We start from the raw sequence: 1,059,828 nt of genomic DNA, 5'->3' as shown, positions 1-1,059,828 counted from the left end.
GGGCACATTTCTTGTGGTTACATATTTACAGTTACATAGACATTATTTGTACATCTGGCCACATTTCTTGTGGTTACATATTTACAGTTACATAGACACTATTTGTACATCTGGGCACATTTCTTGTGGTTACATATTTCCAAAGTTACATAGATAATATTTGTACATAATTTGACATTTGCATGATAAAAACTTACATTTGCAAGAGTATGTATATGCAGGATAAAACATAGTGAAGATAAAAGCATATAAACAAAGGGAGAAGCTGAGATAATAGGAGGTTAGTATTCGTTCATGATGAACCAGGATTTGACGGAGTTTCAGAATTTATGGTTCCAGTCTGCTATTAGAGGGTAAGGCATTCCAGGTTTTGGCTGCTGGCACCGGGAAGCTTCTACCCCCTGCCTTTTGGAGATTGAACCTAGGTAAGATAAGGCATTTAGAGTGAGATGATATGGTCAGACGGTCTGTTGTTTAATGTTTGAATTTGTCGCATGGGTGCTAGATTATGCAAGCATTTGTATGTGAGTGAAAGAGTCTTAAATGTGATTCTTTGGTTAATTGAAACCCATCGAACACTATGTCTCAGCTCTGAGATGTGGAGTTTTCTAAGGAAGTTGGTTGCTGCTCCGAGTGCATTATTTTGATATGTTTGCAGTCTTCCTAGGTTGTGTTGGTTAGTGCGTAAATATAAGGCATTGCAGTAGTCTAGTTTGGTTAGTACACGGACTCTGGCTAAGGTAATACATGTCACGATCCATGCCCCTGACCCCCTCAGGTATAACAGCCCCCTGGCAGCAGTGGGGCTAAAGCCCTTCACACTGGCCCCAAGGGCCTTAAAACTCCATCAGAAACATACATGGAGTCAGTCCTGGCGCCTTTGGCGCCAGGCTCATTAACAGGAATAAAGCAATACCAGGTTTGGACCATAATCCAACATAGATGCCCATTACACAGCTCAGTTTATTAGAACCAAGCCATGCTGTCTAGTGTGTTGGGTGTGGCTGGGCCTGGAACTACTTTACCTGGGCTATTTAAACCACACCCAAACAGCAGAACACGCTTCGCGTTATTCTGCACTCCTGCAGCATAACGCTCACCATGTCCAACTCCTGCCAATCTATGTCTCCGGCAGCCCGATCCTGAAGCCCTAGATCTGGATTCCATTAATAACCTGGAAGAACAAGAACAGCATTAGTGAGCAAGAACACTTACCTGTGAAGTAACCGGTCTTGAATCCATACTGCGCTTCGCTTACCTCACCCATCTCCGGAGTTCGCTGCAACCTGCAAAGGTAAAGAAACAAGGACAGCATTAATAAAAATTCTTACCTGGGCAAGCAGCGCGTCCTGGCAGCACCCTGCGCTTCTCTTACCTCGCCCATCGCCGGGTTTCACCGCAACCTGCTAGGGAGAAGGAACAAGCACAGCATTAACAAAGCACTTATACCTGGGCAAGCAGCGCTTCGATCGCTCATCACTCCGGAACATCACTGGAACCTGCACAAAGAAGGGAAGAGAACACATGTTAGCAAATTAACACCAATAAACAGTGCAGCGCTCCACGCATCAGTAACTCACTGTGGTCTTCATCATCAGCACGGCAACTCTGAGATCACAACCAGCCCTTTGAAAACAAAAAGAGACATTGTTAGGGAACAGTGTAGTGGAGCAAGACACTGAGCAGACAGAGAAAACTGAGGGAAAGAAGGAGACAAATAAAGATGGAAAAGACATTATAGCTCACCTGGAAGACAGCAAGCAGAGACGGAGTCATAGCCGGTCTGGACCCGACATAAGGGCACACGGACCAGTGAAGCAAGTAGGTCCACGGAACGCCCGCACCAACCACGCGCCCCTGCACAGAGACGCAGGATGGAGAGTTCAGCATACAAAATCCTAAGGTGAGCAATAACCCCAAGGGAGGGGATTTGGACCAGAGGGAGGTGGGAGTCCACCCATCACAGAACCAGTATCTTAACCCTCCATTCTCCTGTTATAGGTGCTACCCAATGTCTGGCATATAACCAAGCAGAGAGGGGTCCGGGATAGCACTTAGACCTCCATCCAGTATCGTGTGACGCCCCCGTGGATACCAGGTGAGCGTAACAATACATCTGTCAGTAGTCAGAAATGGTCTGCAGGTGTTTGAGCTTGCAGGTGTTTGCAGTGGTGGACGCATAGCGTTGATTTGACTTTCTAAGGAGAGGGTCGAGTCGATGTACATGCCTAAAGTTTTGGCATCCTTCGAGACCTTAATGTTGTTCCCATCAATGTTGAAAGTGTTAAACTGATTGTCAAGTTTAAGTCTGGCTTGAGTTCCTACAAGGAGTAACTCAGTCTTGTCATTTAGGCAGAGTCTGTGTTGTGCCATCCAAGCTTGGATAATGAGGTATATGTCAATAAGTCGTTTGGAGTCTGTTATGTAATTGCCTGTAATGGGGATAAGAATGTGGGTGTCCATGTAGTTCGTATAAGAGATACCAATATGGTCTAAGTCGTCAAATGGAGGCTTTGAAAATATATCATAAAGCGTAGGGGAGTTACAAGGGCCTTGTGGGACCCCACAGGTGACTGCGGCAGGTAAGGTGGAAGCTGTTGGGGCAAACACTCTGGTAGTTCTGTTATTGAGGAATGACTGGATCCTGGTGGTAGCATCATTGGAAAAGTGGGCTGCCGCGGAGAGATGGCTACATAGAGTTTTGTGGTCCACAAGGTCAAAGGCAGCTGATAGATCTAGTAAAAGGAGGGCAAGGTTGCCTTCTTCTTTTATGGTTTCAATTTGGGTTACTAGATCTATCAGAGCTGTTTCAGTGCCATGCCTAGGAAGGAAACCAGATTGACATAACCTAGTACGTTTTTGCTTTCCCGGTGATTTCCAGGTGATGCTGAATCTGTAGGTAAGCTGCTCTGTCAATAATCTTAAGAACGAAAGGCACTGTGGTGATCGGTCTGTAGTTGACCGGGGTATTTGGGTCGAGGGATGGTTTCTTAAGGAGGGGCATGACCCAAGCGTCCTTAAGGATAGTCGGTACTGTGTTTGTTGTGAATGAGGCATTTATTAATGAGGTAATGAGGGTGCAAGCTCCTTTGCTGTTTCTTTTATGATAGATGCTGGGCAGGTGTCGCCCATGCATCTGGAGGGTTTTAGGCTTAATATTATCTCCTCGACTTTCTTAATGCTAAGGGAGGAGAATTTGAAGAAGTCAGTTTGATCTGGTAGAGTAGTTTGGGTTGTCATTTGGGGAAGGCTGTTGACTAGGCGAGTTTCTTTAGTCTCAATTTTCTTTTATAGGAGCTCAATCTTATCAGAGCGCTTTTTGAATTTTATGGCAACAAGTGGTATCCTTGGAGCATGAGGTAGGTGGAGCCGTAGGTGATTCTAGCTCTCCAAGTATGTTTAATAATTCCTTAGTGTTGGATTTAGCCTTTTGGATCTGGTCATTATAAGAGTCACATTTTGCAAGGAAGATTGCAGGCTTGTAGGTGGCAGAGGCTGTTGTGAGGTTTTCCTTGTTGGAGATTGAGGGGACGTTTCTCCATGTAGTTTTAGTGGTTCTTTTGTTTTTTCGCAGGGTTCTTAAGTGAGAGGTAAACCATGTGTTTAAGTGGGCTCAGGGTTTAGCTTTGCACAAGTTATGTGGCGCTATCTTATTGATAGCGTCCAGTATAGTTGCATTATAGAGGTCAACAAGATGAGTAGGGTCATCTTTGTACTCATTGGCAGTGGCAGAGTTCATGAGGGGTTGGAGAAGTGGGAGTAATTTATGGACTGTTATATTCCTCATATTTCTGGCTAATCTGGCAGGAGCCAGTAGTTTGTCAGGCATGATGATGTGTCCAAGCGCAGGGCTGGTTAGAGAGGATGTTAATATTGCAATTTGAATCTGCGGTCCAGTCTGTCTGCCTTTGTTATGAGCAGTTTGTGAGACCCGTTGAGTGAAGCCTAATTTGGTGATACTATTGCTTATAGCTAGTGCATTGACATCTTTAGTGTTATATAGTTCTAAGTAAGTCTCCTAGGAGCAGGATTTGTGATCCTGGTTTGCAGTTGTTTGTGAGGAGTAACAATATGTCTTCCTCAAAGGAGGACAGATGGCCAGGAGGTCTGGAAATCAGGTGAGCAGTCATAGTGTGTGTTGGCGATTAGGGTAATTTGATTCAGAGGAGTTCTGTGGAAGGGTACATTTGGATGGGGACCTGTCTGAGGCCTAAGGAAGTGTTTACGATGAAGGCAACGCCACCGCCTTTAGCTGAAGTTCTATCTTGCCTGATAATCGGATATTGGTCTGGGAAAGCTAGTGAGAGCAGTGGGCCGGATGTGGGTTGGAGCCATGTCTCTGTGATGGCCAGGAAGTCGAGGTTGTTGGTCAGTATGAGGTCATTAATATCAAGCGCATGGGCTGTTAATGACCTAGCATTGATGAGACCTCCTTTGATGGTAGTGGTGTTGTTCTCTGAAAGCAGTTTAAAGACTTTGCTAATTTTGGCAGGAGAGCTCATTTTAAGATGTGACTTGTAGGTGGTGCTAACCCTTTTCTTGACAGTTTCTGGATTAGGCGTAGTTTGGAGAGGGCTGAAGGTCGCTTGGTGACATCCTTTAGGGTGTCTGTGACCAAGTCTCAGATTTCTAATTGCAGTAGGGCAAGGTACGTTCTTTGTAGGTTTGAGGGCATATAGATTTATCCATTGGTCGGGCGTTGGGGCTTGATCATCGATTGGTCTATGTGCAATCAATGTCATGGGTTTAGTAACGCATTGATCAAAGTTATGTAGGAAGGGTTGATGCTGTCAGAGCATGGCAGTGATCTGGCCATAGACGGGGAGTGGCTCTGTTTTGTTTCTGGGGGATGGGTGTACCATTGCGGATAGTTGTATGGTCTTGGTGCACTACTGCTATATGCAAGGTCTACCATAGTCTTTGAAATATGCATAACCAGGTTAGTTAGTAGACTAATAGTGGTTAACCAAGGTTGGATCATGTCTAAGTTGGTTGGCAGGTGGGCTAGAGGTCTAAACAATTGGGCTGTTAGGTGGCTAGAAGTCTGTACAGTCAGGCGTCTCAACGGGTATAGTGCAAATTATACAGGAAGGTTCCGTTAAAACATTTCCAGCAATACTAGAATTAACAGTAACCACATTACAATGTAGGTATGATTACATTCAGCCTTGCGATATTGGTAGGTCTCACGGTATCAGGCTGGTAGACTGATAGAGAGCAGTTGTACTGGCCAGACTACAACAGATTGGGACTACGGCGTGCAGGTTAAGCAACATACAATTTCTGCATTACTAGCGGGCATAGAAAGGGAGCTCAGGAACACTAGTTGTGTGTGGCTTAGACGTCAGGTGCAGTAAGAGGAGCTGCTGAGGGCAATAGTACTAGGTGACCAACATACGTACGAAGCAGATGTTCCTAAGGGTAAACGGGCGTAGAGGAAGGCAATAATCTACAGTTAGGGCGTTGAGAGGCTAATAAACAGTGAGGAGTTAATCTGCATCAATGTGTGTATGGACAGCCATTCAACGCTTACACATTGGCGATAAGCAGCATGAAGAGCAATAAACAGGAGTGCAGCATCACTGTGGTCGGGGCATAGTAGACAATGTGGGGCAGGGACAAGCAGTATATTACACCACACCAGTGGGTTGTGTAAAGGATAAGATTGTACCGTGAGCGTTCCATGACTGTCAAAGGTGCTCACCATACAGTTGGCGATGAAGTAGCGTTCCGGGGAATGGATAGAGGGAGTTCATAGGCGTTCGTTGATAGGAGTGGGAGAGGCAGGGGTCCTGGCAGACGCATGGCTTTGCCTGCCGGTGCACTCTGATACGGCACAAGAACAGAATATTAGCCAGTGCGCTACTTAGGCAGCGTCCGAGGGCCAGGGAAATTCAAAATGCAGCAGCGGCCATCTTCTAGTGTATAATTCCTTGTGGTGGAGCCTTTGAAGTGGCGGACATCATTCAAAGCACATATTAATGTGCAATGAAGCACGTGGCGAAACAAACAATGCAAATAATGAATCGGAGCTCGGGCTGTACGATAAAGCTAGCCTGAAGATGTTGGCGTGCCGGAGGTGGATGGTAATAGCCCTCTGGCTTACCTTGTGTACCTGGGTTGGACCAGATATGCTGAGGGGACGCTGCTTCTCTGCATGCTGCTGCATGCTCCTAGAAGGCATTGGACTCAACTAGAATGTGTTCATTTGTTTACAAGTTGTTGTAGTAACCAGTAGAGGTAGGTGGGTTGTTGGACCATGATGGAGTGCCTGCTTTGGAGTCAGGGTCTCAACAGTAATGGCTTGAGTAGTGAAACTTGCAGATCTCTGCAATAGTGCAATTACTCAAAGAAGCACCATTTCTATAGTGAAATTAGACCTGGGTCTCCCTGAAAGAGTCTTGCTTTTTGACAACAAAGAATTCACAACGCTTTCTATTTAACAGTTGTGGCGTGCCGGAAGAAGGAGTCCGACACTTGAAGGAGATTTTAGTGTTTTTAATGAAATTATATTGATGAGGCCTAACTTTCCCTGTCGCTAAATGAGTCACCTTACCTATCTAAAAGAACCGAGGGTACATGTGAGGAAGCCCCAAAGTTAAAATATCCTCGGTACAAACCGAACTCTACCTGGCCCTACCACTAAGATAAACAACTTAGTAATCTGAGAGAAGATCCTCATACTGTTGAGTTGTTTTATTCAATAGTCTCTGATCAAATGTCTGTTTCACCTGTTCATTCTCTTTAGAATGTTCTACAATAAAACCTGGAAATCTCCTCCTTTAGCTCTTTTAATCTTGAACAACCCTCTTTAAAGATATGCTGTAGACGGAGTCTTTGCATACTTTCTCACACTCTTGTCTCTTGTTTTATAGTCTCTCAATTCACCCTTGGTTATGTTATGTCCAACTTGATTCTCTGGTATAATGTTTCTCTCCTGGGATCTTTCTTTAGTGCTTTCTCTTCTCAGAAACTTTTGGCTTTTGAGACTGTGTCCTTTCCTCCCAGGGTAGCTGTCTTCAGTCTCTCTCCATTTCCCTTTTGGGGTTGTTTGATATTTGCTATACTAGCTCTTCACATTTCCAGTTTAGCGTTAGTCCTTGTGTCTCCTCTTTGGGACTAGGATGAGTTACTCTTCATGCACGTTATTCCCCTCACAGGGTTGTTGGTTATCAGACGTAAACCCTTTTGCATTGAGAATTCAACAGCTCATGGGAATTCTATGCTCAGGTGGCAGCAGCACTCGGAAGCGGCATGTCCTGGGTGCGGCTTCACTGCTCCCCCACGCTCCTAGGTTCTCTCTTCTAATCCTCTTTCGACTCGCTGTGCACCCACTGGCGTTTTGTCTCTCTTAGCGACTTTGTTGCCGTTGCCATGCTATCTGAAGTCGGCTTTAAGTTCTGCCTGAAGTCTTGCGGCTGGTGCCAGCCTTCTAACAGGCGGGAACGCTGCAGATGTATGGAAGAATCGCTGCTTCTGGTATTTGCTGAATTTCTGCAGTCTGAGTATCTTTTGATAGTGCAGCTCAGTAACTGAGATAGGGCAACGCATTAACTGAGATCCTCTCTTGAGTGGGCAGATGTCTCTTATTCTTCATCCTGTGCCAATCTAGACCCCTTGGGTATATGAGAGCTTATAGTGGGCTGCTGCTACTATATTATGTGACTATATTCTGCCAACTTTCTTTCTACAAAATGGTGATAACCAGACAGGGCAGTTCTTTCACGCTCTATAAGAATCAAATAACAGAAGTGGAGGCTGCTAGTGCTCGTAGGAAAAGGCGCCTCCAGGAAATGAAAATAAATACATTTAAGGATGAAAATGGAGACATTGGTACTGAAGACCTTGTTAAAAATTGAAACTTTGAACATTCATAAAAAAGCTCCTAGAGGTCTAGTACATGAGACCGAATCTGCAGCGCCTTCGGTGCCTTTGGTGCCATTGCCCCTACAACCCGGCATTGCCAAAGGGGAGACCGCTGCTATTGTGCCAGTAGATGTCCAGGGGTTAGATAGCGAGCAATCCTTAGTGATGGAACAGTATAGTTCTAACCAATGGCAGCAAGTAAGGGATGCTATTAGTGCTGATCTTGTTTATGATTTCGATTTATGGCTAGACTTGGCTAACAACGTTTTGACAATGGTACGTCCTGTTATAGTGGAAATTCTGTCAGACAGACTCAATCCTGGATACAGAGGGTGCAAATAAGAGCCGTCCTAGTTCTCAACAGGTTCTGGACATCCCAGCCTTCAATAAACCTCAAGTGGCCGATTTGCCAGATCACAGTTCAGGGTCAGTTGAGAAAGCTGGTCAGACTGAGCTGAATCCTGCTAATATGTGGGAGCTGTTGAAAGCTGATAGCCCTACTCCAGATGACTTTAACATTATGAACTTGTCTGCTTTTGCAGTTGCCGCAAGGCAACTTCCTACAAGGTTATTGATATCTGATGCCAAAGTAGGACCAAGTACTCCCAAGTGACGAATCATGCAATTCTGCAAAAACTAAATCCACCTTGTTTGTAGCCTCATATATTAACAAATCACAGCTGCCATATATTGCGGAAAAGACTTTGAGAGATTTGGTCTTTGATAAGAGAAACCTTATTACCAATGTTTTGTCACCATCAGGACCTGAACCTAGGGGGGGCTCTTAGAAACAAGGTACTGGCCTGACTGCGACAAAGAACTGGATTTGGGATTGTCAAACTCTGATTTAAAGGTTCTGTGGCGGAAGAAGATTGAGGGATTATATACCCAAGCTAATAGGGACTACATAATTGTCGGTTGGGGCTGCACCAACCTTATCAGCTTTTTGGTTAGGTGCAACCTTTTTATAAATACGTCCTCTGAACTGAATTTGATCACAGATCAGGGGTAGTGCCTTTCCCTGTTTTTTCCTTTTTTACATTAATGGGTTTGTCTTTTGTCTATGCTGTGTTTATGATGATGTTTTATTTGTGCTAGTTTTTGTTTTTGTGTGTGCACTGAGGCATTTGGGTGTGTTTGCACTATATTAGAAAGATTAATTGCGTTCCTCTTGACCCATCTTTATGACTGGGACGAGTTGTACTCTTCATATGCTCTATCTCTGGCTGGCACGTGTGTGTTCCACGGTACATTCAGGTGAGTATGTGGCCCTTGCAGATGTCAACACTTGCCCAGATATTCTTCAGTAAATGGGTTGTCCTCTCAGATTTTATCGGGGGCCAGTTCTCCACTTCCCTTTGGGCTGCTGCAGACGCAGAGCTCCACTCGCTCCCAGCCGTGATGGTCTCAGCGTGGTTGCATGGGTGCTCTGCCCACCACGATTCACTTATGGTCACTCCACCACCTTGTCGTGGACACCCCTTCTTTGCAATTCTACAGCACACTTACTCTAGTAGGAAGAGCACCGTATGGCAGAGGGATGATGTTTTTTCAAGCACTCTAAAAATCTTAAATCAGCAGGATTGTGGAAAATTATTTCTGCATGGGATTACTCTTGTATGATTTTCAGGTTCCGTCAGCCAACTCTTCGCCTTCTCTCATCTCCGACTGTCTGTCTGCTCTCCAGGAGTGGTGTGCCGACAATGATCTCTGCCTTAATGCCAGTAAGACTGAGATTCTCCTCATCGGCACACCTCATCCCTCCTTTCCTGTCACTCTTTGGCCAGCCTCTCTTGGCTCTCTTCCTGCTCCAACCTGTGAGGCTAAAAACCTTTGGATCATCTTCGACCCCACACTCTCCTCTCCTCACATCTCTGACGTCTCAAAGAAGTCACACTACCAGCTGCACCTCCTCAGAGGTATTCTTCTTTTCCTCTCCTTCCCCCAAAAGCTCACTGACTCCAGAGCTCTGGTTCTCTCCAGGCTGGACTACTGCAACAGCCTCTTTCTAAATCTGCCTGCTTCTACTCTCCGCCATCTGCAACTCATCCAGAACAGGCCTGCAAGACTTGTCCTTGGCCTCAAGCCCAGGGATCGTATCTCCCCAGGACTGAAATCTCTGCACTGGCTCACAGTGGCTGCGAGGATTAAGTTCAAATCCCTCTGCATTGTCCACAAGGCTTTCTGGGGCATCTGGCCTCAATACTTCCTAATTATCTTACTTCTCGTGCCCTTCGCTCATCCGCCTCCAACTGCCTCAGGGTCAGTCGCTTCTCCAAGCAACAGGTTGGTGGTAGATCTTTCTTCGGCTGGGGCCTCCCTTTAGAACAGTCTCCCCGCCTCACAAACTTGAGGAGAACCATCTCCGGTTCCGGAAGCACCTCAAGACCTTCCTCTTTGCCACTGCTTTCTCTCTTCCTCTTCCCCTGCTGAACTCTTGGCTGAACTGAATTTGCACTGGTCACCTGGCTACCCTCTGTTCTCAGGCCCAGGTCTCCTCCCTGCCAGTTGCACACCTGCACTGCCCTCCTGGCAACCCCCTGCACTCGGGCTGTTCTCTGTATCCCAACAGCCCCCTGCCAGCAGCTGACACTTGATGTCTACACTTACCCCGGCACTTGCCACCACTTGGCTGCACTTCTTATTTATTGTATTTATTGTTTTTTATTTAATTTTTGGTTATCCTTTGTACCACACTCCCCCTCCCCCCAACCCCGTCCCCTTGCGCAATCTCAATGTCACCTGGCCTAGTAGGATTTTTGTCTCGGTCTTCCCTTTGTTCCCCCTCCCTTGCCTCATTGCGCCTTGAAACACTTGTGGATAGGCGCGTTATAAATGCCATATCATGATGTGCTAGCAGATGGGTGAACCTTGCTGGGAGAACAAAGTTCTCCTCGTCAAGAGTCTGCACCTTTCGCCAGTCAAAGGTAGAACCGAACTACCTAAGCACACAAGAAAAGCTGGTGAATGTCCCCCTTACTTCCCTCGAGGCTCTCGTGCACTATTTTTGAAAATCTTTGTCCATACTAGAATCTTCAGGAGACATGGATCCACATTCAGTGATGGAAGGCTGTGACGGTGCTTGCGCTTCAATTTGGATAGATCTGGTTAGCATGGCAGGGTCCAGTACAGTTTAAGGACAGATGGGTCAGGTCACAGTTTTATCTATTTAATTATAGCGTGCTTAAGCACAAAGGTGCCAACACATATTACATTACTAACAGAACACAAAAACACAAAATAGTAATCCAATAACCAGGAAATCAGACCCAAAGAGTGACAAAAAAAATTAAGTTAAAAATTCTCTGAAGGGAAATGTTTCCAGATTTTCCTAAAAGACACCAATTGGGTCAAGCCACAAACACAGTGGTAACTTGTTCCACAAAACTGAGGCGCAGATCTGAAGGAATCTGCCACCGGTCAGTGTTTGTTGGTTAGAAATTGCTGTGAACTGGAGCAAAAAGAGAACGAGATGGTTTATACTACTCCAGTCGAGACTTAAGGAATGCAGGAGCTTCACCATGCACACATTTTTGTAGATCAAGGCTTTAAACTAGATCCTCTGAGCAACTAGAAATCAATCAAGACGTTTCAACGTTGGAGAGATGAGATAGCCTGGCAACATTAGCCACAATCCGAGCAGCCGTGTTTAGCATCACCTGGAGCCTAGCAAACTCACACGCCGGTGCCGCCACAAGCAATGCATTACCATAATACAGATTGCTACCAATGATGGCCCTAGCTACAGCAGCAACGTTGGTCAGATAAGAATGGTTTTATCTGACTAAGCAGACTGAGATACTAATGAAAGGAACTAACAGTGACTGAGACCTGAGCATTCATGTTCATCTCATCATGTATATGCCAAGGGATTTGGCATTCCTCAGTATCTGGATTGTGTAGGTGTTAGCATCATAAGAATGTCCACGTTTCTTGATGTTATTCTAGATCTGCCAGTAGTAATAGTTACATCTTTTGCTTGTTCAAGCATAACCAGTTGTCTCTCATCCATATGCTGTTAATAGGTTGGTATCTTTGGCTAGATCACCAGACAGCGTCAACAGCAGTCTTGTATCATCAGCATAGTTTTGAAATTGGGCCTCATTGTTACACAGAAGATCATTGAGGGGTTTTATATATAGATTGAAAAGAAGGGGAGACATGCATGATCACGTGAATATTAGATGAATATTTTCCCAACACCACAGAAGCGGACCTACCCCCACAAGAGTTGATCCAGCTAAAAGCTGGGTGATCAGGATTAAGGTCTTGTGCATGTCTCGACAATACGATGTTGTGATCAAGCACATCAAATGCTGCTGAAAGGTCCAGGAACATCAACAGCCAAGCCTTGCCCTCATCAGAACGTCAAATATGCTAGACTGAATATCTAGCATGGAAGTATCTGTGCTACGCACTGGACGGTGCCCAGTAGATTGTGATTGACAAAATGCTGCAGCCAGGGTCAGAATGATCCAGGGGGACCTTTTTGTTATTATGGGAGCAATACAGGTCTATTTCGGTGAATCAGTACAGTGCACCACTGGAATGGCCAAGCATTGCGGTTCAGAATAATTTGCACCTTCGATTTTACCAATAACTTTGTCTGAAGTGTAAACCCAAATCCTGCCTGCCAAAACGTATCAAAAGTGGGGAAAAATATACACCCTTCCTATTTTGAGTTGTCTAAAGAGAAATGTACCTTAAGTAGCACAACAAATGGGTTCCAGAACCTAAAAGGAAGGCAGTCCAACTATGAAATGTTGCCTTCCCAACATGGCTCGAGTGACATACTGGGGTACGTTTGGTGAGTTGTGAGCAGCTCTTTACTGAGATAGTTGGCTCGGGTAGCACTGGTACAGCACCAAGAGGCGCTCACTAATACGTGCTTGTTCAGTACCCTACTCACGAACAGCCATGGTGGGTCCTGGAACGCAGGAGACAACATTCTCACTGGTACATCTAGGTTTTGCTATCTTTGTAGCCACGCTTGATCCTGAAGCACCACTACTTTAAAGGTGTGATGATAGATTCTTCTCCACAAAATCCAGATCCGGATGCCTTACTGATGCTTTTTTTAAGCAGGGGGATAAGTTCTCAGGGATCTCGTGGAGTTGCAACACAAAATGGACAGGAGCTCACTAGATGGAAGTTTCCAAGACAGGACATGCATACTGTGTGAAGGACTGGTGCTGACCACTGCTTGCTACATCCAATGCATTGCTTTAATCTGTGATCAGCGGTGTGCATATGGGGATTGGCGATGACATTTTAGGAAAAATAGCTATATGGGATTAGAAAACTCACCCCTTCTCCAGAAGGGCACCACCCAGGAAATGGTGGGATGCAAAGCAAACTTTCCTGTGTCCCTACTCTAGATGGGGGAAGGGGCAGTAAGGAATTGGGAGGTGATGGTTGGTGGAATTCTGGCAGAGGCTGTGCTTGTGAGGGAATACCCAACCTCACAGTAGCCCCAACATTATGGCAAAACGTTATGGTCTTGCCTACGGTGCAGCCCAAAAAGTGATGTGTGGGAGGTTTTGAATGAATCTGAACCACTGGCAATGCTCTGGGTAACCTTCCACATTACCGTTATTTTGCCCATCTGCACCATTGCAAAAGGGGTCCAGCCATATGCAATTCAGTCAGGTACTGCCACCAATGGTACCAGCCCAGCCCAAACTGATAGGCCAGGCCCCTTCTGCATGGAAATACAAGCAACCCCAGATATGCATTGGCCTTGCTGGGCCGCCTCAGTGAGGTACAGCTTGGTTCCCTATGGCGCAACGAGCAAGGGACCCACGTCTGGGCATACCCTCTCTCACATAGATTCAAACTACAACCAGAAAAGTGATGGGTGGAAGATCTTGAATACATCTGAACCACTGGCATTGCTCTGGGCAACCTTCCACACCAGTGTTTTTTTTTTTTTGTGCCTACAGTGCAGGCATACCCCATCTGTTGGAAAGGAGGGAGATCAGGACTAGAGTCAGAAGTAATTCTCTCCAGACAATTAGTTCTGGCCCCACCCTTGTCTCTTAAAGTAACAGTGTTACATATGTACACTGTTGCTGATCTGTTTCTTTGTTTTAAAAGTCATGAATATGCTGAATATGCCTTTGAAAGCAGAATTGCCAAAACCTAAAGAGTAAACGATGTTAGTAGGAGTGTTCATAGTCCCCAGCATTTCATCAATTGCAAACGTGTCGGGTGCATACGCATACCCATGTAAGATTTTGCTTGCACAGGAGACTTGCCCTAAAAGACAGTTCCTTTAAGAGCACAAGACTGCAGACTCATTAGAGAGGATAGAGAAAAGAAGACTTGGAACTAGGAGTACAGCAGTCTCTGTAGCGACTAACTTTAACTTGCTCTTAGATTTTAGCCCCTTTCCTCCGTGCTTGTAGGGAATTGAAAAGCACCCTAAACTCATAGGGCAGGTGGAACAGAACACAGCATCAACTAACCAAACAAATTCCCATAGACAGCATGACTGAAAACAGCATCTGTTCTGGAAATGATATCCAGAGAACAGTGCTTATTGCAGGCCCAGTCTTCCACTTTATAAATCTCTTTCACAGTAATGTTTATGCAATGCCATAAAGTAACCTTAGTCCTATCCATTTAAGAACTTGTGCCTTTAGGAGGTAGCTCCTCAAACTTCAGCAATCTAGAATGCACATCACAATCCAGCGACATATGGTAGCTCTGGTGAGAACCTGCCGCTGGTGACAAAAAAAGTGTACAGAGCACAATGTTCTTCTTTAGTTTGCTGCAAGTAAATAAGTAAATGTTAAGAACCCTCGAAACATCCACATTATGTTGATTATGGATCTCTAAGCCAAGCCAGCACTAAATCTCCCAATTGATGTGGCACTCAGTGACCACATTGTGCACATCACCAAGACATTTTTCCAAGAAAAGGCCACAGAAATGTCCTGTGCACAGGGTTAGACAGAAAAATGCCATCCAAGCCCTGTTTGGTAAGGCGAAATAGATGGTATGTCCTACACTAATCTAGCTTGATGCCAAATCAGCCACAGGTGCCCTTCGGGAATGGAGCTCATCCAAAGAAGCCCTTAGATGGTGGACATTCTGGTCAGCAAAGCAATAGCCCCATCTATTCCATTTGGTAGTTTACTGGGATCTAGTCAAAGGTTTTCACCCAAAAGAAATAAGGAGTTAAAGATCACATCCTCGGGGTCCAAGCGGCCAAGGAAAGGGGCTGAGGAGATAGGTGACAAATGAGCCAATACCTTTCCCTTCAGCTAACTGGTCTAACATCCGCAGGAACACTTGAGGAGATGCATCTCTAATTCCATAAGATCTCAGAACCACTCTCTGTTGGGACACTGTGGCATACACAAGATTAGGTGACATCTGGAGCCTATACAACTCTTTGGACAACAGCGGGAGACAAGGGAATGGCTACAGAAATTGGGCATCCCCTAGAGAACCAGATCCAGTCCCCCCCATGATGCATACAGGGGAATCTCTGTGGGTGGCGAAAGGATCAATTAAGATAGAGCCCAACATCCAGGATATCACTTCTAGCACCAGGGGATAACCATTCGCAAATTGTGGGTTGCATGGACCCACCTGCTGGGCTCATCTGCTTGCACACAGAGCTATCCTGCCATTTGAGTGACACGGGAGAAAATGCTGTGCAGCTTGTGCCAATGCCAGATGTTGATGTCCAGACCATAATCTTGGTACATTTTTACCACCCTGCTTGTGCAATTAAACTATTGCCATCATAGTGTAAATATACAAGTGCAACGTCCTAAAGGTGCGCGCAGGTACAAGCTCAGAAAGCTCTTTTAGCAAGGCATCAGATCCCCGGTAGTGACGTAGGTGTCACGTACTTTCCGTGGAGTGACTTATTTAGAGTAGATGTGGCTTTGCCACACTTCAGGGAGCTCTCAGGTTGTGTGCTGCATATAAAAACACGTGCCACAAAGTATTTCTTTACATTCTTTTTACCACACTTATATTACTAGATAGGGTTATGTAGTTTGGATTTATTTGGATTGTGTAGAGTGAGTCTCAGAAAGTGTAATTGTTGTTTGATGCATTGAGCAAGAGGCCTGCCATGTTAGAATACTTCATTGTTGAAGGCTGTAGATTGTCATTCTAGTGTGCTAGGCCGGATTTCAAAGCTATGATCATTTAATTGAAGGTTTATTAGCACAAGCCTTAGATAATCATTTCTCTAATCTTTATTGTAATCCTGTGGGTGATTATACCAATAGAAGTGTCTTGACCACTATCATTCCTGCAGGGCTTTCATGGAAGAATGTATTCATCTTCGTCTTGAAGACGTCTCAACAGCTATATCCTCCTGATAGAGTGGCAAGCTCTCAGGCCCAGACAGTGTCCCATCAGATTTGTTTGAAGATGAGGTTATCTGGGACCCTGTGCTGTGTAAACATTTTAATGCAGCTATTAAATTGAACTTGGTACCTTCCACCTGGCAACAAGCAGTCATAGTACCAATTTATAAGACAGGGGGTAGGGACTCGCCAGAAAACTTTCGACCTATTAAGCTCCTGGACTCAGCTGGGAAGATTTTTTGCAAAGGTCATTTTGTCCCATCTTCAATCATGGGCTGATGAGAATAACATAACTAGTGTGTTTCAGGCTGGCTTTCGGAAGCATAAAAGCACAGTTGACCAAAGTTTAATTTTATTTTTATTGATCGAGAAGTACACTGTGCTTAAACGCATCAATTTATATGAAAATGTGGCAGGTCCTTCAAAAATGAAAAGCCCCTCCGAATCGGATCGCTGTGATCCAGAAGTTGTGAAGCAATAATTGGGCTGTAGTAAGATATGGTTTAGCTGGCAAGATCACTGCCACCTTTGCGATCGACAAGGGTGTGAGACAGGGCAGCACCTCTACTTTTTTGCATATTCATGGAAGAAATTATAGCAGCACTGCTGGAGGACAGCATGGACTTCACAAAGATGGGACAGGATAGATATCCCGCTCTCCACCATACAGACGGCACAGTCCTGTTATACAGCTCACCACGTGGGCTGAAAATCTGTTTGCCAACTTTTCTGAAAAAATGTGGTGACCTTGACCTAAGTTAAAATGTTGGTAAAATGCAAGCCATGGTGGTTAAGCCAAAATTCAGCCAGCAATGTAGTTTGAATATTCAAGTGGAAGACCATTTCCTAGGACAAGTCAAATTGAATGATTATTTGGGTATCCACTTTAATGAAAGTGGGCATTGAGCTCCCAGCTAGAGAAGGCACAAACTATGCTGGGAAAATATGGTGGAGCAACACTATCCTTTTTTCACAGACATGAGAGAGAGGCAGTTCACAAACAGGCTATCCCTGCCCCTCTTTATGGCTCACAGTTATGGGGTAATACAAACATACTCAGCCTCACTAGGGAAGAAGATAAATGTATGAAACAACTGTTATACCTCCCTATTTCTACCCTGAATGCTCTTATACATTTGGAACGCAATGTATGTCCAATTGGTGACCTGGCTTCTCTCTCTCCAACATTGTATTAGTTAAGGCTTTGGAACTCTAAAGACATGAGGAAGTATTTAGATGCTTTGAAACCCCTCTCCTGGGCCTTGAGGGTTGGCAAACTCATTCCTTGGGTGGCCTGTGTGGGGAAAAAAGCTTGTTTGAACTTAATGAGGCCAGACTTTGGTTGGAGCCTCATAATATAGACAAGGTGGCCTATAGAGGAATTAGGGGAAATAGCCATTGTCACCTCAATGAATAAGATGAACGGATATGCAGGCAGACTTTATTGTGCTTCAGTGTATCTTTGTTTTAAATTATTTGAATTTGGTCTCTTAATTATTTGTCACCACCCCCCCATATGCAAGATCGCTCTTTGTAAGACTGTGCTTTGAGACTTTGCTGATTGCCACTTTAACCAACCACTGGGCTGGGGGTGGTTCCCTGCATGTGGTTTAGGAGATGAGTGACCCACTTTCTGTTTTTGTGTGTGGTCACAAAACTGCTTAGAGTGAGATATCTATGCCTTGTGCTCAGGGAAGCTAGTGCAGGGAGCATTGAGGGTAGACATAGGGAGCTGTGCCAGTTCTTTCCTACATGTATCTTCTTCCCTAGTGAGGCTGAGAATGTTTGTATTACCCCATAACACTGGGAAGCTGGTGTTTGTTTCACCATTGAGGCATTCGAGTTATGCAAAGGAACCACAAACCCATACATTGCTAGCTGTGTTGCCCAATATGTCCATAGAGCCTGGCTCCTAATAATGGCTCCTGGCTTTACCGATGGAGGAAACGTGACAGTGAAATCATCGGACTATGAAATACAGTCATTATCTAAAAGAGACTTGATTTACATTCTTCATACTCTTTAGCGGGCACTTTGCACTTTCACTATATGTATTCTTTATTTTTTTAAATTTTAAGTATTTGTGTTTTAACTTTTTATCTATGTATGTTTTTACCTTTGACTTTTATGGCATTTTTGCTGAATAACGTTTGAAGTTGAAGGTTTATTTTTGCTGTTGGACTGAACGTTCCAGGCAGCCAATGTCTGGATGCCAAGAGATGCAGAACAGTGTTCAGCTAATTGTTGCCAGGGAGAGAGTTCTCAGGAGCCTGAAATGAGACTTGAGGCAGCAGGTTCCTTCCCAGATGATAGTGGAATGAATACACCATGGTTGTGAAGGACACAGTGAGACACAAAAGAAAGGGAGGGGTGAAATCGGACATCCCTGGCGGGTCCCCCTGGAAAGAAAGAATGTGGTTGAAACTGTCTCATTAACTGCCACTTTGGCCGTTGGACCATTATAAAGCGCTGATATCCAACCACAAAACTTAACCCCCAACCCCATCTTCTGCAGGACCTTACCCATGTAAGCCCACTCGACCCGGTCGAAGGCCTTCTCCGAGTCCAAAGACAGCAGATGTGCCTCCTCACCTGTAGCCGCCACTTCGTGCATTAAGTCCAGAGATTTCCTAATATTGTCCCCCTCCCTGCCTCCTGGGAATGAAGCCCACCTTATCCCCGTGCACCAGCTATGGGAGGAGCGGGGCCAACCTATTAGCCAGGAGCTTAGCTAATACTTTCACATCTGTGTTAAGCAATGAGATGGGCAAGTAGGATTGACACTATCTTGGGTTCTTCCCTTCATTTGGAATGACAACAATACGGGCTGAGAACATTGCTTGCAGGAGACTGCCTGAATCCAAGACTACATTGAAGAGCTTAGCCAGGAAGGGAGAATCGAAAGGATTTATAGAAGACCGTAAACCCATCATCTCCTGGAGTCGTCCCCGACCTCATGGGGTTGATCGTATCGATTACTTCTTGAGGAGTAACGGGCCTCTCTAGAGGATCCAACTTCTCGGGGGAGAGGCAGGGAATCCAGAAACCTATCTATATCCGCCCCGTCCTCACCATATTCTGAGAAATAGAGGCGTTCGTAATATAGGCGGAACTGTTCCGCGATCCCTGGGTCATCCCTACAAGTCTCCCCACCCGGAAGGGTCAGCGAATCCACCCTCTTCCTCTTTCTAAACTCCCAAAGCCTCCAGGCCAGGATTTTATCGGCCTTTTCCCCCTTCTCCATATATCTTTGCTTACGGAAAGAGAGCTTCCTCTCCGTTTGCCCCACTAATAGAGAGGCGAGTTTTGCCTTTAATTGCTGCAGCTCAGCCCACTTGCCTGGGAACATCTGAGATCTAACCTTACCGCCCAATCGCAAGTCTTCAATTTTATCCCTTAGAAGTCTCCTCCATGCACCTCTCCCGCTTCCTTGCCGCCCCCAGCCCTATAAGAACACCCCTAATTCTGGCCTTGAAGGCCCCCCAAACTCCCTCTGTCCTCACCTGCCCATTATCATTGATTTCAAATAATGCCTTAATTGAAGCAAGGATTGACTGATATAACTCCTTATCCTTCAACAGGAGATCGTTACAGGTCCATCTCCCTGGGCCAGGGACTTTCTTCGGCATCCCCAATTGGACCTTAACCAAGTCGTGATCTGACCACGGCGTCACTTCCACCTCTGCTTTCGTGATCCTCTCACAGAGCACTTTGACTAGAATGTAGTCAATTCTAGAGTATGACAAATGAGTTTTAGAAAAATATGTAAATAAAGGGAGGGACTAGGCTCTCCCGCACCGAATGAGAATCTCGAAGCCCCAGCTCGACTTTGGTGCTTTGAAACGAGGCGGCTAGACGTTTCTGCATCGGAGAGTCCGTATAAGGACGTTCAGACCTCCTATCTCGATCTGGATCTAATACCATATTAAAATCCCCTCCCACCACGAGGGCACCCTCAGTAAAAGACACAATGTTGGACTTCATCTCCAACCAAAAGCAATCTTGGGCTTCATTAGGGGCATATATAAAGACTAGTGTCACCTTGGAACCCCTCACTTCCCCCTTAATCATAATGAACCGAGCCTCGGGGTCCCTGCATTGGGCTTTCAGGGTAAACTGGGCCTTAGACGCAGCCACTATTGCTACCCCCCTCTTCTTGGCCTAGCATGACGCAGGGAAGACTATTTGTATCAACCTAGCCTTCAGAGATGGTTCCCCGCCCCTCACCCAGTGGGTTTCCTGAAGAAAGAGAAAATCCAGGTTCAATCTATAGAATTCTTTCACTACCAGGGATCTCTTCTGGGGCGAGTTGAGACCACATGTATTCAATGAGCCAAGAGTCAGTAAGAAATCTGGATCAGCCATCAGGGGAGTCAGATCGTAGCTCTACTTCACTCAGAGTACAAAATCCCCCAAAACTACTCCCATAACTAATATGTCCTTGCTTCCCCCTAGACATTTCCCCCTCCAGAGGATCGAGACTCCAAACATTTGATAAGTTATATTCCCCTCTCCCCCCTCTTTCCCGAGCACCTGGATTACCTGCGACATTGAACCTGACGCACGACCAGACCACCAGGAGTCACCTTCACCAGGGTGGCATACAACAATAAAAGCCCACAACATTCTGAGCCCCCCTACACAACCAACCAATCCATTTGCAACTTCATCTTCCTATCCCATCCCCTCACCCCTAGAAAGCTACAAGAAAGAGAAAAACAACATCCCCTTACTAGGGACCAAAAGATAGGGTTATCTCTCCCACAACCTGGGGAAAGAGAATCCCCTACACCAAACCTCACTCCCCTTTAAACATATTTAAAGCAAAGTGAACACAGGGCCAGGTCAGATAGCCGGCTGCCCGGGGAAGGGCGGCGCCATCCTTCTGAATTTTCTATGACCCCCGAATCCAGTGCCTTTCCACGAATGTATTGGTTTTAGGAGGCTCCGACAAGGCCTTCCCTTCATTTGGCTCTCCATTTCTCGCTGCATGGCCACCCAGGAGCTCCTGAGACACTTTGTATGTCAACTTCAGTAACCAGAGAGTACTTGTACCCTTCCACTTCGAACGAGTGAGAAAAAGGATGGCCCCATCTGTATCTCACACCCCTGGACTGGAGCCACTTCATTATAGGGCTGCATAATCGCATGCGGAAGGGCTGACAGATCCTGGTAAATTGAGATTTTGGATCCCTTCCACTCAATGGGCCCCTTCTTCCGTGCTAGCTCCAAAATCTTGGCCTTCTCAGAGTAATAGTGTTAGGCAGAAACCTGTGCAGTTCCCTTAGGGACCACTGCAAAAGGCTTAAGGCTACAGGTGCTGGCAGTAAACCCAATTGGTAGCAGTCTGTACCACCCAGATTTACCCGGTAGCTGTGGCTGAGCAGCCAGACTTCTCTCAAGAAGAGTTAGACAGTATATAGAGTATACAAGATAGGTACCAAAATACAGTAGCACAAGCAATCATTGACCAGAGCTTTGGTATCAAGTATATAATTATTTATTTAAAGACACGCTTGGAGACACTCTAGCACTATTATTGTAAGCAAGTTTAAAAACAGTCACTATTAATATATATACACCTCTTATTCCTTATTAGACAAGTCTTAGTTAACACCACTTATTTCCAGACCGAGGTGAGCGCTTAACTAGAGATGGCACTCTAATAAGTTTAAGAAAAAGGGAGGGAAAAGGCAGAAATTAGGAACAACACACAACACAATACTTTAGAAGCACTCGGCAAGGCAGGAAAGTCAAAGTCTACCTGTGAGCAAAAAGTTCAGAGGCCAGGCTCCCTCTTGAAGAGAGTAGAACACCAATGCGCCCAAGATCACACAGATAAAAGGCTTGGAGAGTCTTCCAGAGAGTTTAAAAAGGAATCAGTTCAGCTCAGAAAAGTTCAGTTAGCCAGCCTAGGGCCAACCCAAGTGCTAAATTGAGGATTTAAGAGACACCCCACACAGACCATTGCGAGGGAGGCCAGGCGGACACAGTACCTTGAAAGTGGAGAGAATCCTCCAGCGGGGGCAGTTGTGCCTGGCAGCGGGTGCAAGTCACGGCATCGTCCAGAGGAAGAGATGGTCTTGACGTGGAGGAAAGCTGAAGGTCGTTGCACTGCCAGAGAAGAAACCAGCCGCAGAGTTCTCCGGTTAAAAGGTAATAGCCTTTTATTCGCGGTAGTGGAAAAACGTGGTATCCTGGTTGCCGGGGTGCTTGGCACAGGCAAGGCGGCCATGAGATGATCCGGGAAGGCGAAAAGGCGGGCAAACTGGTTATCCCCACCAGTCAAAGGAAGAAGACTCTTCGGGATGAAGATCTCCTCTGTCGTTGGAAGAAGTGGTGAGTCAGTTCAGCAGGGCTCCACCGGTGGTGTCGTCGGTGCAGGTCGGCTCAGCTTCTCCCTCTTTGGATTCTTTGGTCCTGTGGCGACTTCTGAAGTCCCAGTCCCCAAGGCCCTGCTTTTATGCAGAAAACCCCATTCATCAGTCCTAGCTGTCACTCAAACATGCTAAGTGGTGAGCCGGGCGGCTCACCACTGGCCAATCACACAAGAGTGCGACTTGAGTTGCTGAGGCAACTCAGTCCAGGGTGCCTAAACACCCTCCCACACCCCCTGTGGTACCCAGACAGTGGCACCACTTTTCGAGGCTTCTGTGGAGAAGCCCGCCAAAAAGTGGAACAAAGGGCTCGACTTGGGTTGGAGTCACAGAAGCGAACACAAACGCCATTTTGGAACCGAGTTCTGGCAAAAAAATACCAACCGGTGAATTAATATTAAATAAATAAACCGGCGGTATGTTTGAGGCTATGTTAAAAAGTATTAGCCTCAAACAATGGGAAAATCCCATAGGAATATATTTGCGGTTGAATATAAAAAGTAATATCCACTGCCACCAGCCAAAACTCGCTCAGGGGGGACTGGACAGTGCCCCCTCGAACAACAGACCCAGGTGCAATCGACTTGCCCCTACCCGTACGCCCACAATATGATGGTTTGTACTGGTTCTGTTCACAATTTAGGACTAGTAAAGCCAATGGTGACTTTACATGCCCTGGGAGACAGTAGTCAGTCCCAGGGTATGGAGTCTATACTGGGGGGTCACTATGACACCCCTGTGTTACGGCACGGAGGGGTCTGTGTAACACACATACCAAAAACACATGAAGTCTTATGGAGTGAAAGATCCCATAGCCACTAAAACACATTACAAAGTCAAAAGATATCTCAAATCATGTCTAAGAGTGGGAGAAAAAGAGTCTCACTCTTAGCAGGAGAAAAAAATAAACCCCAAAAATCCAGCAAAGCTGCTGGGGGACTCATTAGGTTTGGGAAATTAGCCTTAACAGAGAATTCTCCCTAACAAATAGTGAAGCTTCACTAGAATCGATCGGGGCCCTCTCGCAGGAGCATCTGCTTTGTGGGCTCTGTCAATTGTTAGCTCACTAGTATTCCCCTCATCAAAAAGCTTGTTCACAACCGCATTCACTATTTTAACAATGTCTGCCGGCGTCTCCGCATAGCGATCAGGGATGCCCAAAAATCTTAGATTACAGCGGCGTTCTCTGTTCTCTAAGTCATCCAGCTTAAGGGCGATCTTCTCCTCTCTCCTCTCCAGCTCCGACGATCGTACATCAATTTAAGATTCAAGAATGTCAACCGAGGATTGATTGCTTCCAGAGCTTGGACTCAATCATCCACCGAGTCTACCTTCTTGTCTAACGTGTCTAGTCTCTTACTGATGTCAGCCCTGAACCCTCGGATCAGCCATCGTTCCACCCATTGTTTGGGATTCCATATCTTCTGTATGACCAATGTCAGATGTGGTACAGTTGTCCTGTGTCATCACTGGGGAGTGGCAGAACTTCTGCAAAGCTTTCGCCCAGTCCATTGGAGGCAGGGGAAAGAGTGCTGCCCAGGACACCCCTTAGGCCCTCAGGGGGGCTCCAGAGAAGATTACAGCAGGGATCCGGAGGAAAGAAACCGGCAACCACCATACACTCAGGTCAGCGCCTGTATCGAGGGATGGGACGCAATACTTCCCCCACGCCTCAAGGTCCAGTATAGAGTCGATGGGTTTGCTGTTGTGGGTACACGGAGAGGCGGCCACGTCGGTAGGGGTGGGCCTGGGCCCGGGCCCAACTGGGGGGTCAGTGAACGGTAAGCTCAGAGGGTGGGCATGGAAGTGGGCCACCCCAAAGGTTATCCGGGATAGATATAGAAAGGGGGGGCCCCTCTGTCGTCTGCAGGGAAAGCGGATCCCACTTTGGTTAGGCTCTCAACCACTTCTGGACTATGCCAAGACCAGATGGGGCAGCGTTCTCCTCAAAGCCCTGGGTTCTGGGGTGACTGCCGCCCATTGCTAGGAAGGTCCCAATCTACCCTCATTCAGGGCAATTGTATGGAGCACTCACGTTGGCGGATAGGGCCTCAGGAGGTTCAGCCCCGTGGTGGGGGGGGCCCCATCAATCCCTCTGGAAGCAACCCCCTGAGCTAGCTTAACACCAGATCTGAAGGGCTGCGTCACAGGTTAGTACACTAGCTCAGTAGCGGCCCCATATTGGGGGTTCAGCGCGGCTCGTCGGTAGGGCTAGGAGCAGTGGCTTCCACAAGCTGCGTGGTCTGCACTAGGCCGTGCTGAGCGGCAAGATCAAAGTGGGGAGCTGGGGACCGCCCGATGGGACACAGACACAGTACCTCATAGAATTTAATATCCACCTGGGAGAAGGCGCAGCCTCAACCTGATGCGGTTTTCGGTGGTGGTATGTAATGTTGAGTGATGATTCCACTTGGAATTTCGGACCACCAGGTGCGGGTGCCTTAATCCGCCAAACATTTAGTCTATAACGTCTTACATAGGCAGTGCGTGACAGACTCTCACCTCGGTAATTGTGGGCATGGAGCTCTCACTTACACCCCCTCTATTGTTGTTGGGCCGGCCATGTGAGGAGGGCTTTCAACGTAGCTCTCGGCTGACGGGGTGGGGTTCACCATAGGCCCGATTCTCTCTGGGAGCCGAGTGCCACAGGACTCAACACTCCGATGGCTACCGAGACGGGGGGGCAATTGCTCCTCCCGCTGCATGGGCCCCCACTCACACCAGGGCCTGTCACCACTGCCTGCGCTGCGGGGTGCACAGGGAGAACAGGGTGGAGGCAACAGCGTCCGAGGCGCCCTGCATCCCCGAGTGCTCGGGGTGTGCTGTAACAACAAACCGTCCTTGCCTCACATCCAGGGCAGGAGGCTGCAGTACTCTCTAGGCAACCCCCGTCCACCCCACGCTTTGCCTCCTTCTGGCACATCGGCTGGTCTCCTTTCAGAACACAGGTCACTTCTTGCTATGGGGCCGCAGCTTCAGGGATCCTGGTGGCCAGTCGGGTAACCCTGGGCGGCGGGATCCCGCTCACGAGGCCGTCCCTCTGTTTCCACCCAAAGCCTCAACGGCGAAGTCGGGGGCGAGGAGGCTTCAACGGTGCTCCGTGGACACAGGCTCCCACTCCAACGGATAGTCCTGCTGCGCGCCTTCCTGACAGCGCAGCTACCTGTCGGGTGATGAGCCTGAGGGGGGTGCCTTCCCCCGTCCCAGTTGCAGCTCACCAGCCGGCATCGTATTGGAGGGACCCCCACAGTCTGGACCTCCCGCCGTCCAACTCAATCGGCTGGGTCTTCTCGATGGCAACGGACCTTAGGGTAGCGGGCCCGGGGCCGCAAACACCGGCCTCTCGCGCTTGGTCCGAGGGTTCCAAACTGAGCATAGCAAGCACCCCGAAAGATCGGGTTTTCTCCCCACTGGCTCTCTGCTGCTTCAGGTTGCTCCAAGAGGGGTAGAATCTCGTTCCAGGGGTTATTTGGGGGGGGGGGACTAAGACCCTTAAATTAGCCCTCGTGGAGGAGATCGACTTAGAGACGTCTGTATATCTCAGCGCCCCGTGGTGGCTCTAAATGTTTTTGTTTTTCGCTGACAGCTGTGTATATAGCAATGCTTGGTGTGGGGCATTAGCAGCCCATTGGGTGGACAATTTATTTGTGGGGGGTGTAGTAATTGAAGTGTGTGTGAGGGGGTTGGGAGTGTGATGGGTGATGGGTGAACTTGCTCCGTTAGGGTTTTTGAGGTAAGATGCTGCAGAACCAGTGTTTGAGATTTTTTTTTTTTTTTAAAAGGTGTAATTCAAGAAGGGAGTATGGGTACTGTGGTGACATAGAATGAGACTGACCTTTCTAACCCTAATTCTAGAGGTGGTTTGCCTACCTTAACATAACTAAAACTCTGGCCTGTCAGGAAGTCTGTAATTTCAGAAGATAAACATACTGTCCTGGTTAAACTCCTATTCTACCCCTACCACCAAAACACTAAGCTAACAAACTAGGTCTATCTTAACCTTCAGGAGAATGGCTCCCTTCTCCTAGGGGAGGGCTCCTTAAAGTTCAGTTTTCAAAGAAATGCTCCATAAGTCATAAAAGGTTCTGAGCTGTCCCACAAGGGTAGGAGAATGACTCTCTTCTCCTAGCTTCCACCAAATTTCCAAGATGTCTTCCTTGCATTATCCTACTGTCATACTCTTATCACTTCCAGTAGTTCCCTCCACTACTTTTTCACAAGTCCTACTGTTTCTACCTTCGTTATCTTGCTCACACTGGGATGAAGAAGATGCTCCACGAGTCCTTCTCCTTCCTTTCAAACTGCTTCATGGTAGATTCACACTGTTTTTCTTGCACAGTAGCTTCACGTTGCCCTTCTTGAACTCCTCAGGTGAGTTTACTGTCCGACTGACGGCCTTCTCTCTGCCTCTCCACTGCCATTTGTTCTCTGCTCACAAGAACGTTTTCACCTCTCATGCATTCTCCACAGCCTCTCCACCTCGCTGTGTTGACATCTTGTCGACTGACATGACTTTCTCTTCTAGTCTTGTGTTCGCCAGCTCTTCCTAATTCTTTTGATACCAAGCTCAAGGTCCTTCTTTTTTCTCCGGATATCGTTCACCTTGTCCTTGCTAGCTGATATAAATAGAGGGGGCTGCCACACGGTATTGGTAGTCCAGTTGACCACAGCTGGTCGAGCACTCTTCATGCTTGACTGTAGCATTCTTAAGTTCTTATTCGTCCCTTGGAAATACTATCTGACACTTTACATTACCCTCTGGGGTTAGGATTTAAAGGGGTCATTTCCCAAACCTATGTCCTTATCCACAGGAGGGGAGTTCCTGAGGTCCTCCAGCATGTTACCTCCCCCAGGGGGACTATCCGTTAGTGGCCTCAACTTCCTAGCCTCATGAAAGGTAGCTCCTCAGCAGGGAGGATTGGCGCCATCTGAAGAATCGTCTGTTAAAATGTATGTTCAAGGTGCTTCCACAGTATCAGGAGAAAATCCTGAAGTACCACTGTAAGCGGGCTCAGACGACTGAAGGCAGATTGTTTACATATTGGCCAGAGGAAACCACAAATTATAAGGCTATATTGGAACATGTGTATACATATTTGACATCAACTTATAAAGGGGAAAAAGTTAAAGACTGGGCAGAATATTCCTGAATTGCGAAAACAAATTGAGGATGTAGAGAACACCCTTGATGACAGCACAAAGGAACCAATCGGACACACATGCTGCCACCCCAACTACCCCACCTCCTTATGGGTGCTTTGCTTTATAGTCTGCCGAGGGGTATACCAACACCCGGTATGTCCCCCCCCCCCCAACCGAACCAAAGATTGGAGCCTCAAAACAACCTAAAGATAAAACACGAGATCAATTGGTTATGCAAGAAGGCACATGGGGAACTTGAAGCAGTGTTAAAGAAAGCAGAGGAGGAGCTACCAAGTGAGGCAGGGATAAGGAGGGGCAGAGCGCAGTGATCGGCACAGACAAGTGGAGGGCAGGGGGAGACAAAAAGATTTTATATCAAATGGACAATCGCCGTCATAGTATGGACTATGTCTTGGTATGCACTGAAAAGAGGATTGGGAAATGGAAATGGAACAGAGGGAAATAATGCCATGGGGTGTGAGGCTTTTGGTCAGATAGCATTGCCAAAAAATAGGAAAGATGGGTGGACACCCAAGGTTGGGAAGAAGGGGATGCAGTTGCCCTTGTTGTAGAAGGGAGGGAAGACTGTGCCCTGGCCCCATATGGATAGGACCAACCTAATGAAGATGCTTCCCTCCCTTACTGCGGGAGCAGGTAAATGGATATACGCCCTAGAAAAACAGATAGCAGGGATCTCGTTAACTGTAGGAGACATGAAGAGTTTGTTCGCTGCCCCGCTAGGCCACCAGACAAATTAAATATGAAAAAAGGCAGGGTATCCAGGGGGTGCAGCTGACCAGTGACTCACAATGGTGCATCATTTAACAATTGTCGAGCACACATATTGAAAGCTTTGAGGGACACATACCCAGACACACCTGACATACATTCCATCATGGCCTGTGCAATGAAGGCAGATGACTGTGCACTCTATATCCATCAAATGGAGATGGTGCTAGCGGAGATAGGGGAAGCGTGGGACAAGAATCTAGCTATATTTTATCACATGTTATGCAAGGGTCTTCCCCAGGAAGTATAAAAAGATTTTGATAAAGTGGTTGGTATTGAGGCAAAGGGATGGGCCAGAATACAGGTGCATATAGTGCATTGTTGTAAAAAGAGACAAGAGAAGGAGTAGGAGACAGCGAACCAGACAAAGTGGGTAGAAGCAAAACTGGCAAACAAAAAGCTAGCTAAATTGAGCATGGAAGGAGCAATGGGTCATCGGCAACACAGAAGGGCTGCCTGACCACAGACAGACACATGGATGGGTCGAGGGGTACACAGAGGACAGACTAGAGGTGGGAAGTTATTAAAGGGGATGAGGCTTTCAGAGAGGAAGAGAGGGTGGATTTGGAGAGAAGAGGCCTAGATTTAAAGGACAGTGTTGGTGTTGTGGGAATATGGGGCATTTTGTTTGAGAATGTAGAAGCAGGCCACCTTTTTCGTATAACAACCCCATCAGTCCAGCACTTCCACCCACCTATCATCCACTGTCTCAACTGCAGCCCCCAGTTATCCCATATACACCAAACCCCATGTATGTCCAGGTCCGTTGCACACCCACTGGCAAGTCCACTTGCCAGGTGGGATCAGGGCTCGGGGCTCCATTAAGGCCTCTCTTGGAGCTAGTCCTGGCACCTCTAGCGCCAGGCTCATACACTTTGAATGACATGGGTAAAAGGGGACTACTTTTTTTCATTTGTGCCTGCAGCTAACAAGGTGGCACCCAAATAGCTTGGCTCCTAGGAACTAAGCTATGCGTTATAATGTTTTGGGTGTGGTGGCCTGGGGACTACTTTACCTGGACTACTTTGTTGAGGCTATTTAAACCACACCCAAGCAGCAAAGCATGCTTTGCGTTACTTTGCAGACTGCAACTTGACGCTCGCTGTGTCCTGTGATACCCACAAGCCTCGGAGAAGCGAACCTGCAGAGGAGACAAAAGGGACATTGTTAGCATTAGCTTACCTGCAATCTCCATCCTATTATCCGCTCTCAGCTCCAGTGAACAGCTTCTTCTGGACACTGCATACCTTCCGGATCGAAAAACCTGAAAGAGGAAAGGAGAGGACAATATTAGAGAAGGCCTACTCTGACATTGCTAAACTACACACCGCACAAGAAGCTTACCTGGCTGGTTGCCTCCCGGCCGGCACGGCTCCAGAGTTACACACACGCTGGAGAAGCACTGCGACCTGTAAGGAAGGAAGAAAACAGGTTAGCAAAGACAAGGCAGCGCTGCGCATTGCGCTTACTTACCTCATTATAGCGCACATCACGCGCCATCATTTACCGGCGAGGCCCAACTCAACCAGTTTGCAACGCTGAAGCTCCGCACACCTAGGGGGAAAAAGACATGATTAGACAAAGAAAGGCTTGCAAGAATAACAACGCTACAGAGATGCTGCAATAAGACCTACTAGAGAGACACTTAAACGGGCACGCACCAGTGAAGTAACTTGGTCATACACGCCCACAGAAGACAACGCCACCCTGCCAAGAAGGCAGGACAGAGAGCACGCCTAATTCCACAACAAGGTGAGGAGAGGGCTGAAGTCACACGGGGTGGTTGGAGGATACTTACCTCAGTTGGCCAGTCTTGAACCCAGCCTTCCTGTATTTTCAGGCTGAACATCCTCCGTAGACAACATCCAGGGAAACTGGGGAGAAGATACCAGCAACCAACCCGGGCTGAGTGGCGTCCCCATGGATACCAGGTGAGGGTAACACCAACCCAGTATGCAGCACCAGGTAAAAGACTCAAATGCAGCAACCATCAACTCTAGCCCCAGCACATCCATTGGAGAAAAATCCCCTGCCACATGGCATAGTGACGCATTATACAGGAGCGAGCGTTTAAGGGGGCAATCCCTTCCCACTTCCAGGTAGGAATGATTATCCCCAATAGGACAGCCCACAGAGAGCTCTGATGTGCCCAGTTCTATCAAGGTAGAGACGGGTAGGAGTGAAGATAAGAGATGGAACATTTGCGTTTATTGTTGACACAGGAGCTACCAAGTCCTGTATTAGGGAAGGAAGGTTTCCCTCATCAGATAAAATAATGTAACGCTCACCTGATTCCCGTAGAGGCGCCGGTCTTGACTGGGCGTATACCGTATCTTCAAAGGTGATGTGTAACACACGGCTGGCTCTTTGGGCTGGACCTCTGGGCACTGTATGTCTGACACGATGGGTAAGATGTCTGCAGATAGAAAATATGGGATTAATGAACTGGGTTATTGAATGTCTCTCTCTTCTTCCCTTTCTCTTCTCCTGTAGAACCCCGAAGGTTAACGCTCTCACCTTAGGTAAGTGAACGCCGTGCTCTCCATCTGCCTCGGGGCAGGGTGCTGTAACCAGTTTCTTCACTGGATAAGGGGAGCAGGCCTCTTGACTTCAGAGGACTGCTGTCCGTCGTTTACTGCACGAACGGTAAGTTTCGAGTAATTCTAATGTCTTTAAAGTCTTTAGTAATGATGTCTCTTGTTTTGCAGGGTTCCGGCGATGGTGGATGACGGGCTGAAGTGAGTTGAAGATGGAGCCCGTGTGATGAATAGAAGCGCCTGGAAGCACGTAAGTAAGCTTGTTGCCTGCTTCACGATGCGCTCTAACTGTCTTTTTATTTTGCAGGTACAAGTTCGGAGCGGCTGCAGGGTGCCGGAATACCCACTGGGTTAGATGTGGAAAGGAGTAATGGCACGTGAGTATTAAAGTTCCCCAATATCTTTAAACGCACCTTGTTTTATCTTTCAGATGCGGGATGCAGCGCCGAAGGCCTCTGGAGCGTGCGAAGAGTTGGTAAGCTTTTGTCTTTCAGATGCCGGAATGCAGTGTGAAGACCTCCGGAGCGCACGAAGAGTAGGTAAGCCTTTGTCTTTCAGATGTCGGAATGCAGCGCGAGGCGTTGGTGACAGCCGATGGACCAGGTAAGTGAAGAGCTGTCACTGAAGACCGTAATGCTAACCTGTTCTTTCTTGTCTTTATAGGTGTTGCTGAAGACTGGATTCAGGATGGTAAGCCTTTTTCCTTAGGCCCAGGATCAGATGCAGAAGACACGATGAGCGTTCTGCTGCAGAGGATGCAGAATAACACAAAGCAAGATTCATCCATCGGGTGTGGTTTAAATAGCCTCCTGTAGTGCTTAGGTGTCTCCTTCCACAGCCACGCCTAGGTAAGAAAAGAGTTCCTGCTTTCCAGAAGAGTTCCAGTGTTCTGAACCTAGGGAGTGGCTCCTGCCCCACCCAACAGGAAAAGTAGTTCCAAACAGAAGAGGATCAGAGGCTCAACTGGCAGGCAAGTAAGCAGCATGGTCTGCTGCAGGTAAGTCCACCCAAGCATTATGAGCCCGGCGCTTCCAGCGCTGGGACTGGGCATATTTATGAGCCTGGTGCCACTGGCGCCAGGACTGGGTCCAAAAGGTCCCAATTGGGACTGGTTGGCACTCGGAACCTGGGTTATGGATCTGCTTCCAAGGGAGTTGGGAAAACCCTGACCTTTTGGAAGCAGAGATCATGACAAATAATGGACACACAGGGATTCTCTGGTGTAATTGTATCTGCTCCTTGCACTGAAGATGTACCCATTACTGTAGGTACTGTAAGGAAGGCATAGTATCAAACAGTGAAGCAAGACACAAGTGATCACAGTTCAAGGGTGTTTATTTAACTTCAATGGGTTGGTAGAATGCCTATATGAACTTAAATCTAAAGATGGGAGCAAGCTACGACCATCAAATAATAATAACACAGTCCTAGTGCAGTCTGTCAAAATGAAAGGGCCTATACTAATAAACCTATTGCCAATCCTTACTTCTAAATGCAAAATGGTGTGGGATAACAATGTATGCAAAAGAAAAGTGTTCAAGAAATTATATGTCGGGATAGTTGAGCAGTTGGCTTCCCTTCCCCACGTTTTTCAGCGCGGGGCAAGGCCGCACGTGCGGGCTTCGCACACACTCTGGCTTCTTAGCCACAAGGTAATAGCTCAACACGTAGGCATCAGGGCCTTCAGGTAAGCTTGTCGGTACCAATGTTTCCGGACCGGCATACTCCGAGTTCTGCGGGCGGGTGCCCTCCCATCCGCCAGGTCTACCTTGGCGGGTGGAACGGCACCGCCCGCAGACAGATTTGTAAACACTGGTACCATTATGACATGGTGCTGGTGTTTCCATGGTCCCCATTCCCGCTGAGTCCTATAGCACTCCGCAGGAATGGGGAGTAACGGAATGCCAGCTCCGGAATTACCGGACTGCCAGGTCTGTAATGCCCCAGTAAATCCGGCAAGTCCGAAGCAGGTAAATCCCCACGGGTCCGGCGGCTACCAGCACGCTACCGCCAGACTCATAATGAGGCCCATTATCTTATTGCAGAGGGCCTGATGTAACAAACAGAAGTTCCTTTCCTTTGTCAGGGTTTTCACTTTCACAAGTTCAAGACTGGTGTCCCTCATTCAGGCTCAGACCAGGGATCCCCCTCGTCTGGGGTCACATCCCTTTTCCACAATGTTCACAACTCGGTCTCCCTCATTTGGGCTCAGGCCATGGATCCCAGCTCGTATGGGCTCAGATCCCTTTTGTTACCAGAATCGAAGACTTTCGAATGTACGATGGGTTTTGCTTAAACCATCGCAGGGCCACTTTGATTCACTTCACGCAATTTACACTTGACATCAATCTTCAACTTTTGTCCTTTTGTCAGGATACCATACATAAACCTTCTACTGAGCACAATCACAGTGCCGGACCACTCCATCAACCATATCGTATCTTTCCTTCTAATGTTCAAATATTCACCAGCAATTTAGCTTCACTCACGTCTTTCATCACACGCATATACCATTGTTCGTCTAGAGCTAGTTTTACAGTGTTGCTGCTTGCAACCTTGACTTCAACAGAGACCCTTCTGGCATCTGTCTCCCCAACTCACCGGCTGTGGTGTTCTGTTGCTGCTTTGTTCTTGGAGCCAGGACAATACCACGGCATCTGCTGCTCCTCCCCGCCTTGGCCAGTTACTCTGGGTGTCTCCAACGCACTATGCTGTATTCTTCAGCCTGGTTTCTTGAAAGTAACTTCTTCCTGACAAAAAGGTCAAGGGTGTTGGCCCTGTCAAAAACCTCTCGTGCCTGGCCATCTTTCTCCCCTCGTTCAGCTGCCGACTTGAAACTGTTGTACCTTTGTGTGTTTTGCCTCACTCCGTGTGCGCGCCCGTGCTCCACCTTTTATCCGTGTGGAGAAGTGTAATGGAAGTCAGGTCTGAGTGTCGATAATTGCCTGACCTTACCCAATAATAGAATTGGGACATGTCAGGTACACGGCTCGGGTGAAAGTCTATTTTCTCTCAGAGTGTGCTGTCCGTGTAAAAGTGTTAGTGCAGGAAAAGGGGCGGGGAGGGGGTTGAGTTTCTAAATATCCCATCGGGTGGGATGGGATAAAGGTGTTACAGGGAAGAGAGGGATACCGCGTCTCACTATCCGCTGTCCCACTCCCTGAGGACCACTCACCCAGGTGATCCTCCCGCACTGGTCCACCCACAGTGTCTGGATCCAAAGGCGATGGCTGTGCCCTGGCCACCTAAGAGAGAGATCCGTGGGGACTAGCGGGTGAGACACCTTCTGGCTTCTCACAGTACACATGAGTTGTCTGCACCTTAATGTATTCTAAAGCTACCCCAGCTAAGCTTCTGGGCAGGGATCTTATAGGTAGACTGAACATGGCCATTTCATTCACTGATTAAAATATAGTGTGTTCAACATCAAACATATACCATGCTAGAGCTGCAGCAATAACATGAACACTGTGTAGTGACAGTGCCACATGAAGAGTGCCCCTACATCCAGAATTGTTTCTTTATGGGGGCAACAGTTTTGCTAGGATGGGTGCCCGGGATTAAGGATAAGTAGGGTTTACTGATTTCAGTGTTTCTTTTTGTTACTTCTAGTGGTGTTTTTCCAGTGTTTTCAAACATTTTCAGAATCTGTGTTTATCAGTGTTTTCCTGTTTGCCACCGTCACAAAATTGCAGATAGCTTTTTTCCAGTGTAAACGCACAATATTAATTTATTGTTTAATTGTGTGCATAAGTAGGGTAATATCTCTCAGAGCAAGATGTTATGAACACTTACTGGAGCATAAAGATGAAGGTGTTAATACAGCAATAGCTAACATTTCTACAAGTCAGAATTATTGAAGTAAATCGGGCAATACTTTTTCAGGGACTCTGACCATCCTTGCCCTTTCTTTTCCTCCCATGATGACTGATTTGTGACAACGACCTTTCCACATTGTAGAGACTTCCAATTTTGGCAGGCAAGGCATAGTGTGATCAAAGTATTTGCCCTGGAGCTCTCACCTTGGTGAATATTATGATTATTTTGACTGTCAAATGAAATAAACTCCAAGCATAAAATAACTATGCTTATCAAGTGCTACTCACTACAAAATGAGCCAAATAGTTGAGCAAGCTTTCCAACTTCAAACAAACTGAAGGGGTTGCATCCGCCCTGCCGAAAAACGTTAAGCTGTCCACCCACATGTATCCTTTAGTTGTGCCCTGAAAAGCAGCCACAATCAGCAAAATAACAACCAGTCTCCAGGATTGCAATCTCTTGCCAAATCCTGAGCAAATATACATGAGTCACTTGGCCTCTCATTTCCCCTCCAGGTCTGGCTTTCAACAATACTCTTTATAAAGATGACTTGAAAAGTTCCCCCACCATAGTAAGGAACTCACTCAAATATCTAAAACCATTTTCTGTAAATACAAATATTTGTCTGTGGTCAAGGGCTATTTTGAGGAATTTTAGCCAATTTTATGATGTGAATTGGAACCACAAAAATGGCTCAAATTTGTCTACAATTCCTCAAAATAGCTCTGACCGCTCATTAATACAAATATTTGTTTTGTTTTTTTTTTTTACAAAGAAAACGATGTAACATTGAATGTACAGTGTTTTTAATAAGTTCTGGTGGAAGCAGTGGGAGAAAGCAAACGGGCATACAGACGGGAGGACGAGTCAGGGCTCTTTTCCTATTGTCTGCCAAGCCCCCTCTCTAGTCACCCCTTCACCCCTCCAAACCTTCTCCCATCCCTGCTCACACTAAGGTACCACTGGGATAGGTTGAAGTGTTTTTCAGTTTAACCCTACGGGCACTTTTTCTTCTGGAGTGTTTTTCTGATGTGTATCAGATTTCACTGAAAACAGGAAAGCCTAAGGATATGACACAGCGCGTACTCACTTAGTTTCTGTTTAGGCCAGTGGTCCCTCAGGAAAAGGCACCATGCATCACTATTACATTAGATCTGGAAGCAGTGATACAAAAAAGGACACGGTCATTCTGCCAATCACAGATGAGGAAGGTGAGAAGTGGGGCACATTTTTGTGCATGGATCCATCAGACACTGAGGGGGGGTGTCCGGCAAACAGCTGTTCCTAGATACTGCAGACATATGAGAAATAGTGTTTGAAAAGTGCATGCCCTGCCAAGTAATGATGCAACATAGAGAAGTACTTCACACTATGCTCATTGCCAAGGCATTACCATCACACTGGCAGGAGTCGTCTATTGACTAGCAACCCCTATGATGTTGAATTTTTGAAGCGCATAGGAGCAGGTCAGATAAAACTTAAACCAAGGGTGATACCCCGAGTGAAACAGCAGCCCATGTCAAGGGAAGCAGTTGAAAGGATCTTTGACACTATTATAGCAACAAGGTGTAATACAGCCATCAGAATCCCCATGTAACACAGCCATATACCCTGTGAAAAAAGCAAAAGGTTCAGGTTGGAGAATGGTTCAGGACTTACGTCTTATTTACAGTCTTGGGCCGATGAAAATATTAATGATCTCCAGGAAGGGTTTCAGAAACACAAGAGTACAGATTATCAGAATTTTTTTTGCCTGTTCCTGTTGATACAGAAGTACAATGTGCTGTTGAAGATGAAACTGTACGCTGTATTTGTGGACCTCGAGTCAGCATTCGTCAGTATCTCAAGGCAAACCCTCTGGCACATCATGAGGGAAAGGGGTGCCCCACCAAAACTAATCACTGCAATCCAGACGCTGTCCACCGACAGTAAGGCAGCTGTCTGCTTCTGTTTAGCCAGACAACTAACTGCACCATTCAATGTGGTGAAAGGGGTAAGATAAAGATGTGTCCTTGTGCCATTACTCTTTAGCATATACATTGAGGAAATAATGACGGCAATAGTCTAGTTGTGTATGGATTGTCCTAAAATCGGTGAGAATATATATACAGCTCAATTTTATGGGGATGACGCAGTGATCTTGTATTGCTCCTCTTAAGGCAACATTGAATGTGTTCCTTGATAAATGCAAGAACCTCAGTCTGCATTTAAATACTGACATAACAAAGACCATGGTCTTTAAACCATAGTTCTTCAAAGCGCAGGGTACTGAATATTCATGTGAACTAATGTAAATTAGAACATCCATCTTTGGCACAGAAATTTGGGGGTACAGAACCTCAAGAGCCCTTGATACTATTGAACATATGTTTTTATAAAATGTACCTTTTTTGCCACATAATTCCCCCCGACAGCTTTACTACATTTTGGAGCTTGACATTATCCCAGTAGGAGACTTTCTTGCTACAAAGCCTGTTTATTACTGGCTTGGATTGTGGCGCACGGAGGGCTTAGGAAAGTATCGAGATGCCCCCTAAATCATCTGAGCCTGGAAGGGGGGAAATGTATTCCATGGGTAGCACAATTTAGGAAGCAGCTAATAGGGCTAAACTAAGTGGCACTGTGGAGAAACTCCCAACAAAATAGATATATGTGCTGCATTTCGGATTAAGAAAACCGTGTTTGCGAGAGGAAAACATTCTTTTTATTTTTATTAGTGCATATAAATTGTACAACTTTTTACACACAAAGAATACAATACAAAATCTTTAGGAACAATTACAAAAATGACTATTTCATCAATACTCAAAACATATTAAAACAATAACACTAAAACCTTATTTAAAAATGTCAATATTACAATATCTAAAATTGATTCTTGGCTATTTAATATTCGAATCCAAAACTACTCCGAATTTAGAAAAAATGCATACAAAACAAATCTAGCAAGCATATCAATTTGTAGATCTTCTAGCCTGTTACAATCAATTAATAAATAAATGGTGGAGTGTTTCTACGGCTTTGGCACAATATCTACAAACTCTAAATAAAAAAATGAAAACAATTTTTTCTCCAAGAATAATGTGTTATACAGTGGTATAAACAGCTTTTTAAGACAATAAAACCTCAAGTCCCGCCCACCACCTCGAATCCAACCCTCGATAAAATCCTCCAAAATGCTCACAACCTTTCTCCAAAAAATAGTTAAAAATAATACAGGGCTCATAGTTCCCTCCCATAATCAAAGCCCATACAGCCTCCTCATGATTGGCAAAAGTCAAACCAGCTGCAGTAACAGCGCTTGACCTCAAGGATTCACAACTGATTAACAAGTGTTTGGCTTTCTCCAGTTGATTATTGCTGCACAGCTGGCAAAATCGTAGTGACCGAGGGATGTCCTAGGGATGTTAGTCCAGGCGCTCGTAATTTCTAGTGTCTTTACTGAGTTAGTTTTAAATTTGAGGTAATCCCAAACCACGCGATTACCCACAAACTGAACGATGTAATTTGGGATGTGCTCCAGAGTGAGAATATACTCAATTCAATAAACAGACCACTGTTGGATTTAGTGGCAAAATCCACCATAGCCTGCCCACGATAGTCTGTAAGGACAATTCCTTTCAATGCACCTTCAAAACAAACATGGGATGGACTAACTCAGTCGAACAGCTGGGGCCAGAGGCAATCATCTAGCAGCAACAGTATCAATGTAAAATAGAACACTATCCTGCATAAACGCTGCCTTAACCCATGCGCCATCACAGAGAAGAAAATGCAAAGTGCCAGTCTGAGTATTGGCAGTTTTCCAGTAAGTATTCAAACAAATCACCTGGAACTTCACCCAACAGTCGATACCTTATTCGAGTAAAACTGCCTCAACCGACAAGACCATATGGTCAGGGAGGACTGGCTGCCCCTAACTTTGAGGTGTATTGGCTGGTGACCCAAGCACAGAATGCAGCTTACTGGTTTACTGATGACCCACCTCTTCCGCGCGTAAAGTTAGAGTGCAGTGCTACCAGACCCCAAGACGTCTGGTCCCTGGTCTTGCCCCCACTCTGAAAGGAGCCTGGAGCAGCATGTCTGGCGGCTACCACAGCATTGGCTTGGGGTAAGATATGGTGGTTGGTGGGCAACCCTAATCCATTCCACAGGGACTTACTGTTGTGGAACTTTTGCCCTTAGTTCCCCAGGATAAGCTGAGCTGCTGCGAGTATGTGGGCGGCTGATGGCTTCTTCAGTCACTGATTTCTCTGTAATGAACTCCTTTGTGGAATGGCGCGACCTGCCTAGACATCCTGATAGTCTTCCCGCTGGCTGCAAACAAAATGCAGGACTACGCCGTGCCGCCAAGGCAGCGCGGAACAAGTTCCCCGCGCTCCCCCTCCTGATGAACCACTCCTTGCCCTGGTAATGGGAGGCACGACTAGTTCTGGGCGGTATTCCAGCCTGTACGACCAGCTGCAGGACTGGGCAAACAAACCATTGGTCAAGCTGAGGAGGACATGGGGAGAGGACTTAGCAACTGAAATAACTGATGAGGGTTGGGAAAACATGTATGCAAACTAGGGCTGTTTCCCTCCATTCCAGGTTCCGTTTAATTCAGTTCAAGGTATTTCACAGATTCCACTACACGCCGACCAGACTGTACTGTATGTCTCGCGATCACTCCCCCCTATGCCACTAAGATGCTGTAGGATACTTGCACGTGGTCTGGGCTTGTCCCCGAATCAAGAGTTCTGGCCTGGGGTTTGTTCTTCTGTGTCTCAAATGCTGGACAGTACTATCAAGCTTTGCCCAATGAACTGTCTCTTCCATCACTTCATCATGCTCATCGTAAACTTGCTTGTCTCTGCATGATGCTTGTTGTGCACTGCATATTACTGTTGTGGTTGAGACCACCTACCCCCACTGTGAAACAATGGCTGCGGGACGTTGCTTGGGCATCAAATCTTGAGGAACGTTAGTGTGCCCTTCAACCAGTCAGATGGACCTGCTCACCTTCACACCTTTTAGATCTCCGGAGACTATGCCACTGGCCCCCACCCCTGATCATACTTCTAGCTCATGCAGAGTAATGTCTTATCATGTTTCATTATACTTAATGCTATAGGTGTAGCACCTTGTTATTAATGGTGGCGTTTGCCCTGGTCACAATGTCAAACATTTAATAAATAAAGTTTAAGAAATCTCTTAAGCAATAAGGACTCAAATTTGGCCATCCCCGGGACGTTACCAAGGAACCACATTTGGCCCCATATATAACTGGCAGGATCTTGGCCAGATATAATTGAGCCAAAATTCCTACAGAATATCCCCCTCCAGTGGAGGCAAATTTCCCAAAGCTCCCAATTACCTGTGAGTACATTAATTTAACATAGTCCAAGTGGCCAGTGCCCCTTCATCAATGTTTAAAATATATTCCCAGATATGTATATTAATTGGCTAACTTAAGGTGATTTCTATCGACGTGCCATGGCACAATAATCTTTTTCCGGCCTGGAGGATGGAATACCATTACCTTAGTTTTATTGATGTTAATAACAAGGTGATGGATATCCAAGAACTTTTTTAACAGGTCAAGAGAGGCCTGCAAGCCAGACACAGTGAGGTCCAGTAGAACGATGTTGTCTGCATAGCCCATCCACTGTAGGTGAAAATTCCCCAATTTCGGGGGAATCTATGTTGGATTATCCAATGCCTCTCCCATGTCCGCAAGATATAAATTGAACAGGAGAGGTTCCAGGGTACAACCCTGCTTCAAACCACGATCCGTAGAAATCCAGGAGGATGTCCTGCACAATTCGTCAAACTTAACTTTCACCCTTGTGTTTGTATGTAGGGAAATAATCATAGAGTAATCCTGTCGGGATGTTCCAATCAGACAGCTTCCGCCAGAGCTTGTTCCTATTGACCGAATGAAAAGCAGCACTGTACTTGATAAATGGTGCATAAACAGGGCGTTGTCTAATAAGCCATGACTGTTGAATAACAGTCAGCAAGGCAGTTAGTCGTGGTACTCGGTCCCCTCCGGAAGCCAGTCTGGTTTAGCAGAATAAGCTTGGAAGCTTCTGCGCATGTCCGTAGTTCACTCAACCGAAGACGAGCAAAGATTTTTGATGAAGCATCCAGCATGGCTAAAAGACGATAATTGCCAGAATTGAGGCGATTGCCCCCCTTCCAGATGGGGATGAGAATACTGTCTCTCCAGGAACAAGGAATACATTGGAATTCTCCAATCCAACGGAAGAGCCAGTCCAACGTAGTAGCCCAGCATTCAGCGTCAATCTTAATCACAGTGCTGCAAATGCCATCAGGACCGGGTACCCTCGAAGATTTACTGTCAGCGATTAATCTCAAGATATCATTAGGATTATTTAAGTAATTCCCTTTTACTGTTTGTGGAACCAATTCGGCAGGTGTGAGTTCACCACCTACTAGAGTGTTGGAGACAAACTCAACCCATTCGGCCTCCGATACTCCCAGAACATCAAGGGTTACGAGAGTAGCCATCTAATACCCTCCAGAATTCTCGTGCATCATTAGCAGAAGCCAACTCAACTAAACTCCACCAACAAGAGCACTCAAAGATATACTGATGTTGATTCAACCATTTACGGTATAGATATTTTACTTTGTTTAATCGTGGACTGCGTTCGGCAGGGCGCAAGTCCATTCCCACCAAGGCATGCATTTCCCTACACATGTAATTTTGTTTTGTGCTCCTGAAATTTCTCTAGTAGGCATACAATTTAATTAAAACCACAACATATCACCTCTGTTCAACCTAGAAGGGTGTTTTTTTAAATAACAAGGTAAGACATTAAAAGCTTTCCCCTCCTATCTAAAACGGTAGAACAAATGATAATTCATGGCAATTGCTAAATTTCCATCCAATCCTGTTGGAAAAGATTTTTAACCTGTTGAGGATTGGCCAACATCCCCTCTACCAAAATTTCATGAGAGCTCAAAATACGGATAGCCTGCTTTGTACAACAGCTTAGTACTTTACACCGATCGTTGTTTATTTCAGCACTAAGATCAACACATAGGGTATTTTCTGGGGCAACAAAAGGTTTCCTAAGCAACTGCAATAATTTCCAGTTAGCGTGAACCCGCAGGGGTATGTGAGGGGTCAGTAATACAAGGCGGACAACTGCTTTTGGTTTTCTCAGTGTTACACATTTTATGAATAACAAAGTGCAAAGAAAAACTAAACCAACTCTACCAGGGAGTTCCCTACCTAGTCTATGTTCTAAGGGAAATTCTCCTAGCATACACAAAACATTAAAAGTGAATCATAAACAACATAAAGTGATTACCAAACAATCAGTGACTTGGATGAGCTTCACCTATCCTGGGTAGATCCCTTTCCCAGGATTGTCCAAATTCTATCTCCAAGTGTTCATAAAGGAAAGGAAAGTCTTGAAGCAGTTCTTGAGGGTTGCAAAAGAAACCAGTTCACCCAAACAGAAATCCACTGGTAACAGTTCTTTATTCGTCTGTCGAAAGGTTCCCCTTCCAATTCCAGAAAAGGAAACGGCACCAATGGTAATCCTGGATATCCTCCTTTCAGGATGGACTTGACACAGTTCAAATACAAAAGGACCACTTCTACTTCAACAACTGTCCTTATATTTGTTGTAACCTCTGCAGCGTCATTTAGTATGATTTGTTAGGATGCTTCTTAGGGTGTTGCTTTCTTCTTGACAACTGCCTTATACTCCTGTTACTGTGGAGGCAGGCTCCTTTGCTTCACAGTATGCCACTGCTTCAACCACTTTTAATATAACATTCACTGACAGTATTATAGATAACCACAGTTCAGTTAGTTCTGCTTCAGCTTGATACTTTGATTGTTCGGCAACTTAAAGACAAGACTCTTCGACCACCAGAGGTAGGCATGGCACTCTTCTTTCCTATGTTATGAGAAAAGGGCAGCCTCTTGGATTCTACTGTCTGTCGTATGCCCACCTTCATAATCTACCTTTGCTTCTAGACTGCTTCTTTCTCAGCTTCAGCAGTCTCAGCATTGACGTAATCTGCTTACAAACTCCCTGCTCCCTTGCCCAGCTTTATTTGCACCTTCTTGGTTCTAGTAGCTATCCGGAAGCTATATTGCCACTCTTCCAGCTTTGGATAACCTTGTCACAATTATATCAGAAGACACTGGGCCACTAACAACCATAAAAACTTAAAAATACAGCTGGTTAGATTTCAATAGGGCTGGTTTAACTATAGAAAGGATTTGCGTACTGGCTTGGGTAATACTTGTTCTCTTTAATTCAGAAACTTCTACCTTGATAGAATACTTGTTCTGGATGTTACAAGGTTCGAGCTTCAGAATAAAAAACGATTTAGTTAAACCCAACCACTCTTTGGAGTTTTTTTACTTCAAAAAACTGTAAGGACTTGCATTCCCTTTCATTCATATGGAGTGATACTTTGACTCTGGTCGGGAATCACATGATGTTGTATCCTTGTAACAATTTGTGAAAATCAACTTTTTACTTTCCAAGTGATTTAGAACAGCGTTCCCCTTAATTGGAGATACGTGACCACTCTGGTCAAACACTGTATACAGTTATACAGTTCAACAATGGGAAACTGAAAGCTTTTCGTTTACGTGAGCACTGTGACTTGCATTAGATGTGCGTGTGATACATTTCCTTCATTATTTGGACTTTTAAACAAGTTAAACTTGAGCTGGTTACAGTTACCAGCAAGGGTTTTTCAGTGAATCTGAATATGGAGCTTCACTCACTGGATCCAGAAACAGTGGTTGCGGGCTGTTTGCACTTCTCAACTTTTGTTCCTGCTACTACTACTTCAGGCATTCTTGGGACCCACACCCCTCTGCAGAATGGGTGTCTCCGGTCTGGCCTCGACCACGGGGAGTCTCCTTCACTCCTCTGACCTATGGCTTGCTTCTGCACACAGGCCTCGGGTTGCAGCACGATCTTGGCTCTGAATTTACAGCCACTAGGCACACAAGAACTTCAATCTCGACAAGTCTCTCTCAGTGCAGCCACGGCAAGGCAGGGTTTGTGAACACAGGAACAATTCAGAACCAGCAGGTGAAATGTGTTCTCTCCTCGTGTCGCGGCATCTCTTAAGTGATCAAACTTCCTCATTAACCGCCAGCCTCGTGCTCTTCTCCTTCTGCTACTACTGCCAGCCTTTCAGCTCCTTCTCCCAGCTGCAGCCTTTTATGCCTCCCAGGTGGGGCAACAGACTTCAGGTGCAGGTCCTTAATATTAATTGCCTGACCCTGACAAAGGCCGTTATGCCTACTCGCCTGTCCTTTACTTCTACGTGCCTCTGCAGCCCTCTTCATCTCAGTCCCTGTGGGATTCTGCGACATGTAGTTCACTTTAGTGAAATTAGATTTTTCCACTTCTTTTGTACCTTTTAAGGGTAGTTTTAATTTCCTTAGTTTTTTAGAAGAGTGATTGTTTATTTTTAGGGATACAAAACACCTGTTCTTTTGAAATAATATATTGTGGGGTTACAGCCTGGCATTTACCATTACAGTCTTAGGAGGATGAGATATATTGACTGCCAAATTGCTGGCTCCTGCTGAAACGTGAGGCTGGATCCCACTATCACAACTGGGGTCCTCCAAGGCCTTTAGGATGACAACCTCCACATAGGCAGACCCTAAAATGAACACTTATATATTTTGTCCAAAAGAGCGATTAGTTCTCTCACAAAACCTAGGCAGAACGAACTTCATAACAATTCTCTCCTACCACCCACATTTTTTTTTTATGGATTATGAAACTTTGAATAGGAAATTTGGAACAAATTAATGCTAGAAAAATTGGATTTAGCTCATTGGTGGAAGCTCATGTTGAATGATTGATGAACTTTAAGAAAATAACTCTGCATTCATTTCTTCATGTATCCACAAGACATCTATGTCACAAGGCCAAGATGTATTGAATATTAATTCTTCTCGTTTGTTTGCAATTAATTGGTTTTCACTATCTATTTCCTTGTGATACTTCTCTTTGATGCTATATGTATCGTTTTATTTTTTTATGCATAACCCAAATTGATTTTTCTGTCCCTGTTCTCTTTTCTTCTTTTTTCTTATCCTGAGCTTATTTAATACTGGTTTGTCAATAAATCAAAAAATGTTATATGAACACAGGCTTTTTGCATTTCTATTTTTCTTGGTAGTACCAAGCGTGATATCTTCATAGATGCACGCAATTAGTATAGCATTAGATGCAGCGAGGAATATACATTTTGTTTGACGATTACATGACCCCTATCACCGCTGCAAACAGGGGTGGCCCTTCTTTGTTTTTGCAGCAACCAAGGTTGCTTAGGGAAAGCACTCCGAACTGATTAAAGAGAGTTATGGAGCATGTACCTACCTTTTCATTTAACTACTATTACATCTGGTGGATGCAAGTAGCCTACAACTGCCTTGACCAGTTTTTCGTTAAAACCTCAAAATACTGGTATGGCTGAAAACCAACCTTTCAGCTACACGCTTGCAGACCTCTGAGGTATTCAGGGGGGGGCCATACATATTTGACCCTACAGGAACAAACCAAACAGTGACGCACTCTGGCTTCAGTGAAGATTTACTCAAGTTGAATAAGAAACATTTTAGTACTGACTTACATGGACACTTTCTCAGTGAATACCTGAAGGCTAATACAAATTCCGGCAGGACCCATTGTACGGAATGAACCGTGTCTGTTCTTAACAGTTAAAGAATATACTACGCTCTAAGTAGCGCTGTTTGCTGGCCAGGAATGCTGCCCCTGCTGAGGACTTCGTGGGACAGCTGCGCCTCTAATTAATTGTGGAATTGTTTTTCTGGGAACTACAACGGTATTTACCTACTGCACCCCAATGGAATATCCCTTTCCATATATACTCTAATATATATCATATATACGCTGTATACTTATCTATCTTTACCTTTGTTGTAGGTGACTCCGCCCCTTTTACCCAGAAGCCCTTATTTACTGACGCCTGCGCGCATCTGCGCATGCGCATCAAGTACGCGCTCTAAGTAGCGCTGTTTGCTGTTCGCTAGTCGCTACCAACTTCCTAAAAATCGTGCATTATGATGGGAACTCGGTAAGGGAGCGTCTAACCGTTGTTCATTGCCTGCTTGCCTGGTCTCATATACATGCAGCCACTTATATATGTGTCGTGGAACTGATTAGTATGTACATCGCTTCCACCTAATTACTGTTAACACGTGCATAACCTAATCTCAAACGCCACCAAGCATTACTATCACCTCCCTAGATCCATTACTTTGATCTGCTGTTGATATAACTATGGCAAGCGGATTGAGAAGTGTTGAGGGCAAACTACTCACCTCTCTTCCGCTTTCAGCCAGTAATATAGACTCGCTTGTATGTATTGGCAAAACCACATACACCGAACCAGTGGCCTAAGAAGCTCACGGGGTGACACCCCTTAAAGAAGAGCCATTCAAACCTTGTCCTGCTGCACATGTTGCTCAAATACATGTGCACGAAAACTTACCGATCTCCACACAACCTTTGTCTCACGTCTCAGTTGAACCTCCTATTTCTCCTCCTTCCATTAGCCCCGAAGTACGCAAAGCCATTGATGATTTCAGAAGTTGTTCTGAATCGCCCCTGGCTCTCGAGACTGACAAAAGGCAATTTGACCTAACAATGGAGAAAATGGAGGCGTTAGACAAAGCTGTTTGTCGTTCTATCAGCACTTTGACACCAATAGTATTCAACTCAGTAAAAAAACGCATGGCTTTTCAATCGCTTTCACCTCAGCGCTCTAAACGTCTCCTGGACATGAGATCTGAACTTGCTGATAACATAAACAAAGAGGAAATTCCACCGCCAATTACCTTTTCTCCTTAATCAGTGTTAACACTTGAGAAAACCGCTCATCCACCACCATCTCTCGATGAGAGTCAAACTCAACATTCCCCTGGTTCCTTTCCCGTGATTATTTGAATCTTAGACCTACTCGATAAAGGTCACGACCTGACTCATCTTGAATTAAAAGGACATTAAATCAATGCTCTTACTTATGTCCTCAAAGATGGATCGTATTGAAGGATTCATCATGGCTGTGAAACATTAAAAAATCTCAACTTAGAATCCACCTCCAATCATTCATCCGTTACTAACATGATCATGAAAAACAAAAACATCCAGTGCTGTCTTGAACAAACTTCTATATCTTCCTCATCACCTATAGAAGCATCGTCAAATCATGTCACATGTAAATGTCCAAATCTTCAAAGAGAGCTAACAGCCATAGAAAAAATGAATTCTATCATAGCACTATGCATTCCAACAGCTACCTGTTCCAAAGATGGCCCTGATAGTCCAACTTCTCTGCTTAAAGTACTTGACCAAATGCAGTCAGATCCACAGGAACCCCCTCCCACCGAGAAGACCTCCGGTTTCATGTTTAGAAGAGCAAAAAAACTCCACCAGAGGGCCATCAAAAGGAATGCGAAAAGAAGAAATGTTGCACAAACGAAAAGCTCTGAACTACAAATTGATCCAAGTAAATAGCTTCCGTCTATTGCTGCTGAAACAGCAACAGACGAGGACCACATAGATCTTCAACAACTCTCAAAAGAAAGCCAAGAAGCCTTGATCCCTTCCACAACATCCGGACTGAAATCGACTGACGAACCAATAAATACATGGAAGATGCCTGTGCTATCGGCTAAATCAAACGCTATTAAAGAAAACAAGACGGTTGATTCCGACAACAAAGAAATGGAAATAAATCCTAATGATTCCAACGACGTACCAATATCAACCAAACGAAGAACTAACAAAAAAAATAATGCGGTAATAAAAAACCTACCTGCATGCTTGGATTCCACCAACGAGCAGAGCTCGGCCCATCTGATGGGAGTCAAACCAACTCTGGTTAATTATTTTCCAATATGTGGGAGAACTCGTACCACCCGCTATGATGATCCTCCGCCTTTAGATTCTTCAATTACTACAAAGACAAAAAGTTACAGCGAAGTCTGCTCAAATAACTCTAACTTCGCACCATTTTCCACAGGAAATATCGACCTTCCTAACATAATTCCCCTCATGACTGGAACAAACGGGAGAGATAATGAGATATATATACCAACACTGTTACCAGTACAAATACCATCCTTATATCTGAGCAATGCAAATCCGATTGGTAATAAATTACCACCACCTGCTCCTCCTGTGCCCACTATTGAATCCAACTGCTCTACTATTGGGCCTGCTAAAACAGACCCCTCCAGTATAGCCCGACCTTAGATAGTAGTCAATAGCTTTGGAAAGGTAACATCACTTACATCATTACCTACTATTAACTTATCGCCTAAGAGTACAAATAAACCAGACCCACACATTGCACTCCTATCCTCTGCTCAGAACTGCACATTGGTGCACGGCCCCCCAGCACATAAATATATCTCAGAACCTCAAACTGCTACAACGCTGACTCATCACGATATCCTTGATATTCTGAGGAAAGAACTATTTGAGAGATCTAAGACAGTCAACTCTGATAATGACTCACCAAATATAAATGTGATCAGTGCGACCAACTACGTCCCTTCTTCTGACAACGCCTCCGACCCTCACATAAAATCATTCGATCGCCTACCTGAGAAGACAGAAGGCGCTATTACATAAAAACACCATCTTATAGGATTTGAAGGTAAGCGTGATTTACTTGGTACAAATCGTATCAAGCGAGCCTTCCTTTTGACACTCTTCAGTCGAATCCCCCAACTACGGATGTTTCAATCAGAGGATATTCTGAGAGTATCACTATTCACGGAAAACAACTACCGTGCCGTGTGCTACTTGTCGTCTGAGGCTGCCAAGAAATATCTATGGTTTAACAGGGAAGGCATCAAGGATGAAGGCCTTGCCTTAAACTCAATAGAAAATGAACAGGAAACAACGAAATTCATTCAATATAAATCTCCACAGGCCATTACTCTCGACTCACAACCTATCCTGCGATCCAAAATTAATGAGACTGGAAATGAAGCTATTAACGAACTACTACTTAAAGCAGGCATCTCACATGACCTTCCATGGCTCGCTCCAATGCTTAATTCCCTTTTCAAATCTAAGGATCTATCTTCCACATCGTAGCTCCCCTTAAAAACATCCCTATCTTTTCAATCGTGGAACTCGTGTGGATATCTCAACCTTATGAAATGGCATTCAATGCTGGACTACCTTAATCGTCCATCAGTAATAATGATTAAAGAAACTATGAAAACCACAGCCTTTTCTTTACCTGACTACACAACGCATTGCATCCCTGCCACACGCACCTCCGCTGGTCGCCCCTCCGGGGGTATTTTGATAGCAGTAGACAATTCCTTAATGTTCAACTCGAAAATTGTTTGGGAAGCTAACAATCTGCTTGCTGCTAGAGACAAACATCCGAGAGTATCCCCACTTAATTATCACAATTTACTGGAATCCAGTGCATACTTCTATTGAAGAGATGATTGAAATAGTGGAGAACTGCTTAGAATGTGTAACTCATGAATATCAACATAATGAAATAATACTAGGCGGGGAAACTTTAATTGCGACTGTAGGAATAATGATGAGCTTAATAGCCCTACAACTAACACATTATCGAAACGTAGAGGCTCAATATGGAGGACCTTTTTAAAAGATATTATCCCTCCCGACCAAAAATTAAACTGGACCACATGGTCAAGAGATGCCAAATCTTCAACGATTGACTTTATATTTATCAGTCACAACCTACTCATAATATTACTACCTCTAAAAATCATTAAGATGCCATTTGGAGATCACGCACAGCTATTAGGTAATCTAAAATCCAACTTTTCCATCACAGCTATCGATTCTTCTACTACGCTGTGCGAAATAGATCGCCCACAAACTTCTCTTAGATGGACTCAAGCCTTATGCAAACAATTCATACAATATTTAAAGTCGGCTATTGCCAACCGCCATACCATCGAAGGAACCTCTGTGAGCGCCATCGAGCAACATTATGCTGAAATAATTCATGCGGCCTTACTATACTTTAACAAAAAAAAAGTGCTGCCACCAAAAATCGGCATCTATTTGACCCTCTCTGCAAGACACAGAAGCGAGAAAAAAACAAGGCCCTAAGAGCTTTGAAGAAAAATGTACTTTCCCGTGAAATGTATTTAACACAGCGAAATCGGATTGTGGCCTCTTATAAACAAAATCTAAAACATATAAGGATTCTAAGAAACAATGAACTCGACTGTAATCTGATTAGAGCTTTAACAGCTCATGATACGCGAACAATTTGGAGAACAATCAAAAATAATAACGATCAAGTGTTGCTGTCAACACCCAATGCCATATCAGAATCCACTTGGCATTCCTATATCACAAATAAATTTCGGCTGCCGGATCAATTTGTGAATACTTCCGCCACTCTGCTAATATATAAAGATCTTCCACGCTTAGACTGGACCATCGCCGATATCAAGTGGGCTATATCCAAACTTAACTACTCTCGATCGGCTGGCCCTGATGGCTTTCCTCCATGCCTGTACAAAGCAGATCCGGATCTCTGGGCAACGATTATATATACACCAAACTCCAGGCCATTCTCAACTCAGGAACCATTCCCACTTCATGGCTATCGGCTAACATTATACCAATATTCAAAAAGGGAGATGCTGCTTTGCCACAGAATTACCGGCCCATTGCCCTAATTGACACTGTAGCGAAACTATTTGCAATTCTTTTACTTTACGATCTCGAAAAACTTATCGAAAAGCACAAACTCTACTCCAAATACCAAACTGGGTTCAGGAAAGGCATTAGCACGTCTCTCAATGCCATGATAATGGCTTTTACCATCGCAGAAGCAAAAAAAACATTATCAAATCCTGTCTACATTGCGCTCATCGATATGTCTTCAGCCTTTGACACTGTGATACGCAACCTACTGTGGGCAAAACTAACTGAAATGGGAATCCCTCCAGTGCTAATTTATGGTTTACAGCCCTCCACACCAATACGTCTTATAAAATCAAACTTACCTCGGAAGGGCGCACCACCAAACCTATCACCACAGAAATAGGCCTAAAGCAAGGTTGAAATTTAGCTGCTACTTTTTTCAACTTATACCTTGCAGATCTCGACAAAGAATGGGATGTAAAAAACATATTTTCTGTAAAAGTTGGCCTTATTCATTTAAAATGGCTCGCCTTTGCTGATGATATCATTGTATTCGATCCGACTCCGGCGGGCCTTCAATTCAAACTACAGTTATTCGAAGAATTCGCAATAGCACACAACTTAACGCCTAATCCTGCTAAAATAGCAGTAATGAAATTTGGTGTTCAGAAGCGAACTGGAAAATTCCAATGGCATATGATGCAAACTACCATTCCCTCTATTGTACAAACGATCTATCTAGGGTATTATCTATCAGAGAAGAGTTCCATCAAACTGTGGACTGACCTTCTTAACAATAAAATCAGACCACTTCTATCACAGTTAAAAATTATATATGCGAAATATTGCAAGTTCTCGCTAACTCCTCTCATTGAGTTCTTCACGTTGAAAGTTGAAAGCGTTATTCTTTACTCGCTTGATATAGGTCTGGGTGAAATGGGAATGATACTGGACCAATTGCAAGGAACATCTCTGAAACGAGCTTCCATTGTCACTACCCAATGCAGTTCTAAGGCATGAGCTGGGCCTAGTGGCGCTATCCACTCGTTGGAAATGGCGACTCTTAAACTTTGCCAAAATAAGCTATCCTACGACGAATTCTCTATATGTGGATATGAAGCAAACAATTGAGCTAATGCCAACGACCTTGATGGTCCAATACTTGAAAAGAGTACATGTCATCCTCAATGAAATCAATATCAGTCGATGACTTTTACACTAGACCTGCATATGCTAAGAAAAAGTTGTTCGAATTTGATTGGTGCATAACCATCAATCAAATAGGAACATACAAACTTTATAAAGAATATCACCTATTCACACGAAACGTATACCAAGATATGATCATATTGTGTTATTTCCTTGTTACTACACTCGCAAGACTTATCTATGGTTTAAATTCAATCTGTTACATACCAAGGAAAGGATCTCAAACTGGGCTGGTTACAAGATGAATGTTGCAAATAAGCATTGCAGATTTCCCATGTGTACTGAAACTAATGAAACACTAAAGCATTTGATTTTATAATGTCCTCATTTTAAATGTCAGAGAACTGTTTTACTAATGAAATTTGTAAACATTAATTACACTGATTGTCTAGTATTCCTCTGGGCCAGAATGATGAAGGGCAATTATAAATCTCTCATATACGCCCTAACAAGTCTATGTAAATCGATAGAAAAAGAATTAGACAAGTATGCTAACATCATTGATTGAGAAGTCAAATAGGCTAATTCATCAAATTCAGGCGAAGTGATATACCATCGATATTACATCTTAAATCTGTTTGTGTCGATATTCCTTTTTTTCCTTTTTTTATTGTATGAAGATTTTATATTTTAAACTTAGGAGTAAATGAATTTGCAATGTCCGTTTTATATTCAGATTTTTACTTAAACATTTCTATTTTGTAAAGATTGTGTTACTTTGGAATAGAATCATACACAAAAAAAAAATTTAAAAAAAAAATTAAAAGAAAAATATATACTACCAATTTCAGTCAAATTGCCATGGAATGCAGTAGGGACCTCATGGACAAGGAGGAGGAGAACTTTCTCTCAAATACAGCCCTCATGAATGCCTGTTAACTAAAAAGTTAACATGCTCTTTGATGAATTCAAAGCAGCCACCATCACCAAAAAGACTAAGACATTAGGTAAAGATATTTGAGAATTCAAAGTAGAACACATTTACCCATACACGTCGGATCAATACATAGAGGCGGCCAAGAAACAATCATTGGCTCAGCAACAAGGTCAAGAAAAAGGAGAAGGGTAACTTTCTCAGATTTAAGTAGCGACTCAGATGACACATCCAGATACAATCAACAAGCATTTTTTGGAAATTTTCCACCCCCTTTTTTTAGGCAGAGGAGGTTACAGAAGGACCACCTGGGGCCCACCATGGCTTCAACCCTACAGCCTGATGAGACGACAAACGCAGGGCCGCAGATGCCCAAACAGATCAGACAAGATCTTTCAACAATGCCTATTTTTTATTTGGCCAACATGGAGCTCTCTAAAGCCCAGATCTCAATTTTATCTAAAGGTCTTTCATTCGTACCGTCACAACAGATAGACAAGTTTGAATTGAAATTGCAAATCCACAGATTCCTAAAAACAGTCAAACTTAAGGTCTTTTTCAAAGACTTTCCTAACATCAACAAAGTATTAGACTCCGCTCTACCTTTTCCCCACAGGACAACCAAATTCCCCAGGACATAATCACATTTGAAAAATACATTTTGAAAGATCTTAATGCCTTAAAAACGAATAGAACGTTCCCCAAGCACAGCATTTCCAAAGAGGAAAGTGCAGCTCTCAAAAGCCTATAAAAAAATTCAGATATCATGAAACCAGCAGACAAAGGCGGGGAATTGTCATTATGTGAACTGTTCAGTACCAACAGATGGTGAACAACTTGTTATTAGACACTGACAGCTTTAAAATATTGAATAAAAGATCCCACTAACGATTGAGTAGACAGTCAAATTGGGTATGATCGTGGATGGATCACTGACAAAGAATCCAAATTCCTCACAACACACCGGGCTGTATCCCCACTCTTTATGCCCTACCAAAAATTAATAAAGACCCTGTTGCGCCACCAGGTAGACTGATAGTCTCCGGTTGTGGCTCAAACCTCGAAGAATTATGCAAGTTTGATGACCGTTTCCTGAAACCCATGAGCATATTGACATCCACTTATTTGTGTGGTACCACCCACACCATTCAAACTTTGGAGAACCATGAATTTCAACAAGCAAGACAATGGATGGTGACTATGGATATTAAGTCACCGTATACCAACATACCCCAAGAGTTAGCTATAGAATGTATAAGGGAACAACTGATGCATTACAATTTACATAATCGGGTCCCGGATGACTTCATTATCGAGTTAATGACCCTGATGCTGTGTAAAAACTACTTTGAATTCAACAATCAATTCTATCTACAAACCAAAGTGACTGCAATGGAAGCAGACTTCGCGCCTAGTCTAGCAATCTTACTTATGGTAAACTTTGAATTTGTCAACATCATTGCAGACAAGAATCCATTACGTAATAACATCATATGTTGATGATATTGTCTTCATCTGGGAGGACCTGAAGATGGTCTCAAATCCTTTTTAACATGGCTTAACATTGTGGACAGCAATATCCAATTCACTATGGACAGCAATATCCAATTCACTATGGATTACAGCAATAGGGAGGTTAATTTTCTTGACCTTAAAATTCAACATGATTCAGGAAAATTGAAATGCAGCCTTTTTCGCAAGCCAAGTGATAGGAACACATTATTACATTTTTCTAGCGACCACCCACGACAATTCATGGAGAACCTACAATATGGGCAATATCTTGCATCTGGAGGAACTGTACAGAATTGGAGGGCGTCTATAGCTATGCCAACGATTTGCATATAAGATTGAAATAAAGGGACTATCCACAAAAACTTCTTAGCCTATCCAAAAAACGAGCAAGGTTCACTGACAGACACCCTACTTACCCCAATGTATCTCTCAATATCGAGCAAGAAGAGAATAAGATGGCGTGCATGATCACAAGTGGCCTTCACACATTTCAAGTGAAAAAACAGATCAGTAAATACTGGCCTTTAGTGAAACTTTGTCTACCAAATGAACCCATTCCCAGATTTGCATTTAAACATGCACAAAATCTGAAAGACAAACTAGTACATTAAAGAATGTCCAAACCGATATCAGGAGAGGTCGCTGGAATTTACGGAGAGCTACTGGACATTTCCCATGTGGGAATTGCATAGCTTGCCAATTCACAAAAAAGATTAAATCTTTCACCATTGGAGATCGGATTTGGACTCTGTTTAACCTGACCAATTCTAAAACCAAGCAAGTGGTCTATTGCATTGAGTGCTCCTGTAGACTCGGGTACGTAGGCCAAAACCTGAGACTGATTCATATCCAAATTTCCAAACGCAGGTCAAAAATCTGTTGCAAAAACTCTTCGGCGCCTTTAATCAATCATTAAATCGAACATCAACACTCGCCAAATGATATTTTATGGTGGGTGTTGGACATAGTAAAAGAATCATCCACCACAATGAGGAGTCTTTTAATAAAAGAAGCCAGCTGGATCCATAGAATGGACACACTTCAACGAGGTCTGAATGAAGAATTCCATCCCTTACCATGAATCCTGTGACCTGGGCACCCTTAATGGCAACCCTCACACTCCCCACACCCCTCACTGAAGCATAACTTCACACATCAATACCACATGCAGTTAACTAATAGCGTGGCTAGGAAACCACAAGCCATATGAACTAGTGGGATGAGTAAGTTTTAAACTGCACAAAGGTGTATTATTATTTTATCTACACCACGTGGAAAGATCTCTTCTCACACACTCAGTTTGTGCACCAGCTAATCACAACCTAACCACTGAATACAAGCACTATGGAGGGTGGCACGACATACTGCCTCACTCCACTCTTCCTCGATTAATATATTATTTTGCTTGTTCATGAACTAGTGTGACAAGCAAGTCTGAAACCACACAAAGATGCACCATTCTATCTACACCAAGTGCAGAGTCCTCATCTCACGCACCCCTTCTGCGCATTAGCCAACTACAACCCCACAACTGTATATAACACCTATTTAGGATTAGAGAGCGGCATGTCACCCTGCCTCTTTTTTGCTTTGCCTCGAATAATTTATTTCGCTCACTCATTCATGAGCCCTGCACCGCATTAGTGCATCGAACAATGCTCATCTGCACAATAACCTGCTTTTTACACTCAATCACAGGTTATAAGCATAAACTGGACCCTCGTACGGGAGACACACAGGAGTTACCATGTTGACACATATAAAATACGGCTACACGTCACATGCACGCCGCTGGTACGTGTCCACTGAAAAGTGTCATCTGGGTTGCCTTAATGACGGCCACTACAACAACTGTGCTGACTAGGTGCTGGAACACATAGACACGGAATCCTCGACGCAAAGCTCTGGTTTTGGATCTTAGGTATTTGAACAAACTGCTTTATGAACCTACTGACCTCTTATCAACGTTTATCAAGGCCGCTTTGCCTTTTCCATCCCTTTCATCGTGACTGCATTTTCAGAAACCTTAGGATTCCCGATCCATATGCAGAGCCGCAATCAAGCCCGACTACACCGAGCTGCAGCCACCACAAACAGAAACAGACTACACGATTCTCAACACAAGGTATGTGTATTATTTTATTCCTTTCTAAATTAATAACAAATGGTGTATTCATATATCTTGATTCTTAAAGAATCGCTAATCTTAAAAAGATTGCTTGATCCACGGCATTTGTTGTTATTTACGGATTTTTTTAAATTAACCTCACAATGGAAAGCTTTACGTGGACTACGACGCAGCCACTCATTGGAGATGTAACTCCTGGAACTCCCCCATTTACCCATCAGAGGGTAAGTTTTACCAGGGGAGAGGTCAAACTATAGGCAGATGTAATTCCACGGGGTACACCATGTAGGTAATGGTCCCATTAATGGTATTGCCCTTCTTTGTTTGCTTCCCCCTAGGGTGCTCCCACCTGCCCTGAGAAAGGCACTATCGACTGTCAACTTGCTGGCTCCCGCCAAAACACGAGGCTGGATCCCACTATCACAATTGGGGTCCCCCAAGCCATTTACGATGACAACCACCACGTAGGCAGAACCTAAAATTAACACTTAGATATTTTGTCCAAAAGAGTGATTAGTTCTCTCACAAAATCTAGGCAGAACAAACTTAATAATAGTTCTCTCGGTTCTACCACCCATAAGAATTGTTTATGGATTGTGAAACTTTGAATAGGACATTTTGAACTAATTAATGCCAGAAAAATTGGATTTAGCTCATTGATTGAAGCTCATGTTGAATGGTTGATGTACTCTGCTTTAGTTTCTTCATTGTGAATTTATCCACAAGACATGTATGTCACAAGGCCAAAATTAATTGAAAATTAATTCTTCTCGTTCGTTTGAAATTAATTGGTTTTCACTATATATTTCCTTGTGATACTTCTCTTTGATGTTGTATGTATCGTATTATTTTTCATACATAACCTAAATAGATTTTTCTGTTCCCCTTTTCTCTTATCTTCTTTTTTCTTATCCTGAGCTTATTTAGCACTGGTTTGTGAATGAATCACACAATTATATGTGAACACAGGTTTTTTGCTTTTCTTTTTTCTTGCTAGTATCAAGCACGATATCTTCATAGATACATGCAATTAGTATTTAGTATACTAAATTTAGAAGCATTAGATGCAGCAGGACTATATATTTTATTTGAAGATTACATGACCCCTACCACTGCTGCAAACAGCGGCAGCCCTTCTTTGTTTTTGAGATTTGTTAAAGTGACAATGAGCCAGGGCCTCCTCTGACATGGTGGTAAGAGTATACCTCTCAGAAGAAAAATACTGGCTCATCCCACGGAATCTCCTTCCTACCCTGAGCCCTGTCTCCACCCAGGGGATCCTCCCGCAGTACACCATCCCCAGGATTGGGATCAAGAAGCATCAGCCCTCTCCTGGCCATATGGGAGGAGACCTTAGGCAGGGTTTTGGTGAGGGATCTGCAGCATTCCCCATGGAAATAAGTACCAACTTGGGTCTTATAATCGGGACAGGCGTTCCCTGCAGCAGGAATACAACACTTCTCCACAGGAAACTCTCAACCCTATCCCAATTAGAGGGCAACAAGCCTATTTCAACACCATAAAGCAAAGGAGGGATGACTTTCTAAGGGTAATCATTTAAAACTGGTATAACAGAGAACTGGACAAATTATCTATCAATTAGACATAATTTGGAGGCACTCACAGAAGCCTTGTTCCTCGTATCATTCTCTACCAGTGATCTGTTCTGCTTGGTGTATATTGTTAGAGAGGCACAGTTCCTCCCTACTGATGAGGTTCAACCAGACCGAAACACGTGTCTGGGGTTGCTGTTGGTACTCTTGTTCAGTGGAGAATTGCCTAGCATTTTGTTGCTGGACTGCCCCAAGGCAGGACAAAGACTGATATGTTTCAGATATTTCTTCTCTGTGAAAGATAGTGAGCTAAAGACTCTGGGTAAGTCCCTCGTAACCAGGACTAATGTCTGGCAGAGGGACTCCCAGGACCCCATGTGTCAATTTGCTGCTTGGTGTGTATACATACCCCAAGATATTTAAAGCTGGATACAAACTCCAACAGTATCTGATTCAAAACCCAAACACATTTTTGTTCTGCACGCTTGGTGTATTAAGTGTCAATATTTTACTATTTTTTAAATTTTAATTTCAAATCCAATTTCAAAAAGTGTACATTAATTGCCTAAAGGTCATGTTGTAGTCCAATCGCTATCAATTTAAAAAGGATGATATCGTCCACGTAAGCTAAATAGTTTATACCCAAGTTACCCAGTTTCGGGGGGTTACAGGGTTTACGTTTCAGGGCTTCACAGAGGTCTCTAATGTACACATTAAACAGAAATGGAGCAAGCACACAACCATGGCGAAGCCCACGATGAGTCCATGCAGTAGTATTACCTGACAGATACAGGCATATTAATATCTTAGTTTTTGAGTGCAAGGCTATCAAAATGCTAGAAGGGCAACCTAATGGTTCCAATTTATGGCAAAGGAACGCTCTATTCACGCAGTCAATAGCCTGACTGGTGTCTAAAAATGTGCAGTAAATAAGCTGCTTTTGGCACGAAGTCTGGGTCTGTAAGAGGTGAATTAAGAAACAATTTGAAACGGTGCCGTTCTCCCCCTCCCCCTTGAAACCTGATTAATTTACGTCCAAATCGCCCTTTCCTGCAGCCCAGCTCTGAAGTTCCTGCAAAACTAAGCTTCCAAAACTTTACTGGCCAAATCCAAAAGAGAATCAGCTGGTAGTTTTTAGGTAGCATTCTGTTGCCATTCTTATACATTAAAATAATCAAGACTGTGGTAAAGAATTTAGGGAAAGAATATATATATATGTACAAGTGTGTTTCTATGTCTGGGGTTGGCACCAGCATCATAACAGTTGGTGGTCTGAAATTATGGCCCATGTTCAGCATACCAGTATGGGTTGTACTGGCGATAGTGAAATTTGACCAACCACACCCATTTGCCCTGCACAGGGTGCGGTCTGGCCCTGTGCTATCGGTGTAGGCGATTTTGGGAGATTTCTGATTTTGCGATTGTTGGCTTCAACCCGACAACAGTTGGTGGGCTGAAATATTGGCCCGATGTCAGCATACCAGTCTGGGGTGTACTGGTGATACTGAAATATGACCAACACCACACTATTCGCCCTGCACAGAGGAGGGGTGGGGTCCAGCTCTGTGCTATCAGTATAGGCAATTCTGGAAGATTGCAGATTTTTGCGATTTTTCAAAAATAGGAAGTTAGGACACAATATGAAATAGACAAGGCTATAGCCGAACCCCACGTGCATGCCAGCTACAGACTGGAACAACACTGGGGGTATGCCTAGTTATTAAATAATCCCCATAGGACAGCCGACCAGAGAGGTACGTTAGATTTGAAGGTTGCATTAGCTAAGCCATCCAGACCAGTGGTCCTGGACGGTTTACTTTTCATAATAGAAGCCTGCACCGATGGAAAGTCCACCCTCATATGGTCTTTCCAATTTACCTCATAATGGGGAAGCCTTGTGTTGGTACCAACCATCGAATATAATTTGGAAAAATTCTGTTCCCAAATTGAGGGCGCAATGGGCTGAATCTCAAGTTTGCTTTGGGGTTCTGACACCTATATAAGTTTCCAGAACGAGAAAGAACCTTGTTTACTAACTGCATGTAACATGGCTTCGGCATCAGCCGTATACAATTTGGCCCGATAACCTTTGAGCCAATTTGTATAAGCCTGCTTCAGAACATTTACTGATTGCAATGCCATGTTTCTATACCAATCCATGATTTCTTGGATTAACTTCCTAACATAAATTAATCAGCTTTTCAAAGTTTTTCAAAGGATCAATTCCTAAAGTTAAACAATCAAAATAATTCATACATAAAAATATAAATCATTGGACAAGAATATATAATCAAGAGTGGATTGAGTAAAACTATTACACCAAGTGTAATGTGGCGGAATACTGTCAGCAAAGCTTCCTTTTACCACTACAAGACCCCAAGTCCATTCAAGGAATAATAGGCCCCTCTCTTTAGCTAACACAGAAATTCCAACTTGTGCGTTTAACCAATAGTGCTGCGGATCCAAACACTCTGAATCGATGTCTCCAAGAATAACATTCGACGGGTCTTCACCCCTAACCTCCAGAAGCAGATTAGATATGCACTCCAGAAAACCAGATAATTTAACCATCTTGGGGTTGAAATACACATTAAAACGTATGCAATGTTAATAACGAAAAAGAAATGAGACATTTTTTCAGTGACACCTGAATAACGATAGTAAAAGTATATATGCGGCGGTGGGGTAAGGGACTAAAAGGGGTGGTGGTATTTGGGAGGAGGGTAAATAAAAAGCTGTAGAGATAGGGGGCTTGGGAAGGGTTACCCCCACAAAAAAAAAATTAAAAAAGCTGTTGTTATTTTGGTTATTGTTATAAACACATGGAACCACATTAAAAACATAGAATGAGCAATTTAGACCTGATAGGCTATATATCCATGTCAATTCTATCAACGGAATGTCATCCCTTTTAGTGTGTAACTGCAGTATATTGATTCCCACATCATTTTTAAGAGCACACAGCAAACCTCCATAGGGTCGTCCCTGCACACCCTTTGTATTCACGCAACAAGTTGAGAAACCATCCATTATAGGAGTATGAACTGTCCATGTTTCCTGGAAACAAATTAAAGTATACTCATTCAATCTGTCTAAAGAGACTAGGTGTGTGAAACCCCTACAGTTCCAACTAGTCGTCAAGTTTACATAAGGATCTCGTGTGTATGTACCTTTTGAGGTACATCCATGAAGTCCATTTAAAATAGAGAACCAATCGTACTCTGAACATGATTTTGCAGAGCTTGAATCCAGTACCCTCTGTTCTTCTCCAAGAGAAGGAATGATACTTATTTTTCAATTAACTCTGCACCAACTCATTTTGTTTTTAGACCCTTAAGCGACATCTGCTCCAATGGAATATTACCCTGTTTAAGGTTAAAGGACCGCTGCACATGAAAGTCCAACAGTAGTAGTGTCTCCGCTTCCGCTAGCACCACATTTCTCACCATATGGGAGTAAAAATACTGTTTAACTAAACTTAATTTGTCTTCTGCGAGAAATTCCACCTGGGCTATATCTTTAGATGTAATCAAACGTAGGTTTGGAACAGCAGAAACTAACTCCAGAACATGATGGTGGTTAAGAGGAAAAGCAGCGCCCTCATCAAGAATATAATCCATACACAGCACATGAGCTTCTGAAAATGTTTTGCCCTCTTCATTTGGGACCATTTACCTCTTTTTCTTTTTTAAATGAACATTTTTTGAAAAGATATTCAAACTACCACCCCAGTAAACTGCACAGTGGGGCCTCAAAACTTCACTTGGGAATCGGATGAGAATAGCAAAGGCTGGGAGCTAATTTGTTTAAAAAGGGACACTTTCTCTCTTCTTTTCTCCAAAGTTAGAAAAGGGGAAAGAGCTCCACCAGCCCCCGTTAAGGGGCCCACCTTCAAAAGCACAGTAGGAGCCTCATGATCCACCATGCCACCTCTTCCCTGCAAATTCTGTGACCGCGGCGTCCCCACAGCACCATCCACTGCAATTGTCATACCTCCCAGGGAAACCTGAGAAGTTTTTTGAAGCTTTACATGTGGGAGGAAGATCGTAGCCAAAGGTTTCAGAGCATGTGGCTTCAAAGCTACAGAACATTTTGGCAAAACCTGAGGAGGCTGGCTTAATGTCAAATGTGGGGATGTAGACCCATTGGCTATATGCACAACAGGAAATTCAGTAACATCAATGAAGTAATGTCAATAACTTCTGAAGACTCTTGGAGTGAAAGACTTGCAATGTTTCCTGAAGACAGATCTACAACTTCAGTATCTGAATACGTTGTAAGATCAATTATATTTAGATCTTTTGGAACTTCAAAAATAGGTTTCAGAAACTCTTTGATGGAGCACCTTTTTGTGGGAGAGGGGAACTTCAGAAGATGTTTCGATTTGCATTTAGCCTTTCTTGAGGGTACAGGAGATGTCTGGCCCGTGGTTTCTTTACCCATATCTACAGCTGCAGGTGAAGATAAAGGCAATTCACCATCTGTTTCTGAAAAGCACAGCTTCAGGAGAAAGCTGCAAAAGGCTCAGATTTTATATTCCTTAAGAATTTACATGAACCTTTTCCTCTCTGGTTTTTGATATTCTTAGCTTTCTTGTTTGTTAAATAAGATATAGCCATTTTGTTAGTGATTTTATCATTTACAGGATTTAAAGCGACAGGTACACCAAGAGACCAGGGTTGTGCTGCAATAGTCAAAAGCATAGAAGTAGTTGGAACGGAGCGCAACATGTCAACCCCATTTCTACTACACTTTCTTCAGCAACTTCTGCAGTACGAACGTGATCATCATCTTGCACATCAGTACACTTACCCTGTATAATGCCAAACGGCTTCTGCACTTAACCGTGAATAAAACCATCCAAAAACGCCAATTTTGCAGCCACACAATTGTGTAGAGCGCTGCTCATGAAGCGCATCCAAAATATTTTCTTAAGAATTAGCCAATTGAGAGAGGGTTAAGTTTAAAGCATGCAATGCAGACCCTCGAGTAGGTAGTGGTACTTTAGTCAAGGATCCCAAAAAAGATGAATCTCCCGGACTAACGGGGGTGGGATCAAAGACCATGCTCCATCTGAAAGATCCTATTTTGGATGTATCGCAGGCGAACAGAGGATGAGCGAGACAAACTTGTATCCGGTGTAATGTATGCTTCTGAAGAGAGAGATATTCTACGGTCAACAGGATGCAAATTGTCAAATGCCCCTCTGAGACCAAAAACAGGAGATATGGGCCCTCATAAGTCTGCTGGTAACAAATGGTAATGTATCAGTGCCCAGAAGCTAAAGCAACACCATAGATAAGTTTCTTTTAGAAAGCAAAAGGGACACTGGAAAAGACAGATCTTTTGTGGTATTACCACATGAGGGAGGTGGGAAGAGAGAGGTCAAAGGATTCCCGTTACATTTGTTCTTTCACCCCCATGCAACTGGCACATAAAGATTGTTAATTCCCCCAAAAATGCCACCTCTAATAGCACAATGTATAGTGCACCTTGCACTGTGTAGGGTGCATGGGTTGTTTCAGGGCTACAGGGTTCAAGCAACCGTAGCAGAAGCAGACAACAGTGAATGTTCTGAGAATGAAGGGCAGGAGGGGTTGCAGGGCAGAATAAGACCTCAATAACAGTTGGAAGGTGCCATTTTTCACCACAATAAATGGGACACAGGATTGATGCGCTGCAAAGCATGTGGACTGGTTGGGTATTCAGAGGAAGTTGTGGCAAATATCAATGAGATATGTTAGGATGTGTGAGGAAGATATGTCTGACAGCTGACCTGAATAAAGCAACGTGAACAGCCCAATAAAGTACAGATACTTTCACAATTCTCTTTGCATTTCAGTGGCAATGGCACTGTTCCTGTTGGCAATGCTTGAAGGTTGTAACAGGACATTCGAGATTACAGACCTCTTTGGAGGAACTACAGCAATTGATTGTTTTCTGGACTTGTGGGAGCTTTGCATACCTCCAGTTCCCACCGTTCTGGAAAGGGTTTTTGCCCTAACAACTTTACTTTCCCCTGTTCTACTTGTGCCAGATGCCCATCTCATCATAGTCAATGTGGCCCCCTGTCACACTTGTGCCCCTTACCCACCAGTGGGCTGCCGATCAATGGACCTCTGTCACCGTAAAATTTCAAACCATTTGTCTGAGTTTTCTACTCAAAAGTGTAAAGCTATTCCAAACAGTATCGGTTGTTTAGCAAGATGAACTGTTTCCACTTCCCTGCTCATTCCAGGAATATAGACAGCTGCCAATTCCTAATGGTTGCAGAACACCCAGTAGGAGTTCATATAGATTGCAAATGACAAATGACAATGGGCACAATGGGCACAGCCTTGATGCTATCAGAGAGGAGTTGAGGGCATAAGACTAATGATCCTGCAGAACTGCTACATATTGGATCTCCTCACTGCCATGGAGGACATCGTCTGTGCCAAGATCGTCAGTTCTTGTTGCACCTACATCCCACCCCATGATTCGGACAATGGGTCCCTGACACACCATTGGGGCCCTGCACAATTTACATACGGCAATGGAGAAAGAAGGTGGGTTGGTGGAGGGCATTTGGCTAACTGTCAGCTGGTCCTAAGATGCTGCTTGAAGACGCTGCCCAGAGGAATGACTGATGTCCTTAACCCTTAAAACAGATGAGGCCACTCCCTTCTTGAAACAAATGCACACACAGAGAGATAAATGTAATGGAGAAATGTGAGCATTGAATCATCAGGATATCGAACCCAACTGGTCTCCCAGGTACACTTTCAAACCCTCACCCGATCCAGAAACTTATACTGAGCATTGAGTTGATGGCGCAGGAGATGGGGGGGTGGGGAGGATTGTTGTTTTTAACGTGCACCCCAGAGGAATATGCTCAGACAGGAGAAAGCCTCAATTATGTTTGTAAAGAATGGGAGCCCAAGGACAATTTTGGCAGGGAGAGAAGCTAGATTAGTTGAGGAACTAATTAAAGGGGGGGATGTAGGATGCAATTGCAATGTCCCAAATGTGGAAGGCAGTTCAGACTGTGTACATTTTATTAGTAAGGAGAGCCAGTCATTTAGTGTCAGCATTGTTGCAATTTACTTTAGCATTTCTGCACAAGTACTAGTCCGAGCATGCTTTAACACACTTTAGAGAGCATTACACGATGAAAGAAAAGAGCAGCAACAATATTGCTAATTGCATTGAGAGTTTAGAGCCAGGATATTTTAAGGTCTTTGTAGCCACCAATTAGGTAATAAAGTTGTGTTTTAGTTGTATTTAGGAGAACGTAGAAACTGTTGCTTTTGTATTAGGCAAAGCTTTTTCTGGTTGGTGAAATGGTGGCTGGAGTGCCATATAGTGCAACCATGAAGTAGGGTAAATGTTGATTTGTAGGAGCATATGGGCTACCTGGCAAGAGTTCTGCCATTTTGAATTGGGCCCTTTTAGCGGTTGTAGTTTCTGCTAGTTGAAATATCAGGCCGTATTTTTGTAGCTTCTGTTCATTCAATCAGATTTTATTCCTGCTTTCCCCAAGCAAGCGTTCACAATGCCAAGGTCTCTGGTGACCGGGTGAAGAGATTGGTTATCGCTGTGGGCCTAGCAGCTCAGAGGGGCTCATACTGAAACTCATTATTACATTCTTCTTCCATACGATAGGTTAGTGTTGCAGCTGTGAAGGCCAAATCTTACTGAGAACAAGATCCTGGCATTGCCAAGGAATGGAAATAGGTTGGGGTTATACTGCCTCCATTGCGAAGAGGCAACACCATTGGAACTACAGCAGACACACCGAATAGAGGAAATGGAGAAATGAATACCCAAGAGCAGTGTCTCTACAGTGTTTTTTTTAATAACACTGCCTGGTTCCAGTGAAGGATGCGTGCTAGGAAAACATGTTTCAAGACGGCAGTCGCAATAGGTGTTGCCAAAAGGTCCGGCTGCAAGGTCGAAAGAGCCATTTGGGGGTGTCCAAGTTGACTGGTGGTATGAGAACGAAGTATTGTGCCCATTGTAATGCCACAAGGTGTTGACTTCACTGTACACATTCGCTCCATGATTGAGTCCTGTCGGGGGTATGCATATCATGAGTTCGCCGAAGTTGTGTTGACGAATAAGCACATTCCATTGTTGCAAAAAGTTACCCAAGTTTAAATTGGCCAATTAGAACAACTATTTTCTGCTGACTACGCAATTAGGTAATTCCCAGGGAGTTGTATTTATGTCGTCACAGATAGGTTATTGACCAGTTGGGTAGTAAAATATAGGTGATGTTTAGATTTCTGTATAGGGGATAGTCAGTAGGAAATGGGGGTTTGACTTGTATTTGATAAATGTTACATATGTAGATTCTGTGGTTTTCTGCTATAAAACTTGTAACTGAAATGTTTGTGTCGAGAGGGTTTTCAGTTACGCAGTTCTACGGAGCTGGCTGACCCTCCCTGTCATATATGCGTGTAACAAAACCGTTCTTTCTTGTAAAACAGGCACTCATTGACCCAGTGGATTGACTTTTATGGATCGTTTTTTGGTCCTACATTTCAGTCACTACAGTGAGTAACCTTTACATACTCTGGTGTCCGTCCCGTTTCTTATGGGAGATTTATACATCCATTACATAAACGTGTTGGTTCTACATGGATTCATCAAAATAAATGTGGTAATTTACTTTGGGTTTTTTCTTTTAATGTGGGGGTCCCTCCTTCTCATATCCTCCACCACTCCCCTAGCCTCTCTATACCCCTCTAAATTACCAAATGCTAGTTGATTTCAATGAAACCACAGTACACAAAATAGAGGATTGCTTTTATCTGAATAGATTTTAAAACACTATCCAAACCTTGCATCTGTTCTGGGGCTAATGTGTGTGGAGCAATGTCCACAAAAAGAGGATATGAAGGCCATGTGCAGATCATGTTAATGGGAACATGCCTTTGAAAAGTGAACGGATGTGCAGACCTATACAGGGATTCTTGCCCTGAAACTTGTAAAACAAGACGATAGAAGACCTGATCCATCTTGCAACAGTGGCTATGGATGCATGACCTTCCGGGAAACACCAGAAGTGATATTCTATATGAACTGTAATGTACTACTATTTTTTTTTTAACCATTTTTTTATTTGTCTTGACAACTCACGGAAAAACACAGGGAGCCACATGACTCCAGCAGCGATAACAATACATATACATCATTACCAGTGTACCTTGAACATCTTATGGACGAAAGCAGGAGATTCAGACAGCACATACAGCATTGGCACTCGGGATAAGGAGAACAAAATCACAGAGTGGGCACATTATGGGGAACAACCTGGAGAGGAGTGAGCAGAGTTTGAAGGAGAAGCCATGGCAGACATGTATTCCCGAAACCTTCATCAGGTGTCTCTTGGCCTTGTGTGTGGGTGCTGCATTGCACACCAGGCTTCTTCCATGTCGTGTGCCCATGTAATTGTTCTAAGCCACTGTGAGTATGTGGGTGCCTTAGGTCGGAGCCAGCATAACAATATACATCGGACCGCCAACAACATACAGAGCCCCACCAGTTTCTTCGAGTCCCGTCCCAACTGGGGGAAGTCATGGAAGAGACAATGCAGTGGGGTGGGGGTAATGGTGTGCTCTAATACATCCGATAACGTGGAACATATGTCGGACCAGAATTGGGTCAGGTTCGGGCAGTGCCAGAGCATATGAATGTAGGTCGCATGATCTGAGCCACACCTGGGGCAGCCCGGAGGGGATTCGCTGAACATACAATGAAGTCTCTTAGGTGTATGATGATATCTCTGCAGTACCTTGAATTGTATTAGCTTAAATTTTGAGTTGTAAGACACATCATGGGTGCAAGCGCACATTCGAGACCATCTCTCGTCCGTGATCTCGACCTCCAGATCCTCCTCCCAGCTGCGCCTCAATCTAGTAAAGGGTGGGGCCGCCCTAACCTGCAATTGGGAATAAAGCCTCGATACCTTTCCCCTGAAGGAGGAGTAGGAGCAGAGTTCCGCAACTATGGGTTCATCAGGGGGTAGTGTGGGGAAGTCTGGGTATCTCGATTTGAGGTTCCTACGGAGGGAGGAGTATTGTAACCACGCTGTGGGCCTACGCCTGAGGGAAGGGGGGGAGTTCAGACCACTTAATAAAGTTGTCCTGTGTGTATATATCGTGGAGCGACAGGAAGCCAGCATCTGACTAGTGGGTAACGATGGATTGTGGAACGAATGGGACATCAGGGAGGAAATTCCATAACGGCAGGTCCCCATGAAATGGGTGACTTGCATCAACCAACGTCCACAACTTGGCCAACGCTAAGGATGTACTAGCTACGGGGTCTGCAGAGTCGAGGTCGGGATGTAAGGGTTTAAGGATAAGGGAGCCAATCACCCAGTCAGAGACTGTCAGTTTCTCCAATCGAACATGCGGGGGGGGGGAATCAGTGGTATTGAACCAATGAGATGCAAATTGGGATTGAGCTACCACCCAGTATCTAGTGAAATCTGGGGCGTTAAATGCACCTAATTCCTTAGGAGCGGTCAGCGTAGAGAGTTTGAGGTGGACTGCGCCCGAGTGCCAGAGGAAGGTATTACAGATTTGACGTAGTGATTTGAAGAATGCGTCCCCTGGCCATATGTGCAGATTGGTAAAACGATAAAGAAGCTGAGGTAATACTACCATTTTGATTATTCCAATCCTGCCTGCAAGCGATATGGGGAGCCTAGCCCAGTGTCGGGAGACCACCACCCCCAGGTAGGTGATGCTAGACTGAGACCAGGTGAATCCTCCCAAGTCCAGTGGGGGATGTGTGGAGTTCGTAAGTGTGAATAACACGAATTTGGAGCAGTTAACCTTCAACCCAGAGATGTCCCCAAATCGGACGACATCTTCAAGGATAGGGGCGAGGTTGGTATCCGGAGAACGGATGTACAGAAGAGCGTCATCTGCGTAGAGGGAAATTATATCGGATTGGCCCGCTGTGCGTAATCCCCTGTGAGAGTGTGATTGGCGAATCATGTCACCGAAGGGCTCAATGGTGATGGCGAAGATTAGCGGGGAGAAAGGGTATCCCTGTCGCGTCCCTCTGGATATCTGGAAGGGAGTGGAGCACCTATCCTCTGTGCAAACTCTAGCTTAGGGGGCCGTGTAGAGTAACTTAATCCAGGCGCGGAAGTTGGGGCCGAATCCGCATTTCTCGAGAACCCGCCAGAGGTATTTCCAGGACACTGAGTCAAATGCCTTCTGCATGTCCAGGGTGGCTGCTACCGCCTGTGTGTTGGGGTTGACCCTGCTAATCACGTTAAAGAGCATTCTTAAATTTAGGGATGTGGATCTACCCGGTACAAATCCTGCCTGGTCAGGGTGGATAATGTGGGGCATGATCGGGGCTAAGCAGTTGGCTAGAAGTTTAGCATATATTTTAATATCACTGTTAATGAGAGGGGACAGTATGAGCCGCACTGGGTAGGGGGCTTGCCGGGTTTGAGGAGGACTGTTATTAGTGCCTCATGAAGGAAGGGAGGAAGGATACCCCTTTCACAAGACTCCTCCCATAGGGCCAGGAGATGCGGGACCAGGAGTGACTTGTATTGCTTATAAATCTCCATGGGGAGCCCGTCCGGGGCGGGGGCTTTACCCGATGCCAACGACTCAATGGCCTCAGTGAGCTCATCAGTGGTAATGGGGCGTTCCAGAGAGATGCCCGCCTCCTCGGAGAGGACTGAGAGGGGGAGATTATCTAAGTAGGAGTCCATTTCTGGTATAGAGAAGCCATCGACCTCCGAGTACAGGGTGGTGTAGAACGATAGAAACTGAGAATTGATGTCCTGAGGGGAAGTAGCCAATGAGCCGTCAGACCTTGATATAGCTGGGATGTTGGGGGCTCCGAGCTCAGGCCGACCCAGTCTTGACAGCAAACGGCCAGGGCGCTCTCCCTCGCCATATCTCCTCACCGACTGGGGAGAATCTAGGAATTTGACCTCTCGTTCCGCCAGACAACAGAACCTGTCCAGTTCCGAGCCTAGTGCTGAGAGAGTGGTTGGGGAGTGGTCTTGAGCATATTGGGTCTCGAGATTAGCTAGGGTTGATTCACTATTGGAGATGTCTGCCCGGATTCCCTTTAGGATGCCACATCCCTTAGACATGGCGATACCTCTTGTGTATGCTTTAAAGGATTCCCAGAGTATGGCCTGTGTTGTCACAGAGTCCACGTTAACCTCGAAGAACTCCTCAATGGAGGATTCAAGTTCGGTAGCGAAGACCTGATCTAGAAGAGCATGGGGACCCCAACCTCCACTGTCTCGTCCTCTCGGCGTCCGGGCCCCAGTTCAGTGAAATAAGTACTGGTGAGTGGTCTGATAACTTTCTGGGAAGGATAGCCTGATTGGAAATGGACCTAACTAGCATGTCAGTTATGAGTCACCAGTCTATTCTGGAATAGGAATCGTGAACTGAGGAATAAAATGAGTATGTGCGGGAGTCGGGATGCATTAATCGCCAGGCGTCTACTAATGCCAAACGAGGGAGCGCTGTGAGTATGGTGTAGGCTGCTTTGGAGAGCTGGCGAGGTCGAGAGCCCGACCTGTCCAGGGTGACATCTAATATTGTATTAAAATCGCTGCCCTATCTAATCGGGATTAAGGGGTAACTTTCCAGGACCGAGGCTAGGTGTAGATAGAAATCAGGATTGTCAACAATCGGGCCATAGATGTTTAGGATGGCTACCTCCTGGTGTTGCAGTCTGCCGAGAGTCAATACATATCTACCCAGGGGATCAACACTAGAATGGTTACACACAAATTTCAGGCTTCTGTGAATTAAAGAGAGCGTGCCGCGGCTCTGCGTGGAGTAGTTAGTGCAATACCTTTGGGGACCCCATTGTTTAGCAAATCGTTCACATTGTTCAGAACGAGCATGGGTTTCTTGTAGGCATAACATTTTTACTCCATGGCGTTCAGCATGCAGTTGTATCTGGCGCATCTTTTTGTAGTTGCCTAGGCCGCGGACATTCCAGCTCATGAACGTCAGGTCGTTATTTGCCATTTGTGTGGTGGTGTTATTCGAAATTCTGGACAGAGACTACCATGCAAAAGGGAGACGGTCATTCTAGGTGCAAGTGGATCCCTGCAAATGTGTTCATGATGTGCTACTGTAGTGCATGTGGCGTCACCGGTGGTTGTCAAGAGTTTTTTAAACACAACATTCCCCCTTACGCCCCCCGCCCACATCCCTCCCCCAATTAGAGAGACGAAAACCCAACAAACCCATAACAACAATTTACTTGGCATCTGCGCCTGGGGGGCTGTTAGTTAGCCTGGCGATGGCACGACGGACTGGGGAGAGTCTAAAGAGGTTGTAGAATACAGCAACATTAACCAAAATGTTCAGCGCAGCAGGAGGGCACATAGAGCACTGGTCTAGGAGAAGGAGGGCAGTTGGACCCTGGATCTTTAAGCGTACACCCCAGAGCACAAATGCAAGAGCATAATGTCGGTCCGGGGTGGCTCAGGGCCATCCGGGATCACAGTAACCAATAACCGGAGTGGTCTGGGGGCGGCTATAGGACAGCCTCCAACTGGGACTGCAGTTGGGTGCCAAACCGGTCCAAGCGCCAAGAGACTGCGCAACATATAAGGCCACATTGCTGAGGATCAATGGAGCGACAAAACAAAACCAACACATTTCCATTGAATTAACAAGTGTGTTCAGTTTAGGTTACATGAATGGAGGATTAATGGTAAAGGCGGGAGGGCCGCCACAACATGTCTTATGCGTTTCCATAGATCCCAGCCATGACACATAATTGTAAGCATTTCAGTAACCCCGGCTTCCCCGCAGGGGGATCAGCCCGCAACAAGAGTTGGAGCAGCAGTAGGGTATTAATATTCGTCAAACCCAGCATGATCGCTTCCCTGCAGAGGACCGGAGTGCAGATGATCACCCCAACAGGGCTAACCAGAAGAACAACCAGAGACGATGTGTATGGTCCAGAACACTTATGAGTAAGGCTAAGTGCGGCCCATCCCTGACCTAGACCAGTATAGTGGTAACATAACAAATTGGGCTTGTGGCATCAGTGGATCAGCCAGGGAAGTGCTTGTCTAGGAACTTAGAGGCCTCCTCCGGGATCGTGAAGAAAAAGGTTTTGTTAGACTGTTCAATACGTAATTTTGCGGGAAACAGCATGGAGTATTTGACTCCCAAGTCTCGAAGTCTCTCTTTCACAGCCGAGAATGATTGGCGTTCCTGTTGCACCGCTATAGAGTAGTCCAGGTAGAGGTGAATCCTGCTTGCGCCAAGGAGAAGCTCGCCCTTGACCCAGGCCGCTCGTAAGAGGGCATTGCGGTCCCGGAAGTTTAGGATCCTGGCTATAATGGGCTGCGGCAGTGCGCCCGGCCTGGGCTTGGCGGTCAGGGCGCGGTGTGCTCTCAATGGCGAACTGCGAGGAGAGTCTAGGGGCATTAAGGAATGTCATGAGGATGCGTTCCACATAGTCTTCCATAGGCTCAGTGATATTGTCTTCGGGTATTCCAATAATGCGCAAATTGTTCCGTCTCGAGCGGAATTCGAGAAAATCATTTTTCTTCTCCACCACCGTCACCCGGTTGGTGAGTGTGGGTACCGCCGTGCGCAAAGAGCCCAGGTCATCTTCAGCAGCTCCGAATCTGGTTTCAACCTCAGCGACTCTTCCATCCGTCTTTTCAATGTGGGCTTTTATGGAGGAGATGGTCCCATTCATATCGTCCAGTTTTGTATGGATTGTGGTAAAGCCATCACAAATATATTCCAGCATCTTCTGTGAGTTATCTGAGGCCGATGGTGCAGAGGTAGTGGGTTGCCCCTCGGGGTCATCTGGGACCGTTTTAGACGGGGTTTTAGTAAACATGTTTAATGAACTCTGCTTTTTCCCAGCGCCAGCTCCCTTGGTCATGTTGAAGGTCGGGCTCAGGCTCCGGGATCCCGGACGACAGTAGGCACTTAGAGGTAGTGAAGCTCCTACAGTAATAGTTGCCGATTAGGGATAGCTTGGCCTATAGTTGTGTGGCCCCACAGGCCTGTGAGCCAGTGTCCAACCTACAGCGCGGTTATGCTCCCAGCTTCTTTTAAGTGATTTAAGCGTGTCCTGATGGACAGGACCCGTCCCCGTGGAGGTAGCGGGGGGAGGACCCCTAGGGCAGGGTCGGCAGAAATGAAGGCACTGGTGGTCCAACACCGCATGGCCGATCCACTCTGAGAAGGGCGCTGGGGACCAAGGTGGCACCTCCACCCACCAGATAAGCGTGTGGCACGTATCGGGTTCAAACTGTATAAGATTCACAGGATTGGACTAGCCGGCCCGGTGGACATGCCCCAAATCCGAGCTCGCATCAGAGTGTCTCCAGTGATCACAGGTCCCCCGGCGGAACAAGAAGCGCAAGGCCAGTGGTTCGGGTTCGGGGACCGGGTCCCGGGTGTGAGCAGGGCCCTCAGACGTGGTGTAGCTCCCTCGGTGACAGCTGTAGATTAGAGATGACTGGGTCCATTGCATGTAGTCTCTCGGGCCTGTTGGCCAGTGTCCAGCTAGTAGCAAGGGTGTGCTCCAAGACCCACAGCTGATCCCTCTGTGGGTCCCAAGATGTGCAGGGCCCGCACACGATGCGGTAACCGTGGGGGTGACCCCTAGTTCAAAGTCGGTGGGGGGTGAAGGCACTGGTGGTCAAGTGCAGCAGGGCTGGATCAGTATATGGTGGGCGGTGGTCCCCAGAGGCGGCACTCCCTCACTCCAAGCACGCATGCAGTGAGTATCCAAATCGGTGCTACATAGGTACATCGGATGGACTAGACGGCCCGGCGGCTATGGACCACCATGGGGACGTCTCCAGGACTGTTCAGGCGTCAGGGCGTCTTCGCCCAGTCCAGGCCCCTAAGGCTAGTAGAGGGCGCGCTGCAGGGGATTCTCTCGTTGGCACCCCAGCAGGGCGTCTGGATGCTGGGTATGATGAGGTGGGGGGGGGAAGAGGAGGCCCTCCCAGGATCAGGGGTAATGAGAAGCCAGGGCCCCGAGACGCCCCCCCTGGAAGCTCAGGCAGCGTGTTGTCTCAGATAGCCACGGGCAGCCGAGCCCACCCCCACCACCAAATCCGCACACCAGCGGGGATGATGGAGGGCCCAGGCCAGCCCACAGCCGCAGGAGCCGGAATCCAGCCGCGGAGGATGGCAGTCCGCTCCCCCACCACCCTGCCTCCTTACCTTGGTGTTGGAGCATGGCGGAGCTCCACAGGAGGGGGGAGCGAGGGAGAAGGGCAGACAAGCGGCTCTGCAGCGTCAGGCCCGCCGCAGCGGCTCCAGCCGCCCGCGGCTCCAGTCCTGATCAGGAGGGGGAACAGGTCACGGGCCCCAGGCACCAGTCAACAGAATACAGTATATTCGTAGGTCCGCCAGGGGAAAGGGCGGGTTGTGCGGCTGCTCGGCGCGGGACACGGGTCTCAGTGCCCCTCCCCCACGTAGGCCGCCGAGCCAGGGTGTTGGGTGGCCTCACTGGTCCGAGCCCAACGGAGCTCTGTCCCGGGGTGAGTCAGGCGTCTACAGCGCCGCGGCACCAATGGTGATAATGGGACTCACAGGGGGTCTCCGGATCCCAAAGTTGGCTCGAGTGTGGGGTGCAACCTGATAATGCTGCCACAGCAATGATGGACGTTCAGCTGTATCCAGCAAGGTAATAATTGAGGATATATGCCTCCACAGTCCGGAGCTACACTCTCAGGCGGCCATCTTGCTTCGGCGCAACAGCGCCCCCTGGCATGTACTACTTAAGTAAAGCTTTAAAGCTCACTTCACATCCTAGCAAAGAATAATTACCCTTTCTGCATGCATAGAAGGATTTGGATAAAAGGTAGGCAAACAAATGTATTGGTTGATATCGAATACAGAAACCACTTGAATCAGGAACGCAGGATGAGTTCTAAGGACTTTGACCTCTTAGAAAATAGTGAAAGGCTCCTTGGCCACTTGGAACTGCAACTTATGATCCTTCTAGCCTAAGTGACTGCACTAAAAAAGTATTTTACCAAGACAATACATAAATGCTCACCGTTTGCATGAGTTCAAAAGGTTTGTGTACTGAAGTTCAATTCAAGCCTTTCAGCCATCACTCCTTTGGTTTTACTTTAGTAACTGTTACGCTCGCCTGATATCCCTAGGGGCGTCTGGAAGGCTCAGAGATCTGGAACCCTGGATGCGTAGTTGCTCAGTGCGGAATAATGAATCTTAGTTATTTGTAGGGTGAGCTAGCCGTCCTGTGTTTCTTGTGCAGGGACGCTTGACGTTTGTTGGTGAGCTGCCCGAGTTGCTTCACTGGTGCAGTACGCCTTCCTTGGGCCCAGGCCTGCTGTGACCCCGAGTCTGCTGGTAGGCAGGTAGGTTTGTTAATTGCAAGTCTTCGTTCTGTTTATGGTGGGAATTTGTTAATGTCTTTATCTCCTTCTTTTCAGGTGCGAAGGTCTTGATGCTGGCGTGCCGGATGGAGAGGCACATTTCTAGGTAAGAGAAAGTGCGAAGCGCAGCGACTTTGTCTTTTAAAGCTAACCTGTGTTTTCTTCTTCTTCTTCTTCTCCTCACAGGCCACTGTGGTGCTGCGAGTGGATGAGAGCGAGATGAAAAACAGGCCCCGGAATCCGTTAATGTAAGTACAGCGCTGTGCGGTTGTTTAATATTAAAAGCGAACCTGAATGTGTCTTTTCCTTTGCAGATGTTGCTGTGGTGCTCTGGATGGAAGCGTGACGTAGCGCCATGGAATTCAGGTAAGACTCATGGAATTCCATGTTTTGGAAGTGCGCGTTCTAATATTGTTTTTCCCTTTCTCGTTATTGCAGGTCGCATTGTTCGAACGGCAGCTGTGGTAGCGCTTCGACGGAAGTCCTTAAGCTAGTACTCACAGGTGAGTGATGTTTCTCCTCTCGGTTTCCACAGATTGCAGCCCAGTTGAGATGCTGAGTGCTGGATGGTGTTATCTCAGGTAACACAGAATAATCTTGTTCTTGTTCTTGCAGGATTACAGGAAGATGCTGAAGACCAGGAGCTGGACACGGTGAGCGTCACGCTGCTGGTTGCAGAATAACGTGAAGCGTGTTACTGAAGTCAGGGTGTGGTTTATATAGCCCAGGTAAAGTAGTACCAGGCCTGCCACACCCAAAGCACTACACCGCGTGGCTTGGTTCTTAAAACTAGACTGTGTGGGTGCTTCCATGTTGGATTTAAAGGCCCATGTACATAAATGGGACCTAGTTCGAACAGCCCTTCTGTAACGCTCACCTGATTCCCGTAGAGGCGCCGGTCTTGACTGGGCGTATACCGTATCTTCAAAGGTGATGTGTAACACACGGCTGGCTCTTTGGGCTGGACCTCTGTGCACTGTATGTCTGACTCGAAGGGTAAGATGTCTGCAGATAGAAAATATGGGATTAAGGAACTGGGTTATTGAATGTCTCTCTTTTCTTCCCTTTCTCTTCTCCTGTAGAACCCCAAAGGTTAACGCTCTCACCTTAGGTAAGTGAACGCCGTGCTCTCCATCTGCCTCGGGGCAGGGTGCTGTAACCAGTTTCTTCACTGGATAAGGGGAGCAGGCCTCTTGACTTCAGAGGACTGCTGTCCGTCGTTTACTGCACGAACGGTAAGTTTCGAGTAATTCTAATGTCTTTAAAGTCTTTAGTAAGGATGTTTCTTGTTTTGCAGGGTTCCGGCGATGGCAGATGACGGGCTGAAGTGAGTTGAAGATGGAGCCCGTGTGATGAATAGAAGCGCCTGGAAGCACGTAAGTAAGCGCTTGTTGCCTGCTTCACGATGCGCTCTAACTGTCTTTTTATTTTGCAGGTACAAGTTCGGAGCGGCTGCAGGGTGCCGGAATACCCACTGGGTTAGATGTGGAAAGGAGTAATGGCACGTGAGTATTAAAGTTCCCCAATGTCTTTAAACGCACCTTGTTTTGTCTTTCAGATGCGGGATGCAGCGCCGAAGGCCTCCGGAGTGTGCGAAGAGTTGGTAAGCTTTTGTCTTTCAGATGCCGGAATGCAGTGTGAAGACCTCCGGAGCGCACAAAGAGTAGGTAAGTGTAGAGATATCGCGAGAGTCTCCTACTCTCGCGAGATCTCGCGTAGGTGGCTAGGACCGCCCCCGCGCGCTTCGCGCGCATTACGGGAGCACCAGAGGACGCGGCAAGGCGCGTCCTGCCGGCTCCTCCGAGACTAGGGCCTGGGGCAATTACTAATGTTGTCTCTTAGCCCTGGAACTGTTATTAGGCAACCCTGCCTAGCCCTCAGGCCTTGCACTACTTATATGTTGATGGCAGTTTGTTAATTGTTGAATAAAAGCCATCCAGCCTGTCACCAAGATTATACAACATAATTTGGCGACGAGGATCACCACTACAACCCACGTGGGAACATGCAAGGAGCGACGCCGCCACCCCCCTTCCTGCAAACGCCAGGTAAACCGGCAATTCCGTGGCAGCAATGGCAACCCCTGTTCACGACGTATGTAGAGGCACTAGGAGGGGCAGGATTTTCAGCGGCACGGCGTAGGGCTATGTTACTTAATGCCCTGGGAGTGGAAGGACAGCGGGTGTTTGAGAGTCTTACCCCGATCCCGGTGGCTGGCGACAACGATGACGTCTTTAAGGAGGCGGTTAGGAGAATAGTGAAGAGATTTGCCAGTAAAGAGAACACGGTGTTGCATAGAATACGCTTTTACACTCGCAGACAAGAAATATCCGAACCGGTCGACGATTACGTCACCAAGCTGCGAGAACTGGCAGCGCTATGCAGTTTCGGCAACAATGCTGAGAGCCTCATCTGCGACATGTTGACAGTCCACACCAACAGCAGAAAAGTTCAAGATAAATTCATCATGGAGAAAGAATTACAACTGGAGAAGGCGATCGAAATTGCCAGGGCGGTTGAAGAAACCGCGGGAAGACGAAAAGAACTCACGGGAACCCAGGGTTCTGTTGAAATCCAGGCTGTCACATTTCACTCAAAGAAAGAAAGACATACACCGGACACAAGAGAGGGGAGAGGAGGTAAGAAAGAACCTCTGAAATGCCACAGGTGCACCAGCACGAAACACCTGGCATTCGATAGGGAGTGCCCAGCTAGAGATAAGGAGCGCTCAATCTGCAAACGCATTGGCCATTTTTCGTTGGTGTGTCGGTGGAGAAACAAGAAGGTCACCGCTGTAAACACCGATCACACCAGGGAGCAAGAATCGTCCTCAGAAGATGAGGGGAGACCCACAGTCGTCATGGTAAACAGCACAAGGGCAAGAAGAGAAAAGCCCCATTGCACAATCAAAATTGACGGTTGCGAAACAAGAGTTATGGCGGACTCTGGATCGGATCTCACCATAATACCTCTACGAACATACAAGGAAATGGTCGGGAAAGAAAAGGTCCAAGTTCTCACCACACGCCACAAACCCACAGTATTTGGAGGGGCGTCAGTTGAACTGCTGGGATATATCAAAGGGAAGGTGGAGTTTAAAGGAAGAGAAACCACCACCAGAGTTTATTTCAGCCACGAAGGCCCAGCAGTACTGGGATGGGACGACCAAGACAAGCTTAAAATCAAATTGGACCCCAGCACAGAAGACCAGGTACTGTCTGTCTGCGCGAGGGATGGGCCCATAGTCAAGAGTGACTACCCAAAACTTTTCTCGGAGGAGCCGGGTCACATAAAGGGCTTTGTCCATAGAATAATGCTAAAAAAAAATGCCGTCCCGGTCAAACATCGTGTGCGGCCAGTGCCAGCAACCGCAAGAGACACTCTCAGGGATCAGTTGGACAAAATGAGAGCGGAGGGGGTCATTGAAGAAGTGGAAGCGTCAGAATGGCTGAGCCCAGTAGTGCTGATAAAGAAACCGAACTCGCAAGAGTTAAGGGTGTGTATAGACCTTCGCAGCTTAAACTTAGAAGTAATCACCGACAACTACCCGCTACCGAGCATAAATGAACTCATTTTGTTGATGAAGGAAGCCAAGATTTTCTCAAAACTGGATATGAGAAACGCATACCACCAAATACAATTGCATGAAGAGTCAAAACCCCTCACAGCGTTCATCACACCATTTGGCACCTATCAGTTCACCAAGATGCCTTTCGGGTTATCGTCGGCAGCATCAGCATTTCAACGCATGATGGATGTGTTGTTGCGAAAGGTCAAAAATGTCGCATATTTCCAGGACGATATCCTTGTGTATGCAGGGGATGAACAAATGCATGACGCCACATTGAAAACGGTCCTGACCAAGTTGCAGGATGCAGGGGTGAGACTACGCCATGAAAAATGTGCATTTAAAGTGAAAGAGGTCGAATACTTGGGGTACAAAATCTCTGAAAAAGGGATAAGTCTGAAACAAAATCTGATGCATGCAATCATAGAAGCACCAGAACCGACCAGCAAAGATGAAGTAAGATCATTTTTGGGACTGGCAGAGTATTACGCTAAATTCATTCCCTTGTTCTCTGAAACCTCTGCACCACTCCGTGACATACTCAAAAAGGGTTCGGTATTCTCGTGGCAAGAACCCCAGAGGAAGGCGGTTGAAAGTATAAAACGGCACATCATGGAAGCGCCGTGTTTACAGCCATTTAACCCGGAGTGGGATACAGTCATCACCACGGATGCCAGTGCATACGGACTAGGAGCAGTTCTTACGCAGAGGAAGGGGGACACGGAGCATGTGGTAGCCTTTGCCTCGAAGGCCTTGTCCTCGGCTGAACAAAATTACTCCACCATAGAAAAGGAAATGTTGGCGTGCGCATGGGCAGTAGAACATTTTAGAACATATGTGTGGGGCACGAAATTCAAGTTGGTGACGGACCACAAACCCCTCATCCACATGCTCAGCCCAGGAGGTACCAAAGTGTCCACACCCAGATTGGCACGCATTGCAGAAAAACTGCAGGAGTACACGTTTGAAGTGCAGCACATATCGGGGTGGAAGAATTCGCAGGCTGACTGCATGTCTAGATTGCCCGAAGGTAAAGACAAGGCCACTACGTTTCTAAGAGGAGAATGCATAGTAGCATCGATCACTGACATAAAAGCACCTGAGTATATGGAACTCAGCGAGAAACATTGGCTGGAAGAGGACAAGAAAGACCCGGCCATGGCGAAAATCCGTCAGTGGATCAAGGAAGGGTGGCCAGGGGAAAAAATGGTGCCGGAAGGTATGAGACCTATAATGAAGACGGACCAGATAATCCCACCTATAGGCATGAGGAGCACCATCCTATGCAGAGCCCACGCTGGTCACCTGGGAAACACGATGACCCGGCGCAGAGTCCGGGAGGCATACTGGTGGCCGTCCATGGACCAAGAGATTCGCACCATGATAGAGCGTTGTCATGAGTGCCTCAATAGTGACAAAAGACTGAAACTCAGACAGGCACCCCTAATTCCCACAGAAATACCAGAAGCGGTGTGGTCAAAAGTGGGCATAGACTTTATAGGACCTCTGGAAGCGATGGCACCAGAACATCGGTACGGCATAGTGCTGGTTGATTACCTATCCAAGTGGGTCGAGGCAGAGTTCGTCCCGAACATTACCACAGCGACGGTAATTGAAGTCCTCACAGAAATTTTTCAAAGAGAAGGCCTCCCCAAGGAAGTGGTAACAGACAATGGGGTGCAACTGATCTCACGGGACATGGAACAATTCCTAAGAAAGAACAATATAGGCCAAAGGAAGGCGGCCTTGTACCACCCCCAAGCAAATGGGCTTGTTGAAAGGGCCAACAGGTTCATTAAGGGAGCCATACAACTAGCCACGGCTTCGGGGATGGATCCCCTAAAAACTACCAAGGAGGCCATAGCGGCCCACAGACTCACCCCTAACGGAATAACGCAAATATCTCCGTTTTGGATGTTGAGAGGGAGGAGTGCAGCCTCCACGCTCATACCACCATGGTTATCCAAAGTGAGAGAAGATGAAGCCGTGGACATGTCAGAAGTGGTGTGGAGAATTGAAAACAGCAAGGCACGCATGAAAACATGGAGTGACCAAAGAAGAAGAACCCGGCAAGCGTCAGACATTGGAGGGGGAGATTGGGTTAAAATAAGACTACCAAAAAAGGACCAAATCACGGGCTCTCGGTTCAGCAGACCCACCAAAGTGGTCCACAGGGGAACCAATCATGTCCGCACAGAGGACGGGCGCACATGGAATCTGGAAAGAGTAGCCCTATATCAGAAGAGACAAGAAAGAGCAAGAACCCCGGAGAGAACACCTGCCGAAGAAGGAATAGACAACGAGCGAAGGGAACCATGGGAGCCCGAGAGAGATGACAAAGAAAGGGAAGAAACAGAGATGGAACCGGGATCACCCTTGCCAGAACCCGAACAGGAGCAGCAGGAAGATCGCACCGGGAAGGGCCACCGGCCGAGAAGAGAGCACAGAAGACCGGTGAGATACACTGACTATGTTATGCAATGAACCTCTTCTTTCGTTATCAAAGGGAGGTGTGTAGAGATATCGCGAGAGTCTCCTACTCTCGCGAGATCTCGCGTAGGTGGCTAGGACCGCCCCCGCGCGCTTCGCGCGCATTACGGGAGCACCAGAGGACGCGGCAAGGCGCGTCCTGCCGGCTCCTCCGAGACTAGGGCCTGGGGCAATTACTAATGTTGGACATTCCTGTCTCTTAGTCCTGGAACTGTTATTAGGCAACCCTGCCTAGCCCTCAGGCCTTGCACTTCTTATATGTTGATGGCAGTTTGTTAATTGTTGAATAAAAGCCATCCAGCCTGTCACCACGCCTCCTGTCATCTGTGCAAGATTATACAACAGTAAGCCTTTGTCTTTCAGATGCCGGAATGCAGCGCGAGGCGTTGGTGACAGCCGATGGACCAGGTAAGTGAAGAGCTGTCACTGAAGACCGTAATGCTAACCTGTTCTTTCTTGTCTTTATAGGTGTTGCTGAATCATTTGTCAAATTCTATGCATTTCCACTTGCGACTTCCCTTTGCATATTATCCATGAGTGCCAAATAATTGTCTCCACACTTAATTGTTCTTTCAAAAATCCTTTATACTTTGCTTCTTTTTTACATTTTTTTCCTTTTTTTCTTCAAATATAATTTTGCCTCTCGGCGCCCAACATGCTAACCTGTTCTTTCTTGTCTTTATAGGTGTTACTGAAGACTGGATTCAGGATGGTAAGCCTTTTTCCTTAGGCCCAGGATCAGATGCAGAAGACACGATGAGCGTTCTGCTGCAGAGGATGCAGAATAACGCAAAGCAAGATTCATCCATCGGGTGTGGTTTAAATAGCCTCCTGTAGTGCTTAGGTGTCTCCTTCCACAGCCACGCCTAGGTAAGAAAAGAGTTCCTGCTTTCCAGAAGAGTTCCAGTGTTCTGAATCCAGGGAGTGGCTCCTGCCCCACCCAACAGGAAAAGTAGTTCCAAACAGAAGAGGATCAGAGGCTCAACTGGCAGGCAAGTAAGCAGCATGGTCTGCTGCAGGTAAGTCCACCCAAGCATTATGAGCCCGGCGCTTCCAGCGCTGGGACTGGGCATATTTATGAGCCTGGTGCCACTGGCGCCAGGACTGGGTACAAAAGGTCCCAATTGGGACTGGTTGGCACTCGGAACCTGGGTTATGGATCTGCTTCCCAGGGAGTTGGGAAAACCCTGACCTTTTGGAAGCAGAGATCATGACACCTTCCTTCCTTCATATATATGAGCCTGGTGCCAAAGGCGCCAGGACTGGCTCCAGGAGCCCTTTTGCAGTGGTTTTAAGGCCCTCAGGGTTCTGGTGGGAGCCTGCTTGTGGCACATCTTGTGTGTCATAAAGCACCAAAGTATTGACTGAAAAGGATACTGTACTCAAAAGGATATAGGTGGTAGGGTCTTCCGGATCCCTGTTCACACGATTTGATAGTTGTGAAGTCAAGTTTAGACCTTCCAAATGATACAACTCTCTGACTGATGAAACTGGCAGAGAGATGGATCACTGGAAAGGGCGTGGGTAAAGTATAGGAAGTCAGCCTAGAACAAAATAAAGTATCATAAGAAACTGCCCCAAATCGACTCTCTATGATAGAACAGTATTTGGCATTAATTCACACACTGACCTTATGACTAGGGTAGAAGAATCCAGCAGAAGTCTCTTGAGGAAAATCCAGAAATAGAACAAACGACAAGGAAGGGAAGATTAGTAAGGGAGACTTATCCCGAACGGCACGAGGCTAACGCTAGATACCGGGTTGGTGCACCACAGGATAGCGTCCAACTTACTGTTCATTATCACCTTCCAACAGTCCTTGAAAAGCTTCCTTCCCACATAGAGAAAAGTATAGAAATGAATAAATCCACCTGTTAATATCACAGGTGCCAGGAGTTGGAAATAGCGCCCTTTTGTGGAATAAACAAAGTACACGCGGTTCTGAACAGCCACGAAGAAAATAGTGCGCGCGTGCGGAATTACACGCGAACAGGATTCACGCAGTCCGGGCCAGCTGCGCTTGAAGACAGCGTGCGCATGTGGAATTACACGCGAACAGGATTCACGCAGCCCAGGCCAGCCGCACTTGAAGACAACGTGCGCTTGTGGATTTGCACGCTAACAGGATACACGCAGCCCAGAACAGCAGCGTTTGAAGACAACGTGCGCGTGTGGAATTGCACGCGAACAGGATTCACGCAGCCCAGGCCAGCAGCGCTTGAAGACAACGTGTGCGTGTGGAATTACACGCGAACAGGATTCACGCAGTCCGGGCCAGCCGCGCTTGAAGACAGCGTGCGCGTGTGGAATTACACGCGAACAGGATTCAGGCAGCCCAGGCCAGCCGTGCTTGAAGACAGCGTGCGCGTGTGGAATTACACACGAACAGGATTCACGCAGCCCAGGCCAGCCGCGCTTGAAGACAACGTGCGCGTGTGGAATTACACGCGAACAGGATTCAGGCAGCCCAGGCCAGCCGTGCTTGAAGACAGCGTGCGCGTGTGGAATTACACACGAACAGGATTCACGCAGCCCAGGCCAGCCGCGCTTGAAGACAACGTGCGCGTGTGGAATTAAACAAACAGCTCCAGGAATCAGCGTGTGGCGGAAAACACGCTATAGAAGGCCCAAGAAGCAGCTGAGGAACTGCAAGGACGCAGATCGGAGGTTCAGCTACACAATGCCAAATGATTCGATCAGAAGCAGCGAGTGAAGTTTCCACGCTACTTATATACGTAATGCCGTAGTTCACGTGACGAAGCAGAATTCACGTGAATTTAGCGACGTGAAAAGTGCAGTCGTCGTTTTCCCGGCAATGCATCGAACAACCGCCATTTGGAATAGAACGGTCTAGCTGTTCTATGAGCGTAAGAGGTAGAACCACGTCCAGCATGCATGACATTGTGCCCCCTCACAGTGGTCATGGCAGTAACTACAAGTGAGATGGGTGTGCCCAGAATTGGGTTCTGATCGTGCTGGACCCAAGCTGCATGTCACCGATGATACCCAATGAGGCTGCAACATGTCTGGGGTTGCTTACGTGCTAGTGTAGTAGGGATGTAGTAGGGATCCTGATTTTCATATGGTCTTTCCCCTTACTATATTGTCTTCTCAAGCTGAAGAACAATGATCTGGAGGTTTGCCCAGAGCATTGCCAGAGGTTACAATGCATTCCAAACCTTCCAGCTATCACTCCTTTTGTTTTGACAGGCCAATGGTCATCATGATAAGATGTCACAGTATTAGCCCCTTCATAAGCCTTACAGCGTCAAATTGCTACCTTGGACTGAAGGCATGCATTAGCCCTACAAGGGAGAACCTTTAAGCCGCTGGAACTGTGGCTAGCCCCTGCCCACTAATGATAATAGGTCACTGGGCCAAGTTGCTGAGGAGAAAAGGGATTTACTCACCTTGAGTGATTGCCTCGACTTGTTCTTGATGAACTACTTCAATGTCTTAACTGAAAAATCTGTGGCAGGTCGGAAGGATGAGACAGACACGTGTTTGGCACTCTTACAGATGTTTTATTCAAATGATAAAAGCCTGCACTGTCGATAATCTGTGAATTTCCCTGCCTAATAATACTAACTAGGGTGCTCTTCGTCTGTTGTGAAGTCCAAAGCAAAAAGTCTGTCCTCCATCCAAAACTAAGCTGCACTGACCCTACCACTAAGCCAACACAACTAAATCCCAGAAGAATTAATCCCTTCTGCTGGAAAGGCTTTCCCAGACTTACTATATCATTCTTACATCGCTTTTGGCTATCTGCTGTATGAACTCATTCAGTTTCTTTAGGGGACTTTTCCAACTCCCTAGTTCCCCATTCTAAAGTCCTCCTATTCAGCGTTCTTGGTCTTCGAGTTTCTTTTCTCAAGTGTCTCTGAAAATCTTTCCTTGTCTAGTATCACCTGGGAAATAGAACCTGTCTTTATGTTGTCCAGCTCTGTCTTATTTCTGGTATTACTGTGACGAGTGGGATGAGTCCGGTAATGCTTCTCACTCATATCACTAGGACAAGTAGGGCAAGTCCTGTGATGATTCTCACTCTCTCAGTGCTCTCTTGTATCACTGGGACGAGTAAGATGAGTCATGAGATGATTCTCACTCTCTCGCTTCTTTCTTGCATCACTAGGATGAGTAGGATGTGTCCCGTGATGATTGTGCCGATAGTATTCTGTGCTTCACTTTCTTACATAAAGGCTATTGTGACTAAACTGATTCTGGTACTTGTTATACTCGTGTTTCCTCCTGGGTCTCCCGCTGTCCCAATTACTTTCTATTCCATGGTTTGACGTCACCGGGCCTGCTTGCAGGTTAGGGACTTCTTTGTTCACTCAGGACGACGACTTCTTTCTCTCTGACTCTCTCTGCTTCTTGTTCATGGCTCTGCAGTGTCAGCATTGCAGTGGTCTCGGCATAGTTACAGACTGCACAGTCCACATTTCTTGGGTCATGCCACCACTCACTACTGGCTTTCTTCTTTGGGGTTTCCTTCTCCTGCTCTCCTTTGCCATCCGCTCTCCTGGTGCTTCCCTTACATGCCAGCTGTTGTTTCCTCAATACAGAGGATCTCCCAGTTTCGATCAGTTCCCACAACACTGGTTTGAAACTGTTTCACTTCTCTTGATAATGGTCCTCCTTCCCTTTTTATAATACATTGCTGGGACCTCCCCAGCGCAGGATTATAGTCCCTTTTCTTTTCCAGTTGAGTGCTCTCCATCACTCACTCATTCCTCCTTGTCACAGCATTGCTGGTTTCTACCCACTTAGCAATTCGTATTACTCTCTCTTCTTCAAGGTAGTCGTACAAAGTATTTCTTCAGGTTGACTCTTGGATCCTATGGCACAATAACAGATAGTGATCCTCATTATAGGTCTCGCGGTAACCCTGCCGGTGGGATGCAGCCGGACCATAAAGATTTACTGGCGCCTGACTTCCCGGTGCCACCAGTTTATTACGAGTCTGGCGTCTGGGAAGTCAGGCGCTGGTATATTTGTTAATGCCCATTCCCGTAGAGTCCAAGAGGACTCTATGGTAGTGGGATACAGAAGCACCGGCATGGTCAGACCTGTCTGGCACATCGGCTCTGGCAGACAAACACGTAGTTTGCTGGTCTGGAAACAAGGGTGCTGGTGAGCTTACTGGTACCGGCAACAATGTAATGAGGCCAGTGGCTTGGTCTGCTGGGCCTTTCTGAAGTTGTGATGTTACTGTTCGTCTACGAGGGTGGGAGTTTGGGAGATCCTTTGCGTAACAGAGTCTTTGCCCCATGGGGGCAGTCTCTCCCAGTGGGATCCTTTTTTCTGCAGCACCTAGTGAGGGTATCGCATAGTGGGCTCACCTCCCTAGCCTCACAAGGAAAGGGTCCCCCTTTGGGAGAAGTGACTGAATACCACGATTCGTCACATACCCTTTCCCTTAGGAGTTTGGCTTCCCCTTGTTCCTTGTTTCGGGTCTTAGCTCCAGGCATAGGAAGACCTTTCTCTTGGTTTATAATATTTCTACCAATGTTCCAATTCCGTAAAGGTTGTTCAAAATTATCAACACCTACCTCCCAAGTATCCAATGGTGAAAAGTTACAGCTGGAATTGTTCGGGTACTTGGAATGCTCTTGTTGGGCTACCCGTTTGCAAGAAGTTGGAAAATTGGTGTTTACCCTAGCTTCTTCAAGTAACGTTGGCATTACTATACATTCTTGGGCTATCTTAGCTAACCACTGGTGTACTTGTGGAAGATTGTTACCCAGAACTACATCTTTTGGTAGGTTTGGGATAACCGCTGCCTCTATATCTAGGGTTTCCGCAAAAATGGTTACAGATATTTGTCAAGCACAGACTCAGGGAACCCTAAAGCCTGAGAAGTAGTGAGAGGCTGGACCACTCTGGTGCAAAAAGGCATTCACACTTATCCTTTTCCAACAAGTAACACCCTGTGAAGATGGCCACCGTTGTGAAGCCACTCAAGATGGCCACCGCCTAGGACATTCTTTAGCAGCTTCATGCACTATTGTATGCTATAGCATGGTCCCAGGGCTATAAGAACCACACCCTGATCCCACACCCATGCTTCGCATTAGAGGCGGTCATGAGAAAGACGCTAGCCTGATCATTGCCTGCATCCGGACTGCCTATCCGAACTGATCTCCGAAACCAACATTTGTGTGCTGCATTGAGAGCTCCCGCGTTCCACAAAGGCTGATGTGCTTGCGCGCTCCAATCCACAAGTTCATGCTCCCGCGTCACTCCCTGTCACCCCATGTGGCATTGAGCTGCAGTCCTCCATCTGTGCCTGAACACCATTGAAGGAACCTGAACAACAATGAGAAAAACAAAACACAGTGAGCACTGCGCATAGTAGCACTGCAGTCTACATTCAAAATATCCAATTCTTGACTGCTGCTGGCACTCCTTACCATTTACATTGGCAAAAATATTACTCCGCATTCCGATCCATAAGCGAGGTGATTCTCACACCTGTAAAGGAAAAACCAGATATTAACAAATGTATTCCAAGGAAGCAATACACAAGACAAATACCTCTGCAAACCGCAGAGGTCCTCATAAGAGAGGATGCACATCAGACAGCCACAGATCCACTACACAGCAATAAAGCAAGGAGAAAAGCATGCGAGAGACTGAAAGCAGCAATCTCTTACATAGAGACTCTAAGCAAAAGTGGAAATCCTTATAAGGCATCAAGCCAAACTGAATATAACACTGAAAGCCGCAGCAAGTGTGGATAAACCACTGAAGTAACTGGTTACGGAGGTGCACATCTCTACAACTACTTACTGCACCCAAAGGTGAGCCCAGCACCACTGGGTAGTGTCGGGGAATACCAGCGAAGGGGGTATGATAGAAAGTTAATTGCAGCAGTCACCTCCCACACATTCTTATTTCAGGGGGTGACTTCAAGCAGCCACAAACAGCATACCATCCTGGTGCAGCACCCTCACCTCCACAATCAAGCCCAACCCCTTCTACTCGTTTACACAGCAGTATGTCTTTAAGTGCGCCTCATGTGATTTTGGTGTAAGAGGACAGGGGCATTACACAAGTCTGCCAGACGTCCCTGCAAGACATCAGTTAAGTGTTACAATATGGAGTAAGGGGAAGATTTTCAATGTCACCCTGAATGCAATGTACCGTTCCCTTAAAGGATTCTTTCCACCTAAATCACAGAAGTCGTGGGTGGATACGCCCAGTATCGAGCTTAGCCCAGGCCCTTGTATGTTGTATGATGTGGCATGTAAAACTGTAATGCAATCGTGCAACCCGAATGATATGAATAGTATGTTGGCCAGAAGCAAATTGCATCATGTGACAAACATTGCAAACCATGAAAACCTGAATGTGACCATTGGGAGTCCATTTTGTAATTGTTCGCCATTTTTCTTTTCTGAACGCTTTTGCAAATCTATTCTGTGCTTCAGGTCTACACACTGTGCAAGGCCATAGCTTGAACTTTGAATGCTAACGTAGGCAGAAATGTGAAACACTGCAGAAATACATTGTTTTTCTTAGTCTAAAAAGCCTTGAAACTGTACATAAGCAGCGACTAATCAGCAACCCAGGTGCCAGTCTGTCTTGCAAACGCTGTTGTAGAGAGCAGTTAAATAAGAATGATATGCTACTAAAAGTGCTCCTCCATGAAAGATGGTATTTTCTCTGCTTCAGAACTGTCTGACCCTTAGCCCATGAACACCAACGAATAGATAACATTAGTTGGAATGTCTCCCTGTTAGAACACGATATCCTTCCGCGTGCCAGTTCCCCGTGTTCTCCAAAACAGTAAGCTGTCTCTGCAGCCTCGGCTAGAAATACCAAATGTTTAGACTGAATGAAGTTACATGCATAACTGTCAATTACTGAACCCTAGCTTGTATGTCATGAATATGGGCGGACCGAATAATGCTGTACAATAATGATGTGTTATGTATATACATTACTGCTTTACCGAATGCTCGCTCTCTCTCCTCTCGCGTATCTGTGAACACACGTTGTGAGGTGTTTAGACCCGATCGGCCAACTGAGATACTTTGAAAATAAACCAGACTTGTTTGGGGAAACGAACCTCACGACTGGCGTGTCATTAGTATTTGGTTATTGTGCCTTTAGTCCTTATATGGTCTTACAAAAATGGCACCTGAATAGGGACCCTCCATGTGATGCTCCATTGCGTATGTTGAAGGCAAGGACGAGTCGAGGACAAAGCTGTCGGACCAGGATGAGAAGGTGTTCGGATCGCCCCTGCAGAAGTGATTAGAGACTCCTCTGCAGATCTGTACAAGGCTGATTCCTAATCGACCAGCATCGCCCAGAGAGCATCAAGGCTAGGGTCCTGGAAGCGAGGCAAATTGTGCCAGACACGTTGGTCGTGACGATTTCTTGGTTGCGCCTGTATACGGGCAAATTGCGTCCTGAGTGACGAATTGATTGATCAGGTGAGTCGTGCCCCGATTCTTAAACATCCTGATATTGGTTGAGTGTTACACTTGCAAATACAAACGCCCCGGTAAGAAAGGTAAGAGTTAACCATGCCTGGGAAATTGTTTTCCTGTCTAGTGAAATTTTTTCACTGCGGTAGACAGTCTTTGGAAACTGGTCAGGCCGCACCACCCGAGGGGTTGCTGGCACATGAAATGTACCTTAAGTATGGTATTGGGGCAATTGTGTTTAATGCGATTTGGCATCAGCAGACCAGACTTGTATCAGACCTTCAGTGGCCGAATAATGGGAGCTTTGAGCTAGCGCGCATATAACATTTGGAATCAGTACTATGGAAAAAGGCCGGGCCCGCAGCTTTGACGCTGTTAGGGACTGGAGGAAGGAAGCAAATCAATGCTTGAAAAGTAGAGAGAAACACGCACGTAAACACACGTCAAATTCAGAGAAAGCGTTAGTGCATGATCAACAGAAGCCATTAGGAACATGGATAGGGCCTTCCAATTAGATATACAGAAAATATACCCTTCACAGGATTTGCATACATCAGACAAATTGATAAATAAGATACTGAATGAGCGAAGAAATGATCATGCAAGTACTGACCCAGTTGCACCGCCTCCCTATGTATCTCCTCCTGCCGCTATTCCCACGCTTACATCTGCACCTGCAGTAACCGTCCCATCTACGCCAATGACATAATTTCCTCTGCCTCCTACAGAGCATAAATTATACGCTTTAGCTGGCAGTTCTGCATCAGTGGGGTCTGAAAGAGGAAGTATTAGACAGACTCATAGTACGATAAGTAAGGAACGGAAAGACAAACTGAAACAGTGGGCTGAGACATACATTGATGATGGCAATGAAGTGGCTGTGCAAAGTTCTATATCTGATCATAGAGGCTTTGGCGAACAACAGGTATTGTTAGAATATATGGGAAATTATCTGTTAATTTATGGAGGGACGTAACTGATATTGGGATACCGCAAGAGCTGCGCGATTTGATTGTCCTTTCCTCTTCATGAGATACGAGAACATGTAGAGTGAATATTTGTGTTTAAGCGAGAACTTGACCAATTGCATAAAGATATGAGCACGTGTGAACTGCATATGCCATATGTTCAGAAACAATTTTTTCCGCCGTTGAAACCTGTTAGTGAAGAGATGCGTATTTGTATGCGAGATGCGCTCCGATTGATTACGGATGTTGCCATTTCCCCAATTGAAGTGCATGATACATTTAGTCAATATATACCAGAAATGCAGTGAAAAGTGTTGCAGGTTATGGTGGAATATTTACAGGATAAATGTATGAAAAAGGTTTGTTGTCCTGCTGATTTGATGATGATTTATAAAAGCATTTTCGTCTGACACCGGAACTGCTGCATTTTCCCTTGATTTGGCTTTGTTGCTTAATAGACGCTAAAATCTACAATCCCCTACTTTGCAATTACCCATGAGGGAGGTGCCTCCCACATTCGTCCCGAAAGTAGAAATTCCTGCCGTAGGACAAACTCCAGCACGTACGATAGAAGCCCATTATATCGCACAGTTTGTACATGTTCCCTTTTCTAGGCAACAAGTGAAAACTATAAAACAGTCGGTCCCTGATATGAGGAAAAATCCTGCTGGGTTTTATAAAGAAATTGAATCTGTTTTGAATTCATCTGTTTTTACACTAAGTGACATTGATCTATTGTTCCCTGTGATTCTTCCTGCTGACATATGGAAACAAATTAGAAGTATAAATGATGCACTGATGCTAGTAACACATGGGAAAATTTTATTTGAATTGGTAGTGAAAGGCTGGAGAGAAACCTCCGCAAGTGATTTTAACTTTGCTCTCACGGATAGTATCGAAATTGAAAACGTTAGTGTGTGAAAAGAGAATAGTTTGGGATAAATTGACTGCTTGTTTACAAGGTAAATTGGAATTTTTTAACCGATTTGAAGAAGTATTTGCAGATTTTAGTGGTCAAGATCTAAGTACAGCACCTGGAAAGAGATTATTTGTTGATAAATTTGTGTAAGGATTATTACCAGAAATTCAGACATTGATAATGACATCTAAAAGTCCATGGCAAGCAAAGTCACAAAGTGAGGTATTACACATGGCCCAATATTATGAAAACCGAGTACATTCAGAAAAGGATATGATAGAAAGGAATAAAGGAGATCTGAAAACAAGAGAGTTACTGCAGCAGGTAGCCAAAGGTAATAGAGGTGGCGGAAACGCACCATCTAGAGTCCAATTTGCATTATCGTCCAACATACATGGAGGTCCAATAGGTATAAATCAGTGTGCCTGTTGTAGATCAGAAGCCCATTTGCGAGCACAGTGCCCGCAATTACAGAGTTTACATGGGACTATTTCAAGAAGACCATTTAGAGGTCATCCAGGTATAGGGGGCCAGAACAGAAGTCAGTTCCAGTCACAATTTCAGGATAATCAGAACCAGCAACAGAACACCATGAATGGTGCAACTGTCTTTGATAATCCCTCCAATGCATACTACTTCGGAGACTTTACATCTGATGATGTACTGTTCCCCTAGGACAGCCCGAAGCAGGGGTTGGAACCAGTGCCTATTCCCGTTAATCAGAAAGGCCCCTAAGTAGAAGTGCAGGTTGGGAATAGGGAGCATATTTTTCTAGTGGACACAGGTGCACAGAAATGTTCAATGGATCACCAGCAGGCTCCAAATATACCACTGTCAGGGCATAGCAATGTTTTAGTAGGGTTCTCCGGTAGGTACACCAGTAATTAGTCCAGTTTCACAGCCAGTGCCAATCACATTAGGTCCATTCACTGAACCATGTCTATTTCTTTTGACGACAAATTGTGGCAAGAATTTGTTGGGGTTGAACCTATTGAAGAAACTGAATGCAGTAATTTATTGTTCTCCTGATGGAGTGTACTTGACGATTTTGCCACAACAAACTCCCGTACCGACTGAATTAAGTAAAGTACCAACTAGTATATGGGCAGTAAATGATAAAGATGTAGGTATTTTAAAGGTGGAACCAGTAAAAATTGTTCTGAAAGAAGGAACTACACCACCACGCATTCCGCAATACAAAATTTCGATTGAAGGTGAACAAGTTCTGAAAAGCATTGTATCAGATTTAATTTCCAGAAATGTTATTGAAGAAATTTTTGGAAGTATACGTAATAGTCCGATTCTTCCAGTTTCCAAGAAGGGAGGTAATGAAATCCCTTACCGTTTTATAGTTGACTTACGCGCAGTAAACAAAATTGTTGCTCCACAATTCCCGCTAGTCCCCGATGTCACCACAATTTTGACTATGATTCCAGCCTCTGCATCACATTTTAGCTTAATTGACTTGAAAAATTGATTCTTTGGTATTCCCGTTCATTCAGACATTAGATACTTATTTGCGTTCATGTTAGGAGGACGCTCATTCACACATATTCCACAGGGTTACACTGAAAGTCCAAGTATTTACAGTAGAGCATTGAAAGAACAACTTGACATGCTTGAATTACCAACAGGCTGTATTTTATTGAAATACATTGATGATCTGCTTATAGCGGCGGATTCAGAGGAAATTTGCAAGGAAGATACTATCTTATTATTGAAACATTTGGCGGAACATGGACACAAAGCTTCATTGAAGAAATTCCAGCATTGTCGACAGGACGTGGCCTATTTGGACTACCTCCTATCGAAGGAGGGAAGGAGATTGACACTAGAACGCATAAAAAGCATCTCTGATATGCCTATTCCAAATATGCAGAAGGAAGCCAGGGCTTTAATTGGCATGGCTTCATATTGTAGACAGTGGATTCTTAATTTTTCCATGATTGTGAAACCTATAGTAGCACTGACAAAGAAGGATGTTACCATGCCTTTGCCATGGAACATGGAATGTCAAACTGCTTTCGACCTGCTCAGAGCTGCGCTATGTTCAGCTCTGGTTTTGGGCACGCCAAATTATGAGGAGTGTTTTATGTTGTTTGTATATGAAAGCAATGGATGTGCTTTGGCTGTTTTGACTCAGGAACACTCTTTAACCGTGATGGTACCCCATTCTGTAGATGTTCTTTTAAATAAAACATAGACGCAACATTTCACATCCGCCCGACTAACAAGCTATGAATTGATCCTATTTGCACCGCATATCAAAATTAAGAGATGTTGCTCTTTGAATCCGGCTGAGTTGTTGCCTCCTCCTAGTGAAGGAGGGAGTGAGGAGAAATTATCACTTGATTGCTTAATTATAACTGAGCAAGAGACAAAAGAGCCAGGTGGAGAACTGTTTTGTGATGGCTCTTGTTTTAAATTACCAAATGGCATAGCAACTGCTGCTTATGCCATTACCACACTGAAAACTATTGTAGAGAGTAAACAAATCCCACATAACTCAGCACAAGCTGCGGAAATAATAGCTTTGACCAGAGCATGTGAAAGTTCTGAAAACCTTAGTGTAAACCTATACACTGACAATCAATACGCCTTCGGGGTGGTCCACAACTTTGGCCGATTATGGGCTGAAAGGGGGTTTCTGACATCCCATGGAACCAAGATCCAACATGGCACTTTAATAGTGAGACTGTTGTCAGCACTTGCGCTTCCTAAGCAATTAGCAATAGTGAAATGTAACTCCCATAAAAAGGTAACATGTAATGTAGGAAAAGGAAACGCATTTGCGGAATCGCAAAACAAACTGCCATTGATTCACACACCAAAATGTATGTCGAAACGACAGAGAGGGTGTCCTACATGCTAGAGGATGGAATTGGAAAGAGATACAAACAGAGGCTACTCATGAGGAAATAAAATAATGGTGAGATAGTCCAGCAGAATTAGATGCAGAGGGTTGTTGGGTAGACAAAGAGAACCGTAGATGGATGCTGCCGAATGCGTATGTTATGCCAATGGTTACTATGGCCCATGGTTCCACACACATTTGTGCGAAAAAGATTTGCCAGCACCTTGATTTTGTATGGTTACAATGACAATATTACACAAACTGCCAAGAGGTTGGTTCAAAATTGCATGACTTGTTTACAGCACAAAGTTGGAAAGGGAACAGTGACACCAGTAGGAAGTTTTGGTCCTCCCTCAAAGCCTTTTGCAGTAATTCACTTCGACTTTATAGAAATGGAAAGATGCCACAACTTCAAGTATGTCCTTGTAGTGGTCTGTGCATTTGGTAAATGGGTAGAGGCCTATCCCCTGAAAGACTGTTCAGCCATGTCAACAGCGAAATCCATGTTAAAGGAATACTTTCCGAGGTTTGGGCTACCACGTGTCATATAGTCAGATAACGGCCCGCATTTTAAAGCTGCCGTGATATTGGAGATCTGTGCAGGCCTCCAAATTGATAAACGATTCCATTCAGCCAGACATCCGATGAGTGCCGGTCTTGTGGAACAGCAAAAGGGTATTTGGAAAAATAAACTGGCGAAAATATGCACCGAAAGCAATTTGAAATGGCCCGATGCTTTATCGCCTTGTTATTAATGCGCAAGTGTGTAAAATCAAAGACTGGTCTCTCCCCATATGAAATCGTGATGGGGAGACCAGCTGACGTATGGAATGTGCCACATCCGAGAAAGTTAAGGGACATAGAATATCCATTGCTTACTGAATATTGTAAACAGTTGACTCAAAACTTGCGTTTGATTCATCAGCAGGTGTAGGAGGCTCTTCCTGTCAGTTACATGGGCACAGGCCATCGTCTGCAACCGGGGGGGTGGGTCCTGATCAAGAACTTTGAGAAAAAGTCTTTGCTTGCAGCGCGGTGGAAGGGACCATGCCAGGTACTTCTGGTCACACAAACTGCGGTTCGGTTAAACAATCAGAAGCATTAGATATATGCAACACACATGAAAAGAATTCTGTTTCCCTTGCAACATGAGAAAGAAACCAATGATTCTGATTTCCAGAGTGAACCAGCTTTGATTGATCACAAAAACATCACAGAAATTCAGCCAAAACCACTTCCTGAGCCCAAGAAGGGGACTGGGGAGATTGCAACGAAATCTGAAACCTCAGTGTTACCTCCTCCTTATTTGCCTGCTGCCCCATCATCACCAATTGCATCACCAATTGGCACTGTTTCTACATTGCTGCAAACAACAATAGTGCATTGTTCATCAACCACACTGTACCTGGAGCCTTGAGGTACAATCTGCATCCACGAATTCGGAAGTAATTACAACAGCCTTTGTTTCTGGCCCACGGATGAGGCTGGAAATGGAGGCCTAGGGAAAGGGAGCGTATGAGCTGTATCAGATGAAAGCTCCGACATGTGATTTCCCGGTGCGATCTTTGAAAAATGAAGGGCTTTGCAACCTAGCATGAACAAGCGGGGGCAAAGGTACTGACACTATGGAAACCTGATGTTGATACTTGCTCATATATTTTGGACCCTCTAAGGTAAACACCAGCTTGCTGCCATCTTTAGCAAGCCAAATTGAAATTGCTTACATTCTACTGACTAAACGTGTGTTGCTGTGTTAGACTACGGACGCTGAGAAACTTTTGAAAAAATCCTTTATAGACTATGCCTGTATTCGCTCCTGCTGCCTCTTGCGCTGATGAAGACATTGATGGAACTATAGACATTGACATTAAACCTGCTCTGAGAAAGACTTGGTCTAATAAGACTAAACTGCTCCTGGCCATTATACTTATCTGCATCGTATTTACACTAATTCCAATGTCCTGGTATTTAGAAGATATACGTCCAATGAATACCCTATTGCCCACTGTCGATGCTCCCACCATGACCCCGGCTCATGTGCTTTCTTACACTCTTCCTCCAAGAGATGTTAAACACAGAAAAGGTTATGATAACAATACTCTGTTATTGATCATGAATATGACGGATGCGATCTTGAATAGATCCAATTGCTAGGTGTGCTCGCATTTAGCCCTGCATGGTGAAAGCTGAATGGGTTGCCATATACATCCTCTGCCCCTGAGTACTGCCTGTTATGCATCACTAAGAGCTCTATTTTTTGGGAGATGGAATGATAGTGTCACTGGGTACTTTAATGGAACTAACATAAATCAATTTGAAAGATTGGTATTGACACCCTTGGGTTGTTCCATGTTTTCAAATAGAAGCAAAATGAACACTGCATCGAGCAGCCCCATTGATAGACTCTCTAGAACTTATCAGTCGCTGATTACTTTTAAAATGGCTCCTGTAGGTAACAAAGATGCCATGCCTCCTCCTTACACTATCAACCATAGTCCACATTCTGTTCCATTCTGTTTGCGGAAAAAAGGTTCTCACCCAATGGGTACATTTACCAGATGTATGAATACTGCTGTACTTGAGCATGAAGAGAAACCTCTATATATAGGAGGTCCTGTCTATTTTTTATGTGGGGATCAAACCTATCCATGTTTACCTAGAAACTGGGAAGGTACCGGTTATTTAGGGATACTTTTACCTGGTGTATTTCTCGCAACGACCTCAGAAATAGCAAAAATATCCAGCTCTCGCCCTCAGCGAGATGGCGCTGCTTGGCAAATTTTTGGTGACAAAGCTAAATCCTTCGTACCTTTTTGGGGACAAGCAATAAATTCATGGAATATTAGAAGACTGTCCAGGGTGTTGGAGAAAACAATTAATGAAACCACTGACATACTGTATAACATGACACTAGAACAGAAAGCAATCAGACTAGTTGTACTTCCGAATAGAATGGTTCTTGATATCATATTGGCTGACCGTGGAGGTGTATGCAAATTAGTGAGATCAGCGTGCTGTGTTTTCGTAAGTGACTCCTCCCCTACAATATTTGAAGCAATTAAAAAAGTACATGTTCTGAGTTCTGCAATCCACCTCCCCACAGGTGGCTGGAATCTAAATTTGAGTACATGGTTCTGGGAACTGTTACGATCCTGGGGATGGAAATTGATCGCAATTTTGGTCATGATATTCGGTATCCTCATTCTTAGCTGTTGTTACATATGTTTGCCAGCCATTTTCTCCATAATTACAAATGAATAAGTACAGATAATTAGTACAAGGTTCCTGAAGCCCAAACCCAACATGATAAATGGTGGTCTCAAACATCAGAAGGAAATAATAAAGGAGTTTATGGCAATCAATATTTCTGATAATCATTATGATAGTGACTTGGGTAGTTCGCAAAGTGATACTTTGATGATGATGCAATGTTTGGATGATGCTATTAGCTTAGGGCCAAAAGGAGGGTTTGTAAAACTGTAATGCAATCATGCAACCCGAATGATATGAATAGTATGTTGGCCAGAAGCAAATCGCATCATGTGACAAACATTGCAAACCATGAAAACCTGAATGTGACCATTGGGAGTCCATTTTGTAATTGTCCGCCATTTTTCTTTTCTGGGTGCTTTTGCAAATATATTCTGTGCTTCAGTTCTACATACGGTGCAAGGCCACAGCTTTAACTTTGAATGCTAACGTAGGCAGGAATGTGAAACCCTGCAGAAATACATTGTTTTTCTTGGTCTACGAAGCCTTGAAGCTGTACATAAGCAGCAACTAATCAGTAACCCATGTACCAGCCTGTCTTGCAAACGCTGTTGTAGATCGCAGTTAAATGAGAATTATATGCGACTAACGGTGCTCCTCCATGAAAGATGGTATTTTCTCTGCTTCAGGACTGTCTGACCCTTAGCCCATGAGCGCAACAAATAGATAACATTAGTTGGAATGTCTCCCTGTTAGAACATGATAAACATGATATCCTTCCCCGTGCTCCTCAAAACAGTAAACTGTCTCTGCAGCCTTGGCTAGAAATATCGAATGTTTAGACTGAATGAAGTTACGTGCATAACTGTCAATTACTGAACCCTAGCTTGTATGTCATGAATATGGGCGGACCGAATAATGCTGTACAATGATGGTGTTATGTATATATATTACTGCTTTACCGAATGCTTGCGCTCTCTCCTCTCACGGTGTCTGTGAACACACGTCGTGAGGTGTTGAGGACCTGGTCGGCTGACTGAGATACTCTGAAAATAAACCAGACTTGTTTGGGAAATGAACCTTGCAACTGGTGTGTCATTAGTATATGATTATTGTGCCTTTATTCCATATATGGCCTTACAGGCGAACCTTATAAATAGTTTGATTTCCCTGCATACAAATATAGATTTTTTTATTGTGGATTTGTTACTTCCCTGTCTTTGGGAGGAATGGGTATAGACTTACTTTCTTTAAAAATGGGGATGTATATTGTGCATATAAAATACAGGCGAGCAGCCCCTCAGCTTTCTCCATCCCTGTCGATTGCTTTATCCCTGGGGGGTTTCTCCGCAGTGAATTGGGAGGGGATAAGAAATTCAAAAGACAGTATTGGGTTGGATGTCCCATTTCTCCGCCGGAATAACATTTGTTTTCTCTGGAGAATAGACAAGAAATACACAAAGACCGGTTGCTATGGTTCGTCCAAACTGCAGAGAGACACGTGTACAGGACAAAACTAGAGGGGTAAATAAGGATTCAATATGAAAATGACAAAATGTCATACATTTTATTCAAAAACATTTCTTCTTGATTAAAAACCATATCAAATATTAAGAAACCACATTACAAGTGTAGGTCAAACTTAAAAAAAAAAAATCCTTAAACTCGTGGAGATTAGAGACACTCCAGCTAACAAAGAACATACAGTCAAAACATTCATCATGCTCAAAATAAATCAAGAGGGCACGAAACACAAGACATTACAATTACATAACATATATTCAACAACACTTCTAAAAAAGTATAGTACAAATTCATTGCGCATTGTCATTATAGCTCAAAGTAACCCAAAATGTTTCTTTCCTGGGTAAACCTAGTCATATATCGTTGGATGGAAATTCTTCAGGGGTTTGATTCTTAGGTAGTTAAATCTCTACTGATCATTCTGAGCGGAATACTGTTCTGACTTGATGCTCTGCAATAAGGATAACAGCAACTTATTATTGGTTACTCATGAGCAAAAGGTTAATCATTACCAATAGAGACAATCGATATAAAGCGTATTAATTGCTCACATCGACTCTTGACCAACTTACCAATAGTTATAATTATCACTGGTAGTGTAAAAATTGAGGTATCAGTCCGTCAAACCAGCTTCAACCCTAAACTGGTATAAAGAGAAGGACCAGCAGTTAGTGACAAAAGGTCACTTGTATTCACGGTTTATGGTGGCACTGCTCCAACAGAGCAAATTAGACCCTAGAGGGCAATGGTTGTCAACCACCTGGCAATAACTGTAAAACAGTCATTATTGTACACTTTCAACTTACATGAGACTTAAAATTTGTCTGTATGGAGAAGGAACAGCCAGCCAGGTAGTCGAGCATTGGTAAAATATCTTTGGGAAGTTTATAGGGTCCCAAGTATGAACCCTAGTATCTGTCATACTCACGTGGGTCTCTGCGGGTGCAATGAAGCCTTCCGGACCCTTTCCCAGGAGTAGTGGAGTGGTACTACAGGTATCTGTTGAGAGAGATGTGAGCTGCTTAGTTTGCCTAAATATGGGCCCCAATGCCCCTTTCTCCCTCCTCCCCGTGTGTGTACTGTGATGGAAGTGTAGGAGTATGGCTCACCTTTAAGATAGATTGGGCAAGCTCCCCATCCTGAACTAGGCAGGGGCGCTGTATCTCTGAGACCCTTGGAACTTCCTTAGGTCCTGCTTAAGTCTCTGTTCTGCCACTCACTGTGTTTCTTCACCCAGTGATGAGTTCTAGTTCCAGTTGCTTCACTGGTTCGAATTAACTCGCAGGTATGTTCAAGTTCCAGATTGCAGGTACGTTCTATTTCCAGTTGCTTCACTGGTTTGGATTACTTTCAAGTGAATTCTAGCTCCAGTTTGCAGGTAGGTTCTAGTTCCAGTTACTTCACCGGATCGGATATGTTGCAGGTAAGTTTCTAGTTCCCATTTGCAGGGTGGTTCTGGATGTTCTGTGCATCACTAAGGGACCTTGCTATGCGGCAAGATCTGTGTGTGGTAGACAACAGTGATTACCAGTTCTAATCCTGTTCTTCCTTTCTTCACAGGTGATTCTCGAGGGGATTCGCCAAAGAAGACGTGCACAAGAACTCTGAACGCTACTTTAAGAACTCCAAGAAGATTTGGGTAAGAAATGTTGCTAATAGCACGCGCGCGCTTGCTGAAGAAGTTGGATTGCAGCATAGGCGCTTACAGGTACTGCTTTTCCTATGCCTTCTTTCTCTTCCAGATGCTGAGATCCAGGACGTGCGCGCGGATGAAGCCGAGGAAGAAACAAGTCAAGGATCGCGGTAAGCGTGTTGCTCGGAGCCACAGTTGCAACACGAAGCACGGGTCTGCCTTTGGGCGTGGCTTATAGCCAACCACGCCCAAAGGCTAGAACGTGCCCTGCATTCACAGGATTCACAGGAAGTCTGTCAGGGGCCATCTTGAGTATACAGGAAGTGTACCTGAGCCAATCGGATTCCCCAAAGGGGGCCGGGGCTTACTGTAAAATGCACCTGATTGCAAGAGTGTGGTAAATGGATGTTGGATGTCTGCAAGGCGTGTTTAGTCTGCCAGGCTTTAACTCATTTTGCCCCTGCCTGTTCTCCATCATATATGACAGTATCCTTCAAAATCAATTAAACAATGAGGTACTATCAATTTAAGATGTTGTACTGCGTGTTTATAGGGGAACACAGTCCTCAACATTGCCATAGATCTGTGAAATCAAATTAATTATATCCCCTATGTCCCATCCTGTCGTCAAAACATCCATCTCTAACTAATCCCAATTGAAGGGAAAAGGATTAGGTATACTCACTGAGAACGTTTATCATTCATAGGGATGACAACACATCTGTTGAGTCCGGATAGTGTCCTGGCTCAACAGTATCGAACGATAGGCTTATGTTAGCCCTAGCGGTAGTCTATGTACAATCGTAATCCCGTGGTAGTAGAATAGCTGAAAGGAAAGCTGGGAAATGCCAAAATAAATGTTCATCGGCGCTAAGGCGACAACCTTTCTACAAGAAGTATTTCGTCATGGCTATGGAGTTGGCAACTCTGCGATGCAGAGACTCGCATATCAGGGGTACTTACTTGGTTTAATGAGTATCTCTCTTGTCTGGGATCCTTTGCGCAAACGTTCTGTTGGTACCGCCCTGATTTGCATCGTCCACAGTGTTCAGGTTAGTAATGTTGACTAACGTCTTAATAGGTTACATGACTGTGTATTTGAATGCCATGTGTGGCGGCCATCTTGCATAGGGATCAAAAAACATGATGTATGCCCGTCTTACCGGTATGTGTTAAAGGGAACCGCTAGAAATGCAAGCATTCACATAGGAACCATTATTGAAACCTGCATCTGATACAAGATGTCCTGTACCAAGAAAGGTCCAAGTTAGATGTATAAAAATCAAGGCGATGACTTAGTGTAGAAGTATTCACGGGTGGCTTGCATGGATAATATCTATTGATAATATCCACTCTATTGTGAGGAAAATTAAGAAAGGTCAAAAAAGGTCTTGTCTTTAACCTACTGAATGCCAATCTATCATGTGATTGATCCATACCACGTGGCTGTTTGTCAAAAAAATAATTTGTGTTTCTTCTCCAGTCAGTCTTTGTTTGTCTCTTTGTGTATTCTCACTCTGGTGAACTTTGATTAATATTGACCACCTCACATCATCGCATGAATGACCTGCCATCAGAAAATGCCCCACCATCGGAGCTGTTAATACTTTATTTCTTTTGCAGCTTTTATGCTCACCAATGCAAACTTTAATCAGTCTTTCCATTTTGCCAATGTAGATTTTGTTACATGGTCACCAGATCGCGTAAATCACCCATGAGGTATTGCAATTTGTAAACTGTGTTTGTTGCCATGGGTATTTAAACCAATATCTACCATAGTTGTTCTACTAGTTGAGCTGCAACATCTGCAATTCCTGCAGGCACTGTGGCCTGTCAATTTGGTTAAACCCCAAGTCTACGTCAAGGTAATCTGTCTTGCAGTAGGTTCATATGTCATTCTTTGTAATGAGTTCTTTCAAGTTCCTACTTCTTTTAAACATGCATCTTGGAGGCACAACAGGCTTAGTTCCTTTTGCCAAAAAATGCAATTTTTATATACTATTCGTTTGATTTGGTTAGACAACAAATTAAATGTGCTTACAAATACAATCCGGTCACTTTCAGCATTTCTCGGTCGGTATTCCAGCAATCTTTCCCTGTTGTTATTGAATGCTCTTTTAAAGGCTTTTTTGTCAATTTTGTTGGGTAACCTCTTTTTTGTAGATTGGCACTCAATACCTTCCCATCATTGACAAACGCTTCTGTGTTGGTACTATTCTGTTTTTTTTGGAAGATTATCACGGACATGTCTCGGGTGAAAACTATCTTAAGTTAAAAGAGAATTTTTGTCCGTAGGTTTATGGAACGGTTTAACCTTTAGTACTCCTTTGATATTATCAGCATAGATTGAATTTTCAGACAAGAAGTGTGTGGATAGTGTTTATCTTCACATACAATTGCCTGCCACAAAGACTTTACTAACTGAGGCAAAAAACAAACTAAGATCTTTGGGATACGACCTAAAAGAATGAGTCAAGCGACTTGAGGACATTTTCGTCTCATGGCAACCAAGGTAATCTAAAAGTGAAATTACAAGGTTGCAGATCTGTAACTCCCAGACATACCTCTAATTATCGAAGCAGAACCCACAATAAGAAAAATCCTCAAACTAAGGAACAAACAAATAAAAGACATTTTTCGTGGAACAAGTACAATGATCGCGCTCCCCACTCTACTGAAAGAAGAATTTCTGGCAGCAGAACGAGAGATAAAGACATGAGAAAGAGCCGAACTTCGGTCCACAGATCTCCATCAAGTCCAACTAGGAACGACTGAATTTCTTCAACAAGGGCTCGAATTAAAGATCATCACTCAAGTTCATTGGAAGCCGAACGAGTGTCACCCGGCCCGCAAAAGAATTGGAACATTACAGTCGACCAGGTCATCTCCAAGCAGAGACACATGGACCCAGTAAACGATCAGAAACTGTGCCGCATAAAAGCAGAACTAAACCAATGGGCCTGGCTCCCAGGAGCCCTAACAGCTAAACCACGATTCTAGCAACCAGCAGTTAGACAGAGAAGCATAGACAACTCCATCACGCCATCAAAAACGGAGGATGCTCCCTGTCTGACCCTGGGCTCATGGAACACTCAAGGTTTTTCTCACCTGACATACACCTCTGACATCAATTTAGGAACATTCAACATATTTTGTCTTCAAGAAGTATGGATGCTAAAGAAACCCACGATCGACGGCTTCGAGATCGCCTTTTCCTCAGCCCTCAGAGGACCTGCGGGCAGACCTAGGGCGGGACTAATAACAGCAATCCGTATCGGGTCCAATCTCCAACTAATCAAAGTTGTAAAAGAAGACCCCCATATTTTGGCCACTGTGATTCGACAATGTCCATCCCAATCTGTTACAAATCAACAGAAAGGCACAACGTACTTACTGATAAACGTCTATTGGAACCGAATCCAAAATCGAAGAAATCCTGGATGAGGCAAGATCTTACAAAACAATTGACAGCATAATTATCTGCGTGGATTTGAACTCCAAAATAGCGTTCAAAAGAACTGAAAACTCTCTGGAAAAACCTTCTTCCAGGTCAAAGGTAAACATCAAATCAACGCTAGAAGATGCGTCGTTTAGAGGAAAGAAATGGGCCAACTTGATGGAGTCTCATGACCTGCACAACATACATTCCTTAAAATAATTCACAGACCCGGTCATTCCGACCTGGGAACTAGCCGGACGGCAAGCAACCCTAGATCATGTATATCTCTCTAGAGAACTTTTGACAAATGTTATTGGGATTATTCGTACCCTCCACTGACCACAATCTCCTGAAACCAACCTGGGCTATCTCCTCACATACCACCAATCTCTCACGTCCAGCCATGCTCACCAACATCGAGACTAATGCCAATGGCACACGTCTGCAACTGAAGGACACAGCGGTCAACGACATAACAAACAGCTATTGCCAAGCCAAGAAGCTGAACAAGCAAAGCGATGCTACAACCCTCATGTACTATTGCCCATTAATGCTACCGTACCAAGTGCAAAAAAAACGGAGGCAAAATACCGCCTAAGGCTCATCACAACAACAAATCTGATCCTCAGAGAAAGGAGACTCATCATGAGACGAGCGAAAAGAAAGGCCTTTCGATTCCCTTCTACTACGAATTGTGCAGAAGCCCGGACGGCCATTAACCGATACAAAAACTGGCTAAAAGACTATAAAATCCAACTCTACCAAGAAGACTCAGAATCAATGCTGAGAACACTCAGTGGCAAGCAAACAAAGGCATTTTGGTCAATTATTTCAACCAAAGGCTTTACAACACAAAATAACCTAACAACCAGTGTCCCAGAAGCGTCCTGGATTACTCACTTTTCAGCCCTCTTTGATTTCCAACACCTTGTGGAGTTGCTAATAAATGGGACATCGAACTCAATACAACCAACATCGAAAGTAAAATCAGAAAGCTTAAACCATCTCATGCCCCCGGCCCAGATGGACTCTCAAACATGGGCCTAAAGTCTAACCCTGGTCCTTGGTCCATCCTGGTAACAGAAATCTTTGAATCCTGTTCATCAACAAAATCAATTCACTCGTCTTGGAAGACAGCCAATGTGGTGCCGATATATAAATCAGGTGAAAGAGGCGACCATAACAACTATCACCCCATCGCACTGCTCGATAGCATCAGGAAGCTCTTTGGATAGTTTCTTCTGGACAGCTTCAAGGCCCGGGTTTCTTCATCCGAAGGCTGGGACCCATTCCAGACAGGCTTCACAAAAAACCTAGGCACAACGGCCAACATATTCACGCTTACCATCTTCAAGGCCAGAGTATTGGAAGGTGCCCCTCCTCTGTTCCTGGCCTTTATTGACCTATCTAAAGCTTTTGATAAAGTCAACAGAGACAAACTGTGGAAAAAACTTTTTAACTGGAACTGTCCTCACTCTCTGTTGGAACCAATAAAAGAACTGTATTCGCAGACATCTATGAGAGTTCGACTCAATGGCACAGGTCTACTTTCCACAATCATTCCAACGAGCCGCGGAGTGAAGCAAGGATGCCCATTGGCTCTGGCACTGTATAATGCTTACACAGGAGACTATCAACACTCTGAAAAAGATGTAAAGGCCTTTCCACCAACTCTGGGAACCGAAAAGGTCAGCAGGCTGCTTTACGCGGATGACATTATTTTAATCGATCAAACTAAGATCGGGCTACAGAGAAAACTGGACAACCTGCACGAATACCTCAAAACCAACAACCCAGAAAGCAACACGGTGAAGACCAAAGTGATGTGATTGGATAAATTATCTAAACGGAAAGTCCATAGTGCATGGTTTCTTGCTGGAGAACGGGTAGAAGAGGTTGAAACCTTCAGATATATGGGAATCAACTTCAGCAACAAAAACAGAGAACTACTGATGCAAGAAACCCTGGTCCTTCAAAACAAAACCTTGACCAATCAAATTATTCTGATGGACAAAAAATGTGGGCGTTTCTCACTTAAAGCGGCAATCACCTTCTATAAGACGAAGGTGGTTCCAGCCCTCACCTATGGAGCGGAAGCCATGCCAATGATCCCTGAAACCATCTGGCTAAAACTTGAAGGTTTTCTCTGGAGGAAAAGGCTCCACTCCGATGGCTTTGATAAGAAGAGAGCTCAGTCTCATCTCGCTCAAAGGAATAGTGTCTCAACAGTCTGATGCTTTACAGGAAAACAAGATCATCCAAAGAAAAAATGTACACACTGATTCATGTGGAAATGAAGAAAGGCACAAACAAAATGCTTCAAGCGTGGATCAGTAAAAATCAGACGATCTTAGAAGAGATGGGAAGTACCGAAATGAACTTTTGACGAATCCAACCAAAACCGCAAAACAATTTAAAGAAACAGACTGGTGTGATACGCAGACAAAAGCGCTTTGCTCTAAGTCCACAGCTCACCTGCCTCCTTTTGTGCAAAAAATAAACGAGCCTATCAACTATCTACTGAAATTTCCAAACAAGAAAATCCGCTCAACTTTCTTCAGAGCAAGACTAAACATCTTGAAAACAAATGAAATACTGGGAATTCGAAGGAAAACAGTTGTAAATTCGTGTCGCTTTTGCTCAAAGTCTAATACAATTGAAAGCCTGAAGCACCTTACCCTCAATTGCCAAGCACTAGTCTCAAACAGAGAAATCCATCTCAGCCACCTATACTCACAATTTTCCAGGTTGGATGAAGATTATTGGTGAGCGTTTCTGATGAATGGATTAAATCAAAAACAGGTAATTGCAATGGGAAACTTTTTGCAAAGCCTCGACTTGGACTCTCTCCCCTAGAAAGGCCAACACCAAAGGATTTAACCCTCGCAAGCCAACTTAAAAGTATCAAAAGAAAGCTCACAAGGAAAGGTCTCCTTTTGTAAAAACTGTTAAATACAGTTATACAAAATAAAAAAAAAAAGATTGTAATGTCAAGAAAATTAAGCTGGATATTGCTACTGGTCATGGTGAATTTTAAGTACAGATTCTGTATGTTCAACCAGTCGAAAAAACTGGTCATTCATGTATGAACAACATACCAGATCACAAACACATCGTCTGTCAAGTCTAAGAAGGGATGAAAGGGTTTGAACCCCCTCTCCCGAACCACAGAAGCAAATAGATCGACCCTCCCACCGTGGTTGGCACGGGCGTCTGAATGTAAAAACACAGATAACCACGTGGCCGTCTATGGGGGGAAGACGGAGTTAGGGAAAGGGTGTGGAATGACAAAGGGAAGGTAGGGAATAGAGAACATGCATGCATATATATATATATATATATATAACACAGAATAATAAATACTGAAACCCCTGTATACCTGTCTACTGCCTGAATGTACTGAAGTAGGAACTTGGGTTCTTAATTACCCTGCACCATACCCATGACTCTGACCATGGAGATATCACATATAGCAGACATAAAGCAACACCAACTGTATGGTACACACCAGGGAATACTCCCTACATGAATTCAACATAACGCATGGCCCCGTGGGCTGACATTTAACATAAGCAAACAGAAGCAAAGCACATAAATCGTGACATTCCTGTCATAATAGGACTGGACCACCTTGCCCCTTCCCATTGATAGAGAATCTTCTCTGCACTGAGAGTATTGCCTCATACTCCCAGTGTAACCCATGTAACTTGCACTGGTTTACATTAACCCATAAGTCTCTCAAACGTAGCACACCATATAGTGTTCTCAAGAGTAACATGAATACTGAGAGGTACTTATCTTAGCGTCCGGGTGCCTCGCAAGAACACCCGGACATCATGAACTGTCGCCGTGAAGCGCCGTAGCCTCAGCGTGCTACTGCCGCGCATAGTTTGCAGGCAGCGATAGGAATGAAGTCACCGCCGCGGCCCGCGTAGAAAACAACTCGCAGGAGGCTGCTGCGGGACTCACGTGAACACTAGATTCAGACCGCAAGGGCCGCGAGTGCGAACCGGCAACGCTCGCTCTCCCTGTCGTGTTGCCTTTCGTTCCATTCGCCTACGTGAACGCTTCTTCTCAGCTCGACATCAGCTTGTCCGATGCTCCTCAAAGGCCGTCATGACCGCCCGTGCTGCATAACCTTAATTATCGGCACCTGTGGCCGGGCGGTCAACGGCTAAATACTCTTAATGGCTCAGCTGTTCAAAGGCGCAAAGTGCATAGACTACAACTCGCCCCTTAAACATGCTGGGAATCGTAGTTTCTTTCTCATTTTCTCGTATACTGTCTCCTGGGCTTGCCCCAGACCTTACTCCTGACATCGTCGATGTTTCTTTTCCACTCGACCATGTGGGTTCTCGTCACTCAGAATTTTACTACTTTCCAAAGATTCAACATAGAGATTAGCCAAAGTGGGCGCAACAGCCGACACCATGGCAGTGCCATGTATTTGCTTATAGAATCTATTGTTGGAATGGAAGTAGGTTTCAGTCAGAGCCATCTCAGTGCACCAGAGAATGAACGAGTTAGGGATGATTCCGCCTTGTCTTTTGAAGAGCAAAAGTTCTTCAATCATGCCGAGTAAGTCTCTTGTGGAATTTTGGTGTATAAGGAGACTATGTTCAGAGTCAACAAAATGTCAGAATGGCTGTTAAATGGATGACCCTCAATGAGGTTAATGATGCTAGTAGTGTCTTGCAAATACGACGGCATCTCTGTGACATAGCCCTTCAGGAAAAAATCAGCAAACTTAGCCAATTGTTCCAATAACAAGTCTGTACCTGACACTATCAGGGTAATTCATGGAATAAGTGTGCGCCGAAATTTGTGGTGCAAGCGTGAAAAAGCTAGTGCATGCGTGTGATTCATGGAAGGCCCTGTGCGTGTTTTTCCCGGGATGTGCACCAAATCCGCGCTTACCTTACACATCACTGCGACTTTCCAAACGCGTGCGCGACAGGAACAGGGAAAGCGCACAACTGCTCGCGCACACACCTAAAAAGGGGGAACACTGGGAATGGGGAACAATGCGTGAAATTGTAGGCTTAACATGGGAAGTACAGCTGGGAAACACACGCACCGCCCACATACTAGTGAACAACAAGTATTCATGGAATCGAATAGGGAAAACCAGCGCACGTCAAAATACATGCACAAATTTGTCCGCCACACGAAAGCAGGCAGAAGTGCCCCTGCACACCATAAAAGTGCGCACAAACAACAAACAAGCATAGACAGCTACGATGAATGTCCCGTTCCTCACAGCAGTGATCGTGGGACACTGCAGGAGGAGGAGAATAGCCAGGCCCCGCATTTTTTTTGCCCAGGACCAGCCTTTTTGGGATGCCTGATGACCAGGTCTATGGCAGGTATAGGTTTCCACCTCATATCATCCTAGACCTGGTACCTGAGTGGGAGGATGAACTCACATCACCCGCCCTGCGCTCCCAAGCATTGAGCCCCTTGGAGAAGGTGCTCAATGTACTGCATTTTTTGGCCACTGGGTCATTTCAGCGGACAACTGCCATAGTGGGGGCTATCTCACAGCCCACGCAGTCACGTTGCCTACGCTAGGTGTTGGCAATCATCACTGCGTGCCCCTCAGTCCACAGGCACATATACATTCCCAGAACACCCGCAGAAAGCCAGGCCATGGTCCGGGACGTCTACAGGGTGGCACACTTCCCCAAAGTGCTCGGTGCCATAGATTGCACCCATGTGGCCCTACATCCAGATAGGGCCACTGAAAACATCTACCGCAACCGCAAGCACTGGCATTCCATCAACATGCAAGTTGTATGCGATGCCAAGGGAATCATCACCTCTGTCTATGCAAATTATCCAGGGTCCACCCATGACAGTTTCATATACAGAATGTCCACCCTGAGCGGGCCCTGGAAGCTGGGAAGCATGGCAACACATGGCTCATAGGTGAGTACAAATGTCTGTGCACATGCATGCATGTCACACACAGACAAATACACAAGCCCAACTAATGACAACCATTATCACCTTACTAGGGGACAGTGCCTACCCTCTGAGCACCTACATGATGACGCCAATACGTAGTAGTGCGCAGGATCATTGTGAAACCTGAAAACTGTGGCACAAATGCATGCCGCCAGTGGTACAAGCAACAAAAGTCAGAATACCTGTTGCCATGCACATTGGACAATAGCAAATTGGCATTACAAACACTGTGGGCTGGGTGTGTTTCCCCTGCAACACACCGCTCACCGGACAGCACAGTGAGTGTGCATTGCGTTGGGGAAACCCCTTGAGCCTCATGAAAAATAAGTACAATCAACCAAAAGTACCCTGTGATGCATGTACACGATCAATGAATTGGAAGTGAACATGGATTGTAGGGACACAGCATGCATGAGAAGGCAATCTGGGTGCACGTGTGTGCATGGTGTCGTAGTTGGTGTAGGGGTGCGTTGGCTAAGTGTGTTACGCTCACCTGGTATCCAAAGGGACGCCACCCAGCCGGGTTACACGCTGGTATGCTTCTCAGCTTTGCCCTGATGTGGTCTGCGGGGAAGGTTCTGCCTGAAAATACAGGAGGACTGTGTTCAAGACTGACCGACTGGGATAAGTATCCTTCCTACACCCCCGTATGATTTCAGTCCCTCTGGTGCCCGCTCCTCACCTTGTGGTAGAATTAGGCGTGATCTCCGTCCTGCCTTCTTTGCAGGGGCGCGTTGTCTTTCATGGGCGAGTGCGGTCCAGTTGCTTCACTGACGCCAGCCCGTTTGATATTGTTCAGGTAGGTCTTATTGCTGTTCTTTAGTTTTGTTGCTATCCTGCATGCCTTTCTTTGTTTAAAATGTCTCTTTTTTTCTCCCTTAGGTATGCGGAGCTTCAGCGCGGCGAACTGGCTTGGTTGAGCCCCGCTGGTAAATGATGGCGCATTAAGAGCGCTATGATGCGGTAAGTAAGCGCTATGCACAGCGCTGCGAAGTCTTGCCTTTGCTAACCTGTGTTTTCCTTCCTTGAAGGTTGCAGTTTTCTTCAGGGCGAGTGGAATGTCCGGAGTGGTGCCAGCCGAGTGGCGCCCAGCCAGGTAGGCCTTTTGAGCAGTTTGTAATTTGTAAATGTCTCTACTGCTTTCTTTAATGTTGCCTCCATCTTCCTCTTTCAGGTCGTTCCGTCCGGGAGGCGTGCAAATTCGAGGAAGCTGTTCTCAGTAGCTGCGAGTGTTTAAAGATGAAGACTTCAGGTAAAATGATGCTGCTAATGATGTTCCTTTTGTTTCCTTGCAAGTTCTGCTTCGCCGAGGCTCGAGGGAATAGCTGGACACAGTGAGCGTCACGTTGCAAGCTGCAAAGTAACGCGAAGCATGTTGTCTTGCTCGGGTGTGGTTTAAATAGCCCCAACAAAATAGTCCAGGCAAAGTAGTCCCAGGCTACCACACCCAAAACAATAGACCGCATAGCTTGGTTCTTAGGAACCAAGCTACGTGGATGCCTCCATGTTGGCTGACAATACAATAAACTAGTTCCCAAGCACATTGTTTTTCATGGTGTATGAGCCTGGCGCCATAGGCGCCAGGACTGGCCCCATGAGGGCTTTTGAAGAGGATGTCAGGCTCTAGAGGCCTGAGTCCTGACGCCACCTGGCCAATGGGTTTGCCAGAGGGGGTTTTGGGCGAGGGTCGTGACAAAGTGTTTGTGACAGTAGGGACATGCATTGAATACATGCATGTGAAATGAAGTGAGCCTCAGTGTCATGTACACAGCACATGTGAACATTGCCCTCAAGGACCCCCCTGTGTGTTAAACCACACCAATCCCCCCCGATACGTCAAAATCAAACCCAACATAGGATCAGCCATTGACCATCAGAACATATCATGTACAGAGTACCCCACATTGACAATGGCAGACAGTGAGCAATCACTGATTGATTGTAAATCCGTATGAGGCCTACACACAAAGTGCATCAAAGCACCTCAATGAGGGAGGGAACAAGGGAGAATAACAGTACATTCCTACAAGTCCTTCAAACAGTCCAGAATGTGAAAAATAACAATCAAATCAAAGTAGATAGTACAAGTACTTGTAACAATAAGGGAGAGTCTAGGGAGGGAATGTGGGAAAACAAAACTAGCATAAACATTGCTACGCCTGAGGGCAATAGTTGCAGTGCAAGAGTCACATAAAGAGGGGAGGTGAGGGAGAGTAACAAAACAAGTTACAAACAATGGAAGGTTGACGAATAATCAAGATAGTGCAGGGGAGGAGGAGGTGGAGGGGGAGAAGAAACACAGAAGGGAAAGGGTGAACAGACAAGCTGTAATCAGTGGTGGAGGGACTGATGATAAACGTAAGTGCCAAAATAAAACTCAAAAAGGGGAAGGTGGGGGGTGGATGGACAGAGGCAGAGGGGGGGGGTGTCTGCAAAGACCAAGCACCATGACCGACGGCAATTGGCATAATGCCGGAAAAAGACAGACAGAGGACAAGTAGGAGGGGAAAGGGTGGTGGAGAGGGAGGACAGAAGGGAGGCGGGGGGGCAAGGTGTAAAGGCAGGAAGGGGAGAGGGGGAATGAAAGCACACACAGGGGGCAGAGGGAAAGAAGAGGGTTCAGAAGGGATGGGGATGTGCCAGTGAAGGGGGGAGACAGAGGGAGACTGGCGGGGGCAAGTGGAGACTGGTGGGGCAAGGGAGACAGGGGGAGACTAATGGGGGCAGGGGGGAGGGAGACAGGAAGAGACAGGGGGGGGCAGGGGAACAATTAAGGGACCCAGAAGGGTGGGGTACGGGGGTGGACTGGGGTAGACGGAGCCTCCATTGTGGGCCTTTAGTAGTGGTGGCTGGCTCCAGACTCCTGGTGGCCCAGATTGTCTCAAGGGCCAAGTGCAACCAATGGGAGGGGGAGCAGGGCCAGGCCAAAAACAGGACAGTCAAGTCAAAAGCAATGCGGCCATATTTCAAATGGCACAACAAAACACCAGGCAGGGCTGCAAGATGGCCAAAGCAGGGGAAGCAAGGAATTGGGGGTTGATGAAACACGTGGTCACAAGGATAACTCAGCGTGCAGCATTGATGTGGCATATCAAAATCACTGTAGGCCAAGTGTCCCAATGCAACATTGTCCGCACACGGACCCCTCCCACCATCAGTGTGTGTTACACAGCTAAAGGGTGTATGGGACAGCATACAGCAGGAAGTGCATGAACATAGACAGTCAAGTCATAGAAAAATCACAAGCAACATGATGAAATGCACAGTCAACAGAATACTCACCAAAATGAAGTGCAGACATGCATTGGAGAAGCCATCTGAAATACCCACTAGGGGTGTACACACAAGTAGGACTGCAGGCTGGCCACAGATATGACGGAAGCCCAATGCCCCTCTGTAAGATGCTATCACACCAAGCCATCCTTGCGAGACCATGGAAAGGGGAAGCAGGAGTAGCATATGTGTCAGGACCCCAAGCAAAACACATACACAAGACAAGCCTGAATGGGCCCTGCTGGAACACACAGTGGATGCCTTCAAATGCTACAAAGCACCACACTGTCACATGAATGCACAATAGACCAAAAAATGTTTTTAAAAAGATATTTGCAGGAAAACAAAAAATCAAAATAAAAAATGGCCACATACGACCCATGGGGGGGTCTGCACCCAAGAGGGGGGAGGTACAGGGTGCACCTCAACACCCACATGTGTAGATGTTGAGATAAAAAAAAAACCCTCACTGGGCTCAGGGCCTGCACGGCCCGACCTGTGTGGTAGATAGGTTGTCGTCGTCACCCTCTGGATGGAAATCAGAAGGTGGATGCGGCACAGTTGCCTGACCATGCCTATCTGCGGCTTGCCCCTCAGCGGCAGCAAGCATGCAGGTCTGGTAAGCCAGGTCCTGCATGGCAATGACACGTAGGTCTGCATGCATTAGCTCACGTGTCACACGTGCTTCCTCCTGCAAGGACTCACATGTAAGACAGATTTCTTCCTGCATGGCCTCACATGACAAACGGAGCACCTCCTGGCTTGCATGGAGTTCAGCTGAGATGGTTCTTTCAAGCCGCTCCATCCTGTCTTCTGCCTGCCTACTCTCGCCCATCATGAGCACACCCGGAGTAGATCGGAGGTATCAGTGTTCGTCCCTCAGGGCCTCACGGTTTGCCTCTGCCTGAGCAGCAAGTGCTTGACACAGAGCCACCATTTCAGTCCGGCGTGCCCTGTAAGAGGCCCCCATGCCGAGCCTGAGTGAGCAGCATGTGGACCGCGTAGCTGTCACAACCGCGGGCTCCTGGCGTTTGTGGAAGAGGTGGAAACATGGCGGCCGTCAGACTGGGCCGCCACGTTATGCTCCCAAACGTCACTAGCGGTCTAGTCATTTCCATCATGGCCGCCGCCGAGTGTATTTACCAGCTTACGCTTGGCGGCTCTGCGCGTTGCAACTTTCGGATTTTCTCCTTTGTTGCTTGCGCTCCTGTTCAGCTCACTTGGCGGTGATCCGCCCCTGTCCTCTTGTCCTCCCGCTTGCCTCTCTCTCTCCTAGTCTCTCCTCCCCTTGGCCACCGTTTCTCAATAGTGGCTCCGTTCCCTTCTCTCCTCTTCCTCTTGTTCTCGTACAACCATTTGTTTCCCTCTCAGGTTCTTTCTCTCCTTGCCCGCTCCGGTTCCCGTATTTCCCTGCTTCTAGTTTTGGCTCTGTTTTGCTTACCTGTCTGAGTTCTAGTCAGTCTTCTACCTACTCGGTTTGGATTGCCTCCGCATTTGTTCCTACACATCGGATTCCTGCACTCTGAAGGGGTTTTTGTGCCGCAAGGCTTTTCCCCTTGTCTCGCTTGTCTGTCGCGGGGGAAGGTCACCGTTGATTCTTTCACAGAGTCACGGTGGCTTCCTTCCGAGGCCGGCCCTATCTACACAAGAAAAAGGGAACTTCTACATGTCGATCCCGCGGAAGAAAGTTGGATTTCTCATCATCATCAGGTGAGGAGGAAGGGGAGCTCGAAGACTCTCAGGGCTTGAGTGGGGTGGAAGATATAACAGATATCCCTGTTGGTACGTCCTCACAGTCAGACATCCCTGATAGTAGCTTGCTGCTGGAGCTCCACAGGCCTTTCAGGGTGGAGGTTGGAATGGGCCACACTTTCCATACCTTGAGCCATCATCTCAACTGCTCCCCCCTGTTGCTGTGCTGTGGCATACATGGGATGCTCCCACTCAGTTAACCCCGGTCACTCAGTTGACCCCAGTGGCGCACAGCCACCGTGTTGCCAGACACTACACCTGCCTGGCCCAAGGAGCCGTGGTCCTTGCTGGGTTGGTGCCACCCGCAGCTGCAGGACTGCATCCATCCGTCGACCTGATTTCCCAGGAACATGGCCAACTGGTGTGGAGTGTGACCCTGTAACTGTCCCCACCACAGGTAGACATTCCAACCCCGCCTGGTCCCCTACTGCAGGCGGACAGAAGATCATCCAACGCAGGATCACTTACCGGCGACGACACGTCATGATGCAGCCCCGGCTCAACATAGTGGTCAGAGGATACATCAGAGCCTGACTGAGTCAGCTCTGCACACGATGGCCTGGACCACCAGTGGGTTCTCTTGGGCTGCCACCCCACGATCACCACTGGTGCCTGGTTGGTGATGTGAGCTGACCACCGTGTCTGGGATGACAGCTTCATCCTCTCCTGCAACATAAAAAACATGAACACGCATGTCAGTAGCACATACCAACTGAACTGAAACTCCCAACCGCCCACCCACCATCCTCAAATCCCCCACCCCAAACCCGATCATCCTATTACACACAGCCACCCAACCCCGTCCGAAACCTGCAAAACTTTCGGCTCGCCCACTTTTCCCTAACATCACCAACCTTACCCCTCCCCCTCCAACCTCTCCCCCTCCACCCAATCCCGCTCCAGCACCGATACCAACCTTCCCTGCCAATTTGAACTGTATCCTATTTAACGCCCGTTCTGTAGCAAAAAACAGACATTGCATCTTTGCCCTCCTCGCCTCTGTCAAACCAGACCTAGTTTTCATCACTGAAACCTGGTTCTCTGATGACTTCAGCCCAATTGCAAGTGAAGTCTTTCCGCCCGACTACTTCCCCATCCCACTGAACCGTCCGTCTAGAGGAGGGGGGGTAGCATTCGTCTTCAAATCTCTTCCACGCCTCAATCATGGACAACCAACCCTCCATTCCATCCTACGAATCCCTCCTCGTTAAACTATCCCTCTCCCCGTCGCTCTCACACACTTTCCTAATAATCTACAGGCCCCCTGGCCACGATAGACATTTCGCAAACAAACTTTGCGACTCTATTGCCACCCTCCAAATAAACCATCCCAACCTCACCCTTCTCGGAGACTTCAACATATGGCTCGACATCCCCACCAACCCTATGACACTTGCCCTGGTGGACGGTCTAGATGCAATTAATCTCCAACCCCACATAAACGGCACAACGCATTTTAAAGGACACACTCTCACTGCCATCTTTAGCTCCAACACCCTGATTCAGTTAAAGCCCCCCACCCCTATCATCTGGTCCGATCACTTAATTCTCTCGTTCACCATCCCCTCACCTGGCCCCCTTCCCGTACTCGCATCCGAACCTCCGCAAATGCTGGAAAAAATGAATAATCACCCTGGACCTAGCCGAGGCACTCCTCCAGTCCCCACCACCTACCTGCCGGCCCAACAACCAACTAACACCTGAGGCCTTTGACACATGGCTCAACGCATCTTTGGTGTGACTCACCCCCCGTGCAAACCATCAACCCGCCGTGGCCCTTTCCCCAGATGGTTCACTCCTGAGCTGAAGACCACTAAACGACACTACAAATACCAGAACGCAATTGGCAGAAAGAGAGAACCCATGAGAGCAGGACCACCTTGGCCTGACACTTGTACCTGTACAAGGCCGAAATCCGGAAAGCCAAAAAAGCCCACTACAACACCCGAATCCTAAACTGCAAAAACCCAAGCAAAGAACTCCACAAAATCATTGCCGAAATCACCAATCCAGCTTGTAATACAACCGTCCCGACCCCGTCACAATCACTGTGTGACTCACTCTCCCTCCACTTTTACACCACAGCTATTGAAAGAACAAAATCTCTAAACACCAAACTGACTCTCTTACAGCCAACCGACAATCCTCCACCCGTACCGGCCAGCCCGTCCGCTGCAACCTCTACCCGACCAACGTTCGAATCCTTTAGTCCATTATCGCCAGAACAATTTCTCAAACTTCTATCTGCCCGCAAACCATCTGGATCCCCCCTGGACCACTGCCCAGCCACAACCCTTAAAGACATTTTTGCTTCCACCTGTGCTGGAGAACACGCAAGATCTATCATAAATGCCTCCCTTTCCTCCGGTATTTTTCCCGAAGCATTCAAAATGGTACATGTCAAACCTCTAATTAAAAAACCTTCGCTCGACCCTCTCGAGCCCAAAAACTACCGACCAATCTCAAACACCAGATTCCTTGCCAAACTCATTGACCGAACCGCCTACTCTCAACTAAATGCCTTTGTCGAAGCCAACAATCTCCTTGACCCCACCCAATCAGGTTTCAGAACACGTCACAGAACTGAAACCACCCTAACCTCGATCTGGGATGACGTTAAAATGACAGCTGACTCCGCGGATGTGCCGCTCTAATCCTTCTTGACCTATCCGCTGCCTTCGACACGATCAATCACTCAATCCTCCTAGACCGCCTCCACTCCCAAGGAATTTGTGGAACCGCTCTTAAATGGATAGCTTCATTCCTCAAAAACAGGCACCAAATAACGACACTCTCCAGCTTTACCTCCCAAGCTCGACCAGTCGACACGGGAGTCCCTCAAGGAGCGTGTCTATCCGCCCTCCTGTTCAATCTCTACCTGATCACCCTCCCACCAATAATTCGTTCTCACAACATCCTTTGTTACAACTACGCCGATGACACTCAACTAATTATAAAATTCCTGAACTCGAAACCCAACTCCCGACCCGACCTGGCTTCCTGCCTCCTTAACATCGAACGCTGGATGACGCAAAACCACCTCTTGTTAAACCCCTCCAAAACTGAAATCATGGTTTGTGGCAACACCGATCTTCTTCCTCATCCACTACCCTGGCCACCCGCCATGGGCAACTCACCTACACCCTCCAACACAGTGAAAAATGTTGGGTGCACCCTGGACTCCGACCTAACACTCTCGCGCCAAGTCAACAATGTCTCAAAGTCCTGCCACTACCACCTTAAAACCCTTAGACGCATCTTTCCATACCTCTCATTTCCCAACAGAGTCTCCGCTGTCCAATCAATCGTTATTTCCAGACTGGACTACGGGAACCCCCTTTACCTCGGAATCCACGCCTACCAACTGAATAAACTCCAAAGAGCACAAAATGGGGCGGCCAAAATGCTACTTGCGCTCGGTTCAAGAGACCACGTATCGCCAGCTCTTAAAACACTGCACTGGCTTCCAGTAGCCCGTAGGGTGGCTTTCAAAACCTTATGCCTCTCCCATCGAGCACTGCATAAAACTGGACCTCAATATCTTCAAGACAAACTAATACCTTATCATCCCACTCGCACCCTAAGATCAAGCTCAGCCGGCCTCCTGGTAATTCCCAAGACAAACTCAGTCAGGCTAGGCGGATCATCATTCTCAGCCCTGGCTCCAACCCTGTGGAACTCACTCCCACCCCACATCCGCCTAACTGAGGACTTAACGTCCTTCCACAAACTACTGAAAACATGGCTCTTCCCCGAAAACCAAACTAGCATCATCACAATAATACCTACCCAACAAACTACCTGAAGCGAGAAAGGACCGCCAAATAAACTCGAATGTAAACTAGAAAGACAAACAGACCTAAACGAGTAACACAGATCAAAACAGTGAAACGGATAATAGGAATGAATCATTGAGAAGTGAACCGATGAAAGGGACATAATGAATGAGGAGGGAACAAAGTGAATGACATAAATGAAATAGAATGGATGAAACGTACAGAACAGACAAATACACTAAGTGGAAGCGTGCATGAGTGGAAGAACAGATGACTAGAAAGATCAAATGAGTATGGTGACCGAATGAAGTAGTTGAACATAATAATGCCAATGAGTATGAAAAATGGTTCGATGTGTAGAGCGGCTGAGCGAATTGAGTGGACGAGTACGTATAGAATCACAGAGAAGCGAACAAAACGGAAGAGTGCATAGAACTCAGCTGGATAGTGCAAGAGGGCCTAGAACTATATTGAACGTACAAACGTTTAGACATGAAAAAAATGAATAAATAAAAAATAAATAAAATAATTAAAAAAAATAAAAATAAAAAAAAGGATTGTGTGCTGAAGATCGGATGAGCACAGAGAGCGAATATGCATGGAGAGCGGATGAGAGTGGAGAGCGGATGAGAGTGGAGAGCGGATGAGAGTGGAGAGCGGGCGAGTGTGGCGAGCAGGCGAGTGTGGCGAGCGAGCGAGTGTGGAGAGAGGTAAGAGTGAACAACGTCTGATTGTGGAAAGCACAGAAGCAAGTGTGGAGAGCGACCGAATATTAACACTGCAGAAACGTATGAAGTAGTTGAGCAGTGGAGAGCGACTGAGTGTATAAAGCGACTGAGTGTGTAAAGCGACGGTGTGTGTAGAGCGGAGGAGTGTGTAGAGAGGAGGAGTGTGTAGAACGGAGGAGTGTGGAGAGCGGATGAGTGTCGAGAGCGGATGAGTGTGGAGAGCGAAAAAGTGAATGTGTAGTGTAGACGAGTGTAAGGAGTGGATGTGTATGTGAAGCGAATGAGTGCTTGGTGCGAATGAATATGTGGAGCAGACAAGTGTGTGAAGCGGGTAAATGTGTGGTGCGGATGAATGTGCGTAACAGATGATTGCATAGAGCGGACAAATACATAGAGTAGATAAGTGTGTGGAATGGATGGACATATGGAGCAGACGAGTACTATTGTCAAGCCGACTAGTAGTATGTTGTGCCGATGAGTGGGTGGACCGGATGAGCGTTGTCGACTGAACGAGTGTCTAATCTGGATGAGTGTGTAGACTGGATGAGTGTCTGGAGCGCACGAGTGTCTGGAGCCGACGAAGGTCTCGAGCGGACGAGGGTCTAGAGCAGAGGAGTATTTGGAGCGGACGAGTGTATGAGGAGCTGACGTGTGTGTGGAACGAACGAGTGTGTGTAACGAACGAGTGGACTGGATGAGTGTACAGAACTGATGAGTATGTAGAGCCGATGAACGCATGGAGCAGATGGGTTTGTAGGGCGAACAAAATGCATAGAACGAACCTACCCGCACGGAACTGTGTGACATACATATTATGCCTTGGAATGAAGGGAACATTTGAAAAACATACATCATACCACACCCCACGCTTACTCTCTCCCTTACACCACCACTCAACTAGAACACAGAGATACTATGACACCATTCGGTATAACTGTTCTCATATCTACATTCTCCCGCTCACTCCACATCACTCTATGTAAACATTGCTGGTTTTACACCCCCCAGCCAGGCGTCCTCCTCAGGCCTAACGCAGCCACACTCATTCTGGATAAAGCGTGCCAGAGCGAACACATACTCCTGATCTCTCAACCCCCACACCTACCGCTAAGAAGCAGCTACCACTTGAATTCCGCACCAGATGCACACATACCTGGTGCACACACGCACCTTTTAGACTCTCTCTACTGACCTGAACTTCGGTTCCCAAGGGCGTTCAACCTACCAGCGCCTTCAGACCATACCAATGGTATATAAGGTGCTATATAAATGCAAAATAACATAACATAACATACCACACACATACAGATCACAACATTGACAGCCAACACATGAAGCAGACATGTCACACGCAACTCAGACCCCAACTTGCATCCAGTGGCATTGCAATGCAAGGGTATCCCAAAAGCAGAAAAGGATGTGTGCAAAATGTGAAGCCAACACATGTATTGCATGTTGCACATCACCTGCATCACACACAACCTCTAGCAGGCACATATCCAAGGCAGAAATGAGAGATGGCACGTAGCATAAGCATGGGGGAACGCACAAATAGCCACAGCTGGCAATCAAACCAAACACACCATGACACATGTAACATGGATGTTCACGTGCAGCACTCAACAACCATCGACTAAGCAGAGTACATGTGCCACAGGAGGCACCTACGCTAGTGCATTACTATACAGTGAAAGGAGGGACATGGGTACATACATGGTAGGTCACTATCACAGAGCAGCATTGTGTTGGCATGTTGAAGGGCTGAATTTGGCACAGAAGTGGGTGTGTACGGTGCAGTGAATGTGTACCCCCTCAACTTCCAACATCAACACGTACATAGTGATGTCAATATCCAAACACGATGGCAGTGTAAGGGCAATTGCAGCCATCATGTGCAAATGGCATGCACTATTTAGCATGGATACAATGCAATGAAAGGTTCACCACAGAACTGTGCATTGGCAGACAGTGTTGGCATGTGTCTATTGCATCTCGTCAGTCAAATGTCACTACTGCCGATGAGAAGTGGACATGATGCAGGACAGATGAGGAACCATCATTAGTGCACCGATGCATGCAGAAGACACAACACCAGTTGAACAGAAGCAGGGGGTCTGTAACAGGGGGAGCCATGTGCATGACAGATGTGGACACCCTAAAGTGAGCATGAAATGACTGTCCAAATAACATGACACTTGGATCATCCTGGAGACGTACTACAATGAGCAGGCGGTCAAGGACACCTTGGGGCATGCATGGAATACACATGGAGCATGATTGTGCACACATGTGCACGGGGAGCCACTACCATCAGCACAGTCAGAGTGACAGACTGCACCAAGGACAAAGGGTGTATATGACATGATATAACATCTCATCAAGATTGCCCTCGTACACAAGTGGCTCAGAGAGCAAACCAAGCAAAGGGAGGGGAACAAGGGAGAAAAGAAAATGAAAACAACGATCTTATTGGGCACAGTGACATTGAGAACATGCAAGTGCATGGAGAAGGGAAAAAGGGGGAAAGTCCCTGGAAGGGGGAGAAGTGGAAAGTGCCGAACAGAGGAGAGTAAAGAATGAAAATGAAGTCTTATGATAGAATTGACATTCAAAAGGTGTTAGTGAAGCCAGCAAGTGGCAAGTGCAAGATCATTTGGATAGGGCAAATCTGATAAGTGCAGAAGAAGGGTGGGGGACTGTATGGGTACACGTACAGGACCCATTGCAATGGGAGGCCTGGAGGCAGTGCAGCAGGGAGGCAGGGTGAGCAGGTACCTGGGCCTAAAGGACAGAGGGTGTCCAAGTGCACAGTGCCAAGAGAGAAAACAGTTCAGCTGGGGAGAAGAGGGGCTAATGCAGGAGCAAATAGGAAGGTCTTGAGGTGCTTCCGGAAGCAGAGATGTTTCTCCTCAGGTTTCAACATGGCAGGTAGGCTGTTCCAAAGGGAGGTCCCAGCCATAGACACAGGCCTGCCCCCAGCTTGTTTCTTCGATAAACGACTGACCCAGAGGGAGTGTGAGGTAGAGGAGCAAAGGACTCGAGAGGGGAGGTATTTTGGACACAGGCCTCAGAAATCCTTGTGCACAATGCAGAGGGTCTAAAATGTAATCCTTAGTCTCGCAGCCCTGTACTGGATTAGTGGTAGAGGGCGGAGAGTGGAAGCAGGTAGAATTTTGAAAGAGGCTGTCACAGTAGTCCAACCTTGAGACAACCAGAGTTTGAGAGATTGTAGGTGAACGAGAGAAAAGGCAGAGTACCCCTGAGGAGGTGAAGCAAGAAGTTAAAATCTCAAGAGACGTCAGAAATGTGTGCGGAGAAGGAATGTGTGGAGTCAAAGGTGACCCCGAGGTTGTTGGCCTTGCAGGTGGGGGTAGGAGAAAGGCTAAGGGAAGCCGGCCAGAGAGTGAGGGGAAAGGATGGTGAAGGTGTATCAATGAGAAGGATGTCAGTCTTGCTGGCATTTAGACAGAGATTTTTCGCAGTACACCAATTTCAAATGGCAATTAGGTAATCAGAAAAGAGGGAGGGAGAGGAGGTGGCCAAGGGCAGCCTGAAAATGAGTTGAGTGTCATCAGCATAGCACTGGAAGTTGTAGCAGAAAATGGAAATGCAGTAGGCGAGAGCTGCCAGGTAATGTTTGAAAAGCCAGGCCGAGAGGTCAGACCCCTGATGAACACCACAGGTAGAGAGGGAGATTGATGAAAGGAAGGACCCAAGTTGTAGCTGAGAGGGTCACACACGTCAAACACACATGTCATTGAGTAACACGCATCAATACTCATCGGACGATACATCATAATCCATCCTCTCTCCCACGCCACGGATTAGTCCTGCCGGGATGAACTCTGCAGCGATCTCCTCGTGCTAAGTGTGTTCATCCTCCTCTGGTGCTGGCCCACCACCAGTCACCTGAGACATGGCATAATTGAAGGCACGCTTTTGTTTTGCACAGCGCCGGAGGTCATTCCAACGCTTGTAGCAGTCCTGAGCTGTGCGCACCTGGTATCCCATGGCTGTCACACCATCTGCAATATGCTGCCAGTGGACCCAACGCTGGGCAGGTGTTGTATGGCACTGTGGGCCCACAAGCATATCGCGTTCGTGTGCCGACACATAGTCCACAAGGAAGTCCAGTTCCTGCTTGCCGAAAGGCTTCTTCCTCGATGTGCCGGAGGCCGGAGCCGTGTCTGGGGTCCCAGCCTCTTGCGCAGGAGCACGCTTCCTCCTTTTGGGCGTTGGTACTGACCCTGAGTGGCCAATGTGGCCCTGATCACTGGGGACAGTGGCACTGGTGGACTGGACCAAGGGAGTGGGTGTTGTAATGAGGAAGGAAGGTCTGACTTGGGTCTGACTCACTGCTGGCGTGGTGTTGGCTGCATCTGACCATGCAGTTACCACCAACCGGCTGCTTGGGGCAACAGATGTCATAACTGCCCCATATACGCGTGCCCCGGTCACAGCTACACTGGACACACGTGACCCGCACCTCCGGACAAGATGGAAATCGTCCTGGTAGTCCTCATCACGCAACGCAACATGTGCTGCCCGACCCCGAGCCTGGGTGGTGGTCCCCACAGCTGCACCTGCAGCTACCACCACCGGTGGGCCCGTGACAGCAGATGAAAGTTGCTGTTGGGTCATATTGAAAGGGGCCCCTAGGGGTCCCTCGTGCTATGGAAACAAGGCAATGACCATACACAAAAAGATGCGCCAGACACGAGGTTTCAAATTCCCAATGCTAGGGTTTATTGCAAGCAAAAGATAGTATCAATTGGCCAATTCTGATCTCACGCCCCGCGACGTAGGTTTCCTAGACCTCGAGGGACGCAAGAGAGCGAATTACGTACATCAGTTACATATATACAAAATGCATATCATACAATCAGCGAAGTCATGTTCAACACCCCTCTGTATTAAGTTCCTTTGAACTCGGGATTACGATGGACATATCCGACGAGCATGACGATTATAATGCTTTCGATGTCTATTCTAGTAACAATGTGCAATTTAGAAAGTGCGGAGGCATCTTTTAGAACACAGTGATTCTGTTCTTGGAAGCAATCTGTACACGGGGGAAGAGCCACATTCCAAGCTTTGCTATCTATGAGGTACTATTCGTGTCCTGGGAGCCGACACGTTCTAAAGGGTTTTGCGAGGGGGGCCATAAGAGAAGCATAATTCAAGCCTTTAACTGTATTATTCTAACATATTCTACCATTGTACGAGACTGGCTGGCAACTGTGAAGTGATTAAATGCCCTGCAGCTTCCTCCCAAGGCTACAGAGAGGGAGCGTGGGCATTCCTCTCTGGGCTACTCATGAGGAGTTTCAGCAAACTCTTCAGTCCCGCGACCTTGTCCTTTCATATTCAGACAACAATGTTAACAGTTGAGCAGAGTAAGCAGAATCCGCAAGAATTGCAAGCTGCAAAGCAGTTTTTAGACAGAAAGCAATGAGCAATGGTTAACAAGCAAAATGGCGATTCTTACTACATTTAAAATGGCCGCTCGTCGGTCAAGCATAGCAGTTCATATTTCTCCAATTCGGTGCATAAGACGGTTGGCCCACGGCCATCAAGTTACGTCTATCATTCAAATGAAGGGTATTCATTTTTCGAGATTGACAATATGGTTATGAGGTTGTGATGCAACAGCTGCATCTCCAGGAGCCACAGGGGGTGGCGGCATGGCTGCACCAGCATGTGGCTGGGCATCCTACTCCAGTGGGGTACCCCTGCCTCTTCCCCCTCTGTAGCTACCCTGGACACCCTGTCCCCCCTGGTCTCTGCGCCCACGTGCCCAGCCACGCACACGCCTGGGAGGACGCCCAACTTTGCCGCCATTACCCTTTGGTGGCCTCCCAACCATGGCACAGATGATAAATAGCCGATGGTAGGTGCACTCAACAATTGTCCTGGGCAATTGGGCTGAAGTGGGCAAGGTACTGGATGGAATAGGTACCCCTGTGCTCTTGCAAGGCTGTCTGTGACCCCTGGGGAAAAATGACGGGTCACGCAATGCTCAGGCACCCCTAAAAATATTTTTTGCCCTGCGTGGAAAAGAAAAGGAAGAACACATACACTTGTGCGTGTAGTCAACATCCTGCCAAATGAAGAGGTACGAACTTCAAACGGTGTGAAGTAATCGCGCGTGAATCCAGAAGAGTAAACAGACGCATCGGTCTCCACGAAAAGCACGTATGGTGAACTACTTCCCCGCTGGACCTTTAACCCGTGCTGAAGGCAACGCCTGTGCGTGTAACGTCACTGGCGTGCTTACGCGCTAAGGGCCTTTCCTCGAATTTCACGCTCACGTGCTGTTTTTTCATGTGCGGACTCACTCTGCATCAAGCTGGCCACGCGACAGCACACAGAAGACCACGCTCCTGCCCAGAAGGCCATTTTCCTGCCCCCCTTAGCCCTGGGGATCCTCCTATGAGCCATCTGCTGCTGCCTGCCTGCCTGCCTGCTGCCAACAGTGCCCTGCCATTTGGTGCCTGCACATCAGCCATCATTGGGGGTCCAGTTGCTGTGACCACCCCTGCTGGAACAGAAGACTCCCGACTGGTGTTCCATCGTTCCACAGCCCAGCCCCAGGACCCAGTTGCCTACCCACACCTGCCTCAGGGGTTGCCATGTCCGACGCAACACCATCTGGCACCAGTGGCAACTCCCCAGCAGAGAGGCTGAGGGCTGCCAGCTTCACTGCCAACGAAGTTGGCATCCTGGTGGAGCAAGTCCTGACGCATTATGATGCCCTCTTCTCACCATCGCGCGCCGACAAGGAACGACGGAGGAAGATCTGGACGGACATAGTGGGTGCCATCAATGTCGAGGGGGTGGCACCCCGCGACATCAAACATGTCTATAAGCGCTGTGAGGACTACAAGTCCAGGACCCTCAAGAAGGCCCGGCGCCTCTTGGACGCAGTGGATACAGTGGGGCGCCAGGGCCAGCTTACCATCCAGCAGATGAGGGTCCTGGAACGCATTCGCCCAGTGCTTCACCACCAGATCCTCAGGATGCAGTCCCGTCTGGAGTCGAGCGGTAAGTGCCCATGCATTCCCATTAAAAAAAAGTGCATGTTGCAGTGTGGGGGTAGTTTGCAAGTTGGCTGTATGTGACATGGGTCATGTATGGATGTGTTTGTGTAGGGACATGATGGTGCTGCATGCGAGTTCAGTCAGGCTTGTCCCACATGGATGGTGTATGTGTTGCAATGCATCATGCGCAGCAGCATGCGGAATCCACACATGTATACATGCCTGTGTCTGTACTTGGACATGTTTGGAGTGTGAGACATGGGTGCTGCTGTCATGGACATGCATGGTGCACATGTGCCTGTGTCTGAGTAGTGTGACTGGGAAACGCCATGGATGCATGACACATGTCCGTGACAATGTGTTGATTCACTGATACAGCCTAGTCCTCCTTGAATCCACTGTATCTGAGGGTATACGGGGCCAGATGCATGACCCTCCGGTGATGTTTGTGCATGTGATCAGCATGTCCCATGATGCATGTGAGTTTGAGCCCCCCATTTGATTTTTCTACAGTGCCTTGGACATGGATGCAAATGTCTGTTGCATGTGCCATGCCTGGTCCTGGATGTGTGTTGCCTGCACTGACCCATGTGTTGTGGAGGGACATGATGGAAGTGACGTTTGACAGTGCCACTTATGTGCTATTGCTTTGTGTCTAGGGGACTATTGTACAGTACCCTGATGCTTGTGTTCAATGTCTCCCTTTACACAGCAGTGAGTGAAGAAGAGGGCGGAGACGGCGCTGTGGAGGAAAGCACCGGGGATGCCTCCACCAGCCGGCGACGCAAGGCCCAGTCACCCTCCCAGGTAATTCTATCCTCCGGGAGAAAGGGGACTGGTGCCGCGTACGCTGCATGGGAAGGGTCAGGTGAGCCCCCACAGGGGCTGGCGATGGCAAAAGATGGTGCAGAGCCATCCAGGTCAGTGGTGTGTACGGAGGAGGACGCCGCTTCAGAGTCACACATGGGGCCTGGTGGGGGTGGTTCCACTGGTGCAAGTCGTGCAGTCCAGGGGCAGGTGGCAGCACAGGTCGCCGCGGAGGGGCCTATGCATGTCACTGTCCATGACACTGTGACTGCATCACCATGCACCAGCAGGGATCACCGTCCCAGGCATGTCCGCAGGTAGGGGGGGGAGTCCCACGTCATCTGGTACTCCTCTACCTGCGGACGTGGCGTCTGTGACAGGGTTGAGCCTGTCCTGATTGGTGTCGTGTTGCATACACGTGACATTCATGATGACGTGCGTGCTTCCTGGGGGGACCATGCATGTCATCACAAACAGATGTGTGCCAACGTGACCCAGCTGGGAGGGCTCATGGTCAGGGGTTTCCTCCATGTATCGCACTCTCTTGCACTCTCTTGCGGCCCTCTCCTCCTCTGTGCACGCTATAAGCCAGTCGTTCTCTGTGCCGTCTTCTGGCCCAGATGCCACCAGGGCCCCCTGTGGACTTGCCCCAACCAATGCGGCTAGGCTGGTGGAGATCGCATCCCTGCCACAGTCGGGAGTCGGAGCTCCAGCACAGGTGGTCACCCCAGCAAATGGACCCCTGGCAATGGACGATGTGCAGTCACATACAAGCAGGGCACCTGCACGACGGCCCCGGGTGTTGCCACCTACCCGGAGGCAGTCGTGGTGGCAGCGGCAGGCAGCAGAAGGGCGGCGGCAGGCTCGGTGTAGGAGGCATGAGACCTCGGGCCCTCTACATCATCGGGGCAGGCATCGGTTGATGGGTAGGAGGACCCAGGTGTCCGTGTGTCTTCCATGTGGCAGCGGTTGGGCCAGCAAATAGATGCAGAACGGCGGCGGGCAGAGAGGGCACGGCTCACGATGGTCAGGGCTGAGAACACCATGCACTGGGCATTGAGGTGGGCTGCCTTCCTTGAGGTGACTCGCAGGGATTTGGGAAGACCATGGCAGCGACCCTGCAAGCCCTCGAGGACAGTGCCCAGGCCCGCCTCCGGGACATCAACGTGGAGTTCGATGATGCCCTGGCCAGGGACATTAACAACAGAAGTGAGCTGTAGGACTAGCCCGCCACCATTGTACATAGTTTCTTAGTGTTAGGTTTCCTTTGTTTCATTTTTTTTTTGAGTCAACGAACAATGCTCATCTTTTTGTACATAGTTCTTGTTTTTTAGGTTTTTGGATAAGTTTACATTTTTTGTGATCATGGATCCTAGACAATTCCTTGTAAATAGTTCTGAACATTGGAGTTTGCATTTCTTTTTTTTTCTTTTTTTACCCATGCTGCAATGTTTTTTTTTTCTTTACCCTTTGGATTTTAATTTATGCACTTTGGAGATGGACCACTTTTTGGATTTTTTCTTTCCGGATCTTCATTTCTCTCTTTGGATTTGGCTTTTCAATTCACCTCGTTTAATTTATTGATCTCATGTTTGATTTTCCTTTGTTCATTTTGTTATTTAATAACACCTTTTCATTGTGTAATTAATTTGTGTTGTGTGCTCTCATTGGTTGGTTCATGTGTCAGTCGTCATTGCCTCAGTCATGTGTCACTGCTATGTGGCGATGTTGCGCATGTGTTTGGGAGCATGCATGTGCGCTTCTGTGATTGACATGCCATGGGGCCTGTACTGGGATGTGGGGGAAATGGATGAGTGTGATCTTGCGCTATGGGGGGCAGCTTGGGGTGGCATTTGGGTGGACCTTTGGTACATGTTTACATGTTGTGATGATGTGTTGGTTGTGTGCACCTGAGTTGGGGCCTGCTGGCAGGTTGCCGTCACTGGTGCGGGAGGGGGGACCTGAGTCGGGGCCTGCTGGCAGGTTGCCATCACTGGTGCGGGTGGGGGACAGGAGTCGGGACATGATGGCTGGTTGCTGTCATTGAGGGTCTCCTTGGTGGTGAGGGCTGCCTGCTGGCATGCTCACGGGTGCTGAGGGGGCTCCCTGGTGGTGTGGGCTGAGTGATGGGGGGGAGCTCCCTAATGGTGAGGGCTGCCTGCTGGCATGCTCATGGGTGATGGGGGGCTCCCTGGTGGTGTGGGCTGCCTGTTGGCATGCTCCCTGGTGATGGGGGGGCTCCCTGGTGGTGAGGGCTGCTTGCGAGGTGCGTGTGCAGGTGTTCAAAGGGGTGCGCAAGAAGTTTGACACGCATTTTCGCTGCCGCGTGCTGGATGCGTGTATTCAGAGGGGTGCATGAGCTGGTCCACTGGCCTTTGTGCCATGTTGGGGATTTGTGCGCTGTTTTTGGCACAAGGGGAGGGTTTGGGGCGTAACTGGCGGTGCTGGATGGTCGCTGCGCCACCTCTCGATATGGAAGTTGTAATCCATGAATACACAGTGCGTGGAAATGGGAGTTTGCGCATGCGGCTGGCCCACGCTGGCACTCGCTCCCTCTCTGCCCCAGCCGCGTGCGCTACTTTTGCGCAGAAATCTATGAATTACCCTGTATTGGTCTACCTGGAGGATAAATCAGTGTCTTATGAATTCTAGGTTGAGTGTAAAACCTTGGTACACTGTTTTTGTTTTTTGCCACCGTGTAATCTGCTTCTTTTTTAGTTGTCCAGTCTCGTTCCCCAGTTTTTTCCACCTTTGTAGGGATCAGGGAAAGTAAATGGGTAGTTGGATCTGTCATATTTTCTTTGTAAAAAGAAGAATCACTCAGCTGTCTATCACATTCCTTGATGTAATCGGTTCTATTCTGGAGTACTACTGCTCCACCTTTTTCTGCTTTTCTAATTGCAGACCCCAAATTTCATAAGCAGTTTGCTCACATTATGCACCAATCATGAGAATTCCCACCACCAACACAATGTGTCCATGCCCAAACACGGTGGTGAGACCAGGTAGTCCACCAAGAAAGGTGCACAATCACTGTATGGATTAACTCTAACAGCACAGTGACACCACGTAGCTTATAAAGTGCCCCCATAGTCAAAAGCCCAACACTAGGATTGTGAAACATTCTATTTAAAAAATGTAAGAGGTCACATACAACGTTGCTGACCAACTTCTCCAACCAAATGTCTACAGTAAGCTTGTAGCACCACAGCACAGAAAAAATACATGTGTCCCAAGTGAAATTAAACCACATGCCTCAGATCCCACATAGAGCCCCTGTGCTACCGCGATGAAAACATTCACCTAAAAATCTTTAACACGGGTCACGGAGTACATCTGGGGGATGTAAGGAAGACATGGTATTGACAGTATGACACTGACACAAGAGATACAATTTCAAAACCTTTATTAGATTTGTGGGATTTGGTAAAACTCCTACTTTGCCCTATAGCTATGGTGGGAGTAGTCACTACCATCAAATAAAGAAAACACAGTCCTAGTCAGTCTTTGTCAAAACAAAATTGCCTATACTAACAACACCTAATGCCTGCCCTATCTCTATACAAAAAGTGTGTAAAGGAGAATATGTATTTAAAGGAAAGTCGGTGTTAAAACCTAAAGAATCAAGATGACTGAGTCAGTTGTCCTTCCCACATTGGACAGCACAAAGTAAGGGGGCCCCCGTAAACAGGATGTGACACTCTGGCTCAGGTTTATAAACAAAAAGGCAGTGAAAAATGTGAGTTGAGGCCGCTTGGCATTCCACGTTAAAGTTACTTAAGTTCACCAAAAGTTCCTTCCGAGTTCAACCAAAAAGTTCACATAGGTCTCCCTCTGTCGGGCTCGGGCCTCTGAAAGCAAAAAGTACCCAATTCAACATAGATCTTCCTCAGCTGGGCTCGGACCCTACAATTACAGCACTTGCAGGTGTTCCCTTCCCCAAGCTTTATTCACACTCGTTAGGGGTTCCCTTCCCCTAACTTATTTCACATTCCAGTTCTCCCTCAGTCATACTCGGACCTTTCCCCGATGTCGAAGACTTTCGAATGTGCAAGGCTTTTACTATGGACCTCCGCAGGACCACTTTGACTTTCACTTCCACTCTCCTTTAGTGTTATTTGCCCCATTGTCTCACAGTCTCCAAGGGTCCCCTTCCCAGGTGATCCTCCCTCAATTATCCGCCCCCACGGTTAGGATCCAAGATCAATGGTCCTCCCCTAGCCACCTGAGTCCGGGATCCCTGATAATAAGTCTACAAATGTAGTCTCACCATGAGGTTAAAAACTACTATCAACGTCCTCTCTTGTGAATTACTCTGTTAAAGTCCCCCTCACTAATGCCCAAACTCTCAACATCCATGTGATCTATTGCCCTCCAGGCCCAATAGGCACATTTGATGAGGATATTAATACCATCCTATCCAGCAACCTCAAAAGTTCCACTCAAGTACTTACCCTTGGGGACTTTAATATGGGTTTCAATGACCCGGAAGACCAATTTGCCAGTACCACCCTTAATATTCTTTCTGAACTAGGATTTACCCAAAGAAGTATGGAACCTACACATGCCAAAGGCAGAATACTCGATTGGGTGGCTGACTACAACTGCCTAGCCAATATTACTGACATTTCACCTCTAGCCTGGACTGACCACCACCTGGTTTCGTTCACGTTTTCTACCACCCAACCCCCACCCCTGCCGGCCAGTAGGGCTCCACCCACACTTACGAGAAATAAGAAGAGTATAACTGCGGAGAGACTTATCCCGAACTTACTCCCCACACTTAACACACTCCCTGACAACCTGGATCCTGAGATTCTAGTTGAAGAATACAATAAAATTATATCAACTTCGCTGGACCTAATCGCCCCTCTCAAACTCCGTCCAAGTAAGCCTAAACTGCACCTGAACAAATGGACCTTTCCTCAAAAAACCTAAGGCAGCAAAAGAGAAACTGTGAAGCCATCTGGTAAAAAGTCCAGTCAGTAGCCAATAAACTCAAATTTACCAAACTAGCAGCCCTTTACAAAAAAGAAATCTACTTAGCAAAACAAACCTCCTTCGACTCCCGTATATCACAAGCCAAATCAAATACGAAAGAATTATTCTCCATCCAAGAAGTAGAAACCCCTATAGCACCACCAGATACTTGTATTAAAGATAAAAACTGGTGCTCAGCAATTCAGAATGCTTTAGCCAACAAGATCGCTACCCTGCAAAACAAAACCTCCTGTGAAAAAGCCTCCTTGAATGACCCCCACCTGTCCAAACCTCCCGAGAAGCCGACCCCAAGGGAAATAACACGCTTCAATTTCTCTAAAGTCACCACATTGGAAGTAGAAAACATCATCCTGTCACTTAAACCCTCCAACTGTCAGGGAGACCTGTGCCCTGCACAGCTCATTAAAGGCGCTACCCGTGACCCCTCTCCTTTCATCATAAAGCTAATTAATGCATCCTTCTCCACTGGTTCTATCCCCAATAATTTAAAACCATCTTGGGTATTACCACTATTAAAAAAAACACACTTGACCCGGCCACGCCCACAAACTATAGACCTATAACGACCGTACCATTCCTTCTAAGAATCCTGGATAAGGTCGCCTACGTACAAATTCAGAAGTACTTGGAAGAACATCATCTACTAGGAGCTAGACAGTAAGGCTTCCGTCCTCAACATGGGACTGAGACGGCCCTTATCGACCTTAAAACACAGATCGATATGCTCAGACAATGGCCAAGCTGCCTTACTCGTCCTCCTTGACCTCTCTGCAGCATTCGACCTGGTCGACCACTCTGTCCTATGCACACACCTCCATACATCAGCTCCCTTCTGTGGTGGGGCCATTACATGGATTAGATCATTCCTCAACAACAGAACCATGAGGGTTTTTTCACCTACAGCCGCAGCAGACCCTATACCTATCACTTGCGGTGTGCCACAGGTTTCTTGTGTCTCCCCTACACTGTACAATATATTTACCAAGCCCCTTTTTGATGATCTGGATCATCTCGGTATAACCTACACTAATTATGCAGATGATACCCAGATCCTCCTTCCGCTTTCTGGAGATTATGGGAAGGATTTGGCCTTGGTGACTAGAGTGTACATCATCCAGGCATGGATGGCCATCCATGGACTATGCCTGAATGATGATAAAACTGAACTCATCATCCTGGGTACTACCACCAGCTTAAAGAAACTAGACCCTGCCTATTCACCTTTTACGATTGATGGCAATAGTATCAAGGTAGGACTAGAGGTAAAAATGCTAGGCTTCTACTTAGACTCTAATTTCTCCTTCAACAGACAGGTGAACTCCCTAGCCTCTTCCACGGCCTACATGTGCAAATTGATCCCGGCAGCTAAACCCTTTCTGTCCGACACTAGCTGTTTGACCCTTGCCAGAGCCCTCATATTGTCCCGCCTGGACTACTGCAACGCGCTCTATCTTGGGTCTTCCAAAGCCACCACTAGCAAAATACAAACTCTTCAGAATAACGCTCTCAGAGCGGCTCTGGGCATTTCTAGGAGAGTTCATATCACAGTCCACAGCCAACAGAACAATTGGCTCTCTATTAACGACACAATTCTCTTAAAAACTGCGTCACTTACTCACAAGGCCCTCAATAACACTGCTCCCATTTACTTGATCGACAGATTTCATAGGCAGATCTCCCTGAGACCCACAAGAACAGCCTACAAAGATTGCCTCTCTGTCCCTAACTTTAAACGTGCCACTATAGGGGGTAATAATTTCCCAGTGAAAGCGGCTAAACTGTGGAACTCCCTACCACCTATTCTCAGAATGGACTCACATTACCAAAACTTTCTATCTAAGATTGTTTCATGGTTGAAGACGTAAGCCTCAAACATATTTAGCCTTTAGTTTTTCATTTTCCTGCCAACTGTACACACTGTACTCTCATGTGTTCTTTGTAAATATGTATATAATCCTGCCATCATTATTACTGTGTGTATATACTTGTATATTTCATTGTTGTTGTAACTAAGCTTAGCAAATTCGTGTAACTGCTGCGCCCTGTTACCCCAGGGTATTCTGGCGAATTACAAATAAAACAAACAAACAAACAATAGCATGGGAGAAACACCTCTGGTTTCTCACAGGTGCCTGCCGGTGTCTATACATCCACATGCGCCGCGATCAAAACGATCATACATGAGCTAAAAGTTCAGTTAAAAGGAAAAAGCGACTACTGAATGCACTGGAGCCCAAACCACAACAAGGGCACCATCTTGGAACAAAGTAATTTGCTGCAAAACTGTAATTAAATGCCCAGAAGCAAGTTTATAACAACGCCATGGAGCTCAACAACCAAATACCTTACAAAAAATGCAATCGGCACATAGCCCCAGACAAAAGAGAGAGTCTCTAATTTATACAAACAACGTTTTGAAAGAACTGGTACTTGTTTCATGGCCAGCTCCCCAGTGGAAAAAAAATTACATTTTAGGTTCTTTTTACATACTAGAGCCTGGGAGACACAAGTCTCAAACCATGATTACAAGCATGATATAAGTATCAAGGTAATAAGACATTTCAGAAACATGAGGAGGGGAGTGCGAAAGAGGAAAACAAAAAAATCACTATGCCCTCTTTTCAAAAAATGCTAACTCCCTCATATTAAGTTCCCATGGAAACATTGAGATACCATGAATCTCATGGGTACGATGAGGCAATATATCAATACAACTGTGCACATGAAAGTAAACTAGTGTCTATCTCATTGACATTCTTTGTGTGTACCATCTAGCCAAGAGTGTTTCAAAGCAACACCCATACACCAACCACACCAGTATATTATCATCTACGTGATCTGGACATTAGACCATTCGAGCCCCTCATTAAGGCCAAATATATGGCTATTGGTTTTAAAGATAATTTTTTGTTCAAAGGTTAGCAATCTTTGATTAGTGGTTTCTCTAGTCAGAACCTTGATGTTCTTATGTATGACACATGTTATGTTGTCGTCAGTGTGTCCTTTTTCAATAAAATGTTTCACCAATTGGGCTTGGATGATGTTATTGTTAATACAGCTGCTGTGCTCTGAGTCTTGTTTAGCATTTCCCATTTGTTTTTCCTATCTATCGAAGCCCACATGCGCATGTAATAATATATGCAACATTTTCACTTTTGCAATTTGTTTGGACTTTAATAAGCCATCTGTTTTGCAGACCAATATCCACTTTGTTTGTTTTCAAAGTGTACTTGCACATCGCGCAGTGACCACAGGGAAAATGACCCACGACTGGGGCCATACCCCACAAAGTAGATTGTTTGACTATACCTGGAGACTTGTCTGTTATGTCATTCCTTATAATATTTCTTATGTTCTGGCTTCTCTTGTAGGCCACTAAGGCATTAACTGTTTTCTTTGTGAACACCACTTTCTTTCGAATTCCTCATGATCACAGATTTTATTTCATAAGAAAGATCAGAAAAGATGTTGACAAAAACTGGTCCTGTTGCTTTTTTCACTTTATTAGGTGCTTCTTTCTAAGAGCACCTCCTGATTGTTATTATACGCTCTTTTGGCAGAGTCTTTAATTTGCAAGGGTAACCTCAAGCAACTAGTTTATTGTAGAGCAAATTGGCACTGTCCTCATAGTGTTCCTTCATGCTGCCATTTTGTTTCAATCTTAAAAATTTAGTTTGTTCTTATGTGTTTAGCATGATGGCTCGAGAAATGTAGAAGCACATTTCTGTCTGTGGCTTTACTGTATGGTTTGATAGATTAGTTCCTCTTCTCATGAAAAATGGTGATGTCCAAAAAATGTATCTCACCACTGCTGTTCTCTTTAGTGAACTTTAAGAACCTATTCTATGTATTAAGCCAAGTCACACAAGCTACATCCTCAACATGGGAACCCACCCACACTATCGAGATATCATCTGTATATCTAAGCCACTGCTTAACATGAATCAGAGTTATTCTCTATGGTAATTGTGCACCTTTCTGGTTGGACTACCTGGTCTCACCACCATGTTTGGACATGGACACATTGTGTCAGTGATGGTGATGGGAATTCTTCTGATTGGTGCATAATGTGAACTGTTTATGACATTTGGGGTCTGTGATTCATTGTTTGCCTCTGCAGTGGTTGTTTGGACTTTTAACCTGTTAAGACTAAAGTTTGAGGCTCCTTTTAACCGTGTTGTTGGTGGAGTTTAGATACAGATGCCAGGTATGATGCTCTTGTAAGCTTTTAGAGAGTACAAATGCCATATGTCTATTGGGTCAGGTCATTGTACGATTGTCAGTTATAGTCTTGGCATTGTTTGTTTTTTTCTGTTGCAGTTTGGGCATGGGCTGGTTGAGGCCATTAAGTATAATCAGAAGTTCGACTAAAGCGGACTGAAAATTGAATGTCTGCTTATTGAGCTATACCATGCACAGTGAGCAGGTACCCTTTAATAAAGTGTGTGTGTGTGTGTGTGTGTCAGTCAAACAAGCACTGAACAGATCTCAGTCCATGATTGGTGATACCTGGGTCTGTTTATGTCAATCAACGTGGTGTTTTATTTTTTTTAAATTGGTGACTTTTCTTTCTTTTGATTTTTATTATTAGAATCCTGTGACTTGGTGTTTATGCTGTGGAGATCAACATACCCACCTTTCAAAAGTGTGCAAGTGTGCGGTGGATAGCCCCTGATGAATGTTCCACTAATTGTCCATTAGGGACAGAAACATGTTGGGCTGATTTTATTTGTACACTAATTGTGCCATTGTAGATTTGGTCATTTTGTCCTATCGTGGGCGAATACACCAATTGTAATGTTTTGTATTTGTGTTAGGTATAATGCATTTTATGGGTTTTATTGAGGTTCATACTTTGTGTAAAACATGTTATATCAATATTTTTGTAATAAAAGTCAAATGTTAATTTTAAGAGTATGCCATTAGATACACTTTTTCAGGATTTACCATTCTAGAAGAACTGGTCAACAGCAATTGTTGATTGTTTTCTTTTCTCTTCATATATGTACGTCTTTGTGGGTGACACCACTGATAATCCCCACAATGGTACCTGCTTATTTTAGGGAGCTGAGATGCCCAGCCTGGTATTAAGCCTCTGCCAGGCCTTCCATGTGGCCCCCACTGGATCTAAAGGATGGAAGGGCTGATACAGAATGCCAGCAAGCTGTGTCACCAAGGGTGCAGTGCCCATCTGCAGCCTCTCCAATTGACCATGTGGGGATTCTGATCATACACCTACCCAAAGGATCGCAAAATGCACCTCTGCCATCAAGTAGTACAGTTCCCAATCTGGCACCACCAAACACCCCCACATCATACGGCCTGGCAAAATTAGTCTATTTCATACAAACCTGACCATTGGCCCACAAAAACGCTGAGTACGCCCAGGCTAAATCCATGAAAAATGCACACCAAGGTCACAGCAGAATATTCCAGAATATTCTGGAATAGGTACAACAGCAGAATTATCATCTTGATCATGGATAGTCTCCCAGGTAACAACATAGGGATATGACCACATCTTTGAAAATTGGATGTCATGGCAGTTAGGCATGATGCGTAATTGAGGTCCAATGACAGCTCCACGGATCTAGCTCTCAATATCCCCAAATAGTGAAAACTCTGCTCAGACCATCCAAGACCGCAGGTGTCCGATACTACCAGCGTTGTAGTAGTTAGATGAAATCTCAGACTTGTCAGCATTTAGCTGCAGTCCAGTCAGAGTGCCTGCCAAAGTACTTTGTCGCATCCAGGCCGCTCACTTTTAACCAGTTAGCATGGACTTCCTAAATCTAGTGAAACAAACTATTGCTGCCAACCGTAGGATAGCTAAGCTACCCTGCCTCATCACCTCCTCCATCATATTAGGAGCATTATCACTTAGCTTAGCTACTAAAGTTAGCATACTGTCCCACAGCACCAGGCCACTCCCTACCCACCACCCATACCACACCATGCCGATATCACAACAAATCATAGGACCTATAATGAACCAATATCAGGAAGATACTATCTTACAAATGCCTTGTAGTACCACAGACAGAAACCTTAAACTTCGCGCACGCCTACCTAAATTGCACGAATTACCAGCCAAGAAAATTGAACAACTCAATCTCCACAAAAAAAACCACCTACTGTCGAAGCCAATTATAGAATATACTAATAAATATAGCAATCTCAAAAAACTCACACAAAACTGCTCCAAATCTATCACCACTGCGAGTTTCAGTACCACGAACCCCATACCTGAAAGTCACAAACATCAGCTCAAAGGTGCGCTCATTAACGCTAGGTCACTAGTAGCACATGCAACAGAGATTTCAGACATAATTCTCGCAGACAACCTCGATTTCCTGGCTATCTCAGAATCGTGGCTTCATGATGCAGCAGGCCCTGCCCTATCATTAGCAGTTCCAGACAATTATACCATCTTACGAGCAGACAGACACACCTCTCGAGGTGGGGGCCATGCTTTCATAGCCAAGCTTAGTCTGGACATGAGAATTACCACAACCCCTATTTCGGAATCTTGCGAATGCCTTGCGGTCAGAATTGCCACCGCTAACTCCCAAACACTGAACCTCATCCTTATCTATAGACCTCCAGGTCCTACTGGAACCTTCGCTGAGGATCTATCTACAACCATATCCAACAACCTAAAAAGCACCTCCCAAACAATAGTGCTAGGCGACTTCAACCTAGGCTATAATGATGCTAAGGATATCCAGTCCACAGCTACAGCTTTGATCCTTGAAGAACTGGGTTTCTCCCAGAAAGTCTACCTTCCCACTCATGACAAAGGCCGCATCCTAGACTGGATAGCGGAACATAACTGTGGAGTAACCATCACAGAGACTGTACCCCAGATCTGGACTGACCACCATCTATTAATATTCACAGTAGCTACGAACTCGGCCACGACTCAGTCCCCACTTGCCCCTCCCATGCCCACGAGGAACAAAAAACTTATGACGGCGGAAAAATTGCTGCCCATCATACTACCACATATGAACTCGCTCCCAGCGGACACGGATCCAAATGTGCTAGTCAAACAATTTAATGAAACTATCAACACAGCCCTTGACCACATAGCTCCGCTCAAGCTACGTAATAGTAAACCGATGAAACATCTCAACTAATGGTTCACTCCTCACCTAAAAAAGCTCAGGCTAAACAAAAGAAATCGTGAAACCACCTGGAGACTTTCTCCCTCAGCCGAAAACAAACTCAACCTAGCTAAGGCATCTTCCCAATATAAGAAAGACATCTTACTAGCCAAACAGGAAACGTACAACACCAGAATATCACAATCTAAATCTAGTGTCAGAGAATTGTTCAGCATCCTTAAAGAACTGGAAACTCCTATTGCCCCCCAAGAATACTGCACCAAGGATAAAAATTGGTGCTCCAGCATACAGTCGGCCCTCACCAACAAAGTAGCCAATCTACAAACTAAAATTGCCCTCAAAAAAGCTTCTCTTACACCTCACATCCCACAGACTATAGTTCCACCGTTAAAACCTAAACAAGAATTACGTTTCTGCTCCGCTAAGGTATCGACCATTGAGGTAGAAAAAGTTATCTTGGGACTTAAACCATCCAACTGTAAAGGTGATCAATGCCCTGCCCAACTAATCAAGGATGCTGCGAGAGAATTATCGCCATTTATAACCAAACTCATCAACTCATCCTTTACCACAGGCACTGTACCGAATAACCTAAAGGAGTCCTGGGTACTGCCACTCCTAAAGAAGCAAACCCTTGACCCGGCCATTCCTACCAACTTCAGGCCTATCACGACCGTGCCCTTTCTTCTAAAAATCTTAGACAAAGTGGCATACATGCAAATACAAAACTTCCTTGAATCTAACCTTTTACTTGGAACACGACAATCCGGATTCCGCCCACAGCATGGGACTGAGACAGCCCTAATCGATCTCAAGGCCCAAATAGATCAATGCAGAGACAACGGCCAAGCAGCCCTTCTCCTACTGCTAGACCTCTCAGCGGCCTTTGATTTAGTCGACCATACAGTATTATGTAGCCACCTAGACTCCGCAGCCCACTTCTCCAAAGAGGCCATAATATGGATCAAGTCTTTCCTGAGAAACAGAACTATGAGAGTCTTTTCTCCCTCAGCCTCAGCAGACCCGATCCCCATAACATGTGGGGTACCTTAGGGATCCTGTGTGTCACCCACCCTCTACAATGTATTCACAAAGCCACTCTTTGACGAAATGGATCATCTGGGTATTGCCTACACTAATGACGCAGACGATACCCAGATCCTCCTCCCGCTTTCAGGTGACTACGTCAGGGATCTGGCCTTAGTGAATAAAGTCTACAGCATCGTTCAGGCATGGATGGCCACACACGGCCTATGCCTGAACGATGACAAAACTGAACTCATTATCCTAGGCACCCCGACATACATAACCAAACTCAGCCCGGATTAGGCCAATTTCATCATCGATGGGAACATCATAAAAGTAGCTAAGGAAGTGAAGACCTTAGGCTTTTACCTAGATGCCACCTTGAACTTTGCTAAACAAGTTAATTCCCTAGCCTAAGCTACCGCATACACATGCAAACTCATCAGAGCGAGCAAACAATTCCTTTCTACAGACAGCTGCATCACGCTCGCCAGAGCCCTCATACTTTCCAAATTGGATTATTGCAATGGACTATACATTGGGGCAAATAAACAGACTATTCATAAAATCCAGGTCCTCCAGAATAATGCCCTGAGAGCAGCTCTCAAGATTAGCAGAAAGGAGCATATATCCTCGGTAAGAAGACAACATAAATGGCTATCCACACAGGATAAAATTCAACTCAAAATTGCCTCCCTCACCCACAAGTGCCTTTACAACAAAGCACCACCATACCTTAAGGATAGGCTACACCCTAGAACCTCGACCAGACCCACAAGAACAGCAAATGCTAACTGCCTACAAGTCCCGCGATTTAAACTCGCGACTATAGGAGGACAGAGCTTCCCAGTCAAGGCAGCACAACTGTGGAACTCACTACCCCTTGGCATCAGAGAACCCCAGCCCTTTGCGAAATTCAGGCAGAACTTGATCAATTGGCTGAGAGTAAATGACGCCTAACTAACTTCCCTGCCTGACTGTTTCCACTGGTAAACTAACTGAAGCTCCACTGGCACCCCTATTCCAGACTATCTAATTCAACTTCCTTCTGCACTGGAATGTCACTGGAATGATACCTGCATATTACTGCTGTATATATTATTGTATACTCTATATTGTATGTATACTACTAATGTATATACTATTGTATACTCCCGATAGTATATCCACACCTGTAAAACTGTGTTGGCTCTGGACCTAGTTCCGGCCGTGTATATATATGCCTACTATATAATGTACATTGTATGATACCCTTGCACTGTTATTACTTATTATGTACTTGTAACTAAGCTGAGCATATTCTTGTCCTGTGCGCCCTGATGCCCCAGGGTATGGCGCGCCCTATAAATAATAAACTAAACTAAACTAAACTAAACTTCTCTACTTCAATCAATGTAGATAAATTGACTTCCTGTCCTTGAATATATAATAGTATATTGTCAGCATAGAGTGATATCATTTCTGATCTCCTTCCTAGCCATACGCCCACTCTAGCATGCTTATCTCTTATCTTGTCAGCCAAGGGTTCAACAATCAAGGCAAAGAGCAAAGGCGAAAGGGGACAGCCCTGCCTGGTGCCACCCTCTAATTTCACTACTGGCAATAACATCCCATTAATTTGTACCCTAACATATGGTGAAGTGTACAGGAGCCTGACCCATGATATAAACTGGGGTCCAAACCCATAGTTGGATAACACCGGGTAAAGAAGTGGCTGGGACACCATGTCAAAAGCTTTTCTCACATCTAACTATACTGCTACTGCACGTACTTCAAGGGGGTGGGGTCAGTGTCATCACACCATAAAGTCTCCTCAGATTCAGGGCCATTGAGAGACCTGGAATGAAGCACAAATAGTTGGGATGGACCATATGGTGCATCAGCGGAGATAGCCTGGTTGCAAGGACCTTCGTATATACCTTCGCATCAGTATTTATAAAGGACAGTGGCCTATATGACCCGCAGTCCTCAGCCGCTTTGTCAGGTTTCAGCAATAGACTGATGGTTGCTTCGCAGATAGTGTCAGGCAGGGCACTCCACTCAGCAATGCCTCCTCCCACCGCAGTAATAAATATGGGGAACAAGTATCTTTAAATTCTTTATAGAATTCTGCACAGAATCCATAGGACCCCGGAGCCTTACCATTCGCCAGATCGGCTATGGGAGCCTTATTCTCCTTGACCGTCATTGGCAATTCAAGAGTCTTTCTGCCTCGGAAGATATTACAGTGGTCGGTAGCTCATTCAAAAAACACTGGTTCACAAGGGGTAGCACTGGCCTTAGGCTGATAGATGGGGGGATAGATGGGGGGAGTAAAACTGGAAAACGAAATGTCATTGATCTCATCAGTACGTGCCATTGTGCCATCCCGACATTTAATGAACGGTATGTGCCCATTGCCAGCTTTTATTTCTTTTTATTTCTTATATAGCGCCCAAACCCTGAGGTACCAAGGCGCTTTACTTGAAAGGCTACAGTGATAGAAAACAAAAAGTGCTTACAGTTACAAAATTAATACACTCACACTGGTGACCGGGGGGGGGGCATTCACTCACACTGGCGATCAAGGGGGTTGATGGGGGTGGGAGGCATTCACTCACACTAGCGACCAAGAGGGGGGGGGGAGGCTAATCAGCCATACGGGTATGTGGCATACCGTGGTGGACAGGGGTAGACAGTGCCTTAGGAGTGGGCCTTGTGAGGGTGGCCGGCCAAGCTTGCCAGCATCCTCATTGGCCCAGATGAACAGTGTAAGAGCTAATCCAAAACCCCTAAGAGCACCATGCCCAGCACTCAAGTGCAGACAGAGAGCACGGCCATCTTGGAATGGCGGATGTTAATCCAAACGAATATGGCATCGGTAAAAAATTGCATAAAATCTGAGCTTCCACTTTCGCTAGTTGTGCAAGGACCCTGCCTGTCTATCAGCCTCGCTATACCTCCTTGCAAGCCTTGTTATATCAAAATACTTCACCTCACTATGTGTAGCCTCACAAAAAGCAAACTGCACAGTTTTAATTGCGCATCTAAACGCAGATGAGAGGCTAAGCGCAAACTACTGCTGCAGCATCGCAAGTTTGGCCTCCCTGGAGTCCAGCTTGCCCCATATGCTCTTAAAGACCCCTAATTCGGTTGATATGGCCACCATACAAATAGCTTCCTTAAATGTTTGCCAAAGAGTTGCTACTGAGTCTATTGTCCCCACATTATTATCGAAATACGAGGAGACCTAATTACGCAGGTTCTGCAAGAAGTCCGTGTCCAGCAACACTGCTGGTTTAAATCGCCATGTCGGTGGAGCTCCACAACCAGTTGTATGGTAGCGTGATCCGAAAAAGTGCGTGGCAGGATCTTACAACATAACACCTTATTCATAAGGGAGTTAGATACTAGGCAATAATCTATATGAGAGTGCATATCGTGCACAGACTAATAAAATGAATACTCCCTACTGGTACTATGCAGGGTGCACCAGGCATTGAACATTTTAATGGCATTCATATGTGAGCAGAGACGCAAGGCAGCCTTAGTGGGCGCTCTCGCAACAGACCCCGAGCGATCAGGTGAGGGATCAAGGATCGTGTTGAGAACACCCCCACACAGTATTTCAGCCATGGGATACGGAGCGCAAAACAAACACCCCATCATAAAAATCAGGATCGACATTAGGGCCATATATTTTTTATTTATTTTATTTATTGAACATTTATATGGTGCATATGTAGCAGAAATTGTTTCCAGGCGCCACAAGACAAAGAGTGGGTGTGGGAGGGGGCAGAGGATAAAACAACAATAACGGTCCTACAAGGCATTGTGAAATTAGGATCATGCAAGTGCAATATAAGAAGTGCAGGGAAGGGGAACAGATCAGGGCAAAGGGATGGGTTAGGGTGAAGAGACAGAAGTGGGGAGGGAGCCCAAGGGGCTGGACAAGTGCTAAAGGGTGCCCAGGAGGGCAAGTGCCAAGGGGAAACAGGGGTTGGGGTCGATAGTGCAAGGACAGGAGTGGACCAGTCTCAGAAGGCTGATCAGGGAAAGGGTACCTGAGGGCAAGTGCTGGTAGGAAGGGGTGCAGGGTAAGACTGGTCGAAGGTGGGCCAGACCCCAGTAAGACTCATAAAGGATACAGGAAACCAGTCACAGTGGCAGGAGGAGACTAGCAGAGCAGGGAGAGAGGGAAGGAGGAGGAGAAAAGGAAGGTCTTGAGAAGCTTCTGCAATTTAAGGACATCCGGCTCAAGTCACAGAAGGGCAGTTAGGCCATTTCAGTGGGAGGCGCCTGCCGAAGAGAGTGTTATATCCGCCCTCTGCCCCACGGTGACGTAGGGCATCTTAATAAAAGCCCCTCCCCGCGCGAGGGAGGCAGTTCCGGGCACAGTCTACAGCAGCGTATGTCGTGTCTTTCTTTCGCTCCGGCTGGAGCTGCATCACTGAGGCCTACCTCCGAGGCCTGCCACGTTCTGCCTCCGTGCGGGGCTGGAACATAACACTGGCGACGAGGGAAACGGGACCCAGCACGAGCGCTCGGCGCCCGACCATCTCATTTCTTCTGCATCGCAGGACCGACAACTTTTCCAGCGGGCCGATGGGACCGCTCTTCGACACGTGGGCCTACCGTACACGCAAAGCGCACGTGCGTTCATGGCTGTAGACAGTGGAGGAGAGGCAGCGGCCCTATCCCCCAACGGGTTCATAGGTTGGCCTCAACAGGAACTGTCAAGGGACGACGTCACACTATGCAAACGTGTGCCGTTCCTCAGGCGCTCCATTACCGCCTCCGCCGAACCCTCAGGAGAGGAGTGGTACAAAGAAGAAGAAACAGGGAGTCACGAGGCGCGTCGAAGCGAACAACTCATCGACTGAGGAAGAAGGAGATGACATCACAGGAACTCCACTAGACCCTGGCAGAGAGCAGCGGACCAAAGGAAGAAAAGTCTACCTAGTGTCAGCCCTGGATCGAGGACGCGGCACGCAGAAGAAAGGGCTCCGGAGGCGAAAATGTCAGGTCACCCTCCAAAACCAGCAGATATGGATGACCATTGACAAGGGAGCCTCGGTGAATGTCATGCCCACGTCCACGTTCAAGACATTGCAGCCGCAACCATCCCTCAGGAACACTGACACTCTCCTGTTCGCATAAGGCCACAAGAAGCCGCTACCAGTAGTTGGCAGATTCCGCACGACCCTCAGCCACGGTGAGAACAAGCTACCATCAAAAGTCTACATAGTGAACGCCGGGATCAAATGCCTTCTGAGCGGTGATGCGGCGGAGGACTTAGGGCTCGTACAGTTTGTTAATTAGATCGGGGAAGCCCAAGAGGTCGAGAAACTCCTGGCGCGACATCCGAACCTGCTGAACAGGATTGGGTGCCTGAAGGGAAAGGCAATTAAACTCCACATTGATAAGTCTGTCCAGCGAAGGGCCGTCATACATCAGAAGACCCCATTCCACATGCGCGAGCAGGTGGAGATTGAACTAAAAGCGCTGGAACAAGCGGGTATCATCGATGAGGTGACGGGGCCGACACCTCATCGATGATACCCGCTTGTCCCAATGGTGGTCACCCGAAAACCCAAACAACCGGGTAAGGTCCGCATTTGCATAGACATGCGCCTCCCGAACACTGCCATCAAGAGGGAGCGCCATATCACACCAACCCTCGACGAGATTGTGGCTGATCTCGCGGGATCCAGAGTCTTCTCAAAAGTTGATCTGAAAGCAGGGTACCATCAGCTGAAGCTACACAAGGACTCTTGGTACTTAACGACTTTCTCTACACACTTGGGTCTGCGAAGATACAAGCGGCTAAGCTTCGGCATATCTTCGGCAGCTGAAGTCTTCCAATAGACCACAAGCCCCTCTTACCCATCTTCATGGGCACTTCCTCGCACCCACCGGCCAGAATAGCCAAATGGCTGCTACACCTTCAGCAGTACAACTTTGAGCTCCTTTATCAACCGGGATGTGGCAACCCGGCAGACTTCCTCTCCAGGCACCCGAGAGCGGCAATGCCACAGGAAGTCCAGGTGGCCGAAGAGACCGAAGAACACATCTGCCAGGTGGTGCGGGCAATGAGGCCGAAGGCGGTCAGCATTGAGGACATCGCGGAGGAAACATGCAGTGACCCCTGCTGCGATTTGGTGAAAGATGCCATCATTTCGGGCGACTGGAGGTAATTTATGAAACACACACATAACAGGACGGAAGAGGCAAAGGCGTTCCTCACAGGAACATTCACCGTCCGCCAAGACTTGTCGATAACAGACCAGGGGCTGCTGCTCCGCGGAAATCGCATCGTCATTCCGCCAGGCCTGCACGACCGGATAGTGGCACTCGCCCATGAGGGCCACCAAGGGATGGCTCGAACGAAGGCTCGCATTCGACACCGAGTGTGGTTCCCTCGTGTTGACAAAAAAGTGGAAAAACTTGTCAACACCTGCCTGCTGTGCCTCATAACCGGAGCCCCACCAGATCCGGAACCCATCTTATCGACGGAAAGAGGCTCTGGCAAGTGGGATGCAATAAGCATTGACTTCTGCAAACTACAAGAGGGCCTGTACCTCCTAGTGGCAATCGATGACCACTCCCGATACCCCGAAGTCGAGGTGGTCGAGTCCACGGCAGCAGAAGTGGTCATCCCGGCCATTGAGAAGATGTTCGCGACACATGGACTCCCAACCACGATCAAAAGTGACAATGGAGCACCCTTCCAAGGGGCAGAGTTCAAACAGTACTTGCAAGATCTGAACATCCGGTATCACCACATCATGCCCAGGTGGCCCCAGGCTAACGGCGATGTAGAACGATTCATGAGAACAATTAACAAAGTGTTGAGGCTGTCGAAGACAAATTCCAGCCCGTGGAAGGTCGACCTCTATCGTTTCCTGAGGAACTACAGGGTCACCCCGCACTGCACAACAGGCGTTCCCCCAGCGGATCTCATGTTTGGCACCGTCATCAGGTCGTCCATCCCACATCACCCCAGCAGAGGACCGGACGAGCTGGATGAGAGGCGCACTGACAGAAGACGCAGGGACACCAATGCCAACATGAGTGCCAAGAGGAGGTCGCGACCATCCGACCACCAGGTGGGCGACCAGGTGGTCATGTTACGGAACCCGACGAAGTCCAAAATGGATTCCGGCTACGAGACTCTCCCATGGACTGTCCGTGAGACACGAGGGACCATGATAACTGCACAAAGGGGGCATCGTCAGGTGACGCGCAACGCGTCATGGTTGAAGGCGGTGCCGCGCAACCTCTGGACTGATGGGGACTGTCCCCAAGAAGAGGAGTCACCGCCGCGGATCGAGGACGGACCCGAGGATCACCAAGGCGAAGAAAATGCAGGTGATAGAACGTGGGAGCAGGGGAGCGAACAGGACCTGGGTGAGCCGGAGGCGGAAGGTGAGAGATCTGATGAGACTGTAGAAACCACCTCACGGGGTGGAAGATATGGCCTGAGGGCTGCCACTCAGCCGCCATCTCGGCTCAAGGACTATGTGTGGTAGTGTGGACTTTGAAATTTGTAAATGGGAGTTTGCGTTTGTATTTTGTTATACTCATGAGTAGAAGCCTACACGTGTGGGTGTGTTCCATTGTTGTGTTTTGTTTATAATAAAGGAGCAATGTTATATCCGCACTCCGCCCCGCTACACGTTGACGTAGGGCGTTTTAATAAATGCCCCGCCGCCGCGCGAGTGAGGCAGTTCCGGGGCACAGACTCCAGCAGCGTGTGTCGTGTCTTTCTTTCGCTCCGGCCTGAGCTACGTCACTGAGGCCTACCTCCGAGGCCTACCACGTTCTGCCTCCGTGCGGGGACGGAACATAACAGAGAGATTTCTACCCCCCCATTCTCTGCTTGGAAAAACGTCTGATCTGCAGAGATTTGGAACTAGAGGACCGAAGGACTCTAGGAGGGACGAATTGAGGAAGAGAGATTTGGATGTAGTGAGTTCCCAGGCCCCAGAAGGCCTTGTGGATGATGCAGAGGGTTGTGAATTTGATCCTTATAACCACCTGGAGCCAGTGGAGAGATGTTAGGGTTGGAGAGATTCGGTCCCTGGGCTTGAGGCCAAGGATAAATCTCGCAATCCTATTCTGGATTAGTTGAAGAGGGTAGGAGGGAGGAAAGAGACGGATTAAACAAGAGGCTGTTGCAGTAATCAAGCCGTGAGAGAACCAGAGCTCTGGAGACATTGAATTTCTGGGGGAAGGCGAGGAAAGGGAGAATGCCTCGGAGGAGGTGAAGCTGATAGTGGGCCTTCTTGGCAAGGTCAGCGATATGAGGTGAGAATGGGAGAGAGGAGTCAAAGGTGACACCCCCGTTTTTTGCCTCACACAAGGGTGGGGGAGGAGGCCGAAGGAGGGCAGTCAGAGTGTGGGAGGGAAGGAGGGGGTAGGAGTCCCAATGAGGAGGATCTCAGTCTTACTGGCGTTAAGGCAGAGATTGTTAGTAGCACACCATGCCTGAATAGTCAGGAATGAGAAGGAAGGGAGTGAAGGAAGAGGAGGGAAGTTTAGAGGAGAGCTGTGTGTCGTCAGCATAAGACAGGAAATGAGGAGAGAAGGTGGATATGAAGTGGGCAAGAGAGTCAACATAAATGTTGAAGAGCCATGGCGAGTGGATAGAGACCTGAGGGACGTCGCAAGTCGAGAGTGAAGTAGAGGAAAGAAAAGGGCCCAGTTGGACTTGGGAGGGCCGATTTGAGAGGAAAGAGGTCAGTACAACCAGTCCAATGCCCAGTCAATAATGCCCAGGGTGTTGGAGCCAATTTATGAGGATGGAATGATTGACCGTGTCAAAGGCAGATGACAGATCAAGGACGATAAGGGTGGAAGGAGAGATGGAGTCGAGGTTTGAGTGCAGATCATCACAGGTGTTCAGGAGAGCAGTACCCATGCCTCTGGCAGGTCTGAAGCTAGACTGGTGGTCATGGAGACAGCCAACAGATTCAGTGTGGTGGATTAGTTGGGAAATGACCATCTTCTCCAGGAGTTTGCCCAGGAAGGGCGTAGTGGAGATAGGGCAGTAGTTGGCCGGGCAGAGAGGATTCGTAGGCGACTTTTAGGGGATGCACAAGGAAGTGCTTGAGGGGTGAAGGGAAGGAGCCAGTAACAAAAGTGGTTACCAAACTCAGCCAATGAGAGAGCAAGAGAGGCAATATTGTCCTTGATAGTTCTAGAGTATCTAGGTAGCACCGGTTTGGAGGAGACTTTCATAGTGAAGACTGTCTTGGTAACCTCATCAGGTGCTATGGGTGAGACAGAGGAGAGAAGAGGGTATAGGGGAGGTCAGCAGAGGCCTGCATGTAGGCGGCGGAGAATAAAGGAGAGAGAGGACAGGGTGTCCTGAGTTTTGGTTGTGAAATGGGAGGCCAATGCCGTGCAGGGGGCCTGTAAAGGAAGAGGAGAAGTCGAGACCGCAGTAGGATTGGCAAGTTCCTTAAAGATTTAGAAAAGTACCACTGTGTTGTTTGTGGCCCCAGAGATGCAGGATTGGATAAGGCTTCATTTCTTGGAGTAGATAGAGAGCCTGCATTGCCTTTGGAGTAGGCGACAGGCCAGTTTGTCAGAGGATGTGCTAGAAGCCATCCACTTCCGTTTCACAGCTTTGCACTTACATTTCTGCGAGGCTAGGTCGGAATCATACCAACTATTACACTTGGAAGCAGGCTACATGCAGATCCTCATGGTAGGGGCAAGGATGTCAAGGATGTTGGAGATGGAGAGGTGAAGCATAGTAAGAGCTGTGTCAGTGTCAGAGTGAATAGTAGGAGTGGAGGGGAGTGAAGGAGGCGGAAAAAGCAGCTACTGACACACGCTTCATCGGTCAAATGACGAAGGAGAAGACTGTCAGTGCAGGGGCTTAGCAGGGGAGCCCAGGAGCTCCAGATGGCAGAAGAGGAGATTGTGGTGAGACCAGGAGAGCGGAGTAGTGAGAGGGTTAGAGAAGGAGATATCAGTTGAGATGAGCGCATCCAAGGTGTAACCGGCTGAGTGGGTTGGGCCAGAAGGAAGAACGGTGAGGGAGAGAGAGTGGCAGATCTAACGCAAAAGTAGATTGCCCGCATCCGGAGAATCCAAATGAATATTGAAGTCTCCAAGGAGGAGAAGCTTAGAGGTAGAAGTCAGAGGAGAGGAGGTGAGGTGGGCCCCCTCCGAATAAAAAGAAGGGGGAGATTGGCCCAGGAGTCCGGTAGATGGAAGCGCGAGCAAGTGGGTAGGAGAGACGCCAAGCTTGCAGACAAGACTTTCAAAGGAGGAGTAGGATTGAGTGGGTATAATGGAAGCAGGGACCCATTCAGGGAAGACAAGGGCCACTATGCCTCCAGACCGCTGGACCCGGGCTTGGAGAGAGGATCTTGTAGCCCTCAGGAAGGAGTGTGTCAAAAGCAGTGAGAGCTGGTATTGAACTAAGTCTCATTGAGAGCAAGGACATAAAGGTCAAAATCTTCAAGGAGGTGATGGATATCAGAGGAGTGTTTGACAGCAGAGAGAGAATTGAGGGTAGCTAGGTGATACTGGTCGCTATTGTTAAAGGTCTTACGAGGCGAGATGCAGGGATGAGGTACATCTCTCTGTGGGGGCGAAAAGGCCAGAGGGGTGGAAGCCAGAGAGTTGATGAGAGATGGAAGACGCCTGTAAAGAAGAAGGCGGTTGGGCTGAGAGCCCTGGGCCATGATGGTGCCATTCTGGTAGACATTAATGATGCACCTAGAAGATAGGAAGCGGGACAAGAGAATTTCCCATCTGGTTCCACCATTAATCGGTGAAGAAGAAAAGGCGGAAAGGATAGAGACCAAATGGGGAGTCCATAGGTCAGGTGAGGGGACAGTAAAGAGGATGTCAGTAATAGTCTGCATGGACTAAGCATTGACACATGTGTCAGCAATGGGCAATCCTGTGTTGGAGACCAGGAGTGCTTTCTTAATTTTCTTCCTTCCAGACTTTGAGGGGGGTAGAAAAGGTGATAGAATAGCAATTAGAGTAGATAGGAGAGATAGGGAGCACCATAGCTTCAGGGGTGGTAGGGGGAGAGCAGATGAAGGGACTGCACAAGGAACTCACCAGGCGGCCTAGCAGCGAGTCATGTGAATAAGAGTCACAGGCAAAAAGTAAAACACCAAATCAAGGGTAATGAGGAATAGGGACTAGGTTACAGCAGGAACGGGGAGCAAAAATAATTTATAGTTTGGAGGTGCAGCCAATAAAGTGAGCATTTAAAATGTAAAGTCAAGGTAAGGTTAAAAAGGTCTAGCAATTTACACAGCAGAATTTCAGAAATAGAAATCTGATTGTTTTTCACAACTGGGTAGAAAAGCCTAGCATTTTAGCATAGCCCGAGGAGTTAGAGCAAAGGGATTAATCATCAAAATGCTACATTTAAATAGAGCCAACAGATTTTTAAACACATCCAAATTAGAAATACAGTTAAAATGAAGCAGTTAGGTATAGCCAGCAGTTTCATAAAATCATCCCCCAGATCAGAAGATACAGGACACCTTAAATTGGCATTCAAAAAAGGTGAAAAAAGTCCTCAAAGTTAAACAAGTAGGAAATAGTCAGGAAGCGACACACAGGTGCAAATTGCATCAGAGCAGGCCAGCATGCAAACGAGTGAAGGCAGACCCAGAGAGGAACCCTTGGGTAAGAAAAATATAAAGTCAGGTAGCAGCTAGTGTTGTTTAGAGCAAAAGTTATAGGTGCAGTGCAGGTCGAAAACAGTGTGATCGCCTCAAGTATTGTGGTAGGTTAAGATGGAGGAGACTGCTGACATGCTGTTACTCAGTTGGCGTGGTTGTAGACTGACGAACGAGGCACCGTGAGCGATGCAGCATCAGTGAGGAAGGGGGAATGAAGTGGTTCACAGGATGCCGAGGATGAAGGGTGAGATGGAATGCTTTGCCGATTATAGACCACAAGGACACCCTTCTGCGAACAGGGGGCACACAGAGGGAGGGATGCACACAGACGAACAGCCTCAGTTGGTATAAGGGTGTGCAAGCAAGGAAGTGGAAGAGAATAAAGTGGCAGGCATCAGTGCTCACCTCCCAGCCAGCAGGGGTGGCAAGCAGGCAGGCACCAGTAGCTGATAAGAATTTGGATGGACGGGGGAAGAGACTCCTCAGCCGCAGCCACAGCCAGACAGGCCAGACAGGGGTCTTAGTCGGGGGGCCTTGTGCAGGGGGCTGGCTTTGCCTGCCGGCTCCCCGATTTTCCTTAAGGGTAAAACAGCAGCCAATCCCACATGCACAGGGCGGGCTCCGGCAGGGCTTCCAATGCACTCCAGTGCTGGAAAATGTCAGCGGCCATTTGTAAACAGAATGAGGCCCATGTTAGATATAAACAGATCGGCTGGGCTCACCTAATGCCGTTGGGAACAGAGCATCAGTCCACCATCTTCACGGCCACACTGATGAAAATTAAATAAAAAGAATTTTTAAAATACCTTAACCAGCAACAACTCTCAACGTTGTAATATATCATGCACCACTAAGTATCGCCCCGGCATCATCAATTTGGACAAAAGATTTTATAATAGTTCCCCTGTATTCTCTTCCTTTTTGGCAGTATGGTTTCAGGACTCAAGATCAGAAATCTCTGGCCTAAAATAACTCTATTGGCCCCTGGTTCTGAGCGGATTTTGTCATGGGCCAACTTGATATCAAGTTGTTGTAATCCCACACCTTATGTGGCAGGTCAGAAGGAGGAGACAGACCCGTCTTTGGCACTTTCAGATGTTTTATTGAAATGATAAGTAAAAGGCCTCACTATCCCTAATCTGTGGATTTCACGGCCTAACAAAATAAACAACGGTGCTCGTCGTCTGTTGTGAAGTCCAAAGCAAACAGTCTGTCCTCTATCCAAAACGAAGATGCACTGACCCTACCACTAAGACAAAACAACTAATGCCAAGGAGAATGAATCCAGTCTCCTGGTAAGACTTCCTAGCCTTAGTATATGATTCTTACATCGTTTTTGGCTATCTGCCATATTAACTTATTCAGTTCCTTTAGGGGACTTTTTCAACTCCTTGGTTCCCCTTTCTCTTGACTTTGTAAAGTACTCTTCTTTGGCGTTCTTGGCCTTTGAGTTTATTTTATTGTGCTTTTCTCAAGTATCTCTGAAAGACTTTTTCTCTAATATCACTGGGGAAATAGAACCTGTCTTATATGTTGTTCCAACTCTCCGTCTTATTTCTGGTATTACCGGGACAGGCAGGAGGAGTCCTGCAATGATTCTCGCTCTCCCGGTTCTCTCTCATATAACTGGAACGAGTAGGATGAGTTCTGTCCTGTGATGAGTCTTACTCTCTCGATTTTCTCTCGTATCGCTGGGACGAGTAGGATGAGTCCCGCAATGATTGTGCCAATAATATTCTGCACTTAACTTTCATACACCAAGGACACTGTGACAAGTATGATTCTGGTACTCAATATACTTGTGTTCGCTCCCGGGTCTCCCACCATCCCAGTTACCTTCTATTCCATGGGTTCGCAACATCAGGCCTGCTTGCAGGATAGGGACTTCTTTGTTCACTCAGGACACCTTCTGCTTTCTCTCGGACTCTCTCTGCTTCTTCTCCATGGCTTTGCGGTGTCAGCATTGCAGTCGTCTTGGCGTAGTCTCTCCCGGTGAGGTCCCTTTTTCCGCAAACCCCAGGGAGCGTATCATGTAGCGACTTCACCTCACAGGGAGAGGCTCCCGCTTGGGAGAAGTAACTGAATCCTGTGATTCGTCACAAATCCCAGATTTTATGATACAATTATTGACGTTTGCATTGACATGACATTTTTCAAAAGCACAAAATGTGTGCCAATAAGGGAAATGTTTTTATGCAGTGGTTTGAAACATTTGTATTGTTGTATATTCACTTGCATATCAATCTGGTCACACCCACAAGGGCAGTCCAGCACTGAAATGCTAGGCAGTTACCCTCTGAACAAGAGTACCAGCCGCAACCCCGGGCTCTTATTTCGGCCTTGTTGAGTCTCATTAGTGCGTGAAAGCTGAGCGTATCAAAGGCAAAATCATCAATGGGCCCACGTTTGGTGTCATTGGCAGCAACTGAGACCCCAATACTAACTCATGGACATTATTTTTCTCTCTTTTTATTCTAATTACGTGTGGATGCGAACTCGTTATCTGTAATCAATGAATTACTTCCTTCATAAATAGGGCGACTTTTTGGACACGCTGCAGTTCATTCAAATATTGTGCAATTATAAATCCAGCATCTAAGGTAATTCCTTGAATCCTGAGTGAATAATTTTTAACAGTTCTTTTTCTCTTTGCCGAATTATTAGTCACATTTGAATCAATCCTTGCAACCCTCTTTTTTCCTTTCTCAAACGTTACAGAAATAAGTTTCAAGTTTATAATATTGTTGAAGCAACCTAAATTGGTAAGTGGATATCTTACTAGATATATAGTCACTCTTGCTATGCAGCAACATCTTTAACCAATTTGGAATGGTGCAATAATTAATTCCAATCACAATTGTTTACTCTTTAGTGCCCGTAACAGTACAGACAAGATTATTTTGGTAAATATACGATATATCTTCCTTTATTTTTAGTGTAAATGTGGTCGCGCCGTAGATTATGACCGTGGTGATCTGTGTGCCTCCAATTGCTAATAGATGACTATTTTCATTTTTGCTTTTCCGATTTTGGACTTTCCTCATGCTACAACTCCAATGGGTAACACGCATGGTTCATTTCGTTTATTTTTTATGACTTAATGCATGATGTGGCCATAACTGTTTATAATTTATGATCAGTTGACATGAATGTATGGTATTGGAACATGTTTTGCTACCCCCATTGCTACCTTAGTTCGGTCTATCCCAAAATCTAATGGGAATGTATATAACTGCCTTAATTATATTTTCTTGATTAACTGTATAACTAAATGGTTTTAAATGTATTGGCCTCAGAGGAAGAGCCAAGCTCGAAACACGTGTCAGGCTGATGAAGAGCATAATTAAATATTGTACAACTGTACATTTTGAACTAATTGTTGTGGCGAAGTGAAATTGTTTACAATCTTCTCAGCCACGTCTGGATTGCCCTTGGTAAATTAGGATAAAACCTCCAACTTTTGCAAAATGTACAGAAGTGTGGCAGCCCCTCTATCGAGAATGAACATGGTTCAAATAATGTTTTTTATGAGAGGATCAGAGAAATGTCTCCCATGTTGGTGTTAGTCTGCCCTTATGGGTGAGACCAGACTCGTACGGAAACAGATCTATTTCTCCTCTGTGAAGGGCGTAGTGAGCTAAAACGTGGTTGCCGACCCTCCTGAGTGGGAAAGATCCCATAGAACAGGTTATCCGGACCAAGTTCATCCTCAGTAGAGGGGCCCGCAGCCCTGTACACTTTTTCAAAACCTTTGATTGTCCTTAGCGACTATGGGTAAAACCCTGACGTGGACCCTTGCTTGATCTCACTCATGAGGATCAACAAGACACATGTCTGGGGTTGCTGATGGGACTCTTGTTCAGAGGAGAATTGACTAGCACTTTGTTGTTGGACTGCCCTTGTGGTTGGGAACCCACTAATATGCAGATAGACATTTCTTCTCTGTGAAAGATACTGTGAACTAAAATGTGGTTGTAGACCTCCTGAGTGATTAACATCCCATAGAACATATTATTTGGACCGGGTTTGTCCTCAGTAGAGGGGTTCTCACACTTCTGTACACTTCATAAACTGCTAGACTCCCTTACGCCTGACCCTAGTTTTTCCCTAATGGTCTGCAGCTTTGTCAAGGCCACTCAACAGGTTGGCAAATCAAGTATGCCCATTCTGGTTTGCCTGGACAGCGGACTTATTTGCAATTAAAATTACATTCCCATAGAGTTACACTCTTAGCTGGCAATCCTGAAATGATCTTATTGCAGGCTATTTTATTGTATTTCTGCATCCCTAATGAAAACCTATCACATGAGCCTGATGCCCAAAAATATAGGTGTCACGCCGGCTTTAGCATTAATTGGACTAAATATGAGTTATTTCCTCTTAAAAAATCTACTAAACCCAAACAACCCATGGAGAATTCCACTGGGCGCTAGGTGATATCATTCACCAAGGTGTCAGGTGGCATATATGCAAATGGAGTTATGCAATGGATACCTAGGCTGGCAACTTTCCGTACTGATGGCTAAACTGAAATCATGGTCTGGTCCACAATCTCTGATTGTGTACTTATGTTGAAAACAATTGAGCTGAGAAAGTGGTTGTATCACTTTGTAAATGCCCCCATTTGGACAGGCAGGGCGTTCGATGCTTAAAGTACAATTGTTGACTAGTTTTGGGGTTTGGGACGTACCAGAATGATCAAGCTCCAGGTTTTGGAGGGCATTAATGCTCCAGCCTCTGAATTACATGCATTTGTGTGGAAAAGGCTCAGATTGCTTTTTATTGGTACATACCCAACACAGATATGCCTCACACAAACACTGAGAAGTAGGGGTCACAGGGCCAGTTCTACATTCCATCATTTTCAATGTGGATGACTCAAGTACTTTCGATCACTTCTGGCAGTTGGCCTGGCAGTCCCAGATTGTATCCATCGGATTTGCAGGGGTGCCTAAAAAAACGCGGGGTGCCTAAAAAACGCAGTCGATTCTTGCCTCCACACTCCAAGGGCTTCCCGAGCCCATCTCGCGGACACCTGAGAAGCGCTCTTTCACTAATCCTAGTACTTCCTTTCAAGGCAATATGAACATCCATCACTGGAAAATTCACATTGCTAGATCCCTCATATTCGATGTTCCGTTTGATCCATTGTCGACCATTAAACACACAACCCATTTTATAAAACCCCGTCCCCTTTACCTCACCCCCATTGCATCTCCCCATTCTGTTGGTTATATGCTCCACTTGCGTATTCCCGCTTTTCCATACTTCTTCCTTTTCCTTCTTCCTCTATAGGCTACTATATGGTTACCCTGGATGGGGGTGCAATACACCCCTCTCTCGAGCCTGGTTGGACCACATTAAACAATGTACTTTGGTATCACCGTAGAGTGGCGATTGCGGCACCACCAGACACAGCTGTTTGGTTAGGGGACTTCCCTGATCTTTATCCTACACAAGACACAAACATGTGCTGAGGAGGGGACACATGATCCTAAAAAGGAAGTTCTTTTTTTCGCTCAGAGCAAACCTGGGCGCGACCCGACCTTACAATACTTCTTGATACATGAAGCATTCAGACACAAGTGGCCCACTTATTCCCTTGGGCTGGAGTCATACCTATGTTGCACATTCCGGAGGCAATACATAATTATTATGGTCTCTTTACAGTTTTGCCCAGAACACAGAAATACAACTTCCTCTGAAAGCTTGGCTTAAATGGGATCGCGACATGGACTATGCTCTGATGAGCAATGGCCCAAAGTTGTATGCTCACCAAGGAGGTAGAGCTCGATTTCTGCTTCCATCGCCTCCAATTATAAGCCTGAGTAGACTGTACTAAACTGCAGCTGCACTTGCAAAATTTGAAAGACGGCTGCAGAAGTGAGTGCCTGAAAGCTTCACTCCTGTAGCGGACTCCTTACAAAGATGTAGCGCCGGCCCCCAATAACTCAACATTTTGTGATGAAGTGGCCAATACTATAGCAGAGTTCACTGATATTTCTCTTCCAATGGAACCAACAAAATGCCTTCTTTAATTTAGGGTGTTTGATTGCTCTCCTAAATATATTTAATCATTGGCTGTCTAACGATGCAACCACACACTGTGGAAGACTTTGGCAGCGTGCTTGATCGAATGACTGAAGGAACGTATGCATTCAAGATCCGAAGAAGTGTTGTTTGGGAATGTTGTTTTTTGCTATTTGTCCTGTTCACCTGTCACTTCATCTCCGACTTCTCTATATGTCAAAACGTCGAATATAAATTTGTATGCCCTGTCAAACACAAATGCGTTATTATTCCTGTGCTCTTGACCGATTAAAGTATTTTTAAAAAGCAACCGGGAATGCATTGTTTTTCCCCTCTCCCCCCCCTTGTTTAGTTTTCTATTGCCCGCTTTCAGAACGAGCACCTTTCTCTCCTGAACCAGCCCGTCGCAGACGGTTTTGTACGATCGGACCGAAAAAAAAGGTCCAACCGTACAATACGACCGAAAACATTCGAACCTTTGGTGGTAGCATTGCAGGTAAGTTTAAAAAAAAAAAAAAAGACTCTGGGGGTGTCCCCCGCAACACCCCGCTCACTATACTGTGTGGTGAAAAAAAAAGAGGCTGCAGGGGTGTCCTCCGCAACACCCTGCTCACGATACTTTACAGTATAGTGAGCGGGGGAAGCCCCTGCAGCCCCCGTAGTATGTAAGTGCGTTCTCATGAGAAAGGTGCTAACTTTTGGTAGTTCACACCTTTCTCATGCAAACTTTCTGGCCGCAGCAAAATCAGCCGCGGTCGGATCACTTAGAACCGTCCGGACTGTGGATTTGGAAGGATTTTGGTGGGATAACCCTACTCTCTTGTCTTTTTCATGCTCAGAATTATTTCTCGTACCTGGGCTCTCATTAGTAAGACAAGTCCTAAGGCTTGACTGCTCTTGTGGAGTGGGAGGTTTATTTGGCAGCACATATGGCTGTTGTTCTCCCCTTTTCATTTAAAAATCTGATGGTACTCAGATTTATGCTGCTTTGAAAAGGTTACTATTTCTTTTTTATTTTTATTTATATTTATTGTATTTTGCCCGTTTTTACAACAACCCTGGCCTTATCCCACCCCCATTCCCCAATGGAATTCCCCCAAAAGAAACCCTTTACGTGGATCATTGTACATAATTCACAAAGTAATTATAATCACGAAATGTCAAGAACACCCAAGTGTTGAGGACAGTATTGAAGATTAAAGTCAGATTGCACCTCCGACCATTCACTTGAAAATTTAAATTGTTCACCTTGAATCCTATAGGTAGTCCATTCCAATGCTACACAATTCCAAGGTCTAGCAAACCACTCTGTAATCGACGGCAGATCTTTTTACTTCCATTTTTGAATGACCCCCAATAAAGAGGCCAATTGGAGGATTGCATACATTATACATTTTTGCTTAGATTTACGATGCATACCGGGCTCAAGAATTAATTTCAACTTCAAGGAGCCAGAGTACAGTGATCAAATATCTGTTGCATTGACACATTCCACCAGACATGCCCCCAATCTCCAGTCGCCCCACATTGTCTCCAGCATTGGTCCGACAAAGTAGATTTTAATTTGTGGAGATGAGCTGGGGTATGGTGCCATTGAGTTAATAATTTGTACCAAAACTCTCGTATTTGTAAAAAGCAGGTGAATCTAGAAATATCCCTCCACAATCCCTCCCATTCCTTCTCCGTAATTTGTTCTCCAATGTGATTTGCCATCTTGTGTTATACCGTGGGGGAAGACTGAGGGACAACGCGTTCATCATTTTGTATGAATTCAATATTAGCTCTTTATTACCAGAGTTCGTAGACACACATTTTTCAAAAGGAGTGAACTCCTTAATTGCCGCCTGCAATAATGGTGGGGCCAGGATCCAATGTCTGACCTGAAAATATCTAAAATGTTCTGAGTCTGCAAGACCAAAGTCAGTTTTACACTGAGAACATGGAAGTACCCTGCCAATAAACATATCGCGTATTTTCCGACAGCCTGCATACTTCCATTTCGAAAAGGCCCAAGAATCGGAGCCTGGACTAAAAGTAGGGTTAAAGAATATGGGAGTAAATGGGGAGGAAAATGTCGTAAGACTATATTTTTTGGCTCCAGTATCCCATACCTCTTCTGCCAAATCTGTAATTTTGAAACTATGGAGGTTAGGTGGGCAATCTTTCTTAGCAAGCCACAGTGTCTCTCCTATTTGTGGGGCCCCACAAGTGCCCGTTCCTTTTGCATCCAGCATTTCTCTCCATCCCCATCCCACCAATCCATAATAACACAAAGATGTGCAGCCTGGTAACGTTTTGCATATCTGGTAGGCCCAGCCCCCCTCCATCGGTGGGAGTAGTCAATACTTCATATGCTGCTCTTGGAGGGTTATTATTCCAAATGTAAACAGATTTTTTTACACAGAGATTTAAACCTGGTGGGAGGAATTCTAAGTGGGAGCGCTTGAAAAAACCCCACAATCCTAGGAAGGATAGTCATCTTTACGACATTCTTCCAACCAAGCGAGGAAATCGATAAGGAGCCCCATTGTCCGAGCTTTGCGCAATCAATCTCAGTAGTGAGGGAAAATTAGCTTAATACAAGCCTGCAAGATCCGGGGTTATAACCACCCCCAATAGATTCATCTGCCCATGCGCCCAGCCAAACTGAGTTTGAGTGCAAAGAGAAGAGACGGCGGCCTGGGTTAAGGATAAGTTCAACATTTCTCATTCTGCTAAGTTAATTTGCAAACCTGCAACATTACCATACATCCCCAGTTCACGTTCTATTACTTGTAGTAATTTGGCCTGTTCCAAGACAGCCAACAGCATATTATCGGCGTAGGCCATGATTTTATGGTCGAGCCCACAACAGTCTATCCCTTGTATGTCTGGCTGTTGTCGAACCCTTGCTAAAAACGGTTCAAGGCCGATTGCATACAGCAGAGGTGACATGGGGCAGCCTGGTTTCGTCCCCCTCTGAAGGGAGATCGAGGGGGATAGTTGTCCTTTAATAAGTATTAGCGCTACCAGGGATTTATAATTTACTTTAAGTCTTGCCATAAACCGTGGGCCAAAGCCCATCTTTGCCAATGTCTGGAAAAGAAACGACCACTCGACCTGGTCAAAAGCCTTTCGGCATCTTATGATAGTAATATCGCAGGGATCCGTTTCTTCTCCACTATTTCTGGAACATGGCAAGTATGCCACATATTATCATGGGTTTGGCATTTTTTATGCAGCCGGTTTGATCAGAGTGTATTATAGATGGAAGTATCTTCTAACCTATTTGCAAGTATTTTAGAATAAATCTTTGCATCAATGTTAATAAGAGCAATGGGACGATAAAATTCACATATGCCTGGGTCCTTACCAATAATCTTTGCTTCCTCCATTGAGGATGATACACTTGCGGAGGTCATAAAGGAGTTGTATAATACTGTTAGTTTCGGAACCAGGAGTTGCCTAAAAGCTTTATAAAAGGGGGCAGAGAATCCATCCGAACCTACGGATTGATTAAGGGGAAGTGAATTTATAACTTTCATAACTTCCTCAGAAGTGACATCCTGTTCAAGAGTTTCCCGTTATTTTGCAAAAATCTGGGGGAGATTAACTGCTTGTAAATGGCGGGCCTGAGCTTGTTCCTCTGGATTTTCATGGCTATAAAGGTTTGAATAGAAAGTTTGAAAAAGCAATATTACTTGCGGAGTTCTGGTAGCATTGTCCTCATCAAGTGTTTTTAAGGAATTAATTGTTTGCAATGCTATTTTTTGGCGAAGTTGTCTTGCCAGTAGGTTATCGGCCCTGGTTGCCTTAACATAATATATCTGGCGCAGCTACACCAAAGATTTCTCTACCTTTTTTGTTTGGAATGAATTCAATTTTCCTTTTGCTGGTCTATACGCTTTCAGTATTGCAGGGTCTGATTGCATTTCCATCTTCTGCATGAGTTGTTGTAGTTCCGCTTCCAAAATGGACTCCAAAGCTCATCTTTGTTGCCGTTTATATGCTACTTCTGCAATAGGAACCCACGAATTGAGGCTTTAGATGCATCCCACAACGTGCTCAGAGATATCTGGTGTCGTATTAAGATCAAAGAATTCCTTTATTTTCCTCTCAATTTCCCCCACTACAACTACATCCATACTTGCCAACCCTCCTGATTTAGCCAGTAGGCTACTGCTTTTTAAGCAGTCCTGCCACCTACAGATTTGGGTGACGGATCCTACTGATTTTTACAGGGGCAGGTAATTCATGTGACTCTAAGGCAGGGCATTTGCGACCGGCCCAGGACAAAGCATGGACAAATCATGCAACACATAAGTATATCTGTGCGGTGGGCGGGTAAGTGATTCCTTTGGGCTTAGACCAATCCAGTGACCTGACAGCTTTGTGACTCTGCCCTGAACTCTGGCCTGGACACCAGTGAAGGCAAGTGGCAGAGCGTACCACCATCACACAGCATCTGCATATCAGACTGGTGAGGGTATCAGTCTCCATGTTGTTCAGTTATTCATCTTGCACTGAAGGAATGCATGTGTACTGCCCATGCTGCTGCTACAGAGCAGTGGCAAACGTTGCCTACCAGCTCTGTGCGATTTCCTTCTGTGAAGATAGGTAAATGAGTTCTGTGTTAATTTACCACTCAGATTTATACGTTTTAAACATTTGAACATCTTTCCATGTTGTGCTGTTTGATTGGGTTGTGTATTTTAGAATGCTCCAGTGGTGCCAACAATGTATGGTTTGTATTTACCTGTGATGTAATTGTTATGCAAAGTATTATTTTTGAAACTTGAAAAATCCTACATCTTTTTGGTCACAGAATGCTGGCAAGTATGCTACATCCTGTAATAATTGGGACGAGAACCGCCAGGTCCACAATCTTTGAACCATTCCGGCAACGTCCAACTGAACAGTCATGGGTGCATGATCCGACAGGGCAATCGGGTGACAAACCACTGAGGTGATCCTGCCTAATAATGCCTTAGACACCCAAACATAATCAATGCAGGGAAAAGGAACAATGTACATAAGAATAAAATGGAAACCCCATTTGTCTCCCCCATTAAAGCCGGCCAGACATCTACCAGTGTTAGAGTAGAACATTTTCGTTGTAACAGTCTAGAGAGTACTGAATGCATCGAGGTGATAGTAACGCTGCAATCTTGAAGGGGATCCTAAGCTATGTTTAGGTCACGAGGAGGATGATTTCCCCTTCACTGAACAATTCTAACTAAGTAATGACCAATTTCAGAAAGACGTCTTGGCCAAGTTGGAAGTGTAAACAGAAGTCGTCATTAGCCTTGTAGGGCCCATTCCTAGCTAATCATTCTTGATCGTGCTGCCTACCTGCAGTTTCAAGATAATTTGGAGACCAGCAATCTCCTGGGACTGAGGCAATCCGGATTCCGCACTCGCCATGGTACGGAAATCGTCATTATAGATCTTAAAACACAGATTGAAGACCTCAAAGACAAGGGTAAACAGGCCCTTCTACTCCTCTTAGATCTATCTGCGGCTTTCGACCTAGTAAATCATCAAATCCTCTGCCACCACCTTAAAACAGCCGCCCAGATAAAGCAACAACCTGGATCCATGAGGGTTTTTTTCTCCGGCTGCCACCACTGAACCTTCGCCAGTCACCTGCGGGGAACCACAAGGATCATGTGTCTCTCCGACACTCTACAATTTGTTTACGAAGCCACTCTTCGATATCTTGGACTATCTGGGTGTCACCTACACCAATTAGGCAGATGACACCCAGATACTCATCCCCATTACAGGCGCCCACCAAACCGATACTATAGCCATCAACTCTATCTATCAAGTCATTCAAGCCTGGATGGCGCAACATGAACTCTGTTTGAATGACGAAAAGACTGAGCTCCTCCTCCTAGGCTCACACCAAAGACTTAACAAACTAAACCAGGCATTTAAATCTTTAGTCATTGATGGTAATACTATCAAGGTCGCTAAGGATACTAAAACACTTGGCATTTATATTGATTCCACCCTCTCCTTGACCAGACAAACTAACGCAGTATCATCTGCTGCAGCATATACCTGCAAGCTCATTACAGCTTGTCGACCATTCCTATCACCAGCCAACTGCACCACCCTAGCCAGGACACTTATGTCCAAAATTGACTACTGTAACGCCCTCTATCTTGGCACCAACCAATGCAACACCCAATGCAACATCAATAAGTTACAAGTCATCCAAAATAACGCTATCAGAGTGGCACTCAACATCCCCAGGAACCTTCACATCACTGACACCAGACGAAGTATCCGTTGGCTCTCAGTATCCCAAAGAGTATCACTTAAAGCGCTAGCGCTAACACATAAAAGTCTTACCAACCAAACACCTAGCTATTTGGCCAGCATATTCACTATACATACTACCAAAAGACCACTCAGAAGTGCCCAAACCAACTGCATTTCCATACCACGCTTTAATCTCCAGTCCTGGCAGCGAAACTGTGGAACTTCTTACCGAATCCTCTCCGAGCAGAACCCTCCTTCCTGGACTTCAAGCGCAAAGCCAAAGCCTGGCTATCTGCCCAAGACCGGCCTTGACTCTGACCAACACTGACGCTAACTTGTAAATAATTATCACCTGATTGCTAATATGTATATAACTTGTATAACCTGTATATTTTCCCAAGTGTCCTTGTCGATTGTACTGTAACCTGATTTTGCTTTGTATTATTTACCATGTCTGTAATCTAAGAGATGCGCCCGGATGCCCCTGGGCCTGGTGCGCTATACAAATAAATGAAATACAAATACAAAAACAAATCTCCCCTCTTTGTGTATATGCGTGCATTCCACCTTACATGGAAGACCAGATTTCAAAGCAATTGGAACCCCTGTCACTTTCGCCCCAGAATTGGCTTGCAGTACCACCGGAAAATTGACGAGAACACAGTTTATGCCTGTCAGCAAAACATATATGCGTCTCTTGTAACACCACCAAATGTGGTTGGCCACACCCCAAAAGAGCATCCAGCTTCCTGCGCTTCGCCGGTATGTTCATACCTTGTATATTTAGAGTCAAACATTTAAACTGTCCGGTTCTACCACACAAATCATGATCACCTTATGTTCGATGTGTTCTGGCACTTTTACTGAGCTTATCCCAAGATAACATGCACACCCTCCCCACCCAGCCCTCCCATCCAGCAGGGCCACCCCCCCCAACCACTCCCTGAACAAAACCCTCACAGAGTCCTCGAGTGAGAGCGACTATATCTAGCCTAATCCGCGGCAACCGGCCCCAGTCGTACACCCACAGTTTCCCCAGGACAACGCGCAGGGTATCCTAGTACCGCTATCTGTTACTAGAACAGATGGATACCAAAATGTTATGCAACATCTCCTCCGTGATGGTTAAGAAGTTAAAAAAACCTGCATTCATCCCTGCCTTCTCTGCTGGTATTGCTTCATTCCGAGGGTTCCGGCGTTGGGCCTCTGAGACGGGTCTTCCATTCCTCCATCCGCTGTGTATTCTGTTTTCGCCCCCAGCGTGAGGCTGTTGACCACTCCCATGATTTATGTTGTTGGGACAAATGTCTAGAATCAGCTGGAGTTGCGCCCTCCCCTGCATCCTCCCCAATTTTCAATATGCTTCTGGCGAGGTGACTCTGCACTGTGCCTTCAAATAGAAAAAGAATGCCAAAGAGAGAGGTCCATTTATAGCTGATCCCACTTTCCTTTTGTGCCCTGACCACCGGCTACATTTCTCACCTTTTCTGTAATGTGATCTGAGAGAGGTCCTGGAAAAGTTGGATTTCTGTCCCGTTGTATGTAATCACGCTTTGATCCCGGGCCGTTGGCAATATTTGTTCTTTTTGTTGGTATGATGAACGCGCTGCCAGGACTTCCCGTGGGCAAGCTCTTGGGTCACTCCTTTTTCGGGCCAGTGCTGTGTAGGCGGTCAAAGGATATTACAGAAGTCTCTTCCCCGGATATAAATCTGCAAATATATGGGGCACCGCTTCTTTCAACTGAGAGACCGGCACTGATTCAGGTAGGATGTTTCACCTCTGGGACCGATTTTCTAAATCTTCACATTGTAATTCTAGAGTTCATGTCACCCTATTGAGTTCTTCCAACGCTATGTTTGTTTGCTTGCTTCCCTGTGATAGTTCTGTAATGGCAGTTTCATTTACAGCCACTCTCTCCCCTAGAGTTGCGATATCCTTGTGGAAATCTGCTAGGGACTGCTTTATTTCCACAGTGAATGAGGTAAACTGCTGTTGGAAAGAAGCAGAGAATTTGTCCTGAAATTGTTGAAAGCAAGCCTCAAAATCTTCCTTTGCGGCCACCATTTCTGTTTCCTGAGCGTTAAGGTCTCCAACCCCAGAAGGGAATACCGCTGCTGGTGAGGAAGCTGTCTCCGGGGAGGCTGTCCCCCAGAGTTTTTGGAGCAGGTTACTCCTTGGAAGAATTTGCTTAGCAGGCTGCTGCTGAGTTCCTTTCCGCTTGCCCCTCAGCATATGCCCAAGTGTCTACCCACTCTCTGAGCCTAAGAACAAGTAAGTATGTATCTGCAGTTACTGAAGGCTGAATATGTCAGTCCGAGGAGTATTGCAAGACAACACTGTCTCTCCCACCCCGCCAGAGCTGTTGTCCTCCGAGAGGTGTAACTATATCAACAGTCTAGGTAAAACCCTCCATGCTAGTACACCAATCCCGACCCCAAATGTCTCACTTTGATGTCTCATCAGGGGTAGGTTGATTATGGTTAACACAGACTCACTGACCCCAAGTACCGAGCTGTTGATTATCAGATTAGAAGGATTCAGCCAAGGTCTACCCCTCCTACCAAGTACTTTCTGCATGCAGGTATATTGAAGTGTCCAGATCTGTCTATTCTGTATGCAGTCCTAATTGCAGGCACTTATTAATGAGCTCCAACAATATTTATAATGGAACAAAGAACACAAGGCGCTCACCAGCAGCTGATGTAATGTGAAATACAACTGGTGAATGAGCTCTGACATGCCCATAGATGCTGAAATTCATTGCCACGCCCTCTTCCCAGCCGTGTGCACTTACTTGCATTATCATAAATGCTCTCTGCACGCAACTCGCGTGCCGCACCTCGCCTGTGGCTTAGTTGCAGCCTGTTGTGCCCCCTCCTGTGTGGAAGCTGCGCTGCATGTCTAAGCCTGCTCTGGAGACTCCCGTTGCCAGGTCCCCTAGAATTCTATGGCAAGACAGGAGGCTCCTATTTTGCATTACAATCTTTACTCTGACATCACAGCAGCAAAGAAGAAACAACTTTTGTAATGTAATAAAAAACTTTTTGAAATATGAACTCATAACAGTTCCAGCAGTGCAATGGAAAACATCCCAACCCAAAATGGAGGACAGGTCATGCGCTGAGTGTAACCAATGGGCTAAGAGCCAATCCCATAAAGGTCCATTCCTCTAACACCAACTCCTCTTTCTTTGCTGCTGATGCCACAGCTAAGTCACACCTCCTAGTTGTTAGCCTTAGTGAATGTTATATGGTGTTACTTTGTTTCATATTTATATAGTATTTGCATTGTAACAGCTGTAATTGTCTATTCTGACGTTCGCTTCATTTGAAATTTATTTCCTTAAGCGTTCGCTTTGTCAGCGTTCGCTTCAGAACGCGGTGCTTCCTGAGACCCGGTGACATTGTGGCGATGTTCCTTTTGGAACGTGTTGGTCTCTGTGTTTCTTTGTAGTTAAGCGGCGTGACCGCCATTTTCTTTTCTCTTTTCCCCTCAGGGGCTGCTGCTAACACGGGTCACCTGCCTCACATTGCAGCAGGTGGCGACGAGCTTAATTGTTTTTTCTCCTTCAGGAGAGGTTTGTTGATAGTTTGTGGCATGCGACCCTGTGAGGGCCTGCGTACCGTTCCTTTCCCTGCATTCATTAGTGACGTGCGTAGCCATTAAGGAAGCTAGGCTTCTTGCCGACGCGCGTCACTTCTGTTGATTTATTGTATTACTTTAGTTTATTAGTTTGCACACGCTTAGTGTGTTTTTCTTTCACAATATGCTGCTCGCTTACAGTGCCATACGTTATGCAGGTAAAGCCTGTTTCCTTCAGTGAAGTTGCCATCAGTTAGTGTCACCCTGCTAGGTTGTGCATGTTTTATAGCCTGCTTGGCTGCTTGTATTAAGTTTACATATTGAGAGTCTGCTCGGCTGCATTTTGTTTAAGTGGGTGAGTTGAAGGCTCTCTTTGTGACAAGTTAATTTCATTTTCTGCTTTTATTAATATATATATATATATATATATATATATATAGTACTGTCATGGATAAGAATATGGTCCCAACTTCTGTAGATGCCAGCACTCAGGTGCGTCCTTCCAAGAAAATGGATAGGTTGGGGGAAGGTGTAGGTGACAAGTCTTTTCAGCTCCCATCAGTGGCACCGGCCATCCAGTCCTCATTGGACTCTACCTTATCTGGACTTAATAATATCCTAGCTTCAGCTTTTGATAGGCTGATTAATCGCATGGCGAATTTTCACCCTTCCCAGGAAGCAGGTTCCTCTGTCGAAGCCCAGTCCCCTAGAAAATGTACGAGGAAAACTAAACATGTTCAAGGACAACTCAGTCCTTCCCCTGTCCTGTCCCCTGATTCTTCCCCTAGGAGAGGTCAGAAGCGCAGGTGGGATGAGTCCCAGCAACCCCTCTCCTCGACCCCTTGGCCAGCCCCCTCACAACTTCCTGCTGCTGCACCCCCTATTCCTATTTCGACCTCTGATAGTTCGGAGGATTCAGATTTGCCTCCTAAAAGGCGTAAGCGGAAGGTGGCCCCTGCTCCACCACAAAAAGGGCCGGTTCTGGATATCAATGGTGTACCATTTTTTGACCCTGCCCTCATCCTACACCCTAGGTCGGCCGAGTGGCATCCTTCAGAGGAAGTTTCTTCATTTTTAGAATTTTGGGTCAGGCATCCCCTACCAAAGGGAGACAGGAATAAGTTCCGGTCTGAGTGCCCTAGGTCTGTCCTTCCCGACAAAGTGGCTTTTACACCTGAGATAGATCAGTCTATGGCTGTTTTTCTTGCTCAAAAAGGGAAAGACCCCAAGAAAGGGGTGGACAAGGCTTGGCGTAGCTGCCAAGATAAGCTGTTGGATGTCTTGGGTCCAGTGACACAATTTTTTGAACTGGCTGAGGAGGTGGCGTCCTATAATACCCCGGTGGACGTGGATGTCTTGAGGGGGTGGATCCAAAGGATGATTTTCCTGCTCGGCAATGCGAATGCATCTATTTCCAAGGAGAGGCGCAAGTTCTTACTTATGAGGCTAGACCCTAAGTTGCCGGAGATGTCTGAAAGAGAAGGGCATCCTTCGGTCCAGGGAAATTTGTTTGGAGATCGATTTTTGAAAGATCTTTCCGCTTACGTTCATACATTCTCAGCTCTGGATAAGGCTCAGACAAACATTAAGAAAGTGTTTGCGCCTAAGGTTTTCCCCAAGGCCGGGCGAGGTAGAGCCCGCTCTTCCGGCCGTTTATCCCGGGGCCCCTCCAGTCCCTGTCAGTACGCGTCCAGAGGCGCACATAATTCCTCCTCTGCTCAGGGAGCAAATACCCAATTTTTCCCTCAGCAAAATGCGAGTTGGAGAGGTCGTGGAGGAAGAGGTGCCAGGAGGTCAAGAGGAACATCAGGTACTTTCTCATATGTTAAAAGTTTTTTCCCACAAAGATCTAAGGGGCAGACTGGCCAGGTTCCTCCCACAGTGGGAAACCCTCACCTCGGATCCTTGGGTATTGCAGACAGTTCAGGGGTATCGCATAGTTTTATTCCCTTCCTTGCCAGTTCTCCTATCCTCACCCAGTGGTGTTCGACGATGTCAAACAGTCTCTAATAGATGTGGAGGTCAAGGACCTCATTTCCAAGGGAGCGGTGGTCCCGGCCTCTTACACAGCCTCTCAGTTTCTGAGTACCATTTTCCTAGTTCCAAAACCAGATCAAGGGTTTCGCCCAGTCATAAACCTGAAGGCCCTCAATTCTTTTGTAGTACACCATCACTTCAAGATGGAGGGAATCCATCTTCTCAGGGACACCCTTCTTCCATTAGACTGGATGGTCAAGTTGGATCTCAAGGATGCATACCTAGTAGTTCCTGTGTTCCCTCCTCACCAAGAGTTTCTTCAGTTTCAGTGGAGGAGTCAGGTTTGGCAGTTTGCCTCCCTCCCGTTTGGCCTGTCGTCAGCCCCATGATGCTTCACCAAATTAATGAAGCCTGTGATGGCTCTCCTCAGGTCCAAGGTGATTCGGATCATCATATATCTCGACGACATGCTCCTGTTAGCCCAGAGTCCTCAGACTCTGTGCTCTCATCTGGAGTTTATGGTAACCCTTCTTCAGAGCTTAGGTTTTGTGTTAAATGTCAAGAAGTCCATATTAAAGCCTACGCAATGTATCCAGTTTCTGGGCTTCAAAATAGATTCAAAGCTTTGCATCCTTCTCCCAGACAGCAGGCTGTCCAAGGTAAGGAAGGAGATTCGCCATATCCTCAGGAAGGACAGGATCTCTCTCAGGCAGTTGGCCAGGGTGGTGGGGATGTTGGCAGCATCCATTCAAGCTATCTTTCTGCCCCCCCTACACTACAGAGCATTACAGCGTCTGAAGGCAAAACATCTGCGCAGATGTCTGTCTTACTCTCAGGTAGTGGTGTTGTCCCCAGAAGCCAGGTTGGAGCTCCTTTGGTGGCTCAGGCACATGCATGCCTGGAATGGAAGAGCAATTTTAGGTCCCTCACCGGATGTTGTTCTAGAGTCCGATAGGCTGGGGTGCCAGGCTGGGTCAGGTTTCCACAGGTGGGAAATGGTCCGAATTGGAGAGAGAGCTCCACATCAACTGTCTGGAGTTGTTGGCGGGGTCCTTGGCAGTCCGAAGCATTCTCAAGGATCAGGGGAATTGTTGTCCTTCTCCACATGGACAATGTCTCGGCGGTGAGATATGTCAATCATTTGGGAGCTACCCGGTCCAAGGTCCTAGCGGATCTGGCAAGGGATTTTTGGCGGGACCAGAATATTGTGTTAAAGACGGAATACCTTCCGGGGATCAGTAACGAGATTGCGGATTGGAACTCCAGGCCAGAAGTGACTGGATGTTAGACCGGGGTCTCTTTGCGAAGATATAATCTCTATGGGGTCCGTTTGCAGTGGATCTGTTTGCCTCAAGGCTAAACTGTCAGGTTCCCAGGTTCTACAGTTGGAGACCGGATCCTGCCACTCTAGCTACCGATGCGTTCCTCCAAGATTGGTCGGGTCAGAGGGTGTATGCCTTCCCTTCTTTTGCAATGATAGCCAGGGTATTGGTTCAGTTTCGCAGGCAGGAGGCCACATTGGTGATATTAACGCCCTTTTGGCCTTCTCAAATTTGGTTCCCAGCTCTCTGGAGCTGGCGGTGGACGTTCCTCGTCTTTTTCTCCTTTATCCCCAGTTACTAATAGATCCGGGGGGGCTCCCTCACGAGCTGGTCCTTCAGGGGCACCTCTCCCTTATGACTTGGAAGATTTCAGCTCTTCCTGGTGCTTCCAAGGACTTTCGCAGGACTCTGTGTCATTCATCAGGGACTCCTGGGCCCCCTCTACTAAGCTGGGATACTCTTCAGCATGGAACCGCTGCGTTAGCTGGTGTGTGGTTAGGCACCTCGATCCCGTTTCTGCTCCTCCTGTAGAGGTGGTTATTTTTCTGGTGGATTTGTTTAAGGAAGGTAAAGCATATAGAACTATTAATGGTTTCCGGTCTGCTATTTCAACGGGGCACCTTTTGGTTAAAGGGGAACCTGTAGGTAGGCATTTTTTGGTGCGTAGAGCCCTTAAATCTATTCATATTAAGGTTCCTCCGAAACCGAAGTATTCGGTTCTTTGGAATGTTAATATGGTTCTAGATATCTTCCGATCCTGGCCGCCTAATGAAGGTCTGTCGTTACAACAGTTATTTTCCAAACTGGCGATGTTGGTGTGTCTGGTGTCTATTAAGAGAGTATCTGATATCAGAGCATTAGATGTGGACAATAGGATGTTTACCCCTCAAGGGGTTACCTTCTTTATTTCACGAAGAACTAAATGTATGACTTCCTCAATATCCTATCCAGCCTTTCCAGAAGACAGTAAATTGTGTGTTATCGCATGTTTGAAATGTTTTGAGTTGAAAACTGAAAGTCTGAGGCCTCCGAATACCTCGCAGCTGCTGATTATTCTACAGGAAGCCCCATAAACCAGTATCCCCTTCCACTTTAGCCAGGTGGATTAGGTGGGTTATGCGGGAGGCGGGGTTGACGCGTCCTCCTTTGGTCCCCATTCGGTTAGGGGGCGCTATGGCCTCAAGCCGCTTTCCTGGGCCACAGTCTGGAGCAGATTCTTAAAGCAGCTGATTGGTCAAGGGAGTCCATTTTCTGAACGTTTTTTCATAAACGCATTGCTCATGTTGCTGTTGATGTGCTGCAAGGGCTTTGAACTTGCATAATAGGAGCTTCCTGTCTTGCCATAGAATACCTAATCCCCCCCACACTAGCGTGAGAAGGGGGTATAGATTCTATTAAAGACAAGGAGGTGAATACTATCCCTCCCGCTCACCCTTACTGGTTTTTTGATTATCTTTCGGGTGAGAGGTCCTGGTTGAAAGGAGATCTGTTCCAGTTCAGTTTGGGGGAGAATTCAAGTTCCGCCCGTTTTTCAGTTGGATCATCACTCCTCGTGCTACGCGGATGGTTTCTGCAGTGGACGTCTGAGGAAGAACAGTGACAGAAAGAGGAGTTGGTGTTAGAGGAATGGACCTTTATGGGATTGGCTCTTAGCCCATTGGTTACACTCAGGGTATGACTTGTCCTCCATTTTGGTTTGGGATGTTTTCCATTGCACTGTTGGAACTGTTATGAGTTCATATTTCAAAAAGTTTTTTATTACAAAAGTTGTTTCTTCTTTGCTGCTGTGATGTCAGAGTAAAGATTATAATGCATAATATTCGCCACCTTGTCTTTAATAGAATCTAAACCCCCTTCTCACGCTAGTGTGGGGGATTAGGTATTATGCCTGCAAATGAGCACAGATCCTCCCGCGGTCTCCTGGAGGCCCAGACTTCTGCCAATGCCACAGTGTTCGGGAGGAAGGATGATGCTATAGCGGGAGCCCGCGACCACGGGCAGTCTGCATCGCGGGTCTGCCAATGACTGTAGATGGAACCTGCATATTCCAAAGTGTGATCCGCTGCCAAAATGATCCACTGCCTTAACAACAATGAAGCTCAGATCCTGTAAGTTGCATCCCAGAGTCGACTTAAGCAGGTGAATGCAGGTTATGCCGTTAGCTGTTGAGGAGAGTCACCGACATATCCTCATACTGCGGTAGCCATTTTGGAATCAAGGTTACTATTTCTGATTAGAAAAAGTAGGGCCTGCCTTGTGGGAAATACTTGTAGATATGTGGGAGGACAGACAGACTCTTTTTCTTTTGAATTACTTTTTCATTTGCATCAGCTCCAAAGAGCAATGCACCCGAAAAGGCTAAGCCAATCATTTTTGTTGTTGTTACAAATCAACCTTTAATTTGTTCATCTTTCCACATACTGAACATCCCATGGACAAGACAGTAGTTATTGTAGAATAGGCTGACTACTTTGGATGCGCTAATGATTTGGTTTACAAAGTCTTCTTTGCATTTTGGGGGCATTCTACCATCCTTTCTATACAATCTCAAAGGAATTTATCATACCACACCAAGAGGGCCTTAGAGCATTCAACCAGGATAGTAGTTGTTGTAGCGGAACACAATCTTTTGCGGCAGACCTTCCTCCTACTCCGATTTTCAGAAGGTGCTGATGAGTAGGATGAAAAAAAGGTCTTTTTGGTGAGTTCCTGTATACGACAAAGCAATCAGAATATTTCATATGTATGTAATTTGTTCGTATCAATTTGCCCGTGGCCGATTTGGGAGGGTTTTTTTGTGACCATTTTGAACGCAAATATATGTGGGGGAAACCGCCTGCATGCTCCTCAAACCCCCCCATATTATTTACTACCCCAAACCCACATATATTTGCGGTCAAAACGGCTGCAAACGATTCGGGCAAATCTGCCCCAGACAACTTAGGTAATACCATATTTTCTACCTCTTAGTGAAGCACCAAAGGCTGCCGGTCCCTGGCCTATGTGGAGTAGACTTCAAAGTGGCAGTCCTTAAGTGTTGTCAGACCTTGGAATTGGCTACTTGAGTTCAGATGGTCTTGACCACATATTTTCTTGAAAAGGTGCACTTTTATTTATTATTTTCATAAAACCTTGCACAATGTTAAAAGAGAAAGATAATATAAAATACATTACAAATCAACTATCAATAGATGAATTATCAATAAAGAGAAAAGTAATACAAAATATACAAAATGTATTATGTTGAGTAATTAAAATCATGTCCTATGATCACATTATAAAATGAATTTCAGATCAAGTTGTGCAAACTATATAACATTCTATGTAGTCGATTGAGGTTCCAGCATCTAATATAACATATTTAAACATTTTGATAATACTAAAATTAAAAAGATGTTTTCACCCAACATTAGTCCAGCCCAAAAGCTCTTGTTGGGATGGTCAGGAAGGATTCCCATCATTATGAGCGGTTCATGTTGCACGTGCCATATGGATAACTTGGTAACTGTGGGTGCGGCGAACTAAGCACGATGTTGCAATTTCGAATGTATTGAGTGTATTTAATTGTGGATGGGATGTTACTTTTAGTGTTACTTTTTGTTCAGAACTGATACATATTAGCTTGCATGCGCGCAGAAAGATAAAGTATTCCACCAAATGTAAAAACATATATGCACATTAATATAAATACATGGGGAATTAATGAATCTCAATATAAGTGGCCTTTTCACAATGAATCAGACCTCTGTGATTAGGGCTCGTTTGCAAAATGCACTTTGACTTCTAAACAGGTTTTCAGATGGCAGAAAGCAGGTGAATGAGTAACTTCGATCTTTGCGGTCAGCAGCTGCAGAAATAGCCTTGAGTTTTTATGGTCTCATAAATCTCGTAGATAGTAGATATAATCTCCTGCTGTTTGAGAGCAGGACCAAGGGAGTTTTGTTATTTATTAAGGTCAGTGGTAAAACATGGGGTAAGTTGGTGCCTAAAGCTATTTAGGAGTTTCAATTGTGCAATAAAGTGGGAGTTTGTTTTTTAGATTGGAAAGTTTCAATGGAACAGTGCCCTGGGAAATCATTCACTGATGCTCTTCATGTTGCGGGAAATGTCCATGTGAGCCATGTGCAAATCAAGAGTTCGGGTTTAAATGGCTTAGGCCAGTTATTACTAGTAATTAATTATGTTTTCAATACAAATGTTTAACCATGTGTTGTCGTCCTGACCTACTACAGACGAATCATAAGAAGAGGTGTGTTATGAATATAATCTTAATATAAATGAGATAAACCTGGCCAATGAAAATGTAAGAATTGGGAAAAGATGGGATTTCTTTGAAGAGGGTTGTGTTCAATCATGTTTGGGGGGTGGATTGCAATAAAGTATTTTGGGAGTGTTTTAACTGTTGCAAAACTGTATAAAAGATGTGAACTGATGTGGTTTGTTGAGACTTGGGTTATCTTGGTCCTACAACACCATCTTGCTGCTCCCCGGAACATTGCATAATAAACTTGTGTAGAGAGGCAGATGTCTGTCATTTATAGGGAGAAAAAAGGAAGAGTCATAGGCTTCCCCTAATCTAACCATATAAAAAGGTAGGCTGTGAGGGAGCAGGTAGCCAGTGTATAAATGCTGGCGGAAGAGGAGAGAGGCTGAAGAGATTACAGCAAAAACAACAATTTATTTACACATTTTTAAACAATGGGTCTAAACACAAAATCTATTTAAGGGTTTTCTTGAGCCAAACCTCAACACAACATTGGAATTGTTTTTAAACATCACAGTTTGGAATAGGTGGAGGTTAGTAACATATTAAGTGGAAAAAAGGTTTGCATTACTACTTTGAACATATAGTAGTATTGGTTGCCGACACATGAATATGTTTCCAGTCCGGGATGGAAATACGACTTCACTTGAGCGTGGTGGTGTAGTTTAGTGAAGGGTCCGGACTTTCATCAGGACGTGGTTCAAGGGGTTGGGTTTCTACAAAAGGATAGGAAAGGTTAGAATAGTGTTTAGAAAAAAGCGGGGGAGGGAACCTTAAAACCTGCGGGGTCGGAGCCTACCTTATGCTACATGAACGGTCAGAATGGATAATCTTTTGAAGAAGGCCTGCGTAACGAGCTAGGCGGAACGCTGTAGCCGGAGTCTACAGGGAAAATGGATAACAGCAAGTTATCTAAATGCAGAGAATTCTACAGGATGGCGACCATATAATATAATTTAAAGGGTTACCTTAGTCAAAAAAGGAAATACAGGTATGAGGCTGTAAAGCGGAGGCAGTTGAATGCCGTGTCCAACCGTTGATGGCACTGAAAAAATATAATGGTGACAAAATAACTTAAGGTAAGAGCGTCCTAAAGTGCTCAACCGAAAACAAATTAGTCAAACAAATAGTGCGCGGTTAAGTTCTTGCAGTGAGATGTTGTAGAGACTAGCGCATAGGAGGACGGTGTATTAAGGCCGTCCGTGGGGGATGAATAAATAAAAGATGGCTCTTGTTGATGGAAAACTAGGGGGAAACTATGTCCTAGTAACAAGGCAGAACGTAAGTGGGTCAAGAAGGTAAAGCCTAGGGCTGTAAAAACTTACCAACTAAGGCTGAGTTACAGATGAAGGTAGCGCTTCTGTTCGTGAGCCGAAAGCGGTGCACGAAAAATGAGCTGTCTCCGACTGGTGTAGCTAGAAAATGCTGTTGGGTACGCATGCGCGTAATAGGGCCGCAGGGAAGCTGATCGCGCGCATGTGCGGTGGATGATACTAGTCAGCGGAGCATGCGCGATGGAAAGAATCGCAAAAGAGGAGTAAGTGTTATTAAGCTAAAGGTATACCAGGTAATGTGGTTGATTCTCACACATGGATGTTAATAAAATGGTGAGATGAGCAGCTACAGCATTGAATCGTGTCGGTGCAGTGCGAAACGTTATAAAGGAAACAAATTTAAATTTTGTCCTTGGCTGTCAATAAAAAGGTGAGATGGGCAGCTACAGCGTTGAATCGTGTAGGTGCGAATTAATTAAATTTATAGACAACAATGGGGGACTCTTAATGTTTTGGCAAGGAATATGTTGCATAAGGGCATAAGTCATGTCATTGCACAAAGGGGCAAGTGCAAGGTCAAAAAGCTATTGTAGAGAAAAGCTGTTATTGAGAAAAACTACAGCAATCAATCATGTAGGTACAATTCGAAGCATTTACAAATTAATTAAATTGATAGACAACAGTGAAGAGACATTATAAGAGAAACTCTTAATGTGTTGGCAAAAAATATGTTGCATAAAGGCACAAGTCATGTCGTTGTACAAAAGAACAAGTGCAGGGTCTAGAGGTTATTGATGAGAACAAAGACAGCAGAAGCATTGTTTGCAATTATAGTACTGACTTGTTTATAGTAACACATGATAGGATAATCTGACCTTAGGAACAATAGGGCAGGGGACAGGGAGAAATGGTAGGTTATTTGAAAAATAGGTTCCATTCAATGGCCACGTTTAGGCCTTGCTTAACTGAATTCAGACGATATATCCATTGTTGCTCCAATTTGCGTAGGGCCAAATCTCTGTCTCCTCCTCTGAAAGGGTTCTTGGCTGTTTGTAAAATGAACCAGAAAATATCATTGTGTGTGTTTCTTTTCTTGGAAATGTGATACCATTGGTTTATCTTGAATGCCATTCCTGATACATGAGCGATGCTCACAGATACGTTGTCGTATCTCTCGTTTACTTTTGCCAATATAGAAAAGTTTACATGGGCACTGTATGGCGTACACGGTCCATTTACTTTTGCAATTTGTGAAAGTGTTGAACAGCCAGGGTTTGCCGTTCAGTTCAATGGATTTCATGTCTTTTGTTACGCAACATATGGAGCAAGATCCGCATCTGAAGTGACCTTTTACCGGTGGTAGGTTCCATAGGGATGTTTGTCTTTCAACAGTTGTTTCAGTATATGTGTGGACCAGTCTGTCTTTTAAATTCTTGCTTCTCTTGAAAGCAAAGCGAGGTTTGAGAGGTTTAAAGGTCTCAGTGTGCAAGATGTTCCAATGACGTAAGATGCTTTTCTTGATTTGGTTGCTTAGTGTGGAGTGAAGGTTGTGACACAGGTTATTTTTTCCGTATTGGTTTCACGGGGAGTCGGTGTGAGACAGGATTCTCTACTCCTATTTTTCGCTTTTTTCTTTGCCTGGCGAATAATATGGCTTGGGTATCCTCTTTCTTTTAAACGCAGTGAGAGATCTTTGCTTGTTGTGTCGTAGTCTTCTCTGGTTCTGCAGTTGCGCCTTAGGCATAAGAATTGGCCTAAGGGTAGATTGTCTTTGAGTGCTGCTGGGTGAAAGCTTTGGAATTCCAAAAGTGTATTTTTTGCCGAAGGTTTGCGATAGAGAGTGGTAGCTAGGGTATTGGTAGATGTTTTATACACTCTCAGATCTAGAAAGGGAATTGAGGTTGTATCTGACTGTATCGTGAATTGGATACATGAGTCTTTTCCATTCAGCCAGATGAAGAATTCTTGCAGATCTGTTTCGCTACCTTTCCACGTCATAAATACGTCGTCAATATAGCGAACCTAAAAGCCTATTTGGTCTTTGAAAGGGTTGTTGATGTTGTATATTGATTTATCTTCAAAAAAATCCATGAAAAGGTTCGCTACATCAGGTGCAAAGGTTGCTCCCATGGATGTGCCATGACATTGTTGGTAGAAAGTTTTCTCCTAGATAAAGTAGTTTTCCATGAGAGCAAGGCGAATGCATTCGAGTAGGAAAGCGGTTGGAGGCTCCATATTGGTTCTGCGATTAAGGTAAGTCGCTAGGACATCTATACATTCGCGCTGGGGAATACTGGTGTATAAAGATTCGACATCCAAAGTGACCAAGAGGTCATTGTGTCCTACGTACAGGGTATCTAGTTTCTTTATGGTTGACGTTGTATCTTGTACATAGGAGTGCATTTGTCCGATAAAAGGTCTTAAGAAGTGATCAATGTAGATGGAAAGTGGTTCTAGGATAGATCCTATTCCGGCTACTATCGGTCGGCCTGGTGGGTTGGTGGCGTCCTTATGGATTTTTGGTAACAGGTAGAAAGCTGGTAAGATTGGGTTTCGGTTTATCAAAAAAAGTTTTTTGTCATCGTCGATCCAGCCTTCTTGCCAGGCATGGCACATCAGGCTCTCTATTTCGGAGAGCAGTCTAGTAGTGGGGTCGGTGGCAATCTGTCTGTAAAATTTAGTATTTCTCAGGTGTTTCTGAACTTCTGTATCATACAGTGTTTTGGCCCAGAGGACTATGCCTCCACCTTTGTCGGCGGGTTTGATAAGGAATTCCAGATTGTTCTCGAGGTCGTTGAGTGCCAGACGTTCTTTTTTATCTAGATTATCTGGGTATCTGATTTTTTTGTCAAAAAGTTGGTTTACTTCCAGAAGGATACGATTTTCATAGGCCAAGATTTCAGGGCACACCATGTGGGATAGTGGCGTAAAGGTGGAGGGTGGTCTTAGACCTGTGGAGTTGGAAGGGATTTGCTCGGGTTTATTCATGAAGAAGTATTTAAGCCTGATTGTTCGGAAAAATTTTCGTAATTCGACTTCGGTTTGAAATCTGTTTGCTGGTGTTGTAGGAATGAAGCTGAGGCCTTTGCTAAGGACGCTGATTTCTTTATGGGAGAGTGTATATTGGCTTAGGTTGAAGATGGGTATTGCCAAGTGTGATTCCCTGGTGGCATCCATTGGCGTGTTCTCATTGGGTGTTGGGGGTACTGTCGCGGTCGTCCTCTTTGACCACGTCCTTAAAAACCCTGTTGTTGGTTGGGGATCATTTATAGGGCCCACCTCCTAACCGTAGTCATACTGGAAGAATAGCAAGAAGACGCTGTGCTTGATACCTGGTATCATCCCAATACCACATCGAAGATATGAAAGACGTTATGCGCTCAGACAACCATACTGAATGTATCCCCAAACTGATGCAGTAGACATGCAGTAGACATGAGCCTGCAGACACCACTGGGACACCACTGGGCATAGAAGAACTATAAGTAAAGTCGGACAGGTGTGAAGTGACATTGTGAAGAAGAGACGAGGACACACTCAAACTAATATATGAATATCTAAAGAATGAAGATGTGACTGAAGTGACGAAGTAATATGCGAATATAAAGAAAAGCATATACACTAAAAATGTATATACGCACAAATGAAAGGCAGATAAGACAACATAAAAGCTTGCTAAAGTAGGAAATAGAATGGGAGCAAAGCAGCCATGTTGATAAATGGATGTCGGCATCATATAATAGTAAGCAAGAAGCCTTGAGAGGAGAAAGACCAATGCTGCAGGGCTGACAGGCACTGGAATACAGATTCGTGCAAGAACAAAGGGTATTTGCTTGGCTCAAGATCGCCACAGCAAAAAGCAACTGCAAGGTTTGGAAGGAATCGAAGAGGATATGCTACATGCACAGATTTATTTCTCTTAGATTAAGTAAAGGGGTGAACAGTCTTGAATGCCAAATACTGTTCAATTAAAAATGCAGAAAGCGCATGCAGAATGGAGCAAACAAATCTCCAGAGGCCAAGAAGAGTAATAGCACCCAATATAATTGATTCAAATAGCACTAAATAGAAGGGCAGAATGGACAAAATAATGGTCTCATCACACATGGTCCAGGACTGGAAGACCAGGCCTATTCATTAAGTTTCAGATGAAGATAGCAGTGTACCTTCACTGCCTTTAAAGTCCTGAGGAAGAACTGTCAGCAAGGTCAACTATAAAGAAGAAGCTTTGGCTTAGGGCCTAACTGAGAGATGGTAGTATAATTAGCTAAGAAAGGCAGTTGTCTGACGTTCTCTCGCACATGGTTTTGTTGCTTACGTGCTGCTAACCAGCCGAATTTTCAGGGTTGGAAGAGAGTGCCAACCAATCATGAGGGCCCATGTAATGGTGGACCATACATTGTTGCAGAAGCCTATCCCCTGCTGCTGTTACGCTATTATCAATATTTTACGAAGTTTGAGGTAGTTCAAGGCGTGCCTACCAGATAAGGGGCATCCAATGATGTTACTAACAGACATGCAAATTATAGGTATATATGTTTCCCTTAACCCAACCCTCCACCCAGTAGGTTTTTACTGTTAGCCAGGTAGAATTACATCATAGCTGATGTATGTCAATGTATAAAATCCTTTGGGTAACCGAAAAAACAGTGTGTGAGCTTCAATCTGTTTGTTCACCAGGTTTCCCTACATTATTGAACTCATAATAAACTAGTATTTTGCCATATTCCTCGAGTCTGTCCGGTTTTTGGGCCTGATATCATCTACTGTGGTAATCCCATTCGGCACTTGGAACACTCCAGGTGCTATTGCACACTTGCTTTATGCACAGCCATGTACTCCCTTCTTAAGATGTGGGCCTGTTTGGGTCAAGGTGATTGAAGGCCCATCCACACATTTGGCAAGCCAGGTAGGAGCTCAGGCATTCTGAGACGTTGGAGGTCTTCTGTCCACACCTCTCCGCTGCAGCACCTCTCGACATGGACCATTCTTCCATGCATGGTGAAAGTGCTCTGCGGACGCCATATTGGTTAAAGGTCTGTCTGCTCCCCAGAGACATGGTGCCGTGGCCTAGCTGAAGAACCACATCAGAGCAACATGGGTTCATGTGAGTACACATTTGAGAGTGTAAAGCAGGGGTGAAATGGGGGTAAAAAAGGGGTTGTTCGAACGTTTATTTTTTTTTGTAAGGGTTGACTTGGAGTGTGGCTGTGAAATTAGTTGAGGATGCTGGAATTGGAAAAGTGGATGTTTTGATAGAGGGGTTGAACTGTTCTGTGTTGCGAGTTCCCGGTTTACATTTTTTTACCTATTTTGTTATGTTAGAGGTGTGAGGAGTATGGGTGCTACCTTACCACACACATCCAGTGAGGCTTGTCTGGTTGGCTGGAACCCTCACCTGAAGGTGGAGTGCTATCTTGGGGCAAGTCTAACCGTAGATACCATTCTGAAATGGGCCTTGACATTCTTTATTTGCCGTGTGGGGGGAGCCCCTCACCTTGATTTTCTTGGTTAGTCAAAGTGGTGAAGGGAAACTTCCTGTAGTCCGGGAAAGACGGTTTTCTAGTAGAGAAGGCCGTACCAGTGATGAAGAGAACGAGAGCAGAGGTGCTGTAGTGGAAAGCATTGCGCCCCTCCTATGCTCGAGTGATGGGGATATCTCAGAGACCTTGGCTTGCGGAGTGTTTTCTTTTATTTATAAGATGCTGTCTTCTGTGTATGAGTGATTGGAGTAAATAGTGAAGTGAGGTAATTGCGGTATAGACGAGTACTGTGAATGAGTGTGAAAGGCAACTAAGGAATTTGGTAAGGGTAAAAAGAAAGCTCTTGGATGAACATTTTTTGTGCTGCAGGTTCGGCTCGGTAGCAGATTTTTGTGAAACTATTTTTTGATAACTTGGGTTGCAGTATGGAGACTCTGTTGAATCATTTGTGCTGCGTGTTGCTCAGCTATAAAGCGTACATTTTTAAATATCAGAGAATGGTTACAGAAGAGTAAGGAGAACATGATAAATTCGTGGCCTATTGAGGGATTCTGTGATATGGGGGTATTGGAGAATCTGCACACTTTACTTTTTGTTAAAATAAGTTTTTATTGCCATTTTCCAAACAACACAACATTGTTAACTCTATTTTCTCCAAGCCCTCAATCCTGTTCCCTCTACCCCCTTCCCCTGTCCCAACCGCAACCCGTTCCGTTCCCCCTTGATCCTCTTCGATCCCATCCCTCCTTCCCCACCCATTTCTGCATACTTTTTTAACTACCAAGTATAAGGGCTCAAAGTTAAGAGAAGCCGTCAAACATCCTGGAATTATGGAGGATGTATGAAAAAAGCGAAAAGGGCCATATTGTTGAAATTGTAGGGGAAGGGCTGAAAAGGAAGGGTGCAGTCATTTCTTCTGCACTGTCCCCATATGGATGCTATTCATATTTATTTATTTACATTTTTATAACGCACTACCTGCCTGCAGGCTTCAGGGTGCACAGAGGGGTACAGATACCTGGGGTTTGTACCACCATTTTCCCCAGTGGTTGCAGGATGGACACAGGTAACGCCTCGTTCAGTTACAATTTCTAAGAACTGGGATTTTGAGGAAAGTTGAAGGATAACTCGTCCAATGGTTGGGGCTAGAGAGAGGATGAAAACTGAGAGCAAGAAGGGGATAACACCCCCTACTGCTAGGTTAGCAGATACTCAAGGGTAGAGGAGCGAGAAAGAGTGAGGCCGGTAGTCAGAAGAGTGGAGCAAGGATTGAAAATGAGAGCGAAAGCCGAGGGTAGGCCTCTTCTTGCTAGGATAGAGCATGGCTGGGAAGAGTGGTAGATGCACAAGAATGGGAATAAATGAAGGAAGCACTAAGGCTAGCGGAGGAAGAGGTAGTGCTGCTACAGCAGCAAAGAGATGAAGAGTGGGAGAAAGTGAGACGACAGGTAAGGGATGTAGAAGAAGGAAGGTGGAGAGATGGGCAGGTTCTTGTTAGATTGGACAACTCAGTTATCAGAACGGCTGGGGTGGATATGGAGAACAGGGATGCTGCCACGTGTACAGGGGCTGAGCAAGGAGGATGGGAGACAGCACCCTATGGTAGTGCTGATTATGCTTCCGTGCCTGTGGAAGGGTCGGGGGATGTAGTAGCTGGAGTAGACGATGAAGAGGAATGGGATGTCGAGCAAGGAGAGCAGGGTGTAGTCACTGTAGCTCCTGCTCCAGTAGCAGCGATAGAAAGCACACCATGGAGCCATAGGACGACCAGGGTACTCGCATGGCTGTAGTAAGTGGTAGGGGAGGGATGGGGGAAGCCCCAGGAAAAATCGGGGAAACTCAGTTTTCTTTTCTCCAGAAGGGTCTGGGAAGGGCGTATTATATCCCAGGGTCACACATGGACTGGTATAACTTGATGAAGACTCTCCCTTCGCTCACTGCAGGGAAGTGGATTTATGCTTTGGAGAAGCACGCTGCTGCTATCATGTTGGCCATACGGGACAAGAGTTTCTTCAAGGCCCTAATGGGGGAGTGGTCAGATGAACTTTGGAAGATATCGGGGTATGCAGTTCAGTTGGATACAAATATCTATGATGAAGCAACTTTTAATAATCTTAGGGCACATGTATGGGGGTCCTTGAGGATTATGTCTCCCAATACACCTGATATCAATTAAATTTTAACTAAGACAATGAAATTGAATGATGATCCTGCTGCACACATCCAGTTAATTCAGGAGCTGTGAAGGGCAGAAACGGGAGAAGCATGGCACAAGAATGTAGCGATGTGGCTTCCTAAAGAAGTCCAGCACGATTTAGATAAAGTGGTAGGGATGGAGGCAAAGAGTTGGCCGGAAATTCAGGCACACTTTGTGCATTTTTACAAGAGAAGACGGGAGAAAGAGAGAATGTAAAGCAGGCACAAAAAGCAGAGGCTAAGCTTATGCAAAAGAAATTGGTGAAGATTCACCTAGGTGGGGCAGTAATCATGAATCGTATGGAGGGACTGCAGTGGAAATCGGGACAACAGGGAGACAGTCAACTGGGTATGACACAGGGGTGGATGGATGGATATATTCCCGGTCCAAGGACGATGAGCGGGTTTCCGAGGGGCAGAGGAGGATTTACACAGGGAAGCGTGTCATTTGGTGGGTTTGGAGGAACGGATCCCCGGTTTAATGGGCCAATAGGAAATAATCATGGATGATTTTTTGGGATTCAGTGTTGGTCATGTGGAAGGTTGGGACACGTGTCACAGGATTGTCACGAACAGCCATAGTAATTTAACATGGGAGCTCAACAGATGCAGGCCCCAACCCAGCCATATGTCCTGGGCTCTGTGCAATCGCAGCAGGCATGGGTTGCGTTGAACCCAACGATTGGGACTGCACAGATCTCAGGGATCCCACCACCCACACCAGCATAACCATTGGTGTAGACGTGGGTTAAGAATCCTTTACCCCAAGGAATAGTTGCGCACTATACTGGAGAAAGTAATTTTGTGGGAAATCCTTTTTCGCTCCCAGACGACAAGATCTACCAGGAGTAGGACAACCCACAGGGGTCTCTGATGTGTCCAGTCCTGTCCGTTACCACCGATCTGGAAGAGGAACCCCTGGATAGGTGCACAGGTAGGTGACCAAACGTTTTCATTCATGGTGGACACAGGAGCTACCAATTCTTGCAGCAAGGAAGGCGAGTTCCCTTTGTCAGGCAAAACAATGGACACACAGGGATTCTCTGGGGCTATTTCTTACACTGAAGAGCTTCTTATCAAGGTGGGTAATCAAAATGTATCAGCCCATTTGTTGTATTGTACGGACACCCCAGCAAATCTTTTGGGAAGGGACATCCTGAGCAAGTTGGGAATGTCTTACCTTCATGGAGGAAGGTATTGCATGCTCAGCCCCAGGGTTGTATCCAGTGGGGGAAGCCGCGTGTTTTCAGACCTATCTTAGTGGCAGCGCGATTAGGGGGTTCCCGTGCATGCAGCATTGTTTCTTTATGGGGCGATGGTTTTGTTGAATTGGGTCTCGGGGATCAGAAATCAAGCCTGGCTAGTACCATTTGAGTTTTTATTTCAGCCTGATGTGCAGCAGGAAGTAACGTCGGGTACTATTGTTTTGATTCTCTTAGAGGCTGTAGTGATCAAGAACAGGGTGGTTCTCTCAGGCACATATCAGGAAGGCAGCAAGTGGTGCACAGTTTTGTGCATCGATCCAACTTTATCGCTAAGGGATGTATCCGATGAGCGATTGTTCAAAGACACAGGAGAGATGGTTTTTGAAATTGGGGTGCCTTGCCAGATAGCAATAGAGCAAAGGGAAGCATTACAGACCATGCTCATTTTAAAAATACATCGCCATTTTGGAAGGAGGATTTGGGAAAAGTGCAGGACCATTTGTGGGCCAGCAATCCTTATGATGTGGGTATGCTAAAGAGTGTTGGAGCAGTGAGGATAAAATTGAAACACGATGCAATATTTTTTTTACATTTTTTTATTTTATTGTAAAACTTCAACTTGATATTTCATATCATGTTTTTGTTACATTTTCAAAAGAAAGAAAAATTAGATACATTTTCTTGCCTTAGTCAAATTTAACAATAGATGTTATACTATAAGGTAACACAGTTACCGGAAGGGGCAACCACCATGAAGGCAGATCTTTCAGATACTCGTGGCCTTCAGTTGGGTACTGACTTTAGGGCTTCATCAAAGAAGTTGATGAGGTTGCAGGAAAGCTTGATGTTCTGACCTGCTGTGGCGTAGTCCCACCAATCGTCAGGCTCCTGGGATTGTGTTTTGAATTCGTTTAGGTGCACCTCACGGAGATCTGTCAGCATTGGGCACAATATAGCTAGGTGCTTTAGGGACTCGACTTCTGTAGTTTTGCAAAAGCGGCAGTAATTATTTGCTGTTTCTTTATTCTTTTGCCTCCAGGGCATTTCATTAGTATTTAAAGCGTTCAGTCGCAGCCTTAGAAATTGTGCCCTATGATGGCGAGACGGAGAGTTTGTGAGATATTTTGGTTGACAGTGTAATTTGACCTGACTTCTGGAAGTGGGCAGGGTAGATTTGAGGGCTAGGTGGGTGTTGTAGGTTGTGATCCAATCCCATTTTGCTAGCTTCTTCTTAGCATGTTGTGGACGCTTGACTAGCTCTTCTTCCGATATGCCTGCATCAGCCATAATAGAATTTAGTTTGAGCTTCCATGCATGAATAAGGACATTGTCAATGGATTCTTGCCCTGGCTTAAAGATGCTGTATGCCGGGATGGTAGAGCCGAGTAGTATTTTACGCAAGGTAGATAGAGATTTCCAGACAATTGTCATATACATAGAGTTCAAAGCTAGCTCGTATCTCAAGGCTGACATAGAGATATAATTTGGAAGGCTCAGAACACGTCTCCAAAACTTTCCCTCCAATTGGCACCATAGGTTGTGATTGATATTCAAGGCTGCTTCGCCGCCAAAAGTGATAGTTGGAATTACTTTTTGAAGATAAAACATTACTACGGGAATGACAAAAAATTTCCCGTAGTCAATGTTTATTTTGGCAGCTTGGAGACTCAGGATCTTTATTTTGTCCATCAGATCACTGGTCCATGCAGCTTCGCAGACCGAGTCATTGACCATTACACCAAGGTAGCGGATAGACTTGACAACATTTAGCACTTTTTTTTCTATGTGCCATTGGAAAGACCTGTCTTTCTTTGACCTACCTTGACCGATGCACATGATTTTTGTTTTCTCTGCATTTAAATAGAGCTCGTTAAAGGTTAGAAACTCATGCAGGCGAAAAAGAAGATGTTGAAGGCCAATTTGAGTTTGGTCAACCAACACTGTCGTCAGCATAAACCAGGTGATTAATGAAGGATCCATTAAGCTGGGGGGGGGAAACAATGGACAGACTTTAGCCACTTCGGTAAATCAGCTATGAAGAGTTTAAAAAGATCTGCTGCGAGGGGACAACCTTGTTTGACGCCTTTAAATGTTCTTATTGGATCTGTGAGGTTGCCTTGTCAGTTGACTCTGATTTGAATGGACGTGTTGGAGTGCAGGGCGATGATGGGCTCTAGCAGATGATCTGGACAATGCCACAAGCGTAATTTTGCCCATAGTTTGGTCCTATTAATGGCGTCAAAGGCTTGTCGAAGATCGACAAACGCCAGGAAGATTCTTTTTTTCGCCTCCATCACTGACAACTTTAAGAATGACAAGATTGTCAGATTCACGTCAGTCCCCACGTTTTTCGTGAACCCTGTTTGGCGACAGTCAAGTTTTCCTGCTGAAATTGCCCAATTCACCAGCTGTTGGCGCAAAAAAGAGCCGAAAATTTTCCCAATTGTATCTAGGAGGGCGATCGGGCGATAGTTAGCAGGATCGGCTCGACATCCCTTCTTGTATATCGGAACTACAATTGCCCTGCACCAGGAGGAGGGCAGCTTCCTACTATTTGTAATCTGAGAGAACAACTCGTGGATGAATTTCACCCAATGTACACTATGTTTTTTGAGCATGAGGTTTGATATTTGGTCCGGGCCGGCAGCTCTTGAATTTTTCAGCTTAGAGATTGCAGATTCAATCTCTTTGCAGGAAGGTGAAATGTCCCAAATAGAAAGTGTCGCGTCAGGCTGCGAGGGATCTTCAGACACAGGTTTTTCGTACATTAAGATGAAGTATTCGCGCCATTTGTCGCTTGTGATTTCATTAGATATTGCTGGGGATGATTTGGAGCGGCCCTTATTCAGGATGGCCCAGATTTCACGGGTATTTTTCTGTACGAGAAGTTTTAGCATCGTTTCCGCTCGACCTCGATGATGGTTGAGTGTGATCTTAGCCAATTTCGATGATCTTGCCGTCGGTTCTTGATCTTCATTGCCTTACAATGTGGGTCGCTCGGCTCTCTTTTGATTTGCCTGAGATCTTTCCTTAATAGTTTTTTTGCCAATGCAATTTCAGAACTATATAGATGTTTCGCAATGACCCAAACGTTCTTGAGTTGGAAATTATTTGAGTGTGGTCCATCAGCAGATGTGTATATTCTACTATCTCAAATGCGTTTACGCTGTGGCTTAGATTGGCAATAGCAGATCCATTGATTACTAATCGATTGCCTGCTGCATTTGTTTGTAATTGAAAGGAGTATTTTTCTGGCGTATTGCAATGCAGTTCACGCCAAACAAGCCGCAGCAGGTTATGATCGCTAGATGACATCGGCCGCACTTTAAGGGAAGAGACTTTGTGGAAGAGATCCGCTGAGGCCCAAATGTAGTCAAGAGTATTTGTTTGAGCCATGCAATGCCACGTCGGATTTGCGGGAGAATCGCCCTTTATTGTTCCATTTAGCATCTGGCCGTTGCGTACTAAAATATCCTTTGCCCAAGTTTGGCCTCGCTGAGCTACTTCAAGATCAGGAAGCCGAACATTTAACTTAGTAAGTGGGTCATATTTAAACCAACTGCAGTTGAGGTCGCCGCAGATGAGTACAGAAACATTGTCGTATTCTAAAAAGGTGTGATCTATTTCGTTCAATACTGACTGGATGAAAGATGTTGATGAAATCATGGCAGGATTCCAGTATCCATTTATTATTAGAAGATTGGAAACGGTGGCTCTTAGCGAAAGTTTGATCAGAGTGCTTTGCACAAATGGATTAGGATTCATGGTGACAATAAGCGACCACCAGTTCTGGATTTTCAAGAGTGTTAGCAAGCCCGCAAAAGGTCGACCTTTTGGGTTCTTGCCAGCTGGATTTATCAGCGTAATGAATCCATCGCGAGTGGGGGGATCCCGTGGCCACGTTTCCTGTAAGCATATCGCAAACACATTCACCAAAGATTCTTGAAATGTGTTAAACAAGTGCGTGAATCCTCTCGTGTTCCATGACAGTAGAATTAGTTCTTGTTGTTTGACGTTGGCTCATTGTTATTTGCGTGGTCCATTTGGGAATCTTTTCGCATTGTTGGCTCTTCTTTCAAATGACTGATGCGTGGCAGCATCTAAAATGTCGGGCGATGAGACTAGAGACTGGCGCAAGGCCAATCGCCTGGCGGTGCCGTGACTTACTTCATGGTCACGATTTACCTTGGAAGATGAAACGGCTCTCGTAGCAAGAGGCTCGAGGGTGAGATCGAAGCCGTAAAGCAGGAGATCTTCGTTTGCTTGAAGTAGCATGTTTTTTTACCGCCGTCGATGAAATATGGAGAAACACTTGGTCGGAAGACGTTTCCGTTATATATTCCACAATTTTGATGTCATCTGATGAAATGGCTCGCAGTGCTGGTATGCATGCGAGCAGTTTTAGAATGTTTCCTCTATTTAGATTAACTTCGCTGCTGTCTGAATGGATGTTTTGGAGACAGAGTTTCCACTTGCTAGTTTGAGACTCAAGATTGGCAGGACCAGAAGCGCGGTGAACTGGAGGCAAGCGCGATTTTAGCTGATTCGACGTGTGTTTAGGATTTAGTCTAGAACTTAGTGGTTGGTGAGCTGTCCTCTTTAAGGGTGAAATTTGTCGAACATTGGGCCTTGATTGTGCGATCTTCGAAGTTTTATTTGCCTCTAGCTTCTCCCTCATTGATGGCCCAGTTGATATTACAGCTGGGGCTACAATAGAAGCATTGGTGGAATTCTCAAGATCAGCTGAATAAGTCGATAGATCACATAGGTCAACAGAAGAGTCATGAGAGCCATTTCCAATGGAAGCATCATTGGATGCTATGCGCCGGCGTTTTGCTGAGGTCCTTAAGGGACTCGGTCTGGCACCTATTGATCTTGATGGTGCATTGTTTGTAGGTTTTGTTAGTCGTTGTATGAACATGTCGAGTGAACAGACTTTTCTTCGGGTTTGTTAGGTTCCTTATAAAAAAAAAATTGATTTGCTGTTGTTTTTGTTTAGGTTGTATACATTTTTTGTTTGGATGCTCTGCTTGTTGTCCGGCAGACTTTTTCAGATTAGTTTCAGCGCTTGTAGTGATTGTTTTTGCTGGCCCTTTGAATATGTTGAATGAATTCACTGACGTGGAGGTTTGCGCCGGTACATGTCCTTGTGACGAAATTGCTTTTGTTGCGAGACTGCTTGACTGAGGGACTGATCCCTGCATTTTCAAGTTTGGAACCGAAGTGTCATGGGAGGGAGCCAGAAGGCTCATTGTTGGATCAGACTGCGAGGGTTCGTTATCAATTGTCACAGGTGCGGTCGAGACTTGAGGATGAGGGGATCCTGATGAATTTTCTTGTGTCTTGCAAGCGCCTCGGGAGGCGAAGATTGTGTTTTTTCGCATCCATTTCACAGAGTCCAACAAACCTTCCATTAGGGAGTCATTTTGACAATGATGACGAGCAGCTAGATCGCTCAACCTGTCTTGCCATCTCGCCGCATTTTCAGCATTTTATGTCATTTCAGCTTGAAGGAAGCACGAAAAGTGTTCAAGTTTATCGATTTTTGTCGTTAGATTAGAGATGGCAGCACCTTGATCACTTATAGATCCTATCAATGATTCAAAAATTTTGGTGAATGGAGCTAAGGCAACAGCAGAGGCAGCTAAGACATTGTTGTGTATCTGAGAGAGCGCTTCGGGTGAAATGCCAAGCGGTTGAGGTACAGAATCATGAAGGGACAAGGAGCCAACTGAATTATCCAAGTTGTAATGCGGGTTAAAGGTGGAGAATATTTTTGCAGAAATCGTCGGATGAACTTCTTTGCCAAACTGAGATGGCCTTGGGTGTGGAGTACTTGCATTCAACGTTGAGTTTTCACATACAGGAGGTATGATGGAAGTACGTTTTGCCTTAAACTAGGCAACTCTTTGCAGGCGACTAGCGCGAGCAATCGCACTCCGATCGCGTTGAATAGGGGAGTGGATTGAATTCTAGTGCCGGTGGCTGAGGAGTGCTGAATGGCTGAACATCGCTGAGCTGATCATTTGCACTCGAGATGGAAGAGCGACCAACGTCTGGAGCTTGACATGCCAAAGCGCTATCGTTGTCAGGTTCGGTGCATTCAAAGGCTGCCCCTAGAGCAGCTCGACCTGCTGTTTTTAGTATGGGAAGATCAATTAGGGAACAAATTGGATTGATTGTGGGCAAAGAGCGTGGAATATTAGCAGGGGCCTTCAATGTATTTTCGGTGCTGACCAAGGAAATCTTGGGGCCACGCGACTGAACCGGAAAATGACAAGAGCTTTCCTCCTGTAACAGAATATCATTGACAGTGGGGAGACAAGTCAACCCCACAGTAGGCGTAGATAGTCGTTTATTGTTCAGAGCTTGTTTAGGAATTAAATTGTTCATCGCAAGGTTTCCCGTCTCAACAATTGATATTTTTAACAGTTCTTCGTCTGTCACTAAATGTGACAAGAGACCTTTGTCTGTAGAAAGGCCAGCAGCGTTCATGAAGTTGTTGTTGTGAGAGGGCGTAGGTGCCATGATAGCCGGTTGCGTCGTTCGTAATGTATCAGATGTTTTAACGTCGGACCGAGGCACCGGAATATTGCCTGGAGCGCTAGATGAGTTCAGTGAATCCACCTTACCCGCTCTGTTTACTGATATGTCTCTTTCACCGACAAATGGGATTTCATCATTAGAAGCTGGATTACATTCCAAATTGGTAGTGGGGAATCTCGATGAGTCAGGATTGTCTGACTGTACTGCTAAGGCGTTAGATGGAACTGTGAGCAGTACAGATGGAATTAAGGCATCAGTTTGCGCGCATTGCTCTTCAAGAGACAACAAAGCTAGGGGCTTTGGAGAGCTGATAGCTTCTGTTGGTAATAACCCATTTGTAGCCATAAGCGCACGCCCAGTTGCTTTGCTTACCTTAAGGCCGACTGCAGCTTTCATCATGGACCAAGGATTTGTTGAGCGCCGTTGCTGTAAGGATTTTTTTTGGGTCTGTGGGCCGTCTGCCGATAGTCATTATTTGCGGCGGCTCGGCAAGCGTACGTAGGATGAAGCCACCAGTGCCTAACAGTCGCTTAACAGTCACAGGGCTTTACTCCTGACGGGTTTAACGCCGCAAGGGTGGTAGCCTCTGTCCTTTCAAGGCCGGCCCTAATCACGTGATGAGATCACGTGCCGATGTTGCCACGCCTCCTCCAGGAAGCGCGTTGGAACGGCTTTCGCGGCAGGAGCAGGGGGCAGCTCGCAATGCCGGATCAGGTGAAAGGTGGAAGCAGCTTCTGTGGGCAGCTTCTGTGGGCTTCAAAGTGCTTTCAGTAGTAAGTTGTACACACTGGGCGGGCGGCAGCCTCTGTCCTTTCAAGGCCGGCCCTAATCACGTGATGAGATCACATGCCGATGTTGCCACGCCTCCTCCAGGAAGCGCATTGGAACGGCGTTCGCGGCAGGAGCAGGGGGCAGCTTGCAATGCCGGATCAGGTGAAAGGTGGAAGCAGCTTCTGTGGGCAGCTTCTGTGGGCTTCAAAGTGCTTTCAGTAGTAAGTTGTACTTAATATCAATTAATCAGGTTAATCAGTATCCCATGTCTAAGGAAGTGGAGGAAGGGATTTATGAGACCATCATGGCATTGTTAAAGCAAGGCATAAGGCAACCTTCTGTGTCCCCATGCAATACAGATATTTATCCTGTGAAGAAGCGGAAGGGGTCCAGTTGGAGTATGGTCCAGCATTTATGCCCCCTCAATAATATTGTTGAGGTGGAAATTCCAGTGACACTGAATCCTGCCACCATTCTCTGTAACATTCCTACTGGGTTGACCCACTTCGCTTTGATTCATAAAAAAAATTAAAACATGTTTCTCTGTTCCCTTACAGCCCGATTCTCAGTACCTAATGGAGTTTAAGTATCGTGGTCAGAGATTGGAGCACACAAGGTTGCTCCATGGGTACTATGAATCTCTGAGTGTTTTTAACACAGTGGTTCAGATGGATATGGGAATTTACATGTGTCCAGTACCGTAATTCAGTACGTGGACGATCCATTAGTTTGGAGCACTTCAGAGGAGCAGTGTCAAGGAGACTCAATAACACTCTTCACCATGCTCACAGAGAAGGGGTACAAGTGGACAAAGAAAAATTGCAGTACTGTCAGACAGAGGTAGTATATTGGGGACAAGTGATATCGCCCGCTGGAAGGAAGGTAATGCCATATAGAGCCCCTTCAGTAAAATACGCCTCAGTCAGTCACAGTGAAACAAATGCAGCAGTTTTTATGGATTTGTAACTATTGTAGATCATGGATCTTTGATTACTCATGTGATACCCTTACTGGCTGGGACTAAAGGAAGCACAGAAGGTGAACAGTACAATAGAGCGGTCTGACAAAATGGGGACTTGCTTTCAGGAACTCAATGTTGCGATCAGCAATGCTCTGGTCCTGGCAACCCCCAAATTACAAGAAGCCATTCTTTCTGTTTTCCCATTCAAGTGGGCAGGTGATGATAGCGGTCTTGATCCAGCAAACATCACTAGGCCACAAACCTTTAGCATATTACAGCCAACTCCTAGACCCAGTGATGCAGGGGCAGCAGCTTTTGCAATTCAAAAGTCTTCGACCATTACTATTGGTTGCCCAGTGACATTGTACATGGAGAATGTGGTCTTTGCGATTATAGAAAACTCTAAATCCACGTTGACAAGTCAGGGTAGGAGGTCATTTTATCAAATGCATCAATTCATCCTGTGCGATGTCACCTAGTAAATCTCACAACATTTGTAGAGGAGCTGGTGCAGCCTAAGTATATTGTTTGCGATTGTGCCATGAATGAGGGAGAAGAGAGGGTGAATGTGAAAGAAGATGCCCTGGAAGGGGGTGAGGTGAGTTTTGTAGATGGGTCTTCGACCATCAACCAGTAGATCAGTGAGAGACATACGGGTGCAGTCGTCGTGGGTCTTGTGGATGGGGAGAACCGGTTCAGACTGAAGAGACCCGCGTCAGACTGAAGAGACGGTTGCCTTTTCATTACTCGGCACAAGCAGCGGAACTGGTGGCACTTGGAGGTGCTAGAAATGTGTCGGGGGAAGGCAGTCACTTTTTATTCTGACTCCATGTACGTCAACCCCACTGTCCATTCTGGGTTATCAAGATGGCAGAGAAGAGGGTTTAGGAGGTATGGCGGGTCCCCTGTTCAGCATGCTGCACTGCTATCCTGGCTAATTCAAGTGTTAATCTTGCCAGCAGAGAGAGGTCTAGTAAAGTGCCCATTCTAACTGCACTCATTCAATAGCTCTCAAAAATGATGCTGCGGACAAGGCAGCAAAGGACGCTGTATATTTTCTGTTCACAAATTCCCAGAAAATGGAAACTGTGTCCCAACAGGTACAGTTACCAGCCCCATATACTGCAGTCCCGGTGCTCCAGATGATAGAATTGCAAGGGAAAGCCCCTGGAGAAGAGCTGGAGCTCTGGAAGAATAGAGGATGTGTTCTCTACCCCCACAGATTTCCTTTGGAGACAGGAAGTGACAGAGAAGGTGGTAATGCCATTACAGCTTCTTTTTTGGCTCTAGAGCAACTACATTACCCATCACATAATGCAATGTCAAATCGCAGCAGAGCTCCAGGAGGACTGGTTTATCCCCAATTTACAGAAACAGGTAAGTAGATTCGTAGGGAATTATAGTATAGCCATATGAGGAGGCTGGGGAGAGCGATCCATAGGATATTGCTACATCTGCCCTCTCATCCCCCATGCTTCTGGCGTTCCTAGGGTATTTTTCTCGAGTGAGATAGAGGTAGCAGATGTGCTAGGCCTAGTGCACCTTGCCTTGTACATGGTCCAAGGCCAGTCAATCACAGCATCAACCATACCAAGTGATGGCAATGTTCAAATGCCAATTGTACAGAATACAAAAATATTAGGTGTGTTCAAAGAGTTCAATTGACCTTGGAAGGAGCTATTTTTTCTAACAAAATCAATGGGACCAAGTGGTGAAGAGTTTCAGCACTGAAGGAATGAGGGGAATTCTCAGAAGGGGTGGCACAATTACGGGACCATTTGGAGAAATCATGTGCACTATCTGACGTGGCTCAAGGAGCCAGAAAAACCTCTTAAGATGCAGACACTTACCCATTTCTTTTGTGTTTTAAGGGCAATTGCACAGTGCCCACTGGCACAAATGGGAACTGCAGTTGCACGCTTCGTATCACAGATCTGGCTGGCGGTATGGCTGCTCTTTTGGATAATTTCTGGACCTATGGATCATAGGCATACAGGCAGTTGCCTCCAGCCTGACAAGGTGTATGCAGTCTCTACTCATCGTGTGCCCGTCCTCATAATCCCCGAAGAACATTTCATTTTGGCCCGTCCAATGCCCAAAATTACTGCTCTGCCCCCTCCTTGTTCCCTATGCCCCTTGCAACCTTTTCATCACCCTATATGTTATGTTAAAGGTACTTATATAGCACACCATCACCAAAGGAATTGGTCCCCAGGCACTCTGGCGGATCTGTAAACAGGAAGCAGGGTAGTGGTAGTCGGGGAGGAGGGGATTAGGGGAGGTGGTGTGCTGTTGCCAGCTTCAGCTCAGTATACACCGAGTGCTGGGCTTTGGTGCAAGTATCTGATCAGGCGAGACCTCGTGTGCTGTAGGTGCTGTTTGTGTTGTTGATGCAGTGTGGTAAAGTGCGTGCAGATTGCTGGGGGAGAAATGGTTGTGTGGTTTGAGTGTGCAAAAAATTGAGGGTTGAGTTAGTGGGGTCTGTATCCTGATTCTGGTACTTCTGGTTCTGTTTGAGCTGTATCCCCGTGGGTGCGGATGTTGCTGGTTCCTTGTGGGCCGTCTCGCTGTGGTGGTTCTGTGCGGATCCAGCTCTATCATAGTGAGTATTGTATGGAACCTTTTCTTCAGTCGTGGAATTCGGTTGGTGCTATCTGTTCTCTTGTTATCTAATGTGACACTGGTCAGTTGAAGCTTTGAATGGTTCGGGGTCAGAGTGCATCTGTCTTGGTCAGCCTGTGTATTCAGTTGTTAGTTTCCTCCTATCATGACTGTCATCCAGTTCTTTGTTTTCGGTGTGGTGACTTCCTTAGGGCTACTGTTTGGTTGTAGTTTGTGTGTGATGGCTCATTGCACTTCCTGCTGCATCTTGATGAGCATTGTGTAATGTGGTTGCTTTCTCAGCCTCTGGATTGGAGCCAATGGTACGGGGTTTCCTATTCCCTTGCTATCTGTCGTGATTAGGTCTATTGGGAATGGCTATAGTTTAGGGTCAGGGTCCTATTGATGAGTCGTCCTGGTGTTTCTGTCTTCATCTTGCTATGTATTCGGTCTTTGGTCCTATTACTGCTGTGTCTTGGTTAGTTGTTTGGTATGTCATGGGGTATTTTCCTTAGGATTCTTCTGTCGATGGCTTGGTGCGGCTCAGGGTCTGTCACTTCGTAAATCGATGTTTTAGTTGTGTGTGTGCCCCTGTGGCCGGTCTTTCTAGTTGTGACGTGAAGAGCCAAGTTTTGAGTAGTTTTGTGAATAGTAGGTGGTTTCCTGTCTGTACTTTGGAAGGTCATTCCAGGTTTTCGGTGCTTGGTGAGAGAAGGAAGATCCGCCGGGTTTTCTTTTGTTGTAGGGTTTCGGTTCCAGACGGATGTCAATGCTTGATCTGAGCATTCCAGTTGGTTGGTGTAGACACAGTTTGTCTCTCAGGAACTCAGCGCCTTGGTTGTGTACTACTCTGTGTTATGCACATTGTTTTGCATTTTATTCGTTGTTTTAGTGGTAGCCAGTGTAGTGTTCTCAGCGCTGGTGTGGTGTGTTCTCTTCGGGGTAGTTTCAGAAGAAGTCTGGCTGCCGGATTTTGTATGCGTTGTAGTTTTTGTAAAAGTCGTTCAGGCATACCCAAGTATAGGCTGTTGGCGTAGTCTACTCTGGACATGACGAGGGCAATATGGTGGTTGTTTTGTGGGCGAATGATAGGAACGGTAGGATCATCTTTGCCGCTCCCAGGAGGAAGAAGCATTTCTTGAGAAGAGCGTTTACTTGTGGCTCTAGCGTGAGGTTATTGTCCATCAGGATCCCCAGGGTTTTTTTGCAATCGGCGAGGTTGCTGGGGTTGTCCCAAGTTCCTTTGGCCAAGGGATAAAGTGGTTTTCTCCTCCATTTTTTGTGACCAACATTATTTCTGTTTTGCCTGGGTTGATTTTGAGGCAGTTGGAGTTCATCCTGATGAATACATCGCAGAGGCAGTTTTCTAGCGTTGAGTTTATTTCCAGGTTGTCTTGTATTTTGAAGATTATTTGTGTATCGTCAGTGTAGTTGTAGCAGGTGAGGCCGTGACTTTTGATGATTCTGATAAGTAGATATAGGTAGATGTTGAATAGTAGAAGGGAAAAGGATGATCCTTGTGGTACTCCACAGGTGGAATCTCACGGGCTGAATTTGAAGGGTTTCATCCATAAGATTTCCGTTCTGTTTGTTAAGAAAGATTTGATCCATAGTAGGGCGGTGTCTGTTATTCCAAGTCCTTCTAATCTCGGTATGAGGGTGTCGTAATTAACTGTGTCGAATGCTGCTGATAGGTCTAGGAGTATCAAGGCAGTGCTGTTGTCCGAGTCTGCATTCATTTTTAGGTCGTCCCAGAGCTGATTCCGTTCCTCTCATTGGTCTGAAGCCAACTTGTGCCTGGTCTAGTAGGCCGTGCTCTTCTATGAATTCTTGGGTCGTTTTGTGTATGTACGTTCCGAGCAGTTTGGCTGCGTATGGGATGTTGGAGATGAGCCTGTAGTTGGAAAGGTCCTCTACGGTTCCCGCTGTATCTTTTAGTAGTAGCCTTATGTATGCAGATTTGAAGGCTTGTGGCACTTTCCCAGTTGTGATTGAAAGGTTGAGGACGTTCCTGTGATATTCCATGGGCGCTCCTTGTTTAAGAATCTATTTGTATATGTCTGGCGAGCAGGGGTCTTCGGGAGACCCTGAGTTATTGCTTTAATTCACCAGTTTGATGAATGTCTGCACTGATATTTCTGGAACACTTCGAAGTTTGTTCGGGTGTTCCTCCTGAGTGTAGGTGGGGATTGTAGTCAGATCGGGTGGTCTGCTTTGTATGGTTTGTTGGATGCTGGAGATTTTGTTTTTGAAGTGATCTGCAATGTCATTCCATAGTTTTGTAAACGGAGTTGGTGTGTTATTGCATCCCAGGTGATTTTTAATTTTATTTATGATTTTGAAGAGTTCTTTTTGGGTGTTTAGTGCATCAAAGATTCGGTTGTCGTAGTGTTTCCTCTTCGCTTTTTGTATTTCCTTTATGTATGCGTGGTTGTGTTGTAGGAATTTCAGCTTATTCGCAGCGTCTTTTTGTTTTCTCCAATCAAGTTCTAGTCTTCGGTTTTTCCTTTCCTTTTCATGATGCTGAGTGGTGCCATTTTATGAGAAGGAATGAAAGGTTTTTCTTTGGCGATGTTGTCTATAGTTGTTATAATCCGGGCATGCAGCAGGGCTACTTTTTTGTCCAGGTCATCTTCTTCCATAAATGTAGGGTGTGGTTTGCTGAGCTCCATGAGTTCAATTAGGTTGGCATTTATGATGGTTCTCCAGTTTCTTTTCATGGTGTTCGGTGTTTTGTCTGGTTGACTGTTTACTGGAGTGGTCATTTTGATTACGAAGGGGATGATGAGGTAGTCGCTTCAGAGTATTTGAATTGGTGGTGCCGTGGTAAGGAGGAGTTTGTTCGCGAAGATTGCGTCAAGTGTATGCCCTGCCGAGTGGGTTGCTCCTTTGACAAGTTGTTGTAGATTCATTGCTGCTAATTAGCTGGTTAGAGATTTTTGTATGGTCGTGGTTTCTTCTTCGAACCAGATGTTGAAATCTCAGAGGAAGATCAGGTAATTGTGTTTGATGGCTAGTATGGTGATTGCTTCTGTGAAGGCATCTACAAAGGTTGCATAGTAGGTTGGTGGTCTGTATATCAGTATGAATTTCAGGTTTGTTTTGGGGCTTACTGACAGACGTATGATTAAGGATTTGCATTTATCAATGTTTAGTGGGTCTTCCAATTTGATATCCAGGTGTTCCTTGTGGATGATTTCCAGATCCCCCACCCCCTTTTGGTTTTTCTGTTTGCTTGGACGCATTTGAAATATTCAGGCAGGCAGTTGTTGAGGGTGATCTTGTAGTTGACGTCTACCATGTTTCTGTTACAAACAGGATGTCGATACCCTCCATCGCAGAGCAGATCGTATATTTTGGTGGCATGTTTGGACATTGACCTTGCATTGATTAGGTTGCAGTGGATCTTTTTGGTGTGGTTTTGCTTGTTAGTAGTTCCTTGTTTTGCAGTTTAGTTGCAGTGCTTCTTTATTGGCATTGATTGGGGGAGGAGGAGGATCCGCGAAGGCTGCATCTTCATTGAAGCGGTCTGCTAGATTGAAAGCCTGGCTGTTCAATAGCGTCGCTTGTCTATTCATGCCAGTTCGATGAAGATCAGCGAAGGCTTAGTCATTGAATTGGTCAGTTAGGTTGATGTTTGGGTTGTTTGTTATTAGAGCTTCATCGTTTTGTCCGGTGTGCCATGGGTGTTGATGGTGTCCTTCTGTTCTTGTGATTTATGGGGTGATGGGGTCGGAGTCTACACACACTCTTCTTGGGTGCTCCCATTGTTTTCCTGGTTTTCTCAGGTTGTTCTTTGTGTGTCTTGATGTCTGTCTCGTTGGGGTATCTAGGTTCAGCTGTTGTTGCAAGGTAAGGTGTGAGATAAGGATTTTTCCCTTTGGAAGTTCGTTCTGGTCGTTTTGGTTTTTGGCGATGTGTTTCCTTCATTTGTTTGTTGCTTTAGGGGTAAGTTGGATTTTTGCGTCTATGTCCAGTGTGGCCTTGTCTTGTTCTCTTTCTCGGTGGCCCTTCCTAGTCCGGGGCATTTTGGTGCTCGGTGCGTAGATGCCGGTTAAGTGGTTGACTGTGGTGTCTTGTGATGGCAGTACTGGTGTTTCTTTTTGTGTTAGTAAGCTTGGGTGCTTTTTGTGCTGTCTATTCTTCAGGTGGGTTGGCTATGTGTCCTCGGAGTGCTGTCCAGTTGGGTTGGGTTGGGGTGCTGGACGTACAGTTGTCGGGAGGTGTAGGACTAAGTTTGGTAACTCCGTGCAAGTCTCTGAGGTAATAATAGGGGTTGATACTATACTATCACAGACTAGTCCTCCCTAGGAGTGTGTTAAGTTGGTTTAGACTAAGTTTGGGCTTGCGACTAAGCCTAGCTATGCTCGAGAATCCTGTATAGTAGGAGGGGGTACCACCCCCGATAGTACAAATGAGCACAAGACCAACGCAGCTAGACCCGAGAGTCCTATATAGAGGGAGAGAGGCCTGCACCGAACAATGCAATTCTAGCATCAGCCTAAACACAGCTAGTCTTCAGAGTCCTGTATAGTGGGAGAGAGGCCTACACCCAACAATGCAATTTGAGTACCAACTTAGACACAGTTGGGGCCTAACAATGCAATTTGAGTGTCAGCCTAAACACAGCTAGATTTGAGAGTCCTGCACAGTGGGAGAGAGACCCACACCCAACCATGCTTTTAGCATCAGCCTAAACACAGCTAGTCTTCAGAGTCCTGTATAGTGGGAGAGATGCCTACACCCAACAATGCAATTTGAGTACCAACCTAGACACAGTTAGGGCCTAACAATGCAGTTTCTGTGTTAACCTAAACACAGCTAGATTTGAGAGTCCTGTATAGTGGGAGAGAGGCCTACACCTAGCAATGCAATTCTAGTATCATGTGTGTAGTAGATGAGGCAGTCTTAAGAGGCAGAGTACAGCACAGTAAACTTCAGCACACCGTTTTAGTAGTGACACAGTTTTAAGAAGCAGATTACAGCATAATAATCTTTCAGTGTACTTTCTAGATGTGATAGTTTTAAGAGGAGGAGTACAACACAGTAAAACTTCTTTGTACTATGTAGATCTGACGGTTACCAGACATTTGGTTGAAAAAAAATTGGTCGACTGGACAAATGGTCGAACCAATTTGGTGGAAAACCAAATGGTCGAATTTTTTTTTATTTTTATTTTCATCCCTTTTTTTTTTGGGGGGGTCCCCCGAACCCCCTTTTTTTTCTAAAAAACCCTTTTTTTAAAAACGAAAACCCGAAAAATATATATATAAATAAATAAAAAATTCGACCATTTGGTTTTCGACCAAATTGCGTCGACCAAATGTCTTTCGACCAGTTTTCAGTCGACCAAATGTCTGGACACCGATCTGACTATATCTGGGTGCGGTGCATGCCATCAATGATGGGTATGTCTAATTCTGGCACATGCTTGGAATCACAGAACAAAGGTAGGTTAATGTAGAGTGGCTGGGATTTCTGGAGTGAGGTAATTGCTCCACTCCCCACCCATGCCACACTTACTTTAGAGGTTGGTGTTGGTTGACGGCTGGCCACTGGCTTCCCTGGCATCTCCTGCTGACACTTCCTGGAGCCGCCTTCATTGGAGCAGTCCTTTGCCTCAGGCCCTTAGCTGCTGAGGCTGCCCTGGAGAGGTGGGTTATGACTACAGGGTGGCCCAATCAGCTGACGAGGGCGGGAGGAGAAGGGAACTAGGAAGTGGAAGTTGGAGGTAGGGAGGGAGAAGGAGAGACTTTGCAATGGGCCTCGGGCAGCCAAAAGGCTGAATTAAGGGAGGAAGGCACTGGGGGGTTGAAATGTACACAGCACTCACCTGCTTCTGCCCCCGGAGAAACAGGAAGCAGTGGCTGAGGTAAGTGAAGGCACACAGGCCTGGAAAAACATTTAAATACTCGAATTGTGGCAAAATGGGGTCACGCAGCCTAAAGCACCCACCTGCTAGCTCTGATGGTAAAAGGAGGCAGGTGGCTGCGAGGGCTCACTAGACCCAAGGAGAATGCAAGGACAACCAATCACCGGGGGGAGGGAGTGCCGGGAGGTGGGATGAGGTACGGGGAACAGGAAGAGGTGGCGGAGGTGAGCGAAGGCACACAAGCCTGGAAAAAAATTTAAATACTCGAATTTGGTCAAAATGGGGTCACGCAGCCTAAAGCACCCACCTGCTAGCTCCGATGGTAAAGAAATTTTGACAAAAAGACTGTTTGACAGCGTGAATCAAGAACAATTGCAACGTAGGAGAAGATCAAACTACCTCTCAGCAGCATCATCAAAAGCTTTAGCGGGCATTCCTGATCGATAGACTGTTCAGCCACACTGAGACCTTCTTTGCCTCCCTCCTGACACATGGCGCCCAAGCAACGGCAAATACCAAATGGCTCAAGGTGACCAAGTATGAGCGGTTACTCTTCATGAACACTTCAGTGTCAGCATTTAGTGCCATTAAGGAAAAGTTGCAGTCACTAAGGCTCATAGCTTTCCAGAAACAGTATATACTCAACCTCCTGACAGCAACGGAGGGTGGAGCATTCTGGAAAATCTGGTGTTCCTGATGCACATTTCTGCCTCCCAATGATACAGAAAATGGTACTCTCAGCAGAATGATTGCTACCTTGCATAAACTCAAAGTGATCATGGAGACGGAGGCTGGGATCACCAACAAGTCATGGATCAACTACTTGTTCTCTTGGGTACCTTCTTGGTTGAGTTTCGCTGTGAGGTTTGTTTTGGCCTATTTATTATGCATTCTTTTCTGTTCTTGCCAAATACTTTTACAATACTGCTGCCGGGTAGCGACAGTTGCTGCTATGATGACTGGAACCTTGGCCAAGGCTAGGGTCACCACCACTTCATCCCACATGGGTACTCAAACTAAAGGTGTCTTGTGTCCTCCATCAAATTAGCATGCTTGTGTGGAGCAGCAGGAATGGTGGGGGACGAGTTGGGTTTGTTCAGCAGAGAATGCCCATATTGAGAATGGTGTGAGAGGGGGAAATTACTTAATGTAATGTTCTTTCTATGGATTCTTCCCCCGCAGATTCCTCATCAGAGATATCCCATCTACCTTTGCTGCTCTGGACATTTTTCAATATGGGGGATAGTGGACCCAGACGTGACATCAAGCGTCGTATATAAACTGCGTCACTACGCCCCATACCTCAGTTTCCCTCTTTTTTCCTGAGCTGATCAGGCTTCATAGGAAAACAAAAAGATAACAATGGACTAATAAGTCCACAAAAAGTTAAATGACAGCAAATTTCCTAAGGCAGGAAGAACTTTGTGCAAGACACCACAATCCGTAGTGTCAGAAAATATATACCATCGCCCAAAGACACAAACATGCGGCAACAAAGACAGAAAACGGTCACCAAAGACCATCACCAAGTCATCATAAAAAGAGAAGATGCGCACCAACCATCGACTTCGAGCGGGGATGGACAGGAGATGTGGAATCTGCAGGCGAAGAATCCATTGAAAGAACATTACAGTAAGTAATTTCTCCTTCAATGGATTGCTTTTCTCCTGCAAATGCCCACTCCCAAAGCAGCAGGTGAAGGAGGCAGGCAGAAAGTTAGACTAACAGATTTTGTAGAACCACCCTGCCAAAATGTGCCTCAGCTATGCAAGCAAGATATAAACTATAGTGTTTAGCAAAAGTATAAAGAGAGCACCATGTTGCCGCACGACAAATATCCCTAACAGGGATTGCCCTTTGTAATGCATTAGACACAGAGACCCTCCTAGTCAAATGCACCCCAATGCCTGACAGTAATTCCCTGTCTGTGGACTGGTAACACTCCGCAATGGAGAAGCTGATCCAGCGGGACAAGGTTTGTTTTATCGGTAGGCCTTTACGAGCTAAGGAGAAGGTCAGGAAGAGTTGGTCAGTTCTTCTGAACTCTGATGTCCTTAGAATATAGAGGTTTAGAGCCCATTAAGGATCCAGTTGATGGAAACGTTCCTCTTCCTTAGAAGGGTGCAGTGGTGGGTAGAAGACCGAGAGGTCTATGGATTGTGATAGGTGCAATTCAGAGACAACTTTTGGGAGAAATCCAGCTCTCACCCTGAGCGGATGTAGTTGCCACTAGAAAGGCTGTCTTTAAAGAGAGGAGCCGCAAAGAGCAAGTGTGCATTGGCTCAAAGGGAGCTGCCACGAGATAGGTCAACACCAGATTAAGAGCCCAATCTGGGAAAACAAAGGGAGTTGCCAGAAACTTATTTACAAGGGCCTTCATGAATTGTGCTATCACCGGGATCGTAAAATATGAACCTTGATCCAGGGATCTCTTAAACATGGACTAAGCCACCAAATATCCTTTGACTGTGGTGACCTGAAAGCCTGCTGAGGCCAATGACATAAGGAACTCCATCACTGTAGTGGTGGGGCAAGAGATAGGGTCAATCTTGCGTTCCCTTCACCACACCACCTCAAATCTTCTCCATCTCCACGCATACGATCCTGTAGATGGTCTGCGTGCAGCCAGCAACACCTCAAGAACCTCCTCTGAGAGTTCCCAGTCATCATACCTCATCCTCTCAAGAGCCATGCATGTAGGTTGAGGGACCATGGGTTCAGGTGACGCACCCAACCTAACTGGGTTAGGAGATCCGGCCACCGAGGCAACTGGAGAGGTGGGCAAATGGCCAGATCCAGAAGGTCTGAGTACCAAGTCCTCCTTGCCAAGTCTGGTGCGATCAAGATCATGGATGCTCGGAACCTCTTGAGCGTCCTGAGAACCCACAAATTTACGGGACTCTGAGTGAAGGCGTAGTGGAGAGGGAAGGTCCAGTCCACCAGAAACATGTCCACTAGCTCACCATTTGTTAGGAATTCCCTCGAGCAAAACTTCAGAGACACATCAGTGACCACTAGGGCCTGAGGCCATGGGGGACAGAAGGGTTTCCCCGCCATGAGACTGCTGAGGTCTGTCCACCAGATGAGGTGAACCACATGTCTGGATACCTTGAGGGGATCCGAGAGAGCTCTGACATGCTGTGACCATTTATCCCTTAAAGAGCCACTGTAGGGATCTCATGTGCAGCCGGGCCTCTGGCACTAGTAAAATACAGGAGGCCATGAGACCTAAGAGGCGGAGGAAGGAAGTCGCTGATCGTGTCGTAGTTCCGGAACAAGTTAACCATCTGTTCCATGCTTTTGACAATATCCTTGTGATGGAAGGCCTCTCCAAGCCGGGTGTTTTGGACTGCTCCGATGAACTGGAGCCTTTGGACTGGTGTCACACATGGACTACAAGTTCAGGGAGAAGCCCAGCCTGTGCTGTAGCAGACATGTGTCCTCTAGGCGGGACAAAACCTGCCGCGCTGACTTTCCTCGGATCAGCCAGGTGTCCAGGTACGGAAATACATGGACGGTGGATCACCTGGGTGAGCCACGACTACCACCATGAGCTTGAACTCCTGGAGCGGTGGTCAGACCAAAAGGGAGCACCTTGATCTGATAGTGCTGGTCCCTTATGATAAACCACAGGAACGTCCTGTGCTTTTGATGTATCGGCACATGGAAATAATTGTCCTGCAGATCTATTGACACCAGCCAGTCCTATAGCTCGAGAGCGTGGAGAATTTCCCCCAGCATCACCATCCTGAATTTGTCTTTCCTCCAGGTACTTGTTCAAGGCCCTGAGGTCCAGAATGGGACAGAGACCTTCTCCCTTCTTCGGTACCAGGAAATAACAGAAATGACAACCCGATCCTCTCTATTCGGGAGGTACCTCTTCCACAGCACTCTTCAACAGAGCTCGCAGTTCTTCCTGGAGCTCCCGTCCCAGTGCGATCGGAGGTGGTGGAGTTCTGTCCGTTGGTTTTCTTAAGAAGAGCAGGCAATTATTACCACCGAACGAGCTGCAGAGCCCAGGCCTCCCTGCGACTGGAGCCAGTGCTCAGTCAACCACCCGCCAACTGGTAAGTCATGGGAGGGGAAATCTAAGCGGCTTAGGAGGCTGGGTCACCCCCGCTGCTGTCGCTGCGTGCTGGCACTTAGAAGCCCTCCTGCCCCTTCCAGAGTGCAAGAAACGCTTTTGCCCTTACCTGGCCAGTGGGAGCTGCGCTTTTCTGCTGTAAGGTGTAGATCACCGGCAGCCCCTGCCCCCAGAAGTGAAGCTGAGGGCAGGCTTGGCCGGTGGACAGACAGGACCAGCGATCTAGCAGCGATTTGATTCCTTAAATTCCTCTATGGATTAGTCAGCCTTTTGACCAAACAGGAACTCGCCCTCGAAGGACTTGTCCATTAATTTGCCCTGGACATTCAGCAAACAGCCCAAAGATTTTAAGTGCACCTGCCTCCTTGGCGTTTAAGCCAACGCCATAGATTGGCCCAGGCAGTCGGCGATGTCCAGACTCATTTGCAGCGATTGCCTGGCCAGCTCCTTCCCATCCTCCACCAGCTGTAGGAAGCCCTCAGGCATTTCCCCCTCAGGGAAGTACTGCGCAGCATTCTCCGCTGCCGTCTAAAGACCTAATGAATTTTTTGCAGAAACTCTAGCCACATTTGTAGCTTTATGGGCCATACTGCCCGATGTTGAAGCCTTTTTGACCAAGGCATCAACCTTCTTTGCTTCCCTGTCAGGTGGTAGAGTAGAAATTGAAGAAGCTGGTCTGGAGGAGACTGTAGCAGCTTGCATAACAAGCCCTTCCGGAGAAGGGTGAGATGAGAGGAATGAAGGGTTCCCTCAGTCCGGCATATACTTTCCAGATATGATGAAACTGACTGGGGGAATAGAACAAGGGTGCTGCCACAGAGGTCAGAGGGTCGCCAGGGTGTAGGGGCATGTTGCGCTGTGTAACCGGACCTTCTTCTAGAATAAGAGCCAGGTTGTACCCCGGTACCCCCACTGCTGAGGACTGCAAACCTAAAGTGCCAATGACCTTTTTTTTTTTTTTTTACTAAAGCCCTGAACTTGGCATAGTTATGGGTACAGGGCTGGCTTTGCTGGAAATACACGTCTGGCAAGATATCCAAACCACTGGCCTCATGGAGACCCTGAGCTAGCTCTAGCAGCTGGTCATGGTCTTTAAAATACTCAACAGCACCTGTGCCCATGAAAATAGGGTTCACGTCGCCTTCATCTCCCATGTCATCAGTGCCTGAAATGCTCGCCAGAGTGCCTAAGAAAAAAAAAAGAAATCAGATGGGGAGATGGTGAAGGATTTATCAACAAGTGTCGGTGTTGAAGACTTGTCCTTCGGTGCCAACAGTGTGGCCCGTAGTTGTTGACTGAGGTTGTGACGTCAAAACACTGGCACCTTGAAGAGCGTGGCACAGACCCGGCATCAAGGGCTTGACACATCCTTCAATGTCAAAGGATTCATTAACGCTGATGCCATCGACACAGGGGCATGTGAAGGGTTGGAAACGGAACGCACCGTTCTTGGCTCCGAGGCCTGGTGCATGGGGGGAGTTACCTGCGCCTACAGCGGTATGCTTCTTGAACATTTTGCGCATGGGTGTTTTTAAGTCTTCCCACTCCTGGCGAGTGGTAAGCCACGCCAACAGCTTACCACTTTCTGTCAACTAATCAGAGTCCCGACAATGGCGATGACGCCTCTTCTTACGGGATGAGGATGAATGGCTCCTCGAGTGGGGCCGCTTCTTTCACTGATGTTCTTTCGTGGGTTATGTCCCTCGGTTTCAGCCTCGGAGGACTGAACTGTCGACCGCACCAGAGATTTTGATGACAGTGGACCCAGCACGAGCTTAGCAGCCCGTTCGCACACGGATTTTGGCTGCATTTAGAGACACAATGCATACCCTTCCGTCCTGTGACCCGTGCCGAGGCACAAGAGGCATAACTCATGTGGGTCAGTGATGGACATCTTGCTGTGACAATCGGTATACAGCTTGAAACCTGAAACCCAGGCAAAAGACATCTTGCGTCGAGGAATTAGAAAGAAAGAAAGAAAAAAAAAATCAAAGGATTTTGATGAAAACATTGAATGAGTCGAAGACTCAAACGTGTTCCCAAGCAGCGCAACAAGCGCATGCAAAATAGGAAGTGAGGTATGGGGCGTAGTGACAGTTTATATGCAATGCATGATGTCACATCCGGAGCCGATGATAGACTGCTGGGCAAGACAGTTCCACGACCGAGTCGAGATCCACTACGCTCTCTGTCAAATGTTTCCGCAGCAGCAAAGCTGGATGGGATATCTATCGGACAAGAAATCTGCAGGAGAAAAGCAATCCATTGAAATGGTTGTAGGGATGTTCCCCAAGAAAAGGACTAGGATTTGTTAAATTATTAACTAAAAGGGGGAAGGTTGGGTGATAGGAAGGGTCCCCATCATTACGAGGGGTTCATGCTGCATGCACCATATTGATGACTGGGGGGTGCAGTGAACTAAGCCCGATGTTGCTATTTAATTTGTATTGAGTGTAGTTAATGGTGGATGGGATGTTACTTTTTGTTCATAACTGATACGTATTATATATAAGTGCCTTTTCACAATGAATCATAATTCAGTGTTTAGGGATCTCTTGCGAAATGCACTTTAACTTATAAACATGTTTTTAGATGGCAGAAAGCATGTGAATGAGTAACTTCGACCTTCGTGGTTAGCAGCTGCCGAAATAGCTTTGAGTTTTTATAGTGTTAGAAGTCTCATGGATGCTAGATATAACCTCCTGCTATTTGAGAGCATGACCAAGGGAGTTTCGTTATTTATTTTGGTCAGTAGTAAAACACAGGGTTAGTTAGTGCCTAAAGCTATTCATGAGTTTCAATTGTGCGATAAGTAGTCTTTTTAGATTGGAAAGTTTCAATGGAACAGTGACCTGGGAAATGAGATTACCGAATCACGAATGAAGAGAAATCATTCAGCTATCCTCCTCACGTTGCAGGAAATGTCCATGTGAGCCATGTGCAAATCAAAAAGGGTTTAAACGGCTTAGGCCAGTTATTACTAGTAAGGAATTATGTTTTTCAAAACCAATGTTTAACCATGTGTTGTCATCATGACTGACTACAGACGAATCATAAGAGGAGGAGGTGTGTTATGAATATAATCTGAAGATAATTATTGAGATAAACTTGGCCAATGCAAATGTAGGAATTGGGAAAAGATGGATTTCTTTGAAGAGGGCTGTGTCCAATCATCTTTGGGGCAGACGGGGGGGGGTTAGATTTCAATTAAGTATTTTGGCAGTGTTTAACTTTTGCAAAACTGTATAAAAGAAGTATGTGAACTGATGTGATTTGTTGAGACTTGGGTTAGTTTGGTTCTGCAACACCAACTAACTGCTCCCCGGAACATTGTACAACAAATTTGCTATATGTGCAACCGTTTTCTCGCTTCTTAAGTGGTGGGCCTGTTTGGGTTAAGGTGATTGAAGGCTCATCAGCATACTCATCTCCATGCACGAAATAGAAATCAATGAACTTTTGAAAACATTGAATTCTATTACGCACTGCAGAACAATAATTGAGAAGATGTTTCAATGTTTCGTGGATTTCATCTTGTCTGCATAAACTAGAGGTGCTCTCCTTTTTTTATTCCCCTTCTGGAGTCCATACATTCCAACATGGCTGCCTGATTAAATTTAATGTAGGCGCTTGTAAGCCAATTACAAGGGAAGAGCCTAACGTACAGAAGAAAGTGGCATATTCTGAATACAAAGAATGTGTGTGTAATCGTTCTGTTGTGGCTCTCTCCAGTCATGTTGGTATAATTTATTCCATTTGGGCTGGGTTGTGGGTTAATTACCAGGAATATGACCCTATATCCAGTAGGAGGCATTCTTGGATGTTTTCCAAATTCAGTTATAGAGGGGACCTTTCTATCAAGTAATACTTTATTTAGGTCACAGGAGACTGCAGTTGGGGCGTTATATTTTGCATACAAGGACAGTTTCTTCCATTCGACCAAGGCCTTTAAAGAAACTAATCCCAGTTTGTGCCCAGTTAGTGCATTCAGAATATATAATACTAAACCTAAGGCCCTTTTCCATAGAGTACCATCTAGGGCATTAAGAAACAAGCCCAATTGACGAGCATGAGGTGGAGTCCATAGGTTAGTACCGGGACAATTTTAGTAGAGTAAAACGTAATCCGTGGTAGTAGTGCAAATGAACAGAGTTTTTACGTAAATACGCTTCACTTGGGAAGATAGAGGTTTGAGCTTGGTTTTTAGTTCCTCTTGAATCATTTTACGACCAAACCGCTTTGAAATGGTGAAGCCCAAGTAAGTTAGAATATTAACCCTCTCCAATCTAGGATCTCCTGCTGACCATTGGATAGTTTTCGGCAGTCGTTTCTTCGAGAAGGGGATTTTAGATTTTACCCCATTCCCTCAAAGACCGAGTTCTGTGTAATCATAAAAAGCATTACATTTTATTTGGAGTCCCAGGGAAGTAAGCTGAAATAAAAGCAAATCTCTAAACGCAAGCCATTTCAGAGAGAGCCAGGCCTTACATGAAAACGGCTTAACCCTGACCACAGATGGTCTAGGTCTGGCATATAAAGATTTAAAAGTTTAGGTGCCAAGATGCTGCCCTGCCAGAGTCCAGTGTAAGTTTTAATTGGGCAGGATAGTGAGGCCTCTCGAAGGAGTCTGATTTGAAAAGATGTATTTTCATAGAGGAGCATAATTAACCTCAGGAAGCCATCAGGAAGGCTTCAATTATTGCGCTTAAACTAAAGATATTCTCCATTGACTGTTAAATGGACTCGACAAGTCCTTACTGGCGATATATATGTTTTTGTAGTATTTGCCTGGGACTAAGCATCGAGATGCATTACAAGTGTCCTATTTAAGGATGTTCCCAATCTCTTTTGGAACCCAATTTGATGCAGAATCAAATTGGAACATCTGGGCCCAAAAGTCAAGCTCTTTCAATAAAAGGGATGCAAATACCTTACTAGAGGCATCTAAAATGGCTATGGCTACAGATGCATAAGGGAGCACCTTTCAGAGGTTACACCAGAACAGATACACAGCAAGGGTAGGAAAAAGAGGGGCACAGCTGTACAGGGTGGAAGAGAGTGGGGACGGCATCTAGATAGTCAAGTTGTGCCGGTGTGGGGGCGAGACGTGATGGCCTACGTGTTTAAGGAGTACACTTTGAAGAGGTGGGTCTTGAGTTATTTTCTGAATTGTACGAACATGGGGGTGAGTCTGATGCTGACGGGGAGGAGGCAGAGAAAGCTTGTTTAATGGTCCTTTCCTTTTTGAAGCAGTGGATTTCAAGTCTGCACGTGTCCTGGCTTGTGGTGGTGTGCTGTCCGCTGGAGATGCAGAGTTTCTCTGTGAGGTAGCCGAGTGACTGCCTTATATATGATGCAGCAAGACTTGAATGTGATTTGTGCATGCATTGGGAGCCAGTGAATGTCAATGAGGGTCGGGGTGATGTGGTTGCATCTACATAGACATTTGATTGGGCAGGACGTCGAATGTAGAACACTTCTCAGGGGCACAAGGGAGGATGACGGGAGGCCTTTGAGGAGGGCATTGCCTGATTTAGGTGGGATAGGAGACCAGTACTTAAACGGTGGATCTAAAACAGTCGGGAGGGAAGAAGGGCTTGACTTTCCGCAGGAGGGAGAGCTGATACCAAGAGTTTTCTTAGCTAGGTGTGTCTTGAAGGAGAGGTGTTTGTTGATGTGGAACCCAAGGAGGTGAGCTCCGGTGTTAAGCCCTCAGGGTTCATGGTTGATAGCCCGGTTTGTATGTGGGGGGTGTTTGGTGGTGAAAAGAGAGAATTCAGTCGTGAAGCTCAACCACCTCCAAGTTTGTGCTGGACATCTAAGACTGGATCAGCTAGAGGCAGGTTTTGAGCCTGTGGATGTCCTTGATGGAGTTGATCTTGAGGTATAGCCATTGGTTGTCGGCGTGTTGGTGGATGTGGATGTTGTGTGTGGCTAGAAGGGCTCCCAGCAGCTCCATGTTTGTATCACTCCTGAGAGGATGAAACCCTGCGGGACTCCAAAGGTGACTGTATCATTGGCAATCTGGAGGAGTCCATCTGACGAAACTGTTGGCGGTTGGTGAAGTAGGACTTGAACTAGCATAGGAGAAGGTCGCTGATCCCCATGCACCGATGTAGGGTGCCTGTGTGCATGGTGGAATACTGTGTCAAAAACAATTGAGAGGTTGTGCAGAGGCAGGGGCGGCCATCGTCATGGATATTGAGGACATCATTGATACCTGTATGTTTGCTCTGTCCGTGTTGTATCTGGGTTTGAACCTGGATTGGTAGGTTTGAAGGGGATTGTTGGTGGTGATATATTCCTGCAGTTGCGTGGTTACTGCTTTCTCAATTTTACCTAAGAAGGGAAGATGGGTGATAGGGCGATAGTTACCTAGGTTTTCAGATTCCAGAGTGGGTTTCTTTAATAGAGGGAGGATTTGTCCTGCCTTTAGGGTGGATGGGAAGGTGCCTTGAGTTAGGGAGCTGCTGATGAATTCCAGGTAAGGCAGGAGAGCTTCTGTGGGAGGGTCTGGAGGATGGCTGCTGGGAGGATGTCGTCTGTATACGATGTGGCTTTGAGGGCAGTTAGGGTTTCTACCAGGTCCTCTGTCGAGAGTGTCTTGAATGTTGTCCAGGGTTTGGAGATTTCACGAGGAGGGACGTGAGGTGGGTCTGTGGATGCAGAGCGGGTGTCTATGTGCTGGCGAATGAAGAAGGTGTTGATGGCAGGGGATTTTTTGATGGAGTGTCGTATGGCAGGGTTGGGTAGTGGTTTGACAGTGTTAGAATGCTTTGAAGAGGGCTCTGCTTTTGTTGTCGGCTTCTGCTACGGTGTTCTGATAGTAGGAGGCCTTGGTTTTGTTGATTAGTTGTCGATGTGGGGCTTGGAGTTCCTTGAGGAGTGTCAAGTCGGATGTGGTCCTGCAGCAGCGCCAGGTTTTCTCTCGTTTCCTGATGACTCTTCTTTTGCTGTGGTTGAGTTCCGGCATGTACAAGGTTGTTGATGGTTGCAGTTTGCAGGTCTGTTTCAGAGGCGCATGTCGGTCGATGGAGGCTGAGAGGGTGGTGTTGAGCACTTCCAGTAGTCGCAGTTCGGTTGGGGGTGTTCGGTCCATGTGAGGTGGAGTTTGGTGAGGTCTTCCGCGAGGGCCTCCACAGGGAAGGTCTTTAACGATCTGAAGGTTTGTCTGATGGGTTTCTGCTGGGAGTGCTCAAGTGGGGTGGTGTGCAGGAGGCTGAAAGGCAGAGCCAGGCGGTCAGACCAGTCGAGCAGGAAAGGAGAGCTGTAGTGGGGGGAAGGCAGTGCAGTGATGATTAGGTTGAGATTTTACCTTTTTCATGCATTGGGTCTTTTGTGTAATATCTGAGGGTGGCAAGAAAGCCAAGGAGAGCTTCCTTCATCGGTTTGGTGGCCTTGTTGCCTGGGAGTTTGAAGTCACCTAGGAAGATGGCGGGGCGCGTGATGGACATGGTGGAGACCAGGTTGGTGAAGTGTCTGATGAAGGTGGTGTTGGGTGGTCTGTAGATGAGATGGAAGGTGACCGTCTATCAGGGAGAGCGGAAAGTAGCAGTAGAGGACTTCTACGAAGCCAATGTTGCCAACGCCAAGTCTGGTGCACGGCCACAAGGTCTTGTGGATGACTGAGGCCTGTGCCTGTTTAGTTTGGCCGGTCTCTGTTTTGGATGATGTAGCGGGACAAGGACGTCTAGGAAATGGGGGTCAGCCAGGGCTCAGTGATGAAGATGATGTAATGAGGAGGTTGTGATGTCTGCTGTATGGGTGATAGCTGAGCGGATGTTGGTGAGCATCAACGTCTGTGTTGTGGACAGTGGGTGCTGATGGGCTTGAGGCCGATGTGGGTGAGGTTGCTGCATTGCAGAGTCCATGCCTTAGAGGATGGGCGATGTTGTTGCTTGGTGATAATGGGGATTGCCTCTGGGGATGAAGAGAGAAAACACATGTTGGCATGTGCTTACCTGTTGTGAGGTTTGGGCCCTGGGACCTCCCGGTCTGAACAGGTCCTAACAGGAATGCCATTTTCTTCGTCTGCCCTTCACTTCGGACACCTGGCAATAGATACTCTTGATCTAAGAGCAGAAAGAAAGAGGCAGGGCTAAGAAGGTGGGTGGGGCTTAGGCCGCGTGAACTAGAACCACTTGCACCTGCTCACCAACTTCAAAGGAAAAGAGGCTGGAGCGCTGCTTAAACAGGGAAAAAGGACAGCAAAACAGGAAGGTACCAACAGTTTAGCAGTGATTGACAGGTGGGCAGAGCTTAGGCCACGTGACCTAGATCCACTTGTACCTGCTCACCAACTGGTGATAATTCCCTGGACAGCTTATGTCCCCTTAATTGAAGATCGGAACAAATGTAGGAAAGGTGCCGGGAAGGGGTCATCGTATTGATAGTAATACAGTCCCTAAATAGATTGAAGAGGATATCTGCCCACAATTCTGTATTGGATTGCATGGTAATAGGTGCTAAGTGATCAGGGCCAAGGGCTTCAATGGCTTCACACTAGTTATTTTTTTCTTTATATATTGTATTTGGTTTATTGAAGTAAAAACCTTTACAAATAGATTTGACATTAAAATAAAAAATACTAAGCACCAATAATTTAAGACATAACATTACACCTTGACAATTAAAAAGAAGAGAAGGCTTTCCCTAACAAAGAAACTTTGACATCATTTTAAATAAACAAAAAATGATAGTACCGAATTTCCATTTGATTAGTAAAACTAAGAAAATTAAAAAATACAATTGAAAGAAAATAGAGACATAAACACAATCGAAAAATTTCTGAGAACAACATCCAAATAACATTAAAAAAATAAGGTTACAATTCGGTACTTAATGTGATTACCTAGGAGTCATAATAATGCCGTTTGATATTATATTAAGTGTTCATTCTCACCCATCTGCATGATCTAATAGTAGGATTTACTCGTTTTTGTTTGGCCTACAGGTCTTCTACCAACTTCGATTCTATAAATGCCAGCAAGTTAGTTAGACGGAGAGTAAGATTCTGACTAAAGCCTTCCATACAGCGTTTCCATAAGGGTTCCTTTGCGGTTACACAATTTGAGTAGAAGTGCTCAAGAAATTGAATGCGATGACCTTCAAAGAATGGACAGCTAATCACTAAGTGTTTAAGGGTTTCTAGTACTGTGCAGTTTTTACAGAAACGGCAACTAGTATCAGTGTTGCTATTTAGATAACCAGTCCAATGTTTGAATCGTTCGCGGGTGTGAAATTTGAGTCGAAAGCGTATATAAATGTTCCTTGAGCGAGCTGAAGGGAACTGTAAGAGATATTTTATTCGGATTCCCCATCTGCCGCGGACTTCATTGTATTCTTTGAAGGAAGTATATTTACCCATTTCATCCAGCATTATACACCAAAAAAATCTTTGAAATTTAAGTTTTTGGCTTGGTAACCCCATACTCCTGGATAACGGAGTTTCATTGATAAGAAGTAATATTTTAGTAAGTTTAAGCGAGTAGGTGTTGAGTGATTTAATATGTGATTCACTCAATAATTGATTCAATTTAACAGTGTTTTTCGGTGGATTATAGATCTTGGTTAGATTGATAATTTTACGCCATGTGTGTTTTACTGACAATTGTAGTAAGTTTAATTCGTGGCAAATCATAACGTTAGGGATCGACAGTGATAGTCCCAGAACTGTTTTCCATAATTTCCCCTGTAAGATATTTAAGTAGGCATCTAAATCATATGTACAAATGTCCAGGGAGTATAGAATAACAGGTTCAACCTTCTGCAGATAAAATTGAATTAAAGGTATTAAGGAGAACATACAATATTTCTGATGAATAATTTTCATCTGAGATGTCAGCCCTCTAACTTTTTGGTTAAGATAGTTTTTCCACATTGTAATTGAATATTGATCAGCTAAAGGATATCCCAAATAGCGAAGCATCGGAGAGTATTCAATTTTGACATTGTTCATATGCCAAGAATATCGATGACATCCTATTTTTTTTTTGGAGAAAATCAATATAAAAGTTTTCGTTGGATTAGGCGTGAGATTATGATTGGAAGCGAATTCCAAGAATAAGTCCAGCTTTCGTTGGAGACCAAAGGGCGTTCGATCAAAAAATAGCAAGTCATCAGCAAAGCCTAACCAATCTAAGTTCAGAGAACCAAACTTCACAGAATAGCATTCCCCAGCAATCCATTTGTCGTCCAATCCTAACAAATACAAATTGAACAATATCGCTGCCATGTTACAGCCTTGTTTCACCCCGATCTCAGTAGGAATGGGGTCAGTCAGGGCTCCTTCCTTGGTAAGTCGCATGCGATAATTTGTGTTTTTGTGGAGTATTGCAATCAAGGCAACTAATTTAGTCGGAATGCCAAGATGGATAATATTTTTCCACAAGATTTCACGAATAACGCAATCAAATGCTGCAGTCAAATCCAAACTAGCCATATAAATTGGCCCTGAGTGACTAGCCAAGGAATGTGCCTGGAGATGAGAGAGAATTGTAGCGTTTAACTGACAACCAATGAGTTTTCTGAATCCTCCCTGATAAATAGACAACATATTTTTATCGTTCATATAAGTTTGTAATTGTTGAATAAGTAAAATAGAAAATATTTTGGAAGAGGAGTCAGTTAAGGCAATAGGGCGATAATTAGAGGGACAATCCGGAGAGCCCTTTTTATAAATTGGAATAACTAACGCAGAAGACCATGTTATGGGGATATGTCCTGTTTGTAAAATCAGATCAAATTTGATTTTAAGGATGTGGGCCCAGAATACTGGGTTCGATTTATACACACAAGATGGAATACCATCGGGACCAGGCGCTTTAGAAGGCTTCAATCTACCGATGGCATCTATGATGTCTTCTATGGACCATAATGAAGGAGAATCAAATTCCAAGCGTGGTTCACTACCCTTTAGGAAGTGAAAGCGCTCGGGCATGGTATATTTGAGTTTTACATATGATACACAATTTTCGGCAGAGATTACAGAATCAAAATTAGTTGTGGTTTCCGAGGTGATAGAACGAAGAATATTCCAGGTTTTCCTTGAGTCGTGCTTTAGTAGATGGTAGAATAATTTTTGATTATCTGCATAGAGAAGATGTCTTTTTAACCATTTTAGTTTATTACGGAATCTTTGTCGTACTGCTTTGATCAATTTATCACAAGTGAAGTCAGAGAGAAAGGTTCTATTAATCTGACGAATTTCGTGATTTTTTTGCGATTTTAAGTGAGCGACTTGATTGTTAAATTTGTGCGCATGAACCTGGATAGCTTTTTCGTGCTTATCCCTTGAATGAAGCATAGCATCTAGATGGATTTGAATTCTAGTATAATTTAGACGATCTAAATGAATAAGTGAAAAGCTGGACGGTGATAAATGTGAGAAGATACTAGGATCACATTCTAGATTCCGAATAAAGATTGCACACACTTTAGGATTCCATCTCAGTGTATAGTGAGGCCGGTCAGTTTCTACCAGAGATAGAAAAGAATTGTCTTTGAAACGAGCCAAAGGAATATTCATCTGCATGGAAATAATCATATGGTCTCTTAAAAATGGATCAATAATTTTAAGGGCATCTATATTCGAATATAAACTCGAAGAGATGAAAAAATAATCAATAAGAGAATTGAGGTTTGCTCTAGTCCATGTATAGGCATAATCGTCTAGAGCAGGGGTCTCCAACCTTTACGTTAGCTAGAGCTACTTGTAGTGGAGGCCAACAGTGGAGAGCTACTAGCGGGTGACATCGGGGTGGGGATATTTATAAGCCTCGGAATTTTTGCCAATATTTTTTTGGCTCAATTGCTTCTCCTCTATAAACAGATGGAATAACATATGTCTTCGCTAATATATTAAGAACTTCAAAAACCTCTTTGTTGCATTATTATTTATTAGTAGCTGTCTCAAAAAGACAGATATTTGCTGGACTACCACACAAATATCCTGTAATTTTTGTGCCCCTTCCTTTGCGTTTTATGCAGGCTTTCTACATGCTAGGCACACTATTATTTTCCAAATAAAAAAAAGTAATTTCCACATTGAAAAATGTTGCTTGCGTTCACAAGTTTTCTTTGAAATGTTTTTTTTTGTCAGACACCACACATACTCTGTTATTTGCCAGTAAGATAGCTCAGCGGGTTGAGCGCTCGCTGCTGCGATCTGAGCGTGATTGGCAGTCGCAGGTTAAAATCCCGGCAAGGCCAACTCAGCCTTTCATCCTTCTGAGGTCGATACATGACTACCAATTTCAGTTGGGTGATATTGCATGTAAATATGTGCTCTGTAAAGCGCATTGGATTAAGGCGCTATATAAATAACACATCATTATCATTATTTGTGTGCCCCTCTGTGTTTTAGCACAAGGTATATTTATAGAGATGTTATATGCTTGTCAAACAGGTTAATCACAAATGCTTCTCTTATGCTGACAGCAGTTTTTAGGAAATTAAACTGTGGGTTCATGGGTGCCAACTTTTGATTTTCACGGGCAGGAATATCCCCACCTCAGCCCTGAATATAAGCAAGCAACCAGCCCAACCCATACCCTGGCCAAACACATTGTATAGCACCTTTTTTATAATGCATTGCAAAAAATCATACGATTAACAACCTGTAGTTTTGAATATATAACATCTCAGCATCGGTCTGTCAACCTGCTGAACTACCCTGGTAGGCTTCTACTGTACAGCGTGTCTATGGATTGCTTAATGTACTAAAAGTGGGTGTACTTGTGTCATGGAAGTGATTTAAAGTGGAAATGTATGGTGTGGAATTTGGAAAGAAATTGCACCATTTTTTAAATATTATTTTGAACATTTCCAGGCAAGCAGCAGTGCTACTGTGATATTTTCAGTGCGTGGTCACAATGATCCTGATCCTGCCCCAGCCCCTCCAACATCTCTGGCAAACAAGAGCAGCTTGCTTAAGAAAGACTGTCGTGGGGGCGCACAAGGCCAACTGTGGTACTACAGGCGGCCTGCAGAAGTATAACGTGATACTGACATTTGTCAGTGGATTTACAAGCAGTTCCAAGTGGCACAGTAGCCAAGCTCTCTGCCTGCAATTGGGCCGACGAGGGTTCGGATCCTAAACACTGAACATGGCTGCAAAAATTACCATTAAATAAAATAACTTAGGATAAATGTTTATTTTTCGGTATCTTCAGCGCGGGCGACTGAAAAGGCTCAGGCGAGCTACTAGTCGCCCGCGATCGACTGTTTGGCGACCTCTGGTCTAGAGCGAAATAAGGAGTTTGAATATCCCATTCAAGGAAAAACGAATTCCATATAGTTCCGAGCTTTTGGGAAGTAATTGAGTGCTTTTCCCTAATTGCATTTTTATGAACACCTATTTCATAGCAGTAGCAGTTGAAGTCACCACCTACGATAATTCTCGCCGTGGGGTATAAAATCAGTCCCTTTTCTAATACATCGTGCATTTCCTCAATAATGATCTCAATAGGTGTAGACAATTTATTCCAATAAATACAGACCAATAAAAGAATAATAGAGGGATCCAAATCATCTTTCATGATGATTGCTAAGATGGAATCTGAACTACTAATCTTCTCCAAAGAGCATTGAAGGGCAGAATTAACCAATATAGCCAGGCCGCCAGAAGGACGACCTTCGCTGCCTCGCCTTGCAATCTGAATATATGCTGAGTATCCGTCTATAAAGAAGGAGGATTGATTCATGGTCTCTTGAATGAAAATGAGATCAGGTCGATTGAGCTGATTTAGGTGATACCATTTTTTGAAGTTATTTATACCACAAGAATTCCACGAAATAATGTGGAGTCGGAGTGGGCTACGAATGTTTCATTGCCTTTTGTTGGTTTGATTGCGTGATGTTAATTGGGTCCCTCCAAGACATCTCCTTTAAAGCAGACATGAATGACATGAACTGTTTCATAGTATTAGCATCAATATTTGCAGAGGTACCCTGGGTTACATTATCAGTGACACTTTCGACGCTTAGAGGAGTAGTTTCTAGGTAACTTTGTGCGTCATCAAAAGATGAAAGAAATGATGCAGTTAAACCAATAAATGCCAAGTCATCAGAGTGATCCCATAACATCTTCATAATAAAAGGAGACAAATTTACAAATCATTCGATTGTTGTTAATATCAGCCAATTTCACCCAATCTATGTCATCAGATCTAATAATTCGTAGGGCAGGGATATCCTGAAAAACAGTCATCATAAAGGTGCGGTTCAAGCGAGCCTTACCATAGCGAGCTTCATCGCTTTCCCAGCCCATAATTATAGCAGATTTTGGGTCGCCATAATTATGGTTAGTCAGGGATTCCTGATTATCCGTAGTGGATTTCAGATTGGTCAATTTAGAGCACTCATTGACTTGTGGACGTTGCAAACTCAAGATTGGTAACTTTGGGCTAGTACTTTGATGAACTAAGTTCTCAGTTTCGTGAGTAATTAATTGATTACTAGGGTCAACATTATTATCTGAGGTTAGTTCTTCCGGCTCGCTTGAACTTACACCCTCCAAATTTTTATTTTGGGATTCAGTTGGATTATTAGGACAAGTGAGTATTTTATTTTCTCTTTGTCCATTAACTTTACCCAAAATCACTTTCGCAGTTTTTTTAATTTTCAACATTGGATAATATTTGGAGAGGTCAGTTTGAACGCAGTGTGGGGGCCCTGCAGTTGAGTTAGCCACCACCCTGAGGTCAATATTTCCCCTCTCCTCTTTATCCTTTCCCTTGTTTGCCTTAGATCGTGATTTGTTAGATTCTTGCCAAGCTGGTTCATTAAACAAGTCCTCATTTTCATTAATTTTTTTGTTTTTTAGTAAAGATTTGCAGGGGGCTTTGATAGTTGCAGTATTCAAATCTGGCTCTGAAAGATTCAGCAGGGCCTTAGATTCCTCGCTCAACTGATTTAAGTCAATGATATTATCTCCCTCTGAAAGATTGCAAATATCTTTAATATGTGTGTTATGAGTATCATTTTTGTCACGTGATTGGTTCTTTGTTTTTTTTTTCCTGTTTTCCCTTTTGTAGTTTGGTTAGAAGATTTCTCTTTTGAGCCCGAGCCAAAGCCCTTCTTTGTTTTCTAGTAAGGGCAATGGGAGGAGTTTGATAATGCACCTCTTCAATATCATGTGTTTCTATTGTTTCTTGAGGGATAAGATCTATTCCAGTTAGATCAATAGGATCAGTTAAAGCTGAAGGACTGTCTGGAGGAACACTTTCTTCTACACACGGGGTCGTCAGCGGTTCCTTGATGATTGACTTGGAAAGTGTGGCAAGATTAGTTGCCATTTCCTTTACAAGGGTAGTCAAGACAGCAAGGTTAGATTCATTGGTGTTTTCCAAGTTCACTACCTTTGGGTTCACATCCTTACTGTTTTCTAATTTAATAGATGGTTCTTCTGTCACTACCTCTGAGAACAATTTAGTTTGAGTGCCTATAGTTTGAACATGGGCCATCGAATCTTTTTTGTTTAAGATGGAAGAAAACATTTGGCAGGCAAATAACATGCCCTCCATTTTACCAAGAGAACTCGTGAGGTCAGACATTTGAATCTGTAGGAATTTTATTGCCTCGTGAGTCTGCTCATGGCCTTTATCAAGTAAATTAAGAATTCTGGTCATGACCGGAAAAGATTCGAAAGAGTGCTGCAGTTCGGCATTCCATTTTTCTTGTTCAGCGGTAGGACAGTTAGGCTGTGGACGAATCTTACAGTGAGTAGACTCGTTGGAATCGAGACTAGGTACTCTATTTCCTTCATGACTAGAAGGATATTGGCAAGTCGGGATCATTGGTTGTTCCAGTATCGGGGAGCTATTTACCATCAAGGAGGGCCCTCCTATGTTGTTATTACTCGGAGTGTTAATTCCCCCAAGAGTACGTGCTTCCTTCTGTACACTAAAGTGTGAAGGTACAGAATAGGTGTATGCTTGGGGATTATTAAATAGGAACACATTCTCAATCCCATACTTACTTCTATTCACTGGAGTTGAGGGTTCGTTGGATAGACGAATCCGTTTGCCTAATTCTATTTCAATTGCCGGGGCTAATATGGAGACATCTGCAGTACGCAGATCAAATTGCTCAATTCCCATTATTTTTTTTATTTCATCTCTGTCAAGACTCTGATCAGAGTTACAATCAACAATTTCCCAATCCTTTGAGGAGCTTTCATTCACTTCTTTGACCGACATGTATACTGGTTTAATTTTGGAATCCATGTTTTTTCCGGCCAAAGTAGTTTTAGGAGTCTCACAGTCAATATACACCGACCGTTTTTTCAGGAGAATTTGTTCCTCAAGGTCTTCAGGGGTTATATCAACAGGGGCATCCTTATTAGATTTCTGTAAATCATCACAGTGAAAATTCTCTGTCGTATATTTCGTTGACAAAGAAGCAGGTTTCTTAGAATCCAATCTATTTTTCCATTCCTGATTTTTGTTATACTCAAAAGAGGCAGGTGTGACAATAACTTTATTCTCAACATTGCTTTCTGATTTTAAGGCCATTGTAAGATTTTCAGGCAACAATGTACTGCTATGATTGGAGTCAAGCAGAGGTTTAAATTCTTTGTTCATCTCTTTTTCAGGCCGATTTAAGGGCATTGCAGCGGACGATTTTACTACATTAGAGTCCGCCTCTGTTTTTTTAGGATTAGTTTGGGACTCTTTTTTTTTTTATGCTGCGAAGCCCCTCTGCCATGACCAAAACAGTTCTGATTGCAATTATAGACTGGGAAATAAAGGGCAATGCAATCACACCACTTTAGCTCGCTATATCCCCCTCCAAGCAATATTTGACAATCTATATTAAGGGCACAAAAGGTAACCCTACCACCAAGCCACCTTACCGCCTAACAGCCCAACAGCCACACTTTGCAGGCACTTCCGGATGCGCGCGCCGGATGCACGAGTCCGAGTGCAATTAAGGAAGTGGTCAGTGAGTTTGTGGGCGGGCAAACGGGCGGGTTCAGGGGGGCGTGGCCAGTGTGAAGGTCCACATTAGTCCAGTAAGGTGCGCGTTACGCGCAAAATTCAAATCGAGTCCTTCTTCTTGCCGACGGCACTGCGGGAAAAAAGATCCAAAGAGGCAGCGAACACAGCCCAACAGCCACACTTCGCAGGCACTTCCGGATGCGCGCACACTAGTTATTACTGTGCAGATGTCATGTGGAAAATTCACCCTCTCGCCTTCCCAAATGAAGTTGGCATATAGGACTCCCTAAGAAAGAGTTCCTTATGGGGGTTGTATATGTCGTTGAAATACAAAGTTCATACATCTTCATCAATGATGTTAAGTTGGCGGTATACGTGTGGATAGATAGTATCATTCAAGATTTCTTCGAAAGAAGCTATGCTCTGCCCATTTAAATTGTGTAGTATTCGTTGGGTATCTTTAATGTTAAGAGATGTTTTCAGTCGTTTGCCTCTTTTCTATATACCTGGTACATTATTTTCTTTTCCCGATTGTAGATTGCCCTGTCCTTGATACCTTCCATTAAGAGATTTCTCAAGCTGGCTCTTTTTATTATTTTGGCTTCAACAACTTCTGTGCTAAGAGTGTGCTTTAATAGGATGTTAGTTGAGCGTGTCCCCTTATCAAGACTATTAGATAAACACAAACATGGTGGTATTGTAGTTTACTATATTGAGTGCCTTATTGCACTCGTCCTCAGATAATGAGGAAACAATTTATAAAAATAAGACACAAAATTCCACTGCACACTCACTGTGCCAACAAGGCGCAAGGGCAGCCAAGTTAGAGTCCCAATGGAGCCCTGAGATTTTGAACTCACAAACGTAAGGGTGGCATGATCACTAAGATTGTTAAAACACACGTTAACTGGGGAACTTTTAATGTGAATGGGAGAAGAGGCAAACACGTAGTCTATCCAGTTTCACCAGGGAGTGGAGAAGCTCAATACCCCAAGATGACATAAATTCTATCCAGATCTCTCCTGCTGGTCAGGAAACTGAGTTTTCGACTCCACTAGTTTACCATTCAAGGTATAATCCAAAACACAGTACGAGCTACAATTACACTGTTCTGATGGCCATTGCCAATCCATTCCTCAAATATCGCACTTAATTCACTTAGAATAGTATCAATGTTAGTTCTGATATGATTAAAGTAAACATTAGCAATAAATAGCTCAAGTAATAATCCTGGGATTACCTTGTTCCAGATTTCTAAGCAACAAATCAGCACATGCGGCATTGATCAGTGAGGTAGCCCTGATCTGAGGTCAAAAACGATTGTAAGGCCACCACTAGGGTGGCCACTGTGGCCCTTAGTTGCCAGTTTCGAAATCACTTTGAAACGATTGATATGCAGGGGAGTCAACAACATGGTCTCTTGAAGAAGGCTGATGCACTAAGGAGAAGGAATGAACAATATTCAGTATTTTTGCTTCCACAGCAATTCCAAGATACCACCTTCAGGTGGTCCAGGCTAGAGTGAGGACAAGAGAATGCTCTTTCAGCTGTCTCGGTAAAGCGTTGGAGCAAGCCAAGACTAATCCTCCCATATTCCGTCACGGCAAGGTCTGGCCTCATTGCCACCGAATACCCTTCTCTGACCATTTGAGTGGAAGTCCTGTTTGATCTTTAGTAATAGAAAGGATACTTTAAAATCCCTAGTTTCGGGATTCAGAGAACGATTCATACTGTGAATAAGTAGAGAGGTTGTACAGATCGACCCCCACTGATCTAAATAGGTTCAGATTATCCCAGATGAGGCTTGCCACAATAGAAAATGAAAAGTGGACAGCAACTCATCACCTTCTTCAAGGATCTCAACCCAGTCAACATCACTAGATTGGATCCACCTGAAAGGAGAAATCCGGGAGAGAATTTGCAAAATACAAGACCGATTTAGTAAGGTACATTTGTTAATCTGTCTGATATTTTCAAAACCAGTAGCTGTGCCGGTTAAGTTACCATCCGAATTAGATTGATGGCCTTTCTTTAGGTTGGGTCAGGGAATGCACTTGAGAATGCCAACTAAGTAGTGTTAGCTCTGAGTAATTCACCTACAACGGAGGTCAATATATCATCGAGGATGAGGCTCCTACAGTACAAAATCCAGCATACGATGTAATATCCCAGGGACAGACTATTCAAAATGGGTAGAATGGATGACCTTTGTCTCAAATGTGGAAGGGAAGTGGGAACTTTCTTTCACCTCTTATGGGAAATCCTGTAGTTCAGGGAATTCTGGGAAAGGATTATGACCAAGCTCTCAAGGATGATGGGTTATACAATTTTGAGGGATCCCAAGATGCTTCTTTTTTTCATGTCAAATGGGAGTTTGAAGGAAAAAGGGGTAAGGAAGAATTGCACCACATAGGTGCGATTGTAGCGAAAAGGGACATTGCCACAAAATGGGGAAGAAAAGAAGTGCTGCACTGACAATATGGGAGATGGGAATGGATAACTGCAGTAGACAGGAAGCAATTAAACATAGAAAGGAGGAGAATACTGTGTATCAAAGCAAGATGGATTTGAACATGTATATGTTGTAATGGAAAATTCAATGACATTGGTTATTTTGGGATATTAAAAAATAAAAAGAATGGATATCTGCATGTGGTGGTTGTAGGGAATTGGCTAGCAGTATATAGCTACAAGTTGATGTGGGTCTTGACATACCATGCTGCATCAACACCATGTGAAAGAAATGGGCGGGCGTTTTGAAAGAGTGGTTGCTGAGTGGGCTGTCTTGCTGTCTCCCACGCTGTTCCAGTGTCATGTGGATCTACTTTGGGTTGGACTTTGCTGAACTTTGTTACTTGTGTAACCAGCCCCAATCATTGATGACTTTTGGGCCATTTGTCAGCTTCCTGCCGGCCCCTTTTCCCAGCAACCTCTTCATAACCACCATTTCCGCGCGCGGATTTTGCAAGAATGGTTGCTAAGTGGGCTGTCTTGCGGTCTCCCACACTGTTCCAGTGTCAAGTGGATCTACTTTGGATTGGACTTTGCTGAACTTTGGTACAGACCATATTTAAAAGTCCACTAAGGAAATGTTTGCCTTTATCCCAGTGAATAGTGGCTTACTTTTTTTATTTTCTTATAGTTACTTGTGTAACCAGCCCGCATCATTGACGACTTTTGGGCCATTTGTCAGCTTCCTGCCGGCCCCTTTTCCCAGCAACCTCTTCATAACCACCATTTCCGCGTGCACGTTTTGCAAGAGTGGTTGCCGAGTGGGCTACCTTGTTGTCTCGCGTGTGAGCGTACTGCGACGGCCCATTAGAATTGCCAAATCTGTTACCTTTTGACCGAAAATGACAACAACGGATAGTAAAATATTTAAACTGACTTCAGGAAGGCCTGCAATTAATCCCGGCCAACTATTTAATGTTGAGATGGCGGCGATTAAACTTGGCAGCAGACCTAGCCGAAAGAAACAAAATCCCCAGCGTTCAATGTCTCTCTCGTCTGACATTCGCTTGTACTATACCCAAGATATGTTGGCAAGTAAAGAGAGTGGTTCTCACTGTGGTATGTGTATGCTAACTGAGCTTCCGACACTAACTTCCCCCAACCAGCTACTTTGCTCTGAGGTTGGGCCGGAGCTGGTAAATAATGTGGTGACAGAGGTGATTGTGAGTGGTAGTGTTGACCTTTTGCCTGCGTCTGGCGCGCTTGCGGAACCGACCTTGTCAGTTGAAGTGAACAACATGAGAGAGAGTGGTAGTGGTGATACTATGACTGTCGTTGATGTGCATGTGATCAAAATCTTCAGATGAAGTCACGGACATGACTCTGGTGACAGCATGTACTCTCGACGGTCTTCAGCCTGGTGGAGAGTTCATTGCCCAGGCTGATATGGGCTTGCAGCCCATGTTGGAGTCTATCTGCTGTTCAGTGGCTGCGCAACATCGATTGCGTGCTGCACATGAGGCGCTTACCATGGTAGGGGAGATTGATGAGGAGGCCATGGATTTTATGAATGCTTCAGAGGGGTCCATCTCCCCCTCTGCCAATGTTATGTACATATGTTCAAACACTGGGGATCTGATTCAGCTACAGCGAGATAATCTTTCAGGGACTGATAATCAGATAGCCGGAAGGGGGGGGACTGCTATTAAAATTTGTCACCAAACCCCTCCAGACACTGATCAAATGCGTAATTCTAATTGTATTGAGGAATCACCATCATTTATTGCTCCGACCCCCAGACGGACAAGGTTTGAGGAACCCAATCGAGTGTGTGATTTTTTCATTAATAAAAACTGCTCCAAGCGATTTTCTTTTCCGGAAGCCCCTGCGCTCAACAATACTCTGGGCGCCATGAACACTGCACTGTTAGCATTAGCAAAACTTTATGAAGTTCTTGACAGTAAAGTTAACCATCAAACCTCCTTATTAGAACAATGCTGCAGTGGCCTGGCAGCTTTAACACATTCTCCGTTCATTGGGCAGGCGAGCACTCAGCCCAATGTAGAGGCTGTTCAAGCTGTTGTATCGTCATCCCCTGATTTACATGATCCGAGAGTAATGGGTCTGATCATTGAACAAGGCCCTCATCGACCTGTTTCTCAAAATTTTAAGGATGATGAATGTATACAAGTGTGTGCTGTGACTGCTACAGGATGTAAGGAAAGAATGTGTGTGGTAGATCACAATGGCTGTAATCAACAACCATTGTTGACGACTAATGATTCTGCATCATCTGAACTTAATGTCAAAGGTACTGAACAACATAATATCTTTAAAAGTACCAATGAGAAACCTAACCCTAATACTGATGTTCAGGCTCAGGAGAGGGTTGCAGTATCTACCGCAGCACCGTCCAGCTACACACTTTTTTCCTCTAATCCTGTCAAGACAAATGCTGCAAAAATCATGGTGGTAGTTACTGACCCTGAGCCACCCATACCTAGGAAATTATTTACAAAGGGGCGGGGTACCAGACAACAGGCCTCTGGGCGCAAGTTTATAAAAGCTCTATCCAGACATGAACAAATTGCTAATGCTGCAAAAGTTGAGTTGGTGAAATCATGCCCCAAGCCGGTCATTCAAACCTTTATGCCGTACGGGCCTCTGGATGAACTGGTCACTCTTTCAGGTGGTGTGGGTATTCCAGAACTGGTACGGAGTCATAATCTCCAAAAGACATCAAATAGTCTTGATATTGTGAATAATGGCACAAGACCCTGCAATGACGGTCATGAAGTCATACAGACCGTGTTGTCCACTGTGGTGAGTGATGGGTGTTTGAACCAAATGGCTATAGCAGAACTTAGAGCGGAAATTAGAACCTCCATTAAATCATGCATGTCTCATTCCTGGGGTACAACCTGGTCCAATGAGTGGTGAAGGTTCCACGATGATACAGGGTGCGGGAACAGAGACCAATGTATGAGGAAATGTAAAAACAGTAATTTCTGGTGAAACCCATATACAAGTTGATCCAAATTCCAAACCATGCACTGTGCCTATATTGCAAGCCGAGTCCTCTGACCTATTTCTGCCCCCAGCCATGCCTCTACAACCAGTAAATACCTCGGGTGTCCCTTTGTCTCAACAAAATTGCACCACACAAGTACATGATCAGTTGCTCCAGCCTGAAGACTCAAGATCTCCAAGATATAATAGAATCTTCGATTGCTGCATACGATGACGAGACCAGCCAGTGTCCTCAAGGTACTGGTAGCAGTCAAATGCATCCTGATGTGAGCCAGTTACTGAAGGGGCTGACACAGTTGGCTAATCGAGTAGTACTAGAAAACGTTGTTCCATCAAGACCGAAATTCTCGACTACTGCCCAAGGGCACAATTTGAATTTTATGGATGGCAACAAACAGCAAACTAAGTTCAGGTCTCACTGTCTAGTGATCCGATGTCGAGAAGATCCCTACCCTAAATATGTACTAAATCAGGCTAGCATTCTGAACATATGCTGCGAAATCCCGTCCTTGTCAGCCTTATCCCTCAACAGATGTCACTTTGGTCGAATTTACTAATATAAATGATCCATCTGAGGCCAGAATTCATCTCCAATCTGCAATTGTGATGAACATCTTGTGGCAATCTAAAGCAGCCCTATATGAACTGGGCTTATATCTATTTCAAGACCCACTCATCACAAGTAATGTGATGGGAAAAAAAACACAAATCGGGACATATCAACCTATCAAGAATAGAGAATCAAATCAGTTTGTAAACTTTGCTCCAAAAATGATGACATCACATGAATTCAATCCAAGATCGTAACATAATGCTACTGATAGTATGGGCAACTTACTCTCGTGGAACACTAGAGGACATAAGCACTTATTCGACCTTGCAAGCAAATATCTGGCACCATATGAACTTATTGCCCTCCAGGAAACCTGGCTTACTGAGTGCCCATCTGGGCATCCCACAACATTATAATAACACTGGCTATTCAAAATAGTAGGGGCCGACCCAGTGGTGGTCTTTTATTAGCAATCAGTAAAGCTTCAGGATTTGTAAGTGAAAAATTACTCTCCCCCTCTATGTATTTCCAGATCGTCAGATTGCACAGAAATAACGAGATCCTAGTGATTGTCAACATTTATTGGAGTTAAGGCAACGTTACCTCAGAATCCTTTTTTAGTCACTGAATTCGATTCTCGATTGCTTGACACTTGAAAGAAATATTTGCCAGACCATTATAGTGGGGGATTTAAACCTCCATCAACAATCTGTTCTTGTGCCCTCTGTGATATCAGGTGAACTAAATTGGTTCCATATCATGGAAGAGAGAGGGTTTGTAATGTTGAATGGTGCAATTGTGGGGGATGTTCCTGCTCAGTATACATGGAGTAGGGGGTCACAGCAAGCAATCCTTGATTATGTTTTTGTCCATAAGAATTTTCTAAACTATGTACAATCCATGCAAGTGGTTTCAACTAATCGTAGTGATCATAAAAAGCTCGCTATGTGCTATCTGAGACCCCCAGATGTAATGTCATCCATGGTTGAGACTTATGTATATCCAAATCTCGTAAACAACAGTGGCACACGTGTGAGATGGAACGTGAACAAATTAGACCAGTTTCATCAGGCGCTCCTTGAGTCATCAGGGTTAACCAACTGCTATGTTACGGTGATGCAATTGTTCAAGCAGCTAAAAATGCCGGACTTGAGCGTTCGACACAAACCTGGTCATCCCTTTGATCCTACAGTGCAGTGTAGGAAAGCCGAATTACATAGAGACTTACGCAACCTAAGATTTTTGCCAATTGCCAAACGTGCCTTAGCCAAAAGACAACTCAAGGCCTCTTACAGAACATGGCTAAAGGGTCAGCGAGCTTTGCGTTATCAACGCAATGGGGAGACTATGTTGTGTCATATCCTTAAGAAGCCCACTAGTGGCATATGGGCTTGCCCGAATGAGGCCACACACAAAACTCAGGATGCTGTTCAGATAAATGTCATTCAGAATGCAATCTGGAAGGCCTATTGTGGCAAGCTCTATTTGTCGCCTTTTTCCAAACCTGATTCCAAATACATGTTCTTCAGGCCCGTCCCATTACTTTAACATCTCTATTGATGATATTCAGTTATGTATCAAAAACCTGAGCCGCTCTAGGGCGGTAGGCCCGGATGGTCTTCATAATGGTACGCTCAAAGATCATCCAAAGGAATAGGCAAGGATCCTCCATCAGATATTCAATCAAATACTCATGACAGGTGTTATTCCTGATTCGTGGAGGAAGTCTATCATCCTACCCATATTTTAAAAAGGAAATCGCGATGATCCAGCCGCCTACCGCCCCATAGAGCTCTTGGACTGCCCGGGAAACATTTTTGCACGATTGGTTTTGAATAGATTTAACACTTGGCTGGATTTAAACATGTTTCGAGACTTGTTTTAGACTGGGTTTTTGCCAGGTAATGGGACTGTAAATACTCTTACTCTCACGAGTATTATCAGAAGGCTTGTCAACAACAGCAGCCACTCTATACAGCCTTTATAGATTTTAAAATGGCGTTTGACGCTGTACCTTGTGAACTCTTTTTTAAAAAAAGTGATGGACAAAAAATGCCCATGGTCAATTGTTATGTGGCTTATCGATTTACACACAAACACCTCTATTCAGATTAAATTATCCAGCGATGGTCTTCTGTCCGATTCTATTACGACCGCGTGTGGTCTGAAACAAGGTTGTCTGCTAGCCTCAGCTTTATTCACCTTTTTCATTTCAGATATTGGTATAGATTTCAAGAAAATTGTGGCAGATTCACCGAAAATTAATGGGGTCAATGTAAAATACCTTCTCTATGCTGACAATATGGTGCTGTTCTCAAAGACTATCAAGGGGTTACGTGCACTTTTGTGTGCGTTGGACAGATATACCAGGAGGAACTGTATTACCTTTAATCTAAGCAAAACAAAGGTAATGTAATTTGGAAAAAGTAAGCAACGGAATGCTATATGTATATGGCCGTTACAAAATGTTAACCTTACTTCAGCTTCCTCCTATATGTACTTGGGAGTCTATATAAGCAATTCACCAGATAAGCACGCTAATCATCAGCACTTAAGGCAGCGATTAACGACCGCCATCTCGCAAAGTAGACTCATTAGGAGCAAATATTGTAAATTTTCAATAACACCATTATTGGTCTATTATAGACAGAAATTTATTCCAGTAATTCTGTATGGCTCGGAGGCCGTCTTGGGTAAATCATACCAATATTGGGCAATATTAGAAGGTTGTTAATGGAAGCGTGCTTTAAACCTCCCATTGTCAGAACCCCATTTGCATCTTGAGACATGAGCTAGGACTTCTATCTCTGTATTCCATCTATAAATGGAAGCTATGCTCGTTGTATCGTAAGTGTATACTGAGTGTCAATCAACCTGGGTGTTAGGACTGATAGCAGTTTACCTTTTAAGATCTGATGATGCTTTTGCGGTATCCTGGAGAAGTAAAGCCGAAAGAATTATCACCAACATCGGTTTTTCTTTGGCATTATTGCTAAGAAATCCTGATAAGGCAAAAAAACGGATATGGGAGGACTGGATAAAAACAAGGTCTGCATGTCTCCTATATCAAAAATTTAAGAATAACCCGTTTAAAACGCTATGGGGAAACAGAAAGTTATTTAATCATGTTCCCACATTCCCAACAACGGGATGATTACCAAAGGTTCCGGCTCAATATCTGGCCCACAAAGGAAATTCTGTGTGCCCGCAGAATTATATCAAAAAATGATGTACGGTGTCGGTTTTGTCAACTTGCCACGGAACCAATGCAGCATTTAATCGCTGAATGCCCTAAATTGCGAGGGAAAAGAATAGTGTATTTTGAACATCTGTTTTCTGGGTATATGACTGTGTCTCAAACACGTTGTTGGAATTTGCTATTTCATGGTCATCTAAAAATTGTCAGATATGCCATACTGAGTTTTCTGTATAGCTTGGGGTTTAAAGGCAAAGTGAGTACATTAAGTTGCATCTAAGGAGCTCACTAGATTAGTTTTAGGTTATATATTTGTAACTTGTATTTTTTATATAGAATTGTTTTGTGTTTTCTTAACTCATAGCTGATAATGTAATATTTTGTATATGTTTATGAATTGTGTTCTTATTTTCTTATCCTTAAATATGATATGTAAATATGTTATGTAGATTTTATGTTGAAAAATCAAGTTTTACTTGATTAAATCAACATTCAATTAAAAAAAAAAAAAGAAATTGAGCATCGGCCGTGAGCAAGATGGGTCTAGTCCGGTAGGGCCTGTGGGATGTTTTAACCCACTAGTCCAGGCCCTGCAACATTACTGTGCGCTGTGTGCATCAGGAACATCAGAATGACCGCCGGAAAGCATTATGTGCGCTAAAAACCATCCAGAAGTGCGCAGGAAAACCTGAACAATCAGCCGCCAATCCACTTTTGCCTATGTCAGTGGTAACACAGGAGACCACTGCCAAAACCAATCATTTGGCTACCCACATGGGAAAATGAAACTATTTGAGAAAAAGCAGTCCTGCATGGCAAGAGAAACACAGAGCTACTTGAAAATCTGTTTTTCTTGGCTGTTAAATTTGCAAAAATCATGGTTCCCAAACCTCACAAAAGATCCAACCTCCTTGTTGGGTGTTAATCAGTTTACCTCAAGAATCCACCTAAGTACAATGTCATCAGAAGTACATTTATCAGAAGAAAATCCACATTGAAGGATGCTTGCTTGGAAAAATATGTTTAAAAATGGGCGCAATACCGCTGCTCGCCTGTGTCAGAAGCTGGCGATTTACTTATACTGTCATGTAAACTTCTACATTAAGATCGAAGTATGAAAAAGAACTATCAAAAGCAATAGAGGAGGATACAATTCAAAACTATTTTAAAAAGGCTGGAATTAAGAGATTTGTGGATATATTTGTATAAATGTCATTTGTATTTTAGGACAAGACTGTTTAAACACTGTTTTAAAAGTGAGTAAAGTTAGCCACACTGAGCTTCAAAGACATTCCACGACTGTCTACCCAACAAAGGAATCTTTCCCCCTGCTCTGCAGAGAAACTGGCAGGGGTGTGTGAAAGGAACTGGGAGGGGGACTTTGGCCTGTAGCTCTGGTAAGAGACAATGGGATTCTTGAACTGAAAGGCAATGCTAATTTGGGGCGTCAACAGAAACCAGCCCTGGCAGGAACAAGCTCAGGTTGCATCTCTGGCTCAGCCAAGCCTTGGAGGCAGGGCTAGACTGAAAATGTGGATTGGGAACTGAAGAAACTATATGTTTGAGAAAAAGACTTATAGAAAATTATGCCGAACTGGTAAAAATATGGAATTTAGAGGTTATTAAAATGAAAATGTCGCTCAGTTTAAAACTACTCTGGATTCTGTGCGATATTCAGAGACAGAATTATCAAAATGTGGCCTTTGTAGCAGTTGTGATAATGTTAAAAATATGAAACTTTACAGGAATATGCCCAGATGGTATGTGCATGTATGTGGAAAAATTGGTACAGAACTGACTGAGTAACTGACCAAAAGCACGAAAAACTGTCATTTGTGAACCAAAGCTCTCCAGAAGATGGGATTTTGACGGATGCGTGTCTTAATTAATTTGGGATGCAAATATGTAATATTAGCAAGTTGGTGTTATTGTGAATATGTTTTTGGTGAAAAATAAGATATACTGTACAGAAACAAAGGGGAGGGTTTTCCCCCTGGACCATAAACATGACACATCATGACACACTGTTTCCTTCTCAAATCAGGAGAGAGGGAATACTGGGACCAAACAGTTTCCTAGAGGGTGGGCTTAGTATAATCAGCCTCCCCACCCCTTTGGGAAATACATAAATAGGGACTGTTGAGGGCACAGAAGAGACACACATTCACCCATCACTGATCTATTGGCAAAACACTCTGAAGGAGAATTCAGATTCCAGAACTATCCAGACTCCAGAACCCTGAAGCAGAAGGTCCAACCCAAAAAGCTGAACCCTTCTCAGCTGGCCTTTAGAATCGTGCAACCTGGTTTTAACCCCAAACTTCCACGGGGCCCAACCAATTCAACATCCTGGCTGTGCTGTTTTGGCTTCTCTTGCCAAGAACCCTTGCTAGAACCCAGAGATCCTAACCAGCAGAGCAGAAACCCAGAACCAACCCGTCAGATCCAGAACCAGAGGCCGCGCAGAGACCAGAGTGACTTGCTGAGAGCAGAACCAAGTGCCTGAGACCTGTCCGGTGGCGAGCGAATTCCAGTCCAAAACCCTCGACCAGATTCTGACAGGCCTACTCCATTCCAAAGCCATAGCTGTATTTAGCATAGAACTGGCCATAGGCATCTTAGTTTTAAGTAATCCTATCCAACCCATTCCAACATATCCAGAACTGCATTATAGAATCTCTTTTGTCTATCCTGAATCCTTCTCTAATCCATATAATCCTGTGATAATTGTAGTGATAATCATCTTTGTGCTAATATAGATTTGCTGGAGAAAGGCAAGCGTCTCAGGCCGATAGAAACCATCCGGGGGCGCCTCTGGATCGGTGGCTATGCTGTCGTGTAGTTTACGGCTCCATAGACTCCCTAGTGTTAAGAAATCTTTATTCCTAATCTTCCAAAGCACATCTTTCCTTTTGAAATCTTGACTCTCTTGAGAAAAATCGACCTTTACTAAAACCTCTAACTTTTGAACCGTACATGCTAGGAACGAAATTGGAGCCAACATCCTCAGCTTTCAAACGAACTAAGAACCACATTCCAACTCCTTATAGTATTTCTGTAATCGCATTTCACGCGCGGTGAAAAGTTTGCCGCGATTCTACCTTTGGCACAATATCATTCCATATAAAATTGCTATTTCTTGCATCGAATCTCTGAATTTAGTTTCCTATCTGCCAGTCATCCAAACATCATTGCTAGTGTCTACCTGAACCTATCCAAAGCAGCTCCCACTAGTGTTAAATCCCATTTAGCGAATTAAAATCCATTTTAGCATTTTTCCCATTCATTTCAAATCACATTCAAAAGCATTTGACCTGTTTTAAAATCATTCCTGTTCTCTCTAAACTTGCTGGGCAATTGGGATTGAACTGCATTGTTGATTGTATATTCCTGAAACCTGTGTGCCCTCATTCCATCTCTTCATATTGCATATTAGGGGGGGGGGGGGTTGAGTAGTAACAGGGGGAAAGAGCGATTACATTGTCTTTGATTGAATTCATATCACATTTTATTTCTGTGCTGCATTAATTTCATATCATTGCATTTCATTGAACCCACACAAAGTTATTCTCTGCTACATTATTCTTCTCACCCATACTCCTATTGATTAAAGAGATTGTTGATTGCTGTGATATCACCCATTGCTGATCAGTGTATAAATATTAATAAGTATATCTAGATATTGTTCATATTCATAAAAGTGTGATATATATATTGTTTAATTCATCAAATAAATCTTTGAACCAAGAAGTAGGTTGTTTTGCAAAGTTAAGTGAGACCGGGGGGGATTCAAAGAGAGGGGCGTTATATAGGGGTACATCGTCCAGAAATAAAAGAACTTTTGAGATAAAAATATATAAATTAAGGGTTCCAGCTGGGCATCTCACACTAGGCTTTGACTTAGTTTGAGTGCTGGGTTGAAACCACTTACAGGCACAGCAAAGAATTATTGTGGCAACGGAGGGGGCAGAGTTATGGACCTGGGATGCAAATGTTAGGAGCTGCCTGGGTTAAGGTTGGATAAGGGAAAGGGTTGAAACAGTTTGCGTTCTCGGGCTGTGTCCGGTTGGAGCAGCCTGCACGCAGGGGCGATCCTGCATTGAGAGGGAACACCATGGTGAGAGCCCTGCCGGCAGCGGAGGCCAGAGGTGTGATGCACATTTCCTAGGCTATACAAGATTTCCACACTATACCAGCTCATATAGTACACAAATTCACTAATGGGGGTTTCCACATCACTGTCCGACCATATGTGCCTTTCTGAAAAAAGTTTGTTTTTATTAAGACATTTAATGTTATGCCGATTAGCGTTCCAAGCTAACGCACATGGAGGGAGGGAAGTCGGTGTCAATGAAGATCCAATGAGGGGTAAGGCTTTTCCATTGGCTTATATTTGGAACGCAGGGTGAGGCATGCAACAGGATGAATGCTTGGCAGGATAGCAGACCTGCTGCTGTAAATCGCCTCAGGAAAATACTTTGAATTGTACACAATAAGCATAGCTAGTTAGAACCTTATCCCAACAGAAACAAAAGCATTTACTGTGAGGCAAAAACAATTAGTGATGAGTCCCATGGTGAAAGTGCACCTCAGGGGGAAAGAAAATCGTCAAAACTGTCAAGCTCTGGGGATCCCTCCCGTACCACCGAAAAAGAACCAGGATCCTCATTGGAGTCTATATGAGTGACAGAATCCTTCTTTCGTCATGAACTCTTCTGTGTTTTTTGGCTTCTTAGCCTTTTTATGATGCAGATCAGGGCGAGCTCCCTCGGAGGCCACCTTGACCTGATAAGGTAACCAAGACCTGGGGACCTCCAAGGAGAAAGCTCCCAAAGTCAGGTAAATAGACTCTTGGGTGTAAAAAACCCTGTGCAAGATTTACACTGGAAGCAGTCCGTCTTCCTTGATTGCAAGTATGGTCCTTGTTTAGCAAGAGAGGTCCAAATGGTGAAAACAGTTCAACACAAAGGTCCAAATATTAAAAGTCTAGCACACACAAGAAATGTTTAGAGTCACTGTGAAATTACAGGGGGCTGTAGAAAGAGAATGCGTCCTCCAATCCAGCTACAGTTCTCCTCCAAGCAACGTGCAATCCACCACAAAGATAGGCTTCCCAGATAGGTGGGTGGATTTGGCTGAACAGGAACTGGAATATATCTACCTAAGACAGGGTAAAGGAAACTCCAGTACTGCAAGAAAAGCTCAGAGAAGGGAAAATGGGAAGTACGCAAGACGGCGTACAGGTTAGAGTAATGCTAGATAGGAAGGTAAAACATGCACCTGCTACCGAACAAAAGACGTGACAAAATAAGAAACAAGGAAGCACGGAATACCCGTGGAATACAAAAGAAAGAAACTACCAAGTGCGCTAAGGTAAATACATGGAAACAATGCTACGTCCTCTCCGATCAAACGAAAGGGAAATATGAAACCGCAAGTGGCGGAAAGACAAAAAAACAGGAGTGAACAAAGAATAGTAAAAGGAAAAAGAAAGGCAGACAGAGGCTGGCGGGGAGAACCGCAACTCGAGAAAGAGTAAAGATGTGCCGATAGGAAACAATAAACCACGAAAGGTTACAGGAAGCGAAGAACTACGGAAGGTTAGGGTGAGCTGGAAAACTGAAAACAGGAGCCGGCAGCATCAACCATAGAGATGGATACAACGCAAGGAGGAAAGGCAATCCTAGTGTTATAGTGCCAGCGGCCATGTTGAAAATAAACTAGAACGTTACAATGGATTTACAGAGAACCATCTTAAGTGTACTTCCATCTCTGCTAGCACTTCCAAGGGTGATGCATGACAAAAACTCACTGCTGCTTAAAGTAATTTATATTTCTATATTCTGAAATTTCCACCTATAAAAACAGTAGTATTATTCTATCGCAAAATTATTTTGTACAATTCTGGCCACTTCTTTGGTGGAACTGATAATAGAGCTTATTCCACCACTGTGCCTGAAATACTGAACATCAAGTGGGAAAAGTCTATAAAGGGTTAACAAATTAAGAAAGAAACCACCCTTACAAAGAAACATGATGCATGGGTGAAGAGGAGAGGCAGCCAGTGCAACTCCTTAAGAATGGAGGGGGGCAGGGGCGTGGCTAACTGCCGAACGATGGAGACATAAACCTCCATTGCTCCTGTGCTGCCAGCCGAATCCTGCATCCATCCTGCGCATCTATCCACCCCAGATGGCTTAAAATTCCTCCTACAGCTGTGTGACTATATGCTGCATCGACCTCCAACGAAGAATGGAACAGAGGTGCTGTAAGATCCTGTAGAATTGTAGTTTTGTGGCCGCGGTCCCCGCGCCAGGCAGCGCTCCCAAGATGGCCGCCATGAGACCGATGTAAGCAGTGGAAGGAGGGATTGAGACGCGGCAGCGGAGGGCAAGCTACAGTGAGGTGTGAACAAGCCTGCCCAGGTGTCTGGGGACCGCCTGAAGCAGCGAGACACTGATCCTCCTGGTGCCTGTGAACACGAGGGACGGGCCCCCTGTGCGAACCGGCGCACGGGTTGTGGTACCAGCGCTCCCGCCCCGGAGGCGACACTGCACGACCAACTGTGCCCTGGCTGCTCTGCGAGGGGTGATACAGTGCTGATCCGACTTCTGCGACAGAGGGGACAAGTTTGTGCGCCGCCTACCCACCCCCGGTGGCATCCTTCACACACTGGGACGCGTCGAGGCCTGCTCATTGGGTTGCTGTGGCGGCGCGGGAGTGGCCACTACCCGATACATCGCCTGCAGCGGCGCGGGCGCTCCGCATCACGTAGAGCACCTGCAGAGTCATCTACGCCCTGCAGTCACTGACACCTGCTGCTCCGTTCCGGAGAACAACTGTGCGGTAAGGAGAGGGGGGCGGCAACGGGTGGGGGCCTGAGTTTCAAGACACTGTACATCCCCGACCCCCCCTTTGCTCATTGGAGCAGCCATGCTGAAGCCCTGGTGTTCCCCCTGGATCTACGAAGCGAGCAGGGGCTCGGGACTGGAAGAACCCACGGGCACTGATCACGAAGTGTCCTTGGGCCAACAACATCACAACTGGCGCAGTTCCCTGGGTGTTCCGCCCACGCGACGCCTGGACTCGGCGACAACACACCTGGCCCAGCAGCACTACCAGCCTCTTGCCCCGCCGCTGTCCCCTCTTGCCCCGCCCGGGACGAACCCCGGCCGGTGCCGGACCAGATACCCGGCAATGGGGAAAGATAAACCCAGGAAGACCTCTACGCAGAGCAGAATTGAACAATACGCTACCACGCCAGTGACTTGCTCCCCGGAAAGGTCGCAAATATCTGAGTCAGACTGCATGGAAGAGGATATCTCCCTCAGAGATATAATGAGTGCCATTGCCAGCTCCAGAACTTCAATGGAAAGAAAGATGGACAGTATTGGTGCGGACGTGTCCCTACTAAGACATGACCTGCAAAAACTGACCTCACGCACTAGGGAGGCGGAGGCACGAATTTCGGAAACCGAAGACAGCCTACGAGGGATAAACCGCAACGTGTCCGGCTTGATGGCACGCATCAAGCTCCTGGAGGCTAGAGTGGACGATAGGGAAGGCAGATCCAGGCGAAACAATGTTCGCATACTTAGCCTTCCCGAGAAGGCGGAAGGGGATTGTATGGAACTATTCCTCGAGGAATGGCTTGTGGACACATATGACGCACAATCCTTCTCGAAATTTTTCTCCATCGAATGGGCCCATCGCATTCCAACTGGCAGGGTCACCCCGGGAGCACCGCTGCGCACAGTTATCGCAAGATTTCTAAACTAGAGATAGGAATACGGTGCTGCAGCTGGCGAGATCGAAAGGGACAATCGCGTATAATGGGTCAAAAATCGCCTTCTTCCCTGACTTTACCAAGGAGGCGCAAAAGGCACGCCAGTCATTCGATCTGCTCAAGAGGCGACTCCACTCACTGGGTGTCAAATACGGACTAATCTTTCCGGCCCAGCTCAAGATTTACCATAAGGGGACATCGGTGCATTTTACAGATCCCAAGGAAGCGTGGAGCTGGGCCGAGATGCACATAGATGGAGACTGGGGCCCTGGAGAGGGGGGGGGGGGAGAAGAGAATGCAATAGACCACATCTTGAGCACCCACCCGACATGGATTTGCAACAGCAACAACAAATTGAGAATCAGCACCAAGAAAACGAATAAGGAGCTACAACAGCCAGTGAAGATGCCTGAAACATCGCCCAAGTAACGCAACGGAGCTCACGCTCCATAATGGAAACCGAAACATAAGGCATATTTAGGCTGGCGGCCGACCAAACAGCCACACCCCGATCAAGGCAACGAATCAAAAGTTAAAGATTTAATTGGTTGAATGTTTATATTGGGTCGACAGATGCTTCAGTTGGGGTTGGAGTATGGGGTGGGGGGAGTTGAGGATGATGTTTTTTTCTGTTTTCAATGTTTAGCATGCAAGGGCACGACGAGTACGCTGTACAGATCAAACGTGGTACAACTGCCGCGTATACAATCGAGGAAACACATGCGCAAATCTACACCCCAAACAGCCAATGGCACCTGAGACTAATTCAACCCAGTGAAGGCTCAAACTCCTGTCATGGAACGTGAATGGGCTGGGATCCAGCATCAAAAGAAGACTGGTACTGCAGCACCTAAATAGACACTCCCCGGATATAGTCCTTCTGTCCGAAACATACCTTGCAGGAAATGTGTGCAAATTCTTCCAAAGATCAAACTACCGCACAGCAGTGCACGCTATTTTCTCCATGGGTGCAAGAGGGGTGCTCATATTGATCCTTAAAAGACTTCCGCTCGTGATCACGCACATGCTACAAGATAGAGGAGGCCGCTATGTACACATCCAAGCAACGCTATGGAGCCAAACCCTGGCACTCATGGCAGTATACTCCCCGCCACTTCTCCTTAATGACCTGCTAACCGAAGTTACCCCCATCCTGGCAGCAAACCCCGCAGACACATGGGTGTTAGGAGGGGACTTCAATGAAGTCATGAACAATATCCTCGATCGCACGCACTTGAGAGCCAGGAATCCCGCCACCACCACCAAATTGGCTTCCTTCGCGTCAGCATTGGGCCTGTGTGACGCGTGGAGAGACCTGCACGCTGAGGTTCGACAGTACTCTTTTCATTCTGGAGCCCACACCTCTATGTCCAGAATAGACTATTTCTTCTTACCATGTCAAAATATTCATAAAGTATCCAGCACATTCTTCCTCCCGCGAGGGATCTACGACCACTCCCCACTGGTACTCGAACTGGAAACGGCAAGACCATGACCGCCCCCCTTGTGGAGGCTGAAGACCTACTACTTGGGGTTCCCGGACCTTCAGGAAAAGATGGAGGCAGCTACTTCCAACTATTTTGAGTTGAATGCAGGCTTGGTTGACGATCCCAATACATTATGGGAAGCGTACAAAACAGTCCTACGCGGTGAAATCATCTCATGGACCTCGGCAAAAAAGAAGATACAACGCAAGAGAATCACCAAAGCCGAAAGCGAAGTCACGTCCAAGGAATTAGATCACATTGCCAGAGACACCCCGGAGACGAACAGAGCCCTTATAATGGCACAGCAGAAGCTCCACAATTAAGCCTTAGACTGTGCCAAAAAGGCACACATTGCTCTGAAAGCACGGCTGTACGAAATGGGAGAAAAAGCAGGCAAAATGTTTGCGTGGCTAGAAAAGCGCGACGAAGGACAACAGAAGGTGAAGTGCATCAGAACCTCGAATGCAGATCTTGTCTACTCCGATGCGGAGATTGCAGAGCGTTTTGCAGAATTCTACGAGGACCTTTACAAACCCCCCCCCCCCCCATCAACGCTGCAGTCAGCACCATACTGAATGACATTGACCTCCCAACACTTACCACAGAACAAGCTACCACTCTAGACAACAAAATTACGGCTGACGAAATATCAACAGCCATTGCCCAACTCCAAACAGGCAAGACCCCAGGTCCCAATGGGTTCCCACTTGACATCTGGAAAAAGCTGAACCATCTAGATATACCCACGCACTTGCTCAACATGTTCGAACACTCCCTAGCCAAGGGCGAACTCCCACCAGACCTCTGTAAAGCCACCATCGTAGTGATCCCCAAAAAGGGCAAACCCCCGGAGGAATGCACCTCCTACCGACCCATATCCCTAATCAACAGTGAAGCCAAAATACTAGCCAACAGGCTACAATTGGTCATTACGTCACTGATCCACCCTGACCAATGCGGCTTCATGCCTCAAAGGTCCCCGAGAATGAACATTCGCAGGCTGCACCTGGCGCTGGAGCGAGCACCTGCTTTGCAACAATCACTCGCATTGTTGGCCATCGATTTCGAAAAAGCATTCGATTCAGTTTACTGGGAGGCCTTATGGGCAATAATGCGCAAGATGCAATTTGGGGAGCCGTTCATAAAATGGGTACAACTCCTCTACAACAATCCAACGGCGGAGGTCAAAGTAAATGGGTGGCCCTCACGTAATATCCGATTAGGGAAAGAAACCAGACAAGGTTGCCCGCTCTCGGCAATGGTGTTTGCACTGATAATTGAACCACTGGCAGTCCTTCAGCGGGACACCACCACATGGATTGGCTTCAGATGGGGGCCGAACTAGGAAGATAGGATGTCCCTCTATGCAGATAACCTCTTAGTATATCTGGGCGACCCAGCGACCTCCTGCCCCGTGGTCACGCAACTACTGACTAACTATGGAATCTTCAGTGGACTCAGAGTAAACTGGTCCAAATCTGTGCTGTTTCCGGTAAATGGGATAGACTGCATACCAGCATCGGGCTTCCCATATCAAGTAGAAACCACTCAATTCCGCTACCTGGGCATTCTAATCACCAATGGGCTGGATAGCTATGTAAAACAAAACTTGCATCCACTAGTTAAGAGATACGAGCAAGATGCAGCCCACAAGCAAGCACTGCCACTGACATTGCTAGGCAGGGCGGCGCTATTTAAGATGCTGGCCCTACCCCGGTTCTTATACATCCTTCAAAACGCCCCTCTCCATGTCCCCACCAAAGAGTTCCGTAGAATAGATGGAACAACATGTAAACTCCTTTGGGGTGGGAAACACCCGAGAATTGCCCTCAAAACTCTCCAACGCTCAGTCTGGGAGGGGGGAATAGGACTTCCAAACATCCAGATCTACTACTGGGCGACACAGATGGCGACAGTCAATGATATATTGCACGGAGACCCGTCCATTCCCCATATAAAAGCTGAATTAGCTGCACGACACGACATGTCCCCGATTGAAAGCCTCTACTGTAAACAGACTCGCCCTCCTGAACGCACGATAGTGGCACATACAGCCCTGGTGTGGAAGGAAGTACACAAACACTTAGGATGGGACAACAAAATTACCCCAGTCCAACCCATCTGGAACAATGCTCACCTCTCGAGCCTCAGCAATCTCCCAAAATGGCCAAACTGGGTAACAGCCGGCATACTGACCATTCAGGTATTCGTGAACGATCAGTTGATACAGTTCCCCGAGCTCGTGGCATTATATGGTCTCCCGGACACTGAATACTTCCACTATGGACAATTTAAACATGCCCTCACCGTACATAGGGCCCAGATGGCGGACATGCCGGAATGTACACCTATGGAAAGGAATATAGTCAGACAGTGTGAATAACAAGGTCACGTCTACTATGTACAACGCTATCTCCTCATTTGCCACAAAAGGGCTGCTGAACCTGAAGATGAAATGGGAATGCGATGTGGGCCCAATATTACCTGAAGACTGGATCTCGACTCTGATGTATCCTAGAGACTCTGCCATCTCCACAAGAATCAGACTCGTTCAATTGAAGATTCTTCATAGGATATATTATCCCCGAGTGGCTTTGTATAATTGGGGCAAACCGACCGACCCCAAATGCCTACGCTGCAAACAGGAAGAAGGGACCTTCTATCATATCCTCTGGCAATGTACACGTATACAACACTTCTGGCGTAAGTGTAGCGAAAGACTCACCAAAGTAATGTGCCGTCCGCTCCCAACAGACCCTAAACTCCTCCTTTTGGGTATTGAAGATGCAGTAGACATGTCTCGCTTTGAAAAGCTTCTTCTCTCGTCAGCAACAGGAATTGCCAAAAGGAACATTGCGCAATTGTGTGGCTCAGAAGTTACCCCGAAATATGACCAATGGATGTCAGATGTGGACGCCATCATCCTAATGGAACGCAGAGTCTACCAAGCTAGAGGCTGCCCGGGCAAAGCAGATAGAATCTGGGGTAAATGGGAACAGACATAACTCAGATCCAGAATGGACAACAAGCTTTGTTGCGCAATTCTGCCAAGGCCACGAACGATAACGTCACCTTATGAGGCTGCTTGAGAAAGACTAATACGTAAACGGCCATTTGCTGACTTGTTTGCATCTATTTTTCACAACTGTATATCCACGTCTGCTTATAACCAGATCATATCAGATTGTACTACTCTGCCTTTTGTATGGAAAGTTATATGGTTACGTTTTATATGTTTTTGTATTATCGCACAAAATGCAATAAAATGTGTTATAAAAAAAAAGAATGGAGGGGGGATGTGGTTGAATTAGCTCATTCCTGTGATGAGGCATGGTGCAGCCTGCTGGATTGATTTGAGAGGATCTGAGGTGGCATCAGACTATGGTGTAACCACCATTCAGTTTGGGGATGGCATGGGCTTGGACAACTGTTCCCAAACTCAGGGCAGGGATGTAAGGCTCGACTTTGTCGAGGAGTGCAAACTGGTATCATGCTGCTTGGGTCTTCTTGGTGATGTGCGTTTTGAATGAAAGGTCACAGTCTATAATAAAGCTTGAGAGATTTAGCACTGGGTGAGTGTTGAAGTACGAATCCGTCTGGCTTAATGTCATCCCATTTCTGAACTTGGGTATTCTTGGTGGAGTTTCCTAGGATAATCAATTCAATCTTTGAAGGGTTGAGTTTCAGGTAGGTGCTTGACATCAAAGATGACTGGGGATAGGATGGAGCCTTGTGCAACTCTGCAGGGTACTGTGATCTGTTGGGACCCATCTGGAGAAGTTAGTCACTGTTGGAGAGGTATGTGGTGAGCCACCTCAGGACTGTTGGAGCCCATACGTGTGGCAAAGATTTTGAGTACTTCATGCAGCAGGGAAGTAGAGGACTAGTAAGAAGGGATCCCCATTTTCCAAGATGTGTAAAGCGTCATCAATAACTTGGATGGTGGTAGTCTCTGTGCTGCTTTTGTTGTAAGAAACTGGATTGCCAATCCTGTAGGCGATTATGTATGGGTTTCTTAAGAAGGGGAGGATCTGTTCACTTTTCAGTGCTGTGCTTCTGGGGAGGTCCCTAGTGTGAAGGATGCATTGAGGACGTTGAGAAGTCTAGTGCTTCACTTTTGATGCCCTGGACAAAGGAGGAGAGATTGTCTTTGCGACCCAATAGTAACAGCAGAAACAACCAACACTCTAGCAGCTCTAAAATCTGCCACTCCAAAGTTAATTTAGACATCCTACCAAGACTATTGAAGAAGCAGTAATCACAGACTCCTTCATTCCCTGATCTGTGTCCACATATTTAAACTAGTACACTGGCTGGCCTGCCACAGCTCCCATGTTCATAAACATCTACCTCTGCCTTGTTAAAGTTAATAGGTATCCTCAACACCTCCACCGTTCGTACGTGGATTACACCCCTCCATACATTTGCATCTCCAACAAACCAATACCAGAATTAGAAACAGGACTGCCCACCAAGGACAACCTTCCCAAACTCAAATGATACAAAACAGAGGTGCTGTTCCACAGTGCTAACCATACAACTGACCAAATGTCTTCATGTATCCAAGGTCAATCATCCCCCAGTACCAAGATCATGAGCCTAGTTGTCACCATCCACCCAAATCACCCCAAACTTTGTTTGTGGCAGCTTAACCCACTACTGTCGCTGCACATTCAACATAACTCCATCTTCAGACCCCCATAGTACCAATCAGTAGTAGTGGGAAATTTCATTACCTTTTATCTCACACACATATTCTAGTTGTTTCTTGAAATGTATCCAATTAATCCAGACCACCATAGCAAAACAACCCATTGGAATTCCCTATTCCATCCATGAATTGGATGATGCCATATTCTGCACCTAAGAATTCATCCATGATTTGGACCCATGGGACAATGTGGCCCACAAGAACCTACCTCCGAGGCCTCCTGAGGTTCAGGATACAACTGAATGCTCTGTAGTGTGGCACTCAGAATTCTTCCTTACCTCAATGCATCCCCTAGGCTCTCGCTCAAATGCTTCAGATGGTACTTCAGGGGGATCTCTGTCGCCTGCTATGTCACCCAACACCTCCCTCCCACAAGACCCTCAGAATTCCCCGGAGGGCTTTCCTTCATGGGGATCCCAGACTGTGCGCTCAAATTCCTTACAGTGACCCCATTTGATTTTAGCTCTTGCCCAATGCTGGATACTTTAGTCAGGACTGTACTGCAACATGTCCCTTGAGCTCTAGCATGATTGTGCCTTACCTACAGTGAAAAGCTTTCTGTGGGTCCCTGATCACTGGAAACAGCGCTCTCTCAAACACAGTTGGTATTTTTATACTCCATATTCAGTCTCTAATGATCAAGGACACCGTTGTGTGCTTGAGATTGGTCGAATTCAATATTCCGTAGATTCAGTTACAAATTGTTTACAAATTTTGCCATTTCTTTGACGGACATCTCTGCGTGCAGTTGGATATATGCTACAAGCTGTTTGCATTTGCTAGAGTGCCAACCTGTGGTAGGGGCTATATGGATAACTGGCTGGTGTGAAGCCTGGCATGCATTGGATATGGTGTACGTCTAGGTTGTCACAGCTGGTCGCAGGAGAGGGTAGGCAGAGGGCTGGGTACAGTCAAGCGCGTTTGGACCCGATGTTGTTCCGTAGATCCGGGTCAGGGCTGAGTTCTGAGTAGGTGGTGACCGTTGGAGAGGGTAGGAGGGAGGTGGTTTAGCCAGATGGAATGTGTTCAAAGAAAGACATTCAGTTCATGGTCTGAGTTTGAGCCTATGCTGACATTCCTATATTTGCAAATGAGTTTTGCCTTATGTTGTCTTAATCGTAGCTCTCCATCTCCTCCTCTTGCTTCACCCTTTACAATTTTGGGTCCCACAAATCTGATGTCTTTTCTTTCCAATTGATGTTTTTCCTGCCATAGCTGTGCCAGAGGGTATTTGGAGTCCTTTGATTTCAATGATCCGAGATGCTCTTGAATCCTGGTACGTAGCTCCCTGATAGTACTGCCGATATGTAGCAGTTTTCATGAACAGAATTACTTATGACATATTTGGATTTGCAATTTATGAAGTCAGTGATGTTGTGGTTTTCCCTGAACTTGCCTTTGTGTTTAAAGGCATGCATGCAAAAGGAACAGTTTCCACATTTGTAAAAGCCTGATGGTTTGGTACAGGTTAACCGGTTGTCTTGATTGCATGTCTCTGCTGTCATGTAGCATGAGCTAAGCAAAGTCCGTAGTGTGGGTGCCTTACTATAGGACATCTGCGGTCTTGCTGAAATCCAAGGTATAATGTCTTCATCAATATTGAGAAAGTGGCAAGGTTTTGCCAGGATTTTTTGGTTTTGGTGACGGTCTCAATGGTATCTGGTGACATATCTGATTGTGTCCACTGTTGGACCCAGTTTGGTCTGGGGGGGTGGGTGTGGGGTGGGGTTTAGTTGTTGCAGTTTCTTCGAGCCTTGATGAATTCCCTTTAAGGATGTTTATAACAGATTTCTGGTGACAACTCTGGGCGTGGAGTACTGAGTTGAACTCCGTGGGTTTCCTGTAGGTGCTGGTTTTCAGAGTTACGCCGTTAATTCTGATCGTAATGTCTAAAAAAAATAAAATAAAAAAAAACAATGTTTAGGTTGCTGTGTGCCCCAGTTAGCTATATGCCAAACTGGTTGGAGTTGAAGTATTCCTTGTAATCTGAGTTGTTGTTCAGTTACTGTCCAGATCATCAGCACATCAATATATCTGCACCATTTGTGTACCAATGAGGTAACTTCTTGGTTTGCAAATGCATGAACCTGTTCATAATGATTCATGGAAGAGGTTGGCTAGGGACGGAGCATAGGTTGCCCTCACTGCAATCCCTTTAGTTTGCTGGTAGTATGTCTAGTTGAATAAGAAGAACATGCTGGTCAGCGAAAATTCCAAAAATTCCTTGGTCAGTTCTACAAGAGAAAAGAAAGATGCCGAGGTCTTGGCAAAGGTGTAGTCCACTGCCTTGAGTGCCAGTACATGATAAATTGATGTGTAGAGTGCTTTGACATCAAGTGTCACAAGTAAGTAGGTAATTCGGCTCCCAAATTACCTCCTGTAGTATGAGTAGCGTTTGCATGCTATCAAAGAGGAATGTTGGTATTTTGATGACTTCTGGTCCCAGCACATTGTTTATATACTTGGAGAAAGTTTCAGTGACCCACCCAATAGCACTGAGTATGGGTCTCCCTTCCGGGATTTTGTCATCGTTTTTGTGCACTTTGGGCAAAAAATAGATAGTTGATAGTTTTGAGCGTTTGGGTTGCAAGTACTCTCGTTCGTCATCCGTGATTAGGCCTCGTCTATGCCATTTGTTGACCAGTTCCCTTGCTTGGTTGACGATAGATGTCGGGTTGGTGGCTAATGTTGCGTAGCATCACGGTGTCGTGAGGAGATTCATTGCAATTTGGATGTAATCAGTTCTGTTCAAGATGATAATATTGCCACCCTTATCTGCTTCTTTGATAAGGATAGCCTTGTTCTACTGCAAAGTTTTGAGAGCCTTTCTTTCTTCTGGATTAAGGTTTCTCCTCCGATGGTAAGTGTGGTGAGGCATTCCGTCCTCCAGTGTATGCAGGTCTCTTGTTACCGCCTGATGAAAGATGTCAATGGCATTAACTCCAGAGAGCGTGGGTGTGAATTTTGATTTCCTGCGCAGTTCTGGTATGTCCATGTTCTGTTCCTCGATGTTAAGGTCCTGAATAACATCTGTCTTGGTCCGACTAGTGTCTGTCATCAGTTTCTAGATTCACCAATAGATGGTTGAGGTCGAGGTTTTGCATGCAATTGTGCTGATGACCGGGTTCTCAGTGCTAGATGAGTGCCAATTGACTTTCTTGGGAAATTATTTTTTCAATTTAAGTTTTCTGGTAAATTTAAAGAGCTCATTGTGCGATTCTAGGTGGTCCGCTTTGGCAGTGGGCGCAAAATAAAGCCCTTTGTTCAGTACATTTATTACCGTTGTGTTGAGTGGGTAGTTGGAAAGATTGAGAACCAGGTTTAATGTCATGGGTCCATTTGTTGTGATTGCGTCTGTGATCTTGTAAGCCTTATGGCGCTTTCGTATTCCGAGCTCATGTTTCATGGACCCTCCGCGAGTTTCTCTCTTATTGGCTCTCTTTATGACCAGGTCTCCTCGAGAGGTTCCTGGAAACGTACCCTCTTGTTGTTTGATGGGGCCTTCGCCCCCCCCCCCCCTCCCCTTTTTAACGTTTGATTTTGTCTAAAAAGAATTGTACCCTTTTTTCCAGCTCGTGTTGTTGCTGGTTGATGCTTCACTGGTAGTCTCCTTAGTCTGAGTTGTGCTCTTTGGCGTAGTTTTGTTGTCACCATCAATTGCTGTGCTTGCTGGCGAGCTGTTTGGTGGGCTTTCACGCAAATTCGTTGTTATTGTCGAATTTCGGCTGGAAAGTGTACACACGGTTGTCTCTATCGTCCCTCTCGTCTCGTGCAAACTTGTGGCATTTTCTGAGTTTGAATTCATCCTGGTGATTTTTTAGAATATCATACATGATTTTGTAGTTACACTCTTTGGTGCTGGTTAGTGCATTGCTGGCTTCTTTTTTTGTTTTAAGGTTGTCGATTTCTGATTTCTATTGTAAGCCTCTGGTGTTCTCTTTTTGCATGTTCGATTAGAAGTTTCAACCACAAATCCGTTATAAACATCATCCTTAAAGGGGAACTCATTAGGGCTTGAAGAAACTGCAATAACGACACAGCTTTTGAATCAGAATGTGATCTACTTTACGAGCGCTTTACCCAAAGAGGCTACAAGGTAACAGTAATTGAAACAGCAGTCAAATCCAGGCACATATCCAGAGAAACGCTGCTGATCCTCCTCCCCCACCCCAGACCAAACTGGGTCCAACGGAGGACACAATCATATATGTCACCAGATACCATCGAGCCAGTCAACGAAACCAAAAAATCCTGGCAAAACATTGGCACTTGCTCAATATTGATGAAGACATTATACCTTGGATTTCAGCAAGACCCCAGATGTCCTATAGTAAGGTACCTACACTACAGACTTTGCTTAGCCCGTCCTACATGACAGCAGATGCATGCAAGCAAGACAACTGGTTAATCTCTACCAAACCATCAGGCTTTTACAAATGTGGAAACTGTTCCGTGTGCATGCATGCCTTAAACAGAAAAATTGTCATGTTCAGGGAAAACCACAAAATCACTGACTTCATAAATTGCAAATCCAAATATGTCATATGTAATTATCTGTATATGCAAACTGCTATATATCGGCAGTACTACAGGGAGCTACGTACCAGGATTCGAGAGCATCTCAGATCACTGACATCACAGGACTCCAAATACCTTCTGGCACAGCATTGACAGGAAAAACATCAATTGGAAAGAAAAGACATCAGATTCGTGGGACTCAAAATCGTAAAAGGGTGAAGCAAGAGGAGGAGACAGAGCTACGATTAAGACAATGCGAGGCAAAACTAATGTACAAACATAGGAATGTCAGCCTAGGCTTAAACTCAGACCTTGAACGGAATGTCTTTGTGTGAACACATTCCATCTGGCTAAAACTCCCCCACCCTTAACCCCCCCCACCACCACCTACTCTGAACTCAGCCCTGACCTGGATCTACGGAACATCAGGTCCAACCACGCGCGACTGTGCCGTGCCTAACCCTCTCCTGCGACCAGCTCTGACATACACCATATCCAATACATACCAGGCTGCACACCAGCCAGTTATCCATATAGCCCCTACCACAGGTTGGCTCTCTAGAAAATACAAACAGCTTATTGGATATATCCAACTGCATAAAATGGCAACATTTGTAAAATAATTGTAACTGAATCTACGGAATATTAAATTTGACCAATCTCAAGCAGACAACGGTGTCCTTTATCATTAGAGACTGAATATGGAGTATAAAAATACCAACTGGTAAATGCCACATCCAGCGCCACGGTAAAACAGGGTTTCTACCCCAACTTTGTACATTCATAAACCCTTGGACTGCAGGAGCTCTGTCCCACTGGAACCCCAATAACAGACAGCAGGAAATATAACCTAACCTCATGCGGAGAAACCTAAACTTTTCAGCGTGGAGATCCACAGTTCCTTCAAGCTCCAACCCTCGAGTTTACCTCTCTCTAACACAACCATAACCTTAGTAAAGCAGCATGCCTTAGGTAACCAGCTGCTTCAAGACAAGATTGTTCTCTGAACCCTGTCCAGAGCAAAGAAAGCTATTCCCAAAACATATCAGGGTCAAGTACAGAGAAATAATCAGAAGACATGGGGTTCCTCTGGCCGCAGAGATTAAAAATCCAAGCTGGTCACTAGAGCGTTTGCTACCAAACCAGATTTCCAAAATAAGGGATTACACCTTTTTGTGGCAAGAAGTTGCCAAGTTCGATGATTTCTGTAATTCTTTGTAGAGCTTCAAGGCTTGTCTAATAAAAGACTGGATGGGAGTAGCAGGGTGGGTCTAATTCACATTCAACTGGAAGAATCTCAAACAGAAACGTGATCATCACTGTGTGGCACAACACAAAGAATAAAGAAAGAACAGGCTTTCAAAGTAAACCACACAATTATTTAAACATGCTTTCCATTATGTTTAAGTTATTTGTTAACATGCGCGTTCACAATTTCTTTAGTTTGGGATAAAACAAAAAGTATGGTGGATAAAATATTTTAAATGTCACAACCTTGAAGCGAGTTGCGAGTAAGCCCCTCTAACCCCAAAACTATGCAAGTAAACACAGAACTTGCAAGTGTTTTAAGATATAAGGTCAAAACAGTTCTGTATCAAGACTTGCTTTATTCACATCCTCCAAAACATGTTCAGGCAGCCAAAACAAAATAGGTTTTTCCTAGCTCACAACATCGGCTTTGGCAGCCTGTCCTTAACGCAGAGCTCATATCTTTGGTAGGATGACTGCTTACAAGCAAATTACATTTTTATATAAAATACATTTAGACGAGGGACACACACAAGGACAACCATTTGGAAACTGATGATTTAGCGAAGCCTCTCCCAACAAATTTCACAACATGGGGAAATCTGAAAGTATACTTTGGCGTTTTATTATGAAGGGGTGCAATTCCTTTCACCCTTCTATCACCGCAATTTGTTAGGGGCAGCACAGTCAAACAGGCCACTCATAGCAAATGGTGTGCACTGATTGGCTAAAGGCACTTTCACAGCACACTGCTATTTAACAAAAATGAGTGATACCTCAAAATACTGAATAGCTGTCAAACAGCTCATGATATTAACTTACAATTGCCCCACTGACAAAGAGCTTTTAGGTGGATACTGGCAACAATTTACTTTCTGGGTTTCAGAGGGTACTAGCAACGGTTATGGAAGAATGTCCTGAGCTTTGTGCCGAATACCGGCAACACAATAAAGAACAGGCAACTTTGACAGGCCAATGGTCTGTCATAATTTATAAGTTCACTTTATAAGGTCTGTAGATACACTTTAAAAATAGAGATCTAATGGCAGCAGCTGAAATCACAAGAAACAAGTTCAAGCTTAGGAAAGTTGCAAGTTTACATATCCACACAGTGGATCACCCTGCGTAACTTTAATGTCAAAATAAATAAAAATTCTGTTCATTTTTCATCCTTCTATTCTGTCCTGCTCTGGGAAAACGATGCTGTTCTAGAGAAGCCTTTAACTTGTAGCATTTGGTGTGATAATTGTGCTCAGGCCTTCATTAGAGCAGCTACCACAGCCCTGGCATTGAGACTCCTCAGATCGCAGTAAGTCTGTCCTGTGCCAACGAAGACAATGGGCTGGCCGGTGATGTAGGTCATTGAGATTGCAGCGCCAACCTGTGGGAGAGAGAAAATAAAGTGTAAATGCCAGTATAATAAGCATTTAAAATTGACAATTCTGGCAGATGGCCATTTACATTGCATTAGAAGGGCCATTTAGAAAATGCTGACAATGTGCTGGTTTGGAAGATGAAGTGGGAATGGGCAGACTAAATTGGTGGACTCATTTTATTCATCAGGAGCGTAAACCACCAGTAACCGACGTTTTGAAGCCGAAGGGCTCTAAAGTACATTAATCACTGTTTTGTAGGACTGCCCCAAACGACAATCCATTTTCTTTCCAGAAGATTTGAACGCATAGGATAGGGAGATTATGCCCTAAATTGGTGCCCATGAAATTAGCTGCACAATAAATGCAGGCAGAGTCCTGAAGACTGCGTAAATGTTGCAAAGAGTATTTGGGGTGTGGAAGCTGGGCCTTTAATTTTTTCTGCTTGTTGTTGGAGATCGTGGGTGTGTGGAAGAACCCCCTTGAACTGCTTCAGCTTTTTCCTGGATGGAGGCCTTGTTCGGCATCTACTGAAACCTTGATTCAATCTACATCTAACTTTTTTGTGAAAAGGTACAGGTTGGAAAGCTGGTTAATGGCAGACAAAGGCTTTAGCGTAAATCATATTAATAGTTCCAGGGCGAATGCAGCTGAAACCAATATGGAGTGCGGGAGAGGATTAGATGCCAAACATTTTTCTCACGGGACTAGATGACATTTAGAATCCACCCTTTTGTTGGTAGATGGGACCCTCTGTGGTGCCTCCCACATTTTTCTTGCTTCTATAAGGAAATTTGGTTGAAGCAGAAGCCCCCAACATCAGCCAGCAACCCTGCCTCTTCCAGCGGTGTGTTACCAAAATCTCCAAATCTACAAACTCCATCAATGACCATATTCGCTTCTGTAAATACCTAATGTACGATGGGATAGTCACTTTACCATCATCCTGTTAGCCTCCCTCTAAGCTTGATCCCTTGACTTCTACGACAAAGTGTTGACATGGCATCCAAAACGCCCAACGTGTGTTGGGAGCTAACCCCAGTTGGTGGTGGTGTAGGCATTCTATGCAGGCAGCGGGGGATGGAGATGGTGGTGAGGGGTATACAGGGCCACTGGTGCGAATGGTATCCTCTACTTTACAATATCCTTAAAATTGTTCCTCACCTGGGGGATGTTATGAATGCGTGTAATCTCGCCAGGGGAGAGGATTTGTCCTGTGGTGCCTGTGCAGGCCTAGACCTCGTTGCAGGGATATGGCCTTGCAGCAAGCTTTATGTACATGAGGCCAAGAAAGGCATTCAGTCTGGGGGCTGTGACGAATCGTCAGATGTTGTCTCTTCTTCCCTAGGGGGGGCCCCCTTCCCATGTGGCCAGGGAGGTGAGGTCACTACTCGATAGTCCCCCTGGGGATGGCACTCAACGGGAGGGTCACATGGGTGAGAAGCCCCCTGTGGGATCAGGGACAACCATCAGGAGAGAACACCGTACCCCTTTGGCCATCCCACCTTGCTTCAAAAGCCCCGTTTCACACTACCTAATGCACCCATGTATTTTTGCAGTATATCCCAAGTAAGAACTATTGGGACGAGGAAGAGGCCAGGAGTAATTAAGATCACTGACAAGAATTAATGCACACGCCCTAGTCTTTTGAAAAATCCTATTGGTCAGCTGTCATTCAAAAGCAGACAGGGAAGAGAACGTCTTCATTTTTGGCTTAGTATGGGCTGAGAGCTTGGCAAGCTACGTGCAGAGAAGCAGACTATGTCCAGGAGAGAAGCGCAATAATCGCTTCAATGGTAGGGAGTGCGAGATGAGATTAGTTCAGTAAAGTAGCTGGACCTGGCACTGTTCCAAGGCATGAGTGAGGAAAGGAGTGTTCGCCTGTAAAACCATATCACACCCATCCCACAACAGGTAGGGGTACAAACTTTCGCAATCCCTTCTTAATGTTACTACCACCCCTTAAATATCTTTTGTAAAAACAAATTACCTTGTCATCAATGGTGTCAAATTTGGTAAGCACAATGCCATCAATGAGACGTGGTTTCTCTGACATGGAGTGATCAGCCAAAGCTTTATTAAACTTTACCTGAAAAGAAACAAAATATACAATCACCTTCTTGTTCAGGAAATGGCTACTCCCATACACCTAGGTCCACACACCCTCGACGCCCCACACTACCTGATACTGGGTGAGCAGCTCACCATTGTTTCTACACAGGGTTGCTTGAAGATCGATCCCTTGCTGCCAATTTGACCACCCCCTCTAATTGTTAGCTCCCTGCTACCTTGTACCGCTGCTTCCTGTACTGTGCCCTCCCCCCCATGATTTGTAAAGCGCTTTGTTGCTTCCCGAAGCTTGGTGTTCTGTGCTCAATAAATACCCCAATACAAATAATAAAGCTTTGTCTTCAAAAATGACATCTGTGATTACATTTGATCAAATTATCAGTAACGACTCATACATGGAAAAAACCAAAATAAATATATTACAGTCCTTTAATAAATCCCACCAGTAGGAATCTAGTGAATTCCTTAAGAGTGTAATTTAAGATGTAGTTAGTTACCTGTAAACTCTAGTTCTCCAGTGCTGAATGTTTAAAAGAATCACATCTTTTGAATATCCCGAGTCGTCAGTCAGGGCCCCCCAGTCATTAAATAGCAGTTGAACATTTAAAAATAGGCTGCAAAACATTGCTTTCACCTCTTTTTTGGCTATTTGCCCCAAGCCAAATAGTTGAGCAGGCACTAAAGCCCCCAAGAGCAAGAGGCCATTTCCAGGACAGTCAATGGCAACATGCCGGAATTTATTAGTGAGCCACAAAAGAGGAGGCTGATGGGCCGCATGTTTAGCAACTACTTCTGGAGAACTACCAGGTGGTAAGGGCCTGGCTATCAGTGGTAATGTTCCACCATCGCAAACCTTTGTAGGCTCAATCGGAGCAAGGGAAAGGTGAAGATGAGGCAAGTGGGAAAGGGTGTCCATGCACCAACAGAAGAAAACATGGCAGCTTTAGGGAAGTGGCACCAAACTCAGGAATTAAATGCCAGTTTATACTTGCATTTCAGGTCCACATGCCTAGCCTCCTGAATGGCTGGCACTCCTTCCCCAGTGCCAATGCCTGGTGAAGGTATGCCGTAGTACCCATGTAGCCGGCCAGAAATGTCTTGGAACAGGATTCCCATGATTACTGCAGCAGCAAAAGCCATTACTTTATGAAATTGGCAACAATGGTGCCATCTGTCTCAGGGGCCGATTGGCTTTTTTTTTTTTTAAACTTCTTTTTATTATTTTCATCATAATACACAAAGAAGAAAACCCTGATCAAAACAGGAACAAACTAAACCCCCCTGCCCACAACCCTTTCCACAGCTCCAATGATCCTTCCCTCCCGGTCGTTCCCCTTCCCACCTTTTAACCGTAGATGTCCAACAGCTTGAGTCTTTGAGGGTACCATTGTTCCCTGAATTCCCCTTTCAGATAAGCCAGTGTCTCTCCCCAATCCGCAGAGAATTTCCCCAACTTGTTATTGGCGGCATAAGTTGCCCATTCCATCGAGACTATATCCCACATTTTCCTTAACGAGTCTTGCTCTGTCCGAATTGTAGGGGTCTTCCACCTCTGTGCAATTAGGGCTATCGCAGCCAAAGTGAAGATCACTTTCGCCTTAGTACATCCTTGCCTCACCTCATCGCCCCCCTGCCCCCTCTTTCCCAATAGTATCTCCCGGGGATCCTGGTTGGCACCCTCCCCCAGTGCCTGAGTAAGGGCCCGTGCGAGATCACCCCAAAAAGGCAGATAATGGGGCAGTCCCACCATATATGTGTCGCTGTACCCTCTTCCCAACAGCCCCTCCAGCACTTCCCCGAGGTTGCCGGATACATTGCGTGTAGACGGGCCGGCGTATAATGCCAGCCGTACATATACTTATACCAAGCCTCCTTCAACTGGATCGCTTTTGCCACCTTTGGGATCTGTTTCCATAACCTCTCCCAGTCTTCCTGTCCCATTCTGACTTCCGGTTGCTGTTCCCAATCCCTCATGTACGCCCAGGTGGTTTTCGGGCCGGCGAAATCTAGTTGCCTGTATAGGTCCGAGATGAACCCTCTGGACCCCTCGTGCCTCATTAGAAATTGTTCAAATTGCGTTAGGTCTCGGGTTGCGGCCTTTGCGGGAGTCACAGTACTTCTCCCCAAATGGCGCCGAGCTACAGCTCTATCCATTTTTACCCAATGCTTAAGATAGTCCACCGAAAACCATTCCCCGATTACCCTTAACTGTGCTGCTTCATGATAGCAGCGAAAATCGGGGAAAGCCAGGCCCCTATATGCCATTAGTAGTCGCTTTGACAAGCGCGACCTCTTACCCTCCCAGACAAATTCCTTGACCGCCTAATCTAATTTCTTTAAAAAACTTTCCGGGACCGGCAGGGGAATGTCCTGAAATAAATAGAGTACACGGGGGAGAACCACCATTTTGAGAACAGCCCCCCTTCCCAGCCAGGATATCCTCAGGGCGCCCCATTTTCTTAGGTCTTTTTTGATTGGCAATAGCATGGGCTCATAGTTTGCCCCGAACCAGCCCGCCAGCGAGGGGGTTATCCTGAACTCCCTCCCACCCCCCACCCCCCAGGTATCGCATCCGAGTCGGACTCCATTTAAACGGGGAGATTGCCTTCGTCTACCTCGCTTCATGCTCCCCTAAGGACGGATTTATTAGCTCCGACTTCTGGAAGTTAACTCGCAAACCTGAGAACTCCCCAAATTTGGTTAGCAGTTCTATGCTGGCCTTGATGGACTCCTTTGGGTTCGTTAGCGTGAGCAACATGTCATCGGCAAAAGCCGCTACCTTATGCTGCCCCCCCCCCCGAATGGTATACCCTGAATGTCTTCCGCCTCCCATATTGCCTGGAGAAGTGGTTCCAAGTATATTGCATAGAGCAACGGGGAGAGGAGACACCCCTGCTTTGTCCCTCGCTTCAGTTTGAAAGGCTGAGAGATTTCCCCATTAACCAGAATACGCGACACAGGATTCTTATAATTAGCAGTGACCATGTTTATAAACCCCGTTCCCAGGCCCATTCTTTCCATCACCTGGAATAAGAATGACCACTCCACCCAATCAAACGCTTTTTTAGCATCAAGCGCCAAGAGGATCGCCTGAGTGGTCGTCTTACGGGACTTCTCCACCAAGTAGGCCACCCTCCTGATATTATCAGCGGTTTACCTTCCCAGCACAAAACCCGCCTGGTCTTGGTGGATCAGTGAGGGTAGGTGCTTTTCCTGGCTCTTCGCCAATATTTTGGTAAAAATGTTTGCCTCTGTGTTTATAAGGGCAGTAGGAAGTACAATCTTCCGGGTCCTTCCCCGCTTTATGGATAAGGGTAATTTTGGCTTCCTCCATCGTAGGGGTAATTCCGCCCCCAGCGCCGAACGTGTTGAATAATTGTGTTAAATACAGGACCAAAAGGTGTGAGTAGGTTTTATAAAAGGAGGCTGGGTAGCCATTGGGACCAAGAGCCTTGTTATGGGGGAGTGACGCAATGGTGGCCCTCACCTCACCCTCCGTGATAGTGCGGCCCAGCTCTTTGCCTTCCTCCCTAGATAGTCGCGGAAGAGGCAAGTTCCCCAAGAACTCTTTCTGCGGCTGCGGTTGTGGGCACTGTGAAGAGTGCAGGGCCTCATAAAACTCAACTAGTCTCCCCATTATCTCTTCGGCCCGGGCGAGTCTCTTACCCCCATCATCCTTGATGGCCGTTATAACCTTCTGCTCCCTTTGTACCCTCAGGAGGCGAGCCAGGAATGAGTCTGCCTTATTGGCCGTTGCATAGAATTTTTGCCTCACCCTGAGCATAGCCTCTTTTGCCTTTTTGGTCCTCAGGATCCCTAGCTGTCCTTCCACCAGCCTATACTCCCTGCATGCCTTCCTTGTAGGGGTCTCCCGTACCCGCGCCCTGGCAGCCTCGACCTCCTTTTCCAGACCTCTCAGCAGCCTATTTCTCTCTGCCTTTATAGCGATGAGTTCCCCCCTCAAATTTGCCTTGAAGGCGTCCCATCTTGTGCTCGGACTTGTGTCTGAGCCATTGTTCCTCTCAAAGAAGTCCTGGATCTTGCCTCCGATCTCCTCCCGCAACACTTGATCCCTCAGGAGTTCCCCCCGGGAACTTTCAGCTCCACACCCCCGGCCTTCGCCTCCCAAGCTGCATTTTCATATGTACTACCTTATGGTCGGCTATCCCCAGAGTACCCACCTCGACCGCCTCCACCCCCCCACACCCTCCCATCAGGCTGGCGGATACCCAGATGTAATCAATTCAGGACTGGGTTCTGTGGACATCAGAGAGAAAGGTGAACCCCTCCTCTTCTCCCCTTAGTGCACGCCATACAGCTCGTAGCCCGGCCTCCTCTCATCTCTCCCTTAACCGGGGAGAGGCCCCCACGCCACCCCCTCCACTCTCATGCCGAGACCAGTCCCGCCTCCTATTCCAAGCAAGGTTGAAATCCCCCATCAGTATCATTTGTCCCCTCGCGAAGTTTTCTAAGGTGCCCAGGGTTTCATGCAGGAACTGGTCTTGACCCACATTAGGGCCATACACTGAAGCAATGGTATAGCACAAGCCCATTATCTCCCCCCTCACCATAATGTATCTCCCGTTACTATCCCTGAGGATATCATGGGGTCTAAAGTTAATTCACCTCCCGAAGGCCAGGGCTAGCCCCCCTTTCTTCGTTGGGCCCGATGCGAACAGTATCTGTGGGAAGCCCTTCAAGCGCAAGCGGCCCTGGTCCTGCCGTAGTAAATGAGTCTCTTGCAGCGCCAACACATCCGGCTTATGAGTCCTGGTAAATTGCTCCAGTTTTGTTCGTTTGAGGGGGGGAGTTTAGCCCCCTCACATTATGTGTTAACCACCTAAAGGCTGCGTTAAAGCACAGAGCACCTTCCTCAACCAACTCGCCCGGCCCACCCCGGGTTCACTCTTAAGAAAGCCCCCTCCTCTCCTGGGGGGGCGCAGATATCCTCCCCCTCATTCTGTCCCTCTCATCTCCGTCCTACCATCTCCCCGAGTCCGACCTACTCCATTGACAGCTGTGGCTCCCCCGAATCCCCCTCCTCTTCGCCACCCTGCAACCCCAACTTAGGATGAGTCCACTCCCTCCCCCCACCCCCTTGCTCAATGGACACTCCTGTCCTTACTCGTCCCAGGATTACCTGATCCCAGATAGTTGCTCCTCTCTCTACCCCTTCCTATTCCATGGATTCCCTTTAGAGGCCCACCACCCCTGTCACGCCTGATACTTAAGGCTCACCCTGTGCCCCAGTTTCCATATCCCCATTCTTCCCTGTGGGACGTGGCTTGCTCCCCTTCTTGGTCCTCCTTTTTTCCCCCCACCGTTGACCATTCTCATGGCCTCAATCTAGGTCTGTAATCGCTTGTTTGAGGGGTGCTCCGTTCTGGGTTTCCCGCCAGATCAATTTGCAGCAGATCAACTCCTTCCTGTACCGTTGTAATGCGTTTTGGAGTTCCCTCCCATTCAAACACCAGGCCGAATGGAAAGGTCCAATTGTATTTGATGACTTTTCCGTTGAGAACCTTCAGCAATTTCCTCTTTACTAATGTACTGCTTGCCAAATCCTGATAGAGAGCTATTTGTTGGCCCTTGTATGATATCGGTTCCCTCTGCCATGCCATCCGAAGGACAGCGCTTCTGAGCATACCTAGAGAAGGCGGCCAACACATCCCTTGGTCTTGGTGCTACTCCCCTAGGTGCTCGTCCTACCCTGTGGACACAGTCCAGCTCAATCTTATCCGGGGAGTCTACTCACAAGATTTCCGCAAAAATGGCCTGTATCACCTCTTACAGATCCTTGTTCTTTACTGATTCCGGCAGTAGTTTCACCCTAATATTGACCCTGCAGGATCTGTTTTCCAAGTCTTCCACTTGTGCTTCAAGGTTCCGGGTGGCCACATCCAATCTTTTGATAGCTTCACTGTTGGCGGTTGTGTCCTTATCCACATCCTGCAGGCCCTTCTCCAAGAGATCAGTTATTTCCCCCAGTTGTCGCATCTCCTGCCGGATCTCCCCTAAGGCCTCGTTCAGATCTGCCCGCATGAGCTGAAATTGGTCCTGAAATGTTTTGGCGAGGTTGGTCTGCAAGTTATGCACCTCACCCAAGAAGTCTTGTTTTGATATCAAAGCTGCCCCCTTTGCGGTTTCCGGCGAGGTGTGGTCCATCGCCCTTTCTTGGTCATTCTTATCCCCTTCTCTGGTGCCTTGCGAGGAACACAGGGAGTGAAGGGTGCCAGACATGCTGCCCGAGTTGTGGGGCGCTCTTCCTCCTTTTCCCTTTGTTTTCGTAGTCATGGCTCCCTCCTGCCCCCGATGGTACTCTTTCCCGGCCTCACAAGCTTCACGTTGTGAATGCCCCACTCCTTTCCGTTAGGATCACAGGCTCCACCGCACTCCTCCTACTTACCGGTGGGCTTTCCTCCGGGGCCCACCTTTATCTGACACCTGCCGCCCAGGGCTCCCCGCTCCTCGCTCAGGCGGAGTCCCCTTTGCCGACCCTCCAAACCCCCACGAATGCCTGGGCCGTTTCCGCTTCTTGCTCTCACCCGATGGTGGCCGTCAGCCCAGTTGGCTCCACAGGCCGGGGGATTCGGGGGTTGTCGGAAGCCAAGTCTCTGCTATTTCTGCCACCGTTACGCTCCGCTGCACCTCCCAGAGAAGTCTCCACCTTTCCCACTTCAATCCTGGGGCCTTCCCACTTGATGTGCCAGACTTGGAACTGGGCCCACAGGCCCCCCCCAGGGCCTTTCCTTCCCGTTCTTGACTTTGTCTGCGGGGGGGCATCCCACCCCCAAGGGAGCTCTAGACCACCCGCACTCACCGTCCTCTTCTGGGTCCTCTGCTCAGTTCCTGTTGAGGTACCGCAGGCTCCCCCCCGCAGTCCTCAGCCTTCCTCCTGTGCCTGGTTGACAAGTAGCCCCCCGGCAGGCAGGAGCCTCCGGTGCAATCCTCCTCTCTGTGCAGGCTGCGTAAGTGTTCCTGCTGGTCCTTCCCGGCAGTCGTCTGCAGTCGCTAGACCCCTTCAAACCGCCACAGGAAACGGCCCGCGCTGGCCTATAGACAGCCTCTGGGCAGACAGCCACCTGTCTATGTCACGGGCTCAGGGCACTCGCTCTGCGGCCCTCCGGCGCACCCGCTAACGATTCAGAGGGGCCGCTGCCACCAGAGGGCCCAGCACTGCCCCAGCTCTGATGGTGCCTTCCCGCTTGCCCGGATCTCCTCACTCCTCAGCCGGGGACAACCGCCGCAAGTCCCCCACCTCACAAGAGGCGGTTCTAATAGAAGCCCCCCGTCGGCCAGGGGCCCGCTGCCACTGTTCCACGCCTCCTGTGGGGCCCGGGGGTCCTGTTTGCTGCGGCTCGCAGCTTCCCTCAGTCCGCTCAGGGTCGGTCCGGGGCCGCTCCGGATCCTCCTCCTCTACCCCGCGCTCTGTGTTAGCGCGGCCCGCTGGTGCACTCTGCCTCAAAATCCACCAGAGCAGCGCAGATCTCCCCTGCTTCAAGTCCCTGCAACGGCGTATGCGCTTTCCGACACGTTTTTGCCTACTGGCGGGGTGGTGGGCACCTCCTTGCCTTCAGGGTATGGGGAGCTCCGTCGGTGCGGCTACACCATGCCGTCCGGCATCTTGGGATCCAGATTGGCTTTTTAATAAGATTTGTTAAGATGGACTTACAAAATAAACCCTGGGGTGGAGTTCAGGAAGCCAACCTATTATGATGAGCAGGAAGACACTGAAGTCTAGCCAAAACCAATAACGATAGGCAGCAGATTGGAAAGGCTCAATCTCAGGAGGGGTATAAGTGGTCTAGAGCTATGAGTCCACACAGAAAACTACCAACAATTTCAGTTAAGACAGGTAAGTCAAAATATACAATGAGTTACTATGCCTTTAAAATACACACCAAGCAAATGAAAACTGCAGATAAATATGGACACACAATATTATAACAGTAGGAGAAAATAGAAAGCATTTGATTCAATAATCAGTCTAAAACAGTTAAGAAGTCTCATGCATAAAGTTTAGTAGATACACTTTAGAGTAACCATAAAGCAGTTCCCCAACACTTAGTAAGTCCAGCCCTAAAATAGTTTGGGACCTTATGCTCCAACAGCAGTTCCAAAGTTACACATTACAGGAAGGTTTATTATGTGATTTGAATATGCCACAAGTTATGACTTGAAATCCCAATACATTTGGACAGGCCTTGGAAGGGATCCTTGACCAAGTCACCATCAAACAAAGTCTCGAAAGTGAGAGACGAGGCTTTACAGACATGTAAACCTATTGAAAATGGGTGGTGAAGGGGATGGGAACAGCTATGTTAACGTACCCTCCCACCCCCGACTCAGATTTTAAGAGACCACTGCTGAGGTTCTGGCTTCTATTGGGGACACAATCTTCTGTGCTTAATCCGGTCGACAGGGGCCAGGTTAGCTGGTGCAGAGGTCACCTTCTGGGTTGGGATTTAGTTTCCTTCGGTTGCAGCACTTAAATCTCAGTTCCAGACACCTTTCAGTTCAATACCCAGAGACATCTGCACAGCAGGCGACCCCAGAGCAGCTCCAGGGAGTGTAGAAATCGAATTACAATGGGAGTCACAACTGTCGGACTGCGAAAGGTGATCTTCAATGGACAAACAAAGGAGTAGGTTCTGAAAGGCTTACACAGATTCAAGAAGGCTGAGACTGCAAGAGCAGGAGTCCTGTAGTACAACCTACAGATCCTCCAAGTTCCAAGGAGGAACTCGACATGGCAGCAGCTTACGCGTGGCAGCCTAGCAGGGAGCTGGTCAATACACCATTTGGTCCGGGGACACTTCCGAAAGCTCAGAATTCACTGATCCTCGAGCAGTGGTTGAGAGTGGTTGTTCCCACCAGTCCATTGGTTGAAACACAGATGGAAGGTCTTATTGAGATCAGGCAGAGGAATAGGGCTTCACTGGAGTTGGTGCTGGTCGTCAGCGGCTGCACTTCTGCGTAGGGATCTTGGCTCCAATGATGATCTGTGGAATGGCTACAGGAGTAATTCTTTTATACAAGATCTGGACTGGAAGCTCGCCAAGGACTACCAATGATAAGGAGCTCCACCATTGAATCTGGTAGTGGCTATTCAATCATGGATGCCACAGACCACATCTGCCCAGCAGCAGACATTCAGGCCCCAGGATGTGTACTGGGACAGACAGTCCCAGCACCCACATCCAGCAACTTTGCCTGGGAAAGTAGCAGCTTTTCCCAGGAAAGGATTCCCATATGTGGCAATTCCGGACCTGAGAGGGCAGGAAGAAGACATTATAAGTTATTCACTGTAGTGATTTTAGTCCCCCTTCCTCCATACTGCATGGGTGTCCCTCACGAGGGACGGGAGACGGAACCTTTTTCACCAGAAAAAACCTTGTTCCCCTTTAAATGGGGTGCAGCCCTGGAAGCATGCGCTGCCCTGACTCCGCCCTCCGGCGCCACACCTCAGTCCCCATAGACACGCCGACAATAGATTTAACATTGCCTAATGACACCAGTTTTACCAGGGGGGAGGTTAGTGGGACGTATGGAGGTAAGAGGACTAGGAGTACGTTAGTCACTACAGTGAATAACTTATAATTACTCTTACGTCCGGTTCCCTTTCCTCCATACTGCATGGGCGATTACAACTGAATGTAGCCCCAGGGTGGAGAGGAGAGCCTCCTTAAGCAAACAGGTTCCCAAGAACTGTCTGTCCGAAAGCCGAATATGATCTAGAGCCAGCATCCAAACAATAGTGCTGGCAGAAAGCTGCAGGGGTGGCTCATGTGGCCGGCCTGCTTATGACTTGCCAGGGTACATGCCGCTGGAAGGCTATGGCAGTTGTCTTGGCTCTGACCGCATGGGCATGCATATGCTGTCCCTCGTGGGCTTCTGTGATGGCCGAGACCATCCACTGGGCAATGGAGGCCTTAAATGCCTGATACCCCGATCTTGAGCCTCCAAAAAGCTGATGAATAGAGCGTCCAACTTGCGGAAGCTATTCGTCCTGTCCAGGTAGAATTTCAGTGCATGCCCGACGTCAAGGCAGTGCAGAACTCTCTGCGCCTCGTCTTTGGGCTCAGCAAAAAACATGGGCAGCACAATTTCCTCGTTCAGATGGAATGCGGAAGGCACCTTAGGAAGAAACGTAGGGTGCGTCTGCAGGACTACCTTGTCCTTGTGAAACGTAGTATATGGCTCTGAGGCGACCAGCGCCTGAATTTTGCCGATTCTGCAAGCCGAGATGAGGTGAGGCCGACTAACAAGGTCGTCTTAATGGTGACTAGCCTGATGTCTGAGGAATCCATTGGTTCGAATGGTTTGTGCACCTGAGGTCCCGGGTGGGTAGAACCTGGCGAGACACGTCAGATGTTTCCTGACAAGCGGGTTGGAGGAGGAAAAACTCTCCTCCAAGTTTCTGTAAGCTCCAATGGCTGCCAGGTAAGTGTGGCAAGTGTCCACCTGCATTCCTGAATGGGCGAGAGGAGCCAAAAAGGTAAGCACGTCGTCCAGGGAACATGCCAGAGGGTTAATGTCCTTAGAGTCTGCCCAGTGGCAGAACCTGGTACACTTGCTCTTATACTGAGCCCTGGTGGATTTGCTCCTGGCACCCTGTACGATCTCTAGATTAGCCTTAGGGAGGCTGAGATGTCCTAGTGTGACCCGTTCAGGAACCATGCTGTGATGGCTAATTTCTCTGGTGCGGGGTGGATGACCCTGCCCCCTGCTGTGGCAGAAGATGTGCAGGGCCGGTCGGCAGGTGCATGGGAGGCCTCTCCGAGAGGCTGAGCAGCTCCGAAAACCATGGCCTGGCTGGCCACCATGGAGCCATCAGAATGATGCCGAGGTGGTGAGATGTCTTGATCTTGCATATCACCCTGTGAATCAGCGGTGTGGGCAGAAAGGCGTATGCTGTCATTCTGTCCCACCTGATCTGAAAGGCATTGCCCAGGGAGCCAGGGCCCGGACCCTGCCAGGAGGCAAACAGTTTGCACTTCCTATTGCCCCAGGAGGCAAAGAGGTCCATCTGAGGGTGACCCCATTTGCAAAAGGTCTCCTGCAGCACTAGGTCGTTCAATTGCCACTCGTAGTTGTTGGCTCCCAGTCTGCTGAGCCTGTCTGCTTCCAGGTTTGATTCCCCCGGCAGGTGGACCGCCGTGAGGTAGATGATGTTCTCCAGGGCCCACTCCCACATACTGACTGCAGCCTGCACAGTGGAGGGGATCTGGTACCTCCCTGCTTGTTGACATTTTGGTCGAGTTGTCCGTCTGAATGAGGACGACCTTGCCCTCGATAACCGGAAGAAAGGCCCCGAGTGCCAGCCAGATGGCCTTCAGTTCCAGCCAATTGATGTGGTACTCCTGCCGGGTCCAAGTGTCATGGACGCAGTGGTTGTCCAGGGTGGCCCCCCAACCCTCGAGAGAGGAGTCCCTTGTGATGGTGACATGTGGTGTAGGTTGCCGGAAAGGCTTGCCCATCAGCAGATTGCAGTCCTGTACCACCATGTGAGGTCTGCGTGCAGCGACGGAGGAATGTTGGTCATCTCTGATGGCCCCGTTCCTGGTTCCAAGATGCTGCAAAGTGCAGCTGTATCCTCCTCATCCAGAGTCTCGTGTGGGGGAGGGCCAAGAGGACTGCTGCCGTGAGACCCAGTAGGTGTTGGTACTACCAGGCCGAGGTCACTTCTCAGCTGAGGAAGTGCGCCGTGGCTCTCTTGAGTGCTGTGATCTTGTCCTCCGAGAGAAAAACCTTTCTCGGAGCACGTGTCCCAAATGAGGACCAAGAAGGTCAGTGTCTGCGTGGGCTGCAGGTGTGACTTTTTGAGGTTGAGCAAAAAACCCAGCTCGTGCAGTGTGTTAATAAGAGCGTGGGAGGTATGGTGCACCGCTTCCGGAGATGTAGCCCTGACGAGCCAGTCGTCCAGGTACGGGTATATGTGGCCTCGCGACTTGAGGAGGGCCGTCACCGTGTTCATCAGCCTAGTAAAGACCCTGGGGGCCCAAGTTGAAGCTGAAAGCAAGCACCTTGTATTGGAAATGGTAGCCCATAATCCTAAATCGTAGAAAGGAACAATGAGGCTGCCATATCGGGACGTCTAGGTACGCTTCCTTCAGATCCAGGGAGCACATCCAGTTTCCCTTGCACAATGTCTCTGCTATCAAAGCTGGCATAACCATCTTGAATTTCTGTAGAGGAAGGGAGAGGTTGAGGGTGGAAAGGTTCAGCACAACTCTGGTCCTTTTTCTGAATTGTGAAAATCCTGGAGTAAAAGCCCAAGCCTCTTTGGGAGGCTGGGACTTCCTCCACTGCCTGGCTCTCGACGAGCGACCTGATCTCCGCAAAAAGAGTTGCTGTCCCAACCTGTGGGAGTGGAGTGGAGTGGAGGGGAGGAGAGAGGGAGGCGGTACACCGTGGAGACTACAGAGGATCCAGGGGTCCGCGAAATTCTGGCGCCAAAAATGTGCTAGGAGAGCAAGCCTGTCCCCCACTGGAGACACGTGCACCCGGAAGGGCGTGTCATGTCTTCTTTCCCTCTGAGGCTGCTGCAGAGGAGGGGGACTGGAAAAAGCCCTTACTCCCTCCCCCTTTTTGTTGTTTGCACCGATGCTGGGACGGCGAATGGTCAGGCTGCCTGCACCTCCGCTCTTGGAAGCCAAGGAAGCCTCTGTATGTACGCCCCATCTCAGAGCGTTGCTGTGGCTGGTGTATGGTTTGGGCACGGTCTTTGTAAGAACGGAAGATCCAGTAGGTGTTCCTGGACATCTGGGTTGAATTTCGTAGCCCAGAGCCAGGCCGTTCTTCTCATGATGTCCTGCGCCACTATTTTGGCATCTGCCAATCCTGCCTTGAATCGCGATTGGCTCTGCGCCAGAAGCTCTATGAGGAAATTTGCAATTTCCCGCCAGAGCTTCTGGTTAACGGCTGCCAGCATGGGATCTGGGTTGGCTTGACGCAGGTGCAAGGACGGGTTGGAACACAACTTCTTCCCGTACGCCGCCAAGATCTTCTCCTCCTTGCTTAGCTGCGCCGCAGGAGGAAGAGGCTGAGGATAACTGAGGCTTGGAGTACAGTGATGCCGCAGCGATCACCGAGGAGTGTGGCTGAGGATGGGCCGATAGCAAGAGTGTATCCCCCTCCATCTGCCTGTACTTGGCATCCAGGTGTTTATTCACCAGCTGGGCTGAGTGGGGCTTGAGCCCACCCTTCTTGGCCAAGGCAACTATGTCCTTCTGCAACGGGATCCCTGTTCTGGCAACGGGACATAGTGTGAGGACTTCTGCGAGGAACCCCCTCTGCTGGCTGCTCAGGCTGAGTAAGGCCCAAGTACTCTGCCAGCACTGCCAGTCGTTCGTGGAAGGCCTTGGCGGAAGACAGCGTGTCGGGAACCTCCTCCTCGTCTTTGTCCACCTGTGGACCCCGAGGGTCCCCGTACTGCAGCCCCCATGCTAGGAGCCGGGGGCTGCAGTACGGGGACCAGAGCCGGAGGCTGGTGCGGAACCGCCTGTGCGATCGGCTGGGGGGTCGGAGCGGGCTGCTGAAGCTGAACAGGGACCGGAGGAGCCTGTGCTGGGGCCTGAGGTGCCAGCGGGACAGTTGGAGGGAGCAAGTCCCTGATGGCGTCCCTGAGGATGACCCCCAATCTATGGAGATTTCATGAGCCTGAGGAACTTTTCAAAGAACCTGTCCTCACAGGCTGGATTGGTGGTAGGCAATATTGACGGGGTAGTGGGCGGCTGCTGGAGCGGTTGTGTGCCCTACCCGTATGGACGCAGCAGGTACTGGCCTTGCGCAAAGGAAGGATAAGCTGTAGGCCACATACCTGGTTGACACCAGTCCCACCTCGACACACTGTCCTCAGACTGCCTTCCCTGGAGGGGCGTCGGCCAGATGTCTGGATTTTCTGGTGCGGCGGCCATCTTGTCGAGCTGCCTTCCACGTGCCTGCGTCGTGTAGCTCGGCTCACTGGGCCCTGCCCAGGACTCTTGAGTGTGGATCATGGGGCCTACCCTGTTCCTCAGGCCTAGGCCTGGTAGGCGTTACGCCCTCGGCGGATCTGCCAGTAGAACTGCGTAAAGGCACCCCCTCGGACATGCTGCCTGTACTAGGGCATAGCCCTTTGGGTGAAGACCCGGTAAAAGAACCTTCCGGTCCCTCAACACCCACACAGGGAGGATCTGCAGATCCCTCGGCCGGTAACTGATACAGCCTGAGGACCTGTGCTGGTACGAGGACCTGTGCTGGTACGAGGACCTGTGCTGGTACGAGTACCTGTGCTGGTACGAGGACCTGTGCTGGTACGAGGACCTGTGCGGTCCCTCCCGCGCGGGCGACTCCTTGGGAAGGAGTCTCCCTTGCAGGGTGCACTGGAAAAGAGCGGCCCCACCTTGGGTTTAGATCGATGATAGACAAAGTCCTTTAGGTCCTCTGGAGGCGATCTGTGGAAGAGTTCCCTACACCTGGCCAGTGTGTTCTTCAAGGACCTCAAGGACGGCACGTTGCACGCGGTACATGCTTGCCAGCCGTGGTCACGGCCAAGGCACCGTTGGCAGAGGGTGTGGGGGCCTTTCGTCGGGAAGAGCCAGTCGAAGGCTGGACACCTGCGGAGCCCTGTAGAAGTCGACATGCACCAGGGAGGAGCGTGACGCCTGAGGACCGAGTACCTGAATGATAAAAAGACAAAAAAAGAAAGAGAAGAAGTATCCGCACGTGGAATTACATGGCCGAAGCCAAACCCAGGAGCGCTGGTGAATTCGGCCCGTTCCCGTCGACGTGGATAAGGGGACTGAGGTGTGGCGCCGGAGGGGGAGTCAGGGCACACGGTAGAAATATATCCACTCCCATCAACCCATCCTTGACACATTGTAAATGGAACCAAAAAGCCAATACAGAAAAGTTATAAGGATACAAAGTATCCTAACCACACTTTACTTTAGGATGTTGCATTCAGTTGTAAAAATACAAGAAATCCATAAAAAGAGAGCGTCTCTCAAGTACAGATAGTCCAATAGACTGATCAGTTTCCCGATATGAATGAGCAAAAAGAATGTAATTAAAGCAGAAGGCTTAACATACCTCCAAAAAGTCATATCAGGAGTCAAAAAGTTAAATGGTGTCCCATAGAAGTATATGGGAGGAAAGCAGCAACATATTTCCCAACAATATAAGGCAATGGTTGCAGTGACCAAGTTAGACAATCCTTGCTTCCAAATGGGCATACCATTGTCTGCTCCTCCAAAAGCTTCAAACAGTCTTAAGAACTTGCTTAAGGCTTTGGTTTGGCCGTGGTAATATTTACAGGCAAACTTGAGATCTACCTTATGAAGAGACCTGTCAGTTAATGATGGCTCTTCAAAAAGGCATACAGCACCACTGCCCCATTCAGATGGAAACCCAAAGGCATAGTCTGTACAAAACAAGAGAAAAGAGGAATAGAAAAAAAAAAGAAAACCCCAAAGAACCAGGCTTTAGTCCGCTTTCCAGCATTCTTATTGGTGCATTCTATCCTATGGTGAGAGAACAGGAGCATGACTGCACTTCTGTTTATTTGAAAGCAGCGTGCTGGTGGTGTGCATGCACAAAGGCACTCCACTCATGATTCTCTTTTACATATTTTCCAGATCTGAACGACAGTCCTTTATATTAGAGTGCATTTTTTGGTTCTTATTACAGAGTGGCTAGTAGAAGTAAAAGGGATTTTAGAATAGGATCACAGTAGTCACTATGCAGAGTACATTGGGTCATTGCGTTTCCTCCTATGCGGATTACCCTTTTCTCAATACTTGTGGGACATTAAAAAAGCACCCTTCATGCCTCTGCCCCCTTAAAAAAGAACCATAATGGGACCAGCTAACAACCAAAGCCGGTAGGTGTTCACTTGCCAAACAGTGAATCTGCTAAAGTCATTTTACATGACTAATGCACAGGGAGGTCAACTGGGGATCACTAGGAGTAGCAGCAGGTAATCTCCTTGGCACCCCTGACTCAGAATCTGCAACCTCTTGTCACAGAGGCAGACCTGGTGCAGATTTAGGATCAGAGAAGCACAGCAAGTCATAGTTCACATGCAATCATTTTGTTTGATGCGTTTGCATTCAGTTCCGACCGCTGCAGTCAACGCACAGCAGTTTTGTTACAGGAGTTGATTTATTATGTATGTTGTTTATATAGCGCCTACTGCCATTGGTATGGCCTTGAGGCGTTGTGAGGTTGAACGCCCCTTGGAAAACCGCAGTCTGAGTTCAGAAGTAGTGAGAGGAGTGATAGCCTGATCAAATGTAGGTAGGGGATGGCTAGGTCCCTAACAGCAGCCCATATTATCAGGTGTCGAAGGGTGCTGTGTCAAATTGTCCGGAGAGTCAAGTTATGTGAACAACTGGACCAAATTCTGCGTGGGACTCAGCTGTATTCTATGGGTGGTGGACCTCTGGGCAAGGGTGATGTATGCTTAGGGTAGAGGGTCGGCAAAAAGCGTGCATCTCATATGTGTGTGGCCATGTGTAATAGAATCAACATTAGGAGCCCTAGTCAGGCAGAATTATAGTGTGGCAAAATACAAGCAGTGGCAAGATTTAAACACCACTCTAAAAAGCCAAACCTGGTCTTGCAAAGTGCAAGAGTGGCAAAATACAAAGAGTGATCAGATTGAAACAGCAATCTAGAATGGAAAAGCCTGGTCCCAACAGCAAACCCACTCCTGGAAAAAACTGTGGGAAGAGAAATGAGTGGCAAACCACCGAAGCGGTGAGATCAAGCTAGCCGGCCTACATTTGGAGTGTTCCCTGTGAGATAAATGTGTGGCTGTATATCAACAATGGCTAGGTTGAGAGTAAACAACCGAATCTTGGAACACTCCAGGAAGCAATATACCAGAGTCGTAAATATGGGAGGGATGAGAATGAATGACAACTTCTCTTACCTGGTATTTCGCTCAATCAGTGCATAACAATTTATGAAAACAAACTTCCAGACATTTACAGTATACTTCGAGAGATGTTTGGGTGCAGGGGAGGAATACCGACCCTGGCACGGAGCCATACACACAATGAGAAAAAATAGTGTCATTTGCACACCATAAATGCTGAATAACAGCCAAATAAATGTGTCTATCTATACAAAATGTAATGCAAATAAAATTCAGATTAACAATCTATTCGGATATTCCAAAAATCTTGCAATCTTCTTCCAATGAAGTTCTATTCTTTCACACACAGCCCTTTCGTGCTCTACACGTTTCGGGGTGGTAGGCCCCTTCTTCAGGAGTGGAGCTCTTTAGGTATAAAACAAAACGAGGACCATTTTCCACATTATTTAACTCCCTACTTGAACCTCACTGCATTCAACAGAGCAACACTAGTTGTACCCACTTGGTTTACCCCCATGTCAAATTAATGATTAAATGCATACATTTTATTCCAAAACCTTGTCAACCTTGCTTTGAGTTCACCAGTTGAAGGTCCATTCACAACATATAATAACAAGATTGGCAGTGACACTTCTAACTATGCCCTTCTACTGCTAAATTCAACTCCTCCAAGCATATCATATTGTATACATGCAAAGTGTGTTTATTCAAGGACTCCCTGGATATATTGGCCACCCGTGACATTTCATTTGATTATTTAACAGCAATATCCACACCCAATCAGTGGTCTGATAAAGGGGTGTTCCTACCTTGTTTTCAAATACCCATTGGTACACTGTATTCCTAAAGGAGTGAATCAGATCATACAAATGATCACAGAATTACATTAAAATGTCTATGTGCACAACGCTCCCGAATCCCTGATCTAAAAATGAATGGTACCTGTGTATGAGGAATGTAGTTCCTACTTGAGTGCAACTGGTGAATGCACCTCTAACTTGTGTGGCTGAATGTACGCTTCAATATTAGATCTAAGCCCGCTGTGCAGTGCTGTGAAGGGGAGAGATGTATGTTACATCCCCCACAATTTCCTCGTAAAGAATCTTGTATAGTGTTTAAATAAAATAGGGCACAGATGTGCTTGAACAGCTTTTCTGTGGAACTCGCTAGTCTTACCTAGGTAATTGTGTACTTCATCACTTGAAAAAACTCCCCAGGTCTCCTGTAGCTTGCTCCCATGGAGGAACGTTTCCGGCTTACTCTGCATCTAACCATATGACATGCCGAGTGTAGTCACCTGATAAGACACGTGATGCTATTGGTCTGCCTCACGTAACGATAGCGTTACGCTCACCATCATAATTGTGATCTGGTTAAATAGTGACCTATCCCCCTTAGCGCCATGTTTGTGCAGGGCACGCGGGTCCCTGTGGTGTGCAGGTTTATTAAATGGAGTGAAAAGCACTTTGTGTCAGGAGTGGCTCTAAATGGCAGGAAGGGCTTGTTGATCCATCACAGAAAGGTGAAAAGAAAAAAAAAAAACTTGATTTTATCTAAATCCTCAACGTTACACTCGCCATCGTTCGCAATTGTGATACGGTTAAACAGTAAATGTAACATACATCTCTTCCCTTCACAGCACTGCGGGCTTAGATCTCATATTGAAGTGTACATTCAGCCGCACAAGTTACAGAGGCGCAGTCACCAATTGCAGTCGAGCAGGAACATTTTTAGATCAGGGATTCGGGAGTGTTGAGTACATAGACATTTAATGTACTTCTGTGATCATATGCATGATCTGATCACCCCTTTAGGAATACAGTGTACCAATGGGTATTTGAAAACAAGATAGGAACACCCCTTTATCACGCCACTGATTGGGTGTGCATATTGCTGTTAAATAATCAAATGAAATGTCACAGGTGGCCAATATATCCAGGGAGTGAGTTTGTTTATTGAATTTATAAAGCGCACCAGACCCAGGAGTAGCAGGGCGCAGCAAGGTTATGCAAGGTTTACAAGGTTACCTAATGTACAAGCAATATACAAGTAGTCACATTACACAAAAGATAGTACAATATACAGTATATAAATAGTCAAGTTTCGCAGAAGGACAGAGTTATTTACATCGTAGTGTACAGGCGTGTGCACATATTTACAATCTAGGAAGCAGGCAGTACTGGAGTACAATAGTTTCAGTGGAGGCTAGTTCTCAGTCAGATTGAGGCAGGTAATGAGGTTCTTTCTGAAGAGAGAGTAGGGTAGGTCAGCTCTCAGCTCATGTGGCAGGGAGTTCCAGAGTTTAGCGGCCTTCACAGGGAAACTATTGCCGCCGATCTTGGAGGATTTGAATCTGGGTACTAGTAGGCAGTTGGTATTGACAGTTCTGGTAGGTCTACTGGAAGTTCTTCTAGATATTCTGTCAATTAGGTAGCTAGATGCAGCATTGTGCAGTGCTTTATGTGTGAGGGAGGCAATTGTTAGTTGTATTTTGTTGTGGGGAGATAACCATTTGTAGTGGCGTCTGATTGCGGTAATGTGCACTCTTTTGTTGATGCCTAGTGCAGCTCTGATGGCATTGTTTTGTAGTATTTGGAGTTTTTGGATAATATTTTTATTAGCACTACTGTAGAGGGCATTACAGTAGTCTAATCTTGAGAGAATTAATGCTCTGGACAGTATGATGCAGCTGTCGCTGGAGAGGAAGGGCCTACCTGCTCTAATAAGTTTGCACGTCTAGGCTGTGGTGGATGCCAGAGAATTCAGTTGTTTATTGAAGGACATTGTGGCGTCCAGATAAAAACCAAGTGTTTTTACCTCCTTAGAGACTGTGGGGTTATTAATATCAATGATGAAGGAAGCGTATTCATGACCTAGTTTGGAAATATTGGAGGGGGAACCGAGGATTAGTAACTCTGTCTTGTCATCATTCAGGGAGAGACCGTGAGTGGCCATCCATGCCTGAATGATGAGGTAGATTCTATTCCCCAACGCCAAGTCCCTGCCATGATCCCCAGAAAGTGGAGGAGAATCTGAGTGTCATCTGCGTAGTTAGTGTAGGTAACACCCAGAAGGTCCAGATCATCGAACAATGGCTTGGTGAATATGTTATACAGAGTGGGAGACACACAGGAGCCCTGAGGGACCCCGCACATGATTGGGGTAGGATCAGCAGCTGCTGAAGGTGAGAATACTCTGATGGTTCTGTCGCTCAGGAATTATTCTATCCACTTAACAGCACCTATAGAGAAATGGGCTGCTGTATCAAGATGCCTACAGAGGACCTTATGGTCCACCAAATCGAATGCAGCTGAGAGATCAAGTAACAGCAGTAATGCTGTCTTCCCTTTATCTCTCAGCTGATCAATCTGAGTCTTCAGATCTATCAGTGCAGTTTCCGTCCCATGTGATGGTCGGAATCCTGATTGTCTGACCCCTAGGAGTTTGTATTGTTCGAGGTATTTTTGGATCTGCAGGTATGCAACTTTATCCAGAATTTTGAGTAAAAATGGTACCGTTGTAATGGGGCGGCAGTTGGTGGTGATAAGTGGGTCTAAGGTTTGCTTCTTCAGAAGAGGGAGAACCCAAGATTGTTTAAGATTGACTGGGACGGTGCAAGAGGCAAAAGAGGCGTTAATCAGTTTGGAAATGAAGGGGGGAGAGGTCTCCCGCGGCCTCTTTTATGATGTGTGCTGGGCAGACATCTCCTTTACAATTAGATGGTTTGAGAGAGAGGATAGTTTTTTCCACTTCAAGGATCGTTGTTTTAGTGAAGCAGAATGTATTATTTGGATCAGAGATATTTGTATTCGGTGGGGGATAGTGAGTTGGTTGAGGTAAGTTCAGGGAATCTTTCCTATATTTTATTTTGGTTTGAAGAGTATTTATTTTATTAGTTAGCGCTTGTTGTATCTCTGAACACCAGTTCTTTTTTTTGATGCAGATATCAGGTGTGGAGATGGGGGACTCTAGTTCTCTTAGGATTGTGACTAATTCTTTCATTCTAGAGTTTGAGTGGGCTATGCGTTCATTATAGGAATTTCTTTTTACCTGGCAGATTTCTTTTTTATAGTGTGATGCAGTGGACGTTAGCTTCTTTTTGTTCTCATTGGAAGGGCAGAGCCACCAGTCAGTTTCACATTTTCTTTTTAAAAGTTGCAGGTCCTTTAATTGTGGAGTGAACCACTTATTAAGGTGTGATTTGGCTTTACTAGCTCTCAGTTTGAGAGGGGCAACTTTGTCCAGAGTAGAGAGCATGATCTTATTATATTTTTGCACCAAGGTACTTGGGTCAAGGTGGTCTGGCAGAGAGTTGAGGGTGGGTAGAATATTAGGGATCACACTGTCCACTGTTATATTCTTTTTCAATCTGGTTAGACAGGCTGGCGCTGCTCGAGGAGCTATGATTATCGGTCTGGTAGTGGAAAGCGTCAAGGACACGAGGGAGTAGTCAGTCCAGGATAGGGGGTAATAGTAGCTATACAATTGTGGTTGGCTACCCAGTCCAAGGTTCTGCCTTTGATATGGGTGGGAGCGTTCACCTTTTGTGTTAATCCTAATGCATTGCGGGAGTTAACTATTTGTAGGGCCTGTTTATCCAAGGGATCATTCAGGCCTAAGTTAAAGTCGCCAAGCAACAGTACTTGGGAGGTGGGTTTGAGATTACTAGCAATTATGTTATGCAGGTTCTCCTCAAATGTGTCAATGGGCCCAGGGGGGTCTGTAAATTACATGCATAGTGAGTGATTGGGAGTTCTTTAGTGGTAGCTTGATAGAGAGGGATTTGCATGATTGCAGGTCTTGGGGGGGGAACTATTCTCATAGATAAACTCTCTCTGGATATGATAGCGATTCCACCGCCTCGGGATCCATCTCTGTCTTGTCTAGAAATGGTATATCCTTCTGGGACAGCTAGCATGAGTGCAGGTCCTGCGGCATTGTGTAACCACGATTCGGTTATGGCTAGGAAGTCTAGGCTGTCTTCTGTGATTAGGCCGGCTATGTCGGTAGCATGAGCCACCAGAGACCTTGCATTAGGGAGAGCTCCTTTAAAGGATTGTCTACTTTGATTGCGGTTAGGCAAGAGGTAAGGCTGTTGGGAACCGATGCCTTGGAGATGTGTGTGGTTGTCTGAGTATCGGATACACAGCAAGTGGTTGGGGTGGTGGACCATTTGACAATGGTGGGTGGTTGGAATGTGGTAACAATTAGTTTTCTTATTGGAAGGTGGTAGAGATCTGTTAAGAGGCTCGTAAATTTTGGGAAGTCTGGTGCGTAATTTTAGATTTCTATTGGACGTGCTACAAGGGACCATAGTGTAGTCTCCCGACGACTGGTGGTTGGAGAGGGCAAGGCTGCTAGGCTTGGGTGCCATGCTAGGGGAGTTGAGTAGGAGGGATCCATTTTCAACTAGGAGGGTACCGTTAGGGTGGACTGCTAAGCTGATGATCAGTTGAAGGGTGATTAGTAACATAGGGATATATAGGATACAGTGGCCTGGCATATTTAGTAGTGAGACGTAGGTCACAATAGGCAAATTCAACGTATAGCTAAATTGGCCTAAAACACAGTGTGCAGTGTGAGCAGAATACTCTAGAACATAGGCAATCACCATAGGCAAAGACAATTGAACTTAGTGTGCCTAGAGCGCAGTAGATCTGAGTTCGCGAAGTCCCATAGGGCATCACAGATCACACTGTGTGGAGACGAATTTTGCTATGTGGTATATCACATATCACTTAGACTCGGGCGTTTGTGGCAATGAGTATTTGTAACTGATTACTGTGGCGACAGTGCAGAAGAAGGTATAGCTATCAAACATTCAGACAATAGTAGGGACAACCTTTACAGACCCTTATACGACTATGCAGAGTGGACTGTGCCGCCATAGTGGGCCAGTATATGTGTGACAGTACTTCTGGTAATAGCTTGCATCTTGAATTAGAACAATAGGAATACAGATGCAGTGGTAGAGCGTAACTATTCAGTGTGCAGGAGCAGGAATCATAAGGAGTCCCTGTATAAACACACTTTGCATGTATAAGATATGATATGCTTGGAGGAGTTGAATTTTGCAGTAGAAGGGGCATAGTTGGAAGTGTCACTGCCAATCTTGTTATATGTTGCAAATTGACCTTCAACTGGTGAACTCAAAGCAAGGTTGACAAGGTTTTGGAATAAAATGTATGCATTTAATCAAGAATTGGACATGGGGGTAAACAGAGCGGGTACAACTAGTGTTGCTCTGTTGAATGCAGTCAGGTTCAAGTAGAGAGTTACATAATGTGGAAAATGGTCCTCGTTTTGTTCTGTACCTTCAGAAGTCTGCTCATGAAGAAGGGGCCTACCACCCCAAAACGCGTAGAGCATGAAGGGCTGTGTGTGAAAGAATAGATCTTCATTGGAAGAAGATTGCAAGATTTTTGGAATATCCGAATAGATTATGTTAATCTGAATTTTATTTGCATAAAATTTTGTATAGATACACAAATGTATTTGGCTGTTATTCAGCATTTATGATGTACAGGGGACAGGAGTGTCTAAAGCTTGGACTCAACTTCTCTTACCTGGAAGTAGCTGCAGAGGAGTAGTAGTGTGGGGCTGTGGCACCAGGGCCAACAGGCAAACTGGGATGGTGTGCGCCCAAAGGAAGGTACCCTTTGACTGTTCTCTTCAGCCTATTGTGCTGTAAGTGACTCTAAAGAAGCAGCGTTCGTGGGTCACCGGACCCAATTTGAACACCATCGCAGTGTCAGGAGGCGGACAGAAGGTGGGTCTAGGGCAGGCTGGAGGGCAAGGGAGGCAAGTCTGAGCACATGAAACTTATGGCAGAGTGTGACCGAGTGTTTTGTGCTGAGCTGAAAGCAGAGCTGCAAACTGCATAGTTGGTTGGAGGGTCTCCTATTTCCTTTGCCAGGAGGAGGAGCTGAACACTTAAACAATCCGACCCCAGCAGAGCATGGCGGAGTATGACTGAGTGTTTTGTTTTTCGTGCAGCGCAAGAGTAGGATTCTTCCCTGATGAAGCCTGTGTCAGCGCCTTGGGAGTGGTTTGTGCAATGTGCCACTGGAATACAAGTGATCAGCTCGCCGTTCGCCGGAATCCCAAGACACTGGCTGTAAACTCTGACCTGTATTTGAGCCTGCAACACCGAGCCTCTGCCTCTCAATCTGTTCAGCTGTGCCGCGTCTGCAGGGGAGGTTCCCCTTTGAGCCTGCAGTGTAGATCAAATTCTCTGGTATCCTGAAGTGTGACTGGTTACTTGTGACAGTAAAATTGAACCCCAGCTGCTCAAGCTAGTTAACCATGTGGTGACTGCGGGCGAGGTCCCCTTTGAGCCCGCAGGCAGAATTGTGTACCATCAGCAGAGACCTTAACAGCGGTAACGGCTGGTACATATTTGTTAAATTCACTTGATCACATGTATCCCTCCGAAATTCCAGACAGTGCTGCACTCTGGACAGTCGCCTGTCAAATTGTACTAGCATTATTATGCCGGGCAAAGCAGCACCTAAACCTAGGAATTACAACCTCAGGAAATAAAAGCCTTACAGCAAAAGCAAAGGCTACTGAAGTGCTCCAGCAGTGGGTATCACAGATGGGACAACTGGGGAACCCACTTTAGAGGTAAACACATCAGCAACAGCGGGCCAATCAAAAAGGGACCTATGTAAAACCAAAGAAATTACCTCCTTTTTTGCTAAAAAACAGCAGGTTATGAAGCCGATGTCGCCTGCTGGGCAAAATGAGTAATGCTTTACGAAGAACCAGCGCCAAATAAAACCCTTGCATTCTACCTTCGATGGAATTGACAACAACTCCTTGCTGGATTTGCGATACCTAGTGAGCAATTCTATGAGACCCACCAAGGTGGCAGCACCAGAAACTAATGCTAATGGATCCATTGGGTCCCAGATAACAGGGTTGCCTCTGTATACAGAACAGGCTGGGTTCACTGGTGCTTTAGTGACAATGCCTATCGGCATCACCTAACATGGTAATGGACTATACACCTCCATCAGTGGACTCGATGCTGTTAGGCGTAAACAGACATTCCAAAAGCCCGTAATGGGACTAGTTTAAGTCAAACGGCTGAGAACAACGTGGTCAATTTTGCAGTGAAGTACCCATTGAAACTCTGTGGCCGCATTCACGAAGAGGTGGAAAAACACGGTATTATGCCAAGTGTGTTATTAGAAAAATGTAATCTTCCTACCTCCATCGACGAGATCGAAGCGGTGCCCACTAGAAACTTGCCTCCACCCTCGATCAATATTGAATCTCAGGAGGAAGGGATTGTCAAATGCCCCCAAGAAGAGCTATTGGTATCCCACCTCAACTATTCTACTCACTGGGATAGACGTAGAAGGAATCGTTTACAAAAACGACTAACGGGGCTGAACAAATCCCACAAATTGCTGCCTAGTGAGACTGATCAACCCTTGAACTCTACCACTGACACTGCATCTGCACTGTCCCAAAGGTCCAAAAAACAAAAAAGAAAGAAATGAGATGGAAGAAACGCAGGCAGAAAAAACAAGGGTACACTAACTAGCTGGCTATTAAAAGAAAACGCCTCTACACAAGAATCGGAGGAAATTGTGGTAGTAGCAGAACAATCCAAAGAGCTCTAATGAAACCAGACTTCCTAAAGCCACCTCAGCAGGCTGGCGTGATTTGGCAGCGAAAAGCCCTAAAACTACTATTGATAACTGTACCTCAAACCCAGTCTCAACTGAAAGTGGAGCTTGATAAACGTATTGTGGCCATCTGCCAGAACACTTCTACTACAAAAGAACAGTGATCAATCGCCCAGCACTTCTTAAATTATTTACCCAGGTCCCCTCGTAACGCATCCTGAACTCTAGTGACCTTGACTTCGTGCAACCTTTGGGCGCACAGTATGACGATATGTCAAAGATTCATTGTGCGCTTCCAGTCACAGCATCCCTAATTAGAGCACAATATGAATCTTTGGAATTCTTGGGATATAATCCCCGATAGTTGAAACCCGGTGACAGTGTATGCAATAAATGTAAAAAGTATATCAAAAACGAAAAACATGCCCCGTCTGTACTCCCCAGAAAAGCCAATATCCAAGGTTTTGATAGCACACAAGGGGTAGAAGTGGCTACAGAGCATTATCCCCGGCATGGTGGGCTCACATGATTGAATTAACATCTTGCCATGGAATACCAGGGGTCACTCCCATTTTACCTCTGAGTGGGCCTTGCTTCCAACAATAGTTAGCTCGAATATATCCATGCTACAAGAAACCTGGATGTAGAAGGCTTTTTCTTTGGATGGGTAAGCGATCTATCAGCCAATGTCCACGAAGGGCTTAATGGGAAGACCTTCGAGGGTGGGAACGGGGGGCATGGCCAGCACGCATGCTGTTAGGAGGTGAATCCGCTGGGCTCCAGTCCAAGATCCTGAATTGATCCGGGTGCATGCAGGCATAACCTTGCTCAACCGAGCATATCCCTGGGTGGATGAACCCCTTCCCCGCCTCCCGGAGTGCCTCCAGACGACAATCTGACGATAAAAGCCGCTGCGATGGCTGTCCCGGGAGGTCTCCTTGCGCCCAGCAAAATGGCACCTTCCGTCATCTCAAACGCCTGAGAGGAGGAGATCCCAACTACAGCCCCTGAGAGGCGGTCTCTGAGCTTGCGCTGTTCTGCGTGACTGTCTTGGGGCACGCCAACACCAACAAACCCCGAGTATCGCGGGCCTGCGTCGCACGAAGCACGGCTTCCGATGGCGCTCACCCCATCCTTCCCAAGCCGCAGAACCACCCAGAGGCGCGCCCGCACCAACCCGTTGGAGGGGATACCATTGTGTCGCGTGAAGTGACCCAAGCAAGGCGGATCCCTGAGGGGCTGAAGAGGAGACTGGAGGCCCGCAAGGCCCTGCACAGAGGACCCTCCAGCCGCGGATGAGAACCGCAGCGCTGAAACGCAACCCAGAGACAGAGATGGGTTGCAGACGCGGGAGCCCGCACAGAGTCCTGCTGGAAGAGGACGCACCGGGCTGCAGGTACGGGGATCCTTGACTTGCAGCCACGGGTGGGTGCAGGACGGCAAGACCAACAGCCAGTAACTGCAGCAATTAGATTCTTGCTGGGGCCCCACCCCCATCCCGCGGTCCGGCTCTTTATTCACGTTTGCTGGCAACAAGGGTGAATACAGATCATAAATCATAGCAGTGTGGGGCTCCTTGCCGTGACACTACACGGCACTGCATCCGCGGGAGTGGGCCACCACCCTCTCACCTTCTGTCACACCACCAGAACTCTCAGCAAATCCAGGTGGTCACCCCGGAGCGGAATAAGCGCGATTAGGCCCACATCCACAGGAGCACCGCTTAGCTGAAGCAAAGCCACCCAGGAGCGCGCCAGGCACAACAACAACACACCCTGTGAAGATGAGCAAAGACCCTACGTGCCACTGAAACCGTGCGGGTAGGCCAAAAACAACATTACCAGAGTCCGCAACCATCGGAAGCCCTCCCGTAAATGCCTGGACAACCGGCACAGGCAGTTTGGAGGACAGCAGGAACAGCTCTATCAACTGACCACAACAACTGTCACCCTCGCCGGGCCACCACAAATCATTGCATCACCGGAATAGCCCAGAGAGGGCAACCCACTCTTGCTACCACAGCCACACTGGAAAAAAACAGTCAGACGGAGGACATGAACGGGGACCCCCCACTTGCCTGATCAGCACCCACTCCACTCGGAAAACAGGCGCGAGCGGACCTCTCGGTCTAACATAGGCGGCCCAACAGCAACCCATCACGAGACCAACAGAAGTGCAGTTAACTGGACGCAAGCTCCTACGCCATCACTTGTGAGGAGCTGACCTGCACACACCCCACAACCGGGGGACTCACCACCTGTCACACACCACGGCAACAGCCCTGCAAACTCGAGTGGGCATGTCCCCTTCCAAAAACAAAGCCAAACCATCAATAATGGAGTCCTTCTCTGCAGTTAAACCTAAGCAGCAGCAACAACCAGAAACCCCAACACAAGAAGATCCGCCCCCAACACAGACAACACTAAAGACGCCCAGGTACTGCAAGCCATCGCAGCACTTCGATCGTTCAATGACACCAAAATAGATGAGGTCAAGTCCAACATGCAGCTGATGCGACAGGACGCTCGCAATTTAGCGGAGAGGGTGTCCACCACAGAGGAGGGTCTGCAAGAAACCACTGAGACCACATCAGATTTGAAAACCAGAGTCCAGGAACTAGAAAAAAGAGTGGCGTACCTTGAGGCACGGTCGGAGGATCCGGAGGGGCAAGCTCGCCGAAACAATGTTAGTATTTTAGGAATTCCAGAGGATATGGAGGGCCTGAATCCAACCGACTTCGTAGAAACTATGCTGTTGCAAGAGATCGGAGCCGGCAACCTATCCTAGGGCTTCTCAGTGGAGCGGGCTCACAGGTCTCTGCAAAAACGACCCCCACCTGGATCACACCCATGCCCGATGATCGCAAAAATTCAGAACTATCGAGACAGGGAAATTATACTCCGGTACTCCAGAGAAGGAAGGGAGATCAAGCGTGGTGACTCCAAAATTGCCATTTACCCTGATTACACGCCAGTGGTTTAACGAGCCAGGAACTCTGTGTCAATAAAAGCAAGGCTCCGAAAAGTTAACCTTAAATACATGTTCCTCTACCCATCTCACCTTAAGGTGCTCTACAAAGGGAAGGCGAGTTTTCTAGAAACACCCGAAGCAGCCAATATGTGGCTGGAACATAACCTAGCGAGAGACGATGAACCCATCACTTGAACGAGAAGGGACCGGGAGGCGGGGAAACGGGGGCATATTAAAATGCAAATTACCTAAGAAGCTGAAATAGCACCCCACCGCAATCCACCACCACAGCACTGTTAACTTAACCTTGGTTTGGACAGCAAGCCCACTGAACCACAAGCGGACTGCACCCACCCCACCGGTTCAGTGTAGGCCTGTTGCCAGCACTTTCCTCGTGCCAAATGGCCTGGACATGATCAGATGACCGGGGAGTGGGGGGGGGGCACCTGAGCGCCTCCTTTCCATGGTGGCTGCTGGGAGAAGTTGTTTAATGTCATTGTTTGTTTTTCTGCCCATAATGGCGGGGGTTAGGATAGTTGTGGGATCTCCAGAAGAAATTGACTGTGGTACGGGAAGGTGGATGTCGGCAGTTCCGTCAGGAATGAATCCCACTAACCAGGTTACCAAGGGGTATCGTAAAGCAGTCTCTCAGAGACACGATGAGGGCGGTTGCCCTTGATATGGGTTTCAACATCAACATGGCAATGCAAGTCACAGTGTTGACCTGGAACGTCCTGGGTTTGGGCACCTACCTCCGTAGGAACAGAATAAAATCATACCTAAACAGAAAGTGGCTAGGGATAGCCCTACTACAAGGAGACCCATCTGACGGGCGAGGCCACGATCAACCTAAAGGAGCACTGGGGAGGCCATGGGTACGGTGCGGGCTATTCCAAATTTGCTCGGGGGTGTTCACGTGGACCAGCCCCAGATTCACTTCAAACTGCTCAAAGAAGAATCAGACCCAGAGGTAGAGGTGTGCCTAGTGAACTCCTAGTTTCCCAACTGCAACATCCCAGCCCATTTGGAACTACTGTACACCAAGGTAACACCACAGGAACAGCTTTTTCATCGGGGGGCAAGGGGGGCGACTTTAACTGTGTCCATGACCTTGACCTGGACAGATCTGCTCCTCCTATAAAACGTGCTGCGGCAGCCTCCACTGCGCTGAACTCAGCCCTGGATAGGTTAGACCTGGCAGATGTCTGGTGAGAATTACATCCGGGGAGGTGGGGCTACTCCTATTACTCATCCCCACACAATCTCTACACCAGGATAGGCCACATACTCATGGGCAGGGAATGTCTTGTTCATATAGACTCAGCACAATATCTGGGGCGATCCATATCTCATCACTCGCCATTACAGGTACAATGGAGTGTAACGGACCCCAGGCCCCACCCCCATCCCACTGTGGAGAATGCTGACTGAGGACCCGACAGATCTGGCATTCAAAAGTGACCTCCAAGACTCGCTAGAGAAGTACGTTGAGGAAAACGAGGGCAGCATGGAGAGGGTGGGTACAGTGTGGCAGGTCCTTAAAGTAGTAATTCGGGGGGAGGTTATTGCAAAAGCCGGCGGTATCAGGAAACTACTGCGTAATGAACTAGAACGGTGCGAAGATGAAATCAAAAAGGTGGAGTCCACCCTCCCTAGTACACACCAGGACGAGGAGGCATTACGCCAGCTACAAGGTAAATGTAGCGAGACATGGAGCAGACTGGCTAAGTTTGATTACACGACCAGAACTGCCAGGGCATACACGGAGGCCGACAGACCAGGCCGCCTCTTAGTCTGGCTCTGCAAAAAAGAACACCGCAAACACCTCACAACCTCATTAAGGGGGGGGGGGGGCAGATGGCACCCTGCTCCAGACACAGCAGGACATCAATGACGAGTTAAAATCTTTTTACACCCAACTTTATTCACACGACACCCCCATTACGCAGGAGAAAATCCCAGACACACTAGAGGAAATTGGTCTGCCCAAATTGACACCCATACAAAGACATGCCTTAGACGCAGAAATCACGGATGAAGATATCACAGAGGCCATAAAATCCTTAACCACTGCCAAAACCCCAGGCACAGACGGGTTGCCCCCAGAGTTTTACAAAACCTACGAATCATCACTCACACCCTTACTACTCAAGGTATTTCAGGAAGCAAACTAGCTAGGGTCCTTGCCCGAGAGCATGAGGGAACCACTCATTATCCCGATACTTAAACCCAGAAAACCAGCTGATGAGTGTGACTTATCGCCCACTTGCAATGCTTAATTACGATGTTAAGATATGGACCACGCTTCTGGCCTGCAGGCTCTCCAGACAGATCGGAGGGTTAGTAGATAATGACCAAAATGGCTTCATACCCGGCCGCAACACCACGGCAAATCTTTGCAAGCTCCAGAACATCATAGCCCAGATCGACCATCATGGGGACCCCTATGTGTTACTGTCGCTATAAGCCATAAAGGCGTTCAACTTCATCTATTGGGAATGGTTACTAGCCACGCTCAAGGAATTTGGGTTTGGGGCCGGCTTTATCAGGTGGGTGAAAATCCTAGACACTAATCCCAAAGCAAGAGTGAAGTCTTGCAGACTAGTGTCATCAATATGGGACAATCGCAGGGGTACTAGACAGGGCTGCCCACTGTCCCCTAAGCTGTATATATTGGGTCTGGAACCAATTGCAATCTATTTTAGAAAACAATTCTTTGACGCTGGCATTCGGCTGGGAGTATCACATAATATCACTCTATGCGGATGACGTACTCCTCTACGCCAGAGACCCCCATTTGAATGTGCCCTGCATACTGGAGGTCCTAGACAACTTTGCAGCTGTCTCAGGAATACAGCTTAGTAGACAAAAATCAAGCCTTTTCCCATGTGTGGGAGCGAGGGGCCAGCAGGCCCGTCGTGTCCTTTACTTCTCAGTACAAAACTCGGACCAAGTGCCTCCAGTGATGGGTTCGCCCCTCGCCCTTATGCAATGTCAACTTCGGTTGACATTCGCGTAGATCGGACCACTGCGCAGGACACAGGGCATCCATTTTTGTACCCCCTTTCGACTCCATCTTGGTGACTAGGCCTCACTGCGATAGTACAAAAACGCTTCTCTCCCCTTTCTCGCAACGGCGAGGCACACAGGGCACATGGCCCCCACCATCGTTCCCACTCTGACTGGAAAACTCTGCGGTACCATTCTCACACTGAAGCCGGAGGTGCTTGCAACAAATAATACATGTAACACATCACTCTTCCTCTGAGATCACTGTCCTGCATGTGAACCAGCATGAGCTAAGCACATGGCTCGTCCATCTCCACAAACGTGTCCTTGCCCCCGCACCCTCGCCAGTGGAAACGTACTGCTATTGTGACCCTCCGCCCCTGCAAGGTATTCCTTTCATGTGCCAGATCACTGACCAAGCCATGATGCCCACCCAACAGATCCCCAACTAACATTAGACCCCTACTGCAGTATATCGTTGTCTACTCCTAACAAATGTCACATACCAGAGATTCTTATGAATGCAGACCTTAACTTCAATCAGTGTTATTATGGTAGTCACGACCCTTAACCTAAAGCCTTTATAATCCAATGTAATTGATAGTATAGATATACGTGTGACTTTTATAGAGACATGATGAACTATTCAAACACTACAAACGATTGTTATTTAGTGCATGTATTTTGAGAATATATTATGTTAGCTTAGATAGTGATCACCCTGCTTCACAGCGACCTGACCTTCACCCATTCGGAGCACAGATGCCTGACGTCCACCCTTCTGCCAACCAAGCAGCCAACCAGGAGGAAGAGATGCCACCCACACCTAAGGCACCATATGGACTGTCCAATCCGGGACCAACGTAGTATCTTATGTTAGTTGCGTCATTCGCCCTATAAAATGTATTGTAACATTAATTTTGGTCAGAGCTCTCTCAGAGGCAACAGAGATCTTTGAATGCCATTTATTTACATAAACCTTGCCTTGAACTTTCACAGCCTGCTCTCTTTGCCTCATTCCCCGTCCAGGGTGTGTCCGTTTTATTCCTTTTCATGAGAAAGACGGGGAGGACACAAACACCCGTTAGCAGGCCTTATGGGTGTAGATGCAGAGGTTCTTCCTGAGGTTGGAGATCAGTGGCAGCTGACCTCATTCAGGTACCTGCGCGTCACCGTGATGCATTCCCCAGAATTGATGCAAAAAACAACACCGGAGCCGCACTGAAGGCCTTGCGCAAGTCAACTGACTTTTGGTCCAAGCTTCCCTTGTCAGTCATGGGCAGGGCGTCAATCATCAAAATGATAATCCTCCCCAGATTTCTCTACCACTTTCATAATGTCTACTATTACATTGAATCCTCATTCTTTCGCTTCCTCTAAACTATTTTCAAGGGCTTTCTGTGGGGGTCCAGCAGGCACAGGTTAGCGTTGTCCACACTTACATTACCCTACAGCGCAGGCGGCATACAACTCCCAGATTTGGAACGATATTACCTGGCCGCACAACTAAGCTTTGTGGCCCGATGGTTGTCAGACGACTTCACAGCAGAAACCAGATTACTTCAACATATAATTAGTCCCCTGCGCTTGAAAAAACTTATCTGGGCTCCACAAATATGCTTACGTAATGCACCCATGTTAGTGGTCGTAGGTCGGCAAATATGGCTTAGAACCAGGGTACTACTACGCTTAAAACACTCATACTCCCCTGAGGTTCCAATGATTTCAGACTTAAGCAAGTCCAACAGTTACCTGGCACAGATCAGACCCTGGGAAAGGAATGGGGTCTACAAATGAGGTGACTTGTAAGATGAAGGCCACTTCAGGGACTTCACATCGCTCCAGGTGACAGACTATGCCATGTGGGCAATTTTTATGGTACCAGCGAGCCAAGTGGACCTCACGTGAGAAGTGGGGCGAATGGCCTGAAGAGCCTGAGGCACATCCTCTTCTGACACTATTGTACAACCTGGGGTACAACCGGAGACTGATATCCCAGATGTACGGCCAACTCATGGACAGACCTAACCCCCGCAGCACTGACCTGAAAGCCAGGTGGGAACGAAATATAGGGCAAGAGATCACATATACAGAATGGGAGTATCCAGAAATGCCAGGTTTAAGCTGATACAGCTTAACGTGCTATATCGCACATATATGACTCTACACAGAATAGCGCAGTTCAGCAAGCAGGCCCCCCACAGATGCACGTGGTGTAAGGTGGATAATGCAGACCTGTGGCACATGCTCTGGAGATGCCCCAGTCTACGCCACCTCTGGGCTGAAGTGGAGCAGACATGCAGATCAGCCGGCATGGTCAGATATGACTGATCTTCCAAAGAGTGCCTGCTGGGCACTTACCCTCGGCTGGCCAAGATAAAACATGTAACAAAACTCATGGACATGGCCTGCGTGCTAAGAAAAAGGACTGTCGCGATGGCCTGGAAGCGGGCGAACGGCCCACAATACTCAACATGGCACCCGAAAATGAAACGATGGGTGGAAGCAGAAACCCGGGCCTGGGAGGAGCGAGTCCTCAGATCCCCAGACGATGCAAGCATGACCCTGGAAGCATGGAAAACTAACACACGACTTGTTCCACCCATCGGATGATAAACCACCTTGAGCGAACAATCCTGCGGACCACCAATGCCCCGTCCCCAGGACTGTCCACCTGGATGGGGCAGCACAAAAATCACTCACGCTTTTCTGCCTGCCTTCTCTCACCCCTTCCCCCATTCCCAGGCACCCTACCTGGGTCCTCCAGATGCCCACCGCACCTACCCAGATAGACCAAGAACTACACACCAGAGAACACCGCTGTTTAATAGTATTGTTTGGTTATATGTTGTGTTTAAATGTTTCATTGGTATGCAATTCAGTCACGTTGATAGGATTGTAACAATAAGAAATGCCAATAAATAAATTTAAAGATAAATAAAATTAGAAGAGGGTGGGAACATTATTGCAGTGGAAACAATCTCATGAGGGTGAAAGCCAACTATTATTACTGGTATGCATATATGATCACCTAGGTAATGATAAAATCAAAAGTATTTTAGGTTGTTTATGACTTGGGTGGAAGATCCTGACCGAGCTATGATCCTCCTGTGTGGGGACATGAATGCAAAGAGTTCACAACGAAAGTGCTTGCTAGCCACATACCTAAACGAAATATGATACTGAAAGTTAGGAACACCAAAGTTGGGGCATGGGTAAAGTTCTAGGCTGGGTGGGAGCTGACACCTTTAAATGGCCGGCTCCCAAGTGACATCCCAGGGCAACCAACTTGGACAATGGATAATAAGAACAGTACTATTGATAACATATGCGCGAACTGACCTTTGCTTGAATACGCAGAATCATTCTGTACAATAGCCACAGTATATAGTGATCACCATAGACGAATTGTGTATGCGAGTAACAGGTAGGAAGCATATTGTACTTGGCCCTGGGGATCTTGAGCTCAATCAAGGAGGGAATAGAATCCGGTGGTCCGAAGGTAACATTAGAAGGGCAGGTAAACTATTGGCTAACACTATGGTTGATGGGGATGATTTCCTGGGTGATCTGGACGCTGATGGCATTGAAGAACAAGTTACTTTCTTACCTATTAACGTTCTTTCGATGGGATGGTCAGGCGACGTATTCCATATCTATGACAGGTAATGTCCACAGCTGTGCTGCTTCAGAAAATCTTCGGGGTCTGCGTCTTGCGTCGATGAGCCGTCCCCGAGGACCTCCTCCGACGGCCGACATCACGCGATGTGATAAGGAGGACGCACGACGCCCATAGCCTCAGTTATAGTTTTTTCCCCCAGAACGTGTGCCACCAGTTTTCTGCCAGTCAGACACACAAGGCCTTACGGAACGCAAGCTGCAATCGCAAAAGAAATTCTGCAGCGGGGAAGGTAGGGAGGGAGCGATATGGAATACGTCGTCGGACCATCCCATCGAAAGAACGTCACCAGGTAATAAAGTAACTTGTTCTTCGAGGGGATTGGGTCCTCTGACGTATTCCATATCTATGACAGACTCCCAAAGCAGTACCAAGCAAGGAGGTGGGAAAAGAATTTAGAACACAAATTTAGCATGCCCAATCAAATTGCGGAATATAGGACTGCCTTGCCAAAGGCCAGATCCTGCCCTCTGACGGAATCGAGGGAGTAGTGACGTACAAAAGTATGTACTGAAGCCCAGGTGGCTGCATCACAGCTGTGACGAATAGGAACACCCCTCTGCAGGGCAGTAGACGCAGCCACTCCCCTGGTAGAATGGGCCCGCAAGCCAGCCGGAGGGTCCTTACCCGCCAAACGGTAACACTCGGAGATAGCTAAAATAATCCAACGAGACAAAGTCTGTTTCGTCACAGCCTGTCCCAAACGCTTTCCAGCGTAACCAATGAAAAGTTGATCGTCCACTCTGACCCGGGACATGCGCGAAATATAAAAGCTCAACGCTCTCCTAGGATCAAGCCTATGGAGCCTCTCCTCTTCCTTACCAGGATGTGGAGGAGGATAGAACGCCGGAAGAACAACCTTCTGGCTCAAATGAAATTCCGAAACCACCTTCGGAAGAAAAGAAGGACGAACTCTAAGGACAACCCTGTCCTTATGAAACACAGTGAAGGGTGGCTTAACTGAAAGTGCCTGTAACTCACTCACACTGCGAGCGTAAGTAGCCGCAACCAAAAACACAGTTTTAAGAGTTAGCAGTCTCAAAGGGCAAGAATATAAAGGCTCAAACGGAGCACCCATAAGAAACTTAAGAACAAGGTTCAAATCCCAACCGCCAGGTAACCTTTAATGGTCCCTACTTGCAAGCCCCTGTGGGCCAAGGAAAGCAAAAAAGACAGAACCATGGGAATGTCACATTCAAAAGGATCCACATTCTTAACTCTGCACCAGTCGCAGAACTTTCTCCAACGGCACAGAGACTTTGTTGCCGGCCGCCTGGCCGAGAGCAACACCTACATCACGTCTTCAGGGAGGTCCCAATCCTTATACCTCAACCTTTCAGAAGCCAAGCGTGAAGGTTGAGGTATCTGACCTCTGGATGGAGAACCTGACCTACCTCCCGTGAGAGCAGATCGTCTCGGTAGGGAAGACGACGTGGAGGGCAGATGGACAAGTCGAGAAGGTCCGGGTACCACGTCCTCCGGGCCCACGCCGGAGCAATGAGGATAATCCGGGAACCGAACCTCAGTAACCTCCGCAGTACTTGCGGGATGACGGGGACTGGAGGCAACGCGTACAGCAGTGGGAATTGCCACTCCCCCACGAACGCGTCTCCTAAGGCTCCTTTTGGAGGAAATTCCCGCGAGCAAAACCTTTCGCACTTCCGGTTGAAAATGGAGGTGAAGAGATCTACTTGAGGGGTCCCCCAAAGGGCGAAGATCTCCAGGAAAATCTCCTGAGTCAGCTCCCACTCGTGAGAGATCGTGCTATGCCTGCTCAGAGCGTCCGCCGTCTCGTCTCCGGCCAGATGAACAGCCGAGATCGAAACTTCCTGCTGGATGGCCCAGAACTCGAGCTGCATTGCCTCCCGGCACAAAGGAAGTGCCCCTGGCCCCCCCCCTTTTTGTTGAGGTAGTGCATGGCCACTGTGTTGTCTGTTAGAATCAGGACACTCTTTCCTCGCACAGTCGGCAGAAAAGCCTTCAGGGCTAGCCTGACGACCCTCAGCTCCAACAGATTGATATGAAGTCTGAACTCCGACGTAGACCAACGACCGCTGACTGTCAACTCGTTGGCATGAGCTCACCATCCCGTGAGGGATGCATCCGTCACGATCGTCACCTCCGGCCAGGGCAGCCAAAATGGGGCCCCCCTTCATCAGATTGCCTTCGACGGCCCACCACAGAAGGTCCTGGGCGACCGAGGGTGGCATCTGAACAGGGTCCGACAGCCTGCAGGAGGACTGAGACCACTGGAGCTTGAGTGCCCACTGCAAAGATCTCATCTGCAGACAAGCCTCTGGCACGAGAAGAATGCAGGATGCCATGAGGCCGAGCAGTCTCAAGAACTCGGACGCTGGGAGATTCTGGGCAAGTTGAAACTTGTGCACCATCTGCTGAATGTGAAGAGCCCTCACCTGGGGAGGAAAACACTGCCCCAGGGATGTGTCGAGCACTGCTCCGATGTACTGGAGCAGCTGCGTTGGTGTCAAATGGGACTTCTTTAAATTGAGGGAGAAGCCCAGCTTGTGAAGGGAGTGGATGGTGACGGACAGATGATCCAGGACTTGCTCGGGAGAGCTCCCCCTGATCAACCAATCGTCCAGGTAGGGGTAGACGTGAATCCCCCCTTTCCTGAGATGCGCTGCCACCACCACCACCATGAGCTTGGTGAAAACCCTCGGGGAGGAGGTCAATCCGAACGGCAGGACCCGAAACTGAAAGTACGAGTCGCCAACCGCAAACCTCAGGTACTTCTTGTGCTTGGGGTGGATCGGCACATGGAAGTAAGCATCCTTGAGGTCGAGAGACACCAACCAGTCCTGAAGTTGAAAGGGCCTGGAGGACTTGAGAGAGTAACCATCTTGAACTTGTCCTTCCTGAGGAGTTTGTTCAAACCGCGCAAGTCCATGATGGGTCTCAATCCCCAGTCTTTCTTCGAAATCAAAAAATAAGGGGAATACCATCCCTTGTTCCTCTCCGCTACAGGCACCAGTTCTATGGCGCCTTTCTCCAGCAGGGCTTGAATTTCCTGCGCAAGGAGCGGATCCGGACTCTTCAAAGAGATGTTCCCAGGTGGATTGTCGTGAGGCCTCTGCCGAAAAGGAAGACAGTAGCCGTGGGTTATGATCTCCAGAACCCACACATCTGAAGTAATGGCTCGCCACTCTACAAGATGCTGCGCCAGCCTTACCCCAACCGGCGAACCATGGGACCTGACCTCATGACTGCGTGGTAGCGGCTGCGGCGTTGCCTGAGGGCAAAGAGGCAACTGCCCGAGCAGCCTTGGCACCTCGAGTACCCTTGTTTCCACCTATGGCACTCTTACGGTGACCTCTTGACTGCTAGCTCCTCTCGCTTTACTGAAGGAAGAGTAATAGCGAAAGGAACCTCCCCTCCATTGCTGTCCCCTAGGACGAAAAGGCGGAGGTTGGCGAACTGCAGCGCCCAACGACTTTGCTGCAGCTTTGGAGGTCTGCAACCTCTCAAGGCTCTCGTCAGCCTTGCTGCCAAAAAGATGTTCACTGTCAAAGGGCATGTTGAGGAGCCGGGACTGCACATCAGGAGCGAACCCAGACTTCCGCAACCACGCAAACCTGCGTATTACGGTGCTCGCCGTCATGGACCGGCTGACACAATCTGCCATGTCCAAACCCGACTGAACGGCCACACACATGGCATCCTTGCCATCCTGAACCATAGCAAAGAAACCATCCCGTTCGGCCCCTTCAGGAATACTTTCAGCCGCTAATGGAACACTTCCACAGAGTGTGTGTGAAACGAGACAAGGCACATATGGAGTTGGCCGCCTGAAGCGCCATACCCCCTGAAGAAAACACTTTCTTCGCCCAGCCGTCAAAACGTTTGTCGTCCCTATCCGGAGGGATGGTAGGATACGACGCCTGCTTTGTCGGGGCCGTAGCCGCCTGCACCACCAAACTCTCCGGAGTGGGGTGCCTGGACAAGTAGCAGGGGTCGCTACTGGCTGGATGGCATTTTCACGACAAAGACTTGCCCACTGCCAGGAGACTCTCCGGAGCAGTCCAAGCCGCCGCCACCCTTCTCTGCAGAGCCATATGAAACAGCAAAACCGGGTCAGTGGGGGGACCAAGATCAAGGATGTCCGTGAGATCATCCTGAACGAACTCCCCTGGGGGAGCTGACCAACCCAAGTACTCGGTGACCCGAGACATAAGGCGCCGATATGAAGAATCGGCATGAGTGCCAGGCTCCGGCCTACAAAGCTCCACCTACGGAGAGGTGTCCAGTCCACCGGCATCATGCAGTGACTGCCTCAGGTCATCAAACTGGCTATGGCCCGAGATAAGCTCATCTGGTACCGGAACCAAGCCGTCATCAGAGCCTTCATCACCCTCTGAAATGTACTCCAGGCGGGGAGAGGAAGACATCTGGGGACCAAAGCAGTGCCTGACCTTAGCCAGAGCCTTTCTAGGGGCTAACCCCGTGCCACGGGGCCCCTCCGACACCACCGCCTCAAAAGGCGGCGAAGGCGCCGAACGAGTCAGCGCCGGAGTCGACAAACTGCGTCGAGCGAATCGGCGTCGACGTCAGCTGCAGCACCGCCAGCATCAACGGCGTCGACACAGGCCTCGAAGCCGGAGCTCCGAGCGCGTCTCTCGACGACCTAGGCGCCGATAGCGTCGACGACCCCCTCGGAGGCGGAGCCTCGAGAGAAATAGTCGACTACCTCTGCGCCACAGGCGTCGACGTCTTCTTCGAAGACGGCACAGGATCACGCGGTCTCGAGCGCGTCGAGTACCGTGACCTGGAACGGGCATGGCGAGAACGGCTACCCTTGTCCGAGCAGGACCTCTTCCAGTGCCGACTGACGCCACTCGGCGGCGCGGACAGACCAGTGCCCTGCGATTCAAGAATCGCTAGCATCTGCTTCCCGAAGGAAGCCCATTCCTCCGGTGTCGCTTGCATGGAGGGATAAGCGAACCGCCGACGGGCGGAATCCTCGGAAGAGGACGGGGAAGGCGACCGATGCTGGCGCTTCCGGGAGTGCCTCGAAGAGGCGGAGGAGTGGCGAGACCGACTCCTGGAAGGTGACTCACTGGACTTTCGACGATGATGCGGTGAGTTGCCCCTCGAGTCATCCGTCGAAAGCCCTGCAGACCTCAACTTCTGGGGCTTAGACACCCGACCTACCGACAGCTTCTTCTTGCGTTCCCGCAAGACCTTTGCCGTGAGCGACTAGCAGTCGACACAGTCGTCTGTATCGTGGGCCTCCCTGAGGCACCAGAGGCAGGCGTTGTGCAAGTCCGAGACCGACATCTTGGACCCACAGTCCCCGCATTTCTTGAAGCCCGGACGCGGGGTTGAAGACGAAGTAGACATCGCCACGAACAGGTCTTCACAAAAAACCGAACAGGTTCAACGAACCGAGAAGAAAACAGCAAACTCTAAAGTGTCTAGGCGTACCAAGATTCACGAAGCGAACACGTTCACAGAAAAAACGGAACTCAGGCTATGGGCGTCGTGCGTCCTACTTATCACATCGGGTGACGTCGGCCGTCGGACGAGGTCCTCGGGGACGGCGCATCGACGTCATCGATGCAGACGGCGAAGATTTTCTGAAGCAGCACAGCTGTGGACATTACCTGTCAGATATGGAATACGTCGGAGGACCCAATCCCCTCGAATCATGGATTAAGGAAATAACCAACAAAGTTGGAGCAGTCAGGGGAAAACCGAAGGTCTCGCTTGCGAGGCAAAAACTTAACAGTTTGATATGGAGGTGCAATTGGCTAAACGCAAATTGCGTAGGCAAGTGCGGACCTTAAAAAGATTGTCACTCCCTATACCGGATATTATGAGACGTATCTGTACAATTAAAAACTTGTATCGTAATTGGCAAAAGGTACGCAAGGTCCAGGGCTTGAAACAGTAACAGCTGTTAAAGGTTATGCTGACCCTTAACCCCAAAACTATTTGGCGGACCCTGACACTAGCGAAAGATTCAAAAGATGGAAGGCGAATGATAAACCTCATCCCGAGGCCATTTGGCGAGCGTTCATTGAATCTAAAATGCTGATGAGCCAAAAAGAGAATACAAGTTAGATGGGAGAAGATAGCCCCTGGCCTCTGCACTTTAACAGGGATTGCCTTGTGGACATAATCAAAAAGGCAAAGAACTCGAAGGCCCCTGACCCTAATGGCCTGGCGATAGTAGTGTTGAAGGCTGACTCATTAAAGTAAGCCACACTGCTCTGCAATTTGTTTGTTAAAGAATGCCACCAGAAAAAGATTCCCCAGTCGTGGACCTGTTCTATACTGATACCAGTCCATAAAGCTGGAGACCCGTTGATCCCGGGAAATTACCGCTTATTATCGTTACTGGATACTACTGGCAAGGTGTTTGCAACTTGTGTGCTAAAGCACTTACAAGCATGGGTCGATGAAAACAAGCTCTTCATCCAGTGCAAACTGTTTTTTTGCGCAGGGGGCAGTACTAACCTAAATTTGGAAGTGGTTGACCATTTAATTAACCTTGCTAGGGAAAAAGCCAATCCGCACCTGGACTTCACGTACGTGTATTTTAAATCTGCATTTGACTTTAGTTAACATGGAACGACTTTGGGTAAAAATGCAAAAGTGGGGGTGCCCGGGCTGGTTACTTGAAACTGTCAAAGCTTTACATGATAAAACCACTGCTAGGATTAGACTGGGCAATGGAAATCATCTCTCAGATGAGATAGGTATAAATAAAGGTGTAAAACAGGTATGCATGTTGGCCCCCCTCCTTTTTAATGAATCCCTCGCCGATTTCATCCGTCACTGAGAAGCAATGGGTATTTGGTCCCCTAAGATCGGCCATGATCATATTACAGCATATTAACTAAGATACAGCGACCCAGACAACTCGAACACCAGTCATAAATGCAGCGGCTACGGACTCCTCCCCACTTTATGTTCACAAGGACCAGCAGAGCCGACACCAATTTTGACTTAGTTTCCACTTTGGCAACCATACTTGCCCCTTTCAAGAAGCTTCACAAGCAAATGGCTGACCAAATGACGGACCAAACCACCATGTTGGCTATGCTCCATTCGAAAATTATCTATGTGGAAGGATTTGTTACAAGTGTGCAAGTCAACTTGGACAATAGCACAGCAAAAGGTGCAAACCTTTTACACAACATACTGGATACCATAATTAGGGAAAAACAGCACAGGAGATTGTCAAGAAATTTGGAATCCTCATTGACACAACCGCTTAGTATGTGCAACACACAAACCGATTACGTGAACAGTTCGCCCGACTGGCTGGGAAACTGGAAACAACAAGCAAATTCAATCATTGAGGTCCCAAGCACAATAGAAACGCAGTTGCAGGACGGACCATCAACAGCAAATGTAGCTGGGACCGTATCTGCAAGGCCTAAAGACAAGGAAACCCTGCAAACAGAAAAGGATACAGCTATAGACACATCTACATTGGTCGTTGAACCAACCAGAAGACGCCTAATAACAACTCTCGCCTGACAATCTCGCAAAATTGCGGGACAACAGGCGAAGGACCAGAGGACCAGCAAGACCAGCGGACACCTGCTAGCCTACCTAAACTGTGCGAGATCTTCACAAAAACGGCCTCTATCCATATAAAAGCCCATTCAAACACAAAGCAAGCAATCTCAAACTCAGCAAATTTAATGGTAAAAGGCGGTCATAAAAACAACAAAATAAGAGAAAAGAAAACAAAAAACCAACCACCTAAACTCAACACTAAATCCAATAGAAGTAGAGCATACATAAAAAACATCTCCCTACCGGTGATCGATGGACAAGTGGCAAAAAAGGACATCATAAAGAAGCTTACACCATCTGCCCTTGGTTCCAAACAAAGGCAGATTCCCCAAGTCATGGGGGCGCCATCTAAAACAACCCTGGTAGAAGACGAGGAAGGGTCAATTGATCTGTTGGACCCGTCGACCTACACCATCTCGGAAAATGACAGGGAAGACAGAGCATCATCAGAAACTAATGATCCAATCCAACAATCTGCTTAATCTGACTCGGAGGAATCAAGTGAGGACAACGAAGACTCGAGATGGTCCTTGAACAAATTAGAAGGAAATGTGCAAATTCCAACAATCAACAGTTGAACAGTAACTTATCCTTGGAGGAAAGATTTAAGCTACTGAGAAAAACGGAACAGGCTACTGCAGCTTCTATAACAGCTATCCCTTCTCATGTATGCTCTTGTCTGACTAAGTGTGGTTCGTTGGACACAAGACATCATGATAGCAATCATCCCCCAACGAGGGGAGTTACGTTCACTGCTACACAAGTGACTGAGAACCACAAACCAGCAGCTGTAGCAATAAAATTACACGAAACACATCCTAACATCCGACAGCGAAGCCGATCACAAGAACTGAAGAGCCAATATTGCTCAGCTGCTGAGGAGACAAATGAGCTGAAAAAGCACTACAGAATTTCGCCCTTGAAAATCGAAAAACCCAGGAAGACCCAGGTACCACTAATTAAGGATCAAAAGTTGCAGGAAAAAAACATGACAATGAAGCCATCTCCTTTTGAGGAGAACAGGTCAAAGAAGACTACCACATCATGGTTACTAGAAAGGATGTCATCAGGCTTCTTCACCATATTGCTTATTGGAGACCTTTTACTACAAAAGGATCCATTAATGCTTGAATTTCCAGTAGAGGAAAGGATGGAAAGGGTAATTTTACATCTGGCCACTCCCTGGATAACCAAATTGTTGTTGGACGAGGTGGCCCAACTAAGACCAATGGGATTTGATCTTATTGAGTAGACGGAGGACCGACCGCAATTACAGTTAACCTCTCGTCTAAATCAAAACCAACTAAGGGATTTCTTGCCAACAGCCAGTGACCTAAGAAGGTCAACTGAACAAGAACTTGATAAGCAAATTACTGTACTGAAATACCCTCAGCTATCCCTCCACAAATACCTCCCCTCTTGAGCTCTTTGCTCCTCTAACTCCCTCAGGATCAGTTGTTTTTCAAAGAAACAAGCTGGAGGGAGATCCGTCTTCGGCTGGGGCCTCCCTCTGGAACAGCCTCCCTGCCACTCTAAAACTTGAGGAGAACCATCTCCAGATCCGGAAGCACCTCAAGACCTTCCTCTTTGATTCTGCCTTAGCTCCCCCTCTCCCCTGCTGATCTGCTCTCTTGGCACTGTGCACCTGGCCAACCTCTGTCCCCTGGGCCCAGGTACCTGCTCACCCTGCCACCCTCCTGTACTGCCAGCTGGCCACCCCTTGCACTGGGGACTGTATCTGTACCCATATAGTCCCCCCCACACTCTTTTCCTTCTTTTTCCGCACTTATCAGATTTAGTTCTACTGCCGTAAACGCAGCACGTGCCACTTGCTGGCTGCACTACCACAGTTTATTGCCTCCATTATCTATTTATTTGTATTTATTATTTGTTCTCCTCTGCTCCGCACTTTCCACTCTTGCCCTTTCATGCACATTCCCCCTTTCTATTCCCATGCACTTGCGCGTTGTCAATGTCACTGGGCCTAGTAAGATCGGTGTTGTGTTCTCCCCTGTTCCCCTTGCCTTATTGCGCTCTGAATCAGCTGTGTATGAGCTCGATACAAATAAACTATATCAGCCACAGCAGGAGGCACACAAGAAAAGGCCAAATTAGTATAAGGGAAAGACTGAGATGAACAGAATTGGAGATGGCTGGCAAACCTTTTGGCTGAGAAAACAATAGTGCCAAACTGACACAGACATTGGGGTAAGGAAGGTCTCAAGTTGTTGCGGTAAGGAAGGTAGCAAGTTGGACTACACAGGGCTTTGCCCACTTGTTCTCAAATGAAGATCTTTTCATAAGAACATATGACCTAATTTGCCTTCAAGAAACTAGGTTAAGGGAACCCCCCACTGTTAGATGGCTATAGGATCTACCTGAACCCAGACCTTAAAGTTATAAAGGGGAGACCTATGTCTGGATTAATGAATGCAATCAACAACCATCTCCAATTAACAATAATTGAAGAGCAAATCCTCAGCGCCTTCATCCAAGTCTTGGTGGGAAGAATGCCAGTTACGTCTGATGGGCGGAACACTTGTACTGGAATCCCAAAAGACACAATGTTAACAACTTTCCTGATCAAATAACAAAGCTGATTGACGATCTTGGAGGAAAGGGGACCAACGTACAAGTGTTAATCTGTGGAGACTTGAACTCCCAATGTCTGACCAAGACCGGGAATGAAAACGTGGGGGACTTGACCCACTCAACAGATTCAGAAACAAGAGGACAGCGCTGGGTAACGGCAATTAACTTGAGAGACATTGTAATCTTAAATGGAATTACGGAAGGGGACATTTCTGCAAAAGCAATCTAGTCAGGAAGGGCGGGTTCCCTTATTATAGATTACATTTGTCTCTTGTATAATCTGTTTCCACATTACGAAACAAAACAAAGCAAAATAGTGATCATAAACTGCTGATTATGACCTGGGAAACGGTGAGACTAGCCGAAGTCCAGATTTATTCAACCAGCCTGGATCCAACACTGGGAAGAAATTGAGTAAAGATCAATGGGAAACAAGTGGCCCGCCTTACCGAATCACTCAAGCATGAAATCCATTTTATCTCGGGAGAAGCCGCAATGAACAAACAACGCAAGACTTCTTGGGGCTCATCAAATTAAAAAAAACATCAAATTAACAAAACCATTATTCATCATCGCCATGTATTCGATCAAACAGTTAGGGAAAGAAAAAGGATCTTGAATAAGGAACAAGTTACTTACCTGTAACTGTTGTTCTCCAGCATGGGTCTGGCATGGATTCACATGCTCATGAATATTCCCCGTCGTCAGGCTGGGAATCCTCGGTAAAGAAAAAACCAGTATCAGTTTCGTTTCTGATCTGTCTTTCGTAGTAATAACCAATCACTGGTCTCTGCGTCATACTGACCACAGCCAATGACTGCCCTCTACCTAAGCACCGCCTCTGGCAGCCATCTTCAGATTTGGAAGCACGTGAAGTGGCAGTATGACCAAGTGAAGAGCCGCAGAGGGGTAGGCGGGAGGGTTCGCATGTGAATCCATGCCAGACCCATGCTGGAGAACAACAGTTACAGGTAAGTAACTTGTTCCTTCTCCAGCATGGGGTCTGGCATGGATTCACATGCTCATGAATAAAGAATACATAGCAGTACACACATGCACAACCACGGGAGGTGGCAAAGGCTCAACATTAAGCATCACATCAACTCAACATTAAGCATCTTACCTCCTCACCAGGCTCACCTCAGGCGAACAGGTTGCGCAGCACTGCTTGGCCGACCCTGGACTCCTCCCTGGAATCTCGGTCGACGCAGTAGAATTTCGTGAAGGTGTGCGTCGACCTCCACGTAGCAGCCCTGCATATGTCCAGCAGGGGCACACCAGATAGGAACGCCGTGGTAGCTGCGATCGCTCTGGTGGAATGGGCTCTCGGACGGCCAGGCAGCGGTCGGTTTGCCAACCGGTGACAGTACATGATACAGCCGGAGAGCCATCTGGAGATGGAAGCCTTCGAGAGAGCCTTCCCCTGATTGACAGGTCCAAAGTTCACAAAGAGTTGTGACGTCTTCCGAAAACCCTTCGTGCGGTCCACGTAGAACTTCAGCGCTCTAGCTACATCCAGCGAGTGCAAAGTCCTCTCAGCCGGCGACGAAGGCGACGGGAAGAACACAGGTAACACCAAGGGTTCGTTGAGATGGAAGTCCGACGGTACCTTGGGCATGAAGGAGGGGTGCGTCCTGAGCACTACCCTCGTGTCGTGGAAAGTCAAGTACGGGGCCTTGCAGGAAAGGGCCTGGATCTCTCCCACTCGTCGTGCGGAGGTGATGGCCACAAGAAAAGCTGTTTTCCACGATAGAAACTTCAACGGGGCCGAGTGCAGAGGCTCGAACGGAGGTCCCATGAGCTTGGTCAGCACCACGTTGAGCTCCCACGCCGGGGCCTTCACCGGCGGGAACGATCTGAACAGTCCCTTCATGAACTCTTTCACCAGACGATGAGACCACAAGGACGTCCGCCCCGTGGTTCTGGTGTATCGGGAGATCGCAGCAAGATGAATCTTGATGGACGCGTGTGCCAAACCAGCTTTGGCCAGCGTCAGCAGGTACGGCAGTACTTGGGGAGCCGTAATCCGTAGAGGGTTAATCTTCTGTGCGTGGCACCAGACAGAGAACCTCTTCCATTTGTGTCCGTAGCATTTAAGAGTCGAGGACGCCCTGGCCTTTGCAAGAACCTCTCTGCAATCGGCCGGTATGTCGTATCCTCCAAACTCTAGCGCTGCAGGAGCCAGGCCTGCAAGTTCAGCGACTTCGGGTCGTGGTGGAGGATGGCGCCTCCTTCCCTGGAGAGTAGATCCGCGTCCGCCGGCAGCTTGATCGGCGGGGACGCTGACAAGTCCAGAAGGTCCGGGAACCATATCTGCCTCGGCCACGCAGGTGCGACGAGGATCATCCTGCACCGTGACCTCTTGAGCTGGTTGACGAGCCGGATTAGCAGAGGCAAGGGAGGGAACGCGTAGAGGAACAGGCCCTCCCAGGGGAACGAGAAAGCATCGCCCATGCTCCTCGTCTGGGGAAACCTGCTGGCGAACCTCCGGCACTTGGTGTTCGTCGCCGTCGCGAACAGGTCGATCTGGGGTGTGCCCCACCGTCGGAAGAGGCGATCCACCAGATCCTGCCGTAGTTCCCACTCGTGGCACGAGCGCAGCTCCCTGCTGAGTGAGTCGGCGATGGTGTTTTTTATCCCTGCCAGATGAAACGGCACCAGAAAAATCCCTTGGGCGACGGCCCAATGCCACAGGTCCTGCGCCTCCTTGGACAGCGCTGGGGACCTGGTTCCGCCCTGTTTCCTGATGTAAAACATGGTGGTGGTGTTGTCGGTGAAGATCCTCACCACCTTGCCCTTGAGGGACGGAAGGAAGGACCTGAGGGCCCAAAACACTGCACGGAGCTCCAGGACGTTGATATGCAGGGACTTCTCCGTCGGGAGCCAGAGTCCCCTCGCGTGCAGATTTTCGGTGTGCGCTCCCCACCCTTCCAGGGAGGCATCCGTGGTCACAGTCTCCTGGTGGGCTGGGGTCTGGAAGTCCATGCCCGCCGTCAGATGCGCGCGGGTGCCCCACCACCGTATCGCTCGTCGGAAACTCTCGTCGAGCTTGATCCTTTCCTCGAAGCTGCCCGTCGTCTGGATCCAGCGCGCATCCAGGAATTCTTGCAACGGGCGCATCCGGAGCCTGCACATGGGAATGAGGTAGATGCAGGAAGACATCATCCCGAGGAGGGACTTGATGGATCTCACTTTGGCCGCGTCGGCCACCAACATCCGTTGCACCTTGCCCAAGATGGTCCTGGTCCTCTCCTCCGACGGGGAGGCCAGAAGGGACACTGTCGAGCCTCGCTCCCAGAAACAGTGCGACTTGCGCGGGCACCAGGTGGGATTTGGCGTAGTTCACGGAGAATCCCAGGTCCGTGAGGAGTTGGACGGTCCTTGCCGTGTGGACCACGGCGAGCTCCTTCGTCTTGGCGCGGATGAGCCAGTCGTCCAGGTAGGGGTAGACGTGAATCCCCTCGCGGCGCAGCTGCGCCGCCACCGGTGCGAGGCACTTGGTGAATACCCTGGGTGCCGACCGTAGTCCGAAGGGAAGGGCTTTGAACTGGTAATGACGCCCTTGGACCACGAACCTGAGGAATTTTCGGTGCCCCTTTAGGATGGGAATGTGGAAGTAGGCATCCTCCAAATCCAACGACGAAAGGAAGTCTCCTTCCTCCAGTTGACCCAGGACGTGCTGGAGGGTGACCATCCGGAACTTCTGCGCCTTGATGAACTTGTTCAGCCGTCGCAGGTCCAGGATGGGGCGCCATCCTCCCGTCTTCTTCTTCACGAGGAAGTATCGCGAGTAGACTCCGGAGCCCTGAAGCCTCTTTGGGACGAGTTCGATGGCGCCCTTTCTGAGCATCGCCTTTACCTCCAGGAGAAGTTGAGGGACGTGAAGTTCTTTCCTGGCCACGGGGGGGGACGCGCGGGCACCTTCTTTGAAACTCGAGCGCGTGGCCCCGGGCCAGGGCGTCCAGCACCCAACGGTCGGTGGAGATGGACTCCCACACGCTGACGAAGCCCGCCAGCCGGCCTCCCACCGGGGTGCTTCGGTGGGGGCCCGACCCCACGGCCGGTTCAATCCTGCTTGGACGCGGCCTTGCCGCCTTGACCTCCTTGGCGACGACGGCGGGGTCCGCTAGACTTGCCTCGTCCTCTGTAGGCCTCTTGCGACGACGAGCGGGCCGCTTGACGGTAGGAAGCGAAACCGCCGCCGGAACCTTTGGAGGCGCCCTTGCCTCCGCCGCTCCGAAAGGGCGTCCGTCGTTGCTGCAGGACTCCAAGGGCCCGGGCCGTCTCAGTATCCGCCTTGATGGCCTGAAGGGAATCGTCCACTGTCTTCCCAAACAGGTTGTTCCCGTCGAAGGGCATGTCCAGGACTCTGGTCTGGACGTCCTGCCGAAAGTCCGTAGCTTTGAGCCATCCACGACGTCGAAGGCAAACGCCGTTGCCCAGCTGGCGGAACCCAGTGTCGGCGATGTCCGTCGCCACGGTGATGGCGTGGTCCGAAGCCACTTCACCTTCCTGGAGGATCTCAAGGGCCTCCGCCCTCTTGTCGTCCGGCAGAAAATCCAGCAGGGGAGCTATCTTGTACCAGAGCTCCCTGTCGTAGCGGGCCACGATAGCCAAGGCGTTGGCCGCTTTAATCGTCGTCGCTGCCGACGAGATGACTCTACGTCCCATAGCATCCAATTTCTTTCCCTCGCCGTCCGGCGGGGAAGTCGATGTGGAGGCCGCACCCCCCCCCCCGCTTTCTTCCTGGCTGCCGCGGAGACGACGGAGTCCGGGGTAGGCTGCGCCCGGAGGCATAGGGGGGCCGTGTCCGGGACCCGGTACTTTTTCTCGTACCGGTCTCTTCTAGCTGGCGTAGTGGAAGGGTTCTTGAGGAGGGAAAGGCCCTCATCCCAAATGTCGTCCAACAGAGGCACTGCGAGGACCGTCTTCCTCTTGGCCTCGCGCCGCTGATAAAGGAAGCCTTCCTTTTTCTTCTCCTCAGGGCAGAGTTGGAAAAGCTCGGAAGCCCTGGAGATCATGGAGTGGAAAGATCCGATCTCGTCGGGCGGAGAAGCCCTGGTGGGAGGCGACGACGGAAAATCCTCGTCGTATGCCTCGACGTCCGTACCCGTCGCTGCCGTGTCAGTCCCCGTATCATCCCCTCGGGTGGACGGGGAGGAGGGCTGGACGGGGCGCGACGGTTGAAAAGGAGGTGGAGGATGGATCCTTCTTTTCTTGGTAGGGGGAACACCAGAAGGTCCCGGTTCTGGATCCCCCGACGGGAGAGGTTCCTCCGTCGGTAACGGTAGCCTCGTCCTTATCTCGGTGCATAAGGACTGTATGGCCAACAAAATGGCCGCCGAGTTGTCTCGCGGCGCTGGCAGAGGGGAATCCGACGGGCGAGCAGGGGCCCCGTCGGTATCCTCGACGATGTCGTCGTCACCCGCGTCGGGGTCCATTCCGACGGGCTGGCCTTGTTCCACGCCTAGGCCGTGGCTTAAGACCTCGATCAGCTCCTCTTCTGAGGTTGAGGCCGAATCTACGACGACGCCCTGCCCCCCCTTCTTCTTCCCCACGGAGGGTTTCACGGGGGTCCTATCGATGGGCACAAAAGAAGACTCCCTCCGAGGAGGCAGGGAGATTCTGGGCCCTGAGGTCGCCACCACTGGCGCAGCCTCCACAGGCTGAGCCAGGGCCGCCGCGACCGTTTCGATAGAGGGCTTGGTCGGATGGATCAAGGCCTTCACCACCTTAGGTGCGCTCACCGCCTTATCCTTGAGGGAGGGGGCACTGCCACGCTCCTCCTCTGCCTTAGAGCTCGACCGGGGCCTCTCCAGGAGCTTCGCCGGGTGCTCGGCCTTCCTCTTACCCGACCCAGAGCGTTGGCTCGTGGTTGATGGTGCCGGGGAGGGTGCGCCCTGCCTGGCGCCCGTAGAGCCCGACCGTTCGGCGCTCCCGGTGCCAGCGGACTCGCGGTGCTTGGCCTTATGTTGGGCCCCCGTCGCCGGGGCGCCCTCAAAGGTCTTAGAAGACCGCTCGGATTTCTTCTTCTTCTCGCCAGACGGGCTCTTACCCTCCAGCCAGTTGGCGAGACGTTGATGACGGTCCTTCATGGTCCGTTCCGACATGTTGCCGCAAAACGCACAGTCCTTCTCCACGTGCGTTTTGTCCTCATGAAGGCAGTAAAGGCAGAAAGAGTGTTCGTCTTCCTTAAAGACGTTCTGCAGCTGGCATCCAGGGCAGACCCTGAACAGCTTTCCGGGCGTCGAGCTTCCCTTCTCCTGGGCCATCTCCGAGACCGGGCCTGAGAAGCTTCTGGAGTCCTCCGAAGTGTAGCTCGACGAAATCTTCACCCTTGAGGGGCACAGACGAATCCGACACGGGTCCCCGTTGATCGGATGTAGGATCGGTGGAGCTTGAGGCTCTTTTGACCGAAAGAATTGAAGTTTTTTGTGAAAAAGCGCGAAAAAAAGCACTAACGCTCGAGAGCAATAGGACGAGGATCCCAACACATGAACGTGCGGTAAAAATCTGAAGATGGCTGCCAGAGGCGGTGCTTAGGTAGAGGGCAGTCATTGGCTGTGGTCAGTATGACGCAGAGACCAGTGATTGGTTATTACTACGAAAGACAGATCAGAAACGAAACTGATACTGGTTTTTTCTTTACCGAGGATTCCCAGCCTGACGACGGGGAATATTCATGAGCATGTGAATCCATGCCAGACCCCATGCTGGAGAACTGGATTCAAAAGTTTTAAAAAACAACCCACAGAGGCGGCGACACAAAAGATTCAAAAATTGAAACATTACAAAAATTGGTGCAAGCTGCACAAGAAAAATCTAATTCGAAAAGATGCATAGAATATGCTGCAAAAAATCAGCCAAAAAAACATGGCTGAGGTGAGGACCATGATCAACTGACTGGACTCACCTAGAGAAGCCCTGATGACCAACCCAATTTTGGCTTCGAGCTGGGTACTACACTTCTCAGAATGTTTTGAAAGAACCAACATGGAACAATCGACAAAAAAAGAGTGGTCAACTAACTGCAAATAAATCAGGAACTGGTAAAAGACATCACATTGAAACTAAAGATCTCAAGAGCGCTAGGTCCTCATGAGATGTCAAATGCCCTACTCAAGGAGAACCCGGACCAGTGGTCCAAATTTCTCATGTGCTTTTTTGAACATACTGAAATTTAAAGCAGTACCATGCTCATGGAAAAAGACTGCAATAGTTCCCATACACAAGAAAGGCCTGCGTTCAGATCCTGCCAACTATCGCCCAATAGCCTTATTGAATGTCAGAGGGAAGGTATTTGCTTCAATTATACTTAAGGCCTTGGCAAATTGGAGCTTGAGGACTAATCGTGAAGACATCTGGCAAGCAGGTTTTGTGAAGGGTGTGGGGACCACGCTGAACATTTTTCTCAAACATTCTAAAGGCACAGGCAGAAAGGACTGTTGATAGATAAGTCTACCTGTCCTTTATAGACCTTTCACAGGCATTTGACACCATCAGCTGTCCTAACCTCTGGGGCAAACTGAAAGGATGGGGGTGTCCAGGTTACATCTTGGAGCCAATTATAGACTTACATGTGGAAACATCTCTACAAGTTCGGCTTGATAGAATGGGCTAACTTACAAAAGAAATGTGTACCAACAAGGGCCTCAAGCAGGGGTGTCCCTTGGCGCCTCAACTGTTTAAGTTGTTTATCTCAGACTTAAAACTTGACTTTCACAACTTGAGATGCCCCCCCCTCCGAAGATCGGCTCAGCAAAAATCCTGCATATTCTTTACGCAGACGTGGTCCTGTTGGACCAGACTCCAGTGGGTCTTCAAAGACAACTGAACGCACTGCAGAATTACATTGTCCTGAACGATATCAAAATCTGACAAAATCCAGAATCTTGATATTTGGACCAGGCAATAAAAGGCAGCCTCAGAAATCGGCCATTTGGTCCTTCCAGAAGTAAAATCTTTAATATACTTGGGGGGTATGCCTGAATACTAATAGAAGAGACTTGCCAAGGGTCGAGGCACTCAGAGCTAAAGCCTTTAACCTGGCTAGTCAGGGATGTATTCTAGCGAAGAGGTTTTGTGGATTTTCCATACTTCCATTAATTACTTACTACCGCATGAAGGCCCTACCCATACTAACATACGGGACAGAAACTTCCTTTACATTTGGCGGTGAAAACCTGGCCAAAATCGAAGGTCTTTTCTGGAAAAGGGTGCTTCGTCTGCCTAAAAGTACTCTGGTGCAATCTATTTAAATGGAGCTGGGATTGACATCAATGGGCACAATAGTGCAATGTAAATCTCAGTCTGTTTAGGAAGTGCATAGACGACGCGCAAAGGGGAGGTTTCGCAGTCCTTGGAAATGTGCTGAGGGCCAAGACGACAAAACGTTGTTGGAATGGCAAAAATCGGTCAAGGAACCCTTGAACAGTTGGACGAATCTGAACAAAGCTTAAGGGAGAATCCCGATAAGGTCAAACTAAAACTGTACAAAATGACTGGATCAGCACTCAAAGACTGTATGAAATTCAAACTGTATGGGAAATCAATTCAAGAACCAAGGAAGCTGAACATCCAGCCGAAATATGTAGTAAAATTCCCAAATGGTACTTTAGGGATCAGTTCCTTAGATTCGGGCTAAACTTATTTTCGACGAGAGAGATTCTAAGCAGGGGTAAACATAACACGGAATCAACTACCTGCAGGCTATGTTAAGGAGAAAATACATATGAGACATTGAAGCATTTGGTACTGTATTGTCCAGCCATGAAGGATGCAAGAATTATGTTTTTGACTGAATTCACAACATAATATGTATCATGCTCAATGAAAGAATGGTGGGTCGAGTTAATCAGGGCGTCCCACACACCATTGACATTAGCTTTGATAAAGCTCCTGATAAAGATATTTAGAGACATTAGAAAAACTAAGTTCTGTCATGTAATCTATAGGCAAAAAGGAAGAAAGTGCTAAGAACTATGCGGCACAAAGTGGTTGGAACACAAAAAATAAGTGCTTCATGTTCATTTGTAATGTGTATTCATTTATTAACTTGTAAATTTTGTTTAAGTTGTCACATCGTAAAGTGGTATTCATGTATGTATTCTGTTAAAGCTAAAAGGTTATCAATGTGTGTAACCATAAAGCTAAATAAATACAAATAAAAAATAGCACCACCACGGTTCTTGGATACCTTATGGGCTTTCCTCACATCTGGGGTCCAGCACTCTGTTAAGGTGGCTCAGGCTCGATCACTCCTGCTTCATGGGAGTCCGGAGGATCTTCCTGGAGCTAGGGTCCGCCTTAAAAACGATGCACTCGATCTTGGTGTTCCTCTTCCTGGCAATCAGTTCTTGCAGCAGCAATGGAAGTACAGCCAGCTCCGAGAGGATGTCCAGGCGAGTTCGCTTTGGTGTTGAGGCGAGACGTCATCCTTTGCAGGGCTTCTCTAGTCAAGGCAAATTCAAAACTTCAGCACTGCAGCAGGACTTCACCAGGCAAACCAACGGTCCAGGAGTTGCAACAGGTGTCTCTTCCAAGTTCTTCTTCGGATTCATTCGTCCAGTGGTTGACTGCCTTCCAAGCAAAAGACCTTGCCTTTTATGCAGGTTTCTGCCATTCATTTGCAACCTAGCTGTCACTCACACAGAAAGGTGGCGGTCCTCCAAGGACAGCCAGCCAGCCAATCACTGTTGGGTGCATTCCTGTAACCAAGGGGATTAAGCACAGGGAGTTTCGGGCACCTCCCTCACTTCCTCTTCAGCCAGACACGCTGAGCCAGAGGCCGGCTTCAGCAGTGAAACCCGCCAAAGACAAAAACGAACGAAAGGACCAAACCTGGTTTGGCGCGCAGAGTAAATCTCAAGAAGGAACTTTCCAACAAGAAATGGTGAAAAAAGAAGACCGGGACCATTTGACAAAATGGACACCCATGGGTGTTTTACTGCAGCTGCAATTGCAGCGTGCAGTAGAAACACACAATGGCAGGAAAAAGTAAACCACTGCCACCAGCCATTAATTGTAGAAAAGGTAACATAAAAATGTTACATGAGAAACTAGACAAAGGGGATAGATACTAAGTAACCCCTCCAGCACCCTATTGTAAGACAGTGTGTGCTGGGTCTAGAAAATTGCAACAGTAAGTAAAGTCAATTTCACTTCACTGCTCTTGGAAACAGTAGTTTATCCAAGAGAAGGTATTTAAACCTTGGGGAAATCTGAGACACTTCCCTGTGCCACTGCACTGAAGGTGCTGTGTGACACCATATAAAAAGAGGATGCCAATGGAGTTTGTCATACTCCAAAACCAAAAGAAACAGTGTTCAGATTAAAGAAAAATACGAGAGTGGGAAAAAGGTCTCACTCTCTCCAGGTTAGAAATGAAAAGTCCTTAAGTCCAGCAAAAAGAGCTGGGGGTCTCCAAGGTAGAAGGGAATTGGCACATTTCTGAGAATTCTCCCCAACAGTGTTCAATGTAATTATATCTTCTAGCGTGTGGATAGATATAGAAAGTGGAATACAGCCACAGCTAAAGCAACATAATTTCTATGCAGCGCGAAAGTTGAAATTGCAGAATTTGGAGCAAAATGGTGTGGATTGCAGTTTAGCGACTAGACCTCAAATCTTCTCTCATAGATCAGTTTAAAAGGTGCTTTCCCTTTGTGTTGGTTTTATTTTGCACTGGCCGCCTCACTATCTGGCAGATTTTTAAATTGAAGCACAGGGAAATAAACCGACTTGCCCAAGATCATACTAGATGGGTTAGAAGCCAGATCCTGTTCCACAGTTAGCAGCATATCCACAAGATGTTTCTTTTTATCCCCCAATTCTATGTCCTTCTTTTGACTAATTCCTCATGGCCTATGTTCCTGTGGTCGGTTTGGTAGCACTGAGTGAAAGTGGACATGTGTAAAGGCATTATTTACAAGGACATTAAAAATGTGCAACAAAAACAGACAGTGTGCAAAAATACATTGAAGGTACGGATAGAAGCTGGTGCTGTTTCTGTGCAGATGTAAAGAATGGATGAAGGGTAGGGATGTGGTTTTAAGAAGCAGGTGTGGTACTGAATGCGTGATATTATGGGGAATATGCTGGAGGGTGTTACTAGACCTTATGGGGTGGATGGCGATTGGTAACTTGCCTGGAGTGAGTGGAGTGTGGGGCAGTTGGCTGTAGTGTGCAGAGATGTGGGGGTGTAAATGGAGGGTGGGGAAGTGCCTATTGAGGTCCGGCAAGGCAGGATAGCGAAGAAATAGAATACCTAAATTGTCTGATTTGGACTTCCTGCTAATCCCGAATTTGTTCATTAAGGATAATCCAGATTGATTGTCTTCATTAATTACAAAAACATACAGCCCCAAACGCCACCTAACACAAAACCCGCTTTCTTCCCCAAAGGCAACATTGAACAAATGTTTCTGGAGGCTACCTTGGTAAAGTCAGAGGCTTGGGTGGAATTTTAAGGCAAGAGCTTTCCTTGCGATCTTCAGTACCCAGGGGTCTTTTGTGATGTGAAGCCAGGTTTTGTAAAAAGGTGGAAAGCTTATAGGGGATAAATGCTGCCAGGACTTTGTGCTTTCCCCCCCGAGAGATACTCCCTGTTGCAGGTGCACAAAGTGCACTACTGAAAGGTAGTGGTAGGTCCTTGGATTCAGAGGGAGAACCTTTGACAGATAATGATATGGGTTCAGCTTCAGACCGTGCTTGACTTGAATACCTCTTACACTGTGAGGAGTAGCCTTCTGTCCTCTGGCAACAAGGAATGACGAGAGACTGACCAAGTGGTGAAATGGTGATTGTTATAGACTGATGACTCATGTTTTGGGAATAAAAATCCCTAGTCTAAGAGGCATTTCCCACAATTTAGACACTTGAGGACATTATAGCTCACTGCGCTTGTCCCTTTGTTTATAGTTCCCTTTATGGATAATCACAACTTTAGGACTGTCGCTTGACGAAATGGCTAAGCATATTTTCAAAACCCTAGTTCAAAATAGCATGCATGTCAGTCACCCCTTTGTCATGCGCCTGTCCTTGAATGAATGTAAAGACCACGGATCATTTCTTGTCAGGTGTTTTATTAACTAATTACCCATATGTCGACAGGTGTTTCGACCTCTTATGGGTCTTCATCAAGACAGGGCTAATAATTCAACATTATATTAGTTCACTTAAATATTATAAACATTACATTTGGTTAATTCCATATCACCCATGCTTCATTTAGATGCTGCTATAGCCGAGGGACACACCCTTGTCACTGTGTGACCCTACATGCATACCAATGGACACTCTCTATGTGTTTGAATTTTTAAATTATTCACGCATTGGACCATTTTATATATGTGCATAGTCCATGCTCCCTATTTTTTAATGTTAATAAATCCTCCTAAAGTGCATACAAAGTAAACTACAAATGTAGCTCACCTCAATATTCACAACATCAAATAGAGTTGCACATTGTTCACCTATAAGGTATATAAAGGGTATGTTCCTTGCCAGACCTTTATATTTCATTTTTGCCCATTTCAACTATTGTCATGTTGACCATCAAAGCACTGCATGGTCAAACAGTCTGTTTTCCCCCCCAAGTACTGCCCAAGCCTATGGACGCTTATAGATGAAATTGGTTGAAAACCTACAAAATTTTAGTTATTCAAATTGTATATATATTCATAATTCACAACAAAGTATGCTGGCAATACAGTATTAGTGTCCTGCAGTCTTACCCAAGTCTTCCTAGCTTCCTCCTTAGTAATCGCAGCATTCCACATGCATTTCTTGCCACGGCTGCCATTTTTATTGTTGAGCTATTTCCCTACTTCAACCTAAACTAATGGGTATGTCCTCTTTCAAGATGTCCAAAATGATATGTCCTGTGTCCGTAATCTTATTCTGCCCCTCACACTCTAAAACAATCTAAGTGCAACGGGTATAGTCTCTGGATCTTGAAGATGCACAAATGTTCAAATACAATACAAAAATGTACGTTCAACCAAAGAGTTCCAAAATGAAAAATGTTTCAAAGTTCCAGGGGATGACTCCCTTCCCCAGGTTCAACTTCACCAATATGAAAGTTCACAAACAAAAGAATGACCAAGTTCCTGGTAAGCCAAGAGTGTAGTTATTTCCCCTTGGAGGGTCCACAATTCTCAGGCAAACGATTCCCTTCCCCAAGCTCCTCTTCACACACAAGAAAGTTCAGAATCCTAAGAGTATGGGTCTTCCTTGGAGCTCTCTTTCAAGTTACAACTTGGGTGCGAGATTCAGACTCGTAGGTCACCTGGTATACTCCTCTGCCAAGTTCTTTTTCACTTTTTCCAACAGCTCAACCTCCAGGGCATGGGTATTCCTTGAGGTCATCTTTTAATGATTTATGGTTCACACTTGACACTGCCTTGTGTACTCCCTTGCCAGGTCTTTTTATACAGACTCTTGTGTTTAACTTGCAGTCCTTCTCAAATACTTGGCTCCGCCTGGTATATTATCCTTCCAGGACTTACACTTGATTTTTTTCCCTTGTGTCTATGAAACAATGTTTTCCCAAAATTGGCTTGTTAGATTTTGTTTCAAGAGAATTCTCTTTGATATTTACTGTTGCCTTCACTTTGCTTTCCTCCTGTAAATAGGGTTTCAGCAACCCGTTTGTAGTACAGTTGAAAAGTACTTCAGTTTCTTAATACACTCCATTCTGTGACTCTCGTGTCCCTTGCTCGATGCAGCATTCACTTTTAAGCACCCTAGTAACTTGTTAGACTTCCCTGGGCTTATCAGGTGCTGGAGATGCTCTTTGCGCGGCTTCGTTCCAGTTTCCTTCACTCTGCTGCCTTGGCGTGCGTCCCGTTAGCCGATGTGCTTTCTCTGTGCCTCTTCCACCTGTCCGTGGCTCTAGCCGCTTTGCGCTCAGTGGTGGCTGCTTCTCTGCACTCCAGCTTCCTCCGACGGTCTTTGTTCTCGCCTGTCTGCAGCTTCTGTGGCATCCTCCGGCTTGGCATTCTAACTGGCGACGTGAGTTGCGGTCAGCATGCGCTCCTGCAGCTCGCACCCCTCAATCAGGCATGTTGAATTTAAAGTTAACTGTCTGTCGGAGCAATCTCCATAGACTAGACTGCAGTGTTGGTTTGCTGGCCCTAGTCATCTTTATTGCTCCGGCCCTCTTCCTTGTCTCGGTTGTCGTCAGATTGGTTTTAGCACAATACTGAGGAAAAGGATGTTGGGACTCCATATTGGGAGTAATCATCGCTGCTCCCCGCCTCTTTATCATCCCAGTTGTGGATATATTGTTTCCTATGTCATGTGGGGGAATATTGGAAGTGGAGTTGGCAGGGTGTTGAGGGAGAATATTACAATAGGCCATCTGGGCCTGGAGAAGGAACATCCCTGGAGGGAAGTGGGGGTATGTGATTTTCCCCAACAAAGCCATATTGTTCCCCTGGGAATTAACTTCCCGCATGTGATCCTCCCACATATAGCTGCCCTCACGGTCAGGATAAGGTAGTGAATGCTGTCCCCTGGCCAAATCGGAAGAGGTTATCCCAGGGAAAGTAGTGGTGACATTGTCGGATTCATCACAGTACCTAAACTAAAGAAACGCGGTTGCTCGTTAGGAAGTCTGTAAAAGTCCAAATCAAAAGGCACTGCCCCAGTCAAAAAGCTCCTATTCTATCCAGGTCACTAGAATAAACAATTAAGTGTGGGTTCTGATCATGACCCAGTAGAATGACTCCCTTCTCCTGAATGCAAAGTATCTCAAAGACGCCAAGACTTTTCAAAGCAAAAGTTCCATTAAGGTTCCAAGCTTTTCGTAACAAACAGTTCCACAGGATCCTCATGGGGCAGGAGAATGACTCCCTTCTCCTAGCTGGTTCCTGAACGTTCATTATAATGTTGAACAAAACGTGTTCCTTCAAGGAAGTCTCAACACAGTTTGCTTTCTTTATACTCTTTATCCTGCCCCTGACTGGGATGACAAAGATGCTCCCCAAGTCCTGCTCGACTCTCCAGAACCACACTTGTGCAACTGCCCAGGGAATTGTGCTACAAAGTGATTCACTACTACACGATTTACAGTCTTGAGTCTTCCCAACCCCCTCCTGGACTTGTACTTGTTCCCTTCTCCCATGGAACTCTTCACCTGCTTCGCCAGGGGTCGCAGGTCCACTCTCTGCTTCAAATTTTGCTTTTACGCTACTTCTGCGGCCTGCTTCTCTCTACGCCCAATTACTGCTGGCGGACTCTGGGCTGTTGTTGGACCACTCAGTCAACCCACGATAGGTCGCACTACAATAACAGTCTTTTGTACTCGAAGCACACTCGCCTATGCAGCATTGTAGGCTACGGTAGGCAGTCTCTGCACGGTTGTTGGACCGGATGGTCTACCCACTACAGGTCACCCCCACCACATTTCCGTCTCTCCAGATCTACTGCAAGACGCTTCCCGGGTGCCCCGCTGTGTCTCTTTATAATTTTGGAGACGTGCCTCGCTGCAGTCTTTCGAAGCCAAATTTTGACCCTACAGCTCCAATGCGGCCACCTCGCTCAATGGTTTCTCCTTCTGGACGTACATCAGCTCTCAACTACACGGGCCATTGCCAGACAGGTCAGAAGAAGTCTAAGAACCACAGCAGCTGGTCAAGCATTCCTCCCACTCGATTGTAGTGTTCTCAAGCTCTTCATTGTCCCTGTAGCTATTACATCAGGGTGGTTTGATATTTTACAATAATACAGTTTCGGACGTGGTCTTATGTGAAGAAGATTTGGGCATTAACGTAAGCATGCAGCGTTGGGGTTTAAAGGGGCCGTGTCTCCCACTGGCGTCCTTATCCCCAGGAGGGGAGTTCCTTTCCATGAGGTCCTCCCGCATGTTAGCACCGGATGGGGACTATTGTTTAGCGGTCTGACCTGCCTAGCCTCATGGAAAGGGGCTTTCCTCCAGGGGGGTGGGGGGAGTGGGAGGGGAGGGAGGGGGAAGTGACACCATCTGAAAGATCGTCACAGTCCATACGAGAAAGTGGCCACTGGAACCAGAGCCTTCGTAAGCACGAGTGTAAGCATGTTTTCAATGTGTTAGCCTTAACTGCCACAAAGAACTGACAGGATCGTACTGGATAGACGTTCCAGAGGCAGTTGACACAGGCCTTGTGAGGGTTGGCTGCTGTAAACTGTACTGCATCTTATGCAAAGCTTGAACCCTCTGGTCAATGGCATGCACGATAAGGGAGGCCTTGATCTGCCAATAAGAATACAAAAATGCCCCTCCAATAGAGAAAGCAAAAAACGGAAGGAAAAAACAAAAAGGCTGCGACTCTTGGATAACTCTTTCCCACGTCCATCCAACAGGGCACTCAAAAATGGAACAAGGAGGTGACTTTTGGTGGTGCAAACAAATTTGACGGGGTCAGCAGAGAGGGTTGCTTGCATGCACTGACCCCATTCCAAATGTGTTAAAATGGCTTTGTTCTTTTGGTTAGGTTTCTCCCCGTCCAGCTTGTGCATTAGGATTAACCAAGCAAGGTATTGGTAAGTTGGGGTGCAGAAAACCAGGGTAGCACTGTGTTGGTGCCGATTTTTCCTTTCAGGGTTCAGACTACATGGAAAAGGAATGCTTGCAGTTTCAAAGAGGAGCAAACCACATAAAAAGTTAAGATTGGTAGTTTTCACCTTGACTAATTTACAGGTCTTTATTGGCTTGCATTTGCAGCATTTGTTCTGGAATTAAAAAAGTGTCTGTGGATACTAACCAATTGATCTACAGCTTCGTTTCCAACCAGCGCTTCTCCGACGAACAGAACCAAATCAGGCATGTTTACAGCAATAAGTTTGGCCAGAGCAGTCATCAATGGTGTGTTGTCCTGCATTCGCCCAGCAGTATCCACCAAGACAACATCGAAGCTCTGGTTACGAGCTGCAAAAAAGAAATCACATCTTCAGCTATGCAGTGTACATGGAAATCAAACATCCATCATGGTTTACATACACCTTGCTCAGTTTTGGGTTTGCAGGTGTGTATGTACCCAACCAGCTAAAATGTACAATTTATTTGGTGCAACGACTCACCACACTGGTTGCTGATGCTGCAATGCCCATCAATTGGTATAGCACTGGGCCATCTCTGTGAATTTACATGTCTAGTGTGTTAAGGCCTAATGTAGTATTTTTGTACGTCTGCCTAATTTCTTTTTTTTGTGGAACTTTTATTTTCAGTTAAAAATATATATACAGTAGACAGTATCACACAAACCATTAAGCATATTAATGAAAAAGCAACAATTATGAAACTATGTACACAACCCACCACCCCCACACATAAATAAATGGCATCAACTAAAATAGCGAAAGGAACTTTCCCCAGATTTAGTCAAACAAACCAATCTTCCACTCTCTCCTGTACAGCACCCTTTCCATTTCTGCCAAGTCATGCATTTCACTTAACCACGACTCAATGTTCAAGGTCAAAGTAGTTTTCAAGTTATGCAAAATTATCTTCTTACCCATCATGGTCCCCCTGACAACCATTTCTTCTGAGATTGTGTAAAATCGTCCAAAATTTCATCACTTCCCAAGATCACCATACTGAAATCCAAGGTTGGCAACCCCTCAATCACCCTGTCGCACACTTGACCAACCTCATTCCAAAACAGCCTCACCAACCTACAATCCCACAGCACATGTTCCAACGTACCCATTTCATGAATACATCTCCAACAATCTGAACTTCCCAACATCCCTCTTCTCCACATTTTTTCAGGTGACCAATAAATGCGGTTAAGGATTTTAATTTGTCTGGACCTCTCCGCAAGACTCAAAGTGCATAGCTTCACATTCATACACATTCGGTGCCACAAGTCCACTGAGATATCCAAACCGATCCTTTCACTCCAGTCTGCCCTCAGTACTTCATTACCTCTGTAATGTGACACAATCGCCACATACACTTTGCTGGCCAATCCACCTACCCCTCCGATTATTTTGCTCGTGAACAGATCCTGATCAACCAGTCAACATGTCCAATTGCCTTTGCACTTCACTCGCTGTCATCCAGACATCACTCTTAAACAGATCTGATATAAAATGAACTCCACCTAGAAACCAATCCGCCCAGAAAACATTACCATTTATTTTTATTGACAGACTCATCCATATCGAAGCTCCAGGTTCCTTAAGAGCATTAACTCCTAATAGTTCACACAAGCTCTTCCACGACTTCCTTAAGCAATCAATCAAAAGATCCTTCCCACAGTGTTAGGCAGAAACCTGTGCAGTTCCCTTGGGGACCACTGCAAAAGATTTAGGACTACAGGCGTTGGCAGTAAACCCACTTGGTAGCAGTCTGTACCACCCAGGTTTACCTGGTAGCTGTGGCTGGGCAGTCAGACTTCCCTCAAGAAGAGTTAGGCAGTATGCAAAGTATACACAATAGGCACTCAGATACAATAGCACAAGCAAACACTGACCAGAGCTTTGGTATCAAGGTATATAATTATTTATTTAAAAACACACTTATTGAAACACTCCAGCACTATTATTGTAATTCACTCTAAACACAGTTACTATTATTGTATATACACTCCTTATTCCTTATCTCTTGGAGAGAGCAGGGCACAAATGCACCCAAGATCACACAATGACAACAGGCTTAAAAAGTCTTGCATGGAGTTCAGAAAGGTTTTAGTTAGGCTCAGAAAAGTTTAGCCAGGGTGTCCCAGGCTAACCCAGGGTCGAAAGCCGGGGGCTAAATATACCCCGTACAGTCGGTTGCAAGGGAAGCCAGGCGGAACACGGTACCTTATGTGGAAAGGATGCTCCAGCGGGGGCAGTGGTTCCTGGCAGCGGGTGCAAGTCGCGGCGTCGTCCAGAGGAAGAGAAGATCTCGACGTGGAGGAAAGATGAAGGTCGTTGCACTGCCAGGGAAGAAACCAGCCGCGGAGTTTTCCGGTTAAAGGTACTACCCTTTGATTCGCGGTAGTGGTAAAACGTGGTATCCCGGTTGCCGGGGTGCTTGGCACAGGCAAGGCAGCCACGAGATGCTCCAGGAAGCGAAAAAGGAAGCAGACTGGTTATCCCCACCAGTCGAAGGAAGAAGACTCTCCGGGCTGGAGATCTCCTCTGTCGTTGGGAAAAGTGGTGAGATGGTTCAGCAGGGCTCCACCGGTGGTGTCGTCGTAGCAGGTCGGCTCAGCTTCTCCCTCGTCGGATTCTTAGGTCCTGTGGCGACTTCTGAAGTTCCAGTCCCCAAAGCCCTGCTTTTATGCAGAAAACCCCCATTCACTCAGCCTAGCTGTCACTCAAACATGCTAAGTGGTGAGCCGGCCGGCTCACCACTTGGGCCAATCAGGACGGAGTGCGACTTGAGTTGCCTAGGCAACTCAGTCCAGGGTGCCTAAATCCCCCTCCACCCCTCCTAAGTACCCCAGACAGAGTGGCACCACTCTGGAGGGCTTCTGTGGAGAAGCCCGCCAAAATAGTGGAACAAAGGGCTCAACTTGGGTTGGAGTCACAGAAGCGAACACAAACGCCATTTTAGAACCGAGTTCTGGCAAAAAATACCAACCGGAGAATTAATATTAAATAAATAAACCAGCGGTATGTTCGAGGCTATAGGAATTAAATAATTAAAGTTGGTAGCCTCGAACAATGGGAAATCCCATAGGGATATATTCGCAGTCGAATATAAAAAGTAGTATCCACTGCCACCAGCCAAAACTCGATCAGGGGGAACGGAGACGTGCCCCCTCGACTAACAGACCCCGGGGCAATCGAAATTGCCCCGGCCAGTACGTCCACAATATGATGGTTTGTACTGGTTCTGTTCAGAATTTGAGACTAGTAAAGTCAATGGTGACTTTACATGCCCTGGGGGACAGTAGTCAGTCCCAGGGTATGGAGTCTATACTGGGGGGGTCACTATGACACCCCTGTGTTACTGCACTGAGGGTGCTGTGTAACATATCACAAAAACACATGAAGCCCTATGGAGTAAAAGACCCCATAGCCCATTAAACACATCTAGAATCAAAGAGACACACTCAAATCATGTCCAAGAGTGAGGGTAAAAGAGTCTCACTCTTGGCAAGAGAAAAAAAAAAAATCCAGCAAAGCTGCTGGGGGACTCACTGGGTTAGGAAATTCAGCCTAAACAGAGAATTCTCCCTAACACACAGCACCTTCTTGACGTAGAAGTCAATACAGCCCTCGGTGTAAATGGGCCATGAAAACTAGTCTCGGCCACTACCCACTCATCCCGAGTGAAGGGAACCAAAAAATTAGACAAAAACGCCAAATGGTAGGCTCTAAAGTTAGGAACCCCTAAACCTCCTTCGGTCAGTGGTAATTGTAACTTCCACAACTTAAATTTTGGAGGTTTTTTGTCCCACAAAAACTCTTGAATTAGTCGGTCCATAGACTTCCATACCGACGATGACACAGTTAAAGGAAGCATACTTAGAACATAATTAACCTTTGGGGCAGCTACCATCTTCAAGGCATTCACCTTGCCCCAAAGAGATAGTTTCAACAAGCTCCATCTCTCCAAATCTTCTCTGAATGTGTTACAATTTTCATATTCTCCGACACCAAATCTTTAATCTCTAGCACTAGCCAAATTCCCAAATATAGCAATCTGTCACTACACCATCTAAATCCCAAATCAGTAATGGACCGTCTCTTACAAATGTGTGATAAAGGCATGATCTCCGCAGCAGAGTGTGATTCGAAATTACTACAGGAAAACATTACAGTAGAGATTAAGAGGGCAATAGGTGTACTGAATACGGGGAAAGCCCCTGGGCCGGACGGATTGCCAGTTGAATTCTATAGGGTGTTACCGGATTCTGCGTTGTCTCTGTTGAAAGATATGTATACAGATTTGTTGATGAGATTCATTGCCAACGTCTACTAGACATGCTATGATCTCGGTCTTCCTGAAAAAGGGGAAAGATGACACCTTGCCTGCGAGCTACAGACCTATAAATCTAATAAATACCAATAAAAAAATTCTGGCTAAGATTTTGGCGCTGAGGTTGGAGAATCTGCTTCCCTTGTTAATTCATAGGGATCAGTTGGGTTTTGTGAAGGGAAGGAAGACATCGAGCAATATCAGGAGATTAACACAATTTCCAAAGCAAGGGAACAGCCTGATTAATGTGCTGTTCTGTCGCTTGATGCAGAGAAAGCCTTCAACAGGGTCAACAGGAATTTCCTCTACTCAGTGCTGGTTAAAATGGGTTTTGGGGAAAATTGTGTGTCGTGGATAAGATTACTTTATACCAATCCTACAGCAGAAGTGAACACTAATGGTATAAGATCGGCAAAATTCAGTTTAGAGAGAGGAACTAGGCAGTATGCTGGCCGGAAGAAGGCAGGGATGCATGCATAGTGGACACTAAAGGACATATGACCTAGGCAACACAAACTGAATTGAAGAAAACTTGGTCACTTAATCTAATCAAGCAAGCTTATATACAACATCAGAATCAGATACTGTGCCTTGAAAAAGACCAATTCGGTCAAACCACGTGTCAGCAACCACAGTATTGTCCTTGAAATAAATACTGATCATAGAGCTTTATTTCGCCTTGTTATAATGTGTTTATAACAGCGCTTGTACATGGAACATATCCAATATATAACTTGTTAGATTCCTGTGCGAAAAAGATCTGCTTCAGAACTATTGCTTTGCTTTTGACTTTGGCATTGCTAGTTCCTTACAGTAAATCTTCCAACCCTCTTGGCTTTGGCACTGCTGTTTCCCTCCAAACCCTGAAATGTAGAACTCCTTTCTTGTTAGGGAAAAGAGTGCCTAAATCGTATAAGAGTTGCTACAGTATTGCTTACCAGTGATTGTTGCTCTTTACATGCTTGAACTTAACTATGCCTGAATAATGCAAAGTTACTTTAAAATAAGAGCTTTTACTGACCTGAACTGAAGTCACTCTGTGTGTGGTTAAGAACGGCTTAAGTTGCTTACCTGTAACTATTATTCTCCAGCATAGGTCTGGCATGGATTCACATGCTCATGAATATTCCCCGTCAGGCCGGGAATCCTCGGTAAAAGAAAGTTTCACTTTAAAACTGTATTTCTCCTCTAAACCAAACACTGTCCTCTGGGTCATACTGCCCCCATCCAATGACAGTCCTCTCCCTAAGCCCCGCCCCTGGCAGCCATCTTCAGATCTGGTAAGCACGTAAGTGGCAGTATGACCAAGAAGAGCCGCATAGGGGACGGAGGGAGAGTTTGGATGTAAATCCACGCCAGACCCATGCTGGAGAACAACAGTTACAAGTAAGTAACTTAAACCTTCTCAGGCATGGGGTCTGGCATAGATTCACAAGTTCATGAATAACCAATACACAGCAGTACAAAATTACACAACCAAGGGAGGTAGCAAGGCTCAACAGAAGCAATACTCTTACCTCTGGAACAGCGAACAGGTTGCATAGCACTGCTTGTCCGACTCTGGACTACTCTCTGGAATCCCTGTTGACGCAGTAGAATTCGTGAAGGTGTGCATGGACGTCCACGTAGCAGCCCTGCAGATGTCTAGCAGGGGCACAACAGACCGGGTCATCGCAGCGATCGCTCGGGGGAAGTGGGCTCTCGGACGGCCAAGCAGCAGTCGCTTCGCCAACCGATGGCAGTGCATGATGCAGCCGGACAACCATCCTGAAATGGAAGCCTTGGACTAGGCCTTCCCATGGTTCGCAGAACCAGAGTTCACAAACAATTGAGAAGTCTTCCGAAAGCTCTTCGTGCACGTCACGTAGAACTTCAAGGCACAAGCAACGTCCAGCAAACGTAAGGCCCTCTTCGCCGGCGAAAAAGCTTTTGGGAACAAAACAGGCAACACCAAAGGTTTGTTGAGGTGGAATTCCGAATGCACTTTTAGCATGAAGGCGGGGTGTGTCCACAGCACCACCCTCGATTTGTGGAAAGTCAGATATAGCTGTTTGTAGGATAGGGCCTGGATCTCACTCACCCTCCTGGCAGAGGTGATGGCCACAAGGAATGCAGTTTTCCACGAGAGGAACGAGAGGGGCCTGATGCAAAGGCTCAAAGGGGGCTGACATGAGCCTCGTCAGCACCACGTTGAGTTTCCACGCCAAGGCAGGAGCCCTCACCGGCGGGAAAGATCGAAACAGTCCTTTGATTAACTACTTGAGACGGTGGGACCAAAGAGACTATCTTCTGGGAGGCCTGGTGTCGCGGGAGATAGCCGCCAGATGCCCCTTGATAGAGGCATGGGCAGTCCGGACTTGGCCAAGGACAACAAGTATGGAAGAATATGCGGGGCTGTGACCCTCAGAGGGGTGATCTACTGCAACCGGCACCATGTAGCGAAACGCTTCCACTTGTGACCGTCTAAGAGGTTTTTTTTTAAACCTTTATTTTTCATCCTATCGAGCATAACAGTACATGAAAACATTCCACAAATATTCCAGCGAGACTTAACGAGTACAATCATACATCATGAACAATATATAGTATGTTCACCCATAACTGGTGATCATTCAGCATTGTATATATCACTGCTCTCTTCTTCAGCATATTCGATTTCAGTGGGCTGTAAGTAACACCTTAAGTGGCTCCACACATCTTTCGGCCTGCAGGGGGCCACAATTCCTCTTATGTAGTTCTCCTCACAGTCTTGTACAAATGTCAGTTCTTTGAGCCATTCCCTGGTAGTGGGGGCTATCTTGGCTTTCCATGCCTTGAGGAGGTTTCTCTGCATTGGCTACTGCAAAGAACCTGCGGGATCTGATATTTATTTTGTCTATATCTCCTGGCAAATATTTCAGTGGGGTTGCAGGTATATACGTATTTAGTATATCGCTCAGGATCTCAGCAACCTGCATCCAAAATCGACGGATCAGTGAGCACTCCCAGTACATATGAATGGAATTCGCGGAGGGGGCGTTCCATTTTGTGGTATCGAATTTTGCAACTTTATTGGGTGTGATATGTAGGTGCTTCAAGATTTTAAATTGGACCAGCCTGAAATTGGAGTTCATGGAGATCAATTTAGTGTATTCACAGTATCTAGCCCATTGTGCGTCTTCAATGTTAATCCCCAGGTCTTGCTACCATTTTCCCTTCATTTCATTTTTGGGTGGAGTGTAGTTCTGTACTGCTTTACATATCATGGCTATTCCCCCGCTAGTGACCGTATAAGAGTTGATGACGCTCTGTCCATGGCAACGACTTCCCTGCAGTCTGCCGGCAACTCGTATTCCCAATCTCTAGGGCTGCAGGAGCGAATCACACAGGTTCAGCGATCCTGGGTCGTGATGCAGGATTGCGCCTCCTTCTCTGGTGAGCAGATCCGCTATCACTGGCCGCTTAACTGGAGGCGATGCCGACAGGCTGAAGATCCGGGTACCAAATCTGCCTCGGCCAGGCCAAGGCGACTAGTATCATCCTGCATTGGTACTGTTTGAGATGACTGATGGCTCGCAGCAGGAGGCAACGGAGGGAACGCGTAAAGAATCAGGCCTTCCCACGGAAAAGCAGAAAGCGTTCCCCATGCTCCTCAGCCGATTAAACCTGCTGGCACACCTTGTGCATTTGGGGTTCGCCTCCGTGGCAAACAGATCCATCTATGGCCATACCCACTCGAAGATGCAGTCCACCTAATCCTGCCGAAGTTCCCACTTTTGGCAGGAGCATAATTCCCTGCAGAGGGAGTCTGCAATGTGTTCTTGACCCTGGCCAGGTGAAAGGGGATGAGGAACATCTTTTGTCTGACAGCCCAGTTCCACAAGCTCTGCGCCTCTTTGGGGAGCGCCAGGGTTCGAGTGCCCCCTGCTTTCAGATGTAGAACATTGCAGTGGTGTTGTCTGTGAAAATCCTCACCACCTTGGCCTTCAGGGACGGAAGGAATAACTTGAGGGCCCAGAACACTACCCGCTGCTCCAGGATATTGATGTGGAGATCTTCCTTCTCCGGCAGCCACAGGCCTCTGGTGTGCAGACCTCCAGTGTGGGCTCCCCAGCCCTCCAGGGAAGCGTCCGTGGTGACAGTCTCCTGGTATGGGGGGGTTTTGGAACCCTGTGCCTCTGGCGCTGCTGGAGTGAACGTCCCACCACATTATCGGACTGAACTGCTCGTCGAGAGGGATCCTGTCCATGAAGCTTCCAGACACTTGTATCCAGTAACTCTTACAGAGGACACATCCGCAGTCTGCAGAGCCGGATAAGGTAGATGCAAAACAACATCATACCGAGCAGCCAGTTGATGGTTAGCACTGTAGCAGTCTTCAGTGACAACAACCTTTGCACTTTCCCCAATGGTGTCAAGCAGGAATTTAGATAATTGGAGAACCCCAGATCCGCCAGCAGCTGGACAGTCCTCTCTGTGTGTTTGACGGCCACCTCGCTCAACCCAGCCCGTATGACTCGTCCAGGTATGGTTACACGTATATCCCTTGTAGACGGGCCACCACAGGTGCCAGGCACTTCGTGAACACCATGGTCGTCGACTTTAGGCCAAAAGGGAGGGCCTTAAATTGGTAGTGTCTATCCTGCACTACGAAGCGCAGGAAGGAACAAGTTACTTACCTGTAACTGTTGTTCTCCAGCATGGGTCTGGCATGGATTCACATGCTCATGAATATTCCCCGTCGTCAGGCTGGGAATCCTCGGTAAAGAAAAAACCAGTATCAGTTTTGTTTCTGATCTGTCTTTCGTAGTAGTAACCAATCACTGATCTCTGCGTCATACTGACCACAGCCAATGACTGCCCTCTACCTAAGCCCCGCCTCCGGCAGACATCTTCAGATTTGGTAGCACGTGAAGTGGCAGTATGACCAAGTGAAGAGCCGCAGAGGGGTAGGCGGGAGGGTTTGCATGTGAATCCATGCCAGACCCATGCTGGAGAACAACAGTTACAGTTAAGTCACTTGTTCCTTCTCCAGCATGGGGTCTGGCATGGATTCACATGCTCATGAATAAAGAATACATAGCAGTACACACATGCACAACCACGGGAGGTGGCAAAGGCTCAACATTAAGCATTACATCAAACTCAACATTAAGCAAATCCTCCTCACCAGGCTCACCTTAGGCGAACAGGTTGCGCAGCACTGCTTGGCCGACCCTGGACTCCTCCCTGGAATCCCGATCGACGCAGTAGAATTTCGTGAAGGTGTGCGTCGACCTCCACGTAGCAGCCCTGCAGATGTCCAGCAAGGGCACACCAGATAGGAACGCCGTGGTAGCTGCGATCGCTCTGGTGGAATGGGCTCTCGGACGGCCAGGCAGCGGTCGGTTTGCCAACCGATGACAGTACATGATACAGCCGGAGAGCCATCTGGAAATGGAAGCCTTCAAGAGAGCTTTCCCCTGATTGACAGGTCCAAAGTTCACAAAGAGTTGTGATGTCTTCCAAAAACACTTCGTGCGGTCCACATAGAACTTCAGCGCTCTAGCCACATTCAGCGAGTGCAAAGTCCTTTCAGCCGGCGACGAAGGCGACGGGAAGAAAACAGGCAACACCAAGGGTTCGTTGAGGTGGAAGTGCGACGGCACCTTGTGCATGAAGGAGGGGTGCGTCCTGAGCACTACCCTTGTGTCGTGAAAAGTCAAGTACGGGGCCTTGCAGGAAAGGGCCTGGATCTCTCCCACCCGTCGTGCGGAGGTGACGGCCACAAGAAACGCTGTTTTCCACGACAAGAACTTCAACGGAGCCGAGTGCAGAGGCTCGAACGGAGGTCCCATGAGCTTGGTCAGCACCACGTTGAGCTCCCACGCCGGGGCCGGAGCCTTCACCGGCGGGAACGATCTGAACAGTCCCTTCATGAACTCTTTCACCAGACGATGAGACCACAAAGACGTCCACCGCGTGGTTCTGGTGTATCGGGAGATCGCAGCAAGATGAATCTTGATGGACGCGTGCGCCAGTCCAGCCTTGGCCAGCGTCAGTAGGTACGGCAGTACTTGGGGAGCCGTAATCCGTAGAGGGTTAATCTTCTGTGTGTGGCACCAGACAGAGAACCTCTTCCATTTGTGTCCGTAGCATTTAAGAGTTGAGGACGCCCTGGCCTTTGCAAGAACCTCTCTGCAGTCGGCCGGTATGTCGTAGCCTCCAAACTCTAACGCTGCAGGAGCCAGGCCTGCAAGTTCAGCGACTTCGGGTCGTGATGGCGCCTCCTTCCCTGGAGAGAAGATCCGCGTCCACTGGCAGCTTGATTGACGGGGACGCTGACAAGTCCAGAAGGTCTGGGAACCATATCTGCCTCGGCCACGCAGGTGCGACGAGGATCATCCTGCACCGTGACCTCAAGCTGGTTGATGAGCCGGATCAGCAATGGCAATGGAGGGAACGCATATAGAAACAGGCCCTCCCAGGGGAACGAGAAAGCATCGCCCATGCTCCTCGGCTGGGGAAACCTGCTGGCGAACCTCCGGCACTTGGAGTTCGTCGCCGTCGCGAACAGATCGATCTGGGGTGTGCCCCACCTTCGGAAGAGGCGATCCACTAGATCCTGTCGTAGTTCCCACTCGTGGCACGAGCGCAGCTCCCTGCTGAGTGAGTCGGCGATGGTGTTTTTTATCCCCGCCAGATGAAACGGCACCAGAAACATCCCTTGGGCGACGGCCGAATGCCACAGATCCTGCGCCTCCCTGGACAGGGATGGGGACCTGGTTCCGCCCTGTTTCCTGATGTAGAACATGGTGGTGGTGTTGTCGGTGAAGATCCTCACCACCTTGCCCTTGAGGGACGGAAGGAAGGACCTGAGGGCCCAAAACACTGCACTGAGCTCCAGGACGTTGATATGGAGGGACTTCTCCGTCGGGAGCCAAAGGCCTCTCGCGTGCAGATTTTCGGTGTGCGCTCCCCACCCTTCCAGGGAGGCATCCGTGGTCACTGTCTCCTAGTGGCCGGGGGTCTGGAAGTCCATGCCCGCCGTCAGATGCGCGCGGGTGCCCCACCACCGGATCGCTCGTCGGAAACTCTCGTCGAGTGTGATCCTCTCCTCGAAGCTGCCCGTCGTCTGCATCCAGCGCGCGTCCAGGAACTCTTGCAACGGGTGCATTCGGAGCCTGCACAGGGGGATGAGGTAAATGCAAGAAGACATCATTCCGAGGAGGGACTTGATGGACCTCACTCTGTCCGCAACCAACATCCGCTGCACCTTGCCCAAAATGGCCCTCGTCCTTTCCTCCGACGGATAGGCCAGAAGCGACACTGTGTCGAGCTTCGCTCCCAGAAACAGTGCGTCTTGCGCGGGCACCAGGTGGGACTTGGCGTAGTTTATGGAGAATCCCAGGTCCGTGAGAAGTTGGACGGTCCTTGCCGTGTGCTCCACGGCGAGCTCCTTCGTCTTCGCTCGGATGAGCCAGTCGTCCAGGTAGGGGTAGACGTGGATCCCCTCTCGGCGCAGCTGCGCCGCCACCGGTGCGAGGCACTTGGTGAACACCCTGGGTGCCGCCTCAGTCCGAAGGGAAGGGCTCTGAACTGATAGTGACGCCCTTAGACCACGAACCTGAGAAACTTTCGGTGTCCCTTTAGGATGGGAATATGGAAGTAGGCATCCTCCAAATCCAACGACGACAGGAAATCGCCCTCCTCCAGCTGACCCAGGACGTGTTGGAGGGTGACCATCCGGAACTTCTGTGCCTTGATGAATTTGTTCAGTCGTCGTAGGTCCAGGATGGGACGACATCCTCCCGTCTTCTTCTTCACGAGGAAGTATCTTGAGTAAACTCCGGAGCCCCTAAGCCTCTTTGGGACGAGCTCGATGGCGCCCTTCCTGAGCATCGCCTTTACCTCCAAGAGAAGTTGAGGAACGTGATGTTCTTTCCTGGCAACAGGGGGGACGCGCGGGCACCTCTTTAGAAACTCGAGCGCGTGACCCTGGGCTAGGGCGTCCAGCACCCAACGGTCGGTGGAGATGGACTCCCACACGCTGACGAAGCTCGCCAGCCGGCCTCCCACCGGGGTGCTTCGGTGGGGGCCCGACCCCACGGCCGGTTTAGTCCTGCTTCGACGAGGCTTTGCCGCCTTGGCCTCCTTGGCGACGACGGCGGGGTCCGCCTGACTTGCCTCGTCCCCTGTACGCTTCCTGCGACGACGAACGGGCCGTTTGACGGTAGGTGGAAAATCCGCCGCCGGAACCTTTGGAGGCACCCTGTTTGCCTCCGCCGCTCCGAAAGGGCGGCCGCCGTTGCTGGAGAACCCCAAGAGCCCGGGCCGTCTCCGTGTCTGCCTTGATGGCTTGAAGGGAATCGTCCACTGTTTTCCCAAACAGGTTGCTCCCGTCGAACGGCATGTCCAAGACTCTGGTCTGCACGTCCTGACGGAAGTCAGTAGCCTTGAGCCATCCACGCCGCCTAAGGCACACGCCGTTGCCCAACTGGCGAAATCCAGTGTCAGCGATGTCCGTCGCAATTGTAATGGCGTGGTCCGACGCCACCTCTCCTTCCTGCAAGATCTCTAGGGCATCCGCCCTCTTGTCGTCCGGTAGGAAGTCCAGCAGGGGGGCCAGTTTGTACCACAACTCCCTGTCGTAGCGGGCTACGATAGCCACGGCGTTGGCCGCCTTAATCGTCGTCGCTGCAGACGAGATGACCCTGCGTCCCATCGTATCCAATTTCTTTCCCTCGCCGTCCGGCGGGGAGGTCGACGTAGAGGCCGCGCCCCCCCGCTTTCTTCCTGGCCGCCGCGGAGACGACCGAGTCCGGGGTCGGCTCTACCCGAAGGCACAAGGGGGCCGCGTCCGGGACCCGGTACTTCTTCTCGTACCGATCCCTTCTAGCCGGCGTCGTGGATGGGTTCTTGAGGAGGGCGAGGCCCTCATCCCAAATATCATCCAGTAGAGGTACGGAGAGGACTGCCTTCCTCTTGGCCTCGCGCCGTTGATAAAGGAAACCTTCCTTCGTCTTCTCTTCCGGGCAGAGCTGTAAAAGCTCTGATGCCCTGGTGATCATGGAGTGAAACGATCCAATCTCGTCGGGCGGGGAAGCCCGGGCGGGAGGTGACGACGGCAGATCCTTGTCGTAAACCTCGTCGTCCGTACCCGTCGCGGCCGTGTCAGTCCCCGTATCATCCCCACGAGTCGTGGACGGGGAGGAGGGCTGAACAGGGCGCGATGGCTGAAAAGGAGGTGGAGGATGAATCCTTCTTCTCTTAGGGGGAGGGCTCCCAGAAGGGCCTGGCTCCGGGTCCCCCGTCGGGAGCGGTTCCTCCGCTGGTGGTAACGGCAGTCTCGTCCTTATCTCCGAGCATAAGGACTGTATAGCCAACAAAATGGCCGCCGAGTTGTCTTGCGGCACTGGTTGAGGGGATTCCGACGGGCGGTCAGGGGCCCCGTCGGCACCCTCGACGTTATCGTCGTCTCCCACGTCGGGGTCCCTCCCGACGGGCTGGTCTTCTCCCACGCCAATGCTGTGGCTTAAGACTTCGATCAGCTCTTCCTCAGAGGTTGAGGCCGAATCCACGACGACCTCCTGCCCCCCCTTTTTCTTCTCCGTCGGAGGTTTCACAGGGGTCCTGTCGATGGGCATAAAAGAGGACTCCCTCCGCGGTGGCAGGGAGACTCTGAGCCCCGAGGTCGCCACCACTGGTGTAGCCTCCACAGGCTGAGCCAGGGCCGCCGCGACTGTCTCGATAGAGGCCTTGGCCGGATGGATTAAGGCTTTCACCACCTTAGGTGCGCTCACCGCCTTCTCCTTGGGGGGGAGGGTCACTGCCTCGCTCTCCCTCCGATGGGGCCTTCGACCTCGACCGGGGCCTCTCCAGGAGCTTCGCCGGGTGCTCGGCCTTCCTCTTACCCGAACCAGAGCGTTGGCTTGTGGTTGATGGTGCCGGGGAGGATGCGCCCTGCCTGGCGCCCGTAGAGCCCGACCATTCGGCGCTCCCGGTGCCAGCGGACTCGCGGTGCTTGGCCTTGTGTTGGACCCCCGTCGCCGGGGCGTCCTCAAAGGTCTTAGAAGACCGCTCGGATTTCTTCTTCTTCTCGCCTGACGGGCTCTTCCCTTCCAGCCAGTTGGCGAGACGTTGATGGCGTTCCTTCATGGTCCGCTCTGACATATTGCCGCAAAACGCACAGTCCTTCTCCACGTGCGTCTTGTCCTCATGTAGGCAGTACAGACAAAAGGAGTGTTCGTCCTCCTTAAAGACATTCTGAAGCTGGCATCCAGGGCAGACCCTGAACAGCTTTCAGGGCGTCGAGCTTCCCTTCTCCTGGGCCATGTCCGAGATGGGCCTGAGAAACTTCTGGAGTCCTCCAAAAGCGTGGCTCGACGAAATCTTCACCCTTGAGGGGCGTAGACGAATCCGACACGGGTCCCCGTTGATCGGATGAAGAAACGGTGGAGCTTGAGGCTCTTTGGACCGAAAAATTGAAGTTTTTTGAGAAAAAAAAAACGTGAAAAAATAGCACTAACGCTCGAGAGCAATAGCACGAGGATCCCAACACTTGAACGTGCGGTAAAAATCTGAAGATAGCTGTCAGAGGCAGGGCTTAGGTAGAGGGCAGTCATTGGCTGTGGTCAGTATAACGCAGAGATCAGTGATTGGTTACTACTACGAAAGACAGATCAGAAACGAAACTGATACTGGTTTTTTCTTTACCGAGGATTCCCAGCCTGACGACGGGGAATATTCATGAGCATGTGAATCCATGCCAGACCCCATGCTGGAGAACTTCCGATGTTTCCTATGAATGGGGAAGTGGAAATAGCTGTCCTCCAGATCCAGCAACGATAAGAAGTCTCCTTCCTCCAGTTAGGCGAGCACATTCTGCAATATGACCATACTACATTTTTGGGACTGAGGTACTTTTTTTTTTTTTAATAACACATTTTATTTGTTTTACTGGTGTTTGGTGCAACTTACATCTTGAACATCACATGGCAAACCATCCATGAGTAAACAAGCAAGACAAAAACAATAACAAACATAGATCCACTAAATTCAGCAGACTTCATAGCATGGGTTACAGTTCCAGCATGCGACCGGTCACATATCATATCTTTACAGAAGTTACACCAATTTATTGTGCATCTTCTCACTTTTACCAAATTTTCTGTGCTTTCCCAGGACATCCTCTGGCTCTATAGATGCGCTGTTCTATTAATCTGTAGATGTGTACATCAGTTACCCATTGTGCGTAAATTGGGGTTATGTTACATCCCCACAGTTTTGCTATGTTGTGTTTGATCAGTGCCATGGTTGTGGAAAGAAACAATTTCTCAAAGCGTGTCATGTCCCCTTCTTCCTCACCACCCAAGACGTGCAATGCTTCTTTTTGTAGCATATCTTGTTCTGCGTTTGGTAATGCCGTTGTCAGCTTTTCTTGTGAGCCGACGTCCAGGAGATAATCTCACCCCGGAGGACCGGTTTATATGCCTTACATAGTGTTGTGGGGTTTTCCACTGAGCCTGTGTTTATCTCAAAATATGTGCTTGTAGCTTTTTGAATGTGTTCAATGAGGTCTGGGGAGCCGAGGTAGTAACTGTTTAGATGCCACGAGGGGAGTTGAGGGGGGGGGGGGGGGAGTCTATTTGTGGTAATCACCATCAGGAGGGGAGAGTGATCTGAGATGCCACGCAGGAGTAGAGACGCTCTAATTTCCCTATGTGCATCCGTTGCCGGGAGAAAGAAATAATCCAGAGAACGAGGCGTGGATTCCCGAGTGGTACGAGTACCCGCATTCCCCCGGATGCAACTCACGCCAGACAGCCCTTAGCCCAAACGCAGAGGTGAAGGTGGCGAGTTTGGTGTTGGCTCTTGGATTTCTTCCCCGCAGATGTGTACAATCAATCCCCCACGTCCATGACTTCATTCAAGTCGCCTCCCATCACCAAAATGTCTGCTGTGTTATCTACGATTATAGGTGTGATGTCTCAGATCATGTCAGCCATGAGTGAAGGTGGGGAGTAGACTGCTAGGATGGCAGGGGTTTCATTCTATAGTTTACCCTCTAGGAGGTCAAATCTACCTCCCGTGTCCTGTGTGACCGTGGATAGTTCGAAGGGGAGTCTTTTGTGCATTAGTATAAGGACCCCTCTCGATCCCATGGAGAACCCGGTGTGCAGTGCCATGTGATAATTGGTGCGACGGAACAGGTTACAGGTCGTACCAGCCAAATGTGTTTCCGTGAGGAGTATGATATCATGTGTGTGTGTCGGTTTAAAAATTGCGTGACTAGACATTGTTTGATCCCGCTGCCCAAGACATTAACGTTCCAAGTTAGGAACTTCAGGGTTTTATCGTTGTTCCTAGCCATTGACATAGCAGGTGTATGTATGGTAGTGTCTGTAGCATGGTCTGTGTATTAGTTGAGAGCTGGTGGGTTGCATGCGGAGGATGCATACGTGTTTTAACTGGTGGATCTGCGGACAAAGACATATTACATAACTTCCCTTACCCCCCCCCCTGTACTCTAACCCAACATGAAGCATCTGTCGCCCAAACTTCAAAATAGATGGATTGTCATCTTATTCAATGATCAAACAAAAACATACAAACTGGTCGTATACAGAAGAGAGAAAAGGGGTTAACCTGGATACCTCGCATTTGTTTTGGAAGAAGAAATATATTTTCTGTTAAGTATGAACATCCGGACAACCGCAAGTTAAAGGAACTGTTTATTTTTAGTTATATTTATAATGAAAGGACCTCCAGCTGCATAACACTACAACCAGGCACGTAAGAAAGCAGCAACAGATTCACTTGGAATGCCAACAAAAGTAAACAGCAGCATCATAGCAAAATGGAATGTTCTCTTACAGTATGACATACCTCCATTCCCGGCTACATTGACTAGACAGGGCGGTATTCTTTCCATGGCAATACTTGCTTTCCATTGTTATTGAACACAACATTTAACTTGCTTATATTTCTATATCTTGAACCTACATCTTAATTGACATATATATATATATGTCTCATAAAAGCTACACCATAACATTTTCCACATCATTTTCTGGCGTTTTTGTGCTTGGTGAAAAAAGTTTGTTTTATTTTGTCTTATTGTTTTGACTTTTTCAGAAAAACTTCTTATTATTATTATGTACAGTGTGGGCTCTTATGTCCCAATCTTCCTCAACACCCAAGAGCATCAATTTAGGGTCTCTAGGAATGATGCTGCCCAGGACTGTTGACAATTTATCGGAGCAGCGCTGCCAGAATTCCTGGATCCAGGGGCATTCCCACAGTATATGGAAGAAGGTACCTTCCTCCTGTAGACAGCGTACGCAGTTAGGGTCAGTGGCTCGATTCCAGCAATGGAGAGCTGCTCTGGGGTAGTACACTTTTAGCTGCATCAATCGGAGCCTAGCCGAGATTGCGATTTCTCGTGGATACATCAAGACCGCAACATAGTCTTCAGGGATTATCGGACCAATATCTCTCTCAGTTCTGAATTTCAGATTGCAGAGTTCAGATGATGCAAAGGAGGATATTTCATTATAAATAACAGTAGTCAATAAATAACAGTAGTAATTTTGTTAGCGATTTGTTCTAGTACTATATTTCTTTCTATCGGCATGCATTCTGGCATGTTAGATAGTAAGGGGAGTTATGCTTGTAGAGCGTGTTTTAGTTGGACGTAGCGGTATTACTCGGTATTGGGGAGACCAAATCGAGCGGTAAAGTTCTCAAAGGGTGCTATTTTACCGTTCACAATTACATCCCCTACTTTTGTTATTTCTAGCGCTATCCACCTCTGCCATATCGAGAGTTTGCTCAGTTTGGGTAAATTACCATTGCCCCATAGTGCCTGTACTGGGGTGATTCTGTAGTTCCAACCTATATGTGTGACAATCTGTCCATATCAGCGCGATGTGTATTGCCATCATACAAGGGGGTGAGGGCTTCAGTTTCTGGTAGAGGCATCCCAGTAGGGACATCTCGTGCATCGCAGTGATTTCTGCGCAGATATTGGGTAGATCATTGTTTCCATGTAGCGCATCATTGATCACCGGCATTTGGCTTACCCAATAGTAGGTTTGCAGGTGTGGTAGCCCAATTCCACCCTCCCAGACAGAGCGTTGAAGGGTTTGTAATGAGATCCGCGAGTGCCCCCCACCCCATAGTAGTGTTCTAAGGGTGCTATCGATTTTGTGAGCATTCTGCAATATGTAGAGAAAACGAGGCAGGGCCAGCATTTTAAAAAGTGCTGCTCTCCCTAATAGTGTCGGCGGGGGCAGTACCCAGTGCCGTACATCTCACAAATCTCTCCGTAAATCGGGTGTACGTTTTTGGCCACATATTCTGAGAGATTAGCCGTGATCTGAATGCCTAGATAGCGGAATTGTTCCAATTCAATGCGATATGGGCAATTCATTGGTATGACATGTTTCGCGTCACTGTCTGGAAACAGGATGGTTTTAGACAAGTTCACCCTCAAACCGCTGAAGGACCCATATTGTTCCAATAACTTTGTAACCGTTGGGCAAGAGTGAACCGGGTCCCCCAAGTATACCAGGAGATCATCGGCATACAGGGAGACTCAATGCCTTCCCGCCAACGTAAACCGTTCCATGTCGATGTGTCTCAGTAGTATAGCCAGGGGTTCAATATGTAATGCAAAGAGCAGCGCCGACAGGGGGCATCCCTGTCTTGTTCCTTTGCCCAGCTTGGACACTCTCGATGGCCATCCGTTCACCCTGACCTCTGCCTCGAGGGAGCTATACAGTAGTTGGACCCATCCCATGAAGTAGTCCTGAAATCCCATCCGGAGCATAATTTCCCAGAGGGCCCTGCAGAAGATGGAATCAAAGGCTTTTTTCTTTTCCAGAGTAGACATTTTATTCATTATTAATCAATAACAGAAGAAAACAAACAACACGAGAACAAACAGACATCAGAAATGACAGGCATATATGGCGCAGTTCATTGTAGTGGAAATATGAGTAAGGGAAAATAATGCAAGAAAAAACAGAAGGAACAAGTGTTGTTCTCCAGCATGGGTCTGGCATGGATTTACATGCTCATGAATATTCCCCGTCATCAGGCTGGGAATCCTCGGTAAAGAAAAAATCAGTATCAGTTTCGTTTCCGATCCATCTTTCTTAGTAGCAATCACTGATCTATGGGTCATACTGCCCCTAGCCAATGACTGCCCTCTCCCTACGCCCCGCCTCCGGCAGCCATCCTCAGATTTGGTAGCACGCCAAGTGGCAGTATGACCAAGCGAAGAGCCGCAGAGGGGTAGGTGGGAGGGTTCGCATGTGAATCCATGCCAGACCCATGCTGGAGAACAACAGTTACAGGTAAGTAACTAGTTCCTTCTCCAGCATGGGGTCTGGCATGGATTCAGATGCTCATGAATAAAAGAATACATAGCAGTATACACATGCACAACCACGGGAGGTGGCAACAGGCTCAACATTAAGCAATACAACAACTCAACATTAAGCATCTCTTACCTCCTCACCAGGCTCACCTTAAGCCAACAGGTTGCGCAGCACTGCTTGGCCGACCCTGGACTCCTCCCTGGAGTCCCGATCGACGCAGTAGAATCTTGTGAAGGTGTGCGTCGACCTCCACATAGCAGCCCTGCAGATGTCCAGCGGGGGCACACCAGACAGGAACGCCGTGGTAGCAGCGATCGCTCTGGTCGAATGGGCTCTCGGACGGCCGTGCAGCGGTCGGTTTGCCAACCGGTGACAATGCATGATGCAGCCGGAGAGCCATCTGGAAATGGAAGTCTTCGAGAGAGCCTTCCCTTGATTCACAGACCCAAAGTTCACGAATAGCTGTGATGTCTTCCGAAAACTCTTCGTGCGGTCCACATAGAAATTCAGCGCTCTAGCTACATCCAGCGAGTGCAAAGTCCTCTCGGCCGGCGTCGAAGGCGACGGGAAGAAAACTGGTAATACCAAGGGCTCGTTGAGGTCGAAGTCTGACGGCACCTTGGGCATGAAGGAGGGGTGCGTCCTAAGCACTACCCCTGTGTCATGAAAAGTCAAGTATGGAGGCTTGCAAGATAGGGCCTGAATCTCTCCCACTCGTCGTGCAGAGATGATGGCCACGAGGAACGCTGTCTTCCATGACAGGAACTTCAAGGGCGCCAAATGCATAGGCTCGAATGGGGCTCCCATGAGCCTGGTCAGCACCACATTAAGTTCCCACGCCGGGGCAGGAGCCTTCACCGGCGGGAATGAACGGAATAGTCCCTTCATAAATTCCTTTACCAGGCGATGAGACCACAAGGACGCCCGTCCCGTAGTCCTGGTATATCGGGAGATGGCAGCCAGATGTATTTTTATGGAGGCGTGAGCCAGTCCAGCCTTGGCCAGCGACAGTAAGTACGGCAGCATATGGGGGGCCGTAATCCGCAGAGGGTTAATCTTCTGTGCACGGTACCAGACAGAGAACCTCTTCCATTTATGACCGTAACACTTGAGAGTTGAGGACGCCCGAACCTCTCTGCAATCAGCCGGGATATCTCTAGCGCTGCAGGAGCCAGGCCTGCAAGTTCAGCGACTGTGGGTCGTGGTGTAGAATGGCGCCTCCTTCTCTGGAGAGAAGATCCGCGTCCGCCGGCAGCCTGACTGGCGGGGACGTTGACAAGTCCAGAAGGTCCGGGAACCAGATCTGCCTCGGCCACACCGGTGCGACGAGGATCATCCTGCACCTGGACATCTTGAGCTGGCTGATGAGGCGGAGCAGCAAAGGCAACGCGTATAGAAACAGGCCGTCCCAAGGGAACGAGAAAGCATCGCCCATGCTCCTCGGCTATGGGGCCTGCTGACGAACCTCTGGCACTTGGAGTTTGCCGCCGTCGCGAACAGGTCGATCTGGGGTTTGCCCCATCGTTGGAAGAGTCGATCCACTTGATCCTGTCACAGTTCCCACTCGTGGCACGAGCGCAGCTCCCTGCTGAGTGAGTCGGCGATGGTGTTTTTTTATTCCTGCCAGGTGGAAGGGAACCAGAAACATCCCCTGGGCGACGGCCCAGTGCCACAGATCCTGGGCCTCCTTGGATAGGGCCGGGGATCTGGTGCCTCCCTGTTTGCGTATGTAGAACATCGTGGTGGTGTTGTCGGTGAAGATCCTCACCACCTTGTCCTTGAGGGACGGGAGGAACGACTTGAGCGCCCAGAACACTGCACGGAGCTCCAAGATGTTGATGTGAAGAGACCTCTCCTCCGGGAGCCAAAGGCCTCTTGCGTGGAGATCTCCAGTGTGGGCCCCCCAAACCCCCAGAGAGGCATCCGTAGTCACCGTCTCCTGAAACGCCAGGGTTTGAAAGTCCGTGCCCGTCGTGAGGTGAGCCCGGGTGCCCCACCATAGGATCGCCCGACGGAACTCCTCGTCGAGGGGGATCCTGTCCTCGAAGCAGCCCCCCGCCTGAACCCAGCAGGCATCGAGGAACTCCCGTAGAGGACGCATCCGAAGTCTGCAAAGGGGTACAAGGTAGATGCATGAGGACATCATCCCGAGAAGGGACTTGATGGACCTCACCCTGGCCACGTCCGTGACCAACAATCGCCCTACCTTGCCCAGGATGGTTCTGGTTCTCTCCTCTGAAGGGGAGGCCAATTACTCCACTGTATCGAGCTTCGCCCCCAAAAACAGTGCTACTTGTGACGGAACCAGGTGGGATTTGGGGTAGTTGATGGAGAACCGCAGCTCCGTGAGCAACCGGACGATCCTCGCCATATGATAGACTGCGAGTTCCCTTGACCTTGCCCGGATTAGCCAGTTGTCCAGGTAGGGGTAGACGTGGATCCCCTGCAGGCGCAGCCGCGCCGCCACTGGTGCCAGGCACTTGGTAAAAACCCTGGGTGCCGACTTTAATCCGGTAGGGCTCTGAATTGGTAGTGGCGTCCTTGAACCATGAACCTGAGGAACTTCCTGTGCCTTTTTAGAATGGGGATGTGGAAGTAGGCATCCTCCAGGTCCAGCGACGATAGGAAGTCGCCTTCCTCCAGCTTTCCCAGTACGTGCTGGAGGGTGACCATCCTGAATTTCTGCGCCTTGATGTATTTATTTAACCGACGCAGGTCTAGGATGGGGCGCCAACCGCCTGTCTTCTTCCTGACGAGGAAGTACCTTGAGTACACTCCGGAGCCCCGGAGCCTCCTGGGGACGGGTTCGATGGCACCTTTCTTGAGCATCGCCTTTACCTCCAACAGCAGTTGAGGGACGTGCTTCTCCTTCCTGGCCACGGGAGGAATGCGAGGGCACTTCTTTAGGAATTCTAGTGAGCGCCCGTCGGCCAGGGTGTCCAACACCCAACGATCGGTGGAGATGGACTCCCACACCCTGACGAACTTCATCAGTCGGCCTCCCACTGGGGTGCTTCGGTGGGGGCCCGGACCACCCGGCCAGTCTTGCTTGGACGCGGCCTTGCCGCTTTGGCCTCCTTGGCGACGACGGTGGGCACCCCCTTGCTTGCCGCGACCTCTGTAGGACTCCTGGGAAGAGGAGCGGGCCGCCTGGCGGTAGGAGGAGGAGCCACCGCTGGATCCTTTGGAGGCACCCTGTCTGCCTCCAGCGCTCCGAAAGGGCCGTCGCTGCTGAAGCACTCCAAGGGCCCGGGCCGTCTCCGAGTCGGTCTTGATGGCCTGTAGAGACTCATCCACCGCCTTACCAAAGAGGTTGTTGCCGTCGAACGGCATGTCAACACTCTGGTCTGGCGAAAGTCTGTTGCCTTGAGCCATCCTCGTCGGAGGCAAACTCCGTTGCCCAGTTGGCGAAATCCGGTAACGGCAATGTCCGTTGCCACCGTAATGGCGTGATCCGACACCACCTCGCCCTCCTGCAGAATTTCTAGGGCCTCTGCCCTTTTTTCATCAGGCAGGAAATCTAGCAGGGGAGCTATTTTGAACCAGAGCTCCCTGTCGTAGCGGGCCACGATCGCTAAGGCATTGGCCGCCTTAATCGTCGTCGCCGCCGACGAGATGACCCGTCGTCCCATGGAGTCCAACTTCTTGCCCTCGCTGTCCGGCGGTGAAGTGGAAGTTGAAGACGCCGCGCCCGCTGCCTTCTTAGCCGCTGCCGAGACGACCGAGTCCGGTGTGGGCTGGGCCCTGAGGCACAGGGGGGCGGCATCGGGGACTCGGTACTTCTTCTCTTACCTGTCCCTCTTGGCGGGTGTCGTGGCAGGGTTCTTGAGGACGGCAAGCCCCTCGTCCCAGATGTCGAGTAAAGGCACCGCGAGGACCGTCTTCCTCTCCGCCTCTCGTCGTTGGTACAGAAACCCCTCCTTTTTCTGTTCTTCAGGGCAGAGCTGGAAGAGCTCGGATGCCCTAGTTATCATGGCGTGAAAAGAGCCAACCTCGTCAGCTGGGGACGCTCGCGGGGGTGGAGACGGGATGTCTGCTGTGTCACCGCCGCCGTCGTCGTCGTCCGACCCCTTCGCCGTATCCGTCGCCGTATCCTCTCCCGGCGAGGGGGATGAAGGGTCCACCGGCCTCGCGGGCACGAAGGGCGGAGAGGGGTGGACTCTTCTCCGCTTGTTCGGAGGGTTTCCTGACGGGCCTGGTTCTGTATCCTCTGTCGGGGTCCGTGGTAATCTCGTCCTTATCTCGGTACATAAGGATTGGATTGCCAACAAAATGCCCGCCGAGCTATCCTGGGGCTCGGGCAATGGCTGCGACGGACAGGAAGGCCGCTCCACTGGGCCCTGTTCGTCGTCCACGTCGCCATCTTCGATCACGTCAGCAGGGACCGCCCCCCTGGGATCAAACCTTCTCGAACCTCTCGTTGAGGTTTATGAACCTCTCGTTGAGGCCTATGGACCTTTCGTTGAGGCCCCTCCTCTCGGTCTCCACCAGTTCCTCCTCAGAGGCTGATTCCGAGTCTGTAGCGCCCACCGCGCCCCCCCTCTTTTCAGCCGGGGGCTTCACGGGGGTCTTAGTGGTGGGCTGGAAAGAGGATTCCCTCCGCGGCGGCAGGGATACTCTGGGCCCCAAGGCCGTTTCCATTGGCGTAGTCTCAGCCAGCTCCGCCCGGGTCGCAGAGACCACTCCGGTAGAGGCCTTAGCCAGGTGGATCAAGGCCCTCACCACCTTAGGTGCGTCCTGGGCCTTCGACTGGGTCCGCCCTGGCTCGTGGTCGAACGTGCCGGGGAAGTAGCGCCCTGCTTGGCAACCGAAGAGCCCGACCTATCGGCGCTCCGGGAGCCCGCTGACTCGCGGTGCTTGGCACCCTCAAAGGACTTAGAAGCCCGCTCAACCTTCTTCTTCGCCTTCTCACTTGCTGCGCCCTTCTCCAGCCAGGAGGCGAGGCGGGAACGACGATCTTGTTTGGTCCGTTCCGAAAGGTTCTTGCAGAACGCACAGTCCTTCTCCACGTGCGTCTTGTCCCCATGGAGGCAGTAGAGACATTGCAAATGCTCGTCCTCCTTGAAAACGTTATATACTCCACATCCAGGACAGTTCCTGAACAGCTTGGATCCGGGCGTTGAGCTTCCTTTGTCCTGGGCCATGTCTGAGGTAGGCCGCAGATCTTCCGGAATCCTCCAAGAAGTGTAAACTCGACGAAAACTTCCCTCTTGAGGGGCGTAGAAGAATTCCGAAACGGGTCCCCGTTATCGGAAGTAGAAGCGGTGGAGCTTGATGCTCGATTAAACCTAAAAAGAGAAAATCTCCTGAAAAAGCGTGAAAACGCAGTAAAAAACTTGAGAGCTAAACACGAGGACTCCCAACACTTGAGCGTGTGGTAAAAATCTGAGGATGGCTGCTGGAGGCGGGGTTTAGGGAGAGGGCAGTCATTGGCTGGGGGCAGTATGACCCAGAGATCAGTGATTGGTTACTACTAAGAAAGACAGATCAGAAACGAAACTGATACTGATTTTTTCTTTACCGAGGATTCCCAGCCTGACGGGGAATATTCATGAGCATGTGAATCCATGCCAGACCCCATGCTGGAGAAGGAATCAACCCAAAAATCCATCACAGGGGTACTCAGCAGGAAAAGATCGCTGTCCTTGGGGATTGTCTCTTAGCTAAAGCGGAGCGCTACCATGTGCAAATCAGCTCAGCCAACGGACACTAGGCGGCTTTAGGGTGAGGGCCGGGTAGCGGTCCGCATAGAACATGAATGGGGCCCAGGTGTTTTTGAACGGGGCAAGGTTGCCCAGGCGAAGACCCGCGACTCTTTCCGCAGTGACAATGTCCCAACACTTGGCCCACCAAAGCGGAATGGAAGGGCCCTCGGGATGCTTCCAGAGGCGGGCAAGGGCTATCTTGGCCGCCAAGAGCAGGTGTGTGCACAGGTGGGCAGCACTCCCCGACAGTGGCAAGTCCCCTCCCCCGGGTCTCCCAACAGAATGATACCGGGATCCCACGGGATATTGAGGCCTGTGATTGCTCTAACATGAGTCAGGACCCCCTTCCAACAGTGGGCTGCTTTAGGGCAGTCCCACAGGAGGTGGAAGAGCGAGCCCTCTCGCGGACAGCCCCTCCAACAGTTCTGCGAGGGCCTCACGCCTGCTTTATACAGCTGTGCTGGGGTGATGTAGTACCTGAAGCAAACTTTATACCCCCCTCTCTATTAGTGACACACAGAGTACTCCTGTGGAGTCTTGTCCAAATTTTGGCCCAAACCTCTGGCTCCAGGGAGCGCCCAGGTCCTTCTCCCAACTCAGCATGTCATTTTCTTTCACATCCGGACTGGATTTCTCCAAAAGTTTGTAGAGTGGAGATCTTACCCCTCGGAGGGGGAGCAGTTAGAGTTCGAGGGGTGTAAGGTCCCTGGAGCCGCGCTCCCTAACGATACGCTGCAAAATCCAGTGACGGATCTGTGTATAGCGGAACCGCTCCTCTTGGTGACGTTGAACTTCGCATTGCAGTCCTCGAAGGAGAGCGGCCGGCCCTCTATTAGAAAGTCTGAGATTCTATGAAGGCCGCCCTCCGGCCATTTGGCAAAGCTGCGGACACAAGAGTCCGGGGGAGAAACCCGGGTTGCCACAGATTGGGGTTAATGGGCCCAACGAGCTCTTGATCCCCCACTTCCTATTCGCAACTCTCCAATTGTCCACCGTGTTGCGAGTGGCTGAAAGCGGGCCCAGAGCAGGGGGGGCCTTTTGGGGCTGAATGTGGGGCAGATCCAACAGGGGAGACCCACACCACGCTTCTTCCAGTTGCAGCCAGGGTGGGCGGTCCACGGTGCGCGTCCATGCGAAGGCATGTGCGAATTGAGCTGCACGTCTATATCTGGAGATGTCCAGGACCCCCAGTCCACCCAGCTGGCGACTGCGGGTCATAACTTGACTGGCGATACGGGGTCTTCCCCCCCACCCAGATGAATTTCATAATGTCCCGCTGCAAGGAGGCGACGTCTGCTTCCGGTATATGAGTTGGGAGCGCATGACACTGATCGAGCACCCTAGGAAGTAAGTTCATTTTCACCGCTGCTACCCGGCCCAGCCATGAGACCTCCTGCTTACTCCACCGTTTCAGGTCTGCGCGTAGTGTTTTGAATAGCCGGGGGAAGTTGTGTTTATAGATTAATGAATTGGATTTAGGAATCTGGACCCCTAGATATTCCAGCGTGGCGCTAGCCCATGGGATCGGTAGATCGGGGCATAAGGTGCTTCCCTAACGCTTTGAAAGGTTGATCGAGAGAACTGAGGACTTATCATAATTCACCTTGAACCCAGAACACGCCCCAAATGCTTCCAATTCTTCCAAAATGGGTTGCAGCGAGCTGTCCGGATCAGTGATAAAGGCTTTTTTTGAAGTCGATCGCCAGGAGTGCTAAGGGTTCTTCGATGGTGGGGGCTCTTTCCAGTGCTAGGTGAAGTCAGCAGCAGTTCATGCGTGTGGATATCTGCGGCATGAACCCACACTGGTCCGGGTGGATCAGTGTGGTTATTACTTTCTGTAATATATTTGCTAGTACCTTTGCCAGGACTTTGGTTTCACCATTGATTAGAAGATCGGTCTATATGAGCTACATTTCTCAGGGGGTTTGCCGGGTTCTGGAATGATTATACTTGATTTTCCCAGATCAGGGGACAGAGTTCGTTGTTCTTTGGAATGCAGGAACATTTCGAGTAGATGTGGGGCCATCTCATTCCCTCCCAGCCTTTTCCATATATCAATTGGGAAGCAGTTAGGTCCTGGTGTCTTCCCAGATTATAGCTGTAATATCTCCAACAAAATCTCTTCCTCCGTGATATCTTTTTCAAGGAAGGCTATTTGCGTAGCATCTAGACGGGAGAGTGATCCCATCACTGCAGTGTCTATTGGTCCCTCTGGTGGTTTATACAGTTCGGCATAATAGGTCGCAAAACCTTCCACAATATCGCGGTCAGTTTGTAATGCCTCTGCATCATCTGTTTTAATCTCCCTGACTTGCCCGTGTCCTTCATCTCTCCGTTCCAGCCAGGCAATGATTTTACCTGCTTTGTCTCCTGTTTCGTACGCATTACCGTATGTGCCCGTTTGGCATTGTCTAAGGCTATATTATGGAGGCATTCTTTGGCTAGAAGGAGGGATCGGTGAGTGTAAGGCGAACCAGTAACATGTGACTGTTCTTTTTGTAGTACATCTTGTTCTGCGTTTAGTAATGCCTGTTGTCGGCTTTTCTTGTGAGCCGACGTCCAGGAGAGAATCTCACCGGAAGGACCGGTTTATATGCCTCCCATAGTGTTTTGGGGTTTTCCACTGACAAAATATGTGCTTGTAGCGTTTTGAATGTGTTCAATGAGGTCTGGGGAGCCGAGGTAGTAACTGTTTAGGTGCCAAGAGGGAGGGGGGGGAGTGGTCCATTTGTGGTAATCCCCATCAGGAGGGGAGAGTGATCGGAGATGCCACGCGAGTAGAGACGCTCTAATTGCCCTATATGCGTCCGTTGCCGGGAGAAAAAAATAATCAATTCTAGAGGCCGAGGCGTGGACTCCCGAGTGGTATGACTACCCGCGTTCCCCAGGATGCAACTCTCGCCACACATCCCTTAGCCCAAAGTCAGAGGTGAAGGTGGCGAGTTTCGTGTTGGCTCTTGGATTACTTCCCCGCAGATGTATATGATCAATCCCCCACGTCCATGACTTCATTAAAGTCCCCTCCCATCACCAAAATGTCTGTGTTATCTACGATTATAGGTATGATGTCTCAGATCAAGACAGCCATGAGTGAAGGTGGGAGTAGACTGCTAGGATGGCAAGCGTTTCAGTCCATAGTTTACCCTGTATGAGAACAAATCTACCTCCCGTGTCCTGTGTGACCTTGGATAGTTTGAAGGGGAGTCTTTTGTGTATTAGTATCAGGACCCCTCTCGATCCCAATGAGAACCCGGTGCGCAGTGCCATGCGATCATTCGTGCAACGGAACAGGTTACAGGTCGTACCAGCCAAATGTGTTTCCGTGAGGAGTACAATATCAGGTGTGTTTGTCTGTTTAAAAATTGCATGACTAGGCGTCGTTTGATCCGGCTCCCCAAGTCAAAACAATAAGACAAAATAAAACAAAAACTTTTTCACCAAGCACAAAAATGGGAGAAAAACTATGCGGAAAATCTATTTCTTCTTCCAAAACAAAATGCGAGGTATCCAGGTTAACCCCTTTTCTCTCAACTGAACAAATGAGGTGTGGGCTTCACCTCAAACACTAACCTGTGACCTTGCCTCCCCCACCCCCCATTCCCCAGAAACAAGCATACTAAAATAGAGCTCAGTAAGGTGGGTTCCATCGCTAGGGCCCCTGTACTGTCTGGTCATATATAGATCCTGGAAGCATGCCCCAGTATAAAAGCACCCGAGTGACATTTCCAGGGATGTAAGGTGGTTTCTGCTAGGCCGCACATCATGAAGTCTATGCGTGGCTAGTGCAGGCATTCACTGCTTGCCCTGTCCGGGCATCTCGTCTGTACTGAGGCGTGGGATTTTAGTATATCTTCAGTGTTCCAGATGTTATTCTCTCTCCATTCCCAGCGGTGGTCTATGTTCCTGTGCCAATGGTTGTGGCTGTGGGGGGGGGGGATATGCCTGCGTATGAGGGAACTTGTGGGGTGGGAGGGGGGTGGGGAGAGGGGTTCCTGTTGTTGTGCGCCGATCTCCAGTCCCCTTCAATGTTTTGTTCAGCCCATTTCCATGCATCTTTGGGGTCTGTGAAGTGTACCGTCGTACCCTTATGATACATTTTGATAGGCCATATTTCACATTCAGTGTTTGCAACTGTGTGAGTTGGTCAAAGGATTGCCTGGCTCTCTGAACTTCCTTGGTGTAGTCTGGGAAAAAAGCAATTCTCGACCCCTTGGCGCGGGCCATCTGGAGCAGTGCATCAGCATCACGGTCCCTGTAGTTAAGCATTTTTGCTATCAATGTGCGTGCAAGTGCCCCGGGCACCCGTTGTCCAGTTAGCAAACGGTGGGCTCTTTCGATGGAAAAAGAATTTTGGAGAATGTCTTTGGCTGAAACATGTCTGCCAGCCATTGCTCAAGAAAAAAAATCTAGGTTTGGCCCTTCTGCTTTCTCTGGTAGGCCCAGGATCCTGACATTTTTACGTCGCAATCATCCTTGACCTTTTTTCACCCTCTCCTCCATCGTTTTTTAGGCACGCCATGACTCTGGACAGTTGTTCCACATTTCGCAATCCGTTCTCTGCCCCAGATATACACTGTTCAGCCTCTCCAGTTCTGGATGTTAGTTTCTGTAGGTTCTGTCGGAGTGAGACATCTATGCTAATGCCGTCCATCTTTTGTTCCATGGTGGCGCGTGATTTAGCAATCGCTGCCATAACGTCCTTCAGAGATATTGTGCATTCTGCGTCCGCCATGGTGTCCGGTTGTCCCAGTTCTGCAGTGGTATTCGTTGTAGGAGTGGTATATTGGTCAATTCTGCATTGGGTGGCCGTCTTTTTTTGTTTCATCTTTGCCCATGTTGGGGCACAGTCGGTGAGGTGCCGCGGCTGTCTATCTCGTGTCTCAGTGACAAGTGGATGGCTGTTGTATTTGTATTTCATATTTATTAAATTTTATATAGCGCTTTACGCCAAAGCGCTTTACATACAACAACAAGAATACATTAGAAGCATAAGTGCCAAACAGACAAATAATCGAGAACAGTATGTAAAACAATTTGTCAAGGACAATAGAATGAAACAGAACAGAGAAAGAGTATGAGGGAATTAATGAGGGCTATCAGGAGGGGGGATGAAGAAGGTGAGATTTTAAGGAGGAACGGAAGAAGGAGTAAGAGGAGATGAAGAGGATAGGGAAAGGTAGAGAGTTCCAATGTAGGGGGGCAAGGAGCTGAAAAGATCGGAAGCGGGAAGCACATGGAGATGGAGGAATAGTGAGTAGGAAGAGGTCAGCAGAGCGGAGGGGGCGTAGAACGAGAGGAGAGAGGAAAGGCGGGGGGGCGATGTCATGAAGCGATTTAAAAACGAGACAGAGGAAGTTAAATTTAAGTTAAGAATGAAAGGGAAGCTAGCCAAGGGAAGAAAGCGAAGAGGAAATGGAATCATGAGGAGAGAGAAAGCAGAGTATGGATAGCAGAGTGATAGAGGGATTTGAGGGGGGCAAGATGAGAGGCAGGGAGGCCAAAGAGGAGGGCAGAGAGTAGAATAGACTAGAGAAGATAAGGGAAGTGATTAAGAATTTAATGGCATGGAAGGTGAGGGAGGAACGGATTTTGCTAACATTAAAGAGGTGGTAGGGACGGGCTCGGGAGGTAAGAGAAATGTGGAGGGTGAAAGAGAGGTTAGAGTTGAAGTGGAGGCCTAGATTGCGGGCAGAGAGAAATGGGAAGATCAGTAGGGGGAAAGAGTATAAAAGGAGGGGGAAGTGTGTTGGAGGGAAAGAATAAGACTTCAGTCTTGTCAGTGTTGAGGCAGAGAAAGTAGGAAGACATCCAGTTTTTGATAGCAGTGAGACAGGAAGAAAGTTTGAGGTGGCTGTCAGGAGTGAAAGAAGAGAAAGAGAGGAAATGCTGGGTGTCATCAGCACAGAAATGGTGAGCGATACCGAAGGAAGAGATGATGGGGGCAAGAAGGGAAGTGTAGAGTGAGAAAAGGAAAGGGCCAAGCACCGAGCCTTGGGGGAACACCGAAGTCCAAGGGGAGAGTAGGGGAGGTACGACCGCCCCAAGAGACAGCAAAAGAACGGTTGGAGAGGTAGGAGGAGAACCAGTTGAGAACAGTGCCTTTGAGACCAAAGGAAGAAAGTGTTGAGGACTAAGGGGGTGATCAACGGTGTCAAAGGCAGCAGAGAGGTCGAGGAGAATGAGGACAGAGGCTTGCTTAGAGTAGCGAGCAGTAAAGAGGGACTTAAGAACAGAGGTGAGAGCAGTTTCAGTGGAGTGTTTAAAGTGGAATCCAGATTGAGAAGGGAGGGAGAAGAGAGGTTGGATACAAAAGCTGAGAGTTTGGATTAGACTAAGCGTTTTAGGAGCCAAGAGAGGAACGGTAGAAGAGAACTAGGACCTAAGTTGGAAGCAAGGAGGGGGTTAGCAAAGGGGTTTTTCAGTATAGGGATGATAGTGTGCTTGAAGGCCGAAGGAAAGGTGGCTGAGGAGGGAGATGTTGAAGAAGGAGGCGAGGTAAGGAATGAGAAGAGGGTAGATTTTAGGAATCAGTGGGGTTGGGGAGGGGATAAGAGGGGGCAGCAGTAGGGTGAGTTTTGGACAGGAGAGAAACATCGGAAGGAGTAACGGGTGAAGTTGGACATGTAGGAGGAAGGGGTGGTGTGAGAGGGGAAAGGAGGAGAGTAACAAGAGGAGCGTATAATGTTTTGGCATAGAGTGAGTATCTTGGAGGAAAAAAAGTCAGCAAAGTCGGAAGGGGAGAGGGAAGAAGTAGTTGAGTGGTCAGGAGTGGGCGGGGAGAGAAGAAGAGTTAGAGTCTGAAAGATACGACGAGGATGGGAAGATTGGGAGTGGAGAAGGTTAGAGAAGTAGGAACTCTTGGCTAAGCTAAAGCAGGAGTCATAAAGAGAGGAGTAAGAGAAATAGGAGGCTTGGTTAGCAGGCGAGCGGTGCTTAAGCCAACATCGCTCAAGGCGACAGAGAAAGCGGCGCATAGACAGAAAGTGAGGGGAAAGCCAGGGTTGAGCGGGTTTGCGGGTACGGCAGAAAGAGGAGAGGGTGAAGTTGATAGAGAATGGAGGAGATAGAGGGGGGCAGAGTGGATAAAGCTTCATTAGCCGAGAGAGAGGAGAATTCGGGAAGGGGGGAGGGAGGAAGAGCAGGTATCGAAGAAGAGAGAAGGGCTAAAGTTATGGAGTTCCCGTCGAGAGAAGGAAATGGGGAAGAGGGGAGAGTGGGCGGAGGGAGAATGAGAGTAAAGCATGGTCAGAAAGATAGCTGGGAAGGATGGGGTTGGGGAGGAGGAGAAGGTAGAGACAAACATAAGATCAAGAGTGGAGCCAGAAGAGTGAGTGGGAGAAGTAGGGAGGGGAGTGAGAAGGTAGGAGTCGAGAATGGAAAGAAGAGGGGATGGTTGGTGGGAAGAGGGGAGGTGAAGGTTGTAGTCTCCGGGTACAGTAAGGGGTAAAGGGTAGGTTAGATGAGGGAAAGGATGTGGTCAAGGTCATCATAGAAGGAGGTGAGAGGACCAGGTGGTCTGTAGATAATTAGAAAGGAAATCGCGTGAGGGGAACTTTTTTTTAACCTTTTTTTAACATGCGGAACCCGAAAAAAATATAAATAAAATAAAGAATTTGATTTTTTTTCGACATTAAGTTTTCGAATTTATCGTAATTCGATTTTTTTTTCTTGATATTATGACTGACCACCCTCAACGATGGGGGGAATAAATGAGGTTAGGACGATGAGAAAGGTTAGAAGGGGGATGGAAAGAACGGGGGTAGGCGGGGGAGGTTGAGCGCGGAGATGGTCATGAGGATCAGGCAGAGAGATTGGAGAAAGGGCCAGAAGGAGGGGAGGGGCAGGAGGGCGAAGGATAAGGAGGTAGGGGAAAGTGGAATAAGGGGACACGCATGCATGGGGGGCGGGAGAAAGGGATGGACCGAGGAGAAAGATGGGAGTCACTAGCCAAAGGAAGCTGATGAGAGAAAAGGGGAAAGTTGAGAGATGGAGCACTGGGGGTGTGTGGGGAGAGAGGGAGGGTGAGAGAAAGGGAACTAGTAGGTCACAGGAGGAGATTCCACAGAGGTGCTGCTGGGTATGGATAAAGGAAGTGAGGTAGAAGGAAGGTGCAAGTCACAGGGGAAAGATACGGAATCAGCCTGTAGTTGCTTGATATGATCACAGGGGTAACCAATGCAGACAATCCGTTAAGGACTCAGGAAGGGGCATGAAGTATTGAGGTACAGCGAGTCAGGTGTGACAGTCACAACGTAGGAGGCTGTGAGACGATGCAGGGCAAGTGCAGGGAGGATAGACTGAGGAGCAGCAGGAGGGAGAGGCAGCTGGAAATGTGCAGGCGAAGTCGTCAGGCGTCAAGTTCAGCGTAGAGAAGAAAACACTCCTGTACTGGGGAGGTGCAGATGTCAAGGTGGAGCAGGGAGCTGGTACAGATAGGGGGGCTGACGGGCAGCAAGCCGCAGCAGTACTGGTGCCGGCACCATAAGGTAGGAAGAATGCAGCAGGTGGAGTGGGTCGCTGGGCGCTTCACAGGTAGAGATGGTCAGAGTAGATGGTGACAGTGCCCGTAGCAACCTGCTGCCGGACAAGAGTAAGGTGTTGACCAGGGTGGAGGGGGCCCAACAGGGATACAGATGACACGGGGAGCGCTGATGAGTCACATAGGTAGATGCAGGGGGGGGGGAGAAGGGGATCCGGCTGCCAGGTGAGATCTCTGCGGTGGCCTAGACCAGTGTTCACTGAAGGATCCAGAACAGGGTGCAGGCTCCGGGGAGCAGACAGCGCCGACTGGTCCAAGGCGCAAAGCAGCCACCGGGTTGAGATGGACTGCAGGGGTCCAATCAACGCGGAACACAAGGGCATGCCCAGCAGCAGCGGATGCCAGCAGTCCAGGATAGCACAGATGGCAGGCCGACAGGATCCGAGCAGGTGGAGAGGCAGGAGGTGAGCAGACCCAGGGTGGAAAGGTCCTGCAGAGATCCAGGCACTGCAGGGTACGCGTATGTGCCAGCAGCAGAGGATGTCAAGGGCCAGAGCCAAGGCCCAGGCGGGCACAAGCACCAAGGTGAGTCCCACGACGGCAAAGAGGCAAGCCGCAGGAGGCGGGGAGACACAGGGTGGAGAGGGTCCGCAGAGATCCAGTCGCAGCGGGATACGATGACATGCCAGCAGCAGTGATTTTCAGGAGCGGGAGGGTCAGTGCCGTGGCCCGGGCAGGCGCAAACGCCACGCCGACAAGTCCCAAGCAGGCGACGAGGCAAGCTGCGGGAGGTGGGCAAACCAAGGGTGGCGAGGGCCTGCAGAATCCCAGTTACCGCGGGGCATGAGGGCGCGCCAGCAGCGGAGGAAGCCAGGAGCCAGAGGGTCAGTGCCGCGGCCCGGGTGAGAACCACGCCACGTTGACCGGTCCGCAAGAGGCAAGCCCCAGGAGATGAGGGGGCAGGATCACCCTGCTGGCAAAGACCACAGGATCAGGAAGGGCCAGGTGGCACAGGACAGTGCCCGCAGCAACTCACCGACAGGTCCGGAGCAAGGTGCAGATTCCAGGGGGAGTACGGGGGGGAGCCACTTCGCAACCACAAAGGCCAAATTGAAAAGTCTGGTGCAGGCCAGGGGAGAGCCCTGGTAGTAGCAGGCGACCTGCAGTCGGGACAGAGCAGGCAGGAGGAATAGTCCCAGGAACAGCAAGAGGATAACCAGTGCGTCCGCTCTAGGGCTTGAGCCGGTAAGAGGCCTAAATGGAGCAGACGCTGCTAAGATCTGCAGGCTGGAATCAGGCAGAGAGAGGATGCGGTTCTCAGAGAAACTTAAACCGGAGGTACCCTGGGGGTAAAGAAGCAGGAACGTAGAGTGGGGCTCAGGAAATTGTAATTTATACTGATTTCGATGGGTTTGAATCGGCCTGATAGAGTCAGGATCAGGCATCCAAGCTTCTGCGCCCCCTGGTGGTTGTTGTGATGGTTATTCCAAGTCTGGGCATGTGTCAACACATGGGGGAAGTTTGCAACGGTTTCTGCAGCAGGTTGCGATCCCGTGATACACAGTAGCAGTGTCAGTGTCAGGCGGTGTCGATGTCAGTCGGAGCCAGGGACCCCATACACCATCTATTTGTATGACTTTGGGCGGGTCTCGTTAACAAAGGTACATTTTCTCCGTTGCCAGCAGTAATATTGATTTGGCCAGTTTTATTTACGTGAACCCAAAATGCGATGTATGCTGGGGATGCGATCTGCCGTTTGCGAGTTTCCCTGTGTCCAGCTTGGAGTATTTCCATTCAACTAATATCTGCCGAATTTCAGGCCTTCAATTCGGCTTCAGTACGTGAGGGGGTGCTTGTCGTAGTATTCGGTGTGCCGGAACAACTCCTTTAGACATTGGTTATTGCAGTGATGATTCCACGCTGTCCAGTTGTAGGGAAGCAGGGCCCAGCTTTGTGTTTCCGGTCCACCACTAGGGCACCAGTAGGTCAGATTGTCGCCATTTCGCTGGCTTGTGTGGCAAATTCAATCCAACTATCGGTGGCCAATCGAGGGCGTGCCCCCTGTTTCAAGTTAGGAGTTCCAGTGAGATCTTCACAAGGAACTGGGTTATCGCTGTACATCCTGCACAGCCCCTCTTGTGCAGACTTTATTTGCCATTCCGATTACACTGCACGCAGGCTCGTCCTCGCTCCAATATGGTCAGCAGTTGTGTCCTTACCAGTGAGCAGGTCCCCTTGTCTATGGGGTTGAGGCCACAGGCCCTGCGATTCTTAATGGGAGTGTGTTAGGGCCCCAGTCTCTTATCTTATGTTGCAGTGCTGGGGTAATCAGAGTCATTCAACTGGTAACGTGGAGCCTCTGTCATGGATTTAGTGCTGGCCTCGCCCTTGGGGATACGCCAGGTATCTCTGTTATATGTGCAATTATATACAACACCAGTTTATGGTATGTGTTACTGTCCCAGCTTCCATTAAGCATGGGGGCCAACCTCCCATTGAGAGTTTCGAATGATGGTGATAATGTGTTCTGAATACTCGGTCCGCGTGGAGCGGAGGACCAGGAGGTTCCAGCTGTTGCCACTGTCCCAGCAACGATCCCTCACAGGATACTATTGTTTAGATCATTCGGGCCTTGGTGTCAGGGGTCCTTGTGCAAACTGCAAGAGACCCACCAGTTCCGCTTCTTTCCGTGCAGTGTGTAGCCGCCGCACCAAGGGCTGCTCTGATGCACCGCCTCCAGGTTCAGCACGGCTCAGGCACAGGATTGTCTGGGTGTGCGGGTTTCAATGTGTTGAGGGCGGAGCAGGTAGACGGGCACAGACTGAGGTCTGCTCTTCAGGATCATTTCGTGGGGTGATTAGTTGGATATGACCCTGGGTATCAGAGCCCAGCAATCTCCGGTGCAAGGTGATGCGGTAAGCACATCAAGTCCGTGCTCCGCCAGGGCATCCCCGTAATATTGTAAATCTCCTTGATGTGGGGTAACGCTGGTCTCCTTGCCACGCCCACCAGCCAAGCAGAGCACCCGGATCAGGTTACTGTCCATCTGGGGAGGACCCTTCAGTGTGCAACTGCTCCTCGTTATGTCGGGCCCGGCTCGGGCGTCCCCCGAGGCCTGCAGTCATCCTCAAGGCGGGAGGGTTCGGGGCGGGATTGGCACCTCCAGGGCTTTCGCCGACCTCTGGTGATGATCCGTGGAATAGGGCAAGAGGCACCTCGGTATTGGTGCACCCTCTGAGCAGGATCTGGAGGTTGGGCTGGATATGCGCCCTCGTCTGCTTTTATCAGGCAGGCAGCGCTCCGCCTAAGAGTCGCCTCCTTGTTGTGCAGTGCAGCTCACCGGTTAACCGCTGTTTCAGCGTGCGGTCCTCGTTCTTCCCTCGGAACCGCACTGTGTCGCAGGGCAGCACTGTCCTGCCGCAAGTACCAGGCAGTCTGTGCATTCTCTGGTGCCAGTGTGCTGGTCAGCTGCTCACCCTTCGCATGTGATCGCAAGACGAATCTCAAATTCACGTCTGGTACAGTGCCTCAGTTTCCTTCTCCTCGAGTCCGCTGATTAGCTTGCGGCCATCTTGAGTATCTTCTCCCTCACTCACACGGATTATGTTGTTGCTCACCGCCTGATCAGGAGCTTATTAGCGGTGCTCATCTCACGCCCGGTGATAAGTTATGCCTTCATCTCTTGTCAGGAGCATTTCTGTATATTTCCGCCACGGAAAGCAGGATATAATTCAGGATATTTGCGGTGGCCATGGGAGCGTCAAGGGCTCATGTCCTCATTGCTCTCTTTCTGGCCACGCCCCCGGGACTGGAGGTACTTGTTGACACCACAGGTCTAGAATGGGCCTCCAGCCCCTGGTCTTTTAGACTAAGAAGTATCTGGGGTAGACTCCGGAGCCCCAGAGTCGCTTTGGAACTAGCTCTATCGCCACCCTTCCTTAGCATGGGCCGTACCTCCTGCAGGAGCTGAGGGATGTGCTGCTCCTGCCCGACACCCGGATCGATCCGCAGACACTTGCTGAAACTCCTGGGGAGGTCCATGGGCGAGAGCATCGAGCACCCATCTATCGGTGGAGATCTTTTTCCACTCGCTGATGAATCTAGTCAGCCGGCCTCCCACCTGGGTGCATGGGTAGAGGCCCCAAAGACCTGGCCGGTTCAGTCCTGCTTCAGCACCTGCGTTCTGCCTTGGGGGCAACAACGGCGCTGACCACCTCCACTGAAAGCCTAGGAACAGTCTCTGTAGGCCTCCTGGGTCATGGACCGGGAAGGTTGACAGATCTGCCTGACTTTCCTACAGAGGCGCGAAAGGAAGAGCAGTGTTGCTGGAGAATACCCAGGGCACGAGCTGGCTCCGTATCCGTCTTGATGGTCTGCAAGGACTCGACGACCTTCCCAAAGAGGTTATCTCTGTCGAACGGCATGTCCAGCACCCTCATCTGGACCTCCTGAGGGTAATTGGTGGCCTTTAGCCAGCCTCGACGACTGAGGCAGACACCGTTCCCCATCTGTTGGAAACCAGTGTCCGCGATGTCCAGGGCCAACGTGATGACATGGTCCGAAGCCACCTCCCCCTCCTTTATCGTCTCCACCCGCTTGTCTTGAGAAAGGAACTCCAGAATAGGGGCCAGCTGGAACCATAATTCCCCGTCGTACCTGGCCAGGATCGCCAGTGCATTGGCCGCCTTGACGGTCGATGCCGTGGAGTAGATGACCCTTCTCCCCATGGAATCTAACTTCTTCCCCTCGCTGTCCGGAGGGACCGAGGGGTTAGACAATCTCTTCCTCGCACCTGCCAACACGACCGAGTCAGGCGACGGTTGAGACCGTAGGCACTTAGATACAGACTCCGGCACCCAGTACTTTTTCTCTAGCCTATTCAGCTTGTCCGGGCGGGATTATTCAATAGGGCCAGGCCTTCCTCAAACACATTGTCCAGAAGGTGCACCGCCATGATGGTGTTCCTCTTGGCCTTGTGCCTCTGGTATAGGAAGCCTTCCTTTTTGGTCTCCTCAGCCATCAGCTGGAAGAGCTCAGAAGCTCTGGCGACCATGGCATGGAACTACCCCACCTCACCCGGGGGGGATGCCCTCGGTTGCGGCGATCTGCCTGTCGTGACGATGCTGTCGTCCGTAATGGCCACGTCCGGATCCCTCGGAGGGGAGGGCACCTGGTGCGGATGTGGAGGATTAAGAAAGGGCATTGGGTGGCGCTTCCTCTTTTTCAGCAGAGGCTGGACCGGAGCCAAAGGGGCTGGGGCCTGCGGCATCCTTTTCTGGATTTCTGAAACCAACGTGTGTAGGGTCGAATGGATGTCCAGAGATGCATCTCGGTGGAGTCGGGGCAGTAGGCCTACTAGGCCCTGCGCCGTCATCGCCCTCCCACGTCCTCATGGATTGTGTGTACGGACCCCTGGTTCTCCTCGCCCGAGGAAGAAACATCCATGTCCTAGGGTACAGCCCATGGTTGGCCTGGGACCTCATCGTGCCCCCCCCCCCGACCCTCTGCCTTTTGCACCTTGAGGGGTCTCTGCCGGGCTCAGCGACGGCATCCTCTTCTCTGCCATCTTCGCCACCGCCCCTGCCGAGGGCTCCTGTCTCGGGGGTAGGGACACCCTGGGTGCAGTCGGGGCTACCTTCACAGGGCCAGCCTTTTGGCCTTCGAGTGAGAGCATCCGCTACTATCTCAATCATCAACGATTTGACCTATGCCGCCTGGGCCTTCTTGGGCAGGTTGGGTGTCTTTTTTTCCACCCTAGGCTTCTCCCACAGCTTGGGCGACTCTTTTTGAGGAGCTTGATTGATGGCTGGAGATGGAGGCAGATGGTGAGGTTGATCGCGCCGTGAACATCGCATTTTGGGCCCCCACGGATGGAGCGCCCTCAAAAGGTCTTAGAAGCCCGCTCCTCGGACCGCCGGTCCTGGGTGAGGCATGACCCTGCTTCGGGCACGGGTCAGAGACCTTGGCGCTTAGCCACACCGCCAGTCTATTGCGACGATCCTTCATCGTTCTCTTGGAGTACCTGATGCAGATCTCGCAATCCCCTTCTTTGTGGTCAAGGTGAAGACAGTAGAGGCACTCCACAAACACGTTCCGGAGTCCGCATCTGGAGCAGAGGTTGAAGAGGGCACCTTCCTCCTTCTCTGCCGCCACATCGGAGGTGCGGAGTAGGCACAAAGGCCTTCTGGAAATTTAGAAAAGTCGACGATCCTTGCTCTTGAGGGGTGCCGAAATTCACCAAAAAACGCATCCGTGCTCGTCAGGCGATGGAGAGAAGAGCTCACAGGCTCCGCTTTGACAAAAATAGGACTTTCACAAAAAAAGTGTGAAAACCAGAGGAGGGGTTTAGGGAGAGGGCAGTCATTGGCTGGGGACAGTATGACCCAGAGTACAGTGATTGGTTTAGAAGAGAAATACAGTTTGTAAGTGAAAGTGAAACTGTTTTCTTTTACCGAGGATTCCCGGCTTGACAACAGGGAATATTAATGAGCATGTGAAATCATGCCAGACCCCCATGCTGGAGAACTAGCTCTATCGACCCTTTTCATAGCATGGCTCGTACCTCTTTCAGAAGCTAAGGGATGTGCTGCTCCTGACAGGGAACTTGCGGAATATGAGAACACCTGCCTTTGTCGCTCCAAGGTGTGGCCCTGGGCGAGTGCGTCCAGCACCCATCCGTCGGTGGTGATCTTTCTCCATTCGCTGACTAACCTCGTCAGCTGTCCTCCTACTGGGGTGCACAAGTGGGGGCCCGATGTCCTAGCCAGTTCAGGCTTGCTTGGGCGCTGGTGTCCTGCCCTGTGGGCAACGCTGTCCTCCGCTACCATAGGCCTGGGAGCAGCCTCTGTAGGCTTCTAGCGTTGAAGACCGGGAAGGCTGTCTGTAAGACGTGGAGAATACTTTTGATGACCTGCTCGATTTTCCACTGAAGGAGCGAAAAGACAAGCAATGTTGCTGTAGGGTGCAAAGGGAACAGGCAGTCTCTGTATCCGTCTCCGGCCTTCTTCCCAAATATCGTTCAGAAAGGGTACCACCATGATTGTCTTCCTTTTGGCCTCTCGCCTTTGATACAAGAAACCCTCCATCTTGGTTTCCTCGGGTACCAGCTGGAAGAGCTCGGATGCCCTGGTGATCATGGAGTCTAACGATCCCACTGCGTCCGGTGGGGAAACCCTATGAGGAGCATGCAAATGTGGCGAATCATTGTCTGGTGGGACGAAATATTCGTCTTCATCTGCAGCCGTATCCGTCCCCGTAGAAGGGTCTGCGGGGGGAGTTGGGGCCTGACGTGGTGGTGGAGGTTGATATGGGGGTGTCAGATAACACTTCCTCTTTTCTGTCGGCAGTTGATTGGGGACCTTGGGCGCTGCAGGTCCTGGGGCATCCTCATCTGGATCTCTGAAACCAAAGTGTGGAGAGTCGATAGCATGTCTAAGGAAATGCCCCTCAACTGAGAAAGCAGTGAAGGAAAACTGGGCCCTCCGCCACCATCCTCATGGACTCTTGATCGTGGTCCGTGGACGAAACCTCCATAGTTTGAGCGGCGACCTGAGAGGACTGTTTCGGGGCCTTCTCACCCTATCCCTTTCCTCCCTGAGGGGCCTCAATGGGAACCTGGTCCGGTGCCTGAACCCCTTGCCAAGGACTCTGCGGAGGTGTCGCGCCATGGGGGCAGGGACACTTTCTGCGCAGCGGGAGCCACCCTCGTAGGATCAGCGCCCAAAGCTCTTGTGGTAGCCGTCGCCGAAGTCACTGATGAAGACTGACTGTCTCGGTTGAGCTTGCTTGGGTTGTGCGGCCTTCTCCTCCGTCCTTGGCTTATCGGATCCCTCCCGTAGCTTTGCCTGGGTGGATGACTTCCTCTTTCAAGAGGAGCTTGATGGTAGGCTGGTTATGGAAGCAGAGAGGGATGTTGATCGCGCCCTATCCAACTTGGGACCCGCATCAGCGGCGAACCCGATGGACTCCTACTTGCGGATCTTGGCCTTATCTTGGATCCCCACGGATGGGGCGACCACAAAGCACTTCGAAGACAGGTCCTCGGACCGACCGGTCCTGGACGAGGCATGACCCCCCTGCTAGGAACACGGGTCAGAGGCCAGGTTTGTGTTAAGCCATGCTGCCAGCCTACTATGCCTGTCTTTCATCGTCTTCTTAGAGAAACCATAGCATATCTCGCACTCTACCTCCTTATGGTCCGGGTATGGGCAGAGGCGTTGTAGGTGCTTGTCTTCTACAAACGCATTTTGGAGCCCGCATTTGGTGCAGGGCCTAAAGAGGGACCTTTCCACCTTCTCCTCAGTTATGGTTGCAGGGTGCGATGTAGGCGCAAATGGCCTTCTAGGAACTTCGATGACTTGTCACCCTTGAGGGGCATGGAACTTCACAGACAACGGATCCCTGTTGTCGGCAGTTGAGGAAAAGAGCACACGGGCTCTTTGGAACAAAAATTGAACATTTCTAGTAAAAAAACTTGAACGTACATACAAATAGCTCAGAGAGCAAACTCGAGGACTCCCAACACTGAAGCGTGCAGTAAAAATCGGAATATGGGAATATGAGAATATGGAAAAAGTATGTAACAATTTACTCACCAAACAATTTACTCACCTGCTTTATTTTCCTTATCATGCAAAATATATGACCGATGTTGCTAGTTGATACAATATTCCTTTAGTTTCTAAGTGCCTTGTGTATATATAAAATAAATAACTATTTTTGATATAACTACAAGTGTGTAAGTGTTTCTTTGGGTCTGTGTATGTTCTGTTTTCTTTGTACTGATTTACAGCTCACATTCCTCCTCCCAAGATAGGCCTGTCTGCTCTGCCACTCTACCAACCTTGGGTACTACAAGGCCTATATTAGAAGTTGGCGTGCCTAAACCAAGGGATAAGTCTTGTATAGTGCAATACCAATTGGACTTAAGAAAAACGTACCCAACAGTAAGACCGGGAAGGAGGGAAGAGTAAGTGGTAGAGAAGATCAAGGACATGCGTAAAAGGAGGCAAAAAAGTAGCAAGTGGGGGGCATAGAGTGAAAGAAGCAAGGCGTCTTCTCGGCAAAACCACAATCCTCAACACTGCTATTGAACATGGGTAAGAGATTTTAGAGCTATTTATCCCTTAGGAAGTCGTGGAGGGATTGAGGTGAATAAGGCTATGGCCTTTAGGACCTTACTAAATCTACACTAATTTAGGTAGTAGGAGTTACTGATCTGTAGTCTGAAACCAGGTTGTGGTTTAGGGCTGCCCAGAGCACTTGCCAGTGGTTTAAGATTAATTTTAAACATACCAGCCATCGCCTCTTATGGTTTTGCTTTGTTACCCTAAGAACGACAGGTATGCCCAGACGTGGGTTCCGTGCATGATGGGCCTAGATACCGAAGCTACTCCTCACCGATGACACCCAATGAGGTGAATGTCACGCTCACCTGGTCTCCACGGGGGCGTAGCACGTAGTCGTATGACCGGGAACTGCACTGGTGTAGTTTTGATGGTATAGCGGTGTCCTCTCCCTTGTTATCTCCCCAGAAGGCGTTAGCCTGTAATGTTGAAACAAGAAGTCAGCTATGAGTGGGTTGGATTGGCCCCACTACCTTCCACCTCCTGGTGCCCGACTCCTCTCCTGCTCAACTATGAGTTTGGTGAGGTTGGTGCTCTGTCCAGTTTGACCTTCAGCAGGGGCGCGGTAGGCTCAGTCTTTCTCTGGGAGCAGTTACTTCACTGTTCCAGAGTGCTGTTGCTGCTTTTTCGGAATGCTTGGATAATCAGGTGAGTCTATCTCAATAACAGCCTGGTATAGATGCTCATATTGTCCCAAGGCTTTAAACGTGTTTGTCTTTCTTACAGATGCAGTTTCGTGCGTCGTCGTCCAGGAGAAGATTCGGCCCTCCTCGGATGCTGAGCTGGTTGCCTCCAGGTGAGTATAGGTGCGAATGAGTGGCGCCGGATGACAGAGTAAATGTTCGTTTGTATGGTGCGAGACTAACCTGCTGTTTTTCTGTTTCCCTTTTGCAGGCGCGGCGCGGCCCCAAGATGAAGAATGGAAGAACCGCTCCAAAGAGACCCGGAGGATGCAGAATCCCAGGTGAGTATCGGAATCTGCGTGGGAGTTCTTTTCCAACAGGGGCGGCGATCAGAGAACCAGCCGGAGATGCGACTGATGGCCGGAATTGCAGGTAAGGGCTTGTCGCTGTAGTAACTCCTGTTCTTCTCCTTGTCTTGTTCCAGGCACCGATGGATGGAAAGCACCAACGGACGTGGCTGAAGAAGCTCGAGGGCAGAGCAGACACGGTGAGCGTTACGCTGCAGGAGTGCAGAATAACGCGAAGCGTGTTCTGCTTGCAGGGCGTGGCTTATATAGCCTTGTAAGTAGTTCCAGGTAAAGTAGTCCCTTTACCACACCCTGTCTCTCAGGAACAATAGTCCCTCTGCCACACCCTGGATTAAACAGAAGACTCAGCCTCACAGGCAGTTTAAATAGTTCCATAAATTCAGCCCATTTCATGAGCCTGGCGCCAAGACTGAGTCCATGAGACTCTGGGGCACTTCCTTGGGGCCTGCCAAGTCCTTCTGGTTGGCGGGGACTAGGATGGGCCCAACAGATCCACGGGTTTTGGAGCACGCACCATGACAGCGAAACATGTCTGGGGACTCTTGTGGCCTTGTGCAGAAGGAATGTGACCTAGCAGTTCAGACTCGACTGCCCTTTTGCGGGTGGGACCTAGTCTGATTTGCATATGGTCTTTCCCATTTCTGTATGTCTTGGCAGGCGAAGAATGATGGTCTGGAGCGTTGACCAGAGCACTTGCCCGAGGTTTAAGATGAATTCTAAACTTTCCAGCCATCACCTTCATTTTTGCTTGGGGTTTAGGGAAGCCTGGGCTAGCGAGGTAGGAGTCCACTGGAGGTTGAGCGGGGGACAGCCACTAGCTGCGAACTAGAACCTTTTTGAGCTTTGTAGAATAAAAACCCTTTAAAACACATTTTGGAGTTTGTGAAGCCATCTGTGACACTTGCCGTACTGCTCTGCTACACTATCTGGACTGAGTTTGGCTTGACCCAAGTGTCAATAACCCTGTCCACTAACTAGGGTGGCATCTCAGAACCCTCCCACAGGGTGGTCTGATGAATCTGGACAGTCCGTCCCTTCTCATCAGAGGAGAGCCACCCCCTTTGAGGCTAGGGAGGTGAGGCCCTTAGGGGCCTCGACAAGTGGGACCTCACTGGGAGTGACCACTCTTGGAGACAAGGACCCACATTCCACCAAGGAACTCCCTGTCCAAAACAACCTTTCTGCCTATATGGATATTGGAAACACTTTGGCATCTGCTGTAATGACTGTACTAAAAACAGATCCTTCTTTGTCTCTGTTGACTTCACGTAATTCTGAACGGCACCCAAGCGCCATGGTCAAGGAAGATGGACACAATGCCTTCTGTTTTAGTGAGGTGTATAAGGAGAGAGACTCCTACGGAAAGATAAGAGCAAGTGCTACGAAGAGCATCTGTAGTATCAACGTCTTGGAGGGGCAGAGCCATGTCGAGCCGCGGAAAAGCGGTGGTGCGAGGAAAGCGAGACCCGCTAGCTGGAGGCTGGACAACGGGTACCATCATCAAGCAGAAGGCTCTGGTCAAGGGGGAAGACTAGAACGCTCTCTCTGGTGGTGTGAACACTGAGGGGCAGCGGTGGGCCGGGTGCCCAGCAAACCACGCCGAGACCTGTGAGTAAAGGAACCGAGGTCCCGATCTCCATACGGAAAGTGCCTTTGCCACCCAGAGAGGTACGGACTTGGAAGCAGACGTTACTAACTTGTGCAGGCGAGCGAGGCTTAAGACTGCTGGTTTACACGGCAGGTACAAAAACTTTCGGAAGTTTACACCAAGCTTGAATGAAAGATACGAACACTGTAATGCATGGTTGGAATAGCCGTAAAAGGCACACAAGTTTAAGAGAAGCTAACGGGGACCTGGCCCCACTAAATCAAAGCGAAAGAAATACAGAGCCAACAAGGGTATCACAGAAGGGCAGATACAAGTCCTGCGCTGAGAGAGAGTGAAAGGAAGGCAAATGCCTTGCAGCACTGTTACCAAAGTGCAGGAGACCACACGGCGTTGTGATACCCAAGTGGGTAGACGCACTAAGAGAAATTGTGTACTTGTGAAATAAGATATTTACTGCAGAGCCACAGGACTTTGTGAAGTCCCAATGCCACGAAAGGTGAGAAAGAAAAGTAGTGTCTTCAAATAATCCTGGAGGGATTGGAACATTTAAAAATGAGACTTTTCTTTATCAAGGGGAGAGTGAAACTGATACAGAAAATTATAATTTTAACCAAAGAACACGATACGAAGATTCTGAAGACTAGATCATTGTGTTCTAAAGGAACTTTGAGGCTGAGAGCAAGGCAATTACAAATTGGGTCAGGCAGGAGTTACTATGGAGGCTGTTGTGAAAGCCTGCCTTTTAGTTGGGTGTTTTCTAAAGTGGCAGGGCCAGTTAGTTGGTTAGGATTCGGACAAAAGACTTATTTTGGCCACAACCTGCACCCTTGCCTCGAGTTTTGTTAGGGAACTTCCCTTATAACCACCGGGACAGTTAGCAGTTTTTGGTCTTTTTATTTAAATAAACACCATTTGAATTTGACCCCATGTAGTCTGAGCCCTTCTTCTTGTCCACTCCCACCCACCTAGCCTAGGAGCAGGAGCTCCAGGTCACGGATCCGCCTCTGCTGGAGCAGCGGGCCCCCCAGCATGAAGTCCATGCCACCCCTGAAGCATTTAGGTAAGCGCTGACATCGGATGCGCTTTTCATGAAAATCGTTCGTTTTTTCATTGCTTTAATATCAGCTGTTGGATCGCTGTAAACGGAATGCTGAACAGCCTGCCCCACCGACATTTATGCTTAGAAATATTGCCACAGCACCTCAACGCCAGTCTGGTACACGAGGTACCAAGGTGCTCCAAGATGGCCGCCTGCACTCCTTTGTGTGCCTTCAGTGCCTAACTAGAACCAGGCACTGCATCCTGATAGGCTGCTGAGCTCTTTTTCCCTCTGATTGGGCACCGGCAGGCGAAGCCGGCCCACCTCCTCCAAGGCCCACAGAAACAAGGCTAGTGCCTGTTTCATGCCGTCTGCCAGACCCCCTGCACGTCACGATCTGCCTCCACATAAGGTAACCTGCAAACCGCTTCACTAATAACAGTAAGCGTGCGTTTGCACTTATTTATGGAGACTATATGCCCATTCATAACTACGGACACACTCTGCTAACATATGGAATGCTGATTTTTGACCAAAACCGCTCAGCATTATATTGTCTGATAACTGAATGCCACTAAATGCTCACTCACTGTGCACACATTTACTCAACTGCTTCGTCTCATTTGCAACATGCGTTTACATGATGTAAGTAGCACATGTGCTATCACAGTATTGGATTAGCGTGTGAGAAGGAAGCCCCCACCTCGCCCACGAGAGCTGGAGCTTCACTCACTACATCACTGCATAGCCCGCCTACAGTGCTTCATACTTGTTGATAATAGCATAGATTCATTATTTAGTATCCAAGCATTTTGTCTGCCCATAACCTACACTAGATATGCCCTGTGTATCGCATCTAGCCTATGTGTGTTACTGCATTAACTAGCCTAAAGTGCCTTGCGCCACAATTGCATTTAGCCTATGTGTGTTTTTACATTTGACTAGCCTAGTTGGGCCTTGCGCCACAATTGCATTTAGCCTATGTGTGTTTTTACACTTGACTAGCTTAGTTGGGCCTTGCGCCACAATTGCACTTGTGTTTTTTGCACTGCTTAGCCTAGAAGGGATCCAACCATAACTAGCATCTGTTAGGCATAGCATTGAAGCCCCTTTTACCCACATTAAACCAACCACTTAGATGTCAGCATGACCTTCAGTATAGTCTTACAATGACTTCTGCCTATCTGACTAAACTAAGCTGCTAAAGTTGCAACTATGTTGATTTTAACCTCATTTGCTGAAATTGCATTCAGACTGCCTACAAATTTGCTCTGCATAGAACTGCACCTGAATTACTGCATTGACATCTTGTGTGAATATGTTGATCTTCACCTCACCTGCTAAGTGGCACCTAGATTGCCTGAAATCTGGTCAACCTCCAACTGTGTATCCATGCACTCCAGCCAATTTGCCTCATCTTGAATCTAGCTGTTTACCCATGCACTTTAGCCAAATTGCCTCATCTTGAATCTAGCAGCCTATCCATGCTTTCTAGACAAACTGCCATACTTCGAAGCTAGTTGCTTACTCAGGTACTGTGGTCAATCCGCTCTGCCTTAATCTAGGCGTCACTCATATTTTAGCCAACCTACCACACTTCCACCTAGTTGTCGACCTAGGCACTGCAGCTATCCTGCCATATTTGTCCTACCTCCTAGGTGTTATTCAACGTATTCTCAGTAACTCTGCCCTACACTTCTGACCCAGGCCGCCCCCGGCATCCCAGCCTTATCAACTACCCTTATCTAGGTGCTACATAGACCATCCCAACCACGTGTGGTCACCTAAATTCAGGTATTACTTAGCGCTTCACAGCACTCTCGACCCCACCATTTAGCATGTGTCTACTCACCACTAACTTGTTTGCCTATTTCCTGATCAGCCTCAGTACTGAATTACCGATCAAGATGGCTCCACACCTACCCAACATGCCAGCCCTACCCAGGCTTAAAAACCAAGTACCATACTTAGATTTGAACGACCCTCAGATACTGCTACCTTCCAGTCACCCTCGCACCACCATAGAAAGGAACTTAGGACTTAGAGCAAGATTAGCCAAAATCCATGAGCCCCCTGCCCGCTCATTGCCCACCACACAAAACTCTAGAACGTTGCCACTCCGACCAAATCCTTCCACACAAACCAGTAACCCACTACACAACCTCTACCCTACACCCCTTCATAACTCCCTCAACCAGGGTACTCCTGAACCTACACAAGACAAGCGCCATACTACTACTTCAAAAAACATAGCCACTACTTCTAAAAACATAGTTTGCCCTAAAATTAAGGGAGCCTTGATCAATGCCAGATCGCTAGTAGTTCATGCTACAGAAATTGCAGACTTAATCCTCACTGAAGACCTCGACTTCCTTGCCATCACTGAGACTTGGTTACACCCAGCAGCAGGCCCTATGCTCATGTTGGCAGTCCCAGATAACTACTCTATTCTGAGACAAGACCGCCCCAATTCCAGAGGAGATGGTGTCGCCTTCATCCATAAGTGCAGTCTTACCATGAGACTAGCTACTTCGACCGATGCCCTCTCTTGCGAATCACTAGCAGTCAAAATACCATTCACTAACTCCCAAACTCTTAACATCTACTTGATCTACCGCCCGCCAGGCCCCATTGGCACCTTCGATGAAGACCTTAACTCTATCCTATCCAGCAACCTCAAAAGCTCCACTCAAGTTCTCACCTTAGGAGACTAACTTGGGCTACAAAGACCCAGAAGACCATCCCGCTAGCACCATAGCTAATACTCTTACTGAATTAGGCTTTGTGCAAAGATGTACGACACCCACGCATACGAAAGGCAGAACACTTGACTGGGTGGCCGACTACAATTGCCTAGTGAATATCACAAATATCTCACCTCAAGCCTGGACTGACCACCACTTGGTATCATTCATGCTCTCCACCGACAGACCTCCATCCCCGCCTACCATTAAGGCCCCACCCACTCTCACTAGAAACAAGAAGAACATGACAGCAGAAAGACTTATCCCTAACCTACTCCCCACACTCAACTCACTTCCCGACAACCTGGACCCTGAGTCTCTGGTTGAAGAATATAACAAGATTATGGCCACCTCGCTGGACTGCATCGCCCCCCTTAAACTTAGATCCAGTAAACCGAAAACGCACCTTAACAAATGGTACACACCATTCCTCAAAAAACTAAGGCAGCAAAAAAGAAACTGCGAGGCCATCTGGAAAAAATCCCCCTCAGTCTCTAACAAACTCAAACTCTCCAAACTAGCTGCACTTTACAAAAAAGAAATCTACCTGGCCAAACAAGCCTCCTTTGACTCTCGTATATCCCAAGCTAAATCTAACATGAAAGAACTCTTCTCCATCCTCAAAGAAATAGAAACCCCCATAGCACCCCTTGACACGTGCACTAAAGATAAAAACTGGTGTTCAGAAATTCAAAGTGCCCTGGCAAACAAGATTGCGACTCTTCAAAGTAAAATCTCCAGCAAAAGAGCATCCCTGAATGACACCCTCAACTCAAAAATTCCAGACAAGCCCATGCCCACCGACCTAGCCCGTTTCCAGTTCTCCAAAGTCAACATACTGGAAGTCGAAAAAATTATCCTGTCCCTGAAACCGTCTAATTGCCAGGGAGATCTGTGCCCAGCACAGCTCATTAAAGATGCTGCCCGCGACCTCTCCCCTTTCATTACAAAATTGATTAATGCCTCCTTCGCCACTGGCTCCATCCCTACTAACCTAAAACAATCCTGGGTACTTCCTCTACTGAAAAAAACCTACACTTGACCCAGCCATACCCACAAACTACCGACCCATAACAACTGTTCCCTTTCTACTAAAAATTCTGGACAAGGTTGCCTATGTACAAATACAGAAGCACCTGGAAGAACACAACCTCTTAGGATCTAGACAATCTGGATTCCGTCCCCAACACGGGACCGAAACTGCTCTTATTGACTTGAAAGCGCAGATCGATTTGCTCAGAGACAACGGGCAAGCAGCCCTACTCCTCCTCCTCGACCTATCTGCAGCTTTTGATCTGGTCGATCACTCTGTCCTATGTTCACACCTCCACACTTCAGCTCACTTCTCCAGCGAGGCCATCACCTGGATCACATCCTTCCTTAACGGCAGGACTATGAGGGTCTTTTCTCCCACGGCGGCAGCAGACCCTATACCCATCACCTGCGGTGTTCCTCTGGGCTCCTGTGTCTCCCCCACATTATACAACATATTTACCAAGCCCCTTTTCGATGATTTGGATCATCTCGGTATCACCTACACTAACTATGCAGATGATACTCAGATCCTCCTTCCGCTTTCAGGAGATTATGGAAAGGATTTGGCCTTGCTAAATAGGGTGTACATCATCATCCAGGCATGGATGGCCACTCATGGACTATGCCTGAATGATGATAAAACAGAACTCATCATTTTAGGCACTACATTCAGTATAAAGAAACTTGGCCCGGCCTATAACTCCTTCATGATTGACGGGAACAACATCAAAGTCGGACAGGAGATCAAAACACTGGGATTCTTTCTAGACTCCAATTTTTCCCTCAAAAGACAAGTGAGCTCCCTTGCATCCTCCACGGCTTATACGTGCAAATTAATCCGCGCAGTCAAACCTTTCCTGTCGGACACTAGCTGTCTGACACTCGCCAGAGCCCTCATACTGTCTCGCCTCGACTACTGCAATGCCCTTTACCTGGGATCCACCAAGGCCACCACCAGTAAACTGCAAACCCTTCAGAACAAAGCTCTCAGAGCAGCTCTGGGCATTTCCAGAAGAGAACACATCACAGGATTCAGCCAACAGAACTACTGGCTCTCCACCAGAGATAAAATTCTCTTAAAAACGGCATCACTCACCCACAAGTCTCTTAACAACGCAGCCCCAACCTACCTGATCAACAGATTCCACAGACAGTCCTCCTTAAGACCCGTCAGAACTGCATACAAAGATTGTTTATCTGTTCCCCACTACAAACGGGCCACCATAGGAGGCAACAGCTTCCCGGTAAAAGCTGCCAAAGCTTTGGAATTCCCTGCCTCCAAACCTTAGAGTAGACTTGCCCTATCAGAACTTCCGTTCCAAGTTAGTCTCCTGGCTGAAACTGGAGACACACTAAGACCAGGTAGTACCCAGCGCTACACGCACACATTGTAACCACGTGTGCCTCTTGCTTACCTGTATATAACGGCCTGCTGGCTTTACTGCTGATTTGTATATAACATTTGTGTACCTTATTTTTGTATTATGTATATTCTTCGTGTACTCTAACCAAGCTTCGAAAATTCTTGTAAAGGCTGCGCCCTGATACCCCCGGGTACGCTCGCGCATTATAAATAATAAAACAAACAAACGGTGGGTTTTGAAATTCCTTCTGAACAGTGAGGGACAACTACCAACAAGGAGGACTCACAGAAGAGCTATGAAGAATAGAACTGTGAGAAAGGAGAAGGATTGTAATAAAGGGCGAATGTTGCAATGGGCTGTGATGAATGAAGGATTGCTGCGACATCTTTTCTCTTCTCTGTAGCATTGTTTTGGGCACAAGAGCACAGAGGTGTATCCTTTCACCAACTTCAAAGCCCATATACACAGGAGGGTTCTATGTGCTTTTCAGTTTTTTTAACCACAAGTCTAATTTCTTTCAACACCCCACCCCATGTTGCCTTACCCAAACACCCTGCCCAACCAACTGCATTTTCTATGAGGAAAAAATAAAATAAATTCCATTAAAAAAAATACCTTGGTGAGAAAAAAAAAACATTAAACAGACTGGGTACCACCAAGATATTTTGAAAGGTGAAGCCATCTGTGCCAGCCGAGACTAAAAAGTAGATTAAAAATCAACCTGTTCAGAAAAATGAATTTGCAAAAATGTATTCAAATCTATATATGGAGATAAATGTATTTAGGCAAACGCCTGCATTGAATAACTTGCCATCAGAGCAAGTTATTTTTGGGAGTAAAGATGAAATTCAAGGTGCTGCCCTCATAGAAGGAGTTTGGGTAGGATTGTGCCTATGGTGAATCACTAAGCATAGGATTCTTGTATCAGACTAACATTTAAAAAAAACTACACAAATGACACCAATGCTTTGGATTATAAAGATGTTGTGTATCTAATGGAAACACTTACCATAAGAAATAGCCTCCATGGCAATCCCTGCTGCATCTTTCCCATAACCCTTTTCATAAAGCTGCACCATTACACGCCCGTTGTGATCCTCAGGTGGATAGAGGGAGTTAAGTCGTCGCGTGTGTGTGCGCAACTGCTCCACAGCTCCAGCACGGAATGTATCGCAAGCAGCAATAAGGACACTGAAACCGTTTTTCATCAGCCAGAAAGAAATCTAGGGAGGAGAGCACAGTAGGCCTCATACCAGTAACAAAATATATTATAATGTACAGCATTAACATTCATTTGCAAGACCTGAGAGAAGGAATAATAGGAGGCGCAAGGTCAAGATAATATGGAAAAGCCAATTTAGGAAAACACCTCCAAGATTGGATCGTCGTGAAAGTTATTTAGCAATTTTGTAGGCATATCGAGTGCCAAACAGCCGACACAAACATAAGATTAACATTATAAAACAATCAGAATATAAAAAGACAATATACAAACACATTCAAAAGAACACAAGTCAAACCACCCCAAAAAGCATAGCCTTATGCTCAATTTTCGACATTTATATTACTAAAACGAGACCGACATGGCAGTGAGAATTTCAGAATATGGGAGCTTAAAATGAACAATCGGTTTTGGTGTTTCCCCCCGTTTTTGCTCTAGGACTCTCAAGTCCAATTACATTGGCGCTGATCATACTTCACACAGCAGAGATCAAATGTGTACTGTCCAGTGCATATGTTCCTCAAATTTAATAGGTTTGTAGATTATACAAGCTACTTTAAAAAGGAATAGATTGACTTTAAAGTGATATATCAAGGTTGAGAGATAATTTGTAAACATGAACCCGTTATTAGGATGAAAGTCCATCACATCTGGCTTTTTCCACCATTCACCAAGCTCTTTACCAGAGAGTCCTCTTTCACTGCTTCACTGGTGAAGTAACTGTATATGCCCACCCCTGGTCACCATACTTGGATCCTTGTACAAGTCACTGGCGCATGGTAGTCCCCTTGTGTTTTCCATAAGGCTGCTGCAGCCTTTTTGGATGAAGGAACAATGGCTTGTTCCCCGCAGGCCTCCATTAAAATGGCAACCTGGACATAGAATTCCAGTACGACTCCACAACGAGACTGTTTTCCTGGTAAGCATTGAAAAATGGTTGAGCCAGGCTGGGAGTTCAAGGCACCCATTATTAGATGAATGGATGAATTGCAACAGAGTTAATTTTACCTCAACCTAGAGTCTTGACACTGGACTTTACTGGAGCCATAGATAAGTATGGGCACCCACGAGCACAAATGAGACTTGTGCTCCTCTGCCTACAATTGACAACTGCTTTTACCTAGAAACGCAGGCTTTATTTTTGAGGTTATCCCGTTGAATCGAATTGGGCTTTGATTAAGGCCTTAAGACTCCACCAGAAAACACCAAACCTTTAGTGACTTCTGCGAGTCACTACCCCCTTACGGCAGTGCTATAAAGCTACTCACCTGTAAGGTACTGAAAGACCATTTCTGCAAAAAAATACACATAAGCATTTTAATACATATGCTATGTGGATATTGCCTTATTGTATGTGTGTTTTTGCATGCAACCCTGTAACTTTTCTCTGCTTTGCTCCCCAAGAGTATAGCCTTGACTTTTCTTCTGAGTCTACCTTTGAGAGTCGGGCATCCACAAAGAAGCTCTGCAACTTAGGTGTGCCTTTGTCTTCCTGAACCCTGCAACAGAGGTTCCTAGAAAAATCTTAACAATCACAAGAGGAGCAAAGGCTCAGTGATCGTAAAAGTAAGCACACAATGAATAATCTTACCATCTCTGAAGAAATGTTAAAGTTTCACAGTTCCAATAAGAGACGTGAACACCCTGACGTGCTTGTGTATGATGAACTAGAGTTTAAGTAAAGGATGAGCCCAAATAGTTATTCTCCATCACGTTCCCTTTGTTATTATTTATAAGCCCCACTATCTTTGCATGCATGGGGATGTTGGAACACTTCAGAGGGAAACTTAGTAAATATTTATTTCTTGGAATTCTATCGTGCATATTTTGAACTTTTTCATTATTAATTTTCAAATAACTCACAGGAAACACAATCGAGCTTTAAGACCTTAATCTGGGGTAAAAAGGTCAAGTTACAAAGCCAGGCTGCTTGGAAAGATTAATCTTTTTGCAACTTTGCCTTTATTGAATTCAATGGAGCATGCCCATTTGCTATGGCGTGAAGCCTGTACTAGCTTTTGGAGGAGAGTAAAAGATTTCTGCTTTACTTGCCTGTCTTCAGCCACCAGTTTTGGGGCACAGGTCAGCCCTTATGGTTACCAGTGCAGGGGGACTTCATCTCTTGTGCAGTTCATGCGTGGTTTATGTGACGCACATCACCTACAGTGAAGTGTTGCAGGGGCTATGTATCTCTTTTTCATTAGGAACCTTTTTGTGGTGGCAACAGATTCAGTTGCATCGTTTGTCATTGTACTGGCATGCACATTCATGCTTTACTGTGTAATGCCATTTTAAGTACCATATGCTCACAATGGCAGTGCCATGTGGTTTTCTCTGTGTACATTGCCCATCTTGTTGTTTGACCATCTTCCTTCCTTCTCAGGTTGGCAGCCATATTAAATCTAAGAACTTTAGCAGAATCCAGGTTGGATTCCAGGCAAAAGTTAAAGTACGTGCCATCTCGCTAGATTTGTGGGGATGCAAAGGTCTTGTTCAAATCCACATTCAGAGCCAGGGCATGTCCACTGCAGGGCAGATGCGAGGTCAGAGGATGCCCATGATTGGATAGCTGGGTCAGTTTGAATGGTGCAGATCCTTGTTATTGAAGTCGCTAGGCCTGATTTTGGGATGGGGGTGAAGGGAGGAGGAGGGGAGAGGGGGGTGGAGAGGCCAGCAGCTGCTCATCAGTTAGCCGACTGGAGCCATGAACATTAGGCAGAGAAGCACTGTGCTAAGACTGCTGCGGACAACAACCAGCAATGCCAAAGCCAAATCCCTGTGAACACCCGCCTCTCTGGCAACAATCTGAGAAGACCCTTTTCAGTGCTTCGACCCTTGCAATGGGGGGACCAACCAGTCTGGACCGTTGCTTGAGAAGCCATTGGAAGCATACCGGGACCATTCTATAGCATGCCTAGCTGTGCTGTTTGGAGATGGAGCTTGGGACTCTGAGGGTCATCCTGTCATGGCCCAAAACCATCCCTCCTACATGAGGGGCTGCCCTGCTGCTCTCTGATCGACGTGAATTTAACTGTGGTCCGTCTCTTCCACATCCTAAGGTCCTCGTTGACCTGCTGACCTGAGATGTCCTGCTGGAATATCTTTGGAACTGTATCATCCGAGCACAGGACTGGAGTCGGAACCAATCCAAAAGCTGAAATCAGCCATTGCACCTGGTGCACCCATGGCCCCATGAAATTGGACTAACAGTAGAAGTGTCCCCAGCGGTTCTGAAAATCCTAAGGGGTGGTCACTCAGATGATCACGCAAGGGATGCAAGTATACTTACCTCCCTGCCCCCGTGTCCTAAATCGTAGGACTTTTAAGGAAGCAAGGACTATTTCCCCAACTCTCGGTTGCCTGGTCATGATCGGTGGAGTTGTGGCTAGGATCTCCCACCAGAATAATCCCCATTGTGGTGGAATTGGGAGAATACCCCTAAAACCTGCTACTTCTATTTTAATCTTCTAGAGTGCTTCATTCTGGAACTAAGTTGGCAGAGTCGGCACAGAGTCTTGGAAGAAAGCAGCTACTGGGCTGTGGAATTTGCCTCGAGTCTGCTTTCAGTGACATTTGTTGGAGGAGGAGCGTAGTGAACAAATACTCTGTTCCCCCGCAGAGTCGGCACAGAGTCTTGCGAGCTCTGTGAGGCTCGGAATGGCCGCTTCATTGGTTCTCTCCCAACATCAACCACTAAGGCGTTTGCAGCACCGGCATGGGGGTTTGGAGATCGGTGGTGGAGCTGCCCTCCAAAATTTGGATCGAACACTGAATATTGCTTTGTCCAGACCGAAACAAGTAAGAGAACCAATGAATGCCAGTTATAATTCCAAAGCAGCCATGTGTGACAATTTAAGTGGATGCTATGATTCACAGGATAATGAAGGGAGGGTCTCTCGTGTTCGGCATGCCACACTGCTGAGCTCAACACTTGGCACACTACCCCCACACTCAAATGTAGCCATTTAAGAGTTAAGGACACCCTGGCCTTGGCAAGTACCTCCTTGCAGTCCGCCGGGATCTCGTATCCTCCAAACTCTAGCGCTGCAGGAGCCAGGCCTGCAGGGTCAGCGACCCCGGGGTTGTGGTGAAGAATTGCGCCTCCTTCCCTGGCAAGAAGATCTGCATCCGCCGGAAGATTGGCTGGAGGGGACACTGACATGTACAGAAGGTCCAGGTACCATATTTGCCTGGGCCCCGCCGGTGCGACGAGGATCATCCTGCACCAGGACCGTCTGAGTTGACTGATGAGTCGCAGAAGCAACGGCAGCAGTGGGAACGCGTAGAGAGACAGGCCGTCCCAGGGGAATGAAAACGCATACCCCATGCTCCCCGGCTGGGGAAACCTGCTGGCGAAACTCCGGCACTTGGTGTTCGTCGCTGTCGTGAACAGATCGATCTGGGGATTGCCCCATCGTCGAAACAGTAGATCCACCTGATCCTGCCGAAGTTCCCACTCGTGGCAAGAGCGCAGCTCCCTGCTGAGCGAGTCGGCAACAGTGTTCTTTACTCCTGCCAGATGGAAGGGTACCAGAAACATTTTCTGGGCGACGGACCAGTGCCACAGATTCTGTGCTTCCTTGGAGAGAGCTGGGTATCTGGTGCCCCCCTGCTTCCGAATGTAGAACATTGTGGTGGTGTTGTCGGTGAAGACCCGCACCACCTTGCCCTTGAGGGATGGGAGGAATGACTTGAGGGCCCAAAACACGGCTCGGAGCTCTAGGACATTGATGTGCAACGACCTCTCCTCTGGGAGCCATAGGCCTCTTGCGTGGAGATGTCCTGTATGTGCGCACTATCCCTCCAGGAAGGTGTCCGTCGTCACCGTCTCCTGGTGTGCTGGGGTTTAGAAGCCTGTGCCCGCTGCGAGATGCGTGCGGACCCCCCCACAACCGGATTGCTTGTCAGAATGTCTCGTTGAGGGTGATCTTGTCGTTGAAGCTGTAGTGGCCACATCCGCAACCTGCACAGCCGAACGAGGTAGATGCATGACGGCATCATGCCGAGCAGGGACTTGATGGACCTCACCCTGGCCACTTCCATGGACAATAGCCGTTGCACCTTGCCCAGTACAGCTTTTACCCTTTCCTCCGACGGTGCAGCTAGGCATGCCACCGTGTTGAGTCTAGCTCCTAGGAACTGGGCATCCTGCGATGGCTCCAAGCAGGACTTCGCACAGTTTATCGACAACCCCAGTCCGTGAGCAGGCGGACGGTGCTCGCTGTGTGCTCGACGGCGAGCTCCCTTGACTTCGCTCGGATGAGCCTATCATCCAGGTAGGGGTAGACGTGGATCCCCTGCAGGCGCAGCCGTGCCGCCACCGGTGCCAGGCACTTGGTGAGGACCCTTGGGTGGGGCCTACTTCAGCCCGAAGGGCAGGGCCTTGAACTGGTAGTTCCGCCTTTGGACCACGAAGCGCAGGAACTTTCGATGCCCCTTGTGTATGGGGATGTGGAAGTAGGCATCCTCCAAGTCCAACGACGACAGGAAGTCCCCCTCCTCAAGCTGTCCCAGTACGTGCTGAAGGGTGACCATCCAGAACTTCTCGGATTTTATGTACTTGTTGAGGCGGCGCAGATCCAAAATGGGCCGCCACCTGCCGGTCTTCTTTCGGACGAGGAAGAGCCGCGAGTATACTCCGGAGCCTCTTGGGGACGAGCTCTATTGAGCCTTTTCTCAACATTGCTCATACCTCTAGAAGCAGTTGTAGGATGTGATTCTCTTTCCTGGCCACGGGTGGAAAACGGAGACACTTCCTTTGGAACTCCAGGGCGTGCCCGTGGGCCAGGGCATCCAGCACCCAATGGTCGGTGGAGATGGACTTCCACACGCCGAAGATAGTCAGCTGGCCTTCCACCGGGGGTTCTCGATGACACGGCCGGTTCAGTCCTGCTTCGCCGAGGCCTTACCACCTTGGGCCCCTTGGTGACGATGTCCTCCGGCCTTGCAGCAGCCTCTGTAAGCCTCCTGCGACGAAGAACGGGCCGCTTGACGGTGGGATGACGAGGCACCCTATAACTTTCCTCCGGCAGACCGAAAAGACGGCCGTCGTTGATGAAGCGTGCCTATGGCACGGGCCGTCTCGGTGTCCGCCTTGATGGCCTGCAGTGACTCGTCCACTGCCTTGCCGAACAGGCCGTTCCCGTCAAAGGCCATGTCCAGTACACTGGTCTGTATGTCCTGACGGAAGTCGGTGGCCCTAAGCCAACCGCGCCGGCGAAGGCAAACGCTGTTGCCCATCTGGCGAAAGCCGGTGTCGGCGATGTCCGTGGCTATCGTGATGGCATGGTTCGAAGTCACCACGCCCTCTTGCAAGATTTCAAGGGCTTCCACCCTCTTGTCGTCTGGGAGGAAGTCTAGGAGGGGAGCAATTTTAAACCACAGCTCCCTATCGTAGCGGGCCACGATAGCTATAGCGTTGGCAGCCTTGATGGTCGTTGCTGCCGACGAGATGACCCGTTGTCCCATGGCGTCCAGCTTCTTCCCCTCGCCGGTCGGGGGGGAAGTGTAAGTCGATGCCGTCGCCCCTGCCGATTTCTTCTTGCCCGCCGCGGAGACTACTGAGTCCGGGGACGGCTGCACCCTGAGGCACATAGGTGCGGAGTTTGAGACCCGGTACTTCTTCTCGTACCGGTCTCTCTTCACAGGGGCCGGGGCCGTGGATGGGTTCTTCAGAAGGGACAGTCCTTTGTCCCAGATGTTATCCAACAGACGGACCGCAAGTACGGTCTTCCTCTTGGCCTCTCGTCCCTGATAAAGGAAACCCTCCTTCTGCTCTTCGGGACATAGCTGAAACAGCTCTGAGGCCCTGGCGATCATGGGGTGAAACGAAACAATTTCGTCGGAAAGTGAAGCCCAGGGAGGGGGCAACGGGAGGTCTGCTCCGTCGTCGCCGCTGTCGTCTGTCCCGGTCATCTCCGTCTCATCCCTCGGCGGAGGGGATGGAGGTGAAGGATGAAAGGGTGGTGGATGGTCAGCTGGAGGCAAGGGCATCCTTATCCTTATCTCTGAACAGGGTGTGCAGTGCCAGCAAGATGTCCTCCGACTTGTCCGTTGGCTGTGACGTTGCTTGCGATGGGAGCGTCGGCAGCAATGTGGTGTCCTCTGGTTCCTCGTCCGCCTGCTGTTCTTAGTCGGCTCCACCATCGCTCTCCACGTCTGCCTCATCGGGATACTTCCCGTAGGCCCTGACCTCGACAAACTTCTCGTCAAGGACTGACTTGAGGACCAACAGCTCGTCCTCTGAGGAGATATCCGAGTCCGCTAGGACTATCGCACCCCCCGCCCCCCATCTTCTCAGCCTGGGGCTTCACAGGGGTCTTTCGATGGGCTGGATAGACCATTCCCTCCGGGATGGTATGGAAACTCTAGGCTTGGAGGTAGTCTCCACTGGGGTCGCCTTTGCAGGCTTCGCCAGGGACACTGCCACTCCCTCAATCGAAGCCTTAGCCAGGTGAATCTGGGCCCTCACGACCTTCGGCGCATCTGAGGCCTTCACCGTGGGGGGGGGAGGGGAGGGGAGGAGGGTCACCGCCTGGCTACCCCCTTGGCCTTCTCCGTCAGTGTCAACCAGGGCTTCTCCCGAAGCTTACCCGGATTTTCCGACTTCCTTTTCATCGAGCCGGAGCGTTGGCTCGTGGTTGACGACGTTGGCAATGCTGCGCCCTGCCTGGTAGCGGAGGAGCCCATACCAACGGCGCTCCCGGTGCTGGCGGGCTTGCAGTTCTTTGCCTTCTGTTGGGCCCCTGTTGCCGGAGCGCCCTCAAAGGTCTTAGAAGACCGCTCAGACTTCTTTGGCGAAGTACTTTGCCGGGGCTCACCTGCCGCCGGGCTCTTCGCCTCCAGCCAGTCAGCGAGTCGTTTGCAGCGATCCTTCATGGTCCTGGCGGACATGTCCTTGCAGAACGCACAGTCCTCCTCCACATGCGACTTGTTGGAGTGCAGGCAGTAGAGGCACCGGGAGTGCTCATCCTCCTTGAAGATGTTCTGTAGTCCACATCCTGGGCAGATCCTAAACAGCTTGGATCCAACGGGCGTCGCGTCTCCTTTGTCTTCGGCCATGTCCACACGGGGTAGGCCTCAAAGATCTTCCAGAATCCTCCAAGAAGTGAAATTTGAAGAAAATTCGCCCTTGAGGGGTGTAGAAATTTCCGAAATGGGTCCACGTTAATCGGAAGATGAATTGGTGGAGCTTGAGGCTCGAATTGACCGAAAAGTAAGAGTGAACTCTCTGGAAAAAACGCAATACACAGTAAAAGTACGAGAGCTTAACACGAGGACTCCCAACATTTGAACGTGCGGAAAAAAAATCTGAAGATGACTGCCTGAGGAGGGGCTTAGGTAGAGGGCAGTCATTGGCTGGGGGCAGTATGACCCAGAGACCAGTGATTGGTTATTAGGAGAAAGACAGTTCAGAAACAAAACTGATTTTTTTTCTTTACCGAGGATTCCAAGCCCGACGACGGGGAATATTCATGAGCATGTGAATCCATGCCAGACCCCATGCTGGAGAAAATATATGTTACATAAGAAGCTAGACAAAGTGGATATTAGGTAAACCCTCCAGCACTGTATTGTAAGATAGTGTCTGCTGGGTCTAGAAAGTTACAATGCTAAGTAAAGTCAATTTCACTTTACTGCTCTGGGAAACAGTAGTTTATCCCCGAGAAGGTATTTAAACCTTGGCAAAACTGGAAGACTTCCCTGTGTCAGTGCACTGAAGCTGCTTTGGGACACAATTGTAAATGATTATGCCTATGGAGTATGTTAGACTCTATAACCAAAAGACACAGTGTAGAAAATCGCATTAAAATACATGAGAGAGTGGGGAAAAAGGGTCTCACTCTCTCCAGGTTAAATAAATCAAGTCCTCAAAATCCAGCAAAGTTGCTGGGGGTCTCTAAGGTGGAGGGAATTAGCAAATTTCTGACAATTCTCCCTAAAAGATTGTGGTGAAGAAGGGATGTGTTCCTGTGAGAGCAAAGTTGAGATCTGTTCCTTTTGCTTTGAGAGAGGAAGTAAAGAAAGAACTGGAGAAATTGACAAAAATTGATGAAATTGAAAGAGCTGGTGGTATGGAATGGATTTCTCCACTAGTGATTGTAAAAAAAGCCATCTGGAGATTTGAGATTGTGTGTAGATTTAAGGGAGGTAAATAAAGCGATTATGGTATGGTTGATCGACATCCATTTCCCAATATGAGCGAAATGTTATCGATGGTTGGGCAGGGAAAAATCTTTTCCAAACTTGATATAGCGTCTGCGTACCATCAGGTTGAACTTGAAGAGAAGTCCAGAAAGTTAACGGCTTTCAACACTCATGAAGGTGTATTTCAGTACAAGCGTATGCCATTTGGGCTGGTATCTGCATCCTCCGTTTTTCTGAAAATTATGGATAAGTTGTTTGGCAAAATAAGTGGTGTATTTTGCTTTCAAGAGGACATTCTAGTATCTGGAGAGAATGTGGAGAAACATGATCAGAGGTTAAGTGAAGTGTTGAACATTTTGAGTGAGAGTGGCATAACTAAGGAAAGAAACGTGTGTATTTCGTGGTGACAAGGTAGAGTACCTGGGACATGTATTCTCTGCCCAAGGTATAAAGCCGAAAGACTCAATAGTCACTGCTATTAAAGAGGTTACAGATCCCAAGAACAAAAGGGAATTACAATCTTTCCTTGGAATGTTAGAGTTTTATCAAAAATGTATAAAAATGTATGCAGAAAAGGTCACTGAGATGAGAAAGTTATTGAGGAAAAGTGAAGTTTGTTGGGAATGATGCGTGCCAGATGGAATTTAAAAAGATTGAGGAAATAAATGTGGCTGAACCTTTAAAGAAATTTGACACAAGAAGAAAGTGTGTGTTCACCGTTGATGCGAGCGATGTGGGTTTAGGTGCGGTTTTGTCCCAAATTAAGGCTGTGGGATGTGAAGAAATGATAGGAACATGACTCTAGAGCATTGAGAGGTGAGGAATTAAGGTACTCAGTCCTAGAAAAGTAGGCCTTAGGTTGTTTATGGGCGATTGAGAAGTTCAAAAGTTTTGTATGGGGCACACATTTTGTGATTAGAACCGACCAAGGTTCAATTTTTGAAAACAAGGATTAGATAAGGTATCCTGGAGAGTTGCGGGATGGGTTACCAGATTACAGTGTCATTGCTTTGAGGTGGCGGTCATATCAGGAAAGGAAAATGTATTCGCGGATTGTTTGTCCAGATTAGCGATGGAGGAGAATAAAGAGACTCAAGATGAGGAAATAGAAATGGTTTTTGCCAACACTGATAATGTGGTATGTAAGGAGGAATGGGTGAGCGCAGTAGATCATAATGAATTGTTGTCAAAAGTGAAAATGTATATTCGAAGTTATTGGCCCAGAAAAAGTGAGTTGAGTGTGAAGGAAATGCCATTTTGGGAAGTTAGAGAGGAACCGAGTATTGAAGATGGCATTATGTTTCAGTGGGGCAAAGCTGTGGTGCCCGAGGAGATCCGCAACAAGATGATTGATCTATCCCATGAAGGTCACATAGGGGTCAGCAAAACAAAAGCAGTTTTGAAGGCGGATTATTGGTGGCCCGGATTTGACAAGGAGGTTGAAAAAAGATTGAAAGATTGTATGGAATGTGCTGAAAGCGGTAAAGGTTTGGTAGCGAAGAAACAGCCCATAATCTTTAAGGATATCCCGGGAGAGTGTGGGAGGAGGTGGAGTTTGATGTTTTGGGTCCCGTGGAAATTGGCTATGGAAAAGGAAGATTCACATTGGTAATGGTTGATGCACTCTCCCGCTGGTGCGAGTATAAAATAGAGACATAGACGGAGGTAGTATTGTTAAGTTTGTACGCGAGGTATTTGGGAGAGAAGGATTTCCCAAGTATATTCTGACGGATGATGCCCTTCAGTTTACGGGAGGATGCTTTAAAGAATATGTGAGGAATTGTGGCATAATACACAAGAAGGCTGCATTGTACCATCCAGAAGGGAATGGGGTGGTGGAAAAAATGAACAGATGTGTTATGGAGGGTGTTTGATTGAAGAAAGCGCGTGGTGCGAGTAAGAGTTTGGAAGTAGAAGAAAGAATGGTTGCGTTTAGAATGGCACCACATTCTGTTACAGGAGTTACACCATTTCAATTGATGAGGGCGCAAAGGATATTCTTTGGTGTATCCCCCTTGGATGGCAAGGGGAGCGGAATCAGATTGTGAGATTGAAAAGTTGAGAAAAGAGCTCAGAAATAAGAAACAGCTGTTTGTTATGAGGGAGAACTAGAGAAGAGGGAATAAGGAACCCAGAGTGGAATGTGGTAATTATGTGATGATCAGGAAGGCGGAGTTCAAGAAGAAGGGAGATCCATTGCATTTGCATCCCATACATGTGGTAGCAGTGTTGAGGGGTGCTGTGAGGGTAAGTGGAGGACAAGTTTGGCATAAAAATAGAATCGCTGTGGTGAGAAGATCGTGTGGGTTATAAGAGGGAGTTATGTTATGAAGTTGTCTCACTGTATATTATAATAAATAGTTATATGCCACACAGCTTCAAAAACAACTGTCTGTGTGGATATCATCTGCCAACCACCTGGACCCGAGGCAATCAGGATTTGTTAGAAGAGTAGGGTGTGGCCTGAACCTCTTAATACTTAATCCCCTGAAAATGGAAGCGATAAAAGTCTGGACGAACAACATATTTGGCATTTGTAGATTTATCTCAGGCGTTTGACAGCATTGACCGAGAAATCTTATGGTCCAACATGAAAGCATGGAATTGCCCCCCAAGCCTCCTCTTGGCTTTTAAAGATCTACATACAAACACTGACATCAAAGTAAGATTAGATCAAAAGGGAACGCTATTTACCCCGATAAAAACCTATCGTGGTGTCAAACAGGGTTGCCCCCTAGCTTCGATCATCTTTAATCTTTATCTCCGACATCGGTGAACATCTCAAAGCTATTCCAACGTTTCCACCGAAAATAAATGGAAACAAGTTGAATTGGATCCTATACGCAGATGACCTAGTCCTTATGGGCAGGACACCTATAGACCTTCAACGCAAATTACATGCCCTGGAGAACTATGTTAAATCAAATGGTCTTTGTATCAATCCAAATAAGTCTGAAATCTTGATATTAGAAGACCTAAGGAGAAACAAAGGGCCTCTGAAAAAGAAGTTCCAATGGCGTTTAGAGAATTAAGTTAAAAGATCTGTAATGTCCACATGTTATCTTGGGATGTGGATAGGTTCTAGTCTGAATGACGCCCTAAACAACTAGCCATCCAAGCATCGGTGTTGAACAAAGAATTTGGAAAATTCTCGTTGAAACCTGCTCTGGACTTTTACTAACAAAAGGCAGTTCCGTCGATGATACATCGAACATCTTTTGGACAAATGTACTGTGGCTGCCTAAAGGGGTCCCTACGGTGTTTCAGATATGAACTAGTCTACTATCTATAAACGCAAGAAAAACCTGGAATTCTCCAATCCTACATCAGAACATGATTATGGAACCATCTCGTCTTCCAGGAGATCCCAATGTTTGCATCTTAACTTCTCAGAAGCCAGGCGCGAAGGTTCAGGGTTATGTTTTCCGGGTGAAGATGGCGGCCTCCCGCTTGTGAGAGTAGGTCCACTCTCTTGGGAAGCCCGAATGGAGGGTAGATGGACTGTCTAGCAGGTGTGGGTACCACATCCTCCTGGCCCAATCCAATGCAATCAGGATCATGGACTCCCCAAACTGCCTTAACCTCTGATGACATGAGGGGTGACTGGGACTGGTGGGAACGCGTACAGGAGTGGAAATTCACAATCTACTACGAACACATCCCCCAAATCTCCTCTGTGAGGAAATTCCCTAGAGCCGAATAAGTCACATTTCCTGTTGATACTACACATGAACAGATGCACCTGGTGTTACCCAAACAGTGAAGATCGAGAAGAACGTCCTGAGCCAACTGCCACTTGTGGGAGACTGCTCTGCATGCGGTAAGGAACTCATGGTGGCAAAAGTAAAGACAGACCAAGTGATCACAGTTCAAGGGTGTACATTAAACTGTAATTGTAGGGTGGAAAAATGCCCAACCTAAGCCTAAAACTAACATGGGAGCAAGCTTCGACCATCAAATAAAAATAAGGTAGTCCTTGAGGCGTTGTGTCAATGTAAAAGGACCTATACTAAAAAAAAAAAAACTAGTGCTAATCCTTACCCTAAATACAAAAAGAAGTGTGTGATAATGTTCTCAATAAAGAAAGGTGTTCACAAATAATAAGTCAGGATGCGATTGCCATGGGTCTGCCTTCTCAACATTTTGAGCATGGGACAAGGTGGATCTCCTGAGCACAGCACATTTCGCGCCTTGAAACACTTGTGTTTAGGTGCGTTATAAATGCCATATCATACTATAATCACACACTTGAGCCTTCCCAGCAAGTGTCGGCAGTTCTTTATCAGCTATCAGGTTCACCAATGGTTAAGTCTCTTTTCAATAAAAGTCTCTTGCCTTCAAGGGCCTGATGCATTCAAGAAACACAAAGTTCTGGTTCCACATATATTTTGGGTGACGGCTTCACCCCTGGGCCCCCCTCTTCTGGATGCAAACCCCTCACCAGTCGTATTCAACAAAACTAAACAGTTCCTTTTTCTCAATGAACTTTGGGTCATGACTTTCCACCCCTGGATCTCCCACGGCCGGGCTCGGACCCAACTGACTAGGGGGACAATTCACTTCCCCTGGTCATCCAATACTTCTTGCAATCACAAATCTTAATGTCTTTTTAAACAGTTCTTTGGGCTTTGCGTGTTGGCTTCCTTCTGCCGGGTTCACACTCACCAACTTTTACAGACAGTTCACTGTGGGCACCCCTTGGTCGGGTTCAATTCGTTCAACACCCTATTCTGGTTGTCTGCTTACCTCTGCCGGGTTCACCCTCGCCAACTTTTACAGATAGTTCACTGTATTTTCAGGACTTTAGACTTGGCCCATTTTGTTAACATCCCTCCACCGGGTTCACTCTTGCCAGCCTTTACGACCCACAGTTCATACACTAGTTTCACCAAGCAGGACTCCGCTCCCTTTCCTTCACAATCATCTGCCGATCAAAGACTTTCGACGCTACAGAGGATTTTACAAGACCCCTGTATGTATGACCACTTTGACCTCTCTTCGCCTCTTCCCAGGGCCTTCTGGTTACGGTAGTCTCTATTGGCGGGGAATCGCCCAGAGTTTCCTGCTTGAGCACCCACATGGTGCCAGACATCCCTGTTGCTAGTTTTCCGCCAATTTCTTTCTGTTTCTTTCAACCTTCCAATGTTCAAATTAGACGTTTGCTATTTTTCGTTCAACACAGTTCGGTTTCTTATCGACTCTCCCCACGACTCACTGACTGATGAACCGCTTGGCTTTCTTCCTCTTTGGAGTCAAGGTTAGTACCTCTGAGACAAGCGTCTCTCCCTGGTTTGGTAATCTCGCATACCGCTGGCACCTGCTGCAACACACGTTGGCCACTGTTCACGGTCTTATGTTTCGGTCTGCACAGGCTTCACGGGCCTAGATCGAAAAGGGCAAGGTCACTTCTCTCTTGGTCACCCTCTCGGTATGCGCCGTCTTTTGCCTCCTTTTGAATTGCTGAGTTAGCCCTCACGTTGTGCAGTCTGCCTTGCTCGTCCTGTGCTCTCGTGCTCCATCGTTTATCCCCGTGGGGAAGAGCCGTCAAGTGTGTGTGTGTGTGATTCTGGTCAATTGCCTGACCCTTGTATTGGGACATGTCAGGTATACGGCTCTATTGTTAGTCTGTTGTCTTTTGTGTTGTGCGAAAGTGTTTGTGTCGAAAAAGGGGGGTGTGGAGTTCAGATGTGGGGGGGGGCAGCGTTTTGTAATATCCTACATGGTAGGATGGGCAAAAGGCCTCAAAAGAAGAGGGCTACCTCGTCTCACCCATTGGTGTCCTACTCCCACAGGACCCCCCCATCCAGGTGATTGATTGTGCGCTTTATAAATGAAATAAATTAAATCCTCCCTCACTGGTCCACCCCCAGAAACTGGATCGAATAGCGATGGCCGTGTCCTGGCCACCCGGATGACAGATCCCCCGGGGACTAACTAGGGAGACATTGAGAGGTTTCTCACACTGCTCAGGGAGTCTCCCATCATGTTCTCTTCTCTGGCTAGGTGAACAGCCAACAGAGATTCCATTTGGCAGTGCCTAAAACAAGAGCTGCATTACCTCCCCGCACAATGGTAGTCACCCTATACCATCTCTCTTGTGGAGGTAATGCATGGCCACTGTGTTGTTCGTCATCAGGGCATTCTTCCATTGTGTGGGTGGCAAAAAGGCCATCAGCGCCAGTCTGATCTCCCTCAACTTTAACAGGTTTATGTGTAGTTTAGGTTCTAATGGGGACCAAAGACTGCTGATCGTGCGATCGCTCATGTAAGCTCCCCATCCTGTGAGGGAAGAATCCATGACTACTGTAATCTCCGGCCAGGGTTGCCAAAAAGATTCTCGTAGCATCACATTCTCCTCACAGGCCCACCCAAGGGAGATCCTGTGCGACCTTGCTCGCGACCTGAAGCAGTCATCCTGCCCGAGAATTATGACCTTTGGGATCACAGTGCCCACTGGAGGGGCCTCATCCTTAGGTGGGCCTCTGGCACCAGGAAAATGCAGGATGCCATGAGGCCCAGCAACCTCAGAAGAACAAGTTACTTACCCGTGGTAACGTTCTTCTGACTGGATGTTCCTCCCACGTATTCCTCATCTTATGATAGCTCCATATCCAGCTTTAGCTACATCAGAAATCTTTTCCAGCAGGGGGGCACTGCCTGTCGACTCAGCGACCCCCGAGGGCTTCCGTCTCGGTGTCAACCTCATTGGTGGTATATGTGACCACTTGCTTCAGTTCCGATTTTTACGCAGGTTGGTTTATCCCATGCCCAACAGCTACTCACCCTGAAAGAGCGTAAACTCCAATAACATGGCAATTCAACTGCGGGTTCGGCTGGGAGGGGCGATGAGGAATATGTGGGAGAAACATCCAGTCGAAAGAACGTTATCACGGGTAAGTGACTTTTTCCTTCGAATGGATTGAGTCCTACCATGTAATCCTCATCTTATGATAGACTCCCAGAGCAGTATTTGTATTTCTAGAGGAGGGAGTCAGAATGTTCAGTTTCAAATTAGAATTTGGGAGTTCCTATTGGCCTGTGTACACAGAATGTAACGCTGCCTTTCCAAAAACACCTACACGGCCTGAGGAAGAGACCAAACTATAGTGATTGGTGAATGTGTGGATTGAGAACCAATATGCTGAATTGGGACTCCCCTCTGTAAGGCAGAGGAAGTAGCCATGCCCCTGGTCGAATGTGCACTGAGAACCTCAGGGGGATCTTTTCCAACTAATCTGTAGCATTCAGAGTTTGATCCACTTAGATGAGGTTTATTTTGAAACCGCCATCCCAATTTATGGCTCGTATATATCCAATAAAAAGTTGATCGTCCTGTCTCAATTTAGACATCCTGGAAATATAGAAAATGTGTGCTCGTTTTGGGTCAAGCCTGTGTAGCCTCTCCTCTTCCTTTCCAAGATGAGGTGGGGGATAGAAAGAAGGTAACATTATCTTTTGAGTGAAATGAAACTCAATACAATCTTTGGTAAAAAATGTGGGTTTGACCTTAAGGACCACTCTATACTTAAGACCACGTAAGGAGGCTTGCAGGACAAGGCTTGAAGTTCACTCACCCTACGGGCTGATGTAAGGGCCATTAAAAGAATGTTCTTTAAAGTCAACAACAGGAGCGGATAAGCTCAATTGGAGCACACATTGGGAATTTTAGAACTAGGTTGAGATCCCAAGGCAGGACCGAAGGAAAGACATTTGAAAATCCTTTTAAAGAATTGTATAACCAGTGGGATCTTGAAGAAGAACAAGTTACTTCTTACCTTGTAACGGTTTTTCGACGGGATGTTCCTCCGACGTATTCCTTATCTTTGATAATACGTTTCCAGCTTGTTGGCCTCGGAAATTTTTTCTGTAGAGGGCGCTGCGCGTCGACGTCCGCCGAGTCGATGTCCCTCGACGGCCACCTTATCGGCGCCGACGTCACCATGCCCATAAATAGCCACGTGCTGTGTCCGTTGCTCAGTTCCGTTTTGTAGCATAAGAAAAGTCATGCCTGAATTGGTTATTGACCTTGAAGGAGCGTAAGCTGCAACCACAAGGGAAGTATCACTGCGGGGATGGGTGGGAGGGGGCGATAAGGAATACGTTGGAGGGACAACCCGTCGAAAGAACGTTACAAGGTAAGAAGTAACTTGTTCTTCGAAGGGATTTTGTCCTCTGACGTATTCCTTATCTTTGATAGACTCCCATAGCAGTGGCATGTAATTGGAGGTGGGAGTGAGAATGTTATGTATCCCTTTAGGGATGGACCGAATGTAATACGGCCTTGCCAAATCTGGTCTCTTGACTAGTGGAGGAATCCAGATTGTAAAATTTTGTGAATGTATGTGCGGACGACCATGTGGCAGCCGCACATATGTCTCGGACCGGTACCCCTCTTTGGAGAGCCGAAGAGGCTGCGATACCCCTGGTTGAATGAGCCCTGAGATTTTGGGGTGGCTCTTTCCCTGCCAGTTTGTAACATTCAGGAATGGCCAAAATAATCCACCTGGAGATGGTTTGTTTTGTTATGGGTAGTCCCAACTTGTGACCTGAGTATCCTACAAACAGTTGGTCTGCTTGCCTGATCCTAGCCATTCTGCTGATGTAAAAGCTGTGAGCTCGCCTTGGGTCCAGCCTATGTAGCCTTTCTTCCTCTTTCCCCGGATGGGGAGGAGGGTAGAACGAAGGTAAGGTAATTTTCTGAGTAATATGAAATTCAGAAACCACCTTTGGGAGGAAATTATGCTTCACCTGTAGGACAACTTTGTCCTTGTGGAAAATTATATGTGGGGGTTTACAGGAGAGAGCTTGTAGCTCGCTCACCCTCCTAGCAGATTTTAGTGCTACCAATAGGACAGTTTTAAGCGTGAGAAATCTCAGCGAACAAGAGTGAAGTGGTTCGAATGGAGTGCCCATTAGGAAGTTTAAGACTAAATTTAAGTCCCATAAGGGAACCTGGAATGGTTTTGGAGGATAAACATTAGTTAATCCCTTGAGAAATTGTATCACTAGAGGAAGTTTGAAATATGATGGTTCCTCCGCAGTGCGCTTGAAGATAGAAAGCGCTGCGAGATAGCCTTTTACAGTGACAACTTGAAGGCCTGAGTTTGCCAAGTAGAGTAGAAACGATAACACCGTTGGTGTACCACATGAAAAAGGGTCGATATTCTCTTCCCTACACCAGCTGCAAAATTTGTTCCAACGGCAGCGGTATAAAGACTTTGTTGCTGGCCTTCTGGCCGAAAGCAACACCTCCATGACGTCATCAGGGAGATCCCAATCCTTGTACCTCACCCTTTCAGAAGCCAAGCGTGAAGGTTGAGGGTTCTGGTGTCTGGATGGAGAACCTGACCTCCCTTCTGCGAGAGAAGATTCTCTTTGAGTGGAAGACGGATTGGAGGACAGATGGACATATCAGAAGGTCCGGGTACCACGTTCTCCTGGCCCAATCCGGGGCAATTAGGATCATGGTTTTCCATAATCTTCTCAACCTCCTGATCATTTGAGGAATAACAGGGACTGGTGGGAACGCGTAAAGGAGTGGAAACTCCCAGTCCACTACAAACGCGTCTCCTAGAGCTCCTCTCGGGGGAAATTCCCTTGAACCGAACAGATTGCACTTCCTGTTGGTGCTTGTGGCGAACAGATCCACCTGAGGGGTTCCCCAAAGGGCGAAGATCTCTTGAAGGACTTCCTGAGCTAGCTCCCACTCGTGGGAGACTGTGCTCTGCCTGCTCAGATCGTCGGCTGTCAAGTTCTTCTCTCCGGCTAAGTGGACTGCCGATAGAGAGATTCCTTCTTGGATTGCCCAAAACCGGAACTGCATTGCCTCTCTGCACAGTGGCAGTGATCCTAAGCCGCCTCTTTTGTTGAGGTAGTGCATGGCCACCGTGTTGTCCGTCATTATCAGGACATTTCTCCCCTGTACTGATGGCAGGAAAGCTTTCAGCGCTAGTCTGATCGCTCTCAGCTCCAATAGGTTGATGTGTAGTCTGGACTCCGATGGAGACCAACGACCGCTGATGGTCAAGTCGTTGGAATGGGCTCCCCACCCCGTGAGTGAGGCGTCTGACTACTGTTATCTCCGGCCATGGTTGCCAAAACAGTTCTCCTTTCAAGATGTTCTCTGGATAGGCCCACCATTGAACGTCGCGGGCTACCTTGTCCTGAATCTGGAGGAGATCTGTCATTCTCCCTGAGAATTGCGACCACTGACTTCTCAGTGCCCACTGAAGAGATCTCATTCTCAGGCGAGCCTCTGGCACAAGGAAGATGCAGGATGCCATGAGGCCTAGCAACCTCAAAAAGTCGAAGGCTGGGAGACGTTGGGCATTTTGAAACTTGGTGACCATCTGTAGAATATCTTGAGCCCTCACCTCTGGTGGCGAGGCTTTTCCCAGGGAAGTGTCCAGGACCGCTCCAATGAACTGGAGTCTCTGTGATGGTATCATCAGTGACTTCTTTAAATTGAGGGAGAAGCCCAGTTTGTGAAGGAAGTGGCAGACAATCTAGCTGGGCCTGGGCCTGTTTCGAAGATACAGCCCTGATCAGCCAATCGTCCAGGTAGGGGTAGACGTGGATCCCTTCCCTCCTTAGACTCGCTGCCACTACCGACATCAGCTTGGTGAAGACCCTCGGGGCGGAGGTCAGCCCAAATGGCAGAACTCGAAATGGATAATGAGAGTCGCCAATTGCGAACCTCAGGTATTTCCTGTGTTTGAGATGGATTGGCACATGGAAATAAGCATCCTGAAGGTCCAGAGATACCAGCCAGTCCTGGAGCTGGAGGGCCTGAAGGATCTGAGAGAGAGTTACCATCTTGAACTTGTCCTTCCTGAGGAACTTGTTCAATTCTCGTAATTCTAGGATGGGTCTCAGTCCTCCGTCCTTCTTTGGTATAAGAAAGTAGGGGGAGTACCAGCCCTTGTTCCTGTCCGCTACAGGTACCGGTTCTATGGAACCTTTCTCTAGCAGGTCTATAATGTCCTGCAAGAGGAGCGGATCTGGAAATTTTAGAGAGCTGTTCCCCGGTGGATGACTCTGAGGGATGTGTAGAAAGGGTAGGCAGTAACCCTGGGCAACTGTCTCCAATGCCCAAGCATCTGACGTTATAGCCTGCCATTCTGTCAGATGGCGAGTTAACCTGCCCCCTACAGGTGTATTGTGTGGAAAGGCCTCAGAGTGGTTTGGGGGCGGCTGATGCAGATGCAGAGGGTAAAGAGGCACCTGCTGCTGCTGCGGCCTTAGTACCTTTGACCCGTCCACCTAGGGTGGATCTCCTTTGGCCTCTTTGAGCCGGCTGTCCTCTGCCTTTCCCGAATGCGGAATAATAGCGAAAGGACTTTCCTCTCCCAGAGGTTCCTGAGGGGCGAAAAGGAGTTTGGCGGATAGCAGCTCCTAAAGATTTTGCTGCTGCTTTATAAGTCTGCAACTTTTCCAGACTTTCATCAGCCTTTTTTCAGAATAGTGAAGAGCCATCAAAGGGCATATTCAAAAGTCTGGCCGGTACATCTGGAGCAAAGCCAGACTTTCGCAACCACGCATGCCTGCGGATTGTTGTACTTGCCGCTAAGGCCCTGCTGATACTGTCAGCAGAATCGATGCCAGTTTGAAGTGATTCGCACATGGCATCTTTGCCATCTTTAATAATGTGAAGGAAGACTTCCTTTTCCTCTCCTTCGGGTATGCAGTCAGCCGCTGATGAAGCACCCTCCCACAGTGTGTGACTGAACCTGACTAGCGTACAGGTGGCGTTGATGGACATCAACGCCATACTACAAGCAGAGAAGACTTTCTTCGCCATAGAATCGTACCTCTTGTCATCTCTATCTTGTGGGACAGTAGGGTAAGCGGTCCTACTGCTAGATGAAGTTGCCGCTTGAACCACCAGGCTCTCTGGAGTCGGGTGTTTTGATAAGTATTCAGGGTCAGCAGCCGCTACCCTATACATGGCTGACAATCTTTTATTGACCGCAGGGATAACTTCAGGAGTTTCCCAATTAGATGTAATTTTCCTTTGTAAGGCTGCATGGAAGGGGACCACAGGGTCCTCCTGCGGACCTTTGTCTAATATGTCTGTTAGGTCATCCTGCTGAAAAACAGGGGAAGGCGCAGACCAACCCATAAATTCAATAATTCTTGCCATAAGGGTTCTATAGGGTGTTTCGGCATGTTCCCATGGGTCTGGCTTAACAAATTCCACTTCTGGGGAAGTGTCCAGCCCACTTGCCTCATGTAGTGACTCCTGTAGGTCCTTCAACCTTCTTTCATCAGAGGTGAAATCCTCTGAAATAGGCAGTGTGGTCCTCTGTAACCCAAATGTTGCCTGGTCAGAATCTTCCCCCTCTTCATAAATTGAAGATAGCCCAGGGTTTTCTGACCTCTGAAATGGTATAAAACCCATCTTTAAGGCAGAAGGAGCCAAACTCGTCATTAATGGGCGAGAAAACGTCAATGTCGTTGACGCGATGTGACAGGCTTCGAAGGCGCCGAGAACTGTGTCGAAAAAACTGGAAGGGGTCTCGAAGAACTCGAGAGGATCGGGATCCTACTCGAGGACATTGACGACTGTCTCGGCGTCGTGCGGGAGGCCCTTGGAATCACTGTTGGCTGTGGAGTAGCCTTGGTCTCCTCTTTCATCGGCGTTGAAGATGGCGTCGAGTCGATCGACCGATGCGTCGAGGAACCCTTCGACAACGGCGTCGATGGCGCCGATCCATGCGTCGAAGGAATCTTCGACGACGGCGTCGAAGATGGTGCCTTCTTACCCGATGGCTCGTGGCGCTCTCGCGTGGAAAGTTTCGCCGGGTGCTGCGACTCGCGGCGTTTTGATTTTTTGGGTTTGTCACCCAGGGTATCACCCTCAGCTGTCTTCGAGGGGGTCGAGGCCGCTTTCTCGAAGACGCTTAACATTTTCTTTCTGAATTCCTCCCACTCAGCCTGAGAGCTGTGTTTTGTGGGACAGGAGACCCTTTCTGGGGAAACGGAAGACGACGAGGAAGGGGATCTTCGACGTCTCTTTTTTGAGTGTCTTGATCTCGACGAATGGTGGGAGCTACTTCGAGATCTAGAATAGGAATGTTTTCGACGGCGAGGAGACGAATGCTTCGACTCAGCCGAAGAAACCTTCGAGGAGGTTTTGACTGACATACCTCTCTCGAGCTTCCCCTTGCGCTCCTTCAAGGCTTTCGCTGTCATGGACATGCAGTCCTCACACTCCGAACAATGGTGCTCGGCTCCCAAGCACCACAAGCAGATCCTGTGTGGATCCGTTATCGAAATTTTTTTACCGCAGTCTCGACATTTCTTGAAGCCGGATCGCGTCGTCGTCGCTTCCGATGAAGATGCCATCTAGAACGAGTAGGTATTATTCGAGTAGATATAGAGTTATCCTGACTGAACTGAGCAACGACGTTCCGAGGCCCCACGAAGCACGGAAAAACGGAACTGAGCAACGGACGAAGCGCGTGGCTATTTATGGGCATGGTGACGTCGGCGCCGATACGGTGGCTGTCGAGGGACATCGACTCGGCGGACGTAGACGCGCAGCGCCCTCTACAGAATTTTTTTTCGAGGCCAGCAAGCTGGAAAAGTATTATCAAAGATAAGGAATGCGTCGTAGGACACAATCCCTTCGAAAGATACATCTTCAGAGAAGCTCTTACAAATAGATAGCACTGCCAGATACCCTTTAATTGTGCCAACCTGGAGCCCCAGACTAGCCAGGTGTAACAAGAACAATAACACCATAGGTGTGCTGCATGTAAACGGGTGCTCGTTGGGGGCGTGGCTTGGAGCAGCCGCGAGCGGCATGTCTTCGTAGGAGCTCCTGGCTGGCCCGGTGCGATATATAAAAATTGCACCGTTCCTAGCCTCCGATTTTCAATGAAAATTGGACACAGCGCGGAGGAACACCTGCGGCAGCTATACAGCGAGTGATTCCTGGAACAGTGATCGAATCTCTGAATTTGGACTCCGTTTCAGTTTCGGATCGGGATTTCGTTCTGTGGCAAAATGGCGGCCAAGCCTCTAAGCTGCACGAAGCTTTGATGTGGGGGAGGTGCAGGCGTCTGATACCCACCAGCACAAGCCGCCCAACGAACTGGAGCTAATCAGCCCGGGCTGTCTTGATGTATGCTGCCTCGTGCCCGGAGTTTAACAGCGGGTCCCGGGGGGTTTGTAGCTGGGCTTACCCGGGCTCACGCTTGAGGGGGAGTGGAGTGGAGTCCTGCAGCGGTGCGGAGGAGGAAACCTGGCGGCCGATCTCAGGGTGCCTGGTTAGACTCTGAGGCTGGGCCCCTCCCCTGGACCTATCTCCGACATTAATTTATGCTCCCAGAACACTGAGGCCAACGAAGAGGTGAGAGAGGCAGTTTCTAACTCGCTGTAGGTGCCCCATATGTTCCACGTCCCGGGACTCATTGATGTGAGCCGAATCTGCGGTGCTGGGGCACGGTGCTTCTCTGAGCCTTGCTTGCGGCCGGTGAGCCCTCGCCGCGAAGTGTTCAGAGGAGGTCCGGGTGAGACAGTGTGGTCCCCGAGTTGGGACCCAACACAGCGAGGAGCTTGCAGGCGTACACGCTCAAGCTGCTGGCGATCGCGAACAATTCTTCAGAGCATTTGCTACGCCGAAGACAGACGACCATCAAGCCTGCAGTCCGTCTGGCAGTAGTTGAGAAGCGGGGCTGTGGAACATCAAATTAAGCGGAATCCCTCCACATAAACCCGCCACAGGGGCTTAGAGACCAGCTACAGTAATGAGAGGTCCTCGACAACTACTATTGCGACTGCTTGAGGCACGGACCATTGCCAAACTTCGGTGCACCAGCCTTGGATTGAACACAGACACAGAACTTAATGTATTTCTTTAATGAAATTTTGTAACGTTAGTTCTTGTTCCTTAAGTTTGCAGTTCATTTGTTCACCTAATTGCACATTTAGTTTACATAGTTTAATACTACTTTTTCGAAAAAAATGTTTTGCTTAATACTTGTATTACAAGGTCTTTATACTTGCATGTAACACTTTCCCTGCAGGGAAGTGACATAGCTCAGCTGTCCATCCTGGGTTATCTTCATTGGTGTATCATTGTTCTGTGTTTAAAAAACATTTTACAATCATCTCTCTCACACATTCTTCCGTTAATGTACGCTCACTGATTAACAGCACACCGATGTTCTCATGCATTCTCCAATAACTATCAAAATTGGGGCAAATGTGAATTCTCTATACTTATTTCAGATCCGTCATAAAATTCAGTTTCATCCACATACTGCAAACATGGATGTAATGCATTCAAACAATGGTTTTCCGTATATCAAACAATGGTTTACCATACATCAATTATCTATATTACTCTTTCTTTATTCGTGCATTTCTTTCTGCAGCCTAACTGGCACATGATGTTCTCACGTGACGCGGCCTAAGGCCATATTTTTTCCGCTAATGGCCGTCTACTGATCATCATCACACTGATGTTCTCATCAACAAATACAAAATTTGAGGTAATAGAGAATTCTCCACACTCATCTTTGGTCTGCATACATAACTCAGTTTAATTTACACATCCGTGCAAACACGGAGGTAATGTACTCTAATATTGGGCTTCCGCACGTTAACTATCAACATTATTTGTTTTTTATACGCGCATTGCAATCTGCAGCGTAACTGAGTGAGCGACGCACACGCGATGCTCTCACGTGATGTGCTTTAAGGTCCGTTCTTCTGAAATGCGGAAGCCGCGAGCCTCGTACTTTATAACAATGCATATCCGCGAATAGGGTTTCACAGGGGATTGGAATACAGTATACGTAGGTATGGATGTTTTTCAGAGCGAACGAGGTACAAAAATATAATTTGCTTAGCCCTAAATTCACTCATGAGTCTGGATGATATTATAGCTTACTACATCTCTTTTTTGTAGTTACTGCGAGACCGTGCCAAGGAATCTTCCACTCTATTGTATGCGCTTGACTTTCCTTGCTCAGGTCATTTACGTAACATGGCCAATCACATTTTCGATATCTGTCAACCAACATACTTTATTGTGACGCACTTGATTCATTTTTCTTCATAGACTTATATTGCTTAGACCTACTCTTGTAGTCCAGGACATACTTCCGTGATCCCGGAATTTACCAGTAATGATCATTTTGCTTCGCCCGAAACCGGCTGAGAGATTGGCATCCACGACTATTAGTTTTGCCCAAATTACGAGATAACAATGCAACTCTTTTAAATTTCTTTTAACAACCCTATAACACCATGGGAAATAGGGTACTGATATTTATATGAATAACTGCATGTAATCACCAGGTGACCATAGGATCGACTGTCCGACTCTTGGCACATTATGTTATCTCGTCATTTAGGACTCTAATTTTGTTTTATAATAAAAAAGAGCTCTGCATGCATTTGGTTTCCAACCTTTGGACACTACTACTAATCTCCCCCCCCCCCCTTTTTTTTTTCTTTACTGAAACACTGTTTTTTGAGATGGTAAAGCAAAAGCAATCCTGTTGACATTCATACTATGCAACATAGCCTATATTCAACATAGTACTTTACCGCACGGCACACTATGAGCCTAACTTGCACTATAAGCAAGATCTTGGCGCCCAATTCATTGCTTGTTCCATATGTTTTGTTCTTTCTACATGATTTCAATATCGACCACCACACCTGTGGACCATGATCATCGCATGTTTGATTCCTAATGGTAACACCCCATTCAACTGTCCTTATGGTATGTCATTTTATCATATGTTTTTTAAGGTAACTACCTACTTGAATGCTTTTTTGCTTTCTCCTGATGGGTTCTGGCCCCATCCCTTCTTTTGCTGTCTATTCTTTAATCGCAATAATTTTTCAATGTGACCTTTGTGTTCCTTGATTGCCATGCACTATGTGTATATGTTTCCATGTAAATTTCTTCTCATAACAGTTTTGCCTTGAAAAAGACCCTGTGTCTAGGGTCGAAACACGTGTCGGCAGTTCTGTGTTTCATTGGACCATAAAACATTTCTTACTTCAAGACCGTTGGCAGATTATGTTTTTTCGGACTCATTGCCACTTCATATTTTGCTTTTGATTTAGCCTTGCATTCATTTGAATATACCTCTGCTTCTGCAGCCCATCAAGTAAAGCCCCTAACCAGCAGCACTGTGAACACAGAGGCGTACCTGGCCTCTGTACCCAATGGGAGGATAAGTAAGTGAAAATATTCTTGAGGGGGGAAGTGCTGGAAGTAGTCGTGAGCGTGAAATGGCCAGAAGCGGGAAGATAGCTAAACAAACTGACATTGCGGCATTAATGGCTAGCGCCTCGACTGAGCGCTCAAAAAAAGGGTCTCTCCAAAGAGGATGCCCATACTGCTGCAACACCAGCTTCTAACTCACCACAAATGGTAACCAAAGTCGACTTACAGGAGCTACTTACTGCGCTAACAAAAGAAATTCAAAAGAACACAGAGGAGGTGACGATGAAAATAAACTCCTTGGACAAAAGAGTAGTGGAGGTGGAGAGGACGACGGCGGAGCTTGAATCAGAGGTATGCCATCAGCGGTTTTAAGATAAGCTGGATAGAGACAGAATCAAAGCTCTGGAAGCGAGATGTGACCTCCTAGAGGCTAAACAAGAAGATGCAGAGAATCGGTCGAGAAGAAATAATAATCGCATCAGGGGGATTCCATCATCAATACCGGATACAGAGCTAAGAAGTTACGTCTCGGGGATGCTGTTGAGCGCCGAACAAGATGGCTGCCTGAAGTTTGTGCTCCGTGGCAGGCAGATCATAAGATCCTGATTTGGCACCTTTACGATCAAGTAGTCGGCCCTGGCGGGCACGATTTTGTAGCTGCTGATCCGGGGACCCTGTGGTCCAAATCCTGACAAGAAACGGTGCCGGGGACCACGGTATCCGGACACCGCTGTGACCATCCCCCATCGGCGGCGCCTCTACGCGCCAATACCCAGCCCCGGCGGAGGGACGGACTTATCTGCCCATGCCCAGTGTTCCCGCGTCGTATCTCTACTCATGCGGGGATCCATCGTGAGCGGACGCTCCTCCGGGGCTCCGGATAGGGTTGGAGTTGTGGGCGCCCTGTGCCTGCCCTGGAGCCGCGCATCGCCGGCTCGAGTGGACGCGGCCGCTGGCGCTGTGCGGCCCGAGGCGTGCTGATCCGGCGCCGCCTTGGGGAGGTGGCCCCCCCCCTACACCGGCACTACCTGACCCTTCTCCCTCGATAGACGCCCTTCGATGGAGGGGCTTCCCGGTGGAGGGCCCCCCCCCACCATCAGCGAGACTCCGGCGCCCGGGGTCGCGCTGCGGTGCACCATCAGTCTTCACGTCGCACACGGCACGTTCTATAAATTGGCCACGCTCCCGCGGCCCCGCGCTTCTCAACGCTATCATTAGGTAGTGACTTGACGTGTGTGTGCTGTTCGGCGAATCCACTATTCCTAGTTTCCTGGTTGTTTCTTCCTTCCTTTTACCCCTTCCCTCTAATTCTTCTGCCGGATTCCTCATCCCTAGCGACCGCTACCTTTTTCCTGGACATCCTGGAACTGCGACCTTCCCAGAACTCTGAACGCGCTCTGCAGCCAGACGAGACTCGAGCGAGCCTATACAAGACCCGATCCTTCCACAAGAGGAATCCTCCAGCGGAACAGGGCAAGAAGCGATCCCAGGTGAGACGGGGGGAGATTTACAACAGTTTGAGACGCCAAACGACCGACACTGATACTGCTATGGAGAAAGCAGTCCAGGACCTTATGCGTGGCATGCAAGAACTCACAACTGAAGTACAGAACTTAAAAGCTGAGAATGCTGCGTTAAAAGAGCTTGTTTTGTCTCGCGACCCCGCTAACAAGGACAGCGTGTTACTGGGTGGAGTGGTAGACAAATATGATGGCTCGGCAAAATCCTTGCGTGGATTCCTTGATTCCTGCTTGGTGCATTTTACTTTTAAGCCCTTTTATTTTTCAACTTCCAGGGCGAAGGTGGGCTTCATAATCTCGCATCTCACAGGGAACGCGTTGACCTGGGCCACTCCCTTAGTCAACTCAGGAGATGCCCTCCTGGATGATTATGATGGATTCATTCAGGCACTCAAGAATATGTTCGACCGCCCAGAACAGGTTTTTACTGCTCAGGAACGGTTACTTGATTTCCGACAGGGATCTCAGGATATGCTAACGTACGTTACTAGATTCAAACAACTGGCCAAGGAAGCGGATTGGTCCTCAGAAGCAAGTTTCACTCTATTTCGCAGGGGTCTAAACGAGGATATTAAGGACGAATTAGCCAGGGTGGCTCGTCCTAGCTCATTCCAGGCTCTTATGGATCTAGCCATGCAAATAGACTTCCGAATCCAGGAAAGAAAGGCTGAAAGAAGAAAGACCAAGATACCCTTTCAAAAGAATTCCCTTGAGACTTCTGTAAACAGGGGTGGACTGGGAACCAAAAGAGGCCCTGGAAATAATTTTCAAAGTGGCCCCATATTATACATTTTCAGCAATCTCAAACTTTTTCCTATGGGAACATTTGGAAATGCCACACAAAAGAGGCCCAGGGTGCAGAGGCCTACAGGGAAATCTCCAGAGTTCCCTATAGGTCAGTCCACCAATGACTATTGTAGACCCCTACTCCAAACTTGTCCCCTCTGTTTCGATCCTCCAAGCTCGCTGCCCCCCTGGTGCCAAGATCCACTGGTGTTCCTGGCTGATGGAAATGCACCCCCTGATGCAGCTTCTGCCAGCTCCAGATGTGATGATCTTGTGTCCATTCACTGGAGGTATGCACTGATCCCGGCCATCAAAGCCTCGTCTGCCCCAGGGTCAGATGGGAGGGATGGGAAGCAGAACATTGTCTCGAGCATCACTATAGATTTGCCTGCAGCCAAAGAAGCACCATCTCATTTCCTGGTCAGTGGGGCATCTTTCCTTCTCTACCATAGCTCGTCTGGAGCGCCACGGTTCCCCCTCCATCAATCTGCCACAGTGCCACCAGCAGTCCTCCTTAAGCCGCATTCTCCAGGCCTATCACCAGCTCTGCCCCCTTCCACCAGGGCATTACTGAGTGGCACAATGCGACATAATTAACATGCACTACAGGCATAATTGAGCAGTGTCACAGAGAATAATTGAGTGCAGTCCCTGGGCATAATTGAGCCGTCTCACAGAGAATAATTGAGCGCAGTCCCTGAGCGTAATTGAGCAGAACCACCAATCCTAATCGAGCTACACCAGGTGACATATTTGAGCAGCACAATATGCACAATTGTGTGGTAACAGGATCACATTTGAGCTAAACTGCTGTTCTTAAAGAAGTAAAATCCAAAGTCTTCTGCCAACTCTCCATCCCACCCTCTCCACAGAACTCAACACTTACATGCTAACTACCATCAGTTACATAGCTTCTCTCCAAAGTCACCCTCAGAAATGATCCACCCTTCTACCATGCCTACTTTCCGCACTCCATCACCCATGATCACATCTTTCCTCACAGGTTTGACACATTGTTCTCCAACATCCAAGCCACCAGATCCTCCCACATTGCTCTTCTCAACCATGCATTATCCCTGGCTTCCTTTATACCACCTACATAAAGGTGTACACTGTCCTTCCCTGCCTCTGTTCATTTCCCCCCTCCAGCCCACTTCCCCCACACAGCCACCGATCTCACTGCAACCCCAGAGCAGCCAAACCGTTGGGAACCTTCTGTGCTCAGTTTCCAAAAACCACCTAACCCAAATTTGTTACCCATCTAGAGCGCACACTCAAACTTACTGCTAGACCCCTATGTTGTCTGATTCCTCCATGCTTCAAAATTGGCCCTGATCATATCCTTGCTTAAATCCATACCCTCTGTTGGCACTACTCCCTTGCTATCTACTCACCTTTCTTCCTCCTTTGTTTCAGTGAAGCAACACATGAAAGCTTGGGACTAAATCTATACACTACCTGTCTACAAACAACCTTGTCAACCCTCTCGTACGTGGATTCTCCCAAGACCTCGCTCTTTCACGTCACGCATCTAATCTCTTTTCTCATGCACTTCCTCCATTGTAACCATTCTAGACCACTACTGCTCCATTTGACACTACACACCACCCCTGAAACCTGCACACATTGCCACACGGTATTTCAAGGATCGCTCTCCTCTGGATCTCCACCGGCTTCCTGGAAAGATACTCTGCTTGCTAATGGTGTCCTGCCAGTCCCTCCTCCACCATGGCGTGGTCCTCAGTCTTTCCTATTGGCTTTCTACACCATCTCCTTACGGAGCATTGTCTCTACCTATATGTTAATGACATCCAACTCGGTCATCTTCGCCGGTCACTCTGACTTGCATGAAATTCACATCTTTGACTGCCTCTACTCCATCAGCTACTTGATTTTCATCCACCACCTCGTGATAACCAGACACAGACAGGAATCAGAAGTTTTTGCTTGACAACTGTCTCGAAGACTATACGTCTCCCTCTGTTATATTCACAAAAGCTTGCTTCTCTATATCCCTCAAGGCCGCAACCTCGGAGTCATCTTTGACAGCAAACTCAAACAATCTGCCTTTATCAATTCAACTGGCACTTCAGCCTCTTGCCAACTACTGAATATTGGCAGGATTCACCCTCTCCTTACCTCCCTTGTACCTGCATGTACATCCCCAGATCTCAAACCTGCTGCAAACAGGCACACCTGAAAAGCCTCCATCACCCCTGCTCCCCCATATAGGTGTACCAGAAGAAAGTATAAGTGAACCAAACAACTAAAGAACCGCACACCAGCATTCCTTTGTCCATCTTTCCTTTTGTGTGCCAGTTACTTTAACCTAGTCTCTTTCTCCTTAAGGGGTTTTGGAATAATCCATCCTGCGCTAACCTTTGCCTTTCCGTCCTTTCTCTACTGCCCATCAAGGCGCACCAGGGTGATCCAGAACCCAGGTAAGCAGGGTTTGGAGATCGGTAAGAGGCAGGTCAAGTATTAACCTAAGGCATATTAAAGTGTATTGTGTGACCGCCTAAACCTGTCTCCCAACAAGGTGTGTGGTACGACCCCCCCTGCTACATAAGTCTCTGCTGTTCCTATATGCCCGCCACCACTGAAAGACTTTCTTTTATGATATGAGATTGATCTCCTCTTTAAAAAGGCCCTGAATCTCCAGCTACTCAAACTGGTAGGGACACCTGATGCCAGTCCCTCAAGCTGAAGCCGTCAGTCATGGACAAAGTCGCTGGTCTGAATATTGCAACCTCAAATGGCAAAGGCTTTCACTTCTGTGTCACCTAGTTATGCAGCAATACCCTCCCTCGCTCTGACCACTGGTTAATGGTGCCACCTACTAGACTGCTTGTTTTTCACCATATATAGTGACCACTGAACTCTTATCTCGTGCACAGCGTCTTCGAGTCAAATTCATGTTAACATGAACACATGAAAATTATTGATCAGCGCTATAGTCAGAAATCGGTGGCTCACTCCATAAGTGAACAGCCCCCATGGCATAAACGAATGTTATTAGCATCACCCTGTACTGTCTGAGCAGCACTCATGCATGTGATTGCTGCATTCCAGAACACATTTTAGTTTTTTCCACAGGCACTTCGATTGGATTTTCACTGGCACACGATTTAGAATGATGATTTTTTTCTACTGTGGCAAAACGTGACAGGGACAATTTTGGCAGAGCGGGTAAATGCGGCAGCATTACTGTATACCATCACAATACCGCACCGCCCAACTATGGGCCTCATTACAAGAACGGCGGAATGGGTTTAACGGCGCCGGTAATGGTGCCGGCGCTGCATTCTGCCCTATTACGAGGTTCCCTCACGGGACCCGCTCTGGACGTCTGGTCAGACCAGACATCCATAGCGGGTTCCGCAAGGGGACCAAGGAGCTAACAACGGGCCCATTATGGGGGCTCGAATGGGAAAGGACCGGGCCCGGGTTCCCTAAAGGAGGAAATACCGGGCCCTCCAAAGTCGGAATGGCCCAGTATTTCCCCATTCAGGGAACCCAGACCCGGACACGATTTTGGAGGCAGCCATGCCCTTATTAAGTGCATGGCTGCCTCCAAAGTCGTAATGAGGCCCTATAACTTTGGTGGAAAGTTGGAGGATTGACCTCCAGCTATGAGCTGGAGGTAAATCCGCCAGCTTTCTGAGAAATGTCAGCAGAATTATCGTGGCAGAATTACCACTGCGGTAATTCTGCCAAAAATCCCAAAGGTGGCCAATAGACTCCAATTATTTGAGACGAACACCGCCTACCACAAGTTGTAATGCAGCAGTAATACCACCAGACCGAGTGACGATCACAGTAATATAGTTTGGCAGCATCTCTGCAGATTTACCGCTGAGATACCACCAAACTTGAAATGACCCCCAATTAGGCACTAATATAAATTTGATTTGTAAACAGTGTTTCCAGAAGGCACACAATCTTCTGATGGACACATAAATGATTTCCTGCCGCTGAGAAATAAGAATTACAAAAAGTAATGTGACAGTGCAGACCTTAAAATATTGAAATATATCATGAGATTAATAATAACAGATATTTTTACCCAATTTATTTGTAAAAAAACCTGCTTTGAAATGGGATAGTGAGCCCCATTTCTTTTTTAAAAAAAAGAAATTGACGGGTTCTGCCTGATTGCTGATCTCTCTCACTCTTTAGTGCAACATGGTGCTGCAATATCAAAACAACAATATACAGGGTTGCTTTCGGGTCTCAGTCTATTCCTGGTTTGTGGGGCCGAGATACCCGAACCCTCATTACGGCTGAAATAACGGGGTGGCAGCAAAATGCACTACAAAGGTTTTTGCAGGTTTAGTTTCTGGCTGATTCCCTATTTACATAACGAGTGTCCACAAGACCTCCAACATTCACACACACAAGAGGTCGCTATGCTCATTCCAAGCTTGCCGATTCATTACACATCTGGTGGTAATTCTACTTCCAACACTTTTTTTGGCAGTAGTGGAACAACCGCTAGGTTTCCTGCTCTGGCAAACTATGAGTGTGGCGGTAAAGGAGAAGGGTTACCACCATCCCAGTGCTGGAGATAATGCCTCCTCTTTAACGCCTAACACTGGGTTTCATTACAAGTACGGTGTTGCAGGTAAAAAAAATGGTAATGCAGCGGTAATTCCATTACTGCTGCATTACCATTGCATAACCGCACCACTGTACTACCAGTTTGTTGGTAAGGTGGTGGATCTACCACCAGCGAAAAAAGCTCCAGGTGAATCCTCCACCTTCCTGCTAAAAATCAGTAAAGTTGACAGAATTAACGAGTGCAGTAATTCCACCAAAATCCCCATGGAGTACTATGGACTTGTCGCCTTACCGCCACTTGTAATCCTGCAGTAAATCCACGGGACCAGGTTGGCGGTAACGGTAATCGAGTTTAACGGTAATTCGGAGGATTTACTACCGAATTACCAACAAACTTGTAATGAGGCCCAATGTTTGAAAGGACATATTGCAGAAACTGTCGCCTGGTTCCCGTCTGGAAAGCTCATGCTTGCAGTGAGGCCAATACTGGAAAGGACATTCGAACCTCAAGTAGTGATGGCGCCCCAAAGAAAGAGGCCAATGGCTGGCCATAGCTTCTAAGCACCCCTTTTCTCCCAGTCTCCAGGAAGAGGAGAAACATTGATGGTGGCGGGCTCTCAACTTTCTTCTCGCCCCTAGAGGCCATGGCAGAAACCATTCAATGTTTTTAACCCAAGCTAAATAAATGAACACGCATTAAAATAGTCACAGACTCCGATCCATAGTCCCCTATGGAATGAGGCCAATGATTGAATAGGCATGGAGACTAAGCTTCTTTCTTAACTTGCGAGGGAATGTCTTCAAAAAGTGACGCTAGTTGCGTCTCCATTTCCATCTCCAATGCTCTATAGGCAACTCCAGCAGAGAGGCCAGTCACTGCTTGGGCATTTAGTCAAAACTCCTCTCCTGCTCCTTGGATGCAGTTCCTGCACATAGAGGCCAAGCTTTGGATGGGAATTGAGACTGAACTCCCTTCTCTCTCTGCTAGAGGCATTCACTGAAGAGTGAGGCCAAATACACAAAGTTTTGAAAGGACTGAGCCTGAACTCCCCCTATCATGTACAGGGGATCCCTGCACAGAGTAACACGTGTGGCAACGCCAATGCAGCCCCATTTTCCACCTTTACTAAAAGAGACCTTTGGACAGAGAGGCCAGGCATAGAATTACTCCTCAAGCTCCCTATGCCTGGCTACCCACGAGGCGGAGGGAAACCCAGCATCTTTAACGGGCACTAAAACAAATTGAAGAAAAAGACAAACATGGACCGCAAACTCTCATACGAACTACTACATCGTTCGTATCTGAAGGCACAGGAAGAGGCACTGACAGATATTGTTAGCAATGGTCGTGTCCATGTATATATTGCTCACCACAAACCATGTACCTCCTTTACCTCTAGGTATCAGGTGTCATGTAATCATTACTCCAGGGGACCCAAAGTATCGCTTTTAGTTGGGTGAAAAGCTGAACGCCTCACCTATAACTTGCAGACAGACTTATAAAACAACTCAAAGTACTGAGCTACCTTATCCCACCGTGTGCTTAGCTCGGCTCCACTTGCTGGCAACATCTGCCTCTGCGCCATAATAATAATAAAAGATGAGCAGCAGAAAGGCTTGGAGACGCATCTTTTCTGCTTTTTTCCCCCTTTCCCTCCAAATGCTGTACTGCTTCCCTTTTTCCAGGAGGCTTTTCTCAGGTTCTATCCCGGCCAGGTACGGCCTCGTCGTCGCTGCCCGAGCATCGCTCTCCTGTTCCTTCTCTGGACCAGAGGCTGCGAGTCGTCTCCCTGCAGATGTGTGAGCACCTTCTTCTCGTGCGCACATCTGGAGGCGATCAGAGGGGCACGTGCGCGCGCTGGCAGCTGGGACCGGCCTGGAGCCGACAGCGCATTCCTCCCACGGGCTTCTGTTGGCCGGCTGGACAGGGGGCAGAGTCCTTTAGCAAGATACAGTAAGTCATATGTCACCAAAGGAAAGAGGCGCGAGAGGAAGGAGAAAAAAAGACACACCATTGCCGTGGCAGGCTACTTACCCTGTGATTTCACTTGCGCAGTGGAGAGGTTCACATTGTAATTGTTGGAAGCTCGCCGACCACAGAGTGGGTTTTGCAGGCCCTCATGCGCAGGTTTGCAGCCCACCTTTCTATTGCAGTCAAGGTTTTCACCCGTTCGTTTTACCTTCTGTTCTTCCACATCCCACTCCAGTACCTACTCTCGACTCATGGATTCAGACTCCCATCAATATACACAAGGAAGCCAAGGAAATATTGAAAGAGACCCCAACACGCACTAAGCGTTATGCAGACTCCAAAAGAAGACCAGCGCCTTCTTATTCTGTTGGTGATCAAGTCTGGTTGTCCTCGAAACTATTACCGCGACATCTACGGCCAAACAAATTAGCCCCTCGGTACTATGGACCATTTTCCATAAAGGAAATCCTCAATCCTGTCTCATTCCGACTCAAGCTACCCGACTCCTGGAAGAAAATACACCCAGTCTTTCACACTTCCCTATTGAAACCCCACATCCAATCCACCCGAAAATCCTGCAGACCCAGTCCTGTTGTTGTGGATGATCAGCTGGAATACGAAGTGTCCAGAATATGAGATTCCAGGTATAAACGGGACTTCAATACCTGGTTGAATGGAAGGGATATCCTCCTAGCGAGAGAACCTGGGAACCGGTTTCTAACTTAAATACCCCTCGATTGCTTAGAAGATTCCATCTCAAACACCCGGGCAAACCTGGTGGAACAGGTCTTCGGAGGAGGCATGCTGTCATGACCCATAGAACTTGCCCCTTCTGCACTTCCTGGTCCTTATCGCGACGGGGGTTGTATTCCTTGTTACTCCCAACATGGCCGTGCCAAGTGACTTGCCTCGCACCAGCCTTCACGTCGCACACGGCACGTCCTATAAATTGGCCACGCCCCCGCGCGTCTCAACGCTATCATTAGGTAGTGACTTGACGTGTGTGTGTGCTGTTCGTCGAATCCACTATTCCATTGTTTCCTGGTTGCTTCTTCCTTCCTTTCACCCCCTTCCCTCTAATTCTGCTCCCGATATCCTCATCCCTAGCGACCGCTACCTTTTTCCTGGACATCCTGGAACTGCGACCTTCCCGGAGCTCTGAACGCGCTCTGCAGCCGGACGAGACTCGAGCAAGCCTATACAAGACCCGATCCGTCCACAAGAGGAATCCTCCCGCGGAACAGAGCAAGAAGCGATCCCAGGTGAGACGGGGGGAGATTTACGACAGTGCGGCGCTCCCCCGACGACGCACGCTGGGCTGCCGGATCCGGGTGGCCATAAGGTACATGAGGAGGGGGAGCCCCCGTGCGCCCCCGGGGAGCGGCGCAGCCTCGCCCCCCCCCCCTGCTGTGCTCCACGAATTGACCATCGGCGGTGCCCGGCCTCGGGGCACAATACTAACGCTGGACTGTGCCTCCCTGAGCGGCGCTATATAAAACACACTGGGGCCCGGTGGCTCGCTCTTGGGGACACACAGTGGCCTAGACTCTGTCTTGGCTCCGCGCCATCCTTCCCAGTGGGTCCCCCACGGTGGGGGCCCGCCTATATCCTCTCGCTCTGCCTGGGAGTGTCCTGGGCCACATTTGTCTCCCACACTGTATCCGGAGGGGCCTTAACCCCCGATTACATTATTGTGGATCCACAATTTCCTTGTCCGCACGTCCCACTTATATACTGGAGCCTCCTGAGAATCACATCACTTACTCTGGATGCCACGTCCTGTCTGTCCTATAGGCAAAATACTACAAGGCTGGGAGATATTCACCCTCACCCTCCCCCTCCCTGCAAATATATTTGGACATTGGTGCCTGAGCCCCTATCCTCCGAGGAGGTCTAATGGTATCACCGCGCCCAGCACTTCGGTGACCTGCGACGAGTGCCCTTGATTATACACTGGCAGATTTGGGTCCATATCCTCAACTCATCCATTATAGGCTGAGACCCTACAGGCTGCATTGGTAGTCGCAACCATTGTATAGCCGAGACCACGGTCACTGGACCCCCTGAGCACCTACCTGATCCTCTTCACTGCACACCAATTTACTCATCTGCACAGTCTGAGGGTCCCCCTTCCCCTGCCAGGGTCGAATACAGTATTCTATTGTCATCCTGAGTGACCATCCGAGGCGTGGGTGGGCGACCTAGTCCACCTCTCGAGGCGCCACCGGCCCCCCTCACTCCACTTGAACCCCAACATCGCCATAATGACCAAGGGGGCCAGGAAAAAGCAGAGCTCCATCAATATGTTTGCAAAGACTCCGGTGAGATCGCCGGAGGAGGTCCCTGAGCAGGCCCCTAACAACTAATCATTCCTCGTTACCCCGGAATCCCAGAACATGATGGAATTCATCCGCGAGGGGTTCACCACACTCCACTTGAAGTTAGACGACATGAACGGCACCATATCCTCCATCAAGGCCCATATCGAGAGGACAGACAGTCGGGTGTTGGAGGTCGAGGCCAAGGTGAGCTCCGCCGAGGATGGTCTGGGTGCCCTACGTGCGGAGGTCACCGCTCTTTCCAGCCGAGTTCTTGAGGTGGAGAAGAAGAATGAGGACTTGGAATCCTGATCAAGGCGTAACAACCTCCGTATTATCTGTGTTCCCGAGAATAATATCAATGAACCAATGGAGGACTTTGTTGAACATGCACTGCTGTCACTCCTTGACTCACCGAAGCTCTCCCTGCAATTCGCTATAGAGCGTGCGCATCGGGCCCTCACAGCTAAGCCTAAGCCCGGCGCTCCTCGCTGACCCATCATAGCTCGAGTGCTAAATTTTCGAGATCGTGATGCCCTCCTCAGGGCCGCGAGACTTAAGGGAGAGCTCCTACTGGGTGGCGCAAGGATAAAACTCTACGCTGACTTCTCGGTGGCTGTCCAGCGAGAGCGCAAGACTTTCCTAGCGGTGAAGAGAAGGCTTTGGGACCATGGAATTAAATACTCTATGCTATATCCCACCAAATAGCGCATAGAGTACGCCAACCAGGTGTTTTTTTTCACAATCCCGGAGGAGGCCTCCAGATTCATTGACGAACATTTTCCAGGCTGACCCTCCCCTCCAACCATGTTGCTGCAACTGTTCGGCTGTCACGGTGGGGGGGTCACCGGCTCTGGCCGCCCTCCTGCGCCGGGGGTATATTGGTTTCTTACTCCTTAATTAGTTCAGCTCGTTTCATCTCTACAAATATGTGCCACATTAATATGTGCAAAGACTCTTTTCAAGTTACGTGTGAAACCTCATTGTAGGCTCTATGCTTTATTTGGATCTGCCATTGGCACGGAGCAGCGCCACCAGTCCGGCCTACAGGCCCCCAGGCGTTGATACCACTGGATTGGTTTTGGTTAAAGGGTTTTGGGATTGTCATTCCTCTGGTTGGGAGAGGTATGTGAGTGGGGGTGGGATACGTAGGGTGTTATGTTATAAAAAGCTTGGCGTTGGCAGCGGAGGCAGATCACAGAGCGGTGTGGAACGACTGGGGCTGCAGTGCTGCTAAAATCAGTCCATTGGCTATTGACACTCTCTCAATACGAACACCACTGCATTGACAACTGAGAGCGACCTGACTTTCATGAGCTGGAATGTGCGGGGATTGGGCAATTTTAAAAAGATGAGGCAACTCCAGCTGCAGGCCGAACGTCATGACACCAAGATCCTCTTCTTGCAAGAGAAACATGCCTGCGCTGAACAATGTATGAGATTTTCTAAAACGTGGGGTCCCAAAAGATACTTTACCAATTTCTCTACCCAAATCCGCGGGGTCATGACTCTTATTCATAAGAGTCTCAAATGTACTCTCATTTCCTCACAAATATACCCTCAGGGCAGATATGTACTACTCCATGCCACACTTCAGAACATGGAGGTTGTCTTACTGAATATCTATGGCCCTAACATAGATGACCCAGATTTTTATGTGCACCTCACGTCCCTTCTCGATGGCTTCCCTCTAGTTCCCATTCTTTGGGGGGGGGGGCGACTTCAATACAATCTTTGACGTGGACCTCGACAGATCTGGGTCCAGACCCTGCCAACTTACCAAGGCAGCCTATACTGCGCTGTCATCCCTGCCCCGCCTCGCCATGGTTGATGCATGGAGACTCCTCCACCCTGATTCTCGCGCTTACTCCTTCTACTCCTTGGTGCATGACTCCTATTCCCGAATTGATAGATGGGTGATCTCAAAGGAATTGATAAGAAATGTTATACAACTGTTGATTCTCCCTAGAACCCTATCTGACCACTCTCCTTTAACCATCACCATGGGTTGGGGTCCGGATCGTGACCGAATTCGACACTGGAGGATGAAACCCCATTCCCTTCTTGACCCTGTGTTCAGCTTCCGAGCTCGAGGTGGCTATTGAAGAGTTCTTCGAAATAAACACGGGTTCAGTGTCATCGCAGGCCACGCTATGGCAGTCCTTCAAGGTTTACATTAGGGGTATAGCGCTGTCCAAAGAAAATGGCATTCTCAGAACAATCCGGAGGGACATCGCAGAAAGCGAATCCAAATTATCGATCCTCGAGGCCCAATGCTCACTACTCTCCACCCCGGAGACTCTAGCAGCTATAGGGGCGGAACTAGATACATTACGGTCCCTTGCGGATCGCGAACAAAAATTCTTAGATAGCCCTGGCATGTCGAGGAGATATGGAGAGGGGGAGTGTCCTGGCCGCTTTCTGGCTAGACTCATCCGTCATGAGCTAGGGTCTCCACATATCCCTGGGATTGAAAGGGCCGACGGCTCTATGGCCGTCACATCACAAGACATCAATTCAGAATTTTTCACATTTTATGAAGCCCTGTATTCCCACTCGGATGAGGCCTCAATGGCAGAAATCAGTTCCTACCTCGATACCCTCCCCCATCGGCCCTTTCCCTGGAGACCACAGGATCCCTCGACTCCCCACTCACCATGGAAGAGTTCTAAGACGCCATAGACTCCCTTTCCTCGGGGAAGGCCCCTGGCTCTGATGGCATCCCAATTGAATTTTACAAACGCTATAAAGCTCTCCTACTCCCTCACCTAATAGCTCTCTGGGAGGAATCAGTAGAAGCGGGCATATTTCTCCCATCACTCCGAGAAGGCACAATAACGGTATTACTTAAACCTGGTAAATCTCCCACACAGTGCGGTTCGTACCGCCCACTCTCACTCAAATTGCGATGTCAAAATATAGGCCAAATTGCTGGCACTCAGGCTTGCCCCCTTTTTGCCATCCATCATCCACCCAGATCAAGCGGGCTTCATCCCGGGTCGCTCTACCTCTTTGAACCTGAGGCGTCTCTTTAATATAATTAGTAGAATAAGTCCCAAAACGCACGCAGTGGCCACCACTCTTGACATGCAAAAAGCGTTCGATTCGGTCTCTTGGAGGTACCTTTGGCGAGTCCTCGAACAATGCAAATTTGGTCCCACCTTTCTCTCCTGGGTCCGAGTGCTCTACTCAAATCCTGTGGCTATGGTCTGCACTGAAGACCGATGTTCCCCTCTCTTCAAGATCGCTAGGGGGACGAGACAGGGATGCCCTTTCTCTCCCCCGATCTTCGCTATAGCAATAGAACCCTTTGCTGACATGCTTCGCCAATCCCACGCACATAGAGGGCTCTGCACTGCGGGTCAGGCTGACAGTGTCCTTAAATGCTGATGACGCACTGCTTTTCATACGTTCCATCTCCATCAATTTATCCCCGATATTGAAGGAGGTCATCCGCTTTGGCCGTATATCGGGCCTCAAGGTGAACTGCTCGAAATCCACACTCTTCCCACTCACGGATTGCACCCCCCCTCCTGACACCCTGGGGTTCACGTGGGCTCAGTCTAAAATCACCTATCTGGGAATAGAAATAACGCGACACTACGAGTCGACCTTCGAGGAGAACTATCAGAATTATCTTACGCATTTGTCGACTATGGCACTCGCCTGCGATAAGCTACCGATCTCCCTTGCAGGCAGAATAGGGATATTGAAAATGGTAATGTTACCCCAACTACTCTACAGGTTCACCAACATCCCCTTATGGCCAGGCAAGGGCTTCTTCCGAGTGTTAACTCAGACTATCAACTCCTTTTTGTGGCACTCGGGTGCGGTCTGACTTAAACTTGGTACCTTGTCTGGAACTGACCTCTCCTTCAACCACCAGAGTTAAAATATCTAGGCTTTACACCATGGTGCAATCCAGATCCATTCCGATATTCACTGAACTGAGGCGGGCATGGGAGGTCGACCTTGGGATGGAGGTGTCAGATGAACGCTGGGCCCACATGTGTGCTCGCATACACCGGGTATCCTTTAACTCCCGCTTCAAATTGATTCAGTTTAAAGTACTGCATAGGTTCCACTATACCCCGAACAGATTACATCACATGTTTAGCAACCACTCCCCAAGTTGTCCCAGATGTGGCCAGGATACTGTTGATTATATTCACATGATTTGGTCCTGGCCCCGCCTTTCTCAGTTCTGGGATACAGTGTGCTCAACCGTATCCGCTATGCTCGACCACCCTATTGACCCCTCCCCAATGGGGTGCCTCTTCCACGACTTCTCTTGACTCTCCCGGGACTCAAAAAAACTGGCTGGCCTTTGCATGCTCCTTGCAGTACGATCCATCCTACTCTGTTAGCTACGCCCCATACCTCCCACTCACGCTCAATGGCTAAGGGCAGTCACGTGGGCATCGGACACTGAGGAAACCTGGTCTTACCTACAGCCCACTCACTCAAGACCCAGAAATATCTGGCTTAAATTCCGGTCCTATATGTCCGATTTGAGTGCGATGCCGGATGCGCAGTCTCCAGCTGTTACCCCTTCCCAACTAGGGTCCCCATCCTGAATCATAGCCCTTATACGGCTTGCTTATTTTACATATGTACTGGATGGTCATGTCCGTATGAGAAGCAGTCAGTGTAAGCCTGTATAGTTTACAACTGTAATTATATTGTACCTGCCTTGTGTGTTGTTCGCCTGTGTTATGCTGCCAAGCTGAATAAATAAAAGTTTTTAAAAAGTTACGTCTCGGAGCTGCTCAGGTTCATCATAACCCTGCCGGATGGGCCCCCCCTCGAGCTCAATCGGATACACAGATCAGCCCCGAGATCGGCATCCAACCTTCCCCCAGATGTCCTGGTAAGGGTTCATTTCTACCAAGTCAAGGAAGAAATAATGCAAGAAGCAAGACAAATGGGCCAAATAACATTTCAAGGTTCCATAATATCGTTGTACCAGGACCTGGCGAACTCCACTCTTCAGAAGCGAAGATCCTTGCGAATATTCACCGAATGGCTCCGGGGTAAAAATATCACATCACTGGGGCTTTCCAACCTCGGTCAGGTTCATATGGGAGGGAGCTCAGAAACAGATCCAGTCTCCAAAAGAAGCTGACAAGTTTATGGGCATCGGAAGGCCAGGGGGGGGGGCCTCGGATTCCGAAGCATCATCCCAAGTTCAGCAGAGCAAAACCTCCGACGGCCCATGGTCGAAAACATCGACGGCGCAGGCCTCGAGGCCCTTCCGGGAAGAACGCCAACTCTGGATGAACAACTCAAGGACCCATCAAGGTCGGCGGGTCACAGAAATTAGATAATGGAACCAGTAGATAGGCGATGAGTGCGACGGATGGACCTACGCGCTCTGGAAAAAGCGAGAGCCTCACATCTGACCTAACGGTTATCATAATCCAGCGATCAATGACCTGGCAGTGGAGGCATGTTGTTACAGCTCTTATTCACATCTCGTTCTGCGGCCCAGTTGGCCATGATGAGCCACCAGTTTCCCAGTGGCAGTAGGATGTCGTTCTTCCGAATTGTTCAGTTCATGGGGGGTGGAGGGGTGGGTTTACCGACAGGCAAAGATGTGCCCTGGGCCTTGGAGCTCTGTTGGTTTGGCCCAGTGTTTAATCTTACTTCATGACATACCAACAGCACCACTGAAGCATCACCATCACGATGAGGGAAACTCGGAAAGGAACGAGTCGGATCAGCAGTCAGGCATTAGCCCTAGATCAGCCAAAATTGGACTGAGGGACTATGGCTGACATAAGTGAAATAACAATCCTATCGTGGAATGTACAGGGACTTAATTCGCCAAGGAAGCGGAAATCCGTCGAACACAGGCTAGGGCAATTATCTGGGGACATTGTATGCCTCCAAGAAACTCATTTGCTGCAAACAGAGGAATGTAGAGTCAGATTTAATAGGTACAAAAAAAGCATTCTTTGCTTCTTCTGGACAGAAGAAAAGAGGAGTGGCCATACTTCTGAGTGACAGAGTCCCACTAACAAAAATCACAATAAAAAGAGATCCAGAGGGGCGCTTCCTCCTGCTCAAGGGGCCAATTCGAAGAGCTTCCCATCACCATCGTTTCAATATATGGTCCCAACTTCGCCCAATCCACCATCACGAGCCTCTACCCAACTATTTTAGCATTCCAAGAAGGGCACCTCATTATGGGCGGGGACTTCAATTCGATGCCAGATCCCCAAATGGATAAGACTCTTCCGCCCACCAAATCTGACTTTACACAAGCATTATCACTAGCCAAGTTGTTAAGGGAAACGGAAACTGTAGATGCCTGGAGGCTCTTCAACGGAACTGCAAGAGACTACACCCATTATTCCAGGTACATAAAGGCTTCTCGAGAATTGATCTCCTATGGGTCTCAGGGGCCCTTTATCCATGCTTAGATGCAACATCAATGCACACCTACATGATCTCGGATCATGCCCTTGTGACTGCAAAATTAGCTATATCAGGGCAAAAACGTCCAGCCCAAAAGCATTGGAGATTAAATGACTCTCTGTTACTGGACGAATGCATCAACATGGAAGTTGAGACCACAATAGTCAACTACTTTAATGAGAACACGACCGGGTCTTCCCCTATTAACATTATCTGGGATGCAATGAAGGCTGTGGTTAGAGGTGTTCTCATCAGCGCAGGAGCGGAACACCGAAGGGTTTCGGCCATAGCGGCATTCAGGTTGGAGGAGAAGGTGAACCAACTGGAGACCGATCTGAAAAGGCGATACTCCAGAAAAACAGAGAGAGAACCAAGAAAGGCCAAAACAGCCCTGGAAATGCACTGCGCAGATCGGACTGCTAAATCCTTAGCCTTCACAAGGCAGTTTTATTACATGAAAGGGAATAAAGCGAACAAACTGTTAGTGCAAAAACTGCGAAAAAATTCGAAGCAGGAATAATATCCTAGCAATAACCGGTGCGGATGGGAAAATGCTCTACAGTGAGGCGGATAAAATCGACGAGCTGTTGAGATATCACACGGATATTATGAATGGTTCTCCAACAGAACTACACGATCTGCCAAAATATCTGCAGTCAATACCCAAGCAGAGCCCGATGCGGCTGGAGCACCTTGAAGCACCCATCTCGGTGGAGGAAATAATCGAAGCCATCAGGTCCTTTAAGTCCACGACTCTGGGCCCAGACGGCTTATCTGCAGCCTTCTATAAAAAATACTCCAGGCTCCTAGTCCCTCAGCTGGTGACATTATTCAACTCCTTCCTGGTCTCAGGCTCTGTCACCGGGTCAATGGCGGAGTCACTAACTGTCCTGTTGCACAAGCCTGGGAAGGCACCTGAACTGGCCACCTCTTATCGCCTGATCACACTCATGAACAATGATGGTAAGATTTTTGTTGAAGTGCTAGCGAGCAGATTGGGAGCGGTCTTACCAGGCCTTATTAACAATGACCAAACTGGGTTTGTGCCGGGGAGAGGCACTCATGATAATATCCGGAGAACAATAGACATTATAGAGCACGCACATAGAACCGGGGTTGGAATGGCCGTAATATCATTAGATGCTCATAAAGCATTTGATCTGGTGGATTGGGAGTACCTTCGTGCAATTTTTGAGCACTTCGGATTCGGTCCGAATTTTATCACATGGGTAATGGCCAATTACAAAATCCCCACGACACAGCTGCGAATCAATGGTAGGAGATCCAAGGCAATACAGATATCAAGAGGGACGGGACAGGGGTGTCCACTTTCTCCTCTGATTTTCGCTCTATCAATGGAGCCCTTCGCGACTAAAGTCAGGCAGAACAGCAAGATCGGGGGGATCAAGGTGGGGAGCCAGGAGTATAAAATCACATTATATGCGGATGATGTACTAATAACAGTATCAAACTTGCTATCATCCCTTGAGTCCCTATGCAAGGAAATCAATGATTTTGGAAAATTCTCAGGGTTCAAAATTAACCTAGACAAATCATCAGCCCTGGCAGTCAATGTTCCCGGTCAAGAGAGCCACCCTCAGGCCCTTAATGCCGATTCCCTGGGCGAAGGAAGCAATCGAATATCTAGGGGTTCACATCACTTAAGACCCATCCCGTCTATATGAGGCCAACCTTCCACAACTCATTGCGAACCTTAAGAAAGACTTAAAGACCTGGTCTTCTCAGGGTATTTCATGGTTCGGGCAAATTGCGGCCATAAAAATGAATCTACTCCCTAGGTGGCTATACTTTTGCACAGCATTGCCGGCCCGGATCCCGGGTCCGGTACTGGTGGATTTGCAGAAGAAACTATTGTGATTTGTCTGGGGGGGAGGGGTGAGAGGGGGGGGGGGTGAAGCCTCGTATTAACAAGCGAATAATGACCGGGACAGAAACCAGGGAGGGTTGGGTGTGCCGGACATAGCTAGATACACCTTAGCTGCCCACTTATCGCATGCATTCTCTTGGGTGCAAGAAGAGGATGCGTCGAAATGGACGCAGATCGTGGGGGCCTGGTGCCGGAGTAACCCGGCGGATCTTCCGCACTTGCCAGAAAAGCAAGCGCAAATGAATAAAGGCCCCCTCTCTGCCATGGCTGCAATTGTCCAAAACTGGAAGACAGCAGCTCGGAAATGGGGTTTCCGGGGAACTTTGGGCCCCCTAACCCCTGTCTGGAATAACCCAGAATTTTCACCGGGTTGGTGTCCCATTAGATTTCAGTCTTGGAAGGAGGAAGGCCTACTCAAAACGGGCGACTTTATGGAGGAGGGCCGCCCCATCTCATTTGAAAGATGCAAAATAAAATTTGGGATAGATGAGCGGGAGAGATTACACTATACCCAAATAAGGCACTGGCTGCCCCACAAGGCTGTTCGAGAGAAATGCGCCAGAGAGCAGACAGCTTTAGAGGCCTCCCTCACAACCTCGACAAAAAGAAGTAGAATCTCTATCTTGTACCGTCTTCTGAGTAGAGCTGACCTCACGAAAAAAGAAAGCTATATGATTGAGTGGGAGAAGGACTTGGGGCGGGAAATAGAGGTAGAGGAATGGGCTAAGATTTGGGACACATTGCATAAAAGCTCACAATGCATTACAAACAGGGAGGGAGGTTACAAACTCCGTTATAGGTATTATGTGACCCCAGTCCAGATCAACAGGGTTAACCCGAATCTCTCTGATCGCTGCTGGCGGGGCTGTCCCACTCCTGGCTCCCTATTTCACATGGCATGGACCTGCCCGAAAGCAGAGGCATATTGGAGGGAGGTGATTAAACACATCAAGGACATCACTGGTTTCACCATACCCTGGGATCCGGAAATTATCCTACTAGGGGACACAGGGATGTGGCGCTACCAATAGCGGGGCACATTCCCCGCGTGTGCACGCACTTACTCCTTGCAGCAAAGGTTGCTATGGCCCGCCTATGGAAAAATTAAGACGGCCCCTCAGTAGCATTATGGTGGTCTAAATGTTGGGACATCGCGGTTGCTGAAAAAGTGACTGCAATCCGAACTAACACTTAAGACCATGAACATTTGGGACCCATTTGTGGAATATGCATCCAGATTCCCGGCGTTATCTGGAAGGCCGCTACTCACTAGATGGTTACAAAGCAGTCCCCTTTATTAATCAAACCACAGACATTAACGGGAGATACTTTACATATGTGCAGCGGTCTGGATATCTATTAGGAAGGAGTACTGCATCGGACAATTGAGCAGCTGATCCCTCGTCATCCCTATGAACATATTTTAATGAAATATAGCAATCACTTGTTACTGTGCTGTTATTGTCATGTTGTCATGTCCATATGTAAAACATAATTGAAATGTCATGAAAAAGGGTGCTCGTTCTTTGCCCTGCACCAGATGCAGAACTTGTTCCAACAGCAGTGGAACAAGGACTTTGTTGCGGGCCTTCTGGCCAAAAGCAAAATCTCCATTATGTCTTCCGGGAGGTCCCAATCCTTATATCTCAACCTCTCAGAAACCATGCATGAAGGTTGAGTGTCTTGATCTCTGGATGGAGAACTTAACCCTCCTCTCGCGAGAGACGTTTCTATGTGGAAGACGCATTGGAGGGCAGATGAACAGGTCCAGTAGGTCCTGGTACCACGTTCTCCTGGCTCAAACCCAGAGTATTTAGGATCATGGGTTGCATGAACTTTCTTAACCTCCTGATCATGTGAGGAATGACGGGGACTGGAGGAAACTCGTACAGGAGTGGAAACTCCCAGTCAACTTCGAATGCGTCCCCTACAGCTCCTCCTGGGGGAAATTCCCTGGTTCAGTACAGTTCGTAGTTTCTATTGGCACTGGTCGCAAACAGATCCACTTCAGGGGTTCCCCAAAGGGCGAAGATGTCATGAAGGACTTCCTGAGCCAGTTCACACTCGTGGGGGATTGTGCTCTGCCTGCTCAGAGACGCAGTTGTTTTCTCCTCTCCAGCTAGGTGAACTGCAGATCGACAGATTCCGTCTTGAATTGCCCAGAACCAGAGCTGCATTGTTTCTCTGCACAGTGGTAGTGACCCTAGGCCTCCTCCCTTGTTGGGGTAGTACATGGCCACTGTGTTGTCAGTCATTATCAGGACATTCTTTCCCCGTACAGAGAGCAGAAAGGCCTTCAGCTCAAAACAATTGATGTGTAGTTTGGACTCCACACCCTGTGAGTGAGGCGTCCGTCACTACAATCATCTCCGGCCATAGTTGCCAAAAAGGTTCTCCCTTCAAAATAAACATTTTGGAATTTGTTGACCATCTGGAGAAGGTCTTGAGCCCTCAACTTGGGTGGTAAGGCTTTTCCCCAAGGATGTGTCCAGGACAGCCCCGATGAATTGGAGCCTTTGAGATGCTATCATGTAGGACTTCCTGAAGTTGAGGGAGAAGCCCAATCTGTGGAGGGAGTGGGAGCTTGTACACGAGAACAAGTTCTGATGAGCCAATTGTCTAGGTAGGGAAAGATGTGAAACCGCCCCTCAGATTTGCTGCCACTACTGCCATCAATTTAGTGAAGATCCTTGGGGGTGAGCCTGAAAGGCATTACTCGAAACTGAAAGTGAACTGCCAAATGGCAAACCTCAGGTACTTTCTGTAGTTGGGATGTATAGGCACATGAAAGTAAGCATCCTGAAGAAGCCCTGGAGGATCTGCGAAAGAGACCATCTTGAATCTGTCCTGCCTGAGGAACATTTTCAAGCAGCTCAGGTCCAAGATGGGTCGCAGTGCTCAGTCTGTCTTGGGAACCAGAAAATAGGTGGAGTACAAACCTTGGTATTGCTCCGCTACAGGTACCCTTTTCACAGCACCTTTCTCCAACAGCGAGAAAATCTGGTTCCCGGAGAGATTGCTCGCTAGGACGACAATCTGGAGGACTTTTCAGATATGGGAGACAGTATCCTTGGGCTACTGTCTGAAGTGCCCATGCATCCGAAGTAATGTAATGCCATTCTTCCAGATGCTGTGTCAACCGGCCTCTCACTGGGCTTCTGTGAGCAAAGTGTTCAGAGGTGTTGGTGCTGTGGCAGAGAGCAGTGAGGCGGTAGCTGCCTGTGCAGTCTTTCCTCTACCGCCTCTAAAGGCACGTGAGAACCTCCTTTGTCCTCTTTGGGTAGCCTGGTCTCTTCCTCTTTGTCCAAAAGATTAACTGAAGTGAAAAGAACACCCTCTCCAAGCCTACATAGGTGATTTTGCTGCTGTTGTGGCTGACATATGGCTGTTCACAAAGAATGTGCAGCCACTTAGAAGCCTGAAGCTTCTCCAAGAGGTCATCGGCACAAACCAGTTGGACCCATCGAAGGGCATGTCCAAAAGTCTACACTGGATGTCAGGAGCAAATCCAGATTTGTGCAGCCATGCAAACCCCCTGATGACTGCGCTTGAGCCCATAGAAAGGTCGAAACAGTCCGATGCGTCAAGCCCTGAATGGAGTGATTGGCATGCCGCCTCCTTGCCATCAGCATCCCTCATCTCTCCTTCAGGCATGTTCTCTGCTGCCAGGGAAATTACATTCCGAAGAGTGTATGCATGTTTCACCAAGGTACAAGATGCATTAATGGCCTTGCGGGCCATGCTTCCAGCCAAGAACACTTTTGCCAACGCATCACATTTTTTGTCATCGCTATGAGGTGAAATGGTTGGGTAAGCAGCTGCCCATGAAGTGGAAAGTAGCTGCCTGCACCACCAAACCTGGAGTAGGGTGCCTGGAGAGAAAGTCAGGGTCAATGGACAATGGTATGTATTTTCTCACCAACTCTGCTGTTGGACTTCTGCCAGTTCTCCAAAATAGTGTTTTGGACAGCTGAATGAAAAGGCAGCAAAGGTTCCTTTGGAGGGCCTTTGTCAAGGATGTCTGTGAGATCATCCAAAACTATGTCCCTTGCAGGATGCCCCCAACCCAAATATTCAGTGACCCGGTTCATAACTGTTCTGTACGCTGCATTCAGACGAGCAGTTATGTCCGATAAGTCTAATTCCACCTCAGGGGAGGTGTCCAAGCCACTGACTTCTTTAAGGCAAGTAACTAAATCATATAAATGAGATTCATCAACTATCAAATCTTCTGGGACATTTGGCGTGCGAAAACTTTCGTACCAGAAGGGTACAAAGTCACCTTCGTCATCCTCTTCAAAAATGGATCCAAAGGATCTGAATTTGTTTTCTTCGATTGCAGATGACGAGTCCTTCGACAAATAAGTGATTGAAGCCTTTAGCTTTGATGCAGTTCCAGTGGTTTACATAGTCAACGCTACGCGAGAAGGCAGCCCCAAGGCTTTTTGACTCATGCTTTTGGGCGCGCGGGTCAAAGCCTTTGACAAGTCCCTGCTGGCCTTAATGTGGACAGTGGGTTAGTCAGCCTTTTCCAGCTCCTTCGAGGGACCAGGAGGGGCCACCTTTGAAAAAACATCCATCATTTTCTGATGGAACTTTCCCCATTCGGCCACAGAGGCAGTCTTTTCGAGGGAAAGTTACATGCCCCTGGTCACGTGAGGAGTCGGAAGATGAGTAAAGACGAAAAATGATGAGAATCGGTCCTGTATCTGGGCTGCTTGGAGTGTTTGGAGCGTTTTTTGGACCTTTGTGGAGATTGGTCCCTTATAGAACTCCTGCCTTCAGAAGATTTCCTCTTTGAAGGGGTGGAGGAGGGAGCCTTAGAAACGTACCAATCTAGGGTGAGTTTTGCCCTGCCTTGCTGGTCATATGCTCCTTGCTGAGGCACCAGAGACACATCCGGTGCAGATCTTTGATCAACATCGTTTTATCACAGTCCGCACATATCTTAAAGCCTGTCTTTGGCATAGACATTATCGAAGATTCAAAAGGAAATCGCTGAGGCACGTCGAACCATTCCGAGAGTTTGCTGTGCATGCAGAAAAAATGGACTGAGACAACAGGCGCAGTTTGTGCTATTTATACCATCATCGACGTCACATCCGGACGCGGGAATGGAAACCGCCGAGGGACATTGACAATGCTGCACAACGCCCTCTGCTATTGAAATTTCTTGCAGACTGCAAGCAGGATATAAGTATATCAAAGAAAGAATCCATGGACACAATCCATTAGAAGCATCTGTGTCAACTCGACAGCAACCATCGGCTGCTTTTGATTCCCATTCAATCATGCTATTGGACATTAACTATATATTTGGGACTGAGCATAAGAGATTTAGCAACATCTAGAAGGTAATTAAAACAGAATGGGTCATAAATCACTGACAACCATATAGTTTCAGGCAACCTACGTACAATCACCTCATCCCCCCCAGTGGTAGCTCCTGCATACTGGGTTGTGCCGCACACCCATTAGCAGCATTTAGCCTGTAATCATGAAACCTTCTAATTGATCCCTCAACGTGTACTTTCTAACTTTTTGGAGTTGTTTGTAAACTTTAAAAAAAACATTAACTTGACTTAAGACAAGCTTACCTTGGCAAGGTTAGTCGATTTCCCAACACCATTCACGCCACAGAACGTGACCACATAAGGCCGGCGGCTTTTCTGGGCCTCCATAACATCCCGCAGCACATCAACACGCCGCTTCGGCTGAAGAATCTGCACCAAAGAATCTTGGAGGGCCTGCTTCACTGCAGAAGTCACAGCTGTTCAAAGGGGAGAGCACAAATAAGTATTAGATTCAAAACTGCAAAAAGATATAGCAGAGAAACATTTATCAAAATGGAGTATACAAGTTAACATCAAACGAAGAAATAGGCATGAGCATCCTGCTATAGTGCAGCAAGGATTTAACTTGAGGCTAATCAGAAAAACAACCAGTTCTACTTGCTCTCTCAACATACTATCACATATACACATGTGTTAGGCAGAATCCTGTGCAGTGCCCTTAGGGACCACTACACACAATTAAGACTACAGGTGGCAATACAAGTTTTACCTTTGGTACAAGCCTGTACTACTATGTTAAAGTGGTAGCAGTAGCGGAGCAGCCAGGCTTATCTCAAGAGTATATGAGCAGTAGCAGAGATTACACAAAGGGACCACAATTACTGTGACTCAAGCAAACACTGACTCCAGGTTTCAGGTAGAAAAATATAAGTACATTTATTTTTAAACCATTTGTTATGAACAACACTTCTATTAAATTCAAAACCACACGTAAAATATAAAACTAACCAATTCACTTTGTACAGTATGACTCAAGGTAAGTACCCTGTGTTTGAATGGACCGGTGTTATGAAACGAGACACGTTACCGTGAATACAATTGCGATCACTTTTTGACAGTCCGGTCTACTAAATAAACGCGTATCCGTGACAAGAAATGCTACCGGGGCAAAAACACACTTGGCACCTGAGATACCCAGAGGGAGTTGGAGGCAAAAATCATAGGCAATATTATAGCTAGGCAGACAGAATCGAAGAACATTCATAGACAGGAATTCAAGAGTCAAAGGGCCGGAGCCAGGGTCAAGTGACACCGGGTGCCTGTTGTCGAGGATCACACAGTCGGACAATTCACGACTCAACATAGCCAAGAGTACTTTGATATTGTCAATGTTCGTAAGCAAAAGTTATAAGAAGGAGGGAAGACAAGGGCAAGCCTTGGAGATTAAGGAAAGGAATTCACCCCAATTCCTCAAGCAGAACACAGTCCCTTATTCAATGGAGAAGCTGGTGCCCTGGCAGTTGTTCCTGTTGGTTTCCCGCAGACCCACGGTTCCTGGAACTTCGATTTGAAGGACAACACCCCTCCCTCACATTCAGACCACCTAGACACCCAGGCACCTGGAGGAGGGCTTCTGAGCAGAAGCCCGCCAAAAGACGGTGAACAAAGGAGGCAAACCTGGTTTGCCACGCAAAGTAAAACACAAGAAGGACTTTAACAAAAAGAAATGGTGGATAAACCATACCAGAGCCAAAAGAAAAAGTATTTGGTCAAGTGGGTTTAAGTTCGAGGCTAATATAATAGACTAAAACAATACCACGTTTATCTAATATAATCGCGGTAGAACAGTTGGGGTAGATACCATTGCCACCAGCCAAGTCTAAATGTTAAAAGAGCAAAACAATGCTCTAGGAGGTACAGATATAAAGGGATACGAAGTAACCCTTTCCAGTACTCCATGGAAGATGGGGTGTACTGGATCTGTGGTAAATTGACCAAGTAAAGTTTTTCTGGGGGACTGTAGTCAGCCGCAGAAATGGAGTCGGTGGGAAGTCTAAAAGACAACCCTGTGTCACTGCACTGAAGGTGCTGTGTAACACACAAAAGAAGGGGGCTACTGAAGTGGTGTACTTCAGAGTCCACAATCATAAAAACAGGTAAATGACACATGGCAAAACATGGGTAAGAGTGGGGGAAAAGCTCACACTCTTATCAAGTGAAAGAAATAAACTCCAGACGTCCAACAAAGCTGCTGGGGGACTCACTAGGTGAGGGAAATTAGCCATAAAATGAGAATTCTCCCTAACATGAACACCAAGCTTTTTCTTTTCCTTTTTACCATCTCCATGGAAATGGAGCAGAAACCCTTTTGCTGGGTCTTATGTAAGGTAATGAATTTGTGGGAATGTGTTAGGGAGATATTTGGCCAACCCTGTGGTGTGGCCTGAGTAATCATCTAAACAAATGGTAGAACGGTGTGTCATCCAAAAGTAAAGACCAGATTCTCTAATGGTAACTGTAGAAGAGCAATCAAGCTCAACTTCAAGAGGGAGGAAGGCTAGCAGAGGAGTACAGTTAATTGCAAATAGCCACCACCAACGAATGCACTGGTATACTGAAAAATAGACACTCTAAGGACATACTTAATATACTTATGTGCAATCTGAGTACTTATTTTTGCTATCTTAACACAGAACAGAGCCTAGTGTAAATTAAAAAAAAACAGTAAAAGGCCTGGTGAGGCCCAACTTACTCCTTGCTCTAAAATGCAAGCACCATACTGCATATAGGCTTTCAAGATACTTAGGAGGCAGACACTATGCATAAATATTTTCCAAGGTAAGATAAGAAAGACCACCTAGACAGTTAAGGCTGTTTTTGTACAACCCTCTGTTGCAGGATTTATAACCACTGACCTTAATGGGGGGCTAACACACCTGACAAGAAAGGGAAGCCCATCCTCTGTAGAAGTTATGTAAAGTGGAGGGGTTGACCAGGCTTAACTGTCGGGTATGGGCCGCAGTCTGACAAAGGTACAACTAGTCCACACATTTATCTCTTGAAAATATGCAACATATACTGAAACTGATATACTTTAATTATGCTAGATATAGAACTCTATGATGTCAAATAAGTGCTTAACACATAATACGCAGTATGAAGAATACAGTTTATTGTTAAACCAGTAAACGTATAAAAATTACTCTGCACCCCACTGCATTTATGTGGTTCCACTATCTCAGTTAGACACCAACATAAATTAACAAAGGGGGAGTGTGGGGAAACAAGGGAACCACACAACCTAACAAAGCCAGTAAAACCCTACATAGGCAGACATATTGAAGCACAGCGTCCTATAAGCACAACCCACACCGGTTATGTATGGTAGGTCCCAAAAATTTGGTTTTTTGTTTGCTCCCAATGTAGAAGGAAGCTGTTGCTCCTGCAAGAAGGAATCCGGCCAAACCAAGCACTTTGACTGGCAACAAGCGCCCAAAAAAGCTGTATGTTAACTGCCTTACCTGAAGGTAGTACAGCGTTTTTAATCGCCATGAAGGTAGCTTATACCATCAAGAATAGACAGAGATGCTCAACCAGGTTTTGAAACCAATGTCATGTTTTATATTGTAGGTCATGTTAAAGGAAGGGGTTGTCATCTGACTAATTCTGTATAAAAAGCAACTATATGTCCTGAAGATGGCTCTGTAAATCTACACCGTGAACAGCTGGGTACAGTGTATCACGAGCAAAGAGCCGAAACACATGTCGACTTGATAAAGTAAGCCTAATTTTATGGTCTTCCGTTTTGTGCTCTTAAAAATGAAGAAAAAAACACAGTTATAGAACAGTACTTTATAATCTGCAGCATTATTAAATCAATGTGCAATAAGAGGCATCTGTTGAAAAAAAAGACCACAACACAGACTTGCATCCAATAGCGGCTTTGCAGGTCCGAGTATTGTGCTTTTCGTGGCAAGAAGTAGTATGCAAAAATCACAGTATACCAACCTCCAGTCACAAATTTATGTGTCAAAGGTTCAATTTTAAGTAGTGATATGGAATGATTTTTCGTCTTTGAAATATTGTCAATGTTTATTATTTTATGTTGTTTGGTTTAGCCAATCTTTACGGCTGGTCTTCTACACTTGATATGAATTTTCCTAAATAAATGAGTGACAAGACTCGTGGTCTTCACTCTCTCTCTACCTGGATGTACTAGAAACAACATACAGCAGTGTAATTTAGACGGTGTGAGCAATTTTCTTTCGCTCCTATACTAAGGGAGGGGTAACCATTCTTCTGTAGACAGATACATGTGTAAACCCTTCCACACTTAAGTTTAGTCCCCCGAAAACCAATTGAAAGAGTGGAAGTACCCAACAGATTAACCACAACAATCTCTTAACAGTATTACATCCAGGAATTGTCAGTCAGGACCCAAGGACACTATACAGAACTTACCAGTTTCTTGCTACATTCTAAATTAAAATTATGGCACATAACAAATACACACAATACAACTTTGGCACTTAGAGGTAGAACACTAAGGGACACATTGTCACACATAGCTAGGAGGGGTATCCAACTCCAGGATATATTTTTGTTTGACAGGGCCATGGGCCAGCAGGGTACTTCGACACCAAGAAGGGAAACATTGTATATTCTTAGACTAGAGTATAATACACAGACGTGTCACTTGTAAGTGCCCCATAGGAAACAGGAACAAGTTTGAAGGCTGACCTGAGGTTATGATTTAAAAAAAAAAGCCAGCTGTGGAAGTATTTCTAAAATTAACCCTGGGGTGAATTTTGGGATGCCAACATATTATGGTGAACAGGGAAGACAATGAAGTCTAGCCAAACCTAATCAAGGTAGGTAGCAAAGTGGCAATGCTTGGACTCGGGAGGGGTGCACGTGTTGGAACAAGTTACTTACCTGTAACTGTTGTTCTCCAGCATGGGTCTGGCATGGATTCACATGCTCATGAATATTCCCCGTCGTCAGGCTGGGAATCCTCGGTAAAGAAAAAACCAGTATCAGTTTCGTTTCTGATCTGTCTTTCGTAGTAATAACCAATCACTGGTCTCTGCGTCATACTGACCACAGCCAATGACTGCCCTCTACCTAAGCACCGCCTCTGGCAGCCATCTTGAGATTTGGAAGCAAGTGAAGTGGCAGTATGACCAAGTGAAGAGCCGCAGAGGGGTAGGCGGGAGGGTTCGCATGTGAATCCATGCCAGACCCATGCTGGAGAACAACAGTTACAGGTAAGTAACTTGTTCCTTCTCCAGCATGGGGTCTGGCATGGATTCACATGCTCATGAATAAAGAATACATAGCAGTACACACATGCACAACCACGGGAGGTGGCAAAAGCTCAACATTAAGCAGTACATCAAACTCAACATTAAGCATCTTACCTCCTCACCAGGCTCACCTCAGGCGAACAGGTTGCGCAGCACTGCTTGGCCGACCCTGGACTCCTCCCTGGAATCCCGATCGACGCAGTAGAATTTCGTGAAGGTGTGCGTCGACCTCCACGTAGCAGCCCTGCATATGTCCAGCAGGGGCACACCAGAAAGGAACGCCGTGGTAGCTGCGATCGCTCTGGTGGAATGGGCTCTCGGACGGCCAGGCAGCGGTCGGTTTGCCAACCGATGACAGTACATGATACAGCCGGAGAGCCATCTGGAAATGGAAGCCTTCGAGAGAGCCTTCCCCTGATTGACAGGTCCAAAGTTCACAAAGAGTTGTGACGTCTTCCGAAAACACTTCGTGCGGTCCACGTAGAACTTCAGCGCTCTAGCCACATCCAGCGAGTGCAAAGTCCTCTCAGCCGGCGACGAAGGCGACGGGAAGAACACAGGCAACACCAAGGGTTCGTTGAGATGGAAGTCCGACGGTACCTTGGGCATGAAGGAGGGGTGCGTCCTGAGCACTACCCTCGTGTCGTGAAAAGTCAAGTACGGGGCCTTGCAGGAAAGGGCCTGGATCTCTCCCACCCGTCGTGCGGAGGTGATGGCCACAAGAAACGCTGTTTTCCACGACAGAAACTTCAACGGGGCCGAGTGCAGAGGCTCGAACGGAGGTCCCATGAGCTTGGTCAGCACCACGTTGAGCTCCCACGCCGGGGCCGGAGCCTTCACCGGCGGGAACGATCTGAACAGTCCCTTCATGAACTCTTTCACCAGACGATGAGACCACAAGGACGCCCGGCCCGTGGTTCTGGAGTATCGGGAGATCGCAGCAAGATGAATCTTGATGGACACGTGTGCCAGTCCAGCTTTGGCCAGCGTCAGCAGGTACGGCAGTACCTGGGGAGCCGTAATCCGTAGAGGGTTAATCTTCTGTGCGTGGCACCAGACAGAGAACCTCTTCCATTTGTGTCCGTAGCATTTAAGAGTCGAGGACGCCCTGGCCTTTGCAAGAACCTCTCTGCAGTCGGCCGGTATGTCGTATCCTCCAAACTCTAGCGCTGCAGGAGTCAGGCCTGCAAGTTCAGCGATTTCGGGTAGTGGTGGAGGATGGCGCCTCCTTCCCTGGAGAGTAGATCCGCGTCCACCGGCAGCTTGATTGGCGTGGACGCTGACAAGTCCAGAAGGTCCGGGAACCATATCTGCCTCGGCCACGCAGGTGCGACGAGGATCATCCTGCACCGTGACCTCTTGAGCTGGTTGACGAGCCGGATTAGCAGTGGCAAAGGAGGGAACGCGTAGAGGAACAGGCCCTCCCAGGGGAACGAGAAAGCATCGCCCATGCTCCTCGCTTGGGGAAACCTGCTGGCGAACCTCCGGCACTTGGAGTTCGTCGCCGTCGCGAACAGGTCGATCTGGGGTGTGCCCCACCGTCGGAAGAGGTGATCCACTAGATCCTGCCGTAGTTCCCACTCGTGGCACGAGCGCAGCTCCCTGCTGAATGAGTCGGCGATGGTGTTTTTTATCCCTGCCAGATGAAACGGCACCAGAAACATCCTTTGGGCGACGGCCCAATGCCACAGGTCCTGCGCCTCCTTGGACAGCGCTGGGGACCTGGTTCCGCCCTGTTCCCTGATGTAAAACATGGTGGTGGTGTTGTCGGTGAAGATCCTCACCACCTTGCCCTTGAGGGACGGAAGGAAGGACCTGAGGGCCCAAAACACTGCACGGAGCTCCAGGACGTTGATATGGAGGGACTTCTCCGTCGGGAGCCAAAGGCCTCTCGCGTGCAGATTTTCGGTGTGCGCTCCCCACCCTTCCAGGGAGGCATCCGTGGTCACTGTCTCCTGGTGGTCTGGGGTCTGGAAGTCCATGCCCGCCGTCAGATGCGCGCGGTTGCCCCACCACCGGACCGCTCGGCGGAAACTCTCGTCGAGTGTGATCCTCTCCTCGAAGCCGCCCGTCGTTTGGATCCAGCGCGCGTCCAGGAACTCCTGCAACGGGCGCATCCGGAGCCTGCACATGGGAATGAGGTAGATGCAAGAAGACATCATTCCGAGGAGGGACTTGATGGACCTCACCTTGGCCGCGTCGGAAACCAACATCCGCTGTACCTTGCCCAGGATGGACCTGGTCCTTTCCTCCGACGGGGAGGCCAGAAGGGACACTGTGTCGAGCTTCGCTCCCAGAAACAGTGCGTTTTGCGCGGGTACCAGGTGGGACTTGGCGTAGTTCACGGAGAATCCCAGGTCCGTGAGAAGTTGGACGGTCCTTGCCGTGTGCTCCACGGCGAGCTCCCTCGTCTTGGCTCGGATGAGCCAGTCGTCCAGGTAGGGGTAGACGTGGATCCCCTCGCGGCGCAGCTGCGCTGCCACCGGTGCAAGGCACTTGGTGAATACCCTGGGTGCCGACCGTAGACCGAAGGGGAGGGCTTTGAACTGGTAGTGACGCCCTTGGACCACAAACCTGAGGAATTTTCGGTGCCCCTTTAGGATGGGAATATGCAAGTAGGCATCCTCCAAATCCAACGACAACAGGAAGTCTCCTTCCTCCAGCTGCCCCAGGACGTGCTGGAGGGTGACCATCCGGAACTTCTGCGCCTTGATGAACTTGTTCAGACGTCGCAGGTCTAGGATGGGGCGCCATCCTCCCGTCTTCTTCTTCACGAGGAAGTATCTCGAGTAAACTCCGGAGCCCCGAAGCCTCTTTGGGACGAGTTCGATGGCGCCCTTCCTGAGCATCGCCTTTACCTCCAGGAGAAGCTGAGGGACGTGAAGCTCTTTCCTGGCCACGGGGGGGACGCGCGGGCACCTTCTTTGAAACTCGAGCGCGTGGCCCCGGGCTAAGGCGTCCAGCACCCAACGGTCGGTGGAGATGGACTCCCACACGCTGACGAAGCTCGCCAGCCGGCCTCCCACCGGGGTGCTTCGGTGGGGGCCCGACCCCACGGCCGGTTCAATCCTGTTACGACGAGGCTTTGCCGCCTTGACCTCCTTGGCGACGACGGCGGGGTCCGCCAGACTTGCCTCGTCCTCTGTAGGCCTCCTGAGACGACGAGCGGGCCGCTTGACGGTAGGTGGAGAAACCGCCGCCGGAACCTTTGGAGGCGCCCTTGCCTCCGCTGCTCCGAAAGGGCGTCCGTCGTTGCTGCTGAACCCCAAGGGCCCGGGCCGTCTGTGTCCGCTTTAATGGCCTGAAGGGAATCGTCCACTGTTTTCCCAAACAGGTTGTTCCCATCGAACGGCATGTCCAGGACTCTGGTCTGTACGTCTTGACGGAAGTCCGTAGCCTTGAGCCATCCACGCCGCCTAAGGCACACGCCGTTGCCCAACTGGCGAAACCCAGTGTCGGCGATGTCCGTCGCAATAGTGATGGCGTGGTCCGACGCCACCTCACCTTCCTGTAGGATCTCCAGGGCATCCGCCCTCTTGTCGTCCGGTAGGAAGTCCAGCAGGGGAGCCAGTTTGTACCATAGCTCCCTGTCGTAGCGGGCCACGATAGCCAAGGCGTTGGCCGCCTTAATCGTCATCGCTGCAGACGAGATGACCCTGCGTCCCATAGCGTCCAATTTCTTTCCCTCGCCGTCCGGTGGGGAAGTCGATGTGGAGGCCCCCCCCCCCCGCTTTCTTCCTGGCCGCCGCGGAGACGACGGAGTCCGGGGTAGGCTGCGCCCGGAGGCACAGGGGGGCCGCGTCCGGGACCCGGTACTTCTTCTCGTACCGGTCTCTTCTAGCTGGCGTCGTGGAAGGGTTCTTGAGGAGGGCGAGGCCCTCATCCCAAATGTCGTCCAGTAGAGGCACCGCGAGGACCGTCTTCCTCTTGGCCTCGCGCCGTTGATAAAGGAATCCTTTCTTTTTCTTCTCCTCAGGGCAGAGTTGGAAAAGCTCGGATGCCCTGGCGATCATGGAGTGGAACGATCCAATCTCGTCGGGCGGAGAAGCCCTGGTGGGAGGTGACGACGGTAGATCCTCGTCGTATACTTCGTCATCCGTACCCGTCGCTGCCGTGTCAGTCCCCGTATCATCCCCTCGGGTGGACGGGGAGGAGGGCTGGACGGGGCGCGACGGCTGAAAAGGAGGTGGAGGGTGAATCCTTCTTTTCTTGGGCGGGGGAACACCAGAAGGTCCCGGTTCAGGATCCCCCGACGGGAGAGGTTCCTCCGTCGGCAACGGTAGTCTCGTCCTTATCTCTGAACATAAGGACTGTATAGCCAACAAAATGGCCGCCGAGTTGTCTTGCGGCGCTGGCAGAGGGGAATCCGACGGGCGATCAGGGGCCCCGTCGGCACCCTCGACGATGATGTCGTCGTCACCTGCGTCGGGATCCATCCCGACGGGCCGGTCTTCTTCCACGCCAAGGCCGTGGCTTAAGACCTCAATCAGCTCTTCCTCCGAGGTTGAGGCCGAATCTACGACGACGCCCTGCCCCCCCTTTTTCTTCCCCGCCGGGGATTTCACAGGGGTCCTATCGATGGGCACAAAAGAGGACTCTCTCCGAGGTGGCAGGGAGACTCTGAGCCCCGAGGTCGCCACCACTGGTGTAGCCTCCACAGGCTGAGCCAGGGCCGCCGCGACAGTATCGATAGAGGGCTTGGCCGGATGGATTAAGGCCTTCACCACCTTAGGTGCGCTCACCGCCTTATCCTTGAGGGGGGGGATACTGCCTCGCTCCCCCTCCGATGGGGCCTTCGAGCTCGACCGGGGCCTCTCCAGGAGCTTCGCCGGGTGCTCGCCCTTCCTCTTACCCGACCCAGAGCGTTGGCTCGTGGCTGAAGGTGCCGGGGAGGGTGCGCCCTGCCTGGCGCCCGTAGAGCCCGACCGTTCGGCGCTCCCGGTGCCAGCGGACTCGCGGTGCTTGGCCTTGTGTTGGACCCCCGTCGCCGGGGCGTCCTCAAAGGTCTTAGAAGACCGCTCGGATTTCTTCCTCTTCTTCTCACCCGACGGGCTCTTCCCTTCCAGCCAGTTGGCGAGACGTTGATGGCGGTCCTTCATGGTCCGCTCCGACATATTGCCGCAAAACGCACAGTCCTTCTCCACGTGAGTCTTGTCCTCATGTAAGCAGTAGAGACAAAAGGAGTGTTCGTCCTCCTTAACGACGTTCTGCAGCTGGCATCCAGGGCAGATCCTGAACAGCTTTCCGGGCGTCGAGCTTCCCTTCTCCTGGGCCATGTCCGGGCCTGTGAAGCTTCTGGAGTCCTCCAAAAGCGTAGCTCGACGAAATCTTCACCCTTGAGGGGCGCAGACGAATCCGACACGGGTCCCCGTTGATCGGATGGAGAGTCGGTGGAGCTTGAGGCTCTTTTGACCGAAAAAACGAAGTTTTTGAGAAAAAACGTGAAAAAATAGCACTAACGCTCGAGAGCAATAGCACGAGGATCCCAACACATGAACGTGCGGTAAAAATCTGAAGATGGCTGCCAGAGGCGGTGCTTAGGTAGAGGGCAGTCATTGGCTGTGGTCAGTATGACGCAGAGACCAGTGATTGGTTATTACTACGAAAGACAGATCAGAAACGAAACTGATACTGGTTTTTTCTTTACCGAGGATTCCCAGCCTGACGACGGGGAATATTCATGAGCATGTGAATCCATGCCAGACCCCATGCTGGAGAACTTGAGCTACAACAAGTCCACACAGATCATCACTAATAATTCCAGTTAGAGAGGTTGGTAGTAAATAAAATAAACTAATATACAATGATTTATTAGGCTTTTAAAATGCACACTAAGCAAACAAAACCTCTAGGCCAATATTGTGCACACCTACCATTTAACAGATCTATACATTCACCCTTAGGTAAAAAGCATTTGATTCAATTTCCAGTGTAAAACAGCTAAGCAGTCTGATGTATAAAACTCCGTAAAAACACTTTAGAGTAATCATAAAACAGTTCCCCAACAGAGTTGAGCCCCAAGATGGTTTAAGGCCTTGTGCCTTAAAGTAATCAGTTCCAAATTCACACTTTCCAGTAAGGTTTACTATGTGATTGGACGATGCCTGAGGTAAGGATTCAAATTTCAAAAAAGATATGGAAAGTTCAGGTACGTAAACTCACTCAATCGCAATACACTAGGATAGGCCAAGGAAGCAATCCTTGGCAAGGGCCCCTTCGACCAAAGTAAGGAATGGATTTGGGTTGTTTTACAGTGACGAAAATCATGCGGCCGATCGCAAATACGGTTTTTCCATCAAGGTAAAACAAACCAAAATAAATACATGACTCCCCTGCCCCCCACCCCCACTTACTTACCTTGCAGTGTCACATTGTGCAGTCGACTCGCTGTGTCCCTGCAACGCCTGTTCCCTTTCATTTCCATGATCGGGAACCGGCGCCGCAGGGTCATTTGCCTTTTTGTTTTGTTTTTTTACATAGGGGATGTCCCCTATTCGGGGGCACACACCCGCAACCCCACTCCTCATGTTCGGTAGTTTCCTCATTCGCACGAATGGTACAGGCCTTTTTTCGGTCTTTTGTACCATTAGTACAAATAGATAGTCTTTTTGGCCGTTTCTGTTTCCGAGTGAGATAGGGACACGACTATCTCCTATGTAATCTTATCCAGAACAGGGAAAAGGACAGGTATGCTAATTTACCCCCTCACCTCCCCCAGACAGATTTCTCCAGAGACCACCACTGAGTTTCCAGATTTGGTTGGGGACAGTCGTCTGTTTCATCTGGTCGAGTGAGTCCCAGAGGTTCGTGTGCAGAGATCACCCTCAGCATCAGGATTTCGTTTGGTCAGTCGTGGTACTTGCATCTCCGTTCCAAGCACTTTCCAGCTCAACAACCACGAGAACAAAGATGAAAACTTCTGTGGAGCAGGTGACCTCAGGAAACCTCCAGAGTGTGAAGAACACACGATTGAAATGGGAGTCACCGTAGAGGTTTTGGCTCAAACAATGATCTGGCAAATGGCCTGCAAGAGAAGAACAAGTTACTTACCCTATCTGGTAACGTTCTTTCGATGGGATGTTCCTCTGACGTATTCCACATCTATGACAGGTAATGACCACAGCTGTGCTGCTTCGGAAAATTGTTCGGCGTAGGTGTCCTGCGTTGATGACGTCGATACGTTGTCCCTCGAGGGCCTCCGTCGACGGTCAACATCACTGGATGTTATGTATAGGACGCACGGCGCCCGTAGCCTCAGTTGTAGTTTTTTCCTAAGAACGTGTGGCACCAATCTCCTGCCAGTATGACTGCAGAAAGCCTTGCGGAAATGTAAGCTGCAATCACATAAATTCTGTAGAGGGGCAGGCTGGGAGGGTTCGATGTGGAATACGTCGGAGGAACATCCCATTGAAAGAATGTTACCAGATAGGGTAAGTAACTTGTTCTTGGAGGGGATTGTGTCCTCCGACGTATTCCACATCTATGACAGACTCCCAAAGCAGTAGCAACGTATGGAGGTGGGAAAATAATTTACAATTTCATAATTTTAGAATGCCCAATCAAATTGCTGAATAGAGGACTGCCTTACCAAAGGCCAAATCCTGCTCATGGATAGAGTCCAAGGAATAATGTCTCAGAAATGTATGGACATAGGTCCATGTGGCTGCTTTGCAAATATTGCGAAACGGAACACCCCTCTGTAGGGCAGTGGAGGCAGCCATACCCCTAGTAGAGTGAGCACGTAAGCCTACTGGAGGGTCCTTTCCCGCCAAACGGTAACACTCGGAGATCGTCAAAATGATCCATCTGGACAAGGTCTGCTTGGAAACAGCCTGACCTAAACGCCTTCCAGCATAACCAACAAAGAGCTGATCGTCCACTCTGACCCGGGACATCCGTGAGGGATAGAAAGTCAAAGATCTCCTAGGATCCAACCTATGGAGCCTCTCCTCTTCCTTACCAGGATGTGGAGGAGGATAAAACGCCAATGAATTACCTTCTGGCTCAAAAGGAATTCCGACACAAGCTTCGGAAGAAAAGAAAGCTGCATCCTAAGGACAACCCTATCCTTATGGAACACAGTGAAGGGTGGATTGGCGGAAAGTGCCTGCAACTCACTCACTCTGCGTGCGGAAGTAACTGCAACTAAAAATACAGTTTTAAAGTACAACAGTCGCAACGGCAAGAATGCAAGGGCTCAAACGGAGCTCCCATTAGGAACTTTAAAACCAAATTCAAATCCCATCCCGGCACCTGGAAAGGCGACAGTGGAAACACATTAGTTAGCCCTTTTAGAAACTGAGAAATCAACGGGATCTTAAAATAAGAACATTCCTCAGACGAGCACTTAAATATGGACAGCGCCGCCAGGTAACCCTTAAAAGGTACTTACTTGCAGGCCCTTGTAGGATAAAGAAAGCAAAAAAGACAAGACCAAAGGAATGAAACATTGGAAAGGATCCACATTCTGTACCCTGCACCAGTCGCAGAACTTTCTCCAACAGCAACGGTACAGGGATTTCGTTGCGGGCCTTCTGGCCGAAAGCAACACCTCCATCACATCTTCAGGGAGGTCCCAATCCTTATACCTCAACCTTTCAGATACCAAGCATGAAGGCTGAGAGACTTTACCTCTGGATGGAGAACCCGACCCCCGTCCTGTGAGAGCAGATCATCTCAGTAGGGAAGACAGCGTGGAGGGCAGATGGACATGCCTAGAAGGTCCGAGTACTACGCTCTCCTGGCCCCTGCCAGAGCAATGAGGATCATCTGGAAACCGAGCATCCGTAACCTCTGCAACACATGCAGAATGACGGGGACTGGAGGAAACGCGTACAGCAGTGGGAAGGACCACTCCACTACGAACACGTCCCCTAAGGCTCCTCTTGGAGGAAATTCCTGCGAGCAGAATCTTTCGCACTTCCGGTTGACACTGGTGGTGAAGAGATCGACTTATGGGGTTCCCCAAAGGGCAAAAATCTCCAAAAGAACTTCCTGATCCAGCTCCCGCTCGTGGGAGACGGTGCTCTGCCGCCGCGTTTTCGTCTCCGGCCAGATGAACTGCCGAGAACGAAATTTCCTGCTGAATTGCCCAGAACCAGAGCTGCATCGCCTCCCTGCACAACCGGAGTGACCCTGCCCCCGCTTTTTTGTTGCGGTAGTGCATGGCCACTGAATTGTCCGTCATAGTCAGGACATTCTTCCCCCGCACAGACGGCAGAAAAGCCTACAGGGCTAGCCCGACGACCCTCAGCTCTAACAGATTGATGTGGAGTCTGGACTCTGATAGAGACCAACAGCTGCTGGCTGTCAACTCGTTGGCATGAGCTCCCCAACCCGTGAGGGATGCGCCCGTCACAATCGTCACCGCCGGCCATGGTTGCCAAAATGGAGCTCCCTTCACCAGATTGCCTTCGACGGCCCACCACAGAAGATGCTGGGCGACAGAGGGTGGAATCTGAACGGGATCCGACATCCTGCCGGAGAACTGCGACCACTGCATCTTGAGAGCCCACTGCAGAGATCTCATCCACAGCCTGGCCTCTGGCACCAGGAAAATGCAGGATGCCATGAGGCCGAGCAACCTCAAGAACTCGAACGGCGGGAGACTCTGGGCATGTTGAAATCTGTCCATCTGCAGAATGTGATGAGCCCTCACCTGGAGAGGCGAACACAACCCCAGGAAGTGTCAAGCACTGCTCCGATGTATTGGAGCCGCTGGGTAGGTGTCAAATGGGACTTCTTTAAATTGAGGGAGAAGCCCAGCTTGTGAAGGGAGTGGCAGATGACGGACAGATGATCCAGGGCTTGCTCAGGAGAACGTGCCCTGATCAACCAATCGTCCAGGTAGGGGTAGACGTGAATCCCCCTTTCCTGAGATACGCTGCTGCCACCACCATCAGCTTGGTGAAGATCCTCGGGGCGGAGGTCAATCCGAACGTCAGGCCCCGAAACTGAAAATGCGAGTCGCCAACCGCAAACCTCAGGTGCTTCCTGTGCTTTGGATTAATCGGCACATGAAAGTAAGCATCCATGAGGTCGAGAGACACCAACCAATCCTGAAATCTAAGGGCCTGGAGGACTTGAGAAGAGTTACCATCTTGAACTTGTCCTTCCTGAGGAGCTTGTTCATCCCACACAAGTCCATGATGGGTCTCAATCCCCCGTCTTTTTTCGGGATCAAAAAATAAGGGGAATACCATCCCTTGTTCCTCTCTGCTACAGGCAGCAGTTCTACGGCGCCTTTCTCCAGCAGGGATAGGATTTCTTGCGCAAGGAGCGGATCCGGACTCTTCAAAGAGCTTCCCCGGTGGATTGTCCTGAGGCCTCTGCCGATAGGGGAGACAGTAGCCGTGGGTTATGATCTCCAGAACCCACACATCTGAAGTAATGACACGCCGCCATTCTCCAAGATGCTGCGCAAGTCTGCCCCCAACCAGCGAACTATGGGACATGGCCTCATGACTGAGCGGACACAGCTGCGGCAGTGCCTGAAGGCAAAGAGGCAACTGCCTGAGCGGCTTTGGCACCTCGAGTACCTTGCTTTCCACCTCTGGTACTCCTACAGTGGCCCATTTGACTGGCAGCTCCTCTCGATCTACCAAAGGAAGAGTAGTACCAAAAGGAACCTCCCAACCATTGCTGTCCTCAGGACGAAAAGGCGGAGGTTGATGTACTGCAGCGCCCAAAGACTTTGCTGCAGCTTTGGAGGTCTGCAACCTCTCAAGGCTCTCGTCAGCCTTGCTGCCAAACAGATGGATACCATCAAAGGGCATGTTGAGAAGCCGGGATTGCCCATCAGGAGCAAACCCCGACTTCCGCAACCACGCAAATCTGCGTATCACGGTGCTCGCAGCCATGGACTGACTGACACAGTCTGCCGTGTCCAAACCCGACGGAAAGGCTTCACACATGGCATCCTTGCCGTCCTGCACGAGGGCTAGAAAACCATCCCGTTCCTTCCGTTCGTGAATATGCTCAGCCACCAAAGATGCACAATTCCACAGAGAGTGAGTGAATCTTGCCAGGGCACAAACGGAGTTTGCTTCCTTCAAAGCCATACCCCCAGACGAAAATAGCCAGGTTACTCACCGTAGTGACCACCTTACTCCTAGTCCATAGTCCCCTTTCCTCCATACTTATGGGGACATCTCTCCGTCCTGTGGGACGGAACCGGAGCACTTTGTAAAAAGCATCCAAATTTTTCCAAAAATGTCCTTCCTCTCTTTCTTGCGCGGGGCCCGGCACACGGCCGTAACCCCGCCCACCTTGGCTCCGCCCTGCGCATCGCCCATCAGTCCTTTTCTATCGCCAGGTCAGAGACCTATTAGCAATAACAGAGGAACCTTTTTAGAGGGGACGGCTGGCGGGCGTATGGAGGAAAGGGGACTATGGACCAGGAGTAAGGTGGTCACTACGGTGAGTAACCCGGTTATGCTCCTACGTCCCGCCCCCTTTCCTCCATACTTATGGGAGATTCCCAAGCACTCCTAACAGGAACTACGGGTGGATGGAAATACCCCTTACTGAAACAGGTTCTTCAGCACAGCCTGACCAAACTGAGTATCAGCTCTTGAGCTCATGTTGAGACAATAATGCTTACAAAAAGCAGATGGGGAGGCCCAAGTAGCAGCCCTAGCGATGGACTCCCAGGGGACATATTTCTGAAAAGCAACCTCGGCTGCCATCCCCGCACCAGGTGTGCATGAATACCCTTAGGAGGTTTCAGCCCTTGGACGGTGAAAGATTCTGTGATGCAGGCGACGATCCACTGAGAAATAGTCGCCTTAGACGCCTGCTTACCCTGAGGGTTACCGAAGGTCACAAAAAGTTAAGAACTCCTAATCCCGGAAGTCCTGTCCAGGTAGAACTTAAGAGCTCTTCTGACATCAAGACAGTGCAAAACCCTTTCAGCCTCTGAGGCAGGGTTCGGAAAAAAGACTGGTAGGGAGATCGACTGATTCAGATGGAATTCAGTTACCACCTTCGGTAGAAAGGCCGGGTTTGTCCGCAGGACTACCTTGTCCTTGTGAAAGACCAAGAAAGGATGCTCCACTGACAAGGCGTGGAGCTCACTCACTCTCCTCGCTGACGTAACGGCGACCAGAAAGGACACTTTCCAGGATAAGTACTTGAGGTCCACCGTGGCCATTGGTTCAAAAGGTTTATGGCACAGCGCCGTCAGGACTACATTAAGGTCCCATGGCGGATGCGGACTACGAACCGGAGGGTAGAGGCGTGTCAAGCCTGCAAAATGCCTCTTAACCACTGGGTTACTCAGAGAATAAGAACATTGGTCTGTAGAAAGATAAGCGGAAACTGCTGAAATGTAAGTTCTGCATGACAGAACGTGAACACCCGACTCGGCTAGGGAGGACACGAAGGACAGTACTGTGTCAATCGTAGCCACCCTTGGATCCATTTACTTCTCCTAACACCAATAACAGAACCTGAGCCATTTACTCCTGTATTGGGATCTGATCGAGGGTTTCCTGGCTGCCTGGATAATACGCATGTTATCCGTAGACAAGTTAAGATGCTCTAAAGACTTGAACTCGGGCACCATGCCGCCAAGCTGAGCGATTGTGGGGAGGGGTGCCACATCCGCTGTTCCCCCTGATGAAGAAGATCGGGAGTTACTGGTAACCTGATCGGCAGATACACCGACAGGTGTTGAAGTTCTGAGAACCAAAACCTGGCCGGCCACCATGGGGCTATGAGTAGAAGCGACAGTTCACAGAGTTCTTCAGCTTCCGAATTGCCCGATGGACTAGAGGCAGGCGGGAAGGCGTAAGCTCTCATGTTGTGCCATGGAATCTCGAGAGCATCCCCCAGAGAGGAGGCTCCCAGCCCCCCTCTGGAGGCATACTGAGGAAGTTTCTTGGTTACCGCCGTAGCGAAAAGGTCCACTTCCGGTGTGCCCCAACGCGAGAAAATCCACGAGAGGACCTCCGCCTTTAACTCCCACTCGTAGCTGACCACTGTCCGCCGGCTGAGGGCATCCGCTGTGACATTCAGCTGGCCCCGGATGTGTACTGCAAGCAGCCAGACACCATGAAGCACGGCCCACTCCCATATCTGGACAGACAGGTCCACGAGGGGGGGAGGCTTCGTTCCCCCTTGCTTGTTGATGTAATACATTGACACCACATTGTCCGTGCGTATGCGGACCATCTTGTTGGCAATGAACGCCTTGAGCGCCAGAAAGATCACCAGAAGCTCCAAATGATTTATGTGCAGGAGCTTGTCCTGAGGCGACCAGAGGTCCGAGACCTGAAGAAGATCTAACGTCGCACCCCACCCAAGAAGGGAGGAGTCTATCGTGATCGTCACCGTGGGGGCTGGGTCCTGAAACCCCGCACCCACCGACAGGTTGCCGAGAGATGACTACCAATCCAGGTCCACTCTCATGGAATCATTATCCGCTTGGAATCCGAGTCCACAGCCTGACGCCAGGAACTCCGAAGAGCCATCTGGGTCCGTCTCATCTTGAGGCGAGCAAGAGGCAGAGCCAGCACACACAAGGCCATGAGGCCCAGAAGCCCCTGGAACCACCAGGCCGACATGCTCTCCGACTGCGCAAACATCTGACACGTGGCTAACAGATCCGCCATTTTGTCCCCAGTCAGGTACACTCTGCAGTCGATGTTCCAGCGAAAACCCAGGAAAATCAGGTCCTGCGAGACAGTCATGGAAGATTTCTGCCAGTTCACCGACAGCCCAAGATGGAACAGGAGCTGAAGGAGAGACTGGAGATTGCCCGCTGCTGCCAGCCGACAAGGGCTGCGTAAGAGCCAGTCGTCCAAATATGGATACACATGGATACCCTGGAGACGAAGATAGGCCGCAATCACAGACATCTTCGTGAAGACACACAGCGCCGAGCTGAGGCCAAAAGGAAGCACTCGAAACTGGAAGTGCTCCTCTCCCAAAGAGAAGCGGAGATATCTCCTGTGTGGGTTCCAAATCAGGATATGCATGTACGCGTCCTGAAGATCCACAACGCTGAGCCAATCGGCCATCTGCAAGGAGGAGCGTATCTGGCTGGGCGTGATAATCTTGAATTTCTCTTGGGGTAGGAAAAGATTGAACTGGGAAAGGTCTAGTATGGTGCGCAGGCCAGCCTGGTTGAGTTTGGGCACCGTAAACAGCCGGGAGTAGAAGCCCTCCCCTCGCTCCCCAAGGGGAACGGGTTCCACAGCTCTGAGGGCCAGAAGTTTCTTAACTTCGGCTTTGAGGGAGGGCGAGCCCGACAGCTGAAAAGGAGGGTTGAGGGGTGGGGTAGGAGGTAGAGGTAAGCGGAAGCCCGCCCGAGCGACTGACCAGACCCATCGGTCTTCTGTGATGGTCTGCCATGCCTCCCAATGAGACGCAATGCGTCCTTCCACCGGGGTCTCGCGCGAGCGCGGAAAATCCTCATTTAGTAGGTGTATCGGTGGCGGTGCCACCTGAACCTGAGGAGGAGGCTGAAAAGCGGGAGAAAAAACGCATCTGTTGTTGCCTACGGCGGTTATTCCCCGCAGGGGTATCCACTCTGCGAGATTTGCGGTCGAGGAAGCCCCTAAAGCCAGAGGAAGGTCGACTTTGTGACAACGGTCTCTGGGGTTTGAAAGGGGCCTTAACCAGGACAGACAACGACTTAGCTGTCTGAGTGCTATCCTTCATCTTGGTGAGCTCTACATCTGTTGTAGAATGAAAGAGCTCCTTACCATTGAACGGAAGGTCCAACACCTTGACCTGCACTTCTTTTGAAAATTAAGTGGCATGCAGCCACGCCTACCGTGAGGTATCAACCCCGAGCCGAGGTGTCTACGTGATGAGCCGCAGCCTCCATGAGATCCTGGGCCAAGACCCTGCCGTCGGATAGGCCACCTTCTTCTCAATCGGGATAAACTCCTCAAACTCCGACAGACCTTTCCACATCCGCATGTTAGCTCCTGCTAAAATCAATTCAGCGTTGGCCTGCCTGAGCTGCAAGGCCGAATTGGCAAAGATTTTCCTCTTGAGGGAGTCTAGGAGCTTGTCCTCCTTTCTCAGAACCTGAGTAGCCGTCGTGGAAGAGGATGCTGCAGGCCTGGACTGCACAGTGGCCGCAGCCACCACTGTGGAGGAGGGAGGCAGACAAGACGACAGGGCCACCTCTTCTGAAGAATGCAGCCTGTATCTCGCGTCAATTTTCTTATTGACAAAAAGTCCAGAGTGTGGCTTTTCCCAGACTCTGCGGACCTCGGCCAGAAAGTCCTTCTGCAAGAACAGGCCGGTACGCTCCAAGGGAGACAGGGTGAACGCCCCAGAGAGCCCGCCCTCCTGCAGAGCGGGTGCCTCGGGCACCGGACATTAAGAAACTCATCATGTCCAGTACCCAGTCACGAAAAGCTCTAATAGAGCGGGGAAGGTCCTCGTTGTCCTGATTGCCTTGGGCGTCATCTGACAGGTCAGGATCCTGCTGAGCCGTGTAAGACGCTGCCTTGTCCACTGGGGTCAATGGAGGCAAAGGCGGAAGAATCGGGGAAGGCACCGTAGGCAAGGGAGGCGCCGGCAGAACCACTGGAGGAACGGGTGGAGCCGGAGGTGCAGGTGGACATATCTCCCTGAAAAGCCCTTTGAAATATTCCCTCATGGGGTCGGTACGCATAAGCGTTTCAAATTTACCGAACAAGGCGTCCTCCGAGGACTGTTTCGGAACCTGAGGAGGCCTCTCATGAGGTGGACAAATCCAGGGACCTAACGGGGAAGGGTGCCACATAGGCCCCTCCACCCGCAGGCAACGAAACATTGTGCGGAAGAGGCATCCGGGTGTTCCAATCGTAAACTGGCCGATAAGGATGCGCACAAGGGACACTGTTCACCCAAGGGACCGAACCCTGAGGCTGATGGCGTAGGGGTAGCACCTAAAATGGCCGCCGCGGTCGTGGCGGGAACGGGCGCCATTTTGTCCTCATCTGAGGGGAACTGCGGCACGTGAGGAAGTGAGGCAGGGGTCCCCGTCGATGGATCAAGGGTCTTAACTTTAGCCTTAACGTAAGGAACGTCGGCAGAGCCGGTACTGTGAGGCCTGGAATGTTTTTGTGACATACCAACCGCCAACTCAGCCTTCGAAGGAAGGACCATGGCACTGCCGGTAAAAGAAGAACTTTGCTTCTTTGCCCCCTCAACAGGTCTGGTATCACCGCAGGAGCGGGAACGGTTTTCACCGACAAGGCCTTGTCAGGCCTCTCAGAACTGTTGGTAGCTTTAGCCTCTGGACGAGGGACCTCGGACCCAGGTCCGGTAACAGCCTTATCTGCGCGGGCCTCGAACATCCATTCGGTAACAGCAAGCCCCAAGGCCTCGGGGCGCACCCCGGTCTTATTTTTGAGGGAAGCCGACAGAGGCCTCAGAGCGAGCTCGGTACCCCTCGACTCAGTAGAACTGGGTCTACAAACAGCCCCCACAAGAGGGGCCTCGGAGCGTACTCCAGTATTCACAGGCCCCTTACGGAGACCCTCAGAGAAATCTATGGTAGAATTATTAGGCCCAACGGGCACCTCAGGGCGAACCCCGGTGACAGAGCGATCAACGCCCCTCCCGGCCTGAGAGGAACCTGGAAAGGTATCCCCCGGCCGGGCGTGCTCTGAAACGTAAAGAACTTACCGGGCGTTTTTTCTTCTCGTCGATGAACGCCTGAAAATGTAAAGGAGGAGTTTGTCGGAACGCCTCCTCCCACCTCTACAACCGACGTTCAATTGCCCGGACCGAAAGCGAATCACAGTAAAAACAGGAGTCCCAACGGTGATCCGGACCCAAACACTCTAAGCAAAGAGGATGGGGTCTGCCCTCGCGAAACGATGAACAATCGGGAAAGTCTAGTTTAAACGACAGACTAGTAAACGACCACTAGCGAGAGCCAGAGAGGAAAAAAGGAAGAAAATCTTCCGAGGATGCAAGTGTGTCCAGTCCCGAACGAGCGGAGAAAAGGACTGATGGGCGATGCGCGGGGCAGAGCCAAGGTGGGCGGGGTCACGGCCACGTGCCGGGCCCCGCGCAAGAAAGAGAGGAAGGACACAGTTTTGGAAAAATGTGGATGCTTTTTATAAAGTGCTCCGGTCCCGTCCCACAGAACGGAGATGTCCCCATAAGTATGGAGGAAAGGGGACGGGACGTAGGAGTATACCTTCTTCACCCAACCATCAAAGCTCTTATCGTCCCTATCAGGAGGGATGGGAGGGTACGCAGCCTGCTTTGCGGGGGCCGTAGCCGCCTGCACCACCAAACTCTCCGGAGTAGGGTGCGTCCACAAGTAGCAGGGGTCACCACTGGCTGGACGGTATTTTTTCAGAAGCAACTATTCACTGCCGGGAGACTCTCTGGAGCAGTCCAAGCTGCCGCCACCCTTCTTTGCAAAGCCACATGAAATGGCAACACCGGGTCAGTGGGTGGACCTTGGTCCAGGATATCCGTCAGATCATCCTGAAGAAAATCAACAGGTGGAGCAGACCGCCCCAAGTATTCAGTCACCCTCGACATGAGACGCCTATATGAGGATTCGGCATGTGTACCAGGCTCAGGCCTGCCAAACTCCACCTCCGGAGAGGTGCCAAGCCCACTGGAGTCATGCACGGACTGACGGAGTTCTTCCAACTGACTGTGACCAGAATACAGGTCATCAGGGACATCAGGAGGCAAAACCATCTCATCAGACCCTTCTTCCAACTCCAAAATATAATCCAAAGGTTGGAATAAATCCAATCTGGGTGGAGGAACAGAGAAGGGCTCAAAAACAGGCCTCACAGACTTACTGAGAGCCTTCCTCAGTTTCCAGCGCCCTCTGGGGCACCTCTGGCAAATCCTCCACAAACGGCATTGAGGGCGCCGATGGCGTCGAGGACCGGGACCTGGATCTGGCACGGCTATGGTGATCAACCTTGTTCGATCGGGACCCCGACGGCTCCCGATGATCGCGCCGACCACCCAAGCCCAAAGGCGTGCGAGCGGTGGCCCTAGCCCATTCCTTGCCGGCTTCTCTCGAAGGCACGGCCGGAACAGTGTCTTGCAATTCGAAAATCGCCATCAACTGCTGGCGGAATGCCTCCCATTTGGCCAGCGACGAAGACTTGGGGGACAAGTCAACCGCCTTCTGGCGGAGTCCTCCGACAAGGACGGGGAAGGCGACCGGTGACAGCGCTTTCGAGAATGCCTAGAAGAGGCAGAGGAATGGCGGGATCCACTCCGAGACCGAGACCCCACTGGAGTTTTGCCAATGCAGAGAGTCACCCTTCGAGTCGTCGGTCGAAAGCCCCACGGATTTCGACTTATGGGGTTTAGACGCCCTACCTACCATTAATTTCTTATTCCATTCCCGCAAGGCCTTCGATGTCAGGGCCTGGCAGTCGTCGGTGGCGTGGCTTTCGCAGAGGCACCAGAGGTACCAGAGGCAGACGTCATACGGGTCCGTGATGGACATTTTCGACCCGCAGTCCCGACATTTTTTAAAAGCCCGACTTCGGGGTAAAAGACGAAGACATCGCTTTCAAAGTAGAAAAATATAGCGCGCCGAGATTCCGAGCAAACACGTTTGCAAAAAAAACAGAACTGAGGCTACGGGCGCCGTGCATCCTATATATAACATCTGGCGAAGTCGACCCTCGACGGAGGCCCTCGAGGGACAACGTATCGACATCATCGACACAGGACGCCTACGCCGAAGAATTTTTCGAAGCAGCACAGCTGTGGTCATTACCTGTCATAGATGTAGAATACATCGGAGGACACAATCCCCTCGAAGTCCTTTTATTCAAGGTCTGGACTGGAATCTAAACCCAGGTCCACCAATGGTAAGAATCTGCACAATTGGAACAGGCAGTGTCTATGCAATCCTGGATAGCCCATGGTCACAACATCTGCCCAGTAACAGACATTTAGGCACCAGGAGGTTTTCTGGGACTAGACAGTGCCAGCCCCTACATCTGGGTTCACACACAAACCGGCTCTACCTGGGAAAGTAGCAGATTCAACCAGGAAATGGCTTCCCATACCTGGCAATTTCCGGACTCAAGAGGGCAGGAAGAAGACCAAAGAACAATATGGCCAAATGACAGGCAAAACCCTCGTGGCACGGCCATCTTAGAGTGCTTGCTACTGTTAGTAGCTAATTGTGGTAAATGCAACAGTGCAGAAGTAAAAAGGTATAAAACGCAGCCAAAAATAAATCTGCCGCCACCAGTCCATCCTAGAGAAATTGTAACCAAAAAGCCACTACAGAAAAAGTTATAAGGACAAAGTATCCTAACTACACTTCCCTTTAGGTTGATGTGTGCAGTTGTAATACATAAAATCCATAAAGAGAAGCAGTCTCCTAGTACTGATAGTCTTATGGAACTCCCATGTAGCAGCTTTACAAATGGCGTCTAGAGGGACGCTTGCAATGAAAGCTAGGGTAGCTCCTGTACCTCTGGTAAGATGCACTTTGATTGAATGAAATACTAGGCCGGATTCTAGTAGGTACCACATGTAATGTATAATGTTTGCTGGGGAACATTCTGTTGGGTTTAGTGTTTGTGACGTGCACAATATCATAAATCTCTTCCACTTATTGAAATAGCAGTGTCTGGTGTTGGGTTTTATATCCATACACCTTTGTGGAAGATTTAAGTGGCCAAATTCTATGACATCAGGAGCCAAGCTGCCAAGTTTAAAGATTGAGTGCGCGGGTGGAGGGATGCTCCCTTGTGTTGAGTTAGCATGTTGCATGGGCACGGGAGCTTGATTGGGTCACACATCGCCAGTTTGAGCAGGTGTGGAAACCAAGGTTGTCTCGCCCACATAGGAGCAACCAGGATTCGAGTTACTTATTCCTGGTGCATTTTGTGCACTATTTTGCTCAGGAGTGGTGTCTGGGGAGTTTGAGGGTAAGCACATTTCCCTGACCAGTTCATCCACAAGGCGTTCCCCTTGAACCCTGGTTGGGGAAACAGGAGATGCAAAGTCTGGGCATTGTGTGTTTAGGCTTGTGGTGAACAAGTCTAACAGGGGGTGACCAAATTGTGAGAATATTCTGTCTAGGATATCTGTCGAGTTGCCACTCATGTTTTTCTGGTAGAGGGTATCTGCTTAGAGTGTCTGCCAGAGAATTGAGTTCCCCTGGAACATGTTGCGATGTTAGGAACATGTTCCGTTTGAATGCCCACTTCCATATTTTTTGGGATAGCTTGGACAGAGCGAGTGCCTCCTTGCTTGTTGAGGCAGAACATGGCAGTGATGCGGTCTGTGAGGACCTGCAAGATGTTGCTGAAAAGCTTGAAGAGCCTTGAGGACTGCCAATAGTTCCAGGAAGTTGATATGCTATTTTGCTGTGGCACAAGTCCACTGGCCGTGGGCTGTGTGATGGAGCAAGTGAGCCCCCCAACTGAGGAGTGAGGAGTCTGCAGTGAGGATCGCTTGTGCTGGTGGAGCGCGAAAGAAGGGAATAGTTTCTTACCTGTAACTCCATTTCTCCAGCATTGGTATCTTTCATGGATTCACATGCTTAGAATATTCCCCGTCGTCAGGCTGGGAATCCCCGGTACATTATATAGACCCTTTCCCGTAGGAAAACTTTTTCGACGCTTATGCGTCCTATCCACCTCGTTTTGTATGATGCGTGCCCGCGCCGTCAGGACGCCATGATATAAATACAGGACCCGCCCCCGCGCTCCCTCAGATTTCGGCCCCCAAAGTAGTGGGGGAACCAGTTTGCATGCCCAGGGGAGGCAGGCGGGCGCATGTGAATCCATGAAAGATACCAATGCTGGAGAAATGGAGTTACAGGTAAGAAACTATTCCCTTCTCCAGCATTGGATCTTTCATGGATTCACATGCTTAGAATAGATTACATAGCAGTACCATCCCGAAAAGAGGAGGCGTGCATGCAAACTCACATACTTTCCTCACAATGCCCGTTCCCTATGGTCGTGTACCCATCAGCAATTGTTAACATAGAAAACAAACAATATTCAATCATAATTGCAACAAGATCTAACCCCTCAACCGGGGCTTACCTTATTGGAATAGGTGTCGAAGCACCGCCTGTCCCATCCGAGTATCTTCGGCATGTTGTTGTGACAGGCAGTAATGGCGGGTAAAAGTGTGTGTAGCCGCCCAGGTAGCCGCCATGCAGATGTCCCCCAGAGGGACTCCAGACCACAGCACCGTCGACGATGCCGCCGCTCTAGTTGAATGAGCTCTTGGGCGTCGCAGAAGAGGCTTCCCAGCCTTGGAATGGCAGTACGAAATGGTAGACGATACCCATCTTGACAGTCCTTGCTTTGAAATGGCTTTGCCTTTAGCACCCAAACCATAGGCCACGAACAATTGCCTCGTTTTCCTGAAAGGTTGCGTGCGATGAAGATAAAACTTGAGAGCCCTTTTCACGTCTAATGTGTGTAACGTGCGCTCCGCTCCCGAGCATGGCTCTGGAAAAAACGTAGGTAAGACAATAGAGGAATGTTTATGGAACACTGAAGGAGCTTTCGGTATGAACTGTGGGTTAGTGGCAAGGACCACCTTGTTCTTGAAAAATCTTAAGTATGGTGGGTCTACCATTAGAGCTTGGATTTCCGAAATACGTCGGGCTGAAGTGATGGCCACCAGGAAGGCCAATTTCCACGACAAAAACTTTAGAGAGGATGATGACATTGGTTCAAAAGGAGGCTTCATAAGAGACGCTAACACCAGATTGAGGCTCCACACCGGAGGAAATCTCTTCTCGGGAGGGAAACTCCTAAACAAACCTTTAAGGAAGTGCTTAATCAGGCGGTCGCTGAATAATGGTGCGGAATGTCGTTGACGTGTAAACCTGGAGATGGCGGCCAGGTGTACTTTTATCGACGAAACCGATAAGCCCTTTTGAGCTAAGAACAGCAAGTATGGAAGGAGCTGTTCCGGCGTAATCAACTGCGGAACCAAACCTGGTTGATCCACACACCACTGACAGAAACTCCTCCATTTGTACGAGTATGAAGTGTTTGTGGAAGGTGCTCTTGCCACTTGCAGAATACGACGACACTCCTCCGGAATCGTTAGCTGACCAAATTCGGCGAAGTCAGGAGCCAGGCCGTCAACTTGAGGCTGTCCGGGTCGTGATGCCAAACGATACCCTCCTATCGAGACAGAAGGTTGGGGATCTTCCTGAACCTCATTGGCTGTGCAGCAGGTCTGAAAACCACACCTGTCTGGCCCAATACGGGGCCACCAGAATCACCCGACATGGGTATTTGAGGATCCATTGCAACGTCCTCCGGATAAGAGGAAATGGAGGGAATGCGTACAGGAATTTGTTCGTCCATGGGAAGGAGAACGCATCCCCCAGTGAGCCCTGCTGAGGCCATCTGCTTGCATACTGCGGGCATTTCCTGTTGTCCTTCGTCGCGAACAGATCGATGGAAGGATGTCCCCACTTCTTGAATACATGTTGTAGTTGCTGGTCGTTCAGCACCCATTCGTGAACTTCGTTCATTTCCCTGCTGAGGGCATCGGCCTCCACATTTCTCACACCTGGCAGGTGGAACGCCAAGATTAGCATGTTGTGTTGCAGGGCACAATGCCAGATTTTCTGTGCCTCCATCGACAGGGACCTGGAACGTGTTCCTCCTTGTTTCCTTAGGTAAAACATTGTAGTCGTGTTGTCCGTCATGACACGCACCACAGAGTCTCTCAATTGAGGAAGAAAAGATTTTAGAGCCCACCGCACTGCTCTCAGTTCTAGCAGGTTGATATGCAGGGAAGACTCTTGTAACGACCACCGGCCTTGTACCTGTAACGTATCCAGATGAGCTCCCCATCCGCTCAGCGATGCATCCGTCACCACCGTCTTCTGGAACTCCGGTTCCACCAGAGGCATTCCTTTCGTTAAATGAGTAGAAACTCTCCACCAACAGAGTGCTTGTACCAGTTGTTCGTCGATGACCAGTCTGTCGGACCAGCGACCTTGGCTCTGCGCCCAACGGTCCGCTAGAAATTCCTGGCAAGGCCTCATAAACAGACGGCAGTTGTTTATCAACGGAATGCAGGATGACATGGTCCCTAGCAGGGACATGTATTTGTGCACCGACACCCTGGTACCGCATCTCCATTCCGACGCCTTGCTTTGTAGCTTCTGTATTCTTTCGCTGGATGGTCTCACAAGGCTTGTGTGCGTATGAAACTCCGCTCCTAGAAAGACCAAGGTCCTCGAAGGCTCTACAGAGGACTTGCTGAAGTTTATCGCGAAGCCCAGTTCCTGTAAGAGGGACATCGTGGCCCCCAGACTGTTTCGTGTTTGTTCCATGGACGAACCTCTGACCAGCCAGTCGTCTAGATAGGGATAGACATGGTGACCGTCCTTCCTTAAATGGGCCGCTGTAGGGGCCAAACACTTGGTGAACGTCCTGGGGGAGGACTTGAGACCGAACGGGAGGACCTTGAACTGAAAATGCTTTCGCCCGACGACGAACCTTAAATATCTCCTGTGTCGTGGACGTATTGGGATATGAAAATATGCGTCTTGAAGGTCTAGCGACGACAGATAATCCATGGGTTGCACTGACCTGATAACCTCCTGGAGCTTTAGCATTTTGAATTTTGAGCTTTTAGCCATTTGTTGAGTACCCTCAGGTCGAGAATGGGCCTCCATTTTCCATTTGGCTTCTTGACAACGAAGAACCGGGAATAAACCCCTTGTCCTTCCTGTGCCACAGGAACCCGTTCTACCGCTCCTTTTTGCAGCATAAGCGCCACCTCTTGTCTTAGAACTCGAAGGTGGGGCTGGGCCGAAAACACTGGCGGAAGACTTGGAGGCTTGTTTTTGAATTGCAGCGCATGACCCATGCGAATCGTGTCCAGAACCCATCGATCTGTGGTGATGCATTTCCATTGGTCGATATGATGAGAGACTCGACCCCCCAGGACGTTCTAAAGGCTGTCATTGGTTGCTGGTTTGCTTCTCCTTCGTCGACGAGGGACCCGAGCCGCGTCGTCTGGAGGCTTGATAATCTCTGCCTCTACGTGCCGACTGGGATGCACGTCTGTAACCTTTTGAGGAGTATGAGGGCCTGTTAAATCCACGGTCCCTAGAGGCTCCAAAGCGGGAGTTTCCGGAAGCACCCCTGAAGGGGCGAAAAGAGCAAAAACTTCTACCTGTCTGGAGGGCGCCGAGAGACCTAGCGGTATCCGTGTCTTCTTTCATCCCCTTCAAGGCTTCATCTACCTTGTCTCCAAACAGATGTTCTCCTTCACATGGCATGTCTAGGACTTTGTATTGGACTTCAGGTCTGAAAGTAGTACATTTGAGCCACGCTTGTCGACGTAGTACTACGCCATGATTGATTTGTTTGAAACCAGACTCTGCTAGGTCCACCGCAATATTAATTGCGTGGTTCGAGGCCTCCTCACCATCTCGTACTAGCAACATGGCTGCTTTTCGATGTTCTTCCGGCAGATGTTCTAGGATAGGGGCTAGTTTATGCCACATCTCCCTATCGTATCGTGATACAATCGCCAAGGAGTTGGCTGCTCTTACCGTCGTGGCGCCGACTGAGAGCACCTTTTTTCCAAAGGCGTCCTGCCTCCTGGCCTCGCTTTCTGGTGGGGTTGAACATTTTTGCTGTACTCTGGCCTTCCTAGCCGCTGCCGCCGATACCACAGAGTCTGACAGAGGCTGTGATGTTAGACATTTTGGAGTGGACTCCGGAGCTTTAAACTTTTTCTCAGTACGCCCCTTAATAGCCGGTTCCGAGAACGGATGACGCATCGTCTTGAGGCCTTCTTGCCACACGTGGTCCAGGATTGGGATGGCAAATACCGATTTCCTCCTTTGACCCATGTGATCAAAAAGAAAACAGTCCTTCTTTTGCTCCTCAGGAATTAAGCCGAACTCGGAACACGCTTTTCCCATCATTGCATGGAAGGCTCCCACATCATCCGGAGGAGATGGTTGTGCCTGGCTCCTCGTAGACTCTACCTCTACATCCGAATTCCATGTTGGGTCTCTCGACGGTGACAGGGAAATGTCCGACTCTGAGTCACCTCGTATATAATCAGACTCCGATAGCTCACCCTCCTCCTGCGCTCGAGGACGATCCTTCACCACCTGGGAGGCCGACGGGCTTTTGGTCGTCGAGCGAGCTGCTTGAGCTTGTTCGTCGACGGAAGGTGCAGAAAATATCAACGATGAAGTGCCAGGCTGAGGGATCTGCGTATCCAGACGCTGAAGGAGCTTCTGAAGTGTATTAAGCACATCCAGAGACAAAACCGTCTGGGGGGTCAGCAACGTCGAGGATAGCGGGACCACACCCCCACTCGCACTCGTCGTCGACGTATTGGAAGGCCGTAAGCCCAAGTCCGACGGCTGCATAACCATGCCACATTCTCCTTCCACCGACGACACCGACAAGGCCGTGTCTGGCTGCAGTAGGACCTCAGGGGGGGCCGGGTCACAAACCTCAGGCTGCCAGGCCATAGATTGAGTCACCGTCGACGATGGAATCCCCACCGCTGCTGCCTGAATAGTAATAGGCATCGTCAGCGACACCGGGGTCGACGAGCAAGTAGCCGGCACCGAGCCTTTAGACTTCGTAGCTGATTTCGTTGCCGACTTCCCTGCTGAAGAGTCTCGACTCACGGAAGACCTGGGACAGTCCCCTGAGGAGGATTTTGATGCCGTTTGCCTCTCCGTCTTAGAGGATGAGGAGGAGGAGGACTTTTTTTGTGATGAGGAAGACCCAGCATGCTTCCCCGTATGCTTGTCCGCAGGGCATTTTTCGACAGGCCGCACCTTCTTCGAGGGAGGTTCCGACTTGCTCCTGGAGGCCGTGGAGCCAACTTCTGATGCCGGATAGGCACCCGCTCCGTCGTTAAGCCAGTCGACCAACCTTCTTTTCCGGTCTTTAAGGGTTTTTTGGGAGAAACCCTGGCATATCTCGCATGTATCCGCCGTGTGGTGCGGGTGGAGACAGTAGATACAATCCATGTGGGCATCACCTTCATAGACTTTTTTGAGTCCACATGTCGCACAAGGACGAAATAAAGCTTTTCCGGACATATTTTTTCCAGAATGTAACGTCGCCGAAGCGAAAATACAACCTAATTTCGACTAGCAGTAACCACGAGGATCCCACTACTTTGAAAGACGGTTGAAATCTGAGGGAGCGCGGGGCGGGTCCTGTATTTATATCATGGCGTCCTGACGGCGCGGGCACGCATGATACAAAACGAGGTGGATAGGACGCATAAGCGTCGAAAAAGTTTTCCTACGGGAAAGGGTCTATATAATGTACCGGGGATTCCCAGCCTGACGACGGGGAATATTCTAAGCATGTGAATCCATGAAAGATCCAATGCTGGAGAATTTTCCTTTTAGTAGGTTGTCCCTGGATCACCAGTGAAGAGCCTGTACCAAGGTTAGCGAAACAACCTATAGATCGTCCGACTGACCGCTTGCCTGAGACCATTGTTTTGCTAACCCTTCCTGCATTGGACGCATGCACAGGCGCGCGTGTGGAACTAAGTGAATGCTTGAGGCCATCTCCCGAACAAGCGCATTGCTTTGCGTACAGTTATCTGGCGACCGACTTTGTAGTAAGATACTTGCAACAGCATGCTCCTCCTTTGTCTTTAGAATAGCCCCTCAAAATGGTTTTATTTGGCTTGGGGCTAGACTTGATTTCGTTTCGTAGAAGGAGAAGCCCAGATTGAAGAGAAGGTCTATTTTTCTTTGCATATTTTGTTTGCAAATTTGAGGCGATTCCCCAGTGATTAGCCAGTCGTCCAGATAAGGGTATACTTGGATGGACCTTCTGTGCAGGTGTGCTGCCACTACTGCGAGTACCTTTGTGAATGCTCTTGGTGCTGAGGCAATGCCGAAGGGGAGTACTTTGAACTGGTAGTGAACTCCTGCTAGCTTTCAGATATTTTCTGTGCGCAGGGAGCATTGATATATGAAAGTATGCATCTTTCATATCCAATGTTGCCATGTAGTCTACCCCCCATAGCCCCCCCGCTTTAGTTGTGGGATTACTTGCAAAACCTTTGGGGTTTGACATATTTGTTTGCAGGGTGCAGATCTAATACTCGGCGCAGGTCTTTCTTTGGCACAAGGAGTACATTTAATAAATACCTTGTTTACCTGGTTTGCTGAGACAATCTCTATGGTGTCTTTCTCTAGCAATGCCTTTACTTCTTCCAACAGTATGCATTTTTCTGTTCTTTGGCGGGCAGTAGGGTGGTCTTTGTAACAACTCGATACAATACCCGCTTGCCACGGTGGACAACACCCACTGGTCCGACGTTATCCCCTCCAACGAGTGGGTGAAGTGTGAAATTCTGCCTCCTACTCGAGTAGCATGGGAGGGGATCTGAAGCGGTGCGTCATTGTTTGGGAGGCGTTCCTCCACCTCGAGAAGTGGAAGACCTCTCTCGGTCGAGGGATGTGCGCTGGCCTCTATGATAACCCTGGGGTGCTTGACCCTGGTTGCTGTTCCATAATGAATTATGATTTTGTCCATATCCAGAGCCTTGTTGGGAACATTGGCCGCGAAAACGGCAAAAATTGTTTCCGCCCCTTTGGCCAGGTTGTTTATTGGTAAGTGGCCCAAGGGATTTGAGGGTATCATATTCCTCTTTGGCCGATTTCAGAGCGTCCTCCACCGCTTTGCCGAATAGTACGGTTGGTTCCACAGGCATGTTGAGTAACGTTGCCTGGGTCTCAAGCTTGAAGCCTGATTGGCAAAGTCAAGCTTGGCGCTTGATAATGGTTCCTTCTGCAATACTACGGCACGCCTTATCTGCAGCGTTGAGGTTGTTCTTCAGTAAGCTACTGGCAGTGGCTTTGCCTTCCACTGCTATTAGGGCAAGTCTAGACTTTAAAGGCTTGGGAGCAGAGTTGACGAGAGCCATAATCTCGTCCCATTTATGGCAGTCATAGCTGGCCAACAGTGTGGAATTGTTGGCGATCCTAGCTTGAAACGCTGCCGAGGTTGCACCTTTCCTACCCATGGTATAAAGCTTCTTGCTCTCCATGTCTGGGGGAGCTTCTGAAGAGGCTAGTGGTGTGCCTGTCCTCTTTCGCATAGTTGTGACAACCAGCAAATCCGGCTTAAGCTGTCCCCCAATATATAAAGGATCAGATGGAGCAGGGCGGAAAAGTTTTTCTATCTGCAGGTTTACTGCCCTTGTTTGATTGGGGGTTTCCAGTGAAGGTTGGATTCTTCTCTGGACAGACTTTAGGATGGGTATGAACTGGGTGGCAGCTTTCTTTTGTCTCCCAGGATATCTTTGACAAAATCTTTGTCTTGCTGAGCCTGCAGAGTTTGAATACCGAAGTGCTCAGCTGCTTTGATTAGTAAGTCATTAAATAAGGGTTGATTATATACTGGAGAATCAGGCACTGGGGAATCCTGTTCAATAGGAGAAGACATAGTATACACCTCTGCCTCATCATCTTCCCCATCATCGCCATCATAGTATTGATATTCTTCCTGATCCTCTTCAGTGTCTGTATGAATGTAATAAAGCTCAGCAGAAGTGCAAGACCTTTTTTGCTGGTGGCTGGGATGAAGACAGGGGTTGAGAAGTGGAAGACAGGGGTTGAGAGCTTGAGGCCTGAGCAGGAGGAGGTATGTTTTGGAAATGTTCTATTGCATGAGGGTTTTTTCGGAGAAGTTTGCAAAATAAGTTATTCTAGATATCACCCTATCTATGTCTTGTGCTGTCCATAGGGCTGAGGTGGGGATGACCCCAGGATAAGGTATGGCAGGGACTTGGGGTGAAGGTGTAGGAAGGCCTTTATTATACAAGGCCTCACCTTAAGGGACCCTCATCCTCTTCTTGTGGGACACTTTTAGTTTCCTCAGAAGGGGTAGATTTATCCCTATGAAACTTGTCTCTATGATTGGAACTCTTAGAGGAAGACTTCAGGGAATGCGAAGCTTTTAACAGGCTTTCTGGGACATGTTTTTTAACCAGGTACGATAAGCCTGCATTTTTGGACTTCTCTGCCGGTTTGACGGTTTTTGACAAAATGCAGTGAGTTTCGGCATTGGGAAGGACATCCGCCACGTCTGCCGACGTTCGGCATTCTGTCGAAGGAGTTTTTGGGCGGCGTCCTTTGTCTTACGGGGCCTGTCATGAGCGACCAGGATTTCGAGTAGATGCCAAATCTGGGCATACGGTCGGCAGGGCCAACACATCGCCGCGGGGTGTGTGCTTAGTGTGGGAAGAGGAAATGCTCTTGCAGCCGAGTGTCACCCCCACAACATGGCCGCCAACCTGTCTACTAGGGTTAGGGGCTTGCACTTGGGAACTTTAATGTTCCCTTTCGCCCTTGCCGTCCGAGAAGAAGGCGACGCAGCCATCACCGGAGGCTCCCTCCACATCCATGGCAGCCTCGGCCTGCCTGGCGTGATGGGCCCAGCGTTTTGTTCTGCGATCTTGAAGGGTCTTTGGTTTAAAGAGCTTGCACAAAACTTTTTGTTACACGTGGGGCAGAATTTAAAGGGCGTCTTATCCATGTTTGGAAAGGCAACCGGGCGATAAAGGGGAAGGGTGGGAAAATACATTGTTCAATGACCGCCACCCACTCTTCCTACTGTATGGGCCTAGACCCAGTGGGCCTTCCAAGGCCGAAAGGGTCAGTCGAAACTTTACTTTTCTTGTCCGTTGTCTTGACTCTTCCACTGCATCGAAGAACGATGTCGAAAGAATAAAGGACAGAAAGAATAACTAGATTTAAACTTTGCATAAGCAAATGTCGTCAGCCGAAATTGAACTCCGCGAGAAGCGACCGCTCACAACGGCAGAAAAAAACAATCTGAGGGACGTCGACGCGTGAAGGACCATGAGTACAGTGGATATCACACTAGGGATAGTATTGCTGGCCCGCCCTGTCGACGTCCCTTTTCGAGTTTTCGAAAACAACTACTGTAATACTCTGCAGCTTCCACTAGATGTCGGCCTATGAATAGCATGTGATCTAAGCAGATTCCACAAGCCTCAGAAATATATGACATGCATTACTTACCGTAAAAGCATTTCTGATGATTCTATCTGCTTAGATTCACATGCTGTGCATATAGTTCGACATCCAGTGGTCACCGCAGAGTATTGCATCTTGCCTTTCGAAACTCGAAAGGGGACGCCGACATAGGCTTGTCTGTAACTCTATCCCTATAGTGATGTGAAGTGTACCCAAATCCCTCACGCGTCGAGGTCCCTATGATTATATTTTTTCTGCCATGAAGGAGCCTTATGACTAACGTGAGTGAGTGCAAAAAAAGAGAGAAAGTAATAAGACGTCTATATTCCTTCCATCCGAGCAGGGAGGAAGGGTGGGCGCATGTGAATCTAAGCAGATACAATCATCAGAAATGCTTTTACGGTAAGTAATGCATGTCTTCTGATGTTTGTTAAGCTGCTTAGAATCACATGCTGTGCATAGACTAGCGAGCAGTACCCGGAGTTGGAGGTGAATTGTGAGAAGAACAATAGAGAAAAGATGTCTTAGTACTGCTTGTCCCACCTGGGAATCAGATCTAGAATGAGCATCTAGACAATAGTGTTTTGTAAAGGTGTGTACAGAACTCCAGGTTGCCGCTTTGCAAATGGACTCAAGGGAAACATTTGCAATTAATGCTATGAATGCCCCAGTGCCTCGAGTAGAGTGTGCTCTAGGCTTGAAGGGCAGTTCTCTCTTAGCAAGAGTGTAACATGTGATGCACTGGACAATTCATCTAGAGATAATGGATTTGGAAACTGCATCTCCTTCTCTTCCTGCCGCCACTGAGACAAAAAACAGATTAGCCTTTCTTAGTGGACGAGTTCTTTCCATATAAAACATGACCGCCCTGCACACATCAAGTGTGTGCAGGCTCTTCTCTCCCAAGTTTGTAGGGCTTTGAAAGAACTTTGGTAGTTCTATAGACTGGTTGACATGAAACTTTGAAATGAATTAGGTGTAAACCTAGGGTGTGTGCGTAGAACCACCTTGTCCTTGTGAACCATTACAAAGGGGTCGAAGATCGAGAGCGCTTGCAGTTCACTCACTCTCCTGATGGAGGTGATAGCTATTAAGAAAGCAGTTTTAAGAGTGAGATCTTTAAGGCTCGCTCTATGCATGGGCTCAAAGGGGGAGCCCATTAGCCTGGTTAACACTATGTTCAGGTCCCATCCGGGAGCTGGGTTAGATATAGGAGGGTGAATTCTTTTCACTCCCTCCATGAAGACTTTAATAACTGGAACTTTCCACCATGACACCTTATGTTGTGACGTAGTGTAGGCGGAGAGTGCGGCTAGGTGGACTTTAATGGAATTAAAGACTAGACCCGAGTCCAGTAAGTGAGTCAGGTATAAAACAATATGTGTGGGAGAGCAGTCAACAGGGTTGATGCTCTTTGTGTTACACCAGATGACAAACCGTTTCCACTTACTGGAGTAGCAGTAACAAGTGTTTGGTTTCCTTGCCTCCCTGAGAATGTCCATGCATCTGAGGGAGCTGTAAATGTCCAAATTCCATGACCTCAGGAGCCAGGCTGCCAAGTTCAGGGTCTGCGGGCATGGTTGCAGCGTCAGGCCCCTGTCCTGCAACATGTTGTACGGGCATGGTAGTTTCACCGGAGGAGATAGTGACATCTCCATCAGATGAGCGAACCAGGGTTGGCGGGCCCACAAGATGGCCACCACTGGTTCCTGGTGCATCTTGTGCACTATATTGTTGAGAAGTGGAGTTGGGAGGGAAAAGCGTAGACAAATTTCCCTGACCATGTTATCCAGAGTCTGTTTCCCTTGGAGCGGTTCTGGGCGTACCTGGAGGCATAATCGTGGCATTGGGCGTTCTCCAGAGTTGCGAACAAGTCGATCTCTGGGAAGCCCCATTCTGCGAAAAAGTTGGAGATGATTTCTCTGTGTAAGCGCCATTCGTACTCTGCGGGTAGAGGGAAGTCTCTGCTGAGTCCATCTGCCAGAAGATTGAGTTCCCCTGGTACATGTTGTACTAACAGGAACATGTGTTTGAGAGCCCACTTCCAGATGCTCTGGGAAAGCTTGGACAGTCCTGGAGAGTGAGTGCCCCCTTGCTTTTTCAGGTAGTACATGGGCGTGGTGCTGTCCGTGAGGATCAGCAATGTCTTTCCTTGCAGATGTGTTTGGAAGGCCTTTAGTGCTTTGAAGACCGCCAACAATTCCAGAAACTTATATGGTTGGACGCCACACTTGAAGTCCAAACTCTGTGCGCAGTCTGATGGGACAGGTGAGCTCCCCCATCCTGTGAGGGATGAGTCTGTGGTTAGAGTGGCTTCCACTTTGGCCCTTCACAAGGTTCTCCCTCGACCACCACTGCAGCGAGAGAACCAGGGCTTGCAAGACAACTACTAGATCGTCCCATTGTCCGCTGGCCTGACACCACTGGCTGTTGAGCCCCTCTTGTATTGGGCGCATGCGCAGCCACACTTGAGGATCCAAGTAAATACATGAGGCCATCATTCCTAGCAACCGCATGGCTTTGCGTACCGTCACCTCTCGACCGGCTACATATTGAGTGATCTGAAACAGCATGTTTTGGACCCTCTCGTTGGAGGGGGAAGACGAGGCCGTCCCTTGTTCGAATTAGAGCCCCTAGGAATTGTTGGACTTGGCTGGGGTCTAGAGTGGACGTCTTCTTGTTGATGGAGAAGCCGAGGTGGAACAAGAGGTCTATAGTTTTTTGGGTATTTGAGAGGCATGTTTCGTAAGAATCCCGTTATGAGGCAGTCGTCGAGGTCAGGATAAACCGCAATGGACAACCTGCGCAGATGTGCCGCTGCCACTGCCAGTACCTTCGTGAATACCCTTGGCTATGCCGAAGGGTAGTACTTTGAACTGATAGTGTTTGCCTTCTATCATGAACCTGAGGTATTTCTTGTGCGCTGGCAACATTGAAATATGAAAGTATGCATCTTTCATGTCCAGTGTTGCCATGTAATCCTCCTGTAATCACCATACGAAATTTTTGAGGTTTTACAAATTTGTTTGCTGGGCGCAGATCTAATACAGGGCGCAGATCTAATACAGGGCGCATGGTTATATCCTTTTTGGGTACAAGGAAGTACACTGAATAAATACCCTCCTTTACCTGTGACAGAGGCACAACCTCTATGGCTCCTTTTTGCAGCAACAATGCTACTTCTTGAAGAAGGATGAGAAGGTGTTCTGATGTGAGACGTGTTCCCTTTGGAGGTCTGAATGTCGGGGACCGGCTGAACTCGATACAGTAACCGTGGGCTATAGTTGACAGTACCCAACGGTCTGTGGTAATCCCCTCCCATGCCTGGAGAAAAGATGTTAACCGCCCCCGACCAGGGGGGCATGGGAGGGGACCCAACTTTTCGGGTCATTTAGTGACGTTGGCCGGGAAGCCTCTAGGAGTAGGGCCCCAACCCCTTCCTTTGCCACGACGTTGGCCTCTCTGGGCATACGGTGTGTTGTAACCACTGGTTCCTTGAGGGGAGGACCAGTTGCTGCCTGAGGTATACAGTTGCTGAGGTTGGCGTTGGCCACGAAAAAGGTGCCTATTGCCATATCCACACCTATTGGAGGGTCTTGTGATCTGGTCCAGGGTCTTCAAGGTTTCATGCTCCTTTTTCGCTGTTTCCAGGGCGTCATCAACCGCCTTTCCAAACAAGTTGGAGTCCTCCAGGTGTTTGTTAATGAGGGACACATGGGTCTCTGGCTTGAACCACGAGTTCCTAAGCCATGCATGCGTTTTAAGGAGTATGCCCTTGCCAGGAATCGGTCTGGGATCAACAGGAGTCGAACTAAGCCGGCTCCCTCCTCATCGTCTAAGACACAACAGGAACACTATACATGGTGTCAGCGCTCACAATCCCTTCGGATTCCTCGTAAGAGAGGGTTACTTCAGGGCCACAAGAAGTTGGCAAAACCTTGTCCCTCCGTGCTGTTGCATTGGCGGTTACCATGGAGATTAGGGCAGGCACGTCGACCCGCTCCACGTCAGCCGCACCTTTAGGTCATGTGACCGCAGCTAGATAAACTCTAGCCGGCAACAAACTCGTTGCTTCTGATTTTGATTTTGGAGCCTGCCTACGTATCCTGAGATATCCCTTGTTTTGCCTGCTATTTTCTGGATTCCTTGCCTTCCTGTCTTTGCCTCGCTATTGTTGCTCCTGCTCCTCCCTCGCTCTTGTGATTTCCCTAGAAGTTACGGCCTCTGTGATTGGAATCTCCATTGTTCTTCCTCTTCCTATCTATACTACTCTCCTTACCTGTTGTCCTCCCGCTCCTTCTATCCTTCCAGCTTACACCCGGAACGATTCCCGTTCCAGCCTGCTGCTTCTTGTTGCCAAACCGGACCGCACCCAGGAACTGCCATTTGCTTCACGCTTTTGATCATCAATACCTCCCGTAATTCCTCCTGGATTGCTTTGCCTCACGTTTTGTCCTGTGAAATTCCTGCAGTTATCGACCCGGACTACCTTATGGATTGCTATTGCCACTCATTTGATCAACGTTTATAAACTCATCATCGTGGACTGCATAGGATTGCCTCCCGTTTCTTGGGATCCACGTGCCTATTGCTCCTCAACCAGACTGCCAGTACACCACTCCTCTCCTCTCCGACGGTGTGGACTACAGACTGCCGTGGTACCATCAGGGGCTGAGGTCGGAGCGTCTTCGTTTCGTCGGGTATTGCACTTCCGACCCCTAGGCGTACACGTGCCGGCGGGAATAGTCCTACCCCCATGTACTTGGCGGTCTTACTGGAGCATTGGTTGTTTCTGGAATACTTGCTGTCAATCCCATGGTAAGAGTGTGTCTTTATTCTTGTTTCTGCTTTTCGTTTCACGTTATTTGAGTATTAAGGATTCTTGTTTCTTGTGTATTGTAACAGCAGTTTTCTGGTCCTTGTGAAGTCGGCATAAAAAGCATTTATTGTGTCAACTGGAATACTGTCGCACCCGAGGGAGTCTACTGCCACGCGGTTTTTGGGTCCATTCTTCCAAACAATTGATCCCTGGTGCTGGTTTCCTCATATCCAGACACAGGGTTACATTGTAGGGTAGAATTCTTCGTCTACACTACGGGGGCAAATTAAGAAGGCAATCTCGACAGCCCTGGTCTAAGGAATGGCCAGCCATTTCTGCAGCATCTAAAGTATTTTTAATGATGCTCTGGTCCACTTGAGTGCCTTCGGTAACAGTTGCCAAGAGACGGGAGCGAAGAGGCTCAGGGACCCCCTGTAGTCCTTCGCACAACAGGCCCCAATGGGCATCAGCGTACAAACCAACAGGGTGGTATTGTTGGCAATATGTGTAGCGAAAGCCACCAAGGCTGTAATCCTAGCATAGAGCTTCTTCCCCTCCTTATCAGGGGGTGCTCCGCTGGTGGACAGAGGAACCCCCGCTCTCTTCCTCGTGGTGGTCACCACCAGAGAATCTGGGATGGATGACCCCTAATGTATAGAGGATCGAGGGGGAAGGGGTAAAGAGCTTCTCAATTCGGGGGTTAACACCCCTGACTAAGGCTGGTGTAGACAAAGAGGGAACAAGGCGCCTCTTGATGGAGGCGAGGAGAGGAATGGCCTGGCTAGCCAGTGGCTTTTCTTTGATGATTTTCTCCACAAAATCAACCTCAGGGCAGTCTCCCCCGTATCGATCCGAAAATGTGCAGCCGCTTTGCATAGCATGGCATGGCATTAAACGTGGGCCGATTGTCCACAGGCGAAGGCTCCCTAACAGGAGTAGTCTGTGGAGAGGCCAGATCTAAAGCATCAGGATCAGTTGACGCCCCAGGGGAGTGCCATGGCTGTGGGTCACACATGTCGGGGTCTGCCTCAAAGCCCCCTGCAGGATCTTGTAGGTCCTCAGTATCCATGAATTCATCATCATCCTGAGTGTCAATATGCAGGTCATCTTCAGTGAGGTCATATGTGTACAGTTCCTCATCCTGGGGGTCAAAAAGTCTTGGAACCTTGACTTGAGGGTTTCTGAAGCCTTTAATCCCTTGGCCTTTTAGGTGTAGTCTGCTCAGAAAGGGAAACAAACCTATCCAACCTGTTCATACAGGTCTCAAATCTCTCCCTGGTCCAATGGAAAGACCCAGAACGGTCTAGGGGTGGAAAAGATTGTTCCTCCGCCTCTAGGCGTCGAGATTTCTCCCACAAAGTGGAGGAAAACCCCCCCGTCGCCCTCTGAGAAGCCGCCCTGTGGGCCAGACGGTGCAGTAGTGCCTGAGTCTCTTCTTCGACCTAGGGGAGGGTTCAGGCGCTCCTGTCGCACCTTCGCTAGGTCTTGGCGTCTCCTTGACTTTTTCCACAAGCTTTGGCGAATATTTCGCCAGCCGCTTCTGAGCGTCGTTGGAGACGATCCTTGCGATGCTCTCGGCGACCATCTTCCCAGACGGGAGTTGATCGTGTAGAGCGGACTTCGGCAGACCCGGAACCTTGCCGTCGACGGGCGCCTTCTTGCGATGCGCCTCGACGGAGGATACTTTAGGGGTAGTGCCCTTTCGCTAGGTGTGAATGCGGGGAGGGCTACCGACCCTTATGGTCGGCGGGGACGGCCGGCTGTGTCAGCATCCCTGTTGGCGCAGAGGCCTTCTTCGACTTACTCGAAGAATGGCCGGGGGTTGTGTGCTTTGTGACGTGTAATTGTCCGTCAGCATCGCCGGGGTGTACATCCCCCAAAGCAGGGCCAGAGCTGTGCCTATCGGGGCCGGGGACAGACGCCACGGAGCGAGAGCACTCCGTTGGGGGGTCAACAACCTCTGCTACGGAGGTCGAGTCATCACTATCACCCTCGTCACATTCAGCGGCCGCGGGCAAGGAATCAGCCTACGACATCCCGTAGGCTGCCCACCTTTTAACACTGCGTCCCTTCAGAGTTTTCGGTCGAAGGAGCTTGCAGGCCGCGGAACCAGCTTTGTCGTGCTCGAGGGGCAAGCAGCGGTTACACCGCATATGCTTGTCCTTCCACGGGAATTTGCCCTTACAGATGGGGCAAAATCTAAAAGGAGTCATCTCCATAGCGGAGGACGTAACAAGTGACAACGCACCGAAAGGAAAGGGGGGAGAAAGGGAAAGGCATTCTAGTGACAGAAATGTCCACCCTGACCCCACTCTCCCTACTGTGTAGGCTGGCGAAGGCCGGGCCACGTGGTCAGCAGTGCCGATAAGATCACCGTCCGTCGAAATCACGGTTGAAGATCTGGTCTTGGCGGAGATGTGCAAGGGCCGTCGAAAGAGGGCTGGAGGTGATGTTAGTAACAACAATTAAACAAATCGAACAAGGTCCGAGGGGACAATGGCAATTTCTCTTAACGAGCTGCGCTTAAGGCGACCAGTATTCTGGGCGAAAAAAAAACCAATCTGAGGGACCTCGCTGCGTGAGGGATTTTGGGTACACTGCACGTCACTATAGGGATAGTGTTACAGACAAGCCTATGTCGACGTCCCCTTTCGACTTTCAACGGCAAGATGCAATACTCTGCGATGACCACTGGATGTCGGACTATATGCACAGCATGTGATTCTAAAAAGATTAACAAACATCAGAAATATGGGATACATTACTCACCGTAATCGTATTTCTGATGCTTGTATCTGCTTAGATTCACATGCTGTGCAGAGGCTGGAAGCTGCAGAGTATTACAGTTGTTGTTTTCGAAACCCGAAAAGGGACGTCGACAGGGTGTGCCAGTAACACTTTCCCTAGTGTGATATCCACTGTACCCATGATACCTCACGCGTCGAGGTCCCTCAGATTGTTTTGTTCTGACATGAGGTAGCATGAGTTGTAGCGTGAGTACAGTTGTATCCAAGCAGATATGTATAGACAAGTTCATAAGCATCCATGCGCCTTCCCTCTAAGGGGAGGAAGGGTGGGCGCATGTGAATCTAAACAGATACAGAAATACGATTACAGTGAGTAACGTATGCCTTCTGAGGCTTGAGGAATCTGCTTAGATCACATGCTGTGCAGAGATTAGCAAGCAGTGTTAGAAGTAGGTGGGATGTTAGAAGGTTCATAAACGAACAAATGGCTTAGAACAGCTTGTCCCACTTGTGTATGTGTCTTGGAATGAGTGTCAATGCAGTAGCGCTGAGTGAAAGTATGTATTGAGCTCCATGTAGCTGCTTTGCAAATGCTGTCTAAAGGGACATTTGCAATGAAAGCCAGGGTGCCTCTTGTGGAGTAAGCCCTGGGCGTAAAAGGCAGTGTCTTATGTGTCTAGGGAATAGCACAGTTGTATGCATCTGACTATCCACCTAGAGATGGCATTTTTTTTAAATGCGGTCACCTTCTCTGCCTGGCGCTAAGGGGAAAAACAGTTGATCTGTGTTTCTAAGCGGTCTGGTCTACATAGTAGAGGACCGCCCTCCTCACATCCAGTGTGTGTAGTTTGACCTCAGCTGAGCTGTTGGGTTCCTGGAATAAAGCCGGTAGCTCAATTGACTTGTTTACATGAAATTTGGAGATACATTTAGGGGGAACCTAGGGTGAGTATGTGAAACCAGCTTATCCTTGTGTAGAACAAAGAAAGGATCCTGCACTGACAATGCTTGTATTTCACTAACTCCTCTTATAGAAGTCATAGCCACTAAGGCGGCAGACTTGTAAGTCAGGTGTTTGAGACTAGACATGTGCATCGGCTCGAAAGGGGGGCCCATGAGTTTAGCGGGCACAACATTGAGATCCCATACTGGCGGTGGGTTTGAGATTGGAGGGTGGAGTCTTTTTACTTCCTCCACGAATGCTTTAATGACAGGTACCTTCCACCATGAGATCTTACTGTGGGAAGTGGTGTAAGCTGACAAAGCCACCAGGTGGACCTTTAAGGAGTTGAATACTAACCCTGCATCCAACAAGTGGAGCACATATGTAAGATTGTGGGAAGGAGTACATTCAATGGTGTCAATTTGCTTAGACTGGCACCAAATGACGAATCTTCTCCACTTTTCAAAATAACAGTGTCTAGTGTTAGGCTTTCTTGATCCCTTCAAGATGTCCATACATCTTTGAGGCAGGTTGAGATGTCCAAACTCTATGACTTAAGGAACCATGCTGCCAAGTTCATTGACTGAGGCAGAGGGTGTACTGTTAGGCCCCCGTGCTGGGAGAGCAGGTTGTACGGGCACAGGAGTTTGATGCAAATCGCACATCGCCAGTTTGCGCAGATGTGGGAACCAAGGTTATCTTGCCCACATAGGAGCAACTAGGATGAGCGTCGTATGTTCCTTGTGGATCTTGTTCACCACTTTCCTCATGAGAGGTGCTGCGGGAAAAGCATAAGCACATTTCCCTTACCAGTTCATCCATAGGGTGTTCCCCTTGGAGCCTGGCTGGGGAACCTGGACGCGAAGTCTGGGCATTGCTGGTTTTTGTTTGCAGCAAACCAGTCCATTGTGGGGAATTCCCATAGTGAGAAGAGGTGTTCTACGACCAGATTTTGAGAACGTGGGCCCCCCTGTTTATGTAAAACATTGCTGTAGTGCGGTCTTTCAGGACCAACACAGATTGGTTCATTAAGTGGGATTCGAATGCTTGAAAGGCCTTGAATACTGCCAGACGTTCCAGCACATTGATGTGGCTCTGAGATGCTGCGCGAGACCACAGACCCTGAGCTGTGTGTTGAAGGTAGTTGGCCCCCCCCACCCAGCAAGAGAGGCGTCCATTGTGATAATCGCCTGTATCTCTTGAAAGGTTTCCCCTTTAGAAGATTCTCTCTCGTCCACCAGCAAAGATTTTGTACCGGTGTTAGCGAAACGACCACTAGATCGTCCCACTGACCGCTTGCCTGAGACCATTGTTTCGCCAACCACTCCTTCATTGGTCGCAGGCACGCGTGAGTTACCAGGTAAATGCAAGATGACATCATGTCTAGCAAGCGCATCGCTTTGCTCACCCTTATCTTGCGGCCGTCCTGATAATGTGGTATTTGTAGCAACAAATTTCAAATTCTTTCCTCTGACGGAAAGGACAACTCCTCTAGAGTACTTAGGACAGCTCCTAGGAACCATTTCGATTTGCTTGGCACCAGGCTTGACTTCTTCTCGTTGATGGAGAAGCCCAATTGAAAGAGGAGGTTGATGGTTCTTTGGATGTTTTGTCTGCAAATTAGGGGGGACTACCCTGTAATGAGCAAGTAGTCCAGTTAAGGGTACACTGGGATTGCCTCCCTGTGCAGGTGCGCTGCCACCACCGCCAGTACCTTGGCAAATACCCTTGGAACCGAGGATATTCTGAAGGGCAGCACCTTGAATTGGTAGTGCTGGTTCGCCATATTGAAACACAAGAATCTTCTGTGCGCTGGGAACATTGAAATATGAAAATAGGCATCTTTCATATCCAGTGTTGCCATGTAATCCCCCCTTTTTTGTAGGGGGATTACCTTTTGCAGCATAGTCATGAAGAATTTTTGTGGCTTGACATATTTGTTTGCAGGGCGCAAATCTAATTCTGGGCGCACTGTCAGATCTTTCTTTGGCACAAGGAAGTAGGTTGAATAAATACCCCCGTTTACCTGATTGGCCGGGACGACCTCTATGGCGTCCTTTAACAGCAGGGTGGCAATCTCCTCAAGGAGGATTTGCTGGTGTTCCTGATAGTATACGTTTTGCCGTGGAGGGTGGTCGTGGGGGTGCTTAATTAATTTGATGCAGTAGCCGCCGGATACTGTGAACAGCACCCATCTGTCTCAGGCGATTCCCTCCCATGCGTGGGTGAAGTTGGTAATGCGCCCCCCTACTGCGGAGGCATGTGAGGGGACCTGAAGCGCAATAACACCGTTTGGAAAGTGGCGTACCACCTCTAGAGGGGCTGCCTCTTCCCCGCCCACGATCCCTGCGCTGCCCTCTCGGGTAGCCCTGGGAAGACGGATTGGTTACTCCCCCATGATTAGCTCAGATTCTGGCTATACCTAGACCCTCTTTGGGAATTTTGGCCTCAAAAGCGGCGAAAATTACTGCTTCCCTTCTGTCCAGAGGGTTTGTTCGTGAGTTGACCAAGGGATTTTAAAGTGTCATACTCATCCTTAGCCGTCTTGAGGGCATCTTCGACAGCTTTGCCAAATAATACGTTAGGCTCGACAGGCATGTCCATTAGAGTTGCCCGAGTCTCAGGCTTAAATCACGATTGTCTCAGCCATGCCTGCCTTTTACTGATCGTACCCTTAGCGATTATTCTCCCGGCATTATCAGCTGCGTCCAAGTTAGTCTTAAGGAGGCAGACAGACACTGCCCTCTCCAGCTGCCACTTGTGCTAACTGGGTCTTTAAAGGTTCTGGTGCAGAGGAGAGTAAAGCAGAAACTTCCTCAATGTAGCAATTATAGCTCACCAAGAGGGTGGCACTGTTGGCTATTCTAGCCTGATAAGCCGCAGAGGAGGCGACTTTCCTACCTAGGCCATACATTCTCTGCTTTCTTTATACAGGGGAGCCTCTGAGGAAGCAAGTGGGGTGCCTGCTCTCTTCCTCGTGGTGGTTACAACTAGGGAATCTGGTTTTAGATGTCCCCTAATATATGAAGGGTCAGAGAGAGCGGCACAAAATAACTTTGACACACAGATTTACTGCACGTGTGAGGTTAGGGTTTTGAAGAAATGGCTGAATCCTGCGCTGAATAGATTTTAGTAGCGGGATGGGCTAAGTTACTGCCTTCTTGTCCCCCAGGATTTGCTCTGCGAAATCCTTGTCCTCTTGAACTTCGGGTATCGATTTGGAAGTGTTCAGCAGCCTTGGCCAACATCTCGTTCTGGATGGGTTGGTTTTCGACTGGAGAATCATTTACAGGAGGGTCCTTAGGAATTGGGGAGTCTAAGGTGTAAGCGTCAGCCTCATCTTCAGCCCCCTGTTCCTCCTCATCCCCGTAATAAGGGTCCGCATCCTGGTCCTCATCAAATTGAGGGTCATCATGGTAAGAAGCGGGGTCATAAGGCTCCACAACAAAGTGGTCTATGAATAAGCCCTGAAAGGGGGGTCTCAATGCGAGACCTCTTAGGAGGGGGTTGAGGAGACAGAGGCGTGGTTCTGGAACCAGATGGAGCTGAGGTGGGAGGGGTGTTCCTATAACTTTGAAAATAATTTTTATCTTTTTCATAAACGTTGCCCATAAAGGTCATCCTCTTCATTACTGTCTATCTGCAGAACTCAATTTCTTGGAGCTTGGTATAGTAACAGTTTGAGGGCTGAGGCCTATTGTCCACATCTGTGGGCGGTATAACCTTGGTTTTAGGGGCAAGCTGAAGTTCCTTAGATCTTTTTGCATTCTTGTCATCCCCATGCTTCTCCTGGGGAGTGTGGGGATCTTTAGATTACTTTTTATGGTGTTTATCCCTCCCCCCCGGCCAGACGTGGTTTTAATCACACTTTTTGGGGCCTTCTGCCTGGTCCGACGCAGTGCGTCGATTTTCACAGGCGGGATCCGACGCGGAGCATCTATTCTCGGAAGTGGGTTGGGACACGGCATTGTCGTCAGACGACCGGGTCCCGACGGTGGTTTGATGGGCGACACCTTTCCTGTCCGAGGACGGCTGGGCCCTGTCGTAAGGCGACCGCAAGAGGACATTGATTCGGTGGACCGCTCTCTAGGTGTTGACCGTTGCTGATCACTCGACACACGTGCCGAGTCCCTGCCGGGGCTAATGTGCTTGGTGGTGGGTGTACATGTTGCGCTCTTGCCGCCGGTGTGGTCCCCACAACATGGCCGCCGGCCTGTCATACGGGGTTCTGCGTGTGGATAGCCGAAGCTGCCCCGTCGTCCTCGCTGTCTGATTGGGCGGCCTTGCTGCCAACGCTGAAAGCGTCCTCTACGTCCATGGCTTCCAGCTGCCTGCCGTAGTGGGCCCAGTGTTTCGTGGAGTGGTCCTTTAGGGTTTTAGGCTTGAAGAGCCTAAAGGCCCGACAAGAAGCCTCAATATGGTCTTGAGGGAGTCACAGATTACAAGTTAAATGTTTATCTACCCAAGGGAACTTTGTTACATTTGGGGCAGAATTTAAATGGAGTACTCTCCATATGGTCAAAGTATGGTAGCGGGGCAAATAATATGTAGGAAAAGGGGGAATATAACTTATATGACCTCCCCCCACTCTCCCTACTGACTGGGCTGAGGCCTGACGTGGCATTCCAAGGCCCCGTCGCGGTAGTCTCCGACAGAAGTCTCTCCGATCCTCACCGGTGGGGTTCTTCGGTGTTCGGTGGATAAAGGATAGGAGGAAATCGAACGTAATTGAAATTAAATAAAGGCTTTACACCGAAAGGAACTCTGCAGACATGCGTCCGACTAGTATGGTGGAAAAAAACAATCTGAGGGACCTACACGCGTGAGGGGTCATGGGTACAGTGGAGGTCACACTAGGGATGGTATTACTGGCACGCCCTGTCGACGTCCCTTTTCGAGTTTCGAAAACAACAACTGTAATACTCTGCAGCTTCCACTAGATGTCGGCCTATGCACAGCATGTGATCTAAGCAGATTCCACAAGCCTCAAATATACATACACAACTTCGCTGGACTCCCAAACCATATAGCATGTGACTAATAAGTTGAAAAACTGCCTCATTAAGGTTGTCTCTACTTCCATAAGTACATAATTGAATGCTCTACATACCCAGATACTCTTCATTACACATTTTTCCCTACAGAATTATAACACAATATATACCCTTTTTAAAAAGAAATGACACTTACTGCTGAATGTCCCCATCACTTTTCCTTCGAGTTTCTTCGCCACTGATTCGCACAGCTGAACAGCAATGTCGGCTGCAACATTCTTTGCTATGGAAAAGCAATGTTCATGAAACATAAAAACATATACATCTCTGACCATATCTTCTCTTACATCACAAGGAACCCATACAACATTTTTCTCTGCATTACAAGTCATTGTACATGAGGTACGACAGTGAACAGTTAAGGTGTTTCTAAGGGCACAAGAGCGGATTTGATGTCTAACAATACTAATGAAATGAGCAATTGGATTCACCAGTTGCTGACAATGGAGCATCAGATGGTAGTAGCTCTTTAAGAATGTCTGAGGTATGCGTGGTAAATGAATGCCACGCTACTGAAAAATATACATGTAATTAATTCACTTAACATAAGGTTATGAGGAATGCAACCAAGTTTTAAGAGAATTTTTTTTTGAAATAGACCTCCAACAAAACAGTAAGAGAATTTCACAGTATTGCTGCCTGGCAGGCACATCTCTCGCCTCCCATTTGCTTTTGATGGAAGATTGGAAGTTTCAGAAGCGTATCCATCGTGTTCGTTTATACCAGTGAAGGCACGCCGTGCATGCTCACATCAGAAAAAATACAGCCTGTTAGGGGAAAAAGGCCCAAGACACTATCAAGGATAACCTGTGATTCCTGTGAACTGTTTCCTATGACCGCCGTGGAATATTCTGCTCACCTACGCTGTACATGTTATTCCCCTATTCTGTTTTACTCTTTACTTACCTGTGTATATTGTACCCACTTGCTTTGTATTCTGTATTGCACTTCTGTATTCTCTGATGCGTAACTAAGCTGTAAGATGTCTTATTCAATGCGCCCAGTTACCTCCGGGTCTGGTGCGCAATACAAATAAACATACATAAGTATTTATTTCTTCCAAAATAGAAATGCATCAGCAAGGAACTTTGCTGCCACCGAACGTTCTGAGCTCCGTAGACACGTGCAGCACATTTTAAGCACAAACAACGTCACTGATGACTTCATTATATACAGTACAATTCTAGAATCCTAATTGGAAGGGCTCTATACCTTTAGGGCCTGCTCCATATGGAATGTCAGGCCAATGGCCCATCTTCATATGTCCATCTCTGTCCACGTGGGCGCTGCTGGGCTCGTCATCTGAGGTGAGGTTGGCCTAACAATTAATTGGCTACTAACACAATGTTATTTTATCTTCGTAACACTGCACCTGGCAGATACAGGGATAAGCTCGGGGGGAGGGCCGAGGTCACACTCACATGCTCTACTCATTTCCCAGACAGATCAGCAACTCCCAAAGGTCCTCCACCTTCGTTTTGGGCTATAATGTGTTGCCTCCCTGCACAAATGACGTGACCCATTTGTGAAGGTGCGATAGCCTTGCCTTCTGATCTTGGTGATCGATCGAGGATGGTCCTGTGGCATGCAGGGGTCTCAGTATGAAAGCATTGCAAAGCTGCAATTCTCGGGTGGGGATAGTTGGGGGGGGCAGGAGGGCCTTACTATCTTTCCAATTGGATGGTGCTGCACCTTCATATGACCTTACAAGATGCATTCTTCTATGTGGGTGAGGACCTGTAGCTTTTTAGAACAATGGAGGATTTCATGGACTTTAAGACCTGGCCAGGGTGGTGGGGGGGATGTTCGCATTCATGCAAGGCACCAATACTAAAGCACTTAATGCCGTTAGCAGCGCTTGGGTCTAGATTCTAAGATGGCAGCCTTTAACCAAGATGGCGTTCACACCTGCATCTACCATATAGCTTGTAAATCATGCACTACGGTGTTCGTGCACCCTCCTCTATGTGCACACCCCTAATCCCTGGATGTGCTCTTTTACCGCTCATTTCTCATTCGGTATCGCCTACGAGGGTGGGAAGACCCTCTCTCTTTCGCAACACCAGGCAAAAACCAAAACAGGTCTCCTCCTATAGATCACCTTCGGCACCAGACAGTGTGTTATACTAAATTCTGGAGTAGTGAGTCATGCAGTAGTTGAAAGTCTGTAAAACTGCAATCACGGATTTACGCAAAAAGCAGGCAGCTAGGGTCCTGAAGTCTTTGTAGCATGTGAAGAACCTTATTGATTTGACCGTCGGATAGCATTGCAATAATTAATCTGCCAAGACGCCATGGTATTGACCATTATGGTCTGTGCACCAAACGAGAAATATTTAAGAACAGAAATCATTCACTAAACATTGAAAATCTGACCCAGACGAGAAAAAGCAAATCAATTCTTATTTCCAGATTTTTTACCATGCCAGTTGAGGGGGGTGCATGATCATATACAGGTGGGCCAAATGTCACCAGACCAGATACTTTGTTTTAACAGCAAGAACTGCGGTTTTATAGCCCTTAAATTTAAAGGGATAGTGCGCTTAAAAATGTTATTGTCCCGATCGTTCGGGCATGTGTTTTTCAGCATACTGTGAACGATCGTAAAAAACGTTCCTATGCATCTTACGGTCACGTCATAACATGACTATTGGAGAAGACTTGTGGCGTTCCCACATTGTTATGTGGGTGGCTCTCAGTTCGGGCCATATGACATGAAGAGGGACGTTGGGCTAGGGAAGGGGGCAGGGACTAAGGGGTCATGGGGTCAGGGACTCAGGCAATTGCCCACTTGTTAAGGAATAATAAAGAGGTGTAACTGGCCCTCTGGTGTCCGCTGACTTTATGGCCCTGTTGGGGCTTGATTATGTTCAGTTCGAGAAAGAGAGCCTCCCCCGCAAGCCTGCCTGAAGGCTCTCACAGCTGGCGACGAGGGAACTGCACAAACGTAATCCACACCGCGACAGAAGTGAAATCTGTCACAGAGTGAAATAACTAACGAGGAGGGTGCAGTCGGACACTGCATACGTGCGTCGGCGCACTTACGTGTGTTGCTGGCTGTGGGAGGAATGATCGGTATTTATTAATAAAGAATTCCGGAAGCCCGGCACCGTCAGAAAGAAAATAAAACCTAGTGCGCATTGCCCCCCCGATCTAAATAAAAAGGGGAGAGGAAGCAGAGCAGGTGGGAAGCCCGGCACCATTAGTAAAAGAAAAAAAAGAACAAAAGTTAATTCAATGAGGAGTGCAGCGTGAGCATGGCATTGCAGTAAAGCACCATTTACAAAGCCAGTGAGCACAATAAGGAGGTGAAGCGTGATTTAGGCCCACTACTGATCACAAAGTTGCTGCACCTAAAGCCCACCCATGTGAGTGAGGTATGGAGCAAAAAGCCTAACAGCAATCTCGTGAGACTGTGGAAAACATAAGAAGCCAAAAATAAGAATCTCACAAGTAAACAAAGTTCAAGGAATCTGACAGAGTAAAACGTAAACACCATTATAGAGGAACCCTCACACAGTGAAGCATGCGACTAGCACGCCCAAACCTGTCAAAGTGATGCTGAATCTTACAGTTTTTTTTTGTTTACCAAAGAACCAAGTTAAGCCATCATGTCTGAGGAAGATCGAAAGTCTACAACAGAGGCAGCTCCATCAAATGAGACGCAGCCCTCTACAGGTGGAGGGTCACAAGTGTTACACTTACCTCATGCATTTGATATACCAGATACCAGCAATTTAGGGCCACGTTGGGCTACTTGGTTACATGATTTAAATTTCTAGAGACATTCTAGGAGAATTAATCCATCTGGACACTGTCTCATATCTTGAATTACACTCCAAATTGACCGCATATTTCACACCACTGACCAATGTAGATTATGAGAGACATATTTGTCATAATACACGTCAAGAAAAGGGAGAATCCATAGATAACCTTGTAATGAGACTGCGCATCAAGTTGAAGGACTGCGAATTCCATCGCTACTCTAATGAGGAGGTGCTCATATCAAAATTGATAGCCTGGTGTGACTCTAGGTTTTTGTAAAAAGCAAGGGTCTCTTGATAAAATTCTTGCCGTGGCACGAATGGAAGCAGCAGTGGAATCCCAATTGGACAATCTGGGAAAAGTCAGCATACAAACACAATTGACTGATCAAGAAGTGGTCAACAAATTATCTTCATCTATCAACTCGCTACCAAGACGCAATGAGCCCACATGTTACAGATGTGGTTATGAGTACCCCCATGTAGGAGAGTGCCCGGCCATGAGGCAAAAATGTGCCACTTGTGGGGGTTATGATCATTACAGGGCCACGTGCAAAAATTCCCCAATTCAGCCCAACTTCAAGAGAAGTTTCAAGGAACAGAGAAGATCAGCACCAACAAGCCTGCGGGAAGGGGGCCCAGATGAAGACCATAAATGGAAAAGGCGAGATGAGAGGGACCATAACAAAATATATCAGAAGGATCAACATAAGACATCTGACACCTCGCGACGCAGGCGTTATGTACTGCCCTGCAAAGGGGTCATATCAGTCACGTGTGCACACAAATCTCATGTTGTAAAGGTTCAGGTACATGTCCTCAAAATTGAAGCAAAAAATGGATGCATAGTTAGTTTTAAGACAGCAGTGGAAATGGGACTACTCCACATCATGTACCAATTGATAGCTCATAGTATTTCTCTCGGCCAGAAGAAATCGAGGCTGCTTTCCCAAAGTTGTCCAATGGATTAGGGAAGTTAAGGAATCAGAATGTCCTGCTTCATATCAATCCTGAAGTAAAACTGGTTGCCCAACATTACAGGGGCATACCTATTAATATACAACACCAAGTTGAGGATGAAATCCACAAGTTACTAAAACAACATGTCATAGAACCAGCGACAAGACCCACTCCGTGGGTGTCACCTATAGTAATTGTACCGATGAAATCACCAGATGAGGCTGTGTGTAGATATGCGAAGAGCAAATGAGGCCATAGAAAGGCAAAGACATCAAGCTCCAAGAATAACAGATACGATTCACCTTCTACATGGAGCCAAATACTTCTCGAAACTGGAACTTACAGACAGACATATACAGATAGAAATTGCCCCAGAGTCCAGGTACATCACCACCTTTGTAACTCACCTGGGTTTATTCCAATACAAGAGACTCAGGCAGCTTGTCGGCGGCAAACATTTTCCAGGAGGAAATTCACAAGATCCTCCCCCATGTCCCAAACTGTCTGAATTACTCAGATGATGTACTAGTCTATGGAAAATCCCAAGGAAGAGCATGATGCAGCTCTTCATAAAGTTTGCACCACGCTCGAACAGCAGGACTTGCGCTCAATCGAGCAAAGTGTGAGTTCCGGAAAGACTTTGATTTTTTGGACAAATACTCTCAGAAAAATGAATGAGACCGTACCCCGATCAAGTGGTGGCCCTCAACTCCGCCCAACTGCCGCAAAATATCAGAATTACGATCTTTTCTCTGGCTGGCTAGCTATTGCTCTCGATACTTACAAGATTATGCAACAGTAAGCAAGCCACTACGTCAGCTCACATGGAAAAATCAATCATTTGTGTGGTCCCCAGATTGTCAAACTGCTTTTGAAAACATCAGTGATAACATCACCAAAGCAGATAACATGGCATACTTTGATGCAGACAAGAAAACTGAATAGTTGACGCCAGCCCGGTTGGACTGGGTGCCATATTGACACAATGCAACCCTGCAGAACTCATTGAAAAATGTATAGTGGCCTTGCAAGTAGAAGCTCAAGAAGAAGCCTATTCTCAGGCAGAAAAAGAAAAGTTTAGCGGTGGTGTGGGCCTGCGAACACTTTCACTTGTTATATGGCAAAGCATTCACCGTCATTACTGCTCATCAGGCACTTCTTACAATTTTTGGTGATCCCAAGGCAAGAATGCCCCCGAGAATAGCAAGGTGGGGACTATGTCTTCTGGACTATATATTTAACATCGTATATCGCCCAAGAAAGGAAAATAACATGGCGGACTACCTGTCAAGACACCCTGGAGATTCAGCCCGAGCAGGTCCATCCATCCATCCATCCATCCATCCATCCATCCATCCATCCATCCATCCATCCATCCATCCATCCATCGCAGATAACTACATCAACTATATCATACATCCTCCTCAGCCGCTGCCGGTGGACTGGGTCACCATACATTAAGAGTCAGAAAATGACAAAGCACTTGCTATGTCCCACTGCATACGGAGGATGTCACAAGCCAAACAGGCACAACAGGAGGAAGAGACTCTACAAAAAATGACAAGGCATTGGATCTAGTAAAGGAAGAGCCGACAGTAGTTGAAAACTACATTGTGATGAAATGTTGTGATGAAAGGTTGAAGTTGTTATTCCATCTTCGCTACGTAAACGTATCATCGCGCTAGCACATGATGGTCACCAGGGAGTAGCCTCCACAAAAAATCTTTAGCGTGAGATTGTCTGGTTTCCTAGGTTGGAAACTTTAGTGGAAGAAGGCATCAGCATATGTGAGCTGTGTGCACTAGTGGCTCTCCAACCGCACCCAAATCCGTTACAAATGTCAACACTTCCAGGAGGTGTTTGGGAAGAGGTAGCAGTGGACTTGTTTGGACCAATACAAAAGGGGAAAATAGGTTCTCATTGATGAACATTCTAGATTTCCAGACGCGCAGATCATGGATTCCACTTCAGCAATGTGCGTCATTCCAGCAGTGGACAGAATGCTATCCATGCATGGCATACCAAAGGTCCTGAAATTAGACAATGGACCCCCATTCACTAGTCATGATTTTGAGAACTCTGCCAAATATATGGGGTTCCTACACCGCAAGATAACACCATGATGGCCTCAAGCCAATGGGATTGTTGAACGGTTCATGGCCAACATCAAGAAGTCCTTACAGATAGCCAACTTCATCAACAAACACTTCGAGCAAGCGCTATATCAGCTACTACATAATTATCGTCATAGCACTACGGGATTGAGTCCGCCTGACCTTATGTTTCAACGAGTCATCTGAACACGATTATCCGAGAGTCAAAGTCGACAGCCCATTACACCATTTGAACACAAGACAAAGATCGGGACGTAGAACTAAAGATGAAGGAAAGGGCTGACACACGAAGAAGAGCGCAGGAGTGCGAGGTAGATCTGGGAGACCAGGTAGTGATGTTTCAGCCCCGACCCCGAAAGGAAGACTCGACATTTGCCCCAGAAACGCTGATAGTGACTGCCAAGAAGGACAATATGATAAAAGCCTGAGGAGATTGCCAACAAGAGGTCACACGAAACTCATCTTGTTTCAAAAGACTTCCAGGTCATATACCTGAAAAATTGGATCGGTCAAGTACAGTGTTGATGAGTCAGTGTCGGATGATGCATACCAAGGGGATAGTGAACCCTCTGGAGAGGAGGAACAGTGCGGAGGAACACATTCACCCGCCCAAGAACCTATGTGCCCCAGACAACCTCAACGCAGCCGCATAAAGCGTCTCAGACTGACTGAGGAAATGGGGTAAAGACAAGAGTTCAGCTGTATAAAAAGGGGTGTGGGGGAGATGTCACGTCGTAACGTGACTCTTGGAGAAGACCCTTGTGGCCTTCCCACATCATTATGTGGGTGGCTCTCAGTTCGGGCCATATGACATGAAGGACGTTGGGCTAGGGAAGGGGGCGATGACTAAGGGGTGATGGGGCCAGGGACCCAGGCAGTTGGCCACTTGTTAAGGAATAATAAAGACGTGTAACTGACCCTCTGGTGTCTGCGTACTTTATGGCCCTGTCTGGGCTTGATTATGTTCCATTCGAGAAAGAGCCTCCCGCAAGGCAGTCTGAAGGATCTCACACTTACCTTAGTTTTCCTCACCTTTACGCAGGCAAAAACAAGGGATTGGGGGCGGCCATCGTGTGCTAATCTTACCCATTGCTGCATCGCCCTAAGGTTGAGTGCCCTCGCAGCACTAAATCATATCACCCACCCCTGAAGTTGACCTCACTATTCCAAATGATATGATCCACCTATTTTCATGATGTTAGTGGGCAGCATAGCTAAACGCGCCCAGTCATCACCCACGTCATAACGTCAGTTAACGCAGAACCGGGAAGATCAACACACATTCTCTCACAGCGCGTCCCAAATCAGATTTGCCACCAATATGTTTAAAGAAAACATCATTAATCTGCAAATTCGTAAGTGCTTTTATTTATCAAAGCACGCTCCAAAAACCACAATATCAAGATGCACTGATTGCGATGAACAACCAATGAATGACCAATAGTTGTGTGTCCTTAGGCTCCAGTGACAAAAGTTTAAAATGACACACATGGTGTTCCTCTTGGGTGAAGATGTGGGTTCGACGCATCAGCTTCTTGCTACACCGTAAATGAGAGGTGGCTCCTTGTCGCTGGTACAGCCAAAGAGCATATCGGTCTCGGTCGATCGTCCCACATGAGGGTAATGCAAATGGAGGCCTTTAGACATATCTGCCATGGTTGATTGAAGAAGCCATCCCGCTGCAGCTGAAAACTATGGCATTCGTAGAACGGTACAATATATCTGTGCAGATAACTGAATAAAAATATATTAGTATCCGTTCTTTATTCAAATTCATCCTGTAATTCTGCACCGGATGAAACCGAATAACTAACACAAACCATACACAGACAACGTGGGGGACTATTTTAGACTATGATGTGCATGAAAGGTTAGCGCTGAGAAGTCGGTATAGCTCCCAAAGGTATAGATAATCTGACAGACAGATGGCATTGTAATGGAAATGGGAATATTATCTATTGAAAAGTGAACCAAGTACCCTTGGAAAATGTTTTGCCCCCAGCCCTTTAAATAACGCAATTTTGATTGCACACCGATATTCCATGGAACGCAGTGGTTTATATATCACTAGCCTGCATACAGGTTGTGGTTTTGGGTAGTCTGAGTAAGCGTCACAATATGCTCCAACAAACAACCCATAACAATGTCAGTAATCAATACCGGCCAAAAATCCAAACCTTTACTAATTCCTACTTAAACTAAACACAAATGACAATTATTAGTAGATTTATAAATAAACCGCGAGTTACACACTTGGTTTTTTAAATATGGTGTGGTATACGGAACGTACTCTGTCCACTATTTACGTCAAATGGCATTTTAGAATGTCGCCGGAATCTCCCATTTGCAAACAGATCAATTTCCCCTTTTTTAATTGCAAAAATATGTATAGTTCAACTTACATTATGTTCGGTAGTTGCATTCTCTGGGCGTAATGTGCAGTGTCCACTCTGAACAACAGTTTGCATAAATTGAAACTAAATGTTTCAATGTCCACTCTCAATACAGTAAACTTGATAATTTTTGCAGGTATTCCACTGCTTCTGTCCTTCTAGCCTGGTGATTGCTCCCTTTGGTCCAAGGTCACATAACAATTGAAGCTTGTTTTCAGTGTCTATGTTTGGTAGGTTTTGCTTTTGTGAAAGAATGCCACAATATTAAAACATACCGGACAAGATGCCACAGTGTGAACTGTATTTCTTCTAACCCCACAAGCATCATCCCACGAAGTGACTTTCACTCCATGGAGCAATGAGCACAGCTAGCCCACATGCCATTCGAAAAACCCAAGAAAAATAAACAAATCGTTGGCTGCCATCCAGCAATGCAGTGCGATCTTGAATACTGTCTCACCCACCACTAGTGCAGGTTATGAACCTATATGTGATGTCATCTACGACGCTGTAGCCTTTCCATAGGCAAAATCATTAAATCTGGAGTCTCAACGTTCACGAAGAGCAGCTACCTTTTATGATTATTTTTTAATTTTGGAATAAAGTTAACCTTGTTAAACCCTGCAACCTATCTCTTGCCTTTTTTCACGATAGGTTTGTATTCATTATGAGTGAGCTTAACATGGGTCAGCCATTCACACTATCTATCTCACCCGAGGCAGCCCTGTCTAAGTTCAAGCGAGACATGGCACATTGCTTGCCCATACTAGGTTAGTTACTAGAGAAGAAAAATGTCACTGTGCAGAAGAACCCTTTTGAAGTGTACATGGTGTTTGGCACCTTGGCCGTACTCACCCACCCAGCAGCCCCCTTGCGAGCGCATGGCCACAGGTGCAAACTGCCATTGATACTGGAGCGGGGATGGATGGGCATTAGGTGAGCATCAAAGGCCTGGAACACTGCTGAAGGGAGACACTTTCGTGGATTGCAGGGGCGGAGTCTTGAGGAGGGGGGCCTGGAGACACTGGGTCTGGGGAGGCCATGAGAACAATGGTCACTGTGCAGAAGAACCCTTTTGAAGTGTAGATGGTGTTTGGCACCTTGGCCGTTCCCACTCCTCCAGTACCGGAGTAGGGTATAATGGAGGGGGGGGGGATCATTGTTGCGGGCGAGGTGAATGTAAAAAAAGGGCACAACCATTCTTTTATGTCCCTCATAAACCATTAAGCGTGTTCCTGATTCACTGAATAATTTAAACAACTATTTGTATATGCTCATTTGTATTTTATTTAGTTTGGTGATGTTGAATGCACAAACAACAAATTGTATACTTGAGGTTTCAGCACAGTGTGTGAAAATCCCGTGTTGTCCGCTGTCACTGAGGAATTTTGCACGAATGGCTCCAACGACACAGGCAGGTATTACTCGTTGAACGCAGAATCCAAGCCTCCCATAAAGCCACCATGTAAACGAACAGTAGGACACCAGCCTGTACCACCTGTGGAAGAGAAGAACAAGTTACTTTCTTACCTGGTAACGTTCTTTCGATGGGATGGTCCGACGACGTATTCCATATCTATGACAGGTAATCACCACAGCTGTGCTGCTTCGGAAACTTTTTTCGGCGTCTGCATCCTGCGTCGATGGACTACTGCCAGTCAGACACAAAGCCTTGCGGAACGTAAGCTGCAATCGCATAAGAAATTCTGTAGCGGGGAAGGTAGGGAGGGAGCGATATGGAATCCGTCGTCGGACCATCCCATCGAAAGAACGTTACCAGGTAAGAAAGTAACTTGTTCTTCGAGGGGATTGGGTGCTCCGACGTATTCCATATCTATGACAGACTCCCAAAGCAGTACCAGAGCAAGGAGGAGGGAAAGAATTTAGAATTAAAATTTAGAATTGCCAATCAAATAGCAGAGCAAAGGACCGCCTTGCCAAAGGCCAGATCCTGTCCTCGGATGGAATCGAGAGAATAGTGACGTACAAATGAATGTACTGAAACCCAGGTGGCTGCATCACAGATGTTGCGAATAGGAACACCCCTCTGCAGGGCAGTAGATGCAGCCATACCCCTGGTAGAATGGGCCCGCAAGCCAGCCGGTGGGTCTTTACCCGCCAAGCGGTAACACTCCGAGATTGCCAAAACAATCCAGCGAGACAAAGTCTGTTTCGTCACAGCTTGTCCCAAACGCTTTCCAGCGTAACCAATAAAGCGTTGATCGTCCACTCTGACCCGGGACATGCGTGAAACATAAAAGCTTAAAGCTCTCCTAGGATCAAGCCTATGGAGCCTCTCCTCTTCCTTACCAGGATGCGGAGTAGGATAGAAAGCCGGAAGAACAACCTTCTAGGCCAAATGAAATTCCGTCACTACCTTCGGAAGAAAAGAAGGACGGACTCTAAGGACAACCCTGTCCTTATGGAAAACAGTGAAGGGAGGCTTAACTGAAAGTGCCTGTAACTCACTCACTCTGCGAGCGGAAGTGACCGCAACTAAAAATACAGTTTTAAGAGTCAACAGTCTCAAAGGACAAGAGTGCAAAGGCTCAAAGGGAGCACCCGTTAGAAACCTGAGAACAAGGTTCAAATGCCAACCCGGGCACCAGGAAAGGTGACGGAGGGAACACATTAGTGAGCCCTTTCAGAAACTGTGAAATCAAAGGGATTTTAAAGTAGGAACACTCTTCAGACGAGCGCTTAGAGATGGACAGCGCCGCCAGGTATCCTTTAATGGTACCCACTTGCAAGCCCCTGTGGGCCAAAGAAAGTAAAAAGGACAGAACCATGGGGATGTCACATACAAAAGGATCCACATTCTGAACTCTGCACCAGTCGCAGAACTTACGGCAACGGTACAGAGACTTTGTTGCTGGCCGTCGGGCCGAGAGCAACACCTCCATCATGTCTTCAGGGAGGTCCCAATCCTTATACCTCAACCTTTCAGAAGCCAAGCGTGAAGGTTGAGGGATCTGACCTCTGGATGGAGAACCTGACCCCCATCCCGTGAGAGCAGATCGTCTCGGTAGGGAAGACGACGTGGAGGGCAGATGGACAAGTCGAGAAGGTCCGGGTACCATGTCCTCCGAGCCCACGCTGGAGCAATGAGGGTCATCCGGGAACCGAACTTCCGTAACCTCCGCAGCACTTGCGGGATGACGGGGACTGGAGGAAAGGCGTACAGCAGTGGGAACGACCACTCCACCACGAACGCGTCTCCTAAGGCTCCTTTTGGAGGAAATTCCCGCTAGCAGAACCTCTCGCACTTCTGTTGACACTGGAGGCAAAGAGATCCACTTCAGGGGTCCCCCAAAGGGCGAAGATCTCCAGGAGAATCTCCTGAGCCAACTCCCACTCGTGAGAGATCGTGCTCTGCCTGCTCAGGGCGTCCGCCGTCACGTTTTCGTCTCCGGCCAGATGAACTGCCGAGATCGAAACTTCCTGCTGGATGGCCCAGAACTCGAGCTGCATCGCCTCCCTGCACAAAGGAAGTGACCCTGCCCCCCCCCCCCTTTTTGTTGAGGTAGTGCATGGCCACTGTGTTGTCCGTCAGGATGAGGACATTCCTTCCTCGCACAGTCGGCAGAAAAGCCTTCAGGGCTAGCCTGACGGCCCTCAGCTCCAACAGATTGATATGGAGTCTGGACTCCGACGGAGACCAACGACCGCTGACTGTCAGCTCGTTGGCATGAGCTCCCCATCCCGTGAGGGATGCATCCGTCACGATCGTCACCTCTGGCCAGGGAAGCCGAAACGGAGCCCCCTTCATCAAGTTGCCTTCGACGGCCCACCACAGAAGGTCCTGGGCGACCGAGAGCTGCACCTGAACCAGGTCCGACATCCTGCCGGAGGACTGCAACCATTGCATCTTGAGTGCCCACTGCAAAAGATCTCATCCGCAGGCGAGCCTCTGGCACCAGAAGAATGCAGGATGCCATGAGGCCAAGCAACCTCAAGAACTCGAACGCTGGGAGCGTCTGGGCATGCTGAAACTTGTGCACCATCTGCTGAATGTGAAGAGCCCTCACCTGGGGAGGAAAACACTGCCCCAGGGAAGTGTCGAGCACTGCTCCGATGTACTGGAGCCGCTGTGTTGGCGTCAAATGGGACTTCTTTAAATTGAGGGAGAAGCCCAGCCTGTGACGGACAGATGATCCAGGACTTGCTCGGGAGAGCTCCCCCCTGATCAACCAATCGTCCAGGTAGGGGTAGACGTGAATCCACCCTTGCCTGAGCTGCGCTGCCACCACCACCATGAGCTTGGTGAAAACCCTCAGGGTGGAGGTCAATCCGAACGGCAGGACCCGAAACTGAAAGTGCGAGTCGCCAACCGCGAACCTCAGGTACTTCTTGTGCTTGGGATGGATCGGCACATGGAAGTAAGCATCCTTGAGGTCGAGAGACACCAACCAGTCCTGAAGCTGAAGGGCCTGGAGGACTTGAGAGAGTAACCATCTTGAACTTTTCCTTCCTGAGGAGTTTGTTCAAACCGTGCAAGTCCATGATGGGTCTCAATCCCCCGTCTTTCTTCGAAATCAAAAAATAAGGGGAATACCATCCCTTGTTCCTCTCCGCTACAGGCACCCGTTCTATGGCGCCTTTCTCCAGCAGGGATTGAATTTCCTGCGCAAGGAGTGGATCCGGACTCTTCAAAGAGAGGTTCCCTGGTGGATTGTCGTGAGGCCTCTGCCGAAAGGGAAGACAGTAGCCGTGGGTTATGATCCCCAGAACCCAAATATCTGAAGTAATGGCACGCCACTCTACAAGATGCGGCGCCAGCCTTCCCCCAACCGGCGAACCATGGGACATGGCCTCATGACTGAGTGGTAGCGGCTGCGGCGTTACCTGATGGCAAAGAGGCAACTGCCCGAGCGGCCTTGGCACCACGGGTACCCTGTCGTCCACCTCTGGTACCCCTGCGTTGGCCTCTTTGACTGCCAGCTCCTCTCGCTTTACTGAAGGACGAGTAATAGCGAAAGGAACCACCCCTCCATTGCTGTCCCCTAGGACGAAAAGGCGGAGGTTGGCGAACTGCAGCACCCAATGACTTCGCTGCAGCTTTGGAGGTTTGCAACCTCTCAAGGCTCTCGTCAGCCTTGCTGCCAAAAAGGTGTTCACCGTCAAAGGGCATGTTGAGGAGCCGGGACTGCACATCAGGAGCAAACCCCGACTTCCGCAACCACGCAAACCTGCGTATCACGGTGCTCGCCGCCATGGACCTGCTGACGCATTCAGCCATGTCCAAACCCGACTGAACGGACTCACACATGGCATCCTTACCATCCTGGACCATAGCAAGTAAACCATCCCGTTCGTCCCCTTCAGGAATATGTTCAGCCGCTAACGCAACACAGTTCCACAGAGTGTGTGTGAAACGAGACAAGGCACATACGGAGTTGGCCGCCTGAAGCCATACCACCTGAAGAAAACACTTTCTTCGCCCAGCCATCAAAACGTTTGTCGTCCCCATCAGGAGGGATGGTAGGGTACGACGCCTGCTTTGCCGTGGCCGCCTGCACCCCCAAACTCTCCGGAGTGGGGTGCCTGGTCAAGTAGCAGGGGTCGCTACTAGCTGGACGGTATTTTCGCGACAAGGACCTGCCCACCGCCGGGAGACTCTCCGGAGCAGTCCAAGCCGCCGCCACCCTTCTCTGTAGAGCCATATGAAACGGCAGTACCGGGTCAATTGGGGGACCAACATCAAGGATGTCCGTGAGATCATCCTGCACAAACTCCCCTGGGGGAGCAGACCATCCCAAGTACTCGGAGACCCTAGCCATAAGGCGCCGGTACGAGGAATCGGCATGAGAGCCAGGCTCAGGCCTACAAAACTCCACCTCCGGAGAGGTGTCCAGTCCACTGGCATCATGCAGTGCGTGCCTCAAATCGTCAAATTGACTATGGGCCGAGACCATCTCATCTGGAACCTGACTAGGAACCAGGCCATCAGAATCCTCATCCACCTCCAAAATATATTCCAGGTGGTGAAAAGAAGGCACCCGAGAGTGCTTGCTCTTAACCAGAGCCTTCCTAGGGGGTTCCCTCGTGCCATGGGGCACCTCCGACACCCCGGCCACGAAAGGCGTCGAGTGAATCGGGACCGGCATCAAGAGAACTGGCATCGGCGCCGAGATGATCAGCGTCGAGTAAATCGGCGTCGACGTCAGATGCAGCGCCGCCAGCATCGACGGCGTCGACACAGTCCTCGAAGCCGGAGCTCCGAGCGTGTCCTTCGACGACCTGAGCGTCGACGGCTTCGACGACTTCCTCGGAGCCGGAGCCTCGAGAAAGCCTGTCGACGCCCCAGGCGTCGATGTCTTCCTCGAAGACATCACAGGTGCACACGGTCTCGAACGCGTCGAGGACCGGGACCTGGAACGGGTACGTCGAGAACGAGTCCCCTTGTCCGAACGGGACCTCTCCCGTGACTCGTGCCGACCACTCTTGCGAGTGGTGTCTTCGACCTCTCACGGCCGACCCCACGAGGGGGCGCGGACGGCTTAGTACCCTGCGACTCGAGAATCGCCAGCATTTTCTTCGCGAACGAAGCCCATTCCTCCGGCGTCGCATGGCTGGTGGGGTAAGCGACGTGCCGGGCAGAGCCCTCAGAAGAGGACCTGGAAGACGACCGCCGTCGGCGCTTCCGAGAATGCCTCGAAGAGGCCGAGGAGTGGCGAGACGACTCCTAGAAGGAGACCCACAAGACTTCCGACGACGACGCGGAGAGTCACCTCTCGAATCATCCGTCGAAAGCCCCGCAGACTTCGACTTCCGGGACATTGACACCCGACCTACCGACAACAACTTCTTACGTTCCCGTAAGGCTTTGGACATGAGCGACTGGCAGTCGATACAGTCATCCGTGTCGTGGGCCTCCCCGAGGCACCAGAGGCAGGCGTCGTGCGAGTCCGTCACCGACATCTTGGACCCACACTCCCCGCACTTCTTGAAGCCCGCACGCAGGATCGAAGACGAAGTAGAAGTCATCTTCTTACGAAGGATTTTCTCACCAAAACGAACAGGTTCGAAGAACTGAGAAGAACAGAATTCCAAAGAGTCGAGGCGTAACCGAGATTCACGAAGCAACACGTTCGCGGAAAAAACGGAACTGAGGCTACGGGCGTCGTGCGTCCTACTTATCACATCGGATGACGTAGGACGTTGGGGGAGGTCCTCAACGACGGCGCATCGACGTCATCGACGCATGACGCAGAAAAAGGTTTCCGAAGCAGCACAGCTGTGGTGATTACCTGTCAGATATGGAATGGGGGCGTGGCCTGGAGCTTATGGCGGATAGAGGCTGAATTGCCGTGCTCCGGCCGAGACGCCGCATCTTGATCCTTTCACCTGCTCAAAAGGGATCCTGATACGGAGTGGATCGGCTCCGAGTGCAGGGGAACCAATCCCCGACACGAATCTGCAATTGCCGCTGAGGTTCGAACTTTTGGACCCTTAAAATCCCCCTTGCAAAACCTTCCCCCCTGCCGCTGGGGGGACCCAAGATGGCGGCTCCCGCTTGAGACTGGCGCCGGGGTGAGAGGACGACCGCCTCCGCTGAAACCCGCCTTTGGGGGAATCGTGACCGGAGAGAAGCCTGTCTCCCCTCCCTGGGCCCAACACAGCGTTGATCACCGGTGGGTTGGCTTGCGGGACCACGGCGACTGCACAGCTCTGACTCCGCGGCATGGGTGGTGCTCCTGGCCGAGCCGCTGCATTGGGATCCCCCTTGCCTAACTGAGCCACATCCACGGAGGTGGCTGTGGGCACAGCCGAACCGACCCCCCAACAAGATCCTGCGAAGCCGCGGAGCCCGAGGAATCGCCCCCGAAAGGATCTCCCCTTCCTCCCTCGGACAAGCCCGAGACGGCGGCCGGCCTTCGATTTCGACTCCGAGCGGAGAGACCGCATCGAAGCATCAGTCTGGGAGCGATCAGCCAGCCAGGGAGACTGGCCTGGAGTTGTTGGGAGAACACCGCCGCTGCTGGTCCCGAGCGCAGTTGGGGCGACACCCTGCCCAACGACCAGTTGCGGGCTCGGAGCCAGGGGTGCAACAGGAGGCTGACCTCACAGGACCGGTGAAGCCGACTCGAGGTGAGGAGTGCTGCGGGGGGGACCCACAACCAGCGGGGCCATGACAATCCCCCTTTCAACAGGACTGTAGTTCCATGCCACCGACACGCCCGCGGGCAGCCCCTGGATTATATTTATAAATAAAAAAAAAAACATAACGGCAGTGGATCCAGTGGGCCCGAGTTGATAGTCTCTGGAGTGCCCTGTGCACCACTTACTAGTCCTCCACAGAACATTGGGGCAAACCCGAATAACGCTATCTGAACGCTGGTCAGGTGAATAGTCCCCTTCGGGACGAGAGTGAATTCTCCCCTGGAATTAGATCGAAATCCTAACTCATAAGAGGCATCTTAAGCTGTCCGGAGTCTCCCACCCTTATCCTGGACACAAATTCTTTGAGTTGGCGGGAGCAGTACCCGCAGGAACAGCCCCCACATAGTGGGATCCAATAAGGCCCAAACATCCCCAGACCAGCGCGGTGCACGGACACAGGGAGCAGTCTGCGCGGAGCCACCTCGGACCCTTCAACATGTCCGCCAGAAACAAGGCAAAAGCGAGCACCATGGACGCTTACGTGTCTACCAAACAGAAGTCCCCTACAGGTCTGGAACCCTCTGCCCCTGAATCTGCCCAGACAAACACATTGGAACCCGCACAAAATCAAGCCCAGGTGCTTGAAGCCATTGCATCCCTGCGGACATTCATAGACTCCAGAATTAGCGAGTTCAAATCGGAGCTACAACTCATGCGTCAGGATGCCCGTAACTTAACCGAAAGGGTGGCAACGGCCGAGACAACCATAAAAGAGACGTCCGACAGCACAAAGGAAATGTGCACTAAAGTGATCGACCTGGAGAGAAAGGTTGCCGTACTTGAAGCCAGGGCAGAGGAGGCGGAGGGCCGGGCCAGGCGTAGCAACGTCAGGATATTGGGAGTCCCCGAGGGAAGAGAGGGATCGAACCCAACGGCCTACATAGAGTCCCTGTTACAACAAGAGGTGGGGGCTGAGAAGTTAACACAAGGATTCTCAGTTGAAAGGGAACACAGATCCCTTCAGAAAAAACCACCTCCTGGGTCCTACCCCCGCCCTATAATTGCTAAAATACTCAACTTCCAAGACAGGGAAGTTATTTTACGACACTCTAGAGAAGAAGGACCAATTGAAAGGGGTGACGCCAAGATATCCATATATCCCGATTACACCCAAAAAGTCCAGAGGGAGAGAAACTCATTTGTGCCGATTAAAGCGCGTCTCAGACACCTGAATCTGAAATATATGCTCTTATATCCCTCCAGGCTGAAGGTGATTCACAAGGGCCGCGCTATCTTTTTAGAGACCCCAGCAGCCGCCAATATGTGGCTGGAGGATAACAGTTTTGCGGACGGAAGAGACGACCAACCATTGGAAAACTAAGGAACCCTTGTCGTAAAAGGTCCAAGAAGGAATCTGACAAACGACCCACTAAGTTATTGCAGGCACACAGTACAGATGAACCAAGCAGGTAAACCAAATAACAGTTAGCCACAAAGATGCGGCCCTTGCTCGGCCCCACGCCGGGCACAGAGCCCCACCCCCACGAACAGTTTAAGGGCAGGTTAGCCGCCTGTCCGACCCCGCTCGTGCCTGATACCCGGATGGGCTCAGACGGTACGGGAGCGCCTGAGCACCGAGAGGAGCATGGAGTGGCTGGGCGCACAAGTTTAAGTTTTGTTAACTGTTTGTTAGTTATGCAGTCTTCAAGACATCGAGAAAAGAACGAAAAGGGACCGGGGTTCCTCGGGGAACGAGGGCGGGACCAGGTTGGAACCCAAGTCGTGAATACCAAAACTATGAACAATAACCGCCCCAGCTCAACAGGGGGGACAGGAGTGAAAAACCCAAAACACCGATGGAATGGCGTCCCAACTTAAAATAATGACTTGGAATGTGAGAGGAATGGGCACGTACCTGAGAAGGAACCGAATCCACTCCTACCTGCGCAGGAAAAAGATCTCGATCGCAATGCTCCAAGAGACCCATCTTACGGAGGAAACCACAACCAAACTAGCTGAACGCTGGGGTGGGACCGCGAGAGGGGCACCTTACTCTAAGTTTGCTAGAGGAGTATTCACCTGGGTGAACCCGACTGTCCCATTCCAGCTATTGGACTATGAAGCTGATAAAGAAGGCAGATACCTAATGATGAGAGGCATTATCGAAGGCAAGTCGATATGCCTAGTAAACTCATATTTACCACAATTCGGGATACCGTCACATCTACAAATGCTAACCACCAAAATGACAATCTACAGAGATAGCTTATTTATATGGGGAGGTGATTTTAATTGCATCAGGAACAGAAATATGGACAGATCGGACCCCCCCCGTCAAACGCACAATGCAGCAACAAAAGCACTAAATAGTACGATGGAACACCTTGACCTGGTGGATATCTGGAGGGAACAACACCACACTGAAAAGAGCTATTCCTTTTACTCGGCCCCACATAAGGTCCACACGAGGATCGATTACTTGCTCATTGATCGGGAACTAGCACAGCAGGTAGAATCCACAATGTACCTAGGTAGATCAATATCGGATCACTCGCCGCTGGTTATGCAATGGTCAATCAAAGGACCCACACCACCAATTCCGATGTGGAAAATGCCACCAGCAGCACTTACAGATCAACCATTCAAAGAAGACCTGGGCACCAAGCTGGAAGACTACCTAGCCATCAATAAAGGCTCGGTGGCAAGCTGGGGCACACTATGGGAGGCCATGAAAGTGGTGACAAGGGGAGAGGTAATATCCGGAGCGGGAGGCATCCGCAAACAACTGAAAGCGGAATTAGAAGGTCTGGAGAACAAGATTACGCGCCTCGAATCTGGAATCGAAGCCGCACCTGACACTGAGGAAGAACTAAGAAAAACCCGGGAAGAATGCTCCTCTGCCTGGAGTAGGCTGTCTAAATTCGACTACACAACATACACGGCTAAGGCACATAAGGAAGCGGATAAACCTGGTAGGATGCTGGCCTGGCTGTGCAAACGAGAATCTCCTAGGCACCTCCCAACTGCAATCACGGATGAAAGTGGGACAACCCACAAGACACAACATGGCATTAATGTCGCTTTTGCGAATTTTTACTCCAAATTGTATGCACACGACAACGAGATACCCGGGGAAGACATAAGGGCCACCCTGGAGGAGATAGGGCTACCAAGACTGTCAGCGGACCAAAGAGACCTGCTGGACGCTGAAATTACCACAGAGGATGTGTTGGACGCGATTAGATCCCTCGCCACATGTAAAACCCCTGGAAGCGACGGACTCCCACCAGAGTTTTATAAGGCATATGAAGAGATCCTCACCCCGATCCTGCAAGAGGTGTATTCAGAGGCCTATGAAACCGGTATCCTACCTACCTCCATGAAAGAGACAATAATCATCCCCATACTTAAGCCTAACAAACCCAGCTATCACTGTGACTCTTATCGCCCCATCGCAATGCTAAACTATGACGGCAAAATCCTGACTATCATCCTGGCAAAAAGGCTGGCGAAAGTAGTGGGGACCTTGATCCATGAGGTCCAGAATGGATTTGTTCCAGGCCGAAACACCACAGCAAACCTGAGAAGAATTCAACACGTGATAGCAGAGACCGCGGAGAGGGATGAAGACCTAGCGGTACGATCGCTCGATGCCATAAAAGCCTTCAATTCTATCTATTGGGAGTGGCTGATCGAGGTACTTAGGGAATTCGGCTTCGGCGAAGGCTTTGTGCGATGGGTCATGGTGCTGTATAACTCACCGGTTGCAAGAGTAAAGACGGGAGCGATGATATCCAAACCCTGGGCGATACAACGGGGCACCAGACAAGGATGCCCGCTGTCCCCGATGCTATACATCCTCGGCCTGGAACCAATAGCCATTTACTTCCGGAACCAGCTCTTCGATGCTGGGATCAAGCTAGGAAACAAATACTCCATTATATCCCTGTACGCAGATGATATTCTCCTATAGCTGAAGGACCCGCAACTCAATGCACGAGTCGCACTAGACATCCTGGATAACTATGCCCACTACTCCGGGATTGCATTCAGCAGACAAAAATCCTGCGCATTCCCATTGGCCAGGCTCAGGAACTCGGATGAGTCAGATTTGCCAGATGTAGGGGTAAGCTGGCAGCCAGAAACATTTAAATATCTAGGAGCCGTCATATGCCACACCCCCGAGCTTTCACATGAACTCAACACGGAAAGAGCAATAAAGGGCCTCCGCAATTCCATGAAATTTTGGTCGAAGCTACCGCTCGCAATGATGGGGAGAGCAGCAATTGTCAAGATGATAGTCCTTCCCCGACTATTGTACTACTTCGTGAATATTTGCTATTACATCAGACCTCCCTTCTTCAAAAAACTGGAATCTCTAATCAAGGAATTCATATGGGGGCCTTCCAGACACAAGATCTCCTTATCCACACTCACACTGCCGTACAAAGAGGGAGGGATACAGCTTCCAGACTTTCAAAGGTACTATCTAGCAGCGCAACTCAGCCATGTGGCGAGATGGCTCGCCGATGACCCGTCCTCCGAATCTGAGCTACTCCGACAAATACCCTCCAAACTATTCCCTAAAGAAACTCTCTGGAATCCCATGAAACAACCAGTAGCCGCTCCCATGATTGTGACCTTGGGCAGGCAGGTATGGGCTAGAACCTGCTCGATAAGACACCTGAAACACCCCTACGCCCCCAACACCCCCATCCTGGTGGACGCCTGTAAAACCCAAACAGACCTCGCGACAGCCAGAAACTGGGAAAGAGCCGGAATCTATACATGGGGAGACATGTTCGAGGAGGGCGCATTCAGGGAACTTGATTCACTCCAGGCGACCGAAGGAATCGGAAAGGGCCAATTCCTGTGGTACCACCGCCTCAAGGGCATGGCCAAGAAGCAATGGGAGGTCTGGCCAGAAGAACCCGCTCCAGATCCCCTCCTCCAGGAGCTATATGACCTAGCTGATGGCTGGAAGCCTGTTTCCCGCCTCTACGTTAAACTGTCCGACAGACCTAACCCGAAAAGTGTAGGACTGAGGCAAAAATGGGAAACCGACTTGGAAATCACTCTATCCGACAACGAATGGGAGCGGATACTAATATACCCCAAAGAGGTGTCTAGAAACACCAGGTTCAAACAAATTCAACTAAACATCCTGTACAGAACATACATGACCCCGTTAAGGGTATCCACCTTTAAAAAACAAACATCTTCGGTGTGCCCCTGGTGCGGAAACGACAAGGCTGATTTGATTCACATGTTCTGGACCTGCACCAGGACGGCAACATTTTGGTCCATGGTGAAAAACACCTGCACGAACGCGGGTCTAATCAGATACGATTGGAACCCAAAAGAATGCTTACTAGGTGCCCATCCCCGGCTGAGCAAATACAAGCACCTAGTCAAATTAATGGACTTAGCCTGTATTCTGGCAAAACGATCCATAGCAATGGCTTGGAAATCGCCCCGGGGTCCGAAACATAAGAGATGGCTCAAAGACCTGGAAAGGTGGACGGAAGCCGAGACCAGGGCCTGGCAAGATGGAACCAACTCAGGCGGTGATAACGCCAACGACACCCTAGAATCATGGAAGGCCCTCCTCCAAGATATACAGTACTCCGCAGACCATAAACCCCCATGAACAAGTACACCCGCCAACAATAACCTCAAACAACCACCAAAGAAGCGGGAACCCCTGACCTTAACTTCTTGTGACCCCGGTTCCGCCAGATACCTGCCCTCCCCCCTATCCAGGCCCCTTTATAAAAATTAAAACATGTAAAATATGTATCGCGTCGAGAAGACTGCACCAGTTTATTAACTGTTTGTCTGTCATGTTGACAGCTGTTAAGTGTTGAAACATGTCTATATGCACAAATGCCAATAAAATACTTTAAAAAAAAATAGATATGGAATACGTCGGAGGACCCAATCCCCTCGAAACATACATACTGTAATTGAATTAACCATACATGTGTACCACCCTTACTTGAAAATGCATCCTGAATTCTATGGCAGAGTTGCCCTTACAAACGTTACTTCATTGATTAATGAACTTGGACTTTAAAGTCTAGAAACATTACAAAAGTGAACACCCATTCAATCCATAACGGTTTGGGCAAGACAGAAGATCAAGTTACTTACCAACTGTAAACGGTAAACGTTCTTTCGATTGGATGTTCCTCCCACGTATTCCACACCTTTAGATATGTGGTCTCCCAGCTCTGCTGCTTCGGAATTTTTTTTTCACCAGAAGGCGCTGTGTTCGAGCCCGCCGAGTCATAGTCCCTCGAGGGCCGCCGTCAAGCATCAACGTCATCCGCTGTATAAAGGGCTTGGGCAGCGCCCGTTACCTCAGTTCATTTTTTACTGTGTTCACAGTCGCATCAGCTGGTCAGGCTCCAGGTCCTTAGGCTCTTAAGGAAGTTCGATGGTAAGTGGCGTAAAACTGTACGGAGGGGTAGGTTGGGAGGGTCGATGAGGAATACGTGGGAGGAACATCCAATCGAAAGAACGTTACAGTTGGTAAGTAACTTGTTCTTCGACTGGATTGGGTCTTCCCACGTATTCCTCATCTTTAGATAGTCTCCCAAAGCAGTAAGAATTTGGTGGAGGGAGTACCAGAAATTTCAATTATGGACTGAATGAAGGACAGCTTTTGCAAAGAGTCCTCCTTGATATGAAGTAGAATCCAAGCAGTAATGCTTCACAAAAGGTGGCTGCCGCACAAATATCCAGCACCGGGACACCCCTCTGAAGAGCTGTGGAAGTTGCCATGCCTCTGGTTAAATGAACCCTTAATCCATCTGGAGGCTCTTTTCCAGCCAATTTATAGCACTCAGATAGCTAGAATTATCCATCTGGATAGAGTTTGTTTAGACACTCCAAGGCCCAATTTGTGTCCAGTGTACCAAACAAAAAGTTGGTCACATTGTCTAAGATTTGCCAATCTGGAAACATAGAAACAGAGCCCTTTTTGCGTCCAGTCTATGCAACCTTTCCTCTTCCTTACTAGTGTGAGAAAGCGGATAAAAAGAAGGTAAAGTAATTTTCTGTGACAGATGGAAATCAGAGATTATTTTAGGCAAGAAAGATAGTTTGAATTTTAGAATAACTTTGTCTCTATGCAAAATGGTGTGAGGAGGCTTACAAGAAAGTGCCTGCAACCCACTAACCCTGCGGGCTGATGTTATAGCCAACAACAAAATTGTTTTAAGAGTGAGAAGTCTTAATGGGCAAGAATGTAAAGGTTCAAAAGGGGCACACATGAGAAAGACTAAATTCAAATCCCAGACAGGCACCTGAAAAGGTGTCGGGAAGGGGGGGGGGGGGGGGGGGGTTACACATTTGTTAGCCCTTTCAAGAATTGAATTACTAGGGGCATTTTAAAATAGGACACCTCTTCTAGATAGCGCTGCCAGATATCCTTTTATAGTGCCAATTTGGAGCCCCAAATTGGCCAAGTGTAATAGGAAAGAAAGTACTGTTGGAGTATTACAAAGAAATTGATCCACATTCTTATCCCTGCACCAGATACTGAACTTCTTCCAACAACACCGGTACAAGGATTTTGTTGCTGGCCTTCTGGCCGAAAGCAAAATCTCCATTACGTCATCCGGGAGGTCCCAATCCTTAGATCTCAGCCTCTCAGAAACCATGCGTGAAGACTGAGTGTCTTGACCTCTGGATGGAGAACCCAACCTTCCTCTTGCGAGAGAAGATCCTCTCTTTGTGGAAGACGTATTGGAGGGCAGATGGACATGTCCAGAAGGTCCGGGTACCACGTCCTCCTGGCCCAATCCTGGGCAATTAGGATCATGGTTTTCCTGAACTTTCTTAACCTCCTGATTCCATGAGGAATCACGGGGACTGGAGGAAACGCGTAGAGGAGTGGAAATACCCAGTCCACCACAAACGCGTCCCCTAGCGCTCCTCTGGGGGGTAATTCTCTTGAGCAGTACAGCTTGCACTTCTGGTCGGCACCGGTCGCAAACAGGTCCACTTGAGGGGTTTTCCAAAGGGGGAAGATCTCTTGAAGGACTTCCTGAGCTAGCTCCCATTCGTGGGAGACTGAGCTCTGCCTGCTCAGAGCGTACGCCGCTGTGTTCAGCTCTCCGGCTAGGTGAACTGCCGATAGAGATTCCTTCTTGCATTGCCCAGAACCAGAGCTGCATTGCCTCTCTGCACAGTTGGAGTGATTCTACGCCTCCTCTTTTGTTGAAGTAGTACATGGCCACTGTATTGTCCCGTCAATATCAGGACATTCTTTCCCTGTACAGAGAGCAGAAAAGCCTTCAGCGCTAGTCTGATTGCCCTCAGTTCCAAAAGGTTCATGTGTAGTTTGGACTCTGATGGAGACCAACAACCGCTGATTATCACATCGTTGTTGTGGGCTCCCCACCCCGTGAGTGAGGTGTCTGTCACTATCGTTATTCTCCTTGCAAGCCCACCATAGGAGATCTTGAGCCACTTTTGCTGGGACTTGTAAAAGATCTGACATCTCCCCTGAAAATTGGGACCATCGAGTCCCGAGGGCCCAGTGAAGGGATCTCATCCTCAATCTGGCCTCTGGCACCAGAAAAATGCAGGATGCCATGAGGCCTAGCAACCTTAAAAAGTCGAATGCCTGTAGGTGTTGGGCATTTTGAAACTCTTACCATCTGCAGAATGTGTTGAGCTCTCTTCTCGGGAGGCGAGGCTTTCCCTTAGGAAGTATCCAGGACTGCTGTGATGAATTGGAGTCTTTGGCTTGGAATCATTTGTGACTTCTTGTAATTGAGGGAGAAGCCCAGTCTGTGCAAGAAGTGGCAGGTCAAGGCCAGATGTTCCTGTGCTCGTTCGGGTGAACTTGCCCTTATTAGCCAATCGTCCAGATAAGGATAGACGTGAATCCCCCTTCTCCTGATACTTGCTGCCACCACCGCCATCAGTTTGGTGAAAACTCTTGGGGCGGAGGTCAGCCCAAATGGTAGAACCCGAAACTGTTAATGAGAACCACCAATTGCGAACCTCAGGTACTTTCTTTGCTTCAGATGGATTGGCACACGAAAGTGAGCATCCTGAAGGTCCAATGAAACCAGCTAGTCCTGAAGCTGAAGAGCTTAATGAATCTGAGAAAAGGTCACCATCTTGAACTTGTCCTTCCTGAGGAATGTATTCAAATTTCTTATGTCCAAGATGGGTCTCAATCCTCTGTCCTTTTTGGGGATGAGAAAATAAGGGGAGTACCAACCCTTGTTCCTTTCCGCTACAGGTACATGTTCTATTGCACCTTTCTCTAGCAGGGTTAAAATCTCTTGCACAAGGAGTGGGTCTGGATCAAGCAACACAGCATTTGTGCCAGGAACCAGACAAGCAGCATCCATCGAGGGATGCACTAATCTGCTTGCATACAGCCGGAAACGGTCTGAAGTATGTTTCTGAAGAAACTTTCTGGGCAACGTGCCGACTTATTCATTTAACTTTGAAGCTAACGGGCATTTTGGAGGTTTACACACAACAGTGGCTCAATCAACGGTATTTTCACAACGGAACAGAATCACATGGGGTTGTACTGTTTAAACAGGCCCAGCCTTGAAAATGACCCGAGTGGGTCAAAACACGTGTTGGCTACCAGGAGGGCTGCACATATGACTCATCTATGTGTATCAAATAAATCTGCTCTAAAGGAGCTTAAAATGGGCCTTGAATAGTATTCTTTGTTTTGCATATAGTATAACAGAGTGAAGATTCTTATATTCAATACGAATCCACTGATATCTAATAGTTACACATAAATTGCATGTCAGTCAGCGCACTTTCCATGCAAACTCTGTACTGTACTATCTGCAGTTTGGGATAACCCTGCAATTGTTTGGAGGTGGAGCAGACTAGGACCAAATTACTTTCTGTTGTTTTCTCTTCCATACCCTTTACCTTAGCGCTCATTACCTAGTTTATCCCAACATACTCACTCACATGGAATTTTTACAGAGTTGGCTCCCAGTGGATGATCTTGAGGTCTTTGATGAAAAGGAAGGCAGTAATCATGGGTCACTATCTCTAGTTCCCAGGCATCTGACGTAATGCCCCGCCTTTCGTCCAGATACCAAGTGATTCTGCCTCCCACTGGGGTCTTGTGGGTGAAGACCGCAACGTGGCTTTGCAGCGGCTGCAGCAGTGGCTGAGGTGGTAGTAGCCGCTGCTGTGGCTGATCTAGCACCTCTCCCTTTTCCACCACAAAAGGGTTTTTTCTGTTGGCCTCTTTGACTGGCCTGCCCCCTCCCTTTTCCTAAGGAGGAGTAGAAACGAAAAGGGCGACTCTTCCAGGAAGATGAGCCTGCGTAAGAGTGTTGTTGAGGCTGTCTTATAGCGGTGCTAAATGATTTTGCTTCTCCAAGCTCTCGACTGCCTTGCTGCCAAACACCTCAAGCCGTCAAAGGGCATATTAAGTAATCTAAACTTCGCATCAGGTGCAAAGCCATATTTGCTTAGCCATTCAAACCTGCGTAGGACCGTGCTAGATCCCAAGGACCTGCTTACACTATCAGCAGTGTCTAGTCCTGACTGAAGGCATTCCTCCATAGCCTCTTTACCATCTTTTACTATAGCCAGGAAACCATCCCGTTCCTCACCTTCTGAGATGCGATCAGCCGCTGATGTCATGCAGTCCCACACGGTATATGTATATCTCGCTAAAGTACAAGTTACATTAGTCGATTTAAGGGACATGCTGCCCGAAGAAAAAAACATCAAGCCTCAACTTTTTTTATCATCCCTGTCTGGTGGTATTGAGGGGTAAGCTGATTGCCTAGTGGAGGTTGCAGCCTGAACCACTAGACTTTCAGGGGAGGGATGTTTAGATAGATATTCCGGATTTAATAAAGATGGTCGGTATTTTGGTACAAACTTCTTGTTTACTGCTGAAATAGAATCAGGAGTATTCCAATTTACCATTATCCTCTTCTGAAGTGCTTTATGGAATGGAAGAACAGGATCTTTTAGAGGACATTCACTCAGGATGTCAGTCATGTGATCCTGGTCGCAATTTGGGGAAGCTGCCTTCCAACCCATAAAGTCAATGACCTTACCCATGAGATTTCGATAACTAAGATCAGCATGGTCGGTAGGGTCTGGTCTCTCAAATTCCACTTCAGGTGAAGTGTCTAGGCCACTGGCATTTTGGAGACAGTCAAAGATCTGTTATCTTGGAGTTCGGGTCCACTAGCTCTTCGGGGACCTCTCTGCCTCCAAACCTAACTCCAGCTGAAGTGACATCCTCTTCAGAGGAGTGTTCGTCAAACATGGATGACATGGATTTGAAAAATACCTCCCCGACCCATGTCAAGATTTTAGACTAGATTCATCCGAATCTTTTTGTCTTTTAGAAGACTTGCAAGTTTCCTCCCCCACCGCCAGCTTACGTCTACATTCCCTAAGAGCCTTATGGACATGGCCTGGCAGGAACCGCACTCGTCAACCCAATGGTCTGGACTGGGACACCAGAGGCAATTCCGATGGGGGATTGGTTATTGACATTTTCCTACCACACTTCTGACATTTTCTGAAACCTGTCTTGGGTGTGGTGGGAGTAGATGACGAGGACATTGTTGAGAAAAAACCTGATGCGCCGCTCATGACACGAAGCAGTTGCTCGGTTAAACGGAACTGAGGTAACAGGCGCTGATCGAGCCCTTTATACAGCGGATGATGTCGACGCTAGATGGCGGCCCTCGAGGGACTACGACTCTGCGGCCTCGAACACAGCGCCCTCTGGTGAAAAAAAAATGTCCGAAGCAGCAGAGCTTGGAGACAACATATCTAAGGATGAGGAATACGTGGGAGGACACAATCCATTCAAAGTATTGTTTCTTAGTTGAAAGTGAAACACACGTAAGCGATGAACATTCCGGTTGGAAAAAAGAAAGAGAAATATATCCAATTTGAAAACTAAACTCATTTGTCAGTGATTGATCAAAGTTACGACAATGTAGGAGACAAACATGAAATATTATTCGTCTAGGTGGTCAAAATGACATCACACCTAGAGCACACATACTTGTTACTTGGATTGCGAGGGCGAACTGTTGCGCGAAGTTCGTGCATAAGCAACATCATAATCCTCAACACGGACCTTGTGAGGCAGGCTGCTCTGAAGTCATGCAGCTCGGTAACGCATATCAGAGGCGTCTTCTTCTGATATGAAGGCCAAGTATCTAGAGTTTTATTTGCAGCAGCAGCAGTTCTCCACCTCGGATGGCATGACCTTGCAGCAAACGCAGGTACACCAGGTGGAAACGTCTTCGATGCGATTAGGCTCAGGCTCCGGTGATTCATCTTCCCAACCATCGTTCGATTCCCCATTGTTTCCGAATCTTTCTCTTTGAATTACTTCCTCCTCGGAGTACTCAGGATTGTACTGGTAGGGCTGTATCGCTGCCATTATATGGCACATTTTTAAATAAAACGCAAATAACGATTGAAATCAATAGTAATGCTAGTGTAAGTATCTGTTCGCATGGGTGTTGTTCTAGCTGAACAGAGCAGAAACGAGTCACAGGCAATCCAAAAAAAAGACAGTGAAACGATTGAAAAAGCAAATCGGATGTCTGATGAGAAGGGGTTTGTTTATACTTCTTGAGGAAAGAGGCGTCCAGCCATTGCCATGGAGACACATCAATAGCTTGCACCCAGAGAACCTTGACACAAGACGTGCACTGGCTTTGTGAAAAGGGGCGTAAGCATCTAGTGATGTCAGCTTCAGGGGCAGGAGATATTTAGTGCCGCAGGGGCACTCGACCTTAGGCGATGCAGCAACGGATAAGATTAGCACAAGACGGCCACGCCCAACCCCTTGTTTTCACATGTGTAAAAGTGAGGAAAACTAAGGTAAGATGCATACGAAACTTTTTTACGATCGATCACAGTATGCTGAAAAACACATGCCCGAAAGATCGGGAAATACACATTTTTAGCATACTATATCCCTTAAAGACACGTCCAGCTGAGAATTGTCGCCAGACAAGCTGTGCTTTGCTGAGACACCGAACTATTGTCCATTCATCCTATGATCTGTGGGTTCATGAGCCCCAGTAAGTCCAAACGACAAATCTGACAAATGAGAAATTTACAAACTAAACAGTAGGGTTGAAAACATTATGCCTTTGGGACACCACACATCAAACGGCTACTACAGTATTCAAAGGGGCCCAAAGCTACCTTCTGGGAATTATCAGAGGTACGATGTAATGCTGGTTATGAAAGAATTTCATTCATGGTGTTCTGCTGCCCCCCCCCTTTTTTTTTTTTAAGCGATCCCTAAACATTTTGCTTTTCCTTCCAGAATCTGATCAATTTGTGGACTGAGACTAATCACCTTGCCACTGCTACCTTTTTTAGAGTACATAGTCCTATGGTTGCACAAATAGCTCTTAGGGCAGCCATACTTTTTAAGCCCCCCATGTTTGCCCCGATATTGGTTTTAATGAGTAGGCAGGTGGCAGCTGTGATTTAGTGTTTGCTTTACCAGGAGTCCAAGCCTATTTGCCCACATTCGTAGCCTAATGTACCTGCTCTCTGCCATTTTGTTTCTGGGACCTTTCTTTGGTTAAGGAAACCACCAGGCAGACCTAAAATGACAATTGCGCACACATGGGTTCACTGAGCACTGCCCTGCACCCGTCTTGGTGGGTTGGTGTAACCCAGTCCATGGCCATAAAACAGCAGTTTAACATCCTGTGTGGGTGGACCTGAAAGGGTGGCAGTTTGCAGGGCCAATCTGACGTGTGAGGTGCCCTGGAGTGTGATTGGAGGGCTGGCTTAGGGTAGACTTCCCGTGTACAGGTTTACTTACCTCGGTTCTGCTGCATTTTTTTTGGAAGGCTGTAGGTTTACTTATACACTGAAAGATGTTGGTGCCGAAAGACTGCTGTTAACTTTTGAGACCAGGTTTGGCCAAACTGGCTTGGTTTGTATCTCTGTACCTTTGCTTCAGTTTGACTTTTAGGTTCCTGGACTTCCTTCCTGGGCTCCTCCCCCCCTGGCGCTCCTTGTGGGCTGAGCCTTCCATGCTGGGACCATCTCTGGGCTAATTTACTGTAATCTTCCTCGTTTTACCGGCTTGTGTTAGGGAGCTATAGTCACCCAGAAGGTTATTAGTACCCCATTACCCAGCCTCTCCCTGCTTGTGTGGGCCATCCTGGGTCATCTCCACTCCAGTAGTCTTTGCGGGACAGTGTTCTGCTTGCTGGCACTCTTCCTTTGTCCTCCAAACTGTCCGCTTTGCCAGGCTCCACAGTCTTCTAGGAGCCATTGTTGCCATGGCAGGTGGGTCAAACTCCTGGGAAGAATATCATTCTTCTTTTGCCAAAAAGTGACTTTCCAGTATTCCCCTAGGGAGTAGCAAGTTGTACACTGGAATGTTAGTTTGTACCAATGATCCTGGCTGTCGACTATTGTTCTGCCACTATCCAATCCTGACCCGTACAGCCCTAGGGAGTATATGTACAGACAATAAAACAGCGTATTAAACCCTACCCACTTTTGGTCGCTGAGCCGCCAAAGAATTGTGATGGCGTTATCAAACATTCACTCATAAGTTCATAAGGGTGGCCTAGATTTCGGCCTTCCCCAAGATATGTGTTTCCAACGGGTAGTTACGAGTCCCCTTTGTACGCCTCTGGTGGTCTAGCAGGTTGGCTCCAGCCTGGGAGTGCTTCTGCCATGGAGCGACGCAGCTTCCATTATTGCTGCGCAGTGGCAGAGTCCCTGCTTTCTCCCTCACCGGGTTCCTCTTGGCTGGTACACCTCTGCTGTTCGAGTCGCATGCAGGAGGGTGTCATCTGAAGCATGGGACAGGGGTCTTTGTGGTATTTCTGTGGCTCTTGTGGGGCTGTGGATATTCCTTAATGCTCCGCTTGTTTCCATGCTGTGTGTCTGGAAAGAAATTCTAGCGAGCATGGCGTTCCTGAAGCATGGTGTGAGACAAAAGATTACTGCACATTTGCATGCAGGCATAAAAGGGAAGGGGTATGGAAAGGGTCCCTTCCAGTTGCCACTTTCCCCCTCAAGGGTAAGACTGGCTCTGGATTTCCCAGTGATGGGCACCCCCCACCCCACTCCGGCTGAAAGGGGTCCTCAACTCCTCTTGGGAAAGGCCAGAATACGGGCCTGGTCACACTGGCTGATTTTTGGTTTTCCTCACCTGAGCCACCTGTGCCGAATCCCCTTCATTACTCCTGCAGTGCCCTCCTCGCTTTGGGCCATCCTTTAGGAGTTCTCCTTTGTGGGGATCCTGGTGTCCTCACTTCATCCGCACCCCCAGTACTTCGGGGGGCAACACCAACCCCCTACTAATCCGACTCAGTCCAGTCTCCTAAACTTATCTGTGCACCCATGCCTCCTGGACTGTTTGCGCCATAACCATCGCTGTGGCTGAGTGTTCCCAGGTCCTTGGCCCTCCAACCCAATTGTTGATCCTGTTCTCTACTCGCACCAGTTGCAAAGCGGTTTCTATGCCCCGCCCCTCCTCCTCCCAGATCTGCAAGTATAATACACGTGAAAAATCCCTAGCTGCAGCAACCTTTCTTTGGGCCTCTGGATCAGGAACGGTGGTGCAGAACTATTCTGTGGATAACCCCAGGACTACCCAGATGGATAGTCGCCAATTCCGTCACACCTATAGGCTGCAAACGCAGTTTACCTACCTTTCATCGATAATCATGGAAGACCTGGTTGAACCAGTTGTTTCCTATGGGAGAGTGTTTGGGACTTGGAAACCTCTCCTAAAGTGACTGATCAATGTTGGTTATGGTAAACTTATATTTTTCCCTGCTCCCCTTTGGGGCCCAGGCGTTTCCTGGCCAAATCACTATTTTTGAAAAGGAACCAGTGAATATGTATTCACTTTAGCATAAGAAATCACATTTTCACTCTGAACACTTTTTCTATGAATGCTAACAGTTTGTTGCTACTTGTTAGTGAGCGATGAGGGTATATGGGTCTCTGACAGTCTTGAGTACTTCCCCGATTTCAACTATTATGGTCTGCCCAATCTTCATCCCGCTTTGCTACCTCCTTTCAAAAACTGTAAGGGGTTCAAAGGGGTTCAGTATGGAATTGCTAGCGACGGTCTTACTTGATCAGGTTCTGGGAGACGGGATTCATTCAAACAATTACTTTTTTCATACAAACACTATGCTGTTGTGTATTCTACTCGAAGAACATAATTGGCGGTGTTTTTAACCTTATGCAATTCTTTTTTTTTTTTAAACTTTATTTCTTAATTTCAACAAGATACAATAAATAACAGAATTAACATCATAGGTCACTGAATTGCAATTCTTAATTATATAACAAAAAATAATTATTACATAAGGTTAAAAATACTGCCAAATGAATTACTTATATATACAGGTCTTGAAAATTCTTCAAAATCCTGCTAGAGCTGCAGGTCAAATAACTTAGTTTACCTACTCAACCAAGGAGAAGGGAATAGTTTCTTACCTGTAACTCCATTTCTCCAGCATTGGTATCTTTCATGGATTCACATGCTTAGAATATTCCCCGTCGTCAGACTGGGACCCCTTGGTACACATATATAGCCTTTTCCAATAGGAAAACTTCCGACACTTTTGTGTCCTATCTACGTCCTTTTAGGACCCGCCTACGCATGCTCCGTAGGCCGTCCCCGTATAAGAGGCCCGCCCCCGCGGTTCCCCTTCAGATTTCGGCCCCTCCAAAGTAGGAAGGGTTAAATTTATCAATTAAATACATTACATTCCAGGGAGGTTGGCGGGCGCATGTGAATCCATGAAAGATACCAATGCTGGAGAAATGGAGTTACAGTTAAGAAACTATTCCCTTCTCCAGCATTGGATCTTTCATGGATTCACATGCTTAGAATAGATTGTATAGCAGTAACACTTGAGACGGCGGTGAGAATGTAATATAATATACCCTCAACATACTACACAATGTATATGTACAGTAGGAATAAGTTACCTCATATAACCTTACCCACATAAAATAAACTGTCATTAAAAAAGGTAGACAAGAGATTCTCCACAGCGTGGAGCTTACCTTGCTGAAACAGATGGCGCAGGACAGCTCTTCCCATCTGCACCTCGTCCGCATGCTGCCTGGCAAGGCAGTAGTGGCGGGTAAACGTGTGGGGCACTGACCATGCCGCAGCTTGGCATATGTCCGTCAACGGAATTCCTGCCCATAAAGCTGTTGAGGAGGATATCGATCTTGTAGAATGGGCTCTAGGATGTCCTTGCAGTGGCCTTCCGGCCTTAGAGTGACAAAACGCAATCGTCGATGAGACCCATCGAGCCAATCCTTGTTTAGAGATTGCTTTTCCTCTCGTCGACGGACCATATGCGACGGACAGTTGTCTAGTAGACTTGAATTCCTGTGTACGATGTAGGTAAAATTTCAGAGCCCTCTTAACGTCCAGGGTATGAAGAGCTTTTTCTGCTGCCAATGATGGTGTGGCGAAGAAAGTAGGGAGAACAATGGACGAGTGTTTGTGATACACTGTCGGAACTTTTGGGACGAACATAGGATTAGTTGCCAGGACTACTTTGTCCTTAAAGAATCTTAGGTATGGCGGGTCTACGACCAGCGCTGGCAGTTCCGAGATTCTTCTAGCTGATGTGATAGCAATCAAGAATGCCAACTTCCACAAAATGAATTTTATGTCGGACGTGGCCATAGGCTCAAAAGGCGGTTTCATTAAGCCTGCCAACACTGTGTTGAGACTCCAAGTCGGGGGGAAACGTTTTTTACAAGTCTGTCGCTAAATAGAGGAGACGACTGCCTTTTCCTTGTGAACCTCGAGATGGCCGCCAGGTGCACCTTTATCGATGTGAAGGATAATCCCCTCTCCGCCAAGAGGAGCAGGTAAGGTAGAACTTGTTCCGGCGTCACCGACAAAACTCTTCCCCCCCAGAATGGTGTGTTGTATGTCACTGCTGATCTTTATTTTGCTTGTCTCTCGACGACGACGGATATGATGGTCTTTTCCTGGAAGTAGGCCCTGTTGTCCCCTACACCATTCACAGAACCTCCGCCACTTATAGGAGTAGGATTTGTTTGTAGAAGGGGCTCTAGCCGCCTGCAGAATTTTTTGACAATCCTCCGAAACGTCTAAAGCACCGAACTCCGAAAAGTCAGGAGCCAGGCTGTAAGGTTGAGACTGTCCGGGTCGTGATGCCACACCGTGCCTTTGTCCCGGGATAGTAGGTTCGGGGCTTTCGGACACCCTATGGGATGTTCCAGCGACAGGTGAAGCAGGTCGGAGAACCACGGTTGCCTTGGCCAGTATGGTGTCACTAGAATTACCCGGCAATTGTATCTGCGTATCCACTGTATTGTCCTCCGTATGAGGGGGAACGGGGAAAAGCATAGAGGAACATGTCCGTCCATGGGAAGGAGAATGCCTCCCCCCTGGAGCCCTCTTGAGGCCATCTGCTTGCGAATTGCTCGCATTTCTTGTCTTTGGTCGCGAAAGCGTCCAGAGGGGGGTGACCCCATTTCTCAAATACTTTCATCAGGTGAACTGTGTCCATTTCCCACTCGTGTATCTGGGCCATGCTTCTGCTGAGGGAGTCTGCTTGGGAGTTCCTCACTCCTGGAAGGTGATGAGCCACGATGGAAATTTCGTGCTTTAATGCCCAATGCCATGTTTTCTGGGCTTCTATGGAAAGAGTTCTTGATCGCGTCCCTCCTTGTTTCCTCAGATAAAACATGGCCGTTGTATTGTCGGTCAGTATTCGTACTCGCGAGCCCTTGATGTGTGGTAGGAATGCCTTCAAGGCCCATCGTACTGCTCTGAGCTCTGACACGTTTATGTGTAGGAGTGACTCCGTTGGAGACCAGCGACCTTGCGTTTGGAGAGCACCCATGTGAGCTCCCCATCCGGTTAGGGACGCATCCGTGACTATGGTTCGCTGAAACTCCGGCTCCTGTAGGGGTACGCCATTGTTCAGATTGTGGAAACTCTGCCACCACTGAGGGGTCCGAAGCAGCTTGTCGTCGTCGATGGTTATCTTGTCTGACCACGATCCTTGAGCCTGCGTCCATCGGTCTGCGAGGAATTCCTGGACTGGCCTCATGAATAGGCGACAGTTTTCCACCAGATGGATGCAGGATGCCATGGCCCCTAGGACCGAAACGTATTTTCTCACTGAGATCTTGGTGTTTCGCCGTAGTCGGCATGCTTGTTGATTGAGTCTTGAGGTTCTGTCGAGAGAAGGTTTCACTAGCCCTAACTGGGTCTCGAACTGTGGCCCCAGGAATACCAGCGATCTCGATGGCTGCAGAGAGGATTTTTCGAAGTTTATGTCGAATCCCAGCTGTTGTAGAAGCTGCATGGTGGCTTGGAATTTCCTGTGTTTCCGACACATTGGAATATGGAAATACGCGTCCTGTAAATCCAGGGACGCTAGAAAATCCCCCTCTTGAACGGCGCGGATCACTTCCTGCAGAGTGAGCATCTTGAATTTTAGGCTCTTTAAAGACTTGTTGAGATCGCGTAAGTCTAAAATGGGACACCATTTGCCGTTCGGCTTTTTTACGACGAAATATCTTGAGTAGACTCCTTGACCTCTCTGTGATGTTGGAACTAATTCTATCATGCCCTTTGCTAACATGAGTGTGAACGCAGGTGGAATTTGCGGAGGCCTGTGTTTGAATTGTAGAGAGTGTCCGTTTCTTATAGTATCCAGCACCCATTGATCCGTCGTTATTCGTTCCCATTCGTCGACATATGCTGAAACTCTTCCCCCCAGAATGGTGTGTTGTATGTCACTGCTGATCTTTATTTTGCTTGTCTCTCGACGACGACGGATATGATGGTCTTTTCCTGGAAGTCTGGAAGTTCCGGCAACGGTTTGCCGTTTGGGAGGCACGTCTGTATCCCTGGGAGGGGTAAGCTGATCTGCCAAAGGATCTGTCTCCAGATGCAGAGAATCTTGAATTACCTGAAGCCCCTCTTAAAGGGACGAAAAGACTTGTAGTTTCTGCCACTTTGGAGGGCACCCAATGAACGTGCCGTGTCCGAGTCCTCTTTCATTCCTTTTAGGGCTTCGTCCACCTTCTCACCGAAAAGAAGGTCTCCCTCAAAGGGCATATCTAAAACTTTGTATTGTACTTCTGGTCTGAAGTAGGTACACTTAAGCCATGACTGTCGACGTAATACGACCCCATTATTGACTTGCTTGAAGCCTGACTCAGCGAGGTCCACCGCGATGTTTATTGCGTGATTTGAGGCTTCCTCACCTTCTCGGACGAGTAACATCGCTGCCTTCCTATGCTCTTCCGGAAAATGATCAAGCAACGGAGCTAGCCTGTGCCACATCTCCCTATCGTATCTGGCAACAATTGCCAGAGAGTTTGCGGCCTTTGCTGTGGTCGCTCCCACGGATAGCACTTTTTTGCCAAAGGCATCTTGGCGTCTCGCTTCGTTCTCAGGAGTCGTGCACTTGTGCTGGGCCTTCGCCTTCCTCGCCGCTGCCGCCGCTGCCGCCGACACCACCGAGTCTGGCGTTGGTTGGGAGGATAAACACTTGGGGGTAGACTCTGGAGCCTTAAACTTTTTTTCCAGGCGTCCTTTCACTGCCGGCTCTGAAAACGGGTGACGCATTGTCTGCAACCCCTCCTTCCATCCATGGTCTAGTATTGGTATCGAGAACACAGACCTCCTTCTCTTACCCATGTGGTCGAACAAAAAACAGTCCTTTTTCTGTTCTTCCTGGGACAAACCAAATTCTTTGCATGCCTTCTCCATCATAGAATGGAATGACGCAATGTCGTCCGGAGGGGACGGGTGAGCTGGGCTTCTAGGGGTTTCCAACTCCACCTCTGACTCCCAGGTTGGATCCCTGGAGGGAGATGATGAGATATCCGACATGGCTCCCCTGTCAGACTCCGAATCTGGCAGCTCACCTTCCTCTTGTGCCAGTGCGGAGATTGGCGTGCGTAGGTGCGTCGGTTGACGGGACGGGCCCGGCTCGGCTCGTCGACGGGTGACTGTGGCAGGTTTGCCTGAGGTAGTCTCTGGTCCAACGACTAACAACGATTGAAGCGTGGACAGAATTTCCAACGACAAAACAGATTGAGGATTGAGAAGAGGGGCAGATACCGGTATAACGGATCCCCTCGTCGACGACTTGTCAGCCACTCGTAGCCCTAGGTCTGCTGGGCCAGCTATTCTCTCATTCTCGTCCTCCGAGGACAGCAACACAGCCTGTTCTTGTAGTAAAGTATCCGGGGGGGATCGGATCAAAAACTTCAGGCCTCCTGTAGAACCCCCGTCGACGAGGCCATCGTCAACGTCGCTGTCGGTGGGACGGTGGATGCCACCTGCGTAAGTGGCAGGGTGGAGGCCGATGACTGGGCCGCCGTCCACGACGGTGACTTAGCAGGTGGTTTTGGCGGTCCCGCCTTTTCCACACTTGGCTTGCTTTTACTCGATTCTCGACTCGTGGTCGATCTACGATGATCGCCCGAGGAGGATTTCCTTTCCTTTTCATGCTTTTTTGATGAAGATGATTTCTTTGACGAGGAGTCTCTAGTTGAGTGACTGCCAGACGACTTTTTCCGTCAGTCGAGATTTCTTCGCCGGTGGTTCCGACGAGGTAGCGCGGCGTGATGTTTTCGCCGATTGTGTGGAGCCTACCTCCGAAGGGGGGTATGCCCCCGCTCCATCATTCAGCCATGCCACCAGTCGTCGACTGCGGTCTTTGAGGGTTTTTTGAGAAAACCCTTTGCATATGTCGCAGTTATCCGTCGAATGATGAGGGTGGAGGCAATATATACAATCCATATGTCCGTCCCCCTCGTAAACTTTTTTCAAGCCGCACGTCGCGCATGGGCCGCTTTTCCTGACACGGAGGACATTTTCTGTACTCAAATTCCAGTAATGCAACCTTGTACAAAATAGTAAGACAACGCGAGGAGATCCCACTACTTTGGAGACGGTTGAAATCTGAAGGGGAGCCGCAGGGGCGGGCCTCTTATACGGGGACGGCCTACGGAGCATGCGTAGGCGGGTCTTAAAAGGACGTAGATAGGACACAAAAGTGTCGGAAGTTTTCCTATTGGAAAAGGCTATATATGTGTACCGAGGGGTCCCAGTCTGACGACGGGGAATATTCTAAGCATGTGAATCCATGAAAGATCCAATGCTGGAGAAATGCACTCCACCCATGACGACGTATGATACACATTTTATCAGTGCTTTCTGTAAAATTATGCATGTAACTATACGCCCACTTCATTTTTTGCACACTGCTGCCACCAGGAGGCCAGCCACGCATTGAAACTTGACATTTACTGCACACAGTTTGTTTGCAGTAAATGTCAAATAAAAGTTTCAAAACATACCAGAATATGATTGTACTACATGCATATGGTACTCGACTTACCAAAACTACTCGACTATGCGAGTAGTTAAGCAGATTTTGCGGGGCTGGATATGGAAAACATTACTTACCCACTAATCTTCTTTCAGTGACTTATATCTGATTAGGGTAAATTGCTTTGCATAAGCCACCATCTAGTGGCTGGCTTGTAGTATTACATCTTTAATATGTTTCGAAAAGGGGCGTTGACAAGGGCATTCCTTTCACACTATCCCTAACCTATGTGTACATTTGAAGAGATCCAGAGTTACATATCGCTGCTACCAGCCTACTACCAGACACTTTGATGAGAAATCTCACCTGGGGACAAAATGGGGTGTCCAGGGGATTTCCTGTCCAGGACGTCTTATGGGTTTTTAAATTCAATTGCAGGGAGATTTAAGTAGAAACATCTGTGGACAAAAATGTCAGGACCCAAAAAGTCAACAAACATTTAGGAGACTACTAAAGTTTGCAAATGGAGAAAAAAATGACTTTCTGGTGCAACAGAATCAAAAACCCAGGGCCTATCTAGGCTTGAAACACATATGGACAAATATGGCCAGAAAAAAAAGAAATATTAAAAATCAAATCCAACAACGAGAGATTCTGCATTTATAAATATGTGCTCATAACCAAGGAGAAAGATCTAACGTTTTATGTATTTTTCAAGGCAGTGCACTTTGCTAGTCATACCTATAAGGTGATCTTTCATCTTTTCCAGCACTGCATCCATGTCATCTCGGGTTAGGCTTTTGGAGCCCACAAGTCCCCGAAGCATTCCAAACATACCTCCAAAACCACTCTTCTTAGCGCTAGAGATAGAAAAAGCAGTGTTAAACATTGCAACAGTAAGAAATTTAACAATCACAAATACATGCAAGCATCATCGGCTCTTGATGGCAGAGCATTAGCTCTCCTTATTAAACATGTTTGGATGGTATGAACACATGAAACAACACCATCTTTCTGTGAAGCCCAAAAACAGCTTGCAGGCCATCAGAATGTTGGAGAAGGCAGGTGAAAACTGGGCGATATGGCATTTGATGCGTCTTGTGTCCAAAGTGCTTCGATTAATTAGCCAAAGGGAGTTACACCTGAACCCAAAGGAGTTAATTATGGATGATGAACCCTGGTAACGAGAGCACCTATCGATTTATTTAAAAGGTAGCCATGGGCTTTTTACTCATCCACCTGGCGGCTTGCTCAACAGGAAGAGCAAACTAATAAAGGGGTTTCAGCAGAAGCAATATCGCAATTGATTAACAAAACACAGAGCATATATGACGAAGGGCACACATGGCTGCTCTGTACTTGAAGGAAACATGTACTCTGCCCAAAGCCCTAGTGGAATTAACTTTAGACTATCTCGGGCCGTAACATTAACCAAGTTTAAGTCAACGGAGCCAGAATCTGTAGATGTGAAAGGAACATCTTAGCTGCTAGGCGACAGACGTTCCCCTTTGTGCTGTTACTCAGTTGTGTGTTCATGTGATTGGAAGCAGGGAATCCATGATGTTCAGATAAAAACAGCGTGCCCAAAAAATAAATGAAAACAGTCATTGAGATGTTTTATATACTCAATTGAGTGGAATGGAAAACCTAGGAAAATTAATTTTGATGGTGATTGGGGAGTCTCCGTTTCCACACAACTTTCAAGACTTCTTGGGAAGACTTGAGCAGCATTGAGCTAGCAGTATGGGTTGGACAGCCCTTTTCGGGTGGGAGCAAGCTTTTTAAATATGATCTTAATCGTTCTGTAGTGGATGGAATGGCTGGCTGACAAGGAATAATGAGGTACTTGCAAATCAATTTCTTCATTAAGAGTATCTTCATTATATACATAATATCACTGCCCTTGTGTGCAATCTGAACAACGTTTGCAGGGAGGGAAAGAAACTGCTCTGAAGTAACAGGAAACAATAAAATAGAGGGGAAAGGATACAATGGCCCCTTAAGGTGTCAGGCTGCAGCAGCCTCCCATAATGCACAGTCTACTGGTAGAGCACATTTACATCCAGACAAGAAAGGATCAATAATTGCATTCCTCAAGGACTTCTCTCCCCTTCACTGATTCAATAGGGGAGGTGAATGAGCATTCATAAAAATAATGAAAATGTCCATGGTGGAGAACAGGACTTGTGCAAATATTTCTTCTCCATCATGTGATCTTCATGTGTGTTCATAAACCCTGAATAGAACAGTAAACTTGGGAACCCGAGATCTGGGAAGAGGGAGGACCAAAGAACGTGAAGGATTCATTAAGACAAAAAAGGATTGATCGATTTATTGAAAAAAAATGCACCAGGAAAACCTGACCCACTTGGGCATCAGCCCTGGCATCTGAAGGTCAGCAGGAATGAACAGCAAAGGTATTAACTGAGGTGCAGCATTGAGAGATTGTTTCCTGTGTGGAGCGTGGAGCAGTACCTGATTGCAGCAAGTCTGTTCTCACTCTCTATTTCCAAGACGGCTCCTACCCATTTCTGGACACAGAGCGTCGCAGTGTTGAGAGAGTGTTTCCAGTGTTCCCTGCTCTTGGTGAGATTTTCGAGGGATGGAGTGATCAGAAGCTTAAGTTTACGAGTTGTTCATCTCATCTCCGGTAACCTAAGGCACCTCAGGGTAACTCTGAAGATGAAACTTTTGTTTTGATTTCTGTTTAGCTCATAATAGACCTATACAAGACTTTTTTGGCCTTTCATGACTTTTGATTACGATTGCCTGATTGACTGCGGTGCACTGCATACTGTGAGAAACCTGAAGGTGTCTCCCTAGCTAGCCCCCGGGGATCTGTCATCCAGGTGGCCTGGACACAGCCATTGCTATTGGATCAAGTTCCTGGGGGTAGACCAGTGAGGGAGGATCACCTGGATGGGGGTAGGGTGTCCTTGGGGAGTGGGATACCGACTGGTGAGATGAACAAGTTACTTACCAACTGTAACGTTCTTTCGATTGGATGTTCCTCCCACGTATTCCTCATCTTAGATATATATATCCTTACCTTTTGGTTTCTCCTCGGAAATGTTTTCCTCTCTCCAGCAGAGGGCGCTCCACTTGAGGCGGTGACGTCAATTTCCTTCGGCGGCCTCCGTCGAGCACCGACGTCATCCATTGTATAAAGGCCTCGGGCGCGCCCGTTGGCTTCAGTTCTGTTTTTTCCGTATATCAGAATCCATGACCATTGTTAAAAGCGTGCCTCTTTTGATCCCAGCCTCAAAAGAAATCAGAGTGTAAACCACGTAAACTGTACTGTGGGGTAGGGTGTGAGGGTCGATGAGGAATACGTGGGAGGAACATCCAATTGAAAGAACGTTACAGTTGGTAAGTAACTTGTTCTTCGAATGGATTGTGTCCTCCCACGTATTCCTCATCTTAGATAGACTCCCAAAGCAGTTTTCTATCGGAGGCGGGAGTACAGATATCTTTTTAGTCATGTACTGAATGTAGCACAGATTTGGCAAATAGACCTCCTTGAGAGGTAGTTTAGTCCAAAGCATAATGTTTTATGAAAGTATGCATGACCGACCATGTGGCTGCTGCACAAATATCTTGTACAGGGACACCCCTTTTAAGTGCTGTTGAAGTTGCCATGCCCCTAGTTGAATGAGCTCTTAAACCCTCAGGGGGATCTTTTCCAGCTAGCCTATAACACTCTGTTATGGCTAGGATTATCCATCTTGATAATGTTTGTTTAGTTACAGGTAGTCCTAATTTACGACCAGTGTATCCCGCAAACAGTTGGTCACACTGACGTATTTTTGACAATCTTGAGATATAAAAGCTAAGAGCCCTTCTAGGATCCAGCCTATGTAGTCTTTCCTCTTCCTTACTCGGGTGAGGAGGAGGGTAGAACGTAGGTAGAATTATTTTCTGTGGCAGGTGAAAGTCTGAAACTATTTTTGGCAGAAAAGAGGGCTTGACTTGAATGACAACTTTATCTTTATGAAAGATGGTGTGAGGAGGACCACTCGAAAAAGTGCCTGCAACTCACTCTGCGGTCTGATGTCAATGCAATTAGAAGTATCGTTTTTAGAGTAAGAAGCCTTAACGGGCAAGAATGTAAAGGCTCAAAGGGTGCACATTTCAGAAATTTCAGTATCAAATTTAAATCCCACACAGGAACTTGAAAAGGTATTGGTGGAAAAACTTTGTTTAAACCTTTTAGAAATTGTATTATTAAAAGGTATCTTAAAATAAGATTTTTCTTCTGACGAGCGCTTGAAGGTAGATAGCGCTGCTACGTATCCTTTTATCGTCCTAACCTGGAGCCCCAGATTAGCTAAATGTAACAGAAAAGATAATACCATTGGAATATCACATTCAAAGGGATCCACCTCCTTATCCCTGCACCAGTTACTGAACTTGTTCCAACGACACCGGTACAAAGATTTTGTTTCTGGCCTTCTGGCTGAAAGCAAGATCTCCATTACATCATCCGGAAGGTCCCAATCCTTGTATCGCAACCTCTCAGAAGCCATGCGTGAAGGTTGAGTATGTTGACCTCTGGATGGAGAACGTGACCTCCCTCTTACCAGAGAAGATCCTCTCTTTTTGGAAGACGTATTGGAGGGCAGGAGGACATGTCTAGAAGGTCAGGGTAGCACGTTCTCCTGGCCCAATCCGGGGCAATTAGGATCATGGTTTTCCCGAACTTCCTCAACCTCCTGATTACTTGAGGGATCACAGGGACTGGAGGAAACGCGTATAGCAGTGGAAACTCGCAGTCCACTATGAATGCGTCTCCTAGAGCTCCTCTCGGGGGAAATTCCCTTGAGCAAAACAGTTCGCATTCCCTGTTGACACTGGTCGCGAACAGATCCTCTTGAGGGGTTCCCCAAAGGGTGAAGATCTCCAGAAGGACTTCCTGAGCTAAATCCCACTCGTGGGAGACTGTGCTCTGTCTGCTCAGAGCGTCCGCCGCTGTGTTTTGCTCTCCTGCTAGGTGAATGGCAGATAGAGAGACCCATTCTTGTATTGCCCAGAACCAGAGGGCCATTGCCTCTCTGCACAGTGGTAGTGACCCTACACCTCCTCTCTTGTTGAGGTAGTACATGGCGACTGTGTTGTCCGTCATTATCAGAACATTATTTCCCTGTACAGCTGGCAGGAAGGCCTTCAGTGCTAGTCTGATTATCCTCAGCTCCAATAGGTTGATATGTAGTTTGGACTCCGATGGAGACCAACGACCGCTGATCGTCAACTCGTTGGGGTGAGCTCCCCGTCCCGTAAGGGAGGCGTCTGTCACTACTGTTATCTCCGGCCATGGTTGCCAAAAAAATCCCCCACTGAGTATGTGCTGTCTGCAAGTCCACCATTGTAGATCCTGTGCCACCCTGGTTGGAACTTGTAAAAGATCTGACATTTCCCCTAAGAACTGGGACCATTGAGTCCTGAGAGCCCATTGAAGAGATCTCATTCTCAATCTGGCCTCTGGCACCAGAAAAATGCAGGATGCCATGAGACCGAGCAACCTAAGAAAGTCGAAGGCCGGTAGATACTGGGTATTCTGGAATTTTGTTACCATCTGCAGAATGTGGTGAGCTCTCTCTTCGGGAGGTGAGGTTTTGCCCGAACAAGTATCCAAGACTGCTCCTATGAACTGGAGTTTCTGTGATGGTATCATGTTTGACTTTTTTTAAATTCAGAGAAAACCCTAGTTTGTGAAGGAAATGGCAAGTCTTGGATAGATGGTCCCGGCCTTGTTCTGGGGAACATGCCCTGATCATCCAGTCGGCCAAATAGGGGTAGACATAAATCCCCCCTCTTCTGAGACTCGCTGCCACTACCGCCATCAACTTGGTGAAAACTCTTGGGGCGGAGGTCAACCCGAATTGCAGAACTCGATAGTGAGAATTGCCAATCGCGAACCTCAGGTACTTTCCGTGCTTGAGATGGATTGGCACATGAAAGAAAGCATCCTGAAGGTCCAATGATACCAACCAGTCTTGAATTTGGAGAGCCTGAAGGATCTGAGAAAAAGGGACCATCTTGAACTTGTCCTTCCTGAGGAACTTGTTCAAGTTTCTCAAGTCCAAGATGGGTCTCAGTCCTCTGTCCTTCTTTGGAATGAGGAAATATGGGGCATACCAACCCTTGTTCCTTTCCGCTACAGGTACATGTTCTATTACACCTTTCTGTAGCAGGGTAAAAACTTCCTGCAACAGGAGCGGTCTGGATTTTCGGTAGAGTTGTATTCCGGTGGGTGATTCTGAGGTTTCTTTAGAAAGGGAAGGCAGTAACCTTGGGATACTGTTTCCAGTGCCCAAGCATCTGAAGTAATGCCCCGCCATTCTTTCAGATGCTGTGAGATCCTGCCTCCCACTGGGGTCTTGTGAGTCAAAACCTAGAGTGGTTTTGTGGCAGCTCCAGCAGCGTCTGAAGGGACAGATGCCGCTGCTGGGGCAGATCTAGCACCTCTTCCTTGCCCCCGAGGAAATTTCCTTTGCCCTCTTTGACTGGCCTGTCCCCTTCCTCTCCCAAATGAGGAGTAAAAACGAAAGGGACAACCCCTCCAGGAAGATGAGCCTGTGTAGGGGCGTTGCTGAGGTTGTCTTATAGCGGCACTGAGTGACTTTGCCGCTGCCTTGGAGGTCTGCAGCTTCTCCAAACTTTCATCCGCCTTGCTGCCAAACAACCTTGAGCCGTCAAATGGCTTATTAAGAAGTCTAGATTGAACATCTGGTGCGAAACCTGACTTCCTTAGCCACGCAAACCTGTGTAGCACTGCGCTAGACACCATGGACCTGCTGATACTGTCAGCAGTGTCCAAACCTCCTTGAAGACATTCTCCCGAAGCCTCCTTGCCATCCTTAATTATGGACAGGAAACCATCACGTTCCTCTCCTTCCGGGATGTGTTGAGCTGCCGCTGACATGCAGTCCCACAGAGTATAAGTGAATCTAGCCAGAGTGCAAGATACATTTGTGGATTTTAGAGCCATGCTCCCTGATCTAAAACCTTTTTCGACTATTGATCGATCTTTTTGTCATCCCTATCAGGGGGAATTGTAGGGTATGCAGCATTTATTGTTGATGTGGCTGCCTGAACTACCAGACTCTCAGGAGATGGATGCTTACTCAAATACTCTGGATCAGAGTTACAAGGTCTGTATTTTGCCACATATTTTGTATTCACTACTGGAAAATATTCAGGTTTTTCCCAAGCAGCATTTACTCTCCTTTGCAGGGCAATATGAAAGGGAAGTATGGGATCTGGTTGAGGACCTCCTGACTAAATATCTGTCATATCATCATCCTGTTATACAGGTGAGTTCCTACCCCATCCCATAAACTCTGTTACTTTGTTCATAAGTTTTCTATAGCCCAAATCAGCATGTTCTGCTGGATCTGGTTTTTCAAATTCGTATTCAGGGGACGTATCTAGTCCACTTGCAGACTTAACATTCATACAGGTCTTGCATTTTTGATTGAGGATCAATTAATTCCTCAGGAATCTCCCTTGCACCATATATTTACCCCGGTTGATGAAACTTCAGGTTCATCTTCTTCTTCATCCTCCTCATTTCCTGAAGACTTTTCTCCATATATAGATGACAGTTTGGAAAATATCATGTCTGCTTTCTGGGTGAAATATTTTCTCAGGAATAGGTTTCACCACTGTAATTGGTGTCGACGTCGACAGAAGCGTCGATGGCGTTGAAGTCGTGGCCGTTACCTTCGATGTTATCCAGGCATTCTTCGATGTTTTCGAAGACGCTACGAATGCTGTCGAAGGAATCTTCGAGGCAATCGATGTCGAAGGAGCCTTCGAGGTCATCGATAAAGTACTTGACGTAACTTTTTTTGGCTGGGTCGTCGACCCCTTATACTCTACAGCCTTCGACAGAGGCTTCAAAGATGTTTTCCTCAAGGTTTTTAATGACGTATTGATAGGGAGAATTCTCATTCGATGGCTAATTTCCCTTACCCATAGGGAGGGTTTTGTTTATTGGATTGGGAGGGTTTTGTTTATTTTTACCTACTAAGAGTGAGGCTCTTTTTCCCACTCTTAGGCATTTTTGCTATGTGTGTTCTAGGCTATTTTTCTGTTTAATGCCTATGGGATTTTCTCTCCCCCATAGGAACCATCTTTATTCACATGTGTTACACAGCACCCTCAGTGCAGTGACACGGGTGTCGTAGCGACCCCCACACATAGACTCCATACCCTGGGACTGACTACTGTCCCCCATGGCATGTAAAGTCCCCATTGACTTTACTAGTCAAATCCTATGAACTAAACCAATACAACCCATCTTATTATGGAGGTACTGGAAGGGGTTAGTTTTTCCCCTATTTTCATTTTCGAGAATGTACCCTGCAGTACCCCTCTCAAAAGTTTCTGGCTGGTGGCAGTGGTTACTACCATAAATATTCAACCGCAAATATTTCCCTATGGGATTTTCACATTGTTCGAGGCTACCACTTTTTCTGACAGCCTCTAACATACCGCCGGAGCATTTCAATATTAACTTTGCTCCGGTAGGTTTTATTTGCCAGAACTTTAATATAACTTCTTTCTCGTGTCTTTCTTTGCAATCCTAACCCAGGTCGGGGATCCTTTGTTTGTCCATTTGGCGGGCTTCTGCCCAGAAGCCCTCCTTCCAACGCCACTGAGTCTAGGGTGGGTCCATTGTGTGGGAGGGGGAGTAGGACACCTGGACAGGGTTGCCTCAGCAAACCATGTCGCACTCTATCCTGATAGGCTGGAGGGTCTCCAGCCAAGATGACCACTCCACTGTGTGAGTGACAGCTAGGCTGTATGAATGGGAATCTTTTTGCATAAAAGCAGGGTCCTGAGGACTGGAAGAGCAAGATGTCACCACTGGAACTAAGAAGCCGAAGAGGAGAGAAGCCAAAGACATCTGCAACGACTGAACCACCGGTGAAGCCCTGCTGCAGCGTCTCACCACTTTTCTCCACACGACCAGAGAAGATCTTCCCCTGCAAGAGCCTTCTTCCCTTGAGCTGGTGGGGCCAACTAGTTAGCCAATCGCCTTCCCGGACCAGCCTTGGTCGAATCTCCCATACCCTGTACTCGGAGGCCGGATAGCCAGGCACCAGTCCACCCGGACCGCGATTTAAAGGAGCGTACCTTTTATTTGTCGGGCAGCACCGCGGGTGGTTTCATCCCTGGGTAGTGCAGTAACTTGAACCTTCCTCCACAACGAGAGCACCTCTTCCTCTGCTGGATCACCCGAACTGCAGGAAATATCAGGAACAACCGCCACCACAGGAGCCACTTCTTCATCCTAAGGTACATTGTTCCTCCAGGCCACCCTTTCTTCGCGGTAGTGCTAAAGGTGTTTTAAATCCTTTCCCTACCTGTTGGGTTTGCCGCCCCTCTCTCTTAACATTGTCTTTTCAACCTTTTCAACTATCGTTAACCAAAGATTTGACTGCAGCTACATGAACATTTTGCTCCTGGGCCCTTGCCCTGTACCACTAACTCTGGCACAGGCCTACTGACTCTGGTCACATTTGTTAGATCTGCCTTCTCGAGATTGATTCTCCATTCAAACTGTGTGATGCACCCCTTTCTTAGAACCACTCTTTCTTCCCACTGCATAATCATTGTGAAATGCCCTTTTGCTCAGTTTTCATTCTAAGTATTGCTTATACTGATGCACTGTCTTGCTGAACTGGTTCACAACTGATGGGAAGCGTTGTTAGGGTGTATAAGAACGTATTTCTGAGTAACTTGTGCTTTCTCTCCCTTGTGAGGAATTGTTAGAGGATCCCTTGTGTGTAGTTTTCACTGTGCAGTTTTGCTCAGTTTTCACTCTGGTTCACTTGGTCTACAATTCATATAGGGAATATGTATATTTTCCATTGACTTAATTTACCTTGCTTGATACTTGTGATACATGTGTTTTATTAGAGGTGTATAAAATAAATATATATCTACTTTTTAACTACAAAACTTTGGTCAGTGTTTCCTTGTTCCATAGTCTAATGGGCCTAATGTGTAAACCCTGAATACTGCTCATCTCCCTCTTGAGAGAAGTCTGACTGCTTAGCCACAGCTACCAATTAAATCTTTGTGGTACAGACTGATACCAAAGGGGATTTATTGCTCTCACCTATAGTCCTAATCTGATGTAGTGCTCCCTAAGGGAACTGCACTGGATTCTGCCTAACACGTATCAACGCCTAAAGTCTTTTTCTTAAGGTCTGCCCCCTGTTTATGCACTGGAAGGCTTTTCTTTTTAGGTGTTTGGGAAGAGTCCCTAGAAGACACCCTTGACAATTTCTTGTCGGATTTCCTAGTTTTAGAACCTTCCCCCGTGACTTTTTTTGTGCGTAGGGGCATGATCTTCAACAGGCATTTTTTAGAGGGTCTGGGCCGCATTCTCAAAAATGTTCATCATTGATGCTCTAAATGCTTCCCACTTTTTAGGGGAGTCATGTTTTGTTGGACAAGCAATAACTACCTCTGATGTAGTCGGGGAAGAAGAAGAGGGAGCTCGGTGTCATCTTTTCTTCACTTTTTTGGACGAAGAAGAAGAGGACTTCCTTGATCTACATTTTTTATGGCGTTTTGCCAAAGAATCAGCCGAGTCTTTCTTCCCTCTCAAAGAAAACTTCGAGGATTCCTCCCACACCGCCAGTTTACCTCGTCTTTCTTTTAAAGGCCTTATGTGTCATAGATTGACAAGAACTGCAGTCGTCGATTTGATGTTCGGAGCCGAGGCACCAGAGGCAGTTAGGATGAGGGTCGGTCAGCGACATTTTTATTCCACACCTTAGGCATTTCTTAAAACCCGTTTTCGGAGTAGACGGGTTCGAAGAAAACGACATAGTTCGCTGTGACTGAAGCGCCATTTTATCTCGATCCGAAGCGAACGGAAAAACAGAACTGAAGCCAACGGCCGCGCTCGAGGCCTTTATACAATGGATGACGTCGGTGCTCGACAGAGGCCGCCGAGGGACACCGACGTCACCGCCTGGAGTGGAGTGCCCTCTGCTGGAGAGAGGAAACATTTTCCGAGGCGAAACCTAAAGGTAAGGCTATATATATCCAAGAGGAGGAATACGTGGGAGGACACAATCCATTCGAAGTGGTATCCCACTTCTTTCAAGACCTTTTCCACATCCTACCACGTCGAATATTCCAAAATACTGTCCCTGCTTTTTCCGACACAAACAATTTTGCACAACACAAAAGACAACGGACTAACACCAGAGCCGTTTACCTGACATGTCCCAATACAAGGGTCAGGCAAAGTCAGGCAATTGACCAGAACCACACATACCAGCCAACCCTTTCCCTTTCCCTTCCCCCACACAGATAAAAGGTGCAGCACGAGAGCACAGGACGAGCAAGGCAGACCGCACAACGTGAGGGCTAACTCAGCACAGCAGTTCAAGAGGAGGTGAAAGATGGCGAATACAGAGAAGGTAACAAGGAGAGACGTGTCATTGCCCTTTCCGATCCAGGGCGGTGAAACCTCTGCAATCGGAAACATAAGACCGCAAACAAAGGCCAGCGTGTGTTGTCGCAGATGTCTACGGTACGCCAGACCCTCCTCTGCTGATAACCAAGCCGGGGGAAACGCTTGTCTCAGTGGTACCAACCTTGACTCGAAGAAGAAAGCCAAGCGGTTCATCACAGCTGGTGAGTCGAGGGGGGAGTCGATAAGAAACCAAACTGTGTTGAACGAAAAGTAGCAAGAGCTGATTTGAACTTTGAAAGGAACTAATGAGAAAAGGAGGGGAAAACCCGTAAAACAGAGGCGACCGGCACCACGTGGGTGCTCACGCAGGAAACTGGGCAATTACGCGATAAGAGACTACCCTAATTAGAAGGCCTTGGGAAGAGGCGAGAAGAGCTCAAAGTGGTCATACAGGGGTTTTGTAAAATCCTATGTACCGTTGAAAGTCTTTGACCGACCAATGACTATGAAAGAAAGGGAAATGAATCCTGCATGGTGAAAACTAGTACATGAACTGAAGTTGGCAAGAGTGAACCCGGCGGAGGTATGCTAACGAGAAGGGTTGAAGTCTGAAGTGAATGCCCCCCCCCCTTGTCAAGTGGGTCCAATCCCGGTCGAGGAAGACCCAAGGGTGAAAAGTCCTCACTCAAAGTTCATTGAGAAGGGAACTTTGTTTGTTGTGGATGGTTTATGGTCATTCCATCGAATTTTTACCATGCCATCTAAAAAAATGCATCAAAATAATTACCATCGAATGCATGTTTTTTCCTTTTTTTTTTTAAATGGGGGGCCTCCCCAACCCCCTGTGTTTTAGCCTTTAAACCCCATTATAAATAACACTAAACCCTTTACCTTGAAAAAACATGCATTCGATGCATATTTTTTTCGATCCAATTTTGTCGATGGAATGGCATTCGATGGTAATGCTTTAGATGAAATGACCAGATACCGTTGTGGACCACATCAGGCCCTCGAAGGCAAGAGACTTTTTATTGAAAAGAGACCGCTCCATCGAAGAATCTGATAGCTGGAACGGAACTGTTAGCTCGTGCTGAGAAAGCTCGAGTGTGTGCCGTGCTCCAAGGTCCCACCTTGTCCCGTGCTGAAATAGTGGGGAAGGGAGACGCACGGCAATCACACCCTGACTTATTTGTGAACACTTCTTTCTTTATTGAACCTTATCCCACACGTTTTGTAATTATTTGTAAGGAATTGGCAATAGGTTTTTCTTAGTAGAGGCCCTTTCATTTTGACAACGCCACAAGGACTACCTTATTTTTCATTTGATATTCAACACTTGCTCCCATCTTAGATTAGGTGTTTTTCCACCCTGCATTTACAATTTAATAAACACCCTTGAACTGTGACCACTTGTGTCTGTCTTTACTGTTGCCACCATGAGTTCCTTATAATACTGATTATTAGATTTGCAGACTGGCAGCTTTGGCTTTTGATTTCTAAACGGGACATGATTTGTGATTCTGTGCCCGCATCTGTTTTACCTCGAACGAGGTACCATACGAAGCGTTTGGAAGACCGTTTACAATTAACTGCTAATAAAAAGAATCCTCCTGACGCGGCTTTTCAGCTTGTGCCGCAGATTTAGTGGAGGCTTCGTTAAAAGACACTATCAATTGGCAGAAAGATTCGGAGCCTGGCATTGAATGTGAGGACTTCAAAAGTTTTAAAATAAAAATAAAAATCACTGTCTAGGTTACCAGCCCCCCCCACTCCGGTTTCCAGGTTTAACCTCTTAAGTGCCAAGGACGAGGTATCTCGTCCTTGGCATTCCCTCCAGGTTGCCAAGGACGAGATAGCTCGTCCTTTTAGGCACTTCGTTTTTCACACAAAACTGTAATCCAACCCCCGGGCTTTGTGAGGGGGAGGTCCCTCCTCACTGGCCGTAGGTTGGATTACCTTCAGTCGCACTGTGGCAGCCATTTTCGGCTGCCACGGTGAAGAGAGAAGGTAAGCGCCCTTCTCCCTCTCCCTCGATCTCCGGCTGTATTTCAAGCCAGAGATTGAGGGAGGTGTTGTTTGAAAGGGCAGATTCTCCCCTTTCCAACGACACCTTTTGTGAAAGCATTACTGTTCGCGGATCGGGCGCAGAGCGCTTGATTTGCGGCCAACAATGCCACTGGACCCTCAGTGATCCGTTTATGATGCGGGGGGAGAGGGGGCTGCTTACTAGCTAAGCGTCCCCCCCCAAAGCATGGGGCCACAGCTATGGCGTCCACTGGGGGCAGTTGGGTGATCATCTTCCCCCAGGGAAGGGGTATGGAGGAAAACAAAAAACAGACGGGTATGTGGGTGGGGGGCCACTAGCCACCAGGGATTTTTTTTTTTTTTACATGATAGGGGGGTGGCCCTCTCGCCCTCACCCCGAGTGGAAAGGGGGGGCACTCCTTGTAGCCCTCCCTGGAGGCAGATTTCTGCCCCCAGGCAGGAGAACATGAGGTGGCCCCCCATCAAAATGCGGATGGGGGGGGGGGGGCAGGAGAAGATTGACAATTGAAAATGGTAGACAGCATTTTAGAGGGGGCTGTGGGGCACCCTTAACCGCCGAGGAATTATGTAATGTAAGGGGGGCTGGCCCTCTCCCCTCACACAAAATGGAGGGGGGGCCATCTCATGTATCCCTTCCTGGAGAAGATATCTGCTCCTAGGAACGGACACCTGACTCCAGGGAAGAGTGCATGACATGTCCCCCCCTTATCTGCCCCCAGGGAGGGCTACATGAGATGCCCCCACCTCCATTTGGGGTGAGGGGAGGTGCACCCCCCTTTACATTACAGAAAAGAAAAAAAAAAAAAAAAAACGGATTGTATCAAATGTTCACAAAAGAAATTAAAACGAGTAATGTAGATCTAAACAGTGAAGTCAATAACACGAATTGATCACTGGACAAAAGAAAAATAGAGTGTGGACGAGCTTGGAAAGCCGATGAGTGGGGTGAACGGATAAGTGAGAAGGGCGAATGAATAAAGATGATTCTAGACAAGTATAAATGAATGTGGAGGATGAAAGCGGTTGACAAGTGCGTCTGGAAGACGGTTGGGTCTGGAGACCCGATGAATAATACGAGCAAAATCAATGGGGGTGACGGATGAGTGTGTAAACCAATTGACTGTAGAAAGCGGTCCGAGTATGGAGAGCGGCTATGTGTAGAAAGTGACTGTGGAGGGCGGATGACTGTGGAGGACGAATGACTGTAGAGAGCGGATGGCTGTGGAGAGCGGATGACTGGGCAGGGCGGATGACTGGGCAGGGCTGTAGAGGGCGTATGCCTGTGGAGGGTGTATGCCTGTGGAACATGACTGTGGAGCGCGGATGACTGTTGAGAGCGGACGACTGAGCAGGGCGGATGAATGTGGAAGGTGGATGCCTGTGGTAGATGTCTGTGGAGAGCGGATGTCTGTGGAGAGCGGATGTCTGTGGAGAGCGGATGTCTGTGGAGAGCGGATGACGGCGGAGGGCGGATGACGGCGGAGGGCGGATGACGGCGGAGGGCGGATGACGGCGGAGGGCGGATGACGGCGGAGGGCGGATGACGGCGGAGGGCGGATGACGGCGGAGGGCGGATGACGGCGGATGACGGTGAAGGGCGGATGACGGTGAAGGGCGGATGACGGTGAAGGGCGGATGACGGTGAAGGGCGGATGACCGTGGAAGGCAGATGACCGTGGAGGGCGGACGACTGTGGAGGGCGAATGCCTGTGGAAGATGGGTGTGGATGGCGGAAGACTGTGGAGGGCGGATGCCTGTGGAAGATGACCGTGGAGGGCGGATGACCGTGGAGGACGGATGACCGTGGAGGGCGGATGACCGTGGAGGGCGGATGACCGTGGAAGGCGGATGACTGTGGAGGGGCGGATGACTGTGGAGGGGCGGATGCCTTTGGAAGATGAGTGTGGAGGGCGGATGACTGTGGAGGGCGGATGACTGCCGAGGGCGGATGACTGCCGAGGGCGGATGACTGCCGAGGGCGGATGACTGCCGAGGGCGGATGACTGCCGAGGGCGGATGACTGCCGAGGGCGGATGACTGCCGAGGGCGGATGACTGCCGAGGGCGGATGACTGCCGAGGGCGGATCACTGTGAAGGGCGGATCACTGTGAAGGGCGGTGAGCGTACAGAGCAAACGAATATGAAGAGCCAATAAATGTGGTGGACAGATGAATGTGGAGAACACACGAGTGTAGAATGCGGCTGAATGAATATGGAGAGCACATGAATGTAGAAAACGGTTGAGTGTAATGAGGGGAAGAACATGGACCGCGGAGGAGCTCAAGGAACGGATGAGTACAGCTATCGGCTGAATCTGACGAGCGACGGAATGTAGCGAGCGGCTGAGTATCGCAAGCAGCTGAGTATGTCGAGCGACCGAGTGTAGTAAGCGGCTGAGTATGGCGAGAGAACGGGTATGCGTCGAACGAACGAGAAATAAGAGCGAGAAAACGAGTGTACACAAAACAGTTAAGTACATTGTACGGAAGAGTGAACAGAGCTGATGAATGCAGAACTGACAAGTGGCGGATGAGCATCTGATGCGATTGAGTGCGTAACAGATGAGCCTGGGGAGCGGGTGAACGCACGAAACAAATGAATGAATGGACCAGAGCGCATGATTAGCGTACTCCTCCATGCTAGATGGAGGAGTACGCTATACGGATGAATTCGCCGACCCGATGAATAGTGCATAAGAGCAGATGAGAAACAAAACACATCGCACGGACCGGTCTGCGTAATGTGCAGACTTTGATGTGGAACGCAAGGAACCGTTGTAAGAGCATACTTCATTTCACACCCCACGCTTACTCTCTCCTTACACCACCTCTCAAGTAGAACACAGAGATACTATGACACCATTCGGTATATCTGTTCTCATATCAACATCCGCCGCTCACTCCCCATCACTCTAAGTAAACATTGCTGGTTTCTCACCCCCAGCTAAGCGTTCTCGTCAGGCCTAACGCTGCCTCACTCGGACTGGATAATCCTGCCAGACCGAACACATACTCCTGATTCCTCAACCACCACACCTATCGCTAGGAAGCAGCTACCACAGAAATTCCGCACCAGCTGCACACATACCTGGTGCGCACACGCACCCTTGACCCTCTCTAATCTCTCCACTGACCCGAACCTCGGTTCCCAAGGGCGTTCAACCTACCAGCGCCTTCAGACCATACCAATGGTATATAAGGCGCTATATAAATGCAAAATAACAATAACAATTCCCAGCGGTTTAGGGTGTCCCTCATCCCCCGCCCCAAAGTGCAGCCTACCATTTTCAATTATTTTCTTTGTTTACCAAACTTCCCTTGGCGCAGATGGGCACAGTGTGCCAATCTGCCCCCAGGGTGCCCAAACCTTACTGCCCCACCCACTGGGGGGGCCTGTCCCACTTTTTGGTGGCCCGCTCTCCCTACCCCAAATGGAGAGGGGACACCTCATGCAGCCTTCGTAGGGTCCAGGGACGGCTGCATGAGGTGCCCCCCTCCCATCCATTCGGGGTCAGGGGGAAGGCCTCCACAAAAGGTCAGAAAGGCCCCCCAATGGGAGGGTCAGTAGTGATTGGGCACCCGGATGGCAGATTGGCACCCTAATGTGCCCATCTGCGCCAAGGGAAGTTGGGTAAACACAGAAAAATTGAAAATGGTAGACAGCATTTTGGGGGGGGGGCTGTGGGGCACCCTAAACCGGCTGTAAATTTTGTAGCGCAAAGGGGGGTGGGCCCTCTCTGCCCCCCCCACCCAAAATGGAGTGGGGGCCATTGCATGCAGCCCTTCCTGGGGGCAGATATCTGCTCCTAGGCAGAAACACCTGAACCCAGGGAGGGCTGCATGAGATCCCCCCTCATCTGCCCCCAGGGAGGGCAGATTGAGATGGCCCCCTCTCCATTTGGTTTGGGGGGGGAGAGGGCCACCCCCCTTTACATTACATAATTCCCGTGTGATTTAGGGTGCCCCTCAGCCCCCCCTAAAATGCATCCCAACATTTTAAAAGTTTGATTTTTGTTTACTCAACTTCGGTTGGCGCAGATGGGCACATTAGTGTGCCCATCTACCCCCAGGGTGACCAAAACCTACTGCCCCATCCAGTGGAGGGGCCTGCCTCACGTTCTGTGGTGACCCTCTCCCCCCCACCCCAAATGGATGGGGGGGCACCTCATGCAGGCCTCCCTGGGGTCAGATGGTCCTTCCTAGGAGCTGATATCAGCCCCCAGGGAGGGCTGCATGAGATGGCCCCACTCCCTTTTAGGTGGAGGGGGAGGGCCACCCCACTTTCCATTACAGCATTCCCCGGCGGTTTAGGGTGCCCCTCAGCACCCACCTCCCCCGAAATGCAGCCTTCCATTTTCAATTTTTTTCTTTGTTTAGCCAACTTCCCTTGTCGCAGATGGGCACATTAGTGTGCCAATCTGCCCCCAGGGTGCCCAAAACCTACTGCCCCATCCAATGGGGGGGGGGCCTGTCTGGGAGGGTTGGTTTTTGGCAGGGCTGAAAAACTTATGTGGTTTTCTTTTCCCTTTACAGGTCTTGTTCAGTTTAAGCTTCTCCCTTGTTATCCAAGTTTGGAATTTTGGTTATTTCAACATTGTATATTACGCAGGGCGGATTGCTACTGGTGCGGGTGGGAACTGGGCCTGTAGTGTTGGTGGTGTGAACGGGAGTGGGTGCTCTGGGGAGGTATTGGGGGGGCCAGGGACACATGAGCAGCTGGACAGTGCTGTTCTTTTGGGAGGGCAGTTTGTCAATATGCCATCTTCACAATGTTTACATAGTTGTGCGGGTTTCCATACGCCCATTGGTCTTATTCCAATTGCCTATCAGTGTGCAGTTCAGCCTTCCGTGGTGGTAAATGACTGGGATGTGGCATGTATCTGGTGGAAGGAAGCGAAAAGTTTCAGATAGCTGCCAGTGAGTTTGGATGATTTATTGGTAGGCCGAGTACTGAATGTAATTTTTTTTTGTTTCCTGTGCAGTTGCGGCTACTGGAAAGCTTTCGCTAACTTATGTAAGTACTACATATATTACTTTTGTAGGTATCCATTGTAATGTGAGGGTGGATGGTTACTGTGGTGGGAGGAACTGCGGCTGCAGTGTCAGTGGTATGGATGGGAATGTGTAGTGGGGAGGTCCTGGGGGCAATGATGGGTGTGGCTTGCATAGAGGAAGGTGGCTGCATTGCAGAAAAATAAAATTGGCAAACATAATTAGCAGCAATTTTTTTTTGCGGTAGTAATGCAGATGGTCATTTCTTCTGAGCATGCAATGCACACTTGGTACAAAGCTCATTCCTTTTATTGCAACGGTCACCATTTGTGTCGTGCAAATCCAGCAGTGGTCCCAGTGAGCTTTTCGCAGGGGGCAAAGCTGTAACGCAGGGTAGCCAGAGGGACAGGACAGTTGTGAGGTGATGTCACTGGCCTTGGTTGTCCGTCTCCCATGTGGGTGTTTTGCAGCATGTGCAAGTCACCTTACCACCGTGAATTGCAATCGGTGGCCCACGGGAGCCGAAACCTTAACTGATTACAATTGCGCCAGCACAACCGTCTCATTGGCACAAGGTGACATAGTATGTTCTTCACCTCTTTCCCAGAAAAGAATGTGCCAATTACTTATCGACCTACTGTTATCTCACATGAGAAGTGCATGTCAGATTGGGGGGAAGTGTGTGTCTGGGATTGTTGCAAGAGCCATGTGTTGAAGCAATAGTTGTGCCAATTGGTAAACTGTATGTCTGGCCATATTCATGGGGGTTTTTCTGTCTCCATTTCCTAATGAGGATGAGGGTTGTGTCGATTATCGACCACTCTTTCATCCAAAGGGCTGCACGACTTTTCAGAGGGCCAACCACATCTGGGTCTCGAAGTGATGGCCTTGCAGTGCATTGGTTTGGGGTTGGGGGGGGGGGGGGTATGCACCTTCAACAGATCAGCGGAGCCATCAGCAGTGCCCAGGCAAAAGGAGAGGTTCCCCCGCCCCCGACCTTACAGTGGTGCACCTGGGAGGAAATGATTTTCGGTATATGGACGGAAAGGGGTACAGGAGATGCTCATGGCGGAACTGGAATGGATTGCACAGAGGTTTCCAAACACTGTGGTGGCCTGGTCTCAGATGATTTCCAGGAGGGATTGGAGAACTCCATCAACTCGTCTGTGAGGAAACTGAATGGGGAGCTCGCAAGACTGACAAAGGGCAATCACAGAATTCGGACAATTCACCATGGGTTAATCAAAGGTGAAGTAATGTTTCACCGAGACGGGTTGCACTTTTCAAAAAGAGGCATGGAGCAGTTCATGGATGACATTTGCCCACACGCTATGTTGCGAGGGGGGAGGCCAGTAACTGATGGATTTACTGGATTGTGTGACATGCTAATAAAAATGTAAGTAAATATGTTGACAGTGAGACTCCAACTTCCTAGCAATTGATTTGTGTGCATGGCATGTCAATGTATTCAGTATGTCGGTGCTGCTTATTTCTTTGCTACCCATCACCACTTTCAGCAGCCTAATTCCACTTGCTTGCCCTTGCAGTAATTCCGTCCTTGTGACCTTCTCCCTTCCAACACAGAACCCTGTGTGAATGAGCAAGTGTTTTTGTCAAGAGTGCCAGCAATTGTCTGGAAGGGCTTGCTGTGTACTTTTCTCATCTTCCCTGTCTGCGTCTTGCTTGCCTCTGGCTTTTCAACTCACCCAATCACTAATACGTTGCATGGTTTCTTCTCACCTCCATTTCCCCATCCACCAGCATCCCATGGAGGAGGGGATGGTGCAACGCACGTTGGCTGTTGCTGCATTGCTAGTGTGGGTGCAATCCTCGTCCCCACACTTGTATTTGTGTAATGTATAACGCAAGAGGACACCCCCCTCAGCTTTTTTGTTGTCTTTGTTTTAGATGCAGGTGTGTTGTAGCAGTCTACCCACTTGTAGGAAAGCAGTGAGGTGGTCCTTAGAATTTCACGTGAGTGTTTGCAAAATAGTACTCCGTTTTTTGTATCCTGCTGAGTGTACATCATATTGCAGAGGGCTGCTACAGTTTGTGAGCAAAGTCTGGACTTTTTGTGTAGTGTAGGTTTGTGGCATTCAATATCACTTACTGTACTACATTACATACTTTGAGAAGAACAAGTTACTTCTTACCTGGTAACCTTCTTTCGACGGGATGTTCCTCCGACGTATTCCTTATCTTTGATAATACGTTTCCAGCTTGCTGGCCTCAGAAATTTTTTCTGTAGAGGGCGCTGCGTGTCGACGTCCACCGAGTCGATGTCCTTCGACGGCCACCGTATCGGCGCCGATGTCACCATGCCCATAAATGGCCACGCGCTGCGTCCGTTGCTCAGTTCCGTTTTGTAGCATAAGAAAAGTCATGCCTGAATTGGTTATTGACCTTGAAGGAGCGTAAGCTGCAACCACAAGGGAAGTTATCACTGCAGGGATGGTTGGGAGGGGCGATAAGGAATACGTCGGAGGAACTTCCTGCCGAAAGAACGTTACCAGGTAAGAAGTAACTTGTTCTTTGAAGGGATTGTGTCCTCCGACGTATTCCTTATCTTTGATAGACTCCAATAGCAGTGGCATGTAATTGGAGGTGGGAGTGAGAGTGTTATGTATCCCTTTAGGGATGGACAGAATGTAATACGGCCTTGCCAAATCTGGTCTCTTGAGCAGTGGAGGAATCCAGATTGTAAAATTTTGTGAATGTATGTGGGGACGACCATGTGGCAGCCGCACATATGTCCCGGACCGGTACCCCTCTTTGGAGAGCCGAAGAGGCTGCGATACCCCTGGTTGAATGAGCCCTGACATTTTGGGGTGGCTCTTTCCCAGCTAGTCTATAACATTCCAGGATGGCCAAAATAATCCACCTGGAGATGGTTTGTTTTGTTATGGGTAGTCCCAACTTGTGACCTGAGTATCCTACAAACAGTTGGTCTGCTTGCCTGATCCTAGCCATTCTGCTGATGTAAAAGTTGAGAGCTCGCCTAGGGTCCAGCCTATGTAGCCTTTCCTTCTCTTTCCCCGGATGGGGAGGAGGGTAGAACGAAGGTAAGGTAATTTTCTGAGTAATATGAAAATCAGAAACCACCTTTGGGAGGAAATTAGGCTTCACCTGTAGGACAACTTTGTCCTTGTGGAAGATTGTATGTGGGGGTTTACAGGAGAGAGCTTGTAGCTCGCTCACCCTCCTAGCAGATGTTAGTGCTACCAATAGGACAGTTTTAAGCATGAGAAATGTCAGCGAACAAGAGTGAAGTGGTTCGAATGGAGTGCCCATTAGGAAGTTTAAGACTAAATTTAAGTCCCATAAAGGAACCTGGAATGGTTTTGTACGGTAAACATTAGTTAGTCCCTTGAGAAATTGTACCACTAGAGGAAGTTTAAAATACGATGGTTCCTCCGCAGTGCGCTTGAAGATAGAAAGCACTGCGAGATAGCCTTTTACAGTGCCCACTTGAAGGCCTGAGTTTGCCAAGTAGAGTAGAAACGATAACACCGTTGGTGTACCACATGAAAAAGGGTCGATATTCTCTTCCCTACACCAGCTGCAAAATTTGTTCCAACGGCAGCGGTATAAAGACTTTGTTGCCGGTGTTCTGGCCGAAAGCAACACTTCCATGACGTCATCAGGGAGATCCCAATCCTTGTACCTCAACCTTTCAGAAGCCAAGCGTGAAGGTTGAGGGTTCTGGTGTCTGGATGGAGAACCTGACCTCCCTTCTGCGAGAGAAGATTCTCTTTGAGTGGAAGACGGATTGGAGGACAGATGGACATATCTAGAAGGTCCGGGTACCACGTTCTCCTGGCCCAATACGGGGCAATTAGGATCATCGTCTTCCGGAATCTTCTCAACCTCCTGATCATTTGAGGAATAACAGGGACTGGAGGGAACGCGTAGAGGAGTGGAAACTCCCAGTCCACTACAAACGCATCACCTAGAGCTCCTCTCGGGGGAAATTCCCTTGAACAGAACAGATCGCACTTCTTGTTGGTGCTTGTGGCGAACAGATCCACCTGAGGGGTTCCCCAAAGGGTGAAGATCTCACTCGTGGGAGACTGTGCTCTGCCTGCTCAGAGCATCCGCTGTCAAGTTCTTCTCTCCGGCTAGGTGGACAGCCGATAGAGAGATTCGTTCTTGGATTGCCCAAAACCAGAGCTGCATCGCCTCTCTGCACAGTGGCAGTGATCCTACGCCTCCTCTTTTGTTGAGTGCATGGCCACCGTGTTGTCCGTCATTATCAGGACATTTCTCCCCTGTACTTATGGCAGGAAAGCTTTCAGCGCTAGTCTGATTGCTCTCAGCTCTAATAGGTTCATGTGTAGTCTGGACTCCGATGGAGACCAACGACCGCTGATGGTGAAGTCGTTGGCATGGGGTCCCCACCCCGTGAGTGAGGCGTCTGACTACTGTTATCTCCGGCCATGGTTGCCAAAACAGTTCTCCTTTCAAGATGTTCTCTGGATAGGCCCACCATTGAAGGTTGCGGGCTACCTTGTCCGGAATCCGGAGATCTGTCATTCTCCCTGAGAATTGCGACCCACTGAAGAGATCTCATTCTCAGGCGAGCCTCTGGCACAAGGAAGATGCAGGATGCCATGAGGCCTAGCAACCTCAAAAAGTCGAAGGCTGGGAGACGTTGGGCATTTTGAAACTTGGTGACCATCTGTAGAATATCTTGAGCCCTCACCTCTGGTGGCGAGGCTTTTCCCAGGGAAGTGTCCAGGACCGCCCCAATGAACTGGAGTCTCTGTGATGGTATCATCTGTGACTTCTTTAAAATGAGGGCGAAGCCCAGTCTGTGAAGGAAGTGGCAGACATAATCTAGCTGGGCCTGGGCCTGTTCCGAAGATACAGCCCTGATCAGCCAGTCGTCCAGGCAGGGGTAGACGTGGATCCCTTCCCTCCTTAGACTCGCCGCCACTACCGACATCAGCTTGGTGAAGACCCTCGGGGCGGAGGTCAGCCCAAATGGCAGAACTCGAAATTGATAATGAGAGTCGCCAATTGCGAACCTCAGGTATTTCCTGTGTTTGAGATGGATTGGCACATGGAAATAAGCATCCTGAAGGTCCAGAGATACCAGCCAGTCCTGGAGCTGGAGGGCCTGAAGGATCTGAGAGAGAGTTACCATCTTGAACTTGTTTGTCATTGCTGAGGAACTTGTTCAATTCTCGTAAATCCAGGATGGGTCTCAGTCCTCTGTCCTTCTTTGGTATGAGAAAGTAGGGGGAGTACCAGCCCTTGTTCCTGTCCGCTACAGGTACCGGTTCTATGGCACCTTTCTCTAGCAGGTTTATAATTTCCTGCAAGAGGAGCGGATCTGGAACTTTTAGAGAGCTGTTCCCCGGTGGATGACTCTGAGGAATGTGTAGAAAGGGTAGGCAGTAACCTTGGGCAACTGTTTCCAATGCCCAAGCATCTGACGTTATAGCCTGCCATTCCGTCAGATGGTGAGTTAACCTGCCCCCTACAGGTGTATTGTGTGGAAAGGCCTCAGAGTGGTTTGGGGGCGGCTGATGCAGATGCCGAGGGTAAAGAGGCACCTGCTGCGGCCTTAGTACTTTTGACCCGTCCACCTCGGGTGGATCTCCTTTGGCCTCTTTGAGCCGGCTGTCCTCTCCTGAATGCGGAATAATAGCGAAAGGACTTTCCTCTTCCAGAGGTTCCTGAGGGGCGAAAAGAAGGTTGACGGATAGCAGCTCCTAAAGATTTTGCTGCTGCATGAGTAACTTTTCCAGACGGTCATCAGCCTTTTTCCCGAATAATGAAGAGCCGTCAAAGGGCATATTCAAAAGTCTGGCCGGTACATCTGGAGCAAAGCCAGACTTTCGCAACCACGCATGCCTGCGGATTGTTGTACTTGCCGCCATGGCCCTGCTGATACTGTCAGCGGAATCGATGCCAGTTTGAAGTGATTCGCACATGGCATCTTTAATAATGTTAAGTAAGGCTTCCTTTTCCTCTCCTCCGGGTATGCAGTCAGCCGCTGATGAAGCACACTCCCATAGTGTGTGACTGAACCTGGCGAGCGTACAGGTGGCGTTGATGGACTTCAACGCCATATTACAGGCAGAGAAAACTTTCTCCTCCATAGAGTCGTACCGCTTGTCATCTCTATCCTGTGGGACAGTAGGGTAAGCGGTCCTACTGCTAGATGAAGTTGCCGCTTGAACCACCAGGCTCTCTGGAGTCAGGTGTTTTGATAAGTATTCAGGGTCAGCAGCCGCTACCCTATACTTGGTTGACAATCTTTTATTGACTGCAGGGAGTTTCCCAATTAGATGCAATTTTCCTTTGTAAGGCTGCATGGAAGGGGACCAACGAGTCCTCCTGTGGGCCTTTGTCTAATATATCTGTTAGGTCATTCTGTTGAAAAACAGGTCAAGGCGCAGACCAACCCATAATATCAATAATTCTTGCCATCAGGGTTCTATAGAGTGTTTCGGCATGTTCCCCTGGGTCTGGCTTAACAAATTCCACTTCTGGGGAAGTGTCCAGCCCACTTGCCTCATGTAGTGACTCCTGTAGGTCCTTCAGTCTTCTTTGTTCAGAGGTGAAATCCTCTGAAATAGGCAGTGTGGTCCTCTGTAACCCAAATGTTTCCTGGTCAGAATCTTCCCCCTCTTCATAAATTGAAGAATGTCCAGGGTACTCTGACCTCTGAAATGGAGTAAAACCCATCTCTAAGGCAGAAGGAGCCAAACTCGTCGTTACTGGACGAGAAAACGTCGATGTCGTCGACGCCAATGTAACACGCTTCGAAGGCGTCGAAAAAACTGGAAGGGGTCTCGAAGAACTCGAGAGGATCGGGATCCTACTCGAGGGCACCGACGACGGTCTCGGCGGCGTGCCGGAGGCCCTTGAAATCACCGTTGGCTGTGGAGTGGCCTTGGTCCTCTTTTTCATCAGCGTCGAGTCGATCGACCGACCGATGCGTCGAGAATCCTTCGACAACGGAGTCGACGGCGCCGATCCGTGCATCGAAGGAATCTTCGACGACGGCGTCGAAGATGGTGCCTTCTTACCCGATGGCTCATGGCGCTCTCGGGTGGAATGTTTCGCCAGGTGCTGCGACTCGCGGCGTTTTGATTTTTTGGGTTTTTCACCCGGGGTATCACCCTCAGCTGTCTTCGAGGGGGTCGAGGCCATGTTCTCAAAGACGCTTAACATTTTCTTTCTGAATTCCTCCCACTCAGCTTGAGAACTGTGTTTAGTGGGACAGGAGACCCTTTCTGGGGACACAGAAGACGAGGAATGGGACCTTCGACGTTTCTTTTTTGAGTGTCTTGATCTCGACGAATGGTGGGAGCTGCTTCGAGATCTAGAATGGGAATGTTTTCGACGGCGAGGAGACGAATGCCTCGACTCAGCCGACGAAACTTTCGAGGTGGTTTTGGCTGACTTACCTCTCTCGAGCTTCCCCTTGCGCTCCTTCAAGGCTTTCGCCGTCATGGACATGCAGTCCTCACACTCCGAACAATGGTGCTCGGATCCCATGCACCATAAGCAGATCCTGTGTGGATCCGTTATTGACATTTTTTTACCGCAGTCTCGACATTTCTTGAAGCCGGATCGCGGCGTCGTCGGTTCTGATGAAGAAGCCATGGAGAACGATAAGGTATATTCGAGTAGAAATAGATAGTTATCCTGACTGAACTGAGCAACGACGTTCCGAGGCCCCACGAAGCGCGGAAAAACAGAACTGAGCAACGGACGCAGCGCGTGGCTATTTATGGGAATGGTGACATCGGCACTGATACGTTGGCCGTCGAAGGACATCGACTAGGCGGACGTCGACGCGCAGCGCCCTCTACAGAAAACATTTCCGAGGCCAGCCAGCTGGAAACGTATTATCAAAGATAAGGAATACGTCGGAGGACACAATCCCTTCGAAGCACACATACTTGTTTCAGTCTTCATCTGTTCTTTGGGCAGTGACAGATTCCATAGCGACAGTACTCATGGCTTCTCGTCGATCAATGTCTGGTGCAGAGGCTTCACACAGCTGGATATGCAATCAAACAGATACTGCTTCTGAGGGTCAGCGGGAAACTGATTTGGGAAGTGAGTTGTCCATGGATGAAAGCTCATCCTCATCTGAAAACGAAGAGGATGAAAGAGTGCAAGCACCTTTTCCCACACGCAGAGGGGGAGGGGACATGCAGGACGTGCCAGGAATGTGCGAGTTCCTGACAAGGCAGAAGAGTCGCATTGGGTGCCTCCAGCAATGGCTCAGCCTGTTGTGCCCCCTTTCACTGGTATATCAGGGTGCACAGTGAATACAGATGGGTTGCAGCTTATTTATTTTTTCAACCTTGTTTTTGATGGGTTCATCGCAGATGTGGTTCAGCAAACCAATTTATACGCTGCACAGTTCTTCAGGTCAAGGGGTACCACTCTGAAACCCCAGTCCAGAGCACAAGCATGGGTTCCCACAACCGATGTTGAGATGAAAACATTTTGGGGTCTCCTTCTGCTCATGGGAATATCGCACAAGTTGTCTGTCTCAATGTACTGGTCTACTGTAGTAGCACATGAGTAGAAATTGCTTTCAAGCACTGCAACATATGTTGCATTTCAATGACAACAATGACAACTCGGCAGCATTAACCAGAACTGACCCAAACTTTGATAGGCTCTTCAAACTTCAACCACTTCTGAAGAACTTCACTCAGCGATTTGCAGAGGTGTATGTTCCTAGCCAGAACATAGCCATCGATGAATCATTGGTGTTGTACAAAGGTCGGCTAGTGTTCAAGCAATTCATTACTAGCAAGAGAGCATGGTATGGGATCAAAATGTACATGTTGTGTGAAAGTACCACAGAGCATGCCTGCAGCATGAGAGTCTACACTGGTGAAGACTCTACCCTAAACCCTCCGGGCTGCCCAGCCCATTTAGGGACAAGTGAGAAGATGGTTTGGAATCTTCTCGCACCATTGCTCCGCAAGGGTCACCATTTGTATGTGGACAATTTCTACACAGGAATTCCACTGTTCAAGGCATTGTTAAATGGGGGCACACTGGCATGCGGTACAATCCATAGTAACCGCAAAGGCTTCCCCAGACTTGTGTGTAAGACGTTGGCCAAGGGAGCATGTACGGCATTGCGGCGGGATGAACTGTTGGCAGTGAAATTCTGCGACAAAAGGGATGTGTACATGTTAAGTACTATTCATGATGAAAGTACTTCAGCAGTCACTCCGCGCAGGCAGACTCGGCAAGTGTGGAAGCCCAACTGCATTCCGGACTACAAGTACATGGGTGGAGTAGATAAAACCGATGAAGTGCTTGAGCCATACCATGCTGAACGCAAGTTGCGCTTCTGGTACAAAAAGTTGGCCACAGGCATTATGCATATAGCAACATACAATGCTTATGTGGTGTACCGCGCAGCTACTCCACAAAACAACCTCTCCTTTCTGAATTTTGAAAAAGAAATTGTTCAATCTCTCACTATGGTCCATGTACAAATTCCCTCCTTTCCAGAGGTAGAAGATATGGCCAGATTCCAAGATCGAAACTTTGGTGATTATGTTCCTCCCACAACCACGAAGACACAACTTTACAGAAAACATAAGGCGTGTACAAAACAAGGAAAGAGGAAGGATACTCGGGTGTACTGTCCCCAATTCCCTTCCAAGCCAGCCCTCTGCTTTCAGCCTTGTTTCCTTTTATACCATACAAAGGAAAAATATTGGGAGATCGACTGATTTCCGACAATACCCATCATTCCTTGAAAGGGACCCTTAGGCTCTGAATTCGTGCATATCCTACAAAGGAATGGCACTCCTGCTTCCTGCACTGGAGGTGTACCTTCAATAAAAATTAAACAGCATTTCAACTCACTTCACTTCATTTAGCGCGCCTTCACGAGCATTGCTAGTCCTGCTCCCTCCACTTGAGGCCTGCCTTGGAAAGGCACACCACTGCTGTACCTTTCCCTTGAGGTCTGCCTTCGAAATAAACGTCAGTATTGCTCCATAAGCTCAAGGCGTGACTTGCAAAGTACCGCGATTCAGGCTCCTTCCATTTGAGGCGTGCCTGCGAAAGAAAATTCATTACAGATCCCTCCACTCGAGGTGTGCCATGCACAACAAAGGAACACCATTGTGGTTCACTCCCCTTTGGTGTGCTTTGGCAAGCAATGCTAGTCCTGCTCCCTCCACTTGAGGCCTGCCTTGGAAAGGCACACCACACTGGTACCTTTCACTTGAGGTCTGCCTCAGAAGGAAAGGTCAGTCTAGCTCCCTCTGTGCGAGGTGTGACTTGCAAAGTAACGCAATTCATGCTCCTTCCAATTCACGCGCATCTTGGAAAGGAATGCCACTCCAGCTCCCTCCACTGGAGGCGTGCCTTGGAGAAGGGACTATCACTCTGGTTCACTCCCCTTTGGGGTGTCTTGGCAAGGAACGCTAGTGCAGCTTGCTCCACTTCGGGCCTGCCATAGAAAAAAACTGTCAGTGAAGCTCCCTCCGCTTCAGGCGTACATTGGAAAGGAACACTATTCTGGCTCCTTCCTCTTAAGGTCTACTCGAGGGGTGCGTTGGAGAAGACCGCAACACCATTCAGGTTCCCTCCGCTCAAGTGGTGTCTTGAAAGTACACGGCACTTTGGCTCCCTCCCTTGAGGTCTAAGTGTCATGAAAGTGGTACTTGGACACCATCTGTATGGCGGCGGTGTCTTGCATACCTCGTAACACCCTGCCTTCTTTATTGTTTTACCTCAACTAGGGTTTTGTGTGGTGTAAGTGACATGTCTTCTGTAGGAATGAACTGGATACGATTGGTGTGTGAATAAGGTAAAGCTACGTAGAATATGCAGATGTCATTTCTGTGAATGCACTTTCCCAGCACTGCAGAAATGATTGCCATGTTAAGGCTGTGTGTTTTGTGTGGGTAAGGTTGCACATATGAATGTTTCAACATAGTTGCTATGGGCATACTCGAAGTTGGTGTGAAAGACAGCGCCTGTACGGCACGTAGCCAAGAGAGCCAATGTGCACTTGCTATCAGTGTCCATATACGATTGCAGCCACATGGCATTTGAATGCAGACACAGTTGATATGCAATTGCTGGAAAATGATGTACAAGATATTGCTAGAGACACGATTACATTGTGAGCAGATATCCACATGGTAGAAGTGTGTAGATACGCTTGCTCTGGCGCAAGTGATTTGGTAGAGGTGCGACTGCTGAAATGGATCCCTACTGACTGGAGACACGAAAGGGGTATGAATATGTGATATGGTGGGTGCCTTGCCGCGGCATCACTGCTCACAAGGACGATCCTCCTTGTGCTACACAAAGATTCCTCCTGTTACGAAGAATTCTCATAAATGTGCTAATTCCCTTCACCTTGGAGACTCCCAGCAACTTTGCTGGATTTTGAGGACTTGATTTTTTTACCTGGAGAGAGTGTGAGCCTTTTTTCCCCACTCATGTATTTTGATGTGCGTTTTACTCTTGTGTTCTTTGATTATGGAGTTTTAGACTACTCCATAGGCAGCATCTTTTCACTTGTGTCACATAGCACCCTCAGTGCAGTGATGCAGGGAAGCCTTTTAGGCTGTCCCAAGGTTTAAATACCTTCTCTGGGATAAACTACTGTTTCCCAGAGAAAGTAAAGTGACATTGAATTTACTAGTCTTTCCAAATTCCTAGACCCTGCACACACTATCTTACAATAGAGTGCTGGAGGGGTTACTTAGTATCCCCTATATCTAGAAACTCATGTAGCAGTCAAATGCTACCCTTTCCTCTCGAAATGGCTGGTGGCAGTGGTTTTACAACGAACTACCATGATTTTTCCCGACCACGAACACCGGTAGCATTAAATCGCAAGAGCCATCTTTCTCAAGATGGCGTCTGAGCCTCCTTTGTTTAAACGGGTTCTGGTCTTCTTTTTTCGCCATTTCTTTTTGGAAAGGTCCTTCTAGAGTTTGTCTCTGCGTGCCAAACCAGGTTTGGTCCCTTTGTTCCTACGCCTTTGGCGGGCTTCAGGACTGAGGACCGCCTCTGGCGGCTAAGTGTCTGGGGTGGACAGGCAGTGAGGGAGGTGCCCGAAACTCCCTGTGCTTAGTCTCCTAGGAGACCCAAATTCACTCTGGCATGATTGGCTGGTTTACTGTCTGGCAACGACAGCCACCCTGCTGGGTGAGTGACAACTAGGCTGGAATGAATGGAAGAAAACTGTGTAAAAGGTGAGTCTCTTGGCTTGGAAGGCATAGTCGACCACTGGAACGAAGAACCGAAGACGAGGGCTGCTGCAACTCCTGGACACTTGGTTTGCCCGGTGAAGCCCTGCTGCAGGTCCGAACCGCCAAGTTCAAATCGACAGAGAAGCCCTTCAAGGACAACTTCTCCCTTTGAGTTGGTGGGACCAAGGACGACTTCTCCCTTTGAGTTGGTGGGACCAAGGACAACTTCTCCCTTTGAGTTGGTGGGACCAAGGACAACTTCTCCCTTTGAGTTGGTGGGACCAAGGACGACTTCTCCCTTTGAGTTGGTGGGACCAATCAACTCGTAAGCCACCTGGATACCATTCTCAGAGCTGGTTGCATTTTCCTCAGAGTGAAGCAGGAAACCGAATAGCCAGGTAGAAGGACATCAGTTTGTGTGATTGAAGACAGCTACCGAAATTGAAGATTTGCCTTTGCCAGCTTTTTGACCAGTCTCGTGCAGTGCAGGAGTCCCCCAACGTCCTCCCTCTTGTCCCCACGACTGAGGCTCAGAACAGCGAGATCTCCACGAACTGCCAGGAACAGATGTCTTCAGCTGCATCTTTTTCTTCATTGTAAGGTACTGTGAAAACCCAACTGAGAGAACTTGCCTCTCACTGCGAAGTGCTTGAAACCTTTGCAACTTACAGGCCTAGTCAGCTAGTGACCCAACATATGAATCTTTCTTTTACAAACTACTTCTGAGAACTTTGGCAAAGACTTTTCCGGTTAACTTCCAGAACTGCTTTATCCTATACAAGACTTTAGCCCATTGACTTTGGCCTAACCTATTGCATCGAATCGGCTCCTCTGGCGAACTCAAACTATTTGCTATGTTTAAGAGTAACTGTAATATTCGTTTTATTAACTTATGCCTTTTTGCTCCTACTTCAAATGCTCTGAATGCCATTTTGCTCCTCCTTCAAAGTAGTTTAAATGCCTCAGAACCTGATATTGAGAAGTACTGAAGTATATTTTTGTGTGATCTAGATTGCCCTCTAGTGAATGTTTTCTAACTGGCTGTGTAATAAATTATTAATAAGTGTTCTACCAAGAAACCTCGAGTATAAGAGTCTATTTGAATACTTGTAATTATAGATCTCTGTGTAACATCCTTACAGCTCACATTCCCTCTTGAGATAGACCTGACTGCTCAGCAGCGCTACCACAAAACTGTGTAGTACAGAGTTATACCAAAGGTTCGTTTTACTTACATCTGTAATCCTAGTTGTGTGTAGTGGTCCCAAAGGGTACCGCACACAAACTCTGTCTAGCACCTCCTTCTGCTAAATCCCACTTTGCCTGTCCGACTGGATTGTGACCTGTATGTATGAGAAGTGTGAGCAAAGGTGCATGTGAATGGGCTTACTGACAGCACTTTATTCTTTACTGAGCGCACTAAGGAGAACTTACTGTACAAATGATTTACCCATTGTCACTCAGGTACAACACCTGCGCATACGAGGTCTGCCTCTCATTGGGACACCTGTAGGAACGCAGAAAGGTAGGCGGTGTGTTTGCGGCGTGTTTCGGTGGGTGGCCAGAGTGAAATGTGCAGAGATTGTGTTTTTTTTCCCCCACATTTCACATTTTGCCGGGGGTTGTGGGTAATACATTCTGGGCCAATTTGTGCAAGTCAGACCTCTGTGGATTCCCAGGGGTGTCTTCTTTTCAGAAATGCATGGTGTTCCCTGTTTTCCTTGGTGGCTTCGACATCCTAGGCCCAAATCTGTAGGTTGTGCTCACAAGCAGAATTCCTGAAATGATGCTGTGCCGAAAGACTTGGGGTTGCCTGTGTTTTCTGCTTTCTCCTTTGCGCCCAGGTAGGTGCACCCACACATGTGAGATACCGTTTTCGTCGGGACATCTGTGGGAACGCAGGAAGATACGTCATTTGCTGTGTTTGTGCGTGGTTTTCATAACGTTTCAACCCATTTGCTGCTGCTCCTTGTCAGACAACCCCTTTCATTTCCCAAATGTGACCTATAGTTAGTCGCTGCTTTAGGCCCTGTACACTTTTATAACCTGCACAAGTCACCTACCTCTCAAAAGGTCTGCCTGTGCTCTTTCAGAAAACGTATGCTTGCCCTTCCTCACTGCTTTTGTTTTCCTTATTTACACATGCTAAGTACGTCTGTTCAGGCCGTAAGCATAAAACTCTTGTGTACCATGGCTGTTTTGTGGCTTGTGGTACTGCTTGTTTTGTGAAACAATACAATGGCCCTCATTACGACCCTGGCGGAAAGCAACTGACCTGACCGCCATAGCGTAAATAGCGTTTCCGCCATTGCACGATGGAGGAAAGTGCGGCTAATTCCGACCCATCGGGCACGAGCATTACGCCATGGCGGAAGTGCAAAGTCCGCGATGGCGGAAATGTCCCCAAAACGCCCCTCACCGCCGTCGTACGGCGCCCTAGGTGCAATTCCGCCACCCATCATAGCGGTCACCGTAATGAGCGGTAATCGCAAAATACGGTGACCGTAAATATACGGAAACGGAAGTAAAAACATGGGGCCGGAACGGGAAACAGCACGCCGTACACCTATAAAATCAGAATCCCAACACAACCATTAAAAATCCGACCCTGAGACACATCCCAACCCGTTAGCCACCCTAGTTAAAACAATCGAAATGGGAAAAGTTGCCAAAAAAAGCGTGCGACCGCAAGCGGCAGGTCCACTTCTCCCATGAGGAAACTCACCGTGCTCACAGAGACCCTCCAGGAGAATGCTGCCGTCGTCTTCTCGACGCAAATGACCAGGACGGCACTTGCAAACAAGAAGGCCATATGGGCCCTGGTGGCACAGCGGGTAAGTGCGGTGGGGACCGCACCCCGCAACCCACAGCAATGCAGAAAGCGATGGGACGACTTGCGGATACGCGTACGGAGCATACTATCAGCCAACCGTAACATTGCCACAGCTACCGGGGGAGGATCGGAATCACCCATCAAGTTGACCCCCTGGGAAGAAATCTGTGCCTCCACCATTGGAATGGAGAGTATAGAGGGAGTCGGAGGGATGGAGAAAGGAGTGCAGACATCCGAAGAATCAGGTAGGTGGGCCAAATAAAACAATGCTAAATCCACAATGTCCAATCATGTGAAGTACCATGTGTCCACATAGTGCAACAGAAACACATGTCCAGGAGAACGTCCACATACATTGGCCTGATAGCGCACTTTAAAACTCACATTAAATACATAAATAATTAAAAATCCTAAAAACACCCTCTACACGTGCAGCATGCACACCCTAACTGCAGGCTGCAAAACAACTGCATCCTCAATCCACACATAAATGAAACCACCTCCAAGGCCCTGACCCAAATCACCCTCAGGTACCACCCCAATGCATGTGATACATTGCCATTCCAATTTCCACAGACCCATAAATAACGCTCGCCCTCCTTTACTCCACCACAGGGTCCGATTCAAACGACGAGCTCCAGGACACCCCTACCAGCACACCTGCAAAGAGGGCCAAGACCAACGGCCAAAGACCCTCCACCTCAGCTGCACGGATCAAGACACGGCAGCAGCACAAATCAAGTGGCAGCACACAGAAGGGGACTTCAACAGGCACCCCAGCAGCCAGCATGCCCACAACAGCAGCACCACAGGTCCCCCCAATGGATGCCACAGAAGGCACTGCTTCTGGTGGCAGCAGCACCATAGGTGGCACTGCATTAATGGCAGCATGCTCCGACACAGAAAACGGTGCTGTCGATGTAGGACCCATCCATGACCTGTCTCAATCCCCCTGTTTGTTTCATCCCGTACACCATGAGGATACCACGCAGGGGCACCCACAAGACGACGACTGGCCATCCCCCACAAGCCCTGTGGCAAGGCAACATGAGGTCATCAGCCCCTCTGTGACACCACCGCAAATGGCCATGGCCCAGCAGAGGCAACAGTCCCTCGACCAGGTGATCGTGCAACAGCAGCAACTGGCCACGCTCCTCAAGGAGCATGCTGATGAATGTGGGGGTTCTAAGGCAGTCATAGAAACATCTACTGAGACACTTAGGGCACAAATGGAGAGAAGTACAGAGACACTAAGGGTACAAATGGAGAGAAGCACCGAGAGCCTGAGGGTACAAATGGAGAGAAGCACCGAGAGCCTGAGGGGGGGAACTGCATGCGACGTCCAAAGACGTATGTGGTGAACTTGCCGCTGTGCGCCGTGTGCTCACTGAGCTCTCACAAACCCTTAGGGACATGCATGGACGTGAGCAGGCAGAGACATCATCCGTTGCAAGTTCCGTCCAGGGCAGCCCCCAACGTAGATCTGGGAGGAACCTGCGCTCCACAGGCAGGGGTGCCCCTGATACCCGGAGAGGGGGCTTGCAATAGCGTCTGCCCACTGACAATGAGCATCTTTGGACACTGGTGTTCGGGGGGGAGGTAGGAGGGTGGAGGGGGGGTGTTGGGCTTTCTTGGGTGGCGGGTCGATGGGGTGTGTAATATAATTTCACATATGCTATAAACATTACATAATCACCCAATGAGATGTGTGGACATTGATCTTTGTGTACGAGGCCTTTATAGGCGTACATTCCACATTGTGCATGTTCCAGACACACACAGTGCCACAAGTCCCGTTTCCATGTATCAGCCACCAGGCGTGAGTGCTAGAAGCATGAATCTATGATATTCTGTCGAATTTCACGGGCCTCCTGTGCCTCGCGGACTCCTTGAGGTGCTGCCACATCCCCACCCTCATCATGACCATCTTCAGGTGCTTGCAGTTCTGCGTCAGGGGGCATGGGCACATTTCTACGTACGCACATGTTGTGTAGCATGACACATGCCATGACCATCTTTGCAACCTTCTCATGGCGGTACAGGAGTGCCCCGCCAGACCTGCTGAGGCAGCGGAAACGAGCCTTCAGTAGGCCGAATGCCTGTTCAATGACTACACGGGTACGTGAGTGGGCATGGCTGTAGTCCTCCTCATGCTGGTTCTGTGGGTTCCGGAGTGGTGTAAGGAGCCATCTCTTCAGTGGATACCCGGCATCACCTGTATGTGGACAATAAAGGATGTTTGTGGAATGACATTGCTACGTACGCATCCCCCCCCTACCTGCCAGGTCATTGCCGCATCACATACCCCACATTATCATGCATGAAATGAGACTCACCGAGTAGCCAGGATCTGTTCCCTGCGTGTCGCTCCATGTAGCGTGGTATTGTAGAGTTCCTCAAGACCATAGAATCATGGGTTGATCCAGGAAATCGGGCACAACAATGTGTAAAGATCCTGTTGGAGTCACACACCATCTGTACATTAAGAGAATGATATTGTTTCCGGTTGCGGTACTGGGCCTCCATGGCATGTGGGACAACCAATTCCACATGGGTGCAGTCGATGGCACCAATGCAACCTGGTATGCCGGCCAGTGCATGGAATCCAACTTTTGTGTTAGTAATCTCATGCTCCGAGCGTGGTACAGAGATGTAGTCGTCTGCGTGCTTCAGGAGGGCATCGAGCACTTGCGATAGTGTCCGTGAGAACAGTGGCTGTGAAATGCCATGCAAGTGTCCGACTGTGTGCTGGTAGGTGCCTGTGGCCAGGAAGTGGAGTACAGACACCACCTTCAGTAGGGGTGGGATGGCGGTTGGGCTATCTATCATGCTGACAAGGTCAGCGTGTGTCATGTTCACAATGGCGGTTATGGTGTCCCCGTCCAAACGGTAGAGGGTGTCGATCTGCTCAGCAGTGAGGTTGAACGGATGAGCTCGGAGGCGTGGGATTGCGGGCTGCCTGCGTGGTGGTAGTGGCTGTGCTGGTGGCCCTTGCTGGCCCTGCCTTGCCCTCCTCCTCCTCCTGCGTCTCCTCTGTGCGGCCGGTTGTTGTAGTAGTTGGTGTTCGTCTTCTTCTTGAAGTTGTAGTACTTGCAGTGCTATCGGGTCCCCCAGGGCCAACATCGCTAGTCCTGCCGGTAGCATTTTGGAGTGGGTGTGGTTGTGGGAGGGGGTTGGGTGTGCAATTTATGTGTTTTCAGGCTGTATAGCCTCCACCTGTGGTGATTCATTCCACCTGTGCCAGCTGCAATCCCCTTTGGGCGAGCACTGTACCGAGGTTCACCGACGGGCGGGGCGTCCCATTTGTGAGTGAAGCCAGTTGCCATTTTCACACACTGCCGCACTACATGGATGAATTTGTGATTTCAAGCGGTCACAGATGCCTTATCGACGTGATGTTGCAAATGAGGAATTCGAAGGACAGCGCTTTCGGTTTTCAGCTAGCGGCGAGGAGACGCCCACAGGTCTGACTGCAAATATAACGTTCTATTGTTTAATGTCCTTGGGACAGGGGCCATGGCGAGAATGCAATGATTGATATGAATAGTATGGGATGCGCAATAGCGTAGTGGACGATAAGGCAGGACGTTCCCAAATACATGTTACTTCACAACACTAGAATTCCGGGCTGGAGCACAGTGGATTTTGCAGACTGCATTACGCACAGACTCAATGGAAGTTTCGAATGTGATGTGAGTAAATAATCAGGCGTTTTCATACCGGGATGAGGGAATGATGTATGGATGCATGGACAGATGATTTAATTGAGAGTTTGCCATGTACATGGCTTTTCGGGATCTATCCCCTTCCCCTGCGCTATGTGATGCAGAGCTGCCATAGTGGGACCATCGTCTATCTGCCCTTGTTGAACCCTCCCTGTCTCGACGCGCCTTCAAACACTTGTGTCTATGCACGTTACGAATCCCATCTAATGGATTCTGTCTTAACAGACGCATGCACACAAACACTCGTTTGTAATAGTGTTTTCACCTCGATTTATATAGTTATGATTCGCAAGTGATTTTTGGGTGGAAATAATCCTTTTGAGTGGGCTAGCATGCATATGGCTGTGGATTTAGTGTGATCATTGAAGTGAGTAATACAAATGAAGTTCTGATGCCCATGCTATTCTTTTTCATTTCATTTGGGTGACAGGTATCTCCTCCCCTTTTGCCGCTGCCATCTGTATGCGACTCCTGCAGATGGCTTTTACTCCCGACACCTGCTGCTTCGAGTTAATCAGTGGAGCACCATTACTATCTTATGGGACGATCACCAATGGGCCACATGCCCTTACGCAGTACTAGTGGCTAGGAGCTACATATCAGCCTTTCAGCTGGACTAGTGCCTACCTAATGGGACGGCCCTGCGGTTCTCGGCGCTTCCATGTTGCCTTTTTGAACGTGAATGTAGCCCCTGTGTACCATGAAGGAACAGGGCGTCACACAAGAAGAAGCTGGTCATTTATTGCGGATGCAGCCCACAGTAATGAAAAATATATTGGAGTTTATGACCTAATAGCTGTATGGGCTTGGTGAATTTGATGTGCATTAAAATTTGATTCTGATTTCAACCGTGTAGCGTTATTCTTTGCAAGTAATGTAGCATATTCCTATTTGTGGAGCGGTGTATTGTGAGGAGATCTGCATTGAGTTCCGGCTTCTGAGTATAGTTGCGTGGTACTGTACTGGCCGCGTTTGCCTACGAAGCCCAGTAAGGTCAGGGATGGGGCCTGCCATTATGACTGTTTTAATGATGTCATGCTCAGGGGCGGGGGATTAGCTTTTGTGTAACAGATGCCGGTCAGCCAGGTGGATTGGTGGAATGATGTGATTATCAGAAAATGGCTGGTCACAGGTGCCTGTGTTTGCGTGCGTTTCTTGGAGGGAGACTGAGGTCATGTCCATTGGAATAGCTTCTGTATTCGTGCCATCTGTGCCCTGCAGCTCCCATTGGCCCCTCTTGAGATGAGCCTGGCTGCTCAGTCACTCTGCCAACTTGTGTGGTACATGCTTATGCTGATGGTTGGTTTGTTTACTGGCAAGAGTACAGGGCTGGTGCAGTCTCCCTCAGGATACTGCTTTGAATGTTGCCTTACACTGGTGTCAAGTGATGGGGGCCTGTTGTTTTGTCTCATGTTTCAGTTCATATTGCTGTACTTGAACCTTCACGTGCCTGTGCTGCATCAGTACGGCAATGGTGCCATGCCAAATATGGATGGCCACTCACAAGGCACTTGGAGCCCCTACATTCATTTGTTCGTTGGCATGCATGGGTGACTTGTGCATTTCACTGGTTGCATTGTGTAACTTCATTGCACCTACGAGGTGTTGTGCAATGTGGGCAGGGAGTGGTGTACAGGCACTCAGTAGGGCCATTTACGGTTGGTTCGCGATGCCGTAATTCTCACCATGGCGGAATGGTACTTTCCGCCATGCTTGATGGCGTTAAGTGAATGTCCGCTAGGGTCAGCATTCGCGTACCGTTGCGCCATGGTGGTAATTACGGTTTTGCATGGCGCGCGTGCGCGTACTTGGTGCAGTTTGCGTTGGCGTTCACTACGGTGTCGCTGATGGCATCGTACTTTACGGTGACGGGTCATAATCGCACCGAGCGGTATTCGATGGCGGTGTTGCATTTCCGCCATCGTTTTTCGATTTCCGCCAGGGTCGTAATGAGGGCCAATGTGTGATTTCCTAGCTGCAAGAGTCGGGGGAATGTAGCAGAGCAATATTTTTCTCAAAATTCATAGAAGCCATTGCCGTACCAGGCCAACCATGTCCACCACATACCTTTTTTTCGGTAATTTTCCTGCTTTTTCCCCAAACTGTGGAACTTTTCCCTACATAGTTGTTGCCTGACCTGCGCAAATCACCCCTTCCTAAACTCGGAATTTTGTCTACTTTTCAGAAATGTTATGTCTTTCTGTCCTCCCGTTCAGTTTACCTACCCTTTTCTACCATTCCGACCACGCATGTCCTATTGGAAAATAAATGCCAAAAATCGCCTACCTCTCACAAAACGGTTGATAACCATATCAAAAATTATATTTTTCGTTTCCACTTAACCTGTTCTTGAAAGCCAAGCAAATGGGGAATTCAGCACAGTAAACCATTTGTTCCTAGCTCTTACAAGAAAAAACCACAGGCACCTTTGTATATCATTTTATTGGAATTTTTTGAAAAAAAAACCCCCAATATTTTCACCCTTTTTGGTTATTTTCTCTCACCCCCTACAGCAAACTAGGATTCCTGGGTGCCGTTACGACTGCCTACATGGGGGGAAAAAAGGGGCCAAATTTGGCCGAGATAGCTCATGTAACAAAAAAGCCTCTTCTGAAGCCTCACAAAATTCCATCAACAAATGTTTCCAAGGATTTGGAAAACAGCCTTTCAAGATATAGGGGCCTGGATTTAACGGCCGCAGAAATATTGGACGTTGATTTGTCTCAGATTACTGACAAGATTACACTAAGCTTGATAGGGGGAGACTGGCAGCTATTGGATTAACAGTCAATGTTTTTTCTGTGGTGGCGCAAAACAAGGATTTGGCTGCCCTCTCGGCTGAGAGGGCGGCTGCAGGGATTAGTGATAAGGCAATTCAGCTTTCTGAGCCTACTTCAGCAATCTTTCCCCAAGAGTTGACGCTTTCTGCACTGGCTTTTCTACTACCGGATCCGAAACTAGACACACAGAATTTAACAGCACGGTACCAAAGACTGCATAATGTAGTATTAAACGCAGATGGATTGTCATCACCTCTAACAATACGTTAGTTTGGCCAGAGGCATCACTTTCATCAAGGATACATTGGATTCAATGGCAAAAAAGGCAAAATACAACGAAACTTAAATTAACGGCCAACGTCCTGAACATCAAAAGGATAAAACAAAACAAAGACCATCTTTGATACAGATAAAATTGCTTTTATGGTGATGAAAGCAACAACATTTAAATAAGCTAAGAGCCATTCATCGGTTTAATCTCCATCGCTAGACAACTTTTTTCTCCTAAAATCACCCGGGGGTCAGCAAACCCTTTGAATTCTACGCCTTTTCAAATTCATTGCAATGTCATGGTGGCATTAACTCTCTTTAGCACCATTTCTTGAATGAAATTAAACCATTAATGAAAACTACAAGGATCAAGCGACCTTGCTCGCCATGTCCCATTCAAAGATGATACATGTGGAATCTTTCATTACTTGACTACAATCGAGAATGGACCATGAACCAGCTACATCTATGCAATTACAGAGAAAACTTCAGGAATCGGACTTTGAACAGGTAGGAAAAAAAGCTTACTATGTGCATTGTTAGAGATCTTAAAGGCAAAAAAAAGGGGGCACAGACTCAGAAGCAAAAGGAAGCAGAACAACACACTTTATGAAGCCCGTATTAACAAATCTTAATTATTGATTCTCCATCACATAACCAAAAGTCTGCATGTCTTCACCTAATGACAAACTAGGTGACTCTGGTAGTGCCCCTAATATTGTCTTGTTAAACTCAAAACATTTGATCAAATGTCCATCACCTGCTGTTGAAGTAGCAGAAACCCCTCTTGTCGCAACAATAACTGGCATCACAACTATGGATGCTTTATTGGACAATCCATACCCAATATTTCAAAAGAGAAAAAAAGAAAATAGCTTAAAAGCAAAAGGAGGGTATCCACGTAAACAAGACCAAAAATATTCAGCAGGTTCGAAGTGGGAAATCTAGTGGTGCAAGACAGTTTTTCCTGCAACATATCGACACTGTCTACATTTTCAAAACCTTTGAGAAAAGAAAATTGGTCATGGCTTCACAGGGTTTCACAACATCAGGCATGTGAACAAGATGGGATTCCATCTAAAATCTCGAACGGGCTGCAGAGAAAAGAACATGAAGCCAATATGTAAAACTTTTCGATTTACTCGTGGAGGATGAAGAGAAGGAAATGATGAATGCAGAGTATGATGAGCAAATGATAATTCGATTGATATGGAGTTAAAAGAGCATAAAGGTGAAAGATCGAACCCTTCATAAAAACTCGCAGTTTTTCACAATTGCTGAAAAAAGGTAAGATGTTGGAGGAGAAGAACAACCTAACTATGATTATGTGGAGAGAACCGAAAAGCAAATCGATATAAAAAGATCGATATGACAAGCCAAACTTGGCCTGAAACTCTGGCGGTAAAGACATTGGGGAAACCTTTTCCTGGATTGTTTACTACCAACCGTGCACAGTCTGATTTGAAACCGCCATAATGTTTTGCAGTTATTTTCTCATATCCCCGTATTGCGTTTTGTCTACAGTGAGGACATAAAGATAGTACAATTTCCTAAGGAATCTCGAACGGATAAAGTGATCCTCCACCTAAAGTCTAGTGTATGGTTCACCTACTCCTTCCTTTAGGATTTGAATTGGCTGAATTCCAGCCCAACGGGAATTCAGCAACACAAAAGCCCCCAGATAATAAAAACCTAATGTCTAAAAGGAAATCATCGCTTTGGGAAAATATTATTCCATTAATATGTGGAGCAAAGTGGAATACATCAGCAAGGAACAGTGGGAGTGGCCTGAACAATTTTGTTACAAACGTAATGCATCCTCTCGAGGTCACATTCAGTTGTTCCAACAGAGCTGATCGGAAAGTCAAAGAAATCTTGGGAAATGGACAGACTCAAGGTATATGGGATATATTACTCTCCATAATCGTATTTCTAGCGCTTGCATCTGCTTAGATTCACATGCTCTGCATAGTCTGACATCTAGTGGTAGTTGCAGACTATTACAAGATTTGTTTTCTAAACTCGAAAACTGACATCGACTGGCCGTGTTAGTAACACTATACCTAGTGTGACGTGTACTGTACCCATGGTCCTTCATCCTGAGGTCCCTAGGATTGTTTGTTTATGACATGAGGTTGCATGAAGTGTAGCACGAGTACAGATGTGATGAAGCAGAAACAGCGATAAACCATAAAACATCTATGCACCTTCTACTCCGGAAGGGTGGGAGCATGTGAATCTAAGCAGATACAAGCACCAGAAACACGATTACGGTGAGTAATATATCTCTTTTGGAGTTTGTGGATCTACTTGGATCACATGTTCTGCATAGATTAGCGAGCAGTATCTGGAGAGGGAGGTGGGAAGTGAAAAGGTACAGCGGCAAAGCAATGTTTTAGGACTTCTTGTCCCACCTGTGAATCTGCTTTAGCATGTGTATCAATGCAATAATGCTGCGTCAAAGTATAGATGGAACTCCATGTAGCAGCTTTGCAAATAGCGTCTAGAGGGACATTTGCAATGAAAGTGAAGGTAGCCCCTGTACCTCTGGTAGAGTGAGCCTTGGGGTTTAAAGGTAAGCCTTTCATGGATAGGGAATAGCAGAGCTGTATGCACTTGACTATCCATCTAGAGATGGTGTTATTTGATATGTGATCGCCTTCTCTTCCAGGTGCTATGAAAACAAAGAGTTGCTCTGTTATCCTTAGAGGTTTAGTTTTAATGACATAGCACAAGACCACCCTCCGTACATCAATTGTATGGAGGCTTCTTTCTGACTAGTTAGATGGATTTTGAAAGGAGCTAGGATGTTCTATGGATTAACATGGGACTTTAAATGAACTTGGGTGAGAACCTAAGATGCGTTCAGAGGACAAGTTTGTCCTTGTGTATTATGAAGAAAGGGTCTTGTACGGACAAAGCCTGTAGCTCACGGACTAATCTTATAGAGGTGATAGCTACTAGGAATGCAGTATTCCAAGTCAGATGTTTTAGGCTTGCGTTGTGCATAGGCTCAAAGGGTGGACCCATGAGCTTGTAGAGCACAACATTAAGATTGCAACCCGTAGAAGGGTTGGAAATGGGGGTGCATAGCCTTTTTACCCATTCCATTGATGCCTTAATGACAGGAACTTTCCACCAGGACACTTTGTTTTGTGAAGTGGTTTAAGCTGACACGGCCGCCAGATGCACTTTGATGGAGTTGAATACTAAGCCGGAGTCTAGCAGGTAAAGCATGTAATGTAGAATGTTAGCTGGAGAACATTCTGTTGGTTTTAGTGTTTGTTGACGTGCACCATATCACAAATCTCTTCCACTTATTGAAATAGCAGTGTCTGGTGTTGGGTTTTTGTGCCTCTTTTAGGAAATTCATACAACTTTGTGTGGAAGATTCAAGTGGCCAAATTCTATGACTTCAGGAGCCAAGCTGCTAAGTTCATGGATTGAGGGCACAGATGGAGATATGCTCCCTTGTGTTATTTTAGCATGTTGTATGGGCACGGGAGCTTGATAGGGTCGCACATTGTCAGTTTGAGCAGATGTGAAACCAAAGTTGTCACACCCACATAGGAGCAACCAGGATTGGAGTGACTTGTTCCTGGTGAATCTTATGCACCATTTTGCTCAGGAGTGATGTCGGGGGAAAAGTGTATGCAAATTTCCCTGACCAGTTCATGCACGGGGCGTTCCCCTTGGACCCTGGTTGGCGAAACTTGGATGCGAAGTCTGGGCATTGTGCGTTTAGGCTTGTGGCGAACAAGTCTAACAGGGGGTGGCCCATTGTGAGAACAGTCTGTCTAGGATATCTCTGTTGAGTTGCCACTCGTGTTCTTCTGGTAGTGTAACGCTCACCTGATTCCCGCAGAGGCGCCGGTCTTGACTGGGTGAATGCCGTATCTTCAAAGGTGATGTGTAACACACGGTTGGCTCTTTGGGCTGGACCTCTGTGCACTGTATGTCTGACTTGAAGAGTAAGATGTCTTAGGTAAGTGAACGCCGAGCTCTCCATCTGCCTCGGGGCAGGGTGCCGTAACCAGTTTCTTCACTGGATAAGGGTGCAGGCCTCTTGACCTCAGAGGACTGCTGTCCGTCGTTAACTGCACGAACGGTAAGTTCTGGGCACTTCAAATGTCTTAAAAGTCTTTTGTAATGATATCTCTTGTTTTGCAGGGTTCCGGCGATGGCGGATGGCGGGCTGATGAGAGTTGAGGATCGAACCCGCGTGAGGAATAGAAGCGCCTGGAAGCACGTAAGTAAGCGCTTGTAGCCTGCTTCACGATGCGCACTAACTGTCCCTTTTATCTTGCAGGTACAAGTTCGGAGCTTTAGAGAAGCTGAAGGGTGCTGGAATACCCACTGGATTCGGCGTGGGAAGGAGTAATGGCACGTGAGTAATAGAGTTGCCCAATGTCTTTAAACGCACCTTCTTTTGTCTTTCAGATGCGGGATGCAGCGCCGAAGGCCTCCGGAGCGTGCGAAGAGTAGGTAAGCCTTTGTCTTTCAGATGCCGGAATGCAGCGCGAGGCGTTGGTGACAGCCGATGGACCAGGTAAGAGATGCGCTGCCACTGAAGACCGTAGTGCTAACCTGTTCTTTCTTTGTCTTTACAGGTGCTGCTGAAGACTGGATTCCAGGATGGTAAGCCTTTGTTCCCTTAGGCCCAGGATCAGAAGCAGAAGACACGATGAGCGTTCTGCTGCAGAGAATGCAGAATAACACAAAGCAAGGTTCATCCATCGGGTGTGGTTTAAATAGCCTCCTGTAGTGCTTAGGTGTCTCCTTCCACAGTCACACCTAGGTAAGAAAAGAGTTCCTGCTTTCCAGAAGAGTTCCAGTGTTCTGAACCTAGGGAGTGGCTCCTGCCCCACCCAACAGGAAAAGTAGTCCCAAACAGAAGAGGATCAGGGGTTCAACTGGCAGGTAAGTAAGCAGCATGGTCTGCTGCAGGTAAGTCCACCCAAGCATTATGAGCCCGGCGCTTCTAGCGCTGGGACTGGGCATCTTTATGAGCCTGGTGCCACTGGCACCAGGACAGGGTCCAAAAGGTCCCAATTGGGACTGGCTGGCACTCGGAACCGGGGTTATGGGTCTGCTTCCAAGGGAGTCGGGCAAGTCCTGATCTTTTGGAAGCAGAGATCATGACAGGTAGAGGCTATATGTTTTGAGAGTCTGCCAGATAACTGAGTTCCCCTGGAACATGTTGGGAGGTTAGAAACCCGTTTCGCGTGGGTGCTCACTTCCATATTCTTGGGGCTAGCTTGGACAGACTTTGAGAGTGTGTGCCTCCTTGCTTGTTCTGAGGACCTGCATTGTTTGACCTGTAAGATGTTGCTGAAAGGCTTGAAGAGCCTTGAGGACTGCCAAGAGTTCTAGGAAGTTGATATGTCTTTGGCCAGTAGCATATGTTCACTGGCCGTGGGATGTGTGGTGAAGGAAGTGAGCCACCCCATCCAACGAGTAAGGCGCCTGTAGTTAGGATTGCCTGTGGAACGCGGAAGGGTTTTCCTCTTAGCAAGTTGTCCCAGGACCACTAGTGAAGAGCCTATACTAGGGTTAGCGAAACAACCACTAGGTCATCCCACTGACTGCTTGTTCAAGACCATTGTTTTGCTAAACATTCTTGCATTGGGTGCATGTGCAGGCAACAATACAATGGATGGGTTTCCCCTACTTCGCTGGCTGAAGGGAAGCAACAAACAATAGTAAACAGGGGTCAAGCCGGTGGAAAAAGAAAGAGAAGGTTCACTCAAAGGACAACGTCCAACCGTGGAGAAAGGGAGAAAGTCCCCTCAGCTGCAGTTCAGCTCACCATACATGAAGCAAGCAATAATTTAAAATACTATATTTATTTATTTATATCAATTTTGAATCTTTGTAAAAAAATTATTAAATCATCTCATGTGCTAATACAACATACAAAAATATATGTCACACAACTATAAAAGAGTGCATACTATGTTAAAGTGCTAGTTTCAAATATTGGCTGCTGCAGGAAATCACAAAAGGATGAATCACATTAATCCTGAAAGTTAGTCTGGGCATGCCGTAAGGGGTGCCTCAAGCGAGTGAAGGGGATCACTCTAATGAGGAAGCCCCCAGTTGCCCTGATCAGACTAAATATATAGCAAACAAATTGTATATCAATGGCATGACCTGAACAATATTAACGATCAAGGAGACATCAAAATACTATTGATATTAATAATTCCAATAATAAATTTAGAAGCAGACAAACTAGAAAAGAGTTCATATTAATTCAAAAGAAAACAATAGAGCACACACACTAAAATCTAACTATGGGATGCTGTGCGTCGACTACTAAAGTGTCATGTGGAAAGGAAACAAGATAATATGGAAAACATGGCACCGTTCAAAATTAGTAGTTTCGATGGAAATAACACATCTAACAATAAAATGCAGGTGGTATCGATCTTCGTCAGGACATAGCATTCCCGTAAACTTCATAAGTTCTTGGTCATTCATCTGTGTCTTTCTGAACGTGTTCAAATTTAAATTCAGTTTAAAAACTGTCACATATACATTTCAGCATATTTAAGAGAAAAATACCTAAAAATAAGGTGTCAAGGAAAAAGAAAAACACATAATCAGTAACGAATTCAACACTAGTTAAAAAATCACAGATCACTGAATTCTTTTGAATATGAACTCTTTTCTAGTTTATTGTCTGCTTCTAAATTGATTATTGGAATTATTAATATCAATAGTATTTTGATGTCTCCTTGATCATTAATATTGTTCAGGTCATGCCATTGATATACATTTTGTTTGCTATATATTTAGTCTCGTCAGGGCAACTGGGGGCTTCCTCATTAGAGTGATCCCCTTCACTCGCTTGAGGCACCCCTTACGGCATGCCCATACTAACTTTCAGGATTAATGTGATTCATCCTTTTGTGATTTCCTGCAGCAGCCAATATTTGAAACTAGCACTTTAACATAGTATGCACTCTTTTATAGTTGTGTGACATATATTTTTGTATGTTGTATTAGCACATGAGATGATTTAATAATTTTTTTACAAAGATTCAAAATTGATATAAATAAATAAATAAATATAGTATTTTAAATTATTGCTTGCTTCATGTATGGTGATCTGAACTGCAGCTGAGGGGACTTTCTCCCTTTCTCCACGGTTGGACGTTGTCCTTTGAGTGAACCTTCTCTTTCTTTTTCCGCCGGCTTGACCCCTGTTTACTATTGCATGTGCAGGCACGCGTGTGGAACCAAGTTAATGCATGAAGCCATCATACAGAGGAAGCGCAATGCTTTGTGTACAGTTATCTGGCGACCGACCTTGTAGTGAGGTTCTTGCAACAGCATGTTTTGTACTCTCTCGTTTGAGGGGAAATCCAGCTCCTCCTTTGTCTTGAGAATAGCCACTAGAGATTGTTTTACTTGGCTGGAGACTAGGCTTGATTTCTTTTCAGTGATGGAGAAGCCCAGGTTGAAAAGAAGGTCTATTGAACTGAGTATTTTGTTTGCAAATTTGAGGAGATTCTCCAGTAATTAGCCAGCCGTACAGACAAGAATATACTGGGATGGACTTTCTGCGCAGGTGTGCTGCCACTACTGCAATCACCTTGGTGAATAATCTTGGTGCTGAGGCGATGCCGAAGGGGAGCACCTTGAACTGGTAGTGAACTCCTGCTATCTTGAAACGCTGATATTTTCTGTGCGCATGGAGCATTGAAATATGAAAGGATGCATCTTTCATATCCAGTGTTGCCATGCAGTCCCTCCGTTTTAGGAGTGGGATTACTTCTTTGAGCGTGGTCATGCAAAATGTTTGGGGTTTTACATATTTGTTTGGAGGGTGCATATCAGGTACTTGGCGCATGGAAAGGTCTTTCTTTGGCACAACAAAGTAAGTTGAATAAATACCCTGGTTTACCCGATTTGCTGGGACGAGCTCTATGGCATCCTTTTCCAGCAGTGCCTCTACTTCTTCCTACAATATGTGCTTTTCTTCTGTTGACATTTTCCTCTGCCTTGGCAGCCGATAGGGTGGTTTTTGTAACAGCTTGATACAATACCCGCCTGCCATGGTGTACAACACCCACTTGTCCAACGTTGTTCCCTCCCACAAGTGGGTGAAGTGTGAATTTTGGTCTCCTACTGGAGTGGCATGAGAGGGGACCTGTAGCGGTGAGTCATTGTTTGGGAGGGGTGGAGCTTCTCCCAGGTGAGGTTCTGTCTCTTCCTTTGGCCCTTTTATTTCCTTTTTGAAAGCTGGAAGAGGAAGTTTGTCCTTGCGATGGGCCCAAAAATGAGGACTGTCCACCCAGAGTATAGCCCGAGGAACGTTGAGCACCCTAACCCCAACACCTTCTAGAGTTTGAGCAGTCCTTTTGTACATAGGATTTGTTTGTTAACTGGCCATGGGATTTGAGTATGTCATATCCCTCCTTAGCTCTCTTAAGGGCATTTTCGACTGCCTTCCCAAAAAAGTACATTAGGCTCCACTGGCATGTTTAGGAGGGTGTCCTGAGTTTCTAACTTAAACCTAGATTGCCTGAGCCAGGAGTGGCACTTGATGAACGTGCCTAAATAGTATTTAACAATTGCGACTTTAGGGATTCCGGGACAGCTTCGACTTGGCGCTCCAGGTCCTCCCAATTTTGGCAGACATAAATTATAAGTTACTCACCGTAGTGACTAACGTACTCTTAGTCCATAGTCCCCTTTCCTCCATACTGTATGGGCGTCCCTTCCAAGGGACGGGAGACAACCTTTTTCACCAGAAAAAACCTTGTTCACTTTAAATTTAGAGGCGCACGGGGGTGCGGCCCAGGGAGTATGCGCTGCCCTGACTCCGCCCTTTGGCACCACTCCTCAGTCCCAATTGACGCGTCGACAATAGATTTAACATTGCCTAATGACACCAGTATTATTATGGGGAGGTTGGTGGGACGTATGGAGGAAAGGTGACTATGGACTAAGAGCACGTTAGTCACTACGGTGAGTAACTTACGTCCTGTCCCCTTTCCTCCATACTGTATGAGCGATTACAACCGATTATAGCCCCACGGCGGAGAGGAGATCCTCCTCAAGCAAATAGGTTCCTGAGAACCGCCTGTCCAAAAGCCGCATCAGATCTAGAGCCGGCATCCAAACAGTAATGCTTGCAGAAAGCCGAGGGAGAGGCCCAAGTAGCCGCCCTGCTTATGACTTGCCAAGGGACATGGTGCTGGAATGCGATGGCCGTTGCCTTGGCCCGGACTGCGTGGGCATGCATGTTGGCCGGGAGCGGTTTGTGCTGGCCCCCATACGCTTCTTTGATGGCAGAGACCATCCAGCGGGATATGGAAGCCTTAGAGGCCCGATAGCCTGGTCTTGAGCCTCCAAAAATGACAAACAGGGCGTCTGATTTACAGAAGCCCTTGGTCCTGTCCAAGTAGAATTTTAGGGCACGCCTGACATCCAGGCAGTGTAGCACTCTTTGTGCTTCGTCCTTAGGATCGGGAAAAAACATAGGCAGGACTATTTCCTCGTTCAGGTGGAAAGCAGAAGCAACCTTGGGCAGAAATGCCGGTGCGTCCGCATGACTACCATGTCCTTGTGAAAGGTGGTATATGGTTCAGAGGCGACCAGCGCCGGATGACTACCTTGTCCTTGTGAAAGGTGGTATATGGTTCAGAGGCGACCAGCGCCTGAATCTCGCCGACTACGAGCCGAGTTAAGGCCGACTAGTACGGCCGTCTTGATGGTGACCTGCCTGATGTCCACGGACGCCATTGGCTCGAATGGTTTGTGCGCGAGTGTGCCCAAGACTATGTTAAGGTCCCACACAGGGTGCAGTCTCTTGACGGGCGGGTAGAGCCTAGCAAGACCAGTCAAATGTTTCTTGACAAGAGGGTTGGAGGAGACAATGCCCCCCCCCCCCCGGAGTTCTTGTAAGCCCCAATGGCTGCAAGGTATGTGCTGCAGGTGTCCACCTGTACGCCTGAATGAGCGAGGTGCGCCGAAAAGGAGAGAACATTGTCCAAAGGGCATGCCAAGGGGTCAATACTCTTGGGAGTCTGCCTAGTGGCAGAATCTGGTACATTTGCTTTTGTACTTGGCACTGGTGGCTTGCTCCTGGCACCCTGTATGATCTCCAGATTGGCCTGTGAGAGGCTAAGGTGCCCAAGCGTTACCTGCTCAGGTACCACGCTGTGAGGGCTAGTTTCCCTGGCGCAGGGTGGATGACTCTGCCCCCCTGCTGCGCCAGAAGATGTGCTGGGTCTGTCTGAAGGTGAATCGGGGGCACCTCCGAGAGGCTGAGTAGCTCCGAAAACCATGGCCTGGTCAGCCACCATGGAGCTATCAGAATGATGAGGAGTCAGCGAGACTCCTTGATTTTGCAAATTACTCTGTGGATCAGAGGAGTGGGCAGAAAGGCATAGGCTTTCATGCCGGTCCACTGGAGGTGAAATGCGTCGCCCAGAGAGCCAGGGCCCTGACCTTGCCAGGATGCGAACTGGGAACACTTCTTGTTATGCCAGGTGGCGAAGAGATCTACCTGTTGAAGATCTCCTGAATAACAAGGTCGTTTAGCTGCCACTCGTAATTGTCCGCTCCCAGCCTGCTGAGCCTGTCCCCTTCCAGGTTGGATTCCCCCAAGAGGTGGACTGCGAGAGGTAAATGTCATTTCCAGGGCCCACTCCCACATGCTGATCGCCAGTCTGCACAGAGGAGGGGATCTAGTGCCTCCCTGTTTTTGACGTATTACATGCTGGTTGAGTGGTCTGTCTGAATGAGGACAACCTTGCCTCTGAGAAGTGGTAGGAATGGTCTGAGCGCTAGCCAGATGGCGTTAAGCTCTAACCAACTGAGGTGGTATTCCTGCTCCTGTCGAGTCCAGGTGCCGTGGACCGAAAGATAATACAGGGTGGCTCCCCAGCCCTTGAGTGAGGAGTCTGTGGTGATGGTGGCCTGAGGAGAGGACGGCCAGAAGGGCTTACCCGTCCATAGGTTGCAGTCCATGGACCACCATGTTCGGTCCAGGTGGAGAGATGAAGGAACATTGATGATCTCAGATTGCGAGCCCCGCTCCCGATTCCATGAGGCCGCGAAGTGAATCTAAATCCTCCTCATCCTTAGACTTGTGTGCGGCACGGCTAATGGGACCGCTGCCAGTAGAGCCAGGAGATATTGGTACCACCATGCAGACGTCACTTCTCTGCTGAGCAAGTGGGTGGTGGCCCTCTTGATGGCCGAGATTTTGTCCTCCAACGGGAAGACCTTCTCGGAGCATGTGTCCCAGATGAGTCCCAGGAATGTCAGGCTGCGTAGGCTGCAGCTGGGACTTCTTGAGATTAAGCGAGAAACCCAGATCGTGCAGTGTCTTCATAAGCCTGGAACGGTGGAGAACTGCTTCCGGAGATGTAGCCCTGACGAGCCAGTCGTCGAGGTATGGGTAGATGTGGAGGCCCTGCGCTCTGAGGAGGGCCGCCACAGCATTCATGAGTCTGATAAAGACCCTGGGGGCCGAGTTGAGGCCAAATGGAAGGACTTTGTATTGATAATGGTAGCCCATGATCCTGAACCGTAGGAAGGAACGATGGGACTGCCAAATCTGGACATGTAGGTACACTCCTTTCAGGTTCAGGGAGCACATCCAGTCTCCCTTGTCCAATGATTCCGCTATAAAAGCTGGCGTAACCATCTTGAATTTTTGCAGGGGTAGGGAGAGCTTGAGGATGGAAAGGTCCAGCACAACTCTCAGGCCCGCCTGTTTCTTCTTCTGAATGGCGAAAATCCTGGAGTAAATGCCAAAGCCTCGCTGGGAGGCTGGGACTTCCTCCACTGCCCGACTCTCTACAAGTGACCGGATCTCTGCCAAAAGAGTTGCTGTCCCAACCTGTGGGAGTGGAGGGGAGGAGGGAGGAGAGGCTGGGATAGGAAGGCAGTACCCAGTGGATACTAAAGAGAGGATCCAGGGGTCCGTGAAATTCTGGCACCAGAAATTTGCATGGAGAGCAAGCCTGCCCCCCACCAGAGACACGTGGACCCAAAGGGACGCGTCATGCCTTCTTTCCCTCGAAGGCTGATGCTGAGGAGGGGGACTGGAAAAAGCCCTTACTCCCCCCTGTCCCCCTTTTTTGTTGTTTGCGCCGGCTCTGAGATGGCGAGCGCTCCGGCTGCTTGGATCTGCATTCCTGGAAGTCGCAGAACCCTCCATATGTACGACCCTTTTCCGAGTGCTGCTGAGATTGGTTGTACAATTTGGGCAGAATGGATAAAGACGGACGTTTGTGAGCTGTTTTTCTTTTTGTCCAGCTCCTCGTCCGTAGAGGAGTGGAAAAGCCGCCCCCCCCCCCCCCGGTCCCCTCGAACGTAGATCTAGAATGCGCTCCTGGACATCCGGGTTGAATTTTGTTGCCCAGAGCCAGGCTGTTCTTTTCATGTCTGTGGCAATACAGATGGTGGCCACTGTGGATTCCATGACGTCATGCGCCACCAGCTTGGCTTCAGCTAGCCCCGCCTTAAAGCGTGATTGGCACTGGGTGGGGAGTTCCTGGAGGAAGTCCGCAATTTCCCGCCATAACCCTTGTTTGGCGGCAGCCAGCATGGCTTCTGCGTTGGCCTGACGAAAGTGCAAGGATGTGTTGGGAGTAGATTTTCTTGCCAAACGCCTCCAAGATCTTCTACTCCTTGCCTAGCAGCGCCGCTGAGGACGACTGAGGCTTGGAGTACAGTGATGCCGCAGCAATCACTGAGGAGTGTGGTTGAGGATGGGCCGAGAGCAAGAGTGTATCCCCCTCCATCTGCCTGTACTTGGCGTCCAGGCGTCGATTGACCGGCTGGGCCGAGTGGGGTTTAAGCCAGCCCTTCTTGGCCAGGGAGACTACATCGGTCTACATAGCAATCCTCGATTTGGCAGGGGGACGTCGCGTGACGACTTCAGCCAGAACCCCCTCTGCCAGCTGCTCGACCTCAGGTCGAGGGAGGCCCAGGTACACAGAGGGCATGGGTGTCTGAAGTTGGGAAGAGCCCGTTGCAGGATGGACACCTGCTGAACCCAGTAGAAGTAGACATGCGCCGGGGAGGAGCGTGATGCCTGAGGATAGAGTACCTGAATGATAGATTAGATAAAAAAGACAAAGAAGAAGCATCTGCGCGTGGAATAACATGGCCAAAGCCAAATCCAGGAGCGCTGGTGAATTCGGCCCCGTCGATGCGGAAAAAGGGACTGGGGTGTGGCGCCGGAGGGCAGAGTCATGGCAGCGCATGCTCCCTGGGCCGCACCCCCGCACGCCTATAAATTTAAAGGGGAAGAAGGTTTTTTTCTGGTGAAAAAGGTTCCGTCTTCTGTCCCTTGGAAGGGACACCCATACAGCATGGAGGAAAGGGGACGGTACGTAAGAGTACTAGCTAGAAGCGTAGTGTTGATGACGATTCTGGTTTGGTGTGCTGCTGAGGAGGCAACCTTTCTGCCTAAAGTATAGATTTCCTTGCTTTCTTTGTCTGGCAGGGCCTCAGCAGATGCCATGGGAACCTGCCCTTTGTCTGGTAGTGCTAACCACCAATGAATCAGGTTTATGCTGACCCCTAACATACAGAGGGTCAGTTGGCACCGGCCTGAATAGTTTTTTAATTCTGTGGTTGACCGCCCTTGTGGGACTAGGCGCAAATGCGTCTGTGTACAGACCGCAGGAACAGAATAAACTGCGTGGTAGACCATTCGTCTCCCAGAATGTGTTCCACAAAGTCTTTGTCGACTTGTGCCTCTAAGATTTTACAGCCTGTGTGCTTCGAGAACAGAGGCATCGACATTTTTGATGACCTTGCTTTAAGCAGGGTAGCACTGACATGTTTCAGGATTGACTTCTGCATTTTCGACATTTGCTTGGGGGCCGCTGATGCGCCTTTTGCCGCCTGTTTTTTGGCACACCCAAGGTGGGCATTTTTGTGTGCTGTGTGCGTTGTCCAAACCGACCTTTGGGTTTTGTTTTGGAGGCCTGTCATGAGGGGAAAGCATACGCGATGGCCCAGAGGACAGGGAAGAACGAGAGGCTCTCTCTGTGGACACCGCGTGGGCTTCGACACTCGTCAATACTGTCGCAAGTCAGCCACAGGTTATGTGTTTAGTGTTCTTGGGCTTGTTTGTGCTCTGGCCGCCGGGTGTCTTCTCCGTCACAGAGACACCGGCCTGCCTATTGGCGTCGGGGGCCCGCACATGGGGTTCCGACGAACCCAGTCTGCTTCAGCGTCTCGAAGGACCCCAATTCTGCCTTCGCTGGAGTCTTCCATCACGTCGATGGAGGTCACGGCCTGCATTGCATGAGCTGCCCAGCGTTTGGTGCGTCGATCACAGTTTTAAGATGATAAAGTTTGATCCCTCGGGAGACAGTAATTGTACGCTCAGTGCGTGCCCCTCCACAGGAATTATCGGTGGCAGGTAGGGCAAAATTTAAAGGGGAGTTTTGTCCATTATTTTTTACAAGGGCAGCTTTGCGAGAAAAAGGGAAAAGTGATGGCAGACTATGCACGCTCCAAAGAGATAAGCATGAAGAACCTCCCCCAATCTATCCCTACTGCAAGGTCCAAAAGAGGCCCGTGTAGGATGTGTCTGGTCATTGATCAGTCAAGTAGTCGATGATGAGGTTGTCCGTCAAAAGCCAGTGAGCAGTCTGTTGGCCGTGCGGCAAAAGCGAACAATAAGGAAAGAAAGAATAATCTTTAGTAAACTTTCAACTAATTAAAGGCAGCCTGGAAAAGAACTCTGCAACTTGCGTCAGACTACGATGGCGGAAAGAAACAATCTCAGGGACCTCGACGCATGAAGGACCATGGGTACAGTACACGTCACACTAGGGATAGTATTACTAACACGCCCTGTCGACGTACGGCTTTGTGTTTCGAAAACAAATCTTGTAATGCTCTGCGACTACCACTAGATGTCGGGCTATGCAGAGCATGTGCTCTAAGCAGATCCACAAGCTCCAGAAATATATAGAATTGTTTATTTATAACGTGCTTCGCTTAATACCCAGATGTTTCTAAGCGCGGACCCGGGGATCGAACATGTGTTGCTCCGCGTCGTCTTGCTTCTAAGGCGAGTGTGTTGCCCCTGAGCTATCCTCCGGAGACACTCTTGACCGGATCAGTGGACTTGTACGCCCGAGACCTCCAATTCACTTAATAAATAACATCAAGTATCAACATGGGGTGGGGACCGGACAATTGCTTCCTGGAACATGCAGGGGTTTACATTTAATAATTGTGAAATTACCTTCTTAAATTTGGATGTATTGTGTTTACAGGAGACATGGATGTTGTTTGATGGTTTTAGTTCCTATCTTAACCCTGCCTACAAGTGAGCTGGTGGGGGGGGGCGCGAAAGAGACCCTCAGCGGGACACTTCACCTTGATGAAAAAAGTAACGGCATTGACGGTTCTGTCATCTTGGAATTCAAATGCCTTCATCCGAGGAACTTTGTTGTTACCTGACCAAGGTACCGTTTTTATTAGGGAGAATTCTCATAAATGGCTAAATTCCCTTACCTAATGAGTCCCTCAGCAGCTTTGCTGGATTTCTAGGATTTATTTTTTTCACCTGGTAAGAGTGTGAGCCTTTTTCCCACTTTTACAATGTGTTTTGCTGTGTGTTTGTTTTTCCCATTTGTGTGATCTTGGGCTCTGGAGCCTCACCTACTCCAAGAGCACCATTTATGTGTGTTACACAGCACCTTCAGTACAGTAACAAAGGTTTGTCTTTTAGACTTCCCTCTGACTCCATTTTTCTGGGACTGACTACTGTCTCTGAGAAACATGTAACGTTGCCATTAACTTTATGTAGTCTTTAAATTACAGACCCAGTACACCCCATCTTACATGGCGTATTGGAAAGGATTAATTCTTATCGATTTTTGTCTGTGACTCGTGGAGCACTGTTTTGCTCCCTTTACATCAATACTTGGCTGGTGGCAGTGTTAACTACCCTAACCTTTCTACCGCGCTTATCTTACATAACCATGGTATTGTTTTAGGCTATCATATTAGCTTCAAACATAAACCTGCATGACCAAATACATTTTATTTTGGCTCTGGCTGGGTTTAGTCGCCATTTCTTTTTGTTAAAGTCTTTCTCGTCTTCTTCTCTGCGTGCCAAACCAGGGTAGATTCCTTTGATCGCCGTCTTTTCGTGGGCTTCTGCACCGAAGCCCTCCTTAAGGCGCCTGAAAGTCTTGGTAGGCAGGATGTGAGTGAGGGGTCTTCGGACCCCTGCCATGGGTTCCCTTGGTAACCCAAGTCACACTCCTATCTGATTGGCTAAGGGGACTGTCCTTGCCAGGACAGCCACCCTGCTGTGTGATTGACAGCCAGACTCTTATGAATGGGGGAAAACTGCATAAAAAGCAGGTCTTGGACTGGAAAGGCAGGTTTGCCACTGGAATGCAAGAACCAATGAGGAACTGACGGAAGAGGACCCCTTCAACGACTGAACCGCACGGTGAAGCCCTGCTGCAGGTCCGAATCGTCCGAATCCGCTGACAGAGAAGATCCTCCAGGAAACTTCTTCCCGTGAGCTGGTGGGACCAACCAGTTCACCCAAACTTCAAGCCAGGACCCCTCCTCTGGTCGAATTCGCTGTACAGAGCTGCAGTGGGCCGGATAGCCAGGAAAGTCGGACCCTGCTTGGGTTTTAAGGAGCGCACCTTTTATTCGTTGCTTTGCTCAGCTGCTGGTTTCTTCCCTGGGTAGTGCAGGACCCTCCAGTTTTCCTACTTCGTGTCAGACAGTCGCTTCAGGAACCGTGCGCCTGCAGGAACTACCAGGAACGTCCGCCTCAGGTACAGCTTCCCCTCAGTTTTAAGGTACTGTGCAAACCCGGTTGCTTGTTTCGTTCAGCCGCGGGGAAAGTGTGTGAAATCTTTCTCGAATCCGAGGGCTTGTCCTTCTCTTCTCTTTGAACTAACTTTTCTACCACCCAACCTCGTCTGAAATCCGTGGCACAAACTTTACCGCAAACTACCCTGAACCATGTCATCTTGAGCAAAAGACTTTTGTCCTTTTGACTTTGGCCCTAAGACTTTTCTAGCTGATTCTATTACTGTAGTTCCTCTTGTTCTATTGCCCTGAGTACTTACCGGTTGATTCAATTTCTATTAACTTTGTCTTTCCCTCCCTTTTAAATTGCCGGAGTGCCATTTTGCTTCCACTTCATTTTATGAGCTTAACTTGTCTGGGATTTAAGGGAAGTGATGTGGTGTATTAAGAGTGGGATTTTTAAACTGCTTATAATGGTTTAATGTTATACAACTGAAGAGTGAAATAAATGTATATTCTTTTACTTGAAAACCTTGAGTCCGTGTTTGCCTGAATCATAGTAATTGCTGTCCTTTGTGTAACTATTGGACACTGCTCACTTACTCTTGAGATAAGTCTGGCTGCTCAGCCACTGCTACCACTTTAACTGTGTAGTACAGGCTTGTACCAAAGGTGGATTTGTACTGTCCCTTGTAGTCTTAATTGTGTGTGGTGTTCCCAAAGGGTACTGCATATAATTCTGCCTAACACCGTTTACAAAGTGCAATGGGTTCTAGCGTTACTTTATACTGGAACCCTGATGCAATAATGTCTAATCACTTTGTGGACTCGGTTATGGAGATTGTTGACAAGTACGTTCGTCAAAAAAAATCCTCCTTTTGTAATTATATGTGGTGACTTAAACATTCCATGTCTTGATAAAAGAAGTCATTTTTTTTTTTAAAAACAACGTTATTTTATTTGGTTGCAATCATGGGGTGAGTAGTACAGCATTACATGTATGGCATTTGTCAATTACTTAAAAGAACAAATTGTGAAGGACCCTTCCCTTCCCTTGGGAGAGTTGCCACCCCTCTGCCCTGACTTCCCTAAATCTTGACTGGACCAGGCCTGGGAGTGCCCCCTTTAGTTGTTGTCCTCTACGAACAGGATTGGTGGCCGTGGTTTGTGCTGTAAAGTCTAGATCATATTCCAGGATTGGGGCACACACGTCTGAATCAATGCACTGGACCTTCTTTGGCCGATGTGACCTTCTCTGCTACCAGGATTTCCCATATTCTGACCCCACCATAGGGATATTATTGGGCCCCTCAGGGGTTTTCCAAGTGCAGGCGATCGTGATCCTTCCTGCAAGGAGAAGCTGAGTGATATGTTTGGCTGTTGTCCCCGATTTTGGGTAAACACCCCAAAATGGGGTGCCCAGGAGGAACATTTGTTTTGTTTTGGGAGTTTGACCTGGGTGATGGCCTGAATCGCAGAGTACTTACTCCCAGAAAGCCTGAGCGACGGGTCAGTCCCACCACATGTGCAGGTAAGCGCCTTGCGGCCCACGCTTTCGACAACCATGTTTGTCCGAGTCGTGGATGCTGTGGAGCTGTAATGGGAGTTATGATATGATAGGTTTATAACGCGCTTAATACCCAGAGGTTTCTAAGCGCGGACCCGGGGATCTAACGCAGTGGTCCGTGTCTTGCTTCCAAGGTGAGCATGTTGCCCCTGAGCTATCTTCCCAAGAAAGAGTACCAACAGAGAAGTAATTTAAGGGCACATTCTTTGTTCGTGACACAATCAAGGAGTAGCTGCTTCTTGTCCAGATGTCCACCCAAGTGTGGTCATCGATCGGTTTTCCCATAGTGTCATTTATCGGGCAGAGGGCCATCATGTCATCCTGTAGAAACTTGTATAGTTTGGACGTGTTCCCACCCCAGTTAGTCCCCCTGGCAAAGTGAGTTCAATCGGACCGTGGTTCTGTGTGGCTCTTTGTCGAACTAGAAGGTGCATGTACCAGTGACAAAATTGGGCATAGGAGAATCTGTCCATCTCGGCCAATTGAAATGTCCCCTTGCAGCTCTCAAATGTACGCGGCTGACCGTTTTCAAATAGATGTGCCAAGGTTTGTAACCCTCCCCTCGACTTGTTCTCAAATTACGTGGGGTGCATGCCTGGAGTGAAAATCGGATTGTGAAAGATCAAGGTGTTCGGGCCCAAGACACTCGGGATGCCTTTAGAGTTCATCGCCCAGTCCCACATTTTCACGGTGAATTTTGTGGAGGAGAGAATGCCTGACCAGAATTTCCAAGCAGGTTGGGGGGTGTACAGGAGGGAGCCAAGAGGCAGCGGCAGCCTTGATTGTTCAATATCCACCCATTTCAGGGGTCTGCTGGGGAGAGACACGCCATGGAATCGTGCCAGTTGTGAAGCGACACAGTATGTGCTTAACTTCGGAACCCCCAACTCTCTTAAACTAGCGCTGCCCATCATTACCCTTTCAGGAATCCTGTCTTTCTTTCCCTTCCATATGAACCGTAGCATTTTCTGCTGTAGTCTGAGGAGGCATGGGCCAGGGGGTGGTGGGGGCTGTGTGATTGGGACGGGCAGAGTGGAGCAGAAGTAGAGGAACTGCGGGACAAGCTTAATTTTACAGGGCATAATCCCCCCTCATTAGCAAGATCTCTTGGGCGGCCCACCTCTTAAGGTCCATCTCCAGTTCTTTAACACTTCTTATATAGGAAATGTATTAAATTGGTAACACCACAACTCTACCAGATTTTGCTTGACAATAACACGAGGGGGAGACCTCTCACTCCTGGAGCAATGGAAAATGAGATGTTTGGGCATTCTCTACCACACAAGAAACAGAGAAATCCGGGCCTGGATACGAGAAAGGGATAGCAACAAGATTGTATCTTGACAGAGCAATCAAGAAACAACCAAGTTACATGCAAACCTAAGACATGAAATTAGGGCATATAATCGTCTGCCGAGATACCTAAACAAATTTCTGAGTCAGTTATATCGATATCAGTTTCTGAGATTCTTTTTGAATATATATTTCCCACAAAGCAAACTTTAGAGGCGCACAACCAAGTGGTAAATAACCTAATCTTCAGATTCTGTAGTGTCGATTGGTTAGTTGAAATATTGAACCACATTGTTTTATCATGTACGGGGCTGACTAGGCCGAGAACTAGATACTCGGGAAGTTTTACTGAAGAAAAGCAAACCTACACGAAAGAAGAATGGTGTTCTACGTTCTTGATGGGTGTTAAGTTTGCATACATTTTTTTATTGATTTTTTAAAAGAGATTTATTAACTTTGTTGTGAATGAAATGTTGATGGATTTTAAAGACTTGAATGTAATTCAGATGTATTTTACATAATTGATGGAAATGTATATTGTCGGTGTTGTATTTGTGTTGTCTTTTGAGGATTTTATAGGTAAAGCTTTGTAATAAACTGCATATCATAGTAAACATTTTTAAAAATCTTGAGTTCTGCAATGTAACGTTTCTTAGGAAAACAAAATTGACAGTAGCCACTAGCTCCCTAGTAGAATGGGCCCTTGGTCTGCCTGAGAAGAGACTTGTCCGACACCAGCTGATGGGGATCTACCTTCGTTGTAGATGATACTATCCATATGCCCTATGTGATGTTGGAAATGCATTGGAGGGACAGGGCCTCCCTCTCCTTCTGTAGTCCTTTTTCGTGTATGTTCTGTGTTATTTTCTGCACAGGAGTCCATGTGGGACTCCTGGCAGTGCAGCTCATCCTCTTTTTGGTTTGGTGTGCAGACCCTTGGGATACCCTTATGGCACCCATGGGTGGGGGTACAACCCTGTACCCCTAGTGTGTTTTTGGGCACCTGTGTGTGGCCACAGAGCAGGGTATGGGCTGGTGACAGCGCCATGCTGAATTCGACAGGTGCTCTGAGTATCCTCCAATTTGGGATACCCAGGCGCCCTGCCATTGGAATCAATTGATTCCTGATAGAAGACAAGATGGCCCCTGTGGCCTCTTGCTTTCTATTGCCTGTTACCTTGGTTTTCCCAAAGTCCTGGGAAGCCCTGACTCTGTTCCTTCCCCCCCGACTGGTTGTTGGGTGGCAGTTCCATATATGGTATTGTGGGGATGTCCAGGCCAGACTGGCTGGAGCCTTCCCATGGCTACACCCTTGGGGTGGGACCATGGAGTGTATGACCAATCTGCACTTCTTGTTATGGGTGTCTAGTTTCTGGTATGACACACAAAGACAGACAGCCCTGCCCGAAACTGGTATGAATGCAGTGTGGAATGGCTGGGTACTTGTCGCAATACACATTCCTTGTTGCGAGTGTCTGAGAGGGAGGAGAATGGCCTGAATGCCCGGTGAGCGCGATTGGATGCCTGCCTGCTGAATGCCCTTCTGAGTGATTGGTTGCCTGAGTGTGACCCAGCAGAATGAATGAGAGTCCAAACAGTATATCTGGGGATCTCTCACTGCTAGAAATCGCTCAGAAGCTGAAGTCGAAACTGATGCTTGATCTCGACTGTTGAGCCCGAAGAAGGTGGTTGACTGCTGTTACCTTCACCGCAATCTGAAAGCTGCTGTGATGTCGAGACTGATCCAAGAGAGGATCAGTTAGGAGACCTCTTGCCGAGTTACGAGGGACCATCGTGCACCGCTAACCTACGCTGACGCGCCCTGGAAGCCAGCCTTCGAAAGACTGCCGAGGAGAACGAAGAGAAGTACCGGACAGCTGTACACCGTTGTCGACCAGGGTTCGCAGCTGGAGGCCCATCGAAGCAGTGTTGCCCAGAAGCGGAACCACTTGGCGCTGAGCCGCCGACGACCGGAGCCAAAACTCGCATTGATTAAGACACTTTACATTCAAGGACGCTCTCGCCAGCACCGCCGACCGCTTTGTCCCGTCAGAGAAAGGCGAAGCTGCCGACGCGCCGAGGAGCATCTGCCAGTGGGTTTCCCACCACCCGAAGACTGCAGAGACGCTGACGACTCAATGCCCTTGCTGGGCCAAAGTTCTTCAGTGACTCTTTGCGGCAACGAACTATCACCGTGAGGGTCACCATACGCGTCTTCCTCGCAGGACGTACCCGATTGATAGTCGACGAGCACCGCCAGGCCCGAAGCTGCTGCCTCAACCTCTTTGTTCATCATTTCTTCGTGGCATCTCGACGATGCGTGGCTCCTGGCTTAAAGGGAGCCGCTCAAGAAGGATCAGTTGACGAGCCGACGTTAAACTCTGCTATTCTAGGTACATTGGGGTGTAGAGCTGTTATAGAAGGAAATAAGACTCAAACTATATATGGATGGGGCTCGTAGTATATCTTTATTTACAGGTTGCCCAGGTGGGGGCTAGGCGGGATCCTCACACAGAACAGTGTCTAGGTAACAGGGCCAGTATTCGGCCTATTGTTTTAACCAATCTGCTTTCCTCCTATGTCTATTGTTGGTTCACTTTATTACCGATTTGTATGATATTTGAACTGAGTACAGTTGATGCATTTTAATGGAATCAAGAGTAATTCTGGTACCACATTGAGAATGTGTATATTTACTATTTTAGAATTGTCAGAGCACAAAGTGTGTTACTGTATGTGTACATAATCAAAGACTTATTTATATAAAAACTGCTTTCACTAACAGTGTGTGGACATTTCTTTGTGGGTGCTTGGGGACTACACTGTACTTAAGAACCAGCCCGCATCACCTCCTGAGAGCTTAAGCCTCGATTTCTCGTCCATTGCTACCAACAATAGAGAATCTTGGCTGGGGTTCTCTGTGCTTCGACTCTGCCATTTAGTGAGCAGGAGTACAGATAAACCCCACCTCCAGTCTTTACACCGTACAATCAATATGCCCATGCTCATTTCCAGACTGGGAACTGTGAGAAACCTTAGGGTATTCTCACTCCTACTCCCCTTGGATCTTCTGTGCAGGTGGCCTGGGAAAGGCCATCGCTCTTGGATCTTGACCCTGGGGGTGGAGAAGCGAGGGAGGATCACCTATTCAGGCTAGGCACGGTATTTCCCATATCCCTTCCAAAGGAAACCCTCTATTCCAAAGACAGTAATGGGATAGTGTTATCCGTGTTCCATTGATAAAGGAAATGGTATGGGATAGCATCAGTCCAGCTGTACCAGAAAAAGGGCAAATCGGATTAAATATGAGTTGGGTGAGTAATGGTATCCCCCATTGATGACAAACCTAACCCTCCCCTGACCTTCATGGGTTATTTAAAGTCAGTCCCCCTCAGTTTTCAACACATGACTTGATTTTACTGGGACGATGAACAGGCGACTAGAAGTAATGCACACCAACATGCACCACTTTGGTACTGAGACGAGGAAGAGGGCCCCAGAAGAGTACCATTGTAAAGATCAGGCATGTCTCGCTAACAAGCCTAACGTGTGCGAAAGAGAAAGAGAAACAGAAAGAGAGACTGACAGGAGCCGTACAAGTCATAGAAGCACACCAAGGACAAGAGCAGCAGAGGGCCCGGGCGAGTGTGAAGTTGGAGCAGGAGCTCCGTGGAGCAGAGGTGAGGAACCGGAAGGAGACCAAATACAGGGTTATCCTTCATTCCAATTAAGGGACTGCTCGTACTCCTATGGCGACGCAAGAGTGAATCCCCCTGGATGGAAGTCGTCAGGTTTGGGGCTTGTGCGATGCAGAAGAATCCTTGCAAGTGAGTCAATGAGTTTTTCAAAGCGAGAAACCTGGTGTTACTGTAACCACAACCTTCAGGAAGTGAAATGGATTTTGTCAATGAGGCCCGGGGCTGATATAAAGTAGCAGAGTGGTTGTGTGCCTTGTTAAAGTAAAAAGAACGTTTCTGAAAGCCTCCGAAAGTTACAAATCCCTCCTTTATGAACTAATTAAGATTGTTGAAGTGGTCGCGTACATGAAAGGAATGTTTATCAAAGTATTCAACAACAAAATGAAAGTACTGAAAGCAACTTATATCGAATACCGAATTAGTGTACATTGAATACCGAAGTGTAAAGGAAGTGCAAATTGAATACCGAACTCATGGGGAAGTTTGACATTAAAACAACTAAATGCTGAATGCATGCTGCACACCAAATGAACTCAGAAAAGAATCTATATTGAATATCGAACTAGAAGGGGAATTTAACAGTGAAGCAAACACGTAAAATGCTGAATACCAACTGTATGTAGCGCAACAAACTAACTCAAACCTTGAAGCTGAATACAATTAAGCCTCATTATACTGTATTAAACCATGAAATATAATTAATCATCATTGAATGATTGTTGCACTATGTGTGACACATGATGGCAGAGACGCGCAGCAGCCAAAGAGAAACCAGAGGAGCCCAAAAAGCACACCCTAAATCCCGAGAAGAAATAAAAGGAAGCAAGTGAAAGTAACTTTATGTACAGGAGCAAGTTCCAAGGAGCCTGTGTGAGATCTTGAAGTCTTGGGGAAGGAAACCATGAGACTTGACAAGTGTCTTGGGATCTCAAGACCCTTGTTGTTTGGATTGTTGGGTTTGAAACTTGGGGAAGGGTACCCCAGGACTCACTTTGAATTAGAGACATTGAAGTCTTGGGCAAGGTAACCCTCAGCATTTTTCCACAAATAAGATTTGTTAGCAAGGAGATAATTTCTTGTCTCAATACTAGTTTTCAGCTCTGCATTCTAAGAGTACATAGTGGACCAGCAGGGGTCTTGCGTTGAACGGTGGAACATCCTACCTAAAAAAATCCGCCAGTAAGTGAACCACCTGGCGTTCAAGAAATCGATCAAGAGTTAGCTCTTAAACCAATCAACTTGAAAGAACAGCAACCAAACAAAATCTATGCAACAGATATCCTTCCAAACTGGACAACATGCTGAAAAGGACAAGGGATTCAGTGATTAGCGCAAATGTCCTATTGTGACAGCATCCCCCTTTCATCCAGCTAGTGAGGAGCATTTATGCCCAGCTCCTTGCTGCTGAATATGAATAGGTGGCATCTGGAAACATAATACCTCAATAAAAGATTCTATAGACCTACAAATCGGACTACTCTTAGAATCTTGACTACCTCACTAGACTACCTCTGTTGTGGAATATCCAGCCAATTTGCAGACCCTTTCTGCGCAACATTTAACCACACTGGAATCTCCAGAAGACATCTACAACTAAAAGCCAGGAAGAGGCAATACACCAATCCCTCTACCTTCTCCCACCTTTCTCAGTCCTCAACACTGATTTTACTAAAAATAAAATGCAACTTTACACTTCACTCATTCACAACAGATGACCCTACCAAGTCTAGGGTACTTAACAGACTCCTACCATAACCATAGATCAACAGCCACTAACTAAATTAATGCTTCGCAACACAGGGTCAGCCCTTATGGCTAACCTCTGCCCAGCCATACCCATCCCCAAAGAGGGTTATGGGGACTTCTTTCCTGCAGCCATCAACACTACAGGGTTTTCTGCATCAGCCTGTCTCACTATTCGACTAACACCCCGCCTCGAACCCAACTTTCTTACAGAGCCATGCTCAGCGAGGCCAGCATTTTTGGCAGAGTGCTACATAAGACCACACATGCGTGCACAGACACCACACATGGACATACACAGATTAAGGTGTCCAGGACAACCATAATCAAGGCCAAACTAGATTTTATTCAAACACATACTTTTTAAGGCTCTGCAATGAGGCTATAGAGTTCTTTTGTCCCAAACAAAGAATGTACACATACAAAATGTCTGGGGTATAGGACGTTTAAAAGGAATTGAGTCACTTTGATCATAAGTGGCAACCAAGACGGTAAAAAAACGAGTTCTGCAGCCAAAAGTAAATTATATAATCGCTACGAGCCTACTTTCGGGGAGAGAAGTCACTGAGTGGCAAAATGAGGTCCTCTGCAAGCACCACTGCCCAGGCAGCCATAAAGGCTACTATGGGCAGCACATCAGAAAGGATTTTCAGCTACAGGGAGGCAGACCCCACACCAAGGAGAATATCGAACTGAGGCCTGAACCCAGAGGCAGAGCATAGAACATTTAAACATACAACCCGCAACCTACAGAGGGCAACAAAGGGAGATGTCTAGAGATTTAAAAATGTAATTGCCACTTCAATGCTTTTCCTTTTTCTAGAACACAGATTAAAGCTTTAACCGGGCATTGCATCTTGGATGCCAATGACTAGTCCTTATTTAACCAATTAGATATTCTTAATGGGGTAGTTTGTTTTGTGATAACTGGCGTTGTAGATGGCAGTATCTCAACTACACTAGTACATTGTACCTTGAATGTCTCATCAGTGCAAAAATGACCACTGGGAATACAAAAAACAAACTGGTGTATAGGGGGGCAATCGCTAGCAACAAACACTCAATTCAGAAAGAATGTCCTTCTCTAGGAAGAAGTTCTTTCTGGAAGAACGCTGGATGTGAAGAAAAGATTATTCCAGAACTTATCTTCTGCTGGTATCTTTTGGCACATATTATGGTGAAGTAATACCTGGGTTTTGAAGGGGCTTGAACAACCTGCTCGTCTTCGGATGATGTGGATCCCTCCTTTTCATCGCTGCTTTCGCATTCAACATCTGGGGGATTTCCAATCATCTCAGCAGCACGGGACTTCTAACAGGTAGAGAAATCATCTGTAATTAGGATGGTGACCGAAGTCGAAGGATGCGCACAACCAATTGTGGTAGGGCATAAACAAATAATAGTACTTGCAGTTAGGACATACATAATTGAACTTTATTTAGAGACCAGGCCTTAAAACATATTTAAGGGATTACATAAAAGATTAGAACATCTTTACATTAACTGAAATATTTAACATTTACAATGTTAACTTAGTACCAATACATTTAGTTAGCAAACCTTGCTGATTTATAAATGGACTCTTGGCATGAGCAAGAGAGCGAATTACACCAAGAATGTCTTTATCAAGATTAGTAATCTCATCTGACCACAAATCGGCAAGAGTGCCAAACTTTATAACCCCCCATCCTGGGCTATCATTATGGTTGGTACAGAGACAGCGTGGGTGGTCCAATTATCAATTAGGACAAAAGCTATCCAAGTGCTTCTCCCCAATTTTAATTTCTTTGGTGGCTGCGAGGAGTCGGACACACGTTTCCCCATGTTTTTGGTTAAGGACTAAATGAAAATAAAAGGGATGGGGGAAAAGGCCTCTCTGACCCTGCTCTAGAAGAATTTCCTTACCTAAACAAAAACTAAGGTGTCTGTTGTCAGGATGTCAAAAACAAAATGTTCCCAAGTCCGATGTTCTATTCTGACCCTCACACTAAAGAAACTTCACTCTGAAGTGTATTTAACCTGGAGTGGTTTGAAAAAAAAGTGTTCATAAAGGAAGTATAAAGGATTCAAACAAAAGTTTCCCCAAGGAGAACTTTCTTGGTTCCAGAGGGTAGCTCCCTTCCCGTCGTCTTCTTTACTCCTTCAGACTTTCATACACCATAGTTCTTCGGGCCTCTCTTGGCCAAGTACAACACTTGTACATAAAACTTATTTAACAATCCTATTCAATTGCCTTGTATACCCCCCTGCCTGTTGTACACACTTGAAATTGCCGGGTGTACTCTGCCACCAGGACTTTGGATTCACTCCACACACATGCGACTGCTTGTGTACTCTCCTGCCACACTTCTGTTCATTTGGGTTTCTCACCCATTCCCATAGTTCTTGGTATACAGTATTCAATAACGTATCCTCTCGATATATTATCCTCCTATTTTCTTCGTATTGACACTGTGTACATTTACACATCAGAAAGGAGTTACTTTGTGACTCAAATTCCTTTCTTTTAATATGTCCATCTCTTTGTCCTTTAAGTAACTTTCAATTGTTTGCGCCTTTCGGAGGACTCACTGGTTTCTGTAGGCGTTGATTTTGTCTCTCGCGGTCGGCCTGTGTGAAGGCATCATGAAGTAGACACAGACAACTGAGTAGAGTTTTGGGACACAAACTTTTATTAACCAAAATGTGGGGTTGGAAAAAGGCCTAACTTGCCCTATGCTAAGGTGGGATTTCCCTACCTAAATGAAACTAATGATAGTCTGTGTCAGGAGGACCAAAGTAAATGTCTGTCTGTTTCACAAACCTAAACTTGCCCTCACATCTAACTGTATATAATGTGTAGGGATGTCCGCATCAAATGAGAAGTGTTCAAATAAAAGTTCAGAACTTCTTCCAGATCTTGGATGGAAAAAGGGCTCCCTTCCCCAAGGTTCAAATAGTTCACGTTATCAGATAGAGGTTCCTTCCCCATGCTTTAAAGAGTCTCAAGGTTCTCAAATAAAATAATCTTCCAGATCTCTCAATGTATCAAATAACACCAATTCCTGGGACACTCCCCAGCTCTTCTGCTTTAGTCACCTTTTACAAAATTATAGAATTCAGTACACATATCTTCTTTGGATCAATCACAAAAGTGGCTTTTCCTTATGTGGATGCACTTGGTATAGGCGCAATTGTCGGAGCACACGGTCCACCCATTACATGTCACGCAACCAATACATCTTATATGCATTATGCCACAGTTTCAGCTTTTCAATGAGGCTTCACTTAATTTTCATTCACATATCCTTGATACTTTATTATATCTTGCTTTATCACCATTCCCTTGTAGCTCTTGCATACAAAGACCAGTATAAGCTTCCCAGTACACTCTCCCGCTAGGAAACGTATCCACTGTTTCTTGACTCTTGGCAATGCCAGTTTGTCTCTTGACAATGTTCATTACCAACATTAATTTCTTCCTTTCAATATTAACTTGCGTCTTTGAAAAGATGTTCACTTGATTATTGGCAATGCCCCTTTACCCCTTGAAAATTTTCATTACAATCATTCATTCCATTCACTGATAACCTGGCTTTCAAGAATGCCCACTTCACTATTAGCAATATCTTTTTGCCTCCAACAGTTCCTTGTCCTCTGGCTTCGGACCTTTATTTGTTATGCACTTTCCCCGTTTTGGCTGTTTATTCGGCATGCCTTCTGGGCAGACACACCGATTTCCAGTCGCATGTCGATCAGCTTCTGTATGGCACTGGCAATCCTCCTTTGGCTCTCTGCGTCTTGCGCCACCTTTCCACGGCCTCAGGCACCTCCTCAAAGGAACTCGCTTCACCCTGCTGCCTTCCCTGGAGCACCGATAAGCACTGTCCTCGCGAGCTCGAATCCCGCTGTGTTCCCAAAGAAAAACGCAAGTCTCAAACTTGAAATTGTGTCCTCGTTTTAAAGTTCCCGGCATCCTTTACGATGTCAGAAAGATTAGACCACCAAGTGTCAAACCAACAGTCTTTCTTCCGTGTTTGATGCATCTTCCTTGTCTCAGTATCAAAGTCATGCCCCTGTGTGAGTCATTATAGGGAGGATGTATGGCTCTGTTGTGTCTCTTCCTCGTCCCAGTACCTGATTGAGGTCTACTGGGAAATGAAGTATGGGAAAGATATTGAAGGGACTGATAGTAAGCTACAAAGGTCTGGGGGATATTAGGTTTATTGTAAAAGGGGGGATACCATGTCTCACCCAAGGGTGCCTCATCTCCACTCCCCCAGGTCTCCTCCACCCAGATGATCCTCACTCATATATCCACCCCCAGGGTCAGGATCCAAAAGAGATGCCTTTGCCATGCCACCTAGAAGGAGGATATACTGGTGAAAAAAGTGACACCCTCAGATTCTTCACACTTAGCAAGGAATCTTGTCCACTTCCTTCTAGCTGTCTTTTTTCCTCATTCGCCGGTCCTCAAAGGCTTCCTCTCGTCATGCCTGCAGTGCTCTCTGTGCCGATAAACAAAATGCTGTTCCTGTGCATCTGTGAACACCCAGGAGTTTTTCTCCAGCTCCTGGTATTCCCAAAGCGTCCCTCGGTTCAGCAGTTCCTTCTTCCTCTGGTGAAGAGCCGCCTGACACCACCACGCCACTCCTGGCTTCTCGGCTCGCTGCTTCTTGCGCAGAGGTGAAGCCGTCTCTCGCCAGTCGTCACAGCAGCTGCCTTCCATTTCCTGTTTGGGCTGCTTACATTTCCCGGGAATAGGTGAGCGCCAGCAAACGCTTGAGCACTCGTTAGGTTTGCAGTTTCTTTTGCTCCACATTGCTCGATCCTTCTTCACCGCCCCAGTATTTTGTGAATTCTGGGAACAGAAGTCCATTGTGAATGATTGACTTACGGAATTCTGATAATCATTTTCAAAAGGTTTTCATGGAAGTCAGTTCTGCTTGACAGGTGGGATTGAAACAGGCAACTTCATTACACTGGCAAATTAGACCTAGGCTGGAAGGTTGGTCAGTAGTTTTGGTAAAAGAGTTTTCCCTGCTATTTATAGAAAAGGGAGTGGATACATGACAATAGGCCTTACAGGTTTCAGACATGGGGATGTCATTTTCAAGGGCAAATGGGGGATACTACGTTTCATCTGATGGAGCCACGACATCTTCCCGTAGGCTGTATCCTCCCATGTGATACTCTCATATAGCCGTCCTCAGGGTCGGGATCATGTAGCGGTTGCTGTCCCCTTTCCACATGGGAGGCGGTTACCCCCAGGGAACAGTGATGACTGTCACACTCCGCCTTGTCTCACCTATTTGTCCTGTGTTGTCATCTTTCTTGGAGGTCTTTGTTCCTGGACGTTCGGGACTTATACAGGTATGGTCGGGTATCCTCTGCCTCCAGTGTGTAGACCGGACACCAGCCTCGGAGAGAAGGTAAGCGTTCAGTATTCTAGGTAGGTAGGGTGAGTAACGGTCAATGCCCGGGACGGATCTAGGAACCAGGGAGGAGTAGCGATGCTCGCAGAGTGCAGCAGGCAGTGTGCGAGCACGGAAGGTCTGGACCGAAGGCCCGGAGAGGGAGAGGACCCTCAGGCGGGAGCGCAAGGAGTAAGACGAGCACACCAGGAAGGAAATTTGGGACTGATAACTATCAGAGGAGTAGCAGGGAAGTTAGGCACGCACTTGCCGGGTACTCGGAAGGTTAGCGTTGAGAAGCGCAGAGCCGCGGGGCCGTGCCCGTTTTCTAGGAAGCAACAAGTCTTGCGTAAACAATAGACAGCAGCGTTTCTCTGGTGTCGGCCATGTTGCTAGGATAGCCGGTCCGGCGTTGCAATGCATGATGGACCTTGAAGTCCAAAAGGGGCGGAAACAGTGAATCATGACAATGACTCCACCGGATTCATCACATGGCTCAGCATACAAAATAAGCGGTGCGACAGACTCAAGAAAGCAACTGAAAACTGAAAATAGAATCCAATTTTGGAAAACTAGCAGAGGAATGGTGGGCAATTTACATTTGCTTGCAGATGCCATGCCAAAATAACATGCAAGTAAACGTGATAATAGTACCAGTGATCTGCCCAGGATTGTAAGAGGCTAGAGAATTTTCTTCTTTCGGAAAGCACCGAATATACCGAGCAAACCAGTATGTTATAAGGTGAAAATGCCAAAAAACAAAAAAAGTTTAAATAATTGAAGAGGGCTTCATTTAAACTGGCAGGACAATGTGTCCCGGTAGGTAGAAAACGGATTATTTACAGTAATGCCACACTTTTACAATGTCCGTCCTATGGAAATGTGAGTAGAGCCGTAAGGGTAAAATGTTAAAGTTGCAAGCATATAATCAGACAAACGTCAGTCGTCCCATCAGTTTTCCAAATACATACAGTACACCACGTCAATTATCACTCGCCAGTGGCTAGTCTGAATTTTGAGGCCTACTTTTTGCACAGCAAAACTGGCTCCCGAGAGTACATAGATCTTTGGTGTGCATTAGCCTTCTGAATTACTAGAAGCAGGTTAACGACAAACTGTTTAAAGAGCACCATTTCTTTGTCTCACTCATATGTTTTTTAGTTTACCATTTGTTTAAGAGGTCCTACACTCAACATTTGTCTGCGAGTTTCCCATTGTCCTAATCCTAGATGTAGTCTGATCCTATTATGCTCCTGATCCTGCCCAAGGATTTCCAGAATATTCCACTCCAGATCCTTGTACAGGATAGCATCATCTGTGTTCACAAATTGCTGCGCTTTGCCTGTTAATATAGGGGCAATATACTGGGCACTGTGATCTCAGCTACTCTCAAAATTTATGAAGAAGGTGGCTGAGTCTTCACAATTACTCAACCTTTGTAGGATTGTGCGTGGTAGGATCAGTTCTCTTCCCTCAGTGATAGCTCCCTGTAAAGCTGTGTCTCTTGATGATGATGGCTAATAGTCAGTTGACCTTTCACCAGGGCCCTTAACAGGTCTGCCTTGGGTGTTTGGTCAGAATCTACTCTAAGAACTGAAATCATCATCCAGTGGGGTGGCTCTGAACTCTCTTGGTCATCTCTGTCCTTGGTATCACTCCACTGCTGGAAAACAGATACGTCTGGAGTCTTGCAATGGCTTGTGTTTGATTCACCTGACTGCTTCTTTCCCTGGCCACCCATATCTGTTCTAATACTCTTCTTCGGTTACTTCGCCAGGGCAGAGGGTTCCTGTGGAAGGTCAGCTCTGGCTGGAGGATTGTCAGATCCTGTTGATTCAAAGGAGTCCCCAAAATCTTCAGGTTGGGTGTAAAGAATTAGGAATTCCAGTTCTAGTCCATCTTGCAGTCGAGGAGTTAATCGCTTGCAGTCAGCCGAGGTGTCTCCTGCGTCCATATTCCCATCAGTTTCTCTCGCAAGGGCAGCTTCTGTATTGGGACAGAACATTCCCACAATGACACCAGAGTGACCTGTCTGTTATCCATTCAGGCCATCTTTCCCAGGCCACTGCATTACCGCGAGTTGCAGAGGCTAGAAGGGCAGCATCTGCGACGCAACGTCTTACTCAAAGCGTCTAGCCTGATCACCAGAGGCAAGAACAAAGCTCCACTGGTGGCTCACGCATAAGGAGGCCTGGAACGGCAGAGCAATCTTCGGATCAACCCCCGACATAGTAATAGAATCAGACGCAAAGGATGGGGAGCGAGGTGCAGTCCGGTAGCCACCGGGGGTGGGGAGGGAGTTGTCCCCCCAGGAGCTGGAGATGCACATACATTTCCTGGAGCTTCTCACGGCCTCCTTCGCAGTACGCTCTTTCGCGAGAGGCAAAGTGAGTTGTCTATTACTCAAGAAGGACAACATCTCTGCTGTGAGATACATCAATCATTTGGGTGGCACCAGATTGAAGCCTCTGGCAGAATTAGCCAAGGACTTCTGGCACTTCCGTCTAAGGCACCAGATTACTGTGACAGCGGAATATCTACCTGGGCTGAGCAACAAACTAATTCATGCCATTCGTCAGACTACAGCGACTGGAAACTCGCCAGAGAGATCTTCCTCTGCTTACAGCAAATATGGGGCCCTTTATCCATGGACCTCTTCGGCACTCGCCTCAAGGCTTGGTTGCCAGTATTCTTCAGCTGGAGGCAGACTCAGCGGCCACACAGCGACGGATGCCTTCCGTCAGGAGTGGACCGGTGGGGGGGGATCTCTTACGCCCCCCCTTTCACTATAATAGCAAGGACCCTGACGAAGGCCCGTCAGGAGCAATCAGCGCTAGTCCTTGTTGCCCCAGTTTGGACTTCTCAAGCCTGGTATCCAGTCCTTCTGGAACTTTCTTTTGATTTTCCAATCCTACTACCCCAATCTCACGATCTGCTATCGGGTCCGAGAGAGGAACGCCATCCCCTTCTCCTTTGCGGATACTGGACCCTAACAGCATGGAGGATTTCAGGGTGAGATGGTGGGTCCCAGGCCTTTACACGGAAGGCTCTCAGCCTCACTGAGGAGAGCTGGGCTCCCGCGACCTTCAAGAGATACGCAAACTCTTGGGGTGCATGGGCATGCTGGTGCTTGGAGAGGGGTCTCCATCCAGATTCAGCACCTATAGCTGAGTTTTACAATTTTCTTGCCAGAATAGTAGAGTGCGGTCGAGCTTACAGAACAGTGAACGCTTACCGCTCAGCGATTTCGACAGGGCAGGACCTCGTGGAGTGTTTCCCAGCTGGCGAGCATCATCTGGTATGCAGGATGCTTAAATGGTTCTGTTTAACTGTACCACCACCGACCCGCTATAACAAGCTTTGGGAGGTAAATACAGAACAAAAACCTTTTTCTTTCCTGGCCACATAATGAGGAATTATCCTGCACAGCTCTCAGGCAAGCTGACTACTCTGCTATGCCTAGCATCTTGCAGAAGAGTTTGACGTCAGAGCTCTCGACTAAGCGGGCAGGACTTTCTCACCAGATGTAATAGTTTTCCACATGTCCAGAAGGACTGAATGCCACTCAAGAGTGATCTCATATCCGGCCTTTAGCGAGCAACCGAAACCATGTGTAGTGAAATGCATAAAGGCTTACGAGAAGGTAACAATAACAGAGGTCAGTCAGCTACTGATAGCACTCCGCAAACCACACAAAGCTGTCTGCACCCCTACCCTAGCTCGTTGGACCCTCGCACAGGCTGGGACCGATACCACCCAATTTGGCGCCCACTCAGTCAAGGGCGCTATGGGGTCCGAAGCCTTTCAGGTAGGAGTTAGGCTAGAGGACATCATGAGAATGGCCGACTGGGCAGGAGAGTCGGGTTTCAAGCAGTTTTACCTGATATTGGTGGAGCATCCAGCTACCGTAGTGGTAAGTAAGCTTTAAACTAGCCTAATGGGAGCCGCCAGTCTTGAAACAGAATAAAGATTTTCCAGAAGAACTTTAAGAAAAGTCTTGATTCTATTAAAGACACGGAGGCGAGCATGATCTCACCCGACTAAAAAATGTCAATGGCATGGACAAAGGGGAGGGTATATGGGTATTTAACCTAATATTCCATAACGGTTATCATCATTTCTTTGCAAAGAATGTAAAGTTATCGATTACCTTTGCTAATTTCTTTCCCTCTGGCATATCTGATATCGGGTTATGTTTTCACAACGTTACCTTTTAATGTTTTAATGTTTCTTATTTCCAGCAGAAACGTCAGACAAACCTTCCTGAAGGGAGAGGAGCTCCAGAACAGTGGCGACAGCTGCCAAGCAGTCCTGCAACACGCGTTTGGTTACATACGGTTATCATAGTTTGAAGCGACGAAAGAGGAAGTGGTTCAAGGAATGCTGTCATTTGAAAGGGCTAACTTGCACTACATTGGCTGTTAGGGGTCAAATGTTCTGTGGCTATTTGTTCACTGTCTCAATGACCTATGGGAAATAGTGTTTTTACTATGGCGCTTTAACATATTTTGCACTGTTATTTGGACAATTTTCAGAACTTTTGATCTTGGGATTTCAGCACCTATACAAGTTGTTTATATTATGAAACTTCATGTGCTAAAATCTTGCTCCTGAGCTTCTATGGTTAATTTCAAATTAAAGAAAGAAGCATTAATAGTGAGAGGCAAAATAGGAGACGAAACATATACGATAGTGGTTATCTATGCACCCAACTCGGGGCAGGAAGCTTTCCTACGGGACATCCTGGGGAAAATAGAGAAGCACTCAAAAGGGTCAAATAATCTTAATGGGCGACCTGAACATTGCCTGGGACAGGGCTAGAGACAGGGAACAAAAACACGGGGGTGGGAGGGGTTTCAGTGGCCTCAACAGAACTGAGGGAAAGAATGTCCGATATGGGTCTAAGGGACATTTGGAGGGAAACAAAAGGGAGTGAGGAGGGATATACCTTCCTCTCAGAAGTTCATGGGACACAGTCAGGAATAGATTACGTTTGGGTCTTAGCGAACCTGGTGGGTAGGATAAAGGATATAGAGGTAGGCCCTATGGGAATAGCAGACCACAAAATAATATCAATGCAACTAGAACTGGGTAAAGAAGAGGGGGGTTTGGGATTGGAAATACCCGGATCACTTGATGAGGGACCCCATCATTAGGGAAGAGATGGCCGGAAAGATGAGAGAATTCTTTGAGAATAATAAAAGGGGGGAAACGGAGGAAGTCACAAGATGGGACACATTCAAAGCCACAATGAGGGGGGAAAATCATAGCAGCCAAAGCACAAAGACACACAGTTGCTGGCCCTGGAGACCCAGCTGGAGGCAGAGGTAGAGGGGACAGTAACAGAAGCGCCCAACAGAAACAATCAAAGGGAATATAGAAGGGCGGTAGGACAATTGGGGTTACTACAGACCAAAAAAGCAGAGGAGGCCTTACTATTTGTAAGACAAAAATATTACGCTAAAACTAACAAGGCTGATGCCCTACTGGCGCGTCTCCTTCGGTGGGCAGAGTCAAGGAACACAATCACGGCCCTGAAAACAGAGGCAGGCAAAAGGGTCACCTGAATAGAGGATATTCAAGAAACCATGACTAAATTTATGAATCATTGTATACGTCACAGAATCCCCAGGCCCGAGTCCAGGAGGAGTTCCTGGAAAAGATAAGGCTATCCGAAATAAGTAGGGAAGCTCAGAATAACTTAAACCAAGAGATAACAGAGGATGAGGAAAGAGGGGTCATCGGAAAAATGCCTTCGGGTAAAGTCCCAGGCCCGATGGTTACTCAGCAGCATTTTACAAAACTTTTGCCGGGCAATTGGTACCACAATTAACCCACCTCTATAACACCTTCAAAGATCGAGGCCAAATAGCTCCATCCATGAAAGAAGCCAAAATATCCCCGATTCTGAAACCAGGTAAAGACCCCCTGGAAAGATCGTCCTATAGACCAATAGCGCTCATTAATGTGGACGCTAGAATCTACACAACATTTTTAGCTTATAGATTAGAGGGGCTCCTTCCGGATCTGATACATCAGGACCAGGCAGTATTTATCAAAGGCAAGCAAACGGCAGATAACTTAAGGAGGGTAGCGCACCTGCTGGAAAAAGTGCAGAAAACGGATACTCCCGTGCCTGTACTTTCATTAGATGCTGAAAAAGCGTTCGACTGGGTGGAGTGGTCGTTTCTCTTTAGGGTCATGGAAAGGATGAGGCTCGGAGGCGCCTATCTGCAAATGGTTAAGGCTAACTATGAGGGCTCACAGGCAAGGGTGGTGGTAAACGAGTGTCATCTCGACTGTTCCAATTATAAAGGGGTACAAAACAGGGATGCCCCCCGTCGCCATTACTATACGCAATGTACTTAGAACCGCTACTCCAAGCTATCCGAGAGGCAGATGGAATTCAGGGAATCCCATTTGGGTGGAAGCAGCACAAGGTGGCGTCTTCGCCAATGACATGCTGCTCACCCTCACCAACCCCTCTGAATCAAGCAGAGCTAGCAGAATACTGCTTAGGAATTTGGGGAGGCATCAGGGTTATGCATTAATATGGGCAAATCTGAGCTATTGGGCCCAACGCTGGGGAAGAGGAGAAGGAAGAGCTAAAAAGGACAACGCCATTCGTCTGGCGATCGGGGGATCACATACTTGGGAGTGACTATAACACCAGCACTCACAGGGTGGTACGCGGCAAACTACCCTTCTCTTGTGAGGAATATTAAGAACGACCTCCATAGATGGCGGAATCTTCGTATCTCCTGGTTCGGGAGATTGGCGGCTATAAAAATGGTTATACTGCCACGGCTGTTTTAACTGTTCCAAGCTGGCCTCCAGACAGTCCCGGAGAGTTTCTTTAGGGAACTTCGAGCCATAACAAATGAATTCATATGGGAGGGAAAAAGAGCGAGGGTGAATAGGCAACAACTAACTTCCGATAATACTATGAGGCATCCCAACAGAGTAATTAGAGAGTGGCTCCACAAAGGGGAAGAGAAACACTGGGTCAAAATGGACAGGGCAGTAACAAAGCAGAACCTAGGAGAGGTCTTATGGCTCCCAAAACAACACTGACTGAAACACATGTACGAGAGCTCCATTACCAAGCGGATGGCGGATAATTGGGACAGGCTGGTAAAGCTAAGAGAAATCACCACATTCCCACCCCCCCTTCACACCAATATTCAACAACGGGGACTTCACACCAAGATTGGGAGGGGAGCTTTCAAGAATTGGCAGGACGGGGGTTGCAGGAGGATGCGAGATCTGTTTATCGGGAAAGACATTAGCGCCTGCACAGACTGTAAAAGGGATTTTGCACTGGGGGAGGGGAGAGACTGCGGTATTCCCAACTGCGCCACTAGCTCTTACATCCAGTGAACAAAGATGCGACCACCAGAGGACCAACCACGTTTGAAAAATTCCTAATGTCCAATGATGGCTCCAGAGAGTTGATTTCACAGTTATATAAGATATTAGACAAGGCCACTACTAGGCAAATTTGGGCCTACATGGGAAAATGGGAACGGACATAGAGAAGAGGGAATGGGAGAAATTATGGAGGAAAATCCCCAAACTAGCGAGAGCCTCTCAAACTCAAGAAGCATGGTATAAAATAATCTACGGGTGGCACTACACCCCAGCCCGACTACATAGAATATACCCAGTGACATCGGGAGATTGCTGGAGAGGGTGCAGGGAGGAGGACACGGCAGAACATATATGGTGGAGATGCCCAAAAATAGAACCTTTTTGGGAGGAAATTCGACAAGCACAGGAGCAGGCATTTGGAACAGGGGAAAGTAGACCCCCGGAATGGACTCTACTGGGCCTTAGGCGCAACAAAACGGCAAGGGAACCAAGAGCTAGAAAAAGAGCACATGTGATGCTCACAATAGCAGGAATGACAATGATTGCCCAGAAGTGGAAAAGCTTGACTATTCTGACGTTCCAGGATGGTTGCGCAAAATATGGGAAATAGTGGTAATGGAATGGGCGACATACGCCATGAACAATGCACTGCAGACCTTTGCAAGTGAGTGGGGGGGGGGAATGTTGACCTTGCTTAGGGATGATTACAGGATCGGGTGGCGCCCGCAACGCCTCAGGCTATTGGACCTACAATGATTTCTTGGGGACAGAATGAACCAAATCTGAACGAGAAATATCAGGGAGTGGCATCTGGGGGGTGTGGGGGGATTTGTTTGCGAAATGTTGGAGTTGTTCATGTTTGTTAAAAATAAAAAATCTAATAAAAAGATTTTTTTTTAAAAGAAAGGAGAAGCATAATGCTCGCCTCTGTGTCTTTAGTAGAATCAAGACTTTTCTTTAAGTGCTTCTGGAAAATATTGTAAAGATTAGCTTGTTTTAGGGTGCTGCCACTAACCAAACCTACTAAAAAAATCTCACCCCCTCTCAAACTTTAAACGCATCCAAACCTCTAAAGCACAACAAACCGCATGCACTTCACTACATCGCAAAAACAAATCCACACACATCCCTGCAAAGCAGCACATGACCGCTCATCGAACAGTGTTAACCAAACTGAGGCTGCCAACAGCACATCACAGCTCTGTTGCTCTTTTCCTGCGCAGCCTTACTAACCCATACTACCCTCTTTCCTTTCAGATCCACCAGGAGATCATTCTGTTGGTGATAGTGTGTGGTATGAATATCCTTTAACATTAACTTAACATATGTAATAACTGACATCTATTAAATAATAACCTGAGGTACAGTTTTACTAATATAGTTGATAACTCTTTCTAGTTCATCAATATTATGTGAAAAGGCTAAGAACAGGCACATCTGCCCATCTAAGATAAACATGTGGATTGGTACAGTAGTTTTTTTAATGTATTCACTTCTTAGAGGCTGGAGCTTTTTCGGCCCAACCAGTGCTCTGCATTTGTGCATGTAGAGCCAGAGAGACATTGGAGGGGGGGGGCACAACTTTATGAGAACACAGAAATTAATACTTACTCACTGTAGTGACTAACATACTCTTAGTCCATAGTCCCCTTTCCTCCATACTGTATCAGAACCTTTTTCACCAGAAAAATCTTCTTCCCCATTAAATTTAGAAGCGAGCGGGGGCGCAGCCCTGGGAGCATGCGCTCGCCTGACTCCGCCCACCGGCGCCACTCCTCAGTCCTCACTGATGAGTCTACAATATTCAAAATTGCCTAATGACACCAGTATCTGGGGGGGGGGGGGGCGGATGAAAGGGGACTATGGACTAAGAGTACTCTTCTTACGTTCCGTCCCCTTGCCTCCATACCGTATGGGCGATTACAACTGAATGTAGCCACAGGGTGTAGAGGAGACCCTCCTTAAGAAAACCTGTTTCTTAGAACCGCCTGCCCGAAAGCCGCGTCTGACCTAGAGGCAGCGGCCAAACAGTAGTGGTTACAGAAAGCCGAAGGGGTGGCCCAGGTAGCCGCCCTGCTGATGACCTGCCACGGCACATGGCTTTGTAATTTGATGGCCTTGGCCTTGGCTCTGACTGCATGGGCATGCAAGTTAGCTGGCACCGGCTTGTGCTGCCCCTCATAAGCCTCCTTGATTGATGGCTGCGACCATCCACCTTGCTATGGAGGCCTTAGTAGACTGATAACTGGGTTTTGATCCACCAAAGGTGACAAACAGGGCGTCCGCCTTGGGGAAGTCCTTGGTCCTGTCCAGGTAGTATTTCAGAGCGCGTCTGGCGTCCAGACAGTGCAAGATCCTCTGAGGCTCATCCTTGGGGTCGGCGAAGAACATGGCTAAGACTATCTCCTTGTTGAGATGGAAGGAGGAGGTCACCTTGGGAAGGAACGCAAGGTGCGTTTGCAAGACTTTCTTGTGAAAAGTGATGCCACCAGAGCCTGAATCTCGCTGACTCTGCGAGTGGAGGTGATGCCCATGGGTAGAGCTGTCTTTATGGTGACCAGTCAGATGTCCGCGGGCGCCATTGGCTCGAAATGTTTGTGTGCCAAGGCCCCCAACACAACATTGAGGTCCCACGCCGCAGGGTGTGGTATCTTTATAGGCGGGTAAAGTCTGGGGAGGCCCGCCAGATGTCACTGACCACCGGGTTGGAAGAGGAGAAGAGGCCCTCCTCCGAATTCCTGTAAGCCCCTATGCCTGTCAGATAGGTGCGGCATGTGTCCACCTGTACGCCGGAGTGGGCGAGGTGTGATGAGAAGGAGAGCACGTCGTCCAAGGTGTACCTAAGAGGGTTGATCTGCTTCGAGCCAGCCCTATGACAGAAACTAGAACATTTACTCCGATATATGGCTCCTAGCAGCCTTGCTTCTAGCGCCCTGGATGATGTCTAAGTTAGCTTGCGAGAGGTTCAAGTGTTTCAATGTGACCGGCTCAGGAACCACGCTGCAAGGGCTAGTTTGTGAGGAGCGGGGTGGAGTACCCAGCCCTCTTGCTGGGCCAGGAGAGGAGCTGGGCCAAGCGGGATATGAATGGGTGGCCTGCCCGATAAACTGAAGAGCTCTGAGAACCACGGTCTCGCAGGCCACCATGGAGCTATCAAAATGATGCTGAGGTGACTAGATTCTTTCATCTTGCAGAGTACCCTGTGGACCAGGGATGTGGGCGGGAAGGCGCATGCCGTCATGTCGTTCCACCGTAACTGGAATTTGTACTGCTGGCATTTCATGTTGTCCCGGGAGGCAAACAGATCCACTTGGGGATGCCCCCACCTGAGGAATATCTCCTTCAGTACCTGGTCGTTCAATTACCACTCTTAATTGTCTGCCCCCAGTCTGCTGAGCCTGTCCGCCTCCATGTTGGACTCCCCCTGGAGGTGGACTGAGGTCAGGTAGATGTTCTCCAGTGCCCACTCCCACATGCTGACATCTAGATTGCACAATGGAGGGGATCTGGTGCCCCCCTGCTTGTTGACATAGTACATGCTGGTGGAGTTGTCCGTCTGGCTAAGAACTGTTTTGCCCTCGATGAGAGGGAGAAAGACCTTCAGAGCCAGCCATATGGCCTTCAATTCTAGCCAATTGATGTGAGACTCCTGCTCCTGTTGAGTGCAGACACCATGGTCGCCGTGGCTGTCCAGCGTGGCTCACCAACCCTCTAGGGAGGAGTCTGCGGTAATGGTGACTTGAGGAGCCGGCTTCCGAAAGGGCTCGCCCTGTCGGAGGTTGAAGTCTGTGGACCACCACCTGAGGTCCGGGTGGAGAAAGGGAGGAATGTCAATTGGCTCCACATGGGAGCCCTTCTACTGAATTCCATGAGGCTGCGAAGTGCAGCTGTAATCTCATCTTGAGCCTTGTGTGGGGGACGGCCAACAGGACCGCTGCCATTTCCCCAACAGATGCTGGTACCACCAGGACGAGGTCAATGCCCTGAAGAGGAAGTGAGAGGTGGTTTTCTTGATGGCCACTATCTTGTCTTCCGAGGGGAAAAGACTCTCAGAGCGTGTGTCATGATGCCTACCCCCGGAGCACCAGGCCAGGCCCAGCACCCCCGGGAGCAGGCATCACGCCCCCGGGTAAAAGCCCAGCGGCCCTTTATGGGGGCTCTTTGGACTCTGTCCTGGCGCCGTTGGAGCCAGGCTCATGTTGGACATCAGTCCTGGCGCCATAGGCGCCAGGCTCATAAAGGGAAGTGTTTGGTGCACTTACCTGAAGCAGACCATGCTGCACACTCACCTGATGCAGACCATGCTGCATGAAGAACCAAGCCAAATGAGGCTTAGGAGAGACTATTTTTCTGAAGGAACTATTTTGTTACTTGGGTGGGGCTGTGAAAGAATACTCACCTGGAACTTCTTCCAAGGCTATTTAAGCCACACCCGGACAGCCACACGTGCTTCGCGTTGTTCTGCATCCCAGCAGCTGAACGCTCACCGTGTCTGCTCCTGCACCTGGACTCCAGCCACGCCCGCCTCGAACCTGGAACACCTTTAAGGGAATAAGAGAAGAGAAAGATGAAAACCAAGAACTATTTCAACCTTCTTACCTGCATCCGGAATCTTCACGCCAGCATTCCTGAAGGAAGACTTCCATTTAAAAGCACTGCGTTGCTCGCTGCAGCGCCACGCTTCACTCACCTGTTCCCGAGACGCCGCCCGGCTCCATCGCGGCTCTCAGTGCCGGTCGCCACATCTCTGCACCGCACCTAAGGGAGAGAAGAAGAGACAAAAGGTGAGCCAGGGAACACAGGAGGAAAGCCGGATTTTCAGCCATATTACTTACCGGCTATTCTTGGTGAGCCATTCCACATCTCGGGTCGGCGCCACATCTCTGGCAGGTACCGCACCCCGGCCCCTATGGGGAAAGGACAAAAGACATTACTGGGGAATTATAAAGACATTTAGAGGGGTCGCCCTCATCACTGACTCACCTGATTTTACCCCGGCAATTTAACCCCTCAACGCATCGCCTTTGTTCTGCACCTGAAATAAAGGACAGAAAAAGACAACATAAAAGGAGGCTCACACTTGAACTTTTGCATCTTCATGCTTACGGCGTATCGCTCAGTAAAGTCAAGTGGATTTGCCAGCGCCATTCTGAAAACCAGTGAAGTAACTGGACGAACGCGTGCCCCTGCATCAGAAGCAGGATGGAGAGTTCATCCTTCCAAACCATAAGGTGAGCTTAAACCGGGGGTTTTGGAGGAAGTCAGCGGAGAACGAAGGGGGAAAGGGGGGAGCAAGCACATTATTCAGCAGACAGTTAATCCCCTTTCTCATCTGCAGAAGGATATTCCTACGGGCCAGACAAGCAAGATTTGGGGGTCCTGTTCAATCGGTGGTCTGAATTCCACGCATCACGCTTGAAGAGGCCACAGCAACCCAGACCAGACCAGCGCCTCCGTGGGAGCCAGGTGAGCGTTACAGCGTGGCCCAGATGAGGCCCAGGAAGGTCAGAGTCTGCGTGGGCTACAGCTGAGACTTCTTGAGATTGATAGTGAACACCAGGTCGTGGAGTATATTCATTAGTGCATAGGGGGTATGGTGAACCGGTATGATGTAGCCCGGATGAGCCAATCGTCCACGTATGGGTAGACATGGTGGCCCAGGGCCCCGAGGAGTGCTGCTACTGCATTCATCAACCTGGTCAAAACCCTAGGGGGCGAGTTGAGGCCAAAGGATAGAACCCTGTATTTGAAAAGGCAGCCCATGATCCTGAACCGCAGTAAGGAACGATGTAGGTACGCGTCCTTCAGATCCAGGGAGCACATCTAGTCTCCCCCATCCAGTTTTTCCGCAATAAGTGCTAGCGTAACCATCTTGAATTTTTGCAGAGGAAGGCAGAGGTTGAGGGTGGAAAGGTCCAACACAACTCTCAGGCCAGCCTGGTGGTTCTTCTGTATGGCAAAAATCCTGGAATAAAAGTCCAAGCCTCACAGGGAGGTTGGGACTTCTTCCACAGCCAGGCTCTCGACGAGCGACCATATATCCGCCAACAGAGTTGCTGTCCCAATCTGTGGGAGAGGAAGGTACCAGTAGGCGGTAACCCGTGGAGACTACGGAAAGGATCCAGAGGTCCGAAAAATACTGGCGCAAAAATTGCACGTGAAAGGCAAGTCTGCCCCCCACGTGTTGCGGAGGAGGGGGACGGGAAAAAGCCCTCCCCTTTTTGTGGTTTCCTCCAGTGCTGACTCGGCAAACTGTCAGGTTGCCTGGACCTTCGTTCGTGAAAGCCCCGGAACCCGCCAAAGGCCTGCCGCTTGTCGGAGGGTTGCTGTGACTGGGCGTAGGCCTTGGGAGTGGGCTTCGTATGAATAGATAAAGACTGCCGTTTGGGAGGCGTTATTTTTTTCATCTAATTCTTCATCCGTGGTAGAGTGAAAGAGGTCACTACCCTCGAATGGAAGGTCCAATATGCATTCCTGGACGTCTGGGTTAAACATAGCCCATAGCCAGGCAGTCCTCATGTCTGTGGCGATGCAGATGGCCCGGCCAGAGGTATCGGTGTGGGACACAGTGGACTTCATGATGTCCTTTGCCAACAGCCTGGCTTCTCCTAGGCCCGCCTCGAAGCGCGCTTGGCTCTGCGCCGGAAGTTCTGGGAGGAAGTCTGCAATTTCCCGCCAGAGCCTTTGGTTAACGGCTGCCAGCATGTCATCCGTGTTGGCTTGACACAGGTGCAGGGAGGCGTTGGAATACAGCTTTTACCCCGTACGCCTCCAAGATCTTCTCCTTGCCTAGCAGCGTTGAGAACGAGGTGCCTATACTTCACGTCGAGGCAAGGATTGACAAGTTGGGCCCAGTGCGGCATGAACCACCCCTTTTTGGCCAGGGCAACTACATCTTTCTGCATCAGGATCCCCGTTCTGGTAGGGGGTTCTAGGGTGAGGACGACATCTGCCAAGACCCCCTCCTCGGGCTGCTCTACCTTGGGCTGAGGAAGGCCCAAATATTCTGGCAAACCTGCAAGGCGTTCGTGGAAGGCCCTGGCTGAAGATGGCGTGTCTGGGTCCTCCTGCTCGTCAGCGTCCAACAGAGTGCTCAGAGGGTCCAAAACTGGTGGAGGGTTGCTGGGTGATGTGGGCTGCCGGAACCGGTGGCCGCTGAGGAGGCTGTTGTGGAGCCGCCTGATGGGGAAGGCAGGGAGGACTGAATCAGAGGTGCCGGCTGGGGCAGTGATGGCTGCGCTGGGGCCTGTGGCACCGGAGCCATAGGAGGAATGACTATGGGTGCCGGTGGGGTGACCTGGGGGAGCATGTCCCTGATGGCATCCCGCAGGATGGCCCCATCTGGAGAGCTTGCATCAGCCCTAGGAACCTTTCTAAGAACCCGCCTTTGGAGGTGGCAGGTGATATCGACGGAGTGGCTACAGGCAACTGAGGCCGGGGCACACTCTGCCTGTGGTGCAGGGGAAACCTGCCCTGCGCTGCTGATGGATAAACTGTAGGCCACACACCTGGTTGACACCAGTCCCACCTTGTGACTCTTTCCTTCACCCGCTCAGCAAGAGGGGGTATTGGATGAGCGGCCATCTGGACTGGTGCGGCGGACATTTTGTTATGCCATGTGCTGAAGTCGTGGTGCCTGGCTCGCTGGAACCAGCCCCGTCCAAGACGCTTGGTGTTGGAACAAAAGGCCTATCCCGCACCACAGGCCGTGACCTGGAAGGTGTATTGCCCTCGCCAGAGCTGCCGGTAGTGCGGCTTGAAGACGACCCCTCGGACATGATGCCGATACTAGGGCGTTGCCCCTCGGGGGTAACCCTGGTAAAAGAACCTTGCGGTACCTCCGCACTGAGCCCAGAAGGATCCGGAGATCCCTCAGCAATGAGGCCAGTAGCTGGAGTACCCTTGGTACGTGTGCTGTTGTAGAACCCAAAGGGCCCCTCCCGGTCGAGCGCTTCCTTGGGAAGGTCACCCTTACAGGGTGCAATGGTGAATAGAGGCCTTTCCTTCGGCCTCGAACGATACTTGAAGTCCTTTAGGTCCTACGGAGGTGACTTCTGGAAGAGCTCCCTCCACCTAGCTAGCCTGTTCTTCAGTGCCCGTGGAGTCAGTGCATCGATCGTGGAACAACCTTCCCAGACGTGGTTTGGGCAAAGGGAGCGGAGGCAAAGGAAATGGTGGTCGGATGTAGGGAAGAGCCCCTCGTAGGCTGGACACCTGCTGAAGCCCGCTGAAGTCGACATACGCCGGCGAGGAGCGTGTCCGAGGACAAAGTACCTAATTGAGAAAAAAAAGAAAGATAGAAGAATATCCGGGGAAGAGCCTGTGGTATGGCCGAAGCCAAACCCAGGAGCGCTGGTTAATTCGGCCCGTTCCCGTCGACGGGGAAGAGGGGGGCTGATGAGTGGCACCAGTGGGCGGAGTCAGGCGAGCACATGCTTCCAGGGCCGCGCCCCTCTGCATTTAAAGAGGAAGAAGATTTTTATGATTTTTCCCGTCCCTCGCAAGGGACACCCATACAGTATGGAGGAAAGGGGACGGGACGTAAGAGTATGTCCATTATTTAATGCCTCATCTTAAATGCCATCTTTGTCCGGATTTGCAGAGCCTAGGATTATGGCATAAAAGCTTTACCCAGAATAATCCACCTGAAAAAGAGTCGGGATGTGTGACAGAATGGTAGAATGACATTCCATCATTGTGTTCCCATAACTGAGGCCCAGACACCAAGTATGTTTTAAGTATTTTATGAACATTTTTGTACAAACTAAATAAAGTGCCAGGGTGATGGTGCAAATTGAGGTAAAGGGCCAGTTGCTCTCAAAAGCGAGTCAACACAACTGAGTGATTCCCCTTTTCCTTCAAGGGGGTTCCGTCAGTTATATGTTCAGTCTTGCCAAGTTCAAGAAATCACACCAAAACAATGCAAGCCAGGAAAGGCGTTCCAAAGGTTTGTCCAAATCCACAAAACAAAGGTGCAAATCAAATTGTTTCTTCTCAAAGGGGCAGAGGGAATGGAGGGGGAATCACTTGTTCCTCCCAATGTAGCGCCAATTCTGATCGTCTGGCCCTCATACCCTTAGCTTGGGCAGTAGACTTTCCCAGCTACAGATCCACAGCTCTCAGACAGCAAACGTCTTGGAGGACCTCCTCCTAGGGGTTGTTCTTTGAAGTACTCTCCTGGTGGGCCAGGAAAAACTTCCTGCCAGGCTGGGCTCAATGTTGGAGAGTCTGGGTAGGTCTGGTGTGCCCTGGTGGGGGTTTTGTCACCAAATCACTGACCATGTCTCAACTTTTCACCCTCTGATTCAACTCCTTTTCTTCTTCGTGGCATTATTTTCTGTTGTGCTGTACTTGCCCCCTGGCATACTCATACAGTCTTATTCCTCCACTCCTCTCTTACACTGCACCAAGGTCCTGCGGAGTCTCCCTATCCTTGCTGGCTAGTTTCTCGTTCTTACCCTGCCTAAAATGGTCCAGCTCCATCACCCTCACTAGTCGTTCAGTCCATATCCTGATGGTATCCCTTTTACTTACTTGGAGAAATCTTGCTCCCTCCTCTGCTGGTACTTCTCACAGTAATCTTCCCTGGTCTCCAAGTGGGTTTCAGTTCTCGCACCACGTCTCTCCTACTAGCCTTTGGCCCTCTTCCTGCTCCCCAAGACCCATCTTCAATTTGGCCTCCAAAAATACCAACATCCTCCACCAAATGCCTTCCAAATAAGTTCGCCCCTGCACAATATTCCTACTCTCCTCGTTCTAGATAGTACTTGACAGGAGATATTTTACTAACTAGCCCGGAGAGAGGATTCTGAGAGGCACACCTAGTTAATAAGCAAAGGCTTTTCACATAGTGAAATCAAACCCTGACAAAGTAGTCTAAGCTGAGCAGCAAGGCAGACTTCAGAGATCAGGAGCTGGTGTTTAAGGACAGTTAAAAAAAAACGTAGAGACAATCAAGTAATCGAGTTCCACACAGAAGTATACAAATATACTATGTATTAGGCCTCAAACATTCCAAGCAAGTGCAACACAAAAATACTGTACACTACAGAAGCAATTCAAAACATCATACAACCGGCCTTACAATTATAAGACATGTACTGGATCAAAGCAAACCTTACCCATCAAGCAAGTGTTCCAAAGGAATGGGCAGGTATGAAGTCTCAAAAGTTTCCCTGCACAAGTTATGGAAACTGCTAACAGGTACACACTTTGTAGAAAAAGGTGAAGGAACAAAATTAGGGAGACACGCCCAAATCCACCATAATAGGTTGCCCAGGGAGGAATTGTGGACTAGAACTCCACTAATCAAAGCCATATAAGGGTAGTGCTAGGGAGTGGACTTTGCGCTCATGCAATCCCTTTAGGATAGGAGAGCTCAAAATGTGGTAAGTGCACTCACACTCCTTACTTTAATTTTCCAAGTAACCCACCCTTGGGTCATTGAAAGCACTTACTTCTGTTATTGGCCCAATCAGTGGAGGTTCAGGGATTGAGGATGCACTGGCAAAAGGTGTCAGGACGGTGTCCGTCTAGGCAGCTGTTCAGATCTCTGCCTGGTTACAGGACTTTAACAGCAGACTTGCAGCAGGACTGGTCAGACACCACAGGATATTAGCCTCAACAAACTCTATACCGAGAAGGGACCCCAGGACATGGCAGTCTAAGTGCAGCAGTGAAGAAATCCCCGGTTTGTAGCAGTAGAAAAGAACAGGGTCCACATCATGCATGAGAGCAGCAGGCAAGCGTTCTTGGGCTATAGGTCGAGGATCTGCAGAGCCCCAAGCTCCAGTGGAGAATGTTTGCAGCAGAGAGGAATGTTCAGCGGATGGGCAGTCCACAGAATGATCTTGAGACATATCCAACACCGGAATACTGGTACAGGACACAGAACTGGTTGATCCCACCAGTTCCGGAGGGGACACACCATTGATGGTCTTTCCTGGCCACAGAGAGGCAAGGCTTCAATGGTTGGTGGCTTGGACAACACTGGTTGTGCATAGCAAGAGTCCTCCACGTCTTTAGGACAGTCTACTCTTCTTCGGATTCTTGGCTCCAGTGGGCGACCTGCAGAAAGGCTGCAGGGATCCTGCTCTTATCCAAAGGCTGGACCGCTCTAAAGTGCAGGCCAATTTAAGAGTGTTCCTGGATGGTTACCAAAAGGCTAGATAGCCAAATGACAGGACTCAACCACATGGAGCAGTCATTTTGAGAATATAGTACTCAAATCGGCATAATACAGTTAAAAAGAAAGGGCTGGTATATGGCAATGCATTGGAAAAAGAAGTAAAACGGTGCTCACTATCACAAGCCAGTTCTAGTCACATCACAAAAGGCATATAAAATGTTGCTAGACAAAACGGAAAAAGGGCTACGAAGTACCTGTATACAAATCCCAAGTTATGAGTTGCAAAATGAAAGCATTGGAAAACATGAAAGGGAGAAACAGTCCCCTGGCACGGTTTGACTTGGGGGCTCAGCATTGCCACCAAATAAATGAATCAAGCAGGTGTTAGGGAGAATTCTCCGTTTAGGCTGAATTTCCTAACCTAGGGAGTCCCCCCAGCAGCTTTGCTGGATTTCTTGGCTTTATTTTTTCTCCTGCTAAGAGTGAGACTCTTTTACCCTCACTCCTGGACATGATTTGAGTGTGTTTCTTTGACTCTAGATGTGTTTAATGGGCTATGGGGTCTTTTACTCCATAGGGCTTCATGTGTTTTTGTGATGTGTGTTACACAGCACCCTCAGTGCCGTAACACAGGGGTGTCATCGTGGCCCCCAAACATAGACTCCATACCCTGGGACTGACTACTGTCTCCCAGGGCATGTAAAGTCACCATTGACTTTACTAGTCTTAAATTCTGAACAGAACCAGTACAAACCATCTTATTGTGGACGTACTGGTCAGGGCAATTCGATTGCCCTGGGGTCTGTTGTTCGAGGGGGCACATGTCCGTCCCCCCTGATCGAGTTTTGGCTGGTGGCAGTGGATACTACTTGTTATAGTCGACCGCAAATATTTCTCTATGGGATTTTCCCATTGTTCGAGGCTAATACTCCTTTCCATAGCCTCGAACATACCGCCGGTTTATTTATTTAATAATTCTCCGGTTGGTAGTTTTTGCCGAAACTCGGTTCTAAAATGGCGTATGTTTTCGCTTCTGTGACTAACCCAAAGTTGAGCCCGTTGTTCCACTTTTGGCGGGCTTCTACACAGAAGCCCTCCAAAGTGGTGCCATTCTGTCTGGGTACCACAGGGGGTGTGGGAGGGGGTTTAGGCACCCTGGACTGAGTTGCCTTGCCAACTCATGTTGCACTCTGGTGTGATTGGCCCAAGTCGTGAGCCGCCCCGCTCACCACTTAGCATGTTTGAGTGACAGCTAGGCTGAATGAATGGGGGTTTGCTGCATAAAAGCAGGGTCTTTGGGACTGGTTCTTCAGAAGTCGCCACAGGACCTAAGAATCCGACGAGGGAGCTGCTGAGCCGACCTGCAATGACGACACCACCGGTGGAGCCCTGCTGAACTGACTCTTCACTCCCAACGACAGAGGAGATCTCCAATCCGGAGAGTCTTCTTCCTTTGACTGGTGGGGATAACCAGTTTGTCTTCCTTTTTCGCTTCCTGGAACCTCTCGTGGCCGCCCTACCTGTGCCAATCACTTTAGTAGCCGGAATACCACGGTTTTACCGCAACCGCGAACAAAGGGTGTACCCTGTGGCTGGGTAACTCCACGGCTGGCCTCATCCCTGGCAGTGCAACGACCTTCATCTCTCCTCTTCGTCGAGACCTCCTCTTCCTCGAGACGACGCTGCGACTTGCACCCACTACCAGGAACATCTGCCCCCGCTGGAGGATCCTTTCCACTTAAGGTACTGTGTTCCGCCCGGCTTCCCTTGCAACCGATTGTACGAGGTAGTTTTAGTCCTCGGCTTTCGATCCTGGTTAACCTGGGACACCCTAACTAATCCTTTCTAAAGTTCACTTCTTTCATTTGAACACTATTTGCAAGACTTTTTGACTCTGTCTAAACCGTGTGGTCCTGAACACATTTGTGCCAACTCTCTCTAAGAGCAGGCCCGGCCTATGGACTTTGGCCCACCGATAGACTCTGACTTTTCTTACCTTGCTAATACGTTCTAAAGTCTGTGTGTTGTGTGCTTTCCAAAATCTCTGCCTTTTCCCTCCCAATTTGTTAACTTATCAGAGTGCCATCTTTAGTTACGCGCTCACCTCTGTCTGGAAATGAGTGGTGTTAACTAAGACTTGTCTGATAGGGAATTTGTGGAGTACATAGTAATAGTAACAGTGTTTTTGAAGTGGTTTACATTAATTAGTGCTGGAGTGTGTCTATAATTGTGTCTTTTTAAATAAATAATTATATACCTTTTGATACCAAAGCTCTTGTCCGTGTTTGCTTGTGCTATTGTATCCGAGTGCCTATTGTGTATACTTTACATAGTGCCAGTGAATCTGTGTGGTGCAGACTGCTATCAAGTGGGTTTACTGCCAATACCTGTAGTCCTAAATCTTTTGCAGTGTTCCCAAAGGGAACGGCACAGGTTTCTGCCTAACAGCAGGTAAGAGGTAGTAAAGGCTTTGGTTACCTCAAAAGTCACCCATAGTTTCAGGACAGTCAAAAAGCTGAACTCAATGGAAGGATAGTTGCAAAGAAATGTCTTCCCTTTCCGCACTTCTCACTTTCCTCTTCAGGGTAATACCCTTCCATCTCCGCTCGCAAGCAATTCCTCTATCTCCCCAACAAGGCAAGACCTCCCTCCTTCAGCCCTCCTTTTAAGCTCTTCCTCCAACCCAATGCCTCCATCCTCTATATGCTATGCTTCTTCCTCTTTATCATGCACCATTATCTCCCCCTGGATGTATACGATTTCGCCGTGGCACAATTGTTTGCGGCCGAATTAACTCTGGTCAATTTGGCCGCAAAGACAATTTTGCCACAGCCAAATCGGGCCAAATTTAAACCCCCCACTGTCCCCAAAACACTCCCCCCACCTACTTACCTTTTTGGCATCTGCTTTGTTTCTGACCCTGTGGCGTCTGATCCATCCCTCCTACGCAGGTCGGATCAGACGCTGCAGAGTCCGCTTTTCTTTTTTTTCTTCTTTTTCCCATTCTCTGCCTCCAAACCTTCGGAAGCCGGGGACACCCCCCTGCCCCCCTCTCAACCCCTGAAGCCATCACTATTAAGCATGGGGAGTGGGGGACACCCCCACTCCTCATGTTTGGTAGTGAATACCCAAACTGACCGTTTACAAATGATCAAATGGTACTGGCCAGATTTACCATACGATTGTTTGTCATTTGGGTAATACCACTCCTCCTCCGTGGACTAGCTGCAGCACTCTTCTAGCAGGGGGTCTCCACAATAGATCACCCTGGGTTTTCTGTTCTCCTCCGGACAGCGCTCCCAAGGCTCGTCATCGACCGAGCTGGCTGCCTTCTAAAAGCTCAGCTCTCTTCCCCGTTTGGTGGTGCTTAATGCTACAGGTTGCACCTGGACTGTGCGAGCTGGCTGGCCCGCGACTGAGCCTTGCGCCCAAGGTACTGTGGTAGGCAAAGGGCCTGGCCTGGGGTTATATCTCAGTCACATGACATTTAGTAATCCATTACAGTCTGGATGTGTAGGTGTTCTTCAACCCCCATATGAAAGCTTTGCGGAGGTCACTTTATTTAAATGAAGTCCCCCTCCGTACCTGCAGTATGTGTATTCTACGCCATAACAATCTGTGGTAAGCTTGGGAAACTGTCAGTTTGTCCGATCGAGTATTTGTTGCGTAAAATTGCAACAGTGTCTTCCGCAATGCTTGTCTGAGTGGGAGAACAATGCATGCTTGTATTGACACTCCAGTAGGTATTTATTTTAGTCTTAAATGTGTTCTGACAGTAACAGTAGAATCTCCGAGTCCCCCAAACTGTTCAGTTTGAGCTATTCTTCCCTTCTCATCTTCCAGGCAACTCTGTCAAAGGAAACAATCTGCACACCTGTGTTTCTAGGTTTGTGCATGGCTCTGGAGAGCTTCAAGCATCCACCTTCATTAAGGGTTTCTCCTCCATGCCCCACCTGTGGACCTGGGGCTCTTGGGGCTCTTCAGTGGCTGTCCCCTGCCCAAGTGCAGGACACTTCGCCCAATTTGCATTATGTTTTCAACTGAAATATTAGTTATTCAACAAACTACTGGGGCATTTTTGAAAATAAAGGCAATGCGTATCGTAACTATATATATATATATATAATATATATATATATATTATATCACCGTAATCGTATTTCTGATGCTTGTATCTGCTTAGATTCACATGCTGTGCATAGGCCGACATCTAGTGGAAGCTGCGGAGTATTACAGTTTGTTTTTCGAAACTCGAAAATGGGCGTCGACACAGGGCGTGCCAGTAATACTATCCCTAGTGTGACGTCCACTGTACCCAAGATCCCTCACGCGCCTAGGATCCACAGATTGTATTTATTCTGACATGAGGTAGCATGAGGAGTAGCGCGAGTACAGATAATCCAAGCAGATAGAAAGGTAAGACTACAAGCAACCATGCGCCTTCTCTCAGAGGGGAGGAAGGGTGTGTCGCATGTGAATCTAAGCAGATACAAGCATCAGAAATCCCGATTACGGTGAGTAATGTATCCCTTTTGAGGCTTGTGGCATCTGCTTAGATCACATGCTGTGCATAGATTAGCGAGCAGTACCTGAAGGAGGTAGGATGTGAGCAGGGTCATGAGCAAATAAGTGTCTTAGAACCGCTTGTCCCACTTGTGTATCTGCCTTGGAATGGGTGTCAATGCAGTAATGCTGAGTAAAAGTGTGAATAGAGCTCCAAGTAGCTGCTTTGCAAATGGTGTCAAGGGGTACATTTGCAATGAAAGCCAGAGTGGCCCCAATGCTTCTAGTAGAGTGGGCTCTTGGCGTGAAAGGCAGAGTTCTTTCAGAGAGTGAGTAACACAGCTGGATACAGTTAATAATCCACTTCGAGATGGCACCTTTAGAGACGCGATCCCCCTCTCTGCCTGTAGCTACGGAGACAAACAGTTGATCTGTTTTTCTTAGCGGTCTGGTCTTATTTACATAGTAGAGGACCGCCCTACGCACATCTAGGGTGTGTAGTTTCACCTCAGCCGAGCTTTGATGGTCCGGAAGAAAGCCGGAAGCTCGATGGACTGGTTTACATGGAATTTTGATATAAACTTAGGTGAGAATCTAGGGTGTGTGCGTAAAACCAGTTTGTCTTTATGGACAGTAAAGAAGGGATCCTGCACTGACAGAGCCTGAATTTCACTGAACCTTCATATAGAAGTAATGGCTACTAAGAAGGCCGTTTTATAAATCAGGTGTTTGAGACTGCTTTTATGCATGGGCTCGAAAGGAGGTCCCATGAGCTTGGATAGCACCACATTAAGGTCCCACCCTGGTGGTGGGTTTGAAATAGGAGGGTGAAGTCTCTTTACTCCTTCCATGAAGGCTTTAACTACTGGTACTTTCCACAACGAGACCTTGCTATGGGAAGTGGTGTATGCCGACAGGGCTGCCAGGTGTACTTTCAGTGAGTTAAAAACCAATCCTGCATCTAGCAGGTGGAGCATGTATGTAACAATAGTGGAAGGAGTGCAATCAACAGGGTTGATTTGTCTACTCTGGCACCAGATAACAAACCTCTTCCACTTGTCAAAGTAACAGTGCCTTGTGTTTGGTTTCCTAGATTCCTTTAGGATGTCCATACACCTCTGGTAAATTGAGATGTCCAAACTCTATGACCTCAGGAGCCATGCTGCCAGGTTCATTGAGTTGGGTTGCTGGTGCACTGTTTGACCTTGGTGCTGGGACAGTAGGTTGTACCAGGCTGGAAGTTTGATGGGCTCGCACACCGCCATCCTGCGTAGGTGTGGGAACCATGGTTGTCTTGCCCACATGGGAGCAACTAGGACGAGCGTCATCGACTCTCTGTTCATCTTGTTCACCACTTTCCTGATGAGAGGAGTTGGTGGAAAAGCGTACGCAAACATCCCTGACCAGTTCATCCACAGGGCGTTCCCCTGGGAGTCTGGTTGGGGGAACCTGGATGCAAATCCTGGGCATTGTCTGTTTTCGCTTGTGGCGAATAAGACTATAGTGGGAAAACCCCACTGAGAGAAGATCTCTTCTGCGACCTCTCTGTGTAGAACCCATTCGTGTTCCTCTGGGAGGGAGTCTCTGCTCAGAGCATCCGCTAGGGAATTGAGCTCCCCTGGAACATGCTGTGATGACAGGAAGATGTTCCGTCTGAGTGCCCATATCCAGATTTTCTGGGCAAGCTTGGACAGATTTGGCGAACGAGTCCCTCCTTGCTTGTTCAGGTAGAACATGGCTGTTGTGTTGTCCGTCCGGATTTGCACTGACAGGTTTAGTAGGTGGGGCTCGAACGCTTGAAGCACTCTGAATACTGCCAGAAGCTCTAGCAGGTTGATGTGGTTCTTGGCCACTGAGGGAGACCAGAGACCCTGAGCTGTGTGGTGGAGATGGTGAGCTCCCCACCCCGTCAGACATGCATCGGTAGTGACTACTGCCTGTACTTCGGGATCGTAAAAGGGTTTCCCCTGTGTGAGATTCTCTCTTGTCCACCAGTGAAGGCTTTGTACTAGTGTTGGCGAAACGACCACTAGATCGTCCCACTGACCACTTGCCTGAGACCACTGTTTCGCCAACCATTCCTGCATGGGACGCATGCGCAGGCGCGCGTGGGGGACCATGTAAATACACGACGCCATCATGCCCAGTAAACGCATTGCTTTGCGTACCGTTATTTGGTGACCGGACTGATAATGCGGAATTTGCAGTAGTATATTCCGAATTCTTTCCTCTGAAGGAAAGGTCAACCCCTCTTGAGTATCTAGGATTGCTCCTAGGAACTGTTTGGAGGTGCTTGGCACCAGGCTTGACTTTTTCTCGTTGATTGAGAAGCCTAACTCGTGGAGGAGGTTGATAGTCCTTTGAATGTTTGTCCTGCAAATTACTGGGGTTTCCCCAGTTATGAGCCAGTCGTCCAGATAAGGGTACACCGGGATTGCCTCCCTGCGTAGGTGTGCAGCCGCCACCGCCAGTACCTTGGTGAATACCCTTGGAGCCGAAGCTATCCCGAAGGGCAGTACCTTGAATTGGTAGTGCCGACTGTCCACCTTGAAGCGCAAGTACCTTCTGTGCGCTGGGAACATGGAAATATGAAAATAGGCATCTTTCATATCCAAGGTTGCCATGTAATCCCCCTTTTTTAGGAGGGGGATTACCTCTTGTAGCGTAGTCATACGAAACTTTTGGGGCTTGACATACTGGCCGTAAGTCCAATACTGGGCGCATTGTCAAATCTTTCTTTGGCACAAGGAAGTAAGTTGAATAAATACCCTTGTTTACCTGGTGTCCAGGGACGAGTTCTATCGCGTCCTTTTCTAGCAGAATGGCGATCTCCTCGAGGAGAATCTTCTGATGTTCTAAAGAGTGTACTCTTTGTCGTGGAGGATGGTTCCGGGGACGCTGCAGTAGTTCTATACAGTACCCTGTGGATACTGTTGACAGCACCCATCTGTCTGATGTGATCCCTTCCCAAGCCTGGGTGAAGTTGGAAATGCGTCCCCCTACTGGGGTTGCGTGAGAAGGGACCCTGAACTGAGCGTCACTGCTTTGGTGGAGGCGTGCCGCCTCCCTTGCTGGGGCTGCCTCTGCCTTTACCACGACCTCTCCTATTACCCCTGCCGTAACCCTGGGTAGACTGTTGGCTGTTGTTCCACTGTGTACCCTGCCCCTGGGAATAGTTAGATCCTCTCTGGGAATTTTGGCCGCGTGGGCAACAAAAATTACTATTCCCTCTCTAGTTAGGGGGTTTATTGGTTAACTGGCCAAGGGACTTGAGTGTCTCGTATTCATCCTTGGCATTCTTCAGTGCGTCTTCGACCGCCTTACCAGACAGCAGATCGGCTTCCACCGGTTTGTCCAACAATGATGCCTGGGTTTTTGCCTTAAAACCAGACTGCCGTAACCACGCATGTCTCTTGATAACAGTGCCTTCTGCTATCAATCTGCCTGCGTTGTCCGCGGCGTCAAAGATTGCTTTTAAAATGCAACCAGACACGGCTCTACCCTCTGCAGAAATCCAAGCTAACCTGCCCTTTAAAGTTTCCGGAGCAGAGGCTATGAGTGCCGCGACTTCTTCCCACTGATGGCAGTTGTAGCTGGCCAACAGGGTGGTGGAGTTTGCAATCCTTGCTTGATAGGCGGACGTTGAGGCTACTTTCCTGCCGAAACCATATAGTTTTTTACTCTCCTTGTCGGGAGGAGCTTCGGACGATGACAAGGGTGTTCCAGCCCTCTTACGAGTGTTAGTTACAACTAGGGAGTCTGGCTTCAGATGTCCTCTTATATAGAGAGGGTCAGACTGGGCTGCCCTGAAAAGTTTTTCAACCCTGGGATTGACTGCTCTGGTGAGGTTCGGGTTCACCAGGGACGGGTCTATTCTTCGCTGAATGGACTTAAGGATAGGGATGGTCTGGGCAACAGGCCTCCTTTCTCCCACTAACTCCTCTGCAAAGTCCCTCTCCTCCTGGACACCGTTGGTGTCAATATGGAAATGTTCTGCTGCACGTGCGAGAACCTCGTTTAGGAGGGGTTGGTTATCGACAGGGGAGTCGGTAACCAGGGCTTTGTTTTCTACCGGGGAATCTACTCTGTAGGTTTCAGGGTCTTCCTCTTCCTCTTCTTGGTCCTCATCATCCCCATAGTAGCCCATCCCGGTTTGCTCTTCTACCATGCCAAATTCTTGGTCCTCACCAAAGGAAGCCTCTCCTTGATACAGTGAGTATGGTCTTGAGTATGGTTGTACCTCGAAGTGGTCTTTAGACCTCATCGGTGTTTCAAACCGGGGCTTCTTACTCAGGGGATAGGATCATTAGAGCCTGAGGGTGTCGCCCCTCGTGGATCATACGAAAGGAAATGGTCTGGATTTTTATCGTAAAAGTCAGCCAAAGAAGACATCCTTGACATGACCCTATCTTTGTCTTCACTCGACCATTTTTTGGAACTGGGAATGACTCTCTCAGCAAGTTCCGGGGATTTATCTTGAGTAGATTTGCTGGTTTTAGACATATCAGCAGACCTGGTCTTGTCTGTCTGTTTAGGGGGAGTGGTGTGTTTCACAGGTGTGGAAGAGTGCAAAGGCTGCTTCTTCTGCTGTTTTCCCCCCCTCCCCGTGAGTGGAAAAAGGTTTTCCCTGTCCTTTTGTGGCTCCGGAGGTTTTCGACGCCTGGCGTCGAGGATCGGGGGTAGGGTCCCTGTCCTTCGAGAGTGGGGCCTCGCTGATCTTGTCTGCAGGCTCCGACTCCTGGAGCACGGCCTGGGGGTGGAAGTCGTCTTCGTCCTCCGATGATCAAACTTCTGTTAGCCTAGGGAGCGAGGCACTCTTGGCAAGAGTGGATGATTGCCTGGAGTCATGCGGCGATCTCGATCGAGAACGCCCAGAGGACACCGAATCGGACCGTTCTGTTTGTGCCTCTTTCCGAGAACTCGACGTCGTCGAGTCTCGGTTGGACTTCGTGTGTTTAGTGTGTGTGGTGTGTGAAGCGCTTGTGTCGCCGGGGGTCTTCCCCACAGCCGCCCTGCCGGACGACCTTCCGAGGTCGGGTGCTTGCGCTCGGCTGTCTTTCGACGCCGTAATGCCCTCGCCGTCCGAAAGTACGGTGTCGCTGCCGTCGCTGAAGGCGCCCTCCGCTGCCATGGCCGCCTGCCTGGTGTGGTGGGCCCAACGCTTTGTCGAACGGTCCTTAAGTGTCTTAGGTTTAAACCTACTACACGCTCTGCAGTTCGCTTCGGGGTGGTCCCTCGGCAAGCAGAGATTGCACGTGGCGTGCCTGTCGACCCAAGGGTATTTGCGATTGCACTTGGGGCAGAATTGAAAAGGGATAACCTCCATACGCACCTTGAAGCAGCGGGCTGTTTAGTGTAGGATATGTATAAGGTGTACCTATATACCAAGAGTGTAGAGTATGTACAACCCCCCCACTCTCCCTACTTGCAGGGCCGAGGCCAGAGGCCTTCCAAGGCCCAGGCCGAGGCCAGAGGCCTTCCGAGGCCCAAATCCGTCATGCAGCAGCCGACGGTCGATTTCTTCTCCAGCCGGCGTTGAGTGTCGAAGTTCGACGTTGGGATGGGGAAGGATGTAAATAAATTAATATTTTAGCAAAAGTATGGCTAAGGCCAGGGGACTCCGCAAAATGCTTTCGACCAGTATGGCAGAAAAAAACAATCTGAGGATCCTAGACGCGTGAGGGATCTTGGGTACAGTGGACGTCACACTAGGGATAGTATTACTGGCACGCCCTGTGTTGACGCCCATTTTCGAGTTTCGAAAAACAAACTGTAATACTCTGCAGCTTTCACTAGATGTCGGCCTATGCACAGCATGTGATCTAATCAGATTCCACAAGCCTCAGAAATATATATACGGCTGAGGATCGAATAATTTGTTTCAATTGTTATATGACCACTATTAAAAGATGACCCATTACAGCTTAAATTCCGCACCTTTTCCAGGTTTTCTATATGACACACCGCAAGTAAAATAATATTTTTTAACAAAAAGTAGGAGAGAGGTTTTGGAAGCCTTATTGAAAGTTGGCCAAGGAACAGTTACAATGTTTACAGGCCTGCAAGTGTAGGAGCATGCAAAGGTCCGACAGGAATTACAAAGAGAAGCTAATTTCAGGGCTATTATTGAACTTAAGAATGTACAAATGTGCTTACATGGGTACTCGAAGAGTGCAGTTAGCTACTGCAATACATTTGAAGTTTGGTCTTCTTTAACAAACATAGCACCCACTTGAAACTTACCAGGGCTGCAAGGTCATCTGCTGCTGTAGACACCTCATCTGTGCTTCCGTTCATCTTAGGCTCACTATAATCAAGGGGTTTGTTATGGTTGGCGCCTGAAATCCAAACTTGAGGCTGCTTACCCTTCTTTTTGGGAGCTTCTGGCTTTGCAGCTTTACTGTAGAGGAGAAAACAGTTCAGCTGTAAGTTAAGGTGAACTGCTAGGGACATGGTTATACATTGTTTGGACATGGCAAGCCTTTGAACTCTAGTATACACAGGATTTCATACAGCTAGCTAAGGATGTCTACCCCTGGGTATTGCACCATTTGGATTACTTTGGCTTCATGCCAGTGTAGCATCTGTGCGTGGGAGAAGCAAAAGGTTCCTGATCCATGGGCCCCTCCCATTCCCAGCACCCCTTCAAGGTGGCGGTATAAGGGCAGGTTCCCTTCCAGCTCCTCTGTAGCATGCCTGATGGTGGTGGTGCTGGGGGTGATGGGTGTGTGGAGCAGAGCCAGCAGATACATGAGGCTGTGGTCTACACAAAACAATGGGAGGCTGAAACCGTGGCAACACCTGTCTTTAGGTGAGGGACGCAACAGAGGCTTTGTTAGGCAGAATCCTGTGCAGTGCCCTTAGGGACCACTACACACAATTAAGACTACAGGTGGCAGTACAAGGTTTACCTTTGGTACAAGCCTGTACTACTAAGTTATAGTGGTAGCAGTAGCGGAGCAGCCAGGCTTATCTCAAGAGTATATGAGCAGTAGCAGAGATTACACAAAGGGACCACAATTACTGTGGCTCAAGCAAACACTGACTCAAAGTTTCAGGTAAAAAAATATAAGTACATTTATTTTTAAACCAATTGTTATTAACACGACACTTCTATTAATTCAAAAACCACACGTTAAATATACTACAACTAATCAATTCACTTTGTACAGTATTATTGGAAGTAAGTACCCTGTGTTTGAATGGACCGGTGTTACGAAACAGAACACGTTACCGTGAATACAATTGCGATAACTTTTTGGCAGTTCGGTCTACTAGATAAACGCATATCCGTGTCAAGAAATGCTACCTGGGTAAAAACACACTTAGCACCCGAAATACCCAGAGAGAGTTGGGGGCAAAAATCACAGGCAATATGTTGGTTAGGCAGACAGAATCGAAGAACACACAGACAGGAATTCAAGAGTCAAAGGGCCGGAGCCTAAGTCAAATGACACCGGGTGCCTGTTGTCGAGGATCGCACAGTCGGACAGTTCGAGATTCAACGTTGCCAAGAGTACTTTGATATTGTCAATTTTCGGAAGCAAAAGTTATAAGAAGGAGGGAAAAGTAAAGACAAGCGTTAAAATAGAGAAATCGGGATTTCACCCAAAATTCCTCAAACAGGACACAGTACCTTCCTCAAAGAACGAAGCTGGTGCCACGGCAGTTGTTCCTATTGGTTTCCCGCAGAACCACGCTTTCCTGCAGCTTCAGCATGAAGTAGGACGATGAGGGGGTCCGCACCACACAGGGATGAGGCAGGCAGCAGCGACAATGAATAAAAGGTGCGCTCCTTACAAAAAAAACAGGAGAGGTTCTTCAGGTAGTTATCCGGACCACTAGAGCAGTGTACAGCGATTTCGACCACAAAGGTGACCTCTAGCTGAAGAAGATGAGCTGGTTATCCCCACCAGGCTCAAGGGAAGAAGACTCCGGACTGGATCTCCTCTTAGTCGTTGAAGGGTAGATAGCTCAGGACTGCAGCAGGGCTTCATCGATACGGGGTAGTTGCAGCAGTCAACCTCTCCTCCACTTCTCGTCGGTTCCTGGTAGTTCCAGTGGTGACTCTGACTTCCAGCCCACGAGACCTGCCTTTTATGCGCAAAACCCCCATTCACACAGCCTGGCTGTCAATCACCCAGCAGGGGGGTTGTCCAGCCCGGACAACAACCTTGCCCAATCATGTCAAAGTGCGACTTGGGTTTCCTAGGATACCCTGTGCAGGGGGCGACTACACCACTCCCTCACATTCAGCCCATCTAGACACCCAGGCGCCTGGAGGAGGGCTTCTTAGCAGAAGCCTGCCAAAAGACAGTGAACAAAGAAGGCAAACCTGGTTTGCCACGCAAAGTAAAACACAAGAAAGGTTTTAACAAAAAGAAATGGCGAATAAACCGCACTGGAGCCAAAAGAAAAAGCATTTGGTCAAGCGGGTTTAAGTTCGAGGCTAACACAATAGCCTACAATATTACCACGGTTATATAAGATCATCGCGGTAGAAATTTAGGGTAGATACCACTGCCACCAGCCATGTCTAAATGTTAAAAAGAGCAAAACAATGCTCTGTGAGGTACAGATAAAAAGTGACGAGTTAACCCTTTCAGCACTCCATATAAGATGGTGAGTACTGGATCTGTGGTTAAATTTGACTAAGTAAAGTTAAATGGTAACTTTACCCTTTTCTGGGAGACAGTAGTCGCCTCAGAAATGGAGTCGGGGGAGTCTGAACGACAACCCTGTATTACTGCACAGAAGGTGCTGTGTGACACACACAAAGAAGGGGGATACTGAAGTGGTGTACTCCAGAGCTCACAATCACAAAAACAGGTCGAAACACATACCAAACACAGGTAAGAGTGGGGGAAAAGCTCACACTTTTACCAAGTGGAAAGAAACAACTCCAGGGATCGAGCAAAGCTGCTGAGGGACTCACTAGGTAAGGGAAATTAGCCATGAAATGAGAATTCTCCCTAATAGTCTTCCCGCCGAAGCAGTGTCCTACTGGAGCCTGCCCAGGGAGACAACCACTAAACCACCAGGGAAAAGTTGTAAGACTGAAAGGCCTCCATAAAGGCCAGAGGAGTAAATGTCCCACTAGCCCACCAGGGTAGTTAACATTGAAAGGCCCTCCAGACAGCCTTATTCCAGGAGGACTCCCTCCCTTAGAGAGTCTATTACCATCTATGCCTGGAATGCTGCAAGAATGCCTTGAGAAGGGGGTGGGGCTTACAAGCTCTTTTAAGCCTCCCCTCTAGTCTTTCCTATTACACCCCCCCTCAAGAGGTCATTGGGCATGGTAAGTATCCAATACTGGGAAGGAGTAGGCTATTTAAGTAAGTGTGGTTTTGTGTGGAAAGGTGTTGGCAGAGGACATCAGAGATGAGGAGGAGAGAGCGACCAGGGTACAGGGGGTATTGGAGCAAGGGGGTCTGTGGAGTATTTGTGTGCGAGTGGAAAGTTTGAGGAGTAGAGGGAGAGTAAGACTAAAAGTTGTGGAAGTAGTAGGGGGAGTAGGAGGTGGTATTTGGTAGTGAGAGATAGTGGTAATAGACAGGAGGTAGTGGCAACAGGTAGTAGAACAGGAGTAGCGGTAAGAAAGGTGAAGTGACAGCACTAGTAGCAGAGGTATACTAGGAGCGAGGAGGCAGAAAAATATACCAGCAGAGGGAGCAGTGGAGTGATAGTTGGAGGTCAGATTGACAGTAAGAGCAGGAGTAAGAAGAGAGGTAAGAACAAAGAGTGGAGGTGTAAAGGTGGAGAGAGTGAGAGAGCTAGAAACAGTGGAAGAGTAATACGGTAGGAGGGCAACATCTTGGAAGCCAGTGTAGTGAAGGGTCAGCCAAGAACATGTGTGAGAAATATGAGTGACACTGGTGAACAAAGGCACCAACACCTTAGAATACTAAGCGGGCTATGTCAGGAAAAGATTAGAAGGCACCTAGGTAATCAGTTAGCCACCGGTTTAGGAAAGCCCCCAACGGACAATTAGGTATCACCATTGGTGAGAATACCAACATCCCTGTTAAGGACGCCTGGACTAGGGAAGGGTGGAGATTGGCGGGAGCTAGTGAGTGAGGGACAATCCTAGCGCCAATTTCCCTAAAAGCCACAAGATCCTACCACCATTCTGTCTTATATTCTGAAATAAACACCCTTACACTTACCAATGGAGAGTGGCGGGCACTCCGTCACAAAGGCGTTTCACATTTCTTTTTTTTTTTTTTTTTTTTTTTTTTTTTTTTTTTTTTTAAGAGCTGAGTGCAATGCAAATAGATAACCACCCAATGGCCATTAGTTTAATGTTATTCTGTTTCTTCATAGAACAGCAACATACATCGAGTCACTGTCAGTACATTATATTTCTGGTTGCCCTATACTAGCACAGACTGACTATTTTTTAATCAAGAGAACAACCTTTTAATATAAATATCTCCTATTATAATTAAGAAACTGCGGGAAACCGTGCAAGCATTTTCCTTTCCACAACTCCATGTACCACGTAAAAGAATACGAACCAATCCTGTTGCTCACCTTGCTTTCTCTCCCCCTTTAGCGTGTTTATGAAAAAGTTTTTGTCTGTTGCGTTGGATGATCTCTTCAGTGGTCAGTTCGTCCCGGTCCGATCCTGCGGGCAACGTAGGACTCTGTTTCACAGATGGAGACCCTTTCATGGTGGGTATAGCTGCTTCAGTTGCAGGTGCTTTAAAAATAAAAAAATATTGAAGGTAAAGACCACCTTCTCTCACAAAAGACCACTGTACAATAAGAATATCCCATATTGTGGGAGAGGCCTCACAGTTCAGAAATGCTAATGCATAAACTACATACAAAATATAACGTGCCATGGGACAGACCAGACACTTAAGGTTTCAAAACAAAAATATGAGACTCGGACACAGTTCTATTGACACATCTATGCATACGGAATACGTGCAGCTCCCCCTGTACCTGCTTTCCTTTATTACTCATCCCCACCCCACACCTTTGTTAAACTTATGTTCTAGCCAATCTGACTTGAAAGCTCTTCAGCGTTCTAGCATAATGTGTCAAATGCATTTTGCCACGTTGCCACTTTTTGCAGAGTTGCACCCTCCTGCTGCCTTTTAACACAAGCCGGAAACTGCATTCTAGTGACTTTGGAAAGCATTGCATATGCAGATGTTTACCAAAGGGATCTAGCACTGGATCAACAGAGAGCCCCATCCAACAGAAAGCCACTAGAACTTTAAAGTGATAGCCAATGGCACTGGTTTTATACTAGAAAAGCGTGCTGTGAAAGAATCAGATGCCTGGCCCTGCTGCAATGCATAAAGGAGACTCCTCAGCCAAGGGAAGGGTCAACTACCAGCGCTTTATTGATAGAACAGTGGGGTTACCTGGGGCAGTATAGAGTGGGAGGCTGCTTTCCTCCCATAGACATCTATGGGACACCCTTTCTCTTTGCTTGGACTCCCGACCTGTTTTTTTGGAGGCAAGTAAAGCCTTCAGCTTTACCTCCCTCGACTTCTGGTTCATTCTTATGGAAAATCCTATCAGTTCATAAGATTATCAATACAGAGAGACTCTCTTTATGGATCTCTTGTATTTCAACTGCCTACATCACTACTAAAGTGATGTGCGGTTAGGATGCTTTGTATCATAATTTTCGATATTGGCTTTTTGGTACCATTTACAATGTGTTATTGGTTGGCTGGTAGTAGCAAATATTTTTCTACCAGGTGTTATGCTTTTTACTCTCGTGCACTGTTGCATTTACCACAATTGACTACTAAAGGTGGCTAGCACGCCAAGATGACCGTGCCACAAGGTTTGGCCATATTGTTCTTTGTGCCGTCTCAGAACGGAATGATCATATATAGGAAGCCCTTTTCCAACGTAATCAGATGCTTTCCCTGGCACAGATGCCAGATGTGGGGGCTGGGACTGTCTGGTCCCAGTACACATCCTGGTGCCAGAGTGTCTTTTGCTATGCAGCTATTGTGGCCAGTGGCTATCCACGACTGCATTGTAGCGCCTGTTTGAATGTGCAAGATTCTTACTATTGGCGGACCTGTGGTAGCTTCCAGTCCGAATCTTGGATAGGAGGAGGACTCATGCAGCCATTCAACAGATTATCGTTGGAGCCAAGCCCCTACAAAGTGCAACACGCTGAAGACCCAAGGACACTCCTGTGAAGTCCTGGTGAAATCCTGATCTGAAAAAGGCCCTTGTCAGTGCCTCGACTCCTGGATTGATGGGATCAACTAGTCTCGACCCCTGCTTGAAGATTGGTGCCTTCTAAAGAATCCCTGGACCAACCGGTGGACTGACCAGCTCTCTCCTGGGTTACCCTAGCTGCAGGCATTGCCGTTTCGAGTGCATCAGTGGAATTTAGAGGAACTTCAGCTTGTATTACAAGATGCCTGCTCTGGCATTTTCAGTCTTCTTCGATCAACGGATGCTGTGCAAAACCTGCTCCTTTGTTGGTCCATTGAATACCTCTGTTGCCGTCCGTGGCGACTCCAGTTGCAATCAGTGTTCTTCAGTGCATGGAGATGTTCTGGGTCGCCTGCTCTGCAGACATCTTTATCTTTTCTTCGCCTGGGTGTTCAGCTGGAAGGTGCCCGACACCGATATCAAAGTACTGCGACAAACTAAATAAATCCCAATGCCGAAAATGACATGACCCGCAACCCTGAGGCATCTTGCAATCAGACCAAGATCTGAGGACTCTGCAATTCAATCCAGAACCTCAGCAGTGGTCTCTGGAAAAAAATCTTCAGACTCAGGGAGGCAAGTTAACGTACGTGCCCCCTGTTCTCCATACGGTAACATGGGTGTAAAGTCCTGTCCCTATATCACGCTTTTCGGACTATGGTTGGTGGTGACCAGGTAAAATATCCCTTCCTAGTCCCATCCGATGGTATGGGATTGAGTCAAATGTTTTTTATCTTCTCCCTAGGGTGAATATTTGTTTTATAGTAAGTGTGGGACAATATTTGCCTAGGTTTCATTTGCTTATTGTGCATTTTAAAGGCCTAATAGATCATGGAATATTTTTTGCACTTACCTGTCTAACTGAAATTATTGGTGTTCTGTGTGGACTCATTGTAGCCCTAGACCACTCGCACCCCTCCTGAGTCTAAGCCTTGCCGCTCTGCTACATACCTTGATTGGCTAGACTTCAGTGATTGACTAGAACTGTTCATCATCATTATAGGTTGGCATCCTGAAATCCATCCCCAGGATTAATTTTGGAAATCCATCTTAACAATATATTTTTCCTCAGTGTTCTCCAGACCCATTTCGTCTCAAGTCTGATGTACTGTCCTTGAGATGGGTTTCATAGGCTTTTCTTGATGTTTTCAATATTTTCGAATGTTTGGCATCAGAAGTCTCAAAGTTGACATGCTTGAAGTAGAAGCCAAAGCTGCTGCCATCCTGCTTGATGACGAAGGACTCAATGACAGAAAAAAAAGACGTCAACGTTACATCATCCCTCGGTGGCAAACAGGCAATAAACTTTGGGTGATTTGCACAGCGCCAATGGTGAAGACATCAGCATTCTGCAAGCCCCAGGGTATGCCATGGCCTGTGAATTCATCTTTTTTGCCTGGTCCTGAGGAGATGCCTTTACCAGAATCGGAGTCCAGCCTTATCCTCAGCCTTATTCCACACCTGTCCTTAAGTAACCTGCAAGATATTTTTTGGCATATGCAGCACTAGTCCAGATTATGGCTGTAGGAAGGCAGCCAATACACAAGACGTTGTTACCCTTAGTTTTATGCCTCGGGAAGCACACCGCTTGTCAAACAGGGATATGTTGTGAGGTACAGGAGTTTAGGAACAATTTTCATCTATGCACCTTTCCCTCCAGTGTGTTTAATGGGACACCCTTCTTTCTGCTAATTTGTCAACCTGCCTTGACTTTGTGAAGGGAAGTAAAGCGTTCACCTTCCATTCACAGACCATATGCTTATGGTTATGGGGAAACTTACTAGTACTACAGACGATCAGTACTGAGAAACTCGGTTTCTCTTTGGAATCTTATATTTTGAGCATTACACAGCACCTTACAGTGCAGTGTGATGAGGATACCTGGTATCCTAATAACTATGTTTTGGGTCACGTTTTATATGTGCCCAAGATAAGCTGGTGGTAGCAGTAAAATTATTACAGTTTTTGCTTGTGCATTTTCACATTTACAGTGAATGGCTACTAAAAGCACATAATACACCATAAAATGGCCACGCCACAAGGTTTTTCGCTTGTTCTTTGGCTATGTTGTAGCTTGGCCTTCTTCCTGCCCTCGTAGGTCAGGAAATCCCATGTAAATTCATGCACTTGCCCAGGAAAGCTGCTGTTTAATGGGCTAGTGCACCTTTGTGTGTGAGCGTAAGAGAAGGATCTGGGACTGTCTGGTCCCTGTCCGCATCCCTAGGTGCCAGAAGGTCTGCTACTGGGCGGATGTGAAACCAGTAGTTGACCCAGATTGGATAACTCTTGGCTGTTTGAATGTGGCAGACCCAATCCTTTCCATTGGTGGGCTTGGTCTTGATTCCAGCTGCGAATATGGCTCAGAGGACTTCTTCTGCATTCATTCATCAGATATACATTGGAGCCAAGAATCCTACGACGAAGAGCAGCCTGCAAGCAACTTCTGCGACTACTGCGGTGGACCATCATCCTCTTCAGTCACTGGCCCGGTGAAGCCATGCTCCTTTGCAAGATCTCAGAAGACCCTTGTCGGTGCTTCAGCCCTTGGAATAGAGGAACCAACTAATCTCAATGCTTATTCGAGCTTGGGTGCTCAAAGAAGCCTTTGGAACTGCACCTGGATTGCCCGGTGGACTGAGCAGCTTCCTTGTGTGCTGCCTTGCCAGAGATGTCGCCATTCCGTGTTCAAGTCCGGAACTTCGGTGGTCGCCAGCTTCTGCCATAAGTCGCTTTCTCCCAAAATGTCCCCTTCCTAGAGTCAAGGGACCCTGTACTGGAGCGGTTTCTGCGACTGTGACTAGACATTCACCCATTGTCACCTGCAAAGGGCGACCATTGCTGGAAACTCTTTCTCCATCCCGTGAAGTGTCCCAATGGAGACTGCAGTAAGAAAATCTGCATTTCTTCATCCTCTGGTGTTGCAGCAACCCTCAGATGATCCATCATGTGACCTGGGAAAATCAGAGTGGGGTGTGGGGGAAGTAAATGCAACTGTTCCCGTTACCCCCCCTGTCCGCAATAGGATAAAAAAAAGTGTAAAGCCCTTTGTCTTCGAACTCCCTCTTTACTTACCTTTAGTCGTGGAACCTGGGCCAAGTATCCTTAGGATTGGAAGAGAGAAGAGAACTGTCTTTAAACAAATAGTTATTCCACTTTCAAATACCTTTGAATGGTTTGAAATCACCACTACAAGCCCTTTGCATCCTTTCAGAGAATACCTTCCTTGGAGAAGCTGGTCTTGGAGCCTGTGACTTTTGGGCGCTAGGCCACATACATATTAGGGCTGGTCTTCTTAAGTAAAGTGAATTATAAATGATTAGTTCTCATCAATGTACCTGTATCTGAATGACTTACCTGGTTAAATTATTGACTGATGCATTTTATGTGAACCTACTGGCGAATGTATCGATTTGTGATATAAGGTTTTGTGTAATAATACCCATTTCTTAGTGTGTTCACAAAGGCCTAATAAATAACTATTTTAAACCAATTGTCTAATCTGAATTATTGTGTGCTATTCTGGGTGAACTCATTGTGGCCCTAGACCACTCTCAATCACTCACTCCTGAGACTAAGCCTTGACTGATCTCCCACAATATCTTGATTGTGTTTTGGCTAAACTCTTAGAGACTCCCTGTTCACTATAACCTCCCAGGGTTGATTTTGGAAAACCATCTTAACGCAGGACATAACGCCTTACCCGTTGAAGAAAACCGTCAACATGGTAGCAAATGTCAAGACAGATTTTCAAATCTATTAAGACAGCAAAAGCAGAGGATGTGATCCAATCATACATATTGGAAAAAAAAGAAGACGGCAACTGCCACTGTATTCCGTTATGGGAAGCGACATTTTGTCTTTGTGACATTAAATGGGCATCATCATGGTTTGCACGTTTACCAGTAATGCTGCCCATTTTGCTCTCTTCTCTATGGAAATGCAGTTTAAACATGTTGCTTTTCTTTTATGAAGGGACAATTCTGCGATTCCAATATCACTCACTTCTGAGAGAGACTCTGTTGTCTCTAATTCTCGATTGATCCTTGAATCAGACAACAATATAATTCCCTTGACAGACAAGAAAGAAACAAAAAACATGGTCCATCCAAAAAATTGCGGCACCTCTATGGCGAAACGATCAGTCAAGTCCTCAGTCATCCCACAGAAACTTATTGTTTTGGCATCAAAAGCAATCTCCAAAAAATACCATTTACAGACTTTAGCACGTCAAGATAATGCTAATAACGATCAAGAAAAGACCACCATTGCTGTTAAACACCACGTGAAACCCAATCAAGATAACCTGGCTATCACTGTAGATAGTTCAGAGTATACACCACCGACCATACAACATAAATCTGAAAAGCAAATTAATCAAAATTTTCTTTTACATGGATCTTCGGAGCAGATATTAAAAGAACATAGAAAGGAGATTCGGTGTGCAGTTGACGCATATATGTCAGCTCAACCATCACAAAAATATTTTAGACATTACGATCCAACTAGCAACTCCTCTCTCTATGGTCAAGAAACATCTATCCCAAGTGGATTAGAAAATCCTCGTCAAGTTTGTGAGGCTGAAATTGGGACTGCTAAGATTCAACTTTTAACCCAGAATTCTCTTGGATCTAATTGCATTAAGTCAATTAATCAACCATGCATAGTTGATCCACCACTAATGGAAAAAACAATGCCTGATACAAACATTGCGCTACAAGAAAAACACCTTTTATCGGCACTGGGACCACAATTACAACGATTAATTGAAACAACCATAGCAAACTATCTAGACAAACAAGCCTCACCAGATTCGACCTTAGCCAAGTCTGACCCTATTCTGTTGAAGAACAAAAGAATACTCAAAAATGATCTCAAGAGACCAGCATTGCATTCATTGATCATTGCTTGTCGTCAACCCCCGAATGTGCAATATGATCTGAATCGCAGTTCCATACTTACTATCTTCGCTGAAATCCCTGAGTTAGAAGATATACACTCAACTGATATTCAGTTGGTGGAGTTTGAAGATGCTCAGATTCTCACTTCAGTAAAACTGTGGATAAACTCTAGAGTGGTTGTCAATACCATATGGTCAGCAAAAAATCAACTATATGATTTAGGTTTTATCGTTGAAGTTAGTCATCTCTTATCCAAAACTCCGACGACAAAATCCTCGCCTCTAAATGACACTCACGAGAGGAACATTGACACAATTGCCACCCAGAAATCCTCAGTTGGTTTTAGAAAGTCTTGCAATTGCCAGTTGACTCATAATGAGCACTAGCTAGTTATATCTAAGCCTCGAACTCATGTCTCTCTTACCAGTTGGAATACGAGAGGGTTTCGTCATTTATTGAACACTGTTGAATCAAGCCTTGATGACGTTGATATAGCCACGTTTCAAGAAACCTGGCTTACCAGTGTCCCAACTTGGGACAATTATAATATACACATAAATTTAGCCCATAAATCAAATCATGGACGACCGACGTCAGGGCTTCTTATAGCTGTTAAACAAAATCCTCTCATCGAATCTGAAGACTGGTCATCTCCAAATTGTTTCCAGCAGATGATAAAATTTAAGATTGGTAACTCAATATATGCCTTGATAAATGTGTATTGGAACCCTGCTGGTATTTCCGACCACATATTCATGAGAGACATGAACTCTTTAATGCATTTGGTGAGTCTTGACAACTCTATAAAATATATCATTATAACAGGGGATTTAAATTTGCATTACTTTGATCATCACAAATTTTGTAATAGATTAATACTATGGAACCATTTCATTGAAGTACACAATTTTCAAATGCTAAATGGAACATTCACAGATGACATTCCCCCTCAGCCAACGTGGCATAGAGGTAAATCCTCCGCAGTAATCGATTACATCTACGTAAGTCAATCTCTCATTTCACAAGTTTATAAGTTTGAAGTAAATCCCTCATCTTTGAGCGATCATAACTGCCTCTCTATGCATTGGAATATAACTGAATCGATAAGCGTTCAGACGATTAATAACACCTTAGAGTTCGTAACTGTCAATCATGGTGGTAATCGCCTTTGCTGGAGTGACACCTCTTTAAAAAGATTTAATCAATTCTATGCCAGAATAGCCTCTGAAGCTATTACACATTCTCAGTTGCACACGCCTTATCATAAATTAATGCAACTCTTTCAACACAAAGCCAAAAAATGTCTGTTGTCTAACATTCGCACTGTACATGTATTCGACAGGGTAGTGGAAGCTGCAAAAAGATTATTTCGCTTGAAAAAGCGACAAGCTTTGAGACTGCCGCCCAATTTAAGAAACAGTGTCAATTCTCAACTAAGAACAAATTATCAAAATTGGCTAAGATCACACCGAGCCATTTTATATCAAAATGACAGCTCTAAAATGCTAAACATGATAGTAGGAAAGAACACTTCACAAATTTGGTCGATAATTAATAAGGTGACTACAAATCATCAAATAATTCAACAATCTAATAATGTGTCAGAACAGGCATGGATCACACATTTTTCAAATTTATACATGCCATGTTCAAATATAAATAGACAAAACCTGCCAGAATTAACAAACCATTTTACTCTAACTTTTGATAAAGAAGACATTCTATTTTTTATAAACAAAGTAAGTGCATCTCGAGCTCCGGGTCCTGATGGGCTTTCGAATTTTACGTTAAAACAACACCCCGAAATTTGGTCTGAGATATTATACAATATGTTTTCAAATATAATTCAGACACAATTAGTCCCGGATTCATGGAAACGTTCAATTATTCTTCCAATATACAAAAAAGGAAATAGGTCTGATCCAGCTAGTTATAGACCCATCGCCTTATTGGATGCACCGGGAAAGATTTTTAATCGTATCGTACTCCGGGACCTAAATAATTGGGCTTCTAACTTAAAAATGAGAGATCCCTTTCAAGCGGGTTTTGTGGCAGGCTTAGGAACAGCCCCAAATATCATGATTTTAAATATGTTGAAATCACAGTGTGCAGTCCGGAATAGCCTGCTATATTTGGCCTTCATCGATTTCAGGGTTGCTTTTGACTCTATTGACCGCCATCTACTTTATCAAAAATTAATTCGCTTTTCATGTCCCTCTTCTTTAATCTCCATTATAAAAGAACTTCATACTAATACCTCGATCCAAGTTCGCCTCAGCATGGAAGGCCTGCTCTCTAAATCAATTCTCACTGGCCGAGGCCTTAAGCAAGGCTGTATCCTGGCATCTTTTTTGTTCAACTTGTTCATTCTTGATCTTGGTGAATCATTTGTAGACATAATTAGTGATGCCCCAAAATTGGGCCTTCAACGCATCGCTTGGTTGTTATATGCGGATGACTTAGTCCTCTTATCCCAGACCCCTAAAGGGTTACAGAATCTATTGGACAAGCTATACGCATACTCAATAGAAAACAATCTTATAATTAACCTAGAGAAAACACAAGTAGTTGTGTGTCAAAAAGTCAAAAACATCTCTTGTGCGAAAAAATATAAATGGCACCTAAATAAGATCAGCCTAATGAATGTTGAAAATTATAAATATCTAGGCTTGACCATGTTTAATACACAAAGTGAAAAAGCCTATGTTGTCACTCTCAAATCAAAATTAGACACGTTGAAATCACAGGCTAGTATACTTGTGTATCGTTATGGTAAGTTCTCATACAATCACATTATGACTTTTTATCGAATGAAAGTAGTTCCGATTTTATTATATGGAGTTGACACCAAACTCCCTATCAGACGCAATATATGGGACTCATGTGAAGCACGGTTTTGGAGATCTGTTTTAAAACTACCGAATTGTGCCCCACTTCCCATGATTCGTTTTGAAATGGGTTTGGTATCACTATTTTCACAATTATTATGGAAAATGTGCGCACTATTCAGGAAATGTTTGTTAGGGTTGGATAAAAATAACATCTTAAGCACAGTAGCGTTTTATCTTGCAAACTCCCAAGATTTTTTTCCAACTAAATGGCGAACTTGTGTGTTAAACGCTCTAGCAGATGCAAGTATATCGCTTGAGACACTCCTCTCAAACCCTGATCGAGCCAAGTTAAAGCTTTTCCAATATGATTGGATATGTAATACGGCCAAATGCTGCACATACAAAGATTTTAATGAACAATGGTTTGGACAAAAAAAGCTGCGTACTATGGCAGATTATTTAGTTAAATTTCCAGCGCCACATACGAGACAACAATATCTGCGATTTAGGTTTAACTTATTGCCGACAAGAGAAATAATGGCAAGGAGAGGGCTGATTTCAAAACATTTAAATTACTGTCGTTTTTGTGAAAACTCAGATGTTCCTGAAACTTTACAGCACCTGTTAGTGACATGTCCAGCTTTAATATCTACAAGAAATTTCTTTTTTTCTAATTTACTGTGTGCATATGTCCCTTTGGATGAAAATGAAATTTGGATCAGATTATTTAGGAGCACACAATTATCTGTTAGAATTGCCATAACACAATTCTTAAAAGCTATCTTATCTAATGATAACAATGATACCAAATGAGCCCTTTTTATTCATGTTTCATATTTGTTATATACATTGTGAAATTCAGTTAACCAAATAATTTTGTATTTGTTTTTATGACTAATGATATCGTTTAACAGGTTTTCTGTCCAATGTTGTAAAGCATTACGGGATCACACATATGGGCAAAGATATTAAGTATTTATGAATATCAAGGAATTGCCTTGAATGAAGAGACATAGGCTTGGCTACTCAAAGTCCCTAGCTGGCCGTCAAAACCTGAAGATCGTCCTCCTGAGCTTTGAGACCATACGCGAACAATTCGACCTGGCACCCATGGACCGGTTTCGGCACGCGCAACTGTCCCACGCAATCTGCGCCCAATTCCCCGACACGACGGTCATACCCCCTTGCTCTCCCATCGAGACCAATATTCTCCCGCAGTACATCTCTTCTAGGGTCACTTCCACTCACTATCAGGCCCTTAGCTCATTCGGGGCTCCACAACGCGACGGGCTAAAGGCAAAGTGGGAAAGGGATCTGGGCCCCCTGGAACCTGAAGATTGGGTAGAGGCGTTAATGTCCCCCAGAGAAATTGGGATAGAATCCAAGCTTAGACTAATACAGTTGAGGATCTTACATCGTTCATATCACTCACGCACTGCAATGGCCAGATGGGGTGGAATAGAAGACGAGACATGTGTCCGATGCAAAACTGAACCCGCCACCTTCTACCATAGGATATGGGACTGTCAGGCGATACAGGCCTTCTGGGTGGAATGTGTTAACACAATCTCAGCTGCTCTGGTGACACCAATTCCCAGGGACCCCAAGATGGTACTATTGGGTATCGGGGGGGGAAGTAGACCTGTCCAAATATGAGAAAATGTTCTTGGCAACTGCGTTGGGGGCGGGCAAAAGACTTATAGCGGCCAATTGGGGATCAGCCGAACTACTGAGCCTGAACCGATGGAGTAATGAGCTGGACAGATGCGCAACCTTAGAGCGCCGAATCTATAATGCAAGGGGCTGCCCCCGCAAATTCGAAAAAATATGGGGTAAATGGCTAGATGCTCAATAAGCTCTGCGGGTGGGGGTGCACCGATAGTGCTGCTTGCCTTGTTTGCCTGCCTGGTCCTATTGTTGTCTTTTGGTCCTCGGCCCCACGGGCCCTGTTGATATGGACGATTGCCTTCAACATGTATACTGCTGATTCATGTCTTATTCTCATACATCTCTTATGTTCTGTTGTTTAAATTCAATAAACAGTTATTAAAAAAAAAAAACCTGAAGATCGTGTTGGTGATGATTTTGGAGGTGCGGGGCAGGAGAGGGGCTGGGCATGAAAGAGCACCCAAAAGACCAAGTACCAACCTCTGGTATTGTGGTTTGTGTTAAACTGGAGGGAGCCTCCTGCCTGAGGCATCACCTCAAGTACAAGGTCTCAAAACAAACAAAAAGCCCTCCTATATGGAATGGTCATAAAAGGAGTGATAGCAAGTCATTAGGGACTCTCCTGCTGGGAGCATCAGGGTTGTGTCCCGGTCCTGTAGCGGAAATAGTTTTTCTAGTTAAAGGCTGCGTGCTAAAGGATTAAAGGTCCTGCAAAAAGACCATGGTTCTGGCTGCTCTGAGAAACCATAGGGTATTCTCACTCCTACATCCCGTGGATCCTCTTCTCAGATGGCCAGGGAAAGGCCATCGCTCTTGTATCCTGACCCTGGGGGTGCAGAAGCGAGGTAGTATCACCTGGGCAGAGGGCCCTTGGGATCTGGGAGTGGGGTAACCTTAAGAGAGACATGGTATCCCCCCTTATCCTGTTGAGAATCAACCAAACCTTTCCCCGATCTTTATATGTTATTGTAAAGCTGTTCCCCTCCTTTCCCCATATAGGACACGACAGTACTGGGACGAAGAAGAAGCAACTAAGAGTAATGAACACTACACACTTACCACTTTAGTACTGGGACGAGGAAGATGACAACTAGGCGCTATGAGGGTCAGGCTTGTCCCTTTAACTATGGTCAGGCAAGTATCATTAGCTATGCACAGCTGCAGCCAGTCCTGGGGCTGCAGGTGTATAAAGAGAACAGTGGAGCAGAACGGAGAGCAAGCGGGAGGCCTGGGTGGGAGAGACCAGCAGGGGACAGTGCTTCAGAGGAGGCAGTCGTGGTGGGACCAGATGAGGAGCCAGGACGCTGGCAAACTGCCCAGAAGACTTGCACAGCCCGTAGCCAGTGGGCCATGCAAGTATTGTAGGCCTGTGAGCCTCCTCTATAGAGGATTGGCAGCAGGAGCTACAAGAGAGCACCAAGAAACAGGGACGGTGTCTACATCCAGAACGAAGCATTTCGCTCACCAGCATGCAGAGGGAGACACGCGACAAGCAAACAGATTTCCAGCGGGTGAGTTTCCAGGCTTCAACGAGAAAGGAGAAGCAGAGGGAACCACCGGCAGGGGACGCCAGAAGCCGGGGAGTGTCAGGGAGGACGCTTTCATACCAGGACGCTCCTGCGAATCTAGAACTGAATGCAACTTTAAATTTAAGTGACAACAATTCTTATTGAATACCGAATGAGATGGAACTTTAAAAATTGAACCAAGACAATGTTTATTGAATACCTAATGAGATGGAACTTTGAAATCAAGCGAAACCAATACTTATTGAATCAAATGAAGACTTAAAACTCAGTGAAACCAATGCATATGGAATACTGCACTGAATTGAACTTTACAAATAAGAGGTATAAATGCCCATCAAATACTGAATCGAATGAAATCATGAAATTAAGCATTCTAAATGTTGAATGGAATGAAAAACTTCATGGGGCAAGCAAATAAAGTGAATCACCAAAAAGTCCAGGTGAAAACGAATTACAGAAATGGGCACAAGTGGTGGGTGTGAGCAAAACACCCTTAAACTGAACTTTTATGAATGAATGCAGTGTGACAAGGCCTAAGACTGGAAAGGATGTGGGACAAGTAATGACAGAGCCAAAAGGCTGATAAGGAAAAGCCAGAAGACTGAATCAACACATCAAAGCCAAGAGGCTGAGAATCAGCAATCCTGGTTGCGCGACCTGTGATGGGTGGACCATTTGGTCCGACAACTGCGCCAAGACCAGTGCACTGCCTGCTCCATAATCTGGGGTGGAAGTAGAACGTTTAGGAAAAAAGTCCAAAGCAGGGAGGAGATTCCAAGGCTTGCATAGCTTTAGAAATCGGGAAGTAGAATGGTTTAGAGACTTAGACAGGAATGTCATCATCTTTCTCCGAAGTGTTAAGTCATCTTCAACCCTCTGAACCACGTGAAGGGGGTGGGTGAATGAGGTTCTATCAGAGGTACATCCAACAAGGTTCTTGTATGCATTCAGCACCACTCGTCTTGATACCGCACCATTGGTTAGAAGAACAAATTACTTACCCCTGGTAATGTTCTTTCTGATGGATGTTGCACCCACAGATTCCTCATCTCAGATATATCCATATCCTGCTTTGCGGTGTCAAACATTTTCGACAGCAGGGGTGCAGTGCGGCATCAATCTCCCATGGTGGTTACCATTTTCCGCACCTGGACGTCGATGATGGTATGAATACCGCGCACCTTTCTCTGTTAAAGCTATTCCTAGTTTTTCCTCTCTTCCTGTTTAGCTGTCTTGAGGATTTATGTAACCTGTATGGGCACTGAAAGAGGGAACAACAAAAACGTGTTCTTCGCAGAGGTGTAGGCTGGGAGGGCGATTAGAAATCTGTGGGAGGAACATCCATCAGAAAGAACATTATCAGGGGCAAGTTGTTTAGTCTTCTAATGGAGTGTGTCCTCCTACGGATCCTCATCTTAGATAGACTCACATAGCAGTTTTGGAGATCGAGGTGGGACAAGTGGATTTTTGTTTTGAATTAGCACATACTATTGTGCAAAACAGCTTGTCCAATCCGAGTATCCTAGCCAGACATGGTGTCTAAGCAATAATGTTTTGAGAATGTGTGGAGGGAGGATCAAGTTGCGGCATTGCAAGCGTCCTGCACTGGTACACCTCTTTGCAGAGCCGAAGTAGTTGCCACTCCACTGGTGGAATGGGCTTTAAAATGATCATGGACATCCTTCCCAGCGATGGAGTAGCACTCCGAAATGAATAAAATAATCCATTGTGATGGTGTTTGCTTGGTCACAGCTTGTACTAATTTGTGACTGGTGTAATGTGATTGCCCTCTGTTGACACCTCTCCCATGTGGCCAGGCCAGGAAGCCACTACCTTATCCTGGGGACGGCTATATAAGGGAGGATCACATAGGAGGAGAATTTCCAGGGTGAGGTGGTGACTATCGGGTGAAACACAGTATTTCCCCCTTTCCTCCAACGAAGATAGTCTAATGCCTATGTGTTTAATGGCTTGTTGTCACTAAACAGTTCCCTCCTATAGTAAAGGTCAAAAAACGTTTTCTCTGAATTCCTCTAGTCACGCCCCTATCTATGCCTCAGCCATTCACAATTCATGTATAACATATTCTGGTTTTTATATGTCTTTTTGTGAAACGTTTGAACAACATCCAAGAAGCCCCATAACGGATATGGGCTTCAATTCCCATAAAACAACAAGCATCTATACGAGGAAGAGGAGGAAGGAGTCTATGCAGATCAGGAGAGACCTGAAGCCTAACACTTCAGTTGTTCGACAGGGCCAAGGTGCTCCGGATATTTAAAAATGGCAGTGGTGAAGAGACTAGTTGGCGTGCAGGAGAAAGCAGCAAGGAAGAGGACGTCCAAAGCCTGGCAACAGCTTGAGAATCACTTATCGGCATGGCAACAGAGGAAGAGAGGCGCAGCAGGCACACGTGAGGGACCGTGAGAGAACTGGGAGCTGCAGCGGAGCTCCTGGAGGTGCAGTCATGCTGGGAGGCAGCGTTCTCCGGTCCAGGCAACAGAGGGAAGCCGGCGAGTGAGTGCAGAGCTGCAGGAAATGCTGGGAGAAAGTCTGCATCGCGTGGTAAGCTGATCCCATGAAAAGTCTTCGCTGCAAAGGTACGCCAAGAGTCGGGGACGCTGTGAAGGACCGGTGAGTCTGTCCAAGGTATTTGGGGACACTGAGGCGTATCGACGTGCGTGTGCATCAAAGACTGAATGGTACAAGGTTGCGAATAAGGATAATATACCAAAGTGATTGAATGCGGATAAAGAGCATTCCTATTTCAAATATCCGACAAGCAGAATACGTGAATGCTGGCGTGACAAAGTGCAATGAGAAACCATAAGCCATTATAGGTGCATGAGATGCCAATGTGCGGGAAAACTGAAGCAAGCTTTACCATAGGCAAATATGGTAAGCACATCTGGAAATAGGTTACTGTGACAAACTAACAGTGAAAAGAGAGTAGCCCTGGCAAGCAGAAATACCAGGCATCATTAGTTATATAAAGTGTGGACATTGTGGGGAGATACCTGGCAGGGGGATCTACCAGGGGATCTGAAAAGCATATAGGAGGATTCCTTCCAGGGGAGTATACCAGACAATCCACAAAAGTTGTCAAGAGACAAGAGAGTGCCTTGGAATATATTGTTTGACCAAGTTAAATAAAGGCTGTTAAGGAATTAATTATCTGAACAAGAATATTAGGAGTCCAGTATAAAGACACAAAAAGAACTGTGGGATAAAGAGACCCTTCCGCCAGCTTACCTATAAGTCCAGGAGAAGGGAACCACCCTCTGGATTCAACGATCTTTCCTTGGAAGTTATTTCTGTCAGATGTATCCTTATATTTTTGATTATGAACACTTCATGCTACTATCCAGTTAATGACATTTCCTTGCACCCACTGTTCTTTTGTTTCTAGTGTGAGGGTCAGCTTAGAATGTTTGGAAACAAGGACAGCTTTTAAATTACTGACTACTTGACCTGGACAGAAACTTCAGTTTGGAGGCAGGGAAATTCCTCTATAGAACACGGCTAGCAAGGAATTTCTCCAAACCATTTTTGTTTAATAAAATGTCCGATTTTAACAAAGTTACTCACTGTAGGGACTACCTTAGTCCAAGTCCATAGTCCCCTTTCCTCCATACTTGTGGGGATGGGACTGGAGCACTTTTTTTCAAAAAGCATCAAAATTTGAAAATGTTTGGCCTTCTCTTTTTACGCGGGGTACCGCACGCAGCCGTAACCCCACCCTCCTGGGCTCTGCCCTGCGCATCGCCCTTCAGTCCTTATCTATCGCCAGGTCTGCGACCATTTTAGCAATAAAAGAGAATACTTATTAGAGGGGACGGCGGGCATATGGAGGAAAGTGCACCATGGGCTAGGAGTAAGGTAGTCACTACGGTGAGTAACTGTTATACGCCTACGTCCCGTCCCCTTTCCTCCATACTTGTGGGAGATTCCCAAGCACTCCTCACAGGCAATACGGGTGGATGGAAACTCCTTACTGGAAAAAGGTTTTTAAGAACAGCCGGCCCGAATTGAGCATCAGCCCTGGAGCTCAGGTCCAAGCAGTAATGCTCACAAAAAGCTAATGAGGAGGTCCACGTAGCCGCTTTGGCAATGGTTTCCCAGGGAACATATTTTTGGAAGGCAACAGCAGCCGCTTTGCCACATACAAGATGGGCATGAATGCCCTTTGGAGGTTAAAGGCCCTGAATGGAACACGCCTCAGATACAGGAGGCAATCCATCGGGAGATAGTAGCTTTTGAAGCGGGTTTCCCTTTCGGGTCTCCGAGCTTAAAGAGTTGGGAGAAGCCCCTAAATTCAGTTCTGTCCAGATAGAACTTCAGAGCTCGTCTGACGTATGAATTGTGTAATATTTTCTCAGCCTCTGAGGATGGGTTCGGAAAAAAGACTGGTAATGATATAGATTGATTCAAATGAAAATCCGTCACTACTTTAGGAAGGAAAGAAGGATGAGTGCGGAGCACAACCGAGGAATGGATGTTCCATAGACAAAGCTTTAAACTCGCTTACTCGCCTTGCCGAAGTTACTGCAATCAGAAATTCAACCTTCCATGAAAGGTACTTTAGATCTGCCGTAGCCATGGGTTCAAATGGTTTATGGCATAAGGCGTGGAGGACCACATTCAAATCCCATTTTGGATGAGGATTGCGTACAGGTGGAAAAAGATGCAATAGACCTGTGAAATTCCTCTTAATGACTCGGTGCGTCAAAGAAAAGAAACAGTTGTCAGTGGGCAGGTAGGCAGCAATAGACGACAAGTAGGTCCTACAAGACAAAACATGAATGCCCGTTCCTGGATGCATAAAGAGGACTTTTCCTGTTTGTGGTATTCGCAAAGAGGTCCACTTCTGGAGTGTCTCATTGGCAAAAGATGGTGGAGAGGACCTGTGTGTTCAGTTCCCACTCGTAGCTGGCCGCTGTTTGTCGGTTGAGTGAGTCTGCAGTCACATTGAATTGCCCGGGAATGTGTACCGCCAGTAGCCAAATGCCATGCTGGATGGCCCATTCCCAAATCTGAATGGCAAGGTCCACAATAGGTGGTGATTTGGTGCCACCCTGCTTGTTGATCTAAAACATCGACACAGAGTTGTCCATACTGATGCGGACCACCCGGTTCGTGATGGACAGTTGGAAAGCTTTCAGCGCCAGAAATACCGCCAGGAGTTCCAAATTATTTATATGAAACTGCCTGTCCTGCAGCATCCATCGATCGAAGACCTGGAGATGATCCAGCCACTGTAAGATTGTTGGTCGAAGACCACCATAGAAGGTCTGCCATCATGCATGATGGAACTGGGATCATCTTCGAATCCGAAGAGCCAGCTGTGTATGCCTGATTTTGAGACGCGCAAGAGGAAGAGCGCGTACGCACGAGGCCCTGAAACCCTCTGAAGCCAGAGAATGAGCGAGACTGAGACCCCAACCTCTGTGTATAAGGGACCTTAGCTGGCACCTTCGCCAAGACGGACAAAGATTTGGCGGTTTAGGTGTTCACCTTAGTCTTTGTGAGTCCTCATCCGTAGAGGAATGAAACAATTCCTTGCAATCGAAGGGAAGGTGCAGAACTTTATCTTGTACCCCCTTCGAAAACTTCGTCCCATGGAGCTATGTTTGGTGGGAGGTGTCACTTCCCACCATAAGGCCTCAAGGTGAGGTATCTACGTGGTGTGCCGCAGCTTACAGCAGATCCTGGGCTAACACCCTGGCGTCCGACAGACCAGCTTTGAAGTCGTCTAGCCTATCCGCAGGAATACACTCCTGGAAATCAGCCAACTCCTTCCACAGCCTCATATTAGCTGGAGCCAGGATGAGCTTGGTGTTCGCCTGACGAAGTTGGAGGGCTGAATTGGCAAATACTTTCTTGCCGAAGGAGTCTAGAATCTTATCTTCCTTGAGGTGACAAGGTGAATGCTCCCGAAAACACCCCTTCCTGCGGAGCGGGGGCCTCAGGTACTGGAATGACGAGGAGAGCCATCATATCCAGAACCCGGTCATGGAATGCTCCGACAGAGCAGGCTGCTCATCGCTATCCAGATCTGCTTGAGGGTTTTAAAGTGCTATCCCGTTCTACCGGTGTCTTCTCTATGGGAGACAGCAGGGGTAGGGGAGGAAGCGCTGGAGGCGGACTGATGGGAAGAGGTGGTACCACCGCAGGAGCCGCCAGGGTGGAAGGTGAAATTTCCCGAAAAATACATCCTCTGATGAAGATTTAGGCGCTGGGGTAGGCAGAGGCCTCTCATATGGGGCATACCCCCACAAAGGCAATGAGGATGGTTGACAGGAAGGCCCACCACCAATCGGGGCCGCATTGACCAATGGAGCAGAAGCAGGCAGAAGCGAGACAGTATGAGGCAGAGGCATCCGAGCACGCCAGTCATAAGAAGGACGGAGCAGATTTTTACCTTCCACCTGCAGTGAAAACTGCTGCTCAGCCCCAAAACTAAAGTTCCCAGCACTCGCTATTGAGAACGTAGGTGCAAGGGAAGAATCCAAAATGGCTGCCATGAACCATGAAGGTTGGGCTGCCATTTTGTCGATGCGTGAAGAGAACTGCGTCACATGTGCAGATGAGGCCACCGTCTCCTCAGGCTGGTCAGGGGACTTAAGTAACACTGTAGCCTTGACACAAAGATCCTCAGCAGAGCCGGTACTGTGGGGGGGGGGGGTCTCCGATGTTTACTGGACATCTTGGAGGTGGCCCCAAAATGATCCTCCAGAGGAACCTCAGCAGAGCTGGTAACAGAGGAATTACGGTTTATGACCACCCTCTTTGCCCCCTCGACCGAATCGTTATCACAGCGACCTTGAGCTCGGGAATGCTGTGGAATTACCCGTCTAGACAAGACCTTCAGAGCAGGTCTCTCAGTTTCGTCGGTACAGACCTTAGCCTCAAAAAGAGGAACCTCAGATTTCGTCCCGGTATGTGTAGCTCCCTCGTGAGGGAGGTCAAGCCGTGGCTTAGTAGAGAAAGCTCCAGAAAAGGAGGACTCAGGGCGTGCCCCGGTGTCTGTGTGGAAAGCTCCAGAAACAGAGACCTCGGAGCGAACACCTGTGTCAAAAGCCACAGATGAACTGGGCTGACGTTTAGCACCTGACAGGTGAACCTCCGAACATGGTCCGGTCTTGGCAGGTCCACCGTGGGAACCCTTGGAGAAAACTCTAGTACACCTATTAGGCCTGCAAGGCATCTCAGAGGAACCCCTGGTAGTAGAGCTGCTCAAGCCCCACCCGGACCCAGAAGACCCCGGGAAGGAGACACCGCGGCCTGGACGCCCTAAAAAGGAACTTACCGGGCGTCGTCTTTTCGTCGATGAAAAGCTGAAGATGAGGTGGAGGAACACGCTGAAAGACGTCCTCCCACCGAAGAAGACAGCACTGGAGTGCCCGGGCGGAGAGGGAATCGCAGTAGAAACACGAATTCCAGTGATGGTCCGGACCGAGACACTCGAAGCAGAAATAATGGGGAGCCGCCCTAGCGAAGCGACGTTTGCATGAAGAACAGGACACAAGCCGCTCCAGCACAGACGCAGGACTAAACTACCGCAGAACTGGAGCAACAGAGAAGGACAACAGGAACAAAAATCTTTCCGGGTGATGCAAGTGCATCCAGCTCTGACTGCACGGAGAAAAGGACTGATGGCGATGTGCGGGGAGGAGCTCAGGAGGGCGCGGTGATGGTCACGAGCGGCATCCCATGTAAAAAGAGAAGGACAAAAATGTCAATTTTTGATGCTTTTTGAAAAAAAGTGCTCCGGTCGCGTCCCGAAGGACAGAATGGTCCACAAGTATAGAGGAAAGGGGACAGGACGTAGGAGTATGAGAAGAACACAACATTGTGTCCGCCTCTCATTGCTTTTACCTCACAGTAACCAATGAATAGTTTGTGATCCCGACTGATTGCTTTTACATTTCAACAATGTCAACCAAGAGCCCTTTTCGGGTCAGGCCTATGTTACCTCTCTTAGCCCTTATAAGTATGAGGAGGGGGATAAAAAGCTGGCAATGTAATCTTTTGTGTTAAATGAAATTCAGATACCACCTTGGGAAGAAAGGAGGGACGAACCCTCAGAACTAAATTCTCCTTAGAGAAAACTGTAAATGGTGGTTTGCATACTAGGGCTTGTAGCTCACTAACCCTGCAAGCAGAGGTGATCGATATTAAAAATATGTTTTTCCAGTATAGTAACTTGAGAGGACAGGAATGGAGCAGCTCAAAAGGCGCTCCCATCAAAAATGTAAGCACCATATCCGAATACCTGGACAGAACCAGAAAAGGGATCAGTGGGAATGAGTCGGTCAGGCATATTAAAATAAGATCCTTGCTCCGGTGTGTGTTTATAGATAACGGTGCCAATTATCCCTTAAGGGTAGCCACCTGCAGACCCTGTTGGGCTAGGTACAGTAAAAGAAAAAGGACTGCAGGTGTATTGCACGAAAAAGGATCTACATCATTAGCTCTACACCAGCTGCAAAACTTTGTTCCAAAGGCAGCGGTATAGGGATTTAGTTGCTGGTCTTCTGGCAGAAAGCAATAGCCCCATAACGTCTTCCGTGAGGTCTCAATCCTTATATCTTAGCTTCTCTGAAACCAGGAGTGAAGGTGTGTTCCGATTCCTGGGTGAAGAAGACTGCCTCCCTCCAGCGAGAGTAGATCCACTCTCTGGTGAAGATGGAACAGAGGAAAGATGGCCATGTCCATAAATTCTGGGTACCACGTCCTCCTACCCAATCCAGGGTAATCAGGATCATTGATTTCCTGAATGTTATCAGTCTCCTGAGGACATGAGGGCCGACAGGTACTGGTGGGAACACGTACAGGATTGGAAATTCCCAGTCCACTACGAGTGCGTCTCCCAGAGCTCCTCTCTGAGGAAATTCCCTGGTGCAGAAGAGATTGCACTTCCTGTTGATACTGGATGTGAACAGATCCACTTGGATCAACCAGGGGTCGAGGATCTCTAGAAGGACTTCCTGAGCCAACTTCCACTCATTGGAGATTGTGCTCTGCCTGCTCAGTGTCTGCCCTTGTATTCTCTTTCCTGACTAGATGAACATCCGACAGATAACCCAATTTGCAGAGCCCAAAACCAGACCTGCGTTGCCTCCTTGCACAGAGGTATTGACCCTACACATCCCATTTCTTTGAAGTAATGCATGATCACTTTGTTGTCCGTCAATATCAGGATGACGAAAGACTAAAATGCCATCAGCTCCAGTCGGATCGCCCTCCGCTCTAACAGGTCTATATGTAGTCTTGATTCTGCCCATTGTCAGTCGGTCATGTGTGCTCCTCGTCCCATGGGGGGGCATCCGTGACTACAGTCATCTCCGGCCAGAGTTGCCAAAAGGGTTCCCCCCCCCCCCCATCATCATCGCAGGAGACACTGTGCTACCACCTTGCTCGGGACCTGAAGGTGGTCTGTCATCCTGCTTGAGAACTGACGATTGGGATCTGAGGGCCCGCTGGAGTGACCTCATCCTCTGGCGGGTCTCCGGCACCAGGAAAATGTCGGTTGCCTTGAGGCCCAGCAACCTCAAAGCCAAATGCTGGTAGATATTGGATGTTTGGAAATATTACCATTTGCAAGGTATGAGCCATCAACTCGCGAGGCAAAGCCTTTCCCTCATGCGCCAAAAAATTGGAAGCTTTTGAGAAGCTATCACCTGGGACTCGTTGAAGTTGAGGGAGAAACCTAGTTCGGGGAGGGAGTGGCAGGTGCTGTTGCGATGTTCCGGAGCCTGCTTGGGAGAACGAGCTCTGATCAGCCAGTCGTCTAGGTAAGGGGAGATGTGAAACCCTCCCGACCTCAGATTCACTGCCAGCACCACTAATCAACTTGGTGAAGACCCTCAGGAAGTTGGTGAGCGGGAAAGGCAGAACTCAAAATGTATAGCGCAAACTGCCAATGGCGAACCTCCGGTACTTTTGTTTGTCTGGGACGTATAAGCACATGAATGTACGCATCCTTAAGATCGAGCAACACCACACAGTCCTGGAGCTGAAGGGCCTGGAGGATATGCGAAAATGTGACTATCTTCAATTTGTCTTTCCTGAGTAACTTGTTCAAGCGCCTCAGGTCCAGAATGGGTCACAGACCCGACTTTCTTGGGGACCAGGAAATAGGTGGAGTATCAACCCTGGTTCCATTAACCTACAGATACCCTTTACATCGCACCTTTCACCAACAGGGTGAACATCTCCTGTAATAGAAGCGGATCTACACCCCCAAAGAGTTTTTTGCTCAGGGATATTCTGGAAGTATTCAGAAATGGGAGGCAGCAACCTTGGGCCCCTGTTTGTAGTGCAGATACATTTGAAGTAATGGAGTGCCATTTTTGCAGATACTGAGTCAGTCTGCCTCCCACTGGAGTCTTGTGAGCAAAGTGTTCAGAGGTTTTGGGGCTGTGGCATAGGGCAAGGATGGGGTTTCTGCATGGGCAGTCTTTCCGCCAAAACCTCTTGGGGCATGTGTAAATCTTCTTTGTTCTAATGTTTGTACCACCTGACCTCTTCTTCTTTAACTGAAGGAAAAGTAGTTCTGAAAGGACCGCCCTCTGCATGTTTGTGAAGGTGGATGCTGTTGTGGTTGATGGATGGCTGCTCCCCCAAAATTTTGTTGCAGACTTTAAAGCCTGTAGTTATCCCAAGTTCTTGTCTGCCTTGGGGCCAAATAGAATGGCCCCATCAAAGGGCACATATATGTAGGATCTCTGTCTAACCATTGGTGACAAACCCAGATATACATAGCCATGCAAATCATCTGATCACTCGACTAGACCCCAATGCACCTGCCAACACAGTCTGATGCATCGAATATCGATTGTAGGGATTGACAGGAAGCCTCTTGTCCATCATTAATCAGGTTAGTCAACCCCTCTCCGAGTTCCCCTTCTGGACTATTTTCAGCAGCTTGTGCAATCACATGCCATAATGTGCAGCTATATTTCACCAGTGCACATGATGCGTTGATGGCTTCTAATGCCAAAATTCCTGCCGAAAATACTTTTTGCAAGGGAGTCATAATGCTGATCATCCCTATCTGGAGGGATGGTAGGATAATCTGCAGTTTTGGATGTTGAAGTTGCAGCCTGTACTACTAAGCTCTATGGTGTAGGGTGCTTAGATAGGAAATCAGGGTCCACAGAGGAAGGCTTGTATTGCTTTATCAAATCCGTATATGTATTTATTATTGTTTTATATAGCGCCTTAATCCAAGGCGCTTTACAGTTAACAACAAAATACATCAAACATAGAACAGTAGAAGCAGTAAAAGTAAACATGAATCAATCCATAAAATCGGTTTGTAGAACAATTTGCATATGAGAGACAGGAGAGTAGGGGGTGGAGAAGGAAAGAGTAAAGAGTGACGTGAGCTATAAAGAGAGAGGAGAGTTTAGGAGAGACGGGAAAAAGTAGAGAAAGAACAGGGAGAAGGGAACTAGGAGGGTTAAAGGAGAGGGGGCATGAGGGGGGGGAGGGGTGCCAAAGAGGGGAATTAAGAAGAAGTGATTTCACTGAGGGGCAGAAGGAGGAATAGGTGGAGGAGGAGCAGATAGAAAGAGGTAGGGAGTTCCAGTGTAAGGGGGCAAGGAGCTGAAAGGAGCGGAAACGAGAGGAGGCACAAGGTGGTGGGGGAATAGAAAGTAAGAAGAGATCAGCAGATCGAAAGGAGCGAGATGGGGTATAGAGTGAGAGAGGAGAGGTAAGGAGAGGCAAGGTCATGAAGGGATTTAAAGACAAGACAAAGGAAATTAAATTGAAGTTGGGAGTGGAAAGAGAGCCATTTTAGGTAAGAGAGTGAGTTGGAGATGGAGTCATGGGGAGAGAGTAGACAGAGAGTGCGGATGGCAGAATGGTAGAGGGATTTGAAGGGAGCAAGATGGGAAGCGGGGAGACCGAAGAAGAGAGAAGAACAATAGAAAAGGCAAGAAAAGATGAGGGAGCAGATTAAACGTAGCATGGAAGGTGAGAGAGGGACGGACTTTACGGTTATTAAAGAGATGATAGCAACATGCCAGAGAAGTGAGGAGATATGAGAAAAGGAAAGGGAAGAGTCAAAGTAAATGTCTAGATTACGAGCATGGTTGGAAATAGGAAGATTAGAAGGGGGAAAATGGATAGAAGGAGGGGGGATGGAGAGGGTAGGGTGTTAGAAGGGAAGAACTAGACTTGAGGCTTGTCCGTGTTGAGAGAGATAGTGAGATGACATCCAGTCTTTAATGGCAGTAAGACAGGAAGAGAGATTGAGATGCAAGTCTGAGTTGAAGGAAGAAAAGGAGAGGAGTAGCTGGGTGTCATCAGCATAGAAATAGTGAGAAAACCCAAAGGAGGAGATGATGGGGGCAAGGAGTGAGGTGTAAAGAGAATATGAAGGGTCCGAGAACAGAGCCTTGGGGGACGCCGTATTCGAGAGGGAAGGTAGTAGAGGTTTGTCTGCCCCAAGAGACGGCGAAAGATTGGCGGGAGAGGTAAGAGGAGAGCCAGTTAAGAACAGAGCCTTTGAATCCAAGGGAGGAAAGAGTGTTGAGATGCAAGGGGTGATTGACAGTGTCGAAAGCAGCAGAAAGGTCAAGGAGGATGAGAATTTAGGAATGTTTAGAATAGCGAGCAGTAAAGAGAGTGTTAAGGACATAGGTAAGAGCGGACTCAGTGGAGTGTTTGGGGCGGAAGCCAGATTGAGAGGGTGGGGAAAAGAGAGTGGGATTATTATTTGCAGCATACGTGGTGTCTGGCTTCTTCCAGAGTTCCATAATTGGATGTTTAGTGCTGTATGGAAGGGCAGCAGATACTCCTTAGGAGGGCCCTTATCCAAGATATCCATTAGATCATCTTGGGTAATGAGCTTTGCAGGGCAACCCCATCCCAAATACTCAATCGCACTGTTCATTACAGTCCAATAGGCTGCATTTGGATGAGAATGCACATCTGGAGTGTCAAACTCAATTTCAGGGAAAGTAACTAGGACACAGGCGCCTTTGAGGCATGAGACTAGGTTTTCCAGTCACGATTACTTTGACACCAATTCCTCTGGAACATATGGTGTCCCAAAAAGTGAATACCCATAGGAGATGACATCATCCTCTTCTTCCTACCTGAAAATGGATCAGAAGGATTTAGCGAAATCAGTCTTTGAATGTTGTTTATATTTTGAAGTCGACTCCGAGACCGATGTTGAAGGTACCATTGAGTTCAATTCCTTCGAGGATGTCGTCATTGAAGCCTTTTTCATCGATGCCAATTCTGCGGTAGACGCCATTGACGCCACTCAAGTAGACATCTTGGAGGCCTTTCGACTCTAGCTTTTAGGTGCATGGGTCAAAGCCTTAACCGATTCACTGCCAGTCTTGGAGGACAGACGGAGTGGGGTCCACAGACTTCTTTTGCTCATCGAGGGGCCAGGAGGAGCCGCCGTCAAAAATACCTCGACAATGCTTTTTCGAAAATGTTCCCATTCGACTGCATAGAATGTATTCTTGGGAAAACGTACCATCGGTCGGGTGAGGAATCAGATGACGAAGAACAATGGCACTGTTCAGTACTCTTCTTTTTTGAAGAGGGAGCAAATCAATGCTGGATTTGGATCTCTTAGAATGTCTGGATCTTTTCCTGGGCCTTTCCAGGAATGTTTCTCGGGTGGAAGTCTGATTTTTTGAGGATTTTCTTTTTGAAGGGGGTGTGTGCTTTGACCTTCTCGTTTCAAGGCCTTACTGGTCACCGATTGGCAAGAGCCACACTCTGACTTTGGGTTTCGCCCAGGGGCCAGTGGCAAATTCTGTAGGGATCAATCATTGACATCTTCGAATCACAGTCCGTGCATTTCATGAAGACCATTTTTGGCATAGACATTGTGACAAAGTCTCAGAAATTCAAATGAGCACAATGTTAGTCGAACCGTTCCCAGAGCGTGCTATGCATGCGAAAGAACAGAACTGAAGCAATGGGGCGCAGTGCGTGCTATTTATACTGTCATCAACGTCACGTCCGGACGCAGGAATGGTAACCCTCAAGGGACATTGATGCCGCAGAGCGCCCCCCTGCTGTCGAATTAGGATACAAATATAACCAAGATGAGTAATCAGTGTGAGAACACAATCTATTAGAAGAACAAGTTACTTTCTTACCTGGTAACGTTCTTTTGATGGGATGGTCCGACGATGTATTCCATATCTATGACATGTAATCACCACAGCTGTGCTGCTTCGGAAACTTTTTTTGGCGTCTGCGTCGATGACGTTGATGCGCCGTCGTCGAGGGCCTCCTCCGACGTCCGACGTCATCCGATGTGATAAGTAGGACGCACGACGCCCGTAGCCTCAGTTGTAGTTTTTTCCCCCAGAACGTGTGACACTAGTCAACTGCCAGTCAGACACAAAGCCTTGCGGAACGTAAGCTGCAATCGCAAAAGAAATTCTGCAGCGGGGAAGGCAGGGCGGGAGCGATATGGAATACGTCGTCGGACCATCCCATCGAAAGAACGTTACCAGGTAAGAAAGTAACTGGTTCTTCGAGGGGATTGGGTCCTCCGACGTATTCCATATCTATGACAGACTCCCAAAGCAGTACCAGAGCAAGGAGGAGGGAAAGAATTTAGAATCAAAATTTAGAATAGCCAATCAAATAGCAGAGCAAAGGACCGCCTTGCCAAAGGCCAGATCCTGTGCTCGGATGGAATCGATGGAATAGTGACGTACAAATTTATGTACTGAAGCCCAGGTGGCTGCATCACAGATGTTGCTAATAGGAACACCCCTCTGCAGGGCAGTAGGCGCAGCCATACCCCTGGTAGAATGGGCCCGCAAGCCAGCCGGTGGGTCCTTACCCGCCAAGCAGTAGCACTCCGAGATGGCCAAAATAATCCAGCGAGACAGTCTGTTTCGTCACAGCTTGCCCCAAACGCTTTCCAGCGCAACCAATAAAGAGTTGATCGTCCACTCTGACCCGGGACATGCGTGAAACATAAAAGCTTAAAGCTCTCCTAGGATCAAGCCTATGGAGCCTCTCCTCTTCCTTACCAGGATGCGGAGGATGATAGAATGCCGGAAGAACAACCTTCTGGGCCAAGTGAAATTCCGTCACTACCTTCGGAAGAAAACAAGGACGAACTCTAAGGACAATCCTGTCCTTGTGAAATACAGTGAAGGGTGGCTTAACTGAAAGTGCCTGTAACTCACTCACTCTGCGAGCGGAAGTAACCGCAACTAAAAACACAGTTTTCAAAATCAACAGCCTCAAAGGGCAAGAATGTAAAGGCTCAAACGGAGCACCCATAAGAAACTTAAGAACAAGGTTTAAATCCCAACTGGGCACCAGGAAAGGTGACGGAGGGAACACATTAGTGAGCCCTTTCAGAAACTGTGAAAGTAAAGGGATTTTAAAGTAAGAACACTCTTCAGACGAGCGCTTAAAGATGGACAGCGCCGCCAGGTAACCTTTAATGGTACCCACTTGCAAGCCCCTGTGGGCCAAAGAAAGTAAAAAGGACAGAACCATGGGGATGTCACATGCAAAAGGATCCACATTCTGAACTCTGCACTAGTCGCAGAACTTACGGCAACGGTACAGAGACTTTGTTGCCGGCCTTCGGGCCGAAAGCAACACCTCCATCACGTCTTCAGGGAGGTCCCAATCCCTATACCTCAACCTTTCAGAAGCCAAGCGTGAAGGTTGAGGGATCTGACCTCTGGATGGAGAACCTGACCCCACTCCCGTGAGAGCAGATCGTCTCGGTAGGGAAGACGACGCGGAGGGCAGATGGACAAGTCGAGAAGGTCCGGGTACCACGTCCTCCGAGCCCACGCCGGAGCAATGAGGATCATCCGGGAACCGAACTTCCGTAACCTCCGCAGCACTTGCGGGATGACGGGGACTGGAGGAAACGCGTACAGCAGCGGGAATGACCACTCCACCACGAACGCGTCTCCTAAGGCTCCTTTTGGAGGAAATTCCCGCAAGCAAAACCTTTCGCACTTCCGGTTGACACTGGAGGCGAAGAGATCCACTTGAGGGGTCCCCCAAAGGGTGAAGATCTCCAGGAGAATCTCCTGAGCCAACTCCCACTCGTGAGAGATCGTGCTCTGCCTGCGCAGAGCGTCCGCCGTCACGTTTTCGTCTCCGGCCAGATGAACTGCCGAGATCGAAACTTCCTGCTGGATGGCCCAGAACTCGAGCTGCATCGCCTCCCTGCACAGAGGAAGTGACCCTGCCCCCCCCTTTTTGTTGAGGTAGTGCATGGCCACTGTGTTGTCCGTCAGGATCAGGACACTCTTTCCTCGCACAGTCGGCAGAAAAGCATTCAGGGCTAGCCTGACGGCCCTCAGCTCCAACAGATTGATATGGAGTCTGGACTCCGACGGAGACCAACGACCGCTGACTGTCAGCCCGTTGGCATGAGCTCCCCAACCCGTGAGGGATGCATCCGTCACGATCGTCATCTCCGGCCAGGGAAGCCAAAATGGAGCCCCCTTCATCAAGTTGCCTTCGACAGCCCACCACAGAAGGTCCCGGGCGACCGAGGGCGGCACCTGAACCGGGTCCGACATCCTGCCGGAGGACTGCGACCATTGCGTCTTGAGCGCCCACTGCAAAGATCTCATCCGCAGGAGAGCCTCTGGCACCAGAAGAATGCAGGATGCCATGAGGCCGAGCAACCTCAAGAACTCGAACGCTGGGAGCGTCTGGGCATGCTGAAACTTGTGCACCATCTGCTGAATGTGAAGAGCCCTCAACTGGGGAGGAAAACACTGCCCCAGGGAAGTGTCGAGCACTGCTCCGATGTACTGGAGCCGCTGTGTTGGCGTCAAATGGGACTTCTTTAAATTGAGGGAGAAGCCCAGCCTGTGAAGGGAGTGGCAGGTGACGGACAGATGATCCAGGACTTGCTCGGGAGAGCTCCCCCTGATCAACCAATCGTCCAGGTAGGGGTAGACGTGAATCCCCCCTTACCTGAGATGCGCTGCCACCACCACCATGAGCTTGGTGAAAACCCTCAGGGCGGAGGTCAATCCAAACGGCAGGACCCGAAACTGAAAGTGCGAGTCGCCAACCGCGAACCTCAGGTACTTCTTGTGCTTGGGATGGATCGGCACATGGAAGTAAGCATCCTTGAGGTCGAGTGACACCAACCAGTCCTGAAGCTGAAGGGCCTGGAGGACTTGAGAGAGAGTAACCATCTTGAACTTGTCCTTCCTGAGGAGTTTGTTCAAACCGCGCAAGTCCATGATGGGTCTCAATCCCCCGTCTTTCTTCGAAATCAAAAAATAAGGGGAATACCATCCCTTGTTCCACTCCGCTACAGGCACCAGTTCTATGGCGCCTTTCTCCAGCAGGGCTTGAAATTCCTGCGCAAGGAGCAGATCCAGACTCTGCAAAGAGAGGTTCCCCGGTGGATTGTCGCGAGGCCTGTGCCGAAAGGGAAGACAGTAGCCGTGGGTTATGATCTCCAGAACCCACACATCTGAAGTAATGGCTTGCCACTCTACAAGATGCTGCGCCAGCCTTCCCCCAACCGGCGAACCATGGGACATGGCCTCATGACTGAATGGGAGCGGCTGCGGCGTTACCTGAGGGCAAAGAGGCAACTGCCCGAGCGGCCTTGGCACCACGGGTACCCGGTCGTCCACCTCTGGTACCCCTGCGTTGGCCTCTTTGACTGCCAGCTCCTCTCGCTTTACTGAAGGAGTAATAGCGAAAGGAACCACCCCTCCACTGCTGTCCCCTAGGACGAAAAGGCGGAGGTTGGCGAACTGCAGCGCCCAACGACTTCGCTGCAGCTTTTGAGGTCTGCAACCTCTCAAGGCTCTCGTCAGCCTTGCTGCCAAAAAGGTGTTCACCGTCAAAGGGCATGTTGAGGAGCCGGGACTGCACATCAGGAGCAAACCCCGACTTCCGCAACCAGGCAAACCTGCGTATTACGGTGCTCGCCGCCATGGACCTACTGACGCATTCAGCTAAGTCCAAACCCGACTGAACGGACTCACACATGGCATCCTTACCATCCTGGACTATAGCAAGGAAACCATCCCGTTCGTCCCCTTCGGGAATATGTTCAGCCGCTAATGCAACACAGTTCCACAGAGTGTGTGAAACGAGACAAGGCACAAATGGAGTTGGCCGCCTGAAGCGCCATACCACCAGAAGAAAACACTTTCTTCGCCCAGCCATCAAAACGTTTGTCGTCCCTATCAGGAGGGATGGTAGGGTACGACGCCTGCTTTGCCGGGGCCGTGGCCGCCTGCACCACCAAACTCTCCGGAGTGGGGTGCCTGGTCAAGTAGCAGGGGTCGCTACTGGCTGGACGGTATTTTCGCGACAAGGATTTGCCCACCGCCGAGAGACTCTCCGGAGCAGTCCAAGCCGCCGCCACCCTTCTCTGTAAAGCCATATGGAACGGCAGTACCGGATCAGTTGGGGGACCAACATCAAGGATGTCCGTCAGATCATCCTGCACAAACTCCCCTGGGGGAGCAGACCATCACAAGTACTCAGAAACCCTAGCCATAAGGCGCCGGTACGAGGAATCGGCATGAGAGCCAGGCTCAGGCCTACAAAATTCCACCTCCGGAGAGGTGTCCAGTCCACTGGCATCATGCAGAGACTGTCTCAAATCGTCAAACTGACTATGGCCCGAGACAATTTCATCTGGAACCTGACTAGGAACCAGGCCATCAGAATCCTCATCCGCCTCTGAAATATAGTCCAGGTGGCGAAAAGAAGGCACCCGAGAGTGCTTGCTCTTAACCAGAGCCTTCCTAGGGGGTTCTCCCGTGCCACGGGGTACCTCCGACACGAAAGGCGTCGAGCGAACCGGCACCGGCGCCGAGAGGATCGCGTCGAGGAAATCGGCGTCGATGTCAGATGCAGCGCCTCCAGCATCGGCGGCGTCGACACAGCCCTCGAAGCCGGAGCCCCGAGCGTGTCCCTCGACGACCTGAGCGTCGACGGCTTCAACGACTTCTTCGGAGCCAGAGCCTCGAGAAAGCCTGTCAACGCCCTCGACGCCTCAGACGTCGATGTCTTCCTCGAAGACCTCACAGGTGCATGCGGTCCCGAACGCGTCGAGGACCGGGACCTGGAACGGGTACGTCGAGAACAAGCCTCCTTGTCCGAACGGGACCTCTCCCGTGACTCGTGCCGGCCACTCTTGCGAGCGGTGTCTCTCGACCCCTCACGACCGACCCCACTTGTGGGCGCGGACGGCTTAGTACCCTGCGACTCAAGAATCGCCAGCATTTTCTTCCCGAAGGAAGCCCATTCCTCCGGCGTCGCACGGCTGGTGGGGTAAGCGATGTGCCGGGCAGAGTCCTCCGAAGAGGACCTGGAAGACGACCGGTGTCGGCGCTTCCGAGAATGCCTCGAAGAGGCTGAGGAGTGGCGAGACCGACTCCTAGAAGGAGACCCACGAGACTTCCGACGATGACGGGGAGAGTCACCCCTCGAATCATCCGTCGAAAGCCCCGCAGACTTCGACTTCCTGGGCTTGGACACCCGACCTACCGACAACTTCTTCTTACGTTCGCGTAAGGCTTTGGACGTGAGCGACTGGCAGTCGATACAGTCATCCGTGTCGTGGGCCTCCCCGAGGCACCAGAGGCAGGCGTCGTGCGAGTCCGTCACTGACATCTTGGACCCACACTCCCCGCACTTCTTGAAACCCGGACACGGGGTCGAAGACGAAGTAGAAGACATCTTCACACGAAGGATTTTCACAAAACGAACAGGTTCGAAGAACAGAACTCCAAAGAGTCAAGGCGTTAACCGAGATTCTCGAAGCAACACGTTCGCGGAAAAAACGGAACTGAGGCTACGGGCGTCGTGCGTCCTACTTATCACATCGGATGACGTCGGAGGAGGCCCTCGACGACGGCGCATCGACGTCATCGACGCAGGACGCCGAAAAAAGTTTCCAAAGCAGCACAGCTGTGGTGATTACATGTCATAGATATGGAATACGTCGGAGGACCCAATCCCCTCGAAAGATAGGTACTAAAGACTGGGGGCTGAAGGAAGATCCTTCAGAGAGAATTGAGGTAAAGGCGAAACCTTGTCTCTCATAGGTGTACTGGAAAACTCAAAGCGGTACCATAAAGTAATCAGAAGGTAATCCGAAGGATCTAAATGCTCAGCATCAGACTGGAGTTGTTTCTGAAGACAAACTGGCTTTCATACACACTAGTAGTGTTGGTGCCTGTGCTCCTTATGTTTCAAAGAAGCCTCCATCATGACCGAAGCTGGAATGAGGCACATGATTGCTTCTCAGACTGGAAATGATCTTAGGAGGAAGAGGATTTAGCCCGCTTTTGGTTTGCCGGCCCCAAAGAAACAGACCCAGGTACTGCCAGTACAGACTTTGCGGTACCGCTGGGCTCGCACAATCTTCTCGTCCACTCGCATAGGCAAGGAGATTTTATGAAGGGCGAGGACAATTTCCATTGTGGTCGCACTTCATGACAAGTACAGGGATGTAGAAATGTGTAATTCAGTATTTATTTACTGCAAAGCAAAGTACTTTGCAGTAAACCGCAAATAAACTTTCACTGTGCATGGTTGGCCACTGCTTAGAAGCATTACGTCAAATATGATATTTATTAATAGTGAAACGCACCAAGTAACAAAAATAAGTGGAATTGTTTTTACATTTTTGGAGAGGTGAGAATTTTTTGGGGCCAGTAGATTGAGGTACTAAATAGCCCTATTGGGCTAGTGACTTTTTTAATAATTTACAAGGCCTGTACTGGGATCCTGGAGGTGGGGAGACTTGACTCTGAAGCAAGGGCGCTAGACTCCACCTTCTCAGAGACCTTGTGGCCCTTGGACTGACTTTTGCCTTTTGGGCAGAGCAGTGGCAGGTAAAGTCCTGCGACCTTGTGCTATCCACCGAGAGGTACTTGCAAACACATACACCCTGAGTGAACTCCTGAAAGGGCAGTAAAAGGTCCATTGGGATTGGAGGTCACAAGGTTAATATGCACCGAAAGGTGGTTCCGAATCAGACACTGCGCTTCGTCCAGATTGTGCCTCGTCCAAATGTTGCATCTGCTAGGATGCAATTTTCCGTCCCTCTACGAATTCCACATTGGTCTGAGGTATTGGCACCTTCTTGAGCATGTAGACTAAGCGTGTTCTTAGCAGCCTGGGTTTTATCCCAACACAGAAATGACAGGAACTCGCAAGATGGACATTCCCAAGACAGCTTATTGAGGCATTGTGAGGGTCCACCATGTAGGATTGCTTACTGCATCCCATAGACCGCTTGAATCCTGTTATCAATGGCATGTGGGGAGAAGGAAACATTGTTTTTTTTTTTAAAAGTGTCAATCGAATTAAAAAAATCACAATATACCCAACCAAGCAGTTGGGAAGGAGTGAGAGCAGGGTGCTGGAGTACGGAGACTGTCCACAATGGAAAGTTGGCTCCTTTGAAGTGAATCGCCACTTCCACTTCTTTAGCCACCAAGGCTGAAATCTCTGCTACTACAGTAGGTACACCAAACCCCAGCATCCAATTCTCCTTTCTTGATTACAGTAACTTCTTCCAAGGTCCTTGTCCTGAGGCTGTTACTACAACACCATGCACCTTCACATCCAAGCCATGAATTTTTGGCCCACCCGGACCTTTTCCAATTGCCCGTCACACTGAACAAACTTAGCGTATGGAAAAGCCCACTGGAAAGCATTGACCCATTGGAGCGCATTGGGCACAAGACGAGTACAAAGCAGCTTGCGTGGACTTGACAGGTGTGCTTTACTATGGACTTTATTCCCATGGGACAATCCCCCTATACCGTGGTGCTGTATGTTACACATCATCTTTTACCGGCCTGCCATGTTTATCCCTGTGAAAGAAAGGCATCTACAGAGAAGCCCTGTAACCTACGCATGGATTGATTTTCCTGATGGAAAATCCTAACACTGTGCTAGTCCCAGAATCAAATCAGTGTGCACAGACCCCCAGTGAATCAATCCTTTATGGAAGGAGCAACCCACCTCCCCCACAAATGTTCAAAACATGGCAGGAGATCCAAGCCTTCCAACCAACTTTGACACCAATGGCACACTACAAGACTGACAGGGACAGGATACTAATCAATCCTGTAACATTTGTAACCAATTCACTGTTCTAAACTAGCAGTAATACCACCTATTGCCCTGTCAGCAGAGCCACCTAAGCTTGCACCGGGCATGCACTTTATTTCATAGTCTGATGTAATAAAACAGATTTAGCCTTTTACAGTACACCACAATCCCACATATAGCTTCTGCCTATAGCTAAAATGACTGGACAGCCCGAGACTTGCTTCTTCAATACTATCATCAGTCTTCAATTATAAATATGTTTGAAATATTTCAGATTTCGATCTACTAGGAATCCAATTAGGTGCAGTAATGCACTACCAAACGGTGACTCAATTAACAAATATTGTACAAAAGTAGATGAAGCTGGCTTGCTTAACACCGACTACTACTAGGAGCTGCATTCACCCCACGAGAACGGGTACCATACTAAAACTGGTCTCTGATATTACATGTGTGCTAGTCGGATTACCATGAATTAACCGAATTAGAAATGTTCGAGGGAGAAATAACGAAAATGACTTTCGGTTTTCACTCCCCCGAACATTTCTAATAACCCACTTCTCCCCCCACCCCTTACTTACCTGTGGGCGAAATACCTTGTGTACGCAGTCTCCTGCATCTCTCTGCGACGCCGATTCCCTTCACTTCCGTGCATGGGAGCCAGCGCTGCAGGGTCCTCTTTTTTTTTTCTAACTATTATAATCCGGTGCACGGGACACCCCCGCAACCCTTGATACCTTTATAGTGAACAAGGGGGCAGGGGACACCTCCGCAACCCACCGCTCCCCTGGTTTACGATAAAGGCACCAAACACTACATTTATATGAAATGTTTGGGTTCGTATTTGTCATAAAGCTGAAATTCGAACAAATTTACCAGTCTTTTTTTTCAATTAAATCTGTGGATACCGTGTTAGCCAATCGGGATGCCAATAAATGTGCTTCTTAATCACTTTATAATTGTGATTTGCTTTATTGTTTTAAAACTAAGTGAAATAATGCGACCGTTTGCTTTTCAGAATTCACAATACCTCAAGATTCAAGTTTGTTGCAGTTATAAAGAAGGTGCAACTGTGGGATATATTTACACACTCAGCAGTACTTCCCCCACATCACCAAGCTGCACTTCAGCAGAACCAGCAAAATGGCTGCGCTGGCTCCTGTGAGCACCATTGCACCCAAACTGCCTTTGCAGCGACAAAAGGATCGCTGCACTTTTTTGCCAAAGCGCTATTGGGCAAGATGGAACAGGGAACACCCTGAGAAAGGTTACTAGGGTGTGTTCTTGTTTGTCTTAAAGAAATGGAGGGGAAAAGCAGTGCTGTTTTGCTGCAAGCCCAAAATTCCCATTGAAAAAGGGAATATTTCACCTTTAAAATGATGCCGCTCTGATGCCATTTTTCCCGGTTTTCATCAAACTGCTTTTATCAAAAAGACCCTGTCACGCACAGCCATATTCACATTGTTCTCCATCAGAAAAGAGCCTTATTCCTGAATGACAGGCTGTGCCAGCCAAACCTGAGAAAATCAACAAAAGCTTTCCTTCAGCAACACGGGAAACGCTTACATTTTGCTACAAAATGTCCCAAAAAAATCAATGCTTGAAAAGAAAATCATAGCTTTCTGTGCACATGTCAATTTCATGAAGACTTTTGCCTTGTACAGATTGTTGTGTAAAACAAGCTGACTACAGATACAAAACCATGTGGGAATCCAGATGGAAGAGCAAAACCGAATTTTAAAGGAATTTGCCAGCTTTCACCAAATGTGTCAGAATGGGCTTATAAAAACCAGAGACAGAAAATGCCTGTTTTAAAAAGTACAATGTTGAATGAAAGCATGTCCGTGCCTAGCAATGTAAAGGGGTTTGTTGCTGGGGAAACATATGGGCTGTTTTATTCAACCGGCTTGTTTTGATTCAGGACAAAATAAAAAAATAAAACAGGTTAAACTGCATGGGCTGGATTTTGCAAGCTCCCAAAACAGGTTATTCCAGTTGGTCAGAGCTTCCCCCAAAAAGGAACCACCATAAACATCCAGGACACCTGGATGAGAATTGCTAGGTTGAAAAACTTTGATTGACCAAGACAAAGAAACTTCACATACTAATCAGACTTGGGTCTGGGCAGAGCCATCTTACAATGGAACTTCTGGGACACTGATGTGCGAAGTGAAAAATCACACTTCCTCGTGACTTTTACCAGAAGCTTCAAAGGAAGTCTCCGACAACCCTGGGTTAAGGGGGTAACCTTGGAAAGGCATGCCCTTATATGGGGAACAATACTGACATTTACCTCCAAGGACTAATTATTAATAAAAATGCTAAAGACTTATCTCTGCAGCAGGACTTTGTAAAAATGTGAAATGCTAACTGTTTAAATGTGATTTTTTTAGACTTTAATTTAAGATGTCAGACTTCACTGACACATGGGGAATAGGAATGGCAAAAAAGTGGACATTATAAGTGAAGTATGCATGATGCAATTACAACATTGCATACTTGCATGCCTGACGATAATCAAGACACGTGTGTAATTTTAGGCTGGATATTTCAAATTCAAAATGACTAAAAAGTTTTAGAAGGGCGAAACAATGTCTTACAGATTGCAGAGTTGGACAGGTATGTTCTGCATAAAATATGTAACCTGCTTATGTGATTCGTTAAGATACTGCAAATGTATAAATGTACCATTTGTGGCAAAATTGGATTTTAGCTAAAATAACTGTGGGAGGTTTTAAACATTGTAAAACTTGCATCATAAATCTGACATCCTGCCCTTGAAATCCAACCAGCTGAGAGCGAGGCGGGGACTATCACCCCTGACCAATCCAGTGGTTTAGAGGCGTGCTTAGCTAAGCCTGCCCTACCATATACTTCCATGATGTCACTATGCATTCAGGAGTCCCTGACAGGACTCTAGAGACACACTCCTGAATTTCCAGCAGCTGCGTTCCCGATCTGCTCCATTCATCTTGCTGATTCCAGATTTCACTATAAGGCCAAAGCATTGCTAACCCTACTCCAACAAGGCCAAAGCATTGCTGATCCTGTCCCAGCAAGGCCATTGATCCAGAAAAACCCCCACTAAAATCCCATTAAAAAAAAAAAGAAGCTTTGGTACCTTTTGCATCCTGAAATCAGACCAGCTTTGCTGCCTACTACCTACATGCCCGCTGCAACCCTGCCATCCAGCTGTCCTTGCCATCCGGTGACCAGAATTGCCCAGCTGTTTGCTGTAAGACGCGCCCGCCGTGTGGTGACCAGACCCAGTTGGCTTTTGCATAATTCCAAACCTAAGCATGCAATGCGAGTATCTCCCCATCCCAGAGAAACACAGTGTACCCATCTTGACCCTTTTGTCTGTATTACACTCTTTAAGCAATCATATTTATACCCTGGTAACTTGTTAATACTGTTTGAATTCTCTGTGCAACCTGTCCTTGATTTCTAAGCGGTAGCGCCATTTCTCTTTTCATTTCTGTCTGCTGTAAATCCTAAGCCTTTAGTTAAATTTTGAGTAATCAAACTAATTTCCAGTTAAAGTTGAGCATTGGGGTGATAAGGTTGACCTCGCGAATCAACCTTGGAGCTTACTGTGTTCCTCTTTAAAAATATAGTCTAGATAATTTAGTTTAATTAACATTTGCCTTTCTTTCAAAACCATAGTTTTCATTTCAACTGCTCTATTTTTCCTAAAACTGAACCCCATTCCACCCCGAAAATCTCATCCAAATCTTCAGCTGCCACCATTCTTTCACTTTGATATTGTCCCTGTGATATACATCTGTCCCCAGACCACAAACTGCATTGCGATTTTCAGTATTTCACCCGTTTTTATAAAAAACGGGTTTGGGTCATGTTCAACAGGAATTGAGAAAATTGCAACTTTCCAACTTGTCATTCGGCTGCAGCATGTTCTAACTTTCCACTCATTTTCGTATTGTATGCTTCTTGTTGATCCATTGCATTGTGATTGCTAGTGTTTCTGTATTCCTGTTGGGAGAAATCCTATTTGCCTCACAAATTTAACCGAACATTAATTATTTGTCTATTTCCGAGGGCCATTTTTATGCCTTTGCAAAGTGTTTTGCCTCTCATTCTGTGAGGGAAGGTCGGATTTTGATTCCGTTTTCTGCCCCTTATTCCAGACTACCTTCTGCTTCTTTCTATCCAATCTGATTAATTGGGGGTTGAGGGAACGTTGCAGGTGGAAACTGTGCTCCTATTCACTTGTGCTTTGTATATGTTCTAGGAGAAGGTCAACCAAGTACATTGCTACCATTTTCATTGTAATATCACCCCATTGGTGATTGCTGCCCCATATTAAAAATTGTAGGATTTCTTATGAATTTTAAAAATAAATAAATATTGCAATTTCACCAACCGGCATGGTTCATGGTCCATTGTGACCCAGGGTATTTGAAATAGGGGGTGCGAGACGAGTTGTGTACCATCTCAAATTGAATCCGCATAAAATAAAGAAAAGGCATCTCAATTGAGCGCTACATCCTAGTCTGAGACCAAGGTGTATGTCGCCCAATTGAAATCCTTAACACAACAGAGGAATGCATAAATGCATATAAACAATACAAATAATGCACAGTTATGCCACTAACTATACCTGACAAACATGGACTTTTGTTCAGCCTCCTAGAACCATCTGCATTCCCCAAAGCAAATAAATCTAAGGAGGAAAGTGGCGCTATATAAACTATATTAAAGAAAGAAAAAGTATTTCACCAGAACAATAGAGAAAAAGAAAGTCTCTGCTAGATAGAATAAGGTTAAGTTACTTAACTGTAATTATTGTTCTCCAGCATGGTTCTGGCATAGATTAACATGCTCGTGAATATTCCCCGTCGTTAGGTTGTGAATCCTCACTAACAGAAAAACAGTTTCACTTCACTGTATTTCTCCTCTAAACCAATGTCCTCTGGGTCATACTGCCCCCATCCAATGACAGTCCTCTCCCCAAGCTGTTCCTCTGGCAGCCATCTTAGAATTTAAGGTAAAGTTACAGTATGACCAAGAAGAGCCGCAGAGCGGCCGGAGGGAGAGTTCGCATGTGAATCCATGCCAGACCAATGCTGAAGAACAATAGTTACAGGTAAGTAACTTAACCTTCTCCAACATGGGGTCTGGCATGGATTTACATGCTCATGAATAACAAATACATAGCAGTACAATATTACACAACCACGGGAGGTGGCAAGGCTCAACAGAAGCAATAACCCTTACATCTGCAACAGACTCACCTCGAACAGGTTGCGCATCACTGCTTGGCCGGCTCTGGACTCCTCCTGGAATCCCTCTCGACGCAGTAGAACTTCATGAAGGTGTGAGTGGACCTCCACGTAGCAGCCCTGTAGATGTCCAGCAGAGGCACACCAAACAGGAACGCTGATGTCGCAGGGATCGCTCTGGTGGAGTGGGCTCTTGCACGGCCGGGCAGTGGTCGGTTCGCCAACCGATGACAGTGTGTGATGCAGACGGAGAGCCATCATGAAATGGAAGCCTTGGCCAAGGCCTTCCCGTGGTTCACAGGACCAAAGTTCATGAACAGTTGTGAAGTCTTCCTAAAACTGTGCGTGTCACATAGAACTTCAGGGCAAAAGCAATGTCCAACGAGTGCAAGGCCCTTTCTGCCGGCAACGAAAGTTTCAGGAAGAAAACAGGCAACCCCAAAGCCTTGTTGAGGTGGAATTGCGACTGAACCTGCGTCATGAAAGAGGGATGCGTATGCAGCACCAACCTCGATTTGTGGAAAGCCAGGTACCGTTGCTTGCAGTATATTCCAGGATCTCACCCACACATCTGGCAGAGGGGATGGCCACAAGGAAAGCAGTCTTCCACGAGAGAAATTTGACTGTGGCCTGATGCATAGGCTCGAAGGGCCCCCGCCCCATGAGCCTCGTCAGAACCATGACGAGTTCCCACGCCGGGGCCGGAAACCTTCACCGGCGGGAAGGATCGGAACAGTCCTTTGAGAAACGCCTTGACGAGTTGGTGGGCCAAAGCGAAGCTCTTCCTGGTGTAGCAGGAGATAGCCAACATGTTGAACCTTGATATAGGCGTGCGCTCCAGCCTTTGGCAGGGATAGAAAGTATGGAAGGATCTGTGGGGGTGTGACCCTCAGAGGGGTAATCTTCTACGACTGGCACCACGTAGCAAAATGCTTTCACTTATGGCCGTAGCACTTCAAGGTCGCTGACACCCTGGCCTTGGCAAGGAGCTCCCTGCAGTCCACTTGCAACGTATACCCTCCAAACTAAGGCTGCAGGAGCCAAGCCCTCAAGTTCAGCGATCCTGGGTCGTGATCAAGGATTGCACCTCCCTCTCTGACAAGAAGATCCGGAACCACCAGCAACATGACTGGAGGAGACGCCGACAGGCTGAGATGGTCCGGATATAAAATCTGCCTCGGCCGGGGCGATGAACATCATCCTGCATTGACACGGTGCGTGTTGATGACTCGTAGCAGGAGAGGGAATGGAGGAAACCCGTACAGAAACAGACCTTCCCACAGGAAGCAGAACACGTCCAGCAGGCTCCTAGGCTGGTGGAATCTTCTGGCAAACTTCAGGCATTTGGAATTCACCGCTGTCGCAAACAGATCGATCTGGAGTCTGCCCCATTTGACGAACAGGCGGTCCACCTGATCCGGACGAAGCTCTCACTCGTGGCAGGAGCGCGATTCCCTGCTGAGGGAGTCTGCAAAGGTGTTCTGTCTCCCACCAGGTGGAGAGCGAAGAGGAACATCCCCTGTCCGAAGGCCCAGTCCCACAAGTCCTGCACTTCCTTGTAGAGCTCCGGGGATCAAGCGCCCCTCTGCTTCCTGACGTAGAACAAGGTTGAGGTGTTGTCCATGAAGATCCTCACTACCTTGCCTTTCAGAGACGGTAGGAATGACTAGAGCAGCCAGAATACTGCCCGTAGCTCCAGGATGTTTATATGCAGATCATTCTCCTCCGGCACCCAAAGGCCTCTGGCATGCAGACGTCTGGTGTGCGCTCACCAACCTCCAAGGAGGAATCAGTGGTGACCGTCTCCTGGTATGAGGGGTTTTGAAATCCTGTGCCCTGGGCAATGTTGGAGCGGACGCCCCATCACACAATCACGCGCCAAACTCTTTGTTGAGAGAGGATACCTGTATCCAGCGGACGTACAGGCATTCCTGTAGGAATCACATCTGCAACCTGCAGAGACTGACGAGGTAGATGCAGGATGACATCATGCCCAATAACAATTTGATGGCCCGCACGGTGGCCGTCTTCGACGACAGCCATTGTGCCTTTCCTTGCATGGCTACCAGCCTCTCCTCGAGGGCGATGCCAGGCAAAACACTGCATTGGGTCTGGCGCCCAGGAACAGCGCTTTCTGCGATGGCTTTAAGCAGAACTTTGGATAGTTGCCGGAAATTCCCAGATCCATCTATAGCCGGCCGGTCATTTGTGCGTTCGTCGGCCAGCTCCCGCGGGCATGCGCGTGTCAGCCAGCCGCCCAGGTACTGGTATACGTGTATGCCCTGTAGACGCAGATGGGCTGCCACTGGTGGCAAGCATTTCATGAAACCTCTGGGGACTGACTCCAAGCCAATAGGTTTGGGCCTTCAACTAGTAGTGCTCGCTCTGCACCACGAAAAACAGAAACTTCAATGTTTCTTGTGAATGGGGAAGTGGAAATAGGTGTTCTCCAGGTCTAACAATGTCAACAAGTCTCCTTTTTCCAGTTGGAGGAGCATGTGTTGCAACGTGACCATCCTAAACTTTTGGGACTTTAGGTATTTATTCAGATGTCGTAGATCCAGGGTGGGCCTCCAGCCCAGTCTTATTTCTGCCTAGAAAGTATCTGCAATAGACTCTGGACCCCAAGAGCCATTGGGGAACCAGCTCCCCCAGAGCCGTTCAGGAACCAGATCTAGCGTCCCTTTTTGCAGCATGGCTCGTACCTCTTGCAGAAGCAGAGGGATGTGCTGCTCCTGACAGGCAACTAGAGAGATCCACAGACACCTGCGTCGAAACTCCAGGGTGTGTCCTTAGGCAAGAGCGTCCAGCACCCATCTGTCAGTGATCTTTCTCCACTCACTGACGAACCTCGCCAGTCGGCCTTCCACAGGGGGTGCAGAAGTAGGGGCCCGACGTCCCAGTCGGTTCAGGCTTGTTTCGGCGCTGGCGTCCTGCCCCGCGGGCGACTGTGTCCTCTGCTACTGTAGGCCTTGAAACCGCGTCTGTAGGCTTCTTGTGTTGAGGATCTGGAAGGCTGTCTGTATGACGTGGAAAACCCCTTTGCAGACCTGCTCGACTTTCCCCTAGAGGAGCGGTGCAGCTGGAGAGTGCCCAGCGGGCCGTCTGTCTTGATGGCCTGGAGGGACTCGTCGCCAGTCTTCCCAAACAGATTTTCCCTGTCAATGGGCATGTCCAGCACCTTCGGTTGGCCCTCCTGATGGAAGGCTTTCATCCAACCCTGTCGCTGAAGGCAGACACAGTTCCCCATTTGCCGGAACCCCGAGTCAGCGACGTCCAACGCCACTGTGATGGCGTGATCAGACGCCACTTCCCCTTCCAGGAAGAGAGCGAGGGCTTCCATCTTCTTGTCATCGAGGAGGAACTGCAGGATCAGTCCTAACTTGTACCACAATTCCTTTTCGGACCTGGCCAGGTTTGCCAGTGCGTTGGCTGCCTTGATAGTGGACGCTGCAGTGCAAATCACCACCTTTCCCATGGCGTCCATCCTTTTCCCTTGGCTGTCCAGAGGGCCCAAAATGACGAGGACGGGTTAGCCAACAATTTCCCCGCGGCCACCGACATGACTGAGTCCAGCGATGGTTGCGACCTCAGGCACTTGGGGTGTCAAGTCCGACACCCTATATATTTCTTCTCCAGCCTATCCTGCTTGGCTGGAGCTGTGCATGGGTTCTTCACGAGGGCCAGGCCCTACTCCCAAACGTCGTCCAGAAAAGTCACCGCCACAATAGTCTTCCTCTTGGCTTCGCGCCTTTGAAGCCCTTCCCTTCTTGTTTTCCTCGGGCAGCAGCAGGAATAGCTCAGCGGCCCTGGCGATCATGAGTGGAACGACCCCACCTCATCCGGTAGGGACACCCTATGTGGAGCATGCAAAGGTGGCGATTCTCCATCCGCTGCGCCTATGTCTTTGCTTCCTCTTCTTCGCTGGAGGTTGATCGGGAACCTGGGGATCACTGGTACCAGCACCAGAGGCATCCTCATGTGGATCTCTGGCACCAAACGTGTGTAAAGTTGATTGAATATTCAAGGAAATGTCCCTCGGCTGAGAAGGCAGAACAGGCAAACTAGCCCCTGCGCGGTCTCGTCCTCTTCAACGTCCTCATGGACCGTATGTAAGGACTCTTGATCTTGGTCGTCCGTGGACGAGACCTCCATGGTTTGGGCAACGGCCTGGGAGGGTTGCTGTTTCGGGGCCTCCTCACACCTCCCTCTCCCCCACTGAGCGTCTTGAACAGCGGTCTGGGCCAGTTTCACCCCTTCTGACGTGCCTGCAGACTTTGCCAAAGTCACTGCGGCGGTGTCACGCCTTGGGGGCAGGGACACTGAGCCGTGGGAGCTACCCTTGTAGGATCAGCGGCCGTAGCTACTGTGATGGTAGAAGCCATCTGAGTCGCCGACAAGGTCTTTGCCTGCGCCGGTTGAGCCTACTGGGGCTGCGCGACCTTCTCCTCCGTCCACAGCTTCTCGGATTTCTCCCTTAGTTTAGCCGGGGTAGAGGACTTCCTCTTTGAAGAGAAGCTTGAAGGTATGCTGGCAGTGGAGACGGAAGGTGATACTGATAGCGCACTATCCACTTTGGGACCTGCTTCAGCGGCGAACCCAGTGTACTCAGACTTGCAAATCTTGACCTTATCTTGGGCCCCCACGGATGAGGCGCTCTTAAAGGTCTTAGAAGACCACTCCTCAGACTGGGCGGTCCTGGACGAGGCATGACCCTGTTCGGAGCACGGGTCAGAGGCCTTCTTCGTGTTAAGCCATGCCGCCAGCCTACTATGCCTGTCCGTTGTTTTCTTGGAGAAACCGAGGCATATCTCGCACTGTGGTCTGGGTGCAGGCAGTAGATTTATTGCAGGTGCTGGTCCTCCACAAACACATTCTGTAGCCTGCATTTGGTGCAGGGCCTGAAGAGGGACCTTCCCTCCTTCTCCGTCATGGTCTGAAGGTGTGAAGTAGGTCCAAGATGGCCTTGTAGAATCTTTAAAGGATCTTCGCCATTCAGGGGCGCAGAACTTCACCGACAAAGGGTCCCCGCTCTCAGCAGATGAAGAAAAGAGCAAACAGGCTCCTTTGAAACAACTTTTTCCGTCAAAAAACACGAAAATAAAACGTACAAATATCTCAGAGAGCAAACTCAGGGACTGAAGCGTGCGGTACAAATCTGAAGATGGCTGCCAGAGGAGGGGCTTAGAGAGAGGACTGTCATTGGATGGGGGGCAGTATGACACAGAGGACAGCGATTGGTTTGCAGGAAAAAGACAGTTCTTTAGTGAAAGTGAAACTTTCTTTTACCGATGATTCCCAGCCCGACGAAGGGGAATATTCATGAGCATGTGAATCCATGCCAGACCCATGCTGGAGAAATGTTACTTATAGGGGCTCAACATGGACATTAAGAAATGCATATCACTTTCAGGAGAGAGCAGATTGGGGGCGGGGAAAAAGGCACCCAAGATAGATGGAACTCTTCATATGTTGAATGGAGGCATTGTATGCATTTTCACCATTAACCAGGGGGAGGGAACCCACCTCCTCATGCTCACAGTGTCATGTAAACAAGAAGCATGTTTAGATAGGACCATGTTTATAAATTCAGAGTACCTAAAACACATGGCAGACCTACAAATAAACATCAGCTTGTCCATTAATCTGGGACGCCAAATGAAGAACCATTGTACACATAGTGCAGATCAGCTGTCAAAGAACTTGCCTTTCAAAGGACATTTCCATCAGATAAGGCTCTCACTCACCCTCCTTTTTGAAAGCTTTGTTTTCCTTATTCTCTTTTCCTTTCTCCTTCCCCTTTTCTCCAGGCTTCTTAATCATGGACTTCACTGTTTTCTGGGACTTTTGGGACTGTTCAAAGGTTTTCATGGCAGTCAGAGCTCTGGCTTGGGCCCTGCTACTCGCCTCTGCTTCCCTGAAAAAAATAAACAAAGTCAGACTTAAACACGCTGTCCAACTTGTAAAGTTCAGAGTAGACCAGCCACTCAGTTTTTAGAGGAGGATGAGGATACATGCAGTAAAAGAATATCGAGGATTTGTCAGTTCAAGATAATTTCAATGGTGCAGACACTCTTCTCAATGCAAGGAGTACAGAAATGTTCATGCACGTGCAGATACAGTGCAACATATATCAATCTCCCGCCACTGAACAATCTATGAAATAAACTGGGCCCGTTTTACAAAGAAAGATATGTATTCATGCACTGCTGTTTTGAACAGCTTGCTATGTTGAAGACTGACTGTGTGAGGACTTCACAGTCTAGCCAGTAATAGGAACTCAAATATGAATATGCAGCGAATGGTTACTTCGGAATCTGTCTGTAAAAAAATGAGTTGTACCCAGGAAATAGCAAAAGGCCCTGTGTTGGGAGAGTCAGCGTATAGGTTCGAGCCAACATGCTGCTTTGTCCATGCCCGACCAATTGGGGTTTTCAATTGACAGTGACACCCCACGAAATCATACAAATGTGATAGGGCCAGCGAGGTGGCCTAGTAAAGGGGGCCTATGGTGTGGGAGCGGATCCACGGGTGCTTGAGTGTAGGCAGGCCCCCCTCCCTTACCTGCGGTTATGGTGGCTTCTGTGCCGCCAACGAAGCAGCAGCCCCAGGAGACGTGGAGCTGCAGGCGCCGGAGGATGAGAGACGCTGGTGGCATATTTTCCAAGGGATGCTCCAAACGGCACAACACTGGCAGCAGGACGCAGCAAGTGTAGACGCAGCACCAAGGGGTGCCGTGTCCTTCACAACACCAGTAGCCAAAAGGGAATCACAACTAGCACACTAAGGAATTTCAACAGGCCCCCATGAAGGCCTTGCACCACTATACCAGGGATTGAGGTTTTCTATGTAGTAAAGGCCACACAGAGATTTTTACCCATTAGACCACCAGGGATAAACATTTTTAAAAAGGCCCTACAGGGCCTTTTATGTTCCAGTGTCCTGGGAACCCAGCATGGTGCATGTTGGAAAAGGGGCAGGGCTTATCAACCCTTTAAAGTCCTCCCATGGCCTTCCCTTGTCACAGCCCTTGGTGATTGATCAGGGTAAGTAGTCAATCCTGGAAGGGGGTAGGTGGTTTAAAGAAGTGCGAGTGTTTAAGTGTGGGTTAATTGGGCGAGGACAGGAGGTGGTGGAGGACGACCGAGAGACCAGAGGAAGTGACAGCCTGAAGGAGTACAGAGCCTTTGGTTTAGGAGGGGGTCTGTAGAGTGTTTGTGTGAGGGGCGTGTGAGCAGTAGAGGTAGAGTAGGAGCAATGGAGTGGGGTAGTAATAGTGGCAGAGGTAGTAATGGTTGGGAGTAGAGTTGGGAAGTGGTGGGAATAGCGAGGAAACACCTTAGTGGTAGAGTGGGAGTTAGTAGGAGACGGGTGAGCAGGGCAGCATATCCCTGCAGGTCCCTAAGGGTTGAACAGAGGCTAGTAGAGCGTGAGCAGGGCAGCATATCCCTGAGTAGCTCAGAATGTAGTAGAGAGAGGTAGTGACAGTAGCGGAGTGGGAACAGTAGTTGTGGTTAGTAGCGGGAGGAACAACAGTGGGAGGGAGAATAGGAGTAGACATTGGTATAGGGTAAAATAGGAGTTAGTAAGATAGGAACAGTAGGGGGCGGTGAGGTACAGTGGAAGGAGGGAGAAGAAGGAACAAAGGTAGAGGGAGAGTTGGAAGTACAAGCAGTAATAAGGAATAGGAGTGGGAAAGGAAGTAAGGTCGAAGGGTGTAGGTGGAAAGGCGGAATGAGATTGGAGGGACAGTGGCATAGGGAGAGGAGATCAGTTGTGGAGATCAGTATGGCAAAGGGTTTGGTGAGAGGTTGTGAAAGCAGTGCGTGACGCAGGGCGAAAGAAGGCACCATTCCCTATTCCCGGAGACTAACCAACAATAGGCGAGGGAAAGTTAGATGTTCCCTAGGGAGACAGATAGCCAGCGTCTTAGGGAAAAGTTAGAAGAACAGATAAGTGTTTCCGATCTGTAGTGACCAACAGCCCGGTAAGGACGTCTGGGGCTAGAAGGTGCGTCCCAGGCCCACAGAAGCTGGCTATTAAGTTTTAAATAAACACCCTTGGACTTAATGATTGTGGTTATACATGGCGGGCCACCCTTTCACACAAAACTATGAAAAAATAAAAGTGTATGTTAAACGGCATTAGTGAGACGTTTAAACGTTTCTATGAGACAACCTATATGAACTGTGATTAAGTGATGGTTCCAGAAATAGATGAACACTCCCTCAAGTGTTCAAATGAAGACTCATCAGCTTGAGAACCTAGTGGAAGTAGATCTTACTAATCAAACATCAAAACCAAACTAAGGAAACCACTGCCAAAGCTCTTTCATTTGAGGATTCAACATCTGAATGTTTTAAAAGGCATATGGTGTGATGAATCCTACTGAGTCATCACTAATCCCCAGCCTGAAGTTCCCTCCCACGTGGCCAGGGGAAGGCAGCCGCTACCTGATCCGGAGCCTGGGGTGGTATTCTGAGGGTGGATCATATGGGATGAGATAGCTGTCGGGTTGGGGGGTGGTCGCTCCGACAGGAGAGACGCAGTGTTCTCTTTTTTGTGAAGAGGTCCCCCCCTTTCCAGAGTTTCTAATGGTATATTGTCATCATTCAGAAACCTTTAGTTTTAAGAACTTAAAAGCTGCTTCTGTTAAACATCGCTGGCAGAACTTTGTTAATTCTTTTCCAGTACATAACGCCTCTAAAACATATTTGACATCTGATGTTTATGATAATTGTCATGTAGACGAAAGTGTTTAATTTTGAAATCTGAAAACATGAAAATCTTGGACTCCAATTCCCAGAAGGCTTTGAGTACTGGGACGAAGGAGAGGAGTGGGGCGTTATTGCAGTGTAACAACGATGCCGAGTGTAACGTGCGGTCTAGTCAATCAGCTGAGCAGGACATTTAAACTCAGAAATCACTGGCAGCTGAAGGAAGGTGAAGGAGACGTGGAAGCAAGCTGCATAGTGTGCAGAGCAGGAAGCGGACCGAGAGCATAACGGCAGAGACACTTGCAGGCAGCCACCTGGAGGTGTAGGGTGTCGGAGGAGAGGAGCTCCGGTACTTTCATAGCGGGAGCCTTGACGGGACCGCTAGAGGCACCGCGGGACCTGGGAGGACGGTGTCCTGGGGAATGGAAACTGTTCCAGCGGCAAAGCAACCAGGAGCCAAAACAGGAACCAAGAGAGACCTGGCCTTGTGGTGGAAGCCTACCAAAGAGAGACTCCACGCTGCTGCTGCACGTAGAGACGGTGAGTCGACCGAGAGGAGTTAGGGGCTCCGGATGTGCCCACAAGTTATTGAACACTTGGGAACATATTTTGAGTATCGACCAAGTAAACTTGAAATACAAAAAGGCAAAAGAGGTACAACTCCCCTCATATGAGATGTCAATTTGGGGAAACTTTAAAAAAGAGATCCAAAGGCAAAACCTGTACAATTCTCCTTAACCGAGATGTAAATTTGGGGAAATTGGGAACAAGCATAGCCAAAACTCAACATGTATTGAAAAGGAAGTTGACCAAAAGCTCAGTTATTGAAGAGGTATAATTGAGTCATACTTTAAAAAGCAAAGTGACTATAGCAAACAGACCCGATACAGGATGTTTTTAAGGTAGTGAACCTTTTGGGAAAAGATATACCTGCCAGGACAGTAAACCAGGATTTATGTTCAGTTGGGGAGTTCCTGGCAAGGGAGTACACCAGGAAATCCAATCTTGTGTTACAGAAGTACTATATTATGTCAAATCTTTGTTGAAATTGCTTTTTTTGCCATCCTGAAAATTAAGACTCGTTCTTACTCAATTCCAACCAGTGTGTGGAAACGCTATTTTGATTTGTCATTCTGAAAAGCACAAAAGACTTCCTTTTGGTGTATTCCAACCTGTGTTGTGGAAAGAATATTTGCTTTGTCATCCTGAAGAGAACATTAAGTGAAAGGCATTTTCAGCACTTGTAACAAAAGCTTTGGGTTGAAATGGAACATTCTAAATACTTTTCTTGAAACAATCGTATATTTTACAGAATTGTGTTGATTTGGAACATTTTCTGTGTATCTTTTGGTTTAGAAGTATTTTGGACACAACACCAATTTGCTTTAGCTTCATAGGTAGGGACCCTCTTTTGGATAGGTAAAGATCGGCATTCTTCCAAACCCCTTTTCGTTTAATAAACATGGCTAAAGTTGAGAACATTACAACTTTGTGTCCGCCTCTCATTGCCGATACCTCACAATGGCCAGTTAGTTGCCACCAGAAAACTGGTGGAAGGAGTATAAGCTAGACAAATTGTTTCCCTCCCACCTATGAGATGTTTGAACACTCTTGCTAAAACCTGGAAGAGATCCAAATAATTGAAAACAGTTCATACTGGCCCTTATCCATGCTAAAAATATGATACAAAAATCATTGAAAAGGACAAAATGGTGCCACATTTATCCTCCCATGCATATAGATCTCAGCTGTCTTTCATACCGGGGTGATCTACGACCCTCAACCTTTGCCAGGTTTTTTCTGAGTTTTGTTGCTGACAAATGGCAATATATCATCTTTTGCTGCAACATTAACTGCAGAGGAAGCTTTCAAATCAGTCTCCAAGAGATCTCTTTAAGGTCAAGCGCCTCACAGGGTTTGGTGGCTAGCTGCTGGATAGCATAGGATTAGTTGCCAACCCACTGGCAAGACTCTGCATGAACAGTATTCTCGCTGGTGTGAGGTAAGTGACATGTGTAGTGTAGGTCAGCCCTACGATTTGCAATAGCTATGGAACTTCTTGCAGAGTTAATCAGAAACACATGAATACTGAGGCTGGTCATTGGTAGGTCACAGGGAGAATATTTCATTAAACACAGAGGGCATCCTGCTAATTATTAGAATTCTCGAACCAATTTATCACTCGACTGATGAGCTGATTAACTTTGACAAATATTATCCACTGGTAGTGAATTGGACATCTGACATTCCCATTGACACAGGTTAGGAGGTGCTGAAAAAATGTTGTGGGTTATATATTGGACCCATAGGGCATCATAGCTTGGCCTTCATGTGCATAAGACTATGCGTGAATTACAAATATTATCCAAATGATCTTAAAATGAAAATTAAGTTCTAGACTTCTGTGTGTGTGCCCATGGTTACAAAGAACAACTTAGTTACCCCTGGTTGACGTTCTTTCGACTGGATGTTCCTCCCACGTATTCCTTATCTTTGACACGTCTGCTTCAGGAAAAGAAATTTCGTCAGAGGGCGCTGTGCGTCGATGGCATCGAGTCGATGTCCCTCGAAAGCCTCCATCGAGGATGAAATCATATATAGCATGAGCAGCGCCCGTTGGTCCGAGTTCTGTTTTTCCCCCCGTTAGCAAAGATACCCTCAAAACACAGGAGTGACCGTACTCATCCTTGATGGAACGGAAGCTGTTATAACAAAGGAAATTCTACTGTGGGGTCGGAAGGGAGGGTCGATGAGGCACACGTGGGAGGAACATTCAGTCAAAAGAACGTTACCTGGGGTAAGGAACTTGTTCTTCGAATGGATTGTGTCCTCCCACGTATTCCTCATCTTTGACAGACTCCCACAGAAGTATTTGGTTTGGAGGAGGGAGTAGAATTTGAATTCATATATTTTTATGGACAGAGTGCAGGACTGCCTTGCCAAAAGTACCATCCCGACGGAGGGAAGATTCCAGGCAATAATGCTTTGTGAAGGTGTGGATGGAAGACCACGTTGCTGCTTCACAAATGTTTTTAATTGGTACGCCCCTTTGCAGGGCTGTAGAGGTAGCCATGCCCCTGGTGGAATAGGCCCTTAAACCTTCAGGAGGGCCTTTTCCTGCCAGCCTGTAACATTGAGATTGACATAATTATCCATCTGGATAAGGTCTGTTTAGTAACAGCCTGACACAGCTTATGTCCTGTATATGCAATGAAAAGTTGGTCATCAATATGTAGTTTAGACATTCTAGATCTATAAAAGCTGAACGCTCTCCAAGGGTCTAACCTATGTAGTCTTTACTCCTCCTTGCCAGGATGAGGTGGGGGATAGAAAGAAGGTAGAACAATTTTCTGACCTATATGAAAATCAGAAATGATTTTGGGCAAAAATGAAGGTTGACCCTTAAAACAACCCTATCCTTGTTGAAGATAGTAAAGGGTGGCTTGAACTAAAGTGCCTGCAACTCGCTCGCTCTACGGGCTGAAGATAGAGCTACCAATAGAATGGTTTTAAAGGTTAACCTTAAAAGGAACCGAGTGTAAGGGTTCAAAAGGTGCACACATTATGAATTTTAGAACCAGATTAAGGTCCCAAACTGGAAGCTGGAAAGGAGATGGGGGACACATTGGGGAGCCCCTTTACAAATTGTGTCACCAGTGGAAATTTGAAGTAGGAACATTCCTCTGACGAGCGCTTAAAGATGAACAGCGCCGCCAAGTAGCCTTTAATAGTTCCAACCTGGTACCAGATTAAGCTAAAGATAGAAGAAAGGATAAACCAACCGGTGTTTTACATAGAAAATAATATACATTCTTTTCCCTGAACTGTTAAGCAGAAACCTGTGCAGTTCCCTTAGGGACCACTGTAAAAGGCTTAGGTCTACAGGTGTTGGCAGTAAACCCAATCGGTAGCAGTCTGTACCACCCAGATGTACCTGGTAGCTGTGGCTGAGCAGCCAGACTTCTCTCAAGAAGAGTTAATCATTATATAGAGTATACAAGATAGGTACCAAAATACAGTAGCACAAGCAAACACTGACCAGAGCTTGGGTATAAAAGTATATAATTATTTATTTAAAAACGCACTTGTAAAATACACTAACACTAATATGGCAACAGTCACTATTAATATATATACATCCCTGATTACTTATTGAACAACTCTTAGTTAAAACACCACTTATTTTCAGACAGAGGTGAGCGCTTAAGCTAAGATGGAACTCCAATAAGTTAGTTAAAAAGGGAGGGAAAAAGGCAGAATTAGGAAAATACACAATACCAACACTTTAAGAGAACCAGAGCATGTCAGAAAAGGCAGAGTCTACTGAGGAGCAAGAAAGTCATAGGCCAGGCCCACTCTTAGAGAGAGCAAGGCGGAATGTGTCCAAGATCACACAGTTGAATAGTACTTTAAAGAGTCTTTGCAGATAGTTCAAAAAGGGTTGGATCAAGTCAGGAAAAGTTAGTTTGCAGGTCCCAAGTCACCCCAGGATAGAAAGTCAAGGATTTACGGGACACCTTGAACAGTCTGTTGCAAGGGAGACCAGGCGGGACACAGTACCTGAAATGGTGAGAAAGCTCCAGCGGGGGCAGTTGTTCCTGGCAGCGGGTGCTTCGTCCAGGGGAAGAGGAGATCTCGACGTGGAGGAAAGCTGGAGGTCGTTGCACTGCCAGGGAAGAAACCAGGCGCGGCATTTCCCGGTTAAAAAGGTACTACCCTTTTATTCGCGGTAGTGGTGAAACGTGGCTATCCGGCCGCTGGGGTGCTTGGCACGGGCGATTCGACCACGAGACGATCCAGGAAGGCGAAAAAGAGGGCGAACTGGTTATCCCCAACAGTTCAAAGGAAGAAGACTCTCCGGGATGAAGATCTTCTCCGCCGTTGGGAAGTGGTGAGACGGTTCAGCAGGGCTCCACTTCTGGTGTCGTCGTTGCAGGTCGGCTCAGCTTCTCCCTCTTTGGATTCTTTGGTCCTGTGACGACTTCTGAAGTTCCAGTCCCCAAAGCCCTGCTTTTATGCAGAAAACCCCCATTCATCTGTCCTAGCAGTCACTCAAACATGCTAAGTGGTGAGCAGGGCGGCTCACCACTGGGCCAATCACACAAGAGTGCGACTTAAGTTGCAGAGGCAACTCAGTCCAGGGTGCCTAAACGCCCCTCCCACACATCCTGTAGACCCAGACAGAGTGGCACCACTTTTGGAGGCTTCTGTGTTGAAGCCCGCCAAAAAGTGAAACAAAGGGCTCGACTTGGGTTGGAGTTACAGAGGCGAACACAAACGCCATTTTAAAACAGAGTCCTGGCAAAAAGACCCAACCGGGGAATAAATATTATATAAATAACCCGGCGGGATCTTTAACATTGCACCAAAAAAGTGGTGCGTTTAAAATGAATGGAAAATCCCATAGGAAATATTCCGGTGGAATATTTCGCGTGGTAACCACTGCCACCAGCCAGAAACTCGACGAGGGGGGACTGCACAGTGCCCCCTCGAAAAACAGACCCAGGGGCAATCTAATTACACCTACCAGTACTTCCACAATATGATGGTTTGTACTGGTTCTGTTCACAATTTAAGACTAGTAAAGTCAATGGTGACTTTACATGCCCTGGGAGACAGTAGTCAGTCCCAGGGTATGGAGTCTATGTTTCGGGGTCACTATGACACCCCTGTGTTACTGCACTGAGGGTGCTGTGTAACACTAACCAAAACCACATGAAACCCTATGGAGTAAAAGACCCCATAGCCCATAAAACACATTACAAAGTCAAAGGATATCTCAAATCATGTCAAGAGTGGGAGAAAAAGAGTCTCACTCTTAGCAGGAGAAAAAAATAAACCCCAAAAATCCAGCAAAGCTGCTGGGGGACTCACTAGGTTTGGGAAATTAGCCTTAACAGAGAATTCTCCCTAACATGCACCAGTTGCAGATTTTATTCCAACGGCAACGGTACAAAGACTTTGTTGCTGGCCTTCTGGCCGAAAGCAAAACATTCATTACGTCATCCGGGATATCCCAATCCTTATATCTCAGCCTTTCAGAAATCAAGCGTGAAGGTTGAGTGTTTTGACCTCTGGATGGAGAACCCGACCCTCCTCTTGCGAGAGAAAGTCGTCTCTTTGTGGAAGACGCATCGGAGGGCAGATTAACATGTCCAGAAGGTCCAGGTACCACGTCCTCCTGGCCCAATCCGGGGCAATTAGGATCATGTTTTTTTCCGAACCTTCTCAACCTCCTGATAACATGAGGAACGACAGGGACTGGAGAAATGGAGTACAGCTAGAGCTCCTCTTGGGGGAAATTCCCTGGAGCAATACCGTTCACACTTCCGGTTGACCTTGGTCACGAACAGATCTACATGAGGGGTTCCCCAAAAGATCTCTTGAAGGACTTCCTAGGCTAGTTCCCAATCGTGGGAGACTGTGCTCTTCCTGCTCACAGCATCCACCGTCGTGTTCTCCTCTACGGCTAGGTGAACTGCCGATAGTGAGATTCCTTCTTGAAGTGGCCAGTACCAGAGGTGCATTACCTCTCTGCACAGTGGTAGTGACCCTACACCTCCTCTCTTGTTGAGTTAGTACATGGCCACTGTGTTGTCTGTCATTATCAGAACATTCTTTCCCGATACAGAGGGCAGAAAGGCCTTCAACGCAAGTCCGATTGTCCTCAGCTCCAAAAGATCGATTTGTAGTTTGGACTCTGATGGAGACCAACGACCGCTGACTGTCAGATCGTTGGCATGGGCTCCCCACCCCGTGAGTGAGGAGTCTGTCACGGTCATCTCCAGCCATGGTTGCCAAAATGGTTCTCCCTTCAGAATATTGTCCTCGCAGGTTAATCGCAGAAGATCCTGTGTGACCCCTGTTGGAATCTGAAGTAGGTCTGACATCTTTCCTGAGAACTAAGACCATTGAGTTCTTAGAGCCCATTGAAGGGATCTTATTCTCAGGCACCAGAAAAAATGCCGGATGCCATGAGGCCGAGCAACCTCAAAAAAATAAAAAATAAAAAATCAAAGGCCGGTAGACTGTGGGTATTCTGAAACTTGGTGACCATCTGAAGAATGTCTTGAGCCCTCACCTCGGGTGGCGAGCTCTTTTCCCAAGGATGCATCTAGTAGAGCTCTGATGTACTGGAGTTTTTGAGAAGGTGCCATATGGGACTTCTTGTAATTGAAGGAGAAGCCCAGTCTGTGAAGAGAGTGGCAGGTGACGGTGAGATGATTCCGGGCTTGTTGAGTACGCACCCTGATCAGCCAATCGTCCAGGTAGGGGTATACGTGAATCCCCCTCCCCCGAGACTCGCTGCCACCACCGCCATCAGTTTGGTGAAAACCCTCGGGCGGAGATTAGCCGGAATGGCAGAACTCAAAATTGATAATGAGAACTGCCAACTGCGAACCTCAGGCATTGTCTGTGCTTGAGATGGATTGGCACATGAAAATAAGCATCCTGAAGTTCCAATGACACCAACCAATCCTGGAGTTGGAGGGCCTGAAGGATCTGAGAAAGTGTGACCATCTTGAACTTCCTCAGGAACTTTTTCAAGTATCTTAGGTCCAAGATGGGTCTCAATCTTCAGTCCTTCTTGGGTATTAGAAAATGAGGGGAGTACCATCCCTTGTTCCTCTCCGCTACAGGCACTGGTTCAATAGCACCTTTCTCTAGCAGGGTTCAAATTTCCTGCACAAGGAGCGGATCCGGAATCCTCAAAAGAGTAGTTCACCAGTGGGATTGTTCTGAGGTCTTGTTATGAAAGGAAGGCAGTAACCGTGGACTTCGGTTTCTAGAGCCCAAGCATCCGAAGTAATGTCTTGCCATTCTTCTAGATGCTGACACAGTCTGCCCTCCAACCCCCACTGGAAAACTGTGACTCAAGACCTCAGAGGTTTTGAGGAGGCTGATGCAGTGGCCGATGGCAAGGAGGCTGCTGCTTGAGCTAGCTTTGCACCTCTACCTTGTCCACCACAAGGAAATCTTATCAGGCCCCTTTGACTGGCCATTCCTCTCGCCCTTCCAACTGAGGAGTAGTAGCGAAAATATCTACCCCTCCAAGGTTGCTCATTAGGAGGAAAAGGCTGAGGTTGCCTAATAGCGGTGCCTAAAGATGTGGTTGCCGCCTTTGAGGTCTGCAACGTCCCAAGGATCTCATCAGCATTGTTGCCAAAAAGGTGAGATCCGTCAAAAGGCATGTTGAGAAGTCTAGATTGCACATCCAGTGCAAAACCCGACTTTCTCAACCACACAAACCTGTGCATAACGGTACTGGTAGCCATGGTTCTGCTGATCCTATCAGTAGAATATAAACCTGAATGAAGAGACTCGCATGTGGCCTCTTTGCCATCTCCAACAATGACTAAGAAGCTGTCTCTTTCATCCTCTTTGGGAATGTGCTCTGCCGCCATGGAAATGCAGTCCCATAAAGTGAACGTAAACTTTGCGAGGGCACAAGTGGAGTTGGAAGATTTTAGTGCCATGCTCCCTGCAGAGACTGTCTTCCTTGCCCATCCATCTACACATTCGTACCCATCAGGAGGGATGGTAGGGTACACTGCTTGTTTTGATGTTCCAGTAGCTGCCTGCACCAACAGGCTCTCCCGAGTGGGGTGTTGTGACAGGTAGTTGGGGTCACTACTGGAGGGACGGTACTTCTTAGTTAAGATTTTATCAACTGCCGGATTGGTCTCTGGAGTCTCCCAGTTCCTGGCCACACTTTTCTGCAAGGCTATATAGAATGCTAAAATGGGATCGAACTGTGGACCTTTGTCAAGAATGTCAGTAAGGCTGTCCTGTTCATATGGTAATGGAGGCCTACTCCAACCCATGTAATCCACCACCTTTGACATGAGCTGGCTGTAGGATGCATCCCTATGCTCCCCAGCCTCTGGTTTCCTAAACTCTAGTTCAGGTGAGGTATCTACCCTACTTGCAGTCTGCAACTTTTCATAAAGGTGCTTCATCCTGGACTCTTCCGCAATGCAACTCTGGTACATTAGGCGTACCATATTGTAGGCCAAATAGGGCCTCTTCATCAGACTGCTCCTCTTCTTCAAAAATTGAAGAAAGACTTTAAAAAAGATTTTTTAGGCAGTGGAACATAGGTTTTGTCAGGAATTATAGATTTTGGCAGAATTCGCTTTGACGCCGTAGTAGTCGTCAAGGCTTTCTTTATCGGCACCACTGGTTTAGGAGGGGTGCTCGGTGTCAACGGCACAGCTGGTAAAGATGACGCAGCTGACGTAGAAGTCTTGGGCATCGATGTCAACGGTTTGGAAGGCGTCGAAGGTGTCCATGGCATCGATGACCTCGACTTGTGCTTATGTCTCGAGTGATCCTTCGATGAAACATATGGATCAGGCCTTTTTCCCGGGCTCGAGGGTGTGCAAGACTTAGGACGAGACCTTTCCTTTCCGCCTTCTTTCGAAGGCTCGGCATGGCTAGGTTTTTACTTGGCAAAAATCAAGCATTTCAGCCCTGAAGGCTTTCCACTCGGCCGGAGTGGATTTCTTGATTGGGCAAGCAACTCTTTTTGGGGGGAGGCGTCTGACGACAAAGTCGACCTATGGTGCCTTCTCTTCAACTTCTTCGAGGACAAAGAAGAGTGGTGAGAGCCACTCCGTGACCTGGACCACTTGGCCTTATTTCTCCGAGGAGAGTCACCTCTCCACTCGTCAGTCCAAGGTTTCACTGATCGGGTAGGGGATTATTTTGTTTTTTTAGGGGTTTTGCCTATCTTCATCTCCCCCTTCCATTCCCTCAAGGCCTTTCCAGTCCGACTGGCACTTTGAGCAGTCGGAGGGGTCATGGTCCGCTCCGAGGTACCACAAACAAATACAGTGCGGATCAGTCGGGGGCATTTTCAATCTGCAATCCCGACACTTAAGACCTGGGAAATTTGCCACATGTTGGTTCAGAAAGCGTGCTGGAGTATCCGGTTTTGCTCTCCTCACTTCTCTCATGCAAGATTGATGAGAATTGCAGTTTTGCTTTGTTCAGATACACGATATTGGCGTGGTCCAAGATGAATAAATGGCTGCAGGCGATTAAACCGTACACTCGACAGCCTGACCATTGAGTCAATCCGGTTAACCCACCCCACCCACATATGACAAACACATACCAAAAAGTTGGGGCAGAGTTGGTCTTTTGAAAATAGGAGACTTCGATCCTTCCAGTTTAATTGCATCAATTAAGTTAACTCAAAAGGGAAGTACTAGGGCATCACAGTTTTCATATTACAGGATTTGCATTTTATAGCTTGAGCCCCCAAATACACACAGGAACCACAACCATGTACCTTACTACAGTATATAGGGCATGCATTGGATGTAGACTCCTATCGACTTCAGGCATCTGAATCATACAGGTTGACCCAACTAAACTCAAATGCACTTACCCTGTAAAGAGGCAGGCTGGACTCTGAACGCACTCACTCAGGCTCTATGAATTCTCGTTATAAGGTTATCTAGCTTAAAATATTACACAGAGCACACAATCCTGATCAGATCTAGATCTTTGGTGGCACTGTTGGGGAGGTTTTTCTACATCTCACTGGAAAGAATTGTACGAAGAATAATCCTTAGTAAAGTGACAGGTTGTTTACCAAGCCTCTGCAAAACTCTCTCAATTGTAACATAACATAGCAGTCTAGCTTCACTCTTAGGGAGTGAATGAGTATGAAGGTACAAGTAAGCCCATTCAAATACACATACATTCTGTAAAAGTATATGACATACATTACTCACCGTAATCATATTTCTGGTGCTTGTATCTGCTTAGATTCACATGCTGTGCATATAGTCTGACATCCAGTGGTAATCACAGAGGGTATCCTGTGATTTTACCGTAAAAGTTCTTTTGAGGGATTTTTTAAAAGATTGTGGCGGAGGGGAGTGGGGGTAAGGGGTTAAAAACATAGGGAATTGGGGGGTGACCCCCTAAATAAAACAAGAAGTTTTTTTTCGGTAAACCATCAGAGTATTGCATTTTTTTTCAAAGATCGAAAAGGGATGTCGACATGGGCGTGCTGGAACACTATGCCTAATGTGACGTGTAGTGTGCCCAAAATCCTTCACATGTCAAGGTCCCACGGGTGGTTGTTGTTCCGCCGTGAGGTAGCCCGATAGAATGCGTGATTGAGTACAGAGAAGAACAAGTTACTCTCTTACCTGGAAACGTTCTTTCGATGGGATGGTCCAACGACGTATTCCATATCTATGACAGTAATCACCACAGCTGTGCTGCTTCGGAAAATCTTCGGCGTCTGCGTCCTGCGTCGATGACGTTGATACGCCGTGCTCGAGGACCTCCTCCGATGGCCGACGTCACTGGATGTTATAAGTAGGACGCACGACACCCGTAGCCTCAGTTGTAGTTTTTTCCCAGAACGTGTGCCACCAGTCTTCTGCCAGTCTGACACACAAAGCCTTGCGGAAACGTAAGCTGCAATCGCATAAGAAATTCTGTAGCGGGGAAGGTTGGGAGGGAGTGATATGGAATACGTCGTCGGACCATCCCATCGAAAGAACGTTACCAGGTAAGAGAGTAACTTGTTCTTCGAGGGGATTGGGTCCTCCAACATATTCCATATCTATGACAGACTCCCAAAGCAGTACCAATGCACGGAGGGGGGAAAAGAATTTAGAAAACAGAAATTTAGCATGCCCAATCAAATTGCGGAGTAAAGGACCGCCTTGCCAAAGGCCAGATCCTGCCCCCAGATGGAAATCGAGGGAATAGTGACGTACAAAAGTATGTACCAAAGCCCAGGTGGCTGCATCACAGATGTTGCGAATAGGAACACCCCTCTGCAGGGCAGTAGAGGCAGCCATACCCCTGGTAGAATGGGCCCGTAAACCGACCGGTGGGTCCTTACCCGCCAAGCGGTAACACTCAGAGATAGCCAAAATAATCCAGGGAGGCAAAGTCTGTTTCGTCACAGCCTGTCCCAATTGCTTTCCAGCGTAACCAATAAAGAGCTGATCGTCTACTCTGACCCGGGACATGCGTGAAATATAAAAGCTTAACGCTCTCCTAGGATCAAGCCTATGGAGCCTCTCCTCTTCCTTACCAGGATGTGGAGGAGGATAAAATGCCTGAAGAACAACCATCTGGCCTAAATGAAATTCCGACACCACCTTCTGAAGAAAAGAAGGACGAACTCTAAGGACAACCCTGTCCTTATGAAACAAAAAGATGTGGATTATCGCATTCGAGGTCTGTGCGCTAGTATTCACTGTTGGTGTTGATACTGGAGAAATTGAAGTGTGAGCTGCACTACCACCTACGCCAGCCAGTCCACCCTGGCTGGTACCAGAAAATATGTACAAGAGGGGAGTTGAGGTGGAGATGCGCTAAACACCATATAAATAAGGAGCACTAATTATAAAATTGATGCTTTAATTGTTGTAGAAACAGCCGACACGTGTTTCGACACGCAGGTCGTTTTCAAGGCTGAGTAGTCACATGCAACATTTGATTTATCATATTATTCATGACAGAAAAGAGGATACAAAAGATTGTAACAATCACATTGAATTTGAAAAAAGTAAATACAGACCATATCACATAAAGTTAAAAAATAGTAGTAACATATAGCAAAAAAGATAGTGACATATAGCAAATATCATAATATTATATGAATAAGAATCATTGGCATACCGTAAACCATGGTTGGAGGGTGGAGTAAACAGAAGCAAACGGTAGTTGAAAATAATGAAACAAAAACAGAAAATATACAGTAAGAAACATGCTTAAACATTTGAGGAATACATACTTCCTTAAATGGAAGAACAAAAGAAACACATAAAAAGGGGATTTCCTTGACCTATGCGCTACAATACCGGAGCCCCCAATCAAGCATGGTGTGCACACTTCACCCATGCAAATAATGAAATTGTGAACTAATCGGCACCAAAAGTTAAAGGACACACGTTGAGTAGAAACCAATAGCTAATGCAAAAGATACAAGATCAAAGTAATAAATTGAGCTTACCACAAGAACACAGAGTATATCGGAGAAATCAATAAATGGGAAATCCCTGTGTAGAACAAGCATGAATGTCAGTTGGACAACTCAAAACAAAGGATTGCTGATAATTGTAAGAAAATACAAGATATAACCCAAAATATTCGAGTCTACATACCACAAGAAGCAGAGCGTTATAAGTATTACGCTGGTGTCAAGTCCAAGCCGTGATGGCCGTAACCAATATATAACCTGAAAACCAATCAATAGAATATCTAAGTACTTCAGCCAGATAGTATGGAATCAAATCACTGACTATTCAGCAGCAAAAGATCAAACTCACTCGTTGGATCGAGCAGTCACAGTTACAGAGGAATTCCCCAGAGCAGTCATCTGTACCAAACATTGGAAAAAGATAAAGAAAAGGCAACCGACGTCACAGCGGTGACGTAGGTTGCGTCGCATGCATCTGGCGTCGCGTGAGTGACGTCAGATGTAAACAAACAGTAAAAGTGAAAATAAAAATAGGACTAAGCCGTCAAGTAGGGATAGTATAGAGAAAACTACTAATATATGGCCGGTAACCAAATACTAATTAAAAAAGAGAAGGAAATAGTAGAAAAGAAGCAGCAGACGTCACAGCGGTGACGTCCGTTGCGTAGAACGCAGTTAACGTCGCCCTGATGACGCAAGTATATTCAAACAAAATAATAGTTATCTTGGACTCAAAGAGATAATTAGGGTCAAATCCCTACCTATTCCAATGGTAGGGCATATCAAATATTTAAATTTGCAATGGAAAAACATTTTTTATAAACTAAGGGTGCCAGTGCACACGAGCATGATATAGCGGCTCCGGCAAAGTGCGTCTCCATGTCCTGTTCAAAAAACATACAATCCATTTTGATTCATTAATCAGAATTATTATAGAAATACAGACATCTCGTGGTCTGTGTTGAGACCCCGTGTGGTACAACGTAATAAGCAAATAATTTTCGCCTCCATTTGGCGCAATTTCAGCTCAAGGTTGCCACCCCTTTTCCCCTTATGAGCCTTCATCAGACCAATAAAGCGCAAGTCAGCAATGTCATCTAGCTGATGTTCCAATTGCCAATGAACGGCCAAGGGTGACTTTGGTTCAAGCATTTTAAGGCTAGACAAGTGTTCCCGAATTCGGATACGGAGTTGACGAATGGTGCTACCCACATACAATTTCTCACAGGTACAAATGATAGCATAGACCACATGAGTAGTCTTGCAATTAATAAAATCACGTATTTGAATTTGAGTTCCAAAATGGTCACAAAAGGTTTTGCATTTAGCAACAGCCCAAGGGCATTGGTTACAATTACCACATTTATGAAAACCCCCCGGTTGTTTTAACCACATAGAAGAACTTGGTTGGTTATCAAAAAATGAAGGACTCACAATACTTTTGATCGTAGGTGATCTTGTAAAGGTAAATTTGGGCTTTGGAGTCAAGAATGGTTGTAAATCTTTGTCAAGTCTTAGAATATGCCAATGCTTTGCAACCATTTTATATAGCAATGAAGAATCATTCGTGAATGGAGTGATTAGTGAGATATGTGAGGGATGCTCTTTTGACCTAGTCACATTAGTCAGGAGGTCACGTTGATGAGTTTGGGTGAATTTGGAGTAAGCCTTGTAAATAACTGAACTCTTATACCCTCGATTGAGGAAGCGTTGATTAAGGATATTGCATTCTCTTTTGTAGTCACTGGATAGAGTACAATTACGTCTGGCTCTATGAAATTCTCCCGTTGGGATGTTATCAATAATAGCACGTTGGTGATTGCTCTGTGCAGCCAAAATTGAATTAACTTCAGTAGGTTTTCTAAAAGTATTGGTAAGTACAGTGTTTCCTACAACAAAGATATGTAAATCCAAGAAGTCAATTTCACATGAGTTCAAAAGACCAATAAGGCGAATTCCAAACCTATTGGTGTTGGCATGACCTAGAAAAGTAGTGAAAGAGTCTTCAGACCCTTTCCAAATTAGAAAAATATCGTCAATGTAACGACGCCACATCACAATATTTGACACAAATTGCACTTGATTGAGGATATGCGTTTCTTCATATGAAAATAAACATATTGTTCCCGAGTACAAATTGTAAGAATTGCTTCAACATAGATACATGGTCAGAATAGGATGCTGAGGTGTTCCTAAACACATAGTCAATTGTCTGTAGTGCTAAATCATGATTAATATTAGTATAGAGTGCAATTGATGTAGTTGCACTCTATACTAATATTAATCATGATTTAGCACTACAGACAATTGACTATGTGTTTCAATGACCAATTCTATCTGCAGGTGAGGGGGGTTGCCATGGGGGCCAAGTTTGCACCCTCCTTGGCTAACCTTTTTATGTCTTTCTATGAAGAAACGCATATCTTCTTGGATTTACATATCTTTGTTGTAGGAAACACTGTACTTACCAATACTTTTAGAAAACCTACTGAAGTTAATTCAATTTTGGCTGCACAGAGCAATCACCAACGTGCTATTATTGATAACATCCCAACGGGAGAATTTCATAGAGCCAGACGTAATTGTACTCTATCCAGTGACTACAAAAGAGAATGCAATATCCTTAATCAACGCTTCCTCAATCGAGGGTATAAGAGTTCAGTTATTTACAAGGCTTACTCCAAATTCACCCAAACTCATCAACGTGACCTCCTGACTAATGTGACTAGGTCAAAAGAGCATCCCTCACATATCTCACTAATCACTCCATTCACGAATGATTCTTCATTGCTATATAAAATGGTTGCAAAGCATTGGCATATTCTAAGACTTGACAAAGATTTACAACCATTCTTGACTCCAAAGCTCAAATTTACCTTTACAAGATCACCTACGATCAAAAGTATTGTGAGTCCTTCATTTTTTGATAACCAACCAAGTTCTTCTATGTGGTTAAAACAACCGGGGGGTTTTCATAAATGTGGTAATTGTAACCAATGCCCTTGGGCTGTTGCTAAATGCAAAACCTTTTGTGACCATTTTGGAACTCAAATTCAAATACGTGATTTTATTAATTGCAAGACTACTCATGTGGTCTATGCTATCATTTGTACCTGTGAGAAATTGTATGTGGGTAGCACCATTCGTCAACTCCGTATCCGAATTCGGGAACACTTGTCTAGCCTTAAAATGCTTGAACCAAAGTCACCCTTGGCCGTTCATTGGCAATTGGAACATCAGCTAGATGACATTGCTGACTTGCGCTTTATTGGTCTGATGAAGGCTCATAAGGGGAAAAGGGGTGGCAACCTTGAGCTGAAATTGCGCCAAATGGAGGCGAAAATTATTTGCTTATTACGTTGTACCACACGGGGTCTCAACACAGACCACGAGATGTCTGTATTTCTATAATAATTCTGATTAATGAATCAAAATGGATTGTATGTTTTTTGAACAGGACATGGAGACGCACTTTGCCGGAGCCGCTATATCATGCTCGTGTGCACTGGCACCCTTAGTTTATAAAAAATGTTTTTCCATTGCAAATTTAAATATTTGATATGCCCTACCATTGGAATAGGTAGGGATTTGACCCTAATTATCTCTTTGAGTCCAAGATAACTATTATTTTGTTTGAATATACTTGCGTCATCAGGGCGACGTTAACTGCGTTCTACGCAACGGACGTCACCGCTGTGACGTCTGCTGCTTCTTTTCTACTATTTCCTTCTCTTTTTTAATTAGTATTTGGTTACCGGCCATATATTAGTAGTTTTCTCTATACTATCCCTACTTGACGGCTTAGTCCTATTTTTATTTTCACTTTTACTGTTTGTTTACATCTGACGTCACTCACGCGACGCCAGATGCATGCGACGCAACCTACGTCACCGCTGTGACGTCGGTTGCCTTTTCTTTATCTTTTTCCAATGTTTGGTACAGATGACTGCTCTGGGGAATTCCTCTGTAACTGTGACTGCTCGATCCAACGAGTGAGTTTGATCTTTTGCTGCTGAATAGTCAGTGATTTGATTCCATACTATCTGGCTGAAGTACTTAGATATTCTATTGATTGGTTTTCAGGTTATATATTGGTTACGGCCATCACGGCTTGGACTTGACACCAGCGTAATACTTATAACGCTCTGCTTCTTGTGGTATGTAGACTCGAATATTTTGGGTTATATCTTGTATTTTCTTACAATTATCAGCAATCCTTTGTTTTGAGTTGTCCAACTGACATTCATGCTTGTTCTACACAGGGATTTCCCATTTATTGATTTCTCCGATATACTCTGTGTTCTTGTGGTAAGCTCAATTTATTACTTTGATCTTGTATCTTTTGCATTAGCTATTGGTTTCTACTCAACGTGTGTCCTTTAACTTTTGGTGCCGATTAGTTCACAATTTCATTATTTGCATGGGTGAAGTGTGCACACCATGCTTGATTGGGGGCTCCGGTATTGTAGCGCATAGGTCAAGGAAATCCCCTTTTTATGTGTTTCTTTTGTTCTTCCATTTAAGGAAGTATGTATTCCTCAAATGTTTAAGCATGTTTCTTACTGTATATTTTCTGTTTTTGTTTCATTATTTTCAACTACCGTTTGCTTCTGTTTACTCCACCCTCCAACCATGGTTTACGGTATGCCAATGATTCTTATTCATATAATATTATGATATTTGCTATATGTCACTATCTTTTTTGCTATATGTTACTACTATTTTTTAACTTTATGTGATATGGTCTGTATTTACTTTTTTCAAATTCAATGTGATTGTTACAATCTTTTGTATCCTCTTTTCTGTCATGAATAATATGATAAATCAAATGTTGCATGTGACTACTCAGCCTTGAAAACGACCTGCGTGTCGAAACACGTGTCGGCTGTTTCTACAACAATTAAAGCATCAATTTTATAATTAGTGCTCCTTATTTATATGGTGTTTAGCGCATCTCCACCTCAACTCCCCTCTTGTACATCTGTCCTTATGAAACACAGGGAAGGATGGCTTAACCGAAAGTGCCTGTAACTCACTCACTCTGCGAGCAGACGTGACTGCAACTAAAAATACAGTTTTCAGAGTTAACAGTCTCAAAGGGCATGAATGCAAAGGCTCAAACGGAGCACCCATCAGAAACTTGAGAACAAGGTTCAAATCCCAACCGGGCACATGGAAAGGTGACAGAGGGAACACATTAGTGAGCCCTTTTAGAAACTGAGAAATTAAAGGAATTTTAAAATAGGAACACTTCAGACGAGTGCTTAAATATGGACAGCGCCGCCAGGTAACCTTTAATGGTACCCACTTGAAGGCCGCTGTGGGCCAAAGAAAGCAAAAAAGACAGAACCATGGGACTTTCACATGCAAAAGGATCCACATTCTTAACCCTGCACCAGTCGCAGAACTTTCTCCAACGGCAACGGTACAGGGACTTTGTTGCAGGCCTTCTGGCCGAAAGCAACACCCTCATCACGTCTTCAAGGAGGTCCAAATCCTTATACCTCAACCTTTCAGAAACCAAGCGTGAAGGTTGAGGGACCTGACCTCTGGATGGAGAACCTGACCCCCCTCCCGTGAGAGCAGATCGTCTCGGTAGGGAAGACGACATGGAGGGCAGATGGACAAGTCGAGAAGGTCCGGGTACCACTTCCTCGGGCCCACGCCGGAGCATTGAGGATCATCCAGGAACCGAACCTCCGTAACCTCCGCAGTACTTGCGGGATGACAGGGACTGAAGGAAACGCGTACAGCAGTGGGAATGACCACTCCACCACAAAGGCATCTCCTAAGGCTCCGTTTGGAGGAAATTCCCGCAAGAAGAACCTCTCGCACTTCCAGTTGACACTGGAGGCGAAGAGATCCACTTGAGGGGTCTCCCAAAGGGCGAAGATCTCCAGGAGAATCTCCTGAGCCAACTCTCACTCGTGAGAGATCACTCTCTGCCTGCTCAGAGCGTCCACCGTTTCGTTTTCGTCTCCTGCCAGATGAACTGCCGAGATCGAAACTTCCTGCTGGATTGACAAGAACCAGAGCTGCATTGCCCCCCTGCACAGAGGAAGTGACCCTGCCCACCCCTTTTTGTTGAGGTAGTGCATGGCCACCGTGTTGTCTGTCGGGATCCGGACATTCTTTCCTCGCACAGTCGGCTGAAAAGCCTTCAGGGCTAGCCTGACGGCCCTCAGCTCCCAACAGATTGATATGGAGTCTGGACTCCGACGGAGATCAACGACCGCTGACTGTCAACTCGTTGGCATGAGCTCCCCATCCCGTGAGGGATGCGTCCGTCACGATCGTCACCTCTGGCCAGGACAGCCAAAATGGAGCCCCCCTCATCAGATTGCCTTTGTCGGCCCACCACAGAAGGTCCTGGGCAACCGAAGACGGCATCTGAACAGGGTCCGACATCCTGCTGGAGGACTGAGACCACTGGAGCTTGAGTGCCCATTGCAAAGATTGCATGCGCAACCTGGCCTCTGGCACCAGAAGACTGCAGGATGCCATGAGGCCGAGCAGTCTCAAGAACTCGAACGCTGGGAGAGTCTGGGCAAGTTGAAACTTGTGCACCATCTGCTGAATGTGATGAGCCCTCACCTGGGGAGGAAAACACTGCCCCAGGGAAGTGTCTAGCACTGCTCCGATGTACTGGAGCCTCTGAGTTGGTGTTAAATGGGACTTTAAATTGAGGGAGAAGCACAGCTTGTGGAGGGAGTGGCAGGTGACTGACAGATGATCCAGGACTAGCTCGGAAGAGCGCGCCCTGATCAACCAATCGTCCAGGGGTAGACATGTGTCCCCCCTTTCCTGAGGTGAGCTGCCACTACTACCATGAGCTTAGTGAAGACCCTCGGGCGGAGGTCAATCCGAACGGCAGGACCCGAAACTGAAAGTGCGAGTCGCCAACTGCGAACCTCAGGTACTTCTTGTGCTTTGGATGGATCGGCACATGAAAATAAGCATCCTTGAGGTCGAGAGACACCAACCAGTCCTGAAGTTGAAGGGCCTGGAGGATTTGAGAGAGAGTAACCATCATGAACTTGTCCTTCCGGAGAAGTTTGTTCAAACTGCGCAAGTCCATGATGGGTCTCAATCCCCCGTCTTTCTTGAAAATAAAAAAATAAGGGGAATACCATCCCTTGTTCCTCTCCGTTACAGGCACCAGTTCTATGGCGCCTTTCTCCAGCAGGGATTGAATTTCCTGCACAAGGAGCGGATCCGGACTCTTCAAAGAGAGATTCCCCGGTGGATTGTCTTGAGGCCTCTGCCGGAAAGGAAGACCGTAGCCGTGGGTTATGATCTCCAGAACCCACACATCTGAAGTAATGGCGCGCCACTCTGCAAGATGCTGCACCAGCCTTCCCCCAACCGGCCAAGAACCATGGGACATGGCCTCATGACTGAGCTGAAGCGGCTGCGGCGTTGCCTGAGGGCAAAGAGGCAACAGCCTGAGCGGCCTTGGCACCTCGAGTACCTTGATTTCCACCTCTGGCACTCCTACGGTGGTCCTTTGGCTGGCAGCTCCTCTTGCTTTACCAAAGGATGAGTAATAACGAAAGGAACCTTCCCTCCATTGCTGTCGCCTAGGACAAAAAGGCGGAGGTTGTCGAACTGCAGCGCCCAACGACTTTGCTGCAGCTTTTGAGGTCTGCAACCTCTCAAGGCTCTCGTCAGCCCTGCTGCCAAAAAGATGTTCCCCGTCAAAGGGCATGTTGAGGAGCCGGGGCTGCACATCAGGAGCAAACTCCGACTTCCGCAACCAGGCAAACCTGCGTATCACGGTGCTCGCCGCCATGGACCGGCTGACGCAATCTGCCATGTCCAAACCAGGCTGAACGGCCTCACACATCACATCCTTGCCATCCTGAACCATGGCAAGGAAACCATCCCGTTCATCCCCTTCGGGAATATGTTCAGCCGCCAAGGAAACAGTTCCACAGAGTGTGCGTGAAACGAGACAAGGCACAAATGGAGTTGGCCGCCTGAAGCGCCATACCCCCTGCAGAAAACACTTTCTTCGCCCAGCCGTCAAAACGCTTGTCGTCCCTATCAGCAGGGATGGTAGGGTACGATGCCTGTTTTGCCGGGGCCGTAGCCGCCTGCACCACCAACTCTCCGGAGTAGGGTGCTTGGACAAGTAGCAGGGGTCACTACTGGCTGGGCGGTATTTTCGCGGCAAAGACTTCTGCCGGAGACTCTCCGGAGCAGTCCAAGGCGCAGCCACCCTCCTCTGCAGAGCCATATTTAACGGCAGTACTGGGTCAGTTGGTGGACCAATGTCGAGCATATCCGTAAGGTCACCCTGAACAAACTCCCCCTGGGGGAGCAGACCATCCTAAGTACTCGGTGACCCGTGATATAAGGCACCGATACGAAGAATCGGCATGAGAGCCAGGCTCAGGTCTACAAAACTCCACCTCCTGAGAGGTGGCCAGCCCACTAGCATCATGCAGGGACTGCCTCAGGTCCTCAAACTGGCTATGGCCCGAGAGAATCTCGTCAGGCACCGTGTCAGGCATCATGCCATCATCAGAGCCCTCACCCACCTCTGAAATGAACTCCAGATGGCAGTAAGAAGGCACAGAACTGGAACCAAAGCCATGCTTGACCTTGGCCAGAGCCTTTCTAGGCGGTTCCCACGAGCCACGGGGTACCCCCGCCGACACAGCCCCGAAAGGCGTATAGAGAATCGGTGTCGATGATACGCGGCAGCATCGACGGCGTCGACACAGGCCTGGAAGGTGGAGCCTCGAGTGTGTCCCTCAACATCCAGGGCGCTGACGGCTTCCTCGGAGGCGGAGCCTCGAGAGTCCGTCTACGACCTCGGCGCCACAGGCATCGATGTCTTCCTCGAAGACTTCACAGGTTCACGCGGTCTCGAGTGCGTCGAGGACCGGGCATGCCGAGAACGATTCCCCTTGTCCGAGAGGGACCTTTCCCGCGAATCGTGACGACCACCCGAGCCGAAGGCGTGCGAGCGGTGTCTCTCGGCTGATCACGACCGACCCCACTCGGAGGCGCGGACGGATCAGTGCCCTGAGATTCGAGAATCGCCAACATTTTCTTCCCGAAGGAAGCCCATTCCTCCGGTGTCGCATGCTTGGTGGGGTAAGCGACCAGCCGAAGGGCGGAGTCCTCGGAGGAGGACGGGGAAAGCGACCGATGACAGCGCTTCCGGGAGTGCCTCGAAGAGGCAGAGGAGTGGCGAGACCGACTCCGGGACCGAGACCCACTGGACTTCCGACGACGACGCAGAGAGTCGCCCCTCGAGTCGTCCATCGAAAGCCCCACAGACCTCGACTTTCGACGTGAGCGACTGCCAGTCGACAGTCATCCGTGTCATGGGCCTCCCTGAGGCACCAGAGGCAGACGTCGTGCGAGTCTGTGACCAACATCTTGGACCCACAGTCCCTGCACTTCTTAAAGCCCGGACGCGGTGTGGAAGACGAGGTAGACATCTTCACGAAGAAATATTTCACAAACAGGTTCGAAGAACCCGAGAAAGCAACAGAAACTCCAAAGAGTCGAGGCGTGCCGAGATTCCCGAAGCGAACACGTTCGCGGAAAAAAACGGAACTGAGGCTACAGGCGTCGTGCATCCTACTTATAACATCCAGTGACGTCGGCTGTCGGAGGAGGTCCTCGAGCGCGGCGTATAGACGTCATCGACGCAGGACGCAGACGCCAAAAATTTTCCAAAGCAGCACAGCTGTGGTGATTACGGTCATAGATATCGAATACGTCGGAGGACCCAATCCCTTCGAAAGAAGGTGTAGGATGTCTATGTTTCATGGGTGGACGCATGTGAATACAAGAAGATACAAGCACAAGAAATACAATTACTTGAGTAATGTATATTTTCTGATGCTTGTGCTGTGCTTAGAATCACATGCTGTGCATAGACTAGCGAGCAGTCCCAGGAGATGGTGGTGGGATGTGTGAAGGACCAATAGCAAAGAGATGTCTTACCACCGCTTGTCCCATCTGTGCCTAAGCAGTAATGGTGAGTGAAAGTGTTAACTGAACTCCAGGTAGTTGCTTTGCAAATAGAATCAATAGGAACATTTGCAATAAAGGCTATAGTAGCTCCTGCGCCTCGAATAGTGTGCTCTAGGCGTGATGGGGAAATCTTCTGGCAAGAGAATAACCATGGTCTCGGGAGGATAGCTCAGTGGCAAGGTGCTCGCCTTGGTAGCAAGACGACACAGAGCACCACAGGTTCGATCCCCAGGTTCGCGCTTAGAAACCTATGGGTATTAAGCGCATTATAAATAACCTTCCATATCATATATCATGTCATGTGATGCATTTAACAATCCATTTAGAAATGGGCCACTTAGAGACAGGGTCCCCTTCTCTACCAGCGGCAACAGGGAAAAATTATTGGTTTGTCTTTCTTAGTGGTTTTGTTTTATCAACGTAATATACCACTGCTCTCCTAACATCTAGGGTATGGAGGTTTCTTTCAGCTGCGTTAGTGAGATTCTGAAAGAAAGTTGGAAGCTCGAAGGATTGGTTCACATGGAACTTTGAAATGAATTTAGGTGCAAAGAGTGGGTGTGTGCAAAATACCACCTTGTCTTTATGAATGGTCATAAATGGGTCTTGAACTGAGAGAGTCTGCAGTTCATTAACTTTCCTGATAGAGGTAATGGCCAATAGGAAGGCAGTTTTATAAGTCAGAGCCTTAAGACTAGCCTTATGCATTGGCTGAAAAGGAGGTCCCATTAGTCTTGTAAGAACAACATTCAAGTCCTAGCCAAGAGTTCGGTTCAAAATAGGAGGGTGAAGTCTCTTTACCCCTTCCATGAATGCCTTAATTACTGGAATTTTCCATCAGGAAACCTTGCTCTGAAATGTGGTGTACGCAGAGAGACCAGCAAGGTGGACCTTTAGGGAGTTGAAAACATTCTGACTCTTAAGAGATGTGTTAGATAAAGGTCTATCTATTGGAGGTGCACAGTCAATAGTGTTGATGTTTTTTGTATTGCACCAAAATGACAAAGCTTTTCCAATTATTGGAGTAACAATGTCTGGTGTCGGGTTTCCATGTCTCAGGTAGGTCCATGCATCTTTGAGGTAGTTGCAGTTGCCCAAACTATGACTTCAGGAGCCAAGCTGATAAGTTGAGCGTTTGAGGGCACGGGTGTAGTTTTTTTCCCTTGGTTTTGCGACAGCATGTTAAATGTTCAAGGCATGTGCCTGGGTGGGGAGACCGACATTCTCATGAGATGAAAGGACCATGGCCGTCGAGCCCACATTGTCCACACCAGGATCAGAGTGACTTGTTCCTGGTGCATCTTGTGAACGATTCTGTTGAGTAGGGGAACGGGGGGTGGGGGAGGCGTAATCTGGGCATTGTGCATTCTCTAGAGTTGGGAACAAGTCTATGTCTGGATGGGCCCATTTTGCAGAGATGTTGTGTAGAATGTGTTCTTGCAATCACCACTTGTGCTCTTTGGGTAGTTGCAAGTCCCAGCCGAGTACGTCTGCCAGAAAATTGTGTTCCCCTGGAACATGTTGCATTAGGAACATGTGTTAGTGCCCAATTCCAAATGTTCTGTGACAGTTTGGACAGCCTCAGAGATTGAGTGCTCCCCTATTTAGTCAGGTAATACATGGCAGTGGTACTGTCTGTAAGGACCAGAATGGTCTTCCCCTGAAGTTGTTTCTGGAAGGCTTGCAGGGCTCTGAACACAGCAAGCAGTTCCAACAGATTAATGTGATTGGTTGCTACTGATGGGACCACATGCCGTGTGCTGTCTGTTCTAGGAGGTATGCTCCCCATCATGAAAGGGATGCGTCCGTGGTGAGAGTGGCTCCCACTGCAGGGGTGGTGAAGGATTTTTCCTTCAGAAGGTTCTCCCTGGACCAGCACTGCAGAGACAGAGCGGTCAAGACAACTACTAGATTGTCCCACTGACCGCTTCCAAGAGCCACTCCTGCCTAGGATGAAAGCAAAGATGGGCGTGTGGAACTAGGAAGAGGCCATCATCCTCAATAGCCACATGGCCTTTCGTAAGGTTACCCGACGACTGGCCCATACTGAGGGATCTGAATAACAGGTTTTGGACCCTCTTGTTGGAGAAGACGAGCCGGTCTTCTGTCCAAATTAGTGCTCCTAGAAACTGTCTGACTTGACTGGGGACCAGATGGATTTCTTCTCGTTGATTGAGAAACCCAGATTGAAAACGAGGTCTACTGTCTTTTGTGCGTTTTCCAGAAACGTTTGGTATGAGTCTCCGGTTATGAGCCAGTCGTCGAGATAAGGGTACACTGAAATGGACTGCCTGCGCAGGTAAGCCGCTGCTAGTACCTTTGTAAAAACCCTTGGAGCTGAGGCAGTGCCGAAGGGGAGTACCTTAAACTGATAATGAATGTCCACTATTTTGAACTTGAGGTACTCTGTACGCTGGGCACACTGCAATATGAAAGTATGCATCTTTCATATCCAAGGTGGCCAAGTAATCCCCCTGTTATTGTAGTGGGATTACCTTCAGTAGAGTTGTCATCCAGAATTTTTGTGGTTTGACATATTTGTTTGCAGGACGCAGATCTAAAACAGGACACATGGTTAGATCCTTTTTGGGTACAACAAAGTATATTGAATAGATACACTTGTTTACCCGAAGAGCTGTGATGACCTCGATCGCTCCCTTCTGCAGCAGGATCTGGACTTCTAGCAGGCCGAGTAGATGTTTACGGCGGCAGCATTCTGCTTTTTGGCAGGTGGTGGTATGGTGGTTGCAGGAATTCTATGCAATAACCACCACTGACGGTTTTGAGAACTTAATGATCCAAGGTGATGCCCTCACATGCAGGAGTAAAAGATGTCCATCGTCCCTCTACCGGGTAATCATGGGAGACCACCTGCACCACAGAGTCATTTGCTTGCAGGGGCCGGGGAGCCTTGGGCTGCCGAGTTTCTCCCTCTACCTTTGCCTCATTGAAAACCTCGCTGTTGAGCGGTTTGAAAGATACTAAAGTGCATTGGCCGCAATACCAAGTAGAAGCTCCGGTCCCGTAGGTTCCTTGACAGGAGCGGGAACTGGGTTGTCCACAAAAGGACCGGCGGGTATTCAAGACTCACTGTTAGAAAAAAGGTTTTGTGAGATTGGGTTCTGTGACTTCAGCATCTCACGTCATTTCTTTTTTGCGGTTTCAAGGGCCTCGTCAACCGCTTTCCCGATGAGTGCACAGTCTTTCGTAGATTTATTGATTGGAGAAGCCTGTGTTTTGGGCTTAAAGAAGAGTTTTAGAGCCATGCATGCCATTTTAGGAGGGTCCTTTCCGATAGTGCCCGACCTGCTGTCTCTGCCGAATTAAGTGTATTTTTCGATATATTCTGCGTCACCTGATACCATTCATTAACCACCGCCAGGAGCTGAGATCAAGCAGGATCTGGGGCGTTTTGCAGGCCTTCTTACACCATCCCCCATTGTGCATCGCTATAGCTAGCCAGAATAGTAGCGTTATTGGCTATTCAAGTGCTGAACGCAGCAGAGGTGGTAATACGTTTCCCAAGAGCATAAAGCTTCTTGCAGTCCTTGACTAGAGGTGACTCAGACGAGGACAGCAGGACTCCTGCCCGATTCCTGGTGGTTGTCACCACCTGGGAGTCTGGAACGGAATGTCCTCTGATATATGAAGGGTCCAACGGTGCCGGACAAAATGTTTTCTCAATTATCGGGTTGATAGCCCGAGTGAGTGATGGTGTAAGTAAAGAGGGGTCAAGGTGCTTTTTAACTGAGTTCAGAAGAGCAACAGCCTGGCTGACGGGGACTTTCTCTTTGAGGATGCCCTCAACGAAATCTGAATCAGGTACAGTTTCTTGTGTGACGATTTTGAAGTGATCAGCAGCCTTCTTAAGAAGGGAGTTAAATAGCATCTGATCATCGACAGGCTAGGCCTGCTGTGGTTGAGAGACGGGAGGAGCGTCCAGGAAGATATTATCAGAGCCTGGTTCATGGCCAGGAGTATTGGGCCAAGTACCCTGGTCATCACCAGGGGTCCATGTATCTGAGTCCTGAGTAAGTGGATATTAAGAAATCAGATCTGTGACATAATAGATGTCACCATCCTGGTCATCCTGAGGATCCTGCAAAATGTTCACAGGAGTTTCAGGGAGATGGTGTCTATGTGGAGATGAAAACTGAGCACCAGGGGAACGATGTCTTGGTGATTTGGAAGGCTTGGGATCGTCGTCCACTGGCTGGGGTCTTTTCAAAATCTCAAATTTAGCAGCTAGGTCTATAAATTCAGACATTTTATCCATGCAGGGCTCAAATCTTCTCTGGTCCAGAAACATAAAGAAGATTTGTCAATGGGAGGGATAGATGGAGCAGCTAGAGTAGGATCCTGCTTAAGGGCCCGAGATAAAAGGGGGAGAGGCATGAGAATATCCCTCTGGTAAGGGGGAGGCCTTCTTAAGGCCTGAGCCATTAGAAAAGGCCTTGGAAAGTTTTGGAAGTGTTTTTCGAGAGATGCACGTTTCGGCGCATCTTTCGACGCTGCCGCATTGTGCGCCGAAGTTTTATGGGAGACGCCCTATAAAGTTGAAGTCTTAGGGCCTTGTGCCGGCTGACATGGCGGGGATGCAGCAGGTCCTGAACCACGAGCTTCAGTAGGCTATGCCGAACTTTGAAGGGCCTACAGGTGTTGATGGCTTCTTCAACTGAACCATCCAAGCCGATGAGTTCTGGGTTTGGTTTTATGGGAATGGTGTGCGTCTTTTTCCGCTGGGGTGCGAACTCCCAATCGCACTGCCGGGAGCATGCTTATTGGGGCCAGGGACAGACACGTGGGAGACTATAGACTGGAACGTTACATCAATGGGCTCAAATCCAGAGCTGTGGCTGCTTACAGACTTCTCGTCTGAGGCGACGGCAGGAGAGTGACTCTCAGCATGCATGGCGTAGGCTGCCCACCACTTGAGTGCCCCGTCCTTAAGGGCCTTAGGCCAAAAGAGCTTACAGGCCTTGCAAGGCTGTTCATCATGGTCACAAGGGAAGCACTGATTGCACACTCGAATGCCCTTCCAAGGGAATTTGCTGTTACACGATGGGCAAAATTTAAAAGGAGTTCCCTCCACAGTGGAAGGAAAAAGCAGTCAAACAAAAAGAATAGTGTGAGGAACCTGAAGGCGTCCTCACTTTTTCCCCAGAATCATCCTCTCAGGTGGCCAGGGAAAGGCCATTGCTTTTCGATCCTGACCCTTGGTGTGGATATGCAAGGGAGGATCACCTGGGTGGAGGGAATGTCCTTAAGTGAGACATGGTATCCCCCTTCCCTTTCCAAAACGAACCTTTCTATCTCCCAAGCCTTCATAAGATGTCATCCCTTTCCTTCCAAAAATGTCCCCCAAAATTATCACCTCAACACTGGGACACTGAAGAGACCAACTAGAAGGACACATCCTTATTTAGGTGAGAGAAATCCACATTCACCTTATGTTGTTAATGCAGACACACGTCAGTCCAGTAGCAAGATGAGTCGGAGGCAGCACAGAGTAATGCACACTTCCCTTTCAAACCTCCCCAAGCACCACTGGTACTGAGACGAAGAAGAGGGCTATGTTTGTATACCGTTGGAATAGTCAGGCCTTTGACAACCCCAATAGGTATAAGAGGGAGAAAAGGAACCCATAGGCGGGTTGCGGACATGAGTGGGAGATAAGCTGGCTGGAGAGCGAGAGGAGCAGGAGCCGAGAGCCGTGTTGGGACGCCGTAGCAGAGCTCTGCCACCAAAGTGTCTTGAAGGCCTGCCAGCCCTCCTCGTTGAGTGCATGCAGCAGAAACTGTGGGCGCTGAGATACTCCAGTGGCCACAGAGTGCCAAGAGAGCGAGAGGTGCTCTCTCCTGTCTCCGCAGAGGAAGAGCAGAGACTCAGGAACCCAGACAGCAGTGCGAGGAGCAGGCAAGAAACCGAAGGGAGCCGTTGTACGGAGCCAGTGAGTGATACAAGAATAACACTCATACCGGGGCGCTTCAGGAGTTTCAAATATACACTCTTAGCTACCGAATGAAAATTGTTATAAGCACTTCTGGAATGCAGAATCAAATATTTTTGGAAAACCAAACAAAGTTATAATAAGCAGTTTTGAAGGCCACATAAAGCAAAAGCAAGTCATTTTGAATACTGAAAGGATTTAAAGATATTGTGAAAAATGTTGAATGCTGCTTAGAGCAAAAACCAGGTATTTTGAATACCGAACTAATTGAAAGACATTGTGAAAATCTTTTAATGTCTCATAAAAAAGAAGCAAGCTATGAGCACTTGTGAATGAAATGGAAATAAGGTAGAGCAAGAGAGACACCACAGAGTGAATAGTTTGAGACACAAGTGTTGGCAAAGCCAAGGCAAGCCCAAGATGGGAATGAGAGGAGAAGCCAAGTGTTGGGCAAAGTTAAAATAGTTCAAGGAACTGCAGAGGTTAAGGAAAAACCTGTATTGGCAAGAGCAAGAAGAATACACAAGGTGTAACCAAGTACATAGTGGCAAACCAGGCCACAGTAAAGTGTTGGAATAATAACATTGATGAAAGGAACACGTTTAACTGTTCAAGGAAAGCAATGGCCTATTGTTAATGGAAAAGATAAGAAGGGGTATTGGTTGCATGGCCTGTAATGGGTGGACCATGTGGTCCGACAATTGCGCCTAGACCGAGGGCCCTTTATCAACGGCTGCTCATATGATTTTGAAGTCAAGAAACAGACTTGAACCAGTCAAGAGTACTTATGATAAGAGAGTTGGGAAGTGTCCCAAGGAACTTTATTGTTTTGAAAAGTTGGAAGATTTGAACTCATGGGCAAGGGAACCCCAGTCTTTTGTGAAATGTTTTGAACTTGGGGAATGGGCAGCTGATCATAAGCCAAGAGCGCAGGAAGTTCTTCACTTTCTATTGAACACTGTTCATTTTGAAGCTGACATCCCTACACATTGTATACAGTTAGTTGAGAGGGCAAGTATAGGTTTTAGACACACTTACTTGATTTGGACATCCTGACGCAGACTATCATTTGTTTTCCTTAGGTAGGGAAATCCCACCTTTGCATAGGGCAAGTTAGGCCTTACTCCACCCTGCCATTTAAGTTGAATACAACTTTTGAGTACAAATTTGAATCCGTTATCTGTGTCCTGCTTCATGATGCTTTCACAAGTCATTAGAACTCGTCCCCACTCTCCCTACTGTAAGGCCGGGCTGGAGGGCCGAGAATAAAACAGCCGTTGAGTCATCAGAGGTGTGGAATCGGCAAAACAAAGATCAACAGTCTAGAAGGTTGTCAAGAGTCGAAGATGAGGCGATGGATCGCCAAACAAACAAGTAGCAATATAAACTCTGTAGACGAGCTCTGCATTAAGAGACCGACTAGAAAGGCGAAACAAATAATCTGGGGGACCTCGACAAGTGAAGGATTTTGGGTACACTACACGTCACGTTAGGGTAGTGTTACAGTCATGCCCATGTCGACGTTCCTTTTAGAGCTTCGAAAAAAGATGCAATACTACGCGATTACCACTAGATGTCAGACTATATGCATAGCATGTGATTCTAAGCCGATTCACAAGCATCAGAAACATTATTTATTAACTAGTGCACAGGTTGAAAACATTGACACATTATTACAAATAGAAAACACAACGGTATGTGTATATAAAAAACAAAGAGTTGAAAGAATCACAACTCCCTCCACAAGCTTATAAGCAAGGCAATCACTAAGAGTGCACTAACAAACACATTACAGTTTGTGAAAGGTGGAAATAAGGTTACAACAATTAGGAAGACCATATTAGTCACAACTTAGGTAAGTAATTAAAGCAAGGGCAGTACTGGGTCAATGAAGGACCCAGGTTACCCCTGGAAACCTGCTAATAACTAGTAGCAACACATAGATGCAAGTTAGTATCACAGGCAATCCATTTTGTGACACAAGCTATTTCCTGTACTAGAAAGCAATATAAAAATAATAGTACACTTTACAAATATGCTGCATGTAACAGGTACCTATCCACCACTTTAGTGAGGTTTCAAAGTGCCAAATTCTCCCATAGGAACATGCATACTCCAGGCAATAGGTTTCCTGCGGTTACAGGTGAAAGGTAGGTAATACAGTTTACAACCTATGGGTTGTGGAGAAGCAGTGCCCATCCAGCTGGGAAGTCTTGGAAATACCAGAGAAGCTATATACCACGGTTCCCGAACCAGAAGCCCTGAGAAGGCTGAATGCCATTGATGTGATCTTCCAGTTACATGCATATTATAATCGCATACCAGGTGGGAACAGCAGCCACTCACAGTGCTGGTACCGGTGTATTAAAGTCGGAATTAGCTACGGTTAATATGTGCTTAGGGTCTGCAGACTAAATGAACAAAGTCCGAGGTGCAGATGAGGTCCAGACACAGGATCCTAACAAAAAGCTAGCAGAGAACGTCCTATGATAAGATGGCTGGGCCACTTGTTTTTTCCAGCTACACATGTATTAAAATTGCCGCTCAGGGGCATCTATGGAGGACGTGACCAAGGACTGGACTCAGAAAAACCTACTTGCACTGCTAGTTGTGGCACAAATGGCCAAGGAGGCGTGGGTTCATAGCCGAGTGTAGGGGTCTGGATTGGGTCTGGCTAGTAGATGCGTGTGTGCTTCACTTCGTATGAACAAAGTACCAGGTGCAGTTGAAACCCAGACACCTGGATCTGAAAAAAGGAGAACTTGCACAGACGTTCCCACAATGAGAAGGAAACGTCAGCAGTGACAGCAATGATGAGGAAAAAGAAAGTCACAAGCAGCTCAGGGTAGAAGAAAGGATAAGCCGGCAGATAGCGGGAAACAGCCCCACGACAGCAGCCGGAGAAGGAAAACCAACACGTCCTACGAAAAAAATAGATCAAGCAGAGTAAATCAGGTAATTTAAAGCTCCCATAAGGAAGCATCAGCTCCCATTTCGGAGGCCCAGAAGGGTTTGCAGGGAACACTAGAACTGCAACATAGCGATTCCAGTAGTGAGCACCCACTAGGCTCCAGTAAAGATCGATAGAGAAGAAGAAGCGACCAGCTGAGTTTCAATCAGCACCACAGAAGGAGAATTCCACAGAAGCACCAAGCCGAGCCAGTAGAATATGTCACAATAACTTCAGGACTAGTGCCTCTCGCATCTCAGAAATATCCAGGGTCTCCTACATTTACAAAGGGACAGCTAACCAGCGCACATGCGTGCAGTGTCAAGTTTTGGAGGCCAGCCAAAATTCCCAACCCAATAATGTGCGGGCAAGTCTACATGCATCAAAGTCTGGAGGAGATCTTAGGGTCTGAGGTCGATTATAAACGCTGAATCAGTGTATTAAGATACACAGACCCTTGTCCAGATATGGTTAGGAATATGCAGCTCTGTTCCATGCGCAAGGTATGAGAGGAGGCAGCCCACAATTGGAAAAATGGTTATCCTCAAATACATCGTTCTCCGGTAGTGGTCATGTGGCAGATCACCAAAGGCTAAACTCAGGAGGGGAGCATGGTTGTAAAAGGTACCATAAACGTGAAATATAGGGACTGGGGTTTCCTGTGCACCTGAAAAGGATGCTCAGCACTCCACTCATAAGTATCTAACCAAAATTTGTCAGGTTGGGTGAAATAAAGCGCAAGCCAGGTGGAAAGAATGCTTCATATTGGTTTTATTTAAGATTACAGGTAACAGGATTCGAAGATGGCTGCCGGAGAGCGAGGACGTGAAATCCTGTGCTCCGATCTAGACCGACAAAGCAGGCTGCGCAGGCAGACGGCAGCCAGCGCGACGCATTAGCCTTGAGGAGCCTTGCAGGCGGAGGAGGATAAGGGAGTAATAATCTCCCGGGAGGACAGATCGTATCCCCCAGCGAGAGGCTGTGAGAGGTAATGGAGCACCAGCTCTGCAGGGACCTGCCCGCCGATCCAGCAGCAGAGTTGGGCAGTACAGGAGACGTGGAAGTACGGAGGTGCAGCAGCGGCCCTGCCCACACCCCGACCCCCACTGGGCACCCAACCAAGTGTAAAACGATCTAGCACGGGGCAGACAGGGAAACTGCTGGCAGAGAGCGCGAGAGTTGCACCCCTGCAAACCCAGCAGCAGCACTGCCTCGGCGACCCGGTGGAGAATAGGGGTATGCCATTATAGATACCGTGAACAGCTTAATTTAACTATAATAACCGTCACGTTGTTTATACCGGTATACCGTTTTAGGGCCTACAGCTATTAAGTGAGATCTTCAATCTCATTTGGAAAGGCTGCAGTAATCAAGTGCTGCGCAGTCTGGATCTTGCACTGTGGGATGTGTGGTCTAGGGTCCTTGTTTGGCAGACAAGAGCATAGGGAAAGTGAGACCACATTAGTAAATGCAGCTTTGATGCTGTGACCGGGGGGTGAACTGGATGTTCTATGTCCACAAAAAACGTTAGCTCTGTAGACTGTACGAAAACTGGGCCTATCGGTGCTTTCTGCTAGTATATAAACTGCCCCCCCCCCCCAAGCCCCACTGTCCTCCGTGTAGATTTGTACATTGGCACTAGAGTTGTTGCTTAACTTGATCCTTCACCTGCCTTCTGCATATGGCACTGGACTCAAGCAGGCAAGACAGATTCTACATTCAATTTGAAGTATCCAGAGCAATGGGGTTGAGATATTTCTCAGGTCTATCCTCGATTTGTGACACAACCCATGAAAGCATTCCACTGTCTCAGCTCACATGACAAGGGTCCTAATGCGCGCAGACCTAGGGAAAATGGTAATGATGGGGCTGTGGAGGTCTAGGCCCTATTTGTGCTGATATGTATTTTAACTTTGTCATTTTCAAAAGAAGGTAAATTAACATGTATTGCAAGAATCAAGAAAGAAATCAACAGCGCCCACTGAACGCTGTCCTGTTAGGATTACATGGTCAGTGGTGACTCCAACATCAGACCTTTATAATACACCAGGCAGATGGTAAGCAAGCTATAGTGATTGGTAAGCAAGCTATAGTGATTTGATCAATATGCAACCCAATGACATGGGCTTTCAGACCTCACATGAAGGACTGTTCTCCCTTTAATGGGATAAAGCGTTATCAAAACAAACATTTATGCCTTTTCGCAGCGAGGGGTCATGATGCCCATGCCATGTGGTTCCAAAATAATGCAGGTCGAGGCCGATTTTCAAAGCAATTACCTGTGACTGAGCAGCAAGCTCATTGCTCCAAATGTGAAATTTAACACTTCCACTAGTCACTCTTTCATTCAAGGCGATCAACGATTGAGCGCCATGAAAGACCAAATCTGCAGCCGCCTTAGATTCCTGGAGGATCAGCCAAAAACGTACAGAGACAAGTTTCAAAATGCTGACAATTTATGACCTTTAATACAATATTTGTTAAGATTAGTTAACTCCACCTGCTATACCGCGATAACCATGATATACCGTCATTTGGCAAGAGGGTTATCATACCGCCATGAAATCAATACCATGACACCCCTAGTGGAGAGTGCAGAAGTACAAGGACAGTGGTCCCAGGTGAGTGCAGGAAGGCTACAGGGGACAACAAAAGAATGCTGTGTGTGCAGCCAGAAGCCCAGGGGCAGTGGCACTCTGGTAAGAGAAGCGATCTCCTGCAAACACACCCTCCCGAGTGAGGGGAAGGGAAGGGTGAAGCCAGCACTGAAAACTGGGAGGAGGGGGCTGCAGTGAGAGGACCGGGGGGCAGAAGTCTGAAAGTAAGAAGCTGAATGGAAAGGCTGGCAACCCTGGACAGAGGCTCAATGGGACCAGGAAGCAACACTAAGAACCTGGACGGCATGCTGAGACTGCCGTCCTGCCCTTGAAGGCACCCAGGAGGCATGAGAGCAGCCGAAGGGCCCAACTGGGCCTCACAGGCCGGAGCGAAGCAGGAAGGACAAGAAAGTAGAGGCGGGAGCCGGTCGGCGAGTCACAGAGTGGCACCAATTGAGAACAAGACAGGACCTGAGTGATGTGAAGCCAACAGCCTGAGCAGCTAAAAAATTGATGATGGTCCCATGAGGGGTTGTGGTGACACGGATCAGAGTGAGTGTAAACGCAGCAGACCTGTGAGAGGATTAGACAAAGTAGAGAACAGAGGGCGGCGTGAGGGTCACTCCAGATGCCAGGAGACAAGGAGAAACACATCCCAGCCAGACTTAATACCCCCCCCCCCCCCCTCTCAGCTCAAGGGGGCCAGCTGGAGCGCTGTTGGAAGCAGCGGTTGGGAGAAAGGCCACAGGCGGTCGAGGGTACACAGAGGAAAAGAAGGGGCGAGACTCTCACAACATGGCCCTCAATAAAGAGTATCTGAAAGAATATCTCAAAGAAATGGAAGGGTGAAAGAAGTGAGGGGTGAAGTGAAGGAACTCTGAGACAGGGTGGATGTCACGAAACAGGGGTTATCGGAGGTTGCAGAGGAAGTGAAACAAAATAGCGAGCTCCTTGAACAGGTGCCCAGAGCTACGCATAATCTAGTGCTGCAAGCGGAGGACCTGGAAAACAGCTCACAGAGGTCGGCCATTCGGGTGAAGGGCCTTATCTAGTTGGTGCTGGATACGATGCTAAAGGGGAGGATTCAGCAAGACTGAGGGATGTCCTAGTAGCCCTAAACTCATATGAAATGAAGGAGAATATTTTACGGGTGGCAAGGGGCCAAGTGAACTTGACGATCAATGGCTTGCAGGTCCAGCTTTTACAGGATTTGGCGCTATCCGACCTACAGAAAAGGAGGGCTATGTGCCCAGTGACGAAAGCCTTAATAGTCAAGCAAATCCCCTACAAGTGGTTTTTCCCTTTCGGGCTTCTGTTTACAGTGGACAGCACTCAGCATCAAGCTATAACATGTGCCTAGAGTTTGGCACTCTTGCACATGGAAGACGAGGAAACTGAGCCGGAGCGTCGACCGACCCCTTCCCTATTGGGTGGGGGCAAACCCAGGAAATCGTCGGTGGGGGGAGGTGAGGCAAAGCTGAAAGGCCCCCAGAAGAGGGCAGATGAGGAAGGAGTGCGAGGTGGGGGCGGGGGGAGACAGGGGAGTAGGTGGTGATCATGGAATTCTGTTAGAGGTGTAGTTTGCCTCCGGTGGGGATTACCCCAGGAAGGAATGTGGGTCAGTGTCTTGGGTCAGCATCCAGGGGGCATCATAGGATCTCTGGCCTGTAATTGGGGAAGGAAGAGAGCTGGAGTAGAGGGGGGCACATCACACAGGAGGAACCTGGGGCAGGACAGAACCACGGTGAGTGTGTGCAGCAGAGGGAATTACACACTATAGGGGATACCCCAATTAAGCGTAAAAAGGTGGAGATGCAGATCAGGCGGGAACAGGTGGATATAGTGATGCTACAGGAAACAAACATACGGAAAGCGGACAGGGCTCTCATCAGTTTCAGGCAATTCCCACACATACATCAAGCAAACGCACAATGGATAAAGGCAGGGGTGCTGATATGGCTCAAAGACTCATTCAGAGCGAAGGTAATTCACACCAGAGCAGATGCATAGGGCAGATTTTTGTTTCTACAAATACAGACAGAGCACAGGACGATGACCCTTGCAACAGTATACGTGCCAAACGTGGGCCACGAGGAGTTCCTATAGGAAGTGATAACCAAATTAGAAATATTTGCTGTCGGGGAGATATTTCTAACAGGGGATTTTAATATGGCATGGAACCCAGTGAAAGACAGGAGATATAGATATAGAGATAAAATACATGAGTACTTTGGGATGAATACTAGCCAGGGCATGTCACAAGAAGTGCTTTGGGATGCCTTTAAGGTAGTGATATGTGGGGGATATGGGGGGACTGATAACACTTAGGGACCAGAAACCGCAACAGAGAGAGGCAATGGAAAAAGAATTAGCAACGCAGCTGCGCGAAATCATGCGGGCCATCCCGGATATGGTGAGGAAGAAGAGCAGTACATTGTATAAGAGACTGAAAGCAATAAGCAGCCAGTTAGATCCGTTGCGAACTGGAAGGGTGGAACAGGCCCTTCTGGGACGAAACAGAGGTATTATGTCCAAGCCAACAAAGCAGATCAGCTGCTGGACAGACAGTTGAGAAGGAAGGAGACATACTGCACCATTGCCCATGTCAGCCAGGCCAACAGGACGATGGCTATAGACTCGGAGGCTATAGCGGCAGCCTTTGCTGAGTTTCATAGGGCCCTGAATACATCCGATGTCCCGGCCCAGAGTGTGGTCGAACAATATCTTAGCCAGGTGCCCCTACCAAAAATATCGGCCATGGATAGGGAGCGGTTGGAGGAGGCCATCAGGGAGTAAGAAATTGAGGCAATAATCATAGCCCTTCCAGCAAACAAAGCGCCAGGCCGGATGGATTCCCTGCGAGCTTCTGCAAAATGAAAAGAAATGATGTACAAAATTTGCAGCCCTTTTCAATTCAATGGAGTTTAAGGGGGAGTGACACAATCTATGGTGGAGGCAAAAGTCGTGGTTTTTGAGAAGCCCAAAACAAACTTGATGAAATGCAGGTCCTATCGGCCCATAGCTCTATTGAACATCAAAGCTAAAAATGTTACCCACATTCTAGCGGTGAGACTGAACCCCCTCCTGCCGACCCTCATTGGGACGGATCAGGCAGGATTCATTAAGGGACGACAGACGTGGCCCAACACGAGACGTATAACTCGCCTAAGGGAGTAGTTTCTTACCTGTAACTCCATTTCTCCAGCATTGTTATCTTTCATGGATTCACATGCTGTGAATATTCCCCGTCATCAGGCTGGAAACCTCGGTCATTTTAACTTGGCGTTTACCTATGGAAAACTTCAACACTTCAGTGTCCTATCAATGTCCTTTTTGGGTGCTTTAGCCACCACCAATAGGACGTAGGGTATAAATAGCCCCGCCCCCACGGCTTCCCTTCAGATTTTAACCTCCTAAGTAGAGGCAACCCAAAACAGGTTTGCCTGCAGGGGTGGCCGGCGGGCGCATGTGAATCCATGAGAGATACCAACACTGGAGAAATGGAGTTACAGGTAAGAAACTACTCCCTTCTCCAGCATTGGATCTTTCATGGATTCACATGCTGTGAATAGATTACATAGCAGTACCAAACATGCATGGCGGAGTGCAAAGGCAAACCAATACAGAACCAGAATCACATACATGAGACAAAGAAACCCATCCAGTGATCAAGTTCAAACAAAATACCCCAAAGCTGCGGGGCTTACCTTATTGAAACAGACGTTGCAGGACCACCTGTCCCACCTGCACATCCTCACCATGCTGCTGCTCCAGACAGTAATGTCGAGTAAAGGTATGCGGCACCGCCCAGGAGGCCACCTGGCAAATGTCCACCAGCAGAATCCCCGACCATAATGCCGCAGACGAAGCCGTAGACCTCGTCGAGTGTGCCCTCGGATTCCTTTCCAAAGGCTTCCCAGCTTTAGTGTGGCAGAATGAGATAGCAGATGACACTCAACGAGAAAGTCCTTGCTGGGAGATTGCCCGTCCCTCGACGGATGGTCCATAAGCCACAAACAGCTGTTTGGAAAGTCTGAACTCCTGCGTACGATTTAAATAATACTTCAACGCCCTCTTTACATCCAGCAAATGCAAAGCCTGAAGCAAAAAACGAGGGCAACACAATAGTAAGTTTATGAAATGTGGTTGGCACTTTTGGGATAAAGTGCGGATTAGTAGCCAACACCACCTTGTCCTTGAAGAACCTCAAGTAAGGAGGGTCCACAACCAAAGCTTGCAACTCAGACATCCTTCTGGCCTAAGTAATGGCCACCAGAAAAGCCACCTTCCAAGACAAAAACTGCAAAGGCGTTGATGACATCAGTTCAAACGGCGGTCTCATCAGACCTGACAGAACCACATTAAGGCTCCACACCGGAGGAAACTTCTTGACTGGGGGAAAAGTCTGAAACAACCCCTTCAAGAAATGCTTGATGCGACGATCACTAAACAGAGGCGCTGCATGCCGCTTCCGAGTAAACCTAGAAATTGCTGCCAAGTGTACCTTTATGGAGGAGAACGCCAGACCTTTTTACGCCAACTGCAACAACTAAGGCAGAACTTGCTCCGGCAAAATCTTCAAACGGTCCACCCAGGCTGGCCCTTACACCACACACAAAACCTTTTCCATTTACATGCATAGGAGACATTCGTGGAAGGGGCTCCAAAATGCGCCGACATTCACCAGGAAGCTTTAGCAGGCCTAACTCGGAGAAGTCAGGAGCCAAGCCATCAGGCTGAGAGATCCCGGATCGTGGTGCCAGACAGCGCCCTTGTCCCGAGACAGAAGGTCCGGCGTTGCTTCCAACCGAATCGGCTCTGCTACGGACAGAAGGAGATCCGAGAACCACGGCTGCCTGGCCCAGAACGGAGCCAGCAGAATCACACGGAATGGGCATCTCCGAATCCACTGGAGGGTCTGTTGAATTAGCGAAACAGAGGAAATGCATAAGCGAACCGGTCTGTCCACAGGAACGCATCCCCTAGAGACTCGGGAAGAGCCCACCTGCTGGCAAATTCCTTGCACTGTTTATTCTCCCTTGTTGCGAAGAGATCCAACGAAGGACAGCATCATTTCCGGAAGATCATGGACACATGTTGCTCCTTCAGCTGTCATTCGTGGAGCTGGCCTACCTCCCTGCTGAGCGTGTCTGCATGCACATTCAACACTCCCGGCAGATGAAACGCCACAATGCCAATGTCGTGCAACAGAACCCAATGCACAGTTCTTGTGCTTCTTTCAACAGCACCCTGGAATGCGTGCCCCCCTGTTTACTGAGATAAAACATTGTGGTGGTATTGTCCGTCAACACCCTCAGCACCGAAGCGCGTATGCGCGGCAGAAACAATTTCAGGGCCCAATGTACCGCTCTCAACTCGAGCACATTGATGTGGAAACGTGACTCCACCAGAGACCAGAGACCACAGGCCATGGACCTGCGAGCCCTCGAGATGCGCCCCCATCCTGTCTGAGAGGCATCCGTCACAATTGTAAAGTGGAACTCCGGTTCCAGCAACGGCATGACCCGAACCAGATTCCCTTCCACCATGGAAGAGCTTCCACAGACCGCCGTTGATCACCACCTTGTCGGACCACGATCCGCGACCGAGCCCACTGGTCGGCGAGGAACTCCTGCAACGGCCTCATAAAGAGGCAACAATTTTTCACCAGCGGAATGCAGGACGCCATGATCCCCAGCAGCGACATGTAGGTCCGGACCGACACCCTTGTACTGATCTTCCACTCTGCCGCTCTTTGCTGGAGCTTCAGAACCCTCTCGCCCGAGGGCCTCACAAGACCTAGCTGAGTCTGAAACTCTGCCTCCAGAAACACCAAGTCCTTGGAAGGCGACAAAAAGGACTTCTAGAAATTCACAGCAAAGCCTAGCCATTGCAACAGCTGCATTGTAGCGCCGACACTTTCCTGCGCCTCCTCCGGCGACGAGCAGCGTACCAGCCAGTCATCCAGGTATGGTAGACGTGATGACTTTCCCGTCGGAGCCACAGCGCCAAACATTTTGTAAACGTCCTGGGAGACGACTTTACACCGAACGGGAGCACTCGAAACTGGTAATGATCTTCTACGACAAACCACAGAAACTTGCAGTGCCGTTGACGCATGAGAATGTGGAAATATGCGTCCTGCAAGTCCAACGAGGCTAGAAACTCGCCCGGCTGTACAGACCAAATGACTTCCTGAAGCGTGAGCATCTTGAACTTCAGGCGTTGCAGTCTTGTTCAACGCCCGAAGATCCAGAATGGGTCGCCACTTGCTGTTGGGTTTCTTCACCACAAAGTAACGGGAATAAACCCCTTGCCGTTTTTCTCGGCCACCGGAACCAATTCTATAGCCCCTTTCTGTAGCATAAGTACAACTTCCTGCCATAGGATGTGAAGGTGAGGTCGCACGGTATACACAGGAAGAATGGGAACCGGGGAACCATGGAACTCCAGTGTGTGGCCCAGACGCACTGTGTCCAAAACCCAACAGTCAGACGTAATCTTGCACCACTACTCGTCCATGTGCAGTGCCACCCTGCCCCCCAGCAGAATTCCCCAATGACAGTCATTGCTGTGGCTTAGCCTGTCTCCCCCTTGGAGGAAGAGTCCTGCAAGTCCCGACTCCTGGCTTTACGGCTAGCCACCGCTGACACCACCGGCTCAGGCGTGGGCTGTGCCACTAAGCACTTTGGTGTAGAGTCCGGGGCCTTAAACAACTTCTTCAGCCTCCCTTTGACAGCCGGTTCCGAGAAGGGATGTCGCATCGTGCGCAGGCCCTCCTGCCACACGTGGTCCAAGATAGGCACGGCGAACACAGCTTTCTGCCTCTTGCCCATGTGGTCAAACAGGAAGCACTCCTTCCGCTCTTCCTCAGGAGACAAACCAAATTCCACACACGCCTTCGCCATCATGGCGTGGAACGCCCCAACATCATCAGGAGGGGACGGTTGTGCCGAACTACAAGGCAGTTCCACCTCAACGTCCGAATCCCACGCCGGATCCCGCGATGGCGATGAAGAGCCAGTAGATAGTCTCCCTAGGCACACTGTCCGACTCAGAGTCTAGCAGCTCACCCTCTTCAGGATGGGAACGTGGACGATCTTCGCTCACTGGCAGAGACGCCAGCAACTCAGCCGCAGCCGTCTAATGCAGAGGAACACCTGCAGCGTCGACAATAGGCCCCACCGGAACCACATTCAGAGGAGGCAACCTGGAATCCAGCTGCAGCGTGGACAGAACCTGGAGCGACAACATTGCCTGTGGATTCACCAGCGGGTAACTGGACGGACCAGCCCCCACACCCATCGACGTCGAAGGACCAACACACTGCAGGCCAAGGGCTGATGGACCCAACACCGTCTCCCGTTCTTCCTCCACCTCCGATGACACCGAAAAAGCAGCAGTCTCTTGATTTAGAAGAGTGTCAGGCAGAAGCGAGTCAAAAGCAGTAGACTGCCACGCATCACTCGTCGGTAGCAAGCTGTCCGTTTCCATCCTCGACGACGGGAACATCGAGCCTTTATCCCCGTCGTCGCCAGAGCCGATGACAACAGTCGACGACGGCATTAGAGCTGGCAGAGAAACCGTCGACGGCGGGACTCCCGTCTACGATGACGTAGTCGGAACCGCAACTTGCGGTTTAGATTTTCCAGGCGATCTCGCCTGCCTGGCCCCACTGCACCGTTGTTTAAACTCCCCCCTACTAGAGGACGACATGCGATGGTCCCCTGAAGAGGAGTGTTCCGACGAGGAGTCCTTGGCCTTCACCTGTGACACTGACTTCTCGGGCCTACCTCCAGACCCTCGGGACTGGTCCAATCGACCATGCTTGGACGAAGACGCCCCCTTCGACAGGTGTTTATTCAAAGAGGAGCGACCACTCTTCCCGACCTCTGCCCCAGGGGCAGGCCGAGACTTCTTAGCAGGGGGCTCAGCCGACACCACCCGGCAATGATCCGCTGCTTGAACAGGCCTTTCAGACGCCAGGCTAGGAACCGACCCCACCTCCGAGGCAGGGTAGGTACCCTCATTCAGCCAACACACCAACCGCCGATTGCGGTCCTTAAGCATCTTCTGCGAAAACCATTTACAGATCTTGCAAGAATCGGCTGAGTGATGGGGTAAAGGCAATAGAGGCAGTCCATATGCCGTCCCCCTCATAAACCTTCAGCCCGCAAGTCGCACAGGGCTGGAACAGAGACTTCTTCAGTCCTGAAGACATAAAAACCAATAGCACAAGCACATGCAAAAACCACGAGCACAAGGGGATTCCAACACTTTGGAGACGGTTGAAATCTGAGGGGAAGCCGCGGGGGCGGGCTATTTTTACCGTATGTCCTATTGGTGGTGGCTAAAGCACCCAAAAAGGACATTGATAGGACACTGAAGTGTCAAAGTTTTCCATAGGAAAACGCTAAGTTAAATTGACCGAGGTTCCCAGCCTGACTGGGAATATTCACAGCATGTGAATCCATGAAAGACCCAATGCTGGAGAAGTGTTGATACAGCTTGATGCCGAGAAGGCCTTTGACGGTGGCCTTTTCTGTTTGCAACAATGGAAGATATGGGGATGGGCTCCAAATTTCTCTGAATGGTCAAGGAGAATTACAAGCACCTTGGATGCACCTTGCAATAGACATTAAGAGGGGTATCAGACAAGGGTGAACCCTTTCGCTACTCTTATATGCAGTATATCTATAGCCCCTAATCCGGGAGGACCTACTCATTCAGGGCATATCGTTCAGGGGGGATGGCCGGGGCAGGGGGACAGCACAAAATAGCTGCGCTAGCGGACGACGCGTTAGCGGACGACATGATGCTGTCCCTGACAGCAGTCGAAAACGGCGATCCCTGCCCTAATAAAGGAACTGGCCGAAATTGAAAAGTTAGCGGGGCTTAAAATAAATATGGCAAAGTCAGAGCTGCTGAGCCTCCGACTATCCAGGGCATAAGTAGATGCTCTACCCAAGTACTTGGTTTACAACAGCTAGAGATAGCATTATATACTTTGAAGTCAACACAGCCAGCTCGTTGCACAAACTATGTGGGGAAAATTACCCTCCGTTGCTCGCCCAAGTTAAGGCCAATCTGGGGAAATGGTTGCCTCTGCAGATCTCGTGGCTGGGGAGGATTGCAACAGTAAAAATGGTAATGCTTCACATGGTGCTCTACCATTTCCAAGCACTCGCAATCTGAGTAAGGCTGGCATTCTTTAAAGAATGTCCACAGGATGGTGTCGTGATATTTGGCAAAACCACCTAGAGTGTCCCTGGAGATGCCAATGGCACCCAAACACAAAGTGAGAGTGGGCCTCCAAAACTTCTGAAAATACTATGAAGTAGCTCAATTAAGGGTTGTGTGCGAGTGGCTCACTGGGGATACGACCAAACCCTGGACAAGAATCGACAAAGCAGAGGCAGGAACCCTGCTAGAAGGGAACCTGTGGCTCCATAGACGGGACAGACCCCAGAACTCCCACCTTAGCCAAATTCAAGCAGTAACTTGTGATATCTGGGATCGCCGGGTGGATCGGGGGAGGCAATCCACACACCCGTCCCCTTTAACTCTGTTTGGGAACCCACAATTCTCACCAGGGATGGTGCGAGGCTCGTTTAAACAATGGCAAAGAAAGTGGGGAATATAGTTACAGGGGCGGGCAGAAGGTCATTTGATGAGTGCTAACAGCAGCTGGGGTTGACAGAATGATAGACTGGCATACTACCAATTGAGGCACCCGTTGACTCAACCGTGGGTGAAGCGAGCGATTGGTCGGGAACTGCCGCCGTTTGAGAACTTTCTCACCACGCACAGGAGACAGGCAAATGGTCTCAAAACTATACAGGCTCTTAGCCGCCACGCAGCCGGGGGAAATCTGAGGGTATATGAGGCAATGGTAAACAACTCTGGGCGAGAAGATTCATAGAGACCACCGGGAGAACCTGTGAAGGAACATTCCGAAGCTTACCAGGTCTATCCAACTCAGGGAGACATGGTATAAGATTATGGCCTAGTGGCATTATTTCCTCGGAGAGACTACATTGGATGTACCCTAGGTTCTCACAGCAGTGCTGGGGGTATGTGCGGGGAGAGGGGACTGAAGACACATGGTGGCACTGCCCGAGGTTAAAGAGGTTCTGGACGGAGGTGGGGACCCACATAAAGGTAATGGTCCAGGGTCCCTCGACGTATACGCCTATGGAATGGATGTGCGGTCTGTTAGACCCTGAATTTCTCACTCCCCCCTAGGCCCCAGCGAAAAGCACTTAAAAGGTAATGCTCACAGCAGCCTGGTCTGTGCTAGCAAACAATTGAAGTAGAGGTACCCCCCTAAAGTGTGTAGAATGGCTCCAGAAAAAGGTGGGGCATACTAGTGATGGAATGGGTCACCTATAGAGTGCAAGGTGACCATTGCGAAATTTAGGCACAATTCGGATATTGGTTCAGGACTTCCTTCGAGGGGACTATATGAAACAGTGCTGTCTGCAGAATCTACGTACATTGGACATAACGTAAAAGGAGTGGCGCGCCTTCTCCCCGGAGAGACGTGGACCGTTAGTAGGAAAGTTTGGTGGGTGGGGAGGGAGGGAGGAGTTTGCGGGTTTAAACCTGAAAAAGATAATAAAAGTATTTAACAACTCCCAGCACAGCCTCTTCTCTCCTTCTCAGGTTCTTCAACTGATAAGATGAGAATCCTAAAAAGGGATTGAAATTAAGATCTGATAAGCAGGAGCTAAAAGCAGCTCCTCGGTATCGAGAATTAACCATTGACCAGGCTCTACCGCTGGGGAACCAGGAGCTAGTACATAGAGTTGCACAAATGTAACTTCCACATAAGATACAAACATATCACTTGGTCCATTATTTATGACCTTGTTTGCTTTAGATAGATTGTCACAAACGCACATGGGTGTGTTTTTTTTCTGCGTCAGTTGGCATGGGGAGCCAAAATTAGCTGCTGGCAGCTATTCGTGACAAGCTAACCAGGCTCTTCTAGAGCCCAAGCAGGAGCCAAATAACTCCCAGCTACCCTCAATTTCGAACCCTGCTAAGGCACAATCTACTGTACACATTCCATCCCCTTCATTCCTTGTTCCATTTCTCTATGCAAGACACATCACAACAAATCTCCTCCCCCGTCAACACACCCTCTTCTCACCATCACACTCCTATTCTTATTCCACACCTGCCCTCCTCTCGCTGCGCATTTCACTTTCTACTAAAACAGATTAAGAATAAAATAAGTCACCTTTTCTACTCACCACACCTTTCTTTATCCTCACCCAATCTCCACACTGAACCTCCAATTCTCTTTTTCCTCTCCTCACATTCTCTTTTCTCGCCCACTTCCCTTTCCTTAAGTCTCCCTCTCAAGACTTCTATAACACAATCAAATTCTCTTGCTTTTCCTAACCACGCAGAGAGATACATCTTTTGTATAAGCTTCCGACCTCTCATCAGTTCAAACAGACACATTCCCGTCACAGCATGCAGTAACATTCGCAAGGCATATAATCGCTGCAGCACCGCCACTTTCCTATCCTTACCACATGCACCTGCCATTCTAATGGCTTCCATTTTGCATCTGTTAGTTCTCTCCATTATCATTTCTTTCTAGGTGATATAAAGTAGATCTTTTATGTTTTATCCCACATCTTTAAATACTCTTGAAAGCACCCTCCAATGAATTGTGCGCCACTGTCAGCGAGTACGCTGCTTGGCACCCCTTCTCTAGCAAAAATCACCTGCATGAATTCAATAATCTTCTCAACTCACCATGTCTCCTTTACTGATCTTGTATTCAGTGTACCTACACAGCAAATCAATGAGGACAATAATACAAGAAGCACTTACCATCTCAACTGGACCCAAATTGTCCCACACTTTGCTTGGAACCGCAGTTTCCACGAGTGGTTGTGACTTTGCAACCTCTCCCTTAACAGCTTTGCTGCACTCCACACATCCATCTATTCTCCTTTTTACCTCTTGGTCAAAACCAAGCCACCAATACTCTACTCTTAGGATGGCCTTTGTGACCGTCACACCCTCATGTCCTTCATGTGCTAGATCAATTATCCTTTCACATATGAACAAATGCACAACACGTTCCCAATGATCCAGTAATCCATTCACTACGCACAACTCATCACGCACCTACCAATAGAATCTCCCAATCCGACTGGTGGTGGCCATCCCAATTCAATGTCATTTTTAACTTTCTTTAAAACCTTGTCCTTGTCAATGGCTTTTAGCCACTCTCCTCCCTTAGTCACAATGCCATCATAATTCACAGAGATAATCTCAGATACCTCCTCTTGTCCACATTCTTCTTCCTCCTGACCTCCCAAATGTAGCAAGTGATCCGCTAGCACGTTATCACGTCCTGGTATCACTTCCATATTAAATGTATGGCATTGCAATCTTGTTACCCAACTTGCCACGCTTCTAGATACTTTGTTGAGATGTTTTGATTCAAAAATACATGTAAGCGACTTGTGGTCAGTACGAATCACAAACTCCATACTCCACACAAAATTATTAAATTCCCATTCCTTCCCATTCTAGCCTAATATGTACCAGACCCCGGTTGCCAAAAAACCCCATTTGTGGCGATGAGATGAGAAGCCCAGTAATATTTCTGAATGTCAGGGATTCCCAGACCGAACTAGTCAGCGTTTTAAGCACAATCCTCAGCGTGGTCCTGGCCCATATTATCTCCCTTTTTGTGCTTTCTATATTACGGAACATCTACTGCGAGATCCTTACCGGATTATAATAGAGGACATATAGGAGCCTTGATAATGACACCATTTTAAACAGGTTAGCTCTGCCCAGCATAGATATTGGGAGAATCGCCCAGTTTCTGGCATCACCCTGCAGCCTCTGGATCACCAGATTCAGATTATTCCAGAGAAAGGTAGTTCTCTCCAAGCTAATTCGAATTACCAGGTATTTAATTGAATCCCAGGCTATTATAAGGGGTGTGATGAATCTGATGGCGTCATCACTTCTCTCCTGGTGGTGACCTCTCCCCATGTGGCCAGGGGACTGCAGCCGCTACCTGATGCAGACCCTAGTGGCGGTTATATGAGGGAGGACCACGTGGGGGGGGGGGGGTGATCATCTCGCTTGGGTGGGGTTGTGACATCAGACAGGACATGGTATAAAGGCATTTAAAGCATCAAGCAAGTGAAATTCCCTTAAAGAGAGAACCGAATATACAGAAAAGACTTAATTTTGTGAGTAAGTGCAATACACCTATAAGAGAAACCCTGGCAGGATAGTATACCAGGGGATTCAAGACAGGATAGCACAGATATAAGACTGTCAAGTCTGTGCAGTACATATATAAGGAAAGTCCCGGCAGGGTATATCAGGCAGATTTAAGATGGTACCAAATAAACACAAGATGCTATCAAGTTTGTAAGTGTGTACCAGGACAATGTCATCTACAACAATATACCTATAAGAAAAGCCCTGGCAGAAATATACGAGATACATTACTCACCGTAATTGTATTTCTGATGCTTGAATCTGCTTAGATTCACATGCTCTGCATAATCTGACATCTAGATAGTCACAGAGTATTACAAGATTTGTTTTCAAAAGTCAAAAACTGATGTCGACAGTGCATGTTAGTAATACAAACCCTAGTGTGACGTGTAGTGTACCCATGGTCCTTCACGCGTCGACGACCGTTAGATTATTTTTTTCTGACATGAGGTTGCATGAAGTGTAGCAGGAGTACAGATGTGATGAAGCAGAAACAGTAATAAACCAGATAACATATCTGCCTTTGACTCCAGTAGGGGAGGAAGGGTGGGCGCATGCGAGTCTAAGAAGATACAAGCATCAGAAATACAATTACGGTGAGTAATGTATCCCTTCTGAGGTTTGTGGATCTGCTTAGATCACATGCTCTGCATAGATTAGCGAGCACTATCTGGAGAAGGAGGTAGGATGTGAGAAGGTACAGCCGCAAATACATGTTTTAGAACCGCTTGTCCCACCTGTGAATCTGCTTTAGAGTGAGTGTCAATGCAATAGTGCTGTGTGAAAGTATGAATGGGACTCCATGTAAGCTGCTTTGCAAGTGGCGTCTAGAGGGACGTTTGCAATGAAGGCTACGGTTGCTCGATTACCTCTGGTAGAGTGAGAATTGAAAAGGTAAAAGTCTTTTGGATATGGAATAGCAGAGCTGTATGCACTTGACTATCCATTTGGAGATGGCGTTCGATATATGATCACCCTCTCACCCAGGTGCTATGGAAACAAAGAGCTGGTCTGCATTCCTTAGGGATTAAGTTTTGTTCACATAGTACAAGACCACCCTCTGTATATCAAGTGTATAGAATCTTCTTTCAACTGAGTAACATGGGTTTATAGTCATATATCGAAAAAATAATGCCGAAACCCAAAAATGTCGAAAACAAAATGTCAAAAACAAATAAGTCGAAAACGTATGCATATAACAGAAAAAGTCAATTATTGGGAAAAAAAATGTTGAAAAAAAAAGTCGACCAACAATGCTAACATACCAATGTAAAGTGTCATCAATAGTACAGTTTTTATGGGAGGGTTCCCCCCCCAACCCTCCCCTCACCCGAAACCTGGCAGTCACCCCCCCCTCCCCTCTCCTGCAACACATACCCTTTTGCTTATCTGTAAATGAAATAAACTACCTGGATTCTATAGCATATAATTTAAAGTGTTAAAAATGCTCACGTTTTTGTAGAATCAACGATCCGCCATGGCAAATTCAACCAGTAGCCAAAAACACCAACCAAACAAATCCAAGGATCCCAAAGTACAGAACCATCCACAGGAAAATAAAAGAAAATAAAAACATCCAAGCAAAGTCCCAATCTGCGGTGAAAAACAGTTAAATCCAGCGAAGAAAACAAAGGTGAACTCTGACAAAACCCACGAAAAAAAACGCAATCCAGCAAAAAAGTCCATAGATCTGAAAAAAATCCATTGCATCCATGAAATCCAGAGAAAAAAATCCATTGCATCCATAAAATCCGGTAAAAAAACATCCAAATACTAAAGAACCAGGATCGAAGACACAGACCCGAACGCGACAGAAACGCTTCCAAAATGGACTTTAAAAATGGCACCCACGCTTATTTAGACTTGCGCTACCTTATGTACAAATTGATAACAAATATTAACAAAATGCACATTCGCATTTGTAATACAATGGCGCCATCTAGTGGAGAAAACGTTAACTGATAGTTCAAAGTTAAAAAAGACTGCTACCTATTTAGTATTTATTATTTATTATTTATTTATTAGCACTGTTACATTTACAATAAATATTTATTTAAACTGTTTAGTTAATCTATAAACTACTTTAGCAATATTCCTATTGTAAATTAATATTATTAAAAGTATGTTACAAAGTTAATGCTTAAAAAATTCAAACATGCTTAATAAAATACATACAAGTACTTACCATAGCATGTATAATTATTTGAGAAAAAAAAAAGACATTTTTGTATTTCGACTTTATTCTTTTCCAATTAATATTTTCGACATTATGACTTTCGAAAATATTACATTCGAAAATATGACTGCACACCAGTAAGATGGATTTTGAAAGAAGGTAGGAAGTTCTATGGATTGATTCACATGGAACATTGAAATGGGCTTAGGTGAAAACTGAAGACAACTTTGTCTTTGTGGATTATGAAGAAAGGATCTTATACGGACAAATCCTGTAGCTCACCGACTCGTCTTATAGAGAGGACCTCAAAGAATGCAGTTTTGCAAGTCAAATGTTTTAGGCTGGCCTTGTGGACAAGCTCAAAGGACTAACCCATGAACTTGGAGCGCACATTAAGATCCCAACCCGTTGGAGGGTTAGAGATGGCAAGGTATAGCCTCTTTACCTCTTCCACAAATGCTTTAATGACAGGAACTTTCCACCAGGACACCTTGTTTTGTAAAGTGGTGTAAACTGAGAGCTGGCAGGTGTACTTTGATGGAGTTGAATACTAGGCAAGAGTCTAGTAGGTAAAGCATGTAATATAGAATGTTAGTTGGGGAACATTCTGTTGGGTTTAGGGTTTGTGACCTGTACCATATCACAAACCTCTTCCATTTATTGAAACAGCAGTGCCTGTTGTCTGGTTTCTGTGCCTCCTTTCGGATAGCCAAACACCTTTGTGGAAGATTTGAGTGGCCAAATTCTATGACTTCAGAAGCCAAGCTGCCAAGTTCATAGATTGAGGACAAGGGTGGAGGGATGCTCCCTTGTGTTGTGTTAGCATGTTGTAGGGGCACAGTTTGAACAGATGTGGAAACCAAGGTTGTCTCGCCCACATAGGAGCAACCAGGATTAGAGTTGCTTGTTTCTGGTGAGTCTTGTGCACAATCCTGCTGAGGAGTGGCGTTGGAGGAAAAGCATAAGCACATTTTACTGACCAGTTCATCCATAGGGCGTTCCCCCTTGGACCCTGGTTGGGGAATCCTGGACGCAAAGTCTGGGCATTGCGCATTTAGGCTCGTGGCTAACAAATCTAACAGGGGATGACCCCATTGGGAGAAAACTCCATCTAGGATATTTTTGTTGAGTTGCCACTCGTGTTCTTCTGGTAGAGGGTGTCTGCTTAGAGAGTCTGCCAGAGCATGAGTTCCCCTGGAACGTGTTGAGAAGTTAGGAACATGTTCCGCATGAGTGCCCACTTCTATATTTTCTGGTATAGTTTGGACAGACGTGTGTTCCTCCCTGCTCGTTTATGTAGAACATTGCAGTGGTGCTGTCTGTGAGGACTTGCACTGTTTGATTTGAAAGAAGTTGCTGAAAAGCCTTGAGAACTGCCAGAAGTTCTAGAAAGTTGATGTATTTTGGGCTGTAGCATGTGTTCACTGGCCGTGGGCTGTGTGGTGGAGCAGTGGGCCCCTACATCCGGCGAGTGAGGTGTCTGTAGTTAGGATTGCTTGTGCCAGTGGTTAGCGAAACAACCACTAGATCATCCCACTGACCGCTTGTTTAAGACCATCGTTTCGCTAACCACTCCTGCATTGGGCACAGGCGCATGTGTGGAACCAAATAAAAGCATGAGGACATCATCCCAAGCAATTGCATTGCTTTGCGTACAGTAATCAGGCGAGGTAGTGAGGTACTTGCAATTGCACCAAGAAATTGTTTGATTTGGCTGGGGACTAGACTATTTCTTTTCGTTGATGTACAAACCCAAATTGAAAAGGTTATTGTGTGTGGTCTGCAAATTAGAGGAGATTCTCTGGTGATTGGCCAGTCGTCCAGATATGGGTATAAAGGGATTGACTGACTGAGCAGGTGTGCTGCCACTACTGCGAGCACCTTTGTGAATACTCTTGGCACTGAGGTGATGCCGAAGGGGAGTATTTTGAACTGGTAGTGTACTCCCGCTATTTGGAATCGCAGATATTTTCTGTGCGCAGGGAGCATTGAAATATGAAAGTATGCATCTTTCATATCCAATGTGGCCATGTAGTCCCCCTGTTTTAAGAGGGGGATTACCTCTTGAAGCGTGGTCATGTGGAACTTCTGTGGTTTGACATATTTGTTCACAGGGCACAGATCTAGGACTGGGTGCATGCACAGGTCTTTTTGGTACAAGGAAGTACGTTGAATAAATACCCTTGTTTATCTTTGTGTCTTGGCGGGCGACTGGGTGGCTTTTGTAACAGTTCAATGCAATACTGACCTGCCACGGTGGATAACACCTACTTGTCCGACATTATCCCCTCCCATACGTTGGTGAAGTGTGAAATTCGACTGCCTACTGGGGTGGCATGGGAGGGGACCTGCAGCGGTGCATCATGGTTTGGGAGGGGTGGAGCCTCTCCCAGGTGAGGTTCTGCCTCTTCCTCTGGATTTTTTATTTCCTCTTTCAAAACCAGAAGAGGAAGATTGTCCTTGCAATGGGCCTCAAAATGAAGACTGTCCACCCAGAGTGTATCCGGAAGAGCGTAGTGATTTCTGCCCTCTAAACCTTCTGGAGTTTGAGGAGCACCGTTGTACGTAGGGCTTATTAGTTAATTGGCCGAGGGATTTAAAAGTGTCATACTGTTCCATCACGTTCGAGGGCGTCTTCGACATCCTTACCGAAAAAGACATTAGATTCCACCGGCATGTTGAGAAGTGTGGCCTGAGTCTATAATTAAAACCAGACTGAGCCAGGCATGGTGTTTGAGGAGTGTGCCCTCTGCGATGATGCGGCCTGCATCGTCTGCTGCATCAAGTTTATTTTTGAGGATGCAGTTAGATACCTGCTTGCCCTCCGAGATGGTGCTTAGCAAATGTAATTTTAGGGGTTCTGGAACCGCTTCAATCTGTTGTTCCAAGTCATCCCACTTGTGACAGCCATAACTAGCTAGGAGTGTAGTATTAGTCGCAATTCTAGCTTGGCATGTCACTGAGGAGGCAAGTTTCCTTTTAGAGAGCATAGATTTTTTTACTCTCCGTGTTGTGGTGCTTCAGCTGATGCCAAAGAAGTGCCCACCCTCTTTCTGGTAGTGGTGACAATGAGTGAGTCAGGTTTTAGGTGACCCCCTAATATACAGGGGGTCTGTGGGCGCTGGCCTGAAAATGTTTCAATTCTAGCGTTAACCCCCCCTTGTTTGTTTATTAATTTGATAATGCGCACCAAGCCCTTGGGCAGCTGGGCGCAGCAATACAAGAATTCTCGAAACTTAGTTACAGTAAGGTTAGGTGCAAGTAAAGAGGAATGTATACGTCTCCGTATAGAACAACGGTGGAATAAACTGAGTGGCAGACTTCTTGTCGCCAAGAAAGTCCTCCACAAAGTCCTTCTCTCTCTGTGTCGCTTGTCTGTCAATACTGAAATGTTGGACAGCTTTAAGCAGCAGTTCATTGTATTGGAGTAGATTATTTACAGGCGAATCTGCTACCGGCTGATCTTGGTGGTCAGGCGATTGGATGACAACATGTCGTCATCATAGTATTGGACCGGACTGTATAGGTCTCCATGAGAGCCGGGGTCTTGCGACCCTGAGAGATCAACACCATACAAGTCCTGAGAGAGGTCTTGGGTTTTAGTGTTTTTTATTTTTATTTTTTTTATCATAACAAACTGTAAAACAGTGAAGCACAGATGTTTGCTCTCCCAATTCCACCCATTAGGGAATAGGTAGTACACACTGTCACGAGGGGAATAGAACAGAGCACATGGCTCAGAAGAATAGTTTAACACCATTTTTAATTCCCTTGGCCACGTAACCAAACTTCAATAGATGAGTCAAGGAATAGGTGAGCCAGAGAGCTAAAGGAAAACCTGTTTGCCTAACTTTAGAAGGGTTGCTAAACCAGGAAAATCACCATCAGCCAGTTAATGTCTAGCTACGCAACAATAACTTCTCCACACCTCAATAGCCGCTCCTAATCAAGTGCAGCTTATTTGAAGCCTTCACCAAGATTAGGTGATGAGGTTGGAAGAAAACGAGGTTACAAACAGCAGCATGGAGGTTCCAATATCAGCTTACAAATTAGGGAGAAAAATGAGAAAGGAGCTAGGATGGACAGGTCAGAGACCAGCATTTCTCATCCTTCTTCCCCAAAGGGTCTGCAGACAGACACCCCTGGTGTGGCAGAGTGACAAAACATGCAACTCCTGACGTGAAGGTGAACTTGCTTTGATCATAAATAGCAGAGGAACTGTAAACCCCCATAGGATGAGGATGTGCTCTACAACATAACAGCAATGTCCTTCTTTGGATTGACTTAAACCAACAGTGTCAAATTTAATCACATCACTGGTCTCTGGGAGCCACCCCATGAGAAGCTAGCGAGGTGACCCCTGCTCTGCAAAACTAGGGGTTTGGGGAAGCGGGACTCCACCGGGAATAAGAACTCCCGGTCCGAGAAACAACTCCCACACCAGACCCCTAGGTCGAGCTACATAACTGTAGTAGAGAAGGGAATAGTTTCTTACCTGTAACTCCATTTCTCCAGCATTGGTATCTTTCATGGATTCACATGCTTAGAATATTCCCCGTCGTCAGGCTGGGAATCCCCGGTACATTATATAGACCCTTTCCCGTAGGAAAACTTTTTCGACGCTTATGCGTCCTATCCACCTCGTTTTGTATCATGCGTGCCCGAACCGTCAGGACGTCATGATATAAATACAGGCCCCGCCCCCGCGCTCCCTCAGATTTCGGCCCCCAAAGTAGTGGGGGAACCGGTTTGCATGTTCAGGGGAGGCAGGTGGGCGCATGTGAATCCATGAAAGATACCAATGCTGGAGAAATGGAGTTACAGGTAAGAAACTATTCCCTTCTCCAGCATTGGATCTTTCATGGATTCACATGCTTAGAATAGATTACATAGCAGTACCACCCCCAAAGAGGAGGCGTGCATGCAAACCCATATACTTTCTTCGCAAAGCCCGTTCCCTATGATCATGTATACATTAGAAAACGTTAACATAGGAAAACGAACCACATACAGTCATAAATTCCACAGGATGCAACCCCTCAGCCGGGGCTTACCTTATTGGAATAGGTGTCGGAGCACCGCCTGTCCCATCCGGGTATCTTCGGCATGTTGCTGCGACAGGCAGTAATGGCGGGTAAAGGTGTGTGTAGCCGCCCAGGTAGCCGCCATGCAGATGTCCCCCAGAGGGACTCCGGCCCACAGTGCCGTCGACGATGCCGCTGCTCTAGTTGAATGACCTCTTGGCCGTCGTAGAAGAGGTTTCCCTGCCTTGGAATGGCAGTACGAAATGGTAGATGACACCCATCTTGACCGTCCTTGCTTTGAAATGGCTTTTCCTCTAGCACCCAAACCATAGGCCACGAACAGCTGTCTCGTTTCTCTGAACGGTTGCGTACGATGAAGATAAAACTTGAGAGCCCTTTTTACATCCAATGTGTGTAACATGCGCTCCGCTCCCGAGCATGGCTCCGGAAAAAACGTAGGCAACACAATAGAGGAGTGTTTATGGAACACCGAAGGAGCTTTTGGTATGAACTGTGGGTTAGTGGCTAGGACTACCTTGTTCTTGAAAAATCGTAAGTATGGTGGGTCTACCATTAGAGCCTGAACTTCTGAAATACGTCGGGCTGAAGTGATGGCCACCAGGAAGGCCAATTTCCACGACAATAACTTTAGAGACGATGATGACATTGGCTCAAAAGGAGGCTTCATAAGAGACGTTAAGACCAGATTGAGGCTCCACTCCGGCGGAAATTTCTTCTCTGGAGGGAAACTCCGAAAGAGGCCTTTAAGGAAGTGCTTAATCAGGCGGTCGCTGAACAATGGTGCCGAATGCCGTTGACGAGTAAACCTGGAATGGCTGCTAGGTGTACTTTTATTGACGATACCGACAGGCCCTTTTGAGCTAAGAACAGCAAGTATGGAAGGAGCTGTTCCGGCTTAATCGATTGCGGGGCCAAACCTGGTTGATCCTCGCACCATTGACAGAAACTTCTCCATTTGTACGCGTATGAGGCGTTTGTGGAAGGTGCTCTTGCCGCTTGCAGGATACGCCGACAGTCCTCCGGAATCGTTAGCCGACCAAATTCGGCGAAGTCAGGAGCCAGGCCGTCAACTTGAGGCTGTCCGGGTCGTGATGCCAAACGACACCCTCCTGTCGCGACAGAAGGTCGGGGGTCTTCTGGAATCTCATCGGTTCCGCCACCGCTAAGTGTAGCTCCACTGGGCCAGACAGGTGTGGTCTGAAAAGGAACAAGTTACTTACCTGTAACTGTTGTTCTCCAGCATGGGTCTGGCATGGATTCACATGCTCATGAATATTCCCCGTCGTCAGGCTGGGAATCCTCGGTAAAGAAAAAACCAGTATCAGTTTCGTTTCTGATCTGTCTTTCGTAGTAATAACCAATCACTGGTCTCTGCGTCATACTGACCACAGCCAATGACTGCCCTCTACCTAAGCACCGCCTCTGGCAGCCATCTTCAGATTTGGAAGCACGTGAAGTGGCAGTATGACCAAGTGAAGAGCCGCAGAGGGGTAGGCGGGAGGGTTCGCATGTGAATCCATGCCAGACCCATGCTGGAGAACAACAGTTACAGGTAAGTAACTTGTTCCTTCTCCAGCATGGGGTCTGGCATGGATTCACATGCTCATGAATAAAGAATACATAGCAGTACACACATGCACAACCACGGGAGGTGGCAAAGGCTCAACATTAAGCATCACATCAACTCAACATTAAGCATCTTACCTCCTCACCAGGCTCACCTCAGGCGAACAGGTTGCGCAGCACTGCTTGGCCGACCCTGGACTCCTCCCTGGAATCCCGGTCGACGCAGTAGAATTTCGTGAAGGTGTGCGTCGACCTCCACGTAGCAGCCCTGCATATGTCCAGCAGGGGCACACCAGATAGGAACGCCGTGGTAGCTGCGATCGCTCTGGTGGAATGGGCTCTCGGACGGCCAGGCAGCGGTCGGTTTGCCAACCGGTGACAGTACATGATACAGCCGGAGAGCCATCTGGAGATGGAAGCCTTCGAGAGAGCCTTCCCCTGATTGACAGGTCCAAAGTTCACAAAGAGTTGTGACGTCTTCCGAAAACCTTTCGTGCGGTCCACGTAGAACTTCAGCGCTCTAGCTACATCCAGCGAGTGCAAAGTCCTCTCAGCCGGCGACGAAGGCGACGGGAAGAACACAGGTAACACCAAGGGTTCGTTGAGATGAAAGTCCGACGGTACCTTGGGCATGAAGGAGGGGTGCGTCCTGAGCACTACCCTCGTGTCGTGGAAAGTCAAGTACGGGGCCTTGCAGGAAAGGGCCTGGATCTCTCCCACTCGTCGTGCGGAGGTGATGGCCACGAGAAAAGCTGTTTTCCACGATAGAAACTTCAACGGGGCCGAGTGCAGAGGCTCGAACGGAGGTCCCATGAGTTTGGTCAGCACCACGTTGAGCTCCCACGCCGGGGCCGGAGCCTTCACCGGCGGGAACGATCTGAACAGTCCCTTCATGAACTCTTTCACCAGACGATGAGACCACAAGGACGTCCGGCCCGTGGTTCTGGTGTAACGGGAGATCGCAGCAAGATGAATCTTGATGGACGCGTGTGCCAGACCAGCTTTGGCCAGCGTCAGCAGGTACGGCAGCACTTGGGGAGCCGTAATCCGTAGAGGGTTAATCTTCTGTGCGTGGCACCAGACAGAGAACCTCTTCCATTTGTGTCCGTAGCATTTAAGAGTCGAGGACGCCCTGGCCTTTGCAAGAACCTCTCTGCAATCGGCCGGTATGTCGTATCCTCCAAACTCTAGCGCTGCAGGAGCCAGGCCTGCAAGTTCAGCGACTTCGGGTCGTGGTGGAGGATGGCGCCTCCTTCCCTGGAGAGTAGATCCGCGTCCGCCGGCAGCTTGATTGGCGGGGACGCCGACAAGTCCAGAAGGTCCGGGAACCATATCTGCCTCGGCCACGCAGGTGCGACGAGGATCATCCTGCACCGTGACCTCTTGAGCTGGTTGACGAGCCGGATTAGCAGAGGCAAGGGAGGGAACGCGTAGAGGAACAGGCCCTCCCAGGGGAACGAGAAAGCATCGCCCATGCTCCTCGTCTGGGGAAACCTGCTGGCGAACCTCCGGCACTTGGTGTTCGTCGCCGTCGCGAACAGGTCGATCTGGGGTGTGCCCCACCGTCGGAAGAGGCGATCCACCAGATCCTGCCGTAGTTCCCACTCGTGGCACGAGCGCAGCTCCCTGCTGAGTGAGTCGGCGATGGTGTTTTTTATCCCTGCCAGATGAAACGGCACCAGAAGAATCCCTTGGGCGACGGCCCAATGCCACAGGTCCTGCGCCTCCTTGGACAGCGCTGGGGACCTGGTTCCGCCCTGTTTCCTGATGTAAAACATGGTGGTGGTGTTGTCGGTGAAGATCCTCACCACCTTGCCCTTGAGGGACGGAAGGAAGGACCTGAGGGCCCAAAACACTGCACGGAGCTCCAGGACGTTGATATGCAGGGACTTCTCCGTCGGGAGCCAGAGTCCCCTTGCGTGCAGATTTTCGGTGTGCGCTCCCCACCCTTCTAGGGAGGCATCCGTGGTCACAGTCACCTGGTGGGCTGGGGTCTGGAAGCCCATGCCCGCCGTCAGATGCGCGCGGGTGCCCCACCACCGTATCGCTCGTCGGAAACTCTCGTCGAGCTTGATCCTTTCCTCGAAGCTGCCCGTCGTCTGGATCCAGCGCGCATCCAGGAACTCTTGCAACGGGCGCATCCGGAGCCTGCACATGGGAATGAGGTAGATGCAGGAAGACATCATCCCGAGGAGGGACTTGATGGACCTCACTTTGGCCGCGTCGGCCACCAACATCCGTTGCACCTTGCCCAAGATGGTCCTGGACCTCTCCTCCGACGGGGAGGCCAGAAGGGACACTGTGTCGAGCCTCGCTCCCAGAAACAGTGCGACTTGCGCGGGCACCAGGTGGGATTTGGCGTAGTTCACGGAGAATCCCAGGTCCGTGAGGAGTTGGACGGTCCTTGCCGTGTGGACCACGGCGAGCTCCCTCGTCTTGGCGCGGATGAGCCAGTCGTCCAGGTAGGGGTAGACGTGAATCCCCTCGCGGCGCAGCTGCGCCGCCACCGGTGCGAGGCACTTGGTGAAAACCCTGGGTGCCGACCGTAGTCCGAAGGGAAGGACTTTGAACTGGTAATGACGCCCTTGGACCACGAATCTGAGGAATTTTCGGTGCCCCTTTAGGATGGGAATGTGGAAGTAGGCATCCTCCAAATCCAACGACGATAGGAAGTCTCCTTCCTCCAGCTGACCCAGGACGTGCTGGAGGGTGACCATCCGGAACTTCTGCGCCTTGATGAACTTGTTCAGGCGTCGCAGGTCCAGGATGGGGCGCCATCCTCCCGTCTTCTTCTTCACGAGGAAGTAACGCGAGTAGACTCCGGAGCCCCGAAGCCTCTTTGGGACGAGTTCGATGGCGCCCTTTCTGAGCATCGCCTTTACCTCCAGGAGAAGTTGAGGGACGTGAAGTTCTTTCCTGGCCACGGGGGGGACGCGCGGGCACCTTCTTTGAAACTCGAGCGCGTGGCCCCGGGCCAGGGCGTCCAGCACCCAACGGTCGGTGGAGATGGACTCCCACACGCTGACGAAGCCCGCCAGCCGGCCTCCCACCGGGGTGCTTCGGTGGGGGCCCGACCCCACGGCCGGTTCAATCCTGCTTGGACGCGGCCTTGCCGCCTTGGCCTCCTTGGCGACGACGGCGGGGTCCGCCAGACTTGCCTCGTCCTCTGTAGGCCTCTTGCGACGACGAGCGGGCCGCTTGACGGTAGGAAGCGAAACCGCCGCCGGAACCTTTGGAGGCGCCCTTGCCTCCACCGCTCCGAAAGGGCGTCCGCCGTTGCTGCAGTACTCCAAGGGCCCGGGCCGTCTCAGTATCCGCCTTGATGGCCTGAAGGGAATCGTCCACTGTCTTCCCAAACAGGTTGTTCCCGTCGAAGGGCATGTCCAGGACCCTGGTCTGGACGTCCTGCCGAAAGTCCGTAGCCTTGAGCCATCCGCGACGTCGAAGGCAAACGCCGTTGCCCATCTGGCGGAACCCAGTGTCGGCGATGTCCGTCGCCACGGTGATGGCGTGGTCCGAGGCCACCCCACCTTCCTGCAGGATCTCAAGGGCCTCCGCCCTCTTGTCGTCCGGCAGAAAATCCAGCAGGGGAGCTATCTTGTACCAGAGTTCCCTGTCGTAGCGGGCCACGATAGCCAAGGCGTTGGCCGCTTTAATCGTCGTCGCCGCCGACGAGATGACTCTGCGTCCCATGGCATCCAATTTCTTTCCCTCGCCGTCCGGCGGGGAAGTTGACGTGGAGGCCGCACCCCCCCCCGCTTTCTTCCTGGCTGCCGCGGAGACGACGGAGTCCGGGGTAGGCTGCGCCCGGAGGCATAGGGGGGCCGAGTCCGGGACCCGGTACTTTTTCTCGTACCGGTCTCTTTTCGCTGGCGTCGTGGAAGGGTTCTTGAGGAGGGAAAGGCCCTCATCCCAAATGTCGTCCAACAGAGGCACTGCGAGGACCGTCTTCCTCTTGGCCTCGCGCCGTTGGTAAAGGAAGCCTTCCTTTTTCTTCTCCTCAGGGCAGAGTTGGAAAAGCTCGGATGCCCTGGCGATCATTGAGTGGAACGATCCAATCTCGTCGGGCGGAGAAGCCCTGGTGGGAGGCGACGACGGAAAATCCTCGTCGTATGCCTCGTCGTCCGTACCCGTCGCTGCCGTGTCAGTCCCCGTATCATCCCCTCGGGTGGACGGGGAGGAGGGCTGGACGGGGCGCGACGGTTGAAAAGGAGGCGGTGGATGGATCCTTCTTTTCTTGGTAGGGGGAACACCAGAAGGTCCCGGTTCTGGATCCCCCGACGGGGGAGGTTCCTCCGTCGGTAACGGTAGTCTCGTCCTTATCTCGGAGCATAAGGACTGTATAGCCAACAAAATGGCAGCTGAGTTGTCTTGCGGCGCTGGCAGAGGGGAATCCGACGGGCGAGCAGGGGCCCCGTCGGTATCCTCGACGATGTCGTCGTCGTCACCTGCGTCGGGGCCCATTCCGACGGGCTGGTCTTGTTCCACGCCTAGGCCGTGGCTTAAGACCTCGATCAGTTCCTCTTCTGAGGTTGAGGCCGAATCAACGACGACGCCCTGCCCCCCCTTCTTCCCCACGGAGGGTTTCACGGGGGTCCTATCGATGGGCACGAAAGAAGACTCCCTCCGAGGAGGCAGGGAGATTCTGGGCCCCGAGGCCGCCACCACTGGTGCAGCCTCCACAGGCTGGGCCAGGGCCGCCGCGACCGTTTCGATAGAGGGCTTGGTCGAATGGATCAAGGCCTTCACCACCTTAGGTGCGCTCACCGCCTTATCCTTGAGGGAGGGGGCACTGCCACGCTCCTCCTCTGCCTTAGAGCTCGACCGGGGTCTCTCCAGGAGTTTCGCCGGGTGCTCGGCCTTCCTCTTACCCGACCCAGAGCGTTGGCTCGTGGTTGATGGTGCCGGGGAGGGTGCGCCCTGCCTGGCGCCCGTAGAGCCCGACCGTTCGGCGCTCCCGGTGCCAGCGGACTCGCGGTGCTTGGCCTTATGTTGGGCCCCCGTCGCCGGGGCGCCCTCAAAGGTCTTAGAAGACCGCTCAGATTTCTTCTTCTTCTCGCCAGACGGGCTCTTACCCTCCAGCCAGCTGGCGAGACGTTGATGGCGGTCCTTCATGGTCCGTTCCGACATGTTGCCGCAAAACGCACAGTCCTTCTCCACGTGCGTCTTGTCCCCATGAAGGCAGTAAAGGCAGAAAGAGTGTTCGTCCTCCTTGAAGACGTTCTGCAGCTGGCATCCAGGGCAGGCCCTGAACAGCTTTCCGGGCGTCGAGCTTCCCTTCTCCTGGGCCATCTCCGAGACCGGGCCTGAGAAGCTTCTGGAGTCCTCCGAAGTGTAGCTCGACGAAATCTTCACCCTTGAGGGGCACAGATGAATCCGACACGGGTCCCCGTTGATCGGATGTAGGATCGGTGGAGCTTGAGGCTCTTTTGACCGAAAGAATCGAAGTTTTTGTGAAAAAGCGCGAAAAAATAGCACTAACGCTCGAGAGCAATAGCACGAGGATCCCAACACATGAACGTGCGGTAAAAATCTGAAGATGGCTGCCAGAGGCGGTGCTTAGGTAGAGGGCAGTCATTGGCTGTGGTCAGTATGACGCAGAGACCAGTGATTGGTTATTACTACGAAAGACAGATCAGAAACGAAACTGATACTGGTTTTTTCTTTACCGAGGATTCCCAGCCTGACGACGGGGAATATTCATGAGCATGTGAATCCATGCCAGACCCCATGCTGGAGAACCACACCTGTCTGGCCCAGTACGGGGCCACCAGAATTACCCGACATGGGTACCTGAGGATCCATTGCAACGTCCTCCGGACAAGGGGAAATGGAGGGAATGCGTACAGGAATTTGTTCGTCCATGGGAAGGAGAACGCATCCCCCAGTGAGCCCTGCTGAGGCCATCTGCTTGCGTACTGATGGCATTTCCTGTTGTTCTTCGTCGCAAACAAGTCTATGGAAGGGTGTCCCCATTTCTTGAATTGTAGTTGTTGGTCGTTCAGCACCCATTCGTGAACTTCGTTCATTTCTCTGCTGAGGGCATCGGCTTCCACGTTTCTCACGCCTGGTAGGTGGAACGCTAAGATTTTCATGTTGTGTTGCAGGGCCCAATGCCAGATTTTCTGTGCCTCCGTTGATAGGGACCTGGAACGTGTCCCTCCTTGTTTCCTCAAGTAGAACATCGTAGTGGTGTTGTCCGTCATGACACGCACCACCGAGTCCCTCAGTTGAGGAAGAAAAGATTTCAGAGCCCATCGCACTGCTCTCAGTTCTAGCAGGTTGATATGCAGGGAGGACTCCTGCAACGACCACTGGCCTTGTACCTGTAACGTATCCAGATGAGCACCCCATCCGCTCAGCGATGCATCCGTCACCACCGTCTTTTGGAACTCCGGTTCCAGTAGAGGCATTCCTTTCGTTAGATGAGTAGACACTCTCCACCAGCAGAGTGCTTGAACTAGTTTTTCGTCGACGACCAGTCTGTCGGACCAGCGACCTCGGCTCTGCGCCCAACGGTCCGCTAGAAATTCCTGGCAAGGTCTCATAAGCAGACGGCAGTTGTTTATCAACGGAATGCAGGACGACATGGTCCCTAGCAGGGACATGTACTTGCGCACTGAAAACCTTGGTACCGCCTCTCCATTCCGACGCCTTGCTTTGAAGTTTTTGAATTCGTTCGCTGGATGGTCTCACCAGGCTTGTGTGTGTATGAAACTCCGCTCCTAGAAAGACCAAGGTCCTCGAAGGCTCTACGGAGGACTTGTTGAAGTTTATTGCGAAGCCCAGTTCCTGTAAGAGGGACATTGTGGCCCTTAGACTGTCTCGTGTTTGTTCCTTGGACGAACCTCTGACCAGCCAGTCGTCTAGATATGGATAGACATGGTGACCATCCTTCCTTAAATGGGCCGCTATAGGGGACAAGCACTTGGTGAACGTCCTGGGGGAGGACTTGAGCCCGAACGGGAGGACCTTGAACTGAAAATGCTTTCTCCCGACGACGAACCTTAAATATCTCCTGTGTCGTGGGCGTATTGGGATGTGAAAATAAGCATCTTGAAGGTCTAGTGACGATAGATAATCCATGGGTTGCACCGACCTGATAACCTCTTGGAGCTTTAGCATTTTGAATTTTAGGCTCTTTAGCCACTTGTTGAGTACCCTCAGGTCGAGAATGGGCCTCCATTTGCCGTTTGGCTTCTTGACAACAAAGAACCGGGAATAAACTCCTTGTCCTTCCTGTGTCACAGGAACTCTCTCTACCGCCCCTTTCCGCAACATAAGCGCCGCCTCTTGTCGTAGGATTCGGAGGTGGGGCTGTGTCGAGAATAAAGGCGGAAGACGCGGAGGCTTGTCTTTGAATTGTAGCGCATGACCCATGCGAATCGTGTCTAGAACCCATCGATCTGTGGTGATGCATTTCCATCGGTCGAAGTGATGAGAGACTCGACCCCCCAGGACGTTCCGAAGGCCGTCATTGGTTGCTGGTTTGCTTGTTCTTCGTCGACGACGGACCCGAGCCTCGCCGCCTGGAGGCTTGATAGTCCCTGCTTCTACGTGCCGACTGGGACGCTCGTCTGAACCCTTGTGAAGAGTACGAGGGCCTGTTAAATCCACGGTCCCTCGAGGCTCCAAAGCGGGAGTTTCCAGAAGCACCCCTAAAGGGGCGAAAAGAGCAAAAGTTTCTACCCGTTTGAAGGGCGCCGAGGGACCTAGCAGTATCCGTGTCTTCTTTCATCCCCTTCAACGCTTCATCAACCTTTTCGCCAAACAGGTGTTCCCCTTCACATGGCATGTCAAGGACTTTGTACTGGACTTCAGGACGGAAAGTAGTACATTTGAGCCACGCTCGTCGACGAAGCACTACTCCATGGTTGATTTGTTTGAAGCCAGACTCTGCTAGGTCAACTGCGATATTAATTGCGTGGTTCGAGGCCTCTTCGCCATCCCGCACCAGTAACATAGCTGCTTTCCGGTGTTCGTCTGGCAGGTGTTCTAGGATAGGGGCTAGTTTGTGCCACATTTCTCTATCATATCGTGACACGATCGCTAAGGAATTGGCTGCTCTTACTGTCGTCGCTCCGACCGAGAGCACCTTTTTTCCAAAGGCGTCCTGCCTCCTAGCCTCGCTTTCCGGTGGCGTTGAACATTTTTGCTGTACCCTGGCCTTCCTAGCCGCTGCCGCCGACACCACCGAGTCAGACAGAGGCTGTGATGTTAGACATTTTGGAGTGGACTCCGGAGCTTTAAACTTTTTCTCGATCCGTCCCTTTATAGCTGGCTCCGAGAACGGATGGCGCATCGTCTTGAGACCTTCTTGCCACACGTGGTCCAGAATTGGGATGGCAAATACCGATTTTCTCCTTTGACCCATGTGGTCAAAAAGGAAACAGTCTTTCTTCTGCTCCTCAGGAATCAAGCCGAACTCGGAACAAGCTTTTCCCATCATTGCATTGAAGGCTCCCACATCATCCGGGGGAGATGGCTGTGTCTGGCTCCTCGTAGACTCTACCTCTACATCCGAACTCCATGTTGGGTCCCTCGACGGTGACAGGGAGATGTCTGACCCCGAGTCACCCGGTATAGAGTCGGACTCCGACAACTCACCCTCCTCCTGAGCTCGAGGACGATCTTTTACCGCCTGGGGAGCCGATGGGTGTTTAGTCGTCGAGCGAGCCGTACAAGTTTGCTCGTCGAAGGAAGGTACAGAAAAAAGAGACAATGACGTCCCAGGTTGAGGGAACTGCGTATCCAGCCGCTGCAGGAGCTTCTGAAGAGTATTAAGCACATCCAGAGACAAAACCGTCTGGGGGGTCAGTAACGTGGATGATATAGGTACCATACCCCCACTCGCACTCGTCGTCGTCGCCGACGTGGAAGGCCGTAAGCCTAAATCCGATGGCTGCAGAACCGTGTCACCTTCTCCTTCCGCCGAGCAGGCCGTGTCAGGCTGCAGTAAGACCTCAGGGGGGATCGGGTCATAGACCTCTGGCAGCCAAGCCATAGACTGAGTCTCCGTCGACGAAGGAATCCCAACCGCTGCTGCCTGAACGGTAATAGGCATCGTCAATGACACCGAGGTCGACGAGCAAGTCGTCGTCGTCGAGCCCTTAGACTTCGTCGTCGATTTCGATGCCGACTTCCCGGCTGAAGCATCTCGACTCATGGAAGACCTGGGATGGTCCCCTGAGGAGGATTTTGACAGCGCTAGCCTCTCCGTCTTAGATGATGAGGAGGAGGAGGGCTTTTTATGTGATGAGGAAGATCCAGCATGCTTCCCCTTATGCTTGTCCTCAGTGCGAATTTCCGCTGGTCGTACCTTTTTCGATGGAGGCTCCGACTTGCTCCTGGAGGCCGTGGAGCCCACTTCCGAAGCCGAGTAGGCACCCGCTCCGTCATTAAGCCAGTCGACCAGCCTTCTTTTACGGTCCTTAAGGGTTTTTTGGGAGAAACCCTGGCATATCTCACATGTATCCGCCGTGTGGTGCGGGTGGAGACAGTAGATGCAGTCCATGTGGCCATCTCCTTCATAAACTTTTTTGAGGCCACATGTTGCACAAGGGCGAAATAACGCTTTTCCAGACATAATTCTCCAGAATTTGAACGTCGCCGAAGCGAAACAGAAAAAACAACCTAGTTTCCACTAGTAGTAAACACGAGGATCCCACTACTTTGAAAGACGGTTGAAATCTGAGGGAGCGCGGGGGCGGGGCCTGTATTTATATCATGACGTCCTGACGGTTCGGGCACGCATGATACAAAACGAGGTGGATAGGACGCATAAGCGTCGAAAAGGTTTTCCTACGGGAAAGGGTCTATATAATGTACCGGGGATTCCCAGCCTGACGACGGGGAATATTCTAAGCATGTGAATCCATGAAAGATCCAATGCTGGAGAAAGTTATTACTACTGACCTAATATAATCGAACAGTGACTTCTTGGTTTCTTCCCTCAAGGTAATGGTGGTCTTTCACTTTAACAACATCATCAACGAAGAACACACCCCTTTTTACTGTGAAACTATTTAAACCCAAAAAGAACTGTGACCCCGAGAGCGATCTCCTAAGCAGGGAGGTGACCGAATCCCACGCAGAGATGCACCGCTGCGGATGAGATGTCATGGAGAGTTAGAGCCACGCCGGACTGCGAAGCTGGCGGTGGTGTGGACGGTGTGACAATTCTAACATCACCACTGATTCTCTGGAGGTAATCATCTCTTACGTGGTCAGGGAAAGGCAGAAGCTACTCGACTGACCCTGGATGTGTTCATCTGCAAGAGGACCATGTAGGGAGGGGGGGGGAGAACAAACTCCATAGAGGCAGGACAACACTGAATCAAAATAAAACTTGATATGTAATTCTTTTCTTGACCAACAACCTTATTTATACTTCCCCCCCCTTATTTTAGCACTGAAACGATGAAGAGGGATGGAACAATAAGGATGACCAGAAGAGGTAAGCAAATACTGTGTTCTAGTCTTTGGAAAGGGGTAACTAATGCCAAGAAGTTTAAGAACCACACAACCAAACAGATTACGAGTGGGAAGCGGAGACTGCAGTGGAATGTAGCTCGTGGGGATTCTGGATTGAACGCCAGAGGCGAGCACACTGTGGGAGGTAGCACAGAGGCCGATGAGAACGACGTGCAGAGACCGGGCCAAGACAAACTCACTGCTTTATTGCTATAGGCAGCTGGAGCCGCCAAAAGCAAAGGAAGATAAAGTGGGAGTAAAACAGCTAACGGGACAAACACCCAGTCAGACAACCAAAGGAGAAGACGAGGGAAAGACGCGAGGAACGCCAGAGCTGGCCAGTAAGCCCCGAGAGAGCAACTGGGTTACAGGAGCGCTCGCCAGCGAGCATTGCATTTCATTAAGAGTGCGAGAAAGCTCAATTAAAGTAATTGGAGGAAGTGTTACAAATACGAACAGTGTGAAGAACAGGTCACTGACAATCCTTGGAAAAGCATCATTTCTTGGATGAGAGAAAGGGTGAGTGGAGAACGGAAAAACCCTGGCACGATAGTGAATCAGGCAAACAGTGAGTCTGGGACTGTTAATATATTCGATGGTGAAAAACAGAAGGAACAAAGGGAGAGAGTAATTTTCCTTAGAACTGTGGAAGCCTAATAAGTGGAGAAATTCAAGGGAGAAGTCGTTCCCCTCGAAACTGTGAGGTATTGTATAAAGAAAGACACAAGTGAAACATTATTTGGCCTTATTCCGGAAGTGACGGGCAGACGGTGAAAGACCAGAAGAAACATAGGGGGTGGGAGGAGCCCTTCCTCTCGTGGAATGTTAATTCCGTTTTGCTTTCAGCACCTTAGAACTTTATGTTTGTAACTTTGAAAGAAAGCTATAGGTACTTAGCTTACATAAATCACATTTTTACACCTTATATTGAGTTTATTGTATAAGGGTCAGTTTTGGGTTTTGGACAGAGGACGCTCTTAATATCTTGACACATATGTTCCTTAGTTTTGCTGAGGGAGGGCAACTCCTCTTAGAATTAGGGATAGATAGGATTTCTCCCAACCGCCTTATTATTTTGTGACAAAAGTTCATAACTAACACTTAACATGCCACTGTGTCCGAGTCGTACTCTTGATCCCATACAATAGCGAGCTGAAAGCTAGCCGAACGCTAAAAGGTTGCCATCCCATTCGACGAAGCAGACAAGGGAACCCTCATTTCCTCAAGTGGCGCAAGGACGAAGGGGTCGGCCAGAGGCCTGCCAACTGGCACCAAGACTATATTATTTGTTTATTATTACTTATAATGCGCAACAGACCCAGGGGTATCAGGGCGCAGCAGTTACAAGATCATGCAAGGCTTGGTTACATAGAGTCAAAAAGGTACAGTACATTATATACAAAGCACGGTATACAGTTATTTACAGGCATTCTGTGCAAGGGATATAAATTATCTCAGCGGGTAATATATAGTGAGACATGAAGTGATGCGGTATTTACAGTGGCAGGATATACAGTATTTAATGATAAACAGAAAGTACACAGAGTGGGGGATATTGCCCAGGGAAGATACTAATCTCCAACCTCCCTATCCTACAGATGGCTACTGTCAAGAGACACAGTTCAAGGGAAGCAAACATTCCCACAGAGGGAGTATTGTCGAGAGGAACGGATACTGTGGAACAAGGTTGAGAGAACCTACGAGGTGACGGAAACCTGAGAATCCTGAATGAGCAAACAGCCGGTACGTGGCTGGGAATGGAAAGTACGAACATGTTCAATTGAGATAATCTCTATGGCTCTGGGAGCCTACTGCCAACAGACGCAGTACGAGGGAAGCAAACGCTCTCACCGAGAGGGTACTGTTAATGTGGATTTCTAAACTCTGACCTGGTGGGCAGAAGTTTAGGAGGCCACCCTCGGTTTAGTGAAAAGGGAACCTTCTGGACAAGCCAGACCAATCTAGGTAGCTTGGCAGGCGGTCAAGACCAAGTCTCAGGAGCAGTGAAAGTGATCGGAGGCCCACAATGAGCACACAGCAACGAACCACAAATTACTCTTCGACAAGTGTATGAAAAATATCTATAAATTTATTGTTGGCCGGGCCAAATAGACCAAGTAACTTTAGCAGCAAGTAAAACAATGATCACACAAATCCTTTACACATTACATTTCCTAGTGCAATTCAGTTACAAGCTACAACCACAACGTGTGTAGAAAGGGGTGAAGATTAGTACACAAAAAGCAATAGGTTATTCTACAGAGTTCGTTCCCTAACTTTCGTGTCAAACCCTAAGAAGAGGGGAGCCTTGTGCTCAACAGTACAGTTATGCGTAAAAACGCACGATCGCGCAGATGTTCAAAAGAGCGGGTCTTCTTTGCAAGGCTGTAGCAAGTCAGGAAGGGGCTTGAGGTGATGAAGAATAACCCACTATTCGAGTAGGCCCTGCCCTTGGCAGCAAAGCAGTATTCAAGTGGTGAGAATAGCTAGGGAGCACAGGCTAATCCAGCCAAGTTCCAATACCTTTAAAGGGATACTCGTGCGTAAAAAACTATTGGCTGTGCCAGGGGGCCACCAGTAAGTTATGCAAGTACTCACTGACCCTTGGCACAGTCCGGACAAAACTTTTCTCAGTTTAGTCGAGGTCGCTAGTAGGTTCGAGGCCTGCAGTTTCGCAGCACTGGCTCTCAGCGGCTGCAGTGGAGAACAATCATCTGTGACGGGACAGTTGCCTTTTCTCAGCTTCCGAAGTAGGTATGAAGAAAATTCTGGTGCAGCTGGTTTCAGGGCACAGAGCAATATCGACCGTCACCACCAGGTTGTGATGCGAGAATCAGGGATGCGGGCCGCGTTACATACTCTCCTAATTCGGGACCCAGAGGGGCTAGGCCCGTGTAATTTGGCGAGGAAATGCACGGGACCACAAGCAAGCGATGTCCCACCAAGTCTCGGGTCTGCACTCTAGACAGTGGTGGAGCTGCGGGATAGCCTGAAATAGAGCTGGACAGTTCACTGGATGGCCCAGGAACACTTCCCAAGGGGCTTGTTCGGTTGGTAAGCAGGGGACGCCGAGAGTAGTGGTTCCGACTACTCCAAAAGGGGCAAAGCACCTTGGCAGGCCTTCTTGATCGAAGAAGAAAGCAGGTGTCCGACCGGACAGCATGGGGTAATGGGTGCCAAAACCTTCCAAAGCGTCTCCGGCGGTATTACGAGTCCGTTTCTTCGTGTAGGAGACTTGTCTCCTTCTATAGTTTGGTGAGAACACAGGTGAGCGACCTAGAACACAGGTGATCGACCTGTAATGGCTGCAGAGCCACTTCTCTTATCCAAGATTAGCTTTGCGCCAACATCAAGGCCTTCCAATAGAAGATTTGCTCTCTTGCATGCATCCGAGACGTGGACCAATCACGGCCCACTGTGGTCTCAGTCATTCAGTCACTCCAGAAGTCCTGGCACCAGTAGTATGGATTGGAACTAGACAGTTCCAGCCCTCTTGCTGGGCACACACACGTGACAGGCAGTAGCCTGCAAAAGAGATCATTTTTCGCAGGAGAATAAAGAAAACCCAGGTTACTCTACCTGGGTGTATGCAAGCGACAAAATGGCCATGGGACAGAACAAAAGACTTTGCGGCTCGGCCATTTTCGGACCTGGTCACAGTCTTGAGCCAAACGCGGTTTAACTCGATAAAAAGAAGAAAAACACATTATAAAAAGTAACTGCTGCCGCCAGCTCGTCCCAGGCCCACTCGTACAATAACCAAAAGATCCTTTGAGGGTGTCTAGGGCATAAAACAAAAAAGGGACCCCAGCGTACAGTACTGGAACGCACATGGTGCATGGTTACATAGTTAACAAGAAATGGCAACATACTCAAAGACTAAGGGAAACAGTTTCCCAGTACTGACAGTCTGAAGGATGTCCCCGTTTCCCCATAACAAGTGAGCAAAAGCCCATGGGAGTTCAGCTGAAGGCTGGGCTCCACTGGAAATAGTCAGGTTAGGATAGCCAAACAAAAGCAAAACATTCGGGCGGGGGGGGGGTCAATAAATGCAGGGAAAAATTGCAGAAGAATTAAATCTTTCCGAACAGGTACCATCAAGAGGAACGGACAGTTTGAGCTAAGAATCAGAGAAACTACAAGATTACATGACCCTGAGACTCCCGAACGAACAAACAAACAACTGGTATGTGGCTAGGGAAGAAAAGTATGAATATGTTGAAGTGAGTGAAAGAGAAACACTCTTTGTAGCCAAGTTAGGGATGCCAACTAACCTATTTGTGAAGCTAAAAGAGAAACACTTTGTACTGTGACGCTTGGCAGGAATTCGTCCCTTCGCCCCAAGGGGGCCAGGAAGTGAGCCCGCTCTTCAACACCCTCCTTAGGGGGGGGTTGAGGCAAGTGGTAACTAACCGGGAGAGACTCCTCCTTCGGGGACAAAGGCTCAGTTCCAGTGAGGAACTCACTACAAAACCTTCCAATCTTTTCCAACCTTTTCAAGGCTATCCAATAAAGAAATATGTGAAAAAATTACCAACATGCGTTATTGTCAGTCGGAAACTTAATAGCCCTAAAAGGGAAAAGTCACCCGTTACTGGGGTGAGGAGGCTGCCTATGGAGTAAAAGAGAATGTCAAACGGAGAAAGTAATATGAAACTGCGCCAGGGAAGTCCCACAGCTATGCAGTATATGAGTGGGGAGGAGACTGGAGCTTGAGAGAGGAAACCCGCGAGTTATGAATCTGCACGTCTGCTTACACAGAGGAGAGGCTGGATGCACCACGACCTGTGGCCGCGAGAAAGCAAACTGCCGAGACAAACGCGCTGTGTCTGAAAAGCAAAGGAGAGGGAAACAGAGTTGGATGCACAATGCCCAAATCCAGAGAGAGAAGGCAGAGTAGTGGCATGATCACAACAGGATCGTGGTCAACCAGGGGGTCCCTTTGAACAGCGCTGATACCGGACGACTACAGCAAACATGTAACCACCCTGTCAATGAAGCACTGAAAAAGCACCCTGGGGGACAACACGAAGCGAAAAGAATAGAAGGAGCATGAGAAGACAACCTGATAAACCGGAGAGTTGATAAACCCTGTGACGTTATCCCTAACTCCAGGTAACAGAGAAAAAGGGAGACAGAAAATCATTATTGGAATGTTCATGCTCGTTCCACTCAAGATGAGATATTGACTCAGAGAAGTGAACGAGAATCATTATTGGAGTAATCATACTCATCCCAGTCAGTGAGAATTAAATAACATATTATAAAGGTGGTTATTTAAATAGGAACAAGAGAACAGAAAAGAAAAGCCTGAAGCTAAAGCTAAAAGAAAAACCATTTTCAGACAGAAACCAAAGCCAATTACATATCAAGGACCAGAGAGTCGGAGGGGAGAGTTATAATTATTGGTCTACTTTATCTTTGAAAGAGAGGGAGAGAAGGAACAAATAAGCAAAACAGTTCAAGAGAAAAACAAGAAAGGAACAGAACTTTGCTATTGAAAAAACCAACTAACCCATTTGTAAAGCTGGGAGAGAGACACTGTTTTTATCCAAGCTGGGGAAGTCAACATACCTAGATGTGAAACTGCGAGAAAGAGAGAAATGCTCTTTAAATCTAATTTGGGGAAGCAAACAAACTTATGAGAATCGAAGATACCGAAAGAGACAAGAAGTCGAAAGGGACAAGAACCCTGCACAAACCAGAATTAATTGAAGATGACAAATTTGCATCCAAACCAGAGAAGCTGGCAATGTTACAATAACTCGTATGAATAAGTATTGTATACATAGCTCAGGAGCAACTCTTCCAGAGAGCTACAAGACTTTGGGGCGTACGAGAGCACGAGACTTGTTCACACGAAACCTGGAAAAGTAGCAATTGGCTTAAGGAACTTTTTCTTTTGGTAAACCTACATCTGAAAACAAGAGCGGAATCGTTTTCAGCGATTATCTTCAACTTTTAAAAGATTTACAGCGTTGGGCCAAACAGAAGTCTGACCCAAAGATCAGGTTCCGGTCTCCACTTTTGTTTCATTTCTAAAGTGGTAGGGCCAGTTAGAAGGTAGGATTCGGGCCAATGACTTTATTTTGATAAGGACCCTTAGTTTTTAGTTTAATAGGTAGGGAACTTCACTCTTAGAACTAGGGCAAGGTAGGCGGTTGTCTTCCAATTTAAATAAATAAAACAGGATTCCAAAATGGGGGCCGAGCTGTGAGGACGGATGCGTGGAGAGCTCCGCCCCCATTGAGGCTCGCAAAATCAGGCAGGGCTTCTGCCAGATTAACCCCACTAGAACAAGCAGTGGACAATCCTGATCCAGCAAAGGATAACTCATGGGGAAAGGTAGCGGTGCAGCAAGTGCAATCAGCATGCGCAAAGCAGACAATGGGACCGGACCGGAAGCTGGGGCAAGACGCACAGGAGGCCGTTAGGTGTCCCTCCCACAGTCGGAGCGCTCCAGGAGGAGGGACCGCAGCTCGTAGGAACCTGGAGACGGCTGAGTGAGCCCCAGAGGGACAGCAAACCGGCACATTGAGGAGCGCGCAGGCACAAGCCGCAGAGGCACCGTAGCCGGGGGGCAGTCTGCCACAGCAAATACAAAGCAAACCTAAAGGAGCTGCACTGCGCCAAAGGAAGGTAAATGTTTAGGTCGGGCGTGGGTTGGGGGGAGTGAGGGGGACTACGGACCCACCGCCAGAAGCGCATAGTCCCCCGGGGACCAGACGGGGGAAAGCAAGATGAAGGAGCACCCCGGGGGGGCCCCACTCGAGGACAGGGTGGGGGATACAAAAACGCTCAAGAGCGGCTTCACAAATCAAGGCAGTGCTTAGAAGCGATCACGGATCCAAAGTATCACACACAGAACAACCCTACATAAACTCCTCCATACCAGCATCAGGAACGTAATCAGAGCTCCCAAGTGGACCAACCCTCTGAATCACAAAAGGCTGAACATCCCTTACAAATGCACAGTGTGAGCAAAATATTTTCTTTGAAACTTTGAATTGGTAAAACACCAGCAGTGTCCCGCAAAAAGAAAAAAGCATCAGCAAAGTATTGCAAGTGAAAAGAGTTTGAGGGCTGCCCCCCGCCCCTCCAGATTTGCACTGTTTTGGGAAAGGCGAGGGGCGAAGCGGTGGGGAAGCCCAGAAGACCTGGGGCTCCAGAGAACAAACCAGATAGCAATCCACCAGACACAGCGAAACTGAAGTTATAAAGGTACTAGAATGCAATTTGCAGGCAAACCCTGGAGGAGGTGCATACATCTGCTGGGGAGGAGCTCTCCCCGAACGGAAGACCCTAGGGTGAAGAGCTCACCGTGCGCATAGGGGAGATGGCCCAATGCCGCGAAACAAAGGGAAGGGCAACCCCAGCAAACTGTTGCAATCGTCAGCAGACCGCGACAGCCCTATCCAGCGCTGCTGGGCTAGGGACTGACACCAAAGACCTGCATAATTCCCAACCGGCACCCCTGTCCAATCATGAAGTCATGACAGAGATGAGCACCTCCGCCTCAGGGGCTACATCCTAGGCAGACAGAGACATGCTTCCAGGATAAACCAACCACATCCTTCCAAGGGTAATTTGTTGCGTTTGTGGGGGAGGTGAAACTCTCGCTCTCTGACATGAAAAAAGACATATCAGCCCTGGAAGAACACGCAGACAAGGGTCTCACGTAATTTAGAGCTACAATGTGAGGACTTGGAGAACAGGTCCCACAGATCGAACACTCGGTTTTCGGAATCTGCTTGAAACGGTGGGAGATGTGGAACTGAAAGAAGTGGTCTCGCAAATCTTTGCGGAGTTCCAGGGAGCAGAATGTCCGGCAGATACCCCCATAGACAGGATCCACATAACAGGACCTAGAAGGCAGGAACCGGGAATGCGGCCCTGAGATGTACTGGCAGCTTTGGCAAGATACTCCAAAAAAGAAGTCATACTACGGACCACCCGCCTATCCAAGCCAATTACGTACAACAGTGCTGAAATTCAACTATACCAGGACCTCTCCCAGGCCATTCTTCAGAGGCACAGAAACATGGGCCCTGTTGGCAAGGTTCTACAAGCCATGTGGGTCAAATATAAGTGGACATTCCCATTTGGCCTACTCGTCCAAAGTGAGGGACAAGAGCAAAGAATCACCACGAGGGAAGAGGGGATTCATCTACTGAATATCGAGGAGGAAGACATGCTTCCAAGGGCAAAAGAGGTGTCTGGGACCCCCACCGCCCCAAGACATGGGAATGGTCACACCGAAGGAGGAAACGTAGACGCAACCTACCACGGGACCCGCACCCTCAAGATAAACAGGAAGGGGTAAATCAGAGCATGTCACCGAAGTGAAGCAGTACGTAGAAATGGGACAAGAAATAATAGAGGAATTGGCAAGTGCATGACTTGGGCCCAACAGGGGTGGAGGCCCTCAATCGGCCACCCAGATTGAAATCATCTTTGGGGCTTTAGGATACCCCATAAGTTGGCCCTGTTTTTCTCTGTGAGCTGCAGCCCTGGCCTTTTGCCCGGAGAAGATGTAGATACTGCGGCTAGCAAAGAAGATGGGTTGGGGAGGATGGGACGGGCGGACAAGGAGGGGAGTTTCTGTTTCTTAATGCACAAATCAGAGGGGTGACTCTAAAGCTGGCTGCCATGTATGCTTCCAACTCGGGTCAGGACGGTTTCTTAAGATCAGAGCAGTAAACATTTTAGGCCCGATTCACGGAACCTTTTCCTATGGGATTGCACCATTATAAAACACTTCCATGAATCAGGCCCTTTTTAGGGGCGAGACAATTGTCATGGGGGATTTTAACCTAGCATGTCAACCTCCCTGAAGACGAGAATCGAACATCTACCCCTGAAAGATGTGAGGACGGGGTGGGGTGTGGGGGGACACAAACCAGGCTATAACCTTTACTCACACGTGCATCATTCCTTCTCAAGAATTGATTACTTATGGGTATCTACCACACTTTTGGGTAAGATATCACAGGTAGACCTCCACTCAATCGCCCTATCAGATCACACCCCGCTCTCAATGACAAACTTTCAGCAACGCTCGAGGGTTATTTGGAGTTGGGGATTCCCCACTCCGATACTATCGGACCCAACCTTGCGGGAGGAGCTGGGAACACAAATTAAAGCCTATTTCGACACTAATTCCACTATTGTAGGACGCCTTCAAGCCGACTCTCAGGGCAGAGGTAATAGCCCTAAAAGCACAGCGGCAAAAACAGCTGAGAGCCCTCGAAACAAAACTAGAGCGGGACTTACTATCGGACTCTAGCAAAAAATTACGGAAGGCCTATAGGAACGCAGGGTGAAATTAAACCTTCTCCAGATGAAGAGGCAGAGAGGGATCTTCTCTATCTAAAACAAAAATATGTAAACGCCAATAACGCAGACACACTCCTAGCCAGACAACTTAAGCAAAGGGCAGCAGCACAGTTAATCCAAGGGATAACAGGTCCACAGGGGGTTAAAGTCACCACCACCCCAGAAATTATGAAGCAGTTTGTCGACTTCTGCTCTGCGCTATAAAGATCAGACTGTCTGGATCACGCTAAATAGTCATACTTTCAGTCACTCCCGCTTCCTAAGATATCCTTGAAAGACCGGGAATCCCAGGAGGTGGATATCACATTAGAAGAGGTGCCCCACATAATTAGAAACCTCCCACTAAATAAATCCCCAGGACCGGATGGGTTTCCAACAGCATTTTATAAAGCATTCCAACAACTAATTTCCCAAAATTAGTCCACCAATTCATTCTTTCGGCAAGAGCGGCCAAATAACGCAGACGATGGAGGAGGTGAAAATATTTCCCAAGCCGGCCAAAGACCCAACACAATATGGTTCTTATGGGCCCATTGCTCTTATAAACATAGAAGCCAAGATCTATACATAGATATTGGCAAACAGATTGGAGGCCCTTCTACCAAAATGAATCAATATATATCTTCCCCCCCCACCCCAGTTACTAGTCTCTGCCAGTCTGACCATTCTCTCCTCCCACTTGAGCCCCCTTGGCCCCCTAACCACACCCTCCCCAAAAGTCCCACCAACCTAGTTTGCTAACATCCACCCGATAAATAAGCGTCTCTGGCTGCCTTCGCTTCCACCTTCATCCCCCCTGCCCTCCACCTCGAATTCCACCTCTGACTCTGCCCTCAGCAACCTCCACCTTTCCATCACCAATACTCTTGACATTCTTGCCCCCGTCATGAGGATCCGCCTGAAACCTGCCTCTAAGCGGAATATACCTGGTACGACATCAAACCTGCAGCCCCGAAACTTAAGTGCAGGGCAGTAGAACGTAAGTGGCAAACCTCAGGATCATCCTCTGACAAGCTGGCCTGCTGCCACCTCATCCAAAGGCAATACAGACACTACATCCGTGCCAAGAAAAGAGCCCGCATTCAGGCACGGGTTTATGGTGCATCCAATAACACGGTTGAATTTTTCAAGATTTGCCGGGAACTACTCAGCCAGTCCTTCCTCAGTCTCCTCCTCCCCTTCTACCTCTGCAATGTACAGGCCTCACACTTTGCCTCCAAAACCCAGGACATCCTTACCACCCTTGCTACCCTCCCTCATAACCCGTCCGAAACTCCCTCACCTCCATTCCACCCCCCCTCCGTCCTTCTCCCCTGAAGAAGTTACCAGAGATGTCTCTTAGGCAGAATCCTGTGCAGTTCCCTTGGGGACCACTGCAAAAAGTTTAAGACTACAGGTGTTAGCAGTAAACCCATTGGTAGCAGTCTGTACCACCCAGATGTACCTGGTAGTTGTGGCTGAGTAGTCAGACTTCTCTCAAGAAGAGTTAGGCAGTATATAGAGTATACACATTAGGTACAAAAATACAGTAGCACAAGCAAACACTGACCAGAGCTTTGGTATAAAAGTATATCATTATTTAAAAACACACTTGTAAAAATACACTGGCACTAATATGTCAAGCAAGTTCAAACACAGTCACTAGAAATATATACACCTCCCTAATTAATTATTTGACAAGTCTAGGTTAGTACACCACTTATTTAGCAAAGCAGAGGTGAGCCTATAACCATAGATGGCACTCCAATAATGATTTAAAAAGGGAGAGAAAAGGCAGAAATAGGAAAACACACAATACCAACACTTTTAAAGAACCACACCAAGTCAAGAAAGGCAGGGTCTACTGTAGAGCAAAAAGTTCATAGGCCAGGCCCACTCTTGGAGAGAGCAAGGCGGAATGCGCCCAAGATCACACAGTTGAAGTACACTTTAACAGTCTTTGCAGATAGTTCAAAAAGGAGTTAGATCAGTTCAGAAAAGTTTAGTTAACAGGTCCGAGGTCACCCCAGGATAGAGAGTCAAGGATTTACGGGACACCTGGAACAGTCTGTTGCAAGGGAGACCAGGCGGGACACAGTACCTGAAATGATGAGAAAGCTCCAGCGGGGGCAGTTGTTCCTGGCAGCGGGTGCAAGTCGGTGCTTTGTCCAGGGGAAGAGAGGATCTCGACATGGAGGAAAGCTGGAGGTCGTTGCACTGCCAGGGAAGAAACCAGCCGCGGAGTTTCCCGGTTAAAAAGGTACCACCCTTTTATTCACGGTAGTGGTGAAGCGTGGCTATCCGCCCCTGAGGTGCTTGGCACGGGCGATTCGACCACGAGACGATCCTGGAAGGTGAAAAAAGGCAAACTGTATAACCCCACCAGCTCAAAGGAAGAAGACTCTCCTGGAGGAAGATCTTCTCTGTCGTTGGGTAGTGGTGAGGTCCGTTCAGCAGGGCTCCACCAGTGGTATCGTCGTTGCAGGTCGGCTCAGGTTCTCCCTCGTCGTATTCTTTAGGTCCTGTGGCGACTTCTGAAGTGCAGAAGCCCGCCAAAAGTGGAACAAAGGGCTCGACTTGGGTTGGAGTTACAGAGGCGAACACAAACGCCATTTTAAAACCGAGTTCTGGCAAAAAGACCCAACCGGGGAATAAATATTAAATAAATAACCCAGCGGTATCTTTAACATTGCACCAAAAAAGTGGTGCATTTAAAATGAATGGGAAAATCCCATTGGAAATATTCTGGTGGAATATTTCGCGTGGTAACCACTGCCACCAGCCAGAAACTCGACAAGGGGAACTGGACAGTGCCCCCTTGAAAAACAGACCCAGGAGCAATCAAATTACCCCTACCAGTACTTCCACAATATGATGGTTTGTACTGGTTCTGTTCACAATTTAAGACTAGTAAAGTCAATGGTGACTTTACATGCCCTGGGAGACAGTAGTTAGTCCCAGGGTGTGGAGTCTATGTTTGGGGGTCACTATGACACCCCTGTGTTACTGCACTGAGGGTGCTGTGTAACACATATACCAAAAACACATGAAGCCCTATGGAGTAAAAGACCCCATAGCCCATAAATCACATTACAAAGTCAAAGGACATTCTCAAATCATGCCTAAGAGTGGGAGAAAAAGAGCCTCACTCTTACAAGGAGAAAAAAATAAACCCCAAAAATCCAGCAAAGTTTCTGGGGGACTCACTAGGTTTGGGAAATTAGCCTATACAGAGAATTCTCCCCAACAATGTCCGTTCCATGAAGGCCTCTTCTAAGCAAGTTTCCCCTTGCTCATCCAGGACCATCAAGGATAACATTGGCTCTTGCCAATCACTCTTTCATCATAGGATCTTTCCCCACCTCCCTTAAGCACTCCCTTGTGCGCTCACTCCTGAAAAAACCTCATCAGATCCTACCTGCCCTGCCAACTAGCCATTTCCATCATCCCCTTTCTGGGGAAACTGATGGAGAAGTTGGTTTTGCCCCAACTCAACTCACGCACGCACAGAGCTTGTTGGTGGTCTCCACCACCATCAATCTGGATTCCGAGAATCCTGAGGCACGGAAACTGCTCTTCTGAGGACCCGTGAAGAACTGCTCGCAACCCTGGACTAAATTCCCCAGCTGTCCTTATCCTTCTCGATTTCTCCTCTGCCTTTGACACAGTCAACCATTGCATCCTCATACAAAGGCTCCACAATACCCTTGGTATATGGGAATGGGCACTGGACTTGCCGACATCCTTCCTTACTGACCGCTCTTCCCAAGTCATACTGGGCACTTTCTTCTCTCCTATTTTCCTATCCACCTGTGGTGTCCCCCAGGGTTCTATCCCATCTCCCTGGCTCTTTAACATCTACCTTGCTCTGCTTGCACGCCTCACCTCCCACTTCTCTTCCAACTTCTAGAGTTACACAGACACAGAGCTCTTTCTCAAACTCCTTGTCGACCCTCTTGCACCCACCATTATCCCTGACTGCCCATCTGCCATCCAGTCATGGTGCACCGGCAATGATCTCTGCCTCAATGCCTGTAAAACTGAGATCCGTCCCATTAGGACCCCTGCCGCCTTCTTCTTCCCTTCACTCTGGCCTTCCTCTTTGTGCTCTTCCCCCAGCCCCCTCATCTGAAGCCAGAAACCTTGGAGTCATCTTCGACTCCTCTTTCTCCTTCCTCCCTCACACTCAGGACATTGCCAAGAAGTCCCACTTTCAGCTCTTCCTTCTCAAAAAAATTCTCAGTTTTCTCACTTTCCCCCAGAGGCTCAATGTGACCTAAGCCCTGGTTCTCTCTAGGCTTGACTATTGCAATAGCCTCCTCCTGAATCTACCATCTTCCACTCTGCGACCACTCCAGCTAATCCAGAATAGGGCAGCAAGACTTCTCCTTGGCCTTAAACCCAGGGACTGCATCTCTCCTGCACTAAAAAGTCTTCACTGGCTCCCGGCTGCTGCACTGATTACATTAAAATCCGTCTGCATCATCCACAAGGCCGTCTGGGCCCGGGGACCAAACTATCTTCAACTTTATCTTACTAAATACTCCCCCTCTGGACCACTATCCTCCTCTGGCTCCAACTCTGTGTGTAAGCGTTTTGCTAAACAGATGGTTGTTAGCTTTCCTCAGCTGGCTCCCTCCTATGGAACAGCCTCTCCCTCCCTCTGCGCCAAAAAGAAGCATCTTCTTAAATTCCGGATGCTCCTGATGACTCTCCTCCTTCTCTTCTTCTCTTCCCTGCTAATACCACAGTTGCTGCGATTGGTGTCCTGGGCCCTATGCATCCTCGGGGCCCTGACCTCCCACACCCAATCGGCCCAACTCTGAATACTCACAAGGCATAGTAGATTTGTCCTGTTTTCCTCTCCCCCCACACTGCTCTTACATGTTGTGTTTTAATGCATTTCCCACTCCTGCTCACTCCCTTACCCTGTTGGTGCTTTGAAACCGTATTTTCTTATTGTATAAGGGCCTAACAAGCAAACGATAAAATTAAAATTCAGCAGAGGCAGGCGCACAATAATATTCAGAGAGCATGCCGCCTCATAGAAAAGGTGCCGCGGAAGGGGGCCCCCCAGCCATTCTCCTCTCGGTGGACGTGGAAAAAGCCTTCGACAGAGTCGAATGTTCCTGCTTATTCAACACTATGAAGGCAATGGGATTTAGATCAGCTTTTTTTTAATAGAATTCAGGCAAACTCTCCACACTGTGGCCCGACTTCTAATTAATGGTCAAACTTCACGGCCAATCTCAATTCAAAATCAAAAGGGGCACTAAACAAGGATGCCCCTTCTCCCAGCTATTGTACGCAATCCACCTGGAACCCTTCATGATTAGGATTTGGAAAAACCAGGCGATCCGCAGGATACCCTTTGGTAAGGAGGAGCAAGCATACAGTAATGGCATATGCCAACAACATGCTCCTGACTCCATCAGACCCGGAAACCTGCCTACAGGGAGGTAGTCCACGACATTGAAGACTTCGGCGAAGTAACAGACGACAAAGTCTGAAATTCTAAATCTCTCATTTGCGGGGTAGGGCTTGCAGCAGGGGGATGTGTAGGGACATGATTTAAATGGGTGCAGAAGGGGATTAACCTTCTAGGGGTCACAATAACTCAGACACTAGACAGGCTATTCTCAGGCTGCCGAATTTCAAACTTACTATTGGGCCGCCCAACTCAAGAGTGTTTAGGGATTGGTGTGGGTAGGGAATCTGACAAAAGGTGGATGCAGATGGACCGGGCAGTGGTGGGGGTACTGCTGGGAGAAGTGCTACAGCTTCATCGGACCGTCCAGCCATTATGCAGAATTGCGAGATCACAAAACTGCTAGAAGACATCTGGGACAGAGCAGCCAGGCAGCAGCAGATCACCACCTTTCCATCCCGCTTCACGCCACTATTTGGTAATCCCCCAATTCACCCCCGGGCTGGAAAAGGGCACCCTTCTCTGCTGGAAAACAGCTGGATGCACAAAACTAAGACAGGTTCCAGGGGGATGAAATTAAATCCTTCATCCAATATAAGAGCAAACTGGGGTTGACTGAAAGCGACAGGCTGCAGTACTTCCACCTCCAGCACTGGCTTTTAGCCCCTACCAACCAGTTGGTAGCAAATAGACCTCTGACAGCACTCGAAACATTCTTGGTAACTAGCTCAGGATACAAGCATCTCATCTCCACCCTCTATAAATGGATGATGTATGTTTAAGCAAAATGGCAATAAAAAATAAATAAATAAATAAAACAGACCGCTAGGGGGCGCAGAGTAATGGCTGCCTAGTTTGTCGGCTCTGTCATTCCCCATGAGGCAGAGTATGCCAGCGTCCCGCTTCGGATCCGTTTGAAAGTGGATCCCAGGCGTGCCTGAGGCTATGCAGGGAAAAGCTGAGCGGCGAGGAGCCTGAAGCTGCAGGGTCTGCGAGCCGCAGCTCACGGAGCTGGCAGAAAGTGCTGGTGGATCTGGAGCGGGACCAATGTTGAGGTCGGAGGAAGCGCCGAGGTACCGGAGTCGGCGGGCTCTCCCAAGTAAGGAGTAGGGGAAGGCCTACGGGACTGGTTTCTGCGGCGTTCCTGTGATTAGTGAGAGAGTCTGGGCCGGGGTGGACGCCTGTGGCGAAGAAGGCGCGCGGCCGCGGCGCAGACAGGCCCTGAATTGCAGTGGGCTGCCTGGTTCAAAAGCCCGGAGACTGACACACGTGTTGGATAGCCCTATTGAGCGCAGTGGGCTGCCTAGGTGAAAATACACTGAAGTGCACCGGGATGATCGCCTCATTGACAAACCGGGCAGACTGGGTAAAAGGCCCAGTTTCTTAGCGGGGGCATCCCATTGCATCTCCCCCTCCTCCTTTGGCCCCTCCGGCCTGCCCTGCTTGGGCCGTCTCCCACCCCCCCAGGTGCCGGCCGGCATCAGCCAGTAATTCAAAACAACCTGAAAGAACACGCCAGACAATTTTGTAAAGGTTGGAAGTGTTAATGCCACAGCAGCTTTATTTGCATAAAGTCTTGGAGTTATCTTACAGGCGATCCGTAATTCACCACACCACAGGTTCTTCTACGCCGTGTGCAGCTACCTAGGTATGCCCTGCCCTCTCCCCGCCTCCTCCATACCGTCCTCGTCCGGTGGACGCCTCGGGTTGAGCCCGGCCCTTGCTAGCAACTTCTCTCTACCCCTGGCCATTTGAATGTTCCCCTTGTGGCATACTTCTGGTCATACTCAACCCCTTTTTTGGTTCCTATACAGACACCATCACCGGTGTCCCAACACAGCACATACCCCACATCCTTGTACCTTCTGGCCGACACCACCTTCCAGTGCCGCCTCTCCCCCCTTTTGCTCTAAGGTACCCATTGGTAATCCCCCCCCGCCCCAAACGCTTGTCACTGTGCCCCGCGTATGGTTCTAGGTAAAACAGGCAGCCACCCGGTGCCACGCTATTATTCAGGTTCCTATACAGCCACCATCACCAGTGGCCCCAACACAGCACATACCCCACATACTTTGTACATTCTGGCCGACACCACCTTCCGGTGCCGACTAACACGTTTCTACCTGCCTATACAGTCATCGCTTTGCGATGTCCAGCTATCCTAGCGCACATTTCTACACTACTCTGTGCTCCCATCCCCAACTGTGCCACTTCTACCCTAGCCCTACCTCCAAGCTTTGGGCCACAGGTGTCCCCATTCCGGTTTGCTGTCCCCCGGGCAGGACATCGCCTTAGTACCCATGCTCCCAATGCCCCCCCCCCCGTGGGTTCTCCTCCAAGGTCTTACCCAGCGCCCTCACCCCCGTCAGGTTCCGTAATCCCTAGCCCTAAACCTTCCCTCCCCCGGCTTGCTCCTCCCCTCTCGAGATGCCATGTTCTTTTGCATTGGCCCCCCCGCCCCAACTTTCTCCCCCTACAGTTCCCTGAGCTCCGTTCACTCCGAAGACTCCCACCCCCGTTCTCTCGTTTTACACCATCCCCCCCCCCCCCAAGTACCCAAGTACCCCCATCTGTTTGCCCCCCAGCCTTGCACTTGCCCCCCCCTCTTCACCTCCTTGAACCTTGTGCCCCCCCCTGGTTCCCTCTGGTCACCCCTCGAGCCCAATGCTGCCCCCCCACATCCCCTTTTGTATCCTTCCTTCCGTTGTCCCTTCCCCCCACCTGTTTCTTTGGCAACCCTGCTTGTGCCACCATACCTTCATCTCGGTCCCCCCCAACTTCCCTTGTAGACTTTTGTTTTCACCTTGTTTTCCAATTTTTTCTTTCCAACCCCCCCCCCCCCCGCATTTTTGGGGCTGGAATGGCTTCCAAGCCCCCTAAACCCTCCCCTTTTTTCCCCAGGGCCTCCCCCGAGTCCGTTACTCTTGGGCGCCGTAGGATCTAAGCTGTTGGCTGAGCATTCCCCTATGGGCCTGCCAGTACTTTGCTAAAGGGATCGACCTGTGACTCCTCCAAGACTCTCTGCTGGTTGCCGGCGGCAGAGAGTTCCCCCCAGCCTGAACAGGTCGCTCCATAGCCGGCCCTTCCACTTGCTTCACCCTCGTTCAGTTGCTCCATGGTAGGGGTATAGCCACCTTGTCCCTCCCACGTCCTTCCCTTGCCCTTTTCAATGTCTTGTCCGGAAGCCAACGCTTCCTAGCTATATTCTTCCCCATGTGTTCCGGCTTCTTCCTAGGACCCCACATGTGGGTTGGAAATTTGTTATGGTGGATTCTCTATTGCCCCCTTCAAGGAGATGAACCTTTCATTAAACTGCACTTCCACGTACGGTAGCGTTGCTAACCAAAATGCATTCTCGGGCGGGGGCAAGTAGCGAGGGATAGAGAGTGTGGTGCCTGTGCCCCGACCCTTTATAGGGCCCCCTCCTCCCTCAGTTCCTGCCCCGCCCTTCTTCCGGCGACCCTCCCTGCTTCATCCAGGGGAGGGCTTTCCCCCTGTTTGAGGAGTAACCGAGGAGGGGGGAGGAGGTTGGCTGGGCAACCCCCACTAAGGGGCAGCGCCCGCCATGCCTCCTGCGTCGGCGCATTCGCCCGCCCGAAGGAGGAGATATTCCCGACCACAAGGCGGAGCTCACGGAGGCGATCTCCCTGGCCATGAAGCAGGCCAGCTGGGTGAAAGAGGTGTGCAGCACAGGATGGGGACGGCCTCATGCTGGAAGGGTGCAGCCGAGATTAAAGATCTGTGGAAATCAGGGCACTGAAAGCCTCCTTCTGGAGGGCCATGCGGCAGGTGTAGTAGACCCCGTCACACAGGAGAGGAAAGCGCAGGAGTGGCTCAAATCGCCGGGCAGACACGCCAACGGACCCCTAGAGCTTATGGGCCCAGGATAACCATAGGTGGGGGTACCCACTAAAACAGTTCAAATTGCGTGGTTCAAGGGTGCGATTGGTCCTGTGAGGGCCGCTGCCCTGGAACCCTTACGTCAGTGACTCCTGGACATTTGGCTGATTCCTCCCTGCAGAGTTTGCACAGCCTACCACACGGGGCCCACACAGGGGTGTACTAGGCCCAACTCAACTGGCACAGTGGTCTGGGCTTGTGGGAAGTAAGCTATCATACACTGCCAGGCAGTCCACCGGCAAAGAGGATGTCGAAGGGTAGTGTGAGGCCCAAGACGGGGTCGGGCGATATCAAGGCGCTTTTGTGGATTCAGGAACGGGAGAAGGAGGCTAACCCCAAAAGAAACACTGGCTGAGATTCACTCACCACAGCAGGAACGCCGACGCCAACATCTTTCACGTAAGAAGACCTGGTGATGATGCTTTCTCTGCTGAAGCAAGATCTCACTAAAGAGATCAAGGACATTAAGGACACAATGCTAAAGACAGTGGCAGTCCTAAACTCCCACATGATAGGGCTGGAAACAAGGGTAAACCAAGTCGAGGACACAGTGCGAGCAGGCCCACGATCAAGCCAAACTCACCAACGGAACCCTCGGCTTAGAAGAGCAAATGGAGATGATGTGGGCCAAGTAGGAGTACCTTGAGAACCGTTCACGACATAACATCAGGATTCAAGGAATACCGAGGGAAGTATCAGATCAGGACCTAGGATGTTGTGTGAAAGAACTGTTCCGTAACTGTTAGACCTGCCAGAAGCCACAGTGTTGGAGCTAGACAGAACACATAGGGTGTACACTGCACAAAAACAGCATTGCAACCTCCTCCCGGATGTGCTCTCTCGTGCCCTCTTCTTTCAGCAAAAACAACAGATCATGGCGGCGGCAAGGAAGATGGAGCCGGTGAAGTTTCGAGGTAAGCAAATAGCGCTATTCCAGGATCTGGCACCATGCACCCTGGCAAAGAGGCGTAAACTGCCCGTTGCGACGGCCTGGCTGCAGGCACAGAAGATCAAATATCAGTGGGGGTTCCCTTGCAAGCTACTATTCGAATACAAGAACCAAAATATGCAATTGGATCTGAAAAAGAGGCAGCAACATTGATGTACGGCCCAAGAGAGGGCTTATCCCAAGGAGAAGTGCCTCAGAGTCAAGAAGGGCCGGACAGAGACAAAATCAAGGAGGCAAAGGAAGTTCGGAGGCAGCGCCCAGCACGGGCAAAGGTTGAAGGACTAAGTATCGCTATAACTGATTTTGCCCGGGTAAGGGGCAGAATCGAGGGGCTTGGACCTGGGCCTCCCAATAGGGTAAGACATCTCTACACAAGACAGACAGGAGAGCGCATACTCAATTTGAGGAGAAATACTGGACACAGTGAGAGAAGTTGACATCCTGAAAGATTGCGGTCCATTTAACTGTCATCATAATTAACAGATGGCAGATTTGTTGGTGCGCAGGTGTAAGGACCTGTGCAACTATAGTTAGTGTTTTGTTGGAAACACACCTTCTGGTTCATTTTTGTTTTAGGGTTATTTTTTCTGGTTCACAGCCTTTCTCACAATGTTTAATCATCAAGCTAGAGGTTCTCTGCCTACCGCACAGGCGGGCGTGCCGTCACCTCATCACAAAGGGGCACCCAACCCAGTGGATATAGCACACAAGTCGTTAACCCCAGTATAAAATAACCCCAGTATAAAATGCTTGACTCTGAATGTGAGGCACCTAAATGCACCTGTAAAGCAAAAAGCTATTCTTTAGAGGCTCACTTCCATGGAGGTAGATATTGCATTCATTCAGGAGACCCAAGTATTAAAAGATGAAAAACGCAGGATTGGGAAGAGATACACAGGCATATTTCGCAACGAGTGGGCAGAAGCGTGGAGTAGCAATCTTGGTCCTTAAGGGGGCACCGCTTCAAATAAGGGAAGTGTTGAAGGACACACAGGGGAGGTATCTGGTGGTCAAAGGGGACCTGGAAAACCAGGAAGTCATGCTTTAATTTATGGCCCGAACGAGAAACAGGGGGAATTCCCGGAAGGGCTTAATGGGATTGTCGGAGCTTCATGGAGGCTGAGGTTATATAGGCAGGGGACTTGCTGTGTGGTGGACCCAACAATAGACAAAACCCTGGCCCAGATGAACGATAAAATTAACGTCTACGTCATTACCACTTTTCTGGGGGAACTAACATTGATCGAGGTGTGGTGGTTTGCCAATTAAGGGGAAAAGGGGTACAATTTCTTCTCAACAGTACATGTGGGGGGGCGGGTTCTCCAGGTTAGATATGTTCTTGGACTCTCCCACTCTCATACCAGTAGTCACCGCCATAAAGATCCTGCCGAGAGCGCTTCCGGACTGTTGTCTTGTGATGTTGGAAATTGACCTGGACTTGGGGACCCGCAGCAAAAACCCCTGTGGAAGCTGAATGAGTGTATCCTTAGGGATATGGTAGCAAGGACAGCAATAGAGAACCTAATAGCCCAATATTTTCAATAAAACAAGGCAGGGGAGACAGACAACTGCACGCTATGTGATGAGGGGAAGGGAGTACTCACTCAGGCGGGGGGGGCATAATAGGGCAGACAATAGCCTGGAACAGAGCCCAGCGGCTGATCCGCAATGCCCTAGAGACGGTACAGGAGAAAGAAAAGGCACATTTTAACAACGTCAGCAGGCGGGCGCTAAGCGACCTTAGAATAGCTAAGCAGGCACTAGAAACTCACCTGATGGGAAAGCAGCAATATCACTACTTATGACAAAGCAATTCTATTACTCTAGGGGTAATAAGATGAATAAACTATTGGCAGCTAAATTTAGGAAAAAGGCTACTCATAACTATATTAGTGCTTTAAGAGCTGGGGACGGGCAAATGGTCACTACAGAAATGGGGAAGATGCAGGTCATGGAAGATTTTATCAGGAACGCCTGCACCCCACACAAGGGGGATCCCGATGGTATTCAAGAGTTTGTTAGGTTGTTAGACAAGCTCGACTCCCTAAGATCTCAGATGAAATGAGAGGCATTAGAAAACCCAATCTCAACCCAAGAGGTGATTCAGGCCATCCGATCTCTTCCAGGTGGGAAAGCCCCTGGACCAGATGGGTTCAACAATACATTCTACAAAACATTACGCGGGACAGTTGGCCCCACATTTTACAATACTTTTTAACTCATTCTCCATCTCAGGAAAAGTGACTGAATATGGCGGAATCCACAACCATGCTGTTACTGAAGCCAGGGTAAGATCCAGGGGATAGCTCCTCCTATCGTCCAATTGCTCTCTTGAACACGGATGCCAAGCTGTATAGTAAAATCATTGTGGCGAGACTGAAGGATATGCTCCCACATATTGTAGAGGCAGATCAAACGGGGTTTATTAAGAACAGGGGGGCCCACAACGACATTAAGAGGGTGATTGATCTAAAAGCTTTGGCACCAAAGTTCCCGAGAGGGTTCTCGCTCATCTCCCTAGATGCGCACTGTGTATTTGATAGCATGGCATGGGATTTTCTGCAAACTATCCCGCCACCATATGGCTTTGGGCTGAACATCAGTAGGCTAATCCTAGCGAACTTTCAAATCCCTTCCACTATGGTCAGGGTGAATGGGAACAACTCTCCCCAGATTCCTCTACATAGGGGGACAAGGGTGCCCGCTGTCACCTTTGGTCTTCGCAATTGCCATGGAGCCGCTGACACAAAGAATCAGAGATAGGTCCCAAATACAGGGCCTGGAGTGGCCAGGGAATACACAAAGTAGCGCTCTACGCGGATTATGTCATCTGCTTCATACAAAACCACAAACAGTCGTTGCTCCATCTAATGGACCTCCTAGCAGAGTTCTGTGGGGTCTCTGGGTTCCATATCAATCATAATAAAACAGTGGGTATGTCAATAGGCATACCGCAGGACGTTCAGCTGGAGTTCCAGTCGGCCTTCCCCTTTAAGTGAGAGGAAAAGTAGTTTACTTATCTGGGGGTAAATATCGCTAACACATACGGAGGTCACCATGGGGCCGATGTCCCACAACTTTGGAAATAAACAAAAGCTACTCTGAAAGGCTGGGACGTCCAAGAAATATGGTGGCTTGGAAGGGTGTTTGCAGTCAAAATGACAATGTTGCCCAGACTCTTCTACATGTTTCAAGCCTTGCCAATCCATATCTCTGACAAAGAGCTGTCGAACCTGCAAAAGGACATAAGGCAGTACAACTGGAAGGGGAAGCGTCCAACAATACAGAGGCGAAAACTCCTCAGAGCAAAAGAATTGTGAGTACCCCCTCTGCATAGGTACTGCCAAGCAGCCCAGATTGCTCCAACGTTCGCTTGGGGGTCGGAGGAAATTTAGCCAAAATGGAAGGGGATAGAGCAAAGTATGACCGACTCCCCGCTAGCACACCTGCCCTTCTTTACCCGACAAGCCAGAACCGGATTATTGGAACACACATGCACATCACTTGACATCTGGGATAGGGCCAGAGCAGGGTTGGGAATCAAAGCTGGGGTAGGTCCACTAACACCGGTACGGCAGATCCGGAGTGCTCACCAGGCCCGGTAAGGGACTCGTTCAATCAATGGTAATCTCTGGGACTTCTACGACTCAGACTTATATAAAGAGGGGCTCCCCTTGACCTTTCCAGAATGCAAAACTAAATTCACTCTCCCGGAATCAGAGCGGTTTAGATATTGTCAGGTTTAATATTGGGTCACTAGTCTGAAGATAAAACAGGTGCGTGCACTCCCTTCAAGGGGAATTGAACTGCAACTGAAGGAAGGAACAAGTTACTTACCTGTAACTGTTGTTCTCCAGCATGGGTCTGGCATGGATTCACATGCTCATGAATATTCCCCGTCGTCAGGCTGGGAATCTTCGGTAAAGAAAAAACCAGTATCAGTTTCGTTTCTGATCTGTCTTTCGTAGTAATAACCAATCACTGGTCTCTGCGTCATACTGACCACAGCCAATGACTGCCCTCTACCTAAGCACCGCCTCTGGCAGCCATCTTCAGATTTGGAAGCAAGTGAAGTGGCAGTATGACCAAGTGAAGAGCCGCAGAGGGGTAGGCGGGAGGGTTCGCATGTGAATCCATGCCAGACCCATGCTGGAGAACAACAGTTACAGGTAAGTAACTTGTTCCTTCTCCAGCATGGGGTCTGGCATGGATTCACATGCTCATGAATAAAGAATACATAGCAGTACACACATGCACAACCACGGGAGGTGGCAAAGGCTCAACATTAAGCAGTACATCAAACTCAACATTAAGCATCTTACCTCCTCACCAGGCTCACCTCAGGCGAACAGGTTGCGCAGCACTGCTTGGCCGACCCTGGACTCCTCCCTGGAATCCCGATCGACGCAGTAGAATTTCGTGAAGGTGTGCGTCGACCTCCACGTAGCAGCCCTGCATATGTCCAGCAGGGGCACACCAGAAAGGAACGCCGTGGTAGCTGCGATCGCTCTGGTGGAATGGGCTCTCGGACGGCCAGGCAGCGGTCGGTTTGCCAACCGATAACAGTACATGATACAGCCGGAGAGCCATCTGGAAATGGAAGCCTTCGAGAGAGCCTTCCCCTGATTGACAGGTCCAAAGTTCACAAAGAGTTGTGACGTCTTCCGAAAACACTTCGTGCGGTCCACGTAGAACTTCAGCGCTCTAGCCACATCCAGCGAGTGCAAAGTCCTCTCAGCCGGCGACGAAGGCGACGGGAAGAACACAGGCAACACCAAGGGTTCGTTGAGATGGAAGTCCGACGGTACCTTGGGCATGAAGGAGGGGTGCGTCCTGAGCACTACCCTCGTGTCGTGAAAAGTCAAGTACGGGGCCTTGCATGAAAGGGCCTGGATCTCTCCCACCCGTCGTGCGGAGGTGATGGCCACAAGAAACGCTGTTTTCCACGACAGAAACTTCAACGGGGCCGAGTGCAGAGGCTCGAACGGAGGTCCCATGAGCTTGGTCAGCACCACGTTGAGCTCCCACGCCGGGGCCGGAGCCTTCACCGGCGGGAACGATCTGAACAGTCCCTTCATGAACTCTTTCACCAGACGATGAGACCACAAGGACGTCCGGCCCGTGGTTCTGGTGTATCGGGAGATCGCAGCAAGATGAATCTTGATGGACGCGTGTGCCAGTCCAGCTTTGGCCAGCGTCAGCAGGTACGGCAGTACCTGGGGAGCCGTAATCCGTAGAGGGTTAATCTTCTGTGCGTGGCACCAGACAGAGAACCTCTTCCATTTGTGTCCGTAGCATTTAAGAGTCGAGGACGCCCTGGCCTTTGCAAGAACCTCTCTGCAGTCGGCCGGTATGTCGTATCCTCCAAACTCTAGCGCTGCAGGAGCCAGGCCAGCAAGTTCAGCGATTTCGGGTCGTGGTGGAGGATGGCGCCTCCTTCCCTGGAGAGTAGATCCGCGTCCACCGGCAGCTTGATTGGCGGGGACGCTGACAAGTCCAGAAGGTCCGGGAACCATATCTGCCTCGGCCACGCAGGTGCGACGAGGATCATCCTGCACCGTGACCTCTTGAGCTGGTTGACGAGCCGGATTAGCAGTGGCAAAGGAGGGAACGCGTAGAGGAACAGGCCCTCCCAGGGGAACGAGAAAGCATCGCCCATGCTCCTCGCCTGGGGAAACCTGCTGGCGAACCTCCGGCACTTGGAGTTCGTCGCCGTCGCGAACAGGTCGATCTGGGGTGTGCCCCACCGTCGGAAGAGGCGATCCACTAGATCCTGCCGTAGTTCCCACTCGTGGCACGAGCGCAGCTCCCTGCTGAGTGAGTCGGCGATGGTGTTTTTTATCCCTGCCAGATGAAACGGCACCAGAAACATCCTTTGGGCGACGGCCCAATGCCACAGGTCCTGCGCCTCCTTGGACAGCGCTGGGGACCTGGTTCCGCCCTGTTTCCTGATGTAAAACATGGTGGTGGTGTTGTCGGTGAAGATCCTCACCACCTTGCCCTTGAGGGACGGAAGGAAGGACCTGAGGGCCCAGAACACTGCACGGAGCTCCAGGACGTTGATATGGAGGGACTTCTCCGTCGGGAGCCAAAGGCCTCTCGCGTGCAGATTTTCGGTGTGCGCTCCCCACCCTTCCAGGGAGGCATCCGTGGTCACTGTCTCCTGGTGGTCTGGGGTCTGGAAGTCCATGCCCGCCGTCAGATGCGCGCGGTTGCCCCACCACCGGACCGCTCGGCAAAAACTCTCGTCGAGTGTGATCCTCTCCTCGAAGCTGCCTGTCGTTTGGATCCAGCGCGCGTCCAGGAACTCCTGCAACGGGCGCATCCGGAGTCTGCACATGGGAATGAGGTAGATGCAGGAAGACATCATTCCGAGGAGGGACTTGATGGACCTCACCTTGGCCGCGTCGGAAACCAACATCCGCTGTACCTTGCCCAGGATGGACCTGGTCCTTTCCTCCGACGGGGAGGCCAGAAGGGACACTGTGTCGAGCTTCGCTCCCAGAAACAGTGCGTTTTGCGCGGGTACCAGGTGGGACTTGGCGTAGTTCACGGAGAATCCCAGGTCCGTGAGAAGTTGGACGGTCCTTGCCGTGTGCTCCACGGCGAGCTCCTTCGTCTTGGCTCGGATGAGCCAGTCGTCCAGGTAGGGGTAGACGTGGATCCCCTCGCGGCGCAGCTGCGCCGCCACCGGTGCAAGGCACTTGGTGAATACCCTGGGTGCCGACCGTAGTCCGAAGGGGAGGGCTTTGAACTGGTAGTGACGCCCTTGGACCACAAACCTGAGGAATTTTCGGTGCCCCTTTAGGATGGGAATATGGAAGTAGGCATCCTCCAAATCCAACGACGACAGGAAGTCTCCTTCCTCCAGCTGACCCAGGACGTGCTGGAGTGTGACCATCCGGAACTTCTGCGCCTTGATGAACTTGTTCAGACGTCGCAGGTCTAGGATGGGGCGCCATCCTCCCGTCTTCTTCTTCACGAGGAAGTATCTCGAGTAAACTCCGGAGCCCCGAAGCCTCTTTGGGACGAGTTCGATGGCGCCCTTCCTGAGCATCGCCTTTACCTCCAGGAGAAGCTGAGGGACGTGAAGCTCTTTCCTGGCCACGGGGGGGGACGCGCGGGCACCTTCTTTGAAACTCGAGCGCGTGGCCCCGGGCTAAGGCGTCCAGCACCCAACGGTCGGTGGAGATGGACTCCCACACGCTGACGAAGCTCGCCAGCCGGCCTCCCACCGGGGTGCTTCGGTGGGGGCCCGACCCCACGGCCGGTTCAATCCTGTTTCGACGAGGCTTTGCCGCCTTGACCTCCTTGGCGACGACGGCGGGTCCGCCAGACTTGCCTCGTCCTCTGTAGGCCTCCTGAGACGACGAGCGGGCCGCTTGACGGTAGGTGGAGAAACCGCCGCCGGAACCTTTGGAGGCGCCCTTGCCTCCGCTGCTCCGAAAGGGCGTCCGTCGTTGCTGCAGAACCCCAAGGACCCGGGCCGTCTCGGTGTCCGCTTTAATGGCCTGAAGGGAATCGTCCACTGTTTTCCCAAACAGGTTGTTCCCATCGAACGGCATGTCCAGGACTCTGGTCTGTACGTCTTGACGGAAGTCCGTAGCCTTGAGCCATCCACGCCGCCTAAGGCACACGCCGTTGCCCAACTGGCGAAACCCAGTGTCGGCGATGTCCGTCGCAATAGTGATGGCGTGGTCCGACGCCACCTCACCTTCCTGTAGGATCTCCAGGGCATCCGCCCTCTTGTCGTCCGGTAGGAAGTCCAGCAGGGGAGCCAGTTTGTACCATAGCTCCCTGTCGTAGCGGGCCACGATAGCCAAGGCGTTGGCCGCTTTAATCGTTGTTGCTGCAGACGAGACGACCCTGCGTCCCATAGCGTCCAATTTCTTTCCCTCGCCGTCCGGTGGGGAAGTCGATGTGGAGGCCGCACCCCCCCCCCACTTTCTTCCTGGCCGCCGCGGAGACGACGGAGTCCGGGGTAGGCTGCGCCCGGAGGCACAGGGGGGCCGCGTCCGGGACCCGGTACTTCTTCTCGTACCGGTCTCTTCTAGCTGGCGTCGTGGAAGGGTTCTTGAGGAGGGCGAGGCCCTCATCCCAAATGTCGTCCAGTAGAGGCACCGCGAGGACAGTCTTCCTCTTGGCCTCGCGCCGTTGATAAAGGAATCCTTCCTTTTTCTTCTCCTCAGGGCAGAGTTGGAAAAGCTCGGATGCCCTGGCGATCATGGAGTGGAACGATCCAATCTCGTCGGGCGGAGAAGCCCTGGTGGGAGGTGACGACGGCAGATCCTCGTCGTATACCTCGTCGTCCGTACCCGTCGCTGCCGTGTCAGTCCCTGTATCATCCCCTCGGGTGGACGGGGAGGAGGGCTGGACGGGGCGCGTTGGCTGAAAAGGAGGTGGAGGGTGAATCCTCCTTTTCTTGGGCGGGGGAACACCAGAAGGTCCCGGATCCCCCGACGGGAGAGGTTCCTCCGTCGGCAACGGTAGTCTTGTCCTTATCTCTGAACATAAGGACTGTATAGCCAACAAAATAGCCGCCGAGTTGTCTTGCGGCGCTGGCAGAGGGGAATCCGACGGGCGATCAGGGGCCCCGTCGGCACCCTCGACGATGTCGTCGTCGCCTGCGTCGGGATCCATCCAGACGGGCCGGTCTTCTTCCACGCCAAGGCCGTGGCTTAAGACCTCAATCAGCTCCTCCTCCGAGGTTGAGGCCGAATCTACGACGACGCCCTGCCCCCCCTTTTTCTTCCCCGCCGGGGATTTCACGGGGGTCCTATCGATGGGCACAAAAGAGAACTCCCTCCGAGGTGGCAGGGAGACTCTGAGCCCCGAGGTCGCCACCACTGGTGTAGCCTCCACAGGCTGAGCCAGGGCCGCCGCGACAGTATCGATAGAGGGCTTGGCCGGATGGATTAAGGCCTTCACCACCTTAGGTGCGCTCACCGCCTTATCCTTGAGGGGGGGGACACTGCCTCGCTCCCCCTCCGATGGGGCCTTCGAGCTCGACCGGGGCCTCTCCAGGAGCTTCGCCGGGTGCTCGCCCTTCCTCTTACCCGACCCAGAGCGTTGGCTCGTGGCTGAAGGTGCCGGGGAGGGTGCGCCCTGCCTGGCGCCCGTAGAGCCCGACCGTTCGGCGCTCCCGGTGCCAGCGGACTCGGGGTGCTTGGCCTTGTGTTGGACCCCCGTCGCTGGGGCGTCCTCAAAGGTCTTAGAAGACCGCTCGGATTTCTTCCTCTTCTTCTCGCCTGACGGGCTCTTCCCTTCCAGCCAGTTGGCGAGACGTTGATGGCGGTCCTTCATGGTCCGCGCCGACATGTTGCCGCAAAACGCACAGTCCTTCTCCACGTGCGTCTTGTCCTCATGTAAGCAGTAGAGACAAAAGGAGTGTTCGTCCTCCTTAAAGACGTTCTGCAGCTGGCATCCAGGGCAGATCCTGAACAGCTTTCCGGGCGTCGAGCTTCCCTTCTCCTGGGCCATGTCCGGGCCTGAGAAACTTCTGGAGTCCTCCAAAAGCGTAGCTTGACGAAATCTTCACCCTTGAGGGGCGCAGACGAATCCGACACGGGTCCCCGTTGATCGGATGGAGAGTCGGTGGAGCTTGAGGCTCTTTTGACCGAAAAAACCAAAGTTTTTGAGAAAAAACGTGAAAAAATAGCACTAACGCTCGAGAGCAATAGCACGAGGATCCCAACACATGAACGTGCGTTAAAAATCTGAAGATGGCTGCCAGAGGCGGTGCTTAGGTAGAGGGCAGTCATTGGCTGTGGTCAGTATGACGCAGAGACCAGTGATTGGTTATTACTACGAAAGACAGATCAGAAACGAAACTGATACTGGTTTTTTCTTTACCGAGGATTCCCAGCCTGACGACGGGGAATATTCATGAGCATGTGAATCCATGCCAGACCCCATGCTGGAGAAGGGCAAATTACCGATAGGATCTCCTGGTGCTATTGTTTACTTGACAAGGTCCAGCTGGGGGATAAGCTCTCCTATGTGAAGCAATGGGAGGATGATTAGGCTCGTACCAACAAGAGATCCAGGTGCACGGGGTATAAAGAATGTGCATTTAAACTCCGTCTTAGGTGGCACATAATACCGCAGCGCCTACATGCGATAACATCAGACTACTCGGCTCGCTGCTGGCACGGTTGTGGCCAACTGGGGAGTTTCTTCCACATGTGGTGGCAATGTCCAGTAAGGAACAAGTTACTTACCTGTAACTGTTGTTCTCCAGCATGGGTCTGGCATGGATTCACATGCTCATGAATATTCCCCGTCGTCAGGCTGGGAATCCTCGGTAAAGAAAAATCAGTATCAGTTTCGTTTCTGATCTGTCTTTCGTAGTAGTAACCAATCACTGATCTCTGCGTCATACTGACCGCAGCCAATGACTGCCCTCTCCCTAAACCCCGCCTCTGGCAGCCATCTTCAGATTTGGTAGCACGTGAAGTGGCAGTATGACCAAGTGAAGAGCAGCAGAGGGGTAGGCGGGAGGGTTCGCATGTGAATCCATGCCAGACCCATGCTGGAGAAGAACAAGTTACTTTCTTACCTGGTAACGTTCTTTCGATGGGATGGTCCGACGACGTATTCCATATCTATGACATGTAATCACCACAGCTGTGCTGCTTCGGAAACTTTTTTCGGCGTCTGCGTCCTGCGTCGATGACGTCGATGCGCCGTCGTCGAAGGCCTCCTCCGACGTCCGACGTCATCCGATGTGATAAGTAGGACGCACGACGCCCGTAGCCTCAGTTGTAGATTTTTCCCCCAGAACGTGTGACACTAGTCAACTGCCAGTCAGACACAAAGCCTTGCGGAACGTAAGCTGCAATCGCAAAAGAAATTCTGCAGCGGGGAAGGCAGGGCGGGAGCGATATGGAATACGTCGTCGGACCATCCCATCGAAAGAACGTTACCAGGTAAGAAAGTAACTTGTTCTTCGAGGGGATTGGGTCCTCCGAAGTATTCCATATCTATGACAGACTCCCAAAGCAGTACCAGAGCAAGGAGGAGGGAAAGAATTTAGAATCAAGATTTAGAATAGCCAATCAAATAGCAGAGCAAAGGACCGCCTTGCCAAAGGCCAGATCCTGTGCTCGGATGGAATCGAGGGAATAGTGACGTACAAATGTATGTACTGAAGCCCAGGTGGCTGCATCACAGATGTTGCGAATAGGAACACCCCTCTGCAGGGCAGTAGACGCAGCCATACCCCTGGTAGAATGGGCCCGCAAGCCAGCCGGTGGGTCCTTACCCGCCAAGCGGTAGCACTCCGAGATGGCCAAAATAATCCAGCGAGACAAAGTCTGTTTCGTCACAGCTTGCCCCAAACGCTTTCCAGCGTAACCAATAAAGAGTTGATCGTCCACTCTGACCCGGGACATGCGTGAAACCTAAAAGCTTAAAGCTCTCCTAGGATCAAGCCTATGGAGCCTCTCCTCTTCCTTACCAGGATGCGGAGGAGGAAAGAATGCCGGAAGAACAACCTTCTGGGCCAAATGAAATTCCGTCACTACCTTCGGAAGAAAAGAAGGACGAACTCTAAGGACAACCCTGTCCTTGTGAAATACAGTGAAGGGAGGCTTAACTGAAAGTGCCTGTAACTCACTCACTCTGCGAGCGGAAGTAACCGCAACTAAAAACACAGTTTTCAGAGTTAACAGCCTCAAAGGGCAAGAATGTAAAGGCTCAAACGGAGCACCCATAAGAAACTTAAGAACAAGGTTTAAATCCCAACCGGGCACCAGGAAAGGTGACGGAGGGAACACATTAGTGAGCCCTTTCAGAAACTGTGAAATCAAAGGGATTTTAAAGTAAGAACACTCTTCAGACGAGCGCTTAAAGATGGACAGCGCCGCCAGATAACCTTTAACGGTAACCCACTTGCAAGCCCCTGTGGGCCAAAGAAAGTAAAAAGGACAGAACCATGGGGATGTCACATGCAAAAGGATCCACATTCTGAACTCTGCACCAGTCGCAGAATTTACGCCAACGGCAACGGTACAGAGACTTTGTTGCTGGCCTTCGGGCCGAAAGCAACACCTCCATCACGTCCTTAGGGAGGTCCCAATCCTTATACCTCAACCTTTCAGAAGCCAAGCATGAAGGTTGAGGGATCTGACCTCTGGATGGAGAACCTGACCCCCCTCCCGTGAGAGCAGATCGTCTCGGTAGGGAAGACGACGTGGAGGGCAGATGGATAAGTCGAGAAGGTCCGGGTACCACGTCCTCCGAGCCCATGCCGGGGCAATGAGGAACATCCGGGAACCGAACTTCCGTAACCTCCGCAGCACTTGCGGGAAGACGGGGACTGGAGGAAACGCGTACAGCAGCGGGAATGACCACTCCACCACGAACGCGTCTCCTAAGGCTCCTTTTGGAGGAAATTCCCGCGAGCAAAACCTTTCGCACTTCCGGTTGACACTGGAGGCGAAGAGATCCACTTGAGGGGTCCCCCAAAGGGCGAAGATCTCCAGGAGAATCTCCTGAGCCACCTCCCACTCGTGAGAGATTGCGCTCTGCCTGCTCAGAGCGTCCGCCGTCACGTTCTTGACTCCGGCCAGATGAACTGCCGAGATCGAAACTTCCTGCTGGATGGCCCAGAACTCGAGCTGCATCGCCTCCCTGCACAGAGGAAGTGACCCTGCCCCCCCTTTTTTGTTGAGGTAGTGCATGGCCACTGTATTGTTCGTCAGGATCAGGACACTCTTTCCTCGCACAGTCGGCAGAAAAGCCTTCAGGGCTAGCCTGATGGCCCTCAGCTCCAAAAGATTGATATGGAGTCTGGACTCCGACGGAGACCAACGACCGCTGACTGTCAGCCCGTTGGCATGAGCTCCCCATCCCGTGAGGGATGCATCCGTCACGATCGTCACCTCCGGCCAGGGAAGCCAAAATGGAGCCCCCCTCATCAAGTTGCCTTCGACGGCCCACCACAGAAGATCCCGGGCGACCGAGGGCGGCACCTGAACCGGGTCCGACATCCTGCCGGAGGACTGCGACCATTGCGTCTTGAGTGCCCACTGCAAAGATCTCATCCGCAGGCGAGCCTCTGGCACCAGAAGAATGCAGGATGCCATGAGGCCGAGCAACCTCAAGAACTCGAACGCAGGGAGCGTCTGGGCATGCTGAAACTTGTGCACCATCTGCTGAATGTGAAGAGCCCTCACCTGGGGAGGAAAACACTGCCCCAGGGAAGTGTCGAGCACTGCTCCGATGTACTGGAGCCGCTGTGTTGGCGTCAAATGGGACTTCTTTAAATTGAGGGAGAAGCCCAGCCCGTGAAGGGAGCGGCAGGTGACGGACAGATGATCCAGGACTTGCTCGGGAGAGCTCCCCCTGATCAACCAATCGTCCAGGTAGGGGTAGACGTGAATCCCCCCTTGCCTGAGATGCGCTGCCACCACCACCATGAGCTTGGTGAAAACCCTCGGGGCGGAGGTCAATCCGAACGGCAGGACCCGAAACTGAAAGTGCGAGTCGCCAACCGCAAACCTCAGGTACTTCTTGTGCGTGGGATGGATCGGCACATGGAAGTAAGCATCCTTGAGGTCGAGTGACACCAACCAGTCCTGAAGCTGAAGGGCCTGGAGGACTTGAGAGAGAGTAACCATCTTGAACTCGTCCTTCCTGAGGAGTTTGTTCAAACCGCGCAAGTCCATAATGGGTCTCAATCCCCCGTCTTTCTTCGAAATCGAAAAATAAGGGGAATACCATCCCTTGTTCCTCTCCGCTACAGGCACCAGTTCTATGGCGCCTTTCTCCAGCAGGGCTTGAATTTCCTGCGCAAGGAGCGGATCCGGACTCTGCAAAGAGAGGTTCGCCGGTGGATTGTCGCGAGGCCTGTGCCGAAAGGGAAGACAGTAGCCGTGGGTTATGATCTCCAGAACCCACACATCTGAAGTAATGGCTTGCCACTCTACAAGATGCTGCGCCAGCCTTCCCCCAACCGGCGAACCATGGGGCATGGCCTCACGACTGAGTGGGAGCGGCTGCGGCGTTACCTGAGGGCAAAGAGGCAACTGCCCGAGCGGCCTTGGCACCACGGGTACCCTGTCGTCCACCTCTGGTACCCCTGTGGTGGCCTCTTTGACTGCCAGCTCCTCTCGCTTTACTGAAGGATGAGTAGTAGCGAAAGGAACCACCCCTCCACTGCTGTCCGCTAGGACGAAAAGGCGGAGGCTGGCGAACTGCAGCGCCCAACGACTTCGCTTCAGCTTTTGAGGTCTGCAACCTCTCAAGGCTCTCGTCAGCCTTGCTGCCAAAAAGGTGTTCACCGTCAAAGGGCATGTTGAGGAGCCGGGACTGCACATCAGGAGCAAATCCCGACTTCCGCAACCACGCAAACCTGCGTATCACGGTGCTCGCCGCCATGGACCTACTGACGCATTCAGCTAAATCCAAACCCGACTGAACGGATTCACACATGGCATCCTTACCATCCTGGACCATAGCAAGGAAACCATCCCGTTCGTCCCCTTCGGGAATATGTTCAGCCGCCAACGCAACACAGTTCCACAGAGTGTGTGTGAAACGAGACAAGGCACAAATGGAGTTGGCCGCCTGAAGCGCCATACCACCAGAAGAAAACACTTTCTTCGCCCAGCCATCAAAACGTTTGTCGTCCCTATCTGGAGGGATGGTAGGGTACGACGCCTGCTTTGCCGGGGCCGTGGCCGCCTGCACCACCAAACTCTCCGGAGTGGGGTGCCTGGTCAAGTAGCAGGGGTCGCTACTGGCTGGACGGTATTTTCACGACAAGGATCTGCCCACCGCCGGGAGACTCTCAGGAGCAGTCCAAGCCGCCGCCACCCTTCTCTGTAAAGCCATATGGAACGGCAGTACCGGGTCAGTTGGGGGACCAACATCAAGGATGTCCGTCAGATCATCCTGCACAAACTCCCCTGGGGGAGCAGACCATCCCAAGTACTCAGAAACCCTAGCCATAAGGCACCGGTACGAGGAATCGGCATGAGAGCCAGGCTCAGGCCTACAAAACTCCACCTCCGGAGAGGTGTCCAGTCCACTGGCATCATGCAGTGACTGTCTCAATTCGTCAAACTGACTATGGCCCGAGACAATTTCATCTGGAACCTGACTAGGAACCAGGCCATCAGAATCCTCATCCGCCTCTGAAATATAGTCCAGGTGGCGAAAAGAAGGCACCCGAGAGTGCTTGCTCTTAACCAGAGCCTTCCTAGGGGGTTCTCCCGAGCCACGGGGTACCTCCGACACGAAAGGCGTGGATGGCGTCGAGCGAATCGGCGCCGGCGTCGAGAGAACCGGCATCGGCGCCGAGAGGATCGGCGCCGAGGAAATCGGCGTCGACGTCAGACGCAGCGCCTCCAGCATCGGCGGCGTCGACACAGCCCTCGAGGCCGGAGCCCCTAGCGCGTCCCTCGACGACCCGAGCGTCGACGGCTTCGACGACTTCCTCGAAGCCGGAGCCTCGAGAAAGCCTGTCGACGCCCTCGACGCCTCAGACGTCGATGTCTTCCTCGAAGACTTCACAGGTGCACACGGTCTCGAACGCGTCGAGGACCGGGACCTGGAACGGGTACGGCGAGAACGAGTCTCCTTGTCCGAACGGGACCTCTCCCGTGACTCGTGCCGACCACTCATTCGAGCGGTGTCTCTCGACCTCACACGACCGACCCCACTCGGGGGCGCGGACGGCTTAGTACCATGCGACTCAAGAATCGCCAGCATTTTCTTCCCGAAGGAAGCCCATTCCTCCGGCGTCGCACGGCTGATGGGGTAAGCGACGTGCCAGGCAGAGTCCTCCGAGGAGGACCTGGAAGACGACCGGTGTCGGCGCTTCCGAGAGCGCCTCGAAGAGGCTGAGGAGTGGCGAGACCGACTCCTAGAAGGAGACCCACGAGACTTCCGACGATGACGCGGAGAGTCACCCCTCGAATCATCCGTCGAAAGCCCCGCAGACTTCGACTTCCTGGGCTTGGACACCCGACCTACCGACAACTTCTTCTTACGTTCGCGTAAGGCTTTGGACGTGAGCGACTGGCAGTCGATACAGTCATCCGTGTCGTGGGCCTCCCCGAGGCACCAGAGGCAGGCGTCGTGTGAGTCCGTCACCGACATCTTGGACCCACACTCCCCGCACTTCTTGAAACCCGGACGCGGGGTCGAAGACGAAGTAGAAGACATCTTCACACGAAGGATTTGCACAAAACGAACAGGTTCGAAGAACCGAGAAGAACAGAACTCCAAAGAGTCGAGGCGTGAACCGAGAATCACGAAGCAACACGTTCACGGAAAAAACGGAACTGAGGCTACGGGCGTCGTGCGTCCTACTTATCACATCGGATGACGTTGGACGTCGGAGGAGGCCTTCGACGACGGCGCATCAACGTCATCGACGCAGGACGCAGACGCCGAAAAAAGTTTCCGAAGCAGCACAGCTGTGGTGATTACATGTCATAGATATGGAATACGTCGGAGGACCCAATCCCCTCGAACAACAGTTACAGGTAAGTAACTTGTTCCTTCTCCAGCATGGGGTCTGGCATGGATTCACATGCTCATGAATAAAAGAATACATAGCAGTACACACATGCACAACCACGGGAGGTGGCAAAGGCTCAACATTAAGCATTATATCCAAAACTCAACATTAAGCAATTCTTACCTCCTCACCAGGCTCACCTTAGGCGAACAGGTTGCGCAGCACTGCTTGGCCGACCCTGGACTCCTCCCTGGAATCCCAATCGACGCAGTACAATTTCGTGAAGGTGTGCGTCGACCTCCACGTAGCAGCCCTGCAGATGTCCAGCAAGGGCACACCAGATAGGAACGTCGTGGTAGCTGCGATCGCTCTGGTGGAATGGGCTCTCGGACGGCCAGGCAGCGGTCGGTTTGCCAACCGATGACAGTACATGATACAGCCGGAGAGCCATCTGGAAATGGAGGCCTTCAAGAGAGCCTTCCCCTGATTGTTAGGTCCAAAGTTCACAAAAAGTTGTGACGTCTTCCTAAAACACTTTGTGCGGTCCACGTAGAACTTCAGCGCTCTAGCCACATCCAGAGAGTGCAAAGTCCTTCCAGCCGGCGACGAAGGCGACGGGAAGAAAACAGGCAACACCAAGGGTTCGTTGAGGTGGAAGTCCGACGGCACCTTGGGCATGAAGGAGGGGTGCGACCTGAGCTCTACCCTTGTGTCGTGAAAAGTCAAGTACGGGGGCTTGCAGGAAAGGGCCTGGATCTCTCCCACCCGTCGTGCGGAGGTGATGGCCACAAGAAACGCTGTTTTCCACGACAAGAACTTCAATGGGGCCGAGTGCAGAGGCTCGAACGGCGGTCCCATGAGCTTGGTCAGCACCACGTTGAGCTCCCACGCCGGGGCCGGAGCCTTCACCGGCGGGAACGATCTGAACAGTCCCTTCATGAATTCTTTCACCAGACGATGAGACCACAAAGACGTCCGCCCCGTGGTTCTGGTGTATCGGGAGATCGCAGCAAGATGAATCTTGATGGACGCGTGCGCCAGTCCAGCCTTGGCCATCGTCAGTAGGTACGGCAGTACCTGGGGAGCCGTAATCCGTAGAGGGTTAATCTTCTGTGCGTGGCACCAGACAGAGAACCTCTTCCATTTGTGTTCATAGCATTTAAGAGTTGAGGACGCCCTGGCCTTTGCAAGAACCTCTCTGCAGTCGGCCGGTATGTCGTAGCCTCCAAACTCTAACGCTGCAGGAGCCAGGCCTGCAAGTTCAGCGACTTCGGGTCGTGATGGAGGATGGCGCCTCCTTCCCTGGAGAGAAGATCTGCGTCCACTGGCAGCTTGATTGACGGGGACGCTGACAAGTCCAGAAGGTCCGGGAACCATATCTGCCTCGGCCACGCAGGTGCGACGAGGATCATCCTGCACCGTGACCTCTTGAGCTGGTTGATGAGCCGGATCAGCAACTGCAATGGAGGGAACGCGTATAGAAACAGGCCCTCCCAGGGGAACGAGAAAGCATCGCCCATGCTCCTCGGCTGGGGAAACCTGCTGGCGAACCTCCGGCACTTGGAGTTTGTCGCCGTCGCGAACAGATCGATCTGGGGTGTGCCCCACCGTCGGAAGAGGCGGTCCACTAGATCCTGTCGTAGTTCCCACTCGTGGCACGAGCGCAGCTCTCTGCTGAGCAGAGTAGGCGATGGTGTTTTTTATTCCTGCCAGATGAAACGGCACCAGAAACATCCCTTGGGCGACGGCCCAATGCCACAGATCCTGCGCCTCCTTGGACAGGGCTGGGGATCTGGTACCGCCCTGCTTCCTGATGTAGAACATGGTGGTGGTGTTGTCGGTGAAGATCCTCACCACCTTGCCCTTGAGGGACGGAAGAAAGGACCTGAGGGCCCAAAACACTGCACGGAGCTCCAGGACGTTGATATGGAGGGACTTCTCCGTCGGAAGCCAAAGGCCTCTCGCGTGCAGATTTTCGGTGTGCGCTCCCCACCCTTCCAGGGAGGCATCCGTGGTCACTGTCTCCTGGTGGCCGGGGGTCTAGAAGTCCATGCCCGCCGTCAGATGCGCGCGGGTGCCCCACCACCGGATCGCTCGTCGGAAACTCTCGTCGAGTGTGATCCTCTCCTCGAAGCTGCCCGTCGTCTGGATCCAGCGCACGTCCAGGAACTCCTGCAACGGGCGCATCCGGAGCCTGCACAGGCGGATGAGATAAATGCAAGAAGACATCAGTCCGAGGAGGGACTTGATGGACCTCACCCTGGCCGCGTCCGCAACCAGCATCCGCTGCACCTTGCCCAAGATGGCCCTCGTCCTTTCCTCCGACGGAGAGGCCAGAAGCGACACTGTGTCGAGCTTCGCTCCCAGAAACAGTGCGTCTTGCGCGGGCACCAGGTGGGACTTGGCGTAGTTTATGGAGAATCCCAGGTCCGTGAGTAGTTGGACGGTCCTTGCCGTGTGCTCCACGGCGAGCTCCTTCGTCTTTGCTCGGATGAGCCAGTCGTCCAGGTAGGGGTAGACGTGGATCCCCTCTAGGCGCAGCCGCGCCGCCACGGGTGCGAGGCACTTGGTGAATACCCTGGGTGCCGACCTCAATCCGAACGGAAGGGCTCTGAACTGGTAGTGACGTCCTTGGACCACGAATCTGAGAAACTTTTGGTGTCCCTTTAGGATGGGGATATGGAAGTAGGCATCCTCCAAATCCAACGACGACAGGAAATCGCCCTCCTCCAGTTGACCCAGGACGTGTTGGAGGGTGACCATACTGAACTTCTGTGCCTTGATGAATTTGTTCAGTCGTCGTAGGTCCAGGATGGGACCCCATCCTCCCGTCGTCTTCTTCACGAGGAAGTATCTTGAGTAAACTCCGGAGCCCCGAAGCCTCTTTGGGACGAGCTTGATGGCGCCCTTCCTGAGCATCGCCCTTACCTCCAAGAGAAGTTGAGGGACGTGATGTTCTTTCCTGGCCACAGGGGGGACGCGCGGACACCTCTTTAGAAACACAAGTGCGTGACCCTGAGCCAGGGCGTCCAGCACCCAACGGTCGGTGGAGATGGACTCCCACACGCTGACGAAGCTCGCCAGCCGGCCTCCCACCGGGGTGCTTCGGTGGGGGCCCGACCCCACGGCCGGTTCAGTCTTGCTTCGACGAGGCTTTGCCGCCTTGTCCTCCTTGGCGACGACGGCGGGGTCCGCCCGACTTGCCTCGTCCCCTGTAGGCTTCCTGTGACGACGAACGGGCCGCTTGACGGTAGGTGGAAAATCCGCCGCTGGAACCTTTGGAGGCACCCTGTTTGCCTCCGACGCTCCGAAAGGGCGGCCGTCGTTGCTGGAGAACACCAAGAGCCCGGCCGTCTCTGTGTCCGTCTTGATAGCCTGTAAGGAATCGTCCACTGTTTTCCCAAACAGGTTGCTCCCGTCGAACGGCATGTCCAAGACTCTGGTCTGCACGTCCTGACGGAAGTCAGTAGCCTTGAGCCATCCACGCCGCCTAAGGCACACGCCGTTGCCCAACTGGCGAAATCCAGTGTCCGCGATGTCCGTCGCTATCGTGATGGCGTGGTCCGACGCCACTTCTCCTTCCTGCAAGATCTCTAGGGCCTCCGCCCTCTTGTCGTCTGGTAGGAAGTCCAGCAGGGGGGCGAGTTTGTACCACAACTCCCTGTCGTAGCAGGCTACGATAGCCAAGGCGTTGGCAGCCTTAATCATCGTTGCTGCCGATGAGATGACTCTGCGTCCCATCGTGTCCAATTTCTTTCCCTCGCCGTCCGGCGGGGAGGTTGATGTAGAGGCCGCCCCCCACCCCCCCGCTTTCTTCCTGGCCGCCGCGGAGACGACCGAGTCCGGGGTCGGCTGTGCCCGAAGGCACAAGGGGCCGCGTCCGGGACCCGGTACTTCTTCTCGTACCGGTCCCTTCTAGCCGGCGTTGTGGATGGGTTCTTGAGGAGGGCGAGACCCTCATCCCAGATATCGTCCAGTAGAGGTACAGCGAGGACCGTCTTCCTCTTGGTCTCGCGCCGTTGATAAAGGAAACCTTCCTTCTTCTCTTCCGGGCAGAGCTGGAAAAGCTCGGATGCCCTGGCGATCATGGCGTGAAACGATCCAATCACGTCGGGCGGGGAAGCCCGGGTGGGAGGTGACGACGGGAGATCCTCGTCGTAAACCTCGTCGTCAGTACCTGTCGCGGCCGTGTCAGTCCCCGTATCATGCCCACGTGTCGTGAACGGGGAGGAGGGCTGAGCAGGGCGCGAAGGTTGAAAAGGAGGTGGAGGATGAATCCTTCTTCTCTTAAGAGGAGGGCTCCCAGAAGGGCCTGGCTCCGGGTCCCCCGTCGGGAGCGGTTCCTCTGTTGGTGGTAACGGCAGTCTCGTCCTTATCTCCGAGCATAAGGACTGTATAACCAACAAAATGGCCGCCGAGTTGTCTTGCGGCACTGGTTGAGGGGGTTCCGACGGGCGATCAGGCGCCCCGTCGGCACCCTCGACGTTCTCGTCGTCTCCCACGTCGGGGTCCCTCCCGACAGGATGGTCTTCCTCCACGCCAGCGCCATGGCCTAAGACATCGATCAGCTCCTCCTCAGAGGTAGAAGCCGAATCCACGACGACCTCCTGCCCCCCCTTTCTCTTCTCCGTCTGAGGTTTCACGGGGGTCCTGTTGATGGGCATGAAAGAGGACTCCCTCCGCGGTGGCAGGGAGATTCTGGGCACCGAGGTCGCCACCACTGGTGTAGCCTCCACAGGCTGAGCCAGGGCCGCCGCAACTGTATCGATAGAGGCCTTGGCCGGATGGATCAAGGCTTTCACCACCTTACGTGCGCTCACCGCCTTCTCCTTGGGGGGGGAGGGTCACCACCTCGCTCCCCCTCCGATGGGGCCTTCGAGCACGACCGGGGTCTCTCCAGGAGCTTCACCGGGTGCTCGGCCTTCCTCTTACCCGAGCCAGAGCATTGGCTCGTGGTTGATGGCGCCGGGGAGGATGCGCCCTGCCTGGCGCCCGTAGAGCCCGACCGTTCGGCGCTCCCAGTGCCAGCGGACTCGTGGTGCTTGGCCTTCTGTTGGACCCCCGTCGCCGGGGCGCCCTCAAAGGTCTTAGAAGACCGTTCGGACTTCTTCTTCTCGCCTGACGGGCTCTTTCCTTCCAGCCAGTTGGCGAGACGCTGATGGCGGTCCTTCATGGTCCGCTCCGACATATTGCCGCAAAACGCACAGTCCTTCTCCACGTGCGTCTTGTCTTCATGCAGGCAGTAAAGGCAAAGGGAGTGTTCGTCCTCAAAGACATTCTGAAGCTGGCATCCAGGGCAGACCCTGAACAGCTTTCCGGGCGTCGAGCTTCCCTTCTCCTGGGCCATGCTCGAGAAGGGCCTGAGAAACTTCTGGAGTCCTCCAAAAGCGTGGCTCGACGAAATCTTCACCCTTGAGGGGCGTAGAAGAATCCGACACGGGTCCCCGTTGATCGGATAAAGAAACGGTGGTGCTTGAGGCTCTTTTGACCAAAAAAGAGAAAATTGTCCTAAGAAAAAGCACAAAAAAAGCACTAACGCTCGAGAGCAATAGCACGAGGATCCCAACACTTGAACGTGCGGTAAAAATCTGAAGATGGCTGCCAGAGGCAGGGCTTAGGGAGAGGGCAGTCATTGGCTGTGGTCAGTATGACGCAGAGATCAGTGATTTGTTACTACTAAGAAAGACAGATCAGAAACAAAACTGATACTGATTTTTCTTTACCGAGGATTCCCAGCCTGACGACGGGGAATATTCATGAGCATGTGAATCCATGCCAGACCCCATGCTGGAGAATACAAACCTATTGGCAAGAAATGAAATCGAAAATTAAGCATATTGTAGGAGTATTGCTCCCGCTGTGCCCCCGAGTCATGCTCCTGGTGGGGGAAGTACCAGAAGATTGAGAGAACACCCAGCCTCTGGCTTTAGGGCTGAACTGATAACCAAGCTTTTACTGGCAGCAAAACTTAATCGGGCACGATTCTGGAAAACTAAAGAGGGACCAATGTACCGGTGAGTTAAAATCTGGGACATAGTTGCAATCAAGAAATTAACAGCCCACATAAAAGGGAAGATGATATGGTTTTCTCGCACCTGGGCCCCATTCTTTGACCTCGTACAGGACAGGGAGCATAGATTCTTTCGTCCACAAACTCTGAAACACTTGCTGCAGGGCAGAATGCCTATGGGAAGAGAGCTCTTCTGCAATGGGGTCGGCAGGGGAGGAGCGGAACCACGCATTTGGCTCAAGCTATTGGAAGGAACTGGGCTTTGATTCATTTGGCTGTTTATGTCTTTATTTAATGAAATGTTGCTTTTATGCTGATTGGGGGTTAGATTCATGAAATGTAAAATCAAAATTCTGATGATACTCAAGACTTCTTGATGGCACCATTGTTGGCGCTGTACATTGGAACGTCAATAAAAAGATACGTTAAAAAAACATTCTTAAACATGTCACAAAGTCGTCGGACTCCTCCTACTGGTACGCCTTCAGGATCCATCTACGCAACCCTGTCTCAGGAACAAGACCCAGCTGCTTCTAGGGTCAGGACTTACTGCTATAGCGCCTAGCAGATTCTTTGAAACAAGTTCACTACACAGGAGCATAGCTCCGCGATCGCAATCCACACCAGTAGGCTAGGTACATGACTTCCTCATGCTGCAGGAATATAGTTCTCCAGTCACTAGGAGCTACAAGTCCCTCTCGCCCTTAAAGAGTATTTGGGTATTAAGGGTAACCCTTGTCCCGATCATCAAGGGAGCCCAACTCTTGAGACCTTCCCCAGAGTTTGTAGAACAGAGGCCTGGCCCTCAACTTCAACAGCCGCAAAACCACCCTTGGGTCTCTTTTCCAGCTTCTCTAGCCGATGGCAGCATCAAGGTGCAAGGCTTCTGATGTCTCAGCCCTGGCCTGGCACTGGGGTTTTCCACACCAGCTCTGCAGCAACCTACTGTCAGCAGTCCAGACAACATATCTTCTCCTCTGGAGATATATATATATATATATATCCTGCTCCATAGGCTATCAGGCTATTTTGGTCTTCTACCCTCTCAATGACCTGTCGTGTTATCAGAATGTGTGAAGCATTTCCCTCCTGCTCCATAGGCTATCAGGCTATTTTGGTCTTCTACCCTCTCAATGACCAGTCGTGTTATCAGAATGTGTGAAGCATTTCCCTCCTGCTCCATAGGCTATCAGGCTATTTTGGTCTTCTACCCTCTCAATGACCAGTCGTATTATCAGAATGTGTGAGGCATTTCCCTAGGTCAGGTCGATTTTCTATCACATTAGCCACCCCCATCCACTAGGGTCCGCAGCGCTGCAAGATTATAGAAAGTCTGGAGGATATCTGTGATTGGGCCGAAATCCTGCTAACCCACTCCTTAGTCATTCTGTAAGATACCCTGGTGAGCTCTGGCCCCTGCTCTCAGTCTTGCCCGTTTTCACAGGTCTCCTCCCCACTCACCTCAGATGCCTCCCTTAATTAGATCTCTGCCTGTTATGTTCACACAAGGTTTTCATTTCAAGACAGGGCATGTGAACTCCACAGTTCATTCTGTCTTGCCAGTGTTAGATTACCGTGAGTGCCGTTATTCACCTGGACGTGCTGTCCTAGAAGTTCTTCTCTTCGATTATACAATTTTCAAGAAGTGGATGAGGTCCTCTTACAAAGGGCTAGTCTTTGTTCCTTAACATCTACCAGTTGAATACCAAGCAAATCCCTGGATTTCCTGTGGTACCACCAATGTCAAAGAACAAAGGACTACGGAAGGGTCATTAGCCGCGTTAACACAAGTTCAACTCTCTTTGCAGAGTTGGAAGCCAGGTCACTCAAGTTAGAGCACGACCAGAGGAAAAAGGGGGTGGGGGGGGGGGGGTCTCCACAGCACTATACCCTTTTCTGCCTCCATGTAGCTTACAACTCTTTCTAGAGGGCCCTAGTAGGGCCGCTTTCCTTCACTTAAGATACCCTTCCAGATCCTGGGACACAGCTGGTGGGTTTGTCACACTGCCTGTATAATAGAGATCTTATCCAGATCTATTTTTAACCCCCTGACTATCTAGGGGATGCTATGGTTCCCTGCTATGGTTAGATATTAACCAATGTGAACACAAGTATAAGTTCCTCTCAAATAAAAAGTAGGTTTTAATGGATTTCATGGTTATGACGCAAAACTTCCCTAAACACCGGTCCCGACAAACTCGGACCTTCCCCACTTGAGATTACCAACACAATCCCATCCAGGCATAGCTCAGGATGCCACATATGACATCACACATTATGACCAGAAAGTTTACTTAGCCAGGTGGTTCAGAATAAGTTTGATTAATGTGATACACAATATTTAGATTTAGCATGTCAATATAATGCATAGGGATGCAGCAGACCTGTTGTACTAAACGTATCCTTTAACCATAAAGCAATGCAAACACATTCACAAAAGGCATTATAAATTACCAATGGGAATAGCAACATTTTAAGCAACAAGATATCAGCAAAGTTAACAAAAAAAACACAAGCAATATCAAATGCATAGAACAGATTACCATATTATGAAGAACTCTCCCTCAGGCTGCAAACTCGCATAAATTGCATAACCAATTTATGCAACAAAAAGCCAATTTAAGGATATGTAATCACTTCCAGCATAGGTAATATTTCAAACAGCAAGATATTCCCCATCGCATGCAGGCTTATGAACGGGTCATTTAGCACACCCATTCAGAAAGTAAAATAGGTAAAATAAAGTCAATTTAAAAAAAATCTCACCTTAGAAGTTCCAAGAAATCATCTCTAAAATCAAACGTGCCATTGAGTAATCCGAGAGCCCCGTTCTGCTGAAATTGATTACGATATTTGTCTCTGAACTCTCTATGTACATCGTCTATTAATTTATCCACATACGTCAACGTAAGTATCTTTTGAAAACCAACCTATTGAATCAAAGAAAATCATTACAAAGTAGAAAACAACATGAAGCAAGTTTAGAAGCACAGTATTATGTTTACAGAGATTTGTAATACCTTTACAAAGTGGATACATTGAAAATGGCCCGCCCTTGTAGAGGATTTGGGTTATTCATCATGCGCTGTTGTACAATTTTACATTTTCTGTGCAGAAGTTACAATTAAACAAAACACTGTCAAATAAAGAAACCTGGAAAAAGAAATGGGCAGGCAGATATAGAGAAAAAAACAATAAGGTTTTTGAAATGTATGGTTCTTGAACACTCTGGAGTAGAGTAATACTGTTCGAGCAGAAGTTGTCCACTTTTTTGGTTAGGGGCTTGTAGGGCGTGGACTGAAATCAATGAGACAAAAGGGGGGTCCCAAACAAGCTACCTATTGATGTCGCCATATACGATGGAAATTCAGACTAAACAGGGTGACTGCAAGGCACATCTTATGTGAAGCAAATACCACAAGATGCAAAAAGTTTAGGTTTACAAAAATATGCTTAGTTTTATTTTTTGATACATAATAAAAGGACATCAATGGTCCGTCTTCTAAAAAGACATGTGACAACATAAAACACAATCCTCTTGGCATATATCAATCTCAGTAAAGCACATTGCTGACTCAAGTGATGTTAGTAGACAAAAGGTGACTTCCAGTAATATTAAATACAATTTATTCTCAAGGAAGACTCCATGTTTATTGTGCCGACAGAGATGAGTGTTTCCAGCCTTAGATATATAGACTCAGGTTGAGGGTGTCTTCTGGTATGATCGGACACCTAATAGTCCGACTAAGGCTTTCGTCAGGACACACAAGGACACCTGATGTTGGATGCGTATTTCGGAAGCAATGCTTTTTTTCTTTTTACCAATGTATCTTGTCAATTTCTTAGAAAGAGAGAATGGACGCCTTCAAATGGTGTGCATAATTAGTTTGGCTGCTTCATTTAATTTTGTTCGTATGCATACTCAGCCCAACATGCACATTCCAGAGTATGCAGATACAACTGAAAGTGTATATGTGCTCGTACTGGTGCACAGCCTCTACGTTCTGGTTTGTGTGGCAGGCACGGGCACTCTTATTTATTTCAGGAGATGCAATGAAACCCTCATCAGTGGGTAACGGTTTCTCCGGACGCTATATCACAATTGATTTGTGTAGCTGTTTGTCTTCCGCGTTGAAGCATCCGCATGAAAACTCTGGCCAGATTTCAGAATGTATCAGATTCTCCAATGTCACTGGCGAAGCCTGGGTAGAGTGGAAAACAGAAAGTAAACCGACCCCACCAAAAAGGAGTGAGCTGTCAATTTTCTGACCAACCTGATCACTTCTGCCTGGGCGCATGTATCAAAGCTGGCATGAGCAGGCTGTGTGGTGTAGCCCCCATTTCCCCATGTAGAGGAACCCATGTCGCCCTCGCCAGATGTATGGTCCCTTGAACTGGTTACCCCAACATGCTGCTCCAAGCAGGGTCCACAAGTGCCCAAGACAGACCAAATAGGTAAGTAAGGTTATTTCATCTCTGCACTATGGGCTCCATACTAATGATTCAGAATTCAGAACCAGCGATGCATAGGACGGGGCCAGTTCGCACAGTGCCCTTCCCAATGCAAATGTGGCTCTGCCTGCTAGGATTCTGCTGGTGGTACCAAGCAGAGACTCCTGCCTTTAGGGTTTTCACTGCTGGTAGTGGCCTCCACCGGGTGCAACTTCCTTTCTGTAAACGAAGCTTAATATGGATATTTAAGACCAAGTTCTCAAGTTGTCAGCCATGCCTGCCTGGTCATCGCCATCATTCCTCCCCCCAATGGTGGCATCGAGGCGGACAGTCCGTCCTGACGAGTTTGGTGGGGTGGAGGGTTGGGGTGGTCTGTAGCAGAGCATGAGCACTGTAAGGAACCTGAGGGCATCCTCACATACTTTCCCCAGGCACCCTCTGCTCAGGTGGCCAAGGAAAGGCCATCGCTCTTGGATACTTACCCATATGTGTGGGATATGTGAGGGAGGATCACCTAGGTGGAGGAGACTTGGTGAGTGGGGAGAGGACGTCCTTATGGGAGACATGGTATTCCCCGTTCCCTTTTCACAATGAACCCTCGGTCCCAACAGCATGTGGCATAAAAACAAACCTCATTTAAGACAGCTTTCCATAGCTCATGCGGCCTGTAGCCAGTGAAACAATGACAAATTTAGAGGACAGCTGTTAAATGTCCATCAAAACATAATGTTCGTCAAACATACAGCACATGTTTTCACAGGAGGCCAATGTGCACACTTGCTGGACAGAGTGTTCAGATTCCGTGCTACCACCACGTTCCACATCCTCACCCGAGTCTTCCGTTATAACGTCCAGTACCTTTTTCTTTAGGATTGCTTTAGTTTCCTCCTTTTTCTCGTGCAGATAAGGGCGAGCTCCCTCGGAGGCCACCCTGACCTGTAAACAGACAGAATCAGGGGGAACCCCAAGGAGCAAGCCCCCAAAAATGTCCAGGGAAAAGCCGATGTGGCGGAAAAAACCCTGACGAGGTGACAGTTCAGTGTGGACCGTCGAGATGATGTCCTTGGTAGTTGAAATATACAGGAACCAGGAGAAAAGGAAAAGTCTCTCTTTCCCTGATGCGTAGATCTTTAAGGAATCACCCTTGACACCCAGTGGCAGAAACAAGGTCTCCAGTATTTAGTCAGGATTGAACAGTCATCCAGGCAACTTCCAATAGATCTTGCAGCAACCAGACGGCGTCCAAAATTAACACCGAAAAGGAAAACAGAAAGGATCTACAAAGACTAGGAAAAGAAGGTAAGTATGAAAAGATGCTATAAGAAGAAAAAATAAATAAACTAAGAACAGCAATTCAGAACCAACAAGCAAAAGGTGCGAGCAGTGCGGTCTCCAGAAGAGGATGCCGAAACCGAAGAGACCGGAGCGAGAAAATACACAGGTAAGAATAATAAACAAAGAAGAAGTAAATGGTGAAAACACCTAGTTAAATGTGATGGTCGAAGGATAAAGAAACAAACTGTTACCAGAACAAGAATGTCCACAGAATGTCCAGAGGGCAGACAGAAACGGTTGGCGATAAAGCCCGGAAGTAACGAAGAGTTGTTACTTCACGGGGAACCGAAGGCAGAAAAGCAAACGGAAATCAAGGTAAGAATAGCAGTACAGAAAGGAACGCTGAAGAGGGATGGAGAATTAATGCAAACTGGGAGAAGTGGAATTAATGGGAAAGCACAAAAACGCTAGTACGAGCGAGGCGCACAAGCAGCGAGGGTCCTTCGACAGATACAACGCGAAGCATATCCAGAAGTAACTGCCTATAAACATGCGGCAGCCATTTTAGGTGTACACTAAACCGCTGCAGCCGGTTAGTGCGCACAATTCCTCCCAGTCTCCACTGATGCCAACGCTTCCAGGGACGAAGCGTGACAGATAGTCTTGGCCTTACTAAGATCCAGGAAGTGGCGCTTTCCTGTTCTGGCAGATGAGCAAACCACAAACGGCAGATAGCTTCCCGTCTTAAACTGCACACCAGTAAGTGCGAGCATTGACTTCACACCGTTAAGTGTTGTATCCGATAAGGATTCAAGAACAGGAAATTGGCAGACACGAACAGAAGTGTGGTTCACGTCCGCAGGGTTAAGAAGTAACAAGTGAGAGAGATATCTCTTCGCAAAGCCAAGGGCCATAGAGCACAGTAGAGGCATTCACAGAACGGGTACAAAGCTCTCAATGGAGGAGCGAAAACCCACCTATTTGAGTGTTACATAGGAGCCCTAAACTCAGCAAACACTGACACGCTCAGCTCTAGGCTGTACTCTTCTAGATAGCACATATGACGCACGGGCAGGGAACCCATGTTCCTTCATACATATAAGGCACAAGCAAAAGAACAAAAGCAGCTGACTTGCCTGTGCATCAAAGCCAGAGGGGATGGGAGCATTGGGGAGGAGTGCAGAGCAGAGTCCTGAGCAGAGCAGCCAGGCCCAGCTAACCAGAACTCGTAAACCCCAAAAGGAGCCATTTCATTTGAAGCACATTATGATCTAAAAGTGTGTGATGGGTGGGGGCTTGCCAAGTGCATTTAGATTGATGGCATGTAGTACAGTGTAGCATAGCTTCATGAGACATGAAGGTTACACATGCTGTTAAATAATAGAACAAGTGGTGGTTTTAGTTTATCTATTCAAACATGCTCTTCGCCCACATGGCAATCTTGTTCATAGGTGTGATGTTATATCTGATTTTGTGTTAGCTTGTTTAATGAAAATAAGAGCCCTCAGAAGATGGGGCGGGGTGTCATAATAAATACATTTATATGATAACTCCTGTGTCAAGTGTATAATTCAGACTAATGTGTCAGAGTGGTATCTCGGAGTCCAAGAACTTTACAATTCCTGGCTGTATATGTTTAATCATGTTGGTAAGCACACAAACCTAGGCAGGCCTGTCTTTTTTTAACGCTGAGACACAGCCTCAGGTGAATGTCGACATAAGATGACTGATGGTCAAGGGTCTATTTTCACAGCCTCAAACGAGGCTCATGATACGAGGCTTATTTCAAGATAAGCGGTTCATGGTCATGCCTAACTCGTAGGCAATCAAGTCAGGTGGCACCTCGCACAGATGGGACATCTCAGAGATGACCGTACCATTGCTAATAGTAAAATAACCTCATGGCCCAGTCAAGATAAACAGAACAGGCAAAAATATTTTTCTAAAAGGCTTTTTAATCAAAAGAGGTTAGGTGGCTACAGAAGATGGCCCATCAGGAAATCAATATTCCCATCCATTGTAGGACAGTGCCGTTCGAGTGGCTTAGAGCATCTCACTGTCAGGGTCAATACAGATTTCATAGTGACTATAGGCCAACTAGGTTACCCGCCGAATCGCTCTTTACTTACTTAAAAACCCCAGCCAACAAGGTAAATAATGTGTATGCAACTCTCCTGATATGGGGAGATTAAACCTCATCCAATATCGCCCATACCAGTTTCCTGTATTGGCTTTAACACATACAAATCATGTCAACTGGTTTGGAGGCAATCTAGTTTAGCCACAAACAAATGCTAGACATTAGCCACACCCTAATTTGTAGCCTGGTTTCATCCAAACCACAGAGGCCCCTTTTTACAAACAGACCATCAATTACTGGCTACACATTTTGACACCGTGCAGACCCTTGCATTGCAATATGCTGCGCAGAAAGGCTTAGAGTCTGTCCAGCAGCCACAAGGACAGAGACGCAGGAGGAGTGCAGCTACAGACATTGAGAATTATATTAGAGTCATGCCCTTCCAGCAATGAGGACATATCCAAGTGGTATTCAAAAAAGCTAGGACAGCTGCAAGCCACCTATCCCCAGGTTACACCAGTGCATACGCATAGGGCACTAGCCATGTTCCTTACCTCTGGCAGCACATCGTATTTAGCGAGCTGTGACAGCTGGACCTCAATTTATTGCTGGCTTTACTTCTTTACTTACAGCCCATGGGCATGCCGTCTACCACATCGCTAGCATTAATATTGGCAGACATGATGGGAACACAGGGCGCTGCAGCCGCCATGAACTTAGGCTTGTCCATAGCATTCAATAATTATCAAATGGTTGAGAGCATATATCTACCATTATTGAAAGGAGAACCTGCACGTTTAGAAGTTCATAGAAAATTGTCTCAATTAAATGAGCAAGAAAAAGGGAAACATTTGGGGACATAATGACATTCACTTATCAATCACTAGGCAGGGATCACCTAGGCAGGAGACCTGCAGAGGCACAGAAAAAGGCTAACAAGGACAGTAAGCCAGACAAGGAGACACACCATGAAGGGAAACCCTCAAAGGGACGCGGATAGTTTCAAGGTAAAAAGGGTGGTAAACCACAGACGACAGCTTTCACCAATAGAGGAAGAGAAATACCCAGAGAATGAGTCAAAGAATGGGAAAGCTACTGGAGATAGGGATGCCCCGCAGTAGCAAAGCACTCACAAGTTAGACGATCTTGGGGTAAGCCTAGGGGGCAGTCCCATTTTAGACCAACAGAGTATGATTTCAGAGATAGAAAACACATAAAGTCCAAAAAAGTATGGCACTGATGAAGATTCCTCTCATTCCTCACATGCCAGGACGCCAGACCGTTCTAAAACCGAGGGGGAGGACATGAAAGTTGAGAAAATACACACGGCAGCCCTACAAGTTTCACAGAATGCAGAGTCCACACACTCATCGAATGACTCCCAAGACTAAGTGACACACTGATTGGACAGAGGGGTCCTGTTAGCCTCTTTTTGAATGCAGCCACAAGGCACTGTTGGAGCATACAAAGGCACACAAAAATGCACAAATAACTACACCCACTGGGCAGACATAAGCAAATTATGAAGTGTATTTTGTAACCATTCAGCTATAAGGTGAACATCCCAAAGAGATTGAAGCACTGGTTTGGCCACAGTTACATATCCAATATATAGGACTTTTAGCATGTCAAGATTGGCCACCATTGTATGTGAGACAAGTACCAAGAGGGGAAGAGGTAGTGATGCCTGCCTTTTCAAAGGAAATGAGTGGGGAACTGGTGCAAAGATATGCACGAGACTGGGTAGCGCTGGCAGCAGTACAGCCGTTCAAAAATCATGTAGGGCATGATCTGGAATGTCCAGCACATGCAATCCCAGTGCTGAAACCACCCCCACCGCAGAGGCAGTATCCAGTCAAGCCACAAGCAACTGCCCACATGCAAACCATAGTGGGCCAACTAATGGACCAGGGGACAATTATAAAGCAAGCTCACATAACCGTCCGGCGCTCCCCATTTTAAAACCTGATGGTACTTATGGTATGGCATTGTTTAATTGTAAAGCACCTATACACAAAGCAGTGTTTCAAAGTGCTCAAGGAGGGAGGGAACAAGGGGAAACGACAGTCATTCAGAGCCCTTGAATTTCTGAACGATACAAGTCTGCACAGGAAGAGTGGGTGCATGTAATACAATTAATGGCATAGATAACAGCAAATGGGTCTGACAGTGATTCTGCAGTTTTTCAAAGTGCAATGAGGCACCACCATGCAAGGGGGGGGGAGACAAGGGAAGAACAGATAGACGATCTTCAAGGCATGGTGCAATAAGATTGTGCAAGTGCGCAGACAGGTGCAGGAGAGGGGAAGGGCGGGACAAGTGCAGGGAGAGAGGGGGGCAGGGGACCAAGTGCGCCCAGTTAGAAGCTGGGGTAAGTGCTGAGAGATGACACTCATGGGTCATTGACCAAGTGCAGTACCAATGAGGCAAGTGCAAGGCCTGAGGCAAGTGTGAGAGGACTGGCGAGGGTGCCAGGGACCTGTGAGATTCCAAGGTACACCAGGCGGCCAGTCAGCAGGCTGCGCAGAAAAGGAGGGAGAGAGGGATAGAGCGGAGAGAAAGGTTAGCAGGCTAGAGGGAGAGAGAACAGAGAGGAGAAGAGAGAGAAGAAGAAGAGGAATGTCTTAAGGAGTTTCCAGAACTTAAGGAGATCAGGCTCAAGAACGAGTGCGGCAGGGAGGCTATTCCAGAGGGAAGCCCCTGCAGAGGATAAAGATCTCCCACCAAATCTCTGCTTGGAGAACCGGCTCACTCGCAGAAGGGTGGAGGTAGATGAGTTGAGGGCTCGGTAAGGGCAGTATTTAGGTATGCAACGTTGCAGATGGGTAGGTCCCGGATCCTAGAAAGCCTAGTGGACAATGCAGAGGTTCTTGAACTGGATACTTGCAGCCATGGGGAGCCTGTGGAGGGATTTCAGCGCCGGAGAGTTGCATTCCCTGGGCTTGAGGCCAAGGATAAGTCTTGCAGTTGTGTTTTAGATGAGATGCAGCAGAGCAGAGGTAGGGAGATTGAGAAAGAGGCTGTTGCTGTAGTCCAGCCTTGAGAGAACCAGGGCTCTGGAGACAATGAGCCGCTGGGGGAAGGTGAGAAAAGGAAGAGTACGTCTGAGGAGGTGCAGCTGGTAGTTGGACTTTCTAGAGATGTACGAAATGTGAGTGGAGAAGGAGAGAGTGGATCGAAGATGACCAGGGTTTTCTGCTTTGCAGGTGGGTGTGGGCACAGAGCCAAGGGAGGCCGGCCTGAGTGGGAAAGTGGGAGCAGGAGTCCCAATGCAAACGATCTCAGTCTTACTGGCGTTGAGGCAGAGGTCATTTGCAGCACATCATGACTGAATTGTGGACAGTCAGATATGAGCGATGAGAGGAGGAGTCTGAGGGTAGCCTCAAGGAGAGTTGCGTGTCATCTGCATAACACTGGAAGTTAGAGATGAAAGTGGCAATGACGCATGCAAGGGCAGCCATGTAGACATTGAAGAACCATGGGGATAGGTTAGAACCCTTGGGAACGCTACAGGTTGAAAGAGTGATAGTAGAGAGAAAAGACCCAAGTTCTACCTGGGATGGGTGGTCGGAAAGGAAGGAGGTTAACCACGCCAGAGCCTGACGATTTCCAGGGTGTAATGCAGACGTGCAATCAGGATGTTGTGGTTTACTGTTTCAAAGTCAGAGGAGAGGTCAAGAAGAATGAGGACCGAGGGAGTGTTAGAGATTTGAGTGCAGGTCTTCATGGATGTTCAGAAGAGCAGTTTACGTGCCTCTGGTTGCTCTAAAGCCAGACTCATGGCTGTGGAAGCAACCAGCAGTTTCAGTGTGGAGAGTGAGCTGAGAGATAGCGAGCTTCTCCAGGAGTTTGCCCAGGAAGTGAGTGATAGAGATAAGGCGGTAGTTTGCCGGAATAGAGGGGCCGGCAGAGTGTTTAAGTAGAGGGTGCACAAGGGAGTGCTTAAAAGAAGTTGGGAAAACTCCAGTGGCAAAAGAGAGATTGCAGAGATCAGCCAAGGCTTGAGCGAGAGAGTCAATGTTGTCCTTAATGGTTTTTGGAGGGCAGGGTTTCACCTGTTTGGATGAAGCCTTCATAGACCGAACTTGTCTGGCGACCTCATCAGGTGTGACTGGAGTGAGAGAAGAGGGGAGAGGAGAAGTGGTGGAGGGGACAATGGAGGCTCCAGAGGTGTTGGTGAGCAAGGTGGTGTGGAGGAGAGAGAGGAAACGATACCATGGGTTTTTGCGGTGAAGTGTGCAGCCAGGGCCGTTTACAATGTATATTCAAAAATCCACAATGAAAACAGAGGCAGGCCAAAACCAACATAGTTCTCGACTTCTAGCCCATTTACACAGATGCAAATATGAAACAAACCTTGATCTAGACAATGGGTATTTCACACAACCTTTAAGTGTAGAAAGCCAGAAATACACTGCATTCACTTTTAAAGGAAAGCATTTCCAATTCACTAGAATAATGCAGGGGTATACGTGTTTGCCCAGCACATTCTCAAGTAGAATACAGAGTTTGCTCACAGACCTTCCTAACTGTTGGCAATACATAGATGATATTTACATCACCCATGAGAATCTCAATGAACACTTGCAACAAGTAGACGTAGTCATTGACACATTGGCTGCAAAAGGGTACCGGATTAATTTCAAGAAATCAAGAATAGCTCATCGTGAAGTTACCTTCTTAGGATTCACTCTTTCAGATGAGGGCAGAGGCTTGTCAGCAGATTTTCTTGAGAAGTGTGCCAGGATACGGGCGCCTAACACACATAGGCAATTTCAGGCGATTTTAGGGCTTTTGAATTTTGGCAGATCTTGTGTCTAATTTCGCTGAGCTAGTGAAAACCATTGTTGGCTTTGATAAAGCCGAATTTCAAAGCTGCCCATTGGTTGCCAGAGCACACTCAAGTTCTGCACCATGCGTACTCAGTAAGGACTCAAACTGGTCCTTTGCAAGACAGAAATACAGCAAAAGACTTACAAATGAACCTGTTGGTGGAAGATAATGCCTTCACATACAGTTTGCAATCTAGGGGAGACTAAACCAAATTGCATATAAATCACATGTATATTCCACACCTGAATTAAGATTTACACCAGAGGACAAAATTCTGTCTTCAGTTCAGATGATTATTCAGAAGGAACGGCTGTTGGCGGCAAATAGAACTATAGACATAAATACACCTTTAGCTCAACTTGAGGCTGCCGCGAAAGCTAGCGTGCCCAATGCAAAGGCATTATGATATGATGGGTTATTTATAACGCAGGTTATTTATAACGCGCTTAATACCCAGAGGTTTCTAAGCGCGGACCAAATCCATGTTGCTCCGTGACGTCTTGCTTCCAAGGCGAGCACGTTGCCGCTGAGCTATCCTCCCGAGACCTTCCATCTATATCCTACATGGATTCAATGGTCAGCATCTCAACATGCTCCAGATGTAAAGTATTATGAAGCAGAATTCCAAAGAATGAGTGGATTGACTTGGACAATGGATACAGAGCCAGACACCTCACTGCCTGACATACCATTGTTGGATTTTTTCCAAATAATTTACTGTGATGGCTCCGCCATATCAGCTGTTGGAACACGTTCCAAAAATGCTGCCGCATGTGCAGCAGTGGTAGGACATTTTACACACAAAGACACATTTACACATTTATATTGCAACAAAGCATCTGGGAGATATGTCTGCCCAGACTGCTGAATTGCATGGATTGGTGCTTGCATTGCGCCAAGCCGACGCAGGGAAGCCCACACTAGTAGTGTCAGATTCAGTTTACATTGTTAGGGTTTATAACACTGATTTGCATTGGTGGATTCAAAATGACTTTAGAGACAATAGGCATAAAACTATTGCTTCCAGGCAACTCTGGAAACAAGTTTGGGACCTTAAACAGACTTAACCTTTCCTATAGGTGATGCATACAAGAGCACATACTAAAGGGCACATTCATAGCATTGGCAATGCATTAGCAGATAAATATGCCAAAGAGCACACAGTGAGAAAAACGATAGCAGCCATAACTCGCTCAGCAACTGCAATGGATGAAGAAATAAAAAAAAGCTTGTTTAGGTATTATACCTAGGCCGAAGGGTTTCACAAGTAATTACATTTATGACTGAGAATAAAAGCAGTAGTCACAATTCCTATGAACAAAGGGGATCCTATTCAAAGCCTAATCCCTAAATGGAGCAGACAGGGAAAAGCTAATTGCAGCCACACACGCTGGACTTGCATCTACCCATGTTGGGGTTACCTCAACTACCCAGCTACTCCTTGACCGATATTGGTGGCCAGGACTAAGGCAACAGGTTAAAGTATACATAGCGAACTGTAACACATGTCTGAAGACCACAGTGGACTACAGCAAAATACCTAAAGAGGCTCCTTTAAGAAAGGCAACCTTGACTTTTGATTCAATATCTGGATCATATAGGTCCACTACCAGCGATAAATAAGTACAAATATATTCTACTAATAGTGGATTCTTGCAGTAGGTTCAACTGGATGATTCCTCAAGAGTGCAGACTGCAAATCACTCATACAGGCACTCCAGGGTGTAGTAGCCATGAGCAACGCAAACGCTCAATGCTGATAATGATACAGCTTTCGCAGGGTGGGCCTTGAGAAATACATTAGAGGCTTGGGGATCAGAGCTACACATTTCTAAACGCGTATTATCCAGAGATGAAATGGGCTGATAGGAAGGGCAAACCACTCAATGTTGTGCCTGACTAAATGCATCCTTTCAGTGGGAGGTAACTGGGTTGACCAAGTGCATCTATTTAGCAGAAGTTTAAATAATTTATCACGGTCAATAGTTAGAGCGGATTCCTGGATGGCCGCTGCACCCAGAGTACATGCGTGTGGTGTGCTCGGATCGACTCCCCCAACAACAGCAGAACAGCCCCCTCCCAGAGTGAGCTTCGTGAAGTGGTCTGTAGCCAGGCAGTCCCCAACCACTACAGAGCAGCGTGGATATGGCGCAAAGACCCATGCCCACATCATAAGAGCGATTATAAGCTCCAAAGTGCAAATAACAGCATTTGTGGGGCATGGCTCGCCGGAGCCGGCGGATCCAAAAATCAGGCAAGTCAGGAACTTCAACATCTTCAGGACATTGCAGAGCACTGAAGAATAGAGAGTAATGGTGCCCACATATTGCTGTTTGCACAATTACAGCGCATGCCTGCCAGTTTATTAACATAACTAGCTTTAATATCAACGCTTGCCCCTACCCTTTACTCCCATTGGAGAACACGGATTCTGCATACCCGAGCTCTTTCATCTGGCACGGTGTAGTTGGAAGGGGCATTGCCATAGAATAATTTATATTCAGAACTGCACATACTATTAGGAATAAAAGGAAGAACAGGGGCCTGTAACTTTGGAACACCTGCATCAGCAGAAACTTCAGGACTTCTGCTGGCATATATCACACAATCAACGACATCCACACTTGGGGCTAGACATGGATCCCACTGGGCTCTTTGTCCCCGCTATGAATCAGTGTAGTTTCCTTTAATACTCAATGAACATTACCTTTGTGTGCCTGTGCAGAACAAGGCAGGGCAGCTGGCGAAGATCCAATAAATAAAGTTTTGTTTTTTGGCATTTTGGGTTTGGAGGTGGAAAATAGAAGCCTTTGATTCACTCCCATGCAACTGTGCAATCTCTTTCAATGTTGCTGAATAGCACCTTCTGACTTTCGGAGACGCAGGTCTGCAACATATCCATCATATGCCGAGAGGGGAAAAAAAGCTCACCCATCTCGGGCCCACCAAGGATCTCCAGAACAAGCAGAATCCGCTATAAAAGCTCTGGCGGGCTCCGGGTCTGTTGACAGCGATAACAGGAGAAACGGATAGAACTCCCTGGTGGGGAAATCAGTCCCTCTGAAATAGAGATGGCAGCTCTAAGGAACATTATGCGACAAGTTTTCAGCAATCCCAGGACAAGTTCTCGGCCTCATTCCAAATACAATTCACCTCTTTCACTATGGAAATAAGACAATCGTCATCTGACTTTTCGTAAAGAAATTGCTACCCTTGGCGAACGTATTGATGTTAACGGGCGGGTTATACAAGAATTGACACGGGAGACCGAACAATCAGATATCGCACTTGAAGAGCTGGCCAAGGTAACAAATAACCTTGAACTGCGGTGTGAAGATCTAGAGAACAGATCTCTACGCTCTAGCATCCCAATTAGAAATCAACGGAAACTGTCCACGAACCTCCATTGAAAGACACTGCAACTCCCATCTTTGCAGACTTGATCCCGGACGAAGAGCCCCCAAAATTACATTGGATTGCTTACACAGAACTGGCCCGAAAAGAAACTACCTGGGGACTCGGTTATGCGATGTCCTAGCAGCATGCATGTCCTATACACAGAAGGAACAAATCTTGAGGAAGGCCCGTGAGCAACCTTCGATCAGCTACAATGGTATAGAGATCCAATTATCAGGATCTCTCCCAGGCCACCCAGGCCACTCTCCAAAAAAGACGTGAAATGCAATTACTGGCCAAAACTATATAATCCAGAGGGATCAAGTAAAACTGTACTTTTCCTTTTGGTCTGGTCTTCTCTTTAGATAGTAGACAGCATAGGATCATATCACGAGAGTTAGGTATAGCCTTGCTACACATCGAAGAGGAGGCACTGGAATGCCCATTTGAATCTGAGAAAGGATGTTCGACAACATCTTAAACCCTGGAAGTGGTCGATCTCATTGCGTCGGGGAAGCTAAATGCAAAACAATGAGAGGATTGGAAGGCACGACTCAGAGGGCCTACCTAAACTTCCAAAATAAGGAGGGTCAATTGGAATAATCAATTGGAGGGTCAATTGGAATAATCAGCAGCGAATGAACCAAGCATTATAATACTGGTAAAACTTGGAGGAAGAGACGGAGCACAACATCTTGGAATTCATCTGTTCAGGTAACATATGGGGGTACTAGGTTACCCTACATGTTGCCCTGGAAGTACAGTTGACTCACGGCTGGGGTTTGGTAATTGTAGTGGGAAGGGGGGGCAGGGGGAGAGATAATGGGGAAGGTGATGCTGGATGAGGGGGGGTTCTAGGTGTAGGAATAAATGATTTTAATGTTCAATATGTTTATCAAATAATTGGGACGGTTCAAATGTTTAAAGTTAAATATTAGGGTGTTAAATACCCCAGCTAAACGTAGGAAGCTGGAGGCTCTATTGGGGAGTCACCAACCGGACTTGGTGGTGCTCCAAGAGACGCACACTTGTTTAACAGACATGTATAAAATTCGCCTTCGTCGATCTCTGGTGGTGATACAGGCAAATGCCGCGGGTAGGGTCACTGGGGTATTAATAGCAATGAAGCTCGATCCCAACATTAAGGTGCTAAGAACTAAAATCCACAAGGCGGGATGATCTGTTTTTGCAACTTTGGGAATAGGCCCAAAAAGAACAACAGTAACTTCAATGTATTCTCCTAATACAGGCCAGGAAGGTCTTTTTAAAACAGTCATCACGCAATTCAAAGCTTTTAGTGGAGGGGGAAATCTTATTAGGAGATTTCAATTTAGCTTGGGACCCCCTGAGAGATCGGAGTGCAGCCACTCGCTTGATGCAACCGGTACCTTCTAAAATATTAAAACAAAAACGTGCAAATTTAACACTGCTGGATGTCTGGCCAATTCTAATGGGGGAAGTGAAAGGATACACTTATTATTCACATGTACATTAGAATTTTTCCCCGCATCGATTATGTTTGGGTTTCAAAAACACTCCTCAGCAGGGTCATCCAAATCTCTTGTCAGTCGATTACGCTTTCGGACCATGCACCTTTGATTATAGATATCGTTGGGGTTTTCCAGAGGGTGTGGTCCTGGCTATTTCCGTTTGAAATATTGCAGGACGCAGCAATAAAAGACAAAAAGAAAAACACAGCAAAATAGCAGAGTTCTTTGAACTTAATCAGGCACGATACATCCGTAAATACAATCTGGAATGCGTTTAAAGCAACAATTTGCAGTCTTTATAGCAGAGGCAGCCTACAGACGAAAACAAATAATGGTGTTGGAAATAGAGTTGGAGTTAGAACTTAAACGAATAATGGGGAAAATGGAAACGAACACGGGCCCCATAATCCAAAAAGCATATAGAACAGTAAAGGGTAAATTAAACATACTTCAAGCCAAAAAGGCAGAAAAATCCCTCTTATATCTTCGCCAGATTTACTATGTCAAATGTAATAAGGCAAATCGCTTATTAGCCAGATAACTACGTCAAAAAATAGCATTGCAAACTATTCAATCGATCCAAACACCTGAAGGGGATAAGGTAACGGAATCCTCTCGAATCGCTTCGCAATTTCATAGCTTCTATTCAAATCTTCATCCTTCAGAATATCCAGATGAACATGATCAGGCGAAATTAGAAGCAGTTACCCTTCCCAGGATTGCACCGGCAGACCGAGAGTGTCTTGAGAAAGATATTACACTGGAAGAAGTAATAATGGTTATTAACTTGTTTCATCCAAACAAATCTCCAGGCCCTGATGGATTCCCTGCTCTGTTTTAGAAGGCATTTTCGGAAGGCACTGGTACCAAGGCTTGTACACCTATATAATTCTTTTACAAAGTCAGGTAGTATCTCTCCAACTATGGAGGAGGCAAAGATAGTTTTATTTTCAAAGCCCGGCAAGGAGCCCAGCAGATTCAGATGCTACCGTCCCATCGCACTTACCAATCTCAATGCTTCTAAAATACGGTCTAACAGATAAAAAAAGAAAATCGACAGACACATGACAATATTAGGCGCACCTGTCATATTATAGAAAAGGTTTTGGGGAAATAATCTGTGATCTTACTATCACTAGATGCTGAAAAGGCCTTAGACCGGGTCGAGTGGCCATTCCTCTTTCAAGTCTTGGCCAAAATGGGCTTTGGTCCCAAGTTTATAGCAGGAATAAAGGTGAACTGCAAATTCCCGATAGCCGTTTACTGATTAATGGACAGCTTTCTCCCCCACATTGCTCTTCAAAGAGGGACTAAACAGGGTTGTCCGATGTCACCATTTTTATATGGAATAGGTTTAGATCATTTTTTAGCAAGAGTTCAACAAACAGAAGATATCAAAGGGATAAAATTCAGGGGGATTGGGCACAAAATGATGGCCTATGCAGATTATATGTTGCTAGCAATGTCCGATCCGTTAAGAACATTACCCGCTGTAGAACAGAGAGATATGGCTCGGTAGCAGGATTCAAAATGAATCCCTCCAAGTCAGAAATTCTAAACTTACCTTTGGCCCCTCATGAAATACTCTCGCTGCGAGCACAAACAATTTGGCTGGGCACAAAACCAGATTAAGCTATTAGGGGTCGCTATAACCTCTGACATAACCGGAACGTATGTGGCTAATTATCCCCCCCTAATTGAAAACCATTACAAATCAACTAGAGAAATGGGGTCCGCTAACGATTTCTTGGTTAGGACGAATCAATGATAAAAATGACTGTCCTCCCTAAAATTCTGTACTTTAACCAAGCACTCCCAGCGTTCCGGTCCCATTCTTTGAAAAGCTACATAAAAAACAATATCTGCTTATGGATGGAGCAATAAAACCCCAAGGGTAGCATTTGAGGTTTTCCTAACTTCCAAAAATGTTACCAAGCAGCACAACTCCGAATAGTAAAGGACTGGTGGAGTGTAGACGTGGAGAAACATTGGGTGCAGATGCAACTGGCACTGGGCAGATTGCAGTTAGGTGACATTTTATGGCTCTCTAAAATGGATTGCCCTCACAATATTCATAAAAGTAAGATTACAAGTCTAGTGGAGGAGGTGTGGGATACAGCGGCTAAACGATAGACATTCCCTCACCTAATAACCCCAGCTTTCCCCCGGGCCTGGACCCTCCAGCATTTCCTGAATGGAAACAGGCAGGCGGTTCAAAACTCTGCGAAATTCTTTTTTGGTAGGGATCCTAAGCCTTCTACTCTGTGTAAACTAGAACTGGGATTGAATGAAGCAGAGTACTTTCAGGTCCGTCACTAGATCCTGGCTCCTCTGCTTAAACAGGCAGCAATCTGGGAGCTGACCGCCTTCGAAAAATGTGTTACAACTAATCCAGGGAATAAGGCTCTACTATCAAACTTATATAAAATAATAAACAAGATCCCCACACAGCCCCCTTTGCTCCATCACTATAGAACACAATGGCAATTGTGAATTAGAATGGGAGGGGATATGGAAAGACATTCCCAAAAGTACACGCTCTATACAAATAAGGGAATTTTGGTATAAACTGTTAACCCAATGGCACTATACCCCCAACTCGCCTACAAAAAAATCAAAGCATCTATATTGGAGCAATATTGGAGACAATGTGGCGCCCCCCAGGAATTGGGGGCATATATGGTGGAATTGCCCGGTTTTGGCGGGATACTAGTCTGAAATCGATATAGGTTTGAAGCAAATGTTTGGTGTTACAAAACCTAGCTCTATGAAATCTAACTTATTGTTGATACTTGAACCTAGCATGCGATATAGCTCGAAACAAAAATGTAGAACCTTTGTTATGTTACAATTGGCAGCATTGCTAGGAATAGTACAGAGATGGCAATCTAAAGACCCATCGCAATTTGCTGAATGGTTAGCTAGAATTTGGAACTTTGTAGCACTTGAATGGATTACGTATACGATTCAAGGAGATCAAGCAAGATTCTCACAAGACTGGGCTGAGGTTCTTGGTTGCTTACAATCTGATGTTAATTTTCGTTATTGTCCTCAGCACTTCGCGTTTTGCATTCATTAACTTTTCGTACACTGAAATCTATACCATGCAGGGGATTTGGGGATCAAGGGTTGGGTATCCAGCGGGGCGGGGGAGTGAGGAGAAGGGAAATGCTTTACTGTAAAATTTGTAATGCAAATTTTAAAAAATAATAATAATTTACCACTCCAGTCTCTATGCAATGGTAAGACTCCGCTTGAACACTTGTTTGGGAGAAAAATGTTTATGCCTGCTTTGCACACTCTCCCCAACCCCCTCTCTAGGCAAGAGCAACTGCTGGCGACAACGCTGCTGAGGGAATCCCTCCAGTTGGAAACTGCCGAGGCCAGTCTTGAGACCACTCTCAAAGCAGGAGATTGGGTCCTGGAGAAGATCCATAAGACCAGACTCCGTTTGGCCCATCCGCAAGTAATCAGAGTGAAAGGTTGCACAACTGCTGTCCTGCCCGCAATGCCACCCGAGAAAGGTACCAGGCAAGTTTCTGTGGATCACCTGAAACCCACTCCAGATTGTTACTGCAATGTTTCCATGCGATCCTCCTCTTCCAGCTGAGGAGCACACAGAAGAAGAGATGGAGATCCAACAAATGATGATTGGCGTTCAAGATGAGGAAGAATATGCCACTCTTGACTACAATTCCACAATTCAGGGAAGTACTACAGGTCTGCCAATTTGGAAACAGAAAGCCTTTCTAGTTGCTAAAGTAATTAAATAATTATTTTGGAGAGATTTTCTGAAACAGTGTTACATAATGCTGACAGTATATTTCATTCTATTGTGGCTGAGCATCACTGTTTCTCATCTCACTGACTTTGGGCATTTTTTGGGCAAGGTTTTCGCCCCGCCTGCAAGCAAAGAAGTTGTTCTAAGCCGTTAAGTTCTTCACACATGTTAGAGAAAAGAGAGCTCCAAGACCCAGGAACTCCAGCCTCAATACAAATATTTCCTCCAACCATGGGTCATGTGTGGATGCCATAATTTAAGATACTTAATGGCCCAGCCAAGCAACTGCAAGTTCACACTTTTTCAGTGATTGATGAATCCAGACTGTTTGCACCCATTAATCCTGTGTCAAGAACATATAGAAAACTGTTAAGAACTAGGCTGCAGACATTTGTGCAAAATGCACCGTTTGATGTTTTTGATGATGTTGAGGGTCTCCATGAGATGGGGTCCCATGTGTGTTAGTCCAGAAAATCCAGATCAATGCTGGTTATTAATTGCTAATGGATTCTCAAAGAATCCCTTGTCTTACCCTGAACGTATTGCCAGTAAGGAGTTTGAATTAACCTAAATACCTCACATTAAATACATGCACTCATTAATGCATCCTTAGCTAGGTCCAGTTACAATATATTGGACTTATCCTGAATACCTTACTGGTAAATACATGTATTCATGTATGCTTGTGTTGGCCATAACCGCCAACTGTTTTGAAGTGTGATGCAGTGATTTGATTTGTTATGTTTCTAGGCGCTCATGTATTTATCACACAACTCGTTTACTTTTGCATGCAGTAATCAATACTCCCCAGTACTAGGATGTGTATGCTTTATCTCTGCCACCAATATAGGCGGCCTGTTTTGCAAATGTAGCTCCTAGAAGGTTTAATGACGGCTTCACAGTGCTACAGATCTTCATAGGGATGACATGAAAACAAACCTAATTTAAGACAGCTTTCCATAGCTCATGCGGCCTCTAGCCAGAGAAACAATGACGAATGTAGATTTAAATGTTCATTAAACAATGTTCGTCAAACATACAGCACATGTTTTCACAGGAGGCTAATGTGCACACTTACTGGATGGATATTCTTGGCCTTACCAAGGTCCAGGAGGTGGCGCTTTCCTATTCTGGCAGATGAGCAAACCACAAATGGCAGATCGCTGCCTGTCTAAAACAGCACACCAGTAGGTGAGAGCATTGACTTCACACCGTTAAATGTTATATCTGATAAGGATTCAAGAACAGGAAATTGGCAGACACGAACAGAAGTGTGGTGCACGTCCGCAAGGTTAAGAAGTAACAAGTGAGAGAGCTGTCTCTTTCCAAAGCCAAGGGCCATAGAGTACAGCAGAGGCATTCATTGAACAGGTACAAAGCTCGCACCGGAGGTGCGAAAACCCACCTAATGGAGTTTTACATAGGAACCCTAAACTCAGGGACACGCTCAGATCTAGGCTGTACTCTTCCAGCTAGTGGCTATCACGCACGCACACGGGCAGGGAAACCATGTACATACAAAGAAGGCCCAAGCAAAAGAGAAAACAGCAGCTGAATTGCCTGTGCATCAAGGCCAGAGGGGCTGGGGAGTAGTGCAGACAAGACGAGACCAGAGCAGCAGCAGTAAAGAGACAGCCTGGCCCAGCTAAGCAGAACTCGTTCAACCCAGAAAGAGCGGTTTCATTTGCACATTATGCTCTAAACGCGAGTTAAGGGTGGGCGCTCGCTGAGTGCATTTAGACGGATGGCGTGTTGTACAGTGTAGCATAGCTTCATGAGACATAAAGGTTACACATTATTTATCTACTCTAACATGCTCTTTGCCCACATTGCAATCGTGTTGACAGGTGTGATGTTATATTACATCTGATTTGCTGTAGCTTGTTTAGTGAAAATAAGAGCCCTCAGAAGATAAGGGGTCATATTAAATACATTTACATGATAACTCCTGTGTCAGGTGTAGAATTCAGAGTAATGTGCCAGAGTAGCATCTCTTTGAGTCCCAGAACTTTACAATTCCTGGCTGATCATGTTGGTAAGCACACAAACCTAGGCAGGACTGCCTTTTAGCGCTGAGACACAGCCTAGGGTGAATGTCAAGGGTCTATTTTCACAGCCTCAAATGAGGAGGAGATAAGAGGCTCGTGGTCACGCCTAACTTGTAGGCAATCAAGTCACATGTGTATGTTACGGTCAATCCTTCCCCTTTTCCTACTTTCAAAGTGACCCTCAGAAATGGCATGGTAATACTGGGACGAGGAAGAGCTCAACTAGGAGGGCACCTCCTCATTTGTGCAGGTTAAACAGACATCAGGCTTCTCTTGTTAATACAAAGAAAGTACAGATCAATACCAAAACAAGGAAGAAACAACTGGGAGTTATGCACACTTCAATTCATCCACACCACTTGGTACCGAGACAAGGAAGAGGGATGTGGAGGAGTACCATTGTACTAGCCAGGCATGTCAAGCTAATAGGCTTAATCATGGTCGGGCAAATGAAGTGAAGGACTTGCACCTGTAACCATTTAATAGGACCCAGGTGTATAAAACGGGAGACCACCCAGCAAGAAAGGGAAACCGGCCTGGAGAAAACCGATGCAGCTTACAGAAGCGGAGCGGGCTGGAGAGGAAACAGCTGGAAGGATGCTGTGCTGAGAAGCATGAGAAATAGATGCTGTGTCCAGAGCTACTGTGACAGTCGAGAAGCCTACAGTCCTCCTTGTCCAGTGTCCACAGCAGGAGCTGTGGAACATCGAAGTGTCCAGAGATCCGTAGGCTGCTGGTAGCTTCCGTTAAGGAAGAGCAGAGCTACGCGAAGAAAAATTCAAGGATGGCGAGCGCTGCTTGCTGGGAGTCCCGTAAAGCAAAAGCAGAGCAAAAGGAAGCCAGAAAGAAGAAATGAGACACCTTGAGGAGCAGCAGCATACCAGCGATTGTAAAGAAGGGACCACTCATACCGGGGCGTTCCAGGGGCTGGAAGCAGGCATACTTAAATGCCGAATTAACTATATAACAGTTACTTTGAAGACCAAATTAAAGGTTTTTGAATATCAAACAAGCTGCAAAGTATTGTCAGTACCTTTAAAAGTGCAACAAGTATTATTGAATACTGCACTAAAGGAAGGAAATTATGAGCATATTTATTTTTTTAAACATTTGTTTACTCAAGTTTTGTTGTACATAAAAGAACATATCACTTTATACATGACTGTCATTAGTAATGTCTTATCAAACCGTACGTTTAGGTTAAAATGAAGCACATACAATTCCCCCCCACTCTTAGACGGCCCCTCCACTCTACCAATAACCCCCAGGCCCTTCCCCACTTTCGTCGTAGTTCTCACTGCAGATATTCAGACCGCTCATTCCGCTCTTTCAGGGGGGTTTAAAATATGCAGAGAACCGCAATTCCTCCAACAACTGGCCCCATTCCATCGTCACCCCTTCCTCCATCTCAGAGTCCCTGATTTTTTGCAATGTATCCAGCTCTGCCATCCCCTACCTGCGGACCTCTTCCTCCCAATGCACCTGTTTTTTACCCCAGGTAATACCCACTCGCCTCCTTGCTAATACCAGCATAAACTGGGCCATTCGATTTCTCTTTTTCTGTTGGCTCCCACCTAGGAGTAAACCCCACAAGCACACCTTTGGGGAGCACTAGAGCCAAGTAGTTAATTAATCTTCACCATCACCGCCTGCCAGTAACTTGCCACAACCTGACACCTGCCCTCATAGCACAGCAGGGACAATCCCAACTCTGAGCACTATTCATAGCGTGTAATTTGGCGGATTTCAAATCCGTCCCATGGATGATGAACTGGATAAGCTGGAACAGTGCATTCCGCGAAATTTTGCAAACCTGCTACCAGATTTTTGTCCATTCCCCCTCTGAAATTGGACCACCCACGTCTTTCTCCCATTTACTCTGAACCACCAATTCCTTTGTGGGGGAATGTACTGAGCAATACCTGGTAAATCTGAGAGACCCTGCCCAACCCCATCCTCCCGTGTCAGGAGCACCCGCATCAGCGGGCTCGTCTGTGGTTCCTCCAGAATCCCCCTCCAGAAGGAACCCACCGCCCAGTCACCGTAAAATATGTTAACAAATGCCCCTTCACCACCCCATAGAGAGCACTCCATTGCGCAAAGGACAACAACCTTCCATCTTCAAACTGCTCCCCCACTGTCTTGCACCACCTACCTCTCAAGGCAGACACCCCTATCCTCCTCAGCGCCAAGCGGAGTCCGGAGTCCACAGCCCATGGTAAGTCTGCACTGTAGAGTCCAGACACCTGTAGTTTCCTCAGGAGCTTCCTCCAGAGCGTTCTCACTACCCGGAATACGTTGGTCGCCCCCATTCCTTCCATTGTGCCCCACTACAGCTCTATCCCCTTCCGATGAGCCAGAAAAGCCATCAGCAATCCTGTCAGCAACTTGCCCCTTGTGTCTGTTCACACCAATATTGCTTGCAGCTGCGCCGCCATGAAGTAAAACTCATAATCCGGCAAATTAAGGTCCCCCTCCAACTGCAGGCGTCTCAAAGTTGCCATCCCGCCTCCTCCTCCTCCCTGTACCCCATAGCAACTCCCCAGCCTTCTCATCGGTTTAAAAAAATATGTTCAATGCCATACAGTATGTTAGAGAAATAGTAGAGAAGCCTTGGAAGTATGACCATTTTGTGAAGTGCCACCCTCAAATATCAATGATATCGGTAACATTTTCCAAAACTAAACCGAGGATCAATTCCGGACAGCACTCTGCCGGTATTGCGCACAAATGTCTCCTCCACATAGTGCAAACTGTAATTCCCAAGTATTTAAATGCTTCCCCTTCCCACCCAATCGCGAGTCCTGGAGGGTAGATAAATTGGTGACATGCATGCCGCCCCCCCCCCCCCCGGAACGGCAACAGTACTTGAAAATTACCCAGAATCTCTAACTACATTGGCATGTTCTCTCACTGGTTTGCTGCAGAGAGTAGCAAGTCTCTACACATAAGGAGACCATATGCCTCACCCCTCCGCCGAGCATCCCTGCATCTCCTCCCTGAGAAACCCCACTAGAGGTTCCAATGCCATTTAAAACAAGATTGGTGAGACAGGGCACCACTGCCTAGTCCCTCTGCCCACTGCAACGAGATCCAATAATTTGTTTTTACCCTTCCTACCGGCCTAATGTACAGTAATTGTAACCATCGACAGATATTTTCCCCAAGTCCAAAGGCCTGCAGTACCCTAAACAGCCATTCCCACACCAATGAGTCAAAAGCTTTCATTCCATCAAAAGATGCTAGTGTCATCTCCCTCCCAGAATCTTTGATCTGATCCATTACATGGTGCAACCAACACAAGTTCATTAAAGTGCTCCATCCCCTATACAACCGCATTGATCTGGATGCATCAGGACCTGTGCTGCTTTAGATAATCTCGCGGCTAAGATCTTTCCAAAGACTTTTGAATCAGCATTCAACAATGAGATCGGATGGTATAACGCGCAGTCCATAGGATCCTTACACCCCTCCACCCCGCAACAGGACTGTTCTTACCACTTCCCTCATTGAATCGGGAAGACTCCTGGTATGAAAGGCTTCGTCGTACAATTAAGGTGGGAAATCAGGAAATCTGCATATTTGCCATTCCCACCTGACTTGCGTGATGGTGCTACGGGGCTGCTCCCAAAGGATCGGCCACGCCAGCAGCCATCCAACCATGTCCCTTCCCCATGAATCCAGACATCTTGCCTACTCCCTTCAAAATGGGACAGTGAAGACTGCCTATCCCAGTGAGAAGCTAGTTCCTCTGCCAATTCCTTCCCCACCGGTCTTCTGTCCACCAGATCTTTCTCTAGTGCCGACACCATCCGTTCCATCTCTAGCAACGGATCGTGTAGGACCCACCACACCCCCCGTCACCTTGGAGATACAGACCGCTCCGATTGTTGCCTTAAAGGCCCCCCACCAAGTCCCAGCCGATTCCACCGACCCCTCATTGACCTCAAAGAATCTCGCACTATCTCCTCACGTAGCATACCCGCAAATGCCACATCCTCCAGGGACTCGGCAGGTAACTGCCATATTCTTACCGGTGGGGGTTGCTTTAACCGCTGCAGTTGTGCTGCGTAACGAACGGTGAATGGTCTGAAATGAATCCCCAAATATTCCACTTTCAAAAAAAATGAAAGTCCTCCGTCCCCAGGAATATATAGTCCAGCTGGGTCAGGATCCACGGATCCCCAAAAAAGGAATAACCTCTGTTGTCCGTGCGACGCTCGCCACAACTCCACCAGGTCTAGATATCCCACCACTTCCCTCAACGACGACATCTGCTGTCTAGGGTGAGTGGACTTCCCTGTGCTATCCAGGTATGGGTCTAGGAGACTGTTAAAATTCCCCCCGTCCCCTAGACAAACAGGCCTTCCCTGTATCCCCAGCCAGACTCACCACGAATGGGAAGTAGTCTTTATGGTCCACATTTGGTGTGCAAGAATTAATCACACATGTTCCTCCACCTGAGTCTATCCACCAGCACCACAGTCCTTCCCACATCGTCTGTCAAAACTTTATCCACCCAGATTGACACCCCTGCCGCAACCCAGATCAAAACTCCCCTGGCGTTGTGACTAGTAGGATGTCCCCACCACTACTCCCTCCCCACCCCCCTCCTACTCCTCCTCCTCCCACCGTTTCCCCAAGTGAGTCCTTCAGCACCATATGCGTTACAGGAGCATGGGCAGTCATGCCGTCTCAGAAATTCCCTAACCTGCTGACATTTCAGCAGTTTACCTAACCCATGGACATTCCAAGTCCCAATCTTCAACCCGTCTCCCCCATAACAGTATTACCTTGCACATACCCCCTCCAGTCTGTACCCATACTGTTTCTGCACGTACATAGTGGTTCACACCTCCCACGCAAACATAAAACACAAGAACTTGAACCCTCGTATCCCAACTGTATGCCTTATTCTCTCCAACAATAACTTTGGACCACGGGCTAACTGTTCCAATGGTCCTAAAACCTGTCCCTCCAACACCCTAACCACCCCCTTGTTGTCCCTCCATTGCCCCACACACAGCACCAATTGCCCATTCCCACCACAACTCTCCCCTCCTTTCCCTATCCCTATCCCTATCCCTTCCCCCTTTCTCTCAGTCCATCAGTTATAGCATTCACCATGCCTCCCCTCTCCTGTGATCTCTCCCGTGAACTGATAACTGTACGTGCAGGGGGGCTCGACCCCATCAGACTCACACATCGCCCACATCATCCATTACACCCTCACTGTTGCCCCCTCACCAACACACATCGCACGCCGCAGGGCGCCAGAGACTGCCAGCTCTCTCCAGATCCACATATTGTCAATCCCCAGGTCGTGCAGCCCCTTCCCGTCCCTCCCTTCGCTGTCCCACACGTTATGGCACAGATTCCAACCAGGCTCACACCTCCTGGTGAGACACAAAAAAACAGGATTTGCCATCAGCAATAATCTTCAGCTTCGCGGGGTAAAACATCACATACTTTATATTCATCTCTCTAAGACGTTGTCGCACTAAATTGAAGGTTCTAAGCTGTCGCTGTACCTCCAAGGTGAAGTCCGGGAAGATACCGATCTTTGCATTACCCACCGCATAGTATCCAGCTCTGCGTGAATCCTGCAGGATAGCGTCCGTCTCTAAAATTAAGTATCTTAGACACAATTATCCAGGGGAGTTGGGACAGCCCTGCCCGGCACCCAATGTACTCGCTCTAGAGTTATCAATTTCGAGAGGCCCTTCACTTGCAACTGGTCCAGAAATAGGTGTTCAACAAACAGCTCCACACTAGGCCCTTCTTCCTTCTCTGCCATCCCCACCAAACGTATGTTGCACCGTAGCAAGCAGCCCTCTGAATACTCTGCCCTGGACTCCAAGATCCTCGTTGCTCCAACCACCCGATTCTTGAGGCGCAGTTGGTCGTCCTCCACCGTGCTGACCCTCCACTCCACCTCGGTCAACCTTTCACATACCTTACATAGGTTTGCCCACACCAGGGACACGTCCACCCCCACCTCCTTGATGCTCCCTTCCAAACATGTTTTGGTGGCCTGTATTGCCTCCATCAGTGACTCCAGAGTAACACCTCCATACCCTTCTTGTCGCTCCGACCCCCTCCTGCGACCCGGTTTGGCCTGCCCTGCCTTAGGTCTGTATACTTCTCCATTTTTTGGTGGCCCTTGACCATGGTCCCCCTCCTTGCCGAAACAATCAATGCCCTCCGGCACTTACGAAGTGCCCTCCACCAGCCGCACCCACAGGGAGAGCGACTACCCTAGTCTCTCTACTGCTACTGCACTCCAGGAGGGCAGCCTACCCCTGTCCAGCCGCTATGCGTTCCTCTCCTCTCCTTTCACCCTTCCAAGTCAGTTGCCCAGGACTTTCAAGAGTCAACAGCCACCAATATTGGCCTCCTCCAGCCTGCCTAGTATTCCTCTGCCAAAAGGCCCGTTCCAGGAGGGGGCGGTCAAGGGACCACCCCCCTCCACCATCCACAGGGGGGTCCAGGCCATTGTAGACACCTCACTCCCACCACCACAAGAGGGGGCCCACGCACCTCCTATATTTGTACCTGTGTGGGCTGTGCACCACAGCTCCCTATGGTGACACTGCCGGACAGAGCTCTCTGCTGCCGCCACCTGTCTGGCTGCAACCGGCCCAGCCGCCGTGCCCCACTGCAGCCTGGCCGCACACATCACCCCGTTGTGGCAGGCCCGGGCCGCCAGCACAGCTCCACGAATGGGCTCCGCGCCAGTCCCCTACATCCAGTGGCCAGTCACAGACCACCTGCCGTAACACCTCCTGCTCCACTCAAACCCGGTGGAATTCGGTTCTCCTCAGGTGCCTGCTGACAACTCGCCACTGGCCCAGCAGCGTCCCCAGCCTCATCCGGTCCACCACCCTCGGGCCGAGTACCACTAGGTCTCCATGGCGGCCATTTTGATTGGCAGCGTACGAACCTTCTTCGCCGGGGCGCAGGAATGCACTGCCTGCTACAAAGGCCACAGCAACCAGATAGCTGTCCCATCCTCTCCCCAACACTGCTGCTTGTTGGCCAAATAATGTATAATGTGGTGTAGACGCTATTTTAACCAGGATCTGTACAGGTGATGGCAGGAGTCTAAGGGAAGCACGTCTACATTACATGCTCGTTGGCCACTCACCCCCCCCCCCCCCATGATGAGCATATTAAAATACAGCAAGAGACAAAAGCAAGTAATGAGCACTTATGAATAACGTGAAAGCAAGGTGGTGGAAAAGGGTGAACCCCACCAAGTGATTTGTGCGGGATACACGTTGTGGCAAAGAGGCTGCCAAGAAGAATCTGAAATGAGTGTTGACCAATGACAGGTTCAGAGAGAGAAAAACAATTGTTGGGAAAAGGCCTGAAGAATACAGAAGCATAACACTGGGTTATCGGTTGCGTGACCTGTAATGGGTGGACCGTGTTGTCCGACAACTGTGCCTAGAACGAGTGACCACTGCTTGAAACGACCCAAGGAAAGCAGAGATGGAAGAAGTTGTATTTTATAACAGTTGCTGAAGTAAATGAGAAGGAGCAATCAAGGTGAACTGTTGAAAATCCTGGATGATTAAGAAGTTGAACTGGAACTGTTTTGGAAAACAGGAGATTTGAAATTATTGTAGTTTTTGAGCTGAAGAGACGACTTCTCGGGGAAAGGAACCCTGAGACCTTGTGAACTGTACTTAACGCTTTTGAACTTGGGGAAGGGGAAGCGAAAATTAAGCCAGGAGCTGGAAGCTTGTAACTTTATTTGGAACAACGTTTCTTTTGTTGCTGACATTCCTACACATTGTATATATTTGGTTGTGAGGGCAAGTATAGGTTTTGGACACAGAGAGACAGAGTTGAACTGACACATACAAGGCTTAGTTTTCTTTAGGTAGGGAAAGCCCACCTTAGTTTAGGGCAGGTTAGGCCTTACTCCAACCTGAAATTTAAGAAAAATAAACCATTTATTTATAAAGTTGAATCTTCTGTCTGGGTCGGACTTCATGATGACTTCACAGCACATAGGAGGTGGGGAGACCTTAGGACAAGCCTGGGAACAAATGGGCCTTCCTTGACCAGGCACACTGGTGTTAATGCAGTTTTCCATCCCAGCCCACTGCCTTTAAGCCGAACACCATAAGCTGGAGGAAAGATGCACACTGCCCTTCTACCCACACATTCCAGACGTACCTCAGTATCTCCGGGATTGTTTGAGGGAAAGAGGTTTTTGTCCAACGTCAGGTCCTGTGTGATAAGAGTTGAAAAGTCTGAACCCCCTACTTGAGCAAGTCAAGCCGACTCTAGCATTGCCACCTACCTTCTCGGTCATCCGACCCATGAAGCGTGCATCAGCTGAGGCTTTCGCCGCTACTTTGTCTCCTCCTCCTGCACCTTTGGCTGACTCACACCCTGACACAGCCCTCTCTAACCTTCATCTCTCTAACACTCTGGATGTCCTTGCCCCCGTCATGAGGATCCACTTGAGGCCCAAAACTAAGTGCAACTCTTGGTACAATGCAGACCTCGCCACCCTCAAGTGTAGGGCGGCAGAGAGGAAGTGGAGGGCATAGGGTGCACCCCTGACAAACTGGCTTGCTGCCTGCTCCAAAGGTAGTAAAGACTCTCTGTCCTCTCCAAGAAGAGAGCCTCCATCCAAGCACACATCTCTGCGGCATCTGACAACTCGGCAGAACTTTTCAAGATCTGCAAGGAGCTGGCCAATCCTGCTGCAGGCTCTACCTCTCCTGTTCCCTCCCAGACACACTGCACAGCCTTGGCCTCTCATTTTACTACTAAAACTCAGGACATCCTGTCCACCCTCTCTTCCTCTACCTCTATCTCCTCTTACTCCTCCTCCACCACTCCTGGCCCGTCTTAGGGCGCCTCTCCTCCTTTCTCATGATCACTCCGGATGATGTTTCTAGACAAGTCCGACCTATGCAAGTCCCTTCAAAGCAGGTTCTCCCCTGCTCATCCAGATCCATCAAGGACCACATCGACACCCTTGCTCCAGCCTTGGCCGATTTCTTCAATCACTCCTTTGCCACTGGAACTTTCCTCTCCCCCTTAAGCGCTCTCGTGTGCACCCCCTTCTAAAGAAGCCCACGGCTGATCCTTCCTCTCTGGCTAACTATCGCCCGATCTCCATCACTCCTTTCCTGGGCAAACTCTTGGAAAAGCTGGCCATCTCCCAGCTTAATCTACATATTGAATCTGTTGGTTGCCTCCATGACCACCAGTCTGGCTTCAGAGCTGCCAGAAACACTGAAACTGCTCTCCTGAAAACCTGTGAAGACTTGCTCTCCAATCTTGACTCTAATCTCCCTTATGTCCTCATTCTGCTCGATCTATCCTCTGTTTTTGACACGGCCAACCATGCCATCCTGCTCAATTGCCTCTGCGACAACCTTGGTATTACTGATCAGGGCCCGGTCTGGTGGACCTCCTTTCTCATTGACCAACCCTCTCAGATCCAACTCGGGTCTTTCCTCTCTTCTATCTCTCGCTCTACTTGGGGTGGTCCAAGAGTTTAACCTCTCTCCCTGACTCTTCAACCACTACCTGGCACCTCTTGGCCACTGGATCGCTACTTTCTGCTTCAATTTTCAATGTTATGCAAATGACACTCTTTCATGCTCCCCTCAGCCAGCTCTGCTTCTTCTCTCATACCAGAATGTCTGGCCGCAATTCAGGAATGGTGGTGCTGCCAATACTCTCTGCCTTTGCCAGTAAGACTGAGATCCTCCTCATTGGGACACCCGTTCCCTCTTTTCCTCCCTCTCTGGTCGGCCACTCTGGGCTCTCTTCCTGCTCCTTGATGTGTGGGAGTGGTGAGGCCACTTTGTTATGCACATGATACAGAAGTTCTGGGATAGAGTACTGACTGCGATAGAGCAAACTGAAAGGGCACTTCTCAACAGAGATGCCACTGAAAGTATTATTTGCCACAAACCCAGGACTACAAAAGATGAGCACAGAAATGTCTGGGCCCAGCAGTTACATTAGCTCAAAGTAGAATTGCGATTTGTTGGGTAAGGCCACCTGAATACAATGGGTGGATACGCGATCTGGCATTCTGCAGTGATGCAGAGGGAACTTACAGACAGCGGTTTCATCCTTCATCCAAGAAAAGCAATATATGGTGGGTGGAAATTTAGGGTTCAACTCACTAGGCAATCATAATAGGTAAGGCGAATAGTCTGAAGTTATTTAGCCAATGCTCAAGAAGCTATTCTGCGGCGAAAAATGAGACTGCAATGCAACGAGAAAGGGCCATGTGTTTTTGTTTTGTGCCCACATCTGACCGATGCTGCAATAATGTCTGAATTACATGATTTGTTCAAATTCGTAATCAGTGTCATTATATATCTACATCCAACAAATGCTTGGGTATTGATCATATGATAGGTTTTACTGTATCTCATGTTTACCAACATTTGTACTGCACTCCTTATTTGCCTTCCCAGAACCCCCTTCCTGCCTGCAACATCGTGATTTAGGCTCTGCGGCCTCGAGGACAGCATCTTCCTCCATCTGTCCAGGCCTTCTCCAACATGGCCTCTGGGGCAGATGCGGTTTACTGGAGGTACACTTCCAGCCTCCATCAAGCTGCCCGATTGGACCTGCAGCTCCTCCAATCCCTGCAAGCCCCGGGAGCTGGCTGGCAAATGCCGCCCCGCCCCCCCTCGAATGGCCACCTTCAAAGGGATGTGTGAACCCTGTCTGGGTCTGTCCAGGGCTCAAGGGGAGCACCTTCCATCGTTGCTGAACCATCATCCAGCTCCTAGACAAACCATAATCCAGTAATTGCCTGCCCTCTACATACATCCCTGGTGGGTTGCTCTGGCTCTTCCCCAGATGACCGCTGATAGCCCAGCACTGCGCTCTGCCTCCCGCGCTGCTATATAAGAGAAAGACTATTCTCCCTACTCTCTCCTTGCCGCCTCTGTGCCGGCCTGGTCCGCAACATTCTGGCGCTTCGCGTCCTTATGACCTCTTGTTTTTTTACGACTTTACCACAATGCTGTGCCCTCTACACTATAAGAGTGGCGTTCAACCCTATGGTGTCCTTCAACTCCAACTGTATGCTAACCTAATGTCTCCTGGGTAGCATATTAACTCTCTTTTTATTGGACAGTCAGCCTGGCTTGCTCTGATCTCCACCTACCTCACTGCAAGTTGACTTTTGTTTTACATCAGATCTGCACCTGCACCTTGCATATATGTTTGATTTCAACTCTGGATGTTATGATCTCAGCTGGCCTCGCCTAAAATTGCTGCACTTTCAATTTCTTTTTCCTCCTCCCACTCGACATGGGTATTTACTTTTCATCTCACTTATAGCCTGCTATCTGCTGCCTACTATTGCCGTTCCCTTTTCCTCTTCAAGAGCGCCTTTAAAACATCTCTACCCTTGATTTTATGCTGCATTTGTGCTCTTAGGCAAAATCAAACCTAGGTGTGCTTTTTAAATTGCTGCATCTCCCTTTTTGTGCTAGTTCAGTGCTCTTTGGCAAAATCAAATCTAGGTACGCTTTTTAAATGATCCACTACTTTTGGCTGCTAGGCCATCTGGTGAGTCGTTTTGTGCCAATGCAGTATCTCCTCATATCCCCTCACTCCCCTCTATACAACTCTATCCATCTCTCCCATCTACTCCAACTGCTATTCTATTACCTATCGCCCCTCTCTCACAAGGTCTGGAAGAATAAAGTTAAAAAAAGATCTCCTTTCTTCTAATCCTGACGTACCTATCCAGGCACCCATGTCAGCGCTACTTCCAGACAGATGGTCACCGATATCCTCTTTTCTGTCCCGTCTTCAGACCTATTGTCATGGCCACGGGCCCCAGAAGACAAAAACCACACCATCTAGTGACGGTGGCAATGAGTCACTTGACTCACTTATGTCCCTTTGGGACTCAAACACAGGGGCCCTGGCTGGACTCAGTCCTGGCGCCTTTGGCGTCAGGCTCATGTAGAGATGTGAGCAGGAACACTATTTCAGTTCCGGAGTGCTTTTGTTTTACTTCAGTGCTGGAGTGCTTTTATTTTACAAGAACATTCCAGGTGCTGAAAGCCTTTATTCCAGAGAACATCCCCATGTGCTGACTCATCGGGTGTGGCTCCCTAGGCCTGGTCTTCGGGTGCTGACTCATCGGGTGTGGCAGGGCGTGGCAGCAGGCAGGCCAGAGCTACTGGGCGTGGCCGGGAACAAGACTATATAAAACCCACCGATCCCTCAAGCAAACGCTTTGCATTACTTTGCACCTCCGTGCAACGGGACGCTCACGGCCGCCTGGACCAGCTACTTACCTCGTGATCCTGCAACAGCAGCATCCTTACCTGGACCCTGGCTCGCATCTCACGGCAATGCTCCATCATCTTGGCAGATCCCGAATCGACGCAGCAGCACCTGCGCTCTCTGTCCCACGAAGCCAAAGTCCTGAAAAAAGAAAAGAAAGGTTAGAACTCCCGAAAACATCCAACCCAGGGTTGCACCGCATTTAAAACCCAACACGCACCCTAGGGCTACTTACCAGCTGTTGGACCACCTCAGCTCCGCTCCTCCGTACCACCGGCTCAGCTTCTTCTACCCCAGCTACCGCCGCACCGCTACACCACCTGCAAGGGGAGAGAGCAGAGAAAATAGACATTACATACAAAGGACAGAGAACGAACTTTACAAATACTATTACAACAGTCAGAAGACAAGCGGGCAAGTGGGAACAAGGGAAACACTTACCTACAAGAGAAGTGGACTAGCCGCAGCTGGCCTGGACTTCCACGACAGGGGACCAGTGAAGGAACTCAGTTCCCTTCAACAAGCGCCCCTGCCAGAAGCAGCAGGACGGAGAGCTCATCATCATTCAGCAGGTGAGCCTCAAGAGTAGTGCAACCCCAGGGAAGCCACATCCAGGAAGAAGAGGCCTAGAGAAGGGGTCAGGGACCACAGGCTGCATGCTTATACGAACCCCCCCCCCCCTTATATTCACGCAAGAACCGCACTGCTCATCACCGCAGTTCCCCCACACAGACACAGAGGGAGGAACAGACACAAAGAGTTTCATCCCTGGGAGGGCAGCGACCATGCCCCCAACGCCTCCGCAGAGACCAGGTGAGAGTAACACCTATGGACTTTGCATCTGAACTCCACTCTCTCCCCTTTCTATTCCTCACCCATTAATGGTGGCACTAGATTGGAAGTACTCTTGGCTGGCTTCTCATCCTCCAGGTGCATCATTAATGTATCAAAATGGCACTATTATGTCAGAGGGTCCTCAACCCAATCTCCTCTTTGACCCGCACCTGCCATCTCATCTTCCTTCCCCTCTCCCTCTGCACCTCCTTCACCACCTCTGACTAGTGTACCACCCCCCTGTAGCCCACCTCAGAAAACCGTCAAAGTTGATGACCGGCTTCACTTAGCCGCGCTTAATGCTTGTTCAAACATTCTTCTGACATCTGCCACCTCCTTGAAGACTTTGATCTCGCCTTCCTCACTCTCACTGAGACGTGGTTCAATGCCAACTCATACACTGCTTTGGACTCCCTTCTCCCTGATGGCTACAAGATCATTGCCAAGCCTCGCCCTAACCGTGCTGGCGGTGGGGTTGCCTTTATCTTTCCTGAGTGGGTCCCTTCTTCCCTCATACCCACCCAGTCCTACTCCTCCTACGAAAGCCTTGTCTGCAAGCTTGGCATCTATCCTACTTCCTCTCTGACCACTGCCGCTATCTAAAAGGTCACCTGGCCCCATATCCCTGTTCCTCTCAGAATGGGCCGATTTCTCCTCCTCTCTCGACATCTTCCTTTAAACTCCTCCTCCTGGGTGATATCAACATTCACCTCGACTCCTCAATCATGGCTTCCACTATCTTCTGTGACCTCTGCACCTTCACCTCGCTCTCTATTCACCCCTCTGGTCCTACCCACTCGGCTGGACACTCAATACCTTCATGAATACTGATCTTTTACTCTCTGCTCCACTCTCCACCCCACTCTCCTGGTCAGACAACTCCCTCCTCTTGGCCCTCTGACTGCACCTTCCCCAGCTTTGACAACCTCGTTCACAGACATCCGGCCGATAAACCGAGTCAGGTGCTGCCCTCGCCTCTACCTGAACCCCCCCTCCTCCTCATCCCTCCTTCTACCACTGACTCTAGTTCTGACGCAGCTCTCAACAACCTCCATCTCGTCATCACCCTCACTCTCGACATTCTTGCCCCGGTCAAGAGGATCCGCCTGAAACCGCCCACCAAGTGTATCACTTGGTACGACTTTGATCTAGCAGCAATGAAACTCAAGTGCAGAGCTGCTGAATGGAAGTGGAAGACCTCGATCTCATCCTTAGACAAACGTGCCCATCTCCAAAGGAAATATCTCTCCATTCATTCCAAAAAGAGGGCCCACATCCAGGCTTGCTTCTCTGGAGCATCCAATAACATGGCTGAACTCTTTAAAATCTGCAATGAACTAGCCAATCCTTCGCCACCTCGCCTCTTCCCTCCCAAGCCCACTGCACTGCACTGGCCACCCACCTCACTGCAAAAACTCAGGACATCATGATTACTCTTTCTTCCTCCCTTCCCCCCTTCCCTCCTCCCATCCCATCCCATCCACCCTTGGCCTCTCATCCCTCGGTCGGTCTCTCCTATCGCATCGGAAGAGGTCACTAGAGTTGTGCACTCTATGAAGGTCTCCTTCAAACAGGTCTCCCCCTGTTCTTCCAGAATTAATAAGGACAACATTGGCTTCCTTGCACCTGCGCTTTGCTGATTTCTGTAATTCTCTTGCTACCGGGTCTTCCCCCCTCCCCCCTTCCCTCAAGCACTCCCTTGTGCACCCTCTCCTCAAAATGTCTTCAGCCAACCCCTGGTGTCCGGCTGACTACTGCCCTATTTCTATCACTCCCTTCCTTGGGAAACTTCTGGAGAAGTTGGTCTACACACCCTTCCCCCAGCATACTGAGCTGGTTGGTTGCCTTCACGACCATTAATCTGGATTCCGAGCATCCAGAGGCACGGAAACTGCTCTCCTGAACACCCGTAAAGAACTGCTTGCATCTCTTGACTAACTCAACCACTGTTCTCATTGTACTCAATATCTCCTCTGCTTTCGATATGGTCAACCACTCTATACTCATAAAGCGGCTCCATAATACCCTGGGTATCTCGGAGCGGACACTAGACTGGCTCACCTCCTTCCTCAACCACTGTCCCTCCCAGGTTTTCCTGGGTTCTTTCTCCTCCCCGACCTCCATCTCCACTTGTGGCATTCCCCAGGGCTCAGTCCATTCGCCTTGGTTCTTTAACATTTATCTTGCCCCGCTTGCTCACTTTACCTCCACTTTCTCCTCACACTTACAGGGTTATGCAGAGGACAACCAACTTTTTCAAACTTCCCTCTGAACCTCTTCGCACTTCCTCTACCATTCTCGACTGCTTGTCTGCTATCCAGTCTTGGTGTGCCTATAATGATCACTGTCTTAAAGCCAGCAAGACTGAGATCCTTCCTACTGGGACTCCTGTTCATTCTTTCCTCCCTTCACTCTGGCCACCCTCTATGGGCTCTCCCCCTCTCCTTCCTCTGAGGACAGACACCTTGGAGTCACCTTAGACTCCTCTCCCTCCTTCCTTCTTCACATCCTGGACCTTGCCAAGAAGCCCAATTTCTAACTCCACCTCCTCAGAGGTACCCTCAGTTTCCTCACTTTTCCCCAAGAACCTCAATGTCTCTAGAGCTTTGGTACTCTCTAGGGTAGACTAAAGCAACAGGCTCTTCGTTAATCTGCCAGCTTCCGCTCACTGCCCCCTCCAGCTAATCCAGAATAGGGCTGCAAGACGTCTCCTTGGCCTCAAGCCCATGGACCGCATCTCTCCAGCCCCAAAATGTCTCCACTGGCTCCCGGTTGCTGCAAGGATCAAATTCAAATCCCTCTGCATCATCCATAAGGCTGTCTGGGGCCTGGGACCATGCCATCTACAACTTGCTCTCACCAAATACTCTCCCTCTAGATCTCTCTGATCTTCCAACTCCAACGCACTGCTTGTCAAGCGCTTTTCTAAGCAGCGAGCAGGTAATTGACTCTTGCCTCAGCTGGCTCCCTCCTCTGGAAAAGCTTCCACCTTGCTCTCCATCTCCTCAAATTTCGTGAGCTCAAGACTTTCTTCTTCTCCTCTTCCTCCTTCCCCCCTCTCCTTCCTGTGCTAACCCCCAGTCGCTGAGATTGGTGGTCTGGGCCCTCATGTTTCCTTCTGGGCCCTGGCCTTCTGTCCATTCGCCTGCAGACCCTGGCCCTCCGCCTGCACTTGCCTTTGGGCACTGTATGAAAGGCATGGTATCAAACAGTGAAAACCAACACAAGTGATCAAAGTTCAAGGGCGTTTATTAAACTTCTATGGGTTGGTAGAAAGCCAATTTAAACCTAAGGATGGGCGCAAGCTACAACCATTAAAAAATAATAATCATGCAGTCCTAGTGGAGTCTGTCAAAATAAAAGGGCCTATACTAATAAACCTACTGCCAATCCGTATTTCTAAATACAAAAGAGTGTTGGACAATTGTGTATGCAAAAAGGAAAGTGTTGGGATAGTAAAGCAGTGGTCTTCCCTTCAAGCGGTTTCTGTACGGGACAAGGCAGCACGTTGAGCTTCACACACTCTGGCTTCTTGGCCACAGTTCAAAACACAGGTCTCGGGGCCTTCTGCCAAAGCCGCTTTGCCATTAAGTCTTACTGCAGAGGGCCGGTCGTAAAAAACAAATATCAAAGTTCTAGTCTTCTGAGGATTTTCACATGCACAAGTTCTCGCTTTCAATGTTCATCATGGGTCAACCTCTGTTTGGCTTGGACCACTTTGTATCACAATGTTTACTCTTAGTCTCCCTAGTGTGGGCTCGGACCATGGATCTCCCTCGTTCGGGCTTGGATCCCTTTAGAGCAATATTCACATTTGGCCTTGCTCGTTCGAGCTTGGACCATATCATTTTACTTTATATGTTTTCGATTGTGCGATGGGTTTTACTTAAACCGTTGCAGAACCACTTCGATTCACTCACACAATGTTCAAAACCAATCTTTTACTTTTGTTTCTCACTTCTTGGTGGGATACCTCACAGAGACCTTTGAGCACCTTCGCGGTGCCCGACCACTGTCTACGGTATTTTATCTTCCCTCCTCAAGTTCAAACATTAATTAATAGTATAGCTTTACTTGTGTCTTTCATCACACACATTTAACAATGTTCGTTCCTGCGCTCGTTGACTTCAACACAGACTGGTCTTGCAACGGTCTCCCCAACTCACTGGCTGCGTTGATCTCTCTGGCGCTACTTTGTTCTTGAAGCCAAGGACGATACCACAGCAGATGCTGCTGCTCCTCCCCACCTTGGTTAGTTATGCTAGAGTGCCTCCGATATCTCTGACACACAATGCAGGATTCTTCAGTCTGGTTTCCTGGCCTTACGCTTTCACTGTCGAAGGTTTCTTGAAAGTTACGGTTTCTTGCCGAAAAGGTCAAGGGTATTTCCCTCCTTGCAAACCCTTCGTGATTTTCCGTCTTTCTCCCCTTGTTCAGCTGCGATTCGAAACTGCTGCTCCTTCATATGCTTTGCCTCGCTCAGAGTGTGCTTTTGTGCTCCGCCTTTTATCCGTATGGGGAGGTTTCATGTAAGTCAGGTGCGAGTAATTGCCGGACGTTGCCTGACCATTGTAGTGGGACATGTCAGTTATATTGCTCGGGTGTTAGTCTGTTTTTTCCCAGAGCGGGCTGTCGGTGTGAAAGTGTTTGTGTAGGCAAAGGGGGGGTGGGGAGGGGATCGAGTTCCCATGTAGCCTACCTGGTAGGATGGGAAAAAGGTATTACAGGGGGAGGGATCCCACGTTTCGCCATCCGGTGTACCACTCCCACAGGACCACCCCCACCCAGGTGATCCTCCCGCACTGCTCCACCCTCAGGAACTGGATCCAAAAGCAGTGGCCACGCCCTGGCCACCTGGATGACAGATCCCACAGGACCAGCAGGTGCGACACCTTCTGGTTTCTCACAGCACCCACTGGTTTGGGTCATCTCACAGGCCCACACTTATTGTACAAGAGGTCACTGCCTGGCACTTACCAGTTACCCTGCAACTGGCTCTCTGGCACACCCCCCTCTGTGGCATCTCTAGCACTTACCCCACCTCCCCTGTTCCTTCTCTCTCTGAACTTGCACATTCTGAATGTTCACAAGGATTAGTAGGACCGCCTCTGCCTTTTGCTCATCATAGTTATTTTATTCCATTGTCTTGTTTTGTTACCTTGTTCCCTCCTCTTTGCCCTGTGGGCGACTTGAAACATTTTCTTGATGCATAAGCACCTTACCTTACAAATGCACAAAAGAATAAAATCCAAGTGGTCTTACGACATCGATGTTTGGCCCAAGAGGTGGTGGATAGTATCACCCCTTGGGGTGAAACCAGGCCTTTGTTTGAAGAGGGGGCGTGGTAGTGACAAATCAAAGGAAGGTGGAAGAAGCATGAACAGAGTTGGCATTTATATGGCAGGGTAGGGTAGGAGAGAAATGACAGAGGAGGACGATACAATATGGTAGGAGTGAAGAATGCATGAGTAGTTAAGTTGGTAGATAGGCTGAAATTCTTATCAGAAAAAAGACAAGCAAGCTCTTCTCTTGTACGTTTGAGCATTTATTGTTGGGGGATTGCTCCAGTGTGCGCAGGACGGAACTAGAGTCTAGTCAAAGCACGGTTGTATGAGCATGTGCTTGAGCGACTCTTGAAGCATGTAGGCTTTCTCAGATAGCACTCAAATGACATCCAGCCTGTACAAGCATGAAAGATGAGGGGTGCATAGCCAGCCGACAGAGGTGCCAGCACTAGTCATGTAGAAACAAATGCTGGCATGCAGGATGAGAGGGAGAGAGATGGGGCGGGATAGGTCACTTTTACTGCTAAAAGTCCCTTATCTCTTTGTAGAAAGGCGAGTTAATGGATGAAACACAGACAGCAGATTCAAAAAATTCTAACAAAAAGGGTTTATTAACTTAAATATCAGGATGGTGGAAGGCTTAACTGGCCCTATGCTAAGGTGGGATTTCCCTACCTGAAGAAACTAAGGAAAGTCTGTGTCAGAAAGCTCAACTTCAGTCTGTGTGTCCAAAACCTATACTTTCCCCTCACAACTAAAGCTAAACAATGTGTAGGGATGGCAGCAATAAAAATAAATGGTGTTCCAAATAAAGTTCTAAGATTCTTCCAGCTCAGAGCGTACTTTTCAACTCCCCTTTCCAAGTTTAAAGCAGTTCCACAAAACTCTTCAGTTCCCTTCCCCCAAGTTTAAGATAGAAGCTTCAAAGTTCAAAACAAAACAGTTCTCAAAGGATTGGGATCCTCCCCAATCCTCTTACCATTGGTAATTTCTCTGGTTCACCAATGGACGTCTGTTACACCATCAGTCTTTCCATGTATATTTTCATTGATTTGCTCCTCTGATATTAACACTCTTGACTCCTTTTATTTGCTTTTCACGCAGGGCACTCTGCCTAGGCGCGGTTGTCGGACCACACGGTCTACCATTACAGGTCACGCAACACATAGCCCTTTCCCCATCTGTTTTTATCGACAATTGACCACTGCTTCCCCTTGACAGTGAAGAGTATTTCTTGTATCAGGATTATTTTCTTCCAACACTTTAACGTGGCTAGCTTGATCATCATTCATGTGGTTACACTTTCGATACTTCTGTTTTTGGCAAAAGCCAGAGGTTTCCTCTTAACCTGTAGTTCCTTGACCACTTTGCTTGTGTCAATACACCCTTTTAACACCCTTCTTGGGATTTTACTTGCTTTGCCAACACTTGTATTAAAATCAGTTTACTCGGTAGTATTTGCCCCATGCATATCTTTAATTTTATTCCACTCAAAGCATGCTCCTCATTTGCTTTGTGTCTGTGTGACATTCAGAAATTCTTAATCATACTTCCATTTTGCTTTAATTCTGTACAGTATTCAATAATGCTTTCAGTTCATTCCGTGTTCAACAATCTGTTTCTCGCTTGAAATCACCTTCAATTCATTTCAACATTATAAGCACTCGCTTCGGCATTCAAAAGTGCTTAAGACAGAACTTTCGACATTCAAGAAAGGCGTATTTCAGGTTTTCAGAGCATCCCCGGTATGAGTGTTTCCTGTCTGCACTCGGCTTCAGTCGTCAGCTCCCTTCGGCTTCGTTCCTTTCCTCACTAGCTTCCACAGCCTCTGCTCTTCTCTCGTGAAGGTCAGGCAGTGCCGCTTGCTCTACCGGCAGTCCGCGGCAACCAGAATTCTTCAGCACCCCACACCTCCCGCTTGGAGGGGCGTAGGACTTCCAGACATTCTCTGGGCCTGCCTCGGCGTCTCTAGTCCTTGACAGACACAGCTTCCCGCGCTCGCATCTCCCGGTCCCATCTCTTCGGTTCGCCAGCTTCCAGCTCCAGCCAGCTCTACGCAGCAGCCCACTGTGCATGTCCCTTTCTTGTTAACAGTCCACATTTTTATATCCGCCGGACTTACTAAGAGACCACAGGTCGTGGTTATTTAGTCCAATTACCTGACCATAGTAAAAGGGACATGCCTGGTTTCTCCATCTTAACTCCTCGATAGCGCTCTTCTTCGCCCGAGTGCCAGAGTGGTGGTTGGGGAGGGTTGCATAAATGGAATGATTGTGTCGTCTTCTCCTCACTTTGGTATTCGGTTGACCTTGATCTGAATTAACAATATAAGACTGGCGTTGAAGAGCCCAGCCAAGACGGCCATGAGCCTGTGCGCTCCCACCTAACCCAGCACATATCCGGACAGAATCCTGATTCAGCTGCGCTGGATGGCCCTTAAAAACACTCTGGTTGGCGCAGGCATGGAAGAACAAACAGGGGGCGGTAGTGGCCATGTGGTGGGTGAGACTTTGGGGGGTGATGGCCATGGAAAAGGTGACGGCAATGGCATATGGCTCATACTCGAAATTCCTGAACACCTGGATGCCAATTCACAAGTTCACGGATGATAGGGAATATATGTACTTCAAACCAAAGCTACTCTGCAGGGTCTCCATTATCTAGCAAAGCAAGCCATGATTTGAAAAGACAGTCCGGCTTTCAAAATTCCCACGTGTGCTAAATAAGAGACGCTGTGTTTCACCCAAATGCTGAAGAGTTATTGTGGCGGCGGGGGGGGGGGGGGGGGGTTGAATTAAAATTTGGTTCAACAGTTAAAACTCATGAGCAAACGGAGCACAAAGATGGGGACAGACAGGGGGCGGGCGGGAAATGGGGCAGTCATCAATAGGTCTAACTTATAATCTTGAGAAATAAAGTTGATTAAAAAATAAAAACCTCTAGATTCCAAGTTGGCCGCCGGGGCGATGAGACGCATCTAAGCCGCTCTCCGCCCGGGCCGCTGAAAATGAGCACAAAGTAGACAGCAGAAGAGAGCTGAAAGGTCGGAACACCATCCCTGCACCCTTCAGCTTTCCCCGGCTGGGTCATCACAGCCCCGGGTTGCGGTTTGCGGTCAGATGAGATTGAGGGACAGACCGCTCCTCCCCCATCGGGAGGAATCGAGATATTGTCTGGGAGCGGAACAAATGGGCTTTGGCGGTGGAGGCTACCCTTGGACCTAATCCAGGACCCGATAACAGGGGATTCCATAAGGGGAATGTTAGAAGAATACTTCAGGCAAAACGATACGGGGGAAGTCTCTATGGGTAAAGTCTGGGAGGCGTTCAAACAGTTATCCGTGGTAAGATAATGGCAATGAAAATCACAAAGGAGAAACAGAGGTATAGGTGGGAAAAGGAGTTGGAAGCATCAATAGGAGACCTACAAGAGAAAATCTTGAACCACCCCACTAGGGTATTAAAGAAATCGCTGAAACACACGCAGGGCCAATTAGAGATGCTGCGCACAAAAGGGGCAGAAAGGAATCTATTCTATCTAAAACAAAGATATTATATAAAAGCGAACAAAGCAGACAGGCTCCTTGCAAGACAACGTCACGCTAAACAAAAAGAAACTATGATTAAGAGCATAAGAAACACGAAAGGGGAACTACTGACGCACACACAAGACATGGGGAAGGCATTTAGAGAATACTACCAAAAACTTTACTCCACAGATCACCCGGATGTAGAAGCACAAGACACATATCTAGAATCCCTCCCCATTCCACAAATATCAGAAGAAGATAGACAGGCCCTGGAGAATCCAATAAGGGAAGAAGTTGTTAAAAAACAATAATGAACTCCCGGTAGGCAAGGCTCCCGGCCCAGATGGCTTCACGGCCCCTTTCTATAAAAAGTATGCAGACTTGCTGATCCCAGTCCGAACCAGGCTTCTCAACTCATTCAAGGATAGCGGTAATGTGACCCCCACAATGAACAAGGCGAAGGTCTTAGTCTTTCATAAAACAGGGAAAGATCCAACATACCCAGCATCATATAGACCTATTTCCCTGATTAACAGACGCAAAAATATATACAAAGATCCTATCAGTAAGGCTATCCCCGCTTCTCCCAAAACTAATCAACCTAGACCAATCGAGCTTCATCCGGGTAGACAAACCCATGATAACCTCAGGAAGCTCATTCATCTAGTTGAACAAATAGGCACGACACACACCCCTGCGATACTACTCTCTGTAGACGGCGAGAAGGCCTTCGACCGGGTGTAATGGTCGGTGGTCTTTAAAGTCTTAAAATATATGGGATTCGGGGGGCAATATATTGCAAGAATTAGAGCGAACTATAACTCCCTGACCAGTACAGTAGCTATCAACGGGGAGGTAACAGAAAGAGTAATGATATCACGGGACACAAAGCAAGGCTGCCCGCTCTCCTCGCTACTGTACTCTATTTTTCTAGAACCCCTGCTTATAAAAATAAGGGAGTCCACTCGCATTAAAGGGATCGAAATGGCAGGAACGCAACACAAGGCAATAAATAGCATACGCAGATGACATTCTAATAGCCTTAGAAGATCCGGGGAGTTAATTAGCGGCAGTGATTAGGGAGCTAGAAGTCTTCGGGGCCATCTCAGGCCTAAAGATTAATAAGAAAAAAAAAAAAACGGAAATCCTAATACTGGCGGGAGATCGGGAAAGAATAGAAAGGGAAGCAAAACTATTGGACCTTAAGATAGCAGAGGAAGGTATTAAATACCTGGGGATAACACTAACGCACAGGGTAGGACTCCTATATGGGAAAAACTACCCGCAGATTATAGCAAGCATACGCAGAGACTTGGAAAGATGGAACCCTCTGATGATTTCTTGGTGGGGCAGAATACAATCGGTCAAGAAGAACATCCTCCTAAAGCTCCTATACTACTTTCAGGCGCTCCCGGTGGGGGTCCCCAGCACATTCTTTAAAACACTATCGACGATGCTATCATCCTTTGTATGGAAAGGGAAAACCCCCGAGAGTGGCCAGGGCGATCCTCACCGCACCAACCAGGGAGGGGGGGTTGTCGTTTCCCCATTTCCAGAACTACTATTATGCGGTGCAACTAAAGGTCCTTCGGGAATGGGTGGGGGACAACCCGCAGCCGATATGGGCAAAGCAAGACAGGGCAGTAGCGAGAACTCCGCTAGTCGAACTACTCTGGAAACAGAGACACCCCAACATAGGGCTAAGTGAAATAATGAAGACCACAATGGAGGCGCGGGATAGTCAAACACGGAAAGGTATAATGACCACTACTCTTGGCCCATTCACACCCATATGTCGGAATCCACAATTCCCACCAGGGATGGAGCTAGGGGCATATGAAAGATAGGAGGAGGGAGGAATTACGAAAATCAGGGAAATGTTCATAGGCAACGAAATCAGGTCACATGAGTCCTGCTTCCAACGGACATCACTCTCCATACATGATAAATATAGATACGAACAACTCAAACACTGGCTAAAATCTCCGGAAATAACCAAAGCAGCAACGAGAAACCTCACACAGTTTGAGAAATGTGTTATTTCAGACATAGGGGAGAAGAAATGGGTATCAACACTCTACTCCTTTATAAACTCACAGAAGGAAGAAATCAAGTGGTCGTACAAGCTCAAATGGGGCAGATTTGGGGGAGGAACCAACAAAAAAACAGTGGGTGGACCTTTGGGCACTGATCCCCAAGATGACGAGATCAGCACAGACAAGGGAAATGTGGATCAAAATAGTAACACAATGGCATTATACCCCAGAAAGGCTACATACAATGTTCCCCAGAACTTCAAATCAATGCTGGAGAGGATGCGAAGAGGTGGGAACGTGGAAGCATATCAGGTGGGACTGTAAAGGGATTAAACCTTTTTGGGGAGAGGTGAAAGGGGAGATGGGGAAAATGTTTCAAGATGTGGGGCAAATGGAAGAGGGAGTATGGCTGTGTGGAATAAGAGATGAAACAGCCAGAAAGTACAAAAAGACACAATGGAGAAGCTTCATGGGACTCCTCATAGCAGCATGGTCGACAATAGCCCAGAATTGGAAAAAGAACAACACCCCACTGAAATTCAGATGGCTACAAAAAGTATGGTCCCAAATGGCGATGGAGAAGGTCACCCACACAATCCATGGAACAAAAGACTTGTTTACAAAGGAATGGGGAGGGGTTCTGGAGTATCTCCAGTCAGACTATATGGAACAGTGGTGCCCCCAAAATATTAAAGTAACGGATATATTCCGTGCATAATGGGATCCCCGAAAGACGGACATATATGCCCGCAAGGGGAGGGTGGGAGTGGTTTGGGGGGGGGGGGGGGGGTTGCTACTGTTTGATTATATGTTGATATGTCAAAATTAATAAAGACAAGTTTAAAAAAAAAAAACTCTGCTGCAGTATAAATACTTCGGGCATGACTGGTTCAAATATGGGCACCTGGAGCGATTGCGAGGTGCTAATTGGAGGTGCAGAAAAGAACTCCCACTGAGGGAACAGCAGGCCGGCATCGGAAACTTGGATGTGCCACGCGAGCCTAAGATGCGGCGGAGGAGGAGGAGGAGGGGGTGCACCCACAGCTCTACACAACAACCGAGGTGGGGCCCGGGGGTGCAGAGACAAAATCCATGAATGCCGGAACCAGGTAGCGCTGAAGAAGCCTATCGTACCCAGCGGCACCATCCAAGGAAGTAAAGGGAGGAGCTGTGCGGGAACGGGATAGAGCCCTTGCGCGACCCAGCAGCTCAGTGAGGGGGCAAAGGAGGAGCTGGTATGTCAAGCAGCTGTAGGGGTGTCACGGTATTAGTTTTATGACGGTACAATAACCTTCTTGCCAAATGACGTTATATCATGGTTATCGCGGTATAGCAGGTGGAGTTAACTAATCTTAACAAATATTTTCTAAAAGGTCATAAATTGTCAGATTTATCATCACAAACAAAACCATGCGCCCAGGGCCAGAATTGGGCTTTTCAACATACTTTCCACTGAAATGCCACCCCTTGCTTGCACCAAACACAAACGCACGTGTGGAGAGGAGGGGGAGGTGGGGCCCTGCTGCGACTGGCAAAGAAAACTGAATAGCTTTTCTTAAGTGGTCATTTAGGCTTTTAGCTCCCCCACTGGCTACTGGTAAAGATGAACATGTTGCCATATTGATAATCTGCATGCCACAGATCAATGGAGTCTGATGGTAGTATATGCTTGTGCGCATACACACACACACACGCACACGCACTCTCTCTTTACGTTACAGCCTTTAGTTTACTTCTGGGCCAAAAGGTGTTCAGTAATCACGGACATGTTACCCTTTGGTATGGCAGCAGGGAATACCCACAGAGATGATTAAATTTCGCAGTGTGACTTATTATATGTAAATTCAATGATAGAACCAGGGAAATCCGCCATTGTCATATGTTTAGAAAACATTATCCATTATAAATATATAAACCCCAAAGCCGCCAACCCAAAGTCCCAGGAGGATAGCTCAGCGGCAACGTGCATGCCTTGGAAGCAAGACGACACAAAGCAACACAGGTTCGATCCCTGGGTCCGCGCTTAGAAAGCTCTGGGTGTTTAAGCACGTTATAAATACGCAACTAAGACAAAAACAATTACGCAACAAAATAAACAAAACCAATTTCTTTAACAGCGCCTCGATGCCGTGGGGCTGTGAGCGCGCTTTAAAAAAAATGTAAATAAAAAAAAGTAAACCCCTTTCCTTCTTGGCACTGTATTTATTCTTCCTATTCCTAACATGTTGATTTTGTGTCAGGCACGTGTGGTTTATGGAATGGCATTAAAAACTGCTCAAACTGAAACTAATTGGCAGACGGCACATCCAACAGTGCAAGACCAAGACTGCGCAGAACTTGCTTACTGCAGCCTTTCCAAATCAGATTGAAAAGCACACTTAACGGCATGAACGGTATACCGGTATAAACAATGTGACGGTTATTATTGTTCAATTAAGTGGTTCACGGTATCTTTAACGGTATACCGTAATACCGTTACAACCCTATGCAGCTGTGTGTGTATTGCCCTGAGAGACCACATCCTGGTGTGCACGAAGGGGAGGACTCTAGCAGGGGGGCCTGAGAGGATGAGCTTAGAGCCCTTTGGATAACCCGCATGCAATGGATGGGATGCAGAATAACTCTGAAGCCAAATAATGGAACCATCTCGGGAAGATGGCAAAGTTTTCTGTTTTAATATCAATTGTCTAAAACAGGGAGTTAAAATGGACATCAAGTATACTTTCTATAAGGGTCTGGGTTGCGATTGGATGTCTATTGTCAGGTGGACAACTTATGCCCATCTCTAGTGCAAGTCATCTTCAATAGGTACACGGTATATCATTGGCTCACAAACTATAAGGCCCTTCATAATATGGCCCTCTATAATTGGTTGCCATGCTCATGCCATGTTTGGAACATTCGGTTCACTTAGCAGCATGCAAGCTGAGACCCAAGTGCAGCGAGATGGACTTGACTTTACCTGACCCCACCCCAATTAGCCCAACGTCTCAAATTACCCATGCCTTCTGCCATGAAGATTGTCTTTGAACTTGGCCTTGCAGAGTATTCTCGTCTCTGGTAATATAAGGGAGTGCGAGCACACACCATTGTTGTTCTAGAACTCCAAGCTCAACTCTATTTCCACCCTTGGCTCACGTGACAAGAGTCAATTTTTGCAGCAATTTAATGTCTTAAATGAATAAAACTTGGCACGCTTGGGGTTCTTGCTTTGCACCTTAACAAGGGATGATTCAGCTTTGCACGTTCACCGCCTTCAAGATTAGACAGTTTTGGCTGCCTTCAGCCTTGACACCAGGCCAGACAGCCTCGCCATTCAGATCCTCGATCTCAGCCAATTCTTACTGCAACACAGCTCTTGGCCTTTCCTCTCCATGTGTCGACTTACTAAATTCATGACGCCCATGTCCAGCTTCTATACAATGGCAGCTCCGCCTGCAGTCTAAGTGATCATAGAAGCTGGCTATATGTAGTGAAGAGTCTACTTGCAGTACTGCATCTGTACAGTTATTGAACAGTTTGTATTTTCTGCAGTGCTCTTCACACGTGTTCTCTTCGCATATGAAAGTTTACTCTATTCTTTACTTCATCTCTAGGTTCTATAAGGTCTATACGTTTTCTTCAGCCAGTCTTCTCAGGGTGTCATGTTAGTCTTTCGTGATGTCACTAGCTCCTCTTTCACTCCTTTTCATATTTCTTCGGAGAGTTCCTCCCTAAAAGTGTTGTCTCTTCAGGAATACATTTGGTAGGGCTTTCTCAAAGGGTACCTTCTTTCGAATATTCTTTGTGGTATGGTCACAACTGTTGGTGTCAAGCATGGCACAATCTCAGGCTTCCAACATAGCGCAGGTAGGGGGCGGGACTTCCTGCATAGGCATTCAGCTGCTCCTCTACAAAGAGATGAGCATGGCCCCTCCCCCAGAACTGAGAATCCACCGGAGGACCACCTCAGGGTGGCATCCCCTTAGCCCCCCGCCAGTGGAGAGGGCCCCCCCCCCCCCCGAGAGGCAGGGAAAGGACAAGCTGGGAACAGCAACAACGCGGGTGACCACAACCCACAAGAACCTAGGCCAGGAGTGGGACACGGCACACCGCTGGGTGGCTCACATTAGGATCCACGGGTGTCATGTCTCCCGGCACACACTCGCGTATACATACTACAGGTACACCAACTAGCCCTCACCTACCTGATACAGGACCACCCACCACCAGGGCACTGGTGATTCACGAGCCCATGCACATAAGCAGCGGCAACATTCCGCCAGACAGGGGAGATTCATTTTTTGCAATCGGGGAGTTTTCCCAACTCTCCCTCCGCTGGCAGCTGCCATGGAAACTCCCGCACGGTTGGCGCTGCCGCCCGGGGAGTCCTGCGTCACGTGACGAGGCGTCCACAACAGCCTCGGTCAACATCGCGAATCACGTGACGCGCTCTGTATATCTCCCCGTGACCCGCATCATGTGACTGCATCACGCAGTTAAATGGATCGGAAAACACGGAAACAGTGCTTCACAGCTGCTTTTCGTAAGGACTGTTTGGCGTTTGGATTACTCTTGGATTATTTATTTAGGTACTACGACCACGGAACGTTACACGGATTGCTTTTTCTTGTCCCCTGTACTTTTTCCTCGCATTGGTTACCTCCTGGAACATTACTTTGGATCTTGTTGTTTCTACTGGCTCCAGACCTTGAATCTGTTCACTGGACTGCACTAGGATCATCCTCTGTATTGAACATTTTCGGCTCTTGGCTTCTATTGGTTATTTGGTTATCGACCTCGATTCTGGTAACTGGACTGTTCAAGGATCAACCCGTGTACAGAACATTTTGGTTCAGGTGTTTACCCAGAGTGTCGCTGGAATCATGTCCCACGTCTCCGCTATTGGTCCCCTGCTGGTGATTATTTCCATTAAGGCCATCCTTACACTTAGGTAAGCCTTGATACGACTTGTCCTTTCCACCGTTATTGTCCATTTGCACCAGTTGACTAATCACACATTGCCTTACAGCGGTCAGGGGGTCCTTCCAGCGTTCCTGGTTCCAGTTTGACGACACTCTACACCTGTGGCCTCAAAGATTGCACTGGTAGTGATTGATATTTCTGCCCATGTAGTACTTGGGGTCGGAGGTATCATTAATCTGCACGACCATCAAGAACAGAACAACGGGCAAAGCTGAGCCCATATTGGACTGCCAGGCCTCAGGAGTAAGTAAACTGTGGAACCAGCAGCCCACAACACAGGAGCAGCATGTTGGGAGTTAGCGGGTAGTGCACTCTGCCCACAAGGGGCACTGCCAACTTAGATGGAATGGATAGACTAGTGATAAGTCCCCAGAACTCTGATTGCAACAAGCAATTACCCTAGCCATTGGGGTGGGTGCTGATCTCCCCGCAAATTATAGCACTGGCTCGGGGAACTGAAGGCTGCCATACTGCCCACCATAGTCCTATGGACTAACAAGAGGGGCGCCCCTGTGCTGATAGAAAGCCAGCAGTGCTTCATCTCCCGGTTGCTCAAGCTAGAGGCACAACTTACCATCACTGGTACCTACCATCATTCTGAAGGGGACTTGCACTGCTATTCTCAGTACCAGGAACACTTTGGCAACTCCACTCTGCGTTGGTCCCAGCGAGACCCCAATGGGACCACGACCCCCCAATAGACCCGACTAGGGGGGCAATACCTGCATCATCCACTGAACAACCTGGAACTGAGAAATTAGCACTTTATCCTGATGGGTCAGCCGACCAGCAGTGGTATCATGTAGAAGGCACAAAAGTAAAAAAACAGCAATACAAACTGCATTTTGAGGCCGCCACAAATCTCAGACCATCCGGGTACGATGAGGGTCCTCACAGATCTCCAGATCCTAGCAACGTACTCTGCATCATTAAAGCTATGCTGGGCCAGGTGCAAGCTAGTATCCTTTTGCTACACGGCAAAATGGACACATTAGCGTGCAAAGTCAACCATATGCAGGTACGGCTGGACAAACATGGTGAGCAGCTTGATGAGGCCGAGGGCAGGATATCCACAGTCGAGGACAGGGCCAATACGGCAATAAGTCTTAGCAGAGCTCAGGTTCACGATGAAAGGAATGCTGGGTAAACAGGACTACCTGGAGTCTCGATCCCGGCGGAATAACCCAAGGATAATATGAGTGCCGGAGGCGGCGGGACAACGCAATATGGACGTAATGGTAGAGAACCTACTGAAGGAGGTTCTTGGTGAGGACTTTTCGGCTGTATTTATCCGGAGAGTCTACCGCATCCCAGTGGTAGGAAATCTATACCAGGGGTCCTGCGTGCCCGTTGATCACTCGATTGTTGGATTATTATTGAGACACAGCACTCCAGAAGGCCAGAGAGAGAGAGGCACTCAGATGTCAAGGCGCACAGATCCACCTGTTCCAGACTTTTCGGACAAGGTACAAGTATCCACGAAGACCTTTATAGACGTGAAAAGAAGGCTTGGGGAGAAAGGCATTAAATATGCAATGCTGAGTTTCCAGCAAATTGAACACAATGGCAGGGTGCATTTATTTTTTTTATTTTTTTCACACACTGGAAGTAGAACATTCCTTCCTAGAATCTCTGCCAATGGCCCCACGTGACAGGCAACAATGACATTGTGAACTGGCCCAGGGAATCCACAAGATACTAGAAAAGGGATCAAAGTGGCTGCTGATACATTATAGCAGCTGAAACATTGCCCAAGGACTGGGTTACTGGGATGACTGGGTTCTGACCAGTCCCCCCCGAAGCATGAGCATGTGTGTGCTGTTTGGGCGCGGGGAGGGGGTGTGACTGGCGAGCTGCAGATGCTTCTTCTTCTTCTTCTTCTTAATTATCGGAAGCGTGGGCGGACCCACGCAGGCGCTTCCCCATCCTATAGGATGATGTGCACCGGGGGAGGGTGGGTGGTTACAGACTTCAGGCGGGAGTTACTGCCGAGATCTGAAAGTACGTAGCATTAAGTTGCAGGGCACACTGTTGGCAATAAGTAGTGGAAATGTCATTGGGGTTGTACAATGGCCGGGTTACTTAGAAATATCACATGGAATGTGAGGGGCCCGAACTGTCCATCGAAGGGGCGTAGGGTATTACTATACAAATACAGCAAGTGGGAGTGGCGTTTTTACAGGAAATGCACCTGACATTGGATACAGAATCGAAATTTGGGAAAAGCTGGGGACGTCATTGCTACTTCTCTTCGTATTCATGTTACTCTACAGGGGTGTGTATTCTTATTCATAAATCGGTAGGGTTCCGCCTAACTACAATGGTTAAAGACCAGGAGGGGAGGTGGCTGGTGGTGAAGGGAACCATACAGGGCCGATTGTATACTCTAATGCACTATTATGGCCCAAACCAAAATAGACTGACAACAAAAGTGATGGGTGGAAGGTTTCGAATGAATCTAAACCACTGGCAATTGCTCTGGGCAACCTTCCACACCACCTTTTTTTTTTGGCCCGTCTGCGCCATTGCAAAAGGGGACCAGCCATGTGCAAATCAGTCAGCAGCTGCCGCCACCGAAGGTAGCAGCCCAGCCCGAACTGCTAGGCCAGGTCCCCTCTGCACAGAAAACCAAGCAACCGCAGACATGTTTCGGCCTTGTTGGACCTCCTCAGTGCGGTGCAGCCTGGTTTCCTGTGGCGCAGCGAGCAAGGGACCCACGTCTGGGCATACCCTCTCTCACAAGGAGAAACAAACTGACAACAAAAGTGATGGGTGGAAGGTTTCGAATGAATCTAAACCACTGGCAATTGCTCTGGGCAACCTTCCACACCACCTTTTTTTAGCCCGTCTGCGCCATTGCAAAAGGGGACCAGCCATGTGCAAATCAGTCAGCAGCTGCCGCCACCGAAGGTAGCAGCCCAGCCCGAACTGCTAGGCCAGGTCCCCTCTGCACAGAAAACCAAGCAACCGCAGACATGTTTCGGCCTTGTTGGACCTCCTCAGTGCGGTGCAGCCTGGTTTCCTGTGGCGCAGCGAGCAAGGGGACAGAAACACTAGGGTGGATCGATCGCCACCTAGGGGCAATGACGTATGGGGAAATAATTTGGGAGGGGGACTTTAAAGCGGTTATGGAACAGGACCGAGATCGGACAGGAGGCGGACACCATCAGACGACCAGGATGACTGGGAAACTCAGGGACATGTGCTCAATGTGGGAGATTGCAGACATCTGGAGGGCCAGAAATCAAGGTGCATTGGGGTATACACATCATTCCTCTGTCCACTACTCGGCATCTCGTCTGGACTATTTCCTGATTTCATACAATCTGATGGGATGGGAGGTGTCCGAGGTGTCTAGCCTGGCATGTACGTTCACACCCCAGTACTACTGACCGTTGAACCGAAGGGTGGGGGGATGGGAAGAGCACCCCGAGTATTTAAAAGCGAAGGGATGACAGACGTGGAGTTCCGAAAGACCCTTTCTGGGGCGATAGACATGTTCCGCAAGGTTATTGAGGGAATCGGTGGACTGAGGGGCGACCCTAGGGGAGTTTCAAATGCGTAATTAGAGGAGAATGCATATCGAAAGAATCTGGCGTGCTGAAACAAATTAGGAAAGAACAAATGATAAGGAACCCCATAAACGGGGTTGCAATTACACCAACACCTTCGGAACAAGCAGAAATTAGGAAGCAACTACAATTGTTCCGTGAACTAGTCCTGAGAAGTCAAATTTATCTGGGGGCAGGCTGCAGTGAGACAATATGTGGAGGGGCAGAGACCAGGCAGGTTGCTGCCCAGGGCTACTAAAATGGATGATCCCCAAGACCGAGTGCTGCCCATAACAGATACACAGGGAGTAGAAAAGTTTGCAGACCTAGAAATAGTCTGGGAATTCTGTGGGTTTTACTCCTCTCATCTCCAGATTTCTGGGGACACGATGGAGAATTATCTGGAGTACCTGGCTTTGTATTTGTGTACAGACATAGAACGGGAACTGGGACATCCGTCATGATTGGAGCAGGTGATTGGAGATATCCGTTCACTTCCATCTAGGAAGTCCCCTGAGCCGGATGGGTTCACATAGCAGTTTTATAAACAATATGCAGGGAAACTAGCCCCATATCTGCTACAAATGTTTCACCAGAGTTTGAGAGATGACAAACTACCAGATACCCTGAGGGACGCGGTGGTGCTACTTAAACTGTATAAGCCACCAAATGAGTGCTCCTCCTACCGGCCCATATCTCTCATTAACTTAGACAATACAATTCTAGCCAAAATCCTGGCAACCAGACTGGCACCCATGATGAAGAGAATGGTCCAAGTAGACCAGTCTGCTCCACATCCCATGGCTTCCGTAGGATGTTCGGCCTGCTGTCGGCGGTGCACCAAAGCGAATCCATGATAGCAGCACTCCTGGACGCCACAAAGGCATTTGACTCTGTAAAATGGCCCTTCCCATTTGCGGTACTGAGTAAAATGGGGGTGGGGGAGCAGTTTATCTCACTAGTATCATTGCTATTCACAAAGCCCAAGATAAGGGTCAGGGTGAATGGTCAACTTATGCCCGACATAATGACTGTAAAGAGGCACCAGACAGTGTCCCCCCCCTGTCGCTGTTGCCATTCGCCCTGGCGATAAAACCATTGGCGGAGGCGGTCAGGGAGAGACACTTGCACAGAGGGGTCCAACTGTGCAAACACGGGATAGTGATCTCCCTCTACACAGATGACATGGAGCTCTTCGTGTCCGACCCCAAACATAACCATGATCCGATAATGCGGGTTGTACTTGAATTCGGGGGTTTCTCTGGGCACAAGATCAATCTGACATAATCAGTCTTCTTTCCAATGATGGATAACGTGGAGCGACACGAGGATGGGTGGGGGTTCCAGTGGCATACCGATTGACTCAACACCCAGGGGTTAATATAGCTCGTAACCCGAAAGTCCTGTATGAAAATTATAAAAGTGTTAGAACAGGCCAAAACTGTGATAAGAACGTGGATGAATCCACCCCTCAATCTCTACGGTAGGGATTGCCTAGTCAAAATGGTACTACTGTCCAGGCTCCTCTATGTATTCGTTAATGTCCGGCTACCAGTACCCATGGAATACTTTAAAGACTTAAAAATCGGCAACACTGTACTTCATTTGGGCTGGGTCTCGTGGGACAAGCTGGTAATGCCGCTACATGGGGAAGGTTGGCACTGCCCGAATTCGAGACTGAATACAACTTAGCTGAAGCTGGGTACCTCTTAAATTCGTATAGAGACCGGGGCGACAAACATGTAGAGGTGGAAAGAGCAATAGCCTAGCCATCGCTCTTACGTTCCATTATCCTAACAGCGCCTAATAGGACAGCTAGAATAAGCAATATGGTGGAACTGTCCTGTAGTGCATGGGTCCACATGGAAGACCCAGAGGTGAAACCATCTATTCCTCCTGACTTACCGATCATATATGTCCCTGGCATTCCCATCACAAGCGAGAGGAGCTACGCTGTCCTGATGAAACGTCTGCATTTGACCCGCTTCCAGGACTTGTTCCTAAACGGGCAATTCATAACATTGGAGGAAGTGTGAGGAAGGTGGGAGCTCTCGGCCCTGGATCTGATTCTGTTTTTTCTGCTGAGAAACTATGAGGTAGCTGTTCCCAACCTTCCCTAGACCACCCGACGTGGCTCCCATACTTGATCAAATGTGGAGGGGGTTGCACTAGAAGACTAGTCTCCTCCTTATATGCAGTATGCATGGACACCAGACGAGGGACAGAAAAGGCACCTCCCGTCGGCAGAGCTGGGAGGCCTCATTGGGTCATGCAATACCGGAGGAAACATGGGAATATTGCTGTGAGGGAACGAGGAAAATAGCTCTCAACGCCAGATATATGATTCATTTTAAATATCTGCACCAATTTTATCATACACCAACATCCGTGCATCATTTGTTTCGCCAACGTTCCAGATAGTTGTGCATAATGCCAAAAAACACCAGCTGACTTCCTACACTTGGCATGGGGTTGCACACAGATCTCAGACTTCTGGGGGCGGGTGTTTGAAGTACTCAGTGAGATTGCGGGAGAAACACTGGACCCAAACCCATTAATTGTGCTAATGCGTTATACTAAATCAATCCCGGGGGGGCATGAGGAGACTAGTTGTACTGCTCCTTCAACTGGCCAAGAGACGTGTGGCAATGTCGTGGGGGAGGATGTAGACACCAACAGTAAACCAATGGAAGGCCGACATTCTATATTGCAATGTCATGGAAGCAGAATATGGTCAATTATCTTACCGTCAAACCAAATCTAGTAATATATGGGCCCGTATATACACTACCTAATAACACAATCGAAAGAGTCAGAGATGGAAAGTTAGCTACTACCTCCTAGATGCAAGAACATGATTACCGAATCAACCAGGGTAGTTCAATGGCGTGGGGACACACATAAAATGTAACATGGGCTCATTACCAGCATTTTGAAATGACAAAATTATACTAGTGATTTTAATGCATGACAAATGTGATATTCTGGCGAACTACTACGTACTCAATCACTGTGTAATTGAGGAAGAAACACAGTTTGAGGGGGGCGGGGGATATTGGTGTTGGCAGATGTGCCGTTGTTGTAAAATGTTAATAAAAAGAAGTTTAAAAAATAAACTAAAACAAAAAATACAATGAGGCCGAGATATCTCTGCATTAAGAATATGAGATTTATATATTTATCTCACTCAAATGAGGATGTGCCCTCTTAGTGGGTCTCTTACTCGTCCCGGTGCTATAGTGGGTTGAAGGAGAATATGAGGGGCTGTGTTTTACCACAGCCCATAAAGACCAGTGATGGATGAGGTTGTTTCTCAGACGTAACAGGGGATACCATGTCCTTATTAACCCTCCTCCTCCTCCTCCTCGCCCTCTTTCTGTAGTTTTGAGTTTGATTATATTGTCTGCCATTACCCTGGCTAGCGGGGAAGGGGTAACAATAACCCATAAACATATGGGTTCCTCATGGAATGGGAAGGGGGGGAATACTGTGCCTCCCCCAAGGACGTCCTCTCCCCAATGACCCTCCACCCAGGTGATCGCTTCTCCACCCCCAGATTCAGGATCCAAAAGCGATGGCCTTTACCTGCACACCTTAGAAGAGAACCCATGGGGAGTAGATGCAAGGACGCCCTCAGGTTTCTCACCATGCATGGCACAATACCCTTCTTTGAGGGTGCTGCTGAGAATGTACTGTACCTCCAACATCGGTAAACCATCTTGTACCACATAAGAGGTGGGGGGTGGGCAATTGAAATCACACACACACACACACACACACACACGCACACACACACGCACACACGCACGCACACACGCACGCACACACACGCACTCTGCTGTCCAAGTTCCTTTACTTTCCATAGGCTGTGTGTCACTTATCTAATAAGGAAAGCAATTGAGTCCAAACACAGCACTGTGTTTCATATGCATAATACACCAACAACCTAAACAATTTAAAGGGAGATCAACATGTTGTATTCTCCAACCCTCTAAGTGTATAGCTACGAAACAACTGGACTACAGGTTACCATAAAATTACCACCCAGCCCATTCTATGATGTTTGACTGTTTCAGCAAACTCAGTTATTTAATTTATTTGTCTGACTGTTGCTCCCCTATGCATGGGGTGCTCAAATCCTAACTGCATGCATGATCAGCTAACCATGTATTCCATAATTAACACTTCAGTGCTATTTGACTTCAAAGTGAGTGTCTTGTGAACACTCTTCTAGGACCGCTACTAGAGAAGGTCTTAGACATATTCAGGCTCAGACGGCTTCAGTATCTTAATTTGAACTCCCAAAGTGATTATGTACAGTATTCATTTGCATCACAACATGCCTCTGAACACAAGTGTTGGTCATGTTTTCCCTTTCTTTTCCAGAAAACCCCCGACGCAGGCGAAAACCACCATCAAGATAGAAGACCATCCGTACCCCACGGAAGCACATATGAAACCCTGGAAGAGACAGTGGGAATAAAGTCAGAGGCCCTGCTAACTTATTAAGAGCAGTCTAGACACTGCATTCAAGCATTACCTTCTGTAATTAGCAAAAACCTAGACAGCAGGGGTTAGTAAAAACAAAAAAGAGAACAAAAAAAATACCGGAGGCTGAAGACTTCCTAATGCTCGATCCAGTGCAGGAAGAGACCGAGGATTCATTTGTGTCTGCTAGATCAGAACCTAACCCCATTGAGACCAGTGGGCAGGAATACTAGAGCGTGAACCAGCCAGTGAAGAAGTACCCAAGATAGAGGAAGCAGGCTACAAGCTTTCCAATCAGGGTCCTCCACGGCGGGAAAGCAGCTCAGACAAGGAAGTAGGAGCACTTTCAGATCCCTGTTTGCAGAGAACCTGTTGAGAGCCGCAGTGGAAGGCCAACTGGTCATCAGTCAACAACATCAAGAAGAATTAACAAAGTTGCACTTCAAGACAAGCCAGGAGATGCTACAAAAACTCTGCACTTGCCTTGCGGGCGAGTTCCTTAGTCTACATACCCAACCTAAGAGAAATGCGCAAGTGCCATGGTGAAGAGTGACAAAATATTTACCAGTACTTTCTATAAAATGGTACATGTCGCCATAAGCACCATTCAAGCATGCTGCCACCCAACGGCAAGGCATGCAAAGTGAAACGTATTTGCAATTAACAGAAAACAAAGTTTGTTTGCAGTAAGTGTGAAATAAAAGTTTCAAACATCCCCATACTTGCCAGGAAGGTTGACCACCATGCAAATGGTACTCACCCTACAGAAAAGGGTCTCTGCAACAATGAGTGGGCTAGTAGATTTTGCAAGTCCTGCTTTCATATACATTTCAAGAGGGTTGCTAAAACAACTGGGTGGCAGTGCGACATTTGGCCTATATACATCACCCCTTTAATAACTGAAGAAGCCGAACAAGCATTTTAAGCCCTCAAACCCTAAGGAAGAGCTCCCTATGAAGAATTGAAGATGGTCTTCCTGGAGCGATTAGGACAAGACAGAGAACATTACAGACTCCGGCTTCATCATCTATGGCTGCAGCAAAGAGAAACGCCCCAAAAACTGCCTTATTGATTAAGGCACTTACTCAAAAGTGGCTGGTGGATACAAAACTTCAAAGAAATAAAGGACAGGAGGGGCGTGGCTTGGTGGCCATACAGTAGGAGGCGAAGCGCGAGAGCTCCCGAGTGATCCTGAAGAACATCCGAAAAAGCTGGCATGAACCACTAGGAAATACAGCTACAATAAAGGTGCAGGTGTCGGAGCATCCAGCGATCAGCTGGGGGGCTTGCAGCTATCAATCGGAGAAGGAATCGTGAAGAAATCACAGGTTAAAGATTCCACCCCCCAAATCCAAGAGGGCGGTGCAAGCTGCGTACTCTCCAGAGGAGTGCCATCGCACAGAAGGTCCCGAGGAAAGCCAACACGAAGAAGAGCGCTGGGAAATGGGCCGCTACCAGAAGCAGGGCGGCGAGAGCACTCCATAAACAGGTCAAGAACAGCAAGTGTCATACTGTCCCCGAAGACCGGGGGATTAGGGCTTGGGCCGACAAGAGCAGCCACATGGTCAGCGGCGTGACTGCCGGTGCGGCCGGTTGTCAGAATCCCTAGCGTGTTGAACACATAGCGTGGCCGAAGAATTCTTCCTACCAATGTTTCCCTCTGAATGGAGTAAACATGCAGACGAAACATTCAGTTGGAACACAGCTCGAAACACATGAGAACTGCAAGGAAACAAGGACACTATCAACAGTTTGTCAGACAACAGAGGAATAATGACAATGGAAGACTGAACCTCAGCTAACTTGTCTTGATGCGGAGTTGGATTACAGAGAGCCTCTTGGTGTCACCCCTCTTGGGACAGAAACCCAAACCTAAATACAATAAGGAAAACTGGATAAGTACCTATCATGAGACTAAGGAGAATTTACCAGACTATAGTATGAGATCTTACCATTGTGTGAGTAGGAAGAACTTGATGTCTCCGGACCGGTGTGCAGCAAGTGTAAGAAGGCTAACCCCGACGGCATACGGAAGCCTAATCTAGGTTGTGGCTAAGTCTCTAGTTCAGGTAGCCAACGATAACGAGGACGCCTAACAATAATGCACACTATGTGGAAGTCTCTAGACCATGTGCAGTACGGTATGGGTAGAAAATACTTGCTACACAGAGGCGAGTGGTCCTTTAGAGCTGTGTGGTCTAAGAGTTGTCTAAGAGCTGCAATCCTGGGTCAGGGACAATGCGGCAGAACAGAAGACAGAATGCTGAGACGTAAGCAGAGTCAATGGACAGTCCGGTCGGAGCCTGGCGGGCAGCATAGGAGGCAGAACATTGAAACCAGCAGAATCAGTAGACAATCCGGGTCGGAACCTTGCGGGCAGACAAAAATGCAAAAACAGCAGGCAAAGAATGGTCGATAATCCAAAAGCTGTGAAATGTTACCATAGAAATCCGTTCGTACAAAAAGGACGCAAGACAATAAGCAGATCGAAGTAGCAGGCAAGTTTGGGTGTATGCAAAGTCACAAACAAGGAACAGACAGCAAAGAGATGTGGTTTCAAATCAGAAGCACTGGCGTAACCTAAAGCGAAAGCTTACGTACACTAGTCATGTGTGATGACCGGACTCCGTCTCCCTGAACGCGCAGCAGCGTGTCTGATGTGGAGAGGGTGCCATTGTTGCCACGGCAACCTTCATGCGCCACGCTGATGGAAAATGTAGTGTCTAAGGGTGCGTTGGCTCCATGGTTCTGCGTGAGCGTTTACATGCGAAGATTAAGGAGTCCTGACCCTTCTATTCCCCCCTCTGGTGCAGGGAGCCCGGGCGCGACAGCGAGAACACAGCACACAGCGTAGGGGGAAGGGGAAGGCAGACTCCAGCCTGGGCGGACCCACTGAGGAACAGCGGTGCAGGCCCCGCCTGGAGATCAAGGTGTGGCCGCATCGCGAGGGAGGCGCAGCTCGCGGCCACAGCAGGCCAGGTGATCCCAGCCCTGAGTCGGCAATCAGAGCGGAGATGATCAGGAGAGGCGAGATAGAGGACCAGAGGCACGGCCACAGCGGCCCAGACCAGTGAGGAGAGAGCAGCAGGCATTGGCGAGACCTGAGGAGCCTGAATGGGTTCTGGCCTACACCGGAGGTGAAAAGTCAATGGGTAGCCTCCAGGCATGCCTGGTGGTAAAACAAAGGCAACCAATAGCGCTGAGGAAAGAAATCAACAGGCGCAAGGACTTGTATTTGGTGGGGAATACAGCTCACGGAGGCTCACACAGTGAATTGCATAGGACTGAGCTGAGTACCACAAGACACATGCACATAACAAACACCACCACAAGTGAGCAGGCGAATCGGTGGCAGAGCATGACAGGGGAGGTGCCTTCATATGAAGCGCCACCCAGGAGGGTATGAATGAGTGGCTGAAAATTGCTGATGTGGGAGAGCACACCCCACGCTGAGACAATACCGAGTCTCAGGTCCACTTGGGGACTCGGAACGCCACCACAGGAGAGCATGGCCACCCGCGGGTTAACAAGCAAAGGTCAACCAGACCGGTGACGCAGGCAAGTATAACCCATCCGCGGCCCAATAAAGGGGGGGTTTAGAGCAAGCGGGGGAAGACCTGGGAAGGCACTCAGCAAAGCCAAGTCCGTGGAGTGGATCTGATACAGGTGGACATACGGCAGACTTACCACCCAGAAGGGCCTATAGCTGGGTCTGCCAAAAGGGACGCAAAGGGTGGTCGCACCGCTTAATCTATCGGACTGCAGCGAACAGCATTCCGTGACCTTCCCCCCCCCCCCCGGCCACCCAAGGGGGGCTACTGCCAGAGTGGAAAGCAAGGGTGGACAAACCCACACAAGGGTACAGAGACAGGCCCACTGGAGTACGGCCGTACACGCATACAAGAGGGGCCGCCTGACAAGGTGAAGAAAGGGAAGACACTGTATAAAGTTACACAGCAAAGTATGTCAAGTAAATCAAAGAGGGGAAGAGGCAGACAAACCAGCATTGACTCTTTCGCCAGGAAGTTGGACAAGAGTCAACCCGCTCCATCGGCTGCAGCCATAGCTTCAACCAGCTCTGCACAGCAAGGGGTGGGGGGTGATGGCGCGAGCCCAATTCTAGAAGCTATAGCAGCTCTAAAGGCGTCTTTGGAAAGCAAGCTGGACACAGCTGTAGCAGCCCTGAAGGCACCTCTGGAAAACAAGATGGACACAGTCATGGTGGACATGAATCTCCTCCGGCAAGACGTCAGCACCCTGGCAGACAGAATAGGCACGGCGGAACAGCAAGTGCAGCAAAATACCACTGATGCTGCGACCACCCAGACCCAAATGACAGATGTGCTGCAACGGGTGAAGATCCTGGAACAGAGGGCGGAGGACGGAGAAGGGAGGGCCCAAAGGAAGAATATTCAGATTGTTGGGCTGCCGGAAGGAGAAGAGGGCAACGACCCCACAATCTACGTTGAGAACCTGTTGCTGCAGGAGATCGGGGCAAGGGTACTGTCCCAAGGTTTCATGGTGGAGAGAGCCCACAGGGCCCTGACCAGGAGGCCCCAATATAGAATTTTAAAGAAAAGGAGAAAATAATTGACATTTTCAAGAGAAGGGGGGAGTGATAACCAGACCCTCCTCCAGAATAACGATATACCCGGACTACACAGTGCTGGTTGAGAGACAACGGGTGCGATATGGCACCACCAAAGAACGCCTTAAAGCAGCGGGTATACACTACATGCTGCTGTACCCGGCAAAACTGAAGGTAATACGAGATGGCAAATCACACTTTTTTGAGACAACAGAAGATGATGGATCAACATGGTATCCCGCAACAAAGACCTAGGAACGACAATAATGATTGGAACACACCACGTAGACAGCTGGAATGAGCCCATCATGGGAAAAAGACGGCTCCGACACCACATCGATTATGCAAGCCAGATGGAATAAAAACAAAGGAGCGGAGAGCTTTGGTCCTGCCACGGGAGAGGACAGGGCACGAAACCCCAAAGAATTCTATTAGTTAGAATGTCCGTTTCAAGACATCACACTGTGGCGGGCCGGTCCCACCTGGGTGGGCAGAGCAAGAGAAGCAGCGAGGCCCGAGCAGGGGAGGGTGGCTCAGCGTTTATTAGTTGTAGTTAGATGGTTGAGGGAAGGCATGAATAGAGGAGAAGCCGCACACAAAAGGCACAGCGATAGTGGCGAAAGAAGCGAACACACAAAAGCCTCTCTAGGCTAGGGCCCCCAGCGACATTGGCAAAAAAAAGGCACTAACGAGCAGAAACAGACAATATACCCAAGGGATGGTAGGACAGCACAGACTGGGGCCAGAGCAATGAGTATCAGGCAAGCGGGCTTGCAAAAGGACGGGGGCAAGGCTGGCCCACAGTGAACAATAGAAAAATGGGTCTAGACGAGGTAACCATCGTAACCTGGTACGTCAGAGGACTCAACGCTTATGTCAAGAGACTCCGAGTGTACACATGGCTGAAAAGGGTGAAGGTTAAAATAGCTTTGCTACAAGAAACTCGCTGAACGCCCGAGAAGTAAACCAAAGAAGCCAAGAAATGGGGGTCCAAAATGTCTGAGTTCAACATACTCATCGCCAGGGGAGTACTGATATGGGTTGCCCCGGGGGTCCCATTTTAATTGATCAAGCAGGAAAACGACCCGGAAGGTAGACTTGTGATACTACACGCAATGCTGGAGAACAGGGGGATAAGCTTGATAAACACATATGCACCGAATCATGAAGCAACAGAGTTCTTCAGGAAAATAGTACCAAGCTGTCCCAATACAGAGAGGCGACGTTCATCTGGGCAGGTGACTAACTGCACACCGGACCCGCTTATGGACAGATCTGATGACAAGTACAGGAAGCCGGCACCACCAGGGAAGGCTCTACAAACTATCCTGATCGAACTGCACCTGGAGCAAGTCTGGAGGAAGGTACACTGACAAAGGAGATTGTACACACACCACAGCGCCCCCCACGGGATATTCACACACGGTAGATTATTCACGGGCACGGAAACTCTGGGCCAATTCACAGGGATTGACATTAAGCAGACCCTCCAGGATTTTGCGGCATGAAATGGCAAATTTTGCGGCACAAACCCTGTACACACCACAGCGCCCTCTACGGGATATTCACACTCATAGATTATTTATTCACAGGCACGGAAACTCTGGGCCAATTCACAGGGATTGACATTGGCACTGACACTATCAGACCATGCACCACTGCTAGCGACATGGGTACACACTCCTAGGAAGGCCCCAATATCAACGTGGCGGCTGAGGTCGGAGGCATTGAAGGAGTGAGAGTCCCAGGGATATATGCAAGACACGATAGATGATTACTTTGAGCACAACATAGGTCGCGTAGAGAGTGGCGTAGTGGTGAAGTGCCCTGCCGGATCGCAGGGAGGTGGAGAGTGAGCGATAGAAGTAGCCGAACGCCAAGCAGGTATAACTGGGGAGGAGCCTGGGGAACTCGCAAGTTTGAGACTGAAATGTGTCGTGATTGGGGCGATTGGATTATGGCAAGTACATACAGCGGCTGCATGCGGTGGGGTATAAGCCTAGCAGACTCCTGGCCTTGCTCACCAGGCAGGAGCACAGGAGAGAACCCATTAATGTGAAAAAAGACAAAGCAGGGGGTGGAGGTTAGAACCCAGGAGGGTATTCACAGAATATTCTCACAATTCTATGAGCAATTATATGCTCCTAACCCAGCGGCAGAGACGGGGGATATAGCAGACACCCTTGCAGAGATCAGACTCCCAAAGCTAACGGACGAGCAGGTCCAAATACTTGATGCTCCCCTCACGGTGGAAGAGCTAGAGACTATAATCACTGAGCTAGCATCTGGCAAAGCCCCGGGACCTGACAGGCTCCCGGGCGAGTTTCATAAGGAATACAAGGGCACCTTAGCATCGAGACTGTTGGACATTTATCAAGAGGCGTTCGAAAAGAGGCACTTGCTAGATAGCATGTCGGAATCGGTCATCATACCCATCCTAAAACCGAGGAAAACACCACTAGACTGTGCCTCCTATAGGCCGATTTCCCTGATTAACTAAGACTCCAAAATCCTCACGGCAGTGCTCGGCAACCGGCTCAAACAGGTGATACCCACATTAATCCACTAGGACCAAACGGGCTATGTCCCGGGATGGAACACAATGTGGAATCTATGAAGACTCCACATGTGGTGGACCAAACGAACCCAAGACGGGGCGAAGGCGCTATAGCGTCACTAGACACTGTTAAAGCCTTCGACTCTGAATTGGGAGTGGCTGACGAAGGTCCTCGCGCACTTGAGATAGGGGAGGGGTTCCTCCGATGGGTCAAGCTACTTTATAAGAATCCCAAAGCGAGTTTAAGAGACATATCTCAGAAGCTCTAGAGAGGCACAAAGCAGGGTTGCCCACTGTCACCAATGTCAAACCTTTGGCAGACTTTCTTAGAGCTGAATACAGGGACACCGGGATAGACATAGGCCCTCATTACGACCCTGGCGGAAAGGGGTTTACGCCGGCGTAAACCATGGCGCCCCTTTCCGCCTGAGTACGAGTTCCCGTAGCGCCATGGTGATTTTTACGCCTGCTTTTTGCAGGCGGTAAAAACCATGGCGCTAAGGGACCTTGTTGTTAATTACGCCACCGTAATTTACGGTGGCGTAATTAACGCCTTCCCCACTCCCATTATACCCTATGGGGCAAAAATGGGAATGGGGAAGGGTAAATGGGGATTGGGGACTTACCGCCCCGCCAAGGTCGGAATGGGGCGGTAAGTCCGCCAACCACCATGGCGGAGTTGGCAGCTTAGCGCCATGGACCATGGTGCAAATAGCACCATGGTTCTCCGCCAAGGTCGTAATGAGGGCCATAGATGGGGTCACACATCAAATCTCGTTATACGCAGATGACATGCTCCTCTTCGTGGGGAACCCCTGGGCAAACCTACCATGTCTATTGGAAGCGATAGAGGTGTACACTAAACTTTCTGGACTAGCCATCAATAAAGATAAATCCTCACTTTTCCCCCTGGCCGATCTAAGATGGTTCCCCTTGAACCAACTGCCAGACCTAGGACTCACATGGGCACCGCACTCCTTCCGCTATCTGGGGAAAGAAGTGCACCACGATACCCTGGATACACAAATTCAATACACGGGTGGCCCTCGAGAAGACGCAGAAGGCCATGACCTTCTGGAAGACACTTCAGCTAGGGATGATGGGGAGGGCAGCCTTGCTGAAGAGGACTGCATTGCCACGCATGCTGTACCAATTCACAGATACTCCATACGGCATACCCAAGGCATTCTTTACACAATGGTACGGGAATTCCTGTGGGGGGGTAGGGGGTGAATACGATTGTGCTGAACACTTTGCAAAGAAACTATGAAGCAGAGGGCATCAGATAGCCAGACTTTGAGCGGGATTACCTCGCTGGGCAACTGCAATTTGTGGTCAGATGGTTTGGGGGTAAGACCTCAGTAGACTCACTGCTCTTCCAGCCGGTGCTGAAACAATATTACCCAAGGGAAATCTTATGGACCGGAAAGACCCTGACCAAGACCCTACCTAATATCGTCAAGCTGGGCCTGACCCTGTTGAACAAAACATGGAAACTCCAGGGGCACAGGACCCCTACTCCACACAGATCCCCCTTGCGGGATTCGTAGGCGCAGATACAGGTACCCTCGCAATATATAAATCCCAATGAGAAGCTAAAGGCATTGCTCAGATAGGAGACTTGAGGAAGGAAGGACAATAGGTGGAATTCCAACAGCTGATGGAGGAGCACGACATACACAGTGGTCAGTTCATACTAACCAACAGTATAGTCCAGATAAATCAAGAAAAGATGGCCAGAACTCCCAGAACACGAGAACCCAAGGGGGATGCTAGACACATGCTATGATGTATCCAAAGGGGGAAACACGATCTCTAGACTGTACCAGCAGATGCTGACATCCAACAACGAGCGAGAGCTGCAAACAAAGGGGAGCTCCAGAGGCCCTTCACTGACCAGGAGTGGTCCAGGGTCCTGAAATACCCTACGAAAGGTGTCCAGGAATGCGAGATTTAAACAAGTGCAGCTATACCTCATGCACCAAGCATTTCTCACACCCAAGAGAATGACTGCGATGGTGACTGGGGAGCCCCGTAACTGTCCACGCTGCCCTGAGGAGGAAGCTGTCATGCTGCACATGTTTTGGACCTGCCCGGTGATAGACCTTTTGGGAGGGAATCAAACAAACGGTGGCGGGGGGTGGAATTCATATGCAAGCATTGTCCCCTGAATCTTACCTATTGGGCCTCTTTCCTAGAGGCGGCAGGCAAAATACACATCTGGCCAAGATGAAGGATCTGTTGTGCATTCTGGCAAAGTGCTGTATAGCAAAGGCATGGAACTCCAACTCGGGACCAAGCGTAGGCTCATGGTGGGCAGATTTAAAAAAATGGTCAGTGGCTGAAACAGAGCTGCGGACAAGGTCGGTGCAGAGGACAGAAGGGGAGAGTGGACATAAAATACTTGCATGGAACTCCCTGGTACAGGATTTATTTGGACAAAGGGAAGAGAGCGGCAAAGACGACCCTGAAGGAGCGAGTGAGCACAAATAGGAGAACTGGTAGACGAGAGGAGCAGCCCAGGCAAAGGGGAATACAAGTAAATCGACCTGAGATCGGACTAGATGGGAGGGTTGGCCACTGACCACAGAGCACGACCACGGGCCCGCACCATGAAGAACAACGATGCAGGGCGGAATCCACAAAGAGGTGCCAGTGTGATTGTTAGGTTTTGTTTGTTGTTGGTTTTGGTTAATGTTGTAAAGTTTTAAGTTTAAAAAAAAAAAAAAGAAAAGGACATACCGGTTCTGGAGCAATTCATATATGTCCTGCCGCCTTATCTGCACAAAGTTATATGGCACCTATATGAACCCACTTTGGAAGATGCCATAAGAACAGCAAATGTCCACTAAAGAGCCATTTATGTACAAGAAGCCAGTGGGCGACCCAAAAAAACAAGAGATCCGATACTGGTGGCGCAAGGGAGGAAGAGAGCCCAACCACACAAGAGTCCCAGTCCTACCATCCAACTGAGCCCGAGAAAAATCCGAGGAACGATAGACCAATGGACTGGTGGAAACCTTGACCTTCACACCACCCCAGGATAAGGCTGTGGTTGTCCCTTGGATGCAAAGCCCAAGCGGGAAAGCAAAAGGCATCCAATGCAATCTGGCAGCAATCCTAATGAGCTCAGCCAGGGCCTTGCGGAGGTGGTCTAGGCAGTTCAATAACTCAACATGAAGTCAAAGGGACTGTTCTCCGTACAACAGATCCGACCTATTCCTCAGGCTGAGGCGATTTATGGTTCCTTGACCCAAGAGAGCAAGAGCACCTCTCTCGAGTGTCTCTGCCAGTCTGGGAAGAAGGAGAGCTCCAATGGCGGCACCTGGATGGCAGAACAAGATGGTTCCTGGCCTTCAGGTAGGAAAGGGGATTACATTAATTGTGCCAAACAGAGTTCAGGTCAGGGAGGTTATTTGGTCATCTTTGGACTTGGAGATTAAACTAGATTCCAGGATAGGTCTAGTGTGTCCAGCCCTTGGTTTAGACAAAGAGTATCCTTATCTATGGGGTTTGGAGCTTCCGTAAGCCCTTTTAGATGTAAAATGTAAAACTTGGTAGGTTCAGATACTAGTAGTTCTTCAGGGTTTAGTTTAAAAACGTTTTGGTTATTTATAATGTATTATTGCATTGCTGTGTTAAACATCATGCATGGCTCACCTCATGTCTTGCAGAGCAACAATATTGCTCTTTGACCTTACAAAAACAACAAAACAATTAAAAAGCGTATAAGTCCTTCTTTTTACCATCAGTGGGGTGGCTTCTCTCTGCTCACTAGAGCAAGAGAAGTCGGACATTTAAGGCTTCTTTTATCCATTTATTAATAGTTATGAAAGCTAAAATGTTGATGCAAGTGTAACAGAGTACCAAGCCCAGTGGGAATCCAGGCCGTTCAGACGGACAGAGTAAAATAAAGCACTATACATCTGAAGTGGTCTGGCACAAAGCTAATATAAGTGAATATGTGCACAATATTATACAGCAACATAGCACTCTACTATAATCATTTCTATTTTTAAAATTAGGAAAAGGGACATTAAAAGTTTTCCTTAAAAGAAATACAGCAGCTGAAATCTTACAGAGATCTTGCTCATTCTGATTTGTGAAACGGCTCTTAAGACAGTTAACTCGTAATCTCCCCATTCGTCCCCTCTACCAGTCACACAATCAAGTCTCATGGTAAGTGAAAGTCAACTTCCCCCCCCCCACCTCCATCAATCCCACCTCCACCATCCTTGAACCACCACTGAGCAATGCGATACACAGGATACGCTCAAATAAATCCGTCCAATGGCCGTAGAAGTATATAGAAATATTCTTCTCATCGCCATGTTCCGATTCTCCATAGCATCCCTGGCCATGTAAGTCCTTAAACGGCCCCAATAGTCTATGGTCTGCTCCTGCTAGGTAATGACGATGCATACTGAGTCACATACTTCTCAATTGTTTAGACAGTACAACCATTCTTGAAAACATGGTGCTCTACTCTTCCTCCACGCCCTGGCAATCAATGACCTTGCCACAATAGAAACCATACCACAATAGAAGCCATGCCCAACAGCTTTTCTCGGCTCGGGACTCCAATTCAAACAATGATAGTAACCAGAGTTCTGGCGATTTGCTCACTTGACAATGTAGCATCTGCCCCACAGGTCCTCCAAGCTGCACACACAATGGGCTTATCTGTTAACATTCCCACGGCACATGTAGGAAATCAGCAGGGTCTTGGGGACATCGATTACACTTAGCAAGTCTATCAGGATAGCATGGAGTATTAAATATGTGCAGGAGGAGCTGTACGCAGTCTGTCTTTGCTGGCCATCAGTGACCCTTGGTGTTGGAGGAGGAGTAGATTACTAAAACCCCAAGAAGCCGCAGAGCGGTGCAGAGTTGCGTTGAGTAGTAGTCTGTGCAGACTGTGTAGCTGCTCAGTACACGATATACATAGTTTCGTGCTATCAGATTATGCTGGCTCTCCGGTCTTAACTGCTGCTTGGTGTGGACAATTGAGGTCTTTTGATTAAACCCCTCCAATTGAGAGCAGTACGTCACATAAGCCTCTCTTAAGATTTTCCGGTTTTATTTATTAAATACACCTACTGGTTCACACCGGTTGGTTGAGCTTGGATAGGGACTATAGAGGGGGTCGTGGACGTGCGTTTAATGGAACACTGGCTGCAGCAAGTCACAGGTACGACCAGAGCAATGGGAAGACACCAATGTCTCAGCAATAGAAATCCAACCACATTTCGGATGCAGAAATGTTGGTTGCTGCAAATCTCCCACTCCCCCCGATCTCTGGGACACGCTACTCACCTGGGAATAAAACCGGGGGTACCCGATGATGTTGACATGGTTAAAGAAAACTGCCAATTCTTCCTGCCGCTCCCAGTCTATGCCCACTACAAAAAAACAAATGTAACTAAGCAGATTACATCCTTTTTTCTTTCAAAGGTCAAGCCTAAAGTTGTTGAAGAAGTACGATTTGCAGACACTTTTTTACGTGGCAACTTGAGTGCATCTGCTTTATTTCCTCAGAACTCCTTTATACGAGAATCAAACAACCTACAAGGAATTGGCACCGTTTCTACCACGGCTGCCATGCCCACCATTACCTGCTTGCCTAATACAACTTTAAAAGTGCAGTTTTATGGACACTGCCCTTGGCTCTTCTCCATCCTTTGTACCAGCTAGAAGGCGTTCCTTCTACGTGCCTGAAATAAACTGTAACAGAGATAACTCATCTGACCAGACAATTACTGAAATAAATCGGGTTCCTAGTATATTAGTTTCTCTTTATGGGAATATGAAAGTGGAAGTTAAATCAAATTCAGTTCTTCTTGAATCTTTGTTATTTAAAGTTGCTGGGGGAATTGCGTGCCGAGGTGCACGCCGCCCGACAGGAAACCAATGCCCTGAGAAGAGAACTCATTGTAAACCGTGATTGCACAGAAGAACTAGCCCGGCAGTTACTATAAACACATGCAGGGCAAGCCCCGCTGCCTGGATCTGCTCCGTCTACCGCACCTCTCCAGTCCACGCCCGTGCAGGTTGTCCTCCCTGGAGCTGTACCCCTAGCCCCGCCAGAACACTTCACAGGTGATATCAACAAATATGCAATATTCATGAATTAGTGCCATTTGCACTTCCTATGCAGACCAGGGGCCTTCCCAAACGACCAGTCAAGAGTTGTGTTTGTGCTCTTATCTGGGAGACAGTGCTGCAGATTGGTCGATTTCCTTGGTTAACCGTGATAATCCATTGCTTTGTGATTTCAGGGGTTTCCAACAGGAGCTCGAGAAGCTATGCGCCCGGCACACCAGAGGTCAAGTCTTGGATATGGGTCGATATCCCTCCGACAAGGTAACCAGAATCTATTAACGTACATCGCCACCTTTAACAGGCTAGTGGGTGAAACTAATTGGCCAGAAGAAAAAAGAAGCTCTTCTACCGGGGCTTGCAAGGAGAGTTAAAGGACGTGTTGGCTCAGGTAGTGAATCCCTCATAGGATGTGCGGAACACATTTACTTGGCAGTGCAACTAGACCACAGGCTACAGGACCGGAAGAACAATCAAGCCCAGTCAGAAGGACAAACAGTGTATGTGCGACCCAAAGAAGCTCAACCTCGGCAATGTCTCTCAGCATAAGGAATTATGTAGAACAGTGACTATAACAAGAGGGTCAGAAACTGAACAAATATGTGGTGACGAGATTCAATGCTTGAAGCAGAAAATGAAGGTATCTGAGAAAACTAAAGATTGTTCCTGGTTGTTGAATGTGATGCAACAATAAAATTGACCAAGTGGCATCGCCTGTGGGCTCCCAGAATAATCCATCCTATATATCGTCATGGAACACACAGGGTCACTCGCATTTATTCTCTAATCCAGCATTAGGTATGAAACTCAAGTCCTATACGATTATTGCTGTGCAAGAAATATGGTTGACCTGTCCTCCAGTGTTTGATGGTTACACTGATATTCCAGTTGTTTAAGAAGGGCTGCGTGGGTCGCCCTTCTGGTGTTCTCTTAACTTTGGTAAAATCGTGCAGTCATTTTGGTTATGGGGAGGGCCCATGTGAGTTTTGGTATTTTAGCCACCCATATCAGAATGACATGCGAGAACTGTCATGATCTTTTAATTGTAGACATTTATTTGCATGTTGGCATTAAGGACCTGAATAAGACCATAGTATTTCTTATTAATCATGTGAATGGCTGGATAGATTTGTTTCCAGTGGCCATACAGTGAATGTGGGTGATATGAATTCTGACGGCATTAATGTTAGCCAATAAGAAGACGCTGCTTTGTCTAAGGCAGGGAATCATTGTAAACGTGGAAACTGTAGACTTTGATTGGAGGGATCAGAGGGGGCCGATTGGGTGGACTTGGATGGTCTACCCTGAATATCATCTGTGGTCAATTGCCCAACAATCCAACTTGGACTAACGGATCCGCCCAATCAACTATTAACTATATTTGTTGTCGTTATAATTTCCGCCTTTGCAATGATAGTTTTTCTTATTCGCGGCCTTCTATCATGCTGTGCTAAACATGTGTCTCACTTGCCCACCGAGGTTAGGCCTCCGCCACTTGAATTTCACATTACGGAGGACACCTCCAATGAACAGGAAATGGGAGATGTTTTAGGTCACATGTCGAAAACCGAATTTTTGAAATTGCATTCCTGCTCCCTGTGGTTTACACCCTGTTCAGGGACGACCAAACAGGAGGTTGCTGTGGCAGGATTGCTATGCTATGCCATGATGTGTAAGATTGCTATGCAATGTTATGCAATACTCTGAGGCTCTCAGACTCTCCATGTCACCTCCCTGAGCCTAGTCTACACAACACCCCCACATAGGCTCAAACCCCTCCTAGGGCAGAGGACACGTCAGACCTTCCCTTCTGCTTATTCGCTACAAGTTTAGCATTAGCCCCATATATGGGCGATATCAGAAGGGGTTTCTGTGAATGCCGCTTATTCTTAATACAACATGATGTCCCTGCAGGACTCCGTCACAAGGTCACAAGGGAAATGTCGACAGTTCTTGCCAACTGCCATGCCGTGCCAAGTAACACCCCCATTGTGATAGTACATAAACATATTAGTGTTTGCCTATGACATGCTATATAAACTTGCAGGAGGGGGGACTGGAGAGAGAGCTTGTGCCAGCTGCCCGAACACTTGCATGCTGTTTTTCCCTGCTGATAACTCTGTATGCTGTGTATTTGCGACCAATACACATGAAGCTTGATTTACCACCCGGCTGTCTAATCTCCTTATTTGCTGCAAACTGGGGCTTGCCGAGGGGGGCCTAATCTTGGCCACCACAGTGTTGATAGTTGGATGCTTTCAAAAGGTCTTGAACTTTGATATTAAACTTTCATGTTACAGTGATCATTCAATACTTGAGGCCCGTTTTGACATCTGTAAGGAAGGCACAGTATCAAAGTAAAACAGAAAGAAGTGAACAATAAGGGATTTGGATCAGCGGCGCAGTTCTGGACAATTTTGGACTGCACCTCAGACTGGATTTGGAAGGGCCCCTTCTGGTTACTGGACACGGTAGATAGCAGGATGCAAGTTTCAGCGGGCAAGCCTTAATGGCAGCAAGCCAAGCTGAATCAGAATTATTCTTTTAAGTTCTGTATGTTTGCAATTGGGTCAAACTAGCAATAGTTCAGCAATGCTAAGTATGGATTCTGCAAAGAAATCTGGATCTTCAGAGATTCTGGATTCAGCTACAAGATGAAGAGTTCTGGAATAAGGTGCTGCGCGGACATCTGGATGTGTTCTGAAAGCAGTGTCCCTATGTGTAGTGAAACTCCTATATTTATCCATTACAAAGTTTATGGCGTGGGCAGAGCTTCACAACACAGCCCCATGTCTGCGAGTGGCTACAGGCATGTGCTTTGTCCTAGTTGGCGGTCTGAACAGAGCTGTCATCCTTATGACAGGATTTAGGAACCCCCACATGGTTTTTTATCAAAACATAACTTTTGCACAAATGTACATTTCTAACATTATGTACCCTAATAAAATTGGACACATTTCATATTCGATTGTCTACATTTACATTCACTCCCCATCTGTGTGCAAGCTGTCTTGGTTATTCTACAGATTTTTATCAATTTTAACTAGAACGGTTTGGAATAATTTCTAATTCGGTACATCTCCGGGCGCTGATCAGTGGATCATGTACATACAATTTTAGGTTTGCAACATTGATCATTCTGCTACAATGAGAAATGTTTCATAACTTTGGTTCCGTAAATGGTACAAGTTTCCTAAATGTCTTCAAATAACAATCCTGAAATTAGTTTAATGTCTACCAATTTTCAGATTTGTTCCTCTTTAGGTTGCTCCGTTAAAGAGTTCTAAACTTTAATCAAACATAAGGATTCAACATCAAAGTTCTCCTTTGTAACCTCCCCTTCTCAAGTAGCAGCTGTCCAGTCTTTTGACCAGGGGGGGGGGGGTCGTGTTCCCTTCCTGGAGGGGGAAGTTCCCACCCCTCCCAGCAGAGGTCAATGCTCAGCCTGTCCTTTGTTCCTTGGCTCAGCCCCAGGCGAAAGTCTACTGAGGTCCCATTGTACTGCTTGTTGTCATTTTGCCGGAACCATTAGCATCACTTAAGCCTTCCTGTAGCAAGGGAGTGTCAAGCTGAGATGTCAACTTTCCCAGGCCAGGCACTGTCAGATCAGAATTAAATGGTTGATTAGCTCCAGACTGGGTTCCTGTAAGGTTTACCTACAATCTTTTATTTAAAAGATAAAATGAACAGAGTATGTAATGGATTTTGACATTTTAAAGGAATTAAGCCCTTCACAGAAAAATGCTTTAAAACGGGCAGATTTTTCACTTCTTCAGGAAAAAGAAAACACAATTAAACTTGGTTTGATGGCCAATTTCCTTAGGCAGCTGTCAGGCAGTGATGCCTGGATTCCTATGACTGCCTGGAGCATCTTTGATTTCAGCACCCTTTCCTTTCCATAATTCTCTGGGAAAATGACTGAATTTTTAAGGGCATTTTTGGATTTTGCCCTTCTGTGGCCTTGTTTCAGGTGACAGATGACGGGTGACAGTGATTCCTGTTTTTACACCACCTTTGCCTGTGTATGTGGTAGGGTGTGCAGCTCTTTTGTGGTTTGTGAACCATGCACAATTTTGCAGATTTAGTGCACATAGGGGTTATCACCTCCATTTCTGGCAGTTTTCTTTCCCCATTGGCAAAGGTGTGCAGTGTGGCGCATTGGCGTGGATAAAAATATTCCACATATGCCCCCCCCACCCGACTCCATCATGACGTCCAGTCATGGGGGAGTTGGGCATGTGGTATTTTTCCTTCAGTCCATGTGAAAAAAATCTGGTTGCTTCTCCCGTCAACGATGGATGCGACATGCTCTCCTTGCTGGCTCTGGTTGGGAGTATGGAGCGACACTTCGGGCTCTTGGTTCTTTTTTCCAGTCCCCGAGGAGAATTTCCTTGGTAATTAGGAGGTTCTTAGTTCCAGTGCTAGAAAACAGAGCATAGCACGGTTATGGAAATTTCCCCACTACTGTACCCCCAGGGGTGTAGTGGGGCAGATGCATGCATGGAATACAGTTAACACTATTCCCCGCCTATATTTAATAATGGTCTTAACACTCTCCTTGCATGTACACAATGAACATTTAATAATTCTTTTTATGTCTCTGGATTTTCCCCTTCTGGGTTTCTGGTCGGCTCCTCTATTTGCCACCAAGTATGCCTGGGATGGCAACTCTTTAGCTGGTTTATGTGGGCCCACTGGTCTTCCCCCCCCTCTGTCAAATTGCCCTTGGGGATGTAGATTCTGTAGGCGACTGGTGAGATTCTGTCCACAATTTCAAAAGGACTCCGCCAACTTGGGAGCAATTTGCGCTCTTTGGCTTGGTTCCTTTGGAAATTGTACAAGTAGACCCGCTCTCCTACTTGATATTCCTTTTTAGTTGGTCTTAAGGTCATAGTGGGTCTTCATACCGTCTGCAGATCTTTCTAGATTCCGCTGAGCATACGCAAAAACATGTTGAAGGTGTTTTCTCAGATTCTCAACATACTCCTGAGTTGTAGAGGCATTTATCAAGGTCTGCTCTTGGGTGCTGTAGAGCAGATACTGGGGTAGCACCATCCTTCGTCCACCCATTTAGTAAACAAGCATGTTATGGTTAACATGTACTTGTTCCCCCTAGAGGAGCGAACCACGGGCCCGATGAAATTGACTTGAAAATCTGACCAAAGCAGTGTCATCCCCCTCTTTTGGAAGGGAGCACGGTGTGTGAGTGATGTTGGTTGAAATTGTGCACACACAAGACACCCCTTCAAGTATTGGTCGAGGTCCTGCCCCATGTGTGGCCAGTATGCAACCCCTCATAAGATTTCTAATGTCGTATGAAACCCCCGATGACCGGCTGTGGCCGCATCATGGGTGTGATTTCGCATCAGGCTTCGGAATGAGGTGGGGATCACCCACTGGTCATGGCCAAACCGTCTTGGAACATATTTGGACATTTCATCAACACTCTGAGGTCCTCTTTCCCAATGCAATCGGTATCTGTCAAGGGAAAGTTCTCAGGGTCCTCAATTGGTTGATAACATTTAATTATCTGGTCCCCTTTTTGAGCTGTAATCAAATCACCATCTGGGGTCTCCTTACTCCACTTGGCAGTTGAGAGTTCATTGTGAGCATTTGTATAGGACCTAGTGATCGCAGTGACCTAGATTTCCCCAACAGGGACTCGATCTCAAGTAGATCCCCTTGGATGGCTCCGGTTTTGGCCAGCTGATTAGCTAAGTAATTTCCAGTTTTGTCTGGTCCCTCTACTTTCGAATGACCCTTGATATTTTCCCAGTAGATGGTCATTCCATTCGAGGTGACCAGATCATCAATATTCTGTATTAGTTCTCCATGTTCTAGTGGTTTATTGTTAGCACATAGCATGCCTCTGGTTTTCCAATTAACCAGGTGCTCCACGAACCCGTTCCGGACATAATATGAATCGGTGATTATGACCAGTTAGTGGAATTGGTGTTGGACAGGGTGTGCAGTCATAATGTCGAAAATAAAAAGTCGAATGACAAAAATGGTGAAAAAAAAAAATGTGGGGAAAAAAACGTCGAATATATTATTTTTTTATTTATATGTATTTTTTGGGTTTGGTAAGTATAAAAAAAATGGGTAAAATAAAAAAAAGGGGTTTGGGGGAACCCCCCATTTTGAAAAAAAAACATTGAAAAAATAATGACTTTTTTTCGACATTTTTGTTTTCGACCAAATGACTATAAACCGTTGGACAGCAGTGAGGATGGCTTGATGCACAGCCATCAGCTCTGCCACTGGACTACTACGGGGAGCGATTTTGTACGCAGCGGAGGGTTCTGGGGCATCATTAACCCATGCATTCCCCACGCCGGCCACAAGTTCCTTTAACCCATTGTTGTCAACATGATAGGAGCACCCATCCACATAGACAGTGGGCATTCCCTCACACTTTTCTTCATAGACCTTGTGTGGAGAATTAATACGCCTCCATGTTGTCCTTGATTTTAAGACTTTCGTCCTCAAGACAGTTTTCTCTGGCACAATCATGCAAGTCAGCCAGACGTTGCGCGAGGGGAATCTTCTTGTTTTGGCCATATCTGACCTCCACAGGAAAGCCTTGCATGACAGAATCCAGGAAGTAATTCGGGAATTACTCGCATTTCCAGCCCGGATTCTGTCACTTTGAAGATATTGCAGAGGCTGGTGTGGAGTCTCCACTATGATGTGTTCCCCCTGGATGAACGGGCGGTAATTCTTCAATGCCCACACCGTTGCCAGGAGTGCCTTCTCACAATCGTTGAATTTTTCCTCCACAGAGGATAAAGTCTTACTCGCATAGGAGAAGACGTTATTGACCTGGTCATGCTTTTCATATAATACTGCAGTCAAGCATGAATTTGAGAACCCTGTCTCCAAGAAGAACTTGTTTTTGACAGGGTAAGCTAGGCAAAGCGCTTGTGAGAGGCTTCTTTGGAGTTGGCTTACTGCCTCGGCTTGTTCTGGACCCCACTCGTACTTGACCCCCCCCCCATTCAACAGATGGATCAGGGGTCTTGTGATCTCTGCGTAGTCCTCAATGAACTTTCTGCTGTAATTAGTCAGTCCAAGGAGGCTCCTTAGCTCCCACAGAGTTGTGGAGTCTTTTCATTTCTGGAGTGCTTCTACTTTCTTTTCCTGGGGACAGAGACCCTCAGGAGTTCTCATGCCCCAAGAGGTTGACACGGGTCCTGCACCACTGTGCCTTTTGGAAAAAGTTTTGCTCCGGCAGCCCGCAACTGTGTCAGAACATAACGGATCTCCGCTATGTGTTCCTCCACAGTTGAGCATTTGATTACAACATCATCTACATAGGCCAGATTACCCCTTTCACCCAAGTCGGGCATGGCCTTATGCAAAAAGATATTAAATTCATTGTCCGAGTTGATGTATCCGAAGGGAGTCTGGGTCCAAGTGAACTGCTGCCCCCGGAAGGTAAAGGGCAGCTTGTATTGGTCCTCCCCACTGACAGGTACAGTCCAGTATCCATTCGTCAGGTCAATGGCAGTGTACACCTTTGACCCCTGGATCTGGGCCAGCCCTTGGTCAATGTAGGGAAGAGGCCATCAGGAAGTGTGGACCCGTTTGTTGAGCTCCCTTAGGTGAGCACAGTCTCCACTGGCCATTTGGTTTCAAAATTCCCCAGCACCGGATTATTGAAGGTGCGGTGGACTGGACGAATTATGCCACGGGACTCAAGGTTTTTAATTATCTCTGTGAAGGACTCCATAGATGCGAGAGGCAAGCGATATTGCTTCACAAACACTGCAGTCATGCCAGGGTCAGTGGGAATTGTTGTATGGATTTCGGTGCGACCACAGTCATATGAATTCACCGCAAAGATCTTGAAAATCTAAGAAAACTTGTTTTGATTTTTGCTCCAGAGTCTCACAGGCATCAACTAGGTTGACTCTCTCTTCAACCATCTGCCTGAAGCCCGGAAAGACGTCTGGTTTGGCTATCTCAGCAGCCTTCTCCATCTGGGTGGAGAAGTCCCTGGTTAAAGTACTGACTTGGACTGATAGCTTCAGATGGGGAAGGCAGTCCTGGTGGACTTGAAAGATCACCTCATCCCTCCTGAAGTCACAGGTCACCTCTTCCTTACCATAAGGGCAGGAAGAGTACACCAGGAAATTCCCCACATGCCGGGTGAAGATCATGTCTGGTGTTGTGTCATTGTCGCTATCACTGTCAAAACATTCATTGGGGATTGGGCCTAGCAGTTCATTACCTAAATATATGGAAAAATGTCAGTCATCAACCGCCATTCCAATAATGGTGCCTGTGCCCAAAGTGATACTCCTAAGGTCGCCGTTATCCACCACTATTGGAAAGTTGTCGTGTTCTGTATTGGCCAGTGGTGTTGGGTTTAACCCCAATCCTTGCTGTTGGAAATGGGCATTGAGGTGAACACATGCGTCAAGATTTTGCAGTTTCTGTCCTCTTACTTTACTTAAAGTGGGAATTGTCGGTTTTGTTCTGGGATGGCAATTTCCTCTCCAATCTGAACTTCAACTGCATATGGCAGCAATTGAGCTGACAGAAATGCTTTCTCTGGATCATCAAAGTCCATGGGATTACACCAGGCTTTGAGGTTTATTAGGTCCAAACTAATGGCAAAGTGATTGAGAATGTCACTGCCTAAATAAAATGCAGCAGGGACATCTCGCACGACCCAATAGTTATGCACTATGCTCTTGTTGCCTATCGAAATTTTGAGCATGCACCTGCTAGGCAGGATATGTTTGGAATTGGGAGTTTCCAGGTCCATTTCCCATTTGTCTATTCATTTAAAGGTGGAAATGGCTGGATCTTTTGGGAGTTTTCAAAACATGGCTTCGCTGATGAAGCTCTTACCATTGTTCGCACACACTCGGCGAGAACAGAGTCCTTCCCCTCATTTAACTGAACAGGGGTGAACAACTGTTCTCCAATTTTCTGAATGTCAGCCAAGCTTTGAGCTGGTTTCTCATCATTTTGGACTATAGAAGTGGGATTTTCTGATTGTGAATTGGTATAGAATTTCAGAGTATTTCCTTCCAGTGTGGAATGCCACTTGAGACTGGAAGGAAGGTTGATTTTCAGAAATAGAGAGGACTTCCCATCACTAGTTTGGTGTCCTACTGCAATTACTGTCACGTCAGGGCTTCTGTTGTTTTGAAAGTGGAATGAAATTTGGTCAGGTTTTGTTCAACCATGTGGCATGTGCCATTTAGACTAACATGGTTGACGCTATGTTTTAATTTTATTGGTCGGTTAGTCTGGGTCCAGTGGACCTTGTTTACACAATCTATTAGGGGAGATAATCTACGCAGGATGTCATTCCCCAGTAAACTGGTGTGCCCTCTGGAGTCACAACTTTGACTGGGTTTTTCACCTTGTCACCCATTTTTAATGTCTAAATCTGCATTCCCATCTAAGTTCTGAAGTTGTCCAGGAAGAGGGGTGAGAGGGATCTGGTATCTCTCCCCCCCCTTCCTGAATTCAGCCGAACAAAGGCCCCCTTTGACAGAAGGGTGGCTTGGGTTCCAGTGTCCACCAGCGCCAAAAATGTGCATTTCCCCTGTATTTGGACCGGGGGATAACATCTTCCCTTCTTTTCCTCTAGGGGGCAAAGATAATGTGCATTTTGGGCCAATTGGTGGGTTAATTTCTTTACTATTGATTCTGACAGAGGGGTAGTTTGGGCACGATTCTGTTTGGGAGCTGTGGAAACTAAGAAAAAGGTGACAGTTGGATTTTGGAGAAGTTTTGGGCTCCCCTGGTTCCGATTCTGGGCTGCCCCCCCTTTTTTCTGGAGGCGGTCACCAGAATTGGTATGGGCAAGGTGATTTTCTGGCTGGTCATTCTGGGGTTCAATAATGGGCGGTTTTAACTCCGTCCCCACATTTACCCAGTCTTGATTAGGATCTCTCGGGACCCATTTTTCTTTGGGAGGAGTTCCCCCATCCCTGAAGGAGAAGATCTTTTTCCCAGAACCCTCTGAGTACTCTCCTTCAAATTGGAACAGTTTAACCTCCTCCACAAAATGGGTCTTTTTAGGCCCTTTATTTCTCCTACCCACCCTCTGTTCCTTAGGTTGCAGACTTTAGGGCCAGGAGATTCTGGCTCTGGTTCATGGGTTTCTACGGGCTTTTCACGAGTGGGGAAGGAAGCTTCCTCTAAGGCTTCACACCCACCTTCCCCCTGTGCCTCCTCCCTGGGAACGGGTGGATTGTCAGGGTGCTCTCCCCGTCATTGCTCTGGAGTACCAGATCCTTAATTTGAGGGATCTGGGCCACCATGTTCATCTGAGGGTTCTGCTGAGCCCTCAACATGCGACCCAGATCCTGTGACAAGTTCTGGACCTGCCGCTCCAGTTGGGACACCCGCTCTGGCTGGTACGGGGGTCTCTGTTCCATCGTAGGTGGATCACGGGAAGGGTAACTGTCCCTTCTCCCATAATACCCTTGATTGGGTTAGTTCTGGTAACCCTCCACCCTTGGCCTCCCCTCTCCCGGATTGGGCTGTCTGGGCTCAAGAAATTGGGGAAAGAAAGGAGGGTTGTTTTGGGGGTTGAAGTTTGGTGGGTACCGGCGAAAGAAGCTCAACCCGGCATTTGGGGGATTACTGCCCTCCTGGGGAAAGTTAAAAGGGAAGTTTCCTGGGTTGGCAGCTACCTGGTTGGACCTCCCCTTTGGGCTGTGGGAGTCCACACATACCCCAGGATGGGTCTGTTGCCCTTGCAACTGGGGCTTATGTAATCAAGGGAGTTAGGGGTCCCATTTGTGGGATTACCTCCCGGACTACCTGTTTGGGATTGGCCCAGGGGCCGTCTGGTTCTTTGGTTCAAAGGATTGTGCACAGGAATATTTTTAGGCCTCCCCCATCTACAGATCCAGAATGGGGGCAACCTTCACCTCTGCCACCTTAGCAGCAGCAGGGGTGTTGGCTGGTTTGGGGGTTTTATTTGTATTTTTATTCTCTACCGGTTTCTACACTTCATAAATGCGAGTCGCCTGTTCAATGACCCCAGTCTAGTTATCTCTTCTCGTGAAAGTCCCTCACCATCTGGGTCATGATGTATTTAGGGAGTGCATGAAAAAAGGTATTAATTAACTCCCTACTGTCTGTGCACACCCTCCTGGTGGTCTGCGCAAAGGCACATTTTAATTCTTGCACAAATTCTTGTGGGGGCCTGGTCTTTCCCCACATTGCAGATTATATGCCGCTTTGCGGGCCTCTTGGGGGTTCCTATGTATAGAAAAATGTTTTAAGATGGCCGCCCTGTAGGTGGACCATCTTGAGTGGTTCTGATCCTCCAGCCCGCAAAGAAGCTGGGGTATTCACGGGAAAATGTCCACTTGACATATTGAATGCAACTCTGGCCATCTTTCAAATGGAAGGTATCCATCATTTGCTTGTATAACTTGAGGTGCTCCCAAACTGAATACTTGGCATTTTTATGATAGGGTGTTATGATGCTCCTAATGGCCTTGATCTGTTTCAGGGGATCTTTCAGTAGGGCCCTCTTAATTTTGTTGGCCTTTTTAGTCTAGTCACCTGTGTCCACTCATCCTCTGACTCATCTGATCCTCTAGGCTCTCCCTGATTCTGCGAGCTTGGGAATGGCTTGCAGAATGTGGGGGCTTAGTTTTTTTAGACCTGTGGCGCTCAGAAGAGTGTTCTGACTCTCCCTTGCTCCCAGGATTGGCCGAGTACCCCCAGCCCCACTGCCCTAGCTGGAAAGAGGTCTTTAAGATGCACTTTGTGGACCTAGTTTCATGGAGTTCCCCACCAAATTGTACAGACGAATCCTTTGGTAGGCAGTGTCTTTGAGGATCCAGTTCCCCGATTCTCCCCTCACTGGAGCCTTCCTGATCAGAGAGGCTAGCCCTAACATTTGGGAATCTGTACAGAGATGCCCGGCCATCCATTTCTGGGAGGCGCTGATCTGTCAGTCCCTTGTTGCCAATTCTACTGAAGTCTACCATCCCTGTGGCCCTTGGTTCATATGAGCCAGCGGACATGAGGGCGGCAGAGTCCATGGTACTGAAGGGGTTGAAGTCCCGGAGGACCGGGCCCTGATGTTATGCTCAAGGGTTACTCTGTCATTTCCTACCTCATCTCTCTCAGCCCCTATTCCCTGATTACATGCCAAAATCTGACTCTTTTGCTCCTCTATTAAGGCCTTACTAGTCTCAATGATTTGCTCTTGCGTGGCTATCTGTTTGTGGAGCCTATCATTCTTTTCAGAGAGCCTCCTTGTCCCTCTGTGCTTCCTGTCTGGATTGGAAATACTGGGCCTATTTTTGCTGCAGGAGACTCACCTCCTGAGTTTTATCATTATTGGTCTGAGTATTCTTTTCCAGAGCATCCTCCACCCGCCTGGTGTTCTCTAGTAGCTTCTCATATTCAGTTTTAACTTCACTAAACTCCTGAAGGGCCAGCTTTCTTTCCTCTAACTTAGTTTTTAATTGGCTGACTTCCTGGCCTAAGGCGCCCCTTTCCAGAGTGCCCCTCTGTTCAGGCAGGTCATCCCCCTTTCTTAAATGCACTAGATTTCTGACGCTCCTCATCAAATTCCTCTTGAGAGTGGATGTCTTTAATTATTAATTTATTATTTTCCCTTTTGAAGGATTCTATGTGGTTCTGTAATGTGTGCGCATGCTCTGTTGTGATTAACTGTTGGGCCAGCTTCTGCTGATTCGGTTTTAAAGAGTCAACCCTTTCCTGATACTCATTTTGCAGTGTCTGTAATTTGGTTTCTTGCCCTGCATTCTTTTGCTGTAAGAAAGCCAGTTCTTCCTGTAATTTGGTAATATACTGCCTAGCCTCTGTTTCTGATTCTTGGCGGTCCTGGAGCCTTTGCTCTACAGGGTCCAGATTAGTTTGGATTTTCTGCAGCGTTTCCCCTTGCTGCTTTGCCAGAAATAGATTGTCTGCATGCTTTTCCTGTATTATTCCTATATGGAGGTACAGGTAGGCCGCTATTTTGGCAATTCTACACTGCTCCCCTTCCTTTTATTTTTGGGGCCATGTACAGTTCGCCAAGCACTTGGTGTAATGGACCATTGTCCGGCCATGTATCTAGGTCTATTGCAGTGACTCGTTTTATTTCCTGCAGCCATACCTGTTCATCCTGTTCGGGGCACTCACTCAAGTGTTCCCTAGCAATATTAATTTCTACTGGGGTCGCCATTTCAGAAATATCAATTTCCTTCTGATTTATTTCAGGGTTAATTTACTTTTGCAAACAGGCCCTGTACAGTGTAGCACAGTACGCCAACCCAGCAAGGTGTCTGTACCCTGCAGGCTAATATGCTGTGGTATTTCAAATTCAGAATCGTGGCACAAGCCCCCAAACTGTAAGGTATTTGGATCAGCGGCGCGGTTCTGGTCAATTTTGGGCTGCACCTCAGACTGGATTTGGAAGGGCCCCTTCTTGTTACTGGACACGGTAGATATCGGGATGCAACTTTCAGCGGGCAAGCCTTAATGGTAGCAAGCCCCGCTTAATCAGAATTATTCTTTTAAGTTCTGGATGTTTGCAACTGGGTCAAGCTAGCAATAGTTCAGCAATGCCAAGTCTGGATTCTGCAAAGAAATCTGGATCTTCAGAGATTCTGAATTCATCAGTTCTGGAATAAGGTGCTGGGCGGACATCTGGATGGGTTCTGGAAGCAGTGTCCTTATGTGTAGTGAAACTCCTTATCCAATACAAAGTTTATGGCTTGGGCAGAACTTCAAAACACACCCCTATATCTGTGTGGCTACAGGCATGTGCTTTGTCCTGGTTGGCGGTCTAAACAGAGCGTTCATCCTTATGACAGGATTTAGGAACTCCCACATGGATTTTTACCAAAACATATCTTTTGCACAAATGTACACTTCTAACATTATGTACCCTAATAAAATTGGACACATTTTATATTCGATTGTCTACATTCACTCCCCATCTTTGTGCGAGCTAGCTGTCTTGGTTATTCTATGGATTTTTATCAATTTTAACTATAACGGTTTGGATTAATCATTTCTAATTCAGTACATCTCTGGGCACTGATCAGTGGATCATGTACATACAATTTTAGGTTTGCAACATGGATAGTTCTGCTAATGAGAAATATGTTTCATAACTTTGGTTCTTTAAATGGTACAAGTTTCCTCAATGTCTTCAAATCACAAGCCTGAAATTAGTTTAATGTCTACCAATTTTCAGATTTGTTCCTCTTCAGGTGGTTTTGTTAAAGAGTTCCAAACGTTAATCAAACATAAAGATGAACATCAAAGTTCTCCTTTGTAACCTCCCCTTCTCAAGTAGCAGCTGTTCAGTCTTTTGATCAGGGGGGGGTGTTCCCTTCCTGGAGGGGGAAGTTCCTGCCCCTCCCAGCAGAGGTCAATGCTCAGCCTGTCCTTTGTTCCTTGGATCAGCCCCAGACGAAAGTCTACTGAGGTCCCATTTTACTGCTTGTTGTCATTATGGGGGAACCATTAGCATCACTTAAGCCTTCCTGTAGCAGGGGAGTATCAAGCCGAGATGTCAACTTTCCCAGGCCAGGCACTGTCAGATCAGAATTAAATAGTGTATTAGCTCCAGACTGGGTTCCTGCAAGATTTACATACAATCTTTTATTTAAAAGATATAAAATGAACAGAGTTTAGAATGGATGTTTACATTTTAAAGGAATTAAGCCCTTTACAGAAAAATGCTTTAAACAGGCAGATTTTTCACTTCTTCAGGAAAAAGAAAAAACAAAATTAAACTGGGTTTGATAGCCAATTTCCTTAGGCAGCTGTCAGGCAGTGATGCCTGGATTCCTCTGACTGCCTGGAGAATCTGTGCTTTCAGCACCCTTTCCTTTCCATAATTCTCTGGGAAAATGACTGAATTTTTAAGGGCATTTTCGGATTTTGTCCTTCTGTGGCCTCGTTTCAGGTGACAGCAGGGATTCCTGTTTTTACACCAACTTTGCCTGTGTGTGTGGCAGGATGTGCAGCTCTTTTGTGAACCATGCGCAATTTGGCAGATTTCGTGCGCATGGGGGTAATCTCCATATTTCAGTTTTCTTTCCCCATTGGCAAAGGGGTGCAGTGTGGCACATTGGCGTGGATAAAAATATTCCACAACACAGTTCAAGGGTGTTAATTCAACTGTAAAAATGAGTGAGATAAACACCTAACCTAAACCTAACTCTAAGATGGGAGCAAGCTACGAACATCAAATAATAATATAATGGTACAGTCCTAGTGGAGTCTAGTCAAATAAAAAGGGCCTATACTAAAAAACCTATTGCCAATCCTTACCGCTATGCTACCAAATAGTGTGGGATAATGTTCACAAGAAAAGAAAGAAGTGTTCTCAAAATGATAAATCAGGATGTTATGGGCAGGGTCTACCTACCCGACATTTGGAGCACGTGACAAGGCGGGACTCTCGAGCACAGCACACTTAAGGGCTTCTCCAGCCAGAGTTTGCAGTTCCTTTTCAAATTTCAGGGCCTTCTGTGCCCAAGTCTTTTATGCAAAGTCTCTTGCTTCAAAGGGCCTGATGTATCACAAACCACAAACAAACGTTCCTTCAATTAATCTTCACGTCTGGCAATTACTCTTCACCCGAGGATCCCCCTCAGCCAGGCTCCGATCCCCTTCACAATGTCAGCAACAACTCACTGTGGACAAGCCTCAGTCGGGTTCACATTTGTCACCACAATGCAGTTCACTTAGCTTTTCAATTCACAACATGTCAAAGACTTTCGACTGTACAAGGGACTTTGACTTGACGCTTGTAAGACCACTGACATCTCTCACTGGCCTCCCTAGGGCCTCTTGCTTCTTGTACTTTTGTCAACTAAACATATCCTCCTTGTTCAGGAGCAGTCTTTTGAATGAGTGCACACGCGGCGCCAGATCAATTTGACCCGAATACCTTGGTTGTTCACAATAGACCTTTGTCTAATATCTTTCTTTTACGCAAATGTTGCCACTGCAACCTTGAGCTTAATACAGTCCGTTCAACTATCAGTTTAGTCTGACTTGCCGGCTGAGTTGAACTCATTGGCTTTTCGTCCGCTGCAGTCAAGGACGGCACCACAGCGGCAAGCTCTTTTCCCCGCCCAGGCCATCCGTGCGGGAGGGCCCTATGTACCTCGGACATCGGTCACACCAATCGCCAACTGCAATTCCCGGTCTTACTGTCCGTTAATCAAAGGCTTTGTGGCTTGGGTTACAAAGGGTAACTCCCTCCTTGCCGTCCTTTCAATTTCCAATGCCTTTCTCCTTCGTGTGAACTTCCGTCCCGGAATAGCCGCTTCTGTGTGCGTTAGGCCTTGCTCAAAGTGTGCTCTCGTGCTCTGCCTTTTATCCCTATGGGGAAGGGAAAAGGGCCGTCAGGTGTGTGTAGTTATCGGCAATTGCCCGACTCTGCCTGGCACTTGTGTTGGGACATCAAGTAAATGGCTCTGGTGTTAGTCTGTTGTCCTCCATGGTGTGAGAAAGAGTTCATGTAGGAAAAGGGGGCGGGGGTAGAGTTTCTAAATATCCTACAGGGTAAGATGTGGAAAAGGTGTCATAAGGAAGGGGGTACCGCGTCTCACCCTTTGGTGTCCCACTTCCACTCCCCGAAGACTCCCCATCCAGGTGATCCTCCTGCACTGGTCCACCCCCAGGAACTGGATCCAATAGCGATGGTGGTGTCCTGGCTACCTGGATGACATATCCCCAGGGACTAGCAGGTGAGACACCATCGGGTTTCTCACACATCTCTTTGGGGCTGAAGGGCTTGCAGGTACAGGGCTTATCAGGCATCGTAGCAAATAATGGAATAAGTTGGCATGCCATTAGAGCCACCAGAGTGAATAATCATCACACACATCCGTTACAACATTCTTCGAACTTAACCGTAAATAATTTTTTAAAACTTTAGTGGACTCACAAAGAGAACCCACAAAGTCCTGGGAATACAGAGGAATTTGATCCAGAATAAAAGGCATCCTCAAGTATATAATGAAGATGTGGTATCAAGGAAAAAGGAAATGAGGGGGGCACTTAGGAAACTGACAAGTAGGAACAATCTATCATTTGGGCAAAGGACAAGTTTGTCTAAAGAAATTTGGCAATCTTATAAGAATTGCCTTCATCAAACTTGTGCGAAAAGGCTTCAGGACAACACAGAGGCCATGTTGTATACTTTAAAAAAATAAAAGTTCACAGGCTTTCTGGCAATTTATTAATGGGGTTGATTTGGCACAAGCTAGCATGCAAATTCATTCTGTTCAGGAAGCCAATTGGGTATCTAGTTTCAGTTCAGTATATGCACAGCCAAAAGAAGGTTCCCACCAGGTTCGCTCCAAATTTGGTGAATGTCTGTATTCATTATTTTGATTTCGGGTTCCAGGAGGTGCTCGATGTGATTAATAAGATTAGTGTCTCCTGTGCCCTTGTCCCAAATGGACTCTGAAATGTTTTGTTTAAAAATGAACCTCAAGTTCGGGCACAAACATGATCACACTCATTTAAGAATATAGCTGAAACCAATACCTTCCCGCCCTCTAGAGTATGTAGTGATTAAAAAGATATTTCTTTTTTTTTTAAATAATCGCAGCAAAAATGCTGTGGTTTGACCAGTTAAAGGTGTACCCCATTACACCATTTAAGGTGAGCAGGGGGGTTTCCCCCACTCCCCTTAAATGGTATAATGGTTGCAGGGGTGTCCCCCGCATCCTTTACATGGATTGCGGCAGCAAAACCACTGCCTTTTTGACGTGACATTTTGCGTCCACGGCCATTTTTGCCGCAATTTTAACACATGGAACCCACTCTAGGTCGACTGCATGTATTGTACCAATACATAAAAAAGGAGAGAGAGGACAGACCCTTTGAAATACAGGCCCATAGTAATCTGTGATGCCGATAGCTAGGTTGTTGCTTCTATTTTGTCGTCACTTCTAGAGAATTGGGCAAAGGAGACACATAGGTTGGAAAAAAGGCAAACTGATTTTAGGCGGAACATGGGTACTTCCCTGAATGGCCTTATGTTGAATTGTATTCAGCATCTAGTTTGGGGGGGGGGGGATATGATTCCATATGTGTTGCATCAGTGGACCTTTTCAGCCGCTTTTGATGCAGTTGACCACAATTTACTGTGGAACAAACTTCATTCATGGGGCATTCCTGCAGGCCTTTTGAGGTGAATTATTGGTCTTTATTCAAACTGCAATTTTCAAGTTTGTTTAAATCATTCTGGCCATTTGTCCCGTACTATTCAAACTTTTCGTGGGGTCAGGAAAGGATGCGTTTTAGCTCCTTGCCCGTTTAATTTATATATGGCAGACATTGGAGAACACTATAAAATAAGCAACTTCTGTCACTCCCAATTGACACAACCCAAGACCATTCTGGCTATCCTATGCGGATGATTTCCTATCTTTTGCCTTCAAAGCCTAATCAGTGACTTCTCCGCCTATGCAGACAGTCACTGTTTGAATCCTTCTAAAATGAAAGCTATACAATTTAGCAAGGGGAAGAGCGAGAGTAACATTTGTTGCCGTTTTGCTGTTGAATCAGTGGTTAAGTTTAATTGCTTAATATATCTTGGATTCTTGGTTATATCAAGACCTAGCCTGGCGAAACTACACATGCAGTTTAAGGATCGAGCCTCAACTATAACTTATCAACTGCTTAGGGTGGACTCGAGATGTGCGAAATTCTCCTTATGGCCATTAATACAATATTATCTTGGTAAAATAGTGCCCAATCTATTACACAGTATTGAATGTTATGTTTTTTCTTTATTAGATTATCTACCCATTATTGAAGCTGTAATTTGGTGAAGAATTCTTCAACTACCAAATTCAGTCCCCACTTATGCTATCAGATACAAACAAGGGATTGTAGCATTAATGGCTCATGTACATTGGAAAATATTGACACTTCTGTGTAAGAGTTTGTGCCCAGTGGAAGATTATTTGTTCACCTTAAGTTGATTAGGAGGGAAAAATGGAAGTACTTAGATCAGTAATGTGCATACATTTTGTGGTAATCTCCTGGAGGAAGTGGGTAGTTAATTTGTTGAATTAGTCAATCGCCCGACTCGATTCAGGCAAACGGTCTTTATTTAATCATGATTGAACTACCACTATTGTGGCAATGTATCAGTAGCCTTCTTTAGGTTATCTGCGAGGAGATCACAAGAAATGAGTTCTTGCTCCATTTCTTGATATCTATCCGGTCAAATTAACTAGGTCACTTTGATTTCTTTCGAACGTAATTTTAACCAAACAGATTCTGGTGAGATATGGAATGTATCAGTGGAGCAAATTACTTGCCCTTTTTGTAATGTGGATGATCAATACGACACTCTTAAGACACCGGTTTGTGCTGTTCTGCTATTCAGGGTTCTAGAGAAACTATTTACTGGGCGAGGCAGACACAATACAGACCATATGTTTGGCAGGTCACACTACTGACACAGTAATTGTGGTTACTGCTTTTTTTAGTTTTAATCACTGAATCTAGAGCTTATGCTGGATTGATCTTAATATGACTAATTACATGACCATTTTAATTCCGTTATTTTAGTGATTCTATGCTTAATTTGTTTTTATAATTGATTGTTTTATATGCGTAAACCTTTTTGGGAAATTTTAAGTTCAATTTTTAACGTATGTTTAACATAATGTGTGAATCTGTATACATTTCAATACTATAGTGATACGTTAAAGGTTAATAAACCAAATATATGGCATACTCACCATAATTGTATTTCTGATGCTTGTATTTGCTTAGATTCCTATGCTTTTCATAGGCCGACATCTAGTGGAAGCTGCAGAGCATTACATTTGTTACTTTCGAAACTCTTAAAGGGACGTCGACAGGGTGTGCCAATAATACCAACCCTAGTGTGACATTCACTGAACCCATGGCCTTGCACGCGCTGAGGCCCCTCAGATTGTTTTGCTTCTGAAATGAGGTAGCATGAAGTGTAGCGCGAGTACAAGTGTATTAAAGGAGATATGTCAGATAAAGCTCCGATAAACATCTATGCACCTTCTTTCCAAGGGGAAGAAGGGTGGGCGCAAGTGAATCTAAGCAGATACAAGCATCAGAAATATCATCATGGCGAGTAATGTATCCCTTCTGAGGTTTGTGGAATATACTTGGATCACATGCTATGCGTAGATTAGCGAGCAGTGTTAGGAGTAGGTGGTGGGTTGTGAGAAGGTCCAGCGGCAAATAGAGGTTTTAGAACTGCTTGCCCCACATGTGTATCTACTTTGGAATGAGTTTCAATGCAGTAGTGCTGAGTGAAGTGAGTACTGAGCTACATGTAGCTGCTTTGCAAATGGTGTCTAGTGGGACATTTGTGATAAAGGCCAAAGTAGCTCCTGTAACCCGTGTGGAGTGAGCTCTTGGTGTGAAAGCCTGAGTTTTGCTTGGTAAAGAGTAACAGAGCCCTATGCATCCGACTATCGATCTGGAGATGGCATTCTTGGAAATGCGGTCTCCTTCTCTGCCTGGTGCTACGAAGACAGTTTGTCCGTTTTCCTGAGCGGCCTGGTCTGGTTTACATAGTAATGGACCGCCCGCCTTACATCTAGTGAATGGAGTTTCTTCTCAGCTGAGCTTGTTGGGTTCTGAAAGAAGGCTGGTAGCGCAATGGATTGGTTTACATGAAATTTGGAAATTAATTTAGGTGAAAACCCAGGGTGTGTTTGTAAAACCAATTTGTCTGTGTAGATGACAAAGAATGGGTCCTGCACTGACAATGCTTGAAGTACACTAACTTTTCTTATGGATGCGATAGCCACCAAGAACTCAGTTTTATAAATAAGGTGTTTAAGACTGACTTATGCATAAGCTCAAAAGGGAGGTCCCATGAGCTTTGCGAGTACTAAATTGAGATCCCAGCTTGACGGTGGGTTTGAAATTGGAGGGTGGATTCTCTTTACTCCCTCCATGAAAGTTTTAATGACGGGAACTTTCCACCACAATACTTTACTCTGAGAGGTTGTGTAAGCTGATAGAGCCGCTAGGTGGACCTTTACAGAGTTGAATACTAACCCCAAGTATAACAAGTGGAGCATATAGTGGAGGATGTGGGACGAGTACATTCTACAGGGTTTTGTTTGGACTGGCACTAAAATACAAATCTCCTCCACTTGTCAAAACAGTGTCTGCCAGTTGGTTTACGTTCCTCCTTGAGGATATCCATACACCGCTGTGGTAAATTTAGATGTCCAAACTCTTATGACCTCAGGAGCAATGCTGCCAAGTTCATCGAGTGAGGTTGAGGGTGTACTGTTATTCCCCCGTGTTGGGTCAGCAAATTGGTCTGGCACAGGAGTTTGATGGGATCGCATATCGCCAGTTTGCGCAGATGTGGATACCATGGTTGTCTCGCCCACATGGGAGCCACTAGGATGAGCGTCATCTGTTCTCTGTGACTCTTGTTCACCACCCTGTTCATTAGAGGAGTAGGGGGAAAAGCATAAGCACATTTCCCTGACAAGCTCATCCATAGGACGTTCCCCTTGGAACATGGTTGGGGAAACCTGAACGTGAAGTCTGGTCATTGCTTGTTTTCTTTTGTAGCAAACAAGTCTAGCGTGGGGTAACCCCACAGTGAGAAGATGTGGTCTATGACATTTGTGTCTAGTCGCCATTCGTGTTCCTCTGGTGGGGGAATCTCTGCTCGGCGAGTCTGCTAGGGTGTCGAGTTCCCCTGCAACGTGTTGGGAAGATAGGAACATCCCCTGTTTGAGTACCCATTTCCATATTTGCTGTGCTAGCTTGGACAGATTTGGAGAATGTGTGCCCGCCTGCTTGTTAATGTAGAACATTGCAGTGGTGCTGTCAGTTGGGATCTGTACCGACAGATTTGTCAGCTGTGCTTCGAATGCCTAAAGCGCTTTGAATACCGCCAGAAGTTCCAGCAGGTTGATGTTGTTCTGTGCCGTGATGAGAGTCCACAGACCATGTGCTGTGAGATGAAGGTGATGTGTCCCCCCACCCGGAAAGTGACGCGTCTGTGGTACCTCCGAATCGTGGAAGAGTTTTCCCTTCAACAGATTCTCCTTTGTCCACCAGCGGAGGTTTTCTAATAGTGTTGGCGAAACGACCACTAGATCGTCCCACTGACCGCTTGCCTGAGACCATTGTTTCGCCAACCACTCCTGCATGTGGCGCATGCGCAAACGTGTGTGTGGGGTGTGGGAACAGGTAAATGCAAGATGCCATCATGCCAAGCAAACGCATAGCTTTGCGTTCACTAATCTGGTGACCGGCTTGATACTGAGGTTTTGGACTCTTTGATGGAGAGACTAACCCCTCTTCTGTGTTTATGACAGCTCCTAGCAACTGTTTGGTCTTGTTTGGTACAAGGCTTCATTTCTTCTCGTTTATTGAGGAGCCCAATTGGGAGAGAAGGTTTATCCTGCAAATCTGGGGGGACTCCACTGTAATCAGCCAGTCGTCCAGGGAGGGGTACACTGGGATTTCCTCCCTGCGCAATTGCACCGCCACCACCGACAGTACATTGGTGAATACCCTTGGAGCAGATGCTATGCCAAAAGGTAGTACCTTGAATTGGTAGTGCTGGTTTGGTATCGAACTGTAAGGCTCTCTGTGCACTGGGAACATTGAAATATGAAAATAGGCATCTTTTATATCCAATGTTGCCATGTAGTCCCCCCGCTTTAGCAGTGTGATTACTTCTTGTAGCGTCATGCTGAATTTTTGTGGCTTGACAGATATTTGCAGGGCATAGGTCCAATACTGGGCACATCGTTGGATCTTTTTTTGGCACAAGGAAGTAGGTTGAATATATACCCTTGTTTACCTGGTTCGCTGGCACAATTTCAATGGTGTCCTTGAGCAGCAGCGTTGCAACCTCTTCTAGAAGGATGCGTTGTTCCTCCGTCATGGTTGACTTGACGCAGGTGATGATTTGAGGGTCGCTGAAGTAACTCCACGCAATAAACCGCCCACCACGGGTGATAGCACCCACTTGTACGAGGCGATTCCCTCCCATGCCTGGGTGAAGTGTGCAATACGCCCTCCTACTGGAGAGGAATGGGAGGGGACCTGAAGCGGGTGGTCATTGTTTAGGAGGTGTTGCTCCACCTCTGGAAGTGGAAGACCTCCCCCGGCCACATGATCTACGCCCTCCCCTATTAGAAATCTTGCAAGGCTTGTCCCCGATTGTTTCCCCAGGATGAGCCCTGATTCTGGCCATAGCCGGAACCCCTTTGCGAGTTATGTCCTCGAAAGCAAAGAAAATTGCTTCCGCCTCTTTGGCCTGGTGGCTTAGTAGTTAGCTGGCCTAATAATTTAAGAGTGTCATACTCTTCTTTGGCAGATTTCAATGCATCCTCAATGATTTCCCGAACAGGACATTGGGTTATATTGGCATGTTGAGTATTGCCTGCGTCTAAAGTTTAAATCCAGACTGGCGAAGCCATGCATGGCATTTAATGATTGTCCCGTCTGCAATTATCCTGTCTGCATGATCTGCGGCATCTAAGTTGTTCTTGAAGATGCAGCTTGACACCACTTTGCCTTCCGCTACTGCGAGGGACAGCTGACATTTGAAGGGTTCTGGAGCTGAAGCCATTAAGGTTGCAATGTCATCCCACTTGTGGCAGCTGTAGCTTGCCAATAAAGTGGTATTGTTTGCAATCCTTGTTCGAAAGGCTGCTTAGGTGGCCACTTTCCTCCCTAGAGTGTACCGTTATTTACTTTACTTATCGGGGGTGCTTCTGATGAGTCCAAGTGTTCCTGCCCTTTTCAGAGTGGTCACCCCAAGAGAATCTGGTCTTAATTGTCCCCTGATGAACATTGGGTCTATGGGTGCAGGGCGGAACAGCTTTTCAATATGAGGGTTCACCACCTGCGTTTGGTTTGGGGTCTCCAGAGAAGGTTGGATTCTTCTTCGAATGGACTGAATAGGTATACATTGGGTGGCAGCTTTCCTGTCCCCTAAAATGTCCTCCACAAAATCTTTATCCAATTGGGTCTCTGGAGTCTGAATTTGAAAATGAGCTGCCTTTAGGAGCATATCATTATACAGAGGTTGATTGTCCACCAGTGAATCTACCACTTGTGGGTATAAGTTAACGGGAGAGGGTAAGTTATACACATCCTCTTCATCGTCATCGTAGTATTGGTTTGCCTCCTGTAGTACATCAATCTCCTCAGTCTGTATTTGGATCATATAGATCCATTTGGACTGGGTCCTGCTAAGAGGAGATTAGGAGGGTGTCTGGACGTGGCCTCTTTGCTGGGGGTTGCAAAGACATGGCGCCACTAGTTGGTGGCGTGTTTTGTAAACTTAGTACAGCCTGGGGATTAATCTGCCATGAATGTCCTTTAAGGCTGCTGCTATGGTATCCTCCCCCTGGGAGGCGGTGTACTTGTCTTCTCTCTATGAGAATGACTCTTAGAAGCGTGTTTCTTGGTATTTTTCCTCTTAAGGAGGCTCTCCCGGACATGCTTTTGCACCAGATGGCCAATTTTTGAGGTCTTGGTGCTTTTAGCCGTGTTCCAAGTTGTAAGGAGTGTCGAACTTCGGCGGTAGGGAGGACTGGAGCTGCGTCTACTAACGCTTGGCTGATGATTTGGACACAGCTTCCACGTCATCTCGCGACTTGGGGGCCTGTCGTGTGGCGATCGGGATCTCGAATGCCCAGAGGACAGGGAACTGGTGGACCCCCCCGCCCCCCTTCGACGCTGTGTGCGGGCATGTAGACGTTCCCGTCAACTCTCGGCCCTGGGGTATGGGTTTAGTGTGGGCTGTAGTATGTGTGCTACTGTCGCCGGGTGTCGTCCCCATAACAGCACCGCAGGACTGTCTATTGGGGTCGGGGCTAGCATGTGGGAATCAATAGGTTCCCCATCACCTTCGTCATCTGAAAAGACGGCGATGCTGCCATCACTGGAAGCACCCTCCACGTCCAAGGAGACCTCAGCATGCACAGCGTGGTGGGTCCAGCTCTTGGTCTTTGTGTTTTCAGGATAAGCTCGACAATGGCCCTCATCGTGGTCCCGTCCAAGACAAAGGCTGCACACCTGGTGCTAGTCTTTCCAGGGGAACTTTTTTATTGCAACTAGGGCAGAATTTAAATGTTGTGTTGGATGGAAGGGCAGCCAGGCAAAAATAGAGAGAGTAAAGGGGAATATGCATTATTTTAGAGCCCTAAGAAATGTCCACCCGCTGACCCCCACTCCCCTTACTGTCTGGGCTGAGGCCGGAAGGGGTGCGTCGAATCAAGGTCTTTGTCAGACGTTCATCCTTTTCACCGCCGTTGAGGATGCTGTCGAAAGCTGGCAATTTAAAGGACAGAAAGAGTAACTAACTCCAATTCATTTTAATCAATGGAGTTAGCGGAATAGGAACTCCGTGATTTAGCGTCCGTTGATGATGGTGGAAAAAAACAATCTGAGGGACCTCGACGCATGAAGGACTATGGGTACAGTGGACGTCACACTAGGGATAGTATTATTGGCATGCCCGGTCTATGTCCTTTTTCAAGTTTTGAAAACAACAACTGTAATACTCTGCAGCTTCCACTAGATGTCAGCCAATGCATAGCATGCGATCTAAGCAGATCGCTGCAAGCTATATATATATATACACACACACACACACACATTTATTTTCAATAAAGTAATGACCGGACAATATCGAAACAAACAAAACCCCAAAACGAATAAGTATTATCAGGACTATAAAGAAAAATAGAAAACACATGCTCCGGAATGGTGACATCCCTCCCATCTACCATCCACACAATCAAATCTCACAGTAAGCGAAAGCCAACCTCCCCCCCCCCCCCAAACCCACCTCCACTGCCCTTGAACCACCACCCAGCAATGCGAAACAGACAAATCCATCCAGCCCATGGCCATAGAAGTATGGAGCAATATTTTACTCATCGCTAGCTTCCGATTCTCCATAGCATCCCTAGCCATCAAAGTCCTTAAAGGGACCCAATAGTCTATTGGTCTGCTCCTGCTAGGTAATGATGATGCATACCGAGTCGCAAGCCTCTCACAATTGTTCAGACAGTTCAATCAATTCTTGAAAACATGGTGCTCTATACTTCCCTCCACACCCTGGCAATCAATGACCATGCCACAATAGACGCCATGCCCATCAGCTTTTCTCGGCTCGGGACCCAGAGTCAAACAATGATGGTAACCAGAGTCCTGAAGTTGAAAATGTAGCATCTGCCCCACGGGCCCTCCAATCTGCACACAAAGCGTGTATCTGAACATTCCCAAGCCACATGTAGGAAATCAGCCAGGTCTTGGGGACATGGTTTACACTTAGCAGGTCTATCAGGTTAATACTTGTGAAGCAGTACAGGGGACTAATTAACCTGGTGCAAAATTCTGAAGTGGATCAGATGAAAACGGTTGTTCAATGACAGCCTCTGCATTTGCATACAATTTAGCTTCCATTGCGACTGCCCAGTGCTGTCTCCCACTTTTCAATAATTGTAATCTGCTTGTCCACTTTCTGCTGTTGAATAATCTTATACAAAGAGGACACCAGTTTGGTGTATCTCGGGGGGGGGGGGGGAGGTCAGTAACAAATTGAACCAGTGGTGCATTCGAAATAGCTTGGCACTTTGCCTGCAAGGCTTCGCTCAGTCTGAAGTACAACAGCATAGTTACCAGTGTCCATTCCCCTCTTCCCTGGAGTATGTCCCATGTGATTTCCCATCTTGAATCATATCTCAGTGAGTAAACACCTAGCTTCTCAAACCGGAGCATAAATATCTTTTTATGCGTAATATCCACTACACGCACACCATACATGGCCAAGCCCGAAGTACAGAGCTCTTCCACCCCCACCGTTCATCTCACACATTCCCATGCTTTGCATGTGGTGTCCACTGGTTGGATATCAGTCTTCCCCAAAAGGGTTCTGTTTCCCCCACATCATCCCCCACCACTTAGATCATATGGGTAGGTTATTGCCATTTCCAAGTTATGTGGTCACTCTGGGGAGGTAAACGACCACCAGTGTATTGTAGTTGTGTTGCCAAGTAATAGGCATTTAGGTTGGGTTATTCCAGGCCACTTTTCTCAACTGTTTGGGTCAGTATATTCGGGCCTCGAGATAAGGGTCGTACCAGGCCTTTTTACGCATGAAAATCTTGTAAATACAGCCTATTCAGGGTCAAGCCATCCCAGGGCCACTTTATCAAGAAATTGTGTGATCATGCACTGATCAGTGTGTGTTTGGGAGGAGTATGAACAATCATAATAATCCAGAAAAACAGAGTTAATCCCCTTAAGGTCTATAATAGTTAACCCCATGGGGCCTTAAATTTTCAAGCTAGATCCCTGTTGTCGTTTGCGCTTGTACCCCCATTCCAGAACACGGCTAGATCGGACACCTTCCCCATAGGTGGCTGCCGCAACTGGGTCCCCTAAGTACTTCTCTCTGCTGGCAAGCAATGCAAATGTTCCCCTTTTCTGCCGTGACAGGCCTGATACTCTGATCACGTTGCATTTTTCTCCAGACCTTAATTTCATCCTCAAGAGATGCCATAGACCTCCGAAGTGACTTTAGGACCCCACCCACCACCCTTCTTTAAGATAAAGCACCCCAGAATGTAAACTTTGAATGCTTCCCAGGTTACCCTCTGATGCATGGCTCCTGACCAGACTGACATTTTTGTTATTTATTTTTTAGGTTTATGAAGCTTATAAAGCGCACAAACAGCCCTTGGGCATCGTGGCGCTGTTGCATGAATACTTGTCTAGTTACATTTGAGACAATGAGAAGTGCGTAGTTACTCAAAACATGAAATGAGAAAGCCTGCGGTTAGAATTTGAAAGGTCCGAGTACATGTAATGGGAAAGCCGGCCCTCATATTGCAAAGGCGGCTATTTCATCGCATGAGATTAACAGTTAAGACGGTCCAAATATGTGTAAAGGGAGGCCTATGCTCATGTTTCCAAGGCGGCTAGATCTGCGTATAGGTTTATAATTCAAAATGAGGTGAGCACAGTAAAAAGATGAACAACAAGGAATTGTATACAGCCTGGTACGTAGCAATTTAGTTAGGTAGAGATTGCAATCACATGGGATCACCCATACATTGTATTGAAACGTTGCGCATGGTTCAGAGAGTGTAGTGATAAATTGAGAAATCGAGCTAGTGTCTCAGGGGAGCAGGTAGTCATGCACATGTAGGTGATAATAAGGTAATTACTGTCATTGTGTTGGTGCAGCTCTCTGGTGCCGTTAGCTCAATGCAGTAGTAGAGGTAGCGGTTTAACTGCATTATGGTGCCTTACCCTATTTAGGATGGGCGCAAGACTCACTTGTGTGACGAGTCGGTGTGTTGCAGGTGATGTTCTGGTTGTTCCTGGGAGAGAGTAATGAGCTGGTGAGACAGTCAGGATCAGAAGACAGGCGTGAGTCTGGGCGCCCTGCCGCACTTCCGTCACTGACAGGGATAGACAGGGCCTTTGAATTGTGGGCCGGCTGACGCCGGCTGGTCCACAATAGGCCATCTTAGCATGGTTACTAGCCAATAGGATAGCAGAAGGGGGTCCAGGAAGAGGACACTTGCCAGAAGGTAAGAGCGGCAGCCATTTTTAAAATTGCTGCGAGGTCGGCAGTGTGAAGCCTTTAGCCTTGCACCTCACGGCAGCAGCTGTGCTCTCAACCCGAGTGCACAGCATCAATCCAAACGAATATAGAATAAAGTTTTGTTTTCGGATTAATATGCAACGTTAAAAGTTACACAGCATTTTTTCTTTTATGCATCCTCCTTGCGCAATCCTCCTACCTCGTGTTGGGATGGGGTAAGGAGGAGAGGCACAGGCGTTGTGTGCTATCATCCGGCTTCAGCACATTCAGGACTGCAGAGATGTAATCTCCTCGACAGACTGCGGTGCTTGGGAAGTGGTGAACCCACAGATGTTCCAAGTCAATCAGTGCGATTCCCTCACCTGGCGATCCATCCAACACTTATCCCATCGTTATTCAACCTTGACCCATTTCCACCTGTGCCTCAAAACACCATCAGTATAACGCCACATCACCCAGGCAGTCAAAGGGACTGCAGAGAAATCAAATACAAAAAGGTGCCATCTCTGGTGCTGTACTTAAATAAATCAGAACATCCCTAATCCTCCCACCCACCACGCCAGAAACTCAAAATATACCGGCTCTTACCACCTCCCCCAACCAAATAAACCAGACAAAACTAAACACCCGCAGTGACTGCAGAATTTGGGAGCCGCTAGCAACTGCACTAGCTCCCTATGACAGATGGCGGATCAATTGTTTTCTGCCCTTAGCAGCTGAGGGAGCCACCTGTTTGCCACCCCCAGGCTTCTGAGCCAGTGTCCGGATGCGGGAGGGGTCTCCTCCACGCCCGCCGCACTCTGTTTTGGAGCTGGGCCGCATTCACTAGATTAGTGCCTGTGGATCTCCACTATGCGGCGGACCCACAGTAAGAGCCTTACATCTTCTGGTACCACCAAGCTTCCGGTTGCACATGAGCTGTTCTCGTGTGCCCAAACACACACAGAAAGGATATTTAAGCAGGATAGACTTGCAGTCTGTCTGAGTGCTCTCATGCGGCTGCCATTTAGCAGCTATGCAACTGCAACCCACCCTCATGATGTAGCATAAAGGATTTGCTTATTGTCATAGCCAGTCCATGAAGGAGTGAAAGCATTGAAACACTCGAGTATAGGCGCGTTCTAAATGCCATATCATTGTATAGAACGCAGTAAGGAAACTACCATTTTGAATTACTATTCATGCAACATAACCAACTGGTTACTAACTGGACGATGTCCTAGCAAAAAGTTATACATCGCTAGCTCTGCAAATGCCACATATTTATATTTATTGGATTGGCTGAAAAAAAATGCAACCTTTCAATATAAACATTTTTTTTTTACAACCATACGTCAAAATTACAAAAGAACAAAGAAATATTTTTTTTCTGATGTATCATTTACATAGTTCATACATTTCCTTTTGGTCACATAGGGAAACAACCAAATGGGCAGCCAAGGAAAAAACCCAAGTCATGAATTGTAATAAAATGATGACTAATAAGGAAAGCAATTACAACATGATCCAGGCGACAATTACGACTACAAATGCCACATAACAAATAACACTGGTGTGAGAAAATAAGGGGTTGACTGATCAATATACACTCCAAATGAAAACTAGTGGCACTGTAAAACCACAGATCGAACACTCTTGTGCCCTGGACCCAGTGAGAGTTGAAGTACAGCCATACAGAGGGATCCTTAAACTGAACAGGTCCAAACCAGGTGTACAAATTCTGTCGACTTTACAGCCAGGAAACGTGTGCTCTTGTTTTGCAAGAGGGTGATTTACAACCAAAACGTGAAACATCAAACTAGACAACAAACGTAAAATTCTTTAGAAAGAGGGTTGGGGAGTAGTCAAAACAGACTGCAGGCATGATACCAAATCATTACCAAAAAAAGTCAGTGTGGCAGTCAAGCAGCCAATATTGATCAAACAGGTCATACCAGGGAACCAAGTAAACACAGTTGTATTAACAAATGTGCAGAGGTAAGGCCAAACTAAACAGTAGCAAAGATAAAATAAAAGTTGTCAGGGTGGAACTTCTCTTAGAGCCGCACTTGGAGCTTGTGGGTGAATTTCATAAGTTGGATTGTGAGAGGCTGGCCTTCTAGGATGGCTCTGAGCCACAGGAGGCTGCTCGAATGCTGGGACAGAGTTCTCACCAAGTTTACTTACTTTCTTACTCTCCGTCAGGAGGGCGGCCCCTCCAGACACCTGCTCAAATCCTACTCTCTACTCCTGCGTTGGTTTTGCTCCCACAAATCCTTTGTTATTGATCTACTTGGGTATATCCTTTCTTTCATCTTTGGGGCTAATAACCATGCTTAATTACTGGATCTCTCAGGTCCACCGGCTAAGATCATGGTCTTCCGTGAGAGGACTATGACACTGGGGAGCCTGTCAAAGCCTTCATATTCTGGCTGGGTGCAGAAGGCAATTTTACTTTTGGGCATGTGTATTGTACACAGCGGCTTCTCAGTGAAGATCAACACCTAGCTCTAAGAACTGGCCATCTTGGAAAGAGCTGCCAAAGCAAACATGCTGTTGTCCATAGACTGAACACAGCAAGTTTACGAGTGCCTAAATAGACCTGGGTAAGGCAAAAGACTAAATTCTGTGAGTTTTCCATTATAGGTTTTTGGATGGCTAGTCAAGGAAGTGGCCACTCGCACTGCTATATCAAGGGACTTCAGGGGGAGCAGGAGGTGCAGCATCTCATTCAAACTTCTGTTAGGACTCGGCCACAATCAGAAGACAGGGTGGCAGCAGCAGATGCTGCAAGAGCGCCAAACAGCCTTCAATTCCTGTAGGTCAGCAAGATCCGGGAGGCGTGCAGACTAGGGAGAGTCGACAGCTGGCTTCCGACATGGGAGTCGGATGGATAATTCCTGCATTTTACAGATGGTGGAAAGATTCTAATGGGGGGGGGGTCCATTTTCCCAATTGAAGCCCCCAAACCAGTGCATCCTCAAAAGGAAACATTGCGGATAGACAAGGAAGTGGAGGCATTGACAATTAATAGAGCAATAGCATGTTCGCTTCAACATCCTGAGCGATTCCGGAGCAATCTTTTCCTAATTCACAGGAATAAAAAGGTTCGTCCAGCCTTACACCTGGGAGAATTCAACTACTAAGTAGTCAACCATCATTTTAAGAGGGAGGGCATTCCCATATCTCAGGGACATCTTGTAGGAAAGGGAATTTACAGTCTGCCTCCAATAGGTCACCCCTCTTTTGACCCCACGGGAAGGCCTGTCAGTACTAATGTGAGGAACACGTCTGGGTATTTAAGGGAATTGACATGCCTCTTCTCCAAGCGGTCGTCCACTCCGTGTAGCTTCACGAAGTCGATGAGCCAGTGGTGGAGACTTGCAGACACAAGGCATACAGATTTGTATAAGGCACCTAATACCATACCCGAGTTTGGTTTCTAAGCGCAGATCTTGGATTCGCACCCATGTTGCTCTGCGTGGTCTTGCTTCCAAGTCTAGCGCATTGCCCATGTGCTATCCTTCGTGCAATAGATGATGTTCACATCCCAGGGCCTCCCTGTTGGCTGAGCAGGTAGAAACAGCCATCGGACAGAGTCTGGGTTTTGCGGATGATTGAAAGAAATCGGAATGGACTGCAACTTGCAAGCAAGGTGTCTGCCACTCTTCACTTGTCATCACACATGGTGAGAGATATGAAGGAGATTTGCTCCATATTGATGCAGGCGTGTTGTCGCATATGAAAATGGCGACAATAGTGCTCCCATTGGCATCTTCCATTTAAGCCACGTTTCCTGGGCCAGAGCAAGAGAGGCATAAAATTGTCCCTTTGTATGAGGACATGCCATACACTCAAACCATGAAGAAAACAGGTCAGGTGTAGTGTGGAAAACTGTAGTAGTAGGTTCCCTTATGTCACAAATCCAGGTTAGTTAACCGTGCAGCAACATCTATCACAAGACAATACTTAAGAATTAATAAAGCTTTTATTCAATCATCAATATTAAAACAAATAGAGAAGTAAACGACATATAATCACATGTATAACATCACATTTACACAATGCATATTTAGTGCAAATAGCTACCATCCTATAAAGTGTGTCTGTGACTATAACTACCCTTATAGCAAGATTGCCTGTGCCTATTAACGGATCAAAAAAGACCTTCACTGGATGTTAGGCTCAAAGAGATTTCTGAGGCCTCATTGCTCTTTTAGTTACAAGATTAACTAAGTAACCTGGATTTGCGACGCAAGAGAACCTACCACTGAAGTTTTACCACACTACACCGGACCCATTTTTTTTCTGGTCTTATACTGAATCTGGGTTAGGGTCAGGTCTACACGTACTACAGTACAGGTGTATCCTAGAGTTCCCTCTTAATGGTTTTGGTGTACTCTCAAACCATTGCATTCAATGTGGAGGCATGCGCCGAAATTAATTGGTGGCTGGGGCATATGGATGTGTGGAACGGCTGTGGCATCTTCAGATCCACCATAGAGCTTGTCTGTGTCAGAGCTGAGCTAGTTGCGGCAGGTGTGGAAATCTCAACTGGCAGAAAATGGCCCCCGGAGATGAACTTACATAGCAATTGCATGGAGCTCTCGAAAGGCTACTCGCGATTAGGGCGCCCAAGGGAGATTGCGTGGCACATTTGTCTTAATTAATATCAACCACAGAGTGGCGTGAGGTCTAGGATCCTGGCAGAATTAGCAAATTATTTCTGCCACTATTGCTTATAGAGTAGGATCTGTGACTGCAAAGTACTTGCCTGCCTTTCCAAAATGGTGCCAAACTGGCCTCCAGGCATCGACAGGATCCAAAAACTGGAGGCTGATTAACACTAGCTAAGTGAGAATGTTGGTGTAGACTTAACTCGCAGCTTTCTTCAGTTGGATGCTGGACTCAAACAAAGCAGACAAAACACTTTCCTCCTTTTGATCTCATGGAGTGTGTGCTGGCAAAATAGAGGCACGAGAAGGTCTTGGAGAGCTGATACTTGGCTTCTATTCTGTTGGAACTTTCTTTTGGTTTTTCAATCAGACTTCCACAGAATTTCCAGATTCCTGGGCTCCTTGTATGGCAAGGAGTTACAAAGTGACGTGGGCTGTCTTGCGTCACTTTGCTGAGAGGCCCATCAATCACACTTCATCTATATGAGCTGAACTTTGCGACTTCCCTAGTCGATGTCAGCAAGGCATTTTGCATTCTAGGCGTGTGTAGGACAGCCTTTTCAGCCATCCTTCAAGGCAAGCTTAAATACAAACCTCTGGAAGACCCAGAATCTGGTTATTCTTCCCGGTGGGATGAGAGTAGGATGCTGGGACTCTTTGAGGGAATTGCTCACCTTGGACTTCAGGAAGTGCTCTATACGCGTATCATGTTGCTGTGCTTATTGGCTTGAAAACGTGCCTTTGGTGTGCAAACTCTGGATTTTTCAAAGGATTTATTGCCCTGGGGAAGTACGTTTCGCTATTTCAAGACATATTGAGAAATGCATCTGTCTAGTGTGTTATCCGGCCTTTTACTCTCCGCCTCAGGTAGGCGTGGTTCACCGCTTGTAGAGCTACCAAGAGGTTCTAGCCATTTTCAGAGCATATGGTTGAGAGGAGCTACTCTTGTGGAATTAGGCGACCTTTTAGACCAGACATTGGCTATATGCATCAAATAGATCATGGAGTAGACCGGCATCTATGTTTCAACCTTTGGGGCTCATTCCTACACGGAATCTAAGACACTTCTTTTAGAAACAAGATTGGAGGATATCATTCGGTTGAATGATTGGTCCTGCAACTCAGTTTTCAAGGAATACTAACTTAAGCCCACTTCATAGGTGGTAAGCTTTCAAGAAGCATGTTACTCCTTACTTTGCTATAGAACATACATACCCATACTTGGTTAGTATTGGGAAGTTCTAATACTATTAATACACTGGCCAGTATTATCCTAGCCGTACATATATCTTGTTATGTGCTATGGTAAGTTTACTCATCACAAAAGAAACTTGTGCTAGCACACCATTGTTTTCCCCCCAACTGGCGATTATCGTGGTCCTTCCTGGGTTTAGACTCTATAATTAGAACCCCTTAATATTAAGTATATATAGCTCAGGGTCAAAGCGTGTCAAAGAAGCAAGGCACACATATACAAACCCTGGTGCTGCACTTAGAGACTGTTCTCCGGTATTAAGCATGTTGTAAAAGATGTATTAAGAGGTAGTAGGGGACATTGTTCAACCCATTACTGTTTTGATATGCTCAAACTGCATTTTTGTGTAGGTTTCGCTAAAGTACTTGACAGGGTAACAACCCTTATGTAATACTTGATAAATTACATATGGATATTTTTAAAGCAACGCTTAATGTATTTTGTGTGCATGTGGGCCTGGTAGTACTCTGATGCTAGTACACTCCCTTCCTAAGAGTGCAGGTGGATTGCTCTGCTACGTTACCACAGACAGCGTTTTGCACAAACTTGGTGAAGACTTGGTTACTTCACTGTTGGTAGGTTTGCTTATACCACTCCCCACAGGCCTGCTAAACTACCAACACAAATGTGACATATATACTTACCACGAAGATTAGCTCAAACTGGTTGTCCAGTTTATACTTGAGGGTGAGGGTGTTATGGTTGAAGGCATTGCTTCCACCTCTCTCCTACAAAAGATAAAACAATCAAATTAAATGTGTGCTGTTGTACAATGCTGTTTACAGGTATTTACTTTTTCTGTAATGTTTCCATGTGATCACTGACTTCAAAAATATCTTTTCCTATTAACACTGAATTTTTTGTTTTGCTTTTTGCATTTCTTTATGTTGTGTCCATTTTGTGGCATGTTATTTTAGCACTGATCATTTATTGTTGTTGGCATTGGTCCTTTGTTGATAACTGCCAAGAACGGTGGCAGGTGGAGAGGGTGAAACACCAGTCCCAAACCTCACAGCTTTATTGCGGTCTGCAGTGGTTTCAGCCCCACATAAGTGTATAATTACATTGTGGCAAATTAATTGTCAGAATATACTAGGGGTGAGTTAAAGTCCCCGCAAAAACGGATTGCAATAACTGTGAATTTGAAACAATGAAACAGTGCACTTCAAATATTGCAGTGATCAAATCATACAGAATCCTTCATCTCGGGGTTTCAAAATTGACTATTAGATTATTGCAGACCTAGCTTCGGGAAGCAACCATATTCGAGAGGGAGGTTTCCCTACACCGGCCTTTATTATTTACTGAAGGCATTATTTAAATATTATCAATCACAATTTAAGTCTTAATAGTTTTTTTTCCAATATAACATTTTATTGGCATTTTAACTTAAGACAGGACAGACATGTCATAAATCGTAATTCAACAGAACATGTATTAGCTTCGTTATGTCAATGTTCAGACTTCATGGTGGTCGGGCGCTGGGCAGGGTCTTTGATTAGTCTGTGGTAGGTTATGGTAGGAAAGGTGATTTTGCTGCTGTGGTGTCTCATGTATTCATTGTTAGCCCATCGATCGAGTAAGTGGGGGTCTGCGGGAGAGGGCCGGGAATTGTTCTGCAAAGTCCATAAATGGGGCCCATATATTCTGGAAGCGAGTTGTGTTCCCTGCGCGCAGGGCTGTAATCTTTTCTGCAACTACTGTGTCCCAGCATTTCGCCCACCATAGCGGGATTGATGGGCCTGTGGGGTTTTTCCATAGCCGGGCTAGTGCTATTTTTGCAGCCATTAAGAGATGTGTGCAGAGGATGACTAGATTTCCAGTAAGGGGGAGTTTGTGGTCTCCTGTGTCTCCCAACAGTATTATCCCTGGGTCCCAGGGGATTGTGAGGCCCATTATTGCTTTAATGTGGTTCAGGATTTCTCTCCAGTAAGTCATTGCTTGTGGGCATGTCCATAGCACGTGGAATAGTGTGCCTTCGGTTTTGCATCCCCTCCAGCAGTCCGCTGGGATGTTTGAGTTAGCTTTGTGTATCTGTACAGGGGGTGATATAGTATCTGTAACAGATCTTGCATCCGCATTCTCCGTTGGTGATGCATTGGCCGCTTGTGTGTTCCTTGTCCATATCCTGTTCCAGGTGTTCTCGTCTAGCGATCGTCCCAGATCCCTTTCCCAGTTGGTCATATTTCTCTTTGATTGTGGCGTTGTGTTTGTCTAGGAGCATAGTATGGATATTTTCCCTTTGGGTGGGGCTGTTGTCAATGTGAGTACTACTGCTGTTGAGTCTCTGGAGCCTCTCTCTCTGACGGAACTCTGTGACAGCCAGTGCCTTATCTGGGAGTTTCAGCCTCCGAGATCTTGAATTTGGCTTTGCATTGCTCGAATGTCATTGGGTTGCCGTCAACAAGGAAGTCCGAGATCGTTCAGAGGGCCCCCGCTCTCCATGCTTGGAAGCTTGAGGGCTGGAGGCCCAGGCAAAAGTCAGGGTTGCCCCAGATCGGAGTTAGTGGGCCTATGACACCTGTGTGGCCCCATTTTCGAGCAGCTGCTCTCCAGTTCGATACTGTATTGCGAGTGGCTTTCAGTGGCCCTGTGTTTGGCTTGTTTCTTGGTAGCCGTCTGTGTGGGCGGTCTCATAGTGGGGATTTGCTCCAGGCGCCTTCTATTTGTGCCCAGTATGGGGTGTCCATCGTTTGGGACCATGTGAATGCTGGGGCTAGTTGGGCTGCATGTTTATAACTGGTTATCTCCGGGACTCCTAGCCCTCCCGTGTTTCGGCCTCTGGTCATTATGCTTTTCGCTGTTCGGGCTCTCTTCCCGCCCCATATGAACTTCCATCCAGCTCTTTGTAGGGCCTTGAGATCGCTTTCTGGGGTGTGGGTCGGTAGTGCTGTGCAATGATATATTAGTCTAGGGACCAGGTTCATTTTTGTTGCAGCTACCCTGCCCAGCCATGATAGGTCTTGTTTGGAAGACCTATGTCTTTTTTCAGCTCTTTGAACAGTTGCGGGAAGTTACTCTGATATAACCAGTTGTGAATTTTGGATATGTGCACTCCGGTATTGGGTTGTGTTCTCGACCCAGGGAATAGGAAATTTGGAAGAAAGTTCCACTTTCTGTTATGTTGATTGTTATCACTGATGATTTATCATAGTTCACTCTGAATCCTGAGGCTCTTCCAAATGCTTCAAGCTCCTCTCGTTTGTGGTCCAGGGAGGTAGTCGGGCGTGTGATTGTTAGGAGAACGTCATAATGCCACTTCATATTCTCTGCCCCCTACAGTGATGCCGTGTATGTCTGGATTTTGCCTGATTCTTCCGACGAAGGCCTCCATAGATAGGGCGAATACCATGGGAGAAAGCGCACAACCCTGCCGGGTGCCTCTATTGATGGTTATGGTTTCCGATCTGTGTCCGTTTATTTGTAGTTGTGTTGTGGAAGCTTGGTAGTTTGCCATTGTCCATGTTATGAATCTGTGTCTGAATCCCATGTGTTCAAGGGAGTTCTTGATGTGTGCCCAGTCCAGTAGGTCGAACGCCTACATCTAGGTTCATAAGGGTTATTGGTCTGTATGATTTTACTTGTTTCGGGTCTTTCCCTGGTTTGTGGGCCAGTATTGTGAGTGATTTGCCCATAGACTTGGTGACCTTCCTGGGTTCTTGAATTGTGTTCTGCACTTGGGAGAGTTGTGGTGCCAGAATCTGTGTGAATGATTTATAGAATTTCAATGCGAGTCCGTCAGGACCTGGTGCGGTGTTCTTTAGGGTTTTGATGGCTTCACTGACTTCTTCGGGTGTTATTGGTGCCTCGAGGGATTCAAGTTTCTGTTTGTTTTCAGGAGCTCTGAATGATTGTATGTACTGCTTGCTCTGGTGTTGTGTAGCCGACACCGGTGGCAGGCCTGTCATTATTGATTTGTGGTGGGCTGTGAGGGCTTGCATTTTGCCTTCGTCCGAGTATCGGGTAATCCCGTCTACCCCACCGATACATGTTATGTTGTTCTTTTTGTGTATTTGTTGCAGTTTGTGGGCAAGTATTCGGTTTGCCTTGTTGCTTTTGCTATAATAAAATTGCCTAGTGTATGCTAGGGCTTTGGCCGATCGGTCCGCCCAGTGCATTTCCATCGCGGTCCGTGCTTTCTTCAGTTCTCGGTCTAGTTTTCTAGAGTGGCGGATTTTCAGTTGCTTCTCTATTTCTGAGACGTTGCGCTCTAGTGCGGATGTCTGGATCCGGGAGATTCATTGGTGTTCTGCTGCTATACTGATTAGTGAACCCCTAATCACTGGCTTCATTGCCTCCCATACTGTTCCGATGGGCATGTCAGGGGTTGTGTTTTCTTGAAAATAGGTGATTAATGAGTCCCTGATCTCTGTTCTGATCGCGTTGTCCAGGAGGATGGAGTCATTTAGTTTCCAGTAGCTCGGTGGATGTGTTGAAGTCAGTTTATGGCCAGGTCTGCTGATACTGGGGCATGGTAACAGGGTCCCGGTGATGAGCAGGTGGTCGATTCGGGAGTGTCCATTGTGGGCGCCAGAGTAGAAGGTATATTCCCTGGGTCCGCCAGTCTCCATGCGTCTATGGTTTCAGACTCTCGCATTAATTTTACTAGGGCACGGGCATAGTCCGAGTTTGATGGTGGGAGGGTTTTGTCCGTTGTGGGGTCTGGAACTGTGTTAAAGTCTCCTCCTATGATTAGGTGGCCTGTGGCGAATGTTATTATTTTAGGGGTTAGGTTCTGTATGAAGTTGGCTTGGTCTGTGTTCGGGCAATATATCCCCGCTATGGGCAGTGGCTAGTTCCCCAGCAGCCCCTTCCCCAGGAGGAATCAGCCTGCTGGGTCTTTCTTCGCTGTGATGTTTCGGAGGGGGAGGTTCCTGCTCAGTAGGATTGCTATCCCCAGTTTCCTTTCCCCCGATGTAGCAAACAGGGCTTGTGTGAATCGTCTGAACCGGAGGCAGTGTTCGTCCATTGCCAGGAGGTGGGTTTCTTACAGGATAACTATATCTCCCTCTAGGTTGTTCAGTCTACTCTATTGATTTGCGTTTCTTCCAAGAGTTGAGGCCCCCTACGTTCCATGCGATGATGCGAACGTTCCTATCTTCCATCCGACCTGTGGTGTTCATGTTGTTGTGCCACAAGGACTTGTCCATTTCGCACTTCAGGGCCCCATCGTATGGATTCCACGTTCGTTCGTTCGTTCGTGAGTGTGTGTGTGGTGATTCTGTGCCTGTCTCAGGTGCCTTGTCCGTTTCTGTCCTGAGGGGCAACGTGCCCAAAATGTTCCCCTCTCACTCTCTTCCCCCTCTCTACCTCCCCCCCCCCACCAATTCCAAGACCAGCCTCGTCCAACGGGGGAAGGCTGGTTGGACCTGAATGTCGAGCTCTTTGTGGCTAACAAGTCTGAGTGTTGCTGATGGATCGGACAGGGAGCGCAATGTGATTTGTCGTTTTCATGCTTCGCTTTATATTCGGGGGGATTGGGAGTTGGAGCTATCCGTTAGCAGTGTGGTTTAGGTCTGTTCTGCTCCTTTCTGGTTCTCTCTCTCTCTCTCTCTCTCTCTCTCTCTCTCTCTCTCTCTCGCAAGTCCCTCTGGTTGCATTGTAGTGTAGCCTTGTACGTGTAGGATATCTTTTCTCAGGGTTGATATAGGTTTGTGGCTCTTGCCAGCGGATTAGTCCGGGTCTTTGGTGGGGCTCAGTCTGCGTTTTCTGGTGACTCTAGACCATTCTTCTCGCTCCTGGAGTTTCGATTTGGTTTGGCTGCCTGTTTCGGATTCTGAAGCTTCCCTTTCCGGTTCTTTCCCCATGAATTTATCTGCTTCTTTAGGAGTGCAAATGTATCTCCTGGCTCCTTCCCATGTAAAGTTCAAGGCTGTTGGGAAACTATCTGTACTGCACCTTTCGCTCTATTAGCTACATTGTCAGGTTGCAGAGTGCCTTTCTTTTCTGAAGCATCGCGGTGGATAGGTCTTGGTATATTGAGATATTTGCTCCCCTGAAGGTGATTTTTTTTTATACAAGGGTACATGGGCACAACATTGCTTCAGGGAGTACCCCAAGGAGCGAACTACCCACAAGATCCCTAAATGACAGCAATATATTTAGATTGATCTACTAAATGCTCTCCATTGCACTTTTCATTTGGAGAGGGGTCATTAATGAATGGTCAATAAAGCAGCCATGATGTGCAACAAAATGCTAACCAAGAGAAATGGGGATAAAATGCGTGGGAAATAAAGACGCAGGTGTAAGGAAAGGAAAAGCAAACTAATCACTTCCAGTTTTAAAGGGACTGGACAAACAAGTTTCAATGGAGGAACATTTATACAGATACCAAGAACTAAGGGACATGGCTCGGCTTTACAATACGTTAAACTAAAAATGTCCATTTGCACCACATCACAGCTACGCTTGTACAACTTGCAATTCCCTGTGCAGCAGCATTCTCATATTACACACGCAAAGAACTTTGCATTAACATTCCTAAGATTTCTAAGAGCTATGTAGTTAAATGCCATATTCAAATATAGGGAATCATGTAAATCACAGGCAATTTCTCTCTTCAGCACATTCACGGTGCACCCGGCTGCCAATTTTAATACAAGGAGGTAAATGCTGTACAGCAAGGGAGGAACACATGGATTCACAAGGGAGGGGGCGCAACAGGGATCTTACAAATCGAATTCCATTCTTACTTAAAGGTTTACTAACACACTCAGATTAACAATTTCTGTTGTCCATTTTACAGTTATTTTTTCGGCTTGTCACATTAATCCAACTTTAAAAATGTTATGAAGCATTTACAAAATAATACAATTGCCTACTGCCTTTACTAATCTACCACCTATTGTGATCTTTCTGCACCGACTTCTCACATCCCTCCCATCCCCGCCGCTTTCATCATTAACCACAGGTCTGGAAACCCAGGTGTGAGCACAAAACTATCCACTAGTGGATAGGTCTCAACACTGGTATGTCAATATAGTAGTAATAGCGCAGTGCAATGCCTATTACGTAATCGTGTTTATTTGATATTGTACTTCTGTGAACTGATTTCAGCCTTTCCTCTCATTTCAGCTGAAATGTCAAAAAAACATGCTGAAGTCACAAGACAGAAGTAACAATTGCGGTTTATTGTGAAAAATCCTTTGGTGCACCGAAACGGTTTGAGAAAGAAGATCATGATGTTAGAATGTTAGTGAGCCTAGTCCTTTCTGGAGATACAAGTATGTCAAAGACATAAGAAAAAATCCAGGACAATGCGCCCTTTAAGTTTGTGAAAGGTGTTGAATTTTATTTTAATTTTCCAACTTGGGAACATCCAATATTTAACATTCGCCCATATGGTGATCACCATTAGGGCGAATGTTAAATAGCCTAACCTAAACAGAGAATTCTCCCTAACGCTTACCTGTGTTTGGAGGGTCTCAGATACCAATGGACTACCTTTTGTCGCCTAATTCAGCTCCTGAATCTGTGATCCTAAACTCAGAAAGGGGGTGAAACCATTTTTATTTTTTTTTATTTTTTTTTTTAAAGTGTAATGTTTTAGTTTAAATTTAAACTTTTATCACACTTTCCGTTTTATTTCAATTCATCTCTTTTTTCTTTCGTTTCGTCGTGACTGTCTTTACGTCCATCACCTCCTAAGGTATATGTTTGTTTGTTCACTTGGTGTGTCCAGATGTTTGCATGTTTTCATCCGCTAGTTCATCATCTTTTTCTTTGAGGATTTTATCCAAAAAGTTTATACCCGCACATGAGAATCTGGGATTGTGTCCTTGAATAAAATAGTCCCATCGTTGCTTTGGGTTAATTTTAACATATACCTTGATAACAAACGCTTTCTGTCCTTTGAAACGGCGGTGCAATTTAACATGAGATGCATCGGTGTCTCCAGTTGACACTCTTTTTGACAGAACCTGCAGCGCCCTTCGTTAATACCTCTTCCTCCAGTTCTGTTTTTATATTCATTTGTTGGGTAGACTCCCAACCGGATTTTTAGTAACGTTGCTCTGTGTGTGTATGAAGGAAATTTTACTAGATACTCTGGAAGTACATTTCTTTTTCTGTGTTCGACTGCCATTGTTTTTATGTTTGTTAGCTTCATTTTGGCCTCTCTTGTTGCAATCCAATCCTGTCTCATGAGCTTTTCTTTTACTTTATTGGGATTTGTAACCAGTTCTTCTTTAGATGAGTCCATTTTAATTAGTACTTGGGACCATTCTCTTTTCCAATGGTTAAGGTAAGTTGAGCTTTTGTCTACTCCTTTGGTTGCCAGTATTTTATAGCTCTCAGCCGGACTGGTTTCACAGATCTTACTCAACAGGCATAACGATTTCCATTTCATTATGGCTTCTAGTGACTCGAGCCCTAGTTCCGCTCTTATTGCCACTATCGGAGTGCACCTTGGAAGCTTCAATACTGGTTTCCAAAATCCACTTTCCAGTTTCGACCATATTTTATATGATAGATTCAAACCGGCTTCACTTCCGTATGTTAAGGAGGGCAGAACTTTTTGAACGTAGAACAATCTTACTGGAGCCAATGAAAATTTTCCATATTTGCCATCTAGGACCCTTCCTTGTGCACTATCTGACTTTTACAAGCAGAGTTTCTGCCCAGCTCTTTTCCACTGTCGAGGCGTTGACTCCGACTCCTAAGTATTTTATCGTCTGTATTCGTTCAAGAGATTCTCCTGCTATATGCCATCTAAATTTTTTCATTATAGCGTTGTTCTTGCCGTTTATAGTCAGGATCTTTGATTTTCCCACGTTGATCATCAGGTCATTTTTTTGCATGTAGATTCGTAGGTTGTTTATGAGTCGTTGCAGCCCGATTCTTGTTTCATCTAATATTACTATGTCGTCTGCATAGCATATTATCACCACTTCCTGGTTGTTTATTTTCGGACTGAAATGTCTTGTGCATGATGTTATTTCTGGAATGTCGGCTATAAACAGTTTGAACAATGTTGCTGCAAGCGGACAACCTTGCTTCACACCCTTGTTGATTCTGATGTTGGCCGTCAAATCCCCTCTGTCATTTATTCTGATTTGAGTGGTCGTGTTTTGATGTAAAGCCCTTATTGGGTTCAATAATTCCACAGGACATGACCAAGATTTTAACTTTTCCCATAGCATTCTTCTGTTTATGGTGTCAAATGCTTGGCTTAGATCAATAAATGCCAAATGTAGTTCTTTTTTGAACTCTATTGCGTTGGTTTTTAGCATTGATATGATAAATAGGTTTAGATCAGTTCCTGTACGCTTTGTGAACCCTGCTTGGCGCGGGTCAATGATGTTATTCGTCTCTGCCCATTTTGACAGGTTTTTCTGTAAGTCTGCTGCAAAAAGCTTTCCTGTTGTTGCGAGTAACGAGATAATTTATAGGCAAATCACATTGACCCTTTTTATATATTGGCACTGTTATGCTTTTTGTCCATGTGTCCGGGATCTTTCTTTGTAGTACAATTCTCTTGAATAAGATGTTTATTATCACTGCCCATGATTTTGGATCTTTCTTCAGGTGGATATTCGTCAACCCATCAGGTCCTGCAGCGGAGGAGTCTTTTAATTTCCGAATAGCGATTTCAATTTCCTCCTCGTCCATCATTTTCATCCAAGGAAGTGTTGTTATATCTTCAGGTAAGTCTATGTCGTCATCTCTGGCTGAGAAGACTTCTGTGTAATGTTTTATCCAGTCATTCTCAGATACTCCACATATTAATCTACTTTGGTGGTTCAGGGTACAATTGTTTATTAGGTCCCATGTTTCTCTGGTATTGGCCTTTTGTATGGTCTTTAGCATTAACTCCCCTTGCTCTTGAAGTCGTCTTGTTTTGAAGTCTGTGAGCCAGTTTTTATATTGGTTTCGGCATACTTTGATGTTCCTTTGTTTGTCTATATTTGAGTCTTTTTTTCTTTTTTTACAAGCTCTTGTTTCCTTTCTTAGTTGTTTCCTCCTTTCAACTAATTCTCTGCTGTATTTGTGCTTGTGTGTTAGTGCGTCAGTTTTAAGTCCAGAGCTCGTTGTTTTGTAGGCTTCTAGTAATATTTCATAGTTGAGGTGTCCCGTCAAATTATTTTCTGGTTCGACGAAGACCTCTTTCAGCGATTCATTGTCAGCCTTATTCGATTTACCGATGGATTTAAGGCTAAGTTAAAACTGTTCCCGTAAGATTTTACATTTTTCTCTCTCCTCCATGATGTTTTAAGGATGTTATGGTCACTGTCATTTTGAATTAGTATTTCAAAGTTTTCTATTTCCAACGCCAGGGGTAAAGAGACCCAAATATAGTCTATTGTTGTCAATGCTTGGCCATTCGTCCACGTGTATTTACCTGGAATGTCGCCACGTGTTTGACCGTTTAACATCTGTAGGTTAAGACCTTTTGCCATCTGTGCCCATCTGGCCGCGTTTGAGTTCCCCATCTGTAGTTCTTCTAATCGCGGGAGCCCATTTTTTGTCAGACATTTTATGTTTAAATCACCACATACAATTATTTGACACGTTGAATTCTGTTCCCTTCTTTTGACTATTATGTCTGTTATTGCTTGAAGGAACTGGATGGTTGTTGTTCCTGCTGGGTTCCAATAGACGTTTATCACTAGTAATGACGACATTTCCACAATCTTAGAGTCGCTGTCGGTTTCTAACAGAGTCCATTGTATAAGGTGGGTTGCATTACCTTTCTCCATGATCCGCCAGCCACTTCCCTTTCTTATTAATGTGATTAGGCCGGCATAAGGTCTCCCTTCTCGTTCTTTTTTTGCGGGGTTCATGGCGATCTCAAAATTTCTGCATACCGGCATTTCACGTAACCAGGTCTCCTGTAAACATATTATTGTGGCCTTGTTCAAAAGTGGGTTCTCCTTCGTCATCAAGTGCTTAAATCCCCTCGTGTTCCAAGAGAACAGTGATTCCTCGTTTCTTACTTTCGACTTTCTTTGCTATCGATCTTTTCCATCTGAGGCAAGGGAACGTGCTAACCATAGCCAGTCTTCTTGGAGCTCTACATTCCTTTTCAGACTGTCTTTTCTGTCCCTATTTGTTTTTTCTGTTTTTCTTAAGTCATCTTTCACCATTTCCTCAAGTTCTCCCTTCATGTTTGTCACTGTTATTTTGAAGTTTTCTTTTTGCTTTCCGACTGCTCCCTTTTGCGGTACGGGAGTTATTGATGCTCTTTTCTGTTCACGAGGTGTTTGCTCTTTTTTCTTGTTGTCGTCTGATTGTGGATTGTTTGAAACTTCTCGAATCTCGTAGCCTCGTTTCAACAACTCTTTTCCATCTTTTAAGATTAATTCTTTGAGTGTTGTAGATTTCAGATGTAAAACCACTTTGTCCACACGTTCTTCGTCAATGTATTCAACCACCGCTATGTCTTCATTTCTTATCTTTCTCAATTTGTCCACACAGTGAAGCAGGGCAATCACGTTTTTCCGATTTAGGTTTTTTCCTTCGTTTTCTTCAAGCAAGTTTTCGACCAGCACCTTTTTCGGAGACTGGCCTCTTTCGTTTTGCAGTTTTTTCATGTGGTTGTGATTCTGCATATTGGACTGTTTTTTCCTCGGGTGCTTTGGGTTCCATGGATTGTACGTTTCTCCTAAAAGTTCGCTCTTGATCTTTGCTTTATCAGTCGGAAGTTTTTCCCTGTTAATTCTATTTCTTTTTTCATCTGTTAGAAATCCTGAACGTTCATGGTAATCGTCTTCCTCCGATTCCCAGTACGCGCTTTCGTCATCCTTTGTTTTTTCTTGACCTAGTGGTGGGCTTACTTCATTTTGCACTTGACATGGCGACTCGGCCACTTCCATGACATTTTGCCTGTAGTTTGCTTCCACCTCTTCAATGTAGAAAGATGCATCCTCGATCAGATCTCTTGAATTGTCTTGCGACTCTAGGACGCTTTCTTCGTCCTCAGTGATCAGCACTACGTGCCTTTCACTTTGTTTGGAAGGCGAACGAGTTGTTCGTTCTAATTCTTTACTTAAGGTCACGTCTTCATTTTCTCTTGTTTGTTTAACGTTCCTAAATATTGGCCGTATGCTTTTTGTAGATCCCTCTCCTTTTTTTTGAGGTTTTCGAAAAGCTCTTTTCTTTAGTCTCTACTGGTTTAGTTATTTTGAGAATTTTTTTCGATGATTTTGTAGCTTCGACCGTGTTTTTGTTTTGGGTCTCCTGCCTTTGTTTACGACCGAACACGGGATAGTGCTCCTCTTTGTTCAAGATTTTCTTTGTAAACTCGTCTCTTGTTTCAGCTAAGAGGTCGTCGGCTCGTTTAGTCTTGTTGTTCTTCCTCGGGTCTTCAACCAGACCTTCTGAGGTTTTTTCCTTATAGCTCATGTTTTCGCTAGTGCTACTTGGTCGAATTCCTGCATCGTCTGGTTCTTGCACTCTAATTTTTACTAACGTAACTTTATTCAATTTTTCACTATGTGTTAGTACTGGGCAGTCTTCTTGATTTTCTTTATCATAGTCCTCAGGACTCTTTGTATCAGATCTATTTTCCATCGTGACCATTTGTTTCGTAGTTGCAACCTGCCTCTGGATATTCTGGTTCCTCTCTGCAGACTCTATGGATTTCCGCATCCATTTTAGTGAGTCTAGCAAGGCATTTGTCAAGATGACTTTTTCTTGTCTATCTCCACTTGCAAGGTCAAACAGTCTCCTTTGCCATGCCGCTGAGGTTTCTGCTTCTTGATTTAACCTTGCTTCCAGTTTTAAAGCTGTTAATTCTTGGGCGGTTAGCTTGGTGAGCATTAAAGCTACGAGAGCGTTGTTGTCCTTTACATTTTCACTGATGGATTCGTACAGTTTCATGTATGGGGCTAACGAAATTGTCAAGGCGGCCATTACATTATTCTGCAATTGTGTTCCCTGTTGTGGGAATGAAGTTGGACCTACAACTACTTCTTCGTTGATGTTTATGCTCTCTTTTGTGTTTCCTGTTGGGTTTTTTTTTTGTACTTTGCGAGTGCATGATGTATTGAGTCTTTCTATGTGGTGAGCATTCATCTGTCTGTGTTGCGGTGCATCTCGTCATGATGTTCTCGCAGGACTTTTCCCCTTGTTGTATTTGAGCGTCAAGGAACCGGCGCCTCTTTTCGAATGTTGAATGCAAGCATCTTTTGTCAGTTGGTGAATATGTCGATAAGTCAGCATCTTCAAAATTAAGAAACTGCTGGGTTCTTAGTGCCCTACATGGGGTCTTCTCGGTTTGAAGTCCGTACGCACTGGTCGTAGTTTTTGTTCGTACTCCCAGGTCTTTAAGTTCACCTCTCCCTAGAGAGGGACTGCTTTCCTGGCTGGCTTTTAATCTGTTACCTGTTGTTATTCTCTTCATTGTGTTTCCTTCCATTGTTTTAATAAAGTGTTCTCTCCATTCATGTTCTCCGATCTCTTCGGCAATTGAGTTTTCCTGACCACCATTTTTAGCAACAGATCTTTTCCCTATTAAGGGGGAATGCAGTTTTTTCTTTGCTGAATGAAGGAGCTGGATTGTCTGTCTGTGTGGGTCAGTCCCCTCTTTCTGACTGATTCCAGTTTTCTGCGATCTTTGCTTAATTAATGATTCCAATTTTTTGTAGTCATTCTCGTTTGGTCCTGCTTCCAATTGTGCCTTTATATTAGTTATTTGTTCTTTGGAGACATTCAAGTCGTCGTGTGGTATTCTGCTGTTATCTGTCTTATGATTCTCTCCTTTGTCACTTATTGATAGTATTTCGGAAGCATCTGAGTAAACAGATTCGTCCAAGTCTTTGTTAAGTGGTTGTATGACTTTTTCAGTGTTGCTTTCGCTGGCGGTATCTTCATCTTCGATTGTCGTTAGTACTTTGTTTTTTAGATTTTGCTCTAACAGAGATTCTGGTGGATATATTGCAACATGTTCTCTGTTTGTCATTGTTAGACTACCCTTGTTCCTTTCTTCCACGGGCAGATTTTCTCTTGTTTCATCCTCTTCCGTTCTTAAGTCAGTCCTGTTTTGCTGAGCTTCCAACAACATTCCAAGATCTGTGAGTTCGGCGTCTGTCACGTTTAGGAGTTCAGCTGGCAGTGGTAATGTTGAATCTAAGTCTTCACAATGTGGTTCCTTTTCGTTTATACACTGCTGTACTAAAACGTTTTCGCCCGTGGATGAGATCTGGATTTTCTCTGCACACTCAGTTATCAGACTTTCTCTATAGGCTTTCTCACAGAAAGCGTTTCCTTCTTCATGAACTTTTATGATTGTATTTATGTGTGCGATTGCTGATGTTGTCAATTTGAATGGGTTGATATTCATATCTCGTTTGATTACTTCCCTCCTCTCTTCCCTCCCTCCCAACTCTGTGTTTTCTGAGTTTTTTGACAAGTCATTGTTCGATATTCTGGGAAAGGCAGCAATCTTACCTCTTTCTTTGTGTATATCGTGGATATTCCCCGGCTTCTCTCGTTGTTGCAGAGCAAGTCTTGAGGATGCTCTTGTGAGTGGGCGGGCTGTAGCCCCTCCTAAAGAGATGTTGCTGCTGTCTTCTGTTACTGTTATAGTCGAGGCCATCGTTCAATGCCTCTCTTTGTGATTGTCTTATTGCTTTCAAGCACAGCCCTTGTGCCGCAGGACTTATTTGAGAATCGTTTTCCTTCCCGGCTGGAAATTATAACTGTAATGTCATGGGTTTACGTTCAAGAAGGGGTTCAAAGAGGTTATATCTCCACAGTCTCCCCAAGTTTAGGTGGTGCACCCCAGCGCCAAACAGCCGCACAACAGCCGATGTGCTTTACTCCCTCGGGCTTAACCATTAAGTTGACACTGCCCTAGGGCAGGCTTATTTTTACTGTCTGTTGTAACGGGAAAAAGGGGGCTTACACAATGGTAGTGGTGGATACACTTCCATAGTTCTTAAGGATACTTCACACAACCAAGAACCCGACATCGGTTCAGGCTAAACAAACCGGAATTTCAGAGAAAGATGCCTTGCGATTGAGAAGCAATGAAAAAAAATGTCAGCCATGATATGATATGGCATTTATAACGCACCTATACACAAGTGTTTCAAGGCTCGACAAGGCAAAGGGGGAGGGACAAAGGGAAAAACAGACAACGATCCTAGTAGGCCAGGTGTCATTCAGATCGCGCAAGTGCATGGGAAGGAGGGAAGAAGGAAAATGTGAAAAGTACGGGGTGGGGGAGAGTGCAGTACATGGGAAAAGTAGAATAAATAAGATAAATAAGACAGCCAGCTGGTGGCAAGTGCAGACAGAAGTGCTGGCAGGGGACTGTAGGGATACAGAACAGCGGTCCCCAGGTGCATGGGTTGCCAAGGAGGCACTGCAGGTGGGTAATTAGCTGGGCCTGGGCCAGGGATCAGAAAGGGTGACCAGGTAACCAGTGCAGTTTCGGTCATAGCCATAGTCCTTTTGCGAGTTTGCCATTCAGACCGATCTGCATAGGATTGCACTGAACTGCCAAATAGCTTGAGAACTCTTCCTTGGCTTAGGAAAATTACAATGGTTTCAAGTTGAGGGTTTACCAAGTTCATTTTCGCAAACAAAATACAGAGAATCACAAAAACTGAAATTCATGTCTCGTTTGATGCAGAGGATTGAAAAACAAAAACATTCAGTAAAATCGACATATTTATATTAAGATGTTTCTCAAATTAAAAAAAATACGAATTTCAGCCTGTGAACAAGAAGCTGGCGAATTAAAAGCTGGCCAAATAAAAAGCTATAGGGAATGCTTTGAAGGTTGAATCATATCATAGCACCAGAGTTATAAGGAAAAAGCCGAAAATGCACGAGGGAGAGACTGAGTAAACATGAACACCTGTTATTGCTGCTCCTAGTCAGAAAGGTAAAATAAAAAATTACACACACAAAAAAAAAAGTGTCTAAAATTATTTTCTTGAACTCCTTCATCTCTGCACTTACCCATTCTGGTCCATCGAACAGGTTGTCGTCCTTATAGCATATCTATTTTATTAACTTTGCAAAACTGTCCCAGTTCTCGGTTTGGAAAATCTGGCCATCCTATGAGCACTTGACGAGTGCTCCGTGGATGGCACAGTTGAGCTCAGAGACTAGAAAGGGGGAGAGATCAGGGGCGTGCCTGCTGTCTTCTTCTAAGTAACCCCTATAACCGAATGAGCGGTTCAAGTTAATCCATTTGCTCTCTTGTACGAGCACTTATGTGGTGATCTTGATGCCCACACCCTTACAGCCCCGCCCCCCCCCCGGGATCTACCCCAGCTCCCACCCCACCTTGCCCATCTGTACTCCTTCCAGAGCGAGCGACCGCCTCACCTGTAGGATGACGCTCCGCAGAAGCGCATTGACAGGCGCGGTGAAGGAGGCAGGCACCCCCTGGAAGTACCAGAGCACCAGCCCGCCTTTGGAAAAGATGGAGAAGAAATCCAGCATGATTGCAGCGTCCTGGGAAGAGAGGGAGCCCCTGTCACTATGCGCCCGAGCCCCGGAGTCACTGCGCCGCGGCTGAGCCTCGGGACACGTCAGTGCCGTGCCCACGCAGTGACGTCGGCGCGCGTACAGCCATTCCCAGAAGGGGCACCGTAGATTCCTTGACAGGTATGGACATAGACGAAAGACGATCCCGGAAACGGTAGAATGACAGCTCACAAGCGCACCCTCCGGCGTGACGTCACACGCACGGCGCCTAAGAAGGCGCGCACGCGGGGTGACTGACGCTTGCGTTACAGTTCAGAGGGCAGAAAATAAACTGGAGACGAGAAGGATTGACCAGGTTGCGTTGGTCGTCGGCACATACGCCTGGCGCAATGGAGGCAGAGGATCAAGTGTCCCCAGGGCCTACTGTGGAGGAAGAGAATGAGATTCTAGAAGAAAAGCAAGAGGAGGAGGAACTCCCACACGCAGAAGCTGTGGACATATTCCAGGAAGGCCTAGCCATGATCGTTCAAGACCCACTGCTCTGTGACCTGCCCATCCAGGTTACCTTGGAAGAAATACATTCCCAGATTGCACTCGAGTATGGCCAGGCAATGACCGTCAAAGTCAACAAGGCCGATGGCGAGGTCATGCCAGTGGTTGTCATCCAGAGTGCTACCGTTCAGGACTTGAGGAAAGCTATCCAGAGGTTTGTTCAGTTGAGGCAAGAGCGTGAGGGAGGCATCCAGCACATTTGCTGGAGGTACATTTGGAGAACGTACCACTTGGCGTTCAATGGGGAAAAGCTGACAGAAGATCGAAAGAAACTTAAAGAGTACGGCATAAAAAACAGGGACGAAGTGACGTTTGTGAAAAAGCTGAGAAAGAAATGATATGGAAGAAAAGAGGACATAAACCGATCATGGCGATAACCAACAGACGGCATTGAAGCAAGTGCTGCCAAGAAACCTGTATTCAGGGATAAAATGGATCTATTGACATATTAATTACAATACAGTACTATTTGTGGCACAAATCTAGTCCTTGACCTTGCATGTCACAGACGATTGACAACTTCAAGGCATCCATCTTGGAACTAAGCATGTAGGACATTATTGGACATTTCCTGTCAGTTAATAGATTTGTCCTTCTTAGTGGCAGATGTTGGCTAAATTATAGTATCCATTTGAACTATTTTCATATTCTGATACTGATATTTGTGTGGAATGTTCAGCAGTAATCTTGCAAACCACTGGCTACAACAGCACTAGTGACATTTTTAGATACAGAAGAAAACTCACCCATATTTGTTATAGATTTGCGCTCTTTATTTTATTCACAAACATTTTATATTATTATTACATTGGTGTGACACTGCCATCACAGAGATGTGGGGAATGCCTGTCATCCACTTCGAAAGACACTGCCATACTCCTGAAACCCATTTTGATGCTTGCCAACCGTTGTGTTAACAGGTGTTCAGGCATCCCAAAGCCCAATGCTCTCATCGAACTTTGTACAGGACAGTCTGGCAATGGGACATATCAATGCAGCAATGCTCATTGGGGTAACCATATGAGGAGATCAGTTTGGTGAGGGGATTGCTTGTGTATGTTTATCAATTGAAATCAATGCAAGAATTTCCATTATGTGTACTTTTTAAAATCGATGCATGGTTAATAAACGTCAACCAACTATTTTTCTGATTTAAACACTTGTGTTCTCTTTTGTTTCCGTTATAAGAAGCTGAAGGCGTAGGTGGCACATGTGTTCTAGTTATATTGTATAGTATGCAAAAGAGAAAGAATAGTATTTTCAGGACCATGCTTTTGAAGACTTTGTAAATATAAACTGCTCCAAATTATCATGATGTAGGCAGACAGAGGTCTGTGTAGGAACAGTATGGGCCTTCGAGGAGGAGAGAACATTGGTAGCTGGCAAACAAATCAGATGTTTAAATGTGATTTTATGAGAAATAAGGGAGCGGATGATGCTTAGGATAAAATTGGGTGCATTTAGACTCGCTCATCCTAGTTGGCTCAATGAGAAGGACAATGGATGTTTATAACTAGAGAGAATACTAGAGGGAATACTGTTGTAATGGAATTTCTTACTAGGTAGTAGTTAGTACTTGTAGTTCTGTGGCTATGAGATGGGCCTATGGTATATTCAAGTGGTCTATTGAAGAAATGAAAGTTTTCATTGTCAAGGTCACATTTTAACACAACAACTCAAATGTCAGAAGTCTAAGCTGCAACTTACTCATAGGTTGACTGGAAAAAAAAAGGAATTTAGTGGCTAGCAAGAAATGCATGGGGGTCTACAGATAGGAGGAGACAGAAGGGACACTCACCAATCTGCCTTACATACCTGCTTCGTCAAATGTGGTGTGGAGGGCCCAAGTGACTGTGTGAGATGATTCCAATGGGGAGAGCATCTGCAAGGTATTGCCATGGAGAAGTGTAACATGCAAGTTTCCAGGCTAGGCAGGGTGGCATAAGTGTAGAATTGCTTAAATAAGGGTGTGTGGCCAACAACCAAACAGGATGGTCGTGAGAGTCTCTCACTCCCCGAATGGGCTAATAAAATACTTATTCATGGTCCAATAACGTTTCTATTCTTTTTAATTTCTGAAGCTGAAATGGGATGCTGCAAATTCCAGAGCAGCCAGTAACATTTCCTCACACAGCCCGAGGTAATAATATGACCCCAAGTTACACACAAGTACGTGATTCGAGTGAAAATTGAGGCCTGCTCAAGTCTGACACCTACGCTACAAGCCTGGTATTTCTCTCTTATTCTTTATATAGTGTCGATTTAATTCCTGCACTCTTATAAACACTGTTAGTGCATTTATTCATCCAACAATGAGTGAATAGTTATATTCTTCCCCATCAATGGACCTATCCTCCATTAATTTGGGAATGGAAAACATATTGAATTAACTATCCACTATTCAATAATCGATTTCTAAGCTAGACTCCAGGTCCATGGCAATACAAAATGATATTGGGGTGTTTATAAATGAAATTAAAATTATTAATGGAAGATCAAATGAAGCAGAAGAGCGCCTTTGCACTGCTCAGGATAGATTGGAGGGCTTAGAACATATGCAGCACAAATTACTTCAAATGGAATCAGAAATCACAAACCTATAAGGCAGGAACAGAAGAGATAACATTAGAAGTTATGGAATTCCTGAAAATTACAAACTCAATGACCCTATTAAGTTCCTATGTCAGTAGATTGTTGAATTTTAAAAAATCTTTCGCTCCAGCTGGAATTCCAAAGTGCGCACCAAATCAGGCTTCGATTCTCTAACAATGCTTATCCTAGTCCTTTCATTGCCTGTCTTTTATGCCATCAGCAAGCACGTTTAATTCTTCAGACGGCTAGGAAGGTTTCTCCTCTAACCAGGGCCATAGAATTTACTTTTCTCCAGACTTCTCAAAATCAACTCGGGTTAAAATAAAAAGGTTCCTTGAACAGAGACAAGCAATGATGACATTGGATATCACCTACAGACTCCTGGAGCCTGCTAGGATGATCATTACCCCCCCCACATGGCATCACCAAAGAATACTCTGATCCTGAGGAACTTTTTGCCCTGCTCAAATCGCTTGAATCTTTGCAGATAGATAACTCGCCTGCTTCGTTTCTTTCTTCATCGTCAAGCTCCAGTATACTCCAGCATATACATGCATCCAGCTCTACTAACCATTATAAACTCAAAAATAGTAAATCCCATCATTCCACAAGTAGATTAGACTCTTAATCCGTCAGCAAACTTTCACGATTCCTCTGATAAACTCAGAGATAAATCCAGGTCACCCATTAAACAAATGGACAAAGATGTAGCAACCTCAAAGTTAACTTCTATCTTTGCTTAATATATTCCTCTCAAGATTATTTGCCTACCAGATCATAAGGCTTTACCTTAACCGTATTCCTTATGGCTCGTTCAGCCATTTTTGAGCTCGCTTGTACCATCTTGGTTTACCCTCTGGCTACCCCAATGATATTTGTACTCCTTTATGCTATCTTTTTCTCTCTATTCTACTCATTCATAATCTTCTCTTTGATACTTTTCTACTGTTTTACCTTCTTCCATTTGCTTTTATCCTTTTTTTCCTTAAATGTACCTTTCCCCTATGTGTTTCGCCTTACCAAGTTGAATTGAATTGCTTCACAATATTTATCAAGCTATCATTTTTTACTGTCACAAACAACCACATTGGTTATCTCTGGTTTTGACTATGTACAGTTCAACATTTCAATTGTAATAGTACTAACATGGGTATTAAAATAATTTCTTGGAATGTTAAAGGTCTAAATCATCCCATTAAGAGCAGTGCTGGTCATTGGGCCGGCTCTCGCTGGATCCGAGATCGGGCACCAGATGTGAAGCCGGATCTCGGGATCTGGCCAGAGTCGGCCACCCCAAACACCAAACCCATTCTCTGCAGCTAGTGTCATGCGCCCGACTGCATGGAGACTGTGGCGACGGTTCCGCTGGAGTGGCCATTAGGTTGTCACACGACTTTCTTGCCCTTGCATAGGTGGCGGTCTAGTCTTTCTCACGTTTTTCATGTTGTGACGTCGCCATAGCTGGGAGGCATTTCTTCTGCGTTTCCCCGGCGGACGGCGCGTTGCAACTTTGAGCTATCACTTGCTTACTTTGTTGCTGTACGCTTGTGTGTACTTTGTTTCCTCTCTCTCTCTCCCCTTCGGGGGTCCTTTCCTCTCCCGGTATCGTACTTTTTCTCCTGTCTAGCGACGTGTTTTCGTTCAAGCTGCTTTTCCGCTGGACTCGGATCCTTTACATTCACACCCACATTACGTCCAGGCTTTCCCAGTTTACCTGTGTTTTCCACTCTTCCTTCCTTCCTTCCTTTTGAACCAATTCATCTGATTGCTCTGCCTCATTGGAATCCTATATGCTGCCTGTTCTGGACTGCTCCTGAATTCCGGACTCCATCTAGCCGATTCTCCAGCACATCGATCTCAGCAAGGTTTTTTTTTGTCATTTGGCTTTTTCCCCTATTCACCTGCCTTCGGTGACAGGGCCGCTGTCGCTTTACACCGCGGAAGGGATTCAACTTCAAACTGTCGTCAATACCGAGAAGCCCCCAGGTACACCACAGATTCAAGTTGAGGTGAGGAGTCGGAGGAGGGAAGTGGGACTGACGGCTCTGATATCCATAGCGACAGCTGTGACCGCTGGGTTGAAAAAAAAAAACAGCTCGAAAAAAAAGGCGCCCTCAATGGCATGGCGTAGGGGGGCGGAGCAGCTCATTGCCTCCAAGAGCACTCTCTTGGTCCCATTTAGGCATCACAAAGATCAGGGATGTAGTGAACGCAAATGGAATAATCTCATTTGCAGACCTATCTGCTACTTTTGCACTCCCGCCAAATGAGCAATACCACCACACACAACTAACGCATGCACTGCAAGTCCACCTTCCCGAAATGTCCAACATGCCAGATTACACCCCACTGGAGCGCAATCTATTCCCAGAAATGATAAAGCACAAAGTTACACCCACTATGTATAGTGTCATAACCTCCTTTGCCACCAAAGAATTATCGAGTTTGAAAACTAAATGGGAAAGGGATGTGGGCGATATACTCCCAGAGGAATGGATAAACGCACTAATGTTCCCTAGGGAGTCAACTATCTCCTCCAGACTAAGGCTAATTCAACTGAAGATTTTGCATAGAATCTACTACCCAAGGGTAGCACTGTTCAAATGGGGGAGAACCACCAACTCACTCTGTCTGAGGTGTAAAAACGAAGAGGGTACTTACTACCACATACTCTGGGAATGTGCTCCTATTCAACATTACTGGCAAAAGTGTTGCGATGAACTGTCAAGGGTGATGGGTAAAACGATCCACAGAAACCCCAAACAACTGCTCCTGGGGATAGAGGATGAGATCGAACTATCGAGGTACGAAAAACTATTTTTATCTACCACCACCGCGCTAATCAAGAGGAACATAGCGCAACTTTGGGGCTCTAAAGTGTCACCGCGCTACGAGCAGTGGGCCACAGATGTGAACATTTGCATTGCTATGGAAAAAAGAGTCTACACAGCCAGGGATTGCCCGGAAAAAGCCTTGAAAATATGGCAAAAATGGGAAGAAGCACAGTAACACAGCTTCGACACTGCCAGTTCACGCTGCCACTTGTGGACATGCCCAGGGAATCGAACTTACGAGATACTAGCACAATAACCATAATTAGAAGTGTCCAGAGACTTCATCGTCCTGAAGAAATGGCGTTATTTCACTGTTGAGTGGAAGGGGGATATTGTTACCTAGCTGCGCGAGGTTATATGTTCTACGTCTTCCCTCCTCCCTTTCCCTTCTCCCCCCCTTTTCCCTTCTTTTCCATGTTATTAAAATCAATAAAATGTTTTATTAAAAAAAAAAGAAGTGCATTAACAATTCATGAATGAAAGTCTATGTAACGCAAGTGTAACACAGTAATGAATAACTCATTACTATTGTGTATCATATATATCACTACTGACATTGGGGGCATTCCATATATCATTTGTGATCCATTAGTGCTAAAGAAGGAATCCCACTTGGTTCTGTCTACTGTAAACTGATGAGACTCTAAAAGATGCCCTTTAATTGTCTATTTTGTATAGTTATTTATACCAATCAATTAGTTACTGAACTTCCTCATTAATGCACAAATGGCATTTTGTGTGCGCAATATCTCACCAGGCTCTTGATATAATTGGCCATGGGGCATTATCTACTACACACTTTATTGGCTGGTCTTGTTATATCCAGCAACAATCTTATCACCTTGTTTCCTTTTCACAACGTTTGTGTACATTAGCATCTTGATGTCAAAAAGCGATTTAATAGTTTTTCAAATAACATTTAGGGGCTCATTTTGGTCAAATTAGTAATTTGTCAGCAGTTTGCCATTACGGTAACATGTTTGAGACATGGTTCAAAGGCCCTAACTTTCAGAACGACGCTGGGCCTCCCAGGTCTTCCACACAATGGCTCCTCTGCGGCCTCTGTCCACCTGCCGTCTGTGAAGGCTGGTCTTTGCGGTGACAGAGGCTTCACTTCACTTCTCCAGGCAGTCTCTGTGGCTGCCCTGGACTTGCCCCTTTAAGGGGGATCTTGGTGGGGGTTGTGGGGAGCGGTGCAGGCCAGTAGGGAACATAGGTCCACTACTTCACTTTGACCACTGATTGAAGACATCGCGCTGCTTTAAAGTTATTTTGTACCTTAACTTTGATTGGAGGTCACCTGCCAGCTCCGCCCCCTCTAAACGCCACCTCCTCAGACACCGCCCACCCTAAAACTCCGCCCCCAACCCAGGCCTTGTGGGATCCCCCACCATATTTTTTCCATTTCCACCACTGATTAAGAGGCACATAATTTTGAATCATTTATGTAAGAGTAAGGCTTATATTGCTTGTATTCAGGAAATGCATTTAGACTCTAGTGAAGAAACAACATTAAAAAACTTTGGGTTAGGTATGCCTTTTATTCACCTGCTGTAGGGAAAAAAGGAGAAGTAAGCATACTTATTAGCAGAAAAGTTGATTTTCAACTAATCAAAGAAGAGCATGATCCGGAAGGCTGTTGGTCCAGCATTAAATCCAGTATTAATAAGTTACCGGTTACTATTGTCAATATTTATGGTCCTAGTATCCCGGACCCACAATTCTGGTTGAAATTGAAACTACATGTGGTATAATTGAATTATAAGCGTATCATCATTTGTGGGGATTCCAATCAAATATGTGATTTTGTTCTTCATCACAAATCAGACACCACGTTTATTCTAGATCTCACAAGCAATTTATACATTTCAAAGATGACTTGAACCTAATTGATTCATAGTGTTACTGTCACCCAGACTTACTAGAATTCACCTTTTACACTCCCCCCTCACAAATCACTTCCAAGAATTGATCGCATTTTTATCAATGCTTCTACTATTGTTCACTCAGAAATCCGTCCAATTGTCATCTCTGATCATGCCCCTGTCTCCACTGTCCTAGAATGAGACCTACAACCCACCCTTTCATCCAGATGGAGATTTAATTATTTCCTATTAAATGACCCCACTTTTATCCAACAAGTTAAAGCTTTTTGTTCTGTTTTATCATAAACAAACCCGAAAGACACTTCTATTCAGAATAATTGGGATGCGTTCAAAACAACGCTACGTGGTTTCATAATACAATATGTCGCTTCTAAAAAGAAACAAAATGAGAAAATATCTAATTAATTACCTAGAATCTTCATATTTAACTACCCTTCCATTACTACCTTCAAATCCCTATTAGCCAAATGCATTGAATTTAATAAATTAAGTTCCGAAAAAGCTTGCTCCTCCCTATTAAGATCCAAAGCAAAATATTATGGAGAGCCCAATAAAGCAGGAAAATTATTAGCTGCTTATCTGAAAAAGAAAATTATTACCTCTATTGTTAATCAACAAGGCATTAGAATAACAAACACTATTCAAATCAATAGTTCCTTCGTCAATTTTTATTCTGACCTTTACAAACATGAGGACACCATTCTTAATAATATTCTTAATTTTTTGCATGAACACAAAAAAACTGTTGACAATGCTACTGACCTGTCCCTGTTAGATTCTCCCATTACTGTGCAAGAAATAAAAAATGCTATTATCTGTCTAGAAATCAGCAAAGCCCCAGGCACTGATGGGTTTCCTATGGATTTTTATTGCACCTTTTCGCATATACTCTCGCCTAAACTTCTTCAATTGTTTGCCCATTTTTATCTCAAGATTCTAGTTCTGGTACCTTTAGAGATGCTTTATTAATTTTAGTTCCAAAGCCGGATAAAGACCCCTTCTCTGTTAAGAATTATCACCCCATTTCTCTTATTAACTCTGAATCAAAGATTTTTGCCAAAATAATCGCAAATAGACTAGATGAAATAATGCCCAAACGTATTAATGTGGACCACTCCGCCTTTATCAAAGGCAGATTTGCTTCCTCTAACACTCGACTTCTCTTTAACATCCTCTCCCATGCTCAAAAGTCCTCTGACCTTCTGTCACTTGATGCAGAAAAAGCTTCTGATCGTGTCTCATGGCCGTTGATGTTCGAGGTCTTAAAATGGCCTGGATTCAGTTCTACTTTTGCTAAGTTTATTAAGCTTCTTTATTCATCAACCTCTACTAGACTTTTTATTAACGGTACTTTTTCTCAACCTTTTCCCATTTTCCGTGGTACTAGACAGGGTTGGCCACTCTCCCTGGTATTGTTTATTTTGGCCCTTGGACCCATATTACAAATTATTAATTCAAATGATAACATCAAAGGTATCACTATAAATAATGTTACGAGAACATTCTAAGCAGTCAGTGTTCTCTTACATATTTTTGAGCCAGCCAAATCCATCCCAGCACTGAAGAATGTCATTAATACATTCTCCTCAGTCTCCGGTTACAAATTAAATTTTGATAAGTCTGAAATTCTTGCACTGTTGCTGACTTCCCTCTATTTGGCATGAAATGGTGCACCTCCTCTATTAAATACTTAGGCATCCCCATATCTAAAGATATTCCTTCCACTTTAATTTTGAATCAAAATAGTATCTTTGATAAAAATTAATAATTTAATACATCAATGGTCCTCTCTTTTTCTTTCTTGCTGGGGCTGCCTTGATTCCATCAAAAGGTTGCTTGGACCTATTATTTTATATTATCTCTCAACAATCCCAATTATCCTACCCTCTAAATTATTTAGAAATATTGACAAATTATTATCCAATTTTCTATGGAATTATAAAAATCCCAAATTGGCTCTTAATAAGCTTAGATAATGGTGGTGTAAAAGTTTCCAGATTTCCTGACATATCAAGGAGCCTTCTTAATGTGGCATATTATTATGTTTCTACATAATGAACCTCACATGACAAAAGCCCCTACTTGGATTAAAATAGAAGATAGATTAATCGCGCCTCTTTCACTTGTTCACTTCTTTCAGACTTCATCATGGCCTGGTATTAAAAAAACGTCCTCTTTTATACTCCATGAAAGATGCCTGGCACTGCTGGCTAAATTGTTCCCATACTGTTCAGGATATTGTAAGGAAGGCATGGTATCAACAGTAAGACAGACATAAGTGACCACAGTTCAAGGGTGTTTATTGAACTTTCACAAAGGTGTGATAAACGCCTATCTAAACCGAAATCTACAGATGGGAGCAAGCTACAACCATCAAATAATATTAATGCAGTCCCAGTGAAGTCTTGTCAAAATACAAAATAAAAGGGCCTATACTAAAAAAAAAAAACTATTGCCAATCCTTACAGATAATTTACAAATAGTGTAGGGTGATATTCATGAAAAAGATAGAAGTGTTCACAATGTTATATGTCAGGATGTTCGGGCCGTTGGCCTTCCACATGTTTTCAGCACAGTGCAAGACAGTTCACTTGAGCAAAGCACACACTCTGGCTTCTTCGACACGAGGATACCGTTTGATTTCCAGCAACAGTGCCTTCTGTGCCCAAGTCTCTCTTCTCATCAAACTCTCTTCATTCAGAGGGCCTGATGTACAAACAAATAAGATATGCAGTACTTTTCTTCTTGCAAGTATTTAACTCTGGTGCTCCAACCTGGATACCCCTGAGCCAGGCTCAGATCCTTGTTATTTTACAATTGTTACTGCGGATCCCCTCTTCCGGACCCAGATCCCTGATATTACAAATTTCAGAGAATATTCGTTTTCTCAGGGGACTCTTGGTTCACCCCGGATCCCCATCAGTCAGGCTCAGGTCCTTTCCCTTTTCCAATTAGTCTTCCTCAGCTGGCCTCGGACCAATTGTAGTTCACCTTGGTTTATCAAAGACTTTCGAATGTGTGTGAGACAGCTTCAGGTTTCTCACATACCCTTCCCCTATGCGATGTGGCCACCTCTGTTTCACAGGGGCACCGGTAGAGAAAATCCATGTTCCCTTGGTCTTTACCTTTTCGGTGCTCCACGGTGAAACAGTAGGGTTGCAGGTTCTAAGAACCATCGCATGACTGGAGGGTTAGCGTCTTTTCGTTGGCTAATCCAAACTAGTGGAGAATGGTCTGTGATGAGTGTGAACTCTCTTCCTAGGAGGTAGTATCCAAGGTGGATAATGGCCCACTTGATGGCAAGGATCTCTAATTCCAACACAGAGTAATTATTTCCACATGGAAAAGGTTTGCAACTCGTAAACTTGATGGGATGTTCCAATTTGTGATAAGACTGCTCCTAGCCCTGTAAGGGAGGCATCTGTTGGTAGTACAAATTCTTTTGAGAAATCTACCACCTTTAGGATCGGGTTCTGGCACAGGGTTTGGTCTGGGTTGTTCATCCTTGTTAGTCCAATGAATTTTCTGTGGTTCGGCGTTCTTTAGTTTATCTGTCAGCCTAGCTGTCCTGCCCGAGAAGTTTGGGATAAACCTAAAGTAATAACCAACTAACCCTAGAAATGCTCTGAGATCTCTTTTAGTTTTAGGGGTAGTATGGTTTTCACTTTCTCGTGTTGAGGTTGCACACTACCATTCCCTACAAAGAAGCCGAGGTATTTCACAGCTAATTGGGCTTGTCTGCCTTTGGATTGATTGGCAGTTAGGCCAGCTTCTCTGAGGGCTCTGAATAATAAAGAGATGGAAAAGGTGGTCTTGCCACGTTTACTAGGAATGACGATATTGTCAATATAAGCTCCACAGAGATCAGAGTAGGGCTGTAATATTTTGTCCATAAGCCGCTGGAAAGTGGCTGGAGCCCTCTGAAAGCCAAATGGGAGTACTTTGGACTGAAACAGTCCTAGGGGCGTCGAGAAAGCCATCTTTTCCTTATCAGGCCCATACACTGGGGCCTGCAAGTACCCTTTTGTTAAGATTAGGGTTGATAGAAAGGTGCCCATTTCTTGAAAAGATTCAGAGATTACAAAAAGAAAGATGGTAATGCTTGGATCTCATATGTAACTGATTCCTTGGAAAAACTTGACTGGCTGGGTGGAAGATTGTACGGTCACCACATTTGAGGGTATGATTTCTTTAGTCATGCTTGAACATATGTTTGCTTCTTGTTCCCCTGAGCTTAAGCAGCACTTGGCTGATTCTAAGGAGATATAGCCAAAGAAGTAAGTCATTGCAGCAGATTTATGGGTGTCACATGGAGTGTCCCATAAGGACAAACCTGCTTCTGGTAAGCAGGAGGAGAAGGAAAGGCACAAAGATAAGGAGGGTGGGGGTCTTGATAAAACTTCCTCCGAGACGGGCCACAAAAAGCATAGTAAGGATAAGTCACAGGAGAATATTCAGAATAGTGGGAATCATCCTCTCAAGCAAAGCTCTTATTACAGTAAGTCTCCCTATGTCCCAAGACCCAGTGGATCTTGTGCGCTTGTGGAGCAAGTGCTTAAACAAACAGGGACTAGAACAATTTTAGAACCCTCACCGGGTCTAGACTCCTGGACTCTGTTTCCAGTGTCAATATCCGTAGAGTTACATGGATACGATTTGCTTCAATAAGCTGCCAACACCAGCCTGTGGGCTGGAGTAATTAGTTTGAATATATATTAAGAAAAAGGAATTAAAAAATAGCTGAAGCTATAATCTGATACAGCACTTTTCAATTACCCGTGAGCCCTGACCATGCATTGTTTGTACATAACTCCTTGTGGGTGAATAAAAACGGTTACTGGTACTGGATAGAAACATGCCCCTCCGAAATGTCCAAAGTGCCATGAGACAAGAGTAGGCCAGTTTCTCTCGGTTGTGGGCGGGCCAAGGTTGACTTACTTTTAAATGTATGTTTTTAAATGTGTGTTGTAGAATTAGTTTGTAGAGATTGGGGCAGCTCTCTCCCTCTATTCTGTTAGACAGGTGGCACGTCACGGCTCACCTAGGGATAGCATCCCCTGACAGGGATAGGGTGTGCTTCTGTTTAGGGATAGTGAAAGTGGATTTAAGTATTGAATTATTCATGCACTTGGGTATGCTCCATACCTTTTTTGTGTGTTATAAAATTGTGGAGCAAGTGATCATATGAAGGGGAACCACAGATGTGAGTTTGGCCTTCCCCTTATATGAGGAGGAGAAATTGTCACAGGGGCATCCTTCTCTTAAGACTCCTTCCCCAGCGGTATAGAGTCTGAAGTAGTCTTAGTATCCCTAGAGTTTCACAGGCCTATGCTATTATTCCGGATAATATAAAGCACTACTTTAAAGACAGTATGACAATCAATGGAGTTGACACTCCTGCCCTTAGGGAGAGTGGAGCCAGCAGAACTGTGGTGGATTCCACTTTGGTAAACCAAGAAGAGCTTGGCAGGGCTCCCCTGAGGCCCACCAAGTTAGCTGATTGCCCCTCTCTGAAGTTCCCAGTAATGTCTGTACATCTAACCATTCCTGGTACAGTAGTAAGGATACCTATGAGTGTTCTGAGGCAAGTCCCTGGAAAGGTTCTGCTGGGAAATTACCTCAGAGACTTAGGTCTTGTGGGGGACACAGCAGAAAGACCATGCACAAGGTTACAAACAAAGGCTGTCCTGGCCAAGTCCAAGGCTAAGCCAAAGAGGAAACCAAGGCTAATGGAGTCAAAAAATACAGAAGAGGGAAAGAGAATATTCCCCCTAAATCACCTACCACTGAGGTAGTTGGCCAAGCACCTGAACCTGATGAGGAAGAGGTGCTACCTGAAATTCTCAACCCACACGACCCTCCTGAACTCCAACGTTTATTAGCTGAAGGTGGTCCTAATAAGTTTAGTAAGGGCAAACGTGAGTGCCCATCTTTGGAAGGCCTAAGGAGACAGTCCTGTTCCCAGCTTGAGGGTGAATTTCCTGGGAAACAAAGCATTTATTGGGAAGGTGGACCCCTATACAGTGAGCCCACAGTCTACTGAAGATGACCATAGGAGGTTGGTGGTCCCTCTTCAAGTCAGACCTGTCCTCCTACAACTGGCGCATGAAGTCCCTCTAGCTGGCCACCTTGGGATCAAGAGAACCAAGCAGAGGCTTGTGATGCTGGAAATGCATTAGTGGGACAGGGCCTCCCTGTCCTTGTCCTGTAGTCCTTTTTCATTTCTGTTCTGTATTGTTTTCTGCCCAGGAGTCCATGTGGGACACCTAGCAGTGCAGCTCTTCCTGTTTTTGGTTTGGTGTACAGACCCATGGGATACCCTTATGGCACCCATGGCTTTGAGTACAACCCTGTGCCCCTAGTGTATGTTTTTGGGCACCTGTGGGTGACCCACCGAGCAGGGTATGGGCTGGTGGCAGCTCCATGCTGAATTTGACAGGTGCTCTGGGTATCCTCCATTTTGGGATACCCAGGCCCTGCCATTGGAATCCATTGATTCCTGATAGGAAACAGGATGGCCCCTGTGGCCTCTTGCTTTCTATTCTTTCTATTGCATATTACCTTATTTTCCCAAAGTCCTGGGAAGCCCTGACTCTGCCCCTTTCCCCTGACTGGCTGTTGGGTGGAAGTTCCATATATGGTGTTGTTGTGAAGTCCAGGCCAGACTGGCTGGAGCCTTTCCAGTGACTGTATTTTGTGGGTTAACCCTGTGGATGGGACCTGGGGAATGGCGTGTGTGACCAATATGCACTTCTTGTTGTGGATGTCTGGTTTCTGGTGTTTGACACAATGACTGAGACAGCCCTGTCCGAAACTGGTATGAATGCAGTGTGTAGTGTTGAATGGCTGGGTACTTGTGTCACGCCGCCCAACCCGGGCTTGTTCCAGCCCACTTACCTGATGCAGCGTGCCACGCCTTGGAGGGTTTACCCCCGCTTTGCCTGGGGGGTACGGGGCGGTCCTGGGTACCGGTTACTCCTGGATCTTCGGGACGCTTGGTCTCGCGCGTACGCGGTCGGCCACTCCGGTTCCCGCGCTCTTCCGGGTTCCCGGGGCGTGCCGTTCCGCGCATGGGCGGCCGACCCCTTCCCGCTGTCCGCGCATGCGCGGTACACGATGCTCTCGGCTCCCGGCCGGTTTGCGGCCCAAGCCTCGCTTTGGGCCTCCCAGCACCTGGGAAACAGCACGGCTTGCGTTCCATGCCTCCCGGGTGTGGGAGGCCCTACTTAAGGAGCCCGGCGGTTTGATCAAACCGCGTCTCAACGTGGTCTGACCGGATCGTTGTTTTGCTCCTGCCTTGACCTGAGTTCCGCTCTGTCCTGCCTGGTCTTTCCAGTCCCTTCTGTATAGACCTGCCCTTCCTTGCCCGGGTAGGGGGTCTCCCTGGTTCCCTTCTCCTTGCTCCCTTCCTGCTGGGGTGGTTCCCCCCTTCTCAGTTGTTCTCTGTTCTTCCTCTGGGTTCTTGGTCCTCCTTGGTTCCCTTGCCTTCCCGCCTTCCCTTGCATTCTGCTGCCTCCTGGATTCCTGCTCCTGGATTCGACTCGCAACTCTTCTTGCTCCAGTTGTCTGCAGAGAACTTCTAGCCAAAGACTATCAGGCTCCCCCTGTCAGTGCTTGCACTGTCCTGATGCCACATTAATCAGGGGTGAGCTAACCTGTGGCATCGGGAGCTGGTTCACCTCCAGTCCAGTATCCATTTGGACGGGAGTTGGGCTGGTTCTTTGTGTCACTCTCACATCACCACAGAACTTCTGGCATTCTGGCATCGTCTACTAAGCCGACTTCCGGACGAACAGGTACGCTGCGCCCTAGTGACGCCATCTTTAACAACTTGTCCCATCCACATTCCTTGTTGTGATTGTCTGAGAGGGAGGAGAATGGCCTTAATGCACTGGATGCCTGATTAGCTGACTGACTGCTGAATGTCCTTCTCAGTGATTGGTTGCCTGAGTGTGACGCAGCAGAATGAATGGGAGATTAACTATTATACCTGGGGGCCTCTTACTGCTAGAAATCGTTCAGAAGCTGACGTTGAAACTGACGCTTAATCTCGAAGCCGAGCCTGAAGAAGAAAGTTGACTGCTGTCTCCCTTCGCCGAAAGCTGTCGAGACTGATCTAAGAGAGGACCTGGTTAGGCACCCTCTTCCTGTGCTCCGAGGGACCATCGGGCACCACTAACCTTCACCAAAGCTCCCTGTAAGTCAGACCCTCGACAGACTGCCGACCGGAGACGGGGACCGCCAAGGAGAACCAAGATAAGCACCGGACATTCCGTCCACCTTCGTCGACCAGGGTTCACAGGGCTGCTGTAACCGCTGGAGGCCCGCCGAAGCCGTGTTGCCCCGAAGCGGGGACCGCTTGATGCCGTGCCATCGACAACTGGAGCCGCACGCTCCTTTTCCCTAAGACTTTTGATTCACAGACGTGCTCGTTAGCACCGCCGCCCACCTTATCCCACCAGAGAAGGCCAGGCCATCGATGCGTCAAGGAGCATCCGCCTGAGAGTCTCCCGCCACCCAAAGACCGTAGAGACGCCAGACGACTCGACGCCCTTGCTGAACCACAGTTCTTCATAAACTCTTTGCGGTCATGAACTATCGACATCAAGGTGCCCCGCACGCCTCTTCCTTGCAGGACGCCTTCGCTCCGTCGTCGACAAGCACCGCTGGGACCGGAGCTGTCGCCTCGACGCAGATTTCACTTTCTTCGAAGGATCTCGATGATCCGTGGCTCCTGCTTTAAAGGGAGCCACTCAAGAAGGATCCGTCAACGACTCGTCGTCGAACTCTGCTATTCCAGGTACATTGGGGTGGTAGAAACATTATAGAAGGACATAAGACTTATAGAACAATATATGGACTGGGCTTGTGATATATCTTTATTTTACAGTTTGCCCAGGTGGGGGGATCTCGACACAGAACTGTGTCTATCGGTAAGGGCCAGTATTCTGCCAATTGTTCTAACCAACTGCTTTTACTCCTATGTCTACTGTTGGTTACCTATATTAAGTGATTTGTGTGACATTTGACCAGAGTACAGTTGATGCACTTTAATTAAATCTGATAATAATTGTGGTACCACTTATAATTGTATATATTTGCCCTTGTAGATTTACTGAGCACAAAGTGAGTTATTGTGATTGTGTATATAACCTTGAACCTTAATTATATAAAGACTGTGTTTTAATTAATACAGTGTGTGGAGATTCCTTTGTGGGGGCTTGGGGACTACACTGTACTTAAGAACCAGACTGCATCACCTCCTGAGAAGCTACGCCCTGATTGCTTGTCCATTGCTACCAACAATAAAGAATCTTGGCTGGGGTCCTCTGTGCCTCTCCTCTCCCATATAGAGAGCAGGAGTACAGACACCCCCCTCCAGTCTTTACACTGGTGGCAGCGGTGGGATGCTTATGGTTTTAAGAATCAGTGTATAACCGTGCCACTTACAAAATATCTGCACTTTGTTAAATTGAGGTTTAGTTTTGTACAAGAGAACTGCATTACAAGCAATGGAATCTATTGTGAATGGTAAATTGACTAGGATGAGCTTAGAGGCTCTCCGGAGTGCTTGTGAAGCCAGGGAGTTAGACTTTGTGGATAAGTCTAGGGCTGAGCTGATAGCTGCCCTGGTGGACTACCAGACTGATGGTGAAACTCTTGAAGGGGGAATGCAACCAATGAGGCCTCTGCCCCTGGGGTTGTTGCTGAATCTGTCTCTGGGAATGCCATCATTCCTGCTGCCTCTGTTCCAACCACCAGCAGTTCCATGGAACTTGAGTTACTAAGGATGAAATTGGCCTTTGAATACCGCAAGTTGGAAATAGAAACTGAGTTTAAGAAAGAGGAGCTGGCACAGCAAGTGGAACTCAAGAATAGGGATCTTGAACTCAAAGACAAGGACACTGAATGTCAGAGAATCCAGCTAGAGAAAGCTAGAGTGGAGACTTCAGCTAAACCAGTTGAGAGTGGCAAGTCCTCAGCCACCAAGTTTATGAAAGATTTGGTTGGTGTGTTTGTGGAGGGTTCTGATATTGTCACTGTCACGCTATCCTCTCATTCCGTCCCTATTTCACAAGCATCTAGGACAGGCAATACTCACACTGTATCTAGGACAGGCAACACTCACAATGCCTCAGTTACCCCAGCCATTTTCCCATTTCCTGTCACTCACAGTGGACGGGTGTCACGTGAGCGGGTTTACCCCAAGGGCCACATACGCAGACTTAGGGGTTCCCCGTTCCTTCACTGGCGTTTGCCATGGCGTCTACAGGAGGGAGCTCGCAGACGCCGGTTGCAGGACGCTGCGCACAGAAAGTCATTTCCGCGATCATTGAGATCTAAACAGCGCTCAAGTGTCGCACTTGCGGATCACGTGACGCGACCATCCGTCTCACTCGCGGATCATGTGATGCGGTGGCACCCACTACTTAAGCGCTGAACTTCCGCAGTTCCGCGCTTCACAGCTGTTCTTTGGAGTACTCTGTACGGCGTTCGGATACTTTGTGTTTCACGGCTCTCGACTCTTGGACTGCTACACGGATTTGCTTTGATCACGTCCTTTGGCTCTGTTTTGCTGGATCAATTGAACTCAGAACACTTTTTGGACTGCCTCGGATTACCCTGAATGGACTTGGCATTTTTTCCTCTTCACTGCATTACGTTACCAAGTACTTTGGATTCTGGCCTTTTACTCGTTTCATCAGTTACAGGAGGGTATTACCATCAGGGAAACCAGCTCACGTGCCCCTCCACGGAATTATCACCCAGCATAGGATTCAGGGCCCCATCACCCATCAGCTTAGATAAGCACTGCTCTTTATCCTGCTTGTTTTCTTGTACTGTACTCATTTGATTGCTAATAAAGGTTTTCCTTTGCAGCTGCCTTGGGGTTCGACATTCTGTGGTTCCGGGCTTCAAGAACTACCCACCTGTGGCCTCAATGATCGCATAGGGAGTAATCTTGTATTTTCTCTCTGTGGTACTTGGGGACGGAGGTATCATACTCTTCATGACAATCAAGCAACCTGACAGACTGTGAAGCCATTCTTTGTCGTGTAGAGTATGCAGGGTGCCACGGATGATCCCATGGCAGCTATGGTTCAAGCGATCACAGTACTAAGAGCAGACATGCCTGCAGCCACCACAGCCCTTCACCAGCGCTTGGATGCTATTCAGAGTACCCGCAACCCTTTACCTGCAGATGCAGAGTTCGGGGACGCGGCACCACCCGCTCCAGTGCCCCAGGCCCCAAGCCCAGCCACTCCTGCTCCTGTGGTTCTACGCACTTCTTTCCCATTAGCTGCACCTGAAAGATTCCAGGGGGATCCCAACAAGTACCGCACATTTATCAATCATTGCAAGTTACACTTTTTGTGTCGACCAACCTCCTTCCCCGATCCTACTGCTAAGGCTGCCTTTCTGTTGTCTCATTTATCTGGTACAGCCGCTGCCTGGGCCAACCCGCTTCTTGAGAACGATAACCCGGCATTATACGATTTTGACCTCCTGGGGACCGAAATGTCACGTGTCTTTGACACCCGCCACAAAGCACAATCCAGGGGTCTACAACTGCTAGAATTACATCAAGGCAGGGGAACACTCATTGAATATATCACAAAATTCAATTAACTGTCAGCTGAGACTTCATGGCCCGAGAGCAAGAGGGCCGTTGTATTCTACAAGGGTCTGAACAACACTATGAAAGATGCACTATCAGTAGTTCCCTCTTTGCCCACATCGTTCCCCGATTTAGTGGATCTGGCTCTCCAGGTCGACGCCAGACGCTCAGAACGGAGAGCTGAAGCTGGGTTTTCTGGTTCTTTCCCTTCTACAGTATCCTCCCATTCCGAGTCTGCTTTGGAACCTATGCAGGTTGGAGGTCTACGTAGTCCCTTAACTTCCACTGAAAGGGAACGCTGGAGGGTGGACAATGCTTGCTATTATTGTGGGTTGGTTGGTCACTTTGTGAAGGAATGTCCATGTCGCCCAAAGGCTAAATCTCAGGGTTTTCGGGCAGCTCGACCATAGACCTGGGGGCGGGTTTGAGCGCTATATGTCATTCCCCGGACCAGGTACCTGCGTTTGGCACCATCAGACCCGTTATGGTACATGCATTGTTACAACCCAGTACTGAGGTCTCACATCCAGTCACTGTCATCATTGATTCTGGCGTCACTGGTAAATATATAGATAACACTATGGCCCACACACTCAATCTTCCTCTCATCACTAAGACTCTACCAGAACCTGTGCAGACTATAGACGGGAGTTCGTTAGTTTCTGGCCCAGTTAAACAACAGACAGCACCTCTCACTTTGGTTATACAAACTACCCACAAAGAAACCATTAGTTTTGATCTGATAGCCATACCACAATACAGCCTCATTCTGGCCATTCTTTGGTTGCGCCTGCACAACCCTTTAATCAATTGGAAGACAGGTACTGTGTTTTTTGAGTCAGAAGTTTGCCAAGAGTTTTGCCTCACTATACCCCCTACTGGGAGCACCCCAGCCCAACTCCTCAGTACTGTTTCACAACTCTCTTTGGAACCCTCATCCGTTCCCTTGGCGGACACGCATATTGTTGGTCTTGTAACAGAGACAATTCCAGAGCCCTATCGGGACTACCTGGACGTCTTTGATAAGGGCTCATCGGAAATCCTTCCACCTCATAGGATGTACGATTGTCCTATTGAGTTACTACCAGGTTCTGTTGTCCCAAAGGGTTGTATCTACTCATTATCTCCCACTGAGGGACAGACCTTGAAGGCTTACATTCAAGAATCCCTACGCAAAGGTCACATATGCCCGTCTTCATCCCCAGCAGCTAGTCCCATCTTCTTCGTCCCGAAGAAGGAGGGAGAACTCCGCCCATGTGTTGACTATCGACGCCTGAATGCCATCACCAAAAAGGATAGGTATCCTATACCTCTCATCACGCCCCTATTAGATCGCCTCACGCATGCTTCAGTGTACACCAAGTTGGACCTCAGGGGTGCGTATAATCTAGTACGTGTGCGAAACGGTGATGAGTGGAAAACGGCCTTTTGCACTCGTTACGGGTTATACGAATATCTGGTCATGCCCTTCGGCCTTTGCAATGCGCCTGCTACATTCCAGCGCTTCATGAATGAGATATTTAGCGATATTCTAGATGTTTTCATGGTGGTCTATCTAGATGACATCCTCATTTTTTCACGTTCTCAAGAAGAACACGTCCTACACGTAAGGGAGGTACTAAAGCGTTTACGCATGTTCTCCCTTTTTGCAAAACCCGAAAAATGCCAGTTTCACACCGACAACATTGAGTTGTTAGGGTTCCATATCACCCCTGACGGCCTCGCTATGAACCATGCCAAAGTCAAGGCAGTATTGGAATGGCCGGTCCCCACCATTCTTAAAGCATTGCAGTCTTTTTTGGGTTTTGCGAACTACTATAGAAGATTCATATCTGGATTTTCCTCCATAGCAGCACCTCTTGCTCTTTTGACCAGTCCTCTTGTCCCATACAAATGGTCCACTGATCAACAGCTTGCATTCGATACCCTTAAAGCTGCATTTACCACTGCTCCTGTCCTTCAACACCCTGACAGCGATCTCCCTTTCATAGTTGAGGCGGACGCGTCCTCGTTTGCCTTAGGGGCAATCCTATCTGCAAGAGTGTGTCACTACTGGACGATTGCATCCAGTTGCCTTTCACTCCCGAAAGTTCACCCCCACAGAGTGTCACTATACGGTGACCGAAAAAGAACTTCTAGCTGTTAAAGAAGCTTTCCAAGTCTGGCGTCACCATCTCCTGGGGGCAAAACACTGGGTGACGGTCTTCTCGGACCATCAGAATCTCCGCGACTTAGCATCACTAAAGTGCTCAAATAGCAGACATGTCAGGTGGCACCTGTTCTTTGCCGCTTACGATTTCCAGATCATGCATCGTCCTGGTACCAGTCATGGAAAGGCGGATGCTTTGTCTCGCTCTCCTGGGGGGGTTTCATTGCCAGTCTATCCCGAAACCTTGCTAGATAAGAAACATGTGATATGTCTTTGTACCCCTTCTCTGACTCTGCTGGATATGGTCCGCACGTGGGTTTCCACTCACCCGTCCTTACTTCCGGATTGGGATTTGGTATTACAAGACGGTCTGCCCTTCTTCCAGAACAAGTTGTTTTTACCTACCACTGATGTCCACAATCTGGCCCTTGAATGGTCCCATGATCTCCCTGTTCATGCACATCCTGGTCAGCGAAGAACACTCTCGCTTCTACAACGCTGGTGTTGGTGGCCTTCCATGAGAAGGGATTTAGAATGCTATGTCAACACCTGCTCTGTTTGTGCCCAATCCAAACATCGGAAAGGGCGCACTTTGGGACTCCTGCAGCCCTTACCTATACCCCCCAGGCCTTGGCATACCTAAATGATGGATTTCGTGACGGACCTCCCCAGAGTTCAGGGTTTTGATTCCATCTGGGTTGTGGTAGACTCGTTCACCAAAATGGCACAGTTTATCCCATGCTCGGGCATTCCCTCTGCCCCTGTCCTGGCGGGATTATTTTTCAAGTCCATTGTCTGCCTTTTCGTTTTGCTGTCAGTTTTGGTGTCCGACAGGGGTCCTCAATTCACTTCTCGTTTCTGGTGTGCCTTGACTAAATTTGTGGGTATCGATTCACGTTACTCTTCGGCCTACCATCCTGAGACGGATGGACAGACCGAGAGGGTTAATCAAACCATGGAGCAGTACCTGCATTGTTTGACACTCCAGCATCAACAGTCCTGGTTTCGCATCTTGCATCTGGCTGAATTCGCCTACAACAACGCGGTGCACTCCTCCACTGGTTTCTCTCCCTTCTATGTCCTGTATGGTCAGCACCCTAAGATCCTGCCCATCCCTGATTTCTCGCTTTCTGGTAACCCGGCTGCCTCTTCCTGCATTAGAGACGTCTCAGCTGTCCACACGCAGACCTTGCAGCATCTCAAAGAAGCCCAGGACTCGATGAAGGCTGCCGCGGACCGCAAGCGTTCTGTTGCCCCTTCGTTTGCTGTGGGGGATAGAGTTTGGCTTTCTTCCCACCATCTACATCTGCAGGGTTGCCGCAAGTTGTTGCCTCATTTCGTTGGTCCTTTTGTGGTCTCCCAGGTGATCAACCCGGTGGCCTATCGCCTTCGAGTCCGGGTTTCGTGGCGGCTTCACCCTGTCTTTCATGTCTCTCTTCTCAAACCTTGCCCTGGTCCTACCCATCTTCGTTCCCCTGGGGCCCCGATTTCCCTTTCTTCCCCGGATGTGTTTGAGGTGTCTGCTATTCTGGGTACTCGTGTCTTCAGGGGGAGTTTGCTGTACCTAGTGGATTGGAAGGGCTATGGCCCGGAGGAGCGCTTGTGGATTCCCACTGGTGATGTACATGCCCCTCGTTTAGTTTCACGTTTCCATAGGGACAATCCACTGTGCCCACGGGGTCGTGGGCCTTTGGGGGGGGCTCTGTCACGCTATCCTCTCATTCCGTCCTATTTCACAAGCATCTAGGACAGGCAACACTCACACTGTATCTAGGACAGGCAACACCCACTATGCCTCAGTTGCCCCAGCCATTTTCCCATTTCCTGTCACTCACAGTGGACGGGTGTCACGTGAGCGAGTTAACCCCAAGGGCCACATACGCAGACTCAGGGGTTCCCCGTTCCTTCACTGGCGTCTGCCATGGAGTCTGCAGGAGGGAGCTCGCAGACGCCGGCTGCAGGACGTTGCGCGCAGAAAGTCATTTCCGCGATCATTGAGATCATTGAGATCTAAACAGCGCTCACGTGTCACGCTTGCGGATCACGTGACGCGATCATCCGTCTCACTCGCGGATCATGTGACGCAGAAGCACCCACTACTTAAGCGCTGAGCTTCTGCAGTTCTGCGCTTCACAGCTGTTCTTTGGAGGACTCTGTACGGCGTTCGGATGCTTTGTGTTTCACGGCTCTCGACTCTTGGACTGCTACACAGATTTGCTTTGATCACGTCCTTTGGCTCTGTTTTGCTGGATCAATTGAACTCGGAACGCTTTTTGGACTGCCTCGGATTACCCTGAATGGACTTGCCATTTTTTCCTCTTCACTGCATTACATTACCAACTACTTTGGATTCTGGTCCTTTTACTCGTTTCATCAGTTACAGGAGAGTATTACCATCAGGGAAACCAGCTCACGTGCCCCTCCACGGAATTATCACTCAGCATAGGATTCAGGGCCCCATCACTCATCAGCTTAGATAAGCACTGCTCTTTATCCTGCTTGTTTTCTTGTACTGTACTCATTTGATTGCTAATAAAGGTTTTCCTTTGCAGCTGCCTTGGGGTTCGACATTCTGTGGTTCCGGGCTTCAAGAACTACCCACCTGTGGCCTCAATGATCGCATAGGGAGTAATCTTGTATTCTCTCTCTGTGGTACTTGGGGACGGAGGTATCATACTCTTCACGACAATCAAGCAACCTGACAGTCACAACCTGAGACAATTTAAGGTGTTGCAGATACAACTCCCACTTTGGGCGTTCCTTCACACTTGCGAAAGTGTTGAGCGCAATGTATTAAAGACTTTCCCCCCAAGAGCACAGACTGCAGAAACTTAATACACCTGTCAGGCCGGGGGCATGAGTGAAAAGGCAGGAGCAGCAACAACAGAGCTAGAGGAACAAAGAATAATGCAATAGTTCAGTAAATGCAGCCAAAAAATGCCGGAATACAGCAATTACCACCCACAACTGCCCACTCGTACCTGCTGAGCGAAGAAGAATACTAGCAACCTACTTGTATTCAATTAAAAGGGGATAACAGGATTCGATGAGGAGTGAGAATCCCAAAGTGTTCAAAAGCACTCCAAATGTGGAAGCATCAGAGCATCCCAAAGTGTTCCAAAAGCAATCCAAAAAATGGAAACAGCAGAGTGTCCCAAAGTGTTCAAAAGCAATCCAAAATGTGGAAGCAGCAGAGCATCCCAAAGTGTTCAAAAGCAATGTTCAAACGCACAGCAACGGCGTTAAGACAGTGAAAAATCCGATAAGGTCCTACGTAACAGGGTAATAGTTTCCGTTTACCCTGAATAGCAAGGTGTTTAGTCGAGAGCCATACATGGTCACCGCGGGCATAGGAAGGGGCCAGTGAACGCCGCTTGTCGGCCTGCAATTCGGTTTGACATAGCGCAGCTTGTAGATGAGTTATTACCGATTCACGTATGGCAAGAAGAGAGTCTCTTGTGGCTTTAGCAGCATGAATCTGCTTCAAGGATGGCAAAACAGGCGGAAGGATTCTTGGATGTAAACCGTCAGGGCACAAAACGGAGACCGTCTGATGAGTGCCTGGAGTTATTGTAGGTAAATTCAGCGATACCTAGTACTGACAACCAGTTAGACTGATGTTGTAAACACAAGCAGCAGAGATATTGTTCCATTATGCCGTTGGTACGTTCAGTCTGACCATCGGTTTGAGGATGATAGGCTGAGGACAACTGTGCGTCAATACCCAGAGAAGAGGTGAGGGCGTGCCAAAAACGCGAAGTAAACTGAGACCCCCGATCGGAGATCAGGACCGTAGAAACGCACCACTTGATCAAGAAACAAGCTAGCCAATAAGGGAGCGTTAGGCATGCCCAAGCATGGTATAAACCGTGCTATCTTTGTAAAGACATCGATCACCACAGGAATTGTGGACATGCCTTTGACCAAGAGAAGTTCCACCACGAAATCAAGGGTGACCGTATGCCAAGGATTCAGTGGTAAAGGCATATTCATCAAAAGACCTACGGGTTTCCCCGGTTGTCTCTTACATTGTGTACATATAGCACACTTAGAGACATATTGTTCAGTATCCTTTTTCATGCCAGGCCACCAGCACCATCGGTGTAGTAGATCGTAAGTTTTAGCGTGACCAGGTGAGCTGCTAATGGGAGATCGTGAGACCATTCCAAGGCCTTCCGTCTAGTTTGGTTGTCAGGAAGGTATAACAGTCCCCGAAATTAGGGAAGGCCAGCGATAAGTTCAGCACCCAACTCATCAATGAATGAGGCATGAGCCCTGGCCCATCGCCTCAATCCATCTAAGAGGGACAGGAAGACCGAACACACACAACCAACGGCACCGGAGGGTACTATCGGTGGTAATGATTTTTTGGTGTCCATATCGGTGCCAATGCGGGATAAGGCATCCGCTTTTCCATGTAGCGCACCGAGGCGATAGGTCATCATGAAATCAAACATGGTAAAAAACAAATGCCAACGTATCTGCCTTGCGTTGGTACATTTCACATGAGACAGAGCCTGAAGGTTCCTATGGTCCGTATATACAGTTACTGGGTGTCTTGCGCCTAGGAGATGGTGCCTCCATTCTTTAAACGCCACTCTGATCGGCAGGAGTTCTATTTCCATGATCGTATAATTGCGTTCAGCTGGCGTCAGTTCCCGGGAGTGATAAGCCACTGGGTGTAGATGCTGCGTAGAGGGACATATCTGCGAAAGGATGGCCCCCACTGTAATAGCAGAGGCATCTGCTTCCACTATATATGGAAGAGAAGGGTTGGGATGCTGTAGAACAGGGGCAGTAGTAAAAGCCTCTTTCAAGGTCTGAAAGGCAGATTGTGCTTTTTCATCCCAAAGGAAAGGAACGCTGGGACTAGTTAGGCGAGTTAGTAGGGCTACTATTTCAGAAAAGGAGGCGATGAAACGCCTATAAAAATTCAAAAAGCCCAAGAAGGACTGAAGGGCTTTTACCGAATTCGGGACAGGCCAGTCCAATACTGCCTGGACCTTGGAAGTGACATGAGCACCCCTTTCTTGGATATTTGAAATCCCAGGAACTCAACTGATGATGCATGGAACACACATTTCTCTAATTTTGCAAATAGAGAGTATTCCCGTAGACGAAGTAGGACGGAACAAACTTGTTGTATGTGTTGAGGGATTGAATCCGAAAATATCAAGATGTCATCCAGATAAATCACAACATAACAATCCAGCATATCTCTGTAGATGTAATTTACGAAATGCTGGAAAGTAGCCGGGGCATTACAGAGCCCAAAAGGCATTACACAATACTCATAGAGCCCGAACTTTGTTTTGAATGCGGTTTTCCACTCATCCCCACTACGCATCCTCACCAAATTATATGCCCCCCTCAAATCTAACTTGGTGAAGATGGTGGAAGATGTCATTTGTCGAGAAGTTCTGTGATGAGCGGTAACGGATATTGGTTTTTAACCGTGACTTTGTTTAGGGCACGATAATCCACATAGCCATGTAGGTCCCCTTCTTTCTTAGGTACTTAGAAAATCAGAGAGGGCGCAGGAGAGCGAGATGGACGTATATGTCCCAAACGCAAGGCACTGTCCACATAGTCTCTCAAATGTTCTTCTTCTTTCTATGTGAGAGAGTAAACACAACCGTGTGGCACTACTGCTCCAGGTAACAAGTCAATGGGGCAGTCATAGCACCGGTGCGGAGGCAGTTTTTCTGACAGCCCCTTGTCGAACACCTCGGAAAACTCCCGGTATTCCACTGGGAGTGTAGGGGCTACATTACGTGATGTGGCACTGATCGATGGGATGCTGGCCACCATTTCCAAACAAGGAGACAATACGGCCTCATCCTGGTATTGAAGACATCTTTGATTGCAAAAAGAAGAAGAAAACCGCACTGTTTGCTCGATCCAGTCAATGACAGGATTGTGAGTTTGTAGCCAGGATAGACCAAGAATGATGCCAAACTGAGGGGCAGAAGTAAGGTCGAAAGTAATTTGTTCAGTGTGGCCTTGCAGTGTAGACATTTGAAGCAGACCTGTTAGTTCCATTACCTGTCCGGACACCAAATGGGATCCATCTACCGCATGCACTTCCTCTGGTCTTGATTTAGGAAACACAGATAGCCCATGCTGTTTGGCCAACTGTATATCCATGTAATTTCCACTGGCTCCCGAGTCAATCATAACCGGGTTAGTAAAGGATTCAATACCTGGGGCAGTGAAACACATGGCAAGGTAAATGTGTGAGAACGGGAAACAATCACCCGAGCCCTTGATCCGTTGACTCATCCCAAAGGCCCGTTTTACGGACGAGTCCTGGCGTTTCCTGCTACCTTAACAGGCCTTTTGGGACACACCCGAATGAAATGACCTGGCTGGCCACAATAAAAACACAGGTTAGTCACCATACGCTTTTCTCGTTCGGCCTTTGTTAAGGGGCCCCTGGTTGCCCCTATTTGCATGGGATCAGCGTCTCTGTGTAAAGCAGGAGTAGCGCCATCCGATCTGGACGGGGTACGAATATCGGGAAACCGATGTTCACCACGTCTTTGTCGAAGTCAAGCATCGACCTGTAAAACCAGATCCAATAATTCAGGAAAACCGGATGGAATAGTGGGTACCCTGGACAGAGCATCTTTCAGGTCATCTGACAGTCCTTTATAGAATACGGCTGCCTTCTTCTGTTCTGGCCATGTAGTCTCAGCCGCTAATTGATTAAAGCGGGCAAGATAAGTCAAAAGATCTGACTTGCCCTGGTTAATAGCCAGGAACTCTAGATCTGAGGTCTGCGCTTTGAATTGCATATCAAAAACACTGTTCATGGCTTGAATTAAGGCATCAAAGTCATACAGAGCTGGGTCGTTTGCTTCTAGCAATGGATTAGCCCATGCTGCTGCAGTGCCACCCAGGTGAGAAAGAACAAATGCCGCCTTAGTGGTAGTGTCTGGAAACGCCAAAGGGCGACAAAGGAAATGCAGGCGACACTGATTCACGAAAGTCTGGTAAACTTTGGGATCACCCGAAAAGCGTTCCGGTGGGGCCAAAGGAAAAGGCCCTGGAAGAACAACCGGGGCTGGAGCTGAGGGTTGTACTGGGTTTACAGGAGGAGGTGCTGCGTTGATGTAAAGTCGCATGGGCAGATGCCATGTCGGTACGTAAAGAAGCAAAGACCTGCATAAGTGCAGCCATTGGATCAGCCCCAGACTCCATAACCGACAGGCAATAGTAGGCTCCTTAATCTGTCACAACCTGAGATAATAACACAATCTAAGGTGTTGCAGATAAAACTCCCACTTTGGGCGTTCCTTCACACTTGCGAAAGTCTTGAGCACGATGTATTAAAGACTTTCCCCCCAAGAGCATAGCCTGCAGAAACGTAATACACCTGTCAGGCCGGGGCTTGAGTGAAAAGGCAGGAGCAGCAACAACAGAGCTAGAGGAACAAAGAATAATGCAATAGTTCAGTAAATGCTGCCTAAAAATGCCAGAATACAGCAATAACCACCCACGACTACCCACTCTTACTTGCTCAGCGAAGAAGAATAACAGCAACCTACTTGTATTCAATGAAAAGGGGATAACAGGATTCGATGAGGAGTGAGTTTCCCAAAGTGTTCAAAAGCAATCCAAAATGTGGAAGCAGCAGAGCGTCCCAAAGTGTTCAAAAGCAATCCAAAATGTGAAAGCCGCAGAGCATCCCAAAGTGTTCAAAAGCAATCCAAAAAATAGAAGCAGCAAAGCGTCCCAAAATCAAACCCAATATAATCCGGTGAGCAAAATACCCATCTTGATCACCTATAAATTCAGGAATCTCCAGTGAGCTGGTGAGACAAGGGGTGTTAAGGAAAGTTTGCAAAAGGAAAACAAAAGAATTAAACTGAAACCAGGGAACGCAGCGTTACTCTCACGCTATTCCCTATGAATAACAAAGTTCAAGAATCCAAGGCGTCACAACAGAAATGGATTGAGGAAAGGAATCAATGTAACATAGCCGAGTTCGTAATCCACGGGGGGACAGCAGAGGGAGACAGGCGTCGGGAAACCAGAAAGGGGCAAAGGCAAATGCAGGGTCCTGATTCGTAAGCCAGGTCGGAACAATAGAATATAGGTACCTGAATGTAAGTGCTCGTAACCAACACAGTTAAGAAGCACCCAATGTATGCAACACTGGGTATTAAATACGAAAGTCACGGAAAGACACGGAAATGCATTGCGTGTGTGTTACGTGACTACGGGAGGGAGGTTGATGGGAATTGTAGTTTTAATGAACTCCGTGTGCTGAATAACACTGGGACAGACGCCAGGGTAGCCTCCAGGCGTTGCTAGGCATCCCTAGACACCGCCAGCTGGGAACCCGGGATATGACAGATATCCTCCAATCAATTGAAGCGTTTGAAATGGCTTGTGCAATTCATGATGTTGACAAGAGAGATTGGGCTAAGTGTTTGTTAAGCAGAGTGCCTCAGACTGGATATGACTGTATTCTGAAACTGAGTGTGGAAGAAAGGGGTCAGTATTTTATTTTCAAATTTGTTTATTGGCATTTTCGTTATAGTTACATATTTCAAGGTGAAAGGGGTCAGTATGAGTGCATTAAGTCTGCTTTGATTGCCAAGTTTGGCAAGACACCTACCCAATACCTTAAAAGGTTCAGGGATTTTAAGAAAAGAGGGAATGTGTCTTGGGTTGACTGGGTGAGTGCTGCGCACATGAACATGATGGGGTGGATTGATCGTTACAAAGTGAATATGTTTGTTGAATTGTCTCACCTTTTGTTTTCTGAGCATTTTTTTGAAGCCTGTTCACTAGAGCTGCGTCCGTATGTTGCTGACCATAACATTTTGGATACCTTTAAGCTGGCTAGGTTGGCTGACAAGTGAGTCTCCCACTGGGTGTCCCCTAAGGACTCCAGTGGGAAGGACAAGGACAAAGAAAAGAGGACCTCTCAGAAAGCTGAAGCGTCCCAGAAGCAATCACAGTCGGGTAAACCAAAACCTTCCTCCCCTAAGTACCAGAAATCTAGTGGGGATAAGTCATCTGTGGGTGGGAATAAGAGTAGTGGTCCACCTGCTGCAAAGCAGACTCCCAGTGGTTACAGTACCATACCCGCATTCCTGGCACTTGTTGGGACCGTGGGGCTCTGGATCACAAGAAGGGTGACTCCAAGTGTAAAGGTAAGGCACTTGGAGTACAGGCTGTCAGCCTGAGCTACCCTTACCCCATGTCTGAGGTGGAGGCCACTGTCCTCCCCACCTCTACAGGGATCACCTTTGGTGCGCCTGTAGAGATTTCCTTAGTGTCCCTTGAGCCTGGGACCAATACTCAGAAGTACTGATGACAATTCCACAGAACACCCGTAGGCTTTTGAGAAATGTCCTCTTGAATGGCCAGCCTTCTACTAGTTTGAGAGACACTGGGGCAAGCATGACAGTGGTGGACAGGACCCTGCTCAAGCCAGAGAACTATGTAGGTACTCCTCTGAGAACCACCAGGTTAGCTGGTGGGCCTCCCAAATCAAATTATCACCTGTAGCCTTAGTCACGCTCATGATTGGAGACAAGACAGCAAAGCTTCCTGTCCCTGTCAACATAATGTTAGGAAATGATCTAGTAGAGTTGGGGTTGATCTCGGATGGTCTACCTATGACTGCTGCTGCAGTCACTAGGTCACAGGTGACACAGGATCTGGCTGTGAGTCAGGTACCCAAGCCAAAGGTGAGGCCTAAGGCAAGGAGACGGAAGAACAAGAAGGCCACCTCTGTTAAGGGGGCTCCTTCTCTTCCTGCTGTTCCTACAGCACCCATTGGGATCCATGCTCCGGATGGGCTGGGTCCAGTGGAAAACCCAAACTCAACTCCTGAGGGAGAGGAGGCAGAAGACCCTCCTGCGGGAGAGGTGCTCAACCCGGAGGACCACCCGACCTTCAATGTCTGTTGGCTGAAGGGGGACCCTCACGGGTGGATTTCTGTAAGGGACAGAGAGAGTGCCACTCTCTCGAATGTCTAAGGAAACAGGCCCTGTCTCAGGCACAAGGAGAAGTGCCTAGGACATTCCGGATCTTTTGGGAGGGTGAGCTCCTTGTTAGTGAGCCCACCAAGCCTGAACCTGGTGTCCTCAAGAGGCTGGTCGTACCGCAGGTTTACAGACCCTTCCTGCTGCAGTTGGCACATGAGGTGCCCTTAGCTGGTCATCTTGGGACCAAGAAGACTAAGCAGAGGCTCTCTGCCCATTTCTACTGACCCCGGATGGGAGTAGAAGTGGAGTCCCACTGCAGGACCTGCCCAATTTGTCAGTTGTCTAGCAAGACTGGAGGCAGTGTCACTGCCCCGCTGCAGCCATTGCCAGTGATTGGCCCACCATTTCAGAGGGTGGGCATCAACATTGTCGGTTCCATTGACCCTCCCACTTCAGGTTGACATCGGTTCATCCTGGTCTTGGTTGATCATACCACCAGGTACCCTGAGGCTATACCCCTTCAAACTGTTACTGCCAAGATGGTTGCCAGGGCTCTCCTGGGCATTTTCACACATGTTGGATTCCCTAAGGAGGTTGTCTCTGACAGAGGATCCAACTTCATGTCTAGTTACATGGAAACCATGTGGAAAGAGTGTGGGGTAACCTACAAGTTCTCCGTCTCTTACCATCACCAGACCAATGGTCTGGTTGAGCGATTTAATAAAACTCTCAAAGGCATGCTAGGCGCTTTGGAAGAGCCCCTAAGGAGGAAATGGGATCTCCTCCTGCCATGCCTGCTGTTCGCTTACAGAGAGGTACCTCAAGAGGGTGTTGGTTTCAGCCCCTTTGAGTTACTCTTTGGACATCCCGTGAGGGGGCCCCTTGCCTTGATCAGAGAAGGTTTGGAAGCCACCCCCAAGGTCCCGCCAAGCAAGTGGGGGACTATGTGTTAGGCCTCAGACGGAGGATGACACAGATGATGGGTCAGGCGACAGCGAATCTCAAGGCCAGCCAGGAACTGAATAAATACTGGCATGACCTTAAAGCCTCGCAAGTGGACTGGACTCTGCGAAAGGAAATTCTTGTGATGGATCCTACCAAGCCTAGAGCTTTGGCAGACAAGTGGACTGGACCCTTCAGGATCATCTCCAAGATGGGTGAAGTCAATTATCTGGTTGACATAGGAGTCCCCGAAGTAGCCCCTCATGTATTCCATGTAAAGAGGCTCAAGCCTTTCCACAGGCGAGCGGAAGTCTCACGTCTCTTGCTAGCTTCAGAGCAAGAAGAGCATGAGAATGAGCCCCTTCCTGGTTTGCTGCATAGCGACCCACAGGATGGCTCAGTGGAGGGAGTGCATCTCGCCAGATCTGACAACAGAGTTGCAGAGAGCCTGCAGGGCTTTGCTCAGGCAGTATGCCTCTCTGTTCTCACTGACACCAGGCCTTACACCGTGGTGTAGGCACGAAATTGACACTTGTGGAAGTGTGCCTGCCAAAAGCAGGTGCTACCATATGTCAGATACCGTTAAGAACCACATCCAGGCTGAGGTCAGCCAGATGTTGGATCTGAGTGTTATTGAACCCTCAACCAGTCCCTGGTCCAGTCCTGTGGTCCTTGTCCCCAAGGCAAGTTCCCAGGCAGGTACCAAGGATTGGAGGTTCTGTGTGGACTACCGAGGAGTCAATGCCCTCACCAAAACTGACACACACCCATTTCCCAGGGCTGATGAGCTCGTGGACACCATAGGTGCTGCCAAATTTGTGAGCACCTTTGACCTTACCTCAGGCTATTTCAAATAGCTCTGACGGACCATGCCAAGGAAAATATGGCATTCTCAACACCTGAGGGACTCTACCAGTTTAGGGTCATGCCTTTTGGGTTGTAGAATGCCCCTGCCACCTTCCAGAGATTGGTCAATCATGCGCTCAGTGGGCTGGAGGCCTTTTGTGTGGCCTACTTAGATGACATTGCCGTCTACAGTTCCACCTGGGAAGAGCATTTGACACATCTGGCTAAGGTGTTGCAGGCCTTGAAAAGGGCTAACCTTACTATCAAGGCCACCATGTGCCAGGTAGCTCAGGGCAAAGGCACGTATCTTGGTCATGAGGTAGGAGTGGGGGTCAAATCCAACCTCTCCCCAGTAAAATACAGGATGTACATGACTAGGAGACTCCCACTACTCAAACCCAGGTGAGAGCCTTTTTGGGCCTCACTGGGTATTAACCCCAATTTCATGGCGGACTATGGAACCATAGCTGCACCACTGACAGCTCCAACTTCACCCAAATAGCCTAGGAAGGTTAATTGGACTGAAATTGGACTGAAGACTGTCAGAGGGCCTTTGATGGCTTGAAAGAAAGTCTGTGTAGGGGACCTGTGTTGTGTGTGCCTGACTACAGCAAACCCTTTATCGTCCAGACGGATCCTGCGACACCGGAATTGGAGCTGTCTTGTCCCAGTTAGATGACAAAGGGAGGGAACACCCGATCATATTCATCAGTAGACAACTCAAGGGTAGAGAACTTAGGTGGGCTACTGTTGAAAAGGAGTGTTTCAGTAGAGTTTGGAGCCTTAGGCGTTTTAGGCCCTACCTTACGGGGTCTATCTTCAAGGTCCAAACAGATCATAAGCCCCTGAAGTGGAGATGAAGGGTGAAAACCCGAAACTGCTCAGGTGGTCCATTAGCCTGCAAGGGCTAGACTTCCGCATAGATCATAGACCAGGGAAGAGTCACGATAATACAGATGGCCTTTCCAGAAGGTATGTTGACCATCTGGATGAGGGTGTCTATCTCGTGGGAGATTAGGCACCCTAACCCTGGGGGGGGTGACTGTGATGCTGGAAATGCATTGGAGGGACAGGGCCTCCCTGTCCTTGTCCTGTAGTCCTTTTTCATTTGTGTTCTGTATTGTTTTCTGCCCAGGACTGCTGTGCAGCTCTTCCTGTTTTTGGTTTGGTGTACAGACCCACGGGATACCCTTTTGGCAGCCATGGGTGGGGGTACAAGCCTGTGCCCCTAGTGTGTGTTTATGGGCACCTGTGGGTGACCCACAGAGCAGGGTATGGGCTGGTGGCAGCTCCATGCTAAATTTGACAGGTTCTCTGGGTATCCTCCATTTTGGGATACCCGAGCCCTGCCATCGGAATCAGTTGATTCCTGATAGGAAACAAGATGGCCCCTGTGGCCTCTTGCTTTCTAATGCCTGTTACCATGTTTTCCCAAAGTTCTGGGAAGCCCTGACTCTGTCCCTTCCCCCTGACTGGCTGTTGGGTGGAAATTCCATATATAGTGTTGTTGTGAAGTCCAGGCCAGACTGGCTGGAGCTTTCCCAGTGACTGTATGTTGTGGGCACACCCTGTGGGTGGGACCTAGTTGAATGGAGTGTGTGACCAATATGCACTTCTTGTTGTGGATGTCTGGTTGCTGGTGTTTGACACAATGACTGAGACAGCCCTGCCTGAAACTGGTATGAATGCAGTGTGTAGTGTTGAATGGCTGGGTACTTGTCTCAATCCACATTCCTTGATGTGATTGTCTGAGAGGGAGGAGAATGGCCTGAATGCACTGTATGCCTGATTGGCTGACTGACTGCTGAATGCCCTTCTCAGTGATTGGTTGCCTGAATGTGACCCAGCAGAATGAATGGGAGATCAACTATTATATCTGGGGGCCTCTCACTACTAGAAATCATTCAGAAGCTGAAGTTGAAACTGACGCTTAATCTCGAAGCCGAGCCTGAAGAAGAAAGTTGACTGCTGTCTCCCTTCGCCGAAAGCCGTGGAGACTGATCCAAGAGAGGGCCTGGTTAGGCGCCCTCTTCCCGTGCTCTGAGGGACATCGAGCACTGCTAACCTTTGCCAAAGCTCCCTGGAAGTCAGACCCTCGACAGGCTGCCGACCAGAGACGGCGACCGCCGAGGAGAACGAAGATAAGCACCGGACGTTACATCCACCGTCGTCGATTAGAGTTCGCAGGGCTGCTGTAACCGCTGGAGACCCGTCGAAGCTGTGTTGCCCAGAAGCGGGGACCGCTTGATGCCGTGCCATCGACGATCAGAGCCGCACACTAATTTTGCCTGAGACTTTTTATTCACGGACGCACTCGTCTGCACCGCCGCCTGCCTTATCCCGCCAGAGGAGCATCTGCTGGTGGGTATCCCGCCACCCAAAGACTGTAGAGACGCCAGACGACTCGACGCCCTTGCTGGGCCACAGTTCTTCACAAACTCTACGGTCCTGAACTATTGATATCGAGGTGCCCCGCATGCCTCTTCCTTGCAGGACATCTTCACTCCATGGTCGACACGCACCGCTGGGACCAGAGCTGCCGCCTCAACGCAGAGTTCATTTTCTTAGAGGGATCTCGACGATCCGTGGCTCCTGCTTTGTAGGGAGCCGCTCAAGAATGATCCGTTGACGACTCGTTGTCGAACTCTGCTATTCCAGGTACATTGGGGTGGTACAAACATTATAGAAGGAAATAAGACTCATAGGACAATACATGGATTGGGCTTGTGATATAGCTTTATTTTACAGGTTGCCCAGGTGGGGGGATCTCAACACAGATCGGTGTCTATCAGTAGGGCCCAGTATTCTGCCAATTGTTCTAACCAACTGCATTTCCTCCTATGTCTATTGTTGGTTACCTTTATTAAGTGATTTGTGTGAAATTTGACCAGAGTACAGTTGATGCACTTTAATGAAATCTGATAATAATTGTGGTACCACTTAGAACTGTATATATTTGTCCTTGTAGATTTACTGAGCACAAAGTCAGTTATTGTGATTGTGTATATAACCTTGAACCTTAATTATATAAAGACTGTGTTTTAACTAATACAGTGTGTGTACATTCCTTTGTGGGGGCTTGGGGACTACACTGTACTTAATAACCAGCCTGCATCACCTCCTGAGAAGCTAGGCCATGATTGCTCGTTCATTGCTACCAACAATAGAGAATCTCGGCTGGGATCCTCTGTGCCTCTCCTCTACCATATAGAGAGCAGGAGTACAGACACCCCCCTCCAGTCTTTACAAAGCTATCCATGCATTTCTACAGACCCACGATGGGAGTCCAGGTAGAAGGCCATTGTAGGAGTTGTGCCACTGGTCAGATTTCTGGTAAGAGTGGCTCAACAATCCAGGCTCCATTGGTACCACTCCCTGTGGCGGGGTGCTGTTTAAAAAGGTAGGGATTGAAATTGTGTGGTCCCCTTGAGCCTCAGACATCCTCTGGCAATAGGTTGAACGTGGTGGTGGTTTACCATGCTACCAGATATCCTGAAGCCATACCATGTGACTGCCAAGTCACTCACAAAAGCATTACTTGCTATTTTTACTAGGGTTGGCTTCCCTAACGAAGTTCTGTCAGACAGAGGCAGTAACTTTATGCCTAAGTACATGCAAGCCATGTGGAAAGATTGTGGGGTCACTTATAAGTTTTCATCTTCTAATCATCCACAAACTAATGGCTTAGTTGAGAGGTTTAATAGAACTCTCAAAAGCATGATTGGCGCTCTAAACCTCAAAGGAGAACGTGGGATCTCCTATTGCCATGCTTACTCTTTGCCTTCAGAGAGGTACCTCAAGAGGGTGTTGGTTTCGGCCCCTTTGAGCTTCTATTTGGTCACCCTGTTAGGGGACCACTGGCTATAGTCAAGGAAGGGTGGGAGCTCCCTACTCCTTCCATCACTACCAATGTAGTGGACTATGTGTTGGGGTTAAGGAAGAGAAGGGTCCTTCTGATGGACTTAGGCCAGTGATAAATTTAAGGCAGGTCAGGCTCTGGTGAACCATTGGTGTGACCAGAAGACTTCACTTATTCACTTCACCCCAGGCCAAGAAGTCCTGGTTATGAACCCCATAAGGCCTAGAACCCTACAGGATAAATGGTCAGGCCCTTACTTCTGGAGCAGCTGGGTGAGTTAAACTATTTATTGGACCTTAGGAGGTAGAGTCAGGCTCCCAAAATGTTCCACATAAATAGGCCGAACAGCTTTTATTTCTAGGGTTGAAATAGCAGCACTACTTTTGGCATCAGATAGAATGGAAGAGGGATCCAAACCTCTGCCTAACTTGTTCCAAGGTAGCCCTACCCAGCAAGAGGAAGTAAGAACTTTGCTTAAGCACTTCTTCCCCTGTTCTCACTGACCCCTGGTTTGACACCTTGGTGCAAACACGAAATTGACACGGGACAGTGTACCTACCAAAAGCAGTGGGTACAGGATGTCAGACAAGGTGAGATCCCACATCAAGACGGAGGTCAACAAGATGTTGGATTTTGGTGTGATTGAACCCTTGAGTAGTCCATGGTCCAGTCCTGTGGTTTTGGTACCAAACGCAGGCACCTCTGAACTGACGTTCTGTGTGGACTACAGGGCTCTGAATGCTGTCACCGGGACAGATGCTCACCCCTTGCCTAGAAATGATGAGATGGTGGATACCTTGGGTACCTCCAAGTACCTCAGCACATTTTACCTCACTGCAGGGTATTGACAAATAGCCCTAGCAGAACATGCCAAGGAGAAGACCGCATTTTCAACTCCAGAGGGCCTTTACCAGTTCAGGGTAATGCTCTTTGGATTAAAGAATGTATCTGCTACTTTTCAAAGGCTTGTGAATCATGTCTTAATTGGCTTGGAAGAATTCTGCTTAGCATGTCTGGATGATATAGCAGTTTTCAGTGCCACCTGGGAAAAACATGTGAAAAACAACCTTGGAATAATACTGAAGGCTCTTCAAAAGGGTCACCTGACCATAAAGAACAGCAATTTCCAAATTGGATAAGGATCTGTGGTCTACCTTGGACATGAAGTAGGTGGAGCGAGGATTCAGCCTCTACCCAGTAAAGTACAAGCAGTACAAGACTGGCCTACCCCCACTACACAAACCCAAGTGAGAGCCTCATTAGATCTCTCTGGGTATTACCAAAACCTCACAGCAGACTATAGTACCATAGCTGCCCTTCTGCCTGCTCTCACTACTCCGAAGAAACCCAAGAAGGTCTCTTGGTCTGACCAGTGTGAGAAGGCCTTCAATGGCTTAAAAGACTCCAAGTGCCAGGCCCCTGTCCTCGGGGATCCTGACAACAAACGTGCTTTTATTGTGCAGACAGATGCCTCTGACACTGGGATAGGTGCTGTACTATCACAGATAGATGAGAAAGGCAAGGAACACTGATTGGATTCATTAGTCGCCAGCTTAAGGACAGAGAGCTCAGGTGGTCCGCTGTAGAGAAGAAATTTGTCTCTGTCGTGTGGGCACTAAGGAAGCTGAGGCCCTACCTCTTTGGGATCCACTTCACTGTGCAAACTGACCATAAGACCTTAAAGTGGCTAATGCCCCTGAAGGGAGACAATCCAAAGTTACTCAGGTGGTCCATAGGCCTGCCACGGTTCTACTTTACCATTGAGCACAGGCTAAGTGTACAACATAGCAACAGTGAAAGGTTGTACAGAATGTTTAGTTGACCTGAACATAAGACTCATCCAGGGGTGGATTAATTCCCCCTGTCCTTAGGTCTAGGAGGGGTGAGTGTTAGGAAAGATTTCCTTTGGGTGCAATTTTCCCTCCATTTATGGACCCCCCAAAACGTTTTTCTTTTGTCTGGCTTACCGAACCTGAATTCCTCCAGTGGAGCACAGCCTTCAGCTGCACTCCTCTGGGCTTTTGCCCATTTGTTATGGGGAAACTGAAACATCCTTGAGGCTGTCACTAATGGGAAACTATGTTTCCCTTAATCTTTGACTTTGTTGCCATTTCTAGGTAACTTTTTATCTATGTGCCAAGTACCTTATAGTACCGCGCATAGGGGTCCTTTTTCTTTATGGCCCTAACCACCCTCTGAGGATTTTTTGGTGTTTGTACAAGTGTGCCTAGGACAAACCGGTAGCAGCAGTTTACTTTTAAAGTATTTTTACTTCCACGTTTAACACATTTGGCCCAAGACTGTGTCCAGTGCAGAAAATGGACATGCCACAAAGCCTTTTGTTCTGTCCTTTGGCCATTTTGTCACTTTGCCTTTAACCAGGTCAAGAGACCCGGGTATTCCTTTTTTGGGCATGCAACCTCCTGCGAAAACTGTATCTTTCATGGGCTCCTGCATGTCACGTGTACTAGTGCCCAGGAAGAAGGTTGGGACTGTCTGGTCCCAATCCACACTACTGGTGCCAGTATGTCTGGTAAGCCTGAATGACTGGAACCACTGTGGGCCACGATTGGCCCATGCCTGGCGTGCATGCAAGAGTGCAGATCCTCCATTGGCTATCCCAGATTTGAGCACAAAATGAATCTTGGATAAGAGAAGGGGCTCTGCATCTAATCCAAGTCGATCACCTAAAGTTCACACCGAACTACAGAAGGAGCCAAGTATCCTGAAAGAAAGAGCAGACTCGTGGAACCACCGGAGACATGCTGTAAGGTTTGGCACCCTCACCCTGCTGCTGTCCCGTTGGACCCCTGCTTTTGTATCGTACCAAGAAGACCTGCAAGGGCGCTTTGACCCTTTGGAGTAGTGGGACCAACTAATCTCGGCACCTCCTGCTTACCCTCGCAAAGAGCCTCTTCGGAAGTGTTCCTTGGCCATCCAGCGAACTGACCAGCTTCAACCCTTGGTGGCATTTAGGAACACCGCCGCCCTGAGTTCAGACTCAAGACTTTGGGAATCGTTTACTTGTGGTCCTGGGCCCTCTCCCGCCAAGGCTCATTGTCCTGGCTCCTCTGGGTAGCAATTTATGAGTTCGCCATGCCACAAGTATTTGCGCTCCCTTTGACGCCCGCTGTGGTGACTTTCACTGTAAGTGCCTGCAGACCTGTCCCCCGTGTCCTGAGACGTGCTGCATCAGAACTATCCTTCTCGTTTCTTCGATAGCTGAGAAAAGGCTACTGTCCCGCAGTCGCTGAAAGGCCGAGTGACCTGTAACTGCAGGGGCGAAACCTACTAGCGAACTGGACTAGACTGGAAAAGTTTGGCCCAGACTGTGTCGAGGGTCGGTGAGTACTTGCATCACTTACCAGTGGCTCCCTGGCACATCCATCTGTTTTATGCACGAGAATCCCTGAAAAGATAACTTAGCTGGGCTAGCCTGTGCTCCCCAGCTATTCCCAAACTCTGAAAGTCACTCTGTCTGCAAGGGTAGACCCTCCTCGACGAGTAGGGCTTTATTCTTCATCACCTCAACGCCCTTCCTGAACACCTACAGCTCCCTGAAGAGAACTCAGTTTTCGCTTTACGCATGACCGCGGCCTGTTGACGCACTGCTGTACCTCTGAGCATAAGGCTCCTCACTTCTTAGGGCTGGACTGCATAAGATAGGGATTGACTTTGAAGAACTGCCTATTGCGATATCTGTGTTGAGCTTAGCTCTTCTTTGCTAGTTTGTAGTTATTTTCTCCCCTTTCATCTGCATTAGGCTAAACTCATTTTGTATATATGTTACATAGTGAGAAGTGTGTGTGACAACTGTTTTATTATTACTATGGTTTATTCGTGTTTAGTTATAAAGGCCTATAATAAATGTATTTTTTTTAATGTACATCTGTCTAAGAGTAATCTGTGGAGGTTTACTGTGTATGCGCTCATTGTGGGCTTCCAATTACTCTCACCCCTCCTGAGACAAGCACAGTGATTCATGGAATAAATGTGCGCCAAAAACGGGGCGCACGTGTGCAAAACGTGCGAAAACGCCTGTTTACCGATTCATGCGACACATTGCGCGTGGCTTACCTGAGACCTGCGTTGAATCCGCGCAGGTCCAACACGTCACTTTGACACCACAAGCGCACACAACTAACAAGGGGGCAGAACACGTGGAATGGGGAAGAACATTAAAAAATGTGGGCGTTACGGGGAAAGCACTGCAGTAAAATCCTCGCAATGCCCACACTCGTGCTAACCACATGTATTCATGGAATCGAACAGGGCTCACCAGCGTGCAGGAAAAGATGCGCAAACCCGTAAACATGTACGCCACGCGAAAGCAGGAGTAAGCGTCCCCGCGCACCAAAACCAATGCATAAAAGTGCACGCAAACAACAAACGCGCATATACAGCTACGATGAATGTACCATTCCTTGCAGCAATGATTGTGGGACACCGCAGGAGGAGAAAGAGGATAGCCAGGCCCTGCATTTTTCTACCCAGGACCAGCCTTTTTGGGATGCCTGATGACCAGGTCTATGGCAGGTATAGGTTTCCACCTCATATCATCCTAGACCTGGTCACTGAGTGGGAGGATGACCTCATATCACCCACCCTTTGCTCCCAAGCACTGAGCCCCTTGGAAAAGGTGCTCAATGTACCGCATTTTTTGGCCACTGGGTCATTTCAGCGGACAACTGCCATAGTTGGGGGCGTCTCACAGCCCACGCAGTCACGCTGCCTACACCAGTTATTGGCAATCATGACTGTACGCCCCTCAGTCCGCAGGCACATATACATGCCCAGAACACCCGCAGAGAGGCAGGCCGTGGTCCAGGACTTTTACAGGGTAGCACACTTCTCCAAAGTGCTTGTGCCATTGATTGCACCCATGTGGCCCTACGTCAACCTAGGGTCCCTGAGCACATCTATCGCAATTGCAATCACTGGCATTCCATCAACGTGCAGGTTGTATGTGATGACAAGGAAATCATTACCTCTGTCTATGCCAACTATCTAGGGTCCACCCATGATAGTTTCATATTCAGAATGTACCCCTAAACCGGGACCTGGAAGCTGGGAGACATGGCAACACATGGCTCATTGGTGAGTACAAATGCCTGTGCAGATGCATGCATGTCACACACAGACAAATAGACAAACCCATCATCACCTCCCATGGGGACAGTGTCTATCCACTGAGCACCTACATGATGACACCAATACGGAACCCTACCACACCACCCCAGGTAAGATAAAACACAGCCCATATTGCAACCAGGGCCATAGTGGAGCACACATTCAGAGTGCTAAAGTCACACTTCCGCTCCCTTGACCACTGCGGTGGACAGCTTCTATGTGCACCACCAGTAGTGTGCAGGATCATTGATGCAGCCTGTGTCCTGCACAATGTAGCAACACGTTGGGCATACCGGTGGACATGATGGTGCCCCCACATCTCCAACCACATGCATGCCCACTGCGCATGGGAGGGGAAAGGGCACGTGGCGAGGCTGCCCATACCCAGCTTGTGGCACAATTTTCCACCTAAAATCCCACCCCTGCAGAGTGCACACAGGCCTGGCACATTCAAAGTGACAATCGATGATGACAAAGGGACAATCAACTGTCACAACCTTACCACCCTGAGAATGTGTCCTTGGAAGTGCTACATTGTGTGCATCTCTAGCTACTTAAACAGACACAATCATGTGTGACCAAAAGGCACACATTCAAGATGCAGTATGCCACTAATCCCATGCAAAACAGCACATCCAAATACTGGTATGTCACCCTCCCAAAACCCATGTCACCCGGCCGACACACCATGCCATGGCATGCAATGTAAAAAGTCCAAAGTAAATGCACAACACATGACACAACTGTCACAAAGTGCACATCGCCAAATGGAAATAGGTCAGAAACAATTCCCTCTGACACATCAAAATGAAACAGTACACAGGAACATCCATTTACCAGCATAACATATCATAAACACAGGATCCAACAGTGACAATGTCCGACAGTGACCAATCACAATAGCACAAGTGCCTCAATGTGACAAAGCCACCACATGGACCCCTTCCATCTTGAGTGTGTCTCTGCTAGCTAAAGGGGGCAGGATAACGCATACATCATGAAGGGTATCAATAATGGAGAGAGGCAAGGTAATACATGAAGATGTAACATTAAAAAATGCACATTTACCAATATACAAACCAAAATGCATGCTAACCATGCACTGGCCAAACAATCATGAATCCCCACTAGGGGTGTGTACACAGGTTGGACTTCAGACTGGCCACATAAATGACAGAAGTCCAATGCCCCTGTGTAAGTCACTATCACACGCTGCCCTCCTTGCATTCCCATGGAAAGGGGAAGCAGGAGTAGCATATGTGTCTGGACCCCAAGCCACAAACACAAACACAAGACAAGCCTGTATGGGCCCAGCCGGAACACACAGTGGATGCCTTCGAATGCCACACAAAGCAACACACTGGTACATGAATGCACAATAGACAAAAAAAAAGAAAGAAAAAGAAAAAAAATGGCCATGGTGGACCGTGGGGAGGGGGTGAGGGGGGGATCACCCAGGAGGGAGGAGGTGCAGAAAAAAACCTCCATGGGTTCATGGCCTACACTGCTAGCCTATAGTGGGAGAGCTGTTGATGCTGTCGACACCCTCTGGTGTAACATTAGAAGGTGTGCATGGTAAGGGAGGCTGACCACGCATAGCCCTGGTATGCTCCTCAATGGCAGCAAGCATGCAGGCCTGAAAGGTCTGATTCTGCATAATGATGGTACGGAGGGCCCCATGCAGCACCTCACATGTAGCATGGAGTTCTGCCTGCAAGACCTCCCCGTAGTTCAGCAGAGATGTTGTGTGTCAGCTGCTCCATCTGCTGTTATACCCGTCTACTGCGGGCCATCTCAAGTGCAGCCAGAGTAGATCTGAGGGCGGTGTTCTCTTCCCTCACAGCAACCCTGTGGGCCTCTGCCTGTGCAGCTATGGCTGTGTGCAGAGTCCCCAGTTCAGCCTGTCGGTCCCTGTTGCTGGCCAACATGTCCAGCCTGTGCGCGCGGCATGTGGAGCACACTGCCTGCTGCTGGAGCTCTGTATGCCTTTCATGGGGGGAGAATGGAATTGACCACCCTTTCCACGCCCTGAGCCAACATCTCACATGATCCCCCTGTTGCTGTGCAATGGCATACATGGAATTCTCCCACACAGTATTCCCGGGTGGCACACGGCCACCGCGTTGCCAGACACCACACCTGTCGGGCCCAAGGATACCTGGCCATTGCTGTGCTGGTGCTGCCTGTGGCTGCAGGACTGCATTGCTCCCTTGCTGAGCTGCCATAGGAACAGGAGCAAATAGTATAGAGCGTGACCCTGCATCCATAACCACCACAGACGGATGTATCAACATTGACTTGCCCCATGAGGGGTCTAACCTCCCTGCAGGTGTGGCAGACAGAACAGCATCCACAGCAGAATCACTCACCTGCGACAGCAATGAGGGTTCAATGTCCGATTCCGCACCAGAGGCATAGGGCTCCTTAGAGGTGTACTCAGAGACACACCTGGCCAGGATGGTCTGGAGCACCAATGGATTGTCATGGGCCACCACACCACAGCCCCGACTGGTGCCTGGTTGGGGCTCTGAATACATCACCCCCTCCACCATCTCCTCCTCTTCCACATCCTCCTCCACTGCATCCAGTGCCTCATCGCCTGCAGAAAATCAAAAGAAGACATGAACAGACATGTTAACAGCATAGGCGACACACATAGGTATCACAATGTTGACAGCCAACACATGAACCAGCCATGTCACACATGACACAAACTCAGGCACTCAGTGTCAATGAAATGTAAGGGGAGCCTGAAGGAAGACAGGGATGCATGTGAAATGGCAAAATAAGACATGTACTGCATGGTGCATAGCACCTGCATCACACACAAGCTTGTGACTGGCATAGTCCTTCCAAAAACATGACAGATGCCAACACACAGATGCCACGTAGCATAGCCATGCCTGAACTGTCAACCAGACCCAGATGGAAGCTCAATACTACTGTCCATGAGCCATGTACCATGCATGACATTTGACATTTCATTGAAATCACTATGATAAAACACGTGTCACAGGCTGCAATGACGGTAGGGTGTTCGAATACAGTGAAGGAAGGCACATGGATTCATTATCAGTAGGTCACTTTGACATCACGAAAGTGAATAGGCATGTGGAAGGGGAGAACAGGGTTCAGAAGTGTGTGGGTGCAGTGCAGTACATGTGTACGGCCTCAACTATCATTGAGAACACAGAGGCAGTAATGTGAATGTCGTGGACTGATGGCAGTGTAATGGCAAGTGCAGTCATTCTGTGTAAAGTTTGGTAGTGGGTTGTAGGAATACAGTAAAACCCACCCCCAAGGGCAGGGGATGGCTTGGAGGCAGTGCATGGCTCACAATGGTTGCTCAGAGTACCGTGTTGTAGCAGACATTGTGGGCAGGTGTCAATTGCATTCTTTCAGTCATCTGGGACTACAGCAGGGGAGAGGATGACAGTAATAAGCACAACACATGAGGAAGCATCAGAAGTGCCCCCAGAGCTGGAGAAGCTACAACAGCAGTTGCATAGAGGCAGGGAGGCTGTACCAGAGGGAGGCTTTCGCCTGACACAGACGAGACCCCCAAACTAATGGCCATGAGGAGCAACTGACCCTGAGCGAGCAGGAAAAGGATGATCAAATACCATAAGAAGGAAGCAAATACTGGAGATGGAGTTGAATGAATTGCTTGCCCAGGACCCATATGGACTTGCTGGCAATGCAGAGTGTCCAGGAATGAACACTCATAGCCACTCCTAGCCTATGCCATCCTCACAGTCAGAGTGAGATACCCTGCACCAAGGCCAAAGGACGTTCCACACAGTCCAGGTCTGGCAGAGTTGCAGAGGGAAGAGTGTATATACACAGAAATTTGGGTACAGCCCGTTGCAATAGTCTGCCATTGGAATCACCAGTCCCATGGAGGCAACGAGCTGCTGGGGGATGGAGAGGTAAGGAAGAATGCCTCTGAGGAGGAACAGCTTGCAGGGTGACCTCACAGAGACGTCAGTCATGTGACGATAGAAGGTGAGTGTTGAGTGGAAGATCATCACAGGCTATCCGCGACCATAGGTTGGAGCAAGAGTAGGGCCAAGAGAGGCTTCACAGAGATTGTCATGGAAGGAGGGAGCAGGTGTGGTGATGAGGATCCCACCACCTGCTGCAACCACACGGTGCACCTCAACACTCATCCATTGTTCCTGCTCCCCATTACATGCCCCATGGCATGGGAATCACAAACTCACACACGCCATGAAATGGCAGACAATCATAACACATCGCCCAAGCAACATACATATAGCCTGGACACACATGCATCACCACTCACCGGACATTGTCTCATAATATGGCAGGTCTCCCACGCCTTGGGCCTGTTCCACTGCGATGAAATCACCAGCGATCTCCTCATGTGCAGTGAGTTCCTCGTCCTCTGGTGGTGCCCCACTGCCAGCCACCAGAGTAGAGGTGAACTTTGCAGCTGTCATGCTTTCAGACTCACCCAATCACGACCGGGTGATATGCAGGCGGCGGAGAGAAACATGGACCCCTCCCGCGATCACTTCTGCTCGATCGTTAGTGGGACGCTACACTCTGAGGCATCCCTGGCGTCGATTTCCACGCCTGCAGTGGGGATTGCCTTGGAGATTGCAAGCGCGGAGGAGATCACCACTCCATACTGCGGTCCCCCGCTCGACGCGATTCGTCACGGAGAAGGGGTCATGTGACATGGCTTCCAGGAAACAGGCATCAAAAGAACCACTGGATCATGTGACCAAGTGAAAGATCACGTGACCAGGAAAATGGATCATGTGACCAAGTGAAAGATCACGTGACCAGGAAAATGGATCATGTGACCAAGATTCCCGTAGAGGCGCCGGTCTTGACTGGGCGTATACCGTATCTTCAAAGGTGATGTGTAACACACGGCTGGCTCTTTGGGCTGGACCTCTGTGCACTGTATGCCTGACTCGAAGGGTAAGATGTCTTAGGTAAGTGAACGCTGTGCTCTCCATCTGCCTCGGGGCAGGGTGCTGTAACCAGTTTCTTCACTGGATAAGGGGAGCAGGCCTCTTGACTTCAGAGGACTGCTGTCCGTCGTTTACTGCACGAACGGTAAGTTTCGAGTAATTCTAATGTCTTTAAAGTCTTTAGTAATGATGTCTCTTGTTTTGCAGGGTTCCGGCGATGGCGGATGACGGGCTGAAGTGAGTTGAAGATGGAGCCCGTGTGATGAATAGAAGCGCCTGGAAGCACGTAAGTAAGCGCTTGTTGCCTGCTTCACGATGCGCTCTAACTGTCTTTTTATTTTGCAGGTACAAGTTCGGAGCGGCTGCAGGGTGCCGGAATACCCACTGGGTTAGATGTGGAAAGGAGTAATGGCACGTGAGTATTAAAGTTCCCCAATGTCTTTAAACGCACCTTGTTTTGTCTTTCAGATGCGGGATGCAGCGCCGAAGGCCTCCGGAGCGTGCGAAGAGTTGGTAAGCTTTTGTCTTTCAGATGCCGGAATGCAGTCTGAAGACCTCCGGAGCGCACGAAGAGTAGGTAAGCCTTTGTCTTTCAGATGAAGGAATGCAGCGCGAGGCGTTGGTGACAGCCGATGGACCAGGTAAGTGAAGAGCTGTCACTGAAGACCGTAATGCTAACCTGTTCTTTCTTGTCTTTATAGGTGTTGCTGAAGACTGGATTCAGGATGGTAAGCCTTTTTCCTTAGGCCCAGGATCAGATGCAGAAGACACGATGAGCGTTCTGCTGCAGAGGATGCAGAATAACGCAAAGCAAGATTCATCCATCGGGTGTGGTTTAAATAGCCTCCTGTAGTGCTTAGGTGTCTCCTTCCACAGCCACGCCTAGGTAAGAAAAGAGTTCCTGCTTTCCAGAAGAGTTCCAGTGTTCTGAATCTAGGGAGTGGCTCCTGCCCCACCCAACAGGAAAAGTAGTTCCAAACAGAAGAGGATCAGAGGCTCAACTGGCAGGCAAGTAAGCAGCATGGTCTGCTGCAGGTAAGTCCACCCAAGCATTATGAGCCCGGCGCTTCCAGCGCTGGGACTGGGCATATTTATGAGCCTGGTGCCACTGGCGCCAGGACTGGGTCCAAAAGGTCCCAATTGGGACTGGTTGGCACTCGGTACCTCGGTTATGGATCTGCTTCCAAGGGAGTTGGGAAAACCCTGACCTTTTGGAAGCAGAGATCATGACAGTGAAAGATCATGTGACCAGGAAACCGTCCCCAATTGGCCAACGAATCAGGAAGACTGCAATAAAAGGGGCTTGGCCTTTGCACACATTGCTTCTCAGCTGATCTCTCGGCGTTTAGCGATTTCCTGTGTTTTGAACTTCATGCTTATCGAATTTCTTGGATTTTGGACTTCGTTTTTCTTCTGGATTACCCTCAAATTTTGGCGCTTGGATTTCTTCTGACCTGTATTACTGGATTATCTGAACTTTGAACTGTTTTCCTGGATTGTTTGTGGATGGACCTTTGGATTTGGCGCTTGATAAACCTTCAGTTACCTCTTGGAACTTTGGATTATCTGAACTTTGAACTGTTTTCCTGGATTGTTTGTGGATTGACCTTTGGATTTGGCGCTTGATAAACCTTCAGTTACCTCTTGGAAGTTTGTCAAGAACTGTGCACCTACAATCAAGCCCTCTCCTCTCCCTTTAGATCCCGTGGTCCCGTTATCCCCTCTGCACTACTCATCTGACCCTTGGGGAAAACTCACTTAGATTCAAGTCACTCATCATTTACCTCCAGGGTAGGTTTTTCTTATTATTTGTTTATGCTTGTTGTGAATACCGTGTAGCCATTAGCTAACCTGGTATTTTCTTTGCAGCCACCCGAGACCTGGAGTTTCCTGTTTTCCCCACCTGTGGCTCCAATAACCGGTCAGCGAGTACTTTGCCCCTCTCTGACTGGTGCTTGGGGACGGAGGTATACTAATCCACGTGGCCCTCAGGATTTGACAGCAGCCAGCTTGTCTTTAGCTCGGCGTCAGAGGTCATTCCAACGCTTAACAACATCATCTGCTGTGCACCTCTCATGTCCCAAGGCACTGATACGGTCCGTGAGGCACTGCCAGTGGGCCCTACGCTGAGCAGGCGTATGTGTGCTCCCGGTCCGCACCAGCATATTGCGGCCGTGGTCCAACATGTAGTCCACAAGTGCGTCCAGTTCCTCATCACAGAAACTCCACTTCCTTGACCTGTGGGACTCCTGAGCTATGTCTGGGGTACCAGTCTGTACCGCTGGAGCACGCTTCTTCCTCTTGCGAGGTGCTGCGGACCCTGATGGGCTTGTGCCGCTCTGGTCAGTAGAGTCTGAAGTGCAGGTAGACTGTCAAATGGAATCAGGCAATGATGTGACAACCGAAGGTCATACTGCAGGTATTGGCAGCTGGGTGCTGTTGCCAGGACCCTGCGCCGCACCTGCCTTGGTGACAAGAGCCGGGACCAATCCAGTCCTGGCTGGGTGACCCAGAGCAGGGGTGGTGGTAGCTGCAGTTGCCCCTGCAGCTTCGACACCCTGGCTGCTCGGGACAGCAGAGGATACTGCTGCTCCAGATCCACGTGTCGTGGTTACAGCAACTTTCCCCACACGTGCCTTGGCCTTCCGGACAAGGAAATCGGCCATTTAGTCACCCTGTGCCTGTTCCGGGACCACTGCAGTCTGGGCTGGCTGACCCTGAGCTTGGGTGGTGGCAGCCGCAGCTACCCCTGCAGCTTCCACACCCTGGCTGCTCGGAGAGCAGATGGCACTGCTTGTCGGGTCTGACGGGTGCTGGGGATGTCAGCAGCAGCTGCATTCCCCTGACCCGCCTGGTTGGGGGGCATGGCTATCCCTGTATGGGCATGGACCACCCTGGCCACGTCACCCACCTTGTTCACCTTGGCCATGTCGCCCACCTTGGCCTCCCTGGCCAGCATTGCCATCTCACCCACCGCGGCGACCTCTGGGAGGTTGCCCAGCTTTGCCTCCCTTACCACTTGGTGCCCTTCCAGTCATGGCACTGATGGACTGGCGCAATGGTCGGTGCAGACAACAATTGTCCTGGGCAATTGGAGTGAGGGGGCAGGGTACATGATGGAAAATGTACCACTGTGCTCCAGCAATGCTGTATGTGACCCCTGGGGGAAAAATAACAGGTCACGCAACGCTGAGGCACCCCAAAAACAAAAAAAAACTTGTACGCGACACCTCGGTAGCACACGTTTCTTGAAAAAACATCCCGCAGTACGCTGTGGCACCCAGAAACACAAAAAATGCGCACGCGAGTAACACGTAGGCTACTATGACCTTGAAAATGGGGTACGCGACACACAGGGGCAACCACAGTGGGAAAAATGCATGCACAACTCACCGTCTGCCTCAAAAATAATAAGAAATACACACACGCAGTAGGCAACTTCCCCGTATGCACTGTCACAGTAGTGAACAATTTGTGTGTGAACCTACAAAAATATGAATCCCACACGTCGGTCTCCACGAAAAGCACCTACATTGCACTGTTGTCCTACCCGGACCTTTAGCCCGTACTGAACGGAAACCACCAACGTCCAACGCGCGTCACATAATGTAGGCGCATTCCTCTGATTACACGCTAACGTGCTGTTTTCACACGTGCGGAGTCACTCTGTTTCCGGCTGGCCACGTGAAAGAACATGGAAGACCCAAGCTCCTGCCCACAAGGTCATTTACTTACCTCCAACTGCCCCGAGCTGCCTCCTAGAGCCATCTGCTACTGCCAGCCCACGCTGTGTGCCTGCTGCCCACATGCCCTGCATTTTGGTGCCTGCTCTGAAGCCATTGCCAGCCATCCTGTTGCTGTGACCACCTCTACTGATCCTGAAGACTCCCAACTGCCATTCCATCGCTCCACAGCCCAGCCCCAGGACCACCTGCCCACCCACACCTGCCTCAGGGGTTGCCATGTTGAACTCATCTCCATCTGAGGCAAGTGGCAACATCCCGACAGAGAGGCAGAGGGCTGTCAGATTCTCTTCACAGAAGTTGGCATCCTGGTGGAGCAAGTCCTGGGGCATTATGATGCCCTCTTCCCTGGACCATTGCGAATCGACAAGGAAGGACAGAGTAAGATCTGGGCAGACAACGTGGGTGCCATCAACGTGGTTGGCTGGCACCCCACGACTACCGACATGTCCGTAAGCACTGTGAAGACTTCAGGTCCAGGACCTTCTACAAGGCCTGGCACCTCCTCAAGGCTGGTGATGATCGAGCGAGGCGCCGGGGCCGGTTGACCAACGATGAGATGCGGGTCCTGGGGCACGTAGACCCAGCGCTGTACGCTCAGGTCTTGGATTTGGTGCTCCGTCTGGAGTCGACTGGTAAGTGTCCATGGGTTCTTGTCCACCATAGTGCATGTGTATGTTGACTTGTGGCTGGAGTGTGCACCTTGGCCTCATGTCTGGCATGCCTCTTGTACAGACGTCTGTGCGCATGTCCCTGACAGTGCTGCATGTGAGTCCATTCAAGCATGACCCACATCAATGGTGTCTGTGTTGCAATGCGTGATGCGCACCGACATGTAATGAGGTGCACATGTTTGCATACCTGTGTCTGCACCGGGGCATGCGAGAGGTATGACGCATGGGTGCTTATGTTACCATCATGGACATGCATGGTGTACATGTGCGTGTGTCTGAGTAGTGAGTGTGTGATGCATGACTGTCAGGTGATGTGTGTGTATGTGATGTGCATGTACCATGATGCATGTGAGGTTCAGCCCCACTTCTGATGTGCCCGCAGTGCCTTGTACATGGATGTGAATGTTTGTTGCACATGGCATGCATCTTTGTGCATGTGTGTTGCTTGCACTGACCTGTGTGTTGGGGAGGGTGATGATGGTTGTGACGTTTGACAGTGCCACTCATGTGCATTTGCTTTGTGTCAAGCAGACATTTGTTCAGTACACTGGTGTTTGTGTTCCATGTCTCTCTATCCACAGCGACGATGGAGGAAGTGGGCAGAGTTGGCGTTGTGGAGCACTGCAGCAGGGATGCCTCCACCAGACATCGATGCAAGGCCCAGTCGTCCTCCCAGGTTATGTCATCTTCCGGGAGCGAGGACGCTGGTGCCGCATCAGAGTCATCGGCCGCAGCTGCTGAGGGAAGGCCCAAGAGGGTGAAGTTGGTTGTGGGCTTCTCGGCAGTGGGAGGGACAGGTCAGACCACAAAGGGGCAATCCGATGCGGAAGACAGTGGAGGGTCATCCAGGTTGGTGGTGGTGGTGGAGGAGGAGGAGGCCACATCAGCCCAGAACATGGGGCCCGGCAGGGGTGATGAGGTAGGTTTTCCTGGTGCAGTCCAGGGTCAGGGGCTGGAGGCAGTGCAGGTCACTGTGGAGGGGCCTGTGACTGCTCCTGTCCCTGGAACTGCGACAGCACCAGTGTGCACCTGCTGGCATGCCTCAGGCCGGACCCATCTGCAGGTGGCAGATGTATCCACGGAAACGGGTCTTCCACTACCTGTGGATGAGGCAATTCGTGACAGGTTTGAACCTGTGCTAGCCGGTATTGTGAGGCGTACAGACAGAATTCGTGATGATGTGCAGGCTTCCAATCGGTGGCCTGCACATCATCATGAAGAGGTCTGTTGCCTCATCAACTGGCTAGCACAGTTGATGGTCACGAATTAACTACGTGTGCTGGCCACTGCTGCAACCCCCTCCTCCTCTTCCTCCTCTGTGTGCCAGTCTTCCTCCCTGCCGTCTTCAGGCCCAGATACCACCAAGGGGCCCTGTCCAAACCCCGTTGGCAGTCTGGTGGAGATCACATCCCTGCCACAGTCGGGAGTCCAAGGAAGATCATCAGAGGTGGTCACCGTAGCTACAGGACCAATGGCAATGGAGGAGGTGCAGGCAACAAGCAGCAGGGCACGTGCGCGACAGCCCCGGGGCTTATTATCATTCCGGAGGCTGTCTTGGAGGCACAGGCACCGTGCTTTTCGGCAGCAGCAGGCTCGTCGTAGGAGGCAACAGGGCTCGGGCCCTCAACATCAGAGGGGCAGGTATTGGTCATCAGGCAGGAGGGAAACGTGGACCTTAACACAAGGATGTCTTCCAGTTTGGAGCAAATGGGCCAGCAGATCGGAGCAGAGCGGCAGCGGACACAGTGGGCACAACTCACCATCGCCAGGGCGGAGAACACTCTACGTCGGACGGAGAGGCGGGCCAAGTTCCTCGAGGAGTCTTGCAGGGAGTTTGAGAGGAGCACGTTGGAGTCCCTGCGGGCCCTCTAAGGGAGAGCAGAGGCCCGCCTCAGGGAAATAGACGGAGTGTTCAATGATGCCCTGGCTGAAACTCTTGGGGGAAATGGTGAGTCATAGGACTAGCCCACTGCCTTTGTAAATAGTTCTTTAGGAGTAGGTTTAATTTGTTTTCTTTTAATTTGGAGTTCCTGAACTTTGCTAACATCCTGTATATAGTTGTTTTTTTATAGTACTTTTAGGGTGTTTTTGTATTTTTGGGGATCATGGACCCGTGAACTTTGTATATAGTTGGGATCTTGTCGTTTATGGACCAATTTTTTGTTACCATGGAGCAATGGTTTTATTCACTTTTTTCTTTGCATTTTCACATGCTGCAATGGACATGGACCACAATTTGGAGTCTTTAATTTTTCTATCATAATTTTTTTTCTTCTGGATTTGAATTTCATTTGGATTTATTATGATGATGATTTCACTGGTTTTATTTTAATGTGTTTCATTTGAAGTCAGGATCATTAATACATGTTTATACTTTGGAGTACAAGTGATGTCTGCTCTCAATGTTTTGGTGCATGTTTCAGTCTTCCTTGTCTGTATTACGTGTCCCTGCTGTTGAGCAATGTTGTTCATGTGTGTGCAAACATGCATGCATGTGTGAGTTTGTGATTCCCATGCCATGGGGCATGTAATGGGGAGCAGGAACAATGGATGAGTGTTGAGGTGCACCGTGTGGTTGCAGCAGGTGGTGGGATTTTGGTGGACATATGCTACTTGATTGAATGGTGTACAAATGTGGGGGCTGGGGGGACATGAGTCGGGGCCTGCCTGCAGGTTGCCGTCACTGGTGGGGACTGGGGGACATAAGCCGGGGCCTGCCTGGAGGTTGCTGTCACTGGTGGGGGGACATGAGTCGGGGCCTGCCTGCAGGTTGTTGTCACTGGTGGGGGGACAAGAGTCGGGGCCTGCCTGCAGGTTGCTGTCACTCGTGGGGATGTGGGGAACATGAGTTGGGGCCTGCCTGCACGTTGCCGTCACTGGTGGGGGTTGGGGGACATGAGTCGGGCCTGCCTACAGGTTGCCATCACTGCTGGGGGGACATGAGTCGGGGCCTGCCTCCAGGTTGCCGTCACTGGTGAGGGGCATGAGTCGGGCCTGAGGCCTGCCGCAGGGGTATGGTCACAGGTGATGGGGGGATCCCTTGTGGTGTGGGCTGCCTGCGGGGTATAGTCACGGGTGATGGGGGTCCCTTGTTGTGTGGGCTGCCTGCGGGATATGGTCACGGGTGATGGGGGGTCCCTTGTGGTGTGGGCTGTCTGCGGGGTATGGTCGCGGGTGATGGGGAAGTCCCTTGTGGTGTGGGCTGCCTGCCGGGTGTGTTCTCGGCTGATGGCAGCACGCGTGGCCCTTTCCACGTGATTTGGCTGGCGGAAGTGGGGTATGCGATTTTCGCGGGGGTACACGTGGCCCTTTACACACGATTTGGCTGGCGCAAATGGAGTACACGATTTCATGGGGGTATGCGCAGCCCTTCCCATGCAATTTGGCTGGCGCGAGCAGGGTATGCGATTTTGCGGGGTACGCGTGGACCTTTACATGCGATTTGGCTGGCAGGAGCGGGGTATGTGATTTTGCGGGGGTGCAGATGGGGTAAGTGTGGTTTTTTTTGCATGTGATTTGGCTGGCGCGAGTGTGGTGTGCGGTTTTGCGGGGTACGCGCGGCCCATTCCACGCATTTTGACTGGTGCGAGCGGGGTACACGATTTCACAGGGGTACGTGCGGTCCTTTCCACGCGATTTGACTGGCACGAGCGGGGTACGCAATTTCGCTGGGATACGCGTGGACCTTTACATGCGATTTGGCTGGCGGGAGCGGGGTACGCAATTTCACAGGGGTACGTGCGGCCCTTTCCACATGTTTTGGCTAGCGCGAGCGGGGTACACAATTTCACGGGGGTACATGCGGCCCTTTCCACGTGATTTCCCTGGCGCAAGTCGGGGTATGCAATTTCACAGGGGTACGCTTGGCCCTTTCCATGCGTATTCGCTGGCACAAACAGGTTATGTGATTTTGTGGGGGTACGTGAGAACTTTTACATGCAATTTGGCTGGTGTGAACAGGGTACGCTGCAGACTTTTCACGCAATTACGAGAAATTGCACCGTATTGGCCATTTCACTGGCTTTTTCCTGTGTACAGGGCGGTTTTGGGGGCGTTACTGGCATTGCTTGCTGTTCATTGCGCCACGGCTACTGATGCGTCGGAAATCCATGAATACACGTGCCACGAAATTGCTGGTCTGCGCCACGTGGCACACTCTCCTTCTTGGCATGCAGCGCTTGCGATGCTTCTGCACTGGATTCTATGAATTGGGCCAGTCTTGACTGGCTGACAAGCTACCGTAGATTGGTCTGGTTTGTTCAGAAGGTTCCCCTGTTCCACTAACCTAGGGTGGCCTCCTAAACTTCTGCCCACCAGGTCAGAGTTTAGAAATAGATCTAAACAAAATTATTCATGTACAAATGATTCCCAACAATAATATGAGTGTCCACTTTAACAAACCCCCCCCCACATACTATCATTTTATTGAGGAGGTAATCGACCGCCTGACCCTCTTGAATCGGCCTAATACTTCCACTATCTTTCTAGGGATTTAATTCGGTGAAAAGGGTATTTAAAGGATAGGGATGCCATTGAGTTGGAACAACAGCTTGCCAACACAGGCATCTTCATTCAAAACCAAGAACCCACGAATATAAAAGGACACATTTTAGACTGGATAACGACACAAAACATCAATATAGGTAATATTGAGACTAAATCCTGTATCTGGTCGGACCACTCTATTTTTGACTGTACTCTAAATCTACCAGGAATAACTAGTCCTCTTCGTGTACCACCAAAAAAAGTATTAAGCAGAAACTTCAGTAAACTTACTTAACACTACAGACTTAGAAATCTGACTCAGCTCCTTGATGACCGCTTCATCTGATCTGGATCACCCATGTAAATTAGCAGAATCCTATAAACTGCATCCCTCTACATCATTGGATAAAAGTGCCCCTCTCAGATCCTTGACATCGCCCGAACCAGCAAAATTGGTTTACTCCAGAACTAAGCTCCCTGGAAAAAAGAGAAAAGACAGGGCAAGTGTGCCTGGGCCAAACCAGCAAAGAAAAGGAAAATATGTACACAATCAGAATTTTAGATACAAAAATCATTTTTGTGATGAGCAAATCCGAAAGGCAGGCAACAGTACCAGTACATTGTTTCTTATATTTGACATATATATGAAATTGGAAAAGCCCCTATCCCATCCTTTTGTCCCAGAGACAACAGACTGCGAAAATATACAAAAAGCTTTTCAGGATAAAGTACTACTGGCAGAACAATTTAGTGAAATCTCTTGAACAAAATCCTGAGAACAAAGAAAGAAATCGAAAAAGGCACTCACAGGGTTTTCTTTTAAAACCATCACTATTGAAGAAATTGATAAACTTATATCTAACTTCAGGCCCACTTCTTGTCCAGGAGACATTATACCAACTAGGATCATGTTAAACAACAGTAACATTTTTGCTCCCTTTCTGACAAGATTTGTCAATGCCTCCTTTGTACACAGAAATGTGCCAATAGGGATTATGGAAGTTGCAGTAACTCCTCGTGTAAAGGAACCCAGACGTAACCCCAAGGAGTCAGCTAACTTAAAACCAATTACAAATACACTTTTTCTATTAAAAATCCTAGATGCACTTGCACGTACGCATCCCCTGCACTTGCGCAATCTCAATGTCGCTTAGCCTAGTAAGCTCGTTGTCTTTTCCCCCTTTTGTTCCCCTCCCTTGCCTCATCACGCCTTGAAACACTTGTGTATAAGCGCTATAAATATCTTATAATAGATAAAGTGGCAGACCCATCGTGAGTCATCATCAATCTTTCACCCAAAACAGTCGGGCTTTAGGAGTAATGACGGGACAGAGAGTGCCCTGCTCAACTTACAAACCCAAATGCTGGAAAGGTTAGACGAAAGTAAAACAGGGCTGTTGATTCTTTTGGATCTTGTAGCCGAGACCATTCCCACCTGCTTAAAACACTTGCAACTAAAGGAGACTGCTCTAACCACACCATTGAATGGATAAGCTCCTTTCTGAGCAAAGGGAGCTCCAAAATTTGCTGGGGAAGTGCCTACTCTAAATCAGCCCCAATCAAATACAGAGTGCCTCCAACTCATAATGGACATTTGTGGAGACTACCACAGACTCTGCCAATCTTAATTCCATCCACGCATCCATTAGGGAATGGATGTTTAAAAACTGGATGTGCTGCAATGGCTGAAAAACCGAGCTCATGATTTTTTGGCACAAAACAAGCAAGGGACCAACTTGGGCCCACTCAGGTTTTGAAGTGGACAACTGTCTTATTCCGGTGGCAGAAAGAGTTAAGACACTTGGCACGGTGTTGGAAGCATCGCTCAATTCTGAGGTGCATGTCAATAATGTTGTTAAAAACTCTTAATACCACTTTAAAGTGCGACGCCAAATCAACCCAATGGCCTCACGTAAGAACTGCAAAAGTTTAGTTAGAGCCATCATAATGCCTCACCTGGACTATTGCAATGCTCTTCTCAGTGGAACTAGTAAGGAAAATGGGCATACACTCCAGATTATACAAAACGGTGCTGTTAGGGTAATATGCGTGTTACCAACTACTGAATGGGACCTTTATTGGCTGCCTGTAGAAAAGAGGATTCAATTTAAAACCCTTTCTCTGACCCATAAATGTCTTTATGGCAATGCCCCAGAATACTTAAAACAATCACTTACAAGACATAAACCCAGCAAACCCCTGCATACAGCGCACCTGCTTGCAGTCCCCCGTGTGAAAAGAATGAGAGGAAATGGCAAATCGTTCCCCATCTGAGCCGCTAGGCAATGGAATGCTCTTCCAGTGAGCCTTCGTAAGGAAGAGAAACTCACAGTATTCAGGAAAAAACTGAAAACTTTATTGTTTGATTACATTCTCCTTTAGCTTCTGACTCCTTGTTGTCCTGTCTTTCAGAAACGTCTTTGTGTGAATGTTTGCCGTGATGCCTGTGGGCTATGGAGTGTTAGAAATAAATAAATACATTTGTGAAAGAGAAACTTTCTCATCCCACATAGTTGTTGAAATTAAACTTTTTGCCATCCTATAAAGTGGAAAAGATTTCCTTTTGCTCTCTGCGAAACAGTGTTGTGGAAAAAGACATTTTCTTTGCCATCCTGAGGAAAGTATGATGAGAGAGACATTTTCATTGATCTAAAGAACTGAACACTTTCAACATTTTGGGCCTCCTCACGAGTTTGGCGGTAACCCTTAAATGTGGGGGTAGCGCTTTTACCGCTGCATTTAAGGGTCCGCCAAATCACGGGTTTGGCAGATTTCCCCCCAGCTCTGAGCTGGGGGAAATCCGCTGAAATTTCGCGCTCTTACCGCTGGCGGGAAATCCGCCGGCGGTAAGAGCGTGAAAATTCCCCATTGAGCCCAATGGTGAATGGGGAATTCCCGAATGGGCTCAGTGGGGAATGGGCAATACCCATTCCGCCAAACCCGTGATCCGGCGCTATTAGCGCCGGGGGGTTGGCGGTAGGGCTATTGACGCCGGCGCTATTAGCGCCGGCGTTACCGCCCAACTCGTGATGAGGCCCTTTGTCTGAACCAGTTCAGGCGAAGGGAACCAACCCATGGATGCAATGATTGTTTTGTTGGAATTACACATTTGGGTTTGTACACACTTTTGTTGAATTGGAAACAGAGACATACCTTACACCTTTAAATTGTGTATGTTTGTGGGTGGGTCTGATATATTTTGGACACAAGCTCAGCTTGCTTTAGTTTTAGTTTCACAGGCATGGGCACTCTATTTAGGATAGGGACAGATAGGCCTTTATCCAGACCCCTTTTCCTTTTAATAAAAAGTACTGATGTTGAATACATTGCAACTTTGTGTGCGCCTCCCATTTCTGACCCCTCACAAACCCGAGAATGACGGTCTCACACCATCGGGCCTTCTCTCTATTCAACAAAAAGACATACAAGAACTGATAAATTGTTTCCCTAATGTCTTTAGTGAGGAACCAGGAAGAGTGCAAAAAAGTATTTCATTACATCTGCACTCCTACCGGTGAACCAGGCTTAAGTAATACACATTACAGAGCTAAGAAGGGGATCTGGGAACCCATAATGTGAAGAGAAGACCAGGGGAAGAGAAAGAGATCCTTTATGATATGATATGATATGATAGGTTATTTATAACGCGCTTAATACCCAGAGGTTTCTAAGCACAGACCCGGGGATCGAGCCTGTGTTGCTTCGTATCATCTTGCTTCCAAGGCGAGCACGTTGCACCTGTGCTATCCTCTTGAGACAAATCCTTTGGCACAAGTCACGAGAAGTCCAGGGGAGAGAAAGATATCCTTTGGCACAACTAATGAAAAGACCAGAAGAAGGAAGATATATCCTTTGGCAGAAAGTTGACCAATAATAAGGCTGATGAAAGAGGGCCTGAGAAAGACTTGGGGAAGGGAGACACCTTCCCAATCTTGGTTTGGAACTTGGAAATTTGACAAACCACCTGAGAAGGTTTGGAGAGAGAGGGAAACCTCCTCGCCGTCTGTGGGGAACAATATGGAAAGGCCTAGTAACAGCTAGGGGAATAAGGATATTCCTGTAACGCTCACCTGATTCCCGTAGAGGCGCCGGTCTTGACTGGGCGTATACCGTATCTTCAAAGGTGATGTGTAACACACGGCTGGCTCTTTGGGCTGGACCTCTGTGCACTGTATGTCTGGCTCGAAGGGTAAGATGTCTTAGGTAAGTGAACGCCGTGCTCTCCATCTGCCTCGAGGCAGGGTGCTGTAACCAGTTTCTTCACTGGATAAGGGGAGCAGGCCTCTTGACTTCAGAGGACTGCTGTCCGTCGTTTACTGCACGAACGGTAAGTTTCGAGTAATTCTAATGTCTTTAAAGTCTTTAGTAATGATGTCTCTTGTTTTGCAGGGTTCCGGCGATGGCGGATGGCGGGCTGAAGTGAGTTGAAGATGGAGCCCGTGTGATGAATAGAAGCGCCTGGAAGCACGTAAGTAAGCGCTTGTTGCCTGCTTCACGATGCACTCTAACTGTCTTTTTATTTTGCAGGTACAAGTTTGGGGCGGCTGCAGGGTGCCGGAATACCCACTGGGTTAGATGTGGAAAGGAGTAATGGCACGTGAGTATTAAAGTTCCCCAATGTCTTTAAACGCACCTTGTTTTGTCTTTCAGATGCGGGATGCAGCGCCGAAGGCCTCCGGAGCGTGCGAAGAGTTGGTAAGCCTTTGTCTTTCAGATGCCGGAATGCAGCGCGAGGCGTTGGTGACAGCCGATGGACCAGGTAAGTGAAGAGCTGTCACTGAAGACCGTAATGCTAACCTGTTCTTTCTTGTCTTTATAGGTGTTGCTGAAGACTGGATTCAGAATGGATCCTTAGGCCCAGGATCAGATGCAGAAGACACGATGAGCGTTCTGCTGCTGAGGATGCAGAATAACGCAAAGCAAGATTCATCCATCGGGTGTGGTTTAAATAGCCTCCTGTAGTGCTTAGGTGTCTCCTTCCATAGCCACGCCTAAGAAAAGAGTTCCTGCTTTCCAGAAGAGTTCCAGTGTTCTGAATCTAGGGAGTGGCTCCTGCCCCATCCAACAGGAAAAGTAGTTCCAAACAGAAGAGGATCAGAGACTCAACTGGCAGGCAAGTAAGCAGCATGGTCTGCTGCAGGTAAGTCCACCCAAGCATTATGAGCCCGGCGCTTCCAGCGCTGGGACTGGGCATATTTATGAGCCTGGTGCCACTGGCGCCAGGACTGGGTCCAAAAGGTCCCAATTGGGACTGGTTGGCACTCGGAACCTGGGTTATGGATCTGCTTCCAAGGGAGTTGGGAAAACCCTGACCTTTTGGAAGCAGAGATCATGACAGTACCCCCCCTCAAGGCCCCTCCCAAACCGGGCTTCTCCGGGGGTTTTGGCTTGTCAGGAAATGTTCGGTGAAATCTTTTGATTAGGCGAGGAGCGTGGACATATTCAGCAGGTTCCCAGGATCTCTCTTGGGGGCCGTAGCCTTTCCAGTCAATTAGGTAGAATAGTTTAGATTTGGAGATCTTGGAGTCCAGAATGCTTTTGACTTCAAACTCGAGTTCTCCATCAACTAGGATAGGTTTTGGAGATTTGGTTAGTCGGGTTTGAGGTTGCACGGGTTTTAATAGAGAGACGTGGAAGACTGGATGTATCTTCATGTCCGGGGGCAAGTCCAACTTGACCGCTACTGGGTTTACTATGGTAGTGATGGAATAGGGACCAAGGTATCTTGGGTTGAATGTGCGTGGCCCTTTTAGAGGTAGATATTTGGTGGATAACCAGACTTGATCCCCTACTTGATATTGAGGGGCTTCCTTCCGATGTTGATCTGCTCCTTTCGTGTATTGTTCTTTAGCCCTTTGAAGGTGAGAAACAGCTTCCTTAAAGGCTTGGGTGATTGTAGAATGCAGGTAGTCTACTGCTGGTGTTTCAAGATCTTGGAGGGGATCCAACTCCGAGGTTCGAGGGTGACTGCCGTACAAAAGGAAAAACAGGGTTTTCCCAGTTCCCGAATGGACAGAGTTATTGTAGGCATATTCGGCTATCCAAAGGATGTCTTTCCAAGTTTTTTCAGTTTGTTGCAGCATGCAGCGTAAATACTGTTCCAGAGTTTGATTGGTCCTCTCGGTTTGTCCGTCGGTCTGAGGGTGGTGACTGGTCGATAGTCTCACATCAATTTGAGCCGACCGACAGCAACTTCGCCAAAAATGAGAAATAAATTGACTACCTCGATCCGAAATTAGAACCGAAGGAAAACCGTGCAGTCGGACGATGTTTTCGAGAAATTCTCGGGCCAGAGTTGCTGCTGTTGGCAAGCCTTTGAGCGGAATGAAATGCGCCATCTTGGAGAATAAGTCCACGATTACTAGAATCGTATTGTATCCGGAGCATGGAGGTAGATCGGTGATGAAGTCCATAGAAAGCGTATGCCAAGGGCGAGGTGGGATGTCAATAGGGCGTAAGAGGCCTGCTGGTCTTTCCTTTTGACTCTTGTTTTGGGCGCATACTCCACAGGACATTATAAAGTCCGAAGGGCATGACCTGATATTCAAATAGCCCATACTTGGTGCGGAAGGCCGTCTTCCATTCATCGCCCTCTTTTACTCGTACCAAGTGGTAAGCTCCTCTAAGATCCAGCTTTGTATATATGCATGCTTTTCTGACTTGGTCCAGGAGTTCAGGGATCAAAGGTAACGGATATCTATTCTTAACGGTGATCTGGTTCAGGGAGCGATAATCTATACAAGTTCTAAGGTCTCCTTCCTTTTTTGGAACGAAGAACAAAGCTGAAGAAGCAGGGGACTTGGAAGGACGAATAAACCCATTTGCCAGGTATTGATCCAGGTATTGTCGAAGGTGAAGGTTCTCAGGCTCGGTGAGGGCATAAATTCTACTACAAGGAGGAGTAGATCCAGGTATCAGGTCGATCTGGCAGTCATAAGACCTATGAGGAGGTAGAGAGTTAGCCTGATCCTTCCGGAAAACATCTTGGTATTCTAGGTATTCGGGAGGTAACTGGGGAGTCTCTGAAGAAATTGCTGCCAGTGCAACACCAGGTGGAGGGTGACAAGTAGAGACACATTCTGGAAACTGGACCGTTCTTGCTCGCCAATCGATCAGAGGATTGTGTTTCTCTAACCAAGGTATTCCTAGAATAATCTGAAACTGAGGGGCCTTGATCACATCGAACACGATCTTCTCATGGTGTCCATCTTGACTTACTAGCGTCACTTCTTGAGTGGTATGCGTTACTGGCCCGGAGGCTATCTCCGTACCATCCACCGTAGTAATGACGTCCTTTACAGCCTTGGGACAAAGAGTTAGATTCATCCTCAAAACCATTTCATGATCCACATAATTGCCGATGGCACCGCTGTCGACGTAAGCTTCAATTGCATGTAATCGATCCGGATTATCAGGGCTAATGAGGACCATAGGTATCACGAAATGCGAGGTCACGGAACTGGTTTTCACGCTCGGCAAGAGGACCTCTATTCTTGTCGGGCGAGGTTGTTTCCCTGCTCAGAGTTTGTAACTTTGGTAACTGCAGCTCCTACTGCCTTCTTGGCAGGTTTCACCGGACAGTCTCGAAGAAAGTGCCCTGAGTTTCCGCAATAGAGGCATAATTGCAACTGTTTTCTCCTTTCCCGCTCCTTTTGTGTTAGAGGACCTTTCAGACCCCCTTTTTGCATGGGTTCCCCGGAGTCTACTCCTTTGGAAGGAGTTGGCGGTTTGGAAAATACTCGAGCATCAAACTTGGAACGATCGGCCTTCCTGTTCTGCAGTCTGTGATCTATTTGAACGACTAAGTCTATATAGTCCGAACAATCTTGTGGGGGATTCACTACTTGGGCTAACACATCTTTGAGCTCTCCGCGTAGACCTCTATAAAACAGCGTAATCCTTTTGTCCTCAGGCCAGTGAGTTTCCACTATCAGTCTGTTGAAAGACGCAATATAAGCCAAAAGGTCTTGATTACCTTGTCGCAACGAAAGGAGCTCATTGTCCAAGGCCTGCCCCTGTGAATGTCTTGCGAACAGTTTTTCCATACTGAGCTGAAAAGCTTGAAAATCATGTAGGACCGGATCATCTTGATTTACTAGAGGGATCGACCAGTCTGCCGCATTGCCACTAAGGTACGAAAGCACGAAAGCTACTTTAGCTTGATCAGTTGGAAAGGCTGCTGGCCGGCATAAGAAATGCAACCGGCACTGATTGATAAATACTGCAAACCTCTTTGGGTCACCAGAAAATCGTTCGGGCGGAGCCAGAGGTACATTCCCAGGTAGGTTGATCTGCACTGGATTCATAGAGGATGTAGAAGGAAGATTTCCCCCAGATGCGGGTAACGGGGTCTGTCCGGCTTGTGACTGTAGCAATTGTCTAGCGAAATCATCTGTTCGCTCCTTGGAAATAATCAGTTCCCTTCTCAGAGCGTTCGTTTCCTGACAGGCTGCATGCACTTCTGCCCTTAGTTCCCCAAGTAACTGGGCCAGCTGGTCGGTATCCGAGGTTTCCATAGCGCCTGGACGGGAGTTTTGTGGTGGGCTTTGCGTTCTGTAACGCTCACCTGATTCCCGTAGAGGCGCCGGTCTTGACTGGGCGTATACCGTATCTTCAAAGGTGATGTGTAACACACGGCTGGCTCTTTGGGCTGGACCTCTGTGCACTGTATGCCTGGCTCGAAGGGTAAGATGTCTTAGGTAAGTGAACGCCGTGCTCTCCATCTGCCTCGAGGCAGGGTGCTGTAACCAGTTTCTTCACTGGATAAGGGGAGCAGGCCTCTTGACTTCAGAGGACTGCTGTCCGTCGTTTACTGCACGAACGGTAAGTTTCGAGTAATTCTAATGTCTTTAAAGTCTTTAGTAATGATGTCTCTTGTTTTGCAGGGTTCCGGCGATGGCGGATGGCGGGCTGAAGTGAGTTGAAGATGGAGCCCGTGTGATGAATAGAAGCGCCTGGAAGCACGTAAGTAAGCGCTTGTTGCCTGCTTCACGATGCACTCTAACTGTCTTTTTATTTTGCAGGTACAAGTTTGGGGCGGCTGCAGGGTGCCGGAATACCCACTGGGTTAGATGTGGAAAGGAGTAATGGCACGTGAGTATTAAAGTTCCCCAATGTCTTTAAACGCACCTTGTTTTGTCTTTCAGATGCGGGATGCAGCGCCGAAGGCCTCCGGAGCGTGCGAAGAGTTGGTAAGCTTTTGTCTTTCAGATGCCGGAATGCAGTGTGAAGACCTCCGGAGCGCACGAAGAGTAGGTAAGCCTTTGTCTTTCAGATGCCGGAATGCAGCGCGAGGCGTTGGTGACAGCCGATGGACCAGGTAAGTGAAGAGCTGTCACTGAAGACCGTAATGCTAACCTGTTCTTTCTTGTCTTTATAGGTGTTGCTGAAGACTGGATTCAGAATGGTAAGCCTTTTTCCTTAGGCCCAGGATCAGATGCAGAAGACACGATGAGCGTTCTGCTGCTGAGGATGCAGAATAAAGCAAAGCAAGATTCATCCATCGGGTGTGGTTTAAATAGCCTCCTGTAGTGCTTAGGTGTCTCCTTCCACAGCCACGCCTAAGAAAAGAGTTCCTGCTTTCCAGAAAAGTTCCAGTGTTCTGAATCTAGGGAGTGGCTCCTGCTCCACCCAACAGGAAAAGTAGTTCCAAACAGAAGAGGATCAGAGACTCAACTGGCAGGCAAGTAAGCAGCATGGTCTGCTGCAGGTAAGTCCACCCAAGCATTATGAGCCCGGCGCTTCCAGCGCTGGGACTGGGCATATTTATGAGCCTGGTGCCACTGGCGCCAGGACTGGGTCCAAAAGGTCCCAATTGGGACTGGTTGGCACTCGGAACCTGGGTTATGGATCTGCTTCCAAGGGAGTTGGGAAAACCCTGACCTTTTGGAAGCAGAGATCATGACAATTCCCCCATCATTTATGAACTGTTTAAAACATCCCGAAGGAGGGAGTTATCATGTTATAAGTGGGGTGTAAACTACTTTATAGGTTTCATTTGAAGTGTAAGGGATGGAAATAGGTTTGGGGACTATTTGGGGACTATTGGTTTTTGACAGACATTGTGATGTTATCCTTAGATTTGGTTGAGTCAGGGAAACCCCTCTTAGTTATCGGGACTGTTAGGTTTTTTCCTTATTTTCCCTTCAGTAAAGGTTTGTGCCAACAAACATGCCACCTTTGTGTCCCACTTCTACTTCTGCACCCTTACAATAAGTTGGTTCTGCTCTCCACAACAAGGAGTTCTTCCGAGCCTTCCACAACGTCCTAATGACCGAGGACCAGCTTGTTCTATTTGCTTCCTTGTTCCCAGGTTTGAACCTCCCGGGGTTGACATGCTTTATGCCAGGTTTCCTTTTCAGTAAGATCCTCTTGCTTTTTATGGTCTGTATTAACTTCAAGCCCTACAGAATTCCTGAAATCCGGAAACAAATAGTCTTTCAGGAGGCGGAAACGATGTTGCCCTCAGATATCATCGAACCCTCTCAAAGTCCCTGGACATCCCCTATAGTCCTGGTGGCTAAACCAGCTCAATCGTGGAGATTCTGCATTGACTTTAGAAAACCCAAGACAATGGGCCTCATTATAGGGTTGCAGCCAACTCTGTAACACTGAATTGCTGGATTTTCTAAGTCCCCATTCCCTTAGGGTCTGAGAGGACTCTATGGGAGTGGGGAGACGCAAGCACTGGCACTGTTGCTAACAGTGCTGGTGCTTTCATGATGACTCTGCTGCATGGGGCCCTTGTGCCCGGCACGGTCAGACCTGTCAGGCGCAGTAGGCCTCGTAGGCAGACTCGTAGTGTGGCGGTCCGGAAAAAAGGGTGCCAGTGAGCTTACAAGCACCCTTGTTTCCAGACCACCACACTTGTAACGAGACCCAATATCTCTGTTCGCCAACTATCCCATGCCAAGGATTGATGAGTTGATCAATCGACTCGGAAATGCAGTATAGCTCTCCACGATTGATCCCACTAAGAGCTATTGGCAGGTGCCTTTAAATCCAGCAGATCAAGAGAAGACAGCTTTTTTAACCGCTAGAGATCTATTTCACTTCAAAGTCCTCCCATTTGGACGCCATGGAGCCCCGGACACTTTTCAGAGGCTTTTGGACCAAGTCCTTCGTCCCTTCTCTGAATTCTGTGGTGCCGACTTGGGCGATATTGCTATTCACAGTAAAACTTGGGGAGACCATATTGTCTACCTACATAAGGTAGTTCAGGCATTGAGACAAGGTGGTCTCACAGCGAACCCCAAAAAGTGCCATCTCACCATGTCTGCAGTATGTTAGCTAGGGTTCTTTGTAGGACATGGACATGGCTCAGGCCAACCGCAAACAAAAAAGGTGCAGACGTTCCAAGAAACTCCAGTACCTAAAACAAAGAGATTTAAGGGCCTTTTTAGGGTTAGTGGGATATGTAAGGAACTCATGGTGGCAACAGTAAAGACAGAAACAAGTGATCACAGTACAAAAGTATTTATTAAACTGTAAATGCAGGGTGGAAAAACACAAAACCTAAATCTAAAATGGGCGCAAGCTTTGAACATCAAATGAAAAATAAGGCAGTCCTTGTATCATTTTGTCAAAGTAAAAGGCCTATACTAAAAAAAACTATCGCCAAATCCTTACAACTAATTACAGAAAGAATGTGGGATAGGGTCTTAAATAAAGAAAGAAGTGTTCTCCCTTCCCCACATTTTGAGCACGGGACAAGGTGGATTTCCTGAGCACAGTAAACGCTCACAATTTCCCAGCACGAGCCGATAGTTCCGTACCAGCTATCAGGTACTTCGATGCTTAAGTCTCTTTTCGATAAAAAGTCTCTTGCTTTCGAAGGCCTGATGTATTCAACAGCAAAACAAACAAACAATGAGTTCCTGTCCAAATAGACTTTGGGTTATAACTTTTCACACCTGGATCTCCCTCGGTCGGGCTCGGATCCAAATGCCAAGGCGGACAATCCACTTCCCCTAGTCTTACAATACTTCTTGCATTCATGAATCCTAATGCCTTTTCAAACAATTCACTGTGGACATCCCTTGGTCGGGTTCATTCCTGTCAACACACTGTTCATGGGACTTCAGGCTTCACCCCTTCTTGCTAGCATCCCTATTCCGGGTTCACTATTGCCAACCTTTGCAACACACTGTTCATGCGCTAATTTCACCAAGCAGGATTCATTTCCCTTTGCTTCACAATCATCTGGCTGTCATGATCCATAGAACGCGTCCCTTTTGGACTTCCTGGTCTCTGTCACAACGGGGCTTGCACTCCTTGGTACTTCCAACATGGCCGTCTAACGTGGTACGCTCTCCACCAGCCTCCACGTCAGACGTAGCTCATTCTACAAAGAGACCACGCCCGCGGCCCCGTGCGTCTCAACGCTACCGCTTGCAGTGGCTAGACGTGTGCTCTGTAGTTCGCTGTAACTAATCTCTTGTTTCCTGGTTCCCAGACCCTCGATTTCCCTCGCTTCCCTTCCTCCCTCCTTACTCTGCCTTGATTCCCGCATCTCGTGTACCGCCTCCGAATACACCTCCCTCGTTTCCTGGACTTCCCGGAGTCTCAGAGTACCCCTGGATGCTGAATGCTGAATGCACGCTGGAACCAGAAGAGGCTCGCGCGGGCTTGTACAAAACCCGATCCGTACGCAAGAAGGCTCCTTCCAAGAATTCCTGCAAGGATCGAACTCAGGTGAGAAAGGGGGAAATCCGTGACAGATTGAGACGCCAAACGACCGAAGTTGAATCGGATATGGAGGCGGCCATTCAGGATCTCATGTGTCGCATGCAAGAATTAACGACCGAGTTGCAGAATCTGAAAGCGGAAAATGCCGCATCAAAACAATTAGTTTTGTCCCGTGATTCCGCTACAAAGGAAAGCGTTTTACTGGGCAGCATTGTAGATAAATACGATGGATCTGCAAAATCCCTTCGTGGATTCCTTGACTCCTGTTTAGTCCACTTTACCTTTAAGCCCTACTACTTTTCTACCCCCAGGGCTAAGGTGGGCTTTATAATTTTGCATCTCTCCGGAAATGCACTAACCTGGGCCACATCTTTAGTCAATTCTGGAGATGCCCTCCTGGATGATTACAACGGATTTATACAGGCCCTTAAGACCATGTTTGACCGCCCAGAACAGGTCTTTAGCACCCAAGAACGTCTACTTGGTTTCCAGCAAGGTTCCCAGGACATGCTTACGTATGTAACACGATTTAAACAATTGGCTAAAGAAGCGGATTGGTCCTCAGAAGCATACTTTACTCTTTTCCGAAGGGGGCTAAATGAAGACATCAAAGATGAACTAGCCAGAGTAGCTCGCCCAAGTTCATTCCAGGCCCTTATGGATCTCGCTATGCAGATAGACTTTCGTATCCACGAAAGCAAGGCAGAGAAGAAGAAAACCAAGATGCCCTTCCAGAAGGTTTCCATTGAGACATCCTCGAAGTCTGACCCTACTCCTGCCTCTGTTAGCGATCCAGAACCCATGCAATTAGGGGCTTTCCGTGGACCCATATCCCCGCAAGAAAGTATGCGAAGGATCCACACGGGGTTATGTAAGTATTGTGCCTCGGATAAACATCTAGTTAGAGAGTGTCCACTAGCCCCTCCACGGCGTTCGGGAAACGCCAGCTCCCGATCCTAGATGGAGAAAGGCTTCGGAGAGATGTTTGCTCCACATCTATTCCATCCTTGAACTCTCCTGGACAGAACAACCTAGTGATTCTACAGGCCTTTCTATCGCCATCCAAGAATGAGACCTACCCCATTTTGGCCTTGGTGGATTGTGGGGCTATGGGGATATTCATAGATCAAGATTGGGTCTTTAGCCACCACATTCCATATGAAACTCGAGGCATCATGCAACCTTGTGGAGACGATCGACGGAAGACCTCTTTCTTCAGGACCCATAACCTTACAGACCAAAGAGATCCAACTCTCGATAAACCATCATCAAGAGGTGATCAAATTTGACATCATAAAGTCAGCTCATTACCCAATGGTACTGGGTATGCCCTATTTACGGAAGCACAACCCATATATCAACTGGGCAGCAGGATCCTTGTTTCTTGGTTCTGAGCATTGCATGTCTCACTGTCTATTCCTGGATTCCTCCTCGACATCTTCCGAAGGCACGCCAACAGACCAGCAAGGCCCATTCATGGTTTCAAATATCATACAGGTTCCTAAGGCCTATCAGGAATACGCTGACGTGTTTTCAACTGCTATAGTCCAGGCCCTACCCCCTCACAGACCTGAAGACTGTGCTATTGATACAGAACCTTCAGCAGTGATTCCCTTTGGAAGGATGTTCATTTTATCTGAACCAGAAAAAAGGGCCCTCCGAGAATATTTGGAAACCAACCTTGAAAATGGCACCATAAGACCACCCAAATCTCCAGCTGTAGCTTCGTTGTTTTTTGTTCCCAAGAAAGACACTAAAGAGCTTAGGCCTTGTCTTGATTATCATGGATTAAATCAATGCGCCCTCAAGGACCACTACCCATTGCCCTTAATCTCAGATATCCTGGAAGCGGTGAGAGGAGCTGTAGTATTCACGAAATTGGATCTCAGGGGTGCCTACCATCTGATCCGTATCAGGGAAGAAGATGAATGGAAAACAGCCTTCAGAACACCCTTTGGTCACTTTGAATACCTGGTCATGCCCTTCGGACTCGCTAATGCCCCAGCGGTCTTCCACACGTTTCATGGATCGGGTGTTTTCTGACATGCTGTTCCTCTTCGTCATAGTTTACCTGGACGATATCTTGATTTACTCCAAGGACATCTAAAGCATGAAGAACATGTAAAGGCAGTCTTACAACGGCTACATGAACACAAACTCCTAGCTAAACCCGAGAAATGCCTTTTTCATGTCTCTACTGTTCACTATCTAGGATTTGTTCTTAGTCCAGAAGGAATTGGAATGGACCACTCAAAGGTAAAGCCATACTATCTTGGCCTGTTCCCACGGTTTAGGTTGAAATGCGCTAAAAAAAAGGTCGAAATGACCAAAAGTTCGAAAAATGCTACCACCAAAGGATCGAACACCAAAAGTTCGATCCTCTGGTGGTAGCATTTAATAAAAACGGGGGCTGCGGGGGTGTCCCCCGCATTGCCCCGCTCACTATACTTGATTGTATAGTGAGCGGGGGCTGCGGGACACCCCGCAGCCTTCTGTTAAAAAAAAAGAGAAGAAAAGGACCCTGCAGCGCTGGTTCTCTTTCACGGAAGTGAAAGGGAATTGGCGCTGCAGGAACCAGCGTGAAGATGAAGGTAAGTGGGTTTTGTGTATGTAGGGGGTGTGCTGGGGGGGTGGGTGGGGGGGTGTTGTGTGTGTGTGTGTGTGTGTGTGTGTTTTTGCAAATTATCGCGGCTGTAATGTCCGAAAACAAAGTGTTCGAACTTTTGGTTATTTGAACACTTCGGTTTCGGTCATTTCAGCTGCGATAATTTTGGCTTCGGCCAAATCACTGGGATTCGTTCCCACTACCGTGAAACAGATTCAATCTTTCATGGGGCTTGCCAACTTTTACCGGAAATTAATACCGTCCTTTTCTGAGATAGTTCAACCGATCATTGCATTATTGAAGAAAGATATACCCTTCACTCCGGACATCGTGGCGTCACTAGCACCCTCCGTCTGATACAAAGACAATTTTGGTGGCCTAAAATGAAAATTGACGTTCAACGGTACATTCAAGCCTGTGTAGTCTGCGATCAAAACAAGCATCATAACAAGAAACCGGTAGCTCTCCTACTTCAACCTACGCTACAGTCTAGGCCCTGGGAATTCATCGCTATGGACTTTATTGTGAAATTGCCATCATCCAGAGGTTACACGACTATCATGGTCACCATTGGTTTATTCACCCACATGGCTCATTTTACACCATTGTACAAATTGCCATCTTCCTCAGAACTCGCTGGCATCTTCCTTGAACACATATTTCCACTTCATGGACTCCCTTCCAAGATCATATCAGACAGGGGACCTCAATACATCTCTGAATTCTGGAAACGCTTATGCCGTATTCTAGGAATCCAACGTGTCCTCTCTTCAGGTTATCATCCACAGACTAACGGAGCTACCGAATGTATGAACCAGACCCTGGAGCAATACCTTGATTGTTTCGCCACCAAGGTACAGGACGACTGGTCAATCTTAATACCTGTGGCTGAATTCGCGTACAACAATTCTGATCACTCGGCAGTCAAGACCAGCCCTTTTTTTTGCAGCCAAGGATTCCACCCTTCGGTTCTATCTTCCATTCTCCCACATCCCACACCAGTACGAACAGTCGACTCCTGGATTGAAACTCTCATCAACGTACACAAGGAAGCCAAAGAACACTTAGAAAAGGCCCAAACTCACACCAAGCGTTATGCGGACTCCAAAAGAAGATCAGGACCTTCTTATGCAGTCGGCGATAAGGTCTGGCTGTCCTCGAAATTACTGCCTCGACATTTACGACCAAACAAACTGGCTCCCCGGTACTATGGCCCTTTTTTCATAAAGGAAATCATAAACCCAGTGACATTCCGGCTCAAATTGCCAGACTCCTGGAAGAAGATTCATCCAGTTTTTCACACTTCTTTATTAAAACCTTACGCCCAGTCCTCCCGGAAGTCCTTCAGACCCAACCCCGTGGTTGTGGACGACCAGCTGGAATATGAAGTATCCAGAATATGCGACTCCAGGTATAAACGGGGTCAACTTCAATACCTGGTTGAGTGGAAAGGATATCCTCCTAGTGAAAGAACCTGGGAACCATTTTCAAATCTGAATACCCCTCGATTACTCAGAAGATAACATCTCATACACCCGGGCAAACCTGGTGGGACACGTTTTCTGAGGAGGCATGCTGTCATTATCCATAGAACGCGTCCCTTTTAGACTTCCTGGTCTCTGTCACAACGTGGCTTGCACTCCTTGGTACTTCCAACATGGCTGTCTAACGTGGTACGCTCTCCACCAGCCTCCACGTCAGACGTAGCTCATTCTACAAAGAGACCACGCCCTGCGGCACCGTGCGTCTCAACGCTACCGCTTGCAGTGGCTAGACGTATGCTCCGTAGTTCGCTGTAACGAATCTCTTGTTTCCTGGTTCCCGGACCCTCCATTTGCCCTTCTTCCCTTCCTCCCTCCTTACTCTGCCTTGATTCCCGGATCTCGTGTACCACCTCCAAGTACACCTCCCTCATTTCCTGGACTTCCCGGAGACACCGAGTACCCCTGGACGCTGAGCGCTGAACGCATGCTGGAAACAGAAGAGGCTTGCACGGGCTTGTACAAAACCCGATCCGTACGCAAGAAGGCTCCTTCCAAGAAATCCTCAAGGATCGAACTCAGGTGAGAAAGGGGGAAATCCGTGACACTGTCGGTCAAATACTTTCAACGGTACAGAGGATTTTACAAGACCCCTGTATGACCACTTTCGCCTTTTCCCAAAGCCTTCTGGTTACTGTAGTTCCTATCATGGGGATTCCTCTGTTGCTGGTTTTCCCCTTGTTTCATCAATAGCTCTTTCACAGTTCAAATTAGGAGTTTGCTATTTTTCATTCAACACAGTTCAGTTTCTTATCGACTCCCCCCTCGACTCACCGGCTGTGATGAGGGTCTTGTGTACCGTTGACATCTGCTGCAACACACAGTGGCTATTGTTTGCGGTCTTATGATTCCATCAGTGAAGGTTTCACAGAAAGGGCCAGGTCGCTTCACTTCTTGTCACCCTCTCAATATGCGCCGTCTTTCTCCTCCTCTTGTACTGCCGTGATGAGTTAGCTCTTACGTTGTGCGATCTTCCTTGCTCATCCTGTGCTCTTATGCTTCACCTTTTATCCCTGTGGGGAAGGGAAAGTGCCATCAGGTGTGTGTGATTCAGTCAATTGCCTGACTTTGCCTGACCTTGTATTGGACATGTCAGGTAAACTGCTCTGGTGTAAGTCTGTTGTCTTTCGTGCTGTGTGAAAGTGTTCATGTTAGAAAAGGGGGGGCAATGTTTTGAAATATCGTAGGTGGTAGGATGGGTAAAAGGTGTTGAAAGAAGGGGGATACCGCATCTCACCCATCGGTGTCCCACTCCCCGAGGACTCCCAATCCAGGTGATCCTCCCTCACTGGTCCACCCCCAGGAACTGGATCAAATAGCGATGGCTGTGTCCTGGCCACCTGGAGGACAGATCCCCTGGTACTAGCTAGGGAGACACCTTCAGGTTTCTCACAGGTACTAGAGAAGGTTTATCCCAAATTATTCCATCAGCACAGCTCCTTTAACAGATAAAATAAGGACCACAAAACCCCAAAAGCTAAAATGGCAAAAAGAAGATCAGGCTTGCTTTAACACCCTAAAAGCCATTTTGTGTAACAAGCCTGTGCTAAAAGTCCCTAATTTTGAGAAAGAGTTCCTTCTACAGGTGGACGCTTCGAAGGTGGGACTTGGAGAAGTGATGTCACAGGAATATGAAGGCATTGAGCATTGTGAGGAACCTGATGTCACAGAAATAATGAAGGCATTGAGCATTGTGAGGAACCTGAAGTTGTCCTCACTTCTTTTCCCCTGGTATCCTCTGCTCAGGAGGCAAGGGGAAGGCCATCGCTTTTAGACCCCGACCCTGGGGTTGGATACGCAAGGAAGGATCACTTGGGTGAGGAGAGTTGGGGAATGGGTAGAGGATGTCCTTAGGTGAGACATGGTATCCCCCATTTCCCTCTCACTACAAACCCTCCATCCCTCAAGCCTTAATAGGCTTGTGCCACCCTTTCACTATGGTTCCCCTAACATCTTCCCCAAAATGTATCAATATGGGACTAGGACGAAGAAGAGGACACCTGGATCAACACATCCTCATTTTGTAAAAATGAACGATTGGCAGCCCCAACGGAATACTGGGACAATGAGGAGGACAACAAGAGCAAGGCAGGACTGCCGCTTCACTGATGAGCTGTCTAGCCCTTTTTGTTATGAAATTGGAGGCGGGAGCATTAAAAGCCAAGACCCCAAAACAAAGAGAGGCAGCCATGGAAGTAGGATCAGCTGTGGAAGCCCGAGCATTTGTGCTTGGGAGACCTCTCTGGTGTGGCAGTGTGGAAGGAGGAGTGCTGGAGGCCTGCAAAGCCGTGCAGAGTGTATGCAGAAGGAAACGGTGACAGAAGAAGCTGGAGGCCGATAGCAAGCCAGGAGACAGAGGCAGACAAGACTGAAGGAATCAGTCACATGTATCCTGCTTCACCGTGGAAGCATTGCTGGGAGTGCGCGAGGCACAGGAGCACCGCCAGGAGGGGGTGTGGGTGACCACACAGAGGAACGAGGAACCAGTGGCGGTGTAAGAAATGATGCCAGTCCCTGGTCCCTTTGGCAGCAATGGACATTGCAACGTTCTAGCCTTTTCAACATGGCCACTAGGAGGCGCGTTGCCGTCCGGGATGGATTCACTCCACGAACCTATGAAAATCAAAGCAGCAGGTACTCTCTACGTTGCTTCGTACCTTACTGATCTATTCGCTAGTTTCCTTGTTCTGCTTTTCGCAGCTCCCGCTCTCCTATTCCCTCCGAGGTTGCCGCTTTCCTGGCTTCCCGCTCGCCCTCCAGTGCTTCCTTCTTCCTTCCCTGGCTTTGCTCTGTCTGGCTTTGCTCTCTACCCCTTCCTTGCATTGCTCTGCCTGCTTACCTTCTGTTGGATGCATTCCATCTGCGCATTGCTGTTTTCTGCCTCGCCCGTGGCACTGTCAGCTCCAGACTCTCCATGCCTCCCTGTTTTGCTCTATCTTGGGACTCTGCCAACTGCCGTAATTCTCTGGATTCCACCGCACAAATAACACCTGCAGTATTCCTCTTCTACTCCTCGCCAAGACTCAGGGAATTCCACCAATTGGACTGGGTTTTTTCCCCATATCGGGGCTTTTACCCTTTTCTGGGCCTAGCCCAGTGGGCACACAATTCCCCTGTATCTATTTGGGGACTTGGATGTTTATTGGTGCTTTGTTCCACTTTCAACGGCTCCAAAGACCTGCTGAATTACTCCTACTGCCTCAGGTCAGCCTTGAATTGGTAACAGAAAACTTTTTGGGAATTTTTGAATTGGAGATTCTGTTTTGTTAACCTTCAGTTTGTCGCACAGGTGAATGCAAACACGGAGACCATGAGCTCCACAACTCCGTTAGTAAAAATAGAAAACTTATTTGGTTTTTCTTGCACCTTTCTTTGTGCTAGTGTTTCCTGTCTTCACATATATAACTTATTCTATTCCCAATTAATAAATGAAAGCATTCAAGTCCATCTGCGTGTAGATTTATTTATTTTTGTGATAATTCTAGGCCCTTTTGGATGACACGTGTTTCGGCATTACACTTTGCCTTTCTCAAATCCGGGCATTTCTGTGACAAAAAGTATTGAAATAATAGAAATAAATAAAAAATGTGAAATCATGTCATAGAAATTAAAGATATTTGCATATTCATTTCCCTGTTGAAAAACGTGTGAGAGAGTGAATACATGAAGTAACAAACACAACAAATGCAACCTTATACCAATTTGTGCAGCATAAACCTACAGAGAAAGCATCCGTTAGAATGGGGTCTAAAATGCCCCTTCATACTGTTATAGCAACCCGTGGGATTACTTGGTGATGAGAAAGTGAAAAGAAAATTGACATATACGTACAATTACTTTTTAACAATTTCAGCCCCATTTATCTTTCTAATGTTTGTTTCATCTTGTCGCCTACTTCGTCCTGGTAAGTATTTTCCTAAAGTTTCCTCCCACTCATTCCCTTTCACAGAAAAGAAAACCTAACTGGTGTCATCGTTTGTTGTTTTGTTTAAGAAATGCATATGCGTGAAACATTTGGTTGCAATTAATGTGCTTTCTTACCCTAAAGTATCGCGGTCCCGATAGTCTGCTTTATTTCAGTCCAGTTAGTAATTGGGGTCAAATCCCATCTGCTAGAAAAAGTAAACAAATTTAGGATGACCCTGGTTTAAGGCTTAGATCCTAGTTTCATGCTGTGCAGTGCGAGTTTGTTAATTTGCAATTTCCTTCTTATAGTATGTTACAAATTCCAGAGTAGAGAAAAATAAAATAATATAATTTCAGTCTCTCTAAAAAGACAGTTTGACTATGAGGCATCCTCATGGTAGTGTTCATTACACTTTGATAACTTTTAGCTTTGTTGCGTCGTGTTAAGGTTCTAAAAAGCATGTTGACCAAGCTCATTTAAAAATAGCATGTTCCCAAATGAGTGGCACTTGCATTGATTGGTCCCAGTTTAGGGTGGGCTCATACATGCCAACCCTCCCAATTTAGGCGGGAAACTCACGATTTTTTATTGAAAAATCTGTCTCTTTTTTACTGTCTCCCGCCTAAAATAATGATAACCATAATGCAGTCCTATGGGAAAAATACATTTTCCCGATTCCTCTGGTGAAATCTCCCTCTCAGGGGCTCCAGAATTTTGGCATGTCTGTGGGCTTGTGAGAGGACCCTAGAGCTTACCTGAAAAAAGTCCAATTCGTGCTCCAAGCGTCGAGTCAGTTAGACTGCCTCTTGGATGATAGAAGAAGGACTAGATATGACACTGCCTGTGAGGCAGAGTAGTCCTACCTTCATTTCCATCGGTTTTCTGATGGCGGCCATGTTTTGCACTAAGTTAGTCATGTGCATATTGCTATAGGGTGTTTGAACCCAAATTAGTTTTAAATGTTGTAAGTGTTAATTCGGTAATAGATATCTATTTTTTTTGTTTTTTCAGAGGCCTGATGTTATTAGATGCTTTAGTATTTTTTCACCTTGTTGTTGGCCACGATTGTCAATGCGCTACCGCATATTTTGCTCGCATTTCCAAAGTACGGTACGTTGGGCATTCTGGTCATTTGAGTCCAAATTCTAAAACCTTGGTTTGCACTCTATTTTGACTTATAATTTAAAGCGTAAAGAATGTTTTTCAAACGGCATTTTTTGTTACTGAAATAGTAATCTGTCTAATTAAAGCATGTGAATATCTTGAGTCTTAATGGTTTTGATTTCCACCATTTCTACCGCTAGGCATTCTGGTAGTGGTAGTTCTTTGCTGCCTTTAAATATTCATGTGTTGATAGATTAAGACCTAGATTGGCATTCTCAATACTAACATGGGTGGAATGCTTGATTGGAAGTATTTTCAAATTGCAAAAAAAAAAAATAATGTTTAACCGCTAGGCTTCCTCGTAGTCAGATTATAAGAAAATAGGGTGCAAAACATTTCCACTAAGTGATTTTGGTGGTTGTAGTTCTCGTCCTACTTTTCATATTTCGATTTGTGTTGGTGTACCTTACAACAAATGGACTACCTGTACATATCCATGCCCTGTATCATAAAAACAACACCATTTAATTGTCGGAGTTTAGGCCCCATTCTACAATTTTGAAGTGACAGATAAGTCTTGCTTCTTCCTGGCGAAGTCATAGTTCCTGGTTTCCTCCTCGTCTACCCAGCTGAATCTTTTTAAGTCCAACAAATTTGATTACTGTCACGGCTAGCTGGCACCGGCGTTCCCTGTGGCAACGCTGGAGATTGCGGGCACTCGCCGCTTTTCCCTCTTCCAAGATGGCCTCTCCTCCTCTGGGTTACGGTGCAGTGTTTTCACGTTCGCGAGTCAGATGTCCTCTGACGTCATCGCGTTTTCTCATGGATTCCGGATATGGTCCAGCAGAGCCGAAGCCCAGAGCGTCGCTACTCTCTACAGACGCTACGTGAGTTCGCAACTAGGGAGTTACTATTCTATACCTCATACCTATACTTACCTTTCTTTTCTACTCTTTCCTACAGCCTTACCATTCTGCCTAGCCTTCCTGTTCCGCCGCCCACAGATAGTTCCCATCTTCCAGACAACATAGGTACTTACCCAATCAAGATATTGATTCCTCTTGAACCTAGTTCCTTCTCTCAACTCTCGTTCACTTATTTTCAATCAGGACTTCACCGAGGTACAGTGACCAGACCCGGTTAATCCCGCAATTCGTGAGGAGCAGCGGCCAGCGGAGACATCCAGCTTCTCATCCGTTCCAGCAGGGTTTTTTCCCCCAGGAGGGTTTCCCTGGGATCCCTTGCACACCCCTTCGGTTCCCTAATTAGGGAGGAGGGAGGTGTTAGGGTCCTCAGGGGACTCCCCAATTGCCTCGTAAACTGCTGCACGAGACAGGTTAGTGCAAAATCATTACAGCTAGCGACGCCCAAAAAAGAGGAATACATATATATACATCATGGCAACTTTGCAAGCTGCCTTAGATCAAGTGCAGCAGTTGACGACCGCAGTACAAGGATTGTCCCACGAGGTACAAACCTTAAAGCATGAAAATGCAATCCTTAAACAGCAAATGCTAAATAAAGCCCCCACTAGTTCAGAAATTCCTCCTGGTCCTCTGCCAGGCGGGAAATATGACGGAAACCCGCATTCTTTAAGGGAATTCTTGGATGCTTGTACGGTGCAATTTGCCTTTAAGACGTCATTCTTTCCCTCAGACAGAGATAGAGTGGGATACATGATTACTCATCTCACGGGCCCCGCGCTGGCATGGGCCACCCCTATTGTCACTTCCAATAATGCCATATTGGATTCGGTGCCTGCTTTTACGGCAAGTCTAAAAGCTATGTTTTCACGGAGAGAATACAATGTCTCCTCTCAAGAGAAACTCCTAGATTTCAAGCAAGGATCTTTAGGAGTCTTAGAATATGTTACCCGCTTTAAACAAATGGCCCTAGGCACATCCTGGGCTGATGATGCACTTATAACATTATTTAGGAGAGGGGTTAACGAGGAGTTGAAGGATGAATTGGCTCGAGTTCCGAGACCAAACACCTTAGCTGAACTTGTCTCATTGACTATGCAGCTGGACTATAGACTGCAAGAAAGGCACGCAGAGAAGAGGAAAGGGAGAAGCCATCGCCCTGCGCCTGAATTAGTATCCTTCTCCAAAACAGTTACTGCAGACGAACCTATGCAGTTAGGCACCACACAGGGTCCTCTGACTCAAGAGGAACGCGCCCGTAGAAGATCCCGAGGACTCTGTATGTATTGTGGTTCTTCTGACCATATTGTGCACGAGTGCCCAGTCGCTCCTCTCAGAAAACCATTTCGTTCGGGAAACGCCAGACCTCAACCGTAAGGGGACCTACGGTCGGGGTAACTGATACCGGTTCCCAATCTCCTACAAAGTTGTCTCCTTCGCTGGACATGGTAGTCTTGCGTGTATCTTTTTCTTTGCCAGATGAAAACATTGTTTCTGTCCCAGCCTTGGTCGACTGTGGAGCAGCTGGTTTGTTCATGGACGATTTTTGGGCAAGGAAACTGAATATTCCCCGTACTCCCAAAGCTATCGCGATACCAGTTGAGGGCGTAGACGGAACCCCACTAATATCGGGACCTATCCGAGAACAGACTCACACTTTGACGATGCTCCTTGGTTCACATAGGGAGGAAGCCGTATTTGATATAATAAAAGCAGCTCACTACCCTGTCATTCTGGGCTTGCCCTGGTTAAAACTACATAACCCATACATAAATTGGGCAGCCGGTTCAATTTTTTTGGGATCAGAATATTGTACCCGACACTGTCTTACTGAAGGGTCAGTGGGATTTTGTGCTCCTTCATCGAACCCTGTGGCCTCTCAAAGGATCGTAGACTTACTTACTCTTGTTCCTCCTGAATACGAAGAGTTTCAGGACATTTTCTCCTCTTCCCAATTTTCTGAACTTCCGCCTCATCGGAGTGATGATTGTTGCATCCGGCTAGACTCCTCTCAACCACTCCCCTTTGGAAAGATGTACATCCTTTCCGAGAAGGAAAAGTTAGTCCTACGGCAGTATTTGGATACCCACCTCAGAAACGGTTTGATTACGGAATCGACTTCCCCTGCAGGCGCATCGTTATTCTTCATAGCTAAGAAGGACACAGATGAATTACGTCCGTGCATTGATTATAGGGGACTTAACAAGATCACGATTCCCGATCGATACCCGATGCCTTTGATACCGGACATCCTAGAAGCAGTAAAAGGGGCAACTATTTACACAAAGTTGGACCTCAGAGGGGCATATCACCTCATTAGAATTAAGGAAGGGGATGAGTGGAAGACCGCATTTTGAACCCCTTTTGGACATTTCGAATACCGAGTAATGCCCTTCGGACTCGCGAATGCCCCGGCAGTGTTTCAAAGGTTCATTGATCATATATTCTCAGACCTCCTTCTTCATACAGTAGTGGTGTACCTTGACGACATATTGGTATTTTCCAGGAATCCAAAAGAACATCACCGACACGTATGTCAGGTATTACACCGATTACGGAGTAACCACCTCTATTGCAAGCCTGAAAAGTGTATTTTCCATCAGACTACAGTCACTTACCTGGGGTTCATTTTGTCCCCTACTGGAATATCCATGGATCCTCGTAAGGTGACCGCTATTCTGGAATGGTCCTCCCCTAGTTCTGTCAAGGAACTACAGAGATTTCTGGGGTTTTCGAATTTCTATAGGAAATTTATAGCTGGATTCTCATCAATCGTTCTGCCCCTTACAAGACTACTCAAGAAAGGAAAGCCCTTTTGTTGGACAGAGGACGCCCAGTCAGCCTTTGATACTTTAAAGACACTCTTTACTTCTGCTCCTCTCTTACGAATCCCGGATCAAAACTTACCGTTTATAGTAGAAACTGATGCCTCCCATTTTGCATTGGGTGCGGTGCTTAAACAAGCTTTTACTCAAGGATCAGAACACCCTGTGGCTTTTCTGTCCAAGACTTTTTCTCCCTCTGAGATCAATTACACGGTGTTAGAGAAAGAGTTGCTGGCTATAAAACGGGCCTTCCAGGAATGGAGACATCTCCTGTTGGGTTCCCAACATCCCATTGAGGTCCGCACCGACCACCAGAATCTCAAGAGTTTACAGTATGCGGAGACACGTAACAGCCGGCAAGCAAGATGGGCCCACTTTTTCTCTCCCTACAATATCACTTTCACTATTATTCCTGGTAAAATCAATCTTCAAGCGGATGCTCTATCACGTAGAGATCCTGATTGCAAATCTGGTTTTCAGACCGAGAGATTGTTTCCTCATGCTACGTTCATATCTATGGTTCAGGACTTTCTTCACTCTGTAGCAGCCCAAACTCTAGTCTTAATGGACTCCATTAGAGGTCAGGCAGACAAATGGGGACTAAGTCTCGAAGACGGATGCTTCTACCGGGGTCATCTGGTGTACATTCCCTCACTCCAGCTCCGAACGGAGGTCATGCACATGTGCCACGATTCTATGGTGGCTGGACATCGTGGAATAGCCAGTACCCAAGAACTCATACTGAGACATTTTTGGTGGGAAACCTTAAGAAGGGACGTGTCTGATTACGTCTCTTCCTGTGTAGTCTGTTTGCAAGTCAAGGTTCCTCGCAGTAAACCATTGGGAAAGCTGGCTCTAGTCCAAATACCTACTCGTCCTTGGCAATTGATTTCCACAGATTTTATAGTTGACTTACCTGTGTCTGAAGGTCATACAACCATTATGGTGACAGTGGATTATTTCACCAAATTGGCTCATTTCCAATCCCTACCCTCAGTACCAACAGCACCACAGATGGCAAGACAGTTCATAGACTCCATCTTTTCCCGGCATGGTCTTCCTGACAGCATAGTGTCAGATCGAGGTTCCCAATATATTTCACGATATTGGCAACAGGTCTGCTCTGCTTTAGGCATAAAGAGAGCCTTGAGTTCGGGATACCATCCTCAGACTAATGGGCAGACGGAACGTTTAAATCAGACTCTGGAGACGTATCTGCGCTGTTTTGTATCAGCGGCACAGGACAATTGGAAGGAGTTGTTACCCTTGGCAGAGTTTGCCTACAATAATGCTCCTCATGCATCTATCAAGACCAGTCCCTTTCATTGTACCTATGGGTACGATCCTTCTTGCTATTCATCGTCTCTTCTCAGGGCTTTGGCCTTTCCAGATGTGGACGCCCTAATGGGCGATATTCAACAGGGTCATCTTTTGGCTAGAACTGCATTACTAGAAGCTCAAGAGCATTCTAAACGTTTTGCTGACTTGCATCGTTCATCGGCTCCTGTGATTGTTCCGGGGAGTTTGGTCTGGCTCTCAGCAAAGTTTCTGCCCAGACATCTGGTTCCCTCTAAATTGTCTCCGAAATATTTTGGACCTTTTACAGTTTTAAGAGCTAAAGGCCCTTTGGCTTTTGAGTTGCGGCTCCCACCTTCTTGGTCCAGGATTTACCCAGTTTTTCATGTTTCGCAACTCAAACTTCACATATCGGATCGCTTTGGCCGATCTACAAGGTCCGACCCGCCTCCAGTGGCTACTACGGAAGGTCCGGAGTTCGAAGTCTCGGGCATTTGTGATTCCCGTTATCATCGCGGTCGACTTCAATATTTGATCCACTGGAAGGGTTACTCGGTAGCCGACCGTACGTGGGAACCGGCTTCGTCAGTTCACGCCCCCTTACTGGTTCGCCGTTTTCACAAGTATCATCCGGGCAAACCTGGTGGTGTTGCCCTCGGAAGGGGGCATACTGTCACGGCTAGCTGGCACCGGCGTTCCCTGTGGCAACGCTGGAGATTGCGGGCACTCGCCGCTTTTCCCTCTTCCAAGATGGCCTCTCCTCCTCTGGGTTACGGTGCAGTGTTTTCACGTTCGCGAGTCAGATGTCCTCTGACGTCATCGCGTTTTCTCATGGATTCCGGATATGGTCCAGCAGAGCCGAAGCCCAGAGCGTCGCTACTCTCTACAGACGCTACGTGAGTTCGCAACTAGGGAGTTACTATTCTATACCTCATACCTATACTTACCTTTCTTTTCTACTCTTTCCTACAGCCTTACCATTCTGCCTAGCCTTCCTGTTCCGCCGCCCACAGATAGTTCCCATCTTCCAGACAACATAGGTACTTACCCAATCAAGATATTGATTCCTCTTGAACCTAGTTCCTTCTCTCAACTCTCGTTCACTTATTTTCAATCAGGACTTCACCGAGGTACAGTGACCAGACCCGGTTAATCCCGCAATTCGTGAGGAGCAGCGGCCAACGGAGACATCCAGCTTCTCATCCGTTCCAGCAGGGTTTTTTCCCCCAGGAGGGTTTCCCTGGGATCCCTTGCACACCCCTTCGGTTCCCTAATTAGGGAGGAGGGAGGTGTTAGGGTCCTCAGGGGACTCCCCAATTGCCTCGTAAACTGCTGCACGAGACAGGTTAGTGCAAAATCATTACAATTACTCTCTTGTCCTGTAGTTAATGCTGGGTTTGGCAATGTTCTGATAGTGGCAAGTTCTTATCTTGACTTCTGATTGCTGATATGTGTTCTCTGATTCGGGTTCTCAGTTCACAGATTGTGCTCCCAAAATATATCAGTTTGCAAACACATATGATGACATAAATGACGAATTTAGAGTGACAGCTTATTTGTTCACTGATAAATGTTTGTGTTCCATTTTTGTCCTTGAAAAGGTTTGCGTTTGGTATTGCAGGTTCACACATTGAACAGAAACCACATTTCCTAAATCCAAAAGTTGGTTGTTTTAACCAATTTGATGATCTTATATCCTCTTTCTCCGGTAGTAGTGAGGAGCATAGGTTGCTTTTCAATGTTTTTGCTCTTCTGTAAATTAGGGTCGGTTGATCTTTGATGTATTTTCCGATATGGGGATCAAGTTTTAGTAAGTACCAGTTGTTTTTTAGTATTTTCTTGGTTTGGGTTAGTGTTTCTGATCTTTTCATTTTGTGTGCTTTGTTCCATGCTGTTGTGATTGATTTGTGAGGGTACCCTCTAGCAGAGAATCTTGTGGTTAATAATTAGCATTCTTTATTGAAAGTATCTTTGTACACACAGTTTAGTCTTGCTCGTATGAATTCCCCCTTGGGGATGTTTCTGATGACAGGTGGGTAATGACAACTTGTGGCAAAAAGTGTAGAGTTTACTTCTGTTTCTTTCCTATAGGTTTTGGTTTTGAGCTGATTCCCTGATACATAGATTGTTAGATCTAAACAGTTGATTGCTGTTGTGCTACTTGTTCCAGTAAATTCTAGTATGTATTGGTTATCATTGACTTGATATTGAAAGTCTTTTAGTTCCTGTGTTGTTCCATTCCATATGAGAAGAACATCATCGATAGACCTGATCCATTTCACTACTTTTGTTTGATATGTTTCAAGTTGGTAGATGAAAAGATCCTCAATCATACCCATGACCAAATTGGCCAGGGCTCGGGCGTATTTTACGCCCAAGGTGACACCTCTTATTTGTTTGAAATATTCATTATTGAAAATAAAATATTGTTTTCCAATGTTGTCATTAGCATTTCTTTAAGCATGCAGACATAATTGTAGTTTGATGCTGATTTGTCTTTGAATACTTAGTCCATTGTTTCCAGGGCTAAGTTGTATCCAATCGATGTATAAAGTGCTTTTACATCCCAGGTTGCTAATAGGTAGTCTTGTTCCCAGGATATGTCTTCCACTATTGTTATTGCTGCTGTAGTGTATTTCAAATAAGCTTTGACTTTGCACACTTTAGGTCTTAAGATGTTATCAATGTATTCCGCAAGTGGTTCCGTGGCCCAGCCTATGCCACTTACAATTGGCCTTCCTTCTGGAATTCTCTCAAAACTCTTATTTACTTTAGGAAGAAAGTAAATTGTAGGTAGTATTGGCTTGGGAACAAATAGGTGTAGTTTTTCGTTGTCTGTGATTAGCCCTTGGAAATGCCAGCCTTCTATCAGGTGTTTCAAATCTTGTGCAATCAGTTTGATTGGGTTGGACAGCAATTTCTCATAACAATTGGGGGCGGCTAAATGATTGTTTGCCATTTCGATATAGTCAGACCTGTTGAGTATGTATCAGGATTGCCAGAGTCTTTTAAGGCTTCCCTCCCTTCCTTCTCACCTGAGGTATCCGTATGGTAGTCTTGTGCCGCCGACCTTCTTCCTGGACGTCTTCGAGCTTGATCCTTGCCGTCCTTCTTGCCTTCCTGTCTTTGACGTAAGTAGGGGCGAGCTCCCAGGGATGCCACGCTGTCGGGTGATTGGAAACCGAATAGCGGGAACTCCCGGGAGCCGGCTCCTGAGCAGGGAAAAAACCCCAATGGCAGAAAAAACCCTGCGATGAGAGTCCTGAACAGGAAGATGTCCGAGGTGATATCTTGGGAAGCTGAGAATGTCCGGAGTTTCAGACTTGGAAAGCTGAGAGTGGCCGATTGACAATAGTGGAATATCCTAGGTAAACTGATCACCGCCAGAGAGGGCGAGGATGGAGGGAAAAACACCAGGAGAGAATGCAGGGAATTCCAGAGGAATGCAGTGGAGCACACAGACCCAAAAGAAGGTAGAGCCAAGGCGCCAATGAGGGAGAGACCAAAGGAGCCAATCAGAGAGGAGGGAACACAGAGGGACCGATCAGAAGAACCGGAAAGAAGCAAGCAAATGCAGGCAGAAGGAGCGGGAGAAAAAACAATCTCCAAAGGAGAGAAATCAAGCCAGGACACGGGGGGGGGAAAACAGCGTTACCTTCAAGCCGGGAGAAGCAGAGAAGGTGCAACGCGAAGAAACGCTGCTCGAGTCCGACACTAAATTACGTCGGTGGCCATCTTGGAAAACACTAGAGCGGTGCTTCCAGACGGCCGTCGAACGTAACGGCACCTGTCAGTGGCGTCTCCACAAATCCAAGAAGCGCCGCCCGACAGGAATCATGACAGTATGTCCCCTTCTACTTGGGGGACCTCCTGGTTTGCCCGGATGCAATCTGTGAAACCTCCTAATGAGTCGCGGGGCATGAACGTGACTCACAGGCTCCCATGTACGTTCTTCGATGGGGTAACCCTTCCAATGAACCAAGTATTGAAGGATTCCATGATGATAACGGGAATAAACTAAACGGGAAACCTCGTATTCTGCTGGTTCACACTGAAGGTCACTAAGTGGATTCTTAGATCTTCTTTTATAAGGGTCCGGACGGTAGGTTTTCAAAAGAGAGGAATGGAATACGGGCTGTACGTGTTTGAGAGAGGAAGGTAACTGAAGGCGAAAGGCTACAGGGTTAACCTTCTTGGTGATCCGAAAAGGTCCGATGTATCTAGGTGCGAATTTCCCTATGTGTGTCCAACGAGGTAAGAATTTTGTGGCCAACCAGACCTTATCGCCTTCCGTCCACGAGGGTACTGCTTTCCTTTTCTTATCGGCCCATGTCTTGTAGGAATGTCGACTAGCGTTCAAAGTCTCACTGGCTAACACATGAGTGTTCCTTCAGGAGATGATCCATAGCTGGTAATTTCGACGGGTGAATCTCTGTCGAAGGCAAATGTCTGGGATGGTAGCCAAAAGTACAAAAAAAGGAGACATATTGATGGCCGTATGTCTGGTATTATTATAAGTGAACTCAGCCATAGGGTGAAAGGCATTCCAGTCATCTTGCTTTCTGCTACAGAAACATCGGAGGTATTGTTCTAACGTATGATTGAGCCTTTCTGTCTGCCCGTTGGTTTGCGGGTGGAACCCAGAGGAGAGAGCTCGCTGAATCCCCAACTGTTTGCAAAGAGAACCCCAAAATTGGGAAGTGAATGAGGGCCTCGATCAGACACCACGGTTTCTGGTAGACCATGAAGCCGCACAATCTCTTTCAGAAATATCTTGGCCATCTCAGGGGCCGTAGGTACCCCCTTCAAAGGCGTGAAATGGGCCAATTTGCTCAGAGAATCAACAGTTACCATGATGGCTGTGTTTCCTTCAGAATTTGCCAACTCCACAATAAAATCCGTGGAGACATGGGTCCACGGTTGTTTAGGAGCAGGTTCCTGTTGTAATAGGCCTACGGGCTTGGAGGAAGAATATTTATTGGCTGCACAGATGGAACAGGTGGATACATAAGAATGCACGTCCCGATTCCAACCGGGCCACCAGAACATTCTGGACAAAAGATCCTTGGTAGCTCGTATGCCCTTATGTCCGGCCATGGGTGAATCATGACACCATGAGAGGGCCAGTCTTTGATGCTTCTTGTCGGGTAGGTATAGGGCTCGACCTTTAAAAAGGATCCCCTCTCTTTCTTGTAATTCAGACCCTAAATCAGACCCAATCGGAGAGCAATGTTGCTTGATGCGGACTTCGCGCAAAAAAGTATTGGCCACGGTACGGAATTCCTTACCCGCTAACAGTAAATCATGGCTAGAGTCTGCTTCACCGACCGAACCATAGTTACGAGACAGGGCATCGGCTAAGATATTCTGTTTGCCGGAGAGGTATGTAACCCCAAAATCTAATTGAGAAACAAAAATATACGCCCAACGGGCGTGTCTGGGATTGCGACATTCCATTTGTTGAAGAATGCGAAGATTACTGTGGTCGGTGCGTACAGTAAACCTATGTATAGCCCCCTGAAGGAGGTGTCGCCATTCGTTACAGGCATGCTTGATAGCCAACAACTCTCTCTCAATGACAGAATAATTCCTTTCACTGGGAGACAAGGTCTTAGAATAATATGCCACCGGATGTTCAAGACCATCCTTTCCTTTCTGAAGGAGAGCGGCTCCAATAGCTCCTCCTGAGGCATCCGTCTCTACGATAAAGGGGAAAGTCTGATCAGGCTGCACCAGAATAGGTGCCGAGGTGAATGCCACTTTCAGAGCTTGGAATGCAGAATCCGCTTCTTGAGACCAAGAAAAGGTTACTCCCTTCTTCAATAGTGAGGTGATTGGGAGAACCTTCTTGGAGAACCCAGGAATGAATTGACGGTAAAAATGAGCCAGTCCGAGGAAGCGTTGTATTTCTTTAACGTTTCTGGGGGCTGGCCAACAGGTTATAGCTTGTATCTTCACGGGATCCATGCGGATGCCCTCGTGAGAAAGGATGAAACCTAAATAGGTTACCACCGGAGCTTCAAAAACACACTTTTCAGGCTTTACCAAAAGCTTGTTTTCCAGTAGACGTTCCAGAACCAGCCGAACGTGTCTTCTATGTTCAAGGAGGGACGAGGAAAAAATCAAGATGTCGTCTAAATACACCACCACTGAGGAAAAAAGGAGATCGGCAAACAACTTATCCATAAAGCGTTGGAATACAGCAGGTGCGTTAACTAAGCCGAAGGGCATGACTCGATATTCAAAATGCCCTAGTGGTGTCCTAAATGCTGTTTTCCATTCATCCCCCTGTCTTATACGGAGCAGATGATACGCTCCCCTAAGATCAAGTTTTGTGAAGATAGATGCACCTTGTACAGCTTCCAATATCTCCTTGATAAGAGGCATTGGGTATCGGTCTTTGATAGTAAGGCGATTCAAACCTCGATAATCTATACAAGGGCGGAGTTCCGATGATCCCTTCTTTGGTATGAAGAACAAAGATGCTCCAGCAGGAGATTTAGATTCTTGGATGAGTCCATTTTGAAGATTACAATCCAGATACTCTTTGAGAGCTTTGCGCTCGGGTAAGGATAGGGGGTACATCCTCCCGAAAGGTATAGATGCATTAGGTTGGATCTCAATGGTGCAGTCTTCTCTTCTATGAGGAGGAAGGGAATGTGGCTGCTTGTCCAGGAAGACTTCTAAAAAGTCTTGATAATGTTCTGGGATCATATGAAGTGATGCTGACAACAGGGAATCCCCCTTGTTTGGGGAGACCTTGAGATGCCTAATCTGTAGGCATTCATTGAGACAAAAGGACAACCGAAACTGTATGGTATTGTTCGACCAGTCGATCATCGGGTTGTGTCTGCGTAACCACGGAATACCAAGAATGACTGGAAAGTGTGCAGCCTTGATGATGTCAAATACCATTTCTTCCTGATGCTGAAACAGTTGGACTTGCAGAGGTAGAGTCTCTTGAGTAATGGGTCCTGAAGACAGAGGTTGGCCATCTACCCCTTCCACAGGAATGGGCAGATTCTTGGAAAGAATTGGCACGTCGTTCTCTTTGGCCCAGGATACATCAATGAAGTTCCCTGCTGTGCCACAGTCCAGCATGGCTAAAGCTTCCCAGACGGTAGAAGGATCCCGACACAACTTAACCTGAAAGACCATCAGCCGATTGTCTTCTCTAGGAAGAAGAGACAAAGTGTTGGTACAGGGATTCTTTTCAACACCCCGAACCTACCCCTGATTAAGTTCGGGGAGATTCGTTTCCCTGGCGGCGCGGAGGAACCTCTGGGCAATTTCGAAGTAGATGTTTACCAGAACCACAGTACATACAGAGGCCCAATTCCCTTCTTCTCTTCTTTTCTTGGTCTGTCAAAGGCCCTCTTGTAGTACTGATCTGCATTGGTTCCTCCCCAACGGGGGGAACCGGATGATCCCTCGAAGAATTGGGTGTGATAGATAAGGGAGGGAGACGTGGACGTCTTCTTTCCTGCCTTCTTTCTCCCAACCTGAATTCAATCTGTAATGCGAGTGATACAAGTTCTTGAAAGGTCTGGGGTCTTGCAATGCGTGCCAGTTCATCCTTAATGTCCTCATGTAAGCCGCGACGAAACAATGTCTGTTGGGCTGAATCAGGCCATCCGGCGTCTGTGGCTAGTTGCATGAAGGATGTCACGTAAGTCTGTACATCGTGGGGACCTTGTCTAATGTTAAGGATGGCTTCATATGAGGCATACTGAACTTCGGGTCGGTCAAACCGGGACTTTAACAGTTGTACAAACTGATCAAAGTCAGAGGTAGCTGGATGAGACTGTAGAAATAGTGGTGAAGCCCATGCCAAGGCGTTTCCTGTTAAATTCGAGACTAAGAAGCCCACCTTGGCCTTGGTGGTCTCATAGGTGCGAGGACAGAAAGTAAAATATAACCGGCATGCATCCAAAAATTCCTTCAATAACTTTGGATTGCCATCATACTTTCCGCAAGATAAAGGTAGAGGAGGTAAGTCTCCGCGGGTCTCCTCACGAGTTGCTACCTGCAGTCGTAATGATTGGTTTTCGGATCGAAGAGATTGAACCTCTACCGTAAGCCCCTGAATGGCAGCCACCAATTCCTGGTACTGTTCGAGAGAGGCCATCTGTGTTCTTGGGCGTTGCACGCTATCAGGATTGCCAGAGTCTTTTAAGGCTTCCCTCCCTTCCTCCTCACCTGAGGTATCCGTAGGGTAGTCTTGTGCCGCCGACCTTCTTCCTGGACGTCTTCGAGCTTGATCCTTGCCGTCCTTCTTGCCTTCCTTTCTTTGACGTAAGTAGGGGCGAGCTCCCAGGGATGCCACGCTGTCGGGTGATTGGAAACCGAACAGCGGGAACTCCCGGGAGCCGGCTCCTGAGCAGGGAAAAAGCCCCAATGGCAGAAAAAAACCTGCGATGAGAGTCCTGAACAGGAAGATGTCTGAGGTGATATCTTGGGAAGCTAAGAATGTCCGGAGTTTCAGACTTGGAAAGCTGAGAGTGGCCGATTGACAATAGTGGAATATCCTAGGTAAACTGATCACCGCCAGAGAGGGCGAGGATGCAGGGAATTCCAGAGGAATGCAGTGGAGCACACAGACCCAAAAGAAGGTAGAGCCAAGGCACCAATGAGGGAGAGACCAAAGGAGCCAAGCAGAGAGGAGGGAACACAGAGGGACCGGTCAGAAGAACCGGAAAGAAGCAAGCAAATGCAGGCAGCAGGAGCGGGAGAAAAAACAATCTCCAAAGGAGAGAAATCAAGCCAGGACAGGGGGGGAAAACAGCGTTACCTTCAAGCCGGGAGAAGCAGAGAAGGTGCAACGCGAAGAAACGCTGCTCGAGCCCGACACTAAATTACGTCGGCGGCCATCTTGGAAAACACTAGAGCGGTGCTTCCAGACGGCCGTCGAACGTAACGGCACCTGTCAATGGTGTCTCCACAAATCCAAGAAGCGCCGCCCGACAGGAATCATGACAGTATGATGATGTTCCCACCTTTGTCTGCTTCTTTGATCACTAGCTCTTTGTTTTTCTTTAAGTTTTTGAGCGCTGTTCTCTCTTGTGGTGTAAGATTGTTATAAGTGTGGCTTTTGTTTGGTTTGTTTCTGTCCGTTAGTTGATTCAAATCATGAGTTACTGCCTTATAGAATGCATCCAGCAGATTGTCCGGTGGTAGTTGTTGTAGAAATCTTGATTTTGGTTTCAACTCTTTTGATGTAATACTGACCGGGAGTATTTGTAATTCCTGATGTATCGGGTACTCTTCACATTCTTGTATCGTTCTCAGTAAATGTATGTTTCCTAATTCCTCAATGGTGATGTCACTGAGAGTGACAGGCTTGGTTTGTGCTTTTGTGTTTTTCAACTTGGGTAGCAAAGAATCTTTTCAATTTTAATTTCCTGACAAATTAAAAAAGATCTATATGTACCTCTATTGGTTCAAACATTGTTGTGGGAGCAAAAGACATGCCTCTATTGAGCAAACTGATTTCTTCCTTTGTTAAAGTTTTGTCTGATAGATTCATGACTAGGTTGTTTATTTTGATTTTTTCGCTGCTTCTCGTGCTCCTGCTCTTGTCAGGCGTCAGTATTCGGCTAGAGTGTCTGGATTTCCTGAGTCTTCCTGGCCCCCTCCTTCCTCTGCTCTGACTGTAGGTTGCGATGTGTCCGGTTGTTTGTTCACTTGAAAACGGACCTGCTTGGGTATTACATTTCTGTTACCCTTTTTAAACCATCTGATTTGGTTTAAGAAACCCTGGCCCGTCTTCTTGCTTGTGTCCTTCGTAACGTCAGCGTTTTTATCTGGTTCCTCTTCTGCTTCTGAGCTGGCTGAGGATGTATTGGTAGTACTTTCTTGTGATATTGGTTTCGTGAATTTATTATATTTCTCTCGGATGGTGTATACTTTATCATCCTGATAATCTCTGTCATCACAATAGAATTGTCTGTTTCCGTAATTTGATATCGTCTTGATATTCTTTCAACATTTCATACATTTTGAGGTAGTTTTTTTCCTTTGTAACATCCAGTGCTTTGGCATCCGCAATTTCCTTTTTGGTGAGTTCTATTTGTTCTGTTATCCTTTTGTGTTCATGTTCTGCAGGTTCTACCAGCATTAATAGCATTTGTTTGGAACATTGGTTTAGATTTGATTCCCAATTATCTGCCAAGTCCTGGTATTCGGCTTTATTAAAGTCTGGAAATATAAGGATACGTAACCCTCTAGGGATTTGTTCTTTGGTCAAATAGTTTTTTAATGAGATAATCGCCCAATACTTGTCTATTTCTCTACATGAGGCCCTTTCCAATTTTACAAATTTGTATCTGAGGTCTTCATGTTTAGGAGTACTTGAGTTGAAAGCATGAGTTTTGCTTCCTTTGGGGGAAAAAAGATTGTTGGCTTCCTCTTCCCTGTTTTCCAGATATTCCGCCATTATTGTTTGTGGTCTGCGCAGTACTTGGTATCAATGTTAAAGTGGTTCATTTTGAGGTGCTTTTTGGTGATACCCTTAGATTTGTACTCTCGCGACCGATACTTTTGCTGCAAATCTATTTGGAAATTGGAATATTTGAATCTGAGATTCTGTTTTGTTAACCTTCAGTTTGTCGCACAGGTGTATGCAAACACGGAGACCATGAGCTCCTCAACTCTGTTAGTAAAAATAGAAAACTTTTTTGGTTTTTCTTGCACCTTTCTTTGCGCCAGTATTTCCTGTCTTCACATATATGACTTATGCTATTCCCAACGAATAAATGAAAGCATTCAAGTCCGTCTGCGTGTAGATTTTTTTATGTTTGTGATCATTCTAGGCCCTTTTGGATGACACGTGCTTTGGCATTACACTTTGCCGTTCTCAAATCCGGGCATTTCTGTGACAAAAAATAATGAAATAATAGAAATAAATAAAAAATGTAAAATCATGTCATAGAAATTAAAGATATTTGCATATTCATTTCCCTGTTCAAAAACGTCTGAGAGAGTGAATACATGAAGTAACAAACACAACAAATGCAACCTAATACCAATTTGTGCAGCATAAACCTACACACCGTATCTTTATACTTACTGTTACAGATTTGCGAGGAACCATAAGACTGACCAGTGATTGAAACCAGAAAGGGGAACCACTAGGCTGGCAGGAAATGAGAGAAATAACATGAATGCAAAGCATTTTGAATACTGAATGCAATGAGAGCAATGAAAGCAGATTAAATGTACTTTGAATATTGAATGAAATGAAAGCAAGACATTTCCAGAAAACCGAATGAATTGAAAGCAAGTTAAAGCAAAGGAAAAGTATTTTGAATATCACACAAATTGAGAACAAGTTGAAAACACTTCGGCATCCTGAAAGGAGTGAAAGAAAGAGTGTGATGTTTATTGAAAGGAAGGTGTGAATTGCCTTAAATTTAAACAAGTGTGCTGTTCTGACTTGAGTGTCGTGTAGACCGTTGATACCTCCGTCCCCAAGTGACGCACAGGGGAACCAAAAGAACCCCGCTGTGCGACCTTTGGAGCCACAGGTGGGAGATGTTGCTTCCCGGATCCACGGAACCTCAGGAACACCGATGCTGCTGCAGAAAGAACGTGGTTAAGTACCAGGCAAATACAATAGAATACAAGAATCACAGGGTCTGAATAATCTTACCTATCCGGTGGTTGGAAAACCCGGGAGACCTAGTGAGGGAGGTTCGAGACTCAGATGAGAGGCAGCCCCCAGAACAACGCGGACCGGAGTCACACGTGGAAACAGGACAGCACACCTGAACCAAGAGCTGGAGGCGTAGCGAAGACAAACAAAGTTCAAAGGGATGATCCGAAGGCAGGTGAGGGACGGGCCGAGGTTCAGCGATGAGTCAACAGTTCCAAGCAAAGGTACAAATGATAATCCGAGGGAGTCCAGGTGAGTGATCCAAAGTCAAGGTAAACCAGTAGAGCAAAGTCCAGACGTAGCGCCAAACAGAGTCGAAAGACAGCTGAGAAGCGATGAGTGCTCCGTGCATCAAGCGTTATGTACTGCGCTTCCGGGTCACGTGACGTCTTCCATCGTCACGTGGGAAACGCCGCTCTGAGTCACGTGAGCGGACGACTGTGCGATCCGGAAGCGTTCTGCCGCCCGTTCTGCTGTGTGCTCTCCATGGCAACTGCCAATGCAGGAAGGGCTGCAACCGGGCACGTACATTGTACCCGGTACGGAGCTTTCGGTCCTTTGGGGCAACCAAATCACGTGAGTCTCGAAACCTGGGGGGAGTAGTGTGGGAACCCGGGGAAGGTGTTGTGGAGGTGCTAGCAGTGTTCTGATGTGCAGAGGAGCGTCTAACATGTGCGCAAAGCCAAGTGAGCACAAAGAGTTTTGTGCAAGATATGAGAAATCCAATGCTGGCCACAGCCAAGAAACTGCAAAGAACTGTACAATATAAGAAACCAAATATTTCCAAGAGCCAAGGAAACATAAAGAGGTGTAACAAGCACAAGGTGTTTAAACCAGCCACAATAAATAGTCAGAAGAATGTGATATATGTGACTAAGGTAAATCTCCCTTTTGAGGAGAAGCAGTGGATGGGAGTCGAAGGAAAACAGTCAAAGAAGGGTACAAGTTGCGTGACCTGTAATGGGTGGACTTTGTGATCCGACAACTGCGCCTAGACCAGGTATCCCTGAATGGAAAAGCCACTAAAAGCACCTATCATGCTCTCCATGGCAACTGCCAATGCAGGAAGGGCTGCAACCGGGCACGTACATTGTACCCGGTACGGAGCTTTCGGTCCTTTGGGGCAACCAAATCACGTGAGTCTCGAAACCTAGGGGGAGTAGTGTGGGAACCGGGGAAGGTGTTGTGGAGGTGCTAGCAGTGTTCTGATGTGCAGAGGAGCATCTAACATGGCCCCCCCCAACGGCCCACGACCCCGTGTGCAGGACGGGTGATCCCGATGGAACCGGGACACCAACCGAGGAGCGTTAACGTCCAGGGTGGAAACCCAAGAGCGCTCCTCTGGGCCATAACCCGTCCAGTCCACCAAATACTGGAGCCCACCCCTAAACCAACGGGAACCCAGAATAGCCGACACCTCAAAAACATCAGGGGAGGCCAGGGACACCGGGGCCACCGGGGCACGGAGACGGGAGGAATCAGGGCAAGGCTTGAGAAGGGAGACATGAAAAACGGGATGGATGCGCCAAGAGCTCGGGAGAACCAGGCGAAAAGCCACTGGATTCACAACCTGGGAGATCACATACGGCCCAACAAAGCGAGGCAGAAGCTTCCGACAACCAACCAGGCGAAGGTGACGGGAAGACAACCTCACCCGGGAACCCACCGCAAGGGGAGGAGCAGCCAAGCGCTTGCCATCAGCATGGGACTTCATGGAGGTCTTTGCTTCAGTAAGGTGGACCAGAGTACGAGCATGAACAGCAGACAGATCCCTAAGACAAGCCGTGGCCGCAGGATTCAAAGAGACAGAAGCGTCAGGGACGGGCAAGACCTTGGGGTGTTGGCCATAGAGGGTGTAGAAAGGAGATAGACCCATAGCAGAGTGAGCCGCGTTGTTGTAGGCGAATTCGGCAAGCCGTAAAACACTCAACCAGGAGGACTGCTGCTGTAAGATAAGGCACTGGAGATACTGCTCCATAGATTGGTTCGTCCTTTCAGTCTGCCCATCAGTCTCGGGATGATAGGCCGAGGAGTACCTGGTATCGATGCCAAGCAGCTTAGTCAAAGCTCTCCAAAAACGAGACGTGAATTGCGACCCTCGGTCAGAGATAAGGACAGAAGGGAGCCCAAACAACGAGAAAATTGATTCGAAAAACAAGTCAGCCAGGGCCGGGGCCGAAGGGATCCCCTTACAGGGGACAAAGCGAGCCATTTTGGTGAATGTATCCACCACCACCCAGATGGTATCAAAACCCCGCACCCTGGGGAGATCGGTCACAAAATCCATAGTCAGTGTGTGCCAAGGTCTTGGGGGTACCGGTAGTGGAAGCAGCAGGCCAATTGGGCGGCCCCTTCGGTGTTTGGCTTGAGCGCAAACAGAGCAGGAGTTGGAATAACATTCCACGTCGCGCTTCATAGAGGGCCACCAGCACCAGCGCTTTAGGAGATCCATGGTAGGCTCCTGGCCGGGATGGGCATTAAAGGGGGCATCATGAGACCATTCAAGGGCCAGGTTACGGGTGTCAGGCGTGGGAAGAAACAAACGATCATGCACGAAAGGCAAGCCGTCACAATACACCGGATCCCAATCCCGCAGTTGGTCAGAGTGACTGCTCGTCCATGCTCGCACAGAATCCAACAATGAGAGAGAGGGAGTACAGAGACAGATCACGTGACTCTTGCCTAGGACAGTATCAGGGAAGGTTGGCAACGAAACCCCACCCGGAGAGGGTGACAAGGAATCCGCTTTTCCATGAGTGACCCCAGGATGATGAGTGATGTGAAAGTCAAAGGTGGAAAAGAAGAGATGCCACCGGACCTGTCTGCTGTTGATGCACTTCAGAGAGGCCAACTCCTGCACGTTCTGATGATCGGAGTAGACAGTGATTGGATGCCTAGCCCCCAGGAGATGATGGCGCCAGACACGAAAGGCGTCCATGACAGCCAGAAGTTCCTTCTCCGTTACAGTTTAATGGGCCTCAGTACTGGAAAACTTGCGGGAGTGGTATGCCACCGGATGCAACTTGCCCGTGGTCGGACAGGTCTGAGACAACACCGCACCGAGGGCGAAGGAAGAGGCGTCCGCCTTGACTATGAATGGGAGTTCGGGATTGGGGTGCTGAAGGATCGGTGCAGTGGTGAAAGCGGTCTTCAGAGTCTCGAAGGATTCCTGATGTTCCTTCTGCCACTGATAGGGTACCTGAGGGCTAGTCAGAGCCGTGAGTGGGGCCACAATTGTGGAAAAGGACGAAATAAAGTGCCTGTAGAAGTTAGCGAAACCCAAAAAGGCCTGCAAGGCCTTGAGCGTCTGAGGTCTCAGCCATTCTAGGACCGCCCTCACCTTGGATTCGTTCATGGACAGGGCCCCAGGGGTGATGTGGAAGCCCAGAAACTCAACAGACATTTTATGGAACTGACATTTCTCGGGTTTGGCAAACAGCAAATGTTTCTTTAGACGGGATAAGACCTCCCAGACATGCTGCACTTGGTCATCTAGATCTCGCGAAAAGATCAGGATGTCGTCCAGATAAACAACCATGTACACGTCCAGAATGTCCCTGAATATGTCATTCATAAAACGCTGGAATGTGGCCGGGGCGTTGCATAAGCCGAAGGGCATGACTAGGTACTCGTACAACCCGTAACGGGTGCAAAAGGCAGTTTTCCACTCATCGCCCTCGCGGACGCGCACTAGGTTGTACGCGCCCCGAAGGTCCAGCTTGGTAAAAACAGAGGCATGGGATAAGCGGTCTAGGAGGGGGGTGATCAAAGGGATTGGATACCTGTCCTTTTTAGTGATGGCATTGAGGCGCCGGTAATCCACGCAAGGACGTAGATCCCCCTCTTTTTTGGGAACGAAGAAAATAGGGCTTGCGGCTGGTGAAGTAGAGGGGCGGATGTGGCCTAGTCGTAGGGCGTTCTGGACATATTGCTTCAGAGCCTGTTCTTCCGAGGGGGACAGAGAATAGATCCTGCCCGAAGGAACGGCAGCACCCGGGATTAGTTCAATCGGGCAGTCATATGGCCGGTGTGGGGGAAGCACCTCGGAAGAACCGCGATCGAACACTGATTCGAATGCCTTGTACTCAGGGGGAATTCCGCTAACCACCCCTCCAACAGTATGGGAATCCACAACCATTGATCCACCGTCATTCAATGTGAGATGAGCGAGAGCTCCCAGGGCCCGTGATGGAGTATCTGCTTCCTGATGGGCTGGGAGACAATAGTTCTGGCAGATATCTGACTCAAAGAGGGCTGTGCCTGTTTGCCAATTAATGAGAGGATTGTGCTCACGCAACCAGGGTATCCCTAATATGATACCGAACTGGGGTGTGGTAATCATTTCAAAACTTAGCGTCTCTGTGTGAATGTCTTGTATAGTCAATAAGAGGGGGGCAGTTTGCTGCCTAACGGGACCAGAGACTAGGGCAGTGCCGTCTACAGCCTGAACCGGTTCGGGTCGGGTTTTCACCACTAAAGGCAGATTGAGAGAATGGGCTAAGGCAATGTCTACGTAGTTCCCCGTGGCACCAGAGTTGATGATGATCGTGACTGCGTGGGAGATACCCGCAGAGGGACAAAGAGTGGCGTGTACAGAGATGGGCTGAACACGAGCAAAAGCAGGAGAGGCACCCGGAGATGAGGACTGGAAGCTCGACCTGGTCTCTGGGTCTAGGGTCGAGCTGTCCGAAAAACCTGGGACTTCTTGGGACGTCGGGGGCATTCCTTAACATAGTGTCCCGTGATGCCACAATAAAAGCATGCATTGTCCACCCTCCTACGTTCTCTCTCGGATGTCGTGATGGGACTACGTAACCCTCCCACTTGCATGGGTTCCTCAGTGCTGGAGGCGGGAGTATTGACCGCTGTAGGGTGGGAAAAGCCCAACTCAGCCCTGCACTCTGAGCGACGTGCATCTACCTGCAGGGCAAGATCCACTAGTTCTTGATACTGAGTGGGCACGGAGGGGACCACTAATAAGGCATCCTTCATTGGATTACTCAACCCTCTATAGAAAACGACCGCCCGCTTGCTTTCTGGCCATGATGTCTCGGCGACCAATTGGTTGAAGCGGGTGATGTAGTCTATCAAGGCCCCTCTAGCCTGGGTTAGTTCTAACAGCTCCAGATCCCTGGATTGTGCCTTGTGTCGGGTGTCGAAGACTCGGGACATCTCGGAAACTAGCAGGTCAAAATCATAGAGAACCGGGCTATTGTTCTCCAGTAAAGGATTAGCCCAAGCGGCAGCCGTTCCGGCCAGGTGAGACAGGGTAAAGGCCGCTTTAGCAGTGGAGTTGGGGAAGGCCAGAGGTCTGCACAGGAAGTGTAACTTGCACTGATTGATGAAGGTCCTGAACTTCTTGGGGTCGCCTTGGTAACGTTCAGGAGCAGCCAGGGGAGAAGGGGCTGGAAGGACCACCGGGGTTGGGGCTGGGGTACTTGCCACTGGAGGAGGCGTGGCTGGAGCGGCAGCATCCCCAAATTCAGAGTCTGTAGGGAGGGAATGCTGGACACTCTGTATGGAATCTAACCTTTGGTGAATCACAGTGTTTGCGGCGGCCATATCTGCCCTTAATGTTGTAATTGCCTGTACTAAAGCAGCTATGGGTTCTTCCGTGGACCCCTGCATTGTTCAACACGACTATACGGCTTCTCAGTCTGTTCTGACTTGAGTGTCGTGTAGACCGTTGATACCTCCGTCCCCAAGTGACGCACAGGGGAACCAAAAGAACCCCGCTGTGCGACCTTTGGAGCCACAGGTGGGAGATGTTGCTTCCCGGATCCATGGAACCTCAGGAACACCGATGCTGCTGCAGAAAGAACGGGGTTAAGTACCAGGCACATACAATAGAATACAAGAATCACAGGGTCTGAATAATCTTACCTATCCGGTGGTTGGAAAACCCGGGAGACCTAGTGAGGGAGGTTCGAGACTCAGATGAGAGGCAGCCCCCAGAACAACGCGGACCGGAGTCACACGTGGAAACAGGACAGCCCACCTGAACCAAGAGCTGGAGGCATAGCGAAGACAAACAAAGTTCAAAGGGATGATCCGAAGGCAGGTGAGGGACGGGCCGAGGTTCAGCGATGAGTCAACAGTTCCAAGCAAAGGTACAAAGGATAATCCGAGGGAGTCCAGGTGAATGATCCAAAGTCAAGGTAAACCAGTAGAGCAAAGTCCAGACGTAGTGCCAAACAGAGTCGAAAGACAGCTGAGAAGCAGTGAGTGCTCCGTGCATCAAGCATTATGTACTGCGCTTCCGGGTCACGTGACGCCTTCCATCGTCACGTGGGAAACGCCGCTCTGAATCACGTGAGCGGACGACTGTTCGATGCGGAAGCGTTCTGCCACCCCTTCTGCTGTGTGCTCTCCATGGCAACTGCCAATGCAGGAATGGCTGCAACCGGGCACGTATATTGTACCCGTGTAGGAATCAAGAGTCGGACCCAGTGGTTAGTTGCTGAAATAGTGCTTTATTCTCGAAACTTAACCAAATGAAATTATAGTCAATTGTTTTTAGCTGCTGAGAGTTACTTCACTTCTCTGGCCGCTTCCCAGGAATATAACCTTCCTTCCTAAGCCTCTTGGGTCTCCGGATAGGCCCACCAGTCGTTCCTTCGCTCTTCGCCCTCTCCGTATGACTAGAAAAGGAAACAACAACACGTTGATCAGCTCCCGGTCTTTTATATGTTGTGAGTGACTTGTTTCCCCACCAATAGGGTTCTTCCCCATCTATCTGGCTTTCTATTGGTTGTTCCTGCCACGTCCCGCCTCCTTTAAAGGCGGCCGTCTGGGGTTGTGTTTCCTGATTCTCCCGCCTGCCAAGGGAGTCCCGTCCACTTTCCCATGTGTGCCCCGAGGCCCCTCATTCCCCCTGCATGGGCGTCCCCGCTCGCCCGCTCCCGCAGAGCGAACTGCCCCCGCAGAGCGGCCCGCTCCGTCTGGCAAGCCGCCTTTCTCTTCTTGCCTGCTCCGGCGGCGAGAGGAACACGCCGGGGTGCGCGCGTCTCCGCACCTCGGCCGGCCGCGGCTCCCGCGTCCTCGGCGTCTCCAGTCCCGAGCCCCGGACAGCATCCGCGACGGCTGCCACGGCGAACCAAGGTAAGGGCTGGGCAGCTTCGTGGTCCACTGCCAGCACTCCAGCAGCTTCGCGGTCCACTGCCAGCACTCCACGCTCTCCCAATTCCCCTCGCCTGACGGGACCCACCTCACATCTCCCCATCACAAACCCTGGCCGATCGGGCAAGGGAGCATTCCTGGACAGATAGTCGGCCACCAGTTGGAATCCAGCTGGTTTGTGAATGGTAAGGAAATCGAATGGCTGCAGTGACAGGAACCAGCGAAGAACACGCTGGTTGGTATCCTTATGTTTGGCGAGCCATTGTAGGGGTGCGTGGTCAGTATATAACGTAAAGGAGCGGCCCAAGAGATAATACTTGAGAGATTCCACTGCCCATTTGATGGCCAAACACTCTTTTTCCACAGTTGAATAGGCCTCCTCGTGAGGAACAAGTTTCCTGCTCACGAAACAGACTGGTTGGAGTTCCCCATCATGTTCCTGTGAAAGAACCGCGCCAAGACCATGGTTCGAAGCGTCTGTCTGCAGAAAAAAATGGTCACTGAAGTCGGGGCACCGGAGTACCGGATTCAAGATAATCCTTTGTTTCAGGACCTCGATGGCTTCCAAAGCCGCGACATTTTTGGACAGATCAGGAGTTCCTTTATTTCTTAAAGCGTCGGTTAAGGGGGCAGCCACCGTGGAGAAATCAGGGATAAACCTTCGGTAATAACCGATGAAGCCTAAGAAGGCTCGGGTTTGTTTTTTTGTAGTGGGTGTCGGAATCTCATGAATGGCTTTGATTTTTGATGTTTGCGGTCGTAACATGCCTCTACCAACCAGGTGTCCAAGATACTTAGTTTCGTGCGCACCCATCACCGTCTTCTTCGGATTGATGTGTAAGCCTGCCCTAGCTAACTCGGCCACCACCTGTTCCAAGTGGCATAGATGGTCCTCCCAGGTCGTGCTATACACGACAATGTCATCTAAGTAAGCTGCAGCATACTTCTCATGGGGGCGTAGTACGACATCCATCAATCTTTGGAAGGTGACCGGAGCCCCGTGTAGGCCAAAAGGTAGAACTTTAAATTGATATAGGCCTTGGGGGGTTGCAAAGGCGGTTTTTTCCCGGTCTGTGGGTTTCAAGGGGATTTGCCAATATCCTTTGGTTAGGTCCAGCGTACTTAGGAAGTTTGCGGATCCTAGGCTCTCCAACAATTCGTCCATTCTTGGCATTGGATAGGCTTCGTATCTGGAAATGGTATTCAACTGTCGATAATCCATACAAAACCTAATTGTACCGTCCGGCTTTGGTACCAGTACTATCGGGGAGGACCAGGAGCTGGTGGACGGTTCAATTATATCCATGCGGAGCATGTCTTCCACCTCGTTTTTGATGATTAGCCTTCTTGCTTCTGGAATCCGATAGGGTCTTAGCCGGACAGTCTGTCCGGGATCGGTTCTGATCTCATGTTCGATTAGATTGGTTCTTCCGGGTAAGGTCGAGAAGGTCCCTGCATAGGGTGACAGGCTGGCTAAAAGTTCGGATTTCATGGAAGGTGTTAGTATTTTTCCCCATTGAACGTCTTCCAGCTTGCCCTGTTGGCGGTTCACATTTTGTTCTGAACCATCGTCACCGATCTCCATCATTGCCGCTAATATGGGTGAGGTCCATGCCTTTAGTAGATTCACATGATACACCTGGTCTGGTTTGGTCCGGTCGGGTTGGTGGATTCGATACGTCACCGGACTAAGGACCTCCTTAACTTCATAAGGTCCTCTCCATCTGGCCAGGAGTTTGTTTGTACTGGTAGGTAGGAGGATCAATACTTGGTCCCCTACCTTGAACGTTCTCATCCGACTTCCCTTGTTGTATGTTTTCTCATGAGTTAATTGGGCTTGTCCTAGATTTGTCTCGGCCATTGAACGGAGTATTGTCAGATGTTCTTTTAGCTCTTCGGTGTACTCCGTTAAAGAAATTTCCTCTGACGTCTCCCATTCCTCTTTTACGAGATCCAATATGGTTCGGGGTTGTCTTCCGAAAAGGAGCTCAAAGGGAGAGAAGCCTGTAGATGATTGCGGTGTATCTCGTAATACCATTAAGACCAAGGGTAATACTCGTTCCCAGTTTTTCCCATCGGGTCCTGTTACTCTTCGTATCATCTTCTTGATTGTTTTGTTATACCTTTCGACTAACCCGTCTGTCTGGGGATGATACACTGAGGTACGTAGCTGATGAATCTGTAGTCTCTCGCATACTTGTCGAAGTAGGGTGGACATGAAATTGGTCCCTTGGTCGGTAATGACTTCCGAGGGTAGCCCCATCCTCGCGAAGAAGGGTATGAGTTGGTCACATAACTGTCGGGCTGAGGTTCCCTTCAAGGGGAACGCTTCAGGATATCGCGTAGCATAGTCTACGATGACTAGTAGGTACCTGTACCCTCGGGATGCAGGTTCTATAGGTCCCATGATGTCCATGCCTATTCGCTGGAAGGGTACGTTAATGAGGGGCATTTTCTGTAATGGGGCCTTTGCTGGTAAAACCCCACTGGTTAACTGGCAAGTGGGGCACGCCTTGCAGAACCGAGCTACTTCCCCATATATGCCTGGCCAATAGAACCGTCTCAAGATGTTCTGCTGTGTTTTTAGGGAGGCCATGTGCCCCCCACAGTGGTGGTTATGTGACAACTGCATTATGACCATCCTATGTGTTTTCGGCAAGACCAGTTGTTCTTTTACGTTCCCATCGTCCGCTTTGTATTTGCGATATAAGAGGCCATGATGAAACAAGAATCCCGGTCCCTTCGTTACATCCGGTTCCTTCTCGTTGGTCGCTCTCTCTCGGGCTACCCAAAGGGTTGGATCAGTCAGGGTTTCGCCTCTCAGGGAATCTTCATGATCCTCGGGGTTACAATTGATTGGCCGAGTCATATAACTGGCTTGACACCACTCCAATCTGTTCCGTCTTTTGTGACCGGGAGGGTTTCTGGGGTTCTCTTCCCTTGTGGCTTTGTGGTTGACCCTGCTCCCGCCTTCCTCCTCTAGGGTCCTTAGTGCTTTATCAAAGTGTGGTAAATCTGTCCCTATGACTACTGGGGTAGGTAGGGTAGGAAGGACGGCAGCCTTTAACTGAGTGGTTTTGTGGTTCATCTCTATCTGTATCTCCTTCACGGGGTATGATTTTACGTCCCCATGAATACACCTTATCGGTATAGAAATGTTAGACAAGTTAGGTGTAGTACTCACGGTTGGAGATATGGCTGTTTGTCTACTTCCACTATCCAGCAGTGCCCGCGTTGGTCAACCATCCACCCTTATATCCACAACATAGGGTCCAGGGCTGCGTTCTTCTGGATGGGGTTTCATATAGCCAATTTCCATGGGCTCTGTCGTCTTCCTTCTGGGGCAAAACCGGGCAATGTGGCCCCATTCACTGCACTCAGAGCATTGGGGCTGTCGAAACCCCTGGGCCATAGGAGACTGCTTCTCCTCATATCCCTGTTTCCTTTCTTCATGTTTTTTTGTGGCGTCCTCTGGTTGCCTCCATCGGGTGGGGGTCCCTCTTGGCCCCTTTTGTACTGGGTGTTCTAGGCTGGATAAGGTCATCCTTCCTATGGCACCGGTTATGGGGAAACGGCTATACCCGGCCTTTTGATAAGCCGACGCGATGTCCACGGCTTCTGCCAATGTAGGCCTGTGGTGTTGCCGAACCCATCTTTGCATTGGGCCTGGCAAGGCTTCTATGAACTGTTCCAGTATTATTTTGTCCAGGAGCGGTTGGTTAGCTGGGGTAGGTGCCTGGATCCACTTCTCCGTCAGATCTTTGATGCGGTAATATAACTGCCGGGGGCTTTCCCCATTCCTTAGCTTTGTGTCCCTTAACTGGATACGGTAGGCCTCCTCATCCAGGCCTAAACGGTCCAGTACGGCTGCCTTGATTTCACCATATGGAGTGTTACCATTGGGGTTTACCGCCTGATATGCTCCCTGCATCACTCCAGATAACAGGGGAGCCACATATTGTCCCCAACGTTCAGGTGGCCATTGCGCATTTCTCGCTATTCTTTCAAAACTGGTGAAGAAAAAGGCCGGATCTTCCCCTTCCTTATACTTCTGAAGCAGGGTGGACGGCACCATGGGCTGGTTCCTGGAGCTGGCTACCGCGTCCGTAAGCCTAGTAATGTTCTCGTGTTGTTTGTCTTGCGCCGTAGTTTGCAAGGTGCCCTGCAGCTGGATGGCTTGCTGGAATGCCTGGCGGTCAGCCGCCGCTTGCTGCGTTTGTAGCTGTAGTAATTGTTGCAACTGTTGTTGGCCGTCCGTCAGCGCCTTAATTAGGGTCTCCATTGCGTTGTCGCTATATCCCACCTTCGTCGCCAATGTAGGAATCAAGAGTCGGACCCAGTGGTTAGTTGCTGAAATAGTGCTTTATTCTCGAAACTTAACCAAATGAAATTATAGCCAATTGTTTTTAGCTGCTGAGAGTTACTTCACTTCTCTGGCCGCTTCCCAGGAATATAACCTTCCTTCCTAAGCCTCTTGGGTCTCCGGATAGGCCCACCAGTCGTTCCTTCGCTCTTCGCCCTCTCCGTATGACTAGAAAAGGAAACAACAACACGTTGATCAGCTCCCGGTCTTTTATATGTTGTGAGTGACTTGTTTCCCCACCAATAGGGTCCTTCCCCATCTATCTGGCTTTCTATTGGTTGTTCCTGCCACGTCCCGCCTCCTTTAAAGGCGGCAGTCTGGGGTTGTGTTTCCTGATTCTCCCGCCTGCCAAGGGAGTCCCGTCCACTTTCCCATGTGTGCCCCGAGGCCCCTCCTTCCCCCTGCATGGGCGTCCCCGCTCGCCCGCTCCCGCCGAGCGAACTGCCCCCGCAGAGCGGCCCGCTCCGTCTGGCAAGCCGCCTTTCTCTTCTTGCCTGCTCCGGCGGCGAGAGGAACACGCCGGGGTGCGCGCGTCTCCGCACCTTGGCCGGCCGCGGCTCCCGCGTCCTCGGCGTCTCCAGTCCCGAGCCCCGGACAGCATCCGCGACGGCTGCCACGGCGAACCAAGGTAAGGGCTGGGCAGCTTCGTGGTCCACTGCCAGCACTCCGGCAGCTTCGCGGTCCACTGCCAGCACTCCACGCTCTCCCAATTCCCCTCGCCTGACGGGACCCACCTCACAACCCGGTACGGAGCTTTCGGTCCTTTGGGGCAACCAAATCACGTGAGTCTCGAAACCTGGGGGGAAGTAGTGTGGGAACCCGGGGAAGGTGTTGTGGAGGTGCTAGCAGTGTTCTGATGTGCAGAGGAGCGTCTAACATGTGCGCAAAGCCAAGTGAGCACAAAGAGTTTTGTGCAAGATATGAGAAATCCAATGCTGGCCACAGCCAAGAAACTGCAAAGAACTGTACAATATAAGAAACCAAATATTTCCAAGAGCCAAGGAAACATAAAGAGGTGTAACAAGCACAATGGCCCTCATTACGACCCTTGCGGAAATCAACCGACCGGACCGCCATAGCGTAAATAGCGTTTCCGCCATTGCACGATGGAGCAAAGTGCGGCTCATTCCGACCCATCGGGCACGAGCACCATGCCATGGCGGAAGTGCAAAGTCCGCGATGGCGGAAATGACCCCAAAACGGCCCACACCGCCGCCGTACGGCGCCCTAGGTGCAATACCGCCACCCATCTCAGCGGACACCGCAGTGAGCGCCAACCGGAAAGTACGGTGACCGTAAATATACGGAAACGGAAGTAAAAGCATGGTCCCGGAACGGGAAACATCCCGCCGTACACCTATAAAACCACAAATTCCACACAACCATTAAAAATACTACCCTGAGACACATCCCAACCCGTCATCCACCCTAGTGAAACCAAGAAAAATGGGAAAAGTAGCGAAGAAAGCGTGCGACCGCAAGCGGCAGGTCCACTTCTCCCGTGAGGAACTCACCGTGCTCACAGAGACCCTCCAGGAGAATGCTGCCGCCGTCTTCTCCACGCAAATGACCAGGACGGCACTTGCGAACAAGAAGGCCATATGGGCCCTGGTGGCACAGCGGGTAAGTGCGGTGGGGACCGCACCCCGCAACCCACAGCAATGCAGAAAGCGATGGGACGACCTGCGGATACGCGTCCGTAGCATACTTTCTGCCAACCGCAACATTGCCACAGCTACCGGGGGAGGATCGGAATCACCCATCAAGTTGACCCCCTGGGAAGAAATCTCTGCCTCCACCATTGGAATGGAGAGCATAGAGGGAGTCGGAGGGATGGAGAAAGGAGTGCAGACATCCGAAGATTCAGGTAGGTGTCCCAAATAAAACAATGCCAAAACCACAACGTCCAATCATGTGAAGTACCACGTGCCCACATAGTGCAACAGGAACACATGTCCAGGAGAACGTCCACATACATAGGCCTGATAGCACACTTTAAAACTCACATCAAATACATAAATAATTAAAAATCCTAAAAACACCCTCTACACGTGCAGCAGGCACACCCTAACTGCAGGCTGCCAAACAACTGCACCCACACTCCACACACAAATGAAACCACCTCCAAGGCCCCGACCCAAATCACCCTCAGGTACCACCCCAATGCATGTGATACATTGCCATTCCAATTCCCACAGACCCATTAATAACGCTCGCCCTCCTTTACTCCACCACAGGGTCCGATCCAAACGACGAGATCCAGGACACCCCTACCAGCACACCTGCAAAGAGGGCCAAGACCAACGGCCAAAGACCCTCCACCTCAGCTGCACGCATCAAGACACGGCAGCAGCACAAATCAAGTGACAGCACACAGGAGGGAACTCCAACAGGCACCCCAGCAGCCAGCATGCCCACAACACCACCACCACAGGTCCCCCCAATGGATGCCACAGTAGGCACTGCTTCTGGTGGCAGCAGCACCATAGGTGATACTGCATTAATGGCAGCATGCTCCGACACAGAAAACGGGGATGTCGAAGTTAGATCCATCCATGACCTGTCTCAATCCCCCTGTCTGTTCCATCCCGTACACCATGAGGATACCACGCAGGGGCACCCACAAGACGACGACTGGCCATCCCCCACAAGCCCTGTGGCAAGGCAACATGAGGTGATCAGCCCCTCTGTGACACCATCGCAAATGGCCATGGCCCAGCAGAGGCAACAGTCCCTCGACCAGGTAATCGTGCAACAGCAGCAACTGGCCACGCTCCTCAAGGACCATGCCGATGAATGTGGGGGCACTAAGGCAGACATAGAAACATCAACTGAGACACTTAGGGCAGAAATGGAGAGAAGTACAGAGACACTAAGGGCACAAATGGAGAGTAGCACCGAGAGCCTGAGAGTACAAATGGAGAGAAGCACCGAGGGCCTGAGAGTACAAATGGAGAGAAGCACCGAGAGCCTGAGGGGGGAACTGCATGCGACGTCCAAAGACGTATGTGCTGAACTTGCCGCAGTGCTCCGTGTGCTCACTGAGCTCTCACAAACCCTTAGGGACATGCATGGACGTGAGCAGGCAGAGACATCATCCGTTGCAAGTTCCGTCCAGGGCAGCCCCCAACGTAGATCTGGGAGGAACCTGCGCTCCACAGGCAGGGGTGCCCCTGATACCCGCAGAGGGGGCTTGCAATAGCGACTGCCCACTGACAATGAGCATCTTTGGACACTGGTGTTCGGGGGGGAGGTAGGAGGGTTGTGGGGGTGTGTTGGGCTCACTTGGGTGGCGGGTCGATAGGGTGTCTAACATGATATCACATATGCCATAAACAATGCACGATCATGCAATGAGATGTGTGGACATTGATCTTTGTGTACGAGGCCATTATAGGCGTACAGTCCATATTGTGCATGTTCCAGACACACACAGTGCCACGAGTCCCGTGTCCATGTATCAGCCACCAGGCGTGAGTGCTAGAAGCATGCATCTATGAGATGCTGACGAATGTCACGGCCCTCCTGTGCCTCGCAGACTCCTTGAGGTGCTGCCACATCCCCACCCTCATCATGACCATCATCAGGTGCTTGCAGTTCTGCGTCAGGGGGCATGGGCACATTTCTACGTACGCACATGTTGTGTAGCATGACACATGCCATGACCATCTTTGCAACCTTCACATGGCGGTACAGGAGTGCCCCGCCAGACCTGCTGAGGCAGCGGAAACGAGTCTTCAGTAGGCCGAATGCCTGTTCTATGACTACACGGGTACGTGAGTGGGCATGGTTGTAGTCCTCCTCATGCTGGTCCCGTGGGTTCCGGACTGGTGTGAGGAGCCATCTCTTCAGTGGATACCCGGCATCACCTGTATGTGGACAAGTAAGGAATTTTGAGGAATGCCATTGCTACGTACGCACCCCCCCCTTCCTGCCAGGTCATTGCCGCATCACATACCCCACATCATCATGCATGAAATGAGACTCACCGAGTAGCCAGGATCTGTTCCCTGCGTGTCGCTCCATGTAGCGTGGTATAGTAGAGTTCCTCAAGACCATAGAATCATGGGTTGATCCAGGAAATCGGGCACAACAATGTGGAATGATCCTGTTGGAGTCACACACCATTTGTACATTCAGAGAATGAAATTGTTTTCGGTTGCGGTACTGGGCCTCCATGGCATGTGGGACGACCAATTCCACATGGGTGCAGTCGATGGCACCAATGCAACCCGGTATGCCGGCAAGTGCATGGAATCCCACTTTTGTGTTGGTAATTTCCTGCTCCGAGCGTGGTAGAGAGATGTAGTCGTCTGCGTGCTTCAGGAGGGCATCAAGCACTTGCAATAGTGTCCGTGAGAACAGTGGCTGTGATATGCCATGCAACTGTCCGACTGTGTGCTGGTAGGTGCCTGTGGCCAGGAAGTGGAGTACAGACACCACCTTCAGTAGGGGTGGGATGGCGGTTGGGCTATCTATCATGCTGACAAGGTCAGCCTGTGTCATGTCCACAATGGCGGTTATGGTGTCCCGGTCCAAACGGTAGAGGGTGTGGATCTGCTCATCAGTGAGGTTGAACGGATGTGCTCGGAGGCGTGGGATTGCGGGCTGCCTGCGTGGTGGTAGTGGCTGTGCTGGCGGCCCTTGCTGGCCCTGCCTTGCCCTCCTCCTCCTCCTGCGTCTCCGCCGTGCGGCCGGTTGTAGTTGGTGTTCGTCTTCTTCTTGAAGTTGGAGTACTTGCAGTGCTATCAGGTCCCCCAGGGCCAACATAGCTAGTCCTGCCGGTAGCATTTCGGAGTGGGTGTGGTTGTGGGAGGATGCTGGGTGTGCAATTTATGTGTTTTCAGGCTGTATGGCCTCCACCTGTGGTGATTCATTCCACCTGTGCAAGCTGCACTCCCCTTTGGGCGAGCACGTCCCGCACACAACGCTGCAATTCAACGAATGGCATCTTGCTATTGCAATCATGTATTTGTACCCGATGGCAGTGTAACATTGGTTGATATGTTCATTCGGCTATGGTCCCATTGTTTCACATACTATCTTTGCAGTCGCGAACAGACTTGTGAAGGGTCAGTGGAACGTAGTACTCGAGTAACGGTGGACCCTCATGCAACACTGTACCGAGCTTCACCGACGGGCGGGGCGTCCCATTTGTGAGTGAAGGCAGTTGCCATTTTCACACACAGCCGCACTAGATGGATTAATTTGTGATTTCAAGCGGCCACAGTTGCCTTTTCGACGTGATGTTGCAAATGAGGAATTCGAAGGGCGGCGCTTTCGGTTTTCAGCTAGCGGCAAGGAGATGCCCACAGGTCTGACTGCAAATATAACGTTCTATTGTTCAATGTCCTTGGGACAGGGGCCATGGCGAGGATGCAATGATTGATATGAATAGTTTGGGATGCGCAATAGCGACGTGGGCGATGAGGCCGGACGTTCCCAAATACATGTTACTTCACAACACTGGAATTACGGGCTGGGGCACAGTGGATTTTGCAGGCTGCATAACGCACAGACTCAATGGAAATTTCACATGTTATGTGAGTATGGAGACAGGCGTTTTCATTACGGGATGAGGGAATGATGTATGGATGCATGGACAGATGATTTGATACAGAGTTTGCCATGTACAGGGCTTCTTGGAATCTATCCGCCTCCCCTGCGCTATGTGATGCAGGGCTGCCATTGTGGGACCATCGTCTATCTGGCCTTGTTGAGCCCTCCCTGTCTCGACGCGCCTTCAGACACTTGTGTCTATGCACGTTACCAATCCCATCAGATGGATTCTGTTTTAACAGACGCATGCACAGGTACACTCGTTTGTGATAGTGTTTTCACCTCGATATAGATAGTTATGATTCGCAAGTGGTTTTTGGGTGGTGATGATCCTTTGGAGTGGGCTAGCATGCATATGGCTGTGGATTTGGTGTGATCATTGAAGTGAGTAAATCAAATGTAGTTCTGATGGCCATACTATTCTTTTTAATTTCATTTGGTTGACAGGTATCTCCTCCCCTTTTGCCACTGCCATCTGTATGCCACTCCTGCAGATGGATTTTACTCCCGACACCTGCTGCTTCGTGTTAATCAGTGGAGCAGCATTACGATCTTATGGGACGATCGCCAATGGGCCACATGCCCTTACGCAGTACTAGTGGCTAGGAGCAACATTTCGGCCTTTCAGCTGGACTAGTGCCTCCCTATTGGGACGGCCCTGCGGTTCTAGGCGCTTCCATGTTGCCTTTTCGTACGGGAATGTAGCCCCTGTGTACCATGAAGGAACAGGGCGTCACACAAGAAGTAGCTGGTCATTTATTGCGGATGCAGCCCACAATAATGAAATATATTTTGGAGTTCATGGCCTAATGGCTGTATGGGCTTGGAGAATTTGTTGTGCATTAAATTTCTATTCTGATATGAACCGTGTAGCGTTCTTCTTTGCAAGTGATGTGGCATATTACTATTTGGGGAGCGATGTATTGTGAGGAGATCTGCATTGGGTTCCAGCTTCGGGGTATAGTTGCGTGGTACTGTGCTGGGCGCGTTTGCCTACGAAGCCCAGTGAGGTCAGGGATGAGGGCTGCCATTATGACTGTTTTGATGATGTCATGCTCAGGGGCGGGGGATTAGCTTTTGTGTAACAGATGCCGGTCAGCCAGTTGGATAGGTGGAATGATGTTATTATCGGAATATTGCTGGTCACAGGTGCCTGTGTTTGCGTGCGTTTCTTGGTGGGAGACTGAGGTCATGTCCATTTGTATGGCTTCTGTATTCGTGCCATCTGTGCCCTGCAGCTCCCATTGGGCCCTCTTGAGATTCATTTGTTCGTTGGCAGGCATGGATGACTAGTACATTTCACTGGTTGCATTGTGTGACTTCATTGCACCTACGGGGGGTTGTACAATGTGGCCAGGGAGCGGTGTACAAGCACTCAGTAGGGCCGTTTACGGTTGGTTCGCGATGCCGTACTTCTCACCATGGCGGAATGGTACTTTCCGCCGTGCTTGATGGCGTTAGGTGCATGTCCGCTAGGGTCGGAATTCGCGTACCGTTGCGCCATGGTGCTAATTACGGTTTGGCATTGCGCGCGCGCGCGTACTTGGTGCAGTTAGCGTTGGCGTTCACTACGGTGTCGCTAATGGCATCGTACTTTGCGGTGACGGGTCGTGATCGCACCGAGCGCTATTCGATGGCGGTATTGCATTTCCGCCATCGTTTTTCGATTCCCGCCAGGGTCGTAATGAGGCCCAATGTGTTTAAACCAGCCACAATAAATAGTCAGAAGAATGTGATATATGTGACTAAGGTAAATCTCCCTTTTGAGGAGAAGCAGTGGATGGGAGTCAAAGGAAAACAGTCAAAGAAGGGTACAAGTTGTGTGACCTGTAATGGGTGGACTTTGTGATCCGACAACTGCGCCTAGACCAGGTATCCCTGAATGGAAAAGCCACTAAAAGCACCTATCAAGAAGCTTGTGTTGTGCCAAGTGTGAAGGCATCTTGAAGTAAGACACAGAAAACAGATTCACTTTTCTAAAATAGGGCTTTTATTTTATCAAATGTCAGGATGGAGTAACGCCTAACTTGCCCTATGCCAAGGTGGGATTTCCCTAAAACTAAGGATAGTCTGTGTCGTAAAGTTCATCCTAAAAGTCTGTCTGTGTCCAAAACATATGCTTACCCTCACAACTAAATCTATACAATGTGTAGGGATGTCAGCAACCAAAGAAACATTGTTCAAAGTAAGGTTCTGAGCTTCCCCCAGCTCCTGGTATGTTTTCAGCTTCTTCTCCCTTAGGAGCAAAAACAGTTCCACACAAAAGTCTTGGAGCTCCCTTCCACAAGTTCAACCAAGTTCCAAACAACCTTGGGGTTCCCTTCCCCAAGTTCAACACAGTTCACTTTAACCTCAGTGTTCCCTTCCCCAAGTTTAACACGATTCACAGCCGATTCAACTTTGTTAGCTTTCAGTACAAATGGTATTCTTTTAGGCTTCCTCACCATTCACTTAACTCTTTTCTCTTTTAGTCACTTCCAGACTGATGCAACAAAACAAACAACTTCAATCTCCTTGTTTTCCTTGGCTCACTCGAAGTAGGTGTTACTTGGTCTAAGTGCAGCTGTTGGACCACATGGTCCACCCATCACAGGTTACGCAACTGATAACCCATGGCACTTCATAATGTTCATTGGTTCACGTTGGACTACTTTGCACCATAGGTTTACCTTCTGCACTTGTAACATTAATCCATTTGCACTCTTGTTTCTTATTGGCAGTCTGTTGCTTCTGCCAACATCTGCCTTTCACACACTTCACTTCGCTTTACGATCACGTTTCTTTTACACTACCCAGTTGTGCTTCTTATTTGCCTTTCACGTGCTTCAGCCCTTCTCATTACTGGTTTTCACTTGGCTTTTCACTTTTATATTGTTCATAAAGGCTTTTACCTTAATTCCATTTTGCTCGTGAATACACATCACTTTCTGCCCATTCGTGCAATATTTTAATTTCACTTGTACATCACTTTTCCTTAGTTCGGTATTCAATACTTGGTAATTCTCTCGTCACTTAACAATGTACTTAGGGTCTCTAGACCCCTTCATTATATGCATCTTTCTATTGTTCCATTTCTTTTGCCTAGATTTAGTCCCCAGAGCGCCCCAGTACTAGTGCTCTTGTAGAGGAGCAGCTGCATGCCCCTGCAGGAACTCCCGCCCCTTACCTCCTCTATGTTGGAGGCTGGAGATCGTGCCATGTTTGACATCAGCAGTTGTACCAATACCGCAGCAGATCTTCGAAAGAAGGTACCCACTGAGAAAACCCTATCGGATGTATCCCTGAAGAGATTACAATCTCATGGAGGAACGCCCTCAAGCAATATGAAAAGGAGCAAAAGAGAGAAGCTCTTGATGTCACAAGAGACAAGCGGGACACCCCGAGAATACTGGCTGAGGAAGGAAGCATGGATCTTACAGAAACTGATGACGAAGTTAAGAATCGAGTAAACTTTCATGTGTGAGAAGAAGATTGCACGTGTGCAAAGTGCTACAGAAAAGTAACCGTTCAATAATTTTACAGATGCTGAAATGCAAGTAGACTAAGTCATCACAGAAGCTGGCCATACATAGTGAATAGGCTGCAGGGTAAGCTGCCATTGTATAGGAGCTGGATATCGGTGTCATGAATTTAGTAAGCCCGGACCCGTGGAGAGGAAAGGCCGAGAATTGTGTTGCAGCAAGTATAAGCTGAGATCGTGGAAGCGCCTTGCGAGGCTGTCTGGCCTGGTATCAACACTGAAGCAGCCAAGGTCGGTTAACTATTCTTGAAAACAGTGAATGTGCGAAGAATGAATCGTCCCTTAATAAGGTGCAAAAAAGAACATCAAGAGTGCCAAGTTTTATTCATTTAAGACATTTAAATGCTGCAAAATGGACTAAATCATGGTCTCCTATCACGTGAACAAAGGATGGAAATACAGTTGGGTTTGGAGTCCTAGAACAACGATATTGAGAGCCTGCACTCCCATATATTCCCGCAGACAAGGATACTTTGCAAGGCCAAGTTCAAAGACAATCTTCATGGTAGAAGGCATGGGTGATGAGAGATATTGGGCTAATTGAGTGGGGAGGTAAAGTCAAGTCCACCTCCTGGCTCCTGGGTCTGAGCTTACGTGCTGCTAATTGAGCCGAATGTTCCAGACATGGCACGAGTGTGCCAACCAATTGTAGAGGGCCATATAGCAAAAGGCTTTAGTGTGAAGACCAATGATAAACTGTGTACTTAATAGTGTTAAAGATTACATGTTTTAAGCATAAATTGTCCACCTGACAGTGGGCAACCAATCACAAGCCTAACCCTTATAGAAAGTATATTTAGATGCCTCCCTTAACAAATCCCACCCCTTGATAGGTTTTCTATTATTTGACACATAGTATAATGTCACTGCTGACGTATATGTTTTGCATATAAGGATGTTTTAATGAGAAAATCGTCGAGAGCTGAGTGAACGTCCATTGGCGTCCATTGTAACCTCACTGTTTTACATAATTATTAATAAAACAGACTCTTTGCTATATTCCTGAGTTGGTTTGATTATTTAGACTAAGAGTTACTCTGCAACCCCATCCATTGCATGCACGTTACTCAAATTGCCATATGCTCATGTGGTATCGGTACAGATGGTTGAAAAAGATCCAAACTAGTTTGTCTCCAGTGTTTCAGACGATCGGGCATCCTCCGACATTAGTGGGAAGATTGCAGGGTTTCCTGTGGAGAGCAGCTGATAGAAATAAACTTGCAAGAAGAACTGAGACAGCGGGCAGGTCCCCCTTTTACAAGATCCCTGCCCGGTTTCCACGGGTGCTCTGCGGATGGAAAGCAAAGTGGTGGGATTGAAGGAGGAGTTGATACCAAAGGCCTCGAGTCGATTAAAAAATGGTGAGAAGACTAAGGGGAATGGAAAATGAAGGGGATGGGATTGTGATAATATTTTGAGTGACGGGAAATATTGTGAAGAGAAAACGTAGTGCCTAGGAGTCCTGACTCCAGGGAGTTTTAGAAGGAGATGTCTCAAATCTCAACGGGGTAGAGCAGAAACATATAACGTGTAATCAGGATTACATAAGGTGACGTCTCAAACCCTGTATGGGGTATTGAATAAAGGCGAGAGAGATAAGGTGTTCACAGTGTTTATAAATGTGTACGGTCAAATAGTCTGAATGTTGTTTGTTGAGTACAAATATTGAAGCACAATAGAAGTTGTGAAAAATTTGAAAAATGTAAGGAGCAACAGTGATTGAGCATAGCGAAGTGATTGGCGCCAAACAAGAATATAGATATAACCAATCAAGAAATTAGAGCCTTGAGCAGCAATTGATGGTGCATGCTCATATTTGTTGTTTTAAAACATTGAAAAATTGGGATTTAAGTAAGGGTATAAAAGATATTTAACAAGTCTGGTAGGTATTGACAGTCAGTGAGACTTGGCATTGTCGGAGACACTCCTCTTATGCACTTATGTAAAACATTACCAAAGCAGATGCCCAAGCTCAAACAGTAAAGTGCGGAATGGGTGAAAGGCGCGGCAGATAAAATGTTGATGCCGTGGCCACAAGGGGGATCATTGTCAAAAGCGGTATTGAAGCACATGACCACATACTTGCACGCTGCGTACACAGGGAAGAAATTAGAGAAAAGATTAGCGGTTTTAGAGCTCTGGAAAATGTACCAAGAAGAAAAGGAAGACCCGCCACCTGAGGAGTGGATGCTTAGTCAGCGAGCCCTCAGCTCCCCTTACCTCACCCGAAACAAAAGCTGCTAGTACAGAAAAATACCGTTATATCCTTTAAAGGAGTTGAAAGCAGCAACAGGATATAGTAATCTGATATATGAACCCCCACCCCGCTTACAGTAGTGATGATAAGTAAGAGGAGAATAAGAGAAAAGAAGAGATCTATAAGATCATAAAAGACAAAGGAGAGGAGTTAGCGGTCAAATCTGTTGACAGAAATAGACAGGGAGATTAAGAGATGGAAAGGAGTGAAGGATAAAGCTGATGAGATAGCGCTCATGCAGAATGAATGGATGGGAGGATTGATATTACTTAAAATAGATGGGGAAAGTATTGAGGAAGTTAGGCAAAGAGAAGATGAAGATGAACAAGAAAAAAGGACAAGGAACGAGAGAAGGGATTGAAAGAAGACGAGCAGAAAAGGAATAGCAGGGAGTGACGAGAACAGATATCAGGAAGAGCAAGAGAGAAAAGAAGAACAGGCAGAAGAACAAAGAAAGCATGACAATAGACAGAGAGCGATAGAAGATAGGGACAGAAGGGACAGAAAGAGAGAAGAGGAGGAAGCGCAAAGATTACGGGACAAAAGGTTACAGAGACAAAAGGAAGAAGAGGAAAGAAGTGAAGGAATAAGGAGAGGAGAAGAACAAAGTCAAGACGAAGAAAACATTAGACGGGATGCGAGAAAGCGAAGAAAAGTAGACAAGGAAATGGAACGAAGAAGGAGACAACGGGGTCTTGATACCAGTCTCACTTCTAAGGGATCAATAGGACCAAGCCCCGAAATATGATGGGATAGAAAAGAAGAGTTCCTTCCGATAAAGGAAGCAACACCAGCAGCATCTAGAGTAGTATTGGAAGAAGAAAGATTTGATGCAGAAAGCATTGGAGAAAGGATTGATAAGGTTTATCAACAGTTAAGGCAAAAAGGTGAGTATGAAACTCGAGGGAACGATGATCGATCCCCAGTGCTTCAATTACAAATCAAAGAAGAAAATATGTTCAATCACGGATGTAGAGCATTGTTGAGAAAGGTCAAGGGGATGATAGTCACACTAGTTAGGGACAAGGCGTGTCAGACGAGGAAAGAGAGTCTGGTTTTGGGGCAGAAGGAGGGAGCGCGTGTGCCCCTGAAGGGAGTCTCTGTAAATGGATAAAGAAGTGAGATGGTCGGATCTGGAACAGCCTAAAGCTAGGGCGCCAGATCCTATGGCGTATCCTGAGCGTCCCCGAGGAAGATCGCACAGTGAGAAGGGAGAGTCGCTGCCATATGTGAGCAGGATAAGGTCGTTAACCATGAGGAGACCAGGACGATCGTACCTGCCATGGATAGACCAATGATGGGATATGACTCTGGGAGGGGGTATACTCCGTTTCCCTTATTGGAAAAAAGGGGATCAAGACCACAGTATATCCCATGGCTGCAGATGGACAAGGATAATTTAAGGTGTAAGCTCCAGAGTTTGACTTTGGGCGCTGGGAAATGGATATATGAATTAGAATAAATGACAGAAGGAAACACGTTGGCCATAGGGGTCATAAAAGGTCTTCTGGCAGCTATTCTTGAGGAGAGGGCTGATGACATCAGGAGAAGAGCGGGATATTCAAGTGTGACACCACAGAACAGAGCACATGATGGAGCGCTGTTCAATAATTGTAGAGCAGATGTCTGGAGGGCACTCAAGGTACAGTACCCCAATACATCAGATATGGGCACAATTATGATACAAAAGATGAAGGAAGATAAAGACCCTATTTCTTACATTCAGGATATTCAGGAGAAATGGCAGCTTGAAGCTCGCGAGCCATGGGAAAAGAAAGTGGCATTATTTTACCACATTTTATGTCAGGGGTTGCCTGAGCCAGTACCGAGGCAGATTAATAGGGGTGTGTCATGCACTGGGGAACCCTCCCGAGCTTCCTCCTTACCTACGTCTTCTGTGGGACTGTGGTCGGTTTCCGACTTCTTCTTACAGCAAAGTTTCTTTGGTTCTTTTACTTTCTTCTCCTTCTTTTCGTGGAGATAGGGACAAGCTCCCTCGGAGGCTACCTTGACCCAAAGGCAACAGGGAAAAAGCTTCTTCTCACAAAAAACCCTGTATGAGATGATGAAGTGTAGAGCATGAAGCTGGGCAGTTCTGAAGATAATAATCCTTTGGTGAAAGTCCTTCTTTGAGGAAATGACCTGTAAGCGTACTGATAGCAGGCGGAGTCCAGAGTGTACCCTCTGGGTACTTTGGTGAAGGAGTTTCAGTAGATCTGTTCTTTTTATGCCAAGCTCCTTGATGGAAAGAATGGTCTGAAACGCAGGCTCCTTAAGGATCAGTTATGGTCAGTGCAAGCCAGACAGCGCGAAGCAAAGGAAAGAAAGGAAGATAGTGGGAGGAGGCCTGCGAGTGCGAGGAAAAAGCTAAAGCCGAAAGCCTGACGAAGAAAACAGGCAAGATTAAAGGTAAGGGTGAAATCGCCACTTAGAAGTGTCAGGAACACAAGAGAGGGAGAGGACCTGGGATAAAGAGGAGGTATAGATGAAAGGAAAGTAAGAATCCCGATGGAAAGAGGCGGGCAGGAAACAAACAGAGAAAAAGCACCAGCAAGTTCAGCGGACGCGGGGGAGAGAACTGGACTCCGCAAGAACGTGGAAATAGATTAGAAAGAAGGCAACAAGTACCGCAGAAAAACGAGTTAGAGCGAGCATTCGGAGAGAACAATGGACAAAGAAACTCTGGCAGAGAACCGGAGGGGCGGCAACAGATACGGAAATTTGCTGGAAATATAGTAAGCAGGAGAACAAACAGAGCATATACCTAGAGAGAGAGACCGATACAACGCACCTTGCAACTACTTCCGCCTATGGATATAGATGCGGCGTCCATCTTGGGAGTAGAGTAGACCACTCGCCAAGAAGCAAATGGAACGTGAATGATACCTCAATGCAACTTCCACTGCTGCCAGCATTTCCAAGGGCGCCACATGACAGGAAGTGAAGCCATGTGAGAGACTCAACGGCCTCCTAAAAGAAAGGATCACCAAAATTAGATTGACTTTGAAGAAGGGATAGCTATATTGCCTACCTCATGCCTTATATGTCCTTCGGAATAAGCCAGGATCGGGCCACTACCTCACCCACATAAACAAGTGACAGGGCATCATATGAGAACGCCTATTAAACCTCCATCTAGGAGTAGACGTGATGCCCAGAGTGTAGCTAAAACTTTAGGTGATGAAATGCACGACTATTTGACACGTAGGACCTCTAGCGCAAGGGGGGTTGGCCACACAGAAGAAGACAATTCAACAACCAACCCGATTGAACTACTATCAGCACCTTAGTTATATGTTGGAGAATATTACTAGAAGGTGGCATGAGCCACGGTTTAATGGTACCTTTTGTTTTGAGAATATAACCCCTTCCTCTCTGAAGGTCCAAGGAGATGAGTGTGGCTTCACCTAGGTGACGTAAAGGCCTATAAAGGTCAGACCCGCCCTCCCACAGTTGCTGATCCAGAAACAAGACAAGAAGAATTTCAGCATGTGCATACTTGATCAATGATGAAGAAGGATGATAAAGAAGCCAGCAATTAATACAGATTTTGTATTGGACTAGAATTCAGGGGACACTCCTTATAGATATTTTAGCAGAGAGTGCAAAGACTTGTAGAGTATTCTAGGAATTTTGAAATGAACTTTTAGAGATACATTGAAGCATCAGAGTTATGCCTTAACGTCAGTTCTTGATTAGAAATTGGAAACGAGATCAGTATCCAGATTCATTTCTTGGAGAATACTTGTTCTAAGCAGTTAAATATATGGTACTTACCAACAGTGATGTTCATCTGCTTGTGCTTGCTGTCTTTGTTTTTATACTTCAAGCTTATCCTGCTCTTGCCAGAAGAGACGTGATATTCATGCTTTTTAACAGGATCCTAAAAATGGCCCAATGATAAGAAGGCTTCTTATTGTGATAATTGAGCAGATTTTAAAGTTACAAGTATAAAGACATTTGACGATTGTATTAAAAATGATTAAAGAAGAAAATGGCAGAGTTCTAGGCAAAGAACAAGTGCAACGAGTAGTAGGATGGCGCGAGAGATGGATGCATACGGTCTTATGCATAATATATACTTGTACGATTACTTTCTTTGTCTTTCTGTTCCTCATCTTTCACAGTCTCTATCATGTTAGTACTTCCGCTGAAGAAGAGGTCCCTATGGTTCTCCCTACTATGAAAACTACTTTTGATTTACTGCATGATTAATACACTACTTTTGGGAGACACAAGAGAGATGCAGAGGAAGATAATGAGTGGATAAATACCTATCTAGATAACGCAGCACACTTGGGGATGTGGTATCAAAACATGACAAAGGTGGGGGAGAGAACATCTAAGGAGAGTTGCTACGTCTGCTCTCTCATACCCTATGCCATGAATACAGTGCAATCTTTCATTGCCAGAGAGGTCCCAGAACACGAAGCTAGGTGCCTGTTAGGCGATCCTCAGCACATCAGGCCTCCCCACATCAGAACACTGCTCACATTCCCCAAACATCTCCACCCCAGCTTCGAGGCTCAAGGGATTCGGTGAACCCACAGAACCGAAAACACCGTACCTTCTTTGGTGTACGGGCTCGTTTACAACCTTTCCTGCATTGGCAACTGCCTTGGAGGATGTATCGCAGAAGGGACGGCGTTACGTCATCACGTCGGTCACGTGATACAGTGTGGCGTTCCTCACGTGATCTTGGTGGACGTCACATGGCCCAGAGACGTCACATGACCCAGGGACACACAGTATAAAGAACTGAGAGGCAGGACGATCATTGCTTCTCAGCTGGCTTCGGACCCTGTTTGGCGTTATTACTTGCTCCTTGCTACCTCGACCACGGAACTCGATCTTGGACTCTCTTGGACACCCCTTGTACCTTTGCTTGGAACTGTTTACCTGTTGCCGGATTTTTGGACTGCACATCGACTTGTCTTTGGATCATCCCTGAGTATCTTGCTGTACTTCTGCGCCCAAGTCAAGCCCTATCTTACAGGTGGTCTACCTGTATCCACGCTTACCTGCGGTTCTACCACTCCAGGGACCGCTGTATCTTTTTGAGCCTCGAACCTCCCTACTAGGTTACCTGGGTCTCCCTTACACCAGATAGGTAAGACACTTTAGATTCTTTTGTTTACCTGCCTGTATTGTGATTGCCTGGTGCTTAACCTCATTCCTTCTTGACAGCAGCATCGGTGTTCCAGAGGCTCCGTGGATCTGGGAAGACATCTCTCACCTGTGGCCTCAAGGGTCGCACAGCGGGTTTCTATTTTGTTCCCCTGTGCGTCACTTGGGGACGGAGGTCTCATCGGTCTACACGACACTCAAGTCAGAACAGACTGAGAAGCCGTATAGTCGTGTTAGACGATGCAGGGATCCACGGACGAACCCATAACTGCTTTAGTTCAGGCAATTACAATATTAAGGGCAGATATGGCCGCCGCGAACACAGTGATCCATCAAAGGTTGGATACCATACAGAGCGTTCAGCATTCCCTTCCTGCAGACCCTGAGTTTGGAGATGGCAGCTCCTCCACTACACCCCCTCCCTTGGCTACTTCTACAGTCCCGACTCCAATAATCCTCCCAACTCCTTCCCCCCTGGCTGCTCCTGAACGTTACCAGGGTGATCCCAAGAAATTCAGAACCTTTGTTAACCAGTGCAAGTTACATTTCTTATGCAGGCCTTTGGCTTTTCCCACATCCACTGCTAAGGCCGCCTTCGCCCTTTCCCATTTAGCTGGAACAGCTGCCGCTTGGGCTAATCCCCTGTTAGAAAACAATAGCCCAGTTCTTTATGACTTTGATTTGTTGGTCCTAGAAATGTCCCGAGTATTCGATACTCGACACAAGGCACAGTCTAGGGATTTTGAGTTGTTGGAATTGACTCAGGGCAAAAGAACTCTGATAGATTACATCACCCGGTTCAATCAGCTAGTTGCGGAAACATCATGGCCAGAAAACAAGCGGGCGGTGGTCTTTTATAGGGGGTTGAGTAACACCATGAAAGACGCTTTAGCAGTGATCCCTTCTATGCCTACTCAGTATCAGGAATTGGTTGATCTCGTCCTGCAGGTAGATGCACGCCGATCGGAGCGTAGAGCTGAATTGAGGGCCTCTTCCCCTCCTACTCTTGTTAATACTCCCGCTTCCGGTACTGAAGAACCTATGCAAGTGGGAGGGTTACGCAGTCCTATTACAACATCTGAGAGGGAACGTAGAAGGGTAGATAATGCGTGCTTTTATTGTGGCACCACTGGACATTTCGTGAAAGAGTGTCCTCGACGCCCCAAGAAGAGTCAGGTTTTTCGGATGGCTCGACCTTAGAACCGGAGACCAGGTCGAGTGTCCCATCATCTTCTCCGGGTACCCCTCTTGCCTTTGCTCGTGTTCAACCCATCTCTGTAAAGGCTACTCTATGTCCCTCTACTGGCCTTCTTCATGCAGTCAATATCATTATTGATTCCGGTGCCACTGGTAATTACATAGATATTGATTTGGCCCATTCCCTCAATCTACCCTTAGTGGTAAAAACACGACCGGAACATGTCCAAGCCGTAGACGGCTCCGCATTGGTTTCTGGTCCTGTTAGACATCAAACTGCACCCCTCTTGTTGAACATACAAGACATACACACAGAAACCTTAAGTTTTGATTTGATCACCGCACCTCAATTCGGTATCATACTAGGGATTCCCTGGTTACGTGAACATAATCCACTGATCAATTGGCAAGCAGGCACTGTACTCTTTGAGTCCGATATTTGTCAGAATTATTGTCTCCCGACCCATCAAGCCCCTGACACACCCTCTCGGGTCTTGGGAGCCTTAGCACAACTCACACTGACAGTTGACGATCCAGAAGTCATACAGTGCCATACTGTTGGGGGGTTGATGTCTGGGATTCCGCCAGAATATCGGGCTTTCGAATCAGTTTTCGATCGAGGCTCGTCTGAGGTACTTCCTCCACATAGAACTTATGACTGCCCAATCGAATTGCTTCCTGATTCCACTGTTCCTTCGGGCAGGATCTACTCTCTGTCTCCTTCGGAGGAACTGGTGTTAAAAGAATATGTACAGAACGCCCTGCGTTTAGGACACATCCGCCCCTCCACTTCACCAGCGGCAAGTCCTATCTTCTTTGTACCCAAGAAGGAGGGGGATTTACGTCCTTGTGTAGATTATCGGCGTCTTAACGCGATCACCAAGAAGGAGAGATATCCCATCCCGTTAATTACTCCACTCTTAGATCATTTAACACATGCTTCCATTTTTACCAAACTTGATCTACGCGGCGCATACAATTTGGTACGCGTTCGCGAGGGAGACGAGTGGAAAACTGCTTTCTGTACTCGTTACGGCTTGTACGAATATCTTGTCATGCCCTTTGGCTTATGTAACGCCCCGGCCACGTTCCAACGATTCATGAATGACATTTTCAGGGATATTCTGGATGTGTACATGGTTGTGTATTTGGACGACATCCTGATCTTCTCTCGTGATCTTGATGACCATGTAAAACACGTCCGAGAAGTATTAACCCGTTTAAGCAAACATTCCTTATTTGCCAAACCTGAGAAATGTCAGTTCCATAAGACCTCTGTTGAGTTTTTGGGTTTCCACATCACCCCTGGGGCGTTATCCATGAACGAGTCTAAGGTCAAAGCAGTCTTAGATTGGCCAGTACCTCAAACACTCAAGTCCTTGCAGGCCTTTTTAGGATTCGCCAACTTTTATAGGCGTTTCATTTCTTCCTTTTCTACGATTGTAGCCCCGCTCACGGCCCTGACTAGTCCTCGGGTACCATATCAGTGGCAGAGAGAACAGCAGGAGGCTTTTGAGACTTTGAAAACCGCCTTTACTACCGCACCGGTACTCCAACATCCCAATCCTGATCTTCCGTTCATAGTCGAGGCAGATGCCTCTTCCTTTGCCCTCGGGGCGGTACTGTCACAAACATGTCCTAATACAGGCAAATTACATCCAGTGGCATACCACTCCCGTAAGTTTTCCAGTACTGAGTCTCATTATACCGTTACGGAAAAAGAACTCTTGGCTGTCATGGACGCTTTCCGTGTTTGGCGTCATCATCTTCTGGGGGCTAAACATCCCATCACAGTATACTCCGATCATCGGAATCTACAGGATTTGGCCTCTCTGAAATGCATTAATAGCAGACAGGTCCGATGGCATCTTTTCTTTTCCTCTTTTGACTTCCGTATTATGCACCGTCCTGGAACGGCACATGGGAAGGCGGATGCCTTGTCACGTTCCCCGGGGGGGGTCCAATTGCCTACATTCCCCGACACTGTTCTCGGAAAGAGTCATGTGATTTGTCTCTGTACTCCCTCATTGTCACTGATAGACTCGGTTCGATCCTGGACTAGCGATCATTCTGACCAGTTGCGAGAATGGGACCCAGTGTTTTCTGATGGATTACCGTTCGTACATGAACGCCTGTTCCTTCCCACACCTGACACACGTAATCTGGCCCTTGAGTGGTCTCATGACGCTCCCTTTAACGCTCACCCCGGACAAGAGCGCACTTTAGATCTTCTCAAGCGTTGGTGTTGGTGGCCTTCTATGAAGCGCGATGTAGAATGTTATGTTAGATCATGCGCAGTATGTGCTCAGGCTAAACATCAAAGGGGTCGACCAATTGGGTTGTTGCTTCCGCTTCCGGTACCTCCCAGGCCCTGGCATACGTTGACGATGGATTTCGTTACTGATCTCCCCAAGTCGAAGGGCTTCGACTCCATCTGGGTGGTGGTGGACACGTTCACTAAAATGGCCCGTTTTGTTCCCTGCAAAGGGATCCCTTCGGCTCCTGTATTAGCGGATTTGTTTTTTGAACATGTGTTCATGCTATTCGGTCTTCCTTCGGTCATTATATCTGATCGAGGGTCACAGTTCACCTCTCGGTTTTGGAGATCCCTGACGAAGCTATTGGGCATTGATACCAGGTATTCTTCGGCCTATCATCCTGAGACCGATGGACAGACCGAAAGGACGAATCAATCTATGGAACAATACCTTCGTTGCCTTATATTGCAACATCAGACCTCTTGGTTGGCCGCTTTACGGCTTGCGGAGTTCGCATATAATAATGCGGCTCATTCAGCCACTGGTTATTCTCCTTTTTACGCCCTCTATGGCCAACATCCCAAGGTCTTGCCGGTCCCTGATGCTTCTGATTCTGCGAACCCTGCGGCCACGACATGTCTTAGGGATCTTTCTGCCTTACACGCTAGTACAGTGGTTCATCTCACTGAAGCAAAGGCTGCTATGAAGGCCCGTGTGGATGGCAAACGTCGGGCTGCTCCCCCTCTGGTGGTGGGTTCCAGGGTCTGGTTGTCTTCCCGTCACCTTCGCCTAGTGGGTTGTCGGAAGTTGCTACCTCGCTTTGTCGGTCCTTATGTGATATCAAAGGTTGTTAATCCGGTGGCTTTCCGTCTAGTGCTTCCCAGCTCTTGGCGCATCCATCCTGTGTTTCATGTCTCCCTCCTCAAACCCTGTCCTGACTCTGTCCGTCTTCGTACCCCTGTTGCGCTGGTGTCCTTGTCCTCTCCTGATGTTTTCGAGGTGTCGGCCATTTTGGGCTCCAGATGGTTTAGGGGAGGGATCCAGTATCTGGTGGATTGGAAGGGTTACGGCCCGGAGGAACGTTCATGGGTTTCCGCCTCTGACTTGAACGCCCCTCGCTTGGTAGCCCGTTTCCATTTAGACCATCCATCCTGCCCACGGGGTCGTGGGCCGTTGGGGAGGGGCTATGTTAGGCGATCCTCAGCACATCAGGCCTCCCCACATCAGAACACTGCTCACATTCCCCAAACATCTCCACCCCAGCTTCGAGGCTCAAGGGATTCGGTGAACCCACAGAACCGAAAACACCGTACCTTCTTTGGTGTACGGGCTCGTTTACAACCTTTCCTGCATTGGCAACTGCCTTGGAGGATGTATCGCAGAAGGGACGGCGTTACGTCATCACGTCGGTCACGTGATACAGTGTGGCGTTCCTCACGTGATCTTGGTGGACGTCACATGGCCCAGAGACGTCACATGACCCAGGGACACACAGTATAAAGAACTGAGAGGCAGGACGATCATTGCTTCTCAGCTGGCTTCGGACCCTGTTTGGCGTTATTACTTGCTCCTTGCTACCTCGACCACGGAACTCGATCTTGGACTCTCTTGGACACCCCTTGTACCTTTGCTTGGAACTGTTTACCTGTTGCCGGATTTTTGGACTGCACATCGACTTGTCTTTGGATCATCCCTGAGTATCTTGCTGTACTTCTACGCCCAAGTCAAGCCCTATCTTACAGGTGGTCTACCTGTATCCACGCTTACCTGCGGTTCTACCACTCCAGGGACCGCTGTATCTTTTTGAGCCTCGAACCTCCCTACTAGGTTACCTGGGTCTCCCTTACACCAGATAGGTAAAACACTTTAGATTCTTTTGTTTACCTGCCTGTATTGTGATTGCCTGGTGCTTAACCTCATTCCTTCTTGACAGCAGCATCGGTGTTCCAGAGGCTCCGTGGATCTGGGAAGACATCTCTCACCTGTGGCCTCAAGGGTCGCACAGCGGGTTTCTATTTTGTTCCCCTGTGCGTCACTTGGGGACGGAGGTCTCATCGGTCTACACGACACTCAAGTCAGAACAGTGCCTCAGTCATCTTGCAGCATGTATGACCAGAGGACAATTTCAAGGAAGTTGGGCCACTTTAAGATGGAGATCAAAGTGGTCATTTCCATACCAGGATGACTATATCCAGACCACACAGATGAAAAAGGCACCGGCAGTGCTTTAAGTGGGGTAAGAAATTGAAGGGGGGCCCTCGTTTGGAGGTGTGGCCTCCATTGTGGGCGTGGCCTAAAAGTGCACAAATCATAGTAAGGTGCGCAAACAAATATATAAATATATTTGAGCATTTATATATTTGTTTGCGTACTACTATGGTTTGTGTATTTTTCAAGCCTTCTTTTATATTCATAGCAATGTTACATATTTCTATGTTTATAAAAGGTGGCTTGAAAGTGCACAAACCATAGTAAGTTACTCACACTTGTGTGCTTACCTTACTATGGTTTGTGTACTATTCAAGCTGCCTTTTATAAACATAGACATTTGTAACATATGTCTATGTTTATAAAAGACGGCTTGAAACGTAGGCATCTTTTATAAAGCGTTGAGGACGGACAAAACCCAAGGTGGCTTTGTCCGTCGACAAAGCTTTATAAAAGTTGCTTTGAATTGTGTACGATTCAAGCCATCTGTTATAAACATAGAAATATTTCTACGTGTATAAAAGATGGCTTAAACGTACACAGTTGAAGGCATCTTTTATAAAGCCTTGCCAAAGGAGAAAGGCGCCTCGGGCTCAGTGATCTCTGCTCAGAGCACTGACCCCGAGGCGTCTTTCACTCTCTGGGAACCCGCGGGCTCCGTGATCTAATCTACATATTAGATCATGGAGCCAGTGGGTTCGCTGAGGGTCAGTGACCTGGCGAGGGGAACTAAGGGACTGTAGCTTCCTCTGATGGCCCCTCAGATGAGGGGTCATCAGAGAAAGTTACAGAGACTGACGGAAGTGCCAGCCAGTCACAGCGACGCTGTGGCTGGCTGGCACTTCTGTCAGCTTGCCTGACGTTAAACTGGCGGGCGCATCTCTCGTTGCGGCTGCGGCCGCGGCGGGATAATGCGTCCTGCCATGTGGTGGTGGGGCTGGGGGGCCCCGGCAGGGCCCCGGCTCAGCCTCACTTTTTGGAGACTGCCGGGGCCCGGCCCCGGCAGGCCCCGGCCCACTTAAAGCACTGGGCACCGGGATGGAAGAGCAAGATTCTTGTGTATCCTGCAGCAGGACAGGATGAGGTGGTCATTGAAGAGATGAAGAAAATGAACTGCCCTGATGTGACAGAAATAGCTGGATCACCTGGATGTTTGGAGCAAACTCAGGTCTTAGTCTATGGATAAGTGAAGTCCAAGAAAGGATGGGAGGAAGGATTGATGTCCTGTGCCGCTCATCCACAGAAGCCAGAATATGCACAAGAGGTGCAAACGGTGAACGATGGATGTTTTTAAGTCATGGGCTAAACATGGCAAGCTACTGTCATGGGTAGAAGACGAATCAGGCCCATTGGTTGTAAAACCATTGGCAAATGTGACATTGTGCTGCCGAAGACACTGGAAGAATCATTTGGGAGAGAACAAAGGATGCAGAACTACAGTTGACGTTACAAGGATGGGAAAAGGCACAGCCACCCTCATGGATCGTTATTGGGCTTGTGGGTCTAGAGCCTACATGAAGTTGCCCAAGGATTGGGGTGGAGGAGTTGAGGAGAACTATCTCTGGTTCCGGAAGCACCCCAAGACCTTCCTCTTTGTTTCTGCTTTCTCTCCTCCTCTCCCCTGTGGAACTCCTGACCGAAACTGCACTGGTGTCATGATCTCTGCTTCCAAAAGGTCAGGGTTTTCCCAACTCCCTTGGAAGCAGATCCATAACCCAGGTTCCGAGTGCCATCCAGTCCCAATTGGGACCTTTTGGACCCAGTCCTGGCGCCAGTGGCACTAGGCTCATAAATATGCCCAGTCCCAGCGCTGGAAGCGCCGGGCTCATAATGCTTGGGTGGACTTACCTGCAGCAGACCATGCTGCTTACTTGCCTGCCAGTTGAGCCTCTGATCCTCTTCTGTTTGAACTACCTTTCCTGTTGGGTGGGGCAGGAGCCACTCCCTAGATTCAGAACACTGGAACTCTTCTGGAAAGCAGGAACTCTTTTCTTACCTAGGCGTGGCTGTGGAAGGAGACACCTAAGCACTACAGGAGGCTATTTAAACCACACCCGATGGATGAATCTTGCTTTGCGTTATTCTGCATCCTCTGCAGCAGAACGCTCATCGTGTCTTCTGAATCTGATCCTGGGCCTAAGGAAAAAGGCTTACCATCCTGAATCCAGTCTTCAGCAACACCTATAAAGACAAGAAAGAACAGGTTAGCATTACGGTCTTCAGTGACAGCTCTTCACTTACCTGGTCCATCGGCTGTCACCAACGCCTCGCGCTGCATTCCGGCATCTGAAAGACAAAGGCTTACCTACTCTTCGTGCGCTCCGGAGGTCTTCACACTGCATTCCGGCATCTGAAAGACAAAAGCTTACCAACTCTTCGCACGCTCAGGAGGCCTTCGGCACTGCATCCCGCATCTGAAAGACAAAACAAGGTGCGTTTAAAGACATTGGGGAACTTTAATACTCACGTGCCATTACTCCTTTCCACATCTAACCCAGTGGGTATTCCGGCACCCTGCAGCCGCTCCGAACTTGTACCTGCAAAATAAAAAGACAGTTAGAGCGCATCGTGAAGCAGGCAACAAGCGCTTACTTACGTGCTTCCAGGCGCTTCTATTCATCACACGGGCTCCATCTTCAACTCACTTCAGCCCGTCATCCGCCATCGCCGGAACCCTGCAAAACAAGAAACATCATTACTAAAGACTTTAAAGACATTAGAATTACTCGAAACTTACCGTTCGTGCAGTAAACGACGGACAGCAGTCCTCTGAAGTCAAGAGGCCTGCTCCCCTTATCCAGTGAAGAAACTGGTTACAGCACCCTGCCCCAAGGCAGATGGAGAGCACGGCGTTCACTTACCTAAGGTGAGAGCGTTAACCTTTGGGGTTCTACAGGAGAAGAGAAAGGGAAGAAGAGAGAGACATTCAATAACCCAGTTCCTTAATCCCATATTTTCTATCTGCAGACATCTTACCCTTCGAGTCAGACATACAGTGCACAGAGGTCCAGCCCAAAGAGCCAGCCGTGTGTTACACATCACCTTTGAAGATACGGTATACGCCCAGTCAAGACCGGCGCCTCTACGGGAATCAGGTGAGCGTTACAGAACGCAAAGCCTACCACAAAACTCCCGTCCAGGCGCTATGGAAACCTCGGATACCGACCAGCTAGCCCAGTTACTTGGGGAACTAAGGGCAGAAGTGCATGCAGCCCGTCAGGAAACGAACGCTCTAAGAAGGGAACTGATTATTTCCAAGGAGCGAACAGATGATCTCGCTAGACAATTGCTACAGTCACAAGCCGGACAGACTGTTAGGACACTCACCCGGGAACGGAAACGTCCATATCCTTGTGGGCGGGGAGATGCCTGGCGGTTATACCCGCGGTATCGTCTTCGCTCATTTGGGGTGCATGCGCTCTTACACGGAAACGGCAGGGAACGGGCTTGTGGTTCAAGCCTCGTTTCTAGGAATATCTTGGTTCCGCGCATTCGCCGACTCGGATTGCGGGTCAAGCCTCGCTTCCACGCCGAGTCACTATAAAAGAGCTTCCTGGTCTTGTACTCACCGCGTCTCAACGCGGTTTGGTCCTGACCTCCCGCTCGCTACTGGATTACCTTGTTCCACTTGGTTACTCCGTTTACCTTCTTGTTTCCTTCCTGTTTTCCCTGCCCTCCTGTCCTGTTGGTCTGGTTCCCTGGTTGGTGGTCTGGCTTCCCTGGGTTGGGTTGGTCTGCTCCTGGTCTGTGTTCCTGGTCCCTACCTGCCTCTTTTTCCCTCCAACGTGCCCACCATCCCTTGCCTGATTTCCTCTCTGCCTTGTGCTTGGGTACCAGTGCCTCATCGGTGCCTTACTCTGCCTTTTCTGCTCCCTGCAGTTGCTGCCACTCCACGATCTTGGCAGTCCTCTTCCACCATCTTCGAGAGAGTCTCTGCAGAATAAACAACGCACTCAAGTTTGCTGTTAGCATCTACTGACCTTCCCTGTTCAGTGCTCGCACTGTTCCGGCGCCACGTAAATCCAGGGAGGTGTCCATCCGTGGCGTCAGGAAACGGACCCTTTTTCAATCCTGCAAATCAGGACGGGATCTGGGCCGGTTCTTGGCGTTACCTTGTCATCCTTCGTTCTACGATCAACGTCCTGGCGACCCCGGCACGCAAGCCTTCAGGAAACACAGGTACGCAGCGTCCACGGGATGCACATCTTGACAGATTGAGACGCCCAACTAATTCGGACCCAGATATGGAGGAATCCTCTGATCTTAGAGATGAAATCAGATCTTTAAGGGCTGAGATGACAGCACTTCGCCTAGAAAACGAGACACTACGTCAGATGATGGTGCTTAGGACTGGCACCACAACTCAGGCTGATTCTGCCTTGGCACAGACGACACCCATGAAGTTTGATGGCGATTCTAGAAAAATGGCCGAATTTTGTAATCATTGCAGGATTCATTTTTTGTTCCGGTCTTCCCATTTCACTGAAGAGAAAGCGAAGATTGGGTATATCCTAGGGAATCTAACCGGAAATGCGCTAGCATGGGCAGCTCCTTTGGTATCCTCAAACAGTCCCGTTCTGAGTGATTTTGCCGCCTTTGAGAAAGCGTTCTTGGAAGTGTTCCAGTCGCCTAATTTGGCCGCTACTGCACAGAATCAATTGATGGATTTGAAGCAGGGTTCAAGTGATCTGATCACATACATCGGTCGGTTCCGTCAATTGGCGGCGGATTCTCAATGGCCTGAAGTAACACAAAAGACGCTTTTTCGGCGAGGCCTGAGGGAGGAGTATAAGGATGAACTTCTTCATATTCCAGAACCAGATACCCTACAGGCATTACAGGAACAGGTTCTTCGAATCGATCACCGTTTGGCTGAACGGAAGGGAGAAAGACGTCGGTTGGAGAGGACGTACTCCAGGTCTTTTCCATTACCTGCCGGTGCTTCAAGTAGATCTGAGACGGGCCCGGAACCCATGCAATTGGGGGCGCTCAGAGGGCCTTTGTCCGCGATGGAGAAGAAACGAAGAAGGGACTTGAACTTATGCCTATATTGTGGTGCCTCCGGGCACTATTTGGGTACCTGTCAGTTACGACCACTCAAGAAGTCGGAAAACTAATAGGCCTGTCATGTATAAGGAAGGCAATGACAGGCCCACCATTTAAACCAGTCCTTCCGGATACCGATGGTTTCTTACTGCCCATGTCACCCGCACCCCTTTTGGTACTCCAAATTAAAGTACTGTGGCAGGACAAGTCGACTTCAATCTTGGGTCTTCTAGATTGCGGAGCATCTGGCAATTATATCGATGTTGAGTTCGTCAAGAAGAACCAGATACCTCTACTTAAGAAAGATCAAGCTACACCGATTGAGGTCATTGATGGTACGCCTTTGTCTTTTGGTCCCATTCAACATCACACCGGAGTTCTGCAGTTGTGGATCAATGAACATCAGGAAAAGATATCTCTGGATGTTATTAAGTCACCATCTTATCCGATCGTGTTGGGTTTACCTTGGTTGTTGTATCACAACCCTAAGGTTGATTGGGTAACCCGTACACTGACATTTAATTCAGATCGTTGTTTACTGGATTGTTCCTCTTCTGGGTTATCTGTTGGGACATCCACAACTGCCACACAGACAGAGGTGAATGGAATATCTCATGTATGCCAGATATCTACTGTACCATCTGAATATACGGACTACTCTTCTGTGTTTTCGGAACCAGAGGACATTCCTCTGCCTCCTCATAGAAGTTTTGATTGTGCCATTGATCTGTTGCCCAATTCTGTGATTCCACATGGACGAGTATACTCCTTATCTCCACAAGAGAGAACAGTCTTACAAGAATACTTAAACGACTGTCTTCAGAAAGGTTATATCACTCCTTCCAAGTCCCCTGCAGGATTTCCGCTGTTTTTCGTCAAGAAAAAGGAGGGCACTTTACGTCCCTGTGTGGATTATCGACAGTTAAATGATCTTACTCGGAAGGACAGATATCCGTTGCCTCTCATACGTGACATCCTGGAATCCTTGCACTCTGCCTGCATATTTTCTAAGTTGGATTTAAGAGGGGCATACCATCTGGTACGAATCAAGACAGGCGATGAGTGGAAAACGGCTTTTAAGACACCTTTGGGGCACTATGAATATCGTGTAATGCCTTTCGGACTATGCAATGCCCCAGCCGTTTTCCAGCGTTTGATGGATGATGTATTTTCAGATTTATTCGGAATTTCAGTATGGGTATATCTGGATGATATATTGATTTTTTCAAGAGATAAGAAGGAACACATTTTACATGTCAAAGAAGTTCTCAGCCGTTTACGTCAGAACCATTTATACGCCAAGTCTGAGAAATGTCTCTTCAATCAAGACAAGATTGAGTTTCTGGGGTACGTGATTGACCGTTCTGGCATACAAATGGATCCAACCAAGTTGCGGGCAATTCAAGAATGGCAACAACCTAATGATGTGAAGGCCCTTCAGCGATTCCTTGGATTCGCCAATTTCTATAGGCGCTTTATACCAGGTTTCTCGAATCTCACAGCTCCTTTGACCAGCTTAACCAGCAATAAGACATTGTTCAAGTGGAATGAAGAAGCTACTAAGGCGTTTGACCGTCTCAAGGAAGCTTTCAGCACATCTCCCATTCTACATCATCCCGACGACAGTAGACCATTCATTGTGGAAGCAGATGCATCGAGTTTCGCCGTTGGATCTGTTCTGCTACAGAAGGACCCGCAATCTGATGTTGAATTCCCAGTGGCTTATTTTTCCCGAAAATTAACGTCAAGCGAACGGAATTATGCAGTGATCGAGAAAGAACTTTTAGCTATCAAATTAGCTTTTGAAGAATGGCGCCATCACCTTTTGGGAGGCCGATTTCCTGTGGAGGTCCGTACCGACCATAGAAATTTACAGTACCTACGATCTCTTCAATGTCGCAATTCCCGTCAGGCCCGTTGGGCTTTTTTCTTTTCACATTATGATTTCACAATCACATATATACCCAGTGCTCGAAATCTGAAAGCAGACGCATTGTCTCGCTCTTTCGAAGACATCAAGCAAGACAGCCAGAATCAGTTACTGATAGCCCCAGAACATTTTTTGTTTTCCGTGTCTCATTGTCTGGATACGTTCTTACAAGAAACATTGGCAGACCCCTACAGAACTGAACTATTGAAACTACCCCAAGTTAGTGAAAACGAGGGCTTGCTCTTCTTCAGTGGGAGACTGTATGTACCTACCGACTCTCTTCGGACGGCCATTTTGCAAGCATTCCACGATTCGAAGGTTGGGGGCCATCGGGGCATACGTGCAACTCAAGAGCTTGTTGCCAGACAGTTTTGGTGGCCAGGATTGGCTAAACAGATTAAACAATACGTGGAATGTTGTCCGGTATGTGCCCAAGTAAAGATACCCAGAAGGAAGCCGCTCGGTCTACTCCAACCAACCGAGACACCACCATATCCTTGGCATACCATAGCCACGGATTTTATAGTGGAACTACCACCTTCCGAAGGCTTCACATGCATAATGGTAGTGGTTGACTGTTTCTCCAAGATGGCTCATTTTGTTCCCTTTGTGAAAATTCCCTCTGCAAGTTCCATGGCCCGAGCATTTCTGCACGACATTTATCGGTTACATGGACTACCCAATAAGATCATCTCGGACCGTGGTTCCCAGTTCATCTCATCTTTCTGGAAGCAGCTGTGTTGTCACCTGGGCATACATCGGGCACTCAGTTCCGGCTATCATCCGCAATCCAACGGACAGACGGAGCGGACCAATCAGACGTTGGAACAGTACTTGCGCTGCTTTTCCAACGCCTCTCAGACCAACTGGGCATTGCATTTGGACTTAGCTGAGGTGGCTTATAATAACTCTATCCATTCTGCTACAGGATTAAGCCCCTTTCTTTGTTCCTATGGACTCAATCCAAGACTTTTTCCATTTGCTCCTGTACGACCAAGCACGGTTCCCTCTGCTGATCAGCTGATTCAGGAGATCCGAAGACTGCATACTCAGGCGACTGGTACCCTGGCTAAGGCACGTAGGGATATGAAGGCTCAGGCAGATAGGAGGCGTACCCCTGAACCTGCATTTGAGGTTGGAGGGAAGGTGTGGCTTTCTTCCAAGAACTTACCTGTTCGCAACTTACCCATGAAACTTGCTCCCCGTTTCTTAGGGCCCTTTCGAATTGCTAAACATATTTCCCCGGTGGCATTCAGACTGGAACTGCCCCCATCTTGGCGGGTGCATCCCGTTTTTCATGTCTCCTTGTTTAAACCTTATCTGGATGACCCCTATGGACGTTCGGGCTCCCGTCCTGCGGCCATTGAGGTACAGGGTGTTCCTGAATATGAGGTCCGGGAAATTTGTGACTCTCGTTTCCATCGGGGTCAATTGCAGTTCTTGGTGGATTGGGTAGGGTATTCGGCTTGTGACCGCACTTGGGAACCTGTTGGGAATGTCCATGCTCCTCGTTTGGTGCGAGAGTTCTATTTGCGCCATCCTTGTAAACCGGGGGCCCCTGGTCTTTCTGGGAGGGGGCATGGTGTTAGGACACTCACCCGGGAACGGAAACGTCCGTATCCTTGTGGGCGGGGAGATGCCTGGCGGTTATACCCGCGGTATCGTCTTCGCTCATTTGGGGTGCATGCGCTCTTACACGGAAACGGCAGGGAACGGGCTTGTGGTTCAAGCCTCGTTTCTAGGAATATCTTGGTTCCGCGCATGCGCCGACTCGGATTGCGGGTCAAGCCTCGCTTCCACGCCGAGTCACTATAAAAGAGCTTCCTGGTCTTGTACTCACCGCGTCTCAACGCGGTTTGGTCCTGACCTCCCGCTCGCTACTGGATTACCTTGTTCCACTTGGTTACTCCGTTTACCTTCTTGTTTCCTTCCTGTTTTCCCTGCCCTCCTGTCCTGTTGGTCTGGTTCCCTGGTTGGTGGTCTGGCTTCCCTGGGTTGGGTTGGTCTGCTCCTGGTCTGTGTTCCTGGTCCCTACCTGCCTCTTTTTCCCTCCAACGTGCCCACCTTCCCTTGCCTGATTTCCTCTCTGCCTTGTGCTTGGGTACCAGTGCCTCATCGGTGCCTTACTCTGCCTTTTCTGCTCCCTGCAGTTGCTGCCACTCCACGATCTTGGCAGTCCTCTTCCACCATCTTCGAGAGAGTCTCTGCAGAATAAACAACGCACTCAAGTTTGCTGTTAGCATCTACTGACCTTCCCTGTTCAGTGCTCGCACTGTTCCGGCGCCACGTAAATCCAGGGAGGGGTCCATCCGTGGCGTCAGGAAACGGACCCTTTTTCAATCCTGCAAATCAGGACGGGATCTGGGCCGGTTCTTGGCGTTACCTTGTCATCCTTCGTTCTACGATCAACGTCCTGGCGACCCCGGCACGCAAGCCTTCAGGAAACACAGGTACGCAGCGTCCACGGGATGCACATCTTGACACAGACCCCGTTACCCGCATCTGGGGGAAATCTTCCTTCTACATCCTCTATGAATCCAGTGCAGATCAACCTACCTGGGAATGTACCTCTGGCTCCGCCCGAACGATTTTCTGGTGACCCAAAGAGGTTTGCAGTATTTATCAATCAGTGCCGGTTGCATTTCTTATGCCGGCCAGCAGCCTTTCCAACTGATCAAGCTAAAGTAGCTTTCGTGCTTTCGTACCTTAGTGGCAATGCGGCAGACTGGTCGATCCCTCTAGTAAATCAAGATGATCCGGTCCTCCATGATTTTCAAGCTTTTCAGCTCAGTATGGAAAAACTGTTCGCAAGACATTCACAGGGGCAGGCCTTGGACAATGAGCTTCTTTCGTTGCGACAAGGTAATCAAGACCTTTTGGCTTATATTGCGTCTTTCAACAGACTGATAGTGGAAACTCAATGGCCTGAGGACAAAAGGATTACGCTGTTTTATAGAGGTCTACGTGGAGAGCTCAAAGATGTGTTAGCCCAAGTAGTGAATCCCCCACAAGATTGTTCGGACTATATAGACTTAGTCGTTCAAATAGATCACAGACTGCAGAACAGGAAGGCCGATCATTCCAAGTTTGATGCTCGAGTATTTTCCAAACCGCCAACTCCTTCCAAAGGAGTAGACTCCGGGGAACCCATGCAAATAGGGGGTCTGAAAGGTCCTCTAACACAAAAGGAGCGGGAAAGGAGAAAACAGTTGCAATTATGCCTCTATTGCGGAAACTCAGGGCACTTTCTTCGAGACTGTCCGGTGAAACCTGCCAAGAAGGCAGTAGGAGCTGCAGTTACCAAATTTACAAACTCTGAGCAGGGAAACGACCTCGCCCGACAAGAATAGAGGTCCTCTTGCCGAGCGTGAAAACCAGTTCTGTGACCTCGCATTTCGTGATACCTATGGTCCTCATTAGCCCTGATAATCCGGATCGATTACATGCAATTGAAGCTTACGTCGACAGCGGTGCCATCGGCAATTATGTGGATCATGAAATGGTTTTGAGGATGAATCTAACTCTTTGTCCCAAGGCTGTAAAGGACGTCATTACTACGGTGGATGGTATGGAGATAGCCTCCGGGCCAGTAACGCATACCACTCAAGAGGTGACGCTAGTAAGTCAAGATGGATACCATGAGAAGATCGTGTTCGATGTGATCAAGGCCCCTCAGTTTCAGATTATTCTAGGAATACCTTGGTTAGAGAAACACAATCCTCTGATCGATTGGCGAGCAAGAACGGTCCAGTTTCCAGAATGTGTCTCTACTTGTCACCCTCCACCTGGTGTTGCACTGGCAGCAATTTCTTCAGAGACTCCCCAGTTACCTCCCGAATACCTAGAATACCAAGATGTTTTCCGGAAGGATCAGGCTAACTCTCTACCTCATCATAGGTCTTATGACTGCCAGATAGACCTGATACCTGGATCTACTCCTCCTTGTAGTAGAATTTATGCCCTCACCGAGCCTGAGAACCTTCACCTTCGACAATACCTGGATCAATACCTGGCAAATGGGTTTATTCGTCCTTCCAAGTCCCCTGCTTCTTCAGCTTTGTTCTTCATTCCAAAAAAGGAAGGAGACCTTAGAACTTGTATAGATTATCGCTCCCTGAACCAGATCACCGTTAAGAATAGATATCCGTTACCTTTGATCCCTGAACTCCTGGACCAAGTCAGAAAAGCATGCATATATACAAAGCTGGATCTTAGAGGAGCTTACCACTTGGTACGAGTAAAAGAGGGCGATGAATGGAAGACGGCCTTCCGCACCAAGTATGGGCTATTTGAATATCAGGTCATGCCCTTCGGACTTTGCAATGCCCCGGCCGCCTTTCAATATTTTATGAACGATGTCCTCAGAGAGCTCATAGATGTGTGTGTTGTTGTTTACATTGACGACATCCTCGTTTATTCTTCATCGGAATCTGAACATCGGAAACACGTGAAAATGGTCCTCGAAAGATTGCGTCAACACAAACTTTTCGCTAAGTTGGAAAAATGTGTTTTCAACGTGACTGAAGTTGAATTCTTGGGATTCATATTATCACCTGGCGGAGTGCGTATGGATTCAAAGAAGGTCGATGCAGTTCTCAAATGGCCATCACCATCCTCCGTAAAAGGTGTGCAAAGCATGTTAGGCTTTGCTAACTTTTACCGCAGGTTTATCCCCGAATTCTCTCGAATAGTCCAGCCCATCACTGCCTTGTTAAAGAAAAACAAACGTTTTGAATGGTCTACCGAGGCAGAACAAGCTTTCCAGGATTTGAAGACTAAATTTATCTCTGCACCAATCTTAAAACACCCTCGCCCCGAACTCCCCTACATCATGGAAACTGATGCTTCAAGCCTTGCCATGGGGGCAGTTCTATCACAAAAGGACCCGGTAACCAATCAGTTGCATCCCGTGGCATTTTGGTCCCGCAAATTCTCGCCTCCTGAAATCAATTACACGATTACTGACAAGGAACTTCTGGCTATCAAGTCTGCCTTTAAGGCTTGGCGGCATTATCTGCTAGGGCCCGACACACCGTTACTGTGATTACGGATCACCGAAACCTGCAATATTTGAAAACCGCAAAAACCCAATCCTCTAGACAACTCCGTTGGGCATTATTCTTTGCCGAGTTTGACTTCATAATTACCTATCGACCTGGTACAAAGAACGGTAAAGCTGATGCCCTTTCTCGGATGGGAGTGGAAGAACACTTGATCAACCCTAAACCTGTACCAATCATTCCCGAACAAAGAATTCTGGGTGTAATCGCCACAGAATCCATAGAGTAGTTTAGGATAAAGCCAGGCAACTTGTAACTCCAGCAGACATACAGAATTGGCATCTGCAGGGAAAGGACTTTGCAGTAAAAGACAACTTATTGTATTTCCAAGAACGATTATACCTACCCAGCACAGATTTACAGAAAAAAGTAATCTCTTGTTATCACGATTCTTTAATGGAAGGACATCCCGGTATGGCCAAGACCTCAGAAAAGATCAAGCGCTACTTCTGGTGGCCGTCTTGGAAAAAAGATATCAGAGACTTTATAATGTCCTGTGGAGTATGCGCCCAAAACAAGAGTCAAAAGGAAAGACCAGCAGGCCTCTTACGCCCTATTGACATCCCACCTCGCCCTTGGCATACGCTTTCTATGGACTTCATCACTGATCTACCTCCATGCTCCGGATACAATACGATTCTAGTAATCGTGGACTTATTCTCCAAGATGGCGCATTTCATTCCGCTCAAAGGCTTGCCAACAGCAGCAACTCTGGCCCGAGAATTTCTCGAAAACATCGTCCGACTGCACGGTTTTCCTTCGGTTCTAATTTCGGATCGAGGTAGTCAATTTATTTCTCATTTTTGGCGAAGTTGCTGTCGGTCGGCTCAAATTGATGTGAGACTATCGACCAGTCACCACCCTCAGACCGACGGACAAACCGAGAGGACCAATCAAACTCTGGAACAGTATTTACGCTGCATGCTGCAACAAACTGAAAAAACTTGGAAAGACATCCTTTGGATAGCCGAATATGCCTACAATAACTCTGTCCATTCGGGAACTGGGAAAACCCCGTTTTTTCTTTTGTACGGCAGTCACCCTCGAACCTCGGAGTTGGATCCCCTCCAAGATCTTGAAACACCAGCAGTAGACTACCTGCATTCTACAATCACCCAAGCCTTTAAGGAAGCTGTTTCTCACCTTCAAAGGGCTAAAGAACAATACAAGAAAGGAGCAGATCAACATCGGAAGGAAGCCCCTCAATTTCAAGTAGGGGATCAAGTCTGGTTATCCACCAAATATCTACCTCTAAAAGGGCCACGCACATTCAACCCAAGATACCTTGGTCCCTATTCCATCACTACCATAGTAAACCCAGTAGCGGTCAAGTTGGACTTGCCCCCGCACATGAAGATACATCCGGTCTTCCACGTCTCTTTATTAAAACCCGTGCAACCTCAAACCCGACTAACTAAATCTCCAAAACCTATCCTAGTTGATGGAGAACTCGAGTTTGAAGTCAAAAGCATTCTGGACTCCAAGATCTCCAAATCTAAACTATTTTACCTAATTGACTGGAAAGGCTACGGCCCCCAAGAGAGATCCTGGGAACCTGCTGAATATGTCCACGCTCCTCGCCTAATCAAAAGATTTCACCGAACATTTCCTGACAAGCCAAAACCCCCGGAGAAGCCCGGTTTGGGAGGGGCCTTGAGGGGGGGTACTGTCATGATCTCTGCTTCCAAAAGGTCAGGGTTTTCCCAACTCCCTTGGAAGCAGATCCATAACCCAGGTTCCGAGTGCCAACCAGTCCCAATTGGGACCTTTTGGACTCAGTCCTGGCGCCAGTGGCACCAGGCTCATAAATATGCCCAGTCCCAGCGCTGGAAGCGCCGGGCTCATAATGCTTGGGTGGACTTACCTGCAGCAGACCATGCTGCTTACTTGCCTGCCAGTTGAGCCTCTGATCCTCTTCTGTTTGGAACTACTTTTCCTGTTGGGTGGGGCAGGAGCCACTCCCTAGATTCAGAACACTGGAACTCTTCTGGAAAGCAGGAACTCTTTTCTTACCTAGGCGTGGCTGTGGAAGGAGACACCTAAGCACTACAGGAGGCTATTTAAACCACACCCGATGGATGAATCTTGCTTTGCGTTATTCTGCATCCTCTGCAGCAGAACGCTCATCGTGTCTTCTGAATCTGATCCTGGGCCTAAGGAAAAAGGCTTACCATCCTGAATCCAGTCTTCAGCAACACCTATAAAGACAAGAAAGAACAGGTTAGCATTACGGTCTTCAGTGACAGCTCTTCACTTACCTGGTCCATCGGCTGTCACCAACGCCTCGCGCTGCATTCCGGCATCTGAAAGACAAAGGCTTACCTACTCTTCGTGCGCTCCGGAGGTCTTCACACTGCATTCCGGCATCTGAAAGACAAAAGCTTACTAACTCTTTGCACGCTCCGGAGGCCTTCGGCGCTGCATCCCGCATCTGAAAGACAAAACAAGGTGCGTTTAAAGACATTGGGGAACTTTAATACTCACGTGCCATTACTCCTTTCCACATCTAACCCAGTGGGTATTCCGGCACCCTGCAGCCGCTCCGAACTTGTACCTGCAAAATAAAAAGACAGTTAGAGCGCATCGTGAAGCAGGCAACAAGCGCTTACTTACGTGCTTCCAGGCGCTTCTATTCATCACACGGGCTCCATCTTCAACTCACTTCAGCCCGTCATCCGCCATCGCCGGAACCCTGCAAAACAAGAAACATCATTACTAAAGACTTTAAAGACATTAGAATTACTCGAAACTTACCGTTCGTGCAGTAAACGACGTACAGCAGTCCTCTGAAGTCAAGAGGCCTGCTCCCCTTATCCAGTGAAGAAACTGGTTACAGCACCCTGCCCGAGGCAGATGGAGAGCACGGCGTTCACTTACCTAAGGTGAGAGCGTTAACCTTTGGGGTTCTACAGGAGAAGAGAAAGGGAAGAAGAGAGAGACATTCAATAACCCAGTTCCTTAATCCCATATTTTCTATCTGCAGACATCTTACCCTTCGAGTCAGACATACAGTGCACAGAGGTCCAGCCCAAAGAGCCAGCCGTGTGTTACACATCACCTTTGAAGATACGGTATACGCCCAGTCAAGACCGGCGCCTCTACGGGAATCAGGTGAGCGTTACAACTGGTCTCTGGCCATCCTCTGATCGTGGGCCCAGGTCCCCTTCCCCACCAGTTGCACACTTGCACTGTCTCCTGGGCAACACCTGCACTTGGAGCTGTTTCTGTATCCCTACAGTCCCCTACCATCTCTTGACACTTGATGTCTGCACTTACCCCTGTACTTGCCACAAGCTGGCCGCACTTTTACCTATTGTTCTTATTTATTCTACTGTTGATCCTATGTATTGCACTGCCTCTTCTCCCCTTCCCCCTGCACTTTTCCCTTTCCCTCCTTACGCAATCTAATTGTCACCTGGCCTAGTAAGATGGTTGTCTTTGTCTTCCCTCTGTTCCCCCTCCCTTGCCTCGTCGCGCCTTGAAACACCTGTGTATAGGCGCGTTATAAATGCCGTAGCATATCATATGATATCATTCCACAGTGGTTGGCAAACATATTCAAGATTCTTGGAGCAATATTGGTGATGGTGATGTTTGGATTCTGTGTGATCATGATAGTGATTGCCCAGTGCAAGAAAACAGCAAAGAAGGCGGTAGGAATGAAGATCATGATTGATGTCGAATCAGGGTTTGGACCCAAGGAATTGATGGATAAAAATGTCAGAAAATATATAAAGGCCAGCATCGTAGCACCTGAAGGAACGTTGTTTCTGTATCCAAAGAATCATAAGTATGCGGGACGATGGGTCTATTGTAATCCAAATGGACAGTGCAACTACATGACCTGGATTGTAGATGAGCATGTTAAATCAGCCGGCACCCTTAGGGCGGTGATGAAGATCTGAACTCTGAAGAAGCACTTCTTCAAGAGAAAATACTAGGATGTGGAAACTAGTGAAGAGGTGGTCGAGGACTCGACCAAGGGGGAGGAATGTAGAGGAGCAGCTGCATGCCTCTGCAGGAAAGCCCGCCCCCTGCCTCCTATATGTCGTAGGCCGGAGAGCGTGCCATTTTTGACACCAGCAGTTGTACCAATACCGCAGCGATATTCAGAAGAAGGTACCCACTGAGAAAACCCTATTGAATGTATCCCTGAAGAGACGACAATCTCAGAGAGGAACTTCCCAAAGAAATATGAAAAGGAGCAAAAGAGAGAAGCTAGTGACATCACAAGAGAAGAGTGTGACACCTTGAGAATACTGGTTGAAGAAGAAAGCATGGATCTTACAGAAACTGCTGACGAAGTTAAGAATCGAGTAAACTTCATGTGCGAGAAGAAGATTGCATGTGTGCGAAGTGCTGCAGAAAATCAACCGTTCAATAATTGTACAGATGCTGAAAAGCAAGTAGACTAAGTCATTATAGAAGCTGGCCATACGTAGTGAATAAACTGCAGGCAAATCCGCCATTGTATAGGAGCTGGACATCAGTGTCATGAATTTAATAAGCCCGGACCGATGGAGTGGAAAGGCTGAGAACTGTGTCGCAGCAAGAATAAGCTGAGATCGTGGAAGCGCCTGGCGAGGCTGTCTGGCCTGGTATCCAAACTGAAGCAGCCAACGTCAGTTTTCTATGATAAACCATGTACTTAATGGTGTTTGAGATTACATGTTTTTAGAGGTAGGCATAAATTGTCCATCTGACAGTGGTCAACCAATCACAATCCTAACCTCTATGGAAAGTATATTTAGATGTCTCCTTTAAACAATCCCACCCCTTGATAGGTTTTCTATTATTTGCCACGTAGTATGACAACACTGCTGACGTATTATTTGCATAAAAGGATGTTTTTATGAGAAAATCATCAAGAGCTTAGCGAATGCCCGTTGATGTCTGTTGTAACCTCCATGTTTTAGATAATTGTTAATAATAAAGACTCTTTTCCATCTTCTGGAGTTGGTTCGATTATTTGTACTAGCAGCTCCTTCATGTGCTTGTACCTACCCAGAACAAAGATGGCGGCCAGCATCGCAACATTGCAGTGACCGCTCATCTTTGTGCAGAGGCCCACTTGGCCTTGCAGGTAAGCCACCAGCAACCGTTATCCTTGCGGTTGGACTTCCTTCCCCTCGGTACTCTGGCCCATTGTGGCCACATCCGAAGCAGCCGCCCTAGCTCACAGACCCAGGGTAGCATTCATCAAGCCCCTCTGAACCCCATCACTCTTCTAAGCATGTCAGCCACAAGAACACAAGATGGAGGCATGCTCTTCACCATCCTCCCAACACAATAATCATATCGGCCCACCCACATCACCGCCATGCCCTCTTAAGGCCATGACCACCAGCGTACCATAAGAGGATTTGCTCAGTCCACTATTTGGCTTTATTATCACACCCACACACCTATAAGCTAACTATCTGCAGTGTATTGCACCTTACTGCATATTTAGGCTCCCATGCCACTCATAAGTGTTCTGTGCTCAGCAGTACATACCAAATTCTGCCCCCCTGCCATGACCCTGAGCCACTGGCAAAAACACTGACCTCACGCACTGTCCTTCATGGTAAACTAAGAGGGCAACCTCCAAGTCCTCCCCTTGCAATTAACTATTTTCAACTGGGTGGATCCACTGAACAATTCTCATTTAACGGCTCAACAGGCCTTCAATCAGCATCCACTTCTCACCCCCCCTTCTCATTCCATCTGGTTCTCACACATATAATACACATAATTACAACTTAGTCAAACAAAGCCCCAATGTAAGAGGTACTTTCAACAATGTTAAGTCACAGAACCTATGTCATTGGCAATGGTTCCTAACCTAAGAATTTGTGTTTTATCATGCAGGTTACACAACCAAAGCCCTTAACCAAGAGCTCCTTTACAACATCACCCACATATTCTACACACGATAAGCACCCAGTATATCATGCACTACCTTCTAACAGCCAATACTTAGCCACCACAACTAACACAATACTTTCTCTCTTCTTTCTTCCCTGGTGCCACATCCTTAACATTTGGAAATATACTGCTATTGCCACGCATCTATGCTTTCAACCATGTCACGATAACGGAAACCACACAATTGTAAACCATTTGCACAACATGTCACTCATTGGAATACCATCACATGCAATTAACATGTATAAAAAAACAACTGTCATAAAATCAAATATGCACATCCACATGTCACATAATTACAGATTTAAACAGGTTGAACACTGGAATGTTCATTTGAAAAGAAACATGTGTCGACTTCAAGTGTATAAATAAATCACTTTTCTGCTTATGAACAAACAAGTGACAACACTTATCATTCATTGCTTCAAAACTGAAGCTAAACCTAGCAACTGTATTATTTTATTTTTTTATTGTAAATTTAGTTTATTACAAACTTTATTTTACATTTATTTACATCCAATCCACTCACTTCTGACAGTATAAAAACGATGCATCTCAACCTCTTCACCTTCACCTTCACCTAATACTGCAGTACATTATTGCTAATAATCGCTAACGTCCACTAACAATATCACATCGAGTGCTTCAGAATTTCGGCAACTGTATTATCAGTGATCCAGCACCCAGGTGACCCTGGCTCTTAACCAAACTTGCTGTAAACTCGCAGAGACTTATGAGCACTGTCTCCTAAGAACCTCTCGCTGGCTGCAGGATCAACTACTAAAACATCCATGATCAGCGCAGTGATCTGTACATTCTAGTGCTCTATCCTACTTTTCTTTCGTATAAGTGATAACAGTTCGAAAACCTTTATTCAAAGTATTTGGAGTTGGTCTTAAAGTACACAGTTCCTGTAGGCTTGATATGATATGGCATTTATAACGTGCCTATACACAAGTGTTTAAAGGCACAACGAGCCAGGGGAGGGGGAAACAGACGGAAGACAGAAACAACGATCTTACTAGGCCAGGTGACATTGAGATCACGCAAGTGCATGGAAAGGGGGAAGGGGAAAAGTGCAGGGGGTAAGGGGGAGGGGCAGCGCAGTTCATGGGACTGACAGTAAATAAAAAAGAATAAATAAGGCAATTAGTAAAAAATGCGGCCAGCTGGTGGCAAGTGCAAGAAATCAGGAGTCAAGTGCTGGTAAGGGACTGTAGGGATACAGAATACAGTCCCTAAGTGCGGGGTTGCCAGGGAGGCAGTGCAGGGGTGAATATGGCAGGGGAGGAGACCTGGGCCCGATATCAGAGGGTGGCCAGGTCACCAGTGCAGATTAAGTATCAGCCAGGAGTTCAGCAGGGGAGAGGAGGAGGGAAAGCAGAAGCAAAGAAAAAGGTTTTGAGGTGCTTACGGAACCGGTGATGGTTCTCCTTAAGTGTCAGGGAGGCAGGGAGGCTGTTCCAGAGGGCGGCCCCAGCCAAAGAGAGAGATCTACCACCAACTTGTTGCTTATAGAAGCAACTGACTCTAAGGGAGTTGGAGGCAGATGAACAAAGATATTTAGGAAGAGAGAAGGTATTGATGCCCCAGGCCTCAGAAGCCCTTGTGGACAATGCAGAGGGTTTTGAACTTAATCCTCGCAGCCACTGGGAGTTAGTGCAAAGATTTCAGTCCTGGAGAGATAGGATCCCTAGGCTTGAGGCCAAGGACAAGTCTCACAGTGCTGTTCTGGGTGAGTAGCAGAGGGCGGAGAGTAGAAGCAGGCAGATTTAGAAAGAGGCTGTTGCAGTAGTCAAGCCTAGAGGGAACCAGAGCTCAGAGAGCTGGAGACAGTGAGCTTCTGGGGAAAGGAGAGAAAAGGAAGAATACCTCTGAGAAGGTGCAGCTGGTAGTGTGACTTCTTAGAGACGTCAGAGATGTGAGGAGAGTGTGGAGTCGAAGATGACCCCGAGGTTTTTAGCCTCACAGGTAGGAGCAGGAAGAGGGCCAAGAGAGGCCGGCTAGAGAGTGACAGGAAAGGAGATAGCAGTTGTGCCGAGGAGAATCTCGGTCTTACTGGCGTTAAGGCAAAGATCGTTGGCGGCACACCATTCCTGGATGGCGGACAGACAGTCAGAGATGAGATACTTCCCTAAGTTTAAGCCCCTTACGCATCCACAACTCGATCAGCTTCTCTGGCAAAGCTCAACCTTTTATACCTTGGTTGGTTTTTAATAGTCAGGTGTGCATAGTTGTTGTCAAGTGTCTGACTATGCCTGACTTCATTAAAGGGACATTTTGCTAGTGGAATGTAGTAGGCCTTTTCAGTCATCTTCCTCCTCACAGTACTATAGGGATCTTTCCCATAGGTAATATTTCTTACTACTGGGCTCCTCTTCTTCGTCTCAGTATGTGTTGGAAATGGGGAGGTGGGAACGGGACAAGACCAATGAGGGTTATTACAGGGTGAAGGGTAATAAGGTGGTTGAAATTGGGGAGAAAGGGAACACCAGGCTTGATTTTTATATGACCGAGGCCATTCACTTTTACCCATATTATCCTTCTTTGATGGCAATTTGGAAAGGTTGGACGGGTATTGGTAAGAAGTCCTATGACTTGAGTTGGGGAAGAACCAGTTGGTGGTATGGCCAAACAGATTCTGTTCCCACTTGTTCCCGCATTTCCCCACCCTTGTCATTCTACTCTGATTGGACTTCTCTTTTTTATTCAAGGGAGATAGACCTAAATATCATATGAAAGCTTTGGGGATGTCTTCCTTATCCCCTGTTATCCCAATAGGATACTGCGTCTCTCCTGAGATTCTCCCAGATTTATTACCCCAGACTCCCCTACCCAGGTGATCCTCCCTCGCTTGGCCACCCCCAGGTTTGGGATTTAAAAGCGATGGCTCTCCCCTGGCCTCCTGAAAAGATGAATCTCAGGGCTTACATGGGAGAATACCCTCAGGTTTCTCACACCATCCGCTGTGCCGGAGTGAGCACTAGGCCCAAAAGCTCTGATTTCTGCATGTTAACTTTGAGACCGGATACTTGTTCAGCGATCCGAAGTTCCTCTACCAGGGCAGGTATCGGATCTGTCAGGGTCATCAACATGTCATCAGCAAACGCTACCGCTTTGTGGTCCCCCCAAATGAATTTAGCCAAAGTAGGGGTTCCATATATAGCACATATAATAAATGGGACAGCAGGCATCCCTGCCTTGTGCCCGGAGGATAGGGATGCACAAAGAGAGGTGAGCATTGACCGACAGCCGCATCGTGGGGGTTCTGTAATTAGCTCTAGTAAGTTATCTCTAGTAAGATTGATGTTTTGTTCTCCCCTGTTCCCCTCCCTTGCCTTGTCGCGCTCTGAAACACTTGTGTACGAGCGCAATAGAAATAAAATATCAATCAATCAATCTTCAAAAATGTGTTATCCCACCACCACAATCTCCAGGGTTGAGAACAAGTATGACCACTCAACGGGGCGTGGCTTGGACGGCCATGTAAAGGGACGTGCTCTTGTGGAGCTCCGCTGATCCTACAATGATCCTGGAGGAGAAGTGCGTGCACGGGAACCTGCCGGCACCGAAAAATAACGTCCATGCTTGTGAAGATGACGGCTACACTCGCTGAAACTTTGATGCGAGTGGAGGGTGAGGACACTGAGTTATACTCGTCTGCTCGCCGCGGGCCCCGAATCGGCGAGTGGAACAAAATGGCGGCAGAGACAAAGAGGACAACAGGGGTCACGAGAGCGTCGCTGCGTTTACGAATGTAGGTCTTGTAAAGCCCCTGCATCGAACTCCAAGACCAGCGATAAGAGGCAGACCGAAGCTTTTGCCCGGGACGCTCTGCCGCTTCACTGAGGCAGCGCACATCTGAAGGCGCGCGCACCCGGAGCTGGTACAATCCACGGACTGTACATTGCCGAGACTCGTCGAGCGAACTGGTAGCTGACGCTGGGCCCGCGGCGTAATCGGATCGAACGCCGGCGGTACCCAGGAAGATACATTGTGGCAGCGCACCCTCAGCAATAAGGTGGCTGCGGACCCTGGGGCCAGCGCGAACGAGCGGGCAGCGGTGGCTGCAGTTTTCACAGCGCTGCGGATTAACTCTGCACACACAGGGAGATGGGAGAAATCCCATAGGGACAGACGAAACATCGGCACAGGCCACTTGTGGAGGCCGATGCGAGACATTTGCTGATCCCCTGACACTTAAAGCGGCCCCTCTGGGCCTTGTGGGACGGATGGCTTTTTGATCGCCGAAGAGGGGGAACAAATGGAGTGCGGCGGATAGGTGAGCGCACTAGGGCACTGGCCACGGAAGGAACACGACAGAGACCGGGGCCACGACACCGAGAGTGTACGAGCACGTGGGAGGACACAGCCCACTCTGGGCGCGAGGGAAGAGACAAGTACATACTTGGTCTGCTGAGAGTGGTTCGTGACCACGCGGACCTTTGTGCGGAGGGAGGCACGACAGGCTCTCGCCCAGTTAACATAGCAGGATGTCCTCTAAAGTGGTTAGAGCCAGGATCAGACAGCCCACGATGGAGGCCTACGCCAGGTCGCCCCCAGATGCGGAGGGGGGCAAGAGCAAGGAGACCCCCACGGCAACAGCGGAGACACCGGGCATGATCCAGGAGGTGCTGGCAGCGATCGCAGACTTAAAGATGGCCTGGGAGACTATGTTGGGCCAGGCTATGAAAGAGCTGCAGGAGGGCCTGGACCTCAAGATCGGAGCGGTCCAGGAGGAGGTGAACCTGCTGAGACAGGACGTGCGAACGATTGCGGAGCGCACTGGGGCCTTGGAGAAGGAGATGGCCCCGAACACGGAGGCGTGCGCCGCACATGGAAAGGAGCTCCATGCCCTCGTGCAACGGGTGGGCAATCTGGAGGACAGAGCTGAGCAAGCAGAGGGGCGCGCCAGACGCAATAACATCTGTATAGTGGGCCTGCCTGAAGGTATGGAAGGGTCAAACCCCACAGAATACGTGGAAACCATGCTCTTACAGGAGATAACAGGCGGGGTGCTGACCCAGGGGTTTGCGGTTGAAAGGGCGCACAGGGCCTTGACAAGGAGACCGCCCCCCCTGGAGCCCGCCCGCGGCCGCTGATCACAAAGATCCTGAACTATCGGGATCGGGAGAAGATACTCAAATTTTTCCAGAGGGGAGGAACGATCGAAAAGGGTTCAGCAAAAATCACGGCTTACCCGGACTATACGCTGCTTGTACAGCGTAGTAGGATGAACTTTGGATCGGTAAAAAGGAGGCTGAAGGAAGCAGGCCATCGCTACATGTTGCTCTACCCAGCCAAGTTGAAAGTGTTTTATAAGAACAGATCCCTTTTTTTCGAGACGCCGACTGAGGCAATGGATTGGCTGGATATGCAGGGCCAACCTCAAGAACCGGATGTCCAGATGGGAGCTGCGGAAGATAAGTAGCACGTAGCTGTGGCACCTAGGGTGACATGGCCAAGACATTGGGACTTTGTCACGAGACGCACAACGCCGCCCGCCTCCCAGCGCACAACACCGCCCGCCTCCCAGCGACATCATACCTGTGGCGGTGGCCCTTCTCGGGTGCGCCCCTTCAGAATCCGTAGCGCCGGGGTCCCCGCATAGGGGAGGCGGCGCGCGGTGTCGTGGAAACTGTGGCCGCGGTGGCGCTGGGGGGGATCGGTCTCTACCACCCCGGCTTCCTGGTCACGTGTGCAACGCTCACGTGATACTGAAGGGGCGGCCCGCCAAGCCAATCCTGTTGCCGCTTCCCGGTTGCGAGGGTCACGTGACACGCAACGCCACTCACGTGGCCCAATGAGGAAGTGATCACGTGACCCAGGCACCGGCTCAAAAGCACACTGAAGCCGAGCTTCCGCGCTTCTCAGCTGTTTTCAGCATTTCAAGTGGCGTTGTGTTTTTCTTGGGTCTTGACCTTCCGGCTTTGGACCTTAGTTTCTGGTGATTGTGGACTGCCTTGCCTGCTCCCTGGATTTGGTTGCTCGGACTCTGCCTTTTGGATTTTAGACTTTTGGCTTGCACCTTTGGACCTGCTCCCTACGGATTTCGGACTTGGCTTCTGGAACTTTTGAATTTTTCCTTCCTCGGATCTTGGACATTTCTTGCTTCGGACATTTTGGAACTGCTTCTGGAACTCCTTTTGGCTCAAGTTTGTTTTGGACCTCAGCTTAGCACCACGTCAAGCCCCTAGTAAGGGGGGTCTGGCCCCAGCGCCCCCGGATACCTCCCCATCCTGGTTCATCTCCCATGCTAGGTAGGTCCCACTCCATTTTCTTGATTGTTGGTCGTCTCCAGGTTCTTGCTTTATACTCACACTTACCTGCTTTTTCCTTACAGCACCTGGTACCCGTGTTCCTGACCCTTCGCACCTGTGGCCTCCATAATCGGTGAAGGAGTATACTACTTCTCCTTCACTGGTGCTTGGGGACGGAGGTACCCATAGACATCGCAGAGGTTTCGTTGTGACAGACTTGAATATAGAGTTGTATTAAGCTTGTGGGGAGTGTGTTGTAGCATCAACTGGCTAGACCTGCTGGATGCACCAATCCTAAAATAGACGACTGGGAGCTCCTAGGAGGCATCCCTTGAACCCAATAGTAATATACTTAGTTAGGTCACTGTTAGATAGGTGACGCCCCACGGGGTCCTAGTCCTCGGCGACGGGACAGGACCAGACGTGGGTGGGCCTGAGATCCAGGGATGGAGCTGGCCATTTGTTGGGGTAGGGCAGGGTGGGGGGAGGGGCTGGGTTGTGTGCAGTGGAAGGGAGTTGGGGAACAGGGAGGGGGAAACTGTTGAGGGGGGGAAGGGGGAGAGTCGGAAAACAAACCATCAAGGGAAGCATTGAAGGGAGAGGTGGGTTGGGAACAAACCGAGTAGATGGCATTGGGTAATCTCAGAATTGTGACCTGGAACGTACGGGGCCTTAATAGCTATCTGAAACGTAATAAAGTGATGCTGTATTTAAAAAGGATGCACATTGACATAGCCCTGCTGCAAGAGACTCATCTCACAAGGGAGAAGTTGGAGGTTGTCAGGAGAAAATGGAGGGGACACGTTGTGGGGGCTACGTATTCGGCGTACGCTAGAGGGGTTATCACTTGGGTGGCGCTGCATGTGCCGCTCCAGGTGCTTAGCTCAACGGTAGACCCAGAGGGCAGAATGGTGACTGTGACAGGACTCTTGGAGAACAGGGAAGTGCATATCATAAATCTGTACGCCCCCAACCACAATACAGCGGCTTATTTTAGGTCCCTTTACAGAAAATTAGCCCCCTGGCTGGGGGTGCGGTGGTGTGGGAAGGAGACTTTAATTGCACCCTGAATCCCAAAATGGATAGGTCAGTTGACAAAACGGGGAAGCCGGCGCCGGCGGCCAAAGCGCTGGGGACAATGTTAAAAGATTTAGGCCTAGAAGATGTGTGGAGAAGGTTGCATCCAATGGATAGGCAATACTCGCACTATGCAGCGCCACATGACCTGCACACGAGGCTAGATTATGTGTTCGTAGCGGCTGAGATAGCGGGAGAAATGGTGGGAGCGGAATACAAGGCCCGGGTACTATCCGACCACTCGCCTTTGGTTGTAGAGTGGCGACACCAACCCCCCAGAGCGCGGATCCCGACATGGAGACTTAGGACTGAGGCATTACAAGATGAGGGGTTCCGGGAGGATTTGAGGGAGGCCATCGAGGAATAATTTGACATAAACACGGGCAGTGTACGCTCTGTGGGAACATTATGAGAGGCGTTTAAGGTGGTGGTGCGTGGAGTAGCCATTTCGAAATCTAAAGGGCTCCAGGGGGGCATCGAAAGGGAACTTCAGGAAACGGAAAGGGAGCTGGAGGGTCTCACACGACATGAGGATACCGCCCGGGAGAATAGCGCCAAGATAAAAGACCTACAGTTAACCTGCAGTGGACTCTGGGATAGGCTATGTAGACTAAATTACAAGAAATACACAGCGAGGCTACACGCAGGGGGCGACAAGCCGGGCAGATTGCTGGCCTGGCTGTATAAGAGTGAGACCCCCCGCACAGTGATCAGGGAGATTAGGGATGAGGAAGGTTGCATCTGTAATACCCAGGAGGGGGTGAACGAGGAGTTCCTCAAGTTTTACAGACACTTATATGAGGATACAGGGGAGGATAAGTGTCAAGACATAGTGGACACGTTAGAGGACATAGAGCTGCCCACCCTGGATGACCTAGAATGCGCGGAATTGGACGCCCCTGTCACCTCGGAAGAGCTGGAGGTGGTGATCCAACATTTCCCCACGTGTAAGGCACCCGGGACAGATGGGTTGCCTAGTGAGTTTTACAAGACATACAAACAGGAGCTGCTTCAGCCACTGCTTGCCATGTTTAACGAGGCCTATGAGCAGGGGAAACTGCCATTGTCCCTTCGCGAGGCAATGATCATCCCACTCCTGAAACCAGGCAAGCCGGCCGTGGAGTGTGGGTCCTACAGACCCTTGTCCATGCTGAATCAGGACAGCAAAATACTTACGGCAGTGCTGGCCAATAGGCTGAAGAGGGTGATCAGTAAGCTGATACACCCAGATCAGACGGGCTATGTCCCCTGCAGGAACATTACAGATAACCATAGGAGGCTACACCACATCATTGACCACACTGTGGAAGATACGAGTGAGCTGGCTATCGTGTCGCTAGACACGGTCAAAGCCTTTGATTCGGTGCGATGGCCTTGGTTGAAAGCGGCCCTGAAGGCATACGGAATGGGACCTGGATATATCAGGTGGGTCCAGTTGTTATACAACACCCCGATGGCGAGAGTTAAAACAGGATCCATAATCTCAGATACTTGGCAACTCAGCAGGGGGACCAGACAGGGATGCCCCTGGTCACCCATGCTGTACATTCTGGCATTGGAGCCGTTGGCAATATGCCTGCGGCAACAATATGGGGAGGTGGGGATTAGTACAGTAAGTGGTAGACACCTGGTATTGCTATATGCAGATGACATGCTCCTTTATCTGCGCTATCCGGAGGAGAACCTGCAGTATGTGCTAGAGGTGATGAACCGTTATGCCACCCTTTCGGGCATATCGGTGAACCCTAGGAAGTCTAGTTTGTTCCCCTTGGGTAGATATAAGAATGTCCCATTACAGAGGCTGCCTATCCTGCCAATACCATGGCAGACTGAGACATTTAGGTATTTGGGAGGAAATATTTACCACAAGATCGAGGCGGAGCACGAACGCAATACGGAGAAAGCATTAGAGGGAGTTAAGAACAGCATGGTGTTTTGATCTAGATTGCCCCTGACTATGATGGGGAGAGCGGCCTTGCTCAAGATGGTGGTCCTGCCTAGACTCTTGCATTTCTTTGTGAATGTCCCGTTTTTGATTCCCAGGAGCCTATTTGTGAGACTTCATAGCGTGTGCAGGGGCTTCATATGGGGTAACTCCAGGAACGGAGTGGCCCTGTGGAAACTCCAGAACCCATGTGACAAGGGGGGGCATAGGCCTGCCAAGTTTTGAGCTTTATTATCTGGCGGGGCAGCTGCTGTTTGTGGCCAGGTGGCTGTCGACTGAAGACTCGGCGGAAGCCAGGCTTTTGTGGGGAGACTCGGCCCCATACTTTTTGAGGGAAGTGGTGTGGTTACAAAAGAACAAACTGGTGGGAAGAGGGTGGCTATTGAGGCTGGGCTGGGAGGTCTGGCGCAGAACGTGGAGAATGATGGGTGACTCAGAGCCGTTCTCTCAGCAGGCCCGCTGGTGGCACTATGCGGGAACAACTCTCAACTGTTCGAAGCGGTCCGTAGATATTGGGAACCGGTAGGCCTGGCCACCCTTGAGGACATATGGCAGGAAGGGGAGGCATTGGAATTTCAGAGGTTGCAAGAAGAGACAGGGGTGCATAAAGGCCAGTATATAACCTACGCTAGGCTCATGAAACGGGTTAGGGAGAGATGGCCTGAGACAGTGCTAGCGGATGACCCTGATGCCTCCCTGGAATCGATGTATGATGTATCGGAGGGCGGGCACGAAATATCAAGGATATACGAGCTTCTGAGAGCAAAGGCAGGGAAGGAGCTGCTTCAACTGAGGCAGGACTGGGAGGAGGAAGTAGGAGGACCCATGACAGATGGGCAATGGGAGAGAGCCCAAAGGTACCACAAAAAGGTATCCCGGAATGCGAGACTCCAACAACTCCAATTGTATGTCACTCACAGGGCTTATCTGACTCCCGGGAAAATCGCAAGGTTTGGAGGCTAGGCTATGCAGAAATGTCCCAGGTGTGGGGAGGTGGAAGCGGGGCTGCTACACATGTTCTGGGCTTGCCCAGAGGTGCACAGATTTTGGGATGAGATTAAAACTAAACTGGCTGGTGGGGGGAGTGGAGCTGGACGTGGGATCAGCTTGGCCATGCATGCTCGGGATCTTTCCCAGGCCACGGGATTTAAAGCACATAAGCAAAATGAAGGACTTAGCCTACATCCTGGCCAAGCGCAGGATTGCAATGGGCTGGAAGGCGGCCCACAGACCCAAGGTGGAGCTATGGTGGGCGGACCTCCTCAGATGGGCGGAGGCGGAATCCGTAGCTTGGTTTGAAGCGGTTACTAGGGGGGGAGAGGAGGTAGTAGGGCCCTTGCTGGCCTGGCGGCAATTGGTGACCTCTATGGCAAACCCTCACCAGGACAATAATGAATCAGAGGACTCGGATGAGTGCATAAGCACTGTGATACCTGATAATGCTCCTGTAGATGACATGAGTGATCCGGCTCTAGTTTGTGGGGTGGGAGGGGGGAGGACGGAGAATTACACTGTATAATGTGATGGTTTGATACTGATTATGTACGTCCTAAACAGTTGTAATGTGTGTTATTTTGTTTGGTTTTTTTTTAAATAAAAATAAATTTAAAAAAAAGAAAAAAGTATGACCACTCAACGTGGTCAAATGCCTTCTTGGCCTCTTATGAAATCAGTACAGATGGCACCTGTTTTTTGTGGATTTTACAACAAGGTGGCATATCCTTCTGGTGTTATCAAAGGTCTGCCGCTCTGTAATGAACGCTGATTGGTCAGTATCAATCAGCTTTGGGAGTAGTGGAGACAACCTTGTTGCCAGAATGCCTGTATATAGTTTTGCATCTATATTCATCAAGAAAATAAGCAATAGTACCTTATTAGGCTTCTTAAAAACCACTACCTTAGCCTCCGACATAGTCAGTGATACTATACCTTTAGCCGAAATTGAATTAAATAGTTTGGTATGCCTGGGGCCAGCTTCGTTCTGTACCTTTTATAGAACAGTGCCGGGAAACCATCCGGACCCAGCGTTCTGTTCAAACGAAGAGCCTTAATTGTTGCCTCTACCTGTTCTTCTCTAATGTCCTTCTCCCGCGTCTCACATTCTCTAAGTGTTAGTTTCTGCAGTAGCAATATTTGCAAGTAGGCTACAACCATCTTGTGGTCTGGATTAGCAGAGCTGTACAAGGCTTCATAAAAGGTAGCAAAGATCTCTATAATGGCTTCGGTATCCATTACTATCAATCCATTAGGCTGTGCCACCTGGAGAATAGTCTGGGCCACTGTAGCTGATGTCAACTGCGGCACCAACAAGCATATCCGCCTTATTGGCGCTAACATAATATCTCTGTTTAGTCCTTAGCAGGGACACATTGGCCCTGCGTGGGCGCAGCCGGTCCAGCTGACCTCGAACATGCTTCAGTGTTTTATGAACGGACCTTATCCACTTTTCCTCCAGTGCCCGCATAACCTCCCCCAATTGGGTTTCCAATTCTTCCTCCATCTTCCCACACTGCTTTTCCAACTGTGCCTAAAGCGCAATCAGTTCCCCACAGATTACTGCTTTAAATGCATCCCATAACCCTTCCTGGCTGACATTGTGGATGTCATTGGTGGCAAAATAATGGTCTATTTTCTCCACAAAGTTTTCTGTAATCCCTTTGGCCCTCATTACGACCTTGGCGGAGAACCATGGTGCTATTAGCACCATGGTCCATGGCGCTAAGCTGCCAACTCCGCCATGGTGGTTGGCGGACTTACCACCCCATTCCGACCTTGGCGGGGCGGTAAGTCCCCAATCCCCATTTACCCTTCCCCATTCCCATTTTTGCCCCATAGGGCATAATGGGAGTGGGGAAGGCGTTAATTACGCCACCGTAAATTACGGTGGCGTAATTAACGACAAGGTCCCTTAGCGCCATGGATTTTAACACCTGCTAAAAGCAGGTGTTATATCCGCCATGGCGCTAAGGGAACTCGTACTCAGGCGGTAAGGGTCGGCGAAGTTTACGCCGGCGTAAACCCCTTACCGCCTGGGTCGTAATGAGGGCCTTTGTCTTTTAGTAGCTCCCCTGGGAACTTCCAACCCCACAAACTTCTCTGCTCTCTATGGGCTTGAACCGACACCACTATAGGGGCATGGTCCAATAGGGAAATCAACCCCAGCTGAATCCCCCCCCCCACGTATCCATCAACCTAGCTGATACCCACACATAATCAATGCTAGATAATGACTGATGTACGTGCGAAAAACAAGGGTATCCCCTCTCGTCCCCCTTCTTGGTCCGCCATACATCACAGAGAGCTAAATTGTCAAAGGTGTTCACCAAGGACTGAGATGGTCCAAGCGATCCTCGTTGTTTTCCTGTGCTCCTGTCCATGTGGGGCGTCCACGTTTGTTATGTTATGTTATGTTATTTGGCATTTGTAGAGTGCCTTATGTATCATTGGTATGATCTCAAGGCGCTGGTAGGTTGAACGCCCTCGGAAACCGCAGTTCAAGTCAGTTGAGAGAGAGAGAGTCGTAAAGTGCATGGGCGCACCAGGTATGTGTGCAGCTGGTGTGGTTGTTGCATAATAGCTGCTTCTTAGCGGTAGGTGTGGTGCTGAGGAGATCAGTTGAATGTGTTCAGTCTGGAGGGTGGACATCCAGTAAGCTAGCCGGTATGTTTAATGAAAGTCCCTGGTGAGTATAATTTCCCCGACTGCAAATTGCTCTAATTTGGCTGCTACAACCCACAAGAACCCATCTTGATCCACATTGGGGCATATGCAGTTGCCAGAGTAACATGTCTATGTTCTATTTGTACCCACAAGAATAGATACCTGCCTTCCAGGTCGGCCCGTGATTGTGTGACCTGCACTATTATTGAGCAATCATCACGCCCACCGTCTTCCCCTGGGTAATAGCCTGCTATACCCCTGAACTGTCTTTTGACTTGACAGCAGCTTTCGACTAAGATGAACTTTGGCATTATCCTCTTTCCTTATATGCGTTTCTTGGAGCATTATGACATCCGCCTTTTCCCTCCTAACCTGCGCTTCCACCTTCCTGCGTTTAATTGGGGTATTCAACCCGCTTACATTATGCATCAACACCTTGAACTTCCCTAAGTTTACCCCCGCTCTCTCGTCCAACCAACTTCCATATTACATCTGTCACTTCTCATATCCACCCTGGTGCTGCCCCCGACATCCACCCTGCCCGCATTCGCCCATGACAACTCCAACCCCAACAACTGCGTCCCCAACTGCCCATGCCACCCTTCCCATCCGCCCCCCCAAACTCATCCCTCCCAGGCTCAAACCAGAGATCCTATGATTCCCCCGGGGACCGACCCCATGGCTCTGATCCAATCAATCACCTGAGACAAAACAATGAGATTACCCATACCTCCCGACAGATTCGAAGAACATCCCCAGCCAGCCCGCCTCCATCCCGGGTCTACCTTCATCATAGTTGCTGACAGCCTGCATCATAATCTACCCTCCCTCCCGCCCATCAGCGCCATTAACATTCCCCTCTATACCTTATCCACCCTTCTCTTCCCCCAACGCTTCCTCCTACCGCTCCTACTAGCCACCGGCCAGTCAACAGCACATACTCCCCTCAGTTTGGCCCTGCCTTTGCCTAGGCCGGTGGACCCTTGAGACGAGCCCCCCTCCCATTTACCCTCATTTCCACCTTGTACCACTCCCACTGTCTGGTCCCTTGTGAGGGGGAACCTCTGGCCGGAATCCCTGGATCACCATCCTCGTCCTCCAAGCAGAGAAGAACCAGCCCTTCTGAGCAGGTCGTTATGCGATGTTGCGCGCGTTCCAGCGTAAAGAGTAGCCCAAAGGGAAAGGTCCATTTATACCTGATGCGTTTCGCGTTGAGCGCTATTGTCACTGGTTCCATAGCTATACATTCCTGCAGAGGCGTCAATGCTAGATCCTGAAACAGTTTCACTGGCAAGCTGTTCAGTGATATTAGCTTGCTCTCGAGCTGCTCGCAGTATACCCTCCTTCTGCCATAGGAGGACATGGCGACTAGGACATCTCTCGGCCGCGACCCGGGCTCTGTCCTCCTATCAATTCCTATCGCCTCGGGCAGGGTGTGCAGTAGCAGGTCCCCAAAGCGCTGCTGCATTGCATCTCTCAAGTCTGTATCTTGGATAGCTCTGCTGAGACATTTCACCTGGATGTTGGATCGGCGTGAAAGATTCTCCAGATTTTCTACCTGGAGTTCCAGGTTCTGAGTTACCCTTGCCATCTGTTCCAACAGTTCACTGTTCTGCTTCACCTCCTCCGACACCTCCGTAAGGGCCTGCATCGGCGTGACTGATTCTCCAGATTTTCTACCTGGAGTTCCAGGTTCTGAGTTGCCCTTGCCATCTGTTCCAACAGTTCACTGTTCTGCTTCACCTCCTCCGACACCTCCGTAAGGGCCTGCTCGTTGGTATCAACTTGATCTCCCAGGCTCCTCACATCTTCCCTAACCTCCTTCAGGGAGCTTCTTAAGTCCTCTTTCAAAGATGTGAATTGATCTTGAAAAGTGGCCAACATCCTTCCCTCTAGATCCCTATGGCATTACTTTAAAACCTCTTTGCTGAGGGCCATACTGTACTGCTCCAGCCCCCTGTCAACGCTCTCCCGCTTTTGCCTTTCGTGGCGGGGCACTAGGTCCTCTGTTTGCTGTTTCTAGCATCGCTCTAGCTGACCTTCTTGGGGAGGAGGGTGTGTCTTCTATCGGGCCGGTGTACCATTCCAATTTTCTCTGGGCATCAGGGAGTCACTCCTTCACCCTCACACCTCCCGCTGTTAGCGTGAGCCTTCCTGCACCCTTTCCAGCTCAGTCAGCTCCTGCCAGCCTCGGTCCTGATACAGGTTGTCACTGTATAACCTCTTAGCTTCCTCCTATCCGCTCCTATGGCTACAACCAGTCAAGGCACGTTTTCAATTCTCCTCTGGCACCTGGCCAATATTGCCGCCTCACTGCCAGCAGCCTCTCCAGGGGCCCATGCGGCCCTCCCTTATCCCATCTATTGGAGGTTATCAGGTTCAGGGCCTCTTTCTGCTCTTTGCAGCACACACCACGCTTGCCCTAGGGGGGGTCGGCCATGCCTCTATGCAAGTAGTCCATATGCCCCTTGGTTGGGTGCCACTTCCGTGGGTCCCTCTCTGCCTCCTGTTCTCCACTATTCGTGTTCTTGCTTTCCCACTGCCTGGGCCCCCCTCCTACCCTCTGCCAGCAATCTCGTCTCTCGCTCTGCGCTCTTTTGCCCCTATCGGCATTTGGTCCTGATTGGGGGGGGGGCTCCACTACTGCTAGCTCCTGCATTTGGCTGGCTCGCCTGCTGTTGATCCCACTGCAGTGTCCGCTGCTCCTTTGTAAGCCTCGCCGTCACAAAGCATTCTCATGTGCTCCGGATCAGGGCTTCACTGCAGCTGTGTCCGCACTGCGGCTGTATGCATTTACAAACGGGTGGGGCGGGGTGCGTTTACCTTCTCCCACTCAGCTACGGTGCAGGGGGCGATAACCTCTTGTCTGCGGGTTTACATGCACATCAGGCACGGGATAGAGCGCAGCTCCACACGTCTTCACTCGGCGGCAGCCATCTTGGAACTGTGATTTGTTTTTGACTGGCAGCCAACGTAGCATCTTTAGCGCTGGAGTGATGTGGTCCCTTGGTGAGAGTTTGAAGAGAAGTCTGGCTGCTGCGTTCTGTATACGTTGCAGCTTCTTTAGTAGATAGTCTGGCATTCTCAGGTACAGGCTGTTGGCGTAGTCTATCCGTACATGACGCGGGAGATGATGGCCAGTGTTTTGTGCATGAGGGAGAGGAATGGTAGAATCTTTTTGATTGTGTGCAGGTGAAAGAAGCACATGTCTATTTGTTAAAATGCCATCTGCCACTAATGTTACAAAAAAAGTGAATGGGGGTGCAAATGATACTGTATGGAATTGTGGGCACTGCAGGGGGCTTCTGATGCGCTACCACGTACAAAGTGTCCTGCAAAACCATTTTGTAAAGTTGGTCACCCTAACAATGAGGTTTTTTTTAAAGTATTAACCCAGCCAGGCACAAAATCTCACATCACCTCACCACTAGGGATGTTGGCACTGTAAACC

The 1,059,828-nt window shown here is 47.9% G+C and overlaps 2 protein-coding genes across 2 annotated transcripts; one reads left to right on the top strand and one right to left on the bottom strand.

Moving 5' to 3' along the window:
• Positions 1-253,083: 253,083 nt before the first annotated feature.
• Positions 253,084-897,337, bottom strand: SRPRA (SRP receptor subunit alpha). Its single transcript, XM_069614204.1, has 14 exons — positions 897,037-897,337; positions 881,397-881,480; positions 775,434-775,597; positions 660,642-660,811; positions 614,969-615,137; positions 610,679-610,835; positions 577,230-577,351; positions 511,402-511,520; positions 471,111-471,197; positions 422,447-422,619; positions 370,832-371,045; positions 318,234-318,397; positions 256,108-256,206; positions 253,084-254,125 (listed from the first exon to the last, which is right to left on the bottom strand). The coding sequence occupies exons 1-14, from the start codon at positions 897,151-897,153 to the stop codon at positions 253,997-253,999; spliced, it is 1,968 nt and encodes a 655-aa protein (XP_069470305.1). The 5' UTR covers positions 897,154-897,337; the 3' UTR covers positions 253,084-253,996.
• A 60-nt stretch (positions 897,338-897,397) lies between these two features.
• SNRNP25 (small nuclear ribonucleoprotein U11/U12 subunit 25) lies at positions 897,398-898,847 on the top strand. Its single transcript, XM_069614205.1, has one exon. It carries the CDS (start codon positions 897,528-897,530, stop codon positions 898,026-898,028), a length of 501 nt encoding a protein of 166 aa, XP_069470306.1. The 5' UTR covers positions 897,398-897,527; the 3' UTR covers positions 898,029-898,847.
• The last annotated feature ends 160,981 nt before the right edge of the window (positions 898,848-1,059,828 follow it).

Source organism: Ambystoma mexicanum, chromosome 9, assembly GCF_040938575.1.
Source record: "Ambystoma mexicanum isolate Mex_15411 chromosome 9, UKY_AmexF1_1, whole genome shotgun sequence".
Lineage (NCBI taxonomy): Eukaryota > Metazoa > Chordata > Amphibia > Caudata > Ambystomatidae > Ambystoma > Ambystoma mexicanum.
This window is presented reverse-complemented; position numbering and strand designations above follow the sequence as displayed.

Excerpts from the sequence above, each read along its gene's own strand:
- SRPRA (XM_069614204.1), bottom strand. The coding sequence starts at position 897,153 with ATGCTGGATTTCTTCTCCATCTTTTCCAAAGGCGGGCTGGTGCTCTGG. Across the intron at positions 775,598-881,396 it reads AGTTTGAGCTAATCTTCGTG|GTTGGTTTTCAAAAGATACT; the intron begins GTAAGTATATAT and ends TTGATTCAATAG. Across the intron at positions 577,352-610,678 it reads CAGATGACCTTGCAGCCCTG|AAGTCCCGTGCTGCTGAGAT; the intron begins GTAAGTTTCAAG and ends TCTACCTGTTAG.
- SNRNP25 (XM_069614205.1), top strand. The coding sequence starts at position 897,528 with ATGGAGGCAGAGGATCAAGTGTCCCCAGGGCCTACTGTGGAGGAAGAG.